This window comes from Triturus cristatus, chromosome 1_1 (genome assembly GCF_964204655.1).
Source record: "Triturus cristatus chromosome 1_1, aTriCri1.1, whole genome shotgun sequence".
Lineage (NCBI taxonomy): Eukaryota > Metazoa > Chordata > Amphibia > Caudata > Salamandridae > Triturus > Triturus cristatus.
In genome coordinates, this window is record NC_140579.1 from 313703122 (window position 1) to 314763200 (window position 1060079).

The 1060079-nt window shown below is 45.1% G+C and overlaps 1 protein-coding gene and 1 pseudogene across 7 annotated transcripts; both read right to left on the reverse strand.

Annotated features, from left to right (window-relative positions):
• Window positions 1–121241: 121241 nt before the first annotated feature.
• Window positions 121242–861546, reverse strand: LOC146870167 (uncharacterized). 7 transcript variants are annotated; one of them, XR_014969680.1, is made up of 6 exons: window positions 861284–861546; window positions 341110–341221; window positions 335753–336071; window positions 331995–332652; window positions 327743–327883; window positions 320386–321120 (listed from the first exon to the last, which is right to left on the reverse strand). XR_014969680.1 is itself a non-coding variant. In XM_085629561.1 (4 exons), the coding sequence occupies exons 1-4, from the start codon at window positions 861375–861377 to the stop codon at window positions 122284–122286; spliced, it is 378 nt and encodes a 125-aa protein (XP_085485687.1). In that variant the 5' UTR covers window positions 861378–861546; the 3' UTR covers window positions 121242–122283. The 7 variants fall into 7 exon arrangements, 1 of the variants encoding a protein (XP_085485687.1); XR_014969689.1 differs by having other exon boundaries at window positions 320445–321120; window positions 335753–335974; XR_014969674.1 differs by lacking the exon at window positions 341110–341221 and adding an exon at window positions 821795–821906 and having other exon boundaries at window positions 320445–321120.
• On the reverse strand, window positions 579849–580030 carry LOC146870168 (U11 spliceosomal RNA; annotated as a pseudogene).
• Window positions 861547–1060079: the final 198533 nt, after the last annotated feature.

Below are 1060079 nucleotides of genomic sequence, written 5' to 3' on the forward strand. Positions count from 1 at the left end.
ATCTCTTCCTTTTCCAATTTCAAAAGCTCCTCATTGAATATTGAGCATTCACGTAGAGTTGGCATTAAGCAGATGATACTTTTGTTTTCTGCAATGTTCTTGTATATCTTCTCTGCAACTATTTCTTCCTTTGGAAATAAATTATGTAGCAGCCGACTCTGTAATGCTTTTTTGCCAACTTCTGTGAGTAGTCCAATTCTGATATCTTTCAGAATACTTCCATATTCTTCATCGCTTGCTTGCCTCATATTAGTAGTAAGTTCCTTGTACTCAAAGAAGGACCAAATATTTGTATTTCCGATGCTTCCCAATGACTTCTTCGTGTCTTCATGTGTGACAGTATTAAACACTGGTTGTCCTTTAACTGGAGTAAGTTGCAAAAGATCTCCAAAAACTATGACGTGTTTTCCACCAAATAACATGTCATAGTCTGTCTTCAGAATTTGCTGCATTCTTAAATGCACAAAGGCAAGCATTAAGTTTGAAACTATGCTCACCTCATCAATAATGAGAACTTGCATCTTCTTCAATACTCTTGAAACTTCCAAGGATGCTTCTCCAGTTAGCTTGTTGTATTGTATTTTGTTCTCATGCTCCACTGGTAACATTAGCAAACGATGTAAAGTGATTCCTTTTATGTTATATGCTGCTAACCCAGTTGGAGCAGTAACCACACAAGACAAAGTAGAATCCGTTTTTTGCTGTAGGTAGCTTCTGATGACTTTAATTAGGAAACTTTTCCCAGTTCCAGCTTGTCCGCTTACATACATCCTGATTGGATGAAATGATGTGCATGAGCACTCTTTTTTTTCATGTAGAAATCCGTGATCAATTTTGTTTCTGATCTCTTCATAAATTTGTTGCTGCTCTTCGTTCAGTTGTCTTTACAAATTTTGTAAGTCTATAAATTCTTCTTGAGCTTGATTCATAGCCGTTTCCACTTCATTCATGGCTATTGATGCTTCATTTTCAACGATTGGTTGTCCTAGGGGATCTTGACTGAGTGTTTCTGAACTTTGGCTGTCCTGAGAACTGTCTCTAGCTATTTCTGCTGCAATTGTAGTTTCCTGTTCAATTTCTTCATTTAACATTTTCAGATAACTTGAGAATGTACTGCATTGTATGCTGTCTTTGCAAGCATTAAAAGAATCTTCATAGCTTTGAAATTCTCCCAGTAGTTCATCCTCTGTACGCCATGGTTTAAACAACTGTAAAAGAGCCAAGTAGTAAAATTCCTTCTTGTCAGTAGTGTCGCAACTCAGCTTCCTGTGATTTATCAAACTTCCTTTTGTTTGCTTCACCAAACATCCTTCCTCACCAATGACTTTATATTTTCCATTGTTGATGTCTTCTGCGGCTTTCCGTGAATAAATGTAGTTCTGCAGCACTTCATAGAGACACATGTTCTCCAGATGTTGACTTCTCTTGGGATAATATGTGTCCAACATGTTTGATTTCAAAATATCTGTACTTTCTGGGTCATTCTCGGCCAAATATTCAATTTCTCCAACAGATTTTAGTACCCGATTTCTCATTGCTGCAAGGCCTAAACTTGCCCAAATTATTCTTCTTGACTTCGAGTAGAGACTTGCAGAAGATAACCTATCTGAACATTCGTAGGATCCAATTTCTCGATGCGATAACATCTTCAAACTGAAACTGTACAGCTTCTTACTGACAGTCTTCTCGTGAGAAATCTCTTCCCACATTTCCTTCAATTCTGTTTTTTCTGATTTCGTAATGTAAGACGTTACATATCGAGCAACAGCAATGGAATTGTCAGCTACATACTGTATATCCATGTTAGCGTTCCACATGGATAAAATAACTGGGTTGTAGTCATTTATATTTTTTGATTCTTCTTTTCTTTTAAGGTTGTAGGTATTCTTAGGTGATTTTCTTGTGATAGTATGTCTCACAGCTGACATAAAACTGTTTACTCTTCCATTTGAAAGAACAGGTCTAGGAAATCCAAATCGACATTTAGTGTAGTATTTATCTTTGCTCTTGTATTTCCGTCGACAGTATTTTCCACACCGATGACTTTGGAAACGTAAAACTTGCTCCTTTAACTTTTTCTCTTCTGTGCTTTTTGGTATAGCACATGTTGCATATTCTTCAATGTAAGATAACACTGCTTCATCAGTATCTGTTCCAAACTTTGGGGCATCCTTGATCCACAACAGCATATGAATATGAGGAGCACCTCTTGCCTGGTACTCTTTTCTCCAAAAGAAATCTACTACTTCTCCAAGAGGTGGATTTTTTTTATTGCAGATGAAGGACATCATAGCCTCAAATCTATGATTGAAATATCTGCAAACATTAACCGGATCCAATGAGCACAGTTCTCCTGCTGTCTTGTATTCGATGTTTTTAATGTTTGAATTTGCCTCTCGTAGAAAATCCAGTAAATCATCCCAAGCGTACTCGGCACAGCTTAGTGTAACGAACCATGTTGGTGTTCCTAAATTCCGTAACATGCATTTTAATTCACCATGGCGTCGGTACCAATATTCATTTGTCCCACGCTGACAAGCCATCAGATTGATCAGTTGTGTTTCCAAATGATTATCTCGGTGCTGCACTTTCTCCATAAAATCCTTAGCAGACACATTTTGTAAATGTACTCCACTTTTTAAAATGTGATTTACTGCATAAGACAGTGCAGACAAGTCGCTTTCAAATAAAAGATGGAACAAATAAGGAATACTTTGTCGAAATCTGGGATCTTCAGCATATAGTCTTGTAGTCCGATACTCAGAAGCTGGAATCTGTTCCGGACGTTCATCGTATCGTCCTCCTTTTCCTTTAGGAAACAGCTGGGGAAAACATCTAGCTTCCAAGCTCTCCTCCCATACACTCACGGGAGTTCCTTTTGCTTTCTTCATCTGAAATAGATCAATATTGTCTCCCATAACTTCTTTTGAATGAAGAGGATGTATGCTAAAATGTTCATAAATTTCTTCTTCCTTTGACTTGTCCACTTTTTCAATTTGTCCAGTTGGTGTTTCTGTGTCTTCTTGTAAATCTTCTTCTTCTTCTTCTTCTATATAAATTGATTCATACCATTTGTTATTCCTTTTCAAATACAAATTTGCTCTTTGTACTTTCCGCACATCTACCAGCTCCTGCCAAATCTTCTTATTCTTTGTAGGTACACCATTAACCAGAATAATTAATGGTTCAGTTTCCAAAGTATCCGCATCAATAGTTTCCATATTTTTTTTCAAATCCAAGGGCAAATACACCACTCTACCTTTTAAACCTCTCAGTAAATCTGAAGGAGGTAATTTACCAGTTTTGGGCTCCATACGTACTATGGTCTGGAACGGATGAACACATTGAATGAGTATAGACTCATATGTATTTAATTCAGAAAGTTCAGCAGGAATAGCATCCAATTCTAAATTATTATGTACAGCTCTGGTCGGCATTCTATTTTCCTCTAACTTGTTGTAACAGTATTTACAAATACGCTGATCTTCACCCAAATCAAAACAATTTTCAAGAAATATATATGTGGCAAAATCCTTCCACTTATAATTATCTTCATTTTCACTCTTTCTGTAGAGATCAACATTCCTAGTTTGTTTTCTATAATGAGTTCTGCGGCAACAAATACAAGTAAAATTTGGTCTTTCATTAGAGATTATTGCAAATTTTGTTATGTGATCATTAAATGTCTTACTTACAGAGCGTTCTACATTCTCTTCCACTTCTTCCTCATTTACTGTGTCCTTCTCTGCACTGTTTTGTTCAGGACCAAAGTAACAAAACTGAATTTCATCTACAACCTTCTCTACATCTGATACCGTTCCTCGGAACAGAGCCCTATTCAATTCATTTAACTTTATTGCTGGACTTTTGGCAAAATACAACCGTCTCACAAACTTTCTCATTTCAGTATGATGAACAGCCAGCATCCTAAAATGATGGAAAACACTATTACACACTTTTCTAGATAGACAAGCCAGAGAATGACCCTGCAAACCAGTATTCTCTCTCACTCTGCATGGATCCAGACTTTGAAGCACCTTAATCTTCTGTTTTATACTTTTTTTACTATATTCTCTTAGAAACTCACGAAATTTGTCAATAGATTCCTGACGCACAGTGCAAATACTACTACAATTCCAAGTGTACACTGGGGCTTTAGGACGTCTCCCCATAGCCTCATCTGCCATCACTTGTACCTCATCTCTTGGAATCATTATCTCCTTCTCCATTATGCAACCATTTTTTACTTCGTAAGCACGACCTCTGGTGTCAACTGCATGCAGCAAACTATTATTTTGAAAATAGCTCTCTTCATTAAAAAAAGGTTCACTACTTGAACTATGCATCCACTTTCCTAAAAACACTTTACAAAAGTTTGTTCTGTTCACTACTCTTTTCCTTTTGCTATGTGATTTCAGTACATTAACCATTTTGTCTAATGTACGCATCCTATTCAAAATTAAAATGAATAGTTTCCTTTTTAATTCTAATGCCTTTGCTGCAATGGCTTCAATTTCTTTTTTTCTTTTATAAAACTTACTCTTTTGCTTATATTTCTTCACATCCTTTATCAAATTGGACATAACTCTTCTCTGAAACATTTTTCTACGTATCTCTTTAAACGCTGTTTTTCTATTTATGTAAATCTTTTCAGTTGCAGAAGGTATATTTGCATTAACTAAATTCTCAATTTTTTCCTGTCCTTTTCTTTTCAAAACATTCTTTCCAGTACAGACATTTTGTACATTTTTCATTCTTTTGAATATATTTTTTAGAAATTGTTTTTTCTGCTTACCAGAAGATTTTTTCTTTTTCCCAACATGAGCATCTTCTACTAACTTTGGTCCTCCAGTTGTCTTCAAATATAGGTTTTTTTTGTGAGTTTTTTGAACTCTGGATTTTGTAGGCATCTTAAATTTTGTTCACTGCTCTTCAGCAATACCTGAAAAAAACTAAAAAAAAATTCCTTTATTTTATTTAAATATATTACTACATTTCTTTTCACAATAGTCACAAAACATAATTTCTTTGCCAATTTGAAAACACACTTATTACTCTTTTTTTTGGCAAGTGATAATCACTTTTACAGACTGACACATTATAAATCCACTTTTCAGATTTTTTTAAAAGCACATGTCCAGACTGCTTTTTCAGACCACCACCATGTGTATCCTGGGTGACTGCCTACACTCCAGCAAGGGCAACCAGCCTTAGTGATGCTGAATGTATTTGCATTACAGACTGAAACCTCAAACCCCACTCGCTTGTAAATACTGTGCATGATTATACATGGAAAGGAGCTGGGTGTGTGCTAAGAGTCTGCTTCTGCACCAAAAAATCGCTCACCCTTTTTCCTACTAATGCAACTGTGAAATCACCAGAGCAAAACGCAATAAATCTCTGCCTGTAATTCCTATTTGCACACAGAGTCATGTTTTCACATTAGTCACAAAACGAAATTTCTTTGCCAATTTGAATGCACACTTACTGCTCTTTTTTTTTGGCAAGTGATAATCACTTTTACAGACTGACACATTATGAATCCACTTTTCAGATTTTTTTAAATGCCCATGTCCAGACTGCTTTTTCAGACCACCACCATGTGTATCCTGGGTGACTGCCTACACTCCAGCAAGGGCAACCAGCCTTAGTGATGCTGAATGTATTTGCATTACAGACTGAAACCTCAAACCCCACTCGCTTGTAAATACTGTGCATGATTATACATGGAAAGGAGCTGGGTGTGTGCTAAGAGTCTGCTTCTGCACCAAAAAATCGCTCCCCCTTTCCTACTAATGCAACTGTGAAATCACCAGAGCAAAACGCAATAAATCTCTGCCTGTAATTCCTATTTGCACACAGAGCCATGTTTTCACATTAGTCACAAAACGAAATTTCTTTGCCAATTTGAATGCACACTTACTGCTATTTTTTTTTGGCAAGTGATAATCACTTTTACAGACTGACACATTATGAATCCACTTTTCAGATTTTTTTAAATGCACATGTCCAAACTGCTTTTTCAGACCACCACCATGTGTATCCTGGGTGACTGCCTACACTCCAGCAAGGGCAACCAGCCTTAGTGATGCTGAATGTATTTGCATTACAGAATGAAACCTCAAACCCCACTCGCTTGTAAATACTGTGCATGATTATACATGGAAAGGAGCTGGGTGTGTGCTAAGAGTCTGCTTCTGCACCAAAAAATCGCTCCCCCTTTTTCCTAATAATGCAACTGTGAAATCACCAGAGCAAAACGCAATAAATCTCTGCCTGTAATTCCTATTTGCACACAGAGTCATGTTTTCACATTAGTCACAAAACGAAATTTCTTTGCCAATTTGAATGCACACTTACTGCTCTTTTTTTTGGGCAAGTGATAATCACTTTTACAGACTGACACATTATGAATCCACTTTTCAGATTTTTTTAAATGCCCATGTCCAGACTGCTTTTTCAGACCACCACCATGTGTATCCTGGGTGACTGCCTACACTCCAGCAAGGGCAACCAGCCTTAGTGATGCTGAATGTATTTGCATTACAGACTGAAACCTCAAACCCCACTCGCTTGTAAATACTGTGCATGATTATACATGGAAAGGAGCTGGGTGTGTGCTAAGAGTCTGCTTCTGCACCAAAAAATCGCTCCCCCTTTTTCCTACTAATGCAACTGTGAAATCACCAGAGCAAAACGCAATAAATCTCTGCCTGTAATTCCTATTTGCACACAGAGTCATGTTTTCACATTAGTCACAAAACGAAATTTCTTTGCCAATTTGAATGCACACTTACTGCTCTTTTTTTTTGGCAAGTGATAATCACTTTTACAGACTGACACATTATGAATCCACTTTTCAGATTTTTTTAAATGCACATGTCCAAACTGCTTTTTCAGACCACCACCATGTGTATCCTGGGTGACTGCCTACACTCCAGCAAGGGCAACCAGCCTTAGTGATGCTGAATGTCTTTGCATTACAGACTGAAACCTCAAACCCCACTCGCTTGTAAATACTGTGCATGATTATACATGGAAAGGAGCTGGGTGTGTGCTAAGAGTCTGCTTCTGCACCAAAAAATCGCTCCCCCTTTTTCCTACTAATGCAACTGTGAAATCACCAGAGCAAAACGCAATAAATCTCTGCCTGTAATTCCTATTTGCACACAGAGTCATGTTTTCACATTAGTCACAAAACGAAATTTCTTTGCCAATTTGAATGCACACTTACTGCTCTTTTTTTTTGGCAAGTGATAATCACTTTTACAGACTGACACATTATGAATCCACTTTTCAGATTTTTTTAAATGCCCATGTCCAGACTGCTTTTTCAGACCACCACCATGTGTATCCTGGGTGACTGCCTACACTCCAGCAAGGGCAACCAGCCTTAGTGATGCTGAATGTATTTGCATTACAGACTGAAACCTCAAACCCCACTCGCTTGTAAATACTGTGCATGATTATACATGGAAAGGAGCTGGGTGTGTGCTAAGAGTCTGCTTCTGCACCAAAAAATCGCTCCCCCTTTTTCCTACTAATGCAACTGTGAAATCACCAGAGCAAAACGCAATAAATCTCTGCCTGTAATTCCTATTTGCACAGAGAGTCATGTTTTCACATTAGTCACAAAACGAAATTTCTTTGCCAATTTGAATGCACACTTACTGCTCTTTTTTTTGGGCAAGTGATAATCACTTTTACAGACTGACACATTATGAATCCACTTTTCAGATTTTTTTAAATGCACATGTCCAAACTGCTTTTTCAGACCACCACCATGTGTATCCTGGGTGACTGCCTACACTCCAGCAAGGGCAACCAGCCTTAGTGATGCTGAATGTCTTTGCATTACAGACTGAAACCTCAAACCCCACTCGCTTGTAAATACTGTGCATGATTATACATGGAAAGGAGCTGGGTGTGTGCTAAGAGTCTGCTTCTGCACCAAAAAATCGCTCCCCCTTTTTCCTACTAATGCAACTGTGAAATCACCAGAGCAAAACGCAATAAATCTCTGCCTGTAATTCCTATTTGCACACAGAGTCATGTTTTCACATTAGTCACAAAACGAAATTTCTTTGCCAATTTGAATGCACACTTACTGCTCTTTTTTTTGGGCAAGTGATAATCACTTTTACAGACTGACACATTATGAATCCACTTTTCAGATTTTTTTAAATGCACATGTCCAAACTGCTTTTTCAGACCACCACCATGTGTATCCTGGGTGACTGCCTACACTCCAGCAAGGGCAACCAGCCTTAGTGATGCTGAATGTATTTGCATTACAGACTGAAACCTCAAACCCCACTCGCTTGTAAATACTGTGCATGATTATACATGGAAAGGAGCTGGGTGTGTGCTAAGAGTCTGCTTCTGCACCAAAAAATCGCTCCCCCTTTTTCCTACTAATGCAAATATAAAATTACCAGAGTTGTACACAATAAATCTCTGGCTATATTTCCCAACATGTGTAACCTGGGTGACTGCCTACATTCCACCAAGGGCAACCAGCCTTAGTGATGCTGAATGTATTTGCATTACTGAGTCCAACCTCAAACCCTTAAACTATTCATTTTTTATACCAATACACCTTAATTTTTCGTGAAAACATAGTCCATATTATTTTACATGTTCCTCACATTTAAATTTCTCCCAAAACAGAAAATAATAAACGCAACTTCAACAAAAAGAATTACATTTCTATTATTCATTTCTTAATTTACCATATACATCCCCTCTCAAACTCTAACCTCACCTTTAAAATTAGTTAGTTGTGAAAGAAATATGGCACTCAAACAGCAGATTATCAGAGCCAGGATCTCTGTTCTCTACACTTCTCTCCTCTCAGCAGAACCAGATAATGGCAAAGTTTCCCTCTATTTTTCCACACATATACATGTAAGTTTCAAATCTCAGTGCTTGCCCCTTTTTTTCAAATGTAATCACACATTTCTATTGGTTGAAAACCAACCCTTTTCCAAAAGTACCCTGCCCCCAACTTGACTTCTGCCTAGTACCCTTCCCCCAACTTGACTTCTGCCTGCTACCATAGCAACAGCTCATGGAACACTGCTGTGTGGAGTCAGGTCAGAAGTTCGCCAAACAATGTTTCAATTCCACAGAGCAAGAGTGCTTGACTTTTCAAACCTAACAGCAAATCCATAGTACTGTTCTTTGGTAACACATTTTTCTGTACCAATACAAAACATGCTTCTATTAATTTACACATACAGCCTAGTTTTTATTCTAGAATGGTATGAAACAGCCAATCAGTTCTTTTTTTTTTAAAAAAAATATGTATGCCTCCATTTCCAAACTGTCTTTCTTTTCATATTGCCATTCTACTGAAAGACACCTCCTGAGTGCCTCCATTTCTCCTTTGAAGATGTTCACAGTGTGGATTGTAGGGCACAGCTATGTCTTCTGGAGTGAAAAGTTTGCAGAGAAAACAGGTATGGTGAGAGACCTTGCTTTGCCAAATGTAGACATTAAATGGATTGGTCAGAGAGGGTTAAAGTGGCACCAATTGATGCCATTGGTGAAATCCTTCATGCAAATCCAACACCCTGACCTCATAATAGTGCACTGTGGTGGCAATGACCTAGGCACTTTGACTGGGGTAGGTCTGGAAATGCTTATGAAGGACACCTTTGCACAACTGTTTTCACTTTTCCCTAAAACTGCCTTTGTGTTTTCTAACATATGCCAAAGGCAAAAATGGAACTGGTCCAATCATTTCTGTCCGCAGATTGACAAAGCAAGAAAGCACGTCAACAAATCTGTTTCTGCTTTCCTCCGTGACTATGGTATGGGTTCCATTTACCACAACAACTTGCGTTACGACATGCAAGACATTTATAGAGGAGATGGTGTGCACTTCAATGATGAAGGGAACAGAGTCTTCCTCTTGAACCTTAGACTCTGCATCGGTACTTACTTGTAGGTACCACTAAAAAATCACTTAATAAACACAACGGCTCTTTTTAGAGCCCCCTAATATCTAAACACTTAAATCTGAATTTCATTTCTTTTTTTTTTTTTTTTTTTACCGTACGCTTACCGTAAGCTTACCGTACGCGTACCCCGTGATTTTTTTTAAAATCAATAAATGTTTTCTTTGTACTTTTCTGTCCTTCTTTGACCCCCTTACAAATGTTAGGGGGTCTGTAACTCTCTCCCTTGCCCCCTTTTCAAGATATCACTCTTTTTTACCGGAGTGAAATACACAAAATGGCGGCCGCCGCTTCCTGGTTTCGGCCGATTCGAATGTTTACTAAGATCTAAGAGCCAATCAGAATCGCGCTCGCGCACGCCACCGTACGCGTACGGTAAGCTTACGGTAAGCGTACCGTAAGCTGGCTCAGATATATATATTGATTCAAAGGCTATTTTCTCAGAATCTACTGAACAGATTTACACTAAACCTACAAAAGGCACTTCCTTGACCTGAGGACTACCTCTCTGCCAAATTTCTAGTAATTCTGTTCAGCCGTTCGGGCTGTAGCCCTGTCTAAAGGTCCTATGGAAAAATGCATGGGAAAAACGCGTTTTGGGACCCCCCTTTTATCTCAGCCCCCGCTTGACAAATCCCCCCGAGACTTTCAGGGTAGGAATGGAGCGTAGCGCCCCACCTATTTTGAAACTTTCGCGAGGATTCGTCAACCGGCGCCAAAGTTATTCAAAGTAGAATGTTGCGGATTTCCTATGGAAACGTGGTCCTAACTATAACTACCTACTGGCGACCGCCAGTAGGTAATATATATATATATATATATATATATATATATATTGAATGAAAAAACCATAGGTTTCACACACGTTATAGTTATGAATTAGCATTTAAAAAACCTTGCAAATTCTCTGAAAAAACCATAGGTTTCACACACGTTATAGTTAGCTGGTCATTTTACTCGCAAAGAACCAATGAAATTCCCCCGTTATAGTTAGTTCAGCTAACTATAACTCGCGCGCCCGCAATCCACTGCTGATGATGTCACATATTACATCACTCATGACATGGTCAGTGACATCACTCATGACATCACTGATGACATCTCAAATGACATCACTGATGACATCACTGATGACATCATCCAGTGAGTATGTGTTTTTGAAAAATGTCAATATGTTTAATATATATAGGGAAAGGCCTGTTTAAGAATGAGTGGGTGTACAAGTGTGTAAATGGATGATTTTCGGTGGTGCATAACATGATTCTTTAAGTTAGTCATTAAATGTATCTTACTTCAGACTAGTGACTAAACTGTGTAAATGTGTGTATGTGTCTGTATGTTGGTGTATAAGTGGCTGCATGGTTTTGAGAACAGCTATATGAGTCTCTATATGGGTAATTATGTTTAAAATAAGTTTTCAAAAAAATAAACTTTGCTAGAATAATGGACATTTGAGGTGAGCAGATTCGGTGGTCGTTGGTGTTGTAGAGTGTTCCATAGAAAGAGCTGCTCTCCACCTAAACTTGGGAACTACCCAGAGTTCCCTGCTTCCTTTTATGCATAATTTATGCAGCACTCTAATCCTGAAACTATAAAGATATATACATATTTGTGTGCACACACGGATGTATAAGAATATATATATATATATATATACACACACACACACATATTATCTACTGGCGGTCGCCAGTAGATAGTTATAGTTAGGACCCTGTTTCCATAGGAAATCCGCAACATTCTATTTGGAATAACTTTGGCGCCGGTCGATGAATCCTCGCGAAATTTTCAAAATAGGTGGGGCGCTACGCTCCGCTCCTACCCTAAAAGTCTCGGGGGGATTCGACAAGCGGGGGCTGAGAAAAAAGGGGGGTCCCAAAACACGTTTTTCCCATGCATTTTTCCATAGGACCTTTAGACACAGCTACAGCCCGAACGGCTGAACAGAGTTACTTGAAATTTGGCAGAGAGGTAGTCCTCAGGTCAAGGAAGTGCCTTTTGTAGGTCTGGTGTAAATCTGTTCAGTAGTTCCTGAGAAAATAGCATTTAAATCAATATATATATGTGGGCGGAGCCTAACCACACATCTCATCCTGAGATCTGATTGGCTGTCAGCACTTCATCCAAGAAGTGTTGGCAGCCATCTTGGGACCAATATACATGATAGCACCTCATTAAAAAGCATTGCAGTTAATAGAAGATTTTAAGACTTTAGTTACATTATAAATCATTTGTTGATGGTACCATACTCATTTTAGGAATTGTGGTATGTTCTAAGGTGATTTCACCATGTGAAAAAGCCTTCTGCTGGGATATCATGATTGAGAGAAAAATATTTTCTCATGCTTTTACCACTGAGGTTTGGATGGTGATCTATAAGCTAAACTGAGAGCTTATTTTCTGTAAATTCACATTATCTTTCTCAGTCATGTGAGAATGAAGTCTGACATTCTCAGTAAAACATGTACATCCAACAAGGGCAGAGACTGTCAGTTGATTCCTTTGTGTTCTACTGCAGCTTTCCAGAGTGTTCCAAAGAACTACTAGAGCGCTAACCGTCCTACTTATGATAAATGTATGGCACACCTGAAGCCATCTTGCTTGGATTAAAGTGGTAACTCTTAAAACATTTAATTTAAAAAGGAACAAAATGAGGTGGTTCATTTTTCCATAAAAAGTATGATTAGTGCTGCATAAAGAAAAATTAGGGCACATTTTGAGTGACTTCTCAAATCCTGGCATGCAGACTGAAACATGCACTTTCAATACCAGCAGCAGTTTTCCCTGGTGAGCAGTAGCTTTACTACAGTGATCTAATGAGCAAAAAGAGTGCTAACATTCTGATTTTATGGCAAATGTGTGACACATTTGAATGCCTTCTTGATGGAATCAAAGTAAAAAACTGAAAGTATTTCCTACTGAGGAGACTGCAGTAAATGAGGAAATTAGGAAACTTCATAACAAATAAGTCTCCCAAGATGGCCACCAGAGACAAAAGAGCCCAAATGTAGCCCAAATATCACCCAGATGTAGCCCAAGTATAGCCCAATGACAGAATGTCCAAGAATGTTCTTAAAAACAACTAGAGCACTTACTGTCTTCATTATGACAAAAGTATGGCACACCTGAAGCCATCTTGATTGGAATAAACTGGTAACACTTAAAACATTTAATTTAAAAAGGAACACAATGAGGGGGTTCATTTTGCCATAGAAATTATGATTAATGCTGAAGAAAGAAAATGAGGGCACATTTTGAGTGACTTCTCAAATCCTCTTCTATTTCATTAAAAAATTCTGACATGCAGACTGAAACATGCACTTTTAATACCAGGAGCAGACTTCCATGGTGAGCAGTAGTTTTACTACAGTGATCTAATGAGCAACTAGAGTGCTAACATTCAGAATTCATGGCAAATGTGTGACATATCTGAAAACCTTCATGATGGAATCAAAGTAAAAAACTGAAAGCATTTCCGACTGAGGAGACTGCAGTACATGAGGAAATTAGGAAACTTCATAACAAATAAATCTCCCAAGATGGCCACCGGAGACAAAAGAGCCCAAATGTAGCCCAAAATCACCCAGATATAGCCCAAATATAGCCCAATGACAGAAGTGTGCAAAACACTTATTATTTTGTGTTTTTGCAGTGTTATATAGTGCAGACTTGTCAGGTATTGGAGTGCTTTACATGAGCATTGGTTACATCACACAAGAACAAATTCATTTTGGTTGTAGACATGGGGAGACTAAGTGATTTGACCAGAATCACAGAATGTCGAGCTGAAGCAGAAACTTCAACCTGGTTCCCCAGTTGCAAAGTCTGCAGTTCTGGAAGTAACACCACATCCTCTCCCCTAAGTGCAACATTTAATCAAGTTGTCAACTGGATAAAAAACATAAAGATAACAAATAATTTAAAAGTGCTTTGTCGCTATTTGAAAACTCAGAAAATATGTCCTTATTTTAGTCTTTTAGAGCACTAACCATAATTTTGATGCCAATAAGACCCTCTCATATATGTAATTTCTAAAGGAATGCTCTAGGTATTACAGTTTTGATTACATCAAGATGATGTCAGGCGCTCCACACTTTTGTAATAAATATAGAATGTTAGCAATCTAGTTGTTCATTAGGATACTGTTGAGAGGCAGAGGCCAGGGGCACGGACTCTGAAAATTGAAGGCAGGTAGGAGGGTGCAAAGGCAACAATTTAACCACACTGAGCAGGCAGGAAGGGCCGTGGAAGCACAACAGACTATGGAGGGCAGTGGAAAGGGGGGCAGGGGCAACAAACCAACAATACAGGACTTGCAAGAGAGGCTGTTGGAGGGAAGATCTATTACGGGTCAAGGAAGCTAGGGGCGGTCCCCAGAGCCCCGGGAGCCACCACAGAACTGAGCAGGAGAGTGAGTCAGGGACAAAAGGGGCACCTTAATTTGAGCCGGGGTGCCTAGGAACGCTTGCTCCAAAAATGAAGAAAACAGACATATGAGACATGGAATTGGAGGCAGAATACAATGGCAGTTTAATGAGAAGATGCAACTTCAAAGAAACCGCAGAATAGAGACCTAAAGTACAAAATACAGAATCCAGATAATCATACAGCTGTCATGATATTCTCTGTATCTCAATTAATGGACTGACAGAGAGAGAGAGAAAACACATCTATAAATGCATCATGAGAAACAAGTTACACCAAGGAAAATGTTACCTAGGGACACTCACATTTACTCTTAGAGCAAGCATTCCTGCAATTACAATACAACATCTTTTAAATGCAAAAGTAAAGAGAACAATGGTTAAACATAACATGACATTTCATATAGGTAAAATAGAATAAGATGCTTCAAGCAAAGCCGAGCAAGACATTTTAAGCAAAGGAAGACAAGAGCTCCCAGTTCTTGGGGAAAACCTGCACAGCCTGTTAACCTACATACAGACGGCGAGGTTGTCCGTCGATATCTGTGGGTGCTCCCTTTTTATATCATTTTGTGGGCTCCTTTGCACGCTACATCTACCTACGTATGCTACCCAAAAGCTTCGTCTGCAGATTTTACCAGACATTTCGTCATTTACCCACTTAATGCTGACAATGGACTGGGTGAAAAGGTCAGTCTCTCAGGCCAATCGCTTATCGTAAGTTCCATAGAGCAAGCAGAAAATAATGGGTATTGTACAGGAATTCAATATATTCATGTATAAAATCTCCTCAGTTCTCCTAACTTGACGCTCTGCGGTTGCCACTTCCTTAAAAGCGGGAAACCTGCCCAGGAAGCAAGTACCAGTCCAGGATGCAGCCTACTGTATGTCGACAGCTTCAGGGGGATGTTGAACTTTGATACCGAGCACGGAGCACTCGGGTAGGGTGGGGGCTACTAGTTTGGAGCAGAAGGCCTCGCAGACCTGCCTTCAGACTGCTATACACTAAAATTGCAGAGCTATGGTCAATTTAACAAAGAGGCCTACATATTGAACAGAAGGGCCTACACAAGGGTTTTATGCTGGCTGAGTGGTAAGGATGTCTCAGGATAATTATATAGCAACACAGGACCCGCTGGTCAATTTAATACGGCCTACAAATGCGGCTGGCAGGGCAAGGACAAGGGTCTCATACTTCAGGTGTGGACAGAACGGGCCAGGGGCCCCCTGTGATACAAAATCTACCCTCCTTCAAGGCTGTGGCAATGTAATAGACCATTGTGGGCAGAAGGAAGAGGCAATGGTAGTACAACCATACATGCCAACAGACCCGATTCAGCCAGGAAACGTCCAATGTTTTTAAGCTCAAATGGGCTTTATTTGATCTGTCTCCTGTCTACAATATCCTCTTTTTCAATGTAACTCAAAGGGGAAAATCAATACCCCAGTTTTTTTTCAAAATCTCCCTCTTACCAAGTTCAAAATGTTCGCAAGTATGGTACATTGGATCATGGAAGGAAATGGGATAGGGACATGGACTTGGATAACAGAGGACAGGAGAGACATGGAGAGGTGCACCAAACTGACCCTGCAGGGCAGGCATCAGGGTTTGCAGCAGCACAATACACCACACAGGGCATGCAGGACGGGAGTGCAGCACAACAATCCATAGAAAGCAAGAGGGAGGGGACAGGACCATGCACATGGACAACAGAGAACAGAGGGGCAAGAGGCAATGGTAGCTAGCTGACCATAATGGACAGACAGGAGAGAAGGCTGCAGCATAACAGACCATAAAGGGCAGGAGGGACGGATCAGGGGCATTACAATGGAACAGACAAGCCAGGAGGGAGGGAGTAGGGGTCTGCACATGTAAACAGAGGGCTGGGGGCAAGGGGGCAGGGCAGGAGCAGCAAGATGGCCATGGAGGTCAGGCAGGATGGGCACTAGAAGCAAGACACAACATGAAGAGCAACAGTGAGACTGTGATGGCATACACACAGACCATGGAGGGAAGGTGGGAGGGGGTCAGGGGCAGCTAACTGACCACACAGGGAAGGTGGGAGGGGCCATGGCAGCACAGAAGACCATGCATGGCAAGTGGGAGGGTTAGTGGCAGCACAATGGCTATGATGGGCAAGAAGGAGGGTGCAGGGGCATGCACAAAGGACGATGGAGGATAGAAGGGAGGGTCAGGACCTGTGCACAGACAAGAAAGTTCAGGGGAAGGGGCCTCACAACAGACCACACGGGGCAGGCAGGAGGAGCAGTTGCAGCACAACAGACCAGGGAGGGCAGAAGGGTGTGGCAGTACAATGGACCATGTAGGACAGGAGGAAGAGGATAGAGGCATGGCATGTGGACAGGCAGGGTGGAGGTGGCAGGGACAGGTTACAGTCATCTGACAATGCTAGGCAGGTGGGAGGGGAGTGGCAGCTCAACAGAACACTCAGAGTAGATAGGAGTGGCAGGTCCATGGGACATGGTGGGCAAAAAGGATGGAGCAGGGGCATGCACAAAGACATCGGAGGGCAGGGGGAAGGAGAATAGGGGCAGCAAGCTAAGCACAGAGTTTAAGCAGGAGGTCAATGATGGGGCATAGAATTGGGCAATGGAGGGCAGGAGGAGTGGACTGGTACATCATACTAAATTGAGGGCAGTGGCAGCACATCAGACCATGCATGGCAGGAGGGAGGAGGCTAGTCCATGGATTCACACAACAGAGGATAGGGAGGAGGGGGATGGGGCAGCAAGCTAACTGTTCAGAGAAGGCGGGTATTAGAAACTTTATTGTTTTTAAAACATTTTGTCTGTGCAAACTACTTAAAATATGAACAAGTATGCAGCATAATCTCACTTTTATTCAGGAAGAAGAAGACGTTAGTGACTGTGACTCCGGGCTCACTTGGCAAAAACACCCCCTGACCCTCCACCCCCTATCGCAAAATGTAATGCCCGTGAAAAGGGTAGGTGAACACAGTGTTATATAGAACATAGTCCTGAGAGCACGATTGAAAATGAAAACTAGATATAGTGTATGGTATAAACTATGCACCAAAAAGTGTGATATAAGATGAACCAGGCGTGAAATATAATATGCAATACATTGTGCGCAATGACAGATTCATTGGAGAGCGCGAGATAGCACAGGCACTAGCGTGTGCTATGCGATATGCGCCTTGGAGTGTAATATGCACAGGGCAGTGTTGTGTAACCTAACTAGTCTCTAAAGTTGTAATATAAAATATGTGCTGGGGAGTGTAACGTTGCATATGCACTGTGACAAAGATATGGATCCCAAATTGTAATATGTATGGCATAGCACTGTGCGTTATAACATAGGCATCGAGGAAGGCACGTTAGATGGGGCAATATAACCCGTGCGAAGACAAGTGTGGCATGACATTTTCACGGGGTGGTGTTACAGTGCACATGGGCTAGAGAGTGTCATAGCATATGCACTAGCTAGTGGAATACAATACAGAGGTGTGTGGCACTCGGCAGGCAATGGTGGGTGTAACACAGCATTGGGCTCTGTCAGGAGCGCGCTGTGACTCGCAAGTGATGTTCGTCCCCTTTCCAGAGAGTAAAATAAAAAGTATTACACATCCGGCAGTGGATGTGTGTTTTATTAACTGTGAGGGGGGTTTCTTGCATAGTTTATCGAATTTTTGTCGAATCCCCTTTGAATGGCTTGGTGTGCATGTGTATTAAATGTGCCCGTCAATAGCTACCCATGTTTGTATAAATAAACGACAAGGGTGTCTACCGGGATTAGGCACGGTAGAGCATCAGACATGTCAGAGCTTCACTAGTGGTGTAAATACATTCCACGTGGATTAATTGCATGCATAGTCGCCTTTTAATGAATATCACGCAAATCGTCATGGTGATAGGTACGTACGGTTTGTCCAGCATGTCCTAGGTGTGTCTATAAATATATATTTTTTAAAAATAATAAAAAACAGTGGCCGGCCCTGGGGATTGGGGTCAAAAAAATATAATTAGGAGACAGGCCCTGGGGGATGGGGTCATCAGGGCCAATAAATTAGAATAAGAAGGGGAACCACACAGCCCCCCTTCTTAAAAAATTAAAATAAATAAAAGACTGGCATCGTGCCGGAGGCCATGCCCCCTCCATGCAGCACTCTGCAAACGCGCCCCCAACAGGCATCTCCAGTATGCGCCAGGGAGCTGCGCTGCACACAGGTGTTCTGAGGCCAAGCCCCTTTTTACACCTCTCTGCAACGCAGCTCTGTGGCGCTTACTGGAGGTACCTAGTGGTCTAGTGTGACCCTAGGGACCCTTAGGATTCAAGGGGACTTAATCTCTCAACTTAGAACAGCCACAGGGCGCATTTACACAGTGGTGAAGGGAGGGGACGGGGCCTGAGGTGACGTGTGCAAACACGCACCATGGCACGTTTTAAATTGGGGATATAATTTCCCTTCAATACTGAGGGCCCCTGGGGGCTAACTAGCCCACCAAGTGCTTCCAGTAAGCGCCACTGAGCTGCATTGCAGAGAGGTGGTCCAGGCCGTGCCACTTTTTACACCTCTCTGCAACGCAGCTCTGTGGCACTTACTGGAGGTACCTAGTGGGCTAGTTGGACCCTAGGGACCCTCAGGACTCAAATGAACTTAATCTCCCAACTAAAAACGGACACAGGGCGTGTTTACACAATGGTGAAAGGAGGGGACGGGGCCTGAGTTAACGTGTGCAAAAACGCCCTTTGGCCTGTTTTAAGAGGTAGTTTTAATCCCCATGCCCTATTATATACTAGGGGCTTATAGAGGAGGTAAGGCTAATCACAGGGGGACCCCAACGCATAATGTTCCCTAGTGTATGTAGGTGTTTTCACTGTATTCTAAGTGTCTTTTAACATAGCACTGGCTCTAGGACTGGTTAGTCAGACTCAGTTACCACCAGTATCCGTCTGAAAAAGTTGAGGGTACAGGATGATTTTGCAACAAGGCTTCTTTCTGCTCTTCTTTTTGTTCTTTCTGCACGTTATCCTTCTTCCTGCACTTATCTTCGTATTTGAGGACTTCTGTTGCTTCTTTCTGCACTTCTTTTGTTTCTTTCTGTGCATTTTTTCTTCTTTCTTCACATGTCCTATCTCTGTAGGCATAGTTAGAAATTAGCATTTAAAAAACCTTTGAAATTAACAGAAAAAACCATAGGTTTCAGGCACGTTATAGTTAGGAATTAGCATTTAAAAAACCTCAGAAATTCACTGAAAAAACCATAGGTTTCAGGGGTGTTATAGTTAGCTGGACTTTTCACTTGTACAAAACCATTGAAATTCCCCCGTTATAGTTAGTTCAGCTAACTATAACTCGCGCGCCCGCAATGCACTGCTGATGATGTCACATATTACATCACTCATGACATGGTCAGTGACATCACTCATGACATCACTGATGACATCTCAAATGACATCACTGATGACATCACTGATGACATCATCCTTGTGATAGAGTGGCAGACCTCCTCTCACCCTAATATAACCTTTGATACACACATTCAAAAATAGAGACTAAAATTTTCAAAACAATGGACATACCAATACCAGTTACAACAACCTCTTCAGTAATTCTAAGATCCACATACACATCCACTCATTCACCAACAGTCCAATACAGTCACTCATACATGTACTCACTCATCATATGTACTCATACACCTATACATCCTGTTACACAATGCCACTCATCCATAGTTACTCACACACATAGTCACTCATGCTAATAAAGAATCAAACATACATTTACTTGCATATACAGTTATACACACACCACCACACTTACTTCTACGGAAACTTACACATACTTAGTCTTTTAAACAATCACTTATAGAAACACATACTTATTCATACAGGAACTCTTTCAATCTCTCACTCTCACATATACTCACATATATACACCAATAGTCACATATACTAGTTTAAAACATATGTAGTTACTCATAAAGACACTATTGAGACAGTCATTCACTCACTAACACCCATACACACACTCATCCACCCATACAGTCCTGCACACATGCTGTCTTCAACACATACAAACAGTGAGTCACTCATTCATGCACCTATGCACTACGTAATACCCCCACCGAACCATGCAGACACTCAGACTGATACTCAAAAAACCAACTAATAACCTATATAGACACCCATGTAGCTACTCACCAACCCATGCAGCCACTTATACACAAAGTGAGAGACTGATACAGATATTTACATATTTAAACATTACTCACTAAGCCATGTATTCACTATGATACACTTAATCAGTCAGTTACACAATCAATTTTTCAAAAACAAATCATCCATTTAGACACTTATATACCCATTTATTCTTCCATCGACCTTGAGATATACATATATAAAACATATTTAATTTTCAGAATAACACACATTCACTGGATGATGTCATCAGTGATGTCATCAGTGATGTCATTTGAGATGTCATCAGTGATGTCATGAGTGATGTCACTGACCATGTCATGAGTGATGTAATATGTGACGTCATCAGCAGTGCATTGCGGGCGCGCGAGTTATAGTTAGCTGAACTAACTATAACGGGGGAATTTCAATGGTTTTGTACAAGTGAAAAGTCCAGCTAACTATAACACCCCTGAAACCTATGGTTTTTTCAGTGAATTATATATATATATATGTCCAAGGAAAATTCTCCAACCAAAGGGAGCCCCCATCCTGCAGGGCGGCTTCACAGAAAGGGGCATGGAGCATTCCATGATTTGGCACACCAAAGAAAAAGAGAAGTGAAGCCCAACTCGGTAAATCACTGGCTTTATTGTGTCTCAAGGGTGGCAGAGCATCAACCCTTACGCCTTTCGGTTGTTGGTCATGGCCTTGCTCACAGGTGAGGAAATTCTCATTGAATAAACTAGCACCATTTATATCACAATGATCACGTGACCCGGTGCAATCCTACATTTCCCAAAATGCACGGGGTGTTATTGCAAACTGTGGTAGATGTACAATAATGCTGAATAGCATCTTGATGCCACAGTCTGATTAAAATCATTGCCCAGTGCTTGGACTGTGATGTAATGTAGATCTTGCTGGATAGCGTTCCAAATCGCAGTTTAAAAGTCTGTGTGAAATGTAATGTTCAAAAAATGAAATGTCACATATAAATTGTGTAGCGTTTACCTTCCATGTTTAAAGTCCTCATGATGTACTGCCCATGGTATCACCATATCTTTGAACATAATGCCAGAGAGTCCAAGTTGGCAAGAGGAGACATAACTCCTCTAGTACTCCCTTTCGCACTGCCGTGCAAAATACCTGGGAAATCCTTTTTGTCTGCATGTAGGCATACGGGACATATATTTATATATCTATGCATATATATAAATATATATGTGTGTGTGTGTATTTATTTTTTAATAGAGAACCCTCTTTTTTCATTCTTTACCTGCCTTTACCTCTACTCACTTCCTACAACCAAAAATTATCCTCACCTCCCTTTACTTCTAACCACCTTTAAACCCTAAAATCATCCTTACCTCCCTTTATCTCTGTGTGCACATAACATTTTTTCTTCTTTACAAAAATACTTACCTGCCTGATAAATTGCTGTGTGACAATTGTAGAAATGCTTAATTGTGTGGCAAATGGATGCATGTAATTGATGCGTGGTAAAGGCTGGTTCCTGTGTGTAATATTCATTTTAGTTACTTCATTTTTAGTCCTTATCATATCCTTTCAGAATATGTAATATTAATTTTAATATGTAATATTAATTTTACAGCTGCTCAACATAAGTTCAATGCAAGCCATATTCATTTAAACAGGGGTCATACTCATTTAAACATGGCTTGTGTTCATTTCGATATGTTGTTTATTCATTTCAAAGCATGCTACATTTATCTCACATAGTTTCATATTTATTTCAAAAGGTGTCATATTAATTTTAATAAATGTCATGTTAATTTTGATGTGGGCCATATTAATTTCACCAGGCGTCATATTCATTTCAAAGTGGTTCATATTCATCTTAGCATGTGTCCTATTCCTTTCAATGAATGTCATATTTATTTCAATGGATGTCATATTCACCTTAACACCTGCCATAATAATTTCAACATGGGTCATATCCATTTCAACATAGGTCATATTCATTTCAGTACATGTAATATTTGTTTTGATGTGCATCAGATTTATTTTAAAGCATTATATATTCATTTTGACAAGTTTCATTTTAATTTCAGCATTGGTCATACTCTCTTTAAGACATGTTGAATATATTTCAATGGGGCTCATATTAATATCATTGCATGTCATAGTCATTTATGCCAGCTTTGCTCTACTGGCTTCACGCGCCACTGATCTACGGGCGGAGTTCTCAGGAAGGGCGCCTACACTATATATATATATATGTATATATATATTACCTACTGGCGGTCGCCAGTAGGTAGTTATAGTTAGGACCACGTTTCCATAGGAAATCCGCAACATTCTATTTTTAATAACTTTGGCGCCGGTCGACGAATCCTCGCAAATTTTTCAAAATAGGCGGGGCGCTACGCTCCGCTCCTTCTCTGAAAGTCTCGGGGGGATTCGTCAAGCGGGGGCTGAGATAAAAGGGGGGTCCCAAAACGCGTTTTTCCCATGCATTTTTCCATAGGACCTTTAGACAGGGCTACAGCCCGAACGGCTGAACAGAATTACTAGAAATTTGGCAGAGAGGTAGTCCTCAGGTCAAGGAAGTGCCTTTTGTAGGTTTGGTGTAAATCTGTTCAGTAGATTCTGAGAAAATAGCCTTTAAATCAATATATATATCTGAGCCAGCTTACGGTGCACTTACGGTACGCTTACCGTACGCGTACGTTGGCGTGCGCGAGCGCGATTCTGATTGGCTCTTAGATCTTAGTAAACATTCGAATCGGCCGAAACCAGGAAGCGGCGGACGCCATTTTCTCTCTCGCACTGAGAGTGATGTTTAAAATCTAAAGCACAAAAACATGTAAAGGGGCTGTTTAGACAGCTCCCACACACATAGCAATGTTGAGAGAGTCCCCAAAGATCCCCCAAGGCCAAAAACGGAATTTTTATTTTTTCGCTAATTTCGCCGATTACGCTTACCGTACGCGTACGGTAAAAAATTATAAAAAAAAAAAAATTATCCACACTCTCTCCACCCCGTGTGCAAATGGTGCCCGAAGGGCACCATTTGTGCATGGCTTATAACATATACGAAAAATTAAAATATTACCTTTCAAAACGAAGTGCATCATATGTCCTCCATGTGCGCACATGGCCCATCTAGCGTAACGTGGGCACGCGGTGCGCGTAGCGCACCGCGTGCCCACCGTGCGTGCACGGCACTAACTGCGTAAAGTGGGCGCGCGGTGCGCGAAGCGCACCGCGTGCTCGCGCACCGTGCGCGCACGGAACGAACAGCGTTAAGTGGGCGCGCACGCCACGAATGGCGTAAAGTAACTTAGCATTTAAAAAACCGTACAAATTCACTGAAAAAACCATAGGTTTCACACACGTTATAGTTAGGAATTAGCATTTAAAAAACCTTGCAAATTCACTGAAAAAACCATAGGTTTCACACATGTTATAGTTAGCGGAAATTTTACTGATAAAAAACCAATGAAATTCCCCCGTTATAGTTAGTGCAGGCAACTATAACTCACGCGACCGCAATCTTCTGCTGATGACATATGTGTCTTTATGGAAAAAAAAATATTTGTAATATATGTATAGCTAAAAATGTATGGAAGAAGACATGGGCAAATAAGTGTCTAAATACAGTATTAGCATCAGCAGAGGATTGCGGTCGCGTGAGTTATAGTTGCCTGCACTAACTATAACGGGGGAATTTCATTGGTTTTTTATCAGTACAATTTCCGCTAACTATAACATGTGTGAAACCTATGGTTTTTTCAGTGAATATATATATATATATATATATATATATATATATATTACCTACTGGCGGTCGCCAGTAGGTAGTTATAGTTAGGACCCTCTTTCCATAGGAAAACCGTAACATTCTATTTGGAATAACTTTGGCGCCGGTCGACGAATCCTCGCGAAATTTTCAAAACTAATGGGGCGCTACGCTCCGCTCCTACCCTCTAAGTCTCGGGGGGATTCGTCAAGCGGGGGCTGAGATAAAAGGGGGGTCCCAAAACGCGTTTTTCCCATGCATTTTTCCATAGGACCTTTAGTCCGAGCTACAGCCCGAACGGCTGAACTGAATTACTTGAAATTTGGCAGAGAGGTAGTCCTCAGGTCAAGGAAGTGCCTTTTGTAGGTTTGGTGTAAATCTGTTCAGTAGATTCTGAGAAAATAGCCTTTAAATCAATATATATATCTGAGCCAGCTTACGGTGCGCTTACGGTGCGCTTACCGTATGCGTACGGTGACGTGCGCGAGCGCGATTCTGATTGGCTGTTAGATCTTAGTAAACATTCGAATCGGTCGAAACTAGGAAGCGGCGGCCGCCATTTTGTGTGTTTCACTCAGAAAAAAAAGGGTGATAACTTGAAAAGGGGGCAAGGAAGAGAGTTACAGACCCCCTAACATGTGAAAGGGGGTCAAAGAAGGACAGAAAAGTACAAAAAAAACATTTATTAATTTTTAAAAAAATCGCGGGGTACGCGTACGGTAAGCTTACCGTACGCGTACGGTAAAAAAAAAATTAAAAATGAAATTAAATGCAGATTTAAGTGTTTAGATATTAGGGGGCTCTAAAAAGAGCCGTTGTGTTTATTGTGATTTTTTAGTGATACCTACAAGTAAGTACCGATGCAGAGTCTAAGGTTCAAGAGGAAGACTCTGTTCCCTTCATCACTGAAGTGTACACCATCTCCTCTATAAATGTCTTGCATGTCGTAACGCAAGTTGTTGTGGTAAATGGAACCCATACCATAGTCACGGAGGAAAGCAGAAACAGATTTGTTAACGTGCTTTCTTGCTTTGTCAATCTGCGGACAGAAATGATTGGACCAGTTCCATTTTTGCCTTTGGCATATGTTAGAAAACACAAAGGCAGTTTTTGGGAAAAGTGAAAACAGTTGTGCAAAGGTCTCCTTCATAAGCATTTCCAGACCTACCCCAGTCAAAGTGCCTAGGTCATTGCCACCACAGTGCACTATTATGAGGTCAGGGTGTTGGATTTGCATGAAGGATTTCACCAATGGCATCAATTGGTGCCACTTTAACCCTCTCTGACCAATCCATTTAATGTCTACATTTGGCAAAGCAAGGTCTCTCACCATACCTGTTTTCTCTGCATACTTTTCACTCCAGAAGACATAGCTGTGCCCTACAATCCACACTGTGAACATCTTCAAAGGAGATCTGGATGCACTCAGGAGGTGTATTTCAGTAGAATGGGAAAAAAAAATGAAAGACAGTTTGGAAATGGAGGCATACATATTTTTTTTAAAATAAAAAGAACTCATTGGCTGTTTCACATCATTCTACACTAAAAACTAGGCTGTGTGTGTCAATTTATAGAAGCATGTTTTGTATTGGTACAGAGAAATGTGTTATCAAAGAACAGTACTATGGATTTGCTGTTAGGTTTGAAAAGTCAAGCACTCTTGCTCCTTGAAAATGAAACATTGTGTGGCGAACTTCTGACCTGACTGTAGACAGCAGTGTTCCATGAGCTGTTGCTATGGTAGCAGGCAGAAGTCAAGTTGGGGGAAGGGTGCTAGGCAGAAGTCAAGTTGGGGGAAGAGTACTTTTGGAAAAGGGTTGGTTTTCAACCAATAGAAATGTGTGAATACATTTGAAAAAAGGGGGAAGCACTGAGATTTGAAACTTACATGTATATGTGTGGAAAAAGAGAGGGAAACGTTGCCATTATCTGGTTCTGCTGAGAGGAGAGAGGTGTAGAGAACAGAGATCCTGGCTCTGATAATCTGCTGTTTGAGTGCCACATTTCTATCACAACTAACTAATTATAAAGGTGAGTTAAGAGTTTGAGAGGGGATGTATATGGTAAATTAAGAAATGAATAATAGCATTGGAATTCCTTTTGTTGAAGTTGTGTTTATCATTTTGTGTTTTGGGAGAAATTTAAATGTGAGGAACATGTAAAATAATATGGACTATGTTTTCACCATAAAATAATGTGTATTATTAAAAATGAGGAATACTTTTAGGGTTTGAGGTTCCAGTCAGTAATGCAAATACATTCAGCGTCACTAAGGCTGGTTGCCCTTGCTGGAGTGTAGTCAGTCACCCAGGTTACACATGTTGCTGGTCTGAAAAAGCTGTTTGGACATGTGCTGTTTTCAGAATCTGAAAAGTGGATTAGAAATGTGTCAGATTGTAAAAGTACTTATCACTTGCTAAAAAAAAGAGTAGTAAGTGTGCTTTCAAATTGGCAAAGAAATTTCGTTTTCTGTCTAATATGAAAACATGACTCTGTGTGCAAAGAGGAATATTACAGGCAGAGATTTATTGTGTTTTGCTCTGGTAATTTTACAGTTGCATTAGTAGGAAAGGGGGAACTATTTTTTTTGTGCAGAAGCAGACTCTTAGCACACAGCCAACTGCTTATCCTGTGGAATCATGCACAGTATTTACAACTGAGTGGGGTTTGAGGTTGCAGTCAGTAATGCAAATACATTCAGCGTCACTAAGGCTGGTTGCCCTTGCTGGAGTGAAGTCAGTCACCCAGGTTACACATGTTGCTGGTCTGAAAAAGCTGTTTGGACATGTGCTTTGTTGAGAATTTGAAAAGTGGATTAGAAATGTGTCAGATTGTAAAAGTACTTATCACTTGCCAAAAAAAAAGAGTAGTAAGTGTGCTTTCAAATTGGCAAAGAAATTTCGTTTTCTGTCTAATATGAAAACATGATTCTGTGTGCAAAGAGGAATTACAGGCAGAGATGTATTGCGTATTGCTCTGGTAATTTTACAGTTGCATTAGTAGGAAAGGGTGAGCTATTTTTTTTGTGCAGAAGCAGACTCTTAGCACACAGCCAGCTGCTTATCCTGTGGAATCATGCACAGTATTTACAACTGAGTGGGGTTTGAGGTTGCAGTCAGTAATGCAAATACATTCAGCGTCACTAAGGCTGGTTGCCCTTGCTGGAGTGAAGTCAGTCACCCAGGTTACACATGTTGCTGGTCTGAAAAAGCTGTTTGGACATGTGCTTTGTTGAGAATTTGAAAAGTGGGTTAGAAATGTGTCAGATTGTAAAAGTACTTATCACTTGCCAAAAAAAAGAGTAGTAAGTGTGCTTTCAATTTGGTAAAGAAATTTCGTTTTCGGCCTAATATGAAAACATGACTCTGTGTGCAAAGAGGAATTACAGGCAGAGATTTATTGCGTATTGCTCTGGTAATTTTACAGTTGCATAAGTAGGAAAGGGGGAACTATTTTTTTTGGTGCAGAAGCAGACTCTTAGCACACAGCCAGTTGCTTATCCTGTGGAATCATGCACAGTATTCACAACCAAGTGGGGTTTGAGGTTGCAGTCAGTAATGCAAATACATTCAGCATCACTGAGGCTGGTTGCCCTTGCTGGAGTGTAGTCAGTCACCCAGGTTACACATGTTGCTGGTCTGAAAAAGCTGTTTGGACATGTGCTTTTTTGAGAATCTGAAAAGTGGATTAGAAATGTGTCAGATTGTAAAAGTACTTATCACTTGCCAAAAAAAAGAGTAGTAAGTGTGCTTTCAAATTGGCAAAGAAATTTCGTTTTCTGTCTAATATGAAAACATGACTCTGTGTGCAAAGAGGAATTACAGGCAGAGATTTATTGCGTATTGCTCTGGTAATTTTACAGTTGCATAATTAGGAAAGAGGGAACTATTTTTTTTGTGCAGAAGCAGACTCTTAGCACACAGCCAGCTGCTTATCCTGTGGAATCATGTACAGTATTCACAACCGAGTGGGGTTTGAGGTTGCAGTCAGTAATGCAAATACATTCAGCATCACTAAGGCTGGTTGCCCTTGCTGGAGTGAAGTCAGTCACCCAGGTTACACATGTTGCTGGTCTGAAAAAGCTGTTTGGACATGTGCTTTGTTGAGAATTTGAAAAGTGGATTAGAAATGTGTCAGATTGTAAAAGTACTTATCACTTGCTAAAAAAAAAGAGTAGTAAGTGTGCTTTCAAATTGGCAAAGAAATTTCGTTTTCGGCCTAATATGAAAACATGACTCTGTGTGCAAAGAGGAATTACAGGCAGAGATTTATTGTGTATTGCTCTGGTAATTTTACAGTTGCATAAGTAGGAAAGGGGGAGCTATTTTTTTTGTGCAGAAGCAGACTCTTAGCACACAGCCAGCTGCTTATCCTGTGGAATCATGCACAATATTCACAACCGAGTGGGGTTTGAGGTTGCAGTCAGTAATGCAAATACATTCAGCATCACTGAGGCTGGTTGCCCTTGCTGGAGTGTAGTCAGTCACCCAGGTTACACATGTTGCTGGTCTGAAAAAGCTGTTTGGACATGTGCTTTGTTGAGAATCTGAAAAGTGGATTAGAAATGTGTCAGACTGTAAAAGTACTTATCACTTGCCAAAAAAAAGAGTAGTAAGTGTGCTTTCAAATTGGCAAAGAAATTTCGTTTTCTGTCTAATATGAAAACATGACTCTGTGTGCAAAGAGGAATTACAGGCAGAGATTTATTGCGTATTGCTCTGGTAATTTTACAGTTGCATTAGTAGGAAAGGGGGAACTATTTTTTTTGTGCAGAAGCAGACTCTTAGCACACAGCCAGCTGCTTATCCTGTGGAATCATGCACAGTATTCACAACCGAGTGGGGTTTGAGGTTGCAGTCAGTAATGCAAATACATTCAGCATCACTAAGGCTGGTTGCCCTTGCTGGAGTGAAGTCAGTCACCCAGGTTACACATGTTTCTGGTCTGAAAAAGCTGTTTGGACATGTGCTTTTTTGAGAATCTGAAAAGTGGATTAGAAATGTGTCAGATTGTAAAAGTACTTATCACTTGCCAAAAAAAAGAGTAGTAAGTGTGCTTTCAAATTGGCAAAGAAATTTCGTTTTCTGTCTAATATGAAAACATGACTCTGTGTGCAAAGAGGAATTACAGGCAGAGATTTATTGCGTATTGCTCTGGTAATTTTACAGTTGCATTAGTAGGAAAGGGGGAACTATTTTTTTTGTGCAGAAGCAGACTCTTAGCACACAGCCAGCTGCTTATCCTGTGGAATCATGCACAGTATTTACAACTGAGTGGGGTTTGAGGTTGCAGTCAGTAATGCAAATACATTCAGCGTCACTAAGGCTGGTTGCCCTTGCTGGAGTGAAGTCAGTCACCCAGGTTACACATGTTGCTGGTCTGAAAAAGCTGTTTGGACATGTGCTTTGTTGAGAATTTGAAAAGTGGATTAGAAATGTGTCAGATTGTAAAAGTACTTATCACTTGCCAAAAAAAAGAGTAGTAAGTGTGCTTTCAATTTGGTAAAGAAATTTCGTTTTCGGCCTAATATGAAAACATGACTCTGTGTGGAAAGAGGAATTACAGGCAGAGATTTATTGCGTATTGCTCTGGTAATTTTACAGTTGCAGAAGTAGGAAAGGGGGAACTATTGTTTGGGTGCAGAAGCAGACTCTTAGCACACAGCCAGTTGCTTATCCTGTGGAATCATGCACAGTATTCACAACCAAGTGGGGTTTGAGGTTGCAGTCAGTAATGCAAATACATTCAGCATCACTAAGGCTGGTTGCCCTTGCTGGAGTGTAGTCAGTCACCCAGGTTACACATGTTGCTGGTCTCAGAAAGCTGTTTGGTATTGCTCTGGTGATTTTACATTTGCATTAGATGGAAAGGGGGTGTTATTTTTTTCTGCAGAAGCAGACTCTTAGCACACAGCCAGCTGCTTATCCTGTAGAATCATGCACAGTATTCACAACCGAGTGGGGTTTGAGGTTGCAGTCAGTAATGCAAATACATTCAGCATCACTAAGGCTGGTTGCCCTTGCTGGAGTGAAGTCAGTCACCCAGGTTACACATGTTGCTGGTCTAAAAAAGCTGTTTGGATATGTGCTTTTTAGAGAATCTGAAAAGTGGATTAGAAATGTGTCAGATTGTAAAAGTACTTATCACTTGCCAAAAAAACAGTAGGAAGTGTGCTTTCAAATTGGCAAAGAAATTTCGTTTTTGGCCTAATATCAAATCATGACTCTGTGTGTACACAGGAATTGTTTTTAGATATTTAATTTGTGATGTTGTTATTGTGATTTTCACTTGTAGGAAAGGGGTACTTAGTATTTTAAGATTTGAAAAGATCATAAAAAATGTAGTAATATATTTAAATAAAATAAAGATTTTTTTTTTTAGTTTTTTTCAGGTATTGCTGAAGAGCAGTGAACAAAATTTAAGATGCCTACAAAATCAAGAGTAAGGAAAAACCAGAAAAAAAATATATATTTGAAGACAACTGGAGGACCTAAGTTACCTGGAGATGCTCATGTTGGGAAAAAAAGAAAGTCTTCTGGTAAGCAAACAAAAGATTTTTTAAAGAACATCTTCAAAAGAAGGAAAAATGTACAAAATGTCTGTACTGGAAAGAATGTTTTAAATAGGAAAGAAAAGGAAAAAATTGAGCATTTAGTTAATGCAAATATACCTTCAGAAACTATAAAGATTTTTTTAAACAGAAAAACAGCGTTTAAAGAGATACGTAGAAAAATGTTTCAGAGAAGAGTTATGTCCAATTTGATAAAGGATGTGAAGAAATATAAGCAAAAGGCAAAATTTTATAAGAGAAAAAAAGAAATTGAAGCCATTGCAGCTAAGGCATTAGAATTAAAAAGGAAACTATTCATTTTAATTTTGAATAGGATGCGTACATTAGATAAAATGGTCAATGTACTGAAATCACAAAGCAAAAGGAAAAGAGAAGTGAAAAGAACAAACTTTTGTAAAGTGTTTTTAGGAGAATGGTTGCATAGTTCAAGTAGTGAACCTTTTTTTAATGAAGAGAGTTATTTTCAAAGTAATAGTTTGCTGCATGCAGTTGACACCAGAGGTCGTGCTTACGAAGTGAAAAATGGTTGTATAATGGAGAAGGAGAAAATGGTTCCAAGAGATGAGGTACAAGTGATGGCAGATGAGGCTATGGGGAGACGTCCTAAAGCCCCAGTGTACACTTGGAATTGTAGTAGTATTTGCACTGTGCGTCAGGAATCTATTGATAAATTTCGTGAGTTTCTAAGAGAATATAGTAAAAAAAGTGTAAAACAGAAGATTAAGGTGCTTCAAAGTCTAGATCAATGCCGAGTGAGAGAGAATACTGGTTTGCAGGGTCATTCTCTGGCTTGTCTATCTAGAAAAGTGTGTAAAAGTGTTTTTCATCATTTTAGGATGCTGGCTGTTCATCATACTGAAATGAGAAAGTTTGTGAGACGGTTGTATTTTGCTAAAAGTCCAGCAATAAAGTTAGATGAATTGAATAGGGCTCTGTTCCGTGGGTCAGTATCAGATGTAGAGAAGGTTATTGATGAAATTCAGTTTTGTTACTTTGGTCCTGAACAAGACAGTGCAGAAAAGGACACAGTAAATGAGGAAGAAGTGGAAGAGAATGTAGAACCATTTGTAAGTAAGACATTTAATGATCACATAACAAAATTTGAAAAAATCTCTAATGAAAGACCAAATATTACTTGTATTTGTTGCCGCAGAACTCATTATAGAAAACAAACCAGGTATGTTGATCTCTATAGAAAAAGTGAAAATGAAGATAATTATAAGTGGAAGGATTTTGCCACATATATATTTCTTGAAAATTGTTTTGAATTGGGTGAAGTTCAGCGTATTTGTAAATAGTGTTACAACAAATTAGAAGAAAATAGAATGCCGACCAGAGCTGTACATAATAATTTAGAATTGGATGCTATTCCTGCCGAACTTTCAGAATTAAATACATATGAGTCTATACTTATTCAATGTGTTCATCCGTTCCAGACCATAGTACGTATGGAGCCAAAAACTGGTAAATTACCTCCTTCAGATTTACTGAGAGGTTTAAAAGGAAGAGTGGTGTATTTGCCCTTGGATTTGAAAAAAAATATGGAAACTATTGATGCAGATACTTTGGAAAGTGAACCATTACTTATTCTGGTTAATGGTGTACCTACAAAGAATAAGAAGATTTGGCAGGAGCTGGTGGATGTACGAAAAGTACAAAGAGCAAATTTGTATTTGAAAAAAAATAATAAATGGTATGAATCAATTTATATAGAAGAAGAAGAAGAAGAAGAAGGTTTACAAGAAGACACAGAAACACCAACTGGTCAAATTGAAAAAGTGGACAGGTCAAAGGAAGAAGAAATTTATGAACATTTTAGCATACATCCTCTTTATTCAAAAGAAGTTATGGGAGACACTATTGAGCTGTTTCAGATGAAGAAAGCAAAAGGAACTCCCGTGAGTGTATGGGAGGAGAGCTTGGAAGCTCGATGTTTTCCCCAGCTGTTTCCTACAGGAAAAGGAGGACGATACGATGAACGTCCAGAACAGATTCCAGCTTCTGAGTATCGAACTACAAGACTATATGCAGAAGATCCCAGATTTCGACAAAGTATTCCTTATTTGTTCCATCTTTTATTTGAAAGCGACTTGTCTGCATTGTCTTATGCAGTAAATCACATTTTAAAAAGTGGAGTACATTTACAAAATGTGTCTGCTAAGGATTTTATGGAGAAAGTGCAGCACCGAGATGATCATTTGGAAACACAACTGATCAATATGATGGCTTGTCAGCGTGGGACAAATGAATATTGGTACCGACGCCATGGTGAATTAAAATGCATGTTACGGAATTTAGGAACACCAACATGGTTCCTTACCCTAAGCTGTGCTGAGTACGCTTGGGATGATTTACTGGATTTTCTACGAGAGGCAAATTCAAACATTAAAAACATCGAATACAAGACAGCAGGAGAACTGTGCTCATTGGATCCGGTTAATGTTTGCAGATATTTCAATCATAGATTTGAGGCTATGATGTCCTTCATCTGCAATAAAAAAAATCCACCTCTTGGAGAAGTAGAGGATTTCTTTTGGAGAAAAGAGTACCAGGCAAGAGGTGCTCCTCATATTCATATGCTGTTGTGGATTAAGGATGCCCCAAAGTTTGGAAGAGATACTGATGAAGCAGTGTTATCTTTCATTGAAGAATATGCAACATGTGCTATACCAAAAAGCACAGAAGATAAAAAGTTAAAGGAGCAAGTTTTACGTTTCCAAAGTCATCGGTGTGGAAAATACTGTCGACGGAAATACAAGAGCAAAGATAAATACTACACTAAGGTGCCGATCACGATCCGGCAAAAACCGGGTACGAACCGTCGGACGGAGCATAATCTCCGTCCGACGCGTACCCGGTCGTCAATTTTTACAAACAAGGAATTACGATTCGCACGGGTACACCATTACCGTACGAATCGTAAAAAAGCCCGACCGAACAAAAAAACACCTACCAATGCGATCCGGGAAAGTGCCGACCTGACGTCAGGACGCTCGCAGCCAGCCATTCACGACCCAGGAATCACGATTCGCACCGACGTCACCCCGCACGGTGAATATTTTGCGGCAGCCAAAAACTGCCGGGAAATCAGGACGACGCGAACAAGGACCACCAGTACGCGACGGACAGACGACGACGCGAACAAGGAGGACCAGTACATGACGGACACACAGGACGACGCGACCAAGGAGGACCCGTACGCGACAGGACGACGGGACAAGGAGGACCCGTACGCGACAGGACGACGCGATCAAGGAGTACCAGTACGCGACGGACAGACATGGACCCAAACCTACGAGTCATCCCTGCCCTCATAGCAGTACACCTCCTCTACAGGTTACGACGCAGACGCCGCAGAAGGTCAGAATAACTAAGGGAGGGGGGAAAGTGGGGTGGGGTGGGGGTGGCACGACCAGGGCAGGCCACAAAACAACCACATAAGTCACACACCACACATGGCCTGGACATACCTGACTCCCATGCCCTGGTCACCACGAGGGGGTGGGGGCGTGTCCTGATAAGCCAGCGACCGCCACAACGGAAGTCCGTCACCACGCGAACCGGCAACACAACCAGACAGGTACGTCCCGTACCCACGCCTGAAGAGCGTGGGTACGAGTCGTACCACGCCCACACACACGTCACCCCAACAATGGCTGGACGGATCGTACCCACGTGGCAAAGGCCTGGGTACGGCCCGCACAAGCATCACATAGCGTGGGGACGGATATGTACGGACCCTACCCCCACCCCGTATGCATGGAGCGTACCCTCACCCCAAGAGTGTAAGTACGACCCATACCCCCACCCGCGTATGCAAGGAGCGCACCCCCCACCCCAACAGTGTAAGTACGACCCGTACCCCCACCCGCGTATGCAAGGAGCGTACCCCCCACCCCAACAGTGTAAGTACGACCCGTACCCCCACCCGTGTATGCAAGGAGCGTACCCCCCACCCCAACAGTAAGTACGACCCGTACCCCCACCCGCGTATGCAAGGAGCGTACCCCCCACCCCAACAGTGTAAGTACGACCCGTACCCTCACCCGCGGACTCACGGACCGTACCCCCACCCCAACAGTGTAAGTACGACCCGTACCCTCACCCGCGTATGCAAGGAGCGTACCCCCCACCCCAACAGTGTAAGTACGACCCGTACCCCCACCCGCGGACTCACGGACCGTACCCCCACCCCAACAGTGTAAGTACGACCCGTACCCTCACCCGCGTATGCAAGGAGCGTACCCCCCACCCCAACAGTGCAAGTACGACCCGTACCCTCACCCGCGTATGCAAGGAGCGTACCCCCCACCCCAACAGTGCAAGTACGACCCGTACCCCCACCCGCGTGTGCAAGGAGCGTACCCCCCACCCCAACAGTGTAAGTACGACCCGTACCCCCACCCGCGTATGCAAGGAGCGTACCCCCCACCCCAACAGTGTAAGTACGACCCGTACCCCCACCCGCGTATGCAAGGAGCGTACCCCCCACCCCAACAGTGTAAGTACGACCCGTACCCCCACCCGCGTATGCAAGGAGCGTACCCCCCACCCCAACAGTGGAAGTGCGACCCGTACCCCCAACCGCGGACTCACGGACCGTACCCCCACCACACCAGTGTAACTAGACCCGTACCCTCACCTCGAATGCATGGAGCGCACCCACACCGTGTATGTTCCAAGCGTACATATCCAGAAATAGGAGGTGTGTGTGCAGAGTCCTCCCAGCAGTGCCCAGAGACAGGAGGGGTGGGGGCCTATCACTCACAGCAGTGCCCGGAGACAGGAGGGGTGGGGGCCCATCACTAACAGCAGTGCCCTGAGACAGGAGGGGTGAGTGTGGAGTCCTCCCAGCAGTGCCCTGAGACAGGAGGTGTGGGGCCCTATCACTCACAGCAGTGCCCTGAGACAGGAGGGGTGGGGGCCTATCACTCATAGCAGTGCCCTGAGACAGGAGGGGTGGGGGCCTATCACTAACAGCAGTGCCCTGAGACAGGAGGGGTGGGGCCCTATCACTCCCAGCAGTGCCCTGAGACAGGAGGGGTGGGTGCAGAGCCCTCCCAGCAGTGCCCTGAGACAGGAGGGGTGTGTGCAGAGTCCTCCCAGCAGTGCCCAGAGACAGGAGGGGTGGGTGCAGAGTCCTCCCCAGCAGTGCCCAGAGACAGGAGGGGTGGGGGCCTATCACTAACAGCAGTGCCCTGAGACAGGAGGTGTGTGTGCAGAGTCCACCCAGCAGTGCCCTGAGACAGGAGGGGTGGGTGTGGAGTCCTCCCAGCAGTGCCCTGAGACAGGAGGTGTGGGGCCCTATCACTCACAGCAGTGCCCTGAGACAGGAGGGGTGGGGGCCTATCACTCACAGCAGTGCCCTGAGACAGGAGGGGTGGGGGCCTATCACTAACAGCAGTGCCCTGAGACAGGAGGGGTGGGGCCCTATCACTCACAGCAGTGCCCTGAGACAGGAGGGGTGGGTGCAGAGCCCTCCCAGCAGTGCCCTGAGACAGGAGGGGTGTGTGCAGAGTCCTCCCAGCAGTGCCCAGAGACAGGAGGGGTGGGTGCAGAGTCCTCCCCAGCAGTGCCCAGAGACAGGAGGGGTGTAACACATGTGTGTGAGGCCGGAATTACCCACATCCATACTGCCTACAAGGGAACATGTCCCCATGAACTCATGTCAACAGACTCCACACACAAGTACAGTAATCACCAAGGATGCCACGATTGTTGCAGGTGGAGACATGGCCATGCATGCATGGCCAAAGTAGAAGGGCTCCGTCACACACACAGCCCATGTAGACACTGCTCTGCGCTAAACATTGGGAACACCCTGCAGGGAAGAAATCTGGGTACACAGAGGAAGGAATACACCCTGGGACAATTGCACCATGCAGTAACTGCTGACATGACCTAAGGAAGTTAGCCAACACCTTGTGATGGCACACAGATCCCAGGGTCCCCCCAATGAGCAGAACACTACTACAAATCCCACACACCCAAAGCCTTAAACACCACCCAAAACCATGTAGCAGCCCCACCAACACCAATACCACCATAGCAGTAGTGTGATAATGAAAACAAAATTAAGCTTTATTCAGCATGAGCACAATGTCCGTGGATCGCAGGCAGTTCAATTTTAACAAAGCCCATAGGGCAGTCAATGATTCCCAGCTGGATGGGGGACACAGTGGGATGTGTGTCCCCTACCTTGCCTGCACAGTCAAATGGCATCGTCTTCCATACTGGTGAGGGCATCAGGGGGGGGGGAAGCAACAGGCACCGCAGGGACATCAGGGCAAAGGGGCGGCGTTGTGGGTGCAGGGATGGAGGACTCAACCACAGGGGGTGTGTCATGGCCAAAGGCGGAGGCCAGGATGGCACTACACACCTTAGCAAGGTCCTCCAGGGACTCCCCTGCACCCGAAGTGACCTCAGGTCCCAAGGAGGGGGGGGGGGGTCAGAGGGATGGGTTGCAGCGCCACCGGGGGAGGGTGGAGACAGGGGGGGAGACTCAACCACCCTGACCGAGGACTTCCTTGACCGCTTGCGTGGTGGTGGAACTGTGGGGCTCAGGGACAGAGCGGCCATGAAGGAGTCCTTGGGGGAGATGTGGCTAGGAGAGCTGAGGGGAGGGGATTTGGAGGGAGTGGATTGTGTGGAATGCGGACTCCCACTCTGGCTGCGTGTCACACGTTTGCCCCCCGACCCAGTGGGTGTGCCTACCTCACCCTGTGTGTGCGTGTCAGGAGGAGTGCGGTGGACCTTCCCTGCTGGTGTGGTGCCTGTGTCTGTTGTGGTGGGTGCATGCCGACGTCTGGGTGTACGTGGGACAGGCATGGAAGTGGGAAGTGTGGATGGGGCAAGGGTAGGTGGGGGGAGGTCGCGCTGCAGGAGACCCACTGCTGCAGTCAGTGTGGAGTCTATGGACCTCAGCAAGTTGCGTTGGTCAGCCTGCGAAGAATGAATGCCTTCCAAGAATGCCTCGATGTTGGTGAGGGTTTTCCCGTGGGCATGGAGGACATTAAGGATCACAGCCTGACCAACCTGCAGTTGCCGCTGGATGTCCACAGACTCAGCATTGGCGGCAGCAGTGGAGACAGGGGCAGGGGGTGCGGTGCCTGGCCGGAAGGAGACATGCGGTGACCGGGCACGCTGGGAAGGGACACGAGCAAGTGGGAGGCGGCTGATGGGAACTGAGGGGGCGGTGCAAGGTGTTGTTCCGCTGTCAGCTGCTGGTGCAGCCACCGCCCACTCGGAGAACTCCTCCTCGGACCTGTCAGCTTCGTATTCTGACGTGCCAGTCGACAGGTCCTCGGCAGCACTATCCTCCACCTCTGTCCCACTCGATGTACCAGCCCCGATGTCACGGCTGGCACTGGTGCTCGGTCCCTCCGCCTTGCCTGTGTCCATGTCTCCCTCTGTGTCCCCCGACGATGCTGAGGGCAGGGTGGAGAGACATAAATTAATCAGACAGCTGTACACATCAGTCACATGAGTCCAATCGACATAGGTAACATTGCATAGCCTGAAAAGGAAGATCCCTAACATCTTCAAAACAAGGTACCGATGTAGGGCATGAAACACACAGTTGGTTGAGCCACCATGCCACTGAAATACCATGGAGAGCATGAGACAATAGCTAAAGACAGGAAACGGAGTCTGACATAGCACCCAGGCCCTGGGGACAATCCAGCACTGCATCTGCACCACACAGCGTTGGCGAAAATACCGATGACCAGGGACCATATCCATGAACTTGAGACACATGCTGCATAGGTAATGCTGCAAACATGCCCAACATGACTCGGTCACTGCACCTTGCGTGTGTGTCCAGAAACATCACACACTGCCCAGACCCAGCAAGTAGAAATCCGGATTTGACACCTAGGCATTGCCCGCCCCAACAAACCCCTACACGAGGCAAATTGTTGAGACACAGGTGGCACCAACATCTCATAGTCTGGGTGATAAACACAGGGGCAGGCAAAAAGCAAGATTGGACGCCAAACAGCCAAGGTGCGCCTGTACAAATAATGAGGTACCAGTGCCCATCCTCAGATGAGTATAACAAGACACACAGGCACTGGCAACTGTGAGTATGAAGAAGGACAATCAGGTCAGGCTGCACAGTGGACACCTGTACATAATAGCACGTCAATATACATGGTGACAGGGGACAATGGCACAGAGCACAACCTACGCTGTAGACAGTGAGAGTGTCCACGTTTATGATGACACATACAACACTGAGGAAAAGGTGCCCCAGGGGACAGTAGTGGGTTCGCAACTACATGCTACTGAATGGTAATGACTGCAACACACGTCACCATCCCTGCACTATGCGTATCGCACACTCATGCACATCATGTCACAGGCCACTACATAGGACATGCGCGCTGTAAGGCATGACACATGAGAGACCAACTCCCATGTCTGGAGTCAGCATCAGTGCCAACTGACATGGAACCCACATGCAGTGAACTTGACAGTGCACAGGCAAGGTCCCGCAACCTGTTACACACCACCCCCAGACTTGATGCTACAGTCATTGTTCTCGTGGACAAAGCGCCAGCCTACATTACCTTGTGAAGGAGTGACTACACACAGACCAGGGAACACATTGCAAGGAGGGGAAGGGTGGCAGGGGCGCAGCGCTATACTGGGGCAAACAGAATCTGCACAGCACCTTTAAACCCATCCAGTGAATTCATGCTACTGTGCCCTTACAAATGCCGGTGACACACAACAAACACACATGTACCTACCCCCTTCCGGCTGCTGCTTCGCCTGTAGGCGCCTCTCCAGGTCTGGAAAGACCACCGGCAGCACACGCCTGTGGAGGTGGTTCAGACGGCGGCGGCCGCGGTTCTTGTGGCTCTCAGGTGAGTCCCCCAGCAGGAGCCGTGCAATCCTCCGCGTCCAGCACCGGATATCCTGCCAGCGTTTCCTCACCTGGGACAGGCTCCGCCTCCGACCATCCACACCCCTCACGGCACTGACGGCGGTCAGCCAGATCTGCTCCTTGGCAGTGGCGCCTACCTGTGAGGAGGAACAAGTGACACCACATCAATACACCAGCCACATGTCACAGAGAGACATATGAGTACAAATTAGCTGGATACAACAAGGCATGTCATGCAGTCAACGCATTGCACCTTTGTCATAGGGACATCATGCCCTGGTGAGGGAAAAAGCAGTACGTGCCATAGTGGGTACACAGGTGGAATGATGGCAATGTCACAATCAATGATCAAGGCTCACACTGTGCATCACACCCACCCCTCCTGTCTCAGGGCACTGCTGTTAGTGATAGGCCCCCACCCCTCCTGTCTCAGGGCACTGCTGTGAGTGATAGGCCCCCACCCCTCCTGTCTCAGGGCACTGCTGTGAGTGATAGGGCCCCACCCCTCCTGTCTCAGGGCACTGCTGGGAGACATCAGGCACCGCCCCCCCTGGTACCCCCCCGACAGTACATGGCATGTGTGTCACACCAGGACACAATGCCTGAAGTCACAGTCACAATATAGGGAGAGTCTGTGGCAGTGGCCTATGCACTCACCTGATACCCTGGTCGGCCATACAGCATGGAGTACTGTGGGAGGATCACATCCAGCAGAGCCATGTTCTCCTCCAGGGTGAATGGCTGTGTCCTCTCCACAGCCCTTGACATGGTTCCAGGGAATCAGTTACAGCAGCTGGGTCGACGAATGCAAAGATGTGCAGGCAAGTACTCCCTCATGGGACCTGGCTGCCTTATATGTGCCCTTCTGCCCAGTCTCATGCACAGGAGTACAGAGTGATTGGTCACTCACATTTGCATCCTATGTTTCCACCAATCCCTTCAAACCTAGCAGTCTGTGGGTTCTCTATCGGTTTCATTCTCCTGCATGGTGTCAGCCCCACAAACACATTGCAACAAAGTAGAAGAATTCCAACTGACTTCTGCTGTGCACCTTCCAGAACAAATTCGAAATTTGAACGTGGTCTCCATGACAACCAGCATGCATAGAGGCCTTAATACTTGTCCCCTATGTAATTTGGAGCATCACACACAGGTACGGTGCGTTTCGGGGCCCTAGGGCACCCCAAATGCATGGCAACGGCCCGTACATGCATGCCTACGTTCACAATCACTATGGGTCTGCACGCGTATGCGTACTCGTAGTGGTACGGCCCGTACACTCGCATGTACGCTCACTATCACTACGAGTACGCATACGCGTGCAGACCCATAGTGATAATGAGCGTAGATGCGTGTGTACGGTCCGTACCACTACGGGTACGCATACGCGTGCAGACCCATAGTGATAGTGAGCGTACAGGCATATGTACGGTCCGTACCACTACGGGTACGCATACGCGTGCAGACCCATAGTGATAGTGAGCGTACAGGCATATGTACGGTCCGTACCACTACGGGTACGCATACGCGTGCAGACCCATAGTGATACTGAGCGTACAGGCATATGTACGGTCCGTACCACTACGGGTACGCATACGCGTGCAGACCCATAGTGATAGTGAGCGTAGATGCGTGTGTACGGTCCGTACCACTACGGGTACGCATACGCGTGCAGACCCATAGTGATAGTGAGCGTACAGGCATATGTACGGTCCGTACCACTACGGGTACGCATACGCGTGCAGACCCATAGTGATAGTGAGCGTAGATGCGTGTGTACGGTCCGTACCACTACGGGTACGCATACGCGTGCAGACCCATAGTGATAGGGCCGTACACACGCATCTACGCTCACTATCACTATGGGTCTGCACGCGTATGCGTACCCGTAGTGGTACGGACCGTACAAATGCCTGTACGCTCGCCATCACGATGGGTACACATACGGCAGCACTCCCACAGTGATTTGGGAACATACACAGGCCCTCTTAGCAGCAGTACGGCGGTTTTTACACATCACAGTGGTGATAGGCGACACACAGGTAGGAATAGGGCGGACATACTTGTCTATGGATGGACATACTTGTCCATGGATGGACATACTTGTCCAGGAATGGACATCAAGGCATCGTCTGTGCATTACTACATGTGTGGGGCACGGGTGTGACAGGCTGTGATGTGGAACATGACTCCTGAGTGGAGAAGGCACCAGATGTATGATGAGATGTGTATAGGTGTACTGTGTGACGGTGCAATGTGTGCCAGGCATGCCCTTGACTCCTTTGACATGTGTGCATGTCGTACTGCGCACTTGGGGTGAGCGTCACTGGCATGGCACGGACACCAACACACGGAAGTGTCCCATGATGCCCGGTACAGGGGTCATGACACATGACTTGTCACTACCCACAGTGCACAATGTGACTATGTCATTTATGTGTCCGGGATTTTCATCAGGTTGATGTTGTAGCACCCTCAAAAGCTGCAGCCGTTGCAGCAACCAACATGTGTCTGTGTGTAGATTGTCATTGCACACTGTTCCGCACACCATGCCACATGTGTTATCGGATGTGAGGTGCACATGTATGCATGGGACACGGAGTAGCGTGACAAGGCCATGTCAGCATCCTCACAAGGAATGTGTGGTGAGTCATGACATGTGCTCCTTCATGGCAAGGTGTGTGGGCTGGACTAGTGTTATGTCATGTGACCTGTGGCTCCAGTGTTCCGCTACCAGTCTCTGCAATCGGCATCCTACTGCTGCTGATGTGTGGGCGTATGTCACTCCTGTCTTGCGTCTGGCTGTTCAATTGCACTGGGACACAGCTATTCCCATGGCGTGGCATGGGGAGGTTCTCAATCTCCGTGTGTAGCTGGGTCTTGGTAGGAGGGTCACCTGGCAGCCATGCGTGTCCTGGGCATGTAGCACATACCTGACTCCCTATGTGGCATGTGTGTTTTGCCAGATTTACATGTGCTCAGTAGACATGAGTTGTTGTCGTAGTGCACTCACTCTTCCTTGTCACTTCCAAATTACTGCAGAGCGCCGCCTCTTGCCCGAATAATTCCAGACTTGGCTGCCATGCAGGAGAATGACAGGATCCGGCTCTACCGCTTCACCCAACCGTTGATTCTGGAGCTGACGGCGAGACTGGCACCACACCTGCAACCGCAGCACAGGTATCCTACGGCACTGACACCACAGCTGAAGGTAATGGCTGCCCTACATTTTCTTGCCACGGGTACCTTCCAAAATACCATAGCTCATGTTGGTGGCATGTCCCAGAGCATGTTCAGTGGTGTGCTGCATGATTTCTTGGAGGCCATGTTGATTCACCTGGATGACTTCATAAAGTTCCCAACCCCTGAACAGATGACTGAGGTCAAGCGTGGATTCTATGCCCTGGGAGGGATGCCCCATGTCATTGGGTCCATAGATGGGACACATGTAGGTTTGGTACCACCACACGCACGGGAGGTGGCGTACCGCAATCGGAAGCACTACCACTCCATCAATGCCCTTGTGGTGTGTCTGTCCAACATGGTGATTTCACATGTCTGTGCTCGTTTCCCAGGATCAGCACACGATGCCTACATCATGAGGCGTAGCGGGATGCCTGATATGATGATGCAGCTGCGCAACGAACGGGCATGTGTTGTTGGTGGGTACAGTCTGTCTGTCCTGTATTCTGTATAGCCGACCAGCACGACCGCTTCGCCAGTTCTAACGATATCCATGTGCATTCCATGTAGGGGACGCTGGCTATCCCAACATGCCTTGGCCGCTCACACCTCTCCGCAACCCCATCACGCCGGCCCAGCTCCGCTACAACACCTCCCATGGCCGGACAAGGCGAGTGATAGAGAGGACGTTTGGCATGCTGAAGAGCCGATTCCGGTGCCTCCACAAGACCGGCGGCGCACTCCCATATGCCCCGGCGAAGGTTTGCAAGATCTTCATGGTCTGCTGCATGCTGCACAACATGGCAGTTGAAAGAGCTGTGCCACTCATCCTGAATCAACATGACGAGGACCATCCACCCGTGGAGGATGAAGGGCTTGGCAATGGGGCTAGTGATGTGGAGGATGTGGAGCCGCAAGAGGACATCCGGACTCGGCTCATACGCGACTTCTTTGCTTAGTGGTGAGTACCAGTGTCTGAGTGTGCACGCCTTGGTCCCCGTGTGGCATGTGTTGTGATGTGTGTCTCCACCTGCATGTATGGCACGTGAGTCAGAGGTGTGTGTGGGTGTGTCACTGGAGTGATGGTGGCAGTGATGGTAGTATTTCCCCAGTCATAATTGTGACCTAGCATGTTGTCATCCATACATGTGTCGAGTAAATGCACATGCAAGTGGCTGTGCTTTTTGTGGCTGACTTCTTGTGTGTCTCTCTTCCCCAGGTACCTGCGCATGCCATCTGCTGGTTGCATTGTTGTGGCACTGCTATTCCTCATGGACATGGCATCGTGGGCTGACTCAGCGTTACAGGCACGGACACGTTTGGAAGTCTCCATGGGGTAAGGGATGCATCTGGGGTGTATTGGGTGTGGCAGTTGTTCACGATGTGTGCACACTGCCCCTGTCGGGGTTTGGTTCATCTGCAGACATGTCGCATCCCCATGGGACACGACATGCAGCTGGGTACACCTGAATAGATGGTCTGCCTGGTTGACAGTCATCAGTGATGGGATAGTGGATTGTGATGATGGCATCAATGTGTGTGACACTGCCCTCGGACACATACGGTTAGCATTGGCTTGACATGGCGTGGGACTTCCACATCAGCGGATCTATGGTGTATGGCAGGCTCTCCGTGTGCAGCTGTGGGTATTTAGCTGTTAGCCGACGCTTGTGTGCCAGTACCATGGCTATCACGCATTTGTGCTGCAGAAGGGGGGTGCCAGTGTTGGACCCACATGTCACTCCACATGATGTGTTCATCTGTACTTCGAGTTGGCTCTGCAAACCCGAATACATGACTAATAAAGGTGTCCCTATGCCTCCAAGGTGCCTCTTCTCAGTCAATGCTGGTGTGTTGGCACGGTGCATCCTGCATGTCTGGCATGGTATTCCCTGATTGTGGCTATGTGTCAATGTGTCGAGTGGCAAGATGCACGCTGTGTGTGTGGCCTGAGACTGTGTATTGGGTATGATGTCCATGACTGCGTGGGTATTGTGACATGTGCCATCCCCATGCATCCAACGTTGGCCAGGCCCCCATTCTCTGCATCCACCGGACTCAAGCTTGCAGGACATGGTTCTGCCACCTGTCTAGACATACCTGGGTGCCCCCCAGGACACTGGACTGGATCCCTGACCTGTGCGCATGACTGTTGGTGTACTCAATGTGTGTGTCAGCACGGTTGTTCGGCCACCCCCTCAGCTGGTTGTGCCCATCACGGGTGTGTATGGTGCTCCATGTCTGTCTTGCCTAATAAACTGTGACCCATGTGTCCTGTGCCAGACTCAGGCCCCAGGGTGTGGATGGTTGAAGAGAAAAGATGACTCAGGCATGTTTAGACTTTACAACACACATGTTAGGTAATAATGCGACCAGCAGGCATCTACTCTTAATAGTGTGATTTATTATTGGGGGGGGGGGGGACAAAGTGATGGGCTTTCCGGGATTAGGGAATCCAAAGTTCAGTAGGGGAGTTGGTGTCCTTGCCATTGGAAATCCTCAGAGTCCATGCCACAGTCTTTGTCAACATTGGTTAGGGCCATGTGGCAGAGAATGTCTCTTCATGCTGTGATGCTGTTGCTCCAGTGGGCCAGGTGCCAGGCCAGGTGTCCTGGGAGATGGTGATGTAGCGCCGACCCTCACGGTCCTTTCCGTGGACGACCCGGCCTCCTGCGGGGAACCTCAGCAGCAGCCCGTGACGACGTCTGGGATGCTCCGTCGGATGTTTCCTCCTCCTCCTCCTGGACCCTCCCTGTGGGTGGCACAGGGAGGGTCGGCCATGATGTCGGCCATCCGACGGAGTGTAGCGTGAATGCCCTCGAATGCCGTCACTTGCTCAGCCTGTCTGTCCTCCATCCTCCGTTGGTGTTCCAGTAGACAGGCATGTTGCTGGGCCTGCTGTGCCTTGATCCCCTCGAGGACGGACACAACCTGGGCCATGCCCGTGGTGTCCTCCCGGTATGTGTCCAGGATGTTACGGACATGGGACAATGCCGGATCCCCAGCCAACTGGTCAGGCTCGCGCCTCCGCCGTCCTCCACTCCCACCACCCCTGCCCACTTGTGCCTGGCCTGCCCTTGAGGGCACATGGGGTCTCCGGGACCCCTGAGGGGTGGCATTGGCGTTGTCGCCTGCCTCCTCCTGGGTGCCCGGGACACCGTGTCCCTCCTGGCGAGCCTGGCTGCATTGTGGTGTTGGGGCAGGGATCCTGGGTGTCTCCTGGGATGTGGCAGGAGTGGGGGTGGTGGTTGGCACAGTTGTACCTGACGCAGGTGCTGCAGGTGGTTGGACACCAGAGGGGCCAGGTCGGTCGGGGTCGTCCGCAGAGTGGTGAGAGTGGTCGCTGCCGGTGGGATCGGGCTCCTGCAGATCCAGGTCCTGTGAGTATTCCCCCCCAGTGTTGGGGGGTGCACCACTACGTTGACCTGTGTGTGAGAGAGACAATGTTAATTTTGGTCCATGCAACATCCATGTTTCATCATTTTCAAAGTTGACACATTTCCTCTTGGAATTAGGATCTGTCTTGCATTCCACTCACAGTGCACTTGTGCATGGGTGTGTCCCTTGGCCACCACTTTGGCCCCTTTAACTATGTGTGGCACAGTCTTACTTGCTGCGTCAAGTGTGACTGCAGTCAGCAGTGGAGTGTGCAGGTGTGGCGAGCCATGCATTTGCGCCTTCCTTGTAGCACTGTACATGTGCACATGGAGTGGATCCACACACTTATATGATCCAGGTAGCTGTCCTTGTGCTCGTGTACAGGTAGTGACATGGCCCTGCGTTTTGGCATGGTGAAGAGGGGGGGTTCTGGCACTGGCCACCCTTGTCTACATGCACGCAGTCTACCTGCTGACGAGCAGCCATTCGCACATGCCACACGGCTGATTTGCTCTCCCTGTGTCTCGCTCCATCTCTGTCCCCCTCTCCCTCCATTTCTGTCCCCCTCTCCCTCCCTCTCTGTCCCCCTCTCCCTCCCTCTGTGTCCCCCTCTCCCTCCCTCCGTGTGTCAGCCTCCTCCCTCTGTCCGTCTCCCTCCATCTCTGTCCCCCTCTCCCTCCATCTCTGTCCCCCTCTCCCTCCCTCTCAGTCCCCCTCTCCCTCCCTCTCTGTCCCCCTCTCCCTCCCTCTGTGTCCCCCTCTCCCTCCCTCCATGTGTCAGCCTCCTCCCTCTGTCCGTCTCCCTCCATCTCTGTCCCCCTCTCCCTCCATCTCTGTCCCCCTCTCCCTCCCTCTCAGTCCCCCTCTCCCTCCCTCTGTGTCCCCCTCTCCCTCCCTTCGTGTGTCACCCTCTGTCACCTCGGCCCAGCTTCCTGGGCACACACTGTTAGCAGATCTTTGAGTGGCCCTTGGCTTGTTGATGTGAGTTTGTTTCTGATCTCCAGGCACCGATTTGGTGTGATGTGTGTCTGTGCGCTGCTGCTGTGGTGGTGTGTGCTGCCACTCTTTCACAATGTTGGCTGTTCATTAGCTGCCGTCATGTGCAAACCAGTGCCTTCACCCCCATGTGTTGATGCAAGGCGTCCGGCATTTGCTGGCAAGTCATTCCTGTGTTGGGACACACTGTTTGTCTGGCAGTGACCTAGGCCATATGGGCAGAGGGCATTGTTGTCTGCTTTGGAGTTGCACTATGTGATTTTTGGTGCCCAGCCTCCCGCCATCCGGGTTACCGTGTCATGTGTTGTTGTCTTCTGTGGCCTGTGACTTGACATTGTCCAGCTGGGTGCATGGGGCATGGTGGCAGCAGTGGCATGTGCCTGCTCATGGGGTGTGGTTGAGTCATGCGATGGCTTGTGGTGGTTGCGTGCCTGTTAGTGATTTTGGTTGTGTTTGCAGTTCCCCCCATGTGAGGTGCGTTGTTTGTGTACTCACCCGGGTCTCGGAGTCCTTCTAATCCTTCGACTGCCTCCACCGGCAGTATGGCCATCACCCTCTCCTCCCAGGGATGGTACTGTACGGGTCTGCGGGAGGGCCCTCCTCCGGTGGCGTTGGCCTGGTCGTGTTCCTCCTGCCTCTTGGCTCTGACCCTCCTCCGCAGATCGTACCACCTGTTCTGGCATTCCTGCTTGGTCCTCCTGGTGTCCGCAACAGCATTCACAGCATCGACGATGGTCTGCCACATGGCTGTTTTGGCTGCCAGGCTGGTGCTTCTGACCAATGTTCCAAAGATCTGTGGCTCGACTCTGAGGATTTGATCAACAAGGACCTCCAACTCTCGGTGACTGGACTTTGGATTCTTGGTAGTGGGCATGGTGAGGGGTGTGGGTGGGGATGGTGTGGGTGTGGGGGGTGTGTGGATGTTGGGGGGGGTGGATGATTGTGTGTGTGTGTGAATGTGATGAGAGGGTGTTTGTGAGGGTGGTCGTGTGAAGGTGTGCAAGTGTAAGGTGTGGTGTAGCTTGTAGTCTGGTTCTGTGGTGTCTGGCAGCAGTGAGTCTGTTGCAAAGGCTCATGGTTTGTGTGTGTGGGCCCTTTTTATTGGTCCATGGGTGGGTGTGGCAGTGTTTGAATTTTGGGTGGGTGTGTTATAAGGAGTGGTGGTGTATTGGGCCTCTGTTTGTTTTTGGCAGTTGCAGGTCAGTGATTGTGTTATTTTAGTGGTTGTTGGCCATGTTTAGTGGCTTTGTGCCTTTCGAATGGTGTATTCTTGTGTTGTTTTGTTTTGTCCTGGTTGTGTACGTGCGTTTTGAGCGTGTGTACGGTGTGTACATGGGCCATTTGGTTGTACGGTGATGTCCTTGTGTGTGGCTTTGTACGACTCGTACATGCGGTTGTGATGTTGGGGCATGGGGTGCGCTCCGTACGTAGGAGGTTGTGTTGGGGGTGCGCCAGGAACTACTGGGGTGTACATAGACGGTGGTACGACACGTACAGGGGTGGGGGGGTACATGGACGGTGGTACGACACGTACAGGGGTGGGGGTACGACTCGAACGTACAGGGGTGTACATTGACGGTGGTACGACACGTACAGGGGTGGGGGGGTACATGGACGGTGGTGTGACACGTACGGGGGTGGGGGTACGACTCGAACGTACAGGGGTGTACATTGACGGTGGTACGACACGTACAGGGGTGGGGGGGTACATGGACGGTGGAACGACACGTACAGGGGTGGGGGGGTACATGGACGGTGGTGTGACACGTACGGGGGTGGGGGTATGACTCGAACGTACAGGGGTGTACATTGACGGTGGTACGACACGTACAGGGGTGGGGGGGTGTACATAGACGGTGGTACGACACGTACAGGGGTGGGGGGTGTACATTGACGGTGGTACGACACGTACAGGGGTGGGGGGGTGTACATTGACGGTGGTACGACACGTACAGGGGTGGGGGGGGGTACATGGACGGTGGTACGACACGTACAGGGGTGGGGGTACGACTGGAACGTACTGGGGTGTAGGTACACGGGGGTATGACACGTACTGGGGTGGGGGTACGACTGGAACGTACTGGGGTGTACATAGACGGTGGTACGACACGTACTGGGGTGGGGGTACGACTGGAACGTACTGGGGTGTACATAGACGGTGGTACGACACGTACTGGGGTGGGGGTACGACTGGAACGTACTGGGGTGTACATTGACGGTGGTACGACACGTACAGGGGTGGGGGGGTGTACATAGACGGTGGTACGACACGTACAGGGGTGGGGGGGTGTACATTGACGGTGGTACGACACGTACAGGGGTGGGGGTGGTACATGGACGGTGGTACGACACGTACAGGGGTGGGGGTACGACTCGAACGTACAGGGGTGTACATTGACGGTGGTACGACACGTACATGGGTGGGGGGGTGTACATTGACGGTGGTACGACACGTACTGGGGTGGGGGTACGACTGGAACGTACTGGGGTGTAGGTACACGGGGGGTATGACACATACTGGGGTGGGGGGGTGTACATTGACGGTGGTACGACACGTACTGGGGTGGGGGTACGACTGGAACGTACTGGGGTGTAGGTACACGGGGGGTATGACACGTACTGGGGTGGGGGGGTGTACATTGACGGTGGTACGACACGTACAGGGGTGGCGGGGGTACATGGACGGTGGTACGACACGTACAGGGGTGGGGGGGGTACATGGACGGTGGTGTGACACGTACGGGGGTGGGGGTACGACTCGAACGTACAGGGGTGTACATTGACGGTGGTACGACACGTACAGGGGTGGGGGGGTGTACATAGACGGTGGTACGACACGTACAGGGGTGGGGGGGTGTACATTGACGGTGGTACGACACGTACAGGGGTGGGGGGGGTACATGGACGGTGGTACGACACGTACAGGGGTGGGGGTATGACTCGAACGTACAGGGGTGTACATTGACGGTGGTACGACACGTACAGGGGTGGGGGGGGTGTACATTGACGGTGGTACGACACGTACTGGGGTGGGGGTACGACTGGAACGTACTGGGGTGTAGGTACACGGGGGGTATGACACGTACTGGGGTGGGGGGGTGTACATTGACGGTGGTACGACACGTACTGGGGTGGGGGTACGACTGGAACGTACTGGGGTGTAGGTACACGGGGGGTATGACACGTACTGGGGTGGGGGTGGGGCTCGAACTTACTGGGGTGTACATAGACGGTGGTACGACACGTACTGGGGTGGGGGTACGACTGGAACGTACTGGGGTGTAGGTACACGGGGGTATGACACGTACTGGGGTGGGGGTACGACTGGAACGTACTGGGGTGTACATAGACGGTGGTACGACACGTACTGGGGTGGGGGTACGACTGGAACGTACTGGGGTGTACATTGACGGTGGTACGACACGTACTGGGGTGGGGGTATGACTGGAACGTACTGGGGTGTAGGTACACGGGGGTATGACACGTACTGGGGTGGGGGTGGGGCTCGAACGTACTGGGGTGTACATAGACGGTGGTACGACACGTACTGGGGTGGGGGTACGACTGGAACGTACTGGGGTGTACATAGACGGTGGTACGACACGTACTGGGGTGGGGGTACGACTTGAACGTACTGGGGTGTACCTAGACGGGTGGGGGTATACATACACGGGGGGTACGTGTCGGACGTACGGGGGCTGGGGGGAGTGTTGGGCGCGTATGCGGGCACATGTCTCCATGGTTGCTATTGGAGTTCGGTGCGGACGGTGTTTTTTCCATACGGTTGTACGCTCGGATGCACGGGATGGATCGTGATTCCTCGGTCGGACTTGGCTTTTCACGTTTGTAAGGTAAATCGTCCGAGGACGTGTCGGACACATTTTCCGACCCGAGGACGTGTGGGGAATGATTCCCAGTGCGGTTCGTATGGACTTTTTACCATGCGAATCGTGATTGCCAGTTCGTACGGCACTTGTACGATTCGTACGGTAAAAAGACCCGATACGAGTCGTACGGGGACATTTTTTACCGGATCGTGATCGGCACCTAAATGTCGATTTGGATTTCCTAGACCTGTTCTTTCAAATGGAAGAGTAAACAGTTTTATGTCATCTGTGAGACATACTATTACAAGAACATCACCTAAGAATACCTACAACCTTAAAAGAAAAGAAGAATCAAAAAATATAAATGACTACAACCCAGTCATTTTATCCATGTGGAATGCTAACATGGATATACAGTATGTAGCTGACAATTCCATTGCTGTTGCTCGATATGTAACGTCTTACATTACGAAATCAGAAAAAACAGAATTGAAGGAAATGTGGGAAGAGATTTCTCACGAGAAGACTGTCAGTAAGAAGCTGTACAGTTTCAGTTTAAAGATGTTATCGCATCGAGAAATTGGATCCTACGAATGTTCAGATAGGTTATCTTCTGCAAGTCTCTACTCTAAATCAAGAAGAATAATTTGGGCAAGTTTAGGCCTTGCAGCAATGAGAAATCGGGTACTGAAATCTGTTGGAGAAATTGAATATTTGGCCGAGAATGACCCAGAAAGTACAGATATTTTGAAATCAAACATGTTGGACACATATTATCCCAAGAGAAGTTATCATCTGGAGAACATGTGTCTCTATGAAGTGCTGCAGAACTACATTTATTCACGGAAAGCCGCAGAAGACATCAACAATGGAAAGTATAAAGTCATTGGTGAGGAAGTATGTTTGGTGAAGCAAACAAAAGGAAGTTTGATAAATCACAGGAGGCTGAGTTGCGACACTACTGAGAAAAAGGAATTTTACTACTTGGCTCTTTTACAGCTGTTTAAACCATGGCGTACAAAGGATGAACTACTGGGAGAATTTCAAAGCTATGAAGATTCCTTTAATGCTTGCAAAGACAGCATACAATGCAGTACATTCACAACTTATGTGCAAATGTTAAATGAAGAAATTGAACAGGAAACTACAATTGCAGCTGAAGTAGCTAGAGACAGTTCTCAAGACAGCCAAAGTTCAGAAACACTCAGTCAAGATCCCCTAGGACAACCAATCGTTGAAAATGAAGCTACAATAGCCATGAATGAAGTGGAAATGGCTATGAATCAAGCTCAAGAAGAATTTATAGACTTACCAAATTTGGAAAGACAACTGAATGAAGAGCAGCAACAAATTTATGAAGAGATCACAAACAAAATTGATCACGGATTACTACATGAAAAAAAAGAGTGCTCATGCACATCATTTCATCCAATCAGGATGTATGTAAGCGGACAAGCTGGAACTGGAAAAAGTTTCTTAATAAAAGTCATCAGAAACTACCTAAAGCAAAAAACGGATTCAACTTTGTCTTGTGTGGTTACTGCTCCAACTGGGTTAGCAGCATATAACATAAAAGGAATCACCTTACATCATTTGCTAATGTTACCAGTGGAGCATGAGAACAAAATACAATACCGCAAGCTAACTGGAGAAGCATGCTTGGAAGTTTCAAGAGTATTGAAGAAGATGCAAGTTCTCATTATTGATGAGGTGAGCATGGTATCAAACTTAATGCTTGCCTTTGTGCATTTAAGAATGTAACAAATTCTTAAGAGAGACTATGACGTGTTATTTGGTGGAAAACATGTCATAGTTTTTGGGGATCTTCTACAGCTTACTCCAGTTAAAGGACAACCAGTGTTTAATACTGTGACACATGAAGACACAAAGAAGTCATTGGGAAGCATCGGTAATGCAAATATTTGGTCCTTCTTTGAGTACAAGGAACTTATTACTAATATGAGACAAGCAAACGATGAAGAATATGGAAGTATTCTGAAAGATATGAGAATAGGAGTACTCACTGAAGCTGGTAAAAAAGCTTTACAGAGTCGGTTGCTACATAATTTATTTCCAAAGGAAGAAATAGTTGCAGAGAAGATATACAAGAACATTGCAGAAAAGAAAAGTGTCATCTGCTTAATGCCAACTCTACGTGAATGCTCAATATTCAATGAGGAGCTTTTGAAATTGGAAAAGGAAGATATCAGGAAATTGGAAGCAGTGGACAAAATTCAGGATGGAAGAATTACTATCACATTAACAGGCAAACTGAAAAATAAATTGGATTCACTAGAGAAGAACATTTCCTAAACTGCTGGATTAGAAAAAAATCTATATGTTTGCATGAACTGTAGAGTATTTTTAAGGAGAAGTTTGGATGTTGAAAAAGGTTTAGTTAATGGAGCTATGGGAAGAGTTGTAGGTTTTATTAATTATCAGAAAAAAGATGGAATTGAATGTTTAAAAATAAAATTTGATCAGATAGAAGAAGTTATAGACATTTGTCGTTGTACAGTTCGTTTTATGCTTGTGAAAGACTTATATGTACAAAGGAAACAGTTTCCGTTTTCTCTAGCATATGCTGTAACTATTCACAAGTCTCAAGGATTGACTGTAGATTGTGCATTTGTAAACATTGGTTCAACTGTGTTCAAAGAAGGTATGGCTTATGTAGCTTTGTCACGAGTGAAAACATTATCTGGTTTATTCATGATAGACTTTGATGATTCAAAAGTTAGTGCAGATACAAACTGTGTAAAGGAGTATAATAGATTAAGAAGAACCTATGCTCCTCATTTAGGTCAGTATCCTGTGTTGGAGAAACGTGTAGTTTCTCGAAAAAGGAGAATTGAGAATATCTGTAATGAGGATGTAGAGAGGAGGAGAAAAAAGAGGAGTGATGTAATTGCAAGCAAAAAGAAAAAGGTAAATGTTGAAGAGGTTGTAGGTTGCCATTTTGAAAATAGCTCTGGTGTCAACTGCTACGCTAATGTAGTGCTGAATGTTATATTTTATCTGGAAAGTTTGCAAGAGCAGATATTAGTAAATCAGGGAAAAAGATTCTGTTCTGAGTTGAGTCTCCTTTTTCAAAAGCTGAGTAATGATAAAACTCAAATAGAAAGTGCTACTGAAATTAGAAAACTTTTAGATGTATGTTCAGGACGAACACAGTTTTCTCAAAATGTACAGCAAGATGCACAGGAATTTTTGATGTTTTTTCTTCAGGTACTGGAAGAAGAAGGGATACACATTGATAATTTGTTTGGTCTCTCTTATAAATGGGAACATAGTTGTGAAAACTGTTTCCATACATGTGGCTCTAATGTGGATTCTGAAAGGTTTATTTATTTAACATTGCCAGAGTGTAAAACAGTCACTTTTGCTAAATTAGTTAAAGATGCTAATCATAGCATGGAATGCAGTGAGTGTAAATCTGAAATGTTTTCAACGTTAATTTTAAAGGAATACGGACAGTATGTAATTTTAATGATGCAACGATGTAAAGCTGATGGTTCAAAATTAGATACTTTAATAAAGAAGTTTACAGGACAGCAATTATCAATTTCAGGAAAAACTTTTGTAACAGTTGCAATAATTTTCCATGATGGACCTACTGTTACTTCTGGACATTACACAGTTTATCTTAAATGTGAAAAAGGCTGGACAATGTGTAATGATTCACAATTGATTTGCAAGCAACGTTTGCCTTTTGATTTAGCAAATTCCTATCTAATCTTCCTGAAACCAAAATTTTTGAGAAACTTGGCAAGATCCGTACAAAACAATTTTACCATTTTATTGGATTACTATTGGAATTTTCAAATTAAAAGATTTTAAAAATTATCATTTGGCCTAAAGGAAAGGTAACCAATTATATTGTGGACTTATATAATTCTTAATTAATGTTTCGGAAAACAACATTTTAGAGTGAATCGGTAACATCTGTACAATTTAAATTTTTGTATTTTCTTGGATTACCGTTGGAAATTTAATCAAAAAAGATTTTTTAAATTACCATTTGGCCTAAAGGAGAGGTATCCAATTGTATTGTGGACTTAATTAAATCCTAATTAATGTTTCAGAAACCAAAATTTTATTGAGAATCGGTTACATCTGTACAATTTAAATTTTGGAATTTTATTGGATTATCGTTGGAAATTTAATCAAAAATTAATTTCTAAAATTAACATTTGGCCTAAAAGAAAGGAAACTAGATGTTTTGTGGATTTTTTTGAGATATATTATTTTTGAGATTATGCTTCTGTAAGAAAATTGTCAGACGGTATTTTTTAGAAATTGTTTTTGTTATTAGATGATATTTTTAATGAATAATATTTTGCATATCGATAATGTTATGTTTAACTGAGAAGAGATTCTGGGCTTTTTTTAAACAATCTTTGAGATTGTTATTTTTTTTTTGCCCGCTGTTAAGTGATGAATGCAATTGCTTTCACGATTTATAGTGAAATGCAATATATTCTGAAAACAGCAAAAAAAAGGCAAAAAATTGTTTTTTGAAAATATGTAAATATGTGTACTGTATTATAAAATGTTTTATTAAATATTAATACTTTTTTCTTTTTTTTCAGATTGAGATAGAAAATTTACGAAAACTTGAACCATTTTTATAGCAATTAAAATTAAATTTTAATTAATAAATAAATCTTTGAGTGGGTATGGTAAGTCAGAAATGTCATGGTCCCTTTTTTCCAGTTCTCCACAATCACATTTTCAGTTTTTCATTGTAGTCTCTCATGGATCTTGTAATGTGATAATTGATTTTTAGTGTTTTTTAAAAAAATTAAAAAAAAAAAATTACGCGTACCGTGCGCGTACGGTAAAAAAAAAATCAAAAAAAAGTTTTAAAAACATATATAAAAAATAGTTGAAAGGTAAGGTTGGCTCTTACAAGAGCCGTTGTGTTCATGCAGGGACAGAGGAAAGAAAGAATGGGAATATTAGTCGGTACGACAAATGTGCTGATCTATTTTATTGTTCACTAGGGAAACACTGGTCTCCCTATGACAAATTAGATCATGACAAGTGGCGCACCGTATTTCAACCCTCACAAACCGATGGTTTGTTTCCAGAGGAGTAGAAAAAGGAGATGCTCCCCCCACAGATGAAGGGCTCACCTGACCTGCCGAAGATGGACTCGGCCCTGCAGATGATGGACCAGGCTGAGCTGCTGTGGATGTGCTTGGTTGACTTACTGAAGGGTTACCTTCAGTATGTCGAGCATGTGTCCTACCGTGTACATCTTTAAGGTGTCTCAACATGGTGTGATTCCCGAAGGAATACTTCTTGTTGGGATTCCCTCTTGAAAGTACACGGCCACAAAGCTTACAAGTCACTAAGGGTGCATTTACCTTTTTCTTGTCCTCTGGAAAAGAAAAATACTCCCATATGAAAGAGGTCTTTTGTTTCCTCCTTCTCTGCCTCAAGGTAGTGCTGCTAGGCTCACTCTCAGAAGAGCTCTGCTGTTCTGCCATCGTATCACAAAGACAACCCAGCTCCTTCTCCTAAGGGATCACAAGCAGAAATGAGGGGAATGGGTGTGGTGTAGGAGAGTTCTAGAACTGAAAGTACTTTAAACCAATCAAAAGTTTTGTTTCTTGATCACATGACCTACCGTGCGCGTACGTTACGCTTACGGTGCGCTTACGGAGCACTTACGGCAAAAGTACGCATGCGCGTAAAAAAGACACGCGCACGCGCGCAAGCGCAAAACAGGCACGCCCCTTCACTTCCACGTAACATGCGCGTGCAGCGTACGCGTTACGCGCTGCGCACGCGTGACGTACGTCTACGCAAATTGCGTAAATGAACGCAAACAGCGTAGAAATCTAACGTTATAAAAGCAAGACGTGCGCTTACCGTACGCGCACGTTAAAAAAATACTAAAAAAAAACTTCTGTGAGTAGTCCAATTCTGATATCTTTCAGAATACTTCCATAGTCTTCATCGTTTGCTTGCCTCATATTAGTAGTAAGTTCCTTGTACTCAAAGAAGGACCAAATATTTGCATTACCGATGCTTCCCAATGACTTCTTTGTGTCTTCCTGTGTCACAGTATTAAACACTAGTTGTCCTTTAACTGGAGTAAGTTGTAGAAGATCCCCAAAAACTATGACATGTTTTCCACCAAATAACACGTCATAGTCTGTCCTTAGAATTTGCTGCATTCTTAAATGCACAAAGGCAAGCATTAAGTTTGATACCATGCTCACCTCATCAATAATGAGAACTTGCATCTTCTTCAATACTCTTGAAACTTCCAAGCTTGTTGTATTGTATTTTGTTCTCATGCTCCACTGGTAACATTAGCAAACGATGTAAGGTGATTCCTTTTATGTTATATGCTGCTAACCCAGTTGGAGCAGTAACCACACAAGACAAAGTAGAATCCGTTTTTTGCTGTAGGTAGCTTCTGATGACTTTTATTAAGAAACTTTTTCCAGTTCCAGCTTGTCCGCTTACATACATCCTGATTGGATGAAATGATGTGCATGAGCACTCTTTTTTTTCATGTAGAAATCCGTGATCAATTTTGCTTTCTGATCTCTTCATAAATTTGTTGCTGCTCTTCATTCAGTTGTCTTTCCAAATTTTGTAAGTCTATAAATTCTTCTTGAGCTTGATTCATAGCCGTTTCCGCTTCATTTATGGCTATTGATGCTTCATTTTCAACGATTGGTTGTCCTAGGGGATCTTGACTGAGTGTTCCTGAACTTTGGCTGTCTTGAGAACTGTCTCTAGCTACTTCAGCTGCAATTGTAGTTTCCTGTTCAATTTCTTCATTTAACATTTGCAGATAAGTTGAGAATGTACTGCATTGTATGCTGTCTTTGCAAGCATTAAAAGAATCTTCATAGCTTTGAAATTCTCCCAGTAGTTCATCCTCTGTACGCCATGGTTTAAACAGCTGTAAAAGAGCCAAGTAGTAAAATTCCTTTTTGTCAGTAGTGTCGCAACTCAGCTTCCTGTGAATTATCAAACTTCCTTTTGTTTGCTTCACCAAACATCCTTCCTCACCAATGACTTTATATTTTCCATTGTTGATGTCTTCTGCGGCTTTCCGTGAATAAATGTAGTTCTGCAGCACTTCATAGAGACACATGTTCTCCAGATGATGACTTCTTTTTGGATAATATGTGTCCAACATGTTTGATTTCAAAATATCTGTACTTTCTGGGTCATTCTCGGCCAAATATTCAATTTCTCCAACAGATTTCAGTACCCGATTTCTCATTGCTGCAAGGCCTAAACTTGCCCAAATTATTCTTCTTGATTTCGAGTAGAGACTTGCAGAAGATAACCTATCTGAACATTCGTAGGATCCAATTTCTCGATGCGATAACATCTTTAAACTGAAACTGTACAGCTTCTTACTGACAGTCTTCTCGTGAGAAATCTCTTCCCACATTTCTTTCAATTCAGTTTTTTCAGATTTAGTAATGTAAGACGTTACATATCGAGCAACAGCAATGGAATTGTCAGCTACATACTGTATATCCATGTTAGCATTCCACATGGATAAAATGACTGGGTTGTAGTCATTTATATTTTTTGATTCTTCTTTTCTTTTTAGGTTGTAGGTATTCTTAGGTGATTTTCTTGTGATAGTATGTCTCACAGATGACATAAAACTGTTTACTCTTCCATTTGAAAGAACAGGTCTAGGAAATCCAAATCGACATTTAGTGTAGTATTTATCTTTGCTCTTGTATTTCCGTCGACAGTATTTTCCACACCGATGACTTTGGAAACGTAAAACTTGCTCCTTTAACTTTTTCTCTTCTGTGCTTTTTGGTATAGCACATGTTGCATATTCTTCAATGTAAGATAACACTGCTTCATCAGTATCTGTTCCAAACTTTGGGGCATCCTTGATCCACAACAGCATATGAATATGAGGAGCACCTCTTGCCTGGTACTCTTTTCTCCAAAAGAAATCCACTACTTCTCCAAGGGGTGGATTTTTTTTATTGCAGATGAAGGACATCATAGCCTCAAATCTATGATTGAAATATCTGCAAACATTAACCGGATCCAATGAGCACAGTTCTCCTGCTGTCTTGTATTCAATGTTTTTAATGTTTGAATTTGCCTCTCGTAGAAAATCCAGTAAATCATCCCAAGCGTACTCAGCACAGCTTAGGGTAAGGAACCATGTTGGTGTTCCTAAATTCCGTAACATGCATTTTAATTCACCATGGCGTCGGTACCAATATTCATTTGTCCCACGCTGACAAGCCATCAGATTGATCAGTTGTGTTTCCAAATGATCATCTCGGTGCTGCACTTTCTCCATAAAATCCTTAGCAGACACATTTTGTAAATGTACTCCACTTTTTAAAATGTGATTTACTGCATAAGATAGTGCAGACAAGTCGCTTTCAAATAAAAGATGGAACAAATAAGGAATACTTTGTCGAAATCTGGGATCTTCTGCATATAGTCTTGTAGTCCGATACTCAGAAGCTGGAATCTGTTCTGGACGTTCATCGTATCGTCCTCCTTTTCCTTTAGGAAACAGCTGGGGAAAACATCGAGCTTCCAAGCTCTCCTCCCATACACTCACGGGAGTTCCTTTTGCTTTCTTCATCTGAAACAGATCAATATTGTCTCCCATAACTTCTTTTGAATGTAGAGGATGTATGCTAAAATGTTCATAAATTTCTTCTTCCTTTGACTTGTCCACTTTTTCAATTTGTCCAGTTGGTGTTTCTGTGTCTTCTTGTAAATCTTCTTCTTCTATATAAATTGATTCATACCATTTGTTATTCCTTTTCAAATACAAATTTGCTCTTTGTACTTTCCGTACATCTACCAGCTCCTGCCAAATCATCTTATTCTTTGTAGGTACACCATTAACCAGAATAACTAATGGTTCAGTTTCCAAAGTATCTGCATCAATAGTTTTCATATTTGTTTTCAAATCCAAGGGCAAATACACCACTCTACCTTTTAAACTTCTCAGTAAATCTGAAGGAGGTAATTTACCAGTTTTGGGCTCCATACGTACTATGGTCTGGAACGGATGAACACATTGAATAAGTATAGACTCATATGTATTTAATTCAGAAAGTTCGGCAGGAATAATATCCAATTCTAAATTATTATGTACAGCTCTGGTTGGCATTCTATTTTCCTCTAACTTGTTGTAACAGTATTTACAAATACGCTGATCTTCACCCAATTCAAAACAATTTTCAAGAAATATATATGTGGCAAAATCCTTCCACTTATAATTATCTTCATTTTCACTCTTTCTGTAGAGATCAACATTCCTAGTTTGTTTTCTATAATGAGTTCTGCGGCAACAAATACAAGTTATATTTGGTCTTTCATTAGAGATTATTGCAAATTTTGTTATGTGATCATTAAATGTTTTACTTACAGAGGGTTCTACATTCTCTTCCACTTCTTCCTCATTTACTGTGTCCTTTTCTGCACTGTCTTGTTCAGGACCAAAGTAACAAAACTGAATTTCATCAACAACCTTCTCTACATCTGATACCGATCCACGGAACAGAGCCTATTCAATTCATCTAACTTTATTGCTGGACTTTTAGCAAAATACAACCGTCTCACAAACTTTCTCATTTCAGTATGATGAACAGCCAGCATCCTAAAATGATGGAAAACACTATTACACACTTTTCTAGATAGACAAGCCAGAGAAGGACCCTGCAAACCAGTATTCTCTCTCACTCTGCATGGATCTAGACTTTGAAGCACCTTAATCTTCTGTTTTACACTTTTTTTACTATATTCTCTTAGAAACTCACGAAATTTATCAATAGATTCCTGACGCACAGTGCAAATACTACTACAATTCCAAGTGTACACTGGGGCTTTAGGACGTCTCCCCATAGCCTCATCCGCCATCACTTGTACCTCATCTCTTGGAACCATTTTCTCCTTCTCCATTATACAACCATTTTTCACTTCGTAAGCACGACCTCTGGTGTCAACTGCATGCAGCAAACTATTACTTTGAAAATAACTCTCTTCATTAAAAAAAGGTTCACTACTTGAACTATGCATCCATTCTCCTAAAAACACTTTACAAAAGTTTGTTCTTTTCACTACTCTTTTCCTTTTGCTTTGTGATTTCAGTACATTGACCATTTTATCTAATGTACGCATCCTATTCAAAATTAAAATGAATAGTTTCCTTTTTAATTCTAATGCCTTTGCTGCAATGGCTTCAATTTCTTTTTTTCTCTTGTAATATTTTGCCTTTTTCTTATATTTCTTCACATCCTTTATCAAATTGGACATAACTCTTCTCTGAAACATTTTTCTACGTATCTCTTTAAACGCTGTTTTTCTGTTTAAGTTAATCTTTGTTATTGCAGAAGGTATATTTGCATTAGCTAAATTCTCAATTTTTTCCTGTTCTTTTCTATTGAAAACATTCTTTCCAGTACAGACATTTTGTACATTTTTCCTTTTTTTGAAGATGTTCTTTAAAAAATCTTTTGTCTGCTTACCAGAAGACTTTCTCTTTTTCCCAACATGAGCATCTCCAACTAACTTAGGTCCTCCAGTTGTCTTCAAATATAGTTATTTTTTGTGGTTTTTCGTTACTTTGGATTTTGTAGGCATCTTAAATTTTGTTCACTGCTCTTCAGCAATACCTGAAAAAAACTTTAAAAAAATTCCTTTTTTATATTTAAATATATCACTACATTTTTTATGATCTTTTCAAATCCTAAAATACTAAGTACCCCTTTCCTAGAAGTGAAAATCACAATAACACATTCACAAATTAAATATCTAAAAACAATTCCTGTGTGCACACAGAGTCATGCTTTGAAATTAGGCAGAAAACGAAATTTCTTTGCCAATTGGAAAGCACACATTCTACTACTTTTTTGGCAAGTAATAAGTACTTTTACAGTCTGACACATTTTGAATCTACTTTTCAGATTCTGATAAAAGCACATGTCCAAACTGCTTTTTGAGACCAGCACCATGTGTAACCTGGGTGACTGACTACACTCCAGCAAGGGCAACCAGCCTTAGTGATGCTGAATGTATTTGCATTACTGACTGCAACCTCAAACCCAACTCGGTTGTGAATACTGTGCATGATTCCACAGGATAAGCAGCTGGGTGTGTGCTAAGAGTCTGCTTCTGCATAAAAAAATAGCTCCCCCTTTCCATCTAATGCAAATGTAAAATCACCAGAGCAATACCAAACAGATTTCTGAGACCAGCAACATGTGTAACCTGGGTGACTGACTACACTCCAGCAAGGGCAACCAGCCTTACTGATGCTCAATGTATTTGCATTACTGACTGCAACCTCAAACCCTAAAAGTATTCCTCATTTATACCACTACACCTTAATTTATGGTGAAAACATAGTCCATATTATTTTACATGTTTTTATTTGCATTAATAAGTGCAACCTCAAACCCCACTCAGTTGTGAATACTGTGCATAATTCCACAGGATAAGCAGCTGGGTGTGTGCTAAAAGTCTGCTTCTGCATAAAAAAATAGCTCCCCCTTTCCTACTAATGCAACTGTAAAATTACCAGAGCATAACGCAATAAATCTCTGCCTGTAATTCCTCTTTGCACACAGAGTCATGTTTTCATATTAGTCTGAAAACGTAATTTCTTTGCCAATTTGAAACCACACTTACTACTCTTTTTTTTGGCAAGTGATAAATACTTTTACAGTCTGACACATTTTAAATCCACTTTTCAGATTCTTAAAAAAGCACATGTCCAAACTGCTTTTTCAGACCAGCAACATGTATAACCTGGGTGACTGACTACACTCCAGCAAGGGCAACCAGCCTTAGTGATGCTGAATGTATTTGCATTACTGACTGCAATCTCAAACCCCACTCGGTTGTGAATACTGTGCATGATTCCACAGGATAAGCAGCTGGCTGTGTGCTAAGAGACTGCTTCTGCACAAAAAAATAGCTCCCCCTTTACATCTAATGCAAATGTAAAATCACCAGAGCAATACGCAATAAATCTCTGCCTGTAATTCCTCTTTGCACACAGAGTCATTTTTTCATATTAGTCAAAAAACAAAATTTCTTTGCCAATTTGAAAGCACACTTACTACTCTTTTTTTGGGCAAATGATAAGTACTTTTACAGTCTGACACATTATGAATCCACTTTTTAGATTTTTTAAAAAGCACATGTCCAAACAACATTTTCAGACCAGCAACATGTGTAACCTGGGTGACTGAGTACACTCCAGCAACGGCAACCAGCCTTAGTGAAGCTGAATGTATTTGCATTACTGACTGCAACCTCAACCCCACTCGGTTGTGAATACTGTGCATGATTCCATAGGATAAGCAGCTGGTTGTGTGCTAAGAGTCTGCTTCTGCATAAAAAAATAACACCCCCTTTCCATCTAATGCAAATGTAAAAACACCAGAGCAATACCAAACAGCTTTCTGAGACCAGCAACTTGTGTAACTTGGGAGACTGACTACACTCCAGCAAGGGCAACCAGCATTAGTGATGCTGAATGTATTTGCATTACTAAGTGCAACCTCAAACCCCACTCGGTTGTGAATACTGTGCATGATTCCACAGGATAAGCAGCTGGGTGTGTGCTAAAAGTCTGCTTCTGCATAAAAAAATAGCTCCCCCTTAACATCTAATGCAAATGTTAAATCACCAGAGCATAACGCAATAAATCTCTGCCTGTAATTCCTCTTTGCACACAGAGTCATGTTTTCATATTAGTCTGAAAACGTAATTTCTCTGCCAATTTGAAACCACACTTACTACTCTTTTTTTTGGCAAGTGATAAATACTTTTACAGTCTGACACATTTTAAATCCACTTTTCAGATTCTTAAAAAAGCACATGTCCAAACTGCTTTTTCAGACCAGCAACATGTGTAACCTGGGTGACTGACTACACTCCAGCAAGGGCAACCAGCCTTAGTGATGCTGAATGTATTTGCATTACTAAGTGCAACCTCAAACCCCACTCGGTTGTGAATACTGTGCATGATTCCACAGGATAAGCAGCTGGGTGTGTGCTAAGAGTCTGCTTCTGCATAAAAAAAATGCTCCCCCTTTACATCTAATGCAAATGTAAAATCACCAGAGCAATACGCAATAAATCTCTGCCTGTAATTCCTATTTGCACACAGAGTCATGTTTTCATATTAGTCTGAAAACGTAATTTCTTTGCCAATTTGAAACCACACTTACTACTCTTTTTTTTGGCAAGTGATAAATACTTTTACAGTCTGACACATTTTAAATCCACTTTTCAGATTCTTAAAAAAGCACATGTCCAAACTGCATTTTCAGACCAGCAACATGTGTAACCTGGGTGACTGAGTACACTCCAGCAAGGGCAACCAGCCTTAGTGATGCTGAATGTATTTGCATTACTGACTGCAACCTCAAACCCCACTCGGTTGTGAATACTGTGCATGATTCCACAGGATAAGCAGCTGGCTGTGTGCTAAGAGTCTGCTTCTGCACAAAAAAATAGCTCCCCCTTTACATCTAATGCAAATGTAAAATCACCAGAGCAATACGCAATAAATCTCTGCCTGTAATTCCTATTTGCACACAGAGTCATGTTTTCATATTAGTCACAAAACGAAATTTCTTTGCCAATTTGAAAGCACACTTACTACTCTTTTTTTGGCAAGTGATAAGTACTTTTACAGTCTGACACATTATGAATCCACTTTTCAGATTCTTAAAAAAGCACATGTCCAAACAACATTTTCAGACCAGCAACATGTGTAACCTGGGTGACTGACTACACTCCAGCAAGGGCAACCAGCCTTAGTGATGCTGAATGTATTTGCATTACTGACTGAAACCTCAAACCCCACTCGGTTGTGATTACTATGCATGATTCCACAGGATATGCAGCTGGCTGTGTGCTAAGAGTCTGCTTCTGCAGAAAAAAATACCTCCCCCTTTCCATCTAATGTAAATGTAAAATCACCAGAGCAATACCAAACAGCTTTCTGAGACCAACAACATGTGTAGCCTGGGTGACTGACTACACTCTAGCAAGGGCAACCAGCCTTAGTGATGCTGAATGTATTTGCATTACTGACTGCAATCTCAAACCCCACTCGGTTGTGAATACTGTGCATGATTCCACAGGATAAGCAGCTGGCTGTGTGCTAAGAGTCTGCTTCTGCATAAAAAAATAGCTCCCCCTTTCCTACTAATGCAAATGTAAAATCACCAGAGCAATACGCAATACATCTCTGCCTGTAATTCCTCTTTGCACACAGAGTCATGTTTTCATATTAGTCAAAAAACAAAATTTCTTTGCCAATTTCAAAGCACACTTACTACTCTTTTTTTTGGCAAGTGATAAGTACTTTTACAGTCTGACACATTATGAATCCACTTTTCAGATTCTTAAAAAAGCACATGTCCAAACAACATTTTCAGACCAGCAACATGTGTAACCTGGGTGACTGACTACACTCCAGCAAGGGCAACCAGCCTTAGTGATGCTGAATGTATTTGCATTACTGACTGAAACCTCAAACCCCACTCGGTTGTGAATACTATGCATGATTCCACAGGATATGCAGCTGGCTGTGTGCTAAGAGTCTGCTTCTGCAGAAAAAAATACCTCCCCCTTTCCATCTAATGCAAATGTAAAATCACCAGAGCAATACCAAACAGCTTTCTGAGACCAACAACATGTGTATCCTGGGTGACTGACTACACTCCAGCAAGGGCAACCAGCCTTACTGATGCTGAATGTATTTGCATTACTGAGTACAACCTCAAACCCTTAAAGTATTCCTTATTTATACCAGTACACCTTAATTTATCGTGAAAACATAATCCATATTATTTTACATGTTCCTCACATTTAAATTTCTCCCAAAACAGAAAATGATAAACACAACTTCAACAAAAGGAATTCCAATTCTATTATTCATTTCTTAATTTACCATATACATCCCCTCTCAAACTCTAAACTCACCTTTAAGATTAGTTAGTTGTGAAAGAAATGTGGCACTCAAACAGCAGATTATCAGAGCCAGGATCTCTGTTCTGTACACCTCTCTCCTCTCAGCAGAACCAGATAATGGCAAAGTTTCCCTCTCTTTTTCCACACATATACATGTAAGTTTCAAATCTCAGTGCTTCCCCCTTTTTTCAAATTTAATCACACATTTCTATTGGTTGAAAACCAACCCTTTTCCAAAGTACCCTTCCCCCAACTTGATTTCTGCCTAGTACCCTTCCCCCAACTTGACTTCTGCCTGCTACCATAGCAACAGCTCTTGAAACACTGCTGTGCAGAGTTAGGTCAGAAGTTCACCAAACAATGTTTCATTTCCAAAGAGCAGGAGTGCTTGACTTTTCAAACCTAACAGCAAATCCATAGTACTGTTCTTTGGTAACACATTTTTCTGTACCAATACAAAACATGCTTCTATAAATTTACACATACAGCCTAGTTTTTATTGTAGAATGGTATGAAACAGCCAATCAGTTTAAAAAAATATATATATATGTATGCCTCCATTTCCAAACTGTCTTTCATTTCTTTTTACCATTCTACTGAATTACACCTCCTGAGTGCATCCAGTTCTCCTTTGAAGATGTTCACAGTGTGGATTGTAGGGCACAGCTATGTCTTCTGGAGTGAAAAGTATGCAGAGAAAACAGGTATGGTGAGAGACCTTGCTTTGCCAAATGTAGACATTAAATGGATTGGTCAGAGAGGGTTAAAGTGGCACCAATTGATGCCATTGGTGAAATCCTTCATGCAAATCCAACACCCTGACCTCATAATAGTGCACTGTGGTGGCAATGACCTAGGCACTTTGACTGGGGTAGGTCTGGAAATGCTTATGAAGGAGACCTTTGCACAACTGTTTTCACTTTTCCCTAAAACTGCCTTTGTGTTTTCTAACATATGCCAAAGGCAAAAATGGAACTGGTCCAATCATTTCTGTCCACAGATTGACAAAGCAAGAAAGCACGTCAACAAATCTGTTTCTGCTTTCCTCCGAGACTATGGTATGGGTTCCATTTACCACAACAACTTGCGTTACGACATGCAAGACATTTATAGAGGAGATGGTGTGCACTTCAATGATGAAGGGAACAGAGTCTTCCTCTTGAACCTTAGACTCTGCATCGGTACTTACTTGTAGGTACCACTAAAAAATCACTTCACTCTTTTTAGAGCCCCCTAATATCTAAACACTTAAATCTGCATTTCATTTCATTTTTTATTTTTTTTTTCTACCGTACGCGTACGGTAAGCTTACCGTACGCGTACCCCGCGATTTTAAAAAAAATTTATAAATGTTTTTTTTGTACTTTTCTGTCCTTCTTTGACCCCCTTTCAAATGTTAGGGGGTCTGTAACACTCTTCCTTCCCCCTTTTCAAGTTATCTCCCTTTTTTTTTCTGACTGAAACACACGAAATGACGGCCACCGCTTCCTGGTTTCGACCGATTCGAATGTTTACTAAGATCTATCAGCCAATCAGAATCGCGCTCGCGCACGTCACCGTACGCGTATGGTAAGCGCACCGTAAGCGCACCGTAAGCTGGCTCAGATATATATATTGATTTAAAGGCTATTTTCTCAGAATCTACTGAACAGATTTACACCAAACCTACAAAAGGCACTTCCTTGACCTGAGGACTACCTCTCTGCCAAATTTCATTTTACTCTGTTCAGCCGTTCGGGCTGTAGCTGTGTCTAAAGGTCCTATGGAAAAATGCATGGGAAAAACGTGTTTTGGGACCCCCCTTTTATCTCAGCCCCCGCTTGACGAATCCCCCCGAGACTTTCAGGGTAGGAGCGGAGCGCAGCGCCCCACCTATTTTGAAAATTTGGCGAGGATTCGTCGACCGGCGCCAAAGTTATTCCAAATAGAATGTTGCGGATTTCCTATGGTAAGAGGGTCCTAACTATAACTACCTACTGGCGACCGCCAGTAGGTAATATATATATATATATATATATATATTCACTGAAAAAACCATAGGTTTCAGACATGTTATAGTTAGCGGAAATTTTACTGATAAAAAAACAATGAAATTCCCCCGTTATAGTTAGTGCAGGCAACTATAACTCACGCGACCGCAATCCTCTGCTGATGCTAATACTGTATTTAGACACTTATTTGCCCATGTCTTCTTCCATAAATTTTTAGCTATACATATATTACAAATATTTTTTTTTCATAAAGACACATATGTCATCAGCAGAAGATTGCGGTCGCGTGAGTTATAGTTGCCTGCACTAACTATAACGGGGGAATTTCATTGGTTTTTTATCAGTAAAATTTCCGCTAACTATAACATGTCTGAAACCTATGGTTTTTTCAGTGAATTTGCAAGGTTTTTTAAATGCTAATTCCTAACTATAACATGTGTGAAACCTATGGTTTTTTCAGTGAATTTGTACGGTTTTTTAAATGCTAAGTTACTTTACGCCATTCGTGGCGTGCACGCCCACTTAACGCAGTTCGTTCCGTGCGCGCACCGTGCGCGCACAGTGAGCACGCGGTGCGCTTCGCGCACCGCGCGCCCACTTTACGCAGTTAGTGCCGTACACGCAAGGTGGGCACGCAGTGCGCTACGCGCACCGCGTGCCCACGCTACGCACCGTGCGCACATGGAGGACATATTATGCGCTTCCTTGTGATAGGTAATCTGTTAAATTTAATTTGTAAGTGATGACAATATTATGCCATGCACAGAGAGTGGTTTTTTTTTTTAATTAAAATTTTTAGCGTAAGCGCACCGTACGCGTACGGTAAGCGTAATCGGCGAAATTTTCAAAAAATAAAAATTTACCGTTTTTGGCTTAGGGGGATCTTTGAGGACTCAACTAACATGGCTATGTGCATGGGCGCTGTCTAAACAGCCCCTTTATATGTTTTTTGCCTTTGTTTACAGCCCCCCCCTCAGAGTGCGAGAGAGAAAATGGCGGCCGCCGCTTCCTGGTTTCGACCGATTCGAATGTTTACTTAAATGTAACAGCCAATCAGAATCGCGCTCGCGCACGCCACCGTACGCGTACGGTAAGCTTACGGTAAGCGTACCGTAAGCTGGCTCAGATATATATTGATTTAAAGGCTATTTTCTCAGAATCTACTGAACAGATTTACACCAAACCTACAAAAGGCACTTCCTTGACCTGAGGACTACCTCTCTGCCAAATTTCTAGTAATTCTGTTCAGCCGTTCGGGCTGTAGCCCTGTCTAAAGGTCCTACGGAAAAATGCATGGGAAAAACGCGTTTTGGGACCCCCCTTTTATCTCAGCCCCCGCTTGACGAATCCTTCCGAGACTTTCAGGGTAGGAGCGGAGCGTAGCGCCCCACCTATTTTGAGAAATTCGCGAGGATTCGTCGACCGGCGCCAAAGTTATTCAAAATAGAATGTTGCGGATTTCCTTTGGAAACAGGGTCCTAACTATAACTACCTACTGGCGACCGCCAGTAGGTAATATATATATATATTCAATTAAAAAACCATAGGTTTCACACACGTTATAGTTAGGAATTAGCATTTAAAAAACCTTGCAAATTTACGGAAAAAACCATAGGTTTCACACACGTTATAGTTAGGAATTAGCATTTAAAAAAGCTTGCAAATTCACTGAAAAAACCATAGGTTTCACACACGTTATAGTTAGCTGGTCATTTTACTCGCAAAGAACAAATGAAATTCCCCCGTTATAGTTAGTTCAGCTAACTATAACTCGCGCGCCCGCAATCCACTGCTGATGACGTCACATATTACATCACTCATGACATGGTCAGTGACATCACTCATGACATCACTGATGACATCTCAAATGACATCACTGATGACATCACTGATGATATCATCCAGTGAGTATGTGTTTTTGAAAAATTTCAATATGTTTAATATATATAGGGAAAGGCCTGTTTAAGAATGAGTGGGTGTACAAGTGTGTAAATGGATGATTTTCGGTGGTGCATAACATGATTCTTTAAGTTAGTCATTAAATGTATCTTACTTCAGACTAGTGACTAAACTGTGTAAATGTGTGTATGTGTCTGTATGTTGGTGTATAAGTGGCTGCATGGTTTTGAGAACAGCTATATGAGTCTCTATATGGGTAATTATGTTTAAAATATGTTTTAAAAAAAATAAACTTTGCTAGAAAAATGGACATTTGAGGTGAGCAGATTCGGTGGTCGTTGGTGTTGTAGAGTGTTCCATAGAAAGAGCTGCTCTCCACCTAAACTTGGGAACTACCCAGAGTTCCCTGCTTCCTTTTATGCATAATTTATGCAGCACTCTAATCTTGAAACGATAAAGATATATACATATTTGTGTGCACACACGGATGTATAAGAATATATATATATATATATATATATACACACACACACACACACACACACACACACACATATTATATATATATATATATGTCCAAGGAAAATTCTCCAACCAAAGGGAGCCCCCATCCTGCAGGGCGGCTTCACAGAAAGGGGCATGGAGCATTCCATGATTTGGCACACCAAAGAAAAAGAGAAGTGAAGCCCAACTCGGTAAATCACTGGCTTTATTATGTCTCAAGGGTGGCAGAGCATCAACCCTTACGCCTTTCGGTTGTTGGTCATGGCCTTGCTCACAGGTGAGGAAATTCTCATTGAATAAACTCGCACCATTTATATCACAATGATCACGTGACCTGGTGCAATCCTACATTTCCCAAAATGAACGGGGTGTTATTGCAAACTGTGGTAGATGTACAATAATGCTGAATAGCATCTTGATGCCACAGTCTGATTAAAATCATTGCCCAGTGCTTGGACTGTGATGTAATGTAGATCTTGCTGGATAGCGTTCCAAATCGCAGTTTAAAAGTCTGCGTGAAATGTAATGTTCAAAAAATGAAATGTCACATATAAATTGTGTAGCGTTTACCTTCCATGTTTAAAGTCCTCATGATGTACTGCCCATGGTATCACCATATCTTTGAACATAATGCCAGAGAGTCCAAGTTGGCAAGAGGAGACATAAGTCCTCTAGTACTCCCTTTCGCACTGCCGTGCAAAAATACCTGGGAAATCCTTTTTGTCTGCATGTAGGCATACGGGGCATATATTTATATATCTATGCATATATATAAATATATATGTGTGTGTGTGTATTTATTTTTTAATAGAGAACCCTCTTTTTTCATTCTTTACCTGCCTTTACCTCTACTCACTTCCTACGACCAAAAATTATCTTCACCTCCCTTTACTTCTAACCACCTTTAAACCCTAAAATCATCCTTACCTCCCTTTATCTCTGTGTGCACATACATTTTTTTCTTATTTACAAAAATACTTACCTGCCTGATAAATTGCTGTGTGACAATTGTAGAAATGCTTAATTGTGTGGCAAATGGATGCATGTAATTGATGCGTGGTAAAGGCTGGTTCCTGTGTGTAATATTCATTTTAGTTACTTCATTTTTATTCCTTATCATATCCTTTCAGAATATGTAATATTAATTTTAATATGTAATATTAATTTTACAGCTGCTCAACATAAGTTCAATGCAAGCCATATTCATTTAAACAGGGGTCATACTCATTTAAACATGGCTTGTGTTCATTTCGATATGTTGTTTATTCATTTCAAAGCATGCTACATTTATCTCACATAGTTTCATATTTATTTCAAAAGGTGTCATATTAATTTTAATAAATGTCATGTTAATTTTGATGTGGGCCATATTAATTTCACCAGGCGTAATATTCATTTCAAAGTGGTTCATATTCATCTTAGCATATGTCCTATTCCTTTCAATGAATGTCATATTTATTTCAATGGATGTCATATTCACCTTAACACCTGCCATAATAATTTCAACATGGGTCATATCCATTTCAACATAGGTCATATTCATTTCAGTACATGTAATATTAGTTTTGATGTGCATCAGATTAATTTTAAAGCATTATATATTCATTTTGACAAGTTTCATTTTAATTTCAGCATTGGTCATACTCTCTTTAAGACATGTTGAATATATTTCAATGGGGCTCATATTAATATCATTGCATGTCATAGTCATTTATGCCAGCTTTGCTCTACTGGCTTCACGCGCCACTGATCTACGGGCGGAGTTCTCAGGAAGGGCGCCTACACTATATATATATATGTATATATATATATATTACCTACTGGCGGTCGCCAGTAGGTAGTTATAGTTAGGACCCTGTTTCCATAGGAAAACTGCAACATTCTATTTTGAATAACTTTGGCGCCGGTCGACGAATCCTCGCAAAATTTTCAAAACTAATGGGGCGCTACGCTCCGCTCCTACCCTGAAAGTCTCGGGGGGATTCGTCAAGCGGGGGCTGAGATAAAAGGGGGGTCCCAAAACGCGTTTTTCCCATGCATTTTTCCATAGGACCTTTAGACACAGCTACAGCCCGAACGGCTGAACAGAGTTCCTTGAAATTTGGCAGAGAGGTAGTCTACAGGTCAAGGAAGTGCCTTTTGTAGGTTTGGTGTAAATCTGTTCAGTAGATTCTGAGAAAATAGCCTTTAAATCAATATATATATCTGAGCCAGCTTACGGTGCGCTTACGGTGCGCTTACCGTACGCGTACGGTGACGTGCGCGAGCGCGATTCTGATTGGCTGTTAGATCTTCAAAACATTCGAATCGGTCGAAACCAGGAAGTGGCGGCCGCCATTTTCTTACTCGCACTCAGAGAGGGGGTTAAAAAACAAAGAGCAAAAACATGTAAAGGGGCTGTTTAGACAGCTCCTAAGCACCTAGCCATGTTGAGGTAGTCCCCAAAGTTCCCCTAAAGCCAAAAACGGAATTTTCATTTTTTCGATAATTTCGCCGATTACGCTTACCGTACGCGTACGTTAAAAATTATAAAATAAAAAAACTATCCACACTCTCCCCACCCCATGTCCAAATGGTGCTCGAAGGGCACCATTTGTGCATGGCTTATGGCACCTAGTGAAAAATTAAAATATTAACTTTCACAACGAAGCGCATCATATGTCCTCCATGTGCGCACGGTGCGCGAAGCGCATCGTGCGTACATGGCCCATCTAGCGTAACGTGGGCACACGGTGCGCGAAGCGCACCGCATGCTCACTGTGCGCGCACGGTGCACGAAGCGCACCGTGCGCGCATGGAACGAACTGCGTTAAGTGGGCACGCACGCCACGAATGGCGTAAAGTAACTTATTAAAAAACCGTACAAATTCACTGAAAAAACCATAGGTTTCACACACGTTATAGTTAGGAATTAGCATTTAAAAAACCTTGCAAATTCACTGAAAAAACCATAGGTTTCACACATGTTATAGTTAGCGGAAATTTTACTGATAAAAAACCAATGAAATTCCCCCGTTATAGTTAGTGCAGGCAACTATAACTCACGCGACCGCAATCCTCTGCTGATGCTAATACTGTATTTAGACACTTATTTGCCCATGTCTTCTTCCATAAATGTTTAGCTATACATATATTACAAATATTTTTTTTTCATAAAGACACATATGTCATCAGCAGAGGATTACACTTTATTAAACAGTACATGTTTTTTCATATTTAGCAAAGCAATTCTTTGCCCTTTTTTTGCTGTTTTCAGAATGTTTTGATTTTCACTGAAAATAGTGAAATCAATTGTATTCACCATTTAACAGCGGGCAAAAAAAAAAACAATCTGAAAGATTGTTCAAAAAAGCCCCAAATGTATCCTCACTAAAACATACCTTAATAGAAATGTCAAAAATACCTTTTAAGAACAATAAAAATTTTCAAGAAATAACGTCTGTAAACCTTGTTACAAAAGAACATTTTCCAAAATAATATCTCTCAAAGAAGTCCACAAATGTTTGTTTTACCTTTCCTTGGGGCCAAATGGTAAGTTTAAAATCTCTTTTGAGCGAAATATCCAATTTTAAGCCTTTTCAATGTTAATAATGCTTTCTTCCGATGATGATGTTAGTATTTAAAATTTGGGTTTCAGAAAAATTAGGTAACAATTGGGTAAATCATAAGGCAAACGTTGCTTGAAAATCAATTGAGAATCATTACACAGTGTCCATCCTTTTGCACATTTAAGATAAACTGTGTAATGACCAGAAGTTATAGAAGGACCATCATGAAAAATTATTGCAACTGCTACAAAAGTTTTTCCAGATATAGATACTTGGTTGCCAACAAACTTCTTTAGTAAAGTTTCCAATTTTGTTCCATCAGCTCTACAACAATGTACCATTAAAATTACATGCTGTCCATATTTCTTTAAAAATAACGTTGACAACATTTCAGATTTACATTTAGAACATTCCATGTTGTGATTAGCATCTTTAACTAATTTACTAAAAGTCACTGTTTTACTCTCTGGTAATGGTAAATATATGAACCTTTCAGAATCAACATTAGTATTGCTTGTGTTCATACAGTTATCACAACAATGTTCCCATTTATAGGAGACACCAAATACATTTTCTACTTCTACCCCTTCATCTTCTAGTACCATCAGGATATACATCAAGAATTCCTGTGCATCTTGCTGGACATTTTGTGTAAACTGTGTACGTCCAGAACATACATCTAAAAGATTTCTAACATCAGAAGCACATTCTATTTTAGTTTTATCATTACTCAGCTTCTCATAAAGGAGACTCAGCAAAGAACAGAATCTTTTTTCATGATTTAGTATTATCTGCTCTTGCAAAGTTTCAAGATAAAATACAACATTCAGCACTACATTTGCGTAGCAGTTGACACCAGAGCTATTTTCAAAATGACAACCAGCAACCTCTTCCACACTGTCCTTTTTCTTTTTGCTTGCAGTCACATCACTATCTTTTTGTTTTCTCTTCTGTACATCCTCATTACAGATATTCTCAAATCTCCTTTTCCGACAAACAACACGTTTTTCAAACACAGGATACTGACCTAAATGAGGAGCATAGCTTCTTCTTAATCTATTATACTCCTTTACACAGTTTGCATCAGCAACTTTTGAGTCATCAAAGTCTATCATGAATTACCCAGATATTTTTTTCACGCGTGACAAAGCAACATATGCCATACCTTCTTTAAACACAGTAGATCCAATGTTTACAAAAGCACTATCAACAGTTAATCCTTGAGATTTGTGAATAGTTACAGCATATGCTAGAGAAAACGGAAACTGCTTCCTACGTACATATAAGTCTTTCACAAGCAAGAAACGAACTGAACAACGACAAATGTCTTTAACCTCTTGTATCTGATAAAATTTTATTTTTAAACATTCAATTCCAACTTTTTTTCTGGTAATTAACAAAACCCACAACTCTTCCCATAGCTCCATTCAATAAACCTTTTTCTACATCCAAATTGCGTCTTAAAATTACTCTACAGTTCATACACACATAAAGATTATTTTCCAAACCAGCTGTTTTTGAAATGTTTTTCTCCAGAGAATCCAATTTAGTACCCAATTTGCCTGTCAATATAATAGTTATTCGTTCATGTTCTATTTTATCCACAGCTTCCAGTTTTATGATCTCTTCATTTTCCAATTTCAAAAGTTCTTGATTGAATACAGAGCATTCATGTAGTGTTGGCATTAAGCAGATTACAGTATTTTTTTCCGCAATTTTCTTGTATATATTCTCTGGAACTATTTGTTCTGTTGGAAACAAATTACATAGCAATCGACTCTGTAATGCTTTTCTGCCATGTTCTGTGAGTAGTCCAATTCTTATATCTTTCAGAATACTTGCATAGTCCTCATCATTGGCTTGCCTCATATTGGTAATGAGTTCCTTATACTCAAAATATGTCCAAATATTTACATTGCCTATACTTCCTAACAACTTTTTCGTGTCTTCATGTGTAAGAGTATGGAATACCGGTTGTCCTTTAACTGGAGTAAGTTGCAAAAGATCTCCAAAAACTATGACGTGTTTTCCTCCAAATAACACGTCAAAGTCTGTCTTCAGAATTTGCTGCATTCTTAAATGCACAAAGGCAAGCATTAAGTTTGATACCATGCTAACCTCATCAATAATGAGAACTTTCATTTTCTTCAATACTCTTGAAACTTCCAAGCATGCTTCTCCTGCTAGTTTGTGGTACTGTATTTTGTTCTCATGCTCTACTGGTAACATTAGCAAATGATGTAAGGTAACTCCTTTGATGTTATACGTTGCTAACCCAGTTGGAGCAGTAACAACACAAGACAAAATGGATTCCATTTTCTTCTGTAGGTAGCTTCTAATTACATTAAATAAGAAACTTTTTCCAGTTCCTGCTTGTCCACTACATACATTCTCATTGGTTCAAAAGATGTGCATGAGCACTCTTTATTTTCATGTAGTAATCCGTGATCAATTTTTTGTCTGACTTCTTCATAAATTTGTTTTTGTTCTTCAGTTGCTCCTCCAAATATGTTAAGTCTACTAAATCTTCCTGAGCTTGATTCATAGCTGTTTCCACTTCGTTCATAGCTATTGCTGCTTCATTTTTGACGATCGGTTGTCCTAGAGGATCTTGACTGAATGTCCCAGAACTTTGACTGTCTTGAGAACTGTCTCTAGCTACTTCAGCTGCAATTGTTGCTTCTTGTTCAATTTCTTCATTTAACATTTGAACATAAGTTGTGAAAGTACTGCATTCTATGCTGTCTTTGCTAGCATTGAAGGAATCTTCATAGCTCTGAAATTCTCCAAGTAGTTCGTCGTCTGAACGCCATGGTTTAAACAGCTGCAAAAGTGCCAAGTAGTAAAATTCCTTTTTATCAGGAGTGTCGCAACTCAGCTTCCGGTGATTTATCAAACTTCCTTTTGTTTGCTTCACCAAACATCCTTCCTCACCAATGACTTTAAATTTCCATTGTTGATATCTTCTGTGGCATTCCGTTTAAAAATAAAGTTCTGCAGCACTTCATAGAGACGCATGTTCTCAAGGTGATGACTTCTTTGTGGATAATATGTGGATAATATGTGTCCAACATGTTTGTTCTTAAAATGTCTGTACTTTCTGGTTCGAACTCTGCTAAATATTCAATTTCTCGAATAGATTTCAGTACCCGATTTCGCATTCCTGCAAGACCTAAACTTGCCCAAATTATTCTTCTTGAATTTGAGTACAGACTTGCAGATGATAACCTATCTGAGCATTCGTAGGATCCAATTTCTCGATGCGATAACATCTTTAAACTGAAACTGTATAGCTTCTTACTGACAGTATTCTCGTGAGAAATCTCTTCCCACATTTCCTTCAATTCCGTTTTCTCAGATTTAGTGATGTAAGATGTGACATAGCGAGCAACAGCAATAGAATTGTCAGCCACATACTATATATCCATGTTAGCATTCCACATGGATAAAATGACTGGGTTGTAGTCATTTATATATTTTGACTCTTCTTTTCTTCTTAGATTGTAGGTATTTTTAGGTGATAATATGTCGCACAGCTGACATAAAACTGTTTACTCTTCCTTTTGAAAGAACAGGTCGTGGAAATCCAAATCGACATTTTGTGTAGAATTTATCTTTACTCTTGTACTTTCGTCAACAGTATTTTCCACACCGATGACTTTGGAAACGTAAAACTTGCTCTTTTAAATTTTTCTCTTCTGTGCTTTTAGGTATAGCACATGTTGCATATCCTTCGATGAAACTTAAAACTGCATCATCAGAATCTGTTGCAAATTTTGGGGCATCCTTGATCCACAACAGCATATGAATATGAGGAGCACCTCTGGCTTGGTACTCTTTTCTCCAAAAGAAATCCACAACTTCTCCAAGAGGTGGATTTTTTTTTATTGCAGATGAAGGACATCATAGCCTCAAATCTATGATTGAAATATATGCAAACATTAACCAGATCCAATGAGCACAATTCTCCTGCTCTCTTGTATTGGATGTTTCCTAACTATAACTATCTACTGGCGACCGCCAGTAGATAATATCTATGTGTATATATATATATATATCTATGTGTACTTATATATATATATCTATATATATATATATTCACTGAAAAAACCATAGGTTTCAGGGGTGTTATAGTTAGCTGGACTTTTCACTTGTACAAAACCATTGAAATTCCCCCGTTATAGTTAGTTCAGCTAACTATAACTCGCGCGCCCGCAATGCACTGCTGATGACGTCACATATTACATCACTCATGACATGGTCAGTGACATCACTCATGACATCACTGATGACATCTCAAATGACATCACTGATGACATCACTGATGACATCATCCTTGTGATAGAGTGGCAGACCTCCTCTCACCCTAATATAACCTTTGATACACACATTCAAAAATAGAGACTAAAATTTTCAAAACAATGGACATACCAATACCAGTTACAACAACCTCTTCAGTAATTCTAAGATCCACATACACATCCACTCATTCACCAACAGTCCTATACAGTCACTCATACATGTACTCACTCATCATATGTACTCATACACCTATACATCCTGTTACACAATGCCACTCATCCATAGAGTTACTCACACACATAGTCACTCATGCTAATAAAGAATCAAACATACATTTACTTGCATATACAGTTATACACACACCACCATACTTACTTCTACGGAAACTTACACATACTTAGTCTTTTAAACAATCACTTATAGAAACACATACTTATTCATACAGGAACTCTTTCAATCTCTCACTCTCACATATACTCACATATATACACCAATAGTCACATATACTAGTTTAAAACATATGTAGTTACTCATAAAGACACTATAGAGACAGTCATTCACTCACTAACACACCCATACACACACTCATCCACCCATACAGTCCTGCACACATGCTGTGTTCAACACATACAGTGAGTCACTCATTCATGCACCTATGCACTACGTAATACCCCCCACCGAACCATGCAGACACTCAGACTGATACTCAAAAAACCAACTAATAACCTATATAGACACCCATGTAGCTTCTCACCAACCCATGCAGCCACTTATACACAAACTGAGAGACTGATACAGATATTTACATATTTAAACATTACTCACTAAGCCATGTATTCACTATGATACACTTAATCAGTCAGTTACACAATCAATTTTTCAAAAACAAATCATCCATTTAGACACTTATATACCCATTTATTCTTCCATCGACCTTGAGATATACATATATAAAACATATTTAATTTTCAGAAAAACACACATTCACTGGATGATGTCATCAGTGATGTCATCAGTGATGTCATTTGAGATGTCATCAGTGATGTCATGAGTGATGTCACTGACCATGTCATGAGTGATGTAATATGTGACGTCATCAGCGGTGCATTGCGGGCGCGCGAGTTATAGTTAGCTGAACTAACTATAACGGGGGAATTTCAATGGTTTTGTACAAGTGAAAAGTCCAGCTAACTATAACACCCCTGAAACCTATGGTTTTTTCAGTGAATTTCTGAGGTTTTTTAAATGCTAATTCCTAACTATAACGTGCCTGAAACCTATGGTTTTTTCTGTGAATTTCAAAGGTTTTTTAAATGCTAATTTCTAACTATGCCTACAGAGATAGGACATGTGAAGAAAGAAGAAAAAATGCACAGAAAGAAACAAAAGAAGTGCAGAAAGAAGCAACAGAAGTCCTCAAATACGAAGATAAGTGCAGGAAGAAGGATAACGTGCAGAAAGAACAAAAAGAAGAGCAGAAAGAAGCCTTGTTGCAAAATCATCCTGTACCCTCAACTTTTTCAGACGGATACTGGTGGTAACTGAGTCTGACTAACCAGTCCTAGAGCCAGAGCTATGTTAAAAGACACTTAGAATACAGTGAAAACACCTACATACACTAGAGAACATTATGCGTTGGGGGTCCCCCTGTGATTAGCATGACCTCCTCTGTAAGCCCCTAGTATATAATAGGGCATGGGGATTAAAACTACCTCTTAAAACAGGCCACAGGGCGTTTTTGCACACGTTAACTCAGGCCCCGTCCCCTCCCTTTACCACTGTGTAAACAAGCCCTGTGTCCATTTTTAGTTGGGAGATTAAGTTCATTTGAATCCTGAGGGTCCCTAGGGTCCAACTAGCCCACTAGGTACCTCCAGTAAGTGCCACAGAGCTGCGTTGCAGAGAGGTGTAAAAAGTGGCACGGCCTGGACCACCTCTCTGCAATGCAGCTCAGTGACGCTTACTGGAAGCACTTGGTGGGCTAGTTAGCCCCCAGGGGCCCTCAGTATTGAAGGGAAATTATATCCCCAATTTAAAACGTGCCATAGTGCGTGTTTGCACACGTCACCTCAGGCCCCGTCCCTCCCTTCACCACTGTGTAAACGCGCCCTGTGGCTGTTCTAAGTTGAGAGATTAAGTCCCCTTGAATCCTAAGGGTCCCTAGGGTCAAACTAGACCACTAGGTACCTCCAGTAAGCGCCACAGAGCTGCGTTGCAGAGAGGTGTAAAAAGGGGCTTGGCCTCAGAACACCTGGCTGCAGCGCAGCTCCCTGGCGCATACTGGAGATGCCTGTTGGGGGCGCGTTTGCAGAGTGCTGCACGGAGGGGGCATGGCCTACGGCACGATGCCAGTCTTTTATTTATTTTAGTTTTTTAAGAAGGGGGGCTGTTTGGTTCCCCTTCTTATTCTAATTTATTGGCCCTGATGACCCCATCCCCCAGGGCCAGTCTCCTAATTATATTTTTTTGACCCCAATCCCCAGGGCCGGCCACTGTTTTTTATTATTTTTAAAAAATATATATTTATAGACACACCTAGGACATGCTGGACAAACCGTACGTACCTATCACCATGACGATTTGCGTGATATTCATTAAAAGGCGACTATGCATGCAATGAATCCACGTGGAATGTATTTACACCACTAGTGAAGCTCTGACATGTCTGATGCCCTACCGTGCCTAATCCCGGTAGACACCCTTGTCGTTTATTTATACAAACATGGGTAGCTATTGACGGGCACATTTAATACACATGCACACCAAGCCATTCAAAGGGGATTCGACAAAAATTCGACCAAAACTATGCAAGAAACCCCCCTCACGGTTAATAAAACACACATCCGGATGTGTAATACTTTTTATTTGACTCTCTGGAAAGGGGACGAACATCACTTGAGAGTCACAGGGCGCTCCTGACAGAGCCCAATGCTGTGTTACACCCACCATTGCCTGCCGAGTGCCACACACCTCTGTGTTGTATTCCACTAGCTAGTGCATATGCTATGACACTCTCTAGCCCATGTGCACTGTAACACCACCCCGTGAATATGTCATGCCACACTTGTCTTCGCACGGGTTATATTGCCCCATCTAACGTGCCTTCCTCGATGCCTATGTTATAACGCACAGTGCTATGCCATACATATTACAATCTGGGATCCATATCTTTGTCACAGTGCATATGCAACGTTACACTCCCCAGCACATATTTTATATTACAACTTTAAAGACTAGTTAGGTTACACAACACTGCCCTGTGCATATTACACTCCAAGGCGCATATCGCATAGCACGCGCTAGTGCCTGTGCTATCTCGCACTCTCCAATGAATCTGTCATTGCGCACAATGTATTGCATATTATATTTCACGCCCGGTTCATCTTATATCACACTTTTTGGTGCATAGTTTATACCATACACTATATCTAGTTTTCATTTTCAATCGTGCTCTCAGGACTATGTTCTATATAACACTGTGTTCACCTACCCTTTTCACAGGCATTACATTTTGCGATAGGGGGTGGAGGGTCAGGGGGTGTTTCTGCCAAGTGAGCCTGGAGTCACAGTCACAAACGTCCTCTTCTTCCTGAATAAAAGTGAGATTATGCTGCATACTTGTTCATATTTTAAGTAGTTCGCACAGACACAATGTTTTAAAAACAATAAAGTTCCTAATACCCGCCTTCTCAGAACAGTTAGCTTGCTGCCCCATCCCCTTCCTCCCTATCCTCTGTTGTGTGAATCCATGGACTAGCCTCCTCCCTCCTGCCATGCATGGTCTGATGTGCTGCCACTGCCCTCAATTTAGTATGATGTACCAGTCCACTCCTCCTGCCCTCCATTGCCCAATTCTATGCCCCATCATTGACCTCCTGCTTAAATTCTGTGCTTAGCTTGCTGCCCCTATTCTCCTTCCCCCTGCCCTCCGATGTCTTTGTGCATGCCCCTGCTCCATCCTTTTTGCCCACCATGTCCCATGGACCTGCCACTCCTATCTACTCTGAGTGTTCTGTTGAGCTGCCACTCCCCTCCCACCTGCCTAGCATTGTCAGATGACTGTAACCTGTCCCTGCCACCTCCACCCTGCCTGTCCACATGCCATGCCCCTATCCTCTTCCTCCTGTCCTACATGGTCCATTGTACTGCCACATCCTTCTGCCCTCCCTGGTCTGTTGTGCTGCAACTGCTCCTCCTGCCTGCCCCGTGTGGTCTGTTGTGAGGTCCCTTCCCCTGAACTTTCTTGTCTGTGCACAGGTCCTGACCCTCCCTTCTATCCTCCATCGTCCTTTGTGCATGCCCCTCCACCCTCCTTCTTGCCCATCATAGCCATTGTGCTGCCACTAACCCTCCCACTTGCCATGCATGGTCTTCTGTGCTGCCATGGCCCCTCCCACCTTCCCTGTGTGGTCAGTTAGCTGCCCCTGACCCCCTCCCACCTTCCCTCCATGGTCTGTGTGTATGCCATCACAGTCTCACTGTTGCTCTTCATGGTGTGTCTTGCTTCTAGTGCCCATCCTGCCTGACCTCCATGGCTATCTTGCTGCTCCTGCCCTGCCCCCTTGCCCCCAGCCCTACTCCCTCCCTCCTGGCTTGTCTGTTCCATTGTAATGCCCCTGATCCGTCCCTCCTGCCCTTTATGGTCTGTTATGCTGCAGCTTTCTCTCCTGTCTGTCCATTATGGTCAGCTAGCTACCATTGCCTCTTGCCCCTCTGTTCTCTGTTGTCCATGTGCATGGTCCTGTCCCCTCCCTCTTGCTTTCTATGGATTGTTGTGCTGCACTCCCATCCTGCATGCCCTGTGTGGTGTATTGTGCTGCTGCAAACCCTGATGCCTGCCCTGCAGGGTCAGTTTGGTGCACCTCTCCATGTGCCTCCTGTCCTCTGTTATCCAAGTCCATGTCCCTATCCCATTTCCTTCCATGATCCAATGTACCATACTTGCGAACATTTTGAACTTGGTAAGAGGGAGATTTTGAAAAAAACTGGGGTATTGATTTTCCCCTTTGAGTTACATTGAAAAAGAGGATATTGTAGACAGGAGACAGATCAAATAAAGCCCATTTGAGCTTAAAAACATTGGACGTTTCCTGGCTGAATCGGGTCTGTTGGCATGTATGGTTGTACTACCATTGCCTCTTCCTTCTGCCCACAATGGTCTATTACATTGCCACAGCCTTGAAGGAGGGTAGATTTTGTATCACAGGGGCCCCCTGGCCCGTTCTGTCCACACCTGAAGTATGAGACCCTTGTCCTTGCCCTGCCAGCTGCATTTGTAGGCCGTATTAAATTGACCAGCGGGTCCTGTGTTGCTATATATTTATCCTGAGACATCCTTACCACTCAGCCAGCATAAAACCCCTGTGTAGGCCCTTCTGTTCAATATGTAGGCCTCTTTGTTAAATTGACCATAGCTCTGCAATTTTAGTGTATAGCAGTCTGAAGGCAGGTCTGCGAGGCCTTCTGCTCAAAACTAGTAGCCCCCACCCTACCCGAGTGCTCCGTGCTCGGTATCAAAGTTCAACATCCCCCTGAAGCTGTCGACATACAGTAGGCTGCATCCTGGACTGGTACTTGCTTCCTGGGCAGGTTTCCCGCTTTTAAGGAAGTGGCAACCGCAGAGCGTCAAGTTAGGAGAACTGATGAAATTTTATACATGAATATATTGAATTCCCGTACAATACCCATTATTTTCTGCTTGCTCTATGGAACTTACGATAAGCGATTGGCCTGAGAGACTGACCTTTTCACCCAGTCCATTGTCAGCATTAAGTGGGTAAATGACGAAATGTCTGGTAAAATCTGCAGACAAAGCTTTTGGGTAGCATACGTAGGTAGATGTAGCGTGCAAAGGAGCCCACAAAATGATATAAAAAGGGAGCACCCACAGATATCGACGGACTACCTCGCCGTCTGTATGTAGGTTAACAGGCAGTGCAGGTTTTCCCCAAGAGCTGGGAGCTCTTGTCTTCCTTTGCTTAAAATGTCTTGCTCTGCTTTGCGTATCTTATTCTATTTTACCTATATGAAATGTCATGTTATGTTTAACCATTGTTCTCTTTACTTTTGCATTTAAAAGATTTTGTATTGTAATTGCAGGAATGCTTGCTCTAAGAGTAAACGTGAGTGTTCCTAGGTAACATTTTCCTTGGTGTAACTTGTTTCTCATGATGCATTTATAGATGTGTTTTCTCTCTCTCTCTGTCAGTACATTAATTGAGATACAGAGAATATCATGACAGCTGTATGATTATCTGGATTCTGTATTTTGTACTTTGTCTCTATTCTGCGGTTTCTTTGAAGTTGCATCTTCTCATTAAACTGCCATTGTATTCTGCCTCCAATTCCATGTCTCATATGTCTGTTTTCTTCATTTTTGGAGCAAGCGTTCCTAGGCACCCCGGCTCAAATTAAGGTGCCCCTTTTGTCCCTGACTCACTCTCCTGCTCAGTTCTGTGGTGGCTCCCGGGGATCTGGGGACCGCCCCTAGCTTCCTTGACCCGTAATAGATCTTCCCTCCAACAGCCTCTCTTGCAAGTCCTGTATTGTTGGTTTGTTGCCCCTGCCCCCCTTTCCACTGCCCTCCATAGTCTGTTGTGCTTCCACGGCCCTTCCTGCCTGCTCAGTGTGGTTAAATTGTTGCCTTTGCACCCTCCTACCTGCCTTCAATTTTCAGAGTCCGTGCCCCTGGCCTCTGCCTCTCAACAGTATCCTAATGAACAACTAGATTGCTAACATTCTATATTTATTACAAAAGTGTGGAACGCCTGACATCATCTTGATGTAATCAAAACTGTAATACCTAGAGCATTTCCTTTAGAAATTACATATATGAGAGGGTCTTATTGGCATCAAAATTATGGTTAGTGCTCTAAAAGACTAAAATAAGGACATATTTTCTGAGTTTTCAAATAGCGACAAAGCACTTTTAAATTATTTGTTATCTTTATGTTTTTTATCCAGTTGACCACTTGATTAAATTTTGCACTTAGGGGAGAGGATGTGGTGTTACTTCCAGAACTGCAGACTTTGCAACTGGGGAACCAGGTTGAAGTTTCTGCTTCAGCTCGACATTCTGTGATTCTGGTCAAATCACTTAGTCTCCCCATGTCTACAACCAAAATGAATTTGTTCTTGTGTGATGTAACCAATGCTCATGTAAAGCACTCCAATACCTGACAAGTCTGCACTATATAACACTGCAAAAACACAAAATAATAAGTGTTTTGCACACTTCTGTCATTGGGCTATATTTGGGCTACATCTGGGTGATTTTGGGCTACATTTGGGCTCTTCTGTCTCCGGTGGCCATCTTGGGAGATTTATTTGTTATGAAGTTTCCTAATTTCCTCATGTACTGCAGTCTCCTCAGTAGGAAATGCTTTCAGTTTTTTACTTTGATTCCATCATGAAGGTATTCAGATATGTCACACATTTGCCATAAATTCAGAATGTTAGCACTCTAGTTGCTCATTAGATCACTGTAGTAAAACTACTGCACCATGGAAGTCTGCTCCTGGTATTAAAAGTGCATGTTTCAGTCTGCATGTCAGAATTTTTTAATGAAATAGAAGAGGATTTGAGAAGTCACTCAAAATGTGCCCTCATTTTCTTTCTTCAGCATTAATCATAATTTCTATGGCAAAATGAACCTCCTCATTGTGTTCCTTTTTAAATTAAATGTTTTAAGTGTTACCAGTTTATTCCAATCAAGATGGCTTCAGGTGTGCCATACTTTTGTCATAATGAAGACAGTAAGCGCTCTAGTTGTTTTTAAGAACATTCTGGGACATTCTGTCATTGGGCTATACTTGGGCTACATCTGGGTGATATTTGGGCTACATTTGGGCTCTTTTGTCTCTGGTGGCCATCTTGGGAGACTTATTTGTTATGAAGTTTCCTAATTTCCTCATTTACTGCAGTCTCCTCAGTAGGAAATACTTTCAGTTTTTTACTTTGATTCCATCAAGAAGGCATTCAGATGTGTCACACATTTGCCATAAATTCAGAATGTTAGCACTCTTTTTGCTCATTAGATCACTGTAGTAAAGCTACTGCTCACCAGGGAAAACTGCTGCTGGTATTGAAAGTGCATGTTTCAGTCTGTATGTCAGAATTTTTTAATGAAATAGAAGAGGATTTGAGAAGTCACTCAAAATGTGCCCTAATTTTTCTTTCTGCAGCACTAATCATACTTTTTATGGAAAAATGAACCCCCTCATTTTGTTCCTTTTTAAATTAAATGTTTTAAGAGTTACCACTTTAATCCAAGCAAGATGGCTTCAGGTGTGCCATACGTTTATCATAAGTAGGACTGTTAGCGCTCTAGTAGTTCTTTGGAACACTCTGGGAAGCTGCAGTAGAACACAAAGGAATCAACTGACAGTCTCTGCCCTTGTTGGATGTACATGTTTTACTGAGAATGTCAGACTTCATTCTCACATGACTGAGAAAGATAATGTGAATTTACAGAAAATATGCTCTCAGTTTAGCCTATAGATCACCTTCCAAACCTCTGTGGTAAAAGCATGAGAAAATATTTTTCTCTCAATCATGATATCCCAGAAGAAGGCTTTTTCACATGGTAAAATCACCTTAGAACATACCACAATTCCTAAAATGAGTATGGTACCATCAACAAATGATTTATAATGTAACTAAAGTCTTAAAACCTTCTATTAACTGCAATGCTTTTTAATGAGGTGCTATCATGTATATTGGTCCCAAGATGGCTGCCAACACTTCTTGGATGAAGTGCTGACAGCCAATCAGATCTCAGGATGAGATGTGTGGTTAGGCTCCGCCCACATATATATATGCTTTTAAATGCTATTTTCTCAGGAAATACTGAACAGATTTACACCAAACCTACAAAAGGCACTTCCTTGACCTTATGGCTACCTCTCTGCCAAATTTCAAGTAATTCTGTTCAGCCGTTCGGGCTGTAGCTGTGTCTAAAGGTCCTATGGAAAAATGCATGGGGAAAACGCGTTTTGGGACCCCCCTTTTTTCTCAGCCCCCGCTTGACGAATCCCCCCGAGACTTTCAGGGTAGGAGCGGAGCGTAGCGCCCCACCTATTTTGAAACATTCGCGAGGATTCGTCGACCGGCGCCAAAGTTATTCAAAATAGAATGTTGCGGATTTCCTATGGAAACAGGGTCCTAACTATAACTACCTACCGGCGACCGCCAGTAGGTAATATATCTATGTGTACGTACATATATATCTATGTGTACATATATTATCTACTGGCGGTCGCCAGTAGATATTTATAGTTAGGATCGTGTTTCCATAGGAAATCTCAAAATTCTATTTTGAATAACTTTGGCGCCGGTTGACGAATCCTCACAAAATTTTCAAAACTAATGGGGCGCTCCGCTCAGCTCCTACCCTGAAAGTCTCGGGGTGATTCGTCAAGCGGGGGCCGAGAAAAAAGGGGGGTCCCAAAACACGTTTTCCCCATGCATTTTTCCATAGGACCTTTAGACACAGCTACAGCCCGAACGGCTGAACAGAATTACTTGAAATTTGGCAGAGAGGTAGCCATAAGGTCAAGGAAATGCCTTTTGCAGGTCTGGTGTAAATCTGTTCAGTATTTCCTGAGAAAATAGCATTTAAAAGTATATCAATATCTATACGCGCGTACCGTGCGCGCACTGAGCAAGCCCTGTGCGCGCACCCTGCCGTGCGCGAGCGTAATTCTGATTGGTTGTTACATGTCAGTAAACATTCGAATCGGTAGAAATCAGGAAGTGTCGGCCGCCATTTTGTCTGTCGCACTGAAAAGGAAAGGTGGAGACCATGAATAGGGGGCAGGGTAGGGAGTTCTTGACCCCCAAGCCATTGTCAGGGGGCCACAGTAGGACCACGAAGGGCCCAAAAAAAGATTTTACTTTTTAAAAAGAAATATCGCGAGGTGCGCGCACTCTACGCGCACCGAAAAAAAACCTGAAAAAAAAATAGAAATAAAAATCATGTTTAAGTGTTTAGATATTAGGTAGCTCTAAAAAGAGCCCTTGTGTTTATTGAGTGTTTTTCGGTACCTACAAGTAAGTACCGATGCAGAGTCTAAAGTTCAAGAGGAAGACTCTGTTCCCTTCATCATTGAAATGTACACCGTCTCCTCTATAAATGTCTTGCATGTTGTAACGCAAGTTGTTGTGGTATATAGAACCCATACCATTGTCTCTGAGGAAAGCAGAAACAGACTTATTGACGTGCTTTCTTGCTTTGTCAATCTGCGGACAATGTTGGTTGGACCAGTTCCACTTTTGCCTTTGGCATATATTAGAATATACAAAGGTAGTTTGTGGAAAAAGTGACATCAATTGCACAAAGGTGTCCTTAACAAGCATTTCCAGACCTACCCCAGTTAAAAGTGCCTAGGTCATTTCCACCACAGTGCACAATAATAAGGTTAGGCTGTGGGAGATGTAGAAAGGTTTTCACCAAAGGCATTCATTGGTGCCACTTTAACCCTCTCTAAACAATCCATTTAATGTCTACATTTGGCAAAGCAAGATCTCTCACCATACCTCTTTTTTCTGCATACTTTGCACTCCAGAAGACATAGCTGTGACCTACAATCCACACTGTGAACATCTTCCAAGGAGATCTGGATGCACTCAGGAGGTGTCTTTCAGTAGAAAGGCAATATGAAATGAAAGTTATGAATCAAGTGAGAATGGACCACTTGTCCTGTGTTACCAAGGTCTTGTCGGTTGTTTCCGTCATAAAAAGACCCTCATACATCTACACAGGTCGAGGGCGGTATATTTTCATTTTCCGCCATTAGTGTACTGTTTCAGCATCATCATAGGGTCATTTTATTGTAAAATGCTGACCTCCACCTGGAGGAAGACCTTTTTGGTACTGACAGTAGTGGTCAGAGATAAGAGTGAATGTGTGCTCGTGATGAAGTGAGAGAAATAGAATGATAAAATCCCTAAGTCACTTTTAACCTCAATAATTTATTAGGAGGCAGTGATTGGGAAGTTTAAAAAGTAGGGTCGTGCGTTTAGAATGAGTAACTTATCGTACGCACTTCTGGTTGGTCAACATGTTTCAGCCCTCTGTACAATCTTGGGGCTTTCGTCAGGACCGGATTGTGTGTGTAGAAACTACTTCGTTCTGCACAGAATGGTGTACTCACCACTCTAAATTCTGGGAGGTCAGATCAATTGTATCTGTACCTAGAAGGGAAAAATAGAAGAAACATAGACATTGCAGTGGTACATGAAATCTTAAACATGTAGTATTTAAATTTGAAAACTGCTGGAACAGTGTTACTTGAACTTCCACATTGGAAATGAGTATAGTGCAGCGTTGTGCGTATGATAAATATTTATCATTAAAGAAGAAAGTTAACATGGCGGTGCGGTTTAAATTAACAGAAGTAAGTATCAAAATATCTCAGATCGATTGTGTAGATGGTGATGTGTGCATGTATCTTAATCATACATGTTCATCTTGTTTTGCATCAATTGGCTTACCGATGTCAATGCAAGGCCAAAATCTCAGGTTTCGTGTTTCACTCGAATATCTGAGTTATCGAGGGTAATGGGTATTTCAATCATGTACAGTCATCTTGTTTTACATCAAGTGGCTTATATCTAGGTTACGTATCTCTGGTATGTCATGAAAGTCGCTCGAATATCTGAGTCATCAAGGGTAAAGGGCCGTTAGTAACTAGCGAACACCTAAATGAAATGAAAGGTTCCGCGCATTCTATGAATGCGAGGGTGAGTTTGAACAATGAATGGGAATTATTCCTCTTAAAAAACAACATTGTCGATGAGACCCATTGGGGAGCAAGTGTAGTTGTTAATGAAACGCCTACGGTGTAGCATTACTACTGGGGTGTAGTGTATCAAAAGTTATCTCTCAAACAAAAGCCGTTATATTAAGCGAGTGAACAGAAGAGCAACTATTTTTATTTTGTTTGCGCGCTTTTTGTGTGATGTCATTCCACGAGAGATGTTATCCTCTGTGTGCGTTAAGGGATGTGCGTTATTTATGTGCAGAAATTATATTAACACAAAAATAATGCAAAAATAACGACAGACAGACTTCCGAGAATTTTCGGAGACACACAGATATCTTTTTCAGTCATGAGGTTTGGTGGTATTCTTTACCTTAAGCGCTCGGTCAATACGCTTCATGGAGTCACCAGCAGGCTCTAGAATGTTAAGTTCATTCTAAGGGAAAGAATAGACATTATCGTGTCTTACTTGGAACTCTATAGAGTCGTCAGAGAGGTCTCTTTGTTCGTGGTTCTCACCCGTTACTTCTTCGTAATCCACTTGTGCTGCCTCTTGCTACGGTGCTCCGTATGACGCGGGTGCCGGTCTCGGTTCGTTTATCATCCCGGTCATGGTGAAAAGTAACAAAGGACTTCTGTGTAGTTGGTTGGCATTAATGGTTGGCGAGATGTTGGTAGTTTTGGACTCTCTATTTCTCATTCTTGCCGATAAGGGTTAGAGTTACTATTATTTAAATAGAAGGAAATCATCACTGGAATTTTGAATTTTATATTTTATCAGGCTAAGACTTCAATGTGTATTGCTGGAACAAATGTATATATATTGTCCTATTGGGGTAAAATTTTCGAAGTTCACATGAGAATGTGAGAAGGGTACAGCTTGTAGTGTGGTTGTCGGTAATGTTCTCTCGCAAAGTCTGTTTGGATTCAGTTAAGTTCTTGTTGAGACTAGTCAGTATTGACATTTCGTTAATAGACAGGACTGTCTCGTCAGGTGAGAGCCAAATTGTTTTTTACTCACTTGAATGGACAATCCAACTAGCTCAAAAAATTAAAATTGAAATCCTTTGATCACCCACAGTAAATGACTGCAGCAGTCGGGATAATAACTTTTTCAATGGAGCTATTATGCTTTGGAGTTCTAGGTCTTCAAGAAAGAGTATGCCACGGGATATTATCGTTCATCCCTCCTGTGTCTGTGTGGAGGCGATAAATCCAACGCTGTTCTTTTTCATAAAGAATCTTCTCTGCATTATAGGATTTGGTTTTCAAAGTCTCCAGGACTACCCATTTTAGGTCATCAGGATCATGATTTTGTTCAATATAATGATTGCTCATTTTCGTGGTGATGCGTTTACAGGTTATGTTGCTCCTGTGTTCGCAGATACGAACCTTCACTTTTCGGCAAGTCATCCCTATATATTTGAGACCACAGGGACATACAATCATGTAAATTACATGTGTGGTGTTGCAGTTCGTATGGTGACGTAACGTCCAAGTGAGATTGGGTAACAGTTGTAGTGTTTTGGTTGTTTTTGTAAGTTTGCAGACTGAACACGATCCGCATGGGTAGTGTCCTGTTACTGGGTTGAGGTTCCAGAGGGTAGTTAAAGTTACTTCCTGTTTGGTGGTTGTGGGTCTTGTGTGCACAAGAATGTCTTTAATATTCTGCGTTCGTCTATTGGCAAAACGTGGCTTAGGCCAGTGTAGATTATTGCATGTTAAAATTCTCCAGTTTTTGTTGATTATTTTTTTCACAGTATTTGTGAATGTGCAATAAGTGGTTACACATGTCAGTAAATCTACTGGATCCTCTCGTTGAGCTGATTCAAGTAAACTCTCTCTGGGCTGGTTCCTTGCCCTCTTTTGACACTTTTTGATGATCTTCATAGGGTAGTTTCTGAGTTCTAATTTGTGTTCCAGAGTTGCTGCTTGGATCTTATAATCTGTTAGTTTACTACAGTTCCGCTTCAATCGTAAGAATTGGCTGTAGGGTAGATTTTCCCTCAGCGGTCTGGGTTTGGAAACTGTTGTACGACAGGATACTGTTTCTAGCTGTTGGTTTGTAGAAAGTTTTTGTTTGTAAAGTGTTGTTCTCAGAGAAAATAGTAACGTCCAGGAAGTCTATTCTCTTATTGTTTGAGGAGTAAGTGAACTTGAGGCACTCATCTCTCGTATTGATCCAGGTCATAAAATCCTCTAGCGTTTCTTGTGTGTCTTCCCAGATTAGTAGGATGTCGTCAATATACCTACGCCAGAATTTCATCCGGTCTAGGAAAGGGTTGGCAGGGTTTTGTATCCATTGTTGTTCGAAAGTGCTGACATGCAGACCTGCTACACTGGGCGCGAATGTACTGCCCATGGAAGTACCGTGTCGTTGGGCGTAGAGGGTCCCTTCATATTCCAAAAAATTCTCCGTAAGGGCCATCTTACAACATTCCAAAACGAAGTGTCTCGGAGTTCGATGTTGCCAGTCTTGGGTGAAGAGAATGTCCTCTAGGGTCTCTAGAGTTTTTTGCTGTGGTAGGCTTGTATAAAGACTCTCCACATCAAGACCTACCAGAAGCATTGTTTCATCATTGTATGTTAGGTCTAATAACATATTTAAGAGATCCCTAGTGTCTTTTAAATAGGTAGGTGTTTTCTGTACTATTGGTCTCAGGAATTGGTCTGCAAATTGTGATAATGGTTCAAGTACAGATCCAATCCCTGAGACTATGGGGCGTCCTGGCGGTGGTGATTTGTTTTTATGGATTTTGGGTAGAGAGTCAAAATATGGTGTTCTTGGTGATTTTGTTCTGAGGTATTCGGCCTCATGTTTTGAAATCCATAGATTGGTCTCAGCCTCTACAACCATGAGTTCGATTGTCTTCTGTAGTCTTTTGGTTGGATCTTCAGTCAGTTGTTGGTAGAATTTGGTGTCTGTAAGTAGTGACAGGCATTGGTCGTTGTATCCTTGTTTGTTCAGAAGGACAATGGCGCCCCCTTTGTCAGCTGGTTTTATGACTAAGTCTGTATTCTGACTCAATTCTTTGATTGCTTTCTTTTCTTGCCGTGTGATGTTCACAAAAGGTTTTCTGATTGGTTTCATGTTGTCTATTTCTTTCATGATCGCCTGTTCGAAAGTTTGTATTTCTACAGGGACCATGTGAGAAGGTGGACAAAAGGTCGACTTCGGTCTGAGATTGGTATCACTATCTTGTCTGTGGTTCTCTTTTTCTTTAAAGAACGCCTTCAGTTTGATCTTCCTGCAGAATTCAGATAATTCGCACTTCAATTTGAAGATATCTGTTGTCGGTGTGGGGACAAAACCGAGTCCTTTGTTTAGGATTTTCTCTTGATCTGCTGTTAGAGTGATGTCCGTGAGATTAATCACCAGTGATTCGTTGAGCTGGTCCCTGGTTGTTCTTTTGTCATGCTTCGGGTGTGTACTTGTCTCTCTTGGTCGTTCCATGTTATTCCTTTTCTTCTCCCTCTCCGGGTGTTTTGGCCTCTCCCTAAAAAAGGGGGCTGTTGTGAATTCATTGAGGGTCCCATGGTATTTGGGCCTTGGAAGTAGGGGTTTATCCATCCTTGGAAATTTGGAACGTAGGGTTGAAAAGGGAGTTGTGGCTGGTCATAGTATCTTGGCATTTGCCAATTGTTAATTCTTCTTCTTTGGTTACGTCTAGATTGTCCTCTCCCTCTTCTGGGGTTAGTTGAATCGTCACTACTCCAGTCTGAGTTGTTTCCAGAACTTTCTCCTGTTGTGTCTTCGTCTTCTTGTTGGTCTGGTATGACATAATCAGTTTTTCCATAGGGGTGCATTTTCTCCATTGAAAATTTCTTCAGATCTTTACTCAATTTTTGGATTTAATTTTGGGTGATGTATTCTTTCGTCTCATTCATATCTTTATTGATTTCTTCTAGGCATTTTTTATATACAGAGATCTGGACTGTCGTTTTGAGGTTGGCTTCACTGACTTGAATCTTAATCGTCAGGGCTTCTACTAGTCTTGTTGCTGTTTATATTATTAGTACTAGGTAGTCTCGAGTGCACTTCCAAGATATTGAGGACCAATCTTTCCGGAAGGCAAGATCTTTGAGGAAAATACGTGGAGTGTTTAGTACCCATAGGCCTTTAGGGGCCGAGTTGGCTCGTAGATATTCTTTCATGATAATCCCATATATGGCTGTTCTTACTTGATCTTTCTTCATTTCTGTTAGATCATCCCATTCGTTATTGTGTGTCAGGGTTTGTGATAAATCTTTGTCTTGCAGTAGTGAGGCTCCTGATAGGATAGCATTTACTTCTTCTTCTGTATAGCTCAAACCTTGATTGTCCGCCATGTTAGTTGATGCTTCTTTATGGTTAGTGTGTCAGACTTATTGCTGGCACTCTAATGGAAACAGAAGGTTTCCCACAGCTGTGCGCTGCTTCAATATATTGTAATCAAATAGAGGGAAAAAGAAGCTGAGGTCCATCCGGCTTCCAAACGTTAGTTATGAATCAAGTGAGAATGGACCACTTGTCCTGTGTTACCAAGGTCTTGTCGGTTGTTTCCGTCATAAAAAGACCCTCATACATCTACACAGGTCGAGGGAGGTATATTTTCATTTTCCGCCATTAGTGTACTGTTTCAGCATCATCATAGGGTCATTTTTTTTGTAAAATGCTGACCTCCACCTGGAGGAAGACCTTTTTGGTACTGACAGTAGTGGTCAGAGATAAGAGTAAATGTGTGCTTGTGATGAAGTGAGAGAAATAGAATGATAAAATCCCTAAGTCACTTTCAACCTCAATAATTTATTAGGAGGCAGTGATTGGGAAGTTTAAAAAGTAGGGTCGTGCGTTTAGAATGAGTAACTTATCGTACGCACTTCTGGTTGGTCAACATGTTTCAGCCCTCTGTACAATCTTGGGGCTTTCGTCAGAATGAGTAAAACTGTTCCAGCAGTTTTCAAATTTAAATACTACATGTTTAAGATTTCATGTACCACTGCAATGTCTATGTTTCTTCTATTTTTCCCTTCTAGGTACAGATACAATTGATCTGACCTCCCAAAATTTAGAGTGGTGAGTACACCATTCTGTGCAGAACGAAGTAGTTTCTACACACACAATCCAGTCCTGACGAAAGCCCCAAGATTGTACAGAGGGCTGAAACATGTTGACCAACCAGAAGTGCGTACGATAAGTTACTCATTCTAAACGCACGACCCTACTTTTTAAACTTCCCAATCACTGCCTCCTAATAAATTATTGAGGTTAAAAGTGACTTAGGGATTTTATCATTCTATTTCTCTCACTTCATCACGAGCACACATTCACTCTTATCTCTGACCACTACTGTCAGTACCAAAAAGGTCTTCCTCCAGGTAGAGGTCAGCATTTTACAAAAAAATGACCCTATGATGATGCTGAAACAGTACACTAATGGCGGAAAATGAAAATATACCGCCCTCGACCTGTGTAGATGTATGAGGGTCTTTTTATGACGGAAACAACCGACAAGACCTTGGTGACACAGGACAAGTGGTCCATTCTCACTTGATTCATAACTAACGTTTGGAAGCCGGATGGACCTCAGCTTCTTTTTCCCTCTATTTGATTACAATAAAATATGAAATGAAAGACAGTTGAAATATGGAGGCACACATACTTTTTTTTATAAAAAGAACTCATTGGCAGATTCAAACCATTTTACAGTTAAAACTAGGCTGTATGTTTAAATTTTTAAAAGCATGTTTTGTATTGGTTCAGAAAAATGTGTTACCACAGAACATTACTATGGATTTGCTGTTAGGTTTGAAAAGTCAAGCACTCTTGCTCTTTGGATTAGAAACATTGTGTGCTGAACTTCTGACCTTTCTCCTCACAGCAGTGTTCCATGAGCTGTTGCTATGGAAGCAGGCAGAAGTCAAGTTGGGGGAAGGGTACATTTGGAAAGGGGTTGAAGTTTTCAACCAATAGAAATGTGTGATTTCATTTGAAAAAAAGTGGGAAGCACTGAGATTTGAAATTAACATGTATATGTGTGAAAAAAGAGAGGGAAACATTGCCATTTACTGGTTCTGGAGAGAGGAGAGAGGTGTAGAGCTCTGATATTCTGACTCTGATAGTCTGCTGTTTGAGTGCCACATTTCTTAAACAACTAACTAATTTTAAAGGTGAGTTATGAGTTTGAGAGGGAAAGTATGTGGTGATTTTTTAGATAAATATTAGAATTGTGAATCTTCTTCAAACGTTATGTTTTACATTTTGAGGTTTGGGAGATATTTAACTGTTTTGAACTTGTAAGATATTATGGAGTATGTTTTCACCATAAGTTAATGTGTACTGGTAACAATGAGGAATACTGTTTTGTGCCTACCATCAAACCATGAGTCTGTGTGCAGAGAAGAATTGTTGACAAAGATTTAATGTGTGTTGCTGTTGAAAAGTAAGACTTGCAGTTGAAAGAAAAGGACAGCTTCTTTTTAATTGTGATGGTTAGGATTTAGCAGAAATCACTTTGAAAGAAAAGAGAGGAAAATGGCAACACATTTGAAATTAGCATTAGTTATGTAAGAATTGCAGTCCCAGGAAAGGGGCAGCCTGTGTTTTGTGCCTACCAACACAGCATGAGTCTGTGTGCATATAGGAATTGTTGTCTGAGATTTAATTTGTGAAGTTGTTGTTCTGTAAGAATTGCAGACCCAGGAAAGGGGCAGCCTGTGTTTTGTGCCTACCAACACAGCATGAGTCTGTGTGCATATAGGAATTGTTGTCTGAGATGTAATTTGTGTTGCAGTTGTTCTGTAAAACATGCACTTGCAGGAAAGGGACAGCTTGTTTTCTTCAAATGTGGTGGTTAGCACTCAGCAGAAAACACTAAAACGCAAATGAGAGGTAAAAGCTAAAACATTTGAAACCAACAGGGTAGATTTCCCTTTCAAAATAGCAAAGGCACAGGTAGTTGCGATATGTTCTGGTAACAATGAGGAATACTGTTTTGTGCCTACCATCAAACCATGAGTCTGTGTGCAGAGAAGAATTGTTGAGAGAGATTTAATTTGTGTTGCTGTTGAAAAGTAAGACTTGCAGTTGAAAGAAAAGGACAGCTTCTTTTTAATTGTGATGGTTAGGATTTAGCAGAAATCACTTTGAAAGAAAAGAGAGGAAAATGGCAACACATTTGAAATTAGCATTAGTTCTGTAAGAATTGCAGTCCCAGGAAAGGGGCAGCCTGTGTTTTGTGCCTACCAACACAGCATGAGTCTGTGTGCATATAGGAATTGTTGTCTGAGATTTAATTTGTGAAGTTGTTGTTCTGTAAGAATTGCAGACCCAGGAAAGGGGCAGCCTGTGTTTTGTGCCTACCAACACAGCATGAGTCTGTGTGCATATAGGAATTGTTGTTTGAGATGTAATTTGTGTTGCAGTTGTTCTGTAAAACATGCACTTGCTGGAAAGGGACAGCTTGTTTTCTTCAAATGTGGTGGTTAGCACTCAGCAGAAAACACTAAAACGCAAATGAGAGGCAAAAGCTAAAACATTTGAAACCAACAGGGTAGATTTCCCTTTCAAAATAGCAAAGGCACAGGTAGTTGCCATATGTTCAAAAGTGAAAATAACCCTTAGCACACATGCACTGTTACATACATCCCAGCAGTCTTCATGCAGTTTTGGAAGTCTCTTTACTCATCTGTCTTGCACCAGACAATACACAGTCAACACAAACACACTCTTGGCACACACACAGCAGCTTCTCCAACACTCCCATGCGTAGTACTCAGCTCTGTGTGCTGTTTCAGATAGCACTGTGTAACGCAAACACATTCAACGTCACCAAGGCTCATTTCCTTTGCTCTAGTGTAGTCACTCACCCAGGTTGCACATGCTCATGGTATGAAAAAGCAGTAAGGACATGTGCTCTTTTCTGCCTCTGTAATCTACAAGGAAAATGTGTCAGGCTATAACAGTAATTATCACTTGCTCTACCACAGTAGTAAATGTGCTTTGAAATTGCCAATCAAATTCTGTTTTCTGCTTAGAATCACACCATAAGGCTGTGTGCGCACAGGAATTGTGGCCAGAGATGTAGTTTGTGTTGCAGTTGTTCTGTAAAACATGCACTTGCAGGAAAGGAAAAGCTTGTTTTCTTCAAATGTGGTGGTTAGCACTCAGCAGAAAACACTAAAACGCAAATGAGAGGCAAAAGCTAAAACATTTGAAACCAACAGGGTAGATTTCCCTTTCAAAATAGCAAAGGCACAGGTAGTTGCCATATGTTCAAAAGTGAAAATAACCCTTAGCACACATGCACTGTTACATACATCCCAGCAGTCTTCATGCAGTTTTGGAAGTCTCTTTGCTCATCTGTCTTGCACCAGACACTACACAGTCAACACAAACACACTCTTGGCACAAACGCAGCAGCTTCTCCAACACTCCCATGCGTAGTACTCAGCTCTGTGTGCTGTTTCAGATGGCACTGTGTAACGCAAACACATTCAACGTCACCAAGGCTCATTTCCTTTGCTCTGGTGTAGTCCCTCACCCAGGTTGCACATGCTCATGGTATGAAAAAGCAGTAAGGACATGTGCTCTTTTCTGCCTCTGTAATCTACAAGGAAAATGTGTCAGGCTGTAACAGTAATTATCACTTGCTCTACCACAGTAGTAAATGTGCTTTGAAATTGCCAATCAAATTCTGTTTTCTGCTTAGAATCACACCATAAGGCTGTGTGCGCACAGGAATTGTGGCCAGAGATGTAGTTTGTGTTGCAGTTGTTCTGTAAAGCATGCACTTGCAGGAACGGGACAGCTTGTTTTCTTCAAATGTGGTGGTTAGCACTCAGCAGAAAACACTAAAACGCAAATGAGAGGCAAAAGCTAAAACATTTGAAACCAACAGGGTAGATTTCCCTTTCAAAATAGCAAAGGCACAGGTAGTTGCCATATGTTCAAAAGTGAAAATAACCCTTAGCACACATGCACTGTTACATACATCCCAGCAGTCTTCATGCAGTTTTGGAAGTCTCTTTGCTCATCTGTCTTGCACCAGACAATACACAGTCTCCACAAACACACTCTTGGCACACACGCAGCAGCTTCTCCAACACTCCCATGCGTAGTACTCAGCTCTGTGTGCTGTTTCAGATAGCACTGTGTAACGCAAACACATTCAACGTCACCAAGGCTCATTTCCTTTGCTCTAGTGTAGTCACTCACCCAGGTTGCACATGCTCATGGTATGAAAAAGCAGTAAGGACATGTGCTCTTTTCTGCCTCTGTAATCTACAAGGAAAATGTGTCAGGCTGTAACAGTAATTATCACTTGCTCTACCACAGTAGAAAATGTGCTTTGAAATTGCCAATCAAATTCAGTTTTCTGCTTAGAATCACACCATAAGGCTGTGTGCGCACAGGAATCGTGGCCAGAGATGTAGTTTGTGTTGCAGTTGTTCTGTAAAACATGCACTTGCAGGAAAGGGACAGCTTGTTTTCTTCAAATGTGGTGGTTAGCACTCAGCAGAAAACACTAAAACGCAAATGAGAGGCAAAAGCTAAAACATTTGAAACCAACAGGGTAGATTTCCCTCTCCAAATAGCAAAGGCACAGGTAGTTGCCATATGTTCAAATGTGAAAATAACCCTTAGCACACATGCACTGTTACATACATCCCAGCAGTCTTCATGCAGTTTTAGAAGTCTCTTTGCTCATCTGTCTTGCACCAGACAATACACAGTCTCCACAAACACACTCTTGGCACACACGCAGCAGCTTCTCCAACACTCCCATGCGTAGTACTCAGCTCTGTGTGCTGTTTCAGATAGCACTGTGTAACGCAAACACATTCAACGTCACCAAGGCTCATTTCCTTTGCTCTAGTGTAGTCACTCACCCAGGTTGCACATGCTCATGGTATGAAAAAGCAGTAAGGACATGTGCTCTTTTCTGCCTCTGTAATCTAGAAGGAAAATGTGTCATGCTGTAACAGTAATTATCACTTGCTCTACCACAGTAGTAAATGTGCTTTGAAATTGCCAATCAAATTCTGTTTTCTGCTTAGAGTCACACCATAAGGCTGTGTGCGCACAGGAATTGCGGCCAGAGATGTAGTTTGTGTTGCAGTTGTTCTGTAAAACATGCACTTGCAGGAAAGGGACAGCTTGTTTTCTTCAAATGTGGTGGTTAGCACTCAGCAGAAAACACTAAAACGCAAATGAGAGGCAAAAGCTAAAAATATTTAAATTATTGAAAAGCTAAAAAAAAATTTAAATGAATTATATTTACAAAAAGGTATTTTTTTACAGTTTCTTGCAGGTATTGCTGAGCAACAGTGAAAAAATAAAAAAATGCCTTTAAGGACAAGAAAGAGGAAAGAAAAGCAACAACAACTATATCTGGACAAAACTGGCAAAAAAAAAATAGGAGGAAAAACTGGTGATGGCAAAAAGAAAAAGTCTACTGGTAAGCAGAGTAGAGATTTCTTAAAAAAGATCTTCAAAAAACAAAAAAATGGAAAAAATAAATGTAAAACAAACAGTGTTTTAGGTACTAAGCAACAACAGAGTCAACAGCAAAAAACAAAAGCTAATGTACAATCAGAAGTAAGTAAAAGTGATTTAACACGAAAATTAGATTTTAAAAACATTCGTCGAAAAATGTTTCAGAGTTTGCTAAAGGATGTGAAAAAATATAAGAAAAAAACTAAATTTATTAAGAAAAAAAAATGTCTAGAAAATATTGTAAGTAAGAATTTGGAAATAAAAAGAAAACTTTTTATTTTAATTTTGAATAGGATGCGTAGATTAGATAAATTAGTCACTGCAATGAAGTCACAAAGCAAAAGGAAAAGAGAAGTAAAAAAAAGTCACTTTTGTAAAGTGTTCTTAGGAGGATGGAAGCACAGATCAAGTACTGAACCATTTTTTAATGAAGAGAGTTATCTTCCAAGTAATAGCTTGTTGCATGCAGTTGACACCAATGGTAGAGCATATGAAGTTAGAGATGGTTGTGTGATGGAAAAGGAGAAAATGGTTCCAAGAAATGAGGAAGAAGTGATGGCTGCTGAGGCTATGGGGAGACGTCCAAAAGCCCCAGTGTACACTTGGAATTGTAGTAGTATTTGTACTGTGCGTCAGGAATCTATTGATAAATTACGTGAGTTTCTAAGAGAATTTAGTAAAAAGAGTGTAAAACAGAAGATTAAGGTACTTCAAAGACTAGATCCATGCAGAGTGAGAGAGAATACTGGTTTGCAAGGACATTCTCTGGCTTGTCTATCTAGGAAAGTGTGTCAAAGTGTTTTTCACCATTTTAGGATGCTGGCTGTTCATCATACTGAAATGAGAAAGTTTGTGAGAACATTGTATTTTGCTAAAAGTCCAGCAGTAAAGTTAAATGAGTTAAATAATGCTCTGTTCCGTGGATCTGTATCAGATGTAGTGAAGGTTACTGATGAGATTCAGTTTTGTTACTTCGGTCCAGAACAAGAAAGTGCAGAAAAGGACACAGTTAATGAGGAAAATGTGGAAGAGAATGTAGAACTCACTGTTACTAAAACTTTTGAAGACGAAATGACAAAATTTACAATCATCTCCAATTAAAGACAAGATTACTTGTATTTGTTGCCGGAGAAGCCATTACAAAATTCAAACAAGGAATGTTGATCTGTATAAAAAAAGTGAAAATGAAGATAATTATAAGTGGAAGGATTTTGCAACATATATATTTCAGGAAAATTGTTATGAATTGGGTGAAGATCAGCGTATTTGTAAATACTGTTATAATAAGTTAGAAGAAAATAGAATGCCGACCAGAGCTGTACATAATAATTTAGAATTGGATGCTATTCCTGCCGAACTTTTTGATTTAAATACATATGAGTCTATACTCATTCAATGTGTTCATCCGTTCCAGACCATAGTACGTTTGGAGCCCAAAACTGGTAAATTACCTCCTTCAGATTTACTGAGAGGTTTAAAAGGAAGAGTGGTGTATTTGCCATTGGATTTGAAAAAAAATATGGAAACTATTGATGCAGATACTTTGGAAACTGAACCATTAGTTATTCTGGTTAATGGTGTACCTACAAAGAATAAGAAGATTTGGCAGGAGCTGGTAGATGTACGGAAAGTACAAAGAGCACATTTATATTTGAAAAGGAATAATAAATGGTATGAATCAATTTATATAGATGAAGAAGAAGAAGATTTACAAGAAGACACAGAAACACCAACTGGGCAAATTGAAAAAGTGGACAAGTCAAAAGAAGAAGAAATTTATGAACATTTTAGCATACATCCTCTTCATTCAAAAGAAGTTATGGGAAACGCTATTGATCTGTTTCAGATGAAGAAAGCAAAAGGAACTCCCGTGAGTGTATGGGAGGAGAGCTTGGAAGCTCGATGTTTTCCCCAGCTGTTTCCTACAGGAAAAGGAGGACGATACGATGATCGTCCAGAACAGATTCCAGCTTCTGAGTATCGGACTACAAGACTATATGCAGAAGATCCGAGATTTGTCAAAGTATTCCTTATTTGTTCCATCTTTTATTTGAAAGTGACTTGTATGCACTCTCTTATGCAGTAAATCACATTTTAAAAAGTGGAGTACATCTACATAATGTGTCTGCTAAGGATTTTATGGAGAAAGTGCAACAGCGAGATGATCATTTGGAATCTCAATTGATCAATCTCATGGCTTGTCAGCGTGGGACAAATGAATATTGGTACCGACGCCAAGGAGAATTGAAATGTATGTTACGGAATTTAGGAACTCCTACATGGTTCGTAACCCTAAGCTGTGCCGAGTATGCTTGGGATGATTTATTGGATTTTCCACGGGAGGCAAATTCAAACATTAAAAACATTGAATACAAGACAGCAGGAGAACTGTGCTCATTGGATCCGGTTAATGTTTGCAGATATTTCAATCATAGATTTGAGGCTATGATGTCCTTCATCTGCAATAAAAAAAATCCACCTCTTGGAGAAGTTGTGGATTTCTTTTGGAGAAAAGAGTACCAGGCAAGAGGTGCTTCTCATATTCATATGCTGTTGTGGATCAAGGATGCTCCAAAATTTGGAACAGATGCTGATGAGGCAGTTTTATCTTTCATTGAAGAGTATGCAACATGTGCTATACCTAAAAGCACAGAAGAAAAAAAGTTAAAAGAGCAAGTTTTACGTTTCCAAAGTCATCGGTGTGGAAAATACTGTCGACGGAAGTACAAGACCAAAGATAAATTCTACACAAAGTGTTGATTTGGATTTCCTAGACCTGTTCTTTCAAAAGGAAGAGTCAACAGTTTTATGTCAGCTGTGCGACATACTATAACAAGGAAATCTCCCAAAAATACATACAACCTAAGAAGAAAAGAAGAGTCAAAATTTATAAATGACTACAACCCAGTCATTTTACCCATGTGGAATGCTAACATGGATATTCAGTATGTGGCAGACAATTCTATTGCTGTTGCTCGGTATGTCACATCTTACATCACTAAATCTGAGAAAACAGAATTGAAGGAAATGTGGGAAGAGATTTCTCACGAGAAGACTGTCAGTAAGAAGCTGTACAGTTTCAGTTTAAAGATGTTATCGCATCGTGAAATTGGATTCTATGAATGTTCAGATAGGTTATCATCTGCAAGTCTGTACTCGAAATCAAGAAGAATAATTTGGGTCAGTTTAGGCCTTGCAGAAATGCGAAATCGGGTACTGAAATCTGTTGGAGAAATTGAATATTTGGCCGAGAATGACCCAGAAAGTACAGATATTTTGAAAACAAACATGTTGGACACATATTACCCAAAAAGAAGTCATCATCTTGAGAACATGTGTCTCTATGAAGTGCTGCAGAGCTACATTTTTTCACGGAAAGCCACAGAAGACATCAACAATGGAAAATATAAAGTCATTGGTGAGGAAGGATGTTTGGTGAAGCAAACAAAAGGAAGTTTGATAAATCACAGGAAGCTGAGTTGCGACACTACTGACAAAAAGGAATTTTACTACTTGGCACTTTTACAGCTGTTTAAACCATGGCGTTCAGAGGACGAACTACTGGGAGAATTTCAAAGCTATGAAGATTCTTTTAATGCTAGCAAAGACAGCATAGAATGCAGTACTTTCACAACTTATGTCCAAATGTTAAATGAAGAAAATGAACAGGAAGCAAAAATTGCAGCTGAAGTAGCTAGAGACAGTTCTCAAGACAGCCAAAGTTCCGGAACACTCAGTCAAGATCCCCTAGGACAACCAATCGTAGAAAATGAAGCTGCAGTAGCCATGACTGAAGTAGAAACGGCTATGAATCAAGCACAGGAAGATTCAATAGACTTACTAAATCTGGAACAACAACTGAATGAAGAACAAAAACAAATTTATGAAGAAGTCACCAAAAAAATTGATCATGGATTACTACATGAAAAAAACAGTGCTCATGCACATCATTTGAACCAATCAGGATGTATGTGAGTGGACAAGCTGGAACTGGTAAAAGTTTCTTAATAAAAGTCATCAGAAGCTACCTACAGCAAAAAACAGCTTCAAATTAGTCTTGTGTGGTAACTGCTCCAACTGGGTTAGCAGCCTATAACATAAAAGGAATTACCTTACATCGCTTGCTAATGTTACCAGTGGAGCATGAGAACAAAATAGAATACCACAAGCTAACTGGAGAAGCATGCTTCGAAGTTTCAAGAGTGTTGAAGAAGATGCAAGTTCTCATTATTGATGAGGTGAGCATGGTATCAAACTTAATGCTTGCCTTTGTGCATTTAAGAATGCAACAAATTCTTAAGAGAGACTATGACGTGTTATTTGGAGGAAAACACGTCATAGTTTTTAGGAATCTTTTACAGCTCACTCCAGTTAAAGGACAACCCGTGTTTAATACTGTCACACATGAAGACACGAAGAAGTCATTAGGAAGAATTGGTAATGCGAATATTTGGTCGTTCTTTGAGTACAAAGAACTCACTACCAATATGAGGCAAGCAAACGATGAAGATTATGCAAGTATTCTGAAAGATATCAGAATTGGACTACTCACAGAAGTTGGCAAAAAAGCATTACAGAGTAGGATGCTACATAATATATTTCCAAATGAAGAAATAGTTGCAGAGAAAATATACAAGAACATTGCTGAAAAAAATACTGTAATCTGCTTAATGCCAACACTACGTGAGTGCTCAATATTCAATGAGGAACTTTTGAAATTGGAAAAGGAAGAGATTAAGAAAATGGAAGCAGAGGACAAAATTCAGCATGAAAGAATTACTATTACATTAACAGGCAAACTGAAAAATAAATTGGATTCACTAGAGAAGAAGATTTCCAAAACAGCTGGATTAGAAAAAAATCTATATGTTTGCATGAATTGTCGAGTGATTTTAAGGAGAAATTTGGATGTAGAAAAAGGTTTAGTGAATGGAGCTATGTGAAGAGTTGTGGGTTTTATTAATTACCAGAAAAAAGATGGAATTGAATGTTTAAAAATATAATTTGATCAGATAGAAGAAGTTAAAGACATTTGTCGTTGTTCAGTTTGTTTCATGCTTGTGAAAGACTTATATGTGCGTAGAAAGCAGTTTCCATTTTCTCTAGCTTATGCTGTAACTAATCACAAGTCTCAAGGATTGACTGTAGATAGTGCTTTTGTAAACATTGGTTCTACTGTGTTCAAAGAAGGTATGGCTTATGTAGCTCTGTCACGAGTAAAAACATTATCTGGTTTATTTATGATAGACTTTGATGACTCAAAAGTTAGTGCTGATACAAACTGTGTAAAGGAGTATAATAGATTAAGAAGAACCTATGCTCCTCATTTAGGTCAGTATCCTGTGATTGAAAAACATGTTGGTTCTCGGAAAAGGAGAATTGAAAATATCTGTAATGTGGATGAACAGAACAAAAAAAAAAGGACAGTGATGTGATAGCAAGGAAAAAGAAAAAGGACAGTGTTGAAGAGGTTGTTGGTTGCCATTTTGAAAATAGCTCTGGTGTCAACTGCTATGCAAATGTAGTGCTGCATGTTGTATTTTATCTTGAAAAGTTGCAAGAACAGATAATAGTAAATCATGGAAAAAGATTGTGTTCTCTGCTGAGTCTCCTTTATGAGAAGCTAAGTAATGATAAAACTAAAATAGAAAGTGCTTCTGATGTAAGAAATCTTTTAGATGTATGTTCTGGATCTACACAGTTTAAAGAAAATGTCCAGCAAGATGCACAGGAATTCTTAATATATATACTGAGCGTACTTGAAGATGAAGGAGTAGAAGTAGAAAACTTATTTGGTGTCTCTTACAAATGGGAACATAGCTGTGAAAACTGTATGAACACATGCAGTAGTAATGTTGATTCAGAAAGGTTCATATTTTTACCATTACCACAAAGTAAATCAGTGACTTTTAGTAAATTAGTTAAAGATGCCAATCACAACATGGAATGTTCTGAATGTAAATCTGACATGTTTTCCACGTTATTTTTACAGAAATATGGTCAGTATGTAATTTTAATGATGCAACGTTGAAGAGCTGATGGTTCAAAATTGGATACTTTAATAAAGAAGTTTATAGGACAACAATTATCAATTTCTGGAAAAACTTTTGTTACAGTTGCAATAATTTTTCATGAAGGACCTACTGTAACTTCTGGACATTACACAGTTTATCTTAAATGTGAAAAAGGCTGGACACTGTGTAATGATTCCCAATTGATTTTCAAGCAACGTTTGCCTTATGGTTTACCCAATTCTTACTTAATTTTTCTGAAACCTAAATTTTGAAAACTAAAAACTGCATCTGAAGAAAGCATTTTTTGTAATTTTAAAGGATTATAATTGAAGATATCACTTAAAAAGGATTTTGAAATTACTATTTGGCCTAAAGGAAAAGTAATAAAAACAATTGTGGACTCATTTGACAGAAATTATTTTGGCATGTGTGCTTTTGCAACAAGGTTTAAAGACGGTTTATCTAGAAAAATTTTATTCATCTAGAAAAGTATTTGTAATATATATGTAATATTTCTAACAAGGTATATTTTAGTGAGGATAGTTTTGGGGCTTTTTTTAAACAATCTTTCAGATTGTTTTTTTTTTGCCCGCTGTTAAATGATGAATACAATTGTTTTCACTATTTTAAAAAATTCTGAAAACAGCAAAAAAAGGGCAAAAAATTGCTTTGTTAAATATGTAAAAACATGTAATGCTTTTTAAAATGTATGATTGAATATTAATACTTTTTTCTTTTTTTGCAGAACTAGAAAGAAAAATAAAAAAAAGAAAATCTGTCCCCTTGCAAATTACTAAAAATATTTTTTTTCAAAATAAGTTATTTTTTGTAAAAAATAAGTGAAAAATATTTGTATTTCTTAATCCTCCCTTTTCATGCTTCCATTTCTTCACCTCTCGTACATTAAATTTAAAAAAAAAAAAAAAGAAAATTTTGAAAAACATCCTAGGGTGCGAGCAGGGTGCGCGCACCCAAAAAAAATAAATAAATAAATAAATCCCCCAACAATTTTTGGGGGTTTAGTTTTTAAGTGGCTCTTAAAAGAGCCCTTGAGTTAATGTAGGGAAACAGGAAGAGAAAAACGAAAAAAAAGAAAAAACATCTATGGCCTACTGCACTCATGCGCATCAAATTTTCTCTGAATGAGATCAAGACTGGTCTCACCCACAGAAAAAAGTCGACCGCAATCAGTGCAGCGTGTGGACAACCTCGCCAAACAAGGTGGTCCAACAAGAGGTGTGGAAGAAGGCGAAGGCACCATCGCAGAAGAAGTGCTCGCCTGAGCTGCCGAAGATGTGCTCAGCTGAGCTGCTGCAGATGTCGTCGGCTGAGCAGGTGGAGGGTTTGCTCCAGAAGCTCGACGAAAAGTCACTGGATGCATTGCCTCAACATGCCTCATCATAGTATGAATACTAAAAGAATACTTCTTGTTAGCATTCCCACGTGATAAGACTTTTTGACACAATGTACAAGTAACTTTCGGTGCATTTACCTTTTTTTGTCCCTCTGGGAAAGTAAAAAACTGCCATATAAAGCTGTCTTTCTGCTTCCTGTTCCTCTGTCTCTCAAGAGTGTCCTGGTCACTGTCTGAAGATGGTTGCTGTTCAGCCATTGTCTCTCAACAACAGAATAGCTCCTTCTCCAAGAGAATCAGAACTAATAATGAGAGGAGTAGGTGTGGTTTGGGAAGAATCTGGAACTGAAAGTACTTCAAACCAATCAAAAGTGATGATGCTTGATCACATGACTTGCCATGAGGGGATTGGGTGTGGTGTTGAAACAATCAGAAACTGAAAGTAATGAAAACCAATTAGAAGTGTTGTTTTATTAAGCACATAACCCGAGGTGCACGCACTGTGCAAGCTCCGAGCGTGCACCTTGTGATTACGCATGCGCGAACGCATAGGAGCGCATGCGCATACGTCCTATGCGCGTTCGTAACGCGCATACGTAGCACACGCGTATACGCGAACGTAAACGCGCGTAATTTAAGCGTATGCGGAAGTGAACCGCGTGGAGCGCGTACGACGCACGCACGCATGCGTACGTACGCATACGTACGTACGCATGCGTACTGGGTGCGTGCACCCAGCGCGCACTAAAACGTATGCATGCATGCGTACGTAAATAATGTACGACGGTATTCATAAAAAACTTACGAAAACGTACTAGAATTTATATAAAAAAAAAAAAGTGGAGAAAAATTAATAGAAAAAATTAAATATACTGTTCAACTTTATCCTAATTGAAAGTTAAAAAAAAAAAAAGAAATAAAAGGATACAGATAATATGTAAATGAATACATAGTATTTTTTTTTTTTTTTTTAAATATATAATTTAATAATTCAAAAATTAGCATTTAAAAAACCATACAAATTCACTGAAAAAACCATAGGTTTCACACACGTTATAGTTAGGAATTAGCATTTAAAAAACCTTGCAAATTCACTTAAAAAACCATAGGTTTCACACACGTTATAGTTAGCTGGACATTTCTCTCGTAAAAAACCATTGAAATTCCCCCGTTATAGTTAGTACATCATTTGAGATGTCATCAGTGATGTCATGAGTGATGTCACTGACCATGTCATGAGTGATGTAATATGTGACGTCATCAGCAGTGGATTGCGGTCGCGCAAGTTATAGTTAGCTGTACTAACTATAACAGGGGAATTTCAATGGTTTTTTACGAGAGAAATGTCCAGCTAACTATAACGTGTGTGAAACCTATGGTTTTTTAAGTGAATATATATATTACCTACTGGCGGTCGCCAGTAGGTAGTTATAGTTAGGACCCTGTTTCCATAGGAAATCCGCAACATTCTATTTTGAATAACTTTGGCGCCGGTCGACGAATCCTCGCGAATTTTTCAAAATAGGTGGGGCGCTACGCTCCGCTCCTACCCTGAAAGTCTCGGGGGGATTCGTCAAGCGGGGGCTGAGAAAAAAGGGGGGTCCCAAAACGCGTTTTCCCCATGCATTTTTCCATAGGACCTTTAGACACAGCTACAGCCCGAACGGCTGAACAGAATTACTTGAAATTTGGCAGAGAGGTAGCCATAAGGTCAAGGAAGTGCCTTTTGTAGGTTTGGTGTAAATCTGTTCAGTATTTCCTGAGAAAATAGCATTTAAAAGCATATATATATGTGGGCGGAGCCTAACCACACATCTCATCCTGAGATCTGATTGGCTGTCAGCACTTCATCCAAGAAGTGTTGGCAGCCATCTTGGGACCAATATACATGATAGCACCTCATTAAAAAGCATTGCAGTTAATAGAAGGTTTTAAGACTTTAGTTACATTATAAATCATTTGTTGATGGTACCATACTCATTTTAGGAATTGTGGTATGTTCTAAGGTGATTTTACCATGTGAAAAAGCCTTCTGCTGGGATATCATGATTGAGAGAAAAATATTTTCTCATGCTTTTACCACAGAGGTTTGGAAGGTGATCTATAGGCCAAACTGAGAGCATATTTTCTGTAAATTCACATTATCTTTCTCAGTCATGTGAGAATGAAGTCTGACATTCTCAGTAAAACATGTACATCCAACAAGGGCAGAGACTGTCAGTTGATTCCTTTGTGTTCTACTGCAGCTTCCCAGAGTGTTCCAAAGAACTACTAGAGCGCTAACAGTCCTACTTATGATAAACGTATGGCACACCTGAAGCCATCTTGCTTGGATTAAAGTGGTAACTCTTAAAACATTTAATTTAAAAAGGAACAAAATGAGGGGGTTCATTTTTCCATAAAAAGTATGATTAGTGCTGCAGAAAGAAAAATTAGGGCACATTTTGAGTGACTTCTCAAATCCTCTTCTATTTCATTAAAAAATTCTGACATGCAGACTGAAACATGCACTTTCAATACCAGCAGCAGTTTTCCCTGGTGAGCAGTAGCTTTACTACAGTGATCTAATGAGCAAAAAGAGTGCTAACATTCTGAATTTATGGCAAATGTGTGACACATCTGAATGCCTTCTTGATGGAATCAAAGTAAAAAACTGAAAGTATTTCCTACTGAGGAGACTGCAGTAAATGAGGAAATTAGGAAACTTCATAACAAATAAGTCTCCCAAGATGGCCACCAGAGACAAAAGAGCCCAAATGTAGCCCAAATATCACCCAGATGTAGCCCAAGTATAGCCCAATGACAGAATGTCCCAGAATGTTCTTAAAAACAACTAGAGCGCTTACTGTCTTCATTATGACAAAAGTATGGCACACCTGAAGCCATCTTGATTGGAATAAACTGGTAACACTTAAAACATTTAATTTAAAAAGGAACACAATGAGGAGGTTCATTTTGCCATAGAAATTATGATTAATGCTGAAGAAAGAAAATGAGGGCACATTTTGAGTGACTTCTCAAATCCTCTTCTATTTCATTAAAAAATTCTGACATGCAGACTGAAACATGCACTTTTAATACCAGGAGCAGACTTCCATGGTGCAGTAGTTTTACTACAGTGATCTAATGAGCAACTAGAGTGCTAACATTCTGAATTTATGGCAAATGTGTGACATATCTGAATACCTTCATGATGGAATCAAAGTAAAAAACTGAAAGCATTTCCTACTGAGGAGACTGCAGTACATGAGGAAATTAGGAAACTTCATAACAAATAAATCTCCCAAGATGGCCACCGGAGACAAAAGAGCCCAAATGTAGCCCAAAATCACCCAGATGTAGCCCAAATATAGCCCAATGACAGAAGTGTGCAAAACACTTATTATTTTGTGTTTTTGCAGTGTTATATAGTGCAGACTTGTCAGGTATTGGAGTGCTTTACATGAGCATTGGTTACATCACACAAGAACAAATTCATTTTGGTTGTAGACATGGGGAGACTAAGTGATTTGACCAGAATCACAGAATGTCGAGCTGAAGCAGAAACTTCAACCTGGTTCCCCAGTTGCAAAGTCTGCAGTTCTGGAAGTAACACCACATCCTCTCCCCTAAGTGCAAAATTTAATCAAGTGGTCAACTGGATAAAAAACATAAAGATAACAAATAATTTAAAAGTGCTTTGTCGCTATTTGAAAACTCAGAAAATATGTCCTTATTTTAGTCTTTTAGAGCACTAACCATAATTTTGATGCCAATAAGACCCTCTCATATATGTAATTTCTAAAGGAAATGCTCTAGGTATTACAGTTTTGATTACATCAAGATAATGTCAGGCGTTCCACACTTTTGTAATAAATATAGAATGTTAGCAATCTAGTTGTTCATTAGGATACTGTTGAGAGGCAGAAGCCAGGGGCACGGACTCTGAAAATTGAAGGCAGGTAGGAGGGTGCAAAGGCAACAATTTAACCACACTGAGCAGGCAGGAAGGGCCGTGGAAGCACAACAGACTATGGAGGGCAGTGGAAAGGGGGGCAGGGGCAACAAACCAACAATACAGGACTTGCAAGAGAGGCTGTTGGAGGGAAGATCTATTACGGGTCAAGGAAGCTAGGGGCGGTCCCCAGATCCCCGGGAGCCACCACAGAACTGAGCAGGAGAGTGAGTCAGGGACAAAAGGGGCACCTTAATTTGAGCCGGGGTGCCTAGGAACGCTTGCTCCAAAAATGAAGAAAACAGACATATGAGACATGGAATTGGAGGCAGAATACAATGGCAGTTTAATGAGAAGATGCAACTTCAAAGAAACCGCAGAATAGAGACAAAGTACAAAATACAGAATCCAGATAATCATACAGCTGTCATGATATTCTCTGTATCTCAATTAATGTACTGACAGAGAGAGAGAGAAAACACATCTATAAATGCATCATGAGAAACAAGTTACACCAAGGAAAATGTTACCTAGGAACACTCACGTTTACTCTTAGAGCAAGCATTCCTGCAATTACAATACAAAATCTTTTAAATGCAAAAGTAAAGAGAACAATGGTTAAACATAACATGACATTTCATATAGGTAAAATAGAATAAGATACTTCAAGCAAAGCAGAGCAAGACATTTTAAGCAAAGGAAGACAAGAGCTCCCAGCTCTTGGGGAAAACCTGCACTGCCTGTTAACCTACATACAGACGGCGAGGTAGTCCGTCGATATCTGTGGGTGCTCCCTTTTTATATCATTTTGTGGGCTCCTTTGCACGCTACATCTACCTACGTATGCTACCCAAAAGCTTCGTCTGCAGATTTTACCAGACATTTCGTCATTTACCCACTTAATGCTGACAATGGACTGGGTGAAAAGGTCAGTCTCTCAGGCCAATCGCTTATCGTAAGTTCCATAGAGCAAGCAGAAAATAATGGGTATTGTACGGGAATTCATGTATAAAATTTCATCAGTTCTCCTAACTTGACGCTCTGCGGTTGCCACTTCCTTAAAAGCGGGAAACCTGCCCAGGAAGCAAGTACCAGTCCAGGATGCAGCCTACTGTATGTCGACAGCTTCAGGGGGATGTTGAACTTTGATACCGAGCACGGAGCACTCGGGTAGGGTGGGGGCTACTAGTTTGGAGCAGAAGGCCTCGCAGACCTGCCTTCAGACTGCTATACACTAAAATTGCAGAGCTATGGTCAATTTAACAAAGAGGCCTACATATTGAACAGAAGGGCCTACACAGGGGTTTTATGCTGGCTGAGTGGTAAGGATGTCTCAGGATAAATATATAGCAACACAGGACCCGCTGGTCAATTTAATACGGCCTACAAATGCAGCTGGCAGGGCAAGGACAAGGGTCTCATACTTCAGGTGTGGACAGAACGGGCCAGGGGGCCCCTGTGATACAAAATCTACCCTCCTTCAAGGCTGTGGCAATGTAATAGACCATTGTGGGCAGAAGGAAGAGGCAATGGTAGTACAACCATACATGCCAACAGACCCGATTCAGCCAGGAAACGTCCAATGTTTTTAAGCTCAAATGGGCTTTATTTGATCTGTCTCCTGTCTACAATATCCTCTTTTTCAATGTAACTCAAAGGGGAAAATCAATACCCCAGTTTTTTTTCAAAATCTCCCTCTTACCAAGTTCAAAATGTTCGCAAGTATGGTACATTGGATCATGGAAGGAAATGGGATAGGGACATGGACTTGGATAACAGAGGACAGGAGGCACATGGAGAGGTGCACCAAACTGACCCTGCAGGGCAGGCATCAGGGTTTGCAGCAGCACAATACACCACACAGGGCATGCAGGACGGGAGTGCAGCACAACAATCCATAGAAAGCAAGAGGGAGGGGACAGGACCATGCACATGGACAACAGAGAACAGAGGGGCAAGAGGCAATGGTAGCTAGCTGACCATAATGGACAGACAGGAGAGAAAGCTGCAGCATAACAGACCATAAAGGGCAGGAGGGACGGATCAGGGGCATTACAATGGAACAGACAAGCCAGGAGGGAGGGAGTAGGGCTGGGGGCAAGGGGGCAGGGCAGGAGCAGCAAGATAGCCATGGAGGTCAGGCAGGATGGGCACTAGAAGCAAGACACACCATGAAGAGCAACAGTGAGACTGTGATGGCATACACACAGACCATGGAGGGAAGGTGGGAGGGGGTCAGGGGCAGCTAACTGACCACACAGGGAAGGTGGGAGGGGCCATGGCAGCACAGAAGACCATGCATGGCAAGTGGGAGGGTTAGTGGCAGCACAATGGCTATGATGGGCAAGAAGGAGGGTGGAGGGGCATGCACAAAGGACGATGGAGGATAGAAGGGAGGGTCAGGACCTGTGCACAGACAAGAAAGTTCAGGGGAAGGGACCTCACAACAGACCACACGGGGCAGGCAGGAGGAGCAGTTGCAGCACAACAGACCAGGGAGGGCAGAAGGGTGTGGCAGTACAATGGACCATGTAGGACAGGAGGAAGAGGATAGGGGCATGGCATGTGGACAGGCAGGGTGGAGGTGGCAGGGACAGGTTACAGTCATCTGACAATGCTAGGCAGGTGGGAGGGGAGTGGCAGCTCAACAGAACACTCAGAGTAGATAGGAGTGGCAGGTCCATGGGACATGGTGGGCAAAAAGGATGGAGCAGGGGCATGCACAAAGACATCGGAGGGCAGGGGGAAGGAGAATAGGGGCAGCAAGCTAAGCACAGAATTTAAGCAGGAGGTCAATGATGGGGCATAGAATTGGGCAATGGAGGGCAGGAGGAGTGGACTGGTACATCATACTAAATTGAGGGCAGTGGCAGCACATCAGACCATGCATGGCAGGAGGGAGGAGGCTAGTCCATGGATTCACACAACAGAGGATAGGGAGGAAGGGGATGGGGCAGCAAGCTAACTGTTCTGAGAAGGCGGGTATTAGGAACTTTATTGTTTTTAAAACATTGTGTCTGTGCGAACTACTTAAAATATGAACAAGTATGCAGCATAATCTCACTTTTATTCAGGAAGAAGAGGACGTTTGTGACTGTGACTCCAGGCTCACTTGGCAGAAACACCCCCTGACCCTCCACCCCCTATCGCAAAATGTAATGCCTGTGAAAAGGGTAGGTGAACACAGTGTTATATAGAACATAGTCCTGATAGCACGATTGAAAATGAAAACTAGATATAGTGTATGGTATAAACTATGCACCAAAAAGTGTGATATAAGATGAACCGGGCGTGAAATATAATATGCAATACATTGTGCGCAATGACAGATTCATTGGAGAGTGCGAGATAGCACAGGCACTAGCGCGTGCTATGCGATATGCGCCTTGGAGTGTAATATGCACAGGGCAGTGTTGTGTAACCTAACTAGTCTTTAAAGTTGTAATATAAAATATGTGCTGGGGAGTGTAACGTTGCATATGCACTGTGACAAAGATATGGATCCCAGATTGTAATATGTATGGCATAGCACTGTGCGTTATAACATAGGCATCGAGGAAGGCACGTTAGATGGGGCAATATAACCCGTGCGAAGACAAGTGTGGCATGACATATTCACGGGGTGGTGTTACAGTGCACATGGGCTAGAGAGTGTCATAGCATATGCACTAGCTAGTGGAATACAACACAGAGGTGTGTGGCACTCGGCAGGCAATGGTGGGTGTAACACAGCATTGGGCTCTGTCAGGAGCGCCCTGTGACTCTCAAGTGATGTTCGTCCCCTTTCCAGAGAGTCAAATAAAAAGTATTACACATCCGGATGTGTGTTTTATTAACCGTGAGGGGGGTTTCTTGCATAGTTTTGGTCGAATTTTTGTCGAATCCCCTTTGAATGGCTTGGTGTGCATGTGTATTAAATGTGCCCGTCAATAGCTACCCATGTTTGTATAAATAAACGACAAGGGTGTCTACCGGGATTAGGCACGGTAGGGCATCAGACATGTCAGAGCTTCACTAGTGGTGTAAATACATTCCACGTGGATTCATTGCATGCATAGTCGCCTTTTAATGAATATCACGCAAATCGTCATGGTGATAGGTACGTACGGTTTGTCCAGCATGTCCTAGGTGTGTCTATAAATATATATTTTTTAAAAATATTAAAAAACAGTGGCCGGCCCTGGGGATTGGGGTCAAAAAAATATAATTAGGAGACTGGCCCTGGGGGATGGGGTCATCAGGGCCAATAAATTAGAATAAGAAGGGGAACCAAACAGCCCCCCTTCTTAAAAAACCTAAATTAAATAAAAGACTGGCATCGTGCCGTAGGCCATGCCCCCTCCGTGCAGCACTCTGCAAACGCGCCCCCAACAGGCATCTCCAGTATGCGCCAGGGAGCTGCGCTGCAGCCAGGTGTTCTGAGGCCAAGCCCCTTTTTACACCTCTCTGCAACGCAGCTCTGTGGCGCTTACTGGAGGTACCTAGTGGTCTAGTTTGACCCTAGGGACCCTTAGGATTCAAGGGGACTTAATCTCTCAACTTAGAACAGCCACAGGGCGCGTTTACACAGTGGTGAAGGGAGGGACGGGGCCTGAGGTGACGTGTGCAAACACGCACTATGGCACGTTTTAAATTGGGGATATAATTTCCCTTCAATACTGAGGGCCCCTGGGGGCTAACTAGCCCACCAAGTGCTTCCAGTAAGCGCCACTGAGCTGCATTGCAGAGAGGTGGTCCAGGCCGTGCCACTTTTTACACCTCTCTGCAACGCAGCTCTGTGGCACTTACTGGAGGTACCTAGTGGGCTAGTTGGACCCTAGGGACCCTCAGGATTCAAATGAACTTAATCTCCCAACTAAAAATGGACACAGGGCTTGTTTACACAGTGGTAAAGGGAGGGGACGGGGCCTGAGTTAACGTGTGCAAAAACGCCCTGTGGCCTGTTTTAAGAGGTAGTTTTAATCCCCATGCCCTATTATATACTAGGGGCTTACAGAGGAGGTCATGCTAATCACAGGGGGACCCCAACGCATAATGTTCTCTAGTGTATGTAGGTGTTTTCACTGTATTCTAAGTGTCTTTTAACATAGCACTGGCTCTAGGACTGGTTAGTCAGACTCAGTTACCACCAGTATCCGTCTGAAAAAGTTGAGGGTACAGGATGATTTTGCAACAAGGCTTCTTTCTGCTCTTCTTTTTGTTCTTTCTGCACGTTATCCTTCTTCCTGCACTTATCTTCGTATTTGAGGACTTCTGTTGCTTCTTTCTGCACTTCTTTTGTTTCTTTCTGTGCATTTTTTCTTCTTTCTTCACATGTCCTATCTCTGTAGGCATAGTTAGAAATTAGCATTTAAAAAACCTTTGAAATTCACAGAAAAAACCATAGGTTTCAGGCACGTTATAGTTAGGAATTAGCATTTAAAAAACCTCAGAAATTCACTGAAAAAACCATAGGTTTCAGGGGTGCTATAGTTAGCTGGACTTTTCACTTGTACAAAACCATTGAAATTCCCCCGTTATAGTTAGTTCAGCTAACTATAACTCGCGCGCCCGCAATGCACTGCTGATGACGTCACATATTACATCACTCATGACATGGTCAGTGACATCACTCATGACATCACTGATGACATCTCAAATGACATCACTGATGACATCACTGATGACATCATCCAGTGAATGTGTGTTTTTCTGAAAATTAAATATGTTTTATATATGTATATCTCAAGGTCGATGGAAGAATAAATGGGTATATAAGTGTCTAAATGGATGATTTGTTTTTGAAAAATTGATTGTGTAACTGACTGATTAAGTGTATCATAGTGAATACATGGCTTAGTGAGTAATGTTTAAATATGTAAATATCTGTATCAGTCTCTCACTTTGTGTATAAGTGGCTGCATGGGTTGGTGAGAAGCTACATGGGTGTCTATATAGGTTATTAGTTGGTTTTTTGAGTATCAGTCTGAGTGTCTGCATGGTTCGGTGGGGGGTATTACGTAGTGCATAGGTGCATGAATGAGTGACTCACTGTATGTGTTGAACACAGCATGTGTGCAGGACTGTATGGGTGGATGAGTGTGTGTATGGGTGTGTTAGTGAGTGAATGACTGTCTCTATAGTGTCTTTATGAGTAACTACATTTGTTTTAAACTAGTATATGTGACTATTGGTGTATATATGTGAGTATATGTGAGAGTGAGAGATTGAAAGAGTTCCTGTATGAATAAGTATGTGTTTCTATAAGTGATTGTTTAAAAGACTAAGTATGTGTAAGTTTCCGTAGAAGTAAGTATGGTGGTGTGTGTATAACTGTATATGCAAGTAAATGTATGTTTGATTCTTTATTAGCATGAGTGACTATGTGTGTGAGTAACTCTATGGATGAGTGGCATTGTGTAACAGGATGTATAGGTGTATGAGTACATATGATGAGTGAGTACATGTATGAGTGACTGTATAGGACTGTTGGTGAATGAGTGGATGTGTATTTGGATCTTAGAATTACTGAAGAGGTTGTTGTAACGGGTATTGGTATGTCCATTGTTTTGAAAATTTTAGTCTCTATTTTTGAATGTGTGTATCAAAGGTTATATTAGGGTGAGAGGAGGTCTGCCACTCTATCACAAGGATGATGTCATCAGTGATGTCATCAGTGATGTCATTTGAGATGTCATCAGTGATGTCATGAGTGATGTCACTGACCATGTCATGAGTGATGTAATATGTGACGTCATCAGCAGTGCATTGCGGGCGCGCGAGTTATAGTTAGCTGAACTAACTATAACGGGGGAATTTCAATGGTTTTGTACAAGTGAAAAGTCCAGCTAACTATAACACCCCTGAAACCTATGGTTTTTTCAGTGAATTTCTGAGGTTTTTTAAATGCTAATTCCTAACTATAACGTGCCTGAAACCTATGGTTTTTTCTGTGAATATATATATATATATACACACACACACACATATTATATATATATATATATATATGTCCAAGGAAAATTCTCCAACCAAAGGGAGCCCCCATCCTGCAGGGCGGCTTCACAGAAAGGGGCATGGAGCATTCCATGATTTGGCAAACCAAAGAAAAAGAGAAGTGAAGCCCAACTCGGTAAATCACTGGCTTTATTGTGTCTCAAGGGTGGCAGAGCATCAACCCTTACGCCTTTCGGTTGTTGGTCATGGCCTTGCTCACAGGTGAGGAAATTCTCATTGAATAAACTCGCACCATTTATATCACAATGATCACGTGACCCGGTGCAATCCTACATTTCCCAAAATGCACGGGGTGTTATTGCAAACTGTGGTAGATGTACAATAATGCTGAATAGCATCTTGATGCCACAGTCTGATAAAAATCATTGCCCAGTGCTTGGACTGTGATGTAATGTAGATCTTGCTGGATAGCGTTCCAAAACGCAGTTTAAAAGTCTGCGTGCAATGTAATGTTCAAAAAATGAAATGTCACATATAAATTGTGTAGCGTTTACCTTCCATGTTTAAAGTCCTCATGATGTACTGCCCATGGTATCACCATATCTTTGAACATAATGCCAGAGAGTCCAAGTTGGCAAGAGGAGACATAACTCCTCTAGTACTCCCTTTCGCACTGCCGTGCAAAAATACCTGGGAAATCCTTTTTGTCTGCATGTAGGCATACGGGACATATATTTATATATCTATGCATATATATAAATATATATGTGTGTGTGTGTTTATTTTTTAATAGAGAACCCTCTTTTTTCATTCTTTACCTGCCTTTACCTCTACTCACTTCCTACAACCAAAAATTATCCTCACCTCCCTTTACTTCTAACCACCTTTAAACCCTAAAATCATCCTTACCTCCCTTTATCTCTGTGTGCACATAAAACATTATCTTATTTACAAAAATACTTACCTGCCTGATAAATTGCTGTGTGACAAATGTAGAAATGCTTAATTGTGTGGCAAATGGATGCATGTAATTGATGCGTGGTAAAGGCTGGTTCCTGTGTGTAATATTCATTTTAGTTACTTCATTTTTAGTCCTTATCATATCCTTTCAGAATATGTAACATTAATTTTAATGTGTAATATTAATTTTACAGCTGCTCAACATAAGTTCAATGCAAGCCATATTCATTTAAACAGGGGTCATACTCATTTAAACATGGCTTGTGTTCATTTCGATATGTGGTTTATTCATTTCAAAGCATGCTACATTTATCTCACATAGTTTCATATTTATTTGAAAAGGTGTCATATTAATTTTAATAAATGTCATGTTAATTTTGATGTGGGCCATATTAATTTCACCAGGCATCATATTCATTTCAAAGTGGTTCATATTCATCTTAGCATGTGTCCTATTCCTTTCAATGAATGTCATATTTATTTCAATGGATGTCACATTCACCTTAACACCTGCCATAATAATTTCAACATGGGTCATATCCATTTCAACATAGGTCATATTCATTTCAGTACATGTAATATTTGTTTTGATGTGCATCAGATTAATTTTAAAGCATTATATATTCATTTTGACAAGTTTCATTTTAATTTCAGCATTGGTCATACTCTTTTTAAGACATGTTGAATATATTTCAATGGGGCTCATATTAATATCATTGCATGTCATAGTCATCTTAGCATGTATCATACTCCTTTCAATGGATGTCTCATTCATATTAACACATCTTATATTCATTCTAACATGAAACATATCCATTTCAACAGGTATCATAATCATGTTAATGTGCATCATATTACTTTCAATGTAACCCGTCTTCATTTTGATAAATACCATGTTCATTTTAACGTTATTTGTATTCATTTTAAAACATGTCAAATTAATTTCAATGAAGCTCATATTTATTTCAACATATTTCGTATTCATTTTAGCATGTGTTATATTCCTTTCAATCAATTTTATATTTATTTCAATGGATACCATATGCATATTAACGCTTGACATATTAATTTTAGGGTGCAACTTTTCCATTTTAGCACATATCATATTCACTTCAATATGCGTCATATTCATTTCAATGCAAGCCATATTCATTGTGACAAATGCCATGAGAATTTCAGCTTTGGTCATACTCTTTTTAAGGCATGTCAACTTGAATTCAATGGGGCTTATAATCATTTCAACACAAGCCAGATTCATTTTAAATCATCTTCTATTTATTTCTGTATATCTTATATTCATTGGAATCTGGGTAACATTCATTTCACCACAATTCATATTCATTGCAACATGTGTAATGCTTATTTCAGTTTATGTTATATTATTTTCAATGTGCATTATATTCTTTTCAGGATACAATATATTCATTTCAGTAAATTACATTCATTTCAATCTGTCATATTCATTTCAATGCATGTCGCATACCTCTTGGCATATGTCAGTCATTTCAAGAAATGTCCCATTCTGTCTGATGCATATTGTATACATTTCAGTGATAGCTATATTATTTACGGTGAGGGCCATATTTATTTTAGCATGATCGATATGTATTTCAGTACTGCTCTTATTCAGTTTGGACTGCGTTTTATTCATATCAATCACTAAGTAGCATATTCAATCTGCCAGGTTTCATACTTGTTTTGATTCAAGTCAGATTCACTCTGCCAGGTATCATAATTATTTTGACACATATTACATTCATTCTGGTGTGTGTCATATTCATTTTGCAACAGGCTATGGATTTCAGGTGTCCTATATGGGGATCTGTAATTTTGACATGAACGGCTTCCCGTATGCGGCACATGTAGATTACGTTTATTGCCCAGAATCAGAGGATGTTGAGCGTCTCTGAGAAGTCTCCAACCTGGTTCCCCAGCTCCAAGGTCAATCATTCTAGCTGTTACGCCACATCCTCTCCCCTTTACATTAAAAAGTAAAATTTACTGCAAAATCAGATTAGAATCTTGGTAGTACCAATTTATGCAGGTGCGGCAGACAAATTAATTGACAGCAGGGAATTTAAATTATTTTCTTGTGCACCCCTGTGCGTGGTCTGTCTGGAGCAATCAACGCTTAGTGGGGCCATTTATGTATGTGGGCACTTTTGCAACTTGCACCTTCTAGTTTTCGCTGAGCCATTGTGTCTGCCTGGTACTTCAACTAAACACTAAAAACACATATAAAAAGTAAAACAAATCCAGAAATGCAATAAGCTTTTAAATTGACATTATGTATTTATATTGACGCACCACAGGCCAGGCGGCACTCATCCAGACTTCTCATTTCCGCTAGCCCGACCACAGAAGTGTGCTTCTGGCACGAGAGCTTGGCGGGACACATTATTTATCACCCAGTTCTGCAGGAGAAGCACTTGCAGATAATAACTGTTGGGGAAAGTGACAGATGATTCACATTTTCTGTAAAAAATTATTAATGGGATACCTGTTAGAAGTCTGAAATTCATTGTCAAAAGACAATTTGAGGATAGGAATATTTCACAGCTTGTAAAACCCTGAACTCTATGTATGACATCAAGCCTACATTTGCATTAATAATCGATCTATTATCACCAGTGTGAGACCGTCGGCCCACTCTTCCATTCTGGAAGAGCCACATATGGTGACTTGGTCCCTGCCTATCCCTGGAGGTAGACACGGATTTAGTGCAACATTCTTTCTCGGCACCCTCTATTGACCTCCTTCTCCATGGATTCCTTCATCACCACCCTACAATGGTGCCCCTCATTTCTTCATAGCCCCTCTCACCCGTGAATTTCGTTTCTTTGTTACTACTTCTCATTACCAGTGTCAGAGCACTTTGCATTTCACACACTTTATACAGACACTAAATCGCTGTGTAAGAAATTTTACATAAGACAATGAGGAGTGCAAGCTTTAGGAGTCACGTCTCATCCATACTGGTAGGTAGTATATTTTAAGAGTGCTTGGTCTGAAGAAACAAAACCCCTGGATTTAAAGCCTATCACAGTGATTGGGGTTGGCTTTACTAGTACGAAATTGTTTTTACCAAAAGAACCCTTTTTAGTAACTTTAGCATGATGATAGACAGGGGAAAAACATAAGGTTCTATTCTATGTCTTACAGTTTACATGCAGCTATTTGATACCAGTTCATAGCTCACTGTTCTATATTAGAATTTTAACCTATGAACTGCAAGTAACACAAGCATTGGCAATGCCAATAGGAATGGCTTTAAAGGGATGTTCTATGTTAATGTGAAGCATTACAAGTAAATAGCATGGGAATACATATGTATTTGTGTTGAAGCAAAGAACTGTAGAATAATATTTTTGCAGGTTACAAGGTCAGTGACAGTTGTACTGTCAAGCCAGACATCAAAATCCATGTAGGGTAATGACTACCCTTCTCCCATTGGTGCTGCTGTCAGAGAAAAACATCATAAAATATACAGTTATCTAAGAGTTCAATAGCATTCCAATATCATGCGTTTGCCCCTGAAAGTTCAAGCTTAGGCAGCTAGATAAATAGACAAACTGATCACATCTATGTGAAGAGCAAGCACTTTTTTTGTAGAAGCACACACAGGATGCCAAATTAAAACATGAACTCCTTGCTTCCAACATGTGGGCAGAGCCAATGCCCCATTCTAATGATGATCACATATTTGTCCAGCATCAGATACATTGTCCAGCCAGACCATAAAAAGGATCTTTGCAACAAAAGCAGTAACCCACTGAGTTATCGTCGCAAAATACAATTCTGTGATCGCCATGCTACACATGGATTGTAGCAGGCACATTAACCCTACTTTATGACAGTGTGAGAAGTTGGCCTGGCATATGCTGGTCACTAGTTATAGTGGCCACCTTGCACCAGTCCAATTCGACTCTTATGGTAGATAGGTTTAAGACAACCTTTTAAAGAAAGCTATCCTAGTGGTAGCTTTGGAGAGCAGCCTTCAGGCTAAGTCTCAGAGGAATGTAAAGCAGCTTGTTTTACCTTATAATCTCTTGAATTACCAAATGAAAGGACACCACACAGGTATATATATTTTAAATATATATGTATTGATTTCTAGACGCACTCTACTAATCTTTTTATGAGACTAGAAGCCAGATACACATTCAAATGTCAATGTTTCACAATAAATTAGGCACAAATATGGCTGGAGCCCTAGGGGCGTACCAGACCATATACTAAATAAATGGTGTAAGGATGTCGACTTGCAAAATGACAAGGCCTAGGGCCTGGGGAATCGCTGGGGCTTCACTACTGCAGTGTTAGCAGGTAAGTAACAGGCCCACGGGAGACGCGTGCAGTGTGTGAACACAGCCGTGGGTTCCCTATTGATTATAATGGTGCAAGTCACGGTTTGATTTTTAAAGTTCTAGGGCACTTCGAGGAAGTCTACAAACAAGCCACTTACAAGGTAAGTACTTCGAGGGCCAACACACACTAGGGCACCGGAATGACGAGTTACCTCACCCAGGGAAGCCGGGTGCATAGGTGTCTTTTGGTGTCGGGTCGCGTCGCTGTTTTCTATGGAGACCAAAGAAGACATGCTGCTTGCGTCGACTGAAGAAGCGTCCGGTGGAATCCAAGGGTGGATTCAAAATGGAGTCGACCTGAAAATTGAAGGGACAGTGTTCAAAGTCACTTGCCAGTGACCGGTAGCCAGGAAGATGGCTGACCACGGATGTCGGGTGCTTTCAGGTCATCGATTGTGTTTTGACTCTTCACTCACGAGGTCCAGGAGAGTTTGACAATGACAAGCAGCTGGATTCGGAGTGCCCACAATGTTTGCGGCTGATGGCGGTGTCGGCAACCGGATTGGCGCTAACAAGCCCTGGCAACTGCAAGTCTTGTGTAGACTGAAGAAAGTCGATGGTGCAGACCAGCAAGGTCTGAGGGACTCACCCGGCAAGGGTGAGTGAGGGGGCCTGGAGCAACCAGGGGAGCCCTTGGTGTTGATAGGAAAGTCTTCGGGGGACCCACTAGCCAACGGGCAAGTGATCGCAAAGATGCCTCTTCAGGAAATGCTTCACAGGAGCCCACGGTCACTCTGGACGGGGTAGGCCTCTGATTTTCACTGCAAAACCTGCTGGAGACTTGGGTCACAAATGGTCCAATGAAAAAGTCCGTAGGACGTCGTGAAGGGTTTGCACTCAACAATAGTGCACGGTCCCCGGGTATTGCTGTTCCTCGTCACTCGTGGGGTCCACTCGCCACAGCTTTGCTGGAGACTTAGAATGGCCGTTGAGAAGTCAGGAAATCTGCTTCCGTGGCAGCAGGGACTTCGAACTCCGGCGGGAGTGGGAAAGTTTGCAACTGTTGATTAAGGTTTTTGGTGCCTGCCAAGCAGAGGAGTCACTCCTTGACTCCAAGGGAGATTCTTCTGTCTTCCAAAGGTAGTGGAACGTCGAAGGGCCAGGATTCTTCTTTGTAGAGCGTCGTCCAGGGTTATCTGATTTGCAATGGCAAAGCTTGCTATCTTATAGTGAAGATAGGGGAGGGACTCGCTCTATGACCACTCCTCTAGGAGGGTCAGGGGAGGGGGTGGTTACAACCACTTCCCTTTGTCCAGTTTCATGCCAGAGCAGGGACAGGTAGCCCCTGAACCGGTTTGAGCTGGCATATGCACAGAAGAGCCTACTGCTCCCCCAGTACAGGACATCAAAGCACTCTAGGAGTGCACCCACCCAGCCCCAATACAGTAAATCCTGTCTGGAAGGTGGTGACACCTCCCTGTGACAGGATGCCTTTTGTTGGGCTTTCTCCACTGCGAGTTTCAGTCAGCAGCAGGAGGGCAGCCCAGTGTCTGTTCTGGTGGCATCCATTTTGTGATGCCAGGGCTTTATAGGCTTTCTATCGTTTTACATGTCGTCCCCTCTAGAAGGGTGGGATCAGGCTCCCACATCATGGACTGATGTGGGGGTATGATTCCAAGTTGTTTGACACCTAACACGACATGTTTTGATGCAGTCATTCCAAAGTTAGCATTTTAATGCACTTAAGAGTATATGGTTTAACCGCATCCACAAACAGCCATAGAGAATATACTCTGGTAGCTGCAGAGGGGCCCTGCTCATGCAGAGGCACCCCCTCACATTGTAAACCAAGCACCCTGCCCTCAGGATTGATAGGGACTGCCATAGGGGTGGCTGATAGGTTTTTATGTGTGTGTACGGTGAGATATAGATACCTATACCTCAGTGAGGAGTGCTAACACTACCTCACACAGGCTGCAGTCGCAGACCTGTGGTGTCAGATTGAGAATGCTTCCCAGGGGTGGCATAATACATGCTGCAGCCCCTGGTAGGCCTGTGAAGTGCTTATGCCCTAGGTACTTAGGGTACCATAAGGAACCACAGTATCCAATCACTAGTGCATCTAATATGCACACCAAGTCGTTTAGAGAGAACAGAGGGACTGGGGCCCTGATTTGCAGGGACCCAGCCAGACTATAGCCAGAAACCAGTGTATACATCAGAAACAAAGTGGGGGCAACATAAGTGCAGATCCTACTCTCCTACAGACAGCCAAAACTACAACTAGACAAAACGCATCTCTCTCTCTAGCAGGTACATTAATCATCAGAGTTACCTTTACACTATTATTAGTGCCCAAAAATTGCTGGGCACACACGGAGCTCTGCAGCAGGTGCTTTATTCCCTGTAAGATATTCCAAAACACAGCGCCCTCTGAGCTGGATAACCAGTGTGGTGACATTGGTCTCACTGCCCCACACCCCGCCCTGCTGGAGGCTTCCATTCACCTATGATGAAGGTGGCAGCATTCCAAGTACATGAACCAGGAAACTCTTTTTCTGGGTGGTGTAGTGGGTGTTGCCATTTGGGGTTGAGTACCTCTGGGATGCATTGCTTAGTTACTGCAATGTTGAATGATTACACATATTGCCCAGGGAGACTTAATGACAACACTAAAGTGCTAAAATCTGGTGTCACTTTAAAACACAGTGCCTCAATTGTACTCTCCTTTAACTTTTACTCTACTGATAACAAAGTTGAAATACTGTGTATTAATTGCACAGTTATAGATGTAAAATACATATATAATAATATATACTTTATTGACGTGAAACTCTTTAATGATCTACGTTCTGAACATGTGGTCTTCAGAAACATGTGGTACCTGTGATAGACAAATGTAACCCTCAGAAACTGTTCCTTTGCTCTGAGGAAAAACCGCTATCTGACAAACTATCAGAAAGTTGCAAAACTCCATGTGACTTGTAATGCAATTCAGACGTAATTTAGAGTTGGTGTATGTTGCTCTGTACATGACGTGTAATAAAGGTGTCATAATACGTACTCCGATGGTAACTGCATTGGAAAGTATACATTAAGCATTCAAAGAATACCCACAGCACCTTCCTCATATTGTTAGAGCATTTTCTTAATTCCTTGATGAATATGTTAAACAATATTTACTACATACTTATTTATCAAAAACCGTAGCGCAAGTATCAGGCATTTGATTTTACATCATTAAAATGAGAAATCCTATTTTCTGATATACACCAGTGAATCAATGTAGTTGAAGCATGAAAAGTAAGAATATCAAAAAATAAAATCAAACATCCATTCATGTATAAGAAATAATAGAAATTGTAGCCATTGAAATATAAGGGCCCCTTCTGGCAGAAGGAGTAACAGGGTTCAGTTGCTGTCCATTAATTGTTACATAGGTTGTTGCTGTCTTTTGTTGTATATTTTTAGCTCGTAGTCTACCAGACAGTACAGCTGTCTTATTTGCTAAAGACATCTTGGGGACATTCAGAAAGTTGACCTAGGAATGCATTTTGCCGGTTGCTTACCATTGGCTTTTGGTTTGTAACTCACATTTTATGGGTTACTATTTGCTGACTTTATTTGCTTTAGGCTGCACACCTGGAGTTCATCCTGCCCGTTGCCCAAACCTTGTTTATTGTATTCGTCCATGTGCTCGGTTTCTGTAAACAGCCCTTTAAATCTTGTTCTTCTCTTATCACATTTGCTGTGCTTTCAAAGACGGAGATCAAATGTCAGGGTGTGTCTTCCAGTGACCTTGGTGGGATTTTTTCTTTCTCTGACTTAAAAGTGGGAGGATTTATGTGACAATCATGCTAGCTACTGGGGTCTGCTTCAGGAAGGCTGTGGAAAGCTATTTTGTTTCCTAGCACACAGCAAACGTTTAATGTCTGTAAATTAACTGTGCTGATGATCAAATCAATACATTCAGTGTTGATATTTCCTCACATTATCGTTTGTGCGCTGTATAGTTTTATCACAAAAACTGCGTGTGAATGTAATGGTAATTTCAATTAGAGCTATGTTGCCTGTAATAGAACTACGCTACCAAATCATGCATACTTCATATTACCCAACTCCACTCTACTCTGCACCACTCCACGCCACTGCACTCTACTCTGCACCACTCCACACTACGCTACTCCACTCCACATTGGGTCACTGCACTCTTATCTGAGACACTCCACTCCACACCACTCAACTGTAGTCTATGCCAATGCACTCTATTCCGCACTACTCTACTATGCACCACTGCACTTTTTGCAACTGCCCTCTACACCACTCCACACCACTCCACTCCATGCCAGCCTGCTCTGAAACACTGCGGTCTATGCCAATGCACTTTACACCACTCTACTGTGCTATTTCACTCTGCAACACTGCACTCTATGCCAATGCACTCTACACCACTGCTCTATACCACTGCACTCTTCTCTGGACCACTCAACTCTAACCTGCACTACTCCTTTCTACACCACTTCACTCTTCTCTGAAACAATCTACTCTATGCCAGTGCACTCTACTCCACTCTGTGCCCCTCCACCCTATGCCACTGCAATGAACACTGTGCTACTCTACACCACTGCACTCTATGCCACTGCACTCTATGCCACTCTACTCCACTCTGCGTCACTACTCTATGACACTGCATTCTACCCTGCACTGCTATACTCCACCCTGCACCACTCCACACTACTCTGAAACAATTTACTCTATGCCACTGCACTCTATGACACTCTACTCCGCATCACTGCACTCTACGCTGCACCACTCTATGCCACTGCACTCTACACTTTGCCACTGTACTCTAAACCACTGCACTCTATGCCAATGCACTCTACACCACTTTACTCAAAACCAATGCACCCTGCACTACTACACCTACATCCACTACTTTGCACCACTGCACTTTACACTAAAACATTCTACTCTATGCCACTGCATGCTATGTCACTGAACATCAATGCACTCTAAGTCACAGCACTCTACACCACTCTCTTCTTCTCTACACCACTGTACTCTATGTCACTGGCCTATAAACCCCTCTACTCACCATCCACTATATGCCCCTGCATTCTATGCGTCTGCACTCTATGCCCCTACACTCTACTTTGCACCACTCCACTCTATGCCACTCTACTACACTCTACACCACTCCACTATATGCAACTACATTTTATGCACCTACACTCTGCCCCACTCTACTCTACACCACTCTGTTCTTCACCTCACCACTCTGTTCTTCACCTATGCACTCTGCTCTGTACAACTCCATTCTACTCTGCATCCTTCACTCTATGCCACTTCAGTCTATGCCACTCTACCATTGGCTACCATTGCAATCAACAACTCCTCCATCCTGCTCCTCGGCGACTTTAATTTCTGGCCTTCCGATCCTGCCGAATGTCTGTCATCTAAGGATTTTTCCGAAACCCTCCACTCCCTTAACTTCACACCCCATGTTCACTCCCCCACTCACATCAAGGGTCACCAGCTTGACCAAATCTGGTCCCTGAACTGCCCTGTGGAATCCTTATCTATCTCCCCTTGCACCTGGTCCGACCATCATTTGATTTCATTTCTCCTTCCTATCCTTCCCCCAGCTATGCCCCCCGACCCAAAAACACCTGGGTCCGATCATGGGGCCGGGTCAATCTTGAGAATCTCTCCTCTCTCCTTGGTGGTTCTCTCCCGCCTCTTCAGGGCCTCACCACCGTCTCCCAGGCTGACGCTATAGACCAGTGGCTCTCCCGCAGCTGCGACTCCGTTGCCCCGCTCAAGCGCATTACCTCTAAACGCGACAAAGACGCCAACCGGTGGTTTAACCAAGAGCTTAAAGCCACCAAACTAATAGTTCGCCGCGCAGAGCGGGCTTGGAGGAGAAACTACTGCCCCACCTTGAAACTGGAATATATCAATATCCTTAACCAGTACAAAAAAAGCATCCTGGAGGCCAAAACAGCTTATTTCTCCTCCAAAATCTTAGCAGCGGAGAACCAGTCTAAGGAGATCTTCTCCATCGTTCACAACCTGGCATTCTCGGACAGAACTACGCTTAAACCTGCCCCGTCAAATGACCTCTGTCTTTCTCTTAATAATTATTTCATCCAGAAAATTATCACCATTAAGGCCAACATCCCCCCACCTCCCCCTTCTTTTGTGGATCCCCAATGTCCCCCTCCCAAAGGCAAACTAACCACCTTTCCCCCTATCACTCGGGAAAACCTGACTTCATTGGTGCCTCTGATCAAATCTGGCTCCCCTCTTGATCCCTGTCCTGCCCATATCCTCCGCCACATCTTTGTCTCCTGTCTAGATCCCCCCCTTCACCTCCTCAACAGCTCCCTCGCGCAAGGCATAGTTCCTAGCTCCTTGAAGTCTGCGGTAATTGTGCCCATCTTGAAAAAACCTGGGGCAGATCCTTCTGTCCCTGCCAATTTCTGCCCCATCTCCCTCCTGCCATTTCTAGCTAAGGTGCTCGAGCGCCACGTCACCTGCGCTCTGAGCTCCTTTGTGGAGAAACATGGAGCCCTTGCCCCCCGCCAAGCTGGTTTCCACCCCGCACACTCCACGGAGTCCGTGGTCATGTCGGTCCTCGACACCCTCAGGGAGGGTATGGACACTAATCATCACCAGGCCCTTGTGCTCCTCGACCTCTCAGCCGCCTTTGATACGGTGGACCACAACCTCTTACTTTCCCGTGTCAGGGCGGCGGGGATCGAGGGGACTGCCCTGGTCTGGTTGTCCTCCTTCCTGAGCGACCGCACCCAGGCTGTTCGCCTGGGTGACTTCACAGCGGACTTCCGGAAAGTCCAGTGCGGGGTTCCTCAAGGTTCATCTCTCTCCCCTCTTTTGTTTAATCTATATATCGCCCCTCTTATCTTTTCTCTCCAACAGATGGAGGTCGCCGTATTTAACTATGCGGATGACCTCCAGCTGGTCTTTGATCTTTCCTCTCCTTCTGCTGTCCTCAACTTTCAAACTGTCATGTTTCACATCAGGGACTGGATGAGCCACAATCACCTCAAACTTAACCCGGACAAAACCGAGTTGGTATTGACGGGCGGTTCATCCAGCCCCTGGTCCCCCCTTTGCTGGCCTCCCTCTCTTGGTTCTCCTCCTGCCCCCTCCTCCTCTGTTAAAACACTAGGCATTAAGCTCAATTCCCAACTCACCCTCCACTCCCAGGTTAGCTCTGTGGTATCTTCTTCTTTCCTCTCATTGCGTACTATTCGCAAGGTGTCCCGCTTCTTTACTTTTTCCGCTCTCAAACTTATTATTCTGGCCATGGTGGTGTCCCGCCTGGACTACGGGAACGCTCTGTATGCCGGTATTCCTGCATACAGTTTACGCCGCCTACAACAGATCCAAAACCAGGCGGCCCGCCTAGCCTTCAACCTTCCCAAATTCCACCACTCCACCCCACTTCTGAAATCTCTCCACTGGCTCCCAGTGCGGGCTAGAATTCAATTCAAACTCACATCCATCACTTTCCTGGCCCGATTGGACCTGGCACCTGCCTTCATCTCCTCTGAGATTGTTCCCTATGTCCCCTCTAGGGACCTACGTTCTTCTTCTCAGTCCCTCCTCACCATCCCTCGCTTCCGGAGAAAGAAGTGGGGCGGCTCCAAATTTGCCATTCTAGCACCAACCCTTTGGAATTCCCTTCCCCTTCATCTTCGTGCCATCACCCTCTATCCCCAATTCCGCAAAAATCTTAAAACCTACCTATTCACAAAATCCTTTGAATAAATGCCCATTCCTCTCTCCCTGCTCTTAACCCTCAGTCCCCACTAGCTACAGCGCCAAGAAACCGCCGGTATACGTGCGCTTTAAAAGTGCTTTTAAACTCAAACTCAAACTCAAACTCCTCCCTGAGCCACTCTACTCTATGCCATTGCACTTTACACCACTACAATCTACTCTGCACTGCTCTACTCTATGCAACTGCACTCAACACCAATGCACTCTTCACCACTTTACTCAAAACCAATGCACTCTACACCAGTGCACTCTACACCAGTCGACTCTGCACCTCTGTAATTTATGCTACTTCACTTTAGGCCACTCTACTATACTTCACTCTATGACACTTCTCTCCACGATACACCACTCTATGATGCTCTACTCCATTAAACTCTGCTCCACAAACACTCTACTCTACTCTATGCCACTCCACTCTACAGCACTCTATTCTACTCTATGCCATTCTATGACACTACTCCACTCTATGACGCTCTACACAACTCCCTATATGCCACTCCATACCACTTTACTCCACTCTATTCTCTGACCCACTATCCCACTCTACTCCACTCCACTCTATGCCACTCCAATCTGAAGCTTTGCCACTCTGCTCTATGACACTCTATGCCACTCGACTCAATGCCATCCAACTCTACAACACTCTTCTGTGTGCCACTCCACGACAATCTACTCCACTCTATACCACTCTACTCTACAACACTCTACCCCACTCTACGTAACACCCTCTATGCCACGCCACTCTACTGTACACCACTCCATGACACTCTACACCACTCCACTCTACTATACTCTACTCAACTCTGACACTGTACTCCACTCTATGCCACTCAACTCAACGGCCCTTCCACTCTACAGCCCTTCCACTCTACGACACTCTCCTACCTCCACGACACTCCGCAACACTATACGCTACTCCATGACACTCCACTTCACTCTTCTTCACGACACTCAACTCTACTGTATGCCACTCCACGCCACTCTACACCACTCCATAACCCCCCACCCTACTCCACTTTATGACATACCACTCCACGCCACTCTCTTTTACCCCACTACATTTTAGCCATGCTGAACAGCAGCCATTTTGGTGTACAACATTGCTAAAAAACCATTGGCAAAGCCAATAGCTCTTGCATAGACGAAACCTATTGATGTTGCCAATGCTTGTTTCAAATAAAGTAGTCCATCTGTCATATCCAGTTTTAGAGTTCCTTGTTCAGTACTGGTTGAAAGTACAATTTCCATTATCCAGACTGCAACCAGAAGCTTCGGCCCCAAAGGACTTGGGAGCTCTTTCATCATGAACCCAAGTTCCTTGGTGGAGGTCATTCTCTCCTGGCCCCTGAGCCTTGAGAAAGCCCCATGCACGAAGTCATTGGGAGTGAAATATGTGTTGGCTGGTTACAATCCAAACTGTGAAACCTGTGGCACCTATGGCTCCTGATATTCTTATATATTGTCACTGTTCATGCTTCAAATAAACATAGTCACTGATGCATATTAGAAAATATAATTTACCTTTGTAATGATGATAAATCAACTGCCTAATACTTTTGCTACTGCTTTTTGTCAGTTTCAACTGCAATCCCAGGCAGACACAGTCAGTATCAGGATAATGTATCAGTCCTATAAGACACGACACTAAGGAATGTGTCAACATACTCTGGCTTCCATGTGTGCTGCATTAACCAGCACACATAGAAATGACAAAATGGCATTTCAGGATTGTTTATATGCAGGAAGGGACACCTTCCTACACATAAACAATCCTCTCCTGCACGCAGACACCCTTGCAGTATGGTGCAAGGGTGCCTGCGTTGGCGCCACAGTGCTAAGTGTAGCGCCAGCGCAGGGGGGAACGCAAGCCTGCACCATATCCTTGTAAATATGGTGCAACCTTGCGTTATTTTGAAGTGGCAGAGTGCGGCGTTAAGCCATGATGGCTAACGCCGCACTCCGCCACTTCCTTGTACATATGCCCCAGGATATCCTGTCATTATCTCTCAGGCAGAGAAATAACCATGTCTCCTTGGTTGCCGAAACTTAAATATTGTTGTGGCTGATGAGCAACATTTTTGGAAAGAATCTAGATGGTAGCTCTATGTGTACAACCAGTACTTCCAGGCACACTTTAGACACCAGCCCCCAATCAGCCGCTTCCAGTGTCAGTAATAGTAACTACTGGCTGGCCTAGGAGCAGATTAATTAAGGCCATGCATGGGCATTGAGCTTATAGCATTAATGAACAGAACATTATGTGAGCCTGTGCATTATCGTCATGTGGACATTTTCTGGTAGAGAGCTCATGCTTGGTTCTTTTTCCCATGATGATATTTCCTGGGTACAGCTTAACTGAGGGTACCGTAACCAAAAAGTGGGAAACCCAATCTACCCTTGGAGGCTTGGGCACAACGAGTAATAGGTACCTGCGCCTACAAGGGATTCTATTTAATGCAATAAATCAATTCATTCAGAACACTTACTTAATAGTCAAGCTCCAACTGGCAGCTAGCAATAGAATAATCTAAACATCAATGCAATAATTTTGGTATGAATAATCGATAATCATTTAAAACACGGGTATGAATTTCTCAAAGTATAAACTGATTTAATGTGAACAGAATAAATAAGGGATACAATAAATTATATCAAAACACAATGACAGAGGCTGAAGAGTTTTGTACAAAAACAATGCCTTCAAATCACGAATGTAAACATCTATTCCAGAATATTCTCAAATGCAAAGAAAGAGATCAGAAAAAACAGCAAACAATTCTTTGGGGCACACAAAAGCTGGGGAAGTAGATGAACTTGTCGACGTTTCGGTCTTTATGGCATAAATGTCCGTTAGACCATCTTCCTGGTTGAAGAGTTGAGAGTAATTCATGTCCCTTAAATCTGGTCAAGCACAAATCTTTGAACCAGGTAAATCACAACTATTAAAATGGGGGTTTCCAGGTCACAGACACCAGAGAAATTATTTAATAGATTCCTCAACAACTTCGAGATAATCTCATGTATGCAAACCAGTGGGATTTGCTAGTCAATGCTGCTTGCTTCCGTCAAAGACAGCATTGGGGCCGGAATTCCAGTCCCTGGTTGATCTGATGAAGAGGGGTGAGGATCCTTCCGCCCTGTTGGGTGTGACGTAACAGGAGGTTCGAATTTTGTCAGACCTGTCATTTGACAATCTGTGTGTCTCAGTGGCTCCATCTGGAGCCTTAGTGGCAGCACAGTGCATCGGTCTCGGAAGGCTGACACAGTCCAGAAAACCAATTTAATGTAATTGGCCTTTGATTGCTCTAAATTATTTGGGTTGCAGTTAGAAGATCTGATCAAAAAGACTGAAGGAAACTAAAAATTGCTGGCTCCTGTTCTGCTTTCTGAGGTTGGGGTTTGGATGCAAGAAGGCCTTTCCTCTTCCTGATAAGAGGGAATATCAGCTCTTTTTGACGTCTGGGTGCCCAAGTTGCCGATAAAGCCCTGTTGCATCTAGGAGTTGGTGCTCCCACCCCGCAACCTCCTCCTAAAGCATGACTTTCAAGGTTTACCACCACTGGGTGGTAGGCTCCTATTTTTCAGGGAAGTTTTGCAGCATTCTGTCCCAGATCAGTGGGTGGTCAAGGTGGTTTTGGAGGGTTACCATCTAGAGTTTTTAGTCCTGCCTCACACTTCGTTCAAGTCAACCCCTCTTCCAAGAGATCCAGTGAGGCATCAGGCTTTGTTGGACACTTCAGATAGTCGTAGAAAAATTAGCTGTGGTTCCAGTTCCTGCACCAGAGATAGGAGAAAGGTTTTATTTAATTCTCTTTTTGGGGCAGAAACCATCAGGAGATTTTTGACCACAGTTGGATTTGAAAGCTCTGAATCAGTTCCTTGTTCATCGGCTATTCAGCATGGTCACTCTGCAGTCCATCTTTCCTTACCTGACCAAAGGGGATTTTCTGGCATCACTAGACATGATGGATGCTTTTTTGCGTGTTCCTGATTTTTCCCCCTCATCATCCTTTGTTTCAGTTTGCTGTGGGCAACATGCACATTCAATTTACGGTCCTTCCCTTTGGCCTTACCTTGGTTCTGAGGGTGTTCACCAAGTTTTTAGCTCCATTTGTGGGTATTTGCCTTTTGCCTTACCTTGATGATTGGCTAATTAAATCTTCTTGTTTTTGCCAGGCACAATCCAATGTCAAGGAAGTGTGCAATCTGCTTCCTGTTGAATTATGCAAGGTCATATCTACACCCCACTCAGACTTTGCAATTTCTAGTGGCCAGATTCTTCTCGGAGAGTGGGATGGTGTTCCACTCAGGGAAGAGATGGCTCCAGTTAATTCGCAACTACTGGATCTGTTGGCCTTGATGTCAACCTCTACCAGAATGTGATTGAGGAGTCAGTGAGAGATGGCATCCATCTTGTACATTATGCCTTGGAGCAGGTGTATTTGTGTCCTCTGGTGCACCATCTCCTGACCCATTGGCTCCCTAAACTCAAATGTATGAGACATTAAATCCAGTGATGGTGGAGATCCAATTAGCTCTCCAATGGTGGCTGCAACCAGACTCTCTGATCAAGGGGGTTATCTTGGATCCTTAGGTCCTGGCGGTGCTGTCCACAGATGCCAGCAAGTTGGGCTGGGGGGGCAGTGTTGGGTGCTGCTTCAGCTCAGGAGAGATGGGGCACAGAGGGGTTTCGTCGGTCCTCCTTCTGGCAGGAACTAGCAGCTGTTCAGAGGGCGTTGCTGTTTTTCCTTCCTTTCATCTAGGATCAGGATGTCTGTGTTCAGACGGACAATCAGGCGGTGAGAGCATACCAGGCAGGGGGTAATGGTTACTGCACTATTTCATATTGGTACAGGTGATTTGTTTATAGTCAGGGTTTAATCAGCAATCCATGAAGGCTGTTTATCTTTAGGATGGTCTGTTGTTCAGGTGGACACCTGGTCTCCTGTATTGTTTCCGCCAATTCTTCTCCTTTCAGCGGTCCTGTGGAAAATAAGAATGGACCAGCCATCAGTCAGTCTGGTTGTCTCCGTGATGGATTAGGAGACCTTGATATTCGCAGATATTACTTCTGGCAGTCACTCCTGCCTTGGTGTTTCCATATCAGCCCTCTCCATTGTTCCTTCCATTGATCTCAACAGCCGAGATCAGCCATGCAGCATGGTTGCTGAAAGGTTAGCTCTCCTTCAGCAGGGTTGTTCTAGAGAAGTAGCAGATGCAATTTACTTGGCTCACCATCCTGCTACAAGGAAATCTTATGCCCGCCATTGGGAAATTTCGAGAGGTGGTGTGTGGCACATGATTGGGATGATCTTCAGGGTGGTCCCTTAAGGGTTCTTGATTTCTTGTGTGAGGGTTTTGCACTTGGCTTCACTGTTTCTACCGTCAGGGCCAGTGGGCTGCAATCCAGGCGGTCAGGGGGATATGGGTTGCTAGACTAGCTCCTTTTACTTCTAAGCTGCTTTGCAATTTCTTTCTGCAGCACTCTCCTATTCAATCTCCTATCCTTCCTTGGGATTTGCCATTTGTCCTTAAAGCTCTCATGTCCACGCCTGTTGAACCTTTGCAGTCAGTACACTTGACGTTTCTCACTAAAAAGGTGTTTTTTTCTTGTGGCCATTTGCTCATGAGACGGGTTTATGAGATTGGAGCATTATTGTCAGTAGCTCCATTTATTAGGTTTCTAGAGGATAAAGTGATTCTCCTACCTAGTTCAGCTTTATTGCCTAATGTTGTGTCTAGTTTTCACAATAATTTGGATATGGTCTTTCCTGTGCTGTTTTCATCCCCTTCCTCGGCTCAAGAGGTGGAATTACACACTTTGGAGCTAAATAGTGCTTTATTAATTTACTTGGACTGGAACTCTTCTTTTCGTAAAGTGGATGTCTTGTTTTTTCACTTTTAGGTTGCCCAATAAGGGTTCCTGTCCTTCTACCTCTTCCATTTTTAGATGGATTAAGTCTGTGATTGTGAAAGATTATGAGATTGCTCATCTTCAGGTGTCTCCCCTGTTTCAAAGTTGGTTTACTCATGGTGTGTCTGCTTCATGGGTCTCTTTTCTGGGGCTTCTTTGAAGGATGTCTGTGTGGCGGCTACCTGGAGTTCTCCCCATACTTTCCCCGATCATTACCAGATCCAGTTGGGTGTATGTTTTCTTCTTCATTTCGTGAACATGTTTTGACTTTTGTTTTGCAGAGTTAATATCTTTAAGTTCCCATTTTACATGCCTATATTAAATGTTCATTTGCTTGCATCATTGCAGTGTGTGACCCTTGTATTGTTGAGTGATATAATCAAACTTGATGCATGGGCATGATCTCAGGTGTGGGTACTGGGTGAGGGAATATGTATTAGGAGGTAATTCCCTGGTTACTTACCGGTAATCTTCAATACTCCTAGTCGTGGTCCCCTCTGACACAGTCCTGCTTCCCATCCTTCCTCCCAGAGGAGGAATTGATTATATTATGTGTATTCTTTCTATTGTGTTTTTACTTGCTATTTTGACAGGAGGTGATGTCACTGTTTACCTATTATGGGATGGTTGGACAAATGGTGGGTATTTTAGGGGAATTCTTTTTGTCAACTAGGGAAGGCAGTTGGAGATAAATCTTGGGTGTAAGGACTGTGTCGGGGAAGACCAGGACTCGGAGTATAAAGATTACTAATAAGTAACCGGGACATTACTAACAACTTTGCATAGAATTTAACCAGGCAAGTAGTAGTCCAAGAGCTGAAGATAAAGGAGCTTTATTTTATTTTAGCATATTAAGTCCTTCAAATGAAACCATACAACTTACAGAGATGTATTCAATAGATGTAGGTAAATAGATGTCACAAACAGGCTGGAGTGGCTGTATTGTGACTAGGCATGCATGAAATGTGTGCTATGCCACTGTAATTAGAGTCATTTTGGGAGTTTTGTGTGACTCTGGTTACATTAGATTCTCAAAATCAGGGTCGGACTGGCCAATGGAGAAATCAGTCAGTGCCCGATGGACTGGTCTAAGAGATTAGTGTGTGGGCCGATTGTTTTAGCAGTCGTGGGCTGATTTTATGGCCAGATGGGCTGACATTACTGTTGATTTTCCCGATGGTTGCCACTTTTTTTTAAGCTATCTGCTCTGCTAATGGTGGCCCATTTGATTTTTGTGCCTGGTCATTTTTCTTCCAAGTCCGACCCTGTCCAAAGTGATGCTATTATTCCGCACTGCATAAATGTGTGTCAATCACAGTAATAATGTACCACAAATAGGCTTGTAGCTGTAAAGTTATTAGGAATGCACTTTTGTTAAAAGCAAAATGCACCCTTCCATCCAAAGTGGATGGGAGGATGCATTTCATGCTAAAATGCAGCACAAAATGCATTTTTTGCATTTTATGTAACTATGTGCATTTTCGCGCATTTTTTTCAAAATGTGTTTTGCTATATGAAACATTAACATGAATGCTGCTGTTTCAGAATATGAGATTCTCTTCATGATGCCACATCTAACTATTAAGTAGTCAACTGCTGTACAAATAAACTGGAATCCTTCTCAAACAATAGACATAGCACTTGAATTAACAAATTCATTTAAACTTGTTATTTCCAATTAAAAACTTGGAAAAACTCAGCGGTTGATGTTTTATTAAAAAAAAAAATCTATTTGAATCGCTGTTCGAGAGGCGAGTTTGTACTGTGTATCTAAAATAAAAATGCGTGGATCTCATCGTTTCATATATAATGCAATAGACACAGCTATAGTGACATTTGTATCTAATCGAGGGTCTCTTTCTTCATTACTTTCCGGAGATGAAAGATTTCATTTTTTTTCCTAGGTGTCCTTCCTTCAATTCTATCTGTCCTTTAGCTCTATTAAAGGGACAGATATTCATATCACATACACTGTGCCAGTTAATCACTCTCCGCCCTGAATAAAATGGTGTTTACAGTGGAACGTGCAGAATGCAAAGTAAAATGGGGAAGTTTAGAAGTTGGAGGCTTGCCTGGCAGAGGAGAGGTATGAGTTCGCAGGGGCAGCGCAGCGCCTGTAAACCCTGAGCGCCGTGGTAGAGAAAATGGCCCTGTTTCCTTAAAGCTTCATCTCAAATTGGGGAGCCGAATCAGTTCTGGCAGCTTATATCCTGCGAGTTAATGGGTGCTGTGAGAGATGACTTTTATTGTATAACAAGGGCATTCTGGGCAGTTTGGACGCGAGAGCTAGAAAGTGACGCTGAGTGGTTCTGGCTGCTCAATCTATATGGATTCATCCAGGCGCAGTGTCAGAAAGCTTCTAACTGAATGTGTCTGTTCATGTGGCTTAAAAAGTGTTTTTAAGAAGTGGGTTCTGAGCATCGACCATTTTGAATCCCCACGTTGTTTGAGTGGCTCGGCCACTATATAACTAATCCTTGATAGAAACACACGCTGGAATGGAAAAAAAACAATTTTGGTAAATTCTGTCCCTTTCAATATATGATCTCAGTTGTTTGGGATCTATCTGAATTTAAGGCAATTGCTCCCCCTAGGCATGTATAATCTCCATCTGTTACATCACATTCTCATTGGTCAGACATCTGGCATACCAGACACCATGGGAACATATTCATAGAACTTTTGGCACCTATTTTCAGAGAGTGAAGTGATTGCAAAGGTGAAGCCAGGCAGTTCATTTAATTGTGCATGGCACTACCTGTACTAATTGGCATCACTGGGAACAAAAGGGCTCCTTCTGTCATTGCAGAACAAGACCACCCAAGTGAGAGTTAACGGCTTCCCCAAGAAAACACCTATGTGCCTTAACAAATGCTCCGGGGTTCCTTAAAGACTCCTTATATGTTTCAGCTCCAACACTGTGTTAAAGGATTCCCTGCAGCGCCCCCTGTGTATTCAAATGAAGGTCCCCTAAGGGATAGCTTCGTGCACCAGAGAGTGAGGCCGCCCACAGCGAGAAATACGAGTTTACCACAAGCAACCTATGAACCCCAGCTTATTTCTGTAGATCCCCATACAGCTCAATTCATGCACCAGAAAACTACAACACAGTGGGTTCATGGGTTCCTCACAATGGTAGTTTCTACATTTAATTGGTGAGAAAGCCCTTTTTGGCGTGCACCCCGTGGTCTATGGTCTCAAATATAAGAATGGCACTTTTCACCTTAAGGGAAATCTCATCGCAGAGTCTCCTCCCACCCCTTGACATTGCTAGCCCAGTCCTTTGAAGTAAAATCTGGCAGGCCCACTTCTAAAAGTTAAAAATGAGAATGCATGGAAGAACTGTGTATACCATTTGGAAGGATTTTAATGTGAGCTCAGGCAAATGATTTCCACATCCCAAAACTCTGATGTAGCGCCTAAAGGTTTTGAAATTTGTAGGGGTGCATCATAGTCACCGTTAGTTGGCACCCGCATATAATCAATGTATATTTAGATGTGTCGTGCGAAATGTATTAAGAAATGTATCAGCTATATCGCAACATAGAAGCGTTAGAAGATGTGGAAACATATTGTGAATGTATTCAGTAAAATGCATGACGATTAGTTTCCGTTCAATGCAATATATTAGGCTAAACGTGTAACCTGATTAAATTTACTCATGTATGTCGTTTATTCATGTATATGAAAGTAAAAGCACTAATGCTTAGAATGTGATTTAATAGCGTGTTTAACCTAGTAGAGGCCCGAATACACATATATCGTTGAGAAGAAAGGCCTGTTATTTCTTATGTTAGCTGAATGCGGTAGGCCGCAAATGATTTATTCTGGTAGAGGTTTTGGGCTGCAGTAAATTGTAAAGTTAAAAGATGCGAAGTTTTTCTCCATCCCATGATCTCACCGCAGGTGCAAAGACATTTGGTTCGTTAGTAGAAAAGGTCTTTGTCTAAGAGTTGAATTATGGGGAAAGCCAGAATGTGCCAATCGCAACTCCTTGTGCGGACGGTGTCTGGGACCCAAGGCCAAGCTGGAGGATGGACAGCTCGGGATGGAAAACTACTGGAAGAAGACCTGGTCGAGGAGGTGTGCCGGAGGGCGTGTTCTGTGATTTGGGGTTTTGTATTAGGGACAGCGCCCCGTGGGTGGAGCAGAGTAGAGGGTAGGCGAGGAGCTAGAAGGAGCATTTTTAGATCAAGCTCTCTCTAAGTGAAGACTTCTTAGGAAGTTCACTTCTGACACCTTTTCACGATTTCTTGGGTCTTAAGGGAATGGTAAGCAGGGATGTCATCTAGCATAGAGTAGGGACAGAGATGCTTTGGTTTAATGATTCCTAATATCGACATTAGCTTGGTAGTTATCTACCTCATGCTTTTAGAAGCTGTACTTTTGTTTATATTTAGTTGAATGCGGATCCTTCGTAGAGTGGCATTTGTGTTAGTGCCCATTTACCTGTTGTGCCTTGTGCTAAGGTGCCTATATCTGCAGATGTTTATGTTGATAATAAAATCCCAAGAGCAATAGAGATTGAGTTTGAGTCCTTAATTATGTCAAATTGCAGAAAGTATTCTCTGATAATTGTGTTTGCTCCCTCCACGCTATTGGGCAAGTAAAAAGGTTCAATCGACCAGAGTGGGCTCTTGGAGATAAATGGAAAACAAGAAAATTGGGCCCCAGCAGTTGGTAGCAGAGTCGGATGGTTACTTCTGATAGCGAGGGACGATTAGACTAGGACAAGTGACCCATAGACGATAAGTGATGGTGAATCATCAGACGGTGAGCAGCAGACGACGGCAGATGATGAACATTGACGGCGAGTAGCAGTGCGGCAGGAAGCAGCAGTTCGTGGAGTGAGTATGAATAGGATGAGATGTTGTAGATTGCGGTGTTGATTTGTTGTGTGATGTCTTGCGGAGTTGGAGTGAATGTTGAGTGATTGTGAGATCAGGCTGTGAGTGCGCGCAGCCCGGGAATTGTGGTGTGGAAGACACCCGTGGTAGATTTTGTTGACCACCCAAAGGAGATCGTGAGGTACCATCGATCACCTGGACCAAGATAGGGGGAGCGAATGTGTGAGTGCATGACAACTCGACGCTGGTCGTGGGTTGCTGTATGAGGATTTGAGTATTTGTAACCTATCAGAGGCGAACTGTCTGGCCAGACGGGGACAGACAGTTGTCAACCGAGGTCAACAATTTCAAGAGACTGGACGAACAGTCAGAGGCTGTGGACGGACAGCCAGAGAAGTAACTTGTTTGGGACAAACGGTTATTTCAGTGTATGAATGGGACGAGTGCAGGCGTGAGACGTAAAGCGTAAGGAAAGAGAACTGCTGCGAACGAAGGAAGGTGACGTCAGAGAGTGTCACGCTGTGATAGGCTGGTTGGTGTTAGTCGCGCTGTTATTGGAGGGTTCGACATCAAGAGGTAAACAGTGTGTGAGATCGAATTTTGTCAATCATGAAGTGTTTTAAGGTTTTTCGAAAACTGTGTAGAGGTGACAAACATGTGGTTACTCAAGAGGGAGAAGAAGCCCCTCCCGAGGATACTCCAGCATATTACATGGCAAAGAATGTGGGATTGCATACGATAATTTGGCTTGAGAATTGGCATAAAATGACTCTAAGTGAAGGAGAATTAGCATTCCCGAGGTATGGCTCATTCAGGTTAGCAGTGTTGTACCAGTTGAAGTCTGTGATGGCGGCTTTACGACCTTTGCCAAGGCCAACACAATTTGAAGCACTACATGCGTGGATTAGAGCAGCGCATGATAGAGAAAGAGGAAGAAATCAGGAAAGGGTGAAAAAGTCGATCAGGGCTTTTCAGGATGCCAGATGGGATGCAGCGGAGAAAAGATGGAGGGTACAGGCAATAGAGGGAGATAGACTGTATCCCTTATTGATCACTTCGGAGGGGGTAAAGAAAATAAAATCAGATGATGAGGATGATAGTGATACTGATGATAGCCTATTGGAGAGGTTGTTATCAGAGAGACCACCTCCGTATAACCCAGAGGTCCCAGAAGAGACGTTGGTTCGGATAGAAGACACTAGAGGAGTAACGATCCACCCAGAGACGAGAGTAGAAGGAAGGATCTCGATAGGGGCAGAGAGTACAAGGAGCCAGTCTGTGGCTAGCGTAAAGGTTGAGAGAGATGTGAGGTTACCGGATGCTTTCAAGGTACCGGTCACTATTGGACCTATTGTTTCGATTTACCACCCAGATTCAGAGGAAGTTGCGAACCCAGAGCAGACAGCCGAGGGGGTAAGGAGAGAGGTTGCAGGAAGTGGCCTAGTGGGTGCAAGGGCTCGGACTCCAGACCCTATAGAATGGAGTACACCATTGCCAGCCATGTCAGACTCATCTAGGGGACAAGGAGAAGAGAGACCAGAGAGGCCGAGCTCCCTGATGGAGTCGAGATCAGATTTACGGGTACCACCAGTGAGAAACCAAAGCCCGAGAGTGATGACAGCAGAGAGAGAGCGGGTCATTTTCATGGATCGGTCCGCTCCAATGGGTATACCAGAAGAGAATAGGTCGCAGGACCAAGAATGTGAGGACAGCGGTAGAGAAGGGGTAGTCTGCCGAGAAGTGCTGAGAGGAGCCCTGAAAGGGGGGATGATAGATGTAGTAAGGTTAAAGGCGGAAGTGGATGAGATAATAGGTGGAAACTTACCCCTTGAGAGAATATTAATATATGGACCAGATGAATTACTCTTCGTAGCGAAGGATGTGACTCGGAAAGCACGAGTGGCACATGAGAAATTGTCAGAATTGGCTAGGCGATATGAGGTGGATCTGTCCAAGACTAAAACATTGCAAGGAGGTCATAGGTTGCAGTACAGTGACCAGGAACTGGAGGAGAAAAGGGTTACTGGACTGAGGACCCACAGCAGAGATCTGATCACAGCCATGCGTGCATGGATGATGCTTGATAAATGGGAAGAAAGGTGGTCCAAGAAGAAAAGCTCTAGAAGAACGATAGGAGAGACCCCACCTCCGGGTGGAGGGGTGTTGGAGATAAGGAATTTCCCTTTAAGGGAAGTGCAGAACGGAGGATACGTGCATGTACCCTGGAGTAGGGGTGATTTGGCGGCGTTTACCAATGATTTTCCCCGGCTTAGGGAGAAGCCCGCAGAGTGGTATAAGCAGGTTGACCGCTTTGTAAAGATCTCGAAGGTATTGTGGATCGATCTGAATACCTTATTTGATATTGTGGTTCCGGGAGATTTGTTGGCAGCATGCAAGATTGCCGTTGATTGGCCGACTTACGAGCCTGATAGGAACGTGATCACGAATGGTCCAGCACTGCTAGTGATGAGGAAGTACGAGCAAGTGATTACTTGGTTGAAGTCAAAGGTCTCACCACAAGACATCGATTGGGTGAAGAAAGACAGGACAGTGCAGGGACCTAAGGAGACGGTACATGAATTCTATGAGAGACTCTTGCAGGCTTTTAAGCAGTACAGTGGCCTAGATGCTTTGGACATGAAAGATATGGGACAGTTTGTTTCAAAGTTTGTGTTGGGATTGAGGCCAGAGGTTAGTCTCATGATACAGCAGCATTTGATTTGTTGGCAGAACAAGCCTGTTGATGAGATTTTACGGTACGCCCGATATTGCACAGATGAGATTGAATCCAAACACAGGAAGTTGAAAGATAACTTGATGCTTGTTCAGATGCAAACTGCTCAGGGACAGCCTAATGGGGGAGCGTTGGTAAGGAGACAGGGAAATTATCAGGCGGGAAATCAGAATGTTTAGGGGCAGGGAAGGCCAAGACCAATAGACCCTAGAACAGGTATGGATGTGGCGACACTGAAAAAGACTACAGCATGTCATCAGTGTCACCAGGTTGGACACTGGAGACGCGAGTGTCCCCTGAACCCATGGAATCAGATACAGCCGGAAGGAGAAGTAGTTCAGGTCCCTGGGGCGGAGGCGGTACCGACAGTGACTAGACCCAGAACGATAAAAGGGGGGACTGGTGTTCCGCAGGTGCAGGTTCCCCAGCCACCCAGAATACAGAATGTACAGCAGGGAGCTCAAACTTATTTGCAAATGCCAATGTTTGAAGTGAGTGAGGCAAACGATACAAGCCTGTTGGCACGATCATGTTCAAAGAGAGATAAGGATTGCATGCTTAGAGCCATCCTAGAGGTAGATCAGAAAGGACCCTTTGTGGAAGCAGACCTTGATGGTCACCCTACAACCTTTTTGGTTGATACGGGAGCTACCAGATCGACTATAAGATCAGCAGTGGTTCCAGGTCTAGCTCTTTCTGGACAAAGTATCCAGGTTGTTGGTGTGGCAAATAAGAAACTGATTAGTCCACTGACAGAGCCAATTCCAAACAGGATAGGAAATTTCAGTGATCGACACCAGTTCGTGGTGTGCGATTCTAGTCCAGTTTGCCTGTTAGGGAGAGATCTATTGTGCAAGCTCAACTGCACGATCTACTGTACCCCGAAAGGAGTGGAGGTACAGACGAGAGACGATGACGCGACCTTTAAGGTTGCAAATCAGCGTGTGTGTGTGGAAATGTACCCAGCATTGACGGTGGAGGAGCTTCCACTTGATCTGAGGGACTCAGTGTCTATTGACGTATGGGACCTTAGTGGTGAGGAGATTGGTTTAGTCAAGGGAGTAGGCCCAGTGAAAATCCAGATTAAACCAAACGTAGAGTTTCCGAGGACACCCCAGTATAAGTTATCTCCTGAAACTATTGCAGGGATTAAACCTGTGATTGAGTCAATGATCAAGCAGGGAATACTAATGGAGATTATGGGTAGCCCATGTAATTCGCCTATCATGGGACTACAGAAACCGAGTGGGAAATTTAGGATTGTGCAAGATTTGCGAAAAATAAACGAAATAGTTGTTCCATGTTGTCCAGTGGTACCGAATTCATCTGTGATCCTATTTCAGATCCCATGTGAAGCTGAATGGTTCACAGTGATTGACTTGTGTCAAGCTTTTTTCTCGATTCCTCTACATAAGGAAAGCCGGTTTCTTTTTGCATTTCGGCTGGAAAATCATGTGTTAACGTGGTGTCGTATCCCACAGGGGTATACAGAGAGCCCATCTATCTTTAATCAGATTTTGAAGAAATATCTTGAAGGTCTTGTGTTGCCACAAAACTCTGTTTTAGTGCAATACATTGATGATCTGCTTGTTGCGTCGGAGACGGAAGACGCCTGCAGAATTGATACCGTTGCTCTGTTGAATTACCTGGGAGAGAATGGTCACAAGGTGTCTCCAAACAAGCTGCAATACTGTTTGAGCGAGGTACAGTATTTGGGTCACCGAATTGAGAAAGGCAAGAGAAAGGTGTCTCCAGATCGCATTGATGCGATTTTGACAATGCCGGTTCCCTCGACTCAGAGGGAAGTCAGAATGTTTCTGGGAATGGTGGGCTATTGCCGCCATTGGATCCCAAACTTTTCCTTTGAAGCGAAGCCTTTGAAGCGGCTGATGCGTAAGGATGTGAGTGATCCGGTACCATGGGATGACGACTGCTTAAGGTCATTTTTGAGGCTGAGAGAAGCTTTATGCAGCGCGCCAGCTTTGGGAATGCCAGATTATAACAAGGCATTCGCCTTATTCTGTTGCGAAAAGGAAGGTTGCGCATTAGCAGTGTTGACTCAGAGTCACTGAGGTGTCCGTAGACCAGTTGCCTATTTTTCAGCTACTTTAGATCCAGTAGCATCTGCGTTGCCCGGATGTCTCAGATCCGTTGCTACAACAGGTGTCAGTATCGAAAGATGTGAGAGCATTGTGATGGGTCATCCGCTTACTGTTCATGTGCCACATTCTGTTGAGTTGTTGATGACTAGGACTAAAACACAGCACCACACAAATAATAGGTTGACTCGTTATGAGCAAGTTATCCTTGCTGCAGACAATGTGACGCTGAAGAGGTGTTCTGTTTTAAATCCTGCTACACTGTTGCCCATTCCAAATGTAGATGATGATGAAGATTGTGAGGACCATGATTGTCTCGATGTGACGGAACTATGCACCAAACCGAGACCTGACATTGTCGATGAACTGCTCCCAGTTTCAGATGAGATTTTCTTTGTGGACGGTTCATGTTTAAGAGACAGTGTTGGTCGACTGAGAGCAGCGTTTGCTGTGTGTACCATCACAGGGGTGGTTGAAGCCGCTTGTCTAGGAGTACACTCCGCACAGGTGGCTGAGCTTATTGCTTTGACCCGTGCCTGTTTGGCCGCTGAGAAGATCTGTGTAACGATTTACACGGATAGTCAATATGGGTTTAGTGTGGTTCATGATTTCGGACAGCTATGGTCCCAGAGAGGGTTTATGACATCTTCTGTTTCACCCATCATAAATGGGAATTATGTACGACAATTGTTGGAAGCATTGCAAAGCCCAGATGAAATTGCTGTTGTTAAATGTTCTGTACACACGAAAGGAAACGATTTTGTGTCATTGGGAAATATTTACGCAGATGAAGTTGCTCAATTTTGTGCAGAACAGGGATGTAATTTTACTGAGAAACATGTTGTGGAAAGCGAAGAAAAAACAGATTACAATGTTATGTTAGCTATGGCAGACTCATGGGAGGAACTGAAGCAGTTGCAAGATGAAGTCTCTGATCAGCTACGGGACAGCTGGATACGAGCGGGATGTGAGAAGGGAGATGTGGATATATGGGTTTCGTATGATGGACGAGCTGTGTTACCGGAATGTTTGCTGAATCCCATGGCGAGATTGATACATGGTGCTGTACATCTTGGCAGAGATGCAATGATGCGAGTGTTTCGCCAGACATGGTACAATCCGAAGTTTCGGACGGTAGCTGAAGCTGTGTGTCAGAGGTGTGTCACATGTCAACAGATGAATGTAGGAAAGAGGACCGCTGTGATGTTGAGTCACATAGGTAGGTCAGGTGGACCTTTTAATAGAATGCAGCTGGATTTTATTGAAATGCCGAAGTGCAATGGGTTGAGGTACATATTAGTCATAGTATGTGTCTTTTCCAGGTGGGTGGAGGCTTACCCGACACGTAGGTGTGACACACTCACCGTAGCTAAGTTACTATTGAGAGAACTAATCCCGAGGTACGGTTTTCCAACCTCTTTTGAATCAGATAGAGGAACGCATTTCCATAGTGAAATCATGAAGCTGCTTTGTGCTGCCTTGAATGTAGACCAAAGATTGCACTGCAGTTTCCGACCAGAGGCTTCTGGGATTGTGGAGCAAATTAATGGAACTTTGAAAGCCCGAATGGCGAAAGTGTGTTCTTCGACATCTTTGAAGTGGCCAGATGCATTACCTTTAGTTCTCATGAGTCTCCGTTGTGTCCCTGATAGGAGGACTGGATTGTCGCCCCATGAAATTCTTATGGGAAGGGCGATGCGCTTGCCAGCAATACCTGCCACTGCTTTGATTAACATCACTGATGATATGATTTTGGACTATTGTAAAGGCCTGGCTGACGTGGTCCGTTCTGTGTCTCAGCAGGTGCAGACAGCAACGGTTCCAGCCGCAAGTGACCTGTGCCACGACTTGTGCCCAGGGGACTGGATATTGGTGCGCAAACACGTGAGGAAGAGTTGCCTGGATGCTCGGTGGCGTGGGCCATATCAAATCATTCTAGTTACGAACACAGCAGTGAAGTGTGGAGGATTGCCAAACTGGGTACACGCCTCCCATACCCGTAGAGTTCCAGCACCCTTGTAAGATACAGCCCCTCTCGAGAACGAGAACCCAGCTGAGGTGGCAGAGCCATCTGAGAGGGCAAGTCAAACTGTAGGGGTTGCTGACGCAGCTGGTTGTGCACTAAACCAAGCCGAAAGGGAATGTGAAGGTAACACTAGAACGGACTCGGAAGAAGAAGAAAGAGCTGCAGTGGGCAGTACCGAGTCAAATTCTGCTGAAGAAGAAAGCAGTGCACAGGGTACCAGTAGGAAGCGTGGAGGTGCCATAGAAGCAGAAAGGGTTTGGCCCGTGAGTCAGAGACGGGTAAACTTGAGAGCGGCACCAACAACAGATCTCGCCCCAGTTTCCGAAGAATCAGAAGCAGAGCAAGGTGACGAAGATCGACCCCAAGGTGCTCTGAGAAGATCGAAGAGAACAAGAGTGCCGTTCCAAAATACGCCTCACCAGAGTGGGCATACTCAGTGACTGATGCCAAGCTTACTGAACACGGGAAGGTTGAGATCGATCACACTGGTCAGCAGTTTCCCGTTTCCGAGAGTGGAAGTGTTGCTGAGGATTCCAGGATTGGAGATCGAAGGAATATTGACCATCAATATTCCGAATCCGCCACTTTTGAGCATCATTCGTGGTCTGATTTTGGAAACGCTGGACTTCCCAACCTTTGCAGTTATACCAGCTCCCCAAGAACTGCCAACCCTTAAACTTGAGATATTGCAGGGGGTCCTAGAGCTGTTGGGAATGGCAGTTATTCTGGACTGATTGTAAAATTTGCTGTATATAAGATTTGCAAAGAAGATAACCTAGGCCCGAGAGGAAGAAGAATAAATTTAGGGATTTCCCGTTGGAAGGCGAAGAAGAACTAGGGAAGTCTCCCTGATCAAAAGAGATGAGAAATTGAACACTGTTAAAGGTTTCCCCGGTTTAAGAGAGCAGCTGAACTGAATTGCTGGATGAGAAAGAGACTTGTGTCAGCAGAGACTGTACTGAACATTGAGAACATTTCAAAGATGGCGGAACCTGGAAATACACACCGTAGAGCCAAAATAGTGATAGGCACACTGTTAGGGGTAGTGATAGCTGTTATATTTGCAGTAGTAGTAACTTTGTACATGGTGGCCCATAGACAGGAGGGGGAGGTTCAGGGAACACCCACACCTACCACTCTAGGACAGGGAGGGGTCACTATTAGAGATCAGAGAGCTCAGACGATTGAGGAGAGTCGTATGTTTCATATAGATTTGTCTAGAGCTGATTTTAAACTCAATGCTTATGGGAAGCTGTTATTTGAGTATGTTGATACGATGGATGCGAAAGACTGTTATGTGTGCATGCAGTTTCCTGCTTCAGTAGACGAAGGTATTAGATACCACCATCTCCCATTGACATATGGGATTTCTTGTAGCCTACTGCTTAGTTTGTTTTATGAAAGGAAACAGTTTGAGTATTTCTTTTCAAATTATGATACAGTGCTTCCTGAAGTTCCGGCATACAAGCATTTGAATAAGTATGATTATTACAAGTCAGAGGATAGACTTCGGAAGTATTTCATACCGACTGTGAAGCTAGATACAGCTTATGCTCATAGACATAATTTGACATGTTGGTTGTCCGAAACGGAAAAGAAGTTCATAGGTCAGATAGAGGATAGGTATAGAAAACTGACCCAGACACGAGATACAGGAGATAGTCCAGTGGATTGGATGGATGAGGAGAGATTGCACCAATCCAAGGGAAGTTATGGACCGATTGCATTAGATGAAGTACAGAAGGGGAAATTGTGTGTTGCCCGTCCTCAAACTCCTAAGGAGAAGGTTCTAGTGGGGCATAGTATGTGTGAACATACTTTTACCATGGAGGACTCTGCTAAGAACTTCTTGGAAGGTCCGGTACAGGTGATTCCGACTGTGTATTATGTATGTGGGAGGATTGCATATGTGAGATTGCCTGCGAATTGGTATGGTACGTGTTATTTGGCTATCATTTTCCCGAAGATTTACCATGCTGAAGATTTGAATCTACTAGAGACGGGACGTCATTCTAAAGTGCGTAGAGCTGCAAATGCAGGAGTGGTGATTGGTGATATATTCGGAGTGACTATACCTAGTGTGTGTGGTCCTGAATGATGTGAAAATAAGAAGATTGGCGACTGTGGTGGATGAATTGTCAATGAATACGGCGAGGTCATTGCTGTTGGTGAATGGGGAAATGTTATCGATACGGAATATGGTTTTGCAGAATCGGCTTGCGTTAGATGTATTATTGGCAAAAGAGGGCGAAGTCTGTAAATTGCTGAAGGTCCAGGAATGTTGCACGTATATTCCAGACAATAGTAAGGACCTGGCGAAATACATAGACAACATTACCACAATCCATAAGGAAATAGTAGATCTGACAGAAGAGAATGTGTGGGAAAAGATTGGTCAAGTATTTGGTCGAGTGGGGACTTGGTTTGCGAACTTGGGAATGGGATTTCTTGGATCTGTGTTGAAGCCAATAATAATTGCTGTGGTTTGTGTGATCTGTCTGTGGGGACTCTTAAGAGCCTGGAAATGGTACAGAGGGAATAGGGTCGAAAGAGCCCTCAGAGCGAATGAGCAGAGAATGGCGAGATTGCCGGACCGTCAATATCAGAATCTTAAAAGGATGGAAGGGATCCGACAGAGAAGAATGGTAGCAACTGCCGTTTAGATCAGTTTCTTATTCCAGGAGAAATGAGAATATGATGGTGTGATGACAGTTGTCATCAAAGGGGGGAACTGATGTAGCGCCTAAAGGTTTTGAAATTTGTAGGGGTGCATCATAGTCACCGTTAGTTGGCACCCGCATATAATCAATGTATATTTAGATGTGTCGTGCGAAATGTATTAAGAAATGTATCAGCTATATCGCAACATAGAAGCGTTAGAAGATGTGGAAACATATTGTGAATGTATTCAGTAAAATGCATGACGATTAGTTTCCGTTCAATGCAATATATTAGGCTAAACGTGTGACCTGATTAAATTTACTCATGTATGTCGTTTATTCATGTATATGAAAGTAAAAGCACTAATGCTTAGAATGTGATTTAATAGCGTGTTTAACCTAGTAGAGGCCCGAATACACATATATCGTTGAGAAGAAAGGCCTGTTATTTCTTATGTTAGCTGAATGCGGTAGGCCGCAAATGATTTATTCTGGTAGAGGTTTTGGGCTGCAGTAAATTGTAAAGTTAAAAGATGCGAAGTATTTCTCCATCCCATGATCTCACCGCAGGTGCAAGGACAGTTGGTTCGTTAGTAGAAAAGGTCTTTGTCCAAGAGTTGAATTATGGGGGAAGCCAGACATGGGAGTACTTTGGAATGTGCCAATCGCAACTCCTAGTGCGGACGGTGTCTGAGACCCAAGGCCAAGCTGATGGACGATGGAGGATGGACAGCTCGGGATGGAAAACTACTGGAAGAAGACCTGGTCGAGGAGGTGTGCCGGAGGGCGTGTTCTGTGATTTGGGGTTTTGTATTAGGGACAGCGCCCCGTGGGTTGAGCAGAGAAGAGGTAGGCGAGGAGCTAGAAGGAGCATTTTTAGATCAAGCTCTCTCTAAGTGAAGACTTCTTAGGAAGTTCACTTCTGACACCTTTTCACGATTTCTTGGGTCTTAAGGGAATGGTAAGCAGGGATGTCATCTAGCATAGAGTAGGGACAGAGATGCTTTGGTTTAATGATTCCTAATATCGACATTAGCTTGGTAGTTATCCACCTCATGCTTTTAGAAGCTGTACTTTTGTTTATATTTAGTCGAATGTGGATCCTTCGTAGAGTGGCATTTGTGTTAGTGCCCATTTACCTGTTGTGCCTTGTGCTAAGGTGCCTATATCTGCAGATATTTATGTTGATAATAAAATCCCGAGAGCAATAGAGATTGAGTTTGAGTCCTTAATTATGTCAAATTGCGGAAAGTATTCTCTGATAATTGTGTTTGCTCCCTCCATGCTATTGGGCAAGTGAAAAGGTTCAATCGACCAGAGTGGGTTCTTGGAGATAAATGGAAAACAAGAAAATTGGGCCCCAGCAACTCCAATAATAATTCTTGAATCATTTCAAGCAAGAATGATAAAAGTCAACCAATAAACAGTACAGATCCGCTGATAAAAACCCAATTGAAACATTCAACTGGAGGACACAATTTAATGTAGTAACCTCTTGGGTAGTGAAAAACAATGGGAAGAACAAGTGGTCGGCCCACAACTCGCTTCAGGGCACTGGAAAGTAAAGGGTACACCTGGTGAACTGATGTTGGTGTGAGGAACAAGTATTTGGTGAGCTGATAGTAATCCAAAACTGGAGAGGAACAGCCAGAGTTCAATATATGATCAAACACCATGTTGGACATTTATCATAAATTGCAGGAGTGGCACTATTTGACCAATAGTGTGTTACAAAACGTAAAATTCTCAGGAGGGTGAGGTGAGTGATCCCATGTAACATAAAGAAACAAAATGAACATAGTGTTGTATTGCTAATCACATTATTCAACCTCAACCATGCTGAAGCCATTCTTTCTACCCCCAACTGTTTGTTTAGAAGACCTGGGGCAAGCCTGGATTAACAATAGGGTGTTTCTGCCAGGTACACACAGTGCATGTCATATGCGAAGCAAAGAAAGGAAAGTGCTGTTTTTCACTGTGTACCCCTCCAAATGATAATGTCTCAATATAGTGGGTTCATCTTCTACCTTGATAAAATTAACAAAGTATTGGGGTCTGTCAAGGTCTTGGTCTGCTTGTAAGGGGCCCAAAGTTAAGCTCAGTTAGCTGTTCGTCAGGTGGGTATGGATGGCAGCACTAATGCTAAAGTATGCAATTCTTTGCTGCCGCTAAGACCGCTGCTACTCCCTGTAGCTATGGCTGGTTAGACCGATTACGTCAGTCACAGTATGCAGGATGGCTAAGTGCACAGACTGGGATGGTGATGACACTAACATCAGATAGTTTGGCCCACACCACTCTCCAGTATGGCCGCATGGTGGATATGTGATCGGTCACATTTCTCTTGAATACATCTCCAACAATTGGGACAGTCAAGAAACCTTCCCATGCAGTTTCTGGGGAGAAAAGTAGAAATCATTAAAACTTAGAGGAATTTAATTTTGAATTCCCTAACTACTTATCATGGTCCACCAGGAGATAAGATCAGTCTTCCAGGACGAAATCATGTTTTAACATCATCTTTCAATGTAACCTAGACACACAGAGTGGAGTTTGGGAACAGGTTGGCGCTGAGGGCTGTATACAACCCAGATACAACCCCACATTGGAGGCCTCAGACATTGAGGTAATGTGCCAAAAGAGACTCTTGTAACACAGTGAACAACATTTTTAAGCCACTTTGAGGCAGTGTATTAATTATCAGTATTTCCAGCTGCCAGGTTTAGGTCCGCTTCATAGAGTCGAAAGATATCGGATGCCTGTCAATGACCAGCTTGTCCTGGGAGGAAAATGATTTATTCAAAATGATAGGCCATGGCTCTGGTGTACCACCTATCAATGTTACAACATTATGCCAAGCAATTCAGGAGTGGGATAAAAGTCATACTGCAAGTCATACTGTGCAGAATGTCCCTGACAGGTTGTTTTAGTTTCTTTTGTCGAATTGAGAATTTCCTTTTGCTAATGCGCAGTCCCTCATTATGAGCACTCTCCTGGTGGCCTCACATGCCATCCACAGCAGCTGAACCTCATTCTACTCTACATACATTTTAATGTGGGACTAGAGGGTAACTTTATCAAGGGAGTATCTATTTGCAGCAGTAGCACGCATTTTCCATTGTGCGGGTATGGGTCAGACTCAAGCTAGGTCGAGGTCTAATTACACTGGTGATTAATCTGTCAACCCAGTGTCCACCTTATGCAGAATGCTGTGTGTGATAGTTGGTGACCCTAAATTAAGAAGTAGTCTATGCTGAAAATGTGCTGAGGAGGCAGGAAAGAAAGGTGTAGTTTCAATCTGTCGGGTGCAGTGGTTGCCAGATATCCAATTTAATATGAGTTCCCATTAGTTCATGCAATACCACCCCTGTCATTATTGTGTGTGTCTGGATGGTCAGATTTGCATAGTATTGGGATGGGGCCAGGTTCCAATCTCCTCCCTGTACTACAGGCAGAGAGGCGTATTCCGTAAGGATTCTGGACGCCACTGTTGTTTTCAGACCAATATGCTCCAAATTTGCTTTAGGCATGACTTTTTCATGAAAAGTTGCATTTTTAAAGTTAACTACATTTAAGACTGTAGGAATATTTCGTGCAGAGGAGTGGCTAGGTGCTTATGTATTCTAAAACCCCATGCTATATATAAGGAGTAGATGGGAAACATAAATAAATCAACCCTACTCCCCATATCTTGACAGACAGATGCCCTACCAGAGAGACAGGTATAGGATTTATTAAATAAAAATGTATTTCCTTTTAACGAGAGCACATATGGCTGAGTGTGTTTAGCAGATCACAGCCAGTGTCTAGGTCATAGCACAAGACGTCCAGAGAAAACGAAATGAAGACAACTGAGGAAAAATATGGATGTCGTTACAAACGACAATCGTATATTTTAGCATTTGCTGACTGCTCTAAGCATGGCTACATGGAATGCATGTGAACATGTCTCCCTTGGCTTAGAATCTTTAATAAAAACTAAGTACATTGTAAAATAAAGCCACTTTGCTCATTATGCTAAATGATGCTGTATCCTTGGGCATCTGTATAATATGTATGCTACCCTCAGCCTGCTTCAAAACCTGTACAAGTCAGTTAAAGGAGGCAACTCTGCCCTTGTGCTCAAGACCATAAATGCCACCCCTGGGGCACTGTCATATGCGCACAACAAAATGGCCATTAGAGGTGGGATGACGTAGCTAACCCAAATCCGATTGTGTTGCAATGGAATGTGACTGATGTTTGATCCCGCACACTGTCAATTGTTGCAAAAAAACAATTCTCCGGGGTATAACCAGTAACACTGTTAATAATGAGAAATATACACCACCACGAAGCTCTCCGTTAAAAAGCACGAAAGTAAATCACAATAATTCATTGCCATTGCCAAAATCCATGTATAAAACTGGCATTCCCCTCGGTGTCTGCAACTGTATAATTTGTCAGCAGAAAGCTCCAGGGTTGTCATGGTAACTAATTTCGCTCCCTGTTTTTTTGTCTAAGGATCTCGGCATTGTTACATACACCGTGTGGAATAGCTGTGACTTGTACCGAATTAATTCTGAGCTTCAGCACTAAAGCAAAATAGCAATAACCTGTTTTCTGTCTGCATTGTGTAGAATCATGTCTTCATTTTCGCTCTATGATGTATTACGCAGACCACTGGAGACCTCCTTAATTATATCAATGCAGCGGTAAAACTGACACCCAACTCCGCAAACGCGCGCTCTGCTCTGCCAGGGAGCACGAGCCAACCTAATTTTAGTCTGTGCCATTTGGATCAGCTGTGTCGCGAGCCTTTCGATATATCGTCACAAATAAGAGACGTTATGCTCCTGGATCAAAGTGCGCCACATTCGAGTGACGTCGTTTGCACTGCACACCTGTTGGGCGTCATGCGAGGTCATTCCGCGTCGATAGCAATAAAGACACACCGCACCGTTCACGCCACAGTCTGCATCGTTTCAAAATGGGAAGAGATTATTGGCCACCGAGTTGGGTACTAATAATAAAGCCTGTTATTTGCCCTGAGGTCGAAGTGAGTACTATTGTGTTGGTGTTCTCATGCCGTTTTAGTTTGTAGAAGCAATTCCCACAGGTTTTGGGAAGCAACAGCCCAGGTTTACCCAGGGGCTATCCAGCACTGCGAGCCTGGAGGACAAACAGATAAAGCAATGGAATCCATTCACCCGTCGCCCTCAACCGCACCTCCTGCGCGAATGAGGCGTAAATATTGTGGAAATATGGATTTTCCTGATCAGTTATGTCCCCTATCTTGGACCCCAACGGTTTCATGTATAAATCACAAGTACATGTATGTTCCCTCCAGTTCCAGTTATGAAGACGCAAACACATGTGCGTCCACTGCCAACATGTCCTCTTTCAGACTCGCCATGAATGGGCTGGATATTCCATTCCTAAGTATGAAAGGCCACCGGCTTTATATGGTTCACTTATGCCATTTTACAGTCCAGGCAAGTAGGCCCTGATTCTGTCATCAAGCTTTTCCTGCCTTCTGCCTCTGAAAGCTCCGGTCTGAGCTCGCATCTGTATCCATGAACTTTGTCCTCATTCTCTGCGCAGCTAACGGTGCCTGACATCAGCCTGTTGCCTGCCAAAAACTGTATTTCACCTTCGAAATTATCTGCTCCGCTCCCTACCCAATGCATTCCTGTCTAGTAGTTTAAGTAAACATTCTTCCAGCTACCGAGCAAAAGGCCCGGCTTCTCTGTCATTTTGCAAGTGATTCATAGCCCTGTTACTATGGAAGATTTCGGCCCTCGCATCTAGTGTAGACACTTAGACGCTTGTACACGCACTAACAGTCAGTATAGTCAGTATAGAATAAGATTCTACTCTAAGAGACCTCTCTTTTGGATAACATAGTTCTCTAAACATAGGATGTTAGATATGATTTGGGATTAGGTTGACTTGACCCTCCAGACTTCTGTCGCCACATGTAGAGCTAAATGTCAAGTCCCCTTCACCCCCTAGTTGCACGTCAATCACACGTCATGCTGCTGCGCGCGCATTTCTGCCAAGTATTTCTGCTGACATTGCGAAATTCTTTCATGGAACCACCCTATTATGACATCATACCTGATGACGTTCTTTAGTTACGCCCAGTTACACCCACTCTAGCTACGCATGTATGTTTTATCTTTACTATCAATTGTTACGCCTCCTGCATTTGCTTCACTGTAATGCCTATTGTATAAAAATGATTACTTGTCAATAAAGTAACGTTCTTCACTTCCTGAACCTTCGTGGTGATGGAATATGGAGCTCCTCAATTTAAATTGATTCTGGAATAAAGCCCGTTCCGAACCTCTAATACCACGGATTCTGCCTCTTATTTTACTGAGCTATTGTTATAGATTTTCCGCATCAAATTAAGTCCCGGTAATTAAATTATTTACCACATAAATGGCGCCCGAACAGGGACACTTTCTCATCTCACGCGCCGGCGGTGCGTTGCAGGCCCGGTCTCCTGTCACAGCTGGACGGACAACAACGCGTACCCACAGGATTTCCTGTATCTCCCTCCTGCCGAGCGGGGGTAACTGAGGCTGCGATCAACACCCAGACGAGGCGGTGAGAAGTGCGAAGTATCCCGACCAGAGCCTAGCTGAGAGAGCAAGATCCGAGGTATACAGAGGCCCACCAGTTTTCCGAAGTTTCCGAAGTTCCGAGTCGAGTCCAGTCCGGTTCAAGTTCAGTTCCGAGGCCTTCCGTTCCGAGCTACCCGGTGAGTACCATTATCGGGGAGGCGTTCTGACGTGCACATAGGTTGTGCCGGTCAAGACGGGTTTGGGTACACAAATCCGGTCTGCACTGTTTCAGCAGTGTATCTGTACTGTTTAGCAGTATATCAAGTATGTCTAGTATATAATTCAGATTTACCTAGTTAGTATCGAATATTATGCTTAGTGACTAGTTCCCTAAATGACCATCATTGTTTATTCATTAAATGTTAAATGTTAAAATGTTTTAAATACGTTCTGTATATTGTGGTGTGAATGACTGTTCATTATTGTGTTTTATGGTATTAAACGTGTTCAAAATTAGGTATCAGATCAGTTCTCAATATGCCGCTCTTTTCGAAATTAAGACAGATCAAAACCAGAAAAGGGGTACTCGAAGAAGCTGTTCCCATTCCTCCTAGGGACACTCCAGGGTACTTCATGTATCATAAACATGGCCTAGACGCCATATTATTTCTTGATCTATGGGTAGACTACACCAAGGAATTACCAGAAAGTCAGAGGTGGCCCGCAGCTGGGACCTGGGATGCAGATTGCATTATGAAAGTAGAAGAAGAATTGTGGAAAAAGAAAGCTAGACAGTCACAGAAAGATGCCATTGAATTATGGCGTAAAGAATCATATAGACGTACAGAAAAAGCGCTCAGACAGGAAGAGAAAAGTAAGAATTCAAATAAAGTTCGAGAAAGTGTATTAATTGAAGAAGGTACTCGAGTAAAGTCAGAACAAACAGACAGACAAAGAAATGCCCTTGTGAATGGTATGTATCCTCTTCTGGCCGAAGGACTACCTAAGGCTACTCCGGAGATACCAAGAGACTTGCCACCCCCATTGTTTCCGATAAAAGCACATCCCAAAGGGCATCCTAGAACCGCAGAAGATGTTTTTCTTTCCTCTTATTTAGACGACGCAGCTCCCGCATATGCTAATGCTGCGCCACATAGACCGCCTGCCGAGGGGGTTCAACGCCAAGACCCTCCTTCGTCTGTACCTCTGCAACAGCAAACTCCGACACAAGTTCCGGCAAGCACATCTGTTTCTACATCCGCATCCACACCTATGGTTGCTATATCCCGTTCAACGAATCCTTTCATATCCAGCACCCCAGGTGGTGCTACCGGAGGTACATCAAGCATTTTTTCTACGCCACCGAGAACAAATAAACTTTCCTTTCAAGAATTAGTCCACCAACGTACACCCAAACTAGTAACTCCCAACACGCTCAAGGAACTTCTAATAGACTGTAGATATGACCCTGTGCCCGGAAAAGGGGACGAAATGATGCTGGCATCATTACGTATCCGACGAGCTGCAATATACTTAGGGAAGCTACCAGGAATGACTGCACATTTAGAAAATATATATCACTTTGTTCAATCAGGGCGAGATCCTGAGAGTATTAACAGAGCCATGGAGTACCAAAAGGTGGAAATACAGGGGGAACTGTTACGTTTCCTCATAAACTGTGTGATCAGAAATCAAGATCAACCAGGGGTAAATCCGGAAGAAATGCAGATTCTCACCACATGGGGTAAGAATATATCAGAGGGGAGACACGATAAACGATCATGTATAGTAGCTATGAGCCGAAAGATCCGCAAAGGAATAGAACGAATACACGAAGAAAGATTAGCAGTAGACGAACCTGAACAAACTGAGGACGAGGAAGAATTAGAACTGCCCACAGGACAGTTAGAAACAATGGCCTATGTAGGTAGAGGAAGATCTTGCAATAATACTAGATGCTTTACTGATCCGATATGTCCGATACGTCCAGATAATAACAGAAAATTCCAAACTCCTATAATAAATCTAAGGTCCCCCGAACATTCATTCCAAGCCGCTGACAAATTACTCCGAGAACGAAGGGGTTATCATATACTCGATTCTATGGACGAACAAGAATTAGCCAGGTCAGCCGTTCACTGGGTTGATAGTCCTGGAAAATATGGTGATGATACACTAGTACATACGTTTTTAAACCTCGCCCCAGATGAACAGCGTTTAGCTGGTATCTATATGATTCAACAACTCCTTATATTATATAAAAGCCAACACTCCGATCCTGGTCCCTTACCTGATATATTGACTGAATTACTCACGAATAAATGGAGAGGTTCCGGTACTAAGTTAATTAAAGAAATACTAGAATCCAGAAAGCAGTACATCCTTTTTGTATGTCCTGAACATGTCTCACTGCCCACCAAGGAAAGAACGACGCATTACATGGATAGACAGAATCCCTTACGCGAAGTGCACCCGATAAAGGGTGATGACAATGAGTTTAAACGTGTGTTTGTATACACACCCATATCTAAAATAGAACTATTAGAAATGAAGAAAGTGGTACCCAGTCATGATAAAGACCCAGCAGGTTTCCATCGTGAAATTAAAGATATGTTACTCATGGGAGAATATACCTACCCCGACATTATGACAATATTGAAGGTATTAATGCCTGCGGGCATTTACGAAAAACTCAAGGAAAAGGATTGGGAGGTGGGAGACCAGAAGATAGATTGGACAGCATTAGAAAACGAAGAAAAAGCTCGAGGTCCAGGTTCAGGGCTCGGGGACAAGATCAAAGCACTACCAGGTCTACTAGTACAGGTACTGCCACGTTTATTAACTACGAAAAAGGAAGACTGGGGTGCAATCTCAGCCTGTAAACAAAAATCAGATGAAGACACTAGTGATTTCTATTCCCGATTTGAGAAATGTTTTGGTATCAATAGTGGAATAAAAGCAAGTAGCGAGTCGTATCCACATCTGTTTGTGACAAAATTGGTTGAAAATGCCTTGCCCCAAGTTAAGAATAGAGTATTGAAGTTCGAGAGTACCTGGCAAGGTAACACTCCGTCACAAATGTTACAAATGCTACAGTACCATCACAATAGAATTAGAGAAGAACAAGAACATGAACATAGACGCATGAAAGACACGAAAATGAAAATGCTAGTTTCCCAGACAGTGCCAGTTGACGGTCATAAGAAGGGTATAACACAGTCCAGTGTTTCAACAGGTCCTGTTAAAGGGACGTGCAACTATTGTAAACAGCCAGGTCATTATGTACACGATTGTCCCGTTTTAAAACATAATATCGCCATAGGTAACACAAAAGAAAGACCACGGCCACTTAGACAGGATCAGAATGAACAAGGAACTCCGCAGCATGCACAGTCCATGCCAGCTCCGCAACAGTCTATGCCAGCTCCACCACCGCAGCCTATTGCTGCCACACAAACAACGACCCGACAGATGTATCAGACCGCACAGTATGACTATCCTGATTATCAACGATACTCATGAAACAGCCTAGAGAGGGAAGTTGGCTTACCCCTTATTGAGGTCCCTGTAGATCAAGAAGGACCTTATGTACACAGTGAACTATTAGGTCAAGATAGAAAATTCTTACTTGATACAGGGGCAAGCCGAACAACAATAAAACGTAGTGAAGTTCCAGGGGCACCCCTCTCAGGCACACAGAATATTTCCCTTGGCTTTTCAGGAAAACCTATCATTAACGAAGTAACACAGCCTCTTCCACTTACGATCGGTCCCTTGACACGAACTACAGATTTATTACTTACTAAATCATGTCCAGAAAACTTGTTAGGCATAAAAACTTTGAAAGCTCTAGGAGCTATTATATGTTGTTCTCCAGAAGGAGTAAGATTATTTTTACGTGATTTCAAAGGGCACAACGTGTCCCGAGACATGGATCACCGACTACAGACTTTACCGACACATTTATGGGCACAAGGCCCTACAGATGTTGGTTGCATGAACATTACACCATATCGAGTCACACTAAAGGCAGGAGTGGTACTTCCACGAATGCGACAATACAAGTTACCCGCAGATGCTGTAGTGGCTTTACTACAAATCATTGACGAGCTTATTACCCAAGGAGTGGTTGTGGAAACTGACTCCAATGTATGTAATTCCCCGATAATTCCGATTCTTAAACGAACCGATCCAACAGCCCCGCCAGTATATCGATTGGTTATTGATCTGCGCGAATTAAATAAATGCATAGTACCACAATACCCCGTAGTCCCAGACATTTCTTCATTACTGACAGCCATTGATTCCGAAGCAACATTCTTTACTGTAATTGATCTCAAGAATGCCTTCTTCAGCGTCCCAATAGATCCGGAAAGCCAATACTTGTTCGGATTTAGTTTAAATGGACGAAGCTTTAAATTCACACGCGCACCTCAAGGATTTACAGAAAGCCCCAGCATTTATAGCCAAGCACTGAAACGAGAACTCGACAGTATCCACATGCCAGTCAACACTGCCCTGCTTCAATATGTCGATGATCTGCTGATCACCGCTAGAAGCGAACCTGAATGTGAGAAAGCCTCACTGACGGTATTACAATGTGTGGCCGAAAAGGGGCACAAGGTGTCCCCTTCTAAGCTGCAATTCTGTGTCCAGCGAGTTGTTTACCTTGGTCACTCGCTGTCCAAGGAGGGAAGGCAGCTTACACCAGATCGCATCCAGCTTATTGCAAATATGCCGATACCCAAGACACAAAAGGAGGTGCGGGCTTTCATAGGCCTCACTTCATATTGTAGGCAGTGGATCCCTCAGTATGCATTTCTAGCAAAACCCCTCATTCAATTGACAACACAGGAGGCAGCCACATCGACTGTTCTCCCTTGGACTCAGGAACATACACAAGCTTTTGAAAGCCTAAAGAAAGCCTTATGCCAAGCACCTGTTTTAGCAACACCATGTTACAATAAACAGTTTACACTCTTCGTTACAGAACGCGAAGGTACTGCCTTGTCAGTACTCACACAGGAATAAGCAGGATCACACAAACCATGTGCTTATTTTTCTAGTACATTAGATCCCGTAGCTCAGGCTTTGCCTGCGTGCCTGAAATCAGTGGCAGCAACAGCTTTAGCAATCAGACAAAGCGATGCCATAGTATTAGGACATCCATTGACAGTACAAGTACCACATGCAGTAGAGGTTCTCTTGAACCGCACACAAACACAACACTTGACTATAGCACGACTTACTGGTTACGAATTAACATTGTTTCAGCCACATATAGAAATCAGACGTTGTAGTACATTGAATCCTGCCACACTGTTACCTATAAATGGAACAGACCCACTTGCACATGATTGTATTGAAGTTATCACTATCACGACGAAACCCAGACAAGATTTGACAGACGTCCCATTGTCAGACCCAGACCTGACGTTGTATGTAGATGGTTCATGTATGAGGACAGGTACAGGAGAGCTAGTGGCCGCTTACGCAGTCACAACAGACACTGAAATCATTGAAACAAATTGCATAAATACCTTGTCCGCTCAAGCAGCAGAGCTCATCGCTCTGACACAAGCCTGTATTCAAGCCACAAATAAAAAAGTCAACATATACACTGATTCACGTTATGCATTCGGAGTTGTACATGATTTCGGCGTGCTGTGGCGAGAGAGAGGTTATTTAACTTCTCACGGTGCCCACATTCAGCACGGACCCCTTATTCATGCCTTATTAGATGCAATACATCTACCCACTGCAATATCAATTATGAAATGTAAAGCTCATACGAAAGTTACTGATATCATTTCTCAAGGCAATGATCTAGCTGACAGAACAGCTAAACAGACTGCTCAAACTCAAACATCCGACATGACAAAGACAATAGTCCCGACACCAACACATTGCATGATGGTTAAGGATCCCGCTCTTGACGTAATCGACATACAGACACATGCTACACCAGACGAAATAAAGAAATGGACTGAATTAGGAGGGATCCAAACGGATCAAGGATGGATGACGAAGAAAAAATCTGTGTGGTTCCTTCCTGATTCAATGGTCCAAGTCGTTATTAACACTGTACATAGTCCAGCACATCTAGGAGAAAAAGCTATGCTAGACAGCATCCAACACATTTGGTTCAACAAACATTTACGAGCAGCAGCTAAACAAAAAGTCCGTACCTGTATGATCTGTTGTCAGTTTAACCCAGGTAAAAGCATTCCCGTAGAACAGGGTGGATTTCAGCCTCCTGATCACCCTTTTGAAGTCCTCCAGATGGATTATATCCAGATGGAACGATGTCGAGGATTCAAATATGTTCTCGTAGTTGTCTGTGCTCTTTCCCGTTGGACAGAGGCATACCCGGTTTCAGATTACACTGCCCCGACTACTGCCAAACAGTTAGTTCGAGAATTCTTCCCACGGTATGGTTTACCACGTGTTGTCTACTCAGATAACGGCCAGCCGTTCGCATCCGAATTAATGAAACACGTTTCACTTTTGTTAGGCTATCAGTGGAAATTTCACTGTGTCCGACACCCCGAGGCAGCAGGTCTCGTGGAAAGACATAACCAGACCCTGAAAATTAGATTGTCCAAAATATGCAGAGAGAAAGGTGTCGACTGGGTAGAAGCCTTACCCGTTGCACTTTTTTACATGAGAATGGTAGCACACTCTCGAACAGGGCTATCCCCTTATGAAGTGATCTTCGGTAGACCACCAAATATGTGGGGGACGCCTATACCACGCAAAATAACTGATATTGACTGTAATATGCTGACAGATTACTTGGCTTCCTTGATGTCTGCACTACAATCTTGTCGTTCACAGGTAGCTGCAGCCTTTCCCGACAACACCGAGGTGAAACCCCATGACGTAATTCCAGGAGATTTGGTTTTAGTAAGGAACTTTAACCGGAAGTCTCAGCTGGATCCTAGGTGGAAGTCGCCTCAACTCGTATTGCTAACGACGAGGACAGCCGTAAAGATCGAAGGACGAAAAGGCTGGATACATTCAAGTCATATCAAGAAATTTCATGGACTACCGTCAGACGTAAACGACACACCTTGCGTGTCTTCCCCGAGTGACTCAAAACTTCCTTTGGTTGAATTGAATAACCATGAACAATACAAACTAAAACTTAGGTCTAACAAGTCAGGCAATTTGATTGTTTAAGTCCTCTCCAAGGTGAATCGGTCGAATTTGTCTCTGACATGTATCCCTTAGACCTGTATAGAGAAAGAAACAGAAGGATAAAGTTGAAACGACATGCGTACTGTAAATCACTGCGTAGTCATTGCACAGTGACGTTATTAATTTTGTTTTTCTTAAGTCTTTTAATAATTACTGCAAGTATATTGTTGCACATATATTATCCTATTTTTAGACATGTTTACAATATTACTGCTGAACATTCTTTTAGTGAATTACCTCCGCATGAATTGTCCTATAGATTTGCGCTGCGCAATAACACTTTTATTAGTATGTTACATCATTCCCATCAGGTTAGCAATGCTACAAATTGTTGGATATGTGGTCGACTCCCTCCCTATCAGAACTATAAAGGAATTCTACCTCTCTTTCCATACCCGTTCACACACAACGGCTCCTGTGGAGCATGGTTTAGTTTAATTAATTCCCTAGATTCGAATTCTGCAGTTTACCAGAATAACTGGGTATGGGGAAATCTGAACTTAGTTTTACTCAAAGTCTGCCACCCCAACAAGGAGGGACTTCCCAAAAGAACAGGAACTGATCTAGAAAATGAAGTATATGGATTAGGTAATTTTACGCTCAATCTCATGATCTTGAATGTCGAATCCGAAGCTACTCCAATTTTGCCCGCCATGTCAGTATTTCCAGTTAAAGGTGAATTATGTGTAAGAAAGAATGGTTCCATACATATGGGCCATAGTAGATGCACCACCGTAATAGAATTTAGTGATCAAGGCAAGTCTACATTTAGAGCTTCCCGCCATTCCTACTTCATATGTGGTCAGACGGCATACATACGTTTGCCACTAGATTGGGATGGTACCTGCTACATCGGATTCCTTCTGCCACCTGTTTTCCTAGCTCCTCCTGATTATCACAAAAATACTCATTTAGTACACAATAGAGAAAGGAGAGATCTCCCAATAGTCGATTATACTGAGACAGCATGGGAAAAATACACAGATTTCAATAAAGGTCTCTTTCCCTATATAGGTACAGTTACCAATAGTAAGCTGATACGTAGATTAACCAGAACTCTTGAAGCAGTAGTGAACGAAACTATTTCCGCCTTAGGCAATTTAACAGAAGAGCAGTCTGCTATGCGGATTGTTGTGCTTCAAAATCGTCTTGTCCTTGACGTCATCCTGGCCGATAGGGGCGGAGCTTGTAGGGTCATCGGATCAAGTTGTTGCATTTTCATACCAGAAAATTCGCCATCTGTATATAAAGCCATAACTCGCCTTCATAAGATTGTAAGCCAGATACACCAGAATCCAGGCACCTGGACTTGGTCCGGTTGGTTTTGGAGTGTATTATCTACCTTTGGATGGAAGGTCCTATCCTTCCTAGGTATTGGCTTCCTCATATTATTCAGTTGCTGTCTATGTCTACAATGTGGACCAGCGATCTGTGGTCTGTGTGCCACATCGTGTATTCCACCACCAAGATTTCATTCATCACGGAAGAAGAAAGGAGAACAAACGATGCTATATGAACAGATCGATGGATTAATGAAGATTGATATCTCTTGACGGGCAAGTAGGGGACAAGGAGGGAATGTGGAAATATGGATTTTCCTGATCAGTTATGTCCCCTATCTTGGACCCCAACGGTTTCATGTATAAATCACAAGTACATGTATGTTCCCTCCAGTTCCAGTTATGAAGACGCAAACACATGTGCGTCCACCGCCAACATGTCCTCTTTCAGACTCGCCATGAATGGGCTGGATATTCCATTCCTAAGTATGAAAGGCCACCGGCTTTATATGGTTCACTTATGCCATTTTACAGTCCAGGCAAGTAGGCCCTGATTCTGTCATCAAGCTTTTCCTGCCTTCTGCCTCTGAAAGCTCCGGTCTGAGCTCGCATCTGTATCCATGAACTTTGTCCTCATTCTCTGCGCAGCTAACGGTGCCTGACATCAGCCTGTTGCCTGCCAAAAACTGTATTTCACCTTCGAAATTATCTGCTCCGCTCCCTACCCAATGCATTCCTGTCTAGTAGTTTAAGTAAACATTCTTCCAGCTACCGAGCAAAAGGCCCGGCTTCTCTGTCATTTTGCAAGTGATTCATAGCCCTGTTACTATGGAAGATTTCGGCCCTCGCATCTAGTGTAGACACTTAGACGCTTGTACACGCACTAACAGTCAGTATAGTCAGTATAGAATAAGATTCTACTCTAAGAGACCTCTCTTTTGGATAACATAGTTCTCTAAACATAGGATGTTAGATATGATTTGGGATTAGGTTGACTTGACCCTCCAGACTTCTGTCGCCACATGTAGAGCTAAATGTCAAGTCCCCTTCACCCCCTAGTTGCACGTCAATCACACGTCATGCTGCTGCGCGCGCATTTCTGCCAAGTATTTCTGCTGACATTGCGAAATTCTTTCATGGAACCACCCTATTATGACATCATACCTGATGACATTCTTTAGTTACGCCCAGTTACACCCACTCTAGCTACGCATGTATGTTTTATCTTTACTATCAATTGTTACGCCTCCTGCATTTGCTTCACTGTAATGCCTATTGTATAAAAATGATTACTTGTCAATAAAGTAACGTTCTTCACTTCCTGAACCTTCGTGGTGATGGAATATGGAGCTCCTCAATTTAAATTGATTCTGGAATAAAGCCCGTTCCGAACCTCTAATACCACGGATTCTGCCTCTTATTTTACTGAGCTATTGTTATAGATTTTCCGCATCAAATTAAGTCCCGGTAATTAAATTATTTACCACAATATATTAAACACTGAGATTATCGTCAAATAACCAGAGGCGCGTTATTGTTGTATCTTAACTGAGTGCACTCCGTGTCAGACACCGATGGGTGCAGAGTCAGTCATACCTTATGCAGTGATGGAACAAGAAAACACCACAGATCGCCAGTACTGCTACTTATGAAAACTGTTATTTACGTACAGCCTAGAACAAATTCTAAGGAAAATGACAGTTTATTTAGCTTAATTTAAATTTATTTATCCATTTTTAAACTTCAAGGTTCAGAATCATTCCATTGTTGGTATCATCCAAGTTAAATAACGCATATTGTAAAACAGCCCACCATCTTCAAAAAATAAAACAACCACTCTCTCTCTACAGGTTCTTTTCTATTTCCATCTCACACTCAAAAAACATGTATTACCCATACTAAACACCATCCATACTACAACAGTAAATCACAATCTCTGACTTGACTGATTGTTTAAGTAAAAGATTGTCAGAGTTAACAGCCAGACATCCCCTATTCAAAACAATGAATCTCCATAGTGCAAAGGACACAAATGAAACATCTTTTTTGTTTTATAAATCCTAATCATAATGCACAAGAGAAAAAATTCAACTTTGCTCAACGATTGTCTGGACAACAATTGTACAATGTCGACGCGTTTCGAGTCCACCTTCTTTAAGAAGGACTCTCCTCAAGACCAACATGACTCCAAGCGTAGAACATAATTATTCAAAATGAAATGCCACGTGGACCAGTGGTGCCACTATTTGAAAGTTAGATGTTTGAGTGCGGTGGACGAATCCAATTGACTGTGTAAAACTGCAAAGCCGCTATCGGTTTGATATGTAATGAGACGCAGGAAGAGCGTCTATTCTGTCCATATGCGAAGGAGAGTAAAGACAGCGCTATCGATTGGGGTTCTACTAAATAGAGAACCAGCGGGGGACCGTATATTGGGCCTCGCGCTCTTCAAATATAGCGCATATGGACAGAATAGAGTTTGGTGTCTCTGGACTCACAATTCAAAATCACAATCGGATTTTAACCCTTTAAGTGCGTCTGTTGGCCAACGGCCGGCGCGAGCTCTACCTTGGTAGTGCTGCGCACGTCCGTTGGCTGACGCAGCCCCGCCCACTCATTGGAATGCCCGCACCGCGGCAGAATTTCCGCCGTGGTTAAGGCGTTAAATTGTAAATCTGGACATGCCACTTTTAGAAAGTTGGCATTTTCTTACTTTAACCATTCTGTGCCTCTGCCTATCTCTGAATACATGTCTGGGGTGGTTGACGGCTGGACTTTGTGCATTCCTTTTAGAAATTCACACATAAAGAGAGTTGAGGTGTTACATTCACTTCCTGATGGCCCATCATCAGACCAATGGGTCTTCCTGAGCTATCTGAGGAGAGGAGCTTGCACTTGCACTTAAATAGGGCTGGGCATGTCCCCACACAAAGAGCTGCATACCCTGCTGTAGTAAGTCTGGATGCAGGACAGAAAGGGCAGGGACCTTGTCGAGTTCAAAGGCCTCTCCTTGAAGTCTGCTTCCAGATCAAACACACATCTTGGGTAAAAGTACTGGACCCCTGACACCTCTAGCTCAGTACACTCTGGACCTGAGGACACGCTGTCAGGAAGAAGGACTGCTGTGCTACTGAAAGGGCTGACACTGTGCTGGACTCTGCTGGATTTGATTGACTCCTGCTCTGCTGTGCCTGTCCTGCTATCTGCTACTCTTGTACCTGGCGTTGAAAAGGGATGGCTCTGAATATCTGCATCCCCAGAACTAAGTGACTCCAAGGGCTTGCTGGCTTGCCTTTTCTAAAGTCTCAGGGACATCAAAGACTTCTTCCCACTCTGCTTCAGCTGCTGGACTTTGCCAACTGTGAGTCCTGCTCTTCCAAGAGGTGCCAATCCAGTCCTAGGCCTTCAGCAGTGGTTCTGCAGCTGTTTTCTGCAAAACTCCACGCATTATCTGCTTTATGAAGGTCAGAACCAATGCATTCACCTTTGATGCCAAAATGCCGAAGCAGCCTTGCTTCAGAGACTCTACAACGTGAATAGCGCAGCTCGATAACGATGCAACACCTTTCCTTGTAAGGGGTTCGACAGCGCGGGACCCGATTGTGAGGCTCAATGACGACACAGTGTCTTCATTGCAAGGGGTTTTTGAAGATGACATGGGACCCAACTGCATGCCTTTGATCTGACGAAGCTGCTCCTCTTTGATGTCAACGCATCCTCAAGAAAGGTATCATTTTCAGCGGGCGTGCGTGGCTTCTGTATCCGACCCGTGCAACATCGCTGTCAGCTGGACTTTTTAGATTTGACCCAGTCCGGCACAATGATATAGCCCCAGTTTGCGCTTTATGACTCTAAGCACTATAATTGAAGATATTAATTATAAATTCATAACTCCGGCTCTACTTATTGGATTTTTGCAATTCTGGTCTTGTTTTATTCATTAAAATAAGTTCTATTCGTCTAACCTGGTGGTGTTTTTACTGTTTGCTGTTTTAAGTGTTGCACAAATACTTTACTTTACACATTGCCTCATAAGTTAAGCTTGACTGCTCTCCGCCAAGCTACAAGAGGGTGAACACAGCTTAATTTAGGGTGTGTCTGACTTACCCTGACTAGAGTGGTGATCCTTACTTGGACAGTTCACAAGGACAATGGTCTGGTGAGGTCAGAGATCCTCATGTAGCGGAGCTACAATTAATGATTTGGAAAAACAATTCAATGGTATTTCTGATACGTAGAACTCAATTTAATGGAGTCGCTTCCATTCCTACCATTTTCTCATTTTGCGACAGTGTATTTTGTATATCAGAACGCTCCGGACTGCTGCCAGCGTGCTCGTGAAGTGATTCATTCTTCTTACTAAAAATTCCCGGGTTAATGATACGCCTTGGGTCATAATTTATGCCGAAGAACACGGACTGCCAACGGCTTTATTCCGTTTTTCACTCCCGTACATACAACGCCTTGGAATTCTCCTCCCCTTCGTGCCCTGACTAACACGGACGTTCCCCTGAATCTGGGACTCATCGACCACCTGTGCAGGTCTTGGATTCTATCGCTACGGCTCCACGTAATTATACGTGCTCGCACTTACCTCGTCCTGATGATGATCTTGACTCACTAAGATCGAAACGCCGTCGACCCCAATTTCAGAGTTCCCTTTAAATTGCTCAAACCAATTGGGTTCTTTTGATCTGCTTGTCAATGCGATGAAATGTTTTTATTGTCACAAAGCACTTCACTTCACGCACCCTCACTTTTGTATGTGTGAGCACTGTATATACAAAATACACTGTCGCAAAATGAGAAAATGGTAGGAATGGAAGCGACTCCATTTTATGATGTTGAAGAAAATCTGATGCCTTCCTCTACTCTCTTGTGTCCCTGCATATGTTCTTAAATTGAGTTCTACGTATCAGAAATACCATTGAATTGTTTTTCCAAATCATTAATTGTAGCTCCGCTACATGAGGATCTCTGACCTCACCAGACCATTGTCCTTGTGAACTATCTTCTACCCCAGGTCACACTTGTGAGGGGTTCCCTTGTTCTCCATACATATCCTTACTTGGACAGGGCGCATACCTCCCCCAACTAGAGACCCAATTTCTAACACTATCAATATGTCCAATCTCACCTAACTTTTTGACTTCACTCTCTGATATTGAAATTTAAGAAAAAAAAAAAACCTTACAGATGTTGCCAAGATGTCCACAATAGCCATAAGTTGCTAAATAGGATTACCTACTGCTTACTGCCTACAGGACTCCCGAGTAAATAATGTTGCTTGCACCATTAGTAAGCCAAGCAGAAAACATTTTTCTAATTGGATGCATCTGATCTGTTGTTAGTGTGTTTCCGTAGGCAGTATATTTATTTCAGTGGCAAGGTTCAATTGTTTAAAAGGGTGGTGGATCTTTGTGTGGACTAGAGGTAACAACAAACTGAGTGGATTCATTTTTCCAAAGTGTACAATGAGGGGTCAATGCATTGGATCCTCCGCACTGTAGTTGGGCTCAAAGCCAAACCTGAGATTAGTACTGCTCTCTAGTCTGTGGTGCACCAGTCCTTAAATGGGGCAGGTGTTTTGAGATGTGGGGCACCAACTCTCATTCACTAATTTTTGGGACTAATACTTCTTTCCATCATCCAACTATGATCCAGTGCGAGATATAGAGAGAAAGAAAGAGAGCGAGAGGCAGAACGTGGAGAAAGAAGGAGGAAAGTGACAAAGGGAGAAAGTAGGGATGTGTAAGAATGTGCTAGAGTAAGTAAAAGAGGTATGCAGTGTGGAGTGGTGGAATAAAGAGACATTATGATATTTGGCAACCCTGGAAAAAGTATGGACCCAACTCACTTATTGCTGTTACAAATTAAGCCCTGGACATAGTGCATCAAATGGAACCTGGCTAAAGATACTGGTTCTACTTATTTTTTCCTTGGACCTACCAGTCTTAAAGCATTGGGCAAACATGCTTATTTCGTGGCAGTGGTTTTGGGATCAAGACTTTATTTCTCATCAGTTGGCCTAAAACAAGAGAGTAAAAGGCAGAACATGGAAAAAGACCACGGTAGGAAAACAGTGGCAAAAGGGAGGATTAAAGATGAAAAAGAAGAACAGGCAAAGTGTAGGGTCGTTGAAAAAGTACAATGAGGTGCAATCAAAACTAGACAGTGTGAGAAGTTGGCCTGGCATATGCTGGTCACTAGTTATAGTGGCCACCTTGCACCAGTCCAATTCGACTCTTATGGTAGATAAGTTTAAGACAACCTTTTAAAGAAAGCTATCCTAGTGGTAGCTGTGGAGAGCAGCCTTCAGCCTAAGTCTCTGAGGAATGTAAAGCAGCTTGTTTTACCTTATAATCTCTTGAATTACCAAATGAAAAGGACACCACACAGGTATATATATCAAATATATATGTATTTATTCTTAGATACACTCTACTAATCTCTTTATGAGATTAGAACCCAGATACACATTCAAATGTCAACACTTCTCAATAAATTAAGCACAAATATGGCTGTAGCCCTAGGGGCGTACCAGACCATATACTAAGAAAATGGTTTAACAAACTCGACTTGCAAAATGAAAAGGACTAGGGCCTTGGGAATCGCTGGGGCTTCACTTCTGCAGTGTTAGCAGGTAAGTAATCAGCCCACGGGAGACGCGTGCAGTGTCTAAACACAGCCGCGGGTTTCCTATTGGTTTCAATGGCACAAGTCGCGGTTTGTAATTTAAAGTTTTAGGGCACTTCGGAGAAGTCAACAAGCAAGCCACTTACAGGGTAAGTATTTCGAGGGCCAACACACACTTGGGCACCGGAGTGCACGAGTTACCTCACCCACGGAAGCCGGGTGCATAGGTGTCTTTTGGTGTCGGGTCGCGATGCTGTTTTCAATGGAGATCACTGAAGACTTGCTGCTTGTGACGACTGGAGAGGTGTCCGCTGGAATCCGAAGATGGATTGAAGTTGAAGAGGACCTGAAAATTGTGGGGACAGAGTTCAAAGTCACTTGCCTGTGACCGGTGGCCAGCAGGATGGATGAACACTGATGTTGCGTCGCTTCAGGTCATCGATGGTGATTTGTCTCTTCGCTCACGAGGTCCAGGAGAGAACGACAATGACCAGCAGCTGGATTCAGAACGTCCCATAACGTCTGCAGCTGATGACATTGTCGGCAACCAGATTGGAGCTAACAAACCTTGGCAACTGCAAGTCTCATGTGGAGTGAAGATTGGTGATGGTGCAGACCAGCAAGGTCTGATGGACTTACTCAGCGAGGGTAAATGAGGGCAGGCCCGGAGCAACCAGGAGAGCCCTTGAAGTTGATGAGAAAGACTTCGGGTGAGTCACTAGCCAAGGGGCAAGCAACCACAAAGACGCCTTTGCAGGAAAAGTTCCACAGGAGCCCACGGTCACTCAGAACAGGGTAGGCTGCTAATTTTCGGTACCAGACCTGCTAGGGAGTTGGACTACAGATGGTCCAAAGCACAAGTTCGTAGAACGTTGTTTAGGGTTTGCACTTGAAATCAGTGCACGGTTCCCTGTTATTGCTGTTCCTCGTCACTCGTGGGGTCCAGACACCACAGCTTCACTGGGGACTCAAAATGGCCATCGAGAGGTCAGGAAATCAGCTTCAGGGGACACAGGGACTTCGGACTCCGGCGGGAGCGGTGAAGTTTGCAACCGTTGATCAAGTTACTGGTGCCTGCCAAGCAGGGGATTCACTCCTTGACTCCAAAGGAGATTCCTCAGTCTTCCAGAGATAGTGGAGCATCGAAGGGCCAGGATTCTTCTTTGTAGAGCGTCGTCCAGGTTTAATCTGAATTGCATTGGGAATGCTTGGTATCTTATAGTGAAGATAGTGAAGTACCAGGGATTTTAGGACCCCAGCGGTGCCAGGGATAGCACCCTATGACTTCGGGTTATCCTGTTGCTGTAGTATTATAAAAGACGCTCTCATGGTAATGTAACAAAGAACTTGGCAGAAGAAGCTGAAATATGAAAAAGACATCTTTATTAAACTCAAATGAGTGAGACTACGTCGCACAGAAGCCTTAGCAACTGAATGAGGCAGTCTCCAGAACAAAAACCAGTCTTCTATTTTATACAGAATATTACACTTTGGGCAACACCGCCCCTGTTTTACAAGTGGTCATTCACATATTTTGGCTTCAAAGAAAAGGCAGTCATGGTGACAATCCCACATTCCTGTTCAACCAGCCCACAATTATTTACCCAGCGAGGCTCAGATCCCACATCAGATATCGATAGGCCCCAATAGACATGAGCATCTCCTGTTTGGGAAACAAGCCATAAAGCAGGAACAGTCAGGTGTGAAAGAGATTAGCTGGAGGCTCGTGTTTAATGTAAAGGCTTTATGGTGTGTCAAGCCCTGATGCTAATCACAGGTGGCCAGAGGACGGGGAGCTCGTGAGACCGGACTGACCTGGGGCAGCAGAGCCAAGCTGCCCAGGTCATAAAGAAGTCAAAGGAAGGCACATGTGCTCTAAAGGCCCGTATTTGCTTCATAATATGTAGCCTATGTGAGGGCAACCATAAGATGGCCACCGCTCTAAGATGGAACCCACGTAGTGATGTATAATATCGTATACATAGTGCATTTATCAATGAAACGTTATATAAAGCACTTGTACATACCGCATTGGCCATTCGTGGTTTGCTAATACCGGAAGAGACAGGGGTAGGGCCCTGCCTCCTACGCGGTCCCAAATTTTAAAGTACCACAGACCCTCCTTTTGCCCTTACATAGGCAATAACTATACTCTCATCAATCCGAGTCTAGGTCAATATTCATGAAGTCATGGAGACGTTGCTGTAGCATCATCCTATTACTTAGCTCGTTTTCTGATACATGTTTCCTTACACATGTAGTAGCACAAAGGCCACATATGGCGGGACAAAATAAGGAATACCTCTGTCTGTAGTAGGCAGCATAAGATCACACACCCAATAATTAGTGATGTTCACTACTAACTAATGTTGATGCAGAAGCTGTACAATAGAATTGCTTACGAATTCTAATCTTTTAACCTGCCCATGTTCAGGATAGGGTGAAAAGAGTACAAAGAAGCAGTGCTAGGAAAAGACATAGGTTGGGAAGCGGGTGCAGAAGTCAATTGAGTAGAGAAAAACGATCCCACCCATAAATGACAATGTCATGCTTGAAAAGACACTAGAAAACACGTTATTAAGAACATATAAACAACGGGAGAAAGTAGTAACCACTATTGCAAATGAAATAATAGTTTTTCACAACCCTAAGCAAAAAGCAAATCCCAAAATTCAATCAATCAATCAAAAGACCTTTATTCGAATTACTTGAATTCATAAAAGTACAGACATAAAAACAATTCATTATTACAATATGCAAAATGCAGTAACTTAGGAATTAAAAAGGGAACTAAAACAGCAATCTTTCAGGGGTTTTCCATCATATTACGTACACGTGTTATTAGTCTTAAAAAGGTACTAGTACGAAAGGTCAGTTCCTCCGTATCCAGGGAGAGTAACATCAAATGGGACTCCTCCAGGGAGAGGGGTCTTTGTTTTTTAAAATAAGGTGTTAAAAACCAGTTAATGTATTTTAAATAAAATTTGCAGAAGAATAAAAAATGCAGATCATTCTGTTTGCTGGCACCATCACAGGGGCAGGGGTTACATTCTGTAGGGTGATTATAACCTAAGGGAAAACCCAGCAAAAATTTTATGGAGCCTGCCCTTAATCGAAATAACAGAGACCTCTCCCAGCTGGACATAGGAAGAGTAAGATAAAGTGGGAGGGGTTGCCTGCACAGGTCATTCTCCATGTATCTAACAACGGTGGATTTGGATATTTCCCTTTCCATCCTTTCTGTTTCAAAGAGTGCATATAGTGCTTGTTTAACCTCTACCTTATCTTGACATCCGATTCTGGTGGGATCTGAGAAAAGATCTCCTTTGTTCACGGCACTTAGTAATTTTAAAACTCCAGCAAGCCATGGGATTGAAAGACCGTGATCACATTTAAGGCAATCTTTAATTATATCTTGTGTTAGGGAGGCTGCATTGTTCCTCCAGATTCTCAACCAGAATAAGGCTGGTCTGCTTCTAATAAAATCACAGATGTAAGGGAGATTTAGCTCTTTGTGACAGATAAATTCAGAGGACGAGATTGGGGCACCCAATACTTTCCTACAGAAACGTGTCTCTTCACGTTGGATACCGGGGTTTTTAGCAAGGGCCCAAACTTCAGCCCCGTAAGTGGCAACAGGAATACACTGCAATCTAAAAAAAATTAAAATAGCACTGGTTGCGCCTAATTTCTTAGGGCGTGGAAGACTCAATATTGAGTTGAGGGCCTTCGAGAACTTGCTCGTGGCGTGGGCAAAATGCCCACTCCATGAGTTGTTCGCAGCGAAAGCCACCCCAAGATATATAAAAGAATTTACAGAATCTAGTTTATCAGACCCGATATGGATGGTATTAAGTTTCCGTTTACCAGGTCCGCATGACATGACAAAAGATTTTTTAAAATTCACACGCAGATCTAGGCCCTCCATATGATGTACAAAATTTTCCACAAGCAAACGGAGGGCGTTAGGGGTGCGGCCCATAAGGACCGCATCATCTGCGTATAATAGAACTGGCAAAGGATGCCCCTGGACAATTGGCACATCTCTGGTTACTTGTTTTAAAACCTTTGCTATGCCATTGATGTAAATGATAAACAACAGGGGTGCTAAAACGCACCCCTGTCTAAACCCCCCTGCCAATTTTTATAGCTCCGGAAACTTCACCTCCCAACCCAATCCTGACTTGCGCCCTGAGATCAGTATGGAGATACGCCAGGAAATGCACTAGAGGCTCATCCAGTCCATAATTGAGAAGCATGGACTACAGTTTTGATCTGTTTACCAGATCAAACGCAGATGAAAGATCCATAAAAGCGAGATATATAGGGGACGATCGAGCAACGGTATACTTATCAATTATTAATTTTAGATTCAAACATTGCTCGACCGTGCCCACCCCACTCCTGAATCCCATCTGACATGGATCCAGTAGGTCAGAATCTTCCGCCCACTCTACCACCCTGTTGTAAATAACTCGCCCGAGTATTTTTAAAGTGTTGTCCAGAAGCGAGATTGGACGGTAGTTAGCTGGATCTGACCTATCGCCCTTTTTATAAATTGGGACTATGATGCTAAAAGACCACGTCTTAGGGATGAGCACTCTTGACAAACTGTTAAAAACATTGTGTAAAATTGGCGCCCATAGATCTGAACTGTACTTTATAATATCTATGGGAAGACCATCTGGGCCGGGGGCCTTGTTGCCAAGGCTCTCTCTGACGGCTGTCACCACCTCAGAAAGATCAATCCGCAGGTCTCGCAGCTGTCCCAGATCTGGGGTAATTATTTCCTCAAAGGGAGCAGCATATATATTGGAAAAGTGGGCTTCCCAAGTGCTACTGGTTATATTGCTGCTGATTGGGGATAAATGTTTACCCATGTCGCGCATTTTCCTGACAGCGGACCAAAATGGCCCTCTGCTCTTCAGATTGGCGCTAACAACCAGGGACTCCCACTGTTCCATCAAAAGTGCCGCCTTTCTTTCAGCTATTTTTTGTTTATAAAATTTCCTAGCTGTTTGTACTTCCGCTATATTCCTTGGCTTAGTGGTTAATACCCTGCGTAGTTCCCTGTTTGCCATAGAACAGGCAGAGTCGAACCATCTTGGGTCTTTAGCCTTTGTGGGTAGTGGGACTAACAAATAATTTTTGATTGCCACGCATAATTTACCAAAATCGGTAACTATTCTGTGGCAATCCCCATCGGGTGATAAACAAGAATTTATTAATACTGGATGATCATTTTTTACACGATCAAGTAGGGCTTCGCAATCAATTCCCCTCCATTTTAGACGGAGACCATCACCTGATGGTATAATATCTCTTGCGCCATTAAATTTGGCATATACTGGACTAGGGCCCAAATACAAAGTAACTGTAAGGGGGTTATGGTCTCCATATAATGTCTCTACCACATTTGAGTCTGTGACACGATCTATTAGGTAGGGGGATGTGAAAATAAAATCAATCGTTGAAGATGAATCTCTCCCTCTATACGTGGGGGCACAGGTCATCCTTGGAGATTGGCTTGCTTCCATTACATTACTAAGGATGTGTTCGTTTAATATCTTAACGAGCTCAGTACCTCTACGGTCTACTGAATCTGGATAGCTTTTGTCCTCTAATCGATGCTTTCCTGGAATTTTCGCGTTAAAATCACCCCCAATAAGAATCCCTGACTTCTCATCTAGACCTATATTCATGTTCATTTCAAGGTGTACCAATAAATTAGAAAGTGCTATATAGTTCCGATTTGGTATCGAATTAAAATCATTATTATAAAAGTTAATTAAATAAATCTTGGTATTTCGCTTGTATTCAAGAACCTGGATGTTTGGGTTCCCGAATGATAAATCCTTAAAAGTACCACCCGCCAATATCCTGATCCCAATAAAAAGTCCTCCCATTGCACGACCAAAGGCAGGCTTAGAGGCGAACACGCTAAAACAATGATAACCCTCTAGGTGCACGTTCCCTACGGCCCAGGTCTCTTGGAACATGATGATGTCTTTGCCATCCAATAGCTGGACCCATTGAGGGTCAGACAATCTTGATTCTATACCTGCAACGTTCCAGCTAAGGATTGACAAATCACAGCCACTTGGGCTACTTAAATGCTTATCCCTGATAATCTGCCTGGGGTTAATTTGCAGGGTTGTTGTTACATCCTCACGTGCAACTGGGGATTCGACCGTGGCAGGCTGTGCGGCCATGGGTTGAAATATAATAATTTTTGTGGGATCTAAAAGTTCCTCAGTTACGTCGGCTGCCTCTACACGTTCAATATTCCTAACACTGTCCCCCAGTCAGTCCAGTTCCTCTAAGTTTGAAAAGGCATGTTCGAATCGATTATAGGTTGGGACATTATACAGGTACCTCCTCTCATGCTCATCCGGATAAAAATTTTGATTGGTCACTGCATAGGGCCTCTCCCTGGGAATGCGCTGGGGAACGGCTAAGGAAGAGGGATATAACATTTGGTGTGCTGGTAGGGCAGTCACATTACCCAATGAAAGGCCATTTCTAGTGTCAGGATGTTGGTCCTGGTGGTAACCTCGGTTGTTAATTCTAAAATTAGTGTTAATGTCCTGGCGGTGTCCCAAGAAATGAGTCCCAAAACTAGGATTGGGATCTATTAAGTGCCTGTAAAAATACCCAAGAGGGAGAAGGGTGGTGTTATATTCCCAATAGGAGGGCTGTGGAGCTTTTGCTAGCGTGCATTGAGCCCATTGAGGGGACTTAAAATTTATGATTATACAGTCCCCTTTGAACTTTTTCCTTAAGGGGCCCACCCACCCCACTCTTTGGGTATGAATAATCTCTCCAGCGCCATCCATCGGAAATTGACAATGTCTGGATAGCCAGTGGAGAGTTCTATTTTTTAGGTTAACAAAATTTTCCTCTTGATCTTTCCTTAGCTTGGGGACATTAGCTAAGACCAGGACGTAGGGTCCGCACTCTGGGGGTAGGCTGATACGGGCCGGAATTTGCTTAGCAATGGTTAATATAGACTGGTCCGGCTTAGGTAAGGGAGAGGATGAGTCAAGTCGGACATCAGTATTGGTTTGTCCAAGATATGCCGTATTACTTTTAGAGACAGTTTGAGCCGTCTCTATGGGGGTGGCAACCTTGGGGGATTTTGGTTTGGGTGCCCGTTTGGCACGATGTTCCACAGGTGGTAGGCTTTTACTTGTGCTTGGTATTGGGGGCAACAAGGGGACGCTAATGTTAGTTTTATTAAACATTTTGGGCTGATTTGTTTGGGCGTCATCAGTGATGGTAGTTGCCCCTAATGAGGGCAACATTTCTTGATGGCGCCCTGAACTCAGTTTAGATACATGATCAGTCAATACTCTCATCCTCTTTTCTATATTTGATACATGTAAATTCAAACGACCCAAAAGAGTAGATATCAGTGTCTCCAGTCTCCCCCAAAATCCCTGGGCCCCTGACACTGTGTTAATTTCTATAATAGAGGAATCCATCCCGCTAGGTAGGCCGTCCCCCTTAGCCTTATCTAGTACTACGGGGGCAACAGACCTCCGTGGTTGGCTATTCCCACCCTTCTGTTTATTTTGTACAGGCTCAATGTTTTTCCGTTTGCTCTTAGCTTTTTGCCTCTTTGCTTTCTGGCCCCTTGTTTGCATTAGTGCGCTAGTGCTTTTATCCCCACCTGAGTCCAAAGCATCAGAGTCGTGACATAAGTCAATCCCTTCTGTGTGAATCAAATTGTCAGCTGGGGATGGCAGAAAATCCAAGTCCCTGTTTGAGCTCTAACATAGTGGGGGTTAACGATAGCCTAGTGTCCGTGGGCTGTTGGCCATAGGATGCTATATTTCCATTTTTGTGGTTCTCATTGGTATCTGTGCCCGGGAGCCCCGCATAGGATGTAGCAAGTAAAGAATCGAGGGATATTTCAAAGGAGTTATCATGGTGCATAAATAAGGGCAAACTTGGTGGGAGCGAGAGGCGTCTTTCAGTGTTCTGAATAGCCGTGGCGACGACCCCTATTGTTTTTTGCAACATTTTATCTATGGCCGTTAGGCTTGGCAATGGGGTAGTAGGTGGTGCTGCAGGTTGTTTGGGCTTACCCGATCTTCTGGATGCTGCTGAAGTCTTTTTCCCCATAATAAATATCGATGCGGGTAGCCAGCAGTAGTTTCACAGCCAGATGACCCCTGGCCAGCGATGTTAAGGGGGGGGCCCTGCCCTGCCTCTTCCTGGCGATGACGGGCAAGGACGGGCCCGCCCTTGGCCCGGGCTTCGCCCGGGCACTGCCCGCTGCGTCCCGCGCTGCGGGGCACCAACGGCACTGAAGTAGAGGCCAGGTGCTGCCTGATGACAGCAACGGCGAGCGCCTGGCGCAGAGACTTCTGGGGGATGTAGTCCCGCAACGCTGGCCGTTCCCCTCACGGCGGTGCCGGTAAGAATTTAGGCTGATTTAGCCCTGCTCCCTCGTCCGAGCCGTTCCCCTCACGGCGTCCTCTGAAGTTCTTTGGTGCTGGCTCACGGAAAACAGGCTCCCACTGCAGGCGCGTCCCGCGCTGCGGGGCACCAGCGGCACTGAAGTAGGGGCCAGGCGCTGCCTGATGACAGCAACGGCGAGCGCCTGGCACAGAGACTTCTGGGGGATGTAGTCCCGCAACGCTGGCCGTTCCCCTCACGGCGGTGCCGGTAAGAATTTAGGCTGATTTAGCCCTGCTCCCTCGTCCGAGCCGTTCCCCTCACGGCGTCCTCTGAAGTTCTTTGGTGCTGGCTCACGGAAAACAGGCTCCCACTGCAGGCGCGTCCCGCGCTGCGGGGCACCAGCGGCACTGAAGTAGGGGCCAGGCGCTGCCTGATGACAGCAACGGCGAGCGCCTGGCGCAGAGACTTCTGGGGGATGTAGTCCCGCAACGCTGGCCGTTCCCCTCACGGCGGTGCCGGTAAGAATTTAGGCTGATTTAGCCCTGCTCCCTCGTCCGAGCCGTTCCCCTCACGGCGTCCTCTGAAGTTCTTTGGTGCTGGCTCACGGAAAACAGGCTCCCACTGCAGGCGCGTCACGCGCTGCGGGGCACCAGCGGCACTGAAGTAGGGGCCAGGCACTGCCTGATGACAGCAACGGCGAGCGCCTGGCGCAGAGACTTCTGGGGGATGTAGTCCCGCAACGCTGGCCGTTCCCCTTACGGCGGTGGCGGTAAGAATTTAGGCTGATTTAGCCCTGCTACCTCGTCCGAGCCGTTCCCCTCACGGCGTCCTCTGAAGTTCTTTGGTGCTGGCTCACGGAAAACAGGCTCCCACTGCAGGCGCGTCCCAAAATTATCTAGTAATATTTTTAGGGCTCAGTAATTTCAGTAATTCTTGTATGTTCAGGTGAAACAGTGGTGACCCTCATCAATGCTCTAAGGTGAAAAGGGGGTACTCTTTCCTCAGAAAATGGACTTTATTCTGCTTATACTAAACAGAATAGTACTTTAAAACAATGCCAGCAAAACAATCTGTCTCCTTAACACCTACTCTATACAATCACACGGAAACCTCTTGTGAAACCACCTATGCCCAGAGTCCGTTCAAAAAGCCTCTCTGGCAGGCTTCTATTGTCCATCAAATCTTCTTCTGTTGTTTTCTTTTGCATGGGCCTCTTCATTCAAGCCTTACATGAGAAAAGTACTGCTTAGTTGGAGTGCCCTCCTGGCAAACACCCACAGCTCACTCGAGAGTCTCAATGTCTCAAGGCAGTGCGCCAGTATCTTTCCTTTGCGGCAGGCACTACAGGTAGTGTGCTCTCCATTGATCAAGGGCATAGGTCATCTCGTGCAGACCTGGGACCATTCTCAGGCTCCAACACTCATCATTCAGTGTCAGAGGACGCTCGGGCTGTTCTTCCATGGGCCCTAGAATTAGTGCCATTTGTCAATCTTGGATCCGCCGGTGCACTGCACTTCCATTGGAGCAAAGGAAAGGGGGGTGTGTGGCCAAAAACTCAGGCCCAGGGGCTCAAGGGACTGCACACTGTCAGAGGTTACCAGCACATGACAGACGCTCTTGTGCACTGAAATTCTGGTTCTGTGGCAAAACCAGCTCCTCCATCTTTTCTGATGTTGAACGCCTTCTGATGAAGCAAGTGCAATGCTTTAAACAGTTCATTGTATAACAAGGGGACTGCAAACAGGTGGCCTGCGGTCTTTCAAAGGAGTGGCCACACGCCATGGGACAATTTTGGTCTAGAATACACTGTCATTCTCAAAAAGCAATACAAATATAAAGGCAGTAGGTAAAACAGCGTCTCTAATCTTTTCAATTGGGTTTCCGTGTGAGAGCCTCCATCATTTAAGGGTAGATAACTACACGAGAATTCTGTCTACATGGATGTCTTCACATATGGTGGCATTGTGTAATGGGGCAAACACATTTTTTTTTCAATGATTAGGTGTTCCTAAATTCCTTATCTAGAACATCTCAATAGAGAAATCACATGGTACAGATTATCATGGGCATGTAGAAAACTTTCACATCAGGTGCAATATGCAATACACAGGCTAATAGTCAAATATGCAAACAAAAGACAAGAACTAGAGGGTCCTGATATTTGCATGATTAGAACACATCTGATCCCACCAAAAATTAAAGCAGCAGGAACAAAAGGGTAAAAACCACATTAAAAATAGACATTGAAAATTCGTCATGTTCAAAAAGTAAACGTAAGATATCTCCTTTTGAGATGGAAAACTTGTCTTACTATAATATTGAGTCAGTTAACCAGTCTATCGCTACTCTGACAGTCAGGCTGGAAAACATTGAAGCAGGCCTAAGGAAAATTCTTGGAAACCAGTCTGGTCATACAAAAGGGAATTATACATAATATGGGGAGCCCTGGTGCATCACTGCAGTCTGGAAGTGTGTACAATACACCTACAATAATAAATGGGCTGACTGGTGAAAGGAATACGGAAAAGGGAATTGGAACTAGGACACAACTAAAATCCACAATAACTAAGCATGATGCGACATCGGTCAGGGGAGAAGCAACAAAAGGAAAAAAAAATCTATAGGAAGAACAAAAATTATTTGGGTGATAGTCAGGCATGTGACACAACATCAAGAGTACGGATGATACACAAAAGGCCGGAGTTACACACATTTTAACTCTACCGCTGGTGACTACACCATATACAATACTCCTAGGTAATATTCCAGTTCCTTCTTCAGGAAAAAATGAAAACCTGTTTTTTTTTTTAGGAACAAGAGCCATATGCTACTTAGGAAACAGAACATCATAAACTAATGTAATATAAAAATTAGGCCACCTTGAGTCACAGATCTATAATTTCATCCTTAGGTCCAATCAAGGATACATAAATGTAAGGCTGCCTGTTCCTTTAAGGGAAGGGGCAGTAGCGTGACTAACTACAGGTGACACACTTTGATCCTGTATATCTCTTTTATTTCCCTTCAATACAATTATAGCCAAATAGACATGCACTGGTAAAGTGTTGTCTCTCATGTTCACAGCATGAAATATCATTAGCTGTGGAATTTAGTAACCAGAACAAGTTCAACCAATTGAAAAGCATCGTCATGACCATCCCCTCACAACACAGGTAAACTTGTAATAGTATCAGAAGCAGCAACAAAAACAACGAAAACATGCAAAAAAAAATAAAAAACGCACAAAACGTCAAGCCATCAGATATACTTGCTGTATATCAAGCACAAAAAGCATAGGCAAATTTCAATAGCATATGTGAGTAAGCGGTGACACACAAACACCATGTCATGTACTTTATGCACTGTAAAACTGCAGCCCAAAACCCAATATTTGGGCCTGTTTAATTTGTCAGGTTTAAAATCCTTACCCTCCTTTTTGACAGTAGATCCCCAGTCAATGGAAATCTGCTGTCAAACATAACTTTACTGTCTCTCTTCTAACATACAGGACCAGCAAGAACAATTCACGATAGGACCAAATACACAAAAATAAATTTCCATTACTTAACTGTTACCCTCTTGTTGCAACATCAAGCCACCGTAGTTTTACCTTTCTGAAAGTAAAAATCGTTACATGACACTCCATATTAATTTGGCACCTACAATTTCCACTGTGAAAAAAAAAAGGTCTTAATTGGCAATGCGTTCTCACGTAGGCATGTAGCCTTAAAAAAATTTTAGAAAAAGGCTGCATCTTGTTTTCTGTCTAAGACTTAATGCAACACTTCGTTTTCTGTTAAATAACACAAATGTATCAGTTCTGCAAAGCATTTAACATGATGTTTGGGCTTTCAAAGAAAACCCCTTTTCTATATTTTCCCTTTGGAATTAAGTTCTTTAGTTTTAGTGATGTTGTTATGGAGAAACCAGAAACCCCAGCTTTAGAGGCCCGTGTAGCAAGGTCATTCTGCATTCCACAGAGGCAAGACCCTAATTTAAAAGGTCATAAATGTCAACTCCATTGTTTACGGGAAAGATAGCATCTCAGCAGCGTGACCGAGCAGGCCTCTGCAGCTCTCCCAGCCCCCAGCTTCTGCCACTCTGAATTTGTCAAAGCCAGAAGGCCTTCCTAATTCCTCCTAACTTGCAATAATTCACTCTATTTTGAAAAATAATTTCTCCTTTTTAGGCGCTAAAAAAATTATCCCTATTCCCAGATTGTTAAACTACATGTACTGTGAATAATTCACAAAACTTAATAACACACATACCAGTTTTTAGAATAAATGCTTGTTGCAATCCTATGCAATGGTACACATTTCATCAACTTTAAATTAATGAACTTCTCAGTAGGCCCAGCTGAAGTTAGAACCTTCAACCCTGATATTAAAACAAGCCGTTGTACTGGCATATTAACTCATTGAATCATAAGAAGGCACAACCTGTAAATATATATCAAACCTAAATGTATGTATTTACTGAAGCCTGAGACACTTTAAAAAGTACTCTGAATGAAAGAAAATGCAGTTAAAACAGCGCTTTTACCCAAATTCGACTTTGATATTTTAGGTATTAAAAAATGAGTATCCTACAATTTTCTTGCATAATATGCATTACCAGAATGTCCATTACATAACCCATGAGTCAGGCATTGGAAATAATAACTTATACTTTATAAAAATGAGCTTGTTTGCGCCTGCGCCAAGGGAAAATTGTACACACGAATGCTTGCCATTTTAGTGATGCAACACAACTCAAATCAAATTTTAATGCTAGGAGGCCATAGTATGAGTATTAAGCTTTATAAATATCAAAAAACGATTTTGAAAAGCACTTATTTTTTTAAAATAATTTTTCCATGATTAATAATTTTCTTTAAAAAAAAATCCCAATTATTCGTTTTTGTGATAATTCCATGTATAAAAAACAAGCTGCATCCCTTGCCTATCATTTTGGACACATTTAACTCACAAGCCTAAGCGCATAAGCCCAATTTGAAACGCGTCACATTTTTGCGCCACTTTCATTTAAAAGGACGGTTATGCAAAATTCCACCCGTGTTTAACTGGGAAAGTGCTGGCTGAATGAACATTCCTATCAAATATACTGCAGCTGAAAAGTTTGCCTGTGAACATCTAATACAATGCATCTAAGGAAAATGCTGTAAATGTATTTACTTTTGCAAAAATAGATAATTTCGTTTTTGGGGCCTTATTTATATCTATTGAATGTGGTTCTAATTTTATCCTTGAAGCATTTAACGGCAGTTTTGTATATGTGCACAACTGCTCATTCTATAAATTAAATAGCAACACATAGCTATTTTAGCACATCACATTGTTCATTTCTGGATTTTTCCTAAGTTTCTACTTAACATTAATTAACCAACATTTTGCTTAACAGACTGAAAACATCAGAAGACCCACAAACACATATTGAGCTCATTTCAGACATAAACGGAAAGGGGGGTCAAACAGACAATACAGCGTGCTTTAGCCATTTTTCATAAATAGCACCGTCGCAATTTACTTACGGAAGTTGCACTAATGAGAAAACCACATAGACATTTATACACACAGTTGACTTGCAAATCAATACGCATGACAGAAAGAAAGAACAGCTCACAGACTATACTTGAACCAAACCATTTGCAAATACTAGTTGTAAGTCATATTTACAAGAAACGTTTCTCAATAGTATTCCAAAAGGCTGCATAAACAGCCCAACAGACAGATGTATATCCAAGAAGTAGTGAGTGCGCTCAATTCACTAGCTTTGCCTAGCAGAACACCACACAAAATCGTTCTGCATATCTTTATTCATGAAACTGCGCAGAACGAAGGATCCTTGTTTTGTATTATGTCATATTTTAATTCCCTGGGGATACAAAATCACCAAGGAAGAAATATGTTTTCAAATCTAACCGATTTTAACTATGGTACCGTCCAAAAAAGCAACACATTTTTCCATGTGAGCTTACAAACAGGCATGCAACTAAACCAAATGGAGAAATATCTCCTCATTACCTGCCTACACAAATTGCAATTCGCATATCCAAACCTATACAAACCAAAAGTTGGGCAACACAAATTTCTACATTTCAAACTTGCTAAGATCAGGCATCTTATAGCTCACTAATCTAACTTCAAACTTCAAAGGGTTATCTCTATCAATACACTCGCAAATATACGAGACCCTTGGCTTTGGTAATTGCAATGACCAAATAAAAAACCAAGAAACCAACCCCTCGGCTTTGGTAATTGCGATAACCAAATCAAAGAACCAAAGGAGTGGGAGCGACCCACTTATACTTAACTCTTACTTTTATTAATCAAAAGGTTATCCAAATTCTAACTGTCAAGTTCTTCATAACAAAACGTCTTTTATAATACTCACGCCAAAAAGGGTTCTAATCGGGAGTGACATCTTTTGGAGAGTCAAAGTCAGAAAGATCAGAGATATACTGGGCTGCAGAGACAAAGAATCCCCCAGAACCTCGGTACCTGCTTAGTGGATTTCTGTCCTGTTCTCCCCAGTAGATTTCTGTCCTCTGACAAGATCGCTCCTCCAGATAGTCACTTGTATTGATGCCGCGCTGTCGGGCGCCAACTGAAGTACCGGGGATTGTAGGACCCCAGCGGTGCCAAGGATAGCACCCTATGACTTCGGGTTATCCTGTTGCTGTAGTATTATAAAAGACGCTCTCATGGTAATGTAACAAAGAACTTGGCAGAAGAAGCTGAAATATGAAAAAGACATCTTTATTAAACTCAAATGAGTGAGACTACGTCGCACAGAAGCCTTAGCAACTGAATGAGGCAGTCTCCAGAACAAAAAACAGTCTTCTATTTTATACAGAATATTACGCTTTGGGCAACACCATCCCTGTTTTACAAGTGGTCATTCACATATTTTGGCTTCAAAGAAAAGGCAGAGTCATGGTGACAATCCCACATTCCTGTTCAACCAGCCCACAATTATTTACCCAGCGAGGCTCAGATCCCACATCAGATATCGATAGGCCCCAATAGACATGAGCATCTCCTGTTTGGGAAACAAGCCATAAAGCAGGAACAGTCAGGTGTGAAAGAGATTAGCTGGAGGCTCGTGTTTAATGTAAAGGCTTTATGGTGTGTCAAACCCTGATGCTAATCACAGGTGGCCAGAGGACGGGGAGCTCGTGAGACCGGACTGACCTGGGGCAGCAGAGCCAAGCTGCCCAGGTCATAAAGAAGTCAAAGGAAGGCACATGTGCTCTAAAGGCCCGTATTTGCTTCATAATATGCAGCCTATGTGAGGGCAACCATAAGATGGCCACCGCTCTAAGATGGAACCCACGTAGTGATGTATAATATCGTATACATAGTGCATTTATCAATGAAACGTTATATAAAGCACTTGTACATACCGCATTGGCCATTCGTGGTTTGCTAATACCGGAAGAGACAGGGGTAGGGCCCTGCCTCCTACGCGGTCCCAAATTTTAAAGTACCACAATAGGGGAGGGACTAGCTCTATGACCACTCCTCTAGGAGGGTCAGGGTAGTGGGTGGTTACACCCACTTCCCTTTGTCCAGTTTCGCGCCAGAGCAGGGGCAGGTAGCCCCTGAACCGGTTTGAGCTGGCATATGCACAGAGGAGCCTACTGCTCCCCCAGTGCAGGACTTCAAAGCCACTCTAAGAGTGCACCCACCCAGCTCCAATACACTAAATCCTGTCTGGGAGGTGGTAACACCTCCCTGTGACAGGATACCCTTTGTTGGGCTTCCTCCACTGCGAGTTTCATTCAGCAGCAGGAGGGCTGCCCGGTGTCTGTGCTGGTGGCATCCATTTTTTGATGCCAGGGCTCTAGAAGATTTCTACCGTCTAGTACAGTGGGTACATGTCGTCCCCTCTAGAAGGGTGGGATCATACTCCCACACCAGTTACTGGTGTGGGTGTATGATTCCAAAATGTTTCACACCAAACACGACATGTTTTGATGCAGTCAATTCAATTCAATTCAAATAATCTTTATTCGGTTATTAAAAAATAGCCATAAAAGATACATATAATACAATCGGGCCTTCATCTAATACAGAATAATTCATACATCTATACATATACATCATTCATGTTAAAACGGACATGTTAAAAGCAATCGATCAGTATAAATATTAAAAACCGAGACAATGATGTTCTGTTCATTTGGTCAAGTAAAAGTTTCCATCCTCCCTGGAAAGAAGGATCATGAGGCGCCAATCTAAATTTGGTTCTTTCATTTCTGCTCCCTGTAATGAGGGCAGCCTGATTAATCCTCTCACCTGGTCTTTCTTAATCTGACTGCCAAACGCAAAAAATGTACCATACTAAATAGAGTGAAAGGTTCAGAGGCGAGTTTGAGAAATAAAAGAGCCACTTTGGCCTGTTTTATATTGGAGCGTTTTAGGATTGTTTTTAAAAACAGTGATCTTGGGTAAGCATAAAAGGGACAAATTAGGACGAAGTGAAGGGTGTCTTGCGGAGATCTAAGATCGCAGCCACAACACCCTTTTAAGCTAACGTCATGTACAAAGCCCGCTGGGACGGACAGGATATGATGCAGCAAATCCAGTCTAAATCTGGACATTAGAAATCTATCCTGTCTATTATACATATTGGCAAGATAGAATTCCATGCCCGGTTTAACTTTAATGAGCTGGTATGACCTGACTGTGCTTTTCAGCCCTTCTCTTACCTCTCTGGCCCTAACCAGATGCTGCCTACAATCTATCTTTATGACACCCTTGTCTCTGCTAGCCAACATACATGGTTCATAAAAAAGGTTTTCATGCCCCAGGCTGGTCAGTACATCCCTTACATATTTAAGCCATGGTATTCGGGGCCACTTGTCCCCTTTCATACAGTCCTCTAAAATCAATCTGCTTAAGCTTGCCTCTGGGTTTGTCCAGATTTTTATCCAGCAAGTGATTGGTTTAAGGGCAGCCTTATCAGTGAGATAATCTATACCTAGCTCCTCATGTGCAATAAATGAAGAAATGCATGTTGGCACTTGCAAAAGCCTTTTTAGGAATTTGTCTTCTTCACGTTGGATGTTCCCCACATCTGAAAAACCCCAGACCTCGCTCCCATATAAGATCTTTGCACAACATACCGAACTGTATGGTTGAGCGATTTCATGCGGGGACCAGCGACCCAATCTTGTCGCATAGTTCATACTAGACCCCGCAGCGCTGGGATGTTGGCTACATTTATAACTTACTATGGGCTTAAAGTTAAGGTCTTGGTCAAAAATAATCCCCAGATAATTGAACATTTTAACTTTTTCCAGTATATGGGTTCCTATTGAGAAACTACAATTCTTAGCTGGCTTTTTACCCACTTCCATGATATATGACTTTGAAAGATTGGGCACTAGATCTAAATCCGCCATGAACCTAACAAAACCATTAATAAGTACCTGTAAACTCCTTCCTGTACGGGCCAAAAGGACTGCGTCATCTGCATATAGGAGGACTGGTATACTTCTCCTCCCTATGCAGGGGCAATCTGCCTCCAGTACTCCCAACGCCTTATCTAGCCCATTTATGTAAAGCGTAAACAGAAATGGCGCTAAGATACACCCTTGCCGCACCCCTCCCCGGCATTGAAAGTCGTCTGTGAGGTCACCGTCATCGGTGAATCTCATCTGTGCCGTTGTATCGAGGTGAAGTGTCTGCAAGACTCGTATCAGTCCTGGTTCAATGCCCATCTCTGCCAATATCTCCGACAGCTTTCTTCTGTTAACACAGTCGAAAGCTGCTGAGAGATCCATAAAAGCTAGATACACAGTACCTTCCCTAGCCAGAGTGTATTTGGCCACTAGATGATAGAGATTAAGGCACTGATCTGTGGTAGAGCGCCCATTTCGAAACCCATACTGGAGATCGGTGATAATATTATGTTCTTCGGCCCAATCCAAGAAACGATTTAAGATGACTCTCCCCATAACCTTCGCCGTGACATCTATAAGGGATATTGGGCGATAGCATTGTGGGTCATTTCTGTTTCCCTTTTTGAATATTGGGACGATGATGGCAGTAGACCATGATCTTGGCATGCCCACCTCTCTAGCTGCATTTAGTACCCTGGATAATATTGGGGCCCAGAGGTCCACTTGACTTTTGAATAAGTCTGGTGGAATCCCATCAGGCCCTGGCGCCTTTCAAAAATGCCAGGCCATCTATTCCTATTTTAACTTCTGCAACCGTAAATGGAGTGCACTCCCCCTCAGGTAGTTCTATGACGTGAGATTGCTGCATCTCATGATTGCCCCGATTATATAAACTTGTGAAATGCGCTACCCAAGCCTCTGGCAAAATGTGGGACGCCACTTGTGGCTTGTTCGGGGCTTGAAAACATGGGTCATTTATTATTCTCCAGAAGCTTGTCATATCGCGGCGCTCTGCTGCTTCTCTTAGAGACTCCCAGGCCTGAGATTGGAGACAATTTTTCTGCCTATTGATAGCCTTTTTATACTGATTCCTGCAATCAGTAATCACGCCTTTGTCCCTTGGGGCTGTCTTAAGTGCCTGCTTCAGATTTCTGAGAGCCTTAGAACATTCCTTATCAAACCATCTGGGGCCGAGGTCGGTCTGCTTTTTCGATTTACGCCTTAAAAGACTGTCAATGTGCTGGGCAGTTCCCTCAAATGCTGCAATCAGGTCGCTCCCCTCTACAGTGCTGTCCAGGCATTTCCACGTGTGGCTATCACTGTCTGCAAGGAGCGCTCTGTGTAATGTTAGCCCATTGATCTTGCTCCATTTAATTCTCCTGCCCTGGTCCTTTGCCTTATATTGTGCCTCGGTGGTCCTTTTGTCCACTTTAGAGCGCAGGTCTAAAATCCCTATTGTAAGTTCCAACGGGTTGTGGTCGCTGAATGCGCTAGGGACTATCGAAAAATGACTGACCCTACCAATTAAGGCATTAGAGATAAAGATGTAGTCGATGATAGAATCGCAGCCCCGTCCCTTAAACGAGGGGGTCATTGTGTTTGGTGATCCATCATCGATTAGATCCATCGTGTGTGTTAGGGCCAGTTTACCCAAAATTGTGCCTAATGCCATGCCCTCTCTGGAGTGCTCTGTGTGCCATCCCTGTATGGAGGGGCAAGCGTCCCATATACCTCCTTCCCATTTCAAATAGGGGCACGGGTGGGTGTTAAAATCACTCATCAAAATTAACTGGGTACTTGAATCCCCCGTGTCGTTTAACCCCATTAATCTTTCATCTAACTCCACCAAATTTGACATCGATTGTCCCACATTATAAAAATTTATAAAAATGACCTTGAGGCCCCTTGTAATGTATCTTATACCCTGGAGACAATCAGAGTCCCACCCCAGGTCTTGCCAGGTTCCTTGCAGCGTCAGTGCCACATACGTAATTAGGCCACCCTTGGCTCGACCCATAGGCGATTTGCGGGCCGGGACAAAAAACAGTTTGTATCCCTCCAGGAATAGCCCACTGCAATCCGTTTCCCAAGTTTCCTGCAGGCAGATGACTTTGTACCCTTTAATAAAGACTTGCCATTCACTATTGGTGACTTTAGTTGCAAGTCCCGCGATGTTCCAGGACGTCAGCCTCAGCTCCGAGGTTATTTGAACCCGGCAGCTGTTTCCTCCCCTGATCTTCCTTTGTAAAGGGTTCATCTCTGAGCAGGGTACTTTCAGGGGTGTGTCTTCTGCGTCCCTCACCTGCCCTTCGGCTATACCAGCTTTTAAATCCGGGCCTTATTTCCTATTTTAGTTACAATTCCCAGGTTCCCTTGGGTGTCTCGTACTCTCTCAACCTCACTGCTCATCGGACTCCCCAGTCAATCTTGTTCGTCCAAAGCAGTGAAATTGGAGAGGGCTGCAAATCTGTTTGAAGCCAAGCGCATATTATCATCTCTGCTTTTCTTAAATTTTCAAGGGCACTGTCCCTATAGAAAAAATACAGTGGGAGCATCCTTATACACGACCCTCTCTCACTCTCCCCAAACCGATTATATAGGAGTTCTTAAACTAACTCCGGGTGTCTAAAATTTACAATAATGCAATCACCTGCGAATTTTTTCTCTCCACTCCCGATCCAAGCTACCCTCCTGGCCATGAGAATTTGATCGTGCTGAAATCTCCTTACTGGTATATTGTTGTTAATCCAGTGCGCGGCCTTATTAATCAGAGTACTGGCCGATTCCTCGCTGCCATTATTTACTCCTGGTACTCCTACTAGCACTACTGAGTAAGGACAGGAGGCCGGGGGTAAGTCTAATGTCTGGAGTCCTGGAGTGCCCTGGATACAGTCCATGCTGTTATTCTTAAAGGACCTCTTGCGCTCCTTATGTACTAGACCAGTATCCCTGATCTCATGTCGTGTACCTAAGTTATCCGGGGCCTCCCTGCTCGGGTCCTTGCCACTAGGTTTGTCTGTTTCCGGGGGTATATTTCTATTCTCGCTCTGGGTTTTCTCCCCAATGTTTGTTACCTTGTTTCTACAATCGGTCACTGTGGTGCCCTCCTCTCTCTCCTGCGGGAGATCCTTAGTGGGTTGCCCCCTATTTTTGGCCACAAAGCTATTTATAATCCCTTCCATATTAGAGATTTTCGCCATTACTGGCCCTAATAGGCGGTGGAGAAGTTGTTCCATTTTATTTTCTAGTGCTGAAATAATTTCTTGGGTCCCATCCCTCCCTTTTTCATAACGACAATTTGGACAAGCTATGTTATCAGGGTTCTTACTAGTGCCTTTGGTGGGCTTAGCCGGCCCTTTTCGACTGGGTTTACTGGCACGGATAGAGCATTGTGAGCCACCCGGCACTGAGAGCCCTGCTGAGACTTGTAGTTTATTAGAGCGTGTAACTACCTCTCCTCTAGGGCTCCGTATGGGGTTAGCTTCTCCTGATACTAGATGAATACTAGTCCCCTCCCTTGGGGCGTCCCCCTGCGCTACTCTTTGTTGTGTAGTCGATTGAATGTCCCCTGTGTCTTGTGAACTCAGTACTGCATTTTGCCTGCCGTTAGTCGGCCCTATTGAGCCCACAGTCGTGGTATCCCCCTGTGAACTTAGGTCAATAGTTAGTGGTGTGTCAGAAATGTCAGACTGAATCTCATGGACCGTGGAGGGTTCAATTGAATGTACCCCTCCACCGGGCGTTTGGCAGGAGGCTATGTTACCCAGAGAGGATCGTTTCTTTGCTAGTTGAGAATCCAGTGAGAGTCTATGCTCGGCCAACTGAATCTCATGTACTAAAAGCGATTTGGTTCTTGTAATAAAAGCATCGAGGGTCCCTTTAACCCCTCCCTTCACCCTCGGCTTGGAGATCTTGTTTTTAACCATTGTTAGGCGACACAATGCCTATTATCCCTTTTACAGACCCTCTTGTTTTAGATACACAGATCTAATACACTAACAATATTGCAATGAAACCGGCTATACTCAGTACCTGCCGCTTTCAGGCAATCTTCCTGCGAACAATATGCACAAGGCAGGGTCAGTAAGGCGTACAACATAAAATAGAGTCACCTGAATAGCAGCATACCATGTGGGGCCTCTCGTGTCCACGCCTGCAAAATGCAAGTATCAGTAGATGACTTAAGGCCAGGAGGAAAGCACATACATGAGGAACGGGACGTGGCCCTGCCCTGGACTCCTTTGGCCCCTGACGGCCACAGACGGCCCGCCCTCTGCCCGGGCTCAGCCCGGCGCCGCCCGCGTGTGTCCCGCGACGCGGAGAGAGCCTCTTGGTTTTAGCGCCTCCAGGCGCGGAAGTGCCGGTGATTGGGGGCGTGGCTGATACTTGGAAACCTGGGAGCTGTAGTTCCTGCGCTCCGTTAGTCAAGCCCAGCTAGCGCCGCCAGCAACGGGAGGGAGAGCGTCCGCCTTTCAGGTGAGTCCTGCAACCGCTGGTCTCCCCGCAATCAGACCCCAGTCAAAGGTGCTCCTTGCCAAAAGCGATGTCACCCGCTCCACCGAGGGAGCCTCTCGGTTTTAGAGCCTCCAGGCGTGGAAGTGCCGGTGATTGGGGGCGTGGCTGCTACTTGGAAACCTGGGAGCTGTAGTTCCTGCGCTCCGTTAGTCAAGCCCAGCAAGCGCCGCCAGCAACGGGAGGGAGAGCGTCCGCCTTTCAGGTGAGTCCTGCAACCGCTGGTCTCCCCGCAATCAGACCCCAGTCAAAGGTGCTCCTTGCCAAAAGCGATGTCACCCGCTCCACCGAGGGAGCCTCTCGGTTTTAGAGCCTCCAGGCGTGGAAGTGCCGGTGATTGGGGGCGTGGCTGCTACTTGGAACCCTGGGAGCTGTAGTTCCTGCGCTCCGTTAGTCAAGCCCAGCAAGCGCCGCCAGCAACGGGAGGGAGAGCGTCCGCCTTTCAGGTGAGTCCTGCAACCGCTGGTCTCCCCGCAATCATACCCCTGTCAAAGGTGCTCCTTGCCAAAAGCGATGCAGTCATTCCAAAGTTAGCATTTACCGCGAGGTTATAATGCACTTAAGAGTATATGGTTTAACCGCATCCACAAACAGCAGTAAAGAATAGACTCTGCTAGCTGCAGAGGGGTCCTGCTCAGGCAGAAGCACCCCCTCACATAGTAAACCAAGCACCCTTCCCTCAGAATTGTTAGGGCCTGCTAGAGGGGTGACTGCTAGGTTTATATGTGTGTGTATGGTGAGATATAGGAACCTATACCTCAGTGCTAACACTACCTCACACAGGCTGCAGTAGTAGGCCTGTGGTGTCAGATTGTGAATGCTTCCCAGGGGTGGCTTAATACATGCTGCAGCCCCTGGTAGGCCTGTGAAGTACCAATGCCCTAGGTACCTAAGGTACCATATACTAGGGGCTCATAAGGTACCACAGTATCCAATCACTAGTGCATCTAATATGCACACCAAGTTGTTTTAGAGAGATCAGTGAGATTAGCAGGGACCCAGCCAGACTATAGTCAGAAACCAGTGTATACATCAGAAAAAAAGTGGGGGCAACACAAGTGCAGATCCTACTCTCCTACACAATCCCCCCCCCCCAAACGCAGGGACATTAAACTAACCTTGACCAGTTGAGTCTTCATGTTCTAAGTGGAAATACCTCGAGAGTCCATCTGCATTGGCATGTTGGGTCCCAGGTCTATGTTCCACTGTATAGTCCATCCCCTGTAGGGAAATGGACCACCTGAGCAGTTTAGGATTTTCACCTTTCATCTGTTTGAGCCATAGGAGGGGCTTATGGTCAGTCTGAACTATGAAGTGAGTGCCAAACAAGTATGGCCTCAGCTTCTTCAGGGCCCACACCACAGCAAAGGCCTACTTATCAATAGCTGACCAACGTTTCTCTCTAGGGGTCAGCCTTCTGCTTATGAAAGCTACTGGCTGGTCTTGACCTTCATCATTAAGTTGAGACAGTACAGCTCCCACACCCAGCTCTGAAGCATCTGTTTGAACAATGAACTTCTTTTTGTAATCTGGACTCTGTAAGATGGGGCAGTGCACATTGCCTGCTTGAGGTCATCAAATGCCCTTTGACAGCTAGCTGTCCACTGAACCTTTTTTGGCATTTTCTTGGAGGTCAGATCATTTAAGGGGGTCACTATAGATCCATTTCCCTTAAAAAACCTCCTGTAATACCCAGTCAGGCCCAAGAAGGCTCTCACCTGTGTCTGGGTGGTTGGAGCTACCCAGTCCATTATGGTCTGGATCTTGCTCTGCAATGGTTGAACCTTGCCCCACCTACAAGGTGGCCCAGGTACACAACCTGACTCTGCCCTATCTGGCACACAGTGGCCTTGATAGTGAGGCCTGCTTTCTGCAGGGCCTCCAGTACATTCCTGAGGTGGACTAGGTGATCCTGCCAGGTGGAACTAAAGACAGCAATATCATCAAGATAAGCTGAGCAATAGGTTTCCATACCAGTCAGAACGTTATTCACCAACCTCTGAAATGTGGCAGGTGCATTCTTCAAACCAAAGGGCATTACCACAAAGTGATAGTGCCCACCAGGGGTCGAAAATGCTGTTTTAGCCTTGGCATCATCAGCTAACTTGATTTGCCCATAGCCTGCTGTAAGGTCAAATGTACTGAGATACTTGGCTGAGGCCAAAGTGTCTATTAGTTCATCTGCCCTTGGTATTGGGTAGGCATCAGTCCTGGTGACTGCATTGAGGCCCCTGTAGTCAACACAAAACCTCATCTCTTGCTTACCACCCTGGGTGTGAGGTTTTGGGACAAGGACTACTGGGCTAGCCCAAGGGCTATCTGAGGGCTCAATAACACCTAGCTCCAACATTTTCTGGACTTCAGTCCTGATACAGTCCCTGACATGGTCAGGTTGCCTGTAGATTTTACTCTTTACAGGCAGACTGTCTCCAGTGTCCACCTCATGGGTGCACCAGGAAGTCTGACTTGGGGTCAGGCTAAACATATGTCTAAACTGATGTAGCACTTGTCTACATTCAGTTTGTTGATGTTCCGTGAGGCTGCTTGCCAAAGCAACACCATCAACTGACCCATCATCAGGGTTCTGTGAGAGCAGGTCAGGGAGAGGGTCACTCTCCTCCTCCTGGTCCTCATCAGTTGCCAAGCTCATGTCAGCCCTGTCCACATATGCCTTAAGTCTGTTGACATGGAGCACCCTGAGGGGGCTCCTGGGAGTGCCAAGATCTACCAAGTAGGTGACCTCTCCCTTCTTTTCAACAATTGTATGGGGGCCACTCCATTTGTCCTGGAGAGCTGCTGGGGCCACAGGCTCCAACACCCACACTTTCTGGCCTGGCTGGTAAACAGTCAGGACAGCCTTTTGGTCATGCCAAGCTTTTTGGAGTTCTTGGCTTGCCTCAAGGTTTTTAGTGGCCTTCTTCATATACTCTGCCATCCTGGAGCGGAGACCAAGTACATAGTCCACTACATCTTGTTTGGGAGGTTTGAGAGGTAACTCCCATCCCTCCTTCACCAGACATAATGGTCCTCTAACAGGGTGCCCAAACAGAATTTCAAAAGGGCTGTAGCCAACCCCCTTCTGAGGAACCTACCAGTATGCAATCAGAAGGCAGGGAAGTAAAAGGTCCCATTTTCGCCTAAGCTTCTCTGGGAGTCCTTTAATCATTCCCTTTAGGGTTTTGTTGATTCTCTCAACTAACCCATTGCATTGTGGGTGATAGGGAGTAGTGAATTTGTAGTTTACTCCACACTCCTTCCACATTGCAGTTAGATATCCTGACATAAAGTTAGAACCTCTGTCAGAGATGACCTCCTTAGGGAAACCCACTCTAGAGAAGACTCCAATGAGGGCTCTTGCTACCACAGGAGTTGTGGTAGTCCTTAGGGGTATAGCTTCTGGATACCTGGTGGCATGATCGACTACCACCAGTATAAATCTGTGCCCAGATGCTGTTGGTGGGTCAAGGGGGCCAACAATGTCAATCCCTACCCTTTCAAAGGGAACCCCCACCACAGGTAGTGGTATCAGAGGGCCTTTGTGGTGCCACCTGTCTTGCCACTGGCTTGACAAGTGACACAGGAGCGACAAAACTCCTTTGTGTCTTCAGACATGTGTGGCCAATGAAAATGTGGTACAAGCCTGTCCCAGGTCTTGTTTTGGCCCAAGTGTCCTGCCAATGGGATATCATGTGCTACGGTCAAGAGGAACCCCCTAAACTTCTGAGGAATTACCAACCTCCTGGTGGCTCCAGGGGTAGGATCTCTAGCCTTAGAATATAGGAGCCCCTCATCCTAATAAACCTTATGGGACCCACTAGCACTCCCAGCAGCCAGCTGTCTGCGGGGTTCAAGAGTGGGGCAGCACTGTTGCTCTTTGCTCAGATCTTCCCTGGAAGGTCCCCCTGCCCCCAAGAACTCAACCTGACCAGGCTCAAGTTCCACTGGAGCAGTTCCTTCTTCAGGCTCTGCTTCTCCTCCCTCAGGAGGGGAATCTGAGATCTGAGACAGAGGGGAAGGCCCAGCCTTAACCCTACTGCTCCTCCTCTTGGGTAGCACCTGGTCCATAGTTTCAGGATCCAGAGCTGGTTCAGCTTTATGCATTTTGGCTTGTGACCTGATCACAGCAAATACCTCTGCAGGTATGCCCAACATCTCAGCATGAGTCCATAATTCTACTTTAGACCAGGCTAAAGTCTCCAGATCATTGCCCAACAAACATTCGACAGGGAGGTCTGCACTGACTACTACCTTTTTGAGGCAAGTTACCCCTCCCCAATTCACAACTGCCAGACTATGGTTGGTCCTGGTGTTGCTTGCATTGGTTACCTGGTACATTTCACCCAGGATGATCTGTGTAGGGTCCACTAGGTCCTCTGCCACCATGGTGACACTAGCACCTGTGTCCCTAAATGCCAAAGTCTGTTTGCCATTTATGATAGGCTGCAGTTTGTATTTGCCCAGATTACTGGGGCTCACTAGGAAGGACATATCAAGGTCTCCCTCACAAACTAGCAATGCCTGTGTTGGTACTCTGACTAGGCCAGATTCCACATCAGAACCCAGGGTCAACCCTACTACACCCTTATTCTGAGTATTACCTCCACCAATGACTGCACTAGGGGGAACAGTTGCCTTAGGGGCTGGAGTGGTGGTGGTTTGGTCTTTGGACTTTGTACAGTCAAGAAGTCCAGTGCCCTTTCTGTTTACAGAATTTGCACCAGGGCTTCTTTTGGCCTTTTCCCTTTGCAGATTGTGACTCCCCACCAGTTGCAGATTTTTGGGCCCCTTGTGAAGACTTCTGATCTTTAGATTTATCCCCACCTTTCTCTGAGCCTTTAGGATCTTGCTTCTTAGTGTCACCACCTTGGTTCTGGCTTTTCTGCCTCACCCTGGTTCTGACCCATTTGTCTGCCTTCTTTCCCAATTCTTGGGGAGAGGTCAGATCAGAGTCCACCAGGTACTGATGCAACAACTGGTTCTGGCAATTATTAAGGATCTGTTCTCTCATTATAAGATTATACAATCCCTTAAAGTCAGTTACTCTACTACCAACCATCCAACCTTCTAGAGCCTTGGTTGCACAATCAACAAAGTCAGTCCAATCCTGAGTCTGTGCTTTCTGGGTGTCTCTGAACTTCAACCTGTACTGTTCAGTGGTTAAGCCAAACCCATCTATCAAAGCACTCTTCAGGGCTTCATAATCATTAGCATCCTCTTCTCTAACAGTGAGGAGCTTGTCTCTACCTTTATCTGAAAAGGAGAGCCACAAGATTGCTGCCCACTGTGTCTGGGGGACCTGTTGAACTTTACAGGCCCTCTCCATAGCAGTTATCCATTTGTGGATATCATCCCCACTCTGGTAGGAAGGAACAACCTTGGACAGGTTCCTATGGTCTGGAATGTAATCTCTGCCTCTAGGGACACTGTTGCTGCCACCAGGGGTATCTAACCCCTCCTTCTTAGAAGCTCTTTGGAGCTCGAAGGCTTCCCTATCTAAGGCCAATTGCTTGGTTCTGAGGGCAAGCCTAGCTTCCTCATACTGGAGCATCTTCAACCTTCTTTCAGAGGAGGACTCCCTGGGATAGGTGGAGTTCCTCTGGTGAACAGATTCTCTTCCAGAGTGGTAGGAATGGTCAGAGTCCCTTGAGAGGGACCTTTGCCTCTCTCCCACTTTGTCAGTTCTCTTAGGGAGAAATGCTCTGTTCTTTTCAGACCCATCTGGGCCTGGCCCTTCAATCACAGACTCCAGGTCATCTTGATTTTCATCATCAGACCCAGAGCCTATGGCTGACCCACTCCCTGATGCAGACCCACTTGCTTGTTTCAGGTCATCTGCTACTAACAGATCTATCAGGTGTTGTGATGAGGGACTCCTGCCCACCCCGAGTTGTCTTTCAAAACATAAGGCCTTCAGTTCAGTGTAGGCTATATCTTTGTACTGAGATGTGGTGGACCCACTGGCTCCACCTTGGTGAGACATACTAGTGTTGTGCAGTGTTGTACTACCTACACTAGTTGAGGCCTACTGGACCTAGCTTGAGCTGTAGCAAGGGTGTGCTTATCCCTTCACAAACAGCTCTAAGTTCAGTAGAACTTATTGATACTAGCTTGACTTTATATGTACCTTGAGTACCTTTAGTGGTTTTCAGTTAGTAATTCAAATAGAGATTTTCTGGTAAAACAATGGCAAGCTGGAATCCCACACGCTGCCCACCAATGTGAGAAGTTGGCCTGGCATATGCTGGTCACTAGTTATAGTGGCCACCTTGCACCAGTCCAATTCTACTCTTATGGTACATAGGTTTAAGACAACCTTTTAAAGAAAGCTATCCTAGTGGTAGCTGTGGAGAGCAGCCTTCAGGCTAAGTCTCTGAGGAATGTAAAGCAGCTTGTTTTACCTTATAATCTCTTGAATTACCAAATGAAAGGGACACCACACAGGTATATATATCAAATAGATATGTATTTATTCTTAGATACACTCTACTAATCTCTTTATGAGATTAGAACCCAGATACACATTCAAATGTCAACACTTCTCAATAAATTAAGCACAAATATGGCTGTAGCCCTAGGGGCGTACCAGACCATATACTAAGAAAATGGTTTAACAAACTCGACTTCCAAAATGAAAAGGACTAGGGCTTTGGGAACCGCTGGGGCTTCACTTCTGCAGTGTTAGCAGGTAAGTAATCAGCCGACGGGAGACGCGTGCAGTGTCTAAACACAGCCGCGGGTTTCCTATTGGTTTCAATGGCACAAGTCGCGGTTTGTAATTTAAAGTTTTAGGGCACTTCGGAGAAGTCAACAAGCAAGCCACTTACAGGGTAAGTATTTCGAGGGCCAACACACACTTGGGCACCGGAGTGCACGAGTTACCTCACCCACGGAAGCCGGGTGCATAGGTGTCTTTTGGTGTTGGGTCGCGATGCTGTTTTCAATGGAGATCACTGAAGACTTGCTGCTTGTGATGACTGGAGAGGTGTCTGCTGGAATCCGAAGATGGATTGAAGTTGAAGAGGACCTGAAAATTGAGGGGACAGAGTTCAAAGTCACTTGCCAGTGACCGGTGGCCAGCAGGATGGATGACCACTGATGTCGCGTCGCTTCAGGTCGTCGATGGTGATTTGTCTCTTCGCTCACGAGATCCAGGAGAGATCAACGATGACCAGCAGCTGGATTCAGAGCGTCCCACAAAGTCTGCAGCTGATGGTGTCTGCAACCGGATTGGAACCAACAAACCTTGGCAACTGCAAGTCTTGTGTGGAGTGAAGATTGAAGATGGTGCAGACCTGCAAGGTCTGATGGACTTACCCAGCGAGGGTAAGTGAGGGCAGGCCCGGAGCAACCAGGAGAGCCCTTGAAGTCGATGAGAAAGTCTTCGGGTGAGTCACTAGCCAACGGGCAAGCAACTGCAAAGACGCCTTTGCAAGAAAAGTTCCACAGGAGCCCACGGTCACTCAGGATGGGGTAGGCCGCTGATTTTCGGTACCAGACCTGCTAGGGACTTGGACTACAAATGGTCCAAAGCACAAGTTCGTAGAACGTTGTTTAGGGTTTGCACTCAAAATCAGTGCACGGTTCCCTGGTATTGCTGTTCCTCGTCACTCGTGGGGTCCAGACACCACAGCTTCGCTGGGGACTCAAAATGGCCACTGAGAGGTCAGGAAATCCACTTCAGGGGATGCAGGGACTTCGGACTCCGGCGGGAGCGGTGAAGTTTGCAACCGTTGATCAAGTTACTGGTGCCTGCCAAGCAGGGGAGTCACTCCTTGACTCCAAGGGAGATTCTTCAGTCTTCCAGAGATAGTGGAACGTCGAAGGGCCAGGATTCTTCTTTGTAGAGCGTCGTCCAGGTGTAATCTGAATTGCATTGGCAATGCTTGGTATCTTATAGTGAAGATAGGGGAGGGACTAGCTCTATGACCACTCCTCTAGGAGGGTCAGGGTAGTGGGTGGTTACACCCACTTCCCTTTGTCCAGTTTCGCGCCAGAGCAGGGGCAGGTAGCCCCTGAACCGGTTTGAGCTGGCATATGCACAGAGTAGCTTACTGCTCCCCCAGTGCAGGACTTCAAAGGCACTCTAAGAGTGCACCCACCCAGCTCCAATACACTAAATCCTGTCTGGGAGGTGGTAACACCTCCCTGTGACAGGATACCCTTTGTTGGGCTTCCTCCACTGTGAATTTCGGTCAGCAGCAGGAGGGCAGCCCGGTGTCTGTGCTGGTGGCATCCATTTTGTGATGCCAGGGCTCTAGAAGATTTCTACCGTTTAGTACAGTGGGTACATGTCGTCCCCTCTAGAAGTTACTGGTGTGGGTGTATGATTCCAAGTTGTTTGACACATGTTTTGATGCAGTCATTCCAAAGTTAGCATTTACCGCGAGGTTATAATGCACTTAAGAGTATATGGTTTATGTGTTTGAGGGCTGTGGAATGTGTTGCTCTTGCCGGATCCCATGCCTGTTGCATCCTATCGGGTGGACGTATTGCCCCCCTTCCCGTCCAGGCGCCCTGCTGTTTTGTCCTGCCGCGTTCTCTCCCCCCCCCCCCTCCCCTGCCCCCGCCCCATGGCCGCTGCCTTGCGTTCCTCCTGCAGCCACCAATATTGCTTGTAGTTGTCCCTCAATGACGGACGGGTCCTTGTACGTGAGCCCCTGCGTATGCGAGATGAGATGTCTGTTGGTTCTTTTTTTTTTTTTTCTTTTTGTAATAGCTCTGCACCGAAGTTTGCTGTTTCCTTCCGATTGTTGCGGGGGGGTTGGGTGTAAAGGTGGTAGTGGACGATTTACCTATACAGTATCTCTTTCATGTGCTGCGGTCCTAGTACTCGCCGGAGTGTCTGGATGGGACCGTGAGCCTAGGATTCGTTTCCAGTCCACGAACCCAAAAATGTAAGACCAATCCACTCTGCACTGGTTACACCTTGGTACTCCTCACCAGGGTTGAGGGTGTGTATCGCCATGAATGTTAGGATATTACATTGTTTACGTCTCCTAATCTGGTACACCTTAATTGTAAACACTTGTTGATATTGCGGCCTGCCTCCGGGTTGTTGGCGTGACGCGGTGTGACCATTCTTTAGCACAATAAAGGTCTTTAAAAAAAAAAAAAAAAAAGAGTATATGGTTTAACCGCATCCACAAACAGCAGTAGAGAATAGACCCTGCTAGCTGCAGAGGGGTCCTGCTCAGGCAGAAGCACCCCCTCACATAGTAAACCAATCACCCTTCCCTCAGAATTGTTAGGGCCTGCTAGAGGGGTGACTGATAGGTTTATATGTGTGTGTATGGTGAGATATAGGAACCTATACCTCAGTGAGGAGTGCTAACACTATCTCACACAGGCTGCAGTAGTAGGCCTGTGGTGTCAGATTGTGAATGCTTCCCAGGGGTGGCATAATACATGCTGCAGCCCCTGGTAGGCCTGTGAAGTACCAATGCCCTAGGTACCTAAGGTACCATATACTAGGGGCTCATAAGGTACCACAGTATCCAATCACTAGTGCATCTAATATGCACACCAAGTTGTTTTAGAGAGATCAGTGAGATTAGCCGGGACCCAGCCAGACTATAGTCAGAAACCAGTGTATACATCAGAAAAAAAGTGGGGGCAACACAAGTGCAGATCCTACTCTCCTACACAACCCCCCCCCCCCAAACGCAGGGACATTAAACTATCCTTGACCAGTTGAGTCTTCATGTTCTAAGTGGAAATACCTTGAGAGTCCATCTGCATTGGCATGTTGGGTCCCAGGTCTATGTTCCACTGTATAGTCCATCCCCTGTAGGGAAATGGACCACCTGAGCAGTTTAGGATTTTCACCTTTCATCTGTTTGAGCCATAGGAGGGGCTTATGGTCAGTCTGAACTATGAAATGAGTGCCAAACAAGTATGGCCTCAGCTTCTTCAGGGCCCACACCACAGCAAAGGCCTCCCTCTCAATAGCTGACCAACGTTTCTCTCTAGGGGTCAGCCTTCTGCTTATGAAAGCTACTGGCTGGTCTTGACCTTCATCATTAAGTTGAGACAGTACAGCTCCCACACCCAGCTCTGAAGCATCTGTTTGAACAATGAACTTCTTTTTGTAATCTGGACTCTGTAAGATGGGGCAGTGCACATTGCCTGCTTGAGGTCATCAAATGCCTTTTGACAGCTAGCTGTCCACTGAACCTTTTTTGCCATTTTCTTGGAGGTCAGATCATTTAAGGGGGTCACTATAGATCCATTTCCCTTAACAAACCTCCTGTAATACCCAGTCAGGCCCAAGAAGGCTCTCACCTGTGTCTGGGTGATTGGAGCTACCCAGTCCATTATGGTCTGGATCTTGCTCTGCAATGGTTGAACCTTGCCCCACCTACAAGGTGGCCCAGGTACACAACCTGACTCTGCCCTATCTGGCACACAGTGGCCTTGATAGTGAGGCCTGCTTTCTGCAGGGCCTCCAGTACATTCCTGAGGTGGACTAGGTGATCCTGCCAGGTGGAACTAAAGACAGCAATATCATCAAGATAAGCTGAGCAATAGGTTTCCATACCAGTCAGAACTTTATTCACCAACCTCTGAAATGTGGCAGGTGCATTCTTCAAACCAAAGGGCATTACCACAAAGTGATAGTGCCCACCAGGGGTCGAAAATGCTGTTTTAGCCTTGGCATCATCAGCTAACTTGATTTGCAAATAGCCTGCTGTAAGGTCAAATGTACTGAGATACTTGGCTGAGGCCAAAGTGTCTATTAGTTCATCTGCCCTTGGTATTGGGTAGGCATCAGTCCTGGTGACTGCATTGAGGCCCCTGTAGTCAACACAAAACCTCATCTCTTGCTTACCACCCTGGGTGTGAGGTTTTGGGACAAGGACTACTGGGCTAGCCCAAGGGCTATCTGAGGGCTCAATAACACCTAGCTCCAACATTTTCTGGACTTCAGTCCTGATACAGTCCCTGACATGGTCAGGTTGCCTGTAGATTTTACTCTTTACAGGCAGACTGTCTCCAGTGTCCACCTCATGGGTGCACCAGGAAGTCTGACTTGGGGTCAGGCTAAACATATGTCTAAACTGATGTAGCACTTGTCTACATTCAGTTTGTTGATGTTCCGTGAGGCTGCTTGCCAAAGCAACACCATCAACTGACCCATCATCAGGGTTCTGTGAGAGCAGGTCAGGGAGAGGGTCACTCTCCTCCTCCTGGTCCTCATCAGTTGCCAAGCTCATGTCAGCCCTGTCCACATATGCCTTAAGTCTGTTGACATGGAGCACCCTGAGGGGGCTCCTGGGAGTGCCAAGATCTACCAAGTAGGTGACCTCTCCCTTCTTTTCAACAATTGTATGGGGGCCACTCCATTTGTCCTGGAGAGCTGCTGGGGCCACAGGCTCCAACACCCACACTTTCTGGCCTGGCTGGTAAACAGTCAGGACAGCCTTTTGGTCATGCCAAGCTTTTTGGAGTTCTTGGCTTGCCTCAAGGTGTTTAGTGGCCTTCTTCATATACTCTGCCATCCTGGAGCGGAGACCAAGTACATAGTCCACTACATCTTGTTTGGGAGGTTTGAGAGGTAACTCCCATCCCTCCTTCACCAGACATAATGGTCCTCTAACAGGGTGCCCAAACAGAATTTCAAAAGGGCTGTAGCCAACCCCCTTCTGAGGAACCTCCCAGTATGCAAACAGAAGGCAGGGAAGTAAAAGGTCCCATTTTCGCCTAAGCTTCTCTGGGAGTCCTTTAATCATTCCCTTTAGGGTTTTGTTGATTCTCTCAACTGACCCATTGCATTGTGGGTGATAGGGAGTAGTGAATTTGTAGTTTACTCCACACTCCTTCCACATTGCAGTTAGATATCCTGAAATAAAGTTAGAACCTCTGTCAGAGATGACCTCCTTAGGGAAACCCACTCTGGAGAAGACTCCAATGAGGGCTCTTGCTACCACAGGAGTTGTGGTAGTCCTTAGGGGTATAGCTTCTGGATACCTGGTGGCATGATCCACTACCACCAGTATAAATCTGTGCCCAGATGCTGTTGGTGGGTCAAGGGGGCCAACAATGTCAATCCCTACCCTTTCAAAGGGAACCCCCACCACAGGTAGTGGTATCAGAGGGCCTTTGTGGTGCCACCTGTCTTGCCACTGGCTTGACAAGTGACACAGGAGCGACAAAACTCCTTTGTGTCTTCAGACATGTGTGGCCAATGAAAATGTGGTACAAGCCTGTCCCAGGTCTTGTTTTGGCCCAAGTGTCCTGCCAATGGGATATCATGTGCTAGGGTCAAGAGGAACCCCCTAAACTTCTGAGGAATTACCAACCTCCTGGTGGCTCCAGGGGTAGGATCTCTAGCCTTAGAATATAGGAGCCCCTCATCCTAATAAACCTTATGGGACCCACTAGCACTCCCAGCAGCCAGCTGTCTGCGGGGTTCAAGAGTGGGGCAGCACTGTTGCTCTTTGCTCAGATCTTCCCTGGAAGGTCACCCTGCCCCCAAGAACTCAACCTGACCAGGCTCAAGTTCCTCTGGGGCAGTTCCTTCTTCAGGCTCTGCTTCTCCTCCCTCAGGAGGGGAATCTGAGATCTGAGACAGAGGGGAAGGCCCAGCCTTAACCCTACTGCTCCTCCTCTTGGGTAGCACCTGGTCCATAGTTTCAGGATCCAGAGCTGGTTCAGCTTTATGCATTTTGGCTTGTGACCTGATCACAGCAAATACCTCTGCAGGTATGCCCAACATCTCAGCATGAGTCCATAATTCTACTTCAGACCAGGCTGAAGTCTCCAGATCTTTGCCCAACAAACATTCGACAGGGAGGTCTGCACTGACTACTACCTTTTTGAGGCCAGTTACCCCTCCCTAGGAGAAATTCACAACTGCCAGGCTATGGTTGGTCCTGGTGTTGCTTGCATTGGTTACCTGGTACATTTCACCCAGGATGATCTGTGTAGGGTCCACTAGGTCCTCTGCCACCATGGTGACACTAGCACCTGTGTCCCTAAATGCCAAAGCCTGTTTGCCATTTATGATAGGCTGCTGTTTGTATTTGCCCAGATTACTGGGGCTCACTAGGAAGGACATATCAAGGTCTCTCTCACAAACTAGCAATGCCTGTGTTGGTACTCTGACTAGGCCAGAGTCCACATCAGAACCCAGGGTCAACCCTACTACACCCTTATTCTGAGTATTACCTCCACCAATGACTACACTAGGGGGAACAGTTGCCTTAGGGGCTGGAGTGGTGGTGGTTTGGTCTTTGGACTTTGTACAGTCAAGAAGTCCAGTGCCCTTTCTGTTTACAGAATTTGCACCAGGGCTTCTTTTGGCCTTTTCCCTTTGCAGATTGTGACTCCCCACCAGTTGCAGATTTTTGGGCCCCTTGTGAAGACTTCTGATCTTTAGATTTATCCCCACCTTTCTCTGAGCCTTTAGGATCTTGCTTCTTAGTGTCACCACCTTGGTTCTGGTTTTTCTGCCTCACCCTGGTTCTGACCCATTTGTCTGCCTTCTTTCCCAATTCTTGGGGAGAGGTCAGATCAGAGTCCACCAGGTACTGATGCAACAACTGGTTCTGGCAATTATTAAGGATCTGTTCTCTCATTATAAGATTATACAATCCCTTAAAGTCAGTTACTCTACTACCAACCAGCCAACCTTCTAGAGCCTTGGTTGCACAATCAACAAAGTCAGTCCAATCCTGAGTCTGTGCTTTCTGGGTGTCTCTGAACTTCAACCTGTACTGTTCAGTGGTTAAGCCAAACCCATCTATCAAAGCACTCTTCAGGGCTTCATAATCATTAGCATCCTCTTCTCTAACAGTGAGGAGCTTGTCTCTACCTTTATCTGAAAAGGAGAGCCACAAGATTGCTGCCCACTGTGTCTGGGGGACCTGTTGAACTTTACAGGCCCTCTCCATAGCAGTTATCCATTTGTGGATATCATCCCCACTCTGGTAGGAAGGAACAACCTTGGACAGGTTCCTATGGTCTGGAATGTAATCTCTACCTCTAGGGACACTGTTGCTGCCACCAGGGGTATCTAACCCCTCCTTCTTAGAAGCTCTTTGGAGCTTGAAGGCTTCCCTATCTAAGGCCAATTGCTTGGTTCTGAGGGCAAGCCTAGCTTCCTCATACTGGAGCATCTTCAACCTTCTTTCAGAGGAGGACTCCCTGGGATAGGTGGAGTTCCTCTGGTGAACAGATTCTCTTCCAGAGTGGTAGGAATGGTCAGAGTCCCTTGAGAGGGACCTTTGCCTCTCTCCCACTTTGTCAGGTCTCTTAGGGAGAATTCCTCTGTTCTTTTCAGACCCATCTGGGCCTGGCCCTTCAATCACAGACTCCAGGTCATCTTGATTTTCATCATCAGACCCAGAGCCTATGGCTGACCCACTCCCTGATGCAGACCCACTTGCTTGTTTCAGGTCATCTGCTACTAACAGATCTATCAGGTGTTGTGTTGAGGGACTCCTGCCCACCCCGAGTTGTCTTTCAAAGCATAAGGCCTTCAGTTCAGTGTAGGCTATATCTTTGTACTGAGATGTGGTGGACCCACTGGCTCCACCTTGGTGAGACATACTAGTGTTGTGCAGTGTTGTACTACCTACACTAGTTGAGGCCTACTGGACCTAGCTTGAGCTGTAGCAAGGGTGTGCTTATCCCTTCACAAACAGCTCTAAGTTCAGTAGAACTTATTGATACTAGCTTGACTTTATATGTACCTTGAGTACCTTTAGTGGTTTTCAGTTAGTAATTCAAATAGAGATTTTCTGGTAAAACAATGGCAAGCTGGAATCCCACACGCTGCCCACCAATGTGAGAAGTTGGCCTGGCATATGCTGGTCACTAGATAGATAGATAGATAATACTTTATTCGATTTCAAGATTCACGAAATCATAAAAGTAACATGTTCATGTACAGACAAAGGTAAACGACATTAAGAACAATAAAAACAATGTTACACAGAACATAAATAAATTACCTAAGAATTGATTAAACCTTTCCTTTTCCTTAAAATACTTTTTAAAAAGCCCAACATTATTGACACACAGTATTCATCTTGTAAAGATACTAAAAACAATAAGGCGGGCCGACAGTGTCTCCATGAGCCATGCTTTTTTAAAAATGGCTTAATCCATCTAGATCTTTCCGTTGAATAAAATTTACAAAAACAAATAACATGCAAAGTTGATTGGATAGACAAATTATCGCACGGGCAATTGCATAATTTTCTTGACCAATCATTAACTGCAGGGAAGGAGACTAAGCGGAAAAAGACGTCGAACCTTAGCCTAGTGAGCAAAAAACGGTCAAAGCCCACCTGACACCATTTTAAATATGGCTGAATATCATTAGAAACCAATGTAAGTTGATGTTGTAATACAAGGTTCTTATTAAATTCAACGCCTAATCTAAGTGATTCAACATGGGACCAGCATAGCTCCTTCAAGTCCTTTCTTGTTAAACTGCACATGGTCTCTGGTTGAAAATAAAACTCGGGTCTGCCAAGATCCCTTGTAAATTGGCAAATATATTTCAACCAGGGTATCCTAAGTGCTTTATCCAATCCCATGCAATCTTTGAGGATGTCTCTATTTAACGTTAGAGCTGGAGAAGTCCATACCCTGTACCAAAGCAGAACTGGTTGAATACTAATCAAATCGCTCACATAACGCATACCTAGCTCTGCGTGACAGTTAAAAACAGGGGAGCTAGCAGGGGTTGCCAAGATAAATCTTAAGAATGCATTCTCTACCCTTTGTATCGTGGAGAAATTATTATTGATCCCCCAAATGCCTGCCCCATAAATGGCTATACTGATGCACTTGGCTTGATAGATTTTTAGCAGTATTGCAGGCGGCCTCTTCCCCAGCTTTTTTGAGAAGATCATAAGTGCAGCAGTTGCTTTCTTAAATGATAATGTCCTATTTCTAATAGCAGGACCCCAGGACCCCCTTTCCTCGAGAACTATTCCCAGATAGGAAAATATTTTAGATGTGGCAAGTTCCTCTTTCCCCACAAACAAACGACACGCTCTTTTCTTGCCGCTGCCACAGGACATTACAAATGATTTAGAAACATTCAGTTTTAACCCCCTGTTATCCATAAAATTTATATAAGTGTCCAGAGCAGTTTGAAGACCTCTTTGCGTCCGGGACATGATCACTGCATCATCAGCATATAGGAGGGATGCAATTTGGTGCTGATTGGCCTGGGGGGAATCGCGTACTGTAGCAATCAGGGCTTTTTCTAAGTCGTTGGTATACAGGTTAAACAGCAGTGGGGCGAGTACACACCCTTGTCTCACGCCCCTTTTTACGTAAAAGGGCTTAGTGCATTCCCCATTTAAACCGTATCTAACCTTTGCCCTAGCGCCAGCATACAGCTGTCTTAGAAAGGAGATAATTACTTCGTCAACCTTCATATCACTCAAAATCTGCCACAATCGATTGTGAATAACACAATCGAAAGCCGCACTTAGGTCGACGAACACGACAAAAAGTTTGCCCTCTTTGGCCTGTGTATATTTGCCAACTAAAGACGTAAAGTTGAGTACCTGTTCTACAGTACCGCAGCCCTTACGAAAGCCGTATTGAACCGGCGATAAGATGTTAAACTCATCTGCCCAAAGTTGCAACCGATTCAGGATAACTCGCCCAGTGACTTTTAAGAAAGAATCCAGAAGGGATATGGGACGGTAGCAAGAAGGTTTATCTCGGTCCCCTTTTTTGAATATTGGTATAATTACCGAGTCTGCCCAGGTATCGATGAAACCCCGCGCACAACTAGCCTCTAGAGCGCGCTTGAGTAGAGGCGACCAAAGTCCCGGCTGAATTTTAAATAAATCAATTGGGACGCCATCTGCTCCTGGCGCTTTGTTACCTTTACTCTGGGTGATTGCGACCGAGAGTTCATCAACAGTAACGTCTAGATTGATCGGGACGAAATCGTCCGCCAATTGCCCCTGGGAAGTAGACTTCATAACTACCAATTTGTCTTTCCCTCCCGGATTATAGACCTCAGCGAAAAAGTCGACCCAAGAATCTTCAGTGATGGCCACGTCCATTCTGTCGATTTCCCCTGTATTGAGGAAGGGAGCCCTAACCGCCAGCCAGAAGGCAGAGCAATCCTTTTCCAAGGACGCATTGTATAAACAATCCCACGCGTCGTTCTTAAGCGCGCGTTTTCGAGCCTTCCGGGCCTGATTGTACACACGCCTAAGGTGAGTAATTTCCGTTTGATTCCTTGGATTTTTCCCCAAGGCTATCTTTAAAGCAATGTGGGCCTTAGTACACGCAGAATCAAACCACCCTTTTCTAGCTACTTTCCCCACTTTAGGGGGGCGATGTAGGACATCCTTAATAATCTTAGTAATAGAAGCAAAAGATTCCATAATGTCTAAGTGGGATACTTCATCCTGAAGGCACACATTAATGGAGGTTAATGCCTGTTTAATGATATTCCTATTCAACTCCACTTGATTACACTGTGACCATCTAAGGGCAAACCCGTTCGTTCTATATAGGGAGCAGTTGGTAGTCCAGGCCAATTTCTCCACCACAGAAGGGGCTGATTTGCAGGGGAGATGTATGCTGAAACTCAAGGGAAGATGATCACTCACCCCAAGAGTATGTGAGGCAAAATCAGTTAACCAGCTGGAGTGGGAATTGGTGATTGTAATGAAGTCAATCAACGTACTATACCCTCTCCCCACATACGTTGATCTAAACTCCACTGGAGGTCTGCAGAGCAAGTTGACAAAGCCAAGATCAAAAGTCGCCATCATTTCATTAAAAGAATCACCCCCGCTATTATGATCGAAATGTGGTTGATATTCAGATTTATATTTTTCTTGATCGCCACAACCGCTTAGAAAATGTTTACAGAGGTGGTGATTAAAGTCACCTCCCCAAATAATAATGGAATCCCGGTGTGAAGAGGCTAGCAAAGCTCCTAGGTCTTTAGTGAGAGTATTTACCAAACCATTTACAAGACCTTTCTCAATACTATTGTATAAATTTACAATAAGCATCTCCACTTTGGGGGCTACCTGGATTAAAATAATCTGATAGTAATCACATTGGCCCACCACTTTTACTGACAGGGTGTCCAACAGATTAGATAAATAAATAATCAGGCCCCCTTTATTTCTCCCAGAGGTAGAAGGACTAGCAGGTTGATGGAAGGTTCTATATCCGGTAATGTGGATGGCTTCCAAGGACCAGGTCTCTTGCAAACATACGATGTCTATATTCTTGATATAATCAATCCATATGGGATTATCAATCTTGGAACGGAGACCAGCTACATTCCAGAACGCAATCCTGGTACCTTTGTTTTTTATTTGCTCTGGTTGGTGCAATGGTAAGGTTACCAACTGCACATTGGTTTCGCAGGGTATCGCGATTGGTACACATAAATCAGTCATAACTGGAATAACAGCGGCCTCCGTAGATGGGCGTCAGTCCACTCCTTCAAGTCCGCTCAAAACTGAGAAGCGGTTGACCCCTGAGAAACTACGATGGCAGCTGTCGTTCCCACGCCAGGTCCTGTTAGGAAATGTTTTCCTTGGGTATTCCCAGCCTGAGTTAAGTGGGGTGTGATGGCTCGTCCTCCCCCCTAGCTCAGGGAGCATACCGGGGTTTGGTCTATTCAGCTCTCTATAAAAATAATCGAGTGGGAGAATCTGGATACCCCTCGATTGAGGTTTCACATTAAATAATGATTCGTTGATAATTCGTCTAACCAAAAAAGAATTTTTAAAATTAAGTATAATGCAATCTCCATCAATTGTCTTCTTGGATCTGCCAATCCATGCCACTCTTCGCACCATTATTAAATCATTCCAAATGTTATTGCCCGCCGTGGTATTCTTGGTAAGCCAGTGAAGCACCTTGTTTTTTAGTTGACCAAAGTCCTCACTGACGCCTTTATTCAATGAAGGGACATTTGCGAGCACTACTACTAAAGGTGAGCACGCTGGTGGAAGGTTAATAACTGGTAAAGAAACCCGTTCATCCTGATCATCCCGCTCTTTCTCCCTCGAACTTTTATCACTAGGTTGTAAATAAGTAGTAATAGGTCGAGTGGGTTTAGTAAAGTTGACACTTGTAGTTATCGGGGGCATCAGAGGTAAGCAATTATCACCAGCTACCTGGGTATTTGGACCTTGAGGGGCTGGGTTATTGTTAATTATTGTTTCAGTACAGGTGATCGTGTTGGGCGGTGTTAAATTCTCAAGCCTACATTTGTTGATATTGACGAGCTCCCCCAAGGTATCTAACTTATTATTAATGTTTTTCAATCTCTCTATTAGTGGGAGGGTGAAGGAACGTAGAAGATGGACTATGTTTGAAAGAGATACTGTTGTGTCCTCAACCTTTTCACTAGTCGTATCTCTATTGTATAAAGCAGAAGACAACAGGACAGGGTCTAACGATATTTGGGAATTCTTCTTAGGTTTTTTGGTGTAGTTTTTAGAACAAGTAACACTATGTGTACCAGTTAATTTTGAAATTTTGGATTTCCTGCCTGTTTGGCTGTTACCACCCCTTTTCCTTTTCTTCATCCCTTCCTTATCCAAACTAGGGAGAGCCGCTACTATATTGGCTTCAGGAGCTACATGATCTTCTGGCTGCAAGCTTTTTCTAGGCTCAATTGAATAGAAACCCTCAGATGAATCAAGGCTGCTGAAGGAATCATTACTCTTAGACACAGAATCCACGACAACAGGGTAGTCAGAGCACGAAGAACTATATGGGCATGCGGAAGTCAAATCTACCCTTACTGGTGACACCACGCGATTTAAATCACCTAGAGAGGAGCGTCTGTTGCTAAGGAGTTCCATAGACAAGCGTTTTTCAGTCCGGGCAATCTCCCTTCCTACAACATCGGCTGCTTTCAGGAAAAAGTCGTCAAGAGTACCGGTGGTCCTTCCGCTTGCTATGGCAGGTGTAAGGCAACGTTTCCCCTCTTTGACCTTGGCGAGTGACATGGTTACATACAATAGCAAGATTTGCAACCTTTCCGCTTTAAACGAGCCTGCAGCGACGCGTTTCCCACAAAGCGGGAAGCGCTAGGTAGTTTTGAAGGCTCTGGGTCAGAGTCAGGACTGGCAACAGGTGAGGCAGCCCCCTTAAACCTCTGGGGCTTGAAGTCCGGCAACCTTTCCGCTACTGCCTGCAGCGACGCGTTTCACACAAGACAGCAATTGACTCAAGCGATCGCACGCGGCTAAAACAGGGTTCTATAATAACTGTAGTAACTGTTGCGGGCAAAAGGGAGAGGGAGAGGGAGGGACCAAATGCACAAGCAAAGGTGAACAAAATGAGCATGAGTGAGCGAGCGAGCATGTGGGAGCGAGCGAGTGTGTGCCTACTATCGGGAAACTATCGGGAATCTCGCTCAAGCTCTGGTTACCGGTTATCAGTCTCACCAGTGTCAGTCTCACCAGTATCCGGAATCCAGTACCCAGTAACCAGTTGCCGGTCTCCGGAAAAATCGCGGCTCAGCACCAGGCACCAGGCTCTGCTCTACTCGAGGGCTTCTTCCCCGGCACCTCCCCCTCAGAGGGAGAGAACGCGAGCAGACGATGTGCAGAGTGTGAGTGAGCGAGCGCTTGCCTTCAATGGCGGACCCGGTCTAACTCTGGCTCCTGCTTCGGTTGCTGATCTCGCCGGTCTGGCCCCCAGTCTCCAAAAGAAAACCCGGTCTCCTGCGTTGTTGTTGGGGTTGGCGTTGGCAGCACCAGCCAGCCGCGGCTCAAGCACCGAGCACCGAACCAAGCGAAACAAAACGAAACTCCTCCTCCTCCTCCTCCGTCACGGGCTCGTACCTGAAGACTCTCCTGCTGGTCACTAGTTATAGTGGCCACCTTGCACCAGTCCAATTCGACTCTTATGGTACATAGGTTTAAGACAACCTTTTAAAGAAAGCTATCCTAGTGGTAGCTGTGGAGAGCAGCCTTCAGGCTAAGTCTCTGAGGAATGTAAAGCAGCTTGTTTTACCTTATAATCTCTTGAATTACCAAATGAAAGGGACACCACACAGGTATATATATCAAATAGATATGTATTTATTCTTAGATACACTCTACTAATCTCTTTATGAGATTAGAACCCAGATACACATTCAAATGTCAACACTTCTCAATAAATTAAGCACAAATATGGCTGTAGCCCTAGGGGCGTACCAGACCATATACAAAGAAAATGGTTTAACAAACTCGACTTGCAAAATGAAAAGGACTAGGGCTTTGGGAACCGCTGGGGCTTCACTTCTGCAGTGTTAGCAGGTAAGTAATCAGCCCACGGGAGACACGTGCAGTGTCTAAACACAGCCGCGGGTTTCCTCTTGGTTTCAATGGCACAAGTCGCGGTTTGTAATTTAAAGTTTTAGGGCACTTTGGAGAAGTCAACAAGCAAGCCACTTACAGGGTAAGTATTTCGAGGGCTAACACACACTTGGGCACCGGAGTGCACGAGTTACCTCACCCACGGAAGCCGGGTGCATAGGTGTCTTTTGGTGTCGGGTCGCGATGCTGTTTTCAATGGAGATCACTGAAGACTTGCTGCTTGTGACGACTGGAGAGGTGTCTGCTGGAATCCAAAAAAGGATTGAAGTTGAAGAGGACCTGAAAATTGAGGGGACAGAGTTCAAAGTCACTTGCCAGTGACCGGTGGCCAGCAGGATGGATGACCACTGATGTCGCGTCGCTTCAGGTCATCGATGGTGATTTGTCTCTTCGCTCACAAGGTCCAGGAGAGATCAACGATGACCAGCAGCTGGATTCGGAGCGTCCCACAAAGTCTGCAGCTGATGGTGTCTGCAACCAGATTGGAACCAACAAACCTTGGCAACTGCAAGTCTTGTGTGGAGTGAAGATTGAAGATGGTGCAGACCTGCAAGGTCTGATGGACTTACCCAGCGAGGGTAAGTGAGGGCAGGCCCGGAGCAACCAGGAGAGCCCTTGAAGTTGATGAGAAAGTCTTCGGGTGAGTCACTAGCCAACGGGCAAGCAACTGCAAAGACGCCTTTGCAGGAAAAGTTCCACAGGAGCCCACGGTCACTCAGGACAGGGTAGGCCGCTGATTTTCGGTACCAGACCTGCTAGGGACTTGGACTACAGATGGTCCAAAGCACAAGTTCGTAGAACGTTGTTTAGGGTTTGCACTCAAAATCAGTGCACCGTTCCCTGGTATTGCTGTTCCTCGTCACTCGTGGGGTCCAGACGCCACAGCTTCGCTGGGGACTCAAAATGGCCACCGAGAGGTCAGGAAATCCACTTCAGGGGATGCAGGGACTTCGGACTCCGGCGGGAGCGGTGAAGTTTGCAACTGTTGATCAAATTACTGGTGCCTGCCAAGCAGGGGAGTCACTCCTTGACTCCAAGGGAGATTCTTCAGTCTTCCAGAGATAGTGGAACGTCGAAGGGCCAGGATTCTTCTTTGTAGAGCGTCGTCCAGGTGTAATCTGAATTACATTGGCAATGCTTGGTATCTTATAGTGAAGATAGGGGAGGGACTAGCTCTATGACCACTCCTCTAGGAGGGTCAGGGTAGTGGGTGGTTACACCCACTTCCCTTTGTCCAGTTTCGGTTTGAGCTGGCATATGCACAGAGTAGCTTACTGCTCCCCCAGTGCAGGACTTCAAAGGCACTCTAAGAGTGCACCCACCCAGCTCCAATACACTAAATCCTGTCTGGGAGGTGGTAACACCTCCCTGTGACAGGATACCCTTTGTTGGGCTTCCTCCACTGTGAATTTCGGTCAGCAGCAGGAGGGCAGCCCGGTGTCTGTGCTGGTGGCATCCATTTTGTGATGCCAGGGCTCTAGAAGATTTCTACCGTTTAGTACAGTGGGTACATGTCGTCCCCTCTAGAAGTTACTGGTGTGGGTGTATGATTCCAAGTTGTTTGACACATGTTTTGATGCAGTCATTCCAAAGTTAGCATTTACCGCGAGGTTATAATGCAGTTAAGAGTATATGGTTTAACCGCATCCACAAACCGCAGTAGAGAATAGACTCTGCTAGCTGCAGAAGGGTCCTGCTCAGGCAGAAGCACCCCCTCACATAGTAAACCAAGCACCCTGCCCTCAGGATTGTTAGGGCCTGCTAGAGGGGTGACTGATAGGTTTATATGTGTGTGTATGGTGAGATATAGGAACCTATACCTCAGTGAGGAGTGCTAACACTACCTCACACAGGCTGCAGTAGCAGGCCTGTGGTGTCAGATTGTGAATGCTTCCCAGGGGTGCCATAATACATGCTGCAGCCCCTGGTAGGCCTGTGAAGTACCAATGCCCTAGGTACCTAAGGTACCATATACTAGGGGCTCATAAGGTACCACAGTATCCAATCACTAGTGCATCTAATATGCACTCCAAGTTGTTTAGAGAGAACAGAGAGGCTGGGGCCCTGATTAGCAGGGACCCAGCCAGACTATAGCCAGAAACCAGTGTATACATCAGAAAAAAAGTGGGGACAACATAAGTGCAGATCCTACTCTCCTACAGACAGTCTTGGTATTGGGCAACCCTGACATTGGCTGCACTAGGGCGCGCACCTATGAAAAAAATTGTCACTCACTGCTTATTTAATTTACCCATCAAGCAGTGGGGGGCTCGGATCTTCATCATCTCCATCAAAGGGTCTAGCTGCACTGTATGGGTACGACAAATGATACTGTGTTATGATGGTGCATCAGTGTTCCTCACACCATTAACAGAATTCCTAATTGCGGAAGCCGGATGCAGCTCTGCAAGGCAAGGATTGACTGACATTTTCCACGTGTTCACAAAATAGGTTTAGCCACGCTATGCGAGTGCCAGGACGCAGAAAACAAAATGGAAGGCCTCGCCCTGTATCATTATCATGATTCTTCTGATCGTTAGTCGCTGGGCATGGGGGTGGCAGAAACAGTTGGAGTTGCTATTAATGGGTGGCTTTTTTGTTTTATTGAGAGCCCAGACAAACATGAGACATTAATTGGTAGATACGAGGTAAGGTTTTTGAATTGAAGCAGCGTGAGTTCCCTTTTCACAAATATCCGCCTTGTTGCCTGGACTTTGCCGTTCTTTGATGAAGTTGTTTCTGTCTTTCAATCGTCTAAGAACGCGTGGCAAACACCAGCATCCCTGATCCTACCACTCTGATGCATAATGAGCCATCCACCCACCTTTCACCCATGCAGAGCAGTGGCATGCCTGCCATGGAAATAAACTATGCAAGAATTAATTAACGTTTGGTTGGGAGCACTGATACCAGCTATGTGCAAATATCAGAGCCCGATAAGATTTTACAAGAAGGGGAAGAGTTTTAAACCCGTGGGTTTAGAGTAGAGCTTTTGAGTGACCTCGGATCCAGCCAGCACACAGCACACAGCGAGAGGAAAAACGAAAATCTGAGATTAAAAGAAAGGCAAAAAACTAGTTTTGCTCAGTAAAAGTGCGATTTGTGCATGCGCTTTTCCCTTTAATCATTTTAAAAACGTACATTACACATCTAAACAGCAGTTCTTTTTAAAAAAGTGTCACACACATAAAAGTGCCTTGTCACGAAAAGAATAAAAGAAAGAACGAGAAATGACATCACACATCCTGTGACCCGTACTGATCTATAAGAAATTTCAACATATGTCCTTTAACCCAAATAGCCGGTCATTGCAGGTTTATTTTCATGCATTTTTATTAAAGCATGACGCTGCATCGGTTGATAACAAGAAACAAAAACAGGTAATAAAATCAGCAAAGGCATCGCTTGGGCTACAAAGCAATACAGAGTGGATGAACGAAGCAGCAAAGAAGTAGATTTGCAATGACTAGCTACCTTTACAATACACACAAGCACACCAACCACTAGATCACGCAAAAAAAAACTTGAACTAAGTTAACCTAGGAGGACATGGTATCTCAGTCACAGAGCCATAAAACGTTGAAACTATGAACTTCGGTTAATTTAATCAATTTCACAAGTGTAGTAAAAGAAATATCTCACACATTACATAAGTGATGACATAACAGAAAGTGAGATCACATGACCTTAGACTCCAAATCGTGGTAACTTCCTATTAGCCTTGTTGTATCATGAGGCAGCAGCTTGTCAGTAAACGTCAGTAAATGAGAGAAGTTGAGAGATTAGATGGGTTTCATTATAGAATTCCATATTCTTCCACAGGGACTGCAAGAATCCCAGAGTGCAGTAGTTGAACTCACTAGCGAACCTTAAAGGATGCCAAAGCTTACTCTCACCTGCATTGAGACATAGTTACATCTAGTTTTAGCTCTTTAAGGCCCCCACTATAAGTGCTGCTAATACCATAGCTATCGTGTTGTCCCAGGTGGGATATTACTTTCCTATTCTCAGTTCTGCAAGTTGAAGTGGAGGATAACAATGCAAAATTTGGCACCTTTCAGTTTTTTCTCCATTCACATTTCTCCAGGTACTACTACTTGCATTGACAATCTGAACACAAACTGTGATTTGTGCTCGACTCAGGATAACTGGTGCACTTGTGGGGAGTTCCTTAGTGTGCTGCTGATTTATGCTTAATCTTCTCTGAATATATTTTCTTTCTTAACTTTTCAAACCATAGTGTACAGAAGGTGTTTTTGTTTTCTGACGTACTTTCTTCTAAAACATACTAACTATCGAAATCGGGTCCGTCAGATTTGAACTATATCTACGCACCTTTGACCTCGCCTTTTGGGCAAAATGACTAAGAATTGCATCAGTACCCAATAATGATATCAGACCTAAAAACCTGCTAGGAACTTACTAATCAGACTTCAGACCAGACTACGGTACTGAAGCAGCTACCACTCAAGTTGCAGCAACATTCATCATTGACAAAGATGAGACTCATCCTAATAGGCTACTCTGTAACATACGACAGAGTGACCCGGGAGGGACTCGTACACATCAGGATGACTCGATTGGGCATCTATAGACAAGCCCTGAAATGGCCCTCCTCATTTGTTAAAGACCAAGTTTTAAAAAGTCCACTGGACTTACTTATTCTCGTTAAATAGTGTGCAGTCGGGGTCCATTTCTTCTCCCTTACATTTCATGTACACCCAGCATACACTTTCTACATTTCCTGGGGACCTCTTTCTCTAAATAGTGTGTAAAATTATTATGAAGTGAACATGACAGAAAAGGATTTTAATCTTGCTGGTCAGCTACATTTGGAAAGGCCAAGTTGAGTAGGCCAGAGAGTAACAATATCAGGAGTTTTTGTTTTATAAAGAGCGAAATTTATGAAATATGATGCTGATTACAAAGTAACCGTATCCAATGTAAGAAATAGATAAAAATGCGGCCTACAGGTCCTGGTAACCAGTGCCTATTGTGGAAATTCCACTATACTGTTGCCTCTGTGGCTCAGCGCTGATCCTGTGCAATGAGTTATGAATGAATCGATCATGTAAGTGACACTGGACTGTTTCTGCTGCTTCTTAAGAAATACTGCAGATCTCCTCTGCTTGCTCTGTGTCTTGGAGTCACTACGCAGCTTTTGAGAGTCCTTCAAGATCAGACTCAGCAAAAACAATTATAAAATGTCATGGTTCATTTTACACAAAACACGATATGAAATTAGTTTAAACCAGCATCTAATAAGATACGAACACTAAAAGAGGCAGGATACTTATCATAACCAAAAGAGCTGCTAAGTTTGAAAATTCACAATAAGCCCTGTGGCTAGTGAAGTTTTTGACTCAAGCAAACTAACACTATGCCTGGCTATAACTTCGGCAGCATGCTGAAGCTCACAATAAGAAAATCGGGGGAACTTTGCATTCTGATGACTTACTTTCACCAGAGGGCACATCGCCTGTCAGAAAGGGATTCAGATTAAGAGGGGGTAATACATTCTGTGCTGCCGGCGGAATTGGCGAAACGTGGAGTTCTGACCAAATTCTGCCATCCACCGCGTGGCAGCAATTTTTCTGAGTGCAGCTCACCAATGATAAGTTGTCAAGAACGAGCAGGATGCTCCTCAGTGCGATTTTTGGACACCCAGTGAGATTTCTGCAAGGTGGGTGGTTGCAACCGCTCAAGGTCTGAAAGCTGCCGCTCAATTAGACAATCTACTCTAGCGGAAGCAAAATCATCTTGAGAAGCAGAGCCCTCTGGCACACTGCATGGCACCTTTTGCACTGATTTTTCAGCATGGAAGGAGATCCAGTACTAAAATACAGCACAAGCAGGACAACATGCCTCTTTCCGTCCGTTTGCGGAACGCCGCGGAATCTCCCGGAGTTTTCATGTAACTCCGTGAGTTCCACTCAAATGTCAGATATGTTTACTCTCTAGTAACGAATGGTTGCCAGCAAATCCTATACATTCCGGGGATGGTAATGGAAGATTTTTTTTAACACTTTTATATTACGTGAACTTGACCCTAAGGTTTTGGAGTACTTTACATAAAGCAACAGCTATATTACAAAAGGTCACAATAATTCTTTTAGGCAAGGGGTTGTACAGGCCACATGTACATAACTTTTTTGGAGGTTGTAAATGGCCATATTCTCAGAATCTAGCATTTTAAACCACGAAAAATATTGAAATGAACAGAAGGCAAACTACTATTCAGTAACTGTTAGAAATGGGGGTCTCTAGTTGGCAATGGTTTGCACCTTTGTCCAAATAGGGAGCCTTGCTTCTAGTCAGGGAAAGGGGGACACACTCCTGAATACCCCCTGCTCCCCCCCTTGGTAGCTTGGCAGGAGCAGACAGGCTTATCTCAGAGGCAGTGTGTAAAGCATTTGTGAACACATACACTAATACAGTGAAAACACTACAAATGGACCCCACACCAGTTTTGAAAAATAAGTAATCTTTACTAGACTTAACACAAGAACAAACTACAAAAATCCACAATACTGTAATAAAATATGACTTTAAAATGGTAAAAATAGCTTAGTTCAATGTAGATGGTAAATGCAACACTTTACTCGCGCCACGTAATACAAACAAAAGGGGTCGCAGGGAAGGTGATGCGTTGATTCCTTGCTTCGGGGGAGTTGATGCGTCGCTTCCTTACTGCGGCGCAGGGGAGGTAATGCGTCGGTTCCTTACCGGAGAGGAGGTGTTGCGTCGGCTTCTTACCGTGATCCGGTGCGATGCGACAAGATGGTGCCTCGATGCGATGCGACGATACGGTGCGATGCAACAAAATGGCGTCTTAGATGTGATGCAACAACGTGGATGCGATGCGTGCACGCCCGACGGCTGTGTGGCAAAATCGATGATCTTTGGAGCTGCGACAGGCCCTGCGACATGCTTCTCCGGTGATGCGACAGTGACCTCTGCGGCGGCGGCACACTTCCCCGGTGATGCGACACGCTTCGTCTGCGATGTGACGTGAACAGCTGCGGCAGCGGCACACTTCTTTGGCGATGCGACGGCAACTGCTGCGGCGGCGACACGCTTCTCCTCGTTGCGTCGCGCTTTCAGCTCCCAGCGACAAACAGTCTCTAGAGGTCCTGAACAGCTGCAGGCCCCTCTCTGTAGGTGAGAATTCCCAGCAAGGAAATTCAGGGGAGCTGGTGGTGAAGTCTTTGTGTCACTGGGACTTCAGACAGGAGGCAAGCTCAGTTCAAGCCCTTGGAGATCTTCCTCAAGATGACAAAGCAAACTGCAAAGTCCTTTTCTCCTTTCCTTGGCAACAAGTAAACACTGCAGGCCAACCCCAGACAGCAAACAGCACAGGGGCAGTAATCCTCCTTCAGCTTCTCCGGTTTCTTCTCCCTGGCAAAGATTCCTCTTGATTTCCCAGAAGTGATCTATAGTTCTGGGAACTGGGTCTCCCTTTTTGTACACACAAATCCTTTGTCTCTGAAGGCAGAGAGTGTCTGTACATAGTCCAAACCAGTTATAGGTGCATTCTGCCAGTGCACCACTTCTTCCTTTGTCAGTGTGGGCCAGGGTCATCAGACGCACCACAGGAGGCAGATCCAGTATTGTGGAAGGCAGGCACAGCCCTATTCAGTCCCAGGTACTACTCCTCCCACCACTCCCAATGCAGATAGGTCTATTCTGCCTAGTGCCCTGTCTCCTGGAGCTACCCCAGCCCTTGTCACTCACAAACCAGACATGGAATACACAAACCTAGCAGAGGCAGGCTGGATGGTTAGGCAAGAAAATACCTACTTTCTAAAAGTGGTATTTTCAAACACAGAATGTTAAAACCAACTTTACTAAAAGATGTATTTTATCATTCTGAGTTCAGGCATACTAAGGGGAATATCAGCAAGGGCCGACGATAATTATCGCTAAGCGCACTTACCGCTAGGATAATTATCGCCGGCTATCGCTGCTTTCTATCGCGGAGATAGCATGCCATCAGCAACGCTTATCTCCAAAGCGATAGTAATGCAAGCGTTAGCTGGAAATCCAGCGATAATCGCACTGTGACCAGCGATACCTTGCTGATAGGGCAGGGTGGTCTTAGCCATGTAATCCACCTCCAATTGGATTACATGGCTAAGTCAGAATTAAAGCAGGCGTAAGGAAAGTAGCGATAACCATGGTTAGCGCTACTTTTCTTATCGCTATGCTTCTTAGCGATTCCCTTGATAATTGGAGAAATGTCGGTTAGCGACATTTCTCCAGTTATTTCAGGAAGGAACGCCCACTTTGCATCTCATTAGAGATGCAAAGCTGGGCATTCAGTAACCAGGCGCTAAGGCATGGATTCACGCGCTAGCGTGCCCATGCTGCTAGGGCAATAAAATTATTGCCGCTTTTCGTCGATAAAGCGGCGATAATTTTATCGCCTCGCCTTGCTGATATGCCCCTTTATTCGTTTTTTCTACCATGGTCCCTGGTCAGTTAGGATTATAAGATGTTATAATCAAAGTGCCCTTTCTGGCCAATGGGAACAGGTAGCCTTGCAATAGTGAAAGACGAAATTGGCTGTAATTCACTATCAGGACATGCCACACACATCAGGGCATGTCCTAACTTTTACATACAACGCACCCTGCCCATGGGGGTACCTTGGGCGTACCTTCGGGGCGACTAACATGTAGAAAAGGGAAGGTTTAGGGACTGGCAAGTGGGTGCACTTGCCAAGTCGACATGGCAGCCCCAGGCTGCACACAGGCTTTGCAATGGCAGGCCTGAGTCACATTTCACAAGCTGCTTCTGTGGGTGGCACAATCAGTGCTGCAAGCCCACGAGCAGCATTTGATTTCAAGGCCCTGGGCACACATGGTGCACTGTACTAGGGTCTGACAAGTAAATCAAATAAGCCAACCATGGAGTCACTAATCCAATACAACACTTTACAATAGAGAGCATATGCACTTTAGCACTGATCAGCAGTGAAAAAGTGCCCAGAGTCATAAAAAAACCAACAACAGGCCAGAAATAATACAGGAGGAAGGCAACAAGTTCAGGGATGACCCTGCAAAAAGGGCCAAGTCCAACAGTAACTTGTTAACGAATAACAATTTGATTTTACGATTCGGTATTTGGGGCATGTTTAGGGTGTCCCGTCCACATATAGAATCGAAGTGGTATGTGGTAATGTTTTGCGACTGAATTCCAGTCGCAAAACATTAATATTTTACCACCTCCTTGAAGGAATAGTTTAGGTTGTTGGACTTTTGTGTAGATTTCGTGTGAATGTGGTGTGAATAGATGCCTGTTGTACACTGGGCCGACCCCACTTATCTCTCCTTTCATATCCTCTTTACCATAGTTGTGAGCTGCAACTGAAATACGGGTTGCGGGAAATCAGTTTCATTATACTTCAGTTAAGTCACTTCACATTTTCCTAAATCAGGATGGAATGGATGGGATATGAGATTTTGGATAAATTAAGAGAGTTATTTAAGGCTTAGCTGATACCAGCGGGTTTTCCCGTCCAATCTATGTATGATGTAAATCCTGCATCATCAAACACTACTAAGTATATTTCCTGGCCTGTGTTACCTACCCATCCGTTTGACAGAAAATAAAGGCAAGTTCCTGATTGGTGCTTTTGGGGCACAATGGCTAAATTAATCCCTACATCTAATTTCCATATTAGACAGTGAGAATTGGGCAAGGTTGATTAACTTTGTAGAAGGTGTCAAGCAAAGACCCAGGCTACGCAGGAGCTGAAGAGTATCCCTGAGTGTGACAGTAGACTTTGAAGCACATACACACTAGCTGCTTGTATGTGGAGGAGTGCTTCAAAGCAAGCTGGAGACATTTGTTTTAAGTAGTAAGACATAAAGAAGTTCTCTAAAATATTTCTGAAACTGAAAAGTCCTACCAATAGAATCAGCTATAGTACATATAGAATTATTGATGAGTAATTCTGAGTTATGGGGATTTTTTTTTGCAAGGGGAACTGATTAACATCACATTGCTTGAGTTCTCTATGATGCCAGCCAGATCCCAAGGCAAAAAGCATTCCTGTAACTCAGGTACTCATCTATAATTTTATGTTATGTATAGCCCTCCAAATTATCTGCCACTGCATATAACTGCCAAGCTGAGGTGAAGGAGTAATGGTGAATGCATATATAATATGGCCTCTCTTCCCTGTCGCAAATGTGAAAACAATACCTTACCAGCCATTCTTAATCAACCCCACCAATTTCCTTGCCTTCTTTTTCTCTCCTGCAGCTGTGCTTTTTATTTTCAGTCGAAGCAGACAAGCCCCCTTGCCTGAAAGGCTCTTAGAGAGCACTGTCAGCTTGTAAAAAAGCCCTTTATGGCATTGTAACAGGGGGCAACGAGTGTTGTTATCAACTGGTGATAGGTCACAGCAGTAAATACAAGATTTGGATTTTTTTAAAATAATAGAGAATTGTAGATGGGCAACAGATGAATTACAAGGATGCTTTTCACCAAGAGATTCTGGGTGAAATTAAACAAACAATGAGAGCCATCTATATTTTTATTTTATATACGGCCCCAAAAGCAGAGGTCAAAAGCATCCCCGTAACTCACATGTATTCATCAATAATTTTATGTTACATATGGCCACAAAATTACCAGCTCCTGCTTTCAACTGTTATGCAGAGGAAGGGGTGTAATGAGGAGCCATACATAACATAGCCTATCCTCCCTGTCCCAAATGTAGAAAGACAATATATGGCCTCCTGACACCTAACTCCATATTCTCTGTGCCTTCCCTTGCCTATCCTACAGAGGCTGTGCTCCCTGCTTTCCAGAGCTGATCTGCAAGGCTTCCAGAAAGCCCAGCCACAGCAGCCTGGAATTCCTTTATGATGTAGCAACAATGGGTAGCGGCTATTGTTAACAACTGTTGGTATGCCATAGCAGTGAGTTACTGGATTCTAATCCAGTTTATCACACCAGTATTCTTCTCCCAGAGCCATAGCTAACAGTTAAATTAATTTTAGCCCTTGAAACAATGAATAATGTGATGTAGTAATGTAAAGCATAAATTTGATAGAGACTGGGGTCAATTAAAATAGACTCCTCTAACGTTTATTTAGTTCTCTTAATAGAATTATTTAAAAAACAATGAATCATAGAAGGTACTGTAGTTGCAGATTGGAAGAATTCTTAAAGCATAATTTCTTTAAAAAACAATTCTAATTGTTAAAATGCTTAAGTATCTCTGTAGAAAACATTTGTGGGTTTATATTTTTTGTGCATCATTAACAATGTGCTGAATATATTTCTACACTCGATTATACATGTATAGACTGATATAGTACCGTTGTGTTTAAACAAATGTTCTATGATTTATAGAAGTGCATTTTTCGGATATGCGTTAAATAAGCTTCAATTTAGACTTAAACAACATCTTGTCCAAGATGGAGGTCACTCATGTCTCTTTCCCCCTCCCCGCCCACTCCTCTCCTCAGTCAAGTTAAGATGAACTGGTTTATTTCCACTGTTATTGCTATTCTTCTCTTGCTGAACTTTCAGTCACAAGCTGATACATTACCAAGGTCCTTCTACTGGTTCACTCTGCCTATGAATTCATTTAACGCATTGTTCTTGTACCTAGTCTTGTTCTAAAATTTCTGGGTGACATTAGCGGCGAGGGTGCCAATTAATCACTTATGTAGTGATATAGTGCTCGAGTGTTCAGGCAAAAATAATGTTTATTTTTCATGTGCTCTGATTTGCTGATGAAATGCTACATTTGCTCACGCTATAGTGAGTCTGCAGATTGTGTAATTTCATGTGCGAAAATAATGTATAAAAATCCTTGATTTTAGGGTTAGCCAGAAGAATTTTCTGTTCTACTAGAAATGCTGTTTGTTTCTTCCCGGATTGTCCTTCCCTGTCGTGAATTAAAATAATTTCAGATTTTTCTCATTCCCTATATAACTTTCATTGAAAGCCTTTATTGAATTGACTTTGTATCACCTAATTTTAATGTAGGGACCTGATTTTTATATTTTGGGTGGAGACTTAATGCGGGGACACATTGACTCATGAAACTGTGGTTCCACATCCTCTCTGATCCAGTGAATGTGGGCATTCTGTTTGAGGTAAAATTTTGGGATGTCTAAAATTTCGGCATATTCCATGCGCCCACACCTCTTCCAGATATCAAGACATCTTCTATATCAAACTGTAGGTCATTAGAAAGAGCCACAGGCTATAGGTTTGTGATATTTCAAGGAAAAGTAACATTGATATTGACATATAGACAGTGTTTTCATATGCAATGTCTCTAATAAGTAAAGAGGACGTATATCCGAAAAGGTAACTGACAGATCTGAAATATATCAGGTTAAGGAGAGGCTTTATGAGTTATAGCAAATATTTTTCCTTTGGGCGTTAGTTGTTTGAAAGACAGGGAAAGACCATTTATCAAGAACATTTATCATGGTATTATACCTGCGATAACCAATCGCTGGGAGATGCATCACATTTTTATATTATAACTGAGAGCCTGTGGGAGATTCAATATAAATGTCTTCATCCTATTTTGAGGGAACACTTACAGGTGAGATCAATTATTTACCGTACAAATGCAGTACTGTGGGGAAAATATGTGAAAATGGAACCGTGCTTTAACAAAACATTTAAGAGAAACCCCTTTAACTATTACGTGGGCATGGCTTTTTTGATATAAATTAAATATAATATGTTATAAACATAATGTTTTACATGCTAATCTTGGCCTGCATATCACAGTGGGATCTTAGTAGCCTTCTGCAAGTCCCTGGGCATCCTTACTTGAGTGTCAACAGCCAAAGGTAGAAACAGACTAGGAGGCGCCTGTTAGATCCTCTTATGGTTTAGAACTACAGTCCCTCCATAAGACATCCACACTTCACACTTTATTTCAGCACACAACTTTTGTACACTACTGGACTCTTCTTTAACTACTATTTTCGCCATGCCCCGCACCTACAAGTCCCCCATTTCCATGTACCACTCACGCAGAGCCAGCCCTAACAACCTAAAGCAAATTTCCCTTTTCACATCAAATATCAAAAGAAAGCATGGGAGAACTCAGGCACATGCACACTCACTACAAAGTATGACGCACAGAATACATCAATACACAGATACACAGATATTCTCCATCCTATTTGGCGAGCCAATTGAACACCCAAGACATGAGCGATTCATAATTTCACCTAACTTTCCTCTGTGCGGGAAAAGCCTACGCTCAAATCATGCATACACTTTACCTTCTCCTTCTACCCAAATGATTAATTTCTATCTCAAACACAGAGCTCTACAGCACTGAGATTCCCAACCTAGGTATCATAGTCTCATTCAACTAGTCTAACAGCTGCTTGGCTTCAATCTCCCACATGACACAGCAATCAAGACCAGGTAAAACCACCTTCACATGCAGAATTTCACCTTCATCAGACAATGTCTCACTTCGAATGCAGAAACAACTTCACCCTTATCTGCTTCTCTTTGCCCCGCCACATTCCCCACAGCACTGTCCCTTAACTGAACAGACCATGGTGCAATTGATCTCACTCACCCCAAGTCATTACAGCTAAAATCACTGATGGATTGATTCCCCTCCTTGAATCCCTCCCGCATTAATGACTGGTTGGGCCTAACTGGGCGAACAACGTTTATCAATGTGCTATTCAGGACTACGAATGACGAAGGCGTGCGCTTGAACTTTAAATGTTAGACACAGCATAACATAGTATAATAGAACATAACGTCGTTTGGATCCTCATTACAAATGGGTTGCTAATTGGTGCAATATTTATCACTCCAAATAAAATACGATTCTATTGAGTCATAATTTATTAGATGCGATAAGTACCACCCAATTACAAGTTTTTCCCTGATAATGGATAGCAGCAATATCTGCACGTCCCAGTATTTGCTGGACATTTCCACCCCAATACATATCGGCAGTTTGGGCCTGCCGAAATATATACAGGGGATGCAATTTTATTGCAATACATGTAATTCTGCTATGTGTAGTGATATGAGTTATTGCACATATCAGAATTTAAGGGTCAAACATAACGAGGACCTGATGTCCTCAAACATTAGTTCACAGCCAAGATGCACTGCCATGCATCCTTGAAATCCTTCCTATCAGAGCCAATTCCTTCAGCCCCTTACTGCGTCCAGCAACTCACAGAAAGCAAGCACAATATATGGAAACAGAAGAAGAAAAGGCATACATAACAGTTCAAGACAGATATATGGCCTCTCAAGATTTCATTAATCAAAACCATCTCCAGAGCTAATGCAACTGACAACACCAACACCATATACATAGCATTAAAATACACACGCCAATTGAACACCCTACAAATAATTGCTTCATGATCAGCAGACTCCTTAAAGAGAAAATTAACAAGCTCAAGAAAGCTGATTGATGACTAAAGAAGCAACTTGTATACAAGCTCACAGCATGTTGAAGCGGACACGCTTCCCCACCATCATCACTGATAAGTGTCATGAGTTGTAGACATCCTTAAGAACAGGCCACATCCCATGAACATGATATCTTGTCTTTATCAGAGAAGTCTGTTCCGCACCCCACTGCTAAGCATTGCGAAACCTCACTTCCCAAAGTCATCCTTGCCAACGCATTCAGGGTTGTAAAGACCCTGCTATTACTGAAGAGCGACAACTTCGATCTGATAACTTTGCCAGTTACCAATGGATCAACCTCCTTCCATTCCTATACATCATCACTAAGAAATCAGTCAGTTTGCAGCCCCATGAGCAGGTCATGATGAAGGCCCTCTTCCAGAACTATCACTCACCACTCAGGACACAGTCTAGCCCAGAGACAGCAGACATCCAAATGGTTTAAACCCCCTTTCGCTTCAATGACAATAGCAACCTCTGTCTCCTTATATTCCTGGATCTATCTGCAGTGCTTGACATGGTCAACAACAAATGTATTTTAGTCTCAGGATGAGATGGGGCACTAGAATATATAATGTAATATCTTTCTATTTGAGATCTTATACACAATTGTATACAGGAACAGAACACATGCATAGTGGAGTTATAAGTGAGGTTCTGTAATTCTCGAGTCTGACTCCATTTTGTTCTGTGCCACCATTTTGTGTTGCCCTCACGTAGGCCTGTGAAGGTAGCCTGGCGAATAAAGTGGCCTGGCCTTCTTAGTTCATGTATACATTAACTAGGTTTCTTTTTGACTCTGAAATGAACTGTAAGAAACTGACCTCTGCACCTGAAACTGACCCCGCAAAGCCAATTTCCCTGATCGATCTTTGTCTGAGATTGCCAATCAATGTTCAGGACATCGTTAACTTTTAGTTCCCTTGCACATGCCTTATCTTGTTCAGCATCTGTTACCGTTTCTTTTTTTATGTTTCTTCATTACATGAGTTATGCTTTCAATTATAGGTTTGTCCGGCTTGTGAAGATTGAATTTGGGACATTCCTAAGAATTAACTTTTGGGTTGGGATATTGTAAATTGAGTTTTTGTTATGTGACACTTTGTTTGAAAATGTACCTTATTGGCTAGAATTTTGTGCAGTGGGTGTACATTTATAATGTGAATATTGGGTATAAAAGGAGACGTATCGCCTTAGTAAAATGAGCAGTCTCCTGAGAATTTACACCGTGATGTATTTCTAGGATCACTGTTACTAGCTGCAGCTAATAAACTTGGTCTCTGATGCCATCCAGAAGTATTCCGTGTCTCTGTATACCAAGACAGGTGAACTCGAAGATCTTAGGCGTGTCCCTGACGCCGCTGGGTTAAACCCCGGTTCTTCATAAGAAGGATGAACACAAAATCTAATTTTTCTCTCATACCACTTGGTAAGTATTGCCAGGCATCTCATGACAGATATCATACTAGATGAATAAGGGAGTATATTCCACGTATAGTAAATTGAAGTAATATATACTGCGATAACTGTTGGGGCAACCCCATGGTCTAGCTGACCATATAACACAGTTCCAATTAATAATGGAAATATTAACTGGGTATAGATTAATCCTTCTGCTCTATCTTGGGTAGGACTAGAATACAAGATGTAGTAGAAACTAAGTAGTTATGATCAGTTCGGAAATCAACCACATTTTAGTGTTCATTATTGGTATTTCAAAGTATAATACTAGTAATCTGCATGAATAGGTATATGGTATGCCAGTAGTTGGATATTATTACAAAAGATTGTTATAGGATTTGATTGTGTTGTCAAGCCAGTGAGGCAGATAATACGATTGACTGATGTTGTATCGCTCTAGTGATAGCTGTAGTGAATATATGGTTCAAAATATCTGCAGGATTTTAATTATAGTGTCAATTTTTATATTTGGCAACTTTAATATGTTTTTTTCGAATATTTTGTACATATTCTATTGATTGTTGCCCTGAAGACGTTCTCAAATAAATAAATGCATTGGCTAATAACTGCAAGAAATTTTAATAATGGCACAATCAAAGAAGAAATAAAGATAACAGAGTAATTGAATATAAGGACTGTTGCATTTTCTGGCAATTTGGAAATATTTCCACTTAATACATGAACGTTGTCTATTTCCTGAGGGTGCTGAGCGCTTGCTATGTTATTGCTCCTGTGAATGGTGTTTGACTGTTTAGATTTAGGGGTTGAGGTGATTGATCCCGATTGGCCCGTGCACCTCGTTTTAGGAAATTACTTGGTTGGCACTGTATATGATCTGATATATATGGTGATTACACCGATCACCTATTGTAAATAGGTTGCTGAAGACCAGGTCAAATCTGCTTTGTTTTGTTTGGAATTGCGTGGTTTTCCTCAGAGAAAAAGGAAGGATCTTATAGTTTAGCTTCCAATGGTCTGCGCCTGGATACCTTCACGGGTGACAAGCAGCGCTCTATAAATCCACCTTACATTACATTACATTACAAGCAGGGAGAGCTGCTGTGTTTGGGGGAAACTATGTGCACTGTGACAACTCTGATCACTTCTGTGCTTATCTTATATTCGAGATAAGAGCTCACAGTGCACGCCTTGTCCCTGTATCTGTAATTATTAAATTATAATAACAGTTTGGTAGCAGGCCAAAAAAACCTGTAGGAATGTGGGGCGAATTGATTGGTGGAAGGACTTGTTAAAAAGCAGTAACCTGCCGCCTAAATCCATAGAGTATTCAGGTATGATACTTTAATAATATCAACAGGTATCCAGTGCTTTAAATAGGCAGGTACTTTCAAGTACTAAGTACCTGCACATGTTTAATTTGGACGGGATACTACTGGCACTCAGTAGCAGCTGATATTTACCAGGGGTGGCGGGGTGATAAGGGAGGGGGGCCCCCCTTAAGTCTGGTTGCCTCCACTTCCTGCTCCTCGGAAGCAGGAACCAGGAAGCACCCAGGCTCCTGACCCTAGCCAATCACAATGCTGCAATGCAGCATTGTAATTGGTCTGAGTGCCGTGGTTCGGCGCTCTGAAGTGGAATTGGGGCCTGTTCTGCACCCAGGCTGTAATGCAGTCTGGGTGCAGAACATGCACAGCACGCATGACTATTTGGCCTGCCGACAGGGCCGGCCAAACAGTTATGTGCACTTTAGAGTGGAGCAACCACTCCTCCTCCTGGCCCCTGCTCTGGCAGCCCCACCACGGACAAGGAAACGGAAAACTAAAATGATAATAAGCTGGTTATTATCATTTTAGTTTTCCTTTAACTACTGCTCGCAGAGCAGAGGAGCCGCCACTGCCAGCACTTATCAGCACTGCTCCAATTCTTTTAATGGGAGAGTATCCGCATTTCTCAGCAGCAAACAGGTACTCAGGGACTGCATTTCTAGATTTCCATCCCAAGCACTGCATCCTCCCTCCATATATGTTTCTTTCTTCTCCAGTCATCAAACAGTTACACTTTGTTTCTTAGAGGGATCCATTGTCTTCAGAACCTCGTCAGTTGACACGTCCCCTTATCTCTAGGGGCAATTGGATGCCTCGTTTCACCTCGCTCTAGATTGGTCACATATTCTGTTCAAAATCTTGAAGGAACTAGACATGTGCTTCAGCAATTCTCTGCTATTGTGTGTATTGCTGGTTTTGCCCCTCTAACCAATGTTCCAATTAGTTCTGGGAATTAGGGATGAATTTCGAGATCTGCTAACAAATAATATTTGTTTTGGCGTTAACAACCTTTACCACAAGAGGGCCGATTAGCATGAAAATTGAGCCAAAATGTTGTAATTATGCAAATGTGAAATAAAATAACGACTAAGTGCGTTATTGTTAATCGTACATGAAATATATATTCAGAAAATTTCTTAGAATAATGATTTTCCAAGCATCATGGGTTTTTGAGATGATAGGTAAGCATTGTTGATTACTGGTGTATTATGGTTTAGTAAACAACATATGCGAGCAACTATTTCTATGTAAACTAAACTTGTTCTGATTGATTTTAAAGTTATCCTGGTATTTTAATTTAAATTGGAAATATCATTACTCTTCCAGGCCTCTCTAAATCCCGCAGCCAGATGTTCTTTGAGGTGTAAATACAGCAGCCCAAGTTAAGGAATTAAGGTTCCACTCATCGCTTCGGAGCTACACCACGTGCTTGATAGATGGTGAATTTTTGGAGCTTTGTAAAGATGACTGAAAGTGGCATGAAACTGATCCTCAATACAGGGACCCGTGCGATCAAATATATCTTACACCTGAATGCAGCTCCCCAGCTAAAGCCTACATGATCTCACGGGGGCGACATGGAAGCCCACTTGAGCCACTGAATGTTGTAAATGTCATTCAAATATATTGGTCGGTCCGTAGCCATTGGCTGATTACAAACATCGTCCATAAGATGGGGCGTTTTTCTACTGCACAAGCATAGCCAGGTTTATTTATGCAGTCAGATAAGTACGCATAGGGAGAGGTGCACTCTGTTAGATCCTGATACAGACAGGGAGCTGTCTGACAGAGCCCACTCATAACAAAAAAAGATTGACAACAAAATACAAAGGAGCCTTGCCATGCTGAGAGCCTCATTTTGGAAACTGATCATTATGTGTTTAAGGTTACTTTGGGAGAGAGACACTCTTTTTTAGAGCTTGCTAAAAGAGCTTTGGCTACACCAATAGTTGCATGCACAGCAGCGACCACAGCTATAATGACAGCAGAGACCACAGCAGCGACCACAGCTGCAACTGCAACAGATACCAGAGCAGTGAACACAGCTACATCCTCAGCAGGTGCCATGGTAGTGACTACAGCGGAACAACAGCACCATCTGCTACCACATGGGCTGGACAGCCACGGCTGAAGACACAGCAGAGAACACTGCAGTGTTCACAGCGGAAAATTCAGCAGCACCAACAGCAGTAGCATATACCACAGCTGGACCGAAAGCAACAAATAAGGAGCTGATAAGTAGACACAAAGCTCGAACCACAGCCATCATCATAGTAGGAACAACAGGCTGCAACAGTAGTTGCAAGCAGAACAATGTTCCCAGCATGACAAGAGATTCCAACACAAACGTACCTACAATCCTGGTCCTGCACCAATGGGAACAACATAGCCCCAATTACTGTGCTATCGGTTAGGGCGTAACTGGATCTCCTCATTGAGGTACAGATTGAGCCCCATGTGACAACCAGTACTCAATATATGGTCAAGCATTCACTTTGCAATTAGGGATCTCTTACCACGGACAGCAATCCAGGTGAAGTGGGAGTGGGACAGTCTGCATTCATAATTGGATGTATGATAGAAACAATGATATCTCAGACCAGGATTTCCACTGTGAGAGACGGCAACAACTTCCTCTCCCTTATCATGGCTTCTATGTGCTTTCATCTGAAATTTACAAGTGCATCAGTGTGGTCACCAGACACATGGCCTGGGGGACAGTCATCTTGGCCAACACAGAAGTACAAGTTTAGTGCTTGACTGTGGGATTTCCTTCAGTGCACAGAATCCTACTGCCTGCATACACTGTAACATACTCCTAAAAAGCAGAGGGATTTTGTTGTACTTGGCAGCTTTGGATATTTTAGTGAAGGAGTCTTAAAGGTACTGCTAACACTATACTTTCGAAGGGCTTTTAAGTGCCAAAACTCAAGTCTTGCCACAGTTAGCCCCGTCACCTTTTGTATCAGTTTGATCGGTCATCCTAATAGGATGCGTCTATTGCTTCCCTGTGGCAGGCTGTCCTTTCACCCTGTCTGTGCTCTGTCCAGATCATCCTTTCAATCAATCAATCAAGGGTTTATAAAGCATGTCAAATCATCACCCGTGAAGATCTCACGGCTCTGGAGTTGCTAACTGATATCTTTTTATTTTAAATTAGGGGAAAGCAAAGAGAAGACACTTAAAAAAGGAGGGAAAAACACTCAGAATGTAATGCAAATGAAAGGAAAGCAGAGAGATGGCACTCCAAACATTGGGGGGAAAGCAAGAAGAAAGCAGTGAAAATGAGGGTAAAGCAAGGAGAAGGCACTCAAAAACAGGTGAAAAAGCAAGAAAAAGACAGGAGCAAAAGCGATGCAGCAGCATAGGAAGAGCTGGGCCTGGGGCTTTTTCAATAGGGTTGAGCTGCGGACTATAAGGAGCGGCAAAAAGGCAACAGGCAGGAGCAAGCAATGAGGGAAACAGGGAGAAACCAATGAAAATGAGGGCAAAGCAAGGAGAAGGCACTCAAATAATTGGGAAAAACATTGAAAAATGAAAACAAATGAGTGGAAAGGAAGGAGAAGGCACTCTAAGAACAGGTGAAAAAGCAGGAGAAAGCAAAGAAAACGGGAAAAGCAAGGAGACACTAAAAAAACAAGGAAATAAATCAAGAGAAAGCAGTGAAATGAGGGAAAAGCAAGCAGAAACATGAACATGAATAACTAACTTGTAAAGTTTAGGGTATGAATGAGAATGTAACCTGCACAACGCATGCTCATTTTACTGATACATACATTTTTGCATGGTTCCAATCACAAGCATGCTAAGGTACCATATTTATTTTGAAATATGACTTCAAGAGTTGCTTCCGGTCTATTGCAAACCATGGTGGCTCTATGCCATAGCCCTTGTTTTCCACACATTCAAAAGAGATATGAGGGATATAGCTGTATTACAGGCTTGTCTACAGGAGCCAAGGGACAATAGGTTGTGCCTCTTCAAAGGAAAGGGATTACCAGTAACCTGCATTCCTCAGGGTTAAGGAGAAATGCATTGATTGTAAATTTATTTACAAAAGAAACTTTATATATTTAAAGGCAAACTGCACTAAAACGCGTTCTACAAGAAATATGCAGTCTGTAAAGGAGCGGTAAATTGAGGTTGAAGATCCGATGTACATTTGTAATGAATTTGGGGATTCCATTTTTAATGTATCTAAATAAAACCTTTTTCATGTATAATATTCCAGCTGGTCTGAACTCAGTGCGTTCCTTTATCTTTTTACCGCTTGCAAGGACTAGGGGTAGGTTAGGGGTACCCACCAACTGCCTTCCATTAAGAGGGCTGTTGTTTGGCAACTTCCACTGCTCCTGGAAACAGTTGAAAATCCAACACAAATACTAACAAAGCAACCGGGTGTCGACTTGAAAGAGTAACATTAATATACCAATTACTGATTTGACCTCTTTGTTGCTCCCTATTAGAGACCATGCACATATGAATAGCGCAGGAAAACTACAATCCAGGTCCCCATCATCTGTCATAAGCTGAAGTCAGTAAACTGAGTTTTATATTCAATTTTCCCTAAATCTTAAAATCTTTCATGGTGGAAAAGACTACTGAAGTTAGATAGGCCAAGCCTTAGTCATTAGACATCCACCAAAAAAGAACTTCAGATGTGCTAACTAGCCACCTTTGATTTACTACCCGGGCCTGCAATGGAAATCATGGTATTCTTGGATATCAAAACTCTTAACATGTGCACATGCACAAGGAGACAACTATGTGTGGTACATTAGTAAAGTTATTTTGGGAAATTGACCCTCATTTTGGGATTTATCTATAGGAATACAATAAATATTTACAGTTATGCCATGTCATGGCTACTCTGTTACTAAAGGTGATTGTTCCATCAAAAAACCTCTCTTAATGTACATAGATGGAATTTAAACAAGGCCTAAATCGTCTAGTATTTTATTTTATGTTTCAGTAAAAAAATTACAGTTTTTTTAGTACTTGAACCAGCTATGCTTACTACTAGTGTGCCACTCTAGTGAAGGCAGTAACTACTGGTCTGAAAATTCATGCTTTTATAAAGAGATGGAAAGGTACTATGTAAGAGTATGAGTTCAGGGCCTAAAATATCAATTGTTGTTGTTGTAAAAACTTTATTTCGGCCGATCAGGTCATAAAAGTGCAAAAAAAAGCAATTCCCAAGTTTATACAACAATTGCATTTTCATAGTGTATGCACAATTAAAAACACATACTACCAAGTTCAGTTTTTTTTAAAAGAGCCGGACAATAATTAAATACACTTTAAGAATAGACAAGGGGTGCCTCCAGTTGATCCTCCCCTATAGATGCTTTAAAAGTCCTCTCCTAATATGCCACATGGCATTTAAAAACCGAGATACCAAGAATACAATTGGAGGATCAGTATCATATTTTAAAACTCTAAAAGCCTCGGCACAACAAATAAATCCTAAGTTTTTACAGAATTGGGTTACCCAGCGTTTGCGGGGTAGCACATATGCCGGGCAGAAAAACAGCACATGCAGATCAGTTTCAGTCGTTAGTTTACAACTAGGGCACACACTCGAATTCTCCGGAGCCCATGAACTAGTGTACTCTGCCAAAGGTAAATTCCCCTATCTAAATTGCGCGTACACTTTCCTCGCCATAGGTGGCTGGATTGCACCCAGAAAGGGTTCCTTCATGTACACCTCCTTTACTTGCAAAAACTCCCTTGTCAACCTGCCCTCTTTAGCGTTCTCCTGTAAAGACAGCAGGTTGGATTGCCTAAAATGTTTTACAAGGTCCACCCTAGAAATCATGGGACAGGATAGCTCAGGTGATGTCCAAAGCTCTGGTCTCCCAAGCCTATTCGAAAGGCTTCTAATATAGGCCAACCAAGGTGTTTTACTAGGATTGAGTCTGGGGAGGAGCTCCATCAGGGCTTCTTTAAACGCATTCAGCTCGGGAATTACCCATAACCTCCGCCAAAATGTCAAGGGCCTGAGGGCAATCTCTTGATCGATTGGCCTCATACCCAAGTCCATGCGGAGGAGAACCAGTGGGGTGCTGCGTGGTAGACCTAAGAGCTGTCTCATGAAGTTATTTTCTAGCTTCACAAAATCCATAGTAGAACTATGCCCCCAAAGCTCCGCCCCATATAATGTGGCCCCTCTTGATTGAGCCTTGTATATCTCCACCACAGGGGCTGCTGGCTTGACAGCAGATGTTCTGAGCATTTTCATTATCCCCCCTACTGACTGGGTGAGCCTAAGCCGTGCTTTGGTCATCTGAGGGCCCCACCCGAATTGCTCGGACAATGTTATGCACAGATAATCAAATGTCCTTACTTTGTCAAGGTGGATGCCATTGAGAGAGGGGTTTGGGCGTGTGCTCTTTGGAGGGTTGAAGACCATAAATTTGGTCTTAGATAAATTTATCTCCAAACCTCTCATATTACAGAACATATCAATTGTATATTCATTATACCAACGTCTATGAGCACTTACAGATAATTAATATGCTGAAAGGCAACATAAAATGCCTAGAAAGAGAAATAAAGAAGTAAGGAAAACGAAAGAAAGAAGTAAAGAAAGAGAAAAGGGTACAAAGAAAGAAAGGAAATATAAAACAAGCATTGGCATAGCCAATAGGTCTCGCCTTTGGGACCTTATAAGTGTTTAGCCATGCAACAGTTGCATAACTAAATACTTATAAGGCCCCAAAAGCGAGACCTATTGGCTATGCGAAAGTGATCGCGATCAAACATCAAAGCGGCTGCGAAAGTGAAAGTAATCACGGTAAAGCGTGGCGCGCGCGCCCGCGCACATGCACTGTAGCTCTAGGCTGGCCTGGTAGCACTTTTTGGAGCCCTCTCAATAAGTCTCGCCTGACCCAGCGCATGCGCTGGGTCAGGCGAGACCTAAAAAGACACAATAAAGGACAAATGAAAGAAATAGGAAGACAGGCAGACAGAAAACCAAAAAATGGGGAGGGGAAAACTGGACAAAAAGAGGAAATGGAAGAAAAGATGAAATGGAAGAAATAAATTGCGTTTCTTATTGAATCCACCTAATAAGAACATTTAAAAAAGAAATGCATGCAGCTTTTTACAGAAGATAAATAAAGTGATCAAAACACCGTTCCCACAAGTCTGTTTAGCAGGAAGTCAGTGGGACAGAATAACCTTTACAAATTATTCAAACACAAATGCAACTTATTATTTCGGATTGTGAATGATTTTAGTGACTCTGTAGTCTGTCCTGTCACTTCTTATAGGGACACTGTTTCAGAACGTTTGTAAAGTTCATTTCCTTTTATCACTTCTAATAGAATGTCATTTGATTCCCTACCTTAAGGATTACAATGGCTGCCTATGAGCTTCCAAGGTATTCTGTTTATTCTTAACGTATTATTTGCTATTAATGTGGGGGGGTGTACTTAAATAAGCAGGAAATTCAAGAGAGATTCGAAAATAATGACCAAGGACAGTCCTGTTGTTCTTGTTCCATGGATTGCAGTTGCAATCATATAAATTCAGCTGCTACACTTATATGTGCATATTGTTCCTATCAAATGACAGAATGGAATAATATGCTTTTTTCTGAGTACAGGGTCAGCATCTCTATACTATGCCCCTTTATATGCATTTATACAGTATTTCTATAGCAAAAACCGACTCAAAAGGTAGTGGAGGGCATGGTCTAAGACAAGGTTAAAGTCAATGAGCAATAGGAGAGGAAACTCAGTTGTGGATGATTAATGCATTGCGATGTAATGTTCTTTAACAAGGTGAGTTTTCAGCTCTTTCTAATATTGGAGCAGCGTTGTGGCTTTCCTGATGCATAAGGGGATGTTTTTTCAGATTCTGAGTACACAGATAGAAAAGGCCTATTGGCTTGTTTTTTTTACTTTTTTACACTTGTTAGTCTGCAGTCTGATGGTGTCCTTGCCGCGGGCGTACTGACAAATGGTAAATTTCTCTGCAACATAAGATGCGGTGCTGGTCATGATTGCTTTGTAAATGATGCAGCTGGTTTTGAAGATACTACAGGCTTGCAAGTGGAGCCCTATGACATGATTTCAGGTTTTTGAAATGGAGATGCTCGAATACAAGCCCATTCTTGCATGCAAGTTATAAAGGGATGCCTTTCTCAGAAGATTCATTTGAAGAGTCAAACTCAGCCCCCAAACTGTTGTTTGAAATTTGAAACTTGAAAAATGCATCAACACTGCTTTGCAGCCACCTGCTACCCTTCAGCTAAGAACTTTGAGTATGAGTATAACTGCAATGCAATCTCAGGATAGATCTCCACTGAAAGAGTCCTGCCTGGACATATTTGGTGAATCATACTGCAAGTTTCTTAAAGGCTAGGCAGAGGCTTGATGCAATGCAATTCAATGCAATGCTATGCTTCTTGGTTACTCAGTTACAGCTGCTCATTTACTGAGCTAAATAATTCAAAATATACATATATAAAGTGCCAACAATAAATCTCGTATCTTCATTGGTGCTGTGAGAAGGGTCATACACAAATAAACTACCTCTAACAGTGCAGGTGAACATAGTAGAGACTGTTTACTAAGCACACCCCTGCCCAGTATCACACTTGCATTTGCTATAAAGTCATCTTTGTGGACTTTCCCTTGGTGATGCAAAGTCATCATCAATTATTTGTGTTTAATAATATGTTAACTTTCAACATACTTAACTATCCCTTATATGTGTGCACACGTTATTTTACGCTTTTAGTGAAACAAGTGATGTATATGTTTTGATTTAGTTATAGTTGGGATGTATGCATCTTAAAATTAACATGAGTGGACCCAGGTGTCCAACTCCATTTTAAGGTCAACTGATCTACAGAGCTTAAAGAAACCTTACTCCTTGTGTGTATGACTGTCCCTGTGGGCTCAAACATGATTGACCAAATGTCCCAGGACGCCTTCTGTTCCCTCTGTAACAATGTAGCTCCAGATTTACGGTGAACAATAGCCCAAGAGAAATCTGTTTTACAAGGATCTAACAGGTTATATTCCTGAATTTCAGAGATGCGCACATTTTCCTGGTCTGTTAAGTCTGAAGTCTCTAAACTGACACACTTAAGTGTGCTGTTGTAAGATTATGTTTTCACTTAAATAGGGTACACTGTCATGATTTCAGAGAAAATTTGTGGGAGAATTTACACCCCATATATAAGCTTTTGTTTATGACTGCACTGTGTTTACAGTCAGTTAGTGAGTGAAAACAGTATATATTATGTATAACCTGGATGCTCAATGTTGCAACTGTATTTTCATCATGTTATTTTGTTACTTTATTTAATTTACTTGCTAACCACTTTTATTGCTCATACATTTATTTATTGATGGTATTACTAAAATACTTATTTCAGTTGCATTAATTGTGTAATACTATTTTTCGGTTTACAAATCTACGCACATCTTTTGATCTACCCAGAGAGTTAGTAAGGCTTTGAGGGCCAACTTTCTGCTACATACCAATATCTCAGTGTCTCACTTATAGAGTAAACCTGTGCACCCTCATCATTAATATTAGTACATTGACTCTATAACAGCAAGCATTGTGAAAAATGCCCAAAATACACACGCTCACTGATAATTACTCAATGATACATTTATTAAAAGAAACAAGATTATGTGTGTTGGACCTAGGCATCTCTGCAGGGCCACTCCACATTTTTGGCTTCCTTTGCTGAACCCGTTTCTTTTGGATGTTAGGACCCTGTGCACTTTATCCATACTAACCAGCGGTAAAGTGCTCTCTCTCCTTTGAACATGGCAAAATTGACCTAGCCCCAATAGGTAAATTTAATGTACTTATAAGTCCCTAATATGTACAGTACTACGTGTACCAAGGGCCTGTAATTTCAATGCTGCTAGTGGGCTGCAGCACCCATTGTACCACTCACTAAAGTAGCACTGCAACACATGCAGCCTGTAGTGCTGTTCTGAACTGCAATTTTGACCTAGCAAAATAAACCTTTTGCCAGCCTAACCCTTCCTTTTCACTATTTATAAGTCAGCTCTAACAAAGGCCCTAAAAGTTCATAGAGCAGGCTGCATGGCATTAAAAAATTAGGACATATGTACTTGTGTTTTACCTGTCCTTACAGTGAAAAACTCTCAAAGGTACTTTTCACTGTTATAGAAACCATCTTATTGAAACATAGAAGACATTATACTATCAGATGACAAATTACTGTCACCATTTTTCTATTGCTTCATGTGAAGATCAATTGTGCTGTTCATGTTGCTCACAAATATAGATCTATTTTTTAGGAATGTGAGACTTCATTTTGTTTTCATAATATAAAAGGAAGAGGCTATACAGATGAGCTTCTTTTCCCAGCATCAATCACCACAGGACATTACCTAATGCTTTACCTAATGCTTACCTTATTGCATTTCTAATGCATTATTATATATTTTCCAATGCTTAGTTTGTGATGAATTTAAACGTGTCACAGAATAGCATAGAATATTGAAAAAAAAATCACTCCTCTGGGTATATACAGTGATAAACAAATTGTTGCTGAAGATGAGCTTGCGTTATAAACACTGCTAAAAATGTCAACCGTACCTCCCACCAAAGCAGACCTGCACCACAAACTTCGATAGCTACAATATCGCACCTGCTTGTGATGTTCTCCATTTAAAAACTTTAGACTATATACCTAGTATTCAGTTGGTACTAAAACTGTTTCCGTCCCAAGCCATGTTGCTGGAAACATTTTGTGAGATATGGCTGCGCAAGTAGCCATTTTGGAAACTGTACCTCACAACTAATTTTAAGTGTAACTTTCACGCTTGAGGTACTTGTGTAGACTTTTGTAAGGAAAGATACCCATTTCATGTGCTTTGGTCTTAATATTATTGTGTTTGCTTACTTTAAGCCTAATATCTGTATCACAAAAAATATAAATGGACATTTTCAAACGCATATATTTTTTTGTTGTTACGCTTGTTGTGACATTTGTGTAAGGTGGATGGTAATTCCATAGGGCAAATGTCTTCATCAATTTAAACCGAAAATATGTATATTTAGCCAGGAATTTTACAAGAGCCAGGTATTTTAGTCGATTCGATATAGTGTTTCATATAGAACCTGGTAACACATGATCTGTTTGCGGCCATGTGCTATGTAGCCACAAGCCATTTAATATATGGGAAGATGATGGTAGCAAAATAGTAAAAGTTTGAGAAATTGACGAGAGGTAAAGCAATAAAAGAAATTTTATTATAGGCCAGTCAGTGTCGCCTCAAATATCAGACACAGTTTTAGTAGTAAATCGTTTATTACTAGAGATTCTGACCAATCACAAGTACTGGAACCTTGGAGTACTTTCAGCTCTGAGCATTGTTTTATTCCTCAAGTCAATGAGTTGGATAAGGATATCAATCTGAACAGAACCGGCGTTTGATAGGATAGCACCCTGGGCAGAAAGAAATTTGATGATGAGAGGAGACAGCAAGGGGTCCCTCATAGGTCAGCTCCCTACTGATGACATCACAGCAGTGAATGGTCTCTGAACACAAACATCTCCAAACCACCCCCAACTCACCTGGATTACTCACAGGTCTGTCACAATGGTGCCAAGTTGTTTGTTGGGGTGGTGTTTATGTGTGGCAGCAGGGGGTGGGAGGGCAGTACAAGGAAAAGGTCTGATAGGGTGTTAAAAACCTCCTGCTGTGTCTTAAAAAGTAATTAAAAGCACTTAAGACTGTATCACTGAAGCCCCTGGATGCTGTTTTTTGCATGAACTTAATACAAACAGCTCTGTGGGCCTCTCTGAAGATTGGTGCCCTGGGCCTGGGCCCAGCTCGCTCATGCCAGGACCTGGCCATGAATCTGGATCTCTCCCTGCTAAGCAGAAGTCTTTCAGTCCAGGTCACCACTGACTGGAGCGAGATAGAATCCCTAGAATCCCTGTGATTACCTGTTAAGTCTCTGTAGCACGCTTTCAATGGGATTCCGAAGAAACTTATTGACATGCTCCAAAGACTCCAGAATCAAGCACACTGAATGTGTCTGAAGCTGCGGCAGCACAGCTACACTACACCAACTTTAAAAGCACTGAGCTGGCCCCTCTTTGATGCTGGATAAAAAACAAAATGTGTGCCATTCACTATGGTTATAGGGGCAGAGGCCTGGAAGATCTGTGGGGACTCGATAACCATCATGTGCCCAAAAGAATCCAGAGGTGAGCAGCTCTAACCCTTATCTCTCAGTGAGACTTCAGATGGAATTAACAAAGAGGCCTCCAGGGACCCAGATTGTGGATTTTATGGAACCCAAGCCTATCAGAGGAGCCAACCTGCAACCTTTTCAAGAAGGCCTGAAAATAACTCTTCAAGAACACTTTTGATTAATTACACACTTCTGTGGACAGTGAGCAATGTATATTGAAAGGGCACCAGAAGAGCGCAGAAGCATCATTGAATATCACACTTAGCGCTCTAAATTAAATGAAAAGAGACACGTGCTGGTTTAAAAACTCTAACAAAGCAAAATAAACAATTACATTTGCTATACGATTCATTGACTTCACATTTAAATTTAAATTACAATTTGGGCACACACACAGAGGGCCCATTCCATTCAATCATTCCTTTATTAGGAGCTCACGTGATCCATTTTCCACTCTACTCTCATCATCTTTTATTCTTTTCTAAATACAAGAAAGTAGTTTTAGTGATATCCCAAGGATGGAAGATCAATGGATAGGCCATCAGACTCTTTGTTCAGCTTTGAGCTGGCTGTGACAATGAGACCTAGTACAACACAATTGGTCCAAAACCACTAGACTCTGTCTGGACTGACAGGGTGAAGGAAACATTTTTTTAAATAAGCATTCATAGCAAACTATTTTTTTCAATGTATGTCCTTCATTTAATACCTAAACCAAAAAGGATTTCTGAAGTGTGCATGATGAATAAAAATGTTGAGAGCTGAGAACACTGCTTAGGATTTCTAAGCACAACAAGTCCTCTTTTCAGAATCCAATTCTGGCATTACCCAGGGGAGACTTTATTATCACTGAGTGATTCCCTACTATGCTGCTCTAATTTATGCCCGCAACACGTATCATCGCCTACCCCATCACAGAGCTGGGGTAGGCGATCTGAGCAGAACGGATCCTTCCAGGAGAGCCGAGGAGTGTTGTGAGATGCCTTTATTTACCTGTTTCCTGCTCCCCCTAGTCTTAATATTCTAAGCATGCGTCCAAAGCGATTAGTCAAATTCCCAACTTCCTCAACGGCACTAATGCTGATACTTAACCAATTTGTGGGAAATAAGAAATGCGAATTGGGGAAAATTACTTGCAGCGCATCATCATGACAAGCTTAGAAAGAGCAGTAATCAATTACCTGGGTCCAAAAGGGAGCGTGCACTTTGTCTTGACCAAACTGAGCCACTTCTCTTAATATCAGGCGTGGCTATTCATCCATCCCCCGTGCCAAGTATTTAACAAATAATTGAACCATGGAAGGGGAATAATGCGTCCACCTTTTGTCACTGTCAACTGGAAATCAGGTATGGGAATACTTTTTCACAGAGGTATGTGCGTAGAGGTGCTAATCCATGAGCCACATAATTAATTAAATGACACAATTTAGCAAATGTATTGAGAGTCCTAAAGAGAAGCGCATGAACTATTTCAGTACTTCAGGGCTTGCATACTACGTTGAAGCATTATTTCTCTGTCACAGCAATTCGCGTATTCTTCCATAAGGAACGCGTCTGCTGCCTGAGCCGATGAATGATCTGAAGATCCCATTGTTCTGAAATCAGCCCCATGTCCTTTATCCGACCCCAGTCTTTCTATGAGTTTCAGATAGACAGTCCAGTCATTGGCTTTTGCAGTCAGGTGCTCTGTTAAACTTTTTATGTCTAATCTACACGTTGGAAAAGAAGGAACTCCATCTCTACAGCAATGGACTTCCCTCCCAGCCAACTTCGGGTGGACTATAGGTTTGGCGACACCGGAGTCTACTCCGTCTCCGCTGTGGTCAAACCCATACAATGTCTTGAAGAAGTAAGGGCCATCAGAGGTTTGGCTATGTGTTTGCCCTTCTAATCTAGGTGGGTGGACATACAACTGATTTTCAATGCCTGTAACCTCCTGGAAAAACCTGGCGGTAAAGGGCATTGAAAAGTGCTCAATGCCCCCTCTCCTTAAGAGCAACCTCCTGTGGTGGTGGGGGGGGGCATTTTTTTAAGATAAAGAAATTAAAATACCACTTTGGGATTTTCTTAAGAAAAATAAAGTTGTAAGTATGATGGACGGCTCTGTCATGTGGATGTAACTGTCTTTCAAATGTACATTGCTTTTCCAGGGCCACCATGACGGTAATTCCTGAAAATGGAAGAGATGTCCACAGGGGCAGTGGACATCTCAAAATACGGTGGGCGGAGTACTCTTGCCATGGCAGGAGTAAAGTACTTCACCATGGCGATGGTAATAACTTCGCCTACCATAATATAAATCATTCCCTTTGTCTGCACCTCCCTGATGCTGCAACCTTCAGCCACGGTAAAACAGTTCACTAGGGCATAATATAATGCGCCCAACCGTCAATACCGACCGCACAACTGAGACATCCCTGGTTACAGCAAACACAATATAAAACTTCTTCCTTTTATACAGAGAAAAAACCACAAAGTAATATTAGACCACCACTTACTGCAGAGAATGTGTATTTGGTCTGGCTATTCAGGCAAACGTTATCAATACATATTTCACAGGAGGAAAGCATTGAGTCAAGCCCTCTTCGACATTTTTGTAAAGAATCTCAATGTGATTGGGGCAGTCTGGCTTTCAAGAGTATGTGCAGACGGCCAACTACCCTCATTGATGGGACACTGCTTTGAACTGCAACAGCACTTCTCGGAAATAAGTTGTACTGTGGATATGAGAGCAAGTAGAAGGAAGGAGTAGCGCTTTGGGAGAAGTGGGGACCATAAGCAGTTTTAGGCAAGGCATGAAGTGGCATTAGACTGAGGTACTCCCAAAGCCGGTACCCAAGTTATGTTAATTTTACTGTAGTAGAGCCGCCTTTGTCCAAAAGACAAGGTCAACTACTTTGATTCAGCTCTTCAAGGATTTGCAACTTGTTAAAAGTTTTGTTTTACATATACGTGGTTTAAAATGACTGTTCTGAAATCATACGCCTCCAAATAAAAGTCAATTATATGCACCAATGTATGGGTCATGCAGGTTTTCCACTAATGGGCGCCACATAAAGTTCCCTGCTTGTTAAACGCATGGTGAGGGCACAGCATACCTTCTGGAGAGTAAAATGCTAAATCATGATTAAGGGGAAATTAGCTAACTTAGAATATAATGAGAACTAGGTATGAGAACATTGTCTACATATTATAATGTAATAATCCTAGTCAGGGTTAATGTAGCACACAGATGTGTCTTCGCACTTATAGCTGTATTGCAAGGGATGCTTTGCAAGCAGGGATAATTAAGCAATACATCAAGCTCACAGGTCAATCGCTCCAATGCATTAACATTTGAAATGGGCAGCATTATACAGCAGCTATATCACAGATGCTGCATGGACATCATATTTCATTAGGCTCTTGTGCGGTCCAGAATTTCGATGATCAATCGACCCAAGAATGAATACTTCTTTGAGCACAGTGATGAGACACGTTATCCGCCGTGTAGCAATACAAATTATATAGGTAAAGTGCAATCCCTAGGCTGGCAGTCATAGCTTGATGAATTTTAGGATGGTTCATTGCATGAAATGAGTGGTCAGGAACCAACTATGAAGGAAAAAGCTGTACCTCATCAAGAGGAAAGAGCTGTATCCTTCCCTTGGAGTCGGAGGGGGTATCACCCTTAATACATATCTGTTAGATCTGGGGGTCTCTAGTTGGCAGGGTAGGTACCACCGTCCAAGTAGGGACCCTTGCTTCTAGTCAGGGAAAGGGGGATACACTGTTAAGATAACCCCTGCTCACCCTCTAGGTAGCTTGGCCTGAGCAGTCTAGGCTATCAAAGGCAATGTGTAAAGTATTTGTACCAACACTCACAGTAACACAGTGAAAACACCACAGATTTACTCTACACCAGTTTTAGAAAAATAATGTATCTTTACTAAAAACTTCACAAGACCAAATATTACAGACAAACCAACATATAATTCAAAAGGTTACTTTAAAGATAGTTCAAGAGTTTGCAGAAAGTACTCCAGGATGTCAAAATCAGTGTCCTGCACAGTGCAACTCTCAATGCACAAAATGCGACACTCTCGCGCCCAACAGTACCTGTAGTTGCGATAAGGTTCCCAAAAGCTATAACAAGGAAGATGGCAAAGGTGATGCGATGCTCCTGAGATCCTGGGGAGGCTTTGCAGCAGCCCTGCTTCACGCAGCAGAGGTGGATGCGCCGGCTCCGATCTGTAGGGGGAGGATGCGATACCTTTGGCTTTCGTTGCGTAGGTTTCTTAGGGGGAAGCTTCACGCACAGGTTCGATGCGACACTCTTCGATGTGGTGCGATGCGTGGCGCAGCGTTGCCTTCCGGCGCCGCAACTCTCGATGCGCCACGGAACGGGACTCTGCGTCGACACACGCAGCGATTGGAGACTTTTCACGCACCGGCAGTGGTGCGGCCCGCAAACTGGTTCTGCGACAACCCTCGCAATGGCAGGAAGCTTCACGCTTCGGGACGATGCTCGACGCACTCGGCGATGCGGAGACCCTGCGTGTTGCGATGGTGCCGCGATGAAATTTTCCACGCACTCTCGTCTTGCGACACGCAATCGGATGATGCGTTGGGTACCAGTCACTCTTGTTCACGCTTCTGCTTCCCAGCTCCCTCAACACAGCAAAACGACCTCCTGAAGCCCCAAGACTGGGCAAGCACTCCAAGGCAGGTCAGAACTCTCTCAGCAGAGTTCCAGGGGAGCTGGTGGTGAAGTCCTTTTGTTCCTGGGACTTCTTAACAGGGAGCCAGCTCTTCTCAGGCCCTTGGAGATCAGAATCAAAAGAAGGGGACACAGCAAAGTCCTTCCCCTCTCCTTGGCAGCAAAGCAAAACAGCAAGCAGGCAGTCTTCTCCTCTTCAGTTTCTTCCAGCTTTCTCCTTGGCAGAGGTTTCTTCTTAGTTCCAAAGTGATCTAAAGTTTTAGGTGTCTGGGGTCCTCTTCTTATACCCCTCCAAGTCTTTGTCTCTTGTGTTTCAGTGGGGGGATTCCCCTGCTCAAACCGGTTCCTGGGTGTGCTCTGCTCTGGAGCACCTGGTTCCTTTCAGAGTGAGGGGCAGGGTCGTTAGACGCTCAGCAGGAGGTGGAGCCTTCTTTGTGCCAGCAGAGGCAGAGTCCTCAGCCTGGCCAGCAGGGGGTGGAGCCAGCTTTGTGTTTGTCAGGGGCAGCCCTATTCAGACCCAGGGACTACTCCTCCCACCCATCTAAAGCAGATCTCCCTATTCACCCTGCTGCTGACTCATCCAGGCTCCTGGAGCCACCTAGCACATCACCTGACACCAGTCAGCCAACCAGCACACAGGCACACAGGAAGGTTAAACAGGAGAATAGCTACTTTCTAAAAAGTGCTATTCTCACACAGTGAATTTAAAAACCATCTTGCTAAAAAGATGTATAATTAAATTCTGAACACAGAGATACCAAACTTGGATTTTCTATCTTGCCCTTATGGGAAGATAGGCATGTAAACAGCCTTCCCCATTCTATCCTATGGGCAAGATAGCCTCTCAGCAGTGAAAAACGAAAATGGCTGTAATTCACTACCAGGGCATGTTACACACCTCAGTACATGCCCTACCTTTCAGATACACTGCACCCAGCCCAGGGGGGTACCTAGGGCCACCATAGGGATGCCTGACATGTACAGAAAGGGAAGGATAAGGCCTGGTCAGTGGGTGCACTGGCCAGGTCGACATGGCAGTCCTGGACTGCACATAGGCACTGCAAGCAGGCCTAAGACATCATTTTAGCGCTACTCCTGTGGGTGGCACAATCAGTGCTGCAGCCCACTAGTAGCATTTGAATCACCAGCCCTGGCACACGCAGTGCACTTTACTAGGGGCTAACAGGTGAAACAAATATCCCAATCATGGATAACCAATCAATACAACAATTTACCAAGGGAGCACTTGCACTTTGACACTGATCAGCAGTGGCAAAGTGCCCAAAGCATCTAAACCAGCAAAATCGAAATCCAGTATAGCATCAAAAATACAGGAGGTAGAGGCAAAAAGTCAGGGGTAACCACGCCAAAGATGCCAGGTCTAACACGTGTCCCCTCCAGCTGAAAGTGGGGAGAACTACCCACCCTCTTGGGAGTTCTCATCGCTAAGGCGGAAAAATCTGGACAGACCATCAGCGTTGGCGTGTTCTGTACCGGGGCGGTGTTCCACCGTAAAGTCCATCCCCTGTAGGGAAATGGACCACCTCAACAGCTTAGGATTCTCACCCCTCATCTGCATCAACCATCTGAGGGGCCTGTGGTCCGTCTGAACCCGGAAGTGAGTCCCAAACAAGTAGGGTCTCAGCTTCTTCAGCGCCCAGACCACAGCAAAAGCTTCCCTTTCAATCGCACTCCACCTCTGTTCCCTGGGAAGTAGCCTCCTGCTAATGAAAGCTACAGGTTGGTCCAAGTCCTCATCATTTAGTTGTGAGAGCACCGCTCCCACTCCATGCTCAGAAGCGTCTGTCTGCACTATGAATTCCTTGGAGAAGTCAGGCGCCTTGAGTACAGGTGCTGTACACATGGCCTCCTTCAGGGCATCAAAAGCTTCTTGGCAGGCACTGGTCCAAATTACTTTCTTTGGTAACTTCTTGGAAGTTAGTTCTGTCAAGGGAGCCACAATGGTGCCATACCCCTTGACAAAACGGCGATAGTACCCGGTGAGTCCTAAGAAGGCTCTCACCGCTGTCTGGGTTTTGGGGGGTTCCCAAGCCCGGATGGTATCTATCTTGGCTTGTAGGGGCGCCACCTGGCCGCTTCCTACCTGGTGTCCCAAATACACCACCGAACCCTGCCCTATCTGGCACTTACTGGCCTTGATAGTGAGGCCTGCACTATGCAGAGCCTTCAACACTGCGCAGAGGTGTTGCAAGTGTTCTTCCCAAGTGGAGCTGAACACAGCGATGTCATCCAGATATGCGGCGCTGAATTGCTCCAGCCCGGACAGTACCTGGTTGACCAGTCTCTGGAATGTGGCAGGGGCGTTCTTCAACCCAAAGGGCATGACACGGAACTGGAAGTGCCCCTCTGGCGTTGAAAACGCAGACCTCTCCTTGGCCCCATCAGTTAAGGCAATCTGCCAGTACCCAGAAGTTAAATCAAACGTACTGAGGTAGTTGGCAGCTCCCAACCGATCCACGAGCTCATCAGCTCTGGGGATGGGGTGTGCGTCAGTCTTCGTGACAGCATTGAGCCCACGGTAGTCCACACAAAACCTAAGTTCTGGAGGGGCACCTGGCGCAGCAGCTTTCGGTACAAGTACCACTGGGCTAGCCCAGGGGCTGCTGGAGGGCTCAATCACCCCTAGCTCCAACATCTTAGAAACCTCCTTCTTGATGCTGGCCCTGACCTTGTCAGCCACCCGGTAAAACTTCTGTTTCACAGGCATGCTATCTCCCGTGTCCACGTCATGGACACACCAGTTGGTGATACCGGGGGTCAGGGAGAACAGAGATGCAAACTGACCCAACACATGGCGACAGTCCCTCTGCTGTTCTGGGGTCAGGGTGGGCGAGAGGACCACTCCATCCACTGACCCATCTTGCTCCTTAGCTGCCAGGAGGTCAGGAAGAGGATCGCTATCCTCCCCCATCCCTGCATCTGTAGCCAGTAGCATTGTTATTTCAGACCTCTCAAAATGGGGTTTGAGGCGGTTCACGTGCAGGACCCTCATGGGGTTCCTGGGAGATCGCAAGTTGACCAGGTAGGTCACCTCACTCTTGCGCTCCACCACCTCATATGGCCCAGTCCACTTGTCCTGGAGCGCGCAAGGCTCCACTGGCGCCATCACCCACACCATCTGCCCAGGTTGAAATTCCATCAGAGTGGTATGCTGGTCATACCACCTCTTCATCTCATCCTGGCTGGCTTCCAGGTTCGCCTGAGCGAGGGCCCGGAAGCGCTGTGTCTGGTTGCGGATGGCCAGCACATAGCTGAACACATCCTGAGGGGTTTTCCCCGGGGATTTCTCCCAACCCTCCTTCACCAGACTGAGAGGTCCTCTAACAGGGTGCCCGTACAAAAGCTCAAAGGGACTGAACCCTAGAGACTTTTGTGGTACCTCCCTGTAGGCAAATAATAGGCATGGCAAAAAGACGTCCCACTTCCGTCTCATGGCCTCTGTCAGCCCCATGATCATGCCTTTCAGGGTCCGGTTGAACCTTTCAACCAACCCATTTCCTTGAGGGTGGTAAGGAGTGGTGAACTTATAAGTTACCCCACACTCCTCCCACAGAGACTTCATATACCTGGAGATGAAGTTGGTACCCCGGTCAGATACCACCTCCTTGGGGAAACCCACACGGGAAAAGATCCCCATCAACGCACGGCCCACCACCGGGGCTGTGGTTGTCCTGAGAGGGATAGCCTCCGGGTACCGGGTGGCATGATCCACCAGGACCAGGATGAACCTGTTGCCTAAGGCGGTCCTGGGGTCCAGTGGCCCCACAATATCTATTCCCACCCGCTCGAAAGGGGTGCTCACTACCGGAAAAGGCTGGAGAGGGCCTTTGCATTTTCCTCCAGCCTTGCCACTTGCCTGGCAAGTCTGGCATGATTTACAAAAGGAAGCGACGTCCGTCTTCATCCCGGGCCAGTAAAAGTGGGTGGCAAGCCTTTGTCGGGTCTTGTCCTGCCCGAGATGTCCTGCAAGCGGCACGTCGTGAGCCAGACCCAGTCTGAAGTCTCTGAACCCTGCGGGTACCACCAGGGTACGTGATCCACTGGGCTCAGCAAACCTAGGCTCACTGTACAACAAGTCATTCTCCCAGTAGAGAAAAAAGTTCTTCGGATCAGCACCTGCTGCCTGGTCTGCAGCCTGGTGCCGCAGACCTTCAAGAGTAGGGCATGTCTTCTGCGCACGGCAGAACTCCTCTCTGGAGGGACTACCCTCTTGCTGCCAATGGGTCAGCTCAGGTATGTCTCCCAGCTCAGCGACCTGTTCCCCTGTAGGCTCCAGGGCATCCCCCGTAGGTTCTGCTCCTTCCTGGACCGTGGGAACAGCGGGGGTGGACGCACCACGCTCCCTGCCCTTCCTCTTTCTGGCAGGGACCTGGGCCACTGTTTCAGGCTCCAGGTCTGCTTCACAACCCTGTCTGGCTGCCATGGACCGGGTGGTCACACAGACCCACTCAGGCAAACCCAACATCTCCAAATGAGCCTGGCGTTCCACCTCCTTCCACGGGGAACTCTCCAGGTCATTACCTAGCAGACAGTCTACTGGCATGGATGGACTCACAACAACTTTGAGAGGACCTGAGACCCCCCCCCACTCAAAGGGAACATGTGCTACCTTGCAAAGGCGCACAGAGTTGTCAGCTGACACTACTGGGTGAAGTACGTCTGGAATGATCAGCTCCTCAGGGACCCACTGACACCTGACCGTAGTCACACTGGCTCCAGTGTCCCTGAGAGCCTCCACCCTCCTCCCATTGATGGTCACCCACTGCCTGTACTTCTTAGTGTTATCAGGGACAGGGGTTTCCTGGACCATCTCTGTGTCTCCTAAAGAGACAAGGGACATAACTGCTAAACCCTCCAAATCACTAGAAAGTAAATCCCCCCCAAAAGCTACACTAGCTATACCCGGTGTTGGAGCACCAGTGGGTGCCTGGGATTTCTTGGGACACACAGGAGACTTGTGACCCAATTCCTGACAGTGATAACACTTAATGGGACCCTTGTTATCCGACCTGCCCTTAGGGGGCCAGGTTGGTTTGGGTTTGGACTTGGGGGGCTGGGACTGGTTACCCTGGGAACTATTTTGGGGCCCTTGTGAGAACTCCTTTTGGTTACCCTTGTCCCCCCCACTCTTCTGCTGGGGACCCTGCCCACCTTTGGCAATGGTACCCACAATTCCTCTGTGGACCCTGGTACTGGTCCAGCGGTCCGCCTCCTTAGCAAGCTCAATGGGGTCCGTCAACTTGCTATCTAAAAGATGCTGGCGCAGCTCTGGAACACATAGACTACTCAAGTGCTCCCAACTAATTAAATGTAACAACCCCTTATAATCAGTTACCTTGCTGCCCTTCATCCAACCTTCCAGTGCCCGCGAGTACAGATTCACACACTCCATCCAAGTCTCAGACTCTTTCTTCTTGGAATTTCTAAACTGCAGTCTATACTGCTCTGGAGTAAGTCCATACCTGAGACATAGGGCCTCCTTCATATTGGGATAGGTCATGGCACCTGCTAATTCTAAGGGCTCTAGAGCACTCCTCCCAGAAGCCTCAAAATGTTTCCACAGGCCCGCCCCCCAATGCTGTTCAGGCACCCCATTCATCCTCAATGCAATTTCATACGATGTGAACCAGGCATAGATATCCTCACTCCTATTGTAATTCTGTACTAAATCTTTGGGGATATATACTTTACCCCCCTGCACTGGCTGTGCGCTGCCACCATTTGAACCGGACTCCACCTGCTTGGCCTTGATGTCCAGTTCTCTCATGCTCACTTCATGAGCCAGAAGCAATTTCTTCTCTTCCAAGGCACGGGCATTCTTGCTCTCCTCCGCCGCCTTGTCCTTCTCTACTTCCAATTGCTTCATTTTCATTTTCATCATTTCCATTTCGTGGTTTCTCACCCTTTGATTCTCCTCCAGCTCCTCTGGCGTGAGCCCCCTACTGGAATGGGAGCTGCTAGCCCTTGAGACTGGTCTGCCCACAGGCAGATCTTGGGGAACAAAACCCTCCTCTTCATTTGCATCACTTTCCTCTTGGGCCTCCCACCAGGCCTTCAGGACTCTTTGTAGCACATCCTTTCTAGCTCCGCTTTTAAAAGAGCAACCACGGTCTTTGCAGAATTGCTTGAGATCTTCAACTTTGTATGAATATAAATCCGCAATGGAAAACTCCAATTCTGCCTTCTCGCTTGTTGCCACCTGAGACATGATGCTCTTGAAGAGTTACTCAAAAATAGAATCAAAAATATAGTATGTGGTTGTCTATTGGTCTGCACTTAAACTAGTGATGTACACCAATTACTGTGGGTCAAGTACAAATACAAGTTCAATCCTCACCGCTGACCACCAATGTTAGATCTGGGGGTCTCTAGTTGGCAGGGTAGGTACCACCGTCCAAGTAGGGACCCTTGCTTCTAGTCAGGGAAAGGGGGATACACTGTTAAGATAACCCCTGCTCACCCTCTAGGTAGCTTGGCCTGAGCAGTCTAGGCTATCAAAGGCATTGTGTAAAGTATTTGTACCAACACTCACAGTAACCCAGTGAAAACACCACAGATTTACTCCACACCAGTTTTAGAAAAATAATGTATCTTTACTAAAAACTTCACAAGACCAAATATTACAGACAAACCAACATATAATTCAAAAGGTTACTTTAAAGATAGTTCAAGAGTTTGCAGAAAGTACTCCAGGATGTCAAAATCAGTGTCCTGCACAGTGCAACTCTCAATGCACAAAATGCGACACTCTCGTGCCCAACAGTACCTGTAGTTGCGATAAGGTTCCCAAAAGCTATAACAAGGAAGATGGCAAAGGTGATGCGATGCTCCTGAGATCCTGGGGAGGCTTTGCAGCAGCCCTGCTTCACGCAGCAGAGGTGGATGCGCTGGCTCCGATCTGTAGGGGGAGGATGCGATACCTTTGGCTTTCGTTGCGTAGGTTTCTTAGGGGGAAGCTTCACGCACAGGTTCGATGCGACACTCTTCGATGTGGTGCGATGCGTGGCGCAGCGTTGCCTTCCGGCGCCGCAACTCTCGATGCGCCACGGAACGGGACTCTGCGTCGACGCACGCAGCGATTGGAGACTTTTCACGCACCGGCAGTGGTGCGGCCCGCAAACTGGTTCTGCGACAACCCTCGCAATGGCAGGAAGCTTCACGCTTCGGGACGATGCTCGACGCACTCGGCGATGCGGAGACCCTGCGTGTTGCGATGGTGCCGCGATGAAATTTTCCACGCACTCTCGTCTTGCGACACGCAATCGGATGATGCGTTGGGTACCAGTCACTCTTGTTCACGCTTCTGCTTCCCAGCTCCCTCAACACAGCAAAACGACCTCCTGAAGCCCCAAGACTGGGCAAGCACTCCAAGGCAGGTCAGAACTCTCTCAGCAGAGTTCCAGGGGAGCTGGTGGTGAAGTCCTTTTGTTCCTGGGACTTCTTAACAGGGAGCCAGCTCTTCTCAGGCCCTTGGAGATCAGAATCAAAAGAAGGGGACACAGCAAAGTCCTTCCCCTCTCCTTGGCAGCAAAGCAAAACAGCAAGCAGGCAGTCTTCTCCTCTTCAGTTTCTTCCAGCTTTCTCCTTGGCAGAGGTTTCTTCTTAGTTCCAAAGTGATCTAAAGTTTTAGGTGTCTGGGGTCCTCTTCTTATACCCCTCCAAGTCTTTGTCTCTTGTGTTTCAGTGGGGGGATTCCCCTGCTCAAACCGGTTCCTGGGTGTGCTCTGCTCTGGAGCACCTGGTTCCTTTCAGAGTGAGGGGCAGGGTCGTTAGACGCTCAGCAGGAGGTGGAGCCTTCTTTGTGCCAGCAGAGGCAGAGTCCTCAGCCTGGCCAGCAGGGGGTGGAGCCAGCTTTGTGTTTGTCAGGGGCAGCCCTATTCAGACCCAGGGACTACTCCTCCCACCCATCTAAAGCAGATCTCCCTATTCACCCTGCTGCTGACTCATCCAGGCTCCTGGAGCCACCTAGCACATCACCTGACACCAGTCAGCCAACCAGCACACAGGCACACAGGAAGGTTAAACAGGAGAATAGCTACTTTCTAAAAAGTGCTATTCTCACACAGTGAATTTAAAAACCATCTTGCTAAAAAGATGTATAATTAAATTCTGAACACAGAGATACCAAACTTGGATTTTCTATCTTGCCCTTATGGGAAGATAGGCATGTAAACAGCCTTCCCCATTCTATCCTATGGGCAAGATAGCCTCTCAGCAGTGAAAAACGAAAATGGCTGTAATTCACTACCAGGGCATGTTACACACCTCAGTACATGCCCTACCTTTCAGATACACTGCACCCAGCCCAGGGGGGTACCTAGGGCCACCATAGGGATGCCTGACATGTACAGAAAGGGAAGGATAAGGCCTGGTCAGTGGGTGCACTGGCCAGGTCGACATGGCAGTCCTGGACTGCACATAGGCACTGCAAGCAGGCCTAAGACATCATTTTAGCGCTACTCCTGTGGGTGGCACAATCAGTGCTGCAGCCCACTAGTAGCATTTGAATCACCAGCCCTGGCACACGCAGTGCACTTTACTAGGGGCTAACAGGTGAAACAAATATCCCAATCATGGATAACCAATCAATACAACAATTTACCAAGGGAGCACTTGCACTTTGACACTGATCAGCAGTGGCAAAGTGCCCAAAGCATCTAAACCAGCAAAATCGAAATCCAGTATAGCATCAAAAATACAGGAGGTAGAGGCAAAAAGTCAGGGGTAACCACGCCAAAGATGCCAGGTCTAACAATATCAGTCTTGGGCTGATGCTTATTCATGAGTACAGAAATTGGACACAAAAGGCTGATTGGCAATGTGCATATTATTGTAAAATTCACTTTATAGGCTATGGTAAACCTCTAATGATCGGCATAAAATAATTGCATCAGAATGCTGCTCGGCTCAGAGAACACTCATTGTGCCCGCTTCATCACGGATACCTTATTTGGCACACTCAATCAATGACAAATATAGCCCTGCACTTTTACATTTTTGCAAACTATTTAAAATTATAGTAATTTAATACTGCCAAATAATACCATAATAGCAGCATTTGTAAAGTGCACAGCCACCTCAGGTGAGGTGTCCCGGAGCTGGGGGCCCTCGGGAAGAGTAAGCGAGCTTTTGCCCAGAGTCACAAGGTGCTGGGCTAACTTGCTGCTGGCGATCGAACCGTGAGCTCCTGTGTTATGGAGTCAGTCGCCCTGGCCGTTGCACCACACCTCTTCCTCAAATGCTCAAGGTCATTCATTAGGTGATTTTGCAAATTGCAATACACTGGAAACCCCAATGCTAAATGCAGAAACATCCTTCTCAGTAAGCAGGAGCTATTAGGGAGCTGTTCAAGTGATGCATCTACACAATAGGCAGGTATTTAGAATCATTGTGCTGTACACCTTTCAACCAACTATGGCTTCTCCTACCCTCTGAGCCATGAGGATGTCTCTTCAGGTCACTAATGAGGAAGAGCCAGGCATTCCTACCACCTAAATTCTTTAAATTGATTTAATCATGAATCTTAGACAAAATGAAGTCTAGAAAGGACCAGTGGCCACAACTCAAGGACATTTAGGGTAGGTAAGATCACACTGGACATTTCACTAAATCAATAAAGAGGATCACAAATATTCCAAGTATCTTTCATTAATTTGGGTCTTCAATGTAAGAGAGTGGTCTGGTATGAAGACTTGTGTTTTATTGGGAATGCCACAGAACAGAAACTGCCAATGGCATGGTAAATAACTGGCTATCTCCAAATCACACGCAACGTTTACAGATGGCATACTAGCCAAATGGCATATGTAGGCTGCAGTGTGAGTTTACACCAGCCACATGAATGACTTTAAAAACATGGCACCAGTGTTGCCCCTGAAACGCTGAAATGCTGTAACCAAAACCTGTAACAAGCGTGTGTCAAAGTAAACCTCTTGGCTAAATGTACAAGCCTACTGAGATTAGCAAAGTCACTTACCAGTAGTGTCTAAAAGCCAACAGGGTCTAGCTGCACAATGTACAGAAGGTATCAATGTCATGTACTGGGATTAGCATGTCCCTTTAGTTAAAATATTCAAAGTACTACTTCACTGCAGTAGCCTTACTTCATTGTAAAGGCCTGCTCAAAAATATAGGTCGCATATTTCACGTGTTGACCTAGGAAAGGGAGTGTGAAATCGCCCTCTCATCATTTTATCATTGTAAAAATATACATATATATATATACATATATGTTATAGAGCATCTCATGACTGTGTGAGGTCATAAGCAGTGCATGGGGCGTAAGTTATAGTTAGCTCTGCCAAATATAAATGGTGAGTTTCTGTGTTTTTTAAGTTCAAAATGTAAATGTTGTCAAGGACATATTCACCTACCTATAACGTCACTTTAGCCTTTGTTTTCATCAGTACATTTCTAAGGTGCTTAAAAAAATAAGTGGATCTTTTTATCACACTTACGATAACATTACTTTAACCTTTGTTTTTTCGAGTGCATTTCTATGTTTTTTTCAACTAGCCCCCGAAGGCAGTCAACCATATGCTGCACATGGCTTGCATCAGGGACCCCATCCCATGAGGCCAAATACAATTAAAGAATGGAAGGGGGCTATGAGGCCCCCATCTGTTCCTTATCAGGCCCAGGGGCCCTTCCCCTGAGGCCAAATATATTTAAAAAGGGGAGGGAGGCCTACCTTTAACAAAGGTCGGTGCCCCGTTGCCCGCCCAGGAACCCACCATACACATGTTGGGGCAGCAGCACGAGCCCCAAGGCCTCTGCGGCCCCGGCCAGCACCCCACATGCTGCAGGAACCGGCATTGTTCCTGCCTGCCGCTGGGAGCAGCTATTTATCCTGCTCCCTCCGGGCGGTAGCAATATCTTGATCTGTTTCCAGTGCGAGAAGGGAAACAGATAACTAGTATTCTCCCAGATGGTAGGAGCATTTTAAAAGTACCCGCCTACTGGGAACAGACTTTGTGTTTGCTCCAGTTTCGCAGGAGTTTTTAAAATGAACCCGCCGACCAGGAAGAAACACAAGTTTCCCTCCCCACGCTGGTGTGGGCATGAAAACTGCTGTGTCCCGGTGCCGGGCTCCCTGGGATACTGAATGTGAGCTGGACCCAGGGAATGGGGTCCCCTTGGGCCATTAAAGGCTCATGGAGGGAGGGGGCCCGTGGCCACCCCTCCCTTTTAATGTAAGTAGCAGCCATATGGAATGGGGTCCCCAGGGTGTTTTAAAGGCTCGGGTAGGGGGACTGCTTGGCTCTCTCTATTTAGTTATTGTTTTGGGTTCCGGTAATGGGGTCTCTGGTTGGCAAATGCGGCTTAGGGAAGGGGGTCAGGTGCCACACCCTGCCTTCCCTTAAATAAAGAATGCAGCCCTGGGCTGCTATTTATTTATGATACTGCAAAGACCCGCAAGATTGTGAAAAAAAATGTAGTTTTTAAAATTTTGGCCCAGGTGGGTCCCATTGGTTCACCCAATTGGGCCTTGGGTGGGGCAGGGTATCACTACCCTGCCCTCTGTTTTAAAAAAAAAATAACTTCAGGAAAGGGACTAAGTCTCCGAGTACTGTAATGGTTGCCAGCAACATTTTTCTCATGTTACTGTCAGCCAATCAGAGACCTTGTTCTCACAGGAGTCTGACTCCTGAGGGAGTGAGATAGTCCAAGGGAAAAAGCTCCCTGGGCCAGAGTGCTCCATTCTTTAAAACGGGTTCATGGGACTCTTGCGAGAGTCCCTCAAAACCAGCCCTGCCGTCCAGATATACAAATAAATATTAATCTTAATTTTTCAAAAAACGACTGAACTGATTTACACCAAATCCCAAAAAGCACAGTCTGCGTACCTAGATCTAGCTTCCTGCCAAATGTGGTGTATTTCCGCTTAGCAATGTTACCGTAGCCCTGCCTAAAGAAGTCTATGGAAAATGCATGGGGTTTTTGAATATTGGGACCCCCCTGTTTTCTCAGCCCCTGCTTGACAGATCACCCTAAAACGTTCTACTATGGCACAGAAAACGACTGAGTGCTGCAGATGAAAAAGGAAGCTCTTTGCCAGATTTGGTCCTTCTTATGGTGAATAGGAATCTGGAATGTAAGATTTTAAAGCAAGATTATATGCGTCCTGGATTGATGTATTTCACTAGCATGAGAGTCTTCTCTGTTCCCATATGCATGCAAAGCTGCTAGTATGTGGAATCATGTTGGTGGGTGCTCTAAAGATGAATATTCTACCCTAAAACTTAGTTGAGCCTTTTTGTAAACGTGCTTCCTGTTTGGTTTGAGAATAGATAATTGTGGAAGATATATATTGATAGTAATCTGGTTTTCTTTGTCCCATAGAAATTGTAAGATTAATAATATCGAGTCCTGAAGAAGGTGGGGGAAGCATTTCGAGTCCCCCCGAAATGCTACGTTAACAGAATTGCTTTTTATTCATTTTTAAATTGTTTCATGACCTGTTTTTTGCATTGTTTTTAAACTGTTTCATAATCTGTTTTTAAGTTGCTCGTATAATATGAAATGAAACTTCCTGCATAAATCTTAGGATCCAAAGATGTATTAGAAATGGTCGAAATGTGCAAAATATGTTTTTAATAGATGTGCATGATTTTATATAAAGGACACAATTTGATTGCATAAAATAAATATTGATATTATTCTGTGTACAGCAAGACAGTGTTTGTTGATATTTTAAAATTTTGATTTTTATTGTATAAATTAATGTTTAATGCATCCTCAATGCCTTTTGGTAACCAGGTCTGAATCCCACTTAAGACGGTTGCACAAAAGGGAACACTGTTTTTAGATTTATATCTACCCTGTTACTTTTGGCGAAGTGGGGGGCCTCTACCTGTTGGTGGATTTCCACATCCCAGTCCTTCAAGTGATGGGACCTGAAGGATTATACAAATGTTCACCATCGAAATTAAGATCAACGGCTTTCACTTATTCTACTTAAGAACCTACATGTTGTTTGTACAGTCCCAGTTGGACAACTGAGTGTTCTTCAGCAAGGATCCTGAAAACAAATTTACAGTGTGTGCTTTGTCTCTTGTGAGGACTTGCAAGCCAATAGGACCAGGACAATCGTTTTTCCACGTCTTTCTAGCCTCATTTTATGTTTGCTTAATATCGTTTGGGTGCTTTATATCGCGTACAAATGTTTCCATGCTAATGCCGAAACTCTGACAGCAAAGCTTTAATGTGCACCTGCACCCCTTCCTTGTCCCTCGCTGCTGTGATAAAGTTTTTATGTAATAAAAATGTGTTGCATTAACACAAGATTAACAAATGGACATGCTAGTGCTGTTTGTAGAGAGAAATCATGTTTGTTCACATTTGGTTTGACTGTAGCTGATGTATACCTGAATCTCAAAATGTCTAACGTTGGTTGTCATCTTTGTTTTGTGACATATGAACATTTATTTCTAAAGAAGCCAAAGTTCTCATTGTGAAATGTGATGTCCTTTTTCCTTCTTCCACAAGTGAAGAAATGTTTTCTTTCCTCTGTGGTTATCATGAAAAGTTTTAATGAATGGCACATTCATAAGACCCTTGCAGTTGCATAATAGTCCAAGTGTCTTATCTAGTTACAGATAGCGTACATTTGAAGGGCACAGCAAGAAGCTTTTATTGTGAGAAACCCTGAAAATTTAGGGGCCATATTTATCAAAGAGTTGTGTTGCACTTGGGCCACGCAACGGGGCGCAAGAGGGACACAACTCTTAAGTTAGATTGGCAAGCCATGCAAGGCACCCTTGCGTGACCCTAGGAGGTATGATACATCTGGAATAATGCAAAGAAGCGCAAATCGCTACATAGGGCTACTCTGTCCCATGGAGACGTTCCATGGGTGTAGCGTGGGTGTTCCCATGCTTCCACCCATTGATTTTGGCACATTCCCAGATTTACCCTAACTGGTAGACCTGGGAATGCGTCAAAATGCTATGCCTTCCCAGGTGAGGTGTAACGAGGACAAATATCCTTAGTTCTCCTATTTTTTCCTTCCTTTTATGTGTGCGTCATTCTACCGCTCACATAGAGGAAAATGCCTCAGTGGATTGTTTTTGTGTAGGAAGGTGTCCCTTCCAGCAAAAAACCAATCCTGCTTACATGGCAGGCACCCTTGCACCGTGGTGCAAGGGTGCCTGCATTGGAGCTAGGCAGCACATTGTGCGCCAGCGCTGGGAAAAGACAGGACTGCACTGTATACTGGTGATGGCTCAGTCCTGCCCTTTCCCTATCATGCATTTTAGGAAGGTGGCTTGCTGCACTGCATGATTTTTTGATAAATGTGCCCCTTAATGACGATGTAATTGTGTCATTTTGCTCTCATCTGACAGTCATACGAGAACTGCGTGTAGGTGTGTAAAACGTTAGTGTTTGTGTGTCTTCAGTTCAGATTTGACAGCAGGGCAGAGCAGATTTAAGCAGAGCAGAGTAGTAGTTTTTTAGAGTGAAAGAACTGATTTTTCTTTTATCTTTTGAGGTGACCCCAAATTGGTTCGTCCTTTGTTTCATAAGATTTAAATCAACTAAGTTACATATTAATTGTAGCATATGCATTTTGATTATGAATTGATAGTAATTTGAATTTTCTTTCTCTAAACCATTAACCTTTAGCTAACTTTCATGCTTTGATCGCTTTGATAGTAAAATACTCTCTGCCATATTTGTGGAGCCTAATATGCTTCAAATGTAGGTGAATGTATACATTTGTTGACCAGGCTCCAATGGAGATCCACCAGATTTTTTAGACTGTTAGCACTGTTCTCGGTACATTGAGAAAAACGCTTTATGGCTCTCGAATTTTAGAAAAGAGAAAAAAAATCCACAGTATTTATTAACCTAAAATTGTCAAGTCTGGCCTAGTGTTAGTCTGGGGTTGTCGCTCAGTAAGTCATTGCACCAGGATGGCAGTATGTAGTTGTTTAATTAGTTTACAAGCTGTACAGCGCATGCGCATTATGTTTCATGGTTCCTTCAAACGTCTGGATGAAAGTATCCAGGACAGTCAGTTGCCTTCATGAGATGCCCTCTGCAGGGTGTTGTCGACTGGATGAGTGTTTCTTAGGTCCTTGTGTTCTTCCGTTCTGCTGCCCGAATGTAATTCTTTGATGTCCTTCTTGGGATAATTTACTTCTCTGTTGCATCATTTCTCTTTACACATTACTATTTAGGCTTTGTCTAGTCGCTGTCGGCTCCAGGTAATTGTGGCTGTTCTAGTAATTAATTACTTATCACCCCCAGAAGATTTTGAGTTAAGAAACTGCAGCGCAGTCATTTCAGTTGATCTGCAGAGGCTAATTTTGGTGACTAAATAAACCAGAATTTGAGTTGACATGGGAGCTGGAATGGGAGGGCTACTTATCAGGAGAGTGACACACCTTATCAATTCCTACAAATGTATCGAAATGAAGAGGAAAGGCTTAAGTGAGGACAGCCAACATGTGGCAGAGAGCTGTGTTTGTCTCTCTCCATTTCTCCTTGAATGTACACAACCTAACATGGATGTATGTCGTTACAACGCACACTTTTACAACGCATGCACTTACAACGCATTTTTTACAACGCAACATCCATTACAACGCATTCCATTACATAGCATGACACTACAACGCATTTTTAAAAACTACCTTTACAACGCATTCCATTACATCGCATACTACCTTTACAACGCATACCATTACAACGCATAATATTAAATTGCATTTAAGGTAAGTATTAGATAGTATAGGGGTAAAAATTACTTTTCTAACTCCAGGGGGTGCAACAGTAGGGTAAGTGTTGGATAGTATAGGGGTAAAAATTACTATTCTAACTCCAGGGGGTGCAACAGTAGGGAAAGTGTTGGATAGTATAGGGGTAAAAATTACTATTCTAACTCCAGGGGGTGCAACAGTAGGGTAAGTGTTGGATAGTATAGGGGTAAAAATTACTATTCTAACTCCAGGGGGTGCAACAGTAGGGTAAGTGTTGGATAGTATAGGGGTAAAAATGGCTATTCTAACTCCAGGGGGTGCAACAGTAGGGTAAGTGTTGGATAGTATAGGGGTAAAAATTACTATTCTAACTCCAGGGGGTGCAACAGTAGGGTAAGTGTTGGATAGTATAGGTGTAAAAATTACTATTCTAACTCCAGGGGGTGCAACAGTAGGGTAAGTGTTGGATAGTATAGGGGTAAAAATTACTATTCTAACTCCAGGGGGTGCAACAGTAGGGTAAGTGTTGGATAGTATAGGGGTAAAAATTACTATTCTAACTCCAGGGGGTGCAACAGTAGGGTAAGTGTTGGACAGTGTAGTGTAATATTATGCGTTGTAATGGTATGCGTTGTAAAGGTAGTATGCGATGTAATGGAATGCGTTGTAAAGGTAGTTTTTAGAAATGCGTTGTAGTGTCATGCTATGTAATGGAATGCGTTGTAATGGATGTTGCGTTGTAAAAAATGCGTTGTAAGTGTAGTGTGTTGTAAAAGTTGCGTTGTAAATGTTGTTCCCCCCTAACACGCATAAACATCCAAGGATCGTCTCTTTAATGTAATGAAGTGAGTCTTAGCTGCTATAAGTCCACATGTCCCTTGCTACTGGGGTACACTGTACAGAGGCTTAAAGTATGTGTTTCTCTTTTAGCTTTAAAACAAACACTACATAAACAAAGCATGGGACTCAGTCATTGTAGCACCACGGTCCTCACACATCGTATGTTTGCCTCAATCAGTATTTACCGACATTTTGAGTAGAGAGTATTTTACACACACACACACACACACACACACGTATTTTAGTGAATAAATGGAATTTTGTCACAATTTGGTAGCTAACAGACACTTTACCTCTAGTAGGGTTATCAAAGAAGCCCTAGCGAGATAATGCTCCATGATGCCATCTTTCTGCTGCAGGCTAGGAGCTTATATTCCGAGAAGGCCATGACACTCTTCAATCATTTCAGGGCTGATTGAGTACCAATAAATTGGTGACAGAAAGATCTCTGTTTTACAGTGCTTAGAAATGATATGAGAATCGATATGAAGAGATTCTTAAAAAAGGTATTATTAACATATTGGTCACAAGGATCTTTTTAAAATGCCAATTTCACCTAAACCTATGTTTCAGAGGTGAGTGCTCATTTAATCAGATGCAGATTCAGGCAATGCTATAGGAAAATATCACACTGAATTCTTTCAATCCATGCCCCGGCAGTTATACACCTCCAAAAGGAACCTCAATTATTAAACCTCTTAGGCTGTCATGTACAACTCTACTATGAGGTGGTTTGAAGAGGTTTGTGAGGTAAGAGAAGGGTCCAGTGGATATTCAATGTATCCTCAGCATGTCAAACCAGCTGTTGGAATGGTGCATTTCTTCACATTGAGTCCACCATAGTGTGACAAATATCTTAACATTAAACACATTGCCCTGACCTTGTGATTACATTCACTCTATTGGCTGCCCCCTTATCAAATTTGAGACAAGCACCTTATTTTAAGACAATTACTCACGCTTATTTGAATTATTCAAATATTAATGGGTAACAAAGACTGTTGTGCTTTCTAATATTAAATCAACCATACAATGTTGTCTTTTTTTACTTTAAGGCTACACACATTCAATAGATGTAAAAAGCTGGAAGAAAAAGTCTCACCCAATGACTCATAAATTCTGTTGGCACCCAGGTATTAACCCTTCTCTCCAATAGTCAAGTGGTTGACTCAGGGACAAAAAGAAGGACTTCTGACTCCAAGGGGGTCCTGCTGACCACAAAGGAATGGACCCTGTAGGAGAACTGGATGGAGAGCAACCTAGCACTTAGAAGGATCACCAAAGAGCTATAGGATGCTGGACTGACAAGAAGGAACTTTTCAACAGTTGGAGAAAAGTGGGACTTAGTCATGTTTCCACCTTTGGAGGTCTAGGCGAAGGTGTTGAGGCTTGCCTAGGAAATTCACACCTTTGGCGGACAAGAACACCAGGTTGATCCTGCTGGGTGCATTTTGCTGCACTGAAAACAGATTCTGTGGCACCATATGGTAACGGTATGCAGCCTAGTGGAGACCCATCCAGCTACAGCTTTTATTGTTTTCTCTCTTGAGGATTTTGACTTCTGAAAAAGGGACTCTGTCCAAAGATAAAACCTTGGACCAGGGTGAGGTGGCAAATCTATCCGACGAATGAACCACCCTGGTTGGCCAGGAAATCCAGCTTTGACCAACTTGGAGATTTCAGAGATAAAAACCAGCAGCTTGAGCATGCGCTTAGTGATGACATATCAGACTTTGAAGTACCTTTGCTGGCCATGGGCTTGAACCATACCCCACTGGAAGATTTTGATTTCTGAGAAAATATTTATGACCAGTATGACCCACTTGGTGTATCGGGCCTCCACCTTATTGTGGTTCACCTGAAATTACACCTAGGTCCCAGTCAACTGTGAACTGCAATTTTCAAGGGGCTTTACTTTTTCTAGGTGCTCTTTGCCTTAGAACTTCAAAAAATCATAATTATGGTTCCTTTTCAACTTGTTTTTAGGATTTTGGTGTAATTTTCCTCATTGCGTTTCTCTGTTTTTCTTAATTGGTTTGAGAATTTTATTGTGCTGTGTTCTTTACTTTTGTATACAAAAATGTGATAGGCAGGATGCTTGAATTAATTATAGCCACTGGTAATTACTTGGGCCACATCCCAGTCATCGTTATTTTTTCCCACAATGACACCTTAGATTCAACTCATCCATATGTAAATCAGTGTTGATCTTGCTCCAATAGAAACAGCCCAGCCCGAATTCCCAATCCAGCTCCTCGCTTAACCAGAACACAAGCAACCCAAGACCTGGATCAAGTGCAGCTCGGTTCCAGTGGCAAAGTGAGCACTAGACCTAAATCTGAGCATAACTGTTGCACCTAGGGCATCACACTGAAGTATCGAAAAAAGTGATAACTGAAATGCTTAAATTAATACCAGGCACTGATAATTATTTAGGACTTCATCATAGTCCATATTTTTGTCACCCACAATGCCACCTCAGATTATACCCAGCCATAGGCAAATCAGCCTTGATCCTATTCCAACAGAAACAGTTCATCCTTAACTGCCAAGCTATGTCCTCTTTGAATGGCAACACAAACAACTCAGGACCAGTTTTTTCCCTAGTTGGGGTTCATAAGTTGGGTGTAGCTTAGCTCCCGTGGCAAAGTGAGCATGGGATCCACATCAACACATACCTGTCACACTTAGGGCATCATACTGAAGTATACAGAAGGTGTTCTCTACTTTAAAATTGTAGGTACTGCTTGAACGTAACACAGACTTTTATGGAGAATGCCTACTGCTTGTGCCATAGCTACCAGGGGCCTGAGTTGAGATTCTCTCAGAACTATGCTTTGACCTAATTAGGATGTGTTTCTTAAGTTGGTAGGGGTTATGTCCTCCCAAATTATTAACCCATTTTCTCACAGTTGTTGCTAGGAGATGTAGAGGAAAGGCAGAAGCATGCTCAGACAGAGAAAAACTGATAGAGAGAAAAAGTGCTTAAGAGTCACATTATCGGATTTAAAACAAATACAAATCATAGCTAATATTGAGGCTGATTTACAAAGCTATCTACATACCTTAGCTATTGGATTGTGCTCAATTATCCTGTGTTATTAGTATACATCCATGCTTAGTATTCACAAAATGTCTATTTACACTGTAGTGGAGTGAGGGGCACTGTTGGATTGTTTGAAGTAGGGCCAACCAGAATTGCTGGAAAATTGGTAAGGGTTGCCCCTGGGAACATCATCCCCATGCCAACCATAAATGTGGTACTCCAAGGACCCTTCCACAGAACACGTTATGGCCCTGCAGAAGATCAGAAAAGAAATGGGCCTGCTGTCTGTGACCTAATAGGAGTCCTAAACGACCGGACCCATTCCCTTTATAACAAAGGACAAAGAAGTGAACTCTTAGGGTCAGCAGTAAGGTTCAGCTTGCTGACATCTTGTGTGGTTAAAGGGACACAACAAGCTACAATACGTATTGCTCCTCAAGAGACAAGTAACAACTGGACCTGGACTGGACTTTGCTCGTGGCCTCTGCTGAAATAACTCTTGGCCCTTTAATGCTGTTCCTGTGGTCCTGAGAGCATTAGAAGTGACCTAGACCTCTATAGAAATCCAGAAAAGAGGGGATTTGGAGGACATTGTGTCAAAGGTTTCCGATTTCAAGGTAAAATCTTTGAATGGGACAAACTCCCTTAGTGTAGTCAAGTGGCCAGCCTGAAACCGCACACAGGTCGACCGCTTCCATAGACTATCATTGGCACATAGGGGTTCTTGATGCTATTTTTACTTAAAACATTGAAAGATTCATATCACAGGTTCCCTTATTGGACTTTTTTGTCACATTGGTGTCAGTTATTTTACAGTTTATCAAATTTTATTCTGTCTTCCTAATTCAGTTTTTTTGTTGTTGTTTAGAGTTTTGTCTTTGTGAGACCTGACAGCCTTAGGGTGGTTTTCCCCCAACTTTTTACCTGCCTCCCTCCATTTTCTGACCTTATTTTTGCTGGTTTTAGGACTCTGTGCACTTCACCACAGCTGACCAGTGCTACAGTGTGTATGCTCTCAGCTAAAAATGGTAATATTAGCTTAACCCTAATATGCATATCTAATTGACTTATAAGTCCCTCGTAAAGTGCACTACATGTGCCCAGGGCCTGGAAATTAAATACTACTAGTGGGCCTGCAGCACCCCTTGTGCCACCCTCTTATGTAGCGCTCTAACTATGGCTCAGTCCTGCCATTGCAGAGACTGAATGTGCAGTTTTTCACTGCCACTTTGGCCTGGCAGGTAAACCTCTTGCCAGTCTAAACCTTCCCTTTTTGTACATATAAGTCACCCCTAAGGTAGGCCATGTACGGCCCACAGGTCAGGGTGCACTGTATTTAAAATGCAGGACATGCACTTTTAAGTTTTACATGTCTTGGTAGTGAACCATTCCCAATTTTGTTTTTCACTACTGCAAGGCCTATTTCTCCCAGAGGATAACATTGGGATTACCTTAATACATCTTTTAAGTGTAATTCCTAATTGTGAAGAAATAGAATTTTCAAGTTTGGTGTCACTGAACTCATTATTTAAAATCACAACTCGTGGTGAAGTTGTATTTTAAGTTATAGTTTAGCAAATGCTGCTTTTAGAAAGTTACAAAAGATACAATTGATGGACGGAATGCTGGACAATGCAAACTTTCACCCCCAGTCACAAGGATCTGGGTTAAATCCATCTTTCTTTTGCTCACCACACCACCCCAGTTTGGACCCAGCCATATGCAAATCAGTCTTGACCCTGTTCCTTGTGGGAACAGTGATAGATAGAAAACTTTATTGTTTGATTAATTAAAATCTTACATTACAATAAAACAAATTCATACAATAATCCATTATATACACTTTAAATAGTAACAAATCCTTAAAATTCAATACATCTTTCAGTGTTTACGATAAAATTCATACATTTAAGACTTTAAAAAGAAAATATAGTCATTCTTAGTGTCCTGTTTCTTGCTCTTCAAGTTTTTTCGAATTTTTTCCCTACTTTTATTGTGGGAACAGTGCAGCCCGAACTGCCAAGCCAAGCCAGGTCCTCCCTGGACCGGAAACAAGCATCCTGGGACCGGTTTGAGGGCATCACCTTTTAGAAAGTCATCATTTACTCACTTTGGCAATTCTGTACCAGCTGCCTGTCTCTGTATGCACGCCTGGGGTGGGTGATAGCTGGGCTTTGTGCATTCCCTTTAGACAGCTACAGACAAAGAGTGTTTAGGTGTGACTGATGGGCCGTGCTGGGCAGGGTGGGAGTGAGGGATTGACACTTACACTTGAAAAGGCAGTGACCTGACCCCAAACAAAGTGCTGCATACCCCCCCGGTTGTGAGTCTGGAGCCAGCGCAGGAAGGGAGGACATCTGTGCTCTTCAAAGCTTTCTTTGAAGTCTCTCCACTTCAAAGACACAACTGGGTTATAAGTACTCGACCTCTGACACCATGACTTCACTTGAATCCAGAGTGACTCCAAAGGCTTGCTAGTCTAACTCCTGTTCTAAGTCTCAGGGACATCAAAGACTTCAACTACCTGCATCTGGACCCTACAAGCTGTGACTCTGACCTATCAAGTGGTGCCACACCAGTCGTGGATCCTTGGAAGTGTGGCCTAAGGTGCTTCCACAACCAGAACCCATGTAGCCTCATCAGAACTGGCTCCTCTTCACCTTTGCTTGGATTGAAACTGGGGAATCATTGTCGAAGCAGAGAATGAAGGCAGCGCACCACACTCTGAACCAGTTTCTCACCTTCTAAATTGACGCATTGCCTACTGTGGGAGCAGTAGCCGCGCATCGCCTTCTGAACCAGCACCTCACACTTAGAACTGACACATCACCACCATTGCATGGGGAATCTTGAAGCTTCTCGCCCACTGCGTGGCTTGACACCAACACATCACTTCAGCTGTACCTCGTGTCTCCTTCGACATCGACACAAGCCCGGATCAATGCACTTTCGTTCAGCTGGCCCAAGTGGGTCCCTGTATCTGAACTGTGCTCCAGCCCGGTGTGGAGTCTTTTTTGAGGTGTTTTCACAGCATCATTGTTTGAAGTGGTGCACAAATACTTTACACATTGCCTCTTAAGTGACTGCTCTGTGCCAAGCTACCAGGGTGGAGCACAGGATCATTTAGGGTGTGTTGTGACTTACCCTGACTAGAACAGTGTTTCCAGCTTGGACAGTGTATACCTCTGCCAACCAGAAACCCAATTTCTGACAGTCTTTATTGCTACTTTTAAACTGTATAAATGCTTTAAACATTGTCCAAAGTTAAACCTGCCTTCTCTGTGCCTTAGCTATCAGGGGGCTGAGCTCAGGTTAATTTAGTGACTTTTGAGATTCAACCAGATGGGATAGTGTTATTTGAGGTCTGCGATAATCCACTTTCTAACAAACATATGTTACACAGTGGTGGTTGCACTGTGTAGCTATAGTTAGTTCAGTGTCTTGTTGTTTTGCTAATAGCTTTAGGGCCATTGGATGAATCTACATGAGGCTTTCGCAAAAAAATGTTCTTCCACCTCAGCTCCTTCCCTCAAGTGGGGGCTAAGAAAAAGGAGGGCTCCCAATACATTGATTTCCCAAAGGCCATGTGGAGAGGGAGGGGGGCGGCTGCCCATGCCAGATTTGGATATAGGGCCTGACAAGTAGCCATGCCTGCGGCCAACTTCCTGACGCATATGACCATGGTCATGTGGAGTGTGGAAGTTGGCTAAATATGATCAATCCCCCCAAAAATCCAATGGAAATAAAAAATGGTTACAGTGACATTATAGATAGGTATGGTAATAAGAATTTACCTTACATTAAAAAAGCACAGACATTCACGGAAAAAAACACAAAGATTAAAGTGACCTTATATTTAGTTAAAATAAACTAAAATACAATGTTTAAAAAACAAAATCAAAATACATAGAAATAAGCAAGTTATAGTTTGTTGAGCTAAGTATAACTTGCTTATGATCTTACATTACAAAACGTATGACATGTTTCACAGATAATGTTCTAGAATCAGAAGACAGAAGAAAACAATTGGGACCATACACACAAAACCTTGGCTATTGTGAAGCTATATATGCACATACTTAACTCCATTAGCTCTGGATATAGTCACATATCTCTGTTTATAACTGCCGCACATGACTCAAATAGCATGATGAAAACCGTACATACCGATCCACAGAGTGTTATATGCTATGAATGACCAATGTTGAGGGAGTGGAGGGGCGTATCAACTCACTCAAGGCTGAGACTATTGGGAGCCACGGCCCCTTCCTTAACAACAGCAATAAATATTCTATTGCACCTTGTGCATCTATGTCAGTGTGTGTGTGTAAGTGTGTGTGCGAGTGAAGTCATAAACGGTCAAATATCTCGACTGTGGCTTCGCTTTAAAAAGAAATATTCCTCTTGTGAAACTTGGATACTTGGGGATGCACTGTACAGGATTTCTTCTCCTAATAATTACATGGTCCATGCCACACTAAAAATTACAGGCAACAGAGTCTATCCGAACATGTCCCAGTGGTTATAAGCGGTTCTGTCACCAGATCATTGATCCCAGGAAAATTGTAAGGTAGAAAAGATCACCATATCTAAAAATATCCCCCAGCTCAACAGTCAGTCTTGAATTTCCCGCAAGATTTCTGAACAGAGCAGGGCATTCCTGTTATAAGACTGTTTTGCATTTTTCAGAAATAAAGAAACAAAGAGACACAGTTTTATAATTCGTAAATTGAAACAGAACATAAAATAATTTGTGACATTGTCATCGTAAAGAATATTTAATAGAAATTATGCCTAATGACCAGAAAACGTAGCTGTAAATTAAAACATTATCTTTTAATGTATGTTTCTGAAAAAATTCCCCAAAATTAAAATGGACACATGGGTTTGTCTATAGAAATCAGCATGTTGAAATAACACATTCAATTATGTTACTAATGTCTGTATGCAAAGCAACTACTTAACCGTCATGCCTCAAATTTCTCAAATGAATTGTGGTTGAAAATCCAATCTGAAACCCTAAACATGCACCTGGTAATTTTAAAGGGGTAGGCACTGGAGCACTATTTGAAAATCGTTCCTGAAGAGACAGGAACACTTTTAAACAAGGATTAGCAAAGCTAATAGGTCTCCCTTATGCGAGATGTATTAACTCTGTCAATATTTTTTTAGCCATGTTGTACAGCCAGCCAGCTGCAGTACTGCATAACTGAAAGTAAAAAAAAAAAAAGAAAAAGTGCTCTGACGCACTCAATCAATGCTGACCGAAATGCTTTTTCAAATGCACCAAAGACAAACATGCGATTCGGTAACTTATGAGCAAATTGCAATTTGCATTTGTGATTCTGTATATGGAAGGGGCATGTTTAAAGTGTCCCTTCCAAATACCAAAATGGTATGGTGTGTATTACTGTTTGATGACTGAATTCCAGTTGTAAACCAGTAATATCTTACCCCCAGTTAGAATTGGTGGTAACCATTTGCAAATGCGAAGGAGTCCCATCAGGACTGCTTTCCCCTATGAGACTGTTAGAAAATATATTTTTTGAGCAGGCAGTGCCTGCCCCTAAAAAATGAAGCATTATTGTTTAATTTTCTTTTTTTAAACACATCCCATTGTGCATCACATAGATTTTTAATTATTTCCCATTTAATCACTTAACACTTTGCTCTTTTCTGCTTTGAAAAGCAGGTTGAGTATGAGTGACAAATACACGTCACAGTAAATAGTTTCATATACTTTATGAATAGCCTTGGCTTGGAATCCGATTATTGCACAGTTAGAAAACTGAGAGATAAGCTATCTAGCAAGCTTAGTTTGAAATACGAGCTTGTGACTGGATGATATACACCTTATTTTATATCGTAACAAGACACCTGTTGGGCCAACAATTTAAAAAAACTACAAACATAATCTAAACATTAAAAGGATCAGAAATTTCCAAATAGTCATAAATGAGCAGAGGAGGAAGCCACAATCTGTGTGTGAGTCCAAAATAAATCCCTTTAATGAGTAGCATGACCAACAGTTCAAGAAGAGCAATACCTGCTGTGGTAGATGGACTTTTTATATCGATATGAAGCTTTAAATATTGGTGTGTTCTGAAGATATCATTAATGGACAGCCAAGTACAATCTTACAACTATCTGTTTTAAGCATGTCTCACAGGTGTCTTGCAAGAATCTAGATTATGGAAGAAACGTTACAAATATGGGTTTTTACTTTTTCCACACAAACGGGCTTACTGCGAGCTCCCAATATAAGTGTTCTTGTTGTAAATGTAAAGTGTGTCCGCGTAAAATGATTCATATTTTCATATTTCTAATTTGCAATTTGGCTAAGTTGTTAATTAGGAGTGTTTTTTCAGATGTGCACATTTAAAATTGGTGTAGAGTTCATCACATCAATATGACGTGATCTCTTTAGAAGAACTCATATTCTTATCTTTAAATATGACAAAGAAAAATACAGCCTATAATGAATTAAAGAGGCCAGGATGCATTGAGAGAACACTTGTTGGGATGTTGCTATGAGGTGGGTCGCCGTGTTTCTATGTTCACATTAGGTAAAAATCCAACAGTAATACATTATTTGAAACAATGAAAAAAATATTTTGGACACTGAAACAAAGAATTTTACCTTTTGTGCTCTTCGTTTATCGGCCCTTTGATTTTGATGATAAATTCGGCTGAAGTTGGAGACAATAACTGGCACAGGCAGGGCGATGACCAACACTCCACTTAGAGAACAAATGGAACCAAATATTTTCCCTGCGATTGTCTTCGGCACCATGTCACCATATCTAATAGCAGAAAAATATGAAGTGTGTTACTCTGCGGCAGGTATGTACAAAACAGATATTTTTATTATCAATAGTCTTTTACACATTTAAAAGATCCACAAACATCTAATTGCTAAAGCTCGTTTAATAAGACAGAAAACCTCCATGCTTTTCTTTTTATGGCAAAGTGACCCTTTATGAGTAAACATTAGTGGTGATCATAAGTAATGTGATTCCCCTTTTGTAATTTCCTCTTCTTTATTTTTATGTAAAATTGTTTTCCTTTTAACAGCTTTTATTTATAACACACATTTTTTCTCCTACATTGTCTTCCCAACAATGTATTATCTCTGTTTTCTGATATTTTATGACTGAAGACTCACAATTCACATTACTTGGAAAGTTAACAACTACTCAATGCAAAACTAGCTGCTATCAATGACTTGACAAATACCACCCACTGGAATCATTCCACCCAAACATTATGGATTTCAAAAGAGACATCACATGCCCTGTGATACTTACAACACCGCAGGAAGGGATAGCGCACATCCTTTAGTCACAATGAAAGCCACTGTATTATTTTTAAAAATATATATATATTTTGAAACCTGAGGCTGACATATTTATTAAATAGCGATTTGTAACCTGCCTATAAAGCTGCTAATCCAAGCAAAAGTTAAGATCACATTTACTTTAAAAAAATCACTAATAAGAGGTGTAAGAGTTAAAAGCACCAACACAGGTATAGCACTGATCCAGCAATTTCCAAGCAAATTGATCATTCCTCATCACTCAGTATATTCTCTGGGTACAACCCATAATACCCATTGGTTTCACACAGCTGAGGTTTCCTATGATTTTCATTGCAGCGATGCAGAATTACCCACGCCAAATGAGGGCAGTCGTAATGAGATTCAGAGCGGTATGGAGTAATAATTACATGCGAAGCATGGATGGACACTTTACAAACATATCTAATCATAAAACAAACTTAAAGTGCGGTTACAATACAAAATCTAAAAACCCAGGACATCTGTAAAGTTATTGTAAGCTCTACGAAGGACAAGCTATACTCTGCAATAGAGAACTCATAACCTCACACATTACATTAGTGACGACATTTCAAACAACATCACAGGTCACAGCTCACTGCTGACATCTCTGGATCCAAGGAATAAAATGGTCCCTTGTCCAACTAGTTTTCTTTACTTTTCAATTTTCCAAAACTAGGGTGTATTTGCTTCTAAAGTTGCAAAAATGAGCAATGAGTGCTCTCTAATTCTGGAAAAATGATACATTCTTACGTGGACGAGTGACTAATTCATTCTGCATCTCCGACAGTAGTGCCTCTTAAGACGCAATCAAGATTTGTCTGCTCCTAGTATGACAGATTTCTAATCAACACAAAGAAGTTCCATTTCAGTCCGTCTGAAAGATCTGAATTTCATCCCAAATAGGGTGTAGACATCAGAGAGATTTGTTCATGTTTCACGGATGAGAGTGACAACGTGGGGACTTTGGCTATCCAGTCTTGTAGTCTAGTGCAGTCCTCCAGCCAGGGATTGGCTTTGACTACAGGGAGATATGGTAAGCACCATAATTGCCAGGATCTAATTTATAGGCTTTCTATACATGGGACAGACTCTTAGTTTCTATTTTGTTTCTTCCATTTTGTAGGCATCCTTTGTATTAATGATTCCCTGGGCAGAACTGCATCAGAGCTCATTTTGTCAGATATTTGGTCCAGTATTGTCTTCCTTCTTCTCAACGTTGCTATTCCAGTATCTCCTTTAATCACAGAGAGGGCCCGATTTATATGCTGGCAGAGAGGGAACTCCTTGGCAACAGTGACAGAGCTCCCTCCCAGCCAACATTATGGTCTGCAAGCCAATTTAAATTTGGGCACACTACTCTGTCTCCACCATGGTCAAAATTTTCTGACGGACTGAGGGATTAAGAACCTTCAGAGAGTTGGCTTTATGTCCACCCACCTGATTTAGATGGGTGGTCATACCGCCATTAATCAGTGCCCATCACTGCTAGAAGAAACCTAGTGGTAAGGAGCACTGAAAAGTGCACAATGATCCCCTCACCATGGCAGCATAATCCCATGGTAAGGTAGGTATTGTGTTTTTTTATCTGCAAAAAGGAAAGCTTACTTTGGGATTTTCTTTTTGAAAATAAAAAACCTTATAAATTTGACATACGGTTCTATCATGTTGATAAAGCCATAGTGCAAACTTACAGCGCATTGGTAGGAACTACCATGATGGTGGTTTCTGTAGTGCCGGAAATATCCACTGGGCAAGCAGATATTTCTAAATTTGGTGGACAGTTATTTCCTCCGTCCCCCTGGTGGAGGATCAGCAGTTCAACAAACATTAAATGAGGCCTAGAGTTTTCAACTGTGGTTAAACTAAATCCTGCAAATCTCAAAAGAGAAGGTCCTCTGTTCCTTTCTGAACCTGTAAAAATTGCAACATATTAGCCAAGGTAAGGTGGGTACAACCTTGGGGTTGGCCCTTTTCAACTCTTAGGAAGTGGCCTTGCTTAGACCCAGGACACTTCTTCAATTGGAGAGCTAGTAGCAGTTTGGAACATGCTTCTATGGTTTTCTCTGCTGGTATTAGAACAGGCAATTCTGATTCAGACAGCCAACTCAGTGGCCGAGTCTTACATAAAGAGCCATTAATATGTGTGGCTTCTCTAGCTCTTTGAGCTATCCAAATCACCCCTTAGAAGGAACAACATTTAGCCCTGACTCCCTCCAATATTCATGGAAGTCTCAATGTGAAGAGGATCACTCACATACGTGTTTCCTCTGTCTTACAATATTAACATATCTTGTCCAATTTTTCAAACAATTTGCAGAAGGTTTTTTACTCCATGACATCACTCTACTTACCTGTTATATCTACCTGTTTCCAGAGTTCGATGCCTGGAGAGTGAATGCATTGACCTTTCCTTGGCCTTCCCTTCTCGTGTATGCCATCCCTCCAATGTCTCCAGATCTCTGAATCTTAGTGGTCCATTATGGGCCTGAAAGAGCTTGTTTCTCCTGTTCTCAAGAGCAATGTCTGCAGAGTCCTCTCCTACCTCAAAATCTCCATCTATCTATCTGGAAGCTGAAAAAGGGCTCTTCAAGATCTAGGCCTCACACCTTCTCTAGAAGAATCTTTCCAGAAATATTTTCTCATTCTACTAGACGATAATATGACCTATATTGTAAGTCTTTTTACTCCTGATTTTAGGCACATATCGGGATCCCTATACTTGTGAACCTAGGTGGGTTCTTCAATTTCATCCCTCTGGGCAGGGGTCTGTCTAATATGGAACAATTGGAGAATTGGCCTTTAGAAGATTTTTCTCTTCTGTGCCCCCGCTTTGATCAGTTGTACATTCTTGGGATTTACTTTTGGTCCTCAAGGATTTACAGCATCCGCCCTTTGAATTACTTTATGTTGTCTAAAATTTATGAATATTAAAATTTTTGTCTAGTGGCCATTCCTATAGCACACAAGTTGTGGGATTTGGGATCATTATCTTTAAAATCTCTATATCTGCATTTCTTCTCAGCAGCAGTGGCCCCTGGAGGGAGTTTCGTGGGGCGGTGAGCCGGGGCAGGGGAGGGGCAGGGTAAAGGGTAGTAAACTCCAGCTCACGGCCGACCGGGGTGATGTAAATAAATAAATAAATAAAATGAGTTTCAAGGCGTGCACTGAAATGTCAAATGCGTTTCAGCGCGCGCAATGAAATTCGTTTTATTATTTTTTTTCTTTACATCACTCTGTAGTAAACTTCGGCTCAGGGCCGACCGGAGCGATGTAAAGAAATAAATAAATAAAACTAATTTCATTGCGCACGCTGAAACACCAAATGCATTTCAGCGCGCGCAATTAAATTTGTTTTATTTATTTATTTATTTATTTACATCACTACGTAGTAAACTCCGGCTCACGGCCGCCCGGAGTGATGTAAAGAAATAAATAAATAAAACTAATTTCATTGCCCGCGCTGAAACGCCAAATGCGTTTCAGCGCGCGCAATGAAATTCGTTTTATTTATTGATTTCTTTACATCACTCTGGTCGGACGAGGGCCGGAGTTTACTACCCCCACCTGCCCCTCCCTTGCCCCGGCCCACCGACCCACGGAACTCCCTCCACGGGCCGCTACTGCTTCTCAGACAGTTTGGTTCAAACAGTGGAAAATATTTTTTTACGTAAACTGTTGTCCCTTCCTCCTTCAGCACCAATTTTTAATATACACGAAGACCTGGGGGTGGGCTATCTTACTGATGAAATCTCTGTGGCGCCGTTACTAGGCTGGCTGAGAGTGTGGGCTCAGCAACCCCTGCATTTAACCCAACTTATTGTCCAAGATTGTTTGTCCCTTGATGAAGCTATGTCCATCTCTTGGCTTCGTTACATTAAAAATAACTTGAAGTCACTCGGTTGTCCCAAATTGTTCGATAGGCCATGTGCATTGAGTAAAATGAAAATTAAGGCCCTTAAGAGTCAATTTTTGAGCAAAGCCATGTTATTGAGGGAAGAAGAGGAACTGGGAAAACCGTCAGTTAGGAGATGTGTCATGTTAAGTACAGGTAGTGGAATCCAGTTCTACCTGACCTTTATAAACAAACCTTTCCATTTGTTTTTGTTAATAAGGTTTAAGCATGGCATGCTTCCCTGGGTTCTGGCTTACCCTAAGGGTTTTTTCAAAGAGGGAACCCTGGGGCCTTGCCCCTGTGATAATACCTCTGAACAAAATATGTTGCACATGGTTTTCTTCTGTAAATTTTACTCTTTACTCCGAAAAAAATATATTGTACCTATTCTTAAGAGTTATAATTTTGTACAAGTGAGGCCTGCTCTGGTCTATCTGCAAATGCTCGAGACTCCGTTGGTATGTTTTGGAGTAGCTAGCTTCATTACAGGGGCTATTAGGCGCAGAAATAGGGTTTTATTTCATTAGTAATTCACCCCAGGTCCTAGGAGTATTGTTTTTTAATGACTGTACATGGAATGTTGAAACAGAAATGGTTTTACGGATTCATAATTAATTAGATTCATTTAAATTGACATATTTTTATTGTGTTTGGTGCCAATGTATTATTTTATATTTTTTGTGAATTTCTTGTATCTGCCCGTACTATGAATTATTGTACTGTGCTTTGATGGTTTTAAATTTTAACCGAATAAAGCAAATTTTTGACTTTGACTTTGGTTCTTCATTTGAGAGCAGGTTTTCTACAAAGGCGACCTTCTCTTTCATACAGAGCAGGAGATTGTTCTTCCTACTTTTTCCCACTTCTTTCTAAGCTAAGTAAAAGAAATCACATCTTCGGGATGTCACCTGGGCAGTGACTATTTAGGGATGCTCAACTCACGGAATGCCGGTTTCTTAGGGGGAAGCAGGAGGACCATCTATTCACTTGTCATGCGGTGACCTGGGCCTTCACTTTTTCTGAAACACTACCATAATAAATGAATGAATCAAAAATGTTTGAGCTTTGATACTTAAGTTCTAATCGAAACTATAAAACATTATTTATTCTTCTGTGATTTCTTTCTAATTAAATACATATATGTTGACATTAATTAGGGTAGCGATTATATGTTAGGTTGCAACCTCATTAGCTTTAATACACACTCTTTAAAGTAAGGTATGGGAGGAGGTAGTATTGAAATGTAATATACCTACTGCTTCATTAAAGTAAGTTCTGGGAGAAGAAGGAAGGATAATCAGAGTAATTAAGATTACTGGTAAGTAATCAGGACATTACCTCTAAATAGTAACAATTTAATGTCTAAGTATTTTGCTTGTTCTGATAGTATTGCTCAATATCATGGTGATATTAAATATATATTCAATTTGCATTTATATAACTGTGACTGTGTGCGTTTTTGCATGTAATTATTCATTTTTTGTTGACGGCTTTTTTATGGTGCATTGCCACACGTGCAAAGGAGTGCGAACAACTTCAGCAAACGAGAGGAGCGACGAATGGTCCAGAAATGTCGGAATTAACAAGGGAGTAAAATACACAGCCTTTTAAAGGCGCACATTGCGAGGGCTGCCCCGGCGTACCGGGCACAGGTGTTTCGGTGGGCGGCCAGGGAGGGGTGGTTCCACCGACCGGTTTTGTTGCTCGGGTCCTGCCGACCATGTTTCTGCATGCAGCGCTTCTAAATAAACAATGCACAAACAAAGGGGCATATTATCAAGAAATGGCGATAAAATTATCGCCGCTTTAGTGGCAGTTTTCTGCCGCTAAAGCGGCAATAATGGGCTTGATAATATGCCCTTGAGAATTCCCATAGAAGCCCATGTTCAGGTGTCAACATGGGCTTCTATTGGAATTCTCTGTGGCATATTATCAAGCCCATTATCGCCGCTTTAGCGGCAGTTTCCTGCCGCTAAAGCGGTGATAATTTTAACGCCATGCTTGATAATATGCCCCAAAGGGTTTTAAAATAAGTTTTAAATTCGCTTTAAAACCATTTATGTATGCATTGTTTAATCACAAGCGCTGAAAATGGGAAACGTGGCCAAAGAGACTCCAGCAACAAATCCGGCCGCCATGGCAGTGAAACTGGCGCCCACTCAGCCACCCCTTGAAACGCCCTGCAGCCACCCGGCCCTGTCGATGACACTCTGCACCGTGCCAGTTTTGAACAGGGACCTGAGCCCTGCTCTCGTCTGCAATCTCTAGCAGTAGCAGAGTGATGACTGCTGCACTCCAGAACTAATACCATGTATGTGCCAGGGTGAGACTGGAAACAACGGGAGGTCACTGCCCTGACACACTGGTCATGCTATTCCCTCATGACCATCACAGTTCCCCTCTCCTCCAATTTCATCTTCCTCCATTTTGCATTTATTGGTGGAATAAATCCTAACATGTTATGATATTCTGTGTTTTTAGTCATCTTTAACTATTATCTAAACAGAAACCTGCCTTTTCCTGTGTTCGGCGTGAAAGGACAGAATGAGGTGACACTGAAAGAAGCACGTGGCAGAATCTGTAGCCTCTCTGCCCTTTGCAAGAACCCTGCCCTGTGTAGTGACAGCAGCTTCTAAGGGATGGCTGACACTGTGGGGCAGATTTACAAGTCCCTTGCAACACTTTTACGCCGCCGTTGCGTCACTTTTGTGACGAAGCAGTGGCATAAACCATGCGCCACATTGCGACTTATTTACAACATGACGTATCTAGGCAGATGCGTCACGTTGTAAAGCCCTGCGCCACATGAAACCTGCGTCAGGTTTCATGTGGGCGTTCTGTTACAGGGTGGGCGTTCCCTCGCAGGAAAGCCCCATAAAACTGACGCAGTGAAATCTACAAGATTTCACTGAGTCAGTTTTATGACACTGCTGCTTCAAATCCTTACGGGCGTAAGGAGTGACGCACCACGTTAAGTATGGGCGGCCCCTGTGCATTGCAGGAGTTGCGTTGCACTTCTGACGCGACTCCAGCAATGCGCCGTCCATACGCCACAAGATGCGTCACACATCTGCCCCTCCTTGCACCATGGTGCGCCGCATTGTAAATGCAACATTTTTGTAAGGAACAGTGGTCCCATTCAAACAGAATAAAGTGACATTCCGCAATTAGTACAATGAAAAATTGGGTTTTATGTTTAAAGACAATGCAAAAAATACTAGTAAATGACAGTAAAATAGTAAAGGAGAAAAATAGAACAGTGAGTGAGTTGGTGGCAGGGTAAAAGGAAATCAGCCGATTTCCGGTACCCAGGCAAGTGATTAAAAGGTGACTTTTTGGTGCACGAAGGTAAGTATTAACAAAAAGTCAGTAAAGCATTTCATACTCCAACATTTCAGATAATAATACAATGGAGTTTAGAAATGGTTGTCGACGACGTTTCGATCCCTGTGCGGATAATGGGATCTCTTCAGGACAGGAGGATGATAAGATTACCTGGGGGGTAGCCTGGTAGGGAGGGGAGAGAAATAAATCCTATTTCTGCAACCGTATTTATTTCTCTCCCCTCCCTACCAGGCTACCCCCCAGGTAATCTTATCATCCTCCTGTCCTGAAGAGATCCCATTATCCGCACAGGGATCGAAACGTCGTCGACAACCATTTCTAAACTCCATTGTATTATTATCTGAAATGTTGGAGTATGAAATGCTTTACTGACTTTTTGTTAATACTTACCTTCGTGCACCAAAAAGTCACCTTTTAATCACTTGCCTGGGTACCGGAAATCGGCTGATTTCCTTTTACCCTGCCACCAACTCACTCACTGTTCTATTTTTCTCCTTTACTATTTTACTGTCATTTACTAGTATTTTTTGCATTGTCTTTAAACATAAAACCCAATTTTTCATTGTACTAATTGCGGAATGTCACTTTATTCTGTTTGAATGGGACCACTGTTCCTTACAAAAATGTACCTACCCTCGGTCCCTTCTGACTCCTAGGGTCTCCTTGTCTCTTTAACTCGTACTTTGCGCAGTCGCTGGATTGCAAGGATTTGCTAGAATCCACCCCACCTTGGTTATTAGTGGGTTTAACTTTTAACTTTTTTATTTTCTATTACAGTTTATTATTGTTTATTTTATTAATTACCTTTATTTTCTCAACCCCTGGGTTTTTTGCCTACCTCCCTCCCCCCTCTCCCCACCGTTGGGCATGGCACAACACGCTCCCCTATATTCAGATGATTATATCAAAAGAATATTAGAAGGTCCCTCTCTCTTTACTGAGACTACAGAAAGCACAGGCCCTACTCAAAACACTATTTTTGAACAACTCGAGAAATCTACCAAAAAATTCATCAGACTCCAGCTAATGTTTCGCATGCTTACCGAATACCTCAAATCAGACACAATTCCCGCAGGGCTCCAAGTCCGCAATATCCCAGGAGTCTTCACTGACATTAAGAAATATTTCACTGGTTTCAGTCATATTGATACTACATGCTCAAGACACTGGATGGTCTTGGGCATAGATATAGCCAACGAAGAAGCAAAAAAATTAGAGATAGAAATTAAGGATATTGAAAAACAGATCAAAGAGAACAGTACACTCACTGATGCTAAGAACTTACTTGACAAAGTTGAGAAAACCCTATCTGAATTTCATCGCATTGAACAAAACAAAAACATTATCAAAGTCAAGCGAGACGTCAAGAATTACAAAATAGAAAGGACCTACCCATACCTACTTGAGGATTTTTACTCCAACAGGGCATATTTGGGTCCTAGAACACAATGACCCTGGGGCAGATTCAACAAACAGCAACACGTGGTTGGCTTCTCTGACACCTCAGCTGAGTCCTCAGATAATTCTGAGTCCACTGAAGGCCCTAGTACATCCAGAACTAGAACGAACAATCCAAATTTTTTAGGGCAAGACCAGGGGAGCCAACCCAACCGCGGCACACCTCGCCTTCCCCGTTGGCACAGTACCCCTGGAGACAGACAAACACGCCAAAGGTATTACCAATGGTGAACGACACTGCTCCCCACATTGATTCCTCCAACCGTGATCCCACAGTCACCATGGGTGAACAAGAAATGATTCCCATCTTCAACCTCTCGACTCACTTACTTTCTGATAAAGAAATTACATTACTTAGCAAAGGGCTGTCCTTTGTCCCTACTACTAAACCTGATTATCTACAACTCCAAATTGAGCTTTTACACTTTTTTAGAAAGATACGCCTTCATGCCTTCTTTCAGAACAGATCATACACACCCTTGACAGCATTTACCACATTTCGTCCCCCCTCTACCTTCTCCCCGCCGCTTCACAGCATCCCAGCTGAAATTCTTACTTTTGAAAAACTGATTCTCAAGGACATTGCTGTACTTGAACACCAACGTACTTACATCCCGAAAAAAATGCAATGAAGGGACTCAAGCAAATGAATAATTTGACCATCAAACCAGCAGACAAGGGTGGTGGTATTGTCATCCAAAACACCGACTCCTATAAACAAGGTATCCTGGCACAACTCTCCAGAACAGATCACTATCTAAGACTACCCACTGATCCCACCAAAGAAATTCAAAAACTTATCCTGGATATCACTGAAGAGGGCCTGGCTCAAGGGTTTCTTACCAAAAACGAATTCCAGTTTCTTAACACCAAATGCCCCCGCACACCGGTCATTTACACTTTACCCAAGATACATAAGAACCCCACCACCCCCCCGGGTCGCCCTATTGTATCCGGTTATGGCTCAATTTTGGAACCACTGGGCAGGTACATTGACCACTTTATCAGAGATTTTGTCCCGACCACACAATGCTACATTAAGGACACCATGGCTATGGTTAACCTTATAGAGGAGCTTCCCTTCAATCCCCTCAGTAACCTCCTTTGCACCCTCGATGTGGAGGCACTCTACACCAACATTCCCCATGATGAAGGTATTGACGTCATCCGTTCTACCCTTAACACTAGGCCACAACCCCATTCCGTCCCCACCTCCTTCATTTCTCACCTCCTCAAGATGTGCCTCACTAAGAATTTTTTCCTTTTTGACGGAACCTTTTACCAACAAGTGAAAGGTACCAGTATGGGAGCAGTTTTCGCTCCAAATTTTGCGATACTCTACATGGATTGGCTAGAAACAAACACAATACTATCCCCCACAACCCCTTCAGGCCTCACATCTTAGAATGGAAACGCTACATCGATGACATTTTCCTTATCTGGAACCGTAATACAGACCACCTCGCCCAATTCCATATCTGGCTTAATCATCACAGCAATGGCCTCAAATTTACTGTCAACAGTAGCAAAGAACAAATAGCATTTTTGGATCTATCCATCATTGCTAACGATGGGGGTCTATACACCACCCTTTACCGAAAACACTCTTTTGTCATATAACAGTCACCACCCCAGAGCCCTTCGCGACTCACTTCCCTACTCACAATTTTTGCGGATGCGGCGTAACTGCTTCTTTAAACAAGATTATTTTTCTGAAGCTAACCTGCTACTGAAGAAATTGACCAATAGAGGCTACCCACGCAAACTAGTGAAGAGATCGCTCAAGAGAGCCTGGTATTGTCCTAGGGAGATTCTACTCACTCCCAAGGATAAGAAAAATAACGACAAACTTGTGTGTGTCACCACATTCACACCAATTTCCAACGTGGTGAAAAAATGTATCAACAGACATTGGCCTACACTCAATGCTGGCAATCTCAAAATAGAATGCCCCCTTTTTGCTTTCAAAAAGAACAAGAGCATTAAAGACCATCTAGTCAGGGCCGCACTTCCAGAACCTAAAAGGGACCCCACCCTTAGAACCTTCTGTAATCTACCACCCTTGGTAGCCCATTTCAAATGTACCAGTTGCAGCGTTTGTTGTCTCACATTGGACACTAAAACATTTCTGCATGGGAATATTAACATCACCCTGAGTAACTTTTCTAATTGTAACACTAATAATGTTATATATGCCATAACCTGTCCTTGTAATCTGATCTATGTGGGGCAAACAACGCAGAAGATCAGAGTCCGGATTTGCCAACATAGAAGCAGAATCCGCTGTAAGACCGCTAATGCACCTCTTGTCGAACATTTCACGCAACTCAATCACACTGAGGACGACATGACATGGCAGATTATCAGCGTGATCGTACAGTCTACAAGGAACATGAACATAGCGGCTGTCCTCAACAAGGAGGAACTAAAATGGATAATCCGCTCTGATAGCCATCACACAGGATTGAACCGACTTGAGGACTGGTCCAACTTACTTTAAATCCCTGGCATTTCTCAATTGTGCTGTATACTGAGCCTTTTCCTAATATTGAAATGTCCATTGTACCGACTTGTATATACTGAGCCTTTTCTTAACTTTTCCATGCTTGCTGTACCCAACTCCTTCTCTTTTCCAATTTTTTATACTATTCCCAATTTTATACCAATTTCCCTATTCTGATCCCCTTCACTTCCCCCTCTCTCCTACACCTATCTCTTGATCCTGGCCTAGGGCCACACCCATTCTGGCTCTTCATCCCGTTTTCACTATTTCCTCTTTCATTACCTCACTGTTGTACCACTCCTCCCCTTAACACACCTAATATGGGTAATACCTATCCTTCCATCATGGCCACCGCTTTCGCCTGCTCTGTCTGTCCCTCTTCTCTCTCTACTACTGGGCGGCACTATTTCTACCCCTGTCTGCATTAGGCCCTCCCATCGCTCTCACTCCACAAGCTTTCACATCCTTCACATGGTCCATACTGCTGGAACCCTTATCCCGGAACCGTGCGTCTTCTATTGGTGAGTCCTTGCCGCCCTCCGTAGACCGTGTCCTGCGGCACCCTACTTCCTCTACCCTGCTCATTACCCCTTACTCCTTCCCACAGGTTATCCGCGTTTTTACACGCCTCGACTTCGGAACACCCGACTAGTTTGGGACTTCATTCTAGCGCTCTCCGGGACTCGGAACCCGCAATCGCCCGATTCTGACAAGCCTTACCTACGATTCACTCCGGGATCTCTACGACCTACCTGGTAAGCCTTCGCAGCACCCCCTGCCTCATGCCCGTAGCTCCCCCCATCCGTTCAACTTTTCATTTCATTTTACTCTTCGCTTCCCCGCAGATCCTTCGCGACCATTTCCCGCCTTCTCGGGACTCATTACCCTTAACCAGGTCAGGTCCTGACGCCGATAACTCTCCTCTGACCGGACGCAATTGCGCCTCAAACCTTCCCCACCTTGTGTGGCAGTTATTGGATCCCCTTCCTCAATTTTGACACCGTAAGTTCTCGCAATCTTCTCTCCTTTTCACTTCCCCTCTCCCATTCACTGGTCCTTTCACCACTATAGGGATACACCCTTCTTCCTTCCATTCTCGTTTTATCTCTTACCTTTAGATTCACTATTCGCAATTTTTTCACTCTTCTCTTTCCACCCAACTCACCCTCCCCGCACCTTTTTTATTGTTATTTTTAACTTTTTCTCCTATTTCTGCAACCGTATTTATTTCTCTCCCCTCCCTACCAGGCTACTCCCAGGTAATCTTATCATCCTCCTGTCCTGAAGAGATCCCATTATCCGCACAGGGATCGAAACGTCGTCGACAACCATTTCTAAACTCCATTGTAATATTATCTGAAATGTTGGAGTATGAAATGCTTTACTGACATTTTGTTAATACTTACCTTTGTGCACCAAAAAGTCACCTTTTAATCACTTGCCTGGGTACCGGAAATCGGCTGATTTCCTTTTACCCTGCCACCAACTCACTCACTGTTCTATTTTTCTCCTTTACTATTTTACTGTAATTTACTAGTATTTTTTGCATTGTCTTTAAACATAAAACCCAATTTTTCATTGTACTAATTGCGGAATGTCACTTTATTCTGTTTGAATGGGACCACTGTTCCTTACAAAAATGTACCTACCCTCGGTCCCTTCTGACTCCTAGGGTCTCCTTGTCTCTTTAACTCGCATTGTAAATGCGATGCATCCGTGGTGGCGCAAGGGGGGATTCCGTGACGCATCTGTACTAGCACATCCATGCTGATTTGCAGAGATGCGTCAGAAGTTGTAAATCTGCCCCTGTGCTCTTAAATCAATCTTCACCCCACTGCGTCACTGCACCGGCCTGCAGCTGTGGGGTGCCCAGAATATTCGACCAGCTCTAAACTCACGTAAGTGAGTCAGTGATTGGACCTTGTGGGTTGCTGTTGACCGCAAAATATGTGTTGCTCTGGTGAATTTCGGATGCACAGCTAACTCCTTGCTTCTAAATTTGGAATGTGTGATCCTTCCATGTTTGCAGATCACGGAGCATTTTATTAACTCAGAAGCCGGAGTGAGGGTATTCTTAGATCTGAGTAGGTACAGGCAGGAATCTAAGATACATGCTTGAACGGGGGCACTGAAAAGACGCCATTACTCTTTCCCTGTTTGGTCAAAACTTGACAAATCAATAAATCATTATTCGGGAGATTGGTGGATTTATAAGGATCAATTATCTTTCATCCTCTTGAGGGTAATAGGAAATAAGTATCTCGATTCATCATACAAGTAATTGTGCTTGCTTACGTAAAGGACAAAGGATTTCACCAGCCTCTAAATGTGTATTTTCGTCTGTTTTCTCCATAAGACAAATTGAGAACTAGCCGCACACCTGTATCCTGCCCTCAGGATCCTTGGTGTAGCAAGGACCTCAAATTGCTGTGGTTCGAATGAAAGACTTTGAAGGGGTCCCCTGCCATTTGTGCTTCACCACAATGGATATTATCACCATAGTGGCGCAGTTAGACTGGGACGTACCTTCTATATCATAGTAGTAAATAGGGGGGACTTCTGAGGTGAAGGCAGCGGGCAGTAGCAAATAGGGGGACTTCTGGGGTGAAGGTAGCTGGATATAGTAAATAGGGGGGACTTCTGAGGTGAAGGCAGCGGGCATTAGCAAATAGGGGGACTTTTGAGGGGAAGGCAAAAGGCAATAGTAAATAGGGGGGACTTCTGAGGTGAATGCAGCGGGCAGTAGCAAATAGGGGGGACTTCTGAGGTGAAGGTAGCTGGCAGTAGTTAATAGGGGGTACTTCTGATGGGAAGGCAATGGGCAGTGGTAAATAGGGGGAATTCTGAGGTGCAGGAAGCGGGCAGTTGTGAATTGGGGGACTTCTGAGGTAAAGGCATCAGGCAGTGGTGAATTGGGGGACTTCTGAGATCTAGGCAGTGGGCAGTAGTGATTAGGGGTACTCTGGGGTTAAGGCAGAGGGCAGTAGTAAATGGGGGGACTTCTGAGGTGAAGGCAGCGGGCAGTAATAAATAGGGGTACGCTGAGGTGAAGGCAGCAGGCAGTAGTGAACTGGGGGACTTCTGAGGTGAAGGCAGCAGGCAGTAGTGAACTGGGGGACTTCTGAGGTGAAGGCAGCAGGCAGTAGTGAACTGGGGGACTTCTGAGATGAAGACAGCGGGACTCCGTCACTTCAGGAATGATGCTGGAATCAATAGGCCGGGTGAGTAGGGCCCACACTATGTGCATTTATTCCAATAATTAGGCAAGGACTGATAAGCTTGGTGGCTTTGTACTGACAGCAGCACTGCAGTATGGCAAAAGTGCACAGGAGCCAGGTTGACCTCTTTATGCTGCACATTTTTACCGACAAACGCCATACCAGTACAAATAAAAAAAAAAACCTAGTGGGCACATAATCACATTTCAGTATAAGGCCAACACTGCAACCAAGCCAGACTTCAGAGGCAGGGTGACTGGCTACCATTTTTATTGCAAAGAAATCAGCTGCCTGCACATTAGTAAGGTTTAGATATGCAAAGTAAGTACTGCACCATATCTTTTCAGTAAAATATTTGCAGGTTTCCTAGGCAGTAGTACAACCCCTGTTTTTCATTTTATGATCACTTTACCCATCAACAACAAACGAATTACAAACTTAGTCCAATGACAGCACTACCTACAAAGGAAGCTGAACGCTACGCTACAAGCCTCCAACGCATTTTCTTCACAAATTAGCGGGCAAATGACTCTCCAGATGCAAAAATCAATTACCTTGAGGTTCTCACCCACCACAAAATGAAGAAATGGCCTCATAATTTTCCCAAAGTACCAGTTTCAAGTAAAAATCACTGCCAATCAAGAAACTCTGCAACCCTCAAAAGCTGACATGAGCATAGATCTGCCTTTTCAAGCAACAGATGAACCATAAAAGGTCTGAGCTGAATTTAATTTTGCCACTATGCAGGCACTGTTCTCAACTCCCCCGCCCCCTCATTAATTTCCTTTGTCAGTTTCATCTGTATCTACCGCCAAATTATAGCATTCACCGTCAAAAGTTTGAATCTGAAGAAGAGTTGGGGACAAATGGTGAAGATTTAGAGGCACTGAAGAAGGTCATAAACATCAAGAATTGTGAGGACAGAGTGATTCCGAGGGCGTATAAGTCACAAACACTGGGGCAGCAGGAGGCCGTGGGCCTGGGAAGAGCAGATCAATTATACAATTGGTAATTCATGTGTGGGTTTATAAAGTTGCAAGGCTTTTCATCTGCAAAATTGGCATTTTTTAAATAAAACTTTGCAAGCTTGTAAAAAAGGAGAACAATTTAGCAAAAATAAGCTTTGCAGAAAAAAGTGGTGTATAACCCATTTTCTGTTGGAGAATTCTCTAAAATAATGTTTTTGCAGAAAGGTTCTTCTACAAAAAAAATTTTTGTGAAAATTTCATAAACCTTTGCAGGTGAAATTTTAATTTCACACACCCTTTTTTCCGTTAGTGAAGTGCACAACTGTTTGACAAGAAATGACTTGAAAGAGGAGCTTGTCAAGTTCTCCCAATATACTGCGAGAGCTAGATCATGGATTTATGGGTTCTTAGCTCTCCTACATTTTTGACAACTGAAAATTGGCAAATTGTCTTTGACATAAGCCTTTTGTAACAATCTGTTTAAAACACTTTACAGATCCACTGAACGTCCACCTGCTGATCCCTTGTAATGTGTTGCCTGCTCCCCTCTCAATAAACTGTTATTTCATTGTGTAGGTCCCATCTATGGGAAATGTGGCGATGTTCACTTGGGCTAGTAACTACATTGGAAACCTAAAAATAGATAAATTAGGTAGCAGTGCACATAGCTTCCTGGAATTCTGTCAGAAAGTCAATGCTGAAGAATGAAGTCAATGTTTGAAGGTGACTGTGAAGAGGCTGAGCCCCTTGGTGCACAAATACAGAATCTCTCAGGACAGAAGAGCATCGGAGCATTACCTACAAGGTATTGGCACACGGATGCTGTGACATACGAGCGCTTTTAATTTTAAACCCTGGAGTAGATCTGATACATTGATATTCCTGAAGGAGTCTTGGCATATTAAGGACCTGGCAAAGCTGTACACGGCTGTATTTACAAGCAAATACAGTGGTAGCTGAGTGGTTCTGTAGATTGGGGTTGGGTCGGGCTGGACAGAAAATAGGCACCAAGTGGCCCCCATTAGAGAATCAGATAGCTAAAAATTCTGTGCACATCTGGAATACAGGGCAGTTGTAAACCTATAAAGGCAAGCTGTATAAGGGGTGGGAAAGGTATGGCAGGCAGCTTGCAGGCAATATTTGCCGTAATATGATAGGAATCAACAGTAAAAACCAGCTCACCTGGCCATGAAACAGGCTCACAAACAGCCAAAAAACCAACCCAAACCTTGATCTGTGAGACCAGCCCATTGGGTACTGCCCTATTGCCCTATTGGCCAGTCGCAGATTGGCCGTAATACTCCTGGCTCTAGACAGATCCCCCTGAGATCTCTACTCCTATTTTATGAGCATACAGCAGAGGGGTCTATGAGAGTGTTGCCAGATCGGGTCTAAGGAAGAGATTGTTATTTTTCATTCAGAGACACGCAAGCCATTCATAAGAGGCGGGTTCCTGGTTGCACAGTGAGCGGATCTGTTGATTCAATGTCATTTTCTATGTACGTAATTTTTTTCAGAGCTTAAGAGACTCGATTAAGGGGCTAAGGACGAGTTTACAGAAGCTATCTATTGAACAGCTTCCGTAATTTTAGTGTATCGTGGCCAGGTTTTATGATACAGCCTCAAGCAGAATCTGGAATAAAATAATAATAACTAGAGAGCAATGTAACCCGCTTATTGCATAACCACTTACAAAATTATGGAACAGGATATCTTTACTGTAGGAGAGTAGGGTCTGCTATCCTATGGTCACCCCAAATTTTTGCTTTTTGCTTCACTGGTTTTTGACATACTGAGGCTGTGGGCCTGCTAATCACACCCCCAGCCTGCTGTTCTCTCTACTAAATTGACACTATTCACTTTAGGTGCATAACCAATTGGAACTGGATCACCCTGTGAGCCCCTGTACCAGTGTACACTAGGTACCCAGGGCATTGGTGTATCTAAGGCCTACCAGGGGCTGAAGCATGTATTGTGCCACCACTGGCCTGGCCTAACAATTTGACACAACTGGCTGATCACTCAGCTGGGGTAGGTTGGTGTATCCACCTCTTACTTAGGTGTAGTATACCTATACCTAACCTTAAATGGGACACATGTTAACCTATAAGTCACTCCTATGGCAGGCCTTAACAATCCTGAAGGCAGAGTGCTTGGTTTCATGTGAGATGGTGCTCTGGCATGAGCTGAGCCTGTCTGCAGTAGTCAGAACAACTTCCTTCTACCGTTTCCAGATATCGCCATACCATATACTCTTAAGTGCATTATGAACCTCGCGGTTAAATGCTATCTTTGGTTTGGCTTTATCAAAACATGTCGAGTAAGGTGTCATACGAATTGGAATACTAACCCCTCGACAATTCTGGCGACGGGGTTAGCATTCCACCCTTCTAGAGGGACACGACATGTACAGATCCTGAAACCCGGGTAAAATCAGACATAGCCTCAGCTCCACAAAATGGACGCTGCCACCACCGACACAAGTATGCCCTCCTACTGCTGGGAGTCCTTCCAGCTTGGGAGACGTGGACAAAGGGTTTCCTGCCAGGGGAGGTGCGAGCACCACCCCAGACAGGATTTTGTGTATTGGTCAGGTAGGGCTTGAATAGAATCAGACATGCCCGAGGCTCACAAGGAGCCTCGGTGCATATGCCAGTTCAAACCGATCCTGGGGCACACCAGCCCCAGACCTGGGGCGAGCTGGACAAAGAATTGGGGGTGTAACCACCCCCCTTCCTGGTCCCGTCCTTAGGGAGGGACCTAGCAGGTAGTCCGGCCCCTAGAATCCGCTTAAAGGTAGGAGCTGTGTCCTAAGACTTCAGACATCCTGGAATCAACTTGAAACTAAGAAGAAGATGGGAACTTCGACGTTTTGCTGCACAGAAGACTGAAGGAAATCTCCCCTATGGTCAGGGAGTGACCATCTTGCTAACACAAGCACCATCCAGCAACTCGACATCTGCTTTGCCGGAGTCCAAGCCCAGAGACTGACAAGAACTGGACCTCCAGACCTCTCACTGCCCGATCCACAGTCCCTGCAAAGAAGGAACCCGTGGAGGCACCGAGACACGTGGAGCCAGCCATCTTGGAAAACACTCGACAAGCTGCAAGCGCAACAACAGAGGCTCCCTCCAAGTTGTGCTTTGGGTCCTGAGAAGCCCAACATCCGAGCAGCATCTGCACCAAAGGTGAGCCCTCCAGCATCTCCACGATCTGCGTGGGGCCCCTCTGCACTTTGCGACTCGACGTGCCTACCTGGTCCCTGGCCCATTGGCTAGTGGCCATTTTGGCAAACCTTTTTGAAAACTACGACACTGGTCTGGTTGCTCCAGACTGGCTCCTGCTCCCCTCCAAAGGAGCAGCCCTTCTGACCTTGCTGGTCAGAGCTACAAGCTTTCTTTGATTCCTGCAACTCCTGCTTTTGCCAAGGCTTGTTTGCTTCTCCTGAGTCGCCAATACCGCTGACAGCGAGACCCTGCGTGGGACAGCTCATGAACTAACTCCTGGACGTCGTCAAACTTCAGGGACCACGTGGCTGCAGAGACAAGCTACACCTCTTCACCTGTTTGCACCCAACATCGCCTGGTACCTACCTGGTGCCACGCCGGTCACTGGCTAGTGACTGTGAACACTGTCCCCTCTGCTTACAGGTCTTCTACACTTCCGATCCACCCTTGGATCCACCGCATCTCTTCTGGACCGACCGCCTGCAGCATCTTTGTCATCAGGCTCCATTGAACAGATAGACGAAACCTGACGCATTTCGAGCCCTATGCACCCGCTTCCTGTGGGTGAGGTAAAGCTGGCACTCCGGTGCACAAGTGTAGAGTAACATCTCTAATGTCTAGGTTTGAAGTCTTGATTTCGTAGTCCAACCAGAAGACCCTTCTAGCAGTAACTTTTGAACTTTTACACACCCATTGAAAACCTATGGGAGCCCGCGTGTAACTTTCCTCACTGCACACGCGACCCGTGGACCTCCTGGTCACTAACTAAAGTTAGCTCCTTGTAGGCCCAGCGATTCTAGAGGCCCTAGGCCTTTTCCCTTTCCTGTTCGTGGTACTTATACCACTATTTTAGTATATGGTTTGAGCGGCCACCAGGGCCTATCCATATAAAGTGCAACTTCTGTATATTGTGATACTTTCTTGTTTAACTATTTGTGCTCCTGTGCTCATAAAGAGTCTAGGGGATACTTTGAGTAATAAATACATATATATTTTGAATATATATCTGGGTGGTGTCCTTTCATTGGTATAAAGGGGGTTTACATATGGTAAAACAGCTTGCTTAACCCCTTCAGCGCGGCGGGAATTCCCCCGCGGTGCTGAAGGGTTCGAGCGCGGGCGGGGCCATGACGGAACGGTTCCATCATGAGCACAGCGCAACCGATGCTCATGACGGAACCGTTCCGTCATGGGCATGGAAGGGGTTAACACGCCTAAACGAGTTTAGCCTCAAAGACTGCTTAGCCTACGCTACCACTAGGGCAGCTGGTCCGAAACGGTTGACTTACAACCACACCATAAGGGTTGCTTGGCATGGTACAAGGTGGTCACTTTAATTAGTGAACATCATATACCAGGCCAACTTCTCACATTGGTGAGCAGCGGTTGGGATTTGAGCTTGCTGTTGTTTTACCTCTGTAATCTCTTTGTTACCAACTGAAAGATCATACAGGTACCTTTAGGTACATATAAAACAAGTTAGTTATATACTTAAGTTCTACTGAACTTAGCTGTTGTAGAGCAAAGGGAGTAGCACACCCTGACTACAACTACTAGATAGGTTTAGTAGGAAAACACAAGTGTAGGTAGTTGTAACACATCCACCCACACTTAAGAGCAATGGCTGGGGCAGAGGGGTCCAACGTACCCATCTCTGTCGAGAGTGACCCCCAGAGGGCACCATCCATCTTTGCTACCCTAAACCAGAATGAGCTCATGCAGTTGGCTAATTCCAGGGGCCTTAAACAGCCCAGGAACCCTACCTCTGCTGAACTCAGAGAACTCTTGCAAACTGACGAAGATCAGAGAGCTCTCAAGAAAGCCTCCCAGCTAGGCCCCTTAGGGACTGGAACAGGAGGCCCTCCTTCTGAAGATGCTACTGAAGCACCCCTTCCTAACAGTCGCCCCTTAGTTGAGAATCAGACTACAGATGATGAGGATCAGCATAGGGACAAGGATGACAAGGGGGATGAGTCTGATAGTAGTAGTGATTCTGATGGGAGAAATAGCCCAGTGCCAGGTATTATACTTGGCCCAGCTAACTTAAGACTATTGGGGAATGACAATGGGTTCCCTCCATTGAGTTTCCCCAGTGGACTTAACCAGGGGTTTGGGAGACAGAGGAATCACTCAGGTGACTCTAATGCCTCTCATGCCTCTAGAGGCTCTCAGGGTCAGTCCAGAAGAAGGATGACCAGCCCTCAGAGGAGGGAGCATGAGGCCAGAATGCAGGAAGCTCAGCTGAGGATCAGGAAACAGGAGCTAGAAGTAGCCCTGATGGAAGAGAAACTGAACAAGGCTAGGCAACCTAGAGAGAGTGGGTCTATACCCACTGGTGGCAGCATTGTCCCTAGGGACAAAGATAGGGTCTTTGATAATAGGAACCTGTCCAATGTTGTTCTCCCCTACAAAAGTGGGGATGATATCCACAAGTGGATGACTGCTCTTGAGAGAGCCTGCAAAGTGCAGCAGGTTCCTGAGGACCAGTGGGCAGCAATCTTATGGCTCTCCTTTGAAGGTAGAGGCAGAGATAGACTCCTCACTGTTAGAGAGGAGGATGTCAGAAACTACAGAGCCCTGAAGAGTGTCCTGCTTGATGGGTTAGGCTTAACCACTGAACAGTACAGGTTAATGTTCAGAGATACCCAGAATACACAGACTCAGGACTGGTCTGAATATATTGAATGTGCCACTAAGGCTTTGGGGGGTTGGTTGCTGGGAAGTAAGGTTTCAAATTATACAGGATTGTACAATTTGATGATGAGAGAGCAGATTTTAAATAACTGTCAAAACCAGCAACTGCATCAACACTTGGTTGACTCGGATCCGACCACTCCCCAAGAATTGGGAAAGAAGGCAGACAAATGGGTCAGAACCAGGGTTAAGCAAAAGAACCAGAACCAGGGCCAAGGGGGTGATCAGAAGAAAACAGACCAAAAGGGTAATGACCAGAAATCCAAAGACCAGAAGTCTTCAACTGGGCCCCAAACTAGTACTAATGAGGGTGGGTCCCAACAATCTAAAGGAAAGAAGAAAGAAGGTCCAAAGAAACCCTGGTGCAAATCTTGCAAGAATACAACTCACTGGACTAGTGATTGTAAGAAGGGTGGAGCCCCCAACACTGTTGCCCCTAAGGCACCTGCTCCCAGTAGTACTGTTAGCAGTGTTGGTCCCCAGACAAAGGGTGTAGTGGGAATCACTATGGGAACTGAAGGAGATTCTGACTTAGACAGAACCCTTACACAGGCAGTCTTGATCTGTGATGGGGACATGGATTTGTCCCTGACTGTGAGCCCCAGTAATCTGGGCAAGTACAGACAGACTCCATTGATTAATACAAAAGTGGCTCAAGCCTACAGGGACACATGTGCCAGTGTCACTATGGTGACACCAGGCTTTGTGGATCCTGGACAGTACATACCAGGTAAGAATTACCTGGTGACCAATGCCAGCAATACCACTAGTTCCCATAGTGCGGCTATTGTTAACTTCTCATGGGGAGGGGTAACTGGCCTCAAAAGGGTTGTGGTTAGTGCAGACCTCCCAGTAGAATGTTTGTTGGGCAATGACCTAGAGAGTTCTCTATGGTCAGAAGTGGAGTACAGGACACATGCAGAGATGTTAGGTATATCACCACATGTCCTTGCTGTGACCCGGTCACAGGCCAAAAAGTGCCTTACTGAACCTCAGGTCTTGGATCCTGGAACAATGGACCAAGCACCTACCAAGAAGAAGAACAGGAGGGTTAAGGCTGTGCCTTCCCCCCTGCCTCCAAGTGATGATCAGTCTTCCCAGGAGGATGATCTAGAGAACCCTGAAGGAACTGTCCCTGAAGAGCTTGAACCTGACCAGGTTGAGTTTCTGGGGACAGGGGGACCTTCCAGGGCTGACTTGGGGCAGGCTCAGTTATCCTGTCCATCTCTTGAACCCCTCAGACAGCTGGCTGCCTGCTGTAAATATTGGTTGTTAAATCAGATTGCTCGCGCAACGCTTTCTTCGCCTACCTGTCGCTTTTGGGGGGCATCAGCACCTGGAAAGCCTCCAGGTCGGCACTCCGGCTTCACGTGTGGTGGCTGGGGGGACGCCATCTTGGAGGTATTCCTTGGCCACTCTAGTGTTTGCATCCCATGTCAGCACTTAAGCAGACGCTGACTCGGGCGCGCAGCGGACGAGCGCAGCGGGCACGCCGATGGCGCGCCAAAGGTGCGCCTAAGGCAAGCCCGTCTGCGCCCGTCCGCGCCAGTACGCCGCCAGCTGCCAGCCACGCTGCTGGTCGTGTGTCAGGTACGTTGGGGTATACTAGGGACTTCCTGCTTGCTGTCAGATACAACCTACCCCAGTGCAGTGTAGTTCACTGTATTGCTGCTGAGGGACCTTTCTGCTGTAATAGCTGCAGGTTTAATTCCTACCCCCCACCCTCTCCCGTCATTCCTACCCCTTCCAAACTCCCTTTTAAAATTCTCCACCTCAACACGCGCTCACTAGTGAAACACCACAACGAAATATACGATCTTGTTGAAACCGAATCTCCTGATGTCTTTTTTATTACGGAGACATGGCTTACGACCGATACGGTGGTCGAACCGGGGCTTGCTCTTCCTCCAGGTTTTAACATCCACACCATTAACAGAGATACCAGAGGCGGTGGCCTGGCGGTCATTTATAAGTCCTCCCTTCTCTGTACTTTCACTCGCGAAGACATTGTTGGCTCCGAATGTGCACGCTTTTCTATCTCTCCTAATGCCAATTTTACCCTCTCTGGCCTCTTGGTATATCGCCCTCCCGGCCCTTCTTCTGAGTTTAAGATAGCCTTAATGGAAGCTATTCACGCTCTAGCCTCTAGAACAGCTAACTTCACTCTTATTGGCGACCTTAACATCCATTTTGACCATCACCTCGATCCAAGTGTCAGCTCTCTGCTCGCGGACTTGGAAGCCTGCCAACTTAAACAGCTGGTGTTGGAACCCACGCATCTGGCTGGACATCTTTTAGATCCGGTCTTTTCCAATATCCCCTTTCTCCAGGTCATTCCCCCTAGCCCTGTCTGCTGGTCCGACCATTACCTTATCACTATTCTCCTTCCTCTGGCAGAGACCCCCTCTAGAACCTCGCCTAGGGCCATGTTTAAACGGTGTTGGCACAAACTCAAACGGGAGGACCTGCTGGCCCTCCTGTCTTCTAGTCTTCCTATCCTAGATAACCTTGACCCAGAACAAGTCTACAAGGAAATTTGTGACTGGATCTATGCTGCACTTGACTCCCTTATCCCTTTAAAGTGGTCTAAGGGACGCGGCGTCTGCCCCAATCCTTGGTATACAGACTCTCTTGCCGCAATGCGCAGCATCTGCAAACACAGTGAACGAGCATGGCGCAAGGACTACTGCCCGTTAAGGAAGAAACAATATCAGGCTACTTTAAAAAGCTATCACAAAGCCATACACCATGCCCGCACTGCCTTCTTCACGAACCAAATTGCCTCCAGCAATAACCCTACTAAATGTATTTTTAAAATCCTTAATGATTTGAAAAAAAGGAAGGATCCACTTACGTCGCATATCACTTCCGATAAACAATGCGAAGAATTGGCCTCCTACTTCGTTCACAAGGTTGTAGACATTTATAAATCCTTCCCTAATCATTTCACAAAGCAAGAACACCTTCCTACTTCTACTCACTACTCCCCCCTGGAATGTATTCCTCCCATCTCGCAAGAGGAGTTCCTGACTCTCAGCTCTAAAGTTAAATCAGGGTCCCCTCTGGACCCTATGAGACCCTCTCAATACCGAGACTGTCTCCCGGTCCACCTTCCGCCTCTCCTCTCTACTATTAATTCCTCTTTCAGCAGGGCTTCAGTCCCTTTGGCCTGGAAACAGGCCAAGGTACTCCCCCTGTTAAAAAAAACGCTCCTTGACTCTTCCAAGCCTGAGAATTTTCGGCCAATCTCCCTTCTACCATGGGCGGCAAAAGTTACAGAAGCCCACGTCAACAAAGTTCTTGCTGAGCACATAAACAAAAATAAGATTTTAGATCAATCCCAAAACGGTTTTCGCGCGGGCTATAGCACTGAAACCGCTCTTTTAGCTGTGAGCGAAAATTTACGCTCTATCCTTGACAGGGGCCAAACAGCAGCACTCATATTATTGGACCTGAGTGCTGCATTCGATACGGTTTCCCATCGGATTCTCCTGCGCCGGCTTGAAGAAGCCGGGATAAAAGACACTGCTCTTGAATGGTTCCGTTCTTTTTTGACCGACAGATCCTTTCAAGTTTCTGCCCCTCCTTTTACCTCCTCTATTAAACCTATTGCGCAGGGGGTCCCCCAAGGTTCAGCACTCAGCCCGGCTCTGTTTAATCTTTATGTTCAGCCCCTGGCCGCTGTCGCACGCCACCATGGACTCTCTATGGTTTCGTATGCAGACGACACCCAGCTCACGGTAGCTCTCTCAGACGATCTTGCTCAAGATGCCGCTCATTTCCAACAAGGCCTTGAAGCTATCGCGGGCCGGCTGACGGAGAACTGTCTCCAGCTCAATGCTAGCAAATCAGAGGTCCTTCTGGTAGGCAAAAATAGGGAGCTCTGGAACTCCCATTGGTGGCCTCCATCCCTGGGACCGCCCCCCCCCCCCCAAATTGGTGGTGAAGAACCTCGGCTTTTTGTTCGACTCGACCTTAAGCTTCCAGGAACACACCAAAAAAATAGCTGGCACTTGCTTTGGGCTTCTACGCACTTTAAGACCTGCCCTCCGCTTCTTTGATTCAGCTACTCGTCAACTTATAGTCCAAACAACCATTCTTTCAAGACTGGACTATGCCAACTCTTTGCTGCTAGGGGCCAATAAAGCAGAGCTTAACCGTCTCCAGCGCACTCAAAACTCCGCAGCTCGCACCATTCTTGGCCTTTCTAGATCATGCTCTGGAAGAGGGGCTATCCGACGCCTTCATTGGCTTCCAATCTCCAAAAGAATTGAATATAAATCCCTCTGTCTCACCTTCAAAACTCTCAAATTCTCTGCTCCCGAGATCCTGTCTGACCTAATCACCCCCTACATCCCTAGGCGCACGTTGCGCTCCTCCGAATTGATGCTGGCTGCTGTCCCCAGAGTTAAGAGATCCAGAGCTGGTGGCAAATCCTTTCGTTTCTTGGCACCTAAGCTTTGGAACTCCCTGCCTTTGTCAATCCGCACTCTGGACTGTTTGACTTCATTTCGCAAAGCTATCAAGACTTCCCTCTTCCCTGTGGCTTGATTTCCTCCTTCATCCTCTGGATTCTTGTGGTTAGCGCCGGGACGCCCCTTTGCTGGGGCAGCTGTGCGCTTTATAAAAAGGCTTAACATAACATAACATAACATAACATTCTCCAGAGTGGGGTTTCCTAAGGAGGTAGTTTTTGACAGAGGTACCAACATCATGTCAGGATACTTGACAGCTATGTGGAAGGAATGTGGTGTCAACTACAAGTTCACCACTCTTTATCACCCACAATGCAATGGGCTTGTTGAGAGATTCAACAAGACCCTAAAGGGTATGATCAAAGGATTACCTGAAAAGCTCAGGCGAAGATGGGACATCCTTCTACCCTGCCTTCTGTTTGCTTACAGAGAGGTCCCACAAAAAGGAGATGGCTACAGCCCCTTTGAATTGTTGTTTGGGCACCCTGTAAGAGGCCCCCTATGTCTGGTGAGGGAAGGATGGGAGTTACCTCTCAAAAAGCCTAAGCAAGACATAGTGGACTATGTACTTGATCTCCGCTCCAGGATGGCTGAGTACATGGAGAAGGTATCCAAAAACCTTGAGGCAAGCCAGGCCTTACAGAAAGCTTGGCATGACCAAAAGGCTGTCTTGGTTGAGTTTCAGCCAGGACAGAAGGTATGGGTGTTAGAGCCAGTGGCCCCAGCAGCACTCCAAGACAAATGGTCTGGACCCCATACAATCCTGGAAAAGAAGGGAGAGGTTACCTACTTGGTGGACCTAGGCACTCCCAGGAGTCCCCACAGGGTACTCCATGTTAACAGGTTAAAAGCATATGTTGACAGGGCAGACATGGGCTTGCTCATGGCTACAGATGAGGGACAGGAGGAAGAGAGTGACCCTCTCCCAGACCTGTTGTCTCAGAACCCTGAAGATGGTTCAGTTGAAGGAGTGACCCTTGGAGGCAACCTCACTGAGCATCAGCAAATTGAATGTAGACAAGTTCTACAATCATTTCAGCATATGTTCTCACTGATGCCTAGTCAAACTGACTGGTGTACCCATGTGGTGGACACCGGTGACAGTCTTCCTGTGAAGAACAAACTTTACAGACAACCTGACCATGTCAGGGACTGTATAAAGGCTGAGGTACACAAAATGCTGGAACTGGGCGTCATTGAGCCCTCAGAGAGCCCCTGGGCTAGCCCAGTGGTTCTGGTCCCCAAACCTCACACCAAAGATGGCAAGAGAGAGATGAGGTTCTGTGTGGATTACAGGGGACTCAATGCTGTCACTAGGACAGACGCACATCCTATTCCAAGGGCAGATGAGCTCATAGATAAACTGGCTTCTGCTAAGTTTTTGAGCACATTTGATTTGACAGCTGGCTATTGGCAAATCAGGTTAGCTGAGGAGTCCAAGGCCAAAACAGCATTTTCAACCCCAGGAGGGCACTACCAATTTTTGGTGATGCCCTTTGGTCTGAAGAATGCACCTGCCACCTTCCAAAGGTTGGTGAATCAAGTCCTAACTGGGTTGGATGACTTCTGTGCAGCATATCTTGATGACATTGCTGTCTTTAGCTCCACCTGGGAGGATCACCTGATCCACCTGAAGAAGGTACTTGAGGCTCTGCAAAAGGCAGGCCTCACTATCAAGGCTACTAAGTGCCAGATAGGGCAGAGTAAGGTTGTGTACTTGGGCCACCTTGTAGGTGGAGGCCAAGTTCAACCACTGGAGAGTAAGATACAATCCATCAAGGACTGGTCTCCTCCCACCACCCAGACTCAAGTCCGAGCTTTCTTGGGCTTGACTGGGTACTACAGGAAGTTTGTTAAGAACTATGGGTCCATTGTGACTCCTCTTAATGATCTGAGATTCAAAAAGATGCCCAAAAAGGTTCAGTGGACAGTAAGCTGTCAAAAGACATTTGATGACCTGAAGAAGGCCATGTGCTCTGCACCTATCCTGAAAAGTCCTGACTACTCCAAAGAGTTTATTGTCCAAACAGATGCTTCTGAGTTGGGTGTGGGAGCTGTGCTGTCACAACTTAATGTAGATGGTCAAGACCAACCCATTGCTTTTATTAGCAGAAGGTTGACCCCCAGAGAGAAGAATTGGTCAGCTATTGAGAGGGAGGCCTTTGCTGTGGTGTGGGCCCTGAAGAAGCTGAGGCCATACTTGTTTAGCACTCACTTCAAGATTCAGACCGACCATAAGCCCCTCTTGTGGCTAAACCAGATGAAGGGTGAAAACCCCAAACTTCTTAGGTGGTCCCTTTCCCTACAGGGGATGGACTTTACAGTGGAGCACCGGCCAGGTACAGACCATGGGAATGCAGATGGTCTCTCCAGGTACTTCCACTTAGGACATGAAGACGAGACTGGTCAAGGCTAGTTTAATGTCCCTGCGTTTGGGGGGGGTTGTGTAGGAGAGTAGGGTCTGCTATCCTATGGTCACCCCAGATTTTTGCTTTTTGCTTCACTGGTTTTTGACATACTGAGGCTGTGGGCCTGCTAATCAGACCCCCAGCCTGCTGTTCTCTCTACTAAATTGACACTATGCACTTTAGGTGCATAACCAATCGGAACTGGATCACCCTGTGAGCCCCTGTACCAGTGTACACTAGGTACCCAGGGCATTGGTGTATCTAAGGCCTACCAGGGGCTGAAGCATGTATTGTGCCACCCCTGGCCTGGCCTAACAATTTGACACAACTGGCTGATCACTCAGCTGGGGTAAGTTGGTGTATTCACCTCTTACTTAGGTGTAGTATACCTATACCTAACCTTAAATGGGACACATGTTAACCTATAAGTCACTCCTATGGCAGGCCTTAACAATCCTGAAGGCAGAGTGCTTGGTTTCATGTGAGATGGTGCTCTGGCATGAGCTGAGCCTGTCTGCAGTAGTCGGAACAACTTCCTTCTACCGTTTCCAGATATCGCCATACCATATACTCTTAAGTGCAATATGAACCTCGCGGTTAAATGCTATCTTTGGTTTGGCTTTATCAAAACATGTCGAGTAAGGTGTCATACGAATTGGAATACTAACCCCTCACCAATTCTGGCGACGGGGTTAGCATTCCACCCTTCTAGAGGGACACGACATGTACAGATCCTGAAACCCGGGTAAAATCAGACATAGCCTCAGCTCCACAAAATGGACGCTGCCACCACCGACACAAGTCTGCCCTCCTGCTGCTGGGAGTCCTTCCAGCTTGGGAGACGTGGAAAAAGGGTTTCCTGCCAGGGGAGGTGCGAGCACCACCCCAGACAGGATTTTGTGTATTGATCAGGTAGGGCTTGAATAGAATCAGACATGCCTGAGGCTCACAAGGAGCCTCGGTGCATATGCCAGTTCAAACCGGTCCTGGACAAAGGATTGGGGGTGTAACCACCCCCCTTCCTGGTCCCACCCTTAGGGAGGGACCTAGCAGGTAGTCCGGCCCCTAGAATCCGCTAAAAGGTAGGAGCTGTGTCCTAAGACTTCAGACATCCTGGAATCAACTTGAAACTAAGAAGAAGACGGGAACTTCGACGTTCTGCTGCACAGAAGACTGAAGGAAATCTCCCCTATGGTCAGGGAGTGACCATCTTGCTAACGCAAGCACCATCCAGCAACTCGACGTCTGCTTTGCCGCCACCTCCTGCCGGAGTCCGAGCCCAGAGACCAACAAGAACTGGACCTCCAGACCTCTCACCACCCGCTCCACAGTCCCTGCAAAGAAGGAACCCGTGGAGGCACCGAGACACGTGGAGCTCGTGAACCGACTCATGGACGTCGTCGACCTTCAGGGACCACGTGGCTGCAGAGACAAGCTACACCTCTTCACCTGTTTGCACCCGACATCGCCTGGTACCTACCTGGTGCCACGCCGGTCACTGGCTAGTGACTGTGAACACTGTCCCCTCTGCTTACAGGTCTTCTACACTTCCGATCCACCCTTGGATCCACTGCATCTCTTCTGGACCGACCGCCTGCAGCATCTTTGTCATCAGGCTCCATTGAACAGATAGACGAAACCCGACGCACTTCGAGCCCTATGCACCCGCTTCCTGTGGGTGAGGTAAAGCTGGCCTCCGGTGCACAAGTGTAGAGTAACATCTCTAATGTCTAGGTTTGAAGTCTTGATTTCGTAGTCCAACCAGAAGACCCTTCTAGCAGTAACTTTTGAACTTTTACGCACCCATTGAAAACCTATGGGAGCCCGCGTGTAACTTTCCTCACTGCACACGCGACCCGTGGACCTCCTGGTCACTAACTAAAGTTAGCTCCTTGTAGGCCCAGCGATTCTAGAGGCCATAGGCCTTTTCCCTTTCCTGTTCGTGGTACTTATACCACTATTTTAGTATATGGTTTGAGCGGCCACCAGGGCCTATCCATATAAAGTGCAACTTCTGTATATTGTGATACTTTCTTGTTTAACGATTTGTGCTCCTGTGCTCATAAAGAGTCTAAGAGATACTTTGAGTAATAAATACATATATATTTTGAATATATATCTGTGTGGTGTCCTTTCATTGGTATAAAGGGGGGTTACATATGGTAAAACAGCTTGCTTAACACGCCTAAACGAGTTTAGCCTCAAAGACTGCTTAGCCTACGCTACCACTAGGGCAGCTGGTCCAAAAAGGTTGACTTACAACCACACCATAAGGGTTGCTTGGCATGGTACAAGGTGGTCACTTTAATTAGTGAACATCATATACCAGGCCAACTTCTCACATTTACCCACTATGTAAAGTGACTTGAATGCAGTTTAGAGATGCACTGACACCTGTCTTCCATGCTGCCGGGCCAATGTCTTGGGAGAAATATTCATTTCTTAATTTGGATCTCAGGAACTGTGACAACAGCTAGTTTCAGAATCAAATCATGAATGTAATCTGGTCTGAAAAGAATAAACCTGCTGGCTGATGTCCTTTTTAGGTCTCGCCTGAGACAGCGCATGCTGTCTCTCCGAGACATTTCGTAAGTGGCTTTTAAAAGTGCCAACCGAGACTTTTGCTGGCCTGCAGCTTGCGTTCACGAGAGCGTGCACGTGCACAGCTGCCATCTGTCTTTTTATTGCTGTAATCAGTCTCCTCTGCTTGCACTACCCCCTCCCTTTTCCACCTCCCTCCTGGTCAGCCTCGCTCTCCCAAGCGCCTCGCTTAGGCACATACATAGCTTAGGAATTTCGAGCGGAAGAGTGGAAACCTCGAAGAGCTCTCCCCGCTTGTTTTTTATTCGACTTGCATCTAGCACATTCCTGAGTCTTCATTGTTATGGATGCACTAAAATAATACGAGCTACGGTGTCCACTAGAACTGCAATTATGAGTGACATTTCAACGACTATGAGTGTCCCTTTCTTGAAAGCAAAATCAACACACTAAAATTTGCAGATTAACAGCCCCCTCTGCAAACAGCATCAGGCATTGATTGGGGTGCAAGACAGGCTGAGGGGTACACATAGAGCTGGGCGGCAGCGGAGTGAAAACAAGGTCACAGCAGAACGTCAACTACCAAGGCAGGCAGCTGACTGACCCCATGCTAAGCGCAATTATACTTTTGAGTCCAGTTAGTAACACTCTTCCGAGGCGCACTGTCTGAGACTGACACCAGTATCTTACTTAAAGTCCGCGGCGACTGCTGGAGCCCAGAGTACACAGTGTGCGGCGCCCACTGCTGAGCCGGGATTGCAGCCCGGGCGGCGCGTTTGCTGAGGGTGCGCTCTTTGCAGCCAGGAGGACTCTCTCGGTGCTTCGATGGGCGCACAGCGGAGGTAAAGTAAAGTAGACACGTGGGTGCTGCTAGTGGGTAAGTAGTGCGCTTTGAAGATGCATGCTTTTAATAGGAGCGCCTCGGCTCGTGGTAGAGGAAAACGTGCCTCAGACTTACACCTTTCCGGCCGAGCTCCGCCTCGTCTGTCTCTGATCAGGGATTAGAGGCATCTCTCTATAGGTATGATGTGTATGTGCCCGCTCTCGCTTCAGTGGGGACCCGTGCCCCGTCCTACGCCTGAGGAGGTGCAGAGGACAGGACCGTCAGTCACTGACTATGTGCCCCCTCCCGCAAGAGTGAACGAAGACTCACAGATACACGACATATGCGGGGGACCTTTAACCTTTAGAAGTAACAGTCCAACCTGAGGCGGATACCATAATTAACAAAATTTAACGTTATTCCTGCACCGGCGAGTATTGTATTGTCTTTCTAAATTCACAAATCTGTTTTTAAACTGATTCATGTTAAACAACGGGTTAGTAAAGTTCATTCCACTCTCTCTCCCTTGTGTGTTTTACATCTGTTGCATTAATATTAACACGCTTTAAAAACACGGACAAACGAGTCAGGGTGTGTAGATCTCTGTTGTGTCAGCTTCAGTTTCTGCCCTATTGACTCTACAACTACAAATTCCGTGACAGGAAAGCTCTTAGATTGCCTGAGGATTCCCTTTCAGTTTTTACTCAAGTTAAGTTCTGCACCTGAGTGTAACTGGTCCTTTGGCGTTGAACCCTATTTACCTTCAGGGCACACAGACCCTCATTTTAAAGAAAACAAGCATTGGCATAGCCAATAGGTCTCACCTTTGGGACCTTATAAGTGTTTAGCCATGCAACGGTTTATGTTGTTGCACAAAGGATATTGTGCTGCATAACTAAATACTTATAAGGTCCCAAAAGCGAGACCTATTGGCTATGCCAATGCTTGTTTCATTTTTAGTTTTTGTACTTATGATTTATGGAATATTGTCTCTGAGGTAATTTAAGTGAATTAATGAGACATTAATTCTTGTGACAGGATTGATACCATGTTTTCACACTTCTTTACATCACTTAGCTACCCTGTCTGAACTAACTGCCCGTCCAATTCAAATTCAAAAGGGATCCCAAGGAAATGAGGGAAGATGCATCCTAGGATATTTGTCAGTGAAATCTTTGCTGTCACGTGTCTCTGTTGGTTTGTGGGACATTCCAAGATTGTGTGAGAAAAGATACCAGACTCAAATGCTTTTGAAGTGGAATGGACTAACTCGCACATACCTGGGCAGTACGTGGACCTGCTGGACGGCGTTTGGATCGCCATTGCCTTTGCCTCTGACCTCACGCCTCGCGGAACCCGCTCCGCGGGTCCCGCTTCGCCAAGGGGCGCCTGGAACTTGGGAGCTGCCGTTGTTGGGACAGACCAGGGCTAAGGGCTGTGAGGGCTGCGAGCAGGAGGGGCTGGACTCAGTTTCCCAAGAGTCACAGCTCAGCTCCGCCCGCAACACCTGGGCCGCTCTCCCTCATCGCCACGCCCTTACCCATTACCCAATTATATCCTAGGCCATAAGTAAGAGCACGAACACCGCTGCGCGGGAGCGCGCGGGAGCGTCCCAGGAGAAGCCCGGGACAAGGGCGGGACCGTCTTTGGCCGTCAGTGGCCGAAGGAGGCTGGGCTGGGCCCACTCTCTTGATCCCCCTTTGTGTTACAATTAAGGCAATGCCTTCGCCCCCACCACGGGAAACCCCCTCAAGGGATGGCGCCTCCAGCTCTGGGACTTTGGATAATTACTTCAAACCCACTAAAGGAGAAGCGGACAAGGAAAGCTCGCTTGAGAAGCGTAGGGTGGAGCGCAGGCGCTCCATTGAATCTATGAAAACCAGGCCCTTGACCGATATCATTCCTTATCCCACCACTCAAGAGGAAGGCACTCCACCCAGCAGTCTGATTAAATCGACACTCGAGGACTTCCCCGTCTTACTAAGGGAAATTCCTTCTACTCCAGGGATAGCGCTTGGAAAAAACATAGAGCCAGCCCCTCTCGAGTTCTCCCATACCCCTATTAACCTGGTAACTCAAACCCCACCTACGCAATTGGTTAATAAGAGCAAGTCCAAATTAAATGTAGTGGCGGAGTTACATAGGCCCCCACCCAGTAAACGTGCTCGGTAAACAGTGGGGGGGCGGGGGAAATCCAAAATATCACATCTTGACTTTGGCAAGAAACGCACTAACACCGCTCTATCGGGGAAGCCTACGGAGATAGTGCCTACCATTCCACCGCCCACGCCCCCAAACCCCAGTATAACGGCCACCACTAAAGAACCAGAGGTAATTTCTTCAAACTTAAACCTCCCACTCTCTGCCAAAGGGAGCATTGAATTCCTACTCCGCTCCCTTTTGCAGCCCATTACCGACAGCTTAAAAAAAGTCGAGATCAGGCTCACCCTACTAGAAACTTCTCTTACCACTTTGAACACTCTAGTAAGTAAGCAGACAAAGCTAGTGGGAACCCATTCCTTTGCTGGGGATCCTTCCAAAGCAGAAGCTGCAACTAATGCCAATAAAGCCCCCCCCAGAAACCCATCGCCTGCCCCCCCTCTGCAACCCCTTATGGCCATCCAACTCCAGGCACGGCACAATAATCAAAGCAACAGACCTACCCACCCCGTGGACTTAGCCTCCCATAGCTCTCAAATAGAGTCCTCTGGAATACATCAAGATCAGGTTAACGCCCCCCCACCCACGCCCATTTGCCCAACTCCCAGACCACGAAGGCCAGACCTCCCGCCTGAAGCTAATAGATTAATGGTGGTCTTAGCTGGTGCCCCCCACTTAAGATCAGGGGAAAATGAGGACTACCAATCCCTTAAGAAAAAGGTAATCAAATGGCTTAACTGGAACCGACCCTTGCCATCCCATTTTAATAAGGAAATCATCATGGTGAGAAGGGTTCCATGGCTAGGGAAGACCAGGAAAACCATAGTGGGGGACTGTATTATGGTAACCTTTAAGGATCCGGGAACGGTACGACACATTTGTGGAGGAATGAACCGATCCCTTGATTCCACCAAACAGACCCTCCCAGTATCTTTTTTCTTCCCCCCGATTCCCAGGCACCAGGTCCCAACACACGATGACTGGACAAGGGTGGAACACAGACGTAAACACAAAGGCTTTCTACAACGCCCGTACTTCCAACCGCCTGAAACACCTTTTTGCGATTTTAATCGCTTTAACTGCCTGAACGGTTTGGATGGGGTCGACTGACTTACCGTCTGTAAGACAGTGCCAGGGGTCTCGGGCTCCCCCGCTGTGTCCTCCGGTTCAATTTCTGGCCCCCTGAACGATCCAGCTGCTTCAGACCATGGCAGAACCGAATCTTTTCACCAAGCCATTGATGGGGTAGTTGTTGCTGAGGGGATAACTACGGTTCCTTTCCTTGTGGGCAATGGTGCGCCAAGACCACCGGTGCCACATGCATCTTCTGCTGCCCCTACTATAGGTCCCGCATTTGAAGTGGGGCATGGACTCACCTCCTCCAACCCTCATGGTATGGCATCTGCCACCTCCGAACATTTGAAGATAATTTCCTGGAACATCGCGGGATTAGCTAACAAACTGGAAGACCCGGCTTGGGCAAAGTACATAGAAACTGGTGACATATGTATGTTCCAGGAAACCTGGGCCAGAGAGGACTATGGACATCAAGGCTATACGTCATTTTTCATCCCAGCAAGGTGGGAAGGCAAAGGCCGCCCATCAGGGGGCCTTACGACGTGGGTTGCTGCGCACCTGGGCTGTGTGGCCACACGGCTCCCATTCAACTCTGATGACATCCTTGCGGTCTTATTAACATGGCCAAACAAAGCTAACCTCCTGCTGGTCAACATCTATTCCAGGCCGATGGGAATGGCAAAAGAATCATCGACCTTTGATAAACTCTCGAACTTCTTATCTGAACTGTCGATTGATTCATATTATGTGGTGGGTGGGGACTTTAACTCTCACTTTGAGCCACTCCCCGGCCTCCAGGAAGGGTTCTTATCAGAAGAAGAAGTTAGGTGGGCAGTACCATGGGTTGATGTGCCATCTCCGAAAGCTTGGACCCCACTGGCACTGCAAATCACTGCCCTTACGTTAAGGTTTGGACTCAGAGCGTGTAATGGGCGAATTAAATCCGATATACCAGGCAAAAATACTTACAATCGGCGGGGAAGAGAGTCTCATTTGGACTATGTCCTGGTCCAATTGGCGAGATGGTCAACAATACAGGACTTCAGGGTAATAGACAGGTTGGACAGTGACCACAATGCCCTCGAGTTAGACCTTGCTCATCCAGCACCTCAGGCCCCAGTGACCCATGAGGAAGGGAATCGCCCCACGCTCCTCATAGACAACAGTAGGAGAAGAATTAGGTGGGAGCATATGGTCACAAGCAAGGATAAACTCCCACTGCTTTATGCAGAGATTACTCCCATCCTGGAAACTGTTGGGGATCTTGACAGTGTGGCAAATAAAATAGATATAAGGAGCAAACTGTTTGTTGCCCATGAGGAACTTATAAAAGTTGCGGCACCCCACTTTACTCGTAACATACGAAAGCCAAGGGAGAGGTGCCAAGGTAAAACACAATGGTATAATGTAGCCTGTAGACGGGCCAAAACAGAACTCCTTGGAGCAATTAAGGAGGGCACAGGAGGGGAACGCCTTAAGCAACGCAGGCAAGCTTACAAGAAGCTTCTTGCTCAGGCCAAAATAGAATGGGAGGAAAATCTGTGGGAAGAACTTACAAAGGCCCTAGCAATTCAAGATCAACGCCTGTTCTGGAGAATTGTGAATGGGGGATCAGGGAGTCTACACTCGGCAGTGGAGCCTAACATAGCTCCTGGAGTGTGGCAGGCCCACTTCAAGTCCCTATAGAGTCTGGAGAACTCCCTGCGCCAATCGAACCGGAGAGGCTGGGCCCTCAGGCGGATCCAATAACACTGAGTGAGGTCACTGCTGCTATTTCAGGCCTGGCTTCGGGGAAGGCGCCTGGACTGGATGGGCTACCGGGAGACCTGTTCAAGCAGGAGCCCACCGTCTGGGCGCCTTACCTCGCTGCTCTTTTTAACGGTATCCTCGGTGGGATGGAAATCCCTAGTACTTGGCTGGGGGCTGAGGTGGTCCCGATTTTCAAAAAGGGATCCCCCCTCCTCCCAGACAACTACAGACCGATTAGTCTGATAGACGTAGCGCAGAAGCTGTTCGGCAGGGTTCTCCTGAATAGGCTCCAGGACTGGATAGAGGAGGTGGGCGCCCTCAGTCCCTATCAGGCAGGATTTAGGAAAGGGGTATCGACTGTGGACCAGGTTTTTAGATTGAACCTGGTCTATTGGAGGACAGTGAGGTTCGAGGGCGGTAGTTTGTACACGATTTTCGTGGACCTACGGGCCGCCTTCGACCTCGTGCCCAGGGGAAAACTTTGGATTATCTTGGCAGGGATGGGCGTACCACCAGATATTTTATTGACCTTGCAGAGGTTGCATCATAACAATTATGCCCAGGTGAGGTGTGGGAGGTCGGGGGAACTGACTGACAGATTCCCCGTTGGCAGAGGGGTAAGACAGGGCTGTGTGCTGGCGCCGACCCTGTTTTGCCTCTTTGTCAACGGGGTAATCGCCCATCTTAACGCCACCGACTACACAGATGCCCCCAAATTAAACGGCAACTGTGTGCCCGCAATAATGTTCGCGGACGACACATTGTTAATATCTAAAACACCCATGGGCATCCAAAGGATACTCGATGCCTTTGTGGCCTTCTGCCAGGATAGAGGGTTGGAAATCAACGCCACAAAAACCAAATATATGGTATTGAATCCGAGCCCCAAACAGCGCCCGAATCCGCAACTGGGAGCAGTGCGGCTGGAAAGAGTAGCCACGTTTGAATATCTCGGCGTGACGCTCAACGAAAATATGATCTGGGGGACCCATCAGAGCGGGGCTAACCTTAAATTAGTGCAAATTACCGGGGGTATATCCCGGATGATGATTGGTTCGACCTACCGCCCACTGGGGGCCTTAATTCAGATATATAAAGCCCAGGCCAGGGGGGCGATCTTGTACGGGGCTGAATTGTGGGGCCACATTCCATGTCGGAACCTGTCTTCCACGGAAAATAGGTTTATAAGACAAATAACCGCACTTCCCCCTAGCACTCCACTTCTTCCTCTGAGGCTTGATCTAGGGCTACGGCCACTTGCCGACGAGATAAGTCTAAGACCCATTGCCTTCTGGCGCAGGCTATGGAGCAGCGATGATCTCGCCGACTATAGGGCGGAATTGGCCGAACTATTAAAGCACCCCAAGGCGCTCAGTATTCCCTGGGTCAAAAACATCCAGTCAATTTGCACCGATCTGGGGCTCCCTGAATTGTGGACCGAACCAGCGAATGTAGCACCAGGAATCTCTAAGAGATCCCTGGCGAATCTGTATCACGAACACAAAAGGGCAAGGGCCTTAGCTACCCAGACAGAGGGGTCCCTCTCTTCCATATTCCTGCAAACTAAGGATCTCTACAGATTTGAGAAGGCTTTCGATCCCATATATCCCATACTCACCAGAAAGTTATTTCTCCAGTGGAGATACAGTACATTGCCTTTTCGGTCCTTTTCAAGCACCTGGCTACAAGTCCCTTCCACCAAATACTGTCCTCTTTGCGTTGATAAAGAGGAAAATGATTTGCATGTGATCTTTTTCTGCCCAGCCTACAAGGCAGCCAGAAGGCATTGGCTGCTTCCCTTGATTAAGAATTTGGGTGGCAGGGAATATACACCTATGTACAGGATTTTAAAATCCGATGTTTCTGGCCCAACCGTTTTTGCACTTTCCAAATTCTTTACGAATGTTTGGTATACGCGTATTCGTCTTTTAAAAAATGCTGGGTAGATTTTAGAATCACTTCAATTCTTAATAACTGTTTTTATTGTCTGTGTTGATCTTAAAATCATGTATTGATGTTTTAACAAATCTGACAGATTCATGTGATTTTTTTGTATGTGCATCTTTTATGACCAAATGGTCGAAATAAAGATTGGAATTGAATTGGAATGGACTAAAATGGTTGGAGGTGGGTAGAGTTGGATGGCAGAAAGGAACTCATTTGTCACTAAGCAGTTCTTGCTTGTAATGGTTTTTTTTCGTTTTTTTCCCGCTTTTTTATTAAAAGCCTGTAGGGACAATTTTTGTTACACTAGCCACACTCACAGAATAGAAACTTCATCACACAGTAGTAAAATTAGGAGTGTGGGAAATTGCTGTAGACTGTTTTACGCTCTCTTGTCAATTACATGCTAATTTTCCTTTTACAATGCATGTTCTGCCTGAATATTTTAAGATGCTCCCCATCCTCCCAGCCTCATCACGCTATCCCACTCGTTTATGCCATGTCACTGGGTTCTAGTGTGACACCAGTCGTTACTACCACCACCACCACACCTCACCTGCAGGTCAGACTCAATGGTAATGCTGATAGGCCTTAAACCAGTTAAACGATGAGAATTGGAATTGGAGCCCTGCTACAGTGCAGGTTCTTCATCCAGGACCCATGTTGACACCCCTAGAGACATTCAAACAATATGCACTGGCCCTGACGGCATCCTGCTCGTCATTGTTTTCCTTGGGTTCACCTCTCTAGTCTCATAGTTAATGCCATAGCTGATGGTGGTCAGCGTGTGACTTACTTGTATTATCACGCTCTCTTTCTATAACATAGAAAGATAGGGCTACCCTGTCCTCCGGAAATGGAACATGGGTCATAAACAATATTTTTACAACAATGGTTTCATAGGATTCATGGAGCTACACATTTTTGATTTATTTTGGCCAAAGCTCTCTTTCATCACTGACTCAAATATGGAGAGCACCTAGATGAATGAATGGTCCCATTATTTAACACAGAAGATACATGGGATCTGGATCATTTTGCTATTTCATACCTAAATATTTGTAAAAAGAAAACAAAAATTACATATGTTATACCTATGATAATGAGAGTTTACCATAAAAAAACCCTCAACAAGTGGCACTTGTTTCAGACTTAATGCAAGGTGCCAGTGTAACACAGTAACTGTGCTAACCACACCAGATGGATGTTTATTGTACTCCCTAATGTGCCCTTTTCATTGTCTTCCAACATAAGGCCTATTCACATTTGCTTTCAAAGAGACAGTCTTCCTTTTTGCTCATCTTGTGAATCCCTTACCTGGTTATTTTTATTTTTATTTATTTTTTATTACATTTTTCTCTTTTTACTAAAATGTTTTGCTGACATTTTAGTTCTTTATTTTTTAATTGTAGTGTTCTGGAATTGGCTTGCTGCAGACATTTTACCAGTGTGGCCACCTCAATCCAGGTCATTATGGACACTGTTCTCAGTCCTGGACTTTTGTGTGTTAGCATAATGCTTAGTGCGGGTTTTAAGCGGGTTTTGCTTTCATTGAGCTAATCAGAATAACCTGAAATCTATAATTGGTAGGCAAAAATGTCAGGATTGTTGACAGTGTCTGTCACGACTGATGTAGCTGGTTTAATGATAGTCAGACCAGCAAGGAGCGACAGTAGAATTCTATGTGGGTGGTGGTGATGTGGTCATATTTCTTCATTTCCCTAATGTGATGTACGGTGGCATGTAGGATGTCCTTAAGCGGGCCTAGTGTGGAATAAGAGGCCATGGATCAGGTCATTACCAGCATCCAAATGTGAGGGTATGAAGGGTTAAACAAATGCTCAGTAGTCACTTTCTAGGAGGCATTGCTTCACTTTAGTCTAGGTTTTATTTAGTTGTTGCTTATTGTTCTTGACAAATTGCAAACATTCAGTTCTAACATGGTTAAGCTTCGGGCAGGGGCTTGACATCCAAGACTGGATGAGGTCCAAGCAGTGTTTGAAGCACTAGATGTCGGTAACAGAGGAGAATCCCTATATAGTCCTGTGACATTTTCATATTGGGGATTTTTATGCTGGTATTGGTGAACTAAGTCCCAAGAGTCTCCATTTAGTGGTTAAGGATAACAGGGGACAAAATGGAACCCTGTGGAATTCTGCAAATTAGAGGGGTCTGCTGGGACCTGGAGGTCCCCATTTGCATGAATTGGTCTCTGGATAAATAGGTTGAGAATATAGGGTGTGGATAAGGGTAGAGATGTTGCCAGCTGCTGGCAGCTGAGAGGTACAGTAATATTCAAGACCTAGGTGTCCATCAAGGTTTTGCTTCCTTTTTCTGACCAATTATGTTTATAACCTTCATGTATTTTTGTTGTTTTTGCAATAATCAAAAGCTTGATTCTGTTGTGTCTGTTGTACAGTAATATCAGGAGGAGGTACAGTAAAATCAGGAGGAGGTACAGTAATATCAGGAGGAAGTACATTAATGTCAGGGGGAGGTACAGTAATATCAGGAGGAGGAACAGTAATATCAGGAGAAGGAACAGTAATATCAGGAGGAGGTACAGTAATATCAGCAGGAGGTACAGTAATATCAGGAGGAGGAACAGTAATATCAGGGGGAGGTACAGTAATATCAGGGGGAGGAACAGTAATATAAGGGAGAGGTACAGTAATATCAAGGGGAGGTACAGTAATATCAGGAGGAGGAACAGTAATATCAGGAGTAATATCAGGAGGAGGAACAGTAATATCAGGGGGAGGAACAGTAATATCAGGGGGAGGTACAGTAATATCAGGGGAGGAACAGTAATATCAGGGAGAGGTACAGTAATATCAGGGGAGGAACAGTAATATCAGGAGGAGGAACAGTAATATCAGGGGTGCGTACAGTAATATCAGGAGGAGGAACAGTAATATTAGGAGGAGGAACAGTAATATCAGGAGGAGGTGCTCCAGCGCTGAACACCACAAATTCCCTCGCTACAGACCAGACCACAAATCATTCACACAGTCACTGGTGGGGCCCATAACACCAAACATTCATTCTACTTTCAGATCAATGGTCCTCAAAAGAGGGGAGTTTCTTTCCCTTTTATTCCATGCGCTGGAAATGGGAGGAAAAGTGCACCAATCACCTGATGAGTATCGACAAGTTTACTTATACCTCCCTAGCTCACCAGGATCTCAATACATGATAACCTAGCAGTCCCTCCCATACTATTGGCCATGGATCAGCCAGTTGCTGGGAATAGCAACCCTCAATTCTGTAAAACAATATACATTGAAAATACTTCAAATAATAACCCGATACAGTTCTTTAAATGCAAACAATATGTTTATCTAGTTTTAAGCATAAGGAAATCATATAGCATTCAATATTTTAGTTCGCATATTTACCTAATCTGGCTAAATGTCGTCCCGTATGTCAATTTCGGATCTTTCGTCTCTATGCCCATAAATCAAAAGAACAGTTCGTAAATTAATTGGGCATCTGATCAGTCCATCAGAGTCTCTGGCAGCAGCTGTCCAGCAGTGTCACCGTCCTCGCCGTCAGCATAACGTCGGGCAATCTGGCAAAGTGATGGTGTGCAAGGAATAGAGGCAGTCTAAAAGCCATGTCCTACCCTCTCTAGTCTATTTTTATAATACATTTTTATCGGAAAATGTTTCAATACATGTTACAAAACAATTTTAATTGGTTAACCAGGATCATTCTTCCTGCTTCTCATACATCAAATGTTGCATTAGATGCAGCTGCTCAAATTTTTGGGTACATTTGCAACAGTTTCTAATTCATTCAGGACATGTTGATTCCCATGCAGGGTCGTGTCCTTTGTGTCATCAAATATAATAGTTCATAGTTTAAGTACATCCTTTGTTTGATGCTTGGCGCTCCTCCCAGGACGACCTTCACGGAGACAGTCTGCCTGGGGTCAGGACGAAGTTATTGTTGCTCATCTTTTAACGCAGGCGCACTTCACTCAGTGACTTCTCTGTCATGTCGGGGCATCAATATAGGGATGGCAGCCATTTTGTGGCCACTCCAGTAAGGTCAACTTAAGCAAAGGAACATAAAACGTAATTAATACATAGAAATGACTATTAAAATGTTATTCCCTCACTAAACCCACTATGTGTATGTATTTATCCGGCCAAAAGCAACACGCATTGCAGTTTATACTCACAATTTAAAGCACGATTCACAAATCACATCACAAAAGCAACATTAAACATGCAAATTCTAAATATCTGTTATTAGTATGCCTACAAAATTAGTTTACGTATCAATCAAGCCTTGCAAATGCAATTCCCACGTGTATTTTCTAATTAATAATGTTGATTAATTAAACACAGCAAACAATTAATACTATTAATGTTAAACAGTTATTCATGTTAATTCAAAATGATAAAATGGAGGAGGTATACATTTCTTAAGGAAAACCTCGCTCCAGCAATCCCCCCTTTGGTGATTTTATCACCACAAAACACCCAAATTTAGTACCCTTTTACGAAGATTTGAAATGACTTCTTATTCATAGCTCAAAATTCAGTTTCTTCATAATCAGCTCTCTTTACCTTCTTGTACATATTATCTTTCCACTCATCTAAAGTTATCTCTGTTAAGTCTCTTTCTGGATCCTTTTCTTTTCAGTTTTCCTCTTTTTATCTTATTATTTGTTTTCTTTTTCTTGCAACACATACACCCTAATCTTATCACTAACACTGCAATTATCACACATGTTAATGGAAACAGAATTTTACCTATAACAGTACTACCTATTTTAGCTAAGAAATTTTTAATAGCAGCTATTTTCTTTCCCATTCTTGTCCATACATCTTCAACCTCCAGTGGTACAAGTTCATCGTGCAATTCAGTAATATTTTTAATGTAAACTTTTAAATCTATACTTTCATCTGGAATGTAAGTGCAACAATGTTGAACTTTCAGCATTCCACAGACTCCACCCTCTTTTGCCAGAGAAATGTAAAGGGCAAGTCGATTTTGTATTACCATAGCACGCATGGCAACCATTTCAGTATTTACCAATAAGAATCCATGAGCAGTGCTTGTTGACAAGCGATCCACTACTGTAGATAATCTTCTAATTTTATTTGCATTCAGAGTTATTCCCACTGCAGGTATCAATGCACAAAAGATGTCACCCACAATTTCTGTCCAAGATTCTCTCTTTCTTCGCGCTAAATGACTATTTAAACTATTTACACCTTCTTCTCTGTCCATGTGAAAGATTTTTGGAAATACCAGGCCTACATAACATGTGCCATACCAATGGTCTGGCAAACAATAATATGCCCTGTTCCCACAGATAAAATATATTCCAGGAAATACTGGATCTCTTCCACCTTTAAATCCCCATACTCCCATGATTCGGTATGTATCATGGCACTCACTATTACCTACACAGAAGTTATCGTATGCAGTTTGATTCCTTCTTATACAAAGTTTCCCTTTCTGAGGCCTGTCTAAAGCTATCGTTGTTGTTGACTCTCCTTTTGTCAGGTGTTTCTCCATTTCTATGTCCCAAGCTGTTTTCTCAACCTTTCCTTCTGTTGCTTTTTTGTGCATCTTGTGCCTTCTTTCCTCAACCATGTTCAAGAATGTCTTTTCTTCTTTCTGCAAACTGCATGTCAAATTATATTTGAACACAGCTTCTAATGTTAGTTCACTAGTCGCTAGGAAAAATTCACCTAAAACCTTTGCAGGTCTTACCTTATTCAACTTATTATTAGCAGGCACTAATGCAAAAATGTTATCTACATCTGAAAAATAATACTCTAATTTCCCTATTTCATAAAATAGGCTAGCTATTACACTACAGGTTATTCCGTAAGTAGCTGGAAGGTGATGATAAGTCACTCCCTCTGCCACAGAAGCAGGTAACTGCATGCAGACGTAGCAGTCCCTTACATCCATAGTCTTTACATATTCATGCAATAATTTTGAAAATACATTATTAGAGAAATCATTAATAGACCTATCTTTATGCAAATGAATGTTTGTTGCTACAGTCGGTACTACCTTTGAAATTTTACCTATGTTAGTTTTGTTTTGACCATTTCCTTCAATTGTATCTATTGTGACTTTAAATGAGATTACAAGAGCTAGGATGCTCCATAAAAGCATTAATAATCCTGTACAACAGCAACATGTTTTACACCATCTTTTCATGAATGTACATCTACTTTTACTATCATCTGTGTTAGCCATTTTCTAAAATAGACCGTGTCTTTTGACTTAGCCTCTTCTACTTTGTGACCAGTTTCTACCCCAAAGCATCTAAGGTTCTACTTGGTTTTATTAGTTTTCTAATTCTTTTCTTTTATTATCGTTCTCCACGTCAACAGCTTCTTTGATTATTCAGTTTGGCATCTCATCGTCCTTTGCCTCCTTCACCCAATCAGGATACAGAATTTCCTGAATCTCCGCTTCTTCTTCTCCAATGTCGGACAAGAGAACTCTCAGGATTTCTGATTCTTCTTCTTCTTTAACCACTTTCAGTAAAGCCTCCTCTGGATTTCCTTGACTATCTGCCTCTTGGGATTCTTCAGGCAGGGCCACATACGTCTATTCTGGCGACCTATACTTCTGGTTAGGTTTTCTTGTTCTTCCAGATTCTTTTGTTACAACTGTTTCTTTCTCCTTTGATTTTTCCTAACTTGTGACTTCATTCACCTGTTCAGCTCTGGGTGATTTCACTCGAGACAGTCGATATCTCAGTCTTTTTATTTTGTTTGGCCAAACTTCTGGTTTTACAGTTTTTCTCACTTTACTTTCTTTGACATTCTTTTCATTCTTTTCTTCTCTCCAAGCTCTCTTTCTCAGAACTCGACCTTCAGGTATTTCGTTCCCACTCTCTTCTGATTCTGTCCCAACTTGCTTTTCCTTTTCACCAGTTTCTTTATCCACCACTTGTTCTGGTTTCCCTACTTCTTTTCCTCCTCGGATCTCCGGTACGCAATCTTCCTGCTGACTACTTGTCCCTTCACCTAGCTGAATGTTGCAATTCCCTACACCTCCTCGGGGGTCTTCCGCAATCTGTCCCTCTCTCTCTGTAACTGTCCCTTCCTCATTCAAATCTATTAGTTCAGGTGGAATTTCATCTGGGATCTGTTCCCTTTGACTTTCTTTTACTGCTTCTTCTTTGTCTTTTCCTTCTTTCTTTTTAGGTTCTTTACTGGGACCTTTCTTTCTCTGCTCGTCTTCAGAATCTGAGCTTTCAGAAATCTGCAATCCTCTTCTCAGAGAGACACTTCTGGGGACCAGAATCTGCTTTGGTTCGTTTTCCCCCCTTTCAGGATTTTCACGTGTCTTTGGTTCTTCATGATCTGATTCAGTACTTGACTCTGATTCGTCATAGTACTCTTTCTCCTTGCAATCCACTGGATTTGGTATTCTCAGGGTGTGGCTGGCATGGATCCAGTTTTTCAATCCAGCACACTTCACAGCTGTCGTCGTGGTCAGAATGACTTGTCTTGGCTTTCCCCACCTGGGAACCAAACAGTTTCTTCTTCTGTGGACCTTTATCCTCACCCAATCTCCTGGGCTTAAATCATGGGCTTGCTTCTTTTCAAGGGTGGTGGCATCCGCTCCAACCTGATAAAACACAGAATGAACTGCGTCAGCCAGGCCTTTACAGTACTCCAACACCATGTCATCAGAAATTTACATCAGTTTGTTGACTGGTATGTATGCATGCCTCATCGCACGTCCCATGATTATTTCATGAGGACTTAGCCCTGTAGTTCTAGCTGGGGTTGCACGTATGGTCATCAAAACTAGAGGCAAGACATCAGGCCATTTCATTCCTGTGGCTAAACACATTTTCCCAATTCTGTTCTTGATTGTACCATTGATTGTACCATTCATTTGCTCAACCACACCAGAAGCCTCTGGTCGGTAGGCACAGTGCAGTTTCTGTTGTACATTCAATGCTTCACTGACCAATTTTTCAATCTCATTATAGAAATGCCCTCCTCTGTCTGATTCAAGGGTCACTGGGAACCCGAACCTGGGGATGAATTCCCTCAATAACAGCTTTGCTACTGTCAATCCATCATTTCTCCTTGTCGGGTATGCTTCTACCCGCCTGGAGAATAGGCAGACTATGACCAGAACGTACCTCAATCTGTTACATGTTGGCATCTCAATGAAGTCTATTTGCATTCTGGTAAAAGGCCCTCCTTCTCGGCCTATAGTTCCCAGACTCACCACTGTCTTTCTCCCAGGATTGTACTGCTGACAAATTAAGCATCTCTGACATAGGCTTTCTGATATGATTCTGAATTTTGGGTTGTACCAGGACTGCTTAAACGACCTGATCATATCATCTCTTCCTATGTGTCCCTGGCCATGATACATCCGTGCCATGGTAGACAACATGCTATCAGGCATGACTGGTCTTCCATCGCGATAGACCCACACATGATCCTTTTCCCTTGGTGCACATCCTGCTTTTACCCACTGCCTTGTTTCCTCATCTCCTGCTTCCTCCTGCAATTGTCTCACTTCTTCCCATGTCCCCACAACGTTAGTAAACATTAAGGAATGGGAAGTCATTTCCTTCTCTTTGGCCCGATTGACTGAATAATGATTTCTAGCACAGTACTGTGCCATGTCATTGGCATAACGGTTGCCGACAGTAACATAATCCTCCCCTTGGTGATGAGCAGCACATCCAAACAATCATGATCTGCTTCATCTCTCACTTCCACATTCTCACCATCAGGTAACAACGTTGCTGGATTCACATTCACACATCTTGCAAGGCTCACATTCGTTGCACCTAATATGACTTTATCATACTTAGTCAGCCGACTATGTGTCATATACTGAGTACGACTCCTTGTTAAAAGAATCGCCACATCATGAGGTACAAACACTTTCAAAGGATATCCCATCACGATTCCTTCACTCTGCTCCAAACTTCGACATGTTGCAGCCACTGCTTTCAGACATCCAGGTAAGCCTACAGCTACTGGGTCAAGCATCGATGAGTAATATGCAATCGGTCTCCTCAATCTTCCATGCTTCTGGATTAACACAGAAAGTGCATATCCATTTCTTTCACTGCAATATAACTCAAATTCTTTTTCATAATCAGGCATACCCAATGCTGGGGCTTCACACAATCCATCTTTTAATCGTTTGAATGCTGCCAATTCTTCCTTGTTCAATTCAAGGGGATCCTTTACATCACTCCTTGTTAGCCGTACCAGAGGTTTTGCAATCAGCGAAAAGTTGCTGATCCACTGGCGGCAGTACCCTACCATTCCCAGAAACATTCTCACTTCTCTTTGAGTCATGGGGGCTCTCATTCCTTTTATGATTCTGATTCTGTCTATTGTTATTTTCCTCAATCCTTTTTCAATGTTATGTCCCAAATACTGTACTTCCTTCTTACAGTACTGCAATTTGGCTGGGGACACTTTTAATCCTCCATCTGCCAAGTGATTTAGTAAGGCTATAGTGTCTACCTCACAAGCTTCACGAGTTTTCGACGCCACAAGGAGGTCGTCGATGTACTGCACTAGTACTGAACTCTCGGGCATTTGCAGACTTTCTAATGACTTTTTCAACAAATGATTAAATATTGAGGGGCTTTCGGTATACCCCTGTGGGATTCGGCACCATGCCAAAATACGGTCTCCAAACCGAAATGCAAAAATTTGCTGACTGTCGTGATGCAATGGAATGGAAAAGAACGCATGGCACAAATCAATTACTGTATACCATTCTGCATCATGGGGAATCTGATACAGAATCACTGATGGATTTGGCACAATGGGACAGCATGGTACAACAATCTTGTTTACCTTTCTCAGGTCTTGCACCATTCTGAATTTCCCATTTGGCTTTTTCAGCCCCATTATGGGTGAATTACATGGACTGCTCAATATTTCCCTCAGAATTCCTTGCTTGATCATTTTCTCAATTATCGGAGTTACGCCTTCAATTATTTCAGGTGTCAATCTGTACTGAGGAATGTTTGGATAACTCACTCCATCTTTGACAGTAATTTTCACTGGGTCTACGTTTCTCATTAGCCCTACATCTTCTCCAGTAAAATCCCGAACCTCTGCTTTCACAGACAATTTCAATTCTCTGGGCAATTCATCTGGATTAAATACTGCATATGTTCCAATAGTTTCACATTCTCTGTTAGCTATGGTCATTTTGTACAATACATCCTCATCTGGTGTTTCAAAAGCTATTCCATCTGGAGTACAAAATATAGTGCAGTTCATCTTGCACAGTAGGTCCCTACCTGGCAAGTTTACAGGACTGGTGTCACACACCACAAATCGCTGCATGTCAGAAAATTTCCCTATACTAACCTTTACAGGTTCTGTAAGATGTGTTTTTAGCTGTTGGTTGGATACACCAACTACTTGGATTGTTTCATCCGAAAGAGGAAGATTCTTAACATCTGCTGATCTAACAGTAGATCGAGTAGCGCCAGTGTCCACTAGGAAAATAATGTTGTCATCATTAATCTTCCCATCTACAAATGGTCCTGTCTGGTCTACTTCTAGAGTTGCGCCAAGTACGCACTCTTCTTCCTCCCTTCAGCACCGTCAATAATCTATTTCTGAATCACTCTCATCATGTTGCAGCCAATACTGCGAAACAGTGCGAGCACGTGATGGTTTATTTACCTGTTCTTCATTGTAGAATCCTGATTCTTTACTATACTTCTGTGAGTTTCTGTTCTGTGGTAAAGGTGGTTTTGGCACCTGGTTCTGGGAAGTAACCATCTGCTGCTGTTGCTGCAGTTGACCACCCACCTCTTTCCGCACCTGTGGATTCAACGATCGATTTTCAATATTAGTATTTGGAGGGTTCTTACACTCGGATTTCCAATGCCCTAACTCACCGCAATTGTGACATGGGAATTTCTTTTTGGCTTCCGCTATATTACCTTTCCCTTTCCCTGTACCAAATCGGGGTCTTACTCCTGGATTGTTCGCTTGCTCTACCAATTGAGCTTCCTGTCGTTCGGCTACCTTTACCTGTGCCCACGTCGCCTTTTCTTTCAACTTTCGTTGTTTTGCCTCAATCTCATCACTGAAGTATTTTGCATGTCTCAAAACTTCATCTATTTTCTTATTTTGCCAATCAACTGTATGCTGCTTTATCATATCACCAATTTCTGGGCGAAAACCATATACAAACCTGTATACGAAATGGCTCAAGTCTTTATCACTCAGGTTCTCGTCTCCACTGAATTGTTTAAAAGCCTGAATTAGTCTCTCATAATATGCATGTACTGACTCCTTGCTTTCCTGTTGGGTCCTTTCAACCTTTACCCATCCAGTTGTTTAGGGTGTACCTAATTTTTCAGGAATGCCATGACTTGCTCATATTTCTTAATTACCTCTGGATCGGGAGCTCCTGTTTTAGGGTCCTTAGGATACTCTTGAGTAGGCCAATTTATCATTAGCTTGCATTCTGTCCACAAATCTGCTGGTACTATTATATCGAATAGACTATTCAAATCTATCCATAATACCTTTGCCAATTTTACAAATCTGTCTACCTGCCGGTACCACTCGACGGGCTTTTCGCGTAGTCGAGGGAAATCATTTGTGAAAGACAAAATGTCCTGCCTTGTCCATGGAACATGAATATACCCTCCCCCTGGAATCTCTCTCATGGGGTATTTTGTCGTTACCTTTTCCTTCTCTCTAACAGGAAATGCTGGAAATGTCTTTTCTGTGATACTATCACGTCTTTTACACCACTTGCTTCTCCATCTGTCAACATCTCCCCATTTTCTCAACAAACCAATTATGTCCTTAATTTGACCTATCCTACCTGCGGTATTCAGGTTCTCTATATCCTTCTCAGTGAAATCAACTCGATAGGATTTTTGCAGTGATTTTACTCTTTCAAAATCTACTCCCATCTCATTTGCAATTTCCTCTAACCTTTCATGCAGGTTTTTCGCTCTCCAGGTTGCACTCTTGCAAAGAAACAACAATTCCTCATCCTGGTAATTTTTCAATTTCTCAGTAGTGATGGTTCCTACTATTAATTCTTCCAATACCATTCGTAAATTTGCCACATCTATTGACTGGGATTCTTGATCCTTTTTCTGTAACTCTCTGATCCACTCATTCAACTCATCTTTGGAAGGTCCCACTGAATTATTTACATTATTTTGTTCTGGGGCCTTTTGTGGTTCTAATAATGTTTCCATTGTCATTCTGCTCTTTTCTGCGTAAACCTGATTTACAAATGGATTAGTTAAAACATTTGGTTCAAACATATTCATTGTCGGTCCCCACGGATTGTCTATTTGACTCCGTTCAGTATTCTCAATTGTATTTTGGCCTCTGTATGGCACTGTCAAACAATGTTTAGTATCTTTTTGTTTCTCAAATATGGGCATTACCGGACCTATCGTTACTGGAACTGTCACAGCTTCTAGATTCTTGGTCAATTCTCTTATTTTCTCAGTTAATTGCAGGGTAACTTTGGCCAGTTCTACTGAATTCTCATAATTTACCCTACTTCCTGTCTGTTTTTCTGTCTCTCTTACAGAGTTACTTTTCCCTAGTTCTGGTGACATGGTCTCTGTTTTAATTATTCGTAACGTTTCTCTCATTGGGGCACTTGGTGTCAATGCCTCTGGTTCTGGTCGATACGGTGGTGGGTTTTTGTAAAACACTTCATCAAGAATATCATCTTCTGATTCATTCACTTCATACCCACTCGAATCCGTATTCCGCCTTTTCTCAGTAAATTTTCTCCCTTCATTTTCTCCTATCATTCTCACGGGATACAGACCATCAGTCATACTTGCATTCCGCCACCTTTTCATCCTGTCGTCATGTGTCTCATGTCCGTATGATCTACCAAACATATATCTGTAACCCCTACCACTTCTCTGTTTCTCTCGTTCATGCATCTCATCTTCCCATTCCGTCAATGCCTCAAACTGCGTCGGTCTAGGTCTCGGTTCTAAGTTCATCATCTTGTCTCGGAGGTTTCTCAAAACAGCCAAATTAAAGGAACCATGTTCTGGAAACGCCAGGACTCCATCGTCCTTGGTGTATTTTACCCAATTGTCTAACCAAATACAAGTATGATACCCATATTTCGCAATCATTGCAGATGCGGGGGTTTTCGGTGGAGGAAGTAACTGTCCTTCCCTAGTCTCAACTACTTTATCTTTCTTGAACCATCTTTTAATTTTCCCAAACCACGATATCTTCTTTTCTGGTGGTTGGTAAAACATTTTCTCGTTTACGTATACCGTTTAGTCCGCTTACAATGGTACCGCTATTCTGTCCACTCACTGCGCAACTCTTACTAACGCACCAATCAGGAGTGTCTATGTCACTAGCACAATCCTCCAGTCTCAGCGCGACTCACACTAATGCACCAATCAGGGAGCGTTTACGTCACTCTGTATTCGTCCACTCCTAGCGTGGCTTTACACTAACGCACCAATCCGGAGCGTTCTACGCATCTAACCTACTATCCAATCCCAGTGCGGTCGTTCTGACGTCAGCAGCCGCTGCGGCACCTCGCACTGCTCTGCGCTCGTCTACCCCTCCTTTACAAGACCGCTCCGTGAACTCTTACTGTAACTTTTACGATTCGATTAGTAACAACACTAAAACATCTCCATTGTCTGCTTCGCTAACCAAAGAACAGCAAAAGACCTTTCTCACAGAATTCCGTCTGTCCCGAGAGCAGTGCTTACCTCTGCCCTACTACGGAATCGTTACTTCCGTTGATAAAGTAGCAAATCCCTCTACTTCACCCTTCTAGCAAGCATTAGCTAATTGTTTCTCTGGTATTTTAGAAATAACCTAGAGTTTCGCAATCAACCCAAATGCCTTTTCATTTACACTCGTTCATACAAGAAAATGTAGTACATACGCACAGAATCCTGTCTTTCCCGAGAACAGCGAACCGTCTGTCCTACTACAGAATTATGACACTCGTTAACAAAGCAGCGCTTCCCTCTACTTTGTCCTTCTACCAAGCTCAGAGAACACCTGCTACCTTTTCAGTGATAAGCGTTATCGGTATGCCAATTGGTTTCCTGGTACTTAAAGACCAAAATTTTCACAGGTAACCTTCGCTATCATACACACTTCTCTCATACAGAAAATGTCTCTATTGGTAACACACGACGATGTTACCAAATCGAACTCAGACAATGCGCCATGCAACTTCACTTGTCACACGTTTCCCCTGTGTACCTACAGGGCTACAACAATCCCGTCTTTCCCGAGAGCAGCATCTGCCTCTGCTCTACTATGGAACTGCTAAACCTCCGACTTCCTACATCCCAGAAGCCGTGCAAACAACATATAACTCGACGCGACTCAACATAGAGTGTTAGTACATAAATCAATACCAATCAATAATCAATTAGCTATTTACAAGCAATCGTCGCTAAACCCAAAACAATGGCTAACCATCATTCTGCTACCAAGAAAACTGCTCCAGCGCTGAACACCACAAATCCCCTCGCTACAGACCAGACCACAAATCATTCACTCATTCACTGGTGGGGCCCATAACACCAAACATTCATTCTACTTTCAGATCAATGGTCCTCAAAAGAGGGGAGTGTCTTTCCCTTTTATTCCATGCGCTGGAAATGGGAGGAAAAGTGCACCAATCACCTGATGAGTATCGACAAGTTTACTTATACCTCCCTACCTCACCAGGATCTCAATACATGATAGCCTAGCAGTCCCTCCCATACTATTGGCCATGGATCAGCCAGTTGCTGGGAATAGCAACCCTCAATTCTGTACAACAATATACATTCAAAATACTTCAAATAATAACCCGACACAGTTCTTTAAATGCAAACAATATGTTTATCTAGTTTTAAGCATAAGGAAATCATAGAGCATTCAATATATTAGTTTGCATATTTACCTAATCTGGCTAAATGTCGTCCTCTATGTCAATTTCGGATCTTTCGTCTCTATGCCCATAAATCAAAGAACAGTTCGTAAATTAATTGGGCATCTGATCAGTCCATCAGAGTCTCTGGCAGCAGCTGTCCAGCAGTGTCACCGTCCTCTCCGTCAGCATAACGTCGGGCAATCTGGCAAAGTGATGGTGTGCAAGGAATAGAGGCAGTCTAAAAGCCATGTCCTACCCTCTCTAGTCTACTTTTATAATAAATTTTTATCGGAAAATGTTTCAATACATGTTACTAAACAATTTTAATTGGTTAACCTGGATCATTCTTCCTGCTTCTCATACATCAAATGTTGCATTAGATGCAGCTTCTCAAATTTTTGGGTACATTTGCAACAGTTTCGAATTCATTCAGGGCATGTTGATTCCCATGCAGGGTCGTGTCCTTTGTGTCATCAAATATAATAGTTCATAGTTTAAGTACATCCTTTGTTTGGTGGTTGGCGCTCCTCCCAGGACGACCTTCACAGATACAGTCTGCCTGGGGTCAGGACGAGGTTATTGTTGCTCATCTTTTACCGCAGGCGCACTTCACTCAGTGACTTCTCTGTCATTTCGGGGCATCAATATAGGGATGGCAGCCATTTTGTGGCCACTCCAGTAAGGTCAACTTAAGCAAAGGAACATAAAACGTAATTAATACATAGAAATGACTATTAAAATGTTATTCCCTCACTAAACCCACTATGTGTATGTATTTATCTAGCCAAAAGCAACACGCATTGCAGTTTATACTCATTATTTAAAGCACGATTCACAAATCACATCACAAAAGCAACATTAAACATGCAAATTCTAAATATCTGATATTAGTATGCGTACGAAATTAGTTTACGTATCAATCAAGCCATGCAAATGCAATTCCCACGTGTATTTTCTAATTAGAAATGTTGATTAATTAAACACAGCAAACAATTAATACTATTAATGTTAAACAGTTATTCATGTTAATTCAAAATGATAAAATGGAGGAGGTATACATTTCTTAAGGAAAACCTCGCTCCAGCAGAGGAACAGTAATATCAGGGGGAGGAACAGTAATATCAGGGGGAGGTACAGTAATATCAGGAGGAGGAACAGTAATATCAGGAGTAATATCAGGAGGAGGAACAGTAATATCAGGGGGAGGAACAGTAATATCAGGAGGAGTAACAGTAATATCAGGAGTAATATCAGGAGGAGGAACAGTAATATCAGGGGGAGGTACAGTAATATCAGGGGAAGGAACAGTAATATCAGGGGGATGTACAGTAATATCAGGAGGAGGTACAGTAATATCAGGAGGAGGAACAGTAATAGCAGGAGGAGGAACAGTAATATCAGGGGAGGAACAGTAATATCAGGAGGAGGTACAGTAATAGCAGGGGGAGGAACAGTAATATCAGGAGGAGGTACAGTAATATCAGGGGAAGGAACAGTAATATCAGGGGGATGTACAGTAATATCAGGAGGAGGTACAGTAATATCAGGAGGAGGAACAGTAATAGCAGGAGGAGGAACAGTAATATAAGGGAAGGAACAGTAATATCAGGAGGAGGTACAGTAATAGCAGGGGGAGGAACAGTAATATCAGGAGGAGGAACAGTAATTTTAGGGGGAGGAACAGAGGAACAGTAATATCAGAGGGAGGTACAGTAATATCAGGGGGAGGTACAGTAATATCAGGAGGAGGAACAGTAATATCAGGGGGAGGTACAGTAATATCAGGGGGAGGAACAGTAATATCAGGGAGAGGTACAGTAATATCAGGAAGAGGAACAGTAATTTAAGGGGGACGTACAGTAATATCAGGGGGAGGAACAGTAATATCAGGAGGAGGAACAGTAATATCAGGGGGAGGTACAGTAATATCAGGAGGAGGAACAGTAATATCAGGGGGAGGAACAGTAATATCAGGCGGAGGAACAGTAATATCAGGGGTAGGTACAGTAATATCAGGGGGAGGAACAGTAATATCAGGGGGAGATACAGTAATATCAGGAAGAGGAACAGTAATTTCAGGGGGACGTACAGTAATATCAGGAGGAGGAACAGTAATATCAGGAGGAGGAACAGTAATATCAGGGGGAGGAACAGTAATATCAGCAGGAGGTACAGTAATATCAGGGGGAGGAACAGTAATATCAGGGGGAGGAACAGTAATATCAGGAGGAGGTACAGTAATATCAGGGGGAGGAACAGTAATATCAGGGGGAGGTACAGTAATATCAGGGGGAGGTACAGTAATATCAGGAAGAGGAACAGTAATTTCAGGGGGACGTACAGTAATATCAGGAGGAGGAACAGTAATATCAGGAGGAGGAACAGTAATAGGAACAGTAATATCAGGGGGAGGTACAGTAATATCAGGGGGAGGAACAGTAATATCAGGGGATAATATCAGGAGGAGGAACAGTAATATCAGGAGGAGGAACAGTAATATCAGGGGGAGGTACAGTAATATCCGGGGGAGGAACAGTAATATCAGGGGGGGAGGAACAGTAATATCAGGGGGGGAGGTACAGTAATATCAGGGGGAGGAACAGTAGGACGTATAGTAATATCAGGAGTTGGTACAGTAATATCAGGGGAGGAACAGTAATATCAGGAGGAGGAACAGTAATATCAGGGGGACGTGCAGTAATATCAGGAGGAGGTACAGTAATATCAGGAGGAGGAACAGTAATATCAGGGGGACGTGCAGTAATATCAGGAGGAGGAACAGTAATATCAGAGGGAGGTACAGTAATATCAGGGGGAGGTACAGTAATATCAGCAGGAGGTACAGTAATATCAGGGGGAGGAACAGTAATATCAGGGGGAGGAACAGTAATATCAGGAGGAGGTACAGTAATATCAGGGGGAGGAACAGTAATATCAGGGGGAGGTACAGTAATATCAGGGGGAGGTACAGTAATATCAGGAAGAGGAACAGTAATTTCAGGGGGACGTACAGTAATATCAGGAGGAGGAACAGTAATATCAGGAGGAGGAACAGTAATAGGAACAGTAATATCAGGGGGAGGTACAGTAATATCAGGGGGAGGAACAGTAATATCAGGGGATAATATCAGGAGGAGGAACAGTAATATCAGGAGGAGGAACAGTAATATCAGGGGGAGGTACAGTAATATCCGGGGGAGGAACAGTAATATCAGGGGGGGAGGAACAGTAATATCAGGGGGGGAGGTACAGTAATATCAGGGGGAGGAACAGTAATATCAGGGGATAATATCAGGAGGAGGAACAGTAATATCAGGAGGAGGAACAGTAATATCAGGGGGAGGTACAGTAATATCAGGGGGAGGAACAGTAATATCAGGGGATAATATCAGGAGGAGGAACAGTAATATCAGGAGGAGGAACAGTAATATCAGGGGGAGGTACAGTAATATCCGGGGGAGGAACAGTAATATCAGGGGGGGAGGAACAGTAATATCAGGGGGGGAGGTACAGTAATATCAGGGGGAGGAACAGTAGGACGTATAGTAATATCAGGAGTTGGTACAGTAATATCAGGGGAGGAACAGTAATATCAGGAGGAGGAACAGTAATATCAGGGGGACGTGCAGTAATATCAGGAGGAGGTACAGTAATATCAGGAGGAGGAACAGTAATATCAGGGGGACGTGCAGTAATATCAGGAGGAGGTACAGTAATATCAGGAGAAGGTACAGTAAAATCAGGTCGAGGTACAGTAAGATCAAGAGGCAGGGCTCATCTTTCTTTACCTGCGTTTTTCGAAGGGTGTTGTCTTTGATTTGTGAGGTAACATGTCAAATGTGTTCATATTTCATAAGGGCTGCAGCTAAGGGTTAAGTCATTTACCATCACGTTTTCCTTCAAAGTGAGATGAAGCGCTGTACTTCTCCTTAGCATCCTTCCCCAAAGGGTTTGCATCTTTGGTGTTAACCAACATTTTCCAGAGCTATCACTTGGCAGTCCTGCTAATGCTAAAAAGGCCAAAGTTGAGCGTCTCGAATTTCACAGTCTATTTGCGTTGAACATTGACGCTCTTGGAGTGCAAGGCACAACCCGAAGACCTTTGCTCTTCGGTGGGGGAGAAGAAAGAAAGAGCAACCATACACGCATTTAATGTTTTTGTTCGAAATGACAGCACAACACATGCTTGATACTGTGACCTATATTGAAGGGGTTAATTAGGTGTTACTGTTAATGCACTCTTTCGAAGAGTTAACTGCTATTAAATGTCTACTGGTTATAAAAAGGCACAGAACTAGGGTAAAGGACAATTAAAAGCTATTCCTGCTGGCATTATTCTGGCGCTTAGGCTGCCGGAAACAGCCTCGACCCTCTCGCCCACTCACACGCATGCATTGTAAATGTCCCCATCTGCGTCCTTCTCCCAGCTTCGTACTTGTACTAAAAATAGAATAAATGCATTAAAAGGATAGTGTCCATAATCTAGGCTTTCTGAAAGGCTAACCGCTACTACAGAAGGTGGCCCCTGAAGGTAGATAACAGGCAGATCGGACAGGCGAGACAACCAAATACAATCTAGAGGGACCGAAGCTGCCTGAATACGGATAATAAGGTGCTAATTAAGTCACTAATGTCTTACAACATCGCTATACAAACAGAGAAATTCCCCCAGACAAATAAGAGAAAAAGGAATAGAGAAAAATATGTGTTTTTTATTTTTAAATACTTATCAAAATTCATAAAGGTGACATATGGCAGGATACCATTCTTACCTACATAAATATATAAAGAGTCCCACATTCACACACTCAATAAACACTAGCAAACACAGTTCCAAACATACTCATACACTTTCCACACTACAGAGAAATTAAACATTTGTAGTACTATCAAAAAACTCAAAATGATTAACATTCATAATACAAAATACATAATAGGACTGCCTTAGTTTGGAAAACTGTCTAAAAATACCCTGGCATAATTATAATATTCATTGGTTTAAACTTTTATTTAACTGTGATATCCGATTGGATCCAGAGTGTTCAGTTTCTATCAATAGAACTGAGATAAAAACATTTATGATGGCTAACAAATTAGAGGCAAGATCCCACGCCATCAAGACTCAACCAACTCTCGTATTTTATTTACAAATGGATCTTAAAAAGGGTTTCCAAAGCTATTTGTCATTTGTGACCAGAGCATCACATTGTTTCGTGCTGACACGATTAAGACTAGGTACCATACACCATCTTGTTAATTTTCCAGTCACGAAACAGAATTCCACTTACCTATGCCCATGTGATGGAGTATCCCACCAAAGCTGTCGCCACATGCTACTTTTTTGTCATTTTTATACTCATCTTAGGAAACTTTTTTTAAAACCTTTCTTTTTATATTATAATATTAGATCTTCAAAAAAATGCCATGGAGTTGCTTTTTAGATTAGACGATCCGCAATTGTGTTTTTATTTAGCTACATTTCTTATGAAAGCTATTAGCACTAGGAAATCTTTGATTATCGATAACTGATTGTACGCTTCTTTTGGTATATTTTGCACCTGCACTTTGAATTAGGCTTGTTTATGTCCAAGTAATATGTTAGGGGATCTTTGCGATTTATGCACTTGCACTTTTGTACTTTGTACTTGACATATCATGTTTATGAATTTTGATACTCTTACTTTTCATCCCCACTGTTTTTAGATTTTATTGTTTTCTTTTAATCAGATTGTTTTATGGATGTATTGCTTATATGGTTGATTTATTTGACCGAATAAAAGCTTATAAATTGAATTGAATTGAATGGTGGAGCCATCTATCGGCCTGCATCTAGAACCCACAGAGAGGGGAATGTGTCCACTGATCACAGTTAATGCTGGGTTTATTTCCTGCGATGTTAACTATGTCAATTTGCATTGTTTCCATTAGTTCTTTCTTCTTTTAACTACTAAACCCAAGGCAAGTTATTTATTCTAATTCACTCATCTTTTGGTGAGTGTGTCTTACTCTTATTGAGATGTACTTCAAACTTTCTGGCATTTTTTAGAATGATACACAGCTCTCAAACTATCTAGCTTTTGTGTGAGTAGCTCAATCAGGTCAGTTTTTTTCCTTTTTATTCTGGTTCTTGTAGTCATGAATGTATTACCTGGACTACATGCATCAGAATGCAAAGGCTAACAAAACATGGACTAGATGTGTTACTCATACATAGAACTGGGAAATCTGAAAACTCTGATATTCCTAGCAATATAGGCATAAATATCAATAGCTCTCGAGTCATGTGTGACACCTTCATACAGTCCTGGCTTTTTAGCAAAGAGCAGTTTGCAGCAATGGTGGCTAAAAGAATAAGCAGATGAGAAGCGCCACAGCACCAAGCTCACCATACACTGCTCCGACGGTGCGCACCTCTCTCCGGATCGGTGTCCACGAGCAGTAAAGGGAAGGACTTCCTTCCTGCTCAGTGGACACCAATACAACCAATCCTGGAGCTGCTCTCCTGGTGAGAGCAGCTCCAGGATTGGTGGGAGCAGGCTAACCCAGTGCTCAATTTGAGGCTGGGTGCCTGGGTGCGCACTGTGCATGTCGAGCTGGCCATTGCAATAGAGCCGGCCAACTAGACATGCGCACAGCAGGGGCAGCTGTAATCCTGCATTTTCAGGATTCAGCCCGCCCCTTTCCCTCACACTAAGACTTTTAATTAAAATATCATTGACATTCCATTTTACTTTTCTGCTGTGCCTGCTGCGCTCGCAGCAGTTGGGGTGGCGCTCCTCTGCTCAAACGAAGACGGCCCTGCTTTGCACGCTGATAATTATGAACCCGGGTTTACATATATAACTGTAGAACTACGCATCCCAAAAACAAAGTACTCTTGATTATGAAAACTGGACTGGCTGAAGTAGTCTCAAGTGACATGAGGCCACTTAACAACAGTTTCTGTGCCGCTGAGCTCTTAGCATCAGCAACACGAAAGAGGTATTAGCAGAAAGAAGGGGCAATGATCTGTAGGCTGCAACGACAAGACGGTGAGAATAACATAAACAGAAGCAGTTTTACTGTAGAATGTGATCTAAATTTGCGTAATTTGCATTTGCCCAATTAAGTGACATTTTTGGAAAATGTGAAATTATGCAAAATCCAAAGTTAGCATTGGATGCTATATTTAAGCACAAAATGGATCCTTGCATTAATTTTGGAGGCATTTGGCACTAGAATATAACCCTCAAAACAGAAGTGCCACAAACAGCAATCACTTGCATTCTGGTCGTTCTTGTTTCCTCATACTACATTTTTACCATTAAAGGAGCATAATTACACAATATGCCACAACAGCATAGTGTTATGAATTTTGAGTAACAAGTTTAACGCAAATTACCTGAATTGCACAATATTATGCCCGCTTAATAGAGATGCTGCACAGGCCTACTTTAGAGTTTCCCAATTCCAAGAGTAAGTAGCTCAATCAAACACATTTTTTCTTTGCATTTGTGTTATTTGTCATCCTGAATTTATATTGGTATAACATAACATACATTGCACGTATAAGAATCCAACGAAAAAATTCCACTACTCCACTAACATCTACTAATCTACTCACGCAATCAGTCGGGGAGCCTTGAGAGCTCTCCGCGACTTCCTGAAGAGATATTTGGAGAGTGCAGGGTCTTAAGATGCTCTTGCAGGGCACCTGTATCAAGTCATGGCTCCAATCTCCCGAGGTGACACTAACCCCGTCGATTATTGCAATAAATCCACGAGCGTCGCTGGCAGCTGACCTCATACATGAATAGCACCTCCAGACAGTCCTAGGCATGTAGCCAAAATTCTGTTGCATTCTGGGACACGCAGGTTCACCTTTAACGTAGTAAGTATGGACTCACAAATGCAGACATATTAATTGATGTTGGCCAAAGCTGGAGAACTGTAGTTTAGGGGTCGCACGTGACGCAGAGCCACTTGGGAGTTATGTCACATGAGTTGGCCCCATGTGACAGGTGACACATTCCGTTCGTCCTGATTTGTTATTAACCAAGAATGGTTTGCCTACAGGAATGTTTGAGCCCACATAGCCAAAATTAAAAACAAAACTAAGCATTCCAGAATGCAAAATATGTTCAGCTTGAAACTGGCACTGACTGAAAGAGTGATATGAGGTTTTCCAGGTCCATCTGCAAGTAGCTTGTACAGTCCATGTTTTTTTTTTTTGTATTCTGGGATATGAATTCCTGATTTTATTACTAGATTAACAGGACCACAAATCATAGAATGACTTAAGAGCTCTGCTCAAAGGGTCACACATGATATGGTGGCATTTGGCAGATAGTTTCAGACGCAGCTATTAAATCCTATATGTTGTTCCTCCCAGTTCTGTGGGCTGTCTTGAAACCAATCCCTATGATTTTATCAGTAAGACTATCAGAGTTCTAAAGTTTTTAGATTCCTTCTACTAGTAACTCATCAAGTCTAGTTGTTCCTCTGTATTTCTACTAATTATAGTCCTGTTAGTCTCATTAGAATACATCAAAACGCAGCATAAAAACTTGTCTCTGATTTCCTAATTTTTCAAGTTATGGTATTTCTGGTCACTTGTGCTAGCAAAATAACGCAGTTGCTCATCTACAATAACTTGTTACAGTTGAGTTGTGAAGTCATATTGCTTGCTGTCAAAGCCAGTAGCCAAGGTGAAAGGTAAGTTACAGAGCATCATTGAAGCTGCAGTTTAAGTTATCCAAATATGAACTGGCTTTTTAGCTTATTGATCTGCTTTCTGAAAAGAACAGTGATCATGAGAAAGGGGAGATATACGGAAACATGGTGCATTCGTTTTGTTCATAATTTGTTACAGGAATGAAGGATTGTCTCTGAATGCTGCTTCTCATTCTGAGCTACAGCCTTTTTAATCTGATTTATGTTACACTGACTCTAATATACGTTTGCAATAAATTACTAACTGATTCTTCATGTGTTTAATTTCACATCACTCACTTTTATTCTTCTTTTCTGCAACCATACTATCTCTTTCTTATGAAGTAGCAAGACCCAAAGAATATAAGATGTTAGGTAGAAGAGTGTGGTGTGTCCATCTGTTATAAGCAATAAAGTACCTCCTATTGCAAATTATAAGCATGCTGTTAATCACCTTGGAGTTCCACGATCATATAGACCAGCTCCTTGTGACTTGCTATAACCTTATAATATACAACCGCAGTGGTTTATCCCATCTATAAATCCAGGACTGCAAGTCACAGATGCTGAAAAGAATGAGACTGGGTGAGTTACATGCATTGCAAAATTGAACGTGTAACCTCTGTACTACTGACCTTAAGTAAGAATATCAACCAATCAATCAATCAGTCAGTTCTTTTAGTCGATCCATTTAAAATACAGATCATAAAAAGTACAAATTGAAAAGGAGACAATAATAAACATACTAGGCTCAAATTCATTTCGTAAAGGGCCCCTTGGGTAACCTTAGACATTGCCCATATGTGCAATACAGTACTCAGATAATTCATTACCTTTATAGAGTAAAAGTAAAATTGACATAAAAACAGGCAGTACATACCTAAAAACTTTAAAACAATGGAAATATCTCTTTTAAAAGCATTTCTCAGGAACTTAATAATGACAGTGTAAGATAAACCAAAAGATTCAGCTTGGTTACTACCAAGTCATCTTACAAAAGACTAGGGTCCCAGGAGCTTTCTCCTCCTTATGCAAGCCCATAAGAATGTGGCTATCGAAAAACATGTCAAGGGGTCAGAGAGATTCTTTCAAAAATATAATGCTGTTTGGCATTGCCTAAAATTATGACATTTTAAGATCGGAAGGATAAAATTATCTCGTTCTTCCTTGTAAAGCACACAAAACAGAAATATATGTAGGTCAGACTTCTGTTATCTATTGTCACATAGACACGGTATCAGTTCAATGTGCCTAAAACTTCTCGCAGGAAAACTCAGCATCAGGGAGATTAGGTTCAGTCGGAACCTCAGCAAAATAAATCTATGTTGTAATATTCCAATACTCTCTAAATAAGAGTACGCCCCCTCTATGATGGGTGGTGTCAACTGATATAAAAGAATGCTTTGCTTTGCACGGTTTCTTGCCTGTCGATCATAGACAGCCTTAGATAAAAAGGTAGCCTTTAACCCTTTCGCTGCGGCGGGAATTCCGCCGCAGCGCTGGGGGGGGTTTGGGGGCAGCGCGGTGGCGCGGTGCTCATGACGGAACCACTCCGTCATGAGCCGCGGTTGAGCTGTGCTCATGACGGAGTGGTTCCGTCATGACTCCGCCCACTGTGCTAATCGCCCGCACAGGCGGGGAATTAGCGCCGCGTGGGCGGCGCAGCCGCCAACGGCCGCAGCATGACGGAACCACTCCGTCATGAGCACACGGCGACCATGGCTCATGACGGAGTGGTTCCGTCATTAGTGGGGAAGGGGTTAACTTCTGCTTCATTTACATTCGTGCACACGCTTGGGTCGTTGAATAATTCCACTAACCCAAGTGCGGTCAGGGTTGACTTTACATACTGCAACCACGTGATTTTATGTATATTATCCAATTTTAAGCAATTTTTTATGATGATTTGTGTTAGATTTACAGTGTCCCTTTACCAAATTGAGTGCTATAACATAATCTGCGCTAACCTAATGCTGTTTGACACATAGGGTAATCCCAATTCTGAGTGGGAGAGATAATTTGAGCAGGGACTGGGGAGGGAAACTAGTCTCTATAAAAGCGGTCTTCAAGAATTTGGATCGAAGCTATAGGAGCCTGTGAGAAGTTGGCCTGGCATATGCTGTCCACTAGTTATAGGGGACACCTTGCACCAGTCCAATTCGACTCTTATGGTGATAGGTTAAAAGACAACCTTTAAAGAATGCTATCCTAGTGGTAGCTGTGGAGAGCAGCCTTCAGGCTAAGTCTTGAAGGAGTGTTAAGCTTATTGTTTTACAATAGATAACCTCTTGAATAACCAAATGAAAGAGTAGTCCACACAGGTATATATATAAAATATATGTATTTATTCTAAGAATAATCCCACTAGTCTTTTTATGAGGCTGGAGGTAAAGATACAATTCAAACAAGCATTGATAGTTACAATAAATAGCACTGCAATCATAGGGCCCCAGGGGGGGACCAAACCATATATAAAAAAAGTGGTATAAGAACCACGACAATTCTACAGACAATGCCTAGGGCATTTAGGGTTGCTGGCTCCTTGTGAAACCACCCAAGGTAGTGAGGAAGGGGACCCACGGGAGACGCGTGCAGTGGTATAAGCTACTGTCGGGATCTCTATTAAAGCCTATGGAGAATGTCGCGGTTGAAATTTACAAGATTAAAAACACTTCTAGCAGGAGTTCAAGTTCAAGAGTTTAGAGTTAAGCTTTTGAAGGGCCCACACCCACGAGAGTACCGAGGTACCACTGTCACCTGCCCCAGGGAAGCCGGGTGCATATGTCGTTTTCGATGTCGGGTCGCGGGCTGATTTTCAATGGAAAAACGTGAAGAACTGCTGCTAGCAAGAAGCGTCTTCGATGTCGTGAAGATTGAAGATGTAGATCTTGAAGAGAAGGACCTGAAAGCAGAGGGGACAGAGTCTGGGTCACGGCACAGTGACCAGGGGGCTCAGGAGAAAGAGCTCTTCAATGTCGGGTGCTTCCAGGTGGAAGAGGGGTAGCTTGGATTGTCAGCCACAGGGTCCAGGAGGCTTCAAGGAAGGCCGGCTTCTGGAGGGCGACTGTTCCATAAAGGATGAGGGTCGCTGCGGTGTTAGTTTCCGGATTGGATCCACTAAGCCTTGGCAACCGCAACCCACGCAAGAATCACAAAACAGCTACTGGTGCAGACCCACAAGGTCTGAACAAGGTCTCCAGCAAAGAGACTGAAGAGCAGGCCTGGAGCAACCAGGGGAAGTCTTGGAAGTAAAGATTGACCTCCGCCAGGGCCCACCAGTCAAGAGACAAGGGACCGCGGGAGGCAGCAATTTGGCGTGTGTAAAGATGCACCCACGGGTCGCCGGAGCAGGCTAGGGCGTCGATCTTTGGCACAGATGAGGCTGAGAGGTTGGCTCAATAATGGGCCAAAGCAAAACTTCCCCACTTGTCTGGTTTGTGTGCTGTGCAAGAGGTGGCTGCAGTCATGGGGTATTGGGGATCTTGGCACCGACGGGGTTCACGGTGCTGAGCTTTGCTGTGCACAATCACTGGCCTCTGGGATGCTTGGAAACCCACCTCAAGGTAGGTAAGAGTCATCGATGTCTGTAGGAGCAGTGAAGTTCCAACCGAGTCACTTGCAGTGTTTCAGGTGCCTGCCAAGCAGGGGGGTAACTCCTTTACCCCAAGGGAGATTTCTTCATTCAGCTGTGCGGCAGCAAGTTGAAGTTCAAGTCTGTAAAGTCCAAGAATAATCTGAGGCTTTGGGGACCCTGTATTCACCTTTATCCAAGGATTAGGGGAGTGTCTGAATTAGAGCCCACCAATGAGAGTTCAGGCGGGAAAATGTGGCTACACCCTCTCCCCTTTGTGTGTTTTCCCACCTGGGCAGGGGACAGGATGCCCCTGAACCGGTTTGAGGCGGTGTATGCAGAAGTAGGCACTGGAGAAGCCTACGTGCAAGTCTGAAAGACATCCTATGGTGCACCCACCCAGTTCCAATCCACATAGTCTGTCTGGGGAGGTGGGAGCACCTCCCTGTAGCAAGATCTCTATTGTCCAGCTGCTGTGGCTGAAGTTATGCCCAGCAACAGGCAGCCAGAGTCGTGTGGGTGACGGGTAGCATCCATTTTGTACTACGTGTGCACTTTTAAATTGGTGTCTAAAATCTGCCGCTTTTACCATATCTCCCCTCTAGCAGGGGGGAATCATGCCCTCACTCCCATGGTTGGACTGGGGGTATGATTCCTACATGTTTGACACCAAACACGACATGGTTCTGTGCAGCCACTCTCACGTTATCGCGCTATCGCGATTACTTATAATGTGGTTAAGAGTATATGGTATGGCTGCACTACAAACAACCCAGCAATAGTTTTACGAAGGTTGCAGAGGGGCCCTACACAGGTAGGGGTTCCCTCTCACACATATCTCAGCACCCTGCCTTGTAGGATTAGCAAGGCCTGCCTTAGGGGAGACCTATGAGGATATATGTGTTGTATGGAGTGGGATACAGGATACCTATATCCCTGTAAGGGGTGCAAGCACCACCTTACCCATGCCCTGGGTACCTAGGGTACCATCTACAAGGGGCTGATAGGGTGTCCTCAGTATCCAATTGGTATGTACCTAGGGTACTCACATCAGTTTAGAGAGGAAGCAGATAGGTTGGGGTCCTGGATAGCAGGGCCACAGCCTGGCTAGAGTCAGAAAACAGTCAAAACATCAGCAAGAAGTTGGGGGCAACTATGTAATCGATGCCACTCTCCTACATAACCCCCCCCCCCCCAAACGCAGGGACATTAAACTAACCTTGACCTGTTGTGTCTTCATGTTCTAAGTGTAAATATCTGGAGAGGCCATCTGCATTGGCATGGTTGCTCCCAGGTCTATGTTCCACTGTATAGTCCATCCCCTGTAGGGAAATGGACCACCTGAGTAGTTTGGGGTTTTCACCCTTCATCTGTTTTAGCCATAGGAGGGGCTTATGGTCGGTTTGAACAATGAAGTGAGTGCCAAACAAGTATGGCCTCAGCTTCTTCAAGGCCCAGACCACAGCAAAGGCCTCCCTCTCTATAGCTGACCAACGTTTCTCTCTGGGGGTCAACCTTCTGCTAAGAAAAGCTACTGGTTGATCCTGGCCCTCTTCATTCAATTGTGATAATACAGCACCTACCCCCACCTCAGATGCATCAGTTTGAACTATGAATTCTTTGGAGTAGTTGGGGCTTTGGAGTACTGGAGCAGAGCACATTGCCTGTTTTAGGTCATCAAAAGCTTTCTGACAGCTGACAGTCCGCTGAACTTTCTTGGGCATCCTCTTAGATGTTAAGTCATTTAAGGGGTTCACAATGGATCCATATCCCTTTACAAATCTTCTGTAATAACCAGTCAGGCCTAAGAAAGCTCGGACCTGAGTCTGGGGGGTTGGAGCAACCCAGTCCATAATGGTCTGGATTTTGCTCTGAAGTGGTTGTACCTGGCCTCCACCTACAAGATGGCCCAGGTACACAACCTGACTCTGCCCTATCTGGCACTTAGTAGCCTTGATAGTGAGTCCTGCCTTTTGCAGGGCTTCCAAAACTTTCCTCACGTGTATCAGGTGATCTTCCCAGGTGGAGCTGAAGACAGCAATATCATCTAGATATGCTGCACTAAAGTCATCCAGGCCTGAGAGGACTTGGTTCACCAACCTTTGAAAAGTGGCAGGTGCATTTTTCAAACCAAAGGGAATTACAATGAGTTGATAGTGCCCACCAGGGGTAGAAAATGCAGTTTTGGCTTTTGCAGATTCAGCTAACCTTATCTGCCAGTAGCCAGCTGTCAGATCAAATGTGCTCAGATATTTGGCTGAGGCCAATTTATCTATGAGCTCATCTGCTCTGGGAATGGGATGTGCATCAGTCCTAGTGACTGCATTGAGTCCTCTGTAGTCTACACAGAACCTCATGTCTCTCTTGCCGTCTTGGGTGTGATGTTTGGGTCACAGGACTACTGGGCTAGCCCAAGGGCTGTCTGAGGGCTCAATAACTCCCAATTCCAACATCTTTTGGACTTCTGTCCTTATGCAGTCCCTGACATGGTCAGGATGCCTGTGGATCTTATTCTTCACAGGCAGACTGTCCCCAGTGTCCACTTCATGAGTGCACCAGGTGGTCTGACTTGGAGTCAGTGAAAACATATGCCTGAATGACTGGAGAACTTGTCTGCAGTCAGACTGTTGCTGGGCAGTGAGGCTGCCTGCCAAGGCTACACCATCTACTGACCCATCATCAGGGTTGTGAGAGAGCAGGTCTGGGAGAGGGTCACTCTCCTCCTCCTGTCCCTCATCCGTTGCCATGAGCAAGCCCATGTCAGCCCTGTCCACATATGGTTTCAGTCTGTTTACATGAAGTACCCTGTGGGGACTTCTGGGAGTGCCCAGGTCCACCAATTAGGTGACCTCTCCCTTCTTTTCCAATATGGTATAAGGGCCAATCGATTTGTCTTGGAGGGCTGCTGGGGCCACTGGCTCCAACACCCATACCTTCTGTCCTTGCTGGTACACCACCAGTACAGCCTTTTGGTCATGCCAGGCTTTTTGCAATTCCTGACTTGCCTCAAGGTTTTTTGCCGCCTTCTTCATGTACTCAGCCATCCGGGAGCGGAGACCAAGTACATAGTCCACAATATCCTGTTTAGGGGGTTTGAGAGGTAACTCCCATCCCTCCTTCACTAGACAGAGTGGCCCTGTGACAGGGTGACCAAACAAAAGTTCAAAAGGGCTGTAACCAACCCCCTTCTGTGGCACCTGCCTGTATGCAAAGAGAAGGCAGGGCAGAAGAACATCCCATTTTCGCCTGAGCTTTTCTGGGAGCCCTTTGATCATACCCTTTAGGGTCTTGTTGAATCACTCAACAAGCCCATTGCATTGAGGATGATAAGGGGTGGTGAACCTGTAGTTAACACCACACTCCTTCCACATTGCCTTGAGGTAGCTACTCATAAAGTTTGTGCCTCTGTCAGACAATACCTCCTTAGGGAAACCCACTGATGGTCCTAAGGGGAATAGCTTCTGGGTATCTGGTAGCATGATCCACTACCACCAGAATAAACATGTGCCCAGATGCTGTTGGTGGGTCAAGGGGACCAACAATGTCAATACCTACCCGTTCAAAGGGAACCCCACCACAGGTAGTGGTATCAGGGGGGTCTTTGTGGATTTGCCTGCCTTGCCACTGGCCTGGCTACAAAAGCTCTTACAGTCCTCACTCATTTGAGGCTAATGAAAGTGAGGGACAATTCTGTCCCAGGTCTTATTTTGGCCTAGGTGTCCTGCTAAGGGAATATCATGGGCCAGTGTGAGTAGGAAAGCCCTAAACTTCTGAGGTATGACCAACCTCCTGGCTGCACCAGGCTTGGGGTCTCGACCCTCAGAGTAAAGGAGTCCATCATCCCAATATATTTTATGGGTTCCACCAGCATTCCCAGCAGCCTCAGCAGCAGCCTGCTCCAGGCTCAAGTCTGCCCTAGAAGGTCCCCCTGTCCCCAAGAACTCAACCTGATCAGGCTCAAGTTCATCTGGGACAATTCCTTCTTCAGGTGTCAGATCCTCTTCTGCTATAAGAGTCTCTTCAGACTGATCCTGGGGGGAAGGCACTGCTTTACCCCTGCTACTCCTCCTCTTGGAAGGTCCTTGGTCTATTTTTCCAGGATCCAAGGCCTGTTCAGTTTCTGTCAGCTTAGCTTTTGACCTTGTCAGGGCAAACACTTCTGCAGGGATACCCAGCATTGCTGCATGGGTAGTCAGCTCCACCTCAGCCCATGCTGAGGTCTTCAAATTAATCCCTAGCAAACATTCTACTGGTAGGTCTGCACTCACCACAACCTTCTTTATGCCAGTTACCCCTCCCCAAGAGAAGTTAACAACTGCCAGAGCATGGTTAGTACTGACATTGCTTGCATTGGTCACTTGGTAAGTTTCCCCAAGTATGATCTGGCTGGGGTCCACAAGGTCCTTAGTCACCATGGTGACACTAGCCCCTGTGTCCCTGTATGCTAGAGACTCCCTTCCATTTATCCTAGGCTGTTGCTTGTATTTGCCCAGACCACTGGGACTCACAAATAGGGACAGGTCCCCATCACAAACCAATACAGCCTGAGTAGGCATTCTGACTAGGCCAGAGTCCTCTCCACATCCCAGAGTTAACCCTACTAATCCCTTGTTCTGTGTACCACCACCTATAGCTGGACTAGGGGGAACAGATGCCTTAGGCGCAGGTGTAGTGGTACTTGTGGAGTCTTTGGCCTTGTTACAGTCTGAAGTACAATGGGTTTTCTGCTTACAGATTTTACACCATGGCTTCCTTGGCTGTTTAGCTTTGTTGGATTGGGAATTAACAGATGCTGCTTTTTGGGGGCCTGTTGAAGACTGCTGGTCTTTTCCCTTTACCCCACCCTTCTCAGAGTTTTTGGCATCTTCCTTTTTAGTTGCACCCCCCAAGGGTTGGACCTTCTTTCCCAATTCTTGGGGAGAGGTCAGATATGAGTCCACCAGGTGCTGATGCAATAGTTGATTCTGACAATTATTAAGGATCTGCTCCCTCATGATGAGATTGTATAATCCTTGGTAATCATTTACTTTACTGCCTGTTAACCAACCTTCCAGAGCCTTGGTAGCACAATCTACAAAGTCTACTCAATCTTGATTCTGTGCTTTCTGGGTATCTCTGAACCTTAACCTGTATTGATCAGTGGTTAGACCAAACCCATCTATCAAAGCATCTCTCAAGATATAATAATCATCTGCATCCTCTTCCCTAACAGAGAGGAGCTTGTCTCTTCCTTTGTCTGCAAAGGAGAGCCATAAAATTGCTGCCCACTGTTCTACTGGGACCCTCTGAACTTTACAGGCCCTTTCAAGTGCAGTGATCCATTTATGGATATCATCCCCTGACTGATAGGGGGGCACAATCTTATGCAGGTTCCTATGGTCAGGAGCTTTCTCTCTAACTCTAGGGGTATTATTACTGCCACCAGGGGTCTCTAGACCCCACTTTCTTGAAGCTTTCTGAAGCTCCAGGGATTCCCTGTCTAATGCTAACTGTTCTCTCCTCAGCTGAAGCTTAGCTTGCTCAAACTGGATCAGTCTGCTTTTCCTCTCTTGGCAGAGGTCCTTGTGGATCTCTTAGAATGGTTAGATTCCTCTGAGGGGGATCTGTCCCTTCTGTTTGGATCCACCACTCTTCCATTAGGGATGGAGGGAGTGCCTCTTGGGCCATTACCTCCATGTTGTGAGTGGTCTGGTTCATCCAGGTCAAGTTCATTGTCCTCTTCCTGGTCCTCATCAGAGTCCACCACCTGGGTGTCCTCTTCTGTGGGATGCCCACCCAACCTGTCTACCCCATCAGACACTAAAGTCTGCTTGAAGTCTGCAATGAGCAGAAATTCTCTGAGACGTTGAGTGTTGGCACCTTTGGTTGTCTTCAGATGTCTAGCAGTGCACATCTCCCTAAGCTCAGCAAAAGTGAGATTGGCATACCTGTCAACTGGGACCTTTGAATGTCCTTCCAGGGCCTTATGGGCACCTGATCCTGAAGACATTTCTAGTGTAGTGGTACTGGTGTATCTTCCTACACTAGGTGTGGCCTACTGAACCCTTTCTTGAGTTGTAGTCAAGGAGTGCTAAGCCCTCTACACACAACTCCTAAGTTCAGTAGAACTTATTGCATTCTAAGCTTAAATTTATATGTACCTTTAGTACCAAGTGGCTTTCACTTTAGAAATTCAATTTGTTATCTGGTAAAACAATGGCAAGCATGAATCCAACCGCTGCACACCAATGTGAGAATTTGGCCTGGCATATGCTGCCCACTAGTTATAGGGGACACCTTGCACCAGTCCAATTCGACTCATATGGTGATAGGTTAAAAGACAACCTTTAAAGAAAGCTATCCTAGTGGTAGCTGTGGAGAGCAGCCTTCAGGCTAAGTCTTGAAGGAGTGTTAAGCTTATTGTTTTACCATAGATAACCTCTTGAATAACCAAATGAAAGAGTAGTCCACACAGGTATATATATCAAATATATGTATTTATTCTAAGAATAATCCCACTAGTCTCTTTATGAGGCTGGAGGTAAAGATACAATTCAAACAAGCATTGATAGTTACAATAAATAGCACTGCAATCATAGGGCCCCAGGGGGGGACCAAACAATATATAAAAAAAAGTGGTATAAGAACCACGACAATTCTACAGACAATGCCTAGGGCATTTAGGGTTGCTGGCCCCTTGTGAAACCACCCAAGGTAGTGAGGAAGGAGACCCACGGGAGACTCGTGCAGTGGTATAAGCTACTGTCGGGATCTCTATTAAAGCCTATGGAGAATATCGCGGTTGAAATTTACAAGATTAAAAACACTTCTAGCAGGAGTTCAAGTTCAAGAGTTTAGAGTTAAGCTTTTGAAGGGCCCACACCCACGAGAGTACCGAGGTACCACTGTTACCTGCCCCAGGGAAGCCGGGTGCATATGTCGTTTTCGATGTCGGGTCGCGGGCTGATTTTCAATGGAAAAACGTGAAGAACTGCTGCTAGCAAGAAGCGTCTTCGATGTCGTGAAGACTGAAGATGTAGATCTTGAAGAGAAGGACCTGAAAGCAGAGGGGACAGAGTCTGGGTCACGGCACAGTGACCAGGGGGCTCAGGAGAAAGAGCCCTTCAATGTCGGGTGCTTCCAGGTGGAAGATGGGTAGCTTGGATTGTCAGCCACGGGGACCAGGAGGCTTCAAGGAAGGCCAGCTTCTGGAGGGCAACTGACCCACAAAGGATGAGGGTCGCTGCAGTGTTAGTGTCCGGATTGGATCCACTAAGCCTCGGCAATCGCAACCCATGCAAGAATCACAAAACAGCTACTGGTGCAGACCCACAAGGTCTGAACAAGGTCTCCAGCAAGGAGACTGAAGAGCAGGCCTGGAGCAACTAGGGGAACTCTTGGAAGTAAAGATTGACCTCCGCCAGGACCCACCAGTTGAGAGACATTGGACCGTGGGAGGCAGCAATTTGGCATGCGTAAAGATACACCCACGGGTCGGCGGAGCGGGCTAGGGCGTGGATCTTTGGCACAGATGATGCTGAAAGGTTGGCTCAATAATGGGCCAAAGCACAACTTCTCCACTTGTCAGGTTCGTGTGCTGTGCATGAGGTGGCCGGTGTCCTGGGATATTGGGGATCTCGGCACCCACGGGGTCCACGGTGCTGAGCTTTGCTGTGCACACTCACTGGCCTCTGGGATGCTTGGAAACCCACCTCAAGGTAGGTAAGAGTTGTCGATGTCCGTAGGAGCAGCAAAGTTCTAACTGGGTCACTTGCAGTGTTTCAGGTGCATGCCAAGCAGGGGGGTAACTCCTTTACCCCAAGGAAGATTTCTTCATTCAGCTGTGCGGCAGCAAGTTGAAGTTCAAGTCTGTAAAGTCCAAGAATAATCTGAGGCTCTGGGGACCCTGTATTCACCTTTATCCAAGGATTAGGGGAGTGTCCAGATCAGAGCCCACCAATGAGAGTTCAGGCGGGAAAGGGTGGCTACACCCTCTCCCCTTTGTGTGTTTTCCCGCCTGGGCAGGGGACAGGATGCCCCTGAACCGGTTTGAGGCGGTGTATGCAGAAGTAGGCACTGGAGATGCCTACGTGCAAGTCTGAAAGACATCCTATGGTGCACCCACCCTGTTCCAATCCACATAGTCTGTCTCCGTAGGTGGGAGCACCTCCCTGCAACAAGATCCCTATTGTCTAGCTGCCGTGGCTGGAGTTCTGCCCAGCAACAGGCAGCCAGAGTCGTGTGGGTGGCGGGAAGCATCCATTTTGTACTACGTGTGCACTTTTAAATTGGTGTCTAAAATCGCTTTTACCATATCGCCCCTCTAGCAGGGGGGAATCATGCCCTCACTCCCATGGTTGGATTGGGGGTATGATTCCTACATGTTTGACACCAAACACGACATGGTTCTGTGCAGCCACTCTCAAGTTATTACGTTATCGCGATTACTTATAATGCGGTTAAGAGTATGTGGTATGGCTGCACTACAAACAACCCAGCAATAGTTTTACGAAGGTTGCAGAGGGGCCCTACTCAGGTAGGGTTCCCCCTCACACATATCTCAGCACCCTGCCTTGTAGGATTAGCAACGCCTGCCTTAGGGGTGACCTATGAGGATATATGTGTTGTATGGAGTGGGATACAGGATACCTATATCCCTGTAAGGGGTGCAAGCACCACCTTACCCAGACTACAGTAGCGGTCTGGTGGTGTCAGTTTGTATGGCTGTCCCAGGGGTGGCACAAGAAGTGCTGCAGCCCCTGGTAGGTCTCTGAGGGACCCATGCCCTGGGTACCTAGGGTACCATCTACAAGGGGCTGATAGGGTGTCCTCAGTATCCAATTGGGATGTACCTAGGGTACTCACATCAGTTTAGAGAGGAAGCAGATAGGCTGGGGTCCTGGATAGCAGGGCCACAGCCTGGCTAGAGTCAGAAAACAGTCAAAACATCAGCAAAAAGTTGGGGGCAACTATGCAGTCGATGCCACTCTCCTACAGAGCCGTACCCCATACCCCTGCCCCATAGGTTACAGCTGATAGCGTATTTGCCTGGTATATCTTTTTTATTGTTTCTAAAGGTCTTGTGCCCAGCTTCTTTGCAAATGACGTGATGGCTACCATACTCCTCTCCATTACTAGGGCCATGCTTGACCAGGTTTTGTTTTTGTCAAACAGGACTCATAGGTATGGAATGGTGTCTACCACCTCCAGATTGTGTGATCCTATGTGGAAGTGTGATGCTCCTTTATGGGTACCAGCCCTTGCTATTAAGACAAAGGATTTAGAATCGTTAACCCTCAGATCTAGTGACGCCATAAATGATGCATATGCCGTTATTAAACGTTGGAGAGACACCTCTGTTCTAGCAACTAATACCGCACCGCATCATTGGCATAGGTCAATATTGGGACAGAGAAGGTGTCTAACATGGGGACATCTGGTATTGAGCCCAAAAGGCCTGACTCAACACCATTAGTGTAGATGGAAAATTAGAATGGTGCAAGGACGCACCCTTGTCTGTCTCCTCTAGTGATGTTAAACGGACGAGCACACTCCCCATGTTCGTCATAAAAAACACAAGTGGTTGAATGGGAATAGAGTTGGCGAATTAAGGTAATTATAGTTGGCTCAATCCCCAACAACTCCATTACATTCCATAGTTTGGAATGGCTGCTGATAGGTCCATGAAGGCCTTGGAGGTCTTACCACCCTTAGCTCTGGTTTATTTATCTATGGTCAAGGTTAAATTTAGACACTGGTCTATTGTACCCCCCCTGCCTGTTTGGAAGTCATACTTCGCCTGGATCAGAATATTCTTATCATTTGCCCACTCCTCCATCCTGTATAACAACAGACAGCCCATGAGCTTTGCAGTAGTATTTAGCAGGGCGATCGGCCTATAGTTGTTATTGCCTTTTTTGTGTATAGGTACAATTACACTAGTCTTCCACAGAAGCTAGGGGGCAGCTTTAGCTATTGCATTGAATACATTTGTTTATTAAGGGGGCCCACAAGTCTTGATGTTCCAAAAAGAAGTCAATAGGGACCTCATCTGGACCGGAGCTTTTCCAGAACTACAAGTGCCCAGCCCACTTCTTACTTCTGCTAGGGAGAATGTTAAGTGTTCCTTCGGGACTATGTCTAAACTAGGGAGGTTGTTCGGGACAATATCATTAGAACTAAAAATATGCTCAAAGTGGGCCACCTACGGTTCTTCACCAACATGAACATCCTGCGCAGGGTCCTTAGAAATTTTGAAGAACGGGGCATTGATAACCTTCTAAAAATCTCTACTATTTTTAGTGCTAACTGCTTCTACGAGGCTTTCCCAGACCTCCTCCTTTAGGCACCTTTGTTATGTAGTCCTTTCGTAAGGTCCTTATCAGGACACTATCTCTGGGCTGGGTTTTCAGGGCTTTATGGAGAGCTTTTAGGGATTTTGTACATGCATGGTCAACCCAGCAACTCACTGGAGTTTCATCCACCGTTTTACATCGACTCAAAGCCAATTTTACTTTTTCAAGCAAGTCCACAAACTGAGATAGCAGTGAGACAAAGAAGCTCTCAGACTCCAGGCAATTTAAAACATTTCCCATATTATTAAATATATTATTATTATTTGCGGGATAATTTTCTTCTTATCAATTTGACTCCACTTTAGTTGCTAGCCATTCTTCCTAGCCAAGGTTGGCCTCTGTGTTTTTAGTGTTGGCATTGTTTTCCTGGTCTCCACTGTCAACCGAGTAAAAAGGATTGCATGATCGCTGAAACTTGAGAATAGTCTGTCCACCTGAATAAGCTTATCGCAAAGGGAATTGGACACTAATATAAAATCAATTGTGGATTCATATTCATTACGTCTAAAAGTCTTTTTATGGTTTCCCATTAATACATCTGCCCTGTTGGCTATTTCCAAATTTCTGGCATAAAACATCCTGATTAAGGTGTTTCCATATTCATGGTGGGAAAAGTGATAGATTGGGTTGGCCGAGGTGTCTACTAAGCTACAAACCTTATTCTGTGTTTGTTTACATGGCTGGGCGTTGAAATCACTGACCCAGATGATATTAAGGCCTTTTTTACCACCAAGTCTACTAATTCTGGCAATCTCTTTTTTTTTCTTTTCTTTGACGTTTTATATAGCACAAACTTGACCTGAAATCAGGTATCAGGGTGCTTTACATGAGCACCAGTTGTGTTACATGAGAACACATTCATTTGGTTATGGCGCAATCTTTGTCTAATGAATCTGCCACTGACTGCATATTTCCCCCAAAATTATCATTATAGAAATTTATTAGGAGCCATGTCTGATCATGTCTGATCATTATCACCCTCAGCCAGAAGAGGATGGAAATGGGGACTCGGGTTCTCAAATTTCTTCAGGATGTGGAAATTAAAGTTAAGAAACACCCCTCTGGCTCTACCTGAGGGTGATAGCATTGCATCTGTTTGGAACAAGCAGTACCCTTCTAAAAATACATGGTCAGTGGCCCATGTCTTGATTTTGCCAGTGGGCTATCCAGTGTGGGTTGCCCAACTTCGAGCCTATACCAGCCACGTTCCAGGGGGCTAATTTTATACTTTCTTTTTGCTCCCTAATCTGCAGATCTGGGGATTTTGGGCCCCCTTGAATGATAACATGGGTTCGTGCCGCCCCTCCGTCGTGGTTATGGACTGCCACAGCTCGTCAGTCACAGGCCTCTAAGTCTCTCCAGGTGTTAAATCTATTTTCTAGTCTTAACTCACAGCCACCCTATGCTTCCAGATTTTCCATTTCCCCCCATCCCAACGATCAAATCTCTCCTGGGCCCATTATTTGAAAGTAAAGTATGGCTATAAAAATACTCCAATGGTAGGGCAGAAATCTGCGCCCCGGGGAAAACCGCTTCATGAAGTTGACCTAAGAGGAACCTGACTACATGTTTATTGTTAAAATGTACTACCACACAGTCCCCCGACAACATTTTCCTTGAGGAGCCCACCCACCCCACTCTCCTGGCCATGATGATGTGGTTTGACAAGCTCCCACCCCCTCCTTCAAAGTTACTGACATGAGGAGTGTATAACCAGTATAGACGTTTAGCCATGAGTTGAGCCTTGATTCCCCTTGCCCCTCCCATAAAACCGGTATGTTTGCCAAGACCAGAACGAGTGGTGAGGCTACTGGGGGAAGGTCTAATGTCTGGTGCAGCTGGATTTTTGGCCCCCGCCTATCTTCATCTGGCCTCCAAACCACACCCCTCATCAGTCTTCCCCTTAGGATCACTTAGTCTCTGAGAAATGATTGCTCTGGTTGAAACCATTTTTGGGCCTTCCGTTGGTTTCTCTGGATGTATGGGGGGGTTGAGGGACTACCGCGACTGCCGGGGAATGTGCATACAGAGCAGCATCCATTGTAAGGGCTACAGAACTTGTGGTATGTACAAAATTCGGATCAGCTTCCCCTACTGGGGACCATCCCTTGCACTTGATTGTCACTCCGAACCGCTTGCTCCACTTTTGTCAAGGAGAGCTAATCTTTCCTCTATCTTTGTTAGTTTGTGGAGGAGTAGCTCAAGTAGGAGGGTACCCATATTTTCTAGCTTTTTCCACATGTCCTTGTCTTTCATTAGATATGAGAAATGAATGGGGGGGAAGTTGACCCATACTGTTTTCCAATTCTATGGGTGCCACCACTTTCGTCAATCTGGTGGATCTCGTAGGCTTTTGTTTTTGACTCTTGTCTTCCCTTTTTAAGTCTCGGCCTGGCGAAAAGCAGCGCATGTGCTGGTCTGCCATGCAGAGACCTTTTGGAATCGATACGATTCCAGCGTGCACGCGGGGAGACAAACAAGATAGAAGATGTGCACGTGGTGATTGGATGCTTTACTGGTGGCGTGATACACTGGGGACTTTTTTTTTTGCCGCCAGTAAAGCCAGTCCCCACGTGCACATCTTCTGTCCCACCGCGTGCACGCATTGTGCCTGTGGAGCACACAGAAGAAAGTTCTGTTGTTCAAGGCTCAGTTTTTGTGCGTGTATCCTCGCTTACCCCCAGGGCCCCCCCCTTCTCTCTGCCTGTCAGAGGAGTGCTCGGCGGGCGCACCCCCTCCCTCAGTGTTTGACGTTGACGGGGTGGGGGGGGGGGGGGGAGGAGAGGCGAGGGTGCTGGTGCCGAGCCTGGAACCTGAGCCCCGGGCAGCAGCCCTGCCTTTTGCACATGTTGGGACTCGGTGTTGGGTCTTCTGCTTCAGCTCTTTGCAGCCCTAAACTAGGAGCGGGAGCCCCTTTTTTTCCCTTTCACTTCAGGTGCACCAAAGACCCCGAAAGACACCAGCGCGAGACCTCCTCGAGCCCACCAGAAGGGAGGAGCCCCAGCACGGTGTAACCTTACCTTCCTTCCTGCACAGACCTCGCTGTAAGTGAGCCTCCCTGCCCTGTGCTAGTGTTTTGACATCTGCGTCACTCCCGACCACAACTTTTTGGTGTCTCTTTTAGTTTGTTTATGGACAGGTTTGACGGCCCTCTGACAGACTCAACATATAAAGGCTAATCCGTGTAAAGGCATTTTCTTTCTACAGAAAAATGTCTTACATCTGCGTTGCAATTAAAAAACCGCACCTGTATACATTCACTCTCGGAACTACCGTTATTTACTTACATAATGTACGTCTCCAGTCTCGACCTTCTGCACGTCACCATGATTTAAGGCAACTACTGCACAATTACGACTTACAAAGTTTTATTATACTCGAGAAGAAACAACAGTTGACTGACATTCTCTTTACTCCTTTCATGTGTATGTCCTGCTCTAGGGAAAGCCCAACTACCAAAGGTAGGAAACGGGGCATCTGGAGAGAGGATTTCTCCTGCTTTTTTCCAACAATGTCAAGAGGACTATGGAGGGCAAACGAAGCCAAACTGAACAGACAGCTCAACGTGTGTCCCCTTCCACAGTTGAATTGTGCGCCAGGACTTTCAGGATAATCAAAACTACCATAATACGGGGTCCGCTGGCCCCGACCGTGGCCCTGGCTCTGAGCAGGGGAAGGCGCAGCCACAGGAGTTGCTGAGCTTTGATGGGGTTCGGCTAGTACTGAACTGACGCCGTTGTAACGCTTATGGTTTTTATTAACTGTAATAACATTTTTCTTACTTACTGTTCTAGGTAATGCACTGATCTGAGCATTCTACAAGAGTTCAAAATGCCACAGAAGGGCTCTCCCGGAAATCGAGTGGCTCCTCCTGACCCTCATATGAGAGAGCATTTTGACAGTTACTAGGACAGGAGTGAAAGCGTTGTGAAAGCCTTTCAGTGATTTGGTGGGAAATCTCCTGTATATCAATTCTATTTAAAAGCAGGATATATCTGACAGGACTCTTCTAAGAAACTGTGGTAGAAGTTTGACTGAGAGATGGTCAGGTGCTTTGTACATCTTTTGGCAACTACAGGGGAATTCCACTGTGCCTGTTCAATGACGGAGCAGTTCACACGACACTGGTGTGCTCCGCGCAGTCTCACGATTCTGCACCCATCACCTCTGCAGGTGTCTGCTAGATCTAAATTTGTCAACAACCTATCAACACAAGTTTGACCAAGGTTCTTGAGAAAAGGCCAATGGTTCACACTCCTCTACTGCTTACCTATCAAATCCCAGAGAGGATTGTCAAGGCCCGTAACACCCGAATAAGAAATCAAGACTACGATAAGATAATGACACTGATTTCTTTGCTATTACGGGTGCCCTGCCAAACTGCTGTCCTAACTTGGACCCATCATTTTATTATTGGCACCACATCTGACTTGCGTATCCTGTAGACCCAAGTCCAGTGTCATTCAGCTGTGCACACTTCATTGTACTAATGCATTACCCTGTGTACACCCCCTAATCTGTACTCTGTTTGGGTACACCTGCCAAGACCTTTTCCAAACCACTAGAAAAGAGGCTTTAGCCCTTTCCTTTCCAGTGCAACAGTGGGGCTATCCCAGTAAATCATTCTCTTTGAGGCACTAAACTCCATGTCTTTAGGTCCTTTGTAAGACTACTTTACTCCTTTTCAAGGCAACTTCACACATAAGCAATAGGTGGTATTTCCACCACTGTAATCACTATAGTTACAAAAAATCTTGAAATCTGAGCTACATTAAAGAAAGTTTATCACATACACTGTATGTACAGTACAACAGATTGCTCTCGGGGAGTGTTGCATTTAACAGAAAGATCACTATGACAAGAAGGTCTCAAAAAATATTTTTTTAAAGGTGGAACAAACGTTCTGATTTTGTTTATTAAAAAACAACAGCAACAACCACCAAGTTTCAGCATAGGACTGATGTAGCGCCTAAAGGTTTGAAAATTGTAGGGGTGCATTATATACACTGTTAGTCGACACCCGCACATAATCAATGCATATTCAGATGTATCGTATACAATGTATTAAGCAAATGTATCAGTTATATCGTAACATTGAAGTGTTAGAAATGCGAAACCACATCGTGAATATAGTCGATGAAATGCATAATGATTCATTTCGTGTTCAATGTAATGTATTAGGCTAACGTGTAACCTGATTGAAGTACTCATGTATGTCGTTATTCATGTATGTGAAAGTAAAAGTACTAAGGCTTAGGATGTGATTTAATAGTGTGTTTAACCTGGTAGAGGCCTGAATGCACATATATCGTTAGGGAAGAGGCCTGGTATTTTATGTTAGCTGAATGCGGTAGGCCGCAATGATTTATTTCGTTAGAAGTTTTAGGCCGCAGTAAATTGTAAAAGTTAAAGGATGCGAAGTATTTCTCCATCCCATGATCTCACCGCAGGTGCAAGGACAGTTGGTTCGTTAGTAGAAAAGGTCTTTGTCTAAGAGTTGAATTATGGAGAAAGCCAGACATGGGAGGGCATTGGAATGTGCCGATCGCAACTCCTCGGGCCGACGGTGTCTGGTACTCAAGGCCAAGCTGATGGACGATGGAAGATGGACAGCACGGGACGGAAAAGTACTGGAAGAAGACCTGATCGAGGAGGTGTGCCAGAGGGCGTGTTCTATGTTTTGGGGTTTCGTATTAGGGACAGCGCCCCGAGGGTTGAGCAGTTGAGAGTAGGAGAGCCCAGGGTAGACTACACCAGAGAAGAGAACAGAGTAGCCCAGAAGTAGAGAGAAGAGGTGGGCGAGGAGCTAGAGGGAATACTTTAGATCGAGCTCTCACTAAGTGAAGACTTCTTAGGGAGTTTCACTTCTGACACCTTTTCATGATTCTTTGAGTCTCAAGGGAACTCTAAGTAGGGATGCCATCTAGCATAGAGTAGGGACAGAGATGTTTGGGTTTAATGATTCCTAATATCGACCTTGGCTTGGTAGTGATCTACCTCATGCTTTTAGAATTTGTACTTTTGTTTATATTTAGTCGTATGCGGATTCTTCGTAGAGTAGCATTTGTGTTAGTGCCCGTTTACCTGTTGTGCCTTGTATTGAGGTGCCTTTATCTGCTGATGTTTATGTTGATAATAAAATCCCGAGAACACTAGAGATTGGGTCTCGAGTCCTTAATTATGTCAAATTGTGGAAAGTACTCTCTGATAATTGTGTTTGCTCCCTCCACGCTATTGGGCAGGTAAAAAGGTTCAATCGGCCAGAGTGGGTTCTTGGAGATAAACGGTAAACAAGAAAATTGGGCCCCAGCAGTTGGTAGCAGAGACGGATGGTTACTTCCGATAGCGAGGGACGATTAGATTAAGATAAGTGATCCTTGAGACCCATATAAGATAAGTGATGGTGAATCATCAGATGGTGAGCAGCAGACGACGGCAGACGGTGAACATAGACGGCGAGTAGCAGTGCGGCAGGAAGCGGCAGTTCTTGGAGTGAGTATGAACAGGATGAGATGTTGTAGATTGCGGTGTTGATTTGTTGTGTGATGTCTTGCGGAGTTAGAGTGGATGTTGAGTGATTGTGAGATCAGGCTGTGAGCGCGCGCAGCCCGGGAATTGTGGTGTAGAAGACACCCGTGGTAGATTTTGTTGATCACCCAAAGGAGATCGTGAGGTACCATCGATCACCTGGACCGAGATAGGGGGAGCGAATGTGTGAGTGCATGACAACTCGACGCTGGTCGTGGGTTGCTGTATGTGAAGTTCAATACTTGTAACCTATCAGAGGCGATCTGTCTGGTCGGACGGAGACAGACAGTTGCCAACCGAGGTCAACAATTTCGAGAGGCTGTGGACGGACAGCCAGAGAAGTAACTTGTTTGGGACAAACAGTTATTTCAGTGTATGAATGGGACGAATGAAGTAGTGAGACGTAAGCGTTAAGACAGGGAACTGCTGCGAACGAAGGAAGGTGACGTCAGAGAGTGCCGCACTGTGATAGGCCGGTTGGTGTTAGTCGCTTTGTTATTGGAGGGTTTGACACCAAGAGGTAAAACAGTGAGTGGAGTTGAAGTTGTTAATCATGAAGTGTTTTAAGGTTTTCGAGAAATGTGTAGGGGCGACAAACATGTGGTTACTCGGGAGGGAGAAGAGGCTCCTCCTGAGGATACACCAGCACATTATATGGCAAAGAATGTGGGGTTGCATACGATAATTTGGCTTGAGAATTGGCATAAAATGACACAAGGTGAAGGGAATTAGCGTTCCCGAGGTATGGCTCGTTCAGGCTAGCAGTGCTGTACCAGTTGAAATCTGCGATGGCAGGATTATGACCTATGCCAAGGCCAACACAGTTCGAAGCACTACATGCGTGGATTAGAGCAGCGCATGATAGGGATAGAGGAAGGAATCAGGAGAGGGCGAAAAAGTCGATCAGGGCTTACCAGGATGCCAGATGGGATGCAGCGGAGAAAAGGTGGAGAGTGCAGGCGATAGAAGGAGATAGACTGTATCCCTTATTGATCACATCGGAGGGGGTAAAGAATGTAAAGCCAGAAGAAGAGGATGAGAGTGAGATAGAAGATGATTTATTGGAAAGATTGTTGTCAGAAAGACCACCTCCGTATAACCCAGAAGTCCCAGAAGGGACATTGATTCAGATAGAAGACACTAGAGGAGTAACAGTCCACCCAGAGATGAGAATAGAAGGAAGACTCTCGATAGGAACAGAGGGTACAAGGAGCCCATCTGAGGCAAGCGTAAAGGTCGAGAGAGATGCGAGGTTACCGGATGCCTTTAAGGTACCAGTTACCATTGGACCCATTGTTTCGATTTACCACCCAGATACAGAGGAGGGTGAAAACCCAGAACAGACAGCCGAAGGGGTTAGGAGAGAGGTCGTGGAAAGTGGCCTAGCGGGTGCAATGGCCCGGACTCCGAACCCTATAGAATGGAGTACACCATTGCCAGCCATGTCAGATTCATCTAGGGGACAAGGAGAACAGAGAACAGAGAGATCGATGTCCCTGAGAGAGTCGGAATCAGATTTACAATCATGGGTACCACCCTTGAGAGGACAAGACCCCAGAGTAAGCATAGCAGAGAGAGAGCAGGTCATTTTCGGAGATCGATCCTCTCCAAGGGATAGATCAGAAGAAAGGAGGTCGCAGGACTAGGAATGCGAGGACGACGGTAGAGGAAGGGTGGTATGTCGAGAGGTGTTGAGAGGAGCACTAGGGGCTGGGATGATAGATGTGGTAAGGTTAAAGGCAGAAGTGGACGAGATAATAAGCGGAAGCTTACTCCTTGAGAGAGTGGTAACATATGGACCAGATGAATTACTCTTTGTAGCGAAGGATGTGACTCGGAAAGCACGAGTTGCACATGAGAAATTGTCAGAATTGGGTAGGCGATATGAGGTGGATTTGTCTAAAACTAAAGCACTGCAAGGAAACCATAGGTTGCAGTATAGTGACCAGGAAGTGGAGGAGAAAAGGGTCGTCGGATTGAGGGCCCATAGCAGAAAGTTGATCCTAGCCATGCGGATATGGATGACCCTCGATAAATGGGAAGAAAAATGGTCCAGGAAGAAAAGCTCTAGGGGAATGATAGGAGGGACCCCACCTCCGGGTGGAGGGCAGGTAAAGATAGGAAACTTCCCTTTGAGGGAAGTACAGAATGGAGGATATGTGCATGTACCCTGGAGCAGGGGTGATTTGGCGGCGTTTACGAATGAGAAGCCCGCAGAGTGGTACAAGCAGGTTGATCGCTTTGTAAAGATCTCAAAGGTATTGTGGATTGACCTGAATACCTTATTTGATATTGTAGTTCTGGGAGATTTGTGGGCAGCATGCAAGATTGCCGTGGATTGGCCGACTTACGAGCCTGAGAGAAACGCATACACAAATGGCCCGTCACCAGCGGTAATGAGGATGTATGATCGAGTGATCGCCTGGTTGAAGGAGAAAGTTTCACCCCAAGATATTGATTGGGTGAAAATAGACAGGACAGTGCAGGAACCTAAGGAGACGGTGCATGAATTTTACGAGAGACTTTTACAGGCTTTTATGCAATATAGTGGCCTAGACGTTTTAGAGACTAAGGATATGGGACAGTTCGTCTCAAAGTTTGTGTTGGGATTGAAACCAGAGGTTAGTCTCATGATACAGCAGCATCTGATTTGTTGGCAGAACAATCCTGTCGATGAGATTTTGCGGTACGCCCGATATTGCACAGATGAGAACGAATCAAAACATAAGAAGTTGAAAGATAATTTGCTGCTTGTTCAGATGCAAACCGCTCAGGGACAGCCTAGTGGGGAAGCGTTGGTGAGGAGACAGGGAAATTATCAGGCGGGAAATCAGAATGTTCAGGGGCAGGGACGGCCAAGGCCAATAGACCCTAGAACAGGCATGGACGTGGCGACATTGAAAAAGACTACAGCATGTCATCAGTGTCACCAGGTCGGACATTGGAGACACGAGTGTCCCCTGAACCCGTGGAACCAGATACAGTCGGAAGGGGAGATAGTTCAGGTCCCTGGGACGGAAGCGATACAGACAGTGACTAGACCTAGAATGGTAAAAGGGGGGACTGGTGTTCCACAGGTGCAGGTCCCCCTGCCACCCAGATTACAGAATGTACAGCAGGGAGCTCGAACTTATTTGCAAATGCCAATGTTTGAAGTGATCGAGGAAAGCGAGATTAGTCGTTGGCATCGAAAGGAGATAAGGATTGTATCCTTAGAGCCATTCTAGAGGTAGATCAGAAGGGACCCTTTGTAGAAGCAGACCTTGACGGTCACCCTACAACCTTTTTGGTTGATACGGGGGCTACCAGATCGACTATAAGGTCGGCAGTGGTCCCGAGGTTGGCTCTTTCCGGACAAAGCATCCAGGTTGTTGGTGTAGCCAATAAGAAACTGATTAGTCCACTGACAGAGCCAATGCCGATCAGGATAGGAAATTTCAGTGACCGGCAATAGTTCGCCGTGTGCGATTCTAGTCCGGTTTGTTTGCTAGGGAGAGATTTATTGTGCAAGCTCAACTGCATGATTTACTGTACCCCGAAAGGAGTGGAGGTAGAAACGAGAGATGATGATGCGACCTTTAAGGTTGCAAATTAGTGGGTGTGTGTGGAAATGTATCCAGCCTTGACAGTGGAGGAGCTTCCACTGGACTTGAGGGACTCAGTGTCTATTGATGTGTGGGACCTTAGTGGAGAGGAGATTGGTTTAGTCAAGGGAGTAGACCCAGTGAAAATTCAGATTAAACCAAACGTAGAGTTTCCGAGGACACCCCAGTATAAGTTATCTCCTGAAACTATTGCAGGGATTAAACCTGTGATTGAGTCTGTTATCAGGCAGGGAATACTAATGGAGATTATGGGTAGCCCATGTAACTCGCCTATCATGGGACTGCAGAAACCAAGCAGGAAATTTAGGATTGTGCAAGATTTGCGAAAAATAAACGAAATAGTTGTTCAATGTTGTCCAGTGGTACCGAATCCATCTGTGATCCTATTTCAGATCCCATGTGAAGCTGAATGGTTCACAGTGATTGACTTGTGTCAAGCTTTTTTCTCGATTCCCCTACATGAAGAAAGCCGATTTCTTTTTGAATTTCGGCTGGAAAGTCGTGTGTTAACATGGTGTCGTATCCCACAGGGGTATACATAGAGCCCATCTATCTTTAATCAGATCTTGAAGAAGAACCTTGAGGGTCTGGTGTTGCCACAAAACTCTGTTTTGGTGCAATACATTGACGACCTGCTCGTTGCGTCCGAGACGGAAGACGCCTGCAGAATTGATACCGTTGCTCTGTTGAACTACCTAGGAGAGAATGGTCACAAGGTGTCTCCAAACAAGCTGCAATACTGTTTGAGTGAGGTACAGTATTTGGGGCACCGAATTGAGAAAGGCAAGAGGAAGGTGTCACCAGATCGCATTGATGCGATTCTGAGAATGCCAGTTCCCTCGACTCAGAGGGAAGTCAGAATGTTTCTGGGAACGGTGGGCTATTGCCGCCAGTGGATCCCGAACTTCTCCGTTAAAGCGAACCATCTTACAGCGGCTGACGCGAAAGGATGTGAATGATCCGGTACCATGGGACGAAGACTGTTTAAAGTCGTTCTTGAGACTGAGAGAAGCTTTATGCAGTGCACCAGCTTTGGGAATGCCGGATTATAACAAGGCATTTGCTTTATTCTGTTGTGAAAAGGAAGGTTGCGCATTAGCATTGAAGAGTCAGTAGACCAGTTGCCTATTTTTCAGCTACTTTAGATCCAGTAGCTTCTGCGTTGCCCGGATGTCTCAGATCCGTTGCTGCAACAGGTGTCAGTATCGAAAGATGTGAGAGCATTGTGATGGGACATCCACTCACTGTTCATGTGCCGCATTCTGTAGAATTGTTGATGACTAGGACTAAAACCCAGCACCTCACGAATAATAGGTTGACTCGTTATGAACAAGTTATCCTTGCTGCAGATAATGTGACGCTGAAGAGGTGTTCTGTTTTAAATCCTGCTACATTGTTGCCGATTCCAAATGTAGATGTAGATGAAGATTGTGAGGACCATGATTGTCTCGATGTGACTGAAGTATGCACCAAACCGAGACCTGACATTGTCGATGAACCGCTCCCAGTTTCGGATGAGATTTTCTTTGTGGACGGTTCATGTTTAAGAGACAGTGTCGGTCAATTGAGAGCAGCGTTTGCTGTGTGCACCATCACAGGGGTGGTTGAAGCCGCCTGTCTAGAAGGAGTATACTCCGCGCAGGTGGCTGAGCTTATTGCTCTGACCCGTGCCTGTTTGGCCGCTGATAAGATCCGTGTAACGATTTACACGGATAGCCAATATGGGTTTGGTGTGGTTCACGATTTCGGACAGCTATGGTCCCAGAGAGGGTTCATGACATCTTCTGGTTCACCCACCACAAATGGGGACTATGTACGACAATTGTTGGAAGCATTGCAAGGCCCAGATGAAATCGCTGTTGTCAAATGTTCTGCACACACTAAAGGAAATGATTTTGTGTCATAGGGTAATAATTACGCAGATGAAGTTGCTCGATTTTTTGCAGAGCAGGGATGTAATTTTACCGAGAGCTATGTTGTGGAAAGCGAACAGATAACAGATTATGATGTGATGTTAGCTATGGCAGACTCATGGGACAAACTGAAACAGTTGCAAGATGGAGTCTCTAATCAGGAGCGGGACAGCTGGATAAGAGCTGGATGTGAGAAGGGCGATGTAGATGAATGGGTTTCGAATGATGGACGAGCTGTGTTACCAGAATGTTTGTTGAACCCCATGGCGAGGCTGATACATGGTGCTGTGCATCTTTGCAGAGATGCAATGATGCGAGTGTTTTGTCAGACGTGGTACAATCCGAAGTTTCGGGCAGTGGCTGAAGCTGTGTGCCAGAGGTGTGTCACATGTCAACAGATGAATGTAGGAAAGAGGACCTCTGTAACGTTGAGTCACATAGGTAGGTCAGGTGGTCCCTTCAATAGGATGCAGCTAGATTTTATTGAAATGCCGAAGTGTAATGGGTTGAGGTACATATTAGTAATAGTATGTGTCTTTTCCAGGTGGGTGGAGGCTTACCCGACACGTAGGTGTGACACACTCACGGTAGCTAAGTTACTATTGAGGGAATTAATCCCGAGGTACGGGTTCCCGACCTCTTTTGAATCAGATAGGGGAACGCACTTCCACAGTGAAATCATGAAGCTGCTTTGTGCTGCCTTGAATGTAGATCAAAGATTGCACTGTAGTTACCGACCAGAGGCTTCTAGGATTGTGGAGCAAGTTAATGGGACTTTGAAGGCCAGGATGGCAAAGGTGTGTTCTTCGACATCCCTGAAGTGGCCAGATGCATTGCCTTTGGTTCTTATGAGTCTCCGTAGTGTCCCAGATAGGAGGACTGGATTATCACCCCACGAAATCCTTATGGGAAGGGCGATGCGCTTGCCAGCAATACCTGCTACTGCTTTGATTAATATCACTGATGATATGATGCTGGACTATTGTAAAGGCCTGGCTGACGTGGTCCGTTCTGTGTCTCAGCAGGTGCAGACAGCAACGGTTCCAGCTGTAAGTGATCTGTGCCACGACTTGTGCCCAGGAGATTGGGTACTGGTGCGCAAACACGTGAGGAAGAGTTGTCTGGATGCTCGCTGGCGCGGACCATTCCAAGTCATTTTGATCACGAATACAGCAGTGAAGTGTGGAGGACTTCCGAACTGGATACACGCTTCTCATACCCGTAGAGTTCCAGCACCCTTGGAAGAAACAGCCCCTCTCGAGAACGAAAACCCAGCTGAGGTGGCAGAGCCATCTGAGAGGGCAAGTCAAGCTGTAGGGGTTGCTGACGCAGCTGGTTGTGCACTGAACCAAGCCGAGAGAGAACGTGAAAGTAATACAGAAGCTGACTCGGAAGTGGAAGAAGAAAGAGCTGCAGAGGGCAGTGCCAAGTCAAATCCTGCAGAAGGAGAACCTAGTGCACAGAGTACCAGTAGGGAGACTGGGGGTGCCACCGAAGCAGAAAGGGTTTGGCCCGTGAATCAAAGACGGGTAAACGTGAGATCGGCACCAAGAATAGATCTCGCCCCAGTTTCTGAAGAATCGGAAGCAGAACAAGGTGACGAAGATCAACCCCAAGGTGCTTTGAGGCGATCGAAAAAAACAAGAGTGCCGTGCCAGAAGTACGCCTCACCAGAGTGGGCTTATTCAGTGACTGATGACAGGTTTACTGGCCACGGGACGGCTGAGATCGATCACACTGGTCAGCAATACTCCGTTTCCGAGAGTAGAATTGTTGTTGAAGATCCCAGGATTGGAGATCGCAGGAATCTTGACCATCAATATTCCGAATCCGCCACTTCTGAGCATCATCCGTGGACTGATTTTGGAAACGCTGGACTTCCCGACTTTTGCAGTTATCCCAGCTCCCCAAGAACTGACAACCCTTAAACTTGAAATCTTGCAAGGGGTCCTACAGCTGTTGGGACCCACAGTTATTCTGGACTGATTGAAAATTTGGCGTATATAGTTTGAAAAGAAGATAACCTAGGTCCGAGTGGAAGAAGAATAAAGTTAGGGATTTTCCGTTGGAGGGCGAAGAAGAGTTAGGGAAGCCTTCCAGGCCGAAAAGATAGGTAATTGGACTTTGCTAGAGGTTCCCCCGGATAAAGAGAGTGGCTGAACTGAACATTGCTGGATGAGAAAGAAACTTGTGTCAACAGAGACTGTATTGAACATTGGGAACAGTTCGAAGATGGCGGAACCTGGAAATACACACCGTAGAGCTAAAATAGTGATAGGCACGCTGTTAGGGATGGTGATAGCTGTTATATTTGCAGTAGTAGTAACTTCATACATGGTGGCCCATAGACAGGAGGGGGAGGTTCAGGGAACACCCACACCTACCACTCCGAGACAGGGAGGGATCACTGGTAGAGATCAGAGAGCTCAGACGCTTGAGGAGAGTCGTATGTTTCATATAGACTTGTCTTGAGCTGATTTCAAACTCAATGCTTATGCGAAGCTGTTGTATGAGTATGTTGATGCGATGGATGCGAAGGATTGTTATGTGTGCATGCAGTTGCCTGCTTCAGTAGATGAAGGTATTAGGTACCATCATCTTCCACTGACATATGGGATTTCTTGTAGCTTATTGCTTAGTTTGTTTTATGACCGAAGACAGTTTGAGTTTTTCTTTTCTAATTATGATACAGTGCTTCCTGAAGTTCCGGCATATAAGCATTTGAATAAGTATGATTATTACAAGTCAGAAGATAGGCTTCGGAAGTATTTCGTACCGACTGTGAAGCTAGATACAGCTTATGCTCATAGACATAATTTGACATGCTGGTTGTCCGAGACAGAAAAGAAGTTCATAGCTCAGATAGAGGATAGGTACAGAAAACTGACTCAAAAACGGAATACAGGAGATAGTCCAGTGGTTTGGACTTATGAGGAGAGATTGCACAAATCTAAGGGAAGTTATGGACCAATTGCATTAGATGAAGTACAGAAGGGGAAGTTGTGTATAGCTCGTCCACAAACCTATTATGAGAAGGTTCCAGTGGGACAGAGTACGTGTGATCACACTTTTACCATGGAGGACACTGCTAAGAATTTTTTGCAAACACCGGTACAGGTGATTCCGACCGTGTACTTTGTATGTGGAAAGAATGCCTATGTGAGATTGCCTGCGAATTGGTATGGTTCATGTTACTTGGCTATCATCTTCCCAAAGATTTATCATGCTGAGGATTTGAAGATGCTAGAGACGGGACGTCATTCTAAAGTGCGTAGAGCTGTGAGTGCAGGAGTAGTGATTGGTGATATATATATATGGAGCGACTATACCTAGTTTGGGCGTGGTCCTGAATGACGTGAAAATAAGAAGGTTGGCGACAGTGGTGGATGAATTGGCAATGAATTCGGCGAGGTCACTGTTGTTGGTGAATGGAGAAATGTTATCGATACGGAATATGGTTTTGCAGAATCGCCTTGCGTTAGATGTGTTATTAGCAAAAGAGGGCGGAGTCTGTAAATTGTTGAAGGTTCAAGAATGTTGCACGTATATTCCAGACAATAGTAAGGATCTGGAGAACTACATTGTCAATATCACCACGATTCACAAAGAGATACAAGATTTGACAGAAGAGAATGTGTGGGAAAAGATTGGTCAAGGATTTGGTCGCGTGGGAACGTGGTTTGCGAATTTGGGAATGGTATTTCTTGGATCTGTTTTGAAGCCTATCATAATTGCAGTAGTATGTGTGATCTGTTTGTGGGGATTCGTAAGAGCGTGGAAATGGTACAGAGGGAATAGAGCCGAAAGAGCCCTCAGAGCGAATGAGCAGAGAATGGCGAGATTACAGTACCGTCAATATCAGAATCTTAAGAGAATGGAAGGGATCCGACATGGTGGGATGGTAGCAACTGCAGTTTAGACCAGCTTTCATTCCAGGAGGAATGAGAATGATGGTGTGATGACAGTTGTCATCAAAGGGGGGAACTGATGTAGCGCCTAAAGGTTTGAAAATTGTAGGGGTGCATTATATTCACTGTTAGTCGACACCCGCACATAATCAATGCATATTCAGATGTATCGTATACAATGTATTAAGCAAATGTATCAGTTATATCATAACATAGAAGTGTTAGAAATGCGAAACCACATCGTGAATATAGTCGATGAAATGCATAATGATTCGTTTCGTGTTCAATGTAATGTATTAGGCTAACGTGTAACCTGATTGAAGTACTCATGTATGTCGTTATTCATGTATGTGAAAGTAAAAGTGCTAAGGCTTAGGATGTGATTTAATAGTGTGTTTAACCTGGTAGAGGCCTGAATGCACATATATCGTTAGGGAAGAGGCCTGGTATTTTCTTATGTTAGCTGAATGCGGTAGGCCGCAATGATTTATTTCGTTAGAAGTTTTAGGCCGCAGTAAATTGTAAAAGTTAAAGGATGCAAAGTATTTCTCCATCCCATGATCTCACCGCAGGTGCAAGGACAGTTGGTTCGTTAGTAGAAAAGGTCTTTGTCTAAGAGTTGAATTATGGAGAAAGCCAGACATGGGAGTGCATTGGAATGTGCCAATCGCAACTCCTCGGGCCGACGGTGTCTGGGACTCAAGGCCAAGCTGATGGACGATGGAAGATGGACAGCACGGGACGGAAAAGTACTGGAAGAAGACCTGATCGAGGAGGTGTGCCAGAGGGCGTGTTCTATGTTTTGGGGTTTCGTATTAGGGACAGCGCCCCAAGGGTTGAGCAGTTGAGAGTAGGACAGCCCAGGGTAGACTACACCAGAGAAGAGAACAGAGAAGCCCAGAAGCAGAGAGAAGAGTTGGGCGAGGAGCTAGAGGAAATACTTTAGATCGAGCTCTCACTAAGTGAAGACTTCTTAGGGAGTTTCACTTCTGACACCTTTTCATGATTCTTTGAGTCTCAAGGGAACTCTAAGTAGGGATGTCATCTAGCATAGAGTAGGGACAGAGATGTTTGGGTTTAATGATTCCTAATATCGACCTTGGCTTGGTAGTAATCTACCTCATGCTTTTAGAATTTGTACTTTTGTTTATATTTAGTCGTATGCGGATTCTTCGTAGAGTACCATTTGTGTTAGTGCCCATATACCTGTTGTGCCTTGTATTGAGGTGCCTTTATCTGCAGATGTTTATGTTGATAATAAAATCCCGAGAACACTAGAGATTGGGTCTCGAGTCCTTAATTATGTCAAATTGTGGAAAGTACTCTCTGATAATTGTGTTTGCTCCCTCCACGCTATTGGGCAGGTAAAAAGGTTCAATCGGCCAGAGTGGGTTCTTGGAGATAAACGGTAAACAAGAAAATTGGGCCCCAGCAGGACCTTACCCCTTATGTCTCAGGGGCCAGGATCTTGCATCCAAGGTGTGATCAGTTCTGCATGCAACTTGAATCTTATTGCTTGGCCACTGAATGTCAGAGAAAGCTAAGGTGTTCATTATCAGTGAGACGGAAATGGTGATGAGTGGGAAAAAAGAATTCCAGTAAGCAAGCAATTCTTCCACTCTGCATCAATAAACACAGAAAGATGCATCGGTAATGCTTGGTGTTGGACCTGATATCCAAGGCGTGGTTTGCCTTCAATCCTCCAGGTTTGCTGGCCTTAGGATTCTGCTAACCGGTGCTAAAGTGCTTGTGCTCTCTCCTTGAAACATTGTAACATTGGCTTATACCCAATTGCGCATTCCATTTACTATTTAAGCCCCTAATAAAGTGGTGCTACCTGTATCAAGGGCCTGTAAATTAAATGCAACTTGTGAGCCTGCAGAACTGATTGTGCCATCTGCTTAAGTAGCCTTTAAACATGTCTCAGGCCTGTCATTGCAGCCTCTGTGAGCTGTCTTAAACTACCATTTCGACTTGGCAAACTAAACCTTTTGAAAGGCCCAAACCTTCTTTTAAGGTTGAGCCTAGAGTTAGCATGCATGCACTGCTCTGTGAGGCATGCTGTAATCCCTCAGCGGAGTCTCAACACGCCCACCACTTTTTCATTGGTTACTTGGTCTGATGTTTCAACTTCCATTGATTTCATTGGTTAACAGTCCGCATTTGTCCAGCCTTGTGGCTGCTTTGTTAATGCCCTGGCGACTGGCCCTGCTACATGGATCCTTTCATTAGAGGCCATATGTTTTGTTTCACTACACTACTATTTTTCTTGCCAGGCTCAGGCTGCGAGTGGCAAGGCCAGGGATTGCGGTTAGCACCGGAGTCTTAGTCAGTGAACCTTTAAAGGCTGGTTTCAAGTTCTGGACCGACGTCACCACTTTAAGTGCCTGAATTTAGCAGTCAACAGCAACTTGTTGCAGAGTTGCACCCTGTGTGCAACGTGTATAATAACTTTAGAACATTTTAGCTGGAAGCATATATTATTTTGTTAAAAACTGCAAATCATGTATCAGATTAGGGATTATGTGGCAATTGTGGCAAATCCATATTTACACATGAAAAAACACACTGCCACAGGATCACGTTTTTTCCGGTGCCCTCCCAACTATAGCGTAAGAGGGATTTCCAGGTAAACTTACCTCAAGGGGACTTTTCAGCCATGAGCTCATCAGAAATTCTGGATTTAGTGTCTTTTTTATGTATTCTGTTCACAAGGTTCTTTTATTTACTCTGGATCATGTTCTAGCTGTTACTGTCACAATATGTTTTCTTCTTCAAAATTTGCCATTTTTCCCTTGGGGTCCTATACAGTTCAATGTGCCAAAACCCATATGCTGTACCAGGATCTTTAATAAACCATTTGCGACTACTTAACTGAAATTTACATTAGAAATAATAGTTTTATGCTGCCTGAGTTTACTTATGTCTGTAGGAGAACCATCCCTGGTAGCCTTTCTGGGTCATATCAAATATATGATGTAGTAACTCGTTTTGTGTTTGTCATTTTACTGATTTGGGTTTCTTCAGTATTTTAGATTTACCCTGCTGTGAAACATATGTTTAGTCTTCAGTTTCTCGTGTTTTGTGCCATGCTTGATTTGTGCAAATAAATGAGTTGGCCGAAAGCTTTTCTTAGCCTTCAGTGCCACTACTCTATACTGCAGTTTCTGAATACCTAGGCTACCTGGTTTTAATTGCTTCTTTTACTACCACCTACCTACACTTCCTCTTTATTTTACTCTTGTTTTTTTTAATTCCCTTTTTCTACTTTTCACGGTTTTCATTTTCATCCTCCTGTCTCCATTGGCTTTCTCTGGATTTTCATCATCAAAGTCGCATAATGAAAAAAAAAAGGTCCTCAAAAGCAAGTGTCGGTGCCCACCACCTGCAGCCACAAGCACAAATTAAGCTGTGATCAGCCTTATTGCTAGCTTCTACTCTTAAGTAAGACCCAGAAAATGAAAGCGGGTGGGCGGTGGAAAGGGGGATACCCAGTTTCACAAGGACATTGTTGATATACCATTTCACTATTGAGAATTAATTTTGCACGACTAAACTCTGCCCATGTGAACCAGGTACCCTGTGTACGTGTGTGAGACCGGTGCTGACACTACTGAAATGGTTTGTACCAAGTCATTACTCAGTGTTCTCGACCAAAGAGCATTTGTGCCAAAGGAAAACGTTGACCATGCTCTTGGTGTCATATTTTCCATTGTGGGGTTTACAATTGAACCCAGCATCTGGTATAACTAGTTTTTGAAGTAGGTAAAAAGCTACAATTACACAGTAAATAACAGTAAATCTTCTAGCACCCAAGATAATATGCTGCATAGCTAAAAATGTATGAGGTCCCTAAGGCGAGACCGATTGCATTGCAAATGCTTGTTTCTCTTAGCAGATGGTTGAATTATCGATTTAGGCAAAAGAGGAAACTCAGCTTCACTTACAGTCACTTAAAGTCACTACGGGTCTATTTATTCAGTCAGAGGGGGGGCCCATCCCAGCCTCCTCTGGGCTCCTCTGGGCATGGACAGGCCCGCCCTTAGCCCAGGCTTTGCCCGGGTGCGTCCCGTGCGCATTCCGCGCCGTGGGGCTGTGTCGCGCTATTTGGGCATGCTCCAGCAACTAGGAGGAGCAGGGTATATGGAGTCCCCAGTAGTGCGGCAACAGCTTGCCACTGCTCGCTCCCCTACCAGCAGGAATCGGCTCATTGGGGGCTACACCGGCTGCGGGACTGCGTGGCAGTATTTGGGCACACTCCAGCAACCAGGAGAAGCACAGGATATGGAGTCCCCAGCAGTGCAGCAACAGGCTGTCACGGCTCACTCCCCCACCAGCAGGAATCGGCTCCTTGGCAGCTACCAAGAAGTAAGAATACTTTTGCCTGTTTTAGTATCTAGTGGTTTGTACAATGAACACTGTTTAGTAACTTACCGTAGCCTCATTTTTACATAATAATAATAATCAAAAACAAATCATGGAAGGGCGTGTTGTGCGGAGGAGGGAAAAGGATATTTTCTGTAACTTCCTTTGATATCATCAGCTAGTCAAAGAAGTTATGGCATCACTTTCAGTTCCACCGCTTCTATAATTTAAGGGACATTTTGCCAGTGAAGAAACTGGACATTAGCGAGTCTGGTAACCTCTAGACTTGATTCATAATCCTCTTAAGACTTGGTCTCCACTCTTAAATAACAACGCCAAAAATAGAGCCTGCAATGGATGAATCACTTTCCACGCTAATAGTGCTCGTTAATATAGAGAGAAATTAATGTCATTACAAACCCTGTAGTTTTTGCATTTTCCAGAACAGCAACAAGGAAGGAATAGATTTGCCTGCTCTACAAATCATAGCCATGTTTGCTTCCTAACTTGGGGGCATATTCTCAAGACAGGCGATAAAATTATCGCCGCTTTAGCCACAGAAAACTGCAGCTAAAACGGCGATAATGGGCTTGATGATATGCTCTATGGAATTCCAATTGAAGCTCAGGTTAGATGTCCTTCTTAGATATCCTTCAAATTTAACATGGGCTTCAATTGGAATTCTCTGTGGCATATTATCAAGCCCATTATCGCCGCTTTAAAAGCGGCGATAATTCTAACGCCGTCCTTGATAATATGCCCCTATATTTAGTAGTCAGAAACGTATTTTTCCCGGATCCCCAAAAAGAAGCCATCATTTTATAAGATTTCGTGATTAAGCATATTTTTTGGGTGTATGCAAATATAGTGCATGACATATTAAAAATGTATTAATGCCCAGTTACCAAAATATATATTTCTTTCGAAGTGGAATTTACAATCACATAATAGAACAAGCTAAACAGCATATATGTATAAAATTAAATAGTTTTCGTTTTCAGCAAAGTCAAATTAATTCATCTTTTTTGTAACGTTGTGTTGTCTCTCATTTTGTATTGTTTTTATTTTCCCGTATTGCTGATCATATCTTGAGAGTACGCGCACACATGACATCTCTGGTGATTTCTAATATGTCAACAACCAGGTAGTGAGCGTATGACTTTCGTTCAACTTGATGATTTAATGTCAATAAATGAATTGTGGTCCTCTTTTTTTTATTTGTTTGTAATTTTATATGAAGTTATTGGAGCACTTTACATGAGCACCAGTTACATTGCACATTCATTTTTTGGTAGGCACATGGAGATTAAGTGATTTGCCCAGAATCGCAGGATGTTGAGCCACCACCAAGACTGGAACCTGGTTCTCCAGCTCCAAAGTCGCCAACTCTGGCCGTTACGCCACAGCCTCATTATGTATTACTACCACCTAGATGTAAATTTAATCTCCTGTAAGGTGGTTGGAAAAACGGACTAAGTTGCATATTCTTTTGCAAGGTCTACAGAAGGCAGTCATGTGGAAATGATTTTGTGAGGTGGAGGCAGAGTTTGGTGTCATCTTCAGATGCTGGGAGGGGGTACCCTGGCGAGTGTCTGGCTTCTCTATGACCTCTGCACTCCCTAACAGCCAGGTCTTGGTTTCGGACAGCCTCGACAATGGCAATTAGACACACCACCAAAAAAAGATCATCAAATGCCTGGTCTAAATATGACAGGGGTTTGCTCTTCCTCCACTGGATCCATATCACTGGCTTGGAACTCGCCATTGGCGGTAGAAAGGGTAGACTCATTTGCATGAAGGCAAGAAAAGGAGAAATAGAGAGGTAGTGTGAGTCAGAAGGAGGCAAGTAAGGGAGGTAGGGGAGAACTCAAGAGAATGAGAGGAGAGGGTAGTTATGTTATGTTACAGGAATTTATAGAGCGCACGTATACTAAGGGTGGGCGTAGTTCGCGAAGTAGCACTTCGCGAAGCTACGCAAAGTGAAGTTCGCACTACGCGAGCTACGCGTAGCACTTCGCGAACTGCGAAGTAACATGTTCGCACTGTGCAAGATGTTGTTTTCAATGATTGCACAGTGCGGACAAGCAACCGGCACTGTGCAATCATTGAAAATGGCATCTTGCACAGTGCGAGCTGTAGTTTTCTGCTGCTCGAGTAGATTTTTACTCGAGCTGCAGCTTTCTCAACGCGAACTGGTAGTTTCTCATCGCGAGCGGTCGCGAGCATACGCGACCCCTCGCAATGAGAAACCTGACCTCCTCGCGTTGGGAATCTCGCCGGGAGGTTTATTTTCCATGCTCGCGATCGCGAACAAGGGAAAAAGTCTCGCCAGGATGTCATTTTGCTTGCTCGCGGTCGCCAACTTGACGTTGAGGACCGCGAGCAAGCAAAAAATGACCGCAGCACTACGCAACACTACGCTACGCGTGTTCGCACTGTGCTACGTGCAGTTCGCGTAGTGCGAAGTAGCGCGAACTTCGCAAACTACGCGAGCGTAGCGTAGTGCTTCGCCCAGGCCTAACGTATACCCGGGGTTGTCTTGGCGCGGGACATAACAGTGATACAAGAATACTTTGCCCCTAATGCTGGAAGAGCCAAGTTTTCAGTTGCTTCCTGAAAGTCGTCAGGGAGCTACCATTTCTGAAGGAGAACGGAAGGGTGTTCCACAATTTAGACGCTCCGTAAAAGAAACTGCGTCCACCCCAGTGAGTTTTGAAAATTCTTGGAACAGCGAGTAATCGAGCTCCAGTGGACCGCAGCTGTCTGGTGGGACAATACCAAGAAAGATGATCCTGCAAGAAAACGGACCAATACCATGCAAGGCCTTAAAGACAATGCACAGGGCTTTGAAATCAATACGCTGGGGTATAGGAAGCCAGTGGAGATAGCGGATTTCATTGGAGACGGAGTGATATTTAGGAATATCCAGTATGAGACGAGCCGCTGCGTTCTGGATCATCTGTAGTTTATGCAGATGTTGCCTCCGTGCGTTCAAGAAAAGGCCATTACAGTAGTCAAGCCTAGATGAGATAAGGCAGGAGACTACTGTTCTCTTGGTGTGATTGGGGATGTAAGGAAAGATTTTCCTGATTTTCTTGATAAGAAAATGCGATGCCGACACTACCGCGTTTGTGTGGTGATGGAAAGTGAGCTTGGCATCCATAAGCACGCCCAGGTTCTTTGCCTTAATCACCTGAGTGGGCGGGGAACCCAGCTCAACGGGCCACCACAGATCATTCCACGGGGGCTGAATGCTCCTGAAAATTAGGACTTCTGTTTTACTGGAATTGAGCCTCAGGCAGTGTGCTGTCATCCACCTATTAATTGCGCTCATGCAATTCCTGAACTGCGGAGCCGGAGACTGTTGGGATTTGGAGGCTGCCACCACAATCTGAGTGTCATCGGCATAGGTGGTCAGACTGAAACCAAAATCCCGGATAAGGGGTGCTAGTTCAGAGACATATATGTTGAATAGTGTGGGGCTTAGAGAGCTCCCTTGTGGGACGCCGCAGGGAAGTGTGTAAGAGTCTGAATTAAAACCATCCATGGATACGGTGGATGTTCGATCGGCGAGAAAGGAGGCTATAAGTGCGCGTGCTGAGTCTCCTAATCCTAGCTTCTCCAAATGTCTCTGCAGAAGGCCATGATCCACCATATCAAATGCCGCAGAGAGGTCGAGGAGCACCAGAGCTGCTGCACCTCCACCATCCATAACTGCCCTGATCTCCTCGGAGGCTTTGATCAATGCCAACTCTGTACTATGTTCCTTGCGGAAGCCAAATTGGGTGTGATCCAATAGGCCATTGGCATTGATAAATAGGGACAATTGGTTATTCATTATTTTGTCCGCTATCTGTGCTGGTAGCGGCAGTCTGGCAATGGGCCGATAGTTGGTGGGGTTAGTCGCATCAAGAGTGTTTTTTTTTTTTTTTTTTGTAGTGAAACGGGAAGGGAAAGGAGAATAGGGAGGAAGGAGGTAGACAGTGGAGGAACGGGAGAGTTGAATACAAGCGGTGGGAATAGTAATGCAGATAATTCGAGGCATAGAGCAGCTCATAAGGTCAAAGGTGTAAGTGGAAATAGACGCAAACTAACAGATACACCCCAAAACATCAGCTTTTTTTGCGTGGAGGTACAGTCTGAAGATGTGTGTATGTCATATCTCAGAAACACAATCACTCATTGAAACTGACTTAAAATTCAAAACACAACTACACTTTATCTTCCAGTTACCATACCTAATATTGAAACACCCAGTGGCACAGCTTTGGCATGTACACAGATGAAACCCCACAAACAGTATGTACACGCACACGCACACTTAAAGCATACATGCATGTCACCACCTATAGCAAATCCTTTGCACAAACTATAACAGACATATAGCCACCAATATATGATGACCAACAACCAAACAGGCACTACTACGCACATACAGCCATAAATAAAACCTATGCAGCAGGATTCCCATGGTGAAGTACATGAGTAGAGCATGGTTCCAATACAGTAGGGCTCATGTTTATGTGCATTCTTGGTGCACAAAACGGTGAAGAGCAGGACAGCCCAGGACACGGGGTGATGAGATGCTACTGCGGGGCTGCATCAGTGGAGAACTGGATGGAGTGAATCTATGGCCACAGTGTGCAAAGGACACACTATACCTATTAGCGCCGTTGCAAACCATTAACTAGGTGCACTGTGTGTAAACGGGGCTAGCGCATCTTTTACAGATAATGCATTGCACCCAGGGCAGCTGTGAAGTTACGGCTGCCCTGAGGGCAATGCATTAGTGAAAGGCGGAATGTCCCTCTGAAACATCCGCTCTGTCTTTCAAAGTACAGGTAGTATGTAGCAAAGGGGTCAGAGATCCTCCTATAAGCTGGTGCAGTGAGTGACTGCAACTGCAGCATGATCTTGGCGAGACCAATGGGACACATTTTACGCCTTTCAGAGGGCCACACTGACCATGTGTCACCTCTTTGTGGAGCACCGCCAGAATGCCTCTTTGCTTAATAAGCTCCCACGTCTCCTTCAACCACACCACCGCGCTCCACTGGACCGATCGCCGATGCATCCACTTCACCTTCCAGAAACCCAACCGATGCCGCGCCGCTGCTGGAGCAAAGTCACCGAAGACCAGCTTTCTACCTCCCTCGCCCAGAGCCCACCCGCAGATCCGACCGACCCCGACACCGCCGCTCGCAACCTCAAACAGTGGATCAACGACTGCGTCAACACCCTCGCCTCCCTCAAGAAGCCCTCCAACACCCACACTAGCAAGAAAGCCAGCTGGTTCACCGAAGACCTCCAGGCCTCGAAGCGAACCTGCCGAAAACTCGAAAAAAACTGGATCCATGAACGAACACTGGAAGGCTACACCGCCCACAAGAACGCCACCCGCAGACACCACCACCTCAGCAGATCCACCAAAAGGACCTCCTTCAAAGACCGCCTAGACAACAATGCACACAACAGCAAAGAGCTCTTCAACATCGTGAAGGAACTCTCCAACCCCAGATCCAACACCAACGACATCCCACCTTCACAAGACCTGTGGGACTCGCTGGCCACCTTCTTCCATCGCAAGATCGTAGACATCCACAACAGCTTTAACGCCGTCACCACCCCGGCAACCACTGAGACCCCAGCTCCCACGACCACCACCTGCACCAACCGCCTGACCTCCTGGACCAACATCAACGATGACGACACCATCAAAATCATGAACACCGTCCACTCCGGATCCCCGGAAGACCCCTGCCCACACCACATCTTCAACAAAGCCAGCTGCACCATCGCACCCCATCTCTGGAAAACCATCAACATCTCCTTCGAGACAGCGACCTTCCTGGAGAGCTGGAAGCACAAAGAGATCAATGCCTTACTCAAGAAACCCAAGGACCTCAAAAACTTCCGACCCATCTCCCTGCTCCCGGCGAAGATCATCGAAAAGGCCGTCAACAAACAACGGACCAGCTTCTTCGAGGAGAACAGCATCCTGGACCCATCTCAGTCTGGGTTCTGCAGCAACCACAGCACCGAAACTGCCCTCATCGCCACCACCGATGACATCTTCAAGAACTGTCCTGAAATACTGTGAAGAGGTTATTGCTTTAAAGTGAGGGATGTTTGTGTCACAGGGCCATGAAACCTATTGGAAAAGAGGTGCTTGATAAATAAAATATACAAATGCATTATTAAAAGAAATTACTTATAAGCAGCCCACCTCCGATACTGCTTAGGCTACATAGCCATTTTTCTTGTATACAGTCTTGATTCATGCCCACTTCCTTCATTGAAGCTATGTATGAAAGCACATTGGAAGCATTTGTCTGTGAACTGACTGATGGTGTTTGGAATTGCCCATAAGCACAAGGTGCATGCTATACATCTTTCAACATTACCCAGGAACCTGAGTAAACATAATTCAGATAAAGATTCTCATGGGCTCACACTCAAATCCTCAATGAAATTGGAATGCCAAATGTAATAGTTTGCTTAATCTAACTGCTAATGTTTAAAGCCAATTATTTCATCCACTCCTTCGGATTTGTGTCTTTGGATCTTACCAGAACCATTCAGTCACAATATCAGACCAACTGAGACAAATATTGGCAGCCAGGGGACCTATCACTGCACCACCTGAAGTAATCACCAAATAGCAAACAAAGTTGCCCACCTCAAATGACCAGCTACCAACTGGCCGTACATTAGATAATTCAAGACATAGAATGAGAGACAACACAAAACCAAAGTGTAAAAGAACAACAATTTAAACACAAGGACCAAAGGAAACAAGACGAGCCAGTCACCGCTTGTGTTTTTTCTTTTTTATTCCATTCCTCTTCGAGCAAGCGCAGCCAATGCGTTTTGCCTAAACATAGGCTTCCTCAGGGCAAAATCTTGCGAACTGTGATCTAATCTCTTGTTTTGAATAATAATGTCGCTACTGTGTCCCGGGGGTCGCTCCCCAGACAGTTAATGAGCCAGCCAGGGGGGTGGGGTCTCCTGAGCCTTAAGAGGCTCAGGGAGGGGACTTCGGTTCTCCCCAACCTTTAAAGTTAATTTCAGCCCCAGGTGATGAGTTCCCCGGGGCTTACACAGGCACAGCGAGTGTGACCACATGGTCCTCCTCCATTTAATTTATGTTATGGCTCCAGGGGATGGAGTTTTTAGACTCAAGGAGGAGGGCTGCATGGCCCCATTCCCTTTTTAATGCATTTCGTCCACACGGGATGGGGTCTCCAGAGTCTTATAAGGCTCCGGGAGGGGGGGTCGTCCACCGCCACAGGGTAATATTTATGGATCTAGCTACCTGTCTATCTATCTATCTATCTATCTATCTATCTATCTATCTATCTATCTATCTATCTATCTATCTATCTATAGAGGGTTTAAGTAGAGATCCTTTAAGAATTGCATATTAGTCGAACTTGATTGCCATTATTCATCGGGTGGGGGCCAGTCAAATCAAACACCCACTTTCTGACAATCACCACCTCAATAATCTAGCCATAATATGTTGAAGTTTTTTTAATATATTTTCATGCATGCTATATATGCATTTTGCCATTGATGGCGAGAAGTGGCTCAGCCATGTATCGCTTAATACATGTGTGGTTCACACAACAAGGCTATGGCTGGGTATCTACTAAGTCACCTTATGTGATGCTCAGCAGCGCTCTCCAGAGAGAGCACAGGAGCGCCTGATAAATCGGAGCACTCCTCAGTAAAACTAAATATGTCCTCAAATGACTCTAATCTGTTGAAACAATGTCAGCTCTGCGATGCGGCTAGTCTCGTCTAGAAGTCCTGAGGCACTAGCAGTGCTCATTTTCTAGCACTGAATTGTCTGAGTCAGTCTTTTACGACGTTGTGCGCATAATTTATTGTTTAGTGGCATAGATGTACACGGAGCGAGGACACAAAACGGACTATCATAACTCGACTTTTGCAAAGGGTTAGCATATACAAGCTTGGGCAGCTAGTTGGCTTAACTCTTAACGGCCCGCATGTTCGTGCAGTTTTGGAGCTCATTAAACTCAATGAACTTTCAGGAAGATTGGATTCTGACGCTCAGACCCGTGGAGCACTTTACGGTTTCAATAAACAGCAGGCTAGCATTTCTGAACAGTTTCTGCCTGGAACTATTCAGGATTTCAGGACGTGCTGGAAAGGATCCACTGCAGGTGGAAGTCAGGGGCGTAGGAGACACTAAAATTCTGGGGGGGACAGGGACAACCTTGTGCACTTTCCAGTGACCCTATACAAATCACCGCCCGTTAAACAAATACAATTGCATACTTTCGAAGTGAAATATTGAGAAAAGCAGGCATGTAGTCACAGTTTACATGTGTGCTTTATTGTTATTTACATTCATATAATAATGAGACCAAATGTTTAAAAAAAACATATATATGAATCTTGCATCTTAATGCACAAAGCAAACAAAGGCCGCTGACTTAGGGTGGGGGCGTCGTGTTTGCAAGTGCATTATGGTTTGAAAAGTACCTGCTGCTGCATTCCTGGTCTCCAGCAATTTTCAGGCAACAATAAAAATGTGAAGATAACTTTGGTGATTAATGTTCTTTTTTTGAGAGAGATCGAATGCTTGTCTAGTGAAACTTTTAATTCAAAAGGTCAGTGAGTTACTGCTTTTGTCTGAGATATTCTTTTGGTATTTGAAGTTTATAAGTTAAAATCCTAACATTGAACAGTGAGCTATTAACCGTCATCAAAGAGCTGCATAAAAACTTCAATGTATATAATAGAACGTTATGATTTTCCCCAGTCTTTCCCTATCCTAATGTTGGAAAATGGGTTCATTAGGATAGAAATCAATTCTGATTATTGAAGAGAACCCCCCAACCATGGTGTTATGTTTTACATTCTGAGTTTGTGTTTCTCTAGTGTTGCAAAGCCGCCCTGGGCACTCCCCAACTTTTTGCTGACTGGTACTGGTGGTAGCTGACTGACTGACCCTGGCCTCTGCCTAAACAGCCAGTACTATTCTGAAAGAGGCACTTAAAAATACAGTGAAAACACCTACATACACTAGGGTGCACTATGGGTTAGGGTACCCCTATGATTGGCATGACCTCTCCTATAAGGCCCTAGTACATAATATGGCAGGGGGATTAGAACTACTTTTAAGTCCCTAGAATATAATAAGGCATGGCAGTTTAGAGGCCAGCAGCCCTTTCTGCGCTTGCATGTGTGCACTGCTAAAGCCTGAGGTCAGTTTAAAAGTAGCCCTGTGTTATAGGGCTGCTTTTAAAATGCAAATTGTGCCCAAACTCGACTTTTGGGTTTGGGGAACTTACAAATTGATCAACTACAATGTTGGGGCAAAATTAAGTGGAAAAATGTTTTCCACTTAACTATGGCTGTATCATATTTGCCACATAATACATCATCTGTTGCATAATCTAACGATTTCCTCCAAAACTATTTTGTAGCTCAAACGGATCCCAAATTACTAAAATAAATGTGACTTGTGTTGCTGCGAAGTTTAGGGCCCTTTGCAAAGGTTAGTAAAGAAAACAATTCCTAAGAAAACAATTGGTCCCAGACACTCCTAATGATACTCAAGTTAATACCTGTAGGAGAGTGTAGTATGCAATCAATTCATACAACCGAAAATGTATAATGTAAAGGCACATTCAACAGGGAAATCTCATAGATAAGAGGCCAACCAAAGTCAATTAAATTGCAAACATCAATTTATTTCCCGCTGAATCATATTCATAAAATGCAAACTTAGGGGCTGACTACGATGGCAGGCGGACTTCAGTACCACCGCCATCGAATCGGGGAATGGGACCGCTGGCCTTCAAGGTGGAGGCCCCACGATAGGCATTACAATGCGACTGCCACTACGGTGTTCGCAGTGCCTATCTTTTACATTGCAGCAGGTGCTGCTGGCTGCATCATCCGCCGCAAAGTAAAAAAAAAAGGAACATGTTAAATATATCGGTGCCTGCCACATGGTGAAGTGATATGTTGTGGGGCATCATAGATGCCCCCCAGGACCCATGTCTGGGGGCCAGGGGTAAAGGGGCCTGCTCCGGGCCCCCAATGTCCCTTTCGCCAGCATTTCCATGGCAGGTGAACCGCCATTGATAAGCTGGCGGGTAAGGGACATCGTAATCCCTGCTGCGGTGCATGGTAGGCACCACCAGCATTGTAGGAACCACGAGCCCCTCCACCACACCGGCGGGCTCAAGAAGCCCGTCGGGTGCGTGGTGGTTGGTCTTTCCGACCGCCAGGTAACCACCCGCCATTGTAATATGGCGGGCTGTGATGCAGTCACCAATGGCGGTGGGACCGCCACCGACGGGGTGACGTGGCGGTCCCACTGCCATTATAATCACCCCCTAAGTTTGGTGTGCATGCAAATCCTACATTGCCAACCCCTGGCAAGTTGCACTGCTAGTGCTGGGAAAAGGCCAATGGAGGTACCAATGGGTGAGGTGGACTGGCCTCAAGGGTCTTGTGACCTCAGTGACAGATTCACTGTCGATCTAGGATGTGCTTCTTCATATGCCTGCCCGTAAGACTGGAAGTGAACTGCAGTATGGATTGTGGTGGACAGGTCCACCTGCGGGTGCTAAGACACCTGGGCTTCTAAGGTCTATCGGGTCTTCTAAGGTGTAGCATCGGAATAAGCTCTGTCAGTGTGGTATGGTGAACTGGTCATGAAGGTCTGAACATGGTTCTCCAGTTCCAAATTCAGCAGCTCTGGCCAGAGTGCCACATTCTCTCCCACACTGAACACCATACTGCCCCACTGAGAGAAACTCGCACTGCCTTCAGCACAACTCAATTGTGCTGCGACTAAATTCAAATTATGCACTAGACAACAGTAAAATGCTGCCTGAAAAAAAATGAATAACACCCTGGAAAAAGCAAACACTCATAGGGAATGCAAGAATAAGCAAAGCATGTGAACTGTAATCAGAAAAAAAACATGGTTACCTTAACGGTCTTAAACTCATTATTCAGAAATCAGTAAGTGATTTTGCCTGAAAAGTTCAAGACATGGCTACAGGACCAGGAAGGGACCCCTTTCAATGTCCATTGCTTATATCCTTTCAAAATGTATGCAGTTTGGTTTAAAAAAGACCACATCCCCAAACACAGAGCCGCATTTTATAAGCTAAAATAATTAAAAAGTTGAAAACGATCATATTAAACGTTTCCACTCTACCCATCAACCAGGTATTGCAGTCCCTTTAGGATTGGCGCACTTACCCACCCTGGGAAAACAATGTTGTTCAAAGAAAGAAGATAAAAAGAAAGTAGTGCTTTCACTGGCAAACTCTGTAAAGTGGCGCTAATGTGTGTGGGTGTAAATAACAGTCTGGCCTGTCTGCTGTCCACTCTGTATTGCTTTATTTAGGTATTTAACTATTTTTTCTCTCCATTCCGAGGTTTTTCTTTTCAATAGAAAACGGTCAGAAAATGAGGACATTTACAACCAAAGTGTTCAGACTTTTTGGGATCCATTTCACAGGGGAACAAATAAAGAAAAGGAGAGGCAAGAGAGAGTACCTTAAGAGCTGCCTCTTGAAATCAGCACGTAAGCAGGAGCGAGACAGAGACAGAAAGAGATGGAGGAATAAAGAGAGGAGGGCAGCCGCCAGAGGCAGATCAGGAGTAGTGGACACGGTCCTTGCCATGAAGGAAAAGAGACAGCGTTTATCTTTTCTCCGTTCTCTGCCCTTCCCAGAACGGCTGAGCCTTCCTGCAGCATAACAAAAGGCAGAGGGCGGGTGGCCTCTGACTCCAGGCAGGTCAAGTGCAGGGCCATTAGGTAGCGCTTTCGCGTGCTAATGGCCCTGCGATAACAGAAGGGAGAGGGGAAATTCCTTTGTCCCCTCGTCCCCCCCACCCTTGTCCCCCGTGTCCCCCCCACTCCAAAATCTGGGGGGGATATATCCCCCGCGTCCCCCACACTTCCTACGCCCATGGTGGAAGTAAATGAAACCAAGCGCCAGCATGCACCACTTCATTTACAGCAGGAACCTCATCTCAGCGAGATAAGCACCTGCTTGTAGAACTGCGTCTAGAGTGCAGATGACAGATCAGGATATTTGATGTGAAACTGGACTGCCTGTTGGCACTTGCTTTACCCGCTTGCACGGAGCATCTTAATGGTGAGGTCTGGTTTCCCGCCAGTGTCTGTGGAGAGGAGCAGCCATTTCCCACTGGTGTGCCGGAGCCTCAGGTACTCCTGCACTAACAATTCACAACCACGTTATTTCCTTTTGCATGCTGCAATCTGCAAAGGTACTGATGCTGAGCAGTGATGTCTTAATCATTTCATTACCCAACTAAAAGCAGCACGAACGGGAGATCACACGCTAAAAACACAGGGGCAGATTTACAAGCCCCTTGCGCCAATTTTGCGTCACTTTTAACATGGGAAAAGTGACGCAAAAGTGGCGCAAGGGGCTTGTAAATCTGCCCCACAATGTACAGCAAGAACTAATCCCGTGAAAGCACTCAGTCATATATAGGCGATGTGGTACATGTGAAATCATGAACATCATAAAATGCGCAACGTTCAGTACATTTTGTCATCGGATGGAACCTCCAATGGGTCATCGGATGGAACCTCCAATGGGTTTATGGTAAGGCCTCTTCCTTTTTTCAATACAAGCTTCTATGGACAATGTAACCTCATGGGTCAAGCAGCATTGGCTGTCAGTGGTGATCAGAAACCTTGTTCCCTTAGACCTACTAATGAAGATTTGTTTACAGTTCCTAGTCAAGGGACTAGGGGCCAGATGTACGATGCTTGCATTTTGCGAGTTGCAAATTGCATCAAATTGCAACTCGCAATTTGCGACTCGCAAAATGCAATGTACAACACTGTCTCAGATACTGTATGCGATGCCCAAAGGGGTCGCAGATTGCATGCCTCATCAATATTCATGAGGCAAGCGCAATTTGCAACCCCATTGGGAATGGCTAGCACTCACAGGCATGGTGGCTTCCTGGCGTCAGCAGACCACCATGTCTGTGACTGCTTTTAAAATATAGCTTTTTTTTTTTTTAATGCAGACTGTTTTCCTTAAAGGAAAACAGGATGCATTTAAAAAAGAAACATGAAACTTTTCAGTTTCATTTTTTAAGGGCAGGCAATGGTCACTCGGACCACTGCCTCCTCTTAAAAAATATTTTCACACCCATTCACAAAGGGGAAGGGGTCCACTGGGGACCCCTTCCTCTTTGCAAGTGGCTTACCACCCTTTTGAAAAGGGTGGTAAACTGCGAGTGTTTTGCGTCCGCAAATGCGGTCACAAAACAATCATACATGGGTGTGAGACTCGCTATTAGGAAGGGACACCCTTGGTGCACCCCTTCGTAATAGCGAGTCGCAAACCATATTTTGCGAGTCGCTAATAGGTTAGCAACTCGCAAAATATGGTTTGCACATGGGGCTGATCTATTTTGTGGTCGCAAAGGGCCAAATTCCCATTTGCAATTGCAAAAAACGGTCACACATCTGCCCTTAAATGTTGTCAGCCTGTCACAGTGATTACAACACAGTCTCACTGTGTGAGGTTAAAGACAATGTAAAACATTACAAAGAACACTTTGAGAAATACAGGGTACTCCCTGTAGCAGCTGCTACCGGGCAGTAGTGATGGGACAGGGAGGTGGGGAGTAAAAAAAAAAGAAAAAAAAGGGAAGAAAGAAAGAAAACTACACTTACCATACTGTTGGCCGCCTCTCCTCCGTCCTCTTTGGTCGATGAAGCAGGAAGCACCCAGGCTCCCAGATTCCCCTAGCCAATCACAATGCTGCTATCACCATGACAGCAGCGTTGTGATTGGTCTGAGCAACATAGTTCAGTACTCAGTCAGGGGCTGGGAGACTGTGCATGTTCTCCACCCAGGCTGTGCATTACAGTCCAGTGGACAAAATGCAAAGTGTGCATGATGGTTTGGCAGGCCCAAGACAGCTGGCCAAATCATCATGCACACTTAAGAGAGTGCCTACCACTCCTCCCCTTGCTCTGTGGTCAGCACAGCCCACCCACATCTTTACAGACACAATAGTGAAAAGTAAAATGATAATAACACTGTTATTATCATTAGATTTTTCCCTGTGGGGTGACGCTCCTCCGCCTTAGGTGAGGAGCCGCCTGTAAAGGTTACATCAACACGATGTATGAGTTAAAGACATCCTTTATTCATGTTGGTATTCACACCCCAGCCTCCTAGTTCCAGCTTCAGACCTGGCTCCAACGCAACAGCTCTCTTTTTTGAATCTATACATTCCAGGCTGAAGCTTGGGAGCCACAGGATTCCATGGCAAAGATGACATAGGCCATGTATTCTTACAGTGGCTTACAGGACAACACTTACAATAGCTTAAAGCCAAAAGCACAGAATACCACACATCTCCCTCCAAATAATAACAGTTATGAAAACTATAATACAGAATAAAGAAAAGAAAAGAATGAAAAATATCTAATAAGGAACATGGAAAATCTCAAATACTGAACATAATCATCCAGATACTCTGGGTTGACACTTCACCTCACACCACTATTCCCACTCTCACAGACCACATCTTGACTCCTTTCACAAAAGTCTGTACCCTTTTCTTTACAAACATTCGAAGGAACATCAGAAAGTTTGTCAACCTTGTTAAGATTCCACACTCTGTGATCTTCTGTCCTAATGGCATTCTTAAACAACTTTAATGACTTTCATAGGCGGCAAGAACTTTGAACCCTGTGGAGTGGAACCCTTACCAGGATTGCAGATTTTGACTATATCCCCCACTCTCTCAACCGTTTCCTTCACAGCCTTTCTCATATCAAACCATTTTTTGTTCATACGCATTTTCTTCACTTCTTTCTCAATTCTTTCTTTGTCCTCCGTTTCATGCCCCAAACCTTGTGATTTCTCGAACATCCAGGAAGGACACAACATGGTGCAAGTGTTTCTCTTACAAAATAACTCAAATGCAGTTCTACCGGTCATGCAATGGGGGATAATCTGTAACTCTTCACCTTGTTTTGAACTTCAGTATACCAACACTTTTGATTGAACAAAGCTCTTTGAATGGTTTCCTTGAGTACTCGGTTAAACCTCTCAACTATTCTGTTTGTTTCTAGGTGGTAAAGAGCAGACTTTTGTGTCTAATACCCCTGTTTTCCAGAAATGTGTGCATTTCCTTCGAGACAAATTGAACTCCATTATCGGACAACAAGGTTGAGGGAAAACCCTCCTTTTCAGATTTACTGTCCAGGAATGCTATGGCATTTCTGGTTTCCACTGAGTTGGTTATTTTGACTTCAGACCACCTAGAATACACATCTAGGAGCGCAGTCACATACTTATCTACGCTGGTGTGTTTAATGGGACCCAGGATGTCAATAACTACTTCCTCTCAAGCCTCTTTGGAAAGTCCCCTTAATGTCATGGGTTGAACTCGGGCTTTCAACACTTTATCACTCTTACCACACTCTACACATTCTCGCACAATCCTCTCCAAGCACATGTCCATCCCAGGCCACTAGTAAGTTTGCCTAAGTATTTCCTTGGTTTTGGAAATGCCTGGATGGCCCTCATGGGCAAATTCCACTAATTGGTTTGTGGAATAAATCTGGTACCCCTCTTCAAGAGACCATGTTGACATGCTAACTCATCCTGTACCCGAAAAACCCGCTCAGTGCTTCATCCACCTTGACGTGTTTGCTCCAACTCCCTCCTATGCCACTCAACACGGCTTGTAGCGTTACATCTTTCTCAAGTTCACCTTCTCATTCATCTTCCTTAATTATGCTTTCATTGACAAAACAAACAGCATAATCATCAATATCTCTCAATTCATCCTCTTGCTCCTCGTCCTTAGAATGTATTCCATTGACCAAGCGTGAGCAGCAATCAGCTAGGTTATTCTTCCCACCCAGAACATACACTACCCGAAACTCAAACTCTTGAAGAGCCACCACCCATTTCTTTATTCTAGAGGATACATTGTCTAGAGATTTCCTTTAAAAAATCTCCTTCAATGGCTTGTGATCAGTTTTGATTGTAAATTCGCACCCCCACAAGAATTTGAAAAGTTTTCTTACCGCCCAGAGTATGCCTAAAGCCTCTTTCTCTACCACAGAACAGTTAAATCCAGCCCCTCTCAAACTTCCAGATGAAAATAAAATGGCTCTCTCCACACCATGGTGTTCCTGCATCACAACAGACCATAGGCCTGCAAAACAGGCATCTGCCATGACAACAATCTCATGACCTGGCTCGAAACTCCTAAAGCAGCTGGCTTTGGACAATAGCTGTTTAACCGAGGCAAGCTCTTTCCCACATTCTGAATTCCATGCAAAACTCACACCTTTTTTTGGAAGCAGTCTCATATTATGCATTCTGTTGGCAAAATTGGGTATAAATTTGACAAAATACTCAGACATGCCTAAAAACGTGACTACTTCCTCCTTAGTACTAGGACTGGCCATGCAACTGATGGTATCCACCAACTCTTTAGGTTCGATGCCGGAGCCAGAGATTTTGTGACCCAAATAGTCAATTTCAGTGAGATTGAATTTACACTTTTTTGCCTTAAGGGTAAGAGCATTAGTGTTCAACTTGCTTAAAACTTCTCTTACTCTTGTGTTATGTTCTTCCACATTGCATCTAAAAACCTTTTTATCATCTTGGTAGATCTTAATTCCCTTGACGTCCTTAAAAATATGCTCCATCATTCTCCGATAGACTGCAGCAGCGGATATAAGACCAAAAGGCATTATAAGGAACTTGAAGGTCCCAAACAGAGTTATGAATGCCGTTAGGTCTTGTGAATCAGGATGCAACTTTACCTGATGATTAGCTAATGCCAAATCTGTGGAAAAGAAGAACTTAGATCCTTCCGGTAAGGACAACATCTCAGAGATGTTAGGCAGGGGATAGTGGTCCACAACCACACGCACTTGATAAGTTCCCTTAAGTCTGTGCAAAGTCTAGACTCCCCATTGGCCTTAAGTGCCATAACAACTGGAGCCAACCACTTTGTGGCTTCAACTTCGGTGATAATACCACCATTTCAGAGCTAATCAAGTTCCATTTTCATCTTCTCTTTTAATTTAATGGGCACACCCCTCACCTTACTAATGACTGTTACTGAATTCTCCTTCAGTTTTATCTTATAAGAATACCCTTTCAAGCAGCCTAAATGTTCATCTAAAACCTATGGAAATTCTCTTTCAAAGGAAGAACCACCCAACTTCACCTGACTCAGTGGCTCATACATTTTGTGTTCTTGGTTTTCATGCACACAACACGTCCTGTTTCAACCTTACCGATGGAGTCTCATTGGGATCTAGTACAACTCTGAGATCTTACTTATGTATCCAACTAACGAATGAATCACCTCTCTCAGAGACATACACCTTCCCGGCGATGACTCTATCTTCAAAATTAATGCTACCATTGAAGTACCCTGAAAGTTTGATTGTTTCACCCCCATAACCTTTGGCTTCAATATCAGGTTTGTGTAGCACCACCTTACTTTTCTAGTGTTCATTATACACATCCCTAGTAATGAGCGTGATTTTTGCCCCAGAGTCAGACAACATCCATACAGGGATATTTTCAATGAGAACTACCTCAAACAGACCACTTTTATTTCCTTTAGAAATCCTCAAAATTATTTCTTCTACCTCATGCTCTTCCCCACACATGACTTCTTGTACTTTTTTTTTAAGTTGCCACTCCAACAACATTTCAATATGTGACCCCTTTTTTTGCATTTCTTACACGTGGCTTTCCACCCGATGCACTCCTTGAAACTCGCCACGTGTCCATACTCCCCACATCTATAACAAGTTCCCTTAAACTTCCTTGGGTAAAAAACATCCTTGTTGTAACTACTTTTGTTGTATTGCAAGTTACTACTTCCACTTTTGTTTTGTTGAGTTTGTCGCACCACTTTGCTTATCTTTGAACTTAGTTACTACTTCCACATTTCCTTCTTTATACCCCTCATCATCCCGTTTTTTAATTCCAGCTACACATGCTTTGGAATGTTCACATGACTTTGCTATGGTAATTACTTCTGAAAGAGAGGGATTATCCTTCTCCCAACAAGCTTCTTTGACCTTATCCAAAGTGTACCCTAACATAAATTGATCCCTTAGTCTTTCTCATAGTTAGGCCCAAAATTGCACGTGGATGCTAATTTCCTTGGTACAGTAACACAATCCTAAATATTCTCCCCCACTCTCTGCATACGTCTTTCAAAATGATGTCTTTCCAACACTGTTGATACTTTAAACAAAAAATGTAAGTCTAGTTTCTTTAGACAAATCTCGTAATCATTAAGGTTATCGGTCTCCTGTGTGGATAACTGTGGGAGATGCTGAAACATCTCTTGCCCTTCTGGTCCTAGACAGTAAAGAAGCAACGACATTTTCCTTCAAGTGCTCAGTGAAACGCCACATACGCGAGCATAGTGTGAAAAAACATTTTCCACTGTTTCCAGGGAATAGGAGGATCACCTGGACTCAATAAGAAGAATGGAGGAGTTGGTATGTTTTGCATTGTGTTGCCACCATATTTGTGGTTGAAAAAATGTATAAGCCCAGGTATCCTGAGAATCCATTTGTAAAGGAAAGGTAAGTGTAGGTAAGAGTAAATGTTGTAATTACACCTGTAAAAGAAAAACTTGTTAACATATAATAGCAGGTTTAATTTTCTTTAGTGTGTCTGTCACTGGTCAAGGTAAAAAAATCTATGTTGACACGCAAAAAAAAATAAGTGTGCCTGTCCTGAGTGACTGAAAGTAACAATGAGGTTGGCGGTCTAGTGTTTCAAAGTTAAAAGTATACGGGAAGAGAACATGACGTCTGGGTGGATGTGCCAATGAAGGGAAGAGGAAACCACAGGAAAAGACAACAGCGCTCACGCTGTTATAGAATGCGGAGTGCGAGGCAACCACGAGAGAAGGTAGGCGCTTGCGCTGAGAAGAATTTAAGGTGTGTTCGGTAATGGTGGGGAGGAGCGAGCAGCCTTGGGTGTCAAGTGCATGTTAGTGCATTCTGGGGAAGAATGTATGGGTAGTTCACACCCACACAAAGGTGAGTGGCTCAGCGCATACAGATAATTCAAAGCTACACGACGCCGTAACGTACCGTAACATTTAGCGAATGCACCATGTGCTGGAATATCTTCCTTCATATACCTCACAATAGGATGCCCTTTTAATCATAACAAAACCTCCACAGGACAGTCACAGAACACTGAATGTCCTATCAATGGAAGTACAAACTCTCTGGCACACTGCCGGTGGCCTCCTCAATTAAAGAACTGTTACTGTTGATGGCAGCCACAATTAAAGCACAGTCTTTCTGGCACGATCACAAATCAGCCAGTGGTCTCCTTAAATTAAAACACTGTTTCTACGGGGTCACTTGTTGCAGACAAACAGCAAGATTTACATGGTAGAAAGTCAGCAGATATAATCTCTATCATAACCAAAGGCCCTTTTTCACAGCTCGTGGGTAGAGGAAACGATACCAGAGGTTGTTTCATTCTTGTAGTTGCTGCTGAAGAAGGATTTTCTTATATTTCTAGTATTGTGTTACCGTTGGGGTGTATATTCCAACAGGGATTCTTTCAACTCGTCGCCATTGTAAAGATTACTCCAACACTATGTATGAGTAAACGGTATCCCTTGATTCAAGTTGGGCTTCACACCCCAGCCAGCTAGTCCCAGCTTCAGATCTGGCTCCAACACAACAGCTCTCTCTTTTAAATCTATACATTCTAGGGTGAAGTTTGGGAGCCACAGGATTCCATGGCAAAGATTACATAGGCCAAGTATAATACAGTGGCTTGCAGGACAACACTTACAGTACCTTAAAGCCACAAGCACAGAATACCACACCGCCACTGGGTACTCCAGAAAGAATTTCTCTCCTGAGCTAAACCCATCTTTTCATTTTTTCTCTTCTAAATGCCATATGTCTCCTTTCTTGTTGTACTTAAGAGCAAATGGAGGCAACCGAAATTTCAAGATGACAGCTGCAAAAGATAAAAGTTTATAACGCCCCCATTGTCTGAATTATATAACTTTTCCACAGACTGCATACCCACTTTCCTAACAAAAACTGGAATTTTTAAACAGGTTCTCTATGTAAAAATATCTTCCTCTCCATCTGAAAAATCTAGACCACTGCATTGGAAGATGCAAAATCACTACTTTGCCTTTCAAAATCACTCCAAAAGATAACATCAGTGTCAATGGTCATAAGACGTCATTTCCAGTGATTTCAGTGTCACATTGATGTCATACCCTCCAAATTCCTGGGTGCAGGAGTGTTCAGAGAGTCCGCTGTCACTTCATTTAGTCTCACATTTTAGAGAAGTGATGTCATTGTTGACCGTGCGATCCACATGAAGGCCCAATGTGCCACAACATGATCACAGATCCTATGCAGGGGCTCTTTTTAGTGTGTTGATCATTGTTGGAAACGGCCCTTTTTGCAGGGTTATCCCCAAACTTTTTGCTTCTTCCTCCTTTATTTTTTCTGACCCGTGGTTGTTGGCAATAAGACTCTGGGCACTTTACCACTGCTGATCAGTGCTAAAGTGCATATGCTCTCTGTATAAATTGTTATATTGATTGGTTATCCATGATTGGTATATTTGTTTCACCTGTTAGCCCCTAGTAAAGTGCACTGAGTGTGCCAGGGCTGGTGATTCAAATGCTACTAGTGGGCTGCAGCACTGATTGTGCCACCCACAGGAGTAGCGCTAAAATGATGTCTTAGGCCTGCTTGCAGTGCCTATGTGCAGTCCAGGACTGCCATGTCGACCTGGCCAGTGCACCCACTGACCAGGCCTTATCCTTCCCTTTCTGTACATGTCAGGCATCCCTATGGTGGCCCTAGGTACCCCCCTGGGCTGGGTGCAGTGTATCTGAAAGGTAGGGCATGTACTGAGGTGTGTAACATGCCCTGGTAGTGAATTACAGCTTTTTCGTTTTTCACTGCTGAGAGGCTATCTTGCCCATAGGATAGAATGGGGAAGGCTGTTTACATGCCTATCTTCCCATAAGCGCAAGATAGAAAATCCAAGTTTGGTATCTCTGTGTTCAGAATTTAATTATACATCTTTTTAGCAAGATGGTTTTTAAATTCACTGTGTGAGAATAGCACTTTTTAGAAAGTAGCTATTCTCCTGTTTAACCTTCCTGTGTGCCTGTGTGCTGGTTGGCTGACTGGTGTCATGTGATGGGCTAGGTGGCTCCAGGAGCCTGGATGAGTCAGCAGCAGGGTGAATAGGGAGATCTGCTTTAGATGGGTGGGAGGAGTAGTCCCTGGGTTTGAATAGGGCTGCCCCTGACAAACACAATGCTGGCTCCAACCCCTGCTGGCCAGGCTGAGGACTCTGCCTCTGCTGGCACAAAGAAGGCTCCACCTCCTGCTGAGCGTCTAACGACCCTGCCCCTCACTCTGAAAGGAACCAGGTGCTCCAGAGCAGAGCACACCCAGGAACCGGTTGAGCAGGGGAATCCCCCCACTGGAACAAAGAGAGACAAAGACTTGGAGGGGTATATGAAGAGGACCCCAGACACCTAAACTTTAGATCACTTTGGAACTAAGAAGAAACCTCTGCCAAGGAGAAAGCTGAAAAGGACTGAAGAGGAGAAGACTGCCTGCTTGCTGTTTTGCTTTGCTGCCAAGAAGAGGGGAAGGACTTTGCTGTGTCCCCTTCTTTTGATTCTGATCTCCAAGGGCCTGAGAAGAGCTGGCTCCCTGTTAAGAAGTCCCAGGAACAAAAGGACTTCACCACCAGCTCCCCTGGAACTCTGCTGAGGGAGTTCTGACCTGCCTTGGAGTGCTTGCCCAGTCTTGGGGCCTCAGGAGGTCGTTTTGCTGTGTTTTGGGAGCTGGGAAGCAGAAGCGTGAAAAGAGTAACTGGTACCCAACGCATCATCCGATTGCGTGTCGCAAGGACGAGAGTGCGTGGAAAATGTCATCGCGGCACCATCGCAACACGCAGGGTCCCCACATCGCCGAGTGCGTCGAGCACCGTCCCGAAGCGTGAAGATTCCTGACATTGCGAGGGTCGTCGCAGAACCAGTTTGCGGGCCGCACCACTGCCGGTGCGTGAAAAGTCTCCAGTCATCTAGTGCGTCGACGCAGAGTCCCGTTCCGTGGCACATCGACAGTTGCGGCGCCGGAAGTCAACGCTGCGCCGCGCATCGTACCACATCGAAGCGTGTCGCATCGAACCTGTGCGTGAAACTTCCCCCTAAGAAACCTACGCAACGAAGGCCAAAGTCATCGCATCCTCCCCTTACAGATCAGAGCCGGCGCATCCACCTCTGCTGCGTGAAGCAGGGCTGCTGCAAAGCCTCCCCAGGATCTCAGGAGTATCGCATCGCCTTTGCAAGCTTCCTTGTTATAGCTTTTGCGAACCTTATCGCAACTACAGGTACTGTTGGGCACGAAAGTGTCGCATTTTGTGCATTGCAAGTCGCATTGTGCAAGACACTGACTTTTACATCATGGAGTACTTTCTGCAAACTCTTGAACTATCTTTAAAGTAACCTTTTTGAATTATATGTTGGTTTGTCTGTAGTATTTGGTCTTGTGAAGTTTTTAGTAAAGATACCTTATTTTTCTAAAACTGGTGTGGAGTAAATCTGTGGTGTTTTCACTGTGTTACTGTGAGTGTTGGCACAAATACTTTACACATTGCCTTTGATAGCCTAGACTGCTCAGGCCAAGCTACCTAGAGGGTGAGCAGGGGTTATCTTAACAGTGTATCCCCCTTTCCCTGACAGAAGCAAGGGTCCCTACTTGGACAGTGGTACCTACCCTGCCAACTAGAGACCCCCAGATCTAACATTGGTGGTCAGCGGTGAGGATTGAACTTGTATTTGTACTTGACCCACAGTAATTGGTGTACATCACTAGTTTAAGTGCAGACCAATAGACAACCACATACTATATTTTTTATTCTATTTTTGAGTAACTCTTCAAGAGCATCATGTCTCAGGTGGCAACAAGTGAGAGGCAGAATTGGAGTTTTCCATTGAGGATTTGTATTCGTACAAAGTTGAGGAGCTCAAGCAATTCTGCAAAGACCTTGGTTGCCCTGTGAAAAGCGGATCTAGAAAGGATGTGCTACAAAGATTCTTGAAGGCCTGTTGGGAGGCCCAAGAGGAAGACGATGCAGATGAAGAGGATGGTTTTGTTCCCCAAGATCTGCCCGTGGGCAGAGCAGTCTCAAGGGCTGGCAGCTCCCATTCCAGTAGGGGGCTCACTCCAGAGGAGTTGGAGGAGAATCAAAGGGTGAGAGACCATGAAATGGAAAAAATGAAAATGGAAATGGCAAAGGAGGAGAGCAAGAAGATGTATGCCTTGGAAGAATTGAAATTGACCTTGGCACATGAATTAAGAATGAGGGAGCTTGATTTGGAGCTCGAGAGGCTTGAGGCCATGAGTGTCTCAGCTGAAGAAGAATGGTTAGCTCAAGAAGTGAGCTTTGCTGAGTTGGAGGTGGAGTCCAGCTCAGATGGTGGCAGCAAGATTGTAATATCCAGTGCTGAGGGAGAGGTACAAACACCCAGAGATGTGGCGCCTAACTTGAGGGAGGGGGTTGACATACACCAGGGGGTTCAGGTTTATGATGTAGTTCCAGTGGAGTGCAGTGTCCCTGAAGTGGATTGGGGAACGGGCACAGGGGACCATATTCCTAGTGGTGGGAGGGACACTCTACTGACCCTAGATGAGAGGTACAGGGAGAGGGGTTCCCCCATGGTAGAAACCTTGGTGTGTGAGTGTGGAGACCGCCCAGAAGAGTGTGAGTTGTGTGACAGAGACAGTCAGATACTGTCTTGCCAATCTCAGGAGAGTGGTGTGGGGTACTTGTGTGAGGCACTGGAGGGTGAGGCAAACGGTAGCTTGGTTAACAACTGTGGGGGGCTGTGTGATTCATTTGTTGGAGAGCATATTTTAAGTCCCTGTTTTGAAGAGCTATGCCAACACCCGGTGGAGTGTGAGTTCTCTGTTTCCTGAGAGCTTGCGTTGGAGGCAGACCTTTGGTTGGATGTCAAAAGGTCTGGAGAGGCATTGGGGAGTGATCCCAAAAGGAGTGGCCCGGATATCTTCCAGACCTGTGAGGTGGAAGAGGTTCAGTGTAGCCCAGTTAGGTCCCAGTGTAGTGGGAGGGGTGTAGGGGCTCACGTCCTGTCTCAGTGGAGAAGGGGTGAGTGTGGGACTGTGGGTCCCAAGGTGCCCGAAACCCAGTCTCAGGGCCTGGTGGGTTCCGTAAGGGAACACTAGGTTGGGGGCCTAGACAGTGCTAGTAGGCCATTTGAGGAGGATCTCCTAGTGTCAGGAGAACCTGGAGCCTCTGTAAACAGAGCTCCAGTGGTTCTGGTGTCTGGCGGTACCGCTCTAGTTGGGAGGATGCAGAAGTCCAAACTGAGGGGTGAGAGGGGGATGTGTTCCCCAGTGGGAGAACCAGTGGGTCAGGGACCAGCCAGAAGGGATGAGTCCCCTAGGAGTGACCATGGTGACACCACTTCTGTCCTGGGGGATCTTCGCGCACTGTCAGGTGGACAGGGGCCGGGAGATCTGCGTCAGGCAGACTGTCACGAGACACATGAGTCATGTGTCACCCTCGGGGAGATACTGTGTGAGTCCCCAGAAGTCCTGGCATGCCAGGCAGGTGTGCAACCGCAGGGTTTAGTCCCTGGGTTGGGAGGCCAGGTTCAGGATCTGCCTGACCTGGGGGGAAGGACATCTGTAAGCTGTGTCCTGACCGGTTTGGCTTCCAGGGGTACCACTCCAGTGGGGAGGGTGCAGCTCTCTGGAAGGGGGTGCAGAGGGAGAGAGTCCTCGCCTCTGACCCCGGTGCAACCTGAGGGTTTAGACCCTAGGTTGGGAGACCAGTTGCTGGAGAGAGGTCCTGAACTGGAGGGAGGGACATCTGTAAGCAGTGTCTCTACCAGTTTGTCTTTGAGGTGTACCACTCCGAGTAGGAGGGTGCAGAATTCTGGAAGGGGGTGCAGAGGGAGGGAGTCCTCGCCTCTGACCCCGGTTAACCTAGAGGGTGTAGACCCTAGGTTGGAGGGCCAGGTCCGGGGTGTCCCCCCTGACCTGGGATCCCAGTTGCAGGATAGAACCCCTGAACTTGTGGGTGAATGGTGCAGGACACCTGCCACAGGTGCCCTGACTATTCTAGAAGGGGGTACCGCTCCAGGTGGGAGGGTACAGAGCCCCAAGGAAGAGGAGGACTGGGTATGGAAAAGCCTACCCCAGCCTCCTGTCCAGCCACCGGATACAGGCCCGGGGCTGGTCGGTCAGTGCCAGGTTGTCAGACCCGACCTGACAGGGAAAGGAGTGGACAAAGGGTGCCAAGCACCTGGGGCTACTGCCCCCCACCCTCTGACGCCACAGGGGTTTGAGAGCCCTGAGAGGCATAAGGCCTGGGTCTCATCCCTGACCACTGTCACTGGTCACTGCGGCTTGCTGTCTGTCTGTTGGGACACACCTATGAGCAAGTTAAGGCTAGGTGCTGCACAGGTGGTGTCCACAGGTGAGGAGAAGGGTTCCACATGGGTTGGCTTGGTGGACCCTGAGAGTATTGATGGAGAGATCCAACCGGGTTCAGGAAGGCGTAGAACAGGAATAGTGCCCTGCTGTTTGGGCCAGTTTCCGCGTTCTATCGCCCTAAGCAGGGAATCCCATCGAGGTATCGCTTGGTCTACCCTGGCTTTAGGCTGGAAGGGGGTTGTGTTGGAAACGGCCCTTTTTGCAGGGTTATCCCCAAACTTTTTGCTTCTTCCTCCTTTATTTTTTCTGACCCGTGGTTGTTGGCAATAAGACTCTGGGCACTTTACCACTGCTGATCAGTGCTAAAGTGCATATGCTCTCTGTATAAATTGTTATATTGATTGGTTATCCATGATTGGTATATTTGTTTCACCTGTTAGCCCCTAGTAAAGTGCACTGAGTGTGCCAGGGCTGGTGATTCAAATGCTACTAGTGGGCTGCAGCACTGATTGTGCCACCCACAGGAGTAGCGCTAAAATGATGTCTTAGGCCTGCTTGCAGTGCCTATGTGCAGTCCAGGACTGCCATGTCGACCTGGCCAGTGCACCCACTGACCAGGCCTTATCCTTCCCTTTCTGTACATGTCAGGCATCCCTATGGTGGCCCTAGGTACCCCCCCCTGGGCTGGGTGCAGTGTATCTGAAAGGTAGGGCATGTACTGAGGTGTGTAACATGCCCTGGTAGTGAATTACAGCCATTTTCGTTTTTCACTGCTGAGAGGCTTTCTTGCCCATAGGATAGAATGGGGAAGGCTGTTTACATGCCTATCTTCCCATTAGCGCAAGATAGAAAATCCAAGTTTGGTATCTCTGTGTTCAGAATTTAATTATACATATTTTTAGCAAGATGGTTTTTAAATTCACTGTGTGAGAATAGCACTTTTTAGAAAGTAGCTATTCTCCTGTTTAACCTTCCTGTGTGCCTGTGTGCTGGTTGGCTGACTGGTATCTTGTGATGGGCTAGGTGGCTCCAGGAGCCTGGATGAGTCAGCAGCAGGGTGAATAGGGAGATCTGCTTTAGATGGGTGGGAGGAGTAGTCTCTGGGTTTGAATAGGGCTGCCCCTGACAAACACAATGCTGGCTCCACCCCCTGCTGGCCAGGCTGAGGAATCTGCCTCTGCTGGCACAAAGAAGGCTCCACCTCCTGCTGAGCGTCTAACGACCCTGCCCCTCACTCTGAAAGGAACCAGGTGCTCCAGAGCAGAGCACACCCAGGAACCGGTTTGAGCAGGGGAATCCCACCACTGGAACAAAGAGAGACAAAGACTTGGAGGGGTATAAGAAGAGGACCCCAGACACCTAAACTTTAGATCACTTTGGAACTAAGAAGAAACCTCTGCCAAGGAGAAAGCTGAAAAGGACTGAAGGGGAGAAGACTGCCTGCTTGCTGTTTTGCTTTGCTGCCAAGGAGAGGGGAAGGACTTTGCTGTGTCCCCTTCTTTTGATTCTGATCTCCAAGGGCCTGAGAAGAGCTGGCTCCCTGTTAAGAAGTCCCAGGAAAAAAAGGACTTCACCACCAGCTCCCCTGGAACTCTGCTGAGGGAGTTCTGACCTGCCTTGGAGTGCTTGCCCAGTCTTGGGGCCTCAGGAGGTCGTTTTGCTGTGTTTTGGGAGCTGGGAAGCAGAAGCGTGAAAAGAGTAACTGGTACCCAACGCATCATCCGATTGCGTGTCGCAAGGACGAGAGTGCGTGGAAAATTTCATCGCGGCACCATCGCAACACGCAGGGTCCCCGCATCGCCGAGTGCGTCGAGCATTGTCCCGAAGCGTGAAGATTCCTGACATTGCGAGGGTCGTCGCAGAACCAGTTTGCGGGCCGCACCACTGCCGGTGCGTGAAAAGTCTCCAGTCATCGTGTGCGTCGACGCAGAGTCCCGTTCCGTGGCGCATCGAGAGTTGCGGCGCCGGAAGTCAACGCTGCGCCGCGCATCGTACCACATCGAAGCGTGTCGCATCGAACCTGTGCGTGAAGCTTCCCCCTAAGAAACCTACGCAACAAAGGCCAAAGTCATCGCATCCTCCCCTTACAGATCGGAGCCGGCGCATCCACCTCTGCTGCGTGAAGCAGGGCTGCTGCAAAGCCTCCCCAGGATCTCAGGAGTATCGCATCGCCTTTGCAAGCTTCCTTGTTATAGCTTTTGGGAACCTTATCGCAACTACAGGTACTGTTGGGCACGAAAGTGTCGCATTTTGTGGATTGCGAGTCGCATTGTGCAAGACACTGACTTTTACATCCTGGAGTACTTTCTGCAAACTCTTGAACTATCTTTAAAGTAATCTTTTTGAATTATATGTTGGTTTGTCTGTAGTATTTGGTCTTGTGAAGTTTTTAGTAAAGATACCTTATTTTTCTAAAACTGGTGTGGAGTAAATCTGTGGTGTTTTCACTGTGTTACTGTGAGTGTTGGTGCAAATACTTTACATATTGCCTTTGATAGCCTAGACTGCTCAGGCCAAGCTACCTAGAGGGTGAGCAGGGGTTATCTTAACAGTGTATCCCCCTTTCCCTGACTAGAAGCAAGGGTCCCTACTTGGACAGTGGTACCTACCCTGCCAACTAGAGACCCCCAGATCTAACAATCATTCCCTCCCCTTGAGGCAGAAGAGCTTCATTGGAGAATGCTGCAATATTTATTCATTTATTTTATTTGTTAAGTTGGAAAAAGTGTACACCAGACCCAAACTCTAGAATAAGAATATTTTAATTAGGTTTAAAACATTTTAATAAAATATAAAAAGAATCCTTATTGTCATTTTCTGTGCTAGTTAGCAGCCTTGATGGATGGATGGACAAGCTGTGGTATGGTGAGAATACGCACTTCCATCTCTAACAACACAGATGTAGTGTATAGTCTATTCAAGAGGTCCACGTCGTTGTCACCCTCCTCAAAAGGTAAAGGAGCTGAGATACAGGGGTGGAAATATATAGCAGGAGAGACCGTTTTAGGAGTTTGGGGCAGAGAAGGAGGGGTGATCTTTATTTATTTATTTTTTTTTTTTGTATCCTCATTCGCCATTAATCTCACTTCGAATTGCGCTCAAGGTGTCTGTACTTACTCTCAGAAACTGAGGGACTTAGGCTGTTAGAAGTGGACGCCCGCCTACAAGTATCAGAAACACCATAGAGGTCAACACGAAAGCCGCTGAGATCTCTCCTCCCAAGCTCTTAGAGCAAGATGACATTCGCCAAAAAGGCCACCACAAAACCTGGTGGTACGTGGCTTTAGCTAGAAGAGTTTTAACATGGCATAATCATTGGTTTATTTTGAAAAAAAACAAAAAAACACCCCATGATTTTTACTTTGTCATCTGGTCCGCCCATCTAAGTTGCAGAGGCTTCCAAAAGGCCTTCTTTTTGTCACTCCCTTGTCTAGCCAAATCCAATTTAGAAACTGCTAATACTGAAGACTGCCAGTCCAGCAGAGTAGGAGAACTTGATTCAGTCCATTTTATGCAGATTTGCCTCCTAGCTAATAAAATGGAGTAAAAGAGAAGCAGTTCAGCGGGGCCCTTGATGTTATCTGCAAGGCCAAATATTATCAAAGCTAAATTCATATTAACAGTGCGGTCCAAAACGCTCGTCAAGAAGTCGCCAACCTCTCTCCAAAAGCTGGCCAGGGCGGGACAGTCCATGAACATATGTATGTCTGAAGCTGATACCTGACCACATTTTTTTACAGCTAACTGGTGGCCCTTTGGAAATTAACGACAACTTATGGGGAGTAAAATAGGCCCTATGGATGGTAAATAGGTGATTCCTTTTTAACCAAGCTGGTTTCACAACTTCGTGTAGAGTCTTACATGATTTCTGCCAGAGTTTAGACCAATCTTGTGTAGGTGAAGACCTCCCCCATAGTTCCTCGGCTAGCTTGAATTCGCCATCTACTTCGTCCAAAAGGCTTTGATACCAAAAGGAAACTTCTTTCCTGCCCGGGGGCTTATTTACCAGCTGATGTTCTAGAATGCTGCCACTATCCGAAACAATTTTCCGTAAACCAGTTTGGAACCAACTCTTGATTTGATAATATTTGAACCACGACAGACCTCCCCCAACCCTATCCCGGAGAAGTTCCCAGGAAATAAGGGTGCCTCCAACGAGGAGGTCTCCCCAAACCGCCAGCCCTGTCTCTTTCAAGGGTCGTGCCAATCTATCCTTCAGACATTCTGGAGTGCCAGGGGAATCCCATAGAGGGGCCAAGCTAGAAAAATAATCAAGCCCCACAGCACTTCTCGCCTTAGCCCAAGTTTGGGCTACACCTTGGAGAACTTACAGCTTAATTTTTTTTAAAAACTTCGGGTCCCCAAATTTAAATAGAAAACCCTCTTCTGCCAATATAGCACCCCTAAGCATGGCCAAAAACATCCCGCCACTACCAAAATTCACAGGCATCTTCAATAACATGCGTGAGTGTGAGAGTTGGAAAGCCCAAGCATACAGTTGAATGTCCGGCAGCGCCAGGCCCCCCTTTTCTCTTCTCCTCCTCAACTTTTTCCACGCGATTCTCGGTGATTTAGATGCCCAAATAAACGAATTGATTTCCCTCTGAAGTTTATCAATCATGGATTTTTCAAAATAAAGGGGAATACAATTAAAAAGAAATGTGATCTTTGGTAAAATTGTCATCTTGATTAGGTTGATTCTTCCAATAATGGTCAAAGGAAGTATAGCCCAAGATTTCAACAGCCTTTTACATTCCTTTACCACTATACCCAGATTAATCTCAGCGATCTTTGTGATATCCTGAACTACGTAAACTCCCAGATACCTCATTTTGGAGCTGGGCTGATAGTGCTGGTATGTCTCTGATATATTCCAAGTCATAAGCTCTGTTTTTGCTGCATTGATCTCATATCCAGAGACAGAGCCAAAATCCTGAGCTAGGCCAATCACTGTAGGGAATGCTGTTTGTAAATCAGATGAAAGAATCAAGATGTCATCGGCATACAGGGCTACCTTCCTCTCCCACTCCCCATATTTAAAAGGTTGAATATTAACATCTGACCTGAGGCGCTGAGCAAATGGCTCAATGTAAAGGTCAAATAAAAGCGGGGAGAGTGGGCAGCCCTGTCTAGTGCCTCTGGTGATACTAAATGGATCTGTTACATTCCCATTAACCAGTAGCCTAGCCGTAGGGCTATGATAAATTAACTGGACTATATGACAGAACTTTTCCCCCAAACCAAACTTCCTCAGGGTCTCTGTCAGGTAAATCCAGTTTACTCTGTCAAAAGCCTTAGTGGCATCCAATGTCATAGCCACTAATGGGAGGGAATATGCAGAGGCAAGATCGACAGCGCCAATTAAATCATACGTAAGGTCTGAGAGCTGTCGGTTCCTGACGAACCCCTTCTGATCTGGGTGAAGGACATCTTCTATCATAAGACCCAATCTCGCTGCCATGATAGAGGTAAAAATCTTATAGTCTACATTTAAAAGCGAGATGGGTCTATATGACCCGCAGCTTGATGGAGGCTTCCCAGGTTTCAATATGAGGATTATTAAAGCATCGTTCCATGAAGCTGGGAGCCCTAAACCGACTTCCAACACATAGTTAAACAACTGCGTTAAAACAGGAACTATCTTATCTCCCAGCAGCTTATAAATCTCCGATGGAAGACCATCAGGGCCTGCTGCTTTCCCTGTTTTGCAACGTTGAATAGCTTCTCTAACCTCCGCTTGAGTAAAAGCTTGGTCCAGATATTTTTGTTGGTCCGACCCAAAAGAGGGAAGGGGAATATTCCCTAACCAATTCTGAGCCCTAGCTGGATCTAGCCTTTGGTCTTCATGATAAATTTCCTGAAAATGAGTCTGGAAGACCTGGCTAATTTCCCCATCTGAGGAGAAGGTTAAACTTTCGTTGATAATCTCTTTAATGTTATTTCTTGCTTGGTCAGACTTTGCTTTCCAGGCAAGAAGCTTACCCGCCCCCTCCTCATATTCAAAATGGGCTATTTTACTAGCCTCCCATCTACGTATAAGCCTGGATTGGAGGATGTTCTCCAGCTGCCCTTTTAGAATACCCAATTTAGTTTTTTGTTCCTCCTGGGTTTCAGGAGAGGCTAGAAAGGAAAGTCCGATCTCTACTTCTTTTATTTCTCCCTCAAGAGATGAAATCTCCGCCTTATATCTTTTATAACAGAAACTGGCTCTGCTGGTAATCTGACCCCGTAGGAAGGCCTTAAAGGAGTCCCATACATTAGTTATTAGGGTTGACCCTAAATTTATCTTAAAAAACCATTCCGTTTCCTGTAATAAGAAAGCTTTTTCATCTTCTATTGAAAGTAAAGAACGGTTAAACGACCAGGTGCGAACGGGAGCTACCATTGGATGAATTAAACTTATCAAAACACCCGAATGATCTGAAAGATGATTAGCCAAGTATGAAATATCTTTGACTTTTTCTCTCAGTGAGTTACTTATTAGTATATAATCTATTCTCGATTGATGTTGATATTTATAGTTTCTAAACGACACACCTGGTTGTGAACCCGCCCTTTCTCTCCAAATATCTGCTAACATAAATTGTTCCATAACCTCCAAAAGGAATTCCCGGGATTTCAAAGAGGTCACAGCTCTACTGTTTAGAGATTTATCCAGCACAGGATTTAAGACAATATTAAAATCCCCAGCTAAAATTAACGGTTCAGTGTAGTCTAATAGGTGGGAGAAAATGACTTTGAGACTAGAAGGGTCGTCAACGTTCGGTCCATAATAACCGACCAGAATATACAAAGTCGCCCCCATCCTAACCTTAACAATCAGCCATCTACCACCTGGGTCCGCCACTTGATGTAAGACCTGTGCCTTAGCGGATTTCTTAAAAATTATGAGGACTCCTCTTATGTTGGTTGTCTGATTCGTGCAGACATATGAATCCACCCATCTTTTATTTTTAAGGAGGGAAGATATCTCTTCTTTCACCAGATGAGTTTCTTGGAGAATCAAGACCTGGGCCGATGAATCTTGGAGATACTGTAATATCCTATCTCTCCTTGGCCTGGTTCGTAAACCATTAATGTCCCAGGATAAAATTTGTATGGGGCTCATATTAAGTCATCTGAGGATGTATATAACCCAGCCCAGCACCAAACACTATTCCTAAAGATAACATAAGTACAAACAACACAAAGTGGAGAATGAGGGGTGATCTTTTGATATGAGGCTTCCTTGGCTGGATAAAGACCCAACAACAGCAATGACAGACATAAGGGCTACCAGCAACTAGAAAAGAGTGTGAACGATAAGAAAATGCTGCATCCCTGTTTGGTGTACCATCTAGATTAAGTAACGTGTAAAATTAGATGGGGCAATAACGCAAGGCATTGTGGGTGGAGGTGGGGAGTTAATGGGCTAGGAACTTTCACGTCCAAGTAGGCCTCAGGTATCCATTTGTTTTATCTTTACCAGAAGTTATAGTGAATACAGATTACTGACACTCTTAGGAGGGTTGAGAGCAGCAGTTGGGTGTTATACCCAAACCCTCTGGACAATATGTCTTAAAGAGGAGGATTTTTAAAGTCTTTCTGAAGTGAAAAATAAAATGTGCACACTACTCTGCCTCGGTGAGAGAAAGCACCATATTTTCTGGTCACTGCATGAATAGGATTGTCCTAGGGTTTGAAGTTTCTTGAACAGATGGGTTGACAGCTCTGCACGGGGCTTGGGATCCTTGGAGTACGGAGAGTCAACCTATGAGTGTCGAGAATGGAAGTTTCCTAGATGAGTCATGTTATAGTGAACACACAACATGCTTCTAACATGAGCCATTGCAAAGTGGTAGGATCCGACTGGTATGATGGAAATGTCACATGCCTGGAGTCATGAAGGCTGTTGTATGTTGCACGGATTTTTACTTGGTCAAGTGAAGCTTTGGAGGAAGACGATGCGGTATAGCAGCAGGAACAGAACCAGAGTGAGTAGCACCAGGCATGGTTTGTGGTGAGAATAACATATTTATGCTCCTCAAAATAGGTCACTGGAATCGATTAGCCATGCAAGCGGTAACTCAGTGTCTAGAATGAAGCACAGTGATTTAACATTCGAGACAAGGATTGGTGCGATTCCTGCTGCAAATATCCGCCAGCTCTGGATGGAAATGAGGAACTGGGACGGAGAGAGCAGTGAGGATGCTCTACTCTCTCGTACTCCGAGCAAATGTATGTAGCTTTGGGTGATGGCTTCAAAAGTTTGCTGCTCTGTGCCCCCGTGAAACATTTGTGCCTATACTTAATTTGATCTTGAACCGCTAAAAGCTAGAATCACACAATTTGGTAAAGTGGGGTAGCCAGGATTAGTCCCAGGTATTCTGATTTCACATTGTGCATTCAGCCACTGGATATATATGCTTCACTTCCCCCACACCCACCTTACTGGCTCCGTGTCTCCCAGTATCTCCTGCTTCGACCGCCACCCTGCTGGCATCAATGCGGCCTTGGTCACATCACAGATAAAACCCTTTGGCCCCAGGGAAAATGTTTGTGAGCATCCATGAGCTGATGCATGTCCTGCATTTGGGGCTCTATCAATCTAGCTATGAAGCTAAGTAGAAGCGGGTGCAATGAAGAGTAGGCAATAGGCATCAATAATTGGCATTTGTTTGCGTGGGATGGCAGAAAGGTGATCGGGATATGTGACGTAGGCCATGTTATCACGGTGGGTTATTGGACTGTAGCAGGTACATTAAATGTTGGAAACGTTCACTTGCTGCCTGTTGTTTGGAAGGGTCCTAAGATGATGGGTGGGAACGGGCCGTGAAAGGGCGAGTTCTTGCATCAGCCTTTAAAAGGCCTGCAGGTCACAGTGAGGCTGTTTCTTTTTAACTTCCGGGTACAAAATGAATTCAAACCAACATAGCCAGGGTATGAACACAGCAGAAACTTCTAAAAACTTGCCATACACAATCCATGAGAAAAGAAGAGGTGACCTCATGTTTTATACCTTTGCATATATTTTGGAAACAGAAAAAATGGAAATGGTAAGCTGAGCATCAACACGGAAAAAAGGATGAATGAACAGACGCAAGACAGTGATTTTGGATAGTGAAACGAAAATAAAATATTTCTGGTACTCACCAGTGAGGGGTGAGGCTGGCACACCCACCTACCTCGGGATATATTCAGTATTTTCGACATCTCTGCTGATGCACATTAAAGGTAATAAAAACCGCGGCTGTAATTTGTGAAAAAAGAGAGAAGACGCGTTTTTTGAAGACCTTGATGTGCGCGAGGCCACATCGCATGACAGACAGTGTTGTCAGCGCGCGCCCGTCAGATGAAAAACTTGGGCACCAAATCAACCATGTCATTAAAGGACAGAACCCATTTCATGCCAGGATTCTCTTGCGTGAAAACATATTTATTTTCCCACTTGTCTGAGCTGTGTGACCTCAGACCAGGCTTTCAACTCCTCCCAGGAGTCTATGATTAGGCACCCTCCTCTTCCTACCCCCCGCCCCCCGGCTTAAGCGCACCTTTCTCGTTCTAGCCGTCTGACAGTCCCTGATTTTACTTAGACTGTCACCTCTCTTCTTCTCAATTTTACCCCTATGATGCACTGAGTCCACCGTTCTTTGGTGGTCTCTTGTTCCCTCTTTGTCTCCCACAGGTTCGGCTATTTGGAACTTGGACAAGACGGTTCTTGGACACAGTGACGTCTCTCCCATCCAGACTCTAGCTGACTTGGTAGTATAGGGCTTTCCCTGACTCCCAGTTTTTACCTTTTTCCTTACACACCATCCTGAAGAAGCGCATCAGGATCCACTAGGGACCATAAGTCAGCGCGAAACATGTCGACCATTAGAGACCCCTAACACATTACACTTCCCCACCACGGTTTGTGAGCAGGTTGGATAAACATCTATCCCTCCCCTCTACTTAGTTCAAAAGAGAGTCTCCAAACCTAGTTTTAATTTACCTCTAGGACCTTTTATTAAAATGTTCTGGGGTACCACGAGGTAATTTTATTATCACTCACTTACATCACTTTGTCCCACACACCCACATACACAAATAAAGCACCTCCTTCAAAAGATCTCCGACAAAGAGCCCTCTTGTAGGGCCCGTGAGGGACTGCAGCGCCACCCCCACGAGGAGCACCGCCCTATGATGATGCTTTACACTTGTGAGAGCGTGTGAGGGCACATAACCATAAGGAGGCACACTCCCACCTTTAGCACACTCAAATACCTTTCGGAGACAATTATCTTTTATCTCACAATCATAATTAGACTGTGGAGAATTCTTTCCTCCCCTTTAGGAACTGTGACCTTCTTGTGTTTACATTAACTTCTTAGGAGCAGTGGTACAGGACCTTCTTTCATTTTCTTCAAACAGCTCCTCGTCCCTCCCCTTATGTTAGTGTATATTTCAACATCTATAGCCATCATTTGCATGTTTCTTCCTGTCTTTGTTTCTCTCTTCTCAAAGTGAGGGTGAGGGATTGCACACCAGAACATATCGCAGCCGGCTGGAAGGTCATATTTTTATACAAAAATATAGGGAAATCAAAAATGGAATCTGAGCTGTAAAATTGAAGACACTCAAATAGAAAGAACAATTAGTAGGGAACCGCGCAAACAGTTACGTCCTCGCTCTATTTTGCAATGGTGGCGCTTTTTACAAGCACTGGATTTCTTTCCTATCATAAATAAGCTGGGAGGGGCAATTACTTGTGTTATGTTTCACATATGCCACTGGAATCAAGCTATCCTGGCTGAAGAGGAAGAAACCGGTCCTAGGATGCTTAGTTCCAGTCCATGGAGGACCTGGCTTGGCAGTTGGGCTGGACTGTTCCGATGAGGCACAGGGTCAAAACAGATTTGCATATAGCTGGGTTCAAACTGGAATGGCATGGTGAGCAAAAAAACGATGAATTTAGGCCCAGACCTCTGTACTGGGGTGAATGTATGACATTGTTCTGCATTCTGTCCATCAACTGTTGTTTGTGCATTTGTCTCCCCGAGTGGGACGGGTATGCTCAGACGTGAGTCCCGTGCTCTCCATGCCACTGGAATCAAGCTATCCTGGCTGAAGAAGGGTGAAACCCCGAAACCGGTCCTAGGATGCTTGGTTCCAGTCATATGGCTGGGTTCAAACTGGAATGGCATGGTGGACAAAAAAACAATGGATTTAGGCCCAGATTTCTGTACTGGGGTGAATGTATGACATTGTTCTGCATTCTGTCCATCAACTGTTGTTTTTGCATGTTTTTCATATGGGCATCGACGCAGCTGCCACCTGTGTGGCACCGCAGTGCTCTTGCCGTGTTGGAGAGTAGGTGCAGGCTGCAGCCTGTGCGCTTGTGTGGTATGTCGGCTGATGGGGTCATGAGTGGAAAGAGTTGAATGTGGTGCATCTTAGCTTTGGTTGTGCTCCGTTCTGTTGCAGTGGACTTATAGACTTGGGTAAAGAGGTACATGAGTGACGGTGACCACGTCACTCAAGGTCACAGCCTCTAGTGTTGAAATGTTCACATACAAACAGAAGTTTTCAAGTATGTGAGTCTAGTTAGGACAATGGAAGAAAAGAAAGACAACAGCACCCAAAAATCATTGTTGATCACACGAAAGGACAGGCCTGGAAATAGTGTCTGTAATGACCTGGAGGGAGATGGTCTCTCTAGATGGGTGAAGTCTTCCTATGTGGGGAATTTGGGTGTAACTCAGTACTGCAGTGGACTCACAGAAGCCTCTTTTGCAAAGACGTTAATATCAAATAGTGTGCTCTCTCCACACATAAACCCTTGAGTTGTCTTCCAAGTATACATTGATCGTGTTGGCAGTGGCACTGTATCGACAAAGATACCTCTGTGCGCCTGGACTTGAGCTGCGTGTGAGTCAGGAGTTCCAACATTACTGAGGTGGAGGAACCTCCCAGGTGAGATTTGAGGAAACAAAGCATCTCCAGCCAGAGCTGGGTGTCCGAGTGACAGATTCATCTGGGCTTTCTGTGCTGACCTTTAGCTGGAGGACCATTGGTTTTAATCCTAGACTCTAGCAATGCTTCGAGTGCCATGTTGAGCATCTCAACCAGATGCTTCTGGTGACCGATCACCAGTGGAATGGTTGAAGAATAATGGGGAATTGAATTGGTTAGACTAGAACCAATATCCACCATTTGCCTATGAGTAACTCCGAAAAGTTTATTGGGGGAAACTATGATCATGCACTTGACTCGTAAAACAATGTTCTATGTACAACTTAAGAACTGTGACACTGGCATCAATCTCATATTAAGGCCGTAGTGCCCCTGACAAGATGGGCATGGGGTGGAAAGGAAGGACAGGCCTGGTTTCACTGAGCCATGCATCAAGGTAACTTCCTACTCATAAGGTAACCTACACTGAAGGTATGACCACTTCTTCATGATGCATCTGCCACGGATCCTACTTGTTATGAATTAAGCACTGGTGGTGACAAGAATAGAGCAGGTTATTTCAATAGGTAAGATAAGGCCAGCTCATTACTCATAGCAAGCTTTTCCCATTGCTGATGGAAAAGATACTTTTATTTTGAAACCGGGTATTTTACTGGTTAAAGACTTGAAGGTCAACTTTCTTGTATTTTGGCACTAGTAAAGATGTATTCTGATTGTAATTTAAATTCTTTGGCTGTCACACATCTTCTAGCACTTTAGTTGTAACCTGTAGGGGAAATACAGGGGAGTCAAAAGACTATAGATATGATGCGCAGAGAAAGAATTCTACACCTATAAGACTGACCCTATATTTAGACTAAATTCTAGACGTTCTTGCAGGTTCCCACCCTGAAAAATATATAGGTTCAAATCCCTGACAGAACGACATTGACGGCTGTTCTCTGGGTCTCTTGGAGTGAAACAACCGAACAACAACTGGAAAAGTCCATAAACGTGCATATTTTGTAGTTGTTCCCGTCTATGGTTTTGAGGAGGTTTCCTTACACTGAAATTGAACCACACTATTTGCATTTTAGATGCGAATAAATCCAGCTATTTATGAGTGTGAATTTGTAATAAAAAATGGTAGTATTTATACATCATAACGTTTCTGGGATGAGCACACTACTCTGTGAATTTGGCCCATCCTTATAAAGGCAGCTGTTGCTCCGAACAGTTCTAGTTTCCTGCCCGCATGTGACACCTTTCTCATCCCCACTGCACATTATTCGAGCACTGCCAGTGAGCACGCACTGCCATTAGTCAGGCTGAACAGATCCTTCCTTCATGCCCTGTCTGTTAATTAATCTCCGCAGGAGGCTGATTGACTTCAGCTGCAGCATGTCTTCCTAACTGCTAGAAGCTGTCCTTTTGGTAAAAAGGGCATATTTTACTCTTTTGGATTGAATGACTTCACAAGGGCGTGTAGGCCTTTCCAGAGAACGTTCTTTTCAGTGAAAAGGAATGTTGATGGGCATCCGGTCTTTGGAATGCGCCGGGCGCTGCTGTTGTGGCCTCTGCAATCATGAGCAATTCCCCTGTGATGCCACCACTCACTGGATGTATAACAAGGCATACAATGCAAAGAATAAATATAGAGGTAAGTAAGCAAACCAAAAACAAATATTAGCTACAACCCACGCTCTACTAGGGACGGATCAGAGGAAAATGCAAGCGAATGAATCCCACATACTTTACTGAAATCAGTAACATATCCTTGCTGTGTCAATGCCAAAATCGTCTAGGGAGGGACTTGAATAGTCACTGGTTCCTGCTCTATCAATATCTTGAAGGCACCTTTCACAGGGTGATCCCTGAAGGTCTGTCCGCCACACAGGACCTGTCATCTCCTCTGAAGGTCATTGATTTTGTGCCCCTGTTTATTGTCACAAGGACACCCAGGGAAGATGTTACTCCCTTGTTACAGCACATTGTGTGACTGCAATGTGATTACTTGCTACATTGACTGAAAACTACGACCCTGCACTTTACTCACCTGGCAGCACCTGCCCATCGCAGACACGTGGGAGTCTATGTTCACCCAATGCTGGCTAATGCTGTCCACAGTTTGCAGTGCAGGCTGCACAGTGTGACAAATGCCGTGTGCAGTCTGTCAGGAGGGAGTGCAGATTTTTCAGACTACTCTGTGTATTGCTACATAAGTCCAGTTCAATCATTCAACACCACAGCATTTGGTGGCCTTTTCGTTTTTTGTTATGATTGTACCATCTGAAGCCCCGACCAAGCTCATCAAACGACTACAACGCATCCAAAACGCCTCGGCACGACTGATCCTCGACATACCACGCCACGGCCACATCACCCCCTACCTGAGGAACCTGCACTGGCTCCCCGTCAGCAAGAGGATATCCTTCAAGCTCCTCACCCACGCACACAAGGCACTCCACAAGACCGGCCCAGCCTACCTCAACAGACGGCTCTCCTTCTACATCCCCAACCGCCAGCTACGCTCCGCCGACCTCTCACTCGCCACCGTCCCGCGCATCCGAAGAATAACCACCGGCGGAAGATCCTTCTCCCACCTCGCCGCCAAGACATGGAACACCCTCCCACTGAGCCTATGACAGACCCAAGACCTCCTGACCTTCAGGAGAATGCTCAAGACCTGGCTGTTCGATCAGTAGCGCCCCCCTCCCCCAGCGCCTTGAGACCCTCACGGGTACGTAGTGCGCTTTACAAATGATTGATTGATTGATTGAACACACTTTCAAAGTTCTTAACACATCTTTGTCAGATTCCATCTGCTACAATTTCTTGGCATTTTCAAAACATATACTTTGTAGTATTTTTGCATACCAGTCACGGTCAATTTAATAAGACATGTCAACGCCTGTGTGTTTTTATTTTACTGTCAGATAAAAGAGGTGTTTTTAGCAGGACAAACAGGAGATAAGCAGCACTGACAAGAGGTCACATACCATAATAGAACAAGTCATGCCTCTGCTATACGATCTCCGTGCAGAGATTGCCCTAGATAGGAGGCGCATGCATCTTTTATTTAGCAAACGATTCTCAAAGAGTGACCACGGTGCCAATAGTTTAGTGTGAGTGCAGAGAAGACCAAATATATCAATGTTTCTTACTCCATCAGGCTATTAAAGAATGGAGGGCGCCTGCTGTGCATGTATGCATGCATGCATGCATGTATGTGTGCATGTAGGTATGCATGTATGTATGTCCGCAAATAGATTCCTCCCACCACGGAAAAAAACAGAGGCACACACCAGGGGATCAGGAAGAGCAACTTTATTGTCACACAGGAGGCATGACGCGTTTTGGCTGATTGCCTTTTTCAAATGCCAAACACTGCAAAACTGCCACCAGCCGCCTTTCGATAAACCATTTCACCTCCATTGGTATGTATGTATGTATGTATGTATTTATTTATGTATGTATAAATGCATGTATGCATGTATGGGTGTATGTATGTATGTATGTATGTACGTATGTATGTGTTTATGTATTTCTTTTTTGCTACTGTGAACAGGATTGTCGATCCTGCACAGTAAATCAAAGGTATGAGCAAGGAAAAAATACCTACACGTGTACGATAGTTAAAATAAACCATGCTTCCACCAACCTCGTATTCAAAGTTTTCTGCTATGTGTGTCCTCTTGCATCTCCTGTGGGAGGTTACACCATTGTTGTGGTTTCAGGACGTCAGGATGCCAGAGCAGCAGCATTACATCTGCAATGGATGCTGATGGCCTGCTTTTTTGGGTCATGCAGCGCCCTTTAAGGCTCCGTTGTAGCCAAACTTGCCACTCATTAACAGGGAGGGGCATTAAAAGGACCACAATGCAGTAAGTTACCTGTTGGCTGAGACCAATCACTTTTCACATCAGCGGCAAAGTGACAGACCACATGTAGCCTAGTGAAACTCAAACCCACCTGTGAGGGATAATCTTCTTCTATCTGGTAACAAATCACCAATTTAAATGAAATCCAATTTCAAGAACGAAGTAAACGTCCTAGAAGGTGTCCTCCAAGAGCTCGACTTGGGCTTCAAAATAAGCAAGATTGTAATCCTAACAAGCATTGGCATAGCCAATAGGTCTCGCTTTTGGGACCTTATAAGTGTTTAGCCATGCAACAGTTGCATAACTAAATACTTATAAGGTCCCAAAAGCGAGACCTATTGGCTATGCCAATGCTTGTTCTGATTTCATATAGTCTTCGGAGAAGCACGGAGATCGATTCAAAAAGCGCATACTAAAAGTTAAAAAATTATTTTAAAAAGGGAGCAATGCGGAGGCAGGCAAATATGTATTATTAAACACAAAACAAATACGTTCGCTATGTAACTACCCATTCTATAATCAATTCACAAACATTGAACTTGCAGTTTTGGGAAAATGGAATGAAAAGTACAAAAAAAGAATACCAGAACAGACACGTGGCCCAACAAACAACTAGCTGCCATGGCGCTAAAGCTAAAATTCTATGTGAAAAATTCACCAAGAGCAAGAAAAGTACTAAATGTAAATATGGGGAAAACCGTGAACAGTGTCAGTTTCATACACCCACTGCTGGTATTGATCCAGTGTTCGAGCTAGAAATCATAGTTATGTGCCGGAAGTATATTCACGACTAACTCTACCTCGAATAAAATGGACCGTCCAGTAATAGAATCTCTGCCCTTCATATTTATTTCCTTAATTAGAGTGCCCAAAATAAGCTGGTAATGGCCCGGAGAGACAAATATCAGCTGCTGACGATTGCTGTGATTTCTACGTCACGAGTTCGAATCGCAGCAACACCACTCAGTCTTCCATGGTCATTACACAGAGTGCTAATCAACTGAGTACCACTACATTGGATACTGAGTTTAGTACTACGATGTATGTTCGGCTGTTTTGAGACGGTCTAACTTCATTGCAAAAACCCACAACCCTCTCACCGCGCCTCCGCCCCCAAATCTCAGCACCTGGTTTAAAAAGCAGTGGCAAAGCCAATAGGTCTTGCCTTTGTGATAGACTGGCTTTGCCAATGGTTTTTAGAGACCCTGTGCAGCATGGTTAAAGAAGACAAAAAAAGAAGCCAATGACTGCCCTTGCCCTTGTCACTTTGCATCTGCACAGGTACATGCATACAAAATAATGCAAACACTTTTTTTTTAATTTATCAATTCTCTGCTGAATTTGTAAAAAAAAAAAAAAGAAAACAAGCACTGTCAATGCCAATAGGTCTGGTTTATTTCTAACGTGCCTTTTGTATCAATGATGGATTCAGGCACTCAATAAATCATCATACATGCACTCTGTCACTTATTTTTACACTCATGCATCCATTCATTCATCCACTGATTGATTCTTGCATTCACCCTCTGACACAACAATGTAAAACCCCCCAAAAATATGCAAGATCAATGAAAAATACAAGTAGGAAAAATAAAACATGCTGCAGTCTAAACACGATGAGTATTTGCTTGCAGTAATGAAACTAAACCCAGCAGCGAGGGTCCTTGCAGAGGCACTGTAAATAGTCTATTGTTTTCAAGGGCCAGCATGGCTGCCATATGTAGAAACATGTTTACTATCGCAGAATGGTAAAATAAAATGGTACACAATGGACACAAAGTTTCCATAATGGTTTAGAGGAAGTGACCACATAGGCTGGGGCACACTGCAAATGAAATGAGTACCAGGCATGCTAGGACTGACTGAAGAGCAGTAGTTACACCTTAAGAAACATTGCAATTAAAAGAGGAGAGGCACAGAAATGAAAGGGGAAATATAAAAGGAGCAAACTGAAAACTAAAGGCCTGGACATCCAGCCCGGACACAGAAGCACTGCCATTTTCTGGTGGATGTGCTCATGTTATCAAAAAATGCCATTCTTCACAGGACAAGAGAGCCAATGACAGATTTGGACTGAACCACTACCCCGCGATATACAAGGTCATGTATGGAAGCAGAGTGAAAACTATGCTCAGACAGTCCAAGGCCAGAACAAAGCTGGCCCAAAGGCCCTCTATGTATCTTTATGGATATATATATTTATACATGGATGGATGTATTATTTAATGATTTTTTATTACAAGATTCTGGCAGACCGCTAAGAAGAGATTCTAGCAAGAATTATCATAGTGTAAAATTCATGTCACAAAATAACTATCTATAAGCTTCCATAAAGAGAAATAACAATCAATCCTTAAATGCCTAGTGGCTAACATATGGTTTTCACAATCAATAGGCAGAGCCTTCTGCGTTTAGCATAACGTTTCATAATAAACAGATCTGATCAATGGGATCAGGCTTATTTTCCGTACTGAACCAATCTGGCCTCTAGTTATGATCATTGGCTGATCACCATCACCAACTAAGGCCTCCTGTACAGAGCGTAAGCTTTTCAAAAAGGCACCCACCGGCATACAATCATAAAATTACACAGTACGCAAAAGTACAGTCGGAAAGCAAAATACTATTGCTCCTAAGAGTGCCTAAAAAGGATTCTAACGGTGCAATTCTTCTATACCCACGGTTTTTCAGAGGGGGTAACCAGCACCAAACCCTTGCTTACTACAGTAAGAAGTGAGATTCCATGTAACACAATACCTACATGTAAGCTTTCAATCAGAGTAATAACATCCTACCGTTAAATGCCTATAAACTACCACATGCATTTCACCATCTATATGTGATGTCTACTGCTTTTATTGTTATTTCTGATTATAAACAATTGGGCCTATAACCTTTATCATTGACTTGTCACCATAACCATGTTCAAAATGTAGCTGTCAAAACACTATGAAATACCGTCTAATGGGGCCTAATAAGGAGTACCATAGTACAAATCGTCTATCTCCATGGTTTGTTTGGGTGGGTCACCAATACCACAACCAGTGCCTACTTTGGTTATCTGTGACATTCCATGCAACAAAATACCTGCCTACAGGCTTTAGCATTGTGTAATAATAATTCACCATTAAAAGCCTATTGCCTAAAACAAATGCTCTTTACACTAAGTAAGATAGGCCTACTTGTTTTGCCATGAATTTCTGTTATGAACAGATCACACTGAAAGAAGCGATAAGGCCTCTATCCTTTATCCGTGCCTTGACACTTTATACAACAGAGGCCTACTGAAGTGCGCATAAATGGGCAACCATCAAGTAAACATGTATAAAATTACAAATATGTACAAAATTACAGCTGGTAAAACAAAATATACCCCTTCGCAATAGGGGGCTAACAAGAATCCACACAGTGAAATTCTACTTTCAGAATTAGGCAAAGTGGGCGACCAACACCAAAGCTCTTGCTTACACCGGTAATATGTGAGATTGCATCTAACCAAATACTGTTCCACTGCCTGTAACATAATGTGATAACAATCCACTATTAGAAGCCTATTGGCTTTGCCATATGCTTTTCACAATAAACAAACTACGCTAGCAAGGAGTAAGGAGTTCAGACAGATGGAAAACTTCCACTCTGTTGTTACAAAAAAGTATTTATGAGCTGAATGAATGAATAAAGTAATGCCCCATTGCATTTTAATTGGTCGCACTGACATAAAACTCTATTGTCAACATTAGGAGAGAGAAACCTAGGAGCAGGAGGAAGCATTAGACAGGACATGCCACATCAATACACTCTACATGGCTAACATTTTTATTCATTGCTTATTCAATTGATAATATACTCCAAAAGTGGATGTAGTTACCAAGTTTGCCATTCGGCCAAGCTAAGAACACTTTAGGGCATGTTGCACCTACTGCCTCCCCCACTGAATGGAAAGAACAGAATGACTGTAAAGGCTATATGATTTTGATGCCATGGTGTGAGATGGGTACTCAATCTGACGCAAGCACAAGCTGGATAAAACCAGTGTATCATTGTGGTGGTTATGAGGTTGGGAATACTTCTAGGGGGTTTTGTGTTGGCATAATATTTGTCCAACGTTTTCTACCTGGGTCGGTATTTGGGACTCCAGGGGAGTGTTGGAGTGTAATGGTCTCTTACCCTTGTATGTGTATTATCCAATGTAACCATGTCTTAGATAAGGTGGTGGAGGTATTTTCCAATTACTAATCACAGACTTACAAGCCGCTGTTAGGAGACTATCTAGGAGTAATATATCATTTGTAGATCTTACCTTGACCAGCGACTTTTTATCTGGCCAATCAGGGCTGTCAATGCTTTCAAAGAAGTGGAGCTCCAGGCAAACAACAACATTTGGGGGACAATTTTTTATACCCATCCAAGCCGATATAAGGCAAAGGGGAGACGGGACGTTAAACAACACAAACGTTGCAGTAAGGAGAATGATGGTAATTTCATGTCCAGGAGCTAGAGAATGGTATTACCCCAGTAAAAAAAGAAGAGCAAGAAGGAGAAGATTTCTCTCAAACAGTGGCATGATGACAGGGCAGCTAAGAGGCAAATCGAGATGGGGTGAACCAAATAATTCAAACACAGCATTCGCAGCTGACATCGCTTTGCACCCAACAATTGACGATATGCAGGATCGGGACCGTGTAAGTCACAAAGGACAATGGCCCGCAGTAATAAAAAGAAACCTATGCAGGACAATAATTAAAGTCAAAACCATGAAGGTTTATTGAAAAATGAGATTCAATACAGAAAGCAAAATGGAAGTTAAGACGGTTCTATTGATTTATGAGCTCTATTTATACTGATCTAAACTAAGTATAAGATCAAATGGCAAACTGTTACAGAGTCTGCCTTGATTAAAGTGAACAAAAGGTCAGTCAAGGGTCTGAGAAAGGCTAATGTAATTCAATAACAGTAACAAAGGCACGTGGTCGATAGAAGTCGCTGAAAAATTCAGCAATATTTCAAACTACAAAGTCAGCAAGAAGATCGACATGAAGCATGCCTCTGGAGAATAGGCAAAACGTTCTGACATACATCCCAAATAAGGCACATATTATAGATACAGAGTAGTATGTGATGTGAAATGACACTATATGGCTGAATTAATAATGTTACATGACAAAAACCAATCAACAATGCCAACAGTGTGTTACATAAAACAGACTTCTCAAGAGACCACTCAAAATATTAAATAATAATGATGCCCTTTAGCCCTACATACAGGGGAACTTAAACGGCACAGATGAGCTATAAACCTTTTAAAATTGAATGAACAAACAGTAGCGGTCTCAGGCAGCAAAAGCCTTTTTTATTCCGACACTACGAGAACATCTTCGGCTTCCTTCAAAGGCATACATACCATTGAATAGAATTTATCGCGTTCAAGCAAACAGCACTAGAAAATGAATCCCATTTCGAATATTGTATGTAAAAGGAAAAACACAAAAAACAGAAAAACATGCGCGTGTGAAGCTTTAAAAGCCACGTTTTCTTCAGCAACTTTAATATAGGCATCCGTGCAAACAGAGAAAAAGCCTAGTAAATTGTAGTTTTGCGGCCTTAGTAATGGTAATAATAACTTAGTCATGCTAATAATAACACAAACACACAAATAAACAGTATTTCAATTAATACATTTGCTCTAACCCCAACCGGTGTGCGATAAAAGTGTGAAATTAATTGAGAAGTGTTCGATGCTTGTCAATGAAGTGTGGGGAGACACTACACTTAGTGCTGACACACACAACCGAGCCCCCTGAAAATATGCGGGGACCTTCCAGACTTTTATTTTGTCATCTTTGGAGTTTTACAATCGTGCATTCCACCCGAAGGTATCAGAGCGCTTTACATATTCACCAGCTGCGTTACAGACGGACATGTTCATTGTGTTCTGCAGCGAGTTGCACAGAATCACAGGCTGTTGAGCGCCCCTGGGAAACTCGAAACTGTGTTCCAAAACTTCGAGGCCGTTAGGCCACATCATCTCAGTGGAGCAAGAAAACCCTGAACATAGCTAGAGACAAATTATTATAATATGCAACATTTGCTAACATATGATAAAACTAACTAACCAGTGAGGCGCTTCAATGCCAGATCAGGGCTATGAAGCGCTATACAAATGCACCTACAGTAGAATACACCGTGGTCTGAACTCAGCGCAGCTTTTACATTGGCTATGTACTAATCGGCTGTATCCTGCAATGCAGCCAAAGATCTGTCACTCTCCGGTAAGCTATACCACAGAAGTTCATGTTAGTCAGATCAATGCATATTTTACCTCAAATATTTTTTTTTCCAAGAGCTGCACACACGCGCTTCACTTGCAGCAGCACTGAAAGAATAACTTTAAAAACGTGAAAAAGTGTTCGGCTGTCCAGCAGTATGCTTTAATCTTTGTTTACATAAAACGCCATAACAAGCAACAGCTTGCAGCAGCACTGAAAGAATCAACGTTAAAAACGTGCAAAAGTGTTCGGCTGTCCAGCAGTATGCTTTAATCTTTGTTTACATAAAACGCCATAACAAGCAACAGATGAGAACAACTGCTCCGGCAAGTAGTGATGAAAGAACCATATGGACAGCAGCCATGGTATGCAAAGCGTCGAGTCCACTGCAGGCAAGAAAGCAGAACTAGCCGTGCGGCCACCAAAGTGAAAGTAATCGCGGTAAAGCGTGGCGCGCGCGCCCGCGCACATGCACTGTAGCTCTAGGCTGGCCTGGTAGCACTTTTTGGAGCCCTCTCAATAAGTCTCGCCAGACCAGCGCATGCGCTGGGTCAGGCGAGACATAAAAATGGCTGTTGCCTTTAATCTAAGTTCAGTGGCACTTTTTAATTACTACAAGGGTAACCATTGATATGAGTGTTTAATCAGTTGTCTGAATGTTTCCTTCTACCTTTGTGCTCGGGCGAGATGAGGGGTGAACACGCTGATTCGGTATCGGTCAATGCTAAGCCCATTTGCTTCCCACTGATGCTATACGAAAGTTCAGTGATAGAAAGACAGCGTGACCCTGCACAGTTAGTGAGGCAGGTCAGTATCTACTCCATCAGTTGGCATGCACCATGGAGATCTGGGGCTGTAGTATACATTGTGCCTTTTAAAGGCCCTCCCCCACCTTCACCCACCTGCAGGGGGATGTCTGGGAGGGCCTTCTAGACCCCACCAGACATCTCCCTGCAGGCGGGTGAAGTCACTCACTGCATCTGCCTGCAACGGGATGTCTCTCTCCGCTTGAAAGTGTAGGCAGCCTGCGGCCTGCATTGTGAAAGATGGAGCAGCCTCACAACAGTTGCTCTGTACTTCACTTGAATGCGCTACCCTTGGGACGTGTTCACAGCTGGCCTGGGGGAAGTACATTCTGCATAATATGGCACGCTTTTCTTGTTCTCACCGGGCATGCATTTTGAAAGGTGCGTCTTGGCGCAAACAGGTTCTCACCCAGCACACCTTTTGAGAGGTGCGTCGTGGTACAAACAGGGAAAATGTGCCATAAATAGAATATGGCCCCAGGTGGTTCTATCAAAGTGGGGCAAACTTGGTGGCTGGACGAATTATAACCAAAAGCATGTGTACAAACTGCTAATCACTGAACTCTGCTAAGAGTGTGCAACAGAGGTGCTTGAGCCAAGAGAGGACAGGCTCCCGCGTCTTATGATGTGGCCCCAGTTCATTCTAGTGTTATAAAACCACACATTAGTGGATCAACCTTGCCCTACTACAGTGAAATCAAAAAGCAAGCCTCGTACGTGTTACATCACGGTTCGCAGATGACTGGTAGCCTAAAAATGAATACAGTTTCCATTATATTTACTATGGTAAAGTGTTGTACATATGTCATACCAACAATTCAGTTACAGCAAGTGAGGTTTGTGTTTTAATTAGAGCCCGCTGACAGCATCATCAACAACCCAGATTTCACCTTTGCGTGAGTGATAACAGCAATGGGAAAAAATAGCTCAGCAGTTATCATTTCTGGAAATAGCTTATGTAAAATCTGTTACAAAAAGCTGCCATCTGAATGCACTCTTGCAGGACGCAGTGTTTCTCTCAGCTCTGTTGCCAGCAGTTTCAACAGGCGACCCTCCCACCTCTACTCCTGGTTTGCTTAAAAGATATTCATAAATACGTGAAGGAAGTAGGTTGCGTCTCGCGGATGCACCGGCCCCCTCGTGCCTCCCCTGGCTGGATTCGAGCTCCTTCCAGCGGATGTATGACATTACAATGCGTGTCATTACAACGCGTGCAGTTACATCGCATGCGTTACAACGCATGCGATGTTACAACGCTATGCCATTACAACGCAAGTCTTTACATCGACTTGCACTAGATGGCGTGCTAACATTAGAAAAGTGTAATTTACTATTCCAACTCCAGTCCACGTAACAGTAGGGAAGGTGTTGGGATAGTAAACTACACTATTTGTAATGTTAGCACGCCATCTAGCGCAAGTCGATGTAAAGACTTGCGTTGTAATGGCAACAAACACTCCGGCTATACAGCTTCAACATTCCAAATAACAAACAAACACTACCACAATTTGACATTGCCATTCCAAATCAGAAACAAACACTCTCGTCATACAGCTTCAACATTCCATATCAGAAATTAAAAAAACACTTCTGCTATACGGCATCAACATTTCAAACCAGAAACAAACATAACCGATATACAGCATCAACATTCCAAATCAGAAACAAGCACTCCCACTATACAGCATCAACATTCCAAATCAGAAACAAGCACTCCCCTATACAGCATCAACATTCCAAATCAGAAACAAGCACTCCCCTATACAGCATCAACATTCCAAATTAGAAACAAGCACTCCCACTATACAGCATCAACATTCCAAATCAGAAACAAGCACTCCCACTATACAGCATCAACATTCCAAATCAGAAACAAGCACTCTCCTATACAGCATCAACATTCCAAATCAGAAACAAGCACTCCCACTATACAGCATCAACATTCCAAATCAGAAACAAGCACTCCCACTATACGGCATCAACATTCCAAATGAGAAACAAACACACTCGCAATATGCCATAGGCATTCAAAATAAGAGATAACTGCCACCACTATGTAACATCACCATTTCAAATAAGAAATAAACAGCACCCTTCATGAAATCAGCATTGCAAATATGAATCAAACACTCATCCATGTGACATCACTATTTCAAATAAGATATAAGCACCATCTCTACATGGCATTTACACTCAAGATAAGAAACAAACAATACTACAATATGGCATCAACATTCCAAATAAGAAACAAGCACCACTTCTACATGGCATCAACATTTGTGAACCAGGGGAATAATGTGCGGTTGGGAAAGGAAGGTTAATGGCTTATAAACTATTTTTCCCTTTAATAAAACAAAAAGCGTGTGTGTGTTTGAGCTATCTTCCAATGAAAACACTCTTCTTTGGGAAATGTGGATCACTGTCAGGACACCAAACACCAATCTACAGAAGCATGTCAAGTATCGAACCTTCTTGACTATTCTTGTTGGTTGCAGAGTATGTATTGCATAACTAGTCCCCTATATAAGGCATTCTCAGTTACTGAAGGATCGTTAAGAATATGATTCTTATTGTCGAGTGGGAGCAGTGCCTTGTTGTACATTAAGACAACCCAATTTTCTTTTATTACACACAATGAGCGATTTGTACAACCATAAGACCCCACAATACTCCTTTATGGCATGCAAATACTTCATGGTAAGTCCCCTTAAACGTCGTAAGAGTGGCATGATAGAATCAGCAGGCATTGCCAACTGCATAATGGGTCAATGCTCATGGAAAATGCTTCCAAGATCAATAGGTGGTTTACTTGTTATTGGACTTGGCCCTTTTTGCGGGGTCATCCCAGAACCTTTTGCCTTCCTCCTATATTTTTTCTGGCCTGTTGTTGAAGGTTTTATGACTCTGGGCACTTTATCACTTCTGATCAGTGCTAAAGTGCATGTGCTCTTTCTTGTAAACTTGTAAGATTAGTCTACACCTGTTTGGCATATTTAATTTACCTATACGTCCCTTGTGTAGTGCTATCCCATATTCCCAGGGTCTGTAAATTAAATGCTACTGGTGGGCTTGCAGCGCTGCTTGCACCACTCACCTAAGTAGCCTATCAAACCTGACTCAGGCCTCTGCCACTGCAGGGCCTGCGCGTGCAGTTTGCTGCCGCCGTGACATGACATATAAAGTGGTTGCCTCATTGGCAACTCCCCTTTTACTACATATCAGTCACCCCTAAGGTAGGCTCTAGCTAGCTCTATGGGCAGGGTGCGGTGTAGGTAAAAGGTAGGACATGTTCCTTAACTGTGTGGCATATCCTGGTAGTGACAAACAGCCTATTTGGTTTCTCACTGCTATGAGGCTGACCTCTCATAGGTTTGAACTGCTGAACACCAGGAGGAACTGCTGTTTGGGACCAACTTACTGCCCCTGCTAAGGAGCCCCACGTGCTGGAATGCCTGTGCCCTGTTCTCTGCCTCAGTGACCTCCCAGAGCTTTGTGGCTTGCCCTGTCTGATTTTGACACAGTGCATGGTGAGCGCAGTGTTTTGCCCACCCTGATGTTTCATAGCGCATGGTGAAGTGCTGCCCAGCATCCTGGGGGTCTGAACATAGCGCAGTTGGAGCGCAGGGCTTTGCGTGAGGGCTTTCAGTCATGAAGTGCCTTGTTGGGCCTCATGTCAGCTGAGAGCATGCGGAGCGCTCTGTGCCGATGGGCAGTGCTGGTGGCTGACTGACCAGAAGCGCTGGAAGAGCGCCGTTTCACTTTTCTCCGTGGTGGAGGGAAAAACACATGGTGTGTACCTGTGAATGCACCCCAGTCGGTTGCCATAGGAACAGAGGAGCCGCAGGAAAAGCCAGCCCTGCCTCCCCAGTAAGGGAGGCCCTGCAATGGAGGAGGTATTAGCGGATCTCCGGCCAGAGGTGGGAGGGGACAGAATCTGCCTGCAGCATGGTAATGGCGGGAGCCCACTAAGAGCTCCAGTCCCAGAACCGGCCCGGCAGCCGGAGGAGCTCAGCCGCGAAGATCGCAGTGGCTGGGCAGGTTGACCGTGCGTGGGTCCAGGAAGAATCCGACTCACCCCGAGTGAGGGGCAGTCTGTCCACGGTAGTGGTACCAGTTAAAGGCCAGGTGAGGAGCTGAGCCGGCATCACTCGACTGCCAGGTAGGGCAGCTGCCCCGTGTGGTAGTGGGAAGTTGTCTTTAGAAACAGGGTGACACTGGCCGTACTCGAGGGACCTTGTGAAGTTGCCCCACTGAGGGAGGTGGTCTGCCACTCCTCCCTTTCTGACACACCTACCTGGGGGCATTGGTGTATTTTTAGTAGCCAGGGGTAAGCCTTGACGGAGGCCCCCGCTCCTCAACTGGAATCAAGAGAAGTGTTGGACGCCCCGGTCGGGAGCATATTACTGCATTTTTCATGGTTTAGGCGGGCATTAACGCCAGGGGCCTACAAAGGGGTGCCGGTCTTACTGTTGATCTAACATATGGTTTGTGGTCATCTGGCAATTCATAGATGCTCTGCCTTGATGTGATTATGTTTTGGATGTTACATTGACAGGATTTTGCACCGCCTGTACAGTGAGGGGATGTTCTTTTTTGTAATATGTGCACGCTGCTAGTGTTTACTATGGTGCACTGTTGATGAAGTTATGCATAATGCTTCACGCTAAGTGTAATCCTACCAGTAGTTACTGGTCGCCTTGACTGTGATCGTTGTGACAGTGGCCCAATTGGCCAAGTGGTTTATGTAACCCCTGTGATGTCCATGACAGTGGATTGATTGGCCGAGTGATTTATGTAATCCCTAGGAAGTCATGACAAGTGCCCAGTGGCACAGTAATTAATGTGACGGAGATCTTAATACAAAGGATATTGTTCTATAACCTTGTGTGGAGTCTCTTTTGTGGTGTGCCTAGTGTTTCACTGCTGTGTGTGTGTGTGTTGCACAAACGCTTTACACATTGCCTCTGGCATAAGCCTGACCGATCTGCCAAGCTACCAAGGGGGTGAGCAGGGGTTATCTTTGGTGTGTAACTCCCTTGCCCTAACTAGAGTGGTGGGTTCTGCCTGGCTTAGGTGCATACCCTAGCCAACCAGAAACCCCATTTCTAACACTTTTCCTGTGTAAATATGGCAAGTGTAGGCTACCAACCCCAAGATGAATAATAAAAACAACTCAAGATGTCAACTCCTAGCTTGATTGTATTCACACAATCTAGAGTTGGGATCATCATCAATGCCACAAAACATATCAAAGAAAACACAAGGAGATGATGGAGGGAGTGCTGAAACATTTCAAACACTCACCCCCAGTCACAGATCTGGGTTGAATCCATCATCATTCTTTAGCTCACTTTGTCACCCCAGTTCAGACACAGCTATATGCAAATCAGCCTTGACCCTGTGCATCATGGGAACAGTCCAGCCCAAACTGCCAAGTCATGTCTTCCCTGGACCGGAAACAAGCATCCTGGGACAGGTTTTTTTTTTTTGGGGGGGCAGGTTTCGGGCTAACAGCCCTCTTCAGCCAGACTAGCTTGAATCCAGTGGCAAAGTGAGCAAGGGACCCACGTCTGGGCATACCCTGCCAACTTAGGGCGAACAAAGCAAACACAAGATGATGGACGGAGTGCTGAAACTTTTCAAACACTCACCCCCAGTCACAGATCTGGGTTGAATCCATCATCATTCTTTAGCTCACTTTGCCACCCCAGTTCAGACACGGCTATATGCATATCAGTCTTGACCCCGTGCCTCATGGGAACAGTCCAGCCCGAACTGCCAAGCCATATCTTCCCTGGACCGGAAACAAGCATCCTGGGACCGGTTTTGGGCTAACAGCCCTCATAAGCCAGGCTTGCTTGAATCCAGTGGCAAAGTGAGCAAGTGATCCACGTCTGGGCATACCCTGCCAACTTAGGGCGAACAAAACAAACACAAGGAGATGATGGACGGAGTGCTGAAACTTTTCAAACACTCACCCCCAGTCACAGATCTGGGTTGAATCCATCATCATTCTTTAGCTCACTTTGCCACCCCAGTTCAGACAAAGCTATATGCAAATCAGTCTTGACTCTGTGCATCATGGGAACAGTCCAGCCCGAACTGCCAAGCAATGTCTTCCCTGGACCGGAAACAAGCATCCTGGGACCAGTTTCGGGCTAACAGGCCTCATTAGCCAGGCTAGCTTGAATCCAGTGGCAAAGTGAGCAAGACACCCACGTCTGGGCTCACTGTGCCACTGGATTAAAGCTATCCTGGCTGATGAGGGGTGAAACACCGAAACCGGTCCTAGGATGCTTGTTTCTGGTCCAGGGAGGACCTGGCTTAGCAGTTTGGGCTGGACGGTTCCCATGAGGCACAGGGTCAAGACTGATTTGCATATGGACAGGTCTAAACTGGGGTGGTATGGTGAGCCAAAGAATTATGGATTTAACCCAGATCTCTTGACTGGGGGTGAATATTTTGATTTGTTCTGCATTCCGTCCATCAATTGTGTGTCTTTTGCTTCCTCTCTCTAAGTGCACCGGGTATGCCCAGAAGTGGGTCCCTGGCTCACTGTGCCACTGGATTCAAGCTATCCTGGCTGATGAGGGGTGAAACCCCGAAACCGGTCCTAGGATGCTTGTTTCTGGTCCAGGGAGGACCTGGCTTAGCAGTTTGGGCTGGACGGTTCCCATGAGGCACAGGGTCAAGACTGATTTGCATATGGACAGGTCTCAACTGGGGTGGTATGGTGAGCAAAAGAATTATGGATTTAACCCAGATCTCTTGACTGGGGGTGAATATTTTGATTTGTTCTGCATTCCGTCCATCAATTGTGTGTCTTTTGCTTTCTCGCCCTAAGTGCACCAGGTATGCTCAGAGGTGAGTCCTGGGCTCACTGTGCCACTGGAACCAAGCTATCGTGGCTGAAGAGGGGTGAAACCCGGAAACCCGTCCTAGGATGCTTGTTTCCGGTCCAGGGAGGACCTGGTCTTAGCAGTTCGGGCTGGACTGTTCCCATGAGGCACAGGGTCAAGACTGATTTGCATATGGCCATGTCTAAACTGGGGTGGCATGGTGAGCAAAAGAATGATGGATTTAACCCAGATCTCTTGACTGGGGGTGAATGTTTTGATTTGTTCTGCATTCCGTCCACCAATTGTGTGTCTTTCACAAAACCTATCAAGGCATCTCACACAGATACAAAAGAGGGTTAAATGAAAGTAAAGGCTCTCTGCTGCTCAACCAACTAAGCCAGTAACTGTTCTGGCATTGCATAAATATTCTTACACCTTAAAATCTATAATTCATTCATTTTAAATCAAAAATACCTCTTTTATAAGACACAAGTAAAACATGATTCTCTTAAAGTTAATTCATAAAAGTATCTTATTGTAATGATGTCCACATGAAGACGATGCTCCTACATATCAATCACTCTCCAAATTACTTGATAGATGTTAATGATAAATGTTCCTCAGTATAGCTGATTCTCACAGGGTACAGTCAACACGTGTTTCACAGCTAAAATATCACTTCCCTCAGGAATATTTTGTAAGCTATATTTTGATCACTTTTCTTTTATCTCTTAATGCAACTTCTTTAGAAAACTGTCGTTCGCATATAAGTTTTTTTATTTAGTATAACTCATGTGTAGTACACAGTGTTTTCAGGACACACATACCTATATAACCTTATTTAGGATCGTTGGATGTGGCCCTTATCCCATGTTGGCCTAACTACAAACTAGAAGCTTTTGATCCTCATTCTATTCCTTGGGGTGCTTACCGTGTGATGCAACCCATATCAGGAAGAAGGTAAAGGACAAAGCTTTACCAAATATGTTCTCTGCATGCATCACCTGGGGCCATAAATAGCTTCGTACAGTAGATTCCCATGGTGGTTGTGATTGTGGGTTGGTCATTCTCCCAATCCTCTCCTGTATTTTATCAATAAGGAATGGGTGTGATAGTCTGTAGTTTGTCCCTTATTAATGAAAGACAAAGCACAAATCCTCACCTCCACCTGGGACCAATTATTGACACGATTATGTCACTACAACCATAATGCTACAACAAACCTGGCTCTCAGATAGCGAGATCTCGGACATCCTCAGTGCCATCCCGGATGGCTTTGCAATAGTAAGGAAGGATCGCTCCCCCCCCATAGGGGTGGAAAGATTTAGATCATTTTCAAACAGTACATTAGATGCATGCTTACAGATACAGAGATGAAGGAGTGTGAAGCCTCCCTCTTTACTCAAGCTTTCTCCAGTACTAGCTCTATGGCTGTTTTTCTTATTTATTAACCTCCAGGTCCTGCCTCTATTTTTGCGTCCTCATTAGCGGATTGCCTTCCCTCCAATGCACTACGATACAACAACTTTGTGGTCCTAGGTGACCTTAACATTCTGGACATCTGTCAATTATCACAGAGGGTCAACAGGCCAACTTATATTTTAGGCAACCTGTTAGACCCAGTGTTTGCCAACTCACAAGCTATGTCCGTGGGAATACCTAACCCCATCCAGTGGTCTGATCATTATATGATCCCCTTCCAAGTAGATCTGGTGAGCCCTCCTATCATTCTTAGGACCTGTGGTACCTATAAGAATAGGAAATAAACCAAGGTCTCTACAGAGGCTTTACTTGCAGCCTTACAGACCGAAAACCTTGTGTTGGGAAAGGACAGCAAATCTGCCAACCAGCTACTGGAAAATTGGATCATCCGTGCTCTGGCCAGGGTGGCACCACGTAAAGACTGTAGAACAGGCAGAGTCAAACCTTCGGCGGAATGATTCCACACTGAGCTCCTTTCCCTTAAAAAGTCCTGCAAACAACTTGAGCACATCAGGCGTAAAGCTAAGACTGACACCAGTAAACTAGATTATCATGCTGCACTGAAACCCTACCATCAGGAGAGTTTTTTATGCCAACAAAATTGATTCTTCCCAGAACTCAGCTAGGAAATAATTTTTGATTGTTAAATCATTGACATCGCTAGATCTGGTCACCCCGCAGGTAGCCTCCACCCTAGAGAGTTGCATTACCATCACCCAATTCTTTGATAAAAAGTTAGCAGTATACATCAATCTTTTCCAGAATCTGCCATGACGTACAGTAGCCAGGAAGTCTGGGGGATAGAGCCAGACATGACAGGGGGTCTGGCCAGTATCACCCAGCCTACCTGGGAGGAACTATGAGCGCTGATTATCAGGATCAAATCTGGCTCTCCCAAGGACCTGTAGCCCTAAGATCTTGAAATCAGTGGTGGAATCCATTCTACCTGGTCTAAGCAACCATCTCCATATCTCTTTGATGTCTGGCATGCTGCCCAAATGTTGGTAACATGCGATAGTTAAGCAGCTTCTCAAAAAAAAACTTTCCTGGACCCCGCCTTACTGGAGAACTTTAGACCCATTTCCCTTATTCCATTGTTTGCCAAAGTTGCAGAAAAACATGTTAATAGCCAATTAACACGTTTCATTGAAGATAACATTCTGCTGCACAAGTCTCAATCTGGCTTTTGGGCTCAACACAGTACTGAGCCAGCCTTGTTGCTGGTCTCGGAGTATCTCAGAGCCATGGTAGACAAAGGCCAGACTGCTGCCTTGATCATGCTGGATCTAAGTGCAGCCTTTGGCACCTTCTTCCATGGCTTACTACTACATCGGCTACTGAGCTGGGGGGTCTGCTCCTTGGCTCTCAAATGGTTAGCCTCCTTCCTTCAAGGGCGGTCTTTCCAGGTAGTAAATACCCCTTATGCCTCAGAAGAATTTCCCCTGCATCAGGGCGTGTCACAGGGCTCCACGTTGAGCCTGACGCTATTTAACTTTTACATGCGACCTTTGGCTGATGTCATAGCTAAACAGAATGTTTCCATGGTATTGTATGCTGAAGATACACAACTGATTATCTCTCTTGTCCAGGGTGAGGGTGAATCCGCAGCTAGTTTTAATTCCTGCATGGTAGACCTGGCCCAATGGATGAGTGCAAGTTGTCTCAAACTGAAGGCTAACAAAACTGAGCTCATGATAGTAGGGAAGTAACCCTCAAAATGGTCCTCGGCTTGGTGGCCACAGAAGTTAGGTGCCTTGCCTGACCCCAAGACTAAAGCTAAAAACCTAGGAGTTTGATTCGATGCATCTCTTTCCTTTGATGGTCAAATTGAATGTGTGGCCGGGAAATGCTTTGCCATACTTCAAATGATTGCAATAATTTCTGACCTGCTCCCCATCCATGCAAAGAAGGCGTTCAGTTAATATCCTAAAATTGCATGGAGTGCAAAATACAGCCCCGGTCTTCCCCACAACCTTCCCAGATGGGCCCACAAATCACCAGCTTTGGCTAAGCTTTACTGGCTTCCCTTGGAGAAGTGGGTTAGTTTTAAGGCCATGTACCTAAGTCATAAAATTCTGAATGACAAGAGGCCTCGCTATCTACGGAACCTGATTAGACCCTACCTGTCTGGCTTCCATCTGAGATCCACAGACTCTGGACTGATGATCTTTCCGAGGGCAAGGAAAGCCCAGATGGCCTGTTGATTTTTCAGTGTCTGTGCAGCTAGACTCTGAAACACTCTTCCCATTCATTTAAGATGAGAGCTAGCCGAAGCCCCCTTCCGGTAGAATCTGAAGACCTGGCTGTAAAGGCTAACTTACCTTTCCTAGCCTCATGAGAACTTCCCCTCAGCATATCCCTTTCTATAGGATATTTTTCTACAGCAGATATTCTTCGTCCTTTCACCTTTATTTATAATCACTTCTAGATCTCCCCTGTTCCTGTTTTGTGAACACATCCTGGTGCCTGGATTCTCCAGTAGGAGTAAGCATTTGCTTTATAAACGTAATACCATAACATAGCACACTGCATGCACAGAGACACTTGAGTAATTTGAACACTGTTCCTTTGCACCCAGTTAGCAGTATGCTGCAGCACACTTTTTTGGGCCACTGAAGCTCCTAAGGTCGGGCAGACTGACATCAGGATGCCAGGATGGAACATGCTTAAACAAATATGACAGCAAAGCCTCTTTAACTTAATGTAAAATAAATAACTGGGTATGCGAACACTGCAAAGTAGGTTTACGTGTAGAGCACTTTCTGGCAGCTTCCCGGAATATATAGGGCCTGAGGTACGGAGGTTTTTGTTGTTGTTGCAAACAGTCTGAATCACTGTTACCAGAAAAACACTTTTTGCCATTTACTAATGGCATTTTAGGAGTCAGTACATTTTACAGACTCCAAAAAGTGTTTTGCAACTCTATACCAAATCACTATTTGAAAGGGGTGCCCTGTAGGCATTCCTTCCAAACAGCAATCAGGTATGAGATATATAAATGTTTTGCAAGTAAAATCCATTTGCAAAACATTAAATAATTTACCAGCTCTTGAGTTGGAGTGGTAAGCCATTCTCAAGAGAAAAGGGCTCCTTTGGGGTTCAGCTTCCCGTTTTGGATGTAAATATAAAGTTTTTATGGGAGTAAGCAGTGGTCTCAGAGAGTATTACCAAATCTACAACACATTTTAAAAAAAAGTAAATCTTTATTTTTAATTGTAGCATTGTTACCTTTAACGACAACTGCATTAAAAAAGTTTACTTTAAAAAAAGGCAATCACAGACATAATAGTCTGCTGACCCTTGCAGGCCACCCTCCCTGTGAACAGCCCCAATTGGAGTGAGTCGCAATTTGCGATCTGCCTCATAATATTCATGTTAGTCCAGATTTCAATCTACTCCGAATCAGAATTTTATAACGTGACCTAAAAGTACATAGGTCGGTTTGCAAAACTCCATACTGGTTGAAAGAATATTGGTTGCAAATTGTGACTAACTTTTGAGGCCTGTGTATTAGTACATCTGGCATTTGGAGTTCTACCTCTGAGAGCTGTCCCATCCTACCACATCAATGCATCATTAGTTTCGTCAGAAGGTTCTAAAATTATTTTACTTTAAATTGTAATGCTTTTATTCAACCGGGTTCAATGGCTATAACATCATATGGAGTGTAGATATGAATGACGAGAAGCAAGCTAGGAAATAACCCTTCTTTCTGCTCCGACTTTAACCACATTTATGCGAACTGCTGGACTGTGACATAATATGGACTGGGAAATTGAGTGGGCCGAATTTATTTGACTAGTAATTAAGGATGCAGATGCTAGAGACAGAACATATATAATTCATCTTCCTTGGCTAATCTTTGCAAAATATCATGCAAATGATATGAAAACCAAAGTAACTGTAAATGATGAACACACCAAAAAATCTCTTCATCAAAAATCTGAGCAAAAATGTACATACCTGCGATGTCTTCATGAAAGCAATCTGATGTAATGCGATGAATACTTAAACACATCCTTGCCAACGTTTTTGAATCATAATACACTGCCTTATGAAGTGAATTTGGAACTCAATTATTTCTGGGAATTTAAATTGCTTGACAATGTGTGGACGCACATCAGTCAAAGTTGTAATACTTATTGGCATCTGAAGTCACTAATGTGCTGCATAAGGTATACTGGCTAGCTGTTAAGTATAGTGTTCCATGGCTAAACAGTGAATGAGTACCCGTTGATGCATTATGTAGAGAATATGAATGTAAAGCTATGGAAAGAAATTCAGTCATGATGTGAGCTGTAACTGTATTTCCTTAAGGCCATCGACTCCATGAATATATTGTTTAATCAGTCTGGATCATTTTAATAGGTTTGGATAAATGCACGTGGCACATATGCAGCAGCAAACCAAGCAACAATTGAGTTTACAAATAAGAAAGATCATGGTCCAAATTATGTTAGAAAATGATGGATACGCTTTGAAATAAGGGGCTTAATGCTGTCCCATTGGAAATGTGAAACATGACAAAATGTCATCCGGGCTGTTAACCTGAGTCTTGGAATCATGTGTGGTCAACTTACAGATGAATGCAGTTGGATAGAATTGGGTGATTGGTCCTCCTGAAAACGTTAACCTTCAGAACTACAATCCTCTCTTGAGGTACACATCTTAAGAGGGGCAAGCCTGGAGACTGTAGCTAGAAAGGATTCCACAGCATGAGATGACGTTGAGGAAGCAGTTTCACAGTAGCCCAATCTTTCTACCACAAAGAATCAAGTTTGGAAAACTGCCATCCTTAGGCTGACAATGGCATCTCTTATTAATGCAGGTTTGGCAAATCAGCACAGTCTTTGAAGCGAGAACAAACTATTTGTGGACATCCTGTAGCATTGCTAACAGGAAGAAAGTCACCAAAACATCACAACTGTCACCTCAGTCTCCTGTTTAATATGGTCATTTGCAGCAAAAGAGGGAAAATGTACAACGGAGACGTGGAAGATGCAAAAACTGTCACAAAAAAAAAGCAAGAACCTGTAAGAGTGAGATGAAGGGGCATGGAGGGCCTGGAAGTCAGTTAGAGAGGCATACGTTTGATTCCAGACTATGCAGCCTTGCTATTCTGTGCCGGGCGCTGGATCTGTATCAAAGGAGGAACAAGGGCACCCAAAGGAATTAGACAGGGACCTTGGGTAGATACGTATTGCAGGAAACAGTGGTCCCTGAAACCAAACGATAGAGCAAAAAATGAATATAGTCAAAATTGGAACTATATTATAGCCAATGTCCGGCCGGGCATGGCAACTTTAATAAGTAGAAATTCTTGACAGTAAACAAGGAAATGTAAGTAGAAATTCGGTGGGACACAAGCCTGTATCCTCTGACTTACATACCAAGTAGACAGAAAATGACAAAACACAATCAGGCAATTACAGTGATGTTTCTTTGAGAAATAATGAATAGCGAAACATCTGATATTCAGATTGCCACCTTCACACTATATTACATACAGCAATATTTAAGGTGTAGGGTGGGCAACAGAGTCGACGGCGTTTCGATCCTTATGAGAAAGATACAGGATCATCATCAGGACTAATTTAGTTAAATTGCCCTTATTTTGAATGCCTCATGTTGCCATGGAGGCAACGGAAAAGATGCCGATTCACGAAAAGGTAACGTTGAGTTAAGGTTTACGGTAGGACAATGCCTACGCACAATTCTTCCGGGAGGAAGGACACGGATAGGTCTCAATCAACTTGCAGAAATGGGTTCCGTGGCCATGCAGTGTGTACGGACGATGCCGGATCAACTGTCAAATCTGGGCAGAGATTTGGGCACCACTACTTATTCTTCAACAAATTAAGCACTAGCCTTCAGATCCATAAGAAATGACCGGTTCCACACGGCCCACTTCACTTTTGTCAGAGAGGCAATAGATTGTCTCAGTATTGTCTTAGCTCTCAAGCTACAGGACAGAAGTTCACAGAGACATGCAAAAGAACTGTAAAAATAAGCTAGACCTTCCTTTGGTTCAGGACCTTCTGCACCCTCAACCTTAGGAGAGAACTTCCAAAGGGAAAAGTAAAGTTTATTTGCACAGCCTTGACCCTCCCTAAACTCTTAAGCCTTTTTTTGTGATCTGGAGACTAGCATCACCATCACTGGAGCAAAATGCTGGAAAAAGAAGTTTAAGAAATATCTGAAAACATGCCCCCCCCCAATACTAGTATGCAAGGAAGTATATCTCACTGAGATCCAGAGAAATTCCCTGGATGTGGGACAAGTGGAGTCTGTTAAGGAGTATACCAGTGCACAATCGGTGGTGAGGCCTTGCTAATCCTAACAACATTTCCAGTCTTTTCATACCCAGCTGTGCAGCAAGGTGATTTTCGTCAGTTCTTAAGAATATATTTTCTGGCATAAAAAATACCAAAGATTTCCATGCACTCGAAATTCACAAAAGAAAATCTCTTTCTTGCCAAGTCCGGGACGATGACCAATCTATTAACATTGTCAACTATCGTCGACAAAGCACTCTCCACATCTAGATCAGTGTTCTGCTATTTTGTCGACTTTAAAGCAGCGTTTGACAGGGTTCCGAGGGCTGCCTTATGGGAAAAGCTGAGGAAATGGGGGATCCCTGATAAACTTTTGGAGGCAATTATACAACTGCACTCCAGAACTTGGGTCAGGGTGAAGCTGGGGTCCGGCACGCATCTATCCCGGAAAATCTCGACATCAAGAGGCGTGAAGCAGGGCTGCGTGCTGGCCCCCATGCTTTTTAACCTGTTCATAGCGGACCTGTCAACTTTATTGGATTATACTAACAGTCACCCCCCAAAGGTGGGAGGTACGGCATTAGGTAATCTTTTATATGCCGATGACCTGGTTCTCTTTAGCCTCACTAGGGTCGAGTTGCAAAGGCTCCTCGATAAACTGTACATCTATACGACCATGAACCAACTTGAGGTTAACTTAAAGAAAACACAAGTTGTCCCATTTGGTCGGAAAAGGCACACTGTTGGAGGATGGTCATACAACAACATAAGCCTTGTCGTAGGACACTCTTACAAGTACCTAGGTGTCCATTTGGACTCTAGGGGCAATCTTATTAAACATCGTAACGAGATTGCAGTTAAAGCGATGACCCTTGCGGTGTCATTAGCTAAGCTCTCGAAAAATATCTCCGGTCCAACTCTTTTACCACTCTTAGAAGTTTTTAGAGCAAAAATTGGCCCTATTTTATCATATGGCATAGAGATATTCAGGGGCAAGCTGAATACTGTCTTAAACCAACATACGACTAAAATTTACAAAAAGGTACTCCATCTGCCAAACTCCGCATCCGCAGCCCAGGTAAGACTAGAGCTAGGGATACTGAATTATGATGTTTCTAACATCGGTTCATATCTAAACCTCTGCCATAAATTGAGGCAAGCGGACTTAGGCACACTAGAATCCTTGGTCTGGCTAGAAATCACCCAGAAAAACCCTGGAGGTACGTTTGGTTGTCTTTTCAAGGACCATATCAACCAAATGTCGGCGAGTGAGCTATGGGCCCTTAACCCTAGTCGGGCAGTATTTAAGACCGGCATTAAAAAATGTGTGAGAATGAGCTCTCTCATAATGGATAAGGCACTTCTTACCAAACATAGTCATGCTTCGGCCCTTGTAAATTCATACAGACGGCTAGCCCCTGCCTCCTACCTGTCTTGCACCTACTCACTGTATCTAAAACGTATTTTTATGGCAATCAGAATGGGTGACTGGCGTTTCTTGCAAGATTTACCCCCTTGGCGACGTACGTCGGAAAATGTATCCTGTAGAGGGTGTGGCAAGACAGCTGAAACTCTGCTACATGTGGTTTGTCTCTGCCCAGCCTTTAATTCTCAACGCAGGCGCAAACTTAAATTAGAGTGGAATAGGCTGGGCGTTCGGACATGTAGGCAAGCCATTATCATGGCCCTGAACCCCGAAAATACAGATTTAAACCTGGGTTTAATAATTCTTATTCAGCAAGTATATCGTAATTTGGTGCAAAAGAGGCCTTGCTAATAACATTTTTAGGGAAGATGAAATGAAATGATTATCACCCTCTGCAATCTGACAGGTTAATTCATCAAATTGTATTTCAAAGAACACTGCCTTGTTTTTAATAAGTATGTTGCACTTTTACAGTCAGTGTATTTTAAAACAGTTGGTTTTTAATGTGAATTTTGTAAATTCTTTTAAAGATATCTGTGTTATATCTAAACACAGATTATTATTATTATTATTATTATTATTATTAACAAAAGAAAATCTCTTTCTCAGCTGTCTGATGCTCTCTTCTATTTTTCAATGCCCTTCACAAATCTTTCAATTCAGCTTTCTGAACTTTAGAGGAAGTCTCTTCCCCTGAACAAACTCTGCTGGCTTCTTTGGGATCCTGACTCAATAGGGTCTCCTGCTTTCCTTCTATGAATAAGAAGCATGTTACTGGCAAGTAATGGAGCACAAATAACCCTTTTGCTGAACGTATGGATAATTATCCTCCAATCCTTGGATTCAAATGACAAGTCATTTGAGTGGCAGCTGTCAATCAGCAGATGAGAAACATAAGAAGAGGGTGTAATCCCAGAAAGTAATTTGCATGCCTTTTGGAATACACGAGCTGACCTCAGTCAGGTGTTCATATTTCATAACTACCTTAAAGGCAAACCTCTAATGTGCCCACTCATCTCTAAATCCAAGATTAGCTATATATTGCAAGTTTGGTTTTGATAGCACTTTTGCATATAAAGTTACAGACTTAAGCTTTTATTAAAAAACAATTTGGAGTACATGGAACAAAATACCCTTTACTCTTACTTTGCCGATTAGGGGTTGTATGACATAAAGTGCCCAGAGGGTGCAACAGGCATTTGTGCTCGTTTGGGCGCCCTCTGGGCACATTAGTATGACAGAATGGGCCACAGACGCTAGTGCGGCCCCTTCTGTAATACCAATAGCACTGGTGCACATAAAGCACCAGTGCTATCTTCAAGCAGGCATTCCCTCATTTGCATGGGGGCGTGACCCATGCAAATGAGCTAATGACTTTGCCTCTTCGCCCACGCTGTATTACAGACATGGGCACAGAGGTAAAGAAGCCCTCAGGAGGCACACTGACAGTACGCCCCCTGATGGCAGCCCTTTGGCAGATGGTTTAGGGGCCCCATGGCCCCACAGACATCCCCCTGCAGGCGGATGTAATTACTGACTGCACCAGTCTGCAAGATGATCTCTAATCCCCTTCAAAAGTGCAGATGTGTTGCCACCTGCACTGTGAAAACACAGAGCGGCTGTAAAGCAGCCGCTCCCTTTTTCACCTAAATACTCTGCCCTGGGGGCAGTGTGAGTTCATGGCTGCCCTGGGGGTAGCGCATTCATCGTAATAGGGTGCATTTTTATTGTTTATGATAGGCGCACCTTTTTAAAGGTGCACCCGGCGCAAACGATGAAAATGCCCTTTATGTGTACTGTGGCCCCTGTACTGTAGTGGGCTTCCTCCCTTTCCAGAGTGTCAGTTTTGGCAACTTGGGAATACAAATCTCTATCATTTCATGCAGCATACGGCTATTTAGCCAGCTGCGGCTACTTGAGCGGGCAAAGCACCAGCTGTCCAAAGAAAGATATTACAAGGGTATCACACATGGTAGATGGATTTATTCCCCAGAAACCTTTCATGACAAGTCAAAGCTGAGGTTAAAATGTTGAGCGTAGACATATCAGACTGGAGCTCTAATTTTTACTTCTCGACTTGACCAAATTCAGTCATCTTGGGCAACTCAAACCTCAGGTTCCTCTATTGGCCAAAAATGAGAACACTAAAATGTCATTCTGTTCAAAGTGCATGCAGTACAATAAATATTAATCTCAAAGAAAGGAGAATGGGTTGTTATCCAGGTGCTAGTTTGTTGTCACTTGAATCACGAATCCTTGTTTAAGATACTTATTTTTTCACTTGGGAAAACTGTGTCAAGCTGGGCAAATTACTCTCTTGCTTTATTGCTTTTTCCCTAATTTGCAAAATAAATGGTACCGTTTGTGAACAGGGTACAGCATCAAGTATTAAGTTCACAATGAAAAAATACTTATGCATTAACAAAGAGGCAAATCTATCTACACATTTTCATATTTAGAAATATAATAAATATTTAATGTGAGGCTGCAGGAGACCATCCTAAACACCTGCAACGATTATCAAGTGCCAATGAATTGTGTTCATGGTGAGGAGGAATTTTGAATTGATCAACTGGTTCTCTGGGAAGCTCTTTCCCTTTGTGTATTATTAGGCACAGGGGAGTTGAGGGAGAAAAGGGAAGACACCCTTTTCCTGGAAGAGTAAGGGGGTAGTAACTGCTTTGTTAGTACCATTCCTTGCCCTTGTCTTCAAGGTCACAGCTATGAATTTGAGTGCAGAGCACATTTGTGTTAGACTGCCTGGGCATAAGGGTAATGAGGACATATCATTATCTTTGTGTTCCGTATGACACTGTAGATCTGCAGCTACACAAAAGGAATGGCCAAAATGAGAATCCATGAAGGCAATGGGAAAGTAAACCCCCTGTTTACAACTCCCTGTAGAGTATGTGAGATAGACCATGACTAGACATAGTATTTTTAGGACAGTCCCTACTTACACTGTAGAACAATCAAAAACTTTGCTTGGTCTCGTTTCAGAACATATCGACATATTACACTCATGTAGCAGTAAGACTGCCTCCGTTGTGGGGTCATGCATGACAGATTGCTTTGAATGAGGTAGTCTGCCTCAAACAAATGGTAAAAAATATCCAAATGGATGTTGTGTTCTCCAATCCAACTCAACTCTCAGTTCCCTGACATCAGAATGCATTAAGACCCGCTGATGGCAGATCTTTTTATTGCTTGACATTTCACATCATTACATTAGGACCTGTCATGTTGCAGAGAAATGCATTGCGGCTCAACAGACTCTAACACGGGATGCTCTTTAACTAGAGTTTGTATCCAACCAGCTGGCGTAGTGAAGAGATCCTAGAGATAGTGCTGTAGGGTAGATTTGCAGAGTAAAGGACAGCATCACTCTATGAAGGCACGCATAAGACTACATTATTTTAGCTAACAGACAAAGAGGTATCTCATGACAAAGCTTTCAATTGTTCAGAACATCAAACAAGGCCATATAGTAAGAACAAGTACTAAGCTAAACATTCACTCTTGATATCTGCATGATACTGACATGGTCTAATATCTCCTTCCAATGCGAATAAATTGAGACTATTACATTAACTATTATGACCTGTTTTTTACTGTATATATGTATGTGGTATTTATATAGCATCAACCTAGGCATAAGGCAGTGAACATTTTTAAGTACCAAGGCAATGACAAAGTCAATGTGTGACAGGAGGAGTAGCTGGTTTGTCATATCTTGATGTAGTGTTCTTTAAAGAGGTGAGTCTTCATCTTTTTCCTAAATTGGAACAGGACAGGAGCATTCCTGATGGATACACTGATACTGTAGTAGACCCTTGGTGCATAGATTTAAGAAGTCCTTTTGCCCTTTTTCGCATTTCTTCATCTCCTGTCTAATGATATCTTGATCATAGACGTACTGTACACCACAACAGATGGTGTATGTGACAGCCAGGTAGGCTGATGTGCCAGTCCTGATATAGAGGGTGAAGATGAAGGGGGACCAGCAGTGGCGTAACGAAACTTGAGGGGGCCCCCCTGCAAAACACATGGAGGGGGCCCCCCTGGCCGCCCGGCACACCGCCTACCACTTTGCCCACCGCCCAAAAATATGGCATATTTTGATTTGAAACCTCCAACATTTAAATGAAATGCCTCTATATTGTCTTTCTCTAAGTTCTAATGAGAAAGTGGGAAACACTCTTAACATACAAGCTAAGCCATTTGTAACAATAATGCCAGAAGCAGATTATTTAACTGAGGCAGCAATCAGCACAATGCCAAGGAGCGATCCTATTGTCTCAGGAACTGCAGCAATCAGCACAATGCCAAGGAGCGATCCTATTGTCTCAGGAACTGCAGCAATCAGAACAATGCCAAGGAGCGATCCTATTGTCTCAAGAACTGCCTATGGCTGAAGAATAACTATGAAGGGTCTGAATTAGAATTGACATTAATGGACAATAACATGAAACTTTGAAAGACAAACCCAAACCTGCTATTCGATAAAAACTCGACTGACGATCAGTGTTGGCCGGTGACATGTGAAAGTGGTGGTGGGGCGCAAACATTCTATGGGAGAGTACTGTGGCGAGAGAGCGCAGTGAGCTAGCCTGAACAATTAAAAGGTGGTTGGGGGCCTCTCCCCCCGAGAACATTTTGAAAAAAAGAGTGGGTAAATGGTGCATTTTCAAGCAAATTTGAGAAGCAAGGTTAATAAAGCAATTGTGAAAGTGCAGTTATTACATTAATAAAGGGATGTCATATAACAACAACATGGTAGCTGCTTATTCAGTATTACCACAAGCTTCATAACAGACTTCAAGATACAATGCTGAGAACCTCACAGATTTTTTTAACTTAAACTAAAAACCACTAAACGAACAACTAAACAGGTCACAATCTGGCACTATCACTGTTTATTCTTCCATAAATTCTGTGGAGTAGTGTGCTAATATGTATCCTGTTTCTTTAAGTTGGTTATAGAATGGTTATGTGTCACTGATGGTTCTGTATTCTTTGTAGAACTTTACCACTGGTTGCTAGGTGAGGGTCAGTTTACTTCTGATCCTTCGCATCAGTAGCCGGTTTTATTGGACTCATGGAATAAACTGCTTTAGTTTATCACAGCTGTTTCCTGCCTCGGTCAGTTAGCCTACCCCAATACTACAAGTGGTCACTCTGCTTTATTAATTGGAAACTCTCCACTGTTAACTGTGTCTATTCACAGCGTACTGTGCCACGTCACAGGCCACCTTGCCTCCTTTATTGGTCCTTTGCATCAATCTTTGAGCACTCTGTCTCATATTCATGTATTAACGTACCTTAAATGTACTAAACATTGCTGAGTCATCAGCCTTGTTTTCACTGATCACTTTGACACATATTCTCAGCTCACTCTGCCAAGTTCACCAGTTTCTCACTGTCCCAATCATAGTTTGCGTTGCCCCATTTATGGTTTCCGTTGGCACATAGTTGTGTGGCTCTGCTCTATTAACATGCAATTTAGAGCTCAAGGTTCCTTGTTCACAGCTGAGTCCCCATCGCTCTCTAGTTACCTGCACCACATAATTTGCTACAAGTTTAGATGAGGTTTGAGACATGTTGTACCATTTCAGATCACAATCTCCAGTTCCCTGATACTGGCACATGGATAATTAGCGGCATCAGCAGCCCAGCCCTCAACTACTCCCTCTGCCTGCGGCCCTGGGCATAGCGTTCCATCTCTAGCCTAAGATTTACCTGACTGTGCCTTTTCCTCTCACGTCCGCCTCTCCCCACGGACCACTCCTGCCACGGACAGACTCACCTGAGGGCAGAGGCCTGGCCTGGGTTGTAGCTTCAGAGGCATGCGCAAGCGGGCAGCAGAAGACAGGGCAGGTCACGGCTAGCCAGGCAGGGGCTAGTAATAATTTAAATTATAACCGGTGACGGACGGTCCTTCTCAGTCTCTGGTGTGGCTGGGTCCTGGGATGCCTCACCTCACAAGCATTTTTAATTCCGCTCCGTAATGCGCATGACAAATTCAACGGCATTGGTCAACAGCCCCACCCTTACAACCGCGCTGACGCGGAGACAACTGCGCGCCGCGCACCCACCATTTAATTAATGAAGAGCCTCAGAGCCCCGGCTGGGGACCGCTCATGCGCATCATTTAATTTTGTAAGAGGCCGGGTGTGCGCACCATCATGATGAAGAGGCTTGCCGGCTCCGCTGAGTGAGGGGGCCCTTGGAGCGCAGGGCCACCCCCCCCCCGCAACACGGGGCGCTGCGGGGGCCTGTGTTATGCCCAGGGTCCCTAAAAAACGTGTTGTTTCGGTGAGCAATCTACAACCGAAATTCTATATCTTTAATTCTGAATTAAGTTCTATGTTGAAACAGAAACTTTCAAAATAAAGGTTGGAGAGCAGAAATAGGGAGATGTCTTCTGCTGCTGACTATCCACAAGTGCGTGTTAAAATTCTGGTACTGTTTGTGTTCTTCTGTGGGGCGTTTTTTGTTCGTATAATTAAACATCTTATAAATAAAGGTTTTAAAAAATCTGGTGCTACATCAAGAAAGCAACCAAACGTCCTCCACGACCAAGTTTTGAAAGTAAACAAACACACTCTCGCAGCTGCAAACTCCCTCTGGAGTAGTCACAGAGAATCCTAAAATAGGAGACCACAAGTAGGAGTCGAGCCTTCCCTCAGCCATACAATCAGCCCAAAAGAAGCATTACAAGTTTTAGTTGGAGACAACAAGCTAAAATGCAAAAGATCACTTGCAAGCACCATTAGCTCGAAGAATACTTCACTGGTCAAAAACTGACAGCATAAACACCAAAGACCGGCACAGATCAGACCACAAATGCATAGAGGATACAAGTTGTCAATAGGTAGACTTTGGAGAAACAAACACTTTCTTCTGCACTGTCCAACGTACACTTGGGCCATCTATTTCCCCATATTCCAAAAAGAAAATCACGTATTTGCAGTTATAAGTGAAGTAGGAAAACTCTGTCACCCTTAAAGACCCCAAAAAACTGCACACATTATCAAAAAGACAGAGTTGCCGATTCGGATCCTGGAGAAACCGGGTACGAACCGTCGGTCGGAGCGTTTTCTCCGTCCGACTCGTACCCGGGAAAAAAACATTACAAACATGCAAGTACGATTCGCACGGAAACACCATCTCCGTACGATTCGTACAAAACACCGACCGACGAAAATATACATACAAATGTGATCCGGGAAAGCGCCGACGTGACGTCGGGACGCATTCAGGTAGCGTTTCACGAACCAGGAAGTACGAACCGCACCGACGTCACCCCGCACGGATAAAATTCTCCGCCTGCGAAAAACTGCCAGGAAATCAGGACGACGCGCGCAAGGAGCACCTGTACGCGACGGACAGCCATGGACCCGAACCTACGTGTCATCCCAGCCCTCATAGCAGTCCACCTGCTCTACAGGAACCGACGCAGACGCCGCAGAAGGTCAGAACAACACCCAGGGGCAAAGGGGGGGGGCAGGGGCAGGACACATAACCCCCACCCAAGTCACAAATCATACATGCCCTGGACATACCTGACCTTCAGGGCCTGGTCACTTCGAGGGGGTGGGGGCGTGTCCAGCAACAGAAGTGGATGCACACGCGAACCGGCAACACAACAAGTCCGGTACGTACCGTACCCACGCCTTAAGAGCGTGGGTACGAGTCGTACCACGCCCACCCCTACGTCACCCCAATAATGGCGGTACGGCTCGTACCCATGTTACAAAGGCCTGGGTACGGGCCGCACCCCCACCCGTGTATGTACGGCGCATACCAACACCCCACCCGTGGATGTACGGACCGTACCCACACCCGTGTACGAATGGAGCGTACCCCCACCCCACCAGTGTATGTATGGAGCGTACCCCCACCCCACCCGTGTATCTATGGAGCGTACCCCCACCCCAACAGTGCATGTACGGACCGTACCCCCACCCGTGTATGCATGGAGCGTTCCAACTCCCCACCAGTGTATGTACGGACCGTACCCCCACCCGTGTATGCATGGAGCGTACCAACTCCCCACCCGTGTATGTACGGACCGAACCCCCACCCCACCCGTGTATGGATGGACCGTACCCACACCCGCGTACGTATGGAGCGTACCCCCACCCCAACAGTGTATGTACGGACCATACCCCCACCCGTGTATGCATGGAGCGTACCCAGACCCGCGTATGTTCGGATCGTACCCCCACCCGTGTATGTATGGACCGTACCCACACCCGCGTACGTATGGAGCGTACCTCCACCCCACCCGTGTATGTATGGAGCATACCCCCACCCCAACAGTGTATGTATGGAGCGTACCCCCACCCCAACAGTGTATGTATGGAGCGTACCCCCACCCCAACAGTGGATGTACGGACCATACCCCCACCCGTGTATGTATGGAGCGTACATGGCCAGACACAGGAGAGGTGTGTGCAGAGTCCTCCCAGCAGTGCCCAGACGCAGGAGGGGTGTGTGCAGAGTCCTCCCAGCAGTGCCCAGACACAGGAGGGGTGGGTGACTATCACTTCCAGCAGTGCCCAGACGCAGGAGGGGTGGGTGCAGAGTCCTTCCAGAAGTGCCCAGACACAGGAGGGTTGGGTGCAGAGTCCTCCCAGCAGTGCCCAGACACAGGAGGGGTGGGTGCAGAGTCCTCCCAGCAGTGCCCAGACACAGGAGGGGTGGGTGCAGAGTCCTCCCAGCAGTGCCCAGACGCAGGAGGGGTGTGTGCAGAGTCCTCCCAGCAGTGCCCAGACACAGGAGGGGTGGGTGCCTATCACTTCCAGCAGTGCCCAGACGCAGGAGGGGTGTGTGCAGAGTCCTCCCAGCAGTGCCCAGACGCAGGAGGGGTGGGTGCAGAGTCCTCCCAGCAGTGCCCAGACACAGGAGGGGTGGGTGCAGAGTCCTCCCAGCAGTGCCCAGACACAGGAGGGGTGTGTGCAGAGTCTTCCCAGCAGTGCCCAGACACAGGAGGGGTGGGTGCCTATCACTTCCAGCAGTGCCCAGACGCAGGAGGGGTGGGTGCAGAGTCCTCCCAGCAGTGCCCAGACACAGGAGGGGTGGGTGCAGAGTCCTCCCAGCAGTGCCCAGACACAGGAGGGGTGGGTGCAGAGTCCTCCCAGCAGTGCCCAGACACAGGAGGGGTGGGTGCAGAGTCCTCCCAGCAGTGCCCAGACGCAGGAGGGGTGTGTGCAGAGTCCTCCCAGCAGTGCCCAGACACAGGAGAGGTGGGTGCCTATCACTTCCAGCAGTGCCCAGACGCAGGAGGGATGTGTGCAGAGTCCTCCCAGCAGTGCCCAGACGCAGGAAGGGTGGGTGCAGAGTCCTCCCAGCAGTGCCCAGACACAGGAAGGGTGGGTGCAGAGTCCTCCCAGCAGTGTCCAGACACAGGAGGGGTGTGTGCAGAGTCTTCCCAGCAGTGCCCAGACATAGGAGGGGTGTGTGCAGAGTCCTCCCAGCAGTGCCCAGACATAGGAGGGGTGGGTGCAGAGTCCTCCCAGCAGTGCCCAGAGACAGGAGGGGTGGGTGCAGAGTCCTCCCAGCAGTGCCCAGACACAGGAGGGGTGTGTGCAGAGTCTTCCCAGCAGTGCCCAGACATAGGAGGGGTGGGTGCCTATCACTCCCAGCAGTGCCCAGACATAGGAGGGGTGGGTGCCTATCACTCCCAGCAGTGCCCAGACATAGGAGGGGTGGGTGCCTATCACTTCCAGCAGTGCCCAGACGCAGGAGGGGTGTGTGCAGAGTCCTCCCAGCAGTGCCCAGACGCAGGAGGGGTGGGTGCAGAGTCCTCCCAGCAGTGCCCAGACACAGGAGGGGTGGGTGCAGAGCCCTCCCAGCAGTGCCCAGACACAGGAGGGGTGTGTGCAGAGTCTTCCCAGCAGTGCCCAGACATAGGAGGGGTGGGTGCCTATCACTCCCAGCAGTGCCCAGACATAGGAGGGGTGGGTGCCTATCACTCCCAGCAGTGCCCAGACATAGGAGGGGTGGGTGCCTATCACTCCCAGCAGTGCCCAGACGCAGGCGGGGTGGGTGCAGAGTCCTCACAGCAGTGCCCAGACACAGGAGGGGTGGGTGCAGAGTCCTCCCAGCAGTGCCCAGACACAGGAGGGGTGGGTGCAGAGTCCTCCCAGCAGTGCCCAGACGCAGGAGGGGTGTGTGCAGAGTCCTCCCAGCAGTGCCCAGACACAGGAGGGGTGGGTGCCTATCACTTCCAGCAGTGCCCAGATGCAGGAGGGGTGTGTGCAGAGTCCTCCCAGCAGTGCCCAGACGCAGGAGGGGTGGGTGCAGAGTCCTCCCAGCAGTGCCCAGACACAGGAGGGGTGGGTGCAGAGTCCTCCCAGCAGTGCCCAGACACAGGAGGGGTGTGTGCAGAGTCCTCCCAGCAGTGCCCAGACACAGGAGGGGTGGGTGCAGAGTCCTCCCAGCAGTGCCCAGACACAGGAGGGGTGTGTGCAGAGTCCTCCCAGCAGTGCCCAGACGCAGGAGGGGTGTGTGCAGAGTCCTCCCAGCAGTGCCCAGACACAGGAGGGGTGGGTGCCTATCACTTACAGCAGTGCCCAGACGCAGGAGGGGTGGGTGCAGAGTCCTCCCAGCAGAGCCCAGACGCAGGAGGGGTGTGTGCAGAGTCCTCCCAGCAGTGCCCAGACTCAGGAGGTGTGGGTGCCTATCACTTCCAGCAGTGCCCAGACGCAGGAGGGGTGTGTGCAGAGTCCTCCCAGCAGTGCCCAGACGCAGGAGGGGTGTGTGCAGAGTCCTCCCAGCAGTGCCCAGACACAGGAGGGATGGGTGTAGAGTCCCCCCAGCAGTGCCCACACACAGGAGGGGTGTGTGCAGAGTCCTCCCAGCAGTGCCCAGACACAGGAGGGGTGGGTGCAGAGTCCTCCCAGCAGTGCCCAGACACAGGAGGGGTGTGTGCAGAGTCCTCCCAGCAGTGTCCAGACACAGGAGGGGTGGGTTTAGAGTCCCCCCAGCAGTGCCCACACACAGGAGGGGTGTGTGCAGAGTCCTCCCAGCAGTGCCCAGACACAGGAGGGGTGGGTGCAGAGTCCTCCCAGCAGTGCTCAGACACAGGAGGGCTGTGTGCAGAGTCCTCCCAGCAGTGCACAGACACAGGAGGGGTGGGTGTAGAGTCCCCCCAGCAGTGCCCACACACAGGAGGGGTGTGTGCAGAGTCCTCCCAGCAGTGCCCAGACACAGGAGGGGTGGGTGCAGAGTCCTCCCAGCAGTGCCCAGACACAGGATGGGTGTGTACAGAGTCCTCCCAGCAGTGACCAGACGCAGGAGGGGTGTGTGCAGAGTCCTCCCAGCAGTGCCCAGACACAGGAGGGGTGGGTGCAGAGTCCTCCCAGCAGTGCCCAGACACAGGAGGGGTGGGTGCCTATCACTTCCAGCAGTGCCCAGACGCAGGAGGGGTGGGTGCAGAGGCCCCCAGCAGTGCCCATGGAAAAAGAAAGGGTGGAGTACCCACAGATCCAATTGCCACAATTGTCAGTCAGGTGCACAAAGACCCTGCAGTACATGTAACACATGTGTGCGAGGCTGGGAGTACACACATGCATACAGCCTAAAAGGGAACATGTCCACATGAAGTCATGTCAACAGACTACATACAAAAGTACAGTGATCACCAAGGATGCCACGAATGATGCAGGTGGAGACATCGCTCTGCATGCATGGCCAAAGTTGAAGGGGTCCGTCACACACCCAGCTAATGTAGACACAGCTCAGCGCAACATATTGGAAACACCCTGCAGGGAAGATGTCAGGGTACACAGAGGAAGGAACACACCGTGGGACAATTTCACCATGCAGTAACTGCTTACATGAACAGAGAAACTTAGCTAACACCTTGTGATGGCACACAGATACCAGGGTCCCCCCTCTGACCAGCACACTACTACATTTCCCACACACCCAACACATGATCACCACCCAAAATCATGTAGCAGCCCCACCAACAGCAATACCACAAAAGCAGTAGTGTTCTAAGGAAAAAAAATGGCTTTATTCAGCATTATCAAAAAAGTGTGTGTGGATAAAGTTCAATATTTACAAAGCCCATAGGGCAGTCCATGAGTCACAGCTGGATGGGGGACACAGTGGGACGCGTGTCCCCTAGCTTGCCTGCACGGTTCAGACCACCCTGTCTTCCACAAGGGGGGGGCATCATGTGGGGGGGAAGGACCAGGCACCGCAGGGACAGGAGGGGCAAGGGCAGGCGTTGTGGGTGCAGGGACGGATGACTCCACCACAGGGGGTGGGGCAGCGCCAAAGGAGGTGGTGAGGATGGCGCTGCACACGTCAGCAAGGTCCTCCAGTGTATCCCCTGCACCCGAAGGAACCACAGGCCCCAAGGTGGGGGGGGTGCGGGGGAATGGGTCGCAGCGCCACTGGGGGAGGGTGTGGACAGGGAGGGGCACTCAACTACCCTGACCAGGGACTCCTTTGCCCGCTTGCTGGGTGGTGTCACTGTTGGGATCAGGGACAGAGCGGCCATGAAGGAATCTTTGCTGGATTCGTGGCCAGGAGAGCTGAGGGGAGTGGATTTGGAGGGAGTGGATTTTGCGGAATGCGGACTCCCACTCTGGCTGCATGACTTACGTTTGCCCCCCGACCCAGTGGGTGTGCCTACCTCACCCTGTGTGTGCGTGCCAGGAGGTGTGCGCTTGCCCTGCCCTGCTGGTGTGGTGCCTGTGTCTGGTGGTGTGCGTGCATGCTGACGTCTGGGTGTACGTGGGACAGGCATGGGAGTGGGAAGTGTGGATGGGGCAGGGGTAGGGGGTGGGACGTAGCGCTGCAGGAGACCCACTGCTGCAGTCAGTGTCGAGTCTATGGACCTCAGCAAGTTGCGTTGGTCAGACTGCGCGGCTGATATGCCCTCCAAGTATGCCTCCATCTGGTTCAGCACTTGGCTGTGGCCATGGAGGACATTAAGCGTCGCAGTCTGACCAACCCGCAACTGCCGCAGGATGTCCACAGACTCGGCATTGGTGGCAGCAGTGGAGACAGGGGCAGGGGGTGCGGTGCCTGGCAAGAAGGAGACACGTGCTGACCGAGCACGGCGGGAAGGGACACGAGCAAGTGGGAGGCCGGTGATCGGAATGGAGGGGGCGGGTAGTGATGGAGCTGGTGTCAGCTGTGGGACCAGCCTCCGCCCCCTCGGAGTGCTCAGCCTCAGATCCGTCTGCGTCATAGTCGGTGGTGGATTGACTGGACAGATCCTCCGCTGCACTCCCGTCGGCCTCCGTGCCACTCGATGTGCCAGACAACTCTGTACTGATGGCACTGGTGCTCGATCCCTCCTCACGGTCCATGCCAGTGTCTCCCTCGGTGTCCCCCGACGATGCTGTGAGCAAGGTGAAGAGACAGGAAATAATCAGACACCTGTATACATATGTCACATGAGTCAAATCCACATAGGTCACAGTGCATAGCCTGAAAAGCAACATGAGTAACATCTACAATACAAGGCACATATGTAGGCCCTGCAACACACAGTTGGTTGACCCACCATGCCACTGAACAACTATGGAGAGCATGACACAATAGCAAATAACATGATATGGATTTGGCGTAAAAAGGGATGAGCAGCAACCATGTCTATTAACTGTAGGCACATGCTGCAAAGGCAATACTTAAAAACATGCCCAACATTAATGGGTCACTGCACCTTGAGTGTATGTCCACACAAACATCACACACTGGCCAGACCTAGCAAGGAGACTTCAGGTCTAGACATGTAGGCCTTACCCGCACCATCCACCCCCTACATGAGACAATTTATTGAGACACAGGAAGCACTTACATCTCTTAGTCTGGAATAAAAACACATGGCCTGCAAGAAATCCTGATTGGATACAAAATACCCCTGGTGCGCCGGTACAAATACATCATCTACAAATAGCCATCATCAGATCATTTTACCAAGACACACAGGCACTGGCCCCCGTGAGTATGAACAAGGGACATTTGGTCAGCCTGTACAGTGGACACATGTAGCAGAGTTTACGTAGACACAAATGGTGCCAGGGTACAATGGCACAGAGCACAACCTATGCTGTAGACACAGAGATTGTCGACATTTTTGGATTACACACATGATACCTAGGAAAAGATGCCCCAGCGGACAGTAGTGGCCACACTACTCCATGGTCCTGAATGGTAATGACTGCAACACAAGCCACCATCCCTGCACTCTGCATATCTCACACTCATGCACATCATGTCACAGGCCACAAAATAGGACATGCATGCTGTAAAGCAATACACTTTAGAGACACACTCCTATGTCTGGACTCAGCATCAGTGACAACTAACATGAACCCCACAAGTACTGAACTGGACAGGGCACAGGCAAGGTCCCAAAACCTGTTACACACCACCCCCACACATGAAGCTGCAAGCATTGGGCACATCGATAAACTGCCAGCCTAGATAACCTTGTGCAAGTGTGACTACACACAGACCAGGGTACACATGCCAAGGAGGGGAAGGGAGGAAGGACAGCACCGCTACACTTTGGGGACCAGGAACTGCACTGCACATGTAAACCCTGGCAGTGTATCTATGCAACTGTGCACTTACAAATGCTGGTGACACACAACAAACACACATGTACCTACCCCCTTCCTGCTTCTGCTTTTCCCGTAAGCACCTGTCCATGTCAGGGAAGACGACTGCCAGCACACGCTTGTGGATGTGGGTCAGACGGCGGCGCCCATGGTTCTTTTGGCTCACAGGTGAGTCCCCCAGCAGGACCCGTGCGATCCTCCGCGTCCAGCACCGGATATCCTGCCAGCGTTTCCTCACCTGGGCTAGGCGCCGCTTCCGACCATCCGTCTGTCTCACGGCACTGACGGCGTCCTTCCAGATCTGCTCCTTGGCACAGGCGCCTACCTGTGAGGATGAAAAAGTGAGACAACATCAATACACCTGCGACATGTCACAGAGACACACATTAGAACAATTTGGCTGGTTTTAACAGGGCATAGAATGCATCAAACTCATTACACCTGGGTCATAGGGACACTTTCCTCTGTGGAAGGCAAAAAGCACTAGGTGGCCTTGTAGAGTACACAGGTGGCATGAGGGGTACGACACAATCAATCATCCAGGCTCACACTGTGCATCACAAGCGACACCAGGATTATGTGCAGCTCCTCAAAGCAGTCACATGCCACAGGCCACTGAGGCGCCCTCAGCAGAGTACACAGACACACACAGCAACAGGACAATTACCTGCCATTGACAACTGCAGCTACACACCTCACTCTGCACATGTGCCACTAGACTGGGGGGTGTCACAGGTGTGGGGCTGGCCCATCACCGCAGACACACAGCACTGCTCCCTGCTCACATCAGATGGGCAGGGTATATCCATCCCTCATGCAGCTGGGGTGCTACACTCCACATATGCACTCACCCACATGACAGGGGACTTACACACACACACCAATGTCCAGGGGACAAACACATCTTTTGGACACTCTCAGCACATGTACACTAAACAAACACACATCTGTGGGTACTGCCACCTGTCACACTGGGGGGACCACAGATTCACATGAGGGCTGTAGTAACAACATTCCCAGGAGGATTAGACAGGCAGAATGTGTAATGCCACATGCAGTGATTGTCACAGTACACACAATGCAAGTGAGGAGAGCAGACATGCACCACAGCATGGTCTGGCTGGGAGACATTAGGCATTCCCCAACCCGGGACCCACCCTACAGTACATTGCATGTGTGTTACACCTGGACACAATGGCAGAAGTCACAGTCACAAAAAAGGGGCACAGTCTTTGCTAGTGGACTCAGCACTCACCTGAACCCCTGGTCGACTGTACAGCATGGGGTACTGAGGGAGGATCACATCCAGCAGGGCTTGGTTCTCCTCCTGGGTGAAAGGCTGGGCCCTCCCCACAAACCTTGACATGGTGCCAGAGGATTCACGAGCAGCAGCAGTGTAGTTGAATCAAAGGATGTGCAGGCAAGTGCTCTCTCATGGGACCTGGCTGCCTTATATCTACCTTGCTGCCCTGTTTGATTCACAGGAGTACAGAGTGATTGGTCACTCACATTTGCATCCTATGTTTCCTCCAATCCCTTTAAACCTACCACAGTCAGTGGCTTTGCTCTTTTTTTTATTGAGCATGATGTCAACTCAACAACCACTTTGCAACAAAGTAGATTCTTTCAAACCGATTTTAGCTGGGCACCTGATGAAAAAAATTCAAACTTTAAACTCGGTCTCCATGACAACCAGCATGCATGTAGGGCTTTATACTTGTCCCTCATGTGTCCCCTATGTAATTTGGACATTCACACACAGGTACGGTGAGTTCCAGGGCCCTAGGGCACCCCACATGCATAGAAACGGCCCGTACACGCGCATATACGGGGCGTATCACTATGGGTACGCATACGCGAGCAAAGCCATAGTGAAACGGCCCGTACATGGGCGTGTACTTGGCGTATCACTATGGGTACGCATACGCAAGCAAAGCCATAGTGAAATGGGGCGTACACGCGCGTGTACGGGGCGTATCACTATGGGTACGGATACGCGAGCAAAGCCATAGTGAAACAGGCTGTACACGCGCGTGTACGAGCCGTTTCACTATGGCTTTGCTCACGTATGCGTACCCATAGTGATACGCCCCGTACACGCGCGTGTATGGGCCGTTTCACTATGGCTTTGCTCGCGTATGCGTACCCATAGTGGAACGCCCCGTACACGCGCGTGTACGGGCCGTTTCACTGTGGCTTTGCTCGCGCATGCGTACCCATAGTGATACGCCCCGTACACACGCGTGTACGGGCCGTTTCACTATGGGTAGGCCTACGGCAGCACTCCCATAGTGATGGGGAACGTACACACGCCCTCAGAGCGCATGTACGGTGCATTTCACACCTGACAGTGGTGACAGGCAGCACACAGAAAGGAATAGAGCTGACATACTTGTCCAAGGCTGGACATCAAGGCATTGTCTGTGCAGTACTACATGTGTCGGGCACAGGTGTGTCAGGCTGTAATGTGGCACATTACTCCTGAGTTGTGAAGGCAATAGATGTATGATGAGATGTGTACAGATGTCATGTGTGATGGTGGAGTATGTGCCAGACATCCCCTTCACTCCTTTGACATGTGTGCATGTAGTACAGAACACTTGTGAAAAGCGTCACTGCCATGGCACAGTCAACAACACACGCAACTGTCCCCTGATGCCAGCTACAGGGGTTTTCACACCTGACATGTGACTACCCGCGTTGCACGATGTTACTATGTCATGTATGTGTTGTGTGTTCCCATTGGCTTGCTGTAGGTGTTTAGTCAAATACATCTGCAGTTGCTGCAACCAACATGTGTCTGTGTGTAGATGGCCATGGCACAGTGTTACACATACCACGCCAATCCGACGTAAGGTGTGTGTGTATGCAACGACACGGAGTTTCACAACAAGGACATATCTGCATACTCTCAATGTATGTGGGATCATTCTTGAAATGTAATCCTTAATGGCAAGGTGTGTGGTCTGTCATTTTTCTATTACATGTGACCTGTGCCTCTAGTGTTCCGCAACCTGTCTGTACAATAAACATCCTTCCTCTGCACATATTTGGTTGTCTGTAACTCCTGTAATGTGTCTGCCTGCTCACTTACACTGGCCCACAGCTAGTTTCATGGCATGGCATTATGAGGTTGAGAATAAACGTTTGGAGCTGTCTCTTGGTAGGAGTGTCACATGGCTGGCATACGTGTCCAGGGCATATTGCACAGACCTGACTCTGTATGTAGCATATGTGTATTGCCTGTTGACCATGTGCTCAGTACATTGACATTGGTGGTGTACTGTACTCACTCTTCGTTGTCCCTTCTAATTCACTGCAGGGCTCCGCCTCTCCCTCGAGCAATTCCGGACTTGGCTGACATGCGGGAAAATGACTGTATACGCCGCTACCGCTTCCCCCAACGTTTGATTGAGGACTTGACGACACGGCTGCCAGCACAGCTCCAACCGCTACACAGGTATCCTGGTGCACTGACACCCAAGGTGAAGGTGATGGCAGCCCTACCTTTCAACATACCATTGCCCATGTGGGTGGAATGTCCCAAACCATGTTAAGCCGTGCTCTGCATGATTTTTTAGAGGCCATGTTGGAGCACCTTGATGAGTTCATAAAATTCCCAACTCCTGAGCAGTTGACAGCTGTAAAGCGTGAGTTCTATGCCCTGGGAGGGATGCCCCATGTCATTGGGTCCATAGATGGAACACATGTGGCTTTGGTACCACCACAGGCACAGGAGGTAGCCTTCCGTAACCACAAGCATTACCACTCCATTAATGCCCTTGCGGTGTGTCTTGCCAACATGGTGATTTCACATGTCTGTGCTCGTTTTCCAGGATCAGCACACAATGCGTACATCATGAGGCGTAGCAGGGTGCCTGAAATGATGCTGCAGCTGCGCAACGAACGAGCATGCATTGTTGGTGGGTATACTCTGCCAGTCCTGTATTTAACGTTATCTTCCTGTCTTACTGCTTCTCCTGACCCACTCTTGTCCATGATGTCTCCATGTAGGGGATGCTGGCTATCCCAATATGCCATGGCTGATCACGCCTCTCCGCAACCCCAGCATGGCTGCCGATCACCGCTACAACAACGCCCATGGGCAGACCCGGCGAGTGATAGAGAGGACGTTTGGCCTCCTGAAGAGCCGATTCCGTTGCCTCCACAAGACCGGTGGCGCACTCCCATATGCACCGGTGAAGGTCTGCAAGATATTCCTTGTGTGCTGCATGCTGCACAACATGGCAGTGGAGAAAGCTGTGCCACTCATCCTGGATCCAGATGAGCAGGACCATCCACCCGTGGAGGATGAAGGGCTTGGGCACAAGGCAAGTGATGTGGCGGAGGAGGAGGCGGCGGAGGACATGCGGAGTCGGCTCATACGCGACTTCTTTGCTTAGTGGTGAGTTCCAGTGTCTGAGTGTGCACGCATTGGGCTGTGTGTGGCATGTGTTGCAATGTGTGTGTCCATCTGCATGTCTTCCAAGTGAGTCTGAGGTGTGTTTGGATGTGTCACTCGAGTGATGGTGCAATAGAAGAATGTTTTTCCTGAGTCATCATTGTCACCCAGCATGTTGACAACCTAATACGTGTCGAGTACATGCGCATGCATGCGGATGTACTTCTTTTGGCTGACTTCTGGTGTGTCTCCCATCCACAGGTACTTGCGCATGCTGTCTGCTGGTGGCATTGTTGTGCTCCTGCTATTCCTCATGATCACAGCAACATGTGCCGAATCAGCGTTACATGCACGGACAAGTTTGAAAATCTCCTTCGGGTAAGGGATGCAGCACGGCTTTTTGGGAGTGGTATTTGTTTTGAATGTGTGTGCACTGCTCCTGTTCATGTTTGGTTACTTTGCATACATGTAGAATCACCATGGGGCACATGACCTTGAGCAGAATTCACCTGAATTGATGGTCAGACTTGGTGACAGTCATCTGTAATGGGATTGTGATGGAGCCATCAATGTGTGTGACACTGGCCTCGGAAACATACGGGTTGCACCGGGTTGACATGGTGTGTGAATTCCCCATTAGGGGCTCAATGGTGTATAGCAGGCTCAACGTGAGCAGCAGGGGGTGTTTAGCTGTAACCCGTCACTTGTGTGCCAGTGCCATGGATTTCCAGCATCTGTGGTGCTAAGTGGGGTGCCAGTGTTGGTCCCACGTCTTCATCCACATGACCTGTGTATGTGTTGACAGAGTAGCATTAGCATTCCGACACACAGGAGTAATAAAGGTGTCCCTCTGCCTCCAAGGTGCCTCATCTCTGTCAATGGTGGTCTGTTGCCACTGTGCATGCAGCATGTCTGGCATTGTTCTCAGAGATGGTGCATATGAGTCTATGTGTAGAGTAGCAAGATGCAAGCTGTTTGTCAGGGATTAGATTCTGTTTTGTGCATGATGTCCATGGCTGTGTAGGTTTTGTGGCCTGTCAGTCTCCACGACGGCCACTGTGCCGCATGTGAATCCATTGTGTGTGTGTGTGCCATGTTGAACCAGACATTCCTTCGTTGACATGCACCTTTTGCATGGTTCCTTCCTGAGATCCTTGTCTTTGTGTGCTACTTGTGGCATTGTTTCCTTGACATGGCGCATGCTGCTGCAGGCCCTGCTGCAAGGGCACCCAGCATCCACGCAAACGAGCTGGTGTCCATCATGGATTGCTTGCTGACATGTGCTATGCTGATCAGCAGCATCTGTGCCTCATGCGGCAGCACACTCTGCATTATGCACAAGATCCCCAGTTCCATCCACCTCAAGGCAAGAGGGAGACCATCCCCCAGGTCAACTATGACATCCGTGTCTACTCCTACCCTGCACTCTACGGACATGTGCGTTAGAAATCCCATGATACTTGTCCACATCCAGGGTGCATCTGCACAGCTCTGCTACTACATCCGGCGACCAGGCCACTTCAACGTCCAACAGAGATGGGGGGAGTGGATCACTGCCAGCTGCAGGATGACCTTCTCAATCCACGCACACCCTCAGGATGCAGCCCACACCCACAACACAACCTCGTGGCACTGTGATCCAACAACCAATTGTGCCATCTCCATGCATCCAACCTTGGCTGGCCCACCATTCGCCACATCCACCTGACTCAAGCATGCAGGACATGGTTCTGCCACGTGTCTACACATACCTGGGACTCCCACCCCAGGACACTCCACATGATCCCTGACCTCTGCGCATGACTGTTGCTCTTCTAAATAGGTCTGTGGGCACAGTTGTGCGGGCACCCCCTCAGCTGGTTGGGCCCATCACGGGTGAGTATGGTGCTCCATGTCTGTCTTGGATGGTACGTTGTGACCCATGTGTGTCCTGTGCCAGACTCAGACCCCAGGGTATGGTGGTTCGCAGTTAATTCAGAAATCAGGCATGGTTTGACTTTACAACACACACATGTAGTGGAATAATGCAAAATTACGGCATCATCTTGTGATTGTGATGAATTTTATTAGTGCTGGGGTACGTGTTTGGGGGGGTGACAAGAGGTGCTTGGCGGGAGTGTAGAATCCAAAGTTCACAGGGGGAGTTGGTGTCCTTGCCATTGACAGTCATCAGAGTCTGTGCCACAGTCTTTGTCAACATTGGTCAGACAGTGACCAGCAAGGCCATGTGGCAGAGAATGTCCTTTGCTGCTGTGCTGCTGTTGGGCCATGGGGCCAGAGGTGCCAGGCCAGGTGACCTGGGAGATGGTGATGTTCCGCTGACTCTCACGGTCTTTTGCGTGGACGACCCACCTTCCTGCGGGGACCCTCAGACGCCTGGCTTGACGGTGCAAGGGACGCTCCTTCAGATGATTCCTCCTCCTCCTCCCTCCCTGGGGCTGGTGCTGCTCTACGCCTGCTGGCACAGGGAGGGTTTGCCAGGCTTTGGCCGATCTGACGGAGGGATTGGCTCATGTCCCTGTGCACCGCCAAGTGCTCTGCATGTCTTGCCTCCATCCTGGCATGATGCTCAACCTGTAGGGCCTTCATCTCATTGAGGGTCTCCACTACCTGGGCGATGCCTCTGGAGTCACGCCGGTATGCGTCCAGGATGGTTCTGACGTGTGCCATAGCCGGGTCCTGAGCCAACTGGGCCTCTGCCGTCCTCCACTCCCACCACCCCTGCCCACTTGCGCCTGGCCTGCCATTGTGGGCACATCGAGTCTCCGGGACCCCTGAGGGATGGCATTTGTGGTGTCGCCTGCCTCCTCCTGGGTGCCCGAAGAACCTTGTCCCTCCTGGACAGACAGGCTGCGTTGTTGTGTGCGGGCAGGGCTCCTGGGTGTCTCCTGGGATGTGGCAGGAATGGGGGTGGTGGTTGGCACAGTTGTACCTGACGCAGGTGCTGCAGGTTGTTGGACACCAGAGGGGCCAGGTTGGTCTGGGTCATCCACGGAGTGGTGAGAGTCGTCGCTGGCGGTGGGGTCCTCTTCACGCAGAGCTTGGTCCTGTGAGTCTTCCCCCCGAGTGTTGGGGGGAGATCGACGACGTTGACCTGTGTGTGAGAGAGACAGTGTTAATTGTGTTACATGCGACATCCATGTTTCATTCTTTTTTGATTTGGCACAGTTCCTCAGGGTGGTTGGATTTGGCTATCATTCCTCACACAGTGCACTTGTGCATGGGTATGTCCCTTGGCCACAGCTTTCGACACTTTACCTATGTGTGACACAATCTTAGTTGATGCATATTTAGTGAACACAGTCAGCAGCCGCCTTACGTGTTGCACTGTACGTGGCCAAATGGTGTATTTTCCATGCTATTTGAGAATGCAGGTAGGTAACTTTACAATTTGTGACAGGGTTCTGACGAACACAGTGGGTAGGTATACTGGGTGTAAGGTTCTGTTTGTGCCTGCAGCACGGATGTACTCGTGCACAGATTGACACATGGCCTAGTGTTTATCAAAGGTAGAAGGGGGGGTTAAGGCACTGCCAAACCTTGTCTACAGGCACACAGTCCACCTGCTGACGAGCGGACATGGCCACACCACCCAAGGGTGATTTGGTCTCCCTCTATCTCCCTTTCTCCCTCCCTCTGTCAGCCTCCTCCCTCTGTCCGTCTCCCTTTCTCCCTCCCTCTATTAGCCTCCTCCCTCTGTTCGTCTCCCTTTCTCCCTCCCTCTGTCAGCCTCCTCCCTCTGTCCATCTCCCTTTCTCCCTCCCTCTGTCAGCCTCCTCCCTCTCCCTTTCTCCCTCCCTCTGTCAGCCTCCTCCCTCTGTCCGTCTCCCTCTGTCTCCCCTTCTCCCTCCCTCTGTCAGCCTCCTCCCTCCCTCTGTCTGTCTCCCTGTGTCCACCTCTGTCTGTGTCCCTCTCTCTGCCCCTCTCCCTCCCTCTGTGTGTCACCCTCTGTCACCTCAGCCCAGCTTCCTGGGCACACACAGTTTGCAGGTCTTGCAAAGGCCATTGGCTTGTTCATGTGGGTTTGTTTCTTCTCTGCGGGCACCCATTGGGCGGAGTGTCTGAGTCTGCGCTGCTGCTGTGGCGGTGTGTGCTGACACTCTTTCAGTGTGCTGAGTCTTCATTGGCTGCTTTTATGTGCAAATTGTGCCTTCATACCCATGTCGTCCTGCAACGCGGCCACCATTAGCAGGCAAAACAGTACTGTGTGGGGACAAACTGTTGGTATGGCTGTGCCCTAAGCCATATGGGCTGAGGGCATTGTTGTGTGCTTCAGAGTTGCTCTATGTTAGTTTTGAGGCCCACCCTCCCGGCATCGGGGACATCCTGTCTTGTGTTGGTGTTTTGTGTGGCCTGTGACTTGGCATGGCCTTGCTTGGGGCATGGGGCATGGAGGCGCTAGTGGCATGTGTGTGTTTTTGGAGTGTGGTTGTGTCCGGTGCTGGCTTTGGGGGGGTTGCGTGCATGATTTGTATTTGGGTTGTATATGGCGTTCCCCCCATGTGAGGTGAGTTGTTTGTGTACTCACCAGGCTCTCGGACTCCTTCTAGTCCGTCACATGCCAACGGCTCCAGCATGGTCATCACCTTCTCCTCCCAGGGATGGTAGTGTACCGGTCTGTGGGATGGCCCTCCTCCAGTGATGTTGGCCTGGTTGTGCTCGTCCGTCATTTTTCGGCGGACCGTCCTCCGCAGATCGTACCACCTGGCTTGGCACTCATGCCTAGTCCTTCTGGTGGGCCCAACAGCATTCACGGAATTGACTATCCTCTCCCACATGGCAGTTTTTTCTGATATGCTGGTCCGTCTGACCAATGTTCCAAAGAGCTGTGGCTCGACTCTGATGATTTCGTCGACAAGGGACTCCAGCTCGTCCTTTGTGAACTTTGGATTCTTGTTGGTGGGCATGGTGTGGGGTGTGGGTGTGGATGGTTGTGGGGGTGTGGGTGTGGATGGGTGTGGGTGTGGATGGTTGTGGGTGTACAGGTGTGTGTGTGTGAATGTGATGAGGGTGTGTTTGTGATGCTGGTTGTGTGAAGGAGTGCAAGTGTAAGGTGTATTGATGGTTGAAGTATGGTGCAGTGCGTTGTCTCTGGGGTCTGGCAGCAGTGGATCTGTTGCAAAGGATCATGGTTTGTGTGTGTTGGGCCTTTTTATTGGTCCATTTGTGGGTGTGGCTGTGTTTGAACTTTGGGTGGGTGTGTTATAAGGAGTGGTAGTGGTTTGGGCCTCTGTTTATCTGTTTGTCAGTTGCAGGTCAGTGTTTAGGATGTCTTTGGCCTTGTTGGATATGTTTTGTGGTGTTGTGTGCCTCGGATTGACTGTCCTTGTGTTTTTTTGGTTAGTTCTGGTTCAGTAGGAGTGTTTTTAGCCTCTGTACGGTGCGTACATGGGCCATGTTGTTGTACAGTGCTGTACTTTGCTATGGCTTAGTACGACTCGTACATGCCCGATGTTGGGTGAGTGTGCTGGTGTGTGGGCCTGGGGTAGGGTGCGTACGAACAGGGGCAGGGTGTTGGTCCGCACCGTCCATCGGTGGTGGTGTTTCGCACGGTACATACAAGGGGGGCTGGGTGTAGGGTCCGTACATACACGGGTGGGGGTACGGTCCGTACATACACTGGTGGGGTGGGGGTATGCTCCGTACATACACTGGTGGGGTGGGGGTTCGGTCCGTACATACACTGGTGGGGTGTTGGTACGCTCCATTCATACACGGGTGGGGGTTCGGTGCGTACATACACGGGTGGGGGTACGGTCCGTACATACACTGGTGGGGTGGGGGTTCGGTCCGTACATACACTGGTGGGGTGTTGGTACGCTCCATTCATACACGGGTGGGGGTTCGGTGCATACATACACGGGTGGGGTGTTGGTACGCTCCATTCATACACGGGTGGGGGTTCGGTCCGTACATACACGGGTGGGGTGTTGGTACGCTCCATTCATACACAGGTGGGGGTACGGTCCGTAGATACACGGGTGGGGTGGGGGTTCGGTCCATACATACACAGGTGGGGTGGGGGTATGGTCCGTACATACACGGGTGGGGTGGGGGTACGGTCCGTACATACACTGGTGGGGTGGGGGTACGGTCCGTACATACACTGGTGGGGTGGGGGTTCAGTCCGTACATACACTGGTGGGGTGTTGGTACCCTCCATTCATACACGGGTGGGGGTTCGGTGCGTACATACACGGGTGGGGTGTTGGTACGCTCCATTCATACACGGGTGGGGGTACGGTCCGTACATACACTGGTGGGGTGGGGGTTCGGTCCGTACATACACTGGTGGGGTGTTGGTACGCTCCATTCATACACGGGTGGGGGTTCGGTGCATACATACACGGGTGGGGTGTTGGTACGCTCCATTCATACACGGGTGGGGGTTCGGTCCGTACATACACGGGTGGGGTGTTGGTACGCTCCATTCATACACGGGTGGGGGTACGGTCCGTAGATACACAGGTGGGGTGGGGGTTCGGTCCGTACATACACGAGTGGGGTGGGGGTATGGTCCGTACATACACGGGTGGCACGGGGGTACGGTCCGTACATACACTGGTGGGGTGGGGGTACGGTCCGTACATACACTGGTGGGGTGGGGGTACGGTCCGTACATACACTGGTGGGGTGTTGGTACGCTCCATTCGTACACGGGTGGGGGTACGGTCCGTACATACACTGGTGGGGTGGGGGTACGCTCCATTCATACACGGGTGGGGGTTCGGTCCGTACATACACGGGTGGGGTGGGGGTACGGTCCGTACATACACGGGTGGGGTGGGGGTACAGTCCGTACATACACTGGTGGGGTGGGGGTACGGTCCGTACATACACTGGTGCGATGTTGGTACGCTCCATTCATACACGGGTGGGGGTTTGGTCCGTACATACATGGGTGGGGTGGGGGTACGGTCCGTACATACACTGGTGGGGTGGGGGTACGCTCCGTACATACACTGGTGGGGTGGGGGTACGGTCCGTACATACACAGGTGGGGTGTTGGTACGCTCCATTCATACACGGGTGGGGGTACGGTCCGTAGATACACGGGTGGGGTGGGGGTACGGTCCGTACATACACGGGTGGGGGTTCGGCGCGTACATCCGCGGCCGGGGGGCATTTTGCGCGTACATGCGGGGTCTGTGGTGGGGTGTTCGGCACGTATGCGGGCACGTGTCTCCATGCTTGCTGTGGGAGTTCGGTCCGTACGGTGTTTTTTGCATACAGTTGTGAAATCGAAAGGACGGGGGTGATTGTACTAGCGCGGTCGGACTTAATTTTTCCGATTCGTACGGTAAATCGTCCGGGGATGTGTCGGACACAATTTCCGACCCGAGGACGTGTGGGGAAATGTTCCGGATGTGATTCGTATGGAGTTTTTCCCATGCGAATCGTACTTGGCAGTTTGTACGCTACTTGTACGATTCGTACGGTAAAAAGACCGGATACGAGTCGTACGGGGAAAATTTTTCCAGGATCCGAATTGGCACCAGAGTGTATAAAACATGGAAACTGAAACTACCACTGTTGGCAAGACAGTGAGGTTTAAAGAATTTTACGCTGTTACTTGGTCAAAACTTGTTTAACTTGTACCAGCAAAGTGGTTTGTATTGTATAAGTGAGGTGGTATTTTTTTTTGTTGCAGATTTATATAGCGCAAACTCGACCCAAAGGTATTGGTGCGCTTTACATGAGCACGTTACGTTACGTTACACAAGAACACATTCATTTGCACGTTCTGTTGGATAGTGGGGTGGGTGGTGGTGTGTACGTCTTTGTGGAAGATAGAATCGCAGGTGAAGAAGGATGTCTTCCGCCTGAAGAAAAAGGGGGTGGTGTGACGTTGAAGGAGGGGAGAGGTGTGCCTTATATTGAAGGAGAAAGAGAGTAATGCCTTCTTCATTGTGATAAGAGGTGAGTCCGCGTTTGTCTGGGAATATTTTTGGGAAGAAACAGTAAAGTTTAACTCCCCCAAAAAATAGGGGAGGAAGCGGTGCTTCCTTAAAAAAGAGTTGCGGAGTGTTAAAAGTTACTGTCAATGTTTGTTTACTCTCAATCTCAACTAGCTGCCAAGTATGTCCCAGCTGCAGGAATGTCCAGCCTGGTCACCCCGCCTTTTCCAGGACTCGCAGCCAGTTCTCCCTGGTCTGCACGCACAGGTGCAGGCAGGTGCAGCGAGCTCACTTCCAGTCAGTCTGAGCGGTCAGTGCCGGCCCGGGGCAGCACCTTGCCCTGCCACCCAGGAAGCACCCAAGAGTTTTCAACCAGGGGTGCGGGCTGCAGGCTGAAACCAGCACATAAAAAACATCAAAGATGGTGCGTTTCGAGTTACCTCAACTGGCTTTGTATTTTTTTCCATATTGCTTATCATTCACCTCGAGGCTACTAGCTTGGTTGCAATTGAATCAAAAGAGTTCTTTTTCACACATAAAAAGTAAATAAAATATGTGATGAAAGCCACAATAATTTTTGGAATTTAAACCTCTTGAAATGCAAATAAGGCATTTATGAGGTGCCGGTGTTGTGTAATATGTGGTATCCCCTCGGGATCGTGTATCCCCTGGGTTCAGAAGCCTCCGGACGTCCTGCCTATTGGACACCTCGGACGAGCCCACAAGCAACCCCGCCCACCTCAGGAGAAGGCAGCCTCGGCTTTCTCAGGCAGAAGCAGCAGCGCACCGAGCCCAGCAGCCGTCAGTAATGCATGCATCTATCTGCTTTACACGCTTACTGGGACACTCGAAAAGGGTGTCAATATATAACTTAACTCTTTCATTTCTTTACTCTGCCGTGACCTCTGATTATTTGAACAGACACCCTTGAGATATTAACTACATGTAAAACAAAGGACAAAGATAACAGGATATGTTGATTGAAAAACGAAACGAAAACATTACTTTAAGGAAATGGAATGTAATCAACATGAGTAAAACATAATTAAAGGGGAGCTGAAAGTTTCACAGTAATTGAAAAAGCACGGAAATAATGCAAACATTAAACAGGGAACAAGGAATAATTTCAGGATTGAAAAAGAACAGGGAGAATGCATGACTGGAAAATGGAGGAAAAAAACATTTTGGCTTTTTATTAAAAAAGCCTTAAAGATAATACACGGAAAGAAGAGCCTGTGCATGAGCTGGACCTTGAAAATATTTGTATTAACATTTGTAAGCTCTGACATTAATAGGTCACATGACAGCGCTGCACTGAGAGGTACTTCTTAAAAGTGATAGTTCCTTCAACATGGATTTAGAACCATTTCTCCCCGCCCTTAAACTGGTGACAGTGCCATTAGTAAAATAAGAGGCAGGGTAGTTTTTATTTGAACCCTGCCTGTGTCCCAGATCACTATCAAGCAGTATTATGGTCTATTAAATCAATCACAGTAGGCTTTTGTGCAGCTGGTATTCTGAAATCACATATTTGAAAGTGCTATGCCTAAGATCACAAAATGTAAGCAGGGAAGCCGTGATTTATCCAGGATTTCTGGTTTCACTTTGTGAAAATCAGTCACTAAATGGGTATGATTTTGTCTCCTTATTACGTTAAGGCTTTGTTTTGACCTCTTTGTGCACTTTTGTGCACTTTTTATATAACGCAAACTCAACCCCCAAGATACTGGAGTGCTTATATCAGCAATATTTACATTAAACATGGTCACGTTTCTTTTGGCATGGGTAGGTTAAGTGATTTGCTCAGAATCCCAGATCGTTCAGCAGATGTTGAGACTTGAACCTGGTTACTCAGTTCCAATGCCGACAGCTCTGGCCGTAAATGTCAGGGTAGAGCAGAGACGAGCAGAAGGGTAGAGCATTTGGTGCCTGCTGCCTGTGTCCTAGGTCACATATAGCTGCCAAGGTTTCAGATTGCGTATGTGTGACATTTTCATAATTTCAGTGTAATTATGAGTGACATTCAACGACCATGAGTAACACTTTCTTGCAAGCAAAATCAAGCAATGAAGATGAGGGAAACATATATAAATATCAGAAATGACACCCATTTGAGCAACAAGAAACTATAAAAAGATCTGAAAACTGCTGGACGGCACCAGAAATGGAAGGGTGTTAGTGACATTGCAACTTGATTGTAGTTAAACAAATGTGTAACCATGATATTAACAGACTGCAGGATTGGTGATGTGAACAGATCAGTAGGATCGAATAACTTCTGGAAAAATGCAAATACGAACTGCAGCATAAAGTACAAACAAAAGCTGCATTGCTGATTCCTATTACCTTCGGGAGCTGGGTGCACACATGTGAAGATCAGGGAGTTAGACCTGAGCTTATGGCTATAGAGCAACATTAAGTTGTGCCAAGGCAGGTGAACTGCTTTCCAAAAGTAGCCTTATAATGTGTTACATTTTCAGCCATTTATGACATCTCTTATCCAATATAAAATTGCATTCTGGGACATGTAGTATAACTTTTCTTTGTACTGTGGACTAAAAAGCCAGACCTTCCTGAATATGTTTGATATGACAGATTACGCAATGATAAATAAAAGTTGTTCTAAGACAAGAAGACATGGAATGTATTCCGCTATTGAAACATGATGCTCAGCATATTCTGTACTCATGAGAGAGACCATTTGTACATGTTGCTGACACCACAGCATTGAGGCTAAATCTTTGGTTCTTTAAAGCAAGCATATCCTTTATTCTGAGAAAGAATTCACTCACCATGTTCATATTGCCTGTGCATGGCCCTTTATTACCTAATTATCTCCCGCTAGGTCTCTCGGTTATTAATTAGAGTATGCCGTTCTCCCTTCCTGCACATATAACATCACAGACAGGCCCTTATATATAGGTGCTACTGCTTGCAACCCTTGCTACATCTGTGGCATCTCTCACCTTTCTAAGGGTTGCAGTGGCATCCTGTTGTTGGGGGCGTACACATGCGTACGGACTGGCCCAGAGTTCTACTGACCGCTTCTGTCAGGTGGAGCCAGCTGCGGGGTATCCATTGCTCCACAGTGGCAGTTCTCGCCCCTCAGAAGAGAGCAAGGGTTCCTCTAGACCATCCAATGGCACCAGACTAGGCTGCAGGATCATGCACTCTGCCCCCGCAGTACCTACTCCAACAGAATAAGGAGGTGCTACATTACACCGGGGATTCAGAAGCAGAGGCTGAACGCACTGCGCCCCCTCCCAAGGATCTCCTGTCACTGGCTACTTCTTCTTCTGGGATCATCCTGAGGCCTCTGCAATGTATTGCAGCAACACAGTGACCAAAATCACATCAGGGAGCATTGCCCAAAGGAATAGGTCGCTTTATGCAAGACACAGGACCTCGTACTTTGATATCAGAGGAAGAGATATGAATTATAAAATGAATCACATTACAGAGAGCTGCCAGGCTCTGAAGCTGTGAAAATCATGCACCTGGGGGCAAGGCTTCAGTGATAAGGCACCAGACCACCACTCCAGCAGCGGCAGCGAGTACGCTGGGAGGCCGTCTGGGTGATCATTATGCTGCTGAGTCTCGTCTGGCCCAAGAGGTACAATGCGGTAGGAGTTGCAGCACTGGCAGCAGGCTCCCAGCTGCACTGGCAGGCTTCCAAAGTTAAACTATGCTGCACCTGCGGCCTACAGGTGTGGGTATCACAAAGTGTACCCTGCAAGGCTTTCTCAGTAGTAGCGATTGGGCAATGGCGCTCATGACATCCTGAGTTAATCAGAGGTGCTGCGCAGGAGTGTCAGGTGAATATCATGTTATACTTTGTAGGCAGCTGAGCGAGTTGACTCAGCCCCCAAGCCTGCCACAAGCAGTGCAGACATGCTGTTGCTAGCTAACATGCTTTACTTTGTCAGTGTAGTTTAATTAGCAGCGCTCAGCTCCGGCTTGCTAAGGAGGCGCTATAAATGCATGACAATGCATTTTAGTGCGGAGATGTGGACCACCACACTGAAATGCCTTAATCTACTGCCTTATGCGTGGTACTTGGCTGGGCTGGTCACATGACTCTGATTTACTTGCTGTTGGTCTTTGTGTATTCCTCCCAGTGAGAAAAAAGGGGATTAGGTGTTGGTAGACTTGGGCAGCCTGCCAGGATGGCTGGGGCAGAGCTGTTCCCTGCCTACCTACAGTTCAAAGGGCTGTCTCCAGCACACACACACACACACACACTAAGGAGCCTGGTACTGGCATTTTTTCACCCCAGACTTCTTGGAGCCTTGATAGATTAAGGGAAGAACTTTCCAGAACCAGTTGTGGGGGTAGCTTGGGAAATTCCCCCACTTCAAAGGCTGGCACTAGGTATAAATATTGCACCCCCAGAATATTTCTGACCTTGTGGAAGACTTCAGAAGGACCTCCTGGACACCTAGTGGACCACCCTGTTGCTTGAGGCCTGCCTTGGTTCCGGAGGTCTGCACTGCTGCTACTAGAGGACTGCTCTGCTGCTTGAGGACCTTGCTTCCCAGAGGACTTCCTTGCTGCTAGAGGCCTACCTTGATACTTGAAGGAGAACTGGACCATCTCCATGAATGCAGGACCACCAAACATTAGTGCAAGGGATAGTTGGCTGCAGTGCTTAATTTGTAAAATATGAAGTGCAGGTGCTCAAATGTTTGTTGGAGGCCACACCTACTTTTCTCTGGCTCCACCCACTTACTCTATTAGCTCCACCCACATCCTCAACTGGCACTGCTTAAAGTCAGATGCAATACCCGATCTGAATTTCAGCAAGGAAGCCTTCCTCATAATAAGGTTTTGATAGGTGGTTTCATGCCCTGTGAACATGTTGAAAAAAGATTAAATGAAAAGTGCATTTAAAGCAAAATTTTAGAATTAATTAGCTAAAATCACTAAAGCATTGAAGGGGAAATGTCAGTGCTCTATGTGCTGATTTGGGGAAAGGACAAAATTGGGGTATGCCATTTTTAACAGTCTATGAGTTCAAAGATACAACTTTTACATAGCTTAGGTGACAAATTAATCCCAAATTTTGTGAAAACACTCTAAACAGATAAACTGAATAAAATCATGCAATACACTTGAATGCGTCAGTCACTGTTACTTCCAGTGGCCGAATGGGGTTCATAAATAGTAGAGTATTCTGTTAAAATGATTACTTTTAGAGAAACAATTGAGAAAAGAGGATTACCAATTGGGCTTGTTACTATAACTTACTCCCCTGTAGTTATATGTGCAATTATTAGAAATACAGAATAGTTTTGTTAGACTAGTCCCCATACAGTGCATACCAAGCCAGCTTAACGACTGCTAGAGGTGTTGGGGGCGGGAGGGGTGGGAAATTCTACGCTCTAGAACATTTTGTAAAAAGAACGACTAAAATGGTGTACAACACATTTTCCATTACATATTTAGCTGTATTAACTTTCAAAGCATGGTAAATTGTAAATGATCTCTTGACCTGACATAACCACTCAGGCCAGAAAGCATGGAAATGTCACACATAAGCACTCAGGCCAGAAAGCATGGAAACGCCACACAAGTACCCAGGCCAGAAAGCATGGAAATCTCACAATGTACTCAGACCAGGAAGCATGGAAATGTCACACAAAGGCACCCAGGCCAGAAAGCATGGAAATGTCACACAAAAGCGTCCAGGCCAGGCCAGAAAGCATGGAAATGTCACACAAGCACCCAGGCCAGAAAGCATGGAAATCTCACACTGTACTCAGACCAGGAAGCATGGAAACGCCACACATCTCTTTGGAAAAGGTTACCCCTTTACATTTGAAGAACTGAAACAACTTTAACCCACCACATCTAAAAAATAAGAACTACCACAAACTGATCAATAAGATCACATTCTTAAACTTTCTACACCTCTTATACATTCACAATCCTCCACTCCACCCCCTTAAACATCATTCATTTGTTATGGCCACAGTCGAAACTGCCTAGGTAAGCAGAGGATACAAGAAATACTGTTAAAATGAGCACCATCACTTGACCTTCATCTTCTTGAGATCTTCGATTGAATCTGCAATGTTTAAAGTGTTCTTCAATTATTCAGTCTTTTATGGGACAGTTTCACAACCTGTGCTCCCATATCTACACCAAGGTTAGTGTAGATCGGGAAAAAGAGGGCACTTTGTGTATGTGTAATCCATAGAGGTAATATGCGCTTGCACATCGGCAGATTGCTTTGAGCATGCACGTCTTGCCCCCTCAGATTCTACGCTCGTGGTGCGTGCCATGGGTATGCAGGTGTTAGTTCCAAAGCATTACTAATTCACAACGAAATAAGCTAGATTGTGTGTCTCACGCACCTGTTCCCTTAATACGACACCTACAATGGTGGAACCACAACCAAAGACTTGGGCCAATATGACCTCATGGACAGCTCCTCCCAGCAAAAAATGTAATCAGGCATAGTTCCCTCTTATCAATTTGGTGATCACTTCAATCAAAGAGAAAATACGATTCAAAGAGCCATAGAGTGAGTACTCGAAGCAACCGTGACAACATCCAGGAACCTGCTTCAGCCTCCCAGCACTCGCTATCGTTTCAATGTCCTTACTGACTATCATGATTTGTTCATCTCCTCTCGCCTCATCTTCCAGCACCCTATGTATAAATCGAAATATACTGCACCTCACCATGTACATGCGCGGTGCCCCGCCAGTCCATGGTATCAATGCTACCAGCTTTCGCTTCATGTCAGCCTCTAGCGTGGTGGACTCATGACTTTTTTTTAGTATGTTTTGAACCTTTCTTATTTTTTTATTTTGATTTAGATATTCAAAATGGCCCCATTGATTTTGCTCAACTTGGCAGAAAAGTCCAGCCAGTCAGTTATTTGTGGAATCCAAGAGGTCTTGGGGGTGGTGAATATTTGCATGAGATATAAAAACACCCAGCATGGGGTCATTAACAACATAATGATACTGAGATAGAGAGCTCTTGCAGAACACACCGTAAAACAACATTCTCACGTCTCCTTTGTTTACTGCTACCTGGAGAAGCAAGGCCAAAAGTTAAGTGCATGCACACATTTTTGCATACTAGCTGCGCCTACAAAACACTGCATAATCAAGATGGGATCTTTTTAAAGAAAAGGGGTTTACCGTTTAAACAACATGGATTCTGCTTCACATTCCATTCCAGCGATCTCATTCATGCATATCCCGCTGAACTCGCTCATTCCAGGACATTTTATTCACAGCTATTAGCATAGCAGAGTTGGTGGTGGCATTTCTCCATTCTCCCGCGTGGCACTCGGCCCATTTCTACATCTCTTCTGTGCCATTCTCGTTCCTTAATCCGTTTGGACACATGCTTTTCCTGTCACGATAACAGGGCAGCCCAGAGTACTTTGTATGAATTGAGGAAAGTTACAGTAACTGAGCGGGACTGTGGGAGTCTGGGAGTGGGACGGTGGGACATGACTCATTGAGGGGGGAGTCGGGACTCGGGACCACTATTAGGCTGCCGCGCAGCTTCATAACACTAACTGATTAGGCCGCGGTGCCTGCCAGCCCCTGCCTCACCTGGTGCTGCTTATGCTGCTGTGCAGCTTTATTTTTTTAACTCAAGATGATTAGGCCTACCAGGCCCTGCCGCCCTCACCTGGTGCTTAACTCTAGTCTCCGAGTCCACCTCAATGCGGCCAACGTCGTCACTGTCCAGGTCGCGCTACTTTGAACGGCAGCGGCGACCGTTGAACCACGATACTCGCCGGTGCCGGTGCGGTGGTAAAGTGCGGCCGTGCGTGTATGCTGGAGCGTGGCAAAAAGCAGCGAATACGTGCGCATTTGCATGCAATCTGAAAAAGATCTGTGCACTCTGCCTGCTGCCGCGCACAGCCCCAACCCCCGCAGAAGACCAGGCAAAGCCTTGCCCAACTCAGTGTCCCGCCCACTGGGCCGGCAACACTGATCACCGGCGCACCACCGGTTCCTGATTGAGAAGAAGTAGTTTTAGTTAACTCTTGGAGAAGAAGTGAGAAGAACTTTAAACTAACTTGAACGTTGTGAAGACAGAATCGGAGTCACAAAGAAGTAGAAGTGATCTTCAACATCACCAGTCTCTGTCATCAACAAGCACAACCAGTAGGTAACGACGTAGCACATACGGCAGAGCAGCAGCACAGCACAGCACAGCACACACTCTGTGCCACTAATTATAAATCCATTACTGCTGTGCACTAAATGCATGTAGCCCCAGCCCTGATAATTAAGTGCCGGTGCTAAGCACCGGCACAAATTAAGCACTGGTTGGCTGGCCTTCTGTGTGAGCTACAGGGGCAGAACAAGCTCCAGAGACCTTGAAATCTACACCTCATCTCTGCTGGAGTGAGTGTTAATCCCCCCCCCCCCACCAAATGGTGCCTCCCAGTTCTTGCACTCTTGGAAGTGGTATTAGAGGTGCTGCTCCTGCCTAGCCCTAAACATGGGAATTCTAAAAAGTTTCACTGAAAGTACTAGAAGAACTGACAGAAGACTAGGAGCTACCTGACAGTGGATCCACCCAAGGTGAATTGCCAGTTGGTCTGATTGTGCAGTAGCTCCTGCTATGTTATTTAATGCAGCAGCAAATCCTGCTCACCAGGACCTCTCAGTGACAGTGTCTGGCCTCATGGAGCCCTCTTCTGCTACAGTTTGTAGCTCTGTCACGCTGGAGGTTTCTGTCTTCCAAAATGTTGTTTAAGTCCGAAGGTAAACATTTTCACTGGGCTCGATGTTGACCAGCTCCCCGTTGATGACGACTGTAGGAAGCTGGCTCTGTATTTACTATACCAAAGTGAGGTATAGTGTGCACAGAGTCCAGTGGATCACCAAAGGTAGGCAGAGGTAAAAGTAGACAGTACCTTACTCTTTATTTGTGGTTGTGTTGTCGAGCCGTAAGGCCTTGTCAGAGGGCAGTGCTAAGCATTTATTGTACACACTCAGGCAAGGAATGATTTCACACACCCAAGGACAGAACTCAGACCAATTTGTATAAAAATATTATTTAGTTGTAGTTTATTTTTCTAGAACCAACCCAGGCCTGGTACAGGTATGTATAGCAATACTTTGTAGAAATATATGCAATTAGGCTTAGAGGCTCTCCCCGGTGATTGCTACTGGGGCTGCGATCTATTGTGTATTACCTGTGAATTTAATTCCGACGGCACTATTTAGAAGCTTTTATCCTCGTAGGTAGATTTTTAAACTGATTGAAAATTGTACTCTGGGGGGCTTTTTACTTCAGAATAACTTGGGAATGTAATTTAGGAACTCTAACACCCTTCACACGCTTCATTTCCTACCTTTGACTTTAACGATCTGTCCAGGCGTCTGGCGGCAGTGGGCGCCATCTTGGGAGTAGCGGGGTCAACGCTCTAGTCGCGCCGGACTCCCACCCTCCTCATCCCATATAATGTGTGTCAAGGCCAGACGGCGCAGCGGGCTGGCGCAGCGGGCGGGCCGGGCGCGAGCCGAAGCCGCGCCAAAGCCAAGCCCGTCTGCGCCCGTCCGAGCCTCGACCGGGCCTAGGGCCACCCCCCCTGCACCTCTTGAGTCTTCAAGGTTAGTGTATACAGCGAACGACCTTATTAACTTAAATGATACCCTATGCAAGAAGCACGATCCTCCGACATGTTTATTTGCTGATCCTATTGGAGGGCCGTTTTGTTGTACTCTCTGTAAAAAATACAAATCGGAAACACCGATATCTCAGAAACCAATACAAGCGGCACTTGTTAACGCTCGCTCGCTTCCATGCCATAAAATTGACATACTAGAACTGCTTAGCACCTATGCTATCGATCTCTTGTTTCTTACTGAAACTTGGGGAGACGCTGCATCAGGACCAGATTTTAAAGCTGCCATGCCAGAAGATTATTGTGTCCATAGGCAGGATCGTATCTCAGCGCATAAAGGTGGAGGGATAGCAATAATATATCGCAACAGCCTTCGCATTAAAGCTATTGATCTAAAACACACGAGCTGTGAGGCACTTGCCTTTACTGTGACGCTCACCACCAATCAAACACTTACAGGTACCCTTCTGTACCGACCCCCAGGCTCCCGTACGACATTTCTTTCACAAATTCATCAACTCAGTGAACTAGCTGTGGAACACAAATATTTCACCATATTGGGTGATTTTAATTTTCATCTTGAATCCCTAACTGATAAAGACACTGACCAGCTCATTAATGATCTTCTTTCTGTGGAACTGAAACAACTAATAACGGTTCCAACACATAAGGCAGGACATACCCTTGATGGTATTTTTACCAATAATCCACACATTACCATCAATCAAACATTACCTTTAACATGGTCTGATCACTCTGTTATTTTATTCGATATTAAAACTACAACAACAGCTCTTAAAAGTACAGCTCAGAACTCCTACCTAATTACTAGAGACTGGAAAAATTTGGATTACATTCAGCTTGCACAGATTCTTACTGAGGCCTTTATGGGTACAGATACTGAAACTGATCCTAACATTGCAGCCACTAGATATACTTCTATTCTCGAAGAGGCATTTTCTACATTAGCTCCATCCAGAACAGTCAAACACACTAGGAAGACCCCCTCGGCCCCTTGGTTCACTGAACAACTTAGATTACAACGACAATACTGCCGTAATCTAGAGCGCCATTGGCGCAAACATTATAACTCATCAGACAAAACAACATATACAGCTGCACTCCATAATTATAAGCAGAGAATAGCCACAGAGAAAAATATTTACTATACCACCCAAATAGATCAAGCCAAATGCAGCATGAAGAAATTGTTCGAAGTCGTAAATCATCTTGCTGAACCACCCAATCCACCCACCGAAATATCTCAAACTCTTTGTAACACTTTGGCTGACTTTTTTCTCTGGAAAGGTCACTTCTATATTTAAGGACTTTTCCCCAAATCCGAACATTACTGAATCATCCAATACACAATCAAACGTGAATCCTACAGTTTTAACGGAATTCACTAAGACACAATCGCACCATATTTATAAATTAATTCTGTCAATTAAATCTGGCTCCCCACTGGACCCCTGTCACCCCTCTATATTCAACACTATTCCAGACACCATTAAAATACCACTGACACACATTTGTAACATTATGTTCTCAACAGGTCTATATCCAACAATCTGGAAAAATACTATAATTAAACCACTTCTTAAAAAACCATCGCTTGATCCTTCATTACCATCTAGCTATCGCCCTATTGCATCTCTGCCGTTTCCAGCCAAAATCTTTGAATCGGTCATGAACAAACAACTGTCTGATTATATTCAAAGTAACAACCTATTGGACGATACTCAGTTCGGTTTCCGACAAGGACATGGAACAGAAACTGCCTTGATTAAGGCTGCAGATGAAATAAGAACCACCATGGATAATGGAGGACAGGCTGTCTTGATTTTGCTAGATCTATCGGCGGCTTTCGACACGGTCGATCACTCTACTTTGATCGGCCGTGTCGAGGCCATCGGTATTAAACACAAAGCCAGAGATCTCATTACTTCTTTCCTGGCTGATCGCAAGCAGGCAGTTAAGTTAGGTACTTTTACCTCCCCCACTTTTAGCCATCCTTGTGGAGTTCCACAGGGTTCCTCGCTAAGTCCGACCCTTTTTAATATCTATGTCTCGGACTTAGCGAGGGTAATAAAAGCTTATAACATCAACCTAACAACATATGCCGACGATACCCAGTTGGTACTATCCATACATAAAAACGGTTCTAAGATAGCAGCAAACTTCAAAGATGGTATGAGGGCTATTAGCAGTTGGATGGCTTCCAACTGTCTAAAACTTAATTCATCAAAGACGGAGGTCATGCTCTTTGGTAAGATTGAGCCTCTGTGGTCTCCTTTATGGTGGCTGGAGGAAATGGGGACTCCACCTCAACCAGTCAGTAAAGTAAGAAACCTGGGAGTAATATTTGATGACAAACTTTCTTTCCATCATCATGTGAACGCTGTAGTCTCATCATCATTCAACATCTTAAGGAAAATAAAGAAACTTCTCCCATATCTTCCTACAACTACAGGAAAAACACTAATTTCGACATTGGTGTTTTCACGCACTGACTATTGTAATGCCCTCTTCCTCAATGCTAAAAAAAAAATCATTTCCAAACTTCAAATGATACAAAATGCCTCAGCCAGAGTTCTATTAGGCATTCCAAAATTTAGCTCTGTCTCTAGACATTTGGACCAACTGCATTGGCTTCCGGTCAGAAGTCGGACGAAATTCAAGGCCCTTTGTATTGTCTACAAGGCAGTAAATAACATGGGACCAAAATTTCTTAGGATTTCACTTAAGCCTTTATCAACCTCCAGAACGCTTCGCTCCAACACTGCTCATCTGCTTCATATACCCAGAACAAGGAAAGTTAACTGGGGAGACAGATGCTTTACCATCGCAGCTGCAAAATTATGGAATTCCCTTCCTCTTAACATAAAATCCAGTCCTACGCTGATTATCTTTAGAAAGCAGCTAAAAACATGGCTGTTTTCTCAAAGACACGACTGTTCATAAATCACTCTAAAACTGCCCCAGAGTTCTACTTTATTGGTATCAGATATAGCTCCTAGCGCCGAGACACCTATGGGTAATTGTAGCGCTTTAAAAATCGCATAAATAAATAAATAAATAAATAAATCAAATGACAGTTCAAATGCAGCGAATCAATATACAGTTGGATTACTTTGTAATTACTTTTTTTACTCAGTCAGGTATCGCAAGATACCAGGCTGGTACATTTGCTGTGGGAAGAAAGAACATGGTCACTGTTTCTGCAAATTTGTTACAGTTTTTATAATGTACTCATGAGCAAATATTTAGTTCTCTGAAAGCAGAACTGGGTTTTACAGGTCCGTGGGTAAAAGTAGATTCACAGGGCGGCAGCAAGTTGCACCACCAGCAGCACCGAGGCGACCAGGTACAGAGTGCCGGGTCCGTATGTTAGCCAATGGGCTAACATGGCTGTGGGAGTGGGTGACTGCAGCAAGCAGGCCACCGAGTTGGATAAACAAGGACTCCTAGGGTTAGGGACAGCACGGAGGCCAAATGGCCCACACAAGAACTACACCGCCAGTGGTACAGAGGTAGCTGGGTGTAGGATGCGGTCCTGGCTGTGGTTGCAGGCATCGGTCAAGAATCCCTCCGAATCGGTCAGTGGCTGTAGGCGAATGAGATCTTTAGGAGTTGCTGCTTTTGGGCCTGCTTCGTTCGATGACAGAATCAGTCAGATGGTTGCGGTTCGTTCCTCTGGACTGCTTCGGCTCAGAGTCGTTCGGGGTGTTTGCCTTCGGTTGCGGTTGAGGGGAGATCTTTAGTTGACGACTGCATGTTGGTTTTTAGGACCTTCTTGTCGGTGGTCACTATGATCCAGGCTTGGATCACTGGTAGGACCTCCTTGAGAGTTTGATTCACTCGGGCTCGGGCTCGGGTTGTCAGGTACTGAGTGGGGGTGACCCACAGAGCCGGCCAGAGTCAATGTTGGTTTGGCTTGAGCAAGTCCGATGCTCACGGTTGACAATAGTCCTTTTAGGATTTGAAGGCAGGGCGAGTTCTCTGGGTTTTTGAGGACTGCTGACTGCTGACTGAAGTTCTTTTGGAGGAGTCTGAGGTTGGGAAAGGCCGGTAGGGCTGGGGACAAGTCAGTAGTTGTTCTCGTCGTCGCATGGCTTTTCAGTCCTTCTTCTTCTTTTCTCCTATTCAGCTCTGGTCTGAGGAGGCAAGGTTTGGGGTTGCCCATAAATAGTACATTTTGGGGTGATACCTGTAGGGACAGGTTGGGGCCAATGGGCCCCTTTCTTGAGGTGGCTAAACCCCCTATTATGCCACCCTCCAGTGGGAGTGGGACCTAGGCCTCTTTCTGGTTGGTGGGGACTGAAAGTTGTGCTTCACCTCACCTCCCCCCAAGAGGTGAGGTTGGCAAAGGTGGTCACACCTTTGTTCCTGTCTTGGTTTTTCCGCCGATTCTCCCGCACAGAGTGGGGGTCAGTACCGATGGGGGCCATTTGCTGAAAGCAGCAAATGGCTGGGGTAGCCCACCAAAGACGGCAGGTCTTTGAAGATTCCCCTTTATGGAACCAGCCCTTCCTTGGGGTAGTAGGCTTAGCACCTCGCCCCAGGATGTGCTTTGTTTCAGGACCCAGAGAGTGGCAGGCTCTTGACCCAGTGGTCCAGAATCATGTCTGGTGGTGGCAGCTGGCAAGCAGCAACTCAGGCAGGACACTAGAGTTAGGTTGTTTTCAGGGGCCACCTCTAAGATACCATCTGAGTGCATTTCTCATTAAATCCTACACTGGCATCAGTGTGGGTTTAATGTGCTGAGAAGTTTGATACCCAACTTCCCAATTTTCAGCAAGGCCATTATGGTGCTGTGGAGTTCGTAATGACGACCTCCCATACTATATACGCTTAATGGCATTACTGCGCTTACAATGCCCAAGAATGGACTTGGACACTGTAGGGGTACAGGGCTCATGAACACGTACCCTTACCACTGGCATAGTGCACCCAGCTAGAGGGGTGGCTTACCTGGGCCTGGGCCGTGGTTTGTAGGCATGGCTCACAGGGATGTCGGCCATGCCAACTCTTCACTTTTGCTCTGCACCAAAACACGCAGCCTGCAATGTCAGTGTCAGAGTATAAAGTCCCAGGGCCTCTAACGGTGGCACAATAAGTGCTGCAGCCCTCAGAGGCTTTCCCTGGTCACAGTGCCCTTGGTACCTTGATTGCCTTTTACAAGGGACATACATGTGGCCATAGAGTTGTCAATTGGGTTTGGTGACATTATGATTTAGGGAAATAACATAGGTCCTGGGTATCTGGTGGCAGGAACCCAGAGCGCACTCAGTCAAACCACATCAAAATTGGCAAAAAAAAGGGGGTGGGGGGGCAACCATGCAAAAAGAGGGCACTTTCCTACAACGACAAACATCCTGCTTCTTCTGCTCAGAGCTTTTTTCTGCCATTGTCAATGGCTTTACCGAGACTTCGTCCAGTGCTCCCTGGTGGATGCAGCCTGCTGCCTTGCCCTGGTGAACTCTACCTTCTCCTGGACTTTTTCTTCAAAATGTAATCTCTGCCTGAAGTTCAGCCAAAACCAGGCCTAATCCACCTTGAGTATTTGACTTGTGCTCCATCGTGGTCCACCTTAACTTTTGACTTTGTCCCGGTCTCGCGCAACCAGATACACATGGTTGGCATTTTGGTCTTTTAGGTGCTAGATTTTACTGAAATCTTAAAAAGAATCTGGTTGTATTGATAGGATTTAATTTTGTTTTGGTGTTATTTTACTTGTTAAAATGTATCCTATTTTTCAAAATTGGGTTGGGATTTTTCTTGTGTTGTGTTTTCACTTTATTACTGTTTGCTGCATAACAACTTTACACAGTGACTCTAAGTTAAGGCTTAAAGCTTTTGCACCAAGCTACCAGATGGCTAAGCACAGGTTAATTCAGTGACTTTTGTGGTTCATGCTGACAATGATCCTGGTTGTTGTTTGAGTAGCATTTCATCGAACTCAAACAATAACCGTATTTCTTACTGTATTGTAACTTAGTATTTTAAACAGACAATAAACAGACAATCTACTGCTGCTTCTAAAGAAGCAGGGCGATGACCTGTTCACATTCTTATGCTAAAATATGTTCTTCATTACAGCTTGAAGCCAACATGCTTCCTCCACACTGTTAGAAATGGGGTTTCTGGTTGGCAGAGGTATGCACCCTGTCCAAGCAGGAACCACAGCCTCAGTCAGGGTAAGGGTAGTACACACTTACCTGTGCTCACCCTCTGGGAGCTTGGCACAGAGCAGTCAGGCTAAACTAAAGAGGCAATATGTAAATTATTTGTGCACACATACAGTAACACAGCAAAAACATCACAAAAGTACTCCACACCAGTTTAGACGAATAGCCAATATTTATCTGGGTAAAACAAGACCAAGTCAAGATATGGACTTTTCAAGAGTAAGTCAAAATGCAGTGCTTAGAAGCTATTACCTCCTCGTAAGTCTTCCTCGCCACCTGAGTTACACAATGATCTTTAGCTCCACAACAGAACCCTCAAAGTAATTTCACGCTCCAGTCCTCCCATCCCTCCCCAACATGCCCGGCTGCGTTTACCCTTGACTCAGTACAAGAGGAGGTTCGACCCACCCCACTTCCTGTTTTTTTTGTTCTGCGCTGCAGACTCTCTGAGCGCGATTTGCAGGCAATTGGTGCACGGTTATAACTTAGCTGGCCCTAACACCCGGGGTGGAGGCCCTGCGAAGCGGGCTCTTGTTGAACCCCATTTTTTACCTTATTTTACTGGGCTTTTCGGTGAGGCTCGGCGGAGCGAACTCATCGTGGAGGTTAGAAGCCCTGCTACAGCAGGCTTATTCTGGTGTGTGTGAGCCATGCATCACGGCCGGTGGTTGTGGTACTGCCCCAAAACCCGCCCCTTTTTTTTTCACAGAAAGTCCAGACTATCCGAGGGGTCCTGCAATTGTTGACTTTCGTGGAGACTTGGGAAAGGTCGGTGTTCGACCAGTGGATCCTGCGTATTGTCAGGGAGGGTTACTCGATTGTCTTCAACTCTCCACCCCCAGATTTCTTTGTCCACACTCCCTCACCATCACCTGCGCCAAAGTGGGAGGCACTTTTGGTGGGTGTTGGGGATCTTCTTGAGAAAGGGGCTATTCATCCTGTTCTGGCCTGTAAAAGGGGTCAATGGGTCTACTCCATTCTTTTTCTGGAAAGGAAGGTTTCTGGGGACTTACGTCCTGTGCTGGATTTAAAAAGAAGGGTGAACTCGTTTGTCCATCATGTTAAGTTTAAGATGCTGTCTGTGCAGGATATCCTTCCCTCACTGGTTCAGGGGGATGTGGTATCTTCCTTGGATCTGCTTGATGCCTACCTCCGCGTGCCACTTCACCCTGCATTCCAGCAGCTCCTCAAGTTTTGTGTGGGGCCAGAGCATTTCCAATTGCAGGCACTGCCATTTGGTTTGTCTTCTGCCCTGAGGGTCTTCATTAAAGTCCTGGCTCCCTTGGCTGGGCTCATCCATAGGGAGGGAATTTGGATATTCCCGTACCTTGATGACTGGCTGATTCCTGCCTCTTCTTTTTCCAAGAGGACTCTTCAAGTCCAGAGTGTCTGTGAGATTCTGGAGAGGCACGTCTTCCTGATCAACCACAAAGAGTTGCATCTGGTTCCCACCCAGGAGTTAGTGTTTATTAGGGCTCATATGGACATGGTCAAGGTGCTGGTGTTTTTGCCGGCCGTGAGGAGGGCAACCTTGAGGAGGGACCTGGGTTGTCTGCTGGCCTTGGATTCTGCCCCGGTGCATCAGTGGTCGAGGTTGCAGGGTTTGATGTCAGCGGCAATAAGTGTACTGGCGTGGACTCATTTGCATCTATACCCGTTGGTAAACCATCTCCTGTCCCATTGGTTCCCTTGTTCCGCTGCTTACGATCGGCCAGTGGTAGTGTCCCCTCAGATTCAGATCGCCCTGGGTTGGTGGATGATGGAATCCAATCTGACCAGGGGTCTTCCTTTTCAGGTGTCCTCCTCCCGGGTGGTGATGACGGATGCCAGCTTGTTGGGATGGGGGGTGACGTTGGATTCCTGGTCTGTGCAGGGTCTCTGGGATCGCCTGCAGGCTGGTTGCTCGCCCAACTTCAAGGAGTAGCTGAAGGCAATTCAGATGGCTTGTCTGGAGTTTGCATCAGCCGTTCAGGGGCATCATGTTCTGGTTCGGATGTACAATTAGGTGGGGATGGGTTACCTCAATCACCAGGGGGGCTGCAGGGTTCGGTCCCTGTGGCTCCTGGTTCAGGAAATTCTCACCTGGGCGGAAAGCACTGTGTTGTCTCTGCGGGCAGTGTATCTCCCAGGGAGAGAGAATTGTGTGGCAGATCACCTGAGCAGCGTTTTTACCCCCATGTCTTCGACTTCACTGTTTGGGAGGTGTTCCGTTTATTGCAAACACAGTTTGGGTGCCCAACAGTGGACTTGTTTGCGGCCAAGGGCAATGCTCAGCTGCCCTGCTTCTGCACAATTATTTCCTGTCCAGAGGCATGGTGGGTGGATGCGATGTCATCCTGCTTTACGCATGTCCTCTGATCCATTTGATTGGCTGAGTCCTATGCAAGATTTGCCTGGACAAGACATTTGTTTTGTTGATTGTGCTGGGCTGAGCTCACCGCCTTGGTATACTCTCCTGAGGGAGCTGGCCATTAAGGAGTGTTGGGTGATTCCCAATCTTCCTTATATGCTGAGGGGTTCGTGTCGTCCTGCGGGAGTTCTGCATTGGCTCCATCTTCAGACCTGGATCTTGAGAGGGTGAGCCTCTTGTTCCGTGGCTAGATGAGGAAATGGTTGATTTTCTTCAGTGTTCCAGACATCTGGCGACTCTTCAGTCTTATTCCTGACATTGGGGGTCATTTTCTAGGTGGATTTGTTTCTAAAGGCCTAGAGTCTGGTTCAGTGGACCCGTTCTGGGTGCTGTATTTTCTGTTGGATGGATTTACGTTGGGCCTGGCTCCTTCTATGTTTTGGGCTCAGTTGACTGCTTTGCTGGCGTTCTGCAGTCCTCATTTGGATTGGCTGGATCCATTGGTGGCCCGGTTGATACGCAGTTGTTTTGTTCAACGTCCTAGAGGGATTTGACCTGCCCCAGCCTGGGTGTTACAGGCCCTTCACGTGGCTCCTTTTGAGCCCTTGGGGACTCTGGACATTAAATTCTTGACCATGAAAGTGATGATTCTGATGGCCATTGTGTCAGCTGGTGAGGTTGGGGACGTTTTTGCGGTCTCCTCCTTTTTTGCGTGTCTTGCCGGACTGTGTTGTCCTTTGACCCAACCCTAAGTTCTTGCCCAAGGTCCCCTCAGTTGCCAACCATTCCAGGGAGTTCATTCTGCCGACTTTCTACCCGGTGCCTGAGTCTGGGGTGGAAGCTGATCTCCCCCTTCTGGAAGTCCGGCAGGCGGTGTTGGTTTATCTGGAGCTGACTTTGGCTTTTTGCAAGTGTGATAGTCTGTCACTTTTGGCCCAGTGAGATCGGGTCATAAGCCTTCTCTTCTACCCCGAGTAGATGGATTAAGCAGACAATACATCTGGCCTATGGTTCTCAGTGGTCGGAGGTGCCCGCCTGGATCCAGGGTTGGTCTACCTGGGGTATTTCTGTCTCCTGGGCCTCTTTCAAGGGGGTCTTGATTGTGAATATCTGTAGGGCCTCTACGTGGGCCACTCCACACATGTTCATGGACCACTATTGTGTGGTGTTGGGTGGTCCTGCTTCTGGGGGTTTTGCTGAGGCTGTTCTACAGGCTATCCCTGCCTGCACTTGATTGGCGCTCCTTCTGTTGGGTGTCTGTTTAGTTTTTGTCCTCTGTTTTGCTGTTTGGATTAAAAATGTGGTGTTTGCCTCAACCTTTGGCATGTGGTTTCTTGTTGGTGACCATGAAGCTGCTTGGCTTTGCGATATGCTCTCTGTGTAACTCAGACGGCGAGGAAGTCTTATGAGAAGGTGATGCCCCGGTTACTTATCAGTAATCTTCATTAGTCCGAGTCTAGTCTTCCTCGACACATGAGTTCCCATCCCTCCCTCCCTGTTTGACTATCGGCTTCATGTGGTTGTGGCTGTATTGGTAGTTGTACAGGAAGTGCGGTTGGTCATGCCTCCTCTTGTACTGGGGCAAGGGTGAAGATGGTTGGCCATGTTGGGGAGGGATGGGAGGACTGGAGCGTATAATTGCTTGGAGGGTTCTGTTGTAGAGCTGAAGCTCACTGTGTAACCCATGTGGTGAGGGAGACTATACGCAGAGTAATGAAGATTACCAGTAAGTAACCGGGGCAAGAACTCCAACTGGGGCCATCTAGTAGCGCTTGACTGGGGCAAACCCAAAAGTTCCGTTCAAACACAATGGAGAACGGGCCAGTGACAGGAGCCACGCAGACCCTCTGACAGTACCTTGGATACGTCGATGCTTGGGACAATGCGATGCGCAATGGAGAGGATGCATTTCGGGTGCAGGTGATGTGTCGGTTCTGGAAGAAGTGCAAGGTCGTTGAGGCATTGGCACTCGGGGGTGATGCACTGTGCAAAGTAGGGGATGCCCCAGTTGTGGGTTCGAGGCTTTGGTTAGCAAAGGCAGTGCAGCACCAGTGATGTGTCAATGTTAAGAGTGCAGTGTGTTGAGTTTGTGGTGTTGTAGTCGAACCACTGGGCTGAGGGAAATGCGCCGGTCGACAGCCACACAGGGCCGGGAATGCATTGGAGCCGGGACGGTGCACCACAGATGTCGGTGATGTGGTGTCTGAGATGCAAAATCAGTTCTTCGGAGATGCTCCGGCAAAGTCGGGGCTTTGTTGAAAGGCAAGGTCAAGGTCGTTGTGATATGCACTCGGTGAGCATTGTCCATAGCTTCAGTGCCGGCTGCGTCAGTTTTGCATGGATGTGCAGGTTTCAAAATGTTGCTTCGGATCCGTAGCCACGAATGGGGGTACGAGCGGGGCCCGGCCAAACCATGATGTGCTCTGGCACACCCAACTGAAAACCCATACCTTTCTGTATCTGTTATTTGATAAAAATATGGTTACGCTTGACATTTGTGACAGTGAACATGATCTGCGGCCTCAACTCTGCCTGCATTACTAATACTGAAACTGAAAGAACCGTTGCTATCACCAGACTAAGAGAGTGAGGTAAGGAGACAGACAGAGGGAAGGGGGGCTGGGCACCGCCTGTCATGCACACCTTGGTGCACTGAATGATACTAATATGATTTATGAATCATAAGAACTGCCTCTCCTGAAGCTTCACTACCATCAGTGAGGGCAATGCATTCAGGCAGCAGGTTGACATGCAGGGTGAACACACTGCTTCTGGGCCTCCCTTATCCGTCCAGCAAAGACCGGGATGTTAGAGGAGTTATCATGTTTTAAAGCATGGTCAAAATGGGCAATTGCCCAGAGCCCACACAGGGGGCCACCTGATATGTGGTCGGAACAGTCCCACGGCATTAGTTTTCTATGTAACAGCTGTGGTTTTTTAACCACACATCCATAACAAAACAGATAAAATAAAATACCCTCTGTTGTAAAGCCATTGTAAGGGTTTACATGTTGGGCTGCGTATGTGCACTATGTATCTATTAAAGGTGCAAGACATGTGCACATTGTGTTTCAGTCTGTAGACAATCTCATTAAAGAGCCAAAACTACAAGACAACAATGGAAGAACAGTGTACATGTACAATTGCCTTATGAAACCCTCACTCACTCTGCTGATCTCACATAAATAGTATACTTCAACCAGCTCTGCCATAAAACAGTCAGGCACGTATTTTTGACAGCAGTAGGATCCCAGTCAGGCTGGTGGGTTGGGGTCTGAGCCTCAGCTCAATTTGTTATACCAGCTTGAGCAAGAGCCACGCTTGACATCTTTTAATTTTACTTCCCTATCTCGCACGGAACCTCTGTACAACTTTCTCTAGAGACATCAGATATAGATACTTACACAAAGAAAAAATATGGAGAGCCATACACAAATACATAAAGCTACCTGTATAGAGAGAACTACAAACATAAAGGTATCCGATCACACAGACCAACATGCAGTATATATAGTCACAAATACCACCCATGCAGACAGACTAACAGATACATGTCCTTTGCACACCTGCCAACAGTCTGATCAATGTGTCCCCATGTGGCTGTATGTAGACTGCCTCTGGTAGCAATTTCTTGTGGAACTGGAAGTGGTATTTAAAACCTTCAATAGTTATTGTTTCTAAAGGATGGAGCCATTGTTTTGAAAGAATGCCATACTGATAAAGGGGAGTGTTGGTTTAAAGTTAGAGGTACGTCTGTCCATCTATATATTTCGATCTTACAAACACCTAGAGCTGAAATCTCTTCTCTGTTAATATCTAATAAATGTCATGGATGGGGGGTGCAGTCTTTCCTGTCAATGAGAGAAGGTATTTATGCTTGCTACTGATCAACAAATATATAGACACTCATGCTCACAAGCATGTAGACACACATGCTCCATGTGCACAGACCAACACCCATATATACTATTTTTTTCTGCAGAAGGCTCTGATATATCACCATGTGCACATCTACCAATGGACATTAATCATGTGCACATCAGCCTGTGCTCACTGCTCCACATCACACTATGTTTGCAATGTATTCCAATATGTGCCCCTTACTGTCAATCACCCTGTCCCCCTAAATGCACACCATTCCTTGCTCCCAATGTACATCGGCTTGCACTTTCCTGGGCTGAAGCACGCTATCCTTCACTTCCATCTTGCAGAATATCGGTTAGTCCTTTGCTGCATATTATTATTTTTTTTAAATTCTTTTTATTAACCATTAATGAGTTCAACATTGAGTATTACATATATGAGAGTTGTATGACAACAAAGAGCTGACAACAGTTTGTTACAGCGCACCTTTCAAAGAGACAAGGCAAGTTACAGTATTTATGGTGATGTTGGTTCATCATGGGGGGAGAGCAGGAGCTACACAAATATTACCCCGATAGGCATTCCATTTGCCCCATATAGCGGACCATTTTTGGGGGCAGTCACTTGCAACATACACTGTTTTTTCTCTGACCATACACCAGTCCATATCCGCTTTCCAAACCTCCAGTTTTGGCTACACTTCTGCCCCCACAACTGCACTATATTTCTTTTGGCCACCATTAGATCCAGAGTGACCCATAATTACTCTTTACTGTTGAGGTCCGTGGGTTCCCACACATTTAAGAGGCATCTTTTTGCTTCGGGCCTAATTACGGTTTCTAACACCTCACCCATACAGTCATGTATCTTCTTCCAGTATTTCTGAACACTCCCACATTCCCATATTATGTGCATAAAGGTGCCCACTTGGCCACACTGTCTCCTGCATTTTCCCTCAGTCACCCCTCCTATTTCTGCTAGTCTGGGTCCAGAGACGTATACTCTATGTAACATTTTGAGTTGGACAAGACATAACCTAGACAAGATCGCAACTTCCCGTGGGGAGGCCACCACCTCCTGCCACTCCTCGTCATCCAGCTCCAGCCCATCTCCCTCCCAGTGCTCTCGTATCCGACCTAGGGGATCGGCAGTGTTATTAATTAACTTTTTGTAAGTCAGGGATATTGCTTTTTCTGGAAGGTAGCCATCTAATAGTCTGTCCTCCAATGGAGAGGATTCCAGGGGGGAGGTCCCCTCTGGCAGATTTGACTGGAGGGCATGCCGGACCTGTAGGTATCTAAAATACTCTGTGTCGGCTAGCTCATGATCGTGGTGGAGTGATGCGAATTACACCACCTCACCCTTTTCCCATAGGTCCCCAATCTTCGAAATCCCAATGAGGTTCCATTTGTCAAACCCCCTTGAGGTCCCCAGGGTGCCCAGCTGTTCCGAGTCCCATAGGGGAGTGGCTAGCATGAGTTTCTGGTCCCACACCAGGCTTCGGTTCGCTGCATGCCAGACCTGAACTGAGTGCTTTTTTGGTCCTGTTAGGGGATACCGTCGGGGTCTAGAATAAATCGCCCTGTAGTGGTTTCCACCAGGGAGTAGCCATTTATCCATTCTGTACCCGGGGTCGTCCCCGAGGTGATAGGTACAATGATTGATGGTGGCCAAGTGGGTGGCCCAATAGTACTTTTTGATGTCCGGGAGGCCAATCCCCCTGTCATACCACCCAAGTACAAGTTTGTGCTAAGCTATTCGGGGTCTACCGTCCCACAGCAGTTCTCTCTGCAGGCTCTCTATCTCCTTATAATATTTCGCTGGGACCAGATCTGGGGAGTTCTGCAAGACATAGAGGAAGAACAGCAACAACATCATTTTAAAAAGTGCTGCTCTTCCCTGCAATGAAAGTGGAAGTGCCTTCTAGTTCGCGACATCTCGCTTCAGTCTCTGCAATGGGGGAAGTAGGTTGCGCTCGTATCGAAGTTTGGGGTCTGAGGTAAAGAAGACTCCCAGATACTTGAAGCCCACTTTTGTTATTTGAATAGGACAACCCCTGGGTGGAGAGGGAGGGTCCACATGAAGAACATACAGCAGGGACTTGCTCCAGTTAATCGTGTACCATGAGTTTTTGCCAAAGTTTGTGAAGATATTGAGCACTATATGAAGCGATTTTTCTGGGGAGGCGAGGTACAGAAGAATGTCGTCCGCATATAATGAGATGCGGTCTTCCCATCCCTCCGGCCACCTGAGTCCCCTAATCATTGGATCCCTACAGATCCATGCCGCTAACAGCTCTAGGGAGAGAGCGAAGAGTAAGGGCAAAAGTGGACAGCCCTGGCGGGTCCCACGACCCAGAGCAAATACCCCTGAGTTCCTATTGTTGGCCACAACCTGCTGCATATCATCTTTGAGGCTTAGTTGCACACCACACTATGCTTCCCTGATACACATAGCTTTTGCCCCTTGATTTTGAGTGCACTCATGTTCTTCCATATCATTATGTGAGAAATTGCACCAGTCTGATCTCTCTTGGATTTCTGGTGCTTGGTGCAGGGTCATTTAAAGGCATGGGCAAATTGGCTGATTGCCCAAGGCCTCCAGCATCCAAAGGGCCCCTGGTAAAGTGATCAAGATAGCCAGAAGGACAGATTTGTGTTTGTCTGATGGGCATGCACGCTTCAGAGAATCTTAAACCACATACCTAACTACCCCACCTAACCCTCCTGCTCCCAGGTAATTTGTGGTAATTAAGTTAATGAATAAACTTTCTGTCCAATGTCTCTCTTACGATCATCATATCACCTCTTCTATCTTATCACTCTCGTTACCCCTCTACCAAACCCTAAAATATGTACCTCTATACAAACTCGCTGTCTCACTGAATCAAAGAACACCCATTGAAGGGTGTAGGTGGGGCCTAGCTCTCCTCACCCAAGTGTGTGCCACCCAGCTCACATAAATGCAGCAATACACAAATCTGTCTGGGAAGATTCCTCTACCACCTCATGTCTTTACCATACATGCCTGGGTCTTCCAAACGGGAACCTAAGGTCCTCCATTACAGACAAACCTGTACTCACTGTACAGCACTGTTACCGATATGTATCGTGCCTCCACAGGGACGCATACACCCGGCACACACATTCACCATATACACACTGCTCAACACTATTTCCTTCATGTACGGTACTTCTCGTGGGTACACATATACCCAGTACATGCATTCACCATGCATGCACTGCACAGCACTACATCCTCATGTTCTGTTCTCCTTGCAGGTACACACACACCCAGCACATACACTCACCATGCATGCATTTATCAGGGCTGCCCAACCCCTGTATTGTACCATTCCCAGGCACACATACACCCAGAGCCGAGTCACAACTCTTCTGCTGTGTAGCACTTCCACATCTACCTGATGTAGGGTAAGGGTGACTTAAGCACACAGCTGCGAAACTTTTAAAAAGGTGAGTGAACCTGTATGCCTCACTCCAGTGACAGGGTAAAAAGTACCTGTTCACTACTGCTGATCACTGCACAGTATACTGCCACCATTGCATTGGGCTGCTTAACTTCTGGTGAAGGGGGTAGCCTTCCACCACTATGAGGGTAGCGCTGTGGGAACCCCAAGTCCAACAAGACCACCATCCGTGAGACAGGCCTATGTCAATGCATGCACGTGTGATCCGTGTTTGCCTATGACAGCAAAAATCAGCAGATTGGATTTAGACAACAGTACAGTTGGGCGCTCAGAGTAGGGGTACAAGTCGATTACCATGCAGAGGACTTTTCTCTCCCGACCATTTGCTTTTCGGAAATGATGCAAAATGCTGATCCGGCATTTATGTTATTTTTAGAATGAAATGCTTCCTTACATTCATTTTTAAGACCCATTTGACACTAAAAAAGTGAAAAATTTCATGTAACATGAACAGCCACTCATGTTCTATTCTTTCACATTGTTACGTGCTCCCACAATCATATTTTTGAATAAATTAAAACTGAATATGCAACATGGTGCAATACTGTAATCATGGCATTTTGTGCATAGGAAATGCAGGAACGTTTGTGAGATTATGCCACTGTAAACTACATTTTACCCATGCCTACCTTTTACCCAAAATGATAAAATGAGGACCTCTGAGTTACTTAACAGTACACATTGCCATCAGTATCAAGAGATCACTCTGGGAGTCGTTGTGCACTTTACAAAGCATATATTTCCATACTGACCTTGTTGAGATACTCCAGCCACACGCTCTGAAACAGAGATGGCTCACATCATAGGGGTTCATGAAGTGAATCATTAAACTTGTTACAATTTTACTATAATAGTCCAAAGTTGTGCAGAACTGCTTTAGCACCAAAGTACCAGACACACATAGCGACATGAAAAAAAAAACTGACTGTTTGAATGATCGGCAGGCTATGCTCAGCATCACACATGTACTATTTGTGTTGTATAGATTGCTGATACACTTGCACTCTGTTAGTGATCAGTGGTCTGAAAACATTGCCTGCAGCTTGCTGTATGCCAGCGATTGAAAGCAAATTACCGGCCCTGCATCACACTTACAGTTTGATTACACAATCAATCACCATGCAGCTCAAGCCACAAGGTGGTTTACAGTGTTATACACCTTGGCACTGTCAATCACTTTGTAAGGGATTTAGGGCCTCCCACACGGTGGCAAGAGAAACCCAGGTGCCTATTTACAAGGGGATCACCACCAGAATGTCACTATTAGTGACGTTCTGTTGGAGATATGTCCTTCTCCATATTTATAACTCAGCATTAAGCCACATTTTTGTGACTTAAAGCTGCTTCGTAAATAAGGCCTGTTAGAAATGGGGGTCTCTAGTTGGCAGAGGTTTGCACCTTTGTTCAAGTAAGGACCCTTCTTCCTAGTCAGGGTAAGGGGATACACTTATAAAATAACCCCTGCTCACCCCTTTGGTAGCTTGATAGGAGCAGACAGCCTTATCTAGAGGCAGTATGTAAAGCATTTGTCCATGCATACAGTAACAAAGTGAAAACACTACAAATGGACACCACACCAGTTTGGAAAAATAAGCAATCTTTATCTAAACCAACAAGACCAAAATCGACAAAAATCCAATATACAATACTTTTAATAAATAGTTACTGTGCAAAATAACCTTTAAATATGCAGGAAAAACGTTAAAATACAGTTCCTTTGACGCGGTAGCTCCGTCCGGGGCTACCGCGATACTGAATATGACAGAGTCTAACAATTCCGGCCAACGGCGTTGATACGGGTTAGTTAAAGTGTCGACAGACTTGGAGACAATACCTTTTGTTGTTGCAGTTGACACGATGGTACAAGCCGGTCCGGGGCAACAGTTGCAGTTGCGAGGTGAGATGGAAGCGAAGCAGCGTGTGGTGTCCTCACGGCTCGGTACAGGCAGCGGCTCGTTGACGGAGTCGGTGAGACCAAGGTTTGCGTTTCAGCGTGAGACGGTGCTCAATGCGGTGCTGGCAGGTCACAATGCGGCGATGGAGCCGGTCGATGTTCGAGTCGGCAGCGACAGAGTTAATGACGTCAGTGCATTGTGTAGCGAAGCGGTGCAGAGTGCGATGCCCACAGGACGTGATGCAAGCAGCGGCTCATTGACGGAGTCGGTGGGACCAGGGTTGCATTGCAAAATGAGGCGGTGCTCTCTACGGTGCCTTCAGGACACAGAATCTTACGACGGACTCAATGACCGAGTCGGTTACCCTTTTCTTCTCCAGGCAACTGAAACCAGCAGTTCCTGAGACGGTGCCTAGAAGTTTTGTGAGACCTCATGAACAGGAGGGCAAGCTCCACTACAAGCCCTTGAAGATCTTCCTCAAGCAGGGGATACAGCACGCAGCAAAGTCCATCTCCTTTCCTTGGCAGAAGCAGCCACTGCAGGAGACACCCCAGACAACACACAGCAAAGGGGCAGTACTCCTCCTCCAGTTTCTCCAGCTCTTCTCCTTGGCAAAGGTTCCTCTTGATTTCCCAGAAGTGATCTAAACGTCTGGGGTCTGGGCCCCTCTTGTTATACAGCAAAATCATTTGTTCTCTGGTGGCAGAGAAGCCCTGTGCTCAGTCAGAACCAGTTCTGCCCTTCCTGGTGCAGCTTCCTGGCAGGAGGTTGAGACAGCAGTGTGTCAGGCAGACCAGGCCCATTCAGGTGAAAGAAAATCTCCTCCCCCTACTCTAAATGCAGCCCAGGTCTATTCAGCCCAGCCCTGACCGATCAGACTCTCTGGAGCCACTGCTCATCCCCAGCCTCTGTCACTCCAAAGCCAGACAGTCAATACACATCCTAGCAGAGGCACACTGGATGGCTAAGAAAGAAAATACCTACTTTCTAAAAGTGGTATTTTCAAACACAGAATGTAAAAACCACCTTCACTAAAAGATGCATTTTAACAATCCGAGTTCAGGCATACTAAACTTTATTTTCCTACATTGTTCCCAGGCGTAGTTATGTTTAAAAGATGTTATAAGCAACCTCCCCATTCTGTCCTATGGGAACAGGTAGCCTTGCAATAGTGAAAACGAAATTGGCAGTACTTCACTATCAGGACAAGGCACACACACCAGGCCATGTCCTACCTTTTACATGCACTGCACCCTGCTCACAGGGGTACCTTGGGCCTAACTTAGGGGTGTCTAACAGGTAAGAAAAGGAAAGGGTAGGGCCTAGCAAGTGAGTGTACTTGCCAAGTCGATGTGGCTGTACTAGACTGAACACAGGCTCTGCAATGGCAGGCCTGAGTTACATTTACAGGCTGCTTCTGTGGGTGGCACAATCAGTGCTGCAGGTCCACTAGAAGCATTTGATTTACAGGCCCTGGGCACACACAGTGCACTGTACTAGGGACTGACTAGTAAATCAAATATGCCAAACAGGGAATCACTAATCCATAACAATACTTTACAAAGTCAGCACTTGGACTTTGGCACTGAACAGCAGTGGCAAAGTGCCCAAAGCATCTACACCAGCAAAAACAAATTCCAACACACAGCAAAAACACAGGAAGCAAAGGCAAAAAAACAGGGGAAACCCACGCCAATTGGGACAGGTCTAACAAGGCCCCTTTACACTCATCACTTAGTATGAAAGGGGTGTGCAATGGGCGTTGCTGTGGGCGATCAACCGCAACACCCATTGCTTTCAAAGCTGCCCCAGATTTACAAGGAGATGTACATCTGAGGCAGCGGCAAAAACCAATGACATCCAAGAGCAGGCGTTAGAATGGCAAAACGAGGAGAAATACTTTTATTTCTCCTCACTTTTTCTTTTTCTTTGTGTGCTGCATTCTGTAGCACACATAGAAAGAGAAAAATGCCATTAATTATTATTTATGTGCAGGAAGGTGTCTCTTCCTGCACCTAAACAATCATTAAATAATGACGATATAAAAATAATGACAATTTGCTACTTCTATGTGTGCTGCACAATGCAGCACACATAGAAGTAACACATCGCCATTAGTGATTGTTTATGTGCAGGAAGGGACACCTTCTTACACATAAACAATCATTTCCTGCAACGCAGGCACGCTTGCATTATGGTGCAAGGTGCCTGCGTTGGCATTTGGCAGCTAAATTAAGCGCAGCACTAGGGAAAACACAGGGGTGCACTGTATTCTTGTGAATACTGAACATCCCTGCACTTTGAAAATGTCAGGGCTTTGCGCTACCAAATTTGGCACAGCTCTGCACTCTGAAATTTCTCGTAATATGTCCTCAAGTGAGAACCGAGAGTTAACCAGAGCAGGAATCTCAACACGGTAAGTGAACGTACATCCTACTATATATATATATATATATATATATATATATATATATATAGATTCACTGAAAAAACCATAGGTTTCAGGGGTGTTATAGTTAGCTGGACTTTTCACTTGTACAAAACCATTGAAATTCCCCCGTTATAGTTAGTTCAGCTAACTATAACTCGGGCGCCCGCAATGCACTGCTGATGACGTCACATATTACATCACTCATGACATGGTCAGTGACATCACTCATGACATCACTGATGACATCTCAAATGACATCACTGATGACATCACTCATGACATCATCCAGTGAATGTGTGTTTTTCTGAAAATTAAATGTTTTATATATGTATATCTCAAGGTCGATGGAAGAATAAATGGGTATATAAGTGTCTAAATGGATGATTTGTTTTTGAAAAATTGATTGTGTAACTGACTGATTAAGTGTATCATAGTGAATACATGGCTTAGTGAGTAATGTTTAAATATGTAAATATCTGTATCAGTCTCTCACTTTGTGTATAAGTGGCTGCATGGGTTGGTGAGTAGCTACATGGGTGTCTATATAGGTTATTAGTTGGTTTTTTGAGTATCAGTCTGAGTGTCTGCATGGTTCGGTGGGGGGTATTACGTAGTGCATAGGTGCATGAATGAGTGACTCACTGTTTGTATGTGTTGAACACAGCATGTGTGCAGGACTGTATGGGTGGATGAGTGTGTGTATGGGTGTGTTAGTGAGTGAATGACTGTCTCAATAGTGTCTTTATGAGTAACTACATATGTTTTAAACTAGTATATGTGACTATTGGTGTATATATGTGAGTATATGTGAGAGTGAGAGATTGAAAGAGTTCCTGTATGAATAAGTATGTGTTTCTATAAGTGATTGTTTAAAAGACTAAGTATGTGTAAGTTTCCGTAGAAGTAAGTATGGTGGTGTGTGTATAACTGTATATGCAAGTAAATGTATGTTTGATTCTTTATTAGCATGAGTGACTATGTGTGTGAGTAACTCTATGGATGAGTGGCATTGTGTAACAGGATGTATAGGTGTATGAGTACATATGATGAGTGAGTACATGTATGAGTGACTGTATAGGACTGTTGGTGAATGAGTGGATGTGTATGTGGATCTTAGAATTACTGAAGAGGTTGTTGTAACTGGTATTGGTATGTCCATTGTTTTGAAAATTTTAGTCTCTATTTTTGAATGTGTGTATCAAAGGTTATATTAGGGTGAGAGGAGGTCTGCCACTCTATCACAAGGATGATGTCATCAGTGATGTCATCAGTGATGTCATTTGAGATGTCATCAGTGATGTCATGAGTGATGTCACTGACCATGTCATGAGTGATGTAATATGTGACGTCATCAGCAGTGCATTGCGGGCGCCCGAGTTATAGTTAGCTGAACTAACTATAACGGGGGAATTTCAATGGTTTTGTACAAGTGAAAAGTCCAGCTAACTATAACACCCCTGAAACCTATGGTTTTTTCAGTGAATTTCTGAGGTTTTTTAAATGCTAATTCCTAACTATAACGTGCCTGAAACCTATGGTTTTTTCTGTGAATTTCAAAGGTTTTTTAAATGCTAATTTCTAACTATGCCTACAGAGATAGGACATGTGAAGAAAGAAGAAAAAATGCACAGAAAGAAACAAAAGAAGTGCAGAAAGAAGCAACAGAAGTCCTCAAATACGAAGATAAGTGCAGGAAGAAGGATAACGTGCAGAAAGAACAAAAAGAAGAGCAGAAAGAAGCCTTGTTGCAAAATCATCCTGTACCCTCAACTTTTTCAGACGGATACTGGTGGTAACTGAGCCTGACTAACCAGTCCTAGAGCCAGTGCTATGTTAAAAGACACTTAGAATACAGTGAAAACACCTACATACACTAGGGAACATTATGCGTTGGGGTCCCCCTGTGATTAGCATGACCTCCTCTGTAAGCCCCTAGTATATAAGAGGGCATGGGGATTAAAACTACCTCTTAAAACAGGCCACAGGGCGTTTTTGCACACGTTAACTCAGGCCCCGTCCCCTCCCTTCACCACTGTGTAAACACGCCCTGTGTCCATTTTTAGTTGGGAGATTAAGTTCATTTGAATCCTGAGGGTCCCTGGGGTCCAACTAGCCCACTAGGTACCTCCAGTAAGTGCCACAGAGCTGCGTTGCAGAGAGGTGTAAAAAGTGGCACGGCCTGGACCACCTCTCTGCAATGCAGCTCAGTGGCGCTTACTGGAAGCACTTGGTGGGCTAGTTAGCCCCCAGGGGCCCTCAGTATTGAAGGGAAATTATATCCCCAATTTAAAACGTGCCATAGTGCGCGTTTGCACACGTCACCTCAGGCCCCGTCCCCTCCCTTCACCACTGTGTAAACGCGCCCTGTGGCTGTTCTAAGTTGAGAGATTAAGTCCCCTTGAATCCTAAGGGTCCCTAGGGTCAAACTAGACCACTAGGTACCTCCAGTAAGCGCCACAGAGCTGCGTTGCAGAGAGGTGTAAAAAGGGGCTTGGCCTCAGAACACCTGTCTGCAGCGCAGCTCCCTGGCGCATACTGGAGATGCCTGTTGGACTAGTTGGCCCTCAGGGACCCTCAGTATTGAAGAGGAATTAATTACCCAACTTACAACTCGCCAGGGGGCGCATTTGCAGAGTGCTGCAAGGAGGGGGCGTGGCCTCCGGCACGATGCCAGTCTTTTATTTATTTTAATTTTTTAAGAAGGGGGGCTGTGTGGTTCCCCTTCTTATTCTAATTTATTGGCCCTGATGACCCCATCCCCCAGGGCCTGTCTCCTAATTATATTTTTTTGACCCCAATCCCCAGGGCCGGCCACTGTTTTTTATTATTTAAAAAAAATATATATTTATAGACACACATAGGACATGCTGGACAAACCGTACGTACCTATCACCATGACGATTTGCGTGATATTCATTAAAAGGCGACTATGCATACAATGAATCCACGTGGAATGTATTTACACCACTAGTGAAGCTCTGACATGTCTGATGCCCTACCCTGCCTAATCCCGGTAGACACCCTTGTCGTTTATTTATACAAACATGGGTAGCTATTGACGGGCACATTTAATCACATGCACACCAAGCCATTTAAAAAGGGGATTCGACAAAAATTCGACCAAAACTATGCAAGAAACCCCCCTCACGGTTAATAAAACACACATCCAATGCCGGATGTGTAATGCTTTTTATTTTACTCTCTTGAAAGGGGACGAACATCACTTGAGAGTCACAGCGCGCTCCTGGCAGAGCCCAATGCTGTGTTACACCCACCATTGCCTGCTGAGTGCCACACACCTCTGTGTTGTATTCCACTAGCTAGTGCATATGCTATGACACTCTCTAACCCATGTGCACTGTAACACCACCCCATGAATATGTCATGCCACACTTGTCTTCGCACGGGTTATATTGCCCCATCTAACGTGCCTTCCTCGATGCCTATGTTATAACGCACAGTGCTATGCCATACATATTATAATCTGGGATCCATATCTTTGTCACAGTGCATATGCAACGTTACACTCCCCAGCACATATTTTATATTACAACTTTAGAGACTAGTTAGGTTACACAACACTGCCCTGTGCATATTACACTCCAAGGCGCACATCGCATAGCACGAGCTAGTGCCTGTGCTATCTCGCGCTCTCCAATGAATCTGTCATTGCGCACAATGTATTGCATATTATATTTCACACCCAGTTCATCTTATATCACACTTTTTGGTGCATAGTCTATACCATACACTATATCTAGTTTTCATTTTCAATCGTGCTCTCAGGACTATGTTCTATATAACACTGTGTTCACCTACCCTTTTCACGGGCATTACATTTTGCGATAACGGGGTGGAGGGTCAGGGGGTGTTTCTGCCAAGTGATCCCGGAGTCACAGTCACAAACGTCCTCTTCTTCCTGAATAAAAGTGAGATTATGCTGCATACTTGTTCATATTTTAAGTAGTTCGCACAGACACACGTTTTAAAAACAATAAAGTTCCTAATACTCGCCTTCTCTGAACAGTTAGCTTGCTGCCCCATCCCCCTCCTCCCTATCCTCTGTTGTGTGAATCCATGGACTAGCCTCCTCCCTCCTGCCATGCATGGTCTGATGTGCTGCCACTGCCCTCTATTTAGTATGATGTACCAGTCCACTCCTCCTGCCCTCCATTGCCCAATTCTATGCCCCATCATTGACCTCCTGCTTAAACTCTGTGCTTAGCTTGCTGCCCCTATTCTCCTTCCCCCTGCCCTCCGATGTCTTTGTGTATGCCCCTGCTCCATCCTTTTTGCCCACCATGTTCCATGGACCTGCCACTCCTGTTGAGCTGCCACTCCCCTTCCACCTGCCTAGCATTGTCAGATGACTGTAACCTGTCCCTGCCATCTCCACCCTGCCTGCCCACATGCCATGCCCCTATCCTCTTCCTCCTGTCCTACATGATCCATTGTACTGCCGCACCCTTCTGCCCTCCCTGGTCTGTTGTGCTGCAACTGCTCCTCCTGCCTGCCCGTGCGGACTGTTGTGAGGCCCCTTCCCCTGAACTTTCTTGTCTGTGCACAGGTCCTGACCCTCCCTTCTATCCTCCATCGTCCTTTGTGCATGCCCCTGCACCCTCCTTCTTGCCCATCATAGCCATTGTGCTGCCACTAACCCTCCCACTTGCCATGCATGGTCTTCTGTGCTGCCATGGCCCCTCCCACCTTCCCTGTGTGGTCAGTTAGCTGCCCCTGAACCCCTCCCACCTTCCCTCCATGGTCTGTGTGTATGCCCTCACAGTCTCACTGTTGCTCTTCATGGTGTGTCTTGCTTCTAGTGCCCATCCTGCCTGACCTCCATGGCTATCTTGCTGCTCCTGCCCTGCCCCCTTGCCCCCAGCCCTCTGTTTACATGTGCAGACCCCTACACCCTCCCTCCTGGTTTGTCTGTTCAATTGTAATGCCCCTGATCCGTCCCTCCTGCCCTTCATGGTCTGATATGCTGCAGCTTTCTCTCCTGTCTGTCCATTATGGTCAGCTAGCTACCATTGCCTCTTGCCCCTCTGTTCTCTATTGTCCATGTGCATGGTCCTGTCCCCTCCCTCTTGCTTTCTATGGATTGTTGTGCTGCACTCCCGTCCCGCATTCCCTGTGTGGTGTATTGTGCTGCTGCAAACCCTGATGCCTGCCCTGCAGGGTCAGTTTGGTGCACCTCTCCATGTCCCTCCTGTCCTCTGTTATCCAAGTCCATGTCCCTACCCCATTTCCTTCCATGATCCAATGTACCATACTTGCGAACATTTTGAACTTGGTAAGAGGGAGATTTTGAAAAAAAACTGGGGTATTGATTTTCCCCTTTGATTTACATTGAAAAAGAGGAGATTGTAGACAGGAGACAGATCAAATAAAGCCCATTTGAGCTTAAAAACATTGGACGTTTCCTGGCTGAATCGGGTCTGTTGGCATGTATGGTTGTACTACCATTGCCTCTTCCTTCTGCCCACAATGGTCTATTACATTGCCACAGCCTCTCTTGCAAGTCCTGTATTGTTGGTTTGTTGCCCCTGCCCCCCTTTCCACTGCCCTCCATAGTCTGTTGTGCTGCCACGGCCCTTCCTGCCTGCTCAGTGTGGTTAAATTGTTGCCTTTGCACCCTCCTACCTGCCTTAAATTTTCAGAGTCCGTGCCCCTGGCCTCTGCCTCTCAACAGTATCCTAATGAACAACTAGATTGCTAACATTCTATATTTATTACAAAAGTGTGGAACGCCTGACGTCATCTTGATGTAATCAAAACTGTAATACCTAGGGCATTTCCTTTAGAAATTACATATATGAGAGGGTCGTATTGGCATCAAAATTATGGTTAGTGCTCTAAAAGACTAAAATAAGGACATATTTTTTTAAAATAGCGACAAAGCACTTTTAAATTATTGGTTACCTTTATGTTTTTTTATCCAGTTGACCACTGGATTAAATGTTGCACTTAGGGGAGAGGATGTGGTGTTACTTCCAGAACTGCAGACTTTGCAACTGGGGAACCAGGTTGGAGTTTCTGCTTCAGCTCGACATTCTGTGATTCTGGTCAAATCACTTAGTCTCCCCACGTCTACAACCAAAATGAATTTGTTCTTGTGTGATGTAACCAATGCTCATGTAAAGCACTCCAATACCTGACAAGTCTGCACTATATAACACTGCAAAAACACAAAATAATAAGTGTTTTGCACACTTCTGTCTTTGGGCTATATTTGGGCTACATCTGGGTGATTCTGGGCTACATTTGGGCTCTTTTGTCTCCGGTGGCCATCTTGGGAGATTTATTTGTTATGAAGTTTCCTAATTTCCTCATGTACTGCAGTCTCCTCAGTAGGAAATGCTTTCAGTTTTTTACTTTGATTCCATCATGAAGGTATTCATATATGTCACACATTTGCCATAAATTCTGAATGTTAGCACTCTAGTTGCCCATTAGATCACTGTAGTAAATCTACTGTTCACCATGGAAGTCTGCTCCTGGTATTAAAAGTGCATGTTTCAGTCTGCATGTCAGAATTTTTTAATGAAATAGAAGAGGATTTGAGAAGTCACTCAAAATGTGCCCTCATTTTCTTTCTTCAGCATTAATCATAATTTCTATGGCAAAATGAACCCCCTCATTGTGTTCCTTTTTAAATTAAATGTTTTAAGTGTTACCAGTTTATTCCAATCAAGATGGCTTCAGGTGTGCCATACTTTTGTCATAATGAAGACAGTAAGCACTCTAGTTGTTTTTAAGAACACTCTGGGACATTCTGTCATTGGGCTATACTTGGGCTACATCTGGGTGATATTTGGGCTACATTTGGGCTCTTTTGTCTCTGGTGGCCATCTTGGGAGACTTATTTGTTATGAAGTTTCCTAATTTCCTCATTTACTGCAGTCTCCTCAGTAGGAAATACATTCAGTTTTTTACTTTGATTGCATCAAGAAGGCATTCAGATGTGTCACACATTTGCCATAAATTCAGAATGTTAGCACTCGTTTTGCTCATTAGATCACTGTAGTAAAGCTACTGCTCACCAGGGAAAACTGCTGCTGGTATTGAAAGTGCATGTTTCAGTCTGCATGTCAGAATTTTTTAATGAAATAGAAGAGGATTTGAGAAGTCACTCAAAATGTGCCCTAATTTTTCTTTCTGCAGCACTAATCATACTTTTTATGGAAAAATGAACCCCCTCATTTTGTTCCTTTTTAAATTAAATGTTTTAAGAGTTACCACTTTAATCCAAGCAAGATGGCTTCAGGTGTGCCATACGTTTATCATAAGTAGGACTGTTAGCGCTCTAGTTGTTCTTTGGAACACTCTGGGAAGCTGCAGTAGAACACAAAGGAATCAACTGACAGTCTCTGCCCTTGTTGGATGTACATGTTTTACTGAGAATGTCAGACTTCATTCTCACATGACTGAAAAAGATAATGTGAATTTACAGAAAATAAGCTCTTAGTTTAGCTTATAGATCACCTTCCAAACCTCTGTGGGAAAAGCATGAGAAAATATTTTTCTCTCAATCATGATATCCTAGCAGAAGGCTTTTTCACATGGTGAAATCACCTTAGAACATACCACAATTCCTAAAATGAGTATGGTACCATCAACAAATGATTTATAATGTAACTAAAGTCTTAAAACCTTCTATTAACTGCAATGCTTTTTAATGAGGTGCTATCATGTATATTGGTCCCAAGATGGCTGCCAACACTTCTTGGATGAAGTGCTGACAGCCAATCAGATCTTAGGATGAGATGTGTGGTTAGGCTCCGCCCACATATGTATATGATTTTACTTTTGATTTTCTCAGGAACTACTGAACAGATTGACACCAGACCTGCAAAAGGCACATCCCTGACCTGAGGACTACCTCTCTGCCAAATTTCAAGTAATTCTGTTTAGTCGTTCGGGCTGTACCTTGGACTAAAGGTCCCTATGGAAAATTGCATGGGGAAAACGTGTTTTGGGACCCCCCTTTTTTCTCAGCCCCCGCTTGACGAATCCCCCCGAGACTTTCAGGGTAGGAGCGGAGCGTAGCGCCCCATTAGTTTTGAAAATTTCGCGAGGATTCGTCGACCAGCGCCAAAGTTATTCCAAATAGAATGTTGCGGTTTTCCTATGGAAACAGGGTCCTAACTATAACTACCTACTGGCGACCGCCAGTAGGTAATATATATATATATATATATATATATATATATATATATATATATATATATATACATATATATATATATATATATATATATATTGCATCAATCCTTAATATGTGCGCTCTCAGAAACCACCGACTCCGTGCAACAATGAAAAATCGCTGTTTATTCACAACACGTTTCGCTCACGAACGAGCTTGATCACGTGAATCATATTCATATATATATTCACTGAAAAAACCATAGGTTTCAGGGGCGTTATAGTTAGCTGGACTTTTCACTCATACAAAACCATTGAAATTCCTCCGTTATAGTTAGTTCAGCTAACTATAACTCGCACGCCCACAATGCACTGCTGATGACGTCACATATTACATCACTCATGACATGGTCAGTGACATCACTCATGACATCACTGATGACATCTCAAATGACATCACTGATTACATCACTGATGACATCATCCAGTGAATGTGTGTTTTTCAGAAAATTACATATGTTTTATATATGTATATCTCAAGGTCGATGGAAGAATAAATGGGTATATAAGTGTCTAAATGGATGATTTGTTTTTGAAAAATTGATTGTTATCAAGAATTCCTGTCATGCGAGGGGAGGAAAACGGTAACCAGCGAAAACAGACTACATCTCCCAGGATGCTTAGCGGTTGAGAGGTTATGTAAACAGGAGAGCTGTTACATAACTCAAGGAAAACACGCCCTTATGTAAACAGGAGAGCTGTTACATAACTCAAGGAAAACACGCCCTTATGTAAACAGGAGAGCTGTTACATAACTCAAGGAAAAACACGCCCTATAAAGGGAGGAACCGGGAGGTACAACGCTGTCGGATATTGTGTTTACACCGACGTACCTGCTTAGTGAAGAGCAGTGTTCCGGAGTGGTGCTCCAGTAAGGCAAGAACGGAGGTAGGTCGAGTCGTTACTCCCTGGGCCGTGTCTTGCCCCATCGTCACCTGTGAAGGACCCGGAAGCTCTACCGGATAACCATTGAGCTTCGCTTTTTGACTCGGCTGAGTCAAAGCGCAGTGGCGCTGTTTGCTGGTTGGAGTCGTAACTCCCAGCCCGACCAGAGGTACAGGGACTGCCAGCTGTAACGCACACCAGGAGGTGTTTGCCGCGTTACAGACTCGGAAGTCCACGGGATCGATCGAGCGGCTGCTCTCGGTTCAGTCTTCTTTGCTTGTGATTGGGGTATCGGTGACGCATCACCAGGAGGTGACTCCGCGTCCCGGTGCAGACTGAGGAAGAGGTTGAGCGGCTGCTCCCTTCAGGTAGAGACCCCGGCTGGGTGTTTCCCCGACTCCTCGATTCTCCCCAACACTCTTCGTGCCCCTCACAGCCTACCGATTGGCATTGTCGGCCATTTCATTTCTGCCCTCTGTTGGCATACGCCGGGATCGGCGTATATGCAGAGGACGGTTAGGACCATCCGTGCTGTGGGCTGGTAACGTACTTAGCCTGGAGGATTCCAGTGACTATAACCTTTGTTTATTCCTTGTATTATTTTTGCCTTCATTAAAATAACTAAACCTTCACAAGTGGTTGCGTTCTCATTATTGTTTCTGTTAAACGATCCTGAGACGTCAGGGCGTTACAAAATATCCGACCTTAATAACACTAACTGTCTCCCGGTCGATAACAGACATGGCAACACTTGATGATGTGCTGGCTGCTTTAGCGACCGTGCAAATTGAATTGGCTGCCTCCAGGCAAGAAACAGCCGATGTAAAAGCCAGACTGGATGCTATCCAATTGGACCCGCTCACGCCCAGCACCTCCCTCACGAACCAGACCCCTGCGGTAGTAGTGGAAATGCCGGTAGCCGTCCCCTTGGCAACACCAGAGAGGTACAGTGGGGATCCTAACACAGTGCAGGTATTCCTCACACAAGTGGCGCTACATTTATCGTGCAAACCAAGGGCGTTCCCCACGAGTCAGGCTCGTGTGGCTTTCCTTATATCCTATTTGGCTGGAAACGCGGCACAATGGGCCGTACCTCTGGTGAGCAGGGACGACCCCATCTTATGTGATTGGGGTGCTTTTCGCGAGGAATTCCTGAAGGTCTTCGACAGAAGGGCTGACTCGTACACGGCGGACCGTGAAATGCTTGAGTTGAGACAGGGATCCAACGACCTGGTGCAGTATCTCAACGCGTTCCGAAGGCTGGTTGCAGAAACCAAGTGGCCTGTTGCTAAACAGACGGCGCTCTTCCATCACGGGCTGTGCGATGAGCTCAAGGACGCCGTGGCTCATATTGACCCACAACCCAAGACATGTGAGGGCCTTATCAACCTGGTATTACGGCTGGAACATAGGCTAAGTGAAAGAAAGGGGGATCATGGGAGAAAAGGAAAATCCCTTCCATCCTATGTGACAGTGGGAAGTCCTGAAACTGCCACCGCATCCAAGGGAGAACCCATGGACATCGGCGCAATACGAGCGAGCCTCACAGCCACGGAGAAAGAGTCACGCCGTAAACAAGGATTGTGCCTATATTGTGGCAAAAAAGGCCACTACGTACGTGAATGCCCTGCCAAACCGAAGACGTCACGTTATCGGGCCAACCGGTCGGTAACAGCCGTGGTGGACGTACCGGCGGAAAACTAGAGGACTCCCAGACCAAAGAAGGGGCATCTCGGAGTCACTCATCCATCCCTTCACTTTCCAACTCGGTCACTAAGGGACAACGACACCTGTTTCTCACGGTGCACGTGGGAGTGCATGACCAGTGGATACCCGTTGTGGCCATGGTGGATTCAGGGGCCACTGGCATGTTTATGGACCACAACGAGGCATGCAGGCTAGGGCTAGTGCTTCTTCCCAAAGCTGTACCCGAAGACGTCTATGCTGTAGACGGAAGGCGATTGGTGACGGGGCCCATCGGGCAGCACACGGGGGTCCTTCCGATGAGATGTGGGAGGAACCATTTGGAACAAATCGATTTTAACATCATCCGAGCGCCCCAATATGGCGTCATATTGGGATTGCCGTGGCTACAGAAACACAACCCCTCTGTGGATTGGCCAACACATCGCATCGAACTGACGTCACCGTATTGCATCCTGCATTGTGGAATAAGAACGGAATCCCTTGACGCAGATGAGAGCGGGAGTCAGACGGTGGCTACAGCGGCAGAAAAAGATGTGGCTCTCCCCCAGGCTTATCACAGTTTTGAGGATGTATTTGATTAGGTGAAGGCGGAAGTGCTACCACCACATAGACAGTTTGACTGCCAGATCGACCTGGTGCCAGGGGCCAGCGTTCCCAGCGGCAGGCTGTATGCCCTGACGGAGCCTGAAAACGTGCATCTCCGGGGGTACCTGGATAAACTCCTCAAGCTAGGATTCATCCGCCCGTCCAAGTCTCCGGCCGCCTCGCCACTCTTCTTCATCCCGAAGGCTAATGGGGAGCTGAGAGCCTGTGTGGACTTTAGGGCATTGAATGCGATAACCGTAAAGAATCGGTACCCCTTGCCTCTCATCAGTGTACTTCTGGAACAGGTCAAGAAAGCTCGTATCTACACCAAGTTGGATTTGAAAGGGGCATACCATCTGGTGCGCATGAGGGACGGAGACGAGTGGAAGACCGCCTTTAAGACCAGGTTCGGCCTTTTTGAGTACCTCGTCATGCCGTTCGGTCTGTGCAACGCCCCAGCAGCCTTTCAGTACTTTTTGAATGAGGTATTCAGAGAGGAGTTGGATATCTACGTGGTCGTATATATCGACGACATCCTCATCTATTCGTCCAGTGTGGAGGAGCACGTACACCACGTCAAAGCTGTGCTCCAAAAGCTGAGGGAAAACATGCTGTTTTGTAAACTCAGCAAGTGTGACTTCCACGTCACATCCGTGGAATTCCTCGGAGTGATGCTGAGTCCAGAGGGACAGGAGATGGCAGAACGAAAGATCAAGGCGGTGAAAGAATGGCCGGTGCCCCAAAGCGTGAAGGACGTCCAAAGTTTCATTGGCTTCGCCAACTTTTACAGGCGGTTTATAGATGGATTTTCAGGATTGGTGGCCCCAATCACACAGCTACTGAGGAAGTCCAAGGAGTTTGTCTGGTCCCCTGAAGCGAACACAGCCTTTGAGGCCCTGAAAAGCGCCTTTGGTAAGGAGCCGGTGTTGGCTCACCCCGATCCGGATCTCCCCTACGTGGTGGAAGCGGACGCATCGGATGTGGCGCTGGGGGCTATCTTGTCCCAACGCAACCACGACACAGGGGTGCTTCATCCCGTTGCGTACATGTCCCGCAAACTCAACGACGCCGAACGCAACTACCATATTGCGGAGAAGGAGCTTCTCGCAATCAAGGACGCCTTCACCGAATGGAGGCATTGGTTGATGGGGGCAAGACATGTGGTATCGGTGTACACGGACCATCGGAACCTACAGTTCATGACGGCCACAAGACACCTTTCTCCCAGACAGCTGCGGTGGATGATCTTCTTTGCGGGGTTCAACTTCCGCATCACATATCGGCCGGGGACGGAAAACCGGAGGCGGACGCCCTGTCCCGTCAATCTGCAGTTAAGGAACCATTGCCTGCGACCGAGCATTCCATCATTTCCCCGAGGATGGTATTGGGGGTTATCCAACCGGATACTTTCCTGAGGGGAATAAAGAGAGGGATCAGGTCATTCGCATGGCGGAGGTGGCTCCTCAGTCACAGAGAATGGCAGCTGAAGGACGGGATACCCCTGAAGGGCAGGTGCCTATTGATACCCACGCCTAGGCTAAGGAAACAAGCATTCATCTGGTGCCATGACTCTCCATGCGCAGGTCATTTGGGCTTTGAAAAAACGGTGGCTAGCATGGGACGGCATTTCTGGTGGCCAACCATGAGAGTGGATGTCAGGAGGTGGGGACAGGAGTGTCCTACGTGTGCTACCATGAAGGCCGACCATGGCCGAACCCAAGGGCTCTTACATCCACTTCCGACCCCGGATAGACCATGGGATAGCATATCACTGGACTTCGTGGTGGGCCTACCGGTAGACCAGGGGATGACGGCAATACTGGTGGTGGTGGATTACTTGACGAAAATGGGGCACTTCATCCCCTGCAAGAGAGTCCCTACGGCTGGGGAATTGGCGTCACTACTCCTAAAGAATGTGGTACGACTGCATGGATTACCTGGGGTGATCGTGTCGGACCGGGGGTCGCAGTTTACTGCGCAATTCTGGAAGACTTGGTGCACTGCGCTGCATGTTAAGACCGCCCTGTCCACCAGCTACCACCCTCAAACGGACGGCCAAACCGAGCGCCTGAACCAAACGCTCAAACAGTATCTGCGATGTTTTGTGGACCAGGGCAGGGAAGAATGGGTCGACTTGCTATGGGTTGCAGAGATAGCCTATAACAACGCCACTCACAGCTCCACACAGTTATCTCCGTTCTATAGCAACTATGGCCAACATCCCAGGTTCTTGCCATTTCTACATCCGTTCAGAGAGGACAGGATTCCCGCCACAGCGGACAGGGTGGCACACATAAAAGACACGTTGATGCGCTCAAGGGCTGTCCTAATAGAGGCCAAGAGAAGATACAAGGCTGCGGCAGACAGGAAGAGAAGGCCCGGGCCACTGTACCGCACTGGAGACTACGTCTGGATATCCACAAGAAACATGAGGTTTCAAAAGAACAGTGTGTTCCATCCCAAGTACATGGGCCCCTATCGAATTACCAAGTGTATGGGTCCCGTGAACGTGAAGGCGTGCTTGCCCCAGTCATTGCGGATACACCCTGTCTTTCATGTATCATTGCTCAAACCAGCACCCTCCAAGCCGCCTGGGACACCTAGGCCGGTATGCGTGGAGTCGGAGGTGGAGTATGAAGTGTCGGGCATACGGGCGTCCAAATGGCGCAGGGGGAAGCTGTGGTACCTGGTTGCGTGGAAAGGCTATGGCCCGGAGGAGCAGTCATGGGAACCGGCTGAAGGGGTTCATGCTCCGCGCTTGGTCTCCTTGTTCCATCGGCGTTTTCCTGCCAGCGCTGGACCCGTGGGGAGCCGCTGAGAGGGAGGATGTACTGTCAAGAATTCCTGTCATGCGAGGGGAGGAAAACGGTAACCAGCGAAAACGGACTACATCTCCCAGGATGCTTAGCGGTTGAGAGGTTATGTAAACAGGAGAGCTGTTACATAACTCAAGGAAAACACGCCCTTATGTAAACAGGAGAGCTGTTACATAACTCAAGGAAAACACGCCCTTATGTAAACAGGAAAGCTGTTACATAACTCAAGGAAAAACACGCCCTATAAAGGGAGGAACCGGGAGGTACAACGCTGTCGGATATTGTGTTTACACCGACGTACCTGCTTAGTGAAGAGCAGTGTTCCGGAATGGTGCTCCAGTAAGGCAAGAACGGAGGTAGGTCGAGTCGTTACTCCCTGGGCCGTGTCTTGTCCCATCGTCACCTGTGAAGGACCCGGAAGCTCTACCGGATAACCATTGAGCTTCGCTTTTTGACTCGGCTGAGTCAAAGCGCAGTGGCGCTTTTTGCTGGTTGGAGTCGTAACTCCCAGCCCGACCAGAGGTACAGGGACTGCCAGCTGTAACGCACACCAGGAGGTGTTTGCCGCGTTACAGACTCGGAAGTCCACGGGATCGATCGAGCGGCTGCTCTCGTTTCAGTCTTCTTTGCTTGTGATTGGGGTATCGGTGACGCATCACCAGGAGGTGACTCCACGTCCCGGTGCAGTCTGAGGAAGAGGTTGAGCGGCTGCTCCCTTCAGGTAGAGACCCCGGCTGGGTGTTTCCCCGACTCCTCGATTCTCCCCAACACTCTTCGTGCCCCTCACAGCCTACCGATTGGCATTGTCGGCCATTTCATTTCTGCCCTCTGTTGGCATACGCCGGGATCGGCGTATCTGCAGAGGACGGTTAGGACCATCCGTGCTGTGGGCTGGTAACGTACTTAGCCTGGAGGATTCCAGTGACTATAACCTTTGTTTATTCCTTGTATTATTTTTGCCTTCATTAAAATAACTAAACCTTCACAAGTGGTTGCGTTCTCATTATTGTGTCTGTTAAACGATCCTGAGACGTCAGGGCGTTACAATTGTATAACTGACTGATTAAGTGTATCTTAGTGAATACATTGCTTAGTGAGTAATGTTTAAATATGTAAATATCTGTATCAGTCTCTCACTTTGTGTATAAGTGGCTACATGGGTTGGTGAGTAGCTACATGAGTGTCTATATAGGTTATTCGTTGTTTTTTTGAGTATCAGTATGAGTGTCTGAGTGTCTGTATGGTTCGGTGGGGGGTATTACGTAGTGCATAGGTGCATGAATGAGTGACTCACTGTTTGTGTTGAAGACAGCAAGTGTGCAGGACTGTATGGGCGGATGAGTGTGTGCATGGGAGTGTTAGTGAGTGAATGACTGTCTCAATAGTGTCTTTATGAGTAACTATATATGTTTTAAACTAGTATATCTGACTATTGGTGTATATAAGTGAGTATATGTGAGAGTGAGAGATTGGAAGAGTTTAAAAGACTAAGTATGTGTAAGTTTCTGTAGAAATAAGTGTGGTGGTATGTGTATAACTGTATATGCAAGTAAATAGATGTTTGATTCTTTATTAGCATGAGTGACTATGTGTGTGAGTAACTCTATGGATGAGTGGCGTTGTGTAACAGGATGTATAGGTATATGAGTACATATTATGAGTGAGTACATGTATGAGTGACTGTATAGGACTGTTGGTGAATGAGTGGATGTGTATGTGGATCTTAGAATTACTGAATAGGTTGTTGTAACTGATATTGGTATGTCCATTGTTTTGAAAATTGTAGTTTCTATTTTTGAATGTGTGTATCAAAGGTTATATTAGGGTGAGAGGAGGTCTGCCACTCTATCACAAGGATGATGTCATCAGTGATGTCATTTGAGATGTCATCAGTGATGTCATGAGTGATGTCACTGACCATGTCATGAGTGATGTAATATGTGACGTCATCAGCAGTGCATTGTGGGCGCGTGAGTTATAGTTAGCTGAACTAACTATAACGGAGGAATTTCAATTGTTTTGTACGAGTGAAAAGTCCAGCTAACTATAACGCCCCTGAAACCTATGTTTTTTTCAGTGAATTTCTAAGGTTTTTTAAATGCTAATTCCTAACTATAACGTGCCTGAAACCTATGGATTTTTCAGTGAATTTCAAAGGTTTTTTAAATGCTAATTTCTAACTATGCCTACAGAGATAGGACATGTGAAGAAAGAAGAAAAAAAGCACAGAAAGAAAAAAAATAAATGCAGAAAGAAGCAACACAAGTCCTCAAAGACGAAGGAAAGTGCAGGAAGAAGGATAACGTGCAGAAAGAACAAACAGAAGAGCAGAAAGAAGCCTTGTTGCAAAATCATCAAGTACCCTCAACTTTTTCAGACGGATACTGGTGGTAATTCGGTCTGACTAACCAGTCCTAGAGCCAGTGCTATGTTAAAAGACACTCAGAATACAGTGAAAACACCTAAATACACTAGGGAACACTATGCGTTGGGGTCCCCCTGTGATCAGCATGACCTCCTCTGTAAGCCCCTAGTATATAATAGGGCAGGGGATTAAAACTACCTCTTAAAATGCGCCACAGGGCGTGTTTGGACACGTCACCTCAGGCCCCATCCCCTCACTTTCCCACTGTGTAAACACGCCCTGTGGCCGTTTTAAGTTGGGAGATTAAGTCCCCTTGAATCCTGAGGGTCCCTAGGGTCCAACTAGACCATTAGGTACCTCCAGTAAGCGCCACAGAGTTGCGTTGCAGAGAGATGTAAAAAGGGGCACGGCCTAGACCACCTCTCTGCAACGCAGCGCAGTGGTGCTTACTGGAAGCACCTGGTGGGCTAGTTGGCCCCCAAGGTCCCTCAGGATTGAAGGGGAATTATTTCCCCAACTTAAAATGCACCACAGGGCTTGTTTGCACACGTTAACTCAGGCCCCGTCCCCTCCCTTCACCACTGTGTAAACACGCCCTGTTGCCGTTTTTTAAGTTGGGAGATTAAGTCCCCTTGAATCCTGAGGATCCCTAAGGGCAAAATAGCCCACTAGGTATGTCCAGTAAGCGCCATTGCAGAGAGGTGTAAAAAGGGGCACAGCCTGCACCACCTCTCTGCAACGCAGAGCAGTGGCGCTTACTGGAAGCACCTGGTGGGCTAGTTGGCTCCCAGGGTCCCTCAGGATTGAAAGGGAATTATTTCCCCAACTTAAAATGCACCACAGGGTGTGTTTGCACACGTCACCTCAGGCCCCGTCCCCTCCCTTCACCACTGTGTAAACGCGCCCTGTGTCCGTTCTAAGTTGAAAGATTAAGTCCCCTTGAATCCTAAGGGTCCCTAGGGTCAAACTAGCCCACTAGGTACCTCCAGTAAGTGCCACAGAGCTGGGTTGCATAGAGGTGAAAAAAGGGGCGTGGCCTCAGAACACCTGTCTGCAACGCAGCTCCCTGGCGCATACTGAAGATACCTGTTGGGCTAGTTGGCCCTCAGGGACCCTCAGTATTAAAGGGGAATTAATTCCCCAACTTACAACTGGCCAGGGGGCACGTTTGCAGAGTGCTGCAAGGAGGGGGCGTGGCCTCCGGCGCGATGACGGTCTTTTATTTTTTTTATTTTTTTAAGAAGGAGGGCTGTGTGGCCCCCCTTCTTTTTCTAATTTACTGGCCCTGGAGACCCCATCCCCCAGGGCCTGCACCCTAACTTTTTTTGTTGAAAAAAATAAATTTGGCCCTCCCAAGGCCTTAATCGTCCCCGTGGACCCCAACCCCCGGGTAATGGCCTTTTTTTTTTTTAATTCTTTTGGAGGGGGCTGCGTTGCCCCCCTCCTCAGGCCACTTATGGCCCCGGGGACCCCATCCTCCGGGGCCGGCCTTTGTTTTTTATTATTTTAAAAAAATATCTATTTATATAAACACCTAGGACATGCTGGACAAACCGTATGTACCTATCACCATGACGATTTGCGTGATATTCATTAAAAGGCGACTATGCATAGAATGAATCCACATGGAATGTATTTACACCGCTAGTGAAGCTCTGACGTGTCTGACGCCCTACCGTGCCTAATCCCGGTGCCCCCGCCGGTGGGTACACTCCAAGTAGACACCCTTGGCGTTTATTTATACAAACATGGGTAGCTATTGACGGGCACATTTAATATACACGCACACCAAGCCACTAAAAGGGGATTCGACAAAAATTCGACCAAACTATGCAAGAAACCCCCCTCACGGTTAATGAAACACACATCCACCACCGGATGTGTAATACTTTTTATTTTACTCTCTGGAAAGGAGACGAACCTCACTTGAGAGTCACAGCGTGCTCCTGGCTGAGCCCAATGCTTTGTTACACCCACCAGTGCCCGCCGAGTACCTCACACCTCTGTGTTGTATTTCACCAGCTAGTGCGTATGCTATGACACTCTCTAGCCCATGTGCACTGTAACACCACCCCGTGAATATGTCATGCCACACTTGCCTTCACACGGGTTATATTGCCCCATCTAACGTGCCTTCCTCGATGCCTATGTTATAACGCACAGTGCTATGCCATACATATTACAATCTGGGATCCATATCTTTGTCACAGTGGATATGCAACGTTACACTCCCCAGCACATATTTTATATTACAACTTTAGAGACTAGTTAGGTTACACAACACTGCCCTGTGCATATTACACTCCAAGGCGCATATCGCATAGCACACGCTAGTGCCTGTGCTATCTCGCGCTCTCCAATGAATCTGTAATTGCGCACAATGTATTGCATATTATATTTCACGCCCCGGTTCATCTTATATCACACTTTTTGGTGCATAGTTTATACCATATACTATATCTCGTTTTCATTTTCAATCGTGCTCCCAGGACTATGTTCTATATAACACTGCGTCCACCTACCCTTTTCACGAGCATTACATTTTGCGATGGGGGTGGAGGGTCAGGGGGTGTTTCTGCCAAGTGAGCCCAGAGTCACAGTCACAAATGTCCTCTTTTTCCTGAATAAAAGTGAGATTATGCTGCATACTTGTTCATATTTTAAGTAGTTCGCACAGACACACATTTTAAAAACAATAAAGTTCCTAATACCCACCTTCTCTGAACAGTTAGCTTGCTGTCCCATCCACCTCCTCCCTATCCTCTGTTGTCTGAATCCACGGACTAGCCTCCTCCCTCCTGCCATGCATGGTCTGATGTGCTGCCACTACCCTCCATTTAGCATGATGTACCAGTCCACTCCTCCTGCCCTCCATTGCCCAATTTTATGGCCCATCATTGACCTCCTGCTTAGCCTCTATGCTTAGCTTGCTGCCCCTATTCTCCTTCCCCCTGCCCTCTTTGTGCATGCCCCTGCTCTATTCTTTTTGCCCACCATGTTCCATGGACCTGCCACTCCTATCTACTCTGAGTGTTCTGTTGAGCTGCACTCCCCTCCCACCTGCCTAGCATTGTCAGATGACTGTAACCTGTCCCTGCCACCTCCACACTGCCTGTCCACATGCCATGCCCCTATCCCCTTCCTCCTGTCCTCCATGGTTCATTTTACTGCCACATCCTTCTGCCCTCCCTGGTCTGTTGTGCTGCAACTGCTCCTCCTGCCTGCTCCGTGCGGTCTGTTGTGAGGCCCCTTCCCCTGAACTCTCTTGTCTGTGCCCAGGTTCTGACCCTCCCTTCTATCCTCCATGGTCCTTTATGCATGCCCCTGCACCCTCCTTCTTGCCCATCATAGCCATTGTGCTGCCACTAACCCTCCCGCTTGCCATGCATGGTCTTCTGTGCTGCCATGGCCCCTCCCACCTTCCCTGTGTGGTCAGCTAGCTGCCCCTGACCCCCTCCCACCTTCCCTCCATGGTCTGTGTGTATGCCATCATAGTCTCATTGTTGCTCTCCATGGTGTGTCTTGTTTCTAGTGCCCAACCTGCCTGACCTCCATGGTCATCTTGCTGCTCCTGCCCTGCCCCTTTGCCCCCAACCCTCTGTTTCCATGTGCAGACCCCTATTCCCTCCCTCCTGGCTTGTCTGTTCCATTGTAATACCCCTGATCCGTCCCTCCTGCCCTTTATGGTCTGTTATGCTGCAGCTTTCTCTCCTGTCTGTCCATTATGGTCAGCTAGCTACCATTGCCTCTTTCCCCTCTGTTCTCTGTTGTCCATGTGTATGGTCCTGTCCCCTCCCTATTGCTTTCTATGGATTGTGTTGCTGCACTCCCGTCCCGCATGCGCTGTGTGGTGTATTGTGCTGCTGCAAACCCTAATGCCTGCCCTGTAGGGTCAGTTTGGTTCACCTCTCCATGTCCCTCCTGTCCTCTCTTATCCGAGTCCATGTCCCTATCCCAATTCCTCCTACCTACCATGATCCAATGTACCATACTTGCAAACATTTTGAACTTGGTAAGAGGGAGATTTTGAAAAAAAACTGGGGTATTGATTTTCCCCTTTGAGTTACATTGAAGAAGAGGAGATTGTAGACAGGAGACAGGTCAAATAAAGACCATTTGAGCTTAAAAACATTGGACGTTTCCTGGCTGAAACGGGTCTGTTGGCATGTATGGTTGTACTACCACTGCCTCTTCCTTCTGACCACAATGGTCTATTATATTGCCACAGCCTCTCTTGCCAGTCCAGTATTGTTGGTTTGTTGCCCCTGCCCCCCTTTCCACTGCCCTCCATAGTCTGTTGTGCTGCCACTGCCCTTCCTGCCTGCCCAGTGTGGTCAAATTGTTGCATCTGCACTCTCCTACTTGCCTTCATTTTTCAGAGTCCGTGCCCCTGGTCTCTGCCTCTCAACAGTATCCCAATAAACAACTAGATTGCTAACATTCTATATTTATTACAAAAGTGTGGAACGCCTGACGTCATCTTGATGTAATCAAAACTGTAATACCTAGAGTATTTCCTTTAGAAATTACATATATGAGAGGGTCTTATTTGCATCAAAATTATGGTTAGTGCTCTAAAAAACTAAAATGAGGACATATTTTCTGAGTTTTCAAATAGCGACAAAGAACTTTTAAATTATTTGTAATCTTTATGTTTTTTATGCAGTTGACCACTTGATTAAATGTTGCACCTAGGGGAGAGGATGTGGTGTTACTTCCAGAGCTGCAGACTTTGCAACTGGGGAACCAGGTTGGAGTTTCTGCTTCATCTCAACATTCTGTGATTCTGGTCAAATCATTTAATCTCCCCATGTCTACAACTAAAATGAATTTGATCTTGTGTGATGTAACCAATGCTCATGTAAAGCATTCCAATACCTGACAAGTCTGCACTATATAACACTGCAAAAACACAATAAATAATAAGTGCATTTTAAACAGGCTCACAATAATGATGTTACCTGCCTTAAATATTTCGTAATAGCATCTATTCCCAAACCCCGCCGAGGTGGCAATAGAGAACTTCAATTAAGGCAATTAGAGACTAGAAAGATTCTTGAGTTCGACAGTAAATGGCCGAACGGATTGAATAACACTGAAGACATGCACAACTTTTTCTAGCAAGTTTCATTCTGCTTTCTGCTCTTTGATCTTGGTTTTCCTCCTCTTCATCATATTTGTTAGATGTCTGACTAGATGACACAATATTATGAAATATTCTAAATTATTCTATCGTATTCGCAGAGCTTCATTTATTTACTGTATATCATACATGGGTTTTTCTTCACTGAGCACTTTAGTAGGTTACTTATTATGTGTAACCAGTGCATTTAATATGAATTGATCTACATACCTCTAATGCCATAATATTGAAAACACACTTTCATGGCACATTAGCACTTTCAGTAAGATGATGAAATTATAGAAATGAATTTTATATGATTTTAGCAATAATCATCAGGATTGTATTTTTATTGTTATCAATATTTATTCATTTTCTTCTAATCATACAGCTGTGTAATGTTTGTATATATTTTTCCTAAGTATTTGTACAATTGCACGGTTTTGCCCAATCATTGAAAATGCTGCTATGCACTTTTTGCACCATAACAGGTCTTTCGTAATAACACCTATTGAGATTATATAGGAAACTTTTCTGTGAGGTAATGTTTTACCTTTCTTGTTGTTTGGTTTATTATCAAGGATTTATCCTGTCATAAGAGAGTATTTACACAATGAGATTGGTTTTCAGTTTCTCTTAAACAGAAAAAAATGTTTCCTAAGGCTGTAATACAATGAAAAACGTATTTCTTTTTAGATATTTATATTTATCTTCTTGGTTTTTATACCACAAGGCAATATGATATATATATTTTTCATAATACCTACGAAGTCTGTTTTCTTGGTCTATTATCATGTGACCAGGAAGTGGGTGTACACTCTGCAGCACTTAAAAAACATTCAGTGTGACCTCATTCCGCATGTGAACAAGGGCTCTCGAGCCCGAAACGCGTCATTTTTTTGCTGAGAGAAGATGGTCGAATAAAACACCTTGCCTGGAGATTTGCGTGGTCCGTCTCTCCTTCTTCGCCGTCAGGAGGTTGTGGGAGTTCTAATATATATATATATATATATATATATATATATATATATATATATATATATATATATATATATATATATATATATATATAATTCATGTTATGTGCATTTTTAAGTCTCATTTTAACCCATTCGAGCTACAAAAACATTAAGGCAAATGTGGTTACTCTATTTATGTATTATAAGCAGCACAAACAGAATAGCATCATTCCCCTTGCTATGACAATTCAGCAATCTGTTCATTAAAAAAAAAAACTAAACATTCTAATTAAAATCCGTGCCCATCGCTAGCCACATCATGAAGAGAACAACTTCTTTCCCTTCAACATACTGAAAGTTTTCCACATAATCCTAGTACTCATGGCAATGTTAAAACTCTGCAGACTGGTTTGCGGGCTATTGCATGAGTGAGCACAAGTAGGTGTACGGGTGATTGTGTGATGTGTGTACCCTGGTGAAATTTTATCCCTGACATAATATTGTTAATTGTTTTATATTATGTGCAGCCATGAGATGACATGACATGATGATTAATGAACATTCAAGCTATAATATATCCATGTGTGGCACTAGTACATACTTGATCAAAATGACAAACCAGTGTCGAGACACCAAACGTACATTAGCCCCCGATTAGCCCCTCCCCCGAGGAGGCAGAAAGCACACTAGGCACCAGGGATTTTTTTTAGAAAATTTTTGGGTGGGGGCTGCCTGAGAGGGGTATGCCAATGACCCCTCCCCCTGCAAAGCTTCACAGTCTTTCTGCCCCCACTGGAAGGCAGATGGGCGCAATAGCACCTCCACCCCAACCCACTGCAAAGGAGGTCAACTAGGTACCAGGGATATGTTTTGGAAGGTGAAGATAAGTATTTTTTCTTTACTCCTTATTGTACTTTTAATTATTATTTAATATGAGGGGTGAGGCGGGAGCGGAGCGGAGTTTGTCCACAACTCCGTGGACATCTGCATAGTGCCGCTTCACCAGCTCCACCCAGGGTTACTAAAAACGGATAAACGAACTGCCCTTTTGGACCTGCTTTGGGCCCCCCTCAATCTCTACACGTTTTGGCCCTTCCATGTCATAGGCACTTGGCCCATCCACACAATTAAGGTATCATTTTTATTGGGAGACTGAGGGGAACGCTGAGTGGTAGGAAATTCGTGCCGTGCAGTGAACCCACAACTTTCTCATGCAGCTATTATAGGAAAATTTGACTTTTTAGCTACATTTGAGGTTTGCAGTGGATTCTGGGAAGGAGAATGTTGGGAGATCAACGCAAGCCACACCTCACTGGACTCCCACAGGTGTCTAATTTTCAGAAATGTCTGGATATGTCTGCAAGCCCAGGACCAAAAACACAGGTGCCCACCTGCATTTTTGGTCCCAGGCTCCGGTGCCATCTAGGGAATCCTACCAAAACCCAGACATTTCTGAAAACTAGACACCCAGGGGAGTTTAGGGAGGTGTGGCTTGTGTGGATCTCCCAACATTTTCCTACCTAGAATCCCCTGCAAACCTCAAATTTAGCTAAAAAGAACACACTTTCTCAATTTTCTGTGTGGGAAAGTTGTGGGATCACCGGCCCACCACAAATTTCGTTTCACCCAGCATTCCCACATGTCTCCTGATAAAAATGGTACCTCACTTGTGTGGGTGGGCCAAGTGCCCGTGACAGACAAGGGCCCAAAACGTATTGTGTAGACATCAAAATAACCTAGTTTTAAAAGGGGGGCCATCTGAGTTTTTGGCCTCGGGCTCGGCGGCCATCTAGGGAAACCTACCAAACCAACACATTTCTGAAAAATAGACTCCCTGGGTAGTCCAGGGAGGTATGGCTTGCACGGATCCCCCAAGGTTTTCCAACCAAGAATACCCTGCAAACCTCAAATGTAGCTGAAAAAAATCACTTTTTCCACACATTTTTGTTTGGGATCACCTTGCCGGCACAAATGTCCTACCACCCAGCGTTTACTTGGTCTCCCGAGTAAAATTTTTGTCTATTTTGTAATGCGGTTTTGGATTTTTATTGTTTTACATTTTGACTTTATTACTGTTTTGGTATTGCACAAATACTTTCAACATTGCCCTAAATTAAGCCTGTCTCATCTGTGCCATAGCTACTAGGGGGCTGAGTTCAAACTAATTTAGCGACTTTGAGACTCGTAAAAATTTCTTGAGGTGGGAAGTCAAACACCTCAATTAATAGTCCATTTTCTTACACTGAGGCTATTACTTACAGCTATGCCGAACATGTTTCTGCCAATGAAATAGCCTTGATGGAAACAGTCAAGTTTAAGTCAGATGATACATCAGTCCTTTCCACATCAGACTGAGCAGTAATTTGTTGCCCACCAAAAATATTTGGGAGCTGGTGATACCATGAGATAGTTTATGATGATCAAAGAAATTGAGGGCCTAATTTACAAAGGTGAAATTACACTTTTGTGTAAATGTACTCTTTTTTCGTATTCACAAACTAAGATTTTATAGTAACTTTATGACTGCGGAGGATCCGCAGTCAGGTCTGAGAACTCCACATAGAAAAAGATAAACCTGTCCTTTCTTTTTATTAGGCCCCCTGAGAATCCCACTAGCCCACCAGTTCCGTCTGAAATACTGTATGAGTAAATGTCTCAAATAGGTACCAGGGAAAAAATGGGAGAAAGAAAAGACACTGGAGACACAGGTTAAGGATAGGCAATGGATATTAGTTTAGGACCGTCTGGGAACCACCGCTTAATAGAATTTAGAAAAAGGGCACAACACAGACAAATCAGTATTCTCTCAACACAAATATTATACAGATATGTTTTTACTCAGTAATACATTTACACCGTTCATGGCACAGATGAGCACTGTATCCGATTGCAGCCCAGAAACGAAGCCCCAGGACATTGAGAGAGGGTAACTAAGCTTAACTGAAGTCACAGGCAGGTAAGAATCATCATGCAGCACATGTCAATTAAGACAGAGGTTAATGTAAAGGACAAAGTAAAGGAAGAGGTATTCAGAAAAAGTGCAGGGTCTAGTCAGTTATGGAACTAAGCAGCAGAAAATTAGCTGAAACAACAAGGACTTAATTTATAAATGTTATTCAAAGAAAAATCATACTTGTTTCCAATATTAATACCAGTTGTGTGATGGTCTTAGTATAAATTTAAAATTTTAAAATGCAGAATTAAAATGGAAATACTATTTAAGACTACAAGGGAATGCTGAGACAAAGCAATGAGCAAGAATGCTTTTGCATCGCTCAGTAGGGTTGTGAGAAAGTGTATTATTAAGTTGGTGTGGATGGTAGTCCACCACAAGTAACAATGCCACTATTCTTGTTAGGTGTAGTAAAGGTTTCAGTAGTTTGAACCTGAGCTCAACACTTGGTAGCTATGGCACAGAACAGACAGGCTTTATATAAGAAATGTGTAAAGCATTAAAAAGCACCAACACAGCTAAAAAGTTTAAATCATAACACAGTAAAAATCTCACTCCAATTTGTAAAAATACAAAAATTATTTCATGAACAAAATTGCACACAAATGACAAAAAATCCAAAAAGGGGATTGCAGAGAAATTAATTTTTAAAGTTTGAAATAAAAGTACAGCTGAAATGTGTTTAGTCGCAACTGCGGTCATCTGCTTGTGCTTGACTGGGACCTAGGCACAATATAAGGCTGATTGAGATGGCGCACGGGTCAGATACAGAAACCAGGTTCATCCTGGTCAAACATTTTACCTTCTTGCGTAGTTTTTGAACTGAAAGTTTATGGAGCTCAAATTTCTCCAGCAGGGCAAATTGCAAGTTGTAACCAAACAGGGCACCACAAGCCGGGTACCCTTTCCATGAAATCGGGTTGGCATGGATTTGCTGCTTCAGAAAAGGTCTGAGTTGGTTTGTCATTGTCCTCCAAAGGTACTTGGAGCAAAAAGTCTCATGTTTTGCAGTATGTTAGGTAGGTAGAACACACTTTGACAGAGCCAAGGGTCCCAGAAACAGCACTTGAGGGGGAAAGACTCACTCTGGCAGGAGCCACCAACAGGGTCCAGGGCAGGTTCAATTGGAAGTAGTCAGCTAAGATCTTCAGGAAAAGGTTTTATATCAGCTTGTTTTGTCCCTGTACTGTAATAGGAGGTCAGCCAACGGATGATTGGAGTCCCTTTCTTTGTACTGGGTACAAGTGGGAGCAGGTCCAGCCTTTCAGGTCTCCTCACAGGTCTCAAGAACCAGTGCAGTCCTCCTTCTGTCTTTCACAGTGTTTCTAAGAGAGTGTCTTTGGGTGTCACTTTTTTGACTGCCACTAGCCTGGGGGCAAGGGTGACCCCTGGCACCATCCTTAACCATTACTTTTTGGTGGATACAGGGCGATTAAGTAAGTCGCCCAGAACCACACGATGTTGAGCCGACACCAAGACTCAAATATGGTTCCCCAGCTCCGAAGTCGGCAGCTCTAGCCAGTATGCCACATTCCCTCCCCACTTGTAGGGTTTGTTGGTTCTGTTTTAGTCAGAGCTAACAGGAGAAATTGGCTGGTCTTAGCTGCCTTTTGACTTCTGTTTTTTACAAATTAGTTCCTAGGGGTTGCCCTACCCACTTTTTCAGTAATTCGTGTGTGGCCTTTTGCAAGTAATCCCACAGTGAACCACTCTGCCTAAATCCAAGATGGTGAAAGCCTTCTCCCCTTGGGTATAGAGCCTGTGTGCTCACCCGAAATGCGTAGTTAGGAACATAAGCAACCCCTCCTCTGTGATCACTTCAAACCACAAGGAAGGGCCCTGCCAAAGTGTTAGCTAATATTTGCCTGTGGTAGGATAGGCCTCTTTGAAGTTAATCAAGTTCCTGGGTACTGCTCAGATAGTCATCCTGCTGAAGGAAAAGAACACCTCCCCACACCCAAGACCCTTGTCTCAGCTCTGGGAGCAAGTTCAAACCTCATGAAGATAGCTATTCTGCTCCTCAGTGACAGTTGGCAATTGTGCAAGTGGGACTCCTGAGGCTTTAGGCAGGAAAAGAGTAACTTTCTAAAATGACATTTTCCTGAATATGTGTCACATATCTGACTTTACCAGTGAATTAAGCTTGTAATAAATATTTTTATGTGTCCAAGTATTACATTTATAGGTGTTTCCTAACCAAAACAAATCATTAATAATATAAAATGTAATATTGTATCCGAATCATTTCCTATGGAACATCCAAACCTGCTAGAGTGAAAATAGCATTTGGAGCATATTGACTCTAAGGGTATGTTTTACATTACATTTTAACATGTCCTACGATTAAATACCATTCACCCTGCCTTATGGACCGCAAGGCCTACTTACGGGTGATTTATTAATATTTAAAAGGACAGTTTATGCCTGTAGAAATGGGTTATTGAGATCTGTTGAATTTGTAGTTTTAAAACTGCTTAGCCAGACTACAATAGTATGTCAAGAGTCATGTTTGCACTGTCACTGTAGGGGTGGCATAATGGGAGATGCAGTCCGTTAGGGACATTTAATTTACAGGTCCTGGATACACTTTGTACCTTATAGTAAGGACTTGTAGGTAATTTAAATATGCCAATTAGGAGACTAGCTAATTACTACTTGTTTTAGGCATCAGAATACATGCAATAGGGCCTGGCTAAAAGGGTCTCTGTGCACAGAGACAAAATACCAGCAGCATCAGTCCAAAACAAATGGGGGTGATCATCCAAAAAAAGGTGTTTTCCTACAAAGGTGTAGTGTAAAATGTACAATTTGTTATTGCAAGAATATGATTCTTTGTGCTGCTGATAATAAAGTGTTGTTTAAGGTATAAAAACATCACATAGGAACAGCAATCAGAAATGTCAAAAGTAGAGAGAGAAAATAAGTGGGCCAATTGTATATTGTGACGTATAATGACTATATGTACTAAATTTGAAGCATTAAGGATGTAAGCATATGTTGTACATTGGAGCGCTATAGATGAAAAAATATTACAACACAGATATTAGTAGTTCTGCGGTAACATTCCTTATAATAACTCACACAACTAGAGAGCCAGAGGTATGTTTGCCGTACAACCTCCACCATTAAAAATGGATGCTCATGAGGAGCCATGGGACCCACACTAGGTACAGCAGCTTATCTATTCCTGCATCCATTGGCAATTGTGAGGATCTGAGATATTGCGAATGTGTGACTACAGAAGGCGTTCCTCCTCGGTATGACTATTAGTTTGAACCCAATAGAATTAGGGTGAATTGCTGTTGGGCGGGCAGGTAGGGCTTATTCACTTATATGACTAGACCTCCTACACAGTCTAGAATGATAGCAGAAATCATTAATGCTGGTGAATGTTTTGATGTTTGGTGAGCTAGCATCCAACCACAGTACAATGCAATTATTAATCCATTGTGCATGATGCAAGCTCAAGAATAGTCTATTGGCTGGTGTCTATGGGCTGGACATCCTAGATTGGGCACACTGGCATTCTAAGCAGATCCCTATCAGACCACTCCCTAATAGTTCTGGTATAGTACTGTAAGCAAGGTACCTGACACACTGGAACATGGAGATCTAAACCAGAATCCTTATTAGATGCCTTTTTTAGGAATGAGCTGCATAAAGCATTCACTTTATATTCAGACCTCAACCTGGTCTCTGGCCCGCAGATGATTACGGTTTGGCAGGCCTTTAAAGTGCATGTTGTAGGTAAGAGCATAGCAAAGGAAGCAGAGGCATTGAAATTGCTGTGATAACGATTAACATGACTTTAAATTATTTCTTTTAGGTAGCTGGGAAAGATTATACAATGTATCCCAAGTTTACGAACTTTTCCTGAATGAATGAACCATTAGCAGGTACAGGGAGATTGAAGAGCAGTAAGTGAGATTCCCAGGAAAGCAAGCTGAGGAATTGTGTATTAATAAAACAATTGTGCATTATTAACAATCTGCAGAATCTTAATCTACACTCAAATTCACACATGTATGCTGTTCTGATGCTATTGCATGTGAAACGATTTTGATATGATGTGTGTTATCCTGGATTATGCTAACTAGGTCTCAATTAGGTTTCAACATCATCTTTTCAAAATGTATGTCACATTTACTGTTTATTTCTTCTGCGCATAGTCAAGCAAGTCATGTTTGTTTATTTCTGAATGACACTGTTCTTGAGGAAGACTCAGAATGTACTTAGAATGTACAACTTTTCCAAGGCTCTTGCATGTGGTATTGCATTTATTCACAATGGTTGACTGTTATGCTACTAGTTTGTTCTCACACCTCCAAATGACATTAGGTCAGAGGGTTGGGGGTATTCATTATTTATGTAGTAGGTCAGTACTTAGGTGGGAAGGCTGAGTTGCTAAAAATGTATTTCCTTGTTCATGCCACGATTCAGCAGTTTTCATACTGTTCTATGGGGAGATTTCGTACATAAATGCCCGATTTGGGTGCTGAGCCAGATGATCTTTCCTATGTTACTAGTGATGCTGTTTGAGTTCTTACTGATTTTCCTGCTTATTTGAACTTTGAACTTTTAGGATTTTTCCTAGTACTCTATATTGTTCTATTAAAGGCAGCCTTCACTGCAATGGCTTTATGCATATAAATGAGATTAGTTGGAATTCCACTTTACTATTTCATGTATTGTACATTTTATATTTTTGTAATAAATCTTCATAAAATTTCAAATTCTGCCCTTTAACTCACTTATTGAGTCAGCCTTTTCTTATTTGACTGTACTTTGATATGCTGATTTGTATATTATCTTGGGACACATTGCCTCAAGAAATTGAGTTTAACTCCATTCTTGATCCACCCGACCAGTGGGTGTGTTTTTGTAGTGTAAAGTTTTAGGAGTACAGCACACTTACAAAACTCAGGCCCATCGTCTGGAAGAAGGTAAAACACCCAGTTGAATGCTGTCAGTACACTTAGAAATATTTCATGCATTCACACCACTGTGGGATCGGTCTAGAAACACTACTATAGCGCAAAATATTTGCTGACGATCTTAATTATATCACACTTGCATCATTGGAAAGGTTCATGAGTTTCAGCCTTGAGGATTTACTAGAGGTAATACAGTAGCTGCAGAGTGGTGGGTTACCTGGGCCTGATGGGATTTCAATTCAATATTATGAAACTTGTGCTGATTTAATAAGCCCCCACCCACTTAAGGAGTATGAAGAAGCCATTCTGGAAGGGAAACGTCCCACAATGACATGAAAGGACATGTGGACATCACTTCTGAAACCAGACAGAAGACCACTGTGCATCATATAGACTACTGTAATTACTTTGCATTAACAATACGATATTTGCAAAAAGCTCTTGTTAGTAGATTAAAACAACTTATGTCAGGTCTGGTACTCCCAGACCAGACTGATTTTATACCCAGCCACCCAACATTGTTAAATTGAAGTATTCTCCCAGTAGTGATACATCATTTAGACCCTCAATTAACGATAGTGCCGCCCTATGTTTATGCTAAAAAAGTATTTGACACTCTGACACTCTGGAACCCTGGAATGGCCATATATGTTTACGGTATTAACCAAAATGGACCTGGTTAGGTGTTTTATTAAAATGATCTTGTTCCATAGAGACCCCTTGGCCAGAGTGTTTATGAATGGGCAGTGGCACCTGACAGTATTCCCCCCTGTCACCATTTCTATGGAACCCTTGGACTTTATGTACAGGCAGCTGCATGCACATAGAGGAATTTATATAGGTGGCAGGCCATTGGTCGTATACATATACATGGAGGATGTCCTTCTGTATATACAGAACACAACCAGAAACATAGATCCAATTGTTCAAGAAACCGTCTGATTCAGTGTTATCTCAGGACTAAATATAAATAGTTCAAATCAAAGTAGCCAAAGGGGCAAGTTTTATTCATTTACATGGACATGTCCATACATAGCTAAGTTGGGGGGGGGGGGAGTCATGAGTGCACTGTACTAGATGAGGTAAATCCTTTCACTATTGTTCCCATTTTTGGCACTATTGACATGAGGATTTGTGGTTCTACTTTTGGCAAAGTGTGGAATTGAAGTGTGACGGATGAAAGGTCCAACATTTACACTTTAAAAATTGAAACAAGACTTAACTTATTGAAGTGACTTGATGGACACTTTTAAACATAATGGTGGCAATTATTATGTATACATCACACAACAAGGGTCAAAAGGCAAGTCTGTAAATCTCAGATATTACAGCTCACCTACACTTATCCACTAATATTTAACTCACACTGTGTGTAGGACAGCTTTGCTAGAAATATATATAGGTGGGCATAGCCTTTATATGGACGAAAACCCTCACTCACCCAAAAGCGACATGCTTCATCATTGGGTTCCTCCAAACACAAAGGGACCGCAAGGTACCTAATGTGGGCTACAACTTCCCAGCCGGGAAGGAGCGGGATTGTTCTCAAGATAAGCACGTTTGTTATAATGGCCTCAATAAGTGTCAGTGAGGGACAGAGTGCGAAAAAAACAAAGAAGAAAACGTGCAGGAACATAAAATTCTCTCAATAGGAATAACCAATTTTTAATTTTTACTTCCTATTGGATAAATTAAAATGGCAACGTGAAACAGGGTTATGGATATTACCCTGTGGGTCAACATGTTTCTGCCCTAGTTGACAATCCAATGTTCAGGGGCATTCATCAGGACCAATCTCTAGTCAGTCTGCTCAATCATGTGTCTATTAACAAAATATAAAAATTTAGGAAAATATTCTGGACCAACCATACATTTCAATTGTACTTCAATTCGGTAGGTCAGAGATCCTAAAGTGAAACAAAACAAAAAGTGTAAATCAATACAATGTATGGTTACCACCACCAAGTGTGTTACACCCAAAGGTATCATTTCTTACCTAATGTATCTGTTTAGTATATTGACTCTACCTAGATCCAGAGTCGCATCGTGTGCCGATCTTAAGAATAAGTAAGAAAATCATTTTGTAAAAAGGACATATTTTACTGGTGTTTATTGAGACGACACAGGATATACGCCATGTATATATTAATTCATTAAAGTTGAGGTAGTACCCCACTTATTTGAGTATTTATAACATTTCCCATGATTAAGAATCATTATTTCAACCTCTATTTTCAAATATCCGGCACTGGCTAGTCACCCTTATGACCAAAATGTATAGACCATAACGGTACCTCCCCGTCTAGCAATGTACAAACGTGCTAATCAAAACTTCAATAGAGTGATTAGGAAAGGACGACTTTAAAAGTTTTAACAATAGCTTTTATGATGTGCCACTCACAAATGATACCACATCAAACAGAATAACAAATGTTAGCAGTGGAGTCTCAATAGCCTAGGCATGTTGCACCCCAAACCACAGGTGTGCAAGCATGTCATAATGAAGAATGCCCCTGCACGGACATGGGTCGCAGTATGGCGTATTGTGGCAATAGTCCCTGGGGAAACAACATGATTGGGAAGGGCACCCAGGAACGTGAGCATGCCAGGACAGGCTACTGGCCATGTGGAGATATAGGAATATCCTGCAGGCCAGTGCGAGTGGTCGCTCTAGGTCAGGGCACAAATTCTTGGTTGCCCGTCAGGACCCTTGATGAGACCCACACCCCACGGTCGTAAGGGGCAATGTTGGTGTGGCTCTATTACCTAAACTATCTGTGAAGTCCACAGAGTGGAATGGTCCTGCTATCTAATGTGCTGGGATGGCTCATTGTATAAGTTGTAGGATGGGTTTTTGAGGTGCGGGTTGTGGGGTTTATGGGGTAAAGGGTGGGAAATAATTTTTGATTAATTAATAATTAGTTGTTAATTTATAATAATTAATGTATTGAAAATTAATTATGGAAATTGAGTATATAGGCTTAAAGGGTGGGAAGTAATTTATTTGTAATTAATTATTAATTAGTTGTTAATTAATATTAATTAATTAATTGGCTATTAAATCTGAAAATTGCGTAATTAATTTTAGGTGTGGATTGTGGGTTTTATAGGGGTAAAGGGTGGGAAGTAATTTAAGTTTAATCAATTAATAATTGGTTGATGATTATTATTAATTATTATTTAGTTAGGGCATGTGCTTATATTTTTTTGTGTGTGGGTTTTACGTTTATAGGGTTAAAAGGAGGGAAGTAAATTAATTGTACTTACTTTAATAGTTTTGTTAGTTGTTAAATACTATTAGTTTTAATTGAAAATAAGTTTTTATATTGTAATTATTTTGTTTTCAATTTAATTTTAGCTGTGCGTTGTGGGGATTATAGAGGTAAAGTGTGGAAAGTTAATTAATTTGTATGAGTTTAAATTTGTTTTTTTAATTAATAATATTTCTGTAACTGGTAATTAATTATGTTAATTATGGAAGTACATTTTTTAAAATTTAGATGTGGTTTGTGAATTGTGTGGTGTTATAGGGTAGAAAATAAAAAAAATGTTGTCTCTTAATAATTTGTAATTAAAAATATTTATTTGTTTGAAAATAATTTTTTATTTTATTTATTATAATATTTGTAGGTATTTGACATATGTAATAAACATTATAATATGAATTTCTTTCTTTTAATAAATATATTTGTATTTTATTTTTTAACATATTTATATATCTTTTTCTTTATTTTGTTTTTTAAATATTTTTGTTAATATTTTGTTTGTTTCTAATTTTGAACTGACTATAATGAGAATATTAATTGTTACCACGCCGCAATCCAACACTTTCCCTACTGTTGCACTTATTGGAGTGAAAATAGTAATTTTTACCCCTCCTCTATCCAACACTTTCCCTACTGTTACAATTGTTGAAGTGGAAATAGTATTTTTTACCCCTTCGCAATCCAACAATTTCCCTACTGTTGCACTGACTGGAGTGGGAATATACATTTTTACCCCTCCGCTATCCAACACTTTCCCTACTGTTGCACTGATTGGAATGGGAAAAGTAAATTTTAGTGGAGAAACAAGGAGGGAGCGAGGGAAAGAAAGGGGGTACGTCCTGATCCCCAATGTAATGCAAGACTTGAACAATGTGGACGAACCCTCTATGAGTATGTGTTACAATCACTAGGTGTGGTAAGTACATGGACCCATTAGGTGTACTTAAAAGACCCCTCACACACCAACCTGGTTGGTATCATGCTTCATCACTGGGGTCCAAACTGGCTACAGCGGAGCTGGTGTGGTGCAAATATGTGATGTGAATTGATTATATTAAAAATATCTCTGAGAATCCTTGCCTCTAGACTTTATTATTGGCGGCTCAGGATATGGTTAAAAATATATATATGGTGCAACTATCAGGAGGTTATTACCGTTAGTTGACTATGTGTAGACGCCTACATGTTTCAGCCCGTAAAAAACGTGTGAAAGGGTTTTCTTCAGGAACGGGTTAGTGAGCCTAGTGAGTGGCAAAGGTGAAAACTGCCACGTGAAACAAGTGAAGTACCTACACACGCGCTAAGGTGTGTGGTTTAAGTGTCGGCGTACTTACTGACACTCGTCAAAAAACCTGTTTGGGGAGAAAAAGGACAAGACAAGACACATAGATTATAGCAACATAAAATGCAATCTTAAAAGGTGCTGTAGTCATTGTCTTGGTGACTACGACCGTGATTGTTATGCTTAATGCGGTGCATGCTGACGGCGAAGTGCGATGACTCGTGGCATGCTGCGCCTGCAAATGAGTGGTTAATGGATTCCAGTAGAGCCTTGGTGAGCTCTGTGCTTGCTCGCCTTGACAGATGATGGCCGTATAAGAGTATGCGGCAAGTGGTGTGGCGCTTTCACGTGCTAAGATCTCGAAGCCTAAGCCAGTTGGCCTGCATAGATAAAGGTCAGAGTTGACATGCGGTCATGTGAAACGATGTGCAACCAGTGGTGGCCACATGTATGGTTTTGACATATTGTCAAGTGGAGCGCCATGTGACAAGTGTTGGCCACATGACGACTATAACATATGGTCAGGAGCGGGCTATGCTTATCATTAAATGGCCGCTTGCGGGGTACATACATGCAGTCAAGTGACATAGTGCACTGTTAAAAACTGTAGGAAGGTGGAATCTGACTAATGGTTGCCCCCAACTTTTTGCCTGGTATTTGAGTGGTTTTTGACTAGTCTGGCTGGGATCCTGCTATCCAGGACCCCAGCCTATCTGCTTTCTCCCTAAAACTAAAGTGACGTACCCTAGGTACAAACTATTTGGATGCTGAGGATGCCCTGACAGTCCCTTGTAGATGGTACCCTAGGTACCCAGGGCATGGGTCCCTGAGTAGGCCTACCAGGGCTGCAGCACTTTCTGTGCCACCCTGGGACAGCCATACAAACTGACACCACCAGACCACTACTGTAGTCTGGGTAAGGTGGTGCTAGCACCCCTTACAGGGATATAGGTACCCTATATCCCACCCCATTACAACACATATACTCTCATAGGTCACCCCTATAACAGGCCTTGGTAATCCTACAAGGCAGGGTGTTGAGGTATGTGTGAGGGGGACCCCTACATGAGTAGGGCCTCTCTGCAACCTTCGTAAAATCATTGCTGGGTTGTTTGTAGTGTAGCCATGCCATATACTCTTAACCGCATTATAAGTCTATCGCGATAACGCGATAACTTGAGAATGGCTACACAGAACCATATCGTGTTTGGTGTCAAACATGTAGGAATCATACCCCCAGTCCAGCCATTGGCATGAGGGTACGATTCCCCCCTGCTAGAGGGGCGATATGAGAAAAGCAGTAGAATTTGGACACCAATTTAAAAGTGCACAAGTAACACAAAATGGCTACTGCCCGCCACCTACACGACCCTAGCTGGCTGTTGCTGGGGAAAACCCCAGCCTCGCCAGCTGGACAATAGGGCTCCTGTGGCAGGGAGGTGCTAGCATCTCCCCAGACAGGATAATGTGGATTGGAACAGGGTGGGTGCACCAAATGTCCTTTCAGAGTTGCACGTAGGCAGCTGCAGAAGCCTCATTCTGCATAAACCACTTGGAACCGGATCAGGGGCATCCTGCCCCTCGCCCAGGCGGGAAACACACAAAGGGGAGAGGGTGTAGCCACCCTTTTCCGCCTCACCTCTCATTGGTGGACACTACTCTGGACACTCCCCTAATCTTGGGGATAAAGGTGAATAACGTGGCCCCAGAGCCTCAGATTAACTTGAACTTTACAGTCTTGACCTTCGACTTGCTGCTGCCCAGCTGACGGAAGAAATCTCCCTTGGGATAAAGGAGTTATCCCCCTGCTTGGCAGGCACCTGAAACACTGCAAGTGACCCGGTTGGAACTTCGCTGCTCTCATGAACTTTGACGAATTCCAGAAACCTTGAGGTGGGTTTCCAGCGCATCCCAGAGGCCAGTGAGTGTGCTCAACGAGTTTGGGCACCGTGGACCGCGTGGGTGCCGAGATCCCCAATACCCCAGGACACCGGCCACCTCTTACGTAGCACACGACCCTGACCAGTGGGGAAGTTGTGCTTTGGCCCGTTTTCGAGCCAACCACTCTACAGCAATTGTGCCAAAGACCAGCCCCCTAGCCCCCTCCGGTGGCCCGTGGGTGCCCTTTTACGCACTCCAAGTTGCCGCCTTCTGAGGTCCCTTGTCTCTCGACTTGTGGGCCCTAGCGGAGGTCTCTCTCTACAATCAAGAGTTACTCTGATTGCTCCAGGCCTGCTCTACAGTCTCCTCGAAGGAGACCTCTCCCAGACCTCGTGGGTCTGCACTGTAGCAGATTTGTTTATTCTTCGTGGGTTGCGGTTGCCAAGGCTTAGTGGATCCAATCCGGACACTAACACCGCAGCGACCCTCATCCAACGTGGGACAGTCGCCCTCCTGAAGCTGGCCTTCCTTGAAGCTTCCGGAGCCCGTGGCTGCAGATCCAAGCTACACCACTTTCCACCTGAAGCACCCGACATCGAAGGGCTCCTTGCTTTGAGCCTCCTGGTCACTTTGCCGTGACCCAGACTCTGTCCCCTCTGCTTTCAGGTTCTTCTATACAATCTTCACATCTTTGATCTTCACGGCATCATCAACGCTTTTGGCTAGCAGAACTTTTGACTATTTTCCCATTGAAAATCAGCCCGCGACCCGACAGCAGAAACGACCTATGCACCCGGCTTCCCTGGGGCAGGTAACAGTGGTACCTCAGTACTCTCGTGGTAGTGGGCTCTTCAAAAGCTTAAGTCTGAAGTTTTAACTTTGTACTCCTGCTAGAAGTATTTTTAAACTGTTTATTTCCAACCGCGACATTCTCCATAGGCTGTAATAGAGATCCCGATAGCAGCTACTTGCACTGCACGCGCCTCCCGTGGGTCCCCTTCCTCATAACCTGGGGTGGATTCTTAAGGGGCCAGCGATCCTGAATGCCCTAGGCATTGCCTGTAGAATTGTCGTGGTTCTTATACCACTTTTTTAGTATATGTTTTGGTCCCCCCCCTGGGGCCCAATGTTAATAGTGCTATTTATTGTGTCTATCAATGCTTGTTTGATATTGTAACTTTTCCACAGCTTCATAAAGAGACTGTGGGATTCTGTCTAGAATAAATACATATATTTTATATATATACCTGTGTGGGCTACTCTTTCATTTTGTTATTCAAGAGGTTATTATGGTAAAACAATAAGCTTAACACTCCTTCAAGACTTAGCCTGAAGGCTGCTCTCCACAGCTACCACTAGGATAGCTTTCTTTAAAGATTGTCTTAAACCTATCATCAATAAGAGTCGAATTGGACTGGTGCAAGGTGTCCCTATAACTAGGAGACAGCGTATGCCAGGCCAACTTCTCACATTGGTGTGCAGCGGTTGGATTCAAGCTTGCCATTGTTTTACCAAATAACAAATTGAATTTCTTAAGTGAAAGCCACTTGGTACCAAAGGTACATATAAATTCAAGCTTAGAATACAATAAGTTCTACTGAACTTAGGAGTTGTGTGTAGAGGGTTTAGCACACCTTGACTACAACTCAAGAAAGGGATCAGTAGGCCACACCTAGTGTAGGTAGATACACCACTATCACTACACTAGAAATGTCTTTAAGTTCAGGTGCCCATAAGGCTCTGGAAGGACCCCAAAGGGTCCCAGTCGACAAGTATGATCATCTCTCCTTTGCTGATCCTAGGGAGATGTGCACCTCTAGGAAACTTAAGACAATCAAAGGTGCCAATACCCAACGTCTCAGGGAAATCCTACTCATAGCAGACTTTAAGCAGACTTTAGGGTCTGATGGGGTAGACAGGTTGGGTGGGCATCCTTCAGAAGAGGACCCTCCTAGAGAGGACTCTGATGAGGACCAGGAAGAGGATGAAGATCCTGACCTGGAAGAAGAGAACCACTCACAACATGGAGGTGATGGCCCAAAAGGCACTCTCTCCATCCCTAAAGGAAGGGTGGTGGATCCCAGAAGGAACAGATCCCCCTCAGTGGCGTCCAACCATTCTAGGAGATCCAAAAGGACCTCTGCCTCTCCTCAGAGGAGAGAATCCTCCCAAGAGAGGAAATGCAGATTGCTCCAGTTTGAGCAGGCAAAGGAGAGAGTAGTTAGCATTAGACAGGGAGTCCCTGGAGCTTCAGAAAGCTTCAAGAAAGTGGGGTCTAGAGACCCCTGGTGGCAGTAATGAAACCCCTAGAGTTAGAGAGAAAGTCCCTGACAATAGGAACCTTCACAAGATTGTGCCCCCCTATAAGACAGGGGATGATATCCACAAATAGATCTATGCTCTTGAGAGGGCCTGTAAAGTACAAAGGGTCCCAGTAGAGCAGTGGCCAGCAATCCTGTGGCTCTCCTTTGCAGACAAAGGTAGAGACAAGCTCCTCTCTGTAAGAGAAGAGGATGCTGATGATTATTATATCTTGAGAGATGCTTTAATAGATGGGTTTGGCTTAACCACTGATCAATACAGACTTAAGTTCAGAGACACCCAAAAAGCACAGGATCAAGATTGGGTAGACTTTGTGGATTGTGCTACCAAGGCATTGAAAGGTTGGTTAAATGGCAGTAAAGTAAATAATTATCAAGGATTGTATAATCTCATCATGAGGGAGCAGATTCTTAATAATTGTCAAAACCAACTCTTACACCAGCACCTGGTAGACTCTGATCTGACCTCTCCCCAAGAATTGGGAAAGAAGGCAGACCAATGGTTTAGAACCAGGATCAGGCCCAAGAACCAAGGTGGTGACCAGAAGAAAGATTCTACCAAGCCCAAAGAGAAAGGTGGGTATACTAAAACAGAAAAGTCCCCTGAAGGGCCCCAAAAACCCAGTGCTGGAGGTGGGTCCCAAAATCCTTCCTCTTCTAACAAGAAACCATATTGCCATGTGTGTAAGCAACCTGGCCACTGGAAAACTGACTCCAGTTGTCCAAAGAATGGCAATAAAGAAAATGTTCCTCCCATTGCAGCTCCAACACATCCTGTTGCTACTAGTAGTAATCTCCCAGGTGGTGGGAGTGCACCCAAAAATTTAGTTGGGTTTTCTTGGGGAACTCAGGTGGACTCTGGCCTACCCAGGTCCCCTACACAAGCAACTCTAGTCTGTGATGGTGGCATGGGGTTTGCCAACTTTACCATGAGTCCCAGTATCCTGGGCAGGTACAGACAAGAGCCCATGATCAATGGTCAGAAGGCTGTGGCCTACAAGGACACAGGGGCTAGTGTCACCATGGTGACCAAGAGACTAGTGCCCCTAGAGCAGCTTTTACCTGGGTTTAGCTACCAGGTGACCAACGTTGATGGAGTTAGGACAGACCATCCCATGGCAGTAGTAAATCTCAGCTGGGGAGGGTCACTGGCCCAAAGAGAGTGGCAGTGTCCCCAACCTTGCCTGTAGATTGTCTACTGGGGAATGATCTGGAAATCTCAGCCTGGGCTGAGGTAGATCACAAGGCCCATTTGAAAATGGTAGGAATCCCTGAGAGAGTGGATGAGACCCTGAGGGCCTCACCTCCACCCCAGGAGAAAATAAAGGGAGTGAAGCCTGAAACTATGGATCACTCCACACAAACAGAGAGCATAAGGGGTGAGGAACAGCCCTCCCCCCACCAGACTAAAGGTAAGGGTCAAGTTTCTCAGGGAACTGATCCTGCCCCTTGTGAATTAACTGCCCCAGAAGGGGACAGGCCTGGCCTGGCCACCTCTCTGATGGCAGGGGATCCTTCCAAGGTGGTACCCAGTCTGGAGCAGGTATCCTGCCCCTCTCTACCCTGCCTCAGTCAGCCCAGGGCTGCAGAGGTCAGGGAGGTCAGTGGACCCTTAATGGGCCCCTGTCCAGAGGAACCCCCTCATCAGCAGATTAGGGACACCCAGCAGAGTAGTTTCAGCCAGGTGAATATTCCTCTACAAACTGAGGGATCCCCCTTACCCCTAGGTATAGGTACCCCTCAAATGAATAATGTTGAGCACAGGGAAACCTGGGGCATAGTTGCCCCAAACATTCCAGTGCCCTCCACTATTCCAACCAAAGGCATCCAACCCCCAGCTGTAGGCAGCCAGAGGTTGACCCTTAGGGCCAGATATGACACAGTCATGGGCAGAAAGGCTTCCATGGTGACCGGTGACCTGAGGAGGTTGAGACCAACCCAAATAGGGCCTCACTGCCAGACTCAGATACCCCACCAGCCCACCTCTGTACCAAAAACCAATACAGGTAATTCTCCTAGACTTTGGAGAAACTCTAACCCCTTGGGGTAGGATTTCCCAAGTGGACCATGAGACAGGGAGCAACCATGCTAGTGCAGGTTCTTCCTTATATGGCCACTCAGGAAATAAAGGCTTATCTGGACAAGGTTAGCCTTATCTCCTTTCGTTTGGGGGGGTTGTGTAGGAAGGTGGAATCTGACTAATGGTTGCCCCCAACTTTTTGCCTGGTATTTGAGTGGTTTTTGACTAGTCTGGCTGGGATCCTGCTATCCAGGACCCCAGCCTATCTGCTTTCTCCCTAAAACTAAATTGACGTACCCTAGGTACAAACTAATTGGATGCTGAGGATGCCCTGACAGTGCCTTGTAGATGGTACCCTAGGTACCCAGGGCATGGGTCCCTCAGTAGGCCTACCAGGGCTGCAGCACTTATTGTGCCATCCTGGGACAGCCATACAAGCTGACACCACCAGACCACTACTGTAGTCTGGGTAAGGTGGTGCTAGCACCCCTTACAGGGATATAGGTACCCTATATCCCACCCCATTACAACACATATACTCTCATAGGTCACCCCTATAGCAGGCCTTGGTAATCCTACAAGGCAGGGTGCTGAGTTATGTGTGAGGTGGGACCCCTACATGAGTAGGGCCTCCTGCAACCTTCGTAAAATCATTGCTGGGTTGTTTGTAGTGTAGCCATGCCATATACTCTTAACCGCATTAGAAGTCTATCGCCATAACGCGATAACTTGAGAATGGCTACACAGAACCATATCGTGTTTGGTGTCAAACATGTAGGAATCATACCCCCAGTCCAGCCATGGGCAGGAGGGTACGATTCCCCCCTGCTAGAGGGGCGATATGGGAAAAGCGGTAGAATTTGGACACCAATTTAAAAGTGCACAAGTAACACAAAATGGCTACTGCCCGCCACCTACACAACCCTGGCTGGCTGTTGCTGGGGAAAACCCCAGCCTCGCCAGCTGGACAATAGGGCTCCTGTGGCAGGGAGGTGCTAGCATCTCCCCAGACAGGATAATGTGGATTGGAACAGGGTGGGTGCACCAAATGTCCTTTCAGAGTTGCACGTAGGCAGCTGCAGAAGCCTCATTCTGCATACACCGCTTGGAACCGGTTCAGGGGCATCCTGCCCCTCGCCCAGGTGGGAAACACACAAAGGGGAGAGGGTGTAGCCAAACTTTCCTGCCTCACCTCTCATTGGTGGACACTAATCTGGACACTCCCCTAATCTTGGGGATAAAGGTGAATAACGTGGCCCCAGAGCCTCAGATTAATCTTGAACTTTACAGTCTTGACCTTCGACTTGCTGCTGCCCAGCTGACTGAAGAAATCTCCCTTGGGATAAAGGAGTTATCCCCCTGCTTGGCAGGCACCTGAAACACTGCAAGGGACCTGTTTGGAACTTCTCTGCTCTCACGAACTTCGACGACTTCCAGAAACCTTGAGGTGGGTTTCCAGCACATCCCAGAGGCCAGTGAGTGTGCTCAACGAGTTTGGTCACCGTGGACCGTGTGGGTGCCGAGATCCCCAATACCCCAGGACACCGGCCACCTCTTGCATAGCACACGACCCTGACCAGTGGGGAAGTTGTGCTTTGGCCCGTTTTTGAGCCAACCACTCTACAGCAATTGTGCCAAAGACCAGCACCCTAGCCCCCTCCGGTGGCCCTTTTAGGCACTCCACTTTGCCGCCTCCCGAGGTCCCTTGTCTCTCGACTTGTGGGCCCTAGCGGAGGTCTATCTCTACAATCAAGAGTTCCCCTGGTTGCTCCAGGCTTGCTCTACAGTCTCCTTGAAGGAGACCTCTCCCAGACCTCGTGGGTCTGCACTGTAGCAGATTTGTTTATTCTTCGTGGGTTGCGGTTGCCAAGGCTTAGTGGATCCAATCCGGACACTAACACCGCAGCAACCCTTATCCAATGTGGGTCAGTTTCCCTCCTGAAGCTGGCCTTCCTTGAAGCCTCCCGGAGCCCGTGGCTGCATATCCAATCTACACCACTTTCCACCTGAAGCACCCGACATCGAAGGGCTCCTTGCTTTGAGCCTCCTGGTCACTTTGCCGTGACCCAGACTCTGTCCCCTCTGCTTTCAGGTTCTTCTCTACAATCTTCACAGCATCATCGACGCTTTTGGCTAGCAGAACTTTTGACTATTTTCCCATTGAAAATCAGCCCGCGACCCGACAGCAGAAACGACCTATGCACCCGGCTTCCCTGGGGCAGGTAACAGTGGTACCTCGGTACTCTCGTGGTAGTGGGCTCTTCAAAAGCTTAAGTCTGAAGTTTTAACTTTGTACTCCTGCTAGAAGTATTTTTAAACTGTTTATTTCCAACCGCGACATTCTCCATAGGCTGTAATAGAGATCTCGATACCAGCTACTTGCACTGCACGCGCCTCCCGTGGGTCCCCTTCCTCATAACCTGGGGTGGATTCTTAAGGGGCCAGCGACCCTGAATGCCCTAGGCATTGCCTGTAGAATTGTCGTGGTTCTTATACCACTTTTTTAGTATATGGTTTGGTCCCCCCCTGGGGCCCAATGTTAATAGTGCTATTTATTGTGTCTATCAATGCTTGTTTGATATTGTAACTTTGCCACAGCTTCATAAAGAGACTGTGGGATTCTGTCTAGAATAAATACATATATTTTATATATATACCTGTGTGGGCTACTCTTTCATTTTGTTATTCAAGAGGTTATTATGGTAAAACAATAAGCTTAACACTCCTTCAAGACTTAGCCTGAAGGCTGCTCTCCACAACTACCACTAGGATAGCTTTCTTTAAAGGTTGTCTTAAACCTATCATCAATAAGAGTCGAATTGGACTGGTGCAAGGTGTCCCTATAACTAGGAGACAGCATATGCCAGGCCAACTTCTCACAAAAACATTATATGTAGATAGGCAAAAGCGTGATGTCAAAAGTCATAATTACATTATATTAAGATTTATGGCAGCTAATCGAGGCTTGGGGGGGTGCTCTTCCGATGTCCCAATCTGAAATAAAGGGCGAGAATTGCGGCATTATGAGCATGGTGGTCCGTGTATACTCATACGTCTGACTAGAGATGGGGCGCGCGCTATCTTACTTGGTCTTGGTGAGTGTCCCGATTCAAACCTGCATGATTCCCCCGTAGTCCCGTCTGGTGTGGGACGCCACGAGGGAGGGCGCTTTTAAGTAAAATGGCATGGCCAGGATTGCCGGGTACGTGCCAGAATGACAGTGCCAAATCACAGGATCACACAAGATGATGGACAGAATGTTGCACATTGGCAAAACATTCACCCCCAGTAACAGATCTGGGTTTAATCCATTGTTATTTTGCTCACCACGCCACCCTAGTTCAGACATGGACATATGCAAATCAGTCTTGACCCTGTGCCTCATGGGAACAGTCCAGCCCGAACTGCCAAGCCATGTCTTCCCTGGACCGGAATCAAGCATCCTAGGACCGGTTTCGGGGTTTCACCCCTCTTCAGCCAGGATAGCTTGACTCCATTTGCCACCCTGAGTGGGACGGGTATGCTCAGACGCTAGTCCTGTGCTCTCCATGCCACTGGAATCAAGCTATCCTGGCTGAAGAGGGGTGAAACCCGAAACCGGTCCTAGGATGCTTGTTTCCAGTCCACGGAGGACCTGGCTTGGCAGTTCAGGCTGGACTGTTCCCATGAGGCACAGGGTCAAAACTGATTTGCATACGGCTGGGTTCAAACTGGAATGGCATGGTGAGCAAAAAAAGGATGGATTTAGGCCCAGATCTCTGTACTGGGGTGAATGTATGACATTGTTCTGCATTCTGCCCATCAACTGTTGTTTTTGCATACATCACAGGATCGGAACTAGGCCTGGGCTAAAATTTCGTTCCATTCGCGGAAATTGCGATAATTTGACATTTTCGCGTTCCACGGAAAGCGCGAAAATGTCAATTTTTCCGTATTCCGCAGCTTTGCGATAATTTGGTTCTTGCTCGCGCTGTAAAATAATACATTCTCGCGCGCACGATCGCCTTACCTGAATCCCTGCGTTCGCCGACAAGTTTTCTTGATCCGGTCGCGTTCTCAATGAGATGTTGTATTGTTTTTAGCCATTTGCGCTGTCTCGCGACAGTTCGCGCCCGCAGTGACGTCATGCGTCGCGCGATCACGTCTTTCTTCTCGCGATCATGCACCGCGAGACAACTGAAAACAAGATGGCCGCGCCCGCGAGCAACCGCATGGGTAAGTTGGAGAGCCGCAACCATGCAGAAAATCTCGCGAACATGCGGGAAAAAAACATCTGCATCTTCGCGATATTTCCGCGTGTTTGCGATAATTTTCAACATTTTCGCGATAATTTGCGCCGATTAAGTTCTCGGCAAGTCCAATTATGGGCGAGAGTTTGGCGGCCATGTTGGAGTGGCTTTGTTGATTGTAAAGGAGAGCTGGGGTAACAACGTTGTAGCGAGGAATAGTAGAACCCCATGTGTAATGCCCACAAGATATGTCTCGTATTGCCTAATCGGTGAATCAGGAAAGGTGCATTGGCCAAACAGTGGCAGTGGGCAAATGGCCATGTTCAAAACGCTGAAAGTATGGGAGTAGGGATTACCATATTCCGCCGATTTAGATGTATCCAGAGGCCAGAAAGGAGGTATGGGACAATGGCCTTATTCAGAAGTAATCCATTAGCCCTAATTGGTAGAAGGAGAAGAAACACATACCTTATGGGGTGTTATAAGGCAGCTTTAGAATCAATCTTTTTTATTATGTGATACGCATCTAAAGTACACAGCTCAACTGCCTACAACCATCAGCCGGCAGAGCGAAACGGAATGGTCAGTATACAGCGCACAGGTCTACAGCCCGGAGGTCGACCCCACAAGAAGATGATGCAGTGTAGTCCAGGCCTGCAAGGCAATTGCTCATGTATCACTTTTATAAGGATAATTCGAAAGCAAAACAAATAAACAAACCCCCAACTCTCACCCCCCCCAAAATCCCACCCTCTCCGCATCAGTCTCTATTCTCCGCACCGAAGTCCGGGGGTCAACTGTCCTAGTCAAAGATGTGTCAAACTGCCCCAGTGGCCCCTGCCGGTTCCAAAGGGATAGGTTGAAGAATTTGCTAATATTTGGGGCACGGGACTTCCCTCAATTCCTTTGACAGAAGGTGCAAGAAAAGGCCCCAGAGCTTAACGTATTCCGAGCCCTTCCCATCAACTCTGAGCGATAGGTGCTCCATCGCAAGAAGGTGCCAGAATCTCCGGAGCCAGTCCCTCGGGTCTGGCGTAGCTGGAGAGCACCACTGCGCCAACAAAACCTGTCGTGCCGCAAGCAGCGCCAACGCAAGTTGTCTGCCCCGCACCGTGTGCAGGGGGAAGGACTTGGGGTGAGGGAGACCCAATAGTGTGTGCACAGGCTCCCGCGGCAACTTGATCTGAAACGCCTCATCATGATCATCCAGGATCGCCGCCCAATACCGCACCAGTTTCAGGCAATGCCACAGCAAATGAACAGGTGTGCCAGGGTGACCACACCCCCGCCAGCAAAGGCCAGATTTAGTAGGATCCCAAGACTGAATGCGTGCTGGGGTATAGTACCAGTATGCCCCCACCTTATAGGCAGATTTAGCTCCCGCCGTGTCAGACGCTGTGGGATGAGCGAGAGAAAACATGCTCCCATTCCTTGCGCATTAGAGGGCATCCCAACTCAGTCTCCCACCTAACCTGCGCCTTCGACCGCTGCTGCTTAGGGCGCGCCATTATCATTGCATACAGTTCCGATATGATTTTCCGGTCATCCTTCTTACAAACCAACCAGCGCTCAAAGGTGGTCAAGGGACAGGACATCAACGCGAAATTAGAGGGTAGAGTCACCCAATGTGCTAGCTGCGAGTAATGGAAGGCGTCAGATTTCGGCAGGTCAAAATATTCTTTGCGCAGTTGGGCGAAGGGGATCACACCATCCGAATCAAAGAGGGAGCCCACTCTCTTACATCCCTCCTCTCGCCAGCGTTGAAAAACAGGGGACGCACATCCCGGTGGAAAGTCAGGATTTTCCACGATAGGGGTCATAGGGGAGGGGAACGTGGTCCAACCCCTTGTGCTCACCAACTGATCCCACGCCTTGAGAGTCGGGGAAGTCACCGGTGACGAGTAGAGGCCCCATGCCCTATGCTTCCGCGGAAGCCAGAGCTTACGCCATATATTACAGCCAGCGACCGTCTGGTCCATAAAATTCCAGTGCTTGATGGACAAAGGTCGGTTCCAGTCCGTGATATATCGGAGGCAAGAGGCTTGGTAATACGCACTCAAAAGCGGACAGCCCAGCCTCCCGGTGGCCTTCGGCGCAGTAACAAGAGATAAGGCGAGTCTCGGCCTCCTATTATGCCATAGAAACTTATTAAGCAACTCCTGCAACCTCCGGAGGGAGGGTACCCGGCGGCGGCTGCGCCGGGAGCATCTGAAAAAAATAAAGGACACGCGGCAACACAGTCATCTTTATCGCCGCGAGCCGCCCATACCAGGCCAGACCAAGGCGAGACCAATCGGATAACGACTTAGCAGTTTGCTCCACCAACAGTTTATAATTGAGGTGGACAGTTTTAGCAATGGAAGGGGTCAATCGGATACCCAGGTATGATATGTCAGAGTGCACCCATTGGAAGGCAAAGTCCCGCTGCAAGTCACTAACCTCATCCTCAGGGATAGAAAGATTAAGTATCAGCGACTTCGAAAAATTGACTTTAAACCCCGCGACTAAGCCAAAATCGTGAAGCTCTCGCGCCAAATACCGCAAATATCGCAGGGTGGTACGCGGGTGAGTAAGGGAAAGAATAACATCGTCCACATAGAGACTAATTTTATGTATGTTCGAGCGTATTCGCTGGGCAAAGGGCTCCATATAGAGCGCGAATAATAGTGGAGACAGGGGGCACCCCTGTCTTGTCCCCCTGGAGATGGGGAATAGGGAAGATCGACACCCATTCACCCTCACCAATGCCTTAGGGGCTGCGTAGAGACAGTGCACCCAGCAAAGAAAGTGCTTGCCGAAACCAAAAGCGCGGAGAACAGCGAACATATAATCCCAGTCTACTCGATCAAAGGCCTTCTCGGCCTCGATGGAAAGTAGACAAGCCTGAGTCCGAGATCGGTGAACCAGGTCAATGCGATGGAGAATACGTTTGGTGTTGTCCCCGCCCTGGCGCGTAGGAATAAAGCCTGATTGATCGGGCTCTATGATGCCATCCATCAGAGGGCTAAGGCACGCCGCCAAAATACTCGCAAATAACTTGGCGTCTATATTTAAGAGGGAAATTGGCCGATACGAGCCACAATCCCTCGGATCCTTCCCAGGCTTAAGTATGACCGTGATCGCGGCTTCCGACATAGAGCGGGTTACCTCCCTAGCATCCAGAAAGGAGTTAAAAAGACGCGTTAAAAGCAGAGCCAGCTCATCGCAAAAAGTTTTAAAAAACAGAGTGGAAAAACCATCCGGCCCAGGCGATTTGGTGATCTTAAGACGGGCTATCGCCAATATACCTTCCTCAATGCGGATGGCGGACTCCAACGCTTCAGCCGAGGATGCAAACAACGGCGTAATGCGGCAGGGTGCAAGGTAGGCCTCCCTCTCCTCTGACCCAGTCTCCTCCCTAGTATACAAGCGCTGATAAAAGTGATGGAAAGAATCCACAATAAGGGCGTCGGTGGTATGTTGCACCGCATGCGAGTCCCTAATGGATTGGACCGCTGTCCGCTGCGCACTCGCACGCAGCCTATGGGCCAACAGACGTCCCCCTTTATCCCCGCTATGGTAAAATTCATGGCGCAATCGCAAAAGTGCATGTTCGGCCCTATCGAGGTCTAAGTGTTTCAGCATGCGCCGTTTCGCTTCAAGCTCCCTCCACACCCTAGGCGCACCTGTTCGTTTGTGGATGGACTCCAAGGCTCCCACCTCCTGCTCCAGCTCCGCACGCTTAGCCTTACGCAGGCGCGTAAACGCAGCCGTCAGCGCAATGAACTCTCCCCGGACCACCAATTTAAGGGCCTCCCAAACTGCCGCTAAAGACATACTCTCTTGGTCATTAACTGCCAGGTAAGCATTGATCGTGTCCCGTATACGAGTAATCACTGATTCCGAGTGCAGCAAAGAATCGCGCAGACACCAACTGGGAGATGGGGGTCGCGCAGCAGGAGAGTTGAGTTGCACCGATATGAGGGCATGGTCGGAAAGTGAGCGGGGAGTGATAACCGTGTCTGTTAAGCAGGACAAAAGGGAGGTGGAGGCGAAGAAGTGGTAAAGGCGGGCGTAAGTTTTAATGCGCTGCAGAGTAGAAAGCATAATCACGCTCAGTAGAAGGCTGTACACGCCAGAAATCATGCAGACCGCCATCACTCATCCACTGTCTTCCCCCCTGCGATAAGGCGCCTGCACGATGGGACCGCTGCTCTGACCTATCCATGCACGCATCCATCACCACATTCAGGTCCCCACCCACTAGGATCAGGGCGTCTGGCGAAGCCAGAACCTCTGAACAGGCCGCTCTCAAGAAGGGTTCCTGATGCTCATTCGGGGCGTACAACGATCCTATAGTGAAGTACGTGTCCCCCCATTGCACACGACGCGCAAGGAGTCTCCCCTTGATCTCTGCAATCTGAGAGAGAACCTTACACTGAGCGCGCGCGCTAAAAGGACTGCGACCCCATGTTTTTTAGCCGTGCCAGTATAGGGAAGCGCCGGTCTCTCATCCGTTTAGTGTCTTTAGGGAGGAGATGAGTCTCCTATAGCAAACACACGTCGCCCCCCACTCCCTCCAGGAGGGACAGGACAGCGGAGCATTTAACATTCAAACTTACTACCTTAAAACTCCTACCCATAGAGGTCAGGGGGGAAAAGCCAGGGCCTAAGGGCAGAACCCCAAAGCCATGAGGCGGGCCAAAGGGCAGCATCTCTAGGACATACATCTCCCAAACGTTTAAGAGGACTGAAGCGGAGCCCCAACACATTCCCAAAAAAAACCCTGTCCCCCCCGTCCCCACCCCTCTCCCCAGACCCAAAAAACACCACAAACACAAAAAAGACAATGCAAAACACAGGACACCAGAGCCCTGGGAAAGGACAATAGTCTGTCACGTAAAACAAACGATGTGGGGAATATGGCACCATGAAAAATGACACCTCGGCACTAAGGCGATAGACATCCAACCCCCAAAGGGCAGTTGATGATAAGAACACTAAATCAAGGACCTCTCCTCTCCGGCGCCGTAGCAAAAAAGTCCACCTGATGCCTGCTATACATGGTTCATGGAGCGCCGTTGTTGTCCGTCACCTGTGCCACTGATGTAACCACTTCCTCCCTCTCCATAAGACTTGTGGACACATCAGGCCTCGAGGACTGAGGGGAGCGCCCAACTCGCTGCCACACATCCGAGCGTCTGCACCGCCGCGAGGGAGCACTGGCTACCCCAGGCGGGGAGGAGGGCCGATCCGAACCCAGGACTTCATAGACAGTAGCCAAAGAACGGAGCTGGAGGAGTTTGCCCTGATATTTAAAGATAAGACGGAATGGGTGACCCCACGAGTTTGGGATGTTATTCTCACGAAGATAGTGATGGGTTTAAACTCCCGACGTTTCACCAGGGTGGAGGCAGCTAAGTCTTGAAAGAGGGTCGATTGGTGGCCCCGAAACTGCATCGGATTGAGATCACGGGCCTTTTGCAGAATTTGCTCCTTGAGTTGGAAATCGTGCACGCACACCAGTATGTCTGGTGGGGGCGCCTTCGCACCCCTCGGCAAGCCAACACGGTGCACACGGTCCATCTGAATTTCCCGCTCTGACCCCTCCCCCAGAATCTGTTGAAAGAGTTGAAGAACATAGCCACGGAGATCATCCCCCTCTCCTTTCCATGGCACCGCCCGAATTCTGATGTTTTTCTGTCGAGAACGGTTTTCGAGGTCCTCGACGTGGGCCTGCAGATCAAGGTTTTGCTCCGTGAGACGGATGACAGCCTGCTGGAGCTGGTGCAGATCATCCTCACGCCCCAAATCATGCTCTCCCACAGTAGCAATGCACTCCCCAAGGGCGTCCACGTCGCGCCGTACTTCCCGGAGGTCAGAGGAGAGCTGGGAGCGGAGTTCCAGAATGTCCTCCTTGATGGCGGAGAATAAGTCAAGCATAACCGCCTTAGTGGCCAGCTGGTCACTATCCTCAGACGGCTGCGAATGTGGAGCCATTTGAGAAGAGGACGGACCCGTGGACTTCTGCATAGCGTCTTTCAGGGTCTTGTCCCGCCTATTTTTGGTGGATGACATGTCAGCAAAACGGGCCCACCACTAAGTGACCAGACCAGCAGGGCACCACGAGTCTGGAGAGACGAGGACAGCGCTATGACACCACCGAAGCCCGTCTCTAGCACACAGTAGGGCCACCAGCACCTCGCCGACCGTCGACACATGGCCCGAGCACCTCCTCCACAAAGACAGCTGTCACCCCACCACCACAGGGCACAGCGCAATGCCCTCAAAGCAGAAGCGGTAGGCCCCCTCACCACAGGCCCCAGAAGACCTCATCACTGGTCCTCCAAAGCACAGCACAGGTAGGGAGGCGCCGCCCGCCAACCTGCGGGCCGAAAGCCGGTCCCCGGAGTCAAAGTCTCCAGCCTCCCAGGCCCACAGCCAGCAATCAAGCCTGTTAATGTCTAGGCAGAAGTGAGGGGGGATCCAGCCACAGCGCGCCTCCCCGCAGTGTCACACAGAGTCCATGGGAAGCACAGATCACTCCACACAGTGGCGGGCCACAGGGCCCTGCAGCAAGGCCTCACACGTGCCCCACCAGAGTGAATCTTACCGTCCGCCGAGGTACGGACCGAGCAGTTCCCCTCAGCAGCGAGCACTCCCCTTAACAACAGCACACACCGCTAGTTCGTCTGTTGTCGAGGCCAGAAAGGGCGCGAATCCCCACCGAGAAGTCTCAGGGACGGAAGCCGCCGGGCCGGATCCCCAGCACTTCGAGCAGCGGCCAGAGAGCAGGCTGCACCGCTCTTTCCGCGCTGCTTCCAGGGGGTCCAAAGGGCGAGCCCCAATCAATTCCACCGCCGTCTCCAGTCCGCCTCAGGGCACCCTCTAAGCCTCTGTCACCTCTCGATGTCGTCCAACGCAGTCTCCAGCACAGATCAGCGGGGCTGCCGGGTCACAGCAAGGCCGGGACCGGATGACCCCGCCAAACCCACGGAGCGTAGTCGTACCCCAGGAAAGCGGACCGCCGAAGGCACCATGGTCAGCAAGTGGCCCACCTCCCGGCCAGAGGGTCACAGGGCCGGAAGACACAGGGCTGGGCCCGCCGGGACTGCAAATGGCGGCCAGAGAGCAGGCCACTCCGCTTTCTCCACGGTCACTCTAGTCTACCCAAGGGGCGAGCCCCAGGCAGCGCCGCCTCCACCGCTTGACCACCTCCGGGCACCTCTGTCGCACCCACCGCCACTCCCGCCGCCGATCGTGGCCGACAATCCAGGGCAGGAGGGCCGCCGGGCTGCAGCAAGGCCGGGGCCGGGTGGTTCCCCAGAGCACACGGATCGTCGCCGCTCCACAAAAGGAGGATCACCGGAGGCATCAGGTAAGTGCCACACACAGTAGGGCACCACGGTAGGCTTGGATGGGCATCAGGGGGCCAGATAATGAAAGCAATGAATGGGCGGCACCAGAGAGACAGAGAAACGCGTCTCACTCCGCCGCCATCTTAGCCACGCCCCCCCTATAAGGCAGCTTTAGGTGTGGCTGCCACGAATGCAGGTGCCGCTCTGATCTTCTCAGGAGGGGGTTCATGTCTTAGGTGTTAAGACTGAACACAGGAGGTAAAGGAAGGCGGCCTTTTGTGGTCAGATGTGACCATGAATGGTGTCTATATTAACGTATGTAGACATTATGGCCTACTGAGACTGTTACATGGTATATTGTCATTGATGCCTGCCTGGTGGCTGGATAAGCGATAAATCCATCTTTGCTCTTTTTCTAGTAGGTGGTGTTGTATGTTAGGCAGGTTTGGGTCGAGTGCTTCAATGACGACCCAGCGCATGTCCTTTGTTGTGTGGCCTGCTTCCAGGAAGTGGTTGGTCATTTTTGTGGTGATCTTTTCACATCTTATTGTGCTGTGGTGTTCGCAGATTCTGGTCTTAACCTTCCGGTTTGTCATTCCAATGTAGGTGAGGTTGCACGGGCAAATGATGCAGTATACAACATGTGCCGTATTGCAGTTGGTATGTTGTTTTAGTTGCCAGGTCTTACCTGGTTCCAGATTGAGGCTCTTGGTGGTTTCAGTGATGTGGCACACACTGCAATTGCCACATGGGAAGTGGCCAATGAATTTGGGAAGCCCCCACGCATTTAGGACTGTGTTCGCAGACTTCAGCTGTGGAACCGGTCATGTTGATACTAAGGCATCTTTGATGGACCTTTCTTTTCTGTGTGATAAAAGCGGTGGGTCCCAGTTGAGATTGCCTGTCTTAAGGATTTGCCAATTTTTTTTATGATTTGAGAGACCTTGTGTGAGACAGTGTTGAAGTTGGTTACACATGTTAGCGGTGTTGGGGTGGGTTCGCGTTTCTGTATTTCAATGAGCCCTTCGCGGTTTTGATTCCGTGCTCGTTTCTTGGTTTTCTCTGTGATATATTTCAGATATCCATGCTTCAGTAGCTTGGTGCTTAGATCCTTCGCTTTGTTTCTATAGTCCCCTATGTAACTGCAGTTTCTGCGGAGCCGGAGGTACTGTCCGTAGGGGAGATTTTCTCGCAGTGATCTGGGGTAGGAACTGGAGAAAGGTAGGAGGGAGTTGCGGGCCGTGGGTTTGAAGTGGGTTTTGCTCTTCAGATACCCTCCATCAGCTTCTATGTCCAAATCTAAGAATGTGGTCTTGTTATGGTCAAAGCTATGCGTAAATTTGAGATTGGGGTCGCAAGTGTTTAGCCATTGGCAGAATGTTGTGAGCGACTCAATATCCCCTTCCCAGATGAGTAGAATGTCATCTATGTAGCGTTTATAGAACCTTATTTCGGGGATCCGTGGCATGTTGTTGTGAAGTAAGTATCTGGCCTCAAAATTGTATACGGAAAGGCCGGCCACACTGGGGGCGAAAACGCTCCCCATTGAGGTATCGTACTTCTGTGGGTAGAGTTCACCCTCAAACTCAAAGAAATTTTATTTCAGTGCCAGCGTGGCACATTCCAAGATGAATCTCTTTGAGGTCTGGTACTGCCAGTTGGTCTCATCCAGGGCGGATTTCAATACTCTCAGGGTGTCGTCTTGCGGGAGACTGATGTAGAGGCTCTCCACGTCAAGACTCACCAGGAATGAAGTATCCGGGTTGTAGGCTACGGTATTGAGTAGTCTTAGAAGGTCTTTAGTGTCTTTGAGATAAGTGCTGGTGGACTGGACCATGGGCTGTAGAAAAAAGTCGCAATAGCGAGATAGGGGTTCGAGTAAAGACCCTATGCCCGATACAATGGGGCGCCCCAGTGGGGGTGACTTGTTTTTGTGTATCTTGGGCACTATGTAAAAGTATGGTATTTTGCCTGAGGTGGTAGTTAAGAATTTTGCTTCGCTGGACGTGATTTGTCCTGTGGTCTCTGCTTTTTCGACCAGTGCATTGATACGCGTTCTCAGGGTTTCGCTCGGATCCTGGGTGAGTTTCCCATAGTTCTTGGTGTCACTGAGCAGTCTTTCCAGGCGGTAATCCTCTTTATTCAGGATGACGGTGCCCCCACTCTTGTTTTATGACAATGGAGTTGTTTCATCTGAGTGATTGTAGGGCTTGGCGTTCCGCATTGCTGGTGTTCTGGAAGGTGTGATCCTCCTTGAGTGCTTCAATTTCCTTTAATACAGCCTGTTCATAGACTGTGACTTCTGGTGGTATGGCACTTGGTGGTGGCGTGAAGGTGGACTTTGCTCTGAAGTGGGTGTCTACCTGTTGTTAGGTTGCAGGTTGGGTTTGTGAATGTTCAAAAAATGCCTTTAATCTGAGTTTACGAAAAAACTCTGCCAGCTCACAATGTTTCTGAAATTTGTCTAGTCTGGCTGTCGGTGCGAACCCGACTCCTTTTTCTAGGACTTCAAGTTCAGTGGGTGTCAAGTTGTGGGATGAGAGGTTGGTGACAAGACTCATCTCGTGCTGGGGCCTGGTTGTTGGTCCTTTGTTTTGCTTCTCGTCTGCGCTCCTTGATGCTGATCGTCGTCCCAGTGGACTTGGTTCCTCGCCGCCTTCTTCCATGTCCCTGTGGGCCTTCTCCTATAACAGGAAACCGTTGGTTCTGATTCATGTAGGGAGGTGATGGTGGTAGCCCGAAAGGCGGGTTCCAGCCGTATCCATATTGAGGATGCACCTGGGGTTATGGGGCTGGGTAGTTCATATCAGGCCCCGGTGGTCCTTGGGCCCATGGTTGTTTCTTCCCCTCTCCGGCTGCCTTTTTCTGTAGCTGCCTGAGCTGGAGGCGCTGCTCCCAGATGAGTCTTAGTCTGAAGAACCCCCTGATGTGTCTGATCTTTTCGGGGCTTTGTATTCAGTGTCCGCGTAGGGGTAGGTTTTCACATAAGAGAATTTTTTCAGATCTTTCTGGAATTAGTTAATCTTACTCTGTGTCAGGCTCTCTTTGTATTCATTTATGTCTTTTTTGGTTTCATCCAATCTTTTCTTGAATGAAGTTAGAGTTGCTTTGAAATGTGCCTCAGTTGCTTGGATTTGATGAGGATGGCCTCAGAGAGGCGTTTTGCTGTCTGGATGATAAGTATGATCAAGCCGCCAATAATAAAGTCTAGGGGCAAGGATTCTCAGAGATATTTTTAATATAATCAATTCACGTCACATCACATCACATATTTGCACCACACCAACTCCGCTGTAACCAGGCGTCGCAGCACAACCGGGGGGCAGTCGGCCACCCGGTTGGGACCTCAATGATGAAGCATGACACCAATCAGGTTGGTGTGTGAGGGGAAGTACACCTAATGGGTCCATGTACTTACCACACCTAGTGATTGTAACACATACTCATAGTGGGCTGTCCACATTGTTTAAGTCCAAAAGTAAATTTTATCCTGCCACTATCCAACACTTTCCCTACTGTTGCACTCACTGGAGTGGGAATAGTAATTTTTACCCCTCCGCTATCCAACACTTTCCCTACTGTTGCACTCACTGGAGTGGGAATAGTAATTTTTACCCCTCCGCTATCCAACACTTTCCCTACTGGTGCACTCACCGGAGTGGGAATAGTCATTTTTAACCCTTTGCTATCCAACACTTCCCCTACTGTTGCACTCACTGGAGTGGGAATAGTGGGCCTGATTCACAGAACTAACTTAAGACAAAATCCTAAACTTACTACCATTTTGGTATTCACAGAAGGCACTTACTCATTTTGGTATTCACAGAAGGCACTTACTCATTTCGGTATTCACAGAAGTTAGTTTGTAAGTATAGGGAGTCGATATTTTTGCTTTCTATATTTTTACATCGATATTTTTAACAACTATAGGCCCGATTCCGATCTCGCTAGGAAAGCCCCCCGTATGACTCGGATTCGGAGGGCTTTCTGAGCGAAACATGCTCCGGGAGTCAGAACGAGCGAGTACGATACTGCTTTTAGACTCGGTTCTCTCGGACTCCCATTGAACTCTATGGGAGCCTGTGTACAGACATTGGCTCCCATAGCAAAAAGGGGTGGGTGGGGAAAAGCCTACACCCTGTGGCGGGCACCATGGCCACTGTGCATGCCTGGATCGGGGGAACCATGGGCACATCCCCGTGACAGATTCAGAGGGCCCGGGGTGAAGAAGGGCCCGCTACGGCCCCTGAGGTACGATTCCGACAGCCTTTTCATCTCGCTGAGACCGAGGCTAAGCGGCTGTCTGAATCGTGCATCGTGCTCGCTCGGTCGGAATTCGGCTCCATAGTGCGGCACGATTCGGCTACGAACGAGTCATACGGACAGGTTTGGGTCCCGGAAACGATTTGGCCAATGCGTACATGATCATCGCATCGTACTTGGTCGTTCAGACCTGTGTATGATTCGGTCATAAACAAGGGCTATGAATCAGATCTGGGAAAGCCAAATCAGCTTCGTAAGTCTTCCAAATGACATTGAAATCGGGCCCTATATTTTGTACATCGATATTCTGTCAGTGAACCTTAAATATTATAGCCTGTATGGGCCATTAAGTTTGGTATCCCCAAAGGAACCTTATGTGAATGTTTGTAGAAGGAAATGAAAAATAGGGAAAGAAACAGTAATTGGCTATCAATTACAAACCAATTTCAGTTGGTCAATAGCTAAAGGGTAACCCATTAAAAGTAGGGGATACAAGATATTATAGCCTTGCATAAGCCGTAATCTTTGGTATCCTCATAGTAAGAGATGTTAGAAAACTTAAGGAAGGGTGCCAGTTGGCAGAAAAATACTGTTCTTACCCAGCCAAAATAAGAACATGTCAAATTGAATCCTGATAAACTCTAACCAGAGAAACATAGAGGATACCAAATATTATAGGCGGTAGACATCCATTATAAATGGTATACCTTAAAGTAAACAGATCTGAAGTCTTGGGGAATTACATAAAAAATGTGAAAAGATACTGTAGTCTGCTATCAAATACATGGCAACTTCAACTGGGTAATGGCTAAAGGGTAACTCGAGAAACGTAAGGCATAAGAGACATTACAACAATGCAAGAGCAATAATATTTGGTATCCCCATAGTAAACAATGTCGGAAAGCAAAAGGGAGGGTGCTTTTTGGCATAAAAATACTGTGCTCACCCATCCAACATAAGGCCATGTCAAATTGAATCCTGGCCAGTTCTAACTTGAGAAACATAGGGGATACCAAATATTACAGATGGTATAGGCCATTATGTTTGGTATCCATATGGGAACCGGATGTAAAATCTTATGGAATGGTATACAAAGTATGAAAAAATACTGTAGTCTGCTATCAAATAAAATACAACTTCAAGTAGTCAATGGCTAAAGGGCAACCATGGAGTAGGGGATACGAGATAATACAGCAATGCATGAGCCATAATTTTTTGTATCCCCATAGTTAATGATGTTGGAAAGGAAAAAGAAGGGTGTTTTTTTGCATAGGAGTACTGTGCTCACCCATCCAACATTAGACCATGTCAAACTGAATCCTGGTAAGTTCTTACCTGAGAAACACAAGGGATATCAAATATTATAGGCGGTGGAGTCCATTATATATGGTATTCCTTAAAGGAAAGAGATGTGAAGTCTTGGGGAATTATATAAAAAATGTGAAAAGATACTGTAGTCTGCTATCAAATACATGGCAACTTCAACTGGTGAATGGCTGAAGGGTAACTCGAGAAACGTAGGGAATACGAGATATTACAGCAATGCGTGGGCCATAATATTTGGTATCCCCATCGTAAACAATGTTGGAAAGCAAAAGGAAGGGTGCTATTCGGCATTAAAATATTGTGCTCACCCACCCAACATCAGATCATGTCAAATGGAATCCTGGCGAGTTCTAACTTGAGAAACATAGGGGATACCAAATATTATAGGCAGTATAGGCCATTATGTTTGGTATTCCTAACGGAACAGGACTTGACATCTAGTAGAATGATGTAAAAAATGTGAGAAGGGATTGTAGTCAGTTATAAAAAAAAAGAAACTTCAATTGGTCAATGGCTAAAGGGTAGCCTTGGAACGTAGGGGATATTACAGAAATGCGTGAGCCATAATATTTGGTATCCCCATACTAAATGATGTAGGAAAGAAAAGGAAGGGTGCTTTTGGCATAGGAATACAGTACTCACCCATCCAACATTAGACCATGTCAAATTGAATCCTGGAAAATTCTTACCCAAGAAACACAGAGGATACCAAATATTATAGGCTGTAGAGTCCATTATATATGGTATCCCCTAAAGAAAGCAGATGTGAAATTATATAAAAAATGTGAAAAGATACTGTAGTCTGCTATCAAATACATGACAACTTCAACTGGAGAATGGCTAAAGGGTAACTCAAGAAACGTAAGGGATACGAAATATTAAAGCAATGCGAGAGCCATAATATTTGGTATCCCCATAGTAAACGATTTTGGAAAGCAAAGGGAAGGGTGGTAGTTTGCATAGGTGTACTGTGCTCCCACATCCAACGTAAGGCAATGCCAAATTGAATCCTGGTAACTTCTAACCCGAGAAACGCTGGGGATACCAACAATCATACGCCTTATAGGCTATTATATTAGGTATCCTCTAAGGGTACCGGATGCAAAATTGTGTGGAATGATGTACAAAATGGGAAAAGATACTGTAGTCTGCTATCAAACAAAAGGCAATTTCAACTAGTCAATGGCTAAAGGGTAACCCATGACACATAGGGGATACGAGATATTACTGCAATGCGTGAGCCATAATATTTGGTATCCCCATAGTAAATGATGTTGTAAAGCAAAAGGAAGGGTGCTTTTTGGTAATGAAATACTGTGCCCCTGCATCCAACATAAGGCGAAGTCAAATTGAATCCTGGTAACTTCCAACCGGAGAAACACTGGGGATACCAAATATTATAGGCCGTATACGCTATTATAGATGATATCCCCTAAGAGTATGGATGCAAAATCGTGTGGAATGATGTACAAAATGTGAAAAGATACTGTAGTCTGCTATCAAACAAAAGGCAATTTTAACTGGTCAATGGGTAAAGGGTAACAAATGAAACATAGGGGATACGAGATATTACAACAATGCATGAGCCTGAATATTTGGTATCCCCATAGTAAATGATGTTGGAAAGCAAAAGGAAGTGTGCTATTTCGTATAGAAATACTGTGCTACCGCATCTAACATAAGGCAAAGTCAAATTGAATCCTGGTAACTTCTAACCCGAGAAACACTGGGGATACCAAATATTTTAGGCCGTATAGGCTATTATAGTTGGTATCCCCTAAGGGTACGGATGCAAAATCTTGTGAAACTATGTACAAAATGTGAAAAGATACTGTAGTCTGCTATCAAAGAAAAGGCAAATTCAACTATTGAATGGCTCATGGGTAACCCATGAAACATAGGGGATACAAAATATTATGGCAATGCGTGAGCCATAATATTTGATATCCCCTTAGTAAATGATGTTGGACAGCAAAAGGAAGGGTGCTATTTGCTATAGAAATACTGCGCTCCTCCATCCAACAGAAGGCGATTTCAAATTGAATCCTGGTAATGTCTAACCCGGGAAACGCTGGGGATACCAAATATTATAGGCTGTATCGGCTATTTTATTTGGTATCCCCTAAGGGTACGGATGCAAAATCTTGTGGAATGATGTACAAAATGTAAAAAGATACTGTAGTCTGCTATCAAGTAAAAGGCAAATTCAATTGGTTAATGGCTAAAGGGTAACCCATGAAAAATAGGAGATACGAGATATTATGGCAATGTGTGAGCCATAATATTTGGTATCCCCTTAGTAAATGATGTTGGAAATCAAAAGGAAGTGTGCTATTTGGCATACAAATACTGTGCTCCCGCATCCAACATAAGGCAAAGTAAATTGAATCCCGGTAAGTTCTAACCCGAGAAACACTGGGGCTACCCAATATTATAGGCTGTGTAGGCTATTAAATTTGGTATCCTCTTGGGGTGCGGATGCAAAATCTTATGGCATGATGTACAAAATTTGAAAAGATACTGCAGTCTGCTATCAAATAAAAGACAAATTAAACTGGTCAATGGCTTAAGGGTAAACCATGAAACATAGGGGATATTATATTTTATGGCAAAGAGTGAGCCCCTAATATTTGGTATCCGCTTAGTAAATGAGGTTGGAAAGCAAAATAAAGGGTGCTATTTGGTACAGGAATATTGTGCTCCCCCATCCAACATAAGGCAAAGTCAAATTGAATCCTGGTAACTTCTAAACCGAGAAACAATGGGGATACCAAATAATATAGGCCGTATAGGCTATTATATTTGGTATCCCCTACGGGTACGGATGCAAAATCTTGTGGAATGATGTACAAATGTGAAAAGATACTGTAGTCTGCTATCAAATAAAAAACAAATTCTATTGGTCAATGGCAAAAGGGTAACCCATGAAACATAGGGGATACGATATATTACAGCAATGGGTGAGCCATAATATTTGGTATCCTCATAGAAAATGATGAGGAAGGGTGCTAAATGTTATAGAAATACTGTGCTCCTCCATCCAACATAAGGCAAGGTCAAATTGAATCCTCGTAACTTCTAACCCGAGAAACGCTGGGGATACCCAATATTATAGGCCGTATAAGCTATGAAAGTCGGTATCCCCTAAGTGTACGGATGCAAAATCTTGTTGACTAATGTACAAAATGTGAAAAGATACTGTAGTTTGCTATCAAACAAAAGGCAATTTCAACTATTCAATGGCTCGAGGGTAACCCATGAAACATAGGGGATGCGAGATATAGCAGTAATGCGTGAGCCATAAGTTTTGATATAGCTAATGATGTTAGAAAGCAAAAGAAAGGGTACTCTTTGGTATAGGAATACTGTTCTCCCTCATTCAACATAAGGCGAAGTCAAATTGAATCCTGGTAACTTCTAACCCGAGAAACACTGGGATGCCAAATATTATAGTCCATATAGGCTATTAAATTTGGTATCCCCTAAGGGTACGGATGCAAAATCTTGTGGAATGATGTACAAAATGTGAAAAGATACTGTAGTCTGCTATCAAGTAAAAGGCAAATTCAATTGGTCAATGGCTAACGGGTAACCCATGAAACATAGGGGATACGAGATATTACAGCAATGCGTGAGCCATAATGTTTGGTATCCCCCTAGTAAATGATGTTGTAAAGCAAAAGGAATTGCTACGGAAATACTGTGATCCTCCATCCAACATAAGGCAATGTCAAATTGAATCCTGGTAACTTCTAAGCTGTGAAACGCTGGGGATGACAAATATTATAGGCCCTATAGGCTATTATATTTGGTAGTCTACTATCAAATAAAAGGCAAATTCAATTGGTCAATGGCTAAATGGTAACCCATGAAACATAGGGGATACAAGATATTACGGCAATGCGTGATAAAAATGTTAGGCATCCCCACAGTAAATGATGTTGGAAAGCAAAAGGAAGGGTGCTATTTGGTATAGAAATACAGTGGTCTTCCGTCCAACATAAGGCGAGGTCAAAATGAATCCTGGTCACTTCTAACCCAAGAAATGCTGGTGATAACAAATATTATAGGCCGTATAAGCTATGATAGTTGGTATACCCTAAGGGTACGGATGCAAAGTTTTGTGGACTAATGTACAAAATGTGAAAAGATACTGCAGTTTGCTGTCAAACAAAAGTCAATTTCAACTATTCAATGACTCAAGGGTATCCCATGAAACATACGGGATACGAGATATTGCAGTAATGCATGAGCCATAAGATTTGATATCCCCATAGTTAATAATTTTGGAAAGAAAAAGGAAGGGTGCTCTTTGGTATAGGAATACTGTTCTCCCTCATTCAACATAAGGCGAAGTCAAATTGAATCCTGGTAACTTCTAACCCGAGAAACACTGGGATGCCAAATATTATAGGCTAGTAAATTTGGTATCCCCTAAGGGTACGGATGCAAAATCTTGTGGAATGATGTACAAAATGTGAAAAGATACTGTAGTCTGCTATCAAATAAAAGGCAAATTCAATTAGTCAATGGCTAAAGGGTAACCCATGAAAAATAGGGGATACGAGATATTACAGCAATGCATGAGCCATAAAATTTGGTATTCCCCTAGTAAATGATGTTGGAAAGCAAAAGGAAGGGTGCTATTTGGTATAGAAATACTGTGCTCCTCCATCCAACATAAGGCGATGTCAAACTAAATCCTGATAACTTCTAACCCGAGAAACGTTGGGGATACCAAATAATATAGGCCCGATTTGTTATTATAATTGGTATCCCCAAAATATACCAGAGGCAAAATCTTGTGAAATGATGTACAAAATGTAAAAATATACTGTAGTCTGCTATCAAATAAAAGGCAAATCCAATTGGTCAATGTCTAAATGGTAACCCATGAAACATAGGGGATACGAGATATAACGGCAATGTGTGAGAAAAATATTAGGTATCCCCACAGTAAATGATGTTGGAATGCAAAAGGAAGGGTGCTATTTGGTATAGAAATACAGTGCTCTTCCATCCAACATAAGGCGATGTCAAATTGAATCCTGGTCACTTCTAACCCGAGAAATGCTGGGGATACCAAATATTATAGGCCGTATAGGCTATTATATTTGGTATCCCCTAAGGGTACCGGATGCAAAATCTTGTGGAATTAAGTACAAAATGTGAATAGATACTGTAGCCTGCTATCAAATAAAAGGCAAACTCATTTGGTCAATGGCTAAAAGGTAACCCATGAAACATAGGGGATTCGAGATATTACAGCAATGCGTGAGCCATAATATTTGGTATCCCCCTCGTAAATGATGTTGTAAAGCAAAAGGAAGAGTACTATTTGGTATAGAAATACTGTGCTCCTCCATCCAACATAAGGCGAAGTCAAATTGAATCCTGGTAACGTCTAACCCAAGAAACACTGGGGATATCAAATAATATTGGCCGTATAGGCTATTAAATTTGCTATCTCCTAAGGGTACCGATGCAAAATCTTGTGAAAGGATCTACAAGTTGTGAAAATATACTGTAGTCTGCTATCAGATAAAAAGCAAATTCTACTATTCAATGGCTAAAGGGTAACCCATGACACATAGGGGATACGAGATATTACGGCAATACGTGAAACATAATATTTGGTATCCCCACAGTAAATCAGGTTGGAAAGCAAAAGGAAGGTTGCTATCTTAGATAGAAATACTGTGCTCTTCCATCCAACATAAGGCGAAGTCAAATTGAATCCTGGTAACTCCTAACCTGAGAAACGCTGGGGATACCAAATATTATAGGCTATTATATTTGGTGTCTCCTAAGTGTACCGGATGCAGAATCTTGTGGAATGAAGTACAAAATGTGAAAAGATACTGTAGACTGCTATCAAATAAAAGGCAAACTCAATTGGTCAATGGCTAAAGGGTAACCCATGAAACATAGGGGATACGAGATGTTATGGCAATGCGTGAGCAATAATATTTGGTATCTCCTTAGTAAATGACGTTGGAAAACAAAAAGAAGGGTGCTATTTGCTATAGAAATACTGTGCTCCCGCATCCAACATAAGGCAAATTCAAATTGAATACTGTTAACTTCTAACCCGAGAAAGACTGCGGATACCAAATATTATAGGCCGTATAGGATATTATAGTTGGTATCCCCTAAGGGTACAGATGCAAAATCTTGTGGACTGATGTATAAAATGTGAAAAGATACTGTAGACTGCTATCAAATAAAAGGCAAACTCAATTGGTCAGTGGCTCAAGGTTAACCCATGAAACATAGGGGATACGAGATATGAGAGCAATGCGTGAGCCATAATATTTGGCATCCCCATAGTGTATGATGTTGGAAAGCACAAGGAAGGGTGATAATTGGTATAGAAATACTGTGCTCCTGCATCCAACATATGGCGAAGTCAAATTGAATCCTGATAACTTCTAACCCAAGAAACACTGGGGATACTTAATATTATAGGCCCTATAGGCTATTATAGTTGCTATCCCCTAAGGGTACGGATGCAAAATCTTGGGGAATGATGTACAAAAATGTGAAAAGATACTGTAGTCTGCTATCAAACAAAAGGCAATTTCAACTAGTCAATGGCTAAAGGGTAACCCATGAAACATAGGGGATACAAGATATTACAGCAAAGCGTGAGCCATAATATTTGGTATCCCTATAGTAAATGATGTTGGGAAGCAAATGGAAGGGTGCTATTTGGTATGAAAATACTGTGCTCCTCCATCCAACATAAGGCGATGTCAAATTGAATCCTGGTAACTTTTAACTCGAGAAACGGTGGGGATATCAAATATTATAGGCCGTAAAGGCTATTACAATTGGTATCCCCTAAGGGTACCGGAGGCAAAATCTTGTGGAATGATGTACAAAATGTGAAAAGATACTGTAGTCTGATATCAAATAAAAGGCAAATTCAATTGGTCAATGGCTAAAGACACTGTAGTCTATGAGACATAGGGGATACGCGATATTACAGCAATGCCTGAGCCATAATGTTTGGTATCCCTTAGTAAATGATGTTGGAAAGAAAAAGGAAGGGTGCCATTTGGTATAGCAATACTGTGCTCCTCCATCCAACATAAGGCAATGTCAAATTGAATCCTGGTAACTTTTAACCCGAGAAACGTTGGGGATACCAAATATTATAGGCTGTATAGGCTATTATAAGTGGTATCCCCTAAAGTATCGGAGGCAAAATCTTGTGGAATGATGTAAAAAATTTGAAAAGATACTGTAGCCTGCTATCAAATGAAAGGCAAATTCAATTGGTCAATGGCTAAAGGGTAACCCATGAAACATAGGGGATACAAGATATTATGGCAATGTGTGAGCCATAATTCTTGGTATCCCCTTAATAAATGATGTTGGAAAACAAAAGGAAGGGTGATATTTGGTATAGAAATACTTTGCTCTCCCAGCCAACATAAGGCGATGTCAAAGTAAATCCTGGTAACTTCTAACCCGAGAAACACTGGGGATACCAAATATTGTACCCGGTAAAGGCCATTATATTTGGCATCCCCTAAGGGAACCGGATGTTATCAACCATAAGGCAACTTCAGCTGGTCAATGGCTTAAGGGTAACCAATGAAACATAGGGGATACAAGATATTACAGCAATACGTGGGTCAAAATATTTGGTATCCCCATAGTAAATGATGTTTTAAAGGAAAAAAAGGGTGCTACTTGGCATAGCAACAATGTGCTCACCCATTCAGCATAAGACTATATCAAATTAAACCCTGGTAATTTCCAACTCGAGAAACACAGGGGATACCAAATATTATAGGCCATATAGGATAATAGGATATTATATTTGGTATCCCCTAAGCGAACTGGATGTAAATTCCTATGGAATGATGTACAAAATGTGAAAAGTTACTGTAATCTGCTATCAAATAAAAGACAACTTCAAGTGGTCAATGGCTAAAGGGTAACCCATGGAAAGTAGAGGATACGAGATATTACAGTAATGCATGAGCCCAAATACTTGGTATCCCCATAGTAAAGGATGTTGGAAAGCAAAAGGAAGGGTGCTTATTGGCAAACGAATACTGTGCTAAGCAATCCAACATTGGACCACGTCAAATTGAATCTTTGTAAGTTCTTACCCGAGAAACACAAGGGATACCAAATTTTATAGGCCATTATATATGGTACCAGATATTACAGCAATGCAGAAGCTGTAATATGTGGTATCCCCATAGTACAATATTATGGAAAACGGAGGGAAGGATGCCATTTGGCAGGAAAATACTTTGTTCACCCAGACAACAGAATGTCATGTCCAGTTGAATCCTGGTATGGTCTATCCCGAGGAACATAGGGGATACCAAATATTATAGCCCTTATGAGACATTATATTTGGTATCCTCCAAAGGAACTAGATGTGAAAGCTTGCACAGTGAATTAAAAAATGTGAAGAGATATAGCAGTCTGCTAGCAAATAAAAGGCAACTTAAGTTGATATGTGGCTAAAAGGTAACGCTTGAAAAGTTGGGGATTCTAGATATTACAGCACTGCAGAAGCCATAATATGTGGCATCCCACAGTAAAATATTATGGAAAATAGAGGGAAGGGTGATATTTGTCAGGAAAATACTTTGTCCACAGAATGCCATGTTAAATTGAATCCTGGTAAGCTCTAACCCAAGAAATATAAGGGATACCAAAAATTATAACCCAAACAAGGCGTTATATGTGGTATCTCCGAAAGGAAGCAGATGTGAATGCTTGTGGAATCAAATGAAAAATGCAAAGAATTAGTGTAATCTACCATCATATAAAAGGTAACTTGAATTGGTCAGTGGCTAAAAGGTAACCGTTGAAAAGTAGGGGATATCAGAAATTACAGCAATGCAGGAGCAGTACTATGTGATATCCCTACAGTAAAAGATGTTGGAAAACACAGTAACGGGTGCTATTTGGCAGGAATATACTGTGTTCATGTAGCCCAAAGTATGGCATGTCAAATTGAATCCTGGTAAGCTCTAACCCGAGAAACATAGGGAACACCAAATATTACAGCCCTTATAAAGCATTATATTTAATATCCCCAGATGGACCCTGATGTGAAAGCGTGTGGAATGAAATCACAAATATGAAAAGATACAGCAGTATGTATAAAAAAAGGCAACTTGAGTTGAGAAGTAGGGGAAATCAGATTTTACAGAAATGCATGATCTGTAATATGTGGAACCACTTTAGGGAAAGATGTTGGAAAACTCAAGCAAGGATTCTATCTGGTAGAAAAAGTAATGTGTTTATACAGCCAACATAAGGCCATGTCAAATTGTATCCTGACAAGTTCAATCTTCAGAAAAATAGGGGCTACCAAATATTACAGGCTGTACAGGCCATTATATTTGGTATACTTCAAAGGAAGCAGATGTGAAAGCTGTGAAATTATATCAAAAATGCAAAACAAGACTGTAGGCGTCTAACAAATGAAAGGCCATTTAAACTGGTCAGTGGCTAAAAGGAAACCTTTGAAAAGTGGGGACAAAGATATATTAATGCATGAGCAATTTTGTTTGCTACCCCCATACAAAAAGATATTGGAGAACAGAAAGATTGGTACACATTGTTAGAAAAAAATATTGTGTTCACTTAACCAATATGGAAATGTCTTGTTACTTACCCATTTCAAATGTTTTCTAAATGTGAAATACAAAATGCTATGGAGCAAAGGGAGAATGTGCTGCAACCAGTAGCACCCAAGATTGGCTGCTAGTCACTAACCAGACCAAGTAGAGGCAGTATCCACCACCTAAAACCAAATAACATATTGAGGCTAAGGATATTTTTTAGCTTTCATTTTTTTTTGGCGTGTGCAATGTTTCCCCTTGAATTTGGCATGCCCTTCACTTTGAAGCAACTGCCTAGTACACCTTATAAACTCTGACCGTAACTTTTATTTGTTAAAGTGAAGCTTGCGCTGCAGGTATTTGAATGTCTGGATTCTCTTTGGGTTGCTGACCATTACACTGTTCATTTTCACACAGCACTTTTAGTGTTCCCAAGCTAGTCAGTCTTCTATTTTAAACTACAAGAGCGCTTTGCATGCAGCAATTTTTCAGCCATACTGTCAATCTTAAAAGAGTAACTAAAAGTCCCAGAATGCTCAATGTAGACTAAAAAGTGAAGATTTACATCTCTCGTAATAAAGAGAGACCTGACACTGGGGCTGCACCAGAAACAAAAATCATTTGGTTATGTTTACTATTCCGAAACAGCCAAGTGTTGGCACATGAAAAGGTATTTGTGTAAAATGCCCCATATTCATATGTAACAATTATGCTTCCTTTTAATAATCATTGTAGGAAATGACCATATTTTGTGTGGCGTCCCTCCAGATTTTTCCCATATCTGCTTTGCTGGCTTTACAACTCTGTGCAATTTACCCCTGCTAGTAGAGTGCCTGTGTGCCCTCTTAGATATGGTTAATTTGGCTTATTTCTCATTGGAATATTTAACTTGCTTGGATGTCCTTACTATATGATGTAAAAAGTGAACACAGGGTCCGGAAATGTAATGGCACTAGAGGACTGCAGTGCCTATAGTGCCATCAACTACAGCAGCAGGGCAAACATGGATTCAGGCCTACCCTGTGTATTCCTGACTGATGCACTGTAAAAATGTACTGTACATTCATTCAACAAAACGTTTTTTGTTAGGTAAAATCATTTCATTTGAATATCAAAAAGTCACTCCTGTTTAGGCTGTATAGCCCACAAGTCAGTGTGCATGGTCTATGGAAGTAGAACAGTAGTAATATACAGTTAACAGTAGAAATATACAGTTAACATGCCCTTATAGTGACTTGTACCCAAAAGCTATTTGTACTGTGAGAAGGCTCTTGCTATCCCAAAGGGAAACACTGGGAAGCGATTGTAAAAATACATTTTGGTATCTCCAGTTAGATGCCAGCTACAAAAATTATGAAACAACTATTTTCTATTAGTTATTAAAATCCCAACTCAATGGTGTGAAGTCGTATTTTTAATGAATTTTAGGGAACGGTATATTTTAGAAAGTAAATTTTGCCCTGCTTGAAGCTGCTCGGGCTAATTTGCATTCTCTCATAAGTAGTGGCACAGCCAGGAATAAGCCATGATGAATGGTATGAAAAATGATCATAGGGCAGGTACAATGGCTTGGGAATCAGGAGTTGTTTTTCTCTTCCCCTGGCAGAAAGACCAGTGGGGTGGTCCAGGAACTAATTTACTTCGAAGGGGTGTCCCCTGTAACAGGCAAATGTTTGGTAACACCTGGAGAGGTCCTGGCTTATGTCCTTCTTATTAGGCTGGCCCCAAATGCTACCTCCAGAACTGGTGTAGGGTGACCTCAGAGAAGGAGAGTGTTGATTTATCTGGTCATACATCTAGGAGGGCAGTGCACACAGGCTCTGCATAAAGACAAAAGGATTTCTCCATCTTGGATTTTGAGAGTGAGGGGGCACTATGGGATTGTTTACCGAAGGGCAAACATGAACAGTTTCAAAAGCGGGTAGGGTTAACCCTAAGAACTTTTACCCATTCTCTTTGAGCGCCATTAGGAGCAATACACTCGTTGGTACCAAGCGTTAATATGGAACCTCAAGACACCCTTTTTAATCACAGTTTATGGACCTGTGGAAGAAGAAAAGAGGACCAGACCTGATTTCTGTAACTAGAGCAGAGCCTTGAAGGATTGGGCTTGCTTTCCCTTGTAACCGGGACAAAAAAGTAGACGCCTATTGACCTGTATAGCTATAGGGCCACAACAAGCTGCAAGAGGACATTTCCATGAAGTGCCCAGCTGACCAATAACAACTGGACCTGACTTGATACCTGCTGATGACTCCCAACTGTTGTTTCTCAGGTCCTGGAAACCTGAGCTGTGTCTAACTGCACTTGTCATACCACCTCTGAAAAGTTGGTACCTACAAGGTTTTAGATTTCCAGTTCTCAAGAGGACCGGAACACACAAACCCATTCTATCCACCCACGGCATAGCCATGCTGGTTTGAAGAAAGTGGTTTCTCCCACATGGAGCTTCGCCGCAGCAGCAAATCAGTGGGCCCTGATTGATAAGGGCCTCATGGAACTCACCGTCGGATACAGCCTGGGGGCTTGACCCACTGAAGGATTTTGACTTCAATTTCAGAGACTGAGTCCCAAGGAAAAGCTCTACTGTGGCCATTGACTATCAATGGTGTGTAATCCTTTTCAGTGCTATTATCACTTTGATCTTTAAAATGCATATCTGATGTATCCCTTAATGGATCAGTCTTGTTTTGGTGTCATTTGGCTTATTAAATTTTACTCTATTTTTATCATTCGGTTTGCCATTTTTATTGCTTGGTGTTTTTTACTTTATTACGGTTCTGACAGTGGATAAATAAGTCACACATTGCCATAAATTAAGCCTGGTTTATCTACACCATTCCTATCAGCGGGTGGAGCCTAGGTTAATTAGTGACTTTGAAGGTCCACGCTGTCTCGAGTTGTGAATATTTCTTGAGATGTATAGTTGTCCACCCCAAATATTAATCCAATTTCTTGCAATCATAGAAGGGATACATATTTTTAAAGGACTGCTTTGTGTGCTTCTTGTTGTAGGTGTAAATGTCAAAAGGAAAAAAAAATACATAGTTGTATTGCTTTTTAGGTTGAGCCTAGGGAACGCACATGAGCTGTCTGGAAGACCTGTTATATTGATAAAGGAGTTTGCTCCTGCCTCCTGCTTAACATTGGTTCAGTTCAGTGTCGCTCTTCTTTGTTGCCTCCTAAGTGGTTCATGCAGTGATACCTCACTTCAGTTTTTCGCAGAGGAGCACCACCTAAATACAGTTTCTTTCCACTTGCATTCTTCATCTGTTGTTGGGGAGAACAATTTTTTATTATTGTTGCAGCGCGGCATTCCATGCTTTATCACTGTGCAACAAATGTAAAGCCCAGCTCATATGTACAGCCGCCCACCCCTGCATTTCTCTCATTACCAGCCCACATCCCCCCATTTCTCTCATCAGTCAGTGGTGAGAATAAAATAGTGGTGGCTCGCCTGGATGCTGTGAACTTAAATGCATGAAGTGTGCCCTCTGTATGACAGTGCCTCTGCTAAGAGCCGTCTCGCTTCTTTCGCTAGTACTTGTTTTGTGTTGCTGCCGCTGTATTAGGTTTGTGAGCCCTCAACCAAGATTACGCAGTTTACGATCCATTAACCAAGATGGCGCATCCTAAACAGATTATCTTCAGCGTTGAAAGTACCTTAACTAATATGGCGCCCTTAGGGTCACAAAGTAAGGGTGCTGCGCTGGTCAAAATAATCCAGTTTTTGCCTTCCTTCTGCCTCCGGTGCTGGCTGAGCTGTTGGAGGCCCTGGAAGACAGCAACGAGACCATGTGGTCCACGCTGCTGCAGCAGCAGCAGGTGAAACTGGGCCTGGAAAAGCTGGAGCAGGCAACGCGCATGGCCTTGGAGCTCCATTTGTTCAGGTAGAGCAGGGTGGTGGGCTGTCTGGGCAGGTACAGCATCACAAGTTCGGCAGGAGTGCTTTTTAATACAATACATGCTGAACACCTGAAACTGTTATCTGCAACATTGCAAGGCATACAAAATGTTTCAGCAGAGTGCTTTGGGCATAGTTATACTTCTGATTTGTGAGGCTAGACTATTGTTTTTTCAGAGCGCAGTGCAGCCTTATTTCTTCTTCGTAGTGCTTCAGTGAATATATGGGTCAGGTGTTTGGTGAGAGAATAAGGACTTTCGCCTAGCCCATCAACTAAAGCAGTATATTAAACATTCTGGTGCCGTACTGCAGATGAGTGCGCCAGCGCTAATTATCGCTGTGCGCCAGAGTATGTCTGTGCTTATGTGCATTTGCGTCTGTGCGCTAATACAATATGCACACAGACGCAAACGCTTATAAACACAGAGTTCAAAGTCTTCACCAACATCACGTCGCCTTACAGACTGATCCTCTGTAATGCCATTGGGCGTACAATCTGGCGCACAGTCAATCAATCAATCAATATGAACTTTATTCGGATAAAAACAACATATCCATAAAAGTACAGTTAAAAGGATATAGTACAAGAAAAAAGGTACAAATATTTCACAAACATCAGATGATAAAAAATTAATCTGGATACATGGTATTGCGGATACGTACCGCCATTTTTAAAGAGGATCCAACTCGAAAACATAATTCATCGTTGTTAATAGCTAGCATGAGCCCATAAGCTATCTTGTAGTCAGTAACACATCGTAATTTAAAGTACGGGATCAGGAATTTTTTAGTAAGTGGTAGATAATAAGAACAGAAAAATAAAAAATGTAGCATTGATTGTTTTAAGGTGTTACTACATGGACAGAGGGAAAGATCGAGATTTGCAGAATAACCAATAGGGAATGACAGCAGATATTTCATAATGTCTGTCCTTAGCCTGAAAAATAAGCCCCTTTCCCAGCAGTCAACAGGTTTTAAAAGATATTTGGGCATAACTGGGGTTGCATGCTCAATTTGCATACATCTAGCAACTGAGGTTTTATTGCATTCAGTTGCTAGCCTTATTTCTTTATAAGAAGCATAGAGTAGTTTTTCCAGAGTTTTAATGCTGGTAGGGCTATGGTCTAGAGGATTTGAAAAAAGATGTTCCAAATTCAAGAAATTTAAACTTTTGCGGACTCCGGCCAACCATGGTTTATCCATCCCTCTGTCACATTTTAAGCAGTCCAAAATGATCTCCCTAGTCAGTTGTGTAGCCGAGTTCTTCCAGATTCTTAGCCAGAACAATGTCGGGCGAGCCTTAATAAAATCTTCTACATAAGGTAGATAGAGCTCGCTATGGCAAGCATATGTGGAGGAAAAGAATGGGGCTCCCAGAATTTTACGACAGAACCTGTTCTCTTCACACTGAATAGGTGTACTAATAATATTCCCCCAAACCTCTGCACCATATGTGACAGTTGGTATGCATTGTAGTCTGTAAATTTTAATGATAGGAGGGACTACCTCTATGTTTTTAGGCTTAGGTAGCCTAAGGATTGTATTGATAGAATTAGTAAATTTCCTTTTACAGTGAACGATGTGGTCATTCCATAAACCATTAGATGCAAATACCAACCCAAGATATGGGAAAGTGCAGGTGCTTAACAATCAAGTAGAATTTAAAGCAATTGAAAAGTTAGAATACTTCTTGGACCCACACGACATTAAAAACGATTTCTTAAAATTAGTACATAGGTCCAAAGTTGCCAAAATTCCACAAAGCCGTGAACCAGGGCGCGTAAAGCTTTGGGGGTGCGCCCCATTAACACAGCGTCATCAGCATAAAGCAACGCAGGAATCATATTTCCACTACTGTTTGGGACATTTTCGGTTGAAAACAGTAGAGATTTAGTTAAGTCGTTGATGTATAATATGAATAAGAGGGGGGCCAAGACGCAACCCTGTCTGACCCCCCTTCCAATTTCAATGGCCTTAGAAATCTCACCATTCCTACCTATACGCACCCTGGCTTTTAGGTCTCTGTGCAGATATGCCAAGAAGGAGACTAATGAGTCGTCTAGGCCAAGATTTAAAAGAGTTTGCCACAGCCGTGATCTATTTACAAAATCAAAGGCTGACGTGAGGTCCATGAATGCCAGGTACATTGGTGTTTTCTTAGCTATAGTGTATTTGCTAACAATCAGGTGAAGGATTAGGCACTGTTCCACTGTGCCAACCTTGCTCCTAAAACCCAGCTGAGATGGATGCAAGACCTTATTATCCTCGGCCCATAGGTTGATCCTATTAAATATCACCCTGCCCAACATTTTTAAGGTGTTATCGATCAATGAAATTGGCCTATAGCAACTCGGGTTTGATCGGTCCCCCTTCTTAAAAATTGGGACTATAGTACTAAGTGACCATGTATCGGGGATAGATGAGTTAGTAAGATTATTAAAAACATTGGTAAGGAGTGGTGCCCAAAAATCGGGTTTACTTTTGATGAGATCAATTGGAAGACCGTCTGGTCCGGGGGCTTTGCCAGTAGAAAACTTAGAGGGACCCTGAATTAGAAAGTACGGGGGGAATGAAGTCAGGGAGTAATAAGTATAAAAAACAGGAATACAATCCCCCCACTAATGTGATATACTTAGGCTATAAGTCCATAAATACAAATATGTCCACAAACCGAAATAGAGGTTAATTTATAGAAGAGATTATTTATCTTTCATTTTTCATTTATTTTGTAGATATTCCTCTCCTTTGAAACCGACTATGAGCGTACATGCTTGAAGCCCGACATATTGAAATGTTAAATTAACCCCTTGGATATCGTGACTAAGATGCTTATGTCAATTGCGCCCTGATGAAGGAGTTCATATTTAAAACAGATTTCGAGATCTCCGAAACGCGCGTCGGCGCCTTCTTTTGCATCTTATTCAATATAGTGTGTTGTGTTTTCATTCTGTGTTTCCTATATGTATGAAGTTGATTTATGTATTGTATTGTAACCATGTCTAATGTTGGGTATTTGATTATGTCTTGCCTTATGATCTGCTGGTATTCAGCATGTCTAGCTTTTTATATGTATTGAATGAATTGATCTCATTATCTATGATATCGCTTTTACAAAATAAATGAAAAATGAAAGATAAATAATCTCTTCTATAAATTAACCTCTATTTCGGTTTGTGGACATATTTGTATTTATGGACTTATAGCCTACGTATATCACATTAGTGGGGGGATTGTATTCCTGTTTTTTATACCGGGGGCTTTGCCCCCAGACTTTGAATTATAGCTTCTTCAACCTCAGATAATTCAATCTGTATCCCGATAGTGTATATATATTCTTTTTCTGGTTCGTTAGAAATCGGAGCGGCGTAAATCTTACTGAAATGAACCTCCCAAGATTCACTCGAGATATTACAGCCAATTGGTGAGGAAGTATTGCCCACAGATTTCATATATTTGACAGCCTTCCAAAAGTTCTTACCGTTTTTTAATACATTTGCCTGCATAAGATTTGCCCAATGATCGTTAATAAGCTCATCCTTCCTACATGTAATAGCTTTTTTGTAACTTCCCCTGAGTGATGATACAAGAGAGGTTACTCTGGGTTTGCTTGCAAGAGCCTTTCTTAGCGCTCTATTAGCCGCAGAGCAATCCGCGTTAAACCAACCAGGATCGGGATTCAACACCCTAATCGGTTTAGACAATATTTTTTTAATGCCGGAGCATTACCCTGAGAAGGCGTCAACTCCCTTAGTGTCACATAGGCCAAACGTCAAACAGGTGTTGACCAGGTTTAAATGAGATTTTATAATTTTTTCAAATAGAACATTATTATCAATGTTACGCCAAACAATTCTAAGTTTATCATTGGATACCGCCAAGTCGCGTGCACCAGGCGTACAATCGTACACTTGGCGGCGTGAAAAAACTAGAGTGGTACTAATAGGGTTATGATCACCTTGTATTGTTGGGATTACCTCAGCCCTTAATACATGACTTTCTAGGGAGGCGGTTACAAAAATATAATCAATGGTGGAGGTAGAGCCTCGGCTTCTATATGTTGGGATTATGCAACCGTCAGAAAGAGGAGCAGCTGCAATCTGCATAACATTCAAAAAGTTATGCGAACTTAAAAGATTCACTAATTGTTCCCCTCTTTTGCTCAGTAATACTTGGGTGACGGGTCGAACGGCAGAATAAATATCCCTTTGGATTTTGACATTAAAGTCACCACCTAAACATATACCCTTAATTTTGGCACCACAATTAGCTAATTGTAATTTTAAGATAAAATTAAACAACAAGGAAAAGTTCATATTGGGCACAGTTTTAAAATCATCATTATAAAAATTAGTCAGGTAAATTGAATCCCCCCCGAGTATAAAGAATTACTTGGAATTTATCACTGTTTGTAGGCATAATTCTAGAACGGCCACCTGCCTTAATGTTTATCCAAATTGAGAGACCTCCAGCAGGTCTACCTGATATAAGAATGGGGGACAAGATATTAAAACATTCAAAGCCCTCCATATACAACTCCTGAGTTGCCCAAGTCTCTTGGAACATGACAATGTCCTGATGATTAATCAATTCTTTCCAATCCGGTAAATTTAGCTTAGATGCCAAACCGGCTACATTCCAACTCAATATTTTAAGTGTCTGATCGTCTTTCCTTGTGGTTGGTGTGTCCGGTTTAAAAGCCTGAGGGCTTCTTTGGATTGGTGCTAAAATTATTACGTCAGTTCTTACTTCATTCGTTACCTGGGTGGGCAGTCAATCTTGACAATCCAAACCAGACAGCGAAGTGAATCTATTGAATGTTGGGATATGATTGTACATGTTACAGGACGGTGTCTCAAATGTGGGTTTATAAAAATAGCCTAGGGGTAAGGCCCATATACTGGTATTATAGCCATTCTGTTCCATCTGTGGTATTAAAATAGTTTTTACCACCGATTGTCTCCGGAAATTAATAATTATACAATCCCCCTTGATGACTTTGGGGGATGTACCCAGCCAACCCACTCGTCGTACCATAATGATGTTCTCAATCAGTGAAGGTCTAAATCTCCTATGTTTGGTGAGCCAATCAACGCACTTGCAGCGTAGTTGCTCCCAAGACTCTGTCTGATCTTTTCTTAAGGGGGAACACCTGCTAGGATTACGACATATGGGCACGCCTCAGGGGGTAAATTTAACACCTCATTGTTACCCTCAATATGGTTTGTGGACCTTGAGTTGATATCAGCTTCTTCTTGGGTCTTAGCCAAGCTATCATTATTGGATATGTTTGTGGGTATGTTGGTGGCGGATGTCGTATTATTTATCAAATTACCATCATAAATTTCGGTAATGTGGTCCAGAGGCCTATTTACGTCCCTAGTTCCCCTCGTATCAAAACATGTGCGATTCTTGTTACAAGTCACACAATCACTAATTCCCTGAGTGGAATTATGTTGCGCATTAATGTTTTGATGGGAGGTAGGTATACTATTAATAGGGATATTTATAATTTGCCTACTAGCAATGATAGAATTGGGTGTCTTAGCAACAACTTGGGGCACAACATTCACAGGCTGCAATACAGAGTGTGTTTGTTGAACAGTCAGAGAATTAAGAATACGATCTTGCAATGAGGAGAGAAAATTGTCAAGAACAGGCTTAATATGATCGGTGATAACGGTAATTAGATAGCTAGTGTCAATTACTCTACTTTTGTCGTTATCAATAAAGGGAAATAAAAAGTCGTTATCAGTTTGAGTTCCAATCATGTGAGAGAGCAATTCAACCAGTGGAGCTTCAACAGATGATTGATTTGTTGTTGAATGAATCCACGAATTTAAGGTCGAGCGTGTGGAACATGGGCGAGTGAGTTGTTTTCTCTTCACACTCGCTGTCTTCCCTACTTTCCTTTTGCGTTTTGCCCCTAAGGTGAGAGTGTTGCTTATTTCGGAGTTTAATACAGATGGATCAAGTGTAATAACATCATGAACCTCTTCACAAGCCAAAATGGGGACGTCAGGATTGTTTACAGTCAAATCAGTTGTTTCAGCGATGAGTCCAGAGAGTGGTGCAGATTGCCCTAAGCCAAGAGACAAACGCCTCTCAGTGAGCTCAATTTCATTGCTCACAATACTAACAGCCATCTCCAGCATATTTTCAATGCATGTAGTGGTAGATTTCATTACCGGTGCATTAGTGCGCCTCCCCATGGTTTCAGAAACAGCCAACAACAATGGTGCTAGGGGGAATAGCGCAATTAATAATGTTAGTATATGGGAATGGGCTGTGCTCACCTATGAGATGGCCTCAGCCTGTCTTCAAATGTAAGAGATGTGGCCCAGTCCAGTCTCCTCCGGGCTCTGACTGGCAAGGACGGGCCCGCCCTTGGCCCGGGCATCGCCCGGGCGCGGCCCGCGCGCGTCCTGCGCTGCGGTGTTCTCCTGCGTTTTTTAAGCGCGTAGGCGATGTTCTCTCCTCCCTCCTGGGAGTGCGGGATTATGGGCAATGGAGTCCTCTCGAGCAGCAACCAGACCTTCTCAGGCTTTGTCAAGCGCGTCCCGCGCTGCGGTGTTCTCCTGCGCTTTTTAAGCGCGTAGGCGATGTTCTCTCCTCCCTCCTGGGAGTGCGGGATTATGGGCAATGGAGTCCCCTCGAGCAGCAACCAGACCTTCTCAGGCTTTGCCAAGCGCGTTTCTTTGGCTGAACCCTCGGCCCCTCTGAAGGCTCCTGTCCTCAGGTGGTTCCTGTCAGCTGGCACTGCGGCTCTCCCCACACTCAAGTTCACTGCTGCAGCTGCACTCCAGGGCTCGCCCACTCCTCCTCAATCCTTGCGCACAGTGACAATTAGCGCTGGCGCAGTCATCTGTAATACGGCCAAAGAATATGATGTCTTCTGTTTGGTCTTCCAATCAAGTAAGCAACAGAGATACTGGGAAGCTGCTGCTGTGAAGGCTCACTCGGAAATGTTGCAGTCCTCAGAACAAAAAGACGGTAATGCTGCCCCTGCTGTGCCAGTCATGCCATCCCTTCCTTGCCCTCACACGGTTACAAGTTGCAAGGCTCCGGAAACATGTAGCATGCCATTTGTGTGCATGTCATGCACCAGAGAGTTTCCAAATAGGCCTATATTTGGCAGTCTCAATGCCACAGAGTGGCATAATTGTGTTCATCAACAAGGCATTGTCACCGTGTCCTTGCAACGTGCGGAACACCACATGCAAGTGCTATAAATGGGACCAGTCATCAGACTTTTCCTTCATCAGTCATAATTAGTAACTGTCTCTTGTAAGGTTTGATGGAAGACAGCATTTAAGATTTGAATGGGTTAAACCAGCGTCCAAGTGTAATACTGTGTTGGAAGACTGCAGATTAGGCAGGCATCCAAGCAGCTGACAATGAAGCTTAGTTTTGGGGTGAGGGCACAAAACCACCACCAACTTCTGAATTGTAAATGGGATTTTATGTTTATTGAGATCTGGGCCACTAGGTAGCCTGATATATCATCCAGTCTTGACCAAAGGTCCAATAAAGTACAAAACTTTCCTTTTTATAAATATTTTCCCTATGTGTCCATCTTTTTCTTTCCATACCAACCATCTGTAACTTTCCTACCCATGCATCACCTACCATCTTTTCATTCAACTGATCACCCAGACATCCATGCATGTACAGCCATCCATCCATTCAAGCATTCATACAAATAGCTATCATTCCACCAACCCATGCATCCTAACTGCACCTCTACTTCTTAAATGCTCACATTACCTGGATGGTAACCACATAATTCCACTACACACCACATACACCGACTTTCCTCTATAACACATATATACAGTGGCGTAACAAAGGCTCCCGCAGCCCCCGCGGTGCGGGGGGGACCCCGAGCTCCAGGGGCCCCCTAAGCGCACTGTACACTACTCTTACACTCACAGATGCGGCGCCGCCCGTGGCTTGAGCGTGCTGCTCCAGCAAGCTTGGGGCTTGCAGCAGTCTGCTGGAAGGCTCACCCAACTGCATTATTGTGCTTTTCAATCCCCGCGGCGCAACCTCTATCTGCCTGACGTCATTGATGGGGACGTCATATCCTGCTTTTGGATCACGGCCTGCATGGGGAGTTTGTTTTGCGAGCCTTCCCTTTATGCCACTCTGAAACTCTGGCTACGCAGGGTGCCAGGGCGCGGCGCCGGCTCTGCTGCTCCCCGCAGACGTGCTGCCAGCCGCAGCTGGGCTCAGTAAGTTAATACTAGTTAAATGTGTGCTCTCAGCTCTGGAGCGGTTGAGTGCTACAATGTACCAAATCTGCCCGGGAGCTAGCCTGTTGTGCCTGTGCCCTGGCTCAGGGGCGTAAGCATATTTCCTGCGCCCGCCGCGGCTCCGCGCAGCTTTACAGACACGCACAAGACTGACTTTCACACTGCTCCAATCAAGACGGGGGCAGGACCACCTGCCCTCAGCAGTGGTTGCTATGGCACACCATGGGGGCCCAGGATTAAATCAGGATGTGACCGTTAGTGCCTCGTTACATCCTGAAGTAAGAAGATAGGAATTGAGGTAGGTGAGAAGCAGCGGGGGACTCAATAGTTTCAAACAGAAGAGCGCCGCCTGCAAGCTCCTGCGCCTGCTTGCACTGCGTTGAGCCGTCGTTGTTTCAGACATGCATTATCCGGGTTCCTGTGTGATTACATTAAGAATCACAAAGGAGTGAGTTACAGCCAAGAACTGTCCCAATTACAGTTCCTTGCTGAACCATATTGCATTGTTAACCTCCTCTTCCTTCTCCGTCAGCGTCAGCCAGCAGTACAGCAGTTTGAGGTTCACCCTAAGCCGCTGCCCGCTCCCGTAGTCACAGTGTTTGGGACAGAGTCTCAGGCCGCATGTACATCCTGATATAGCAGTCGGCTATGGATCGTGACAGTTGCTGCCCTTCTCGCCAAACCAAAGCCCATTCACTACCAGAAGCTAGCTGTTGTCAGGAGTCTGACTACAGAAATCCCGAGGCGTCAGAGACGCAGTCCCCGGGAGGCCCTGGAGGGTGCAGGTGGCAGCGCAGAGACACGTAGCACCGTCGGACCCTGAGGAAAGATCTAGAAACGGCAGTGGGATTGTATGTGAGGGACTGTCTGCCAGTTACACCTTCACTGGCCTAAACCATGTGCTAACGGCGCACGGACAGTAGTTTGCAACCCGCTTTCCAGTCAGGTAAGCCAGACATCTGACTGCTTCAAGATTTACTATTTTCCTTGCAAAGTTTTTGGTTGTGTCGCTAGGAAACAATCTCTATTTGTGACTTTCTGTACAATTGACTGGTGACTTTGGGTTAACATTAGCCTAGGGAGTGCTGCGTAATGATCACGTGTTATTGGGCTTGTGCAATCAATAGTCCTGCAGCGTGTTTTGGCATATTTTCACTTTTCACTACCACCAGTGGGTGAATTTACATGAAAACTTCTAAGTTTACATTTTTCCTTTGACCTCGTGTGGGCGCTGTGCATGACACTTACGTTGGTGTGCTGTGATAAGTATGTGTTGGTGGGTTCGGCAAAGGATGTTTTACCTAATTGCAGCTGCCCCCTTCAGCCCATCTGGACATAATCAGCAGGCCAGATGGATCTGAACTTCACCCTGTGAAGGCCTCCCGTCATGTACGTTTGTCACAGTCTTGATAAGAGGGCCCGATTGCATCCATAACATGACCCATGGGAGAGAGACTACAACAGAAAGGCTGCCTGTCAGTAGACAGCGCCATCACCATCAAGCAGCCCCGCAAGACCTACAGAGAGCATAGGTGGCCTGAGAGGTGTCGAGAGCTGTAGTGTGTGAGTCACTCCTCAGCTGCAAGGCTATCCCTGCAATGGCAGTGTGCAGCGGTCCGGAGTCTGTAGCTGTGGTGCACTTCTTCATGAACTTTTACATTAATATTAAACCAGTTAAATCTTACTGCCAATTTTGCATTCATTTACCACTATGGGCCCTCCAATGAAGTTGGTGCCCTTCCATTTTTGGTGCTTTGCAGTAGTTTTAAGATTTTCTTAGAGTTTCTTGTTGCTCAAATGGGTGTCATTTCTGATATTTATGTTTCCCTCGTCTTCAATACTTTATTTTGCTTGCAAGAATGTGTCACTCAGTCGTTGAATGTCACTCATAATTACACTGAAATTATGAAAATGTCACATAAGCAATCTGAAACCTTGGCAGCTATGAAAGGCGTGACAATGCATTTCGGAGCGGTGATGCGGAACACCACACTGAAATGAGTGAGCGTCACACCTGATGCGTGATACTTGGCAGAACTGCTTAGGGCGGCTGGCTAGTATGAGGCAGTGCTGCGGAGAAGCGCTGCAAATAGTCATGGCGCAGGCCGCGGTGCTCTCAGTGCTGCCTGCTGCAGCTCGCACCGGCCCTGGCCACCCCCTGCTATCAGCTGTTATTACCTGCCCTTCCCTGTGTCATTTCCTATATAACCGCAATTGGGAGCTGAGAGAATTCAGTCTGTCACAGGACATCCCCGCAGGAGTCAGGACAGCTGAGTGGCCTGGATGACTATCACTGGAGGCGGACTGGGGCCAGGCGGCAAACTGAAATTGCTACGGCCTGCGGTGACTCAAGGCCTGAGTCTGTCTGCAAATCAGCCTTGCAGACCACGGTCGCTGCCCTCCATTATGGAGCGCCAAATGTGGAAGTCAAGAATTGGATAAGAGGGTTAAAACCGTTATGGGAGTCCGGCAACCAACCTGCTGCCAAAAAGTGTCCAGGGTCTCGTCAGCAGGCACTTGACCCATGACGGTAAGAGGAACTTTTTCATTGATATTGGGAAAGTACATACTGAGATGTGCTAACATGGAGTTTTGTGAGGGAAAGGTTGGTAATTTTCTCGAATATAGGTCCCGTACAGTGACTGTTTCCTAAATTAATTTAAAGCAAGATCTGTTTTATATTTAATTAGCTCCTCTGCTTCTCCATTCACAATCCTGAGGCACTGTCACACTGAAAATAGTAACTTGCATTAGTGTCGTTGAGCAACATAATTTGAAAAGTCATTGTTGTTAAATACATACGCAAAAACTATTTAAAACAGTGCACGCTATATTTTATTGCATCGCATGTAAATGGACCTATGTTACAATCAGAGCATTATCCCATACACTGAAGGCACATATCTCTTTTCAGCTATTTAATGGACATATTGTGACAGGTGATAAACTCTGTGATCTTTCTCATCTGCAATGACATCTTTTCTACTGATCAACATTTCTATATTGTGGTGATTGATGTGATTTATGGCAGCGACTCTGGACTGCCCCTCTGAATCTCCAGACTAACTTTGAGTATGACTGGCATCGATGTACCTACTGTCCACAGTGCACGCACAACACAGATCATCTGATGATGTGAACCTGCACACCCCTTTTGTTACCTGTGTCAAACTTTAACCAGTTCTCTTTTAGTCTGTCTGCATCTGCCATATGTTTGGATGCTTTCATAAGGGGACATACTGTTTTACACACAACAGCGCCCTGGCTGGCTGTAATCTACATATGCCCTAGCCTCACTCTCCTGAGCCTTGCCTGATGCAGAGTGTCTGTGGTCACTGTCCGATCAGTTTAAAAGGGCACTAGGTTAGTTCCCTTCAATTTCTGGTGCTTTGCAGCCATTTTAAGATCTCTTTAGAGTTTCACATTGCTCAAATGGGTGTAATTTCTGATATTTTTATGTTTCCCTCTTCTACATTGCTTGATTTTGCTTGGTAGAAAGTGTCACTCATAGTCCTTGAAATGTCCCTCATAATTACACTGAAATTATGCAAATGTCACACATAGCAATCTGAAACTTCGGCAGCTATGAGACAGGGTCCGTCTGAACTCTGGGACCTAGTGTTAAAGTAGACTTGTCGCTCAATGCTTGCTCATATATTACAAGGTGCATGCACCAGGAGCCCCGGCAACAAATATTATGTTTCCGAAATCTTTTGATATCGATTCCGCGCAAGACGCTCCGAGTTACCCCAAAGCCCCCTGTGTGCCACTCACAGCAGAAACCCTTTTTAGCCAAATGTACTTAGTATAACACTGCGCCTGGCGGCTAGTTCTATGTCTTGTAGCGTGAGGCAATATGTCACTTAAATACCACACCATATGCATTTTACGGAAGATCTGCATGCTGAGCCTGCGCACGGCACAGCTGTGTGGTCTTCAGCCTCAGGGTGGGGCATCAGGTGGGCAAGGGCAGGGGCCAGGGCTGGGCTGACTGAATTGCCATGCGCAGTCAGTGTAAAGTACGTGCGGACCGGAAATGCACGGACCCACGACTGCAGGGCTAAAAATGTTACCTGCCAGTAAAGCACAGAAATAGGGTGTAATGCTCAATCTTAGGGTGACTGTGCTGGAAAAGTACTGACCCCGGTGTACTGTCCTGTAGAAGCCTTCTGATTTATCTCGCGGTGCGCGCTCCACCGTCCTCGGCTCCATGGGCTCGAGGTGCTGACGTCACGGTCTGTTGATTTGCTGAGCACTGCTCGGAGCTTGTGCAGAGACAGAGCGGGCGCTGCAAACCGCACAGAGTGGAGGCATGGGGAGCCAGCTGCACGGACAACTTGCCCCCACTGGTGAGTGAGGGAGAGGGGTTCCGAGGCATATTTACACTGCAGATGTGAGGGCGCTTTTGCCTGCATCTATGACACTTACACATACAGCAGGAATTCTGGATGGAGGAATTTGTCTCATCTTGCATCTTGGGGCACTTACGGCACTAGGCATATTTATTGTAATTCAGCTTGTATCTGTTCCTTGGCATTCACTAGTTACGCCCCTCACACTGGGACAGTTACAACATAGGAGCTAGAACATAGGAGCTAGTATGACAGCGCCAAGGGGACGTATCGGCAAAATGTACAAGAGCCATGTACATCCAACTGCATCCCCTTGAACTTATGCCCTGACCCCACCTCACCTTGGGGGTTAAATAAAGCACTGGAGCACTTGAAGATCCTTTACTGAGCACTTGCTTCGCTCTGCACCAGGGACATTTATGTCAACATGAAACCCCGTCATTTAATGTCCCCAGGGCAAATATTGTATCGGAGCAGTTGCAGAACCTTGTGTTGGGTGCTTAACTTGCCCTGCTCCTAGGGCATTTACATCATCTTGCAGGCTGCAGCCCCTCTGGGATAAATACAGTATCGGAGCACGTGCACAAGGTGCACGTAAAGCAACACCCACCTTACACACCCGGGGACAGTGACAGCGTCGGAGCACTTACCGCACCTTGCACTCGTGGAACTTTACGCATTCTGCAGCTCCTTCACCTCATGGCGCTTGGGGCAGCCGTAATGCTGGGTCACTTATTACAGTCGGCACTTCTCGCTCCCCTGGATATCTCACACTCTGGTGCCGGGGGTCGCGGGGTTTACGCAGTCAGAATTTACGGGAATCTACTCCTGGTACATGTGCGGGCAGATGCACCGACACCATGTTCGCAATGGCACTTACTGCAGTAGGCACTTAGTTGAAACACAGTGATGGCATTATGGTGTCTGGGCACTGTGGTGGCACCGAAGGGTGGAGAGGATAAAGTAGTAGCCTTCGCGGGGTGCAGATGCAGCAATTAAGGCAAACTACACTGCAAGGACCAGAGGGGCTTACAGTTCCACAACTTACCACAAAGGCAAACTGCATTATTGGCAATTTTGCAGCAATAGTCTCATGCCTCAGTCATTTTCAGCAGCTGCACTTCCTCTATGTCTTGCACAGTGAGGGGTGTGTGCCCTAAAATTACCAAGGAGCGCCCCCAAAACCCCAAAGAATGCCTGCCTCGAGCACTCACAGCAACCTCCCCTGTTTCGTTAAGTGTCAGGGTTCTTGCAGGAAGAGCGCTCACACCAACCTGCAGCATGAGTACTTGACTGTGCTTGCTAGAGTGGGCACAAGGGCGCTGCTCCAGGCACTTACACAACTTGTAGCATAAGATGCCCTACCAGTCAGTACTTTGCAGCACACTTCATCGGTAAGCTTGGGGCAACCTGCACTTGCAGCGGTGGTACTTAGAGCAGTTTTCACTGCTGCATTTACAGTACTTGTGTTGCATCAGGTGCTTCCTAGGGCACATGGGCACCTGCAGCTGCCCTCTTACACTGTGTAGAACCCCAACCCAACACAACCCTTCAGGGGTCCTACATATGCACCATGGGAGCGTGCATGCTGGATAACCTTGTAAAACAATACGTGTGGTGCGTGCTGAGTGAAACAATGCCAAGATAACGCGGTTACTCTGTAATGTTCGCGCTGGGATTAAGAGCGCAGATAGAGCGGTTTAAACATGAGAAGCAATGATTAGTGTCCGAATTAACTGATAAGGATCCTGTATGTTCGCCGTATAACCTGCATGGCCAGACACCCGTAATCATTCATTATGATCACGTCTGCCGAGGATCATGTAAACAAACCTCCGTGCACTTATTTTGACGTACACTCACACACAAGACACTCTGTGTTTAAGGAGCGAGATTTATTTTTATTTTTTTAACATCTGTTTGTAAGAGGGTGACATTTCACATGCCATGCACATTCTGTCGGGTGGGGGGCACAGCTCATTTGTACAGCCAGAAAGACCCCATAAAAAAGCCCCGCGGACCCTTCTCGTGGCCCTCCGTGACTCCCATGTGAGATGCAGATTAGTGATAACTAATTGGTGGACGGTGGTAAATGGTGGGCCGGGCCGCTGGGGTGGGCCCTCATTGTGCTTTGCAGGGAGGCCCCCTTAAGTTTCGTTGTTGAATGTTGCAGGAAAGCCTGTTCTGCCTGCAGTAGGAGAAACTCATTTGAAAACCTTTAGATTAGATTGTGCTGTGCAGCATGAGGCATAAGCGTGCACCAGGTTCTGTGAGTGAAAACCAGCCATGTGGCAAACCAGCATTAAAGTGTGCTGTGCAGCGTGAGACACAAGTGGGCACAAGGACCTGTGCCTTAAAAACAGTATTATGGAGAACCAGCATTAGAGTGTGCTGTGCCACATGAGACACGAGCGTGCACCAGGGTCCATATATGAAAACTATCATTAGTGTGTGCTTTACAGCATGAGGCATGAGAGTGCACCAGAATCCGTATGCGAAAACCAGCCGTGTGGGAAACCTGCATTAGAGTGTGCTGTGCAGCGTGAGGCATGAGCGTGCACCAGGGTCCGTGCACGAAAACCAGCTGTGTGGGAAACCAGCATTAGAGTTTGCTGTGCAGAGTGAGGCATGAGCGTGCACCAGTATCCGTGTGCGAAAAACATCCATGTGGGAAACTAGCATTAGAGTTTGCTGTGCAGCACGAGACATGAGCGTTCAGCAGGACCCATGCATTAAAACCAGCCCTGTGAAAAACCAGCATTAGTGTGTGCTGTGCAACGTGAGACAAGAGCGTGCACCAGGATCTGTGCGCGAAAGCCAGCCAGGTGGGAAACCAGCATTAGAATGTGCTGTGATGCGTGAGACACAAGGATGCACCAGGATCCGTGTGTGAAAACCAGCATCAAAATGTGTGCAGTGCTACGTGAGACACAAGCGTGCACCAGGATAAGTGCATGAAAAATACCCCTGTGGAAAACCAGCATTAGTGTGTACTGTGCAGCATGAGACATGAGCGTGCACCAGAATCTGTGAATAAAAACCAGACATGTGGAAAAGTAGCATTAGAGTGTGCTGTGCAGCATGCGACACAAGCACGCACCAGGATTTGTGTAGGAAAACCTGCCCTGCTATGTGGAAAACCAGTATTAGAGTGTGTTGTGCAGTGAGTGACATGAGCGTGAACCAGAATTCCTGTACAAAAACCTGCCACGTAAGAAGCTGGCACCAGAATGTATGCCGTGAGCCACCAGCATGCACCAGGATCCGTGTACAAACAAAGGCAGTAAGGGAACTAGTCCCAGAATGTGTGCTGTGTAGCCAGAGACACGAGCGTGAACCAGTATCTGCTTACGAAAACCAGCAATGTGAGAAACGAACATCAGAATGTGTGCCACCAGTGTGCACGAGGAACCATGTATGACAAGCATTTGCAATGCAATAGAGGTCGCATTTGCCAGAGTTTAAGCTATTGGCATTGTAAATGACAATGACTTTTATTTATCTGTTTTGCTAAATAACACATAAATAAAAGGCATTGTCATTTACAATGCCAATAGTTTAAACTCTTGTAAATGTGAGACCTATTCAAAGAAGCGGCCGCCGTTATCCCTGGCTGCTCGGAAGGTTAAAGCACGCATGGCGCACTGAATGTTGCAGTAAAGCATGTTGTGCCTGCAGTAAAAGAAACTCAATAAAGAAAATAGTGCTTACAGACTAAAAAAGACATACTGTGTAACAACTGAAGTAAAAGGGCCAGTCCTCATGGGAGGTTACAAATTAAGAAAAGGCGGTACTAAGGAGGAACTTACAAGCCTATTAACGAATCAGAAGCCAGCATTTACGAAGGACAATGACAAAAGCCAATGGCAAATATGGGAGGAGAGTGTACAGGGCTTCTATTCCATGCTTCAATACATCATGCCACAGAGTAGCGCATGCGCTGCCCAGGCTCGACCTAGATAATAAGTAAAAACATTGTCATTTACATCGCCAAAATGCTCTAACTTTCACAAAAGTATGAGACAGATTGCATTGCCAATGCTTGTTTAATTAGCATGGACACAAAAAGATAGGGCAGCTGGTAAAATGCCAAGTATGTTATATGAGTCAAACTAAACATGCACTGTTATTCAACTTATTGTGCAAGTTATATGTTTGTCATTAACACCTTGTAACATATTCATTATATGAAAATCAAAACACTTTCTTTCCCCATTCTAATACTTTGCTTTTTTCATTGCCTTTTTTTATTTTACCTTTACCCTTTAATCTTTCGCTCGTTTTGATATTATTTTTCCCTTTCTTGAACCCCCTGTTGTTTATACTCTCTTCCCCTCATGTTATTTCGTTACGATTCGATATGCCTCAGCAATAGTTTCTTTGCTTTCACAATGTTTATTCACTTAATTGCTATTTCCATTACGATTCATTTTCTCAATTTATTTCCGTTTCTCTCTCTTCGTGCAAAAGTTTCAGGTGATTTATCGCTTGAGCAGAGTTTGGCATCCTGTTGAATCGTGTATCCCCTAACTCAGCCCGAGCAGTGATCAGCTGCTTCTGTCTGAACCTGCCCGGGCGGAGTTTCGTTTCCGAAAAGTCCCGAAGTGCAGGGGATACACGATACCGTGGGGATACCTGATATTACACAACACCGGATTGCTTTTAACAGAATAGTTGTGTAAGGCTCTTTCAATCAGCCACTGTTTCTCTTGGCATTTCACTGCTGCTGCGCAGTGCCTCTCCAGTGCGGCATGAGTGGGCTGATTGCACAAAAGCTACAATGGAGCAGTGAGAAGCCCTTTGTGTTCAACCCACTAGTCGGAGTGACCTTTAGAAGGTCAGCAAGTGGAGGATACTGCCCGAAGGAAGGTGGAAGGCACGGCCGGTGCTCCCACTTAAAATGAAGAAGATGTGCTCCGTGCCCCTGTTCCGGTTAGGCTGGTCAGAGGGACAGTGCTTGTAATGAGCTGAATACTGCTTGTGCATGTGCATGCGCATGTTCTCGTTCTCGCATGCACGATATTGTTTATGCATGATCCTGTTCCAGTTCTTGCATGCGCGCTGGTTCTATTGCATGCGCACATTGCGTGTTATGTTACATTACTTGTATTCACTTGAAATTGCATTCTCGTGCACACCAACTCCTTGTTGAATTGCGTATGCTGTTACTGACATTGGCAACTCGTAATTCAAAGAGGAAGGATGCACTCCAGTGGTGTTCGCTGTTTAAGCTGAATAAAGCTTCTTCAAGTTTCCTCAAGACGCTTCTGTTTCTTTTATGGATAATTATTTCACCTCATTTCAGTGCTTCATTAGTAAAAACACATAAGGTCAGGGGCCCAAAGAGTTCTGTAGGACCCCCACAGTGGTGGTGCCAAATTTCAGAGTAGCCAAACACCAAGGCTGCCTGGTCCTGATTCCCTTCTTGCCTCTTTTTTCTACTGCCCTTCACAATAGCGCATTGCATAAATATTGTGTCCTAAGCATCACTTACAAATGTTTTGTCCAATGGTGTTAACAATACAAGAGCCACACCCAATGGGACAGCATTTTCATAAACAGTATTTAGGACACAATGTTTATGTCAGACAGTATTAATGTATGGATATTGTAATGTACAAAGGGTGGTGTTAGGTTCAAAGTCAAGCACTTGGGCATAGAGGGCTCAAGATAAGCACCGGATGGCTGTCATCTGAGGCCATCAGACACACAATGGATGCTGGGTAAACTGGAGAACCAGTGCGTGCAACCAGACCCCGCAGAGTACCGGAACAAAGTGGGGATGCTTAGACCTACCGCAAGGGGTGTGCAACAGTTTTCTCTATCACATGTCTGTGGGCCTCACCTAGAGCAGTGAGGCCACCTCTGATGGTCTCAACTGGAGAACAGTGTCCAGCTCTGTTTCACATCTAGGATGTTATCCAGGCTGAGACCTGGAGCCCAGACCTGCAGTGCACGGTCAGTTCTGGAGCCTCCCTGGAATGCTGTGTGCAGTTGACAACATCTGTCATATTGTGTTCATTTCTAGATGCCAGACCTGAAGTATTGTGTCCTGTTTGGGAAGCAGCAACCTGAGGAACCCTGGGGTACCATGTGCAGTTGTAGATGCAACATCTGGAATAGAGTTCTCATTTTTGGGGGCCTGCCCTTGACCAAACCATTGTGTCCAGTACTGGATGCAAGATTTGTAGTTCTGTGTCAATTCCTGGAGGTTTTATCTTGCACATTGTGTACAGCTGTGGGAGAAACATGTGGGGTATTGTGTACCTTACTGAAAGAGACATGGGCCCTGATTACTAGTTGCATGGCTCGAGAGGGGCACAAACTGCACATGTAAAATGTACGTTACTGTGTAGGAACACCCGTCCAATACTGTGCAAGTATGGAAATCCCATGGTATGGGGAATAACCTTGTGGGCCAAATTTACTTGTCATAATACTAGAGAGAATTTTCAATTCCATGAGGATTCCCGAATGCTTGTACCCCTGCTCTAAGCTCTGTGTTTGGTGGGGGGAGGGATAGGGGTGCGGAGTTGGGGGGTAAATCAAAAACTTCTTTCTGGTAGGGGCAGCACCGTTTTTGCCCTTTTCCAGAAATGCAAATCAAAAAGGAGGCCCGGCCGCTGCAAACAAAGCTTCTTGGCGTATTTCCGGGTGGATTCCTGGCAGGTGAAATCGAGTCCGGTGTTGCTAAGTAAACTGGCTGTGGGAACCCCTACCCCTTCTGGGGAATTTGGGAAATTTGTACCTCCTTCAGGAATAGACAAAACAAGCTTTATTACTATTTGTGGAAGAGGCATGTGAGGTATGGTGTCCAGTTTTTAAGAGACTTATAGAGGTTAGTTTCCCATACTGGACAAAGCTTACTGTTACTGTCAGATTCTGTTTGAAAATCCCTATGTCTACCTTTGGCTTGGCCTCGTGTCTTTCATCAAAAGACTGCCACACACAAAAGTTTTGAGCCATGCTTCATTCAACATGGGCAATTCGTCATCATACAAAATGCCAATGAGATTTTCGCTTTCCCCCCACTGGTTTCTAAAAAGCAGCTTACTGCAGCCTGCCTCCTCCCCGTAGGACCTCTGCTCACCTCGCTTGTTCATGGGATGGAGCCGCACCTCCTCTTTCACGTTGGAGCAGCTCATCGTCATCCTCGCAGCCTTCTTTCCACCCCTGACTCCTCGACTTCCGTCTCGTGGCCTGAGACCCGCAGCTTCGGTAGAGGGCACAGGCCGGCGGCAGAGACTGCAGCTGCCAATTCCATTTAGCTTTGGTGACGGTCCTAACCAATGTCCAACATCACGGACCCATCGGCCCCGGCCTGCACGTGTAGTTAATACTGCGCATGACAATTCAGTCACACCAGCGCAGCTCTGCCCCACCCTGACGCTGAAGCGCGCGCGCGCAGAATGCATCATATAATTAGTAAAAAGCGACTATCGACGAACATAGCTTTCAAACTAGGTCCGAAAGACGGACACTTACAATGTAAGTACACTGTGCGCTGAGGGGGCCCCCTGGAGCTCGGGGCCCCCCGCACCACGGGGGCTGCAGGGGCCTTTGTTACGCACCTGGGGACCAGATGAAACATGGGGGGACTCCACAGGGGATCAGGGTCTTCTGGGACCCAATGATGCTGGTGTTACTCGGAAAGGTAGGAGGAGAACAATGAATGACATTTCTATTGAATCTCATTCAAGGCTTCAGAGTGTGGCGGAGGGATAAAGGAATCATGTTCAAAACTTTGGTGTGTGGATGAGGTAAGGTGGTCAATGGTGTAGAAGGCAGATGCGAGATTCGGTACTATCAGGAGGCTGAGTTCATCTTTTTCTGTGGTCGAGAGGGTGTTATCTATGATTTGCAAAGCAACTTTCTCAATGATAGAGCATGTTCTAAAGCAGGATTAATAATCAACAGAGTGAGAGAGCGTTATCCAGGGTGAAGAAACCTTCGTTTGGCAGCACTAAAAACAGGACTCACCAATCACCATCAAAAGATGAACCAAATTAACCAGAATGCACTGGAAGAGCAACTGAGTCGTGTTTCACTTGGAGCCCACAGCTGAAGGCTTTTGTTGATTGCCAGTCCTGCTTTGAGTGCTGCCAAAAGAGGTATTTGCTTCTCCAGAGATGGCTTTGATGAAGGGTCAGAGTAAGACATTATCTTTGTAGGCGGTGGCTTTGATAGAGTCGAGAATGTCAGCAAGGTCTTTGAGAGACAGGGGATTGGGTGACCATTGTGGGATTGAGTGCAGAGGACTGGCTACTGTAGCAGAACCAGAGTAGGGTGCTTGATATATTGTTGTATCTTCTGTTTTTTTTCATTGAAGAAGTGGTTGATGGCATTGCACTTGTCAATAGTGTGTAGTATAGCTGGATATTCTGAGCAGTATTCTGCATCAGTAGGTTGCTTCATTGATTGATTTGGTATAGTAATTGACTCTGATTCGTTAATTGCTAGTGCCAGCTGCCCCTGTCTTGCATAAGGTGCATATGCGTCTTGTCCCCCAAAATCTGCAATAACCCATAGTATTCGTGGTACACAACTGAGAGCCCCCTCTTTCCATTAATCTGCTGTGCTTGTTTACCCATTTGCATGGCTTTAATGTTAAATGTAATAATATAGAATATTAACACCACAAGCATTATCTGCTGAGTGTAGTATGTACTATTACATGACATTTCTGGAACAGGCGTATAAAACACCTCCCTGCATCTCTGACCTGTGTGTTTTGCTCTTTGACAATGATGTATGAACTGATCAAACTGTGAATTTTATTGGCCGTATCTTGAATGTTTCTTGCTTGCTAATTATAAATGATGTCTACATACTGTGGTGTTGGGCCTCAGGCCCACATCTCCGGAATAATGGACACGGACACCTGGTGATTGTAGGTTAGTGACTGACCACGAGCACGTGCACCCGGGCCTTTTTATTAGCGGGGCCACGTCACTCGTGAACCCGTGATGGATGGGTGTGGGGTGCAGTGTGTCCAGCCCTCGAGGGAGTGGCTGGGGTTACAGCTTCCTGTGAGACACTAGAACGCGTCTCGCAGGACACTACATTCCTCCCCAACTTTATTGAAGGACAAACAAAGTGTCAGTCCAACCTGTGGGGAAGAAAACAAACGGTTACCTAAATACCACAGGGTCCATCAGCTTCTCGAGTCAGGTGGCAGGACGACATCAGACGTGGACTGGTGAACTTGGCTTCCATCAGGACCTTCTCGACGGGCACCCGTAATTTAACCTGAGGGACTCAGGACACGACCGCTGGCTTGGAGACGTCCGCTGCGTACCGTCCGTTCACTGACAATGTCCTGTCTTGGTGTCTTGCCTGGCTTCCTCTTGACTGCCGTCGGTGATAGTCTGTGGTGGGTTCTAACAGTTCTTTTTAGTGTGCTGCGTCGTGACCATGGATGGAGTCTCACATGTTGATTCACAAAGGTGTTACTGGACCGACTGTCCCTGTTGAACCGCTTGGCCATGACCGGTCCCCTGACGGTGGTGCAATGTCTCTCCTCACTCTCCCGCCTGGGGAGGCCCGTCGTCGGGGTTGCTGCGGGACTGTAGGAAGGCTGCACTGGAGCCGCTGTTTGTGTGCCATCTGGTGGCAGCTGCAGGACCGCCGAGGAGCCGTTGCTTGGTCGCACGCACAACCCTCACGGGTGGATGGGTCTTGGTCAAGACTGGCACTCGCTGCCGCGGTTCCGGTGTAGGCCAGGTTCACAGGTGGCTTCTGATTTCGTTTAGTCGGCTTGTGTGGCAACGGTTTCGGACCCCAGTCCATGGGTACTCGGGGAGTGGTGTTTGACGCAGGTGTTGATGGCTGGCGTGGTGATGGTTGCCAGCCATGTGGCGAGTCGGAATGACCGGTGATGGTGACTTGCTGGTATAGTGCGGATGTCAGGATAGACCTGGGCAGCCACCTGCCTCCGCCTTGCCGATGTTGAGTGTCCGTGGCGGTTTAACACGTAGAGTGTGTTGATCCTCTCTTGCCTGGCTTGGGGCCACTGCCGACTCCATCTTGAGGCGGTGTGAGGACGGACACTCAGAGCAGATCTTCACCCGTGGCATCTGCGGACAGGGGCAGGGATGCCACTTGACTTGGACTGCCGACACTTGGGGAGTGGCCGTTCACCTGGGGAAGCGTTGTGGAGAGACGCGGTTCGCGACTGCTGCAGCTTACATTCGGTTCTCCTGTGAGGCTGTGCCCAGGGACGGTGGTCCGCCTTGGTGGCTGTCGGGTGTGTCAGGGTGAGCTCTTGGCTTGCTGTGAGTCTCTGGTCTTCTCCTTTCGCTGGTCTGTTCAGTCTACCTGTGTCTTCCGGTTTTTCAGGGTGACAGGGCTGTCACTCTTCTTTCTTCGAGGGCGTTGCGCTTGGACCTCGAGGCGGCGCTGTCATGGCGCCGGCTTCTGCCTTCGCTCCGGCGCGCTTCCTGCTTGCTGGGTGGTGTGACGTCCAGTCGCGTGTCGCTGGCGTTGGAGAGCCTGTTGCTGTGGCGGCCGCCACGTGGAGTGTGCGACTCCTCTCTTGCCTGTCGTGGGTCACCGCCGACTCCATCTTGAGGCAGTGCTGAGGAGGACACTGTGTCGCGGACACTGTGAAGCTTCCGGGCCGCTGCGGGTGCGACTCCTCTCTTGCCTGTTGTGGGTCACCGCCGACTCCATCTTGAGGCTGGGTTGAGGAGGACCCTGTGTTGCTTTTAGCCCACTGCGGGGCTTTGCTGGTGCAGTGGGGACGTGGTCGCTCTCTGTGCTGCATTCAGCCGTGTTTCTTTGTGGAGAAGTCTCTCTCCGCCGGGCGCCTGCCCGTACTGTCGGGTTCGCTGGTGTGGTCTTCTGTGCGCTTCGGACCACGTGCGGTCCGTCTTCGCCTACCGGTGCTTCTCTCAGGGCTTGCCGTCCTGCTGGGCTTCAATGTCTTTTGCTTCTTGGCATGTTCCTGTGCTGGGGTAGTCCTAGGCCCTTGGTATCTCCCTGCTGGGTGTGAGTTTCACATGCGTACATTCATCTGGTATATTGGGCATGCTGCATAGGGACAGAGACACTTTAGGACTATCTTGTGCCCTTCTCTTGCAGGGCAGCTGGGTGCGGTCAGTTCTGGCACTGGTTGAGTTTTGCAGCCTCTGATTCTATTGAGAAAGTGTGGCGCCGGGCTGTAGGTGTCCCTGTTTTCGTCTGTTAGTTGGGGTCGGGTTGGATGCATTCTTCCGTTGGCGCGCTTCCTTTCCTTTCTTGGGCGTTGTGTGCTCAGGCTGTGCTGCTGTGGGCCTTTGGTCCCGCTGTTCTGACAACTCTCTGCTGGGTTGACAGTCTCTCCCTTGTGCTTTGTTGTTGGCTTCCAACAGTCTCTTGGCAGCTTGTGTAGCTGTGATAGGCTTGGACTTCCTAAGCTCTTTGCTATGTGGGGTTTCGAAAATTCTTCCTTTCAGCCACTTGGCAGAGCCTTTGGCCCCTCTGTGCCGTGGTGTTGGGATCAGTGCTCAGTCTCTTCTGGCTGTGGCTTGTTGCCTTTTGGCGTTGCTGCTTGAAGCTTGACTTGTTGTGCTCCCTTAATTGGATTGGGCTTACCAGGCTATGCAGTCTCTGGGCTTCCCGGGTGGGGGCAACCAGTTTCTCCCCTTCTGTCGGCAGTGGTCTCGGCTGCGCTGGGAATGGTGCTCTGTCTCTATTCGTCCTTTACCTTGTGGGTGACTGCAGTGCGGTATGGTTGCCCCTGAAGACACACAGTCGCTGTCAAGGGCTCCGTGTGGATGGGTGCACTTGATGGGAGGCACTATCCTGTTTCCCGTGTGTGTGTGGGTATTGGGGCTTTTCCTCCTGTCGGCAGCAGCGCCTGGGCATGGATTCTGGAGATGCTTGGGTGCAGATCCTGAGCAGTCGTTAGGTGGCGCTGCAGCCACCTGTGTTGTGAGTCCACGGCAGTCTGTCTCACTGATACTGTGGGCTGTGCGGCGGTGCAGGCATGCGGCCACTGGGGGCGCTGCACGCAGGTCTCTGCAACGTTTCTCCTCCTGTGGGGCATCCAGGTCATGCGGGTGCAGGACAGCCTATGCGTTCCTGTGGGCTGGGGTTTCAGCAGACGCTGACACAGCACGGCAGGTCACTGCCACGTATCCTTGATGTAACAGTGGGGGTGCGGTACCCCCCGTTGACCGCTAGGTGGCACTGTCCCATTGAATGTAGGCCTCAGCAGCGTCCCTGACGCCATGGGCCTCGGGCTGGGGGCACTGATTTTGCTTGGCCCTCTCTTTTAGAGTTCCGGCGGCTGCCCAGATACAGCAGGTTGTCCGCCCCCCATGAGTCTCGCGGGAGCAGATGCAGAGGGGAAATGACGGCTCGGCAGGCACGGCTTCCCGCTACCTGCCGCTACCGGGCAAGTGTCATTGGTGAATGGGGGCAGACACGCATTTGTGGTGGGTGTGGGATAGTCTCTGCTCCCTGCAGGCGGGAGCTATAGTAGGCGGCTGACTCAGTAGAACCGGCGCCGCTTGGCCGGTCACTGCCCTTGTTTCATGCACGCTCGGTGCTCCTTGTGTACTGCAGCTGCCGGTAACTTTGGGGACTCAGCTACTGGTGTGGCGCTTTCTACCAGCGGGGTTTTACCATTAGCCAGAGCGACTTCAGAGTCTCGGGTGTGCAAACGTCGTTCATTATTAATTAATTGATCGTGGTCGTGCTGCTGATTTTATTTATTTGCACACTTCAAACTGGCTGCGGGCAGGCTTTCCGGGTTTCAGGTGTTGCAGGAGACACGGAGATGTACGCAGTCTCTTCGCCCTGCAAGTAGCTTTCGCTGGGCGCCAGGTTGCCTGGTTTGTGTGCGCGCCTTACTCCTTATCATCGGGCACCAGGCTGCGCATCGCTGGGAATGCTAGGTTTGATCTCACAGTGTCGGGGCAGCTTGCAGATGGTCGCTGGCGCCTTATAGCCGGAGGAGGCACTGGGCCACTGGCCACGTTCACCTCACTGCCACTCCGCCTGTACAGTCACACTTGCCTCCTTTTGCGGCTGTGATCGCCTTGACCCTGGGGAAGCGGTGCCAGTAGCAGGGCGAGGTTTGCACGCAGTTCACCCATGTAGCCTTGCTTTCCCTCACCACCTCACCTTGATGCGAAGCTGGCAGTCTTCGCCCTGTGACGCTGCGGCCACTTCAGAGGCTACAGCCACGTTGCTGCGGGCTGTGATCGTTGGTGCTTCGGGCAGTGGGTGGAGGGGGGGCGTACTTGGCAATGTGGCAGCACTTCACCTCTACTCTCCCATGTCTTGTGCCGGCCGGCGGCTGCCTGGTCATGCATTGCGGGAAGACAGGTACCGGTACCTCGGCATATATTTCCTCTCGGGGGTACGACAGATGCAGCCCGTGTGCACGCGGGGTCTGGACCCGCTCGTCGCCATTGTGGTGTTGGGCCTCAGGCCCACATCTCCGGAATAATGGACACGGACACCTGGTGATTGTAGGTTAGTGACTGTCCACGAGCACGTGCACCCGGGCCTTTTTATTAGCGGGGCCACGTCACTCGTGAACCCGTGATGGATGGGTGTGGGGTGCAGTGTGTCCAGCCCTCGAGGGAGTGGCTGGGGTTACAGCTTCCTGTGAGACACTAGAACGTGTCTCGCAGGACACTACACATACCATTACTCCATTCTGATAGAGTATGAAAGTTCTGTGCTTATCCTTCATATTAATCCTTCCAGGTAATTGCAGAGCATTCTCGGCCATAGCTAACTCTGCGCTTCATACCCGAGTCCTAAAGAAGTCCCATATATCTGAGTCATCAGCCTACTCCTTTTAGTGCTCCATGAATATAATAAAGCACATCTGCCAGGCTTATGGCAACGCCTACTTGATTACAAAAGAATGCCACATTTTGTAGAGCTCTTAATCTGCCAATTTGCTCTTACGACTGCTAATATGCCGTTTGCTTAAACATGAAGGCTTAGGTCTCCCCTGGGGCTAAGTTTCATTGCACCTATGCACTAACTGGCTAAATAAACCTTCTCAAAAGAACACCACAATTGGCCTGCACATAACTCATATATGTCATGCTTCCTCTAAATCTTTTCCTCAAGATGATTAGATGAGTTAATTCTGTAGCTTGAGCAATCGGTCAAAGTTCTGCTCCCGTCTACTAACCCTGTCTACCATTCTTATGTCTCAAGCATATACCCTTCCTCCATTCCATGATGATTCCCTCACATAAGGTCAAATAAGGCATTCAGGATTTTCAGGATAACCACTGACTGTGCAGATCTCTGTAGATGAATTTATCCCATGAATACTCATGATAAAAGACCTGAGTCTGCTCTAAGCTCTCATGGTCAGAACTACAATTCCCTTTTGTATTCGCAGATTGATCTTTCAGGCTGTTCCACAGGGTGATCCGCAGTGCCCGCTCCCTCGCTTGATCTCTATGTTGATCCTCAGGTTGATCCATCACCAGCGCCATTATGGAAACTCCGATTTTCCTGACTGGAGGATCCGGAGTGACCTTAGTAAACATGGTCCATGAATCTTGTTCTCCATCTAAAGAATTCTGCCGGAAAGCACACAGGCTCTGAATTTTTATTTTAAAAAAGCAGTAATTCGTATTAGAAAATATTTTGGGAATATCCTGCACTTGAATTGTTTCCAGGACTTCGCTTTTCTGCAAAAAAAAGATGGAGCGGAGGAGCAAAAGAAATGAGCATTTCCGAATGTTCCGTGTTTGTGGTTCTATTCATCAGATTATCATTTGGCGACGAAGCATCTAATTTGACTTTGGAAAGGAGCACACTGACAGGAGACCAACATGCTGATTAAAGGAGGTCCAATATTCGAGACTGCAGCTATTCGGGCACTGCACCTGCAAGCTGCTTTGATTACTTGCTATGGATCACAAATTACATTTCCCTGGTAATTGCGTGGCTGCGCACTGCTGATTTGCATCTTAAGAGCCTTACAAATTGGGCGGAGGCCAGGAAGTGGCTGTGTGGTTTCACAGTAGGCATCTGCACATAAGATAGGCCTGAATGTGGAGGGGGGTTCATCTCTTATGCGGACTCAACCAGTGGCGTAACAAAACTTGAGGGGTGCCCCTTGCAAAGTACATGGAGGGGGCCCTGCCCCCAGAATCAGTCATTAGCTTTCAGACCAGGATCCTGCCGTCCATGAACAGTACCGGATGGGGCCCCCTGGAGCTCGGAGGCACCCCAGCACTGCGGGGGCTGCAGGTGCTATTGCTACGCCAGTGGACTCAACATACAAGGAGAAGAAGGGGGTTGTCTAAGAGTCACGAACTATCAGGGCCATGCGATCGACCCATAGCAGGTGTGCTAGCCCTATTGTACTGCTTGATTTGAGACCGCAGTTGCTGGTCGGGGCAACAACACTTATTTTTGGGGAACAGCACCACTTCAGACATTTTCCGATAGCAAGAAAGGAAAAACACACAAAGTGGAAAGACAGAGGAAGAAAAAGTGGGAACAAACATCACAAAGGAAGGAAGCAGAAACCTGGACAGTAAGATAAAAGGGAGGGGAGGATGTCTGCAAGTGGATTAAAGAGGTCTGGGGTGAATTCAAAACTACACAGCCTTGGTATTTGGTGCACTGGCATTTAATTGCACCAGCTGCGAGATTCTGAGTAGAGCTAAGGGAACCGGTACTCTTTTGTTCACAGAATAAGCACTGGCCCTGGCAGGCGTATTTATAAAATAAGATTTTATGTCAATGAAGGAATGTATCAACCCATGCCCAGGTATGAGTACTTAACAACCATTCAGCAGCACAATATGTAGAATAACCATATATTGAAAATGTACTCTTTAGTGAATCCCTGCAGCCTTATCGATAAACCAACATTGCTTTGTAGGCCAGACAGGCTTTGCACAATGAGGATGTTGCTCCAGTCCTCTCTAGAGCTCTGGATGAAGCATACCTTACAATGCACTCTGCCATGGCAAAATGCAACCTGTACACATGATCTAAAGGCGGCCTTGCTTTCAGTCAAAAATAAACCAACAAAGGACACCATGTTCCAACAGGACAAGACGAGCAAGCCAAGCAGCAGCGGCGAAACAGATAAACGCGGTGGGGTGTGGCGGGTCGGGGTGGGAGCGGGGGAAGTCGACAGACGAGGGAATAGGCATAATTAAATGTTGGAAAGTGGGTTATTGGTAGGGGCAAATGTAGGTCTGCCACTGGCAATAAGGCCACTAACACATGATAGGACTCAGCATAGGTCTTAGAAAATTATTCCTATGCTCAACCCTTGGTAACGTGGCTGCGAGCAGACAGGCTTAACTTCAAAGACGGGTATGTAAAGCATTTAAAAACACCATTTCAGTAAATAATTAAGACACAACACATAATAAAAATCCAACACAAATTTATAAAAACAGGATATATTGTTATCTTTAAAATTACACCAAAACGACAAAAATCCAATTTAGGGAACCGGAGATATGAATTTTCAAAGATTTAATAAAATATAGCACTTAGAAGATTATGGCACCATATTGTGATACCTGCTCACGATAGACCGGGCCAAAGTCAAAGTTTCAGGCCAGGCGCGATGGAGCCCTGAGCTGCTACAGCTCGCGGCAGGTCCCGGTATCAGTTTCTACCTTCACACTTAGAAACTTTGCTGGAGCTTTTCTTCCCGAGAGCCCTCACATCTCCCAGCCAGTCCGGATCTGGTGAGGGTTCGCCGGCTTGACTTGTGATGAGGTCCCGGTCAACTTCCCTGGAGCGGACTTAGAAAGTTTCTCAAGATCGCTTCAGCGGGGCAACCCAGGAATCCAGGCTGGCAAGCGATCGAAGACAGGCGGCTTGGCTCTCGCGGTTGCTCCCAGTCACCTTTTCTACAAGCAGACTTAGAAACTTTTCTGGAGCTTTTTCTCGCGGGGTCTCTCGATGCTCCTTATGTAGCCGGATCCGGTGAGGGTTCGCCGGCTTCAGTTTTCTTCTAGTCCCGGTCAATCTCTGGAAGTTGAACTCATGGAGCTTTTAGCGGGACAAACCTGGTTGGCTTGGCCAGCTCGCGGTTAAAGGCAGGTGGCCAGTCCATCCCTCTATGGAGCTTTTTTTCAAAGTTGCTCCAAAGTTCTCCAAACTTCTTGAACTTCTTCCTGAAGTTCCTCAAGGGGTCCCAAGGTGTCTCAAACTCACTCCAAGGGTCTGGAAGGTCCAAGATGGTCCTTGAAAGAAAGTTGAGGACGTCAGTTCCCACAATCCACTGGTACAAAACCCTTACAAATCCACTGGTAGTTCTCCAAGGTGTAGATTTAGGTGGTGATGTTCCAGTTGAGCTCTTTTAGCCTGTAGCTTTCAGGGAGTCCACTCTTTAGTTATTTTTCAGCAAAATAATCCACAAAGCTGTAGTTTCAGATGGTGCAGTTTTCAGAGGTCAGGCCTTAGAAATCTTTGCACAGCAAAACTTCTCAACAGGGCACTTCTTGCTTCAGTAAGTTTCAAGCAGCAGATCTGGAGGGCTCTGTCCCTCTCAGATACTTATTCCAAGTTCTCTGGGTTAAGCAGGAGGTCACTTCTGACCAATGAGAGCAGGGTAACTCCTCCAATATATGACCACACCCTGTAGAGTGTGGCATTATTTTGTCCCAGAGTGCATCAAATTTTCCAAATCCATAATGGCTGATTTTCCTGCTTGGAGGTAAGAGCTGGCAAAACACACCTCTAGGATAGCTAATTTACTTAGACTCTCCCCCCTGCATCTGCTCATACCTTCCTTAATCCTACCATCTGCCTGAGGTGGTAAGTTCAGAGCTGTAAATTACACTGGTCTCTGCTCTTCTCTTTGAAGAACATAGTTTACGACTCCTCCCTCTGGCCTTGCATTCCTATGGACCAACACACTGCCCTGCCAGCAGAGCTGGTTAACCCCAGGGGCTCTTTATCACCTCTTCAAGGCGGCCTGGCTAATCCACTTAACACTGACTAATCAGGGCAGACCACTGGAAGGTTGAATTTGGACTTACAAACAAGAAAGTCTTATAACTTCTTGTATGTACACTTTAGGAGAAATTCAGCAATATGATATTGTTGGATTTATGAATACCATTCTGGGAAGTCTTTGAATGACATTTCTAGCCCTCTCCTATCAAGAGTTATTAATCCATAACTTCCTACCATGTTAACCTATGTAAGAGGGGATTTGCAATGGAAAAATGACTTGGGCCATTTTTCCAGCACCAGGACTTACAAAAACATATTTTATAAGTACTTTGCTTATATCTACTGGGCCCCCACCCCATGGGACAACTAGGGGAGACTTTAGGGGTTCTGAATCTGTAGAAATGTTGCAAATCCTCCCTTCACAGTGCTCCCAGAATCAAAATCGAATTTGAGCAGCACTTTACTACAATGTGGGGAGTGAAATGTGAAATTTCACTTTACCCAGGCATATAAAAACTCATTTTATAAGAGTGTACCTTATAAATTCCTGATCCCCCACCCCTGGGACACCTAGGGAAGACCCTGGGGGTCACTAATATGCCAAAACATTGTAGGTTATCTATTTATAAGTGCCCCAAACACCAAAGTCAAGTTTGGGCACAATTTACTTTATAAAAGCAGTCCTGGCACCCACTGCTGCTTTTAAACTAACCTCAGGCTTTAGCAATGCACACATGCAAGTGCAAAAGAGCTGTTGGCCTCTAAGCTGCCATGCCCCAGGGTACTAGGGACTTCTAGGTCATTTCTATCCCCTGCCCTATTATATACTAGGGGCTTATAGGGTAGGTCATGCCAATTGTGTACCCTAGTGTATGTAGGTGTTTTAACTGTCTTAAAATGTGTGTCTTTCAGCATAGCACTAGGCCTGGGCCTGGTTAGGCAGAGCCCAGGGTCAGTCAAAATCAGTTACCACCAGTACCATTCAGCAAAAAGTTGGGGGTTGCCCAGGGCACAGGATGATTTTGCAACATTAAATAAATAAATAACAACTATTCCGTTGTCTGTCAGTTGCCCCCCCACCCCGCCGCACCCTACCCGCCTACCGTGCTTACCTGTGCCGGCCGCCGCTGAAGGCTGTCAGATCTATAGCTTAAGGCAGAAGTTTAATATACTTTGACCCCTGCCAGCACCCATATACCCAAGGAATCTCATAAGCACAGCATTTTGTAGAGATAAATGTTACATATTTAATTAATGATGACAATGCCGAAGCCTAAGTGTGCACATTGTATTCACTCCTTTTTGTTGTATGCGCAAGGAAAGTGACGATTTTACAGATGTATGGTTGCTACAATTGCAGGCAGATTTACAGCTGTGTAGAATCATCTTGCCTTGCCTCCAGCAACTTAACGTCTTGGAACCAATTGAGTATTTTGTCTCCAATATCCTCAAAACAGGCTGCATTAGATCACATAAGCCATTATTGCTGCGTGTTGTCTGAAGAAACTGAAATGACATAAAACCTTTACACTTAATAGAAACACAATGTTTGTTGCTGAACCCTGCAGCACATGCACGAATGCCTGAGCACATGCACAAACCCTGGAGGACATCCACGAACCCTGGAGCCAATGAACGAACCCTGGAGCACATGCCCAAACCCAGGAGGACATGCAGAAATCCTGGAGCACATGCACAAATACCTGAGTATATGCACGAACCCTAGAGCACGTGCCCAAACCCTGAAGGAAATGCAGGAACCCTGGAGGACAAGCACACACCCTGAAGCACATACTCAAACCCTGGAGCACATGCTCGAACCCTGGAGCACATGCACGAACCCTGGAACACATTCAAGAACCCTGGAACACATTCAAGAACCCTGGAGCACATGCACGAACCCTGAAGCACAATCACGAACCCTGGAGCACATGCACGAACCCTGGAGCACATGCATAAACCCTGGAGCACATGCACAAACCCTGGAGCACATGCACGAATGCCTGAGCACATGCACAAACCCTGGAGGACATCCACGAACCCTGGAGCCAATGAACGAACCATGGAGGACAAGCACGAACCCTGAAGCACATACTCAAACCCTGGAGCACATGCTCGAACCCTGGAGCACATGCTCGAACCCTGGAACACATTCAAGAACCCTGGAGCACATGCACGAACCCTGGAGCACATGCATAAACCCTGGAGCACATGCACAAACCCTGGAGCACATGCACGAATGCCTGAGCACATGCACAAACCCTGGAGGACATCCACGAACCCTGGAGCCAATGAACGAACCATGGAGGACAAGCACGAACCCTGGAGCACATGTTCGAACCCTGGAGCACATGCTCGAACCCTGGAGCACATGCTCGAACCCTGGAACACATTCAAGAACCCTGGAGCACATGCACGAACCCTGGAGCACATGCATAAACCCTGGAGCACATGCATAAACCCTGGAGCACATGCACGAATGCCTGAGCACATGCACAAACCCTGGAGGACATCCACGAACCCTGGAGCCAATGAACGAACCATGGAGGACAAGCACGAACCCTGAAGCACATACTCAAACCCTGGAGCACATGCTCGAACCCTGGAGCACATGCTCGAACCCTGGAGCACATGCACGAACCCTGGAACACATTCAAGAACCCTGGAACACATTCAAGAACCCTGGAGCACATGCACGAACCCTGAAGCACAATCACGAACCCTGGAGCACATGCACGAACCCTGGAGCACATGCATAAACCCTGGAGCACATGCACAAACCCTGGAGCACATGCACGAATGCCTGAGCACATGCACAAACCCTGGAGGACATCCACGAACCCTGGAGCCAATGAACGAACCATGGAGGACAAGCACGAACCCTGAAGCACATACTCAAACCCTGGAGCACATGCTCGAACCCTGGAGCACATGCTCGAACCCTGGAACACATTCAAGAACCCTGGAGCACATGCACGAACCCTGGAGCACATGCATAAACCCTGGAGCACATGCATAAACCCTGGAGCACATGCACGAATGCCTGAGCACATGCACAAACCCTGGAGGACATCCACGAACCCTGGAGCCAATGAACGAACCATGGAGGACAAGCACGAACCCTGAAGCACATACTCAAACCCTGGAGCACATGCTCGAACCCTGGAGCACATGCTCGAACCCTGGAACACATTCAAGAACCCTGGAGCACATGCACGAACCCTGGAGCACATGCATAAACCCTGGAGCACATGCATAAACCCTGGAGCACATGCACGAATGCCTGAGCACATGCACAAACCCTGGAGGACATCCACGAACCCTGGAGCCAATGAACGAACCATGGAGGACAAGCACGAACCCTGAAGCACATGTTCGAACCCTGGAGCACATGCACGAACCCTAGAGCCCATACATGGACCCTGGAGCACATGTACGAACCCTAGAGCCCATGCACGAACCCTGGAGCACATGCACGAACCCTGAAGCACAGGTACAAATCCTGGAGGACATGCACGAACCCTAGAGCCCCTGCACGAATCCTGGAGCACATGCACAAACCTTGGAGCACATGCACAAACGCTGGAGAACATGCATGAACCCTGGAGCACATACACGAACCCTAGAGCACATGCACAAACCCTAGAGCACATGCAGGTACCCTGGAGGACATGCACAAACCCTGGAGCATATGCACAAACCTTGGAGCACATGCACAAACGCTGGAGAACATGCATGAACCCTGGAGCACATACACGAACCCTAGAGCACATGCACAAACCCTGGAGCACATGCATAAACCCTGGAGCACATGCACGAATGCCTGAGCACATGCACAAACCCTGGAGGACATCCACGAACCCTGGAGCCAATGAACGAACCATGGAGGACAAGCACGAACCCTGAAGCACATACTCAAACCCTGGAGCACATGCTCGAACCCTGGAGCACATGCTCGAACCCTGGAACACATTCAAGAACCCTGGAGCACATGCACGAACCCTGGAGCACATGCATAAACCCTGGAGCACATGCATAAACCCTGGAGCACATGCACGAATGCCTGAGCACATGCACAAACCCTGGAGCACATGCACGAATGCCTGAGCACATGAACGAACCATGGAGGACAAGCACGAACCCTGAAGCACATACTCAAACCCTGGAGCACATGCTCGAACCCTGGAGCACATGCTCGAACCCTGGAACACATTCAAGAACCCTGGAGCACATGCACGAACCCTGGAGCACATGCATAAACCCTGGAGCACATGCATAAACCCTGGAGCACATGCACGAATGCCTGAGCACATGCACAAACCCTGGAGGACATCCACGAACCCTGGAGCCAATGAACGAACCATGGAGGACAAGCACGAACCCTGAAGCACATGTTCGAACCCTGGAGCACATGCACGAACCCTAGAGCCCATACATGGACCCTGGAGCACATGTACGAACCCTAGAGCCCATGCACGAACCCTGGAGCACATGCACGAACCCTGAAGCACAGGTACAAATCCTGGAGGACATGCACGAACCCTAGAGCCCCTGCACGAATCCTGGAGCACATGCACAAACCTTGGAGCACATGCACAAACGCTGGAGAACATGCATGAACCCTGGAGCACATACACGAACCCTAGAGCACATGCACAAACCCTAGAGCACATGCAGGTACCCTGGAGGACATGCACAAACCCTGGAGCATATGCACAAACCTTGGAGCACATGCACAAACACTGGAGAACATGCATGAACCCTGGAGCACATACACGAACCCTAGAGCACATGCACAAACCCTAGAGCACATGCAGGTACCCTGGAGGACATGCACAAACCCTGGAGCATATGCACAAACCCTGGAGCACATGCACAAACGCTGGAGAACATGCATGAACCCTGGAGCACATACACGAACCCTAGAGCACATGCACAAACCCTGGAGCACATGCATAAACCCTGGAGCACATGCACGAATGCCTGAGCACATGCACAAACCCTGGAGGACATCCACGAACCCTGGAGCCAATGAACGAACCATGGAGGACAAGCACGAACCCTGAAGCACATACTCAAACCCTGGAGCACATGCTCGAACCCTGGAGCACATGCTCGAACCCTGGAACACATTCAAGAACCCTGGAGCACATGCACGAACCCTGGAGCACATGCATAAACCCTGGAGCACATGCATAAACCCTGGAGCACATGCACGAATGCCTGAGCACATGCACAAACCCTGGAGGACATCCACGAACCCTGGAGCCAATGAACGAACCATGGAGGACAAGCACGAACCCTGAAGCACATGTTCGAACCCTGGAGCACATGCACGAACCCTAGAGCCCATACATGGACCCTGGAGCACATGTACGAACCCTAGAGCCCATGCACGAACCCTGGAGCACATGCACGAACCCTGAAGCACAGGTACAAATCCTGGAGGACATGCACGAACCCTAGAGCCCCTGCACGAATCCTGGAGCACATGCACAAACCTTGGAGCACATGCACAAACGCTGGAGAACATGCATGAACCCTGGAGCACATACACGAACCCTAGAGCACATGCACAAACCCTAGAGCACATGCAGGTACCCTGGAGGACATGCACAAACCCTGGAGCATATGCACAAACCCTGGAGCACATGCACAAACGCTGGAGAACATGCATGAACCCTGGAGCACATACACGAACCCTAGAGCACATGCACAAACCCTGGAGCACATGCATAAACCCTGGAGCACATGCACGAATGCCTGAGCACATGCACAAACCCTGGAGGACATCCACGAACCCTGGAGCCAATGAACGAACCATGGAGGACAAGCACGAACCCTGAAGCACATACTCAAACCCTGGAGCACATGCTCGAACCCTGGAGCACATGCTCGAACCCTGGAACACATTCAAGAACCCTGGAGCACATGCACGAACCCTGGAGCACATGCATAAACCCTGGAGCACATGCATAAACCCTGGAGCACATGCACGAATGCCTGAGCACATGCACAAACCCTGGAGGACATCCACGAACCCTGGAGCCAATGAACGAACCATGGAGGACAAGCACGAACCCTGAAGCACATGTTCGAACCCTGGAGCACATGCACGAACCCTAGAGCCCATACATGGACCCTGGAGCACATGTACGAACCCTAGAGCCCATGCACGAACCCTGGAGCACATGCACGAACCCTGAAGCACAGGTACAAATCCTGGAGGACATGCACGAACCCTAGAGCCCCTGCACGAATCCTGGAGCACATGCACAAACCTTGGAGCACATGCACAAACGCTGGAGAACATGCATGAACCCTGGAGCACATACACGAACCCTAGAGCACATGCACAAACCCTAGAGCACATGCAGGTACCCTGGAGGACATGCACAAACCCTGGAGCATATGCACAAACCTTGGAGCACATGCACAAACGCTGGAGAACATGCATGAACCCTGGAGCACATACACGAACCCTAGAGCACATGCACAAACCTTAGAGCACATGCAGGTACCCTGGAGGACATGCACAAACCCTGGAGCATATGCACAAACCTTGGAGCACATGCACAAACGCTGGAGAACATGCATGAACCCTGGAGCACATACACGAACCCTAGAGCACATGCACAAACCTTAGAGCACATGCAGGTACCCTGGAGGACATGCACAAACCCTGGAGCATATGCACAAACCTTGGAGCACATGCACAAACGCTGGAGAACATGCATGAACCCTGGAGCACATACACGAACCCTAGAGCACATGCACAAACCTTAGAGCACATGCAGGTACCCTGGAGGACATGCACGAACCCTAGAGCACATGCACAAACCCTGGAGCACATGCAGGTACCCTGGAGGACATACACGAACCCTAGAGCACATACACGAACCCTAGAGCACATGCACAAACCTTAGAGCACATGCAGGTACCCTGGAGGACATGCACAAACCCTGGAGCACATGCATGAACTCTGGATTGTATTAGACCTAATTGAATTAGGTCTAGTACAATCTGACTTCAGAAGCACCCATCTATCCATATTCCACTTCTTATGGTCCAAACCGAACTTACTATCTTACCTCATGCCAATTCGTGAACTTTGGGAAAGTAGCAATTCTCACAAGCTATCATTGTTCAAACACATTGCAAACACCCTTGCCACCACCATTGGTTGCCAGGAATATTGGATTAACCCACAGTCTATTGGGCCATCAACTTCAGATAATATAAAAGAAAAATATTGAATATGGTCAACGGAACAGCTCAATGGTAAACTGCTACTTAAACTGAGGGAAATTAAACCCATTTTGCGTTTTGAGGACCATATAGACCAAATATTTCCACCTGTTAAACAAGCACTTTTTATGAAATGTAGGCTGGGGTGTCTTTCCGTAAAGACCTTCACAGATAATCGGTCAAAGTCTAGAGGCAACTGCTCTTGCCCCTGCTCACAAGATGGAGATGAGACCCTCGTTAATTTTATGGTACTCTGCTACTTTTTTTTCCTGCAAGAAGAAGATTTCTTTGCCTCCTTTTTAAAGAAAAAAAGTAGGATATTAGACATTGTGTTGCCGTCCTGAAGTTTTGTCTAAGAACTAATATTAATTCTATTTTTAACCCAGTAGCCTCTTACATTTACGCAGCGTGGAAAGCAACGTACCCCTGATTTAAATAGAAGAATGCCTGAGTTCCAGAAATGTTGTATATTTATTATTATCGTTTTGTTACTATTCAATTGTGTCGACCTACAAATAGAAGATGAATTTTAATCAGTCAGAATGTGTTTGACCAAAGCACTTTAGTAGAAGCCATTGCAGTCCCGTTGAATGTATTTGGCTACATACTTTTCTGTTTTGAAACTTGTAATCCTGCTGATTGGGGAACGTGAATAAAGCCCTTTTTGCACAAGAGCAGGGAAGCACCTTTGAACTTGTTTATGTTATCGCAGTCTTATAATTTCAAACACTTATATGCTCTTATGACAAGCATTCGGGATAGTTTTTTATAGTTCTGAAAATTGCTTCGCTGTATTTTGTTTTATATTTGTGTGTGTAACTTATTTATTGCTCATATTCTCTGTTATTGTATTAATGTATTAGAATGTGGGTCTTATTATTCCCATATTGTGTGGCTTATGTCTATAACCTGACATAATAAATATGCCATGCTTTGCATATTTCATTTTGAGGACTACTGCTCCAATCAAACTGGGAAACAGACAGCTAATTCGGAGGCACTGAAAATGGCAGATCTCTTGATCCTAAAACAACTAACATGCCATGTTTTTAGGTAGAAAAATTGGAGGTTCATACAGAGGCTTTTATTGTGCAGAATAATGAAATTAGAGTGCTGCTAAAGTTCACAGATGCAATGTTCTGGAGAATAAGTGACAATTATCAACAAGCAAGCATGTTTTGGAAAATATTTGAGGGATTGAGGCTCCATTCAGCCAGGCGATGACTGCTTGTCTGGTCTGGATTTGCAGTTGCGAAAGTGGTGACGTAAGTAATGTTCTTATTTGTTCGAACCAAGCTGGATGTGTGCAGACTTTGTGGGTGATTGATTCTTGCTTATATTGACATAAATTTCAGTTTGGATTGGTCGTGAATCTGGCAATCCTGTCAAACAGGGCAAAGTAATCCGGTGCAGAAACATAAGAGATCTTCTCATCTGCTGATAATAATGTTATTAAGCAAGAAAGGATACCTCAGACTTGAAATTATCTTTTTTCCTTTCTGTGAAAAAGAATTTAATACATCTACTTAGTGAACCGTTGAGAGGGAAACCTAATGAGATGTTTCATGGCAAAGTAGACAGTGCACAAAAATGATGTAGGAGAATACAATTTCTTCCACAAAGTCCATGAAAATGTATTACCTTTTAACCTCTAAATAGTTGCTGAAATATGATAAAGTGAAAGTTGGGAAAATTGAGTTTAGTCATGCCAATCAATTTTAATGTGAGCAACTATTAAAATGGGGTACAATGAAAACCAATGAAAATCAATGGAAATGGATAAAACATCAGTATCTTTTAGTAGAACTTTGGCAAAAAGGATCATACACAAGTGCACACATTTGAGTAGGGTTACTTGATGAGCATATTTACTTTTGACTAAGGCTCTTTTTTCTATCAAACACAGAATCATTATATTGTTTCACAAGACTTTCGCCATCTTGAACTTTACAAGGTTGCGTATGCTCGAGCATGTTTGGCGAAGAAGAGCAGAGTTTGATGCAATGGAGAGGTTTGTGAAAGCTGGAAATGCTGCAGGAAGGAAATGGTGATGGAGTAGGCCAGTAAGGTTGATATTTCTTTGGAAGGGTTCAGGCACTTTTCTCAGGTTGTCTGATCTAATTCAGACATTTTCTTCATTTTAAATCACTAGGGCTGCAGACCGTTAGAGGAAATTCAGAGTTGGTGTTTTCCTACTTCTTTGTTCTCCATTAGTCACACAGACAGCGCTCTAAAGACTACTCTAAACAGTGCAAAGCAGGAGGCATAGTAGCTCACTGGTCTCAAGGATAAGATGAGAGCTGGCTTCCCTGACACTATTTGTCAAAGACATTGGCACAAAAGGGAAAATTTATTATCTTTTTGGGTCAGGAATTCGAAAGGTTTTCAAAGCACAGGACAGCTTTAACATAGACAGGGCGAAGCTCTTAAAACAACAAGCTATATTTCTGTTTGTATATAACAATAATTCTTGACCTGTGGTCTGGGAACTGCTGGGGGTCCGCGAAGCTTACACAGGGGGACTAAGACAGCTTAGATAATTAAATAATAATAACCGATTAATAAGGTGTATATAAATAATAACACAAAATGTACTATATAAAATGTTGAAACATTCTTTAAATGTGAAGGAGTTTGAATTTGGAAGCTTGAAACTAAGGTAGTATCCTCAGATTGATTCATGGAAGCAGCATAAATGCATAAACAGAATAATTACAGGCAATACATTTTCTCAATTGAGTTTGGAAAAAGCTCCAACATTTCCATTTAAATTTAGATTTTTCTGTATTTGTTTGCGAATTAAACAAAACAGTTCATCGTTTGCATAGTTGTTTGATGAATGCTTATTTCTGTATTTTTCAAGTATTGTTTTGTTGTTCAAATTATCGAAAATCCTTAGTCTGGGATTCCAGTAGTTACTCAGATTCCAATAATGATTCAGTGGGGGTCGGCAGGTTCCAATAATGATTAAATGGGGGTCCACAGAAGTCAAAAGATTTGGAACCACTGGCTTATAGTTTTAGCATACAAGGCATTGACCTAAAGCCTTTGCTAAAGTAATCAACTTCCAATTCTAATCTCACTAAACTATGAGATTGTTAATTTCAAACACCAAACTATTACAGGCTCATTTGTCTGAATTCCAAGATGGAATATGGCTTTACTGAAGAAAAAACCTTCTAGATTCTTTGTTATTACCAGTTTGAAAATTCAAATGAAACCCATAGAGCGAGGCACAATAGATAGTCGGGTCATTATACTGAGATTGGTACGGGAAATGCTATCTTGTTCTCAGGCAAGCCTATTAAAAGCTAAGTGTCATCTTTGGTAAGATTCAATGTCCTTACTGCTCTATGCCATTCAGATAGATGGCCAGCAGTACACACATGCAGGCTAGAGAAGTACAGAGACCTTATATTGGCTGTGGCTTGGACTGGACTTTCCATAAGATGTTATGACATCTAATAAACTCAAGATGTTTAAACTCAGTCTCACCATATAAATTTACAATTCCTCAAACTACATATAGCTTTTGAATTTCAGAAATCTTCTGCCATCATGCAAATGTGAGTTTTGACTTTCATTGCCAAAGAAGGTTATGTGACGCACTTTTCTGTAGGCATTCTGCGTGGCCTCCTGTTGAGAGTGCTCAACACAAAAGTAAAGAAAATGACAGCTGAGAGAACACATTTTTCTATTTGTTTCTTCTGTTACATGGTACACTGCTGTGTAAGAGCTGTCACCTTACATGCATCAAACACAAAAAGAATTACCGCACATGGCCACTATTCCCTATTGTTACAAAAAGCCAAAATAATTCTAACAGTTGAAGCTGAGTGCACAGGTATTAGAGAACAGTCACCATATACCCCTTAGCCGGAAATGAATTCTGGTTTATAAAAAATCTAAATTATTTTTTCCCATCACTTAAACCAATCAAAGAGCTATGCATCTGTTTTGATGATCAGAGTCCATTCAATATCCCATCACATCCAATCTCAAATATTAATCCATATGTATGGAGAAAGTGTAGTACATCAAGTGTTGTGAATGAAAATGAACGTCATGTCATGTCCATTGGATACTTGAGTATTCAGGCTTTATAATCTAACCTCTTCCATTCCGTCCTCTCCCACATAAAGCACTACATTAAAGTGTTGCATTTCAAAGAGTTGCGTGCTCCTGCCTCTGAACCATAATGCAGCATTTGCTGAGAACCCAAAGCATGAGGCAGCGATAAAAATCGCACAAGCATCACTTTGTGCCCCTTCTCCCTGTCTCATCCAAAAAATACCGACAAAATGGAGCAATGCTTTCTTCTCACCCTTTTCAGTAAGCTTGGCCCAAATATGCACACTGTTTGATGCAGGAGAATGGAAGAGGCTAGATGAATAAGCCTGAGTACTCAAGTATCCAATGGTCATGGGGTTCTTTTTCACTCACAACACTTGATGTAACATACATATGAGTCCTGAAGAAGTCCTCGGTGGCCGAAACACATTGGCTTTGGCTACAATTGGATTCTTAACATTGATGAGAAGATTGAATAATAAAGCATGGATCATTTTGTAATTTTAACTATTTCACGTTCTTCATATATATGATTTAATAATTGAGTTTCGATGTGATGTGATTTTCAATGGACTCTGATCAACAAAACAGACACATAGCTCTGTGATTGATTTGAGTGCTGGGTAAAAATAATGTCATATAGCTGTACTGATTTCTATGTCTTCATTTTCATATCAGTAGGCCTGATATGTGTGAGGCTTCAGTCCTGTTACCAGTGAGATTTGTACATGCAAGAAGTGTTAATCATAACACCTGAATTTGAAGCTTAAGAAAGAAATATACACACCTTATAACTCTCTGGAGTTAAAAAAAGATTATGCCGAAAAAGGAAAAAAAAGGCGTTTACTAGAAGGAAGAAGAAATTGCATATATTCTTTCTCTATGGCCTTCAATGCTTAATCCTCTATGGCTTACCTACCTGAAAGACCATGTAAATGCCAAAGTTAAGATCTTTAGGTCTTAACTTCTAATCTTATGGCATACAAAGTAGGCCTACAGTGCAGCTCAACAGTTTAACACACCTGTACATAAGCATTGCAGGAAGTGCTGTTGTTGCCACTAGATTGAATGTCAGTATGTGTTTGGTTAATATCTTTCCTCATTCATATGGTAGTGTGATCTTGGGGATACGTTTAATGTTGTGCATCTCATTTACTGCCGGCAGAGAAAGAGCGATTGATGCATTATATACTGCAGAAGTACAGCATCTTTCTCTATCTTTCTGAGTTAGCATGTATTCATTTCACATATGCGTTCTTTACATGCGCGATTTTCATTTTTTGTAAATGTAACTACATCCAAACACTGACCTTACTTAGCATTTGTTATTCTTAAGTCAACTTGACTTTTAAATTTTAGTTCTGTAAAGTGTTTGCCCTACTTTTTAACAATAGACACAATAAATTGCTTCTGGTAGCCCCACTCAAGCAATTCAAATGCTCACCTCAGAATTAAAAATCTGAATTATGCTGTACAGTTTCATATTATTCAGTCATACTGTTTTTCATCTATTTGCACTCCCTGAGGGCTACATGGAAAGAGAAACTGTTTCTGCGGAACACCCACATGCTAGAGTGACATCACATGTTTAGTCTGGAGTAGTGCCAATAGCTGTTGGGGCCTTTTACTGACCAGTGAGCAGGAGCGAATACTCGGTGTAGGGTAATTGATGACTTTGGAATTCTGCTTCAGGGAATCCAAATGGAAGAGGACCCCAGATTTTCCCAAAATTATCTGTGTTATTTTGAATCACTGTGTTACGAGCTTCAGGTAAAACATACAGTAGCCGACTCACAGAACATTGTTTATGGTGTGACATATCTGAAAATGGGCTTTTTCACATGGATTATGTATCATTACACTGTGTATTTTGGTTGTGTGTACACCATGACGCTAATCCATACACTACATCCATGTAAAATTCACATAGCTGCACAAAAGTAGGCATTGCCAGGGGATTTTCCACAGGCATGCACTGCAAATTGAGTGGACATCCACAAAGAGGTAACTTTGTATAGTACTTACTTGGGCATCTTGCCTCATAGGTGGTGCAGTAGTTTTGGAGAAGTCCAAATCTGCACAACTCTCACAGTCCAGTGAATGCTGAGCTCTAATGCTGCGGCTCACGAGAACAAGATCCCCCCGCCGCGAACCCCCATCATTGAGGATCTGACCTAGCATACTGAAGGTCTGGGGGCTACCTCAGGACTGGTGCCTGTAGGAGCCACAACCAGGGTGAAGGAAGCTGTGGAGTTTGGGGTTGCACGGGCCATACAGGCACTCCTGCCATCTGGATTGATCGATAGGGGCCTGAGGTGGCTGCACGAGCAACCGACCCACTACCTGCAGGACGGCAAGGGTGATGAGGACCCCGGTGGTTCAAAGGGCCACAAATGAGGAAAAGATGTCAAAGTGTGGCCTACCCCAAATGGGTAAGCAGGAACAGCGCCAGAGAGCCAAGCCTGGCACAGACCTCACTACGGTGTGAAACGTGAGGCCCGAGGCCGGGAGGAGATGGGAAGGCCCGGGGCTCCATACAGCACTTGGAACACGTGGAAAAGGCTGGTGGTCCCCGAAGGGAAGAGAAAATGAGCAGAACAGCCCCACCTTGCCACCATATCTTAACAGCACAGCGAGACCCTGCTTGGCTTCCCTATCGTGAGACTAGATAGGGGTGCTACTCCATATCAATATCTGAGCTACACAGCTTCACCACAGACAATAAAGACCACTGGGGGGCTGGGGGGCTGGGCACCATAGAAAGACGCATATTGTGCCACCTACGATATTGGGAGTGTGGGACCCGCCCTCCTCCTCCCCCCCCACCGCCCCACTCACTGAGCTACAAAGGAATGCAGAGACAGTGAGGGTGCTCGTGCCCGAAGTACTGTGGAGAGAGAGTCCTGAACCATGGGGCTGAACTGCCCTTCTTTACCCCATGGGGAGTTGGATTACACGGTCCCCAGCGGACCATTGGCGGCCCTCGGCTCGGTGAGGACCTGGAGAGACACATGACAAAGGGAGCACGGACTGAATTTCACACTGGGCCTGTGCAAGCATTTCTGACCTCTAACTATTAAGGGCCCCCATAGAAACAATGAAGCCACGGTGAAACTGTAATGGAGAACGGCAGCATGGGGACAAACGAATGAAAAAGACATTGCACATCTAAGCAAAATGACGGAGCACTATTTTACTGAGAATTCAGCGGAAGCAACTAACGCAGTGACAAGATGGGAGTTCTCTCAGGCCACCACATGGAGATGATAATAGCAGACGAAGCAGGTGAGAAAAGAGAGAGATCCCACCACTGCCTACAATTAGAAAAGGACCCGGGCCGGGGAAGGCAAAGCCGGACCCGATGGAGGTCTGGGTAGAACGCCGGCCAGCGGCGGGACCCCCCACGCCACGCCTCCGCAATTAGGAAACCCGGCTAGGCCGGGGAGGGCATGGATAGGCCCGCAAACAAAGGAAGCTCCCCCCCAATCAGGGGGTGAGCAAGGTAGGCAAGGGGGAGGTTAAGAGGGGCCAACGGCCCAGGAAATCGCATTTCAAGTCTCCCCCTTGTGAAAGAAGAAGAAGATGCCTCACGGCAGGGGCACTGGGGGAGCCATTGGGCGGCGTGCCGCCAGAGAAAGAACAGAGATGACACCCCCGTAGGACCCCGGGGATGCCTTACGGCAGGGGTACAGACGGAGAAGATGACAAGGACCCAGCCGCAAGAAAATAGAGTAGATGCTCAAGTAATGGCAGAGACCCCTGGGAGAAGGGATGGCCCCGAAAGGATACAGGACGAGCGGGATTGCACTTGCAGCCCGGGCATGCCAAGAAAGGTACACCCTCCAAATCGGTAGCAGGTTGAAGCCTAGACCCGTGAATCGAAACACAGGGATTGGGGCCCCTCCCTCCTCCGCCAGGCAATTGAGGCAGCTGGGTCCAGAATGCGAATAGAGAAAATAATGAACAATAGATAAAAGTGAAACATGGTCATTGAAGGACTATAGTAAGACCATGAGTGTTGAAATTTGAAATATGAAGATTTCCTGTTACCAAAATGTTTGTTGTGAAAATAAAACTGCGACCTTTTCAGGCACCAAGAAGTGGTCAAGTGCTAATTAAGGGAAAAGCGCGCAGCGATGGCAACAAACAGGGGGGAGCGGGGAGGGAGTGCTCGCCGCCTAGATGGGGTTAGGACCCGGGCCGGGGAAGGCAAAGCCGGACCCGATGGAGGCCTGGGTAGAACGCCAGCCGGCGGCGGGACCCCCCATGCCACGCCTCCGCAATTAGGAAACCCGGCTAGGCCGGGGAGGGCATGGATAGGCCCGCAAACAAAGGAAGCTCCCCCCCCAATCAGGGGGCGAGCAAGGTAGGCAAGGGGGAGGTTAAGAGGGGCCAACGGCCCAGGAAATCGCATTTCAAGTCTCCCCCTTGCGAAAGAAGAAGAAGAGAAGCCCACCCACCTACACCTATGGATACGGGCGTCGCAGCCATAGGGGGGAAGGGTAGCGGAGCTGACACGAGGAACCTAGTAGAGAACGAAATTACTAGGAGATAGATGAAAGGCTCGCACAGTGTCCTTGGGATGCCTCACGGCAGGGGCACTGGGGGAGCCATTGGGCGGCGTGCCGCCAGAGAAAGAACAGAGATGACACTCCCGCAGGACCCCGGGGATGCCTTACGGCAGGGGTACAGATGGAGAAGATGACAAGGACCCAGCCACAAGAAAATAGAGTAGATGCTCAAGTAAGGTCCTTGGGATGCCAAACGGCAGAGACCCCTGGGAGAAGGGAGGGCCCCGAAAGGATACAGGACGAGCGGGACGGCACTTGCAGCCCGGGCATGCCCAGAAAGGGACACCCTCCAAATCGGTAGCAGGTTGAAGCCTAGACCCGTGAATCGAAACACAGGGATTGGGGCCCCTCCCTCCTCCGCCAGGCAATTGAGGCAGCTGGGTCCAGAATGCGAATAGAGAAAATAATGAACAATGGATAAAAGTGAAACATGGTCATTGAAGGACTATAGTAAGACCATGAGTGTTGAAATTTGAAATATGAAGATTTCCTGTTACCAAAATGTTTGTTGTGAAAATAAAACTGCGACCTTTTCAGGCACCAAGAAGTGGTCAAGTGCTAATTAAGGGAAATGCGCGCTGCGATGGCAACAAACAGGGGGGAGCGGGGAGGGAGTGCTTGCCGCCTGGAGGGGTTAGGGACTCATTGAACTTGGACAGATTACTTTCAATAGCCATCAGACACTGCACGGCTATGATTGCAAATCAAACAGAGGAATACCAAACCCTGGAGACAGATGAAGATAGATTGGCTCATATAGCCAAACAGAAATGATTGTACGAAGTTGAAAACAAGGCCAGGAAACTCCTGGCTTGGCTTAGTAACAGAAATAGAGACAGGCACCATCTTGTTAACATCATAGCACCAGATGGCTCAAATGCCACAGGCAGTGAGGGAATAGTAAATGTAATGATTAAATATATGTAGGACTTTTAGGAACCCCACACGATAACACCAGAGCACGACCTACAGCACTATTTGATGAAGGCATTTAAGGGGGCAGAACTCCCCAGAGATCTATGCACTGTGACAATTACACTTATCCTTAAAGTGGGTAATACCCCAGACAGGTGGAATTTGTACATACCAATTATCCTACTTAATGCGGAAACTAAAGTTTTAGCTACAGTATTATCAAATAGATTATAGGACATGATCCCTGACCTAGTGCACCTGGACAAGAGTGGGTTCATACCCCAGAGTCCACCAAACTGATCTTGTGATGCCTCTGCAATAAAATTACAACAGTGTACAAACTCGGGTTACCCCTGGTGATCACATCCCTGGACGTGAATAAAGAAGTCAACTTGATAGAATGGCCCTTCCTGTTTACCATTAAGAAGAAAATTGAATTAGGATCCAAATCTCTAAAATGGACCCGGCTTCTTTATACGCACTCCAGAGCTCTGCTTTAAGTGAATGGAATCCTATCTAGAGTATTTCCCATACAGCAAGGCACAATTCAAGGGTGCCCCGTCACCAATGCTCTTTGTGAGGCCCTAGCTGAGTGGATGAGGATATCTGTGGCGTTGGTATTGGGGTGACTCCTGGGAAGACCGGATATCATTATATATGATGATATTCTACTGTATATTTCAGAATCAGATGCATCCCTAGTGAGACTTAGAGACATTTTTACAATCTATGTAAACTTCTCAGGCTTGGGAATAAACTGAGAGAAATCCCTAATCATCCTGAGAGGGAACTGGACAGCGAGGAGACCTTTATCTTTACCTCTGAAAGTGGTTACACACCACTTAAAATACCAGGGACTATGGGTATCTAAGGATGAATGAACACATTATGAGGATAATTTGGCCCCACTCCTCCAGAGACTGTAGAAGGATATAAAACACTGAATAATCCTACTGCTTTCTATCCTTGGCAGGGCGGCAATCTTTAAAGTGATAGCACTCCCCAGATTCACCTACCGTCTATAAAACAACCCCTACACAATTTCCAACACGTTTTTCAGACTACAAATGGTCCCTATTCTGGCTAAATGGATCATCGTTGATCTCTCTATCTACTCTCCAGGGATCCATATACAAAGGCTCTATAGCGCTACCCCATGTGCACAAATACAATGAGGCAGCCCAAGTCCAGGTAGTGAACTAGTGGGTATATGCGCACTGGAAGACCCAGCATTACAGATGGATTAAGAGAAAATGGGGTCAAATGGTTACATACATGTATTATGTGGAGGAGAGCAGACAGCTGATGTCACATCAGCCACTGTAACATATGGCATAAATTAAATAGAGAAATGGGGTGGGAGAAGAGACTAACTCCTAGAATTCCTTTATAGCTAGGCTCAAGACTTGTTCGGGTGACGGAACAACCAGGTTTTAAACAATGGAATATGATGTGTCTCTCCAAGCTAGATGATATGTGGGATGCAAGTGGCATGGTACCATTTGAACACTTAAGAATGGATTATACTATGTATGTAACGCAGGTATTCAAATGCTTACAATTACTACATGCTTTATACTTTAGAATCCCAAGAGTGGGGGAAATGAAGGAAGATTCTCCCTGGAAAACTGGATCCTAGATGGGCACATGACATCAAAAGCCATATTTCTCACCAATGCCACACTGATGAGGAGCACACAGGGAGACTTAACCCTATCGGCAAAGACACATGGGAGAAATAGAGGATGACGACTGGAGGAAGGGTCTGCAGTTCCCAAGGGAAGTGGCCATGAAAGCAAGTTTTAGACTAATCCAGCTAAAGCTCCTACATATAATATACTAAAGCCAAACACTCCTATATAAAATAGGTAGAACACAAGATGATCTACGCCTCCGATGCTGTGGACAGCGGGATACGTTCCTTCATACATTGTGGGAGTGCACAAAGCTCCGCCCATTTTGGAACAGAGTGACATGCAGCCTAGAAGATGCCACTGGAGTACCTATTGCTCTGATTGCCCCTGCATGCACTGCTGGGTATATGGACGGATTAAGACACGACAACTTACAATAAATTTCTGATTAACTTGAAATACATAGTAGTGAAGAGAGAAATTTCCCAGAACTTGGGGAGCACTCTTTGCCCATGCCTATAAGATTGGGTAACAAGAATGAAAATCTGCAGAATCAGAGAAAAAAATGGTATATAGGGATAGTGACATAGAAAGGGCAAGCAATGGAGTGGTGACATGACAATATCTGAGGGAAAGGCACAGACAGCAGGATGTGTGCGCACCTGACAAACCTGCATCGAAATCCCGCTGCAGCCCATGCAGCCATTTATAATTTCTAGGTCATCAAACCAGGTACATTCGTAATGAGATTACAATTAGAGGTGGATATTCCCTGTACAGAGGACTTCGTAATTGCATTATTATTTGTGTTTATCTGTCTCTGGGCAAGACACAATCACCACTTAAAATCAATTAGGATCCAAATCTCTAAAATGGACCCGGCTTCTTTATACGCACTCCAGAGCTCTGCTTTAAGTGAATGGAATCCTATCTAGAGTATTTCCCATACAGCAAGGCACAATTCAAGGGTGCCCCGTCACCAATGCTCTTTGTGAGGCCCTAGCTGAGTGGATGAGGATATCTGTGGCGTTGGTATTGGGGTGACTCCTGGGAAGACCGGATATCATTATATATGATGATATTCTACTGTATATTTCAGAATCAGATGCATCCCTAGTGAGACTTAGAGACATTTTTACAATCTATGTAAACTTCTCAGGCTTGGGAATAAACTGAGAGAAATCCCTAATCATCCTGAGAGGGAACTGGACAGCGAGGAGACCTTTATCTTTACCTCTGAAAGTGGTTACACACCACTTAAAATACCAGGGACTATGGGTATCTAAGGATGAATGAACACATTATGAGGATAATTTGGCCCCACTCCTCCAGAGACTGTAGAAGGATATAAAACACTGAATAATCCTACTGCTTTCTATCCTTGGCAGGGCGGCAATCTTTAAAGTGATAGCACTCCCCAGATTCACCTACCGTCTATAAAACAACCCCTACACAATTTCCAACACGTTTTTCAGACTACAAATGGTCCCTATTCTGGATAAATGGATCATCGTTGATCTCTCTATCTACTCTCCAGGGATCCATATACAAAGGCTCTATAGCGCTACCCCATGTGCACAAATACAATGAGGCAGCCCAAGTCCAGGTAGTGAACTAGTGGGTATATGCGCACTGGAAGACCCAGCATTACAGATGGATTAAGAGAAAATGGGGTCAAATGGTTACATACATGTATTATGTGGAGGAGAGCAGACAGCTGATGTCACATCAGCCACTGTAACATATGGCATAAATTAAAAAGAGAAATGGGGTGGGAGAAGAGACTAACTCCTAGAATTCCTTTATAGCTAGGCTCAAGACTTGTTCGGGTGACGGAACAACCAGGTTTTAAACAATGGAATATGATGTGTCTCTCCAAGCTAGATGATATGTGGGATGCAAGTGGCATGGTACCATTTGAACACTTAAGAATGGATTATACTATGTATGTAACGCAGGTATTCAAATGCTTACAATTACTACATGCTTTATACTTTAGAATCCCAAGAGTGGGGGAAATGAAGGAAGATTCTCCCTGGAAAACTGGATCCTAGATGGGCACATGACATCAAAAGCCATATTTCTCACCAATGCCACACTGATGAGGAGCACACAGGGAGACTTAACCCTATCGGCAAAGACACATGGGAGAAATAGAGGATGACGACTGGAGGAAGGGTCTGCAGTTCCCAAGGGAAGTGGCCATGAAAGCAAGTTTTAGACTAATCCAGCTAAAGCTCCTACATATAATATACTAAAGCCAAACACTCCTATATAAAATAGGTAGAACACAAGATGATCTACGCCTCCGATGCTGTGGACAGCGGGATACGTTCCTTCATACATTGTGGGAGTGCACAAAGCTCCGCCCATTTTGGAACAGAGTGACATGCAGCCTAGAAGATGCCACTGGAGTACCTATTGCTCTGATTGCCCCTGCATGCACTGCTGGGTATATGGACGGATTAAGACACGACAACTTACAATAAATTTCTGATTAACTTGAAATACATAGTAGTGAAGAGAGAAATTTCCCAGAACTTGGGGAGCACTCTTTGCCCATGCCTATAAGATTGGGTAACAAGAATGAAAATCTGCAGAATCAGAGAAAAAAATGGTATATAGGGATAGTGACATAGAAAGGGCAAGCAATGGAGTGGTGACATGACAATATCTGAGGGAAAGGCACAGACAGCAGGATGTGTGCGCACCTGACAAACCTGCATCGAAATCCCGCTGCAGCCCATGCAGCCATTTATAATTTCTAGGTCATCAAACCAGGTACATTCGTAATGAGATTACAATTAGAGGTGGATATTCCCTGTACAGAGGACTTCGTAATTGCATTATTATTTGTGTTTATCTGTCTCTGGGCAAGACACAATCACCACTTAAAATCAAAGCAACATCTGGCACATGCATACTTCATGCATCAAGAAAGCCATGCAAAACCGCACACAAATATTGGGACTCATAAAGTGACACATTTGCCCGGTCCCAAGTGGTGGCTCAGTTATCTGAAGTACCTGCAGCTTTGTTATTGTCAAGCGAATGCCTTAGTTTTGATACTGGCAAGGTCAAATGCATTTGCAAGCCCTGTAAGGCACATGTCGAAAAAGATTTTGACGTTGTTCCAACGTGTCGCTAGTTTGTGGGGTCTGTGATAAAGAATGCAAGGCGGATTGTCATATGCATTTGAAAATCTTGTCATTCAAATATCCATACATTTACGGTGAATAATATTCAATGCAGCAACATAGCTCTCTCTAGTTTTCTATTTTATTTTTCAGTATTGAATGATAATATTAATGGTTATTTGTGCAAATGAAACACACAACAACGTTAGATGGTGGTGTATTGTTTATCAACATGCAATTTTCAAATAATTGTAAAATTTCATTTGTATGCGTAGAAGTGAGTCTAACAAATGGATCTCTGAACCCGGCCAGCATTGCTTGCAGTTCTGTTGCCAACCTTGCAAAGGAGACCCTCCTCTATCCTAATGTCTAAAGATGACCCACCCCACTGTGTTCCCAAATGAGAGGCATTTGTTTTTAGGTCTTGGCTGCGTGGGCTGCGCACATGCGCCGTCTCGCTGGCGAGATTTAATGTTTTTAGGGTAGTTTCAGTAAAGGGCTTTAAGCCCCGCCCCTCTTTTCCATTGGCCGGCGTCACCGTTTATGCTAAACGGTGGCCAGCCATTGGAAAAGAGCTCCTTCTTACATTTACTTCTGGCTTTTAGAGACGGCCCACTTGGTCGGGTTCGTCTGGTTTCCTTCTGCCGTGAAAGCTTTCTTATCTTTATGGGGCCATGTTTTTTTTTAACACATGACCCCATAAAGACAAGCTCCGGCGCGAACCTCTTTTTTTTTTTTTTTTCATTTTTTGGACGCGCTTTTTTCTCCTTATGTTCTGGTTTATACTTGCGGGAGTGCAGCATGCCAAAATCGCTGTCTGTGGGTACCAAACGCCGTAGTGTGTACTTAGGTGAACATGCAAGAGAACGTGAGCATTGCGGCTCTAACAATACGGATGTTACGTCTAAGGACACAAGTCACATGCCCTAGCAGTGCTGGTTAGGAAAAAGCCCGGATGCTGGCGGTAATTCTACTTTGGTGAACATGCAATAGAACGTGAGCATTGCGGCTGTAACAATACGGATGTTACGTCGAAGTACCGAACGCCGTAGTGTGTACTTGGATGAACAAGCAATACAACGTGAGCATTATGGCTCTAACAATACGGATCTCACGTCTAAGGGCACAAGTCACATGCCCTAGCAGTGCTGGTTAGGAGAATGCAATCCGGCAGTGGCTGTGAATATCCACGGACCGGCAGGAAAAATATTGCTAGAGTAAAAACCAGTTGGGGGTACCTAGGTCATCTGGAAAGTTACAAAGAAGGTTAAGGAGTTACTTGATTGGCGCTCTTACCTCTCATTCTTGGCGGAAGCTCTGAATGAAGGCTGGCTGCCCGGATGGTTCAGTATTAAAAAGAGTGATTAACGTGGCGTGCGTGCACGAGGAAGTGCACACGCTCATTGTCAAATTTGTCAGGGGCCCGTCTGTAAATGGCCTATCGTGTGTCATAGGTTGAAAATGTAATGTCATGCTCAGAGAAAACGGGGGAGTGTGTAAAAATGCCATGGTCATAATGTTTCATGAGAGTGAGTGTCTAAAAAATGATACAACTCCGTTGTGAAAACATCCTATCTGGATGCTCTGTCCTGCGTGTGGGCGCCCTCTGCAGGGGTATGAATGTAGACCCACTGAACACATAATGAATGTCACTCAGGAGGGTAGATTTATGATGGATAACATGGGCAGGCCTTACTGTAGAATTTAGATCAAGTGCTGGTACTGTAATTGTGCACAAAGACTAGCAGCCTAGCTAAAACACATCCCATGTGGGCAGTAAACACAGTTTCAAAAAGCTGGTGCTTCATGAGATTGCATGTCAAGGCGTCATGCATAAAGCAACGTTGATGTCACATACAGCATGATTCCACTTCGAGGTTACATATGAGTGCATCATTTGTTTACAGCAATATAAATACTATCTCAGTGTGGGCACGTCATGGTGCGTGCTAACTGGTTACATAGGTATGTTACACAGAAATCAAACACGGAGAATGAATGGGGACCTCAAGCTGAGCCCGAGACATGTCCCTGGCTCGAGTGTTAAGTGGCTCGGCCAACTTTATGTGTCGCAGGAACATTTTGAAGATTGCACCAGCACCGCGCTTGTTAACTGCAGTCATTTTAATTACCATTCATTTCATGGCACCTCTTCTGTAGCTGAGACACTTACTGAAGAAGGAGAAGCTCAGTCATTGTACCGCTGGGACAGTCCACTAATGAATCTTAAGTCCTGTCCCACTGTGCTGACAGGCAAGCCCATCTTCCCCCAAGTCCCTCACCAATTGCTGGCCCCTGTGCCTCCGAATCCTGTCCCCGTGTGCCACATTCACCCAGGGGGGCACCCACCAATTACTGCTTCCTCGGGTTCGATTTCTCCGCGCTGCTGCTCCCAACAAAGGTTCCCCGTAGTGGAGCTGTAATTTCTGCGCTCCCCATGACAGGCCATGGGACTGCAGCTGCATCGACGTCCCTCCCAATGCTGGCTAAAAATAGGCCTCAGCTGAGCTCGGGGGGCTCCAAGCGGCTTGAGGAGGTGGGGGCCAAAGCAGCTTCAGTCGAGCTGTGAATACAGCTCCCAGAGGCGAGCTGAGGTGCTACATCCAAGACTTTCAGAATGAAAACCATTGCAGCAATATCCATGGAAGCCACTGAGGGTTTAACAGTCAAATGTGACACACCCAGTCACGCCCGAACTTTAAACCAATAACATGGTGCATGCTGGGAGTTGCAGGCTAACGGTGGCCGGCCCGGCTCATCTCTCCCACTGTAAGCACATGCTGCACCAAGTTACTCATTCCTTTCTTCACCAGGGAGTGGGAGTCACTGGAAATCCACAATATGCCGGTCCACAAACCCTATGACAGGGGCTCTCATTGAGACAATGCATTCTAACAACCGTCCTTGTATTAAAGGAGAGACAATGGTTGTGCATTGCACAGAGATCAGAGGTTCTGCACTCGGAAGGCGGCCTCTACCCTCTTCTTAACCTGACTGATGCCCTCAGTGCTTCCAAACAAAAGTCAGAGTTCACAAATTAAGATGTATTGTAATTGCACTTATATAATGCTTACTACCCATGTGAGGCGTCACAGCTGCCAAGTTTTCCAGGCCCTTGGTTGATGTCTTGCTGTAGTCGATTTTTTTTTTCTTGTTTGCATTCAGGAACTTGTAGTCCTGTTTTATAATGGAATACACAAAACTACAAGTCCCACAATTCAAGGGAAAATTAACGTGGACCAGAGCAGCACATTACTGGTGGACGTGGGGAACTTGGCAGGTCTGAAGCCTAGTAGGTGCTGAATAAATGCAAAAAAGGGAGAAAGTATATATATTTTTTTTTTAAAGTTTCACAGTGATTCACTTATCCTAAGACAGCCAACAGCATCTGTATTCAAGGGCTTGTGGTCTGCTTCTAAAAACTCAAAGTACTAGCTGAAAAATACAAACACACAAAGCCATGTTGGCAAAATAAGGGTGGGGCAGTACTTAATCTGTTTTGATGCTTGCTGGTGTTGACGCCATCACTAATTCGTGGGGGCAGGGACTCTTAAAAGAGTGTCCCAAGGGTGTCAGTCTCAAACCTCTCTGTAAAATGTGCCAGACTGCCTGTCTGATACCACCAGGACGGCCATATAAGACTCACACATTCATATGATCTGTGTCTGTCAGGCAGTACTGGGGCAGGGTGGTGGCTTAATTGACAATCATGTCACGAGGGTCCTCTAATGGCCTTTAAACAGGCAGCGGCGTAGCGCATTTGCCACTGTGATCCTCTGCCTCAGGCTTGCGCCGTCGATCAGTTTGGGTTTAGTCAATTGGAGAGAGTGTACTGATCTTGAAACCCAAAAACCGGCACATTCCACAAACATAGAAGTAGGACTACAACTTTGCAATGGCTGTGGGCAGTAGCATTTCTAAACTTATAGCGCTCACCAACACAGACAGCGTGACACTAAACGGACTTAAAGGCGAATTTTAAAAATAACCACCCTCTGGGTTAATTAATTTGCTTTCTGCTACAGGCTGCTAACTAATACTGAACTGCAATGCATACAAAGTTGCCCCACCTCTGTGCTCCATGTATCGTGTCTGAATACCAGGGTATATGTTAATTTAGTAACATTTGCCAGGGCATGTGGTAAACAACCCGGGCGACTGGGCGTCTTAGTTGGATGTTACATACGCACCACGAAAGGGGCACACATATTGTACATTGTTCCCCTAAGCCTCGCCAAGAGTCAATACAATGAAGGTGATGTCGATGTATAATACCTACATAATCAGGGCACAAGTCCCCCCCAAAAAGTGGGGGGACTAACCTAGATAAGCAGTTTGCAAGTGGCATTGCTGTGCATGACATCACGGCGCGTGACATAGCGGCACGTGACATCGCGGAGCATGACATCACAGCACGTGACATCATGGCACATGACATCACATCGCATGACATCACACATAGCATCACAGGAATTGAAATTACATGAAGTGGCCTCACAAGCCACGACTTTACAGGAAGTGGCATCATAAGACGTGGTATCAGATCTTATGCCCTCACATATATGTTCAGTAGGTCTATCGTGTACGTTTGAGCGCATTGCAGGGATAACAGCACAGTGAGCTATGGAAGATGATATGTGACTCTGACACCTTGTAATCCCCCAGTTTTATGGAACACATCCTGTACATTAATTTACAAACGTATATAATTTATTGTATATGTAATATGCATGTGTGATGTAAGGCGCTCTGACGTCCTGCATTGGGATGAGTAGGGCTATACAAGAAAAAATAGTGGTATTTGAATTATTTCAACGCCTCCTCAGGGGAAGTAAGCACTAAATAAATACAATTTGTTTTTTGTGTGTAAATACTGGGAAAGACCAACACATCTGACATTCTAACAGCGCATGCATATCTCCTAACAGGGACTGAACAAAGTGAAAAGCTGCCTTTCTTAAGTATGTGTGAAGTGCTAACAAAGTGTGATCCTTTGTTTTTCCTGCTGCATTTGCATCAGGTGTGAGGCTCCTGACTGCTCCCAACCAAGAGACTCGAACAAAAGGAGGCCTACACACTTACCTATATACATGCATACATACATATGCATATGTGTAAAGATATATATGTATACATATCTCAATATTTATATGCATATATCTTTCCACATATATATGCGCACACATATATGCATATATATTATCTACTGGCGGTCGCCAGTAGATAGTTATAGTTAGGACCGAGTTCCCATAGGAAATCTGAAAATTCCATTTTGAATAACTTTGGCGCCGGTTGACTTATCTTCGTGAAATTTTAAAAACTAATGGGGCGCTCCGCTCAGCTCCTACCCTGAAAGTCTCGGGGTGATTCGTCAAGCGGGGGCTGAGAAAAAAGGGGGGTCCCAAAACGCGTTTTCCTTATGCATTTTCCCATAGGACCTTTAGTCGAAGGTACAGCCCGAACGGCTGAACAGAATTACTTGAAATTTGGCAAAGAGGTAGTCCTCAGGTCAGGCATGTGCCTTTTGCATATATGGTGTCAATCTGTTCAGTAGTTCCTGAGAAAATTGCAGTTAAAAGTACATAAATATCTATATGCGAGCACCGTGCACGCACGGTGCTCGCACGATGCGCGCACCAAATGTGCGCGAGCGTAATTCTGATTGGTGGTTAAATGTCAGTCAACATTCGAATCGGTCGAAATCAGGAAGTGTCGGACTCCATTTTGTGTGTGGCAGTGAAAAAGAAAGGTGGAGAACGTGAAAAGGGGGCAGGGTAGAGAGTTCCTGACCCCCTAGCCTTTGTCAGGGGGTCCCTGAAGGACCCCGAAGGGTGAAAAAAAATTTGATATTTTTTTTCAAAAAATCACGCGGTGCGCGCACGGTGCGCGCACCCCCCAGCCGCCATTTTGAGTTTTAGAGGCAGAATAGAGCTAAAAACACAAGTGGAGAATGTGAAAAGGGGGCAGGGTAGAGAGTCCCTGACCCCCTAGGCCTTCTCAGGGGGACCATGAAAGACCCCTAAGGTCCCAAAAAAAATAATTTTTTTTATAAATATTGCGCTGTGCACGGCGGCAATAAATTCATTAAAAAAATAGAATCAAAAATCAAGTTTAAGTGTTTAGATGTTGGGTGGCTCTAAAAAGAGCCGTTGTGTTCATTGAGTGTTTTTTTGTACCTACAAGTAAGTACCGATGCAGAGTCTAAAGTTCAAGAGGAAGACTCTGTTCCCTTCATCTGTGAAATGAACACCGTCTCCTCTATAAATGCCTTGCATGTTGTAACGCAAGTTGTTGTGGTATATAGAACCCATACCATAGTCTCTGAGGAAAGCAGAAACAGACTTATTGACGTGCTTTTTTGCTTTCTCAAACTGCGGACAATATTGGTTGGACCAGTTCCACTTTTGCCTTTGGCATATATTAGAATATACAAAGGTAGTTTGTGGAAAAATGACATCAATTGCACAAAGGTGTCCTTAACAAGCATTTCCAGACCTACCCCAGTTAAAGTGCCTAGGTCATTTCCACCACAGTGCACAATTATAAGGTCAAGCTGTGGGAGATGTAGAAAGGATTTCACCAAAGGCATTAATTGGTGCCACTTTAACCCTCTCTGACCAATCCATTTAATGTCTACATTTGGCAAAGCAAGGTCTTTCACAATACCTCTTTTTTCTGCATACTTTTCACTCCAGTAGACATAGGTATGACCTACAATCCACACTGTGAACATCTTTCAAGGAGATCTGGATGCACTCAGAAGGTGTCTTTCAGTAGAATGGCAATATGAAAAGAAAGATAGTTGTAAAATGGAGGCTTACATACTTTTTTTTTAATAAAAAGAACTCATTGGCTGTTTCAGACCATTCAACACTAAAAACTAGGCTGTATGTTTAAATTTTTAAAAGCATGTTTTGTATTGGTTCAGAAAAATGTGTTCCCACAGAAGATTACTTTGGATATGCTGTTAGGTTTGAAAAGTCAAGCACTCTTGCTCTTTGGATTAGAAACATTGTGTGCTGAACTTCTGACCTCTCTGCTCACACCAGTGTTCCATGATCTGTTGCTATGGTAGCAGGCAGAAATCATGTTGGGGGTAGGAATCATTTGGAAAGGGTTGACATTTGCAACCAATAGAAATGTGTGTTTCCATTAAAAAAAATGTGGGAAGCAATGTGATTTGAAGTTAACATGTATATGTGTGAAAAAAGAGGGACATTTTGCCATTTAGTGGTTTTGGTGAGAGGAGTACAGCTCAAAGATTCTGGCTCTGATAATCTGCTGTGTGAGTGGCACATTTCTTTCTCAACTAACTACTTTTAAAGGTGAGTTATGAATTTGAGAGGGGATGTATGTGGTGTATTTTGATATAAATAATAGAAATTTGTTTCTTCTTCTAAAGTTGTGTTTTACATTTTATGTTTTGGAAGATATTTAACTGCCTTGAACTTGTAAGATATTATGGAGTATGTCTTCACCATAAGTTAAGGTGTACTGGTATCACCCAGGAATACTGTTTTGTGCCTAGAATCACATCATGAGTCTGTGTGCACACAGGAATTGTTGTCAGAGATTTAATTCGTGTTGCTCTTGTTCTGTAAGACTTGCACTCGTAGGAAAGGGGCAGCTTGTTTTCTTGAACTGTGATGGTTAGCATTCAGCAGAAATCACTATCTCACAGATGAGAGGTGTTAGAATCCGGGGTCTCTGGTTGGCGCAGGTACGCACTTGCGACAAGCAGGGACCCTTTCCTCTAAGTCAGGGCGAAGGATTACTCTGTGAAAATAACCCCTGCTCACCCTCTAGGTAACGTGGCACGAGCAGTCAGGCTAGATTCCCGAGGGCATTAGGTTAAGCATTCCAGATGTCCCACACAACAACCACCAACCCACCACACAGAGACACAAGACTGTATTTTTGTAAAAATAGACTCTTTATATAAAAAGGTTTCTTCAAGCAGGCTTTAAAAATACAGTTATTCACTTAAAAGTAGGTTCCAGTTACTTGTAATACTTTTCAGCAGTCCACAGTTCTTTAAATGGCAATGTTTGGCTCAAAATATACTTATTTGAGTTCTGTGCGCTTCGTAGTGCCTTGCGTACGCTCCGTATGAGTTTTTAGACGCGTCGTGCCATTTCTCATGCTTCTTGCGTGAGCACGCGTACTAGGACTTAAGCCGTACGGACCGTACCCTCGTAGGTATGCGTCGTACAAGTCCGGTACGCCTCTTGCCAATCCTCACGCTTCCCGCGTGAGCAATGTCTATATATTTCCAACGGTACGAACCGTACCTTCGCTGGGACGCTTCGATCAGCTGGTGCGACCCGTACAAAAGCTCACGCTTCACGCGGGAATAGCGTAGCGCGACGCGAGTGTTGGTACGGACCGTACAAAGGCAAGTACGGTTCGTACGGGGGCGCTTTCAATGCACAGTACCTTGAATCTTGGTAGGAAGTTCGTGGCGGCCTCAGCAGTCCCGCAAAGGGCGTCCCGCGTCGCGTTGCAGTCCCGGCTCTTCAGTGGACGGCGATGCTTCGTGGGGCGCTCGGGGACGTCTCAGCACAGCACGGAGGTCAGGAGGAGGAGGAGGGGCAGCCCCGGGGGTGATTCTCAGCACGTCACGCTGTCGGCTGACACCAGGATCGGCGAACAGGGCACCTTGGGTCCTTACAGTGGTCTCGGCGGCTCAGGGTCGCAGAGGCTCGGCGCTTGGACGCAGGTCGTCTCCCTTCACGTTGCGAGCTACGGCTCGAGGGGGCAGTTGCTTGCTTTGGTCAGACCAGGCGGGCTGGTTTACACGGTGCTCACAGCAGCCCGGGCAGCCAGAAGTCGCGGTGCTCAGTGAGATGGGGGCACACAGGTCTCTGGGGTCAGCGTTGCAGGGTCACCCACAGCAGCTTCCTCTTCTTCCAGGGGAAAGGTAGCGCCCACTGTTCCTGGGGCGCAGTTCATGGGGCAAGTTCACAAGCAAGCCCTTGGAGATTGTTTGTAAAGCACAAGTTGAATAAAAGTCTTTTCTTCAGTCTTTTCCTCTCCTTCCAGCAGCAAGGCACCCACCACAGGCCAGTCTCTCAGGCTTAGAGACAGTACTCCTCCATGCAGCTTTTCCAGGTCCTTCTCTTCAGGCAGAGTTTCTTCTTGGCGCAAACAGGATCTGATTTCTTAGGAGCAGGGCTCCTTCTTTTATACAGCAATTATTTTGTTCTTTGTCGCCAGGGGGCCTGGGCCTGGCTCAGTCCGGTTTTGGAACACTTTGTTGTGGTGACTCTGCTCTTTCCTTTCAGCAGCAGGGCAGACATCAGCCGCTCCACAGGGGGCGGAGCCGGCATTGTGGTGGCAGAGCACAGGTCTATTCAGAGTCACGGTGTACTCCTCCCACCCATCCTGGTGTAATCTCTCTACCCACAACCTGGCAGCCAGCCTGTCTCCTGGAATTCCCCAGCCCTGCTCCCCACTGAAACTAGGCAGCACACACACACACAGCAGAGGCAGACTGAAATGGCCAGGTCAGTAAATACTAACTTTCTAAAAGTAGTATTTACAAACATAGGATATTAAAATAAACTTTACTAAAAGAAGTATTTTATTATTCTGAGTTCAGGCATACTAAACTTGACTTTCTACCATGCTCTATGAGTCCAAGGGGATTACAGCGTGTAGTAATTCCAGCAGCCCATTCTGGCCTATGGAGAGCAGGTAGCCTTCAATAGTGAAAAACGAAAATGGCTGTAATTCACTATTAAGACATGCCACACACATAAGGGCATGCCCTACCTTATGCCTACAATGCACCCTGCCCTTGGGCCTACCAGAGGGGTGACTAATATGTAGTTAAGGGAAGGTTTAGGGACTGGCAAGTGTGTGCACTTGCGCAGTCAGCGCGACAGTACCAGACTGCACACAGGTTCTGCAGTGGCAGACGTTAGACACATTTTCCTAGGCCGCTTCTGTGGGTGGCACAACCAGTGCTGCAAGCCCACCAGCAGCATTTGTATTTACAAGCCCTAGCACTCCTGGTGCACTTTACTAGGGGCTGATAGTAAACCAAATAAGCCAAACATGGACACCAATCAATGTATACATTTTTCATTAGGGAGCACTTGCACTGTGGCACTGATTGGCAGTGGCACAGTGATCTGAGCAGCCAACACCAACAAAACACATGAGGCACATCAGCAAAAAGTGGAAGGGAATCTCACGCCAAGGTGCCAGGTCTAACACGTGTCCCCTCCAGCTGAAATGTGGGGGGAACTACCCTACCCCAGGTAGTTCCTCTTCACTAAGGCGGAACAACCTGGACAGACCGTCAGCATTGGCGTGATCTGCGCCAGGGCGATGCTCCACCGTAAAGTCCATACCCTGTAGGGAGATGGACCACCTCAACAGTTTTGGGTTCTCACCCCTCATTTGCATCAACCATCTGAGGGGCCTGTGGTCGGTCTGAACCCGGAAGTGAGACCCAAACAAGTAGGGTCTTAGCTTCTTCAGCGCCCAGACCACAGCAAATGCTTCTCGCTCGATTGCACTCCACCTTTGTTCCCGTGGGAGTAACCTCCTACTAATGAAGGCTACAGGTTGGTCCCAGCCCTCCTCACTCATCTGTGAGAGAACAGCCCCTACACCATGCTCTGATGCGTCTGTCTGCACTAGGAATTCTTTGGAGAAGTCAGGAGCCAAGAGCACGGGCGCCGTGCACATGGCAGTCTTCAGGGTGTCAAAAGCCTTCTGACAGGTGTCAGTCCAGATCACTTTTCTGGGCTGCTTCTTTGAAGTCAGCTCCGTCAAGGGGGCAACAATGCTGCCATATCCCTTGACAAACCTCCTGTAGTACCCTGTGAGTCCTAAAAAGGCCCTCACCTCTGTCTGGGTCTTTGGGGGCTCCCAAGCCAGGATGGTTTCAATCTTGGGTGCTCCCTACTTGCTGTCCCAAGTACACCACGGAACCCTGCCCGATCTGACACTTGCTTGCCTTGATCGTGAGGCCTGCCTTGCGCAGTGCCATCAACACTTCCCAGAGGTGGTGCAGGTGTTCTTTCCATGTGCCACTGAACACTGCGATGTCATCCAGGTAGGCGGCGCTGAACTCTGTCAGCCCAGCCAACACCTGGTTGACCAACCTCTGGAAGGTGGCAGGGGCATTCTTCATCCCAAATGGCATAACCCGGAACTGGAAATGCCCATCTGGTGTGGAGAATGCGGACCTCTCCTTGGCCCCATCAGTCAAGGCGATCTGCCAGTACCCAGACGTTAAATCAAACGTGCTGAGGTACCGTGCAGCCCCTAACCGATCGATGAGCTCATCAGCTCTGGGGATGGGGTGCGCGTCAGTCTTGGTGACCGAATTGAGTCCTCTGTAGTCCACACAGAACCGGAGTTCGGGTGTGGCACCCGGCGTTGCAGCCTTTGGGACCAAGACCACTGGGCTGGCCCAAGGACTGCTGGAGGACTCAACCACCCCTAGAGCAAGCATCTTTGAGACTTCCTCTTTGATGCAGGCTCTGACCCTGTCAGTTACTCTGTAAGCTTTGTGCTTCACAGGCAAGCTGTCTCCTGTGTCCACATCATGGACGCACCAATCTGTGACACCAGGAACCAGGGAGAACAGGTCAGGAAACTGCCCCAGCAGCTGGCTGCAGTCATCCTGTTGCTCAGGGGTCAGGGTGGGTGAGAGGTTAACTCCATCCACTGACCCGTCTCGCTCTGAGGCTACCAGGAGGTCAGGAAGAGGCTCAGACTCCTCCTCCGTCCCATCATCTGTGGCCAAGAGCATGCCCACTTCGGACCTCTCCAAGTGGGGCTTCAGTCGATTGACATGGAGGACCCTCAAGGGGTTCCTAGGAGACTGCAAGTCCACCAAGTAGGTGACAGAACTCTTGCGCTCCACAATCTCAAAGGGTCCGGTCCACGTGCACAAGGCTCCACAGGGGCCAGGAGCCCTACCTTTTGACCAGGTTGAAGCTCAACCAGAGTGGCGTTTTGGTCGTACCACCACTTCATTTCCTCCTGGCTGGCTTCCAGATTGGCCTCAGCAAGTTGCCTGAAACGCCTAGTCTGGTTCCGAAAGACAAGCATGTAACTATATACATTCTGGGGAGGTTTCCTGGGAGATTTCTCCCAGCCTTCCTTGACCAGACTAAGAGGTCCTCGTACTGGGTGGCCATACAGAAGCTCAAAGGGACTGAACCCCAGAGACTTTTGTGTGGCACCTCACGGTACGCAAAGAGAAGGCATGGTAAGAGGACGTCCCACTTACGCCTCATGGGTTCCTCAAGACCCATAATCATGCCCTTTAGGGTTTGTTTGAATCTCTCAACCAACCCGTTTCCTTGGGGATGGTAAGGGGTGGTGAACTTGTATGTCACACCACACTCTTGCCAAAGGGATTTCATATATTTCGATATGAAATTGGTCCCCCTGTCAGACACCACCTCTAGAGGGAATCCTACTTGTGAGAAAATTCCCATCAGTGCCCGTCCCACCACTGGGGCTGTCACTGTCCTCAGAGGGATGGCTTCAGGGTACCGGGTGGCATGGTCCACCAAGACCAGGATAAACCTGTCGCCCATGGCTGTCTTGGGGTCCAGTGGCCCCACAATGTCAATCCCCACTTGCTGGAATGGGGTACTAACCACAGGGAAAGGTTGGAGTGGAGCCTTTAGCTTCCTTCCACTCTTACCACTTGCCTGGCAAGTCTGGCAGGTCCTGCAGTGAGTGTCTGAACTCCTGCGCATTTGAGGCCAATAAAAGTGGGTGACAAGCCTTTCAAAGGTCTTGTCCTGCCCCAAATGCCCTGCTAATGGCACATCGTGAGCCAGCCCCAGTAGGAAGGCTCTGAACTTCTGGGGTACCACCAGCGCACGGGCTGACCCAGGTTCAGCAACCTTAGGCTCTGAGTACAGGAGGTCGTTCTCCCAGTAGATTAAGTGAGTACCGGACTGATCACCATTGGCCTGGGCTGCAGCCTGCTGCCGCATACCCACTAGAGAGGGGCACTCTTTCTGCTCCCTGCAGAATTACTCCCTGGTGGGGCCTCCTTCTTGCTGCCAATGGGTCAGCTCAGGCAGGTCCCCCAGTTTGGCTATCTGTTCCCCGGTTTGCTCCAGGGCATCCCCCTCAAGGTCTGCTTCCTCCTGGGCCGTGGGAACTTTAGGGGCCGGTTTCCCGCGCCTCCTGCACCCTCTCCCTAAAGCCGGTTCCTGGGCCTCTCCCTCAGGCTCCAGGGTCCCTTCAACACCCCTACTGGCTGCCATCGACCGGGTGGTCACGCACGCCCAATCAGGTAAACCCACCATCCGCAGGTGAGCTGTCTTCTCCACCTTTTCCCAAGGGGAGCTCTCCAAGTCATTCCCTAGGAGACAGTCTACAGGTATGGCAGTTCTCACAGCGACTTGCAGAGTACCAGAGACCCCCCCCCCCAACTCAAAGGGAACTTGAGCCATTGGACAATGACTCTCTGTGTTGTCAGCATTGACAACCCGACAATAGGCATGGGGTACAACCTGCTCTTGAGATACCAGGTGCTGCCGCACTGCAGTCACACTGGCACCTGTGTCTCGAAGAGCCTCTACCTTCTTCCCATTGACGGTCACCACTTGCCCATATTTCTTAGTGTTAGAGGGCAAGTCGGCGTTAGGGACCATCTCAATGTCTCCTAGTGAGACTAAGGTCAGCTGGACGGGGTCCCACCCAACTGGGACTTCTACCTCCTCCCCAAAGGCTACTGTAGCCACTTGCTTTGGTAGAGCACCAGTGGGTGCTGGTTTCACATACTGGCGACACTTGGGATCACTGGCAAAGTGACCCAGTTCACCTCATTTATAACATTGAGGGGCCCCTTGGGAACAGGTTTACCTGTCGGGCCCCTGTCGGCTTCGGGTGTGGCACCCGGCGTTGCAGCCTTTGGGACCAAGACCACTGGGCTGGCCCAAGGACTGCTGGAGGACTTAACCACCCCTAGAGCAAGCATCTTTGAGACTTCCTCTTTGATGCAGGCTCTGACCCTGTCAGTTACTCTGTAAGCTTTGTGCTTCACAGGCAAGCTGTCTCCTGTGTCCACATCATGGACGCACCAATCTGTGACACCAGGAACCAGGGAGAACAGGTCATGAAACTGCCCCAGCAGCTGGCTGCAGTCATCCTGTTGCTCAGGGGTCAGGGTGGGTGAGAGGTTAACTCCATCCACTGACCCGTCTCGCTCTGAGGCTACCAGGAGGTCAGGAAGAGGCTCAGACTCCTCCTCCGTCCCATCATCTGTGGCCAAGAGCATGCCCACTTCGGACCTCTCCAAGTGGGGCTTCAGTCGATTGACATGGAGGACCCTCAAGGGGTTCCTAGGAGACTGCAAGTCCACCAAGTAGGTGACAGAACTCTTGCGCTCCACAATCTCAAAGGGTCCGGTCCACGTGTCTTGGAGTGCACAAGGCTCCACAGGGGCCAGGAGCCCTACCTTTTGACCAGGTTGAAGCTCAACCAGAGTGGCGTTTTGGTCGTACCACCACTTCATTTCCTCCTGGCTGGCTTCCAGATTTGCCTCAGCAAGTTGCCTGAAACGCCTAGTCTGGTTCCGAAAGACAAGCATGTAACTATATACATTCTGGGGAGGTTTCCTGGGAGATTGCTCCCAGCCTTCCTTGACCAGACTAAGAGGTCCTCGTACTGGGTGGCCATACAGAAGCTCAAAGGGACTGAACCCCAGAGACTTTTGTGTGGCACCTCACGGTACGCAAAGAGAAGGCATGGTAAGAGGACGTCCCACTTACGCCTCATGGGTTCCTCAAGACCCATAATCATGCCCTTTAGGGTTTGTTTGAATCTCTCAACCAACCCGTTTCCTTGGGGATGGTAAGGGGTGGTGAACTTGTATGTCACACCACACTCTTGCCAAAGGGATTTCATATATTTCGATATGAAATTGGTCCCCCTGTCAGACACCACCTCTAGAGGGAATCCTACTTGTGAGAAAATTACCATCAGTGCCCGTCCCACCACTGGGGCTGTCACTGTCCTCAGAGGGATGGCTTCAGGGTACCGGGTGGCATGGTCCACCAAGACCAGGATAAACCTGTCGCCCATGGCTGTCTTGGGGTCCAGTGGCCCCACAATGTCAATCCCCACTTGCTGGAATGGGGTACTGACCACAGGGAAAGGTTGGAGTGGAGCCTTTAGCTTCCTTCCACTCTTACCACTTGCCTGGCAAGTCTGGCAGGTCCTGCAGTGAGTGTCTGAACTCCTGCGCATTTGAGGCCAATAAAAGTGGGTGACAAGCCTTTCAAAGGTCTTGTCCTGCCCCAAATGCCCTGCTAATGGCACATCGTGAGCCAGCCCCAGTAGGAAGGCTCTGAACTTCTGGGGTACCACCAGCGCACGGGCTGACCCAGGTTCAGCAACCTTAGGCTCTGAGTACAGGAGGTCGTTCTCCCAGTAGATTAAGTGAGTACCGGACTGATCACCATTGGCCTGGGCTGCAGCCTGCTGCCGCATACCCACTAGAGAGGGGCACTCTTTCTGCTCCCTGCAGAATTCCTCCCTGGTGGGGCCTCCTTCTTGCTGCCAATGGGTCAGCTCAGGCAGGTCTCCCAGTTTGGCTATCTGTTCCCCGGTAGGCTCCAGGGCATCCCCCTCAAGGTCTGCTTCCTCCTGGGCCGTGGGAACTTTAGGGGCCGGTTTCCCGCGCCTCCTGCACCCTCTCCCTAAAGCCGGTTCCTGGGCCTCTCCCTCAGGCTCCAGGGTCCCTTCAACACCCCTACTGGCTGCCATCGACCGGGTGGTCACGCACGCCCAATCAGGTAAACCCACCATCCGCAGGTGAGCTGTCTTCTCCACCTTTTCCCAAGGGGAGCTCTCCAAGTCATTCCCTAGGAGACAGTCTACAGGTATGGCAGTTCTCACAGCAACTTGCAGAGTACCAGAGACCCCCCCCCAACTCAAAGGGAACTTGAGCCATTGGACAATGACTCTCTGTGTTGTCAGCATTGACAACCCGACAATAGGCATGGGGTACAACCTGCTCTTGAGATACCAGGTGCTGCCGCACTGCAGTCACACTGGCACCTGTGTCTCGAAGAGCCTCTACCTTCTTCCCATTGACGGTCACCACTTGCCCATATTTCTTAGTGTTAGAGGGCAAGTCGGCGTTAGGGACCATCTCAATGTCTCCTAGTGAGACTAAGGTCAGCTGGACGGGGTCCCACCCAACTGGGACTTCTACCTCCTCCCCAAAGGCTACTGTAGCCACTTGCTTTGGTAGAGCACCAGTGGGTGCTGGTTTCACATACTGGCGACACTTGGGATCACTGGCAAAGTGACCCAGTTCACCACATTTATAACATTGAGGGGCCCCTTGGGAACAGGTTTACCTGTCGGGCCCCTGTCGGCTTCGGGGGTGGGGGAGGCTGAGAACCTTTCTGCTGGTTCCCTTGGGTATTACTTTGGGGGCCTTTTGGAAACCCTTTCTGTTTCCCCTGTCCCCCCCACTCTTCTGCTGGGGACCCTGCCCACCCTTGGCGGAGTCTCCCACTTGACCCTTGTGGACCCTGGTGCTGACCCAGCAGTCCGCCTCTTCAGCAAGCTTCCTAGGGTTAGTCAGCTTGCTATCTATCAGGTGTTGGCGTAGCTCAGGAAAACAATGAAGTGACAAGTGCTCCCATGCAATTAAATCAAAGAGACCTTGGTAATCATCCACTTTGCTACCCTACACCCAGTCATCCAGTGCTCTGCAGAAAAAGGTTACATACTCCACATACGTACTCCCCGCAATCTTGGTACAACCCCTGAATATCTGTCTATATAATTCAGGAGTTAGCCCATATCTGTTCATTAAAGCTTCCTTCATGTGGGGGTAAGAATTGTAGACATCAGCGGGCAAATCTAAAAAAGTGTCCCGCCCCTCACTGAGGAACCGCCCCCACAACCCCGCTCCCCAATCTCTCTCAGGGACCCGGTGGGAAGACATGGCTACCTCATAGGCCTTGAACCATTGCCCTATGTCGTCATTCTTAAAGTATTCCTTAACTACATCTTTTGGCATGTACACCCTTGACTCTACCTGCACCGGCGTTGCGCTGCCACCAGAGGGAGGGTTTTCCAAACTTTTCTCCTTTATCGCCAACTCCTTCATTCTCGCGTCGTGCTCCATCTGAATCTTTCTTTCTTCAAGAGCCATTTTCTTTTCTTCCAGAGCCAGCTTTTTGCTTTCTAGCTCCAATTGGCTTTTTACTTTCAGCTCTGCCAATGTTATCTCATGATCCCTGGTGGCCTGTCTGTCTGCCAGCTCCTCTGGTGACAGGCCTCTGCCAAAACTGTGAACACTCTCTGCTGGTTCCGGTAGTACGACGTCCTCAGCCATACCCCTTGATTCCATCCAGGCTCTCAGCGCCTTGTAGAGATCTGGTTTGTTCTTGCATCCTGCATGTGGAACCTTTAGGTTTTTGCAGAAGTACTGGAGTTGGTCTCTTGTATAGCTATCCAGTTTTGACTCATCCCATACCAATTCTCCTCTTTAAGAGGTTTCAGAGATCGATTTCTCAATGCTGTTTGGGCCCGGCATGACTCCAAACACAAGGGATCTTCTGTCTTGGCAAGCAAAGTTAAATTTAAAGTTCTGTGTCTCAAGCTACTGGACTGTACTCACTGTGCAATGGCTAGTAATCACTGCGCAGACACCAAGAATGCAAATCCGTAAATCCCACCGCTGCCACCAATGTTAGAATCCGGGGTCTCTAGTTGGTGCAGGTACGCACTTGCGACAAGCAGGGACCCTTTCCTCTAAGTCAGGGCGAAGGATTACTCTGCGAAAATAACCCCTGCTCACCCTCTAGGTAACGTGGCGCGAGCAGTCAGGCTAGATTCCCGCCACACAGAGACACAAGACTGTATTTTTGTAAAAATAGACTCTTTATATAAAAAGGTTTCTTCAAGCAGGCTTTAAAAATACAGTTATTCACTTAAAAGTAGGTTCCAGTTACTTGTAATACTTTTCAGCAGTCCACAGTTCTTTAAATGGCAATGTTTGGCTCAAAATATACTTATTTGAGGTCTGTGCGCTTCGTAGTGCCTTGCGTACGCTCCGACGAGTTTTTAGACGCGTTGTGCCGTTTCTCACGCTTCTCGCGTGAGCACGCGTACTAGGACTCAAGCCGTACGGACCGTACCCTCGTAGGTACACGTCGTACAAGTCCGGTACGCCTCTTGCCAATCCTCACGCTTCCCGCGTGAGCAACGTCTATATATTTCCAACGGTACGGACCGTACCTTCGCTGAGACGCTTCGATCAGCTGGTGCGACCCGTACAAAAGCTCACGCTTCACGCGCGAATAGCGTAGCGTGACGCGAGTGTTGGTACGGACCGTACAAAGGCAAGTACGGTTCGTACGGGGGCACTTTCAATGCACAGTACCTTGAATCTTGGTAGGAAGTTCGTGGCAGCCTCAGCAGTCCCGCAAAGGGCGTCCTGCATCGCGTTGCAGTCCCGGCTCTTCAGTGGACGGCGATGCTTTGTGGGGCGCTCGGGGACGTCTCAGCACACCACAGAGTTCAGGAGGAGGAGGGGCAGCCCCGGGGGTGATTCTCAGTGCATCGCGCTGTCGGCTGACACCAGGATCGGCGAACAGGGCACCTTGGGTCCTTACAGTGGTCTCGGCGGCTCAGGGTCGCAGAGGCTCGGCGCTTGGACGCAGGTCGTCTCCCTTCACGTTGCAAGCTATGGCTCGAGGGGGCAGTTGCTTGCTTTGGTCAGACCAGGCGGGCTGGTTTTCACGGTGCTCACAGCAGCCCGGGCAGCCAGAAGTCCCAGTGCTCAGTGAGATGGGGGCACACAGGTTCTCTGGGGTCAGCGTTGCAGGGTCACCCACAGCAGCTTCCTCTTCTTCCAGGGGAAAGGTAGCGCCCACTGTTCCTGGGGCGCAGTTCAGAGGGAAAGTTCACAATCAAGCCCTTGGAGATTATTTGTAAAGCACAAGTTGAATAAAAGTCTTTTCTTCAGTCTTTTCCTCTCCTTCCAGCAGGAAGGCACCCACCACAGGCCAGTCTCTCAGGCTTAGAGACAGTACTCATCCATGCAGCTTTTCCAGGTCCTTCTCTTCAGGCAGAGTTTCTTCTTGCCGCAAACAGGATCTGATTTCTTAGGAGCAGGGCTCCTGCTTTTATACAGCAATTCTTTTGTTCTTTGTCGCCAGGGGGCCTGGCTCAGTCCGGTTTTGGAGCACTTTGTTGTGGTGACTCTGCTCTTTCCTTTCAGCAGCAGGGCAGAGACATCAGCCACTCCACAGGGGGCGGAGCCGGCATTGTGGTGGCAGAGCACATGTCTATTCAGAGTCAAGGTGTACTCCTCCCACCCATCCTGGTGTAATCTCTCTACCCACCACCTGGCAGCCAGCCTGTCTCCTGGAATTCCCCAGCCCTGCTTCCCACTGAAACTAGGCAGCACACACACACACAGCAGAGGCGGACTGAAATGGCCAGGTCAGTAAATACTAACTTTCTAAAAGTAGTATTTACAAACACAGGATATTAAAATAAACTTTACTAAAAGAAGTATTTTATTATTCTGAGTTCAGGCATACTAAACTTGACTATCTACCATGCTCTATGAGTCCACGGGGATTACAGCCTGTAGTAATTCCAGCAGCCCATTCTGGCCTATGGAGAGCAGGTAGCCTTCAATAGTGAAAAACGAAAATGGCTGTAATTCACTATTAAGACATGCCACACACATCAGGGCATGTCCTACCTTAAGCCTACAATGCACCCTGCCCTTGGGCCTACCAGAGGGGTGACTAATATGTAGTTAAGGGAAGGTTTAGGGACTGGCAAGTGGGTGCACTTGCGCAGTCAGCGCGACAGTACCAGACTGCACGCAGGTTCTGCAGTGGCAGACCTTAGACACATTTTCCTAGGCCGCTTCTGTGGGTGGCACAACCAGTGCTGCAAGCCCACCAGCAGCATTTGTATTTACAAGCCCTGGCACTCCTGGTGCACTTTACTAGGGGCTGATAGTAAACCAAATAAGCCAAACATGGACACCAATCAATGTATACTATTTTCATAAGGGAGCACTTGCACTGTGGCACTGATTGGCAGTGGCACAGTGCTCTGAGCAGCCAACACCAACAAAACACATGAGGCACATCAGCAAAAAGTGGAAGGGAAACTCACGCCAAGGTGCCAGGTCTAACAAGAGGCAAATGCTAACACATTTGAAAACAACAGGGTAGATTTTCCTTCCACTCCTGCAATGGGTGAGGTAGTTCCTAGATGTTCAAAACTCCAATTAACACTTACTACAGGTGATCTTACATACATCTCTGCAGTTTTCATGCAGTTGTGCAAGCGTCCATGCAGATCTCTCTTGCACCTGACAATACACAGTCTCCAGAAACACACTCTTAGCACACAGGCAGCTGCTTCTCCTGCACTCCCATGCTTACTATTCAGCACTGTGTGGTTTTTCAGATAGCAGTGTGTAACGCTAACACATTCAACATCACCAAGGCTCATTTCCTTTGCTCTAGTCTAATCACTCACCCAGGTTCCACATGCTCATGGTCTCAAGTAGCTGTTAGGACATGTGCTCTTTTCTGCCTCTCTAAACTATAAGGAAAATGTGTCAGGCTGTTACAGTAATTATCACTTGCTCTACCACAGTAGTAAATGTGCTTTGAAATTGCCAATCAAATATCGTTTTCTGCCTAGAATCACACCATGAGTCTGTGTGCACACAGGAATTGTTGTCAGAGATTTAATTTGTGTTGCTCTTGTTCTGTAAGACTTGCACTCGTAGGAAAGGGGAAGCTTGTTTTCTTGAACTGTGATGGTTAGCATACAGCACACATCACCATCTCACAGATGAGAGGCAAATGCTAACACATTTGAAAACAACATGGTAGATTTTCCTTCCACTCCTGCAATGGGTGAGGTAGTTCCTACATGTTCATAAGCCCAATTAACCCTTAGCACAGGTGATCTTACATACATCTCTGCAGTCTTCATGCAGTTGTGCAAGCGTCCATGCAGATCTCTCTTGCACCTGACAATACACAGTCTCCAGAAACAAACTCTTAGCACACAGGCAGCTGCTTCTCCTGCACTCCCATGCTTACTATTCAGCACTTTGTGCTATTTCAGATAGCAGTGTGTAACGCTAACACATTCAACATCACCAAGGCTCATTTCCTTTGCTCTAGTCTAATCACTCACCCAGGTTCCACATGCTCATGGTCTCAAGTAGCTGTTAGGACATGTGCTCTTTTCTGCCTCTCTAAACTATAAGGAAAATGTGTCAGGCTGTTACAGTAATTATCACTTGCTCTACCACAGTAGTAAATGTGCTTTGAAATTGCCAATCAAATATCGTTTTCTGCCTAGAATCACACCATGAGTCTGTGTGCACACAGGAATTGTTGTCAGAGATTTAATTTGTGTTGCTCTTGTTCTGTAAGACTTGCACTCGTAGGAAAGGGCAGCTCATATGATAGGATTTGAAAAGCTCAAAAAAATATAGTAATATATTTAAATTACATAAAGGTATTTTTTTTTAATTTCCTTTAGGTATTGCTGAACAACACTGAAATAAATTAAACATGCCTATAAAATCAAGAAAGAGAAAAGAACAGCAAAAACATCTATATTTGAAGAACCTCATGTTGGAAAAAAGAAAAAGTCTTCTGGTAAGCAGACTAAGGATTTTTTTAAAAATATCTTCAAACATAGAAAAAATGTACAAAGTATATCCACTGCAGATAGTGTTTCAAGAAGAAAACAACAAGACAATAGAAAGAAAATACTAAATGCTAATGTACAATCAGAAGCAAGAAAGAATGACTTAAAAAGAAAAACGGAATTTCAAAACATTCGTAAAAAAATGTTTCAGAGAAGAGTGGTGTTCGATTTGCTAAAGGATGTGAAAAAATATAGGAAGAACGCAATATTTTATAAGAAAAAGAAACATATTCAATCAATTGTTGCAAAGGCTTTGGAATTAAAAAGAAAACTATTCATTTTAATTTTGAACAGAATCTGTACATTAGATAAAATAGTCAATGTAATGAAGTCAAAAAGCAAAAGGAAAAGAGTAGTGAAAAAAAATAACTTTTGTAATGTGTTCTTAGGAGAATGGAAGCATAGTTCAAGTACTGAACCATTTTTTAATGAAGAGAGTTATCTTCAAAGTAATAGTTTGCTGCATGCAGTTGACACCAGTGGTCGAAGTTATGAAGTTAAAGATGGTTGTGTAATGGAAAAGGAGAAAATGGTTCCAAGAAATGAGGAAGAAGTGTTAGGTGATGAGGTTATGGGAAAACGTCCTAAAGCCCCAGTGTACACTTGGAATTGTAGTAGTATTTGTACTGTACGACAAGAATCTATTGATAAATTACGTGACTTTCTAAGAGAATATAGTAAAACAAGTGTTAAACAGAAGATTAAGGTGCTTCAAAGACTAGATCCATGCAGAGTGAGAAAGAATACTGGTTTACAAGGACATTCTCTGGCTTGTCTTTCTAGGAAAGTTTGTCAAAGTGTTTTTCACCATTTTAGGATGCTGGCAGTACATCATACTGAAATGAGAAAGTTTGTGAGAAGATTGTATTTTGCTAAAAGTCCAGCACTAAAGTTAAATGAGTTGAATAGTGCTCTGTTGCGTGGATCTGTATCAGATGTAGAGAAGGTTACTGATGATATTCAGTTTTGTTACTTTGGTCCAGAACAAGAAAGTGCAGGAAATGACACAGTTATTGAAGAAAATGTGGAAGAGAATGTAGAACCCACTGTTAACAAAAATTTTGAAGATCAAATTACAAAATTTACTATCATCTCTAATGAAAGACCAAATATTACTTGTATTTGTTGCCGGAGAAGCCATTATTAAACTCAAACAAGGAATGTTGATCTCTATAAAAAAAAGTGAAAAAGAAAATAATTATGAGTGGAACGATTTTGCTACATATTTGTTTCTGGAAAATTGTTTTGAATTGGGTAAAGATCAGCGTATTTGTAAATACTGTTATAACAAGTTAGAAGAAAATAAAATGCCAGCTAGAGCTGTACATAACAATTTAGAATTGGTTGATATTCCTGCAGAACTTAGTGATTTAAATACTTATGAGACTATACTCATTCAATGTGTCCATCCGTTTCAGACTATAGTTCGTATGGAGCCCAAAACAGGTAAATTACCTCCTTCAGATTTACAAAGAGATTTAAAAGGAAGTGTTGTCTATATGCCATTAGGTTTGAAAAAAAATATTGAAACAATTGATGCAGATAGTTTGGAAAATGAACCATTAGTTATTCTGGTTAATGGTGTACCTACAAAGAATAAGAAAATTTGGCAGGAGCTAGTAGATGTACGAAAAGTACAAAGAGCAAATTTATATTTGAAAATAAATAATAAGTACTATGAATCAATTTATATGGATGAAGATGAAGAAGTTTTACTAGCAGACACAGGAATACCAACTGGGCAAATTGAAAAAGTGGATAAGTCAAAAGAAGAAGACATTTATGAACATTTCAGCATACATCCTCTTCATTCTAAAGAAGTTATGGGAAACACTATTGATCTGTTTCAGATGAAAAAAGCAAAAGGAACTCCCGTGAGTGTATGGGAGGAGAGCTTGGAAGCTCGCTGTTTTCCCCAGCTGTTTCCTACAGGAAAAGGTGGACGATATGATGAACGTCCAGTACAGATTCCTGCTTCTGAGTATCGGACTACAAGATTATATGCAGAAGATCCAAGATTTCGTCAAAGTATTCCTTATTTGTTCCATCTTTTATTTGAAAGTGACTTGTCTGCACTATCTTATGCAGTAAATCACATTTTAAAAACTGGAGTACATCTACATAATGTGTCTGCAAAGGATTTTATGAACAAAGTGCAACAGCGAGATGATCATTTGGAATCTCAATTGATTAATCTGATGGCTTGTCAGCGTGGAACTAATGAATATTGGTACCGACGCCATGGAGAATTGAAATGTATGTAACGGAATTTAGGAACTCCTACATGGTTCCTTACCCTAAGCTGTGCTGAGTATGCTTGGGATGATTTACTGGATTTCCTTCGAGAGGCAAATTCAAATATTGAAAACATCCAATACAAGACAGCAGGAGAATTGTGCTCATTGGATCCGGTTAATGTTTGCAGATATTTCAATCATAGATTTGAGGCTATGATGTCCTTCATCTGCAATTAAAAAAATCTACCTCTTGGAGAAGTTGTGGATTTCTTTTTGAGAAAAGAGTACCAAGCAAGAGGTGCTCCTCATATTCATATGCTGTTGTGGATCAAGGATGCCCCAAAATTTGGAACAGATTCTGATGATGCAGTTTTATCTTTCATTGAAGAATATGCAACATGTGCTATACCTAAAAGCACAGAAGAAAAAAACTTAAAAGAGCAAGTTTTACGTTTCCAAAGTCATCGGTGTGGAAAATACTGTCGACGAAAGTACAAGAGTAAAGATAAATTCTACACAAAATGTCGATTTGGATTTCCACGACCTGTTCTTTCAAAAGGAAGAGTAAACAGTTTTATGTCAGCTGTGCGACATACCATTACAAGAAAATCTCCGAAAAATACCTACAACCTAAGAAGAAAAGAAGAGTCAAAATATATAAATGACTACAACCCAGTCATTTTATCCAAGTGGAATGCTAACATGGATATTCAGTATGTAGCTGACAATTCTATTGCTGTTTCTCGGTATGTCACATCTTACATCACTAAATCTGAGAAAACAGAATTGAAAGAAATATGGGAAGAGATTTCTCACGAGAAGACTGTCAGTAAAAAGCTATACAGTTTCAGTTTAAAGATGGTATCGCATCGAGAAATTGGGTCATACGAATGCTCAGGTAGGTTATCATCTGCAAATCTGTACTCCAAATCCAGAAGAATAATTTGGGTAAATTTAGGCCTTACAGGAATGCGAAATCGGGTACTGAAATCTATTCGAGAAATTGAATATTTAGCAGAGAACGAACCAGAAAGTACAGACATTTTGAAAACAAATATGTTGGACACATATTACCCAAACAGAAGTCATCATCTTGAGAACATGTGTCTCTATGAAGTGCTGCAGAACTACATTTTTACACGGAATGCCACAGAAGACATTAACAATGGAAAATATAAAGTCATTGGTGAGGAAGGATGTTTGGTGAAACAAACAAAAGGAAGTTTGATTAATCACAGGACGCTGAGTTGCGACACTACTGACAAAAAGGAATTTTAATACTTAGCACTTTTACAGCTGTTTAAACCATGGCGTTCAGAGGATAAATTACTTGGAGATTTTCAGAGCTATGAAGATTCCTTTAATGCATGTAAAGATAGCATAGACTGCAGTACTTTCACAAATTATGTACAAATGTTAAATGAAGAAATTGAACAAGAAGCTACAATTGCAGCTGAAGTAGCTAGAGACAGTTCTCAAGACAGTCAAAGTTCTGGTACGCTCAGTCAAGATCCCCTAGGACAACCAATCGTAGAAAATGAAGCTGCAATAGCCATGACTGAAGTGGAAACAGCTATGAATCAAGCTCAGGAAGATTTAATAGACTTACCAAATTTGGAACAACAACTGAATGATGAACAACAACAAATTTATGAAGAAGTCACAAAACAAATTGATCATGGATTACTACATGAAAATAAAGAGTGCTCATGCACATCATTTGAACCAATCAGAATTTCTTAATTAAAGTAATTAGAAGCTACCTACAGAAAAAACTGATTCAACTTTGTCTTGTGTCGTTACTGCTCCAACTGGGTTAGCAGCATATAACATAAAAGGAATTACCTTACATCGTTTGCTAATGTTACCAGTAGAGCATGAGAACAAAATAGAATACCACAAGCTAACAGGAGAAGCATGTTTTGAAGTTTCAAGAGTGTTGAAGAAAATAAAAGTTCTCATTATTGATGAGGTAAGCATGGTATCAAACTTAATGCTTGCCTTTGTGCATTTAAGAATGCAGCAAATTCTAAAGACAGACTATGACGTGTTATTTGGAGGAAAACATGTTATAGTTTTGGGGGATCTACTGCAGCCCACTCCAGTTAAAGGACAACCAGTATTTAATACTCTTGCACATGAAGACACGAAAAAGTCATTAGGAAGTATAGGTAATGTGAATAGTTGGTCATACTTTGAGTACAAAGAACTCATTACCAATATGCGGCAAGCAAATTATGATGATTACGCAAGTATTCTCAAAGATATCAGAATTGGACTACTCACAGAAAATGGCAGAAAAGCTTTACAGAGTCGATTGCTATATAATTTGTTTCCAACAGAACAAATAGTTCCAGAGAAAATATACAAGAAAATTGCAGAAAAAATACTGTAATCTGCTTAATGCCAACACTACATGAATGCTCTATATTCAATGAAGAACTTTTGAAATTGGAAAATGAAGAGATTATGAAAATGGAAGCCGTGGATAAAATACAGCATGAAGGAATAACTATTATATTGACAGGCAAATTGAAAACTAAATTGGATTCTCTAGAGAAAAACATATCGAAAACAGCTGGTTTAGAAAAGAATCTTTATGTATGTATGAACTGTCGAGTAATTTTAAGAAGTAATTTGAATGTAGAAAAAGGTTTAGTGAATGGAGCTATGGGTAAAGTTGTGGGTTTTGTTAATTACCAGAAAAAAGATGGAACTGAATTTTTAAAAATAAAATTTGATCAGATTGAAGAGGTTAAAGACATTAGTCGTTGTTCAGTTCGTTTTTTGCTTGTGAAAGACTTATATGTACGTAGGAAGCAGTTTCCGTTTTCTCTAGCATATGCTGTAACTATTCACAAATCTCAAGGATTAACTGTAGATAGTGCTTTTGTAAACATTGGATCTAGTGTGTTTAAAGAAGGTATGGCATATGTTGCTTTGTCACGAGTGAAAAAGTTATCTGGTTTATTCATGATAGACTTTGATGACTCAAAAGTTAGTGCTGATGCAAATTGTGTAAAGGAGTATAATAGAATAAGAAGAAGCTATGCTCCTCATTTAGGTCAGTATCCTGTGTTTGAAAAACGTATTGTTTGTCGGAAAAGGAGAATTGAGAATATCTGTAATGAGGATGTACAGAAGAGAAAACAAAAGGAGAGTGATGTGATTGCAAGCAAAAAGAAAAAGGACAATGTTGAAGAGGTTGTTGGTTGTCATTTTGAAAATAGCTCTGGTGTCAACTGCTACGCTAATGTAGTGCTGAATGTTGTATTTTATCTTGAAAGTTTGCAAGAGCAGATAATACTAAATCATGAAAAAAGATTTTGTTCTCTGCTGAGTTACCTTTATGAGAAGTTGAGTAATGATAAAACTAAAATAGAAAGTGCTTCTGATGTTAGAAATCTTTTAGATGTATGTTCTGGATGTACACAGTTTACACAAAATGTCCAGCAAGATGCACAGGAATTCTTAATGTATATGCTTATGGTACTGGAAGATGAAGGGGTAGAAATAGAAAATATGTTTGGTCTCTCTTATAAATGGGAACATTGTTGTGAAAACTGTATGAACACATGCAGCACTAATGTTGATTCTGAAAGGTTCATACATTTAACATTACCAGAGAGTAAATCAGTGACTTTTAGTAAATTAGTTAAAGATGCAAATCACAACATGGAATGTTCTCAATGTAAATCAGAAATGTTATCAACGTTATTTTTAAAGAAATATGGACAGTATATCATTTTAATGATGCAACGTTGTAGAGCTGATGGAACAAAATTGGACACTTTAATAAAGAAGTTTGTAGGAAATCAATTATCAATATCAGGAAAGACTTTTGTTGCAGTTGCAATAATTTTCCATGATGGACCTTCTATAACTTCTGGTCATTACACAGTTTATCTAACATGTAAAAAAGGCTGGACACTGTGTAATGATTCTCAATTGATTTTCAAGCAACGTTTGCCTGCAGAATTACCAAATTCCTACTTAATTTTTCTAAAACCATAATTTTAGATACAAATTGCAGCATCTGAAGAAACCATTATTTCGATTTTATAGGATTACCATTGGATATTTCACCTAAAAAGGATTTAAAAATTACCATTTGGCCTCATGGAAAGGTAAATGTTTCTATTGTGGACTTCTTTGATAGATAATATTTTGGTGTATGTGCTTAAGCAACAAGATTTACAGACGTTATTTATTGCAAATAGTTATTGTTCTTAGAAGATATTTTTAATATATATGTTACCTTTCTATCAAGGTATGTTTTACTGAGGATAGATTCAGGGCTTTTTTAAACAATCTTTTAGATTGTTTTTTTTTTTGCCCGCTGTTAAGTGATGAATACAATTGATATCATTATTTTCAGTGAAATTCAATATATTCTGAAAACAGCAAAAAAGGGCAAAAAATGACTTTGTTAAATATGAAAATATGTGTACTGTATTCTAAAATGTATTGTTAAATATTACTACTTTTTTCTTTTTTTTCAGATCTAGAAAGAAAATTTAGGAAATTGAATTCATTTTTCTTGTAATTAAAAAAAAACATTTATTTCTAATTAAGTTATTTTGTTGGTCAGGTAAGTTTAAAATATCTGTATTTCTCACCCCTTCACTTTCATGCTCCCTTTTCTTCACTTCTCCTCACTCTGCTTTTCTCATTCCCCTTCCCTCGCTCTTCTTCCTTTACTGCTCTTTCGTAACTCCCTCACTCCTTCTATACTACTCCCCTAGGTTTACTGCCTCCATCACTATTTTTTCAACCATGTTTCTCTCCCTGTCTCCATATGTCTCAGTCATTCTAACTGCCTTACTCCTTCTCAGTTCCTTGCTCTCTGTCTCTGTTTCTGTCACTCTCCCTTTGTCTGTCTTACCCTTAATTTCCTTAACATCTCTGTTTCTACCACTCCTCCTCTCTCCATCACTCATTTTCCATCTATGTTAATTTTTTAACCTTCTCCGTCATTCTCCTTCCCTCACCTTCCCTAACTGTCAATATCCTTTACTCATAGTCACTCCTATTCTCCTACTTCACTTCCTCCTGTCTGTATCTCACACCCCTTCATCTTTTCGCATTCTTTCCTCCACTCTCCCTCACTCTCCTTTGCTCATTGAAATTCTGACTCCCTTTCTCTCACTCCAGTTTCCTAAATCCCTCCATCCCCTCACTCCCCATCTCTCACTTTCCCTTACCCCCTTTTCTAATCCTCATAACCCTTATCTCACCATCATTCCACTTCTCTTACTTTCAATCCCTTTACCCTGCTGTGCTTCATCGGCTTCATCTGTTACTCCCTTTTCCTATCTCCATCCCTTACTCCCCTTTTCTCACTCCTCCTCCATCACTCTCCATTACTCACTGCCATTCCCTTACTCATTCACTCTTCTTACCTGTATCCTCTACCCTTAGTCCTTTTGTTGCAGTCAGTCTTTCACTTCCCTTTCATGACTGATCATACTTTCCTTTTCTCATTCATTCTGTCTGTCCTTTCCTCCTCTTCACTCAGTCATTTCAATCATTTTTTTTTTTTTTTTTTTAAAGCTTTATTTATACTTGAAAAACAAAACAATACAGAGTCATCGGCTGTGCGTTCGACAGATAGCCAGTGGGAAGATACACTACGACACTTTCGTCTTCTAGGTAATAGATAACACATAAGCAAGGCATCGGGCATCAGGTCCCCATTAACCAACCCAGCCTTCTCCTTCACCCAAACTCAAACAGGAAAATCTCGGAACCAGGGCCCACCACACGATCTCCAAAGCCACCCCTACCCTCGATCTCAACCCCTGTAATGGTCCATGCCTGAGCAATCCACAACACAAGACCCGTAGCAAGGAGGGCCACAGCGCCAACCCGACCTTGTGACCCCCCCACCCCACCCCCGTGGGTACTATCCCAGAACTTGATTGTGAAGGGGAGGAGCTAGGCAGGCCTGCGATATATGTTTTATAAGGGCCCCAGATGTCCTTGGGTCGCGCCACTGTGGGGAGGAGACTGGAGTATATCTCGCTGTTCGTGCTGCAGAAAGCCATGGCCGTGAGCCACGCCCTGGCCGTGGGAGCCGTTCTACACCCCCAGCGCTTAGCAATTTCCAGCTTGGCGAGGAGGAGGCCAAGAGAGGCAAGCCTTCGAACATTCTTAGGGAAATTTACCGTGTAGCCCAACAATGCGACCTCAGGCGTGGGAACAAGCGTAAGCCCCAACATCTCTTCCAGGATCTTGTGTACCTGCGTCCAGAATGATTGCAATCTCGGACACGTCCAGGACATGTGTGCAAAATCAGCATGCAGTGCAGCACATTTCCAGCATGTGTGTGGCCGTGAGGAATCAATGGAATGGAGTCTATCGGGGGTCATATAGCAGCGGCGAAGAAACTTGTAATGGAGGAGTTTATGATGACTATTAAGCGATATCATGTTGGTGACTTTACAGCATGCGGTCCATTGTTCGTCCGTAATAGGTCTACCCAAGTCTGCCTCCCACGCCGCCCGCAACTGGTCATCCGCACAAGGAACCAAAGCTGCGCATGCCTTGTACAGTTTAGAAATAATATGGGCCCCTGTATCTTTATCAATGAGGATAGTGAGGGGTTCAAAGGAAGCCGGCTCGAGGGGGAATCCCTTAATTTCCGACCTAGCCGCACAATAAAGCCGGTTAAGGACGAACTTGTCCAAGAACGTTGCCTCACTGAATCGCGGGTCCTCCGACACCGAAAATATGTGCCCTCCAGGGTATAGATCCCCAATCTTGGTGAGGTGAAACTTCATTAAAGTACGCTGCACAAGTTTCTCGCCTGTGCCTGGCAACAACCCAGGGTTGGGAATCGGGAGAGAAGAGGAATAAAGGAGAGGCTGGGCTAAGTAGCGCGAAAGTCTATGCCAGGCCCAGCTGGTGGTGGATACCGTTTGAATGTCCACCGGGCTCCTGGGAACACCTTTGGGCAATACCACCGACAAGCGACCCGGGAGAACAAAGTCCGCCTCCGGACGAAGGAAGGGGATCCGTGCGTCAGGATGGTACCAGGCGTAGGCATGTGCACACTGAGCAACCAGATAGTATAAATACAAATCCGGCACTCCGAAGCCGCCCCTATCGTGTGGGAGCGTGAGGGTCTTCCAACGGATCCGGGGGTGCTTCCCGCCCCAGACCAGTCTAATCAAATGGGCCCGTAGGGTGGAGAAAAAGGCCCGGGTGAGAGGAACAGGGATATTATTAAAAAGATACAAAAATTTGGGGAGGACGATCATTTTTATAATGGCTATTCTGGCTGACATGGAGAGCGGGAGCCGTAGCCACCCATCCACCTGCATCTCAAGCTTTGCACGGCCATAGTTGAGGCGGACAATTTCGTCAGTGCTCAGATGTATATGGATGCCCAAGTAGCGTACCGAGTCGGAGCACCACTCCAACGGGAACTCACACTGCCAGGGGGAGGTGCCGCTAGTCAACGGGAAGATTATAGACTTATGCCAGTTTATGCCCAGCCCCGAGTGGCCACCGAAACGAAGGGGCACGAGGTTGACCTGCGGTTCTCTGACATACAGTATAGTGTCGTCCGCATAGAGGGAGGCCAACAAGGGACCAGTCCGAAACTGGAGACCCCTGTGGAGATGTCGCTCCTGGAAATGCCGGATTAAGGGGTCCATGGCCAAAATGAACAATAGCGGCGAAAGCGGACAGCCCTGTCGCGTACCGCGTGTTAGAGAGAATGGGCGGGAAAGCGTACCATTGATACGCAGACGGGCCATGGGACGACTATAGAGGAGACGCGTGGTGGCAAGGAAGTTCGCTGGCATGCCCATTCGTTGCATGACGGAAAGAATGAAAGGCCATTCTAAGGAATCGAAAGCTTTTTCAGTGTCGAGGAGGATCGCCGCCGCCGGTGTGGCCGGATTGATTCTGTGCAGAACCGTGAATAGCGTCCGCAGATTCAGTGACGTCGAACGACGGGGAACAAAGCCCGATTGCGCGGGCGCTATAATGAATTCCAACAACTGGGAAAGTCTGTTGGCCACTATTTTTGCAAGGATCTTATAATCGATGTTTAAGAGGGAGAGGGGCCTATATGACCCACACAACGCCGGGTCCTTGTTCGGTTTTGGGAGCAGAACTATGACTGCCTCACTAAGGGTAGACAGGAGGGTCCTGCGCTCCAATGCCTCCGCGTACACCTCGATGAGCTTGGGCGCCAGCAGATCAGAAAAGGCCTTGTAAAAATCCCCGGAGAAACCATCGAGGCCCGGGGCGGAGGATCCACGAAGCACCTTAATCGCCCCTCGTACCTCAGCCACCGTTATGGGCTCCGCCATGAACTCCTGCATACCCCTGTCCAGGAATACAAGCGCGATTTCCGATAAGTAGGCCTCACGAGAGGCCGAGGAGTCGCCTAACTTGGTCGTATATAAATCTGAGAAGTAGGCCAGGAATTCATCCCGGATCTCAGCGGGCGTCGTGCGGAGTGTGCCGTCAGCGCCCCTCACCTCGGCTATGCAGGACTTACTATACGGCGGTCTCAAAGCCTGCGCCAGCGTACGTCCCGGCCTGTCCCCCTCCCCGTATCTACGCGCGGCCTGGTATTTTCCCAGATACAGGATCTCCCTGTCCGCGTCATCCTGGTAGTCGGTCAGGAGGCGCAGTCGCCTAGTAAACACGTCGTCAGAAGCGCCCTTTGCGCCTCAGCGTCAATCGAGTCTAGCTGAGCCTCCAGCTGAGAGTTTGTCGTGCGCAATGTCTTTCGGACCCCAGCATGTTTAGCTATGCAAATCCCCCTGATATACACCTTAAACCCCTCCCAAAGCACGGCCCAAGAGTCCACAGAGCCGGTGTTGATCACGAAGTAGTCTTCAATCGCCTCAGAAACCTCGTGGACAAAGACGTCGTCAAGAAGCGCCCTCTCGGGGAATCGCCACTGCCGCTCAAAACCCTCAGGCCGGGGAACGTCCAAACACAATAAGACCGGAGAATGGTCTGAGTATGTTCTAGGGAAAGTCTTCAGCGCTCGAAACCAGGGGGACAGGTCTGGGGACAGGAGCCAGTAGTCAATCCTGGTCCAAGTGTTGTGTTGTCCCGAGAAGTGTGTGTAATCAGTGTTATCCGGGTTGCGCCTGCGCCAAATGTCTGTAAGGGAAAACTGGTGGCAGAGGTCTAAGAGTGCGCGCCGCGCCCTAGGCTTAGAATCAGTGGCCCCAGAGGTACTGTCCAGACCCACATCCAGCAATAGGTTGAAGTCGCCGCCAAGTATGAGGCTGGCCGGTTCAAGAGTTGCAAGCTGGGCAGCAAGCGCATAAAAAAATTCCGGGGAATCAGTGTTAGGAGCATACACACATACAAGAATAACCACATGACCCATCAGCACCCCTCTCACTATGCAGTAGCGTCCCTCTCTGTCCCCCAGGAACCCCTGGCAGCGAAACGGGACTCTCTTATGAATCAGCACCGCGGTGCCTCTAGCATAATTACTGAAATTGGCAAAGTATCTGTGAGCGCCCCACGAATCCGCAAAGCGGGCGTCGACCGAGGAGTGCAAGTGTGTCTCTTGAATAAAAGCAATGTCCACTCGGTGCCGATTTAAATAGTGTAGTACCTGTTTGCATTTACGCTGGATGTTCAGACCCCTGACGTTCCAAGATAGTAACGATAGGTTGATGGGAGTTACATTCAAGCCTATGTGAGCCATTGATGCCATGTAGTAAGCAGTGGGAACCAGTAAGCAGTCGTGTCTCCGTGTATCAGCAAAGTCAACAAACACCCAGCCATGTCAATAAGATCAAACTTGCCAACCCCTACCCCCCACCCCCCACCCAGCCAAATCACGCAAACGTGAGGCAAACCCAAACCTGTAAAGGAAAAGCAAAGCTCCAAACAGCAGCACCAGTAGTAAACAAACAATAACATGCGGAGCATCAGAACCAAAAGTATTCCCTGCGGTTTCAACCAAAGGGGGATGACAACGACCCGCTATCAACCCAGCACTGCAGAACCATTTAATACAAAGTGTTCCAAAGTCCCCAGGTAGCAAGAGTTGGAAAGGACGAAGCTAGGACGTGGGCGCTGTCTCAGCCGACCCCAGAGCCCGCAAACAAGTCCTGGCTGACCGCCGATCCACTGCGTGGGGGAGACTGTCCATCCTCATCACCCCCGGGAGGGCCTCTGCGCGGCTTGTATGTGCGGCAGAATTCTTGCACCTCATTAGGATTGTCAAAGAGCCGAGCCCGGCCGTCAACCTCAACCCTCAGCCGGGCCGGGTAGAGCATGCCATATTTGAGGCCTAGATTGCAGAGCGCGGCCTTCGCCCCTGCGTACTTCCGCCGGGCCTCCTGGACCATGGCGGTGAAATCAGGATAGAATGAAAGTCTCGAGCCCTGCCATGTGATCTCACCTTTCTCCCTAGCCAGCCGCAGGGCCGTGTCTCGGTCCCGGAAGTTCATGACACGGGCAATCAGCGGGCGAGGCGGTAGCCCCGGGTTAGGTCTCGGCCCCAGGGAGCGGTGCGCCCTCTCAACCACAAAGACCGGTGTGAAGGAGTCTCTCCCAAAGATGTCCGACAACAGTTTTTCCACAAACACGTCCAGTCTGCCCGTAGCAGTGGACTCCGGGACCCCAGTAATTCGCACGTTGTTGCGCCGACTGCGCGATTCCAAGTCCTCATTCTTGATGGCCACTTCTTTCAATACGCGTTCCATTCTATCTATTCGCTTGGCCTCCTGAACAGCGCTATCTTCCATGGCCGAGATCCGGGCCTCCGCCTCTACCAAACGCTTGTCATGGGCCTGGATCTTGGCCCCCATCGTTTCCAGCGTTTTATCTAGAGCGTCAAAGCGACCATCGAGGGCCCTGAAACCAGCACGCATCTCCTGCAGCCAGTCTGGGGATGGGGCCCGGGCCGCCGGGCCACCGGACGCGCTCTCGACCGGAGCCGGCATGTCCGGGCGTCGTTCCGCTGGCTGCCCAGGAAGCTTTTCGAACGGCAGCGTTTTCTACTTGGGGTCCTTGCGACCCATGCCCCCACAAGGCTGCACGGAGACCAGTCCGCCTTCCTCAGTTCACAGGAGGCCCAAAGACGGTGCAGCGAAAGCCCAGCAGGGCGGCCCAATCCACAACTTATCGGCCCAGGTATCCGGGCGGTGCAGCACTCCCAGAGGGCATCAGACAAGACTCGACTCCACTGTATACCAGGCCAGGGCCACCACCAGGGGAGGCGATGCAGCACGGCGACACTCCAACCCACCGGACCAGGGAGCGCCTTCACGGGACCACAAGCTCCAGACAGAGCGGAGGGGCAATCCAACTGGTAACACCAGCAGCCTCGGCACGGTGCTGGAGGCCGGGGTGACGCAGGACAGCCGGCACAGACCGCGGATCATAGGACCCCCCCCGAGAGGGCTCAAAGACAGGGGCAGAGGCAGCCCGGGCGCCCGGCCCAGCACAGAGTCCCCTCCACCCCCCTGCCACCAACAGGCCGTCCCGCACCCCCCCCGGCCCCCCGACCGAATTAGCCAGGGGCCCCAGGGAGGAAAAAACGAGAGAGGCAACGCCCGCAGCGACGGGCCAAAGCCAAGCACCCGGCCGTCCTCCAGCCAGCAGCAGCGCAGGGGGCAAAGCAGGCTCCCGCCAGGCCACACCACGGCGCCCCAAACCCCCCTCTCCGCCCCCCCGGGTACCTGTCTCACAGCCGGCCGCCGTCACTGCACTCGCGCCCCCGATTGCCGATTCAGGCCGCCATCTTGGGTCTAGGTCGACGGGTCCCAGTCCTCAGCCGGGCGCCGTAGTAGCATGCAGGGCCCGATCTTCATCACAGCGTGTTCCGGGGGCTCATGAGGAGCAGCGGAGGCGTCTGGCGCCCAGCGCCCGCATCAGGAGGCTGGGGAAGGCAGCGTAAGTGCTGGGCCGACGGCGGAGCTTCAACGCCGCGCGGCCATCACAGCTCGCGGCTTGGCCACGCCCCCCAGTCATTTCAATCATTCATGTATACACTACACATTCATTCAATAAAATTACAACACAGTATATTAGGAATATAGCTCTTCTTGGAGAAGTGAAGTGAGTTCTGAAAAGAACTGTTTTTTTTGTCTTTTTTGTTTTGTATTTTTTTTTAGTTTTTTAACAATTTTGTATTTTTTTTAATTTTTTTAGAGCACCAAAAAAAAATGGTAATGAAAAACTGTTCAACAGGAACAAAAACAATAAATGAAAAAAATTATGGGCTGGAGCATGTGTGCTGCTGTATTCTGTTTTCAATCAAGTTAATACTGCTCTCACCGTAGCAAAGAACAGAACTGCACACATTACAGTGTATGTGCGCTTTCTGAAACAGTGGGCGGATGTCCAGTGGCCTGGTACACGGTGAATCTGCGGCCGCAGATGATGTGCTCGGCTGAGCAGGTGGAGGGTTGTCCCTTAGGGCTCTAGTTGTCTCTCGAGCATAAGGTACAGGATGCACTGTCTTGAAGTGCCTCAGCATTGAATAAATACTAAATGAGTATTTCTTGCTGGGATCTCCTCTGGATAAGACAGTTCCACAAATAGTGCATGTCACCTTCGGAGCATTCACCTTCTTTTGGCCCTCTGGAAAGGTGAAGAATTTCCAGATGAAAGAGTCTTTTTGTTTCGTCTTCCTTGGTGGTACCACAAAGGTCTCCTCCTCACTCCCTGAAGTAGACTGCTGTTCTGCCATTTTCCAGTAAAATTTGCTAGAGTAGCTGTTCAGCTCCTTGTCACAGGAAATAAGAAGAAATAGTGAGGGGAGTGGGTGTGGTGTTTGAAGATTCTGGAACAGAAACTACTATGAACCAATGAAAAGTGTTGTTTCGTAATCACATGACTTGCTGTGCGTGCACTGTGCTCGCACGTATGCGCGCACGGTGCTCGTACGCATGCGTGCACGGTGCACGCACGGATCAGAAATGAATTACTTTTAACCTGATTTCTAAAACATGAAAAGGAGGCAGGGAAGACACTCTCTGACCCCCTAGACCTTCTCAGGGGGTCCCTAAAGGACCTCGTAAATAAAAAAAAAACATTTCCTTTTATAAAATAAATTGCCGGTGCACGCACGGTGCTCGCACGCATGCACGCACGGTGCACGCACGCATCAGAAATGAATTACTTTTAACCCGATTTCTAAAACATGAAAAGGAGGCAGGGAAGACACTCCCTGACCCCCTAGACCTTCTCAGGGGGTCCCTAAAGGACCTCGTAAATCAAAAAAAAACATTTCCTTTAATAAAAAAAATTGCCAGTGCGCGCACGGTGCGGGCACGGTGAAAAACCCTTACAAAAAAAAAACATTTTAAACTGTTTATAAGTTTATAGAAGATATTAACTATGCTGTTCAACTTTATCCAAATAAAAAAAAAAAGAGCTGAGCCATTCCATATTACAGGATACAGTCAATCTATAACTATATACATAGGTAGTTTATTGTAAAATAAATATATAAAAAATATAATAATACATACATAAATTAGCATTTAAAAAACCTTACAAATTCACTAAAAAAACCATAGGTTTCACACACGTTATAGTTAGAAATTAGCATTTAAAAAACCTTGCAAATTCACTTAAAAAACCATAGGTTTCACACACGTTATAGTTAGGAATTAGCATTTAAAAAACCTTGCAAATTCACTGACAAAACCATAGGTTTCACACACGTGATAGTTAGCTGGACATTTCACTCGTACAAAACCATTGAAATTACCCCGTTATAGTTAGTTCAGCTAACTATAACTCGCACGACCGCAATCCTGATGACGTCACATATTACATCACTCATGACATGGTCAGTGACATCACTCATGACATCACTGATGTGAGGAAATATGAATTTTTATGGTCAATTGTGTCCCCTATCTTAGACCCCAACGACTCCATGTACATGCTACAAGTACATGTATGTTCCCTCCAGTTCCAGCTATGAAGACGCAAATACATGTGCGTCCAACGCCAACATATCCTCTTTCAGATCCGTCATAAATGGGTCGAATATTCCATTCCTAAGTATGATTGGCCACCGACTTTATATGGTTCACTTTTCTAGTTTTACAGTTCAGGCGAGTAGGCCCTGAATTCTGTCATCGAGCCTTTTCCTGCTTCTGCCTCTGAAATGCTCCAGCTTGGACCTGCATCCGTGTCCATGAACTTTGTCTTACTCCCTGCGCGGCTAGCGGTGCCTGACGCGGCCTGTTGCCTGCCAAAAACTGTATTCAGCCTTCAAAGTTATCTGCTCCGCTCCTCATCCAATACATTCCTATCTAGTAGTTTAGGTAAACATCCTTCTAGCTACCGAGCAAAGGGCCCGGCCTCGCTGTCTTTATACAAGTAATTCGTAGGCCCATGGAAGATTCTTGCCCCCTCGCATCTCATGTAGACACATAGACGCTTGTACACGCACTAACAGTCAGTATAGAATAGGATCTGTCCGAGAAGACCTTTCCTTCCAGATAATATGGTTCCTTAAACACAAGATATTAGATATGATTTAGGACTAGGTTGTCCTGACACCCCAGACTTCTGTCTCCATATGTAGAGCTAAATGTCAATTCCCCTTCACCCTCTAGTTGCACGTCAATCACACGTCATGCGGCTGCGCGCGCATCTCTGCCAAATATTTCTGCTGACACTGCAGGATTCTCTTATGGATCCACCCACTTGTGACATCATTTTAAATGACGTTTCTAGTATACGCCTGTATTACGCCTATTTTTCATTACGTATGTGTATTCTTATCTGTATTATCAGCTGTTACGCCTCCTGCATCTGTCCTAAATGCAATGCTTTTCATATAAATATTGTTACTTGTCAATAATGTATTGCTGATCCCTTCCTGAACCTTCGTGGTGATGGAATATGATTGCCTGGTTCGAACTATAATTCCTTTGTAAGGAATAAAGCCCTTTTTCAGAACCTCTAATACCACGGATTCTGCCTCTTATTTTGACTGAGTTATTCTTACTAGACTTTACCGCATAAAAAATAGTACAGGTAATTTAAATATTTACCACATAAATTGGCGCCCGAACAGGGACACTTTCTCATCTCACGCGCCGGAGGTGCGTTGCAGGCCCGGTCCCCTGCCACAGCTGAACGGACAAAAACGCGTACCCGCAGGATTTCCTGTATCTCCCTCCGGCCAAGCGGGGGTGACTGAGGCTGCGATCAACACCCAGACGAGGCGGTGAGAAGTGCGAAGTATCCCGACCAGAGCCTAGCTGAGAAAGCAAGATCCGAGGTATACAGAGGCCCACCAGGTTCCGAAGTTCCGAGTCCAGTTGAGTCCAGTCCGGTCCAGTTCAGTTCAGTTCCGAGGCCTTCCGTTCCGTGCTACCCGGTGAGTACCGTTGCTGGGGAGGCAGTTAGACGTGCACATTAATTTGTGCCGGTCCTGACGGGTTTGGGTACACAGATCCGGTCTGCACTGTTTTAGCAGTGTATCTGTACTGTTTAGCAGTATATCCAGTATGTTCATGTATATAATTCAGTATTATCTAGTATTAGTATTATGTCAGTAACTAGTTTTCTTCTAAATTAAATGTTCGTTAAAAGCTAAATGTTAAATGTTAAATGTTTTACTGTGTTCAAAAATTGTGGTATGAATGAGTGTTCATTATTGTGTTTATCGTATTAATTGTGTTCAAGTCCAGTTCGAGTAAGAACCAAGTAACAAGGTTTAAAGATGCCGTTCTTTTCAAAATTAAGACAGATCAAAACTAGAAAAGGAGTACTCGAAGAAGCTGTTCCCATTCCACCTAGGGACACTCCAGGGTATTTTATGTATCATAAACATGGTCTAGATGCCGTATTATATCTTGACTTATGGGTGGACTACACCAAGGATCTAGCAGAAAGTCAGAGGTGGCCCGCAGCTGGGACATGGGATGCAGATTGCATCATGAGAGTAGAAGAAGAATTATGGAAAAAGAAAGCCAGACAGTCACAGAAAGATGCCATTGAGTTATGGCGTAAAGAATCGCATAGGCGCACAGAGAACGCGCTCAGACTGGAAGAGAAAAGTAGGGAGAACTCAAATAGAGCCCGAGAAAGCGTATTAGTTGAGGAAGGTATTCGAGTAAAAACAGAACAAGTAGACAGACAACGAAACACTCTTATGAATGGTATGTATCCTCTTTTGGCCGAAGGTTTACCTAAGGCCACCCCGGAAATACCGAAAGATTTGCCACCCCCATTACTCCCGACTAAAGCACATCCCAAGACCGCAAAAGATATTTTCCTTTCCTCCTATTTAGACGATGTAGCTCCCGAATATGTTAATGATCCACCACACACGCCACCTATCGTTGGAGCTCAACACCGAGATCATCTGCCCCCACCTCCGCAACCACAAACTCCTCCGCACAATCCAACAGGTTCATCTGTTTCCACCGCTTTTCCTGCATCCACAGTCTCTACCTTACATCCCACGAATCCTTTCATGCCTAGCACCTCAGAAGGTGCGACAGCAATTTTTGCCACACCACCATCAAGAAGCAAATCGTCTCTTAGAGATTTAGCCAACCAACGTACACCCAAATAGCAACGTCCGACATGTTTAAGGAACATCTTGTAGATTGTAGATATGATCCAGTGCCCGGTAAAAATGATAGAATGCTGCTATCATCACTACGTATACGACGAGCTTCACTATATTTAACGACGCTACCAGGAATGATTAAACATTTAGACAATATATATCGCTTTGTCCAAACAGGGCAAGGCCCTGAAAGTATTGACGAAGCCATGGAATACCAGAAAGCGGATATACAGAGACAACTGTTACGTTTCTTCATAAACTGCTTGATCAGAGACAGAGATAGGTCCGAGGTAGACCAGGATGAAATACAAGTACTTACCCGATGGGGTCAGAATATATCAGAGGGAAAACATGATAAACAGACATGTATAGTAGTTATGTGCCGAAAGATCCGCAAAGAAGTAGAACGAATACATAAAGCCAGATTAGAGGCAGACAAAACTGAATCAGAGGGAGAGGAGGAGGAAGAATCAGAAATGCCCACAGGACAATTAGAAACGATAGCTTATGTAGGTAGGGGAAGACCTTGTAACAATACCAGATACTTTAATGACCCGATACGTCCGATACGTCCAGAATATAACAGACATTTTCAAGCCCCTATGTTAAATACGAAGTCCCCTGAACACTTATTCCAGGCTGCTGATAAATTACTCCGAGACCGAAGGGGGTATCATATGCTCGATTCTATGGATGAACAAGAATTAGCCAGGTCAGCAGTACAATGGGCTGACAATTCTGAAAAATACAGTGATGATGCGGTGGCACACACGTTTCTGAATCTCACCCCAGACGAACAGCGTTTAGCTGGTATATACATGATACAACATCTCGTTATATTATATAGAAGCCAACACTCCGATCCCGGTCCCCTGCCTGATATATTGATAGAATTACTCATGAATAAATGGAGAGGTTCAGGTACTGATTTAATTAAAGAAATTCTGGAATATCGACACCAGTACATTGTCTTCATATGCCCAGAACATGTTTCAGTTCCCCCCAAGGAAAGAAAAACGTATCACATAGACAGACAGAATCCCTTACGCGAAGTGCACCCAGTCAGAGGTGAGGACAATATTTTTAAACGCGTGTTTGTGTACGCGCCCATAACTAAAATTAAATTATTAGAGATGAAGAAAGTAGTACCTAGCCATGACAAAGACCCAGCAGGTTTCCACCGTGAGATAAAAGACATGTTACTCATGGGAGAGTATACTTACCCGGACATTATGAAAATATTAAAAGTCCTATTACCCGCCGGTATTTACGAGAAACTCAAAGAAAAGGAATGGGAGGTGGGAGACCAAAAGATAGATTGGACAGTATTAGAAAACAAAGAAAAGGCCCGAGCTGCAGGTTCAGGGCTAGGGGAAAGGACTACAGCATTACCAGGATTATTAGTGCAGGTACTACCACGTTTATTAACTACGAAAAAGGAAGACTGGGGTGCAATCTCAGCCTGTAAACAAAAACAAGATGAAGACACTAGTGATTTCTATTCCCGATTTGAAAAATGTTTTGGTATTAATAGTGGCATAAAAGCAAGTAGTGAATCGTATCCACATCTGTTTGTGACAAAATTAGTTGAGAATTCCCTGCCCCAAGTTAAGAGTAGAGTACTGAAATTCGAGAGTACCTGGCAAGGAAACACACCGTCGCAGATGTTACAAATGTTACAATATCATCACAATGGAATTAGGGAAGAACAAGAACATGAACAAAGACGTATGAAAGACACAAAAATGAAAATGCTTGTTGCTCAGTCAGTTCCAGTTGACGGTCATAAAAAGGGTACGACACAGTCCAATGATTCAGTAGGTCCTGTTAGAGGGACATGCAACTATTGTAAACAGCCAGGTCCTTATATACACGATTGCGCAGTTCTGAAACATAATATCTCTACGGGTATAACGAAAGAGAGACCACGTCCGCCTAGACAGGATCAGATCCAACAACAAGTACCTCAGTATATACAGCCTATGCCAGCTGTACAACAGACCGCACCACAACCACAACAACAACTACAACAACAACCACAGCCTATTGCTGCAACACAAAACACGACACAACAGATGTACCAGTATGCACAAAATGACTACCCAGAGTATCAGCGCTACACATGAAATAGCCTAGAGAGGGAAGTTGGCTTACCCCTTATTGAGGTTCCAGTAGATCAAGAAGGTCCTTATGTACAGAGTCAGTTATTAGGGAAAGACAGAAAGTTTCTACTCGATACAGGGGCAAGCAGAACCACTATCCGTCACAGCGAAGTCCCAGGGGTACCCCTCTCAGGCTCACAAAATATTTCCCTTGGTTTTTCGGGAAAGCCTACTGTTAATGAAGTATCGCAACCACTTGCATTTACAGTCGGTCCATTAACACGGACTACAGATCTATTACTTACTAAATCATGTCCAGAAAACGTGTTAGGTATAAAAACATTGAAAGCTCTAGGAGCTGTAATATGTTGTTCTCCGGAAGGAGTACGACTATTTTTGCGTGACTTTAAAGGTCACTACGTGTCTAGAGACATGGATCACCGGTTACAGAATCTACCTGCACATTTATGGGCACAAGGCCCCACTGATGTAGGTTGTATGCACATTACACCATATCGAGTCACAATCAAAACAGGAGTGGTACTACCACGAATACGACAATACAAGTTACCCCCAGATGCTGTAGTGGCTTTACTGCAAATCATTGACGAGCTCATTGCGCAAGGAGTGGTTGTGGAAACCGACTCCAATGTATGTAATTCCCCGATAATTCCGATTCTTAAAAGAACTGATCCAAAAGCACCCCCAGTATATAGATTAGTTATTGATCTGCGAGAATTAAATAAATGCGTTATACCACAATACCCCGTGGTCCCAGATATCTCTTCATTGCTAACAGCCATAGATTCAGAAGCAACGTTCTTTACTGTAATTGATCTCAAGAACGCTTTCTTTAGCGTCCCAATCGATCCGGAAAGCCAATATTTGTTCGGATTCAGTTTAAATGGACGAAGTTTTAAATTCACACGCGCACCTCAAGGATTCACAGAAAGCCCCAGCATCTATAGCCAAGCACTGAAAAGAGAACTTGACAGTGTCCACATGCCAGCTAACACTGCCCTGCTTCAATATGTCGATGATCTACTGATCACCGCCCGAAGCGAACCTGAATGTGAAAAAGCATCACTGACGGTTTTACATTTCCTAGCCAACAAGGGGCACAAAGTGTCCCCTTCAAAGCTGCAATTCTGTGTCCAGCAAGTTGTGTATCTCGGGCACTTGCTGTCCAAGGGGGGAAGACAGCTTACACCCGACCGTATCCAGTTAATTGTTAACATGCCGCCACCTAAGACACAAAAGGAGGTACGGGCATTCATAGGCCTCACTTCGTACTGTAGGCAGTGGATCCCTCAATATGCATTTCTAGCGAAACCACTCATTCAGTTGACAACACAGGAGGCAGCGACATCGACTGTCCTCCCTTGGACTCAGGAACACACACAAGCTTTTGAAAGCTTAAAGAAAGCTTTATGCCAAGCACCTGTTTTAGCAACGCCATGTTACAGCAAACATTTTACACTTTTTGTTACAGAACGTGAAGGTACTGCTCTGTCAGTACTCACGCAGGAACAGGCAGGATCACACAAGCCATGTGCTTATTTTTCTAGTACATTAGATCCCGTAGCTCAGGCTCTTCCTGCGTGCCTGAAATCAGTCGCAGCAACAGCTTTAGCAATCAGACAAAGCGATGCCATAGTATTAGGACATCAATTGACAGTACAAGTACCACACGCAGTAGAGGTTCTCTTGAACCGGACCCAAACACAACACTTGACTATAGCAAGACTGACGGGTTATGAATTAACGTTGTTCCAGCCACACATAGAAATCAGACGTTGTAGTACATTAAATCCTGCCACACTTTTGCCATTAAATGGAACAGACCCATTGGCACATGATTGTATTGAAGTCATTACTATTACGACGAAACCCAGACAAGACTTGACAGATATTCCATTATCAGACCCAGACCTGACATTGTATGTAGATGGTTCATGCATGAGAACAAATACAGGAGAGTTAGTGGCCGCTTATGCAGTCACAACAGATACTGGAATTATTGAAACAAATTGTATCGATACCTTGTCAGCCCAAGCAGCAGAGCTCATCGCTCTGACACAAGCCTGTATTCAAGCCAAAAATAAAAAAGTCAACATATACACAGATTCACGTTATGCATTCGGAGTCGTCCATGACTTTGGCGTGCTTTGGCGAGAGAGAGGTTATTTAACTTCTCACGGTGCCCACATCCAGCACGGTCCCCTTATTCAAGCTCTGTTAGATGCAATACATCTGCCTACTGCAATATGGATTATGAAGTGCAAGGCCCATACGAAAGTGACTGACATTATTTCTCAGGGTAACGACCTAGCTGACAGAACAGCTAAACAGACTGCTCAGAATCAGACTCGTCCAACTGACACGACAAAGACAATAGTTCCGACATCAACACACTGCATGACAGTTAAGGATCCCGCCCTTGATGTAATTGACATACAGACACATGCTACACCAGAAGAAATAAAGAGATGGACTGAATTAGGAGGGATCCAAACGGATCAAGGATGGATGACGAAGGGAAAATCTATATGGTTTCTCCCCGACTCAATGGTTCAGGTCATCATTAACACAATACATAGTCCAGCGCATCTAGGAGAGAAAGCTATGCTAGACAGTATTCAACACATTTGGTTCAATAAACACTTGCGAGCAGCAGCTAAACAGAAAGTACGTACCTGCATGATTTGTTGTCAGTTCAATCCAGGAAAAGGCGTACCTGTAGAACAGGGTGGATTTCAACCCCCCGATCACCCTTTTGAAGTCCTCCAGATGGATTATATCCAGATGGAACGATGTCGAGGATTCAAATATGTCCTCGTAGTTGTATGCGCTCTCTCCCGGTGGACAGAGGCGTATCCCGTCTCAGATTACACTGCCCCGACTACTTCCAAACAGTTAGTTCGAGAATTCTTTCCACGATATGGTTTGCCCCGTGTCGTGTACTCAGATAATGGCCAACCGTTCTCATCCGAGCTAATGAAACATGTTTCACTTCTGTTAGGCTACCAATGGAAATTCCACTGTGTCCGACATCCCGAGGCAGCAGGTCTCGTGGAACGACATAATCAAACTCTGAAAATTAGACTGTCCAAAGTATGTAGAGAAAAAGGTGTCGACTGGATAGTAGCTTTACCAGTTGCGCTCTTTTACATGAGAATGGTAGCACACTCTCGAACAGGGCTATCCCCGTATGAGGTGATCTTCGGTAGACCACCAAATATGTGGGGGACGCCTATACCTCGTAAAATAACTGATGATGATTGTAATATGCTGACAGATTACCTGGCTTCCTTGATGTCTGCACTACAATCTTGTCGTTCACAGGTAGCTGCAGCTTTTCCCGATAACACTGAGGTGAAGCCCCATGACGTGGTTCCGGGAGATATCGTACTAGTAAGGAACTTCGACAGAAGGAACCCGCTGGAGCCTCGCTGGCAGTCGCCTAAAATCGTCTTATTGACCACAAGGACAGCTGTGAAGATTGAGGGACGTAAAGGGTGGTTGCACTCGAGCCATATCAAAAAATTTCATGGACTACCATCCGACTTGAATTATCAGCCCTGCATTCCCTCACAGACTGACTCAAAACTCCCCCTGGTTGACAAAACCGAAAAGGAAAACTATAAACTGAAACTAAGGTCTAGCAAGTCAGACAATTTGATTGTTTAAGTCCTCTCCAAGGTGAATCGGTTGAATTTGTCTCTGACATGTATCCTCTAGACCGAAATAGAGAGAAAAATGGACAGAAACAGCTCAGGACACATGCGTACTGTAAATCACTTCGTAGTCACTGCATAGTGACATTGTTAATTATGTCTTTTCTAAGTCTTCTGATTATTATCTCCAGTATATTATTACACATGTATTACCCTATCTCCAAGCGTGCTTCCAATGCTACTGCCGAACACTCTTTTAGCGAATTACCCCCACATGAGTTGTCCTATAGATTTGCGCTGCGCAACAACACATTCATTAGTATGCTACATCATTCTCATCAGACCAGCAATGCTACAAATTGTTGGATATGTGGCCGACTCCCTCCCTATCAGAAATACAAGGGAGTTCTGCCTCTCTTTCCGTATCCGTTCACACACAATGGCTCCTGTGGAGCATGGTTTAGTTTGATTAATTCCCTAGATTCAAATTCAGTAGTTTATCAAGACAACTGGGTTTGGGGAAACCTGAACCTAGTTTTACTTAAAGTCTGCTACCCTAACAAGGAGGGACTTCCCAAAAGAACAGGAACTGATCTAGAAAATGAAGTATATGGATTAGGTAACTTTACACTTAATCTTATGATCCTGAATATTGAATCCGAAGCTACACCAATCATGCCCGCTATGTCAGTATTTCCAGTTAGAGGCGAATTATGTGTAAGAAAGAATGGTTCAATACACATGGGCCATAGTAAATGTACCACTGTAATAGAATTCAGTGATAAAGGCAAATCTACATTTAGAGCTTCTCGTCACTCCTACTTCATCTGTGGTCACACCGCATACATACGCCTACCCCTAGATTGGGATGGTACCTGTTACATTGCATTCCTTCTGCCACCTGTTTTCCTAGCCCCGCCCGATTACCATAGGAATACCCATTTAGTACACAATAGACAACAGAGAGATCTCCCGATTGTCGATTACACCGAAACAGCATGGGAGCAATACACAGATTTCAATAAAGGTTTCTTTCCCTACATAGGTACAGTCACTAATAGTAAGTTGATACGTAGATTAACTAGAACCCTTGAAGCAGTAGTGAATGAAACTACTTCCGCCTTAGGCAACTTAACAGAGGAGCAGTCTGCGATGCGGATTGTTGTTCTTCAAAATCGTCTTGTCCTTGACATCATCCTGGCCGATAGGGGCGGAGCCTGTAGGGTCATCGGATCAAGTTGTTGTGTTTTCATACCAGAAAACGCGCCGTCAGTATACAAAGCTATAACTCGACTTCATAAGATCGTAAGCCAGATACACCAGAATCCAGGCACCTGGACTTGGTCCGGTTGGTTCTGGAGCGTGTTGTCAGCCTGGGGATGGAGGATCCTATCCTTCCTAGGTATTGGCTTTTTCATACTATTCAGTTGCTGCTTGTGTCTACAATGTGGGCCAGCGATTTGTGGTCTGTGTGCCACATCGTGTATCCCGCCTTCAAATTTTCATTCAAGATCCCGGAAGAAGAAAGAAGAACAAATGATGCTATATGAACAGATTGATGGATTGATGAAGATGGATATTTCATGAGGGTCCGTAGGGGACAAGGAGGGAATGAGGAAATATGAATTTTTATGGTCAATTGTGTCCCCTATCTTAGACCCCAACGACTCCATGTACATGCTACAAGTACATGTATGTTCCCTCCAGTTCCAGCTATGAAGACGCAAATACATGTGCGTCCAACGCCAACATATCCTCTTTCAGATCCGTCATAAATGGGTCAAATATTCCATTCCTAAGTATGATTGGCCACCGACTTTATATGGTTCACTTTTCTAGTTTTACAGTTCAGGCGAGTAGGCCCTGAATTCTGTCATCGAGCCTTTTCCTGCTTCTGCCTCTGAAATGCTCCAGCTTGGACCTGCATCCGTGTCCATGAACTTTGTCTTACTCCCTGCGCGGCTAGCGGTGCCTGACGCGGCCTGTTGCCTGCCAAAAACTGTATTCAGCCTTCAAAGTTATCTGCTCCGCTCCTCATCCAATACATTCCTATCTAGTAGTTTAGGTAAACATCCTTCTAGCTACCGAGCAAAGGGCCCGGCCTCGCTGTCTTTATACAAGTAATTCGTAGGCCCATGGAAGATTCTTGCCCCCTCGCATCTCATGTAGACACATAGACGCTTGTACACGCACTAACAGTCAGTATAGAATAGGATCTGTCCGAGAAGACCTTTCCTTCCAGATAATATGGTTCCTTAAACACAAGATATTAGATATGATTTAGGACTAGGTTGTCCTGACACCCCAGACTTCTGTCTCCATATGTAGAGCTAAATGTCAATTCCCCTTCACCCTCTAGTTGCACGTCAATCACACGTCATGCGGCTGCGCGCGCATCTCTGCCAAATATTTCTGCTGACACTGCAGGATTCTCTTATGGATCCACCCACTTGTGACATCATTTTAAATGACGTTTCTAGTATACGCCTGTATTACGCCTATTTTTCATTACGTATGTGTATTCTTATCTGTATTATCAGCTGTTACGCCTCCTGCATCTGTCCTAAATGCAATGCTTTTCATATAAATATTGTTACTTGTCAATAATGTATTGCTGATCCCTTCCTGAACCTTCGTGGTGATGGAATATGATTGCCTGGTTCGAACTATAATTCCTTTGTAAGGAATAAAGCCCTTTTTCAGAACCTCTAATACCACGGATTCTGCCTCTTATTTTGACTGAGTTATTCTTACTAGACTTTACCGCATAAAAAATAGTACAGGTAATTTAAATATTTACCACAGATGACATCACTGATGACATCATCCTTGTGTAAGAGTGGCAGACATCCTCTTATTTTTGAAAACTATAGAGATACCAATACCAGTTAGAACAACCTATTCAGTAATTCCAAAATCTACATACGCATCCACTCATTCATCAACACTTCTATATAGTCACTAATACATGTACTCAGTCATCATATGTACTCATACACCTATACATCCTGTTACACACCTACACTCATACATAGAGTTACTCACACACATACTCACACATGCAAATAAACATCCATTTACTTGCATATACAGCTATACACACACCACTACACTTACTTCTTCAGAAACGTACACATACTTACTCTCTTAAACAATCACTTATAGAAACACATACTTATTTATACAGGAACTCTTCCAATCTCTCACTCTCATATATCCTCACTTATATACATCAATACTCACATATACTAGTTTAAAACATATGGACTTACTCATAAAGACACTATTGAGACAGTCATTCACTCTCTTACTCACCCATACCCACACTCATCCACCCATACTGTCCTGCTCACATACTGTCTTCAAAACACATACATGAGTCACTCATGCATGCATCTATACGCTAAGTAGCATCCCCCACTGAACCATACAGACACTCATACTGATACTCTAAAAATGAACTAATAACCCATATACACACTCATGTAGCTACTCACCAACCCATGCAGCCACTTATACACAAAGTGAGACACTGATACAGATATTTAAATATTTAAACATTACTCACTAATACTTGTATTCACTAAGATACTGTTAATAAGTCAGTTATACAATTAATTTTACACAAAAAAACATCCATTTAGACACGTTTTACCCATTTATTCTTCCATTAACCTTTAGCTATACATATATAAATAATATTTATTTTTCAGAAAGACACACTAGATCACTAGATGATGTCATCAGTGATGTCATCAGTGATGTCATTTGAGATGTCATCAGTGATGTCACTGACCATGTCATGAGTGATGTAATATGTGACGTCATCAGCAGCAGATTGCGGTCGCGCGAGTTATAGTTAGCTGAACTAACTATAACGGGGGAATTTCAATGGTTTTGTACAAGTGAAATGTCCAGCTAACTATAACGTGTGTGAAACCTATGGTTTTTTCAGTGAATTTGCAAGTTTTTTTAAATGCTAATTCCTAACTATAACGTGTGTGAAACCTATGATTTTTTAAGTGAATAGATATATATGGATACATATGTCAATATATATATGCATATATCTTTCCACATATATATGCACATATATACATATACACATACACTAGTCAGCCAATAGGGTTCCCTGCCACAGGCATTTAAACATCGTCCCGCCAAGACCCTCACTTTGAACTATCCAGCTGAAAACCGGCATTGATAAAGGCATCCGCCGAAACGCGTCTGCCAGGAGTTGTCACTGAGGATATTGTTTTCTTTGGACTGTGCGTACTGGTGGCATTAAATTTACCGCTGAGCAACTCTAGCATGTGTCTGACCCGTTTTTTATATAAAGCGGGACTGGTGGTGTATATATACATATATGTATACACTAAATAACAAACATTACAAATGCAACAGGTCTCGCATTTTTGAAAGTTGAAGCAATTTTATTAAATATATCACTATATATACATATATCCATCCCAATATCATTAAAATATGCTTTTATACATGTATAGATCTGTATATGTATGCACACTATGCTATTATATACCTATATACATATATAGACCAACATGTATATGCACATATATACACATAGAATACATCTGCATATCTAAATAACGAAACCTCTAAATGCTTGCATAAATATGCATATTATGTACATTGAAAACTGCTAACACAATAATAAAAACACTTCTAAAAAGAAACACCATTTGCTATAAAAAAATGTCTAACTTGGACAAAGACGAGACCTGTTGCATTTTTAATGCTTGTGTAAAACAGTATCTGTACCTCTGATAACCCAGGGCTGTACTTTAAAGAAACACATTTAAGAAGACATCGTAAAGATGGGGTTCTGTTGTGCCTTACACGCCTGCATTATTGTATCCACAGCCAATCATATGGGTTTGCATGTTGTGACTTGCTAATTAATATTCAAATGTCAGTTCATTTTGCAACCCAATTTGAATGTACAATTTGTGATGCAACCCACTAGTTACATAGCTCGCATGGCAGATTGTTTTCTCATCTCAAGCCAATCTGTGTGTAAATTGTACATTCCTGGTTTGCGATTGGGAATAGTACATCACGCTGGTAGCTCCTTCCCTTCTTCTTACTAGCTGCTCGATGCATGAAGTGATGAAGCACGGGTGGATAATCACCCTCCTTGCAGACCTGAACACCACACTCTAGATCTGAGGCACATCATTCCATACACATTCCCTTGCATGCGAGAGTCATGGCCTTACATGATGCCCCACTAATAGAAGAAGGGAACATATCTCCTTTGGCAACACGGAGTGTCCAACCAATCCAGATCTCTGACCCAAATTAGATTGTCTCAATAAGCCAGTGTGTGTATCCATGTTTATCATGTGCTGTAAGGAGTTCACAAAGTACCCCTTTTCAAAGCTGATCTTGGTCAGAGAACCCTGCCTAGTGTGATCTCATTGGGCACAAGGAAGTCATGCAAATTGTGTTTCAGTGTCATGATAGATACAGGTTGGAAGTGGTGACCAGTACCTTATGCAGCATAAAAAATGAGATTCTAATGGCATATATCTGCCACCACGAAGATTCTCTTGTGTCACCCCCACTGGTCACACAATCAATAGGTGAATTGACACTTTTTTCTCTCGATCACAACCCACTTTACAAGTATTTCCTGTCCCGTGCAGTTCTGCAAGTAACCTGTCTCTAAAAAAAAACTCACCTCTAGTATTGTGCTTATACACTCTTATGCCTCTCTTCGCACAATGTATACGTGTTTACATTCTTACAGGTCATTATTTTTAGGTCTCGGCTAACATAGGCTGCGCAGACATGCGCTGTCTCGCTGGCGAGATTTAATGATTTAGAGTAGCTTTCACTAGCGAGGTTTAAGCCCCGCCCCTCTTTTCCATTGGCTGGCATCACCGTTTATGCTAAACGGTGGCCAGCCATTGGAAAAGAACATTCAGTGACGTACACTTTTCTCTTTTAGAGCCGTCCCAGTTGGACTGGCTCGGTTGCCTTACGTGTGTGGTAAAAGCTTTCTTATCTTTATAGGGCCATGTGTTTCAAACACATGGCCCCATAAAGACAAGAAACCTTTCATGGCAGAAGGACAGCAGGCCGCATGTTTATTTTTGCATTGCGCTTAAAGTGACAGCGTGATGCTAAAATAAACAGTGGCTGACTGGCGAGCGCTTTTTTTTCCGTGCGTTTTCTCCTTGTTTTCAACTTCCAATGTGGTCGATTATTAAAACAAACTATGTATGTACGAGGGTCTGTGCACAATTTGAGTTTGTTCCTATTATAGTCGTCATTGGCAGCGTACAAGGGCTTTTTTTGCGTGCGTTTTTTCCTTGTTTTCAACTTCCAATGTGGTCAATTATTAAAACAAACTATGTATGTGCGAGGGTCTGTGCACAATTTGAGTTCGTTCCTATTATAGTCGTCATTGGCAGCGTACAAGCACTTTTTTTTGCGTGCATTTTTTCCTTGTTATCAACTTCCAATGTGGTCGATTATTAAAGCAAACTATGTATGTGCGAGGGTCTGTGCACAATTTGAGTTTGTTCCTATTATAGTCGTCATTGGCAGCGTATGGCACTATTTGCAAGCCTAATGACTGACCCATTTTCATGTTTACTTCGACTCTAATTCTGACGCAACTTTCACCCGCGCATGGGCTAGCGGACCGGAAGAGAGGTGATAAGACCTCTCCCACGCCGTCTACTTCCTTTCCTTTTTCTCTGACCAATGAGTAGAGAGGTAACATGTAGTCGCCACTGGGCTTCTTAGAATCCTGTGAATAAATTGTTATCTTGTGAAATCGGACGTTATATTATACGCATTCCCGATATTGTCCCATGATACAGAAGCATCATTACATACCCTCATCTCGATTCAGTTGGGCCGCCTATCTCCTGCTTCAAATAATCTATTTGGTTGGGCCTTCTCACGTAGTGCAGTAGCAGAAACTATTAAAATAGTTTTTGTTTGCTTTGTTTACACTTGCGTGTTTTTAGGCTGCTGAGTCGCTACTCTGTCAAAGAGAGATTTTGTTTAGTGTTGTGCACAGGGGCGCATACTTTGTGCTACACACACGTTTTCCCTCAGTGTATTTGACTTTACAATTGAAGCCATCGCCGTGTGGTAAATAATTTAATTACCGGAACTTAATTTGATGCGGAAAATCTATAATAATAGCTCAGTAAAATAAGAGGCAGAATCCGTGGTATTAGAGGTTCGGAACGGGCTTTATTCCAAAATCAATTCGAATTGATGGACTCCATATTCCATCACCACGAAGGTTCAGGAAGTGAAGGACCAACTTTATTGACAAGTAATCATTTTTATACAGAGGCATTATAGTGAAAACAGATGCAGGAGGCGTAACAGTTGATAACAAAGATAAAACATACATGCGTAACTAAAATGGGTGTAACTGGGCGTAACTTAAAGAACGTCATCAGGTATGATGTCACAATAGGGTGGTTCCATGAAAGAATTTCGCAATGTCAGCAGAAATACTTGGCAGAGATGCGCGCGCAGCAGCATGACGTGTGATTGACGTGCAACTAGGGGGTGAAGGGGACTTGACATTTAGCTCTACATGTGGAGACAGAAGTCTGGGGTTATGTCAACCTAATCCCAAATCATATCTAACATCCTATGTTTAAAGAACTGTGTTATCCAAAAAGAGAGGTCTCTCAGGATAGAATCTTATTCTATACTGACTATACTGACTGTTAGTGCGTGTACAAGCGTCTAAGTGTCTACACTAGATGCGAGGGCAGAAATCTTCCATAGTAACAGGGCTATGAATTACTTGCATAAAGACAGAGAAGCCGGGCCCTCTGCTCGGTAGCTGGAAGAATGTTTACTTAAACTACTAGACAGGAATGCATTGGATGAGGAGCGGAGCAGAGCAGATAATCTTGAAGGTGAAATACAGTTTTTGGCAGGCAGACAGGTCGAGTCAGGCATCGTTAGCCGCGCAGGGAGTAGGACAAAGTTCATGGATACAGATGCGAGCTCAGACTGGAGCTTTCAGAGGCAGAAGGCAGGAAAAGGCTTAATGGCAGAATCAGGGCCTACTCGCCTGGACTGTAAAATGGGATAAATGAACCATATAAAGCCGGTGGCCTTTCATACTTAGGAATAGAATATCCGGCCCATTCATGGCGGATTTGAAAGAGGCCATGTTGACGGTGGACGCACATGTGTTTGCGTCTTCATAACTGGAACTGGAGGAATCATACATGTACTTGTGATTTATACATGAAACCGTTGGGGTCCAAGATAGGGGACATAACTGATCATAAAAATCCATATTTCCACATTCCCTCCTTGTCCCCTACTTGCCCTTAAGAGATATCAATCTTCATCAATCCGTTGATCTGTTCATATAACATCATTTGTTCTTCTTTCTTCTTCCGGGATCTCAAACGAAAACTTGGATGTGGGATACACGAGGTGGCACACAGACCACAAATCGCTGGCCCACATTGTAGACATAAGCAGCAACTGAATAGTATGAGAAAGCCAATACCTAGGAAGGAGAGCATTCTCCATCCCCAGGCTGACAACACGCCCCAGAACCAACCGGACCAAGTCCAGGTGCCTGGATTCTGATGTATCTGGCTTACAATCTTATGAAGGCGGGTTATGGCTTTATATACAGACGGCGAATTTTCTGGTATGAAAATGCAACAACTTGATCCGATGACCCTACAAGCTCCGCCCCTATCGGCCAGGATGACGTCAAGGACAAGACGATTTTGAAGCACAACAATCCGCATAGCAGACTGCTCTTCGGTTAAATTGCCTAAGGCGGAAATAGTTTCGTTCACTACTGCTTCAAGGGTTCTGGTTAATCTACGTATCAGCTTACTATTAGTGACTGTACCTATATAGGGAAAGAGACCTTTATTGAAATCTGTGTATTTTTCCCATGCTGTTTCAGTGTAGTCGACTATTGGGAGATCTCTCCGTTCTCTATTGTGTACTAAGTGGGTATTTCTATGATAATCAGGAGGAGCTAGGAAAACAGGTGGCAAAAGGAATCCGATGTAACAGGTACCATCCCAATCTAGAGGCAGACGTATATATGCAGTCTGACCACATACAAAGTAGGAATGGCGAGAAGCTCTAAATGTAGATTTGCCTTGATCACTGAATTCTATTACAGTGGTGCATTTACTATGGCCCATGTGTATGGAGCCATTCTTTCTTATACACAATTCACCTTTAACTGGAAATACTGACATAGCGGGCAAAATTGGTGCAGCTTCGGATTCGACATTCAGGATCATGAGATTAAGCGTGAAATTACCTAATCCATATACTTCATTTTCTAGATCAGTTCCTATTCTTTTGGGAAGTCCCTCCTTGTTAGGGTAGCAGACTTTAAGCAAAACTAAGTTCAGGTTTCCCCATACCCAGTTGTCTTGATAAACTGCGGAATTCGAATCTAGGGAATTAATTAAACTAAACCATGCTCCACCGGAGCCATTATGTGTGAACGGATATGGAAAGAGAGGCAGAATTCCCTTATAGTTCTGATAGGGAGGGAGTCGGCCACATATCCAACAATTTGTAGCATTGCTAGCCTGATGGGAATGATGTAACATACTAATAAAAGTGTTATTGCGCAGCGCAAATCTATAGGACAACTCATGCGGGGGTAATTCACTAAAAGAATGTTCAGCAGTAACATTGTAAACATGTTTAGAAATAGGATAATATATGTGCAATAATATACTTGCAGCGATTATTAAAAGACATAAGAAAAACAAAATTAATAACGTCACTGTGCAATGACTACGCAGTGATTTACAGTACGCATGTTTTTTCAACTGTATTTGATTATTTCTTTCTCTATTCCGGTCCAGAGGATACATGTCAGAGACAAATTCAACCGATTCACCTTGGAGAGGACTTAAACAATCAAATTGTCTGACTGACTGGACCTCAATTTTAGTCTATATAGTTCTGAGTTCGTTTGCTCAACCAAGGGGAGCTTTGAGTCTGTCTTTGAGGAAATACAGGGTTTAGTCTCTATATCGGATGGTAGTCCATGAAATTTCTTGATATGACTTGAATGTATCCAGCCTTTGCGACCTTCGATCTTCACGGCTGTCCTCGTGGTGAGCAGTACGAGTTGAGGCGATTTCCACCTAGGATCCAGCTGAGACTTCCGGTCAAAATTCCTCACTAACACCAGGTCCCCGGGAACTACGTCATGGGGTTTCACCTCGGTGTTGTCGGGAAAGGCTGCAGCTACCTGTGAACGACAAGATTGTAGTGCAGACATCAAGGAAGCCAGGTAATCTGTCAGCATATTACAGTCTACATCAGTTATTTTGCGTGGTATAGGCGTCCCCCACATATTTGGTGGTCTACCGAAGATCACCTCATAAGGGGATAGCCCTGTTCGAGAGTGCGCTACCATTCTCATGTAAAAGAGTGCAACTGGTAAGGCTACTACCCAGTCGACACCTTTCTCTCTACATATTTTGGACAATCTAATTTTCAGAGTTTGATTATGTCGTTCCACGAGACCTGCTGCCTCGGGGTGTCGGACACAATGAAATCTCCATTGATAGCCTAACAAAAGTGAAACGTGTTTCATTAGTTCGGATGAGAACGGCTGGCCGTTATCTGAGTAGACAACACGTGGTAAACCGTACCGTGGGAAGAATTCTCGAACTAACTGTTTGGCAGTAGTCGGGGCAGTGTAATCTGAAACCGGGTATGCCTCTGTCCAACGGGAAAGAGCACAGACAACTACAAGAACATATTTAAATCCTCGACATCGTTCCATCTGGATATAATCCATCTGGAGGACTTCAAATGGGTGCTCAGGAGGCTGAAATCCACCCTGTTCTACGGGAATGCTTTTACCTGGGTTAAACTGACAGCAGATCATACAGGTACGGACTTTTTGTTTAGCTGCTGCTCGTAAATGTTTGTTGAACCAAATGTGTTGTATGCTGTCTAGCATAGCTTTTTCTCCTAGGTGCGCTGGACTATGTATTGTATTAATGATAACTTGGACCATTGAGTCGGGAAGAAACCATACAGATTTTTCCTTCGTCATCCATCCTTGATCCGTTTGGATCCCTCCTAATTCAGTCCATTTCTTTATTTCGTCTGGTGTATCATGTGTCTGTATGTCGATTACGTCAAGAGCGGGATCCTTAACCATCATGCAATGTGTTGGTGTCGGAACTATTGTCTTTGTCATGTCAGATGTGTGAGTTTGAGCAGTCTGTTTAGCTGTTTTGTCAGCTAGATCATTGCCTTGGGAAATGATATCAGTAACTTTCGTATGAGCTTTACATTTCATAATTGATATTGCAGCGGGTAGATGTATTGCATCTAATAAGGCATGAATGAGGGGTCCGTGCTGAATGTTGGCACCGTGAGAAGTTAAATAACCTCTCTCTCGCCACAGCACGCCGAAGTCATGTACAACTCCGAATGCATAACGTGAATCAGTGTATATGTTGACTTTCTTATTTGTGGCTTGAATACAGGCTTGTGTCAGAGCGATGAGCTCTGCTGCTTGAGCTGACAAGGTATTAATACGATTTGTTTCAATGACTTCAGTGTCTGTTGTGACTGCATACGCGGCCACTAACTCTCCTGTACTTGTTCTCATACATGAACCATCAACATACAGCGTCAGGTCTGGATCTGACAATGGGACGTCTGTCAAGTCTTGTCTGGGTTTCGTCGTGATAGTAATAACTTCAATACAATCATGTGCTAATGGGTCTGTTCCGTTTACTGGTAACAGTGTGGCAGGATTCAATGTACTACAACGTCTGATCTCTATGTGTGGCTGAAACAATGTCAATTCGTAACCAGTGAGTCTTGCTATAGTCAAGTGTTGTGTTTGCGTTCGGTTCAAGAGAACCTCTACTGCGTGTGGTACTTGTACTGTCAATTGATGTCCTAACACTATGGCATCGCTTTGTCTGATTGCTAAAGCTGTTGCTGCCACTGATTTCAGGCACGCAGGCAGAGCCTGAGCTACGGGATCTAATGTACTAGAAAAATAAGCACATGGTTTGTGTGATCCTGCTTGTTCCTGTGTGAGTACTGACAAAGCAGTACCTTCGCGTTCTGTAACAAAGAGTGTAAACTGTTTATTGTAACATGGTGTTGCTAAAACGGGTGCTTGACATAAAGCTTTCTTTAGGCTTTCAAAAGCTTGTGTATGTTCCTGAGTCCAAGGGAGGACAGTCGATGTGGCTGCCTCCTGTGTTGTCAACTGGATGAGTGGTTTTGCTAGAAATGCATACTGGGGGATCCACTGCCTACAATATGAAGTGAGGCCTATAAAAGCCCGCACCTCCTTTTGTGTCTTGGGTATTGGCATGTTAGCAATTAACTGGATGCGATCTGGTGTAAGCTGCCTTCCCTCCTTGGACAGCGAGTGACCAAGGTAAACAACTCGCTGGACACAGAATTGCAGCTTAGAAGGGGACACCTTGTGCCCCTTTTCGGCCAAAAATTGTAAAACCGTCAGTGAGGCTTTTTCACATTCAGGTTCGCTTCTAGCGGTGATCAGCAGATCATCGACATATTGAAGCAGGGCAGTGTTGACTGGCATGTGTATACTGTCAAGTTCTCGTTTCAGTGCTTGGCTATAGATGCTGGGGCTTTCTGTGAATCCTTGAGGTGCGCGTGTGAATTTAAAGCTTCGTCCATTTAAACTAAATCCGAACAAGTATTGGCTTTCCGGATCTATTGGGACGCTGAAAAAGGCATTCTTGAGATCAATTACAGTAAAGAATGTTGCTTCGGAATCAATGGCAGTCAGTAATGAAGAAATGTCTGGGACTACGGGGTATTGTGGTACAATACATTTATTTAATTCGCGCAGATCAATAACCAATCGATATACTGGCGGGGCTTTTGGATCAGTTCGTTTAAGAATCGGAATTATCGGTGAATTACATACATTGGAGTCGGTTTCCACAACCACTCCTTGGGTAATAAGCTCGTCAATGATTTGCAGTAAAGCCAATACAGCATCTGTGGGTAACTTGTATTGTCGCATTCGTGGTAGTACCACTCCTGTCTTTAGTGTGACTCGATATGGTGTAATTTTCATGCAACCAACATCTGTAGGGCCTTGCGCCCATAAATGTGCGGGTAAAGTCTGCAGTCGGTGATCCATGTCTCGGGACACGTAGTGCCCTTTGAAATCACGTAAAAACAATCTTACTCCTTCCGGAGAACAACATATTATAGCTCCTAGAGCTTTCAATGTTTTTATACCTAACAGGTTTTCTGGACACGATTTAGTAAGCAATAAATCTGTAGTTCGTGTCAAAGGACCAATCGTAAGGGGAAGAGGCTGTGATACTTCGTTAATGATAGGTTTTCCTGAAAAACCAAGGGAAATATTCTGTGAGCCTGAGAGGGGTGCCCCTGGAACTTCACTACGTTTTATGGTTGTTCGGCTTGCCCCTGTATCAAGTAAAAATTTTCTGTCTTGGCCTAATAATTCACTGTGTACATAAGGTCCTTCTTGATCTACAGGGACCTCAATAAGGGGTAAGCCAACCTCCCTCTCTAGGCTGTTTCATGAGTATCGTTGATAATCAGGATAGTCATACTGTGCGGTCTGGTACATCTGTTGTGTCGTTGTCTGTGTGGCAGCAATAGGCTGCGGTGGTGGAGCTGGCAGAGACTGTTGCGGAGCTGGCATGGACTGTGCATGCTGCGGGGCTCCTTGTTGGTTCTGATCCTGTCTAAGTGGCCGTGGTCTTTCTTTTGTATTACCTATGGCGATATTATGTTTTAAAACTGGACAATCGTGTACATAATGACCTGGCTGTTTACAATAGTTGCATGTCCCTTTTACAGGACCTGGTGCAACACTGGACTGTCTCATACCCTTTTTATGACCGTCAGCTGGAACTGTCTGGGAAACTAGCATTTTCATGTCTTTCATGCGTCTTTGTTCATGTTCTTGTTCCTCTCTAATTCTATTGTGATGGTACTGTAGCATTTGTAACATTTGTGACGGAGTGTTACCTTGCCAGGTACTCTCGAATTTCAATACTCTATTCTTAACTTGGGGCAAGGAATTTTCAACTAATTTTGTCACAAACAGATGTGGATACGATTCGCTACTTGCTTTTATTCCACTATTTATACCAAAACATTTTTCGAATCGGGCATAGAAATCACTAGTGTCTTCATCTTGCTTTTGTTTACAGGCTGAGATTGCACCCCAGTCTTCCTTTTTCGTAGTTAATAAACGTGGCAGTACCTGTACTAGTAAACCTGGTAGTGTTTTGGTCTTGTCCCCAAGCCCTGAACCTGGACCTCGAGCTTTTTCTTCGTTTTCTAATGCTGTCCAATCTATCTTTTGGTCTCCCACCTCCCAATCCTTTTCCTTGAGTTTTTCGTAAATGCCCGCAGGCATTAATACCTTCAATATTTTCATAATGTCGGGATAGGTATACTCTCCCATGAGCAACATGTCTTTAATTTCACGGTGGAAACCCGCTGGGTCTTTGTCATGACTGGGTACCACTTTCTTCATTTCTAATAGTTCTATTTTAGATATGGGTGTGTATACAAACACACGTTTAAACTGATTGTCATCACCTTTTATCGGGTGCACTTCGCGTAAGGGATTCTGTCTATCCATATAATACGTCGTTCTTTCCTTGATGGGCAGTGAGACATGTTCGGGGCATACAAAAAGAATGTACTGCTTTCTGGATTCTAGTATTTCTCTAATTAACTCAGTACCTGAACCTCTCCATTTATTCGTGAGTAATTCAGTCAATATGTCAGGTAAGGGACCAGGATCAGAGTGTTGGCTTTTATATAATACGAGGAGTTGTTGAATCATATAGATACCAGCTAAACGCTGTTCATCTGGGTTGAGGTTCAAAAACGTGTGTGCTAGTGTATCATCACTATATTTTCCGGGACTGTCAACCCAGTGAACGGCTGACCTGGCTAATTCTTGTTCGTCCATAGAATCGAGTATATGATAACCCCTTCGTTCTCGGAGTAATTTGTCAGCGGCTTGGAACGCATGTTCGGGGGACCTTATATTTATTATAGGTGTTTGGAAATTTCTGTTATTATCTGGACGTATCGAGCATATCGGATCAGTAAAGCATCTAGTATTATTACAAGACCTCCCTCTACCTACATAGGCCATGGTTTCTAACTGTCCTGTGGGTAGTTCTAATTCTTCCTCCTCCTCGGTTTGTTCAGGCTGGTCCACTGCTAATCTTTCTTCGTGTATTCGTTCTACTTCTTTGCGTATTTTTCGGCACATAGCTATTATACTTAATCGTTTATCATGTCTCCCTTCTGATATATTCCGACTCCATGTGGTAAGAATTTGCATTTCTTCCGGATTTACTCCTGGTCGGTCTTGATTTCTGACCACACAATTTATGAGGAAACGTAACAGTTCCCCCTGTATTTCCACTTTCTGGTACTCCATGGCTCTATTAATACTCTCAGAATCTCGTCCTGACTGGACAAAGTGATATATATTTTCTAAATGTGTGGTCATTCCTGGTAGCCTCCCTAAATATATTGCAGCTCGTCTGATACGTAATGATGCCAGCAGCATTTCGTCCTCTTTGCCGGGCACAGGATCATATCTACAATCTATTAGAAGTTCCTTAAGCGTGTCGGGAGTTACTAGTTTGGGCGTACGTTGGTGTGCTAATTCTTGAAAGGAAAGTTTATTTACTCTGGGTGGCGTGGAAAAAATGTTTGATGCACCTCCTGTAGCACCACCTGGGGTGCTGGATGTGAAAGGATTCGTTGAACGTGATATAGCAACCATAGGTGTGGGTACAGCTGTAGAAACAGATGTGCTTGCCGGAACTTGTATCGGAGCTTGTTGTTGCGGAGGTACAGACGGAGGAGGGTCTTGGCGTTGAACCCCCTCGGCAGGAGGTCTATGTGGCGCAGCATTAGCATACTCGGGAGCGGCGTCGTCTAAATAAGAGGAAAGAAAAACATCTTCTGCGGTTCTGGGATGCCCTTTGGGATGTGCTTTTATCGGAAACAATGGGGGTGGCAAGTCTTTGGGTATCTCCGGAGTAGCCTTAGGTAACCCTTCGGCCAGAAGAGGATACATACCATTCATAAGGGCATTTCTTTGTCTGTCTACTTGTTCTGATTTTACTCGAGTACCTTCTTCAATTAACCCCTTCGGTGCTCATGACGGAATGGTTCCGTCATGACCCACGGTTGAGCTGTGCTCATGACGGAACCATTCCGTCATGACCACGCCCGCGCAAGATTCCGTCAGCACAGCGGCGGAATCTGCGCAGCATCGAAGGGGTTAATAGATTTTCTCGAACTTTATTTGAATTCTCCTTACTCTTCCCTTCCTGTCTGAGTGCTTTTTCTGTACGTCTATACGATTCTTTACGCCATAATTCAATGGCGTCTTTCTGTGATTGTCTGGCTTTCTTTTTCCATAATTCTTCCTCTACTTTCATGATGCAATCTGCATCCCAGGTCCCAGCTGCGGGCCACCTCTGACTTTCTGGTAATTCCTTGGTGTAGTCTGCCCATAAATCAAGAAATAATATGGCGTCTAGGCCATGTTTATGATACATGAAATACCCTGGAGTGTCCCTAGGAGGAATGGGAACAGCTTCTTCGAGTACCCCTTTTCTAGTTTTGATCTGTCTTAATTTCGAAAAGAGCGGCATATTGAGAACTGATCTGATACCTAATTCTGAACACGTTTTAATACAACAAAACACAATAATGAACAGTCATTCACACCACAATATGCAGAACGTATTTAAAAACATTTTAACATTTGACATTTAATGAACAACAATGATGGCCATTTAGGGAACTAGTCACTAAGCATAATACTCGGCACTAACTAGGTAATTCTGAATTATATACTAGACATACTTGATATACTGCTAAACAGTACAGATACACTGCTGAAACAGTGCAGACCGGATTTGTGTACCCAAACCCGTCTTGACCGGCACAACCTATGTGCACGTCAGAACGCCTCCCCGACAATGGTACTCACCGGGTAGCTCGGAACGGAAGGCCTCGGAACTGAACTGAACTGGACTCGGACCGGACTGGACTGGACTCGAAACTTCGGAACTTCGGAACCTGGTGGGCCTCTGTATACCTCGGATCTTGCTCTCTCAGCTAGGCTCTGGTCGGGATACTTCGCACTTCTCACCGCCTCGTCTGGGTGTTGATCGCAGCCTCAGTCGCCCCCGCTCGGCAGGAGGGAGATACAGGAAATCCTGTGGGTACGCGTTGTTGTCCGTCCAGCTATGGCAGGAGACCGGGCCTGCAACGCACCTCCGGCGCGTGAGATGAGAAAGTGTCCCTGTTCGGGCGCCATATATGTGGTAAATAATTTAATTACCGGAACTTAATTTGATGCGGAAAATCTATAATAATAGCTCAGTAAAATAAGAGGCAGAATCCGTGGTATTAGAGGTTCGGAACGGGCTTTATTCCAAAATCAATTCGAATTGATGGACTCCATATTCCATCACCACGAAGGTTCAGGAAGTGAAGGACCAACTTTATTGACAAGTAATCATTTTTATACAGAGGCATTATAGTGAAAACAGATGCAGGAGGCGTAACAGTTGATAACAAAGATAAAACATACATGCGTAACTAAAATGGGTGTAACTGGGCGTAACTTAAAGAACGTCATCAGGTATGATGTCACAATAGGGTGGTTCCATGAAAGAATTTCGCAATGTCAGCAGAAATACTTGGCAGAGATGCGCGCGCAGCAGCATGACGTGTGATTGACGTGCAACTAGGGGGTGAAGGGGACTTGACATTTAGCTCTACATGTGGAGACAGAAGTCTGGGGTTATGTCAACCTAATCCCAAATCATATCTAACATCCTATGTTTAAAGAACTGTGTTATCCAAAAAGAGAGGTCTCTCAGGATAGAATCTTATTCTATACTGACTATACTGACTGTTAGTGCGTGTACAAGCGTCTAAGTGTCTACACTAGATGCGAGGGCAGAAATCTTCCATAGTAACAGGGCTATGAATTACTTGCATAAAGACAGAGAAGCCGGGCCCTCTGCTCGGTAGCTGGAAGAATGTTTACTTAAACTACTAGACAGGAATGCATTGGATGAGGAGCGGAGCAGAGCAGATAATCTTGAAGGTGAAATACAGTTTTTGGCAGGCAGACAGGTCGAGTCAGGCATCGTTAGCCGCGCAGGGAGTAGGACAAAGTTCATGGATACAGATGCGAGCTCAGACTGGAGCTTTCAGAGGCAGAAGGCAGGAAAAGGCTTAATGGCAGAATCAGGGCCTACTCGCCTGGACTGTAAAATGGGATAAATGAACCATATAAAGCCGGTGGCCTTTCATACTTAGGAATAGAATATCCGGCCCATTCATGGCGGATTTGAAAGAGGCCATGTTGACGGTGGACGCACATGTGTTTGCGTCTTCATAACTGGAACTGGAGGAATCATACATGTACTTGTGATTTATACATGAAACCGTTGGGGTCCAAGATAGGGGACATAACTGATCATAAAAATCCATATTTCCACAGCCGTATTGCAAAACTGAACACACACACTAATCATTGTCCGTCACGCGAGACGTCAGCCAGTGGCGGATTTTAGTCAGAAGACTTGTATTCTAAGATTTGATATCTTTTTGTGTGTTGGTTACCTTCTTATTAGCAGTTAGATGCCCCCTAATGTAAAGTACGCTCGGTTAAAAAGCCAACTGTTGGTCCAAGGATGGGACCTTAAATTGCCTTTTGTAAGATGCACATATATCCCTCTTACTTTTTGTTTGCTTTTTAGTGCATGTAGAAAGTAGAGCTACCAGTATCATGCTCCCAAGCAGTTCAAAACTGATTTTGATACTAATGGAGGAAGCTAAGCTTGTAGCAGTCCTTTTGGACTCTTTTTTTTTCTTTTTAGGGCTAGCCTACCAGACAGCAGATTGTCGAATCCCTATTGTTTTCATAGAAGTGCCTATTGGTTGGCTTTGTCTCCCTCATTTTTAGGTCGAGCATGGGCAGCGCATGCGCTGCAAGCCATGCTGTATTGGAGTATGTACTTGAAGCCCTGCCCATTGTCCGCCCATAGTTGTCATTGTCCTTAAATGCTAGCATCTGATTTATTAGGCTTGTTAGTCCCTCCTCAGTACCGCCTTGTCTTCATTTGTAATCCCCCATGAGGACTGGCCCTTTCATTTCCATTCTTACACCCTATGTCTTTAGTCTGTGTACTATTTTCTTTGAGTTTCTCTTACTGCAGGAGGGTCTTTTGTGCGCATTTGTGACCACTACTTGTTTAACTCTTAGCAAACGGGGAGCTCTTTAGGGGCCATGGGAGACAGAAAGGGGCAACTCAGCGATGCCTTCGAGCATTTGTAAAGCAATATATCTTGCAGCGATGCCTTCAAGCATTTGTAATGCAATATATCTTGCCTTTGCGAGACTTTAAGCTATTGGCATTATAAATGACAATTCCTTTTATTTGTTTTAAAAACCTAAACGTAAATAAAAGGCATTGTCATTTACAATGCCAATAGCTCAGACCTGCGTAATTTTAAGACCTATTGCATTGAGCGTAATAGATTGCGTTTAGTGAGAAAGAAAGCAAAGTGAACAAATGTGATGACTAGGTCTACTGTAGGCAGAACGGATCAGGCTACTGTAATGTTTATTAAGAAGTGGTTGTGACCTTAGAGGATAAGCGTATACGAAACCGCTTCAGACTAGAGGCTTACATGTCGAGTACATTACAAGTCTGCATGGACCTCCACCTCTTTAAAGTAATAATGTATGTGACTTCAGCATAGTCATATATTGGCATTTCTGTGGAATCAGGGCATCACAATTATATGTATCCCTTGTGTATTGGCTGCAGTTGAGATCCATATACACAAACTATAGTATAGGTGGGCGAGCCAACAAATGAACAGGGAAAGCCAAGCCAAGTGTCTGGCTCGGCTCTGAAAGCCCATGCGCGAGCCGAGCCCTGAAAATGTTTCCATGTAAATCATATAACAAACATCACGTAAAATGTGATAAAGTCTCTTCAAAATTTTTTTAAAATGATATCTTTAACATGTGGCAGTTTCAATATTAATAGGACACATTATAACACTGCATTGAGAAGTAATTATTAAAAGTGATACAGCACTGCTTTGAGAAGTAGTTATTAAAAGCGAGTTTTTAAATATGAGCCATCAGTAAGCAAAAAGGCAAGACAGTTGTCATGTAATCCCTGTATGTGGCCTGAATAATTATAAAGCAACAGTATAGTCTATTAGCTCAAACACAATAGGTATTTAGGTTTTCGTACAACTGGTATTCTGAACTCACTTGTTTGAAAGTGCTTTATGAGCGATAATGAAGAAGGATTTTTTGTGAAATAAAGTATTTGCCTAAGATCACACAATTCAAGCAGGTTAGACATAATTTATGCAGGTTTTTTGCTTTTTTCTGCACAAACAAGCAATTTAACGGGTATCTTTTTCCTTAAGTTAAGGCTTTGTTTTTACCTTTTTGTGCATGTTTCTGCAGTTTTTTACACTGCCAGAACTCGACCCGAAAGTACTGGAGTGCATACATGAGCAACAGTTGCATTAATCAATGTCATATTCATTGTTTCAAGGCACAGGAAGATTAAGTGATTTGCTCAGAATCACAAGATTTAGAGGCAACGCCGAGACCCGAACTTGGTTCTCCAGTTTTAAAGTCGCCACCTGTGGCCCTAAGGACACAGACTGGGTAGAGGCAGAAGACACATGAAAGCTCGTCTTTTGCGGACGGGGTCGAGGTTCCAACAGGTCCTTGTGCTGTGCAAGGCCGAGCGCTAACTAGCGTGCGCCGCTGATATGGCGGTCTGACCGGTCCCCGGGGGAAAGGGGGAGGTGGGAGCACTCCCACCTCCCCATTATGTGGCCAATAGGTGGCATTTCCGCGGGGCGTGAACCGGAAGCACTTTAGTGCTTCTGGTTCACGCGGCCATCCAGCGTAGGGGTCCGGCCGGTTTAGACCGGCCTGGCCCGTGCCCCCACCCCCTTTAAAAGGGGGTGTGGGGAGCAGAACAGTCACTTGTTCTGCTCTCCCCACAGGCACAGCACCCGGGCCACCAGCGTCCCGTAATGTATTTTTCTCTTTTGTTTCCCCTACAGGTTTGCGATATCGTAGCTGTGTCCAGCGCAGGAGTGGCGGAGGAGCTTTGGTCACGGGGAGGAGCAGACAGCGGCAAACGGAGGAGTATTCCAGCCGGAGGCCTCGCGGCATATTGGGCAGCATTGTCAACGTTGGCTCAGTGTTCATCGCGGCGGCCCACATCATTTTGCCCTGCCGAAGGCTGCAGTGGGCACAGGGGCAATGGGTAGTTGCTAGTTATGGTAGCGGTCGGGGGGCGAATTAAAAATGCTCCCGCCGCGCTTTCTATTTGTTGCTGCACCTGTTTTCGCGCGGGGGCCGGGTTCGCGTTTGGTCTGGTAGCGGTCGGTGGGCGAATTATGTATGCTCCCTCCGCGTTTTTCTTTACTGATGCCTAATAGGTGGGGTTTTCAGGTTCGGCGGGGTTCAGCTAGGCTGCAAGTAACCTTGGCCCCCGCATTTGCAAAATAGACTCTAGTGCCACCAGGGTTGGGCAGGCCGCGGGAGCCCGGGCATAGTCGAGCGAGAGTACGTGGCACAGCCGGCAGAGCTGCAGATTGCAGAGCTGGGGTTCCGTGTTTAGCCCCAGCTTTAAAAAGCACACTTCTTAACACTAGGTGGCGCTGCGGTTTAAGTTTCCGAGGTTTGCCTTACTGAGGAAATATCTTGCATAAGGTAATCGCCGTACTCCATACTTTGTTAATCAGTGTGGGTGCGATTGTGCCATTTCTTTATTTTACATTACAGACTGCATGTTTGAAGAACCGAGGTTTGCTTTCAATTTAGTGACAGTAATTAAGCTCTGTGAAGAGAACCACGTGCTGCCTCGGTGTAATCATTGCCGGTTCTATGTTTGGGGCCCTGGGCAGAAAGGGAATGTGTGAGGCCCCTCTAAATTGCAAAGACATGGCGCATTCAGGGCTGTTTGCATCTGAATAGATGCCCCTGCGCCTGAAACTGCAGCCCCTCCCTCTCAGTCACCTTCAAGCACCTCTTAACTGTGAAGTTGAGAACTGTTCAATGTCCAAACTGTACCATTTAGGTACTTGTATTATCTGTTGCCAAGTCTCAGTGCAAGCTGTAATTAGCAAGCATGTGTAATGCAATCGGTCTCGCCTTTGGGACCTTACATGTATTTCGCTATGCCAAGGCTTCGTTTTTCCCCGTGGCTCAGCGCTTGGGATAGGAAACTTTTGTGCTGGGCTGGGCAGCCATACTGTACCGTGAGCCTGTTGTACATTAGTGGAAACTTCAGCCCGTGTGTTTCGCGGCAGAAGTGGCAGTGCGCCTGGTCAGCTAGTCGATTGTAGGCTGCTACTGCAGACCCGTGACTAGATGCTGTCCGTGGCATGCGGGAACCGCATGGAATAAACCTGGAAATATTGGAATAGGAATTATCAGCCTGCCTTTGTGTAACATAGAAGGTTATCATCGGGCAGCTAGTCATCGTGCATAATGTCAGTTTTGTGATCGCACCGTTAGCTACTTTGAAATTTCCCCTTCTCACGTGGGTAGATTGAGCACAGCGGAGTGATATGACCACCCATTATGTATAGTGCTTTTGAAACCCCAAGATGGTGAAGCTAGTGCACCCAATAAGATCTTCATAGTATAGCACAAGAGGCGCAGTACATCAACGTGTGTGTTTCATAGTCTTGTGTGGCTTACTGGTTAAGGTCCTAGACTCCAATTCTGATGGTCAGGGGTTTGAGTCTCTGATTTTCAAGGTGCATGTGTTTTTAACAAATGCTGAATTGTCAAGCGTCTTTATATCGCCCAGTTACACCTACGCATGTCGGCGTTTGGCACGCAATGTTGAGAAGTTAGTTATTGTTTAGAGGGTCTCGCAATAGATTGGAAAGAGGTTTCAAAACTGTGAATGGGTGTGAAGTTACTATTCACATCGGACAGTAGGTGTAGCACGATATAAGCTTGATGGAACCTTGATGCGCACACCGGTATCACTTGGCATTTGGATGAGGCGCCATGCACAGTATATCAAGCGGTGTGAAATGGGTAGGATGTTCAAGAAGGGCAGCAGGCTTTCACACACATACAAGTATGGATGACATTCGTAACAGCAGTGTTCTCCGCACGCACCTGAGGCTGCCTTCGTAGCGCATAACATCAGTACGCGACTATTCCCTTTAATAAGAGCATATGGGAGTCATCCCATTTACCATCACGCTAGCGCGCTACCTTGTGGTGAGGCAGACTATACAGCGGTTTATGAAAACACGCATGGCTGATTGTTTGGACACCTATGTCACGCCCAATGATACAGGCCAGAGTGGGTGGGCAGTGAATTTTTTGTGTAACACTCGGTGGGAGTGCTGTTGAATAAGAAATTTATCAACAAACAATAAGGTCAGCCTACTATTAGTCTAACAGTGGTTGGGCAGGGGACATACAGTGGTATTGTTGGCCACCACATACACCACCCCTTTGTTAGATATGGTTGAATCTAGGCAGAACACATATCATATAAGTCAGGCGGATGTGTTACTAATGCAGACTAATGTGGGGTCTGCTTTTTCTCACCCCGATGTCTGTGAATAACTGTGACGCTGATGGTTTAAAGGCTGTGTTCCTTTTTATCTCCTGGGGTGCCTTGCTGCAGAGAAATGGGGTTGTTCTTGCTAAATTTATAAAAGTTTCTTTTAGGTCAAAATCAGGACGTCATATAACAGAAACGGGAGGGGTCTCAGTGGGTAAGTTTGGCAGCAATGATCTGCAGCTGTCTTCAATATTGAGTTGGGCCGGGGGGCTTAAGGGGCTAATGTGTCCACTTTAGGGGCCCGTGTTTGACCTCATGGTCCTGGGTTCAAATCTCGGTGGGTTCAATCAGCCTTTATCCTTCTGAGTTGATAAACTGAATACCATTGAGTAGGGTAACAATAAACATCTGTGATTCAGCGCCAAGTCGCCCTCTGGCGAACGTAAGCTCTGCAAATCGGTACGGGAGGCAACCGAAGTTAACAGATAATACTGTGCGTAGAAGGTACTTCTCTACACCACAGCGCCTCACTATCTGTGTTCCCAATGTAAAGCAACATCATGGGCAGAGGCAAGAGGCCTTTAGATCTACTGAGCAGTGCCGATAGGGCATATGCTCCCTATCTGAGGACAGGGATTGGTTTTTTACCATGGGTGGCATATGGGATCTACTGGCAAAACCCTTAAAAAAGTGCACAGTGGGTGCCAGACACTGTCATTGGAAGTCACATGCAATGTTCCCTATGTAGGCTATGCTAAGTGGTCATAATTGAAAGTCTGATTTCAAATGTTACTCAGGTAAATGCAACTGGGGCTATGCTAGGCGCTCTTAATTGGTAATGTGATTTTCAGTGTTCCTCATTTGATGCAGATAGCGCTATGCTAGGCGCTCTCATTAAAAATCACATGCAATATTCCCTATGTAGGCTATGCTAAGCGATCAGAATTGAAAGTCTGATTTTAATGTTCCTCAAGTAAATGGAACTGGTGCTATGCTAGGCGCTATTAATAGTAATATGATTTTCAAATGTGCCTCACCTTATGCGAAGGGCAGTATTCAGGCTACGGTAAGCGGTCAGAATTGAAACTCAGATTTCAATGTTCTTCAGGTAAAAGCAACTGGAGCTATGCTAGGCGCGCTTAATTAGTAATGTTTTTCAATGTTCCTTTCCTCGATGCAAATGGCGCGATGCTAGGCGCTCTCATTGAAAGACACATGCAATGTTCCTTATGTAATAGAACTGAAGCTATGCTAAGCGGTCAGAAGTGACAGTCGGATGCCAATGTAAAGTCTTAAAAGCCCTGCTTCAGGTCAGCCAGCAAGGTGTGTATATATATGGAATATTACCCGTTATTCTTGTAGTTCCACAAGCAAAGCCTTGCGAAAGCGAACATATCCCTGCTTGTTAAAGCAGAAAGACAGCCTGGTTAACTCGCCCTAATAACGGAATGGTAGAAGCATGACTGCTTACTAGGGGCATTACATCAAGGCATTTCAAACCAGGGTGATGTCACGTCAATATACTCCAAGTCTTTGGGTGTCAGTCTCGAGAGGCGCCTGCCTGTGTGGTCATTTACATACATTATCAGTACTTATGATGTCACTACATCCCAGGCCTCATGGTCACACCTTCGAGAGTGCCATAAGCAAGCGGGTGATGTTACGAAGATGTTACAAATATGAATATAAATTAGGAGTCTGTTGTCAAATAGCATCTATGCACCCACCACAGGTACACGTATGCATTGGAAGCTGGTTATGTCACCCTATAGCTCTGCGCCTGTGTGCTGGTACACGTACACTCTCGTTAGGCCTGTGGATTGTCACACAGTACCTAGGCACCCTTTGTGCTCATAGACTTATGATGAGTTATGTATTGTATCAAGGAAAATCTCGGCACCCTTGTGGCTGAACGCTGAGGCATTAAGGATGTCCGTGTCGCACGGCACCTATGCACCCCTTTTGTGCTTGTCAATCAAGAGTTACATGCCTGGGGTTTGTCACCCCTTTTGTGCTCGTGCACTTCTACTATTAATGTATTGTGCCACACAGTACCTCAGCGCCCTGCTGCCCGAACACTTATGCAATGGATGTTCATGCTTGTATCACGGTACCTATGCTTGGGCACATTCCGGCATTAGATGCACAGGTCGTATCATACAATACCTACGCACCCTGTGTTTTTTACACTTTTCACACTTGGATACTATGGGGTAGTCGATGGGCCTGGCATGCAAACCGCTTCTTTTTCCCAAAGGCGAGGAGCACTAATCATCTGTGTTTTATGTCCCTTTATGTATGGTGGACCCATGAGGGTGAAACCTGGGAGGTGACCCACATCGCAATAACGGCGAGCTGTCAGGGCCACTTCTGCTACGTGGCGATGTGTCACGCCTCACTGTCTTCCAGTTCAAGAGTCATGGGTTTCGCCATCCACGATGCCGGGTTGGATTCGGCTGACTTGCTGTAGCCCATCGGTTCTGTTCACATTAATTGCAAGTTTCTTTATCCTGTGACTCAGGGAGAAGTTTGCATCAGTGCACTGGTACTGTTAGAAGGTGGTTCTGACACTATGGGCCGCCCGGATTTTTCGCTTTTTGAGCACCTACTTGTTGAGCTTTTACTGTGGGGGAGCCTCATAGGTTGGGACTCACCCACAGTGAACTCAGGGTGGAAGAAACATGCCAGGGAAAGTCAGTGTGTTTTACTGTGGTTTCACTTCATTATTCCCCTAAGGGAATGTGGGGCCCATGGCTAGATTAACTTCCATTAGGCCTACAGATTCCAGACACGCACTTAACTCCAATGTAGGGAATGTGAAAATAAGTATTCTGCAGAGTCCAAAGTCATATTTGTACTGCTTTTGGGTCATCCAGAACTGTCATATTTCTCTCAGCCAGCCATGACCAGACCCAGGCTGAGGGCTGACCTCAGCTGGATGGATTGATAACCTTTCTTCCACAAGCGAGGGCCTCCTCTCCATGAAGAGAAGATGGGTGGGGCTACAGGCCAATCCATCAACCGCTGTCGCTGGGTGCCAGGCACCAGGCTGCACCAAGGAGGGAAGGCAGCTTGGGGAAAGGTGCTTCCGAGACATGTGGCAGAAACCCTGGACGACGCCATTTTGAACAAGCTCAGAGGCTGGACAAGAAGGAGGGAGCAGGGGCAGGGACGTGATGTGTCGCTGTTTGATAGGAACAACAGAGACTTCCTGCCAGCCCCCTACTCAACTTTTAAAAAGTGCTTGCACAGGAAGAGAAGGTCTCTCTGGGGTGTGGTCGGCGGAGGCTGAGGGTGCTGGAGCCTGGCGCAATGGGCAGTTGGAAGGAGAGATCCCCTGACTGCCCCCAGGACCCAAACAGCACCAGAAGAAGAGTCCAGGACCGGTGCGCAGGAGCAGTGGCCTCTGCGCAGGGAGAAGTGAGGCCCCGAAGGAGAGCCAGGCGAAAGGCTGGTGCAGGGAGCCAGTGAAGTTCGGACCCCTGGGGGCTGAGATATGCCCCCCAGAAGGTACACGACCTTTGACCTTTGATGGGACCGACGACGAAGCACGTGGGGCTCCGCCGCCAGTCTGGAAACTGCCCCCGGGGTGGGTCAGGTCCCGGGGGCTGCCCCCCCCAAGAACGGAAAGTCAGGGTGCGCCGTCGCACACCCCGTGAAGGATCCCCCGCGGGATGCCAGGAGCCCACCCGGGCCCCCGCCGAAAAAGGAGGAGGGGGAGCGCCGTCGCGCTCCCCGGGAAGGTGGCCCTTGGCAGGGGGGCAGGAGTCCGCCCTGGACCCCACCGATGCTGAGTGAGGGGGAGCGCCGTCGCACCCCCCCGAAGATGTTCGGGGGCCCGGGACCCCATCCCCGGGCTCTGAGGGTGGAGAAGGTGGGGGGAAGTGCCGTCGCACTCCCCCCGAAGAACCGCTCCATGGAGGATGCGGCGTGTCTGCGAGGGTGCTGGCCGGGCGGGGAGCCGGCGGGGGCAGCCGCGGTTGGACTCCCCAGGTTGCCCCCCATCTCGGAGGCATGCGGGGGTCCCGGGTGGGACCGGGACCCCGAACATGAAGACGTGGAGGTGCGAGGGGCCCGGGTGGGACCGGGCCCCAGAAACAAGAAGGAGCGGCCGGGGGTGGGCTCCCTGAGCCACCTATCGGCACCTGGGGGTCCGGGTGGGTCCGGGCCCCCCACCGAAGGAAGAAGATGCAGCGAAGCCGCCGCCATCGCGGCTCTCCCCGGCACAGCGGGAGAGCCGCTCATCAATTATGCAAAGGAAGGAGCTCTAAGCGCCCCATAATGCTTTGCAAGGCATGGGGAGATCCTCGTTTTTGGTGCCTGGCGGCCACCAGAGGAGGAGGTCACCCTCATGGGTGAAAGGAAGTGCATGGGGGCTGCAGGAGCCCCGCAGCCTCGCCCCAGCAGAAAGGAGAACAGTCCCCTCATAAGTTTCCTGGGGCATCTGAAATAATAACCCCTCAAGGGCTCAGCCAGCATTTATCACTTTCTGGGCTGGGACTTATGTTCTACAGCTGAGGGTGTACGACGAAGTGCATCATGGAGTGAAGGGCTGAGTTGGGGATGTCTGGAGAAGGGCATCCCCTGGAGGTGAAGTGGTGTAACTGCACCGAAATGCATTCACTAATGGTTATTTCTTTCAGAGGGTCTGAGGTTCATTTGTTTAATGTGATGTGCTGATGTAAGGTGATGTCATAAGCCAAGTGGGGTTATGTTGTCAGACAGTCCTGCTAGGGTGTCTGGCTGTATATGCGTAATCCTGTAATTTCATCTGTGTTGCCTTTAGGGGCGGTAATTGCAATGGATTCAAATGATCAACTAAGGTAACGAGTACTGTCATTCTAAAGTGTGCGTAAACATGGATTCTTGCTGCTGCGCTTAGGTGAAGACCCCAGACTGCTAGCCCTTAAGATATAGAGGTGCATACTTTATGGTCAGTAGGAGTAGGGGGCTGGCAGGAAGTCACTGTTGGTCCTATCAAACAGCGACACATCACGTCCCTGCCCCTGCTCCCTCCTTCTTGTCCAGCCTCTGAGCTTGTTCAAAATGGCGTCGTCCAGGATTTCTGCCACATGTATCGGAAGCACCATCCCCCCCAAGCTGCCTTCCCTCCTTGGTGCAGCCTGGTGCCTGGCACCCAGCGACAGCGGTTGATGGATTGGCCTGTAGCCCCACCCATCTTCTCTTCGTGGAGAGGAGGCCCTCGCTTGTGGAAGAAAGGTTATCAATCCATCCAGTAGGAGATGCTCAATCAGGGTCATGTGTCACTAAGGAAGGGTTACCCCTTTTTAATGCTTGTTGAGGTAATGGGGTGGGTCGCCACTGGGATGGTGCCACTGCGCAGGGCCCTCGCTCCAGGTTAAGTTCAACTAACTGCATTGGGGGCAAGTTGATGTGCATACATGGGAGTGGTGGTACTAGACCCCACCACTCCTGCGGGAGGGGTGGAGATGTGATGCAATGTCACAAAGTAATTCCAACAGCTTATGTATATTTGTAAATTGGTGCATGGTATTGAGTAGTGTGTGTGTTTAATAAACGTACTCTTACTTTTATAAAGCAAAGTACAGACTGGACAATCAATTATTGAGTGTTATTTTTGTGCACCTGCAAATGGCGATTACTAGCCCACTCCACCTCCCTTGAGTAAGCCTCAAACTGCTCTGCAACGCTACCCTCTGAGAGTCAGGCGCTACAATTGGGTGTTTGGTTCCCAGTGAAGGACAAATGTAGTCATGTTATTTGTGCAGGCCTCACAGATGATGCCTCGTTTTCCAACAGGTACATAGTATCAGGCACAGTAGTGTAAGTTTTAGCCTGTCAGTAGAGCAATACACTGACGGATATTCTACTTTCATGTTTGCATGCAGTTTCACGAGGTCATGTGGCGTAAGTTGGGAACAAGAATAGAGTTAGCCCATTGGTTCTGTTTCACGCGAATGTCAAGCTTCTTTACCCTGTAACTCAGGGAGAATTTTGCATCAGTGCACTGGCACATAGTATCATGCACTGTAGTGTGAGTTTTTAGCCTATCAGTAGAGCAGTACACTGATGGATGCGCTGCTTTCATGTTTTGCGTGCAGTTTCTCGAGGCCATGGGGCGTAATTGGGAAACGAGAGTATAGTTACATAGACATGCACCTACGGGGTAACAACTGCCTCGCCTGGGACAAAAGGTTGTAGTTGAGTCCCGGGGCAGGCAAGTTACAGGGCATGACCTTCCTAGTGGGCTGAGGGGGAGGACAGATAGTCGGGCAAATATGCTGTCCTGTGGCGGTAAGGTCATGATTGGTAAGCATAGTCTTCGGTCCTTAGCGGTCAGAACCATGTAACTCCATGTAAGCCGGTAGGTAGGCTGTCGGGGTGCGGAGGCCGGGGGAGTCATTCTTTCCAGTGGGCCTGTGGCCACCCCCGCACGCGCATCAGGGCGCAAGTATGCAGAATTTCTGCAGCCCCCGTCGTGGAGTTTAAGGCACAGGGCGCAGGGGGGCCCGGGGGAAAGTATTCGTCCGATAAGCTGTACCCCCTGCAAAAGCCAACTCCGGCGAAATAATTTTGCGTAGTTTGCTAGTTTGCTGGGATCTGGAGGCTGCCAGTCATTGACTTTGCCGTAGGCTCTAGAGGGGACACGCAGAAAGTGAATATATGCATTGTTAGATTTACGGTAGGAGTGTCGTATGTATTAGCGTTAAGGATAGCCATGTGACATCATCTGTCTAACAATGTATTTGGCCTTTCTGCGTAATTGTGCATAATGTTAATAAATAATGTTTTTTAATTTTTGCAATAAATACGGCCGGGGGGTTACACCCCCTAATCCAAAAAATTCAAAAATTGGTGTGGTCTCAATACTTGCCTTAAAGGAGGGAGGGAGGGAGACCTCATCTGGACAAGGACTGTGGGTACCAAAAGTTAAAGAGGGGACTTGGGGGAGTACCAGGTCATATGTGCAAGGCCGAGCGCTAACTAGCGCGCGCCGCTGATATGGCGGTCGGACCGGTCCCCGGGGGAAAGGGGGAGGTGGGAGCACTCCCACCTCCCCATTATGTGACCAATAGGTGGCATTTCCGCGGGGCGTGCACCGGAAGCACTTTAGTTCTTCTGGTTCACTCGGCCATCCAGCGTAGGGGTCTGGCCGGTTTAGACTAGCCTGGCCCGTGCCCCCCCCCTTTAAAAGGGGGTGTGGGGAGCAGAACAGTCTCTTGTTCTGCTCTCCCCACAGGCACAGCACCCGGGCCACTAGCGGCCCGTAATGTATTTTCCCCACCCACCATCCCCTAAGGTAGGCAATTTAATTGTGCTGGTCAGGAATGTATTTTGGATTGTCTATTAAAAAAAAATTCCTTGCAGATATTTCAGGAGATAGCAATAATGCACACTTGAAGATTGTACATTTTAATGGTGTTTTATCGGTAATGTACTTGTTTTGTTCTGTTGATTTTATTGCAGGTATCTCAGGAGATAGAAGTAATGTCATTTTGATTATTTGGTACATTGTAAATGTGTTTGTCAGTAATGTATTTGCTTTGTTCATTTACTTTTATTGCCGGTATCTCAGGAGATAGAATTAATGTAATTTGATGATCAGGTACACGTTAAATGTGTTTGGCAGTAATGCATTTGCTTGGCTCTCTTACTTGTATTACAGATATCTCAGGAGATAGTTAATGAAAATATGATGTTTTGGTGAATTTATAATAATAAAAGTGTCGTGATTTGTAAGCTTGTCAAGTACAGGATTGGTTAATACAGACTTATGTGATTAAAATGTAACGTTTAAATAAATGTCAGTACATGTTATTTGATTTCAGGTAATAATGTCGTATTTAGTGGTGTGTGTCTCCGGTCAGGCGGTAAGGTCATGATTGGTAAGCATAGTCTTCGGTCCTTAGCGGTCAGAACCTAGTAACTCCATGTAACCCCATGTAAGCCGGTAGGTTGGCTGTCGGGGTGCGGGGGCCGGGGGAGCCATTCATTCCATTGGGCCTGTGGCCACCCCCGCACGCGCATGCGCATCATGGTGCAAGTATGCAGAATTTCTGCAGCCCCCGTCATGGAGTTTAAGGCACAGGGCGCAGGGGGAGCCCGGGGGAAAGTATCCGCCCGATAAGCTGTACCCTCTGCACAAGCTAACTCCGCCGAAATAATTTCGCGTAGTTTGCTAGTTTGCTGGGATCTGGAGGCTGCCAGTCATTGACTTTGCCGTAGGCTCTAGAGGGGACACGCAGAAAGTGAATATATGCATTGTTAGATTTACGGTAGGAGTATTGTGTGTATTAGAGTTAAGGATAGCCATGTGACATCATCTGTCTAACAATGTATTTGGCCTTTCTGCGTAATTGTACATAATGTTAATAAATAATGTTTTTTAATTTTTGCAATAAATACGGCCGGGGTGTTACACCCCCTAATCCAAAAAATTCAAAAATTGTTGTGGTCTCAATACTTGCCTTAAAGGAGGGAGGGAGACCTCATCTGGACAAGGGCTGTGGGTACCAAAAGTTAAAGAGGGGACTGGGGGAGTACCAGGCCATATAAGCCGGAGCCAGGCTTCAGGTTCAAGCCTGGCTCGAGCTTTCAATGGCTCGCCCACCTTTAAAATATAGTAACTAGGTACTTTGCACTAAGACATGATTGACCATAATGTATTTGAGGATGATTGTGGTTCTTGTTTTTGCTCCATACACATCATAGTTAATGTATATAGCCATGTTCTAAATCACCGGTTTCATACCCGCCCAGCATGTGAAACGAGCATTCTGGCTTAGAGTGGCAGTGATACTTGTAGCAGGAAGGACACTCCAGGCAGAATCTTCTTCCCACATTTTTCACTGACGCCACAACTGCCAGCAGATACACTGCATGTAAATGAGTGGCTGGGCTCAGAGTTCTACAGATGCAAATGAACTGACCTTGGACATAATATTGGTAAGACCACTTCGATTCTCGTTAACTAGAACACTTGACTGCAAGTAGGAGACAGTTGAACTGGAGACCTCGTAATTTAGATTATCTAGTATTAACAGATAGAACGTTTCTATGAATATGTTATGTGAAATCGCCACACTGCATGTTAACAGTAGCCTCCAACAGCTTAAAGACATGAAGACAGCATCATGTACAGACTTGCAGTCTGTTGGACATACTGGGCCTATAGTAGAGCGACCGGACACACTTGGCTTTGCATGTTTTACAGTACGTATAAGTGTAATTTACACACTCTTATAAGTCAGCATTTTACATGACCTATTATCCTTTATGCAGGTCATTTATTGTATGAGTACTAATGCGTATTTTTGTTTTATTTTTCATTTTTAACCACATCCCTCTTCGTTTAACTTCTTGCTGGTCCTTAACATCATCCTATCGATTCAGGGCCAGTAATACTGGGTGGCAAAAGTCGAGGGATTAAGGTATTGAAGGACTGTGGTTAAGAAACCTTATGCTCTGAGCAATGGAGGTTAGTGCGGACGTTACCACTTTGTCGTCATAGTCAAGTTTAGGATGTACCAAGCAGTCACAAAAGACACGAGAAATCGGCTTGAAGAAATAACGGCAGACTGAGAGATGAAAAGGAAAACACTCTCAATGCCAGGTAATCCAGGAAAAAATGCAATCACAAAGCAAACAAGCATTGGCATAGCCAATAAGTCTCGCCTTTGGGACCTTATAAGTGTTTAGCCAGAGCTATTGGCTTTGCTAATGTGTCCAAGCTATGCTGTATAGTAGTGTAGCTTGCATGCAGTATGCTGCAGAGGTATAATAAGAGTGTTATAAGCATTTTTGTTACCTTATTTATAAATAAGATTATATTACGTATAACTGAACGACTTATTAAACAAGCATTAAAAATGCAACAGGTCTCGCCTTAGGTTAAGTTAAAGCCATTTGCTTTGCTAATGGTATTGTATAGCAAAACAAATTGCTTTAACTTAATAAAAGGCGAGACCTATTGCATTTTTAATGCTTGTTTACATTTGGAACTAGCTTGTACGAAATTCCAGGCCACTTCTCTTAAACACCACCTATCAACAGGAGGGCTCTTTTCAAATTAGTTTCTACTTGAGCAAAAAAACTGAAAAAAATACATTTGCACCAACCAGTCTTTGTTTCATGCATATTTTAGAGTGGGGCTGAAGCAGATATTGAACACATACATTGCGTTCTTGTTCAATGCATTCTTGAAGTACATAACTTCACTTTGTTCTATGCACAGGTGTTAGAAGGTGGTTCTGACACTATGGCCCGCCCGGATTTTTTGATTTTTGAGCACCTAATTGTTGAGCTGTTACTGTGGGGGAGCCTCATAAGTTGGGACTCACCCACAGTGAACTCAGGATGTAAGAGACTGCATGGGGATTTTACTGGTGTTCCCCTGGCTTGACTAGGCCCCTGCGCAGCATCTGGAGTAAGGGACACCGGGCTGGTTACATGCAGACATATGTGTACATGCATGTGCACACGTGTACGGGCTGCGCAGGGGAGATTCCTAGCGTGCGCAGTCCAGGAGCAGCTACAAAGTGAATGGTGTGGCAGAACTTATGCAGTATTGGGTGGTGATATGGAATAGGCTTTATACGCTGGAAAGAAACATGCCAGGGAAAGTCAGTGTGTTTTACTGTGTTTTCACTTCATTATTTCCCTAAGGGAACGTGGGGCCCATGGCTAAATTAACTTCCACAAGGCCTACAGTTTCCAGACATGCACTAAAGTCCATTGTATTGGAGGTGAAAAGAAGTATTCTGCAGAGTCCAAAGTCATATTTGTACTGCTTTTGGGTCATCTAGAACTGTCATATTTCTGTGAGCCAGCCAGGACCAGCCCAAGGCTGAGGGCTGACCTCAGCTGGATGGATTGATAACCTTTTTTCCACAAGCTAGGGCCTCCTCTCCACGAAGAGAAGATGGGAGGGGCTACAGGCTCATCAATTAGCAGCTGTCACTGGGTGCCAGGCACCAGGCTGCACCAAGGAGGGAAGGCAGCGTGGGGGATGAGGCTTCAGACATGTGGCCAGAAACCCTGGACGACACCATTTTGAACAAGCTCAGAGGCTGGACAAGAAGGAGGGAGCAGGGGCAGGGACGTGATGTGTCGCTGTTTGATAGGACCAACAGAGACTTCCTACCAGCCCCCTACTCAACTTTTAAAAAGTGCTTGCACAGGAAGAGAAGGTCTCTCTGGGGTGTGGTCGGCTGAGGCTGAGGCTGAAGGTGCTGGAGCCTGGCGCAATGGGCAGTTGGAAGGAGAGACCCCCTGACTGCCCCCAGGACCCTATCAGCACCAGAAGAAGAGCCCAGGACTGGTGCACAGAAGCAGGGGTCTCTGCGCAGGGAGAAGAAAGGCCCAGAAGGAGAGCCTGGCAAAAGGCTGGCGCAGGGAGCCATTGAAGACAGCTCCCTGCTGAATCTACCCTCTCAAGGTCCCAGAGGGAAGAGGAGAGTGTTCCCAGTGGCGAGGGCTGGTAAAGAGGAGCATGAAGCGCCCCATAATGCCTCGCCAGGCATTTGGAAATCTGCCGTTTTGGTGCTTTGTGGCCCCCAGAGGAGGGGGGTCACCCTCACTTGTGAAAAGGTGCTGGGGAGCTGCTGAAGAGGCCCAGTCTTCCCCCCCCCAGCACGAAGAAATCTGCTATTTTGGTGCCTGGTGGCCCCCAGAGGAGGGGGTCACCCTCACGTGTTAAAAGGGGTGCAGGGGGGCTGCAGGAGCACCGCAGTTTCCCCCAGCATAAAGAAGAACCACCCCTAAGTTTCACGGGGCATCTCAAAGAATAACCTCTCAAGGGCTCAGCCAGCCTTTAACACCTTCTAGGCTGGAACTTACGTTCTACAGCTGAGGATGTACTCTGAAGTGACCAAGCCTATAAACGCTCTTCTAGCGCATCGTCCCCATTCACCTGAAAGCCTCTGAGGCGGAAGCCGGAGGTGTTTGTAACTCGCTCGCTTTTTTAAAAATTGTCACCAAATAACTTGTATCACTGCTCTTTAAAAGCACACAAACGCTCTGTCTTACCTACTGGATGCGCTGCTGACACGCGCTAATCCAGCTCATCAGCCTCGGGGAATCGCCATTACCGAGAGCACGCCAAAGGCGAAGCCACGCCCCCTGCGAGGCCACGCCCATTAACTTCTAGCACAAATGTGTCGACCCCCCCAGCGCAGCGGACGAGCGCAGCGGGAGCGCCGTTTGCGCGCCGAAGGCGCGCCTAAGGCAAGCCCGTCTGCGCCCGTCCGCGCACGACCGGGCCTAGGGCCAGACCCCCTGGCTTGCAGAGCCTCCGCTAAAACCACATATTCCCGCCGTGACCTCTTAAGCCTCAGGTCTTCTCCCGCCCCCTCATGCAGATATATCCATGATATGGATGGACCCTTTGTCAGCTGCACGAACTGCCAGCCAGCCCAGCTCCAAATCCCGACACGAGTACTGAAGCCTGCAACCCTCAAACTTGCCTCACTGAACTGCCGCTCTCTCCCTAAACATACGACACCAATCCACCACCTTATAGAAGACTACGAGATTGATATTCTCTTCCTAACGGAAACGTGGCTCACCCCACACTCTGACTCGGACATAGTGTTAGCCACACCTCAGGGATTCCTCATCCAGTCCCTCCCTCGACCACTAGGCAGAGGGGGAGGCATCGCTATTATTCACCGTGACTCCTTCACCTGCAACGCCAGCGACGCACAAATCCCAGACTCGGAAAGTCTTCAATTCTCAATTAAACTTGACCCTACGAACTCCCTTTCAGGGATTCTAGTCTACCGTCCCCCCGGCCACCCCGGCTCCTTTCCCAATGCCCTCCTAGACATGGTAGCAACACAGGCTCACTCCGTCACGAACTTCATCCTAGTGGGAGACCTGAACATCCACTTTGAAGACACTTCAGATTCTGGAGTAGTCGACCTGATCTCTGAACTAGCGGCCTCGGACCTCCGTCTCATTAACTCAGGAGCCACTCACATCAAAGGCCACCTGCTGGACCCAGTGTTCACCAGCACCCCCGCGATGCAAGAAATAGACTCCATTCCCCTTCCCTGGACGGACCACTTCTTGGTCCTATTCCAACTTCCAGGACCCCTCAAGAAACCTCAGAAACCTCCCTCCTTCACTAAAGGCAGGACTTGGTCCAAACTACCTATTGAAGAATGGGCCAACACCCTGATATCTACCACCCCGATTCACGACGATATCCCGGACAACGCCGATAGTAACTTCAGAAATTGGATCACGACCTCCCTTGACTCTGTGCTCCCACTCAGAATGCGCGAAGATAAGACCAACAACATCGGCTCTGCTCCGTGGTACACCCCAGAACTTCGCCAGCTCCGCAAAAACTGTAAAAGAGCTGAACGGCTTTGGAGAAAAGACTGGCACAACGCCAGCAAAGAGGCATACCACTCCTCAGTCAAAACCTATAAAACCGCAATCAAGCTCTCCAAAGCCTCTCACTATGACACCCGGATAAAGGAAGCCTCTAATTCCTCTAGGGAATCCTTTCTCATTGTGAAGGAGCTTCTGAAAGTTCCCATCTCTTCCTCGCCCACCACCCCTAAGGTAGATAGAAGTAATGACTTAGCCTCATACTTCAACAACAAAATCGCCCGCATCCTCACATCCCTCCCTCCCCCCAGCTCCCCTTCCCGCAGAAACACTATTCAGCCCCCCGATGAGACGGGAATACGTCCCCAACTCGAGACATTCGAGCCGGTAACACCCAACGAGGTGGAAACGACACTGAATAAAATAAAAAGTGGATCTCCTTTAGACCCTGCACCTCTGAGATTCCTCAAAAACGTGGCCCCCGCTATCACCCCTACAATCACGGAGCTTATCAACTGCTCACTTGCTCAGGGATCAGTCCCCCACAGCTGGAAAAGTGCAGTGGTGAAGGCACTCCTTAAAAAACCTCAGCTCGACCCAACTGATATGGCAAACTACCGGCCCATATCACTCCTCCCGGGGATTAGCAAGATCACCGAGAAACTGGTGAATAGTCAACTTTCCCGATTTCTCGAGACTAATAACATCCTACGGCAATCCCAAACCGGGTTCCGTCCGGGACACGGCACAGACACCGCCCTGCTTGCCGTCATCGAGGAAGCAAGGCGCATTCTAGACTCAGGGGGATCAGTGGCAGTGATCCTCCTGGATCTGAGTGCCGCCTTCGACACGGTCAATCACCGTGTCCTTCTTCATCGATTGGCGACAGCAGGGCTCACCGGGATGGCACTCAGATGGATAGAGTCCTTTCTCACTGGACGCACGTTCCAGGTTTGGGACGGCGAATTCCACTCGTCCACACTCCCACTCACCAGCGGGGTTCCTCAGGGCTCCTCCCTGAGCCCCACACTTTTTAATGTGTACATGGCCCCCTTGGAAGATGTGGTAACACCATTCGGGATAAAAATCGTGAGCTACGCTGACGACACACAATTGGTCGTCTCCCTCTCCCAACTTGACGACCACCCAGACAAATTACCAAACTGTCTCACCGAAATTCACGGGTGGATGTGTGAATCGTCATTGAAACTCAACGGTTCCAAAACCGAGGTGATGCTCATGGGCAAACAATGGGCGACCATCCCCCCGGCAATTTGGCCAGACGTGTTCGGGGAAATCCCCACCCCGAAACACGAAATCAAGACCCTCGGAGTCTGGCTAGAACCCGCCCTCTCAATGAAGACCCAAGCGGCTAAAACCGCCGGTACCTGTCTTGGGCTTCTGCGAACTATTCGCAAAATTCTCCCCCTCCTACCGCCCGTGTCCAGGAAACTACTAGTACAGGGCCTCATATTGTCACGGCTAGACTACAGCAACTTGGTCTACCTAGGTGCGCCGGAAGCCACCTTAGCGAGACTGCAAAGAACCCAGAACGCTGCAGCCCGCCTAATCATGAGCGTACCTCCTAGAGTATCCGCCAAACCCGCCATTAAGGCGCTGCACTGGCTGCCAGTCCGCCAAAGGGTGGAGTTTAAGGCCATGTGCACGGCCCATAAACTAATCAACGGATCGGGACCTGCGATCCTTAGTGGTCTGGTCACCCCCTACATTGCACCAAGGGCCCTACGGTCGGAGAACGAGCACCTGGCCAACATCCCTAAATTCAAGAGAACACGCACTGGAGGCCGACGTTTCTCTGTCAAAGCGTCCACTGGTTGGAACTCTCTCCCACGCTCCCTCAGACTGGAGCCCAACCACCTGACATTCAGGAAAAAACTTAAAACCCTTTTGTTCCCTAAATAAACCCTCCACCTCTCTCCCCCTCAGTAGGACTCAATGTTAACAGCGCGGGGATGCCCTCGGGTCACCAGGCGCTATACAAATTGCTAAATAAATAAATAAATCACGGAGTGAAGGGCTGAGTTGGGGGATGTCTGGAGAAGGGCATCCCCTGGAGGTGAAGTTGTGTAATTGCACCAAAATGCATTTACTATTGGTTATTTCTTTTTAGGTGGATTGAAAGTCACATGTGTAAAGTGAAGTACCTGTGTAAGGTGATGTTAAGCTAAATGGAGTTATGTTGCTGGACCTTCCTGCTAGGGGGTCTGGCTGTATTTACATAATCCCATGCTTTTACCTGTGATTCCTTTTAAAGTGAAGAGGCGCACTGCAGGAGAAGTGTAGTTGCCAGGAGTACTTCTTTTGAAGGGACTGTAAGTCACATGTGTAAGGAGATGTCATAAGCCAAGTGGGGTTATGTTGCCAGACAGTCCTGCTAGGATGTCTGGCTGTATATGCGCAATCCTGTGATTTCATCTGTGATGCCCTTAGGGGCTGTAATTGCAATGCATTCAAATGATCAACTAAGATGATGAGTACTGTCATTCTAAAGTGTGCGTAAACATGTATTCTTGCTGCTGCGCTTAGGTGAAGACCCCAGACTGCTAGCCCTTAAGATATAGAGGTGCATACTTTATGGTCAGTAGGAGATGCTCAGTCAGGGTCATGTGTCACCAAGGCAGGTTTACCCCTTTTTAATGCTTGTTGAGGTAATGGGGTGGGTCGCCACTGGGATGGTGCCACTGCGCAGGGCCCTCGCTCCAGGTGATGTTCAACTAACTGCATTGGGGGCAAGTTGATGTGCATACATGGGAGTGGTATTACTAGACCCCACCCCCCCCCCCCCCCCCCCCCGCGGGAAGGGTGGAGATGTTATGCAATGTCACAAAGTAATTCCAACAGCTTATGTATATTTGTAAATTGGTGCATAGTATTGAGTGGTGTGTGTGTTTAATAAATGTAGTCTTACTTTTATAAAGCAAAGTGTTTATTAAATGTACTCTTACTTTTATAAAGCAAAGTACAGACTGGATAATCAATTATTGAGTGTTATTTTTGTGCACCTGCAAATGGCGATTACTAGCCCACACCACCTCCCTTGAGTAAGCCTCAGACTGCTCTGCAACGCTACCCTCTGAGAGTCAGGCGCCACAATTGGGTGTTTGGTTCCCAGTGAAGGACAAATGTAGTCATGTTATTTGTGCAGGCCTCACAGATGCTGCCTCGTTTTCCAACAACAGGACACTGATTCCCTTGGTGGAGAGAGAGCTTAATAGGAATGCCTAATTAAATATGTTGCACGTGTATTGTTTCTGAATACATGTCATTAGTATGAGAATTTATAGTCTATGTATGTTTATAGTATTTCCATAGCACAAACCTAGCTAAAAGGCAGCAGAGCATGGACCATGGTCAAAGGCAAGAAATGGGAGCGGAATCTGACTTGTGGACGGCTAATGCTTTGTGATTTGTTCTTTAGAGAAATGAGTCTTCAGCCGTTTCCTACATTGGAGCAGCATTGGGACGGTCCTGATTGATGCAGGGATGTTTTTCCAGACCCTGCAATGCAGGACTGGTTGTACCAGGCAATGAGCGTTTTCCTGGTCGGTCGGAAGGGTCGGGCCGGTTTTGGCCCGGTGAGGTTTTGGTACAGGGGGTCGGTTTCGCAGCAGTGCTTCAATTTAGGCCCCCTGCACCAAAGCAGCAGCAGTGTTTCCCACCAGCCCGCCCCTCTACCCATCGCGGCCAGATGGTCTGCATTCCCAATCCAGCTCTGAGATCCTCTGTGCATACATTGAAAAGGTCTGTTGTCTTGTTTATTGCTTATTACACTTCTTATCCTGCAGCCTGACAGTGGCTGGCTGAGGGTGCACCAAGAACCACCAACTTAAGTGACTTGGCAATATTTTTACTTTTTGGATAATACATTGAACAGACTGCTTGCCTCTAACACAGCCTGACCTTTCACGTTTGAAAAGCGTAAAAAATTCAGTTTTCCAACTTGATAATATGTAAACAGAAAAAAAATAGCTTGAAATGATTAGTGCCTTTTTTTTATCCTGTGCACATACTTTAGCTTCAATCGTTATTACACTTTCGTAGGAGCGTTTTATATGCACTAGAGTGAGTTGCGTGCACAAAATGCAGGAGTGAACGTTATTTGCACTTACTCTATATTCAGCAAAATAGTATAAAATTGGGTCCAAAAAAGTTTGAACTTGATTTTCCATTTTGCTCGCGATCCAGAACGAGGCTCTTGTTTTTTCTTTTGGGCTTATTGATATTCGAAGATACACCAAAACACAAACGGCGCAGGCATTCATCATTGGCTCATCCTAGACCTGATGAGGGCCAGGCTTCCTTTGGCCTTAGGCCGGGGGCGGATTATCATCCATAATAGAAGACCGTACGCCCAGCTCTCCCTCAATAATGTTAAACATCAATTCACACCACCTTGTAAATCCCCGAGTAACATAAACAAGGCTTTACATGATTTAATGTCATGATTAGCTCAAATATTTCGAAGGCCATGGCTAATCTTTAATTAAAAACTTTGACCTGTTTCTCAGAGGATGGAATAAGATGGATCCAGATTGATTAATAATTAATCATGTAAAAATGATTATTCAACAGCAGTGCACGATTGATATGGAAAGTGCTGATGTTTAAATATGCAGAAGATTATTTGAAGCAAGTTTTCCTTTCTTTAGCCACTGATGAATAATTGTCAGAGCTAGCAATTAAACAGTGCTCATCATTAACAGATCTGTCTTATGAAGCCGCAAGAGGAACCGCCTGCGTGTCTGCCCTTTGGATTTCAGACATTACAGCTGTGGATTGCAGTCTTAACAAAGGACGGAGGTGCGACATGAGTGATGGTGGGTGGGAAAATGAAGACAGATCTCAATACCTACAGTTTACCACAACCTGGAGCTTCTTCAGAAAGCAAAAGTAATAAAAGAGCTAAGAGCCGGTTACGTGCATCAAAAATAGATGTAAATGCGTGATAGCAATCTGAAGTAGAAGGCTACAGAGACTACAAAACCTAAGATATATCATACACACGGAAGAGACATCACACATGCTTTCACCACTACAATTCGCCCTAGATGATGGACCACTGAATGTTTTATTTTTAAATGTGGCGTACTGAAAACTGGAGCCTGCGACATGAACAACCACAAGCTCCAACAAGCACTGGCAAAACCAATATGTCTTGATTTGTGACCTATTGGCTTTCCAAGTGGTGTATAACCATATTGCATTGGATCCCTGATGCTGTGCTGCATGGTTAAAAACATTTTTTAACACAAAACTTTTTTTTAACTCAGCGGACCACATCATTTTGTAGGCACGCAAGACAAGCATACACATGCCTTAAAAACGACGTTGGTGCGCTTTTTAGGTCGCGTATAAGCGTACGACCTCATGTATACTTTAGTATACTTCTCTTGTGGGCTTAAAGCCACACCCCTGCTTTTGATTTGTTTGTTGCAGTGTCCTTTAAAACCCCTAGCTTGCTAGTGGTCAGTCCTGCCTCTTTGTCTCTCATTTTCTCTTTTGTTCCTCCCAGCAGCAGGGACTAACTACAGCATCATTACCCTTTGTGCTGTTTATCTGTTCCCCGGGGACTTTTTTTTCCCTTTGTTTCCTACTGGTGTTTAGTGATGGTTTCCTTTTCTGGAGCAGAGCATTATTGCTCTGAGCTTAGCTTCGCTGCAAGGTTGTTTCTGTAAACAGGGCTAAAAATCAAGCTGTGTCTGTCACCTTTACAATGCCCTTGCCCCAATTGTGTTTTTATTTCTCTCTCAGGCCCAGTGCTTTAAATGGACAAAAATAAGTGCAGGTACTCATCAAAAGGGGGTGGAGCTTCGGGCGGGCATAAGGGCGGTGCTAAAGGCGGAACAAGGGGCGGAGCTAAGTTTTTTACCGTTGCAAGGTTTTTATGCAAGAAATCTGCATGCATTGTTAGAATATCGGATGTATCTGTACATTAGATTTTACACCAATAACCATTTATATAGCACTTACTAATGAGTGTTTATTACAAACCAAAGTAACCCTTTTTTTAGCAACCTTAAAAAATGAAAGAAACAGTACGGTTCTTTATATATGCCTTGTTGTTGCATGCAGGTCCTTGCTGCAGGGGCATAATTCACTAAGATATATGCCAACGATGTTAACTTGTGACCTACAGGGAAGACAATGATCTATGCAACAAATACAGTATCCAACTGAGCTATCTACATAAAAAACAAATCTCTGATCTACATGCTGCATGCTATGCGCTAGTGGGTGTTTCTGTCTAAAATGGAAACCAGAGTTGCTTTCCAAGGGACATACTTTGTGTAACTTCAGTAAGCAGCATATTCGTTCTCTGGCTGCCACTGGAAAATTAATGTTGACACAGAAACACTGGTGAAGTTGCTGCTGGTGGCTCAACATTTCAACATTCCATTTTATGTGATTGAAAAGGAGTGGTGGGCGGAATAAACAGGTTGCAGATGAATAAAGGTATCTAACTGGGTTCTCTGAATACACTGTGTAAATAAAATATACATCCATATATGTAACACAGCACAGATGTAGAAAAAACGTCTCTGTTGGGAAATTTGAATTGCTTTAAAATCTTTTGTTGACATTACTTAACAGTTTTTATTGCAATCCCACGTATGTTAATTTAGATAATATATTATATACCTAATATACTTAATTTAGTAAATGTCAAATGTATTCTTGCATTTCTAACTGTCAATGAAATAAATATTTAAAAAAGCAACAGACATTCACATCATGTTATAAATGGCAAGAGGGTCTGTCTGAATTGAAATATGGCTGCTGATGGCTCTCAGTCAGGAGAGGAGACTTATTACAAATAAAATAAGTTTCCTGTGCTTGAACTCAAATAGCTTGTACCAATGACCACCTGGGGGTGCAAAAAAGAGGAAGCTTTCAGTTTCCCTGCTTTTGCCGTCCGATCACAGTGTGCATTAAATTGCAACCATGAGTGTGAGTTACATGCACTTATCTAGTCATGCATTACATATATTGGTTTTTGATTCAAATACAGCCGTATACTTCCTTGTGACATGTAAGCCCAGATGGTTTAGCGCTGGCTGCAAACATCTCTGTTCAAAGAGCATATCGCATTTTTCACAGGATCAGTGAGTTTGGTACCGAGATTCCATTATATTTACACATGCAAATAGGAAATTTAGTTGTGAAACGATGGTTAGAGATAGTAACAGTAAGTGCAAACTTTTTGTTTTGTCCAGGCATATTGAAAATACCCACCGCAGGCAACAGTAACTGGAAAAAATGCTTGTATGTGTTATGTAAATGCACTATGTCAAGTATTTGACTTTTACATAGTGCTCAACATCTTGTCTTGTCATAGATGTACTAGCGAATTTGTGTTAAAAGGCCTAATGGCAGCAGTTTACATAGAGCGATATCTGCTACAGAAGCGTCATTGCAGTCCTGTGTAACCCTGAGCAATGCCTCTCACACCCTTGCCCATTAAGTTTAATAGCCGCGTCTCTGCCCCTGCTGTGTAAAAACAAAGGATAAACTAACCTCTCTGCAGCCACACCTCTGCTCTGATGGCTGCCAGAGCATACATGCAGATCACTGCGCTGTGTACTGGTGACAAGAGCAGCTGTTATCTTGTAGGAGCCCAACCCAGGCTTCCACTGTGATTAAGAGTGGAAGGTGCTGCTGAGGTACAAGGTGATTGATGAACGGAGCGCCACCTGCATCAAAGCCAGGCCCTGGTGAGTACCGGTACTCTCTTTACACAAGAAAAAGTGCCGGTACTCGATGTGAGAAAATGAAAAAGTGCCGCTACTCAGTACCGGTGAGTACCGGCCCATTTAAAGCACTGCTCAGGCCGACTGCTGTGCTCGGTTTCTCTCAGTGCTGCTGGGCCCCACCCTCTAAATCTTCCTGGGCTCATTCACTTCTGCTGAAGGTCCCCACGCCCTCTGCCGAGTTTTTTTTGTTTCTTGTTTATTATCGCTCTGTGATTAGTGAGCGTAGACAGTGTTATCAGCCAGCCCTGAAGAATAATGGCGGAGGTCTCAACCTATTAAACTCAGCAAAGTGAGACCCCCTGGCTAGTGATAAGTACGTGCCAAGGCGCTGTTGCACATTAATCAGTTGGGGGAGGGGTGACAATGCAGATTACTCCAAGGGCACCACAGGATGTAAAATCACATGTGGAACATGTACCCAGTAATCTAAAATTACAGATATGTTCATTTTCCCGCCGAATGGGCATGTAAAGCGATGGCATACCTGTGGAATTATACATGCTTCAATTATGTATGATTGCTTCTATGAGTACAGGAGTTGCTTTCCAGTTCACTGGCTGTGTTTCGTCAGTAGAAGTTGCTTGTTTGCACGGTGCTTAAACCTCACTTCTGTAGTTAAAAGCTGTTGGTGGAGAACAGAGAGGTTGATGTCTGCGCGCTGCCTTGGAGCCACGGAGGTTTCTTTTTTAATGGAGCTCCACTTACAGCTGCCCACTAGTCAAGGCCCAGGGTCAGCCCTCTTGCTGGTAAAGCCAACCCTACGCGGGTGGGGGGGGTTCTGGCAAGATCCAGAGCCAATTGCCAGCCCGCGACAGCCGCAATATAGAGCGGGAACTGTTTGCAGTTTTGCCAGGCCATAGCTGTCCTCTGTCCTGTGGGGAACGTCTATCTATCGCGGCCCCTGCCGCAAGGAGAGCGGATCACATTGTTCTTTCCACGCCGTGAGGGGAACGGCTGCCTAAAACTACACCTCCCAGCAGCCTCGCGCCATCCTGACGCTGCATTAGTGCCGGGAGGCGTTCATAAGCACCGGAAGCCTCCCGCAGCGCGGGAACTGTTTGCAGTTTTGCCAGGCCATAGCTGTCCTCTGTCCTGTGGGGAACGTCTATCTATCGCGGCCCCTGCCGCAAGGAGAGCGGATCATATTGCTCTTTCCATGCCGTGAGGGGAACGGCTGCCTAAAACTACACCTCCCAGCAGCCTCGCGCCACCCAGACGCTGCATTAGCGCCGGGAGGCGTTCATAAGCACCGGAAGCCTCCCGCAGCGCGGGAACTGTTTGCAGTTTTGCCAGGCCATAGCTGTCCTCTGTCCTGTGGGGAACGTCTATCTATCGCGGCCCCTGCCGCAAGGAGAGCGGATCATATTGCTCTTTCCACGCCGTGAGGGGAACGGCTGCCTAAAACTACACCTCCCAGCAGCCTCGCGCCACCCTGACGCTGCATTAGCGACGGGAGGCGTTCATAAGCACCGGAAGCCTCCCGCAGCGCGGGACGCACGCGTGGGCGAAGCCCGGGAAAAGGGCGGGCCCTCTGAGGCCCTCAGAGGTCAACAGTGGTCGGGCGGGCCATCCCTCTAAGCTGCCAAGTAAGGTGAGCCCTGATACATATTAAGAATGGGGAAACAAAATGCTAACACTACTATAAAGTCATCCGTGGGATACCCTGCCCTCCCGCCGACATTAGAAAGTATGCTGGACAATGCCTTTAATATGGTCACCAATGAAATTGCTAACACTGAGAGGAGAATGTCTATGGAGTATACACGCTTACATTCAGAGCCCCAGGAAACAAGTTCAAACCACATTTTGCCGCTGTCCCCTGTGGTTACAATTTCCAAACCTAATTTGGTCAATCCACCATCTACACCATTAGGGGATAATTGCGGCACCATTATTATTGACTCACAGCCCGACCCCATTGCGCATGCTCCTATCCCCTCTTTGTCACCGAACAAGAAAATCGCAGGAGAAAAAAGGAAAAGAGGCCCTTTGAAACCATTAGTTAACAAAAGGAAACAACTCCCTCGCAACAAGAGCCAACCGACACCTCAGAGTATGTGGACTAGAGGGAAGCAAAAACCGCCAGGGGGCAGCAGCCTCATCACTGAGTCTTTGCAACTCGCTGAGGAGTTTTTAGACATTATTCCTCCCAAAGAAGGACATAATTGTGCATGCATACAGACTGATCCTGTAATTGAAAGCGTCACCCAAAAAAAGTCAAATGAGAATTTTATGGAAACTATAGTTGACACTATTTTTAAACAAATGGAAAGTCAAATGATCAAACAGTTTAATAATATTTTTAAAAGATTAGACAGACTGGAAAACCTGATAAAAAATGAAGATGCAAAAAGGAAAGGGGTGATTAGCCTTGATTTAATGAGGGGAGATCGCCTTTTGAAAGAGTTGGAAGTTGCTAGTAAGGGTCTCTTGGGTGGCGGGTCTAATACCATTAGTAGCACAGCCACATCCAACATTGCATCAAGAGGTGACAATGGAGGGAGAAATCAAACTGCCATGACTTTACAGTATACCCCGGTTGGAGCAACTGAACCAGCCTGTCCCACTCGCGTGGCCTCCATTACGTCAAAGGACATATCCATCTTGCCCTCTACGAGGCCGGAGGCACCATTAATATCGGGTCAGACAAGGGCCAAACAGTTGTCACTAGGCCTAGCAAACATCTGGGACCTGCCCTTCATTTACCTCCTGATGCCTGCCCTTACGTTTTAATTTTGGCAGGCGTACCACAGCTAAGGGAGGGACAGGGTGAGTCCTGGGTCCAGCTAAACAATAAGTGTCTTGACTGGTTGTCTAAACACAAAGGGGTAGGTCCTAATATTTCGAGTGAAATTCTGTCTGTTCGTCGGGTGAGCTGGGTTGGTCCATCATTTAAGAACATAACAGGAGACTGTATTGTAATTAACTTCAGAAACCCCACTACAGTTAAATCTATCCTTGGCAGTAACAATACTTATTTTTGCCTTCCTACCGTCATAACCCCATTGCCATTGGGCTACTTTTATAGACCCCACCACAGACTACCCAGTCCCGCTCTACCACTTTTTCCACTGTATAATAGGTTTAGTGTACTATCTGAGTTGGGTACCCTGGACTGACCACCAGCTACCACCCCAGACTTAGCAACCAGGAACCATATTAACACACTTGGCTCTGTGGGGGAATTGTCAATTTACCGCACTACAACGGTCCCCAATGGCATTAAAGCGCCTGCGTTGTCACTCCACCCTAAAATAACTACCCATGTTACTGCCACGCCCACACTGAACCACAACTTGACAATTTTGAGTTGGAACATCGCAGGTCTTAATGCGAAATTGAAAATCAGGGATTGGGCAGACTGGGTTTTTAATTTTGACATTCTAATGTTTCAAGAAACTTGGTGCACTAGTTCCCTACTTTTTGAGGGTTACAGTTGTTATAATCAAACTGCACCGATCCCGGTCATGGGTAGACCTAGTGGGGGACTATCCATTTGGGTTAAAATCAGGGCAGAAGTCAAAATAGAACCGTTGGAATCTAATGATATGAGTTTTCAGGCCCTGCTTTATATCAGTAGGATAAAATTATGTTTAATTAATTTTTATAATAACGATTTCACAACACATCCCGATATGAATTTTAAAAAATTGTTTGATTTTATTGATGAAATTGTAGATGGTCAAAAGAATGGTAAACTTGATGGTATATGCTTAGGAGGAGATTTTAATGCACACATTTATTCCAAAACCCCTCCTTGCAAAAGAGGTGAAGAATTGTCTAACCATCTAGTTACACGGGACCTAGTCAATGTCATGGAAAAGGCAAATACTGCTGTAAATAAAGGTCCTGTGGCCACCTATGTCGGGCGTGGGAGCTCATCCACAATAGATTATGTATTTATAACCTCCCTGCTCGTGGACCTCTTATTAGAGGCCACAGTTGTTAGTACCATATATAGTGACCATCATCCGATTTTATCTTGTTTTAAATCCATAAAAAAAGTGGTGAACCGTAGAGAAATTGGGGCTAAAAACTTAGCAGTGTCAACAGATAAACTTAGGGTGGTCTGGAAGGGGATTGACAATAAGGGGGTTTTAGCTCGCACTATAAAGTCGCACCCTTCACTAGTATCCACCTGTCTATCTACTGATAGTTCTGGACATGAAATAGTTGAATTATTTACAGGGCTGTGTAAGGCTATAAAAAAGGAGATTTCCAAACCAGTCCCAGTCCCAGTCAATATCACCAAAAACCCAAGGTGGTTCGACAACTCATGTTCCAAAGCAAATTGGGAACTAAGGGTTGCGCTTACAGCTGACCCACCAGACCAGTCACTGGTGAGGACTCTGAGGTCAAGATACAAGTGCACCTTAAAAACAAGATCTGAAGAGCTTCTAAAAACCCATTGGGAATCCCTTGTACGCACAGCGGCAATGAAGGATGCTGCTGGGTTTTGGAGCAAGGTTAAGAACCTGAGATCAATTGGATCTAATATCACCCCCATAAATTGTAACATATTAGGGGATGTGTGGGTGGAGCATTTTTCAAATATTTACGCGGCACCGCATTCTTCCATGGAAAATTTTCAGCCCCTTATGACACTGAATATTTCTATAATGGAGGTAGAAGATGCCATTTCACAAAGTGCAGGGAACAAAGCTCCGGGCCCTGATGGATTATCCATTGACTTAATCAAATCAGAGCCTGACTTTTGGTCACCTTTATTGTGCAATATTTTTAAGAATTTATCTAACACTCCACTGCCAGGTTCCTGGTCGGATAATATTATCGTTCCATTCTTCAAAAAAGGTAACAGACTTGACCCTGGCAGTTATCGCCCAATATCTTTAATCGATAACACTTTGAAGATTTTGGGCAGGGTCATTTTTAATAAGATCAGAACCTGGGCTGAAGAAAACATGATCCTACATCCATGCCAGTTAGGCTTTAGAAGCAATGTAGGGACCGTGGAGCAATGCTTAAATTTAAACCTTTTATTAGCCAAATACACCATTGCTAAAAAATCCCCACTGTATTTAGGTTTTATGGATTTAAGTTCTACTTTTGATTTTGTTAACCGCTCCCGTTTATGGTCAGTTTTGTTGAGTTATGGCTTAGATGAACCTTTGGTTTATTTTTTAGCCCAACTACACAGTGATTTAAAAGCCCGTGTCCGAATAAATAATGACGGTGAGGTCTCGGGTGAGATTTTAATTGGCAGGGGGGTAAGACAAGGCTGTGTCTTGGCCCCCTTGCTTTTTATTTTGTACATAAATGAATTAAGCAAATCCTTGTGTAAATTAACTAGCGATGTTCCGCACATTAATGGCAAACCACTCCCCGTACTTCTTTATGCGGACGATGCGGTCCTCATGGGCCGCACACCCAATGCACTGCGCACTTTAATCTCAGGTTTTGTTTCATACATGGCCGATCTCGGCTTATGTACCAATTTTTAAAAATCCTTTATAATGTCCTGCGGCCCAAAGAAACATAAAATTCGTTACGTCATGTCAGGGAACAATCTTTTAAATAGCACTTGCACTTTTCCTTATTTAGGCCTGTTGTTTCCGACTTCGGATCCTGGCAACCTCATGTTGCCAGAGGGAGGAACAAATTGGGTAAAGCTATTAACTCTATAATCACCCTCCGTCAACCTAAACATGCTGAGATTATTATGCCACTTTTACAAATCTATAGAACCCAGTGCTTACCAACAGGAACCTATGGTGCAGAGGTGTTGGGATACTCGAACTGTACCAACATACAGATTGAAGAGAATAAATTCTGCAGGAAGGTTTTGGGGGGGGGTCATCTCAGCCCCATTTTACGTGTGCCATAGAGAACTGAATCTCCCCTATATAGAGGACTTCATAAAATCTAGACCCGCCCTGTTTTGTTTGAAAATATGGCGGAATCCTGCTGCCTCCTTGACCCGCGATATTATCTCGGACTACCTAAAAAGCTAGCGGGCCAACCATATACCTTGGCTCAGGGCAGTAGAGAAGAGTTTAGCAAGTGTGGAGATGGGGCACCTATTCTTAGCACCCCAAACCATAGATTGTACGCATAAGAATTTAGTAAAAAGGGCTTTGTATGATCTGTACCGAGAAAATAGAGAAAAGACCGAGTTTGTAAAGCCAGCCATCCTTAGGTACATCCCCATTCAGGAACCATGTGGTAGGCCGCACAATATGCCCCAGGGTTACCTGCGAAAGAAACTGGGTAGATGGAACAGGAGTTTTCTGTTTCGGTTCAGGGACGGAAGTGTTGTAAATTTACTTTGTTTCCCCTTAGGTTATATTAAAAATCTGGGAAATTTAAGCTGTCCCTGTAACCTAGGTGGCAAACAAAGCCTGTTACATTTTACATTTTTTTGTGGTTTCTATGTAAAATACACCAAACATTACCTAATTCCGTATTTTAGAGAGAGTGCCTTGACGGATTTTAACCTGGCATTTAGAGATTTATTGTTGTTAAACTCAGATGATGTAATTTTTAGAGTTAGTCGTTTCTTTCAATCCGCTGTCCGATCTCGACCAACAATGAACATGGCCTGATAAGTTTGCACTATTTCTGCATTATTTGCACATTGCACATTTGCACCAGTGGTTGTTCCCTTGCACATGTTATAGTTAACAATGCCGGTTTTTATTGTTTTATCGGGATGATTGTTGTGATTTATATGTACTTTTATGGATGCAACCCTTAGAGTCAGTTGTTTCTTTTAATCTGTTGTTTGATCTTGAGCAAAAATGAACATGGTCTGATAAGCTTGTACTACCTCTGCATTATTTGCACATTGCATATTTGCACCAATGGTTGCCCCGTTGCATATGTTATAGCTAACAAATGCTTGTTTTTACTGTTTAGAGGGATGATTGTTGTGATTTACATGTACTTTTATGGATTTTTTTAAATATATATCCGAATAAAGATCATTTGACTTGACTTGAACTCCGGATACATCGCAGCATCTATTTGTGGTGAGTAAGGGCAGCTGACAATCTCTGTAAAACAACGTGAGACTGGTTCACACACAAGAGCTTTGAATTTACTAGTTCACTATGAAGAAACATCCAAGTCGCACATGCAATTAACTCTGTGTTCATGGAAATACTTGTATTGTGTTTAACAGGATTCATTTATCCTGATTCTTGAGTTTCAGATTAGTTTCGAAACTAAGTCAATTAAAGCACTTAATTATGAAACCCTGAGCTTCATTACAGGCATGCCAATCCATCAACCACTTACGTCTCTGCAAACTTTAAGGCAGGGCTACGAGTGCTCTGCTGCTTGTTTTTCACTCCATTAGGACTACATTTATTTTTGTCTTTCAGTCGTAGAAACATTTGGTATTAAAGCATGCAACAAATGTTAGTGGGTCTCCCGATGCATTCATCGGGAGACCCACTCGAAGGCTGACGGGAAGGTATGGTTGTTTTCCGCAGTTTAACTTCGGTGAACCTCCTTTAAGGAGGTACCTTCCTGATGCAAGGTAATCTGGTTCTTTGCACACCACACCTTACCTCGTTCCTGTTTGAATTTCGTTCACCAGCCAACACCTTGTTTCTTAAATGTCATCTGTTCTTAGCATAAGGCCTACATCTGTACAGCATTTAGATCACTAAAGGGTTTGTCCATGGGAGTAGTGTGGGCATGGGATGCTGGAAGTGTCTGTTTTCTTATGTATTGGAGGATTGTAGTTATTTTGGAATTTCCCACTATGACGCGATTATCTTTTGGCAATTTTACTTTATAAGCACACACCAGTAGCGGTGCGTCCATTAGGGTGCTGGGGCGTTGCCCCACAAGCCGCCCACGCCCGCAGCTTCTTCGGCGTCTCTGAACTTCAGTAAACTCTCAGTTTACTCAAGTTCAGAGAAGCCGAGGGAGATCTGACAATCATGTCAGTGAGTCAGAATGACGTCGGACCGCCCACCCCCTTCAGAATCTGAAGGGGGTGGGCGGTCCAGCATTATGTTGACTGACATGCATTGCATTGTCAGATCGTCACTAGGGGTATGCAGCAGCAGTGCACAATGCACAAGTGCGCATGAGTGGGGAAGGATGGCGCATTTTTCCACCGTACCCACTCATGCGCACAAGTGGCTGCTCAGGCTGCGGCTGCGCATTAAGAGAGCGAGGGTTGAGCAAAGGCTCAAACCTCGGTTTCCTAATGGGCAGGCGGGCGGCGGAGAGTAATCGTGCCCTAAGTCAATCCTGGCGCTGCTGGCAGTGCCAGGATTGGCTGAGAGGGGTTGCCACTCCAGGACCAGTGCTGTTCGTGAACAAGGCGCCAAGTGCCCAGAACCGGCGGTCAGGTAAGATTTTTGTTTTAATTCCCCCCGTGTCGCGCGCTTCCTGGTTTTGCCAGCGGAAATTTGTCTGTATTTGCCTGAGAACATGCAATGTGCTATAAGTTGTTGTAGCTACGCACGGAATGGGTAAATCAGGACGCAGACACAGTGGTGACATGTATTACTCGGCTACCTGACAGCAAAAACTTAAGAGTCAAGGCCCAGGGTCAGCCTTGCTGGTAAAGCTAACCCTACGTGGGTGGGGGGGGGGTTCTGGCAAGGTCCAGAGCCAATTGACAGCCCGCGACAGCCGCAATATAGAGTGGGGAGGAGATTGCTGCCTCCGAGACAGCAGTTAAGAGCAGAAAGAGGAAGCCGCCCAAAAACTCGTGCCGCCCGGAACAGACCGCCCCCCATCATCCCTTGCTACGCCACTGCAGGGACCTGACTGAGGATGGAGAAGCACGATCGGGGTGCGTAGTAGCAGGGAAAGGTAGGGAGACTGAGGTAAGTCATGTCGCAGGCCGCATTTTGGTAGCCTCGCCCTCTCCTAAGAGGGAGGCCAGGGTGGTAGCTGGCGCTGCAGGAGAGTAACTGCTTCCTTTGACAGGCACGAGCTGGGAGGGGAAGACAGGGAGGAACGAATTTTCCTTCCAGGCAGCAGTGGAGGAGGCTGTGAGTATTGTGGGGCCGGAAGGGGCAAGAGCAAGTGGAGTTCAGAATAGGATGGAGGTGAGCAGTAGGTGGGGGGTCCTAGGCCCCAGTCTCAATAGAGAGAGGGGATTTGTAGGAGAGAGCCCTAGTCGGTGAGAGGGACCGGTGTGTGCAGGGGGTGTTGTTGGGGGACATAATGCATAATCACACAGGGAGGGGCAGAGGTGAGAGTTCCTGATCTGAATATGTGCCGAGTGCCCTCCTTGTCAGCGTCCGCCTTGGAAGAACTTTTCATGCGAAATACATTATGGAGAACCGAGAACGTAGGCCTGGCTGTGACTTCACTGGCTTCTGATTCAAGATGTACAGAAACCGCGATAAAAGTCATGGACAGCATATATACTGTGGTGGAACGTGGAAGCGGCACACACAGCACGACAGTAGAACTGCGTATGTTTTGTGTTTTGACCCCTCCTGGCAGAACCTCTGTTTATTACCTGCATCTCACGTAACCCGGGTGGGTTTCTTAGCACATGGTCTCCCGATAGCTTCCCTCAGGAATTTAAGGAAATGGGTTGGTTGCGTATGCGTTGTTTGCATGTTTGACCATGATCCTACTTCAGATGTACAACTTACGTGCCACATTCAGTTACTGTGTGCGTGGACAACAGACCGGAAGAGCCAAGGCTTTGTAAAGCCTCTTCCCTTCTGCTATCAGAGAGCATCGTACGTCAGAGCTAATCTAGGCTGGCTGTCATTTCACGTCCGCACACTTAGCACGGGTCTGCACTGTGGTTAGCATTCTATCCAGATAATTGTACTGCAAGTTAGGATGTTATGGTTACGTTGTGTTATGTGGTATGTTATGTCACGTTATGGTTTGTTTTGTTGTTAATGATATTTTAGCGCATTTCAGAGTTTCATAAAGCGCTGCATTTCACCTTAATACTTCATAGCGCTGGCTGCAGAAGATTTGAATTGTTGGGTTTTTGATTTGTTGATGGAAGGAATGTTAGAATCCAATTTGCGCGGTCGGTCACGCTTCTCCCCATGTTTGATGCGGTCTTGAACTCTCCACTTTTCATTCCTTTCCTGAACAATATTATGCGCCAGAAATTTTCTTTTTTGCAGTGCAAAATCTGACATCTGTATGGAATGGCACCGCCGTATTATTGATAGATGATTAAATCAAACTGTATTGATTGTGCATCATTAGGAAGAAATAAAACATTGTCAAGCCAATATGTCTCACTTGTTGTACTGGGCACGGACCTACTGCCTTTGTCAATGTATTTTCTTTTTTACAACAGCCGCCTTCTAAGCAAGCACACAAATGCTCAGCAGCTATCTTGTCATTGATTTTCTTATATTTTAAAACAATACATTACGAGATGTATGCCATGCATGTGAATGTATGCAGATCAGCCTCTTGTAATTGATTTTCAAAACAAATCAGAAAATCCATTACAAGATAGCCAGCGTTAATGTGAATCATGTACTTGGGTTGTAATGGCTTTTTAGAAACATACTTCTGCTTCTGTTCCGCGGACTCCCTTAAATAAAGACAGATGAGAGGTGAAATGGAAGAACGGCTGCTGCTTTAGAGCCGCAAATGAGAGCTGACAATTGTCAGTCCAGGGTTGTTGTCTCCCCCAGACACTGTTTGCTCGCCTCGGCGTTTTAACCACATTAGTTTCCTGCTTGATGGAATCCTTTAACAATTAATGTTTCGGCATGGCTAATTACTTAGATGTCTAGACAATTAGATGACTCACTGGAAGTAAATGGTGTGCTCTGTGGCAAGACAAGTGGCTGTGCACACTATGTTAATGAATGTTTGATGTGTGTTAACAAAAGGTGTTGTTGCAACTTCAGTCAACTGGAGCGAGGGAAGGGAAGAGAAGGCATTTACTATAGAACGTTATATAGTTTGAGTTTAAGAATGATGAGATTTATAAAATGTCACTAACACTTAGCAGGTTCCGAATGATTTATTGGAGTAGTGCATGTTAATAAACAATATCTTTGTTAAAGCTAAGGAGGGCCAATCTGTAATCAAAGCAGCCATGGAAAAAATGTTCATACCAAGGCGCTCTCTTCCTCATATATATCAAACTCTCTCTCTTTCTATCCATACATTTTCTGTATTTCTCCTTCTGTCCTCTCTCTCTTCTCTTTGTCCAATCTCTCACCACTGTATGTTTCTCGCCCTCACCCTATCTTGGGTTGAAGTCCCCAAAGTGTTCGCTGCAATTGAGCTTAGGGAGCTGGAGGACGCGGCAGAAGAACCAGCAGCTGCACTGAACCTCCAAAAACCAGCCTCCAGTCACTGGGAGAGAAAGTCTGTTTTGAATCTATCCATTGTCCTCGTCTTCTCTGCTTTTAAGCGTGTTATGCTCTCCTGTTTTCATCTGATTGGCCGACTTACCCCAATACCCTCCCTCAGAGGAGCACAGACCTTGGTTTGCTGGATTCTTTTGGCAGTGTTGGGGGAGGGATGCCTCGCTGTCACTGATTGACTTTTATGGCTTGGCATTGTGTTGCAATCATGGAGCAGCTGGGGTCGATGTTTGGGGTATGTTGCGAGAGAAACACAGTTTTTGGCATCAATCTACCATTTCGGTATACTCCCTCCCCCCAAACATGCCAGTGCAGCTGCATTATCCAGCTTTTGTCACTGATTGTAGGCAGGAGGCAGTTGTTTATATAGCGCCTAATAGTGTGGTTAGGCCTGCTTCTAGGTAGCATGAGTTTGGCAATTGGTTAACTGAAGCACAGGGCAGTGGCACAGCCAGCATCATAACTTGAGTCTGTTGGTACCACAGTGAAAAACTGTTGCACTGAGCATGTTTACACATCTAGTTAGCTGCCTTAATAGTGATGCACCGGTCATGGCTTCCATCTTGTAATGGCAGTGTTTTACAGTGGTGTGAGTGGGACACATCTGTGTTTCGCCACGCATGGTGGGCTCAACCTGTGTCCAACGCTGAGAAGCCCTGTCTGCATGTATGGTCAGCACCTCAAAGCACTGCACAAAAACATATTGTTGATGTGTGAATAGTTTTCGACTCATTTGTTGACTTGCATAAGAGTGTCTGAAGGAAATACAGATATGTTGTAAAGGGCATAACCGGCTGCTGTGTATAACCAAAGTCCAGTAGGTATCTTAATGAGTGAAAGTTTGAGCTATTGGTGTTGCAAATATCAGTGCAATGCCAATAGCTCAAATTTCAGAAATGTGAGACCTATTGCATTGCAAATGCTTGTTTGTTTTAGCTACCAATCCGAGTTTAATTGGTAACTAAAAAGAAAATAGAAGATCCAAAAGTGTTTTTTTTTTTTTAAGTTGGGTGGCTGGAGCAGAAGCAATCGGGGCAGGAGCAATGAAGGGGTGGAAGCAACACATAATGCGGAAGCAACATAGGTGAGAGTAGAGTAATGCCGAAGCAACACAGGACATGGAGGCAACATAGGGCAGTTTGGGAGGGGAAGCAGAAGTAACAAAGTGTTTGGCAGAAAGCAACACAGGGTGGACAGGGCAGAAGCAAAGTATGGGTTAGGAGAAAGCAATACAGAGTGCTTGGTGGGGTGAAACAACACGGAAGGCATAAGGGAAGCAATGGGGAGCATACCACGGGTGAGAACAACGGGGGGGGGGGATGTAGAAGAACAAGGTTGACTTGCAGGGGGAGAGAAGTACATCAGCCAAACAGTTGAAAACAAATCTACTGTCATGGAGTGCCTAACACAGAAGGAAAAAGTAGTGCTTGAAAAGGAAGCGATTAAACAGAAATGGCAGCCAAACAAAAAAGATGATAAAAAGGCAATGATCCATGGGTGGGACAAAAACAAGATTAACAACCTGGGACATGAATAAGAAGCAAGCAAATGAGTGGAACAGGAAAGTCAATGAATAGTAATCAAAGGGCGGGCTCCAAGCCACAGTACGTCTTGCAACAGACAGCAGATGCGCTGTCTATAAGACTCAACCTAAAAATGACAAACATGTATATTTGCAAAATATCAATTTTCATGTTGGATACATCACAGAGGTTTCAAAACAACCTCAAACCACAGTGATAGGGAAGAAATTGTTAGGTCTCTTTAGTGCAAATGGATTCCTCTGCTTAACATAATCTTTTGAAGCCCATTGATGTCTGCACAAATGTTTTGAAGTTTGTTTCCCAAATATATATGACAACGTCTTTGCGGCTAACTTACAGTAAATTGTTGAATTGTCTTTTGATTTGCATATGGCGGTGTCCAAACTGGGGTGCCATTTTGAGAAAAGAACGTGTGGTTGGAGTGCTACCCTGGGCTATTGCAGTCGTTAGACAAATTACAAGCATTCCTCCCATCACATTTTGTGTGTCTGATGTACTGCTCAAGCATGGCATGGGTGTGCCCAGACATGAATCCCATGCTCACTGTGCCACTGTGACCAACTTACGCCCACCTAAAGAGCCCCAATCAGGGTGAAACCAGTCTTGGGTTGCCTGTGTTCCAGTTCGGGGAGGACTAGGTCTGGCAGTTCAGGCTGGACTGTTCCTATTGGAGCAGGGCCAGGACTGAACTGCAGAGTCCAAACTAAGGTGGCACAGTTGAAAAAAGAACAATGGGTTGAAATGCTACCCTGAGTGACTGCCAGTGGTTAGATCAATTGCAAACATTCCTCCCAATCACCTTATGTGTGTTTGAAGTATTTCTCCAGTCCCAAGTCACAACAACAACTACCACATCTCCAAAAGGTGCTTTCAGATCTCTCTCCGAAGTTCCATTTCAACACCTATCCTTTAATATCTTGCTCCAAATGGTGATTATAATGCCAGGCAGCTGTGGGTGCTGTGGTCTTTGATGTCCAGTGCTAATTTTCCGAATATATCATCTTCATTTTATGTGCAACATATGATTAGTTTCCCCTCTTTATTTTGTGACCATTTGAACAGAGGATTCTGTATTTCTTAAGGTTTTACTTGTGCTGTAGAATGAAGCTACTTGTCTCCTGGGCCGAGTCTTTGGGCTGAGCTTAACAGTGGATAGGACGTTGGCACTACTTCATTGGTTAATAGAGTTATGAGGACTGGGAGGAGTAATAGGGATGCAAAGAGCTGACCATAATCTTGTTGGGAGGAGCCATTGAAAAATTCTTACTCTTTACCATAGACTTTTCTGCTAAAATATAACGTTTCCCATTTCCACAAGTCCTGCATAATTAACCAATTTAAAAAAAAGAATCTTCCTCGCTCAAGAAGATCCAAAGTTCATAAAATAGATGCAACGCGGATGCATCATCAGGCTTTTGTTGCATACAGTGTTTGACATGCCAATGGCAAACAGGCGCTACGAATAACTGAAATAAAATCAGGTTTAATTTAAGCTGCAATTGTGTCTTTTATTAATTATCAGTGTAATTAAGGTGAAGGGAATGAGTGGTTAATTTCAGCCAGTGCTTGCAATGGTTAACGCCAGTTCTTATTTTCAAGAAACGCATAAGTCCAGTGGTGCAAAATGAGGGCCGATGCCAATCACCAGCCGACACAGGCTCAAGTTTGGCCCTGCTATCGCCAAATAAGTTCAGTGAACCTGCATATAATAAGGCAGAAGGACAGTCTTGGTGTCCCTTGGCAGGTAGAGAAAGACCTACTAGAACAGCAATATAATGTTAATGTTCACAGCCTTCTTGACTGCAGGTGGGTAGAATAAAGACTTCAGGTGGAGCCTGGGCATTTTTAGATGCTTTACACACTATGGACATCAAGCAAGAACTTGTTGAGTTCATCAACAAAATTGTTCGTAATATGACAATATCAGAGAAAGATTGAAGGTGAGAAAAAAGAGTGAGAACTATTTAGTGACCAACAAAGACAAAGAAAATCAGTCAAGAGAGTTGAAGTAATAAAAGTGGTCTAGAGAAGAGAAGCAAGAAGAAGACTAGAGGACACAGTGGGGCATATGTACAAGCCCATATCGCAACCACACGTCACTTTTTATGACATTGTGGTGGCGATAGGGGTATTGCCTTATTTCCAAGGCAGTGTTAAGCTGAATGCTGCCTTGTAAATAAGGTTCTCTTTCACACAATGCTTAGCATGAAAGAAGGTGGGCAGTGGGTGTTGCGGTGGGCGTTCCACTGCAACACCCATTGATTTTGACGCTTGTTGGACTTGGCCCTTCTGGCAAGTTCACCCCTAGAACTTTTTGCATTTATCCTAGCCTTTTTCCTATGTTGCATTAGTGGTTTTAGGCCTCTAGGCGCTTTTACACTGTGTCCCAGTGGAAAGTGCGTGCGCTCTGTGTATGTTGTAGTGAGACTGATCTGTCCTCCCATAGGAATGCATGGGGGATCTGAGTGACCGTGTTAAGTCCTGATGTGAGAGGAGTGCAGGGTCGAGTTTGGTATGTGCGAACTCGTGAGATTGAATGCTGCGCGATGATGTGTGCGGCGTTACTGTGTCTAGTGTAGAAGTGCTACTTCTAAAAGCTGGCATGTCTGTGTAATGTGCAGTGACTGCCTGGCTTGTGATTGGCTGGTGTGCCTGGCTCCAGGAGTCAGGATGAGTCTGCCCGGGTGGTGAATGGAGAGATCTGCATGTTGATGGTAGGGAGGAGTACACCTGGGACCTGAATAGAGCTGGGCTTTCCCTCCACAATGCTGACTCCACCCCCTGTGGTGCGTCTGATGTCCCTGGCCTGTCCTGTGAATAGAAAGAGGGGCTGAGCAAAACAAAGTGCTCAGGAACCAGTTGCATCTGGTTTGCCCCTTCCCTACACCTTTGGAAACAAAGGATTCTGTGTATAAAAGAGGGGCTGTGACCCCATGAAAATTTTCTTGTTATGTGTACTTGAATCTACCAGGGGCTTGCTGCTGCTGGGGCTCAGGGGCACGCTTGCCTCCCTGGGCCCTGCCCTACCCCTGGATACCTGGAGGACTTTCCCTTGCTGGGAGCTGCGTTGCTTCATCTTCTGATGCCCAGGACTGCTTGGACCTTTTCCCTTTACCAAGGCTTGTTACAACCTGCCAAGTGCCCTGGGAGCGCGTGGGCCTCGCAGCACGGCGCTGCACGAAGAGCAAGAGAGGGAATCCCCAGCGTAGGGATTCCCCCATGATGCCGGCCTCGCGGGTGCCCACCCCGCTTATTTTTATATTTACTGCGGGTGCCCACCCCGCGTTTCTGTGATACTGCGGGTGCCCAGTCCACCTACTGGTGCCTTTTGTCTTCCACTCGCGGGCGCCCATCCCGCTGATTTGTACCTTGGATTGAGCGGGTGCCCACCCTGCTTGCTATTTATTTATTTTTTGGTTGCGTATTGAGGGAGCCTACCCCTCATTGCCCCCGAGATCCATGGTGCCGTCCGCGGCCCGCCTGGTTATGGGCGGGGCCGCCGGGCAGAAACGGAAGACGAGAGACAGTGCCGGGTCACGAGGGGCTCCCATGTTAAAATCTGGTTTGCGATGTCAACATAATCGGCGCCACCTTGTCCCCTCTCAGGCCCGTACGCTCACTTAAGCAGTAGCCATTTTGAAAGCGCCATGGCCCCTCTGCCCCTCGCCGTTCACCAGCGCGTTCCCTTGGCACTGCGAACACCCCCCCCCCCGCTCTCTCGTGCATTGACCATACACCCCTCCCCAGCGCGACACTACCTCGGAAGCGAAAAAACCCCCCCGGGGCCAGCACCTCCCCGTCCTTTGATGAACCCCCTTCCTCTGCCCTGCCCCGCTCCCCAGCCACCACCTGGTCCTACAGCTGCCATTTATTGGCCCCCTTCCTGTAAGCAGTTGCCCCGATTCAAAGGATCTCCGACTAATCAAAGGCCTCCCACCCCGTGCGATCCGATCAGATACCCCGTTCCGGGAATCGACAGAGTATCCTGCTGTGGAATAGCCATCACTTACTGTAGATATGTGTGGGAACGAGCTTGAAGTGGGGATCCCAAGGATGTCTTTCCGTACATCAAAGTCTCAACAAGAATGTGTCACGTGTAATAAAGCAATAAACCTGTGTATAAGAGGCCAGGCCTCAGAGATGTGGTTAGAGCACCTCTCGAAGACATTCTGTGTGCGTGTCCGAAATGACAGGCTCTCCTCGTGAGAAATAAACACTGTTTCCTGCCTTCCAGTCTCCAGCGCCTGCCTCTTTTGTTGGTTAATCATCGAATGGTATAAGAGGCGATTACCGCCGGGCAATACTTGAAAGGTTAACGACTGAAACTGCCGCTACCATTTAACACCCGTGTGCGAAGGGAAGCCCCGCGCGCCGCACCGGAGGGAACTCCTGTGGAGCCTTGCGGCTCCGGATGTGAGGTAAAAGTCCCGGGTCCCAGGAGGGGGCCCGGGTGAAGAAAGGCGGCCGGAGTAGGCCGCGACCCAGAGATAGTCAATGCGGGGCTCCCGTGAGGAAAGGAGAGCCCAGCACCACGAGGAAGAGTCCAGCCTCCAGTCCAGTCTCCAGGAAGAGCCGGTGATTGGGGCTACGTGGTGTTGCTTGGTTTCTGTGCCGATGTAAGGCACAGAGTCAGAGCAGCCCTGTCTGAGAGCGGGCCACTCCAGCGGTTGTGAGACATGGTCAATTGGTGGAAAAGAGCCCCAGTGGGCCCCAGAGTCATAGGGGCAAATCGAGGCGCATTGTCGACGCCTGGGCGGTCCCGCAAGAGAGCGGGCTGCCCCAACAACAGGGGATATGTTTATTTTCAAGAGCCTAAAGGGCTCCAATGTGCGCCGGATTTGTTCCTAGAGCCTAGGTGGCTCCAACGATTGCCATCATTATTTTAGGAAGGCCCAGAGGGGCCCATGCTTTTATTGTCTGGGCACATTATTTATTTTCAGAGCCCCGTGTGGCTCCAACGCCTAGCATACTTGTTCCAAGGGCCATTGCGAGCCCAAGCCCCAGTTGACTGTTTTCCAGCTGCCCAGCAAGTAGTGGGCAGCTGCACCGTTTAGGTTTGCGCAGTGACGCAATTGGATTACGCTGCTAGGCAGCGCGCCTTGACTGTTGGGACACAGGGCATTTGAGCCCCTCCTTTGCGATGGCCAGTTGGCCAGGGGGGCTGTTGGGATTGTTAGGTTTATAGGGCGCCGGGCCCTAATGTGATTTTGGAGTTAGGAAATGTACCGTGTGTAGTATGTTTTGCGCACCCTGTGTTTTATACCTCTAGATATGATTTCTGCATAGGAGGTTGTTTTACCTGTTTAGGTTTATGTTAGGGAGATTATACTTCCCTGTGTGATGTACGCCCCTAGTGTAATTATACTTAGGAGGTAGGGTCTAATGCGTTACACTTGTGAGAAATTGCATAATGTGTTTATGCCCCTGTGATGAATACAGGATAGGTTTTATACCTGATTCTATTGTGATAATGCTGAGGTCATTATAGTGGCAGTAGTTACTGGTTGTGCTCTACAGTTATAATTTGTGTTACAGTTGGTATATGTTCTACATTTACAATTGTTGATTTGTGCTAATTCTGACAGTGGTCCATGTGGCCCTGTTTTGTGTAAATAGTCCCCTGTAAAATTCTGCCCAGTGCCAGTTGGCACCGTGTAAATTATGTGATTATCATCTAATGTGTTTATTATAATACAAAGGCTATTTTTTATATATAACCTTGTGTGGAGTTCCTTTTGTGGTGGGCCTAGGGTGTTGTTGCTGTTTGCGCGCGCAAACGCTTTACACATTGCCTCCGGGATAAGCCTGACTACTCGTGCCAGGCTACCAAGGGGGTGAGCAGGGGTTATCTTTGGCGTGTAACTCCCCAGCCCTGACTTAGAGTGGTGGTCTCAGGCTGGCTTTGGCGCAAGCCTTAGCCAACCAGAGATCCCATTTCTAACAACGCTGCGGCCTATTTACAAGAACAGCGTAAATAGGAGGCAGCGCAAAAATTAAGACCAGGTAAAACATGCATTATTTGTCCTCGTTTTTGCTTTTTTCCATGTGTGCTGCCTTGTGCAGAACACATGGAAAAAGCAAAATGCCTTGGATTGTTTATGTACAGGTTCTACTTCCTGCACATAAACAATCTTTAAAAACAAATGCCATTTTGTGACTTCCATTTGTGCTGCATTAAGCAGCACACATAGAAGTGACAAAATGGCATTTAAAGATCGTTTATGTATGTACATGAAGGGAGATCTTCCTGCACATGAACAATCTTTCCCCTGCACGCAGACCACCCTGGTGCCTGTTTTGGCGCTACACTGCTAAGTGTAGCGCCAGCGCAGAGGGAAAAGCAAGGCTGCACCGTATTGTTGTAGATATGGTGCAGCCTTGCGTTTCTGAAGTGGCAGAGCGAGGCTTTAAGCCATGACGGCTAACGTCCTACTCTGCCACTTCCTTGAACATATGCCCCAGTGTTTATAAGACGAAGAGAGAGAATAAGCAATGAAAGAGTTGTACAGAGAGATGAGAAGGGAGGGGCAAGAGAAAAGGGGTAGGTTAAAATAGGTGAACAAGAGATACGAAGAAGGGTGAAGAGCAAGATCATGCTGGTCAGAGGGAGAGCAGGTTTGGGTGTCGGAGAGAGCAACAGAAAATCGTGAAAAAAGACAGTCAACATAAAGTAGGAAAACCATAAAGCATGAGAGATGGAGAGAGAGTAAGTGCAGGAGAGACAGGGCACGACAGAGAGAGGAATAGAGAGACCAAAACACACACATTGAAAAATCGAGAGGAGGTGGTCTAGGGGGACCGCACTATCAGTGTAACTGGCACACTGCCCTTTTAGGGATGAATCCTACATTAATTAAAAACAAGCAATTCTAATTTCCTCTCCACTATGAGGAACCTACATTTTTATTTCAAGTCTGAGCACCGTCTCCTGATTGTAGTCTCATGTATATTTCAGTGCCCTCCACGCATCTCTTGGGCTGAGCACTTTAAATTAAGGATAAGACAGTGCTACGGCGACCGAGCTCGTCTGCGCTAGAGCAAACTCGAACAAACAAAGAAATATGACAAAAGCAGGACTATTCGTATCTACCCAGGTCATGCTTATCTCGCGCGGGATCTCATTCTCCTCACGGGAAGTCATTCGTTTTCCAAGGCCCTTGAGTATTTACATAATTTCACAACTATGTTGTCTTCCGGAGCAATAGGTCGCACATCTTACTTGGGTCACTATAGATAAAATTCCACCGCCTACTCGCATGTTTTGTTTTTAAAAAAAAGTAAAACCTATAGAATACGCCTCGAGGTATTCTCACATACTGTTCAGGCAGTGCATTCCAAGTCGCACAATATTTCGAAATGTGCTAGTCTGTAAAAATCTCACAGCAACAAAGGCCTCTACAAGCAAGAATAGTATTGGCTATCTCAAAAGCACAAGACAAAGGAGAATGTATCTTAATGCTTAACTTGTAGGTTATCCTATATCTCGCTCACTGGCACCCATTTTATCAGCCTCAGAGAGATAGTGGATGTAGTAGGCCCACAGGATTCACCGTTCTGACTTGCCAATAAGACAACTCTGCATAACAAGCCTTGAACCATCTAACCTTCTCACTGGGAATGTTATGATGTAGATGAGAATAGCACACAATACTAGTAACAGGTCTGAAGGGTTCAATGATTCTGTAATGGTGTACAAACAATTTGATTCATTGCCATGGCTAAGAGAGCCTTGTACGTCATTGTCAGATGATCAACTTTGCACAGGGATGAGGTTACGCAGACACTTAAGGGTCTAGCCATTTGCTTAGGGATCCGCCTTGCATAGGCTGCCCCTGTTCAGTTCCCAGCAGGCGATCAAGCTGCACTTCCTTAAAACATCACATAATTTGACACAAAGTAGAACCATTCAGCGTGGCCGAGTAATGTATGAACAGGTGTGAATGCATGCCCAAGACGTGGCAGATGACTACCATGTAAACCAAACAAGTCTCTTCCGAAACTCAATAACAAATTGCGCAGAGTGGAAAACCAAGTGACCAAATATAAAGAATACAAAAAATACTAACCCCATTTTCAGTTTCACAGAATAAAAAATATAAAAACTGTAAGAATGTCTTGGGTAAGGTTAGAGGCTACTCATAGAAGGAGAACCTCACGATGAACCCACAAAGAACTTCACATCTTATGAAAATATGTCCAATTTTTCAAAGTTCAAGTGGCTCAAAAACTGAGGCAGTTCCTAAAGGGTGCATTTCGTCCTATGTTAGAATATACTGGACCATTCTCTAAGAGAGCTAATAAAATACCAGTTGTTGGACTTGGCCCTTTTTGCTGGGTCATCACTGAACTTTTTGCCTTCCTCCTGTATTGTTTATGACCTGTTTTTGTTGGTTTTATGACTCTGGGCACTTTACTACTGCTCATCAGTGCTAAAGTGCATATGGTCTCTGTGTAAGGTGTTATGGTAATTGGTTGTTCATAATTGGTATGTTTGTCTCACTAGTAAAGTCAACAGTAAAGTGCAGGGATGATAATGCAAATGCTATTAGTGGGCCTGCAGCCTGCAGCACTAATTGTGCCACCCACATAAGTAGCCCTAAAAAGAGATCTCAAGCCTGCCTCTGCAGTGCCTGCGCGCAGTTTGTTAACTGCCTTGTTGTCCTGACAAGGTACAAAAGGGGGTGGTGATGGACGAAGCATCAGAACCAATCAAACACTCACACGCAGTCAACAGATCTGGGTTTGATCCATCACCGTTCTTTAGCCCACTCTGCCACCCCAGTTCAGACATGGCCATATGCAAATCAGTCTGACCCTGTGCCTCATAGGAACAGTCCAGCCCGAACTGCCAAGCCATGTCTTCCCTGGACCGGAAACAAGCTTCCTAGGACCGGTTTCTGGCATTTCAGCCGTCTTCAGCCAGGCTTGATTGAATCCAGTGGCAAAGTGAGCAAGGGACTCACGTCTGAGCATACCCTGCCAACTTATGGCGAACAAAGCGGTACAAAAGGGGGTGGTGATGGACGGAGAATCAGAACCAATCAAACACTCACATCCAGTCAACAGATCTGGGTTTGATCCATCACCGTTCTTTAGCCCACTCTGCCACCCCAGTTCAGACATGGCCATATGCAAATCAGTCTGACCCTGTGCCTCATGGGAACAGTCCAGCCCGAACTGCCAAGCCATGCCTTCCCTGGACCGGGAACAAGCTTCCTAGGACCGGTTTCTGGCATTTCAGCCGTCTTCAGCCAGGCTTGCTTGAATCCAGTGGCAAAGTGAGCAAGGGACTCACGTCTGAGCATACCCTGCCAACTTATGGCGAACAAAGCGGTGCAAAAGGGGGTGGTGATGGACGGAGCATCAGAACCAATCAAACACTCACACCCAGTCTACAGATCTGGGTTTGATCCATCACCGTTCTTTAGCCCACTCTGCCACCCCAGTTCAGACATGGCCATATGCAAATCAGTCTGACCCTGTGCCTCATGGGAACAGTCCAGCCCGAACTGCCAAGCCATGCCTTCCCTGGACCGGGAACAAGCTTCCTAGGACCGGTTTCTGGCATTTCAGCCGTCTTCAGCCAGGCTTGCTTAAATCCAGTGGCAAAGTGAGCAAGGGACTCACGTCTCAGCATACCCTGCCAACTTATGGTGATCAAAGCGGTACAAAAGGGGGTGGTGATGGACGGAGCATCAGAACCAATCAAACACTCACACCCAGTCTACAGATCTGGGTTTGATCCATCACCGTTCTTTAGCCCACTCTGCCACCCCAGTTCAGACATGGCCATATGCAAATCAGTCTGACCCTGTGCCTCATGGGAACAGTCCAGCCCGAACTGCCAAGCCATGCCTTCCCTGGACCGGGAACAAGCTTCCTAGGACCGGTTTCTGGCATTTCAGCCGTCTTCAGCCAGGCTTGCATGAATCCAGTGGCAAATAGAGCAAGGGACTCACGTCTGAGCATACCCTGCCAACTTATGGCGAACAAAGCGGTACAAAAGGGGGTGGTGATGGACGGAGCATCAGAACCAATCAAACACTCACACCCAGTCAACAGATCTGGGTTTGATCCATCACCGTTCTTTAGCCCACTCTGCCACCCCAGTTCAGACATGGCCATATGCAAATCAGTCTGACCCTGTGCCTCATGGGAACAGTCCAGCCCGAACTGCCAAGCCATGCCTTCCCTGGACCGGGAACAAGCTTCCTAGGACCGGTTTCTGGCATTTCAGCCATCTTCAGCCAGGCTTGCTTGAATCCAGTTGCAAAGTGAGCAAGGAACTCACGTCTGAGCATACCCTGCCAACTTATGGCGAACAAAGCGGTACAAAAGGGGGTGGTGATGGACGGAGCATCAGAACCAATCAAACACTCACACCCAGTCAACTGATCTGGGTTTGATCCATCACCGTTCTTTAGCCCACTCTGCCACCCCAGTTCAGACATGGCCATATGCAAATCAGTCTGACCCTGTGCCTCATGGGAAAAGTCAAGCCCGAACTGCCATGCCATGCGTTCCCTGGACCGGAAACAAGCTTCCTAGGACCGGTTTCTGGCATTTCAGCCGTCTTCAGCCAGGCTTGCTTCAATCCAGTGGCAAAGTGAGCAAGGGACTCACGTCTGAGCATACCCTGCCAACTTGTGGCGAACAAAGCGGTACAAAAGGGGGTGGTGATGGACGGAGCATCAGAACCAATCAAACACTCACACCCAGTCAACAGATTCGGGTTTGATCCATCACCGTTCTTTAGCCCACTCTGCCACCCCAGTTCAGACATGGCCATATGCAAATCAGTCTGACCCTGTGCCTCATGGGAACAGTCCAGACCGAACTGCCAGGCCATGCCTTCCCTGGACCGGGAACAAGCTTCCTAGGACCGGTTTCTGGCATTTCAGCCGTCTTTGTTCGCCATAAGTTGGCAGGGTATGCTCAGACGTGAGTCCCTTGCTCACTTTGCCCCTGGATTCAAGCAAGCCTGACTGAAGACGGCTGAAATGCCAGAAACCGGTCCTAGGAAGCTTGTTTCCGATCCAGGGAAGGCATGGCAGTTTGGGCTGGTCTGTTCCCATGAGGCACAGGGTCAGACTGATTTGCATATGGCCATGTCTGAACTGGGGTGGCAGAGTGGGCTAAAGAACGGTGATGGATCAAACCCGAATCTGTTGACTGGGTGTGAGTGTTTGATTGGTTCTGATGCTCCGTCCATCACCACCCCCTTTTGTACCGCTTTGTTCGCCACAAGTTGGCAGGGTATGCTCAGACGTGAGTCCCTTGCTCACTTTGCCACTGGATTGAAGCAAGCCTGGCTGAAGACGGCTGAAATGCCAGACACCTGTCCTAGGAAGCTTGTTACCGGTCCAGGGAAGGCCTTGCATGGCAGTTCGGGCTGGACTGTTCCCATGAGGCACAGGGTCAGACTGATTTGCATATGGCCATGTCTGAACTGGGGTGGCAGAGTGGGCTAAAGAACGGTGATGGATCAAACCCGGATCTGTTGACTGGGTGTGAGTGTTTGATTGGTTCTGAAGCTCCGTCCATCACCACCCCCTTTTGTACCACTTTGTTCGCCACAAGTTGGCAGGGTATGCTCAGACGTGAGTCCCTTGCTCACTTTGCCACTGGATTGAAGCTAGCCTGGCTGAAGACGGCTGAAATGCCAGAAACTGGTCCTAGGAAGCTTGTTTCCGGTCCAGGGAAGGCATGGCATGGTAGTTCGGGCTGGACTGTTCCCATGAGGCACAGGGTCAGACTGATTTGCATATGGCCATGTCTGAACCGGGGTGGCAGAGTGGGCTAAAGAACGGTGATGGATCAAACCCGGATCTGTTGACTGGGTGTGAGTGTTTGATTGGTTCTGATGCTCCGATCATCACCACCCACTTTTGTACCGCTTTGTTCGCCACAAGTTGGCAGGGTATGCTCAGACGTGAGTCCCTTGCTCACTTTGCCACTGCATTGAAGCAAGCCTGGCTGAAGACGGCTGAAATGCCAGAAACCGGTCCTAGGAAGCTTGTTTCCGGTCCAGGGAAGGCATGGAATGGCAGTTCGGGCTGGACTGTTCCCATGAGGCACAGGGTCAGACTGATTTGCATATGGCCATGTCTGAACTGGGGTGGCAGAGTAGGCTAAAGAACGGTGATGGATCAAACTCGGATCTGTTGACTGGGTGAGAGTGTTTGATTGGTTCTGATGCTCCGTCCATCACCACCCCCTTTTGTATCGCTTTGTTCGCCACAAGTTGGCAGGGTATGCTCAGACGTGAGCCCCTTGCTCACTTTGCCACTGGATTGAAGCAAGCCTGGCTGAAGACGGCTGAAATGCCAGAAACCGGTCCTAGGAAGCTTGTTTCCGGTCCAGGGAAGGCATGGCATGGCAGTTCGGGCTGGACTGTTCCCATCAGGCACAGGGTCAGACTGATTTGCATATGGCCATGTCTGAACTGGGGTGGCAGAGTGGGCTAAAGAACGGTGATGGATCAAACCCGGATCTGTTGACTGGGTGTGAGTGTTTGATTGGTTCTGATGCTCCGTCCATCACCACCCCCTTTTGTACCGCTTTGTTCGCCACAAGTTGGCAGGGTATGCTCAGACGTGAGTCCCTTGCTCACTTTGCCACTGGATTGAAGCAAGCCTGGCTGAAGACGGCTGAAATGCCAGAAACCTGTCCTAGGAAGCTTGTTTCCGGTCCAGGGAAGGCATGGCATGGCAGTTCGGGCTGAACTGTTCCCATGAGGCACAGGGTCAGACTGATTTGCATATGGCCATGTCTGAACTGGGGTGGCAGAGTGGGCTAAAGAACGGTGATGGATCAAACCCGGATCTGTTGACTGGGTGTGAGTGTTTGATTGGTTCTGATGCTTCGTCCATCACCACCCCCTTTTGTACCGCTTTGTTCGCCACAAGTTGGCAGGGTATGCTCAGACGTGAGTCCCTTGCTCACTTTGCCACTGGATTGAAGCAAGCCTGGCTGAAGACAGATGAAATGCCAGAAACCGGTCCTAGGAAGCTTGTTTCCGGTCCAGGGAAGGCATGGCATGGCAGTTCGGGCTGGACTGTTCCCATGAGGCACTGGGTCAGACTGATTTGCATATGGCCATGTCTGAACTGGGGTGGCAGAGTGGGCTAAAGAACGGTGAAGGATCAAACCCGGCTCTGTTGACTGGGTGTGAGTGTTTGATTGGTTCTGATGCTCCGTCCATCACCACCCCCTTTTGTACCGCTTTGTTCGCCACAAGTTGGCAGGGTATGCTCAGACGTGAGTCCCTTGCTCACTTTGCCACTGGATTGAAGCAAGCCTGGCTGAAGACGGCTGAAATGCCAGAAACCGGTCCTAGGAGGCTTGTTTCCGGTCCAGGGAAGGCATGGCATGGCATGGCAGATAGGGCTGGACTGTTCCCATGAGGCACAGGGTCAGACTGAGATGCATATGGCCATGTCTGAACTGGGGTGGCAGAGTGGGCTAAAGAACGGTGATGGATCAAACCCGGGTCTGTTGACTGGGTGTGAGTGTTTGATTGGTTCTGATGCTCCGTCAATCACCACCCCCTTTTGTACAGCTTTGTTCGCCACAAGTTGGCAGGGTATGCTCAGACGTGAGTCCCTTGCTCACTTTGCCACTGGATTGAAGCAAGCCTGGCTGAAGACGGCTGAAATGCCAGAAACCGGTCCTAGGAAGCTTGTTTCCAGTCCAGGGAAGGCATGGCATGGCAGTTCGGGCTGGACTGTTCCCATGAGGCACAGGGTCAGACTGATTTGCATATGGCCATGTCTGAACTGGGGTGGCAGAGTGGGCTAAAGAACGGTGATGGATCAAACCCGGATCTGTTGACTGGGTGTGAGTGTTTGATTGGTTCTGATGCTCCGTTCATCACCACCCCCTTTTGTACCGCTTTGTTTGCCACAAGTTGGCAGGGTATGCTTAGACGTGAGTCCCTTGCTCACTTTGCCACTGGATTGAAGCAAGCCTGGCTGAAGACGGCTGTAATGCCAGAAACCGGTCCTAGGAAGCTTGTTTCCGGTCCAGGGAAGGCATGGCATGGCAGTTCGGGCTGTACTGTTCCCATGAGGCACAGGGTCAGACTGATTTGCATATGGCCATGTCTGAACTGGGGTGGCAGAGTGGGCTCAAGAACGGTGATGGATCAAACCCGGATCTGTTGACTGGGTGTGAGTGTTTGATTGGTTCTGATGCTCCGTCCATCACCACCCCCTTTTGTACCGCTTTGTTCGCCACAAGTTGGCAGGGTATGCTCAGACGTGAGTCCCTTGCTCACTTTGCCACTGGATTGAAGCAAGCCTGGCTGAAGACGGCTGAAATGCCAGAAACCTGTCCTAGGAAGCTTGTTTCCGGTCCAGGGAAGGCATGGCATGGCAGTTAGGGCTGGACTGTTCCCATGAGGCACAGGGTCAGACTGATTTGCATATGGCCATGTCTGAACTGGGATGGCAGAGTGGGCTAAAGAACGGTGATGGATTAAACCCGGATCTGTTGACTGGGTGTGAGTGTTTGATTGGTTCTGATGCTCCGTCCATCACCACCCCCTTTTGTACCGCTTTGTTCGCCACAAGTTGGCAGGGTATGCTCAGACGTGAGTCCCTTGCTCATTTTGCCACTGGATTGAAGCAAACCTGGCTGAAGACGGCTGAAATGCCAGAAACCGGTCCTAGGAAGCTTGTTTCCGGTCCAGGGAAGGCATGGCATGGCAGTTCGGGCTGGACTGTTCCCATGAGGCACAGGGTCAGACTGATTTGCATATGGCCATGTCTGAACTGGGGTGGCAGAGTGGGCTAAAGAACGGTGATGGATCAAACCCGGATCTGTTGACTGGGTGTGAGTGTTTGATTGGTTCTGATGCTCCGTTCATCACCACCCCCTTTTGAAATGAATGAAATGAATGAAATGAAAGAGGCATTTGTAAAGCGCATGGCTACCCTAGGGCCTCCCAGCGCTGAGAACCAGGTGAACAGAACACTGACTGCTTATGCGATGGGGAAAAGATGCGTCTTCAGTAATCTCCGGAAGGGTAGGTATTCTTCCTCCATACGAATGGAGTGTGGGAGGATATTCCAAGTCTTTGATGCGACGTAGGAAAAAGAGCGACCACCGCATCTGGATCTAAGGACTCTCGGGATGATAGCCAGGTGTTTACTACCAGAGCGAAGGTGTCTATTGGGATGGTATGGGGAAACTATCTTTTGAAGGATTGGAGGGCCATTCTTGGTCAGGACCTTATGCGTAATACATAGGGCCTTGAATTTGATTCTTTCAGAGATCGGAAGCCAGTGCAATTGTCTGATTGCTCCTTTAGCTGATTCTCTCCTTGGGATTTGTAGGAGGATTCTTGCTGCACAGTTCTGGACCTTCTGCAAAATGCTTATTGTAGATAGGGGAGCTCCTAGATATAAGGCATTAGCGTAGTCCAGGCGTGACAGAACCAATGCTTGAAGGAGCAGTTTTTTTGCGTGGAAAGGGAGAAGAGGTAGGATCTTTCTAGCTGTTTTCATGATCCCGAAACAGCACCCAGCAACCTTGTTGGCCTGTGTCTTCATATCCAATTTTTCGTCCAACCACACTCCTAGACTCTTAATGTGGTTTTTAGGAGTGGGTGGGGATCCCATGCAGCTGGGCCAGGCCAGGAGCAGTTCTGGGGGCAAGGGCTTTCCCAGCAGCATAAGTTCTGTTTTTGCTCCATTCAGTTGGAGGCAGGACTGTTTCATCCAGGCTGATATTTCCTCAAGGCATCTCGAGAGATTGCATTGTGGCTGTCCAAGATTTTTGAGAGAGACAATCAGCTGGGTGTCATCGGCATACATCACTATTTGTATGCCGAATGCCTCCACAACTTTGGCTAGAGGACTCATATAAATATTAAAAAGAGTAGGGCTAAGAGAGGAGCCCTGGGGCACTCCACTCTTCAGGGGTATCTTCCCAGAGGACACGTTCTCCTCGAACACCTGGAAAGTGCGACCTTCTAGAAAGGAGGCTAGCCAACTCAGTGCTAAACCAGTCACCCCCATCTCGAAACACCTTGAAATCAAGGTTTGATGGTTGACGGTATCGAATGCTGCACTGAGGTCAAGGAGGATCAGTGCAGCTGATCCTCCTGAGTCCATAATTTTCCTTGTCTCCTCCAGTACTGCGACCACCCCCTTTTGTACCGCTTTGTTCGCCACAAGTTGGCAGGGTATGCTCAGACGTGAGTCCCTTGCTCACTTTGCCACTGGATTGAAGCAAGCCTGGCTGAAGACGGCTGAAATGCCAGAAACCGGTCCTAGGAGGCTTGTTTCCGGTCCAGGGAAGGCATGGCATGGCAGTTAGGGCTGGACTGTTCCCATGAGGCACAGGGTCAGACTGAGATGCATATGGCCATGTCTGAACTGGGGTGGCAGAGTGGGCTAAAGAACGGTGATGGATCAAACCCGGGTCTGTTGACTGGGTGTGAGTGTTTGATTGGTTCTGATGCTCCGTCCATCACCACCCCCTTTTGTACCCCTTTGTTCGCCACAAGTTGGCAGGGTATGCTCAGACGTGAGTCCCTTGCTCACTTTGCCACTGGATTGAAGCAAGCCTGGCTGAAGACGGCTGAAATGCCAGAAACCGGTCCTAGGAAGCTTGTTTCCGGTCCAGGGAAGGCATGGCATGGCAGTTCGGGCTGGACTGTTCCCATGAGGCACAGGGTCAGACTGATTTGCATATGGCCATGTCTGAACTGGGTTGGCAGAGTGGGCTAAAGAACGGTGATGGATTAAACCCGGATCTGTTGACTGGGTGTGAGTGTTTGATTGGTTCTGATGCTCCGTCCATCACCACCCCCTTTTGTACCGCTTTGCTCGCCACAAGTTGGCAGGGTATGCTCAGACGTGAGTCCCTTGCTCACTTTGCCACTGGATTGAAGCAAGCCTGGCTGAAGACGGCTGAAATGCCAGAAACCGGTCCTAGGAAGCTTGTTTCCGGTCCAGGGAAGGCATGGCATGGCAGTTCGGGCTGGACTGTTCCCATGAGGCACAGGGTCAGACTGATTTGCATATGGCCATGTCTGAACTGGGGTGGCAGAGTGGGCTAAAGAACGGTGATGGATCAAACCCGGATCTGTTGACTGGGTGTGAGTGTTTGATTGGTTCTGATGCTCCGTTCATCACCACCCCCTTTTGTACCGCTTTGTTTGCCACAAGTTGGCAGGGTATGCTTAGACGTGAGTCCCTTGCTCACTTTGCCACTAGATTGAAGCAAGCCTGGCTGAAGACGGCTGTAATGTCAGAAACCGGTCCTAGGAAGCTTGTTTCCGGTCCAGGGAAGGCATGGCATGGCAGTTCGGGCTGTACTGTTCCCATGAGGCACAGGGTCAGACTGATTTGCATATGGCCATGTCTGAACTGGGGTGGCAGAGTGGGCTAAAGAACGGTGATGGATCAAACCCGGATCTGTTGACTGGGTGTGAGTGTTTGATTAGTTCTGATGCTCTGTCCATCACCACCCCCTTTTGTACCGCTTTGTTTGCCACAAGTTGGCAGGGTATGCTTAGACGTGAGTCCCTTGCTCACTTTGCCACTGGATTGAAGCAAGCCTGGCTGAAGACGGCTGTAATGCCAGAAACCGGTCCTAGGAAGCTTGTTTCCGGTCCAGGGAAGGCATGGCATGGCAGTTCGGGCTGTACTGTTCCCATGAGGCACAGGGTCAGACTGATTTGCATATGGCCATGTCTGAACTGGGGTGGCAGAGTGGGCTAAAGAACGGTGATGGATCAAACCCGGATCTGTTGACTGGGTGTGAGTGTTTGATTAGTTCTGATGCTCTGTCCATCACCACCCCCTTTTGTACCGCTTTGTTCGCCACAAGTTGGCAGGGTATGCTCAGACGTGAGTCCCTTGCTCACTTTGCCACTGGATTGAAGCAAGCATGGCTGAAGACGGCTGAAATGCCAGAAACCGGTCCTAGGAAGCTTGTTTCCGGTCCAGGGAAGGCATGGCATGGCAGTTCGGGCTGGACTGTTCCCATGAGGCACAGGGTCAGACTGATTTGCATATGGCCATGTCTGAACTGGGGTGGCAGAGTGGGCTCAAGAACGGTGATGGATCAAACCCGGATCTGTTGACTGGGTGTGAGTGTTTGATTGGTTCTGATGCTCCGTCCATCACCACCCCCTTTTGTACCGCTTTGTTCGCCACAAGTTGGCAGGGTATGCTCAGACGTGAGTCCCTTGCTCACTTTGCCACTGGATTGAAGCAAGCCTGGCTGAAGACGGCTGAAATAACAGAAACCTGTCCTAGGAAGCTTGTTTCCGGTCCAGGGAAGGCATGGCATGGCAGTTAGGGCTGGACTGTTCCCATGAGGCACAGGGTCAGACTGATTTGCATATGGCCATGTCTGAACTGGGATGGCAGAGTGGGCTAAAGAACGGTGATGGATTAAACCCGGATCTGTTGACTGGGTGTGAGTGTTTGATTGGTTCTGATGCTCCGTCCATCACCACCCCCTTTTGTACCGCTTTGTTCGCCACAAGTTGGCAGGGTATGCTCAGACGTGAGTCCCTTGCTCATTTTGCCACTGGATTGAAGCAAGCCTGGCTGAAGACGGCTGAAATGCCAGAAACCGGTCCTAGGAAGCTTGTTTCCGGTCCAGGGAAGGCATGGCATGGCATGGCAGTTCGGGCTGGACTGTTCCCATGAGGCACAGGGTCAGACTGATTTGCATATGGCCATGTCTGAACTGGGGTGGCAGAGTGGGCTAAAGAACGGTGATGGATCAAACCCGGATCTGTTGACTGGGTGTGAGTGTTTGATTGGTTCTGATGCTCCGTTCATCACCACCCCCTTTTGTACCGCTTTGTTCGCCACAAGTTGGCAGGGTATGCTTAGACGTGAGTCCCTTGCTCACTTTGCCACTGGATTGAAGCAAGCCTGGCTGAAGACGGCTGAAATGCCAGAAACCTGTCCTAGGAAGCTTGTTTCCGGTCCAAGGAAGGCATGGCATGGCATGGCAGTTAGGGCTGGACTGTTCCCATGAGGCACAGGGTCAGACTGATTTGCATATGGCCATGACTGAACTGGGGTGGCAGAGTGGGCTAAAGAACGGTGATGGATCAAACCCGGATCTGTTGACTGGGTGTGAGTGTTTGATTGGTTCTGATGCTCCGTCCATCACCACCCCCTTTTGTACCGCTTTGTTCGCCACAAGTTGGCAGGGTATGCTCAGACGTGAGTCCCTTGCTCACTTTGCCATTGGATTGAAGCAAGCCTGGCTGAAGATGGCTGAAATGCCAGAAACCGGTCCTAGGAAGCTTGTTTCCGGTCCAGGGAAGGCATGGCATGGCAGTTCGGGCTGGTCTGTTCCCATGAGGCACAGGGTCAGACTGATTTGCATATGGCCATGTCTGAACTGGGGTGGCAGAGTGGGCTAAAGAACGGTGATGTATCAAACCCGGGTCTGTTGACTGGGTGTGAGTGTTTGATTGGTTCTGATGCTCCGTCCATCACCACCCCCTTTTGTACCGCTTTGTTCGCCACAAGTTGGCAGGGTATGCTCAGACGTGAGTCCCTTGCTCACTTTGCCACTGGATTGAAGCAAGCCTGGCTGAAGACGGATGAAATGCCAGAAACCGGTCCTAGGAGGCTTGTTTCCGGTCCAGGGAAGGCATGGCATGGCATGGCAGTTAGGGCTGGACTGTTCCCATGAGGCACAGGGTCAGACTGAGATGCATATGGCCATGTCTGAACTGGGGTGGCAGAGTGGGCTAAAGAACGGTGATGGATCAAACCCGGGTCTGTTGACTGGGTGTGAGTGTTTGATTGGTTCTGATGCTCCGTCCATCACCACCCCCTTTTGTACCCCTTTGTTCGCCACAAGTTGGCAGGGTATGCTCAGACGTGAGTCCCTTGCTCACTTTGCCACTGGATTGAAGCAAGCCTGGCTGAAGACGGCTGAAATGCCAGAAACCGGTCCTAGGAAGCTTGTTTCCGGTCCAGGGAAGGCATGGCATGGCAGTTCGGGCTGGACTGTTCCCATGAGGCACAGGGTCAGACTGATTTGCATATGGCCATGTCTGAACTGGGGTGGCAGAGTGGGCTAAAGAACGGTGATGGATCAAACCCGGATCTGTTGACTGGGTGTGAGTGTTTGATTAGTTCTGATGCTCTATCCATCACCACCCCCTTTTGTACCGCTTTGTTCGCCACAAGTTGGCAGGGTATGCTCAGACGTGAGTCCCTTGCTCACTTTGCCACTGGATTGAAGCAAGCCTGGCTGAAGACGGCTGAAATGCCAGAAACCGGTCCTAGGAAGCTTGTTTCCGGTCCAGGGAAGGCATGGCATGGCAGTTCGGGCTGGACTGTTCCCATGAGGCACAGGGTCAGACTGATTTGCATATGGCCATGTCTGAACTGGGGTGGCAGAGTGGGCTCAAGAACGGTGATGGATCAAACCCGGATCTGTTGACTGGGTGTGAGTGTTTGATTGGTTCTGATGCTCCGTCCATCACCACCCCCTTTTGTACCGCTTTGTTCGCCACAAGTTGGCAGGGTATGCTCAGACGTGAGTCCCTTGCTCACTTTGCCACTGGATTGAAGCAAGCCTGGCTGAAGACGGCTGAAATGCCAGAAACCTGTCCTAGGAAGCTTGTTTCCGGTCCAGGGAAGGCATGGCATGGCAGTTAGGGCTGGACTGTTCCCATGAGGCACAGGGTCAGACTGATTTGCATATGGCCATGTCTGAACTGGGATGGCAGAGTGGGCTAAAGAACGGTGATGGATTAAACCCGGATCTGTTGACTGGGTGTGAGTGTTTGATTGGTTCTGATGCTCCGTCCATCACCACCCCCTTTTGTACCGCTTTGTTCGCCACAAGTTGGCAGGGTATGCTCAGACGTGAGTCCCTTGCTCATTTTGCCACTGGATTGAAGCAAGCCTGGCTGAAGACGGCTGAAATGCCAGAAACCGGTCCTAGGAAGCTTGTTTCCGGTCCAGGGAAGGCATGGCATGGCAGTTCGGGCTGGACTGTTCCCATGAGGCACAGGGTCAGACTGATTTGCATATGGCCATGTCTGAACTGGGGTGGCAGAGTGGGCTAAAGAACGGTGATGGATCAAACCCGGATCTGTTGACTGGGTGTGAGTGTTTGATTGGTTCTGATGCTCCGTTCATCACCACCCCCTTTTGTACCGCTTTGTTTGCCACAAGTTGGCAGGGTATGCTCAGACGTGAGTCCCTTGCTCACTTTGCCACTGGATTGAAGCAAGCCTGGCTGAAGACGGCTGAAATGCCAGAAACCGGTCCTAGGAAGCTTGTTTCCGGTCCAGGGAAGGCATGGCATGGCAGTTCGGGCTGTACTGTTCCCATGAGGCACAGGGTCAGACTGATTTGCATATGGCCATGTCTGAACTGGGGTGGCAGAGTGGGCTAAAGAACGGTGATGGATCAAACCCGGATCTGTTGACTGGGTGTGAGTGTTTGATTGGTTCTGATGCTCCATCCATCACCACCCCCTTTTGTACCGCTTTGTTCGCCACAAGTTGGCAGGGTATGCTCAGACGTGAGTCCCTTGCTCCCTTTGCCACTGGATTGAAGCAAGCCTGGCTGAAGACGGCTGAAATGCCAGAAACCGGTCCTAGGAAGCTTGTTTCCGGTCCAGGGAAGGCATGGCATGGCAGTTCGGGCTGGACTGTTCCCATGAGGCACAGGGTCAGACTGATTTGCATATGGCCATGTCTGAACTGGGGTGGCAGAGTGGGCTCAAGAACGGTGATGGATCAAACCCGGATCTGTTGACTGGGTGTGAGTGTTTGATTGGTTCTGATGCTCCGTCCATCACCACCCCCTTTTGTACCGCTTTGTTCGCCACAAGTTGGCAGGGTATGCTCAGACGTGAGTCCCTTGCTCACTTTGCCACTGGATTGAAGCAAGCCTGGCTGAAGACGGCTGAAATGCCAGAAACCTGTCCTAGGAAGCTTGTTTCCGGTCCAGGGAAGGCATGGCATGGCAGTTAGGGCTGGACTGTTCCGATGAGGCACAGGGTCAGACTGATTTGCATATGGCCATGACTGAACTGGGGTGGCAGAGTGGGCTAAAGAACGGTGATGGATCAAACCCGGATCTGTTGACTGGGTGTGAGTGTTTGATTGGTTCTGATGCTCCGTCCATCACCACCCCCTTTTGTACCGCTTTGTTCGCCACAAGTTGGCAGGGTATGCTCAGACGTGAGTCCCTTGCTCACTTTGCCACTGGATTGAAGCAAGCCTGGCTGAAGATGGCTGAAATGCCAGAAACCGGTCCTAGGAAGCTTGTTTCCGGTCCAGGGAAGGCATGGCATGGCAGTTCGGGCTGGTCTGTTCCCATGAGGCACAGGGTCAGACTGATTTGCATATGGCCATGTCTGAACTGGGGTGGCAGAGTGGGCTAAAGAACGGTGATGGATCAAACCCGGATCTGTTGACTGGGTGTGAGTGTTTGATTGGTTCTGATGCTCCGTCCATCACCACCCCCTTTTGTACCGCTTTGTTCGCCACAAGTTGGCAGTGTATGCTCAGACGTGAGTCCCTTGCTCACTTTGCCACTGGATTGAAGCAAGCCTGGCTGAAGACGGCTGAAATGCCAGAAACCTGTCCTAGGAAGCTTGTTTCCGGTCCAGGGAAGGCATGGCATGGCAGTTCGGGCTGGACTGTTCCCATGAGGCACAGGGTCAGACTGATTTGCATATGGCCATGTCTGAACTGGGGTGGCAGAGTGGGATAAAGAACGGTGATGGATCAAACCCGGGTCTGTTGACTGGGTGTGAGTGTTTGATTGGTTCTGATGCTCCGTCCATCACCACCCCCTTTTGTACCGCTTTGTTCGCCACAAGTTGGCAGGGTATGCTCAGACGTGAGTCCCTTGCTCACTTTGCCACTGGAATGAAGCAAGCCTGGCTGAAGACGGCTGAAATGCCAGAAACCTGTCCTAGGAAGCTTGTTTCCGGTCCAGGGAAGGCATGGCATGGCAGTTCGGGCTGGACTGTTTCCATGAGGCACAGGGTCAGACTGATTTGCATATGGCCATGTCTGAACTGGGGTGGCAGAGTGGGCTAAAGAACGGTGATGGAGCAAACCCGGATTTGTTGACTGGGTGTGAGTGTTTGATTGGTTCTGATGCTCCGTCCATCACCACCCCCTTTTGTACCGCTTTGTTCGCCACAAGTTGGCAGGGTATGCTCAGACGTGAGTCCCTTGCTCACTTTGCCACTGGATTGAAGCAAGCCTGGCTGAAGACGGCTGAAATGCCAGAAACCGGTCCTAGGAAGCTTGTTTCCGGTCCAGGGAAGGCATGGCATGGCAGTTCGGGCTGGTCTGTTCCCATGAGGCACAGGGTCAGACTGATTTGCATATGGCCATGTCTGAACTGGGGTGGCAGAGTGGGCTAAAGAACGGTGATGTATCAAACCCGGGTCTGTTGACTGGGTGTGAGTGTTTGATTGGTTCTGATGCTCCGTCCATCACCACCCCCTTTTGTACCGCTTTGTTCGCCACAAGTTGGCAGGGTATGCTCAGACGTGTGTCCCTTGCTCACTTTGCCCCTGGATTGAAGCAAGCCTGGCTGAAGACGGCTGAAATGCCAGAAACCGGTCCTAGGAAGCTTGTTTCCGGTCCAGGGAAGGCATGGCATGGCAGTTCGGGCTGGACTGTTCCCATGAGGCACAGGGTCAGACTGATTTGCATATGGCCATGTCTGAACTGGGGTGGCAGAGTGGGCTAAAGAACGGTGATGGATCAAACCCGGATCTGTTGACTGGGTGTGAGTGTTTGATTGGTTCTGATGCTCCGTCCATCACCACCCCTTTTTGTAAAACTTTGTTCGCCACAAGTTGGCAGGGTATGCTCAGACGTGAGTCCCTTGCTCACTTTGCCACTGGATTGAAGCAAGCCTGGCTGAAGACGGCTGAAATGCCAGAAACCGGTCCTAGGAAGCTTGTTTCCGGTCCAGGGAAGGCATGGCATGGCAGTTCGGGCTGGACTGTTCCCATGAGGCACAGGGTCAGACTGATTTGCATATGGCCATGTCTGAACTGGGGTGGCAGAGTGGGCTAAAGAACGGTGATGGATCAAACCCGGATCTGTTGACTGGGTGTGAGTGTTTGATTGGTTCTGATGCTCCGTCCATCACCACCCCCTTTTGTACCGCTTTGTTCGCCACAAGTTGGCAGGGTATGCTCAGACGTGAGTCCCTTGCTCACTTTGCCACTGGATTGAAGCAAGCCTGGCTGAAGATGGCTGAAATGCCAGAAACCGGTCCTAGGAAGCTTGTTTCCGGTCCAGGGAAGGCATGGCATGGCAGTTCGGGCTGGACTGTTCCCATGAGGCACAGGGTCAGACTGATTTGCATATGGCCATGTCTGAACTGGGGTGGCAGAGTGGGCTAAAGAACGGTGATGGATCAAACCCGGATCTGTTGACTGGGTGTGAGTGTTTGATTGGTTCTGATGCTCCGTCCATCACCACCCCCTTTTCTACCGCTTTGTTCGCCACAAGTTGGCAGGGTATGCTTAGACGTGAGTCCCTTGCTCACTTTGCCACTGGATTGAAGCAAGCCTGGCTGAAGACGGCTGAAATGCCAGAAACCGGTCCTAGGAAGCTTGTTTCCGGTCCAGGGAAGGCATGGCATGGCAGTTCGGGCTGGACTGTTCCCATGAGGCACAGGGTCAGACTGATTTGCATATGGCCATGTCTGAACTGGGGTGGCAGAGTGGGCTAAAGAACGGTGATGGATCAAACCCGGATCTGTTGACTGGGTGTGAGTGTTTGATTGGTTCTGATGCTCCGTCCATCACCACCCCCTTTTGTACTGCTCTGTTCGCCACAAGTTGGCAGGGTATGCTCAGACGTGAGTCCCTTGCTCACTTTGCCACTGGATTGAAGCAAGCCTGGCTGAAGCCGGCTGAAATGCCAGAAACTGGTCCTAGGAAGCTTGTTTCCGGTCCAGGGAAGGCATGGCATGGCAGTTCGGGCTGGACTGTTCCCATGAGGCACAGGGTCAGACTGATCTGCATATGGCCATGTCTGAACTGGGGTGGCAGAGTGGGCTAAAGAACGGTGATGGATCAAACCCGGATCTGTTGACTGGGTGTGAGTGTTTGATTGGTTCTGATGCTCCGTCCATCACCACCCCCTTTTGTACCGCTTTGTTCGCCACAAGTTGGCAGGGTATGCTCAGACGTGAGTCCCTTGCTCACTTTGCCACTGGATTGAAGCAAGCCTGGCTGAAGACGGCTGAAATGCCAGAAACCGGTCCTAGGAAGCTTGTTTCCAGTCCAGGGAAGGCATGGCATGGCAGTTTGGGCTGGTCTGTTCCCATGAGGCACAGGGTCAGACTGATTTGCATATGGCCATGTCTGAACTGGGGTGGCAGAGTGGGCTAAAGAACGGTGATGTATCAAACCCGGGTCTGTTGACTGGGTGTGAGTGTTTGATTGGTTCTGATGCTCCGTCCATCACCACCCCTTTTTGTACCACTTTGTTCGCCACAAGTTGGCAGGGTATGCTCAGACGTGAGTCCCTTGCTCACTTTGCCACTGGATTGAAGCAAGCCTGGCTGAAGACGGCTGAAATGCCAGAAACCGGTCCTAGGAAGCTTGTTTCCGTTCAGGGAAGGCATGGCATGGCAGTTCGGGCTGGACTGTTCCCATGAGGCACAGGGTCAGAATGATTTGCATATGGCCATGTCTGAACTGGGGTGGCAGAGTGGGCTAAAGAACGGTGATGGATCAAACCCGGATCTGTTGACTGGGTGTGAGTGTTTGATTGGTTCTGATGCTCCGTCCATCACCACCCCCTTTTGTACCGCTTTGTTCGCCACAAGTTGGCAGGGTACGCTCAGACGTGAGTCCCTTGCTCACTTTGCCACTGGATTGAAGCAAGCCTGGCTGAAGACGGCTGAAATGCCAGAAAACGGTCCTAGGAAGCTTGTTTCCGGTCCAGGGAAGGCATGGCATGGCAGTTCGGGCTGGACTGTCCCATGAGGCACAGGGTCAGACTGATTTGCATATGGCCATGTCTCAACTGGGGTGGCAGAGTGGGCTAAAGAACGGTGATGGATCAAACCCGGGTCTGTTGACTGGGTGTGAGTGTTTGATTGGTTCTGATGCTCCGTCGATCACCACCCCCTTTTGTACCGCTTTGTTCACCACAAGTTGGCAGGGTATGCTTAGACGTGAGTCCCTTGCTCACTTTGCCACTGGATTGAAGCAAGCCTGGCTGAAGACGGCTGAAATGCCAGAAACCGGTCCCAGGAAGTTTGTTTCCGGTCCAGGGAAGGCATGGCATGGCAGTTCGGGCTGGACTGTTCCCATGAGGCACAGGGTCAGACTGATTTGCATATGGCCATGTCTGAACTGGGGTGGCAGAGTGGGCTAAAGAACGGTGATGGATCAAACCCGGATCTGTTGACTGGGTGTGAGTGTTTGATTGGTTCTGATGCTCCGTCCATCACCACCCCCTTTTGTACCGCTTTGTTCGCCACAAGTTGGCAGGGTATGCTCAGACGTGAGTCCCTTGCTCACTTTGCCACTGGATTGAAGCAAGCCTGGCTGAAGACGGCTGAAATGCCAGAAACCGGTCCTAGGAAGCTTGTTTCCGGTCCAGGGAAGGCATGGCATGGCAGTTCGGGCTGGACTGTTCCCATGAGGCACAGGGTCAGACTGATTTGCATATGGCCATGTCTGAACTGGGGTGGCAGAGTGGGCTAAAGAACGGTGATGGATCAAACCCGGATCTGTTGACTGGGTGTGAGTGTTTGATTGGTTCTGATGCTCCGTCCATCACCACCCCCTTTTGTACCGCTTTGTTCGCCACAAGTTGGCAGGGTATGCTCAGACGTGAGTCCCTTGCTCACTTTGCCACTGGATTGAAGCAAGCCTGGCTGAAGACGGCTGAAATGCCAGAAACCTGTCCTAGGAAGCTTGTTTCCGGTCCAGGGAAGGCATGGCATGGCAGTTCGGGCTGGACTGTTCCCATGAGGCACAGGGTCAGACTGATTTCCATATGGCCATGTCTGAACTGGGGTGGCAGAGTGGGCTAAAGAACGGTGATGGATCAAACCCGGATCTGTTGACTGGGTGTGAGTGTTTCATTGGTTCTGATGCTCCATCCATCACCACCCCTTTTTGTAAAACTTTGTTCGCCACAAGTTGGCAGGGTATGCTCAGACGTGAGTCCCTTGCTCACTTTGCCACTGGATTGAAGCAAGCCTGGCTGAAGACGGCTGAAATGCCAGAAACCGGTCCTAGGAAGCTTGTTTCCGGTCCAGGGAAGGCATGGCATTGCAGTTCGGGCTGGACTGTTCCCATGAGGCACAGGGTCAGACTGATTTGCATATGGCCATGTCTGAACTGGGGTGGCAGAGTGGGCTAAAGAACGGTGATGGATCAAACCCGGATCTGTTGACTGGGTGTGAGTGTTTGATTGGTTCTGATGCTCCATCCATCACAACCCCCTTTTGTACCGCTTTGTTCGCCACAAGTTGGCAGGGTATGCTCAGACGTGAGTCCCTTGCTCACTTTGCAACTGGATTGAAGCAAGCCTGGCTGAAGACGGATGAAATGCCAGAAACCGGTCCTAGGAAGCTTGTTTCCGGTCCAGGGAAGGCGTGGCATGGCAGTTCGGGCTGGACTGTTCCCATGAGGCACAGGGTCAGACTGATTTGCATATGGCCATGTCTGAACTGGGGTGGCAGAGTGGGCTAAAGAACGGTGATGGATCAAACCCGGATCTGTTGACTGGGTGTGAGTGTTTGATTGGTTCTGATGCTCTGTCCATCACAACCCCCTTTTGTACCGCTTTGTTCGCCACAAGTTGGCAGGGTATGCTCAGACGTGAGTCCCTTGCTCACTTTGCAACTGGATTGAAGCAAGCCTGGCTGAAGACGGATGAAATGCCAGAAACCGGTCCTAGGAAGCTTGTTTCCGGTCCAGGGAAGGCGTGGCATGGCAGTTCGGGCTGGACTGTTCCCATGAGGCACAGGGTCAGACTGATTTGCATATGGCCATGTCTGAACTGGGGTGGCAGAGCGGGCTAAAGAACGGTGATGGATTAAACCCGGGTCTGTTGACTGGGTGTGAGTGTTTGATTGGTTCTGATGCTCCGTCCATCACCACCCACTTTTGTACCGCTTTGTTCGCCACAAGTTGGCAGGGTATGCTCAGACGTGAGTCCCTTGCTCACTTTGCCACTGGATTGAAGCAAGCCTGGCTGAAGATGGCTGAAATGCCAGAAACCGGTCCTAGGAAGCTTGTTTCCAGTCCAGGGAAGGCATGGCATGGCAGTTCGGGCTGGACTGTTCCCATGAGGCACAGGGTCAGACTGATTTGCATATGGCCATGTCTGAACTGGGGTGGCAGAGTGGGCTAAAGAACGGTGATGGATCAAACCCGGATCTGTTGACTGGGTGTGAGTGTTTGATTGGTTCTGATGCTCCGTCCATCACCACCCCCTTTTGTACCGCTTTGTTCGCCACAAGTTGGCAGGGTATGCTCAGACGTGAGTCCCTTGCTCACTTTGCCACTGGATTGAAGCAAGCCTGGCTGAAGACGGCTGAAATGCCAGAAACCGGTCCTAGGAAGCTTGTTTCCGGTCCAGGGAAGGCATGGCATGGCAGTTCGGGCTGGACTGTTCCCATGAGGCACAGGGTCAGACTGATTTGCATATGGCCATGTCTGAACTGGGGTGGCAGAGTGGGCTAAAGAACGGTGATGGATCAAACCCGGATCTGTTGACTGGGTGTGAGTGTTTGATTGGTTCTGATGCTCCGTTCATCACCACCCCCTTTTGTACCGCTTTGTTCGCCACAAGTTGGCAGGGTATGCTTAGACGTGAGTCCCTTGCTCACTTTGCCACTGGATTGAAGCAAGCCTGACTGAAGACGGCTGAAATGCCAGAAACCGGTCCTAGGAAGCTTGTTTCCGATCCAGGGAAGGCATGGCAGTTAGGGCTGGTCTGTTCCCATGAGGCACAGGGTCATACTGATTTGCATATGGCCATGTCTGAACTGGGGTGGCAGAGTGGGCTAAAGAACGGTGATGGATCAAACCCGGATCTGTTGACTGGGTGTGAGTGTTTGATTGGTTCTGATGCTCCGTCCATCACCACCCCCTTTTGTACCGCTTTGTTCGCCACAAGTTGGCAGGGTATGCTCAGACGTGAGTCCCTTGCTCACTTTGCCACTGGATTGAAGCAAGCCTGGCTGAAGACGGCTGAAATGCCAGAAACCGGTCCTAGGAAGCTTGTTTCCGGTCCAGGGAAGGCATGGCATGGCAGTTCGGGCTGGTCTGTTCCTATGAGGCACTGGGTCAGACTGATTTGCATATGGCCATGTCTGAACTGGGGTGGCAGAGTGGGCTAAAGAACGGTGATGTATCAAACCCGGGTCTGTTGACTGGGTGTGAGTGTTTGATTGGTTCTGATGCTCCGTCCATCACCACCCCTTTTTGTACCACTGTGTTCGCCACAAGTTGGCAGGGAATGCTCAGACGTGAGTCCCTTGCTCACTTTGCCACTGGATTGAAGCAAGCCTGGCTGAAGACGGCTGAAATGCCAGAAACCGGTCCTAGGAGGCTTGTTTCCGTTCCAGGGAAGGCATGGCATGGCAGTTCGGGCTGGACTGTTCCCATGAGGCACAGGGTCAGACTGATTTGCATATGGCCATGTCTGAACTGGGGTGTCAGAGTGGGCTAAAGAACGGTGATGGATCAAACCCGGATCTGTTGACTGGGTGTGAGTGTTTGATTGGTTCTGATGCTCCGTCCATCACCACCCCCTTTTGTACCGCTTTGTTCGCCACAAGTTGGCAGGGTATGCTCAGACGTGAGTCCCTTGCTCACTTTGCCACTGGATTGAAGCAAGCCTGGCTGAAGACGGCTGAAATGCCAGAAAACGGTCCTAGGAAGCTTGTTTCCGGTCCAGGGAAGGCATGGCATGGCAGTTCGGGCTGGACTGTTCCCATGAGGCACAGGGTCAGACTGATTTGCATATGGCCATGTCTGAACTGGGGTGGCAGAGTGGGCTAAAGAACGGTGATGGATCAAACCCGGATCTGTTGACTGGGTGTGAGTGTTTGATTGGTTCTGATGCTCCGTCCATCACCACCCCCTTTTGTACCGCTTTGTTCGCCACAAGTTGGCAGGGTATGCTCAGACGTGAGTCCCTTGCTCACTTTGCCACTGGATTGAAGCAAGCCTGGCTGAAGACGGCTGAAATGCCAGAAACCGGTCCTAGGAAGCTTGTTTCCGGTCCAGGGAAGGCATGGCATGGCAGTTCGGGCTGGACTGTTCCCATGAGGCACAGGGTCAGACTGATTTGCATATGGCCATGTCTGAACTGGGGTGGCAGAGTGGGCTAAAGAACGGTGATGGATCAAACCCGGGTCTGTTGACTGGGTGTGAGTGTTTGATTGGTTCTGATGCTCCGTCCATCACCACCCACTTTTGTACCGCTTTGTTCGCCACAAGTTGGCAGGGTATGCTCAGACGTGAGTCCCTTGCTCACTTTGCCACTGGATTGAAGCAAGCCTGGCTGAAGATGGCTGAAATGCTAGAAACCGGTCCTAGGAAGCTTGTTTCCGGTCCAGGGAAGGCATGGCATGGCAGTTCGGGCTGGACTGTTCCCATGAGGCACAGGGTCAGACTGATTTGCATATGGCCATGTCTGAACTGGGGTGGCAGAGTGGGCTAAAGAACGGTGATGGATCAAACCCGGATCTGTTGACTGGGTGTGAGTGTTTGATTGGTTCTGATGCTCCGTCGATCACCACCCCCTTTTGTACCGCTTTGTTCACCACAATTTGGCAGGGTATGCTTAGACGTGTGTCCCTTGCTCACTTTGCCACTGGATTGAAGCAAGCCTGGCTGAAGACGGCTGAAATGCCAGAAACCGGTCCTAGGAAGCTTGTTTCCGGTCCAGGGAAGGCATGGCATGGCAGTTCGGGCTGGACTGTTCCCATGAGGCACAGGGTCAGACTGATTTGCACATGGCCATGTCTGAACTGGGGTGGCAGAGTGGGCTAAAGAACGGTGATGGATCAAACCCGGATCTGTTGACTGGGTGTGAGTGTTTGATTGGTTCTGATGCTCCGTCCATCACCACCCCCTTTTGTACCGCTTTGTTCGCCACAAGTTGGCAGGGTATGCTCAGACGTGAGTCCCTTGCTCACTTTGCCACTGGATTGAAGCAAACCTGGCTGAAGACGGCTGAAATGCCAGAAACCGGTCCTAGGAAGCTTGTTTCCGGTCCAGGGAAGGCATGGCATGGCAGTTCGGGCTGGACTGTTCCCATGAGGCACAGGGTCAGACTGATTTGCATATGGCCATGTCTGAACTGGGGTGGCAGAGTGGGCTAAAGAACGGTGATGGATCAAACCCGGGTCTGTTGACTGGGTGTGAGTGTTTGATTGGTTCTGATGCTCCGTCCATCACCACCCCCTTTTGTACCGCTTTGTTCACCACAAGTTGGCAGGGTATGCTCAGACGTGAGTCCCTTGCTCACTTTGCCACTGGATTGAAGCAAGCCTGGCTGAAGACGGCTGAAATGCCAGAAACTGGTCCTAGGAAGCTTGTATCCGGTCCAGGGAAGGCATGGCATGGCAGTTCGGGCTGGACTGTTCCCATGAGGCACAGGGTCAGACTGATTTGCATATGGCCATGTCTGAACTGGGGTGGCAGAGTGGGCTAAAGAACGGTGATGGATCAAACCCGGATCTGTTGACTGGGTGTGAGTGTTTCATTGGTTCTGATGCTCCGTCCATCACCACCCCTTTTTGTAAAACTTTGTTCGCCACAAGTTGGCAGGGTATGCTCAGACGTGAGTCCCTTGCTCACTTTGCCACTGGATTGAAGCAAGCCTGGCTGAAGACGGCTGAAATGCCAGAAACCGGTCCTAGGAAGCTTGTTTCCGGTCCAGGGAAGGCATGGCATGGCAGTTCGGGCTGGACTGTTCCCATGAGGCACAGGGTCAGACTGATTTGCATATGGCCATGTCTGAACTGGGGTGGCAGAGTGGGCTAAAGAACGGTGATGGATCAAACCTGGATCTGTTGACTGGGCGTGAGTGTTTGATTGGTTCTGATCCTCCGTCCATCACCACCCCCTTTTGTACCGCTTTGTTCGCCACAAGTTGGCAGGGTCCGCTCAGACGTGAGTCCCTTGCTCACTTTGCCACTGGATTGAAGCAAGCCTGGCTGAAGACGGCTGAAATGCCACAAACCGGTCCTAGGAAGCTTGTTTCCGGTCCAGGGAAGGCATGGCATGGCAGTTCGGGCTGGACTGTTCCCATGAGGCACAGGGTCAGACTGATTTGCATATGGCCATGTCTGAACTGGGGTGGCAGAGTGGGCTAAAGAACGGTGATGGATCAAACCCGGATCTGTTGACTGGGTGTGAGTGTTTGATTGGTTCTGATGCTCCGTCCATCACCACCCCCTTTTGTACCGCTTTGTTCGCCACAAGTTGGCAGGGTATGCTTAGACGTGAGTCCCTTGCTCACTTTGCCACTGGATTGAAGCAAGCCTGGCTGAAGACGGCTGAAATGCCAGAAACCGGTCCTAGGAAGCTTGTTTCTGGTCCAGGGAAGGCATGGCATGGAAGTTCGGGCTGGACTGTTCCCATGAGGCACAGGGTCAGACTGATTTGCATACGGCCATGTCTGAACTGGGGTGGCAGAGGGGGCTAAAGAACGGTGATGGATCAAACACGGATCTGTTGACTGGGTGTGAGTGTTTGATTGGTTCTGATGCTCCGTCCATCACCACCCCTTTTTGTACCACTTTGTTCGCCACAAGTTGGCAGGGTATGCTCAGACGTGAGTCCCTTGCTCACTTTGCCACTGGATTGAAGCAAGCCTGGCTGAAGACGGCTGAAATGCCAGAAACCGGTCCTAGGAAGCTTGTTTCCGTTCCAGGGAAGGCATGGCATGGCAGTTCGGGCTGGACTGTTCCCATGAGGCCCAGGGTCGGACTGATTTGCATATGGCCATGTCTGAACTGGGGTGGCAGAGTGGGCTAAAGAACGGTGATGGATTAAACCCGGATCTGTTGACTGGGTGTGAGTGTTTGATTAGTTCTGATGCTCCGTCCATCACCACCCCCTTTTGTACCGCTTTGTTCGCCACAAGTTGGCAGGGTATGCTCAGACGTGAGTCCCTTGCTCACTTTGCCACTGGATTGAAGCAAGCCTGGCTGAAGACGGCTGAAATGCCAGAAACCGGTCCTAGGACGCTTGTTTCCGGTCCAGGGAAGGCATGGCATGGCAGTTCGGGCTGGACTGTTCCCATGAGGCACAGGGTCAGACTGATTTGCATATGGCCATGTCTGAACTGGGGTGGCAGAGTGGGCTAAAGAACGGTGATGGATCAAACCCGGATCTGTTGACTGGGTGTGAGTGTTTGATTGGTTCTGATGCTCCGTTCATCACCACCCCCTTTTGTACCGCTTTGTTCGCCACAAGTTGGCAGGGTATGCTTAGACGTGAGTCCCTTGCTCACTTTGCCACTGGATTGAAGCAAGCCTGGCTGAAGATGGCTGAAATGTCAGAAACCGGTCCTAGGAAGATTGTTTCCGGTCCAGGGAAGGCATGGCATGGCAGTTTGGGCTGTACTGTTCCCATGAGGCACAGGGTCAGACTGATTTGCAGATGGCCATGTCTGAACTGGGGTGGCAGAGTGGGCTAAAGAACGGTGATGGATCAAACCCGGATCTGTTGACTGGGTGTGAGTGTTTGATTGGTTCTGATGCTCTGTCCATCACCACCCCCTTTTGTACCGCTTTGTTCGCCACAAGTTGGCAGGGTATGCTCAGACGTGAGTCCCTTGCTCACTTTGCCACTGGATTGAAGCAAGCCTGGCTGAAGACGGCTGAAATGCCAGAAACCGGTCCTAGGAAGCTTGTTTCCGGTCCAGGGAAGGCATGGCATGGCAGTTCGGGCTAGACTGTTCCCATGAGGCACAGGGTGAGACTGATTTGCATATGGCCATGTCTGAACTGGGGTGGCAGAGTGGGCTAAAAAACGGTGATGGATCAAACCCGGATCTGTTGACTGGGTGTGAGTGTTTGATTGGTTCTGATGCTCCGTTCATCACCACCCCCTTTTGTACCGCTTTGTTCGCCACAAGTTGGCAGGGTATGCTCAGACGTGAGTCCCTTGCTCACTTTGCCACTGGATTGAAGCAAGCCTGGCTGAAGATGGCTGAAATGCCAGAAACCAGTCCTAGGAAGCTTGTTTACGGTCCAGGGAAGGCATGGCATGGCAGTTCGGGCTGGTCTGTTCCCATGAGGCACAGGGTCAGACTGATTTGCATATGGCCATGTCTGAACTGGGGTGGCAGAGTGGGCTAAAGAACGGTGATGTATCAAACCCGGGTCTGTTGACTGGGTGTGAGTGTTTGATTGGTTCTGATGCTCCGTCCATCACCACCCCCTTTTGTACCGCTTTGTTCACCACAAGTTGGCAGGGTATGCTCAGACGTGAGTCCCTTGCTCACTTTGCCACTGGATTGAAGCAAGCCTGGCTGAAGACGGCTGAAATGCCAGAAACCGGTCCTAGGAAGCTTGTTTCCGGTCCAGGGAAGGCATGGCATGGCAGTTCGGGCTGGACTGTTCCCATGAGGCACAGGGTCAGACTGATTTGCATATGGCCATGTCTGAATTGGGGTGGCAGAGGGGGTTAAAGAACGGTGATGGATCAAACCCGGATCTGTTGACTGGGTGTGAGTGTTTGATTGGTTCTGATGCTCCGTCCATCACCACCCCTTTTTGTACCACTTTGTTCGCCACAAGTTGGCAGGGTGTGCTCAGACGGGAGTCCCTTGCTCACTTTGCCACTGGATTGAAGCAAGCCTGGCTTAATACGGCTGAAATGCCAGAAACCGGTCCTAGGAAGTTTGTTTCCGGTCCAGGGAAGGCATGGCATGGCAGTTCGGGCTGGACTGTTCCCATGAGGCACAGGGTCAGACTGATTTGCATATGGCCATGTCTGAACTGGGGTGGCAGAGTGGGCTAAAGAACGGTGATGGATCAAACCCGGATCTGTTGACTGGGTGTGAGTGTTTGATTGGTTCTGATGCTCCGTCCATCACCACCCCCTTTTGTACCGCTTTGTTCGCCACAAGTTGGCAGGGTATGCTCAGACGTGAGTCCCTTGCTCACTTTGCCACTGGATTGAAGCAAGCCTGGCTGAAGACGGCTGAAATGCCAGAAACCGGTCCTAGGAAGCTTGTTTCCGGTCCAGGGAAGGCATGGCATGGCAGTTCGGGCTGGACTGTTCCCATGAGGCACAGGGTCAGACTGATTTGCATATGGCCATGTCTGAACTGGGGTGGCAGAGTGGGCTAAAGAACGGTGATGGATAAAACCCGGGTCTGTTGACTGGGTGTGAGTGTTTGATTGGTTCTGATGCTCCGTCCATCACCACCCACTTTTGTACCGCTTTGTGCGCCACAAGTTGGCAGGGTATGCTCAGACGTGAGTCCCTTGCTCACTTTGCCACTGGATTGAAGCAAGCCTGGCTGAAGATGGCTGAAATGCCAGAAACCGGTCCTAGGAAGCTTGTTTCCGGTCCAGGGAAGGCATGGCATGGCAGTTCGGGCTGGACTGTTCCCATGAGGCACAGGGTCAGACTGATTTGCATATGGCCATGTCTGAACTGGGGTGGCAGAGTGGGCTAAAGAACGGTGATGGATCAAACCCGGATCTGTTGACTGGGTGTGAGTGTTTGATTGTTTCTGATGCTCTGTCCATCACCACCCTCTTTTGTACCGCTTTGTTCGCCACAAGTTGGCAGGGTATGCTCAGACGTGAGTCCCTTGCTCACTTTGCCACTGGATTGAAGCAAGCCTGGCTGAAGACGGCTGAAATGCCAGAAACCTGTCCTAGGAAGCTTGTTTCCGGTCCAGGGAAGGCATGGCATGGCAGTTCGGGCTGGACTGTTCCCATGAGGCACAGGGTCAGACTGATTTGCATATGGCCATGTCTGAACTGGGGTGGCAGAGTGGGCTAAAGAACGGTGATGGATCAAACCCGGATCTGTTGACTGGGTGTGAGTGTTTGATTGGTTCTGATGCTCCGTCCATCACCACCCCCTTTTGTACCGCTTTGTTCGCCACAAGTTGGCAGGGTATGCTCAGACGTGAGTCCCTTGCTCACTTTGCCACTGGATTGAAGCAAGCCTGGCTGAAGACGGCTGAAATGCCAGAAACCGGTCCTAGGAAGCTTGTTTCCGGTCCAGGGAAGGCATGGCATGGCAGTTCGGGCTGGACTGTTCCCATGAGGCACAGGGTCAGACTGATTTGCATATGGCCATGTCTGAACTGGGGTGGCAGAGTGGGCTAAAGAACGGTGATGGATCAAACCTGGATCTGTTGACTGGGTGTGAGTGTTTGATTGGTTCTGATCCTCCGTCCATCACCACCCCCTTTTGTACCGCTTTGTTCGCCACAAGTTGGCAGGGTATGCTCAGACGTGAGTCCCTTGCTCACTTTGCAACTGGATTGAAGCAAGCCTGGCTGAAGACGGATGAAATGCCAGAAACCGGTCCTAGGAAGCTTGTTTCTGGTCCAGGGAAGGCGTGGCATGGCAGTTCGGGATGGACTGTTCCCATGAGGCACAGGGTCAGACTGATTTGCATATGGCCATGTCTGAACTGGGGTGGCAGAGGGGGCTAAAGAACGGTGATGGATCAAACACGGATCTGTTGACTGGGTGTGAGTGTTTGATTGGTTCTGATGCTCCGTCCATCACCACCCCTTTTTGTACCACTTTGTTCGCCACAAGTTGGCAGGGTATGCTCAGACGTGAGTCCCTTGCTCACTTTGCCACTGGATTGAAGCAAGCCTGGCTGAAGACGGCTGAAATGCCAGAAACCGGTCCTAGGAAGCTTGTTTCCGTTCCAGGGAAGGCATGGCATGGCAGTTCGGGCTGGACTGTTCCCATGAGGCCCAGGGTCGGACTGATTTGCATATGGCCATGTCTGAACTGGGGTGGCAGAGTGGGCTAAAGAACGGTGATGGATTAAACCCGGATCTGTTGACTGGGTGTGAGTGTTTGATTAGTTCTGATGCTCCGTCCATCACCACCCCCTTTTGTACCGCTTTGTTCGCCACAAGTTGGCAGGGTATGCTCAGACGTGAGTCCCTTGCTCACTTTGCCACTGGATTGAAGCAAGCCTGGCTGAAGACGGCTGAAATGCCAGAAACCGGTCCTAGGACGCTTGTTTCCGGTCCAGGGAAGGCATGGCATGGCAGTTCGGGCTGGACTGTTCCCATGAGGCACAGGGTCAGACTGATTTGCATATGGCCATGTCTGAACTGGGGTGGCAGAGTGGGCTAAAGAACGGTGATGGATCAAACCCGGATCTGTTGACTGGGTGTGAGTGTTTGATTGGTTCTGATGCTCCGTTCATCACCACCCCCTTTTGTACCGCTTTGTTCGCCACAAGTTGGCAGGGTATGCTTAGACGTGAGTCCCTTGCTCACTTTGCCACTGGATTGAAGCAAGCCTGGCTGAAGACGGCTGAAATGCCAGAAACCGGTCCTAGGAAGCTTGTTTCCGGTCCAGGGAAGGCATGGCATGGCAGTTCGGGCTGGACTGTTCCCATGAGGCACAGGGTCAGACTGATTTGCATATGGCCATGTCTGAACTGGGGTGGCAGAGTGGGCTAAAGAACGGTGATGGATCAAACCCGGATCTGTTGACTGGGTGTGAGTGTTTGATTGGTTCTGATGCTCCGTTCATCACCACCCCCTTTTGTACCGCTTTGTTCGCCACAAGTTGGCAGGGTATGCTTAGACGTGAGTCCCTTGCTCACTTTGCCACTGGATTGAAGCAAGCCTGGCTGAAGACGGCTGAAATGCCAGAAACCGGTCCTAGGAAGCTTGTTTCCGGTCCAGGGAAGGCATGGCATGGCATGGCAGTTTGGGCTGTACTGTTCCCATGAGGCACAGGGTCAGACTGATTTGCATATGGCCATGTCTGAACTGGGGTGGCAGAGTGGGCTAAAGAACGGTGATGGATCAAACCCGGATCTGTTGACTGGGTGTGAGTGTTTGATTGGTTCTGATGCTCCGTTCATCACCACCCCCTTTTGTACCGCTTTGTTCGCCACAAGTTGGCAGGGTATGCTTAGACGTGAGTCCCTTGCTCACTTTGCCACTGGATTGAAGCAAGCCTGGCTGAAGACGGCTGAAATGCCAGAAACCGGTCCTAGGAAGCTTGTTTCCGGTCCAGGGAAGGCATGGCATGGCAGTTCGGGCTGGACTGTTCCCATGAGGCACAGGGTCAGACTGATTTGCATATGGCCATGTCTGAACTGGGGTGGCAGAGTGGGCTAAAGAACGGTGATGGATCAAACCCGGATCTGTTGACTGGGTGTGAGTGTTCGATTGGTTCTGATGCTTCGTCCATCACCATCCCCTTTTGTACCGCTTTGTTCGCCACAAGTTGGCAGGGTACGCTCAGATGTGAGTCCCTTGCTCACTTTGCCACTGGATTGAAGCAAGTCTGGCTGAAGACGGCTGAAATGCCAGAAAACGGTCCTAGGAAGCTTGTTTCCGGTCCAGGGAAGGCATGGCATGGCAGTTCGGGCTGGACTGTTCCCATCAAGCACAGGGTCAGACTGATTTGCATATGGCCATGTCTGAATTGGGGTGGCAGAGTGGGCTAAAGAACGGTGATGGATCAAACCCGGATCTGTTGACTGGGTGTGAGTGTTTGATTGGTTCTGATGCTCCGTCCATCACCACCCCCTTTTGTATCGCTTTGTTCGCCACAAGTTGGCAGGGTATGCTCAGACGTGAGTCCCTTGCTCCCTTTGCCACTGGATTGAAGCAAGCCTGGCTGAAGACGGCTGAAATGCCAGAAACCTGTCCTAGGAAGCTTGTTTCCGGTTCAGGGAAGGCATGGCATGGCAGTTAGGGCTGGACTGTTCCCATGAGGCACAGGGTCAGACTGATTTGCATATGGCCATGTCTGAACTGGGGTGGCAGAGTGGGCTAAAGAACGGTGATGGATCAAACCCGGATCTGTTGACTGGGTGTGAGTGTTTGATTGGTTCTGATGCTCCGTTCATCACCACCCCCTTTTGTACCGCTTTGTTCGCCACAAGTTGGCAGGGTATGCTTAGAGGTGAGTCCCTTGCTCACTTTGCCACTGGATTGAAGCAAGCCTGGCTGAAGACGGCTGAAATGCCAGAAACCGGTCCTAGGAAGCTTGTTTCCGGTCCAGGGAAGGCATGGCATCGCAGTTCGGGCTGTACTGGTCCCATGAGGCACAGGGTCAGACTGATTTGCATATGGCCATGTCTGAACTGGGGTGGCAGAGTGGGCTAAAGAACGGTGGTGGATCAAACCCGGATCTGTTGACTGGGTGTGAGTGTTTGATTGGTTCTGATGCTCTGTCCATCACCACCCCCTTTTGTACCGCTTTGTTCGCCACAAGTTGGCAGGGTATGCTCAGACGTGAGTCCCTTGCTCCCTTTGCCACTGGATTGAAGCAAGCCTGGCTGAAGACGGCTGAAATGCCAGAAACCGGTCCTAGGAAGCTTGTTTCCGGTCCAGGGAAGGCATGGCATGGCAGTTCGGGCTGGACTGTTCCCATGAGGCACAGGGTCAGACTGATTTGCATATGGCCATGTCTGAACTGGGGTGGCAGAGTGGGCTCAAGAACGGTGATGGATCAAACCCGGATCTGTTGACTGGGTGTGAGTGTTTGATTGGTTCTGATGCTCCGTCCATCACCACCCCCTTTTGTACCGCTTTGTTCGCCACAAGTTGGCAGGGTATGCTCAGACGTGAGTCCCTTGCTCACTTTGCCACTGGATTGAAGCAAGCCTGGCTGAAGATGGCTGAAATGCCAGAAACCGGTCCTAGGAAGCTTGTTTCCGGTCCAGGGAAGGCATGGCATGGCAGTTCGGGCTGGTCTGTTCCCATGAGGCACAGGGTCAGACTGATTTGCATATGGCCATGTCTGAACTGGGGTGGCAGAGTGGGCTAAAGAACGGTGATGTATCAAACCCGGGTCTGTTGACTGGGTGTGAGTGTTTGATTGGTTCTGATGCTTCGTCCATCACCACCCCCTTTTGTACCGCTTTGTTCACCACAATTTGGCAGGGTATGCTCAGACGTGAGTCCCTTGCTCACTTTGCCACTGGATTGAAGCAAGCCTGGCTGAAGACGGCTGAAATGCCAGAAACCGGTCCTAGGAAGCTTGTTTCCGGTCCAGGGAAGGCATGGCATGGCAGTTCGGGCTGGACTGTTCCCATGAGGCACAGGGTCAGACTGATTTGCATATGGCCATGTCTGAACTGGGGTGGCAGAGTGGGCTAAAGAACGGTGATGGATCAAACCCGGATCTGTTGACTGGGTGTGAGTGTTTGATTGGTTCTGATGCTCCGTTCATCACCACCCCCTTTTGTACCGCTTTGTTCGCCACAAGTTGGCAGGGTATGCTTAGACGTGAGTCCCTTGCTCACTTTGCCACTGGATTGAAGCAAGCCTGGCTGAAGACGGCTGAAATGCCAGAAACCGGTCCTAGGAAGCTTGTTTCCGGTCCAGGGAAGGCATGGCATGGCAGTTTGGGCTGTACTGTTCCCATGAGGCACAGGGTCAGACTGATTTGCATATGGCCATGTCTGAACTGGGGTGGCAGAGTGGGCTAAAGAACGGTGATGTATCAAACCCGGGTCTGTTGACTGGGTGTGAGTGTTTGATTGGTTCTGATGCTCCGTCCATCACCACCCCCTTTTGTACCGCTTTGTTCGCCACAAGTTGGCAGGGTATGCTCAGACGTGAGTCCCTTGCTCACTTTGCCACTGGATTGAAGCAAGCCTGGCTGAAGATGGCTGAAATGCCAGAAACCGGTCCTAGGAAGCTTGTTTCCGGTCCAGGGAAGGCATGGCAGTTCGGGCTGGTCTGTTCCCATGAGGCACAGGGTCAGACTGATTTGCATATGGCCATGTCTGAACTGGGGTGGCAGAGTGGGCTAAAGAACGGTGATGGATCAAACCCGGATCTGTTGACTGGGTGTGAGTGTTTGATTGGTTCTGATGCTCCGTCCATCACCACCCCCTTTTGTATCGCTTTGTTCGCCACAAGTTGGCAGGGTATGCTCAGACGTGAGTCCCTTGCTCACTTTGCCACTGGATTGAAGCAAGCCTGGCTGAAGATGGCTGAAATGCCAGAAACCGGTCCTAGGAAGCTTGTTTCCGGTCCAGGGAAGGCATGGCATGGCAGTTCAGGCTGGTCTGTTCCCATGAGGCACAGGGTCAGACTGATTTGCATATGGCCATGTCTGAACTGGGGTGGCAGAGTGGGCTAAAGAACGGTGATGTATCAAACCCGGGTCTGTTGACTGGGTGTGAGTGTTTGATTGGTTCTGATGCTTCGTCCATCACCACCCCCTTTTGTACCGCTTTGTTCACCACAATTTGGCAGGGTATGCTCAGACGTGAGTCCCTTGCTCACTTTGCCACTGGATTGAAGCAAGCCTGGCTGAAGACGGCTGAAATGCCAGAAACCGGTCCTAGGAAGCTTGTTTCCGGTCCAGGGAAGGCATGGCATGGCAGTTCGGGCTGGACTGTTCCCATGAGGCACAGGGTCAGACTGATTTGCATATGGCCATGTCTGAACTGGGGTGGCAGAGTGGGCTAAAGAACGGTGATGGATCAAACCCGGATCTGTTGACTGGGTGTGAGTGTTTGATTGGTTCTGATGCTCCGTTCATCACCACCCCCTTTTGTACCGCTTTGTTCGCCACAAGTTGGCAGGGTATGCTTAGACGTGAGTCCCTTGCTCACTTTGCCACTGGATTGAAGCAAGCCTGGCTGAAGACGGCTGAAATGCCAGAAACCGGTCCTAGGAAGCTTGTTTCCGGTCCAGGGAAGGCATGGCATTGCAGTTTGGGCTGTACTGTTCCCATGAGGCACAGGGTCAGACTGATTTGCATATGGCCATGTCTGAACTGGGGTGGCAGAGTGGGCTAAAGAACGGTGATGTATCAAACCCGGGTCTGTTGACTGGGTGTGAGTGTTTGATTGGTTCTGATGCTCCGTCCATCACCACCCCCTTTTGTACCGCTTTGTTCGCCACAAGTTGGCAGGGTATGCTCAGACGTGAGTCCCTTGCTCACTTTGCCACTGGATTGAAGCAAGCCTGGCTGAAGACGGCTGAAATGCCAGAAACCGGTCCTAGGAAGCTTGTTTCTGGTCCAGGGAAGGCATGGCATGGCAGTTCGGGCTGGACTGTTCCCATGAGGCACAGGGTCAGACTGATTTGCATATGGCCATGTCTGAACTGGGGTGGCAGAGGGGGCTAAAGAACGGTGATGGATCAAACCCGGATCTGTTGACTGGGTGTGAGTGTTTGATTGGTTCTGATGCTCCGTCCATCACCACCGCTTTTTGTACCACTTTGTTCGCCACAAGTTGGCAGGGTATGCTCAGACCTGAGTCCCTTGCTCACTTTGCCACTGGATTGAAGCAAGCCTGGCTGAAGACGGCTGAAATGCCAGAAACCGGTCCTAGGAAGCTTGTTTCCGGTCCAGGGAAGGCATGGCATGGCAGTTCGGGCTGGACTGTTCCCATGAGGCACAGGGTCAGACTGATTTGCATATGGCCATGTCTGAACTGGGGTGGCAGAGTGGGCTAAAGAACGGTGATGGATCAAACCCGGATCTGTTGATTGGGTGTGAGTGTTTGATTGGTTCTGATGCTTCGTCCATCACCATCCCCTTTTGTACCGCTTTGTTCGCCACAAGTTGGCAGGGTACGCTCAGACGTGAGTCCCTTGCTCACTTTGCCACTGGATTGAAGCAAGCCTGGCTGAAGACGGCTGAAATGCCAGAAAACGGTCCTAGGAAGCTTGTTTCCGGTCCAGGGAAGGCATGGCATGGCAGTTCGGGCTGGACTGTTCCCATGAGGCACAGGGTCAGACTGATTTGCATATGGCCATGTCTGAACTGGGGTGGCAGAGTGGGCTAAAGAACGGTGATGGATCAAACCCGGATCTGTTGACTGGGTGTGAGTGTTTGATTGGTTCTGATGCTCCGTTCATCACCACCCCCTTTTGTACCGCTTTGTTCGCCACAAGTTGGCAGGGTATGCTTAGACGTGAGTCCCTTGCTCACTTTGCCACTGGATTGAAGCAAGCCTGGCTGAAGACGGCTGAAATGCCAGAAACCGGTCCTAGGAAGCTTGTTTCCGGTCCAGGGAAGGCATGGCATGGCAGTTTGGGCTGTACTGTTCCCATGAGGCACAGGGTCAGACTGATTTGCATATGGCCATGTCTGAACTGGGGTGGCAGAGTGGGCTAAAGAACGGTGATGTATCAAACCCGGGTCTGTTGACTGGGTGTGAGTGTTTGATTGGTTCTGATGCTCCGTCCATCACCACCCCCTTTTGTACCGCTTTGTTCGCCACAAGTTGGCAGGCTATGCTCAGACGTGAGTCCCTTGCTCCCTTTGCCACTGGATTGAAGCAAGCCTGGCTGAAGACGGCTGAAATGCCAGAAACCGGTCCTAGGAAGCTTGTTTCTGGTCCAGGGAAGGCATGGCATGGCAGTTCGGGCTGGACTGTTCCCATGAGGCACAGGGTCAGACTGATTTGCATATGGCCATGTCTGAACTGGGGTGGCAGAGGGGGCTAAAGAACGGTGATGGATCAAACCCGGATCTGTTGACTGGGTGTGAGTGTTTGATTGGTTCTGATGCTCCGTCCATCACCACCGCTTTTTGTACCACTTTGTTCGCCACAAGTTGGCAGGGTATGCTCAGACGTGAGTCCCTTGCTCACTTTGCCACTGGATTGAAGCAAGCCTGGCTGAAGACGGCTGAAATGCCAGAAACCGGTCCTAGGAAGCTTGTTTCCGGTCCAGGGAAGGCATGGCATGGCAGTTCGGGCTGGACTGTTCCCATGAGGCACAGGGTCAGACTGATTTGCATATGGCCATGTCTGAACTGGGGTGGCAGAGTGGGCTAAAGAACGGTGATGGATCAAACCCGGATCTGTTGACTGGGTGTGAGTGTTTGATTGGTTCTGATGCTTCGTCCATCACCATCCCCTTTTGTACCGCTTTGTTCGCCACAAGTTGGCAGGGTACGCTCAGACGTGAGTCCCTTGCTCACTTTGCCACTGGATTGAAGCAAGCCTGGCTGAAGACGGCTGAAATGCCAGAAAACGGTCCTAGGAAGCTTGTTTCCGGTCCAGGGAAGGCATGGCATGGCAGTTCGGGCTGGACTGTTCCCATGAGGCACAGGGTCAGACTGATTTGCATATGGCCATGTCTGAACTGGGGTGGCAGAGTGGGCTAAAGAACGGTGATGGATCAAACCCGGATCTGTTGACTGGGTGTGAGTGTTTGATTGGTTCTGATGCTCCGTCCATCACCACCCCCTTTTGTACCGCTTTGTTCGCCACAAGTTGGCAGGGTATGCTCAGACGTGAGTCCCTTGCTCACTTTGCCACTGGATTGAAGCAAGCCTGGCTGAAGACGGCTGAAATGCCAGAAACCGGTCCTAGGAAGCTTGTTTCCGGTCCAGGGAAGGCATGGCATGGCAGTTCGGGCTGGACTGTTCCCATGAGGCACAGGGTCAGACTGATTTGCATATGGCCATGTCTGAACTGGGGTGGCAGAGTGGGCTAAAGAACGGTGATGGATCAAACCCGGATCTGTTGACTGGGTGTGAGTGTTTGATTGGTTCTGATGCTCCGTCCATCACCACCCCCTTTTGTACCGCTTTGTTCGCCACAAGTTGGCAGGGTATGCTCAGACGTGAGTCCCTTGCTCACTTTGCCACTGGATTGAAGCAAGCCTGGCTGAAGACGGCTGAAATGTCAGAAACCGGTCGTAGGAAGCTTGTTTCCGGTCCAGGGAAAGCATGGCATGGCAGTTCGGGCTGGACTGTTCCCATGAGGCACAGGGTCAGACTGATTTGCATATGGCCATATCTGAACTGGGGTGGCAGAGTGGGCTAAAGAACTGTGATGGATCAAACCCGGATCTGTTGACTGGGAGTGAGTGTTTGATTGGTTCTGATGCTCCGTCCATCACCACCCCCTTTTGTACCGCTTTGTTCGCCACAAGTTGGCAGGGTATGCTCAGACGTGAGTCCCTTGCTCACTTTCCCACTGGATTGAAGCAAGCCTGGCTGAAGACGGCTGAAATGCCAGAAACCGGTCCTAGGAAGCTTGTTTCCGGTCCAGGGAAGGCATGGCATGGCAGATCGGGCTGGACTGTTCCCATGAGGCACAGGGTCACACTGATTTGCATATGGCCATGTCTGAACTGGGGTGGCAGAGTGGGCTAAAGAACGGTGATGGATCAAACCCGGATCTGTTGACTGGGTGGGAGTGTTTGATTGGTTCTGATGCTCCGTCCATCACCACCCCCTTTTGTACCGCTTTGTTCACCACAAGTTGGCAGGGTATGCTCAGACGTGAGTCCCTTGCTCACTTTGCCACTGGATTGAAGCAAGCCTGGCTGAAGACGGCTGAAATGCCAGAAACCGGTCCTAGGAAGCTTGTTTCCGGTCCAGGGAAGGCATGGCATGGCAGTTCGGGCTGGACTGTTCCCATGAGGCACAGGGTCAGACTGATTTGCATATGGCCATGTCTGAACTGGGGTGGCAAAGTGGGCTAAAGAACGGTGATGGATCAAACCCGGATCTGTTGACTGGGTGTGAGTGTTTGATTGGTTCTGATGCTCCGTCCATCACCACCCCCTTTTGTACCGCTTTGTTCGCCACAAGTTGGCAGGGTATGCTCAGACGTGAGTCCCTTGCTCACTTTGCCACTGGATTGAAGCAAGCCTGGCTGAAGACGGATGAAATGCCAGAAAACGGTCCTAGGAAGCTTGTTTCCAGTCCAGGGAAGGCGTGGCATGGCAGTTCGGGCTGGACTGTTCCCATGAGGCACAGGGTCAGACTGATTTGCATATGGCCATGTCTGAACTGGGGTGGCAGAGTGGGCTAAAGAACGGTGATGGATCAAACCCGGATCTGTTGACTGGGTGTGAGTGTTTGATTGGTTCTGATGCTCCGTCCATCACCACCCCCTTTTGTACCGCTTTGTTCGCCACAAGTTGGCAGGGTATGCTCAGACGTGAGTCCCTTGCTCACTTTGCCACTGGATTGAAGCAAGCCTGGCTGAAGACGGCTGAAATGCCAGAAACCGGTCCTAGGAAGCTTGTTTCCGGTCCAGGGAAGGCATGGCATGGCAGTTCGGGCTGGGCTGTTCCCATGAGGCACAGGGTCAGACTGATTTGCATATGGCCATGTCTGAACTGGGGTGGCAGAGTGGGCTAAAGAACGGTGATGGATCAAACCCGGATCTGTTGACTGGGTGTGAGTGTTTGATTGGTTCTGATGCTCCGTTCATCACCACCCCCTTTTGTACCGCTTTGTTCGCCACAAGTTGGCAGGGTATGCATAGACGTGAGTCCCTTGCTCACTTTGCCACTGGATTGAAGCAAGCCTGGCTGAAGACGGCTGAAATGCCAGAAACCGGTCCTAGGAAGCTTGTTTCCGGTCCAGGGAAGGCATGGCATGGCAGATCGGGCTGGACTGTTCCCATGAGGCACAGGGTCACACTGATTTGCATATGGCCATGTCTGAACTGGGGTGGCAGAGTGGGCTAAAGAACGGTGATGGATCAAACCCGGATCTGTTGACTGGGTGGGAGTGTTTGATTGGTTCTGATGCTCCGTCCATCACCACCCCCTTTTGTACCGCTTTGTTCACCACAAGTTGGCAGGGTATGCTCAGACGTGAGTCCCTTGCTCACTTTGCCACTGGATTGAAGCAAGCCTGGCTGAAGACGGCTGAAATGCCAGAAACCGGTCCTAGGAAGCTTGTTTCCGGTCCAGGGAAGGCATGGCATGGCAGTTCGGGCTGGACTGTTCACATGAGGCACAGGGTCAGACTGATTTGCATATGGCCATGTCTGAACTGGGGTGGCAGAGTGGGCTAAAGAACGGTGATGGATCAAACCCGGATCTGTTGACTGGGTGTGAGTGTTTCATTGGTTCTGATGCTCCGTCCATCACCACTCCCTTTTGTACCGCTTTGTTCGCCACAAGTTGGCAGGGTATGCTCAGACGTGAGTCCCTTGCTCACTTTGCCACTGGATTGAAGCATGCCTGGCTGAAGACGGCTGAAATGCCAGAAACCTGTCCTAGGAAGCTTGTTTCCGGTCCAGGGAAGGCATGGCATGGCAGTTCGGGCTGGACTGTTCCCATGAGGCACAGGGTCAGACTGATTTGCATATGGCCATGTCTGAACTGGGGTGGCAGAGTGGGCTAAAGAACGGTGATGGATCAAACCCGGATCTGTTGACTGGGTGTGAGTGTTTGATTGGCTCTGATGCTCCGTCCATCACCACCTCCTTTTGTACCGCTTTGTTCTCCACAAGTTGGCAGGGTATGCTCAGACGTGAGTCCCTTGCTCACTTTGCCACTGGATTGAAGCAAGCCTGGCTGAAGACGGCTGAAATGCCAGAAACCGGTCCTAGGAAGCTTGTTTCCGGTCCAGGGAAGGCATGGCATGGCAGTTCGGGCTGGTCTGTTCCCATGAGGCACAGGGTCAGACTGATTTGCATATGGCCATGTCTGAACTGGGGTGGCAGAGTGGGCTAAAGAACGGTGATGGATCAAACCCGGATCTGTTGACTGGGTGTGAGTGTTTGATTGGTTCTGATGCTCCGTCCATCACCACCCCCTTTTGTACCGCTTTGTTCACCACAAGTTGGCAGGGTATGCTCAGACGTGAGTCCCTTGCTCACTTTGCCACTGGATTGAAGCAAGCCTGGCTGAAGACGGCTGAAATGCCAGAAACCGGTCCTAGGAAGCTTGTTTCCGGTCCAGGGAAGGCATGGCATGGCAGTTCGGGCTGGACTGTTCCCATGAGGCACAGGGTCAGACTGATTTGCATATGGCCATGTCTGAACTGGGGTGGCAGAGTGGGCTAAAGAACGGTGATGGATCAAACCCGGATCTGTTGACGGGGTGTGAGTGTTTGATTGGTTCTGATGCTCCGTCCATCACCACCCCCTTTTGTACCGCTTTGTTCGCCAAAAGTTGGCAGGGTATGCTCAGACGTGAGTCCCTTGCTCACTTTGCCACTGGATTGAAGCAAGCCTGGCTGAAGACGGCTGAAATGCCAGAAACCTGTCGTAGGAAGCTTGTTTCCGGTCCAGGGAAGGCATGGCATGGCAGTTCGGGCTGGACTGTTCCCATGAGGCACAGGGTCAGACTGATTTGCATATGGCCATGTCTGAACTGGGGTGGCAGAGTGGGCTAAAGAACGGTGATGGATCAAACCCGGATCTGTTGACTGGGTGTGAGTGTTTGATTGGTTCTGATGCTCCGTCCATCACCACCCCCTTTTGTACCGCTTTGTTCACCACAAGTTGGCAGGGTATGCTCAGACGTGAGTCCCTTGCTCACTTTGCCACTGGATTGAAGCAAGCCTGGCTGAAGACGGCTGAAATGCCAGAAACCGGTCCTAGGAAGCTTGTTTCCGGTCCAGGGAAGGCATGGCATGGCAGTTCGGGCTGGACTGTTCCCATGAGGCACAGGGTCAGACTGATTTGCATATGGCCATGTCTGAACTGGGGTGGCAGAGTGGGCTAAAGAACGGTGATGGATCAAACCCGGATCTGTTGACGGGGTGTGAGTGTTTGATTGGTTCTGATGCTCCGTCCATCACCACCACCTTTTGTACCGCTTTGTTCGCCACAAGTTGGCAGGGTATGCTCAGACGTGAGTCCCTTGCTCACTTTGCCACTGGATTGAAGCAAGCCTGGCTGAAGACGGCTGAAATGCCAGAAACCTGTCCTAGGAAGCTTGTTTCCGGTCCAGGGAAGGCATGGCATGGCAGTTCGGGCTGGACTGTTCCCATGAGGCACAGGGTCAGACTGATTTGCATATGGCCCTGTCTGAACTGGGGTGGCAGAGTGGGCTAAAGAACGGTGATGGATCAAACCCGGATCTGTTGACTGGGTGTGAGTGTTTTATTGGTTCTGATGCTCCGTCCATCACCACCCCCTTTTGTACCGCTTTGTTCGCCACAAGTTGGCAGGGTATGCTCAGACGTGAGTCCCTTGCTCACTTTGCCACTGGATTGAAGCAAGCCTGGCTGAAGACGGCTGAAATGCCAGAAACCGGTCCTAGGAAGCTTGTGTCCGGTCCAGGGAAGGCATGGCATGGCAGTTCGGGCTGGTCTGTTCCCATGAGGCACAGGGTCAGACTGATTTGCATATGGCCATGTCTGAACTGGGGTGGCAGAGTGGGCTAAAGAACGGTGATGTATCAAACCCGGGTCTGTTGACTGGGTGTGAGTGTTTGATTGGTTCTGATGCTCCGTCCATCACCACCCCCTTTTGTACCGCTTTGTTCACCACAAGTTGGCAGGGTATGCTCAGACGTGAGTCCCTTGCTCACTTTGCCACTGGATTGAAGCAAGCCTGGCTGAAGACGGCTGAAATGCCAGAAACCGGTCCTAGGAAGCTTGTTTCCGGTCCAGGGAAGGCATGGCATGGCAGTTCGGGCTGGACTGTTCCCATGAGGCACAGGGTCAGACTGATTTGCATATGGCCATGTCTGAACTGGGGTGGCAGCGTGGGCTAAAGAACGGTGATGGATCAAACCCGGGTCTGTTGACTGGGTGTGAGTGTTTGATTGGTTCTGATGCTCCGTCCATAACCACCCACTTTTGTACCGCTTTGTTCGCCACAAGTTGGCAGGGTATGCTCAGACGTGAGTCCCTTGCTCACTTTGCCACTGGATTGAAGCAAGCCTGGCTGAAGATGGCTGAAATGCCAGAAACCGGTCCTAGGAAGCTTGTTTCCGGTCCAGGGAAGGCATGGCATGGCAGTTCGGGCTGGACTGTTCCCATGAGGCACAGGGTCAGACTGATTTGCATATGGCCATGTCTGAACTGGGGTGGCAAAGTGGGCTAAAGAACGGTGATGGATCAAACCCGGATCTGTTGACTGGGTGTGAGTGTTTGATTGGTTCTGATGCTCCGTCCATCACCACCCCCTTTTGTACCGCTTTGTTCGCCACAAGTTGGCAGGGTATGCTCAGACGTGAGTCCCTTGCTCTTTTTGCCACTGGATTGAAGCAAGCCTGGCTGAAGACGGCTGAAATGCCAGAAACCGGTCCTAGGAAGCTTGTTTCCGGTCCAGGGAAGGCATGGCATGGCAGTTCGGGCTGGACTGTTCCCATGAGGCACAGGGTCAGACTGATTTGCATATGGCCATGTCTGAACTGGGGTGGCAGAGTGGGCTAAAGAACGGTGATGGATCAAACCCGGATCTGTTGACTGGGTGTGAGTGTTTGATTGGTTCTGATGCTCCGTCCATCACCACCCCCTTTTGTACCGCTTTGTTCGCCACAAGTTGGCAGGGTATGCTCAGACGTGAGTCCCTTGCTCACTTTGCCACTGGATTGAAGCAAGCCTGGCTGAAGACGGCTGAAATGCCAGAAACCGGTCCTAGGAAGCTTGTTTCCGGTCCAGGGAAGGCATGGCATGGCAGTTCGGGCTGGGCTGTTCCCATGAGGCACAGGGTCAGACTGATTTGCATATGGCCATGTCTGAACTGGGGTGGCAGAGTGGGCTAAAGAACGGTGATGGATCAAACCCGGATCTGTTGACTGGGTGTGAGTGTTTGATTGGTTCTGATGCTCCGTCCATCACCACCCCCTTTTGTACCGCTTTGTTCGCCACAAGTTGGCAGGGTATGCTCAGACGTGAGTCCCTTGCTCACTTTGCCACTGGATTGAAGCAAGCCTGGCTGAAGACGGCTGAAATGCCAGAAACCGGTCCTAGGAAGCTTGTTTCCGGTCCAGGGAAGGCATGGCATGGCAGTTCGGGCTGGACTGTTCCCATGAGGCACAGGGTCAGACTGATTTGCATATGGCCATGTCTGAACTGGGGTGGCAGAGTGGGCTAAAGAACGGTGATGGATCAAACCCGGATCTGTTGACTGGGTGTGAGTGTTTGATTGGTTCTGATGCTCCGTTCATCACCACCCCCTTTTGTACCGCTTTGTTCGCCACAAGTTGGCAGGGTATGCTTAGACGTGAGTCCCTTGCTCACTTTGCCACTGGATTGAAGCAAGCCTGGCTGAAGACGGCTGAAATGCCAGAAACCGGTCCTAGGAAGCTTGTTTCCGGTCCAGGGAAGGCATGGCATGGCAGTTCGGGCTGGACTGTTCCCATGAGGCACAGGGTCAGACTGATTTGCATATGGCCATGTCTGAACTGAGGTGGCAGAGTGGGCTAAAGAACGGTGATGGATCAAACCCGGATCTGTTGACTGGGTGTGAGTGTTTGATTGGTTCTGATGCTCTGTCCATCACCACCCCCTTTTGTACCACTTTGTTCGCCACAAGTTGGCAGGGTATGCTCAGACGTGAGTCACTTGCTCACTTTGCCACTGGATTAAAGCAAGCCTGGCTGAAGACGGCTGAAATGCCAGAAACCGGTCCTAGGAAGCTTGTTTCCGGTCCAGGGAAGGCATGGCATGGCAGTTCGGGCTGGACTGTTCCCATGAGGCACAGGGTCAGACTGATTTGCATATGGCCATGTCTGAACTGGGGTGGCAGAGTGGGCTAAAGAACAGTGATGTATCAAACCCGGGTCTGTTGACTGGGTGTGAGTGTTTGATTGGTTCTGATGCTCCGTCCATCACCACCCCCTTTTGTACCGCTTTGTTCGCCACAAGTTGGCAGGGTATGCTCAGACGTGAGTCCCTTGCTCACTTTGCCACTGGATTTAAGCAAGCCTGGCTGAATACGGCTGAAATGCCAGAAACCGGTCCTAGGAAGCTTGTTTCCGGTCCAGGGAAGGCATGGCATGGCAGTTCGGGCTGGACTGTTCCCATGAGGCTCAGGGTCAGACTGATTTGCATATGGCCATGTCTGAACTGGGGTGGCAGAGGGGGCTAAAGAACGGTGATGGATCAAACCCGGATCTGTTGACTGGGTGAGAGTGTTTGATTGGTTCTGATGCTCCGTCGATCACCTCCCCCTTTTGTACCGCTTTGTTCACCACAAGTTGGCAGGGTATGCTTAGACGTGAGTCCCTTGCTCACTTTGCCACTGGATTGAAGCAAGCCTGGCTGAAGACGGCTGAAATGCCAGAAACCGGTCCTAGGAAGCTTGTTTCCGGTCCAGGGAAGGCATGGCATGGCAGTTCGGGCTGGACTGTTCCCATGAGGCACAGGGTCAGACTGATTTGCATATGGCCATGTCTGAACTGGGGTGGCAGAGTGGGCTAAAGAACGGTGATGGATCAAACCCGGATCTGTTGACTGGGTGTGAGTGTTTGATTGGTTCTGATGCTCCGTCCATCACCACCCCCTTTTGTACCGCTTTGTTCGCCACAAGTTGGCAGGGTATGCTCAGACGCGAGTCCCTTGCTCACTTTGCCACTGGAAGGAAGCAACACTGGCTGAAGACGGCTGAAATGCCAGAAACCGGTCCTAGGAAGCTTGTTTCCGGTCCAGGGAAGGCATGGCATGGCAGTTCGGGCTGGACTGTTCCCATGAGGCACAGGGTCAGACTGATTTGCATATGGCCATGTCTGAACTGGGGTGGCAGAGTGGGCTAAAGAACGGTGATGGATCAAACCCGGATCTGTTGACTGGGTGTGAGTGTTTGATTGGTTCTGATGCTCCGTCCATCACCTCCCCCTTTTGTACCGCTTTGTTCGCCACAAGTTGGCAGGGTATGCTCAGACGTGAGTCCCTTGCTCACTTTGCCACTGGATTGAAGCAAGCCTGGCTGAAGACGGCTGAAATGCCAGAAACCGGTCCTAGGAAGCTTGTTTCCGGTCCAGGGAAGGCATGGCATGGCAGTTCGGGCTGGACTGTTCCCATGAGGCACAGGGTCAGACTGATTTGCATATGGCCATGTCTGAACTGGGGTGGCAGAGTGGGCTAAAGAACGGTGATAGATCAAACCCGGATCTGTTGACTGGGTGTGAGTGTTTCATTGGTTCTGATGCTCCGTCCATCACCACCCCTTTTTGTAAAACTTTGTTCGCCACAAGTTGGCAGGGTATGCTCAGATGTGAGTCCCTTGCTCACTTTGCCACTGGATTGAAGCAAGCCTGGCTGAAGACGGCTGAAATGCCAGAAACCGGTCCTAGGAAGCTTGTTTCCGGTCCAGGGAAGGCATGGCATGGCAGTTCGGGCTGGACTGTTCCCATGAGGCACAGGGTCAGACTGATTTGCATATGGCCATGTCTGAACTGGGGTGGCAGAGTGGGCTAAAGAACGGTGATGGATCAAACCCGGATCTGTTGACTGGGTGTGAGTGTTTGATTGGTTCTGATGCTCCGTCCATCACCACCCCCTTTTGTACCGCTTTGTTCGCCACAAGTTGGCAGGGTACGCTCAGACGTGAGTCCCTTGCTCACTTTTCCACTGGATTGAAGCAAGCCTGGCTGAAGACGGCTGAAATGCCAGAAACTGGTCCTAGGAAGCTTGTTTCCGGTCCAGGGAAGGCATGGCATGGCAGTTCGGGCTGGACTGTTCCCATGAGGCACAGGGTCAGACTGATTTGCATATGGCCATGTCTGAACTGGGGTGGCAGAGTGGGCTAAAGAACGGTGATGGATCAAACCCGGATCTGTTGACTGGGTGTGAGTGTTTGATTGGTTCTGATGCTCCGTCCATCACCACCCCCTTTTGTACCGCTTTGTTCGCCACAAGTTGGCAGGGTATGCTCAGACGTGAGTCCCTTGCTCACTTTGCAACTGGATTGAAGCAAGCCTGGCTGAAGACGGATGAAATGCCAGAAACCGGTCCTAGGAAGCTTGTTTCCGGTCCAGGGAAGGCGTGGCATGGCAGTTCGGGCTGGACTGTTCCCATGAGGCACAGGGTCAGACTGATTTGCATATGGCCATGTCTGAACTGGGGTGGCAGAGTGGGCTAAAGAACGGTGATGGATCAAACCCGGGTCTGTTGACTGGGTGTGAGTGTTTGATTGGTTCTGATGCTCCGTCCATCACCACCCACTTTTGTACCGCTTTGTTCGCCACAAGTTGGCAGGGTATGCTCAGACGTGAGTCCCTTGCTCACTTTGCCACTGGATTGAAGCAAGCCTGGCTGAAGATGGCTGAAATGCCAGAAACCGGTCCTAGGAAGCTTGTTTCCGGTCCAGGGAAGGCATGGCATGGCAGTTCGGTCTGGACTGTTCCCATGAGGCACAGGGTCAGACTGATTTGCATATGGCCATGTCTGAACTGGGGTGGCAGAGTGGGCTAAAGAACGGTGATGGATCAAACCCGGATCTGTTGACTGGGTGTGAGTGTTTGATTGGTTCTGATGCTCCGTCCATCACCACCCCCTTTTGTACCGCTTTGTTCGCCACAAGTTGGCAGGGTACGCTCAGACGTGAGTCCCTTGCTCACTTTTCCACTGGATTGAAGCAAGCCTGGCTGAAGACGGCTGAAATGCCAGAAACTGGTCCTAGGAAGCTTGTTTCCGGTCCAGGGAAGGCATGGCATGGCGGTTCGGGCTGGACTGTTCCCATGAGGCACAGGGTCAGACTGATTTGCATATGGCCATGTCTGAACTGGGGTGGCAGAGTGGGCTAAAGAACGGTGATGGATCAAACCCGGATCTGTTGACTGGGTGTGAGTGTTTGATTGGTTCTGATGCTCCGTCCATCACCACCCCCTTTTGTACCGCTTTGTTCGCCACAAGTTGGCAGGGTATGCTCAGACGTGAGTCCCTTGCTCACTTTGCAACTGGATTGAAGCAAGCCTGGCTGAAGACGGATGAAATGCCAGAAACCGGTCCTAGGAAGCTTGTTTCCGGTCCAGGGAAGGCGTGGCATGGCAGTTCGGGCTGGACTGTTCCCATGAGGCACAGGGTCAGACTGATTTGCATATGGCCATGTCTGAACTGGGGTGGCAGAGTGGGCTAAAGAACGGTGATGGATCAAACCCGGGTCTGTTGACTGGGTGTGAGTGTTTGATTGGTTCTGATGCTCCGTCCATCACCACCCACTTTTGTACCGCTTTGTTCGCCACAAGTTGGCAGGGTATGCTCAGACGTGAGTCCCTTGCTCACTTTGCCACTGGATTGAAGCAAGCCTGGCTGAAGATGGCTGAAATGCCAGAAACCGGTCCTAGGAAGCTTGTTTCCGGTCCAGGGAAGGCATGGCATGGCAGTTCGGTCTGGACTGTTCCCATGAGGCACAGGGTCAGACTGATTTGCATATGGCCATGTCTGAACTGGGGTGGCAGAGTGGGCTAAAGAACGGTGATGGATCAAACCCGGATCTGTTGACTGGGTGTGAGTGTTTGATTGGTTCTGATGCTCCGTCCATCACCACCCCCTTTTGTACCGCTTTGTTCGCCACAAGTTGGCAGGGTATGCTTAGACGTGAGTCCCTTGCTCACTTTGCCACTGGATTGAAGCAAGCCTGGCTGAAGACGGCTGAAATGCCAGAAACCGGTCTTAGGAAGATGGTTTCCGGTCCAGGGAAGGCATGGCATGGCAGTTCGGGCTGGACTGTTCCCATGAGGCACAGGGTCAGACTGATTTGCGTATGGCCATGTCTGAACTGGGGTGGCAGAGTGGGCTAAAGAACGGTGATGGATCAAACCCGGATCTGTTGACTGGGTGTGAGTGTTTGATTGGTTCTGATGCTCCGTCCATCACCACCCCCTTTTGTACCGCTCTGTTCGCCACAAGTTGGCAGGGTATGCTCAGACCTGAGTCCCTTGCTCACTTTGCCACTGGATTGAAGCAAGCCTGGCTGAAGACGGCTGAAATGCCAGAAACCAGTCCTAGGAAGCTTGTTTCCGGTCCAGGGAAGGCATGGCATGGCAGTTCGGGCTGGACTATTCCCATGAGGCACAGGGTCAGACTGATTTGCATATGCCCATGTCTGAACTGGGGTGGCAGAGTGGGCTAAAGAACGGTGATGGATCAAACCCGGATCTGTTGACTGGGTGTGAGTGTTTGATTGGTTCTGATGCTCCGTCCATCACCACCCCCTTTTGTACCGCTTTGTTCGCCACAAGTTGGCAGGGTATGCTTAGACGTGAGTCCCTTGCTCACTTTGCCACTGGATTGAAGCAAGCCTGGCTGAAGACGGCTGAAATGCCAGAAACCTGTCCTAGGAAGCTTGTTTCCGGTCCAGGGAAGGCATGGCATGGCAGTTCGGGCTGGACTGTTCCCATGAGGCACAGGGTCAGACTGACTTGCATATGGCCATGTCTGAACTGGGGTGGCAGAGTGGGCTAAAGAACGGTGATGGATCAAACCCGGGTCTGTTGACTGGGTGTGAGTGTTTGATTGGTTCTGATGCTCCGTCCATCACCACCCCCTTTTGTACCGCTTTGTTCGCCACAAGTTGGCAGGGTATGCTCAGACGTGAGTCCCTTGCTCACTTTGCCACTGGATTGAAGCAAGCCTGGCTGAAGACGGCTGAAATGCCAGAAACCGGTCCTAGGAAGCTTGTTTCCGGTCCAGGGAAGGCATGGCATGGCAGTTCGGGCTGGACTGTTCCCATGAGGCACAGAGTCAGACTGATTTGCATATGGCCATGTCTGAACTGGGGTGGCAGAGTGGGCTAAAGAACGGTGATGGATCAAACCCGGATCTGTTGACTGGGTGTGAGTGTTTGATTGGTTCTGATGCTCCGTCCATCACCACCCGTTTTTGTACCGCTTTGTTCGCCACAAGTTGGCAGGGTATGCTCAGACGTGAGTCCTTTGCTCACTTTGCCACTGGATTGAAGCAAGCCTGGCTGAAGACGGCTGAAATGCCAGAAACCGGTTCTAGGAAGCTTGTTTCCGGTCCAGGGAAGGCATGGCATGGCAGTTCGGGCTGGACTGTTCCCATGAGGCACAGGGTCAGACTGATTTGCATATGGCCATGTCTGAACTGGGGTGGCAGAGTGGGCTAAAGAACGGTGATGGATCAAACCCGGATCTGTTGACTGGGTGTGAGTGTTTGATTGGTTCTGATGCTCCGTCCATCACCACCCCCTTTTGTACCGCTCTGTTCGCCACAAGCTGGCAGGGTATGCTCAGACGTGAGTCCCTTGCTCACTTTGCCACTGGATTGAAGCAAGCCTGGCTGAAGACGGCTGAAATGCCAGAAACCGGTCCTAGGAAGCTTGTTTCCGGTCCAGGGAAGGCATGGCATGGCAGTTCGGGCTGGACTGTTCCCATGAGGCACAGGGTCAGACTGATTTGCATATGTCCTTGTCTGAACTGGGGTGGCAGAGTGGGCTAAAGAACGGTGATGGATCAAACCCGGATCTGTTGACTGGGTGTGAGTGTTTGATTGGTTTTGATGCTCCGTCCATCACCACCCCCTTTTGTACCGCTTTGTTCGCCACAAGTTGGCAGGGTATGCTCAGACGTGAGTCCCTTGCTCACTTTGCCACTGGATTGAAGCAAGCCTGGCTGAAGACGGCTGAAATGCCAGAAACCTGTCCTAGGAAGCTTGTTTCCGGTCCAGGGAAGGCATGGCATGGCAGTTCGGGCTGGACTGTTCCCATGAGGCACAGGGTCAGACTGATTTGCATATGGCCATGTCTGAACTGGGGTGGCAGAGTGGGCTAAAGAACGGTGATGGATCAAACCCGGGTCTGTTGACTGGGTGTGAGTGTTTGATTGGTTCTGATGCTCCGTCCATCACCACCCCCTTTTGTACTGCTTTGTTCACCACAAGTTGGCAGGGTATGCTCAGACGTGAGTCCCTTGCACACTTTGCCACTGGATTGAAGCAAGCCTGGCTGAAGACGGCTGAAATGCCAGAAACCGGTCCTAGGAAGCTTGTTTCCGGTCCAGGGAAGGCATGGCATGGCAGTTCGGGCTGGACTGTTCCCATGAGGCACAGGGTCAGACTGATTTGCATATGGCCATGTCTGAACTGGGGTGGCAGAGTGGGCTAAAGAACGGTGATGGATCAAACCCGGATCTGTTGACTGGGTGTGAGTGTTTGATTGGTTCTGATGCTCCGTCCATCACCACCCCCTTTTGTACCGCTTTGTTCGCCACAAGTTGGCAGGGTATGCTCAGACGTGAGTCCCTTGCTCACTTTGCCACTGGAAGGAAGCAACACTGGCTGAAGACGGCTGAAATGCCAGAAACCGGTCCTAGGAAGCTTGTTTCCGGTCCAGGGAAGGCATGGCATGGCAGTTCGGGCTGGACTGTTCCCATGAGGCACAGGGTCAGACTGATTTGCATATGGCCATGTCTGAACTGGGGTGGCAGAGTGGGCTAAAGAACGGTGATGGATCAAACCCGGATCTGTTGACTGGGTGTGAGTGTTTCATTGGTTCTGATGCTCCGTCCATCACCACCCCTTTTTGTAAAACTTTGTTCGCCACAAGTTGGCAGGGTATGCTCAGATGTGAGTCCCTTGCTCACTTTGCCACTGGATTGAAGCAAGCCTGGCTGAAGACGGCTGAAATGCCAGAAACCGGTCCTAGGAAGCTTGTTTCCGGTCCAGGGAAGGCATGGCATGGCAGTTCGGGCTGGACTGTTCCCATGAGGCACAGGGTCAGACTGATTTGCATATGGCCATGTCTGAACTGGGGTGGCAGAGTGGGCTAAAGAACGGTGATGGATCAAACCCGGATCTGTTGACTGGGTGTGAGTGTTTGATTGGTTCTGATGCTCCGTCCATCACCACCCCCTTTTGTACCGCTTTGTTCGCCACAAGTTGGCAGGGTACGCTCAGACGTGAGTCCCTTGCTCACTTTTCCACTGGATTGAAGCAAGCCTGGCTGAAGACGGCTGAAATGCCAGAAACCGGTCCTAGGAAGCTTGTTTCCGGTCCAGGGAAGGCATGGCATGGCAGTTCGGGCTGGACTGTTCCCATGAGGCACAGGGTCAGACTGATTTGCATATGGCCATGTCTGAACTGGGGTGGCAGAGTGGGCTAAAGAACGGTGATGGATCAAACCCGGATCTGTTGACTGGGTGTGAGTGTTTGATTGGTTCTGATGCTCCGTCCATCACCACCCCCTTTTGTACCGCTTTGTTCGCCACAAGTTGGCAGGGTATGCTCAGACGTGAGTCCCTTGCTCACTTTGCAACTGGATTGAAGCAAGCCTGGCTGAAGACGGATGAAATGCCAGAAACCGGTCCTAGGAAGCTTGTTTCCGGTCCAGGGAAGGCGTGGCATGGCAGTTCGGGCTGGACTGTTCCCATGAGGCACAGGGTCAGACTGATTTGCATATGGCCATGTCTGAACTGGGGTGGCAGAGTGGGCTAAAGAACGGTGATGGATCAAACCCGGGTCTGTTGACTGGGTGTGAGTGTTTGATTGGTTCTGATGCTCCGTCCATCACCACCCCCTTCTGTACCGCTTTGTTCGCCACAAGTTGGCATGGTATGCTCAGACGTGAGTCCCTTGCTCACTTTGCCACTGGATTGAAGCAAGCCTGGCTGAAGACGGCTGAAATGCCAGAAACCTGTCCTAGGAAGCTTGTTTCCGGTCCAGGGAAGGCATGGCATGGCAGTTCGGGCTGGACTGTTCCCATGAGGCACAGGGTCAGACTGATTTGCATATGGCCATGTCTGAACTGGGGTGGCAGAGTGGGCTAAAGAACGGTGATGGATCAAACCCGGATCTGTTGACTGGGTGTGAGTGTTTGATTGGTTTTGATGCTCCGTCCATCACCACCCCCTTCTGTACCGCTTTGTTCGCCACAAGTTGGCAGGGTATGCTCAGACGTGAGTCCCTTGCTCACTTTGCCACTGGATTGAAGCAAGCCTGGCTGAAGACGGCTGAAATGCCAGAAACCGGTCCTAGGAAGCTTGTTTCCGGTCCAGGGAAGGCATGGCATGGCAGTTCGGGCTGGTCTGTTCCCATGAGGCACAGGGTCAGACTGATTTGCATATGGCCATGTCTGAACTGGGGTGGCAGAGTGGGCTAAAGAACGGTGATGTATCAAACCCGGGTCTGTTGACTGGGTGTGAGTGTTTGATTGGTTCTGATGCTCCGTCCATCACCACCCCCTTTTGTACCGCTTTGTTCGCCACAAGTTGGCAGGGTATGCTCAGACGTGAGTCCCTTGCTCACTTTGCCACTGGATTGAAGCAAGCCTGGCTGAAGACGGCTGAAATGCCAGAAACCGGTCCTAGGAAGCTTGTTTCCGGTCCAGGGAAGGCATGGCATGGCAGTTCGGGCTGGACTGTTCCCATGAGGCACAGGGTCAGACTGATTTGCATATGGCCATGTCTGAACTGGGGTGGCAGAGTGGGCTAAAGAACGGTGATAGATCAAACCCGGATCTGTTGACTGGGTGTGAGTGTTTCATTGGTTCTGATGCTCCGTCCATCACCACCCCTTTTTGTAAAACTTTGTTCGCCACAAGTTGGCAGGGTATGCTCAGATGTGAGTCCCTTGCTCACTTTGCCACTGGATTGAAGCAAGCCTGGCTGAAGACGGCTGAAATGCCAGAAACCGGTCCTAGGAAGCTTGTTTCCGGTCCAGGGAAGGCATGGCATGGCAGTTCGGGCTGGACTGTTCCCATGAGGCACAGGGTCAGACTGATTTGCATATGGCCATGTCTGAACTGGGGTGGCAGAGTGGGCTAAAGAACGGTGATGGATCAAACCCGGATCTGTTGACTGGGTGTGAGTGTTTGATTGGTTCTGATGCTCCGTCCATCACCACCCCCTTTTGTACCGCTTTGTTCGCCACAAGTTGGCAGGGTACGCTCAGACGTGAGTCCCTTGCTCACTTTTCCACTGGATTGAAGCAAGCCTGGCTGAAGACGGCTGAAATGCCAGAAACCGGTCCTAGGTAGCTTGTTTCCGGTCCAGGGAAGGCATGGCATGGCAGTTCGGGCTGGACTGTTCCCATGAGGCACAGGGTCAGACTGATTTGCATATGGCCATGTCTGAACTGGGGTGGCAGAGTGGGCTAAAGAACGGTGATGGATCAAACCCGGATCTGTTGACTGGGTGTGTGTGTTTGATTGGTTCTGATGCTCCGTCCATCACCACCCCCTTTTGTACCGCTTTGTTCGCCACAAGTTGGCAGGGTATGCTCAGACGTGAGTCCCTTGCTCACTTTGCAACTGGATTGAAGCAAGCCTGGCTGAAGACGGATGAAATGCCAGAAACCGGTCCTAGGAAGCTTGTTTCCGGTCCAGGGAAGGCGTGGCATGGCAGTTCGGGCTGGACTGTTCCCATGAGGCACAGGGTCAGACTGATTTGCATATGGCCATGTCTGAACTGGGGTGGCAGAGTGGGCTAAAGAACGGTGATGGATCAAACCCGGGTCTGTTGACTGGGTGTGAGTGTTTGATTGGTTCTGATGCTCCGTCCATCACCACCCACTTTTGTACCGCTTTGTTCGCCACAAGTTGGCAGGGTATGCTCAGACGTGAGTCCCTTGCTCACTTTGCCACTGGATTGAAGCAAGCCTGGCTGAAGATGGCTGAAATGCCAGAAACCGGTCCTAGGAAGCTTGTTTCCGGTCCAGGGAAGGCATGGCAGTTCGGGCTGGACTGTTCCCATGAGGCACAGGGTCAGACTGATTTGCATATGGCCATGTCTGAACTGGGGTGGCAGAGTGGGCTAAAGAACGGTGATGGATCAAACCCGGATCTGTTGACTGGGTGTGAGTGTTTGATTTGTTCTGATGCTCCGTCCATCACCACCCCCTTTTGTACCGCTTTGTTCGCCACAAGTTGGCAGGGTATGCTTAGACGTGAGTCCCTTGCTCACTTTGCCACTGGATTGAAGCAAGCCTGGCTGAAGACGGCTGAAATGCCAGAAACCGGTCTTAGGAAGATGGTTTCCGGTCCAGGGAAGGCATGGCATGGCAGTTCGGGCTGGACTGTTCCCATGAGGCACAGGGTCAGACTGATTTGCGTATGGCCATGTCTGAACTGGGGTGGAAGAGTGGGCTAAAGAACGGTGATGGATCAAACCCGGATCTGTTGACTGGGTGTGAGTGTTTGATTGGTTCTGATGCTCCGTCCATCACCACCCCCTTTTGTACCGCTCTGTTCGCCACAAGTTGGCAGGGTATGCTCAGACCTGAGTCCCTTGCTCACTTTGCCACTGGATTGAAGCAAGCCTGGCTGAAGACGGCTGAAATGCCAGAAACCGGTCCTAGGAAGCTTGTTTCCGGTCCAGGGAAGGCATGGCATGGCAGTTCGGGCTGGACTATTCCCATGAGGCACAGGGTCAGACTGATTTGCATATGGCCATGTCTGAACTGGGGTGGCAGAGTGGGCTAAAGAACGGTGATGGATCAAACCCGGATCTGTTGACTGGGTGTGAGTGTTTGATTGGTTCTGATGCTCCGTCCATCACCACCCCCTTTTGTACCGCTTTGTTCGCCACAAGTTGGCAGGGTATGCTTAGACGTGAGTCCCTTGCTCACTTTGCCACTGGATTGAAGCAAGCCTGGCTGAAGACGGCTGAAATGCCAGAAACCTGTCCTAGGAAGCTTGTTTCCGGTCCAGGGAAGGCATGGCAGTTCGGGCTGGACTGTTCCCATGAGGCACAGGGTCAGACTGACTTGCATATGGTCATGTCTGAACTGGGGTGGCAGAGTGGGCTAAAGAACGGTGATGGATCAAACCCGGGTCTGTTGACTGGGTGTGAGTGTTTGATTGGTTCTGATGCTCCGTCCATCACCACCCCCTTTTGTACCGCTTTGTTCGCCACAAGTTGGCAGGGTATGCTCAGACGTGAGTCCCTTGCTCACTTTGCCACTGGATTGAAGCAAGCCTGGCCGAAGACGGCTGAAATGCCAGAAACCGGTCCTAGGAAGCTTGTTTCCGGTCCAGGGAAGGCATGGCATGGCAGTTCGGGCTGGACTGTTCCCATGAGGCACAGGGTCAGACTGATTTGCATATGGCCATGTCTGAACTGGGGTGGCAGAGTGGGATAAAGAACGGTGATGGATCAAACCCGGATCTGTTGACTGGGTGTGAGTGTTTGATTGGTTCTGATGCTCCGTCCATCACCACCCGTTTTTGTACCGCTTTGTTCGCCACAAGTTGGCAGGGTATGCTCAGACGTGAGTCCTTTGCTCACTTTGCCACTGGATTGAAGCAAGCCTGGCTGAAGACGGCTGAAATGCCAGAAACCGGTTCTAGGAAGCTTGTTTCCGGTCCAGGGAAGGCATGGCATGGCAGTTCGGGCTGGACTGTTCCCATGAGGCACAGGGTCAGACTGATTTGCATATGGCCATGTCTGAACTGGGGTGGCAGAGTGGGCTAAAGAACGGTGATGGATCAAACCCGGATCTGTTGACTGGGTGTGAGTGTTTGATTGGTTCTGATGCTCCGTCCATCACCACCCCCTTTTGTACCGCTTTGTTCGCCACAAGTTGGCAGGGTATGCTTAGACGTGAGTCCCTTGCTCACTTTGCCACTGGATTGAAGCAAGCCTGGCTGAAGACGGCTGAAATGCCAGAAACCGGTCTTAGGAAGATGGTTTCCGGTCCAGGGAAGGCATGGCATGGCAGTTCGGGCTGGACTGTTCCCATGAGGCACAGGGTCAGACTGATTTGCATATGGCCATGTCTGAACTGGGGTGGCAGAGTGGGCTAAAGAACGGTGATGGATCAAACCCGGATCTGTTGACTGGGTGTGAGTGTTTGATTGGTTTTGATGCTCCGTCCATCACCACCCCCTTTTGTACCGCTCTGTTCGCCACAAGTTGGCAGGGTATGCTCAGACGTGAGTCCCTTGCTCACTTTGCCACTGGATTGAAGCAAGCCTGGCTGAAGACTGCTGAAATGCCAGAAACCGGTCCTAGGAAGCTTGTTTCCGGTCCAGGGAAGGCATGGCATGGCAGTTCGGGCTGGACTGTTCCCATGAGGCACAGGGTCAGACTGATTTGCATATGGCCATGTCTGAACTGGGGTGGCAGAGTGGGCTAAAGAACGGTGATGGATCAAACCCGGGTCTGTTGACTGGGTGTGAGTGTTTGATTGGTTCTGATGCTCCGTCCATCACCACCCCCTTTTGTACTGCTTTGTTCACCACAAGTTGGCAGGGTATGCTCAGACGTGAGTCCCTTGCACACTTTGCCACTGGATTGAAGCAAGCCTGGCTGAAGACGGCTGAAATGCCAGAAACCGGTTCTAGGAAGCTTGTTTCCGGTCCAGGGAAGGCATGGCATGGCAGTTCGGGCTGGACTGTTCCCATGAGGCACAGGGTCAGACTGATTTGCATATGGCCATGTCTGAACTGGGGTGGCAGAGTGGGCTAAAGAACGGTGATGGATCAAACCCGGATCTGTTGACTGGGTGTGAGTGTTTGATTGGTTCTGATGCTCCGTCCATCACCACCCCCTTTTGTACCGCTTTGTTCGCCACAAGTTGGCAGGGTATGCTTAGACGTGAGTCCCTTGCTCACTTTGCCACTGGATTGAAGCAAGCCTGGCTGAAGACGGCTGAAATGCCAGAAACCGGTCTTAGGAAGATGGTTTCCGGTCCAGGGAAGGCATGGCATGGCAGTTCGGGCTGGACTGTTCCCATGAGGCACAGGGTCAGACTGATTTGCATATGGCCATGTCTGAACTGGGGTGGCAGAGTGGGCTAAAGAACGGTGATGGATCAAACCCGGGTCTGTTGACTGGGTGTGAGTGTTTGATTGGTTCTGATGCTCCGTCCATCACCACCCCCTTTTGTACCGCTTTGTTCGCCACAAGTTGGCAGGGTATGCTCAGACGTGAGTCCCTTGCTCACTTTGCCACTGGATTGAAGCAAGCCTGGCTGAAGACTGCTGAAATGCCAGAAACCGGTCCTAGGAAGCTTGTTTCCGGTCCAGGGAAGGCATGGCATGGCAGTTCGGGCTGGACTGTTCCCATGAGGCACAGGGTCAGACTGATTTGCATATGGCCATGTCTGAACTGGGGTGGCAGAGTGGGCTAAAGAACGGTGATGGATCAAACCCGGGTCTGTTGACTGGGTGTGAGTGTTTGATTGGTTCTGATGCTCCGTCCATCACCACCCCCTTTTGTACTGCTTTGTTCACCACAAGTTGGCAGGGTATGCTCAGACGTGAGTCCCTTGCACACTTTGCCACTGGATTGAAGCAAGCCTGGCTGAAGACGGCTGAAATGCCAGAAACCGGTCCTAGGAAGCTTGTTTCCGGTCCAGGGAAGGCATGGCATGGCAGTTCGGGCTGGACTGTTCCCATGAGGCACAGGGTCAGACTGATTTGCATATGGCCATGTCTGAACTGGGGTGGCAGAGTGGGCTAAAGAACGGTGATGGATCAAACCCGGATCTGTTGACTGGGTGTGAGTGTTTGATTGGTTCTGATGCTCCGTCCATCACCACCCCCTTTTGTACCGCTTTGTTGTCCTGACAAGTGCACCCACTTGCCAGGCTTTACCCTTCCCTTTTTTATGCACATCAGACACCCCTATTGTAGGCCCAAGGTACGCCCCTGGGCAGGGTGCAGTGTATGTGAAAGGTAGGACATGTACTGAGGTGTGTACCATGTCCTGGCAGTGAAATACTGCCAATTTCGTTTTTCACTGTTGCAAGGCCATCTTGCCTCTAGGACAAAATAGGGAATGCTGTGTAACATGTTTCCATCATATCTTTCCATCAGCATAAGATGGAGAGATGGAGTTTAGTGTGCCTGAACATCAGAATTTAATAACACATCTTTTTGTGAAGATGGCTTTAAATTGTGTGTTTAGAAACCACGCTTTTAGAAGTGGCTGGTTTCTTGTCCTAACGATCCTGCGTGCCTCTGCCTGGTTGTGTATTGACTGTCTGGGTTTGGATGTGACAGGGTATGGGGAGGTGTCCTGACACCAGGGAGGAGTAGGTGAGACAACAACAGGCTGGCCTGCACTTGGTGTGGTGGGAGGAGTAGCCCCCTGGATGTGAAGAGGGCTGTGCTGCTGCCACAAAAGGATGGCTCCATGTCCTGCTGAGCGTCTGAGGCCTAGACCCTCACTATCAAAGGAAGAGGGTGTGCACTGGCATGAAGACGCGCAGACCTGGTTTGGACCGAGCTCAGAGCCCCCTGAACACAAAGACTTCAAAGGCATTTAGGGGTATAAATGTGAGAGCTGAAACCCCTGAACTCAAGACTGAAACAAGCATTTGCAATGCAATAGGTCTCGCATTTGCGAGAGTTTGAGCTATTGGCATTGTAAATGACAATGCCTTTTATTTATGTGTTGGTTTTTAAAACATCAATAAAAGGAATTGTCATTTACAAGGCCAATAGCTTAAACTCTCGCAAATGCGAGACCTAGTGCATTGCAAATGCTATTTTTTAATATGCTACAGTTATCCATACAAAGATCCTGGAAAAACAGATCAGTTAAATACCCTGGAAGCTTGTGAACCAGAGCGACGAGCTCTGTGAAAACTGAATGCCAACAATTACCTCTCAGCCAGCGAGGAGAGGGCTTGGAGCAGCCTTTACCCAAACTACTTTAACCTCAGAGGGGCAGGAAATGCACGAGTTCACTCAGCAGACGAAAAGCAGAGCAAAGAAATGTACAGGAGCAAGAAATAAAATCTAGAGTCCGTGAAACTGAAAACGAATAAGCGATAGACCACGAATTATTTCTACCTGCTGAAAGGTGCAGAGGCGTGCACACACTTCAACTATGCTTGAGGGCTCCCCCATATATCCAGTGTCTAGTGATCACGGTGGGTTATTAGTGATGGAGTATGTGAGGCGTTAAGGTGGTGCGACACACAACTCAAAACATAAATAACACTATTTACAACACCACGCCCATATCTATTATACCTCAGACTGCCACAAACACAACTACAACAGGGCAGCTGGTTTTAACCCAATGAGCACTGAGCAGATCTACCAACTTAGAAGATGTGAAAGCAAATCAATGAGGCCTTCTACACTCACCTCTCACATGCCATAATATGTATCTACGGTACAATCAATAAAACAGAACCACCAAGCAGAAAGGCGTCTCACAGCACAAAACCATACCCACAAAGCTACAGGCGGAACCAGGCTCCAGTCTGCGATCAAACCTAAGGAGTATTTGGAGAGTCATCCCCAAGCAGACGAAAGCACTAGGAAGCCATGCTAGAGGAAAAACCGCATCTGGATGCGGCAAAAAAGCAAGCAAGAACAAAATGCTATTTTAAGTAACAGATGAATAAAAACGAGCGTACCATATGTTGGTAGCTGGTCTTGGGCCAGCCCTGCATGCACATTTTTCAAATGACAATAGTACAATATAATCTAGGACTTTTTACTTTTGAAAAAGTAAACTTTTCGTGGGATTACTCTACAGAATAATTGTGTCTACATGCGTACACTCGGGTTCAAAGGAAAAAACATCGACTGAACATTAAGGTTATCGAATCCAAGAAATAGTGGTGCTATTGACACACAATATTTTGAGCAAACCGTGGGTTGTACTCGCAAGGGCTGTGCTTTGTACACAGCTTACTGACAATGCCTCAATCAGTTCTACATCCATATGGTCAAGCCCCTGCGCATATTACTAATCACCCCCATGAGCACACAGTGTGCACCAGATAAATAGTCTAGGATCCCTAAAACAAGTGTTGTGTAATGTAATTTCGAAAGAGCCCCTCCAACCCGAGATACCTTTATTTTAGCAGCATCGTCCCCTACAAGGTAGAATGGTGGCCTTTCAGTGCCTTGAATAACTAGGTGCTTATGCAGAGTTCAAATCCTACATACGTCGTGGTATAATGTATACAGCCTGCAGTACAACTGGCAATCTAGATTTTGATTGAACAACCAACTGTTCACTAATCTGCTGAGCAATAAATAAAGTTACTCGAGTGAAACTCGATACAGAACGGCTCTAAAAATACCTTAGCAATGACACCTGGACTATCCTTTCATATGCTGTCCAGCTCCCTTCCCCAAGACCTCAATAACATTACAAAGGCACTTTAAATGCAATTAAGTGCAGGCACTGGACCCACCACAGTGTTTTCTGGCAATGAACATGTTTCCCTTTAAAATGCGGGATTAACCCGAGGCAAGAGCAAAACTGTCGGTCAGAAAAAAGTCACCACAGTCACGGCGCCCACTCAAAGCACTTTAAATCCTCTTTTTATGAGGTTTTGGAAACACCGAATCACAGCTGTGACAAAGCACAGAAGTATAGCACTTATATAGATACAAAAAAGCAACAGTTTTAGCTTTGGAAACTCAAGCTTTCGTCTACAATTCATTCAGTGAATGTTCTAGATTACTTTTAGAACGATCAGTTGGTTGTGCATTCGAAAAAAAAAAGCTTCAGTTATGTATGTCTCACATTTTTTACAAATTTTCAAAACCACGATGGTACTCGGTAAATTAGAAAGGTTATCAAGTAATTATATGACCTTCGATCAATACGATGCCTAATGGGGGGGGGGGGAGGGGTGGGGGGTGGAGGGGCAGAATTTGCATTCACCCGCTTGCTAACCTCGTTTCTACAGCTGTAACAATATTGCGAGCAGTACCGGGCATCTGTGGCTGACGGGGCCAGTCTCTGCGGTGAACCGGAGTCTGTCTAAGAAAGAGTCTCTCTGACCGACAGGAGGTGAGACATGAAAGGGAAGACAGGTCAGGGTGAGAGGAAGAGCGAACGCGTAGACAGAGAAGGGAGGAGCGAAGGAAAGAGGTACGGGAGGAAGAGGTAAACTTAATGCATTCAAAAGAGAGGAGGGGACATGGCGCAGGGAGAGGTGACAAGGAGATAAAACATGAAAAGAGATGGCAGGCAGGTGAGAGAGAAGAAAGAGGACAATGGGGGAAGGGACAATGCAAAGTAACATAGGGAAGAAAAGAGAAGTAGTAACGGGAAAGAGGGTTTGATAGAGAGCGAGTGAGACAGGAGAGAGACAGCAGAGAGATAACAGGAGAGGAGAAGTGAAGCGAACAAGGTCTGTCAGCAACATTTAAACAAGCTTTGGCACCGCGGCCGCGAAACTGCCACGAAAGTGAAAGTGATCGCAATCGCGATTACGATCGCGTGCAATGGAGGGCGCGCGTGCACATTCACGTGCACAGTAGCTTTAGGCCACGGCAGCACTTTGAACAAGCGTGCTCTGAAGCTGACGAAGAGGGAGTGGGAGGGGGGAGTGGGAGGGGGGAGTGGAGGCGGGCACGCAGGCTGCCAAATGGTTATATTTTTTTTTGTTTAAACGGAAGCAAAAACGAAAATGCATTTGATTAGCAATAACAGATTTGGAAGGAGGTGCCCTGACGGAGCGTGTGTGTTAACAGTGCTATATTAGCAAGAATCGATCTCGAAGGAGGTGCAGGGACGGAGCGTGTGTGGAGCAAACCAAGAGGACAATTAACAACTAAAGACTGCTCTCATTTATAATAAAAAAATACAACTCTGCTTTAAATTGTCCGAGTGCGTTCGGGTGATTAGCAAGGACAGATCTGGAAGGAGGTGCACGGGGTATGTTTGGCAGGGCTTGGAGAAGGGTTTCCATCACGGCGAAAGTGAAAGCAAACGAGTGGTTTCAGGACTCCAAATGGTGCGCGCGCCCGGACGGGTCACATGCACTGTAGTTGGAGGCCTGCAAAGCCACTGTTTGCACTTCCAAAACGCGCTTACTATAAGTCTCGCCAGAGCAGCGCTAAAGCGCTGGCTCAGGCGAGACCTAAAAAAGGATTGAAACTACTTCATGATCAAAAGGAACCTCTGCCAAAGAAGAACAGCTGGTTAGACTGAAGAGAAGGACTGCCCTTGCTGTGTGTTCTGGGGCTGGCCTGCAGTTTGGTGATTTGACTAAGGAGAGGATAAGAGACTTTCAGGGCCGGACTGGCCATAGCGGGCACCGGGCGTTTCCCTGGTGGGCCGCTAGGGTGGGGCCGATTTTGGGCCCTGGGGTCCGTTTTTGTTACAGGGCCGTTTTTGCAGCATAACTGCAAAATCTGTCCCTGTAACAAAATAGGCCGAAACCGGCCCTGGCAAACAGCTCGGCCGCTCCCATGGGGGCCGGCCGAGATCTTTGCCAGGGCCAGGTTCGGTTCCCAGTCTGGCCCTGGGGACTTTGCTGTGTGCTGTGCCCCTCTGCTTGAAAGGACTTTGCTGTGTGCTGTGTCCTAAAGTAACTTTTCTCCAAAGGCCCGAGGAGAGCTGGTCCCCTGTTGTGGAAAATCAGGAACATCAAAGTTTCCAACTGTGTCTCAGCGATGCTTGGTGCGTGTGCTTTTGCACGCCTGAGACTGCCGTGTTGTCTGTGGTACTGTTTACGAGGTGCCCCGTGATCTCATTGCCCCCACAGCGTGAAACATTGTCCATGGTGCTGCATTGCTGTTTGTGGCCCGAGCCGTCATCGTAACTGAGGCTGTGAGTAAGTATCGCCGCCGCCGGCCCAAGCCGTGCTAAAGGATTTCTTGAAGCTAAGGAAGCTGCAAGGTGAAAGGGATCGTGATTGTTGTTCGCCAAGAGGAATCTGTCCAAGATCGTCAACGAAGGAGAAGGCAGCGCCATAACCCGTCCAGCTACAGTGTCGCCTAGCAATGGAGCTGCAATGTCACCAGGACCGCCCAGCAGGACGTCCGACGAGCGGGGAGAGAGAGAGAGAGCAAGGCAGCGCACCCCCAGGTAAGTCTTGGACTCCGGTCGGGAGCTGCAAGCATGTGTGGCCTGGGAGGCGTGCAGGAGGAGTACAGGAGTGCTCCCTCTGCACCGCGTTAGACTCGCTGACTCCCTGACTGGCCCATACCTGCCCAGTAGTACCAGGGCCACCCCTTTAAATTTACGACCATTGCCTCTGTTGTTGGTGAATAGTGGTGCCCGAGCTGACCGCGCAGATTGGCTTATAGCATTATTCCTTGCATTAAGAACTGAATTATTCTTGCACTAAGAACTGCATTATTCTTGCATTAAGAACTGCATTATTCTTGCATTAAGAACTGCATTATTCTTGCATTACGAACTGCATTATTCTTGCATTACGAACTTCATTGTTCTTGCATTACGAACCACATTATTCTTGCATTATGAACTGCATTATTCCTGCGTTACGAACTGCATTAGTACTTGCACTAAGGACTGTCTTATTTCTACATTATGAACTGCATTACGAACTGCATAGCATTGCATTAGGACTGCATTAAATCATCGTGAACTGCTCATTAATACCACAAGAACCTACAAGTGATTGTTGGCCTAATAACCGGCAAAGTGAAATATTACGAATACGCATATGTTGGATTTCTATCGTTTGGTCTCATCGTATTTCTTTTGATAAAGATACCGCTATTTTTACACAATCAGTGTGGTGTCCGTTTGTGGTGTTATCACTGTGTTACTGGGAGTGTGATTGCAAATACTTTACACATTCCCTTGGAGATAAGCCTGGCTGCTCGTGCCAAGCCACCGGAGGGTGAGCAGGGGTTATCTAAGAGTCTGTCTCTCCTTTGCCTGACTAGAAGCAAGGGTCCCTATTTGGACTAAGGTACCTACCTCAGCCAACTAGAGAACCCCAGTTCTAACACCAGTTCACAAATCAGCTTTCTTCAGACAAGTCATCAAAAGACAGTCAAATGGAAAAAATATGCTCTGCCATTCGGCACATCGGATCTGAAGGCTAACTCCACCTCCCTACCAGACTCCAATGTTATCATCCCCTTTCAAGGTGTCTGGGTCCCACTTGCATGTTTAATGCTACCCCACAAAAAACTTTGGGGGCAGATGTATTCCATCCAGTCACACTAAAGTGGCAGAAGGAATTTTCTTTGGTGCTATTTGAGCCACATAAAAGAAATACAACTAGATGAAAAGGACAGCCAAGCACTTCCTGCCCCCAAGTAGGACTAAGGATCTTGATGAGGAAGAACAGAGGGGGCCTGCTGCTGATCCCTGCTCAACACTTGATGCATGGCAGGAGTAAGGCTTAGGTTTTCTTGCACTCTGGAAATGTTCACAAATGTAAAAAATTGTATATAATCCAGACAACATTTAACAGGTGGGTAACTGGGTATTCGATTATTTAGAATCACCATCATACAACCATTGAGGCAAGGTTGACGAAAAGGTCACTATCTCATTGATTGATGTCTGATCCGGAAACATATTCATTTTTTTCTTTAATGTTGTAACTGAAAATCAACCATCTAAAGCAATTACCTTCAGCATTTGCTCTTTATGTTTTAGATTATGGCAAACATCTTCCTTAAAAGGCCAAAACATCTACACAGGGTTAAAAACAACCACTCTCCACTACGAAAGGACATCCTATAAATCATCTTTTGCAATTTAGGTTATAGCTCTGGCAGCTGAAGTTAAGGTCATTTGTTGGCATTTACAGCAACAACGGGACAGGTTGTGGCCACGTGCTTTGATCAGGATGACCCCTGAACTCAGTTGTCAGTGGTTAGTTCTTTATCTTGCTGTAATGAGCTCCCTTCAATTCCTTCTACTTATATTCCTTCTACTGATATTCCTGCATCTCCTGAGACTTGGGTGCAGTGTCCTCACAAAGGCATGCCTGTCATTCCAATTAAAAGTTATCTTTAGGCAGTTTTTCTCTGCAGGTGATCCTGTTTCATGAAAAGGCTCCAACACCTACAACTAAATTGGTTTATGATATAGAATTGTAGCAGCACCACATGTGTGTTGTTAATTGTAATCTGACGTGAAATATTATTGACCTTAGGATCTCCTCCCTCTTCCTCTCCAGAACCAAGATGACAAGAAGATAACATTTAATGAGCGGGAAATTTCTATCAAATTTCTATTAAAAGATAAGACTCTGGAGCAGAATAAAACTCCATCCAGCCAGCTCCCCCCGTCCCAACACAAATGTACACAAAGGCATAAACATGTGATGAACTGTACCACCTGAAGCCTCAGTCAGGATATCGCCATCCTTGTGGCTGTACTTTTGACTAATCAGAGACATGGAGGGAAAGATTTTTTATCATTCTTAGTGAGGCAATAAAGATTTCTGTGGGTGAGAGTAGATCTTTAAATGTGCATCCAGGACCTGCCTACTATGCAGAGAGAATATGAATGAATACAGTCTTGTGTGCATAGAACGTGGAAATTCATCCATGTGGATTGCCTACAATCCCTTCAGAGCAACATCACACCACACCATGCACCATTTTAGAAGAAAGAGAAATTATAAGGACCGTCCAGAGAACCAGTACTGCAAAGATCGCTGTTGGATAACATTGCTGGTTAGAAGTTCTAAAGCAAGAGAACAACTCAAAGTGACAATAAATATTCCCTAGTTGTTCACCACCTCTTGATGTTGGTGTTCTTATTTACACACTAATTAGACAGCAACATTAGCAGTGGTAAGGGAATTATTTTCAGTCAATATTCTAATGGTTGATTAATGGCTCAAGCTTTGGCATCATTTGCAGGAAATATCAAGAAGTTTGAAGAGCACTGCAACATATATTTGCGCACATCAGCAAATTGGTCAAGCCACAACCAAAAAGGTAGGCAACATCATCAGGAAGTAAGCAGCAATGGTTAATTTACAAACAAGAAAATTGTGTTGCTTGTGTATCCTGCCACAAATTTATTATATATCTTCTTTTACATGTTACAATGTCAGAGGATTAAACTGTGTGCACAAATTGTCTTTGATTCTTGGATATGTACAAGCATGCTTTAAGTGTTCGTGTTAGACCTGGCACCTTGGCGTGAGTCTCCCTTTCACTTTTTGTCGCTGTGCCTCATGTGTTTTGCTGGTGTTAGCTGCTCAGAGCACTGTGCCACTGCCAACCAGTGCCACAGTGCAAGCGCTCCCTATTTAAAATGTATATGTTGGTTGGATTCCATGATTGGCTTATTTGGTTTACTGTCAGACCCCAGTAAAGTGCACCAGGAGTGCCCAGGGCTTGTAAATACAAATGCTGCTGGTGGGCTTGCAGCACTGGTTGTGCCACCCACAGAAGCGGCCTAGTAAAATGTGTCTAAGGTCTGCCATTGCAGAACCTGCGTGCAGTCTGGTACTGTCATGCTGACTGGGCAAGTGCACCCACTCGCCAGTCCCTACACCTTCCCTTAACTTCATATTAGTCACCCCTATGGTAGGCCCAAGGGCAGGGTGCATTGTAAGCATAAGGTAGGACAAGCCCTGATGTGTGTGGCATGTCCTAATAGTGAATTACAGCCGTTTTCGTTCTTCACTATTGTAAGGCTACCTGTTCTCCATAGGCCAGAATGGACAGTTAGAATTGTTACATTCTATGATCCTAACAGACCCAGGGAACATGATAGAAATTCGAGTTTAGTATGCCTGAATAATAAAATACATCTTTTAGTAAAGTTTATTTTAATATTCTGTGTTTGCAAATACCACTTTTAGAAAGCTGGTATTTGCTTGCCTAACCATCTCAGCCCGCCTCTGCTAGTATGTGCATCTGCTGTCTGGTTTCTGTGAGTGACATTGCTGGGGAATTCCAGGAGACAGGCTGGGGCAGCCCGGTGGTGAATAGAGTGATCTACATCCAGATGGGTGGTAGGAGTACACCTGGACTCTGAATAGGGCTGTGCTCTGCCTCCACAATGCTGGCTCCACCTCCTGTGGAGCGGCTGATGTCTCTGCCCTGCACCCTGAATAGAAAGTCAGAGTCATGTCAACAAAGTGCTCAGGAACTGGTTTGGACTGGGGAAAGGCCCCTCTACCCCAGAGGAAAAAGGAATTAGGGGTATAAGTATTGGGACCCTGCTCCCAAGAAATTAGATCCTGCTCGACAAGAAGAACCTCTGCCTGAGGAGAAGGAACTGGGAAAGCTGTAAGGAGGAGTACTGTCCCTGACCAGGGGGATTGGCCTGCAGTGGTTGCCTTGCTGCTGAAGGAGAGGAGAAAGACTACAAAAGACTTTATTTCAACTTGTGCTTAAAAAGATCTCCTAGGGCTTGGAATAGAGCTTGCCTCCTGCTGAAGTCTCAGGAACAACAGACTTCATCCCCCAGCTACCCAGAGTTCTTTGGAAGTGCCTGCTGCTGTTGTTGGGCCTTCTGAGGGACTGCGTGTCGCAAGGAGCTGGAAGCGTGACTCAAGGAGGAGAAGCGTGCCGCCGTCGAAGCTGTTGTCGTCGCATCTCGTAAAGGGTGTCGCCCCTGCAGCATCGCATCGAGCGGAAGCGTCTCGCATCATCCAAGAAGTGTCTCACAACACCGAAGAAGCGCGTCGCCATCGCAGCCATCATAGCTGACGCATTGCACCGCATCAAGAGAAGAGTCTCGCATCGAGGAAGAAGCGTGTCGCCATTGCAGCCATCGTAGCTGTCGCATTGCACCGCATCAAGAAAAGCGCCTCGCATCCACGGATGAGCGTGCCGCCATCGGGGCTGCTGTCGTCGCATCGCGTAAAGGGGTGTCGCCGCTGCAGCATCGCATCGAGCGGAAGCGTCTCCCAAACGTCGGAGAAGAGTGTCGCTGCCGAGGCCGCTGTCGTCGCATCGCGTAAAGGGTGTCACCGCTGCAGCTGACGCATCGAGTCGAGTCTTCTCGCAACATCGGAGAAGCGTGCCGCATCTGGAAGATCTTCACGTCTTTATTTCTTTGCACCAAAAACTTCATCGCATCCACATCGTTGCAACACTTTCGTTGCCCCGTGTGTCGCATCTAAAAGGCACATTGACTTAAAGTGTCGCATTTAAGAACTTAAGAGAACTAAGTAACCTTCTACAATCTAAGTAACAGTATTGTGTATTTTTGTCGTTTAATGGTCTTGTGGTAACTCTATATAAAGAATCCTTATTTTTAATATAAAACCTGTGTGGTGTCCCTTTGTAGTGTTGTCACTTGGTTACTGTATGTGTTCACAAATACTTTACACACTGCCTCTGAGATAAGCCTGTCTGCTCGTGCCAAGCTACCAAGGGGGTGAGCAGGGGTTATTTTAGGAGAGTACCCCCTTACCCTGACTAGAGGAAAGGTTCCCTGCTTGACGCAAGTACCCACCTGTGCCAACCAGAGAACCCGGATTCTAACATTGGTGGGCAGCGGTAAGGATTCTGGACTTGCATTTGTGACTCATGTACAGTGATTGGTGAACACTACTTAGTGAGTGCAGACCTTAACGCAACCAATACTTGTTGGTAGATTTCTTTTTGGGACTGTCTATTTTTTAGTACTGCCAAGCTTAACCATGGTGGAGAAAGCAGCATCCATAGTCTCTGTTGATAATGAATGGGAATGGGAAGAAGAGAAACTGGAAAGCTACAAAGTATCACAGCTAAAGTTCTTCTGCAGAAAATTCAATGTTTGCACCACTGGATGCCAAAATAAGCCAGAGTTCTACAAGGCACTGAGGGCCTGGGTAGAAGCAAGGAATGCCACTGATGATGATAATGCAGAGGAGCAGCTGGAAGGGCCCTGTGGGTCCAAGAGGAAGGAGAACCCCTTCCCCTGCCGGTAGCAGTGTTTCTGTTAAAAGTCTATCTCCAGAGGAGTTGGCAGATAGAAGAGAGGGTAGGATGCACGAAATGGAGATGGCAAAGCTCAAATTAAATGGGCAACTGGAGCTGGAAAGGAAAAAGCTGGCTCTGAAAGAGAAAAAAATCAAAATGGAGCATGATATGGCTTTGAGGGAACTGGATCTAAAGGCCAAGTGTTTAGAGTCCACTCCCTCTGGTGGCAGCACACCGTCAGTGCAGGTAGAATCAAGGGTGTACATACCAAAAGATGTAGTATGTAATATTTTTTTTTAAATGATGACATAGGGCAGTGGTTCAAAGCCTATGAGGTAGCCATGTCTTCCCACAGGGTCCCTAAGAAGGATTGGGGAGCGGGGTTGTGGGGACGGTTCCTTAGTGAGGGGCGGGACACACTGCTAGACTTGCCTTCAGATGATTATAATTCTTATCCCCATATGAAGCCAGCTTTGATGACGAGGTATGGGTTGACCCCTGAGTTGTATAGGCAAAGGTTCAGGGGTTGCACAAAGATTCCAAACAGTACGTATGTTGAGTATGTAACATTTTTTTGAAGAGCACTCGATGGTTGGGTGAAGGGTAGCAAGGTTGATGATTTCCAAGGGCGTCTTGATTTAATGGCATGGGAGCACTTGTCCAGTAATTGTTTTCCTGAGCTACCTGATTGATAGTAGGCTGACTAACCCTAGAAAGCTTGCTGAGGAGGAGGACCGCTGGGTCAGTACCAGGGTCCACAAGGGTCCCATGGGAGATTCCGCCAAAGGTGGGCAGGGTCCCCAGCAGAAGAGTGGGGGGGACAGGGGTAAACAGAGGGAGTTCCCAAGAAGGCCCCAAAGTAATCCCCAAGGGAACCAAGGGAAAGGTTCTCAGCCTCCCCCACCCCAGAAACCAACCGGGCCCCGACAGGTCCCCCTGTTCAGAAGGGGCCCCTCATATGTTACAAGTGTGGTAACATGGGGCATTTTGCCTCTGATTTAAAGTGTCCTTTGTATGGTAAACCAGCACCCACTGGTGCTCCGCCCCGGCTGATGGCTAGTGTGGCCTTGGGGGAGGAGATGGCAGTCCAAGATGGGTGGGGTCCCACAGAGATGTCCCTTGTCTCATTAGGAGACTGTGAGATGGTCCCCCAAACCCAGCTGGCTGATAACACTAAGAAATACAGGCAGTGGGTGACCATTAATGGCCGTAGGGTGGAAGCTCTCAGAAATACAGGAGCCAGTGTGACAGCTGTCAAGTGTCACCTGGTGTCTCAAGAGCAGGTGGTCCCAGGAACATTCTATCCAGTTGTTGCCGCTGACAACACAGAGAGTCACTGCAAGGTGGCTCAGGTTCCCTTTGAGTGGGGGGGTCTCTGGTACTCTTCAGTGAGCTGTGAGGCCCGCCATGCCTATAGACTGTCAGTTAGGGAACGACTTGGAGAGCTCACCTTGGGCTAAGGTGGAGCGGAGTGCTCACCTGAAGATGTTGGGTATGCCGAATTGGGCGTGTGTCACCACACGGTCCATGGCAGCAAGTAGAGGTGCTCAAGATGTCCTGGAGCCTGAGAGGGGGCCCAGGGACCGGCCTTAGAGAGAAGAGGCAGGGGGCACGGGAAACCGGCCCCTGAAGTTCCCACGGCCCAGGAGGTAGCAGACCTTGAGGGGGATGCCCTGGAGCCTACCGGGGAACAGATAGCTGAACTGGGGGACCTGCCTGAGCTGACCCATTGGCAGCAGGAAGGATGCCCCTCCAGGGAGGACTTTTGGAAGGCACAGAAAGAATGCCCTTCTCTCGTGGGTATGCGGCAGCAGGCTGCAGACCAGGCTGCAGGTGATCAGTCTGGGTCACATTTCATTTACTGGGAGAACGACCTCCTATACAGAGCCTAAGGTTGCTGAGCCTGGGTCAGCCCGTGCGCTGGTGGTACCCCAGGACTTCAGAGACTTCCTACTGGGGCTGGCTCACGATGTACCATTGGCACTTGCGAGGAGGATTCACTTTGGTCCATTCCAGATCTTTAAACACCTCCAATCAAGGCATGGACACCACTTGCTCTCCAGATGAATTCCATCACTATGGCCCACTCTTTGAGAGCCTGCAATGGTCGTGCTCAATCCGACCTGGAGGGTAATGCCACTTTTAACCGCCCAGGCCAGTTTTCCCGTATAGATTATATCATTGGTAGAGGCAAGGACTTGGCCTAAGGTCATTGACTTTGTGATCCTTCCACGTCATGATAGTGACCACAATGCTCTTGTACTTGACATAAGCCTTCCTGAGATGGGTTTAAATATGGAGGATAGACTGGATAATCGAGGAACTCCCCTTCTTTCAAACGACAGAAGAAGGCTTAAATGGCCAACAGTGAAAAGGTCCCCAGATAAAAGGAGTACCCTCTATCAAGTTGTCCACCAGGCGTTCCTTGAACTAAGTGGTCATTTAGACCATGGGCAGGAATTGTTTTGTAATCAAAAATATAATATTCACATTGGTCTAGTGCCTGCTCTCGCTGAATTATTAAACCCACCAATGGCTAAACCAAGGAAGAATAGGAAGGCCTCTACATGGTTCGATTACAACTGTAAGAAAGCCAAGGGGGCACTCCTGGACGCAATTAAATCCCTGAACAGACCATTAATAAAACACAAGAGGCTAGATTATAAGAAAGCGCTAACCGAGGCCAAACAGAACTGGGAAAATAGTAAATGGGATGCCATAAAATCCGCCCTCGGGATAGGGATATGAGGGAATTTTGGTCAATAATACGAACTGGCAGTAGGGATGGACAAAAGGCAAATGACCCAAATATTGCACCAGAGAAATGGGTTGAGCACTTTCAGATGCTGTATGCCCCTCCGGTAGAACCAAATCCCTTTTATCATACCTCTCCACAGTCTCTGTTTCAGAACATCGATGAGACGTAAAATATCTCCCTTGATAATCCTTCCTTAGCTCACACTTCAAATGAAAAATCCGATATCAAAGTAACATTGAAGGAGGTTGAACTTGCTATAAAAAGGCTCCCAGTAGGTAAGGCGCCTGGCCTCGATAACATTCCTGGCGATCTTTACAAGGACCAAACAGAGATTTGGGTCCCATATCTCTGTTTATTGTTCAATGCTATAATTCAGGGATCCAAATTACCCGACACCTGGGTGGGAGCTGAGATTATACCAGTGTTCAAGAAAGGATCCCCACTACTCCTGGCTAATTACCGTTCGATCAGTCTGATCGATGTAAGTCAAAACTATTTGCACGTATCATTCTCGGATCGGCTACAGATCTGGATGGAGGAACAGCTGATTCTGAGCCCTTATCAGGCTGGTTTTAGGGAAAAGACATCCACGGTCGACCAGTTATTAAGGCTCCAACTCTTGTACTGGAAAACTGTGAGAGTAGAGGGTGGCAGCCTCTATTTAATTTTTGTTGACCTTAAATCTGCCTTTGATTTGGTACCCCGTCAAATACTATGGGCAGTATTGGAGGACATGGGGATCCCTGCATATCTCCTTAATATCATCAGGAGACTCCACTCGGATAATTTTGCACAAGTGAGGAGTGGCAAATGGGGAGGCTTAACATCTACATTCCCAGTCAAAAGAGGAGTAAGACAGGGGTGTGTCTTGGCACCCACCCTATTCTGTCTTTTTGTAAATGCATTGATTGCCCACCTTAAGGGGGTCAAAGACATCGATGCCCCAAAGTTAAAAAACAATCAGGTGGTGGCATTAATGTTCGCTGACGATACCCTCCTATTGTCAAAATCGCCAATGGGAATCCAACGTGCCCTGGACAGCTTTGTCAATTTCTGTTACAAAAGGGGGTTGGAGATTAACACACAAAAGACTAAGTTTATGGTCTGTAATCCACCAAAGACCAGATGTGCCAATGCCTCCCTGAACGGCATAGCTTTGGACAGGGTAACTGTCTTTGAATACTTGGGTATCACTCTCACAGATAGCCAATTGTGGGCCCCAATCCATTCTAAGGCTAAACTCAGACTTGCGCAAACCACAGGTGGCATTTTAAAACTCCACAGGGAATCCACCTCCAAGCCAGTTGCTTCCATTATAGAAATATACAAAGCACAAGCACGGGGAGCAATTTTATATGGGGCGGAACTGTGGGGTCATTCCTCGGTACCAGGCATTAGTAAGACTGAAAATGTATTCTTAAGATCATTGCTGGCTCTTCCATCTAGTACCCCTCTTATTCCCATGAGAATGGACATGGGTATTAAACCTATAGAAGAAGAAGTGGCTCTACGGCCTCTAACCTACTGGCGCAGACTTTGGGTTACCCCTGAGCTGACGCACTTCAGAGCTGAAACCGAAGAGGTAATGGGCCTTCCTGGGACTGAGAAATTGCCCTGGTTTGCTTTTATAAAAAAAGAAAGTACGAGACTGGGTTTATCAGGTCTTTGGTCCAATCCTGCAGTAGCCTGTGCTGAGCTGTCGCGCGCTGATTTGGTCTATTTGTATCATATGAATAGAATCACGGATACCCTTAGCAATTCCAGCTCGCTCACCCTCCACTTTTTCAATATAAAAGACGAATATAGAGTGGAGCCGTTCCTAGATGAGATTCTACCCAGTGCAGCGAGAAAACTTTATCTGCAATTTAGATACGGTACACTCCCGCTTAGGGTTTTCTCCTACAAATGGTCGGCCAACAAGACTGTAGAATGTCCGGCCTGTGGGGCTAAGGAAGAGACTGAGTCCCATGTTCTTTTCTTTTGCACAAAGTATAAATCTATACGACAATGGTGGCTTGTCCAACTTTGTAGAAATCTGGGGTTTAGTCATCACAAAGAGGCCCTCAGGATACTCAAATGCAACACTTCTACTCCTCTTGTATTCTCTGTCTTGCGTTCCATCAATGCTATGTGGCGCAGGAGAAGATCCTTCTATATCTACCTCCAGTAATTAATTAAGAATTGTAAACCTGTGTCCTTTCTAATGTTTTTATATTTTTGAAACTTTTAACAATTTTTACATATCGAATGATAATTGCTCTGTGTTCTTATTTTTAAGCGCTGGAAATACCAGCAATGATATTGTCTGTATGTATGTATCTTTTAGGGTCTATGACCGAAATAAAGATTATTTGACTGACCATTGGCAGGACATTTGGGGCAGGACAAGAACTTTGAAAGGCTTGTCACCCACTTTTATTGGCCCCAAATGCGCAGGAGTTCAGACACTCACTGCAGGACCTGTCAGACTTGCCAGGCAAGTGGGAAGAGTGGGAGGAAGCAGAAGGCTGCTCTCCAGCCATTCCCTGCGGTCGGTACCCCATTCCAGCGAGTGGGGATTGACATTGTGGGGCCACTGGACCCCAGGACAGCCATGGGCAACAGGTTTATCCTGGTGGACCATGCCTCCCGGTACCCGGATGCCATCCCTCTGAGGACAGTGATGGCCCACGTGGTGGGACGTGCACTGATGGGAATTTTCTCCAGAGTGGGATTCCCTCTAGAGGTGGTGTCTGACCGGGGTACCAATTTCATATCCAAATATATGAAATCCCTTTGGCAAGAGTGTGGTGTAACCTACAAGATCATCACACCTTACCACCCCCCAAGGAAACGGGTTGGTTGAGAGATTCAACCGTACCCTCAAGGGCATGATAATGGGTCTGGAAGAACCCATGAGGCGTAAGTGGGACGTCCTCTTGCCATGCCTTCTATTTGCGTACTGTGAGGTGCCACAGAAGTCTCTAGGGTTCAGCCCCTTTGAGCTCCTGTATGGCCACCCAGTGAGAGGACCTCTAAGGCTGGTCAAGGAAGGCTGGGAGCAATCTCCCAGGAAACCTCCCCAGAATGTATATAGCTACATGCTGGCCTTCAGGAATCAGACTAGGCGATTAAGGCAACTTGCTGAGGCAAATCTGGAAGCCAGCCAGGAGGAGATGAAGTGGTGGTACGACCAGAATGCCACTCTGGTAGAGCTTCAGCCTGGACAAAAGGTGTGGGTCTTGGCCCCCGTGGAGCCTTGTGCGCTCCAGGATAAGTGGACCGGTCCCTTTGAGGTTGTGGAGCGCAAGAGTCCAGTTACCTATTTGGTGGACTTGCGGTCTCCAAGGAACCCCTTAAGGGTCCTTCATGTCAACCGCCTCAAGCCCCACTTGGAGAGGTCCCAAGTGGGCATGCTCTTGGCAACAGATGCTGGGATGGAAGAGGAGACCGAGCCTCTTCCTGACCTCCTGTCAGTCCAGGAGCAAGATGGGTCAGTGGATGGTGTCATCCTCTCTTCCGCCCTGACCCCTGAGCAACAGAATGATTGTTGCCAGCTGCTGGGACAATTTTCTGATCTGTTTTCCCTGGTTCCCGGTGTCACTGATTGGTGCGTCCATGATGTGGACACTGGGGTTAGTACACCTGTGAGGCACAAGGCCTACAGGGTGACTGACAGGGTGAGGGCATGCATCAAGGAGGAGGTCTCCAAGATGTTTGCACTCTGGGTAATTGAGTCCTCCAGCAGTCCTTGGGCCAGCCCAGTGGTCTTGGTCCAGTTCTGTGTGGACTACAGAGGACTCAATTCAGTCACCAGGACTGACGCACACCCCATCCCCAGAGCTGATGAGCTCATAGATCGGCTAGGGGCTGCCAACTACCTCAGCACGTTTGATTTAACGTCTGGGTACTGGCAGATCGCCTTGACCGAGGGAGCCAAAGAGAGGTCAGCATTTTCCACCCCAGATGGGCACTACCAGTTCCGGGTTATGCTCTTTGGGATGAAGAATGCCCCTGCCACCTTCCAGAGGTTGGTCAACCAGGTGTTGGCTGGACTGGATTCGTTCAGTGCTGCCTCCCTGGATGACATCGCGGTGTTCAGCTCCACTTGGGAAGAACACCTGCGCCACCTCTGGGAAGTGTTGATGGCACTGCGGAGGGCAGGCCTCACGATCAAGGCGAGTAAGTGCCAGATCGGGCAGGGTTCCGTGGTGTACTTGGGGCACCAGGTTGGGATCGGCCAGGTGGCGCCCCTACAACCCAAGATAGAAATCATCCTGAATTGGGAGTCGCCCAAAACCCAGACAGAGGTGAGAGCCTTCCTAGGTCTCACCGGGTACTACAGGAGGTTTGTCAAGGGGTATGGCAACATTGTTGCCCCCTTGACAGCGCTGACTTCTAGGAAGCAGCCCAGGAAAGTGATTTGGACTGACACCTGTCAGAAAGCTTTTGAGGCCCTGAAAGCTGCTATGTGCACGGCGCCCGTGCTCTTGGCTCCCAACTTCTCCAAAGAGTTTATCGTTCAGACAGATGCTTGAGAGCATGGTGTGGGGGCTGTTCTTTCACAGATTAATGAGGAGGGCTTAGATCAACCTGTAGCCTTCCTTAGCAGGAGGTTACTTCCACGGGAACAGAGATGGAGTGCTATTGAGCGTGAGGCATTTGCTGTGGTCTGGACACTGAAGAAGCTAAGACCCTACCTGTTTGGGTCTCACTTCCGGGTTCAGACAGACCACAGGCCCCTCAGATGGTTGATGCTTATAAGGGGTGAGAATCCAAAGCTGTTGAGGTGGTCCATTTCCCTACAGGGTATGGATTTCACGGTGGAACATCGCCCTGGTACAGATCAGGCCAATGCTGACGGTATGTCCATATTTCTCCGCCTTAGTGATGAGGAACTCCCTGGGGTAGGTCACTTGGTTACTGTATGTGTTCACAAATGCTTTACACACTGCCTCTGAGATAAGCCTGTCTGCTCGTGCCAAGCTACTAAGGGGGTGAGCAGGGGTTATTTTAGGAGTGTACCCCCTTACCCTGACTAGAGGAAAGGTTCCCTGCTTGACGCAAGTACCCACCTGTGCCAAACGGAGCACCCGGATTCTAACAGTTCTCATTCATTGACCTATTCATTCACTGGAGCATCATTTTCCTGATGAATACATTCCTTGCCCATCAAAAGCATGTGTAATGAAAATAAGTTATGAGCAGATGTCCTGTTGAAATGCCTGATTGTCAAAATGTGAACTAGGTCATAGTACCTTTTCTATCACTATCATGACGGAAGCCAAGAGCTGATACCGCAGAGGAAGCACACATAGACGGTAGGTGCAGTATGGGTGTGCAGGGAAAGGAAATATGAACATAACTAACAGGAAGTATAAATACACCCTAGGCCTTGATATTAATAATAAAAAGGTGTGGGGAAAGCGGTCACAGAAGACCACCAACCACCTGCGGAGTCTCCCAGGGATCATCCCTCAGCCCTATGCTCTTCAACGTCTACATGGCTCCGCTCGCCCCCATCGTCAGAACCTATGGACTCAACATTGTGTCATACGCAGACGACACCCAACTCATCCTCTCCCTATCCAACTAACCCAACACCGCCAGACACATCTTTCGAGAAGGCATGGAAGCCGTCACCAAATGGGTGAAAAACAGCTGCCTTCAACTAAACACCAGCAAAACAGAAGTACTCATCATGGGCCCACACCCCGACACCTGGAATGACACCTGGTGGCCCCCCCGCCCTCAGAAGTCCACCCACCCCCACGGACCACGCACGCAACCTGGGAATCATCCTGGACTCGGAACTCAAAATGGACCGCCAGATCAACGCCGTCTCATCCTCCTGCTTCCACACCCTCCGCCTCCTACACAAGACCTTCAAAGGGATCTCCCTCGAACACGGAAAGACTGTCACTCACGCCCTGGTCACCAGCAGACTCGACTACGGCAACGCACTCTATGCCAGAAAAAACAAAAACCTCACACAATAGCTACAGAACATCCAGAACACCGCCGTAAGACTGGTCCTCAACCTGCCAAGACACTCCCACATCTCCCAGCACCTGCGCATGCTGGAGCAGGGTTTTCTATTGAAAATTTATTGAGATTTAAACTCCAGTTTATGTTGTTTGTCATGATTAAAATTACTAATTTATAATCATTAATTATTAACTTTGTTAGAAGTCTTGACTAACCAACATTACTAATTAGAGAAAAATTACACGTGGGAATGCATAAATGTTGCTTTATTAATATGTGAATTAAATTGGTGAGCAAATTGATAAAGTAAGTGTCATAAAGGTGCTATTTGTTTCGTGTTTGCGCTTTTAAATAACGTGCTTTAATGCTTCCTTGTGTTGCAGACGGCTAGGTAATTACATACACATAAGGGTATTAGTGGGGATTAACACTGTATAATCATTATGATGTGGTAACGTTGTTTTGTGTTTCTTTTAATTAAGATGGTCCGTTTTGGCCTAAACCAAGATGGCTGCTATTTACAGCCTGCACTCGAGTGATTGAAATGTGACGAGAGGCCTTGCTGAACATGGTTGAAAGTCACCTGACCATGGCTTCTGGCTGAATTAAAAGTTTCCATGAGGACAGCAGCTCCGGGCTTGCTTCCAATTGCCCTCGGAAAAGAATAAAGCCACAATGAACTTTGATTAAATTGCGGTGGCTTCACTATGGTACCAAGGAAGAGCATTCATGAGTGTACCGTTTTTCTAGCTTGAGTTTCCTTCTTCCGTGTTTTTATTTTTGTGATTTTTCTGAGCGGAGGTTTTTCTAAATGTTACCAGATAACATTCTTTCCTGCCCGCTCTGCTCAGCGGCTCAACGGACGTTCAGAGTTTGTTTGTTACTTTATTATTGTTATTTTCCTTATAAATATTACTAGACTAGAGAGGGTCTGTAGCGATTGAGGCCACTTCTTCCTGAACCTATGCTCGTGAGGATCGATGCTGATCGAGAGGACGGCAACTCGGGAGACTTTACTGAGAGACCTGTCCTGACCCATTTAGCTAGAATAGGTAACTATGAGAATAATGATTTTGCTAATGATTGACTTTCATTTAAACTAATTTAGATAAACAACCATTTGTTTGAATTACAGTGTCGGGTGGTTATTTCTTTGTCATTTATTGAGTTTCAAATGTATTTCCTTATGTTTTAAATCATGACTCAGGACAATATCTTTATGGTCGCATTGACCTCGTTTTAGATGCAGATTGGTTTAGGTTTTCCCTCTTATATTCAGTGTGGATAGAGTAATTGAATGAATGTTAGTGTGATGGGCCCTAGCGTATGATGAGTGTATGTGCGTACAACTGTGAATTTACTCTGTCCGTGGAAGTAGGGAGAATTTATATGCGCCGATCTGCAGCAGTTTCCTGGTAGCAGTATGATGGTTATAGATTATTGTCTTGATCTGATAGATTGCTTGTACATAGGCTTTTTGATTTATTGATTTATTGATTAATGTTGGTATATGTACTAATACTATATGTTGAGGTCGTCGTATTGAGTTTTATGTAGTGTGTACGGCTTCTGGAACATGGGGAGCTGGTGACAGTTCCGTAGTAGGGCAGAGGGAAGTGAGTGCTGCTCTCGGGAAAGACGGAATTGTTGGAATTACCTGTACGTATGCAGGAAAAACGTGTGACAACTGAAGTTGCGCGTCACATTGTCTGGGTTCGGAATTAGTGACATCGTCGTGTGTTACTATTAGGGACATATTTTCAGTATAAAAGGAGTGTGTATGGTAGCGAAGGTTATCTGTGAAACTCTGGTCTTAAGTCCCAGGGATCCGTAAGGTTCGCCGTTAAAGCTTACTGCTGGAGTAGTAATAGGTATTCTCTGAGCTTGTCTGAAGGACTGGGCAGAGGTAAGCGCTGCTTGGTTAACGTGTGTTATAATTCTGTAGTGGGACAGACTGTTCGCTGTTCTCGGGAAAGGCAGGATTCTGTGTGGTTGTGCTACATTTTCTGGTGTGAAAGTGTGTGAATGTATGAGCATTTAGTTGATTGTGAGACTCTTTGGAGCAGTCCTGGAGGAAACAGTTAATGGATGCATGTTAGAAGGGCAAAGTAGAGGGATGTGCTACTGTGTCAACGAAAGCAATAATTCCATGCTAGAGCAGAGGTAAGCGCTGTTCTAGAGAGAAGCGGGATTCTTGTGAAAAAGAATTTTCTTTACTATTCTATGGTTAGCGAAGCAGACAATGGAGATGTTTATATGTTGTAACTAATAGATTTTGTAGAATCTGAAACGAAGTCTACTGAGAAGACTTTGTAAAGGAGGGGTATACGAGTGACAGGAGACAGAGCAGAAGCGACTGCAGTGACTACTGACGTCATACAGACCGTGCTGTGATTGGGTAGTGGATCAGAACAGTGCTCGCGCTAGGATTGGTGCGTTGGTGTGAGCCGCGCAGGGATTGGAAGGAGTACAGGGTGACGTAGACGCTCTAGGATTGGTGCGTTTGTGTGAGTCGCGCTGTTATTGGACAAAAGATCGTACAGTTGCGGAAGGGACTAGAGAATAGTGGTAAACGCTAAAATGTATTATCAACCAGAGGAAAAGAAAAATAAATCCTTGTTCGGTAAAATTAAAAGGTGGTTCGACAAGGATAAGAACATAATAACTAGAGAAGGTGAATTGCTACCTCAGACAAGAACTCCTGCATCCTTCATGGTTGCAAAATATGGGTATCATACCTGTATATGGTTAGATAACTGGGCTAAGTACACTAAGGAGGATGGTGTTTTACCGTTCCCGGAACATGGTTCGTTTAATTTGGCCGTGTTGAGAAATTTACGGGAAAAGATGATGTGTCTAGAGCCTAGACCAAGGCCGACACAGTTCGAGGCGTTGGTGGAATGGGAAGATGAGGTGCATGAGCGAGAAAAGCAGAGGAGTGGAGGCAATTATAGGTATATATTTGGGAGGAAATATGATCGTGAGACTCATCATGATCGAATGAGGAGATGGCGAGATGCTAGTATGTCAGAGGGATTATATCCTATGAGGACAGTTGAAGAAACGGAAGGGAGGAAAGGTGCAGAAAAGGTGCCTGATACAGAAGTAAGAAGGTATGGGGCTAATGATTATGAGGATGAGGTCTTGGATGACATGATTTATAAGAGACCACCTCCATATAGACCGGAACCAGAAGAAAGCACGCCAGTTGTTACTCCAATAAGAGATACTTTGCGAATTGTTAAAACTGAGGTTGTGACCCCTGATCTGAAAAGTGGTAGCTCTTTCACGGAAAGGGAAAGAGAGAGAGAGCGAGAGAGAGAGAGAATCGAGTTAGTGATGAGAAAACAAGAGAATTAACCAGAACGACATCTGAGCTGACTGAGAAAATTAGAGAGCTGACGAAAAATCTAGAAGCTGTTACAGTGCCTGTAACCATAGGTCCGGTTGTGCTTATTTTTGATAAACAAAGAATGGGTGAGAATGGTTTGACAGTTCCCTATGTTGGAAATGGTTTGGTTAGTTCTTGCACTTTGGAAGAATCAAGAATGAGGACAGGAGAAAATAATTTGAGTCAACTGAGACATGACACATGTAGTGGAGGATCAGATGTACAGCCTAATTCAGGATTGAATACTGGTTGTTTGGGAGGATCAATATTGGAACCACAGAGGATGGCAGAACAAGTGGGTGCAGTGAAAAAGTCTACAGAAATAACAGCTGAGGATTTGAATGATTGGTTGAAAGTTCTTCAAAAAAAGGATAAAGATTCACAGTCAATTGATGTAGCAAGGTTGCGTATAGAATTGGAGGAGCTTATTGCAGGAACAATTCCTACAGATATACTGAAAAACCATCATGATGGAGAGTTGTTATTTATGTGCAAGAGTATCACCTGGAGGGCTAAGAGCACACATGACAGGTTAAGAGCAATAGCGAGTGAACAGGGAGTTGACATGGATAAGGTGAAAGCTTTGCAGAAGTCTTACAGGGTGGATTTCTCCGATAAAGATATTGAGAATCTAAATGGTGCTGGTAGAACAGGACAGATTAAGGAAATGATTGCCTTATTATGAAAATGGGGTGATGTGGAAAAATGGAAGGATAGATGGTACAAGAAAAGGGAAGATTCAGTGGACAGGACTTATTCAGCTTTCCCTATGAGAGAAAAAGAGAAAACAGTGGATGCTTATCCTATGAGAGAGATTCCTGGAGGAGGATATGTACATGTCCCATGGACTAGACAGGATATTTTGTCATTTACGAATGATTTCCCTCGACTGAGAGAAAAGCCTGTCGAGTGGTATAGGCAGGTAGACAGGTTTGTGAAATTGTCAAAAGTGCTGTGGATTGACCTGAATAGTCTGTTTGATATAATTGTTCCAGCAGACTTGTGGGCAGAGTGTAAAATAGTTGTAGATTGGCCTGCTAAGGAGTATCCAAGAGATCCGAAAACAGGAGCACCAGACCCAGAGGTAATGAGGAAATATGAACAGGTTATTGTGTTTCTGAAAAATAAGGTACCCCCTAAAGAGACAGACTGGGTTAAGATAGATCGAACACATCAGGAAGCGAAAGAATCAGTTCATGCTTTTTATGAAAGGCTGATACTGGCTTTCAAACAGTTTAGTGGAGATGAACACCTGGGTGATAAGGATTTGAGTCATTTTGTATACAGGTTTGTATATGGCTTGAGACCTGAAATCAGTGAAAGAATTCATGAGCATACAGTTGATTGGCAGAGTAAAAAGATTGATGAAATCTTGAGACATGCAAAGTACTTCAGTGACGAGATTGAGGCAAAACAGAGAAAGCTGAAAGAAAAAGCAATGTGGGCACAGGTGAAGGTTGCTGAAAGACAAGAAGCACAGATGATGGAACAAGCAAATAATTCAGGAAATAGACCCAGATATGCAGGAAAAGGGAAGGGGAATCTGGAAGAAGCAAAGAAAAAGTTCCCTTGTCACAACTGTGAACAATTGGGGCATTGGAGATCCGAGTGTACCAATCCACCATTAGTGAGTAATGAGAATAAACCCTTGAATCAACAGGTGCAGAACGAGGGGTGTAATCATCAGCAGCAACAGCAGAAGGTTGTCAGACAGCAGAGCCAAGAGCCAAAACCGCCCTTGCCGCAGAATAGAGGGTCCCAAAAGTATAACCAGGATTCGGGATTCTACAATGATGAGCAGGTAAACAAACCGAGACGTTCAAACCCGGTACAGCAGTACTGGTTAAAGAATGAGGGGAGTGAGTCTGAAGGGGACTATTGACGGTGTCGAAGAGAGGAGGAAGAGTGCATACTTGGTGCAACTCTAGAAATAGACCAGGCAGGACCATTTGTAGATGGGAAAATAAATGGGGAGAGTGTTACTTTTTTGGTAGACACAGGAGCGACGAGATCAACTGTCAGGTCAGCAGATATTAGAAATCTTCCTCTCTCGGACGAAGCAATCCAAGTGGTTGGTGTAGCAAATACACAGATTAAGACTCGTCTTACCGAACCAGTAAGGGTAAGAATAGGGAAATTTTCAGACATGCACAGGTTTGTAGTCTGTGACACTAGTCCAGTGAACTTGTTAGGTAGGGACTTATTGTGTAAGATGAGCTGTACATTTTTTTGTACTCCAGATGGAATAGCCTTTGAAACACCAGATGAGGATGTTTTGTACAGGATGACTCTAGACAATAGAGAGAGTGAGATTGTTGGTACATATGCTGTGTTTAATCCAGATGATTTGCCTCAGGAGTTGAGACACACAGTAAAAACAGCGGTTTGGGATTTTACTGGAGAAGATGTGGGATTGATGAATAATGTAGATCCAGTGAAGATTTCAGTGAAAGAAGGGATTGTTTATCCTAATATTCCTCAGTACAGATTGACTCCAGAGATAATTGAGGGAATAACTCCTATAATTGACAAGATGATTCAACAGGGTGTTTTGAGAGAGTTACTGAGTAGCCCGTGTAATTCACCGATAATGGGGCTAAAGAAACCTAATGGAAAGTTCAGGATTGTACAAGATTTGAGAAAAGTTAACAAAATTGTGGTGGCATGTTGTCCCATTGTGCCAAATCCGTCAGTGATTTTGTATCAGATGCCTCATGATGCTGAGTGGTACACGGTGATTGATTTGAGTCATGCTTTCTTTTCAATTCCATTGCATCATGACAGCCAGCCGATTTTCGCATTTCGGTTTGGACAGCGTATTTTAGCATGGTGTCGTATCCCACAGGGGTATACAGAGAGTCCATCGATATTCAAACAGTTATTGAAGAAATCATTGGAGAGTTTGATCATGCCTGAAAGCTCAGTACTAGTGCAGTACATTGATGACCTACTTGTGGCATCAAAGACACGTGAAGCTTGTGAAGTAGATACCATAGCTTTACTGAATCATCTGGCAGATGGGGGGTTAAAGGTATCTCCAGCCAAATTGCAATTTTGCAAGAAATGGTGCATTATCTTGGACACAATATTGAAAAGGGTCTGAGAAAGGTGACTGATGACAGGATTAAAATTATCAGAGGAATGAGAGCCCCGATGACCCAGAGAGAGGTGAGAATGTTTCTGGGGATGGTGGGTTATTGTCGTCAGTGGATAAGTAATTTCTCCCTGATAGCAAAGCCACTGATTAAATTGACCAAAAGTGAGGTGAGAGACCCATTGGAATTGGATGCAGAACAAATGGCAGCATTTGAAGAGTTGAAGAGCAGAATGTGTGAAGCTCCCGCTTTGGGAATGCCAGACTATGAGAAAGAGTTTGAATTGTACTGCAGTGAGAGAAATGGTTGTGCACTTTCAGTGTTAATTCAGAAACATGGACAACTGAGAAGGCCGATCGCGTACTTCTCATCGACACTTGACCCCGTAGCTGTGGGTTTGCCAGTTTGCCTCAAGCAGTAGCTGCTACATGCAGAAGCTTGGAACAGAGTGAGGGTATAATAATGGGATATCCTGTAAGGGTATTCGTACCTCATGATGTGGCAATTCTTTTGACAAGAAGCAGAACTCAGTATATGTCACATAGTCGGCTGACTAAATATGAGAAAATCATTCTGGGAGCATCAAATGTGACTCTTGAGAGATGTGTGAATGTGAATCCAGCAACTCTGTTGCCAGATGCTGACAATGTGAATGTGGGAGATGATGTTGATCATGATTGTTTGGATGTGCTTGACTATTGTACAAAACCTAGACCAGACATAAGAGATCTGCCATTACCTGAGAGTGATCATGTGTTATTTGTGGATGGATCTTGTCTGAGAACTGATGATGGTGTGCTGAGTGCAGCATATGCAGTGTACAAGGTTTCAGAGGTTATGGAAGCTTCGTCTTTGAAAGGAGTAAGATCTGCTCAAGTGGCTGAATTGATGGCATTGACGAAAGCTTGCAAGATTGGGAAAAATCTGAGAGTGACTGTGATGACTGATAGTCAGTATGGATTTGGAGTCGTTCATGATTTTGGCCAACTTTGGCTACAGAGAGGTTTCTTGACGTCGAGTGGGACTCCAATAAAGAATGCTGAGGTGATTGGGAAGTTGCTTGAGGCGATACAGCTGCCTAAAGAACTAGCAGTTGTAAAGTGTGCAGCTCATGGACAAGGAGATGATTTTGTTACTCTTGGTAATCGTTTTGCCAATGACATAGCACAGTATTGTGCAAAAAACAATAATTCGATTAACAGGGGACGGGAAAGGGAAATGTCTTTTTGTTCTGTGATGTTTACTAATGTCCTAGAAACATGGAATGAAGTGAAACAGTTGCAGGATGAGGCAGGAGATGAGGAAATGAGAGATTGGATCAAGGCAGGTTGTGCCCCTAGAGAAACAGATCATGTTTGGATCTATAGAGATGGAAGACCAGTCATGCCAAATAGGATGCTATCAACAATGGCAAGAATGTATCATGGCCAGGGACATCTGGGGAGGGATGCAATGATTAGGTCCTTTAAACAAACCTGGTACAATGCAAAGTTCAGGTTAATTGCAGAGAGCATCTGTCAGAGATGTTTGATTTGTCAACAGTTTAATACTGGGGAAAAAACAGTGGTGAGCCTAGGAACAATAGGCAGAGAAGGAGGTCCTTTTACCAGAATGCAAATAGATTTCATTGAAATGCCCCAAGTGAACAGGTTGAGGTATGTTCTAGTGGTAGTCTGTTTGTTCTCGAGATGGGTGGAGGCCTATCCAACTAGGAGGAATGATGGAATAACAGTTGCAAAGTTACTGTTAAGAGAGTTGATTCCTAGGTACGGGTTCCCAGTGACAATTGAGTCAGACAGAGGTGGACACTTCTACAATGAGCTTATGGGTTTAATTTGTGAAGCATTGAGCATACAGCAGAAGCTACATTGTGCATACAGACCAGAGGCTTCTGGTATTGTTGAGCAGATGAACGGCACAATCAAAAACCGAATTGGTAAGATGTGTTTAGCCACTGGAATGAAATGGCCTGATGTCTTGCCTCTAGTGCTTATGACTATTAGGTCTACTCCAGATAGAACCACAGGGTTGAGTCCACATGAAATATTGATGGGACGTGCCATGAGACATGCTTTCGTACCTGTCAACAAGTTAATGACAATAACTGATGACATGATTTTGGATTACTGTAAAGGCCTGGCTGACGCAGTTCATTCTGTGTTTCACCAGGTTGGAGAAGACGCTACCACACTTGAGAAGAAGCAAGCTCATGATCTGAGTCCAGGGGACTGGGTGAGGATAAAAGTGCACAGAAGAAGAAATTGCTTGGTTCCAAGGTGGGGAAGGCCAAGACAAGTCATTCTGACTACGACAACTGCAGTGAAGTGTGCTGGTGTGAAAAACTGGGTTCATGCAAGTCATACTCTGAGAGTTCCAAATCCCAAAGAGGGGACTGGTAAAGAGTATTTTGAAGAGTCAGATTCTAGTGATGATGCAGAAACTGAACCAGTAAGACAAAAAAAGAATCCTGAAAGGGGGGAAGGAGAAAGAGAGTCAGGTGATTCTTTTTTCTTTCCAAAACAGGCTTCAAGAGAAACATTGAGAGTCTCAGAGGAGAGATCAGATTCTGTAAGAGTGCCTGAAGTTCCAACAAGCAGTGGAGAAGAAAGAGGAGAAAAGAGCAATTCCACAGAGACTACACCTGAATTAGATTAGGAGGTTGAAAATCCACCTGAGATTACTCCTGAAGAAGTAGGGTCAGAAGAAGATAGAGAGGGACAGATTGCGGAAGACCCCCGAGGAGGTGTAGGGAACCTTCCTGATAAGCTAGGTGAAGGGACAAGTAGACAGCAAGAAGATTGCATGTCGGAGACCCGAGGAGGGACAGAAATAGGGAAATCTCAATCGGTGGTGGAAAAGACTGTGGAGCAAAAGAGAATTGTTCATGGACAAGAGGCAAATGAGACAGAATCAGATGAGAGTGAGAATGAGAAATCAGAGGGTCGAGTTCTGAGAAAGAGAACTTGGATCAGAGAAAGAAATAATAAAGAAGTGAGACCGAAGAGGAGTGTAAGAGGAGATTTTTGGCCTAACAGGATAAAGAGACTAAGGTACAGACTGACACGAGCAAATTCATCAAAAGCTGAACAGGTGAACGAGGTGTCGAGTCAGAATCAAGCGAAAGGTGAAAAACAAAAGATCTCAAGAGAACCAGAGGAGATCAAGAGAATCAGAAAACCTAACCAGAAGTATAGGTCACCGGAATGGAAGTATGTTGCGCTGTCTGAAGGTGAAGAGGCAGAAAGTCAAGGAAATCCAGAGGGGACCGTACGAGAAGTGGTTGAGGAGAAAACTGTTGGAATCCTGAAAGTTATCTTGACTGACATTGGAGAAGAGTCGGATGCTCAGGATGTTGTTGAAGATTTGATACAATTTGATGTTGCTGAAGAAGAAGTGAAAAGTGATGAAAATCCAAATTGAGTGAACTGAAGGAGTCACTTGGAGAAGAGTGAAAAGAAGAAGATTTGAAATTAGTTGTTTGAAATAATCTAGAGTTCTAAAATTCAGTAGTGGAGTAATAGAGGCTAAGTCAAAAGACACTGCCGAAGTAGTAAAATGGCTAACACAGAAAATAATCAAAGTAGATGTGCCTTCTTGAAAAGATGGTGTAGAATGTGCTGCTGCTGTACTGGATTATTAATGCTATTATGGGGTGTACTAGCTTTGTTAGTTACTTTTAGAGATACCATAGATACTTTTGGAATACATGCTGAGAATGTGACTAACATAGAGAAGAGTTTACAGAAAGCAGTTCCGACTAGAAGTAGTAACATTTACATACATAAAGATAGGTCAATTAATGATTTTTCTAGCAATGTTTTTTGAGGTCAAAGAGAGACCCACAAGAAATAGAATTGGAAGAATTGAGGGAGAGTGTTTACTTGGAGTCGAAGAAGGATGATGAAAAAGAGTCTGGTGTTTAATGTTGTGTCATAAAAGACATTTTCAATTTCTCCTGAAAATTGGGACAAATTTTTTTTCTGGGTTGGTTTTTGTGGTGATATATATCACCAAAGGGGGAATTGCTGGAGCAGGGTTTTCTATTGAAAATTTATTGAGATTTAAACTCCAGTTTATGTTGTTTGTCATGATTAAAATTACTAATTTATAATCATTAATTATTAACTTTGTTAGAAGTCTTGACTAACCAACATTACTAATTAGAGAAAAATTACACGTGGGAATGCATAAATGTTGCTTTATTAATATGTGAATTAAATTGGTGAGCAAATTGATAAAGTAAGTGTCATAAAGGTGCTATTTGTTTCGTGTTTGCGCTTTTAAATAATGTGCTTTAATGCTTCCTTGTGTTGCAGACGGCTAGGTAATTACATACACATAAGGGTATTAGTGGGGATTAACACTGTATAATCATTATGATGTGGTAACGTTGTTTTGTGTTTCTTTTAATTAAGATGGTCCGTTTTGGCCTAAACCAAGATGGCTGCTATTTACAGCCTGCACTCGAGTGATTGAAATGTGACGAGAGGCCTTGCTGAACATGGTTGAAAGTCACCTGACCATGGCTTCTGGCTGAATTAAAAGTTTCCGTGAGGACAGCAGCTCCGGGCTTGCTTCCAATTGCCCTTGGAAAAGAATAAAGCCACAATGAACTTTGATTAAATTGCCGTGGCTTCACTATGGTACCAAGGAAGAGCATTCATGAGTGTATCATTTTTCGAGCTTGAGTTTCCTTCTTCCGTGTTTTTATTTTTGTGATTTTTCTGAGCGGAGGTTTTTCTAAATGTTACCAGATAACATTCTTTCCTGCCCGCTCTGCTCAACGGACGTTCAGAGTTTGTTTGTTACTTTATTATTGTTTCTCTTCCTTATAAATATTACTAGACTAGAGAGGGTCTGTAGCGATTGAGGCCACTTCTTCCTGAACCTATGCTCGTGAGGATCGATGCTGATCGAGAGGACGGCAACTCGGGAGACTTTACTGAGAGACCTGTCCTGACCCATTTAGCTAGAATAGGTAACTATGAGAATAATGATTTTGCTAATGATTGACTTTCATTTAAACTAATTTAGATAAACAACCATTTGTTTGAATTACAGTGTCGGGTGGTTATTTCTTTGTCATTTATTGAGTTTCAAATGTATTTCCTTATGTTTTAAATCATGACTCAGGACAATATCTTTATGGTCGCATTGACCTCGTTTTAGATGCAGATTGGTTTAGGTTTTCCCTCTTATATTCAGTGTGGATAGAGTAATTGAATGAATGTTAGTGTGATGGGCCCGAGCGTATGATGAGTGTATGTGCGTACAACTGTGAATTTACTCTGTCCGTGGAAGTAGGGAGAATTTATATGTGCCGATCTGCAGCACGCACACTCCACTGGCTCCCCATCGAAGCTAGAGTCACCTTCAAGATGCTCACCCATGTTCACAAGGCCCTCCACGACACCGGACCGGCATACCTGAACAGCCGACTCAAATTCCACGCACCTCAAAGGACCCTACGATCAGCCCAACTCTCCTACGCCGTGGTTCCCCGCACCAGAAAGACCAGATCAGGCAGCCGCTCCTTCTCCTTCCTCGCAGCCAGAGCCTGGAACGCCCTCCCGCTCCACCTCAGACAAACAACATCTCTCCTCATCTTCACAAGAAACCTCAAAACCTGGCTCTTCGACAGACCCCTCCTTGATGGACTGGAACCTGCGAAACCCCCTCTCCCCCAGCGCCTTGAGACCCCTACGAGTGAGTAGTAGCGCTCAACAAACGTGTGATTGATTGATTGATTTGATTGATTGAATGTAGCAGAGGGACTGAGAACATGTGTTTTTAAATTGGAACATATGCACGACAGGAATTTGAAGGGAAGAATATCACAATGAAAGCAGCATGATGCCGCTCTCCCATTGAAGAAGATACATATAGTGTAAGAAGAGATTGCTGTTGACATTCAATTCTCCGAATGCATTGAGTTTCATTTGTGTAGTTATAAGAAGTCATCCCACAGGCCTGAATGAGATTAGTAAGTAGTTAGACATACGCATTGAAGAGCAGAGGAGAAGTGACTGGCTCCTAAGGTACACCACTGGAAGAGATTCAGAGGGAAACAGTGGAGCACAGCTGGGTGGGATGGGAAGGACAGAAAAGACTGATGATAAGCAAGTATAGCACATCTCATGCCAGCTGAGTAGAGATGACCCTGGAATGTTGAAGGGTACGGGAATGTCCAACCACGCTAGTGTCCCACGACTACCATTATCTCAGGGAGCTTTGCTGGGGAAGGGATAGTTAATGTAGGGGCAAAATATTTGCAGTGTTATGTAAATCCTTGTTATTGGGGACAACTTGTTAATCACACGTACATATACAAATGCAAACTTACAGTGTGTTGTCTAGTCCTGTTCCTACCACATGCCCCATCATGTGCTGGCTTCTGTAATCTGGTTTCAACTGAAATCCATTTATATGGACAGTGTAATACGTTTGAGATACGTCTGCAACAACAAAAAAGAGTATTTCTCTGTTCTTAATATTTAATATAAAGAATAAAGCAAAAATAAAGCAAGTAACCATGAAGTGCGACAGGCATTACTAAAATGTGATGGCTGTAAAGTGAATGATAGATTTACTAAAATAATTAAAAGCCATGAAACACATAATGGGGTGTGGTCATACTGTAAGAACAATGATAGACCAGGAGCACGACTCAAGTCCTTTACATGAAGTGGCTTGATGGGACATGAATGGGAGAACGTCCCAGTAAATGAATTCATTTGACTGCTTGAGAAGTCGATTTCCAGGACTCCCTCAACCAGTGACCAGCAACAGCTTGTTTATGGACCTTTTTCATGAAATGAGAAACAGGCTGTCGCACCTGTGGGTGCCTGGTCAAGGAATCAACCCAGACAGAGCACAGTGTATGCGCCACAGCTGTGTGCTCAATTGTGGACAAAAATCAGCCAATTGATAAACCGAACACATGGCAAATGCCTTTGCCCTCACAGAGAAAATCATTTAAAGTTAATTTGCATTCCACGTGCCAACTTAGTCAGCGGGCAACAACTCCAAAAGGAAACAAGGAACTACTTGTTTCCAAGGCACTGGCGTCTTTTGTATCCGATCTGTCAATCAGAGCTTGCCAGAGCACCGGAACATTTCAAGTTTGAGCCTAATGCAGTGAAAGACACACATTCCATCATTTTTCAGCATGTTTGGACACAAACTGCCTTTGCTTCCAGCATTAAATTGTATATTCAAAGGACGTAGGTGCCTAAGAAACATATTCTAAAATACCCATATGGCAGAGTCCTAATAACTGCTTTAGCCAACTCGTTAGAAACGTTGACGATCAATGAAACAGTGGGGATTGTAGATACAATCTGACATACAGCCTAGCCCTGAAAATTCAGATTCTTGCTGTTTGACTCATTTTTATGGAGATGTACACAATGCTCAGTTTTTAAGGGAAAGCAGGGTGATAGCCCTTTCATTTCTAAAAGTAATTTACATTTAAGTAGATAAGACTAATGACAAGTTCATTTTTGCAGATGGTTAGACTTGGCTTTTTTACCGGGTTCACACCTGACTTTTTGCTTTTTTGTTTTCGACCTTATTTTTGTTGGTTTTTCGACTGCTATTCAGTACTAAAGTGCATATGATCTCCATTTAAATTGTGTTTATGGATTGGTGTTTCCATAATTGTCTTATTTGATTTACTCCTGAGTCAGTAGTACAGTGCACTAAATGTGCCCAGGGCTGGTAAATCACATGCTACTAGTGGGCTTGCAGCACTGGTTGTGCCACCCACCCAAGTAGCCTTTCAAAGGTGACTCAGACCTGCCACTGCAGTGTCTGTGTGCAGTTTTAAACTGCCATGTCGAAGTGGCAAGTGCTCCCTCTTGACAGGCCCTAACCTTCCCTTTCCTTACATGTAAGGCACCCCTCAGGTAGGCCCAAGGTACCCCCATGGGCAAGGTGCAGTGTATGTGAAAGGTAGGACATGTAATGGTGTTTGTGACATGTCCTGATAGTGAAATACTGCCAATTTCGTTTTTCACTATTGAACGGCTATCTGTCCCATAGGCTAAGCAAGAGAGTTACTTCGTAACGTTCCATTGGGGCAAGATAGAAAGATGGAGTTTAGGTACTCTGAACTCAGAATTGAATGACACACCTTTTAGTAAAGATGACTTTTAAATTGTGTGTTTGAAAATGCCACTTTTAGAAGGTGGGCATTTTCTTGCTTAGCCATCCTGTGTGCCTGTGCTGGGTGTGTATTGGCTGTCTGATTTTGGAGTGACAGGAGCTGAGGATGCGCATTCACTGTAGACAGCCACTGGGGGGTGGGGGGATTGAGATGTGTCCTGCCTTTCCTGGATGACTCAGAGCTAGGCTGAATAGAGCTGGGTTGCATTTAGAGTAGTGTGACCAGTTTTCCTAGCGCCTGAATAGGCTCTGTTCTGCTTTGCACAATGCTGTCTCCACCGCCTGCCAGGAAGCTGGACCATCGAGGACAGAACTGGTTTGGACTAAGCTGAGAGGTTTTTGCCACAAGAGAAAAAAGTAAAAATGTGGTATAAATATTGAGGCCCTGAACCCAGAACCTTGGAACTCGCTTCTGTCAAGGAACCTGCCAAGATGAAGAGCCGGGGAACCTGTGAGGAGAGACTACCCTTTGCTGTGTGCTTTACTGTGTTGGCCTGAAGTAGCTGCTTCTGCCTTGGGCAGAGAAAGGATTGGACTGAACTCTCTGTAACTTTTCTACCGAGTATCTCAAAGGGTTCGAATTAGAGCTTGCCCCCTTGTTCAAGAAGTCTCAGGAACAGCAAGGACTTCACCTTCTTCTGGGTACCACCTCTGGGACAGTGCGTTCCAGTTGCCACAGAGGGAAACCGCAACCCAACGCCATCACCGACTCCACTACAGGCTCTGTGATCTGAAGAAACTGCAAAGGGCACCACTGCACTTTGCACCGCCACCCTGGTCTCACCAACGATCGTCACCACTGAGCCGCTGACTATAATGCAACCTGTGGGCACCGCACTCCGTACTGCCTCGGTTCACTCCACCACCCTGGTCTCACTGACGACACCGCTGCACGCTGACATCGCTGTCACTGCCTGCACCGTGGTTTGGAGACTCCGCTCGTAAGTCACACGACGCACTGCCCTGTTAAACACCGCAGTATGGGCACAATGACACCAGCTCCCATCGACTGGCACCGCCGCCTGCACCATGACCTGCTAGCACCGTAACAAGCAACGCCCCACTTCACACCACCACCCCGTACTCACTGATGCCGCTAAATGCGAGCTGAGGGCACTACACCACTCTACTTCACACCGCTACCATGACGGTTGCCACAACAAGCCCGCACCGACACAGTTGGCTGTAACCAAAGGTACTTTTTTTGAGTCCTCTGACATCGGAGCCTGTCTGCACTGATGCAATCGACCGAAACTGTTGGATTTGGTTGTTTTCAGCACCGCGGAAGCCCCGGCTGGAGCTACCAACTTCCAGGAACTGCATTTTTAAAGTTATTCTTGCAAAGTGCATATTTTGATCATTGTATGTTGGATTTTTGTTATTTGGTCTTGTTTGGGTTTAGATAAAAATGTCCTATATTTCTAAACTGGTGTGGTGTCCATTTGTGGTGTTTTCATTGTGTTACTGTATGTGAGCCAAAATGCTTTACAAATTGCCTCTGAGATAAGCCTGCCTGCTCGTGCTAAGCTACCAAGGGGGTGAGCGGAGTTGTCAAAGGGTGTAACTTCCTTACCCTGACTAGAAGCAAGGGTCCCTACTTGGACAAAGGTGCAAACCTCTGCCAACTAGAAACCCCCATATCTAACACGGATCCCAAAAAATATTAACACTGTTTATTAGTCCAATTGATAACCTCTCAACAGACCATTTTACCAAACTAGAACAAGTTGGAAATCTGCTTGGATCTGTTTGGACCCACATATGGTTGCAGATTTATGAAATTCCAAAATTCACAAAACATTTCAGATGTAAGTCTGGAAAAGTGTTTCTCTTGTGACATGTATTTTTGCATGGGAAAAAATAGCAAAGTGATGAGAACAAATCCCTTCCTTTACACCATCAACAATATTGCAGATTGTCCCTTTCTATTCCATCCCTGAAAAAGTATTTACTCTTGTCATTGTCAGGAGTAAATGTTTGACAGTGTGCCATGTTTGTGGATGTTCACAATCTTCTAGGGCATCTAGGACTGAAGGAAATTTTGTCACACATGAACCTTTGCATCTATAAATTCTAATACAAGCGCAAAAAGTACTCCTACAAATAGCGACAGTAATTTTGAATTGGTAATTATTATTTTTTTGCGGTATTTACCAAACTTTCAGGTGTAAAAGATTTGTGCATTAAGCTCTTTGTTTCAAACAATGATATGAATGGTATGTATGGGAGTCAAGTTTATATTTTTCTGTCCCCATAAAGAAGCTAAAAGCAAGACAATTTGAAATGAAAAAGTAACTAATAAGGAGAAGGGGTGCCTAAAATGTGAAAGATACAATTAATTCTGAGAAAATTCAATTTAAGGAAGTATTAATGATGAATGTTAGGGGGCTGAGTGACATGGGAGATTGGAAAGGAATATCTTGTGAGGGGCAAGGGATTTGATGCAAGCATGGTTCTTGTCACCTCCCTAATTGTGGTTTAAATTTACTGTTTGTTGGAGGTTGTGCTTTCAGTTTGAGAGTAGTTAATGGGTTCTCCTTGATCTGAGGACCAACAAAGTATTCTCATCTGCCAGTGGTGCTATTTTTGTTAGATGCCATTCCTTTTCATTTTCTGGTACTTCTTCATAAACATATAGAAATTATACTTGTGGCCTAATTTCATTTTGGTCGCAGCATTTTGGTCACAGTGATTGTTTGCATTTCCATTGTTGGCACCCTTCCCTTTATGATATGTCTCAGACAGACAGTTCAATCAGACAGCATTATTATTGTTATCTCCATTAAAAGGCAGTGCTTAATTTACAAAAGAATAGGTGGCTAGGCCAAAATGTTTGTTTATAACTTTGCAGCCAGTACTATTGAAGGTTGTTTTGCTAAACATCAAGGCTGTGTAGTTTTGATTCCACTTCATGACTCTTTAATCCACCACCATCTAGCCCCCTGCATCTTTATCTCATTCTTGCATTTTCTTTTTCATTCCTGCTTGCTTCTTTGTATTTCTGTCTTTTCCTTCTCTTTCTTTCCTCTTTTTGTGTTTTTTGCTCTTTTGCTCTGAATCAAGTTTGTTGACGGAAAATAAGGGGTGGTTCCCAAAAATGAGTGCCTGTCGGCCCCACGTGCAACCACTGGCTTAATATAAACACCATCAAAAGACCTTCTTATTTTTCTTTATGTTCTTTCTTTGACCCACGCCGTTTCCTGCTCATTTACATGCACCCTCTAAAGGTCTTCATGATATTCTACATCTGTGCATCTCACTGCCATTTCTATCTTTTGTGCTGAGTTCATGCTTAGGAAGAGTGGTCAAACCCTTTTATTATAAAGGAGGGTCTGGTAGCATCAGGACACTAGTCACTGTGTGTCTGTTTCAAAACAGAAAACATAAGTGCAAACAACAGACACCACAAGATAATATCTAAAGTATGCAAAGTTTGAGAGTTCAGTTTTCGTAGGTATGATGGAGCAGGGTTTTACTTTAAAACCGAATACCTGTTTCATTTTCGCAAGTTTGTCAAATGCTGTCTAACCAACCTTATTAATAAAATAATTACACGTGGGAATGCTATTGCATGGCTAAAATAATAAGTGAACTAAGTTGGTGAGCAAACTGACAGAAATCGATGTTGCTTATGTGAAGTTATTGTGTTTGCGCTTATAATTAATATGCATTAATGGCTTTTGATGTCGCAAATGGCTAGATAAATACACACACATAAGGGTATTAGCAGGGGAATAACACTGTATAATCATTTCCGTGCAGTAATTCTGTTTTATGTTTATTTTCACTTAAGTTGTCTAATGTGGCCTACCACAAGATGGCTACCGCCCGCAGCCTGCATTCGAGTAGATGGAAATTTTACAAAAAGGCTTCGCTCTGCCTGTGACCTTGCACCTCCGATGAACTGAAAAGCCATGAGCATGATGACAAGTCCAGGAAATCTGCCAAGTGCCCCTGGAAAATGGAGATGTTGCAATTTTGAAATATTGACTTCATGAACTTGGAATGATCCCACCATTTGATACAAATTTACCCAGTAGAGACATCCGTAGATGTATCGAATTAGTCATGGACATTCAATTTTGCTTTTCATTATTTGGGACAATCTATGTGTGAGAAAATCTCGCAAAATATCGAAAATGTACCAAGATGACATTATTTCCGCCATTCATCCGTTCTGAACAAAGAATTGTAACTTTATAGAATGTAAATTTTAGTATAAATATTAGTAGGCTAGAGAGGTCTAGCGCCACTTCTTCCCGAGCTGATGATCCGAGGTCCCCATGCTGACGGAGAGGACGATGACTCTACATGACGGCAGGAAACTCTAATTCTTCTACAGAGGACCGGTTCTGACTTAGGATCTGACATTTAGACAGAATAGGTAAATATGAGAGAAATGAATTTGCATTTAATTGGCTTTTCTTACAATTTTAGATAAACAAATAATTCTGTTTGAATTTCTGTGTCGGGTGATTATTTCTGGTCATGTTTATTGAATTTATTGTGTATTCTTTGAAATGTATTTCGCTAGATTCATAAGCAACTAAGCAGATGCCATTGACCTCAAAGTACAGGCAGATTGGTTAGGCATATTGAAAGTGTTTTCCCTTATACATAGCACGGATAAGAGTGGTAGGATGAATGTTGGTGTAATGGGCCCCACCAGCGTGTGATGTGTGTATGCGTGTGTGACTGTGAGATCGCTCCATCCGTGGAAGTAGAGGGAATTTGGAAGCTCCGATCTGCACCAGTTTCTTGGTAGCAGAATTATGGTTTGCTATTGTCTTGGTCTGGCGAAATTGCGTGTATATAGGCTTGTTGATTATTGATTGATATTTGTACTAACACTATATGTTGAAGTTGTGTTGAGTTTTATGTATTGTGAATGGCTTCTGGGACGTAGGGAGTCGGTGACAGTTCCGTAGTAGAGCAGAGGGAGTGTTGCTCTCGGAAAAAGGTGGGATTGTTGGCCCTGTATGCAGACAGGGGAAAACGTGTGACAATTGAAGTTGCGCGTCGCATTGTCTGGGTTCGAAGAGGTAGCATCGCCGTGTGTTGCCATTAGAAACGTATTTTCTTTGTGAGAGAAGTGTGTATGATAGCGAAGGTTATCTGTGAAACTCTGGTCTTAGGTCTCAGGGATCCGTATGCTATTCCGTTAAAGTTTACCACTGGAGAGGTAATAGGTATTCTCGGAGCTTGTTAGAAGGAAAGAGCAGAGGTAAGCGCTGCTTTGTTAACGTGTGATATAATTCTGTAGTAGGACAGACTGTTCGCTGTTTTCGGGAAAGACAGAATTCTTTGTGAATGTACTACATTTTCTGGTGTGAAAGTGCGTGAATGAGAAGGCATTCTGGTTAATTGTGAAACTCTTAGGAGCATTCCGGAGAAAAACAGTTAATTGATGCTTGTTAGAAGGGTAAAGTAGAGGGATGTGCTACTTTATCAACGAAAGTAACGATTCTGTAGTAGGGCAGAGGTAAGCGCTGCTCTCGGGAAAGGCAGAATTCTCGTGGGAAAGGTCTTTTGCTGTTCTGTGGCTAGCGAAGCAGACAATGGAGATGTTTGTATGTTGTAACTAACAGACTCGTAGAAGTTGAAACAAAGTCTACCAAGTAGTCTTGTAAAGGAGGGGTAGACGAGAGATAGGAGACAGGAGCAGAAGTGACTGCAGTGACTGCTGACGTCAGGGAGACCGCGCTGTGATTGGACATAGGGTTAGAACAGTGGAAGCACGGTGATTGGTGTGCTAGTGTACGCCGCGCTAGGATTGGGAGACATACAGGGTGACGTAGACGCTCCAGGATTGGTGCGTTAGTGTGAGTCGCACTGGGATTTGCGGACTGAGTCAGTGACGTAGACGCTCCAGGATTGGTGCGTTGGTGTGAGTCGCGCTGCAATTGGACAAGAGATCGTACAGTTGTAGAAAGAGCAAACAGCTTGTGGAAAATAAGAAAAATGTACTATCAGGCTGAGGAAAAGAAGAAGAAATCCTTGCTTAGTAAAGTAAAGAACTGGTTCGACAAGGATAAAGATATAGTGACTAGGGAAGGACAGTTATTGCCCCCGATAAGAACCCTGGCATCCTTCATGGTTGCGAAGTATGGGTATCATACCTGTATTTGGTTAGATAATTGGGTGAAGTATACAAAGGATGATGGAGTGTTAGCGTTCCCGGAACATGGTTCATTTAATCTGGCCATACTGAGGAACTTACGGGAGCAGATGATGAATCTAGAGCCTCTGCCTAGGCCAACGCAGTTTGAGGCACTGACTGAATGGGAAGATGAAATGCATGAACGAGAAAAACAGAGGGGTGGGGTAGCTACAGATACATGTTTGGGCGAAAATATGATCGCGAAACCCATCATGACAGGATGAGAAGGTGGTGTGATGCCAGTATGACCGAGGGATTATATCCTGTGAGAACGGAAGAGGAATCAGGAGGGAGAAAGTGTACCGAGAAAGAACATAATGTAGAACCCAGGAGATATGGGGCAAATAAGTCTGATGATGATGTCTTAGAGGACATGCTCTATAAAAGACCACCCCCGTATAGACGAGAACCAGAGGTAGGAACAGCAGTGACCCCGATGAGAGACACCCTACGGATTATTAAGACAGAGGGTACCACCCCTGGGTTGAAAAGCAGTTGTTCTCTGGCGGAAAGAGAAAGAGAGAGAGATAGGGAGAGAGAGAAAGATAGAGAGAGAGAAAGATAGAGAGAAAGAGAGAGAAAGAGAGAGAGAGAGAGAGAGAGAAAGAGAGAGAGAGAAAGAGAAAGAGAGATAGAAAGATAGAATGAACTTGAGGATGAAAAGACCAGAGAACTAGCAAGAACTACCTTTGAACTGACAGAGAAAATCAGAGAACTGACTAAAAATTTTGAGGCAGTTACAGTGCCTGTGACAATAGGCCCGGTTATGCCGATTTTTGACAAGCAGAGGACGGGTGAGAATGGTTTGACGGTACCATATGTGGGCAATAGATTGATTGTTCCTCCGGAGCAGGCAGAAATGAGAGCAGGAGAAAATCAGTGGAGACATACCATATGTGGAGTAGAATTGAGTGTGCAGACTAACTCAAGCTTGAATTCTGGATGTGTGGAAGGAAACAGAGGATCAATTTTAGAACCGCAAAGAGTGACAGAACCAGGGGATGCAGACAAATCTGTGATAACTGCTGAGGATTTGAATGATTGGCTGAAAACTTTACAGAAAAAAGAGAAAGAGTCACAGGGAATTGATGTAGCTAGGCTACGTATGGAAATGGAAGAGATGATAGTAGGAACAATACCTACAGAAACACTGAAGAATTATCAGGAAGGGGAGATCCTCTTCCTTTGCAAGAGTATCACATGGAGAGCAAAGAACATACATGACAGGTTGAAAGTAATAGCCAGTGAATTGGGAATTGACATGGATAAGGTAAAAGCTTTACAAAAGCCTTACCGAGTGGATTTTTCAGACAAGGACATTGAGAATCTGAACAATGCAGGCCGAACAGGGCAGATTAAGGAAATGTTTGCCTTGCTGAAGAAATGGGGAGATGTAGAAAGATGGAAAGACAGATGGTACCGAAAGCGAGAGGATGGGGCAGATAGAACTTACTCGGCATTCCCCCTGAAAGAAAAAGAGAAGGCAGTGACAGCTTACCCCATGAGAGAGATTCCAAGAGGTGGGTACGTACATGTCCCATGGACCAGACAGGATATTTTATCAATCACAAATGATTTCCTTCGACTAAGGGAAAAGCCTGTTGAGTGGTACAGACAGGTCGACAGATTTGTAAAGCTGTCAAAAGTACTGTGGATTGACCTGAATAGTCTGTTTGATATAATTGTACCAGCAGACCTGTGGGCAGAATGTAAAATAGTCATAGACTGGCCCACTAAGGAATACCCGAGAGATCCAAAAACAGGAGCTCCAGACCCGGAGGTAATGAAGAAGTATGAGCAGGTTATGGCCTTCTTGAAAAATAAAGTACCCCCCAAGGAAACAGACTGGGTTAAAATAGATCGAACACACCAAGAATTGAAAGAATCAGTCCATGCTTACTATGAAAGACTGATACTCGCTTTTAAGCAGTTCAGTGGAGATGAACACCTGGGTGACAAGGATCTGAGTCATTTTGTGTATAGATTTGTGTATGGTTTGCGACCTGAAATCAGTGAAATGATACGGCAGCACACCATGGACTGGCAGAGTAAGAAGATTGATGAGATTCTGAGACATGCAAAATACTTCAGTGATGAGATTGAGGCAAAGCAGAGGAAGCTAAAAGAAAAGGCAATGTGGGCACAGGTGAAAGTTGCAGAAAGACAGGAAGCTCAGTTGGTTGTACAGGCAAATAACCCAGGAAATAAACCCAGGTTTGGTCCAGGAAAAGGAAAGGGGAACATCGAGGAAGCCAAGTAAAAGTTTCCATGCCACAACTGTGGAAAATTAGGGCACTGGAAATCCGAGTGTAAGAATCCACCGTCTACTACTGATGATAATCCATCATTGAATTCACAGGTGCAGAGTGAGGGGTGTGGTCAGCATCGGCAACAGCAGAAGGCTGATAAGCAGCAGAATCAGGTGACAAAACCACCCTTGCCACAGAGAAGAGGATCTCAGAAGTATAGCCAAGAGTCGGGATTCTACGATGAAGAGCAGGTAATCAAACCAAAACCCGCAAGCGCAGTTTCTCAGTACTGGCTGAAGAATGAGGGAAGTGATTCCGAGGGAGACTTCTGACGTTGCCGAAGAGAGGAAGAAGAGTGCGTACTTGGCGCAACTCTAGAAATGGACCAGGCAGGGCCTTTTGTAGATGGAAAAATTAATGGCGAAAGTGTCACTTTTCTAGTTGACACAGGGGCCACGAGATCAACTGTCAGGTCAGCTGATATAAAGAATCTTCCTCTCTCGGATGAAGCTATCCAAGTAGTTGGTGTGTCCAAGACACAGATTAAAACTCTACTTACTGAACCAGTAAGGGTTAGAATAGGGAAATTTTCAGACATGCACCAATTCGTGGTGTGTGACACAAGTCCTGTGAACTTGCTAGGCAGGGATCTGCTGTGCAAGATGAATTGCACTATTTTCTGTACTCCAGATGGAATAACCTTTGAGACACCTGATGAGGATGTTCTATACAGAATGACCATGGATAACAGAGAATGTGAGGCTTTGGGAACATATGCAATATTTAATCCAGATGCATTACCCCCAGAGTTGAAACAGACAGTAAAAGCAGCAGTTTGGGATTTTACTGGAGAAGATGTGGGTCTGATGAGAAATGTAGATCCAGTAAAGATTACTGTAAAAGAGGGAGTGGTTTACCCAAACATACCGCAATACAGATTGACACCTGAAATAATTGAAGGCATAACACCCATAATTGAAAAAATGATTCAGCAGGGGGTGTTAAGAGAAATATTAAGCAGCCCATGTAATTCGCCAATAATGGGACTGAAGAAACCTAATGGAAAGTTCAGAATAGTACAGGATTTGAGAAAAATTAACAAGATTGTTGTGCCATGTTGTCCTATTGTGCCAAATCCATCAGTGATTTTGTATCAGATTCCCCATGATGCAGAATGGTATACGGTAATTGATTTGTGTCATGCTTTCTTTTCAATCCCATTGCATCATGACAGCCAGCCAATATTTTCTTTTAGATTTGGAGAACGAATTTTGGCATGGTGCCGAATTCCACAGGGGTATACAGAGAGCCCTTCAATATTTAATCAATTGCTAAAGAAATCTCTGGAAAGTCTGACAATGCCTGAAAATTCGGTCTTGGTCCAGTATATTGATGACCTACTTGTGGCATCAAAAACACGTGAAGCTTGTGAAGTAGACACCATTGCATTACTGAATCATTTGGCAGATGGAGGGTTAAAAGTATTTCCAGCCAAATTGCAGTTCTGTAAGAAAGAAGTCCAGTATCTGGGACATAATATTGAGAAAGGCCTGAGAAAAGTGACCATTGACAGGATCAAAATCATTAGAGGAATGAGAGCCCCAATGACACAAAGGGAAGTGAGAATGTTCCTGGGAATGGTGGGTTACTGTCGTCAGTGGATAAGTAACTTTTCCCTGATTGCCAAACCATTGATTAAATTGACCAAAAGTGAGGTGAAAGACCCATTGGAACTAAACCCAGAAGAAATGGCTGCATTCAGAGAGCTGAAAGACAGACTATGTGAAGCTCCTGCCCTAGGAATGCCTGACTATGAAAAGGAATTTGAGCTGTATTGTAGTGAGAGAAATGGATGTGCACTTTCAGTGTTAATTCAGAAACATGGACGTCTGAGGAGGCCAATTGCCTATTTCTCAGCAACTCTTGACCCAGTAGCTGTGGGTTTACCAGGTTGCCTGAAAGCAGTAGCTGCTACTTGCAAAAGTCTGGAACAAAGTGAGGGAATCATAATGGGATACCCTGTAAGGGTATTTGTACCTCATGATGTGGCAATCCTTTTAACAAGGAGCCGGACACAGTTCATGTCTCATAGTCGGCTGACTAAATATGAGAAAGTCATTCTTGGTGCAACCAATGTAAGCCTGGAGAGATGCTTGAATGTGAATCCAGCGACACTGTTGCCTGATGCTGAATGTGTGGGAGTGAGAAATGACGTTGATCATGACTGCCTGGATGTACTTGATTACTGTACAACGCCAAGGCCAGACATTAGAGATCTGCCACTGCCCGAAATCGATCATGTGTTGTTTGTGGATGGATCTTGTCTGAGAACAGATGAAGGAGTGTTGAGTGCTGCATACGCTGTGTGCAAAGTCTCGGAAGTTGTGGAAGCATCACCCTTGAAAGGAGTTAAATCCGCTCAGGTGGCAGAATTGGTGGCACTGACAAAAGCATGCAAGATTGGGAGAAGTGTGAGAGTGACTGTGATGACTGACAGCCAGTATGGCTTCGGAGTTGTCCATGATTTTGGCCAGCTATGGCTACAAAGAGGTTTCCTGACTTCAAGTGGAACTCCCATAAAGAATGCTGAAGTGGTTGGAAAACTGCTAGAGGCGATACAGCTGCCTAAAGAACTAGCAGTTGTAAAATGTGCTGCTCATGGTCATGGTGATGATTTTGTAACTGTGGGAAACAAGTTCGCCAATGACATAGCACAATACTGTGCAAGGAACAATCATTCAATTAACAGGAGTAAAGAGCGAGAAATGTCTTCTTGTTCCTTAATGTTTACTAATGAAGTGGGAACATGGGAGGAAGTAAAACAGCTGCAGGGTGAGGCAGGAGATGAAGAAATGAGAGATTGGGTGAAAGCAGGTTGTGCACCTAGAGAAAAAGATCATGTGTGGGTCTATAGGGATGGAAGACCAGTCATGCCAAATAGCATGCTATCAACAATGGCAAGGATGTATCATGGCCAAGGACACCTGGGGATGGATGCTATGATAAGAGCCTTTAAGCAAACCTGGTACAGTCCAAAGTTCAGGCTGATAGCAGAAAGTCTCTGTCAGAGATGTCTGATATGTCAGCAATTCAATCCTGGAAAGAAAACAGTGGTGAGCCTAGGAACAATAGGCAGAGAGGGGGGACCCTTCACAAGAATGCAGATTGACTTCATTGAAATGCCCCCAGTCAACAGATTGAGGTATGTCCTGGTGGTGGTCTGTTTGTTCTCCAGGTGGGTGGAGGCATATCCAACAAGAAGAAATGATGGGATAACAGTGGCCAAATTACTGTTGAGAGAGTTCATCCCAAGGTACGGGTTCCCAGTAACCATTGAATCAGACAGAGGAGGACATTTTTATAATGAAATCATGAGTTTAATTTGTGAAGCATTGAGTGTACAGCAGAAGTTACATTGTGCTTACCGACCAGAGGCTTCTGGGGTGGTTGAACAAATGAATGGTACCATCAAAAACAGAATTGCCAAAATGTGCTTAGCCACAGGAATGAAATGGCCCGATGTCTTGCCTCTAGTCCTGATGACCATTAGGTCTACTCCAGACAGAACGACAGGTTTAAGTCCACATGAAATTATCATGGGACGTGCAATGAGATATGCATATTTACCAGTCAACAAGTTGATGACAATAACTGATGACATGATTTTGGATTACTGTAAAGGCCTGGCTGACGCAGTTCATTCTGTGTTTCACCAGGTTGGAGAAGACGCCACCACACTTGAAAAGAAACCAGCCCATGATCTAAGCCCAGGGGACTGTGTAAGGATAAAAGTCCACAGAAGAAGGAATTGCCTGGTTCCAAGGTGGGGAAGGCCAAGACAAGTCATCTTGACCACAACGACTGCTGTGAAGTGTGCTGGAGTGAAAAATTGGATACATGCAAGTCACACACAGAGTACCAAATCCAAGAGATGGTACTGGAAAAGAATACTTTGATGAATCAGATTCCAGTGATGATGCAGACAGTGAGACAGTAAGAAGGAAAAAGAATCCTGAAAGTGGGGAAAATGAGTCCAGGGAATTTTTCATCCCATCAGAAGAGGTTCTGAAGAGAACAGTGCAAACTGCAGAAGCAAGTTCAGACTCAGAAGAATTACCTGAGGTTCCAATTGACAGTGACCAACACAAAAAGAAAGAAAGAAAAGAAAAGAACATTTCAACAGAAGAAACACCTGAATCACAAGGGGAAATTGGACAAGTTCCACCTGAGATAAATATTGAAGAAAAGGGGACAGACAAAGACAGTGAGGGACAGATTGCGAAAAAACCCCGAGGAGGTGTAGGGAACATCAACAACAAGCTAGGTGAAGGGACAAGTAGACAGCAAGAAGATTGCGTGTCGGAGACCCGAGGAGGGACAGAAGTAGGGAAATCTCAATTGGTGGAAAAAGAGACTGTTGGAGAAAAGGAAGTTGTTGGGGAAAAGAAAACTGTTAATGAACAAGAGGCAACTGAGACAGAGTCTGAGGAAAGTGACAATGAGATACATGGAGGACGAGTTCTGAGAAAGAGAACTTGGCTTGGAGAAAGAAACAATAAAGAAGGAAAACAAAAGAGAAATGCTAAAGGAGATCTTTGGCCAAATAAGATAAAGAGACTGAGGTATAGACTGACACGAGTTAACTCTTCGAAAGCTGAACAAGTGAACGAAGTGTCAAGTCAAAATCCAACCACAGAAGAAGAAACAAAGATACCTGAGAGAACTAAAAGAATAAGGAAACCAAACCAGAGGTACAAGTCACCGGAATGGACGTATGTGGCACTGCCTGAACAAGGAGAAGAGGCCGACAGCCAAGGAAGTCCAGAGGAGGCTTTACTGAAGGAGGTTGCTGAAGAAGAAGCTGTGGGAATCCTGAGAGTTATCTTGTCCGACATTGGAGAAGAGACGGATGTTCAGGACCTGATACAGTTTGATGATGATGAAGAGACCGTGAAAAGTGATGACAATCCAAATTGAGTAAATCCAAGGAAAATCACTTGGAGAAGAGAAGAAAAAGAAATACTAAAAAATTAGTAGATTGTAATAATCTGTTGGGTACTTGCTGCCCTTAAAAGTTCAGTAGAGGAGTAGAAGAGGCTAAGTCAAAAGACACGGTCAAATTAACAAAATGGCTAACACTGAGAATAAAAGTAGATGTATCTTTCTGAAAAGATGGTGCAAGATGTGCTGCTGCTGTACAGGTTTAATAATGCTGCTTTGGAGCGTGCTTGCTCTACTGATTTCATTTAGAGTCACTATAGACACTTTAGAAGGTCATACTGAGAACAAAACTAATGTAGGGAAAAGTTCACAGAAAATAGTACCGACTAGAACTAGCAATATACATATACATAAGGATAGGTCAATTAATGATTTTTCTAGCAATGTTTTTTCTAAATTGTTGTATGAGTACGTAAAGACAATGGAAGTAAGGGATTGCTACGTCTGCATGCAATTACCTGCCTCTGTTTCGGAAGGAGTGACTTATCATCATCTTCCGGCTACGTATGGAATTTCCTGTAGTGTGCTGATTAGTATATTTTATCAGTTAGGGAAATTAGATTATAATATGTCTAATGTAGATAATATTCTTGGGCAACTGCCTATGAATAAAGACCTGAATCCTGCAAAAGAAGCTAACACTTTAGGTGAGATTTTTTTAGAAAAAAAAAAAATTAACATTAGAATATGTTTTTAGAAATAATCTAACTTGCAGTTTGAAAGGAGAAGAGAAGAAGTATCTAGACATGGTTGAGAGAAGAAGATTGAACATGCACAAGAAAGCAGAAGGGCATAAAATGAGTGACACAATGTGGGATATTGAGAAAGAAAAGGAGTTGAAAAATGGAGCCAGTCCAACTATGGCTATAGATGCCCCACAGAAAGGAAAACTGTGCATTACCAGGAAGAGATCCCAGTATGATTATTATTTCATAGGGACTAGTGAGTGCCATGATACATACTTTATTGCAACCGGATGGGGATTTAGAGGAGGAGAAGATCCAGTTTTCCCGGGAGTGTATTATATTGGTGGGAACAAGGCTTATTACCGTTTGCCTGACCATTGGTTTGGTACATGTTATGTTGGCCTGGTCTTTCCAAAGATTTTTCACATGGATAGAGTAGATGATGCTGAACATTCTAATACATTAACACGCTATAGAAGAGAAACATGGACAGAAATTGTAGGAGATATTTTTGGAGCTTTAATTCCAGCAGTGGGAATTTCTTTGAATGCATTTGGCATTCGGAAGCTGTCAACAGTGGTGGATCGCTTGTCAACAAGCACCGCTGGAGGCTTTCTTTTGGTTAATACAGAAATGGTTGCTTTGCGTGCTATGGCAATGCAAAATCGACTTGCCCTTGACATTCTTTTGGCAAAAGAGGGTGGAGTCTGTGGAATGCTGAAAGTTCAACATTGTTGCACTTACATTCCTGATGAAAGTAAAGATCTAAAGGTTTATATCAAAAATATTACTGATTTGCATGAAGAATTAGTACCACTGGAAGCTGAAAGTATCTGGACTAAAATGGCTAATAAGATGATTGCTATTAAGAACTTTATAGCTAAAATAGGTAGTACCATTTTTGGTAAGATATTATTTCCATTAACCTGTGTAATTATTGCATTATTGATCCTTAGATTAGGATGTATGTGTTGTAGATATAGAAGAAATAAAAAGAAAATCACAAAAGAAAATGTTAAAAGGAGACAAAAGAAACCAGAAAGAGATCCACAAGAAATAGAATTAGAAGAGCTAAGAGAAAGCATGTATATAGAAACTAAAAAGGAAGATGAGATGGAAACAAGGGTTTAAAACATGAACAAGAAGATATTTTGAATTCTTCCAAAAGGGGAAACTAAATTGATTTTTGGGGTTTTGATTTTTGTGGTGATTAGATATCACCAAAGGGGGGATTGATGGAGCAGGGTTTTACTTTAAAACCGAATACCGGTTTCATTTTTGCATGTTATAACTAAAAGTACTACTGATTAATTATTAATTATTAAAAGTTTGTCAAATGCTGTCTAACCAACCTTATTAATAAAAGAATTACACGTGGGAATGCTATTGCATGGCTAAAATAATAAGTGAACTAAGTTGGTGAGCAAACTGACAGAAATCGATTTTGCTAATGTGAAGTTATTGTGTTTGCGCTTATAATTAATATGCATTAATGGCTTTTGATGTCACAAATGGCTAGATAAATACACACACATAAGGGTATTAGCAGGGGAATAACACTGTATAATCATTTCCGTGCAGTAATTCTGTTTTATGTTTATTTTCACTTAAGTTGTCTAATGTGGCCTACCACAAGATGGCTACCACCCGCAGCCTGCATTCGAGTAGATGGAAATTTTACAAAAAGGCTTCGCTCTGCCTGTGACCTTGCACCTCCGATGAACTGAAAAGCCATGAGCATGATGACAAGTCCAGGAAATCTGCCAAGTGCCCCTGGAAGATGGAGATGTTGCAATTTTGAAATATTGACTTCATGAACTTGTAATGATCCCACCATTTGATACAAATTTACCCAGTAGAGACATCCGTAGATGTATCGAATTAGTCATGGACATTCAATTTTGCTATTCATTATTTGGGACAATCTATGTGTGAGAAAATCTCGCACAATATCGAAAATGTACCAAGATGACATTATTTCCGCCATTCATCCGTTCTGAACAAAGAATTGTAACTTTATAGAATGTAAATTTTAGTATAAATAATAGTAGGCTAGAGAGGTCTAGCGCCACTTCTTCCCGGGCTGATGATCCGAGGTCCCCATGCTGACGGAGAGGACGATGACTCTACATGACGGCAGGAAACTCTAATTCTTCTACAGAGGACCGGTTCTGACTTAGGATCTGACATTTAGACAGAATAGGTAAATATGAGAGAAATGAATTTGCATTTAATTGGCTTTTCTTACAATTTTAAATAAACAAATAATTCTGTTTGAATTTCTGTGTCGGGTGATTATTTCTGGTCATGTTTATTGAATTTATTGTGAATTCTTTGAAATGTATTTCGCTAGATTCATAAGCAACTAAGCAGATGCCATTGACCTCAAAGTACAGGCAGATTGGTTAGGCATATTGAAAGTGTTTTCCCTTATACATAGCACGGATAAGAGTGGTAGGATGATTGGTGTAATGGGCCCCACCAGCGTGTGATGTGTGTATGCGTGTGTGACTGTGAGATCGCTCCGTCCGTGGAAGTAGAGGGAATTCGGAAGCTCCGATCTGCACCAGGTACACAGAGCAAAATGTTAGTTATGGGATAATCATGGTGAACCTGCATTTTATATGCTGTAAAAATAGGAACAGCTGTTAGTCACACATCCTGCTGCTGAACTCTGATTTCAGGCTTCAGCTAAAGTGGGACCAGATAGTTCTTGAGGTAGGCATAGTTTTAAGGCATAAACATTGATTGTAATTTGATCATTTTAGCCCCAATTCGCTTCCCTCTCCTTATCGCGTCATAATTTAACAGGGGAGCCCTGAAAGGTAGGGGCCCAATGCAACTACCAGCTTTGCCTGTGCTTTAAGCTCCACTGGCAGATATGAAAACTTATTTTCGGGATTAACAGGACTGGGAGGGCATAACTGACCAAACAGGGCCTGGTGTTATCACAGTGCAGTTATTAGAGATGTGAAAATGTCTCTAGAAAACTTTGCTACCCAGAGGTTTTACCAATTTTTCCGTTTTGCCATAACTGTGTGAAAATCATGTCCTTTGAGAAAATGTATGGCACACACAACCGTTTCTTAAACACTGTCAAAATTGTTTTAGTGGGAAATCAGATAATGTTCTTGTCCTGCGCACCACCATATTGCATCTAAAACCTAAACAAAACGACATTTTACAGAGAATTTTTCTAGGCTGTATTGCTCCAGACTGGATCACTTCTACCCAAGGTAAGAAACGGATTGATGTACTATTGGCTGTCGCCTTTCACATCATAACATCCAACTGACACATTGCACATGCTGTTTCATCCCAGTCCTGGCGGTACGCTATTAAGAGCGATATATTGTGGATTCCAGTTAATAATGTTTTTAAATCAAATTCTAGTTTCCTTGTTAGCAATCAAGTTCTAACATCTTTTGAGTTACGTAAACTGCCTTAAATTATTATTACTTGTCCCTTCTGACTTTATTTTTAATGCTTATTATTACATTAAGTATTGCTTTACTGTTTTACAGTATTTCTGAAGTTTATTATATATTCTCTGTATAAGACTGTATGGTTGATGAACTTGTTCCCTCTCCTAGCTCGTTTTCTTTTTTTGCCACCCTCTCTTCTCCAATATTTTTGATGCTGTTATATGCATAATATTTCTGTTTTTCACGGCTGTTTGAGATATAGTATTCTTGATATCATTAGAGTTTTGAGTAGCCTTTGTCTCTCACTATTTATTGTTTTTTTATATTATTATGTCTCTTACATTGTTTCACTGTATCTTCGCAATATTTCTCTAATCCTTACTAAATTAAAATAGTTCTACGTCGTATGTGATGGTTATTCTATGTAGAAAATCTTAATAATGTTGTTGGCATTGCGCTTATATTAGATTCATTGAACTTCACTCTAATGGCCTTAGAATTTGAGGGTGGTGAAAAAAATCTGAGGAATACCATTAACTTGGTGACAATTATTTCTTCACCATGCTGAGTTCCACTCCTTTGGATGGGGGATAATGCAGCAATAATACAAGTTTACCCCATTTGGAGGTGCAGAACTCAGATTGTTACAGTTTTTACTCACAATGTTTTTTTTAGGTTATTCCTTGCAAACTTTGCAGAGAAACCTGCTGTATGTGGAAAAAGTCCTGCTTGCTCCCAAATAGGGATTTCACAGCACTTAGAATGAGGGCCTTTAGCCCATTTTGTTAAGAAAACATTTTGCAGATCAGCTCTGATTTTCACAAATGGGTCCTTGTAAGTATATGATTGAAATTGGGGCCACAATCATTTATAATTGTGTCCTCTTTGATGTTGTGTTCTGTGTCAAAGTCAGCACACCTTTGGCCCCTGACAGTACCACACTGGTTACTTCCATGGAAACTGTAGATTCGTCCGATTTCCAACTCCCAGCTCCCCACCTATAGCCTTCAATGTAATGCAGACCTCACCAGTGTAGAAGGAGTTGAGGAACAGTCACACTGTTGCAGCGCTTCAAGATTAGTCCAGAAAACCCCTGCTGACAATGAGGTGGGTCTCAAACTGGACATTTCTCTGCAGCCCCTTTGAGGATCAGTGAGCCCATAGAAGGCTGGAAACTTGAAACTTGTAAGTGTGTCTATGAGCCAAATTGGAGAAGGGGAATCACCACAGATATAATTCCCACTCAGTACTCATGCTTACAATAACTGCAGGCTTAATTGTGTCTAGACGAAGAAAACAGGTGCAACGAATTCTAGTTAAATGATTTCTTAAGCAAGAACTACTATCTATTTATATGTCTGACACAGTTACTGGCTCTCTGTATTTGGTTGGTAGGTCTTACTGTTATATAACTCAAAAGTGCTTTTTGTATTGACTTCACCAAGATTAAAAGCCCTGCAGAGATTCAAACTTGTGGCTTGCAGTCTACACAGAGACTGTTGCAGTTGATGCGCACCAGGCTGTGTTATTTTAATGGACAAGAGACAGGCCCATTTATGGAGAGAAAAGTAGCAGCAGTCATGGCGTGTGAGAGAGGATCAGCATCCCAGTAGAGGTGCTCTGTGTTGTAGAGAGATGTGACATTTTATCAATAAAAGAAAAAAGAGGCTTGGATGGAATTTGGATTGGAACAATTACCTCACCCAAATTATGATTGATTCCTGGTATGGACACCTGAGGATATCTTTCCATTACAAATTGGGAGGACGGTTTGAGTGATTTGTAAGGCGAACCTGTATCGGCTAAAGGGTAACAGTGAGAAAGATATTGGTCGTGCATAAAGCAGTTGGAATATCTAACTGAGGCCTGTGAAATATCTTGGATAATTACTTGTATCATCTCTTTAGCCTGAAGAAGTAACTTATTGCAACGAAACATGTGGTTGCTGTGGCTGTAGTGATGAAAGTGAATTTAACAAAAATGTACACATTGCGATCACATCCTCGCCTAGCACAATTAGGCCTTATAAACATCTTAAGTGAGAAAATAATGTTGGAAGAAAAGAATATCAGATCCTGACCATGAAGGAATATATCCATGTCGATAAACTTTCTGATTTCAGACATGAGAGGAAAAGAAGCATGCTTAAATCACTATCTACAAATACGTGTTTTTTCCAAGAAAATATACAAAAGTCAAAGCTGAAAAATGTCAAGCTGAGAAGAACTATTTACCTTTGCAAGAAAGAATTCTGCGGCATTTGAAAAAAGTGAACTACTGTCTCATGATTGATCACTCTGTCTTGATGTAATTAGTTAAAGCCTGATCCTGCTGTTCCTGTCAAGCACAGGCACCTGGGCAATGTGCCAACCAAAATCTGAAGAGCTGCACTTGTGTACCAGTCAGTTACTCTTAAATCACAACCAATCACAACAGCAGGATACAAGGCCCAAGCCCAGCCATGACTACGAATTCGGCCAAGAGACATCCCTTCAACAAAATACTGCGACTTTAGAATCTCTTGTGTGGTTATGAATTGTATAAGTACCATCTATTCCTTGACTAGCCCTCAACTTACTCATACATTCTGTATTCAAATCAATCAATTCTCTGACTTTAGGTCTTCAGGTCTCCCGCTTCTGCCCCGTGATTAAAATCGAGACCATGGTTTTAGGTCTGCTTCAATTACACAACTGTTTGCTAGACCTATGCTTATCAATACTTTAAAATATAGAGAGCATACTTTGGCACCACCTGCAGGAGTATTTCCATCTTATCTCTTACTTTTTACTGGTACATCATTCAACGTCCAATTGGGAGCTTGCTTTGCAATTCATGAGGCACTATTTTACAACTCAAAAGAACACTAAATCATCACACATTAAAGTAATTAACTCATAGATGCATTCTAAATATACACCAATCATTTTTTGCTTTACATTTTCAGTGCAGGAGGCATTTTAATATGTTCATCAGAATTAAGAGTACAAGTCAGACCTATTGGCTTTGCCATTGCTTGTTTACAGTCTGGAGTATTGCTTATCTGCAGTCTGGAGTACGGCTTGACACCAGGTCTGAAATCGGTGTGCTGCTGTTTCACGATCGGCGGGTGTTACCTGTTGCCTCGCGTTTCTTCTCGGGCCGGGCTTGGCTCCGCCCCCAACATCCTGCGCCTGTCTGTTACCGGGGCTTGAGTGACCTGCGCGGCTGGCCGGGCTTGTCTCCGCCGGCCTAAACTAGAACTACAATTCCCAGGAGTACCCGGGGCATGTCGCCTACCTCAGCGCGCCAAGAGGCGTTTAAGAGCCAGCCGGGTGCAGAGTCCCTTCGTGTGCTGCTGTTTCACGATCGGCGGGTGTTACCTGTTGCCTCTCGTTTCTTCTCGGGGCCGGGCTTGGCTCCGCCCCCAACATCCTGCGCCTGTCTGTTACCGGGGCTTGAGTGACCTGCACGGCTGGCCGGGCTTGTCTCCGCCGGCCTGAACTAGAACTACAATTCCCAGGAGTACCCGGGGCACGTCGCCTACCTCAGCGCGCCAAGAGGCGTTTAAGAGCCAGCCGGGTGCAGAGTCCCTTCGTGTGCTGCTGTTTCACGATCGGCGGGTGTTACCTGTTGCCTCTCGTTTCTTCTCGGGCTGGGCTTGGCTCCGCCCCCAACATCCTGCGCCTGTCTGTTACTGGGGCTTGAGTGACCTGCACGGCTGGCCGGGCTTGTCTCCGCCGGCCTGAACTAGAACTACAATTCCCAGGAGTACCCGGGGCACGTCGCCTACCTCAGCGCGCCAAGAGGCGTTTAAGAGCCAGCTGGGTGCAGAGTCCCTTCGTGTGCTGCTGTTTCACGATCGGCGGGTGTTACCTGTTGCCTCTCGTTTCTTCTCGGGCTGGGCTTGGCTCCGCCCCCAACATCCTGCGCCTGTCTGTTACTGGGGCTTGAGTGACCTGCACGGCTGGCCGGGCTTGTCTCCGCCGGCCTGAACTAGAACTACAATTCCCAGGAGTACCCGGGGCACGTCGCCTACCTCAGCGCGCCAAGAGGCGTTTAAGAGCCAGCTGGGTGCAGAGTCCCTTCGTGTGCTGCTGTTTCACGATCGGCGGGTGTTACCAGTTGCCTCTCGTTTCTACTCGGGCCGGGCTTGGCTCCGCCCCCAACCTCCTGCGCCTGTCTGTTACCGGGGCTTGAGTGACCTGCACGGCTGGCCGGGCTTATCTCCGCCGGCCTGAACTAGAACTACAATTCCCAGGAGTACCCAGGGCACGTCACCTACCTCAGCGCGCCAAGAGGCGTTTAAGAGCCAGCTGGGTCCCTCGTCCCGCGAGGACACGAGCGGGATGCACCGGGCTAAGTCCTGGCAAAGGGCGGGCCGTCAGGGGCCAGATGAGGCCGGGCCACCCCTCAAAGATCTGCTCCCTTTTACTGGATTATAGACATACTTACAAAAGGTACTGTGGGATGCTAAGGGAAGAAGGGTGTCCTTGTAGCTTATAAAATCTAACAGTATAATTGCCTTTATCCCTACATTTCATATTTGGTTTGAAAAATTTGTTCAGTATTGTAGGTACTGAGGGGACATTTGTTGACTGACATTTGCTTGATCATAAAAGCTCATTGATATCACCGGCTGCTATGGGGAAAAATAGCAATAATTCTTTCCCAATGACAAGGCAACGTGCTGCCGCGACTCAACCCCTCCCGAGTCTAACAGCAATTGATAAGATGCTTCAAAAAACGATAGGGGTGGTTGCGACAGCAATAGAAAATATGGAGAGGCGATTATCGATCACCCCAGTTGCCCCTCCACTACAGCAAGAGGGGGACTCTTCTATAGCCGCAGCTAATCCCCTTGATTGTAGCTTTCTCCGTACGTCATCTTTTTCTGAATTGCCCTGTGCCCAGCCCGTTATTACCATTGTTACTAGTCCAACACCGTCCAAATGTGCCCCGCAAGTTTTGGTGGAAAAGTTAGCCAATTCTCGCCCAAGAAGTACAAAAAGTAAAACCCAAAAGAAACAAACTAAAAAAACTACATCCGGTACAGGTTGCCGATGGTCCATCTACAGCCCCAGTAGGAACCCCTACTTGGGTCACTCATTTATTATTAGATTTCCAGTCCCATATTGAACAGATTATCGGCTCCCTCATTAAACCACTGGTATGTAAAGTGGATAGATTGGTCTCTACACTCATCAACATAGACCAAGGGAAGCCGAAAATTGTGAGCCAAATACCAAAAGAAACTAATGGATTGAACCCGAGTATTACTAACCCTATCACACGAGTTGTTAATGGTGTAGAAGGGTACTCTGCTGCTGGGCTAACTCCGGATAACCTAGAACCAATTGGTGGCGTCCGGGTTTTGCCTAGCAGCAATATTAACAGCACAGTTCCAGTAGTCACACAGACAGTAGGTAATCGAACTCTGGGCCCGGCTTTGTTATTGCCTAACGACGGGAAAAGAATGGGTGGCTCCAGTACAGTGCCGAGGGGTGGATTTAGCACTGGGACACGAAACCGGGATCGACAAGTCCTAGGAAATAGAAATAGCTCAGCAAGGGGACATCTCACCAAACTGCCCATTATTAATCTACCCCCGGAGTCCTTGCCATATGTTGTGGTTCTCACTGGGGTCCCCCCCCTTGGCCCACGGGAAAAGAGAGGATCACAGTGACCTTAAAAATATATGTATACACTGGCTAAGGACTAATAGACCTTCACCACCCAGTCACTCTGGAGAAATTCTGACAGTTAGAAGAGTCGATTGGATTGGGCCTGGACCTAAAACTCTCACAGGAAACTGTGTGATCATAAATTTTAGACACAAAAGTGCTGTGGAATTCATATGTAATGGGCTGCCTGTCTGGTCGAATACTCAAATCTTCCCCTTGCCCCTCTCATACTTTTACCCAAATGTCCAGAGGAGACTAGGCTGGGACTCGAACTGCCGACAACGGGGGGCTTATTATGATAATTCTCCCTTTCGTATCCACCAGGAGATAGCAGCTGGGGAGGATATAAGTTTATACTCTCCCTTGCTTTCTCTATTTCCTCAAAAAAATAGGTTTAGCCCCCTTGAACTGGTCGATTGACGCCCCAAGGGATATTATCCCATATCCCCCATGGTTAGTGGCATAGATAAACAAACTGGTGAGACAAAGGGAAAGGCTTCTCTTTCCCCCCTATTGAACTTAAGCACAATTCATCTTTGAACTTCTGAAGATAGGATGCAACAGGGGCATTAAAACAATCTGTAGAAATTAGTGCCCCTAACGATCCACTATCTCCTAATAAGATTAACGTGGGGAAACTTGAGCCTAGAAACCCGACCTTGGATGTCGGGACTCATATTGGTATGGAAAGAGTACAAAGCAACCTAGCAAGAACCGAGGGCTACATAAAAATCCTGTCTTGGAATGTGGCTGAATTGAAAAATAAATTGCTATTGCCCGAGTGGGGCTCCTTTATGGCTCTCCACGATATTTGTCTGATGCAGGAAACTTGGGCACTGGAGGAGAGCGTTATGCCTGGGTATGCTACCTTTCATACCCTTGCTACAATTGGAGCTAGGGGGAGGCCATCGGGCGGGCTCACAATATGGGTGGCTACGCACTTGGGTGTCAGGGCTGTACAAATGCACATTAATTCCCCAGACGTCCAGTGTGTACTCCTGACCCCAGAAAATATGCCACAGTTGGCTATATTGAATATTTATTCAAGACCCGCCAAGTGTGGACAGGAGTCTGTTGCAATTGATGTACTCAAAAATTGTATCCAGTCACTTGACCCAACTTCAATTGCTAGTTTGAGCCCTTGGTGAGCTCTGAGTGGGGCGAACAGGATGATGAAGACCAGTTGTGGCACGTCCCTGAACCACAGATTACCCCTGTTAAGGCTTGGACTCTGTTAAATGGTAGCGGCAGTTGCAGTCGATAACCTTTCAAGTATTGCCCGGCGGTAATCGCCTCTTATACCATTCGATGATAAATCAACAGAGAGGCAGGCGCCGGAGACTGGAAGGCAGGAAACAAAGTTTATTTCTCTCCGGAGGAGAACACATCAGGTCAGACAGCAAGGTATCGTCACGAGGTGCTCTAACCACATCTCTGAGGCCTGGCCTCTTATACACAGGTTTATGACTTTATTGCAGGTTTATCATACATGGCACATTCTTGAGATCGCTTTGATACATGAAAGAACATCCTCAGAATCCCCACTTCAAGCTCGTTCCCACACATATCTACAGTGGAAGTCCCCACCCCACCCACAGTAGGAGATGGCTATCACACAGCTGGACATTCCGCCAATTCCCGGGGGTGTGTGCGACTGGTCGGGTCTCAGGGGGTGGGGGAACCTTGATCTACGGTAATCCCTTTGATGTGGGGTGTTTCCCTTACAGTAGGGGCAATAAACTGCATCCGCAGGGCTAGGTGATGGCCTGGGATCGGCCCGGACAATTGGGCGCAGAGGAAGGGGGTTATCAAAGAGATGTATGACCATGTATGGGATGTCGGTCAGGCATGGGATGTGGTTCCATGGCAGGGTCGTGCAGAAGGAGAGGGTTTATGGCCCATGTATGAGAGAGCGGGGGTGGCCGGCGCGCGGGGGAGGTTCGCAGCGTCAGGGGGACGCGCTGGCGATCGGCAATGAGCAGGGAGAGAGACCAGGGTGCCTAAAATGGCTGCCGTGCGCTTTCCTGTGTGTCGCGCTGGGGAGAGACAAGATGGCGCAGATAATGTTCAGTTACGAGCTACTTTTCCACAACTCCACTGGTCCTGCAACTACAATCATTTACCCTTTCAACTTCTATGCGGGCGTGTAATGGACGGGTGGAGCCCGATAGACCAGGGACAGCTACGTTCAACAGACTACACCAAACTTCCATCATTGATTATATAATGATGGAAACAAAATATTGGAATAGGTTGCTGGAGTTTAGGGTTGTCCCGAGACACGATAGTGATCATAATGCCCTTGTACTAACACTAAAATCTGGCAGCTTTGGGTTGACAAACCTATCGCCCGATGCAACTAGTGTTATTCCTCCCTATATAATAACTAACAATAGATGTAGGGTTAAATGGCCGCACTTACAGGAGTCCCCCACTATATTGGCGAAAATTTACAACATAGCCATACCTTTGATTCTTGAAATGGGGGATGATACCCACAAGGGCAGAGCAGTGAAATTCCATGAGCAATTGGCAGAGAAGCTAGTGGATGTGTTCTGCTCTGTGGTTGCGGTCAAACCACCACAGGTCAGGTCACATCCCTGGTATCACGCCCCATGTAGAAAGGCAAAAAAAGATTTACTGGTTGCCATTAAAGCCCAAGATAGAGTATGTATAAAGAAATCCCGACTTCTCTATAAAAAGGCAATTATAAAGGGTAAGAAGGATTGGGAGGATAAGACATGGGAAGAGATGGGATCCGCGCTTAAGCGCAAGGATACCAAATCATTTTGGGCTACCGTTGCAACAGCCACGAACGGGGGTGATAGGGCATGTGCCCCAAACATAGCATCATTAGTGTGGGAGGCACACTTTAGTGCTCTATACGCTAGTTTCGAATTGGATACTATAATTGATCCAAGCAGTAAACCCCCGAAGGAATTGGGGTTGAAGTGGTTGCTGTCTTGCCATATGGGGTAGATGGGGTGCTTTACCCGTCGACCTCCCGGAGCTCCCTCCATGAGTATCGATTGGAGGTGGCCTTGGGGGAACGATGGAAGGAGACCCGAAATGATATTGGGGATGGGAGTTACCCCGAATGCCTTGAAGTTATTACTTTGAAGGAGGTTGAGTCAGCAATGGGAAGGCTACCTCCTAACAAGGCCCCAGGCTTGGACAAACTCCCAGGAGATCTATTTCGTACGCAACCAAAAATATGGGCACCGTATCTGGCTGTTTTGTTCAATGAGATTTTATTTGGAACTGATTTGCCGGGGTCATGGTTAGGTGCTGAGGTAGTTCCCATTTATAAAAAGGGTTGCCCGTTAACCCCATCCAACTACAGGCCCATTAGCCTTATAGATACAACACAAAAGCTAATGGGCAGGATTATTTTGGATCGGATTCTGGGTTGGATGGAGGAAAATGAAGTATTAACGACACTCCAGGCAGGATTTAGGTCAGGCATTTCTACCCTGGACCAAATATTCCGTCTCCAGGTCTTATTCTGGAAAACTGCAAGTGTGGAGGGTGGCAGCCTCTACCTTGTGTTTGTTGACTTGCGGGCGGCATTTGATCTTGTTCCCAGGGCTAAGCTATGGGAGGTCCTGGCAGACTTGGGTCTCCCGCCCTACCTTCTGACAGCATTAATTAGACTACATACTAATAATTATGCTCGGGTTAGGTGCGGGAGGCATGGGGACCTTTCTAAATGCTTTCCTGTCCTGAGGGGAGTACGCCAGGGTTGTGTCTTGGCCCCAACGCTATTTAGTCTATATATAAATGGTCTGGTTGATCATTTGTCTGGTATTACAGATAATGATTCTCCCAGACTAGCGACTGGGAGAGTGCCCGCTCTGATGTTTGCGAATGACACCTTGTTGTTATCCAAAACATCATCGGGCCTCCAGCATACCCTGGATGGTTTCGTGGCGTTCTGCGCCTCGCGGGGATTGGAGATAAACCTGGATAAAACCAAGTTTATGATCTTCAATCCCCCGAGGCGGACCCGACCGAACCCTGTCCTTAACAGGATCCCTTTGGAGCGGGTCAAAATATTTGTCTATCTTGGCATAACCATAACAGAGAATTTTGAATGGGGCCCCCAAATCTTCAAATCTGCCCTCAAATTAACACAAATGAGTGGAGGTATCAGCAAAGTCCACAGGATTTCCGATCTCAAACCGGTAGCCCCGGCTCTTGAAATCTACCGACTCCAAGCTAGAATGGCCTCAATCTATGGTGCTGAATTTTGGGGCCATAAAAATACTCCCAACCTTTTGAGGGTGGAGCAGAATTTTTTGAGGAATCTGGTAGGATTACCATCAAGCACACCACTTATTCCCTTACGTTTCGATCTGGGGCTGGAGCCGATAGACGAGCTTGTAGCCGCAAGACCTATCCTATATTGGAAGAGGTTGTGGTCCGTTCCTGAACTGGCCCCCTATAGAGCTGAGTTTTTGGAGATCTGGCCTCAACTAAAAAAACAAAATATCCCATGGTTGCTCCATATCAAGGCTTCTAGTAAGAGGCTAGGTATATCACAGATTTGGGAGACTCCTGAGCTGTCCTGTCCAGGGATGACGAAACCAGAACTCCAAACTCAGATGAGGAGACAGAATCTGTTAAATCTGCAGAGATCGGCAACTCTGGGTAGGCTGTCTGCTGAGTTTCTCCTAGTAAAAATGGAACCCCGATTTGAGGAACTTCTAGACGCAACACAACCGCCTCTAGCGAGGAAGTTGTATCTTCAATTAAGGCATGGTAGCCTGCCCATCAGGCTTTTCACCTCAAAATTGTCTAAATCGGAAGGGGAAGCCTGTCCTACATGTAATTACAAAAGTGAAGATATTTCCCATGTTTTGTTTTTTTGTCCTGCATACGCTAGAATTAGGAAATGTTGGTTAATCCCGATATGCAGGAACCTTGGATTTCGCCATTCTGCGCAGGCCTGTCGGGTTTTGACTTACGATACCCATCCCCCTATTGTTTTTGCCGTATCCCGTTTTTTATTTGGTATGTGGCGCAGAAGACAAACTTTTTTGTAAATATGTGATTGATAAGGCTTTTTTCCTTTTCTATTTTCCACTTTTGATAACTTTTGAATTAAATTTTCTTTTAACATTGTCTTTTTATGCTGTTTTTTAATCTTCTGTGTTCTGTATGTATTTTATCTGCACTTTTATGGTCTTCGACCGAAATAAAGTTATCAAATGAATGAATGAAATCGGATCGAATTACCCCAATAAACAAAGGATGTCTGAAACAGCTGTTTCTTGAGGTCTTCGAACTGCTGAAGAGTTTCAATGGATGAGCCACCAGTTTCAAAGAGACAAGGATGCTGCATCCTAAGTCAACTGGCCACTCGTCTGGCTATTTCCAATCTTAGACGCATATGGCAGGTTGTGTTGGTATAGGAGTAAGATCATCATGGCAGTGTTAAATGCAACACTTAAATTCATTGCAAAATATTTTAAATAAGTCAGTTCCCTGGCATCATTAGTGTGATAGACATCCCTACGCAGGAATCAAAATGTAAAAGAAAACCTGGAATAGTCACAGGCCTTGTATGTGAACAGGATCCCCGCTCTTCTTAGATGTAGACCTTATGAAGTGTGCATAAGATGACACTGAATTCCTTTAAAACAATTTGTAAATAGATCGATATTTTATTAGAAATGTTTACGCGAATGTCCTGAAGGACTGCCTGATTTCCAAAATGTGGACAAGTAAGGTGTATGATGGTTGGTCTTCTTCGGCTAGCGCAAGTGTTTCTTTTTTAGAATGGCTGTGACAATCTATGTAATGGGGCATCTTTACAGATGGCCCTGGGTATTATCAAAGAGGGTTTTAGCTCATTCCCTTTTCGATTAGGAGTCAGTGCAGCTGTCCCTGATTGCGTGATAGGAATCTCGATCTAGCTAGACAGCTCTTGTGCATTTTATTGGTTTTTTGCAGCCATTCAGTTTCTCTGGTTCTGCTGCTGCCAATGGCGGCTGCTTCCAATAGAAAGTGGTGCCGCAGCGGGGGTGGAGGGGTGAATAATATTTAAAAAATGTACTTACCAGATGCTGCCAGCGTCCAGCTTCTTCCAGGAGTGCAGTCTAGCTCCCAGACTCCCTACCCAACCCCAATGCTGCTCTCATGCTATTATGAGAGAAGTTCCGGGATTGGTTTGAGTGGGCTGGTCTGATGCTCGCTCAGGCACAGGGAGCCTGGGCCTCTTCTCCACCTGACTGTGCAACACAGCTGAGTTGGAAGCATGTAAGTGCGCATGTCTGTTTGGCCATCCTAAGACTGCCGGACAAACCAACATGAGCACTTACAGTGCCCACGACTCCTCCACGATGCTGTCTCTAGGGGATGGCCACATGCCGCCCTAGAGTGGGCTACTCAGCAGACTCAGCTTATCCAGGGAAAAATAAAAGGATGATGAATTGTTTTATTATCATTTTATTTTTCATCTGCTTGCTTTTAGCAGTGAGGTGACACTCCTCTGCCATTATGGAGAAGCTGCCTCAGGCTGCTGCAGTCCTCATGCAAGTCATGCAACATTATAGTCACAACATGAAAACGGTCATATATTCCAGTTGTCAGCGTAACAAATTAATACCACTTTATTATTTTCGGATGTCCTCTAATGGTATGCTATTAAAGCTTACAAAGACATGATTTGCCCAGAGTATTTGTTGTTCCTGGAAACACTGAAAAAAGGACAAATTATCATTAAAACAGTGACTCAAAAGGTTCTGGCAGTACAGTGGTGACCGTCTACGAAGTCCTTGATTAATTACAAAGTAACTTAAAAAACTTAAAAGATAGTCCAGAGAACGATGCGTAAATACTTTTGGAAACCACAACTTACATTAAACAAATCAACATTCTGGATTGCCTCTTGTTGATAATTGTCAGAGATGCCGGACTGGGAAAAGGAACTGTTTTTTTTTTCTCACAGTGGCTGGGTACCTAAAAGGTCAGCAGCACTTTGGGTGGCCATTTATTTTTTAGCTTGTAATTTTCAGTTATTTGGGGGCACATCATCAAGGCCATGCGATAATTATCGCTCAGCGCTCTAGCGCGAGGATAATTATCGCTGGTCAACTCTGAATTTTATCGCGGAGATAGCGTGCTATCAGCAACGCTTATCTCCAAAGCGATAAAATTCAGAGCGCAAGCTGCCAATTCTGCGATTATCGCTGGAAATACAGCGATAATCGCACAAGGTTTGGCGAAAGCTTGCTGATAGGGCACGGCATACTTAGCCATGATATCCACCTTACATAGGATATTATGGCTAAGTCAGTCTTGAAGCAGGCGTAAGGAAAATAGCAATAACAGAGGTAATCGCTACTTTGCTTGTCGCTCTGCAGGTTAGCCTGCCCATTGATAATTGGAGAAATGTCGCTTAGCGACATTTCTCCAGTTATGTCAGGGCAGGAACGCCCACTTTGCATCTCACTAGAGATGCAAAGATGGGCATTGGGGGAAAGGGTGATAATGCAAGGATCCACGCGATAGCGTGACCTTGCTGATTAGGCGATAAAATTATCGCTGCTTTCTGTCTGAAAACGGACGCTAAAGCGGCGATAATTTTATCTCCGGGGCTTGATGATATGCCCCTACATTTGTTTGGCTTACATTTGGTGGTCGCATTCATGGTCCCATCTCCTTTTTTTTTATGTTGAATACCTTAGAAGATCAGCTCCTGCCACCGGTCTTCCCCATCCTAGCGATCTTGTACGTGGTCTATTTCAGACCCAGGCTAGCACTTTGCGTGGCCCTGAGTGGCTTCATAAATCTTCAGTAAAGTAATGCAGCTCAAAACGCTGCATTGCCCCACTCTCACCTGGGAAGGCATTCCATGGACGTTGCGTGGGTGTTCCCACACAAGTTCCATGGATCTTGACGCATTTCCCAGATTTACCAGAATTGGTAAACCTGGGAATGGTCCCAAAAGATACACCTTCCCAGGAGAGGTGTAGCAAGGAAAAATATCTTTATTTCTCCTCATTACTTCCTCTTTCTAGGTGTTCTGCACAATGCAGCACACCTAGAAAGAGGCATATGCCTCTCAAGATTGTTTTTGTTCAGGAAGGTGCTCTTTCCTTCACAAACACAATCCTGCATGCAATAGAGGCACCCTTGCAGCACGGTGCAAGGGTGCCTGCATTGTAAAAGCCAGGAATGTGCCCTATTGCCTTAAATACAGCTCATTTGAGCCCTTTACCAGTCACGCTGTGCAGCGCAGCAAGGTGATTTGCTGCACTGCACTGTGTGATAAGTTTGTAAATCTATTCTTAAATCTTTATATCACCATCTGTTAGACCTGGCTTTTTCCACATGTTCACCCCCAGACTTTTTGCTTTGTGGCCTCCAGTTGTTGCCCTTGTTTTCATTGGGTTTAGGACTCTGGGCACTTTACCACTGCCATCCCCTGCTAAAGTGCATATGCTCTCTATGTAAATTGTGTTTATGGATTGGTGTTTCCATGATTGGCATATTTGATGTATTGCTCAGTCCCTGGTACAGTGTGCTGCGTGTACCAAGGGCTTGTAAATCCAATTTTGCTAGTGGGCCTGCAGCACTGATTGTGCCACCCATACAGGCAGACTTTCAAAGGTGTCTCAGACCTGCCACTGCAGTCTCTGCATGCAGTTTTTACTGACATTTCAACCTGGCAAGTGCACCAACTTCCAGGCCCTAACCTTCCCTTTTCTTACATGTGAGTCACGCCTAAGGTAGGCCCAAGGGACCCCAGGGGCAGGACGTGCTGTATGTGAAAGGTAGGACATACACTGGATGTGTGACATGTCCTGATAGTAAAACACTGTATTTTGTTTTTCACTATTGAAAGAGATCCATCCCATTGAGTAAAATGGGAGTTAATTTGTAACATCTTACAAGTATAACTTTCCATTGGGAAAAGATAAATAAATGGAGTTTAGGCTCTCTAAACTCAGAATTTAATAACAAATCTTTTAGTAAAGATGTTTTTTTAATTGGGTGTTGGAAAATGCTACTTTTAGAAAGTGCAAATGTGTCTGTACTGGGTTGTGTATTGACTGTCTGGTTTTGGAGTGACAGGAGCTGGGGATGTGCATTCACTGTAGAAAGCCACTGGGGGGAGGGGGTTGAGGTGTGTCCTACCTCCCTGGATGACTCAGAGCAGAGCTGAAAAGACATGGACTGCATTTAGAGTAGTGGGAGGAGTTTTCCTTGCACCTGAATAGGCCCTTTCTCCTGTGCACAATGCTGTCTCTACCGCCTGTCAAGAAGCTCGACCAGAGAGGACACAACTGCTTTGGACTGAGCTTAGAGACTTTTTGCCACAAGAGAACAGAGGAAAATGTGGGATAAATATTGGGGCCCAGACCCCAGAACTTTAGAATACTTCTGGACTCAAGAGGAACCTCTGCCAAGGAGAAGAGCTGGAAAAGCTGTAAGGAGGAGTACTGCCCCCTTGCTGTGTGGATGCTTTGCTGGGTTGACCTGCAGTGGCTGCTTCTGCCAAGGAGAGGACAAAAACTGAACTGTGCTGTGTGTCCTGCTGGAAGAAGATCTCCACGGGCTTAGTGTAGAGCTTGCCTCCTGCTCTGAAGTCAACAGGGACACAAAGACTTCACTACCTCTGTCCTCCTGCACCTGGAACTGCTGTTACAGCTGCCACTGATGAAATAATCAACACCGATGCCGGTTAGCCACATCACAACCTCCAACTAAGCCATGGGCACCGCTCGTGAAGTGCACGACACACCATCCCAACTTGTACCACAGCCCTGATGCCTGCCGACACCGTACTGTATTGCATCTGACGCCGTCACCAAGGCTGCTCCATGCACCAGAGTCAAGGGAACCGATCGTAATGCTCATGATGCAATACTCCAACTCGCACCACAGCCCTGACCTCACTGACGCCGGTGCTCATCATCGCGGAGCCGATACCTGACGTGGGTGACTTCCCCAATGTATCGACACTGCACAGCCATAAGGAACTGACTCCTCGCTGCTGCTGCTACGTCACCTCCCTGGCAACAGTAATGAAACAACGCCTCACCTCCCTTGTGTTGCAGTAAGGAGCCAATACTTCACCTCCCCTGGTGTGGTAAAGAACCAACGCCGTCCGGTGCGAATGAAGCATCACCTTCCCGACGCCGTGCACCATATTTGTTTTCATCATTTGGCAAGGTACTGTTTTTTTTGATCTGTGTGACTCCGGGCCTGACGCTGCGGACTTTGCGGTCGGTGTTGTACTTTGGGATTTTTCATCTGTCTCGATGTTGTAATAGCCATAGTTGGAGCTATTTGTTGCTACAAGCCATATTTTGTGAATAGCCTACTGCTGATGATATCTTGAGATATGTATTGTGGATTTGTGACATTTCAGTCTTGTTTTGTTTAGATAGAGATTTCCTATTTTTCTAAACTGGTGTGATGTCAATTTGTAGTATTTTCACTGTGTTACTGTATGTGTACACAAATGCTTTACACACTGCCTCTGAGATAAGCCTGTCTGCTCGTGCAAAGCTACCAAGGGGTGAGCAGGGGTTGTCTAAGGGCGTAACTCCCTTATCCTGACAAGAAGAAAGGGTTCCTACTTAGACAAAGGAGCAAACAATTGCCAACTAGAGACCCCCATTTCTGACACAATCTTTTCATTCCTTATACTTTTGGGAAGGTCAGAACTTCACTAGTCATTGTTTCTTATTTTAATTAATTATTCTAGCTTCACCAGCCTTTTGGTTGATCATTTATTATATTATTTTGTAATTTTCTGTTTTTAATTCTATAATGTGATTTGTCTTTCATTTGATTTCCCAATAGTTGCATGGCAGGAAGGAGGACATTGGGATCCCTTTCAAGGTTCATTTATCTTGTTGTAGTGTTTCAGCTACTGGCCACTTGCTTTCATGTTGTCTTGCCCAAGAGACCACCTCTGCCCACCAAATAGTTCCATTATGGTCATCTTGTTCTTGGCGTATTGCAGGCCCATGTTGGTGTTGACACACAGTTGTTGCACAACTGACATGTCAAACAAAAGTATAAGGCTGACCCCTCATTATCTGTCCAAGTTCCAGCTTGGCTGGGGGCCTAGTAAGCTGCCTGCTTTACCCTTGCTAGCTCTCAGTTCAGTAGAGATTGCATCATATCACCCTACCCACTAACCTTCCCTCCAACTTTTATTTGCCTACTCCTGCATTTCTAACCCGCTTTCTCACCCTGCAGCTCCCCCATGCCTCCAACTGCCTAGCTCTGCTCTCATTCCTATTCCTACTCAATGCAGTGGCGTAACACAGGCCCCCTCAGCCCTCACGGAGCAGGAGGGCCCCCGAACTGCAGGGTGTCCCTTCAGAACAGTTCTCTGGCCTGAAAGCTCGTGAGTAAATCTGGAATAGGGGCCCCTCCATATACCTCGCAGGGGGCCCCCTCAAGTTTCTTTACGCCACTGACTCGATGCATCTCCCATGCACTCTCCTTAACACTCATTCCTGTATCAAACAAGTCTCCAAAGTTCCACCACCTTGTCAAAGAACATTTTGTAGAACTTACTTACATTTATGTCATTAAATTTAATTACAACTCAACAGCTGCTTACATCGATAAAACAGTGCACCCCAGTTAATAGAGTTTGTATATTGCGCTTGATACTTGTTAATGTGACATGTGGTAGTATGTTTTGAAAATGACTCCAAAATTGCCCCCAAATATTCTTGTATTTTTAGCATATCCTCCTGGTCCACAAATTATCTGCCATTAGCCACATTCTTGATGAGGGTGGTGATGCAACACTTATTTGACTCTGCAGATTTCACTATGCTGACTCACACTATGATAATACACTGCCTTGCCCAACTGGATGTTAATGACTGTCTCCTTCATTGGTTTTACTCCTTTTTAAAAGATCCCTGACAGTCACCTTGCCCATCAAATAATTAGTACGTAGAGTTCCTCGGAGCTCATCCCTCAGCCCCACCCTATACAGTTACTAAGTCTCCCCTCTTGCCACCCTCATTCAGTTATTTAATCTTTGTTTTTACACTTATGCAGATGACAAACAGCTTGGAGCCTGAATTAGAGTGCGGCTGACAAGGTACCCCCTTGCAAATGCGACAGAGTACACTATCCACCAAATTCTCAATCTGCCTGCCTCAATTGGAGACAGGTGGACCTTAACCTTTCTTTTAATGGATGCCCCATTGACTCTAATGACAGAAATCTTCGTCCGACAGCCCAATGGAGTAGGGGCTGTCGGAGGAAGGCTATCAGATCACTTACCCCATTGGCTGTGGATGATGTGATGTCTGTTCTTTGTGTGCCACTCTGCCAGGAAAACCTTGGTGGTAAGGGAAAGAAAAAATAATGACCCCCACACCCTGGGAGGAAAATCCCAGAGTGTGGAAGTCCTTCGTTTTTTTTTTTAACAATCTACAGCTTTGGGAGTTTGCTTTTGAAAAACAAAAAAAGTTAAAAGTTTGGTGGACTTCCACTTCCTTTCAAGGTAGAGAGAAGGCAGGTGTCCAGTGCTCATCTCTACATTTGACAGACTTTAGTCCATCAGGCTGCAGAGGTAATTTCCTCTGCCCCTCTGATGGACGGAGTACCATGAGTGAAAGTTAAGATCAAGCCCTCAGTCTTTGCTTAGAGGAAACACTAACCTCTGGCAACCACTCTTTATGGGCTGCATATGGGCAGTTGCTAACGGGATACGTGCTTCAGTTGTAAACAGAGGGAGGCGCTGATCCGTGCCAACCCCACTGCCAGGACTTAAACTGGGTTCCAGAATGATTTACGATTCGTATCACTGCCGAACCGGCTTGTAATCCAGGAGTCATTTTCAACCCTGAATCTCTTTCCCTTTTCCTATTAACAGACTGTCGTAATATCAAAAAGATCTTGCTGACACTTTCTGCAAAGTCTCAAAAATATTCAGTTTGGAATCTTATGCTCTCTCTACTGAGTGCTTCTATGGCAATCCTGCAGCCTGCTCTTTGGAAAGCCTGAAATGCTTTCAAAATGCAGCTGCTCGCCTGAACGTTAGCTTAATGGTGTGGATCACATTACTAAAAGATGCATCATTAATGTCCTAAACTTTACCACTACATGACCTTTCTCTTCAATTACAACATGCCCTCTAGATCTCTTCCCTCCAGTAATGCCAGTCTCACTTCCATCTCTAGGTACAGCAAATCTTGTGTAGGTGGTCGAGCGTTCTCCGTTATCACCACCAGAACTTGAAATTCTGTTCACCCCATCTAGGATCCACCAGTTACCTTCATTCTTCCTGCCAGCACTTGAAAACCTACCTCTTTATCAGCTAAATGAACATTTTGATTGGTTTCCTCCACAGCGTCAGGTCACCCTTGCTATTTACAAGCTATTAAACCTAAACACAATTCAAATCAATTTCAGTCTCCAAGGACAGGAGCGGTAAGAATCCTGATAATTTGTATGGCTATATTAGCTAGCATGAGGACTTATTGAACCGAGCGTTTGCCATTAAGGTGTTCGTCTGCAGTATACAAGTTCGAATCCAGCAAGGCTGACTTTCATCCTTCCAAGCTCCATAAATGAGAACCATTAATTTGTCTAATAATAACACTTATCATTTACAGAACGTTCTGCGTGCCGACTGAAGCTCTGTATACAAAACAAGTTCCTTTCATTACAATAATCTCTAGAGAAGAAAGGAGCTACCTTTGAAGGAAATCCCCTTTTTAGAACTTTGCGGATTCCAAACCAATCCGCACTCCTGACATGAACATCACAAGACAGCCTGACAGTGGGAGTGCATCACCAGTCGCACCAGCGCTGCGATGTAACGCAGAGCTGCACACTCGAGGCTCTGGGTGTTGGTTAATGCCTTCTCTCTGCATGAATTGTTAGGTGAGGGCATTATTCCATATTGTGAAATCAAGGGTAAGATTTGCATTAAGCCCTTGGAAAAAAGAGAAGATAATTGTAGTATTTTGTATAGTCCGATAGGGTGCATGTGAATGTGTGCGTCCACGCGCAAGTGCATGTTTGTGCTTAAGTCTTCCTTTCCCCACCATGTTCTAAAGCACAGGAAGACACAATTCAGTTTGAAAGTGACTCAGACATAAAAGTGTGAAATTGCCATCTACTCCAATATATCACGATTAAGTCCGTTTAGAATGCTATTAAAATGCATGCAGCCGAGGGAGATGTAGAGAGCCACCCAGGCTCTCTTATACAATGTTGCGCTAAAACACGCATCCACACACCCCTCGGGGCGGGCTCGTCCCGAGGGGATAAATTAACGTGGGCAAGACCGCATGTGGTCTTTGAGCAGCCCAGATACCTTCACTATGAGTCTGTGTCCTTTAATTGGCGCCATCCCAATTGGCTGCGACCGAGGCCTGCCGCGCTACACTGGCGACGAGGCCGGTCGTGCCTTGCGTGCTATTCTGTTTGCCTGCGCAGAGAGCATGCGGAGCCAACCCGCGTTGCAGACGCCCACGCTGCTCACCTGTGTTATCCCGGTGGTTGCGGAGCCCACCCGCGTGGTGCCGGAGGCGGACCGCCTCCCGACGCAGCCTGTTGATTGCGGAGCCCACCCGCATGCTGCTCCCTGCACCAGAAGCTACCAGCGCTGTGCGCGCTCATCAGGGGTGAGTGGCTGACCCGGCGCCTCTTCGGAGCTCTGCTCCTGCCCCGCTCTGAGGCCCTTCTGGAGGATTCACCTCGTGCTGGCCCTGGGTTGCATCGGCCGATCGTAGGAGGGGGCCTCGACAGGGCTGCCCTTCTCCTGCCTGCCTGAACTGTGCCTAATGCTGCGTGGTGCAGCAACTGAAGCCCCGTGGGAGGAGACAATCAGGCCCAGGGCAGGGAGAGGAGGTCTGGAGCAACAAGCATTGGTAAAACCAATGACGAAATAAGTTTTCACTAAACAAGCCTTGGCAGAGCCTCATCACCAAGTGAGAGTGACCATACTGGGCTAACAAGCACTGGCAAAACCCACAGGTCCCACCAGTAAAATTGCACTATGTCTTCAGGGCCTGCGGCAGGCGCTGGTGCACCACAAGCTGGCGGATCCAACGCAGGTGCTGGTAAAAACCCACCACCGCCACCGGTGGTCACCCACAACGCAGTAGCACCCCAACCACTGTTCAGCGAAACCGCAGACCCAGCTACTGCTGCCCCGAGATGGAGGGCATGGGTAGGGCGACTAAACCACTACTTTAGAGGGACCCGAGAAACCGATGGGGCAGTGAAGCGGTCACTACTTATCTATTATGGAGGGGCTGAAATCTATGACTTGTTTGACACGCTTCCCAACACCGGGAACGATGAGGATTATGACGCAGCGGTGGTTGCGCTGAATAGACATTTTGATCCCCAACTGAACCTGGATTTCGAAAAGTTTAAGTTCCGGAGGGCGTGGCAAACCGACACCGAATCCGTTGATATGTTTTACGCGCGGCTGCGCCGGCTGGCCAGCACGTGCCCCTTCACGGACCAGAGAGTGGAGATAAGGGATTAGATCATATTGGGCTGTCGCTCCAAGCTCTTACGGAAGATGATTCTCCGGCAGCCAGGGATCTCGCTGGATGAAATCCTAGTACTAGCATGGTCCCACGAGTTGTCCAATGCCAGGACGGAGGAAATGGAAGCGGCCCTCCACGCGCCCATGGCCGCAGGACCGGGGTTCAAGAGCGCACCCATCAAAAATACAAAGGCGGCCGGCCGCACCTCGCCCAGCGCCCAAACCTGCGACCGGGGGCTCGTGTGGATACTGCGGGGACGACCACCCGGCAACGGCAGTCTGCGGGGCAAAAGGCAAGGCGTGCTTCCGCTGCAGAAGAATGAATCACTACGCCAGAGTATGCCGGGGTGGGCGTTTCAGACAACCGTCATCGAGACCCAGGTTCGGGCCACTGTAAGTGTGCCAGGTCTCGCAGGAAGACCCGCTGCCAAGCGGAGAACATCAGCCGCAGTCGCGGGCCCCGATGTATGAGGACGAGGACGACGAGGTATTTGTGGTATCGTATGTCAACAGGACAGGCTCCCGGCGGAGGCCGCCGCCCATGTGTTCAGTCTCAGTGGGAGGCACCGAGGTCCAATCCCTCATCAACACAGGGGCGTCGGTCAATGTGATGGACTCCGACCAATATGACCGTCTGTCGCAGAGACCCCCCTTGACACCGTCCAAGGCGCGAATCTACACGTACGGAGGGACGGACCCTCTTCCCCTCCGTGGCGTCATCATTGCCACCATCGCCAGCGGGGGATACTCAACTCAGACACAATTTCATGTCACGGAAGACAAGAAAGGGACGCTGCTCAGCTGTCATACTCCAGAGGACCTTGGTCTAGTGTTCTTTGCGAACCAGGTTCATGACTCCCACGCCGAGGACATACTCAAGGAGTTCCCAACATTCTTCACCGGCCTGGGAAAACTAAAGGGCGAGAAGTTCAAGCTGCACATAGACACGTCCATACGGCCGGTAGCCCTCAGACATCGGAGGGTGCCGTTCAACCTGTGCCCGCAAGTGGAAGAGGAGCTGCGGAAGCTCGAAGAGCTGGATGTCATTGAAAAGGTCTCTAGCCCCACTCCCTGGGTGTCCCCGCTGGTCGTGGCGCCCAAGCCCAAGCAACCAGGGGCCATCAGACTCTGTGTTGACATGCGGCTGCCCAACACAGCAGTGAAGAGGGAGCGGCACATCACCCCCACGATGGACGACATCGTGGCGGACCTCAACGGGGCCAAATGGTTCTCGAAGCTGGACCTAAATGCTGGCTACCACCATCTGGAACTAGACCCCAGCAGTCGATACATCACCAGGTTTTCGACCCATGTCGGCCTCCGGAGGTACAAAAGGCTGAGCTTTGGTGTCTCCTCCGCGGCAGAGGTATTCCAGAACGCAATCCGAGAGACCCTGTCCGGGCTGCAGGGAGTGATCAACCTCAGCAATGACATTTTAGTCTACTCCAACACTCTGGAAGAGCATCACGCACACCTGAGGGCCACACTCCGGAGACTGACAGAGTGCGAGCTGACGCTACACAAAGCGAAGTGCTCGTTCTACCAGGACAGTGTAGACTTCTTTGGATACACGTTCACTCGCGAAGGGCTGCTGGTAGATCCGAAAAAGGCAGAAGCCATGCGAGCGGCACCCACCCCGTGCAGTCCCACTGAAGTAAGAAGTTTTCTTGGAATGGCTACCTACTGGGGGCGGTTCATCCCCAGGCTAGCCGCGATGTCTGAACCACTACGCGTCCTCACGCGCCAAGATCACCCGTGGGAGTGGACCCCGGCGGCCAACAAGGCGTTCCAAGAGATCAAAGAGGGGCTCCTCGACAAGACAATCATGGCCTACTTCCACCCCCGGAGAAAGACAGAGCTGGTGGTGGATGCCAGCCCGGTGGGCCTCGGTGCCGTCCTCTTGCAGGAACATGGTCACGAAGTATGGAAGCCCGTTGCGTACGCCAGCAAGGCGCTTACCGACACCGAGACGAGGTATGCCCAGATAGAGAGAGAAGCGCTGGCCATCAAATGGACCTGCCAGCACTTCCACTTGTACCTGTGCGGACAGGACTTCACCGTTGTGACGGACCACAAGCCGTTACTCCCCCTGTTCACGGGATTGTCGAGGCTGGCACCGCCGCGGATCGAACGCTGGGCCGTGCAGCTTCAGGCATACCAGTTCAAGGTGATCTATCGGCCGGGGGCTCACAATCCAGCGGACTACTTGTCCTGGCATCCGAAATCAACCCCATCAGCCGCCATACCGGAAAATACGTGCAACACAGAGGCTTTTGTCAGCATGGTATCGCAGGGGTCCTGTCCGAAAGCTATGACACTTGAGGAGATCGGTCAAGCCACTCGTGAAGACCCTACCGTCACCCGCCTCTGCAGGGCGCTAGACAGCGACGGATGGGCCCGCTTCTTAGACGGCGTTCGTACCCTGCGACCAGAGGTCAGTCATGCTCGGCAGCAACTGTGGCAGGTCCGGAGTGAACTCAGCGTAGGGGAAGAAGGAGTCATTCTGAGGGGACGGCTCATTGTGGTCCCGGAAAGCCTCCAGAAGAAAATCCTGGCGCTTGCGCATGTAGGCCACCAGGGGATGGCCAAGACTAAGGCCCGGCTCCGGGACAAGGTGTGGTTCCCGGGGATGGACGCGAAAGTGGATGAAATGGTCCGACAGTGCCACTCCTGCACTATCACCGGAGGAGATTCGGCTCCAACGATTACAGAAGAAGCGAGTAAGACGCCATGGACCCATCTCAGCATCGACTTCGGGAGCTTCCTGGACGGCAGGTACATGCTGGTCATGGTTGATTCTTTCTCGAAGTTCCCGATAGTGGAGGTGATAGCATCCACTGCGTTCCCTCACGTCAAGAAGGTTCTGGACAGAGTATTCGCAACGATGGGACTGCCCGAAGAAGTCAAGTCGGACAATGGGCCCCCATTCCAGGGGCGGGAGTTCCAAGAGTACCTGGCAAGTCTGGCGATCCGACACCGGAAAATCACCCCCCTCTGGCCTCAAGCCAACGGAGAAGTGGAACGGCTGATGAGGACGCTCAATCAAGCGCTGCGGATTGCCGTGGATAACGAGGAAGATCTGGAAGCAGATCTAGATTAATTCCTGGGAGTGTACCGCCAGACCCCACACAGCACCACCAAGTGCGCTCCAGCTCACATCCTGTTCACGCGAGCCCCGCGGGACAGCATTCCGGTGGATCCAGGATGGGCCCCTTCGGAGAGAGACGGGGCGGCCATTCAGGCATGGAGGGAAGCAACGAACAGGAAGGCTAGCGAGGCCCGTAGAGCCCAGGACACAGTGGTCCGAGTCGGAGACCGTGTGGTCATCAAAGATCGGCACCCCGGATGGAAGTTCCGAACTCCCTATGAGCCTGAAGTGTGGACGGTGACCAAGGTGCAAGGGCCCATGATCACGGCACGGAGAGGACACCAGACCGTCACAAGGAATGTGTCGAGCTTCAAGGTGGTTCCCAAAACGGGCATGGATAGCGAAGGGCTCGTGCCGCCATGGGTTCTGATGGAGAGTGGTGCCCTGGCGTCTCCCGGCGGAGGGGTGTCACCTCCGGCAAGCGGGCAAACGGCAGCCCCAGGTGGAGAGGACTATCAGAGACTAACTGATCAGGGTCCAGTTGCCGGTGCTTCCGGGGCTATCCCGTTGGACAGGTCTCCCGACTCCTCCACCAGACGTCAACGATATGGACTACGCCCCAAACCTGCACCCAGTCAGAGACTAAAAGACTATGTATATACTTCCCCATGACGGGGTGCACTCGGGGACAGTTAACTAAAATGAAGGAGGGATGTAGAGAGCCACCCGGGCTCTCTTATACAATGTTGCACTAAAACACGCATCCACACACCCCTCGGGGCGGGCTCGTCCCGAGGGGATAAATAAACGTGGGCAAGACCGTACGTGGTCTTTGAGCAGCCCAGATACCTTCACTACGTGTCTGTGTCCTTTAATTGGCGCCATCCCAATTGACTGCAACTGAGGCCTGCCGCGCTACAGGAATCACAGAAAACATATATTCATGTCATTAAAGCTCAGAGAAAGGACATTGACTGTTACAATGATTGCTATGCAGTACTTGGCATTGTCATTCAAAAAACACTGCGAACTGGGGTTAAAAAAGCTCCCATCTCCAGTAGCATGACATTATATAGCACATTAAAGGAGAGGAATGTGAAACACAGCCACAAGCAGGCCTATTCCGCGATCTCTTGTGACTCTGATCTCTTGTAATCTCACTTAAAGCCAGGATGTCAATTTGTGCAAAAATAATCGATAATCTTCATACTTTTCCAGGAAGAAAACTGACAAATTGTGAATGGGGAAATTGGTTGGAAAAGTGAAATCACGGGACACCCTGAAATCCACGTTATGCCTCATTCCGAACAGACAGGTGTGAGAAGGAAAAGCCCAACCTGGTAGCATAAGTAACTCCCTGTGCGGGATTATCAGACCGTTTTACTACGGGATTCTCAAAGAATGGCTACTCTACAATGGCTGTTGAAGTTCTATTTGACCATCCACCCAATCACCTCCATTCAACAGCTACAAACACCGGCCACTAACCCTCATCACTCATGAACACTACTAAATGGGCCGCCTACACCCTGTTGTCCAATAGGAGAGTGTAATGATGACAGAGTGGTGTGGCGAGGATGACAGCAACACTGACACTCTGCAAATGACCCACATCAGCTATTGTTTATATCTGTGCAATGGCCACCATTGTAAGACCGCCAGGACAAGGTGCATATGTGGCACTGTGCATATGGTCCAAGACTTGCTCATAGTCGGGTCCATATACAAAGACACCTAATAGTACTTAAAAGAGTACTCTTGTATCCTTACATGCCTTCATGAATCAGCTTCAAGATATCTAAAATGGGAATAAAATAGAAATATTCGAGTCATAGTCTTGTGGAATTATACACATTGAGAAGTCTATGTATGCCCTCCTTTCACTTTAACTAATAGTGTTAGATGTTTTTGGCGTGTTCAAAAAGGCATGTAAGAGGACCTAAAAGTGTACTCCTGTAGACTCCCAGTATTCAGGGGTGCTTTTGCGAATCTGTCCCCTTGCTTGGAGCTAAGGTGACATGGCAGGAACATGACAAAGTACAGTGAATAGAATGCACAAAGTAATGTATATATTACCTAATTACATAAATTATATGCACACATAAAAGGAGATACAAATAAAAAAAGATCCACCAAATTAAAGATTTGAACGTTTAAAAAGATCTTTATGATCAGGATCGTGCCAAAAAATGAATGGAAATGGAAGGCTGTAACAATGCACATTAATGGCAAGATAATCTGCCGCAGCCCGTTAGATGTACACGTAAAGCGTGGTGAATGCAGAAGTATTTTAGTTCTGAAGATACGGTGGCTTGACAATGCCAAAATCGAGTTTCTGACAACTAACCTTCCCAAACATCTTTATTGGTTGGTATCGTCTTCTTTCAAAATAAATGTTTCTAATTTAAAGGAAATTCTTAGAAATGCACAACTGTCTACATCGGTATGCAGCTTCAGAAAGGTTTGCAGAGAGTGATGGAGAAAAATATTAGCCTAGATTTCAAGGCATCTGGTGCCTGATGTACAGAGGTATTTAGTGGTCACAAAGCCTGCAGTTGGGAAAATCACAGAAATTATATTTCATTAATTTAACCTATTGAACTTATTTGCGCCAAATCAAGCCAAATCACTTTTCTCAAAATAGTTCCAGTTTCATACCAAGTTTTGTATAATTTCGTTTAGAGGGTTTTGCTGTAGCAGAGAGCAGATTGCCAAAACTGGAAGTGCTCTGTTTCACCCCTCTTTATTTTTTCCATCCCTCTGAATGTCTGCATGAACCTTGAGACGCTGAAACTACGCCAGTTAAAACCAAAGCAATAATCACACAGCAGAGACGCTATCGCAGGCTGTAATACAGGTATAGCTCTGCTGCCTTGATTGATTAACCTCACCTATGCACATTATCTGCCACGTTATGATTCATAATGTTCAGGCAGATGGGAGACACATTGAAAAATTAATGGGACTCGAAAGAAAACTCCTTATCTAACAATATTGTGATAATCACTCATAAAATAAGAACAATTAATTTATGAAGAATGCAATATTCAACACTTTTGTGGCAGAACAAGAACAAGGCATACTTTCACAAGTGATCCTGAGTGTCAATATTAAGTGAGCTGTACAATGTAAACAGTTAAGCAAGAGAATTATGGAAATGTAAAGTTGCCCCATCCTCAACTAGTGTTCACGTGCTCTGGGATCCCCAGCATATAAGGAGTGCTGTGCTTAACTGCGTTGTCTAAATAACCTTGGGGTGAGTTTTACTCTGCTGACTCTAAGTTGTGCGACTTTGGCAAAGTTTCTGAAGTTGAATGTACTTGTTTGCAGGAGATGTTTACTTTTTTCAAAAGGTTCTACTGAGGGAAAATCTTTTTGCAAAGTTGTATCCAGCAGCCCCATTACTTTTCTTAAAATACTTGCACGTCTAGTAAAGTGCACAGTTTTTTCATAATAAAATCATTACAAATTTGCGAAGGAAAGTCTTTGTCATTTTACATACAACTGAAACGTGAGCTTTACTCACTATGTAAAACCTCCAGAATACAAAAATTATAATTTCTAGAAAGGTAGAATTTCAGATAAAGGTATTAAACTGTTTTAAGACCAGCTGCAACACCAATCAAAACCGGACACAATAATGTTAGAGTGGGGTGTATATTAGTGTTAAAGGTGAAATGAGTAAAAGAAACAAGTACGACGAAGACTGTGGGATGGCAGTGGTGTGAATAGGTTGTTTGTGTCTTCAGGTACAGTGACTGGGGGGTGAAAGCTGCAGAAAAAAATGGTTTTGTTTTCAAGGATTTGGAAAGTAGAATTAGCCGGGCTGATGGAAATGGAAATTTGCAATTCAGATGTGGAAAATAGCAGATTGGACGGGCCTGCTCTTATCCGTGGACAGGTGCTCTGAATCCATAACCTTTTTGTCCATAACCTGTCATCCGCTCAGAGTTACAACTCCTCTTAAACTCTTGCTTTATGATGGGAAGATATTATTTCATATATCATATAGCTGGTAGTCAGGAGGAGTATTTGGTTTGCACTGCAGGACATGTGTGGTAAGATACCAGTCAGGATGTAAGACTGGTGGCACAAGAGGGTACTGGAAGGTGAAAGGGTTTCTACTGCCATGCTTGTGTTTCTCTCTATGCTGTTCAGAGCACACGTCCCAATCAGAAGGGTTACGAGAAATAACACGCTTCCCGCTGGTGGGGGCCTTACCGTCACCACATAGATTTCAATAGTTATTTTTTTTTTTAAACGCACTGGTCGGTGGGGAAGTCTGTTCTCCTCACCATAGATTTGTAAAGTGGCAAAAGAACTTCATCGCTACCTTCCCCCAGACAAAGGAACTCAATTACCCAAATATTGTTCTGATTGAAATGAATCCGAATCTCCCCTAAATTAGCATGATTCAATTTGCTCCTCACCTGACCTTACTGCAAACTGAGATTATGGGGCTTGTTAGACCTGGAAGCCTTAGGGTGGACTTTTCCAAACTTCTTGCCTGTTTGCTTCACCTTTTTGCCGATTTCTTTTTATTGGCCTTAAGCCTCTGAGCACTTTACCACTGCCAACCAGTGCTAAAGGCATGTGCTTCTCCCCTACAACATGGATTGATTGACTTATCCACAACTGGCATATTTGATTTATCTATAAATCCCTAGTAGAGTACACTACATGTGCCAAGGGCTTGTAGTTAAATTCTACTAGTGGGCCTGCAGCACTGATTGCACCACCCACATCAGCAACACTTTAAACATGTCTCAGGCCTGCCACTGTAGCGTTTGTATGTGCAGCTTTACTGCTCTATCGACTTTGCATTTGGCATTTCAAACTTCTTGCCAAGCCTTAAACTCCCCTTTTATTACATATAAGTCACCCCTAAAGTAGGCTGTAGGTAGCCGAAAGGGCTGGGTGCTGTGCAATTTAAAGGTAGGACATGTACTCCTAAGTTTGACATGTCCTGGTAGTTTACAACACCCACACTCATTTTTCACAACAGTGAGACTCTCATAGGTTAACATTGGCAATTCCTTATTACACTTGTAAACTGTATTTCCTGATTGAAAAGGAGCAGCTCTGTCATGGTTTATATCATTGGAATGGCAATGATAAATCCTCTTTGTTGGCAAAGCTACATTTATCATCACTATTTTAGACATGTCACTTTTAGAAAGATGGAATTTCACTGGTCTTAGCTCTGTGTGCCAGCAGTCTGTCTCCAATACATGTCTGGGGTGGGTGACAGCTGGACTTTGTGCTTTCCCTCTAGACAGCCACACACAAAGTAAGGTTAGGTGTGACTGAGGGGCCATCCACATCCTGATGGGTCATCCTGGGCAGGATGGGAGCAAGGAGCTCACATGCACACCTGAATAGGCAGTGTCCTGTCCCAACACAAAGGGCTTCATATCCCCTATAGTGAGTCTCAAGCCAGAGCTGGGAGGTAGGACCTCTGCTCTATTCAAAGTCCCTCTTCAAAGTCACCTCCACTTCAAAGGCGCAACTAGGTATAGGCACTGGGTCTCTGACCCCACCAAATCAGACACTGCTGGACCTTTGAACCACTACTAGACTCTGCCAGGAGGAAGGACTGATGTGCTGCTACAAAGACTGCCACTCCGCTGGACTCCTGCTCTGGAAGAACTGGTTTATTTTCTGTTGTGCTGCCCTGCTGCCTGCTACTCTCTGTCCTGCTGAGTAAGAACTGGACTCTCTAATATGAACCCAGAGTGATCTCCAAGGGCATGCTGACTTGCCTCCTGTTTTAAGACTCAGGGATATCAAAGTCTTAACCCCTGCTCCTGTGCCTGGTCCATTGGAAGTGGATACAGGTGCTTGTTCCAGCAAAACTGAGGCATCCTCTGCTGCATGAGCAGAATTGGTGTTGTAGTCGGAACAGAACCGATAAATCGCACTTGGAACCAGTGCATCACCATCAGAACTGATGCATCGAAACCACTGCATCACCGCCACAGCAGTGAGACGACTGAGGCATCCCCTTGACTTCGTGGAGAAACCCTGTGAATCAGCTTCAGAACCAACGCATCTAAGAATTGGTGCTTTATCTTCGAAACCGGCATATCGTTGCATGGAAAAAATCGATGCATCACCTCGACTGCGAGAATAACACTGACCCATCGCTCAGGTGCACCCCGCATCTCGCTGCTGCGACCAGGATCAAGGAACTTTTGTTAAGTGGGCCTTTTGTGGTTGCTGTATCAGGCCTGCACTCTATTGTGGTTGGCCTGAACTCTTGACTTTGCCGCAGTCCAGCGTGACCAGATAACTCCACAGGCGATTATTGCTTCTAAGCGTTATTTTTCACTTTTAATCTTTAAAAATGTATATCTTGACTTCTACTTATTGGATTTTTGTCATTTTGGTCTTGCTTTTCATAATCTGTTTTTCTAAACTGGTGTGGAGTCTTTTTGTGGTCTTTTCACTGTGTTACTTTTGAACTGTTGCTCAAATACTTTACACATTGTTTCTTATCTTAAGCCTGCCTGCTCTGTGCTAAGCTACCAGAGGGTCAGCACTAGTTAATTTATGGTGTGTATTCTACTTACCCTGACTAGGGTTGTGGTTTGTACTTGGACAGGGTGCATACCTCTGCCAACAAGAAACCCAATTTCTAACAGGGTTTATGGTGAGTGCACAATAGCGGTGCACTGCCTTTCTGCTTCATTGGCTTAAAAAAAGATGAAATATCCAACTCACTCGCTCTCCTGTCCCACCCTCTGCCTAAAAACTATTTCTGAAAAGAGAGGCACTCTTAATTCAGTTCTGGTATCAGCGCTCTAAAGAGCCGTACTGAAATTAAAAAAAACTTCTACCTGGTGGGCAAATGCAATATTTCAGCAGATGTACTTTAATGTCTTCCACTGGCTCTTTCCTAATTGTGTGAATTATTGATCCTCTCTAAACTGTGAAAGTAATCAATATTTTTCATAAGGTAATGCCAGCATACACGTTAACCATGCACTGCAGACTGGATGCGTGCATCATTTAAGCTAGATTGTGCTAAAGTGTAAATGTGCAGGCTGCTAAGCTTTATTTGTCACCGTCAGTAACATTAAATCAAGCAATAAGAGATAGCTAATATGCATAGCCCTGGGGGCGGAATCCGTGGATTTGTCCTGTCCTGATGCTTCCCTTCTCATCTCTGCCTGTTAACTTTCTCAAGCTATAACCCTACTGACTTTTTAGGCACATCAGTAACTGACTAAATGTTGAGCTGGACAATCACCAATCGATCATGAGAATTTATGTGAAAATGCATCCTTTGCCAGCTATTCATGGATCGTTACCGGGCCAAAAGTATGGCATACGTTTAGTTGTATGGCAGCACTGAAGGGTGAGGAAGGGAAGTATTTGCCGCCTTACACTGCTGCTTTTAACTCCCAGAGGCTTTGTTTGCAACACCCTGTAGCTTCACCAACAAGTTAACATTTGCTGATTTTAGTACCTGCATTTTGTGTCTATTCATATTCGGTAGCATCACTTTATAAACATTGTAAAGGTGACTGTGGTCTATCACTGAATGTAATTTTACTGCTGTAACTGGGAGTCCGAATTACATCGATATAGGTCATGCTCCCTCAAATTAAAGGGATAGGCTTCACAAGAGCCAGCTCTTACTGTCAGAATCAGCATCTTCTCACACTTTACAGCGCCTTACTCTTGCCGAAAACCTCACATGTATGTAAATATAGTTAAGTTTTTCTTGTGCAACAAAACAATCACAAAGCAGCAATTTCAGTTTCTCTGGATGTCAAAAAATACAGGTCACCACAGGAATTCCACCTTTTCACATCAAATGAAGAGGGAACTGTGCACATCTAAGAGCCCGGTGTCCCTGTAATGCAAGAGCCTCCTGTGCGGCTGCGGCGCCCACCGCCGTGTAATGTAATACAGATGTTTGGATGGAAACAAATGAATTGGTGATGACACTCAAAGGAGGCGGCAGATCCTGAAATTGATTCCCCCTCTCTCGTCGAACGAGCTGCGGTTCCACACGCTCTCCACTGGGGGGAGGGTCAGGGACTTTGAGGAAATTGGTCCCTCTGCCTTTCACCGCATCCTTCCTCCCTGCAGGAAGGGTTATTCGATGTCGCTCCTCGCACAGATCTGAGCATCCTGTGATGCAGCGCCATGAAGAGAGAAAGCAGCGCCGTGTTAGGAATTGGTGCTTTGGTTGTGATAATACACACTAGAACTGCATCGGAAGTAACTAATAATCTCATCTGTTTACGTTACGATTTTAGTTTTAAGCCCCTAAATAGTGCTCCTTCATCAAACAGCTTCTTTGCGCTAGGGGAGAGGAAGGACAAAACACAGTCGGCTGCCTCAACAATTGCAGTAAAGTAGTGATATGAACAATAAAATGAACAATGTACGGTTACTCTTGCTGTGTATGGACTCGACTAGGGTTCTGGTGATAGGACTATTGGATCATACAGGATTATATGGACACAGAGGTTCATGGTAAGCGGAAAAACAAGAGTGTTTGCTGACAGTATTTGCTTTTTATGCCCTCGAATAAAAAAATACAGTGTTAAAAAATGAGCAACAAGAGCATGCATTTTGCATCTATTTTGCACGTGTTAACATGCACTTTTTCCATTGGACACAAGGAGTTACCACCTCGGTATAAGGTGCCAAAAACAGGATAGAAAAATGCTTTGTACTAGAACTTTGGGGCAAATGACCATAGAAGCTGATTAAATTAATTCTAGAACAGGTAAACACATGGATTCAACCATCGGAATATTTGTGATCACAAACATCCAGTATGAAAAAAATGGTAATTGGGTCATTCATGTTATTATATTTAAATTTGACTTGCTAAATCACACTAAAGCATGGTCCCAAGGCTTCAACACCTCATCAGGAGTAGCAAGCGCTATTTAAATGCAAACCCTTTTCCCTCTTCTATCCCTCCACTATCCTTCTCAATCCAAATAACTAACTAACATATCCACCAATCAAATTACTTTCATATTTCACTATACTAATTCACCACTAATTCTTTATGGGTTCCGGTGTAGTGTGCTACCCACCGTAAAAGTGCTTTGGTGCCTCGTCATAAGCGCTATATAAATGCAATTACAATAAAATACAATCATTTGATTAAGCAGTGTAGGAAAGTGCCCGTTTTGTTTGGTCTCCCCCATTTGGTTGATATATTTTTCTGCTGTTTTTGGACTCTTCGAACTGGGACACTGCGGTCTAGTGCCCAGTGTATGTGCTCTGACCTCTAAAAGAATGCCTAATTTCTATACACCTAATTGGCATATTAAACTTACCTAAAAGTCACTACTATATGGAGCAAAGTGTCCCCAGGGCCTGTAAGTTAAATGTCACGAGTGGACTGCAGCACTAATTGTGCCTCTCCTAAAGTGACAATGCCAAACATGGCTTTAGGCCTGCCCCAACATTACCTGGATGATCAGGTGTTGGACATTGCCCAGTCCGCAGAATCATCCTCAGACTTTTTGCCTTCCTCCTCCTATTTTTGTCCGACTTTGTTTTTGTTGTCCTTAGGACTCTTCACACTTTACTGCTGCTAACCATTATTAACGTGCTTGTGCTCTCTCCTTAAAACATGGAAGAATTGGCTTATATCCAATTAGCATATTCAATTTGTAAGTGACTAGTAAAGTGGCACTACCTGTGCTCAGGTCCTGTAAATTAAATGCTACTAGTGGGCATGCAGCACTGATTATATGACTTACTAGAGTCTCAAGCCTGCCATTGCAGCCTGTGTGTGAAGTTGCAATCTGCCATTTCGACCTGGCAAAGTAAATCTCTTTTCAGGTCAAAATCATCCCTTTTAATATATCTAAGTCACCCCAGAGCAGGCCCAGGACAACCCAAAGGACAGAGTGCAGTGAATTTAAAACATGGGGCATGTACCTTTTAGTTTTACATGCCCCTTGAAGTGAAAATCTTTTAAATGTATTCTTCACTACTGCAAAGCTTACCTTCCCCATAGGAAAATAATGGGGTTACCTTAGTGCATTTAATAACTTATAATTTCCAAATAGGAGCAGGTAACCAGTTTATGTTTGGTGTCTTTAAAGCTGCAATGTAAAATCCTCCCTCATGATGAAGTCAGATTTAAAATAGCATTTTGAAAATGCAGCTTTTAGAAAGTTGGTACTTTCCTGCCTTAGCCATTAGTGCCTGCAGCCTGTCTCTGAGTCACATGACTGGGTGTAGCTAACAGTTTGACTTTGTGTATTCCTCCCAGACAGCCTCACACAATAGAGAGCTTAGGTGTGTCTGGATGGGCCATCACTAGCAGGATGGAAAGACTGATTGGGGTACAGCCCTACTTACACTTGAAAATGCTGTGTCCTGCCTTCACACAAAGAGCTTCATACCCCTTGTAGTTAGTCTGAAGCTGGGACTTTATCTTTATCCTGCTCATGCTTATTCAGTTTGAATGCATGTTGCATGCAGCACTGCGGAGCCTGGAGGTCTAGTACATCGCATTCTCTGACTCCTTTGAAGAAACGTCGAGGACTGAGACCCTCCGCGCTCAGCTTATCCCTTTGAGGTTATTTCTCTCTCATCTTCACCATCAGACATACTAGACCTCCAGGCTTCGCAGTGCTGCAGGAGGGGCCCTACCACAGATCGATACTGGAGGGCTCGGTTCCGCATCCCGACAGGCCACGCATCCTGCTCCTGGACCCCTGTTATTCTTACCTTGCGGATGGAATATCCTCTTCGTCCTGAGCTGAATATCCATCGGCTCAGCCATAGGTTTACTTTCACAATTTTTTATGAGGAGACTGTATTCCTCCCTTGAGTTCATTCATTGATGTGAATTCACACCAGATACTGACAATTGGAGTCTGTATGGAGTGATTATCTAATGCCGAGAGCTATCTCTTAACGGAGCCCTGGACCCATTTTCTTACTAGATATACATAAATTTCCCTTCTTCCCCCTGACCATCACGGCTTACACCCTGGATTGCATTTTGGTTGTGCCCTGAAGAAGGTGACGGCTAGACCTTAGCCCTACACCGAAACGCGCGTCGGCACTGTGCTTGACAGGAACCACACAGCTGCACATGTAAAAGAACTCGAATGTGCCTTTTTCTCACCACTTCAGTAACAATGCAAAATTAATGTCTCAAAACCGACTATAAAATGTATATGACATTTTACGAGCAATAGTGGTTGGATTGTGATATTCCAACTATCTTCTAGATTCCCATTGTTTCACAGAGTTGCTCTCTTTTGATTTGCTGTAAAAACTGTGCACAATACCACTGTTTCCCTCATTTGAGGTCTGTAGGAGAGTGGCATCGACTGCATAGTTGCCCCAACTTTTTGCTGATGTTTTGACTGTTTTCTGACTCTAGCCAGGCTGTGGCCCTGCTAACCAGGACCCCAGCCTATCTTCTTCCTCTCTAAACTGATGTGAGTACCCTAGGTACATACCAATTGGATACTGAGGACACCCTATCAGCCCCTTGTAGATGGTACCCTAGGTACCCAGGGCATGGGTCCCTCAGAGGCCTACCAGGGGCTGCAGCACTTATTGTACCACCCCTGGGACAGCCATACAAACTGACACCACCAGACCACTACTGTAGTCAGGGTAAGGTGGTGCTTGCACCCCTTACAGGGATATAGGTATCCTGTATCCCACTTAAATACAACACATATATCCTCATAGGTCACCCCTAAGGCAGGGCTTGCTAATCCTACAAGGCAGGGTGCTGAGATATGTGTGAGGGGGAACCCCTACCTGAGTAGGGCCCCTCTGCAACCTTTCTTTAAACTATTGCTGGGTTGTTTGTAGTGCAGCCATACCATATACTCTTAACCGCATTATAAGTAATCGCGATAGCGTGATAACTTGAGAGTGGCTGCACAGAACCATGTCGTGTTTGGTGTCAAACATCGTGGAATCATACCCCCAATCCAGCCATGGGAATGAGGGCATGATTCCCCACCTGCTAGAGGGGTGATATGGTAATAGCGGCAGATTTTAGACACCAATTTAAAAGTGCACACGTAGCACAAAATGGATGCTACCCGCCACCCACACGACTCCGGCTGCCTGTTGCTGGGCAGAACTCCAGCCACGGCAGCTGGACAATAGGGATCTTGTTGCAGGGAGGTGTTCCCACCTCCCCAGACAGACTATGTGGATTGGAACTGGGTGGGTGCACCATAGGATGTCTTTCAAACTTGCACGTAGGCTTCTCCAGTGCCTACTTCTGCATACACCGCCTCAAACCGGTTCAGGAGCATCCTGTCCCCTGCCCAGGCGGGTAAACACACAAAGGGGAGAGGGTGTAGCCAACCTTTCCCGCCTGAACTCTCACTGGTGGGCTCTGGTTCAGACACTCCCCTAATCTCTGGATAAAGGTGGGTGCAGGGTCCCCAGAGCCTCAGATTAATCTTGGACTTCAAATACTTGAACCTTCGACGAGCTGCCGCACAGCTGAATGAAGAAATCTCCCTTGGGGTAAAGGAGTTACCCCCCTGCTTGGCAGGCACCTGAAACACTGCAAGTGACCCGGTTGGAACTCCGCTGCTCCTACGGACATCGAAGACTTCTGCCTACCCTGAGGTGGGTTTCCAAGCATCCCAGAGGCCAGTGAGTGTGCACAGCAAAGCTCAGCACCGTGGACCCGTGGGTGCCGAGATCCCCAATACCCCAGGACACCGGCCACCTCTTGCACAGCACACGACCCCGACCAGTGGGGAAGTTGTGCTTTGGCCCATCATTGAGCCTACCTCTCAGCATTACTTGTGCCAAAGGACGATGCTCCAGCCCAATCCAGCGACCCGTGGGCTCATCTTTACGCACTCCAAATTGCTGCCTCCCGCGGTCCCTTGTCTCTCGACTGGTGGGCCCGAGCGGAGGTCAATCTTTACTTTAAAGGGCTCCCCTGGTTGCTCCAGGCCTGCTCTACCGTCTCCTTGCTGGAGACCTCACTCAGGCCTCGTGGGTCTGCACCGTAGCTGTTTTGTGATCCTTGCATGGGTTGCGGTTGCCAAGGCTTAGTGGATCCAATCCGGACACTAACAGCGCAGCGGCCTTCATCCTTTGTGGAACAGTCTCCCTCCAGAAGCTGGCCTTCCTTGAAGCCTCCTGGACCCCGTGGCTGCTGATCCAAGCTACCTGTCTTCAACCTGAAAACACCCGACATTGAAGGGCTCTTTCTCCTGAGCTCCTTGGTCACTGGCTAGTGACCCAGACTCTGTCCCCTCTGCTTTCAGGTCCTTACCTTCAAGATCTACATCTTCAATCTGCACGACATCGACGACGCTTCACGCCAGCAGCAGTTCTTCACCTTTTTCCATTGAAAACGAGATCGCGACCCGACATCGAAAACGACCTATGCACCCGGCTTCCCTGGGGCAGGTAACAGTGGTACCTCGGTACTGTTGTGGGTGTGGGCCCTCCAAAAGCTTAACTCTAAGCTCCTGAACTTGAACTCCTGCTAGAAGTGTCCAGATTCTTGTAATTTCCAACCGCGACATTTCCCATAGGGTTTAATAGGGATCCCGACTGTAGTTTAAGCACAGCACCCATCTCCCGTGGGTCCCCTTCCTCACTACCTTGGGTGGTTTCGTAAGGGGCCAACGACCCTAAGTGCCCTAGGCACTGTCTGCAGAACTGTTGTGGTTCTTATACCACTTTTTTAATATATGGTTTGGTCCCCCCCGGGGCTCTGTGATTCCAGTGCTATTTATTGTTGTTTAAATGCTTTATTGAATTGTATCTTTACCTCCAGCCTCACAAGAGACTAGTGGGATTTGTTCTTAGAATAAATACATATATTTTGAATATATACCTGTGTGCACTACTCTTTCATTTGGTCATTCAAGGTGTTATCCATGGTAAAACAATAAGCTTCACACTCCTTCAAGACTTAGCCTGAAGGCTGCTCTCCACAGCTACCACTAGGATAGCTTTCGTTAAAGGTTGTCTTTTAACCTATCACCTTAAGAGTCGAATTGGACTGGTACAAGGTGTCCCCTATAACTAGTGGACAGCATATGCCAGGCCAACTTCTCACAAGGTCCCAGTCTATATATATGTGTGAGAAGTTGGCCTGGTATATGATGTTCACTAGTTAAAGTGACCACCTTGTACCATGCCAAGCAACCCTTATGGTGTGGTTGTAAGTCACCCTTTTCGGACTAGCTGCCCTAGTGGTAGCGTAGGCTAAGCAGTCTTTGAGGCTAAACTCGTGAAACGTGTTAAGCAGGCTGTTTTACCAAATGTAACCCCCCTTTATACCAATGAAAGGACACCACACAGATATATATTGAAAATATATATGTATTTATTTCTCAAAGTATCCCCTAGACTCTTTATGAGCACAGGAGCACAAATCGTTAAACAAGAATACGTTAGAATACACAGAAGTTGCACTTTATATGGATAGGCCCTGGTGGCCACTCGAACCATATACTAAAATAGTGGTATAAGTACCACAAACAGAAAAGGGAAAAGGCCTAGGGCCTCTAGAATCACTGGGCCTACAAGGAGCTAACTTTAGTTAGTGACCAGGAGGTCCACGGGTTGCGTGTGCAGAGCAAATAGTCACACGCGGGCTCCCATAGGTTTTCAATGGGTGCGTAAAAGTTACAAAGTTACTGCAAAAAGGATCTTCCGGATGGACTATGAACTCAAGATTGGAAACACAGACACTAGAGATGATACTCTACACTTGGGCACTGGAGTGCCAGCTTTACCTCACCCACAGGAAGCGGGTGCATAGGTCTCGAAGTGCGTCGGGTTCCTTCTATATGTTCAATGGAGCCTGAAGACAAAGATGCTGCAGGCGGTCGGTCCGGAAGGGATGCGGTGGATCCAAGGGTGGATCGGAGTTGTAGAAGACCTGTAAGCAGAGGGGACAGTGTTCACAGTCACTAGCCAGTGACCAGCGTGGCACCAGGTGGGTACCAGGCGATGTCGGGTGCAAACAGGAGGAAAGGTGTAGCTTGTCTCTGCAGCCACGTGGTCCCTGAAGGTTGACGACATCCAGGAGTCGGTTCACGAGCTGTCCCACGCAGGCTCTCGCTGTCGGCAGTGTCAGCGACTTGGTCGAAGCAAACAAGCCTTGGCAAAAGCAATTGTTGTGGAGAACAAAATAAGCTGATGGTTCTGACCAGCAAGGTCAGAGGGACTGCTCCTTTGGAGGGGAGCAAGGGCCAGTCTGGAGCAACCAGACCAGCAGTGTAGTTCTTGAAGTTCGTCGCCAAGATGGCCACTAGCCAACGGGCCAGCAACCGGTTAGGCGCGTCGAGTGGCAAAATGCAGAGGGGCCCCACGCAGATCGTGGAGATGCTGGAGGGCTCACCTTTGGTGCAGATGCTGCTCGGGTGTTGGGCTTCTCAGATCCCAAAGCACAACTTGGAGGGAGCCTCGGTTGTTGCGCTTGCAGCTTGTCGTGGTCTTTTCAAGATGGCTGGCTCCACGTGTCTCGGTGCCTCCACGGGTTCCTTCTTTTCAGGGACTGTGGATCGGGCGGTGAGAGGTCTGGAGGTCCAGGTCTTGTCAGTCTCTGGGCTCGGGCTCCGGCGGGAGGCGGCGGCAAAGCAGACGTTGATTCGCTGGATGGTGCTTGCGTTAGCAAGGTGGTCACTCCCTGACCACAGGGGAGATTGGCTTCAGTCCTCTGTGCGGCAGAGCGTCGAAGTTCCCGTCTTCTTCTTGTAGTTAAGTTGATTCCAGGATGTCTAAAGTCTTAGGACACAGCTCCTACCTTTATTCGGATTCTAGGGGCCGGACTACCTGCTAGGTCCCTCCCTAAGGGTGGGACCAGGAAGGGGGGTGGTTACACCCCCAATCCTTTGTCCAGCTCGCCCCAGGTCCAGGGCTGGTGTGCCCCAGGACCGGTTTGAACTGGCATATGCACCGAGGCTCCTTGTGAGCCTCAGGCATGTCTGGTTTCTTTCAAGCCCTACCTGACCAATACACAAAATCCTGTCTAGGGTGGTGCAAGCACCTCCCCTGGCAGGAAACCCTTTGTCCACACCTCCCAAGCTGGAAGGATTCCCAGCAGCAGGAGGGCAGACTTGTGTCTGTGGTGGCAGCATCCATTTTGTGGAGCTGAGGCTATGTCTGATTTTACCCGGGTTTCAGGTACTGTACATGTCGTGTCCCTCTAGAAGGGTGGAATGCTAACCCCGTCGCCAGAATTGGCGAGGGGTTAGTATTCCAATTCATATGACACCTTACTCGACATGTTTTGATAAAGCCAAACCAAAGATAGCATTTAACCGCGAGGTTCATAATGCACTTAAGAGTATATGGTATGACGATATCTGGAAACAGTAGAAGGAAGTGGTTCCGACCACTGCAGACAGGCTCAGCTCCTGCCAGAGAACCATCTCACATGGAACCAAGCACTCTGCCTTCAGGATTGTTAAGGCCTGCCATAGGAGTGACTTATAGGTTAACACGTGTCCCATTTAAGGTTAGGTATAGGTATACTACACCTAAGTAAGAGGTGGTTGCACCAACTTACCCCAGCTGAGTGATCAGCCAGTTGTGTCAAATTTGTTAGGCCAGGCCAGGGGTGGCACAATACATGCTCCAGCCCCTGGTAGGCCTTAGATACACCAATGCCCTGGGTACCTAGTGTACACTGGTACAGGGGCTCACAGGGTGATCCACTTCCAATTGGTTGTGCACCTAGGGTGCATAGTGTAAATTTAGTAGAGAGAACAGCAGGCTGGGGGTCTGATTGGCAGGCCCACAGCCTCAATATGTCAAAAACCAGTGAAGCAAAAAGCAAAAATTTGGGGTGACCATAGGATAGCAGACCCTACTCTCCTACAATATGCAATTCTTTTAATCTGTGACTGAGTTAGCAAGATAGTAGTGTGGATGTGACTACGGTATGCTTGACTGTTAAGATTGTGTTAGGATGCAATTGGTATGAGGATGTTTTAATCGTTTTGCCGCAATTCATCCTCTTTGGGGGAGCCACATTATGTTTTGTTTTCTTTTGGATTCAATTGGACAGAAGATATTTATGTTAATTGTTTTGCCCTAATATACATGTAAGTATATAAAAAAAATGTTTATAACATTTTCTAAAATTTTCACACCCTGAATAAAATATTGTTTTGTTTCTTTTCTGCATCTTCTATTATGGAGTTAGTCTAGATGGACACATTCTCAGATGTATGTTGTATTTTTGCTTTTTCTCTCCAGACAAGAGATTTACCTTTAGTCATTTAGAGACCCTTTGCGCCCTGTTCTATTCATAGGCAGGCGACACCTTTTCCCTTCAAGTGGAGTGTCCCGTCTTTAGTACCCTGAGCCATACAAACAGGGCCTATTTACAAGATGTTCTTATCAATGCTTATTTTTCCATTACGTCCCTCGTACGCAAGTCATCCATAAAGCAAGCACACATCATTTTAAGAAATTAAGATTCCCACTAGGTCCTAATCATTGCATCTGCCTTTTATCGTCAGTAGGATAAAATCTTGTGTCTACAGGTTATTTGGGCTACCACTTAGTCTAGGCCTGAGGCTGGTAACTGCCTATAATTCAAAGAGAAACATGTACATTCAGAGATTTTAACAGTGTCTACAAAAGTTGGAGTTGACAAAGATAACTACAAACTTGAATTAAATATTAACAAAAGCACAACCATTGGAATAAAAGTCATCATGAATCTCATACATTTTGAGAAATGCCTTCGAAAAGGGATTCTGTACAAACCTAAAATATAATAGGTTTTCATTAAAATTTCACTCTAGAGAGGTTTACAGCGGATTCAAAATGTGCTGGTTAGAACTACAAAAATTCAAGCCTTTTTCTCAAGCAAGAACGGCACTGCATTGGTTTGCTATTTGACAATAATAATTCTGTTTACAACTGTTGTCTGAGGTTTAGGGCATTCTGGGGAAACAAAACAACTCCTCCAGCAATCAAATTATGCCACTATATATCCCACAGAGATCTCTGTTCCTACTCAAAGCTATTTGCTGTGTCCTGACTTAAGAAAGCAATGCTGGGTGGTACAGCACCTTCATATCTAGGACACCGGTGAAGAAAAAAACTTCCCCTGTAAATCAAAGCCATATACAAGGCTTTCGAGAGGTTCTGAAGACCTTCATAGTATGTTAGTATCAACAAAGGATGGTGCTGGATGGTTGGTGTCTGTGACCTGTACTCAGTTTGTTTATTGTGTGCTAGAATGCCCTAGGGTGAACACTGCGCTTAATACGTTTTGTTCTTTTTCGTTCATTGTTCCAGTAGTGTTCCATATGAGAAATTCTTCCAAAAACATTTGCTTTACTCTTCGAAATGACTTTGATAGAGCGTTGCTGATGCGAAAATTGTAGGGGTGCACCATATTCATTGTTAGTCAGCACCCGCATATAATTGAGCATGTTATCCAAGAATAATGGAAATGTATTCATTGAAAAAGAAAAGTAGAAATGTAAACAGGCCTCGAGAGAAGAGAAAGGCCACCAGTTATTCAGAAATGCATTTGTGTAAGTGTAATGTTTAGCTTGTAGTATTGTCATGCATTAAGAGACATTAAGTCATGTTAGAGGAATGAAGAAGGTAGTTCTCTTAAGTATGAGACGAATAATTAGAATTGGAAATGTAGTGTGTTTAGTTTGAGGCCTAACCATATATGTAAAGTGAAGGCCTTTGTTTTTTTTAGCCATGCTTTATTAGGACGACAGGATTTTAGCAAAGCTTAAATTGCAGAGAGTTGTGAAACCTCATGATGTTAGGGTTTTTTTTCTGTTCAGCATTTGGCTGCAGGTACAAGGCCATGTAGCTCGTTAGTTAGAATGAGTCTTTGTTTGAATGGAATGGAGACAGAAGGAGTAGACATGAAGGGAGTGGATTGGAATGTAAAGTTGCAACTCCTGGTACAGAGAAGGCCTGGAACCCAAGGTCAAATTCATGGAAAGGAAGATGAAAGGATCCAAATGGAAATCTACTGAAGGAAGAAGCTGCCTGGAGGGGTGTGCTGAAGGGCGTGTACAGTTTTTGGGGTTTTGTATTAGGGACAGAGCCCCGTGGGTTGAGCAGACGAGACTTAGGAGAGGGACTGAAAGGAGCATTATAGATCGAGCTCTCATATGGTGAAGACTTCTTAGGAAGTTTCACTGCTGACACCTTTTATGCGATCCTCACCTGGAAGGGAATGTTGAGTAGGGATGTCACCTTAGAATAGAGTAGGGACAGTAATGATTTGATTCATGACTGTGAAACTTTGATATCACAATTGCTATAGGGTACTTGATGCTTTTGGAAGCTGTTTATCTTTAGTCGTATGCGGATACTTCGTAGACTGGCATTTGTATTAGTCCCCATTTATCTTTTGTGCCTTGTATTGAGGTGCCTATATATTCAGATGTTTTTGCTGATAATAAAAGGTCAACCTCCCAGATCATGAGTCTTCTTTTCTGAGATGTCAAATTGCGGTAAATACGATTTGATAATTGTGTTTCTTCCCTCTACGCTATTAGGCAAGTAAAAAGATCCTGGCGACCTGAGTGGGTTCTTGTAGGTAATTAGATGAGAACAAGAACCGGCGTTCCCAACTTCAAATGGTGTGGCTGCATAGTTAAACACGTAATTGGTTTTTCTCTCTACAAAAATCAAGCCTTTTATCCAATACTTGCACTATGAAACGTGAAAACGCCGATGTTCCCCGCTAATTGGTACACTAGGTACTCGGCCTGTGAGACGAAGCTGTCCTCCCAGGAACAGTTGTGAATGTCCAGCTAGGGTTGATAGGTTTTATAAATGCACAATTGTTGAATGGAATCCAAAATGTATGTAATTACAATAAAAAATTGGATAAATTGCAAAAAGTAAACAAAACACAATGGGCCAGATGTAGGAAGCCAAATAGCTATCGCAAATGCCGAAATTCGCAGAATTTTGGCCTTTGCTATTGCAATTTGGCTTTGAGCAAGGTAGGTAAGATTAAACCAAAAATTGTTATTCCCTATTTTGCTATTGCATTTAAGGAATCGCAAATTGCGATTCCTTAAATGCAATGTAAGTAGCACAAAAGAAAGTACATTTTAGCCTTAAGGAATCGCAAATTACCACCAACTTCAAGTTGGTGGTTATTAGCGGTTTCCTTTAAAAAGCACTTTTTTCTTTTTTTAATGTGCCATGTGGCACACATTCATGCCCTTAGGGCATGTAAGTGCGCCACATGTGCACACATGCACATTTCAGGGGTGCAACAGGGTATCCTTTTGGAACTCTTGCACCCTTGAAATTGCGCCCTCAATTTGCGATTCTCTGTTGGCGAATCGCAAATTGTGAATGTCTTCCCATTCATTCCTATGAGTCTCCTAGCCCATAGGAATGAATGGGTAGGTCTTCCTTATCAGCGAATCTCAATTTGCGATTCGCTATTAAGGAATATTAACGAATCGCTAATATTTTAGCGATTCCTACCTACATTCAATTTTGCAATCGGTAAAATTCGCTATTAAGGATTCGCAAAATTGATTTTACCTACATATGGCCCAATATGTAGTACACAACATGTTAATGCAGCACATTAAAGAGATCAACCAGGCAGCTCTACTATACAGCATTTGCGATGACAAAATAATCCCCTGATCACTAACCCTGGAGCACTCCTGAAATTAAGGCACACCAGAAACACAACATAATTGTGATGCAATTATTGTGACAATGGAATTGTTTAATCAGGGTGTTACACAGGTGCCTGCAGCCTCCTGGCGCAGGGGAGCCAAACCCTCCCTTCAGGGGGGCATTTTAAGCCGTGGGGCAATTAATAATTGTGAGATACGGGAGAATCAGAGGCGCCTCGTTACATTCCGCTTGGGTAGGTGGGTGTGGGGGTGGCGGCTGGGAATGTCAAATTATTCTGTTTTTCACTACTGGATTCAATAAATCCTCACAAACGTGTGTTTTTGACAATTGATACCCGATCACAAACAAAGCCCTGCAAAATGAAGGATTGCAATGCTCCGGCCAGAGCTGAGTAACTTTCTTTCAGGTCTGCAAGGCTTACTGTTCACGACCCTGCTGTTGCAAGCAGAAAGCACGCTGGAAGAAAGAAAGATAAAGGGACCATCCAAGCACAGTGCAACAGTCGCTTGTAATGAGAGGTGTCTTGTAGGGTGGCAAATGGAGTGACGGTCCAGGAAGATAAGTGTGACCCCTGCCATAGGTGCAGTGGGACATCCACTGACCTGAGTGATCAAGAGGGAACCAATGGGTCACCAGCTCAACACTCCCCGAAGGACAAATGTTCATGACCAACGGGTGACAGAGATGAGCGTGACCCATGGTTATGGTGTGAAAGTCAAAACGTGCAATACATTCACTGTTAACCACACACAGGGCTGGCTTTAGGGCAGTGTGACTGGTGCCACCGTACCTGGCGCTCACCTCAGTGGGGGAGGAGAGGTGGCTTATGGGAGGTGGGTTGAGTACTGGGTTGCTGTATTTAAAAAGAATATGGATTAAAAGCATGCACTTCAGAGCTCCTTGTGTGTCTAGCAGTCGTCGGGCAACAATAAAAATGTCAAGATATTAACTCTGGTATTTAATGATCCTGCTGGAAAGTTTTGTCTGGTGGCAGTTTTGGCTCATTCTAAAGGGATTTTGGTAACAGTGAAGAACAAAACAATAGCCATTGGTGCGGAGAGGCAATATGTGCTCACCAGATAGAGTCACCACACAGCTCAACTACACTTATGTATTACATTCTGGAGCCCACCTTCCCCTAATCTGTAGTATGGGGTAGAGAGGGTTCTGGCCACGAGTCCATGTTTTTAGATTTCATGGACTGCCTGGGGCTTCCTTACAGGCTTGGCCAGCAGTAGCAACAGAGCTGGACATTAGAGTGTAAGCAGTGCTTTCCAACTTCTGCTTTGCTAAGAGGAAAAAATACACCAATCGAGGTTGGAGTAGAGTGTCCCTCTTTGTCAGGGTCTCTGAGAAGACCTCACACCTTGTGTATTCCATCCAGAGACATAGTTGGGATGGGACTGACTCCATTAAAGAAATACCACTTACACAAGCAAAGATGTGCTTGTGATTATCTAAAGGCGAGCATTCAGCCAGCTGCATCACTACTGGTTGCAAAGTCCCTGCCATGTGCACACAGTTCACTGTGTGGAATTCTTATGGCACACAAAAACACACAGGGGCCTTTTCAACTTACCTTCTATGTGTAAGCACCACCCTTTGACTGCAGGTACTGTTTATCCTAAACTTAGGAACACCTGGCTCAAATGGTCAGGAGCACCAAGAACTGCAACTAACACAACAGGCATGTACAATGCAACAGGTCTCACATTTACTAGAGTTTGAGCTATTGGCATTGGAAATGACAATGCCTTTTATTTATTTGTTTAAAAACCCAACACATGCAACAGTTGATGTTGTTGCACCAAGGATATTGTGCTGCATAACTAAATACTTACAAGGTACCAAAAGCGAGACCTATTGGCTATGCTTGTTCACCTGTGTCATAACATGTATATTTCCACAACGGCCGTGTTTTTATTTTAGGGATGAGCAGGAGATTAGCGATTCCAGATCCCATCACCCTTGCTGGTCTGTACCTTTGAACTCAGGTATTGGGACACTGTAGCAAGGGCCCTTTTGCCGTACTGCCATTAAGTTATACAGAGCACTACGAATTGGATAACTGAATCAGTGTAAAGCCTTAAGAGCAGCCTGACTATATTACTTGGGCATGAATGTGAGACGTGCTATCATCTATGGCCACGAAAGCTGTGTTATCTGTTAGGGCAGACTCCTATAAGCCTTATGCAAAATATGTGCCACACAGAAGCAAGCAAAAAAGAGAAATGTGGGTCTGATGTGTGGAGGGGCATATGCAAGGCCTGCCTCACCTCCCCACCCCAGCACAACTCAGTTTTGGCATGTTAATGCAATTTATACAGCGTGAATGCCCAAGGGTGTCTTGGTGCTAGCTGAAACCGGAGCTTAAAACCAGAACACTCTAATTATTGATAAAAATCCTAGTTGTTAAAAAGCAATGTTTTAAGTTCTTTCCTGGACTGAAGCAGGGAGGGAATGGTCCTGGTATGAGGCAAGAGACTGTTCTATAGTACCAGAAACAAATACCAGTTTGACTTCCTACTTCTGGGGATTGTATTTGATCCTACAGAGCGCAGGGGTCTGTTGGGACAATACCACTGAAAGATGTGACTCCGAATTTCAGGACCTGTATTGTGAAGATATCAGTCCACCATCTTTGTACACCTCTAGGCCAACTAACTTAAGTGAACGTTCCGTGCCCCTCACTGATTTGTGCAAAAGGGTGGTCATAATGTGGAGTTATATCACAGGTGTTTGTAGTACAGTGGGGGCCCGTCTATGTCAGGTTATATATTTGGTAAGAATAATTGTACTAGCAATGTATTGATCGTTAGGCGAGTCTTCCTGCAGGGATGCCTACAATACAAGATGCCCACGAGTCAAGAACACACAAAACGAAAAGTGAGCCGAAACATCAGGCCTTCATCTCCCAAAACTCCTGCCTTCACACAGCCTTCTGCAAACCCAGCAGCTTCACCCTGCCTGTTTGCCATTTGTCAGATCCCGAACCTCATGTCTCAACAGAATCCCTGCATCTTTAATGATATTGGTGCAATGTGCAGCGAGGAGGAGAGTGGGGAAGAGGGGCATGGAGGTGAGTCAGGAGATACACTGGAGGGCTGAGGGGAAACAGGAGCGGAGGAGAGCATGGTATGAGGCGGAGAGAGATAGAGCGGAGGAGAGCAGAGGACGAGGCGGAGAGAGGAAGACGGAAACTGGGGATGGGGTGGGCGGGGTTTAAAACCGAAAGAAGTGAAATAAACGTAACAGATTTAAAAATCAAGGACAAGAGGATAGCTGTAAAGACCAGGGTGTATTGAGAATCGAGGGAAAATGCAAGCAAGATAGGGACAGAAAGAGAGACCGGATAAATAAAAACAGACTTCGGAAAGTAAAGAGAAGAAAGGGACACATTAGAGGAGGTCCTGAAAAAAAATATGATTTCCGCTGTCAGAGCTGCGCTGTTCATTCACGATGACGATAAACCCCATGGGGTGACTGGGAGCAGAATCGCCGACAGGCTGCGGGTTGAGGGAGCGGGCAGCGTTGACTGTTAAACGCAGGGATATTATTGGAGAAGCGGTTCCTGAAAGATGGTGGGAAGGGACCATAAAGAACGCCTAGGGCTGACGGTCGCTGTAGAGGGACAATTTATTCTAACATTGGTGTAAGCATAGTGGGGATGGCCCAGACCAGTAAACATGGCCATTCTGGTCTGGATATGTGTATTTGAACTTTACTGGTACGCCTCTCGCAAGTTTTTGATTATTGCTTATTCGCTTCTCACACCATGACTTTGTTTCGCAGGCTCCCGTCATGTTGATTGAACGCTTTTGCAGAGGTAGTGTCCTATGTCCATATTGTGTATGTTAACAAAATGCCAATAAACATGTTTAAAAAAACAAAACATTGAGGTCTCACTGGCCACCTAGCCCCCCCCACCACACTGCCCCCACCCACCACCCCCGTTCTGTAGAGTGGTCTTTTTCCATCTACAAAGGTCCCCAATTCGAGATCTGTATACTGGTACCTCCAATTTGTTTAGTGCTGTGCGTCTGAGGGTGCCGAAAGAGTCGAGCAAGAAACTGAATTTGGTGCAAATGGGTGGTTGAAGCTTATATTCTGCTTCGCTCTGTAACTTCCGGGCAGAACGAAGCCTGTGCGAAGCCGCAGGGTACCACCTAGTGGTACCTGGGAGCACTGCTGTGGAAAATGTCTGGATCCAGTCAGGCACCTAGGGAATATTTTAAAGGTGAAAAGTGTGCCTTTAGAGTGTCCAACATATAGAGCATTACCAAAGATAAATAACATATTCATTTTTATGGTGTAGTAAATAAGTCTGTATTCACCAGCACCTGTCCATCTTCTAACCCTCCATAGCTATCTAGGTCAGCCATGTACTACGTAAATGCGGTTTGCTTTTGATGCCATGCGGGCCAGCTCCTTATTTCTGTTGCCAAGGGGGCAAAGGGGAGGGAGGAGAAAGGCGATCGCGAAACCGAAAGCGATCGCCTTTGTGAAAAACAAAGCCGCGAGAGATGCGCGCGTGCCCATATGCTTTCAATTATCGCGCCCGTGTCTGGGCACGATAATTGAAACCATATGGCAGGAAATGCGTGTAATAGACACCAATAGGCCAGGGGCGGAGCTATTTGCCCGCCTCTGGCCTATTGGTGTCTATTTGACAAAAGAACACGCACGGAAAGGCCAATTGCAGGCCGCAAAGGTAAAATCACATGCACGAGCGTGTGCATTTTCCAGGTCCATATTCAAAACCCGGACATAAGGACTCTCACTGCGCGAACACTGCTGCGCAGTGTATCACTAGGCACTAGACCTAAAAAGGTAGGCGAACAATGGTCCACTTGCAGATGTATTTTTATCAACATTAATCATTCATTTATTGCGATAGGTAACTACTACATGGCACACCTTAATATTCTAAACTTGATTATGAAATAACATTCAGCACTTTATCCCCCAAGTATTAAGCAGTCTTATTAGGGTCTGGCACAGGAGACAGGCTTTCACTCTGAGTATGTGTCCGACCGACCCCAATGTCTCTTACTAGACCCAGCGTCAAAAACTGTTTATCAAAGCAGCAAATCTAAAAATATATTTCTTTTCTTAAATTAGTCATAATTCGCGAATATTTTCTTTTTCTAGACATCGTTTTTCGTACAACAAATGCAATACAAATTTGCTGTTATCAAATCTAAGCGTCTCCTTGCTGGATGTGCAGTCCGAAGGACCTGCAGCTCCCTCTGTGAAGTCCTCATTCAGTGACTGATGTACTCATATTTTGCAAGCAGTGCAAGCGCTCTGGATGCAAGAGTGGGGCAGATTTGATCAAAGCAGATTTGGGAATCTCACTGCACCTTTCCTCCCATCAATGACGAAATACATTTCTTGCAACTTATAGTGAACTGAGCAGCTCAATATTTCTTCGCTCTTCAATAATGCAATGAAAAATGTAGTTCTATTTTTTCGTACTGGATCACTCCAACACTATTCTCCATCAGAGTCAATCAATCAATAAATCAATCAATCAATCAGGTGGTTTGTAAAGCACGATTACTCACCCATAAGGGTCTCAAGGTGCTGCTAACTAGCAGTCTGCTAACTATGCATGTCTGTGGATGGTATTTCTGTAGCACAAACCTAGCCAAAAGGCAGCGGAGCACTGTGCCAAGGGGCTAAGTATAATAATTCTGATGTAGCTTTACGGAAGTGAATCTAGCCTGCCTCAGTAGGGCTGTCACAGGCAGGTCCAGCGGCAGGGAGAATGATTATAAGGCATCAGATTGTTCTGTCCGCTACGACATTCAGAATCGCTGTGTGGAGCAGTCACCTTCAACATGTAGCATTATCAATCATAGCTCCAGGTGCTGTTCCGCATAAATAGAGAGCATCGGAGGCCTATGTCAGAGCGTGCAGCTACTTTTAGTAACTAGTGCCAAGGACAGATCCTGGGCTGTTCGGGAGAATTGGAATTTATTATCTCAATTGTGCAAGTCCATTTCTTGCTCTGACATGTGAAATAGCTTAATGTTTTCATGAAACTCTTTAAGGGCAATGGCTGCCATCGCCTACAGCAAAAAGTGCCAGAAGGCAGAGAACTATGGAGGATGTAGTGGCTCATAAACCTTACATTCGCCTCACAGGACATCCTTTTCAAAAGGTGAGTATTTTCAAGAGTAACAGTAAATTACCCCATTGCCTCATCAACATATTCACATTTTCTCATCAAAATACACTTATGTGAGCATTTATGGGCAGCCACTACAATTAGCATGAAATGCCCTGACTATTAATATGATATGTAGGTCATGTAAACGATGAATACACTGCATAATATGATATGTAGGCCATGTAAATGATGAATAAACTGCATTATATGATATGTAGACCATGTAAACGATAAATACTATGCACAATATAAACACTGATCACTTGTGTAATACTTTGTGAAAGACCTGTCAGTCTTACTGTGGTCTTGCCCCCATATGTTTTGCCTCCCTCTTCCGTTTTTGCTAATCTCGATTTTTCCTGGCCATAGGACTCAAGTGATAAAGGGCAGGTGCTCATTTCTTAAAACATGATAACATTGACTCTAATTTACTTATAAATCCCAAGTAAAGCAGTACTACATGTACCCAGGGCCTCTACATTAAATGCTACCAGTGGGCCTGCAGCACTTTTTGTGCCATCCACTTGAATTATCCCTTTAAACATGTCACAAGCCTGCCACTGCAGACTGTGCTTGTAGTTTTAAACTGCCATTTCGGCCTGGCAAAATAAACCTTTTGCCTGGTCCAAACTTTTCTTTTTAATACATGAAAGTCACCCCAAGAGTATGCCCTGGAGAGCACAGGAGGCAGTGTGCAATGTATTTAAAAAGTTGAACATGCAGTTTTTGGTTTTAAATTTTCACAACAACAAGGCTTACCTTTCCCACAGGATATCATTGGAGTAACCTTTTACATGTAATAAGCTGTAACTTCCAAATTGGAACAGGTGAAAAGTTTATGTTTGATGTCTTTGGAATTGCAATGAAAAATGCTCTCTTATGGTGAAGACGGATTTAAAATGATAATTTTAGAAATGCAACTTTTAGAATGTTGCATGCACAATGCAAAAAGAACAATTGATGGACAGAATGTTTAACAATGTCAAACATTCACCCAAGACAGAGATTTTGGCAGAGATCCATCGTTTTTTTTTGCTCTCCATGCCATTCCAGTTTAAACCTAGCCATGTGCAAGTCAGTCGTGATCCTGCTCCCCATGGGAACAGTCCAGGCCCTCCCTTGACCAGAACCAAGCATCCTGGGACCAGTTTTAGGGTTTCACCCCTCATCAGCAAGGCTAGTTTGACACCAGTGGCATGGAGTGCACATGACCTATGTCTGAGCATACCTGTCCCACTTGGGGGTGACAAACATTTAGAAAGTTGGCATTTTCCTACCTTAGTCATCTGGTGCCTGCAGCCTGTGCCTGGGTTACATGACTGGGTGTAGTCGACTGTTAGAACCGGCGGTCTCTAGTTGGCAGAGGTATACACTTCTGACAAATAGGGACCAACCAACTCCAGTCAGGGAAAGGGGATTACACACTCAGATAACCCCTGCTACCCCCTTGGTAGCTTGGCAGAGCAGACAGGCTTATCTCAGAGGCAGTGTGTTAAGCATTTATGACCACATACAGTAATAAAGTGAATACACTACAGATGGACACGTCACCGAAGTTATTATAAAAATAGTATTTTTATATAAGGCTTAGCATAGGACCAAATAACAACAAAAATATACCACAGTCTTAATAAATACTCTTTGGAAGGAAAAATAATAGTTCAAGTAAGGTTTCTTCTTGGCAATTAGTTCTTTAGCAAAGTATTCTTCTGAGCACAGTTCTTTGGCAACAATGTAACCCCCACAGGAGTCACACGACGTCGAGTCTTCAAGATTCCCAAGGTTCGGCGTCGACCGCGAGGAGCGCTACGTCGAGCCTGGAGTTGCAACAGACCCCACAAGTACAGTACCTTGAGAAACGACGAAAACGAGGATCCACGGCGTCGAGATGTCGGCGTCGAGGTCGGCGTCGATCGTGCCTCGGAGTCGGGTCAATCCGCAGCGGTGTCGAGGGATGTCGGGCCGGAGCAGCGCTCACGGCGTCGAGAAGGGCGTCGAGTCGATGCGATCAGCAGCGGCGTCGGGACGGGGTCGCTTGGAGGTGGAGCCGATACTCACTCCTCACTGGCGTTGATACCGGCGTCGAGACGGGGTCACTTGGAGCCGGGGCCGATACCCACTGCTCACTGGCGTTGCTGCTGGCGTCGAGACTGCAGATTTTCCCTTGTGTACTGGAAACAACACTTTCCAGCAATTCAGCAAATGGTGAAGTCCTTTGGCCCTGTGACTTCAGCAGGAGACTGGCACTCTTCCAGCCCTTGGAGATTTCCTAGCAAGTGTTCAGAGAGTACACACCAAGTTCCTCTCTCCTTGTTCCTTGGCAAAAATAAAGAAGCAGCTTTCAGGTTCTTCCACAGCAAAACAGCACTCTGGCAGAAAGGGGAGGCAAGTCCTTAGATCAGCAGGCTTCTTGTCCTTGGTACAGGTTTCCTTGTCAGAAGTGATCTGAGTTCTTGGTTCAGGGGTCCTTCTCTTATACCCCTTTTTCCCTTTGTTCCCTTTGTCCAAGCAGGGAGATTCCCACCATCTCAGGTTTGTTGTGGGTGTTGCCAGGCAGAGGCACCTGGCCTATTCACTGAGCAGGGCAGAGTCCTCAGCCGCCCAGCAGGAGGCGGAGCCAGTATTGTCACTGGCAGGGGCAGGGCTATCAGTCGCCCAGCAGGAGGTGGAGCCAGTATTGTGTCAGGCAGGGCAGGCTACTCTTCCCTCCCTCTATGTGTAAACGCCCCATTCACCCCACACTGACTCATTCAGACCTCTGGAGCCACCCAGCCCCTGACACACACACCAAAACAGCAGAGACCGGTAGATAGTTGGACAAGAAAATAGCCACTTTCTAAAAGTGCTATTTTCAAACATAGAATTTAAAAACCATCCATCCTAAAGGGTGTGTTATTAAATTCTGAGTTCAGGGATACTAAACTCGACTTGCTACCATGCTCCCTGAGTCAGATAGATTATAATGGAGTTAATAATCAGTCTGCCCAGTCTGGCCTATTGGAGGCAGGTAGCCCTTCAATAGTGAAAAACGAAAATGGCTGTAATTCACTATTAGGTCATGCCACACACATCAGGGCATGACCTACCTTTTACCAACAATGCACCCTGCCCTAGGGCCTACCATAGAGGTGTCTGAAATGTGGCAAAGTGAAGGTTTAGAGACTGGCAAGTAGGTTTCCTTGCCAAGTCGACATGGCAGTCAGGGACTGCACGCAGGCGCTGCGGTGGCAGGCCTGAGACACATTTTACATGCTGCTTCTGTGGGTGGCACAACCAGTGCTGCAAGCCCACCAGCAGCAGTTAACTTACACGCCCTTGGCACACGCAGTGCACTAGACTAGGGTCTGAACAGTAAGTCAACCAAGCCAATCATGGTAACACCAATCAATGTAACAATTTAACATAGGGAGCACTTGCACTGTGGCACTGATCAGCAGTGGCACAGTGCCCAAAGCAATAATCCAGCAAAAACATCGTAAACAGAGGAGGCAAACAGAAAAAAATGGAGGAGAGACTCATGCCAATGATGCCAGGTCTAACACGTGTCCCCTCCAGCTGAAATGTGGGGAGAACTACCCTTCACCCAGGGAGTCCTCATCACTAAGGCGGAAAAATCTGGACAGACCATCAGCATTGGCGTGATCTGTACCAGGGCGGTGTTCCACCGTAAAGTCCATCCCCTGTAGGGAAATGGACCACCTCAACAGCTTTGGGTTCTCACCCCTCATCTGCATTAACCATCTGAGGGGCCTGTGGTCTGTCTGAACCCGGAAGTGAGTCCCAAACAGGTAGGGTCTTAGCTTCTTCAGCGCCCAGACCACAGCAAATGCCTCACGCTCTATCGCACTCCACCTTTGTTCCCTGGGAAGTAACCTCCGGCTGATGAAGGCTACAGGCAAGTCTCGGCCCTCCTCATTCATCTGTGCTAGAACAGCCCCCACACCATGCTCTGAAGCGTCTGTCTGGACAATGAATTCTTTTGAAAAGTCGGGTGCCTGGAGGACCGGTGCTGTACACATTGCGGTTTTCAGGGTGTCAAAGGCGTTCTGACAGGCGTCAGTCCAGATCACAAGTCTCGGCTGCTTCCTGGAAGTCAGCGAGGTCAAGGGGTGCACAATGTTGCCATACCCCTTGACAAACCTCCTGTAGTAACCCGTGAGACCCAAGAAGGCTCTCACCTGAGTCTGGGTTTTGGGCGGTTCCCAAGCCAGGATGGTATCTATCTTGGGTTGCAGGGGGGCCACCTTGCCACTCCCTACTTGGTGCCCCAAGTACACCACTGAACCCTGCCCAATCTGGCACTTACTAGCCTTGATTGTGAGGCCTGCTCTGCGCAGGGCCAACAACACTTCCTGGAGGTGGCGCAAGTGTTCCTCCCAGCTGGCGCTGAACACTGCTATATCGTCCAGGTAGGCGGCGCTGAAATCTTCCAGCCCGGCCAGTACCTGGTTAACCAACCTCTGGAATGTGGCAGGGGCATTCTTCATCCCAAAGGGCATCACACGGAACTGGTAGTGCCCATCTGGTGTGGAGAATGCAGACCTCTCTTTTGCCCCATCAGTCAAGGCGATCTGCCAGTACCCAGACGTTAGATCAAACGTACTAAGGTACCGGGCAGCCCCCAACCGATCGATGAGCTCATCAGCTCTGGGGATGGGATGCGCGTCAGTCTTGGTGACCGAATTGAGTCCTCGGTAATCCACACAGAACCGAAGTTCTGGTGAAGCACCAGGCGCTGCAGCCTTTGGGACCAAGACCACTGGGCTGGCCCAAGGACTGCTAGAGGACTCAACCACCCCTAAGGCAAACATCTTGGAGACCTCCTCCTTGATATATGCTCTGACCTTTTCAGTCACCCTGTAGGCCTTGTGCCTCACAGGAGTGCTGTCCCCAGTGTCCACATCATGGACACACCACTGAGTGACACCAGGGATTAAGGAGAACAGATCAGGGAATTGTACCAACAGATGGCGACAATCTTGCTGCTGCTCAGGGGTCAGTGTGTCAGAGAGGACAACACCATCCACTGACCCATCTTTTTCTTTTGCACACAGGAGGTCAGGAAGAGGCTCACTCTCCTCCTCCATCCCAGCATCTGTGGCAAGGAGCATGCCCACTTCGGACCTTTCTAAGTGGGGCTTTAACCGGTTGACATGCAGGACCCTTAAGGGGTTCCTGGGAGACTTCAAGTCCACCAAGTAGGTGACATCGCTCTTTTTCTCCACAACCTCAAATGGTCCAGTCCACCTGTCCTTGAGCGCACAAGGTTCCACAGGGGCCATGACCCAAACTTTCTGACCAGGTTGAAGCTCAACCAGAGTGGCATTCTGATCGTACCACCGCTTCATCTCTTCCTGGCTGGCCTCCAGATTTGCCTGAGCAAGATCTCTGAAGCGCCGAGTCTGGTTCCTAAAGGCCAGCATGTAACTATATACATCCTGGGGAGGTTTCCTGGGAGATTGCTCCCAGCCTTCTTTGACCAGACTCAAAGGTCCTCTTACCGGGTGACCATACAAAAGCTCAAAGGGGCTGAACCCTAGAGACTTCTGTGGCACCTCACGGTAAGCAAACAGCAGGCATGGCAAGAGGACGTCCCATTTACGCCTCATTGGTTCTTCAAGACCCATGATCATGCCTTTTAGGGTCCGGTTGAATCTCTCAACCAGCCCATTACCTTGAGGGTGGTAAGGAGTGGTAAACTTGTAGGTTACCCCACACTCCTTCCACAGAGACTTCATATAATTCGAAATGAAGTTGGTGCCCCGGTCTGACACCACCTCTCTGGGGAACCCCATGCGGGAGAAAACACCCATCAATGCCCGTCCCACCACGGGGGCCGTCACTGTGCGGAGAGGGATGGCTTCCGAGTACCGGGTGGCATGGTCCACCAAGACCAGGATAAACCTGTTGCCCATGGCTGTCTTGGGGTCCAGTGGCCCCACAATGTCAATTCCCACTCGCTCAAAGGGGGTACTGACGACGGGAAAAGGTTGGAGGGGAGCCTTCTGCTTCTGCCCGCTTTTCCCACTTGCCTGGCAAGTTTGACAGGTCCTACAATGGATATCTGAATCCCTTCTCATCTGGGGCCAATAAAAATGGGTGACAAGCCTGTCATAGGTCTTGTCCTGCCCCAGATGTCCAGCTAACGGAACGTCATGAGCCAACCCCAGTAGGAAGGCTCTGAAGCGCTGGGGTACCACCAGCACACGGGCTGACCCAGGTTCAGCAGCCTTAGGCTCGCTATACAGGAGGTCGTTCTCCCAGTAGACCCAATGTGATCCTGACTGATCACCTGTCGTTTGGGCTGAGGCCTGCTGCCTCATACCCACAAGAGAAGGGCACACTTTCTGTTCAGCACAAAATTCCTCCCTGGAGGGACCACCATCCTGCTGCCAATGGGTCAGCTCGAGCAGGTCTCCCAGTTCGGCCACTTGTTCTCCTGTCGGTTCCAGAGCATCCCCCTCAGGGTCTGCTCCCTCCTGGACCGCGGGAACGATGGGGGACGGTTTCCCGCGCCCCCTGCCCCTTCTCTTCACGGTTGGGACCTGGGCCATACTTTCAGGCTCCAGGGCCCCATCAACACCCTTACTGACTGACATGGACCGGGTGGTCGCACACACCCACTCAGGCAGACCCAACATTTCCAGATGCGATTTTCTCTCCACCTTAGCCCAAGGGGAGTCCTCCAAATCATTGCCCAGGAGACAATCAACAGGCATGGCGGGCCTCACAGCAACCTGAAGAGTACCTGAGACCCCCCCCCACTCAAAGGGAACTTGAGCTACCTCACACTGACTCTGTGAGTTGTCAGCAGCTACAACGGGATAGAATGCATGAGGGACCACCTGCTCTCTGGACACCAAGTGACACTTGACAGCTGTCACACTCGCTCCGGTGTCTCTGAGAGCTTCCACCCTATGGCCATTAATGGTCACCCACTGCCTATATTTCTTAGTGTTACTAGGCAGAGGGGTTGGAGGGACCATTTCCACGTCTCCTAAAGAGACCAGGGACATTTCTGCGGGACCCCACCCACTGGGGGCACCCATCTCATCCCCTCCCAGGGCTACACTCGCTACCTGACGAGGGGGTGCACGCGGCGGTGCATTCGAATCCTTCATGGGACACTGGGGATCATAATAACGGTGTCCCACCTGCTTACAGGCATAGGAGGTCATGGGGCCCCTGTGAACAGGTTTACCTGTCGGAGCCTCTGGCTTCTTTACAGGGGGAGGCTGGGAACCCTTCCCTTGGTTCCCTTGGGGACTACTTTGGGGCCCTTTCTGAAACTCCCTCTGTTTACCCCTGTCCCCCCCACTCTTCTGCTGGGGACCCTGCCCACCTTTGGCTGAGTCTCCCACTGGACCCTTGTGGACCCTGGTACTGACCCAGCGGTCCGCCTCCTCAGCAAGTTTTCTAGGGTTAGATATCTTGCTATCAACAAGGTGCTGGCGTAGCTCTGGAAAACAGTTATTAGACAAGTGCTCCCAAGCAAACAAATCATAAAGAGCATCATAACTATCAACCTTGCTACCCTTTATCCAACCATCCATGGTTCTGCAGAAAAAAGACACATATTCAACCCACGTAGTACCAGGCAACTTCTTACATTCTCTAAAGGTTTGTCTGTACTTTTCTGGAGTTAAGCCATATCTCAGCATTAAAGCATCTTTCATATGAGTATAAGACATCCTATCCTCAGCAGGAAAGCTCAACAAGGTATCTCTCCCTTCATTTGTAAAGCGGCTCCACAACCCCGTTCCCCAATCTTTCTCAGGGACCCGGTGGGCCAATAACGCTAACTCATATGCTTTAAACCATTGGCTAATATCTTCATTCTTACTGTAATCTTTGATCACATCTTTAGGAAAATAAAACCTACTTTCTGCAGGCACAGATGGAGTGCTGCCACCAGAGGGATTCAACTCTAAACTCTTAGTTTTAAGCTCCATCTCCCTCACCATCTTCTCACGTTCAAACGCTAATTTCTCTCTCTCAAAATCTAATCTCTTGCTCTCCATTTCAGCTTCTCTCTTGCTTCTTGCATTCTCTAATTCCAACTGCCCTCCTAATTTAAGTTTTGCCATCTCTAACTTGTATTCCCTCTCCTTCTCCCTGTCTTCCAACTCTTCAGGAGAAAGGCTCTTAGAGGAAACACTGCTGCCTGGAGATGACACTGGCCCACCTGTGGGCTCTTCCTCTTCCTCTTCTTCTTCCTCTTCCGGTACCACCACCGGGTCAGAGGGATCTCTGGCCTCTAACCAGGCCTTCAGCGCTTTGAGGAAGTCGCCTCTCAATTTGAGACCTGTGGTAGGAACTTTAAACTGCTTGCAAAATCCTCTTAGATCCTTTAGCTTGTAGGAATCTATCTTCTCCTTATCAAATTCCCCCACAACAATCTCCACAGGTGTAGCAGCTCTGGCATTCTCCATGGTCAAAACTGGCAGTGTTTAAGAAAATAAGCTCCAGGAAAGCGGAGAACAAAAATAGAATATCCTACCAGAAACAGATTGTGGCTGCGTTATGGTCTGCTTTCACTATGTAGCATACACTAATCACTGCACATGAGTCATAAATGCAAAGTTAAATCCTCACCGCTGACCACCAATGTTAGAACCGGCGGTCTCTAGTTGGCAGAGGTATACACTTCTGACAAATAGGGACCAACCAACTCCAGTCAGGGAAAGGGGATTACACACTCAGATAACCCCTGCTACCCCCTTGGTAGCTTGGCAGAGCAGACAGGCTTATCTCAGAGGCAGTGTGTTAAGCATTTATGACCACATACAGTAATAAAGTGAATACACTACAGATGGACACGACACCGAAGTTATTATAAAAATAGTATTTTTATATAAGGCTTAGCACAAGACCAAATAACGACAAAAATATACCACAGTCTTAATTGCAAGACTCCCGAGGCTTCGCCGGGAGCAACGGTGTTTCTTTTACTTCCCTGACGTCTTGTTTTAATTGACTTGTGCCTACCTGCGCATTTCGCTCAGCGCTCAGGAACCAGCGCCAGCAACTTCCTGGCTGCCCCTTCGCCTGCTTTCACGACCCAGACAGCCAGACCGCCTCCGCTGATCGCCCCCTCCTTGCCTCGTGTGGGGAGTGGGACGGGCGGCCAGTACACCTTGGGCGGGTCTGGGCTGGGCGTGCACTACTCTGGCTCCTCCCCCCCTGGCTAACGGCTCAAAAGGCTGACAGTGGGCTACCTGCAGTGATTGCAGATCTCCCGAGGCTTCGCCGGGAGCAACGGTGTTTCTTTTACTTCCCTGACGTCTTGTTTTAATTGACTTGTGCCTACCTGCGCATTTCGCTCAGCGCTCAGGAACCAGCGCCAGCAACTTCCTGGCTGCCCCTTCGCCTGCTTTCACGACCCAGACAGCCAGACCGCCTCCGCTGATCGCCCCCTCCTTGCCTCGCGTGGGGAGTGGGACGGGCGGCCAGTACACCTTGGGCGGGTCTGGGCTGGGCGTGCACTACTCTGGCTCCTCCCCCCCTGGCTAACGGCTCAAAAGGCTGACAGTGGGCTACCTGCAGTGATTGCAGATCTCCCGAGGCTTCGCCGGGAGCAACGGTGTTTCTTTTACTTCCCTGACGTCTTGTTTTAATTGACTTGTGCCTACCTGCGCATTTCGCTCAGCGCTCAGGAACCAGCGCCAGCAACTTCCTGGCTGCCCCTTCGCCTGCTTTCACGACCCAGACAGCCAGACCGCCTCCGCTGATCGCCCCCTCCTTGCCTCGCGTGGGGAGTGGGACGGGCGGCCAGTACACCTTGGGCGGGTCTGGGCTGGGCGTGCACTACTCTGGCTCCTCCCCCCCTGCCACGCCCCACTCACAACTCCCCCCACATGTGTCCCTATATAATCACTTCCCCTCACCGACGGCGCAGCGGGCGGGCGCAGCGGGCGCGACGACGGCGCGCCGAAGTCGCGCCTAAGTTAAGCCCGTCTGCGCCCGTCCGCGGCCGACCGGGGCCAGGGGCACAATACCCTGCCCAAATCATTTCTTACACTCCTTCCCAGCTTCACAGGCTACAGGGTCCGTGGGTTCTATCTGCCTCCACACACTCACGGATATCCCAGCTAGATTTATCCCCTCCTTCTCACTGTTCCTGTTCATTCACTTCTCCTATCCCGGTCCCTCCTTCCACAGAAGCCGTCAATACTGCCCCAGTTAAGACCCTTAAGGCATATTATCTGAATACCAGATCGGCGGTGGCTCATTCACATGAACTATCAGTGTTGTTAGATCATCATGCACCAGATCTTCTCCTTTTAACCGAGACATGGTTCTGTGATGACTCCCTACCCACCTTGCTAGCTACATTGCCCGCCCCCTACTATGCACTTCGGGCCGATCGTTCATCCGGCAGGACGGGGGGTGGCGTCGCGGTCATTGCCCGTTCTGATCTTCCATTTCAACTGCTCTCTCTCCCCGATATTGCCACCACAGAGTATCTTGCTATTCGAACCACGTCCACATCCCCCCCTCTCACCTGTCTTCTCATTTATCGACCTCCCCAGTCGCCTCTACGATTTCTCCCTGATTTCCAGGAGGTGTTAGCCACCCTCTCTGTCAATAACTCTTCAGTGTTATTACTGGGTGATTTTAATTTCTGGCCCTCCGACCCAGCAGAGTGTTCATCTTCTAGAGAGTTTTCAGACACACTTTTATCTCTTAATTTTGTTTCTCACGTATCTTCCCCAACTCACGTCAAGGGGCATATCTTGGACCAGATTTGGTCCTTGAACTGCCCTGTCGACTCCCTTCTTATCTCTCCTTGCACTTGGTCTGATCATCACCTGATTTCTTTTGTTCTTCCTATCAGTTCTCCAGTTAGGGCCCCCCTTCCTAATAATGTCTGGGTCCGCTCGTGGAGTAGAGTTGACCCGGCGAAGCTATCAGCTCTTTTAAGTGCTTCCTATCCCGTCTTACACGGGCTTTCCACCTCGGCTCAGGTTAATAGCATTGAACAATGGCTCTCCTCAGCCAGTGAGTCCATTGCCCCCTTGAAACGTCTGACTTCCAAGCGAGAGAAAGATGCCAACCTGTGGTTTACCGATGACTTGAAAACCATCAAATTATCGGTACGCCGTGCTGAGAGGGCCTGGAGGAGAAACTATTGTCCCATCTTAAGAGCTGATTTTACCACCCTTTTAGCTCAATATAAGAATTCCATCTTGGCCGCTAAAACGGCCTATTTCTCCTCCAAGATCCTCACAGCCGAGAACCAATCTAGGGAAATTTTCTCGATTGTTCAGAACCTAGCCTTTTCAGATCGTACCTCTCTTAAGCCCTCTCCTTCCCTTGCCCTTTGTCACTCTCTGAACAGCTTTTTCATTGATAAAATTGCTGCCATTAAAGCTAATATCCCTGCACCTTCCCCGTCTTTTGTTGATCCTCAGTGCCCTCCTTCCCAAGGACAATTAAACTCTCTCCCTCTTCTGACCAAGGAATCCTTCACATCCTTAATCCCCCTTGTAAAATCTGGCTCTCCCCTTGACACCTGTCCCGCTCAAATACTTCGTCACATTTACATTTCTTGCCCTGATCCTCCCCTTCACTTACTAAACAGTTCACTCTCTCAGGGGGTTGTTCCCAACCCCTTGAAATCAGCTATCATTGTACCCATTTTAAAAAAACCTGGCGCAGACCCCTCGATCCCAGCCAACTTTCGCCCCATTTCTCTCCTACCATTTTTGGCTAAGGTGCTCGAGCGCCATGTCACCAGGTCTCTGAGCACCTTTGTGGAAGAAAATGGGGTATTGGCTGCCCGCCAGGCTGGTTTTCGCCCCGCACACTCTACGGAGTCCGTAGTTCTTTCGGTCCTTGACAACCTCAGGGAGGGGAGGGACACCAATCAATTCCAGGCACTGGTCCTCCTCGATCTCTCTGCCGCCTTCGACACGGTGGATCATACCATCTTACTTTCCCGTGTCGCGGCGGCGGGGATCGGGGGTACGGCCCTGGTTTGGTTGTCCTCCTTCCTGAGGGACCGCACCCAGGCAGTTCGCCTGGGTGACTTCACTGCGGACTTTCGGAAAGTTCAGGGCGGGGTCCCCCAAGGCTCCTCCCTTTCACCTCTTCTGTTTAATCTTTACATTTCTCCCCTCATTTTTTCTTTACAACAAATGGAGGTCTCCGTATACAACTATGCGGATGACCTCCAACTTGTCTTTAATCTGTCCTCTTCTTCTGCCTCTATCTCTAATTTCCAGTCCACTATGATTTTCATCAGGGACTGGATGGATTTCAACCACCTGAAACTCAACCCTGATAAGACCGAGTTGGTGTTGACGGGTGGTTGTCCAGTCCCTGGTCTTCACTCTTTTGGCCCCCTTCCCTTGGTCCCTCTCCGGTCCCCTCTACTTCGGTCAAAACCCTTGGTATTAAACTCAACTCTCACCTTACCCTTCACTCCCAGGTTAGTTTTGTGGTTTCTTCCTCTTTTCTGTCTCTTCGCACCATCCGCAGGGTCTCTCGATTTTTCACCTTTGAGGCCTTGAAGTTGATCGTCCTTGCGATGGTCATCTCCCGCCTGGATTATGGCAACGCCCTATATGCAGGTATACCTGCATATAGTCTCAGGCGGTTGCAGATGATCCAAAACCAGGCGGCTCGGCTGGTCTTTAACCTTCCTAAACCCTCACATGTCACCCCCCTTCTGAAACTTTTACATTGGCTTCCGGTTCGGGAACGTATCCAATTCAAGCTTGCATCTATCACTTATCAGGCTCGATTGGGTACGGCCCCTGCATTCATTTCTTCGGAGATTATCCCCTACTTGCCAACTAGGGAGCTCCGATCTTCTTCCCAATCCCTCCTGATAGTTCCCCGGTTTCGCCGGAAAAAGTGGGGGGGCTCAAAATTTGCGACCCTTGCCCCAACCCTTTGGAACTCATTACCCCTTGATCTCAGATCCCTAACCCCATATTCCCAGTTTCGAAAGAAACTTAAAGCCTACTTCTTCAGCAAAATTTTCATTTAATCCTCTGTTACCCGACCTCCCTTCCTTGCCTATTGAGGAGATCTGCCAGTTACAGCGCCATGAAACCGCTGGTGTAAGAGCGCTATATAAGAATTTTTAAACTAAAACTTAATAAATACTCTTTGGAAGGAAAAATAATAGTTCAAGTAAGGTTTCTTCTTGGCAATTAGTTCTTTAGCAAAGTATTCTTCTGAGCACAGTTCTTTGGCAACAATGTAACCCCCACAGGAGTCACACGACGTCGAGTCTACAAGATTCCCAAGGTTCGGCGTCGACCGCGAGGAGCGCTACATCGAGCCTGGAGTTGCAACAGACCCCACAAGTACAGTACCTTGAGAAACGACGAAAACGAGGATCCACGGCGTCGAGATGTCGGCGTCGAGGTCGGCGTCGATCGTGCCTCGGAGTCGGGTCAATCCGCAGCGGTGTCGAGGGATGTCGGGCCGGAGCAGCGCTCACGGCGTCGAGAAGGGCGTCGAGTCGATGCGATCAGCAGCGGCGTTGGGACGGGGTCGCTTGGAGGTGGAGCCGATACTCACTCCTCACTGGCGTTGATACCGGCGTCGAGACGGGGTCACTTGGAGCCGGGGCCGATACCCACTGCTCACTGGTGTTGCTGCTGGCGTCGAGACTGCAGATTTTCCCTTGTGTACTGGAAACAACACTTTCCAGCAATTCAGCAAATGGTGAAGTCCTTTGGCCCTGTGACTTCAGCAGGAGACTGGCACTCTTCCAGCCCTTGGAGATTTCCTAGCAAGTGTTCAGAGAGTACACACCAAGTTCCTCTCTCCTTGTTCCTTGGCAAAAATAAAGAAGCAGCTTTCAGGTTCCTCCACAGCAAAACAGCACTCTGGCAGAAAGGGGAGGCAAGTCCTTAGATCAGCAGGCTTCTTGTCCTTGGTACAGGTTTCCTTGTCAGAAGTGATCTGAGTTCTTGGTTCAGGGGTCCTTCTCTTATACCCCTTTTTCCCTTTGTTCCCTTTGTCCAAGCAGGGAGATTCCCACCATCTCAGGTTTGTTGTGGGTGTTGCCAGGCAGAGGCACCTGGCCTATTCACTGAGCAGGGCAGAGTCCTCAGCCGCCCAGCAGGAGGCGGAGCCAGTATTGTCACTGGCAGGGGCAGGGCTATCAGTCGCCCAGCAGGAGGTGGAGCCAGTATTGTGTCAGGCAGGGCAGGCTACTCTTCCCTCACTCTATGTGTAAATGCCTCATTCACCCCACACTGACTCATTCAGACCTCTGGAGCCACCCAGCCCCTGACACACACACCAAACCAGCAGAGACCGGTAGATAGTTGGACAAGAAAATAGCCACTTTCTAAAAGTGCTATTTTCAAACATAGAATTTAAAAACCATCCATCCTAAAGGGTGTGTTATTAAATTCTGAGTTCAGGGATACTAAACTCGACTTGCTACCATGCTCCCTGAGTCAGATAGATTATAATGGAGTTAATAATCAGTCTGCCCAGTCTGGCCTATTGGAGGCAGGTAGCCCTTCAATAGTGAAAAACGAAAATGGCTGTAATTCACTATTAGGTCATGCCACACACATCAGGGCATGACCTACCTTTTACCAACAATGCACCCTGCCCTAGGGCCTACCATAGAGGTGTCTGAAATGTGGCAAAGTGAAGGTTTAGAGACTGGCAAGTAGGTTTCTTTGCCAAGTCGACATGGCAGTCAGGGACTGCACGCAGGCGCTGCGGTGGCAGGCCTGAGACACATTTTACACGCTGCTTCTGTGGGTGGCACAACCAGTGCTGCAAGCCCACCTGCAGCAGTTAACTTACACGCCCTTGGCACACGCAGTGCACTAGACTAGGGTCTGAACAGTAAGTCAACCAAGCCAATCATGGTAACACCAATCAATGTAACAATTTAACATAGGGAGCACTTGCACTGTGGCACTGATCAGCAGTGGCACAGTGCCCAAAGCAATAATCCAGCAAAAACATCGTAAACAGAGGAGGCAAACAGAAAAAAATGGAGGAGAGACTCATGCCAATGATGCCAGGTCTAACATCGACAATTTTTGTTTTGGTTTTGTGTATTCCTCCTAGACAACCAAACTCAATAGAGAGCTTTGATGTGCCTGGATTGCCCATTACTGGCAGGATGGGAGGGGGAGCTGTGCACAGCCCTACGTACACTTGAATATGTTTGTGCCCTGCCTCCACACAAAGGGCTGCATAGCCCATGTAGTTAGTCTGGACCCAGGACCAGGAAGGCAGGACACCTGTGCACTTAAAAGGAAAACCTCTAGAAGCTTCTCCTATTTCAAAGACAGACTTGAGTATAAGCATTGGACTTCAGACACCATTTCTTCAGTACACTTCTGGACCTGTGGAAGCCTCAGCCAGGAAGAATGACTGCTGTGCTGCTGAAAGTTCTGCCACTCTGCTGTACTGTTTCCAGCACCTAGACTCTGCAACTGTGAGTTCTACCTTGCCAAGTGGTGCCACCCCAGTCCAGGACCCTTGGAAGTGGGCCTGAACGTGCTCTGCTACCCCATCTGGGGATCCATCAGAACCTACACATCTCCTCTGCAGTTTAGTGCTACCTTGTGCAGAACCGATGCATTGCCTCTGCTACGAGGATTCTGCCAGCGCAAGGACTCCTCATCACCCGTGAAGCCCGCATCAGAACCACCATTGTGCTAAGTTTCACTGACACAGGCCCTGGCATCACAAATATCTCTTCAACCACAGCCTCACTGATGACGAAGGCTCTTATATCACAGCCTCCCTGCTTTTTGGAACTGACGCATCTCCTCAACTGCACACCGCATCCTTAATGCTGGGCTTTGCATTGTAAGCCCTCATCGATTGGATCCTTGGTGACCACAATGGAGAACTATTCAGAACCAATGCACCATCTCAGCTGAGTGACGTATCCACAAGGCGGGACCTTGCAATGCTTCGCAACTTGGGTTTAGGGTGCTTTGTTTAGGCCTAAATGGGTCCCGAAGCTAGTCTGCGCTCCATCATGTTCAGCCAGAACTAGTGACTTTGTCCACACTGACGCTTTGTGCTCTTTGGCACTATTTTCCCAGAATGTTGAAACCTAAATATCTTCAGTTCCGCTGATTATATTTTTGTTGTTTTGGTCTTGTTTTATTTATTAATATCTGCTCTATTTTTCTAATCTGCTGTGGCATCCTTTTGTGTGTGGTGTTTTCACTTTAATACCGTTTGCAGTGCTTCATATATACTTTACACATTACTTCTAAGTTTAGGCTGACTGCTCTCTGCCAAGCTACCAGAGGATTGAGTATAGGTTAATTTGGGGTTTGCTTGTGGAAAGGATTGTGGTTGCTGCTTGAGAAGGGGTTATCCCCCCTTTACCAGTAATCCAATATCTTACACTTTGCCTCTTATCACTATGTTAGACATTATCTAGCATGTGGGAAATTCGCTCAAGAAAAGTGTACATTGCCTCTTCTCCACCACTTTATGCACTATCTGATGGCCTTCATATTGTGGCCCAGGTGATTCCCAAACCTCCATAATGCTCCACTCAAGGTTATCACTGATTCTGCTCATTCAGCATGAGGTCAATGCCTCACTGCCTCTACTGAGTAATATATTGAAAACTGCTTAAAAAACCCTCACACTTCCAAAGAATCTGAGGTTGCACTTTCACCCCACTAATGGATAATTTGATAAGCCCCAATTAAAGGTAATGCAGTCTCCTATCAAAGATAGGAAGAGAAGCTAATTTCTTCACTGTCCTCACAACCTCCTTAAGACGAGTTCTCACCATATTCATACCCATGAACAGTGGTGTAACCACCTCCAGTTTAATGGTATAAGCAGACAGGGCAATTTGTGCCTCATGTATTGAAGATTAGATTAGATGAGATAAAATCATGGACAATCCATTAGCAAGTCTTGTCTCAATCAATGTCACGCATCATGTAATAAAGTTATTACACAAAATGTTTTTTACGTTTGAATTGGAATTGTTGCAGATGTATTGTTGAATGATAGATAAGCAATAATCACTTTAACTATGCCTTCATCAGGAATAAGTGAGTTTTTATATCCATTCTAAAAATCTACTAGCTTTGCAGGGTTAGTCCTGAATTTCTTTGTTTGACCCTGCGTTCTAAAATGCAGTGAAGATCAAATGTACAGAGTCAATAAATACTTGTTTAAACACTCTAAAACAAGAGAGGACATCTGGTGCTCAACGTGCCAGATGGAGCTTATCTTTACATTTAATTAATAGCTTTCCATGTATTGAAAAACGGTTCTGCAGGTGAGCAATGTCAAGTTTCAAATATGCACAATTTCATAGTTTATGATATGTACACTCCGTTAGTGATAATTTCATTGACTAATCATAGGACTGATTCTAGTCTTTTGTATGGCATGATACATTACGTGTTTGAGAACTCACGGAGGTATGATAGGGGTTCAATGGTTTGGATTAGAAATATTTCAGTTGTTTGTAATGTTATTACTCATACATCCCTCCTATGCTTAAGTTCATTACCAGTGAGGGATGCCCTGTTGGCTCCACAGGCACCAATAACAAGAAATGTCTTTGAAATCAAAGCCCCCGGCCTGGTGCGACTCTTATGTTTTTTAAATAAAATTGGCTCTGAGGACTTACCAATGGCCGGTGGTGGTGGAGCCTCATTGGTGCAAGGAGTTTTATTATTTGGATATTTGGTATTTAACATCAATGCATGGATGCACTTTCCCTGGCACGATGGGGAGCATTCTTGTCAGGTAGTTTTAGGGCTGTGCAGGTATCTGCAGGTATCTGTCGTGGCGGAGCAGCCAACGACTGTGCAGTGGGGTCTGGGGTAGAGTCTGGTCAGCTCTAGCATGGATGGAGCTGTGCTTACTGGGTGAGAGAGCAGCAGGCATCGTACAGACTACAGCAATAATGAAAAAACAGGGCTCCCTATTTACAAGTGGCTGGGTTAGTCGCCCTGTAGGGCAAAATGGTGCTACTTATATTTATAAGATTTGGATGCCTAATCTACATTGCCTAACGTATTGCTGAGCATTTTTGCTGAGTTTGTGGGGAAAGGATTGTCACTGCCTTATCATTAGTGGCATGTGCATTCTCCTCATACAGATTTAAAAGAGAGATGGGGCTTGTATTGGTTATTGTCGCAATGGAGGGTAAGAGAATGACTAAGAGAAAGTGTGTCCGCTTGTCTTCCTCAGACAACGAAAGTCCTTTTCTGCTTGATTTTCCAGGTGGAAGGACAGTCACCCCCAAGCAGCTTGCCACCTCTAATGACTTCTATTGTGTTCTAGGTGATGGTTGAGGCAGCAGAGACAAAGGCTCTGGCAGAGAGACCTAAGGATAAGGCAAAGAAGATGGAAGGGTCTATGGATGCAGATGATGACCAGGACCATTCTTTTGGAGATGCGAAAGTACCAATAACATCAACTGGCACATATGTTAGGGGACTAGATGGGGGAAATCCTCACTCACGTCACATAAACTTTGGGGTTCCCTCTTTTCAGGTCTGGTGATGGAAACATAACTTATTTTCCACAGTGTGTCAAAACATCTGCCATGGCTATACCTTTTCATGGGAAGATCAGGGATAATCATGGAGGAATGGAAAGAAGTGGATAAGTGAGCAGTTCCAATATTCCCACAGAAGCTTTCCATGTTGGAGGGGGAGGAAGTTGGACGAGATCTTGGACACACTGATTGGGTGAACCTCAATTATCAAAGAGGATTGTTCTCCTTAAGATCCTTCCAATACGAAGGTGCAATTTAGTTTTTTTAAAGCATTTTTTGCAGGGAATTTTGCCTTAAAGGCATGTACTTTTTTAACATATACAGACAAATCGATGGTAAAAGACTTTAGTAAATTGACAATAACCATTCAGGAGGGCCATGAATGTTCTGAATTGCTAGCTCTGATACAACAGCAGGCCATCCTGGATATTCCATCTATTATTGGATCAACGGCTATTGCATCTGATGCATTGATTTTGGCAAGAAGGAGCCTTTCGACGAGGGAGTGGAGAGCAGAAGTAGCAGAGAATATGTCCCAATTAAAGGTCTCGTTTGAGAGTTGCATGCTATTTGGAGAGCAGTTGGATGCAATGATGGCTAAAGCATACAAAGATGGCAAGTATACTTTGCTGCACAACAGAAATCCAGGATATCAGAAATTTTGAGGTCTTTTCCTCAAAAACTCCACTAAAGAAGGAATCAAAATCCCCATCATTCCAGAGAAAGAAGTATCAGCCACAAAGAAACTCTCCAAAATAGGAGATTGGGTCAGCGAAGAAGAAGTCTTGACAACTAGGGAACAGAACAGTTGGGGAAAGTATTTAGCAGTATCTTCAGGGTAGAGAAATGGATGTGACTGATTGATTGATCTTGAGTATAGCCAAGAATGGCTATGCAATAGACTTCTTAGAGTGGCTTCCAGAGACGGGAGTCATCCATATTCAGTTACCAAGGGAAAACACCAAATGCTAGCCATTTCTGGCAGGGATCAAGATTTTATTAAAAAAGAGGGCTTTCATCTAAGTGCCAAAACTGGAGAAAGGAGTGGGAACATATTCTAGCATTGTTTTAGTCCAGAAGGCGACAGTTTAGTTCAGGCCCAACCTGGATTTGAAGTGGGTAAATTCATGGCACAAGACTGTCCATTTCCATATGGCAATTTTGCAATCCATAATCCCAATAATAAATCTAGGGATTTCCTAACAACTATAGATTTGCAAGCTTCATATCTGTACATACCTCCCCGAAAGTTGTATCGAAGAGTTCTGCATTTTGCAGTGAGAAATGCCTGCTGCCAGCTCAGAGTTCTTCCCTTCAGGTTGAAATCCTTCCAAGGGCTTTCGCAAAGATGTCGGCTCCTCTTGTGGCTCTGCTACATTTGGAGAGAAAATATATGCAGTAATACATCAACAATTGGCTTGTTCAAGCTCCATCAATGGAGCTCTTTATTACCCATAGAGTTCTCTTTGGGCTCCAGGAGCACTGGTTCCTTCTAACTTGAGAGAAGTACAATCTATTTGCTTCTTAAGATCTTTTCTTTAAAGGGATTAGATTCCACACTGACTATGGAATAGTGACTTTGCCAGAAAAGAAGTTAGCAGATTGAGGTTCATATCAGTGACACGCTGGCACAAAAGACACCATTAGTGTCATCCAGGCTTAGGGATTAATAAGATTCAGCAGCACCAGTTTTTCTTGTTCTATGGGTGAGGTTCCAGCTGTACAATGTAATCACATGGATTTGATCAAATTGGTCTCAAAGTTCACAAAAGTTGTCAATGAGAACAACCTAACTCAACAGGCGAGGAAGGACTTGGGTTGGTGGATGAATCCTTCTTACCTTCTGAGGGCTATATTTCTGTCTCTACTCTCAACGATGATAATCACAAGGGATCCCAGTCTGTGAAGGTGGGAGGCCTTTGCTGGAGGACCAACAGATACAGGAGTTTTGGTCTCTGAAGGATGCTCAAAGACCCTCAAACTGGAGAGATCTCCAGGCTATAAGATTGGCCCTGTTGTCATTTGATCTTCAGATCAAGGGGATGTTCCTCCTGGTCTGGACAGACGACATAACACTCATGGCATATATCAACAAGCAGTGGGGAATGAGAATCCCCCACACTTGCCAAAATAGCACACACAAAAATTTCATTGGGCTCAACAATCCCTAATTTCACTTTCAGCAATTCATATACACGGAGTGTGCAATGTGATGGTGGACAACTTAAACAAATAGATTCACTCATCTCTGGACTTCTTCAAATTCCTGGTACATCGGTGGGGTCGACCAGTCATTTGCCTATTTGATTTCACAATGATTGCCAAGGTTATAGCATTTTTTTCAAAGGCGAGGAAACAACAGGCCTTGGAAATAGGTGCTCTGACATGCAAGGGGTTCCTATATGCCAATTTTCAAGTAATCAAAGCGTTTCTAGTGAAAATGAGGAAGGAGCCAGTTCAGGTGACCATGATAGCACCGGTATATCTTTGTGCCAAATGGTTCCCCTTGTTGACAACGCTGAAGGTTTGGGAAGAGAGGAGACTACCAACAGTCCCTTCCCCCTTACTCTTCCCTGTGTTAAGACAGGAATCCTTGGGGAGGATCAAGCTGAAATCCTAGAGGTTGAGAGGAGTGGGCTCGAAGAGAAGGGTCTTGCAGATGATCTAGTTGTCATCCTTCAGGCTTCCAGAAGGCCCTCCACCCTTAGGTCTTATGATAGACATAGTCGTTGGTGTGCTAAGAAAAATCTCCTACTGTGAGCTGAAATCAAATCAGGTCGTTTTTACAGAATGGATGTTAGATTTGGCTGGGAGTAGCTACCTTAAAGGTCCAATGGGCAGCAATTCTAACATTTAGAAGTTCTTGGTAGATGGTTATGAATTGTTCCATAGGTTACTTAAGAGTCTAGAAAACATCTGTCTGAACCCTCCCAGATATATTCCCTCATGGGATTTGATTTTCGTTTTTGAAACATGAATTAATAATCTGTTTGAACCTTCAGAGAAGGTGGATTTGAAGGTACTCGCTCTTAAAACGTGTTTCTTCATATTGATTACTTCTGCAAGAATGTTAGAGAGTTCGAAGCTGTATTGTATTAACAATCTTTTTGCAGAGTCTTTCAAGATAGAATTGTTTTAACAACTGTTCCTTCCTTTGTTCCAAAGATGAACTCCTCATTTCATAGGGAACAAGAAATAATTTTCCTAGAGTTGTTTCCATAGCTTTCCTTTGATAAGGAGCGAAAGATACGTTCTGTGGGTGCACAGATATAATATCGAGGTTTTTTTCCGACCTACAGAAATATCGAGTTTTAAATATCGTAGGGGCAGAATATCGACATCAAGAATATCGGTGACCAGAATATCGACCAGAAGGTAAGAAATATCGTTTTTGTTAATATCGAAGACAGTAATATCGTTAGTAAAAATATCGTTGTTAATAATATCGATGTTTATGTTAGTGTTATGTATTTTAGTATGTATTTTATATGTACGTGATGTTCATTTTTTGTTATGTTTTGTATTTTGTTTTAAATATATGTATTAAATGTTTAGAAATTAAAAAAAAAAATTTTAAAGTAAATTTTGCGTTTTAGTACCATAGCGGGTTGCGGGTTTATAGGGGAAAAGGGTGGGAAGCAATTTAATTATAGTAAATTAAATCATAATTTTTAGAAATTATTAATTACATTTTACATTTTAGTTCTGTAGCGGGTTGTGGGTTTATAGGGGAATAGGGTGGGAAGTAATTTTATTGTAATTAAGTCATTATTAATTTGTATTTATTGGTATTGATAATTAATTTATAGTTAATTAATTATTAATTGGTAATTAATTTTTATTAATGATTAATTGCTTATTATATTAATTGTGTTAGTTTTTTATTGGAGTGGGTTGTGGATTTATAGGGGAATAGGGTGGAAAGTAAATTAATTATAATAAATTAATTCATAATTTTTATTTTTGGTATTGTTTATTAATTATTAATTGGTAATTCATTTTGTTTACTAATTGATTAATTGATAAATATATTCATTGTGTTAATTCAGTTTAGGAGCAGGTTGTGTGTTTATAGGGGAATATGGTGGGAAGTAATTTATTGTAATTAAGTAAATATTAATTTTTATTTATTGGTATTGATAATTATTTTATTGTTAATTGATAATTAATTTTATTAATTGATTAATTGATAATTATATTAATTGTGTTGATTTTTATGCGGAGCGGGTTGTGGGTTTATAGGGGAATAGGGTGGGAAGTAATTTAATGTTATTCAAGTAATTATTAATTTTAATTTATTGGAATTTATAATTAAATTATGGTTAATTTATTATTAATTCATTGAATTATTTAATTGATAAGTATGTAAGTTTTTAAACCCTATGCTAGTGGGAATAGTAATTTTAACCCTTTGGCTAATCAACACTTTCCCTATTGTTGCACTCTCTGGAGTTGGAATGGTAATTGTTACCCCTACGCTATCCAACACTTTCCCTACTGTTGTACTCACTGGAGTGGGAATAGTAATTTTTAACCCTACGCTTTCCAACACTTTCCCTACTGTTGCACTCACTGGAGTGGGAATAGTAATTTTAACCCTTTCACTAGCCAACACTTGCCCTACTGTTGCACTCTCTGGAGTGGGAATAGTAATTTTTACCCCTACGCTATCCAACACTTTCCCTACTGTTGCACTCTCTGGAGTTGGGATAGTAAGTGTAACCCCTACGCTATCCAATACTTTCCATACTGTTGCACTCTCTGGAGTGAGAATAGCAATTTTTACCCCTACGCTATCCAACACTTTCCCTACTGTTGCACTCACTGGAGTGGGAATAGTAATTTTTACCCCTACGCTATCCAACACTTTCCCTACTGTTGCACTCTCTGGAGTTGGAATAGTTATTTTAACCCCTACGCTATCCAACAATTTCCCTACTGTTGCACTCTCTGAAGTAGGAATAGTAATTTTTACCCCTATGCTATCCAACACTTTCCCTACTGTTGCACTCACTGGAGTGGGATTAGTAATTTTACCCTTATGCTATCCAACACTTTCCCTAGTGTTGCACTCTCTGGAGTTGGAATAGTAATTTTATTCCCTCCACTATCCAATATTTTTATGTATTTTTTTAGTTAATGTTGTGTATTATTTATTTAAAAAAGATTAAAAATATTGTAATTTTTTAATTTGTTACATATATTTTTGAAATTGTTATTTATATTATTTATGTATATGTATATATGTATTTATAATCTATAAAATGTTTTTTAACAATGTTTTATATGTATATGTTTAATTTACTTTAACATTATATATATTAGTTATGATTTTTAAACATATTAAAATAGTTTTAACTATGTTTCTTTTAATTATATTTAGTATTTACTTTATTCTATATTATTTTTTAACATTAAAAAAACGATATTTGTAACTACGATATTTTTGACATCGATATTTTTCCTCCCGATATTTTTGTACTTACCATGATGTAGATAGGATGTCGATATTCTTGACTAAGATATTTTTGTCACGATATTTTTGTACCTCGATATTGTGGTAGTCGATATTTTGTCAGTGATTCCATTCTGTGATTAGAACTCTGCTAGCCTATTTACAGAAAGTGCAGCTTTTTAGGAAAGCTGATTCACATTTGTCAACCTTGGGCCAGTCACAAAGGGAGAAAAAACAGCAACTTCCCCATTAAGTAGACAGATCAGGCCCCTAATTTCGATGACCTATGGAGTAGCTGATCAGATCTCACTTTTGTGACACAGGGAAGATCCACATGAAGTATGTTTTCTACTATGGCAAAGTTACAGGGGACCACAATCACTGAAATTTGTATGGCAACTACATGGTCTTTGCCCCTCGACCTTCATCAGGACTATAGAGTTTCCGATAAAACACACTTCGATGCTGTAGTGGGATACAGATTACTTTATGAAGTAATTGTACAATTTTGTTTCAATAAGAGCCCTCCTGTGTTTGAGCATTCACTTCAGTTATCCAGTGTTCATTGCTTTCTAGCTGACACTAGAAATTATTTCAAGCGAGGGAAGGATGTAAAGGTAAGTGCCAATTACTTACCGATAATTGAATTACTGCAAGCCCTATTCCCTTGCTTTAAATCACAGGCCCTCATGGATCGAAGCAACTGAGCTGTTTTGGGTCTGAGCTTTTGATCTAATAGGAGGAGCAGCAGGGGGAAGGGATTTTATTTCAAAGAGGTTTCTTGGTATATGTGTCTGGGGAGGCAACAGGGCCTCACTCAGTGGTGATAAATTAAAGTGAGGCAGTAGGACTTGCTGTAATGCAATTATCGGTAAGCAATTAGTGCTTTCCTCATGAGGAGACAGCTCAGGGTGATTCAATATCTTGAGAAAAGTAGATGAAGTTGGAGCTTTATTACTTAATATTACTGGAACATGCAGGAGGAATGCCATGGTTCATTTATGTTCTTTCACATCCCACAGACTCTCAGTTGTCACAGTTGAGGGTCCTGTGTCCATGTAAATGTTATGACTGTCAAATTCAGCTCCATATTCCAGTGACTAAGGATTTTGTGTCAAACTCTGGCATGAAGCTTATGTATTCTGAATCCTTGTTTTCTGCTTTGTTGTGCAAATGCTATTGGTTTCCTGATTTAACCGGAACTGTTTCTTGACAAAATCACTAATGGTTACCCCAACCCTTCACTTTGTCTGGAAGTGCAACTTTCAATAATTTGTGATTACTCTATGGTTATAATCCATTGAATAGTTTTCTTTTTGCCCTGATGAAGACCTCACAGAATGAAATTACAAAGGGTTAAAATGTTGACAAACGTCAATAGATGAATCAAAGACATTACATTGTCAGAATCTGTTTATGGACGGTGTTTCCTTTTGAATACGGTTATTAACATCTGCCTTATATCAATTTACATGTTTGCTTTACTAAACTGATGTTCTCTGCCATTCATTTTTCACATTTGCAATACACATTGAATGACATCTATCAATATAATAACTTTTGCAAAGCAATAGAAAGATTGTGGTCACACACACACATAAATAAAGTAGTCTTTTCCTCTATGACAGTTTGACCTTCATAACTCCCAATATCTTCTATTTCCGACTTATGCTTTTACACTACCCTTCTCAATCCAGATAACTGACTAACATCCACCACTCAAATTACTTTCATATTTCACTATACTAATTCAACACAAATCCTTTATGGGTTCCGGAATAGCGTGCTACTCGCCAAAAAAGCACTTCAACACCCCATCAGGCGTAACTGGCGCTATATAAATACAAGCTTTTTCCCCCTCTTCTATCCTTCTGCTATCATGAATCCAAAAAACTGACTAACCTATCCACAACTTAAATTACTGTCATATTTCACTATACTAATTCAACACTAATCCTTTATGGGTTCTGGAGTAGCATGCCTCTTGCCAAAAAAGCGATTCGACACCTCGTCAGGGGTAGTAAGCGCTACATAAATACAATTACAATACAATCCATGTGCACACATGCACACACCGCTCTCAATTCTTCAAGCGAGGTGAATGATGGCTCACAGGGATGTATTTCATATTTTTGTGGGTGGCAAACCCGTCATGATTGTTATGGTATTTAATGCATATCATACCGGTAATTCCAAGGCTGTTTTGAACTCCATCAGAAGATATTAGGGCATGATTGTGTTCTCCTGGGACCAATTGGCTCTGTTCAGTGCAGTCTTTCACACCCCTGTAAAGGTGTGCTATTGTTTAACTGACTCAACTTAAATGATGACGAGACCGCTTTCAAGAGTTAAAAATATCAGTGGCTGCTCGCAGAGGGAGTATTTATTTATTTACTTACTTTACTCCGTTCCGCCATATGTCGGGGTCCACTACCCCCTCAACCTGCCCTTCCCCGCCCCGCCTCCCCACCCGCAGCACTCCCTCTGCGACCTGCCATTGAAAAATATGTTCTTTTTTTTTTTTGAAGAGCCTTAAGGGTAGGGGTGATAGAAAAAACGGATCACTGACATAATATCGACTACAAAAATATAGACTTACAAAAATATCGATGCCAAAATATAGAATGCCAAAATATCGAAGTCCTATCTCCAAACAGGAAATTACAAAAATATCGAATCCAAAATATCGTTGTAAGTAATATAGTTAGTCAAAATATCGAATTTTTTAAATGTTTTAAAAGTAATGTTAAATAAATGAAATAATACATATAATTAACTGACACATACTTAAAAATACTTAAATAACAGTAAACTTAATGAATAATTAAAGTAAGTAAAAAAAAAAATTAATACATATATCTTAACGTGATATTAATTAAAAATATTCAATATTTTCTGTGTAGGATAGCGGGCGCGTAAAATTTACTATTACCACTCCAGTAAGTGCAATAGTAGGGAAAGCGTTGGATAGCGGGAGGGTAAAAATTACTATTCCCACTCCAGAGAATGCAACCGTAGGGAAAGCGTTGGATAGCGGGAGGGTAACATTTACTATTCCCACTCCAGTGAGTGCAACAGTAGGGAAAGCGTTGGATAGCGGGAGGGTAACATTTACTATTCCCACTCCAGTGAGTGCAACAGTAGGGAAAGCGTTGGATAGCGTAGGGGTAAAAATTACTATTCCCACTCCAGAGAGTGCAACAGTAGGGAAAGCGTTGGATAGCGGGAGGGTAACATTTACTATTCCCACTCCAGTGAGTGCAACAGTAGGGAAAGCGTTGGATAGCGGGAGGGTAACATTTACTATTCCCACTCCAGTGAGTGCAACAGTAGGGAAAGCGTTGGATAGCGTAGGGGTAAAAATTACTATTCCCACTCCAGAGAGTGCAACAGTAGGGAAAGCGTTGGATAGCGGGAGGGTAACATTTACTATTCCCACTCCAGTGAGTGCAACAGTAGGGAAAGCGTTGGATAGCGTAGGGGTAAAAATGACTATTCCCACTCCAGAGAGTGCAACAGTAGGGAAAGCGTTGGATAGCGGGAGGGTAAAAATTACTATTCCCACTCCAGAGAGTGCAATAATAGGGAAAACATTGGATAGCGTAGGGGTAAAAATTACTATTCCCACTCCAGAGAGTGCAACAGTAGGGAAAGCGTTGGATAGCGGGAGGGTAACATTTACTATTCCCACTCCAGTGAGTGCAACAGTAGGGAAAGCGTTGGATAGCGTAGGGGTAAAAATTACTATTCACACTCCAGAGAGTGCAACAGTAGGGAAAACGTTGGATAGCGGGAGGGTAACATTTACTATTCCCACTCCAGTGAGTGCAACAGTAGGGAAAGCGTTGGATAGCGTAGGGGTAAAAATTACTATTCCCACTCCAGAGAGTGCAACAGTAGGGAAAGCGTTGGATAGCGGGAGGGTAAAAATTACTATTCCCACTCCAGTGAGTGCAACAGTAGGGAAAGCGTTGGATAGCGGGAGGGTAAAAATTACTATTCCCACTCCAGTGAGTGCAACAGTAGGGAAAGCGTTGGATAGCGGGAGGGTAAAAATTACTATTCACACTCCAGAGAGTGCAATAATAGGGAAAGCATTGGATAGCGTAGGGGTAAAAATTACTATTCCCACTCAAGTAAGTGCAATAGTAGAGAAAATAATAAATGTATTTTTATTTTTAAATTAATTAATTATTAATACAAAAACAAGTATTACCATTAATTACCAATCACACAAGAATTGATCATTTTTAAATACCAATACATTTTTGTTTAATTAATTAACAATTAATAATTAATTAACAAACAATTGTTTTTCAATAACAAACATTAATAAATGCAAATAATACCAATTAATAATTAATTTATAATATATTAATTAAGGATATACACAAATTATTTAAATAATTTTTTTTTTCCAATTATATTACTTCCCACCATATTCCCGTATAAACACAATACCCGCTACAAATATTAATTGAATACAATTAACATAATTATCAATTTACCTATTAATACTAATTAATTACCAATTAATACTAATTATTTACAAATTAATAATTAATCAACAAACAATTAATTTGCAATACCAATTAATAATTAACTAATAACAATTAAATAACTTCCCACCCTATTCCCCTATAAACCCACAACCCGCTACAGAAGTAAAATGCAAAATTAAATTAAAGATATATTAATTAACAATATACACAAATAAATTACATAATTATTTATTTACAATTATATTATTTGCCACCATATTCCCCTATAAACACACTGCCCGCTGCAAATATTAAATGAATACAATTAACATAATTATCAATTAAACAATTAATACAAATTAATTACCAATTAATACTAATTATTTACCAATTAATAATTAATCAACAACCAATTAATTTGCAATACCAATTAATAATTAACTAATAACAATTAAATTACTTCCCACCCTATTCCCCTATAAACCCACAACCCGTTACAGAAATAAAACGCAAAATTAAATTAAAAATAATTAATAATTCCTATAAATTATTATTTAATAATATATAATTAAATTACTTCCCACCCTATTCCCCTATAAACCCACAACCCGCTACAGAAGTAAAACGCAAAATTAAATTAAAAATAATTAATAATTCCTATAAATTATTATTTAATGTACTATAATTAAATTACTTCCCACCCTACTCCCCTATAAACCCACAACCCGCTACGGAATTAAATTACAAAAAAATAAAAAAACATAAAATTCAATAATTTAAAAATATTCTAACATACATTCCAATATTAATACATACTTTTAACACATATACTAACACTTAAAACACTATAAAAAAATCGATATTTTTAACAACTATATTATTGCAATCGATATTTCTTACCTGTTTTTCGATATTCTTCACCACTATATTTTTGCAAGTCGATATTCTGTCCATTCGATATTAAAAACTCGATATTCTTGCTACTCGATATTTTTTTTTCGATATTATGTCTATTTACCAGAAAAAACCTAAGGAAGAGGTCAAGAAGAGAAGAGTAGAATACAATGGAATATTTTTTTTTAATGTCATTATGTTATTACACCATAATGAAAAGCAGACCCACTGAGTGAACCCAGCGTGCTCAAGAGACATACTGACAATTTAGATAAACTTTCTTTCCTTCTGATTTCAGACCTTACCTGTCTGTCTATCTCTTTCACCCTTAAGATATATATTTTTCCCTCGGAAATTGTGGCACTCTAACTCAGCTACTAGATGCGCAACTAAAGCCTTTCAAATTAACAATAAATTAATATTTTTCACAAATATTTTAATAGCTTTGTATAAACTCTAGGAACTATAGGCACTTAATAAAGTATACATATTATGCCTATATTGTATATGCAGTTTCCAACTGGTGCTTCAACTAATTTGTGATTCGACATACATCACTATGAAATCATCGGGTTGCTGTATTATAAATGCCATATTGCAACATAAACATTGTGTGTAATATACTACGCTTGCTGTGAAATAAATCCGTATATTCTGTATTCTGAGGCCGATATTAAAGCCGGTACTGCTGGGTTTTGCCTGACATTCTCCTGTGACAGGCCTCGTTAGAATTTATAAATACTGTACTGGAAAAAAATGAAACCTTCCCCTCGCTTCAGAGGACTTCATGACTTATAAACAATCCACCTTTTGTTAATATTGAAATGAAACATTTAAACATACAAAGAGCGTTATAATAGTCGTACAAAAAGATTCTCTGCTGATAATAGCTTTAATTGTGCTAACTCTAAGATAAACAAACCAGGCAAACTCACCCCACGCAGTGGTTGATTCATTTCAAAGCATGCTCTGCGAAAGGAATTATTCAGCTCACCTTATTAGAATGATTTATAATTTATGGGTTGATATTTCATATGCAAGCCACAGGGGAAGTCATACCTCTCACATTGAATAAGAGTTCATGCTTGTGATAGAGCGCCATGTGATTCTGAGATTTGTAGGGGTGCATCATATCCACCGTTAGTCGGCACCCGCATATAATCAATGTATATTTAGAAGCGTCATAGAAATGTATTTGCTATAATCATGTAACATAGAAGTGTTAGAATGTAATAACGTTTGGTGAAGTTTAACGTTGCAAGTTAACGTGAATGTATTCATTACAACTCAGCTGATTAGTTTTCACAGAAGACTGTAATAGAGAAAATGCGTGTCATGTTAGAACCATAATTGTAGGTTGCTTATTTACATGTTGGTAATGTCGAATTACTGCCTAGAATGTGATTTCGAAGTGTGGTTAATTATGTAAGGCCTAACCGCATATGTAGAAGAGAAGGCCTGTTTGTTTCTTATTTTGGCCACTACTACTGTCGGAACCAGATTTCAAAGGCATTTTCGACCAATTGCCAATTTTTGCTTATCAAAGAACACCCAACCTGCAACAACTATTGAACAAGAGCCCCTCCGAACATAACAAAGTATACAAAGGAACTATCCCCTGTCACAATTGTGGTGGCTGTAACAACATCATTAAGGGTACCACTCTCATGCATCCCTCTAAAGGCACACCAATCAATCTCAAAGTCACGGCGACTTGTGATTCCAGTAACATAGTTTACCTACTCAATGCCCATGTGGACTTCCATATGTAGGTAAAACCGAAAGAAAAATGAAAACTCGACTCATCGAGCACAAAAGCAACATTCGAACCCTCAATACCAAGTCTACAGTTGCAAAACACTTTTTTGAAAATAAACACAATTGTAGCCAATTGAGGTTTCTGATTCTAGAACAAGCCTCGATACAACGAGGGAGAGATAACAGCGCTTTTCTACTGCAACGTGAACTGTTCTGGATTAATAGACTGAATTCTGTTCACCCTTCCGGACTCAATGAACGTCTTGAATACAGTTGTTACCTATAAAGGTTACATCCAGACTTTACCTGGTTACGTTCCATCTATTACTTTCATACTTTTAACGTTTTTCACCATTTCTGTGTATTTGTCTCGTTATATTACACGTGTTCACGTTTCATTGTTTTCACCATCCTTTTAATTTTGAAGAAGTACCGACTCCCGTGCATTTATGATTCCAGTTGAGCTTCCCGTAGTTACTTTTATTACCCAGCTGATTTTGTTCACGTGTTACGATGTGTTTTGTATTTGTTTACGCTTCACACTGGTACACTTTTACTATATTTTTCTACTCTCCTTCATATCCGTACATGTATTAAGTTTTGAGTTTCCATGATTCACCAGTGTTTCACGGAGTTTCCATGACTACTTCTCGAAAAACCTTAGTCTTTTTTCACTTTCTTTTAGTCACCTGACACACCTTTGTACGCCAACGCTGGTATCACTTCCGGGTTCCACGAGATATTACTTTGTGATTTACCCCGTTAGCTCCACAACCACTTCGATGAGGCTTCGCACTTGGCGTTTGGCGCTTTTCAGGTATCATTCACCATGGACTCTGGTTTACTTTTTTTCTCTTGGTTTTCACTGGTGTACTATTTTATGTGAGAAATTTTCTCCCGTTTACCGCGTTTATCACCTGAGCATCAACTAACTTGATTTATATCACGACGAGTACAACCGCACCTAGTAACACAAATTTTGTTTTAATTTTTATTTTATTTCTTCTGTAAATACGCACGTATACCTCTCACCTACGGGTTTTACTATCGAGCTTTCAGTTTTCCTACGGTCCACCAGTGGCGTTTAACAAATAATCGTAGTACACACAGTGTTCTCACACCCGCTCGCTTTGATTAAGAACGCCTCCGTTACCCCAGATAACCTGACGATCAGTTCTTTCACATACTAACTCACATTAAATGGTACTGTGGCCCTACATCCTGGATCTATGCCTATTTTTCCTTTTTTTCTTGTAGAAAAATCCCCCTGACGAAGGGCGAGTCCCGAAATGCATCGGGGACATTTGAAAAATGTTGTTTGCTAAACCTACGAATATGTAACTGCGATGTCTATCATCACTTGAATTAAGTCTCTAAAGTATGAGAATTATCATACCCTTCGACTTTTTCACATGAATTAAACAAATTATAATTGCCACGAGAACGTTTGTACCTTTCTTCAAAGCGGAAATACGCCATTCGAGTGCTATTGTGAGGACGTCTTTCCCAAAGGCGCTACTTAACATTGATTGCTTACACCTCTATGGTTAGGAGGTGGTCTCACCAGCACCAAAGCTTCTCTACAAGGATTATCTACCAACACTATTATCCTATATCTGTGAGTGCAACCGTTTTTTGAACTTTATTCATGTTTCTTATTTTAGCCATGTTGTAGGCCTGCAGGGTTTTCTTGGTTAAGGTTTGAGTTGCAGCGAAGTGTAAAACTTCAAGATGCGAAGAGTTTTTTTTTTTCGTTCTCATGTTTCTTTTGCAGGTGCAAGGACATTTAGCTCATTAGTGAGAATAAGTCTTTGTTTTAGGAGTTGATATACGGTGTGGAGCCAACAGGGGAGTGCATTGGAATGTGCAACTGCAACTCTTAGTATGGAAGGTGCCTGGGACCCAAGGACAAGCTAACGGACGATGGAAGATGGACAGCTTTGGATGGAAATTTACCGGAGGAAGACCTGGCTGAAGAGGGGTGTCAAAGGGCGTGTTCTGAATTATTGGGGTTTTGTATTAGGGACAGTGCCCCATGGGTGAAGCAGACGAGGCTTAGGCGGGAAGCTAGAAGGAGCATTGAAGATCGAGCTCTCACTAAGTGAAGACTTCTTAGGAAGTTTCACTTCTGACACCTTTTCAGTGATTCTCTTGCATGGGAGGGAATGCTAAGTAGGGATGCCACTTTAGAATAGAGAAGGGACAGAAAGGTTTTGACTGATGATTCCCAGCATTGACATTAGTATTTCGATTTTCTATTTGATGCTTTTAGAATCTGTAATTCTTTTTATTTTTAGTCGAATGCAAATTCTTCGTAGGTTAGCTTTTGTGTTAGTGCCCATTTATCTTTTGTGCCTTGTATTAAGGTGCCTTTATGTTCAGATGTTTTTGCTCATAATAAAATCTCGGAAGTTTTAGATCTTGAGTCTTTTGTCCTTTAATGATGTCAACTTGCGGTAGTTATCTGTTGATAATTGTTTTTATTCCCTCTACGCTATTTGGCAAGTAAAAAGATCCTGGCTACCTGAGATGGTTCTTGTAGATAATCGGATAGACAAGAATCCGGCACTATCAGTTGGTAGCAGAGACGGATGGTTATTTCCGATAGCGAGTGAAGATCTAGATTAGGATAAGTGATCCTTGAGGCCCATAGACGCTAAGTGATGGTGAATCATCAGATGGTGAGCAGCGGACGGCGGCGGCTGATGGACATCGACGGAGAGTAGCAGTGCGGCAGAAAGCAGCGGTTCGAGGAGTGAGTATGAACAGGGCGAGATGTTGTAGATTGCGGTGTTGAATTGTTGTGTGATGTCTTGCGGAGTTGGTGTGAATGTTGAGTGATTGCGAGATCAGGCTGTGAGCATGCGCAGCCCGGGAAAGTCTTAGGCTCGACGAGTAGCTTAAGCGATTGGGTGTAGAAGACACCTGCGGTAGATTTTGTTGACCACCCTAAGGGGATCGTGAGGCGCCATCGATCACCTGGACCGAGATAGGGGGAGCGAATGTGTGAGTGCATGTCAAGCCGACGCTGGTCGTGGGTTGTTGTATGTGGATTTGAGTATTTGTAACCTATCGGAGGCGATCTGTCTGGCCGGACGGAGACAGACAGTTGCCAACCGAGGTCGACAACTTCGAGAGACTGTGGACGTACAGTCAGAGAAGTAACTTGTTTGGGACAAACGGTTATTTCAGCGTATGAATGGGACAAATGCAAGGGTGAGACGTGAGTTGTGAAGGAGGGAAGCTGCTGCGAGTGGAGGAAAAAGTGACGTCAGAGGGTGTCGCGCTGCGATAGTTCAGTTGGTGTGACCCGCGTTGTCATTGGTGGATTAATACCAGGAAGTAAACGAAAATATTGTGTGCATTCAAAATTTGGTCATAATGAAGTGCTTTAAAGTGTTCCGATAGTTGTGTAGAGGTGACAAACATGTGGTTACTCGTGGGGGAGAAGAAGCCCCTCCCGAGGATACTCCGGCACATTACATGGCAAGGAATGTGGGGTTGCAAACTATAATTTGGCTTGAAAATTGGCATAAAGTTACCCAAGGAGAAGGAGAATTAGCTTTCCCGAGATATGGTTCATTCAAGTTGGAAGTGTTGTATCAGTTGAAGTCTGAAATGGCGGCTTTACGACCTTTGCCGAGGCCAACACAATTTGAGGCATTGCATGCGTGGATTAGAGCGGCGCATGATAGGAAAAGAGATAGAAGCCAGGAAAGGGTGAAAAAGTCAATTAAGGCGTTCCAGGATGCCAGATGGGATGCAGAAGAGAAAAGATGGAGAGTACAGGCAATAGAAGGACACAGATTGTATCCTTTATTGCTAAAGACTGATGGTTTAAAAGTAAAGGCAGCGGATGATGAGGATGACTGTGATACTGATGATAGCCTACTAGAGAGGTTATTGTCTGAGAGACCACCTCCATACAACCGAGATGCCCCGGAAGGGAGGTCAGCCCCGATGGAAGGGACTGGGGGAGTAACAACTCAGTCAGAGGTGAGAGTAGAAGGAAAGATCTCAACAGGAGCTGAGGGCACTAGAAATCAGTCTGTAGCTAGCGCAGAGGTTGGGAGAGGTGCAAGGTTACCGGATGCTCTAAGGGTACCGGTCACTATTGGACCCATTGTTTCTGTTTACGACCCAGATCAAGAGAAGGTCGAAAGCTCAGTACAGTCAGCTGTAGGAGTGAGGAGTGTGACCGAGGGAAGTGGGTCAGTGAGTGGGATGGAGCAGACTCCGAAGCCTATAGAATGGAGTACGCAACTGCCAGCCACTGCAGACTCCTCTAGGGGACAGGGAGAGCCGAGACCAGTGAGACCGAGGTCTTTGGCCGAGTCAAAATCAGATTTGCGAATGTGGACACCACCAGTGAGAAACCAGAGCCAGAGTGTGATAACAGCAGAGAGCGAACGAGGCACAATAGTGAATCGTTCTGTTCCTATGAGTATGTCAGAAGAGAGTAGGTCATCGGAACGGGAATGTAGGTATGACGAAAGGGATGGCGTGGTTTGTCGAGAAGTACTGAAGGGAGCCCTGAAAGGGAGGATGTTAGATGTTGTAAGATTGAAGGCAGAGGTGGATGAGATAAGTGGAAATTTACCTCTTGAGAGAATCTTAATGTACGAACAAGATGAATTGCTTTTTGTAGCGAAGGATGTGACTTGCAAAGCACGAACAGCTCATGAGAAATTGTCGGATTTGGCCAAGCAGTATGAGGTGGATTTGTCTAAAACGAAATCATTGCAAGGAAGTCATAGGTTGCAGTACAGTGATCAGGAACTGGAAGAGAAAAGAATCATGGGATTGAGAACCCATATCAAGGATCTCATCATAGCAATGCGTGCATGGGTTATGCTTGACAAGTGGGAGGAAAGATGGTCCAAGAAGAAAAGCTCTAAGCGAACAATTGGAGAGACACCACCTCCGGGTGGAGGGATGACGGAGATAGGGAATTACCCTTTACGGGAGGTGCAAAATGGAGGATACGTCCATGTACCTTGGAGTAGGAGTGATTTGGCTGCCTTCACAAATGATTTTCCCCAACTTAGGGAGAAAACTGTGGAGTGGTATAAGCAAGTTGATTGCTTTGTCAAAATTTCGAAGGTACTGTGGATTGATCTGAACACTTTGTTCGACACTGTGGTTCCGGGTGATTTGTGGTCGGCAGGTAAAATTGCTGTTGAGTGGCCGACTTCGGAGCCTGATGGGACCCGGTTTCGAATGGTCCGTCGCCTATAGTGATGAAAAAGTTTGAACAGGTGATTACATGGTTGAAATCGAAGATCTCACCTCAGGACATCGATTGGGTGAAGATAGATAGGACAGTGCAAGAGCCTAAGGAGACTGTGCATGAGTTTTATGAGAGACTCTTGCAGGCTTTTAAACAGTACAGTGGTCTAGATGTGTTGGATACGAAAGATATGGGACAGTTTGTCTCTATGCAGCATCTGATCTGTTGGCAGAACAAGCCTGTGGATGAGATTTTACGGTATGCTAGATACTGTAGTGATGAAATAGAATCCAAGCACAGGAAGTTGAAGGATAAATTGATGCTTGTGCAGATGCAAACAGCCCAGGGACAGCCTAATGGGGGAACATTGGGAAGGAGACAGGGAAATAATCAAGGAGGAGGGCAGAATGCCCAAGGTCAGGGAAGGCCAAAGTCAATAGACCCTAAGACAGGAATGGATGTGGCGACCTTGAAAAAGACTACAGCATGTCATCTGTGTCACCAGATTGGACACTGGAGACGCGAGTGTCCTCTGAACCCGTTGAACCAGATGCAGCAGGAAGGAGAGTTAGACCAGGTTCCTGTGGCTAAGATGGTCAAAGGGGGGACGGGTGTTCCGCAGATGCAGGTTCCCCAACCACCCAAGATACAGAACATGCAACAGGGAGCTCAGACATATTTGCAGATGCTTATGTTTGAGGGGAGTGAGGAAAACGATCTAGACCAATTGGCACGACCCTGCTCGAGTGGAGAAGAGGATTGTGCGCTTGGAGCTGTCCTAGAGGTAGATCAGAGGGGACCCTTTGTGGAAGCAGATATTGATGGTCACCATACGACCTTTTTGGTTGATACGGGCGCTCCACGATCGACTGTAAGATCTGCAGCGGTCCTAGACCTACCCCTTTCCGGACAATCTATCCAAATCGTTGGTGTGGCGAATAAGAAACTGACTAGTCCATTGACGGAGCCAATACCAGTCAAGATAGGGAATTTCAGCGATCGACACCAGTTTGTGGTGTGTGATTCTAGTCCAGTTTGCCTGATGGGTAGAGACCTATTGTGCAAGCTCAACTGCACTATCTATTGTACCCCGAAGGGAGTGGAAGTACAGACGAGGGACGATGATGCGACCTTTAAGGTTGCAAATCAGCGTGTGTGTGTGTAAATGTATCCAGCATTGACGGTGGAGGAACTTCCACTTGATCTGAGGGATTCAGTGTCAATTGATGTATGGGACCTCAGTGGAGAGGAGATTGGATTAGTCAAGGGAGTAGACCCAGTGAAAGTCCAGATGAAGCCAAATGTAGAGTATCCTAGGACACCTCAGTACAATTTGTCACCATAAATAATTGCAGGGATTAAGCCTGTAATTGAGTCTCTGATCAAGCAGGGAATTCTGAAGGAGATCATGGGTAGCCCATGCAATTCGCCTATTATGGGACTACATAAACCGAGTGGGAAGTTCTGGATCGTACAAGATCTGCGAAAAGTTAATGAGATAGTTGTTCCATGTTGTCCAGTGGTACCGAATCCGTCTGTGATCCTGTTTCAGATCCCATGTGAAGCTGAATGGTTTACAGTGGTTGACTTGTGTCAAGCCTTTTTCTCGATTCCTCTACACGAGGAGAGCCAATTTCTTTTTGCTTTTCGGCTGGAAAACCGTGTGTTAACGTGGTGTCGTATCCCACAGGGGTATACGGAAAGCCCGTCTATCTTTAATCAGATCTTGAAGAAGAATCTCGAAGGTCTTGTGCTGCCAGAGAACTCTGTTCTCGTGCAGTACATTGATGAGCTGCTCGTTGCGTCAAAAACTGAAGACGCCTGCAGGATCGATACCGTAGCTCTGTTGAATTACCTGGCGGAGAATGGGCACAAAGTGTCTCCGAATAAGCTGCAGTACTGTTTGAGCGAAGTACACTTGCAGATGTATTTTTATCAACATTAATCATTCATTTATTGCGATAGGTAACTACTACATGGCACACCTTAATATTCTAAACTTGATTATGAAATAACATTCAGCACTTTATCCCCCAAGTATTAAGCAGTCTTATTAGGGTCTGGCACAGGAGACAGGCTTTCACTCTGAGTATGTGTCCGACCGACCCCAATGTCTCTTACTAGACCCAGCGTCAAAAACTGTTTATCAAAGCAGCAAATCTAAAAATATATTTCTTTTCTTAAATTAGTCATAATTCGCGAATATTTTCTTTTTCTAGACATCGTTTTTCGTACAACAAATGCAATACAAATTTGCTGTTATCAAATCTAAGCGTCTCCTTGCTGGATGTGCAGTCCGAAGGACCTGCAGCTCCCTCTGTGAAGTCCTCATTCAGTGACTGATGTACTCATATTTTGCAAGCAGTGCAAGCGCTCTGGATGCAAGAGTGGGGCAGATTTGATCAAAGCAGATTTGGGAATCTCACTGCACCTTTCCTCCCATCAATGACGAAATACATTTCTTGCAACTTATAGTGAACTGAGCAGCTCAATATTTCTTCGCTCTTCAATAATGCAATGAAAAATGTAGTTCTATTTTTTCGTACTGGATCACTCCAACACTATTCTCCATCAGAGTCAATCAATCAATAAATCAATCAATCAATCAATCAATCAGGTGGTTTGTAAAGCACGATTACTCACCCATAAGGGTCTCAAGGTGCTGCTAACTAGCAGTCTGCTAACTATGCATGTCTGTGGATGGTATTTCTGTAGCACAAACCTAGCCAAAAGGCAGCGGAGCACTGTGCCAAGGGGCTAAGTATAATAATTCTGATGTAGCTTTACGGAAGTGAATCTAGCCTGCCTCAGTAGGGCTGTCACAGGCAGGTCCAGCGGCAGGGAGAATGATTATAAGGCATCAGATTGTTCTGTCCGCTACGACATTCAGAATCGCTGTGTGGAGCAGTCACCTTCAACATGTAGCATTATCAATCATAGCTCCAGGTGCTGTTCCGCATAAATAGAGAGCATCGGAGGCCTATGTCAGAGCGTGCAGCTACTTTTAGTAACTAGTGCCAAGGACAGATCCTGGGCTGTTCGGGAGAATTGGAATTTATTATCTCAATTGTGCAAGTCCATTTCTTGCTCTGACATGTGAAATAGCTTAATGTTTTCATGAAACTCTTTAAGGGCAATGGCTGCCATCGCCTACAGCAAAAAGTGCCAGAAGGCAGAGAACTATGGAGGATGTAGTGGCTCATAAACCTTACATTCGCCTCACAGGACATCCTTTTCAAAAGGTGAGTATTTTCAAGAGTAACAGTAAATTACCCCATTGCCTCATCAACATATTCACATTTTCTCATCAAAATACACTTATGTGAGCATTTATGGGCAGCCACTACAATTAGCATGAAATGCCCTGACTATTAATATGATATGTAGGTCATGTAAACGATGAATACACTGCATAATATGATATGTAGGCCATGTAAATGATGAATAAACTGCATTATATGATATGTAGACCATGTAAACGATAAATACTATGCACAATATAAACACTGATCACTTGTGTAATACTTTGTGAAAGACCTGTCAGTCTTACTGTGGTCTTGCCCCCATATGTTTTGCCTCCCTCTTCCGTTTTTGCTAATCTCGATTTTTCCTGGCCATAGGACTCAAGTGATAAAGGGCAGGTGCTCATTTCTTAAAACATGATAACATTGACTCTAATTTACTTATAAATCCCAAGTAAAGCAGTACTACATGTACCCAGGGCCTCTACATTAAATGCTACCAGTGGGCCTGCAGCACTTTTTGTGCCATCCACTTAATTATCCCTTTAAACATGTCACAAGCCTGCCACTGCACACTGTGCTTGTAGTTTTAAACTGCCATTTCGGCCTGGCAAAATAAACCTTTTGCCTGGTCCAAACTTTTCTTTTTAATACATGAAAGTCACTCCAAGAGTATGCCCTGGAGAGCACAGGAGGCAGTGTGCAATGTATTTAAAAAGTTGAACATGCAGTTTTTGGTTTTAAATTTTCACAACAGCAAGGCTTACCTTTCCCACAGGATATCAGTGGAGTAACCTTTTACATGTAATAAGCTGTAACTTCCAAATTGGAACAGGTGACAAGTTTATGTTTGATGTCTTTGGAATTGCAATGAAAAATGCTCTCTTATGGTGAAGACGGATTTAAAATGATAATTTTAGAAATGCAACTTTTAGAATGTTGCATGCACAATGCAAAAAGAACAATTGATGGACAGAATGTTGAACAATGTCAAACATTCACCCAAGACAGAGATTTTGGCCGAGATCCATCGTTTTTTTTTGCTCTCCATGCCATTCCAGTTTAAACCTAGCCATGTGCAAGTCAGTCGTGATCCTGCTCCCCATGGGAACAGTCCAGGCCCTCCCTTGACCAGAACCAAGCATCCTGGGACCAGTTTTAGGGTTTCACCCCTCATCAGCAAGGCTAGTTTGACACCAGTGGCATGGAGTGCACATGACCTATGTCTGAGCATACCTGTCCCACTTGGGGGTGACAAACATTTAGAAAGTTGGCATTTTCCTACCTTAGTCATCTGGTGCCTGCAGCCTGTGCCTGGGTTACATGACTGGGTGTAGTCGACAATTTTTGTTTTGGTTTTGTGTATTCCTCCTAGACAACCAAACTCAATAGAGAGCTTTGATGTGCCTGGATTGCCCATTACTGGCAGGATGGGAGGGGGAGCTGTGCACAGCCCTACGTACACTTGAATATGTTTGTGCCCTGCCTCCACACAAAGGGCTGCATAGCCCATGTAGTTAGTCTGGACCCAGGACCAGGAAGGCAGGACACCTGTGCACTTAAAAGGAAAACCTCTAGAAGCTTCTCCTATTTCAAAGACAGACTTGAGTATAAGCATTGGACTTCAGACACCATTTCTTCAGTACACTTCTGGACCTGTGGAACCCTCAGCCAGGAAGAATGACTGCTGTGCTGCTGAAAGTTCTGCCACTCTGCTGTACTGTTTCCAGCACCTAGACTCTGCAACTGTGAGTTCTACCTTGCCAAGTGGTGCCACCCCAGTCCAGGACCATTGGAAGTGGGCCTGAACGTGCTCTGCTACCCCATCTGGGGATCCATCAGAACCGACACATCTCCTCTGCAGTTTAGTGCTACCTTGTGCAGAACCGATGCATTGCCTCTGCTACGAGGATTCTGCCAGCGCAAGGACTCCTCATCACCCGTGAAGCCCGCATCAGAACCACCATTGTGCTAAGTTTCACTGACACAGGCCCTGGCATCACAAATATCTCTTCAACCACAGCCTCACTGATGACGAAGGCTCTTATATCACAGCCTCCCTGCTTTTTGGAACTGACGCATCTCCTCAACTGCACACCGCATCCTTAATGCTGGGCTTTGCATTGTAAGCCCTCATCGATGGGATCCTTGGTGACCACAATGGAGAACTATTCAGAACCAATGCACCATCTCAGCTGAGTGACGTATCCACAAGGCGGGACCTTGCAATGCTTCGCAACTTGGGTTTAGGGTGCTTTGTTTAGGCCTAAATGGGTCCCGAAGCTAGTCTGCGCTCCATCATGTTCAGCCAGAACTAGTGACTTTGTCCACACTGACGCTTTGTGCTCTTTGGCACTATTTTCCCAGAATGTTGAAACCTAAATATCTTCAGTTCGCTGATTATATTTTTGTTGTTTTGGTCTTGTTTTATTTATTAATATCTGCTCTATTTTTCTAATCTGCTGTGGCATCCTTTTGTGTGTGGTGTTTTCACTTTAATACCGTTTGCAGTGCTTCATATATACTTTACACATTACTTCTAAGTTTAGGCTGACTGCTCTCTGCCAAGCTACCAGAGGATTGAGTATAGGTTAATTTGGGGTTTGCTTGTGGAAAGGATTGTGGTTGCTGCTTGAGAAGGGGTTATCCCCCCTTTACCAGTAATCCAATATCTTACACTTTGCCTCTTATCACTATGTTAGACATTATCTAGCATGTGGGAAATTCGCTCAAGAAAAGTGTACATTGCCTCTTCTCCACCACTTTATGCACTATCTGATGGCCTTCATATTGTGGCCCAGGTGATTCCCAAACCTCCATAATGCTCCACTCAAGGTTATCACTGATTCTGCTCATTCAGCATGCGGTCAATGCCTCACTGCCTCTACTGAGTAATATATTGAAAACTGCTTAAAAAACCCTCACACTTCCAAAGAATCTGAGGTTGCACTTTCACCCCACTAATGGATAATTTGATAAGCCCCAATTAAAGGTAATGCAGTCTCCTATCAAAGATAGGAAGAGAAGCTAATTTCTTCACTGTCCTCACAACCTCCTTAAGACGAGTTCTCACCATATTCATACCCATGAACAGTGGTGTAACCACCTCCAGTTTAATGGTATAAGCAGACAGGGCAATTTGTGCCTCATGTATTGAAGATTAGATTAGATGAGGTAAATTCATGGACAATCCAGTAGCAAGTCTTGTCTCAATCAATGTCACGCATCATGTAATAAAGTTATTACACAAAATGTTTTTTACGTTTGAATTGGAATTGTTGCAGATGTATTGTTGAATGATAGATAAGCAATAATCACTTTAACTATGCCTTCATCAGGAATAAGTGAGTTTTTATATCCATTCTAAAAATCTACTAGCTTTGCAGGGTTAGTCCTGAATTTCTTTGTTTGACCCTGCGTTCTAAAATGCAGTGAAGATCAAATGTACAGAGTCAATAAATACTTGTTTAAACACTCTAAAACAAGAGAGGACATCTGGTGCTCAACGTGCCAGATGGAGCTTATCTTTACATTTAATTAATAGCTTTCCATGTATTGAAAAACGGTTCTGCAGGTGAGCAATGTTAAGTTTCAAATATGCACAATTTCATAGTTTATGATATGTACACTCCGTTAGTGATAATTTCATTGACTAATCATAGGACTGATTCTAGTCTTTTGTATGGCATGATACATTACGTGTTTGAGAACTCACGGAGGTATGATAGGGGTTCAATGGTTTGGATTAGAAATATTTCAGTTGTTTGTAATGTTATTACTCATACATCCCTCCTATGCTTAAGTTCATTACCAGTGAGGGATGCCCTGTTGGCTCCACAGGCACCAATAACAAGAAATGTCTTTGAAATCAAAGCCCCCGGCCTGGTGCGACTCTTATGTTTTTTAAATAAAATTGGCTCTGAGGACTTACCAATGGCCGGTGGTGGTGGAGCCTCATTGGTGCAAGGTGTTTTATTATTTGGATATTTGGTATTTAACATCAATGCATGGATGCACTTTCCCTGGCACGATGGGGAGCATTCTTGTCAGGTAGTTTTAGGGCTGTGCAGGTATCTGTCGTGGCGGAGCAGCCAACGACTGTGCAGTGGGGTCTGGGGTAGAGTCTGGTCAGCTCTAGCATGGATGGAGCTGTGCTTACTGGGTGAGAGAGCAGCAGGCATCGTACAGACTACAGCAATAATGAAAAAACAGGGCTCCCTATTTACAAGTGGCTGGGTTAGTCGCCCTGTAGGGCAAAATGGTGCTACTTATATTTATAAGATTTGGATGCCTAATCTACATTGCCTAACGTATTGCTGAGCATTTTTGCTGAGTTTGTGGGGAAAGGATTGTCACTGCCTTATCATCAGTGGCATGTGCATTCTCCTCATACAGATTTAAAAGAGAGATGGGGCTTGTATTGGTTATTGTCGCAATGGAGGGTAAGAGAATGACTAAGAGAAAGTGTGTCCGCTTGTCTTCCTCAGACAACGAAAGTCCTTTTCTGCTTGATTTTCCAGGTGGAAGGACAGTAACCCCCAAGCAGCTTGCCACCTCTAATGACTTCTATTGTGTTCTAGGTGATGGTTGAGGCAGCAGAGACAAAGGCTCTGGCAGAGAGACCTAAGGATAAGGCAAAGAAGATGGAAGGGTCTATGGATGCAGATGATGACCAGGACCATTCTTTTGGAGATGCGAAAGTACCAATAACATCAACTGGCACATATGTTAGGGGACTAGATGGGGGAAATCCTCACTCACGTCACATAAACTTTGGGGTTCCCTCTTTTCAGGTCTGGTGATGGAAACATAACTTATTTTCCACAGTGTGTCAAAACATCTGCCATGGCTATACCTTTTCATGGGAAGATCAGGGATAATCATGGAGGAATGGAAAGAAGTGGATAAGTGAGCAGTTCCAATATTCCCACAGAAGCTTTCCATGTTGGAGGGGGAGGAAGATGGACGAGATCTTGGACACACTGATTGGGTGAACCTCAATTATCAAAGAGGATTGTTCTCCTTAAGATCCTTCCAATACGAAGGTGCAATTTAGTTTTTTTAAAGCATTTTTTGCAGGGAATTTTGCCTTAAAGGCATGTACTTTTTTAACATATACAGACAAATCGATGGTAAAAGACTTTAGTAAATTGACAATAACCATTCAGGAGGGCCATGAATGTTCTGAATTGCTAGCTCTGATACAACAGCAGGCCATCCTGGATATTCCATCTATTATTGGATCAACGGCTATTGCATCTGATGCATTGATTTTGGCAAGAAGGAGCCTTTCGACGAGGGAGTGGAGAGCAGAAGTAGCAGAGAATATGTCCCAATTAAAGGTCTCGTTTGAGAGTTGCATGCTATTTGGAGAGCATTTGGATGCAATGATGGCTAAAGCATACAAAGATGGCAAGTATACTTTGCTGCACAACAGAAATCCAGGATATCAGAAATTTTGAGGTCTTTTCCTCAAAAACTCCACTAAAGAAGGAATCAAAATCCCCATCATTCCAGAGAAAGAAGTATCAGCCACAAAGAAACTCTCCAAAATAGGAGATTGGGTCAGCGAAGAAGAAGTCTTGACAACTAGGGAACAGAACAGTTGGGGAAAGTATTTAGCAGTATCTTCAGGGTAGAGAAATGGATGTGACTGATTGATTGATCTTGAGTATAGCCAAGAATGGCTATGCAATAGACTTCTTAGAGTGGCTTCCAGAGACGGGAGTCATCCATATTCAGTTACCAAGGGAAAACACCAAATGCTAGCCATTTCTGGCAGGGATCAAGATTTTATTAAAAAAGAGGGCTTTCATCTAAGTGCCAAAACTGGAGAAAGGAGTGGGAACATATTCTAGCATTGTTTTAGTCCAGAAGGCGACAGTTTAGTTCAGGCCCAACCTGGATTTGAAGTGGGTAAATTCATGGCACAAGACTGTCCATTTCCATATGGCAATTTTGCAATCCATAATCCCAATAATAAATCTAGGGATTTCCTAACAACTATAGATTTGCAAGCTTCATATCTGTACATACCTCCCCGAAAGTTGTATCGAAGAGTTCTGCATTTTGCAGTGAGAAATGCCTGCTGCCAGCTCAGAGTTCTTCCCTTCAGGTTGAAATCCTTCCAAGGGCTTTCGCAAAGATGTCGGCTCCTCTTGTGGCTCTGCTACATTTGGAGAGAAAATATATGCTGTAATACATCAACAACTGGCTTGTTCAAGCTCCATCAATGGAGCTCTTTATTACCCATAGAGTTCTCTTTGGGCTCCAGGAGCACTGGTTCCTTCTAACTTGAGAGAAGTACAATCTATTTGCTTCTTAAGATCTTTTCTTTAAAGGGGCTAGATTCCACACTGACTATAGAATAGTGACTTTGCCAGAAAAGAAGTTAGCAGATTGAGGTTCATATCAGTGACACGCTGGCACAAAAGACACCATTAGTGTCATCCAGGTTTAGGGATTAATAAGATTCAGCAGCACCAGTTTTTCTTGTTCTATGGGTGAGGTTCCAGCTGTACAAGGTAATCACATGGATTTGATCAAATTGGTCTCAAAGTTCACAAAAGTTGTCAATGAGAACAACCTAACTCAACAGGCGAGGAAGGACTTGGGTTGGTGGATGAATCCTTCTTACCTTCTGAGGGCTATATTTCTGTCTCTACTCTCAACGATGATAATCACAAGGGATGCCAGTCTGTGAAGGTGGGAGGCCTTTGCTGGAGGACCAACAGATACAGGAGTTTTGGTCTCTGAAGGATGCTCAAAGACCCTCAAACTGGAGAGATCTCCAGGCTATAAGATTGGCCCTGTTGTCATTTGATCTTCAGATCAAGGGGATGTTCCTCCTGGTCTGGACAGACGACATAACACTCATGGCATATATCAACAAGCAGTGGGGAATGAGAATCCCCCACACTTGCCAAAATAGCACACACAAAAATTTCATTGGGCTCAACAATCCCTAATTTCACTTTCAGCAATTCATATACACGGAGTGTGCAATGTGATGGTGGACAACTTAAACAAATAGATTCACTCATCTCTGGACTTCTTCAAATTCCTGGTACATCGGTGGGGTCGACCAGTCATTTGCCTATTTGATTTCACAATGATTGCCAAGGTTATAGCATTTTTTTAAAAGGCGAGGAAACAACAGGCCTTGGAAATAGGTGCTCTGACATGCAAGGGGTTCCTATATGCCAATTTTCAAGTAATCAAAGCGTTTCTAGTGAAAATGAGGAAGGAGCCAGTTCAGGTGACCATGATAGCACCGGTATATCTTTGTGCCAAATGGTTCCCCTTGTTGACAACGCTGAAGGTTTGGGAAGAGAGGAGACTACCAACAGTCCCTTCCCCCTTACTCTTCCCTGTGTTAAGACAGGAATTCTTGGGGCGGATCAAGCTGAAATCCTAGAGGTTGAGAGGAGTGGGCTCGAAGAGAAGGGTCTTGCAGATGATCTAGTTGTCATCCTTCAGGCTTCCAGAAGGCCCTCCACCCTTAGGTCTTATGATAGACATAGTCGTTGGTGTGCTAAGAAAAATCTCCTACTGTGAGCTGAAATCAAATCAGGTCGTTTTTACAGAATGGATGTTAGATGTGGCTGGGAGTAGCTACCTTAAAGGTCCAATGGGCAGCAATTCTAACATTTAGAAGTTCTTGGTAGATGGTTATGAATTGTTCCATAGGTTACTTAAGAGTCTAGAAAACATCTGTCTGAACCCTCCCAGAAATATTCCCTCATGGGATTTGATTTTCGTTTTTGAAACATGAATTAATAATCTGTTTGAACCTTCAGAGAAGGTGGATTTGAAGGTACTCGCTCTTAAAACGTGTTTCTTCATATTGATTACTTCTGCAAGAATGTTAGAGAGTTCGAAGCTGTATTGTATTAACAATCTTTTTGCAGAGTCTTTCAAGACAGAATTGTTTTAACAACTGTTCCTTCCTTTGTTCCAAAGATGAACTCCTCATTTCATAGGGAACAAGAAATAATTTTCCTAGAGTTGGTTCCATAGCTTTCCTTTGATAAGGAGCGAAAGATACGTTCTGTGGGTGCACAGATATAATATCGAGGTTTTTTTCCGACCTACAGAAATATCGAGTTTTAAATATCGTAGGGGCAGAATATCGACATCAAGAATATCGGTGACCAGAAGGTAAGAAATATCGTTTTTGTTAATATCGAAGACAGTAATATCGTTAGTAAAAATATCGTTGTTAATAATATCGATGTTTATGTTAGTGTTATGTATTTTAGTATGTATTTTATATGTACGTGATGTTCATTTTTTGTTATGTTTTGTATTTTGTTTTAAATATATGTATTAAATGTTTAGAAATAAAAAAAAAAAATGTTAGAGTAAATTTTACGTTTTAGTACCATAGCGGGTTGCGGGTTTATAGGGGAAAAGGGTGGGAAGCAATTTAATTATAGTAAATTAAATCATCATTTTTAGAAATTATTAATTACAATTTACATTTTAGTTCTGTAGCGGGTTGTGGGTTTATAGGGGAATAGGGTGGGAAGTAATTTTATTGTAATTAAGTCATTATTAATTTGTATTTATTGGTATTGATAATTAATTTATAGTTAATTAATTATTAATTGGTAATTAATTTTTATTAATGATTAATTGCTTATTATATTAATTGTGTTAGTTTTTTATTGGAGTGGGTTGTGGATTTATAGGGGAATAGGGTGGAAAGTAAATTAATTATAATAAATTAATTCATAATTTTTATTTTTGGTATTGTTTATTAATTATTAATTGGTAATTCATTTTGTTTACTAATTGATTAATTGATAAATATATTCATTGTGTTAATTCAGTTTAGGAGCAGGTTGTGTGTTTATAGGGGAATATGGTGGGAAGTAATTTATTGTAATTAAGTAATTATTAATTTTTATTTATTGGTATTGATAATTATTTTATTGTTAATTGATAATTAATTTTATTAATTGATTAATTGATAATTATATTAATTGTGTTGATTTTTATGCGGAGCGGGTTGTGGGTTTATAGGGGAATAGGGTGGGAAGTAATTTAATGTTATTCAAGTAATTATTAATTTTAATTTATTGGAATTTATAATTAAATTATGGTTAATTTATTATTAATTCATTGAATTATTTAATTGATAAGTATGTAAGTTTTTAAACCCTATGCTAGTGGGAATAGTAATTTTAACCCTTTGGCTATCCAACACTTTCCCTATTGTTGCACTCTCTGGAGTTGGAATGGTAATTGTTACCCCTACGCTATCCAACACTTTCCCTACTGTTGCACTCTCTGGAGTTGGAATAGTAAGTGTAACCCCTACGCTATCCAATACTTTCCATACTGTTGCACTCTCTGGAGTGAGAATAGCAATTTTTACCCCTACGCTATCCAACACTTTCCCTACTGTTGCACTCACTGGAGTGGGAATAGTAATTTTTACCCCTACGCTATCCAACACTTTCCCTACTGTTGCACTCTCTGGAGTTGGAATAGTAAGTGTAACCCCTACGCTATCCAATACTTTCCATACTGTTGCACTCACTGGAGTGGGAATAGTAATTTTTAACCCTACGCTTTCCAACACTTTCCCTACTGTTGCACTCACTGGAGTGGGAATAGTAATTTTAACCCTTTCACTAGCCAACACTTGCCCTACTGTTGCACTCTCTGGAGTGGGAATAGTAATTTTTACCCCTACGCTATCCAACAGTTTCCCTACTGTTGCACTCTCTGGAGTTGGAATAGTAAGTGTAACCCCTACGCTATCCAATACTTTCCATACTGTTGCACTCTCTGGAGTGAGAATAGCAATTTTTACCCCTACGCTATCCAACACTTTCCCTACTGTTGCACTCACTGGAGTGGGAATAGTAATTTTTACCCCTACGCTATCCAACACTTTCCCTACTGTTGCACTCTCTGGAGTTGGAATAGTTATTTTAACCCCTACGCTATCCAACAATTTCCCTACTGTTGCACTCTCTGAAGTAGGAATAGTAATTTTTACCCCTATGCTATCCAACACTTTCCCTACTGTTGCACTCACTGGAGTGGGATTAGTAATTTTACCCTTACGCTATCCAACACTTTCCCTAGTGTTGCACTCTCTGGAGTTGGAATAGTAATTTTATTCCCTCCACTATCCAATATTTTTATGTATTTTTTTAGTTAATGTTGTGTATTATTTATTTAAAAAAGATTAAAAATATTGTAATTTTTTAATTTGTTACATATATTTTTGAAATTGTTATTTATATTATTTATGTATATGTATATATGTATTTATAATCTATAAAATGTTTTTTAACAATGTTTTATATGTATATGTTTAATTTACTTTAACATTATATATATTAGTTATGATTTTTAAACATATTAAAATAGTTTTAACTATGTTTCTTTTAATTATATTTAGTATTTACTTTATTCTATATTATTTTTTAACATTAAAAAAACGATATTTGTAACTACGATATTTTTGACATCGATATTTTTCCTCCCGATATTTTTGTACTTACCATGATGTAGATACGATGTCGATATTCTTGACTAAGATATTTTTGTCACGATATTTTTGTACCTCGATATTGTGGTAGTCGATATTTTGTCAGTGATTCCATTCTGTGATTAGAACTCTGCTAGCCTATTTACAGAAAGTGCAGCTTTTTAGGAAAGCTGATTCACATTTGTCAACTTTGGGCCAGTCACAAAGGGAGAAAAAACAGCAACTTCCCCATTAAGTAGACAGATCAGGCCCCTAATTTCGATGACCTATGGAGTAGCTGATCAGATCTCACTTTTGTGACACAGGGAAGATCCACATGAAGTATGTTTTCTACTATGGCAAAGTTACAGGGGACCACAATCACTGAAATTTGTATGGCAACTACATGGTCTTTGCCCCTCGACCTTCATCAGGACTATAGAGTTTCCGATAAAACACACTTCGATGCTGTAGTGGGATACAGATTACTTTATGAAGTAATTGTACAATTTTGTTTCAATAAGAGCCCTCCTGTGTTTGAGCATTCACTTCAGTTATCCAGTGTTCATTGCTTTCTAGCTGACACTAGAAATTATTTCAAGTGAGGGAAGGATGTAAAGGTAAGTGCCAATTACTTACCGATAATTGAATTACTGCAAGCCCTATTCCCTTGCTTTAAATCACAGGCCCTCATGGATCAAAGCAACTGAGCTGTTTTGGGTCTGAGCTTTTGATCTAATAGGAGGAGCAGCAGGGGGAAGGGATTTTATTTCAAAGAGGTTTCTTAGGATAGGTGTCTGGGGAGGCAACAGGGCCTCACTCAGTGGTGATAAATTAAAGTGAGGCAGTAGGACTTGCTGTAATGCAATTATCGGTAAGCAATTAGCGCTTTCCTCATGAGGGGACAGCTCAGGGTGATTCAATATCTTGAGAAAAGTAGATGAAGTTGGAGCTTTATTACTTAATATTACTGGAACATGCAGGAGGAATGCCATGGTTCATTTATGTTCTTTCACATCCCACAGACTCTCAGTTGTCACAGTTGAGGGTCCTGTGTCCATGTAAATGTTATGACTGTCAAATTCAGCTCCATATTCCAGTGACTAAGGATTTTGTGTCAAACTCTGGCATGAAGCTTATGTATTCTGAATCCTTGTTTTCTGCTTTGTTGTGCAAATGCTATTGGTTTCCTGATTTAACCGGAACTGTTTCTTGACAAAATCACTAATGGTTAACCCAACCCTTCACTTTGTCTGGAAGTGCAACTTTCAATAATTTGTGATTACTCTATGGTTATAATCCATTGAATAGTTTTCTTTTTGCCCTGATGAAGACCTCACAGAATGAAATTACAAAGGGTTAAAATGTTGACAAACGTCAATAGATGAATCAAAGACATTACATTGTCAGAATCTGTTTATGGACGGTGTTTCCTTTTGAATACTGTTATTAACATCTGCCTTATATCAATTTACATGTTTGCTTTACTAAACTGATGTTCTCTGCCATTCATTTTTCACATTTGCAATACACATTGAATGACATCTATCAATATAATAACTTTTGCAAAGCAATAGAAAGATTGTGGTCACACACACATAAATAAAGTAGTCTTTTCCTCTATGACAGTTTGACCTTCATAACTCCCAATATTTCTATTTCCGACTTATGCTTTTACACTACCCTTCTCAATCCAGATAACTGACTAACATCCACCACTCAAATTACTTTCATATTTCACTATACTAATTCAACACAAATCCTTTATGGGTTCCGGAATAGCGTGCTACTCGCCAAAAAAGCACTTCAACACCCCATCAGGCGTAACTGGCGCTATATAAATACAAGCTTTTTCCCCCTCTTCTATCCTTCTGCTATCATGAATCCAAAAAACTGACTAACCTATCCACAACTTAAATTACTGTCATATTTCACTATACTAATTCAACACTAATCCTTTATGGGTTCCGGAGTAGCATGCCTCTTGCCAAAAAAGCGATTCGACACCTCGTCAGGGGTAGTAAGCGCTACATAAATACAATTACAATACAATCCATGTGCACACATGCACACACCGCTCTCAATTCTTCAAGCGAGGTGAATGATGGCTCACAGGGATGTATTTCATATTTTTGTGGGTGGCAAACCCGTCATGATTGTTATGGTATTTAATGCATATCATACCGGTAATTCCAAGGCTGTTTTGAACTCCATCAGAAGATATTAGGGCATGATTGTGTTCTCCTGGGACCAATTGGCTCTGTTCAGTGCAGTCTTTCACACCCCTGTAAAGGTGTGCTATTGTTTAACTGACTCAACTTAAATGATGACGAGACCGCTTTCAAGAGTTAAAAATATCAGTGGCTGCTCGCAGAGGGAGTATTTATTTATTTACTTACTTTACTCCGTTCCGCCATATGTCGGGGTCCACTACCCCCTCACCCTGCCCCTCCCCGCCCCGCCTCCCCACCCGCAGCACTCCCTCTGCGACCTGCCATTGAAAAATATGTTCTTTTTTTTTTAAAGAGCCTTAAGGGTAGGGGTGATAGAAAAAACCTAAAGAAGAGGTCAAGAAGAGAAGAGTAGAATACAATGGAATATTTTTTTTTAATGTCATTATGTTATTACACCATAATGAAAAGCAGACCCACTGAGTGAACCCAGCGTGCTCAAGAGACATACTGACAATTTAGATAAACTTTCTTTCCTGCTGACTCCAGACCTTACCTGTCTGTCTATCTCTTTCACCCTTAAGATATATATTTTTCCCTCGGAAATTGTGGCACTCTAACTCAGCTACTAGATGCGCAACTAAAGCCTTTCAAATTAACAATAAATTAATATTTTTCACAAATATTTTAATAGCTTTGTATAAACTCTAGGAACTATAGGCACTTAATAAAGTATACATATTATGCCTATATTGTATATGCAGTTTCCAACTGGTGCTTCAACTAATTTGTGATTCGACATACATCACTATGAAATCATCGGGTTGCTGTATTATAAATGCCATATTGCAACATAAACATTGTGTGTAATATACTACGCTTGCTGTGAAATAAATCCGTATATTCTGTATTCTGAGGCCGATATTAAAGCCGGTACTGCTGGGTTTTGCCTGACATTCTCCTGTGACAGGCCTCGTTAGAATTTATAAATACTGTACTGGAAAAAAATGAAACCTTCCCCTCGCTTCAGAGGACTTCATGACTTATAAACAATCCACCTTTTGTTAATATTGAAATGAAACATTTAAACATACAAAGAGCGTTATAATAGTCGTACAAAAAGATTCTCTGCTGATAATAGCTTTGCTAACTCTAAGATAAACAAACCAGGCAAACTCACCCCACGCAGTGGTTGATTCATTTCAAAGCATGCTCTGCGAAAGGAATTATTCAGCTCACCTTATTAGAATGATTTATAATTTATGGGTTGATATTTCATATGCAAGCCACAGGGGAAGTCATACCTCTCACATTGAATAAGAGTTCATGCTTGTGATAGAGCGCCATGTGATTCTGAGATTTGTAGGGGTGCATCATATCCATCGTTAGTCGGCACCCGCATATAATCAATGTATATTTAGAAGCGTCATAGAAATGTATTTGCTATAATCATGTAACATAGAAGTGTTAGAATGTAATAACGTTTTGTGAAGTTTAACGTTGCAAGTTATTGTGAATGTATTCATTACAACTCAGCTGATTAGTTTTCACAGAAGACTGTAATAGAGAAAATGCGTGTCATGTTAGAACCATAATTGTAGGTTGCTTATTTACATGTTGGTAATGTCGAATTACTGCCTAGAATGTGATTTCGTAGTGTGGTTAATTATGTAAGGCCTAACCGCATATGTAGAAGAGAAGGCCTGTTTGTTTCTTATATTGGCCACTACTACAGTCGGAACCAGATTTCAAAGGCATTTTCGACCAATTGCCAATTTTTGCTTATCAAAGAACACCCAACCTGCAACAACTATTGAACAAGAGCCCCTCCGAACATAACAAAGTATACAAAGGAACTATCCCCTGTCACAATTGTGGTGGCTGTAACAACATCATTAAGGGTACCACTCTCATGCATCCCTCTAAAGGCACACCAATCAATCTCAAAGTCACGGCGACTTGTGATTCCAGTAACATAGTTTACCTACTCAATGCCCATGTGGACTTCCATATGTAGGTAAAACCGAAAGAAAAATGAAAACTCGACTCATCGAGCACAAAAGCAACATTCGAACCCTCAATACCAAGTCTACAGTTGCAAAACACTTTTTTGAAAATAAACACAATTGTAGCCAATTGAGGATTCTGATTCTAGAACAAGCCTCGATACAACGAGGGAGAGATAACAGCGCTTTTCTACTGCAACGTGAACTGTTCTGGATTAATAGACTGAATTCTGTTCACCCTTCCGGACTCAATGAACGTCTTGAATACAGTTGTTACCTATAAAGGTTACATCCAGACTTTACCTGGTTACGTTCCATCTATTACTTTCATACTTTTAACGTTTTTCACCATTTCTGTGTATTTGTCTCGTTATATTACACATGTGTTCACGTTTCATTGTTTTCACCATCCTTTTAATTTTGAAGAAGTACCGACTCCCGTGCATTTATGATTCCAGTTGAGCTTCCCGTAGTTACTTTTATTACCCAGCTGATTTTGTTCACGTGTTGCGATGTGTTTTGTATTTGTTTACGCTTCACACTGGTACACTTTTACTATATTTTTCTACTCTCCTTCATATCCGTACATGTATTAAGTTTTGAGTTTCCATGATTCACCAGTGTTTCACGGAGTTTCCATGACTACTTCTCGAAAAACCTTAGTCTTTTTTCACTTTCTTTTAGTCACCTGACACACCTTTGTACCCCAACGCTGGTATCACTTCCGGGTTCCACGAGATATTACTTTGTGATTTACCCCGTTAGCTCCACAACCACTTCGATGAGGCTTCGCACTTGGCGTTTGGCGCTTTTCAGGTATCATTCACCATGGACTCTGGTTTACTTTTTTTCTCTTGGTTTTCACTGGTGTACTATTTTATGTGAGAAATTTTCTCCCGTTTACCGCGTTTATCACCTGAGCATCAACTAACTTGATTTATATCACGACGAGTACAACCGCACCTAGTAACACAAATTTTGTTTTAATTTTCATTTTATTTCTTCTGTAAATACGCACGTATACCTCTCACCTACGGGTTTTACTATCGAGCTTTCAGTTTTCCTACGGTCCACCAGTGGCGTTTTTTAACAAATAATCGTAGTACACACAGTGTTCTCACACCCGCTCGCTTTGATTAAGAACACCTCCATTACCCCAGATAACCTGACGATCAGTTCTTTCACATACTAACTCACATTAAATGATACTATGGCCCTACATCCTGGATCTATGCCTATTTTTCCTTTTTTTCTTGTAGAAAAATCCCCCTGACGAAGGGCGAGTCCCGAAATGCATCGGGGACATTTGAAAAATGTTGTTTGCTAAACCTACGAATATGTAACTGCGATGTCTATCATCACTTGAATTAAGTCTCTAAAGTATGAGAATTATCATACCCTTCGACTTTTTCACATGAATTAAACAAATTATAATTGCCACGAGAACGTTTGTACCTTTCTTCAAAGCGGAAATACGCCGTTCGAGTGCTATTGTGAGGACGTCTTTCCCAAAGGCGCTACTTAACATTGATTGCTTACACCTCTATGGTTAGGAGGTGGTCTCACCAGCACCAAAGCTTCTCTACAAGGATTATCTACCAACACTATTATCCTATATCTGTGAGTGCAACCGTTTTTTGAACTTTATTCATGTTTCTTATTTTAGCCATGTTGTAGGCCTGCAGGGTTTTCTTGGTTAAGGTTTGAGTTGCAGCGAAGTGTAAAACTTCAAGATGCGAAGAGGATTTTTTTTTCGTTCTCATGTTTCTTTTGCAGGTGCAAGGACATTTAGCTCATTAGTGAGAATAAGTCTTTGTTTTAGGAGTTGATATACGGTGTGGAGCCAACAGGGGAGTGCATTGGAATGTGCAACTGCAACTCTTAGTATGGAAGGTGCCTGGGACCCAAGGACAAGCTAACGGACGATGGAAGATGGACAGCTTTGGATGGAAATTTACCGGAGGAAGACCTGGCTGAAGAGGGGTGTCAAAGGGCGTGTTCTGAATTATTGGGGTTTTGCATTAGGGACAGTGCCCCATGGGTGAAGCAGACGAGGCTTAGGCGGGAAGCTAGAAGGAGCATTGAAGATCGAGCTCTCACTAAGTGAAGACTTCTTAGGAAGTTTCACTTCTGACACCTTTTCAGTGATTCTCTTGCATGGGAGGGAATGCTAAGTAGGGATGCCACTTTAGAATAGAGTAGGGACAGAAAGGTTTTGACTGATGATTCCCAGCATTGACATTAGTATTTCGATTTTCTATTTGATGCTTTTAGAATCTGTAATTCTTTTTATTTTTAGTCGAATGCAAATTCTTCGTAGGTTAGCTTTTGTGTTAGTGCCCATTTATCTTTTGTGCCTTGTATTAAGGTGCCTTTATGTTCAGATGTTTTTGCTCATAATAAAATCTCGGAAGTTTTAGATCTTGAGTCTTTTGTCCTTTAATGATGTCAACTTGCGGTAGTTATCTGTTGATAATTGTTTTTATTCCCTCTACGCTATTTGGCAAGTAAAAAGATCCTGGCTACCTGAGAGGGTTCTTGTAGATAATCGGATAGACAAGAATCCGGCACTATCAGTTGGTAGCAGAGACGGATGGTTATTTCCGATAGCGAGGGAAGATCTAGATTAGGATAAGTGATCCTTGAGGCCCATAGACGCTAAGTGATGGTGAATCATCAGATGGGGAGCAGCGGACGGCGGCGGCTGATGGACATCGACGGAGAGTAGCAGTGCGGCAGAAAGCAGCGGTTCGAGGAGTGAGTATGAACAGGGCGAGATGTTGTAGATTGCGGTGTTGAATTGTTGTGTGATGTCTTGCGGAGTTGGTGTGAATGTTGAGTGATTGCGAGATCAGGCTGTGAGCATGCGCAGCCCGGGAAAGTCTTAGGCTCGACGAGTAGCATAAGCGATTGGGTGTAGAAGACACCTGCGGTAGATTTTGTTGACCACCCTAAGGGGATCGTGAGGCGCCATCGATCACCTGGACCGAGATAGGGGGAGCGAATGTGTGAGTAAATGTCAAGCCGACGCTGGTCGTGGGTTGTTGTATGTGGATTTGAGTATTTGTAACCTATCAGAGGCGATCTGTCTGGCCGGACGGAGACAGACAGTTGCCAACCGAGGTCGACAACTTCGAGAGACTGTGGACATACAGTCAGAGAAGTAACTTGTTTGGGACAAACGGTTATTTCAGCGTATGAATGGGACAAATGCAAGGGTGAGACGTGAGTTGTGAAGGAGGGAAGCTGCTGCGAGTGGAGGAAAAAGTGACGTCAGAGGGTGTCGCGCTGCGATAGTTCAGTTGGTGTGACCCGCGTTGTCATTGGTGGATTAATACCAGGAAGTAAACGAAAATATTGTGTGCATTCAAAATTTGGTCATAATGAAGTGCTTTAAAGTGTTCCGATAGTTGTGTAGAGGTGACAAACATGTGGTTACTCGTGGGGGAGAAGAAGCCCCTCCCGAGGATACTCCGGCACATTACATGGCAAGGAATGTGGGGTTGCATACTATAATTTGGCTTGAAAATTGGCATAAAGTTACCCAAGGAGAAGGAGAATTAGCTTTCCCGAGATATGGTTCATTCAAGTTGGAAGTGTTGTATCAGTTGAAGTCTGAAATGGCGGCTTTACGACCTTTGCCGAGGCCAACACAATTTGAGGCATTGCATGCGTGGATTAGAGCGGCGCATGATAGGAAAAGAGATAGAAGCCAGGAAAGGGTGAAAAAGTCAATTAAGGCGTTCCAGGATGCCAGATGGGATGCAGAAGAGAAAAGATGGAGAGTACAGGCAATAGAAGGACACAGATTGTATCCTTTATTACTAAAGACTGATGGTTTAAAAGCAAAGGCAGCGGATGATGAGGATGACTGTGATACTGATGATAGCCTACTAGAGAGGTTATTGTCTGAGAGACCACCTCCATACAACCGAGATGCCCCGGAAGGGAGGTCAGCCCCGATGGAAGGGACTGGGGGAGTTACAACTCAGTCAGAGGTGAGAGTAGAAGGAAAGATCTCAACAGGAGCTGAGGGCACTAGAAATCAGTCTGTAGCTAGCGCAGAGGTTGGGAGAGGTGCAAGGTTACCGGATGCTCTAAGGGTACCGGTCACTATTGGACCCATTGTTTCTGTTTACGACCCAGATCAAGAGAAGGTCGAAAGCTCAGTACAGTCAGCTGTAGGAGTGAGGAGTGTGACCTAGGGAAGTGGGTCAGTGAGTGGGATGGAGCAGACTCCGAAGCCTATAGAATGGAGTACGCAACTGCCAGCCACTGCAGACTCCTCTAGGGGACAGGGAGAGCCGAGACCAGTGAGACCAAGGTCTTTGGCCGAGTCAAAATCAGATTTGCGAATGTGGACACCACCAGTGAGAAACCAGAGCCAGAGTGTGATAACAGCAGAGAGCGAACGAGGCACAATAGTGAATCGTTCTGTTCCTATGAGTATGTCAGAAGAGAGTAGGTCATCAGAACGGGAATGTAGGTATGACGAAAGGGATGGCGTGGTTTGTCGAGAAGTACTGAAGGGAGCCCTGAAAGGGAGGATGTTAGATGTTGTAAGATTGAAGGCATAGGTGGATGAGATAATAAGTGGAAATTTACCTCTTGAGAGAATCTTAATGTACGAACAAGATGAATTGCTTTTTGTAGCGAAGGATGTGACTTGCAAAGCACGAACAGCTCATGAGAAATTGTCGGATTTGGCCTAGCAGTATGAGGTGGATTTGTCTAAAACGAAATCATTGCAAGGAAGTCATAGGTTGCAGTACAGTGATCAGGAACTGGAAGAGAAAAGAATCATGGGATTGAGAACCCATATCAAGGATCTCATCATAGCAATGCGTGCATGGGTTATGCTTGACAAGTGGGAGGAAAGATGGTCCAAGAAGAAAAGCTCTAAGCGAACAATTGGAGAGACACCACCCCCGGGTGGAGGGATGACGGAGATAGGGAATTACCCTTTACGGGAGGTGCAAAATGGAGGATACGTCCATGTACCTTGGAGTAGGAGTGATTTGGCTGCCTTCACAAATGATTTTCCCCGACTTAGGGAGAAACCTGTGGAGTGGTATAAGCAAGTTGATCGCTTTGTCAAAATTTCGAAGGTACTGTGGATTGATCTGAACACTTTGTTCGCCATTGTGGTTCCGGGTAATTTGTGGTCGGCAGGTAAAATTGCTGTTGAGTGGCCGACTTCGGAGCCTGACAGGGACCCGGTTTCGAATGGTCCGTCGCCTATAGTGATGAAAAAGTTTGAACAGGTGATTACATGGTTGAAATCGAAGATCTCACCTCAGGACATCGATTGGGTGAAGATAGATAGGACAGTGCAAGAGCCTAAGGAGACTGTGCATGAGTTTTATGAGAGACTCTTGCAGGCTTTTAAACAGTACAGTGGTCTAGATGTGTTGGATACGAAAGATATGGGACAGTTTGTCTCTATGCAGCATCTGATCTGTTGGCAGAACAAGCCTGTGGATGAGATTTTACGGTATGCTAGATACTGTAGTGATGAAATAGAATCCAAGCACAGGAAGTTGAAGGATAAATTGATGCTTGTGCAGATGCAAACAGCCCAGGGACAGCCTAATGGGGGAACATTGGGAAGGAGACAGGGAAATAATCAAGGAGGAGGGCAGAATGCCCAAGGTCAGGGAAGGCCAACTTCAATAGACCCTAAGACAGGAATGGATGTGGCGACCTTGAAAAAGACTACAGCATGTCATCTGTGTCACCAGATTGGACACTGGAGACGCGAGTGTCCTCTGAACCCGTTGAACCAGATGCAGCAGGAAGGAGAGTTAGACCAGGTTCCTGTGGCGGACGTGGTCCCCACAGTGACTCGACCTAAGATGGTCAAAGGGGGGACGGGTGTTCCGCAGATGCAGGTTCCCCAACCACCCAAGATACAGAACATGCAACAGGGAGCTCGGACATATTTGCAGATGCTTATGTTTGAGGGGAGTGAGGAAAACAATCTAGACCAATTGGCACGACCCTGCTCGAGAGGAGAAGAGGATTGTGCGCTTGGAGCTGTCCTAGAGGTAGATCAGAGGGGACCCTTTGTGGAAGCAGATATTGACGGTCACCCTACGACCTTTTTGGTTGATACGGGCGCTCCACGATCGACTGTAAGATCTGCCGCGGTCCTAGACCTACCCCTTTCCGGACAATCTATCCAAATCGTTGGTGTGGCGAATAAGAAACTGACTAGTCCATTGACGGAGCCAATACCAGTCAAGATAGGGAATTTCAGCGATCGACACCAGTTTGTGGTGTGTGATTCTAGTCCAGTTTGCCTGTTGGGTAGAGACCTATTGTGCAAGCTCAACTGCACTATCTATTGTACCCCGAAGGGAGTGGAAGTACAGACGAGGGACGATGATGCGACCTTTAAGGTTGCAAATCAGCGTGTGTGTGTGTAAATGTATCCAGCATTGACGGTGGAGGAACTTCCACTTGATCTGAGGGATTCAGCGTCAATTGATGTATGGGACCTCAGTGGAGAGGAGATTGGATTAGTCAAGGGAGTAGACCCAGTGAAAGTCCAGATTAAGCCAAATGTAGAGTACCCTAGGACACCTCAGTACAATTTGTCACCATAAACAATTGCAGGGATTAAGCCTGTAATTGAGTCTCTGATCAAGCAGGGAATTCTGAAGGTGATCATGGGTAGCCCATGCAATTCGCCTATTATGGGACTACATAAACCGAGTGGGAAGTTCTGGATCGTACAAGATCTGCGAAAAGTTAATGAGATAGTTGTTCCATGTTGTCCAGTGGTACCGAATCCGTCTGTGATCCTGTTTCAGATCCCATGTGAAGCTGAATGGTTTACAGTGGTTGACTTGTGTCAAGCCTTTTTCTCGATTCCTCTACACGAGGAGAGCCAATTTCTTTTTGCTTTTCGGCTGGAAAACCGTGTGTTAACGTGGTGTCGTATCCCACAGGGGTATACGGAAAGCCCGTCTATCTTTAATCAGATCTTGAAGAAGAATCTCGAAGGTCTTGTGCTGCCAGAGAACTCTGTTCTCGTACAGTACATTGATGAGCTGCTCGTTGCGTCAAAACTGAAGACGCCTGCAGGATCGATACCGTAGCTCTGTTGAATTACCTGGCGGAGAATGGGCACAAAGTGTCTCCGAATAAGCTGCAGTACTGTTTGAGCGAAGTACAGTACTTAGGTCACAGAATTGAGAAAGGCAAGAGAAAGGTTTCACCAGATCGCATTGAGGCTATTCTGAAAATGCCTGCTCCTACTACCCAGAGGGCAGTTCGAATGTTTGGTTATTGTCGCCAATGGATCCCAAACTTTTCCTTTGAAGCGAAGCCTTTACAGCGGCTGACGCGTAAGGATGTGAGTGATCCGGTACCATGGGACGAAGACTGTTTAAAGTCATTTTTGAGGCTGAGAGAAGCTTTGTGTGGCGCTCCAGCTTTGGGAATGCCAAATTACAACAAGGTATTTGCCTTATTCTGCTGTGAGAGAGAGGGTTGTGCATTGGCAGTTTTAACCCAGGTTTATGGAAATGTCCATAGGCCAGTCGCCTATTTTTCAGCTACTTTAGATCCAGTAGCTTCTGTGTTGCCAGGATGTCTCAAATCCGTTGCTGCAACAGGTGTCAGTATCGAAAGATGTGAGAGCATTGTGATGGGTCATCCGCTTACTGTTTATGTACCACATTCTATTGAACTGTTGATGACCAGGACTAAAACACAGCACCTCACGAATAATAGGTTGACGCGTTATGAACAAGTCATCCTTGCTGCAGAGAATGTGACGCTGAAGAGGTGTTCTGTTTTAAATCCTGCTACACTGTTGCCTATTCCAAATGTAAATGATGAAGATTGTGAGGACCATGATTGTCTCGATGTGACTGAATTGTGCACCAAACCGAGACCAGACATTGTCGATGAGCCGCTTCCAGTCTCAGATGAGACTTTCTTTGTGGACGGCTCCTGCTTAAGAGACAGTGCTGGGCGATTGAAAGCAGCGTTTGCTGTATGTACCATCACTGGAGTGGTTGAAGCCGCTTGTTTAGAAGGAGTATACTCCGCACAGGTGGCTGAACTTATTGCTTTGACCCGTGCCTGTTTGGCTGCTGACAAGATCCGTATAACTATTTATACTGATAGTCAGTATGGGTTTGGTGTCGTTGACGACTTCGGACAGCTATGGTCACAGAGAGGGTTTATGACATCTTCTGGTTCGCCCATTAGAAATGGGGATTATGTGAGGCAGTTGTTAGAAGCGTTGCAATGTCCAGAGGAAATCGCAGTTGTTAAGTGTTCGGCACACACAAACGGAAATGATTTTGTGTCATTGGGTAATAACTATGCAGATGAAGTTGCTCGATTTTGTGCAGAGCAGGGATGCACATTCACTGAAAGGTATATTGAGTAGAGCCAAGAAAGAACCGATTTCAACGTAATGATAGCCATGGCCGATACATGGGAAGATTTGAAACGGTTGCACGATGAGGTTTCTGACCAAGAACGGGATAGTTGGATGCGAGCTGGATGTGAGAAGGGAGACGTGGATGTGTGGGTTTCGAATGATGGAAGAGCTGTGTTGCCAGAATGTCTGTTGAATCCAATGGCAAGACTGATACATGGTGCTGTACATCTTGGCAGAGATGTGATGGTGCGAGTGTTTCGCCAAACATGGTACAATCCAAAGTTTTGTGCAGTAGCTGAAGCTGTGTGTCAGAGATGTGTTACGTGTCAACAAATGAATGTAGGGAAAAGGACAACGGTGACTCTGAGTCACATTGGGAGGTCAGGTGGGCCTTTCAACAGAATGCAGTTGGATTTCATTGAGATGCCAAGGTGCAATGGGTTGAGGTACATATTAGTTGTAGTATGTGTCTTTTCTAGATGGGTGGAGGCTTACCCAACTCGTAGATGTGACACACTCACCGTAGCCAAACTACTACTGAGGGAGCTTATCCCAAGGTTCGGTTTCCCGACCTCTTTTGAATCGGACAGAGGAACGCATTTCCATAGTAAGGTTATGAAATTGCTTTGTGCGACCTTGAATGTGGACCAAAGGTTGCATTGCAGTTATCGACCAGAGGCTTCTGGGATTGTGGAACAAGTTATCTTTGATGGCACATTGAAGGAAGACGTGAAGGATGGATACAACCATTGCTCCTGTATTAGAGAATGTGTGTTATTTTGAATTTGTGTTTTTTATTAATCAAAGAACATCTGCACTTCATATGTTGTTACTATTTCATCCCAGCTACACAATCATTTTACCAATTTCACCATTTAAAACGAACACCCTGCAAGTGCTATATATTGTCTCCCTCTAGATACCTCAAAAGCATGCCACAAAATGAAAATGTCTGTCAAAAGACCATAGATTTTGAGGATATTCACATGAGACAAAGTTAAAGCACAATGTCTTTGATTCTGGAGTATTTGCATAATAAGTGCCAATCCTGAAATCCAGGGCACAATTATTGGCTTCTAGGGCAGGGTATTTCCCTGCCACAACAGGTATCCGCCTCTGTAAGAAATATCCATTATTGTTGCCAAGTCAATACTGCGGCTTTCTACAAATGTAGGATAGGGAACCTCTACTCTGATACTGGCATCCTTACTTCACTGTATAGTGGTATCCAAGGCCAATTGTGCATGTGTGTGTGCGCTTGCGTGTGTGCACTTCTGTGCCCAATGCAACACTGGGCAATAACGTAAAGGAATTAATGGCATATGGCCAAGTACAAAGCATCACCTATATAATTATACTCATAACCAGGGCCTAGTGGTGGTCTTTGCTAATGTTCACAGGTGTATGAATGAAGATATCTACTGTGTAGAGATCCAGCGTGTAATGATAGAATCCTGTAAGCTGATTTTCCTTTGTTTGCACCCTCATATTACCTGGGAAAATCATCCCTCACTCAATGTTCCACTCTCGTCTGTGGTTTTACCAATGATCCTTTTTGCATAAATAAAATCGCAGTATCTCGTTTTTGGTTTTGCCTACAGACACCTAGCTGTCTGTTTTTGAAAACAAAATTATGTCGACGTTACAGGGCTCCTCCTCCTGCCCTGATGCCGCTTGAGACCGGTAGTCCCTCGACATGGCAAGAATACTGTCACTGTTCATATTTAGCGAGACACTTTTTATTTCTCATTAAGCACTACATGACAGTGCATGTGTTTTCTTGCTCTCTCTCATACACTGCTCCCTTCTCCCAAATACCCACCCGTTGCTTCCCCTTCACCCACGCCCACACGCTCCTCACCTGCTCTAATGCTTTTCTTTTTTACAGACGGTGAATAGCATTGGCAAATAACATTGCCAAAGCAAATAGGTCAGCAAGGCAAGACCTATTGGCTTTGCCAGTGCTTGTTATCCAGTTGGTATCCATCACACCATCCGGATACAAAGCAGAACGACGATGATTTTAGACCTTGGGATTCATGGTGAACACAGAGTACTTGTGAATGGAACTAATGATAATTTTAGTGGGAATTTATTGATGTGGTTAATGTTGATCCTAAGGGGGGATTCAGCGGGGTGGCTGCTGATTATACAGAGGCATGTTAACTTGCCTTAAAGCTGATTGCAAAGAAAGTACTGGACAATAGTTTGTCATAGTGACAATTTGCAATTTAGAGCACATTATGCAGTACTCCTGTAGAAATCTTAGTTGTATATGCCCTTGTGGATTGGCCGCAAAACCTCTATAATGGAAATAAAAAGGTAATAATCAAGGAATATTCATAAATGATTAGTATAAATAGAAAAAGTGCACTGTTAGTGCTTTTACTAATAGGCATCTGGATGCTTCCGGGCGAAGTCACAAACGCATGTAGGAGTATGCGAAGAGTACTCCGGTAGTACTACTACAGGGGCTCATGCATGTTTTGGGAATTAGCTCCATCAATATAGGGAAAACACTGATCACACAGGACATTTGTGACATGCATTCATACTGTTGATACTGAGGATTGCCATCAGGGATAATGCTGGTCATTGCAAGTAAGTGAGGTTGGATGAATGAATGTTGATCTCACAGAGCAATCTTACTGAGAATCACCCTGGTCCAAAGGCAGCTTGGCTACATCATGGATTTACAAAGGTATTTCTTCAAAATAGTCTTAATTCACTTGGCTGGTCACAAAAGATATTACTCGAGGAAATTGTGAGTGGGTTTAATGCTGGTCACACACAGACATTACATGCTAGATTATTGCTGGCAACACAGAGATGCTGTCCCTGGGTATAACACTGATCATAGAGGGGATGAACACTGATACACAGAGGCGTTCTCACCGGGATTACATCTGCGGACACAGAAACTGATACTCGGATTAGAGCTGATGACACAGGACATTAAAACCTGGATTCACGATGATCACGGCGACATATTTTCATTGGGATTAAAGTTGTTGACAGGGAGACATTGTTGAAACTGATGTACATCGCTTAGATATAAATGTTAATCACAACCACAGTGCATTACTTTCTTTCTGACTCGTGCTGTTCGAGAAAGTTGGCTCCAGACAAGTATTATTTTTTATTTTATTTTTTGTCTGCATTTTCCCGGGCTCTCTCCACTAGGGTTAAAAGCTGAAAGAGATCAGTATGGACGCGGGAATGTCGAGGATCAACTATTCCTCTGGGGAGCAGTTCAGCAGGCCATTTCATGGCCAACCAATGAGATGTTGCAGCCATTTCTAAAGGCATTGTGTAAACACTGCAGGCCAGGCCCATTGCAAGAGAGACTCACGGTAAAATGAAAGGGGAAACATAAAGGGATTTTGCACATTAGCCATAGAAACAGCTACATACACTGGCAATAAGAATGAAACAACCATGTGCAACTCCATGACACCCCAGACATGGCTTAATGTTTCCATGGAAACATGTTTGTGATTCTCCCACTGGACCACTGGATATTTACAGACAGACTAGTTCTTGCATAGCAGGGTAATGGCCAGTCAGGCAATGTATCTGTAAATTAGCAATAGAAGTTGAGTTGCATACGCTCAGGAGGTGTTTTGGGGGGTGAGTTACATGCATAGTACATTTTCTGTGTGCAGACCGCGCTTCCTATCTATAACCTTCCCACAGTTAACAAGGAGACACCAAGGGCTTGCTGAAGATCATACTCATGTCAAGAAGATGGTAGGAACTTAGGGTCTGATTTAGATCTTGGTGGACGAGTTAGTCTGTCACAAAGGTGACGGATAACCCGTCCGCGGAAATATAAATCCCTTAGGATATAATGGATTTATATTTCAGTGGACAGAATATCCGTCACCGTTGAGACGAAGTAACCCATATGCCAAGATCTGAATAAGGCCCTTAGGGCCATATGTATGAACATGTTTTCCCATAGACACAGAATGGGTAAAACCCTTTGATACATCTGGCCCTTAGTCACAAACACAGTTAAGGTTTGAAACAGAGCTTGTTTACTTTTTTAGTTTGTATTTTGATCGGGAATATTTTGAAATTAAATTTTTGGGAATACATAGGATGTAAGGCAAATGAAGTGTTCCATTTTTAGAGGTCCTTAAACCTGGTGGAAGGAAGGACTAATCATGCATTTATTTTATATTCTTTCTTGTCTAATGCAGGCAATGTTTTGAGTAGGTTGGCATTCCATAATTTCATAATAATCATTTTTTCTATCTTTCTTATGGGACCTGTTTCAGGACTAAGATAAGCCACAAACATATGTTTGCAGATATGAACTCTTGCAGGGCAACTCTGCTCATCATCATTCCCGGAGTGATACATGGAATACCATACAACAGTGGAAACGTAACATGTTATTTTACCGAAGGAAGATGTATAAAATATTAAAAGCTATTATTAGTATTGCAGGCTGCTAGAAAAAAATTATACACTATCTGAAGTGGTCGTGTTGGCTGATTCATCAGCCCAATCTACATAGACATAATGCGATTTCTAAACACAGCGAAATGTCTTTGATTCGTTCCCTAATGGCTGTATAATTAATATTTAAGTACTGTCTGTCTCTCTATAGTTCCTTTGCTAGCACTTCTTCACAGAAATATTGCATGAGGAGAGAAAGCCCTCAGACATGCTTATTTACTGTGGTATTTCCACAGAAGCCTCAGAGAGAATTTACAAGGCAAGCTTATACTTTTTGCACTGTGAATTTTTCAGCCAGTAAAATGATGGTATTAGGTATTTAAGTGTTCAGATGCACAACTATTACATGTGCCTAAAGAAAAATGGGCAAGGACTCCCAGATTTGAGATATCTTTAAAAACCTCTTGAACCATCTTTGAAAAATATATTGGGCCTGAGTCACAAAAGTGGGACATATGCACTCATAGTGGTAAGCCTATGAGTGGATCACGATTTATGACTTTTGGCAATGCACAAACATGCCCAGTAGTACACCAGGAAAGATGTACATCAGGGAAGCAATATTGAGGTCACACAATATCATGATCAGAATATCGAGGGCCAAAATATCAAGGAGGCAAGTGCACGAAGGGAAGCCATAAACCCTTGAGATTTCAAAGATAATAGTTATAACTTAGATTTATATCCTCTGCCCCAGCCTAAAAATACTATAATTCGTACAGCTCACCTTTCATATGACATCAATTATGCATGGTAGAGTGCCTAGTTGTAGTTACTATCGTGCAGGGCAGAAGATATAAATCTAAGTTAGAACTATAACGTTGACAATTCAAAGGTTTGTGTTGTTAAAGTTGGTTTTATATGGTATTTCTTAACTATATGTGTATTGGTTTTCATTCTCATGTGACCAGAAATGGCAGCTCACCAAAGCAGGTGCAAGATGGTTGGTATTTGGTTTGCTGGCCACTGTTCTATTTTGTGGGCCAGAGAGCATGCCAAGAAAGCACATTTCCAAAGCAAATTCAAGTTTGAAAGGAGTAGACATTACATGAATTGGGGACTCAGGTTTGAGATGGAATCAGTTTCTCCCTCTCATTTCCTGTTAGTGCATGCGACCATTCTGACTATACTAGTATCCACCGTGGTGGCAATGACACAAGCTACTTAACTGGAGAAAGACTAGAAATGGACATGAAGGAGACATTTTTCTCTTCAATGTGTACGTTTCCAAACACACATTTTGTTTTCTCCAACATTTGTCGGAGACAAAAGTAGAAATGGTGTAGTTTATATATTGCTATGTTTGAAAAGACTTGGAGACAAGTCAACAAGGCAGTATCCACTTTCCTTAGAGGTCATTTTTACATTTGATATCAAATATTGCAATAAAGCACTGTATTGCGAATTGGTGTCCATTTAACAAACTATGCAAACCACCTTTTCCTTTCATACCTCACAACTTGGCTTCTCCAACTTATTTAAAAACATCAAGCAAAAACCCTATATACCTGTGAAGTGCGGGTATCGGCCAATGACCGACACCTGTACTTCCTCCCTAGTGCATTGGTTGTCCACTGGCAGACACTGGGGAGGCACCCAAAGGCCCCTCTGGTGGGAGACCTTTACTTTTTTTATATACTATGGTTGCTCAGGAAGAGCTTCCTGAGCCTTCAGCCTTTTTTTGTCTCTTTTCTGTAATGATGATTAGCGTGCAGGGTGCACTGACATTATTACACTGAAGTGAAAGGAAAGAGAGCTGATGGGCTCATTTTACATACACTACATCAGTGCTCTGGAGGCAAATCTCAGCCCCCTGAGCACTAATTGGATTGGAGAGCTGTTGCTGAAAAGAGGAGAATTTCCCCTTTCAATGATTTCTCTACCCAGTGGATTCCTGGTTGTGGATCACCATAGGTGAGCAATTCCCAGGCAGAAATCCATCCACTAGCACCAGGGACCCTTGGGCAAGGACTTGTGCTCCCCAACCCAAAGCACAGATCTGGATTTCTGCCCCTTGATGGGCAGAAAGCCCACAAGACATGAGAGATTTTATTTGTAAATAACTATAGGGGTGGGGGCTGCCCATTATGGATGGGCATGGCTATGTCACCACCCCTAAAAACTATTATGACAGTCTTTTTGCCCCCCTGTAGGGCAGATGGGGGTGATTGCCCCCAATCTGCCCCCAGGTCACTTGAGACCAGGGAATGTATTATTATTTTTTGAAATATAGAGGTGGAGGCTTCCCACCATGGGCATAGCCTTCCCCCCACCAATAAGAGAGACAGTCTTTGTGCTCCCCCTGGAAAGGTGGATGGGGGTAATTTCTCCCAACATGCCCCGCTGGTGGGGTAGAGAGCCCATTAGATGCCAGGGACTTAAAGAAAAATATATAACTCTTGGGGCTGCCCAAAAGTAACATGACCATGCCACCACTCCAAGTAATTGGGGCAACAGACTTTCTGCCCCCCAGAGGGGCCGATGGGGATAATTGTCCCTGATCTGCCCCCCTAGGGGCAGGACGCCCACTGTATGGCAGCATTTGAAATAAAATAATGAGGTGGGTCTTTCCCACCTAACATCAGGCCTCACCCTCACCCCTAAAACTTAAACAGTTTTTCTGCTTCCCTACGGACTAAAGCATCCCATGCCAATGCCAAGCGATGGGCATTTGATTCTTTTGGGTTTTGGTTTTACATATGGGCCAGGAGATTGTGGCTAACTTCCAATATCATCCCACTTTCCTTTGCGGAAACTCTTGTGGGGTTCCGTGGATCAGGAGTGAAAAGCAAGGCCCTGACTGCCTGGTGGCAACCTAACAGGAAAGTTGTGGGCCCCATGTAGTTTCTTGGTGGGCCCGGGGTGGCGGGGAAGAAAAATGAGAAATAACAGAAAGGGACAGGATAGAGGTATCCTGACCCCATAGTACAGAAGAAATTGCCCAAAATGCTTTTTTGGGCCTATGAGAGAATCTATGGATCCACCACAGTGCTCAGTCCAGCACCCAGTGAAACTTCACAGTGAATCAGCGGATTAAAAAAAAACACCCAATCACATACCAAGGCCCTGTCATGCGCAACGTGGGGTTGGCTGCATGTGGGGGGTTGGCTGCCAGGACGTCTCTGCGGCCAAGCCCCACAGTTGTTTGTCCAAAAGCACTGGGTGGCAGTGTTTGGTAATTATATATTACTTTACGTTCCAAAACCATAGAAATTCACACAAAAAACGAAGGTTTTGGGACATTATAGTTAGGTTCACATTTTATGATCACAAAACCATACAAATTCAACAGTTATAGTTGTGCTTATAGTTATCATTATTGAAAGAAACTATAACTCATGGTGTAAAGTACCTCTAGGCTACAAGTTACAGTTGATTAATATACGTGTAACCATAACTATAACCTCTGAATTTGTATGGTTTTTTGTGTGCAAAATGTGAACCTAGCTATAATGTCCCTGTAAGCTTTGTTTTTTTTTCAGTGAATATACACACATATATATATATTTTTAATATAAAAGTATGTATATGTGGTGTTAGGCATGGAAAGTTTATAAATAATTATCTATCAATAGTTTAGGCCTCGCTAGTCTGGTCACGAAATTCTGTGACCTTGTTATTGCCTCCTCTATATTCTGAAACCACACATTATTAAACATTTTTGGACATTTATATTTTTTCAAAATACATATCAGTACACATACTAGAAGTTTGAATTGCACATTATTTTCCTCTGATTGAGAAACTCCTTCCCTTTCACCTCTAGAAGAAATATCTGATGATTTGCAGGATGGGAATGAGGATGCACCCCATTACATCGAAGGCTATGTCATTCCAGGATTGAAAACAACCACATTTTCTGATTGTTAGCTCTTCACAGCTGTGCCATGGCTATAGAACTCCATTTTGTTGAACATAAATTTATGCACTTACTTTGAACAAGCCCTTGAATATCAATTTCTTGTGCCAAGAGTTCCCTTTACAATTGGCTTCTTAGTGTGCATGTTAATGTTTCTTTTTCAGCTGCCTTATTCAGAAGCATTTTCTGTCCTTGTTAGGTCTCGCCTGACCCAGCGCTTGCGCTGCTCTGGCGAGACATTTGGTAGGTGGGTTTAGAAAGTGCTACCCACATTTTTGTGCTGGCGGCAAGCTACAGTGCACGATGGTGTGCACAAGCACAGCTGCTCCCCGCATTCCCCCCTCCCTTCTCGCCCAGCCATCTGCCTTTCCTGCGCCAGCATTCAGCACCATACCCCTCCCCCCGCATCCCTAGCTTGCATCATCGCGATCGCGATCACTTTTGCTTTTAGAGTGATCGCGATGAGGGATTGTCAGTGTGTAAGGGGTACTTCAGAGTGCGTCGTTGTCTACACAAAGCAAGCAGCACAGATCCGCTCACCTTCACAATCTAACGCCTGACAACCGCCGGCCGGGAAACAACAAAGGAACAACAGACTAAGCATGACTGACCCTACACTCGCCATTACAGCACTCCAGTTAGACTCGGAAAATGAACGAACAGTTGCGCCCCTTTCTCTCTTCTCCCCCATGATTGTGTACTGCTCTATCACTCTAATCCTGCCCCACTCTTCTCTGTGGTCTGTCTACTGCCATAACCCTGCCTCCTTCAATCCCCTCTGTTTCCCCTTCTCCTGCCCGCGAGCTGCTCTACATTCTAGACCCGCCCATTCCATCTCCTCGCGCCTCTTCCTGTCCATGTACTGCTTTGCTATCCTCATAGCCCCGCCCTTCTTCCTCATTCCCAGTGCTGATCTAGAAACACTTTAATACCGCCTCTTCCGCCCTTCTCCATCCTCACGTCTTTGTGACCCCCCCACCCTTTCATGCTCGTGCCCGCACGTGCTCTGTTCACACACTGGGGGCAGCATTGCATGATCTCAGCTGACAGGCGCCCTCTTCCCACCACAACATAAGCTGATTACGAAGGGAACAAGGCGCATTAGAAATCGGTCTGTTTCATCTCCTTTCTTTTTAATCCCCTGCTCATGCTGGACCCCTCCGTGTTACTGAAGTTCACTTAAGTAAATAAATATTTTTTTGTGCATGTAAAATCGATTTTTCAGCCTCTACCACGCAGTGTCCGTCATTGTTAGGAATATATGGGCTCCTAAGTGTCTTTGTACGGCAAGAGCCTCCTGTCTCTAGGAGCTATGGGGCTGAGAGTGCATATATTTCGTTTTATATTATTCTCAGTCCCTTCACATGGGATTTGCTAAATCTCTACCTATGTTGATGTAACATGTGACCGGTTCAAACGCAGAACTACTTCATAAAACAATTCTCAGTGCTTAATGACACACGAGGTGCTGCAAAAGGTCATCAGATGAGGCAAATTGAGTAGAATTGTCTAAGTAAGTGCATTGAGATGAAATTGCACTGCCCCATAATGCATCCGGGAATATTAAAACAGGACATACTCAGTTTCTTCATGTATCAGCTCTCTGTATCTCGCCATCTCGCGGGCACCCTTACAGCCGCGATTACTTTCACTTTCGCTGCACCGCGATTGCTTTCACTTTTGCGGCACCGCCATCAAATAGCCAATAGGTCTCGCTTTCAGGACCTTCTAAGTGTTTAGCCATGCAACAGTTGGTGTTGTTGCACTAAGGATATTGTGCTGCATACCTAAGTACTTATAGGGTCCCAAAAGCGAGACCTATTGGCTATGTCAATGCTTGTTTTTCCTCTTCTATACAAGTGTTTTTTTTAGATTTCACTTTCACTCCCTTGCTCTTTAACTTATCCATATTGTGTTTGGGTTTGATGCTGCTGCAATGTCTCCCTATTCCTCTGGGATAGTTCTACGCTTTATGAATATTTTTTAAAAAGAAAGTTAAATAACTGTATTCCAAAAACCCAGGCACGTTTTGAGCAATATGGTTCACTGTTCATATACCGCTAGCTCCTGGTGTCCACCCACACAAATGTTCAGTGTATTAATTTGCATTTGGGAAACACATTGAAATACATTGAGAAATCTGCTATTTTCACGACTATATAACAATGTTGGAGTGGTGAGGAGAATCATAAGCCTAGTAATGAATTTCAAATTGTAATGAGTGCTCAAGAAATCAAAATTGGTCAAGCCCTTGCATAGGTGGAGGCATATTTAAGAAGACATATTGTCAACCCCAACAGGTTTCACCACTGGGGCCTTTGCCAATGATTTTAGTAAAATATTTTTGTATGTACATTGCATATTATATGATAAGTAAAAAAGTTGAAATTGTTAACATTTGAAAACCTTTTGCTCTAGTTCAATTTGTTTTGCAATTGTAATTGACTTTAAAAAGTATTGGAAAAAGCAGGAGATCTCAGCTCTAAAAGGCTGACTTATTAGACTTTCCGATGCTTGTGTAGTAAATGTGGTCTGAGTAGCATTTAGGTGTCCAGAAATCTGGTTGTTGGTGGGTGTTCATAAAAGGGCACAATTGAGAGCTCTGGCGCTGAAGTTATAGGCAGTAGGAGTCAGTGGGCCATGACTGTGTTTACATGTTCCTCCAGTTCTTGGTATCTCTGCAGTGCACAAGTAATGATGGTCACATGTGTGCCAGTTGTAATTATCAATTCAAATTATTTACAACACAATTATTGTTGTTACTCATTTATATCAAACTGCTAACAAGCACTCATAAGGCCAATAGGTCTGGCATGTTTTAGGCATGTTTATTGTGCGATATGTTTGGGTGCAATAGCAGTAAATTCACAAAGAGGCACCTCAATGACCTCAATCCTGATCAGAGAACATGCGAAAGCAAAAGATTGCAGTTATCCTGTTTTAAGCTACACTCCTGATTAGTTAGACCACACTTGTTTCAGAGACTGTCACCACCTTTTTATCCTACTTAAAGCAATGAAATTCACAACAGGCTTTTGCCTACGGAAAGCTAAAAACTGTTAGGTCCTTGGAGTCAAATTTAAAACTTATGTCACAGAGACATGGAGCAAACAATTTGCTCCTCTGTGAGACAGACTGTTCAGCATCCATGAGAGAGCAGAAGCACAGCTTTTGTTACCCTTTAGAGGTAGGAGTTGTGCATTTCAGTGAAAGAAAAAGAGGGCCTGACCTCATCCATTGTGTCACCCCACACTCTGATTATATGTCCTGGTCTCTTGAGGCCACTGCACCCCTCTAGAAGTAGAGCTGTATTATTATATTATTATTATTAGACATTGATCTAAACTTCGTCATTCTCTGGGAGCCAAGTGCAGAGGGAGAGATAAGGACGAGAGGAAGCAGCATGGAATGCAGGTGTTGGGGGGCATAATCAAAATGAAGGGCAGCAGTGGGGGGCAGAAGCAGAACCGAGGCCGGCGGTGGGATCATCAAGGGTGGGGATTAGGGAAGCAGAAGGAAGATGGGAGTGAAAGAACAAGTGGGACGCAGTGAGGGGAATCATCACGGTGGGTGTAGGGAGGGTGTGGGGAGGAAAAAAACGAGGATAGATAGGGGGAAACACAACAGGGCGTGCAGAGGGAGGAAGTGAAGCACAACAGGGCGTGCAGAGGGAGGAAGAGAAGCACACTAAGGAGACATCTTGAAAACATACTTACTCATACAAACAAAAAATAAAAAAGGAGCTCAAGAAAAATGAGCAGTTAAAGGACGCAAGTAATGCGTACATGCTCTTGAGGGGAGGCACAAAACAAGGAGAGGACGGAAAGCCCACACAAGCTAACAAAGAAGGAATAAGCAAATGAGAGTGATGTTGAAGTCAACCAATTGAAACCAATGGACAGACTCTACGCCTACTGTAAACTAACAATAAATCTTGCATCAAACAGTGCATGCTTTGTCTAGTGTGCGAAACTTAACCAGTACCACGACACCCACTTTGAAGTATGTTTTCAAAGTATTGTTTATCAAATATTTGAAACACCTTCTACAAGTTATAAGGTAAAGCTAATAATTTCATGTATCAATACCTCAAGACTCCTTTGAATTTATATAGGATTGTGTAGGTGATATTACAATGTGTAAGGAGCAATTAACAGATTTTTTCGTAAATTATTATTGTTTATGCAAACAATTAGCATACTACTGGTTTTCTGTACTTGTGTGCTGGCAGATATTTAATTGAAGTTAAAGTTTACACAAAATTAAAAAAATCTCACCGAGGAGGTCAAAATGTCTCATTATTCCTTATTTTGTATTCCTCTTCAGCAGCAGCAAATATGTCCATACTTGATCAAGAAATATATTCTTACCAGTAACATGTTGTCCCTGGTAGAACCACTAGATTCCCACGACTGTGTAATGCCATCTGAAGTCTTGGTACAAATAGCGCCAAGCTTATAATTTACTGGGAAATCATTGTGCATAAAGTAATTCTTTGGCAATAGGTATACAGTGAAGCAGACATACTGCTGTGTTATTCAAATAGTTGAATAGGAACCGATTCGTGAGTAGAATATCACAGCATAACAAATATGTTACTCGAATTCTGTGCTATGGAATAATACCCAGACATCCATGTTATGGAATCATTACTCTCTTGTCAACAATACCATTGAATTAAGCCACTCAGAATATGGTGACATTAAATATTCCCTCGTTGGGAACACTATAGGATGCTGCACTTCAGACTACAAACTGCAGACAGCGAATAATGCAATTCAGAACACTGTGATATTCAGAATAGAATAATGCACCGCAGAATACTGTAGTACTGAATAGCACCACTTAGAGTAAAGAGACACCTACCGATGCCTCTAAAAATACAGTACAAACGAGCGATGCCCATCTCTGCAGTTACCAATACAAGGGATATCATTAACTCCAGGAGTATGGAAAATTCGGTCTATTACAATTTGGACTTTGATTGTCCCCTTAGAAATGAGGAAATACAGAGGAATCAGTAATTCTGGGTATGATTCCCCTGGTAATAAACCCCCATCCCCCCCGCCCCGCCTAATATGTACACATGGATTTTGGCTGCTTTAAGCATATGAAATTTCCATTTAAAAATAAATAGATTTGCTCAAACACTACTGATTTCCTAATTCCTATGAGGCCTGTAACTCCTCTTAAATCCCCCATTCGAATTAAGGGGCCACTCGTAACAAAGGCCTAAGAATACAGCGATAATGAGCAATGCACTTTTGCATACTGTGTTTTTGTGTTCAAAAGACTTTATTAAGTATAATAATATATAGCATTACATGAATATGAATGGTAAAATAGCAAACAGGTATCTCATATAAGATACTGAAGTATTTGTAGATTTTGGAAAAGGGGGATAAGAAGGGAGGGAGAGAAGAAGGGGGGAAGAGAGAGAAGAATAAAGAGAGTTTGCAAGTAGAAATATAATGACAGGAAAATGTACGTTCTTGACTATATCCAATATAAGCAAATATAACTACAACATATATTGAAATAGTATAACATTCCTTACAAATCAAAAAGAAGGACAGAGAATAAAATAATTACGGTGGATTAAAAATTTCAGACAATGCAGGAGCATTATGTAACACAGTAGTACCAACCTGTCTAAGAAACACAATAAGAGACAGCCATAACCTTTGGGCATTATAAGAGAAAGAGTACTGCAACATATACATAGTGTCAAATTTATGATGTGAACATATTGAGTTCCACCAAATCCTATATGATAATTTAGCTGAGGATTTCCAGTTAAGGATGATGTGCTGAAATGAAATGAAATGAAATGGGGATTTTTAGAGCGCGAAACATTCACCTGAAGGTGTCAAGGTGCTAGCTCATCAAACAGGACTCACTAGACGGTTCAGAAACACCTAAAACATTAAACAGCCAAGTCTTCAACGCCTTCCTGAAGGCCAACAATTGAGTTGTTTGTTTCAGCCTCAATGGAAGAGCGTTCCACAGTTTGGTCGTGCTGACCAGAAAGCTCCTTCCACCCCAGGTACACTTTTCAATGCAATTGCCAATAAAATATCTAATAATTTTTCATTGGGAAATGAGGGAGTAAGAGACAGCATACTGTGTTTTTGAGGATTGCCACTCAGAATAAAGTGACATTTAACAATTGTCTCTAAGAATGCCGTGATATTTAACAAGGCACCTCAGAGCACTATGGAATTAAACAAGGTCTCTGTGAATGACGGGGCATTCAACAGTGCCACTCTGAATACTGTGGCTTGGGATACACCTCAGAATGTTGTGACATTGAACAATATTGCTCAGACCAATCTAACATTTGCACAATAGCACTCAACATACAACAGTGCGCCTCGGAATGCTGTGTCTACTCAAGAACAATTACACTTCACAAGGTCATTCAGGATGCCATGGCATTTATCAGGTTACCACAACAAAAGTACTGCCAATGCTGCACTAGATATGAAAAAATACTTTGAATCATGGACTGAACAAAACAGTTCCACTAAAAACCACTTTTTCCGTTTGAATTAATCAACAATTTATTAGGGTTCAATGCTTCATTACCTCATTTTTAAGCACGGTTTTATTTATACAGAGCAAATTAGCAAAAATAGTAGAAAAAACAATACAACATTAATATTTACATTACCTACATCAATAAACACGACACAGCTACTGGCATACAAAAATCAATCATACCATACATCCATACTACTCAATCATACTGTGGGACATTTGAGACAAATATACAATGACAGTTTGACAATTTTTTGAGAAGAGCTGGGCTATCGACGACTTGTTTGCAGCCTAATGGTGGTAGTTTGAAAACAAATGGGTTGTTAATTGTGCGATTAGCCCACAGCGAAGCGGTCTACGCGTTTCGAATCCCTCAAGTTGTGGGGATTCTCATCAGGACCAGATGCTCACTAAAGGGGAGAACAAACAAACTAAATTAGACCAATTAACCCTTGAACACTAGAATTTCCTCAACGCAAACCTTGTGCTTGAATCTTACCTCGCAGCCAATGCCAGTCAAGGGGAGACTTGCGAATATGAAATAAAGACCTTTTTCAAGAAAGCCCTTTAAAAAAGACAGAAGAAGGGAGAGTAGATTTAGTATAAATGTCGCCTAAAGCGCTAGTGGACGCGGTGGCGGTGTTAGTTTAAAAATGAAAAAGCGTCTCACTTGTCAGCCTGCCGTTGTCGTGTATCTTTCTGCTAGCGTGGGTTGGAGTTACTCCGGACCAAATACCGGCTTTAGAAAGGATGATTCATATTTCGGAAAGGCTTTAATTGTTGTCTGCAAGAAATGAACCACAACGGAATGGAGTGGTTGCGTTATTCAAGCCTACACGGGAAATACGGGAAGGCTCAAATGTGGCTCGTACAAACGTTCTCTTACCTTCCGATGTAGTTTGCAACAGTTTTGCAGGGAACTCGTAATCCGTGCTTGTGACGCCAATGCAGGTGTAGTTCAAGGTGTAACAGGAAGGAATCTCCTTTTACACTTCCTGTCATCGTGCATGGGCGGAATCTGGGATATGTAGTTCCTATCCACAGGGAAGCTGATTGGAGTACAGGAAGACTAATTGAATCAGGCGATGATCGCAATGTCGATGTGGAGGCTCATGGGATTTGTAGTTAGACATCGTGATATGTGCAACTTTATTTACAAAAACAACATCGCACGTTACTTCGCGATCCAATAGATATGCATGTAAAATACAAAATGGAACGTAGGTGTGCTATGATGAGGCTGTAAGGCAGGCCTCATTGAATGACGTTGTTAGGCAGGATATGCAAAAAACAGGAGATGTTCTAACAGGAGCGGATTCATAGGTTGAAAATCTCTGACATTTCATTCAATCCCTCGACTGATGTATTGAATTTAATTATCAACATCGCTTCTCTTTGCAACAGTTTGGCATCCAGATCTCCTCCTCTACTGTCTTGTGTAACTTTCGAAATCACAGTCCATTTGACATCTGTTTCTGCATGGTTGTTAAGACGCCAATGGTTGACCAAAGGAGCGTTTTGCACATTTTTTCGTATTCTTGATTTGTGCTGTTGGATTCTGAATCTTATTTCCTGGTTTGTTTTTCCAATATATAGTTTGTCACATGGACATAATATCCCATATACTACAAATTTTGTTTTGCAGTTTGAAAAGGAATCATGTTTCCAATGAATGTCCTGATGGATAAAATGGTTGCCTTCCAGAGTAGATTCACAGCACACACATGTACCACATTTGTGGTGGCCTTGAATCGGAGGAAGATTTAAAAAGCTTCTCAAATTCGGAGCTTTTGTTTTTGGAAGAGCAGCTCTCACGATCTGATTGGCTATGCTTCTATCTTTTCTAAAAGCAAATAGTGGGGGTTCCTTGAGGGCAGGGTCCAAGTTTTTTACCCGGTGCCAGTTTTGGAAGATGATCTTTTTAAGCCAATTGGACGTGGGTGTAAAAGTGGACACACAGACAATCCTGTCCATTTTGGATTTGTCTCTCCTTTCAAAGAGAACTTCCCGTGGGGTCCACCACGCACGTTTCATGGATCTCTTCAAAAGTTTTTTAGGATATCCTCTTTCCAAGAGGTTAGTCTTTAGTTTTTCTGCATGAAGGAGAAATTCATCCTTGAATGTACAATTCCGACGGATTCTTAAAAATTGTCCATAGGGCAGATTGTCCCTCAGGCTGCGTGGGTGATTGCTGGAATAGAGTAACGCCTTATTTCTGTCGGTTTTTTTCTTATACAGTGTGGATACAAGGTGTCCCTCACTTGGGTAGACTTCAACATCCAAAAATGGTATTTTGACTTTGGAAAAATTTAGGCTGAACTTGATGTCTGGTGTTCTATTGTTCAGCCAATCGACAAAGTCTCGCAGTTGATCTTCTTCTCCAGTCCAAGTTAAGAACACGTCGTCGATGTACCTTACCCAATGTCCAATATAAGTTGAAAATGGATTGTTGTTGTACACAAAATATTCCTCGTATTTTGACATGTAGAGGATGGCCAGCTCGGGGGCGAAAGGACACCCCATCGCGACACCTTTGATTTGTAAGAAAAGCTCATCCTTAAAACAAAAGTAGTTATTTTTTAACGCAAAGGTGGCTAGCTCCAGGATAAATTGTGTTGGGACCTTTTCAGGCTTCGGTCTACTGTTTAAAAATGTCTCCAACACTGCCAGCCCTTCGTCTTGGGGAATTTCCGTATACAACGAGGTGACATCTAGGGTGGCTAAGAGATGAGTATTTTCTTGAAACTCCATTGTGCTCAATTTGATCAGGAAGTCTGTGGTGTCTTTAATGAATGATTTGACCTCTTGCATAAAGGGTTTAAGGAAGAAATCTACGAATTTTGAAATTGATTCAGTCAAGGACTCACAACCCGAGACTATGGGACGGCCCGGGGGGTTGTTTTCGTTTTTATGCACATAAAAACGCCACGTCCAATTGGCTTAAAAAGATCATCTTCCAAAACTGGCACCTGGTAAAAAACTTGGACCCTGCCCTCAAGGAACCCCCACTATTTGCTTTTAGAAAAGATAGAAGCATAGCCAATCAGATCGTGAGAGCTGCTCTTCCAAAAACAAAAGCTCCGAATTTGAGAAGCTTTTTAAATCTTCCTCCGATTCAAGGCCACCACAAATGTGGTACATGTGTGTGCTGTGAATCTACTCTGGAAGGCAACCATTTTATCCATCAGGACATTCATTGGAAACATGATTCCTTTTCAAACTGCAAAACAAAATTTGTAGTATATGGGATATTATGTCCATGTGACAAACTATATATTGGAAAAACAAACCAGGAAATAAGATTCAGAATCCAACAGCACAAATCAAGAATACGAAAAAATGTGCAAAACGCTCCTTTGGTCAACCATTGGCGTCTTAACAACCATGCAGAAACAGATGTCAAATGGACTGTGATTTCGAAAGTTACACAAGACAGTAGAGGAGGAGATCTGGATGCCAAACTGTTGCAAAGAGAAGCGATGTTGATAATTAAATTCAATACATCAGTCGAGGGATTGAATGAAATGTCAGAGATTTTCAACCTATGAATCCGCTCCTGTTAGAACATCTCCTGTTTTTTGCATATCCTGCCTAACAACGTCATTCAATGAGGCCTGCCTTACAGCCTCATCATAGCACACCTACGTTCCATTTTGTATTTTACATGCATATCTATTGGATCGCGAAGTAACGTGCGATGTTGTTTTTGTAAATAAAGTTGCACATATCACGATGTCTAACTACAAATCCCATGAGCCTCCACATCGACATTGCGATCATCGCCTGATTCAATTAGTCTTCCTGTACTCCAATCAGCTTCCCTGTGGATAGGAACTACATATCCCAGATTCCGCCCATGCACGATGACAGGAAGTGTAAAAGGAGATTCCTTCCTGTTACACCTTGAACTACACCTGCATTGGCGTCACAAGCACGGATTACGAGTTCCCTGCAAAACTGTTGCAAACTACATCGGAAGGTAAGAGAACGTTTGTACGAGCCACATTTGAGCCTTCCCGTATTTCCCGTGTAGGCTTGAATAACGCAACCACTCCATTCCGTTGTGGTTCATTTCTTGCAGACAACAATTAAAGCCTTTCCGAAATATGAATCATCCTTTCTAAAGCCGGTATTTGGTCCGGAGTAACTCCAACCCACGCTAGCAGAAAGATACACGACAACGGCAGGCTGACAAGTGAGACGCTTTTTCATTTTTTAACTAACACCGCCACCGCGTCCACTAGCGCTTTAGGCGACATTTATACTAAATCTACTCTCCCTTCTTCTGTCTTTTTTAAAGGGCTTTCTTGAAAAAGGTCTTTATTTCATATTCGCAAGTCTCCCCTTGACTGGCATTGGCTGCGAGGTAAGATTCAAGCACAAGGTTTGCGTTGAGGAAATTCTAGTGTTCAAGGGTTAATTGGTCTAATTTAGTTTGTTTGTTCTCCCCTTTAGTGAGCATCTGGTCCTGATGAGAATCCCCACAACTTGAGGGATTCGAAATGCGTAGACCGCTTCGCTGTGGGCTAATCGCACAATTAACAACCCATTTGTTTTCAAACTACCACCATTAGGCTGCAAACAAGTCGTCGATAGCCCCCCTCTTCTCAAAAAATTGTCAAACTGTCATTGTATATTTGTCTCAAATGTCCCACAGTATGATTGAGTAGTATGGATGTATGGTATGATTGATTTTTGTATGCCAGTAGCTGTGTCGTGTTTATTGATGTAGGTAATGTAAATATTAATGTTGTATTGTTTTTTCTACTATTTTTGCTAATTTGCTCTGTATAAATAAAACCGTGCTTAAAAATGAGGTAATGAAGCATTGAACCCTAATAAATTGTTGATTAATTCAAACGGAAAAAGTGGTTTTTAGTGGAACTGTTTTGTTCAGTCCATGATTCAAAGTATTTTTTCATATCTAGTGCAGCATTGGCAGTACTTTTGTTGTGGTAACTATATATTGACTTGGCCTTGCTGCCTTTAAAGTCAAAACCCAAGGTTGTTCCTAAAAAAATGGCATTTATCAGGGCATTGCAAAGTAGATGACAGAGAATAATGCATTTCAGAGAACTGCTGTATTTAACAATGCTACTCAGAATACAGTAGAAGGGAATAATGCACCTGAGAGTGCTGCAACATTGAACAATGTCATCCAGTTATGTGACATATTATGTGCTACTCCAAGTAAGGTGTCAAGGAATGATACGCCTCAGTACAGAATACCTTGTCTCATAAGGAACTCTCTGATAGTGCAGGTTTGTTTTCCAAACCATAATATTCCACAAAAATTGCAATTACCTTACTCCATCGCCTATCATTGCAATTTCCAAGTTGGCTCTGTTAAGTTTTCTTTTATTTTTAAAGTACATTTTTGTTAAAGAATATTAGAATACTATTATGAGAAGAACAAGAGCTCTTCCATGCTCATGACGTCTCCCGGCCGTCATGAGTCACGATGGGCGTGTGCGGACGACGGCCGGGAGACGTCATGACCACGCCCGCGATTGGAATAGCAGCACTGCGGTAGCGCTGCGGCGGAATTTGCGCCGCAGCGAAGAGGTTAAGATTATCAGACGTATTTCACCTTAGACAATCGAATTACAAACAGGAAGACAATATGAGTTTGAGAATATATGGGGATGTTTTGAAGACTGCTATGGACACCCAATTGTCTTCAGTCATCTTTCTGTCTTCTTATGTTTTGTAGTGTCTGTTTATATTTTTGTGTCTATGTGTGTGCACGTTAATGGGTTACATATATATATATATTTTTTTATATCTATATATATCTATCTATATATATATATATATATATATGATAGATATATATAGATATATATCTATATATATATTCACTGAAAAAACCATAGGTTTCACACATGTTATAGTTAGCTGTACATTTTACTGATAAAAAACCAATGAAATTCCCCCGTTATAGTTACTGTAGGCAACTATAACTCACGCGACCGCAATCCTCAGCTGATGCTAATACTGTATTTAGACACTTATTTGCCCATGTCTTCTTCCATTAAATTTAAGCTATACATATATTACAAATATTTTTTTTTCATAAAGACACATATGTCATCAGCAGAGGATTACGGTCGCGTGAGTTATAGTTGCCTACAGTAACTATAACGGGGGAATTTCATTGGTTTTTTATCAGTAAAATGTACAGCTAACTATAACATGTGTGAAACCTATGGTTTTTTCAGTGAATTTGCAAGGTTTTTTAAATGCTAATTCCTAACTATAACGTGTGTGAAACCTATGGTTTTTTCAGTGAATTTGTACGGTTTTTTAAATGCTAACTTACTTTACGCCATTCGTGGCGTGCGCGCCCAGTTAACGCAGTTCATTCCGTGCGCGCACGGTGCGCTTCGCGCACCGTGCGCGCACAGTGAACACGCGGTGCGCTTCGCGCACCGCGCGCCCACTTTACGCAGTTAGTGCCATGCACGCACAGTGGTCACGCGGTGCGCTGCGCGCACCGCGTGCCCACATTATGCGGGATGGGCCATGTACGCACGATGCGCTTCGCGCACCGTGCGCACATGGGGGACATATTATGCGCATCGTTGTGAAATGTTTTGTTTATTATTTTCATTTATTTGATATGCCATGCACAAATGGAGCCCTTAGGACACCATTTGCACATGGGGTGTGGAAAGTGTGGATAATTTTTTATGAAAACATTTTTTTTTACCGTACGGTAAGCGTAATTGGCGATTTTTCGAAAAAAAATAAAAAACATTTTTGCCTTTGGGGGTTGTTTGGGGGCCCGTATATCACTGCTGGGTGATTATTATCTCAATATACTGCCCCTTTACACATTTTTGGGCTTCATTTATGCTGCCCCACTCTGAGTGCGAGAGAGAAAATGGCGGCCGCCGCTTCCTGGTTTTGGCCGATTCGAATGTTTACTAAGATCTAAGAGCCAATCAGAATCGCGCTCGCGCACGCCACCGTACGCGTACGGTAAGCGCACCGTAAGCGCACCGTAAGCTGGCTCAGATATATATATTGATTTAAAGGCTATTTTCTCAGAATCTACTGAACAGATTTACACCAAACCTACAAAAGGCACTTCCTTGACCTGAGGACTACCTCTCTGCCAAATTTCAAGTAATTCTGTTCAGCCGTTCGGGCTGTAGCTGTGTCTAAAGGTCCTATGGAAAAATGCATGGGAAAAACGCGTTTTGGGACCCCCCTTTTATCTCAGCCCCTGCTTGACGAATCCCCCCGAGACTTTCAGGGTAGGAGCGGAGCGTAGCGCCCCACCTATTTTGAAAAATTCACGAGGATTCGTCAACCGTTGCAAAAGTTATTCAAAATAGAATGTTGCGGATTTCCTATGGAAACGTGGTCCTAACTATAACTACCTACTGGCGACCGCCAGTAGGTAATATATGATAGATATATATAGATATAAAAATATATATATATATATGTAACCCATTAACGCAGATTGTTGTTGTAAATGGACCCCATCCTATAATCTCTGAGATAAGCAGAAACAGCTTTATTGACATGTTTCCTAGCTTTCTCAATCTGTGGACAAAATTGATTGGACCAGTTCCATTTTTGTCTTTGGCATATGTTAGAAGAGACAAAGGCAGTTTGGGGGAAAAGTGACATCAATTCTCCAAAGGTGTCCTTCATAAGCATTTCCAGACCTACCCCAGTCAAAGTGCCTAGGTCATTGCCACCACAGTGCACAATTATGAGGTCAGGGTGTTGGAGATGCAAAAAGGATTTAACCAATGGCATCAATTGGTGCCACTTTAATCCTCTCTGTCCAATCCATTTAATGTCTATATTTGGCAAAGCTAAATCTTTGTCAATACCTCTGCTTTCAGCATACCTTTTGCACCAGAAAATATAGCTGTGTCCAATAATCCACACAGAAAGCATTTTGAAGGGATTTCTGTAGGTAATGAGAAGATGTCTGCAGCTGAGGTAGGCAGGTGGAAGAATAAAATCTAAAATGGTGGACAAGATGCTGTTTTTGAGAAAGTAGAGATGTGATTGGCTGTTTAAGAACACTCTACATTGAAATATAGGGTGCAATTTACTTTGTTTCCAAAGCATGTTTCTTATTGGTTATTAACATGTGCTGCAAAGGTACAGCATAAAGGATAAGGTCAAGCATTGCAAAGCCAACCACACCTGCTATTGTCATTTGCATTGTGTGGTGAACTTGTGACCTGGCAGCTAAGTTGAATGTTGCATGACCTGTTGCTATGGAAACTGACATTAAGGACAAGGGGTGAAGATGTCAGTTGAGAAGTATTATTCTCTGTGACCAATGGAAAATCGTTTTTCAATTTGAAAAACACTGGGAAGCAATGCCATTTGTTGCTTATGTCTATATGTGTTGAACAATTGAGGGAAAGTTTGCCAATAATGGTTCAACCATGCAGAGTGTGTTGATCTACATTCTCTGTGTGAAAAAGAAAATCCTGACTGAGTGTGTGAGATTTTGCATTCAACAGATTATTTTAAATAGGTGAGTTACATATTTTTTAGGTTAATTTAAAAAAGATTTGACTTTTTTATGAAACTGTGTTGTTTGAAATATATTATTAAATGCAGAGATGTATATTGGAATTAGTTTCATTGTACTTGAAGTTTGTTTAAAAAACAATCTGTACAATAATATATACCATTGTGACAGAAGCATGTGGTTACTTCATGTTTTTGCTGACACATAACTGTTTAAATATCTATTCTGTGGTCAAGTTTTAGTAGTATTAGAGCCCAGTCATTTCTTCTGCATTCACAGAATGATTCAGGTATTCACACTAGCAATGCTGTAGTGAAATGTGTAGAATGTGTGCAGTCACCTAACCCCTTCCAGACTAGTGAGTCTCTTCTGCTAAAGTCTAGGGAATAGTTTTGCTTGTCTAGAATCACACTGTGAGTCTGTGTGCACTTGTGCAACCATTGTCACAGAAGCATGTGGTTACTTCATGTCTTTGCTGACACATAACTGCTTAAAAACCTATCCTGTTGTCAAGTTTCAGCAGTATTAGAAGCCAGTCACTGCTTATGCATTTGCAGAATGATTCAGGCATTCACACTAGCAGTGCTGTAGTGAAATGTGTAGAATGTATGCAGTCACCTAACCCCTTCCAGACTAGTGAGTCTCTCCTGCTAAAGTCCAGGGAATAGTCTTGCTTGTCTAGAATCACACTGTGAGAATGTGTGCACTTGTACAACCATTGTCACAGAAGCATGCGGTTACTTCATCTCTTTCCTGACACATAACTGCTTAAAAACCTATTCTGTTGTCAAGCTTTAGTAGAATTAGAAGCCAGTCACTGCTTATGCATTCACAGAAAGATTCAGGCATTCACACTAGCAGTGCTGTAGTGAAATGTGTAGAATGTAGTCAGTCACCTAACTCCTTCCAGACTAGTGAGTCTCTTCTGCTAAAGTCTAGGGAACAGTTTTCCTTGTCTAGAATCACACTGTGAGTCTGTGTGCACTTGTGCAACCATTGTGACAGACATATGTGGTTACTTCATGTCTTTGCTGACACATAACTGCTTAAAAACCTATCCTGTTGTCAAGTTTCAGTAGTATTAGAAGCCAGTCGCTGCTTATGCATTCGCAGAATCATTCCCGCATTCACACTTGCAGTGCTGTAGTGAAATGTGTACAATGTAGGCAGTCACCTAACCCCTTCCAGACTAGTGAGTCTAGAATCACACTGTGAGTCTGTGTGCACTTGTGCAACCATTGTCACAGAAGCATGTGGTTACTTCATCTCTTTCCTAACACATAACTGCTTAAAAACCTATTCTGTTGTCAAGTTTCAGTAGTATTAGAAGTCAGACACTGCTTATGCATTCGCAGAATGATTCAGGTATTCACACTACCAGTGCTGTAGTGAAATGTGTAGAATGTATGCAGTCACCTAACCCCTTCTAGGCTACTGAGTCTCTTCTACTAAAGTCCAGGGAATAGTCTTACTCTTCTAGAATCACACTGTGAGTCTGTGTCCACTTGTGCAACCATTGTCACAGAAGCATGTGGTTACTTCATCTCTTTCCTAACACATAACTGCTTAAAAACCTATTCTGTTGTCACGTTTTAGTAGTATTAGAAGCCAGTCACTGCTTATGCATTCGCAGAATAATTCAGGCATTCACACTAGGAGTGCTGCAGTGAAATGTTTAGAATGTATGCAGTCACCTAACCCCTTACAGGCCAGTGAGTCACTGCTGCTAAAGTCCAGGGAATAGTCTTGCTTGTCTAGAATCATACTGTGAGTCTGTGTGTACTTGTTCAACCATTGTGACAGAAGCATGTGATTACTTCATGTCTTTGCTGACACATAACTATATAAAAATCTGTCCTGTTGTCAAGTTTCAGTAGTATTACAACCCAGTCACTGCTTATGCATTCGCAGAATGAGTCAGGCACTCACACTAGCAGTGCTGTAGTGAAATGTGTAGAATGTATGTAGTCACCTAACCAGTTCCAGACTAGTTACTTCATGTCTTTGCTGACACATAACTGCTTAAAAACCTATCCTGTTGTCAAGTTTCAGTAGTATTACAACCCAGTCACTGCTTATGGATTCGCAGAATGATTCAGGCATTCATGCTAGCAGTGTTGTAGTGAAATTTGTAGAATATATGCAGTCACCTAACCCCTTCCAGACTAGTGAGTCTTTGTAATTGCACTTCTCCAATCAGCCATCCAGCAACATGTACTAATCCATTCACTGCATGAAAACCTAAACACTTATAAATTCACCCAGCCACTGTCCTCGTGGTACTCTAATCATTGAGTCAGTACCCAAGTAGTCATGCAGTGACCCAGGCCTTAACATCTGCAATGCTACAAACCCCTGTCGACTATGCATGCAGTTCTCTAAGCACCTACACACTTGTATTTCACACCTTCAATTACTCAGATAGTACACATACACTCCAGCAAACACCCTGTCACTCCCCATGCTTTCCTCCAGTCAGCGATCCAGCACCATGTACTAATCCATTAACTGCGCCAAAACCCAACCATGTATAAATTCATCCAGGCACTCTCTCTGCAGTACTCTAATCGTTCAGTCAGTATCTAAGTACTCATGCAGTGCTAGAAACCCTTGTCCACTATGCATGCAGTCCTCTAACCACCTACACACTTGTCTTTCACACCTTCAATTACTCAGGTAGTACCTATACACTCCAGCAATCACCTTGTCACTGCCCATGCACTCCTCCAATCAGCCATCCAGCACCATGTACTAATCCAGTCACTGCGTCAAAACCCACATAATTCACCCAGGCACTCTGCTTGCAGTACTCTAATCATTCAGTCACTATCCAAGTACTCACGCAATGACCCAGTCCTTAACACATGCACTGCTACAAACTCCTGTCTACTACGCATGTAGTCCTCTAACCACCCACACACTTGTGTTTCACATCTTCAATTACCCAGGCAGTACCTATACACTCCAGCAAACATACGGTCACTCCCCATGCACTCCTCCAGTCAGCCATCCAGTACAATGTACTAATCCAAACACTGCACCAAAACCCAAACACGTATACATTCACCCAGGCACTCTCCTTGCAGTACTCTAATCATTCAGTCAGTACCCAAGTAGTCATGCAGTGACCCAGGCCTTAACACATGCACTGGTACAAACCCCTGTCCATTACGCATGCAGTCCTCTAATCAACTACACACTTGTGTTTCACATCTTCAATTACAATTTCAATTAGTGATTATAAAAGAAAGTGCTTAAATGATTTTTATATACAATGTGTTTGTTTACTAATAGAAAAGTATAATTTATTGATTTATTAAAATACATTTAAATATATTTATTTTTTACAGATATTGTTTTTCATCATTAAAATAAACTCATCATGCCTAAACAATCAGCAAAGAGAAAAGGACAGAAAAAGGACTATTTTTTGGAGAAAATTCAACAACAAGTATTGGATGACCAACAACATGTGGGGAAAAAGAATAAGTCTTCCGGTAAGAGAACAACACAATTTATCAAAAAACTTTCAAAGCCTACAAACAATGTGCACATTGATGAAAGTTCAAGGAATGCTTCAGCAACAAAAAAGTATAATAAGAAAAGAAACGTACATAAAAGGAAATCACATTCAAAAGACACAATGTATGGTAAAAGGAGGAAAAGTCAGTATGCAGAAATTAGAAAGAAAATGTTTTACAATAGAGTGGTTTCAAATTTGTTGAAAGATGTGAAGAAATACAAAAAAAGAGCACTATTTTATAAAAAGAAGAAGGAAATAGAAATTATTGTAGAGAAGGCTTTTGAATTAAAAAGAAAATTATTCATTTTAGTTTTAAACAGAATTCGATCACTAGATAAACCAATCCATTTTATGAAGGCCAAAAGTAAGAAGAAAAGAGTAATTAACAGAACTAATTTTTGTGATTTTTTTTGGGTGAATGGAAACACAGTTCAAGTTCAGAGCCTTTCTTTAATGAAGAGAGTTATTTTCAGACCAATAATTTATTGCATGCAGTTGATACCAGTGGTTGAGCTTATGAGGTTAGAAATGGTTGTCCAATTGAGAAAGAGAAGATGGTTCCCAGAAATGTAGAAGAAATGGTAGCTCATGAAGTTCTAGGGAGACGTACTAAAGTCCCAGTGTATACATGGGATTGTAGTAGTATATGCAGTATACAACAGGAATCTATTGATATTTTACGGAATTTCTTACGAGTCTATACTAAAAAAAAGTGTTAAACAAAAGATTAAGATGTTGCAAGGACTAGATCCTTGCAGAGTGAGAAAAACTACTGGTTTGCAAGGTCATTCTCTGGCTTGTCTTTCTAGAAAGGTATGTCGAAGTGTTTTTCATAATTTCAGGATGTTAGCAGTACATCATTCTCAAATCCGGAAGTTAGTCAGAAGATTGTATTACGCAAAAAGTCCAGCACTAATGTTAAATGAGTTGAACAGTGCTCTTTAGCGTGGGTCAGTATCAGATGTGAAGAAGGTCTGTGATGAAATTGAGTTTTGTTACTTTGGTCCTGAACAAGAGAGTGCAGAAACTGACACATTAATAGAAGAAAATGTTGAGGAGAATGTGCAACATACTAGTACAAAAAAATTTGAAGAACAAATTACAAAGTTTCAGGTGATTTCAGTTGAAAGGCCAAATAATTATTGAATTTGTTGCCGGCGAACTCACTATAAAAATCAGACTAGGAGTGTTGATCTGTATTTAAAAAGTGAAAGAGAAAATAATGATAAGTGGAAGGAATTTGCAACTTACTTGTTGGTAGAGAATTGTTTTGATTTGGGTTCTGATCAGTGTATTTGTAAATATTGTTATAACAAATTAGACTAGAATAAAATGCCTGCTAGAACTGTCCATAATAATCTAGAGTTGGTAACTATTCCTCCAGAACTGATAGATTTAAATACGTATGAGTCTATTCTGATTCAATGTGTGCACCCATTTCAAGCTATTGTTCGTATGGAGCCTAAAACAGGTAAATTGCCTCCTACAGATTTACAGAGAGGATTAAAAGGAAGAGTTGTATACTTACCTCTAGATTGAAAGAAAAATATTGAAACAATTGGTGTAGAGAATGTAGAAAGTGAACCACTAGTTATTCTAGTTAATGTTGTACCTACTAAGAGTAAGAAAATCTGGCAACAGTTAGTGGATGTTAGGAAAGTGCAAAAGGCAACATATATCTTATAAAAAACAATGAGTACTACAAAAAAGTGTATGTGGAAGAAGAAGAAGAAGAAATACTTTTAGGAGATGAAACTGAAACGTCAAGTGGTCAAATTGAAAAAGTGGACATGTACAAAAGTGAAGAAATCTATGAACATTATAGTGTACATCCACTTCATTCAAAAGAAGTCATCGGGAATACTATTGAATAATTCCAAATGAAAAAAGCAAAGGGAAGTCCCATGAGTGTATGGGAAAAAAGTTTGGAAGCTTGTTGTTTTCCGCACTGTTTCCAACTGGAAAAGGTGAACGATATGATGAACGATCAGTGCAGATTCCTGCATCTGAATATCGGACAACAAGATTGTATTCAGAAGATCCAAGAATTCGACAATGTATCCCATATATATTTCATCTTTTGTTTGAGAGTGACTTGTCTGGACTTTCATATGCAGTCAACCACATATTAAAAACAGGAGTACATCTTCAAAATGTTTCTGCAAAGGAATTTATGGATAAAGTACAACAGAGAGACGATCATTTAGAATCTCAGCTGATTAATTTGATTGCATGTCAGCATGGCACTAATGAGTATTGGTCCCGTCGTCACGGAGAACTTAAATGTATGCTAAGGAACTTATGAACTCCTACGTGGTTTCTTACCCTAAGCTGTGCTGAATACGCTTGGGATGATTAACTTGAATTTCTTCGAGAGGCAAATTCGAATATAAAAAATATTGAATACAAGACACCTGGAGAATTGTGCTCTTTGGATCCTGTTAATCAATGCAGATATTTCAATCATAGGTTTGAAGCTATGATGTCTTTTATCTGCAATAAAAAGAATCCTCCTCTTGGAGAAGTAGTGGATTTCTTTCGGAGAAAGGAGTATCAAGCTAAAGGTGCTCCTCATATACATATGCTGATATGTATCAAGGATGCACCCAAATTCGGAACTGATTCAGATGACACTGTTTTGTCTTTTATTGAAGAATATGCCCCATGTGCTATACCAAAAAGAACAGAAGAAAACACCTTAAGGCAACAAGTCTTACGATTCCAAAGTCATCGATGTGGAAAATACTGTCGACAAAAGTACAAGTCTAAAAAAAGTTTTATACCAAATGTCGTTTTGGATTTCCACGTCCTGTAACATCCAAAGGAAGAGTAAACAGTTGTATGTCAGCTGTGAGACATACCATCACTAGAAAATCTCCAAAAAATACATACAATTTGAGAAGATGTGAAGAATCAAAATATATCAATGATTATAATCCAGTTATTCTCTCCATGTGGAATGCTAATATGGATATTCAGTATGTTGCGGATAATTCCATTGCTGTTGCCCGATATGTGACATCTTATATAACAAAATCAGAGAAGACGGAGTTAAAAGAAATGTGGGAAGAAATTTCTCACGATAAGAGTCTTAGTAAAAAATTGTACAGTTTCAGTTTGAAGATGTTATCCCATCGAGAAATTGAAGCGTATGAATGCTCTGATCGGTTATCATCTGCAAGTTTAAAATCTAGAAGAATAATTTGGGTGAGTCTAGGTCTTGCTGCAACGTGAAATCAAGTACTTAAATCTGTACAAGAAATCGAATATTTAGCAGAAAAGATCCGGAAAGTACAGATATTATGAAAATAAACATGTTGGACACATATTATTCAAATAGAAGTCTTCATCTTGAGAACATATGTCTCTATGACGTGCTGCAATATTACACTTTCAAACGGAATACTACAGAAAACATAAATGAAGGAAAATATGCAGTGATTGGTTTAGAAGGATGTTTGGTGAAACAAAGGAAAGGAAATTTGATTAATCACAGAAAACTGAGTTGTGATACGCCTGATAAAAGGGAATTTTACTATTAAGCACTTTTGCAACTCTTCAAACCGTGGCATACAGAATTGGAATTACTTGGAGATTTTCAGAGCTATGAAGATTCCTTCAATGCTTGTAAAGATACCATAGAATGTACAGTTTTTGCAAATTATCTGAAAATGTTGAACGATGAAATTGATCAAGAAGCTACTGTTGCAGCTGAGATTGCTAGAGACAGTTCTCAAGACAGTCAAAGTTCTGCTCCACTGAGTCAAGATCCACTAGGACAACCGATTCTTGAAAATGAATGAAGTGGAAACAGCAATGCATCAAGCTCAAGAAGATATTATGGACTTAGCAAACTTGGAAGAACAACTAAATGTTGAACAGAAAGAAAAATATCACCAAGTGAGACAACAGATGGACCATGGATTTCTTCATGGAAAGAAAGAATGCACATGCACATCATTTCAACCTATCCGAATGTATGTCAGTGGTCAAGCTGGAACAGGAAAAAGTTTCTTAATTAAAGTATTGACCAGTTATCTACAGAAAATAACTGACTCAACTTTGTCTTGTGTTGTAACTGCTCCAACTGGGTTGGCAGCAGACCACATTAAATAAATTACATTACATCGTTTACTTATGCTACCGGTAGAGCTTGAAAATAAATTGGAATATAATAAACTATCAGGTGAAGCTTGCTATGAAGATTCAAGAGTGCTAAAGAAAATGAAACTTCTAATAATTGATGAGGTAAGCATGGACTCAAACTTAATGCTTGCTTTTGTGCATTTAAGAAGGCAGCAAATTCTGAAAACAGAGTACCATGTGTTATTTGTAGGAAAACATGTAATAGTTTTTGGAGATCTACTGCAACTTACTCCCGTAAAAGGACAATCAGTATTTAAAACAATTGTGCATGAAGACACCAGAAAGTCTTTGGGAAGTGTTGGAAACGTTAACATTTGGTCATATTTTGAATACAAAGAACTCACTAAAAATATGCGACAGGCAAATGATGCTGAATATGGAACTATTCTTCAAGATATAAGAATTGGAGTACTGACGGAACATGGCAAACAAGCTTTGCAAAGTCAACTACTTACAAACTTGTTTCCAAATGAAAATATAGTTCCTGAAAAAATATATTAAAAAATTGCAGAAAATAAATCCATAATCTGCTTAATGTCAACAGTGCGCGAGTGTTCTATTTTCAATGATGAACTTTTGAAGCTAGAAAATGACCAAATAATAAAAATGGAAGCCATTGATAAAATAGAGCATGAAGGAATCACTATTATTTAGACGGAAAAATTGAAAACAAAATTGGATTCTTTAGAAAAATCTATATCTAAAACTGCAGGTTTAGAAAATAATTTTTATGTATGTGTAAACTGTCGGGTTATTTTGCGTCGTAATTTGGATGTGGAAAAAGGTTTAGTAAATGGAGCAATGGGAAAAGTTGTTGATTTTGTTAATTATCAAAAAAAAAGTTGGAATAGAATGTTTGAAAATCAAATTTGATCAGATTGAAGAAGTAAAACAAATTGCTCGTTGTTCTGCTCGTTTTTTGCTTGTTAAAGATTTGTATGTACGTAGAAAACAGTTTCCTCTTTCTTTGGCATATGCAGTGACTATTCATAAATCTCAAGGATTAAGTGTAGACAGTGCTTTGGTGAACATTGGAAGTACCGCATTTAAAGAGGGTATGGCATATATTGCTTTGTCCCGAGTCAGAACTTTATCTGGATTGTATTTGATTGATTTTGATGAGGGAAAGATTAGTGCAGATGCAAACTGTGTAAAAGAGTATAATCGGTTAAGAAGAGCATATGCTCCCAATTTAGGTGAATATCCTGTATTTGAAAAGCGTGTAGTAGGTCAAAAAAGAAGATATGAGAATATCTGTAGTGAAGTTATAGAGAAGGAAAAAAAACAAGATAATGTTGAGATTGCAAGCAAAAAGAAAAAGGACACTATTGAAGTGATTGCTGGGTATCAGTTAGAAAATACTTCAGGTATCAACTGCTATGCTAATGGAGTGGTCAATGTTGTTTCTTTTCTAGAAAGTTTGCAACAGAAAATTATGGAGAATCGTGAAAAAAGATTTTGTACCTTGTTGCATTGTATTTAGGAAAAATTGAGAACTGATAAAAGGAAAATACAAAGTGTTTCTGATATTCGTAATCTTTTGAACATATGTTCTGGTTCTACACAATTTACCCAGAATATTCAACAAGATGCTCAGGAATTTCTAATGTATATGCTTGCAGTATTGGAAAATGAAGGAATAGAAATTGAAAATCTTTTTGGCCGTTGTTATAAATGGGAACATCAATGTGAAAATTGTATGTGTACATGTAGCACTAACATAGATACTGAAAGATTTATATATTTGACATTGCCAGACTGTAAAACAGTGTCTTTCAACAAATTAGTTAAAGCAGCAAATCAAAACATGGAGTGTAGCCAATGCAAATCAGAAATGTTATCAACATTATTTATAAGAAGATATGGACAATATATAATTTTAATGATACAACGTTGTACAGCTGGAAACTTTAATTAAACATTTCGTATCAATATCAGGAAGAACTTTTGTAGCAGTAGCAATTATTTTCCATGATGGTCCTTCTACAACATCTGGACATTACACTGTTTATTTAAAATGCAATAAAGGATGGACATATTGTAATGATGCTCAATTGGTTTTTAAACAACGTTTGCCTAACGAATTACCAAATTCCTACCTAGTATTTTTAAAACCAAAGTTTTAAGAACGTAATTAGGCCTATGAGGAATATATTAAAATGTATTAATACGATTACTATAGGACAATTTCAGTATGAAGGATTTCAGGAATTCCATTTGGCCTAGAGGAAAGGTATAAATTTGAATTAAGGATTTTTTCTTGCACATTCTCACAGCATATATTTTTAAAGAACAACATTTACAGTGTATGGAAATTAAAAAGAATTGTTCATTGAATTATTATTTGAGTTCTTTTATATTCAAGTAAAAAAATTCTCTTAGAAGGAAGCATTTTATATATGTGTGATTTGTATTATATGGTATGTTATTGAGGATGTTGTTTTTATGGAATGTCCAAAAAATCAATGGTAGAATGGATCACTGGTCCTGGGAAACCAGGGTATTGCATGGACAGTACATTGTACCGTATAAGAAACCCTCATTCACGTTTTTGTTGGGATCGAGATTAGCGGTATATCTTGATTCTCCGCTGACTGTGGTCTTCAACGTGATCGCATAATCATTGGGTCAATCCAATGCTTCCTCCACCCGGAGGCTTTTAACCACTGGTTAATCACAGTAGTGATCGTGAATCAAAAAAGAAGGGTGAGGTGATCGTGATAAAAGAAAAAGTGTCTTAAAATTCTCGTAAAACCAGTAGATTTTTTTATTGGTACTGGGTTCGAGACCAAGATAAAAAAGTATTGTCGTTGTGCACGTGTCTGACTGATTATGGTCAGGTGCACTGGTTAAAACCTGTGTCCAAAAAAGGTCGACATGTTTCAGCCCTCGTCAGCCCAAAAGGGTCTAGCGGGCTTTCTTCAGGACCTGGTGCAGAATGGGGGCCCGTGCTATGGGCTCCCTTGTGGATATGCAGGAAACTTATCCTATTTGAATGCACATTCAATCTTAATCCAATGGATTGAAAAAATGATTGTGGGAGGAAGGAAAGAAAGAAGGAAAAAGCATAAAATCATTGCGAATTCATTCTATATGCAATCATAAAATGGCAAAGCTTTGTTTAAAGGAGACCCCCAGTGGGGAACCCCTGGTATGGCAAAGTTCGACCCTCCTTTACTAGTAAGATGCAGATCTCGTACACAATCCATTTTGTCATATCCCAAAGCAATAGTATTTAATACTCCGACCAACTCCTCATGTCACAAACGATGTGTATGCTCTGTACACCCCTATGCGTCAAGTGAGGCTGAGGGGTTCGAGAGAGTAGCACCTACGAACGTTTGGTGAGGGCGGTAGGATCTCTGTTATTGCTTGGGATCAAGTCATTAATCAAAAAACGCGTTAGCCTCCACACTGTGGTATTTCGTCTATGCATTTAGTTCAGACAGTTTAGGCTAGGTGGTATATTCATGTCAGATATGAGCTCCCCAGTGAAAGCGAGAAAATCAAATAGACTAGATTAGCTAGTGCTGTTCAATTATTGTCAAGCGGCTATTAATCGTGATAAGACATAGTGATACATAGGACAGGGTGAAGGGATGCCGTAATTACCTTGTCTCCTATGTTGCAGGCCACAGCGGGTACTCTAGGGGAGTCGCATCACGCTCTAGTTGTGTTTAAAGAAAGAGTAATGCTTGAATAGGAAGTTGTTAGGGCAATACGTTACGTTTTTGTTGTGTGATCTCGATTCAGGCTCTCGGCGTTCTTGATCTCCTGCCAGTTACCTCTTCGGCGTCGGTCTGGGACCTGTGCTGACTCTGCCTCCTAGGACCCGGTGAAGACACTGGATCCGGGTCTGTTCGTTCTTAAATAGGCAGAGTGGTCATGAATAATGAGAAAAGACTAAGAGTCGAATTCTGACTTAGAGAGGAAATTCTGTCGTTTGCTAATATATATAAAAAAAAAAAAAACGAATTCTATTCTTCAAACGCCAATTTGCGATCATGTAATTTGTAGGTTTATTGACATACAGCTTCTGCTATACTGAAGATAGCCGTAATGCTTGTATACAATTGTCCCATCGTATCATGTGACTGTTGTGGTTGGGATTACTTAATTATAAATGATCCTGTGTTTTGGACATTTCGTGACTGGGTGGGTCGAGTACGTAATTTGCTTAGTACATTGGTCAGTCCCAGTTAAGTAGGAAAACGGCTCTGAGTGACAAAGTATTGCGATCCCTCTACTGTTGCATTGGTCATGGTGCTGAGTAGTTGAGGGTCTGGTGAGAGGGGAAATACCATTTCGCCAAGTCTCTTCTGTGACAAGCTGAAACAACACGGTGTTTTAGTCAGTGCCTGAAAGATCGTATTTCTTTCTTGGTTCGTTGAAAGAACAGTTAGTGTCGAGAGGTCCCCAAAATACTCTCTATCGATATCTATCATGTATTTTTCAAGCTGAGCCACGGAATATTGTCGTTCAGTCCTCGTTTGTGTGTCTGGAGACGGTACACCCATCTTTGTTCCTTTTCGAACAGAATCTTGTCTGCATTGGAGTTTTTGTAGGCTAGAGTCTCTAAGATTACCCATTGTAGATCATCTACTGTGTGTCCTTGCTCTATGAAGTGACAACTCATCTTTGTAGTCTGTTTCTTACATCTTACATTGCTTCTGTGTTCTCCCATTCTCATTTTGGCTTTTCTTGTGGTCATGCCGATGTATCTTAAACCGCAAGGGCAGGTAATCATATAGATTACATGCGTAGTATTGCAGTTTGTGTGTGTTCTGATTGACCATTTCAAGTCAGGTAGTAGTTGTATTGTTTTAGTTGCTTTCGTTAGGTGGCAAACTGAACAGGTGCCACAAGGAAAATGTCCTGTTACGGGTGAGTTATTCCATGGTCCTCGTGGAATTTCATTGGTGGTTCTCTCAGGAGGTCTCGTGTGTACGAGTAGATCTTTTAAGTTCCTGGTTCTTCTATTCGAGAACCTTGGTTTCGGCCATTTGAGAGATCCGGAGGTCAAGATCTTCCAGTTTTTGTTTATGATTTTCTTGATGTTATTAGAAGCAGTGCTATAGGTACTCACACAGGTGATCAGATCTGGTGTTGGTTGTTTTGGGATGGTTTCTAGTAGTGCTTCTCTCTGTTGATTTTTGGCCCTCTTACGGCATTTTTCAATGGTCTTTCTTGGGTAGTCTCTTGCTTGCAGTTTTTTGCTGAGGTCCTTGGCTTGACGTCTGTAGTCTCTCATCTCACTACAGTTACGTCTCAGCCTGAGGAATTGCCCATAGGGCAGATTGTCTCTTAATGGGCGTGGGTGGAAACTTTTGTAGGACAAGAGGCTGTTCTTGGAGGTTGGCTTGAAGAACGTTTTAGTGTGTATTGTGTTATTCTCGATGAAGATAGTTACATCAAGGAAGTCCAGACTGTTAGGACTTGCTGTATAGGTGAATTTTAACCACATATCTCTTGCGTTCAGCCAGCGGTGAAACTCAGTTAGAGAGTCTCTATCACCTTCCCATATGAGGAGCACATCGTCGATGTAGCGTTTCCAAAAAACTATTTTGGTTCGAAAGGGGTTTGAAATGTCAAAGATGTGGGTTGTCTCAAAGTCACTGACATACAGCCCTGCCACACTAGGCGCAAAGGTGCTCCCCATAGATGTTCCGTGGCACTGTTTGTAAATTGTCTTGTTGTATTGGAAGTGGTTCTCTGTTAGTGCCAATCTGCAGCATTCAAGTACAAAGTGTCGTGGTGTTTTGTGTTCCCATGGTTGGTTAAACAGAAGTGCCTCCAGGGTCTCTAGCGTCTTCTGTTGGGGCAAGCTTGTATATAAGCTTTCAACGTCTAGACCAACCAGAAGCATCCTATCTTCAGAGAACTGTAGATTCTGAAGAAGGTTCAGGAGGTTTTTCGTGTCTTTCAAGTAGGTAGCGGTCTGCTGTACTAATGGTTTTAAATAGTAATCAGCGAATTGCGATAATGGTTCTAGGATAGACCCTATTCCCGAAACAATAGGACGGCCTGGAGGTGGTCGTTTCTCCTTATGGATTTTAGGAAGGGAGTAGAAGTACGGCATTCGGGGGGATCTGGTCAGTAGAAAGTCTGCTTCTGATTTTGAAATCCAGTTATTGGTCTCTGCTTCATCGACCATTTGCGCGATCATATTCTGTAGGCGTGGGGTAGGATCTACGGTGATCACTTGATAGAATTTGGTGTCGTTTAGAAGGTCTATGCATTGTTGGTTGTAACCTTCTTTGCTTAGTAGCACGATGCCCCCACCTTTATCTGCTGGTTTGATCACCAGTTCGCTGTTCAGACGTAATGAGTCTAATGCTTTTTGTTCAGTCTTTGAAAAATTGATGAAAGGTTTTTTGGTGGTATTCTTGAGATCTTCAACTTCCTTCATTACTGCCTGTTCAAAGGCGAGGATCTCCACTGGAACCTGATGGTTTAGTGGGCAAAAGTTCGATTTGCGACGAAGTGTTGTATCTGCATCTTTGGGTGTTTCTTCCTGGTTACTGAAAAAAGCTTTCAGTTTAATTGTTCTGCAGAAATCTGCTATTTCGCATTGTGATTTGAATAAATCAAGTGGGGGTGTGGGGACATAGCTGAGGCCTTTGTTGAGGACGTCTTCCTGTTCTTTCGTGAGTGGGGTATCGGTCAAGTTGAAGACAAGGTTGTCGCACTGGTCCCTGGTTTTGCATTCGTCATGCTTCTCGTGTGTACTTGACGTTCTTGGTCGAACCAGGTCACTCCTTTCCGTCTCGTTCTGTTGTTCGGTTGGCCTCTCCCTAAAAAAGGCGGCCTATGTGTGTAGTTCTGTCCCATCTCTTGTGGCGTTGGGTTCCCCATAGGGACGGGGGGGATTGGGTAGAAGGCATTTGTCCAGTTTTGAAGGTTCGGATTGAAGGTATTGAAGGGGATGGGATGTGGCTGAGGGCCAAAGTAAGGATTGAACCAATTGTTTGATCTCCTCCTGTTCTGGCGTCTGTATTGGCCTCTGTTTCTTCTTGGCGTGTATGATTCATCGCCGCTCCAATCTGATCCATTTGAGGAGCTCCTACTCGAGTTGCTCAGGTCGTCAGTTGTGCTGTCCGGGATCTTGTAGTCATCCGCACTATATGGATGCATCCGTTCCATAGAGAATTTTTTAAGGTCTTTCCCTAGTTTCTGAATTTTATTGTTTGTGATGTAATCTTTAGTTTCGTTGATCTCCTTGTTGATCTCTTCCAATCGTTTTTTGTAAACTGTCAGTTGTACCATGTTTTTCAATTTGGTCTCGATAACTTGGATTTTGATAGTGAGTTCTTCTGTAAGTCTCGTGGCTGTCTTTATGATCAGCACTAGATAGTCTCTTGTGCACTTCCAGGAGATGGAAGACCAGTCTTTGCGAAAGACCAGGTCATTCAAGAAGATGCGTGGGGCGTTATTTACCCAAAGTCCTCTTGGTGCTGCGTTAGCGCGTAGATATTCTGTCATTATTACGCCATGAATAGCTGTTCGTACTTGCTCTTTTTTGATCTCTGAGAGTTCTTCCCAGTCGGTGGTTTGGGCCAAGGTTTGCGTGAGGTCTTTATCTTGCAAGAGTGATGGGAGGGACAGGATTGCGTTGATTTCTTCTGTAGAATAACTTAAGCCTAAGTTGTCGGCCATGGTTAAAGTTCACCAGAAGAAGAAGGTATGATTCGCGTTTATTGACGGAGAACAACTCCCACAGCTGCACGCTGCTTAATAATTCAAAAATCAATGAGGTGGGAGAAAGAAGGGCTTAGATCCACTCAACTTCCTTGTCTCAATATCCAAAAAATCAATGGTAGAATGGATCACTGGTCCTGGGAAACCAGGGTATTGCATGGACAGTACATTGTACCGTATAAGAAACCCTCATTCACGTTTTTGTTGGGATCGAGATTAGCGGTATATCTTGATTCTCCGCTGACTGTGGTCTTCAACGTGATCGCATAATCATTGGGTCAATCCAATGCTTCCTCCACCCGGAGGCTTTTAACCACTGGTTAATCACAGTAGTGATCGTGAATCAAAAAAGAAGGGTGAGGTGATCGTGATAAAAGAAAAAGTGTCTTAAAATTCTCGTAAAACCAGTAGATTTTTTTATTGGTACTGGGTTCGAGACCAAGATAAAAAAGTATTGTCGTTGTGCACGTGTCTGACTGATTATGGTCAGGTGCACTGGTTAAAACCTGTGTCCAAAAAAGGTCGACATGTTTCAGCCCTCGTCAGCCCAAAAGGGTCTAGCGGGCTTTCTTCAGGACCTGGTGCAGAATGGGGGCCCGTGCTATGGGCTCCCTTGTGGATATGCAGGAAACTTATCCTATTTGAATGCACATTCAATCTTAATCCAATGGATTGAAAAAATGATTGTGGGAGGAAGGAAAGAAAGAAGGAAAAAGCATAAAATCATTGCGAATTCATTCTATATGCAATCATAAAATGGCAAAGCTTTGTTTAAAGGAGACCCCCAGTGGGGAACCCCTGGTATGGCAAAGTTCGACCCTCCTTTACTAGTAAGATGCAGATCTCGTACACAATCCATTTTGTCATATCCCAAAGCAATAGTATTTAATACTCCGACCAACTCCTCATGTCACAAACGATGTGTATGCTCTGTACACCCCTATGCGTCAAGTGAGGCTGAGGGGTTCCAGTGGAGATCCTCGCCTTTGAACAGGCAGTAATGAAGGAAGTTGAAGATCTCAAGAATACCACCAAAAAACCTTTCATCAATTTTTCAAACACTGAACAAAAAGCATTAGACTCATTACGTCTGAACAGCGAACTGGTGATCAAACCAGCAGATAAAGGTGGGGGCATCGTGCTACTAAGCAAAGAAGGTTACAACCAACAATGCATAGACCTTCTAAACGACACCAAATTCTATCAAGTGATCACCGTAGATCCTACCCCACGCCTACAGAATATGATCGCGCAAATGGTCGATGAAGCAGAGACCAATAACTGGATTTCAAAATCAGAAGCAGACTTTCTACTGACCAGATCCCCCCGAATGCCGTACTTCTACTCCCTTCCTAAAATCCATAAGGAGAAACGACCACCTCCAGGCCGTCCTATTGTTTCGGGAATAGGGTCTATCCTAGAACCATTATCGCAATTCGCTGATTACTATTTAAAACCATTAGTACAGCAGACCGCTACCTACTTGAAAGACACGAAAAACCTCCTGAACCTTCTTCAGAATCTACAGTTCTCTGAAGATAGGATGCTTCTGGTTGGTCTAGACGTTGAAAGCTTATATACAAGCTTGCCCCAACAGAAGACGCTAGAGACCCTGGAGGCACTTCTGTTTAACCAACCATGGGAACACAAAACACCACGACACTTTGTACTTGAATGCTGCAGATTGGCACTAACAGAGAACCACTTCCAATACAACAAGACAATTTACAAACAGTGCCACGGAACATCTATGGGGAGCACCTTTGCGCCTAGTGTGGCAGGGCTGTATGTCAGTGACTTTGAGACAACCCACATCTTTGACATTTCAAACCCCTTTCGAACCAAAATAGTTTTTTGGAAACGCTACATCGACGATGTGCTCCTCATATGGGAAGGTGATAGAGACTCTCTAACTGAGTTTCACCGCTGGCTGAACGCAAGAGATATGTGGTTAAAATTCACCTATACAGCAAGTCCTAACAGTCTGGACTTCCTTGATGTAACTATCTTCATCGAGAATAACACAATACACACTAAAACGTTCTTCAAGCCAACCTCCAAGAACAGCCTCTTGTCCTACAAAAGTTTCCACCCACGCCCATTAAGAGACAATCTGCCCTATGGGCAATTCCTCAGGCTGAGACGTAACTGTAGTGAGATGAGAGACTACAGACGTCAAGCCAAGGACCTCAGCAAAAAACTGCAAGCAAGAGACTACCCAAGAAAGACCATTGAAAAATGCCGTAAGAGGGCCAAAAATCAACAGAGAGAAGCACTACTAGAAACCATCCCAAAACAACCAACACCAGATCTGATCACCTGTGTGAGTACCTATAGCACTGCTTCTAATAACATCAAGAAAATCATAAACAAAAACTGGAAGATCTTGACCTCCGGATCTCTCAAATGGCCGAAACCAAGGTTCTCGAATAGAAGAACCAGGAACTTAAAAGATCTACTCGTACACACGAGACCTCCTGAGAGAACCACCAATGAAATTCCACGAGGACCATGGAATAACTCACCCGTAACAGGACATTTTCCTTGTGGCACCTGTTCAGTTTGCCACCTAACGAAAGCAACTAAAACAATACAACTACTACCTGACTTGAAATGGTCAATCAGAACACACACAAACTGCAATACTACGCATGTAATCTATATGATTACCTGCCCTTGCGGTTTAAGATACATCGGCATGACCACAAGAAAAGCCAAAATGAGAATGGGAGAACACAGAAGCAATGTAAGATGTAAGAAACAGACTACAAAGATGAGTTGTCACTTCATAGAGCAAGGACACACAGTAGATGATCTACAATGGGTAATCTTAGAGACTCTAGCCTACAAAAACTCCAATGCAGACAAGATTCTGTTCGAAAAGGAACAAAGATGGGTGTACCGTCTCCAGACACACAAACGAGGACTGAACGACAATATTCCGTGGCTCAGCTTGAAAAATACATGATAGATATCGATAGAGAGTATTTTGGGGACCTCTCGACACTAACTGTTCTTTCAACGAACCAAGAAAGAAATACGATCTTTCAGGCACTGACTAAAACACCGTGTTGTTTCAGCTTGTCACAGAAGAGACTTGGCGAAATGGTATTTCCCCTCTCACCAGACCCTCAACTACTCAGCACCATGACCAATGCAACAGTAGAGGGATCGCAATACTTTGTCACTCAGAGCCGTTTTCCTACTTAACTGGGACTGACCAATGTACTAAGCAAATTACGTACTCGACCCACCCAGTCACGAAATGTCCAAAACACAGGATCATTTATAATTAAGTAATCCCAACCACAACAGTCACATGATACGATGGGACAATTGTATACAAGCATTACGGCTATCTTCAGTATAGCAGAAGCTGTATGTCAATAAACCTACAAATTACATGATCGCAAATTGGCGTTTGAAGAATAGAATTCGTTTTTTTTTTTTTTTTTTATATATATTAGCAAACGACAGAATTTCCTCTCTAAGTCAGAATTCGACTCTTAGTCTTTTCTCATTATTCATGACCACTCTGCCTATTTAAGAACGAACAGACCCGGATCCAGTGTCTTCACCGGGTCCTAGGAGGCAGAGTCAGCACAGGTCCCAGACCGACGCCGAAGAGGTAACTGGCAGGAGATCAAGAACGCCGAGAGCCTGAATCGAGATCACACAACAAAAACGTAACGTATTGCCCTAACAACTTCCTATTCAAGCATTACTCTTTCTTTAAACACAACTAGAGCGTGATGCGACTCCCCTAGAGTACCCGCTGTGGCCTGCAACATAGGAGACAAGGTAATTACGGCATCCCTTCACCCTGTCCTATGTATCACTATGTCTTATCACGATTAATAGCCGCTTGACAATAATTGAACAGCACTAGCTAATCTAGTCTATTTGATTTTCTCGCTTTCACTGGGGAGCTCATATCTGACATGAATATACCACCTAGCCTAAACTGTCTGAACTAAATGCATAGACGAAATACCACAGTGTGGAGGCTAACGCGTTTTTTGATTAATGACTTGATCCCAAGCAATAACAGAGATCCTACCGCCCTCACCAAACGTTCGTAGGTGCTACTCTCTCGAACCCCTCAGCCTCACTTGACGCATAGGGGTGTACAGAGCATACACATCGTTTGTGACATGAGGAGTTGGTCGGAGTATTAAATACTATTGCTTTGGGATATGACAAAATGGATTGTGTACGAGATCTGCATCTTACTAGTAAAGGAGGGTCGAACTTTGCCATACCAGGGGTTCCCCACTGGGGGTCTCCTTTAAACAAAGCTTTGCCATTTTATGATTGCATATAGAATGAATTCGCAATGATTTTATGCTTTTTCCTTCTTTCTTTCCTTCCTCCCACAATCATTTTTTCAATCCATTGGATTAAGATTGAATGTGCATTCAAATAGGATAAGTTTCCTGCATATCCACAAGGGAGCCCATAGCACGGGCCCCCATTCTGCACCAGGTCCTGAAGAAAGCCCGCTAGACCCTTTTGGGCTGACGAGGGCTGAAACATGTCGACCTTTTTTGGACACAGGTTTTAACCAGTGCACCTGACCATAATCAGTCAGACACGTGCACAACGACAATACTTTTTTATCTTGGTCTCGAACCCAGTACCAATAAAAAAATCTACTGGTTTTACGAGAATTTTAAGACACTTTTTCTTTTATCACGATCACCTCACCCTTCTTTTTTGATTCACGATCACTACTGTGATTAACCAGTGGTTAAAAGCCTCCGGGTGGAGGAAGCATTGGATTGACCCAATGATTATGCGATCACGTTGAAGACCACAGTCAGCGGAGAATCAAGATATACCGCTAATCTCGATCCCAACAAAAACGTGAATGAGGGTTTCTTATACGGTACAATGTACTGTCCATGCAATACCCTGGTTTCCCAGGACCAGTGATCCATTCTACCATTGATTTTTTGGATATTGAGACAAGGAAGTTGAGTGGATCTAAGCCCTTCTTTCTCCCACCTCATTGATTTTTGAGTTTTTATGGAATGTTCAGAAATAGTTGAGTATATTAAAAATATTTTTGACACAGATTTGTTTTTTTTAAACAATCTTATTGATTGTTGTTTTTGTTTGCCCGCTGTTATGTGATGAGTAACATTGAAATCACTGTTTGTAGTGAAATTCAATATATTCTGAGAACAGCAAAAAAAGGCAAACTAAATAATTTATATAATGGTAAAATTATGTTGTGTTGTAAAAATTATAAGATTATATATTATAACTTTATTTTTTCTTCTCTTTTACAGATCCTAATTCTAAATACGCACAATGACTCAGTTATTAAGACACAAAGTGCTCCAGTCAAAAGTGTATAATCTATGCAGGCTTTTAATCCCCAGCAGAGTAGTGATTCACCCTTGCTATAAGCCAGGTAGTATTCATGCAGTGCCCCAATTACATTATCAGTCTCTTTCCACTCCTGCAATCATACTGTCAGAAGGCTGTTGTTATCTAATCTGTGTGCCAACAGAGAAGCACTTATAAACTCTTCCTGCAGACAACTACCAGCAGTGTAAGTATCCAGCCACTATGCATGCACTTGTAGAATGATTGCGGTATTTAGACATGCAGTGCAACAATCAAATGTGGGCCTCCTAGCCTACGACCTGGTGCACCGGACCCGACGCACATGCCGCAGAAGGTGAGAACAACACCTAGGGGCCTGGGGGGGTGAGGGGCAGAAAACATACCCCATACCCAAAACCAAACCTATAATATGGAGCCCATACATTACCACCAGGGTCTGGTCACTGGGGGGGCATGGCCAGCAACCCCTGCGTACCGCAATAACAAAAGTGGACGTGTACGGTGCGTTACACACATACCCCTACGGCACAAGTCGAACAGTTATATGGACCGTACACACGCAATGAATGCGTGGGTACGGTGTGTTGCACACGTACCCCTACGGCACCAGTAGAACAATAATACGGACCGTACACACGCAATGAATGCGTGGGTACGGTGCGTTGCACACGTACTCTTATGGCACCAGTAGAACAGTGATACGGACCGTACACACTCAATGAATGCGTGGGTATGGTGCGTTGCACACGTACTCCTACGGCACTAGTAGAACAGTGATACGGACCGTACACACGCAATGAATGCATGGGTACGGTGAGTTGCAAACGTACTCCTACGGCACCAGTACATTTGGGATACGAGGCGTACACACGCCAGGAATGTGGGCTTACGGACTGGCCCTGCATGTTACCTTCATATTGGTGTGTGTGTAGGTCCAGGCCAGCAGTGTACTGCTCCAAGGGTGTGGGTGGGTGGGTGCAGAGGATTCCCAGCAGTGGCCAGCCATATGGGGGTGGGTGCACAGGACTCTCAGCAGTGGCCAGCCATATGGGGGTGGCTGCAGATCAATACCAGCAGTGGCCTGCAATATGAGGGGTGTGTGCAGATGAATACCAGCAGTAGACAGACATATGGGGGTGGGTGCACAGGACTCCCAGCAGTGGACAGAGACACGGGGGTGGGTGCATAGGACTCCCAGCAGTGGCCAGCCACATGGGGTGGCTGCAGATCAATACCAGCAGTGGCCTGCAATATGAGGGGTGTGTGCAGATGAATACCAGCAGTGGACAGAGACATGGGGGTGGGTGCAGAGGACTCCCAGCAGTGGCCAGCCATATGGGGGTGGCTACAGATCAATACCAGCAGTGGCCTGCAATATGAGGGGGGTGTGCAGATGAATACCAGCAGTGTCCAGACATATGGGGGTGGGTGCACAGGACTCCCAGCAGTGGACAGAGACATGGGGGTGGGTGCAGAGGACTCCCAGAAGTGGACAGACATATGGGGGTGGGGGCACAGGACTCCCAGCAGTGGCCAGCCATATGGGGGTGGCTGCAGATCAATACCAGCAGTGGCCTGCAATATGAGGGGTGTGTGCAGATGAATACCAGCAGTGTCCAGACATATGGGGGTGGGTGATCAGGACTCCCAGCAGTGGACAGAGACATGGGGGTGGGTGCAGAGGACTCCCAGCAGTGGACAGACATATGGGGGTGGGTGCACAGGACTCCCAGCAGTGGCCAGCCATATGGGGGTGGCTGCAGATCAATACCAGCAGTGGCCTGCAATATGAGGGGTGTGTGCAGATGAATACCAGCAGTGTCCAGACATATGGGGGTGGGTGCACAGGACTCCCAGCAGTTGACAGAGACATGGGGTGGGTGCATAGGACTCCCAGCAGTGGCCAGCCATATGGGGGTGGCTGCAGATCAATACCAGCAGTGGCCTGCAATATGAGGGGTGTGTGCAGATGAATACCAGCAGTGTCCAGACATATGGGGGTGGGTGCACAGGACTCCCAGCAGTGGACAGAGACATGGGGGTGGGTGCATAGGACTCCCAGCAGTGGCCAGCCATATGGGGGTGGCTGCAGATCAATACCAGCAGTGGCCTGCAATATGAGGGGTGTTTGCAGATGAATACCAGCAGTGTCCAGACATATGGGGGTGGGTGCACAGGACTCCCCACAGTGGACAGAGACATGGGGGTGGGTGCAGAGGACTCCCAGCAGTGTCCAGACATATGGGGGTGGGTGCACAGGACTCCCAGCAGTGGCCAGCCATATGGGGGTGGCTGCAGATCAATACCAGCAGTGGCCTGCAATATGAGGAGTGTGTGCAGATGAATACCAGCAGTGTCCAGACATATGGGGGTGGATGCAAAGGACTCCCAGCAGTGGGCAGAGATATGGGTGTGGGTGCATAGGACTCCCAGCAGTGGACAGAGACATGGGGGTGGGTGCACAGGACTCCCAGCAGTGGACAGAGATATGGGGGTGGGTGCAGAGGACTCCCAGCAGTGGACAGAGATATAGGGGGGGTATACATCATTATCAGATGACCACACCTACATGGTGGTATGAACGCATCCCTAACTTTGGACTATGATGATAGTGCTATAACACATCACTGACAGCAGTGTCCCACTCCCAGGATGATGGATGTATTTCACACACTGCATGACACACCACATGTGGGTATGAGGACATATAACACATGCATACCCACCCATGGCGGATGCAGCACAATACACACCCTGATATCATGCCACAAGACTGTATAGTCATGTAACTGCCTACAAAACTAAGATAGCCAAAGGGAACACACACTGTCACGCACATCCCAGGACTGATAGGAATGTCCAGGTGCTGGTCCAGCCACCAAAATGTTGTCTCTCATGGAAGGAATCGGGTGGAAGTCCCCTAGATACAATGCCCACAATTGTGAGTCAGGTGCCTAAATACCCTGCATAACAAGTACCATGTGTGTGGTAGGCCGTGATTACACACATGCATAGTGCTGAAAAGGGGGAATTTGTCCCTGAAGGCATTCCTACATACTCAAAACACAAGTACAGTGACTAACAAGGATTGCACAGACGATTCAGCAGGAGACATCGGTGAGCAGGCATGGCCATTGTTGAAGGGATCCGTCACCAACAAAGGAAATGTTGATACAGGTCAGCACATCAATTGTGCAACTGTTTGCAGGGAAGATGTCAGGTGCCACAGAGGAAGGAACACTCCTTGGGGCAAAACCACAAAACAAAATGAACACACACTACCAATGATTCCTTGCAGAGACATTGTGATGGCACACAGATACCATGGTCCACCTCATGACCATCATACAAAAACATTTCTCAGAACCCTAACACATTACCAGAACACCAACTCCAGGAGCCTCAGCACCAACATAAAGTACCTGAAATGCAATAGTGTTGAAAGTAAAACAAAAGGCTTTATTCAGCACCAAAAAAAGAAAATGAAAAATAGACTATGTACAGAGGCCAATGGCCAGTCCATATTTCAAGTCCAAGAGGGGACGTAGGGGACCACGTCTACCCCTAGCTTGCCTGCACAAAGGAACCTCAAGGTTTGTCGACCGGGGGGGGGGCATCATCTGTGGCAGTACCAGGCACCGCAGGGACAGGAGGGGGAAGGGTAGGTGTGGCGGGTGCAGGGGTGGATGTCTCCACCACAGGGGGTGGGGCAGCGCTGAAGGTGGAGGTGAGCTTGGCGCTGCACACTGCTGCTAGGACGTCCAGCCTAACCCCTGCACCAGAGGATTCCCCAGGGTCAACGGAGGGTGTGGTGGGTGAGGGATGGGGTGCAGCGCTCTTGGGGGAGGGGGTCGACATGGTGGGGGACTCAACTCCCGTGCCAGGGGACTTCCTCGCCCGCTTGTGGGGTGGTCCCTCAGTGGGGGCGAGGTCCAGCTCACCCATAAAGATCTTCTTGGGTGAGCGTTTGGCAGGGGAGCCAAGGGGAGTGGTTTTGGAGGGACAGGGTTGTGAGGACTGCGGACTGCGACTGTGGCTGCGTGTTTGTTGTCTGTCCCCAGACCCTGTGGGTGTGCCAACATCCCCCTGAGTGTGCGTGCCAGGAGGTGTGCGCTTTGCCTTACTTGGGGGTGTGCTGGCTGTGTCTGGTGGGGTGCGTGCCCGTGACTGTCTGGGTGTGCATTGGACAGGCATGGGAGAGGGAGGTGTGGATGGGTCTGGGGTAGGGGGTGGACGGAGCACTGCAGGAGAGTAACTGCTGCCGTCAGGGAAGAGTCCATGGACTGCAGAATCCTGCGTTGGTCAGACATCATTGCTGACATGCCCTCCATGAACGACACCATCTGTGTGAGCAGTTTAGTGTGTCCATAAAGGACATTCAGCACCGATGCCTGCCCAACCTGCAACTGCCGCAGTATGTCCACAGACTCTTCACTGAGGGCAGCAGGGATGACAGGGGCAGGGGGTGCGGTGCCTGGGCCGAAGGAGACATGTTGGGCCTCTGCACGGACAGAAGGGACGGGAGCAACTGGGAGGGCGGAGATGGTAACGGAGGAGGCGGGGACAGATGTGGGGATGCTGCCAAGTGGTGTTGCAGCCTCCGCCTCCTCCAGGAGGTCAGCGTCGGACCCGTCGGTGTCGTAGCTGGTATCGTGTCCAGACAGGTCCTCTGACTGACTCCCCTCACCCTCCGTGACACTGGCTCCTCCTGACTCTACAGCACTGGTGGCACTGTCGCTGGGTCCCTCCTCCATGTCCGTGCAGGTGTCTTCCTCTGTTGCGGATGATGATGCTGTGGGCAAGGAGAAGAAACAGAAATGCATCAGTCACCCTGTGCATTGCGCATGGTGCATGGGTATGTACCTGGGCCATATGGGATGAGGGCAATTGTGTCTTATTTGGAGTTCAACAATGCGTTTTGTGACACCCACCCTCCCAGCATACCGGACATCCATTCTTGGGTTGGTGCTTCATGTAGTATGGGACATAGCATGGCCTTGCTTTCTCAATGGGGCATACACATGTTATTGGCATTAGCGTCGTTTTTGACTGTGGTTCTGGCCGGTGAGGGCTTGGGGTAGTTGCATGCATTTGGTGTAGTTGGGGTGTGGATGCCATTACCCCCATGTTACGTAAGTTGTTTGTGTACTCACTAGGCTCTGGAAGTCCTTGAAGTCCATGTACTCCCACCGGCAGAAGCAGGGCCATCACCTTCTCCTCCCAGGGATGGAAATGTACTGGCCTACGGGGCCCACCACCTCCAGTGATGTTGCTCTGGGCGTAGTCGTCATTCATTTTTCGCTTGACTGACCTCCGTAGATTGTACCACCTGGCTTGGCATTCAGTCCTGGTCCTTCTGATGGGTGCAACAGCATTCAACCTATGGATGATCCTCTGCCACAGGCGTGATTTTTTGGCTATGCTGGTCTGTCTGACCAATGTTCCAAACAGCTGTGGCTCGACTCTGATGACTTCATTGACAAGGATCTCCAGCTCCTCCCTTGTGAACTTTGGATTCTTGTCTGTGGGCATGGTGTGGGGTGAGGGTGTGGATGGTTGTGGGTGTGTGGGTCTGAATGTGAAGGTGTGGGTCGGAATGTGAAGAGGGGGTATGTGTGAAGGAGGTTGTGTGAAGGTGTATATGTTAAGGTGGATGGGTGCAGTTGTTAGTGTGTGCTCTCTAGCAGCAGTGAGTCTGTTGCAAAGGCTCATGGTTTGTGTGTGTGGGCCCTTTTTTTGGTCCATTTGTGGGTGGGCCTCTGTTTGAATTTCTGGTGGGTGTGTTATAAGGGGTGGTTGTGAGTTTGCCCCTCTGTTTGCCTGTTTGGATGTGGCCAGGTCAGTCATTTCCATGTTTTGTGCACTGTAGACGTGTTTTGTGGTGTTGTGTGAGTCGAATAGACCCTCCTTGTGCTGTTTTACATTACCTATGTATGGTGCGTACATACGCGATGTTGTTGTGAAGGTGCGTACATATGCGATGTTGGGGTACGCACCGTAAATACGTGATGATGTTGTTGTGAGGTGCATACATACGCGATGTTGGGGTACACACCGTACATACGTGATGAGGTTGTAAGGTGTGTATATACGGGATGTTGTTGTGAGGTGCGTACATACGGGATGTTGGGGTACACACCGTAGATACGTGATGATGTTGTTGTGGGGTGCGTACATACGCGATGTTGGGGTACGCACCGTACATACGCGATGATGTTGTTAAAAGATGCGTACATACGAGATGTTGGGGTACGCACCGTACATATGCGATGATGTTGTTGAGGGGTGCCCACATACACGATGTTGGGGTACGCACCGTACATACGCGATGATGTTGTAGTGAGGTGCGTACATACACGATGTTGGGGTACGCACCGTACATACGCAATGATGTTGTAAGGTGCGTACATACGCGATGTTGGGGTACGCACCGTACATATGCAATGATGTTGTGAGGTGCCTACATATGCGATGTTGGGGTACGCACCGTACATACGCGATGATGTTGTTGTAAGGTGTGTACATACGCGATGCTGTTGTGAGGTGCGTACATACGTGATGTTGTTGTGAGGTGCGTACATATGCTTGGGGGGGCCTGCACGACTCGCACCCATGGAACTACTTTTCCTGGGATACGAGTCGTACAAAGTTTGCTTTGTAGCGGGTAAAGTCATTCCCCGTGTATGGGACGTTTTCCGTACGAATCCTAAATCGGAAAGCCGGTCTGGATCGTACTTGTATGCTCGGACTGTATTTTTTTTGTTCGTACGGAAAAGTGTCCGGGTCCGTCTCATACAACTTTTCCCGATCGAATTCGTACGGATGGGGCCGATCCGTATGTATTTTTCCCGTACGAATCGTACTTCACGGGTGGGACGGGACTTGTATGATTCGTACGGGAAAAATTACGGATACGAGTCGTACAGGAAAAAAAAACCTACAGGATCGGAATCGACCCCTTAGTGGTACAGTGAAAAGTTCGCAATGTATGCAGGCCTGTAATCCCCAGCAAACTACTCATTCACCCTTGCAATAAGCCGGGTAGTATTCATGTAGTGCCCCAATCACACTGTCACTCTCTGTCCAGTCCTGCAATCATCCTGACAGAAGCATTTTCTTATTTACTGTCTTTGCCACTTGTCCATTCATCCATCCAGCACTATGTATCTATCCTATCACTTTGCTAAAACCTAAGTACTTATACATTTATCTTGCACTCTCTTTGCAGTACTGAAATTACTCTAGTTATTAGTCATATATTTAAGGATTGGCCTAGTCACTAACCCTAGTACAAATCAATTTCTATATATACTATGTATGCGGACCTGCAGGAAGCTACAAAGTAGTAATACACTCTTCAAAATACCCAGTTTATACCTATGTAGTTTTGGAATCTCTCTGTCATAGGATTCCATGTGACCTGAAAAAAAAGATTTGATTGGTTCATAACATTTTCCATAGTAACTATTGAAAGACCACAACCATTTCAATCATTCTTCTTTGAGCATCGTTGGAGAGATATCTCTGTGTTTACCTCCTGTCACTCTCATGCAATTTTTCAATCCATCAACTATCAATATGTTCATAATGTAACAGTTTGCCAATACCTAAGCACTTCTGGGGCAGATTTAGAAGCATCCTGTACCAACAATATGTCACTTTTTGTAACATAGTGATGGCGCCAGACACTCCTTCATATTTACAAGGAGAGGAAAAGGCACCCTGTGTAGCTTTTCTACTCCTTGTAAATACGACCTCTTCATACACACCACTTTGCATTGAAAGGGCATTCCATAAGTGTTGCTGTGGGTGTTTCCACACAACACTCATAGAACAAGACACATCTCCAGATTTATCAAAAATTATAATCTGGAGATGTGTGTGAATACTGCACCATCCTCCAGTTGGTGTAGCAAGGCACAACAAGGAGAATTGTTTTCATTTCTCCTCATTTTTTCTCTTTTAATGTATGCTGCATTGCACAGCATACATTGAAAGAGGAAAATGCCTTTACTGATTGTTTTTGTGCAGGATGGTGTCCCTTCCTGCACAAAAACAATCTCTCCAGGACACAGACATGCTTGAACCATGGTGCAAGGATGCCTGTGTCACTGTATATCTGCAGTTTGTGCAGCAGTGCAGAGGGAAGCATAGAGTTACAACATATTTATGTACATATGTCGCATCCCTGTGCTTCGGCAGTACCACAGCACAGTGCAGCTAAAGAGCTTACAGTGTCGCACTGCAGCACTACCTTATAGATCTGCACTTATACATTCACCATACACTACTAATGCATTCTTTCGGTCAATTAAGCTATACACATACATTCAACCAAACTTTCACACATTAACATACAAATATAGTTTTTCTTTAACCAGAGAAGTTAGTTCTGAGAAGAACTTTTTTTCTTCTTTTTTTTTCTATTATAATTTTTTTGTATTTTTCTGAACGATTTTGTTATTTTTTGGGTGTTTTTTCAAAAAAAAATTAAAAAACGAAAAAAACTGGAAATTTCAGGAATTAACAGGCATTCCCAAAAAAAAGCAAACAAAAGTCTAGCAACGATGATTACGTTGCGCAGCACACACTGCTTCAACAGACTGCTCGCCATAAGAAATCACTTTGTTGCACTTCACGCAGTGCTGCTTCAAAAACACGAATTCAGGACGTATGTCTGCTGTCCACAATGCAAGGGCGGTTCTGGAATGTTATGACAATAATGAGTGTTATTTGCAATTCTGAGCACCATGCTGACTTTTCCAACTTATCAGGGTGATCATATATTATTGAATTGTGCGATATTGGAGATCAGTAAATATTGTGGAACTACCTTTTCCAACATGCATTGTGCTTTATTACATACTCACCTGAGCTGTATGGAGTGATAACAGGGGTATTTAAAGGTGTTTCCTTGAGAGAACTGTAGTTTCCCAATATCGCTGCCCGTGAACAAGGAGAATGAGGAATCTGAAACGCGTTGGGCAAACTTAAGATGAAAGGCGGCATTCAGGCTTTGACTTGCCACATATGATTGTTTCCTTGTGCGAGTGTACTTCGTTTGGGGCCAAGGTGGAACTTATATATATATATATTCACTGAAAAAAACATAGGTTTCAGGGGCATTATAGTTAGGAATTGGCATTTAAAAAACCTCGGAAATTCACTGAAAAAACCATAGGTTTCAGGGGCGTTATAGTTTGCTGGACATTTCCCTCGTACAAAACCCTAGAAATTCCCCCGTTATAGTTAGTTCAGCTAACTATAACTCGCGCCCCCGCAATGCACTGCTGATGACGTCACATATTACATCACTCATGACATGGTCAGTGACATCACTGATGACATCTCAAATGACATCACTGATGACGTCATCCATGTGATAAATTAGTGCATCTTCTCACTCCCTAATATAACCTTTGATACATCGACTCAAAATTTCAGACGGCCATTTTGAAAACCATGGATACTCCAATACCAATAACTACATACCCACTCATTGACTCTTAGGTCTACATACATCTCCACTCACTCACCTGTACAGTCACTCATACTTACAGTCACTCCATACAGGACTATCATATGCATTTATACACCTATATAGACACCCACACACCGCCAATCATCCATTGAGGTACTGACACACCTAGTCAGTCATGCAAATAATTAATCACAGTCCAATTTACTCACCTATAAAGTTAAACAAACTCAAGTTCACTTACTCATAAAAATACTAACAAATTCTGATGCTCTTATACAATTACTGATACAAGCACACACTCATCCATACAGCCACTCCCGCAATCACACACTTTCACATATAGTTATATACTCTTACACACATATACACTGCGTTTCACATATGTAGTTACTGACACATGTACAACTGAGATATACATTCAATCACCAACACACCCATATATACACTCACCCAACCATACAGTCCATCACAGTTGCACTCTTAAAACCATGCACCCATAGAAACACCCACTCACACATCTATGCACAGAGTCACACACACCCTACCCACACAAACACTCAGGCACCCATACAGGTACTCAAACAACCAATCAATAACCCAAATAGACACTCATATAGCTATTCACAAAACCATGCAGCCACTTATACACCAACACACAGACACATACAGACATTCACACAGTTTAGTCACTAGTCTGCAGTAAGATACATTTAATGACTCACTTATAGAGTCAGTTACGCACCTAGAAAATCATCCATTCACACACTTGTACACCCACTCATTCTTCAACAGGCCTTTCCCTATATATGTTAAACATATTAAAACAGAAACTCAGACTCACTGGATGGCGTCATCAGTGATGTCATCAGTGATGTCATTTGAGATGTCATCAGTGATATCATCAGTGATGTCACTGACCATGTCATGAGTGATGTAATATGTGACATCATCAGCAGTGCATTGCGGGGGCGCGAGTTATAGTTAGCTGAACTAACTATAACGGGGGAATTTCTAGGGTTTTGTATGAGGGGAATGTCCAACTAACTATAACGCCCCTGAAACCTATGGTTTTTTCAGTGAATTTCAAAGGTTTTTTAAATGCTAATTCCTAACTATATCAGGGCTGAAACCTATGGTTTTTCAGTGAATTTCAAAGGTTTTGTAAATGACAATTTTTAATGTATTAATTATTATATTGATTTTTTTGATACTGATTTACTACATTTTTAAAACTATTTAATTTTAGATATAATTTTTTAAATTACATAATAATTACATTATACATTACAATACAAAATATACTTTCTCAGAATGAATTACTTTGGTTTAAATACTTGGCAAATAGGCAACAGACTTTTAAGTACAGTAGTTACAGTTGTTGCAATGGGCAACACAATCTCAAACACAAAGCAACATTGTGCTCAATGTGAATTTCTAATTAAATGCAATTAGTTACTTTATGGATTACTTTTCTAACCACAGGACTGGATCCTAGATTCAGTCCTTGGACATCTCCTGTAAACAGTTGAGTAAAAGCGCTTTGGTTACAGTAGTAATTTTTAAGGAATATTATTGTATTTTTAAAGTTGACAGAAACTTTTTCCCATAGAATCACCAATGTTATCCTATGGCAGAAAATTCACTTAGCAGGTAAGTAGTGTTATCGTTACTTTTTCTTACTCAGTGGTGGATCCTGGATCCAGCACTGGCCAACCTCCTGTAAACAGTTGAAAGAATGTGTTTAAGTCATACAGACGATTTTTTAGGAATAGTTTTAGTTTGTGAAAATAGACACTTAGAAACTTTTCTGGTGAAAACCACACAATGTATTCCAATGGAAGGAAATACAAGTTACTGGTAAGTACGCTTAGAATTACTTTTCAGGGTCAGTGCTGGGCTAAAAGATGCAGCACTGGGTTCTCTCCTGATAACAGGTGAGTAAATCGGAATTCGTAGTTCGGCTGATTTTAGAGGAATATTTGTACCTTTCAAAAATGGACACTTAGAACATTTTCTGGTGAAAACCACACCATGGATTCCTATGGAAGGAAATACAAGTTACTGGTAAGTACGCTTAGAATTACTTTTCTGGGTCAGTGCTGGGCTAAAAGATGCAGCCCTGGGTTCTCTCCTGATAACAGGTGAGTAAATCGGAATTCGTAGTTCGGCTGATTTTAGAGGAATATTTTTAGTTTGTGAAAATAGACACTTAGAAACTTTTCTGCTGAAAACCACACATTGGATTCCTGTGGAAGGAAATACAAGTTACTGGTAAGTACGCTTAGAATTACTTTTCAGGGTCAGTGTTGGGCTAAAAGATGCAGCACTGGGTCCTCTCCTGATTACAGGTGAGTAAATCTGAATTCGTAGTTCGGCTGATTTTAGAGGAATATTTGTACGTTTCAAAAATGGTCACTTAGAAACTTTTCTGGTGAAAACCACACAATGGATTCCTATGGAAGGAAATACAAGTTACTGGTAAGTACGCTTAGAATTACTTTTCAGGGTCAGTGCTGGGCTAAAAGATGCAGCATGGGGTTCTCTCCTGATTACAGGTGAGTAAATCGGAATTCGTAGTTCAGCTGATTTTAGAGGAATATTTGTACCTTTCAAAAATGGACACTTAGAAAATTTTCTGGTGAAAACCACACAATGGATTCCTAAGGAAGGAAATACAAGTTACTGGTAAGTACGCTTAGAATTACTTTTCGGGGTCAGTGCTGGGCTAAAAGATGCAGCCCTGGGTTCTCTCCTGATAACAGGTGAGTAAATCGGAATTCGTAGTTCAGCTGATTTTACAGGAATATTTGTACAATGGTGAAGGAAGGGGGCGGGACCTGAGGGGACGTGTGCAAACACGCCCTGTAGCACGTTTTAAGTTGGGGAATTAATTCCTCTTCAATCCTGAGGTCCCCTGGGGTCCAACTAGCCCACCAGGTTCCTGCATTGCAGAGAGGTGTTCAGAGGCCATGCCCCTTTTTACAACACTCTGCAATGCAGCTCCGTGGCATTTTCCCCACGCAATTTCCGATTGACCTGTTGACGCAGCTACAGCAGAACTGCTGAACGGAATAACACCAAATTTGGCAAAGAGGTAGTCCTCAGTTCAGACTCGTGCCCTTTGCATAAATGGTGTAAATCTGTTCAGTAGTTCCTGAGAAAATTAGACTAAAAAAGATAGATATATCTATGGCCTCGGAGGATCCGTGCACCCTAAGCGCACCCTATGTGCACCCTTCCCGAACCCAGCGTGCACCCTCCCGATCACGCGCTGAATGCTAATTGGCTGTCAAGTGTCTGTCTACATTCGAAACCAGGAACTGTTGGCAGCCATTTTGTGCCTCGGTAGAAGCGAGGCTGAAGAAGTAAGGGGAATAAGTGTTTAAAACATATAAAGGGGGCAGGGTAGAAATACTCTGACCCTCTAGTGTTGCTTAGGGGGTCCCAGAAGGACCCCCTGGGGCCCCCTTTTTTTAAAATAAAATAAAAATTGGCGAAATGCGCGCAGGGTGCGCGGATCCGGACGGAAAAAAAAACCCCGAAGCGCGGGCTTCCGCGCTTTGTTAATAATTAACCCCCAGGGGTAAAATGTTTGGAAATTAATAGGGTGAGGGGGGCTGCGTGGCCCCCCTCCTGGAGCCTTCGAGGGCCCTAGGGACCGCCACCCCCCAGGGCCAGCTCCTACAGTGTCCTGGGGTGCCCACCCCCAGGACACTGTTGTTTGCTATGAGAGGGCAGGAGTCTCCCGCCCTCCCATAGCAAACTTCGTTAGGATTTTGAAAGAGAGAGCAGGGAATCCTGCTCTCTCTTTCAAAATCTAAACGATATTGCTTTTCCACACGGGGAGCTGCATGTCAGCAGCTCCCCATGTGGAAAAGCAATGCCGGCTCCCGAAGGATGCGGGGAGCCGGCTGGGACCGTGGGGGTGTTGGGGTTCCCCCCACGGTCTCCAACGTTTTTTTATAAGCCCCGGGGGATGGGGTCCCCGGGGATAATAAAAATTAGTGATAGGGTTTTTTTTTTTTTACTGTAAAATTAGGAGTCGCACATCCTAACGCGTTGGGTGCACGGTTCCTCTTGAGTTGGGTGAGCGGTTCCTAACGCGTTGGGTGCACGGATCCAAGGAAAAAAAAATGAAATTTTTGGGAGATAAACATCAAGCTTAAGTATTTTGTTCTTGAGTGGCTCTAAAAAGAGCTGTTGTTTTCATAGAGAGTTTTTGGTACTTATAAGTAAGTACCTATAGAGAGTCTAAAGTTGTTGAGGAAGACTCTGTTTCCTTCATCAGTAAAGTGTACTCCATCTCTCCCATAAATCTCTTGCATATGAAAGCGCAGATTGTTATTGTAAATGGACCCCATTCTATAGTCTTGGAGAAAAGCAGAAACAGATTTATTCACATGTTTCCTAGCTTTCTCAATTTGTGGACAAAAATGATTGGACCAGTTCCATTTCTGCCTTTGGCATATGTTGGAATACAGAAAGGCAGTTTTGGGAAAAAGTGAAATCAATTCTGCAAAGGTGTCCTTCATAAGCATTTCCAGACCTACCCCAGTCAAAGTGCCTAGGTCATTGCAACCACAGTGCACTATTATGAGGTCAGAGTGTTGGAAATGCATAAAGGATTTTACCAATGGCATCAATTGGTGCCACTTTAAACCTCTCTGTTCAATCCATTTAATGTCTACATTTGTCAAACCTAGGTCTTTGTGAATGCCTTTGTTTTCTGCATACCTTTGGCTCCAGAAAATATAGCTGTGTCCCACAATCTACACTCTAAGCTTTTTGAAGGGAGGTCTGGATGCACTCAGTTGGTCTCTGTAAATTGAAAAGTAAGATTTTTCTAAAATGGTGGCTAAGATGCAGTTTTGAAAAAAGACAAGAAATCATTGGTTGTTTGACAACCTTCTACACTGAAAGGTAGGGTGCATGTTTCTGTTTTTTAAACGCATGATTCTTATTGGTTAACACAAATTGATTGAAAGGAACATTATATATGATAAGCTGATATGTTGAAAAGTCAAGCACACTTGCTGTTTTGATTAGCAACATTGTGTGCTGAACTTGTGACCTGTGTGCTCAGGTCAGTGTTCCATGACCTGTTTCTATGGTAACAGGCAGAAGGCAGATTGGGGGTAGGGTTGAAATTTATGTCATTTGAAAAGGGTTGAAATGTTTAACCAATAGAAATGTGTGTTTGGTTTTGAATTTATGTGGGAAGGAATGTGATTTGATGTTTACATGTATATGTGTGGAAAATGAGAGGGAAACTTTGCCATTCTTTGGTTTTGCTGACAGGTGTACAGTGCAGAGATTCTGTATAAGAAAATCTGGTGTGTGACTGATATACTTCTTAATCTACAAAACAACTTGAAAGGTGAGTTATTTAATTGTGAGGGGATGTATGTGCTGTATTTTGATTTTAATCAGACTAATGTATTTTTCCTGGTAAAGTGCAGGGAGTACTTTTTTTTGTCTACAATCTTATTGACAGTGTGTGTGCATGTAGAAATCATTCTGTGATAAGCATTTGTGTTTTTCATGTCTTTGCAGAAAGATAATTGTGCTGTTTTTATATTTTGGTACAATTAGAAATCAGTCATTGTTTATAAATTTGCAAAATGAGTCATGTTTCTACACTAAAATGTAGTATTAGTAGATTAAGAAATGTGTTTTGGTATAGTGCAAGGGATAGTGTTGTTTGTCTAGGATCACACAGTGAGTCTGTGTGCATTTAGGAATCATTTTGAGAGAAACATTTTGGTACTAATCTGTAGTAGTAGATTTTCTGCAATGTGTGCAGTCACCTTAGATCTTGTAGACTAGTAAATGTGTTTTGTACAAGGGATCGTTGTCTGTCTACAATCATACTGTGAGTCTGTGTGTATTTGGGTAAGCATTGTGAGAGAAGCATTTGGTAACATTGTGTATTTGCTGACAGATAACTATATAAAAACCTGTCATGTTGTCAAGTTTTAGTAGCATTAGAAGCCAGTCTTTGCTTATGCATTGATAAAATGAGTTAGGCTTTGACACTAAAGTGCAGTACTGAAATATGTAGATTGTGTGCAGTTCCCATACCCCTTCCACAGTAGTGAATGAGTTTTGGTAAACTCCTAGAGATAGTGTTGCTTGTCTAGAATCACACTGTGAGTCTGTGTGCATTTGGGAACCACTGTGGGAGAAGCATTTGGTAACATCGTGTATTTGCTGACAGATAACTGTTTAAAAACCTGTCATGTTGTCAAGTTTTAGTAGCATTAGAAGCCAGTCATTGCGTATGCATTGATACAATGAGTCAGGCATTGACAGTAAAGTGCAGTACTGAAATATGTAGATTGTGTGCAGTTCCCATACCCCTTCCACAGTAGTGAATGAGTTTTGGTAAACTCCTAGGGATAGTGTTGCTCGTCTAGAATCACACTGTGAGTCTGTGTGCATTTGGGAACCACTGTGAGAGAAGCATTTGGGTACTTCATATGTTTGAATACGCATAACTGCTTAAAAACTTTCCTGTTCTTAAGTTTTTGTAGAATTAGAAGGCAGTCATTGCTTATGTTTTCACCCAGGAACTGTCCCTGCAGTACTGTAAACATTCAGTTAATATTCAAGTAGTAACAGAGTGAGGCAGGCCTTAGCACATGCATTGATTCAAATGCTTATCCACTATGCATGCAGTTCTCTAACCATCTACACAGTTCTTTTTCACACCTTTAATTCCACAGTCAGTATCCATACACTTCAAGCAAACACCCTGTCACTCCCCATGTACTCCTCTAGTGACCCATTCAGCAGCATATACTAAACCATTCACTTTGCCAAAACCCAAACACTTATAAATTCACTCAGGCACTCTCTTTGCAGTACTCTCATCATTCAGTCAGTATCCAAGTACTCGTGCAGCGAGCCAGGCCTTACAACATGGACTGCTTCAAACCCCTATCCAGTATGCATACAGGCCTCTAGTCACCTACACACTTGTCTTTCACTTCTTTAATTAACTAGTCAGTATCTATATACTTCAATAAACATCCTGTCACTCATCTTGCACTAATCCAGTGACTGATCCAGTACCATGTACTAATCTTTTTACTGCGTCAAAACTGAAAAACATAAAAGTTTTACCCAGGCACTCTCCTAGCAGTAGTCTAATGATTCAGTCAGTTTCCAGGTACTCATGTAGTGAACCATGCATTACCACATAGAGGGCTACAAATGTCTATGCAGTATGCATGCAGTCTTCTAACACACTATACACTTGTCTTTAACAGCTTCAATTCCCCAGTCAGTATCCATGTACTTTCAGCAAACATCCTGTCACTCCCCTTGCAGTGTTCCAGTGACTTATTCAGCACCATGTAGTAATGCATTCACTGCTCCAAAACTGAAACACTTGTAAATTCATCCAGGTACCCTTCTTGCAATAGTCTAATCATTCAGTCAGTATCTAAGTACTAATGGAGTGAGGCAGGCCTTAGCACATGGATTGATTCAAACGTGTTTCCAGTATGCATGGAGGCCTCTAACTACCAACACAATTGCCTTTCAGACCTTCAATTTCTCTGTCAGTATCTATAAACTATAATAAACACTCTGTCACTTTAATTGCACACCTCCACTGACTCAATTGGCAGTAAGTACTAACCTATTCACTGCACTAGAATCCAAAATCTTAAAAAGATTCGCTGAGTCAATCTTTTTGTAGTACTCTAATGATTCAGTCAGTATTCAGGTAGTTTTGCAGTGATCCAAGTGTTACTGTATGGACTGTTTCAAATGTTTATCCATTATGGATGTAGGTCTCTAGCCACCTACATACTTGTCTTTCACACCTTCAGTATCCCAGACAGTATTCATACAGTTCCCGCAAACACTCTGTCACTGTCCTTATACTTTTCCAGTGACCGAAAGCCAACCACTTATACATTCACCCAGGCACTCTCCTTGCAGTACTTTAATCATTCAGTCTGTACCCAAGTACTCATGCAGTGAGCCAGGCCTTAGCACATGAATTGCTTCAAACGCCTATCCAGTATGAATGCAGTCCTCTAACCACCTACACACTTGTCTTTCACACCTTCAATTCCCCACTCAGTATACATACACTGTAACAAACACCCTATCACTTCCCTTGCACTCCTCCAGTGACCCATTCAGCACCATGTACTAATCCATTCACTGCACCGAAAGTCAACCATTTACAAATTCACCCGGGCTCTCTCCTTGCAGTACTCTAATCATTCAGTCAGTACCCAAGTACTCATGCAGTGAGACAGGTCTTCGCACATGAATTGCTTCAAATGCCTATCCACTATACATGCAGTCCTCTAACCACCTACACACTTGTCTTTCACACCTTCAATTCCCTAGTCAGTATTCATACACTTCTAGCAAACACCCTGTCACTCCCCTTGCAGTCCTCTAGTGACCCATTCAGCACCATGGACTAATCCATTCACTGTGCCAAAACCCAAACACTTATAAATTCACCCAGGCACTCTCCTTGCAGTACTCTAATCATTTAGTCAGTATCCAAGTACTATTGGAGTGAGATAGGCCTTAACATATGGATGGATTCAAACATGTGTCCACTATGCATGTAGGTCTCTAATCACCTACAAACTTGTCTTTCACACCATCAATATCCATGTCAGTATTCATACACTTCTAGGTAACACCATGTCACTCACCCAGTGTGTCTCCTTATATTATTGTAATCATTCAGTCAGTTAGCATGTAGTCTTTTAGTGAGGTAGGCTTTAGGGCATGAACTGCTTCAAAGTAGTATGCACTATGCATGTAGTGTTTTAACCATCATCACACTTGTGCTTCAGAGCTATAGTTTCTTAGTCAGTTTTTATATAAAATGTGTTTCTACAGTAATAGAAATGTATAAAATTGAAAGTTATTAATATACTTTTATTTGTGATTCTTTTTTACAGATACTGTTTTTCAACGTTAAAATAGAGAAATCATGCCAGAAAAAGAAAAGAACAGAGACAGGAGAATTACTTCAACCACAAGTATTGAATGTACAAGATAATGTGGCTAAAAAGAAAAAATCTTCTGGTAAGATCACAAAGCAATTTATTAAAAATCTTTTTAAGAGCAAACAGAATGTACAGAATGCTGAAACCACTGAGAATGTTTCAACTAGAAAAAAAAATCAAAATAAAAGGAAAAGCAAAAAAACAAATGTTCAGTCAAAGGAGACAAAGTATGCTAAAAAAAAGGCAAAATCAGTATAAGAAATTACGCAAAAAAATATTTTACAAGAGAGTAGTACATAATTTGCTGAAATATGTGAAGAAATATAAAAAGAGAGCTCTATTTTATAAAAAGAAGAAGCATATTGAAAACATTGTTGAAAAGGCTTTTGAAGTAAAAAGGAAACTATTAATTTTAGTATTAAACAGAATTCGATCACTAGATAAACCAATCCATTTCTTGAAGGCCAAAAGTAGGAGGAAAAGAGTAATTAATAGAAAAACAATTTGTGATGTTTTTTTGGGAGAATGGAAACACAGTTCCAGTTCAGAGCCTTTCTTTAATGAAGAGAGTTATTTACAGAGCAAAAAATTACTGTTTGCAATTGACACCAGTGGTAGAGGTTATGAAGTTAGAGATGGTTGTCCAATTGAGAAAGAGAAAATGGTTGAAAGAAATGCAGAAGAAGTGATAGCTGATGAAGTTCTAGGGAGACGTCCTAAACACCCTGTGTATACTTGGGATTGCAGTAGTATTTGCAGTGTACGACAGGAATCTATTGATAAATTATGTCATTTTTTACGAGCATATAGTAAAAAAAGTGTTAAAAAAAAGATTAAGGTGTTGCAAGGACTAGACCCTTGCAGAGTGAGAAAAAATACTGGTTTGCAAGGTCATTCTCTGGCTTGTCTTTCTAGGAAAGTTTGTGAAAGTGTTTTTCACCATTTCAGGATGCTGACAGTACATCATACTCAAATGCGGAAGTTAGTGAGAAGATTGTATTATGCGAAAAGTCCAGCACTAAAGTTAAATGAGTTGAACAGTGCTCTTTTGCGTGGCTCAGTATCAGATGTGAAGAAGGTTTGTGATGATATTGAGTTTTGTTACTTTTGTCCTCAGCAAGAGAGTGAAGAAACTGACACATTAGTAGAACAAAATGTTGAAGACAATCTAGAACCCGTAATTACAAAAAATTTTGAGGATGAAATCACAAAGTTTAAGGTAATTTCAGGTGAAAGACCAAATGTTTCTTGTATTTGTTGTTGGCGAACTCACTATAAAAATCAGACTAGGGGTGTCAATCTGTATTTAAAAAGTGAAATAGAAGATCATGATAAGTGGATGGAATTTGCAACTTATTTGTTGGTGGAGGATTGTTTTGATCTGGGATCTGAGCAGCGTATTTGCAAATATTGTTATAACAAATTAGATGAGAATAAAATGCCTGCTAGAGGTGTTCATAATAATCTAGAGTTGGTTGCTATTCCTCCAGAGCTGATAGATTTAAATACGTATGAGTCTATTCTCATTCAATGTGTTCACCCGTTTCAGGCTATTGTTCGTATGGAGCCTAAAACAGGTAAATTACCTCCACCAGAGTTGCAAAGAGGTTTGAAAGGAAGAGTTGTGTGTTTACCGTTAGATTTAAGGAAAAATATTGAAACTATTGGTGTAGACCATGCAGAAAATGAGCCACTACTCATTCTAGTTAATGGTGTTCCTACTAAGAATAAGAAAATCTGGCAAGAGTTAGTGGATGTTAGAAAAGTGCAAAAGGCATCATTGTATCTGTTAAAAACTAATGAGTACTATAGAAATGTGTTTGTAGGAGAAGAATAAACAGATTTAGGAGAAGATACTGAAACATTAAGTGGGCAAATTGAAAAAGTGGACATGTCCAGATGTGAAGAAATCTATGAACATTACAGTGTACATCCACTTCATTCCAAAGAGGTTAAGGGGAATAGATTGAGTTGTTCCAAATGAAAAAAGCAACAGGAAGTCCCATGAGTGTATGGGAAGAGAGTTTGGAAGCTCATTGTTTCCCGCAGTTGTTTCCAACATGAAAAGGTGGACGATATGATGAACGTCCTGTGCAGATTCCTGCATCTGAATATCGGACAACAAGATTATATACAGAGAATCCAAGATTTCGAGAATGTATCCCTTAAATGTTTCATCTTCTGTTTGAAAGTGTCCAGGTCTTGCGAAGGGCCGAGCGTGAGCGCGGGAGCGTAGGAGAGCGGCGGTTACCGGTAGCAGAGCAGAGTCACAGGAGCTCAGAGCCAGGCGAAGCAGGAGCTGAACCGTCAAAGCCGCATTGGGAGCTACAGGAGGCTGCTGGAAACCCCCGGTGAGACCCGGTTCCGCGCGGTGCCGCAGTGCCGCGGGGGGCCAGTGCGCCTCGAGCATCAGGAGCATCAGTAGCATCGGGGCTGCGGTGCAAGAGAGGCGCATGCCAGATAGACCTGACATCACCTCACACAGCCTCAAACAGCCTTCCTGCCTGCTGAACTCCCGTGGGGGGCACCGTATCTTGCTGGGGTCTAAGAGTCTCAGCAGCACATGGGCACCGGTCACACTGTAGCACAGAGCCCGCGGAGCCCAAAGGAGGCTGGAGTCTCCCTCCAACATTCGCATATTCTGAAGGTATTTTGCTTTTCCTAGGCTTTGGATTTTCCTTTCGCCTCTCCTTGCTTCACCGCTTGGATACCTTCTGTACTGCCATAAGTGGATTCTGCTGGGGCTTATCCCACACATCGAAATATGGGTTGCTGCCACGACCTGGACAACTGTGTTTGCGGATAGGTGCTTACCTGTGCGCCTCTGCGGCTCTTGGGGCTGCCGCCCTTCCTGTTGGCCATTGTTTCTCCCTCCCGCCGTCGCTGGACATCGCGACCGCCGTGTGGGGGGAGTTAAAAGACTACACTACCCAGGCTCCCTCGCTCAAGTACCCCGGAAGCGGAAGCGCTGTATTTCACGCCCGAAGGCGCTACATAACCAACTCCACCCCCCGCGTTGCGGGACCGCGCGCGGGCAGCGCCGGGCTAAGCCCGGGCAAAGGGCGGGCCCTCTGTGGCCCTCAGAGGCACAAGGAGGCTGGGCTGGGCCATATCCATTGGCTGAAATCCCAGGTATTGGGGCAGATACATGTGCAAGACAATAGGGGCCCATTTGGCAGGCTGGAGTGGTGGACATAGCATATAATACCCATAAGTTGGATACTGTTTTGCTTAGCAGAGCCTGGGAATTGTAACTGATATATTAGATGTGCCCTGTAATTTTCGGTTGTTAAATATTAAATATTGAATATTATTTAGCTACTCTGCTCAGACCACATTGGGAGAAAAGGGATTATTTACTGAAAGGGTACCATGACTTCCAAACCCAAAACAAGATCAACTAAGAGGAAAGCAGGTACTCCGCTGATCACTACACAAACTGGACTTGAGACTGATAATGCAGTTGGACATTCAGCACCCCCTACTGCTATAGATTTAATGTTAAAGAAGGTTATTGGGGCAGTAAATGGGGAGATTGAACGTACCCAGAGACGCCTATCAATGACCCCTATAAATAATATCCATACACAAATTCAGAGTAGACCTTCGCAAGTTCCAGATACAAATCTTTTCGAGAGCCCACAGGATAACAGCCCAGATATTTCATTCGGAAATGTACCTTGTGGTCAGCAGGCAAAAGAGGCCGAGCCCCCTTCTGGCAGGGCAACAAAAAGAACAAATATAACAAAGCACTCAAAGAATACGCATGCAAGGAAATCAAAACCAACCAACAGGGGTGGGAAGACAAAATCATCAGAAGATGAGGTTATAGAAATAGATGTGCAAAGCCCTTTAACTCCGCCAGGATGGCTTTACCCGGTAATAATCGATCTGCAAAAACATCTGGAAACCTTCATTACCTCCCAAATAAAACCATTACTTAGTAAATTAGATAAAATCACTAATGAGCTGCAAAAACAGGTGAAGTTGAAGGAATCTATAAATCCAATCTCTACGGGAAACCTAACATCCACTGTGATCCCCTCCTCAAGGCCACTTCCTATTAACAACCACTGCATAAGTAATGAACCATGTATTATTGCACAGGTTCATGCTCCACCCAAAACTACAGCCCACCTGCAGGATAGATGCTCTATTGAAAACGAGAAAGATTCTAATCCCAATATTCAGGACCAGCCCATTCGGGCACAGATGCTGCCAGGGCAGGTTGCGTCTCATAGCCAGGTGGACAGACAGCAGAAAGGCTATGAGAGCAAGGGAAAAAATCACCCCCCCTCCTCGAGTAAATTTACCCCCCCAAGCAAGCCCCTATGTTGTGGTATTTGCTGGGGTACCCGAACTCAGGGCGGGCCAAAAGGAGCCATATTTAGAATTAAAAAATAAGATTATAAATTGGCTAAATATACACAGACCTCTCCAAGGGAGGGAAAGGGGAGAAATTATCCATGTGAGGAGAGTACCATGGTTGGGAAGTAGAGGGAAGGACATTGAAGGGGACTGTATTATCGCATATTTCAGGAACCCAAATCTAGTTGAGTACATACTGGGTAATTATAACAAAAACTCAACCAGTACTATACGATCTATGCCACTAGGTTACTTCTATCCTAGAAATAGTATTGCTCACCCCTTGACTTACAATCAAGGTAGGAAGGAAGGAGGAATAGACGGATATAGGACAAGGAATCCTGAGTAATGTCATCCACCGCTATTAAATTTGGATGGCCCGCAGTGGAAGAATAGATTCAGCCCCCTCCAATTTTTGGAAGAGAATGATTGACTAACCAACTTAGAGACACAATCGGCGGGGAAGGAAATAAGGATGCCCATGGATATCAGTGAATTAACATCTATGGAAAGGTACACACTGAATCCCCTGGAAGCTTTCTCGCCAAATCAGAATGGGGAGACGCAAGCTCCCATGCCTGAAGGGAGGAAGGCAGATGACCTTGATGCCCACGGTTTAAATCTGACCGGGGTACAGGGGGGAAAGGTGAAAATAACATCTTGGAACATTGCAGGCTTAGCCGGAAAAATAGCTAATGCAGATTGTAGGAACAAACTAAGGGACTCCCACATAGTAGTCTTACAGGAGACCTGGTCGGTCGAGCCGGATTTTTACCATTTGGAGGGCTATAAATCTTTTTTTGTCCCAGCGCAAGAGGGTAGGGCAGGCAGAGCAAAGGGAGGCTTAATAATATATGTTGATATTAATTTAAAGGGGAGATGGACAGTGCCATCTTGGACCTCACATAACCTGCAAGCAGTGATATTTCAAGGACAGGGGCTGAGGGTACAATTATTTAATATCTATAACCCAGGCTCAGGAAGTGGCACTAATGCCGTGTTAGAGGAACTTGATGCTAGATTAAAACAGGAAACTGATCTAAGAAAAGGAGGGGGAGATCCATTTGTCCTTTTAATGGGGGATTTTAATTGTCACCTGTGCTCACACTTGATACCGGTAACTATAGACTGGGATCTCTGCCCAGTCAGAAAGGGGCCACACTTTGAGCACAGCACTGAGGGCACATTACTAACAAAACTAATAGGCAGTCACTCACTAGCACACACCATTGATTTGGTAATCCCAGGGCCAGAGGGTACTTTGGTACCAACTTTCAAAGGAAGGGGATGTTCATCTATTATAGACTACATTCTGATATCCGCCTTTGCCAAACAATGGATTGGGAAGGTAAGCATTAAATGGAGCTCCTTTAGCGATCATAATCCCTTACCCATAGAATTACCCCACAAGGGCCATACTGAAATGAATAAGCAGTTGGATAGCATTTTACAGCCAACAGATCAGGGAAGGCGCTTAAAGTGGGCAAAAATCAATGCCCCTGAATTTTATACTGCACTGATTGTAAAGGGGAAAAAGTGGGTTGAGGAGTGTCTAGATTTTAAAATAGAGGGAGCTGACCTAGTTGCTGCTTTCAGGGAATTAACCAAACTTGCCGAAAAATTATTAGAGGCAAAAGGCCCCAGAAAACCAGGGATCCAACCAAGATGGTTTGACGCAAATTGCGCACGAGCATTAAGAAATTTAAAATTAAGTCTTAAGACAAATCCAAGGGATATAGCGGAAGTGGCAAAGTGTAGAAAAATTTATAAAATCAAGACCAAAGAAATGAAGGCTACCCTAAAAGCAGAATTATGGGCCGATTTAAGAGAGGCTGGAGAAAACAGGGATTTTACTGAATTTTGGAGGATCATAAATAGTCCCTGTCTTCATGACGGTAGTGCCCCGGCCCTCAGCACAAATATTCTCCCACAGCAATGGGTGACCCATTTTGAGAGTCTTTACAATCATTCTAAAGATCGCAAACAAGAAGGGGAATGGGATGGCAAAAGGAGTTGGGTGCAAGATTTCACACTCATTGAGATTACACAGGCAATCAAAGGGTTGAAACCAAATAAAGCTCCTGGGCCCGACGGTACCCCCCCAGATCTGTATAGAAGCAATATCGACTTGTGGGCACCAATCTTAACGAGGGTGCTAAACGCAGCTATTAAAACAGGACTCCCGAGGTCGTGGTTCACTGCCTTAATTGTACCCATTTTCAAGAAAGGAAATAGGGATAATCCCCAATGCTACAGACCCATATCACTGATCGATGTCTCGGCCAAAATACTGGGGCGGGTGGTTTTAAATCGTTTAATGGCCTGGACTGAAGAGCACCATACACTAGCCGATACGCAGTACGGTTTCAGAGCGGGAAAATCGACCAGTGATCAATGTTTAAACTTATATTTACTGGTCGCCAAATATACTAGAGCAAGTAATGGTACCATTTATATGGGGTTCATGGACCTGGCGGCGGCCTTTGACAATGTAAATAGAAGCAAACTTTGGGAAAGGATGAACACTTTGGGAATTGACCGGTAACTTATAAACATCTTAAGAGAGCTGCACTGGAACACCACAGTTAGGGTTCGCTTCAGTATGGGGGGGGGCAAACCAACTCCTTCTCATGCTCTAGTGGTGTGAGGCAGGGCTGCATCCTTGCCCCCTTTTTGTTCTCATTATATATTAACGATCTGGAGTCAAGACTCATAGCCCAGGCTGCTGATTGTCCCAAGGTAGGGAAGCGTCAAATACCGGTACTTTTGTATGCGGATGACGCTGTCCTGCTTGCCAGGACACCGAGAAGTCTCCAAACACTGATTAACGGGTTTGTAGACTTTATGGAAAAATTAGATCTGTCCGTGAATTTGACCAAATCCTTTGCACTGATTGCAGGTAAAAAACCTATTAAAAAACCGGTATTTAAAATCGGGACCCATACTATGGGCATTGTAACCACCTTCCCGTATCTAGGCCTACTATTTGATGGCAAAATCCAATTTGACACACTGCTAGAGGAACATTGTACCAAACTGATTTCCTCATGTGCTGCAAATATGAATTTTGCCCAAAGACTGGGACGCTGGTCCCCAGAGCAAATAGCCAAAGCAGTATATGGAGCCGAGGTTTTGGGCTTTAGGGACGCTAAACAGTTACAATTAGAGGAAGATACATTTATTCGTAGAATCCTCAAGATCCCACATTCAGTACCAGCTGAAATCGCACATTCCGAACTCGGTATCCCATATATCATGGACCAGGTCAAGATTAGACCGGTTTTGGCTTGGCTCAGTATTTGGGCTAACCCGGAGGCGGAACTAAGTAAAGAAATCCTCACCCATACAAAGGGATAAAGGGATGCAAATCCCTTGGCTGAAATACGTCAAAACAACTCTAGAGTCTGTAGACCAGCACACCCTCTTTAGTTCCCCTGCTCTAATCTCAAGGAATAGCAAATCACAAATTAAAAGACTGTTGCTTGATAAATTGGAGATGCTCAGGGAGACTAAAGCTTTAGTACTAAAACGATGAGTTGTAGCGCACTGTTTAGTTAAAGAGACAGCGGGTATGGCACCCTATCTATTCTTGATGCATAATCAGCAGGATAGGTTTTTAATGTGCCGTTTTAGGCTCAATTTGTTGCATAATATTTTATCTTACCCGTCTGGTTTTACTGTAACTATTGAGCAGAAGGGTGCCTGCGGCTGCGACAATATGTCTCCGCAGGACACCCTTCATTTTGTATTACTATGCCCATTTTATCATTTTCCCAGGCGTATGTTTCTGGTTGATATTTTAAAAAATGGAAAATTCCGTCATGCCAAGATAGCTCTGTTGTTCCTTCAAAGAGCAAACGACATGCTCACTTTATGCTCAGTAATAAGCTTTCTGAAAGCTGCAGTAAGATTAAGGAACACCAGAGACTAATTTGTTTTGATGTAACTTTGCACTTTATATGAATTGTAACAGTTTGGTCGATGGTTATTTTTATATTAATGTAATGTATAATTATATGTGCTGCTGTGTTTTTATAATATGTACTTTTTATGATGATTTTCTAACCATCGAAATAAAGAAATTGAACTGAACTGAACTGACTTGTCTGGACTTTCATATGCAGTAAATCACATTTTAAAAACTGGAATGCATCTTCAAAATGTAACTGCAAAGGATTTTATGGATAAAGTGCATCAGAGAGATGATCATTTAGAATCTCAGTTGATTAATCTGATGGCATGTCAGCGTGGGACTAATGAATATTGGTACCGTCGTCATGGAGAACTGAAATGTATGCTACGGAGCTTGGGAACTCCTACATGGTTTGTTACACTAAGCTGTGCTGAGTATGCCTGGGATGATTTACTTGAATTGCTTCGAGAGGCAAATTCCAATATAAAAAATATTGAATACAAGACACCTGTAGAATTGTGTTAATTGGATCCTGTTAATGTATGCAGATATTTCAATCATAGATTTGAAGCTATGATGTTTTTCATCTGCAATAAAAATAATCCTCCTCTTGGAGAAGTTGTGGATTTCTTTTGGAGAAAGGAGTATCAAGCAAGAGGTGCTCCTCATATACATATGTTGTTATGGATCAAGGACGACCCCAAATTTGGAACAGATTCAGATGAAACTGTTTTGTCTTTCATTGAAGATTATGCCACATGTGCTGTACCCAATAGCAGAGAACATAAAAACTTAAAACAACAAGTCTTACGATTCCAAAGCCATCGATGTGGAAAATACTGTCGACGAATTTACAAGTCAAAGGATAAGTTCTATACCAAATATCGTTTTGGATTTCCACGTTCTGTATTATCCAAAGGAAGAGTGAACAGTTTTATGTCAGCTATGCGACATACCATCACAAGAAAGTCTCCGAAAAATACCTACAACTTAAGAAAAAGTGAAGAATCAAAATACATAAATGACTACAATCCAGGTATTTTATCCATGTGGAATGCTAACATGGATATTCAGTATGTTGCGGACAATTCCATTGCTGTTGCATGATATGTAATGTCCTACATTACTAAATCAGAAAAGACAGAATTGAAAGAAATGTGGAAAGAGATTTCTCACGAGAAGACTAAGTAAAAAATTATACAGTATCAGTTTGAAGATGTTATCGCATCGTGAAATTGGAGCATATGAATGTTCAGATCGGTTATCATCTGCAAGTCTATATTCCAAAAGTAGAAGAATCATTTGGGTGAGTCTAGGTCTTGCAGGAATGCGAAATCGGGTACTGAAATCTGTTCAAGAAATTGAATATTTAGCAGAAAAAGAACCAGAAAGTACAGATATTTTGAAAACGAATATGTTGGACAAATATTTCCCAAACAGAAGTCATCATCTTGAGAACATGTGTCTCTATGAAGTGCTGCAAAACTACAATTTTAAACGGAATACTACAGAGAGCATCAATGATGGAAAATATACAGTGATTGGTTCTGAAGGATGTCTGGTGAAACAAAGGAAAGGAAATGTAATTAATCACAGGAAACTGAGTTGCGACACTGCTGATAAAAGGGAATTTTACTATTTAGCCCTTTTGCAAATGTTCAAACCATGGCGTGCAGAACTGGAATTATTGGAGATTTTCAGAGCTATGAAGATTCATTTAATGCTTGTAAATATAGCATACAATGCAGTGCTTTTGCAAATTATGTGAAAATGTTGAATGATGAAATTGATCAAGAAGCTACAATTGCAGCTGAGATTGCTAGAGACAGTTCTCAAGACAGTCAAAGTTCTGCTGCACTGAGTCAAGATCCACTTGGACAACCAATTGTTGAAAATGAAGCAGCAACTGCCATGAATGAGGTGGAAACAGCAATGTATCAAGCTCAAGAAGATGTAATACAGTTAGGAAACTTGGAAGAACAACTAAGGAGCCGATTCCGATCCTGGAAAAACTGGGTACGAATCGTTGGATGGAGCGTTTTCTCCGTCCGACTCGTACCCGGGAAAAATACCTTACAAACATGCAAGTACGATTCGTACGGAAACACCATTTCCGTACGAATCGTAAAAAACACCGACCGGCAAGAAAATACATACAAATCGGATCCGGGACACCGCGTACGTGACATTCGCATGGAGTCAGGCAGCGTTTTACGGATCAGCAAGTACGATTCGTACCCACAGCACTTCGCACGGCAAAATTTTTACGAGACCCAAAAAGTGCTGGAAAAGCTAAGTATGCCGCGATACACAACGGAAAGGGGGCCCGGTACGCACCATACCCCCATCCCTACACGTCCGCACCGTACCCCCAGCCCCCCATACGTCCGGAGTGTACCCCCAGCCCACCCCCATAGGTACGCGCCGTACCCCCAGCCCACCCCCGTAGGTACGCGCCGTACTCCCAGCCCATCCCCGTAGGTACGCGCCGTACTCCCAGCCCATCCCCGTAGGTACGCGCCGTACCCCCAGGCCACCCCCGTAGGTACGCACAGTACCCCCGGCCCACCCCCGTAGGAACACGCCGTACCCCCAGCCCATCCCCCCATGTACGTGCCTTACCCCCAGCCCACCCCTGTAGGTACGCGCCGTACCCCCAGCCCACCCCCATAGGTACGCGCCGTACCCCCAGCCCACCCCCGTAGGTACGGTGCAGACCCCCACCCCCATAGGTACGGTGCAGACCTCCAGCGCGTAGGTACGGTGCGGACCCCCACCCCCGTAGGTACAGTGCAGACCCCCACCCCCGTAGGTACAGTGCAGACCCCCACCCCAGTAGGTACGGTGCGGACCCCCAGCGCGTAGGTACGGTGCGGATCCTCAACCCCGTAGGTACGGTGCGGACCCCCACCCCCGTAGGTACGGAGCGGACCCCCACCACTGTAGGTACGGTGCGGACCCCCACCCCTGTAGGTACGGTGCGGACCCCCAGCGCGTAGGTACGGTGCGGACCCCCACCCCCGTAGGAATGGTGCGGACCCCTTGCACATGAAGATACCAGAAAGTCTCTTGGTAGTGTTGGTAATGTGAACATTTGGACTAATTTTGAATACAAAGAACTGACAACAAATATGAGACAGGCAAATGATGCTGAATATGGAAGTATTCTTCAAGATATAAGAATTGGAATTCTTACAAAACATGGCAAACAAGCTTTGGAAAGTCGATTACTTTGCAATGTCTTTCCAAATGAAAATGTAGTTCCTGCAAAACTGTACATGAAAATTGATGAAAATAAATCAGTGATCTGTTTAATGCCAACACTGCGCGAATGTTCCATATTCAACGAAGAACTATTGAAACTGGAAAATGAAGAAATTATTAAAATGGAAGCCATCGATAAAATAGAGCATGAAGGAATCACTATTATTTTGATGGGAAAGTTGAAAACAAAACTGGATTCTTTAGAAAAAAAAATATCTAAAACAGCTGGTTTAGAAAAGACACTGTATGCGTGTGTAAACTATCGGATAATTTTAAGGCGTAATTTGGATGTAGAAAAAGGGTTAGTTAATGGCGCAATGGGTAAAGTGGTGGATTTTGTTAATTATCAGATAAAAAAAGGAATTGAATTTTTAAAAATTAAATTTGATCAGATTGAAGATGTTAAAGAAATTGGTCGTTGTTCAGTTAGTTTTATGCTTGTTAAAGATTTATATGTCCGTAAGAAACAATTTCCATTTTCTCTGGCATATGCAGTGACTATTCATAAATCTCAAGGATTAAGTGTAGACAGTGCATTGGTGAACATTGGATCTACTGTATTTAAAGAGGGTATGGCATATGTTGCTTTGTCGCGAGTCAGAACATTATCTGGTTTGTTTTTGATTGATTTTGATGAGACAAAGGTTACTGCAGATGCAAACTGTGTAAAAGAGTATAATAGGTTAAGAAGGGTGTATGCTCAAAATTTAGGTCAATATCCTGTATTTGAAAAGCGTGTGATTGGTTGAAAAAGAAGGTTTGAGAATATCTGTTTTGAAGGTGTCGAGAAGGGAATAGAACAAGATAATGTTGTGATTGCAAGTAAAAAGAAATTGGACACTGTTGAAGAGGTTGTTGGTTATCAGTTTGAAAATAGTTCAGGTGTCAACTGCTATGCTAATGTAGTGGTCAATGTTGTTTTTTATCTTGAAGGTTTGCAAGAACAAATTATGCAGAATCGGCAAGAAAGATTTTGTTCTCTGTTGCATTCTGTTTTTGAAAAATTGACAACAGATACAAGTAAAATACAATCTGTTTCAGATGTTCGTAATCTTTTGGATGTGTGTTTTGGTTCTACACAATTTACACAAAATATCCACAAGATGCTCATGAATTTTTAATGTATATGCTTACCATTTTTGAAAATGAAGGTGTAGAAATAGAAAATATTTTTGGCCTTTCTTACAAATGGGAACATCATTGTGAAAATTGCATGTATACATGTTCCACTAATGTAGACACTGAAAGATTTCTGTATTTAACATTACCAGACTGTAAATCAGTGTCTTTCAATAAATTAGTTAAAGGTAAAAATCAAAACATGGAGTGTAGCCAATGTAAATCAGAAATGTTATCCACATTATTTTTAACAAAATATGGACAATTCATAATTTTAATGATGCAACGTTGTACAGCTGATGGAAGAAAATTGGATACTTTAATAAAGCAGTTTGTAGCAACACAAGTATCAATATCAGGAAGGACTTTTGTGGCAATTGCAATAATTTTCCATGATGGTCCTTCCACCACATCTGGACATTACACTGCCTATCTAATATTTTTAAGCGACAACATTTACAGTTTTATTTAAGTTAAACTTATAAAATTTTGTTAGCCATAAGCATTTCATATATGTGTGATTTGTATCTTGTGGTATTTTACTGTGAATAGCATGTTGGGTTTTTTTGGGTTTGGGTTGGGTTTTTTTAAACAATCTTTTTGATTGTTTTTTTTTTGCCCGCTGTTAAGTGATGAGTACGATTGAAATCACTATTTCTAGTGAAATTCAATATATTCTGAGAACAGCAAAAAAGGCAAACAAATTACTTTGTTGAAATTATGCTTTGTTGTAAAAAATGTATTATTACATGTTATAACTATTTTTTCTTTTCTTTACAGATCCTAATTCTAAAATAAGCAGTTTACATCCATTTTTATTGCAAAAAAAAATCTGAAAACAATGTATACCATTTTTAATTTCTATTACTGTGAAGGTAAGTTTAACTAAGTATAAATATGCAGAATGGGCAGATCTGCAAGAACCTACAAAGATTGAACAACTTTTTAAAAACACTCTGTTTATACCGATGTAGTTGTGAAATCTCTCTGTTACCGAATATTATGTGACCTGCAAAAAAACAGATTTGAGTGGTTCATAATATTTCCCATTGTATTGTACCTATCGAAGGACGGCAATCATTTAAATCATTCCTGTTTGAGCATCTTTGCAGACAAAACTCAGTGCTTACCTTTTATCATTCGAAAGCAATTTTAAAACAGAAATATGTCACTTTTTGTAACATAGTTATTGCGCAAGACACTTTTTCATATTTACAAAGAGACGAAAAGGCGCTCTGTGTACTTTTTCTACACCATGTAAATACAACCTCATCATACACACCACTTTGCGTTGAAAGGTTGTTCTATAAGTGTTGTTGTGCATGATTGCACTGAATACTCATAGAACAAGACACATCTCCAGATTTATCAGAAATCATAAATCTCGATATGTGTGTGAATGCTGCACCATTCTCTAATTGGTGTACGAAAGCACAACAAGGAGAATTGTTTTCTTTTCTCCTCATTTTTAAATCTTCAATGCATGCTAAAATGTTCAGCATACATTGAAGGAGAAAAGTGCGTTTATTGATTGTTTTTGTGCAGGAAGGTGTGTCTTTCTGCACAAAAACAAACAGCACATGACACAGATATCCTTCCACTATGGTGCAAGGGTTCCTGTGTCACCACATGGCTGCAATTTAAGCAGCCGTGCAGAGAGAAGCATAGATGTGCAACATATTTATGTACATATGTTGCATCCCTGTGCTTCGGAAGTACTACAGCACACTGCAGTTAAAGAGGTTACTGTGTGATGCTGCAGCACTTCCTCATAGTTCCGCGCTATTACATTCACCATACGCTATTAATGCATTCATTCAGTCAATTACGTTCTACACAAACATTCATCTAAACTTTCACACACCAACAAACAAGTATATAGCTCTTTTTTTAAACCAGGAAAGTTAGTTCTTAGAAGAACTTTTTTTTTTCTTCTTTTTTCTTTTATATATTTTTGGGGGGTTTTTTGAACAATTTTTTAATTTTTGGGGATTTTCTTTAAAAAAAAAGGAAAAAATAGAACTGGAGGAACAAAACAATGAACCTCAGGGGAAAAAAAAAACTAGCAATGGTGACTTTCTTGCTTGCGGCAGATCAATAGACTGCTCCCCGTAGCATAAAAATTGGAACTGCGGACGGATGTCCAAATTTTGTGCAGAAGGATGCACTCTTGAAGTGCTTGGCTGTGATGAATCCATAAGAGCGGGAACGACTCTCATCCTTCGGCATTCCTCCCGAGCAAGAATTACTGGATGAAGGGTCCTCAGATGCTTCATCATGCTCGCCGTTCCGCATGAATATTTCTTGTTTGGATCCCCACGAGACAGCACTCTCTGGCAGATCTTGCAGGTAATCAAGGTGGCATTGGTCTTGGTTTTCCCTTCTGGAAATGTGAAAAATTTCCACACCACAGATGAAAAACGTGGTGTGCGTGGTGGCTCTTCCAAAAATTCATCCTCAGATGAATGAGGAGATCCAGGAGATGCCTGCTGCCTTGAAGCCATTGTTTAGTTAGAAAAAAGTTTGAGCTAAGTTAAAACCTAGACAAAAAAGCTTCTTCTCTGCAAAGAGATGCTCCTCCAAAGAAGGTCAAAGAAGAATGATTGAAATGGGTGGGGTCTTTCAATAGTTAGAACAGGAAGTGTAATGAACCAATCAAATCTCTTTTTTTCAGGTCACATGGGATCCGTGCACTGTGCGCTTACTCAGCACGCACCCAGCGCGCATCCGCGAAATTGAATTTAAAAAGAATATAGCATTAAATGTAAAAATATATTACTTTTGAGTAGTTTACAGTTTGTCTTCAATTAATATTCACATAAAATAAATATATATGTTTTTTTAAATGTAAAATATTTCGCGGGATTCGCGCACCCACCGCGTCTTGCACGCACATGACGCATCGCAGAAGCGCGCAAGCGTCGCATAACGTGCATCGTACTTGTCGCGTATAGGCTTGGAGTCGCATACCGGTTGCATTGTAATCGCGCACTAAACACGTACCCAACGCTTACCGTACGCGGATGCTTTCGCGTACGGGTCGTGAAGGGTGCGCATAGGGTGCGCGGATCCCCCATCAGTGATGTCATCAGTGATGTCATTTGAGATGTTATCAGTGATGTCATCAGTGATGGTCACTCACCATGTCATGAGTGATGTAATATGTGACCTCATCAGCAGTGCATTGCGAGGGCGCGAGTTATAGTTAGCTGAACTAACTATAACGGGGGAATTTCTAGGGTTTTGTACGAGGGAAATGTCCAGCTAACTATAACGCCTTGAAACCTATGGTTTTTTCAGTGAATTTATAAGGTTTTTTAAATGCCAATTCCTAACTATAACGTGCATGAAACCTATGTTTTTTTCAGTGATATATATATATATATATATATATATATATAGATATATAGAGATATATATATATTTGACTTGAAATTTTCCTCCCACCTATGATTTGTATTGGTCGCAGAATGTAATAGGCACAATTAACCCTCCTGAGACATTAGTGTGACTGCATTCCTTTTACCTGGAGAGGTGTCTTTAATGCTTCAGTGAAACACACTTGATTGCTGTTATTTACGAGGCAATTTAGCCTTAATAAACGGTGCCTGGGTGACATTTGGTCTAGTGGGCTGCACAGTGTATCCAACAATAATTGCTTTGGTGCAATGAGGGATGTTCCCAGAGGCTTTCAGCTCTCCAAGGAACCCTGCTTGGTGGCAGTAGATAAGGTAGAAGTGCTGAGGGATGAAGATTTAATAAATGTTCCCGCACTTAGTTTTCACAGTCTCCTGGGTGGCAACCTCCTTCCTTGTCAACTACGGTGACTTTACCTACCGGCTGGCACTTAGAACTGGAAATGCACAGTCACTGCTTGGGAATTGAATGCATGCATATCAGCAGACAGCAGAGAGCACACAGGTGTTGATCTGGGACTTTATAAAAAAGCAAAAAAACAAACATAGCTTTATTGCCAATTTTTTTCTTCCTCCTATCAGTTTGCTTGAGATGCTTCAACGTGAGCAGGATTATATTCTAGAAACATTTCATGCCTGTAGATATTCGTAAAAAATGGTGACTGAAAATGTGGTCTGTAATGATAAACCTGCAAAGGAGCTAGACCAATTACCCAGCGGGTGTGCACTATCCCACCTATTTCTGTCAGCATTGAACTATTTTCAAAAGGATTAGCAACAACTTCAGAGATGCATTGTACCATCTCTACAGTGGAATATGGTAGTGCTTTTATGAAGAACCTCATGCGAAGCTCTGCTGCATCTGGTTTCCTTGGATTTGTCTTTGATTGGTGGTTTATAATTTGGTAGGCGAACAAGACTGTAGTCCAATTTTTTTATCCTTCTTGTGCAGCACACCAGCGTTTATGTCAATTTAATCATTGTAAAAATGTTCAGCTTTACAACCTGGGAAAAATAAATCCTCCATATTGCCATGCATCTGGTCCAGCATATCCTGTAACAGTGAATAGTTCCCTAGAGTGATGAAGAGTTGTATCCATGCCTGCTCAAGAGGTCAGAATTTGATTGTATGGAATAGTACTTGTTAAGCGATGAGCTTTCAATATCCAGTCATAGTTCAAACACTGCAAGCCACTCGCCATTTAACGTGAGCAAGTTTATGCAACAAGCCCACGTCTGACAGAGACTCCTTGTAGTAGAAAGGACAAACTCATTGCACATAGGCCACTTGAATGACCTCATGTTAGATCCCTTTAATGTAAGCATTAAGAGGAGTGCTATAGTTGAAAGGTTCCAAAGGTGGGTGGAACAGTAGTGTCATGCATATTACAACGTTTTTTAAACATGAAACAAAGAGAGACAAAGACTTGGAGGGGTATAAGAAGAGGACCCCAGACACCTAAATTTTAGATCACTGTGGAACTAAGAAGGAACCTCTGCCAAGGAGAAAGCTGGAAGGAACTGAAGAGGAGAAGACTGCCTGCTTGCTGTTTTACTTTGCTGCCAAGGAGAGGGGAAGGACTCTGCTGTGTCCCCTTCTTTAAATTCTGATCTCCAAGGGCCTGAGGAGAGCTGGCTCCCTGTTAAGAAGTCCCAGGAACAAAAGGACTTCACCACCAACTCCCCTGGAACTCTCCTGATGGAGTTCTGACCTGCCTTGGAGTGCTTGCCTAGTCTTGGGGCCTCAGGAGGTTGTTTTGCTCTGTTTGGGAGCTGGAAAGCAGAAAGCATGAACAAGTGTAACTGGTACCCATCGCATCATCCGTTTGAGGGTCGCATCATCCGGTTGCGAGTCGCAAGTCCGAGAGTGCGAGAAGAATTTCATTGCGGCGTCATCGCAGCACCCGGAGTCTCCGCATCACCGAGTGCGTCGAGCATCGTTCCGGTGCGTGAAGATTCCTGACACTGCGAAGGTCGTCGCAGAACCAGTTTGCGGGCCGCACCACTGCCGGTGCATGAAAGTATCCAGTCGCTGCATGCGTCGACGCAGAGTCCCGTCACGTGGCGGATCGAGGGTTGCGGCGCCAGAAGTCAACACCGCGCATCGCGCCCCATCGAAGAGCATCGCACCGAACCTGTGCGTGAAGCTTCCCCGTAAGAAACCTACGCAACGAAAGCCAAAGTCATTGCATCCTCCCCCTACAGATCGGAGCCGGCGCATCCACCTCTGCTGCGTGAAGCAGGGCTGCTACAAAGCCTCCCCAAGGTCTCAGGAGTATCGCATCGCCTTTGCCATCTTCATTGTTATAGCTTTTGGGAACCTTAGCGCAACTACAGGTACTGTTGTGCATTGAGAGTCGCATTGTGCAGGACACTTATTTTTACATCCTGGAGTACTTTCTACAAACTCTTGAACTATCTTTAAAGTAACCTCTTTAATTGTATGTTGGTTTTTCTGTAGTATTTGGTCTTGTGAAGTTTTTAGTAAAGATGCCTTATTTTTCTAAAACTGGTGTAGAGTAAATCTGTGGTGTTTTCACTGTGTTACTGTGAGTGTTGGTACAAATACTTTACACATTGCCTTTGATAGCCTAGACTGCTCAGGCCAAGCTACCTAGAGGGTGAGCAGGGGTTATCTTAACAGTGTATCCCCCTTTCCCTGACTAGAAGCAAGGGTCCCTACTTGGACAGTGGTACCTACCCTGCCAACTAGAGACCCCCAGATCTAACATTGATGGTCAGCGGTGAGGATTGAACTTGTACTTGTACTTGACCCACAGTAATTGGTGTACGTTACTAGGAGAGCAGACCATTACACAGCCACATACTGCTGATTGTTGATTTTTGGTTCTATTTTTGAGGTAACTCTTGAATTATCATGGCTCCAAGTGAGAAAGCAGCCAGTGTAGAAGGAGAGCTAGAGTTCACCATTGAGGATTTGTATTCATACAAGGTGGAGGAGCTCAAGCGGTTCTGCAAGGATTTTGGTTGTCCCATAAAAAGCAACTTCAGAAAGGAAGAGTTGCAGAAGGTTCTGAAAACCTGGTGGGAGGCTAAAGAGGCTGAGGGAGCAGATGATAATAATTAAGGGAATGGTTTTGGGGCAAATGATTTGCCAGTGGGCAACCCCATCAGCGGAGCGGGGAGCCACCATTCCAGCAGGGGTCTCTCCCCAGCAGAGGAGTTACAAGAGAATTAAAGAATCAGAGAACATGAGCTGGAAGTAATGAAAATGAAAATGGAAATGGCAAAGGAGGAGAAGAAGAATGCCCTTGCTTTTGAGGAAAGAAAATTGCTTTTGGCTCATGAGTTGAGCATGAAGGAGCTGGAGATCAAAGCCAGAGAGGTGGAGACCGGCTCAAATGGTGGCAGCAAACAGCCAGTGAAAGGGGGTAAGGTATATATCCCCAAGGATGTGGTTCAGAGTTACAGAGTGAGTGATGATATCTATGGGTGGTTTTCTGCCTATGAGATTTCTTGTAAGATGCATAGAGTGCCTGAAGAAGATTGGGGTGCAGGTCTGTGGAAGCATTTTGAGGCCTCAGGGAGGAGTGCTCTAGAGCCCTTGGAAGCAGCAGGTAACCTGGCCTATCCCCATATGAAGGAGGCCTTATGCCTCAGGTTTGGGTTAACCCCAGAACAGTACAGGGTACAGTTCAGGAACTCTAGGAGGGAGGGGTCCCAGACTTTGGTAGAATGTGTAAATCTGTTCTCACGTGCACTGGAAGGTTGGATAAAGGGCAGCAAGGTGAATGATTATAAGGGGCTGTTGAATTTGATTATTTGGGAGCACTTGAGTAGTATATGTGTTCCAGAGCTGCGCCGCATCTTTTAGACCGCAAGCTTACTGATCCCCTTGAGCTTGCACAGGAGGCGGACCGCTGGGTCAGTACCAGGGTCCATAGGGGTTTTGCGGGTACCACAGCCAAAGGTGGGCAGGGTCCCCAGCAGAAGAGTGGGGGGGACAAGGGTAACCAAAAGGAGGTCTCCCAAGGGCCCCAAAACAGTTCCCTGGGTAACCAGTCCCAGCCCCCCAAGTCAAAACCCAAACCAACCTGGCCCCCTAAGGGCGGGTCGGATAACAGGGGTCCCATTAAGTGTTATCACTGTCAGGAATTGGGTCACAAATCCCCTGTGTGTCCCAAGAAATCCCAGGCACCCTCTGGTGCTCCAACACCGGGTATAGCTAGTGTAGCTTTTGGTGGGGATTTAATTTCTAGTGATTTGGAGGGATTAGCAGTTATGTCCCTTGTCTCTTTAGGAGACACAGAGATGGTCTGGGAAACCCCTGTCCCTGATAACACTAAGAAGTACAGGAAGTGGGTGACCATCAATGGGAAGAGGGTGGAGGCTCTCAGGGACACTGGAGCCAGTGTGACTTCGGTCAGGTGTCAGTGGGTCCTTGAGGAGCTAATCATTCCCGATGTACTTCACCCTGTAGTGTCAGCTGACACCTCTGTGCGCCTTTGCAAGGTGGCACATGTTCCCTTTGAGTGGGGGGTGCTCTCAGGGCCTCTCAGAGTTGTTGTGAGTCAATCCATGCCAGTAGACTGTGTGCTAGGTAATGACCTGGAGAGTTCCCCATGGAAGGAGGTGGAACGCCAGGCTCATTTGGAGATGTTGGGTTTGCCTGAGTGGGTCTGTGTGACCACTCGGTCCACGGCAGCCAGACAGGGTTGTGAAGCAGATCTGGAGCCTGAAACAGTGGCCCGGGTCCCTGCCAAAAAGAGGAAGGGCAAGGGGCGTGGTGCGTCCACCCCCGCTGTTCCCACGGTCCAGGAAGGAGCAGACCCTGAGGGGGATGCCCTGGAGCCTACAGGGGAACAGGTAGCTGGTAGCTGGGAGACATACCTGAGCTGACCCATTGGCAGCAAGAGGGTGGTCCCTCCAGAGAGGAGTTCTGCCAGGCACAGAAGACATGCCCTACTCTTGAAGGTCTGCGGCACCAGGCTGCAGACCAGGCAGCAGGTGCTGATCCAAAGACCTTCTTTCTCTACTGGGAGAATGACTTGTTGTACAGTGAGCCTAGGTTTGCTGCGCCCAGTGGATCATGTACCCTGGTGGTACCCGCAGGGTTCAGAGACTTCCTACTGGGTCTGGCTCACGACGTGCCTCTTGCAGGACCTCTCGGCAGGACAAGACCCGACAAAGGCTTGCCACGCACTTTTACTGGCCCGGGATGAAGACGGACGTTGGTTCCTTTTGTAGATCATGTCAGACTTGCCAGGCAAGTGGCAAGGCTGGAGGGAAGTGCAAAGGCCCTCTCCAGCCTTTTCCTGAAGTGAGCAACCCATTCGAGCAGGTGGGGATAGATATTGTGGGGCCACTGGACCCCAGGACAGCCTTGGGAAACACGTTCATCCTGGTCCTGGTGGATCATGCCACCCGGTACCCGGAGGCTATCCCTCTAAGGACAACCACAGCCCCGGTGGTGGGCGATGCGTTGATGCGGATCTTTTCCCGTGTGGGTTTCCCCAGAGAGGGGGTATCTGACCGGGGTGCCAACTTCATCTCTAGGTATATGAAGTCTCTGTGGGAGGAGTGTGGGGTAAATTATAAGTTCACCACTCCTTACCACCCTCAAGGAAATGGGTTGGTTGAAAGGTTCAACCAGACCCTGAAGGGCATGATCATGGGGCTGACAGAGCCCATGAGACGGAAGTGGGACGTCTTTTTGCCATGCCTAATATTTGCCTACAGGGAGGTACCACAAAAGTCTCTAGGGTTCAGTCCCTTTGAGTTTTTATACGGGCACCCTGTTAGCGGACCTCTCAGTCTGGTGAAGGAGGGTTGGGAGAAATCCCCTGGGAAAACCCCCAGGATGTGTTCAGCTATGTGCTGGCCATCCGCAACCAGACACAGCGCTTCAGGACACTCGCTCAGGCGAACCTAGAAGCCAGCCAGGATGAGATGAAGCGATGGTATGACCAGCATACCACTCTGGTGGAGTTTCAACCTGGGCAGAGGGTGTGGGTGATGGCACCAGTGGAGCCTTGCACGCTCCAAGACAATTGGACTGGGCCATATGAGGTGGTGGAGCGCAAGAGTGAAGTGACCTACCTGGTCAACTTGCGGTCTCCCAGGAACCCCATGTGACCCGCCTCAAACCCCATTTTGAGAGGTCTGAAGTAACAATGCTACTTGCTACAGATGCAGGGATGGAGGAGGATAGCGATCCTCTTCCTGACCTCCTGGAAGCTAAGGAGCAAGATGGGTCAGTGGATGGAGTGGTCCTCTCGCCCACCCTGACCCCAGAACAGCAGAGGGACTGTCGCCATGTGTTGGGTCAGTTTGCATCTCTGTTCTTCCTGACCCCCGGTATCACCAACTGGTGTGTCCATGATGTGGACACTGGAGATAGCATGCCTGTAAAACAAATGTTTTACGGGGCGGCTGACAAGGTTAGGGCCAGCATCAAGAAGGAGGATTCTAAGATGTTGGAACTAGGGGGGATTGAGCCCTCAAGCAGCCCCTGGGCTAGCCCAGTGGTACTTGTACCAAAAGCTGCTGCGCCAGGTGCCACTCCAGAACTTAGGTTTTTTGTGGACTACCATGGGCTCCATGCGGTCACGAAGACTGACGCACACCCCATCCCCAGAGCTGATGAGCTTGTGGATCGGTTGGGAGCTGCCAACTACCTCAGTACGTTTGATTTAACTTCTGGGTACTGGCAGATTGCCTTAACTGATGGGGCCAAAGAGAGGTCTGCGTTTTCAACGCCGGAGGGGCACTTCCAGTTCCGTGTCATGCCCTTTGGGTTGAAGAACGCCCCAGCCACATTCCAGAGACTGGTCAACCAGTTACTGTCCGGGCTGGAGCAATTCAGCGCCGCATATCTGGATGACATTGCTGTGTTCAGCTCCACTTGGGAAGAACACTCAACACCTCTGCGCAGTGTTGAAGGCTCTGCACAGTGCAGGCCTCACTATCAAGGCCAGTAAGTGCCAGATAGGGCAGGGTTCAGTGGTGTATTTGGGACACCAGGTAGGAAGCGGCCAGGTGGCGCCCCTGCAAGCCAAGATAGATACCATCCGGGCTTGGGAACCCCCAGGACCCAGACAGAGGTGAGAGCCTTCTTAGGACTCACCGGGTACTATCGCCGTTTTGTCAAGGGGTATGGCACCATTGTTGCACCCTTGACAGAACTAACTTCCAAGAAGTTACCCAAGAGAGTGATTTGGACCAGTGCCTGCCAAGAAGCTTTTGATGCCCTGAAGGAGGCCATGTGTACAGCACCTGTACTCAAGGCGCCTGACTTCTCCAAGGAATTCATAGTGCAGACAGACGCTTCTGAGCATGGAGTGGGAGCAGTGCTCTCACAACTAAATGATGAGGACTTGGACCAACCTGTAGCTTTCCTTAGCAGGAGGCTACTTCCCAGGAAACAGAGGTGGAGTGCTATTGAGAGGGAAGCTTTTGCTGTGGTCTGGGTTCTGAAGAAGCTGAGACCCTACTTGTTTGGGACTCACTTCCGGGTTCAGACAGACCACAGGCCCCTTAGATGGTTGATGCAGATGAGGGGTGAGAATCCGAAGCTGTTGAGGTGGTCCATTTCCCTACAGGGGATGAACTTCACGGTGGAACACCGTCCCGGTACAGACCACGCCAACGCTGACGGTCTGTCCAGGTTTTTCCGCCTTAGTGATGAGAACTCCCAAGAGGGTGGGTAGTTCTCCCCACATTTCAGCTGGAGGGGACACGTGTTAGACCTGGCATCTTTTGGCGTGGTTACCCCTGACTTTTTTGCCTCTACCTCCTGTATTTTTTAAGCTATTCTGGATGTCGTTTTTACTGGTATAGATGCTTTGGGCACTTTGCCAATGCTGATCAGTGTCAAAGTGCAAGTGCTCCCTAGGGAAATTGTGATATAATTGGCTATACATGTTTGGCATATTTGTTCTACATGCAAGGCCCTAGTAAAGTGCACTGAGAGTGCCAGGGCTGGTAGTACAAATGCTACTAGTGGGCTGCAGCACAGATTTTGCCACCCACACTAAAATGATGTCTTAGGCCTGCTTGCAGTGCCTATGTGCAGTCCAGGACTGCCATGTCGACCTGGCCAGTGCAACCACTGACCAGACCTTATCCTTCCCTTTCTGTACATGTAAGGCATCCCTATGGTGGCCCTAGGTACCCCCATGGGCTGGGTGCAGTGTATCTGAAAGGTAGGGCATGTAGTGAGGTGTGTAACATGCCCCGGTAGTGAATTACAGCCATTGTCGTTTTTCACTGATGAGAGGTTATCTTGCCCATAGGACAGAATGGGGGAGGCTGTTTACATGCCTATCTTCCCCTAAAGGCAAGATAGAAAATCCAAGTTTGGTATCTTTGTGTTCAGAATTTAATTATACATCTTTTTAGAAAGATGGTTTTTAAATTCACTGTGTGAGAATAGCACTTTTTAGAAAGTAGCTATTCTCCTGTTTAACCTTCCTGTGTGCCTGTGTGCAGATTGGCTGACTGGTGTCATGTGATGGGCTAGGTGGCTCCAGGAGTCTGGATGAGTCAGCAGCAGGGTGAATAGGGAGATCTGCTCTAGATGGGTGGGAGGAGTAGCCCCTGGGTTTTGAATAGGGCTGCCTCTGCCAGCACAATGCCGTCTCCACCCCCTGCTGGCCAGGCTGAGGATTCTGCCTCTGCCAGCACAAAGAAAGCTCCACCTCCTGCTGGGCGTCCAACGACCCTGCCCCTCACTCTGAAAGGAACCAGGTGCTCCAGGGCAGAGCAGACCCAGGAACCGGTTTGAGCAGGGGAATCCCCCCACTGAAACAAAGAGAGACAAAGACTTGGAGGGGTATAAGAAGAGGACCCCAGACACCTAAATTTTAGATCACTGTGGAACTAAGAAGGAACCTCTGCCAAGGAGAAAGCTGGAAGGAACTGAAGAGGAGAAGACTGCCTGCTTGCTGTTTTGCTTTGCTGCCAAGGAGAGGGGAAGGACTCTGCTGTGTCCCCTTCTTTAAATTCTCATCTCCAAGGGCCTGAGGAGAGCTGGCTCCCTGTTAAGAAGTCCCAGGAACAAAAGGACTTCACCACCAGTTCCCCTGGAACTCTCCTGAGGGAATTCTGACCTGCCTTGGAGTGCTTGCCTAGTCTTGGGGCCTCAGGAGGTCGTTTTGCTGTGTTTGGGAGCTGGAAAGCAGAAAGCGTGAACAAGAGTAACTGGTACCCATCGCATCATCCATTTGAGGGTCGCATCATCCGGTTGCGAGTCGCAAGATCGAGAGTGCGAGAAGAATTTCATCGCGGCGTCATCGCAGCACCCGGAGCCTCCGCATCGCCGAGTGCGTCGAGCATCGTCCCGGTGCGTGAAGATTCCCGACACTGCGAAGGTCGTCGCAGAACCAGTTTGCGGGCTGCACCACTGCCGGTGCATGAAAGTATCCAGTCGCTGCGTGCGTCAACGCAGAGTCCCGTCCCGTGGCGCATCGAGGGTTACGGCGCCAGAAGTCAACGCCGCACCGCGCATCGCGCCCCATCGAAGAGCGTCGCACCGTACCTGTGCGTGAAGCTTCCCCCTAAGAAACCTTCGCAAAGAAAGCCAAAGTCATCGCATCCTCCCCCTACAGATCGGAGCCGGCGCATCCACCTCTGCTGCGTGAAGCAGGGCTGCTGCAAAGCCTCCCCAAGGTCTCAGGAGTATCGCATCGCCTTTGCCATCTTCATTGTTATAGCTTTTGGGAACCTTAGCGCAACTACCGGTACTGTCGGGCACGAGAGTGTCGCATTTTGTGCATTGAGAGTCGCATTGTGCAGGACACTGATTTTTACTTTCTACAAACTCTTGAACTATCTTTAAAGTAACCTTTTTAATTGTATGTTGGTTTTTCTGTAGTATTTGGTCTTGCGAAGTTTTTAGTAAAGATACCTTATTTTTCTAAAACTGGTGTATAGTAAATCTGTGGTGTTTTCACTGTGTTACTGTTAGTGTTGGTACAAATATTTTACACATTGCCTTTATAGCCTAGACTGCTCAGGCCAAGCTACCTAGAGGGTGAGCAGGGGTTATCTTAATAGTGTATCCCCCTTTCCCTGACTAGAAGCAAGGGTCCCTACTTGGACAGTGGTACCTACCCTGCCAACTGGAGACCCCCAGATCTAACAATCACCATGCAGATTTCATCTTAGTTCTTATGCATCTTTAGTCAGACAAAATGCCACCTCAAACCTCAAGAGCACAACTGTCACTTCTCACTGAGTAAATCATTAAATGACAGTGATCGGCTGGTCACAAGGACATAAATGATAACAGAGAACGACCTCCCCCTTGAGAGAGGCACTCAAAACATAAAGATACATCAATTCCTACAATACCTACAACTGGGAAGCATCATCTTTTACATCTGTAATTATTTACTCCAACTCTGTAATATAATTCCTACCATGCTAGTCATCCAATGTTTCTTTTTCAGTGGAGTTCATAGGAGTAGGGGCATACTTTTGTTAAGTTTTATCACTTAATGCATTCTGTAAGTAGTAATGTTAAATAGGTTATGATCAAAATGATACCTCTTTTAATGTTTGAAATATGAACTGTTGGCTTGTGGCATGAATTCTTACACTCTAAATATAGGCTGGTCCTCGTCACTTCTTGAAGCCGCTTAATGGTCTGCTAACTTGGAGCCTGAAGAATTCAAGAAGAACTAGCATTTGCAATGCAATAGGCCTCGCGTTAGTGAAAGTTTGAGCTACTTGTGTTGCATTATTATTTGCAACGCCAATAGATCAAACTTTCAGTAATGCAAGACCTATTACATTGCAAACGCTTGTTTAATCTTGATCTTACCTCTGGGATTCAATGCCCTCCTTCAGCAGGCCAGTGGCCTGTAGAAAAGGGCCTAAATGTCCCCCCTCCAGGTATCGACACGGAAGGACACTGTCTTTGTGTTTGACGGAGAGGTGGGAAGGTGTGCGAGCAGGAGTCAAGAGATGGCCAGAGCCGGCCAACCAAAAGATTCAATTTGTGATGTCCGCTGGGAGGGAGCCAAGCACCGAAAGGCGAGACAGATGCGTAATATTAGCCAACCAGAGAAAAGGAATTTTAAAAAGCAGCCCAACTAACCAACCAAAAATGGTGGGTGTGTCCAAAGTCCCTGATAGACCTCATACCAAATACAGCATGCCTCGCATAGCAGCGCATGCTCTGTCCAGGCTAGACATAAAAATCAGTTGCATAACGGCGACAGATTTTTGTGCCAGATGGAGTAAAATGTGCTTTGAGGGGCGCCATGGTCAGTTATCGCTGTAGATCTTTTCAAGTATGAGTGAGAGGGACTGGTAAAGTCTCGTGTACTGACAATTTAAATGGAAGGGTGATATGGATGGGGACTGTAAAAGGGACAGGAAGGGTGAGGGAGACCGAGAGGGTCACAAGGATTGGAAGGATTGTAGCCTCAGTGTGACAGGAATGAGGAGGGTATCAGGGAGGGAAGTGTGCCAGTGACAGGGAGGGTGACATGGAAGGGGAAGGTGATAGATCTGGAAAGACTGACAGGGATGGGGACGCTGACAGCGTATTGGGAGTAAGCCACAGGGAATGGAAAGTGTAACAGGAATAAGGAGGGTGGCAAGAGCAGGAAGATGACAGGGACTGGGAATGTAACAAGGGTGTGATTGCGATGGGTTTGGGAGTTTTTGGGGATTAGGATTATGACAGGGACTGGTAAAGGGGCAGGGGCTTAGAGTGTGACAGGGAGTGGAATGTATTAGGGATGGGAAGGGTGACAGTGACAGGGAAGGTGACAGTGACTGGAAGGGTGACAGTGGTTAATACAGTGATACGGGTGGGGATGGTTGCAGGGATTGCAAAAGTGGGAGGGACGGACATGAGAGAGTTATAGAGCGAGTGAGGGGGACTAGTACTGTGACAGTATTGGGGTGGCATTGATGTGCACTGTGACAAGTATGAGGAGTTTGGTAGGGGTCTGGATTGCAAAGGATTGGTAAAGTGACAGGGATTGAAAGAATGGACAGCATCCACCACACATCTCTTTCCTCACCTTGTAACTTCCCAATAGCCCCCTATACCATTGGTCCCATGACAACTACCCACCTGCCCCCACTCCACCCACTCCACTAGTCCTAACCCAGTGTTTATCCACCCATCCACATCTCGTCTGCATCCTTTTCACTACACAGCTGCCTCCTATGCCTGCTCTCACCTTAACCGTTTCTCACCAGCATCCACCATCCTGCCCACCACACCCTGCCTCAACTCCATAAAAATCCACTTGGCCCTATCTCAGTCATTATCACCCTCTGCCAACACATATCCCTACCTAACCCTCCACTAGCCACCTGACCGCTACACCCCTGTACCCACTTAATTCACTACCTAACTCCCCTACAACTCTGCCCCAACTCACTACCTATCATCACCCACACCCCGCCTCCACCTAAGACACAGCCTTCTAGACCCCACAGCCCTGCTGACTCTCACCCACCACCACCCACGTGACTGCCACACCCTTGCCCCACCTCAGCCACTACATTTGCACCCCAAACTCCTGGCCCTACTCAAGCTACAATAAACCTCCACACCACTAGAAAAACCAAAGCTGATTGGCTGATGCCCAGTGGAGCTACCTGATAGCTATAGAGGAGATGGACTGTGGACTTCCCCAACGGCCGTCACCGACCCAGCCGGACTTTGGACAGACCCTCCTTCGTCTCTCCATCCTATCTACCTCCTACCCTTTTACCCTTCTAAACTCCATTTATTTTGTCTTCTACTTTTTTCCTGGTAACTGATGTAACTTGTAACTGATGTAACTTTGTAATTTTGTGGAACCTTATGTAAAGCGCTCTGATACCTCCGGGTCTAGCCAGCGCTATATAAAACTCAAATAAATAAAATAAATAAATAAAAGTGAAATAGCTAGCCCCAGTCCAGTCGGAACCAGACATCATGTAGCACAGCTCATCCTGATGGACTGTTATAACTTAAACGAGAGCATATTTGGCTGACTCCTCTCCTGAGGTTCTCTCTGCGCTGTGTCACAGCAGTGTGGCCTACGAGGCACTCTCTTCTCCATCAACCAGATCCTGACCATCTCTGGGCCCCGCACAGACTAATAAACAATGAACACGATGAACTGCAGAGCACTTATCTTAACAAGCATTGGCATAGCCAATAGGTTTCGCCTTTGGGATCTTATAAGTGTTTTGCCAGAGCTATTGGTTTTGACAATGTGTTTAAGCTCTGTTGTACAGCAGTGTAAAACAGGCCCACCAACAACAAAGAAACAACCCACATACTGACCTGTCAGACCAGACCTCCGGGTTGCCCTGTAGGCCAATCTGACTCTGCCAGCCACACTCTAAAATGGGATTTTTTTTAACCCATTTGCCTACTGCTAAAAACTCAACCGCACTCCACGGTGGGCAAACAGGTGTCGGATAAAAAAAAAACAAAGTTGGCTGTGTGACACTTGTCAGCTAGCACCACCTGACGGTGATCTTGTCCATGGCCACTGCCAGGGAAGTCTGCCCTCTAATCAATTCCCTCCCTCGAGGCGCGGCGGCCCAACGGCAAACCATTTTGCTCCCCACAACAAAAGAAGCGCCTACGAGAAGCGCAAACGGCTCACACGCAAAAAGCATATATATGATGCGCACGTAAAGTACCTTACAAACTTTGTGTGAGCATAAAGTGGTGGTGTTGGGGTGGGGGAGGGGGGATGAATGGGTCACAGGGAAGCAACCCAACCAGGACACTTGTTGAAAATGACAGTGTGCAAAAAGTCCCCTTGGGGGCGCACAGCAAGAATGTCTTGCGCCACACATATGAGCAAACCCCAGCAGGATCACAAAGGGTAAATAAAACCCGGGCAACTGACGTTTACCCATCATTCATAAAAAGGGGCAAGTAAGCAGCGCCCTCGTGACCAAAAGGCGGCACTGGGACCCGGGTGTATCCAGTAATGTGCGTTCTGTCTAGGCGCTCGGTTATATGCATTGCGCTGCACCTTAGACTGGGCTCTTTTGCACCCTCGATTGCACAGGTCGATCCGTGCAAAATATAATTATCAGGTGATTCTTTGCTCGGTGCAAATGTTTTGCACTTGTCGCCCTATGCGGAATTTCTCACTCACGATGTTACCCCGCCCCCCCCTGCACCGGCGGAGTGTAATAAGCCCTGTTTCCAAAAGCTTTTTAATAGTCTGACCAACAGATATTTGCCCAAAAAAACAAGGTGAATCGTGCGCAATGTCAACATGCGCCCGTGCACACTTTTCCTCCCTTACGTTCATTTAAGTTTAATTAAGTCTGTCGAGCATTGCTCATGGAATGCTTCCGAGTTCCCGCCATATCTGCACGCACGCGTTGCAACATGTGTCCTCCTGAGCAGATCACGCTGTCGCATGGCTCTGTCCCCTGCCTGCCTAGATCAGTCGCTCTAAGAAGCGGGGTAACGCCCTCTGAGTTGGAAATGTGGGGACTTAAAAATTGTAGCGGTAACTCTGTACCCCCTTCCCCGTGAGTAAGAACATTGACGCACTTACAGAAAGCAGCGCGCTCCATTGAATGGTGACACTAAGGTTAGGTTATACTCACGACATATCCTGAACCTGGTGACAGGATGGATGATTAAGTGACCAGTAAGGCGGTGAACCATATGGAACCCCCATAAATGCCTCTGGCGCTGTGCGTGTAACATGACGCCAGAGGAGAGGAATGCAGTCTCATGGAGCCTCCACCAGTAAGAAAAACGTTAGAACATCTCCCAAAAATGGCCTTTGCTAAACTGCACTCAACCAGAAGGAAGGACTGAAGTCAGGGTCAGAAAAATGACAGTACAGGGACCTGGTGCTAAGCGCACTTATCTATTGCCCTACTAGCCGAGAACCAACACAACTGACACTGATATCAGTTTTTAATCCCTTTTACATATATAAGAATGGACCTGCCAGCCACAGCATATGAGTCAAATGAAAAATGCATCCTCAGCCAGAAAGCGGAGAGCAAAGTGGTCGGGGTGGCAACGGATGAAGAAAGCCCGCGAGTGGTGCGAGTGCACTTGGGAGAGCGAGCAGCCCATTTGTTTTCAATTATCGTGCCCGTGTCTGGGCACGATAATTGAAAACAGGTGTGGTCCGTGCAGGTAGCTGCAAGCCTGAGGCCGTGGGCGGTTACATTGGCTGGGAAAGGCTGGACATGCGCCTGCCTTTACCCACTTGCGTGCTGTCTTGTAAGGAAGACGCACGCAAAGGCCAATGGAATGTCAGGACTTCAAGCACGAGCTTGCTCTCTCGTGCGCAAAGTGCTAGTCAGCTCCAAGAGGCCGTATCCTTAGAGCAGCGCATGCGCGTTGCGCTAAGGCTCGACCTAAAAATGGCAGTCACTTACCATATCCTTGGACTGCTGTCAAACATGCACCTTCGAGGAAGTGCTTGCACAATGTATCTAGCTCTGACAACAGTGTAGCAATGACTGCAAATGTGTTTCTTTTTGGATCTCCTATGTGACTCCCATGCACACGGGGTACACAATAGTGTCCACCTCTGTACCTGCCTCCAGACCCCCGGCAGCAAACCAAAGTAAAAACCTCTCCCGGGCTGCACCACTCAAGTCAGGCCATGCCCGAAGCTCAGCTGGAAATGGTTCCAGGTGGCGTAGGGGGGCGAACATGTCCTGAATACCTCAACAAATGCGGCGGTCCAGAAGATCCACGAAAAAAGGGAAAGGTATCTGTCCTCAGAGGCTGATATCTTGTAGGCCAACCTCTGTAAGAATGAGGCAGGGAGCTGCGACAACACGGATCAGCATAAAAAGGTTAATTAGTCCATGGTGGTGGATCGTAAGAGGGCTGAGGGGCACCTAGGCAGTGTCCTGCCTTTCAACCTTACTCCTGGCTGCCATGTTAGGTTATAATTATGATTGTAAAGATCTGATTTTATTGTATGTTTAATAGACTATGGTGTTAGTAAACTTATTTATGAACTATGTGTATTATGGTGTTTGAAGTTTGCTATAGTTGAGATTTGTCTCCAGGTTGTTTTACTTTTCTAGTATTTATATTTTATTGCCGTAAAGTTTTTTTTTAACAGGGTCAGCTATTGGTTGCATAGTGGAAGAGGTAAATAATTAATCTGATGAGTGCAGTTTCACATCAGCAGAGTTGCCTCCTAGCATCTTCTTACACAGTCACTGTCACCAACTTCAGCATAGGCCAAAACAGGGGAGACCTGTCTTACGAGGTGAAGGAATGTATAGGTGAAAAACTTTACTGAGGTATGCAGATACACGAACCATGCATGCTAGTAAATATTTGTGACCGGCGAGGTCATGTATGGCACCTATAACATTTCTTTTATTGCCCTTTCATTGGCTAGTTTTCAATGCTGCTCCTTTGCCCAGGAGAGATCAAGTTGGCGAACAAGGACAGTCTTTTGTTAACACCTTTAAAGGGATCGACTACTCAAGTGGCCATTATGCCTTTCCTAAAGAAAACCTTTTCCTAGCATAAACAAATGGGTATTTTCAAGACATTCGGGAGAGAGAAAAAACACTTTGCAACTAAATTACTAACTTGGTGTGGGGGATTTATTAATCAGCATTGAGAAGTTAGGGCACACCTTACAGAAATTGCACATAAATCCAATTTCTTTTCTGTCTTGGATTAACTAGCTAACTACCCATCCCAGGTTACTCTACAACACAGTTCATATTTCTAACTGCTACATTTAGCCAGTTATTGATGCTGCTGTCTCGGCAGAAGGAGATGGGAGTCCCATCTGGCACAGCAGATTACTAAAGCGCAGCAAGCCCTTAAGCAAATCAAAAGACAATATGCGATAATCTGAATGAAAAGAAGAATTTAATTGCCTGTAGGGTACGATTTTGTATTACAAAAAATTGAATTTTTGAGAACAGCATTAATTCCCTCTTTAGGGGTGTGGTTGGAAATTTCCAACAGATCGGACACAAACAATGCGGTTGGCTTAATGAGAATGATGCTTTTATTTGGATCAGATTTAAAACCAGATTTGAAGGGGTTTATAAAGGGCTATTCACGAGGATATTTTGGGGGAAAGTAATGGAAGATGGGGTGTTTTAGAGCACACTGGACTAGAACAATAGGTTAAAGCTGATAATATATACGGACAGTTATAGGAACATAAGAAAATTTACACCAGGTAGGCTACTACCTAAATTGATTGGAGTTAAAGACCATTTTGTAGGAAGTGTTGAGGTTTTCTCTGCTAAGAAATGGTTGGAAAAGTTCGGTCTAATGGTGCATGCGAAAGCACATGAGGTCATGAACATTAGACCAAACTGAGTATGAATGAAAAGTAACTTATTATGGGAATTGGGAGGTTTCCAACGATGTACTTTGTTGAAAAAGTAGTAGCTAGTGGGGCTTTCTCGAAGGCACTGACCAAGTAAATTGAGTAGGTTTTAAAGAGTGGTTGTTTGGGGTTTGCCCGCAGGTTGTTTTTTTTTAAGTGTTTTGGAAAAAACCTGTCCAATTTTAAATCATATTTGGCTCAGAAGTATTGTTCACACCTGGATTTAATTTAAATGAAACTTTGCAGTGGCTTTCGGGGTTCTCCCCTCCGAAGATTTTTGGAAAGAATTTGTTTCATTGGTCGATTATGGGATTTGCATCATTCCTATTCTTTCTAGTACTGAGAACCAATGACCATACTTCCATAGCACATCAGCCCTGATCTGCAGCACACTTTTGTGGTATTAGAGCCTGTAGTCACAGGCAGATCTGCACAGTAACCCAGCCCTGATCCGTAAGATCCACCTCTGTCCTGAGACTGGGACCTGCAGACCGCTTTGCCAAAGATCCTCTCTGATCCTGCAGTGCAGCATCCCCTGGCATTGTGATACTTGGACATCTATTCCGACTCTTCTCGGCCCTGATCGGCTTCACTTTATTACTGTACCACCTCAGGAAACCACAAGCAGCTGAAATAAACTCCACATCTTTTTTGCTCCCAAGGCACAGGGACTCCAAGGTTTCTCCTTTAAGTCCAGATATTATCTGCATCTTGCATAAAGCGCTGATGCACACTTACCCCAGGTAATTCTCAAATGTCCCTGATTAACCCCTCCCCCACTAGCAGGGTGCAGATATATCCCTGGAGGCGGCCAATCAAGATGGGTCTTTTGATATGGCTCAGGGCTTTTCAGAAAATCAGGCGATAGTAATTGGAAAAGGCAAACCAGGATTACCATTATTACCCCCACCTAATTAATAACAAAAAACCTGAGCATACACCAGAAGAATTCATTGAAGCAGCTGGTCACACCTGTAAACATAATATTTAGATGGACGCTCCTCATCCTAATGGCTGAGTGGGTGATCAGTGACGCCAGCAGGTGAAACAAAGTAGACTCACGGGCACGCCATGGGTTTAACGTACACCACACCCCCTCAGCCCCATCATTGTTGTGTATAGACCTCTCTTGTGTGCAAGGGTGAGTGAATTGATGAGTAATCCCTGCATTATATTCGGGCGAGTTTTAGGAACAATTAGTTTTACCTGCCTGTGGGTGTCTGCCTCACCTTGACTTGGCCTGTTTTGACCTCCGGTGAAACGCTGCACAGTTTCCCAACAGTATTCATATTGCAGACAAAGTTAAAAAATAAAGTTACTGCTTGTGCCATGTAAGATCCAATGTTCTCCACCCTTCACTTGACCCTTACAAAAAAGTGCATTTGTTTTTTTCAGAAAAACATGTTGAAAATATCTTACACTTAATTTTGTAATTGCATTTTTGAAAAATCAAATTGCATCAAATTAAAAAATTGCAAAACTCGGGCGAAGATGTTGCTTTTTTTTCATTACGGCCCCCCTACTGCAATCACACCCTTTCTCCTTCTACCATTTGCTATCTTGTCTTTAAGATTTTGTTATTTTCTTTGCTTTAGGTGACTCCACATGTTATCCTTTCCTGTTTTGTTTCCCCTCCATTTCAGTATGTGCTGCCCTGACAACCTACACTTGCCATCCCCTTTGTAACATGTGGAAGGGGAAGACCACGTCTGAGATCATCATCTCTGGATATTTTCTTTCTTTTCGGTATTTTTTCTGCGTACCTCAAGTGTTACTTGAACCAAAACTATGCTTATGGAGTGGCATGCGTTCAAATCTTTTCCTTGACCCTTCTTTTATTTTGCCATTTTCTCTCCTCCCACCACAGAGTCCGTGTTTGGCATGCAAGGTGGCCAACTATAGATTCCGACGTTAAGTTTCTTACTCTTAGATAAAATGTACAAATACCCCAGTGTCTGCCTCACAAAGTGAGTCCGACACCAGCCTGTTAAGAATGGCATTCCAGTGGCAGAACGGGCACTTTACAAATGCCAGTTTCACAATTTGGTTACAAAAGTGCCCTACACTCAGTAACAAATGTGTGACAGCACTGATCACCGCCATTTTTGGATGTCCGCAATTTTCACATGTGCTTTCTGTTATTCAACAGCAGTATGATGAAAACACAAGTTGAGGAGAGCTGCTTTAACCAGAATGCCCTCAGGCGGTGATCTGTCTTCAAGAGCTGTCTTTTGATGGGGGATTCAGAGCTTCATCGGATGCCCCGCCCCACTCCATCTACACAACAGGGGTGTATTTTACACCACTTAAGTAATTTGTACTCGTGACGTGTTGCCTCAGTGTCGTCAACCCCCCGTATCAAGGATCAGTAGGACGTATGCTTATTTTGAGCCGGTGCTGGCAAGTGGTGGGCCCCCTACAGTCATTTTTTACCAGAAGGATGTCTTTTTCATCCTCGGAGCTAGAGCAAGAAGGAGAAATTAAAAAAGTAAGGGGAGAGAGGTTAGAAAATTAAGGATGAAGTTGAGAAAGCAGGCTTGCTGATAAAAGAAACAAGCGCTCGCCAGGCAGCCGCAGCACCCGAGCTTTACTTATAAAATTAAAAGTAAAGCGCGGGTGCCATGATTATACCCAAAGTTAAGGGAAACAAGCATTGGCATAGCCAATAGGTCTCGCCTTTGGGACCTTATAAGTATTTAGTTATGCAGCACAATATCCTTGGTGCAACTACATAAACTGTTGCATGGCTAAACACTTATAAGGTCCCAAAGGCGAGACCTATTGGCTATGCCAATGCTTGTTTATACTTTCAAACGCTTATGATGAACCTTGTGCTGCGTCATGCAATGTTTTCTTGTCAGGGTGGTACGGGTTCTTGATAGAATGTCATGGTATGTGCTCCTGATGGAAGGTATGGTAAGTGTAGAAGGGACTGATAACATCTTTCAACATGAAGTTTGAATCCTGTTGGAAATGCAGTTGACCAATTGCAGCGGGATTATAATGGCTCCTGTAATGGAGAAAATACCATTGATTTTTTTTAATACTCCGTAGTTTCTCATGTTGTTTTTTTGTTTTCTCACGTGTACACATAGGATTTATTTTTTATTTGTTAAGAATTTGGCTCCCATCAACTGGCTGTAGCAACCTTGAATTACTAGTCAGCTATAATTTCCAGCATGTTGGTTATCCTACAATGTCGAGATACCAGTGTAAATCAATCCCCTTTGTAGGGTGGAGCACATTTCAACTTATGGCAAAATAAAATGTTTGTCTTAAATGCTTTTTAAGCAAGTTTAATTTGTATTTTACACACATAAAAAGGGAAGCTATTGCTGCTCAGTGTATCTGTTAATCCCACTGTCATCAGTCATTTTACCTCTTAAGGAGACATTGGTAAAGCCAACACACCAAGCTTCTCTTGAAACTGCAACGCAGACCTTTTTGCTTGGCCATCGCTTGTGTCTTTGTGCTATTTTGCAGTATTAACACGTTTAAAATCTGTTGTCAGTATGTGCAATCTATTGCATGTATCCAAATTTCAGTTGCTTTTTGTTCATTAGTGCCCTCATGTTGGTACACACCAGTGTTTGTGTGAGTGCTTCAAAGTGTGTTTTGCTTGCATTCGGCTTGTCTGTTTTTGGTTTGTGCATGTGCTTCAAGCATGTTGCTTTGTGTGTGTGATCTCTGTGGCCATTTAGTGTGTCTTGACAGCAATGTGGGTACCCAATTTGACTGTTTTGAGTGGAGTGCTGCATGTTGTGTCTTTGAGTGCATATGCTGTACAAGGGCCAGAGCAACTGGCTTTGTCAAATGCTTGTTTTTTCTTCTTGCCTAACATTTGATTGGTTTCTGTTTACTTTTGAAGGAAGTTTTAAATGCTGCGTTTGCTAGTAAAGTATTTGTCTGTTTTCATTGTATGTCGAGAAATATACCATCTTTGCTGATGTCTCAGTAAAGTGCGTGATGATCAAGTGAAAAAATAAATGTAATAATGATGTGATGTGCGAAATATGGATCGTTGTATGTGAGATAATAGGAGCGTTTGTCGATTCTGTTATGCAAGAATACGTCGAGGTTGAGTTGAATGTAGGTCAGTAAGAATAACATTGAAAACGATGATGGAAAGTTTTGGAATCTTAAAAGGATTAGCCAGTGTCTGATGCAGCGTTAAGGAGTAAGGTGTAACAATCACGCATACTGGTGGCTTAGGGGTTGGTCGGCGCTGCTGACTTTGGTGCAGGAAACCAGGGATCGAGCCTCGGGGTCGCGTCCACATCCTGTGATTGTGGGCAAATCACTGAATCTCCCCGTGCCTAAATATGTAATGTAAATACGGTGCTCGTGTAAAGCGCCCCAATACCTTCGGGTCGAGTCCGCGCTATATAAAAGATGCATATGAAAAAAAAGTAGAACGGATCCTGGTGGATTTCTCTTCGTCAAGTGCAGAGTTCTGCGTTCCGTAACGACTTGCATTGGTTTATCTACGCCTAAAACACTAGACCGTGTGTTTGTTTTAGCCCCAGTGGCCATTTTAGATGTATATTATCGCGCTTCCGTACGACCAGCTTGGATTTATCTACACTTTCCGACTACAGTACAGCCTAGTGTTGGACGAGTTCATGCCATGGCAGGCTAGTCAGCTCACGAACATTGACGACGTCTGGGCGGTCTCCAATCTGAGGTGCAGCCCAGTGTGGGAGGGGCAGCAGGTAAGGAATGGTGCGAGGGGTCTAAAACAATGTGCCTGATATGGAGGTTTTTTTTGTTTGTTACTGAACAGCACTTTATGAGCTATTTACAGTATGGGGTTACTATTCGTAGTTCTCTCACCATGCCTGGCACAGCTTCCCTCTCTGGTCGGAATGCCAACCGAGGAAGTCAAGTGCTGTCACGGACGTCTAGGGCAAGCTGCACGAGTGTTGACATGCACTGCAGAATCTGAAAATGGGTAAATGTTAAGAAGGTTCAGTAGGGAGGGTTGAAATTTGTTGAGAGTGGGTCCGAAGGTACGTGTGCTGAGCAAAGCCCGATTTGTATGGTTAAGTGACCTCATTACACAAATGACTTGGGGGCATACAGTAAACTTTTGAGGGAATTTGGAACTATCAAGCCTGTGGAGGAAGTTCCGGGATAAAGGACACTGCTGCTCGGGAGGAAAACGTCTGCGGTTCGGGATGGTCAGGGACTGGGGGTGAGGTTGGGTTTGTGTGTGCGCGTGCGTCATCGCGATCGCTCTGAAAGCGAAAGTGATCGCGATGACGCACACGAGTTTTCAAAGTGCTGCTGGCGGACGGCTGCGCGCGTGCACGATCGTGTGAACGCAAGTGTTAGGCCAGCCAGCAGCACTTTGAAAATCCCACATACAAAATGTCTCTTCGAGCCAGCGCAAGCGCTGGGGCTCAGCGAGACCTAAAAAAGCGCTCACCATGTACACTTTTCTCTTTTTTGGCCGTCCCACTTGGACGGCCTCGGCCTGCTTTCCTTCTGCCGCAAAAGGTTTATTATTGTCTTTATGGGGCCATGTGTTTGCCCCCATAAAGATAACAAACCTTTTGCAGCAGAAGGAATGCCGGCCAGTCCGTCCAAGTGGGACGGCCAAAAAAGAGATAAGTGTAGTCACACTAACCTCTTTCCAAATGGCTGGCCACCGTTTAGCATAAACGGTGACACTGGCCAATGGGAAAGGGGCGGGGTTTAATGCCCCTTACTAAAAATCCCATAAACATTAAATCTCGCCAGCGAGACTGCGCATGTCTGCGCAGCCTATGCTAGCCGAGACCTAAAAAGCAAGCAATTCATTTGCAAAATGTACGTTACTAGCCTTCAAACTAGACCCACATTTGCAAATAAATACCTTACGTTTTAATTTTACATTTAGGCAATTTATTTTTGTCTTGTTACCTGCTGACCAGACAAGGGGCATGCTGGGAGAATCTTGAAACAAAAAACAAGCCCATGGTTAGAAGGGGCCTAGGCACCCTTGGACACCCATCACGTCCTCCACTGAGTCTGTTGCCAATCGTATGAGAACCACAGGACCAGTGATATAGGTTAACAGTGTCAGCAAAAGAGATCAAATCAGAAATCAATGTATAACAACAAGAAATGCATAATACGCAAACGGGTGCCACATGAAGGAAATGAACTCCGTGCATTTCTGTTTTCCAGACCGCTTTTTCTGCTCATTCATCCTCCAAATTCTAGATCAGCATTCCACTGAGCCCGCTTCTGTAAACCGGATCACATCCAAACAAGTGAGTCAAAGATTGACCTATCAATTCCAATCCAGCGTGCTCCGCTCCTTTTTGTGCGGGGTCCCTGCCCAGGGAGGGAGGGACCCAGGCTGAAATGTCAGGGCACGTCGGCTGTTTGTTTATTCCGAGCACAGGTAGGCCAGCGAAGGGTCTGTGCCTTATTGATCCCTCTTCAGTGCTGTCTAGACATGTCAGGCCTCTCACAGTTGGGGACCCGCTATAACATTACAGAAGCCACTACAACTGGCAGTTTTCCACGGTTTCCAGCACATCATCATTTACGTAAACACGCATTTGCAATGCAATAGGTCTCGCATTAACAATAGTATAAGCAATTGGCAATGCTTTCACATTCAAGAAGGCCACGCCCCTTTTGTTTACACAAACCACTTCTAAAGAAAGGGGCGTGTCTGACATTAAAGGGAAACCACGGCACAGGGGCTTTGACAACAAGCATTTGCAATGCAAAAGGTCTCGCATTTGCGAGATTTGAGCTATTGGCATTGTAAATGACAATGCATTTTATTTATGTGTTTTGAAAACCTGCAAGCGGTGCGTAAACACACACTTTGTACTTTGCACGTTTTCTTAACACATACATAAAAGGCATTGTCATTTACAATGCCATATTGCATTGTAAATGCTTTTCGCAATGTTTATTCTATAAACAATCCCTTCTGTGCCTTCCTTCTTAAGCCTTTTCCACCGTTCCTCCCTGAACCTCCCTTCCTGAATTACTTATACAGTGTAAACGGCAATGTAGGTAAAATAAAGCAAATCAATGCAGCTATGCATACACTTCTTGACGTTTGGATCTTTCACAGAAACAACAGGCTGCACTTTTGAGTGTGACATCGCAAATTTCGTCGTGGATAATGGTTCTCACGACTGGCTAGGCTGAGTTAATTAACTAACACAGACTAACAACATCAACTGAGAAGTGAAGGAGGACAGTGAAGTCTAAGTGAGAAAGGCGTGGACACTGAGGTTAAAAGCACAGAGGGTGGAGACATTAAAACCAAGAGTGGGGCACATGGGGAGGAGGCAGAGGGTGATTAAGGGACCTCTTAAGTCTGAGCACAGGGGTGAACTACAGTCCAAGCTGGGGGTGGGAGTCCCTGAAGTCCAAACACAGAGGAAGGTTGCATATAACTGCAGCAGGAAGAAAAGATTAAAAGCAGTGTCAGGGAAGTTTAATAAGAGGGGATAAGGAACACAATAGCATAGGGGTAGAAAAAGCATTACAGAGGGAACCAATTGAAAACAGTCAAGGCATATATAGCGCAGAGGTAGGGGCAGGGAAGCACAGATAGTCAGTCACATACAGGACATGGAGAGGATCTGTAAATTAAACATTAATAACAGAGGTAGAGTTTAGAAAATTACAGCAGGTAAACGTGGGCATTAAAGCCCAGCAGCGGTGGTACGAGGCTAGGATTGTCACCTTTGTGAAGAAAATACCAGTCATACTGCGCATGACACAAGTTGCAGTACTTCACTCACTGACAGCTTCTGAAATTTGTAAGGGAGTAAATCCTATATGTAATTCGACTGACTGAGCAAGTGAACCACGCGTGCCCAAACATCCAAAGTAGGTGAGGGTCAGCTCAAGGGAGTAGGGACACACAGCAAGTAGACGGACATTATAGTGGCTAATGAAGTAGCAAGCGCTGGAGAAAACATCTTACCCGAAGATGACAGCATACCACACCAGAGGCGCAACTAGAGCCAAATTTCGGGGGGGGGGCTAAGAAAAAATTTCGGGGGGGGCTGAATCTTTTAAGCTATAGGCAGAGTGGAGCTGCAGGGGCTCTTAGAAGGGGTGAAGCAACAGCAAGGCCTCATTAACATGCAAATGATCTTTTAAAGACCTGTGAAGTGCTCGGGTGCGGCTGTGTGTGAGCCGGGAAGCTGTCTCAGCCCGGGCTGCCACACGCGACGGGGCGGGCTGAAGCCCTGTGAGTCCAATGGGTGTTGCGCGCCTGTACCACACCATGATATTGTTTTCGGACGGGGCTCCACTCACCCCGCAGGGGGATCCGCCTGCAGCCTGCGGGGAAAGAATTACACCATACAGCTATTCTCAGACTAGCTAGCGCCAGAATCGTCCTCTGACTCAGCAGAACGACCTGTTCCTGCGCAATAAGTGTGAGGCTCCCAACCCAGCTTCGGCGAGCGTATGCCATCACTACGCTAGCAGCGTAGGAGCATGCTAAGAATAGAGACGAGAATACCGTATCCCGGTGCAAATCGGCTTCGGTCCTCGCTTTCCCCAGTACCTTCAAAAGTTACCTCTTAAAACAAGATAATAATTGGCCTGTCTGGATCACAGTATCTAGAGGGCAAGCCCTGCGTCACTCTTGCCTGGGTTACCATGGTGAGTGATTTATTGATTTCAATCAAGACTGAATAGATGAAAGGCAGCCGGATGACAGGCGATCTATCACGCATCAAAACATAGTTGCAATGAAATGGGAAGCTGTTTTTTCGGTGGGTGGGTCTGAGAGACGGAAAATGAACTTTTACACCGCACCTTTCCGCAACAGAAGCTGCCACACTGCCGAGGATAAAAATAAGTTAATAAATAACAACCAGTTGGCTTCAAAGAACACGCGTGAGGTACAGGCATGGAAAGAGTAAGGAAGGGAAGGAGGGGAACGATAGAGGCATGGAGGAAGGAAAGGAAGCAAGGGAGGGATAGAGTCATGAGGGAGGAAAGGAAGCAAAAGAGAGAAAGAAGACAAAACAAGCGGCCGTGCGGCCGCAAAAGTGAAAGTGATCGCGATCAAACATCAAAGCGGCCGCGAAAGTGAAAGCAAATGGTGTGCAGGCTGCCAAATGGTGCGCGCGCCCGGCGCACATGCACTGTATTTGGAGGCCTGAAAGCACTTGTTTGCACTTCCAGATCCCCCATTTACAAAAGTTCTTGGGAGAGCAGTGCTAAAGCGCTGGCTCAGGCGAGACCTAAAAAAAGCATCTGTGTCAAGTTGACAAACAGATGTTTTTTTTGGTAAAGCGCCCATGCCAGACTTTCAATTTAAATGTCGGCCGCGTACCTTTCTGTAGACGCGGTTTGTGTAAAGAAAG

What these genes read in the sequence shown, in the direction of transcription:
- LOC146870167 (XM_085629561.1), bottom strand. Translation starts at nt 861,377, where the DNA reads ATGCGGGTGGGCTCCGCAATCAACAGGCTGCGTCGGGAGGCGGTCCGC. An exon ending in CAACCACCGGGATAACACAG is followed by an intron (nt 821,907 to 861,283) that starts GTGAGCAGCGTG and finishes TTGTTGTTGCAG; the next exon opens with ACGTATCTCAAACGTATTAC. An exon ending in ACAGGACTAGACAACACACT is followed by an intron (nt 278,046 to 821,794) that starts GTAAGTTTGCAT and finishes TTCTGCTATTAG; the next exon opens with ATATGGTGACATGGTGCCGA.